At 43.9% G+C, this 1,153,433-nt stretch overlaps 1 protein-coding gene and 1 pseudogene across 2 annotated transcripts; both read right to left on the minus strand.

Moving 5' to 3' along the window:
- Positions 1–35,746: 35,746 nt before the first annotated feature.
- Positions 35,747–813,209, minus strand: LOC147706032 (uncharacterized). 2 transcript variants are annotated; one of them, XM_086932483.1, is made up of 16 exons: positions 812,999–813,209; positions 558,999–559,082; positions 538,375–538,548; positions 533,707–533,870; positions 335,911–336,084; positions 327,378–327,822; positions 291,648–291,816; positions 234,825–234,936; positions 139,743–139,833; positions 119,375–119,461; positions 118,650–118,802; positions 97,906–98,035; positions 97,768–97,800; positions 48,676–48,770; positions 43,873–43,956; positions 35,747–36,014 (listed from the first exon to the last, which is right to left on the minus strand). In XM_086932483.1, the coding sequence occupies exons 1-16, from the start codon at positions 813,026–813,028 to the stop codon at positions 35,898–35,900; spliced, it is 2,142 nt and encodes a 713-aa protein (XP_086788609.1). In that variant the 5' UTR covers positions 813,029–813,209; the 3' UTR covers positions 35,747–35,897. The 2 variants fall into 2 exon arrangements, with proteins under 2 accessions (XP_086788609.1, XP_086788610.1); XM_086932484.1 differs by lacking the exons at positions 558,999–559,082; positions 812,999–813,209 and having other exon boundaries at positions 533,712–533,870; positions 538,375–538,513.
- A 4,311-nt stretch (positions 813,210–817,520) lies between these two features.
- On the minus strand, positions 817,521–819,034 carry LOC147706033 (uncharacterized; annotated as a pseudogene).
- Between the last annotated feature and the right edge of the window lie 334,399 nt (positions 819,035–1,153,433).

Raw genomic sequence — 1,153,433 nt, forward strand, 5'->3', positions numbered from 1 at the left:
AAGATGTGCTGGAGGTGATTGGGGCAACTTTGCAGAAGAGTGATGTTCACACTATCCACCTGACAACAGACATGTGGACCAGTTGCCAAGCCCTTGATTACATGTGCATCACTGCACACTGGGTCTCTTTTGCAGGGGTTAGAGAGAAGTTACATGCAGGTGTTGACATGGACACAGTTTTCCAATCTACTCGGAAACATGCAACAGTAGCCATGGTTGCCATGGAGAAATCTCATACTGCACTAAACCTTTTGGATGAGTTTCAGAGTAAGGTCTTTGAATGGCTGCATCCAAGAAAGCGTATGAATGGTTATGTTTCCACGGATATTGGCAGTAATATAGTTAAGGCCATGCATGAGGGTGGCTATTTCAGAGTGCCCTGTTTGGCGTACAGTATTAACATTGTTGTGCAAGATTTCTTGAAAAAATAAAACACAGTCAGCAAGTTACTGACCACCTGCCGAAGAATCTGCACACATTTCAGCCATTCTTTTAAGGCCCGGAAGAAGCTGAGGAACATGCAAGGTGAACGTAGACTGCTAGTCAGAGGACTCATCCAGGAGGTGGTAACACGTTGGAACTCAACCTTCTACATGCTTGAACGTCTGTCTGAGTAGTGGATGGTAATCAATGAGTATGTCTTTGCACTGGATTCTACTATGAAAGACATGAGGCTGGAGTTGGAGGAATGGAAGCTAGTTAAAAGCCTGACAGACATGCTTCGTCCTTTTGAGGTCTTCACGCGTTAAGTCAGAAGGGAGGACTGTACTTTGGGCAAAGCTATCCCATTGTTGCTCATGCTAGAGCACCAACTGAAGGCGGTGTCTTCAACGTTCTGAGATGATGCTGAAAAGCAAGAGGCATATCAGTTGGCGGAGAGAATATTAAGCCGCCAAGTTGACAATGAAATGCTTAAAAATATACATACAAAACAACATACATTTGTGTCACTATTCTGGATCAACGGTACAAAAAGCCAGTGACTAGCAAAGCATTCATTCCTTTTAATGAAGCAGATGTTTCAAAGTATAAACATTGGCTAGCTCTGTCAGCCCCTCGGCTCGAAAAAGAGCGGCAGAAAATTGAAGGAACCGGCAGAAGGACTACTGAATCAGCAGGCCATCCGGCGTCAAGGTCCACTTCTGAATCTGTGGCCGAAGGCAGTCACTTTCCCTCACAGCCGTTAACAACACCAGCAACCGTATCATCATCCTCCTCCCCTGAACCAGGCCCAGCCATAATATTGTCGGAAGCGGATTGGCTAATTCATCAAAAGTTTGCTTGTTCCAGTGATGCAAAGGCCACCGATGGTATGCAAAGTGGAGCTCCCCTGGAGAACCTTGAGTGCATGGTGCAGGCCTATCTAGATGACCCAACAGAGGTCTTTGTTAATCAGAACCCATTGCTGTATTGGTATGGGAAAAGGCCTCTATGGCCACTGATCACCAACCTGGCTCTAAATTATTTGTCTTGCCCACTCGCAAGTGTGTCTTCTGAACGTGTTTTCAGTGCTGCTGGTGCCATTGTAACTTCAAAAAGGACCTGCCTCTCGCCCAAAAATGTGGAGAGGTTAACAATGATCAAGTTGAATCAGCACTTCATACCACCAGATTACAAAATACATGAATGCACGCAGGAAGAAGAGGACACCGACTTAGGTGACAGAAGTTCTTCTCTGTTAGCTGACCTTCTCCAGTCTCAATTCACAGAGTTTGAGGACGAGCTCTTCTTCCCTGACACCGAGGCTTGAAAATGACTTCCTTTTTTTTAGTTCTGACTCCTTATTCACTTTTACTCCTGTGTGTCTTTCTTTGTTTTGCAACTTTTACCACAACAAAACTCTAATCACACCAAATCCATCAGCAGCACTATCTTCGTCTTATTTCCTTATTGGAGGTGCCACTGTCTGCAATCCAGAAGTTCACAAGTTCACAACTCAGTCATGCTCCTCTATCCTCCTGCTCCAGATTCCCCCATCCATTTCCCTCAAGGCAGATGGCAGGATTAGGCAGAATGAAGAAACTGTTGCTTTGTAGACGAGTCCCCTCAAAAGAATTGGGACTGGAATTACTGACTATATGCTGATTGCTGACAGTTACTTCTGAAATTGATTGACACACACGAGAGGCTGCCCTGTGGGCCTCCACTTTAAGAACAACAAGATGCAGACAAAAAGTAGAACAGGTATTGAATAATGAGATGGCATGCACTGCAGTGGACAACACTGGCTGTCTAGTTCGGATAAAAGCAATTGCTGTTTGTTTGTTGTGCATGAAATGAATCATTATATGTCTTCTGTTATTATTTAATCTTTGACACACTAAATGTAACTCAAGTCTACTCTGTGTTTTTTACCTTGTTTAATTCAAATTCTTCTACTGCAGGGGCCACTATGTTGCATTTTTTTTAATATGCAAAATGTCCTTGGACTCACTGTGTGTGTAGACTGCGACTGCATGAACAACATTGAGTTTGCCAATATACCATGATGATGATGAGTCTTGATGATCAAAGTTGCATAATATCTTTTTTCCTTACAATCACTCACTGGGATGGATGGATCATCATCGTCGGTTTACAGAAGAACTATGGCCATTTCATGAGTGGCAAACAGGTAAACCAGTCAACAACAACTACAGCAGAACTACATGTCTGTCTAGTCGTGGTATGGAGTGGTCGAGCCAGTGCACTCTTGTTATGCCAGAGTCCAGGCAGCAGTTCATGTAAAATTGTGGCTATGTGGCTTGCTGCATACAATTAGATATGCTTTGTCTGTCTGTGTCAAAGAGGTATGCTACATCAGGTTGCTTCACTCAGTGGTGCCTGCCTTGACCGTCTGCATGGCCCTGGCTTGCTGTTTTCTAATTACTATCCTTGAAAACTAGGAGACTCAGAATACGCACTTTAGAAATGATGATGCTTCTATGTAATACTGTCGTCTCTGAAACAGAAAGTGTTATTTTTGCACTACAGCACACCGTACCTTATATTTTTTTCTCTGTGATGTTTTCATTTCAATTCCTGTTTTTCCATCAACAATTACAGGCCAGCTTTTACCCTGTGCGATGGGAAAAACGATTAACTCAGGCTTACCATTAGCGATTCGCAATTCCGCATCCGCCAGGCAGCCAGTGGACAGTGTGCATGGTCACCAAGATTGATCGACGGACGGTCAGATGGAGTGGAGGAGTACCACGAAAAAGAGGTATGGCTGGATGCATGCAACTTCCCAAATTGAACAGGACAACTACAACATACAGTTACAGTATCCTCTTCACTTCTCCTTATCTTTTAAATAATGTTATTGTTGTGAACTTCTATGAGTATGACTCTGTGCATTTGTTTGCTCTCTACTTCAAATTCATCCCTCCAGCTATTTGATAAGTTTTTCTTAGCTATTTTTAAATCTAATTTAATGTACTACTAAGTGTTTATTCTCTCTGAGGGAAGATATGCAAGTGAAATTGGTAATTACTGAAGCCCTGTACTGTCACATTGTTTCTTCATAGTTAGTAAGTTGTAGTACTACTTTTCAGTAACCTAACCATCCATTTAGCAAACAACTTCAGTGATGCAGTAGTGTATGCACTTCCTTTATGTCCCTTAAAAAATGTATGGATATCTTCGCATCCAAATATTTCTTTTTTCTTCATTTGTTGTTTGTCCATCCATGCTGTGTTTTTTTTCCTCTCTCCACAAAACTCTCCCAAAAAAACCCATTCCCATCCAATTTACAAATCCTAACCCTCTTCACCCGGGCTGTGTGGTTTTCATTGAGGTGTGACTAAATGACACCAATAATTCCACACACTTGCTGGGAAGGATAAGGACAAACCAACAGAAAACAAATTTCAAGGATGGTGAAGGAATCCGAGGATATGTTCTTACTGTGTACTGTACTGTCTATCGTACTATTCTAATGCTAAACTCGGGCCACTCAATGTTTCATTTCCTTTTTTTATATGCTGCTACTGCCAGTGTGTAGTGTACCACTACTACTACAACCACCACAGCGATGACATTTCATCTGTCCAGGATTCAACCTTAATCGCCATTTGCCATGCACCCAGCCCTGTGCCTTGTCTTATTCTCAAACACAAATCACAGGTAAGATAAGCATTTTGGGGGAGGAAGAATAATGGAGTAGGAGGAGAGGAGAGACTGATTGTAGTACTAGTAAAGTAGTAGGACAATTGAATTCACTAACTCTGTCAGTGGCACTTTTCTAAAAATTTGGGCGATTAGACAATTTGAATCAGCCAGCCAGTTAAGTTTCAGGAAAACAAACGTACAGTTGAGTTAACCCCCCCTGCCTCCCCCACAAAACAGTAAAAACACGTATGCTACGTTTATGTTGAAAATAAATAATTATTTACACCCTAACAAAAATAAACTAAACCACCAGACCCGACCCACCCCCCTCCCTAACCCCTACCAATGTCCATGAAATGTCCCGAAGAAAAGTTCTAAAACCCCAACGCCCAATTCCCAGCCCCTCAAAAGTCTTTAAAAAAGGGGCTAGGGACAGTCTTTCCTCCTCTACTGCCACCGGCGGTATTCTTTGGCCAGGTGGTCCTGATGCTCCCTGCGGCGGTCCTTGAGCAGGGTTTTAAGTCTTTCCACCTCCTGCTCAAGGTTGGACACCCTGAGGGTCAAGCGGTGCAGACGAGCCTTGCACCTGCTGTGGGGGGCAGCAGATTTTTTTGTTGCTTGGCGGTGGCGGGTGGCTGCGGTACCACAGCTCTGTACCGCGGAAGGCTTGCGCTGACTGGATGACCCAGGGTGAGCGGAGGAGGATGCAGCTGTCGTTGATGTTGTAGATGTCGACTGAGACTGTGTGTCCTCCTCCTCCTGGGCCACCAGCCGCCGATATTCGGTGACCTTGGCTTCTTGATAAAACTTTCACAGCTGAGTTGAAGTCAAATTTAGAGGAGGCCATTGGTTACTCGTCAACTCCCGCTGCTAGTGCTATTGCTAATGAGAAGTCAAGGGTGAATGTCTTCTACCTGGTTGACAAAAACTTAGGGGCATAATATCAAGGACCGGTGTTGAAAATATCGCCGTTTTATCGGCAGGAAACTGTCGATAAAACAGCGATAATGGGCTTGATAATACGCCCTTGTTAATTCCCATAGAAGCCCATGTTCTTGTGTTAACACGGGCTTCTATGGGAATTAAAAGGGCGTATTTTCAAGCCCATTATCGCCGTTTGGCGATAATTTTAACACCGGTCCTTGATAATATGCCCCCAGTTCTAAATTTGTAAGTCTTCTTAACAGTAAAGTGTACTTGTACTGTACAACATATACACATCTGCAGAGAACCCACTCTGCAGTCTGCACTCAATAAGTAACGGAAAATAGCTTTGCTGAACACTGCCCGCCACTCCTGTGGCATCCCCCACAGCAGTTCCTGATGGCTCTTGCACCGCATCCGACCCTGAAGTGCCCACCTCCGAGCTGGCCCCTGCACTGGTGCTTGGCTGTGCCGATGTTCCGCCTAGGAAATACATTTCATAGTTTTAGATGCCATATACACCACTCCCTATTATGTCTAGGAGTGAAAAAACATAAACAAATTTACTAATTTGTGACTCTAAACTACAAATTTCCCTTTCTTCAGGGAAGGGTGTTTTTTATTTATGCTTAGCCATAACATGTGATGCTACACTTTTTGGCACAACTGATGAATGCTTGCTATTTAACACGCACCATTTTTCTCATAAAAGACAGACGCTTCCCTTCTAAGAACAAGAGCAAAATCAGCATCATATCATGTTGGACGGAGTCGTCAACGATTCACCCCCACCAAGTTCCAACCAGGTGAGTGCTCTCCCACAATTAATGTGTGAAATCAGCCACTTTTCAGTTTTGAATCCTTCACTGTCTATCTTATATGCCCTATTTCTTGTCTATAGTTCTGTTTGTGAAGAATAGTCCCTGCAACAGAAGTAGTATGGATTGTCCTCCTATCCAATCAAAAAGTAAACTAGTATCTTATTCTTAGTGGCCTTTGACATTTTATTGTTGGGAATTGTCAAAGCATAAACATTTAGAAGACTTCAAAAGACATATGGACTACCCAGAGGACTGCACTCAGTGCATAGAGCTATTGCTGAATAGATTAGGATTTTTTATTAACACCTTTTGCCAACTGTGCAAGCTTAGTTAGCTACACAGACAGACTAATAATAATCTAGTAGTACCACAGGGAGTCATAGTAGAGGCAGGATAAGAATTTAGAGACAATCTACAAGAAGATCAAAGACGATTTAGGGAAAAAATAGAATGAGGAACGTTTAAAAAAAATAGGTGCTGTAAAAGATAGGGAAGTATAATTATTAATATTAACAGGAAAACTTACTGGGGCCAGCAGAGGAGCCCTCAGTGGACTTATCCTGGCCTTCCTGGTGTTGTTCCTGCTCCGCCGGCACCGCTACCTCCTCCTGTGTCCTCTTGCCCCTAGGGGAAGCTCATGTACAACATAAAAGAAAGACACAAACATGGATGATTGTTGTCAACCAAATCAAACATTAAAAAAATATATATATATTATTTCGGGGAAAATGTATTGATCCATATCTGATGTGGTCTACTAGGATATTGTATTGCTGGATTCGCGGACCGGCTACTTGGAAAGTTATGTAACTCACTGGACCAACTACAAAAAGGTTCTACTAGGACTGGCAGGCAGCACTCCGCAGCAAGCAAAGTGACAGACACAGTACGTCATGATCACCACCACTATCTCTTCTTAGTGGCAGGAGTACAAAGGAAGGACTGGACTTGAGTCTCTATTGTTTAGCTTTACGCAGTTCTGTAAAGTGCACTGATACATAATCATCACCCAGGCAAAATGAGCACAAAATTGAAAATAAGTCAGCATAGTAATATCGCCAGAGAGCAGGCGAGCACCTGCAATCACAGAAGCTTTTGAAACATAATTTACCTGAAAAGTAATCTCTAGTGTCTAGCATTACGCAGTTCTGTAAAGTACACTCATACATAATCACTGAGGCCAAATTAGTACAAAATGCAAAACAAGTAAGCATAGTAGCACCGCCACTGAACAGTCGGACCACCAGTGCGTCACCTGGTTGTAGGTGCACCGGACCCCAGACTCCCGAAACATGGCCCGGCACACCTTCCCCCATAGCTTGCGACGCTCCTGGAGCCCGTACCTGACACCGGGCCTGCAGCCTGCCGGGACGGTCTTGGGGAGGTGGCGCTGGACATAGAAAATCAGTACGGCCACATCCACCGCTCTGAAAATCTCCCAGGCTACTACTTGCTCCCCCCTTAATCGCCTGCAAGGGAGCCGGGTACGGGGTGCGGGACCCTTCCCCATGGTGTTCTTCCCGGCTCCCTGTTCCATGGCCCTGGACAGGAAAGTTAAATAAAAAATAGGGAAGAATAGGGAAAAAGTAAATTAAATAAAAAAGGTTAAAAAAGTAGTTTTTAAAGTAATGAAAAGTTGAAAAAAAACACAAAATATAGATGTAGAAAAATAGTGGAATAGATAATGAGTAAAAAAGCTAAAAAAAAAGTTCAAAGAAACAAAGGATTGCAAAGATTAGGGGAGGATTGAAAAAGTATGCCCAGAACCATAGCAATGAATGAAAATCAAGATGGCCGCGCCCATTAAGGACCGCGTGGGTAAGTTTGCGTGATATTTCCCCCGCGAGCACGCAAACAGGGACGCGAACACGCAATCGCGCCCTGCACACAACACGAGTATGCAACTGGCACCCGGGAATGGAAATATGCAATGTGAACCGTGAAAACAAGATGGCCGCGCCCATGTACGACCGCATGGGAAACTTCACGGTTGCCACGCTGAAAAAACCCCCGCAAACACGCAAAGCGCCGCGCGAACATGCAAAAATAAGAAATCTGCAAATTCGTGGATTTTGCGGACTGCGGATTTGCTTTCGCGCTAATTCACGTACCACAAAATTGCAAATTTCGCCCATACTTAGCCAGGGGATAATGAACCACTGGCCGCTGCAAAGCACACTTCCTGATGCTGTCGATACTGAACAGTTCCCAGCGCTGAAACAATGTCTAAGGCGTCTTGGCATTCCAATCTGCACCTTTCTGGGCTGGACGCCAAAGTCACTGACCTCACATGTCCCTGCTTTGCGCGTCTCCCCCGTCGGCAGGTTCTTCTGCCAGGGTTCTTGGCATAATCAGCGTCCAGGGGGCGAGTTCCTGACCACAGGCCCGACTCTTCTAGGCAGTCCCAGACATCTGCAGGTGAGTCAAAGAAGCGAACTCCGTTTTTCGTCACCACTCTCAATCTAGCTGGGAACAGGAGGGAATAGGGCAGTTCCAGTTCACAAAGTTGGCGCTTCACTGCCGTATAAGTGCTTCTGCGCCCTGCACAAGTGCTGGAAAAAACATAACTTGATTTCCTCCCACTTTGAGGTCAGCAAGTTTTCGGGTCGCACATAATACTGCATCCCTGTCACTGTAAATAAGGAGTTTGAAGAGGAACGGTCTCAGTCTGGCTCCCGGTGGTGGTCTCTGTGCTGGTACTCGGTGAGCTCTTTCAACTACAAAATGCAGCAACAGCGTCCCTGCGGGCAATATCTCCTGGAGCCAATGCCCAACATAGTGTTCCTGGTTTCGTCCCTCCTCACCTTCCGGAAGACCGCCATGCGAACATTGTTACATCGGGAGCGACCCTCCGCATCTTTAACTCTGTCTTCCAGCATGTGCATGCGTTTCAGAATATCTTGCAGGGCAGCAGTATGACTTTGAGTGACAGGTTTCAGTCCTGTAAGCGACTGGCTATGCAGACTGATCTTCTCAGCTAATTTACGGTGGTCAGCTTGTAGGAGAGTGAAGTCTGAGGTAACCTTATCAATCCTGGACTCTAAGGATGTTGTGGTTTGTCGATCTTCTCCGCTGCCGCTAGCACTGAGTCTAGCTTAGCTACCAGTGTTGTGTTTTGCGGATCTGTTGAGTTGCGCCAGTTCTGCAGACTTTCTATCAGGGTCACAGGGTCACCCGCGAGCGCCCAGGCTCTCCCACCGTGTTTAGCGTCTCAGTTGTGTAGGATATCATGTGTGCAAGTCTCAGGTTTGCAAGCTGGAGGGTCACTTCAGCCACCTACCACAGCGGCCGCGGGTCCCTCAGGCCTTAGCCGACCCCTGGGATGCAGTCAGCTCATTTCAACCAGTCATGTCTTATTAGTTCTCTATTTTGCAAAGCCCGAATTCTGGGATCCTCTCCTCAGTGAATTGTCAGCAGGGATTGTTATGCAGGGTCCATCCGCAAAGCCTACTTTTATACAGCATGCGCTCTCTTTTTGGCAAGCATGGAGTGCAGCGATCTCTCTCTTTAGGATCAACAGATAATATTGCTGATGCGGGTCTCGGCTTCTTCACAGGTCGCAGCTAGACTCGTTACTCGGGTGGCTCAGCGGGGCAAGGCAGCGCTGCCGGCTACCCCATTCTAGACCCTTGGGGTCAACCGCCAGCTTCAGACATCCGCTGGGTCAATTTATTTGCTCACGGAGGCCCCGCAGGTTACAGGCAGCAGGACACCATTGTCAACGCCTCCTGGTGTGTGTAATCTTCTTCCCAGTAGCGGGCGTTAGCAGAGGTCCGGGAGGCTTCCATCCTCCGTCACCACAGCAGGCCCTCCTTGCGGCAGCAGGGTTCATAGGCTGCGAGGGCCTTCCCGGTGGTAACTCAGGCTGAGTGGACTCTCCAGCGCTCTGCATTGCTTGTTTCGTGACTGCAACCCATTACACATCATATTCTGTGTATGTCAGGCGTGGATGATATAGATAGACAATAATTGTCAGGATAATGAAGGGTTCATGAACAAGCGTTAAGAGCTCAAGTCCGCCATGTTGGCTCGATAGCCACACCCTCCTCTACACCTGAGTTTTTATGGAAGTTCCTTCTCCATGAAAATCTTGTCAGAGAGGAAAATAGGGGACCCTGCAGGGCCCCTTGTGAGTCACACCCTGTGTATGCACAAAGGGTGACACAACTTGTGCCCCCTGTGTGCATGCACACCAGTTACTGCACAACATGGACTTTCAATTCCATGCTATGTAGGAACTGTTTTTAGCCTATTTTTAAAGGCACGACTGTGGGAAACCCCAAAAACACCAATAGACACAAATTTAACTCGTAATCTGGCTGGTGGCTCGACCACAGTGTTGGCGGACCTGGGGTCGCATGTTTAGGCTTGTCATCTGGCACTTTGTGTGCTGCAGAATGTAGCACACATGGAAATAGGAAAAAATTAGGAGAAATAAAGTTATTTCTCCCCATTGAGTCTCCCCTGGAGATGTGTAAGTTTTGGGCGTATCCCCAGGTTTACATAGTTTTGTACATCTGTGTCAAAATCGGTATGTGGACAAAATATTGAATTAAAAATGTTGAGTTGCATAAACATCAAGTTTTTAACATCATGACACAGAAATATAGTGTGCAATAATATCCTTTTTTTAAAGGAAGAAATATATTTTTTAAGTTTCTTTATGTGTTTAAATAATATTTTAATTGATATGTGTTGTGTTGTTTGTCTAATTGTTGTTAATGTTTTTTACATATAGTTTGTAATTTTAAGTTTTTTATGTTTTTAATGTAATAGTAAAATAGTAATGTGTAGTGTTTTAGTGGGTTGTGAGGTTTGTATGGGTACAGGGTGGTAATTTAATTAATTATAAGGAAGTTATAATTTTCTTTAAAATTATTATGGATTCATTATTTGATTATTAAATATGTAAAATGTGTTAGTAATATATTTTTAAGTTATATTTAGGATTTGGTTGTTGGGTTTGTAGGGTTATAGGTTGGAAGCTAGTCAAATAATACTTGATTAATTATCAATAAATGATAAATAATTAATTCATTAATTGTTAATTAAATATGTAAATAGTGCAATTATATATATTTTATTTATATTTAAGGTGTGGGTTGTTGGGTTTGTAGCAGTATAGGGTGGAAAGTTGATTAAATAATAACTGATTCATTATTGATACTTTATTTATTTATTTATTTATTTTACAGATTTGTAAAGCGCATGGCTGCCCGTGAGCGTCCCAGCGCTAGTGATAGATATGACAAGAATTGAGGAAGAAATGTTATGGGAACAGCCAAGTCTTGAGTGCCTTACGGAATGGAAGAAGATTGGGCTGAGCCCGAATATCAGAGGGTAGTGAGTTCCATAGCTTAGAAGCATTGTATGCACATAGTCGGCCTCCAGAGCGGGCTTTTTTGATCATGGGTACGGATGCCAGATTGTCATGTGAAGAGCGAAGGGTTCTGTTAGTCCTGTAGGGGGTGACAAGGTCCTTTAGAATGGGTGGGGCCTTTCCCTGCAAGATTTTATGGGTAGTGCAAAGGGCTTTAAAATGCACTCTTTCCTGGATGGGCAGCAAGTGCAGGGCTTTGAGGGCTGGCTTGGCTGAGCAGCGGCGATGTGTTCCTGTGAGAAGGCGGGCAGCAGTATTTTGCACCCAAATACAGGGCATTGCCGTAGTCCAGACGGGACATCACAAGGCCCTGAATCAGAAGTTTTTGGGATTGTACCGGGAGTAAGGGAAGGATTTTTCTGGCGGTCCGTAGGAGACCATAGCAAACGCCGGCCGTTTTCCTTGCTTGGGTGGAGAAGTTAAGATCCTCGTCCAGCCAGATCCCTAGGCTCTTGATCTCATGTTTAGGGTTAGGTGGTGTGCCCATGCAAGATAGCCACAGGGATTTGGGGCGGAAGTGTGATTGGTTGCCCAAAACCATGATCTCCGTCTTTCCACTCTTGAGCTTGAGATGGGACATGTCCATCGATTTGGTAATGTCACTAAGACATGTGTAGAGATTAGTGGGAGATTGGTTATGCTGACTAAGCGAGACCACCAACTGGGTGTCATCAGCATAGGTTAAAAGCTTGATTCCAAATGGGGCGGCATGTAAACGTTAAAAAGGGTCGGGCTCAGGGATGAGCCCTGAGGGACCCCACAGTGTAAAGCAGTAGGCCTGGAGGTGAAATGCCGACCGCTACCCGAAATGACCGGTCATTCAGGAAAGATTCCAGCCAGGACAAGGCCGTCCCTGCTATACCAAGGTCCCTAAGCCTATGGACTAGTATCGAGTGGTTGACGGTGTCGAAGGCCGCGCTTAGATCCAGGAGGATCACTGACACTGATCCTCCTAAGTCAATGATCTTTCTCGCCTCTTCGACAACCGCCAACATCGCGGTCTCCGTACTCTGGCCGGGCCTAAAGACCGTCTGTGAGGGTTTAAGGAGGTCATTGGTTTCAAGGTAGTTCGAGAGTTGACGATTGACACATTTTTCGGCGATCTTGCTTATGCCTGGAAGCAGGGAGATCGGCCGAAAGTTGCTTAACTCTAGGAGATCTAAATGCGTTTTTTTAATTAAGGCTTTGATGATTGCTTTTTTTCAGGTGGGTGGGACAATACCATGGACGAGCGAGATGTTAATCAAAGTTGCCATGTAAGGAAGGATGGTAGGGGAAACTGATTTTAAGATGTTAAAAGGTGCCGGGTCTAGTGGAGATCCACTTTTAATTGAGTGAAGTATAGGGTAGAGAGTGTCTATAGTCATGGGAGTGAACCGAGTTAGCAGAGGTTCGGCTGTTTGTGGAATGGAACTGGACAGGTTAGGAAGGGAGGATGTGTCTGGTGTTTTTTTTAAGGGGAGGGAGTTGAGGATGTTCTTGATCTTGGAGTCAAAAAATTCAGCTAGTTCATTGCACTGACTGACCAAGGGTTCAACGGGGGGGGGATCCGGGGTTTTGAGAAGTTTTTGGGCAATTTGAAAGGTCTCCGTAGATGAGTTGGCAGATGACTTGATACTTGGTAAATTATTAATTCAATAATTGTTAATTAATTTTGTAAAATGTGTAATTTTTATATCGTTTTTTAATTTATCATTGAACCAAATCCATGGGTGTTGTGTGGGAGCAACAACTGCAATGCCAATGGAACACTTCTCTAGTGCAGATTAAGGTAATGCACCGATTTGAGCTGCTTTGCCTTACTCCATATCTTTGAGGCCATTCAAAGCCATACAACATGACTTTGCGCGACCTCATTAAGTATGATTTTTTAGTTGACGATTGACACATTTTTCGCCGATCTTGCTTATGCCTGGAAGCAGGGAGATCGGCCGAAAGTTGCTTAACTCTAGGAGATCTAAATGCGTTTTTTTAATTAAGGCTTTGATGATTGCTTTTTTCCAGGTGGGTGGGACAATACCATGGACGAGCGAGATGTTAATCAAAGTTGCCATGTAAGGAAGGATGGTAGGGGAAACTGATTTTAAGATGTTAAAAGGTGCCGGGTCTAGTGGAGATCCACTTTTAATTGAGTGAAGTATAGGGTAGAGAGTGTCTATAGTCATGGGAGTGAACCGAGTTAGCAGAGGTTCGGCTGTTTGTGGAATGGAACTGGACAGGTTAGGAAGGGAGGATGTGTCTGGTGTTTTTTTTAAGGGGAGGGAGTTGAGGATGTTCTTGATCTTGGAGTCAAAAAATTCAGCTAGTTCATTGCACTGGCTGACCAAGGGTTCAACGGGGGGGGGGGATCCGGGGTTTTGAGAAGTTTTTGGGCAATTTGAAAGGTCTCCATAGATGAGTTGGCAGATGACTTGATACTTGGTAAATTATTAATTCAATAATTGTTAATTAATTTTGTAAAATGTGTAAGTTTTATATCGTTTTTTAATTTATCATTGAACCAAATCCATGGGTGTTGTGTGGGAGCAACAACTGCAATGCCAATGGAACACTTCTCTAGTGCAGATTAAGGTTATGCACCGATTTGAGCTGCTTTGCCTTACTCCATATCTATGAGGCCATTCAAAGCCATACAACATGACTTGGCGTGCCCTCATTAAGTATGATTTTTTAGTTTGCACCACCAGAGCATCACAAAAAGTGGCGCTCTAGCAGCGCAAGGGGCTCATAAATATGCCCGCTGGTGTTTACAGCATGTGAAGACTAGTGCAGATAAAGCATGAGGAATCAATGAATGTCTCTCACAATGCAACATATTTCAGAAGTTAGCTTTTCTTTTATTTCATTTTTTAATGTATTAGTCTTTAGACCACTTTTCCATGTTCATGCCTTGAGTTTCTTTTTTAACCTGCATGATTTTGCATACAGAGAGGAGCATGCGCACACTCTGATTTTCCCCAGCTTTCCTTTATTCTGAAATTATATGTATGCCCACATCAACTGTAGTGCCAGCACAATTTTCAGAGTGCGGGTTCTGCCATCAATATTACATCACTGAATTTGTAAGGATTTTGAAAAATCCAAGCATCCTACAAAGAGAAATTGTAGCAAATGGCTCATACCCATTCGGTGAGAGGGCTAAGGGTGTAATATGCAGCTGGTGGTGCTTTTTGGAGCACGTTGTTGCGAATCTATTACTAAAACATGGTGTGGTAGTGCACTGTCATTTACAGACAGCACATTCTCTATGGAAATGAACACCTTGTTGCGCTGCCCTGTGTCCAGTTCTTTCACCCTGCGCTGGCGCCATTTCCGGTGCCTAGCGCCAATGCAAGAGTGTCTGTGTTGCATGCAGGATTGTTTTTGTGCAGGAAGGGGCACATTCCTCCACAAAAAACAATACTGGTAGGTGTTTTCCTCTTTCTATGTGTGCTTAAGAATAGAAATAAGAAAAACGAAGGTGAATAGTGATATTTCTGCTGGTTATGCCTCTCCTGGGGAGGTGTAAAGTTTTACAAGATCTTGGGTGCAGCGTGGAAATTGATTTAGGGTGCTGTTAATGCTTTTGCCCCAATAACAACTTCCATTGCAAACTTCTCTTTTTTAGCCACAACGAAGCCTGAAAATGTGATAATATGTCCGCCCTTTCCTAAAAATTGTATTTATATAGATGTGTGGCTCTAGAAATGAAAAATGTAGGGAGGCCACAAAAAAGCGGAATCAGCCACAGATAAAACTGTGGGGCCACCAGGATTGTGCGTGCACGTTTAAATAAATATTTGTATGCATGTGAAGTGAGTAGCCGATAGTGCCTCTGTTGCTATGGCTAGACTGGAAATTCCATCCAAATTTGTTTTGCTTTCTTAATAACTTTCACACTGTTTAACACATTTGTACAAAATGTACCCTAAAAATGCATCCACTTGGATACCTCTGTCAAGCTGGGGTACTACAAATGGGGAGAGGGCTCAAAAGTGACATTTCCCTTTTAACTGCCATAGAATTCTTTGCTGCTTATTACAGAACAAACGGGATTAGCAGAATGACACAAACCCTGGCATGTTAATACATTTTTTTTCAAGGATGTGCCTTCATTTGGTTTGGTGTAAATCTATTCAGTAGATTTAGGAAAAGTAGCATTTAAAAAGTGTTCTCGTCTGAACATAAAGAGGTTAAATTTTACAGCTATCTGGACCGGTAATTCGCAATTACTGAGTGGAATTGTGAATCCAATGGAGGATTCGTAAATCTATAAACAATAAATTAAAGACATAGGACCTTATTTATGAGGTTTTGACATAGGGCAGCGCACTTCTCTACGGCAAAAGAAAAGGGCAGGAATGCGCCGTATCTATAAGATACGGCACATTCCTGTCCTTTTCCCCTGCGCCGGCGCACAATGGGCTGCCTGCGCCAACGCAAGCACCTTTGCACCATGGTGCAAGGTTGCCTACATTGCGGGGATGATTATTTTTGTACAGGAAGGGAAACCTTTCTGTACAAAAATAATTACAAGAGGTTTTTCCTCTTTCTATGTGTGCTGCAGAATGCCGCACAAATAGAAAAAGGAAACAGCAAGGAGAAATAAAGATATTTCTCCCCGTTACACCTCCCTTACGCCTCCCCTGCGGAGGCATAAGCTTTAGGCACTGCCTCAGATTTACGATTTCTCGTAAATCTGGGGCAGTATCAAAAGACCAAGGATGTTGCTGGGAACGCCCTCAGCATCATCTATTGCATGCCCCTTTAACGCAGAACACTGTGATTAAAGGGACTGATATTTATCAGGCAGCATTAGGCCCAAAAATGTGGCTTAGTTCTGCCTGATAAATATCACAGGATTCTGCGCCACGGAACATCACAAAAAGTGAAGTTCCGTTGGCACAAGGGGCCTCATAAATAAGGCCCAGAGTATTGGACTTTGGGGCATTTTCTCCTGTTGTTTTCTCAAACACCCGCTCCACTTCGATTGGTTGGCCGTCACAAAAACATTTCTGTTGGTGCGGGCATTACCCAGGCAGTGCACCCAGCATATTTCTGGGAAACATACAAAGTAAAAGAGCATAAGGGGCCAAGGTGAACTTTTCCAGATTCCCAACCATATATTGCGTGGCTCCCAAAGATACCCTAGACAATAAAACATTTAAAAAGTTATTTTTCCTGGGATTTGCGATTCCTGTATCCTTCCTCGGTCATGTGGAGCTTCCTAGGATTTCAGGATTCACAACTTATTTTCACAGGATAAATGAAATCTGGAAAAAAAGTATATTCAGTGCAGTGCGACTGTACTTGGCCAGTTGCCTCAACAGTCACTTGTCTGCATGCAACAGGTTGAGAACAGGGCATGGTTACAGCCCAGATCCTGTCACCAAGTCCCACTACACATGGTGGGAGGCTGTACGCAGTGTGGATAAACCATCTGCAGTGGTATGGGGCCAGTGGGCAACGTTTGCAGTGTGCATATAAAGGCCTTGCACGTTGGGGTCCACCTGCAGGTTGAGCAAATGGCCTGCATGGCCGTCTGTGGCCAATCCTGGGTATGCCCAGCTGAAAGCCTTATGCAGAAGGTGTGGGCTTCCAGCCAAAAGTTGTGCCCTGTGTCTTGCTGCAGGCCAGGTGTTACAGCCCCATGCTATCCAATACCCAAGGATGTGCTCAATGGGGTTTGGCTGCCTACAATAGGCTGAGCGCATGGCACAATGGCTATCTTGTGGGCATCCCAGCTCTAAACAGATCTTACCTCCTGATCTCATTGGACGAGGCTGTAACTGCTCTGCACATATTAGGAGGTAACCAGGGCCGGACTGTCCATAGCAGACACCAGGCATTTCCCCGGTGATTTGTACCTGTGGGGGCCGCTTTGTCACTGAGGGCCGCTTTTGCAGCAGCGCTGCAATATCGGTCCCCTGTAACAAAAGCGGGAGCAGTGCTTCTTGGAAGCACCCCCTGCCCCCCTCCCAGTGCCGGCCCAGCAGAAATCTGCCAGGGCTGGTTTCTGTTCCCAGTCCGGACCTGGAGGTAACTGTAGTGCTGGGCCTAGGGTCCACATCACGGAAATGAGGGACACAGTCACCAGGAGAATTGCAGTAGTAACTGGTCCTGAGCACATGTATTCGGGCCCTTTTATTGACGGGGCCACGTCACTCGTGGCACCTGTGATGGATGAGTGTGGGGGTGCAGTGTGTCCAGCCCTTGAGGGAGTGACTGGAAAGACAACTTCGTGCTGGACACTAGAACGTGTCTCTCAGGACATTTCACACCGCCCCAACTTTATTGAGGAACAAACAAAGTGTTAGTCCAACCTGTGGGGATAAACAATCAGTTACCTAAATACCACAGGGTCCATCAGTCTCTCGAGTCAGGTGGCAGGACAACATCAGACATGGGCTGGTGGCTTTGCTTGCAGCAGAACCTTCTCGGCGGGCACCCGTAGTTTAACCTGAGGGTCTCAGGACACGACCGCTGGCTCGGAGACGTCCGCTGCATACTGTCGGTTTGCTGACGATGACATGTCTTGCTGTCTTGCCAGGCTTCCAATTTGCTGACGTCCGTGAAGTTCTGTAGTTAATTCTAAACAGTCCCTTTTAGTGGGTTGCGTCGTAAACATGGATGGTGTCCCAAGCGTCCCTTCTAGTTTTTTGCTTCTTCCTGTTGTGTTATGTTCCTCCTTGTCAAATGCGCCAGGACGCTCCTTAGCTGGAGTAGCTGTGCGCACAACAAAAAACAACATAACAAGTGAGAATTCACAGAGGTGTTGCTGGGTCCCTGTTGAACTGCTTGGCTGTGACCGGTAACATATCGGTGGGGCGATGTCTATTCTCGCTTTCCCTCCTGGGGAGGCCCCTTTTTGGGGTTTCTGCGGGACAGTAGGAGGGCTGCACTGGGGGCCACTTGTGTGCCGGCTGGGGGCAGCTGCAGAACCGCCGAGGAGCCGTTACTTAGTCGCACGCACAACCCTCAAGGGTGGATGAGTCTTGGCCAAGACTTGCACTCGCGTCAGCGGTTCTGGTGTAGGCCAGGTTCCCAGGTAGCTTCTATTTCTTTAGTCGGCTGGTGTGGCAACGGTGTAGAACTCCAGTCCACTTGTGCTCTGATAGTGGTATTTGATGCAGGTGCTGAGGGCTGGCGTGATGGCGGTTGCAAGCAATGCGGTGAGTCGGAATAACAGGTGGTGTTGACTTGCTGGGAGTCTTGGATGTCTAGAGGGACTTGGCAGCCATGTGCCTCCGCCTTTCTGAGGTGGAGTGTCTGTGGCGGCTTGACACGTAGAGTGTGGGGGTCCTCTCTTGTCTGACTTGACGCATCTGCAGACTTCATCTTGAGGCGGTGTGAGGACGGACACTCTGTGCTGATCTTCACTCGTGGCATCTGCCACGCAGTTCCAGAATGGGCTAGAGGCGGTAGCATGCTGGATGACCACCAACTGCCTTCAACTTAACGCTAGCAAGTCAGAAGTGCTATTGGTGGGGCACAACAAAGAGCGCTGGAGCACGCAGTGGTGGCCAATGTCCATGGGGAGTGCCCTCACCCCTAAGTCGGTGGTGAAGAACCTAGGGATCTGGTTCGATTCTTATCTTGGGTTGTGGGAACCTATTTTGGACTACTACAGGCCCATACTGTTTTTTTTTTACCCAGCCACATGCAAATTGATTATCCAGGCGACTATTTTGTCGCGACTAGACTACGCCAAGACTTTGATGGTAGGTGCCAATAAGGCTGAGATGAATCGCCTTCAACGGGTTCAAAATGCTGCCAACCCTGCTCAGGCTCCCTAGAACCTGCTCCACATCGGGCGCAGTGCGGCGTCTGCACTGGCTACCTGTTCCTAAAAGGATTGAATTCAAGGCACTCTATCTTACTTTTAAAATCCTAAAATTCTCGTCCCCTGAGATTCTATCTAATCTACTAGTCCCTTACGTCCCCACGCGCCAGTTACGCTCTGCTGAGCAATACTTGGCTTTGGTCCCCCGGGTGAAATGTCTCAGAGCAGGTGGCCGGTCTTTCCGATATCTGGCAGCTAAACTATGGAACTGTCTTCCCTTTCAGACCCGCCGCCTGGATGGCCTGCTTCTTTTCCGCAAGGCCATCAAAGCTCATCTGTTTCCAACGGCTAGTCCTGCTGCCTTTCTGACACCGCTTTTAGCGTCAGGACGCCCCTTTGCCGGGGCTGCTGCGCGCTCTATAAAACTACCTAACAATAACAATCTGCGGACAGGAGCAGGGATGCCGCTTTACTTAGACTGCCGATGCTCGGGACGGATGGTCGCCTGGGGAAGCGTTAGGATGAGAATCGTTTGGCGCTTGCTGCAGCTTACATTCGGTTCACTCATGAGGCTGTATCCAGGGATGTTTGTCCGCCTTGGTGGCTGTCCGGTGTGCCAGGGTGTGCTCTTGGCTTGATGTAAGTCCTCGGTCTTCTCCCTTTGTTGGTCTATTCAGCCCACCTGTGTTCCTCCGATTTTCGGGGTCACATGGCTGTCACTCTCTTCTTTTCTTCGAGGGTGTTGCGCTTGGACCTCGAAGCCACACAGTAATGGCGCTGGCTTCTGCCTTCACTCCGGCATGCTTGTCTGAACTGGTCACTTTGTGACGTGCTCCTTGCTTGCTGGGCGACGTGACGTCCGGTCTCGGGTCGCTGTTTGTTGGAGCGCATGTTGCTGTGGCTGTTTGCCACGCGGAGTGTGCAACTCCTCTCTTGCCTGTCGTGGGTCATGGCCGACTCTGTCTCTGCCAGTGTGAGGGAGGACACAGTGTGTATTCTTCGGTCCACTGCGGGCTTCCCCTTGTGCAGTAGAGATGTGGTTACTCTCTGTGCTGCATTCAGCAGTGCTTCCTTGTGGAGATGTCTCTGTCTCCCGGGCACCTGGCCGTGCCATCAGGTCCCCTGGTGTGGTTTCTGGGCGCCTCTGACTTTGTGTGCTTTGTCCTCTTCCTGGGCGCTTCCTCTGGCACGTCGTGTGTCTGTATATCCAGAGGAGAAAGTGGTGCGATCTATTCGGTGGCGTTGGGCAACCATTTGTGGTGCGTGCTCTGCACCAGTCTTTCATGTGCTTTAGGTCGGGATAGCTACCTCGAGACGTTGCCGCCTGGCTGGTCTCTCCTAATCGCTGCCAGTGGCTATCATGCGTGGTACTGCTTGCATTTGGGTCTTGGTTTCTGGTGGTTCTCTGTGGAGCTTGTCAGTCTCTCTCTGTGTTTCGCAGGGGGTAGCAGGCACTGCCCCTTCTTCTACTCCAAGCGTCCTGGGGCGTAGAAATGCTGAGACTACCCCTACCTGAGTACCTTGTTGTTCTGAGCACTGCTGGCGCTTGCGTGTTTGGGCGGACTGCTTGCCATGCGCAGCCATTGCATTGCTGATTGAGTCTGTGTACAGCTTTCTTTTGGGGCTGACTTTTGAAAAGCAGTTCCTTTTGCACCTTTTCTGCGCTAGATTTGTCTACTATTCTGACAGTCGCTAGTGGGGAGAGGGTGGCGCTGCGGTCACCATGCTGTGCTGGACAGGGCAGCTTCTGTGCTTGCTGTGCAGGGTTGCCTTAGAGAGTCTGCTGGGCATTGGAGGTCATACAATGTGTCTCCTTGTGAGGGCCGTTTCTCTCTCTGTGGGCTGTGTTTGACTACAGGTCTGGCATACATGGGTTGTCCTGGATGGTTCCTTTCCCTTGCAGTTACTTGCGGTGGGGTAGTGTGAACATTAAGAGCAATGCTGTGGCCCTTTCGCACCACACAGTTCTCTGCATCTTTTGTTGCTGCTTATGTGGGATGGATGCAGTACCAACGGGCAGTGCTTCTGTAGTTAATGTCCCGTCCTTCCTTCTTAGAGCTGAGGGCTGGGTGGTTCTTGCCTACTTTTGATGCTGCAGGTGCTGTGGGGCGGCGGGTGAAACGTTCTCCTGGCTGTGCTGCAGGGCGTCTTTGTCCATGGCACACCTGTGTCAGTTAAGTGGAGAGTAGCAGGTATGCAAGGGTGATGAAATGAAATGAAAATTATATTTATATAGCGCATAGTCTACCCTGAGGCCTTGCAGCGCTTTAATTGGAATCAGAAGGCGGCAGGATATGGTGCTAACAGGGTTTTCCAAACAAATGAGTTTTTAAAAGTTTTCTGAATGCCATCAGATTGATGTTCTCTCTAAGGTCAGTCGGAAGGGAATTCCATATTCTCGCAGCGTTGTGTGAGAATGAGCGACCGCCCCAGCGAGCCTTGTTTATCTTAGTAGTGGTCGCCAAATTTAACGAACTGGAGCGGAGAGCTCCAAGGGGGAGGTAGGGAGTGGCTAGAGAGTACAGTATGGCTGGACCTGTTCTATTTATGGCTTTCTGGACAAGGCACATAGCTTTAAATTGTATTCTAGCTGCTACAGGAAGCCAGTGTAGCTTCATCAAAGCAGGTTTGGCCAACTGCCAGCGTGGGATTTGGAAGAGCAATCGGGCCGCACAGTTTTGGGTGACCTGAAGTTTGTTGATCGCGGCCACCGGAGCTCCCAGATATAGAGCATTACGGTAGTCCAGGCGAGAGAGTATCAGGGCCTGAACCATGACTCTCCTCGCCTGGAATGGAAGCAGAGGGAGAACTTTCCGGAGCATTATCATTTACCCAAAACAGGTAGATGCGGTTTTGGTGGCCTGGAAAGTAAAGTCAAGAGATTTGTCCAGCCAAACTCCCAGGCTCTTTATCTGAGGTTTGGGGGATGGGGGGGGGCCTAAACAAGTAGGCCAGATGGGGGCCAAGATGGTAGGTGAAGGGTTGCCCAGTAGCATAATTTCTGTCTTTTTCCCGTTTAATCTGAGGCAGGAAGATTCCATCCATCTGGCCACTGCCTCTAAACAGGGGCGCAGAGTGCTAGACGACCCCTCAGTGTGGTTCAGTGAGACCACCAGCTGAGTGTCGTCTGCATAGGTGACAATTCGAACGTCAAATGGATGGACTATCCAGAGAGACACAGGCACCAGGAGAATTGCAGTAGTAACTGGTCCTGGGCACATGCACTCGGGCCCTTTTATTGACGGGACCACGTCACTCGTGGCACCCGTGATGGATGAGTGTGGGTTGCAGTGTGTCCAGCCCTCGAGGGAGTGGCAGGAATGACAACTTCCTGCGGGACACTAGAACGTGTCTCGCAGGACACTACATTAACCACCTGGGCTAAGTTTAGCTAAGCCCACAACTCTGAACAAGAGGCTTTCTCAACCTTTTTAAATCAACACATCTGGCAGTTCATACGTGTCCACAATGTTACCTTCAAAGCCACATTTGGCAAACAACTTTGGGGTGCAGTAGTAGACACCCCGGTGGAGGCAGTGTGTGTATGCTTGCGTGTGTGTTTGCGTTTGCCCACTGCTCAGCTTAATTTCTATAATTATATTCCTCCGTGGGACAGCAACTGAGAAGTGAGCCAATCTTCTCTTCGCCCCTCTCTTCGGGGTTTATGTGGATGTACCCCCAAAATGACTTGAGGGAGGGGCATCCCTGTGTATGCTGTTGCTCATTTTAAATACTTTAAAGAAGAACTTCATAGGAAGCTCTCCCTCCCCATTAAGGTGGGTGCAGCATGTGCTAATTGGCATCACAGTCGAATCAGCCGGTCAGTTCCTGCTAACTAGGGATGCCAGATGGCGACATGTAAAAAACACACCTATTTCCAGTTCTTTCGAAGCTGCCTGTTTGCTGAAAAACGCTTTTGAAGATGTTAAATGTCTTTATACACTCGAGGGGCTGAGAGAAAATAGGGCTATTTTAGGTTCCAAGCATATGCTGTAGTGGAATAAAGCATATTAAAAGGAAAATCTTTAGGAAGAAAATGTATTTGTTAGGGAACTACAAATATCGATGTGTGTTTGCATTTTGTTCTCTTTCTGCTGCTACTTTGTGGATGAAACCTCAGATTTTGGCGCAGATGCTGTACAACAGTTTATATTTTGGAAAGCCACTGATGAATTATGTATGTACAGCACAGATCCGGGGCCGAAGTGTTTCTTTTATGCAACAAATCAGCTGGTCATGTCTCTGTATCTTTAAATCTTTCGGCGGTAAGTACAGCGCCGATGACCTGTTAATTACAATATGATCACATGTGCAATGGGATGTTATTATGTCACCGCAATGTACTTGACCTTCACGTGTGACTATTTTCAATCTAGTCTTATATGTAAGAACTAGGAAAATAAAGAAATGTATGCAGTATTAGGAAAATAAATAAATGTAGTGCAATACCCTTAAGATATGGGAAAAACTCAAATTTGCACAGCAACTAATATTTCCTGATAATAAAAATGGCATTTGCCAAACCTGTAGGCGTTTTATTTAATTTTAGTTCTGTCTAGAGACAGTTTTAGCTGTTCGTTAAAGGTCTTGTGACCAACAAAAAAAATGATTCACAGAGAAGGGCTTTGGGTCAAACCTCTTCACCCAGGACAGCATTTAATTGATCATTCATCACAGCAAAGTAATAATCCGCCTCCACACTTTCAACCCTGATTCCACTACAGACATTAACCTAATGTTTTCAGACATTCACTAACTGTTTTCAGACATTCGCTAACTGTTTTTTGCTTCTACTCTGTGCATCACTCTTTGGGGGATATTCCCAAGAACGTGTGTGAAACATCACCAGATTTTGCTAACGCAACTTTTCACATCGCAGCCTATCGCGGGAATATCAAGCCGTGTCAACGTGAAATTCACACCACGGTGGCACCATGCGATAGTCTGCTGATAAGGCAGCCAATTTCCGCAAGACAACAATCTCGACAGAGATTAAAAAACGAACCACAACACAAAAATGGGTGATAAGCTCATTCACGTAAGTAATTGGTCTTCGGAAGACCTGTGAAGTACTCGGGTGTGGCTGTGTGTGTGCCCGGGAAGCTGTCTCAGCCCCTCTTGACACACACGACGTGGGGGGGCTGGGGTGTTTGCAGTAAGCATTCGTATTAGCAATGGTAAATGAAGGTGGGGGAAGGTGAGTGGAGGATAAGAACCCTCCATATGGTGTGACTTCAAAGTGATAATGGCCAGTCCTCCTCTGTCTACCGGAAATCCACACGCCCCCCACGCGGGGGCTGGAAGGGCTGGGAAAAAAAGATTATTGGCCAAGTTTCTGCACTGCAGTCAATTACACCCCCAGGTTCATCTACAGGACGTGCACTTCAGCCATGCGCATGGGGATGTTAAGTAGGCTGGCACCCCCACCTCCATGCAGCTGCCACCCGGCAAGGCACCCTCCGGGGTCCCGCTCAGATGCTCACACCGGGGGGGGGGGGGGGGGGGGGAGAGAAGGAAGAGGCCGCTGAGGCCAAACAAAGCACGACTCTCCAAGTCATGGGGGGTTGTTTTGGTAGCAAAATGGGGGCAGCGCCCCTACCTCCACAGCTCTAATGCCAGAAGGGATGCCAGCATCCCCAGCTCTCGTGTCCCCAAGGGCCTGGCCCCTCACCACCACTCCTGGGATCTGCTGCTTAGGACAAGGACTGCTCTGCCTGGCTCCCAGTGTCAACCACAACTCCGATGCTGCAGTTCATGCATCTCCCAGGATCGGGCCTCCAGGTGTCTCTGTGCCCCTGTTTACTTTCTCTGCTCTGCAGCCGATGTTAGCCAGCTCTGCAGGATACATCTCCCTTGGGACCCAGCCTCAGGTGGCCTCTTCAGGGGCCTCTATAACAAGTAGGGGATGCTCCGCTCACCTGCTGCAGCCAAGCCATCAGCCCCCACTGCACATTGCACCCCACCCAGACATTGGTCTTCTGTCTCCACCAGCAGCCGGGGTAGAACGGGGCACAAACCAGGCACCTGTGGGTCTTCCGGTGTGGCTCTTGGCTGTGTTCCCTTTCAGGCAGTAGGTAGTTGTCCTGCTTAACACCAGCAAGAGGCAGGTGTAAAATTCCTTGTACTACCGTGGCTTATCACCTGTTTTTGTTTCGCTTCGCAGATCTGGCAGTTTGTTGTGAAAGTTGTGATGTGGTTTTTTTCGTGTTTTTGCACGGGAACACCTACTCTGCATCTCAGTAGAGTTATTTGGTGGTGTCCACCGTGGAGATAAGTTTGGGGGCAGTTATCACGGGAAATTGGTGTTTTCTGCAGTTTGCACCAGCTTGTGAATGAGGTGTTAATTCTATCACCACTTTTGATGCATTAAAGTGGGGATCATTGGAGTTAAATCCTTGTGAATATGCTCCTTTGCCTTTTGTTGTCTAACCATGTGCAACACATATAGGGCAAACAAACCTATATACATACTTGTTTTTGCTGTTTTATATAGCGAACTCGACCCAAATAGATTGGAGCACTGTACATAAGCATGAATTACGTTATGCAAGGACATATTCTTTTTGGTAGGCATGGGGAGATAAAATGATTTGCCCAGAATCAGACGATGTTGAGCCAACGCCGAGACTCAAACCTGGTTCCCCACTTCCAAAGTCGCAGCTCTGACCGTTACGTCACATCCTCTACATAAATGAGCAGTTATGCACTCTTGCACACTGAGAAGAGTAGGTTCTTTATTCAGTCTTTATCTTGCGAACTTTTGATCAGTCCCTTTCTGCCATTGCTTTTGTTCGAGTACCATGTGAATCTGCTTGACAACAATTTAGAGGCCTTCATGGAGAAAAGAAATTGAGATGAAAAGCCGTTAAAACAAATCTTGCACATATTCATGCAATGACGATTTTAGTAAGTGTTTTACAAAAAAGGGGGAACCCTGTGTCCCTCAGAACGTGGGTAAGCGTGATTAACAACAAAAATGGTTCTGTCGGGTGGTAGCAAGAATTACTTTAAAGGAAGGCTGTAACAGCTCAGCTGATTAGTGACTGTTTCGACCCTGAAGTGCCCCAATTGGTGGTTGCGGCGGGTCTTTATCAAGACTAGGGGTGGGAAGGGCATAGGGGTTGGTAGGGTGGGAATTAACTCCAGAGGGAAGCCTGTCGGTCAACCCTCGGTACTGCGAACTACGGTAGTAACGCTGGCGGTCAAAGCGATGTCAGAGCGGCATCCGAGCTGTCAGGGTAGTGGGGGCGCTTCAGGGTCGAAACGTCGACGCTCATACTTGGCCAAGATACCTCCAGGAACTTGGACATTAACCATCTATTTCATTGGAATACTAACTTTGTAATACTGGCCTTCCAACAAAAGAAAACACGCCTGCCCCACCCCTGGTGCAACTGTATACATTTGTATATAAGTGTCACTATATGCAATGCACTAGTCACTTTGTTCACCACAATCACTAATTACATGTTTTAAGCATCTATCGTAACCAAAACGGAATGAAGAAATTCCTGTGTATTGTGTTCTTTGTTTTTATTATAAAAAACTTTGTTCTCAGAGAGGTTTGCTTTTCTGTTCTGAGCTGTTACAGCCTTCCTTTAAAGTAATTCTTGCTACCACCGACAGAACCATTTTTGTTGTTAATCACGCTTACCCACGTTCTGAGGGACACAGGGTTCCCCCTTTTTTGTAAAACACTTACTAAAATCGTCATTGCATGAATATGTGCAAGATTTGTTTTAACGGCTTTTCATCTCAATTTCTTTTCTCCATGAAGGCCTCTAAATTGTTGTCAAGCAGATTCACATGTCATTTAATTTTAATACATTTAATAATATTTGTATATATAAATATGTATTTAATTTATCATTTACAGTGTTAACTGTGGGAACTAATTTATTAATAATTATTTATCAGTTGTTTGTTCATTGATATTAATTATTTAATTGGTAATTGTGTACTTGTTTAGGAGTAGGTGGTGGGGTTTATAGGGGAATAGGGTGGAAAGTAATTTATTTGAAATTAATTACTAATTAATTGTTAAATAATGTTAATTAGATAATACAAAATAAAATATGGAAATTGGGTAAATAATGTGAGATGTGAGTTGTGGGGTTTATAGTGGTAAAGGGTGGGGAGTACATTATTTTTAATTACTAAATAAGTTGTTGTTAATTGATAATAAAATAATAATAAAAAATTAGTTATGGAAAATGTGTAATGATTTGTAGGTGTGTGTTGTGGTATTCATTGGGGTATAGGGTGGAAAGTATTTTAGTTGTTATTAATTAATAATTAGTTGCTCATTTTTATTCATTCATTCATTGATACATATTTATGGTAAGTGTTTTTTATTTTGTGTGTGGATTTTCTTTTTATAGGGCTAATATTTGGTGAGTAAGTTAATTTTTAACACTTTTAATTAGTTTTTTAATTAATAATATTTTTTATTTGATAATTAATTATGTTAATTATGGAGGTACCCTTTTTTAGAAATGTAGATGTGTGTTGTGAAGTGTGTGATGTTATAGTGTAGGAAATAAAAAAGATTAATTTTATGTAATAATTCATATTTTTTACTCTAATTCATTTCTATAAAATATATATTTTTAAAAAATATTGTGTACATTTTTATAAAATAATTTATGCAGGTAATTGTTTAGATTTGTTTACCATTATAATAGGTTTTTATCTTTTGTAATTTTTATTATTTTTATATATGTTCTCTTTTTTGTTTTTAACATTTTTTGTAGTGTAGTTGATATTTTGCTTGTTTTTAATTGTGTATTTACTTTAGTGGGAATATAATTTTTTTACCCCTATTCAACACTTTCCCTACTCTTTCAATCACTACAGTGGAAACAGTCATTTGTACCACTCCGCTACCTAACACTTTCCCTACTGCTGCACTCATTGGAATGGGAACAGTAATTTGTACATTTGCGCTATCCAACTCTTTCCCTAATGTTGCACTCACTGGTGTGGGAATAATAATTTGCACCATTCCGCTATCAAACAATTTCACTATTATTGCACTCACTGGAGTGGGAATTGTAATTTGTACCCCTCCGCTATCTAAAACTTTTCCTACTGTTGCACTCACTGGAGTGGGAATAGTAATTTGTACCCCTCAGCTATCCAACACTTTCTCTACTGTTGCACTCACTGATGTTGGAATAGTAATGTGTACCCCTCGGCTATCCAACACTTTTCCTAAAGTTACAGCATTGGAATGGGAATAGTCATTTTTACCCTACGCTATCCAACACTTTCACTACTGTTGCACTCACTGGAGTGGAAATAGTAATTGTTAACCCTACACTATCCACCACTTTACTTACTGTTGCCCTCACTGGAGTGGGAATAGTAATTTTTTCCCCTCCCCTATCCAACACTTACCTTACTGTTGCACTCGCTGAAGTGGGAATAGTAAATTATTCTCCTCCGCTATCCAACACTTTCCCTACTGTTGCACTTCCTGGAGTGGGAATAGTAATTTTTACCCCTACGCTATCCAACACTTTCCCTACTGTTGCACTCACTGGAGTGGGAATAGTCGGTTTTTCCCCTCCCCTATCTAACACTTACCTTACTATTGCACTCGCTAGAGTGGGAATAGTCATTTTTACCCCACGCTATCCAACATTTTCCCTACTGTTGCACTCAATGTAGTGCAAAATGTAAGTTTAAAAAGTATTAAATATTTTAATGTTTTAATTTATAATATCATTTTTTTATTTTGATTTTATGTTAAAGGTGTATGTATATATAAATCTATATATATTTATATATATATATATATATATATATCCACAAGATCCTCTCGATCAGGAAAAGGATGACAAGCCACACCATCAGGTACTTGAAGAAGTTGTTTATTTGGGCATAAACAAACGACGCGTTTCGAGCTCACGGGCTCTTGGTCACATGACCACCATTTTTTTTTTTTTTTCCCATCATTTAAATAATGACAAACAAATCATAGAAAGGGAAGAAAAGTTCTCCGTGTTTACAGACATCACACGGAGACCTCTTTTTTTAAAACACCATGCATTATTTACAGCAACAACAGAATCTCTGATAAGAATCTATAATAATGCATTTTTCCCAATTATTTGGTTTTTTTAAATCATAAATGAGTGAAACATTTCATTTTAGATTCAATGTAATATATATATATATATTTGTAAATCTTTTTACATTGATAACATTTTAAATTAAATTAAAATGATTACTTCATTAATTGTTTTAAAGTAAATATACATTTATGTATTACTTTAATATATGTATGTTTATATTTTTTATTACATTTATTTATTATATTTGTTAAAATGTAAAATATATCTAAGTAATTTTTTTAGAGTTAATTTAATTATTTAATTTATTTAACATTTTTAATATACAATAAAAGTTTTTTTGTACATCAATATTTTTATCATCGATATTTATTTTTCAATATTTTAGTCATGTACATTATAAAGATAGGATGTCGATATTTTGGCTATCAATACGTCTGTGTCGATATTTGTGTATGGGGATATTTTGCTAATTGATATTATGTCAGTGATCTCATTTGAATATGAAATATAGTCTGCACATACCTTGGTTGAGTTATATAAAAATTACTCTGACAGATTTGGCAAACACCATCTGTACAATTCACCAGCGTTTATTTCCATATCAGATATTGCATGAGTTAAAGGAGCATTTAAGGCATATATCCAAGAAGTTATAACTTTAGGCTCCCAGCAAAAATACTGCTATACACATTATGCGATGGTGCAAACAATTAATAAAATAGACCCATACTTAACATTGGATATGCCAGTTTTGCATCAAGGTTTTTAACATATTTTCGTCTGAATATGTTCCCTCAATTATTAGTGGGATGGCATAAGGCATCAGACCCCCCCTGTTTGTACATGCAACATGACCGCTGCACTAGATACTGTACAAATTGTTCTAAAGTGCCCTAAATGGGCCGATCTGTAACATAAGTATATCCGTCCACTACTCTTGCCTTTAAATTTTGAGTAAGTAAGACCAGTCTTATTATATTTGCAATTTGTAGATAATATCAGTGTATGTTATTATTTATCCAGGTTTTTAGCAGGGATGTATTATGCTCATCTATGATACTGTATTTTACGGTGTGTATATATGCTATTGAGTTTCATGCCGTGTTTATGAATTTACTGGTGTTTTTTTACAGTTTATTTGGACTTTTATGATTGCTTTTGGTAATTGATTAAAGATATCCAATGAAAATACTCTGATAGCGCACTATGCAGAAACCCTCTTAAAATCAAGCCCGAATACAAAGAACTGGTTAAACAATGCTACTCGGAAAATTGCTTGAACTCACATCTAGAAAAACCCCAGACCAAGCAATCTGTAGTTAAATATTCAACAGTGCCAACAGCAAGGAGCATAGAGCGCCCTACTTGTAATAAATTCTAAACCCTATTCAGCGACAATATCTTACACTTTTTAGGTTAAGCACATTGCACATAAAATTTGCTTTCCCTTTTTCAGGGATTTGGCAACACAGCCTTCCCCCATGCTGTTGTGCCAATGTTTCTACGCAAAGCATTAGTCAACTTATACTGTTTTGCACCTTGTACTCAACTCCAAGGCTTTCCTTTTTGGCCCCCCATTTTGTGAAAGACAACCTGAGACACTGTAAGGAAGGGTGTGTGTTTTTGCATTGTCTAGGTTCACCAGATTTGTTATGCATTTATGATGTGGCAGCTACTATTAGGAAACAATATGGAACTTCATAATCTGTGATATATATATGCACTAGAAACTGCACATGAGTTCTTTAACTCCTATTGATGGAGTCCATGTCTTTGCTGAAATGGTAATTCTTTGTATTTTCTTGCTGACGTTCTGCTTTTATTGCTTTGGCCGAATAGAGATATTTTGATGATGATCATGGTGACGATGATGACTCTGACAGTGCACTGGAGTCTGCTGCCCAGACCCCAGTGCCTGTGCTCTCTTACAAAACGGTTATGTTTGACTTGGTAATACCAAATGGGCAAAGAGTTTAGCCCCTTACTAGTCCCTTGTATTTGGTACCAAGGGTACCAAATACGTAAGAGGTAAATCGTTCCCCCGGACTGCAGCATGGTTTTGTGCCACCCTGAATGCCCCACACAGACTGCTGACAGAATGCCTGCCATTACAGACTGCAGGAGCAGTGCAAACTGCTCAAACTAGACTGTGCCCTCACCATGTGTGGACAGTCAATGCACTGTCTTTAATATAAGCCAGACACCACTAAAGAAGTCCTCCTTAGACCAGGAGGTGGGGTGCATAATAACAAAGGTGTGGATATAATTCCATGTCTATTTGTCCCTAAAGGGATGTTCCCCATTGGAAACTACTGTAAGTGAAAAGGGTCCATAGGATAACGTGGCCTGCAAACCAGGCACTCTCAAGAATGGCAGCTCCATTATGGTAGCACACAATATGACTTCTCACTCATAACTTGATTCTTGTGCCCTGGGTGACATGGCATGCACCCAAGTGGCACCTTAGTGGTTAACCACCTGATTGACCCAGCTCCACTGTGCTCTGGCTGACTAGCGTGTGCTTTCATAAGCCTGGTGCTACCAAGACAGGATTTTGACCTCATGCCAGGTAGTTTGATCACTCCCAGGAGTCAGAAACAAAGGCTTGAGCAGGAAGGAGGTCACACATTCCTCCTCCCAAGCAGGCTAGTGAATTGGCACATCAAGGCGGTGAGCTTCAAAGTCTGCACCTCCTCTGATATGCATCTGGTCTGTCCCTCTGAGGAGGATACAGACCTCCCCTTGCCCCAGGCGTGCTTGCACCTGGGCAAGCTGGGAAATTATATATGCAGGCGGTGTACACCACCAGGAAGGCTGGACACACAATGGGCAGCCTTGTCTATACCCCAAAAATCCAATTCTCCCATCTTTGGGAGGGCAAAATAGTGAATTTTGGGTAGAAAAGGTGATATACACCACCAGATGTGGTCAGCTCACGGGTGGATTAGCTGCAGGAACCAGCTGCCCATTGACAATTATCTCCCACACCCCTACCTCCCCTAAATCTAGGCTAGATTTAAAGACCCCCTAACAACAGAACCTCAGATCTGAACAACTTACTTAAAAAAGAACCAAGAGGAGTCCTGCGTCGCCGACAACAGGACTTTGCCCACAGCACAAAGCAAAAGAGGAATACTTTGTTTCTAAGGCAACAGACATGGATCTGAGTTAAGGACGCTTGCCTTTGGCAAAAACTCAACACTCCTGAAGAGAGGAACCCTTGTGGAAGACTGATACACCCTCTGTCTCCCTGGACTAGTAGACATTGCCTCCTGAAATCGGCAGGTAAAAACACTCACTGGATCTGAAGAATCACTGGCCGTCGGGCCGTCTGAGGGATTGCCCAAATCCAGTGGGTCCTGTGCATTGTGGGATTTGTAGTCCCACCTGCCCTGAAGTTTCAGGCTGCTACATTATTGCTCCCCCTGACCCAGTGAAGTTCCAGAAGCTTTTCAGTTTGTTACAGCTGCCAAGGTGTTTTGTCACCAATCCAGCAACCGACCCCCACACTTGACGCAGCATCTACAGCGAACACCATGCAACCATCAATTAATGTCTGCAGCTGTGTACCTGATGTGCTTTTACATTTTGTTACTTGCAGTGTAAGTGGTAAAAACAGCACCACCTGCGGCTCACATTCAGCACCAAGGACACATAGAACAACTCTGCACCCAGATTGAATTGGCTAGGTAAAATTGATCTGACTGTTGTGGCCTGGTCCTGGGAGATTAATCCTGTAAGGGTTCCACAAACCTTGACCTGCAACTGACCGATTGGCACTTGTGGTTTTTGCCGTTGACTGTGTTGCTCAAATATGAATTTTACCTTGAAAATACAAAAGACAAAAAGTGTTTGGCAAAACAGGAACAGTTTGTTTAATTAAATACTGCAGCCAGGAGTACAGCATACAGAAACTTGCATGTGGACTGCCTCAAAGTACAATCAATCCAAGCAATTTTTAGACCGTTTTTGGAGCAATAAAAGTACATCCAGAAATCCTTGTTGGTAAAGAAATGTGGGCCCTGCCTGTGGAGTCATCAATAAATGGTCCCTGATAACAAATGCAGGTGGACCTACACCTTGCATGAACAGAATGTGTGCCAGAGGTTAGTGTGTCCAGATGTCCGGCATGAAGGGTATGTGAGCACTGCATGTGCCGTGTTAAATTGGGCCTGATTGGCTGTGTGTTCCTAACTCCATGTGGCATCTGACTTTATGGTGTTTTGGGTATGCCCATTCCCCTATAACCATGTGTGCTTTGTTAGGGCGAATTTCCCTGGACTATTGTGTCCCTGCGCTTATCTAGAGGGTGGACCTGTGTTTCCTGTTCATGAGTTTGTCTGTCGGCTACCTGCCAAACAGTTACCGTGGGACTGGGTTGCAGAGCCTGCTTGATCACATATTTTCAAGTTGGAGTTGATGGAGAGTTCATAATGGGCGAATGTGACAATAGCAATGCGATTTCGTTCGTATATGAGAGTGTATCATCATAAACATTGGCATCGTTTTTATCAATATCAACATTCAGAATGCTATTTTGTCTATGTATTTTACTGTACTAATTTAATATTGCTTCGAAAATCCATAGCTCCAATTATATGTATGCTATTCCGTTCATTTAAGTGTCCAAATAAAAATAAAAATGCACTATATTTTTATAAATTGATTTTGGATTTCTCTTGAGTTGTTTCAATTACTAATCGTCCATGTTGGTGCTCTGTAATCCTTAACACATGTTATGCTAGTAAAGCCTGACTGCTCTTTGCCACTGTACCTGGAGTGAGCTAAGGATTTATTAGTGTGAATCAAAGAACCATCTTTGGGATATTGTGATAATATTACATGGTAAGGCTACCCAGCCATACCACATAATATTCCACTTTCCTACACCTGGTGCAGTATTACTGCATACATTTCAAATTCTACACCTCTGAATGGGAACTAATGCAATAGGAGCATGTGTCAACCAGTTCCGGGGTGCAAAACTGAGAGGGGCATATTTACAAGCCCTTTGCTCCTCAGGTACATCCCTTTTATGTGTTGCACTGGTGGCATGGTGTGGTGCTCCATATTAACAAGGACACGTAAAGCCATCCTGTGTGGATTTTTGTGATCTTGTAAATAAAGCCCCTTTTCACATAGCACTTTGCTTGAAAGGGGGTTCCCACGCAACAGCCATGGATTCTACCGCATTCCCACATTTAAAATGTCTTGTAAACCTGGGAACGCGTCAGAATCCTACGCCTCCCCAAGGGAGGTGTAAGGAGGCTCATTGAGGAGAAATACTTTTATTTCTCATTGTTTATCCTGTTTCTATGCATGCTGCATTCTGTCGCACACATAGAAAGAGGAAACCATCTCCTGTGATTGTTTTTCTGCACCATGGTGCCTGCATTGGCGCACGGCAGCCAATTGTGCACCAGCGCAGGGAAGAGCTCAGGGAAACGACATATGTTGTAAATACGATGTCTCCCTTTGCTCTGAAAGTAACACAGCGCTGCACAGCCAACTGGCTTGCAGCACAGCACTGTGTTACTTTGTTGTAAATATGGCCCAGAGTGTTGCATTGTTCCCCAACAAAAATTCTGCTGGATTTTAACACCTGTGGTTGCAATAATTTCTGTACAGTTACATTTCTGATTAAGGCACATATCAGTTTGCTCTCGATTCAGCATTCTTGCGAGATTCTTTTGTGATGAGTGCATGTAGGGGTAAATACAGCCTGAAAGGGTATTTTATGCATATTTGTAGAAGCACATGTTGCCTATCATGGAGTTCTTAGTCTTTGGAATAACCAAATCTTGTGTAGTGCTTACCATTAGGAGGATGCAACTTCAGGTGTGGCTCCTTCATTGGAGCAGAGGAGCCTTGCCACACTTAAATGTTCCCGAGATGGAAAAAAAATGGTCATTCATTAGAATTGAACTTTTCAATGACCCAATCCTGGGCCGAGCGTCAGGATAAGGCGGACCTTCTAGGTGGCAGCAGGGAGTAGGGTGAGCTGCCATTGCACTGTTTCAAGTGCACATGTCTCTCTGGCCAGCCATCTTGCAATGGCCAGCCAGACATGCACACTTTAAACCTCTCAGCCTAGCTGTCTTAAGACACCTGGGGCCCCATTAGTATGGCGGGCGGACTTTGTCTGCCTGCCATACCCTCGGGTAACGGGACTGCCCACTGAGGGTGCAGTGGTCCCGCACTCCCAATTAGAATGCACCCGCCACGTTGGCAGGCGCATGGAGCTTTTGCAACATTGCAGCCATTGTAATATGGCGGGGGGTCTTTACTGCAAAGATGGCGGGTGGATCCCCGCCATCCTAATGGGGCCCATAGGTTGAGAGTAAGTGCAGTTCTCTAGTGTCCTGTGGAGCACCAAGACAGACCCATGTGCTCATGATGTGAGCAGTACCAGGATTGACCAAGAGAGTTTGCTGGGGCCTGCTTTGCAGTCTTGACGAGGTAAGGAGATTGAGGAGGTCCTGTCATTTGGTAATTGTTATTTTTATATATTTTTTTTTATTTTTGATTGTACACACCTACCCCGCTCCTCACTGTAGATGCCAGCCACCACTGTCCAACTTCTTGAAAGAGATTGAATTAATATGAAATGAAGTGACCACGAACAACATACTGATGGTGGCTGGACAAAGGTATTAGTGAGCAATGCAACAAGAACAACAAAAGGTGAAATCATTAATATCATATGTATTTATTTTTTAGTAAAGCAAGTAAACGTGGTTAATTAACAGCTAAATTACACACTGCAATGTCATTCAGAATGACGTGCGGCGATTCTTTTATTAGATTCCATGAACTTGAGCCTGACCAGTCGAAACCAGTCACCTCGGCGTGCAAACTCCTAAATCTAACAAAGCCTTGTTAAACCCAATCACGAATGAAGAAATCCAGCCAAACAATTCCTGCGAATCTTGCTCTTCTGATTCTCCAAACTTTATCTGCAGAAATACAAAGACACAAATATATCAATTTTCATGTAGCTGAGCCAGTATCCTACATCCTCTTGGGATATAACTTTTATCTATAAACCAAACAATATCATTTAAATCGATAAATGCTAATAAGAACTGTCATGAGTTAGTGATAATCTGTAATCAAGAAATGTTCTCAGAGCCTTTAAAGTATTTCATCCTAAAATAATAACAGAGGATCAGAAGGCATTGATTAAAGAACTAGGGGCATATTACCAACAACTAACGATAATTATCGCTATGTTGGTTTAGCGGCAATATTTTTATCGCCGAGCTGCGGCAATTTTATCACTTAGGAACCTTGCCATTATCAAGGTTTATCTCCTAAGCGATAAAAATCGGCCGAAATGCATGAATTACGCTGAAAAGTCAGCAATATTCATGCATTACTGAGCTAATGCTCTTAGCCATGTTATCCACCTACCATTGGATAACATGGCTAAGAACTGCTCAGGGGCAGGTGTTAGCTTTTGGAGATATTCGCGCTTAGCGCGAATATCTCCAAAAGTTGGTAATAGGAGATAGCGATGTTAGCGACTGTTTCCAGTCGCTAACATCTTGGCACGCCCACTTTGCATGTCATTAGTGATAAATATCACTGACATGCAAAGTGGGGCCCAAATTGGTCGTATCTCCTACTAGCTGTCGCTAGCTGGTGTTAGCGGCAGCTAGGTAATAGGGAGATAATTTTATCTCCACTTTCTTGGCTTTTAAAGCCAAAAAAGCGGAGATAAACCCCCTTGATAATATGCCCCTACATTTTTCTTTGGTTTCATCACCCTATTCTGTCATATTGTATATTTAAAGGTAAATATAAACATACGGGGCAGATGTAGACATTTTTTACCTTGAAGCAGAGCAGCAACCAAATTTACAGTACTGTGTTGAGCAAAAGAGAAGACACAGTGCACAACCATATCTACTAAGATTGACCTGCCCCTGCTGTCTTCCTCTGTGCTGACACTCCCAAAGACTGCCTTATGTGACACACAACCTCGCTGAGATGAGCATGTGCTGTCCAGTACAGGATTTGTACAGGTAGCATACAATTTCAGTACAAATTCATGTGTCTAGACAAACATAGAAGGATTATTTGCACTGGATGTAGTCTGTGAACTGCAACACACATGCATTGTGTTGGTGTTTTGGAGTGCCTGCATTGGCTCTAAGCTGCCAAAACTGGACCAGTGCTGGGGGAGAGGAGATGAATGCACCATTTTAGATGAATATGGTGCATTCCTGCAGTTTCAGTTTGACGTAGGGCAGCGCAGTAAGTTCACTTGCTGTTCTGCCCCATGCCATGGGCCTCATTTATGAGGCTGTGCATCACTTTTACGCCGCTGGTGCGCCACTTTTTGTGATGCACCAGTGGCGTACAAAATGCGCCTTGTTGCGCCATATTTACAAAGTGATGCATCTAGGTAGATGCGTCACTTTGTAAACCCCTGCGCCACATTGTACCTGCGCCAGGTATAATGTATGCAAGGGGGACGTATTGACGCAAGGAAGGGTCGTAGAAGTGACGCAGTGAAATCTATGTGATTTCACTGCGTCACTTTTAGGACGCCGTTGCGTCAAAATCTTGCGCCTGCCTCACAGCAGGCATAAGACTGACGCAGGCCCTTTCACATGGGACTTGCCCCATGTGAAAGGACGCATTGCTGGAGTTGCTTCACTTTTGTGTCACACTCCAGGGATGCGTCACTTTTGCGCTTACAGATACGTCAGAAATACTGACGTATCTGTAACTCCTTGCGACATGATGTGCCATACATCAAATATGACGCATCGGGAATATCGCAAGGAGTGCGCACTGTGAAGTGACGCATCCCTGCTTTCACGCAGTGATGCGTCATTTCTCATAAATGAGGCCCCATGTCCCCACAAATGGGGACCTACGTTTTGATGTAAGGCCCCATCAGACTAACTTAGTAGATGGACTTTTACGTAAAAAAAACAATGGCTGTTTGCACAGTAGTGCCCCAGTAATGTACCTTGAAGCAAAAAACATACAGCAACGTGAATTCTTTTTTTGCTGAAAAAGATAACTTTTTAGCCAAGATACCGTTTGTGTTGGAAAGTTAGTATCCATGTGTGACTTTGTGCCACTTTGGGTGACTTTGCATCACTTTACCACAATGCAAAAGTGTTAGTAAATGGTTCTCCATTGAAAGACGTACATATCGCACTCCCAGAGTTTCTCACTTATGCATAAAAATGTATGGCCAGCCATTTAAGGTAAGCAAACCCTGGGATTTTAAATTACAGGGTTTGTTTCTGCTAAATGGCTATTTAGTTTATTCTAAACCCATTTTGTGATTATTTAAGAACTTACCAAATTGCAAATGTGTTTAGAAATGTATACTGAATTCTAATTTGGAACGGGAGGATTTAGGGCGCCCCTTCCAAATTGCGATTCCGAATGCTATGTATCAACTCAAATAAGGTTGTAGCCCTTTAGCAATGATGAAGGGGCCATTTGAACACCCGCCTCATTGTGAATGTAAAGGAAAGGTTATTTGGCAGTGATCAGTGGCCCATTCTCAAAACTGTGGTCAGTGTTCGTCACTAGAACAAACATATTTATAAATATTATAAAACAAATTGTGGGTATCAAAAAAGATTAAACTAATAGAGTTTGAAAAATACTAATAAAAGCATGTTTTTATTTCCGAGTTTTATTTTTCATGGTCCGAAAGAAATTGCTGGCCTCTCAGATTATAACAATCAAGTCCCATGTCAGAGAAGCTGCACTGGAAGAAGGCATTACAGGACGTTCTATAGCCTTGGCCAGCAGGCCTTGGAGTTGAAAAAGTGAAATCACATAACAATAATCAAGAACCCAGAGGTAATATTACAGAAGTGTTCCTGGGGCACACTGGGTATGTGGGTTTTTTTTGCAACCCCTGGGCACTTGTATTTTGCAGAATGGGCCACTCATACGTTGTAGCCTGTTTAGTGTTTGCAAATGTGTGGAAACACATTTTGCTCCTGTGCAATGCTAAAGGACTGTTTCGTCATTTGCTTGGGGGTGTGGTTGCATGCATGTGAATGCCCTTTTCCCTGTACCTTTGTGATATTGCCAATGCGGGTGCAGGTGCAAACAGTCTTGTGAGAAGTGCAGTACTTGTGTACTACCTATGAAGTGGTTCAAAGTTAATGCACTGTCCTATGAGTGTCCCGGATACCCTCTACTGAATTCACGCTGGTGGATGCAGTCACTCACTCTTCCTGCCTGCAGTATGATCCTTGCACCCATATTTATCTTTAGGCCAGTTGTTCAACATTGAAAAATACACTGCCAGCTTGAAACCACCAGACAGTGTTTAACGACTGCTTAGTCACCAGAGCAGGTGAAAATGTGGGCCTTTTCTGGGGAAAGAACATATATTGGGAAAAATAGAATACAGTTCTAGGTTGCACTCATCCAAAGACAGTATGTATAGGCATTTATATAGCGCACTACTTACCCGGAGGGTCCCAAGGCGCTTCGACCGCTGCGAAAACCTTCCTGGCTTCCCTGAGAGATGGTCCCTTAATTGGTATCTCCAGGGTGAGACCAGGCATCCCCGGCGGTCTGTGGGGCCGTTAGTGAAAATGAGGCAAGCTAATGCCCAGAGTTGCCGAGTGTGATCGCTGATCAGAGTGGGCACCGAGGCGAGAGAATTATCGAGTCCGCTGACCCTGGTCCAGAAACCTGCCGCGCCGGGAATCGAACCCTGGTCCCGGGCCGTCCTCTGCTCTCGGGTCTGCCGCCTCTAACCAGTGAGCCACACTACTTCACCTAAACAGTGTTCTCAGCTCAGATTTTGAATGTGAATCATTTTACATGATATGACCCCAGGTGTCTAAAGAAGGTGAGAAGTGGAAGAAAGTGCAAAGCAGATGGTGTGTTTTACAGCCTCATTAAAAAGATACAAACACAAATGATCTCTAAGATATAGTTAAAGAGATGTATCTATGTATGTATGACCTGAATACAGCAGATCACAGGAACAGAGAACAGTAGTTTACCTTCACTTTCGTGTGTTGGTGATGGTGGCTCAGGTCACCTGAGGAACACCTCAAAAGTCTTTGGAAAGGTGACTGCAGTCAGAGACCACACTCACACTCTTATGGGCCTGGATGGTCCCCCATGATTGCCAAAGTGCAGTGTCTACATGATCTGATACTGACAATACAGTACCTTCCAGTCAGTATCTATGCATGAGCAACCATAATATTAATTGGTTAGAGTGCCTCTAATGGGCACGGACTGTGACTGAATAGCCCCGTGGGGGATGATCCCTGGAGGAATCTAGTGCATCTTTTTGTCCAAGTCAAATAAAAAACCATCTCTGGTTTGGTGCCCATTCAGCACGATTTTGGGAGCACAGGCATGTCTTAGTAAGTCATGTACATGGGTAAAATCCCATATAGCATATGAGCTATACCATTCGTTCAAATGTGGGACTATCTCTAACTGCACACCCATACATGCAAATTAAAAAAAGGGCAACACAAATGCCTTCAACCCCTTCATTTATGTGAACGAGGCCCTGAAAACGTAGGGGCAGGTGAAAAAGTCTATTTTAGGAATACAGTCCTAACCTCTTAAAAGGTGTGGTTAATGTAGCATTGAAGGAACATAACAATGTTTCCTGGAGTAAGTAGTAGTCTATTTTTATTAAAGAGACAGGTAAATAGGGCTATTCGGATTGAGGTGGATATGTATTTCAGCAGAGAGGTCAGGTAAGTGAAACCAAGATTTGATCAATGTGGTTGGCCCATTTATCATCAAATTTTTAATTTGTCAATACTTTCCAAATGGTTTAAATGATGATAACCACTCCTGCAGCTGACATTAACTTGAAGCTACTGAATAAAACCACAGGATATGGAAGCATATGGGATAAAAAATTATTAGCCTCTATTCCGCGTAATGTTCAGTCTACTCAGCCTCCAATCAAACTGTGGTTTAGGTAGCTTTTTAAAATGTGTGTCTGTACTCCCTTGGAGTTTTGGTGAGGGATACAGTCTGATGCATAACAAACTTCTGTTATGCTACCTGAACAAACATCCTTGATATAGAAGGGCAGTAAGTGGAAAGGTAGCAGGTAAACTGTAAACTGTTCTTATGTGGGCCATTTCGGGCTTGGGGCAAACACTGTCTGAAGGGACGACTGAACACTCCTCACAATTATAAAAACAAACAGCAGAGGAAGTCGATACTAGGAAAACAACTCTGGCTGAAGTTGTGAGCTAGAGGAGAATGGAGGTTTTTAGTGATGTCTTGAACACAGAGAGCCCGATTCACAAAGGTGAACTGAGACGAAAAGTCTAACTTATGGCTTTCATTATTCACAAAGGGCATTTAAGAGTAGTAAAGTTAGACTTTTGTCTCAGTTAAACTTAAGTTTTGGTCTTAAGTGTAACTGAGACCAAAAAGTTAAACTTAAGACCAAAACTTAAGTTAAACTGAGACAAAAGTCCAAAATTGCTACACATAAATAGCCTTTGTGAATACGGAAAAACGTAAAGTTAGACTGTCGTCTCAGGCCACCTTTGTGAATCTGGCCCATTGTCTTCCTAAAAGGTAGGATAACTAGAATGAAACCTGGATCCAATGTCTAGAACCAAGGTGTACTTTAAGAGAAGTGCGCTTTCTATAGAAAAACAACTGTGTGGGACAAATGTAAATGTTTACTGTAATCCATTGGGGAGCCAAAAATACTACCCTAAAACCTTCTGTCAGGCACCATCCTGAGGCTGAAAATGTTTTTCTTACCATTTGTCATGGTCTAGGATCTCCTGTAAGCAGGATTTGTGTATGCATCTAGACGTATGGCAACACATTTGAGGCTAACATGTTGTCATACTCCCTTTCTATAACTTTAGTGCCTGACCAAAAAGGTTGAGCAAGGAATTTGCACAACTACAGTTTACCGAACAAGCTGTATTTGTATTAATTGTAACATACAATTTAATTGGTGCCCAGAAACATACCTTAAAGTTCCTTGTGGACTCATTTTGCTTTATTATCTATTTAAGTTGTTAATATGCAATGTTAAACATGTACAACACACATTTTTACTTCACTGGTTGCCCCTTCTTTTGAGGACACTACATTACTAACCATCACTCACATTTAACATCTTTCAACCTCCTCCTGGCCCATAGGAATGCATTGGAAATTATTCCTTAATTGCGAATTCGCAAAATGCGAATTCGCAATTAAGGAAGATTAAGGAATCACTAATTAAAAGCGATTTTCTTCATACATACCATTTTGCGATTCCTAAATAGCGATTCCTTAAAAATCGCTATTTAGGAATCGCAAAACGGAACTATGATACATATGGACCTTAGTGGCTGAATTGCGCAACGTGAAAGTGGAAAAATCTGACTTCAATCCCTGCTTCCCGGCTTCAGTAAATTGTGTACTCCTCAGCAAATACTTTATTTCACTGAGCCGCCTTTATTTGTACAATACTATGACAGCACCGTTCGAGATTGACCTGTACAAAACATTTCGTGTTTAATAGCTCGTAATGTTTCTCCATCTCTAGAATAAGAATCTAGGCCAAATGTAGGGTAAATGTGATAAGTGATAGATAGCATTGCCATCCGGGCGGAGCAAGAAAGTTCCTCAGCTCATGTTTGAAAACTCTCACATTTAATAAATACTTCTCAAATAATTCGATGTGCTAAGGTGAGTTGCTGGGGCGTTTTAATGCAATACAGTTTTGTGAATTCAGGAGACATAATATATTCTAACATGATTTTTTATAATGAATTACATGTGAAATATTTTTAAAGGCTCGACTCGTTCATTGGTTCTTTGACCCAGAGCCAAGCCAAGGGTTGTCTCTGCTCTCTCTGTTGATATGTTGGCTCACCAACCTCTAGCCACACTACATCATGATCTCTCCAAACATAGAACTCATTAGCACTCTCTCAGGTGCGAATGCAAATGTTTTGCTCTGCAATAGGGATGATGAACAGTTTCTGATAATTAGGCTGTGTCAAGTCCACAGAACCCTCTCCATCTTCATACCCCCACACTCCATATTCCTAATATGACATTTCAGACTGAGCTAACACCTTCACTTTGATTTGTATTCCAACCTGGAAAAAGGAAAGATAGTGATAAAAGAGTTCCAGCTCATGACCTCCACAGGGCAGGCTCCTTTGGGGAAAGTTCAGGAAATGCTTGGATCATGGAGGTAAATGATTGCTAATAGAAATCTGACTGATGTAAATGCATTCACTGTACTTTACACTAACCCTGGGAGGTTTTCCGCACTCCACGTTACGCGGAGCAGAGTTTCTTTTTTACGTCGCTCGCATTCATCAACGTCAAGCTGGCATCCACGAGAAAGGAAAATCAACCTCCTGGTGAGATTTTTCCTTGTTTGCGATCGAGATCAAGTTGGAGAGCATGAGCGTGTAAAATGAACATCCCGGCGACATTTCTCAACGCAGGGTGGTCAGGTTTCTCATTGTGAGTGGCAGCGTATGCTCGCGACTGCTCTCATTGAGAAACAGCCCATTTGCGTTGAGAAAGCTGCTCGAGTAAAAATCTACTTGAGCAGCAGAAAAGGAAAGAAGGGACTGCTTGCGCTGTGCATGGTGCCATGTGCAATGATTGCGCAGTGCGGACGAGCATCTGGCACTCTGCACTCACCAATAACGTCATTTTTCTATCATACTCTGCCGCTTGTGGAGCTCCGCGTAGTGCGGCAGAGATTTTTTTGCACTTTGCAGAGTTCCGCGTAGTGCAACTCTGCGAACGCGACCCATGGTTCCTTTACACATCCTCGCAGACAAACACTGCCGTACTTACCAGTACATCATTGTACAGTTTCTTCATCTCCTCACATCTTTTTGACAGTTGTGCATATTTCTCTTCATATTTCTGGATGATATCCTGTGACATAAAACTCATGCCGTTAATAGTAAATACATGTGCACAAAATAAGCAATAGCCCAAATGCTAAAAGCAGAGTCTATCTTAATTGGTGTTGGCTGGTTATGAATTTATTCAAGTGTCAATATCATACAATTGCATGCTCCATCAACTTATCTACTCCACAATGTAGGAATATGCATCGCTGGCTTACATCTTCATGAAGATAAACTGAGAGCTCTTGAAAAATGCTTGTTTCTTTTGTCAACTTAAGGATACCACACGAAAACTGGTATCAAAGAAAATGCATTATTATGGCTTATTACACTTCCTTAACTGGTCCAAGAGCAGAGATTTGTTTACAAGAAGCTATAGGGTACTCAACAACCGAATCAACTTCTACGCTCCCAAACGCCACCTCCGATCCGCCAGCCACGCCCTCGCCGCCGTCCCACGCATCCGCAGAGCCACTACAGGAGGAAGGTCCTTCTCCTACCTGGCCGCCAAGACCTGGAACTCCCTCCCGGCCGACCTGCGCCTGACCCAAGACCACCTTTCCTTCAGGAAGAAGCTCAAGACCTGGCTGTTCGAGCAGTAGTGGCACCCCCCCCCCCCCAAAGCGCCTCGAGACCCTACGGGTAGGTAGTGCGCTCTATAAATGTCTTTGATTGATTGATTGATTGGTGTGTATTTTAATAATTATGGAAAGTACATGGTTCCGAAGAGGTTTTAAAGGTGGTAGTTGGTAGTGATTGGCGGAGCAGAGGAAGTATGAAGAATGTTTGTAGACCAGAAGCAGGTGTTGATCTTCCTTCTAACAATACCATGGTTAGGCTTTGGCAACAAGTAGATAAGAAGTGCTCTCTAGAGTGGGGGTGTGCTTCATAGGGCAAAATAGGTAATATTGATGCCAAATTTTAAGGATAACCACTGACTATGTAAATCAGTACCATTAATGATGGTTTAAAGGTATGCACCTTCAGAAAATCAGCATGGATCTATCATTCATGGACCTAAGTTGAGCAGCACTGTTCTACTGGAAAGGGTCTGATGCATGAGATTAGTTCTATTTGGGGGCAACTCAATTTAGCCTTTAACACACTCGAAGTTTTGCGGCCTTGTTCGCTTAGACATTGGACTCAATTAAAAAAAGATGTTTGTTTGGACCCTAAATGTATGTGTATGGCTGACAATATCTCCATTAATGCCTTCCAGGACTTCACAACAGGATTCCTGGTGCAAGTGGTTCTACTAGTGCAGATGTCTAAACCACACGTGCAAAAAAATCTGCAGCAATAAATCACATACAAGAGGTGGAAAGCATGTGGCACAAGTGGTGTTTAACCGTGTACGTTTGCAAACGACCAAATACGTGTATGTGTATGGGTGTTTGCAAAAAGAAATCCTACACTTTTCCAAACTGCTAGTGGTCAAAGTTTTAACTGCTGTTAGGATTTTGAATACAGAAAGGATTACCACAATATTTGTTGGCAGCATTGGAGAAATGTTTTATTCATGGGCACACATGTTTTCCTTCGGTAAAAAACTAAATGTACTTTTGCACATTTCAATGTCCTTCACACAGCATGGAATTGTGAACGAGGGAAATAACCAGCCTAATAAAAGTCATGACAAATCCAATAGTACAGTGGATTTCTGTACTTGGCGAGGCTTTCCCAGTGCATGATTGCTCCTGTTTTCAACTGGGTGCACTTTTCCTTATGAGTCAGGCCATGACATAAAATGTAATAGATACTATGGGGCCCATTAGGATGGCGGGTGGATTGCCCCTGCCAGGCTGGCGGTAGCCACCGCCGGTCTGGCGGGGCAATCGGCCTGCCATCCACACCTAAATTCCCCCTGCATTAGTATGGCGGGGGAGACCGCGGCAGACGGAAAGACCGTCCGCTGCTTTTCCGCCCCGGTCGCCTTGCGGCCGGAGCGGAAAAGGTTTAATATGGTGGCGGTGTCTATTAGACACCATCAGCCATATTAGCATTGCCCAGAACATATGCCCATCGCCGCCACGGAAAGGCATGTGGTCTTCACTTCGGGGGCCCCCTGCGGTCCCCCGGAGTGAAGGACAGGTGGGGGGTGCACACGGGGTGTACCTGTGGTACCCCCCTGCATTTACATTAACAAAGTGGCAGGCACCACGCGGTGCCTGCCGCTTTGTTAATGTAAATGCAAATCTGCATTTTTAGCATTGTGGCGGGCGATGCTGAGAGCACCGCCCACCACAATGTTAGCAATGCAGGATGCGCCCGCCACTGTAGCAGGCGCATCCTAATACCCCCCACGGGACCCCCGCCCTTATGGCAGGCGGTCCCGAATTCCGATAGGATGGCGGGCGGACTAAGTCCGCCCGTCATCCTAATGGGGCCCTATGTCATCTGTAGAATAATTTCAGTCCAAAGGCTGGCATCCTAGACCTCTTAGCCCTACACCCCAAATTCAAACAGACGTTTTTAGATACTTTGCATTAGGATGTTGGACTGTTAGGGACTATTGTTCTGTTTTGAACAAAAGTCTACGAGACCAGCACAGGAACTGTATCATGTTTCTAGGGCTGTATTGTGCATTGTGATTGCTTGCGCCCCGTGCAAATACTATTTTATGTTTCTGCTTCTTGCACTCCGAGAAAGCAGAAGAAGGGTTTGGTTGGGAGCGGGCGGGTGGGTGGGCGGATCAAAAAGGGGTGGCTAGCCCAATGTTGTGAGCGCTGACTGTTTGGTCATCCCCAGGGCCAACCAAACAAGTCATGCACACTCCTGTTTTCTGCATGTAGGCTGCATGCAGCCTGCATGGAGAAAACAGCCTCCCCATAGACGCCTGTGTGGTCGGCATTACAGCCTATCACAACGCTGCCATTGCAGCATTGTGATTGGCTTAGTGGAGGGGAAGGAGGCTGACTGTAGATAATTCCTGCCAAGACTAAGCGATACAGGCACAACTATGGACGGCAACATTTATTTCTTTATTTTTAATTTAAAATTACACCCATACCCATGCCACTCCGCCCCCCCACCGGCGAGTGTCTTCCAGGGAAAGGTACATGCCAAATTCCTCACACATTGACCACCTGTTGTAGCAGATAGTAAATAGGCAGACTTTTTTAGGGCTGTGGGGTCGGATCATGGACAGGGATGGTTAGAGGAGGTGAGAAGAGAGCATTTGCTACTCCCCTTTATTGCTGTTACTGCTAGGCCCGGGCCAGGCAGCTGCCTGCAGCCCTTAGCTCTACTCTAAAACCTGGGAAACGTAATTCCAGGATGGGATATGCCAGTCATAATGGTGGATTATCAATTTTGAAATTGACTATTTCCAGTTTATATCTACTTTTATGTTTTGCTTTGCAGTTACATGATGTTACATTGATTACACATACATTTTTAGAAGGGCCTTCAAACTGAAGAAATGCTCAGGTCCTGGTCTTTATAAAAAACATACAATGTTTATTTACTAAGGGTTGTATAGGCGCACATGCAGTCCTGGTAAATGTTGTGCTTTGGCCACAGGCTTTTATAATGGTAATACTTTACTTCACTTTGAGTCACATGACCACCCATATAAAACATAAATAAAAAATCATCTATATATTTATAAAATCATGGATAAATGTAGAATTATTTTCACCCTAGGGGCCGTATTACAATAATTGCCCCAGGGGCACAATGGGCGTTTGCGCCCGCTTTGCGCAACTCCAGGGCATTTTGGTATTGTAGAAGGGAGTGCTGATGCTTGTGCATCCCCTTTTACAATACTGATACCACTGGCGCACCCAAAGCACCAGTGTTGCCTTCAGAGGATGTTCCTTCATTTCCATAGGGGCTTGCCATATGCTAATGAGGGTATTCCTTTGATTCTGTGCCTATGCTATATAACAGATGCGGGCCCAGAGTAAAAGATGCCCTCAGGAGGCGCACTGACAGTACACCGTTTAAAAGGTGGCACACTGTCAGTGTGCTTCCTGACATCAGCCCTCTGCAGGGGGAAGTGGGGGATCCCATGGACCGCCCAGACATCCCCTTACAGGCAGGTGCAGTCACTGACTGTACCTGACTACAAAAGGATCTCTATTCCACAGTGAAAGTGCAGGCGGGTGCCGCTTGCACTGTGAAAACATGGAGCAGCTGCTCTGTGTTTTCACATGAATGCGCTGCCCCCAGGGGAGTGCAAGTTCACGGCTGTCCTAGGGCAGCGCACACATCATAATCAGGCCCATTGTGATTGTTTGCGCCCAGTCAATACCATTTTATGTTTCTGCTTCTCGCACTCTGAGATAGCAGAAGAAGGGTTTGATTGGGCGGGTGGGCGGGTCGGGGAGGAGTGGCTAGCCGAATGCTGTGGGCTCTGACTGTTTGGTTATCCCTAGGGCTGACCAAACCAGTCATGCACACTGCACAAAACGGCCTCCCCATAGACGCTATGCGATCGGCGTGAAAACAAGAGGCAGCTGCTCTGTGCTTTCACATGGATGAGCTGCCCCCAGGGGAGCCGGAGTTCGCAGATGCTGTGGGAGCAGCGCATACATCATACTAGTGAGCATTGTGATTGTTTGCTCCCGGTGCAATATCATTTTATGTTTCTACTTCTCGAACTGCAAGAAAGCAGTGGGGCGACGCACCTCTGTCCATATGGAGGAGCCGCCCCTGCTGGAAGAGTGAAGAACAAGCAGATTTTGACTCGACACATTTTGGGTGTACAATTAAAAAGAAGAGGCTGGTGGCGCAATTTTACCTTTAGCTGTTTGTGGAATGGTTCTTCTCGAGCAGGCGTCTTATCTTTCAGCTGTTTGCTGTATTCAATAAGCTTTTCCAGCTGTTTCCCTACAACTAATTAAGAAAAGTTGCTTCATTTTAGAAAACAATCAACTTATCGCACTTACCTACCAAATAATCATTATTTAATGATCTTGAGAAATATGTTTGGTCTAATTTTCTGGCAGCAGATTCGAGAACCAAACTCATTAAATCTCCTTCTCAGGAAAATGAACCATTATCTGAAATCACTGAAGACAGAATGGAGAATGGAACAGAACTGGCATGTGAGGAATCATGTGGAGACTTGTACACTCTACTGAAGGATTACAAGCTCGGATAACTCAGTTCCTTTTCTAATAGTAAAGTACAACAAGCATTAGAAATGCAATCGGGCTCGGATTTATTTGAGTTTGAGCTAATGGCATTGTAAATGCCAATGTCTTTTTGCCATGTGTTATGGAGTGTGTGCATGTGGTGTGTAGTGGAATTATGTGGGTTAGATTGTAATTTTACCAATGGTTGCATGCTGTGCTTTAGATGAATATGTTTAAAAGTAAAGTGTATCATACAGCGATTGCTACAATAGTTAATTGTGGATGCGTTAACAATTGATGCGTGGACTGATGGCTGTTGGTGTGTGTGTTTGGTGGAAGAGTGCACTGGCGCCTGGAGGTGTGTGTGCCTGGTGGAAGGGTGCACTGACGGCTGGTGGGTGTGTGTTTGGTAAAAGCGTGCAGAGATGGCTGATGGTGTGTGTTTGGTGAAAGCGTGCACTGACGGCTGGTGGTGTGTGTTTGGTAAAAGCGTGCAGAGATGGCTGATGGTGTGTGTTTGGTGAAAGCGTGCACCGACAGTTGCTGCTGAGTGCGCCTTGTAAAAGCATGCACTGACGGCTGCCTGGTGTTGTACGCCTGATGGTGTTTGTGTTTGGTGAAAAAGTGCATTGATGCCTGGTGGTGTTTGGCCCTGGTGAAAGCATGTACTGACGGCTGGTGTTGTTGTGTGTGTGGTTGTGTTTGTAGTGGTGAGTCTGTGGGGGTGAGTCTGTGGGGGTGAGTGGTGATGAGTGTGGTGTGTATGAGTGGTGATGAGTGTGGTGTGTATGTGTGGTATGTGTGTGTCGTGTATGTGTGTGTGGTGTGTATATGGTGTGTGTGTGGTGTGTGTGTGTGTGGTATGTGTGTGTGTGTGGTGTATGTGTGTGTATGGTGTGTGTGTCTTCTTGTGTGTGGTGGTATGTATGTGTGTGGTGGACTTACTTTGAGTGTTTGTTTCCTGCACACTCACACACTGCCCCTACACATTCACACACTGCTGACACTGCACACTCACACTGTTCACCCTGCATAGTCACACAATGTTCATCCTGCAGACTCATCTTGCACACTCACACAATGTGCACCCTGCACACTTACACACTGTTCACACTACTCACACTCTGCAATAAGTGTCACTCTGCTGTCACTCTGCAATCAGTGTCACTCTGCTGTCACTCTGCAATCAATGTCACTCTAGTGTCACTCTGCAATCAGTGTCACTCTAGTGTCACTCTGCAATCAGTGTCACTCTAGTGTCACTCTGCAATCAGTGTCACTCTAGTGTCACTCTGCAATCAGTGTCACTCTAGTGTCACTCTGCAATCAGTGTCACTCTGCAATCAGTGTCACTCTAGTGTCACTCTGCAATCAGTGTCACTCTAGTGTCACTCTGCAATCAGTGTCACTCTGCAATCAGTGTCACTCTGCAATCAGTGTCACTCTGCTGTCACTCTGCAATCAGTGTCACTCTAGTGTCACTCTGCAATCAGTGTCACTCTAGTGTCACTCTGCAATCAGTGTCACTCTAGTGTCACTCTGCAATCAGTGTCACTCTAGTGTCACTCTGCAATCAGTGTCACTCTGCAATAAGTGTCACTCTAGTGTCACTCTGCAATCAGTGTCACTCTGCAATCAGTGTCACTCTAGTGTCACTCTGCAATCAGTGTCACTCTGCAATCAGTGTCACTCTGCTGTCACTCTGCAATCAGTGTCACTCTGCTGTCACTCTGCAATCAGTGTCACTCTGCAATCACTGTCACTCTGCAATCACTGTCACTCTGCAATCACCGTCACTCTGCACTCACCGTCACTCTGCACTCACCGTCACTCTGCACTCACTGTCACTCTGCACTCACTGTCACTCTGCACTCACTGTCACTCTGCACTCACTGTCACTCTGCTGTCACTCTGCAATCAGTGTCACTCTGCACTCACTGTCACTCTGCTGTCACTCTGCAATCAGTGTCACTCTGCACTCACTGTCACTCTGCTGTCACTCTGCAATCAGTGTCACTCTGCACTCACTGTCACTCTGCAGTCACTCTGCTGTCACTCTGCACTCACTGTCACTCTGCACTCACTGTCACTCTGCACTCACTGTCACTCTGCCCTCACTGTCACTCAGCCCTCACTGTCACTCGTCACTCAGCCCTCACTGTCACTCAGCCCTCACTGTCACTCAGCCCTCACTGTCACTCTGCACTCAGTCTGCAGTCACTGTCACTCTGCACTCAGTTTGCAGTCACTGTCACTCTGCTCTCACTGTCAATTGCTGTCACTCTGCACTCACTGTCACTTGCTGTCACTCTGCATGCACTGTCACTTGCTGTCACTCTGCATTCACTGTCACTTGCTGTCACTTTGCATTCATTGTCACTTGCTGTCACTCTGCACTCACTGTCAAAAGCCCTCCTACCCCAAATAAAGATCAAAAACTGATTTTAACAGTGGGTCAAATATGTGCAGCAGTGGCGTTCAGCATTTGTCCATAAGCCGGATTCATGGAAGTTTGTTAGTTTAACTGCTAACCAGGTAAAAGAGTTCGATTCTGATCAATTGCATATAAAATCATTTTACCTTTGTTGCCTTAAAATCTGGCGCGGTTTTGCCTCTTGGGCCTACTTTGGACACCCATGTTTAGAACGTGCTGCACAACTCGCACTCGTCGTGCACGGCTCGAAATTAAAATTAGGAACATAGAATAATAAGCCCAGAAGCCATGCCCACTACTCTAGTTAAATCAACTTCTCGGTTTGGCACAAATGGCCATCTTTGCCTCCTTGCAAGGCATAAACTTAAGAATGTAAATGCTGCGTTTATGTAAATTTGTTTTTTTCTTCAACATTACTAATCCTTTCCCAGCCTTCACAAATAAATACGTCTAAAATGCCGTGGAATTATGTTGGTTTTAAGTACATTGTATGAGAGCAGGAGTTGTTCGTGTAGGTATTATAAATACAGAGCTGGGTGCCTGCCAGAACGTGTTGAAAAAGAACAGCTGAATTTAACCCTCAAACTGCCTGGATTGCGCCCAGAATAAGACAGTTCTGTATTTCAAAGGCAGCTGAAAGTTATTAATGCTCCTCCCTTCCAATAACACCATGGTGTGGATGGCTTCCAACTTGGGTATGGGGGGGGTAGGGGCGGGGCACTTGGTATTTTCTCTTTGATGGTACGCAGAAACTGGTGGTTCTGTCTTTCGAGAGTGACCTGAGGCGCCCTTTTCAAAGTGAAGCTGGACTGCGCGTGCAGTAAATGGGGAATGTATACAGAATACCGGCCTGCTTCAAGGCGCTACAATAAAATGCCGCTGCCTGGAGGGAGGGTGGGGAGTCTCGCGGCGGCGGTTGCTCTCATCTGCGGGTGTGACAGCGGGTGGACAGGGGGCGGGTGGTCGGTGGAGGGCAGCGACCAACTTTTGGCGGGAGAGGCTCAAGCGAGGGCGCTATACTCACCCTCAGGGGGGGAGGTCTAGGGCCCCTCGGCAGCCTTATCCTATAGACATATGTACTGGGCCCTGGAAGCTCCTATATGAGGATGGCGAGGGGCTTCGAGGCGCTTAAACGTAGTCACTCGCGCATCCCACCATCAACGGGGCTCCTACTTCGTGGCGTCAAGGACGCATGGCGAGCCTCTGGTAGCCTCGGCCACACGTTGTGATCTTGGGCAAACCCCCGTCCGTTTATTTCAATTTGTAAAGGTGCGGAGAGAGCTTTAAAACCCCCCAGGATGCAAACTCGGGCCACAACTTGACAAAATGTCGTCGCTTTCACATTGTCACGCAGCCGTGCTTTGTGTTCGCCGGTGCCCTTTGAGTTTAAACGCACCCAGCCCAAATTAGGCGCTTTGTGTTTGTTTTTGGCTTCATACACGACGAGAAAACTTTAATTGTGCCCGAAGGCTGAGGTGCAGCTGCTCTGTTTCACACCAGTCAGTCAAAACTCTCACCCATTGGAAAAGAGGTAGGTGCTTGTGGCCTCAGTGCGCCTCAGACCACACAGTGGAGCCGCTGTACTCCGTGCCTTCAGCCGCTGCCACCTCTCATTGAGTACGTGACCTTTGCCCTCCTCGAATCTACACGACCCGCAGTCACTACATTCCTGACAGACATTCAGTCAAAGATTTGTAGTGGCACCACTCACCGGTGAGGATTTCTACGCGCTGACACAGTGTAGATGGAAATTGGTGAACGTGCACCACGCGTCATCAGCTACTCACAGTTTCACTAATATCTGCCAGTAGGGAGCGCAGCTGCGCTGTTCACCAGCGGCGTGGTCAGCTCCAGTCACAAGCGACAGAACGAATGAACAAACCATGCCAACTAACCACCAGGTGATTGTACGCCACGGAGCACACGAGGGGGCAGCTGCGCTGGTCGCCACAGCTGTAGCAAAGTTTCACTATTGCACAGTTCACGAGGGCGCAGTCTCACTAGTACCCAGCTCACGAGGGGGCAGCTGCGCTGTTCTGTCGCCATCAACTGCACCAAAGTAACGTCTGTATTTCGATAGCGCCCAGAAGCAGGAGGGCTGTCGTTCGATACTGGTGCTTCTCGTTTGCATGGCAAGTGGTAGGCAGGGTGGGCCGAGCTTCGCCGATACCGATGAGGGAGGGGGGCGTGGGCCCCCGTGTCTTGCTGTCTCAGCGCCGGATGAGTGAGGCTAATGAAGCCCTTTCCCGGCCTGGCATGCAGCAGCAGCGCGCGGAGCGCTGCTGAATGGTGAACGCGCCCGGCCATCTGGATTCACTTACGGAGGCACCCTGACAGCTCCTAATTATAATTAATGTACTTCTTTGCGCGAGCACGCACGAAAAATGCCCAAAATGGCGTCCGAAAACTACATTTACCCTATCACTTCAAGCCTATTAAAACGACAACACAAGGAAGACGAATCACTGGCCAGATGACAGAACACTCTAAGGAATGTGTGGAATTTCTCTCGCCAAAGCCCTAGGAGATACTTTTTTTTTCTCTTCTTTAACATTAGGATCTCGAAACTCCTCCCACTTACGTGGGCGGAGGCCTCGCCCTAAAAATGCTTAGAATTTAATAATAATTTACATACACAATTTTAAAAAGCAGAAACAAGATGAGGGCACTGATGCTGACGTCCGGAGGGTTTGTTATTCTCTAGAAGAATGGAATGGCCAGTGATCAGCATTCTTCCAGAGCAGGGACACTTGCTTTGTATCCTTTGTTAAACAATCACTTACCACTTACTAAGGTGGTAAAAAACTGCTGCACATTAAACACCAATCAGAAATAAACAGAGGCAGGCACCAATTGCAAACTAGCACAACTTGTGCTCTCCTTGCATGATATAGCCTTAAGTGTTCATTGTATATAATACAGTCATTGATGTTTTGTCAGCTATTGGTGTACAACTAATAGTATGTTTAGAAGAATATTGTGGGGCAGAATGTTGCAGATAAGAACATTTTCAAGTATTAAATATTGTTTTATTTAATATTGTGATAAATGACATTGATTTATAACTATTTTGTAAAATAGTATTAGTTTTGTGTTATAAATTAATAATATTTTATTTTAAATCGTTTCTTTTTTTGTTGCATATGTTGCAGTAACCTTATCAAGGATGTCATAGAAGATGTCATGAGTGATGCAATGTGCGGGGTAATTAGAAGGCGTGGGAGAAATGTTAATTACGCCAGAGTAATTGGAGTCATTTTGGTAATTCTGTATTACTCTTGTGATGTGAACTTACTAAAATTATGCAATTACACCTGCTTGAGTCATATGGGTAAAAAAGCCTACTGCAGGAGGACAGGAACAACAAACTTAGGGCTCGATTAGGATTGCGGTGATTCTGCATCCTCCGGGCCGGCGGAAGCTACCACCAGCCCAGAGGATGCGGAATCACTGCTGCAGTGAATGAAAAGACCCCCCGCCACATTAGGATGGCTGGGGGTCATTGGCGACCGGGAAGATCGTCCGCCGCTTTTCCGCCGCGGGCGCCTTCCGACCGTGACGGAAAAGCTCTAATATGGTGGCGATGTCTATCAGACACCGCCAGCCATATTAGGATAAGCTGTAGGACATGCCTTTCCGTGGCGGCAATGCCGCCACGGAAAGGCATACAGTCTTTTCTTTGGGGGCTCGATGCGGGCCCCCAGGGTGAAGGGGGAGTGGGGGGTGCACATGGCTGCTGCATTTGCATGCACAAAGCGGCAGGCACCGCACGGTGCCTGCCACTTTGTGCATGTAAATGCAAAGCATGCATTTTTAACCTTGCGGCGGATGCGGCTTCAAGCAGCACTTGCCGCAAGGGTAAAGATACGGGATGTGACTGCCAGGGTGGTGGTCACATCCTAATTGGTATGGAGGGACAGCCGCTGCCCCTGTGGACGGTTCCTCTACCTCGGGTGTGGCAGACAGACGCAGGTCCATCCGTCATCCTAATGACCCCCTTAGAGAGCACAAGTGGTTGCCGGATGTTGCTGTTCATGTACAGTTGCATTTAGCTCCATTGTCTTAGGGCAAAATACATCCTTTGGTCTATTCTGTGCAAAGAAAATAGTGCCTCATGCTGGATCACCCTCCTTGTTTAATCAAGCATAACTTTGTGGTAATGATGCGAAATTACTCTAGAGGCAATTATGCTCACCCTCCCTTTTTGTTATGTGATGTTATGTTAAGCGGTATTTATAAAGCGCACTGACACCATAAGTTTCCTGGTGCTGAAAGGTGCAGAGGTTGCAGTGAGACAGGCTTAACTGGTTTGAGTGAAGAGCCAGGTTTTTAAAAGCTTCCTGAAGTTCAGTAAAGAGCAGCTTGTCTTGACAGACAGGGGGAGGGGGTTCCACAGTTTAGGGGGCAGATGGGCAAACCTGCGGCCGCCCAACTTTTTGAGTTTTATGGTAGAGGTGACTAGCAGGTAGAGGTGAGCCGACCGGACCGGACGGTGCTGCGCAATAAGGGCTTTGAGGAAGTAAGGACTGGTGCAATGAAGGGCTTTGAAGGTCAGACAGCCAATCTTAAAGGCTGCCCTTTGTTCGATAGGTAACCAATGTAGTTTGCACAGCAGGGGTTTTGTGGATTGCCATTTCGGAGATTTATGGATTAATCTGGCAGCCTGGTTTTTTTGACAATTTGGAGACGGCAGAGCAGAGACTGAGGTAGACCATGATAGAGGGAATTGGAGAAATCGAGGCGGGATAGTACCAGGAAGATCACTACCTGTACCAGTGCCGCATGCGTGAGTAAGTGGGCAATTTTGCGGATTTTGCGCAGTTGGAACATGCTGGATGAGATCACAGCCCCTAATTGAGCCTTGAGGGAGAGCTCTGCGTCGATGACCACACCAAGGCTCTTCACTGTGCTCGCTGGGGCAGGAGGAGGGCCCAGCTCATTTGGCCAGAACTGGGGGCCCCAGTGTGCAGAGCTATTTTCAGGCAGGATGAGCTCTGTCTTTCCTGGGTTTAGCTTTAGTTGGTTGTGATTCATCCACTGCTGTATGTGGAGCATAACTGTTTGAAAGCAATTTGCAGCATCGGCAGAAACGAGAGGGAAAATGATCTGTAAATCGTCGGCATAGTTAAAAACCGTGATGTCCCACCTCTTTAGCGAGTGGATCAATGGCCGAAGATACAGATTAAATAATAAGGGAGAGAGGGAGGAGCCCTGGGGGACTCCAGATGTCGTGGGTGCCTTGGTCGCCCTGAAGGGACCCAGACTGACTGCTTGCGCTCTACCCAAGAGGAAGGACTTGATCCACTCGAAGGCAGGGCCCTGGATTCCGGCCTGTCCGACACGGTGGAGAAGGATCTTGTGGTCCACCGTGTTGAAGGCAACTGACAGATCCAGTAGCACAAGTGCCTGAGGAGTCCCCCTCTCCGCATTCCCCCTCAAGGCATCCAATACTGCCAAGATAACGGCCTCGGTGGAATGGGCTGGCCTAAAGCCAGCTTGATAGGGTTCGAGGTAGCAAGAGCTCTCGATGAAATTAGAGAGACAGCGGGTGACGTGGGCCTCAAGGAGCTTGGATAGGTAGGGCAGGAGGAAATGGGATGATAGTTAGAGAGGTTGGCAGGGTCTGCTCCTGGTTTCTTCAGCAATGGCACTAGAATGGCCTCCTTGAAAGAGCTGAGGACCGTGCCAGTGCTGAGGGAAGCATTCAGCAAGAGAAGGATACCATAGGGTAGAGTGAGACAGACGTCTCTGAAGACTGAGGGAGGGTAGCAGTCATTGGGGGAGCCTGACTTGATATGGGCCGAGAGCTCTGACAGGGTGCTAGGGTTGAGGGCGAGGAAATGGGTCAGGGAGAGATGGTTTAGGGGAGAGGAATCCCCAGACCTTGCAGGGGTGAGGGGAGGAATGGAGTTCTTGATGTTGGCTATTTTTTCGATAAAGAAGGAATTCAGAGCGTTACATGTCTCTAGTGTAGGAACCTAGTCGGGAAGGTTCTGTCGTCCGCTGTGAAATCATTCATGATTTTGAAGATTTCTTTTTATTTATTATGGGCGGAAAGGATTCTGTCAGAGACGTGAGTAGATTTGGCCAGGGATATCGCGCTTTTGTAGTCTTTGCGGGCCGCGACAAAGAGCGTTCTGTCTGTATCAGAGTTGTTGCGTCTCCAGTTCCGTTCTAACTGGCGTAACTTCAGTTTCTGTGCTTTAAGTGTACTAGAGAACAATCTGTGCGAATTACTGTGTCTGGCGCGTGGAAATTCAGTGAGAGGAGCAAACCGGTCAAATGCAGGGGGAGATGACTGGGCGAGATAGTACTAGGTCGTGGGTTCAGATGTGGTCAAGGGTGTGGCCCTTAATGTGGGTGGGAGTAGTAATTTGTTGGGCCATGTTGAGGCTGGTTAAGGCTTTGAATAATTCCGTAGCATGAGGACCAGCTTTGTCATCGTTAAACCAGTAGTTGAAGTCGCCGAAGAGGGCGATTCTGGCGTAGTGCGTCATGATGTTTGCCATCTGTTCACTCAGGGAGATAGGGAACGAGGGCATGGATTGAGGGGCCAATATATAGGTATGAGCGTGAGGGCGCCAGCCTCAGTTTCTAGATTAATGACCAAGTTATCCACCTCTGGTAGATCAAGGGAAGCCGTGGTGATAAATTTAAATTGTATCTATATGATGGCTGCCACCCCACCCCCAGGACGGCCTGATGAGCGGTTTGCATTGAGGATGTAATAATCTGGGGGGAGGGCTGCCAGGATGTCCGGGTGGGAGTCTGCAGTAAGCCCAGTCTCTGTAATTAGTAGTACATCGGGTTTTTCAGTGGTGAGGAGGATAAATATGTCTAATTGGTGCTTTACCAAGGAGGGTGTGTTGAGGTACAACACACGGAGAGATGTCTCGCTCCTTGTAGGGCTGGCTTCACACTTGCGCCTATCAGGGGGGCTGAGCGCCAAGCGAGAGATGCCCGCAGAATTGATTCGCTCAGCTACGGCAGTGGGGAGTGGCGAGTGCACGGATTGTAGCTCTCTGAGGATGTTTGCATGGTAGGAGAGCAGTCGCCCTGCGCCGCTGGCCCCAGGGCCCGGACTGGTGCAGACGGGCGCAGGCGGGCTTGCCTTTGGCGCGCCTTCGGTGCGTCACCGGCGCGCCCGCTGAGCTCCTGTGCAAATGGCTGCATTTGGACCTAGTATCCCGCCTTCAAGCTCCGCCTCAGGACGGCCGATTGGCTAAGGCCTGAGGGTAGAGAGCAAGGGGAGTGGTGACTGTGAGCAGGGGATCGCGATTCGATAATACAAGTAAGTGAGGTGGCGAAAATAGTTTAAAATCACATAATTTCAAGAACAGTCAATTTCTAATCAAATTGCTTCTAACACGCAGCTTTTTAATTCAAACAGCGCAGTGTCAGCTCGCAGCGCAGCAACAAGCACAATTACCGGTTTGTAGCGAAAGGCCGGGTTTTAACTAGAATCCCGCCTTCAAGCTCCGCCCCTGGACCGCTGATTGGCTAAGGCCTGAGGGTAGAGAGCAAGGGGAGTGGTGACTGTGAGCAGGGGATCGGGATTCAATTATACAAGTAAGTGAGGTGGCGAAAATAGTTTAAAAACACATAATTTTAAGAACAGTCAATTTCTAATCAAATTGCTTCTAATGCGCAGCTTTTTAATTCAAATAGCGCAGTGTCAGTTCGCAGTGCGGCAACAAGCACAATTGCCAGTTTGTAGCGAAAGGCCGGGTTTTCACTAGAATCCTGCCTTCAAGCTCCGCCCCTGTACGGCCGATTGGCTAAGGCCTGAGGGTAGAGAGCAAGAGGAGTGGTGACTGTGAGCAGGGGATCGCGATTCGATAATACAAGTAAGTGAGGTGGCGAAAATAGTTTAAAAACACATAATTTTAAGAATAGTCATTTTCTAATCAATTTGCTTCTAACGCGCAGCTTTTTAATTCAAACAGCGCGGTGTCAGCTCGCAGCACGGCAACAAGCACAAAATAAAAATAAATCAGCCCTGGAAGTATGTTGTCTCCTCGGCCTACAAAGGCTTAGGGAGGGGTTCTGTCGGGCAATTATGCAAGTTATGCCAGCGAGTAATCAGCAGTGCATGGCGAGGGCACGAGTTATATGTTCCCTGCCCCCTTAAATCATCCTTTGTTTTTTTAGGACTCAAGAATGAGTTACAGCCTATAAGATCTCAATAAGAGATCTGTTGGGTCAGCAGGTCCTCCATGGCATAAAATATACAAAGTTTTGAGCATTAATTACTCAAAAATGACTGAATGGATTTTCACCAAATTACAAAACTCCTTATTCTCAGACCCCCACTTGAAAGATCACCCTGAAATATTCCAGGAAGGAGCAGAGGAGGAAATAACGTTTTTGTGGAAAGTTTTGTGAAGATTCGTCAAACAGAGTCAAACTACTGGGAAAACAAAAAATGCTTTTCTAAAGGAAACGTAAACCTAACTATGCCTTATTTGTTTTTCTTAAACTTTGTCACCATTTGATGAATCTTCACGGAACTTTCAAAAAAGAGCTTATTTTTTCCTAGTTTGTGCACAGAAAGTCTTGAGGTGATCCATCACGGGAGACAAAGAAAAAATGGTGTCCAAAAATGCAAAATCCTCAATCATTTTCCATAAACTTTTTTCAGAAGTGTTTTCACAAAAACTCCTTAAAGGAATTGCACCAAATTTGGCAGGAAGCTAGATCGTGATCTGCAGATTGTGTGTTTTGGTGTAAATGTGTTCAATAATTTTTGAAACACTAAGGTACAAAAAGATTTGTACATCTGGACGGTTGGGTCTGAGGGATTCTTGCAAGAGTCCCTCAAACCCAATTTTGAAAAATATAGAGCATTCTGTCTGGCCAAGGGAGCTTTTTTTACTTTGGGAAAATATGCTTCCCTCGGAGTTAGACTCCAACGGGAGCAGCGCTCTAATTGACTGTCAGCAAAAAGAGAAAAATGTTGCTGGCAGCTATTACCAAATGTGGTGCCTTGTACTGAAGTTTTAAAAAAACAATGTGAGGGGGAAGGGTTGGGATAACATGCCCCTAGGACCTGTGGGTGGGACCCAGAGAGACCGGGCCCGATTCACAGAACTAACCTAAGACAAAATCCTAAACTTACTACTTTTGGTATTCACAGAAGTTAGGATTTTGTCTTAAGTCTGTCTTAAGACAAATTTAAGACAAAATCCTAACTTCTGTGAACACCAAAAGTAGTAAGTTTAGGATTTTGCCTTAAATTAGTTCTGTGAATCGGCCCCACCGCCTGTGTGCCCAAAATAAAAAATAAATAAAACATTTTTTACAGTGATGTTGTGGGACTCGAGTGAGATTGCATCAAAAAATAATATTTTGGGAAGGGGGCATGAGTGGGCCTCGCTCCATGAGACCATTTTGGGCTCTGGGGGGACCCCATCCCCCGGCCTGTAATGTAGGAAAATTGGGAGAATGCCAGACAGAACCCCTCCCTGAGCTTTTGTAGGCCGAGGAGACAACATTCCCCCAGGGCTGATTTATCTTTAGAAAAAGGGAGGGGTGCTTTGCTGCCTCTCCTCCCAAGTCTTTAGAGGCACCTAAGACTCTATCACCTGGGAGCCTATTTTTTTTTACAGCGTGGGGGCCATGTGGCTCCCCTCTTGAGCCTTTAAAGGTTGTGTGCACTGATTGGTTAAAAAAAGGGGGAGGGGGCCAGGTAGCACCCCTTCATGTGCCATTGTAGTTCCCAGAAACCCATGCCCCAGGATCTAAACTAAGTTTATTTTGAGAAGCCCCCTCTCCCTGATCCTTAAAAGGCCTGATGGACCCCTACCCCTTTGGGCAGTCTCAGTTACTGTGTCCCAGAGAGCCCATTTTTGGTGGGAAGAGAAGGCACATTGCTTGACACCAACCTCTACATATTTAATGGGTGCCATAATGGAGCTAGCCCCGGGTCTGCCTGGGTGCTAGTCACATGTTATCCTAAAGACCGTCTATCACTTACAGTGTACTTAAATGGTAACGACACAATAGAGACATATAAGCATGCACTTACATATCTACAGGCTTAACTTACTGCACCCAGCCCCCTGGCCACAGAAGACCTTTTCTAGGGGTGACTGACATATACTAAAAAAAGAGCATTTGACTATACCACTCATGGTGTGGGCAAAGTCAAGTTTGAGAAGTTTGCACTGCTGCTGCAGTCTGCAATGGCAAGCCTGCTGTCAGTAATTTGCTTGGGTCATCCAGTGTGGCACAAAATCATTCTGCTCCATGAGGACCCCTATACTGGGCACCCCTGGTACAATATACTAGGGACTGATAAGGGGATATGTGTCTGTCATTTGGATTGCCAATTTACTCATAACAGTTTTAGGGGATAAGTATTGGCACTGGAGCATGGTTAACAGACTTCAGAGCACTATCAGAGTTGAAAACCAGCATCCAGTAGTCCAAATGGGGGCAAAAAATGGGGGGACATCTGCAAAAAGCCCAGTTTTCTTACAGGAACATATAGGTCCCCAGGTGTGGTGTCTCAGGAATCACAATTTAAAATTACAGCGCATGGTGAAGTCAGATTTAAACTTTTTATTCTGAAAATTACACTTTTAGAAAGTTGGTGTTTTCCTACTTTAGACATTTGGTGCCTGCTACCTGTCTCTGATTGCGTGCCTGGGTTGGGTCTGGGATTTGTGTATTCCTTCTAGACAGCCACACACAAAGGGAGTTTAAGTGTGACTGATGGGCAGCCACATCTTGATGGGCCATCCTGGGCAGGCAGGGAGGTAGGAGCTGGGCAAAGCCTCAAACTTACCCCTGAACAGGCTGTGTACTGTCTCCACACAAAGGGCCTGATTAGGACTTTAACTGTGCAGTCCTGGCCCTGCCACAAAAAGCACTGCAAAAGTCATGGTCAGACTACCTGCAAGATTGAGATTTCCTCTTGTCTGTCGGGCTGGTGTTTGGCATTCACATGGCGTTGCCTCAGAAAATGGGCTCTGCAATGGGAATGTCAAAAAGAGTTCTTGCATGGCATGGACTAAAAATTCCATGCCATGCAGGAACTGAGGTACATGCACAAAGGGGGGCACACAATGTGCCCCCCTGCATGCATACCTATGTGGAGTAGGCAAAGGAGGCCCTGCAGGGCCCCCTTTATTTCCTCTCCCCCACAGTTTTCATTAAGTCAGATCCTTCATGACACTGCCAGTGGAGAGGAAATTCGTAATATGCTTGGTGGCATCGTGGCAGTCCCGCCAAACATATTGCGGCCTCCTGACTGCCATGGTGGTTCCCTGGTGGCTGCAGCGGGTCAATTGCAGTCCGACTGCCCTAGTCGTAATCGGGCGGTCAGGAGATCACTGCCACAGTGCCCCTGCTAGTCTGGCGGTCCATGGACCACCGGACTTGTAATCGACCCCAAAGTCTGCATACCCCCCTTCCCCCGCAGCGAATCTACAGCCAGGGCAGGAAGTGCAGGGACTCTGTGGACTTCAAAGAGGTCTCTCTTTAATGGCTTCCTCACTTCAAAGGCAGAACTGGGTGGAAGTACTCAGACTGGTGTTGACGGGTGGTTCATCCAGTCCCTGGTCTCCTCTGTTTTGGCCCCCTTCCCTAGGCTCCCCACCTGTCCCCTCTACCTCAGTAAAAACATTAGGCATCAAACTCAATTCCCAGCTCACCCTTCACTCCCAGGTTAGTTCTGTGGTGTCTTCTTCCTTTCTTTCACTGCGCACTATGCGCAAGGTGTCCCGTTTCTTTTCTTTTGACGCTCTGAAATTGATTACCCTGGCAATTGTCATCTCCCGCCTGGATTACGGCAACGCCCTATATGCTAGTATACCTGCATATAGTCTAAGGCGGTTGCAGCAGATTCAGAACCAGGCGGCGTGCCTGGTGTTTAAATTGCCAAAGTCCCACCATGTCACCCCCCTCCTCAAATCTCTGCATTGGCTCCCAGTCCGCGAACGTGTCCAGTTCAAGCTTGCCTCCATCACCTTTCAAGCTCGACTGGGCACGGCACCGGCCTTTGTCTCATCTGAGATCATCCCCTATGTTCCTACCAGGGAACTACGTTCATCCACCCAATCCCTTCTCACAGTCCCGCGGTTCCGGAGGAAGAAATAGGGAGGATCGAAATTTGCGACCCTTGCTCCACTCTTTTGGAACTCCCTGCCCCCAGAGCTCAGAGCCTCAACTCTCTATCCGCAATTCAGGAAACAGCTCAAAGCTCATTTGTTCACCAAAATCTTCAATTAGTCCTCCTGCAGTTCGAATTCCTCTAGCTTAGTTCTGCCATTCCTGCCCTGTCATCTGTAAGTTGCAGCGCCATGAAAACGCCGGTGAACGTGCGCTATATAAATAATTTTAAATTCAAATTCAGACACCACCACTTCAGTACAATTTCAGACCTGTAGATACTCTGACAGGAATAAGGCCTGCTGTGCTGATGAAAGGACTGCAACTCTGTTGTTCTGCTACTCTGCTGGACTCCTGCTTTGCTTTGCTGACCTGCTGTCTGATGCCTTCCTTGCCTGGGTGAGAAGGACTGGACCCACATCACTTGACCCCCGAACCGAGAGTGTGATTCCAAGGGCTTGCTATCTTGCCTCCTTTTTGAAGTCTCAGGGGCATCAAAAACCGTCAACTCTCCTTGCTACAGCCTTATTTTATTTTATTTATTTACTTTTATTTTAAAAGTATTAGATAGCGCTAGCTAGACCTGGAGGTATCAGAGCGCTTTACATGAGCATCAGATCATAGTAACTGGTGACATCGTTACAAAGGTTACACAGTTCTTAGAGCATGGCAACATAGTTACTTGTAAGGTAGGGATACGTGTGAGAAGTGTGGCTCACTGGTTAGAGCAGGCAGACCCTGAAGCAGAGGTCAGACCCGGGACCAGGGTTCAATTCCCGACGCGGCAGGGTCTTGAGCTCAAATGTCCATGGACTCGATAATTCTCACTTCGGTGCCTGACCTAATCATGGGTTCACACTCTGCAACTCTGGGCATTAAGCTTGCTTAATCTATCTCCACAAAGGCCCCCCCCCGGCGGGATGCCTGGCTTTCACCTTGGGGATGCCCTGTAGGGGCTATCTCACAGGGAAAAGCCAGGACGGGTTCCCAAGGCAAGCGCAGAGATACCCCTTCGGGGGTCGATTCAGGCGCTATATAAGAAACATAATAATAATAATAATAATAAACAATAAGCACAAATACGAAAGGGGAACAGCGGGCAAGGTAAGAGATTCAGGGGAGGGGGGGTTGTAGCGGGGGAAGTAGACAGATAATGAAGGAGGGAAAGAGGAGGGGAGGGTGAGAGACACAGTATGGGAAGAGGAGGGGAAGGGTGACGGGGACACAAACCGGTAGACGAGTCAAGGCAACGTCCAAAGTCCAGTAAGCTGTGATCCCAAGGGAAGTGGTATCACTTCCCTATCTTTGTTGCGAGGGGCTCCCTTTATGCAGTGGACTCTCTCAGAGGGGTCTCTGAGACTCCAAGGCCTACACACTGGATCCTTCCCCCAAAAAGGGGAGAGGGAGTGCTTTGGCAAGGGGTGCCAAACCATACATCAAGTGTGAGTGGCTCCCTTGGTGCAGTGGACTCACTCAGCAGGTTCACTGAGACTCCAGAGTATAAATATTGGATCTTTCCCCAACAAAGGGAGGAGGAGTGCTTAGTCAAAGGGCCCAAAGGGCACAAAGGACAGGGGGTAGGCAGAGTAGCAGGCAAGGGGGGAGATTCAGGGGAGAGGGGATAGGAGCTAGGGAAGAGACAATAACGAGAGACGAAAAGAAGTCTGCTGAAAGACCGACTGGGTAGGTGACGAACAAGGAGGTAATCCACGGTTCATCTCCCCTATAGCTAAACCAAGTAGCTCCATCGGGCATCAGACAAAATAGTTTAGTCTCAATACATTGATAGAGGAGGGAAGGAGAGACATAAATAGAGGGAGGATGCGGTAGGAGACGACAGGAGAGATGAAAGGAAGTGCAACAATGTGGTTCAACAATATACCAGAAAAAGATCAACAAGTAAAAATTAAATCAAACAATCAGCAATACATTAGGGGAGGAGAGAAAGGAGAGAGAGAGTAGTGGGGGGTAGGGGAGGAGGGAAAGTGAGGATAAGGGAAGAGACAACCGTAGAGACGAAAGGAAGTCTGTCTAAAGACCGTCTGGGTAGGTGACGACCAAGGAGGGAATCCACGGCCCATCTCCCCTATAGCTAAACCAGGAAGCTCCATCGGGCATCAGACAAAATAGTTTGGTCTCAATACATTGAGAGAGGAGGGAAGGAGAGACATAAATAGAAGGAGTGTGTGGGAGGAGACGACAAGAGAGACGAAAGGACGTGCAGCAATGTGGTTCAACAATATACCAGAAAAAGAATTACAAGTAAACATTAAATCAAACAGTCGGCAATACATTAGGGGAGGAGAGAAAGGAGGGAGAAAGTAGTGGGGTTAGGGGAGGAGAAAGAGTGAGGTTAAGGGAAGAGACAACCGTAGAGATGAAAGAAAGTCTGTCAAAAGACCGACTGGGTGGATGATGACCAAGGAGGAACTCCATGGTCCATCTTCCCTATAGCTAAACCAGGTAGCTCCATCGGGCATCAGACAAAATAGTTCAGTCTCAAGTGGCAAGGGAAGAGGTTCAAAGAAAAACAGGGTGGGGACAAAGGGCAAGGACATGTGATGGCAGAGGACAGAAACTGGAGAGAGTAGGAGCGGAGAGGGGGGGTTGGGGAAAGGGAGAGGGGGAAGGTAAGGTCAGGAGAGATGCAGGAGTGTTAGTCCGAAGACCGGCAGGGTAGATGATAGTCAAAGGAAGGACCCCAGAGTCAATCTCCCCCATAGCAAGCGAGGTAGCTCCACCGGGCATCATTCAAATGTATGCAGGTGGCCCCACCATTCGTATGCCTCAGGTCCTGTAGTAGAGCTCCAGTCTGCACATATACACCACTCACGGTCAGCACAATACCAGGGCATCAATATTGCATAGGCGGAAGGGCGCAAGTCACGCAGTACATTGCGCCTTTCAGGCTGCACATCACCCAACCTCCGTGCTCTTACAATGATGCCAGTGTCCCATCAAGAACTCCACTTCAAGTCGGCAGCTTCCAGGTGCAATCCCCACAGTCTCGCAGCACCTCAGCCTCCCATTTTTTTTTGCACCCGACTGTGTGTCTCTTTGAGCCTTCCAATGCACACGCCATCCGCTAGTTTCTCTTGGGTCCGAGCACTCGGCCTCTCTGAAGATGTCAAAAGGACAGGTCATCCAGTAAATGTCCTGAAACCAGGTGTGAGTCATTAAGGCTGACATCCTTGTGTTGGACTGAAAGGCCAGAATCCACCTCTGGCGTGTGGTGATACCCCAGAACTGGAGTCAACACATTCAGGCAGGACCGGCGGCAGGAGTGGGGGGGATCCAGTGTCATCCTGCAGGGCAGCCCAGCGATGTCACCAGCCCTAGAGCCCCATCTGGAGGAGTGAGGCAAGCTGGAGAGGCAGGAACAATTTGCAGCACCTGGAAACGGTGAGAGCCGGATTCAAGACGATCTGAGGACAGTGCTAATCGTCAGTTGCACCGCGCTGCCGGCCGCCATTTTAGAGTCAGGCATGCTCGGGAGGAGGGACACGATAAAGAATGCCTCCAGGAAAAGTCTGTTAGCGAGGTCCCCACAGCGTAATGCGGCCAGCAGCAGTCGCTGCAACACAGCCATACGTCGACTTCAGGCGTACCTTCAAGAGAGGCTCTCCAATATCGGCGATTTCAGGAAGGCTCCGACCGCCATTTTATGCACTGCCGTCCCGTCGCTCGCGCCGTGGATTTCAGCTGCGGCGATGATTGCACAGACGATCTGAGCAGCTCCGCAAGCGCCCCACACACTCCGGTTCAGAAGGGATGGGTGGATGTCCCAGGAAAAGCTCCACAGCTGCACAGAGCCAAGCCGGAGCAGCGTGTCAGCACTTCGGATGTCAATCCCCCTTCCCCGGTTGCTTGAGTAAAGTACTACCTAACACTGAGTGCACTGAGCCTGAAAAACAGTGCAAGTTAAATATGACGCAGTCCCTTTAATCCATACAGCATGTTCTCGAGGACGTGGGTCCCACGTGGAGCACAAGGACAGGAGACTCTGTTGCGGCTGTAGCGCTACTGTTGCAGCAGTAGCGCTTCTTGTTCCCCCTGCCTCAGTCCGCATTGTGTGCGTTAGCTTGCTGTGAGCCCCTCCCATTAGGCTGGCGAATCAGCTATTAGCGTATAGGCATCCAAGAATCTTCATAGCCTTCCGGACCAGTCCTGGGCCTGGAAAGTGAGTGTAAAGTGTTACTCCAACAAAAATCTATGTATTGACCGCATTGCACCACTTGAATTTGCCATATCTCTATTGAAGATGATGCAGCTCCACTTCTGTGAAGATCTTGTGCATTGCATCTCAAGCGGCACATCGCCTCGATCTCTGATGTATCTCCGAGTTTGCAAGGCTATTAGCCGATGTATCACCTCCAGCCTAAGGATCGATGACACATTGTTTTCTCTACTCCTCACAACTCCCTCGAAGTCAGTGCTCAATTTGTTAAAAAAACAAGTGCCAGGGCTCTTGTCAGAAGGCCACTGTAGCTTACATCACATATTGCCCCTGCCAGCACAGCCAATGATAGTAACCAAACAACCACTATCACACGCCTACAAATTTTTCAGTTAGAACTATTCCAGGCCCCTAAATCTATGAGAATGACTTGGGCATCTGGTAATAGTCATTTTTAATTTACATTGAATTACTAATTACCTGTTGTTGTGTTCATCTCTAAATTACCTAGACAGAGCTATTTTGTGGAAGACTGTCACAAGCACCAGTGCTGACAATTAAGTGCTGGTGACAAGCACCGCAAATCACCAGCTCAAATGAAGCACCGCTCAAAGTTGATGCAAACACGGTTCTGAACTTTTGTATTGGACCCCGTCTAGCATGATCAGATAGCCCCAGATGGTGCTTTATGCCTTTAATTACTACATTTCAATTTATCTTTTAAAAATTCACAACTCCGTTTCTACTTATAGGATTTTTTGACAGTGGTCAGATCTGTAAATCACCCTCGGTTTCATTAAGAGCAGAAGTTTGGTTTTGTGATGACAATGTCTCAAACAGTTCCCTTCCCTGCACTTCAAGGGAACCTACTGTTCACCAATGCTGAGAAGCAGAACTAGAAGTCTGGAATTCTTTGGTAGTGTCCATCACTAACTTAGAAACACTTATTGCTCTTATATACCGTTACTACCAGTGATCTATCCTTTCTGAAGTGCCCAGATCAGCGAGGGAATGCAATGGAGCAGCAGGTACAAGGCAGTACTGTGAGCCCATACTGCATCCACATACTGTGGAGGGTGATGGGAAGACACCAGGTGGCTCCCATGCAGAACTGGATAGATCTGTGAGCGGGGGCCTTCTCAGAAGCTGTGGGGGCTCCGGGGCTCCACAGCGCCAGACTCTATGTCTGCAAGGTGCCCTCCTTCATCACAATAAATGCAGCCAACCAGCTGCAATAAGAACAGCAGGAAGTGCTATAAAGGGTTAATTGTTCGGCGAGCAGCTCAGGGCGCTACAGAGATGGGCCGCGAAGGCCAAACTTTGCCAACAAAGGAGTCCCATCGTAAAGAAATTTGTAAATGAGCATTAATAGCACTGAGAGCCAGAGAGATACTTTGGGGCATTGAGACTTGGTAGGCACTGACAATTGGGGCTGAGTAGAAACATTCACACTGCCCACAATTACACCTACTTAAGGGCCTCACAGTCCCTCTGCATGGTGGGTGAGTAGAGACATTCACCCTGATTTTTCCTTGCCTCTGTGAAGCACGTTTTCTAAGTGCTGTCTTATCCTGTTGACATTGTTGGGAATTCGCCTTCTCATCTGCCCAGGAGCACAAATGAGTCGAAGGGTGTTATGTTATGTTATGTTATGTTATGTTATATTAATTTATTATGCGCACAGATACTCCAGCCAAGGAGCGTCCCGGCGCAGAGACAAGGTAGAACATAACACAACAGGAGAGTGGAAAACATAAAAGCAGCTAAAACAGGAATGTTTTTATGGCCCTCCGGAAGGTCAAGAGGTCCTCCATCAGACGAATTTCAACAGGAAGGGAGTTCCATGCTGACGCGGCCTTTACACTGAACGAGCGGCCTCCCATGTGACTGAGCCTGAATCTGGGGACCACAGCAAGGGCCAAGGCCTGAGAACGGAGGGTACGGGTGGGAACGTAGAAGGAGAGACAGCTAGACAAGATTTCCGGGCCTATGCCTCTCAGAATCTTAAAGGCAAGGCACAGAACCTTAAAGAGGATGCGCTTCCTTACAGGGAGCCAATGTAGGGAACGAAGGACACCTGCCACCGGGCTGAATTTGGGCAGTCCGACAATCGCCCTCGCCGCAGCATTCTGAACCCGCTGCAGACGGGTTAGCTCGGCCTGGTTGGCCCCAGCCAGAAGAGAGCTGGCATAATCCAGGCGGGAGATGATAGTTGCCTGGATCACCAGCTGCCTGGTCGGGGCGTCAAAGAACTTGAGAACAGGTCTCAAGCCCCTTAGCAGTCCAAAACAACAGGCCGCAGTTTTTTTGGTGTGCCCTACAAAGGAGAGGCCCGCATCCAGCCAAACCCCCAGGTTTTTTACCTCCGGTACCGGGATCGGAGTGGGTCCCAGCTCTGAGGGCCACCATTGGTCACCCCACAACTCCACTCCCTTACCGACAACCATCACCTCCGTTTTTGTGGCATTTAGCTGGAGACAGTTGCCTGTCAACCAACTAGCCACCGCCTTCAGTCCAGACTGAAACCTGGGGGCCTCAATCTCCACATCCCCGCTGAGAGTAACCGCCAGCTGTGTGTCGTCGGCATATGAGACCAGAGTTAGGCCCCACTGCCTAGCGACATCAGCCAGCGGTCTCACGTAAAGGTTGAACAACGTGGGACTCAGCGAGGACCCTTGCGGAACCCCCATGGCCAGCGGTTGGAACTTGGACTTGAAGGGAGGGATGGCAACACAGAAGGAGCGGTCCTCTAGAAAGGAGCGGAACCATTGCAACACCTGGCCGCCAATGCCAGTCTCCTCAAGCCGATGCAGGAGGATGCTGTGGTCTACCGTGTCAAAGGCGGCGCTAAGGTCTAATAATATGAGCGCCGCCGTTTGACCAGCATCCAACCTTGCACGGAGATGTTCCACCATCACAAGCAACGCAGTCTCTGTGCTGTGACCGGCACAAAATCCGTTTTGTGTGGGGTCGAGGGCATTGGTCCGTACAAGATGTTCAGACAGGGCCAGATTGACATGGGCCTCTGTAATCTTGGCTGGCCAGAGTAGCAACGAAATGGGGCGATAACTTTCGGGCTTGGACGGGTCCAGGGAGGGCTTTTTGAAAATTGGGGACACCACAGCTTGCTTCCACTTAGCTGGAACTACTCCCGTTTCCAAGGAAAGGTTGACAAGGGAACATACAGCTGTACGTCCCATAAAAGCCTGATCTCGAAAGAGAGCAGGCCTTACTGGATCAGATGGAGATCCAGATTTGACTTGCAACGCAAGTTTGTCAAACCCGTCCACGGTGAGGGGGGGGAAGACAAGCAGAGTAGTCTGATGGTGGGCCCCACTAGTGCTTTCCCGACCGGACCCTATGCTAGGGAATGTCCGATAGATAGCTTGGACTTTCCCCAAGAAATAGGAGGCAAGGGATTCACAGTGGGAAAGGGAACTTACGGTTGCAGAGGTAGGCCGCTTTGCCATGAGATCTTTTACGGCCTTAAAAATGGCTTTCGACGGATTAGTACTGTTCCGGAATTCTGCGGCATAAAAAGCCGCTCGAGCTTGACAGATAGCCCGATGGTAGAGCTTGACGGACCTGGTATATGCAGCTTTTAAATCAGCCCCATAGGTCTTCCTCCAGGCCCTCTCAGCCCGTCTACAGGCACCCTTCAGAGCCCGAAGGGCGCCATCGTACCAGGGACTCGACTCTCTAGAGTTGATTTTAGTCGATACAATGGGTATCAGAGAGTCCAGAGCCCTAGTGATCCAGGAACAGAAGAGGTCATACCCCTTTTCTACATCCGTCAAAGGACCCAGCGGCTCCTCTAGTAGAAGACGATGGAAGTCTTCTAACCTAAGTTTCTTCCAGGCCCTCTTCTGAACCCGTCTACCCGAGGAGATGGAAGGGGTGGCTGAGACAGGGCAAAGGATGGACACCAAGAAGTGGTCTGTCCATTCCACCGGCAAGATGGAGGTAATTTTAGTCCCCGGCAGATTGGTGAACAAGGGATCTAAAATATGCCCCCCCGAATGGGTAGGCTGGGAGACCAACTGGGGAAGTTGAAAGGCCACTAGGTCAGAGGAGATGGAACGCACTGTCAGACCTGAGAGGGTGTCGAAATGCAGATTCAAATCACCAATGATGGAAAAGTTGGCACAATCTGCGACCAAAGGGCCAACAATGTCGGGGAAAGCATTTCTAAACACCACATCGCTGCCGGGCGGACGATAGACAACCAACCCGGACAGCGTAAATTCGGGGCTGACAGAGACCTTGAACAATGCACTTTCACACCCAGGGATATTTAGGGCACTCCAGACACAGGAATAAGTGGATCTTACTATTAAAGCTACACCCCCACCTCTAGATACCCTATTCAAGGTATACATACAGTAGCCGGGTGGGCAGGCTAGATTTGAAATAGCGGTGTCCGCATCCTGTAGCCAAGTTTCAGTCATGGTAAATATGTCCGGAGCTTCCTCCTCAATGAGGTCAAAGATGTTCTGATAATGTTTCAGCGCAGACCTGACATTCAAGTTCAGGATCCGCAAGGAGGAAGGAAGATCTGTAGTACGGCGGGTCGCCGGGGCATTAATTCTGAGGAGAGGACTCGGACAGTCGAGAACCCATCCATTACAGGGGCAATGGTACGGGCCTCGCAATGGATGTACCGGTGGAAGGGTACAACTACGGCTTACCTGACCGATGGCTAACAGGCACTCTCGCGAATATGACAGCATGGCGGCAGTAAGATGGAGTAATAGTTGTTAACCAGGGTGCAAGCCACTGTCAACTCCATCGCCCAGTCCCCCCTGCAAGATTACCAGCCCTGTTGTAGACTTACTGATCTGTTGCTAAAACTGAGGTAGGCAATTTCTTACCACTCCCCCACAGTCAGTTTTCTCCATGGGCATTGGCTCTTGCTTAAGATTGCCTGGAACTTCTTCTCTCGTGATTTTAAAACTTGGTTTGTATAGGTAGATTTACTGATCAGATGCCACACACAGTTGAGTTTGCTATTTGTTTGGTCCACTTGTGGGACATCTTGTCTTGATTGAGTTTTTCCTCCTGGTCTACTTTTAAATAACCCTATTCAATTGCTTTTAATAGTTTAATCACTTGATATAACTAAACATAGGACTAAGGACATCTTCAGACAAACCAGCTGTCGAACCAGTAGGTAAAAAAGCTACTGATTCTTCTCACATCTCCACTATACATGATATAGATAACCTAATTGAAGAGGTTGAACAGATTTTGCAACCTGAAATTATGAGCAAACCTGGTGCAAATCAAAAAAAGCTTCAAGTTGCCCCTTTGTTTAAAAATAGGAAGCCTGGTAAATCTAATCCTTCAATACTTTTGATTAATAATCCAAATCAAAATCCCAGTGGGACGCATGCTGAAGCCAGCTCTTCTTCATGTAATCCACCTATACCTCTGTTTAAATTGGTTTTCTGCATTGGCTGTTAATGAGCCAGCCCCCAGTACGCTGGGAGTTCCAGTTTCCCCCGTTCCGCAGGATGCCCTGGTGTTTGATTATTGCACCCAGATAAGAGATCTGTGGGCCATGACTAACTTTTTGAGGGCAGAAGTTAAGGCAAGAGCTCGATTCCATGTCAAAAATCCGTCAGCCTGTGCCTCTCGCCGAAAGTCGAGATGGGGCTATAAGGGTATTTCTAATCCAGCGGCTGTCTACTATTCCAAATCTCAGTCTAAATTGTCTTTCTCTAGCCAATACAGTGTAGCTACTGAGGGTTCCTTGATTAACATGGCTAGCCATTGGATTGGGATTTATAAACCCAAACCACCTAGGTTTGCAACTAAGCCCCAGAATTACTCTGGTTCAGTTTACTCCTGTATTTTATCTGTCGAATCCCCTGCTGTTTCTGTAAAATGTCCTCCCTTTGTTGAGCCACATTTTTCTTTATGTTCAGGGTCGACTGACAATCAAAACATATTTATTTCTATTAGGATGATCTCCATGATAGTTGTCCCTAAATTGCATTCACACACAAAAGAAGATGATGCTTCATTGATAAATAAAGTGATCCACTGTATTCCTAATGTGAGTAAATGTTATAGTGTTATCAGTCCTGATAGAGTAAGAGCTGTCTGAATATCTTATTTTGATCATTTAGATTGTGTCATATTACAGCTCACTCATAATATTGTGACGGGCTACTTTCCTTACATATTTGAATTATTTTTCCTACACCATCCCAGATTCAATATAAACTCAAAGTTATTTCCCCGCAGGGAACTAAATACTCTTTTTTTTCAGTTCAGAAAAAGTTTATTAATATAAATAATATAAAAGTATGCAGTTACAGTATTAATAATGATGTGAAAAACATACAGCAAAAGATGTGATATAATTAATGGAAAAAGAAGTTAATAATAATAGGACATTATGCAAATAAAACCAACAATTAGCAGAATATGATTCAAATGAATATATAACACATTTATATAATAAAAACAAGATATATATTATAACAAATGGAATATATTGACCTAAAAGAAACTATGAAGGTTTAGCAACCTCTTATTGTAAAGGAGGTGGAGACAGAGAACGCCTAGCACTCATGTCAAAGAATGATGTAATGGGATCCCACAATTGTCTTCTTTTCGGGCCAGAGTTAGTGGGTAAACAAATGTTGTGTCTAATCTATGATTATAACAGACAGCAGACCACCACGCCTGATATGAAAGTTTAGTGTGGTCTTTCCACAGTTTGGTGATTTGCTGAAAGGCCACCGCCAATAGTAGGTCTATTATTTTAATGCTAAATGCACAATTTGCCCAGATAGGAGAAATGCTTCCTAAAAAGATGTGAGTAATAGAAAAAGGGTGATTAGAGGGAAGAAAAGTGTTAATTTGGGACCACACCTTATTCCAGAACGTGTGAACTGGAGCACACTTGAAAAGTAAATGGATTAAGTCTGCATGCGGTGAGGAACAAGTCCAACATGTATCAGGAGTTTCTGAATAACGTGTATTAAGAGCAAGTGGTGATAGTAAGAGACGGTTGTAAACAAAAAATAAAGTCTGAGTGGTGTTTGCAGCCCTAGAGGATTTGCGTAATTTCATCCACATTTTATCCCATAAATCAATAGGCCAGGAAACATCGAAGTCCTCCTCCCACATTGTTTCTGTCTTAGTTTTAGCACGGGGTGATAGAGGAGCATGGAGGAACGCATAAATCTTGGAAGCTTTGTCACCTTTAGTTAGTAAGGTCCATAGCTTGGATATGTTAGGGGACTCCTCACGTTGAAGGGAAGGGGAGGCGATATAAGTATTATGTGCTGCTTGTAATGCAAGTGTTAGTAACAAATACTTAGCGTGAAAGGTGGAGGGAAACGAAAAGAGACAGCAGCCTGAGAAAATGGAATGATGTGTTCCTGATGAAATAATTGGTGTATCCAAATGAGGCCCCGCTGTCTCCAAGATTTCCAAAAAATTGGTTTATTTTTTATCTTGATAGAGGTATTATGCGATATAGGTTTCTCGAAAAAAGAGGAAAGAAGAGGAGGTGGGAGCATCTTGGATGTATATTTAAGGATAGGAGTAGATAAGGATTGTGGCTTATGAGAGAATGAAAGATATTCATTAAAAGTAAAAGGAGAAATATAAGACTGTTCCAAATTTCACCATAAAGGTGAAGGCACGGAGGGATCAGAAATCCACTTTGGTGCTTGATTTAATAAAAAGGATTTATGATAAAGAGAGAAACTTGGAAAATTCACTCCACCTTCTGATTTAGGTCGGATTAGTTTGGAGATAGACATGCGAGAACGTTTATGTCCCCATAGAAAGAGAGATATGGTAGAAATAATTATTTTGAAATATTTCAGAGGGATTGAGAATGGGATGTTAGAGATCGTGAAAAGAACTATGGGAGAGAGCATCATTTTAATTGTGTGCAATCCTCCCCACCACGACAAATATAGAGGATGCCATTTAGTGGTAAGAGAAATTATCTTTTGTATGCCGTCCTCCATACAGCGAGTGATGGTGCCCGAAAGAGAAGAAGTAAAATGAAGTCCTAAATATTTGATATAAGTGGGATTCCAATTAAAACCTGAGGCAGTAAAATCAGCCTTAAAAGTGAATTTAGTAAGGGGCAAAATTTTGCATTTATCTTTGTTTCATTTGTAGCCAGAAACTTGTGCAAAATTATTTACTTCATGTAGAAAAGCGGGAAGGGAAGATTCGGGCTGAGATAAAAACAATAAAACATCATCAGTATAAGCTGCCATTTTAATTGAAGTCTGTTTAAAGTTAAAACCATGAATATCAGTGTTTTGACGGATCCGCAATAAGAACGGTTCAAGGGCTAGGTTAAACAAAAAAGGAGATAAGGGATAACCCTGCCTAACCCCTCTACCAAGGGAAAAATAGGAAAATATGCCACCATTCGCTGAAATAGCTGCTCTTGGGTGATAGTATAAAAGAGAGATCAGAGTGGAAATTTTTGGACCGAAACCGAACCACTTCAGAGTGTGAAAAAGATTGTTCCACTCAACCCTATCAAAAGCTTTCTCTGCGTCTAAAGCTATAGCAGCAAGAGAAGTTGAAAAATGGGTGGTCTTAGATATAATATAAAAAAATAACCTAGTATTGTCCGCAAGCAATCTACCCTGGACAAAACCAGATTGTTCCTTTCCCAAAAGGTCAGGTAAGTGAGAGTCTAAACATAGGGCCAAAGCTTTTGAGAACATTTTGTAATCAATTTTTACCAAAGAAATAGGTCTGTAGTTTTCGCAATGTTGTGGATCTTTACCTGGTTTAGGTAGAATACAAACGAGAACATCCAAAAAAGATCCTGACGAAGTGCCAGATTCGAGAAACGTAGATAAAAGAGTATGTAATTTGGGAAGGAGTAAATTGGAAAAATGTATAAAAAATTCAACCGTAAAGTCATCCGGGCCTGGGGCTTTATCCTTTTTAAGAGATTTCAGTGCAAGAAGAAGTTCTTTTTGTGATAAATCTATTTCCAACGAAGAAAGATCCGGGGGTTATCAGAAGGTGGCTGGATTTTAGAGAAAATAGGGATATGGACTGATCAGAAGAAGTGGATTCAGAAGAATAATGCTTTTGATAAAATTGATGAAATTCTTTTAAAATGTCCTCATCTTTGTGCTTCAATGAACAATCTTGACCGAAAATAGATTCTATGTTGATCTTATTTTGTTTTACTTTTAAATAGTTGGCCAATAATTTCCCAGCCTTATTTTGTCCACTGTATAATTTAGCACTAGATCTTAATAAAACATTTGAAGCATTGTTTGTAGTGTCTTTATTAAATTGGAGTTTAGTGGAAATGAGTTCATTTACACAATCTTTTGATTTGGAAGTATAATAGGAATGTTCAAAATGCTTGATTTTGGGGAAAAGTTCTGAAGTGACTTGTTGTGCCTTTTTCCGCTTGCGAGATACATACCCAATAATGAAATCTCTAGCAGCTGCTTTAAATGCATCCCAAACTATGGAAAAGGAGATATCATCAGTGTGGCTCAGCAAAAAATATTCATGAACAAAGGAGGTAAAGGAGGTTACAAATTCTGAATCAAGAAGGAGGGCATTATTAAAACGCCATTTTCGGGTAAAAATGGATTTTTGTAAGATATCCAAATGTATAGTAACTGGTGCATGATCGGATATCAATATGGATCCAATATCCGAAGCAAGTAAGAATTGGGAAAGATTATGTGAAATGAAGAAATAATCTAGTCGAGATTGGGTTTGATGAGGTGGCGAGAAAAAAGAGTATTCACGTAATGTGGGGTTACAAAGCCTTCATGCATCAATGAGTTTGTACTGATGTATGAGTTGCGTAAAGGATTTGTGTGATTTATGAGGACTGTAAGTACTAGCTGAGTGTCTGTCTAAAAATGGGTCAAAGACCTCATTACAATCGCCTGCTAGGATAAAATTATCATCATAATATTGTGATATATGTGGGGCTAAAGAGGTCCAAAAAGAAGCGTCACCAGTTGCAGGAGCATAAATATTTAAAAGGGAAACAGGAGTATTGTCTATTATAAATTTAACCAACACCGATCTACCCAATTGATCCATACAATTCGTAAGAATCTTAACAGAAAGATATTTTCAAAATAAAATAAGGACTCCATTACGTTTGCCATGTTTATGTTTATGTTTATGAGATTTGTATTGCGCACAAATACACAAAGGTGTCTCGGCGCATAGGATTATCAAGAAGACATGCATCACGCTGAAGAAGGTTATTGGTCAAAGAGCGAGGTTTTCAGTTTTTTCTGGAAAATTAGAAGGGTGGTGCTGGTCTTGATGGGGAAAAGGAGGGTGTTCCAGAGCCTCGCGGTGGCCACTAGGAAGCGTCTGTCTCCCCAGGAGACTGTTCTGGTGCGTGGGACTGGTAGGAGACAGGTCAATGATGAACGAAGAGGCCTATTTGGGGTATAGATCGCGAAAGCCTTTCTAAGGAATTGTGGTCCGGAATTATGAATAGCCTTGTAGGCAATACAGAGAGCCTTGAATTTTATGCGGCTTCTGACACACAGCCAATGGAGTTGACGTATGGCTGCCGAGAGGGATTGGTGTTTGGGAATGGAAAGCAAGACTCTGGCTGCCGCGTTTTGGATAGACTGCAATTTGTTTAGAACCTGTTCCTGAGCGTTCAGCAAGAGGGCGTTGCATTAATCCAATTTGGAAAAGATTAAGGTGGTTATGAGGGTTTTTCCTGCAGCTGCAGGTAGGTATGGGAGTAGCTTTTTTAATTTTCTTAGCGTAAAAAAAGAGGAGGAAACCTCTGTGTTGACATGGTGATGGAATGTCAGTTTGACATCAAGCATGACCCCAAGGTTTCTGACCTTGGCAACCGGTTCTGGAGGGGCGCCATCTCCCGGGGGGAAAAAAACCTCCCCCACCCAACCCCTCTTCAACTTGGCAGACTCATCAGCAGATAGGTGCGATTCCTGTATGCATGCAATATCTGCATTAAGTTTCGCTAGGTGCATTAGAACTCTCTGTCTCTTAATTGGTGAGTGCAAACCTCTGACATTCCAAGATATAATTTTTAAAGGCATTTATAAAATCTGTAAGAATATAAGGGGAACTGAATACTCTTAATCCTCTAAATCGCCCCTTTCCTGTATGAATTGACTGTAAAGTTTCCTATGATGTTAAGCGGTCTTTGCAGAGAGCCTTTTCTAATCCAGAACCATAAGACTAGCGTAAAGCACAATTTTAGAGTCATCCTTGGAGAGTTTCTGTGAAATGCCCTATCCTGGTTATTTTTCTCATCTATCTTTCCCCACAGAATCTTCGGTCGTTTGACCCTGTGATTTGCTCCCCTATCCCACAGACGTGCAAGTTCCAACTAAATCCAATCCTAAGAAAAAAAATGAATATGATTTCTTTGAATACTGCAGGCTCGGGGACCAAGCAGGTTCAAGGGGACAGTTTTTCTGTAGATATGGCCATTATTATACAGTTTCAAGAAATCTGGGATTTTTTCCTTCCACAGGCAGGGTGTTATGACATATCATGTGCCTGCAAGTAAGCCCAAGTGTGGTAGACTGTCAGGTGGGCTCACTATGTGGGTCAAGGTTACATTGGGATGTCATTTGAGTAAATTATGGATTGCTTCCACCGATATTCTTGGTCTTGAGGCTACTTTCCCAAAGAATCTTAAACTAATTCTATTTAATGCAGATCCAGGCCAGCAGAGTCCCCTGTAGTTCGTTCGTCTTTGAATGATTTTATCAATCGCAAATCCAATAGGGAGATTGCTATAATTGTAGCAGGGGACTTTAATGTAAGTTTCAAACCAACCACTCTACTAGGGAAGATCATTCCTAGGGTATTTTTTGGTTCTCAGGTCCATACCTAACATCTATTCCCAAAGTAGCTCTGCAATGAATGGACTTTTAGCATATTAAACCAAATAACAGCTTGAAATGACAGACCAAAATCAGGCCAAGGAAGGCACCCAGCACTTTTCAAAAACCTGTATTCAAGTCAAATCGATTACTTTTTCATGGACCTCCTCCAGTCATGGGAAACGATCAATGATATTGAAGTTATTGCCAGCACTGAGAGTGAACACTTCTTCTTATTTCTTACACTCTGTGGTATTGTGGGTAGGGTTGACACGGACTTTAATCTGTCCTGTGGCATGCCTATAGTGAGCATTAATCGAAAAATGGTCAGGTGGGAGCATCTACTGGAAAATAGAGACCGCCACACTAACATATCAGTATTTGATTCCCATTCTGACATTCTTGGCTGATCCAAATTTAACTCACGAAAAGATCTTGGGTGCACATACCATAATTTTTAAGAAACTGAAAGTGCAGTTTTTACTAAACCTTCCTCCTCCCAGAACTGCATCATGACATCAGATCTCTCATGATACAATAAAGACTGTAGAGTGGTAAAAAGGATTAAGATGTGCAACACTGACTCCCCTGTTCTGGGGAGAATTATATACCATCATTGTTGTTTGCAGATGACATGGACCATGGCATTAAGATCAGTAAAGGTAAAATAAAAATTAGGGCTATTTGTCCTCACAGAGGTTTTAGAGGGACTATACCCCTAGAAGGGGAGCAGCTCAAAATAATTGATTACCTTGGTAGCCCATGGTCTAGCACCAATTTGTAGGTAAATGAATTCACTAAAAACACTTTAATACTGAAAACCTGAGCAGCAGCTTTATTACAATATTAATATAACATCCCTTCACCCAGTTTTCCCTATACTTGAGGTTTGAAGTGCTCCAACTGTGGCCTCTGCTACTTAGGGTGCAGAACTGTTAGGCCACAGAGGATACTCTGGAAGGGGCAGAGAATAATGGGGGATGCTCAAAATTACCCAAAGCTCCCCTCTAGCTTCTAAAAATGATTTAGGGATTCGGTCTATGGCAAAATCAATTCAGCTGAGACTACTATTGTATTGATTTTGAGTTTGGTCAACCCTAGAATTGGTCAATTATAGCTAGGGACAGTAAAATGTCTTGGTTAGGGTCCAGGGAGGAGGGAAGTTACCATGGTTGAACTTTGTAAAACAGACTTGTTATTCACTTAGTCAGCAAGAGTACTGGCAGGATCTACATACTATCTCTCTAATCACTAAGAAAAAGTTAAAGGCTATCTTCTGGGAACAGGAGAAGCTGGCACTGTTACATTAGACAGACTTGGTGAAGCAAACAAAACGCTTTATCAGATTCAAAACAGACCCATCTTTTGATAACTATCTGGATGAAATAGATCCCCCATTTGATAAAACATGTTATATTAAGATTAGGCTGGGGATTTTGCCATTAGCTGCAGTCACAGTAAAATGGAATGATAATCATGAGGATAATAAATCTTGCCCTGAATGTAGAAGAACTGATGAAAGTATAGATCACTTATTATTCTTTTTGCTGAAATAGGGTAAACAACGAGAATCCCTGTGAAATACTCAATCTTTGTACAAAAAAAACAACATTTTCCCTACATTTCTATGATGGATAGTTCTAGAATCTGCGTGGGTCCACAAACCTCTACCCGACCCGCATTTTCCAAAGTATTCCAATAAAAATGGCACCTCACTCATGTGTGTTGGCCATGTGCAAACCTCAAAATTTGTTTTAAAAAAATGTCCTCACATTTCTGTGATGGAAAGGTATGGAATCTGTGTGGATCCACAAAATTCCATCCATCTAGCATTCCCCAAAGTCTTCTGATAAAAAATGGTGCCTCACTTGTTTGGGTAGGCCTAGTGCCCATGACAAGAAACAGCCCAAAACGCAACGTGGACATACCACATTTTACAGTGAGAACTGAGCCTTTTTTTCATAGTGCCTAGCTGTAGATTTTGAGCTCTTGCTCTGCTGGCACCTAGGGAAACATAGCTAACCTATACATTTTTGAAAACTAGACACCAAGGGAAATCCGGGAAGATGTGACTTGTCTGAAACTCACCAGATTCAGTTACACAGAGTCCATGTGAAAAACTCAAACTTTTAAAAAAAAAGTAAACAATTTTCCCTATATTTCTGTGATGGAAAGTTCTAGAATCTGCCTGGATCCACAAGCTTCTACCCACCCCGCATTTTCCAAAGTATCCCAATAAAAATGGTACATCACTTATGGGGTGGGCCAAGTGCTTGTGGCAGGGAAGGACCCAAATGAATTGTGGAGACATCAAAATTACCTATCACAAAGCAACCTGTTTTTGCACAGGGATTCACCTGGGTTTTTGGCCCTGAGCTCGGCGGCCATCTGGGGAATCATACCAAACCCACACATTTCTAAAAAGCTAGAGACCCGTGGGAGTCCAGGGAGGTATGGCTTGCGTGTACCCCCTAACGTTTTCCTAACCAGAATCCCATGCAAACCTCAAATTTAGCTGAAAAAATCTAATTTTTCCCAACTTTCTGTATGGGAAAGTTGTGGGATCACTGGGCTGACACAAACTTCCTACCATCCAGTGTTTCCCCAGGTCTACTGATAAAAATGGGACCTCACTCACATGGGTAGGTGACCAAGTGCCCATGACAGGTAAGGCCCAAAACATATTGTGGAGACATCAAAATTACCCATCACAAAATGACCGGGTTTTGCAAGGGGGTCACCTTGGTTTTTCAGCCCCGGGATTGGCGGACATCCAGGGAAATCTATCAAACCCACACATTTCTGAAAACTAGACACCCGGGGGAATCCAGAGTGGTATGGCTTGCGTCGACTCCCCAACATTATTTTCCTACCTAGAATCTCCTGCAAACCGCAAATTTAGCTGGAAAAAAAATTCTCAAATTACTGTGTGGGAAAGTTGTGGGATCACTGGGCTGACATACACCTACCTCTGGGTAGCAAAACCTGGTGAGAGGCACACATGTCCCCCCATCCTGTATTCCCCTTTGTGTCTAGTCTTAAACAATGTACAGGTTTGCTAGGTTTTCATAGGTGCTGGCTGCTCTAGCGCCCGAAATCCACAGGTAGGCACATTGTGTAAACAAATCAGTGCCTAGTGGGCTTTCTGTCTCCCTGGGGTGGGAAATCAGGGGGGTGGGCCTGATACGAAAGACTTTGGCTATGTTTTTTGGGGGGTGGGGGCATTGGTATGCACATTTTGGGAAGCCCCTACCCCCATGGATTAAAAAGCCAGTGTAATCGATGGCGCCTAGAGGGCTCTCTACCGCCCAGGGATGCGGATCAGTGGATACTGCCCCCATCTGCCTCTGGGGTGGTTGAAAGATTTTGGCATTTTGGGGGAATGCGTGGGGCATGAGCATGCCCATTCTGGGCAGCCCCCACCACTGAATTTGGAAAACAAATAATCCCTGGTGTCTAGTGGTCTTTCTGCCCCCTTGGGGGTCTATCAGGGGTTACTACCCCCATCTGCCCCCTGGGGGTACAGAAAGACTGTGGTATTTTCTTAGGGGGTTGGGGGCATTGAAATGCCCATTTTAAGCAGCCCTCACCCCTGAATTCTGAAAAAATATTCCCTGATGCTGAGTGGGCTGTGTGCCCCCCCAGGGGGCAGATAAGGGGCTATTGCCCCCATATGCCTCGCAGGGGGGGGGGCAGAGAGACTGTGGCAATTTTTTTTACAGCATGCCCATTTTTGGCAGCCCCCACCCTTATGTATAAAAAAAGTAATTATCTCTGGTGCCTAGTGGGCTTTCTGCCTGCCTGGGTGGCAGATCAGGGGCTACTGCCTCTATCTGCTTCCTGAGGGGGGGGGGCAGACAGACTTTGGCATATTTTAAGTTGGGTGGGGGCATTGGCATGCCCTTCTTGGGCAGCCCTGACCCATAAATCAAATGTAAAAATATCCATGGCTTCTAGTGGGCTTTCTGCTCCTCCTGGGGGCAGATTGGGGGATACTACCCATCTGCCCCCAGAGAGGGCAGAAAAACTGGAATTTTGCTGAGGGGGTGGAGGCATTGGCATGCCCATCTTGGGCAGCCCCCATCGATAAATCAACTTTTTTCGATCCCTGGCTTCTAGTGGTCTTTATACCCCGGGGGTCAGTTTGGGGAGCTACTGCTCCCCCAGGGGGGCTGAAAGACTGAAATTTTGCTTTGGGGATGGGGGCATTGTCATGCCCATCCTGGGCAGCCCCCACCCCTATAGCAATACAAAAATAAATCCCTAGATAGTGGGCTTTTTACCCCCTGAGGGATATTGGAGGCATCTACCCTGAATAAGAGCAGAAAAACAGGAATTTTGCTGAGGCAGCCCCACCCCTAAATACATTTCTTTTTTAAATCCCTTGTTTCTAGTGGGCTTCCCCCCCCCCCCCTCCCGGGGGGTCAGATTGGTAGCTACTGCCCTAGGGGAGGCAGAAACTGGATAGCCCCCGCCCCTATAGTGATATAAATAAAAATATCCATGGGTCTAGCAGGCTTGCTGCCCCCCTGGGGGAGGAAGATTGTGGGCTACTACCCAAATGCCCCTCGGGGGCAGATAGACTTGAATTTCACTGGGGGTAGGGGCATTGTCATGTCCATCTTGGGTAGCTTCCACCCCTTTAGTGATATAAACAAAAAATCCATGGATCTAGTAGGCTTTCTGCCCCTGGGGGGCAGATTGGGGGCTACTGCCACATCAGCCCATGGGGGCAGAAAGACAGAATTGCCCCCCAAAATATTGGGGGTGAGCAAAGGCCCTTGACCTAGGGGCTACTCCCCCTCCCTAGTGTCTAGTCGGTGGATCCCTGCTTGGGGATCGCCTTCCTGGTGTGAACCCCAAGCAGGGATTCACTAGGGAGGGGAAACATGAGAAAGGGGAGATTCTCCCCTTTCCAATGATACCTCTCCTGGCCTTGGACTGGCTCAGGGGGCTGAGATAGCCCCCTGAGAACACAGAAAGTGAAACATTTTAAGTTTCTATGAAATGACGTCAGTGCGACGTGCGTGCTGATCGTCATTTCATAGAAACCTCATAGACAGCCTCAGGAGCTGGGGAAGCTCTTCCCCAGTTCCTGAGGCTGTTCTTGGGAAAAAGAAATTGCTCTTGTACCAGCGCCAGAGGGATTTTGCCGTGCCTTGTGTCAGGACGGCTCCCAGCCATCCTGAGTACCCAAAGGGTTCAAGCTTAAATGTTGATATAGAATTATTTGCCTGTACTGTATATTGATACTTTTATGGTCTATGACCGAAATAAAGTACGTAATTGAATTACATAGATTGTTGTTGTTTAGATCTTGTCTTCTTCATCAAATGAAGCTCTATTTTTCTAGCCAGGTATGGTATCTTTTTGTGTGCTGTTTACATTGCCTTACTGTTTGAAGTATTGCACAAATACTTTACACATTGCCTCTGGAGTTAAGCCTGACTGCTCTGTGCCAAGCTACCAGGGAGTAAGCTTTAGTCAATTAAAGGTGTTCTCACTTACCCTGACTACAAGTGTGGTACCTGCTTGGAAAGGGTGCATACCTCTGCCACCCAGAAACCCAATTTCAAACAATTTGTAACTTAAAAAAACACAGAAATTCATCAGTTATAATTAGCAGAGCTAACTATTAATTTCACCCGTCATGGGCTGCTTATGACCTCACATATGACATCACACATGACATATTCAATACATATTTTATGACATTACTGATGACATCTCAAACGACAATATTTCATTACAATGCATAAAGCCAACTGCCATGCGGCTGGGAGTTGGTTGCCTTGCACGGCCTGCAGCTAACCCCTCGCATTCAAGCAACCACATGCCATGCACAGTCTTTGCTAATGTGCGGCCTGGGGTTAGGCCAGTGCCTTTGTCTAACTCCCCCATAAGTTCCCAACTCAACAACGGGAAAGGGGGTCATGCATCCCCTCACCAAGCAAATACTGACCCCGGAGACCCCAGGACCCGTTGTTTTTAAAAAGGGGAGAAAGTGTGCACGAGTCTCCTTCCCAAGTCACTACTGGTCCTGGGAACCCCATCCCCTGGGCTGACAACATATAATATTTGGGGAGCCGGACACATTGCCCCTCTCCCCGGCCTTAAGAGGCCCCAGATAAACCATCCTAACGGCCTAAAGTTAGGGGAGGAGGGCGGTTGTCCCTCCTCTCCAAGCCCAAATAGTCTCCAAGGATCCCATTCTCTAGGGTAATACTTTAACTATAGGGCAGGGGGCATGGTCCCTTCCCAAGCCTTAAAAGTCAAGGGACCCTATGTCTCAGGGTAAAATACATTTATATTGGGCCCCCTCCCCAAGACCAAATGGGCCCGATGACACCATTCCCTGGGTTCAAATTTTATTGAGAGGTGAGGAGGGTGTGTGACCTTCCTCCTGAGTCTGAAGAGACCCAAGGGACCCTAACACCGGGCTGTATTTGAATTACAGGGGATGGGTGTGCATTGCTCCCCTATGAGAGACTTAAGATGCCCCGGGTACCCCATCCCTGGGGCCAAATATTTTACAATTTACGGAGGGGTGGCAAGTGGCCCTATTCGAAAGTCGAAATGGACACCCTAGGATCCCACACCCTGGGGTCATATTTTAATTAAAGACGAGGGGGCAAGTGTCCCCCTCCCTGAGCCTTAAAAGGCTCAGAGGAACCCATCCTCCTGGATTGATTAACATATGGGAGGGGAAATGCGTCAATATACTCAAGGGACTCTATCTTCCGGGGGCAAATTCAATTAAAAAGGGAAGAGGGACACCACAGCCCCAGCCTAAACAGTCCCCAGTGACCCCCATCTACCAGGGCAAAATGAAAAATAAAATGTAAGAGGGGTTGTGCTGCCCCCTCCCCAATCCTCATTAAGCCCTGGAGATGCCATCCCCCGGGCCAAAGCGCATAATAAATGGAAGAGGGCATGTGGTCAACCTTACCAAACCGTTTTGGACCCACAAACCATGAGTTGAGGGGAGCAGCAGTTTATGCTTGCTTACTCAGGGTGTGAGCAATATCTGTATCCCTACCCAAAGGAATTTGGGTTGGAGCATTTTGAAATCTACAACCAGCCGAGAGGAGACATGCCTTCCCTGTCCATGCTGCTGCAGGTAAGGAATGCAAAAACACAGTTGATGGACAGAATGCAGAAAAATGTCATACATTCACCCCAGTACAGAGATCGCGGCCTAAATCCATTGTTTGCTTGCTCACCAAGCCACCCCAGTTTAGACATGGCCATATGCAAATCAGCCTTGACCCTGTGCCTCATGGGAACAGTCCAGACCGAACTGCCAAGCCATGTCTTCCCTGGACCGGAATCAAGCACCTAGGAACGGTGTCTGGGTTTCAGCCGTCATCAGCCAGGATAGCTTGACTCCAGTGGCGTGGAGAGCACGGGACTCACATCTGAGCATACCCGTCCCACTCGGAGTGACAAATGCAAAAACAACAGTTGTAGGACAGAATGCAGAACAATGTCATACATTCACCCCAGTACAGAGATCTGGGCCTAAATCCATTGTTTTTTTGCTCACCAAGCCACCCCAGTTCAGACATGGCCATATGCAAATCAGACTTGACCCTGTGCCGCATGGGAACAGTCCAGCCCGAACTGCCAAGCCATGTCTTCTGTGACTGGGGGTGAATGTTCTGCCATTGTGCAACATTCCGTCCATCAATTGTTTTTGCATTTGTCACCCCGAGTGGGACGGGTATGCTCAGACGTGAGTCACATGCTCTCCAAGCCACTGGAATCAAGCTATCCTGGCTGATGACGGCTGATAGCCAGAAACCAGTCCTAGGATGCTTGGTTCTGGTCCAGGAAAGACATGGCTTGGCAGTTCGGGCTGGACTGTTCCCATGAGGCAGAGGGTTAAGACTGATTTGCATATGGCCATATCTGAACTGGGGTGGTTTGGTGAGCAAAATAACAATGGATTAAACCCAGATCTGTGACTGGGGTGAATGTTCTGCCATTGTGCAACATTCTGTCCATCAATTGTTGTTTTTGCATTTGTCACCCCGAGTGGGACGGGTATGCTCAGACATGAGTCCCGTGCTCTCCAGGCCACTGGAATCAAGCTATCCTGGCTGATGACGGCTAATAGCCAGAAACGGGTCCTAGGATGCTTGTTCCGGTCCAGGAAAGACATGGCTTGGCAGTTCGGGCTGGACTGTTCCCATGAGGCACTGGGTCAAGACTGATTTGCATATGGCCATGTCTGAACTGGGGTGGTCTGGTGAGCAAAATAACGATGGATTTAACCCAGATCAGTGACAGGGGGTGAATGTTCTGCCATTGTGCAACATTCCGTCCATCAATTGTTTTAGCATTTGTCAATCCGAGTGGGACGGGTATGCTCAGACGTGAGTCCCGTGCTCTCCAGGCCACTGGAACTAAGCTATCCTGGCTGACGACGGCTGATAGTCAGAAACCGGTCCTAGTATGCTTGGTTCCGGTCCAGGAAAGACATGGCTTGGCAGTTCGGGCTGGACTGTTCCCATGAGGCACAGGGTCAAGACTGATTTGCATATGGCCATGTCTGAACTGGGGTGGTCTGGTGAACAAAATAACGATGGATTAAACCCAGATCTGTGACTGGGGTGAATGTTCTGCCATAGTGCAACATTCCGTCCATCAATTGTTGTTTTTTCACCTGCAGGTAAGGAAGGTATGTTTACTCCCAACCGCCAGACGATTTAAAAATGCTCCTCCCTATTAGGAGCAAATATATGTTTTCCTGCCCACACAAATTTGTCATGAGTGATGTCACTGACCATGTCATGAGAGATGTAATATGTGAGGTCATAGGCAGTGCATTGCAAGGAGTAAGTTATAATTAGGAATGTGCGCCCATAGATTATGGGCGCATCCCTGCCTTTGGGCACACCTTTGGTTCCTCCGCAGAAGGCTCAATGAAAACGTTGAAAATTATTTTTAATGTTCACTTTCACATGAGTTCCATTATTACTTTACTTTGATATTCTTATTTCATATCCAATAATGATCCCAAACAATCCATGTGTAACATATGCATTTCATTACATTGATGATCGCTCCAATGCATTTCGGGCTACTGCGCCCTTTTTCAAGGAGCTCTGCAAACAAAATACGATAGTTCAACATTTATGGCCCATCATCTCAATTTTCAAACAAATTAAACAAATATGGCATGCTTGGCGGTTTCATGCTACTAAGTGGCAGACTAGATGTGATGACAAGTGGTGAGGTGGTAAATGCACGAGTGTATAGACGGCTAGCATTATGGTTCAAACTATCGGCACGACCGTGTAACAAATGTGGATATGGTACTTATGCACATGGGCGTTGACAGGCTTGTTTCGAGCTGAAAGTAAATTAACACGCACCAATTTGTTTAATTTGTTTGAAAATTGAGATGATGGGCCATAATGTTGAACTATCGTTTTTTGTTTGCAGAGCTCCTTGAAAAAGGGCGCAGTAGCCCGAAATGCTTCGGAGCGATCATCAATGTAATGAAATGCATATGTTATACATGGATTGTTTGGGATCATTATTGGATATGAAATAAGAATATCAAAGTAAAGTAATAATGGAACTCATGTGAAAATGACCATTAAAAATTATTTTCAACATTTTCATTGAGTCTTCTGTGCAGGAACCAACGGTGTGCGCACATTCCTCATTATAATTTGAAACGTATGCGGACGGATACGTTACCTGCTGGAGCACCCTACCTTTTCAAAAAAACTGTGGTTTACTAATCAAGTTTGAAAACACATCAATAACTGTGCTGTGCACCGTGCCTACTTCCTTTGGTATAAGTTATAATTAGCTCAGGTAAGTATAACAGCTGGATTTGTATGAGTGAAATCTGAACCTAACTGCAATTTTTTTTATTCTATTTCCTAACTATAATGTCCCTGTAACATTTGTTTCTTTTCATTGAATTACTAAGTTTTTTTAATGTTATTTGCAAAATATAACGTTCCTGTAAAACTTGTTTTTTCTGAATTTCTATGATTTTAATGTTATTTCCGAATTATAAATCCCTGTAAACTTTGATATTCTTAACAATTTCTAAGGTTTTTGACATTTTATTTCCTAATTGTAAACTGTAGAGTAGCTGTGAAAGGGAGTAGTTCTGTGAGAGGTTGAATGAGTGCCCGAGTGGATCTATGAGAGCATGTGAGAGTGGCTGAGTAGGTCTGTGAGTGGGTGTATCAGTGGCTGAGTGAGTCTGTCAGTGGGTGTGTGAGAGCCTCAGTGTGTAAATGGGTATCTAAGTGTCTGTGTTAGTGTGTCAGTAACTGAGTCAGTGACTAGGCGACAATGGAACTGCACCTTCCCCTTTATCCCCAAAATGTCCACAGTTCTGCACAAAATATCCACCGAAGTGGAATACTTTCTATAAGTTACTAGCTTACCCGTCGCGCGTTGCTGCGATCTCAGAAGAAAGGAAATTCAAGGAAACTCTTTATGATAACATTGAATGTACATTGTGTCATTGTTATTGAAACTTATTCATTTTATTTTGAAAACATTTCTAAGTGTGGCTCGAGCAGTGCGTCCTCGATTGGCTTCCAATCTTGATTCTGGTTGCTCTCCTGTTTCATTCGAGCGGGCTTGAGCAGTGCGTAATTGATCGTTTTCCAATCTTGATTCTCGTTGCTCTCCTGATTCATTCGAGCGGGCTTGAGCAGTGTGTAAACAATCTGTTTCCAATCTTGATTCTCTTTGCTTGTTCGTTTGAGAAGAACGGGCTTGAGCAGTGGTACTCGATCGGCTTCCAATCTTGATTCTCTTTGCTCGTTCATTTGAGAATTACGGGCTTGAGCAGTTTGTATTCTAACAGCATAACGGGCTTGAGCATTTTGTATTCGAACAGCTTCTAATCTTGCTTCCCGTTGCTCGTCTGTTTCTAAAGCTCGTAATGCCTTTTTCTTTTGTGCTTCTGATGTAGATTGACCAATCGGTTTCCGTTTGGGGGTAAAAACTGTTGACGATGCTCACAAATTCGCTGCCTATTTCAGTATTCGAAAGATCATGAGGGCCCTGGGGGGCCGATTTTTTAAAAAGAATTTTGACATAAACCTTCGCTGGAGTGTACTCATCAACTTCCCAAAGTTTCATGTCGATCGGATGAATGGTGTAGTAATGCATAAAGGACAAACAGACAGACAGACATACTTTCGTTTTTATATATATTAGATTTACTAAGTGCTACCTCCTTATGTAAATATCCAGTGTGTATTCTACACTACAGCTGCGTAATGGATCACGAGAATATGTCACCAGTGACTTTGTGTACGTTTTAGTAAGGTGATAGTTCCTCAAGCATCTTTATCAAGAAATGTGTATAACATGAATGTTCCTATAGAGAAGATGACTATAGTACAAAGAGGTAAATCTCCACTAAAAAAGGGTCCTTCTTCCTAACTAATTGAAATAAGTGCTTCTTTCTTTGGTGGAGATGTACTCATATTCCTCAGCATCAAGAATGTGTTAATAAATCAGTGAGAAAAACATTGGGCGCTTCTGTCCATCATACTAGCAAAAGGTAGGAAGACGTTTGCATACTTCTAAGGTGGGCGGAGTCAAATGGGCAAACCTTGCAAGTAATTATGCACATTTGAATACTCATACTAGTTTAAAGGGAGAACAATGGACTCTGCTCTCACCAGTTAAGGACAAGAAAGAACCCACTTGTCACAGTCACTACAGACTGTGCTCCAATTGGTCAATGATGCATTCATCTCCACAAAGAATTTCAGAGAAAACCATAGCTGTCAAGTTTTCAGATTGCATATGAGTGACATTTGTATGGTGTCAGTGTACTTATGAGTGGCACTCAGCAAAAGGAGTTCCTGCTTCATCCAAATGGTTGGACTGCCCATTTTTTTCATTTATGGTGTTCAAGGCAAAGTGGAATAATTCAAGAGGCCGCTGGATGTCCTAGCCACTCTGGAGTTGCATCTGCCAGGATCATCCCATTGATGCCTGAAAGTACCCACCTGATGCCTTTTTCCTGCCACGGGGAGAAGCCTGTGCATTGCAGAATAGCTAGGGAGACTACAGCTCTCAACATCTCCTGCACTGGTCATTGTGCATAGAAGCATGCCACAGTCCTGGGTGCAGTGTACCTGCCTGACGTCTGATTCCTACTACGGGGGAGAAGCCTGTGCATTGCAGCATCACTGGTGAGACTACACCTCCCGACATCCCCTGCACTGATCATCGCGCATAAAAGCGTGCCACGGTCCAGCAGCGAGGGACAGGCCTGGGTCGCACCTTGGCACACCCAGGCCAAGGGCAGGCCCGTCCATGCCCATCTGAACCTGGAGAAGGCTGGACTGGGCCCCCTCTGACTTTTATTTTTATTTGTTTTTCTTTATCCTTCAGTTATATTGATTTAATGGGCAAACAGAATGCTAAATCCAGCGACCAGGGGGTGGAGACCATTAACACTCTGGACTCTTTTCTTACATGAGCCATGGATGCCTTATCTAAAGAGATTGAGTAGACTAAACAGCAGATGTCCAGAAGAGAGGTGAGACCCCTGGTACAAAATGTGGACAGAGCGGACAATTATTTTTTGTCTTTAATTGATGTAAGATCCCCCAACCCCATTGCTGACTCATTATCTCATTCTCCCATCCTTACAGCTATCACTGGAAGAGATTGGGGGTCCTCTAAGGAACCACCTGTGAAAAAGAAAAGAGTCTGTGGGAGGCTGTGTAAATCCCCAAAAGTGGATACATGTGTCAGGACAGGACCCAATTTAGACATTCCAACTGAGATTGAGACACACTATGCTAAGTTGGAACAAACTATCTCTTGACTTCTGCAACCCTTATTAGATAGATTAAAATAAATTGATGTTAGTTTACCTTTAATCAGCACGCAAGAGGTTGGTATGTATGAGAAGGCATCTAAGGTGCCAGAGGTCATGAAAGATTTATTGGTGAATTTACCAAGTCGTAATGCTAATTTAATGGCTACTTCTCAACCGGTGCCCAGGTGTGAATCCCTAGCATCCCATTACCAGAGACAGGGTGGTTTGAATGATCTTGTGGGATGGGATGGTTTACGAAATTACACTTTGCAGATAGTACCAGCAATCAAGCATTCAATCAGGAATTTATTAAGCGTACCACTCACCCATGAGGGTCTCAAGGCGCTGAGTGAGGGGGGTCACAGATCTGTTAGCCAAAGAGCCAGGTCTTGAGGGCCTTCCTAAAGCTGTCCAGGGAGGAGGCAAGTCTGATATCTGCCGGGAGCTTGTTCCAGGTTTTGGCCGCAATGTGATAGAAGGATCTTTCACCTGCTCTGGCTCTGCGGATGCCCGGGGTTTCGGCCATTATGAAGTTGGAAGATCCGAAGTTTCTTTTGGGTACGTGGAAGTTGATTCTGTCATTGAGGTATTTAGGTCTGGTGTTCTGTAAGCATTTGTAGGCATGGGTGAGGATTTTGAAGGTGACTCTTTTCTCCATGGGGAGCCAGTGGAGCGTTCAAAGGTGTTGGCTGATCTGTTCATGCCGGAGGATGCCGAGGACGAGTTGGGCTGTGGTAGTCTGTATTGTCTGGAGTTTTCAGAGTAGAGACTTGTTTATGCTGGCATATAGTGCATTTCCATAGTCCAGTCTGCTGGTGATGAGTGCGTGAGTGATTGTCTTCCTTGACTCCGGGGGGATCCATTTGAAGGTCTTTTGGAGGATGCAGAGGGTGTTGAAGCTGCTGGAGGTGACGACGTTGATCTGTTGGTTCATGGTGAGGGATGAGTCGAGTACGATGTTGAGGTTTTTTGCATGGTTTGTTGGGTTCAGTGGGCTTGCGACGGCTGTCGACACCAGGTGTTGTCCCAAGCTGAAGGGGTGGTTCCGAGGAGGAGGACTTCTGTCTTCTCGGCTTTAAGCTTGAGGCAACTGTTGGTCATCGAGCAAATTACATAAGATCATTGCCAACCCAAATGTCCTGCTCATTGCCTCCATCCTCCGTAAGATTCCACAACCCCCCTTTTCAGTGGCCAGGCACCGCAACCTGAAACTCTTATGCAGGTGCAGAGGTCCCCTTTACCTAGAACTTCGCTATGTCCAGAGCGCTTCAGCCCCAATCTGGGGAAATTCGGGAGTAAATCAGCAGAATTATTTAAATTTAAATCTCCCCCATGCCACCTGTTCTTTTGTAATTATCTTGGTAAATACCCCAGAACTGAATCATACCCACTCAGAGTCTACAGCAATTAATGCACAAAATTCTACATAGGATGTATTAAGCATGTATTTGGCGGTCCAGACCTATCAAATCACATTATTATGGCTAGAAGAGTTCAATGTGTTGGTAACTCCACTATATCGCTAAGAGGGGATTGCATAGTAATACATTTCAACAATCAACATCTTGTAAAATATTTGCTGGATATACTCTCCAATTGGCAGTTGACTGCCACTCAGGTTTATGCATAGCCATTAGGATTTGTTTTTTAGACCATTAGGATTAAAAATAATTGGATCAGATTATGGTAGCACACCATTCCCCTTTCTCCCTGTGTCCAAGATAACTATCATCACGCTGGGGCCATATCCTTAAATAACCAATTTGCTGTCTTAGAAGGTCTTGATGCATGTTATTTACAGGAGGCATGCAGTTTGGCTCAACAAACACTTACTCATCCTGTAGACAACTCTCCAATGGATATTGACCGACCAGAGCCTAGTAAAGCTATGATAAGTATATTACCTTGGAATGCACCTGAGCTCAGATCAAAGCTGGGTGACTCAGAATGGGCCAGGCTTATACACTCTTTCGATTTATTATGGCTACAAAAAACGTGGGAAACTGGTCCTACCAATATAGATGGATATCATTAATTTTATACTACAGCAATTCCCTCTAGGTCAGGTAGAGCAAGAGGGGGTTTACTTAGATTAATTAGAAATACATCTATGGTGAATGGTCGAAGGACCTGGAGGCATGGATATGCTGTTAATACATTTTTACGACAATAAATTTGTGGGTCAAATGACACAGGTGACTTATTTACTTGGGAAGGTGATCAACACGTCCATGATTAAGCATCACCATCCCCTTAATATAATCTGGATGGACAACTTTAACGCTCATAGTTGTAGTAGGTTGTTGAAACCCACGAGTGCCTGAACTGCTGAAAAGGAGGACGTAACACCTAATTTCCTGAATAATTACTATGGAAATTCGTTGAATAGACTGCTGACCATAAGGAATATGGTTATTATTTCCTCAATTGATGAACTCACTGGTTTCCTTGAAAAAACATTTTGGGCTAGCTCACAGGGCTCTGCTATTGATTATCTGGTGGTCTCGGCTCCCCTAATACCTTTTTTAGTGATATCAAAACCCCCATTACAGCTTTTGGTGATCACAATGTTATAAGCTCCCAATTTAAATGGGAAAAATATTTTAGTCTTCCAGACAGGAGAGTCCCCACAACCTGCAGAGCAAGAATGAATGGTATAGTCCTTAAATGGGCTAAGATAAAAAAAAGATGAACTAATACCTGGTGGTGTCTGGTGGACTAGTTGCCCACCAGGGACCCTTAAAAATCTAGGGGACTTAATTCCCCAACACACAACGCGCCAAGAAGTACGTTTGCAGTGTGCTGCAGGGAGGGGACGGGGCCTCCGGCGAGATGCCAGTTTCTTTTCTTCTTTTCTTTTCCATTGAAGGGGGCTGTGTCGCCCCCCTTCTCATAATATTTTGTGTGCCCTGGGGACCCCATCCCCAGGGCCTATGACATATTTTATGGGTTTTTTTTAACGGGAAAGGGGCCACGCGGCCCCCGTCCCGAGGCCAGGGCATGGCCATATGTTTATTTATATTTATTTTTAATAAAATGAGGGGGCTGTGTGCCCCTCCCTCCTGAGGCATTTTTTGTCCCTGGGGTGCATCGTTTCTTTTTTTTTATTATTATTTTTTGGAGGACGGGCCTTGTGGCCCACCTTCCCTGGGCCAATTTTTGCCCCGGGGACCCCATACCTCCGGGCTGGCCCTCACGTTGGGGACTGTGGGTAAGCCCCAAAGCACCCACGGTACCTGCAGGTTCCCGGCCTCTTGGGGGAAACGGCATTGCATTTGGGCAAAGGGAGCTGCTGACATGCAGCTCCCTTTTCCCAAAAGCAATTCTGCTTTGCTTACATGGAGGCGGAAGCAGGTTTCCTGCTCTTACTTCCAAGAAGCAAAGGGGCATTTGCGATGGCAGGATGGGAGCCGTGCTCTGGCCCTACCATAGTAAATGGCAATGTCCCGAAGGTTGGCACCCCAGGACATTGCTGGAGCCGGCCCTGGGGGATGACGGTGCCCACGGCCAAGGATGGCTCCAGGAGGGGGGTTGATTGGCCCCCCTCCCAACACTTGCATAGCTCCTGGAAGGTGGTGGTCCCTGGGGCTGGGGGTCCCCTTTGGACCCCCGTAATCTAAGTTCTGTATGCCCCCGGGGAGGTGGTGGTCTCCAGGGCAGTGTGGAGGGGGAGCATGAGTCCCCTAACTTACTTTTAATTTATGTTCCCCTTGCATAGTGGCTGTCCCCGGGGCTACGATGGGTCTCGACCCCCCTGCATTTAAACATCGAAGCCCTGGGAGGTGGCAGTTCTGGGGCATTGTGGGCCCTCGAGGCACCCCCACCCAAATTTAGAAAAGCCTCTGGGAGGTGGTGTTCCCTGGGGCAGCTTGGGGGGTAGGAGCCCCCACACACTATTCTTTTATTATTTTAGCTCCGGGGAGGTGGCGGTCCCTAGGGCTACGGAGGCCCCTGCTGAAAGCTGCATGATAATTTTGCATTACTCCCGGGACCTGGCCCACCCGAGGGCTTCTAGAAAACAAAGCGCAATTGTTTTTGTTTTTTTACTGCTTTTTTGGGCCTACCCCCTGAGCAGGCCAAGAGGGTCAGGGTGTTTTTTTTAACCATCTTCTTCCCTTTTTTCTTGTGACTCATTTTACTGAGTCACAAGATGGCTGCCAACACTTCCTGGTTTGGAGTGTTGGCAGCCAATCAGAATGAAGCTCATGCTCTGGAGGGTTTGTGGATACACCGCGGTCACCAGATATCAATATTTTTATTTTTAAATTTCTCAGGAACTACTGAACAGATTTACACCATATAGAGCAGAGTGCACTCTGGACCAAGAGATGCCTCTCTGCCACATTTGGTGTATTTCCTTTCAGCAGTTTGGGCTGCAGCCGCAACAAAAGTTCCTATGGAAATTAAAATGGAGAAAATGAGTTTTGGCATCCCCCTTTTTTCCCGGCCCTCGCTTGATGAATCTCCCCAAAACTTTCAAACAGGAGCTGATCGGAGCGGGACATCAGTTTTGAAACTTCCGCGAAGATTTGTCAAACGACGCCAAATATATTGGCAAATCAAAAAAAGCTTTTCCTATGGAAGCTAGGTCCTAACTATAACTACCTACTGAGACCACCAGTAGGTTATATATATATATATATATATATAAATATATATATATATATATATATATATATATATATATATATATATATATATATATATATATATATATATATATATATTCCATGAAAAAAGAAGAGGTTAGCGATAAGTTATAGTTAGGAAACCTTCATTTGTTCTTTCCATACAAACCATACTTAAACTAAAGAAATTCTAAAGTTATAGTTAGAATTTAAGTTTAAAATATACAAACCACCTTCAAATGACTATAAATCACGTACATGTGTACACAGTGTTACTTATAACTTACAGTTTAACTTAACATACCAACTTCAAATCACTATAAGTTGCGCACCTCTGTACACTGTGTTCTCATCTCACTCGCTATGCTACATTAACAATAACTTGTGACTCTACAATGCACTGTCTTCTGAGAAATTATCTCAATTAAGATGTCATAAGTGGTGTCATATGCAAGGTGATAACAAGTGCACTGAGAAGGGGTGAGTTGTAACAAAGTCATCTTTTTCAAAACATTTTACTTTGAGGTTAAAGTATTTTAAAAAAGCAGACAAGTAAAGGCTACAAATTCAATTTACACATATTCACAAATGCATTTGCGCAGGCCGTTCACTCTACTCAACTAAACAATTCTTTCTTTTACTCTTTGAATTAAATCAATGCTTTTCAGGTCAATATAAAAACAATCAATCTGTGAATGGACTCAATATTTGTACATACCATCAACTTCAGCATTGAGGCCTTTAATGGAAGCTAGTAGGAAGGGAATACAAGACAGAGTAAAGACATGATTGAGAGAGACTGCGTGTTGAGTTATCTATCTTATAAATGCATTGGCTATTTTTTTTATATACCCACCTCCAGGAACAGCTTCAAATTCTGTCAGCTCCAATGGAAATTTTGTCAGATCAGGCTCGTGTAAGAGGATCTGTTCCGCAAGGGCATGGAGCAAGGTGAACTTCCTCTCCTTCCCCCAGAGCTGAGGTAGCTACAGGAAGACAATGAGATGCTAAGAAAAACAATCTCAGAAAGCATGACCTTGAGAGCTGAGAGGTTAATGTACAAAACATGCTAGAAACAGGGAGACAAACAAAATTTATTTTGGAATACAATAAATGAAAGGAAGAATTTACCATGTTTATACTATATGGGGGATGTTTTAAACGCCTTTTGGATTACATAAATTAGTATCCCTGTAGTACTGTTCAATTCTTAATATCCTTTGTGAAATGACCCCAAAAGATGTAAAGGGGGAATCAAAATAGGATTCTGAAAATATTAGATTTAGTGCAAATAGGAAGGACTGTGCTCTCTTTGCACTTTTATCAACTGAGTGTTGGCGGTTTCAAGCAGAATGACAAAGACATGTTGGAGTATGTTAAAGAATACTCCTGTAGTACTACTTCCTGTACTAGTAAATACTTTTGTGAATCGACTATTATGTCTTATCATGCTGATAATGAAGTTCACATTCATAAATCTATGGGGGCTCATTTATGAACCCATGCGTCACTTTTGCACCACTGGTGCGTCACTTTTTGTGACGCACCAGCAGTGTAAAAAATGCGCCTTGTTGTGCCACATTTACAAAGTGACGCATCTAGGTAGATGCGTCACTTTGTGATCCCCTGCGCTACATTATACCTGCGCCAGGTATAATGTATGCAGGGGAGGTGTTCCCACGCAAGAAAGGGTCATAGAAGTGACGCAGTGAAATCTACCAGATTTCACTGCGCCACTTCTAGGACTCAAATGCGTCAAAATCTTACGCCTGCCTCACAGCAGTCATAAGACTGACGCAAGACTTTTCACATGGGGCTTGCCTCATGTGAAAGGACACATTGCTGGGGTTGCGTCACTTTTGTGACACACTCCAGCAATGCGTCACTTTTGCGCCATACAGATACGTCAGAAATACTGACGTAGCTGTAACTACTTGTGACATGATGCGTCACACAGTAAATATGACGCATCAGGTATGTCGCTGAGAAGTGACGCATCGCTGCTTTCATGCAGCGATGCGTCATTTCTCATAAATGAGGCCCATGATTTTTGTAGCTATAAAGTTAAGGACAGACGACACATTTTGCGCTGTGATATTTGTCCAGTGCTTCAATTAAATTATGCACATTTCAGCCAGGCACAGGACGTTCATTTCTGCAGATTCATAACTTATATGTACAGTGAAGTGCACAAATGTACAATGGACAGCAAAGGTATGGAAAAATGTATGTGCACAGATGAATCCACAGTCAAACTGTCTTCAGGACACTGAAGAATGGCAAAAGGGAGAACCAATCAAGCCTGGGTGCTCCGACAGCTATTTAAATCAAAGTCGGATTTTAGGAAATGTTCAGAATCTGTCATTGTACTTTTAACAATAATATAGAGAATGAAACGAATGCTCCAAATTCTGTGAACAAAAAAGAATCACTGACATTTTTGCCAGAAACGTGCTTTAATGCAGGCTCCCACCCCATTCCCATCGTTCAAATAAATGCATTCCATTGTGACCAGCCACAGTTCTGAAAATTCAAGCTCCATATGAACAGTGATGTAGAGCAAAGCACAATGCTGCAAAAATTAATTTGCACAGACTTGCCTACAGACCAAATAACTTCCGGAAATTGACGTTTTTCAAACCAAGATCCGCTCACCTCTGCCCACTCTAGCCTACTGATGTAAAATAAATCTAAATTCTTAAACAATGGCTGGATCTGCCATTGTTCTTTTCAACACAACGTAGAGAGGACGAGAACTATTTCAGAAACTGTAATCGAAAGATTATATGTATGATAATCATAGTGGCTTAAATAAAGCAGGCAAGTTGAGAAAAAAGCCAGGAAAGGTGCCTGCAATAATTAAGGGAGTAAACAGTTACGTAAATAAAAGCAATCCAGTGAAATGTTATATTTACATTGTGGATATATAAATGAGTTAATAGTCAAATTATATAGTGTAATCACGAAAGATTGGCAACTTCAATGAATATACTTATGAGCCGATACACAAACTGCATTTTGTAGTATGTAAAGTAAAACTATTGATTGGGAGACTGTATGTTATCGGAATTCGGGGCACCCCTCTGGCCTGGATCAGATCCTTTTTAAGTGACCGGACTCAACAGGTTTTCCTCCAACCATTTGTTTCAGAGAGGAAACCTCTTAGTTGTGGGGTTCCACAGGGCTCTGCCCTGAGCCCGCTGTTTTTTAATGTTTAAGTCTCACCTTTGGCGGCAGTTGCGGAATCATGTGGGGTCAGAGTAATCTCCTACGCTGATGACACACAACTTGTATTCTCATTTCGAGATTGCTCTGATGCCAACTTTCTGAACTTCCGCCGTTCTCTCTGTGACATCGCAGCTTGGATGGCACGCAATACCCTCAGGTTTAACTCAGATAAAACTGAGTGGCTGTTTTTTAACCATAACCCTCCCCCTTCCTCCATACTTTGATGGCCTCCTGTATTGAATCCCCCTCCTGTTCCGGTAGCTTCAGCCAGGAATCTGGGAGACATATTAGATAATGAGCTATCCTGCAAAACTCAAATAAATATGTTCAGCTCGGCCTGTTTTGGCAATTTCTGCATGATCCGGAAAATTCTCCCATTACTTCCCGTGGATGCCCGACGTACCGTCATCCACGCTATCATTACTTCCCATCTGGATTACGCAAACAGCCTGTATGCCGGAGCCCCAGCCTATCAGATTAAACAGCTACAGATAGTGCAAAAGGCGGCTGCTAAATTGATTTATAACATCCCATATCGCCACTCAATCTCACGGCACCTAAAAAAATTACACTGGTTGCCCGTGACGGGTTGCATTCGTTTTAAATCCTTAGTTTTGGCACACAGAGCATTGCGGGGTCAGAGGCCGGCTTACCTTAGTGCTAGACTCAAACATGCTCAGGCTTCCTGCTCACTCAGATCCAACCATCTTTTTCTCATACGACTCCCCGGTTCCGCCGCGCAAGAATAGGGGTAGAGCATTCGCTGTCATCACTGCCCAAGCATGGAACAACTTGCCACTATCTCTTCGTTTGTTAGAATCGGAAGGCATTGTTCGATGCAATTTGAAAACCTGGCTGTTCAGCTCCCTTTAGTTGCTGAGTGCCCTGTATGAATCTATGCTGCTCGCAGCGCCCCTACATCCCCGTTGGGGGTAGCTGTGCACTTTATAATATTCTAAATAATAAATAAGATATAAGATTCTAAATACTATAGTAGTACTAGTCAAACACTACATAATGTAATTCAAAAGCCTATGGCTGGGGACCTTCACTTATGCTAGACTCTAGAACAAATCCTTGCACAATGGTTCAAATGTGTGTGTGGAGCATGGCAGCAAAATTCTGCACTGGTGCGTGAGAGAGGGGAAGAGCATGCCATATCTCTGTAGATAAGGAGCTGCCCTGCTCATTTCCTGTCACACAACACAATGCAATGTTTTTGGCTACTGTGCTGAGTTGGGTGACAGTTTAGAATATATGCTGCAAAGTCTTTTGCCATTCCTGCAGCATGGTCTTTAAGCATCAGATGACTACAGTGCCATCCATTGAGAGCTGTATAATGACAAAAGCCTTTTTCCACTCTCGGCATAGTATTACAGCTTTGGATTGGTAAAATACCATCCAAGCCTCTGGACTTGGTAAGCAGATGCACAAGCCATCCTGCTGGAGGAGGTGGTACCATCTCCTGCCTGAGCAGGCATTGTTCCTGACCTCCTGAGAGCATAGACTCTCACCTTCTGGGGATCAGAAACATGTCTGCTGTGGTAGGCTGGAAGGATTCAGTCAGCCAGCACACTAGAACACCAGAAGGGTTTGAGGGGGTACCTCTAAGGTACCCTCTGGGTGCATGTCACAATAAAACTAGTACCGGCATCAGTACAGATCTATTAAGACAAGGTGTTTGATACCCAACACCATAGGTTTCAGTGAAGCCATCATGCAGCTGGGAAACAAGTAATGACCAGTGAACAGTGCATACAATTAAGATGCCTGCCCTGTTCACTTGGACTTGTACTGTTTATGACCTTGCATATTACATTACACTTGACATGGACAGTGACATCACTGTTGACATCACTGAAGACATCGTCCACTGAGTATTAGTGTTTGGTAAAAGTTTCTGTGATTGAAATATATATAATAACTACTGCATAAGTCAAAATACAATTCTTTTTGTACAACTAATGGGTGATACTGTTTCTAAAATATGACATCTGAGTGGCAGTGTGATTGTATCGATGTGGGAGGGTGTGTGTAAGTGGCTGTATGGGTGAATAAGTGGGTCTGTGAGTAGCTGTATGGGTGATTGAGAGACTGTGTGAGTAGCTGTATCGGTGAATGAATGGGTGCATGTATGACTATATGTGTGGGTGAGTGGCTGTATGAGTGGGTGAGTGTGTGTGTGAGTGGGTGTATAGGTGACTATGTGGCTGTGTGAATGGCTCAATGGGTGAGTGACTGTGTGTAAGTGGTTGATGGGCAAATGTGTGGCTGAGTAGGTTTAGGTGTATGGGTAAGTGAGCAGGTGTGTGAGTGAGTTTTGCTCAGTGAGTATTTGTTTGAGTGACTGTATAAGGGAGTGAGTGGTTGTGTGAGTGCTTGTATCGATGTGTTAATGGGTATGTAAGTAGTTTTGTGGATGAGCAAATGGGTGTGTCAGTGGCTGCATGGGTGAGTGAGTAACTCTACTAGCAGCTGTATGGGTGATTGATTGGCTGATGGGCAAGTGAGTGGTTGTGTGAGTGGTTGTATGAGTGAGTGGGTAGGTGTGTCTCAGTAGTTGTAAGGGTCTGTGAATAGGTATATGATTGTTTGTGTGAGCATATGAGTGAGTGTATGAGAGGGTGTATGGGGTGTGATTGGGTACGTGAGTGATTCTGTGGATGATGTCATCAGCGATGTTATCAGTGATGTCATCAGTAAAGTCACTGACCATTTCTTAAATGATGTAATGTGTGAGGTCTTAAGCAGTGCATTGCAGGGATGTAAGTTATAGTTAGCTCCGGTAATGCTAGCTACTGAATTTCTATGGTTTTGTACAAGTGAAATCTGAGCCTAACCATAACGTCCCTGTAACCTTTGGTATTCGCTTTGAATTTCAAGGTTTTTGGAATTCTGTTTCCTAACTATAATGTCCCTGTAGCTTTGTTTTTTTCAATGAATTTCAAAGGTTTTTTAAATTCTATTTTCTAACTAAACTGTCCCTGTAATCTTTGTTTTTTAGTGAATTTCATAGGTTTTTCAAATTGATATTTCTAATATATTATGTCTTCCTAATATTTACTTTTTTAGTTAACTTGTGCAATTTATTTTTAATACTAAGAGTATTACAAATTATTTTAAATGTTTTTAATAATGAGGTTTTTTATACTGTAATCGTTTTTATAAATACACTTTTTATATGTTTTACAATTTAAAAATTACGTATGAAGTTTTTTTAATGTAATTAAATAAATTGTATTTTTTACAAATATTTTTGGGGTACAGTGATACCTTAGAGGGTCCGTAAATATAGATGGGCTACTACTCTATGGTTTCATACTCCCATTTACTTGATCAGAACTAATCTGTCCATCTGAATCCATGGATTCAATGAAAATGTTAAGGTATTACACATATATACAGCCATCCATTGTCATTAATATTATCTGTGTGAACATATTTATAAATATATATAAACTACCTTATATCTGGTTTTCTACCTTATATCTGTTTTTCTAAAACTATACCAGTTTCGTAAATCAGCAAATTAACAGATGGGTTTGCGAATTCATGTGAAAACACAAACAAACCTTCCCTTCTGATTGGATACATTAGGACACCACCCCTCCACATGGAAAACCACATCTAAAGGCAGTTAAGTCTACAGTGAAGTCCATAGAAGGAGGATTGAGAATAGCAATACTGTGCTTTTAGACAATGGCTGGAGCTACATTGTTTGTCCAAGATGAGGATCCACACCCTTTTGAGGATGAAGAAGAAGACACACCACCTTGCAGAATCAAAGTGATGTGAATAAGCACTATACTATACCTTCTGGGGAAAAGAGGGTATCAGCAAAATATGTGAAGTGCACAATTTTTCGCAAGCAATTATCCAGATGCACTTCAAATAAATATTTGCATGGGTCCAGTTATTTGTGGAAGCACCTAAAACAATTCATTAGAGGGTGTGCAACCAGATGATGCAAGAGAAAGAAAGTGCAACAGGACAGGCAACCTCTACAGCAGCCTTGAGAGTACCATCTTAAGCTGCACTCCTTACAAACTGACATGGTTACTCACTGCACAAATAGCCACATGCTTGTCACAGTAAACATGTCTTCTGTGGCGCATTCTTGCAGACAGTGAAGAAGCATCGCTGTTAGTTTTTTGTTTTGCATCCAAATACTAATAAGTATTTGTTAAAGAATGAAGCCAGTTGCTTCTTTGCATTTCCCCATCCTTACTCTTTTTATCGCCTTGTTTTCTTTTTGATTTAAAAAAACAAGAATTTCTTTTTAAAATGTTTAAAACCCCTTCTAGGAGACAAAACAGTTTTTTGTTAGAATCACCATCCACTCAAACAAAGAGTTAACTTTGTCTTCTTAATGTGTCACTGACTGTATTGTTGTGATAGTTGGTAAATCAGTATGTGCATGAGTGTGTTCCTAGGTGTGTTAGTGTATGCATTAGTGAGTGCCTGGATGTTTTAGTATGTGCATCAGTATATGTCTTGGTGTTTTTGCATATGCATCAGTGTGTGCCTGAGTGCGGATGTATTACTGTTTGGTGGGTGTTTCAATGTCTGAATTGCTGTATGCCTGTTTTTGTCAGTGTCTGCATTTTTATGTCCCTGGGTGTTTCAGTTTATGCATTGCTGTATGCCTGGGTGTGACAATGTCTATATTACTATGTCTCTGAGTGAGTCAGTGTGTGCATCAGAGTGTGCCTGGGTGTTTTATTGGATAATTTACGGTTTGGATGGGTGTGTCAGTGTCTGCATTGCTGTATGCCTGTATGTGTTAATATCTACATTCAAAAGCCCCTGGGTGTGTCAGTGTGTGAATCAGTGTGTGCCTGAGTGTGTTATTGAATGCATCAGAGTTTGGCTGGATGTGTCAGTGGCTGTATCAGTGTGTAGCCGCCTGTGTCAATGAATGTATCAATGTGTGTCTATGTGGGTAATTGACTCTATCAGTGTGAGCCTTCGTCTGATAGTATCTCTGACTGTGTGTAGCTGGGTGTGTCAGTTGCTACACTGATTTGTGTCTAGGCGTGTTAGTATCTGTAGCAATCTGTTCTTGGGTGTGAATCCTACATTTCTAAAGTTATGGAACAGCACTGTAAAAACGAATGAATAAAGTACAATACTCCAATATATGGTGCCATTGATCTGCATAAAAAGACAAACAAATAAATAATGATTGGTTTTAAAATGAATAGTATTATGAACGTTACAATTTCAACATTGCATAAAGAAATAACTCTAAGAAATAACTAGATATTTTTCATAATGTAAAGGGATACAATAATATATATAAACATTTAATTTCCCCCTTTTTTTTTACTGTTCTCAGCTTCTTTACACCTGCACTGCAAATGATGCACATTTTAAGGAAACATCATAGAACAGTACTCCATTAACTTTTTTTAAAGCAAATATGTAAAAACAATATATATACTGTTGTAAGGTATATTTGTGAAATATATTGCAGTTTTTTTTATGCATTTATTTGTTTAAATAATTATTAATTATTAATAATCCTTTACATATATATAAAGTGCCCCAATCTTCCTATGAACTTATAACCCACTCTAACAGAGTTCTATTTCTAACCCAAAGTCAGACTAAGGGCCTAATCATGAATATGGCGGTCTGTAGTGGCGGTCCGTGGACTGCCAGACTGATGACACACCCTCCGTATTACGAATAGGTGGTTGGACTGCCACTAGACTTCTGCAACTGCTGGGATCCTTGATCTTGCAGCGGTGATGCAGTGGTATGAGGCTGCTATAAGCTGCAGTGCTATGAGTTTCCTCACTGCCATTCTTTTCATGGCATTGAGCCTGCAATGAAAAGAGTGGTGGTGATGAAACTCAGGGGCCCCTAACAGGGCCCCCTGTTGCCTCTGTGCATGGGGGTGCATGCAGGAGGGCTCCTGTTGGGCCCCCCTGTATTTTTGTACCCCCTGATCCTGCATGGAAAGAAATACACAACATTCTGCATTTCTTTCCGTGCAGGAACAGGCTGCAGCAATCTCACAGTAGTTCATGTCTAGGGCACACCTATGCGTCTTAGATACACACTGCCATGGACCTCGGTAATAGAACCGCCTGTACTGTTTGACTAAGGGTTTGGCGGTCTTGCAGCAGGGGCTGGCCTGGCAGCCCGCTGCAAACTCGTAATCAGGCCCTAAGAACGGGCTAAAAACATGGCTGCCTTTTAAGTAAAGGCAGTCATTAGTTCAATCATATACTTCCTTGTCATTTGCATGTACTGCTGTATACCGCAGTATTACCACAGTACACTATGGCCAAATTCATCACTAAGTCTTTGTGCCTTATAACAAAAACATGGCTGAATTTTCATGAAATGCCAGGAATTATTCTTTCCTGACCATAATCTGTATCCCTTGCAAATTTCATCAAAATACGTTCAGCTGTTTTGCAGCTACGTCTGATACAAAAGCCCATGGAAAATGAATTGGGTGAAAAACGTGTTTCAGAACTCCCATTTTTCTTTACACCTCCTTAACAAATCACCATACAACTTTGCATCATCGTGAGGGCAGAGCTTGCCTGGCCTCAAGAGGGGCACAGTGTAATCGTGCCTCCTCTGACATTGCTTCAATCCTACAGATATTTGCTGCATCCATGGCCATAGAAAGAGTTACATGGGCGTGACGAAAAGCCTCAGGGCCATCTCCAGATTGATACTATTTGGCCCGCAGCAGGCACATAGATGGCGTGGATTTTGGGCTCGATTTGGATATGAGGGTAAGGCCTACCTGATGTCGGGAACACCTCCCCTTCCTTGACTGACGCTGCTGGAGCGAGCGTGGCTGGCGAGGACCCCTGTCATGGCGGTTGGCTCCTCATTGTTGTTCGTGCGGTGCTGTCGCCATGCTCGGCACGATCGGGGGAGCTGCTCCCCAGATGGATGCACGAGCCTGTGCCACACGGACGTGCACAATTGTGGTGTGGGCAACCGGGCTACTCTCTACCATAGGGCTGTGTTGCGTTGCTGTGGCACAAGCTGGCTGTGCTAGCTAGGGTTTCACAGGCATTTTAAAATAACTGCACCGGGTGCATCAGATGGGAGATAATTTGACGAGCGGCAAACTTGGCGGTGGTGGATCGTGGCTCTCTGAAACAGTCTCACAACGATCGGCGGACACTAAGGTGGCCAATCCACTGAGGGGCAGCTAGTGGGTCATATCAGGCTTCTGTGGCTGATTACTGGTATAAGGTGCTGGGAGAAAAGAGCAGAAAGAGGGCAACTGATGCTCAAAGTCACTTTGCAACATCTGGACACTCATGGTGGAACTGGAGCCAGACTGGGAGTGAGCACCACTACGGACATTGGTGCAGATTGAATAGACTTGAGCAGAGACAATACTGACCACTGCAGCCCAAGACTACGTATAATTGCTTGCACCACCTGAGTTGGAGATTACACCCTGGGCATAACTTGTAAGACTGCCACCCCAGGGAGTTGTGACAACAACTGGGGGCACCTGCGGCACCATGATGGGAAAGCCTGATAAAACGCAATCTAAACTACAGTTCGACCAGCGCAAATCATCCAGGCTGAGAGAGGAAGAAACAGATGCAGAACTGGGGGAGCAGAGTGTCTCCAGGTCAGAACTGGGAGGTGATTTGCGGCACATACTGGAAACTATGCAGCAGAGTCTCTCCACGATTGACGGGCAAATAGACTCTCTCTTACTGTATGGATCAAATGTCAAAGCTATTAGATAAACTGAGAGAATTGATATGGTCGAGTGAAGGGTATCAGAAATTGAAAATCACAATGTGGAAGCCTCAGGCGCCCAAAAATAAATGGGGAAACTGGTGGGGACTCTGCAGGCTAAGGCCAACGACCTTGAGGCACACTCCAGGCGCAACAACCTGCGCAAAGTGGGGTTTCCAGAATCAACCCCGACCGGAAACATGGAGTTATAGCTTGCATACTGAATTATAGACACATGTACCCAGCATTAAGGACAGCAGAAGAACTTAGTTCACTCAATCATGAGGGCTCGGTTTTGTCATTGTATCTGGATTTCACACCCTAGGTGCAGGAGGCGCGCCGGCGATTCGCACCCATCAAACGTAAGCAGGGAGAGCTTAACATTGACTATGCCATGCTTTATCCTGCTCCACTGAATGTCACTTTCTATAACAAAGCAAATATCCATATGAACCCCAACAGCGCACAGCAAGCGCTTAGGAGCTATGCCAAATTGCAACCCAATAAGCAGGTGCAAGAGATTGAGTCTGGGGACAATAACGTTGTGGGATTGCTTGGTCAAAATGACTGATGATCTACCGGCTAATTATACAACTTACAAACAGTAATGTCAGTGGTAGGAATATTGTGTAGTTTATGCCTTAAAAACCAGAAGTCACCACTATCCTCACACTTCGTTGAAGAACAACACAATGTTTCGCAAATCAAATTCATCATTCTTGAAACCGTTCATAAAATGGAGGGGAGAGACAACAGCAAATACCTCCTAAGACGAGAGAACTACTGGATACAGAAATTGTCGACCCAAAAACCGATGGGTTTGAATGAAAGAATCGAATTGTCCTGTTACCTGTAAAGAATTGCTCAATAGACTGTACTTGTCATCACTGTGTTTGTTCATGTTGTTCCAACTGATACTGACACCACAATCCCCTTGTTTTCATTCATTTTCCGCTCACACGACAGTAGCTACATTGCTAGCACCAGCATACTCCCACCCCAAACACCATGAGTTCGATCCCAGATCCGTCTTTTTCACGTAATCTCTCCCACTCGTTTTTTATTATCCATTGGTTCTTTCCAACTACATCAGATTGTTACTTTTTAGTCTCCACGCAGCCTTCATTATTCACATGCCCGTTATCCAGCCTTCCACTTGATGGTATTCTTTTTTCATTCGCCATTCGATAAGATTAGAGACCCACATAGTCTTTTCACCATGTCCCAACACGTGACGCGTCACGTGATCGGCCAACTTCAAAATATTTAAACGCGGCTAGTATCCTCTACGCCGGCGTTTTAGAAGACGAATATCGGACCGGAACCCTTTTCTACCATACTCCAGGTCAGTTACAGACACTCGATAGACTTAATTTCTGAGCGCTTCACCGAAGCACTCAGTAAACATGCGCTGACCGCACTTTTCGTATTTTCCTACAGATTCCAAACAACCCCTGCAGACAGGCATGTAAGTGACACACCGATCTTACATATATTCACCATTTGTGTTTAAACACCCCCACAAGTCCCCACCCATGCCGAACTAAACCCTTAATCACGTATCACTGCTTAATTCTTTCCTACTGCATGTTTACAGCTCTTTATAACGACCAATAAGACCACACGTATTTATATGTTTATTTAATTTACATATCTGTTTACACAGTTAGCAGCCACACTAATGGCCGTTTATACTATTGTTTTCAGTGTCGATTCCCTGATGAAGGGCATGATGTAAATGCCCGAAATGCATTGGACACGCTATAAAGACATTGCCTGAAGTAAACACTTTTCATAATGATCTTGATGATATAAGAACTAATTTTGAAAAACTGGAGTTTAAACTGCAATGAAATATAAAGAAACGTAAACCAAAATACATTGAGTGGAAGTCTTTTGTTACCAGGAAAGACGACAACATGTGTGCCGGCAAGGGATGAGACTAGAGACCCTCTAGCCTCACTTTTAAAGCATTTCGATTGACGCCGCTGAGCCCTCGACGTCACCTTGCGGAGCACCATAAAACCAAAATCAACATTACTCAACACTGTGCATTTACCTTTCAAAAAAAGAGCTGTGCATCCATCCGACCTCAGTCTCATTACCCTACCAAGCGTCCCCTGGATAGATAGCATGCACCTTATAAACCCCACAAACAATAACATTATGAGCAACTATGAGGATATATCGAAAAGTACAGAGGCAAGAGCCTCCACCTTTGCGTTTGAAGCCAAAGATGTGGACCAAATCTATTCACTTATCAGGGAGGAACTCACACAGGAAACCACAAGCCGGTCTAAGGAGCAAAACTTAAGACAGTGACTGTATCTCTCAAAAAGGAAAACCAATCAACAACTTCATGTCAGTACTCACATTAAATACCACCGTAACCAACGAATACCACGAGGCTTAAGAATTGTACTGAAACCATCCCTCTGTAAGCATTCTAAAAAGTTTCAAGAACGCTGGTACGAGATTCTGAATAAATGTTCACTGGATTTGATCCTTTTAATCATTCAAGAATTATCCTCTATCCTTGATGAACTCACCGCTGAAATTGAAGAAACATCAACAGAACTGTCCAAAATGATGTCAGAAGACGAACTAAAAACAACTTTGGAGGATATCAAGAACCAAATTGAACGCCATTCAAGAGAAATCAATGAACGTAAAATCCGGAAGTTCAAAAGGGACACCTTGGATTATAGACTAGGTGAAGTCTATACATGGGCTGACATTTATGCCCAGAAACGTAGGAATCGTCCATACAATTCCAACACTGATACTTCATCCACCGTCAGCGAACCTAGTAACAAACCACGCAAGTCTCAACCTACCCGGATATCACAAGATCAAACACCAGCTGAAGAACCTACTACTAGTAAAACACCAGACACCAATCCTTTTTTAGAACAAGGCCAAGCCCAAAAAGGAGACCCAGGAGAGGGAAGGGAAAAGGACAAAGAAAGAGACCCTCCGACCACCCGGAGTACGACAGCAACAACCAAAGACAAGGAGAAGGAGAAAAGAACCAAAAAGAATCAACCACAGAACAACTAGTCATCAACATCAGTGACCAAGACTTTAGTACTTATGAATTGGGATTACTCCAAAAAGGAACCTCCTTTGTACCCACCACTTCTACGGATCATTTAGAACTGGAAGTGAGCTTTTTTAAGCTCATGCGAAAACTCCGACTCAGACACTTCTTTGACAACGTAGTATCGGAGCGTCCACAACAAGAGAAAGACCAACTGTTGGGACTACGTCCCCAGAGCTCCTTCCAAGCACCAATAAGTCACAAGACACTGGATTTATTTGAAAGCATAGTCAAACAAGATCTCAGTAAGATCAGACACACCAAACCCAAATCAAGGAACATGACACAAAAAGACCTTGATACATTGATTAAACTGGCAGCTAATGATCGAACGATATTCACCAAAACGGACAAGGGCGGAGCAATTGTGATCATGAACACCACCATGTACGATACCAAAGTGATGGAACACATCAATGATACCAACACGTATTGCAAACTAGATCACAACCCCACAGTAGAGTATCAGAAAACACTACGGACTATCATTGACCGAGCTCACAACCAGGGTACCATCACTGAGAGAACAAAAAACTTCCTCATAACCTCTAACCCAAGAAGCCCGTCATTGAGAATGGTACCGAAAATTCATAAAAATATCAGGGACCCACCAATGAGGCCAATCGTTTCTACACGAGGAAGCCTGCATGAACCGATTGGACAGCTGATTGACAGATACCTACAACCGACAGTACAATCGATGCTAACTTACATTAAAGATACCTCACAATTTTTACAGAGACTACAGCAAATACCATGGAATCCAGATGAGAAAGTGATCCTATGCACAGCAGATGTATGCAGCTTATACACGAGCATACCCCATGACATGGGGATTGAAGCCTTGGAAGCAGCACTCTTGAGCACGGACCTGGACCAAGATTTACAGATGTTTCTAATGGAATTAATGTACTTTACCTTGTACCACAGTTATTTCAAAGTCAAAGAAGGTTGGTACCAACAACTTACCGGGATGGCCATGGGCAATTCAGCCGCACCCGTGTACGCAAATATTTTTATGCAATAGTATGAAAATCAACACATCCTATCGAAGACAACATGGACCAACAATTTAAGAATGATAATCCGATATATCGATGATTTTTTCATCATCTGGACAAACACTGAGGAGACATTACGAACAGAACTCACAAAGTTTAACGCAATAGACCAACGAATCCAACTAACTTGGGACATATCAGATACCTCAGTTAACTTCTTGGACGTGAAAATATCTGTAACCCCACAAGGCTTCATAACGGATCTATATGTCAAACCGACAGACAGAAACAACATGCTACTACACTCGAGCTTTCATGAACCGAATTTGATAAGGAATTTACCATTCTCACAAATGGCCAGAGTTAAAAGGATTACCTCTGATGAAACCACACTCAACATAAGACTTAATGAGATGACCAACAAATTCATGAACAGAGGATACCCACAAACCCTAGTTGAAGAAACTAAAGCGAGGATTCATAACATGGACAGAACCAAACTCCTAACTCCCAAAGTAAGATCTGACCAAACACGGACCGTGGTGGTTTCTAAATATTCAACAGCCAGTAAAAGATACAAACAAATCATTTTAAAACATTGGCCAATATTGAACATTGAACCCGATTTCAAACAGTCATTTAGCCAACCACCCTTATTTGCTTTCACTAGGGCAAAGAACCTGGGAGAAATGTTACAGAACAAACCCACCGTGACCACAGTATACTCTGGAACAAAACCCTGCCTTAACTGCGGTAATTGTAACAGCATAATCAGAGGAAATATCATCCATCATCCTAGGCAAGGTAATCCTATCAAACTAAGGGTTAATGCAACCTGTGACACTAGCAATCTGATCTACGGGATAAGATGCCCTTGTGGCAAAATGTATGTCGGCAAGACTGAACGACGCATCAAGGTGCGTCTAATAGAACATAAGTCAAACATTCGCCTTAAAAACCAGAAGTCAGCACTATCCTCACACTTCGTTGAAGAACAACACAATGTTTCGCAAATCAAATTCATCATTCTTGAAACCGTTCATAAAATGGAGGGGAGAGACAACAGCAAATACCTCCTAAGACAAGAGAACTACTGGATACAGAAATTGTCGACCCAAAAACCGATGGGTTTGAATGAAAGAATCGAATTGTCCTGTTACCTGCAAAGAATTGCTCAATAGACTGTACTTGTCATCACTGTGTTTGTTCATGTTGTTCCAACTGATACTGACACCACAATCCCCTTGTTTTCATTCATTTTCCGCTCACACGACAGTAGCTACATTGCTAGCACCAGCATACTCCCACCCCAAACACCATGAGTTCGATCCCAGATCCGTCTTTTTCACGTAATCTCTCCCACTCGTTTTTTATTATCCATTGGTTCTTTCCAACTACATCAGATTGTTACTTTTTAGTCTCCACGCAGCCTTCATTATTCACATGCCCGTTATCCAGCCTTCCACTTGATGGTATTCTTTTTTCATTCGCCATTCGATAAGATTAGAGACCCACATAGTCTTTTCACCATGTCCCAACACGTGACGCGTCACGTGATCGGCCAACTTCAAAATAACTAAACGCGGCTAGTATCCTCTACGCCGGCGTTTTAGAAGACGAATATCGGACCGGAACACTTTTCTACCATACTCCAGGTCAGTTACAGACACTCGATAGACTTAATTTCTGAGCGCTTCACCGAAGCACTCAGTAAACATGCGCTGACCGCACTTTTCGTATTTTCCTACAGATTCCAAACAACCCCTGCAGACAGGCATGTAAGTGACACGCCGATCTTACATATATTCACCATTTGTGTTTAAACACCCCCACAAGTCCCCACCCATGCCGAACTAAACCCTTAATCACGTATCACTGCTTAATTCTTTCCTACTGCATGTTTACAGCTCTTTATAACGACCAATAAGACCACACGTATTTATATGTTTATTTAATTTACATATCTGTTTACACAGTTAGCAGCCACACTAATGGCCGTTTATACTATTGTTTTCAGTGTCGATTCTCTGATGAAGGGCATGATGTAAATGCCCGAAATGCATTGGACACGCTATAAAGACATTGCCTGAAGTAAACACTTTTCATAATGATCTTGATGATATAAGAACTAATTTTGAAAAACTGGAGTTTAAACTGCAATGAAATATAAAGAAACGTAAACCAAAATACATTGATTGGAAGTCTTTTGTTACCAGGAAAGACGACAACATGTGTGCTGGCAAGGGATGAGACTAGAGACCCTCTAGCCTCACTTTTAAAGCATTTCGATTGACGCCGCTGGGCCCTCGACGTCACCTTGCGGAGCACCATAAAACCAAAATCAACATTACTCAACACTGTGCATTTACCTTTCAAAAAAAGAGCTGTGCATCCATTCGACCTCAGTCTCGTAGTTTATGGAAACCCATCCTTAATTAATACGCAGAGGAAAGGCTAGATGCTGCACCCCGAGGTGGGAACAATATTTTTTTATTTTGATTAAGTGATAATAGTGTGCCACAGTTGCTGTGGGGAAGGGCTGTGAGCACTCGTATGCATAATATGATAAGGATAACCTGCAGTCCTGATGTCCAAGTTTTATTTTTTTATCAAGCTTTATAGTTGTGGCCATGGATAGCTATATTGTATGGAATAATATTTGGGGCAATGTTTGAGTTTGCAACAGGTGGTTGGGCACACACCGCCATCACGTGTAATACACATTGTTATTGGGTGGAAAACAGGGGTTCAAAGGGAAGGGAACATGTTGTCATGTAAAATGTTCGAGGACGTGAGGTGGGTGGGGGCAGGGGGATTAAGGATCAGCCATTGATTTGCAGCAGTAGCTCTGATGACATTGAAGAGTCCTATCTATGCAGTAACATGATCACTGTAACAGTTTGCTATAGGCATGAGTGGGGGTGTGACTAACCGACTGCACAGGGAGATAACACAGTAAGCTTTTTAATTTGGAATGTCACAGAGTTAAAAAATCAATGGAAGATACATAAGGTGGTTTTATATTTACTTCAGCATCATATTGATGTGGCGGTGCTGCAGGAAACTCATCTAGCACCTAACTCCGGGTTGTCACAGAGAAGGATGAAAGGTACCTGTGTAGCAGCTGGATTTACCACACATGCACAGGGAGTACTGGTATGGGTCAGACAGGCTGCTAACATTAAAATACATTCAGTAGAAACAGATCCCGAGGGGAGGTATGTGTTTGTACAGTGTCGCAAAGGTAATTTAGAGGTGCACATGGTGGGAGTATATGGTCCAAACTACAATAACCCCCAATTCTATTGTTCGTTACACAACAAGCTTATCACATTCTTGAAAATGCCCACTTTATGGGGAGGGGACTTTAATTGAGTGCAATTCCCCGCACTTGATTGCTCAAAAGGCACTCCGCATAGTTCCTCTTCAGTAGCTAAAGCTATCGCGCAAGCCAATGGGTTAGTGGATATATGGCGGTACCACACCCCAATGGGCAGGGAGTACACACACCACTCTTCAGTACATGATACACACACGCACCTAGATTATTGGTTGGCCTCCTGAGACTTACTACCCTCTATTACAGACTGCGAGCACACACCATATACTTTTTTAGATCACTCTCCGGTCAAACTGAAGCTAAAAATCGATGACTTACAGCCTAGGGTTCAGACGTGGTGCTTTCCCCAGTATTCATTGTTGGACACTGTATTTAAGGATGAGTTATCAAAGGAAATAGACCTATATTTCTCTACTAATCTTGGCAGTGTCGCTAAAATGGCTAACATATGGGAAACCTTCAAGGTCTAGATCCAGGGAATAGTCATATCAAAACACGCGGGGGTACTTCGCTCCATTTGAGGAAGACTACAAAAATTAGAGGTCATACTAGCAGAGCTGGAGCGTCTATCTATTACGGATCCTTCCCCCGAAGTGCTCGCTTGGATACAGGTCAAGATTGATGAATACAATCAGGGAGCACAAACCGAAGTCATGCACCTGGGGAAATATGCTGTGGTGAGGGTGTATCGGGAGAGGGGGAGACCTTGCACCACATTGGCCACACTGACCCATCCAGCTAGAGGGATGAACAAGGTGCTGGAGCTCTGTGATGATAATGGAGCAATACTGAGCAGCGCAGTGCAGATAGCAGATAGATTTCGCAGTTATTGTAGGGAGCTCTATACCTCATGCTCATCAAACACAGAAGAATCCGATGAAGATTAGCTGGCATAAATAGCAATGAAGTGGCTGTCAAATTCCGATAGGGAGCACTTGATGTACCCTTGAGCCCGACTGAGATAACTATCCAATCATAAAGCCCCCTGGTCAGCTGGGCTAACAGTAGGATTTTACAAGGGTTTTCAGGATCAGCTCATTCCACAGCTGGTTAACCTATTTGAGGAAATGGCGATAGATGGAATTATGCCCCCAGTATGCGGGAGGTCACCTTGATTACTCCGTTGAAGAAGGATAATCCCCCGCAGCAATGCTCGTCCTACAGACCAGTATCTCTGCTTAAGACAGACACCAAGATATTTGCCAAAATTATGGCGAATCGGCTAGCTCTCTTGCTACCAATGGTGGTGGCCCTGGAGCAGTCTGGATTTGAACTAGGGGTGGGCGGAATTCGCGTAATCGCGTTACGCAAATCTCTGCCAAACGGTAAAAAACTCGGCGAACACGCAGAAATTCTGCGAACACTCGGAATTGCTTGTTCGCGACGCTATTTTTCTGTTCACAATCGCTGTTTGCGTGCGCAAGGAAATATCTCGCGAACATGCATTTTGCGAACGCGAACAAGCAAAAAAAATTCACGCAGTCTCGGAACGCAGAATTTTGTGCAATTTTGCATTCTCCGCAAAACGCGAAATTACCCAAATTCAGCGAGCAGAACGGAATTTACCGGCTCGGCCTAGTTTGAACCCACCCGCTCACGAGCAAGTAACTTGCATACGCTGTTCGGTGCGATTGCCTGTTTTGACAAGGAGGAGCTGGCCGCTGCAGTTTTCCTTGATGCAGATAAGGTTTTTGATTCGGTGAGTGGCATTTTTTGATGAGGGCAGTGTTGAGACGGGTGGGGGAAGTGTTCATCAAATATTGTATGTTTTGTATGAGAAGTCTACTGCGTGCGTCCACGTGAACGGATTGTTATCAGAACCAATACCTTTTATGGGAGGTACAAGGCAGGGTGGCCACTTTCCCCCTTGTTGTACGCACTGACTGCGGAGCCGCTGGCGTACGCACTGCACGAATATCATGGGCATAGTGGTATTCGGTTCCTGCGTTATATTCTGATAATCACTGCATATGTGGACAACATGCTATTGTATGTCCATAATCCAGCACATCACCTAACACCAATTCTACATGAGGTAGAGCATTTCGAGCACCACTCCGGATCTGGATGAGGGTGATTGCAGTGCTGCAGGACGTGGCAGGAGTGAAGTTTACTGCGACCCCCTTAATGGCCCTTCTGTGATATGTTAAAGATATTCCCAAGGGAATGCGTGAGCTAATAGCATTGGGTTTATTGATAGCAAAGCAAAGGATAGCATTGCATTGGATGAAGAGCCCGATACCCACACTCAAAGAATGGTACGCTGATCTGTCCTATTGCAATGCACTATCCGATAATTTCAATGCACCCATACCTATACGTTGCAGACCCAAAGACATCTGTCGTCCATCCCAGGCACATCTTACTCGCCAAGCTGTGGCAGAAGAAGCAGTGGAAGGGCACAATAGCACGGGGAATGGTTGATCAAGGTTAACCTTGCCCTTTTTTTTTTGTCATTTGACAGGTTCGGGAGGGATAGATGGGGATGTATTGACACTGGATTGGGTAATGAAGTAGGCTGATACTGTGACACAGGGCTGTATTGCCGATAGAACACTCTCCCTGTTTCTTAAAACGTGATATATAAGTACTAATGCACAAGGTCATTACCCTCTTTTGCTTGCACTTGAAGTGGTTAGTGTACACTGCACTGTGGTTGTCAACCTATTGCTTGCTTCTTCTTTTGATTTTTGAAATTAATGCAATAGCTACTGGGAATAATGTACATATGCAAAACAAAACAAACTTTACATCATCAACGAATGTAAAAAAAGAATCGGTCTGCAAAGGTTGGGGAGATTTTTCAAACAGTGCAAAGTTAATACTAAACAAAAATTCGAGGAATTTGTATCTCTAGGAATCCTAACTATAACTGCAGAGTGGCTTACAAACATGTTTATACATAAGTTGTTCAGATTTTGAGTATCCAATAGCCCTTGCCTTTCATTCTCTTTCACTCCGCTCCTCATTCCTTTCACCTGGAGCCACATTGCAGTCAGTTATATTAGACAGAAAATGCCTTGAATATTTCTGGCATTTACAAGGTTTAATTTTGTAGATTAAGTCAGGGTACTGGTGTAGTGTGGTTGTATAAATAAAATAAAAAAGAAAAGAAAATGTTATGAACAAGACACTGGAAATATTTCATCAACTGCAAGCATTGGCTCCCATTCCTTATAAAGAAAGTTCTGACATACCCTTCCCAAAGTTGATAACCGAAATCCTTTTGCTTTTTCTTTTCCGGCATTCTCATTCAAATAGTTCCCAATTGCCAGAATGTACCCGAGCACTCCTACAAAGGATTGACTTGCTAGAAGTTGCTGGCAAACTTTCACGATCTGAGATATTAACTGAAAAAAACATGCTTTGGGTAAAATATCTACATCAAAAAAACAGTCCTTTGCTGACCAACAAAACAAATGGGCTTGGAAGCACATTACAACTGCTATCTTACACTGACCCTACATTGCTTACAGAATTTCATGTTATACACATTACCATGGCATGCCTTAATGTGCAACATTTAATTTTTTTTATTTTCTGTTACTGAGGACCAATGGGTGCTATTTTTTTTTATGTTTCCTGTTTATTTTTGCTCAACATTGGGAACTCAAATTCATTGTATTCAAAATCTTATCCAATTATTTATATTAATAATAAAATTAAATAAAAACATACTTTCAAACTATCTACAGGGTCCACCGTGTGTACCGCTTCACAGCAAAATACCTCTAAATTTACTGTCACCCACTAGACGGAAACATCTTAACTCTCAAAACAAGCAACATGATTTCATAGGGAGCAATGGGTTTAACACTGCAGCATTTCTTAATCCCCGCTAATCCTCTAGGGAAGCGAAGTCTCTAGAAAACCATATCATGTTGGCATCGAAGACAGCATCAACATATTTGCCTTTACTCACAGGATAGAGGTCCTTCATGCAGACCGGAAGCTCTCTTACGTTTAGTAAAATATCCAGCCAAATGCTTAAGTGGGGTATTTTACACATCTGCAAATAGAAAGGAAGTCTGCTGAAAATCAGAATACACCAACAAACAGAAACAGTATTACTCTGTGATACTCTCACCTGGAGCAACACAAGCCTTAACTGGGATTTATGAAGCCACACATTGCCACCTTGCATGGCTCTGCATGGTTTAGTCAGTCCAATGTAACACAAGGCCACACAATACGCTGCCTTGCATTACCTTGAGGCAGGAAGCCGTTCCATTGGTGGAGTGTGGTCATTTGCACACATCCATTTGTGGATTTTGGCACATTCACAGATTTACAAGGAGTTGTATACCTAGGAATTCGTCAGAATGGTAGGCCTCCCACACTCAGGTGAATGAGGAAAAGTATCATTACTTCTCTTTGCAACACACATAGAAAAGAGGAAAATGCCTTTAATGATTGTTTTTGTGCAGAAAGCTGTCCCTTCTTGCCCCAAAACAATCCTGCTCATAATGCAGGCACTCCTGCACCACTTTGCAAAGGAGCCTGCATTTGTGCTAGGAAGCACACAGTGCACCAGCACAAGGAGGCAACAGGAATGCATCATATCTATGCAAACATGGCACATTTCTGATTTCTTCCTTTCACGCAACTGAGAGCTGAAAGTTGCCTTGCTGCGCTGCATTGCATGCGTTAGTAAATCTGCTCTATAGAGTCCATGTCTTTGTTTTACACTCACTTCATTTAGAGTAATTATCAATACAAAACATGAGAACTCAGTGAGTAATTCGAAGATGGAAATCTGTATGTTCAATTTACAATTGGGAGCAGTGTGATTGGTTTTGAAATGCTATGACATGCTACTTTGGAGTATCACCCCCCCCCCCCCACCCCTCAACGTGCGGAATACTTCAAAATAGACATAGTTATTGAGTGATAGCTATATTGGTACCTCTACATGTAGTAAAATAAATGTTTGAAATTATAACTAGAAATTTTCATTAAATAATTAATCAACAAAAAATTATTGCAATATGAGGTATCAGTGCTGTCCTTCTGCAGTATCTTTGAACTTACAAGGGATGCATATTTTGGTATGTTCTACAATGGCTTTGTTTGAATTTTTGGATCCTGGGCATCAGGTTGATTACTAAAAACTGATGAAAATAAGCACCTGCAGTTTTTGTCTGTTCCATTGGCGCAGGTTTTTAAATATTTGGAATTCACAAAAGATTTCCAGGTTGCACCTGAATACCTGCACCATTTAAAGTTTTCCCAGCATAAATCTAGTCATGTTCTGTCAATTTCATTTGTGCATATGATAGAAAAACGATCAAGGCCAAGCAAAATCTTTTTTCTCTATGTCTACACAGATATTATGAAGTGCTCCCTTACTCTTTCCACCCTGGAAAGGGATGTATTCTGTCTCTTGAAATGAGAAAATCTTAAACAGTTCCCATGGTGGGAAGGGGTCGGAAAAGTGTTTGTGATTATCAAAAAATGTGTAGGTTTTTGGACTATCTTCCAAAGTGCTCTCAGTCTGTATACCCACTCTGTTACCAAAAGTATGGTTAGCCCAGACTGTCACCTGACAACTCACATGGTGCCAGAGTGAGACACATGATATTGACTCCCTTCACACGGGCAGCCAGTGAGGGGCTGATATCACACAGTGACAGTGACAGTGAAAACGAGCTGACAAGCACTGTAAACAGTGGACTTCCAGCTTGTTTATCGAGGCTTTGAATTGCTGATGTCCATTAAGGGGAGTGAAAACCCCACAGGACATTGGTGCCAGTCTCAGCAAGCTTTATTTTTTAGGAGGAAGGAATTTGGTGAGCAGGTGTGTGGGTGCAAAAGTGCCAATTAGGTACTGCTGCACACACGTCCCCGTCCCATCCAAGGCCCTGCCCCATCCTCACACAGTGAATATTTTTTTTTAGTTGGCAGGTCTGTTACTCAGATGGAAATATCTGGGCGAGTACATTCTTTTACTGGTGCAAAACTTAGGACGGATGCATGATGTTGGGCTGGAGGCGGCGGAAAATGCACCTCATCGTCCGCCAGCAGCAGGCCTTCCGTCCGCCATATTAGGAAGGGGAACTGGGCACATTTACCGCCGACCGCGTAAAAACGTGAGCCGCCGCAGGAACACACCGCGGGAACACTCCACGGCGGACGGAGCCAATCCAGGCTCCCCGCCGTTCGGAATGACGTCCCGACCGTCCGCAATATTACGATGTCGCAAACAAACCAGAACACCGCAGCGGAAACACCTCCATCTCATAGACGGCAGAACCAACACAACAGAGAGGGAAAGCATTGCCACGAGACCCACCGCACGGACCCGACCGCCATGGACCCAGCCCTTTTGGGTGTGGACCCTTCCCTGTCAAGTTTTCCACCATGGGGGTGTGTTATTGATGTGGGTTATTGGGGGAGGGTTGCGTTCATGGTAAGTCTGGGTCCTGATATGCTGGATTGCATGGTACTTTGCAGCCGCCATTTTTTTTGTGGTCTGACCACCGCAGTGGATTAGCTTTGGCCCTTCCGCTGATAATTACATTTGTAGATGTTATTTTCCGCTACGGTTGTGGAGGGTGATTCTTTACGTTGCCCTGGCGGTGTTATCCTAATTGTGCGGTCGGTCACTCCCCTGCACTGTCGGCGGTTGGGCCTGTTACCGCATCCACTCCGTCCTCGGTGGTCAGTTTTTCTATGGTTCCGTCCGCAGTCGGCGGTCTTTGGAGACATCCGTCCCCCGTGGTCTGGTTTTGCTGGAGGGGAATCCTAATAGCACCGCCGGTTTCCCCACGGTGAGGTCGGACAGTCATTTCACGCAAGACTGGCGGTCCGGGCGCTTTCCGTCCGCCATCCTAATCGGCCCCTAACTTCTCTGAATTGAAAAATGTGTCTTGTCCTCACAAGAAGGCAGTTTGCACATGTATGTGAGACTTACATGTGCAAATAGGTATGTGAATACGGCCCTAGGTACTTTGAATACTGAGTGACTCCTAAATAGCCTCCTGCTGCATGTGCCCTGCAATAAACTCAGATTTTGTGCTTAATTTAACATATTTGGCAAGTGAATGCAAAGGAGTTGCCTAACTGTGAAAAGTCCAACTGTAAAATGCAAGCTAAGAGAAAGTATTTTCCATACTTTCATCAAAAAAGAATAGCATGAGAATGGTTGATGGAGGCTTGTGTGTAAAAGAAATGAAATCAGTTTTGTGGTTTAATCAGCACATTTTGTATTTGGTAAGCCAGTTGTAAATGTGTGCAGAAGATGTGTCCATGTGTGCAAACTTCATAACTGAAATATGAGCTTAAGGTAGGTATTTTCATCACTTTACTTTAAAACAATAACTTTAGCTTAATAAAGCAATTTGTGCACAGGATGCAGAGATCTTTAATTAAAAGTGAGGCAAATTTACCTAAAGTCTATTTTTGTAAGGAAATGGTAAAAACTCTACATTTGTAATCATAGGTAAACAAATATGATGAAAACAATGGAAACATTTGATTTAGTCATTTGATGAAGATTTTTTTATAAGTGTCATAACAGTTGGAGGAAGTTGTGTGTTGATAACAAAAGGGCGAATTCGGCCTCCTGGCAGTACCTTATGCCTCAATCATTATTTTCCCACTTCCTTCTCATAGCTCCTGAAGCACTGTGGTTAACTGCTAGCTTTAAAGGCTTAGGGGCATATTAAAAACACGTAGCGATAATTATCGCTAAACGCGCTCAGCACGTTTTTTCCTATCGCTGGCTATCGCTGCTTTTTATCGCCATGATCGCTCTGTATTAACCACGCTTTATGCATTGGCAATATAAAATCCAGCAATAGCAGCGAAATGCAGGATTATCGCAGGAAATCCAGCGATATGACATCAGCGACAGGGAAATCCTTGCTGATAGGCCATGTTGGAGTTAGCCCATCAATCCACCTCCCATGGAAGAGATGGCTAAGTCAGAATTTTTGCAGGAATTAAATCCCGCGATAAAGGGGGCTTGGTGCGCCTTTTCCTCTCGCATCGTGGGTCAGGGGCAGCCTTGTTAATATGGCGATGCAAAATTAGCGAGTGTTTTCCATTTAGTTTTGCTAAGGTACGCCCACTTTGCATGTCATTGGCGATAATAATCGCTGACATGCAAAGTGGAGTAAAAAGGGCTGCTAACTCAAGGAAACACACATTAGCGTGTCCTTGATAATTGAGCGGAAAATAAATCACAGCTTTTTGGCTGAAAACGGCCGTTAAAGCAGCGAAATTGGGCTTGATAATATGCCCCTTTGAGTACAGTGGAATTCTGAAAAGCCCTACCTAATACCAGTAAAGGATTCCTGGCAGACACCAGGCTCCAGCAGTGAATGTGTGGTAAGTTGACCAGCAGGAGTGGAGAAGACAAAAAAAAACACTTCCCTAAAGAGATTCAGATTTCCAAGAAAGTATACATTTTCACTGGCAGCTCCTTCATAGGAGCTTCTTTCCAGCCTTGTCAACCAGTCGGTTTGTTGTTGACTGCAAATGATTGGTTGTTGCTTTAACCCCTTGCATGCTGATGACGAACCCCAGCCGTCATGCACTACGGTGCTTGTGTGCTGATGACGGCTGGGGTTCGTCATGGCCCGCCCCTGTTCATTTGTTTACCGCACAGTGGCGGAAACGGGCCAGCAGCGAAGGGGTTAAAGGCACCAATCTACATATTTTCTGTGTGGTCCTATAAATGAATACATGCTCCTGGAAAATAATTGGAAATCTTCTTGGCAACTGAAGCAGCATTTTCCCGAAGTTTGCCTCATGGGGGACAGTTTAATCTTTACCCTTGTTGTTCCGGGGGAAATCTGATGCCATGCTCACAGGTATACTGAAGGACTGCATTGAGCACTGCTTCAGATGTCTGAACAGGGTTGTTGACCTGCTCGTACCAGAAAACATTTCTTGACAATATTATGTGCAGAAATGGGAATAAGAAAACTTTTTCCTGTTTCGAACCTTCTAAATAGAAACTGAGAGCGTATTTATCCTTTGTTCACACAACACAACACAGCAAGGCAACTTGCTGCGCTGCCTAAAGTGGAGAGAGCAGGAATGCAACGTCAAGGTATGGCTCTATCCTTGGGCTGGTGCATTCTTGACTCCCTAGCGTCAACTTACGTACCATTGCACCATGGCACAAGGGTGCCTGCACTGGAGGCGGGATTGTTTTTGTGCAAGAAGTGCCACCTTCCATCATAAAACAATCCTTTGAGAGTGTTTATTCTATCTATGTGTCCTGCAAAATGCACCACATGTAGAAGGAAGAAGAAAAAGGAGAAATAAAGATATTTCTTCTCATTACGCTTTCCCTGGGAAGGTGTTGCATTTTGTCTCACTCCTAGGCCTACCACTCATGGCAAATCAGGGAATGCTTCAAAGTTCATGGGTGGATGCGTGGGAAAATCCATGCTCCACCCCTGGAATGCCTCCCTGTTGCCAAGTAGCGTCAGGCAGCAACTTGCGCTAGTTTGCATTACTCCAGATTTATCAAGCACCACAGGGCCGTGCAAATATATTTCTCCTTGTTATACCTCCCCTGGTAGGACATAGCATTTCGATGCATTCCTAGTGTACCACTCATGGTAAATCTGGTAATGCACCAAAATTCATGGGTAGATGCTCGGCAAAATCCCTCCGTCACCCATGGAATGCCTCCCTGGGGCAGACTTGCACTACCTTGCATTACTCCAGATTTACTAAGCACCACAGGGCCATGCAAAGTGTCTTTGCCTAGCGTGGTAAATCTCATCTAAGTTTTGTGTCTCTCTTGCAATACCTTGAGTGGTGTAAGGGTGATGCAAAACCTTTGATATATATGCCCTTCAACTCCCAAAGCTGGTGTTTTCCCAAAAACCCTATCTTTCACCTTTTTTGTGCTAATCTTCTAGCCATTTTGATTCACAATAGATCTTGTTGTTAACAGAGTTTTCAATACTTTTGGAGTTCAAAATGAGAAAAGAGACTCATCGCAGAACAGCAATGCTGATACCTTGAGGCTCTATTTAAAGGAAAATCTTTAAAGCAAGCAAAACCTCCTGTGCAGATCGTTAGATTTCAATGTGGAAAGTAGAAGAGTTAGTAAACAATCATGCTTAGCTCCTCTAATAATTGGAAATGGTAGATCAGCATTCCATTTTGACTCACTGCAAATTTTCGAGCAGTTCCTATGCCCAGCATTAGACCCTTCATCCTTGATCATGAGTTGGCTGACGTTGGAGGGTGGGGATACCAGGGTTAGAATTTAAGATTCCAGTCGGTGTGTCTACCTCTGAAACTGGCCATAGAGGGTTAAAGTTCCCAGAATGTGGAATAACATGCAGGATCAGGAACTAGAGAATACTTTACAACATTCTTTTCGAATTCAGGTGACTTTGCTCCTCTAACAGGGTTAAAAATGTCCACGGACCAACAAGCGATTTAACTTGTGCAGAAAAGCACCAATTAGGACCAGCTATGGGGTTACCCTATGCTTTAAATTCCGGTGCTGGAGCACCAGGCCACCCAGTAATCACCATAAATGGTAGCCCTTCTGGATACCGCTCGAGCCAACTTGCAGTGAAGGCTTTAGAGTCTTTCATCTTCCTTCTAGTTTGGCAAATTGATGAGATGCTGTATGCTAATTCACTTAAAACTGTATGTAATAAAAATATCTGAAATATCCTCAAGGCCATTTGATAGCATATATTAGCAGGTCATGACAACATGCACTATTTCAAATAGTGATAGTATATTTTTAATATACACTTGGAAAATTAATCCTGGCATGTGCTACCTCTCCAGAATCCGAAAGGGAAGCCTTCCTGTGAGGAAAAAAACACTATAAATAGCAGGAATTGCCATTTTTAGATCACAAATGACACCTGAACCAGGTTTTAAGTAAATTATAGTTGACGGAGTCTGAGAAGTTTAATTATGTGTTTACGAGATACAATCTGTTAATTTCACAGTTTGATGAAGAAACTGTAATTATTCATGTTTTTCAAGACGCAAGTAGAGATAGAAATATGTAACCCTTTACACACAGGAAAACACATTTTGTATATATTTCAGTGGCTTGGTCACAGGCACTGACGTATGTATGTAACTTGCAATACTTAGCTTTGAACCCAATTAGAATGGCAGAATTACCTCTTCATTTGTTCAAATACAAGAGCTACCATTACAAAACTTATTGACACCCTTTGCATGTAGGGTGTAAGGATAAGTCATCACTTTTGGAATCAAAAGCGAGCACTTCAGGTTCATCGATGTTATTAAATCCTAGCACAATGATACTGCTGCTATTGTTTGCCAAAAGTTTGTTCTAAGAAATTTGGTAATTAGTGGTGCAGGATATGAGGTCTGCACAAACACTAAAAATCATCATAAGTCTGAGACTTTAACACTCCAAGGTCACATATAAAGCAGCTATAAGACCCGTAACTAGGAGCTTCTGCTCTCTCAAGTTGTACAGGAAGGCTCAATCCAAGAGGAAAATGATGAAAAATTATCCACAGGTCATGAATCCTCAGACCTGGGAGACATAGGGTTGATTTTTAAAAGTTATGCAAGAAGGGGCTGCCACACTCCTGCTGCCCCTAGGCAATTCCTTACAAATGTTGGTGTGCCCCTATACCTCATCATGGCACCACAGGAGAAAAATTAATTAACTAAAAGACCTTGCAGTGCATTACGGGGTGATTCCTCACTGGATCAGTAAATTTGAAATGAGCGGTTCCTGCCACTTTCATTTTCCTTTGGGGCCACATCACCACTATCTTTCTTTCGGTATGCTTTTATTTTATATTGGGTAGTCCTGGTCCCACCCTGGGTATTCATAGCCATCCTTATCATTTGTTATTTGCCGGGAGCCCACTCCTGCCCTTCCTGGTGGTCTCAGGGAACCATCCAATGTTGGCAGATAAGCCAGCAGCAGCTCCCTCTGCCCCTCTGGATGGGAGGAGTATTCATTCCTGGCTCCAACCTGTGGCAGTAGTGATCTTGGTCCTCCTGGTCCCAGGAAAGGGGTCCTGGACCCATTCTTGCTCTTTCAGGTTTCGGGGATGTGGTCTCAAGCCCTATTTAAGTCTTAAGACAGGCCCTACCAGTGCACCCCAGGGCATAAATAATCAGGGCCCTATTCCAATCTGGTTAGGAAAGCATTCCCACTTGGGGCCCCGATTATGTTGCTGTTAGGAAGGCCTACTAACCACATGTGCTCCTTCTAAATTGGATCGGGAAAGTGTCTTCCCAAATGAGGGCAAGATTATGATACGTTTAGGAACGTAGGCTCCCGTAGAATTCAATGGGAGTACAACCAAATCATATCTGGACGCATCCGGATGCATCATACTCGGTTGGTCGGACTCTTCCAATCCGAGTCGGTCAGGAACCATTTCCAAACCAATTAGATCGGGAAGGATTCCTAACTGCATCAGAATCAAGCCCTTTATGGAGCTTATGCCAACCCTGGACACCAGCCCTCACTGGGGCTGGCATGAAAATCACTACAAACCCCCACACACTCTGTTCCCTGCCGAGTCTCCCTGTGGCACTGAGCTTTAAACAGTCATTCAGCTGATTAACCTAATTCTGAGCTTATTGTACTCCAGGTGGCAAGCTCTTGTCATCAGGGACAGTTTCAGCAGGACTGTTTTTTTGTGGGGAGCTGGGTTTACCTTGGTCCCAAAAGAGATGGGGTAAGATGATGGCAATATCCACAAGCAGTTTATTTAACACCTTTGAGTGGGCTAGGATCCAGCATGTACTAAAGGGCCTGATTTGAGTGAGGATTCTGTTTTAGTGTTTGGGAATATCTCTTTACAAACAAAGAGGGAGAGATTTGTGCCGTTGTGAATACGTATTTAGTGGATCATTGTTGTGGGTGCACATTAGTAAATAAAATGGGGTGTCTCACCACATGTAGATTTGGTTTTTGTGGTCCTGATAAATTGCCATAGATCTGCATAGGCTAAAAATGGCAAGAAACATGTTGACCGATTAAGAGGACAGAAATGAACATAATTTCCAGTTTTTTCTGTAGTTGTTTATATTCTTAACAGGGACCCCCAAAATAAAGCACTTTCAGTGGGGCACCTTAATTAATTTAATCTTCAACTTCACCAGTCTACATCCTCAGCTGTTAACAGCTCCTAAATTACACAGTCTCACGGCAAACTGAGAAAAAGATATCTGGCAAAGAGCCGTTTTAGAGACCTGTTGGTATTGCAACGCTGACCTAATGAGGAGATCTTCCAATGATGAAGCAGGCCACCCTTTTGGGTGAGTGAGGGTTCTTGCTCTGATAAGCAAACGACTATGACTGACTACTTAACTACCAAATGATGTCACCCTAATTTGGGATAGCAACAACACACTATATTATATTATAGTTGTGTTGTCTCCCTTGCCAGCTTACTCCTTTGCCTGGCTCTTGGCACACCTATCCTTCTGCCGGTCCTCAGATGTCCAGGCTTTCCCCAACTAGTCCTTAGTAGGGTAGCCTGTGTCACCAGCAATGGAGAGATCCATCCAGGCCTGGAGGACAGCTGCAGAGTCCTTAATCCTTCTGGGTATCAGGTGGCTTATTCCTTCAGCTGTCCATGGTGTTATCACCATCCAGGTCCGGGGTCTTGCTCTCTTGTTCAGGGGTTTTTAAGCATGGGTGGGAACATCTAGATGCTAGGCACCCTGGACCTAGGATGACTCATCACACCTCTACCTCGGTCCCAATACTGCTGCACAGGATTCTGGGACAATATATTATGATGCCATTAGGTTCTCTAATTGCAGCGCTCATCTGAGGGGTTCAGCTCCCACCTGGTTAACATCATTGCCAGATGCTTTCCCACCAGATTTCAAATGGGAGCCCAGCCTCTGCTGGCTCCTAAACATCTGTGATTTCTCCTTTGTTTAGTGGGCCTGGGTTATCCGAACCCAGGTGCGTTGAAATAAACAATTACTAGACAGAGATTTTCCTTCCCACCCTTTCTTTTAAGAAATTGAGTGAAACACTGATAATTGTTCCTTTTATGGGGGGAGACCTTTGTTCCCTCTAATGGAGAGCAAATTAATTAATTTGCCAAGCATTGGGACATAAAGCCTGAAATCTGTGCATATAGGTTCTTGGTGCCTGCATATCCAGACTCTTTGTGCATAGTTCACTGAAGTTTGACACCTCACTGGAAATTGTGTAGGCTTAAGTAGAGTGAAACTACACTTTAAACATATTGAGCCTATGTGTATAACGCAGTGACTCTACAGATAATCCAGTAAACCCTACTGACCTCTCAATTAATGCCTACTCATACTATAATACCTACCCCAGGTCCCCATCTATCCTTGCAGAGTCCCTTATGTGCCAGGATACATGTGTGCAAATGTCAGACTGTGCTGACGGCAGTCTGACATGCCCAGTATGCACCCATGTCCACAAGCCTGTATACACATGTTTATGTGTAACCAGCCCAGTGCCCCTCACCCTTTCTGCATCGCAGATGCAGTATCTTAAAAGGCAGACACAGGTAGTAAACATGTGCAGTTCAATTGATATGTAAATACTGTGAGTGAGACTTGAGGAGTAAGACTCACCCAGAGTAAAGGTTAACAAGCATTGGCATAGCCAATAGGTCTCGCTTTTGGGAACTTATAAGTATTTCGTTATGCAGCACAATATCCTTGGTGTAACAACATCAACTGTTGCATGGCTAAACACTTATAAAATTCCATAGGCGAGACCTATTGCCTATGCCAATGCTTTTTTTATAGGCAGCTTAGATTGCTAAATAACTGCTGCATAACATTCCAGTGGCCCTGTCTATAGGTGAAGCTTGCACCTCTAATGACTATGTCTTATTTTCTGTGTGAGGGGAGCTTTCAAAGTTCGCTGGAAAGTGCTTGTTTTATGAGTGAGAAGCATGCACTTCTAGTCCAAGCTTCTCAAATTCAGTTGTGTGAGGGAAGTTCGGTGTTTCTGTAAACAAGCCTAGAGAAATTTGGGCAAAATGTACCTAACTACACTGCTGTGGACTTACAACTTTTCTGTGTATAATGGAAACATGCAGTCTTTGGCCTTTATTACGAATGGCTAAACTTTGGTGTGAAGATACCGGGATGCTGTAATTATAATGAGTAGCTGGTATCTCTGCAAGAAAGTCCAATCACTTGATTTTTTTTCCCCCTGAAATTGGGAATAAATGCTAGGACCTGTGTTACTTACAGCCTGATTCATCAACGACCCGTTTTGCGAGTCTATAATAGCGATTCATAAGGAATCGCTATTACAGGCTCGCAAAACGGGATTCATGTAGGAATCGCAAAAAAAATGCGATTCCTACATATTCCTTATTTGCGATTAGCAAATTGCTAATCGCAAATAAGGAATAACTCCCCATTCATTCCTATGGGCCAAAAGACCCATAGGAATGAATGGGGAGTATTCCTTATTTGCGATTAGCAATTTGCGAATCGCAAATAAGATAGCGATTTAAAGGGTGCCAGGGGTGTCCAAAGGAAACTCTGTAGCATCCCTTAAATGCAAATTTAAACAGGTGTTGCGCACACACATGTCCAAAGGACATGTGTGTGTGCAACATGCAACTTAGAAAAATGCTTTTAAAAGCATTTTTCTAAGTTTTCGCTATTTACCACGAGGTTTGACCTCGCGGTAAATAGCGGGCCGAAATTGCGAATTCGCTATTTAAAAATGGATGATGAATTGCATTTAAGGAATCTCAAATAGAGATTCCTTAAATGTAATTCTTCGCAAAATATCGAAATCGCTATTACCGATTTTTGCATTTGGGATGATGAATCCCAAATGCAAAAATCGCACTCGCAAAGGGCCAGATTCTCAGAATCTGGCCCTTTGCGAGCGCAATTCAGCTTGATGAATCAGGCTGTTAGTGCTTTACCACGCAATTTGTCACCATTTATGCCTAAAAAACACGACTGAAACTTTCAGTCTGTTCTGAGTAGGCAGAAATTGTCAGCAGGAGTATGGATTGGAGTGGGTGGTTGTAGGGAGGTGCAGCCAGGTTCCAGGGCGCACTTATACCTGTCCAGCAGGAGCCCTGTCTGTCTGCTCCACCCGGACTGCTGCAGGGGATGGGGGGGTGACTGAGAATGCTTGTGCCCCAGTCTTGCCACATTAGCCACAGGCTCCGGGCAAGGAATCAACCGGTCCGGAGTACGAAACCCAATCATTTATGGCCCCGAACCACTTGTAATGGCACAATGGGAATAAGGGAAAGCAATCAACAGCAGGGCAGATGAGCGGTGCCATGCAGAAATAAAGGCGATGTTGAAGGGCAGCGCTCACCTCGGGTTCTTAAATTTAAAGTGAAAGCGGCGCTGTTTATAATTAAATAAAGGCCCGTGCCTGCAGCAAATTATTATATTAAAAGATGGCTTTTAACACCTTAACCATATATCAGTCTATGGGTTTGTTGTGGTTTGCCTGGAGCGAGGCTGGATTTTTGACAGGCAGCGTCCACGGCTGGCCCCACTTGTGCGCACCACCTTAAATCCCAGCGAGAGGCTCTGCTGGCCTGCATAATCAGCAAGAAAAAAATTAGCCGCCCTCCCAGTGCCCCACCCCCAAAGTTGTAAACTGCATTAATGCCTGTGTGCTCCACCAATGCCCGTATCTATTGCTCTGAATAATTCCGCGCGGTGACAGGCGCCAGCACCAAGCTAAAAGTAAAAATGCTTTTGAACGGAAGCGAGTGACGAGACGGGGCACAGAAAAACGGGGTATTTATAAATCTAATGTATTTAAGTGTGTGTCATGCTGCAACTCAGCATGCTGGGATGCAAAAATCCCCCCAAAAATGTCCCTTTAGAAAACATAAAACATGAAATCGGACGAAAACTGTAGTTAGGCAGTGCTGCTTCCGGAATAAACAGAAGTGACCTATCTGGTCAACAGCCAACAATAAGTCAGGTGAGAAGTGCAATGCCAGAGTTGACCAATGGTAAGCGGTAGGACACATTACCCTCCATTTTGTGTTTACTAGAGGTCTTGCGACAGCGCATGCGCTGTCTAGGCTCGACCTAAAAACTAGACGATCAAAAAGCGAAATATTTCAGGGACTATATGGATGGAACCCATTTCACTACAGTTGTAAATGCCTGTTTAAACTTAAATACTGACACTGCTTGGTTATCAGTTTAAATATGCATATGTTTACAACGCATATATATTATTATTTTAGGAAAATATATTTATCATAATTATGGGCCTAAAACAACAGGATCATTGTGTCAAAATATTTTTGGGAATGCAAAAAGTCAATATTGATTATAAATTATTTGCTAAAGCACTGGCCCTTAGATTAGTTAACTTTATACCTGACTTAATTGGCCTGGAACAGTCTGGTTTTATTAAAAATAGTAACATAGCCGATAATTCACGTACTTTGTTTAAATATTATTAACAACACTTCTAAAATAGCAATCCTATTGCTGCACTCACTCTCGAGGCAGAGAAAGCTTTTGATAGAGTTAACTTGGAGTTTCTTATAGAAACATTGTTTTTAGATCCTATTTCACTACTGTCTTCTTTTCCCAAGTCTTCAGTGATAGTGATTGGTGTTCAATCCCCATGGTTCCCCCTTAAAAGGGGCACTAGACCAGGATATACTCTGTCCCCTTTACTCTTTATGTTGGCATTTCTCCTTCAAATAAAACAGTCTCAAAGTTTTTCCGGCTTAAAAAGTTAAAGATCAACCCATTAAGTGTCCTGCTCATGCAGATGATATTCTTTTGTTTGTCTCAAAACTGGATTTGTCTCTATTGACTTTCTTCACTGAACTAAAACTCTATTCTGAGCTTTCAGGTTATAAACTTGTGGATAAATCAGAGATTATGCCTCTTAATAAACATTGGATGAAAGAGACATTTGTTGATGCTGATTTTATCCTGAAATATGACTGAGAATAAATGCTCGGGGATCTGGCATTGTCATTCTATTAGGGATGCCCCTAATATCAAAACAGATGACAAAGTAAAGCCCATAACAGTAAACAAAAATTATCTCCTTTATTTTCATCTTGCGGGTTGCATTGATACAATCAAGACAATGATTATCCCAATTGTAAACTTTGTTCTTACACTGATGCTGGTTCAAATTTCTAAAAGGTTTTTGCTACCTTAAATAGCATATTATCTAAGTGTCTTTGGAATGGGACGATACCTAGAGTTTTCTTAGAAAGATTGAAAAATCCCAAAGTGTCTGGAGGTGTTAGATTTCAGGATTTCTCCACTTATTCACAGGTATTTGGTATTACACATATTCAGGTTCATTTAGTGGATTCTGCCTGCAACATTAGGAAGCTACGGTTCTATCTAGAGAGGGCTTTGGTTTTCACTTTTTATCACAAACATATTTTATTATGACTAACCCGCCCACGTTTTTGTTACTGTCTCCTTTATCACACTCCTGTTCCTCATTGAAATCATTCATGGTTTCAGATTGTTCAACTTTTATTCAGTTTGTTAGTAGTATCATATGGTATAATACATTGATTAAGATAAATTAACTCTATTCTCAGAACCACCTAGCACATAACATCTCTCAAATACTATGCTTACAAGATATAATGAGCTTAAAGGTCTCCTCCACATTGCACTTTGGTCCCTCTTTTCTTCTAGCTTTATAGCTCCTCATGTGCAAAATACTCCTATTTCTAGGAATTTGCTCTCAAAAGCTGAAGTCATAAACAAATTGCCTCCAAACGCCCAATATGGACTGACCTATGTTTCCAAACAAAGCTTAGTGGGAGTTGCAGCTGCATAGTACTTGGTCTTTTTCCGCTTGGGATAAACTCTGGGCCACAGTGAATTCTACAGGACCCTTTGCTACTTTAACACAAACCCTGGGACAATTTATAAGCCCCTATTACCACCAGTGTCACTTTTCTGATGCTCTTCTGTCATAGCACCATTTTTCATATTTACAAGGTGGCACTAGGCCACTTAGCATGACATAGGACCTCCTTGTGAATATGCCCTTTTCCACTCTCTGCAAGGGCATGCAATGGGTGAATTACTGACAGAATATCGACGTCAAAAATATTGACGTCAAAAATATCGGAGGCAGAATATCCTATCTACATCATAGTAAGTGCAAAAATATCTGAAAAAAATATTGTAAAAAATATCGTTGTTAAAAGTATAATTTTTTTAATGTTTAAAATAATGTAAAATAAAATAAATTATACATATATTTAAAATAAACATAGTTAAAAATATGGTTAAAATTAAGAGTAATAAACACGATGTAAAAAATAAATAAGTATATACATATAAAATATAATATATATACTTAATAATATTTACAATTAATTAATATAATAACTTATGAATTGTTAAAAATATTTTATAAATTATGAATACATACATACACATGCAACAACAATATAAATTAAAATATAAAAATTATGTCAATTAAATAAAAAGCAAAAATGTAAATAAATTATACTCTACATTAACTAAAACAGTAAATATTGGATAGCGTAGGGGTAAAAACAACTATTACCACTCCAGAGAGGGCAAAAGTAAGGAAAGTGTTTGTATAGCGTAGGGGTAAAAATTTGTATTCCAACTCGGGAGAGTGCAACAGTAGGGAAAGTGTTGGATAGCGTAGGGGTTAAAATTACTATTCCAACACCAGAGAGTGCAACAGTAGGGGAAGTGTTGGATAGCGTAGGGGAAAAGTTACTAATCCAACTCCAAAGGGTGCAACAGTAGGGAAGTGTTGGATAGCGTAGGAGTTAAAATTACTATTCCAACTCCAGAGGGTGCAATAGTAGGGAAAGTGTTGGATAGCGTAGGGGTTAAAATAACTATTCCAACTTCAGAGAGTAAAAATTACTGTTCCAACTCCAAAGGGTGCAACAGTAGGGAAAGTGTTGGATAGCGTAGGGGTTAAAATTACTATTCCAACTCCAGAGGGTGCAACAGTGGGGAAAGTGTTGGATAGCGTAGGGGTTAAAATAACTTACTATTAATTAAAATATTTTTGTTAAATAAATAATAATTAGATTATTAAGTAACCATAAATTAATTAACAATACCAATAAATAATTCCTTAAAAATAATTACCAATTAATAATTAATTAACCGTTGACTTAATAATAAAAACTATTAAATAATAACTATTAAAAATGAATTACCAAGTAATAATAAAATAAAAACACATTATTTTTCAAAACCAAAAAACTATTTATGAAAAAATATTTAGCAATTATTAATGAATGAACAATAAATTATTGATACATACCAATGAATGATAATTAATCAAATATTCTTAAAAAGTACTAATTAATGAACAATAAAGTAACTCCCCCAAAATATCAATTATTAAAAAGTTATTACCAAATAATATTTAATTAACAATAAAATATTATTCAATACTCAACAATAAAAGAAAGAATTACTTAATTACAATTACATTTCTTCCCACACTATTGCCCTATAACCTCACAACACACTTCAATAATAAATTAATACACTTAATGTAATTACCAATTAATAAATTAATAAAAATGAATTACCAATTAATAATTATTTAACATAAAATTATCAATACCAATAAATACAAATATATATTTTCTTAATTACAATTAAATTACTTCCCACCCTATGCCCCTACAAACCCACAACCCGCTACAGAACTAAAACACAAAATCTATTTAAAAATAATTACTAATTCCTAATGTTTTTAAATTAATTTACTATAATTAAATTACTTCCCACCCTATTCCCCTTTAAACCCACAACCTGCTACAGTACTAAAATGCATAATTTACTTAAAAAAAATATTACTAACTTCAGAAAAAAATTATACATATATTCTAAGACTAGTACAATAATTAACAAAAAACACAAACATATAATACATAATATTAATATCGATAATAGTAACATCGATATTTTTGTTATTGATATTAATAACTTCGATATTAATAAAAATTATATTTCTTACCTTCAGGTCGATATTCTGGTTGTCGATATTCTTGATTTTGATATTCTGTCCCTACGATATTTCCAACTCGATATTCTTGTACTTTGAAAAGAATTCGATATTTAGACTTTTTACCACAATGGGTATTGCCCTGCGTGTTCCACCACAACACCCATTGGTTTTTGACCCTGTCCAAATTTACAAGGCTGAGGCTGCGCCAAACACTAATGCAATGGATTACGGGGTATTAAAATGGCTATACGAGGAGAAATCATTAATTTCTCCTCATTTTTGCTCTTTCCTTGTGTGCTGTATTCTGCAGCCCACATAGAAAAAGCACATCACCATTGTTGATTGTTTATGTACATGAAAGTGTCCCTTCATGCACATGAACAATCATCCCTTGCAACATAGCAGCAGGGTACATTCACTGGCGCTAGGCAGCTTTGCTTTTGGTACGGGAAATACTCAGATGCATGGTATTCTTGTGAATGCGGCACAGCCCTGCATTTAAAAAATGTCAGTGCATGGTACTGTCAAATTTGGCACAGTTCAGTGCTCCAACTTTTTTTTTTAAATATGCCCCTCTGTTTTTTCCATAAAATATTATTATACACTCCAGTTTTTCTTTTTAAACTAAATTCAACAAGTTACTTGCTGGGCCTGTGATGCACTGGTTGGTTTATACTTGCATATATTTTTTCTATGCACTGCTTTTCTGAATTTCTAACTCATGTTTGACAAAAGTTATAACCAATGTTTACTCACTTTTTTCATTAGATAAATTATTTTGGAAAGGGTACACTCTGGGTCGGGAGGAGCTGTAACCGACCGACCTGCTGTCGTCGGTTACAGCTCTGCTAGTACGATGCGTATACCTTACAATGCAAGCATGCTTTCCAACCAGAAAGCATGCTTGCAATGTAGAAAGAAGGGGTGAAGTTCATCCCTGCACCCAGTGGCCGGCACACCAAGGTGCCTGCCACCGGGTGCAGGGATCAACGGAGGGGCACCTTATGTTGCCCCAGGCCGCCATCTGGCAGCCTCACACCCATGGGGGCCCTGCTGGTGGCCCCCAGAGACAGCTTCCAACTACCTTTTTGTGCCGGTCTGTGGCAGTGAAAAGCTGCCATCTTACTTCCTCAGTCGCACAGAGGCGACCGGGGGAGTACTGGAGGATTTCCGGACTGCGGACAGGCTCTCAGAGCCTGCCATCCGCAATCCGGAAATCCGAGTTGGATTCCTTCCCAACCGAGCCCATCGGAATGGGCTCGGTTGGGAAGGATAATTCGGAGCCCTTCGGCCGAAATCAGAATTGGACCCTCTGTTTAGTTTAATAGCAAATTACTAGGAACATTTGTAGACCTCTTAATAGCAATAATACCAACTGCTTAGCAGGTCACCACTTATAAGTGGAAAGCTAAAGAAATATTTACATTGTGTTTGTTGGAATTTAGTATGTCACACCACAGACTGGACAGATTCCTTATGAACTCTCTATAGTTAGCATTTAAACATGACAATCTGTGGTTACCAATTAGCAACTATTTTCCTGCCATATTTCAGCAGCCAGGGAAGGCCACCGTCGATTAGGCGCAATAGTGCCCCATGGTATAATGAGGATTGTAGGCAATCTAGGATAGAACTTACAGCAGCAGTAAAAGCAGGGTTTCAGCTTGACATAAATAATAAAAGAAGGCTCTACAAGAGAGCGGAAGCTGACAGTGTAGTTGGGAAATAGATAACTGTTGTACTCTAGTTGAGGCATCCAGGCAGAAGGACAGTTGGTTATTCTGTTTAAACAAAGACAAGGGGACCCAAAAAGGTAAGCAAGGACCTTGGGTGTCAGTATTTTGAGAGAACAATGGTTCTTGTTAAGGAGAATATGTAGGTATACAATTAATATAGACTAGAATCAGTACTATATGAATTTTAATGAATGACCAAGTAAGAATCTTAACACAAAACAATGAAGTGGGACACAGTACTGCGTCCTCCATAGTCACAAAACATATACATTTGAACAAAACATTCAGGCAAGACAAGAAAAGCTTGTATATAATGCAAATGGTTAAAAAAAGCATGAAAAAAACTGTTGCACTTAAATATAAAATAGATTTGTGTGCAAGGTGTTCCAGCAAGTCAACAACATTTTGATCCTTTAAAGCAATACTAGGATCATCATCAGGACAATTTAATACAAGCCTGAAGTATATGATGCCTGATTGGAAAGGCGGGAAGGAATAGAAGGTCTAGGGTGGCAATGCACGTCAAGAGTAAGTATGAATGAGCTAGTTGTAACTCCACGATCGGAGGCCTGATTAGGAGGCCGGGAGGGAATGGAGGAGCAGTGGCCGCAATGCACTTCACAGGTGCCCAGATAGTTGAGAACACTCAAGGAGTGATGGCAGAGAGGTGTACGTTCTGCGGTTGCGATGTCGATGTAACCTGGGCGGAGTTGATACAGTCCGGAGCTCGATGGCTGCAAAACTGGACCTGTATATGTTTTGTGACTATGTAGGACGCAGGACTGTGTACCATTTTTTTGTTCTGTGTTAAGATTCTTACGTGTTCATTCATTAAAATTCACTGTCCGACTGGACAGAAGTGATATAGTACTGATTCTAGTCTATATTGATTGTATACCTTCATTTGCTCCCCAACAAGGATCACTGTTCTCTCTAAAAAAAAAAGAAGTTGGTTATTCCGGCATTTTTTATCTAAAGGGGTAACCCATCCGACTAGCGAAGAAGATTTTCATATTTGACAGCATCTCTGGGAAGAGTACTTTCAGGCATTGTATTCTGAGACGGACTGTGAACCCGCTGGTGAGGTAGTGGAGCCAGTTAAGGTCAGCAATAAAAAGCGCAATGTTTTAGAGGCAGTCCGTTTTTCTTTAAAGGAAACTATGTATCCAATGAAATCACTACAAAAGGGGAAAGCCCCTGGGTTAGACTGACTACCAGGAGACCTTTATAAATCAGTACCCAACATATAGGGCCACATTCAAATGAACTGAGTTTGTATTACTTTCAAATATTTAAACCATAAAATTATTAACAATACCAATGTATTTACAATGATGGACTAATACTGAAAAATTGCAGACGTTTTAAGTAAATTGTTACAAATGTTAGTCCAGGAAAAACGACACCTTTAGAAAGTGAAATTCTATTTTAAGATCAATTGTAAAGACTGCCAAAATAAGAATAAAAACAAGAGAAAGAGTAAATCAATTAATAATAACATTTCCATGTAGGTTTAAATTCTTTCTTTTTGAATACTAAAACACAACATACGTCTTGCCACATAACACAATATCTATTGAGAATCAAGTAGTTAAAATTCTTACCTCAAACATAAACTGGTCTACGATATGTAGGTCTGCTATCTGGCCATTAAAAGACTGGTACATTTTAATGTCATTTGCTGTTGGGACATACCTGCAGAACAAATTATCAATAAGAGTGCTATGTAGTCCACACATGCAGTCTTTATTGGAAAACATTGTAAGAATCAACATAACTTTAGTGGCTAGCTGAGATGTTCATAACAGTAAAAAATGTCACTGCATGAATAAATATTTTCTGATGAGGCATTGCTTATTTATGAGTGGAATCTCTCTCCAACAATTAAATAAAGGAACTATGAAAGTATTGAGGAACATATTCCTTCTGCTCTTGTTTTCTTAAAAGGGAATAATTGATATAATATTTTTTGTGTGACTCGCTGGAGAAGATTAAACCTTGACAAAACAAATAAAAGAAAGTTAAGTGAATCTGAGCATACCATTTTTTTTTGAGCCAGGACTTTCCTAACTTAGGGGTCGATTAGCGCCATCCCGTCGGAGGAAGGGACCGTCCGCCACAGGGGCGGAGGTCCCGTGCGTCAAATTAGGATGCATCCACCACAGTGGCGGGTGCATCCCGCATTTTTAACATTGCGGCGGGCGGTGCTGAAAGCACCGGCCGCCGCAATGCAAAAAATGCATGTTGTGCGTTTCAAAGCACAGCATGACACGCACTGCGCGGTGCCTGCCATGTTGTACTTGGAAACCATATGCACCCCCCACCCCCCCTTCACCGTGGGGACCCGCAACGGGCCCCCAAAGAAAAGACCGTATGCCTTTCCACGGCCATGGAAAGGCATAGGACAGCCGGCATCGTAATATGGTTGGCGGTGTCTCATTGACACCGCCACCATATGTGAGCACTTTGCGACCGGCGGAAAAGCAGCGGACGGTCTTGCCGTCCGCCGCGGATCACCCAGCCATCCTAATGTGTTGGGGTAATTTCAAGGAGAATTGGGGACGGATTACCCCCGCCAGCCCGGCGGAGACAATCCGTCCGCCATCCTAATCGACCCCTTAATCTTTTTTTTAATCTTTTACCGCCTAATTATCAAACAACTTTGCTCTCCTAAATGCAGTTTACTGTAATTTATTAATGTAAATGTTCATTTTTGATGCACAGAATAAACAATAGCAGATATTTTGCATTTTCATGTGGTATTTATGAATGTAAAAATTTATGAAATTGCTCGAGCCTGAAGTATATGGTTAAGAGCATGATTGCGGATGTCTTTGGGGAGATGACCCTGCAAATGGGAGAGAACACTCACAAACTAGCATGTTTGTGTGTATTCACTTTGCTGGTCTTCGTTGCCCTGAATGCGCACTCCTGCCAACTGCATTAGTACATTTGTTTCCAGGGAAGAAGTAGGGACAGAGCACACACATATTAATGGAGTGTGGTTTGGTTTCACCAAGGACATGTAGAAATATGCACTTGTGTTCTTTTCACTCACTTCAGCAATGTACACCATAGTGCCATATGAAAAAATGGTATGCATTTCAGAATACAAAGACATATACAACTCTTTTAAAAGACCTAATTACCTATGTCTTAATTTTGAAAGCTGATATAATTTGGACATTTTCTACAAATGCATATGAGCAATTCTACAAGAGCAAAACCAAAGGGGGGAAAACCAAAGGGGATGATGGACGGAGTGTTGAACACTGCAAGCACTCAACCCCAGTCAACCGATCTGGGTTTAATCCATCATCATTCTTTAGCTCACTCCGCCACCCCATTTCAGATATGGCCATATGCAAATCAGTCTGACCCTGTGCCTCATAGGAACAGTCTGCCTGAACTGCCAAGCCATGTCTTCCCTGGACCGGAAACAAACATCCTGGGACTGGTTTCTGGCAAATAGGCCTTCATCAGCCAGCCTAGCTTGAATTCTAAGGCAAAGTGAGCAAGGGACTCACGTCTGGGCATACCTTGCCAACTTAGGGCGAACAAATCAAAACCAAAGGGTATGATGGACGGAGTGTTGAACATTGCAAGCACTCACCCCCAGTCAACTGCTCTGGGTTTAATCCATCATCATTCTTTAGCTCACTCCGCCACCCCAATACAGACATAGCCATACATTTAAGTTAGTGTTTTTTTTAATAAGGAAATTCCTTATAAGAAATGTAGCATTATAGACTTCTGCTAAGGGCTATACTTGCTGTTAAAAGATGTGAACCCCAGTAATAACTATAACAAGGGAGGGGTAAATTAACAACTATTAGAACATCGGAACCTTGAGAGCTCCAATGAAGACAATGGAGTGGCTCCGAAGTTATTATGGGTGGTATAAGCCCTGCGCTCCAACATTCCAACGTTTGTCTTCATGTTTTTTCCTTTTTGATTGAGAACATTCTACCCTTAATGAGTAGAATGTTCTAATAGCCTTAAACCCCTTGTGTCTCATGCTACACCGGTCATTAAAGCCCCTCTCTCATTATAAGCTCACTCCCAGATTCAGGGCTTTTAACAACTGATATAGCCCTTGGCAGTGGGCTATAAGGCTGTAGGGAAGCCCAAGGCAGAATGGCTTCCTGCACACTGAGGATAGAATGTTCTAAATTAAAAAGGGAGAAACACATAGACACACAATTTATTGTTGGACCAGAATGCCTATACCAGCCATTGCTAGACCAGATCCACTCCATTGTCTTCAATGGAGTTCTCAACCAACATTCCAATGTTGTAATGTATCTTAATCTATTCATGGTTTTTTTACAGGTAGGGTATATTACATTCATTAAATAATTAAATACTGTTAATTAAGGACTATGTTTAATGTTAGGACAGAATCAGATATTAGATTAATTATGTGGGACACTATTTATGAGAAAAAAGAAAAGGAAGTGAATATTTATATCGCTTTCTGAACTTTCCATTATTTTTTTTCTATTCACAGACATTCCCAGCAGTAACCCTAGAAAGTTGTTCCTAGTTTAAATGACTACCTAGTTATTACATATTGCTAGACTAGATGCTGGGCCTCAACATAACATTTACCTCTAGGCTTACATTTTTTTTTAAATATAAATTTCTTGATGTTTGATTTCAAAAATATTTTAAAACTTTCTGTTTGAATATCTAGCGCCACTGCACCTACAGTGCTCTGCAGCCAAATATCTGTGCAGCCCCAAAGCAGCAGATCATCTACATAGCAAAATGCACCCATTTTATGTGAACCTAGAGTAGGGGCAACATTGCATGGTAGATAAAGTTATGGTCTAAATCAGTGGTTCTTAACATTTGACTTCTGTGGACCTCCCCTTAATCATTACTGGAACCCGTATAACCTCACTGAATCATTATTGGAATACAGGGCCTCACACAAAGTAATTACCGGAATCCAGAGACAACAACCTAAACATTTTCAATAATTTAAACTGAAAAACAATACATAAAAAAATATAAAAACAAGCATTCATCAAACAAATATACAAATGATAAAGTATTTAATGTAATTCACAAACAAATATATAAAAAGTCTACATTTTAATTCTAATGGTAAAGTTGGAGCTTTTCTAAATTTAATTGAGGCCATTCATCATCCATATTATTTTCAGTTTTATGCACTTGCAGGGCTCCCATGAATCAATCTGAGGATAATAACTTCATTTTTAGCCTTCAATTTCAAACATCGTTACATATTCAGAAAGTAGAAAAAATTCAAATCTCCATTTTGCTTCTTTATTCATATACATTTTAATAATTTGCTAATTTTACTTAATTTTCTAAACAATCATTTAACACAAGAGTAAACAGTAAACCCGCTTAATAAGCCAGCTGGTAAACACAGGACGCCCCGATCCCACTATTTCACCTATCCTACAGGTTCGACCACGTAATGCAATCAGAAGTCTTGGAAGAAAAGTCCATGAATGATCAGTCCTGTGCAGCTAACCCTTTCAAGAGTGCAGTGTTCACCATAACGTTTGGCCACATGACATTGTGCACAGGTGAAGAAACTTCTCTAAAGTCAGTGTCTAACCAAATGTTAAAATGTGAACAATTAACATTCTGAAAAACATTTGGGGCTGATTTACAAGCCCCTTGCTCTTCTGGTGCGTCACTTTTAATATGATAAAAAGTGACGTACCACCGGCGCAAGGGGCTTGTAAATAAGCCCCATTGTTTTTCACGTCATATGGGGAACTTTAACTTGCACTTTGATTTGTTCGTCCCCTTGTCCAAACAAGAATCTGTGGGACCAAAATAGAGATTTCATTTTAGTAGCACAATATATTTGAGTCTGTAAAGCAGAAATACAAAGTATTTGCAAAGTACAGTAACAAGACCATTCTTATTATTTCAACTTTTATAAAAGTGTCCTTGTATACATCATACATGCACAACTTTAGTTATCACTTGCACCTGCTTCCTTTTGTTTGACTCATCTTTTTCAAAGTTTGCATTTGAATAAGAAGTGTGTCATTTTGCCCAAAATGAAAATACATGGAAGCTGGGAGGTAGGTGTACATAGACTTATAACAATATAAAAAGGTAAAGCCTTGTTTTGCCTCCAACCTAAGCTGGTTCTAGGGATATGTGAACCGCCTTGGCAACAAAATAACCAGCACAGTGAATGCTGTCTCCACGGAATAATGGTCAAGTCATGTTACATCATTGTATCCAGGTCCTGAACCATCTCCCATAACCTGGGATGTGCAAGCAGGATACAGATTGGGCAGACAAGTCAAGGAACTGATCAGTTTAGCTGTGAAGGGAACAAAAACCATACTTCAAACAATACGCACAGACGGTGGCACTGGACCCAGTGGACTACCTGGGGTCATCTTCAGGAATGACACAAATTTCTAGGTCCCACAAACTCATGAGTTCTTTCAAGCCTCTATCTTGTCCTCTAACAGTCCAGCATCATGGAGGGGATTCCTTCTGCATCCCATCCATAAAAAGGACTACAGCTCTAAAATAGAAAGCTATAGGCTAATAGACTTATTGAGTGTTGAGGGAAAGCCTTCGCAAAGGTCCTACAATGCTAGCAGGAGGAATGGGTAAGGAAAATACGATCATTCCATATTATCAGACAGGGTTTCGGCCCAAAGCATCCATTAGACTATGTCATTGCTATGTCCTTCCTGGCAAAAAAAGCAGCAGCAAAAAGGCCATGTCCGCTATATGCATGCTTTGTACATTACAACATCACATCTGTCAACATAAACTGTAACATCTCATGGGCAAAGCTAGATGAGTGGGGCATCACAAACAACCTGTCCAATGCAATAATTGCCCTATACACAGTCACCTCCGAAATAACCTCACTCAAACTCACGCCTCACCAAAAATAAACACAAGTAAAGTCCTGGGTTGTGTCATAGGGCCCATGTTGTTTAATCTCTACACTGCCGATTTAGGGCCGGCAATATCCAAAGGGAACTTGTTCTCACCAAAAATTGGAATACTAAAACTTCCAATCGTACAATTCATAGATGACCTTGTCATTCTAGATCGGATATATGATATTAGCACGCATACTTTTAGCACGCATACCATTACCACGCATTTTTTACAATTCAAAACCTTTTACAACGAATACCTTTACAACACATTACACTACAACGCAGATACTATTACAACGCATACCATTACAACGTAAGTATAGGTAAGTATATAATATGTTTAAATAATGTAATTAATAATTATTTAATTTTTTAATTAATTATTAAATATTTTATTATTAAATATTGTAATTAATTATATTAATATTATTTAATAATTTGTAAATATATATATTAAAAATACCCCTGTACCCCAAAACCCAAACCCAACCCTGAAACCTAAAAATACCCCTGTACCCCAAAACCCAAACCCAGCCCTGAACCCTAAAAATACCCCTGTACCCCAAAACCCAAACCCAACCCTGAAACCTAAAAATACACCTGTACCCCAAACCCCAAACCCAACCCTGAAACCTAAAAATACCCCTGTACCCCAAAACCCAAACCCAACCCTGAACCCTAAAAATACCCCTGTACCCCAAAACCCAAACCCAGCCCTGAACCCTAAAAATACCCCTGTACCCCAAAACCCAAACCCAACCCTGAAACCTAAAAATACCCCTGTACCCCAAAACCCAAACCCAACCCTGAAACCTAAAAATACACCTGTACCCCAAAACCCAAACCCAACCCTGAACCCTAAAAATACCCCTGTACCCCAAAACCCAAACCCAGCCCTGAACCCTAAAAATACCCCTGTACCCCAAAACCCAAACCCAGCCCTGAAACCTAAAAATACCCCTGTACCCCAAAACCCAAACCCAACCCTGAAACCTAAAAATACCCCTGTACCCCAAAACCCAAACCCAGCCCTGAAACCTAAAAATACCCCTGTACCCCAAAACCCAAACCCAGCCCTGAAACCTAAAAATACCCCTGTACCCCAAAACCCAAACCCAACCCTGAAACCTAAAAATACCCCTGTACCCCAAAACCCAAACCCAATACCCCTAATAAATGATTTTAAAAAGAGATAAACTTACCTATACTTACGTTGTAATGGTATGCGTTGTAATAGTATCTGCGTTGTAGTGTAATGCGTTGTAAAGGTATTCGATGTAAAAGGTTTTGCGTGGTAATAGTTTCGTTGTAATAGTATTTCGTGCTAAAAGATGCGTGGTAACAGTTACATACCTTCTAGATCACACCTGTATTGGGATGCAGAGACCCTGCAGTATGCATTCCACTTACAACATCAAGAAACGCCTAACAGTGAACGCTGCAACAGACAAGGTTCTGATCCTTGGGCAGTGTAAAAAAAATATCAACAGGGATGGAACCTTGGGACACTCCATACAGCAACAACGGACATATGATGATACAACGCGTACCATCACAACTCGGTATGTTACATTGCGGTTTTGACAATGCAAGTTGTTACATCAACTTGTGCTGGAGGGCGCTGAACTTAGGAATAGTGTGAATTAATATTCCAACCCAGTCTATGTACAATAGGGAAGGTGTTGGAATAGTAATTCACACTATTCCTTAGTCTAAAGCATCCTCCAGTGCGAGTCGATGTAACGACTTGCGTTGTTAAAACCACAATGTAACCGTACCGCGTTGTAATGGTTTTGTGGTGTTTCCGGCAACAACAAGCAAATATAAATATCTGGGCGTTTGGCTGTCTAACACAAGTAAAGCATTCTTACAGTTCAGGGCAGTAAAGGGAGAGGCAGCTAAAACAACATTGCAAAACTCCATCAAAATCTACACGACCCTACCACAGGAGGAATTTGCATAACCATTCGGGTGACACTGCTCCCGACCGTAAATGATGGGCACCTTGCCTTTCCTGGGATGCTGTTGGGAGTCCTCGAGTACTGTCAATCTGCAGCATACAGGAAACATTTTGGACCACCGAAACACACTGCTGCAATTGGAATTTGGCCTGGTATGCCAAGAAATTGAGAACAAAATGGCCATTGTAGAATAGTAAGGTTAACTCTCCCCTAAAAGGCTCAATGAAAACTATACTACCGGCCATGTTCAAAGCAGAGTCAAGTCTCTGTTCAAGTTCTCTGGAGTTATCTGTAGAAGGCTTTCTGCTCCCTGTACCTGAACTTCGCTCTCTCCATTCACACAGTGGTAACTTACCAACAGTTGAAATCCATCCTAAAAACTCAAGCGCTTGACCTGCAGGAAGCTTCACATACTTTAGGGTTTCTGTACTTGCTTCAATCTCACCAGGCTTCAGCACTTCAGCCCTACTTGAAGGCTCCCCTTGGAAGGTCTGCCTTAAAAAATATACTTTATAGGAGATTGTTGGCCATACCATTAAGGGAATACTTGGTGCATTGGGGGGGGGAGCAGCAACACAGCAACACTGATATTTATGTACGTACGTCCCTGTGCCATCTTTTATGTTACTGTTCTGCGCTGAAAATTGACAGAAGCATTCTGCTGAAATGGCTATTTTTAATGCATGAGCAAAGTAGAGATGCAGTCACTTACTTTTGTACATGTGGCGTTCCAATGGAACTAGGAAGAATGGCAAAATATTACTCCATGTTAGGGGAATGGTTAATAGTAAGCAACCCCTGAAGTCTGTCAGCCACAATTGCACCTACTACAAGAGCTCTCTTGTTCGAATTAGCCTAATCAAGGCACTTTACATTCTGGATTGGACTTGAAAGACTGGCTTCCTTTTCATTGTCAGAACGTTGGGATCATTTCTAACAAGGCATCCTTCACGTTACATTACTTGCATTTTTAGATCTCATCTCGCAACTCATCCCTTTTCACTGTCACATTAGCTGATATGAAACTGGAGGCGGAACCTAACATTTAGGTATAACACCTGTATTTCAGAACTAACTTTGTGTTTTTAATTCTATGTTTAATAGAATTAGTCGTTGCACTTCGCTTCCATGAAAAGGTGGTTTTAGAAAAGGTGTTGGTTGCGCATTCGCACCTTTGGCATGCCGGTTGAGCTTTTACTCCCTCGGCACGCTGCACTTCGGCTTGAATTTGAAACACTGTCACAATATCTGTCCTTGGGATGCTTACAGCTAGCAATCTACTCCTTTGTTTCACACTAGGTGGTATAGTTCAGTTAGTTTAATTTTTTTATTTTTTTTTACGGAGTTTTACATAGCGCGGACTTGACCCCGTATTGGGTATCCGAGCGCTTTACATAGCACGAGTTGCGTTACATGAGAACACATTAATTTTTATTAGGCACAGGGAGATTAAGTGATTTACCCAGAATCACAGGATGTTCAGCTTCATTGCCGAGACTCGAACCCAAGGGCATATTAGCAAGAACCTTGTTAAAATTATCGCCATTTTAGCGGCAGAAAACTGCAGCTAAAACGGGGATAATGGGCTTGCTAATATCCGTTATAGAATTCCATTAGAAGCCCAGGTTAGATGTGCAAGACATCTTGTCAGTGCTTTACCACCTACTAGTGTTTTATGACCACAATTCCGGTTGCAAAACAATCTTTCATAGGGTAGTGAGTGGCTATTAGGAAGGGATACCCTTGGGACGCCCCTTCCTAATAGCGAGTAGCAAATCCTGTTTAGCGAGTCAGGAATAAATTGCGACTCAGTAAATAGGGATTGTACATGGCCCATTGGTATTTTTGCATGCACAAATGGGTCCCCAACCCTTTTGCGCATGCAAAAATGGTCATACATCTGGCCCTCAGTCACATTCTCTATTATTTCATTTATTATTAGAAATCTATGGTTTTAATCTAAGGATGGGTTTGTTGATGAATACATGGAATGCAATAATGTATTTACCGCTTTTTTTTTTGTTTAAAACGCTGAGAGTGCGGCATACTTCACCTTTAGTGTGCTCCTTAATCCTCAAACCCCAAAATAAACTAATTTTCTCTGATTTGGTCTGACAACTTCTTACATCATCTAAATCACAAATGAGGTACCTTAACTTGAGGACCCCGTTTCTGTCTGTCACTTATCTAAAGCTCAATTGGAAATTTATATTTACCGTCTATGAGCCTATCCTAGGTCCTGCTCTCACTCATGTCCAAAGGACTATGTTGTCATACTTTCAATTTAGTGACCCCATCTATACTAATATAATAAAGAGAGAACCCAAACCTTTGAGGTGGGTAATCTCAGGAACCACAGCACCAATCACAACACCCAATACAGCGTTGGAAAGGGCAGTTGCAGCAGAAGGACATTGGCTATGCAGACGCCCACCATATACATTTAAAAGGTAAAAGAACTGTGCAAGCAAAGTAGTCCCTTGTGGGCGTGTCTGCGTTGTTCTGTGGGCGTGTGCTGGGGGGCGTGACAAACGCTGGGGGCGTGTGGTACGTTCCGCCCTTCATGCCATGTCTCATATCAAGTGCTGTGGGCGTGTGCTGGGGGCGTGGGCGTGTGAGGGGCGCGGAATTACAGAAAAAAAGCGAGCGTTGTGCCCAATATTCCATTGTTTTTTTCTTCCCAGGTTCTGTACATTCCAGCTTCGGGTATCCACCCTGCTCCCTTTAAATACCCCTGCACCCCATAATCATAACCCACCCTTACTCCTTAAAATACCCAAACACCCTTAAACACTAACCCATCTTAACCCTATAAACATACCCTGTACCCCAAAACCCAAACCTATCCCTAAACCCTAAAAATACCCCTGTACCCCAAAACCCAAACCTAGCCCTGAAACCTATAAATACCCCTGTACCTCTAAACCCAAACCTACCCCTGAACCATAAAAATACCCCTGTACCCCAAAACCCAAACCTAGCCCTGAACCCTAAAACTACCCCTGTACCCCAAAACCCAAACCTACCCCTGAACCCTAAAATACCCCTGTACCCAAAAACCCAAACCTATCCCCGAACCCTTAAAATACCCCTGTACCCCAAAACCCAAACCTACCCCTGAACCCTAAAATACCCCTGTACCCCAAAACCCAAACCTAGCCCTGAAGCCTAAAATACCCCTGAACCCCAGAACCCAAACCTAGCCCTGAACCCTTAAAATACCCCTGTACCCCAAAACCCAAACCTACCCCTGAATCCTAAAAACACCCCTATACCCCAAAACCCAAACCTAACCCTGAATCCTAAAAATACCCCTGTACCCCAAAACCCATACCTATCCCTAAACCCTAAAACTACCCCTGTACCCCATTACCCAAAACTATATCTGAACCCTTAAAATACCCAAACACCCCAAAACATATACCTCAGTACCCCAAAACATATACCCCTATACCCATACTTAACTTATCCAAACATTTTTTAAAAAACATGCTTTTACCATTCACGCATTTACAACGAATTTCGTTGTAAATGTATGCGTGGTAAAAGCATATAAAATGTAATGCCATGCGTTATAATGGCATTGCGGAGTCATGGTACTTTCGTAATGAAAGTATGCAGAGTGATGGTATGCGGAAAGAAAGTTGCGGAATAATGAGTGTTTACCTTCCCCCGGTAAGTACATTAGTGGCACGGCGGCCCACATCTGCAGCTACATGCTCATATTTTTTCACCACCGATTTGAAAAATGTACAGGTCTCTCTCATTGATGGCCAGCACCGACATACACTTTTTGACACACCTCCCGCCACAAGTTCTAGAATTGCACACTTTAGAGCTGGGGAGCTACATTCGAATCTCGGCATCAGCTCAACATCCTGTGATTCCATGCAAATCGCTTTGTCTACCCGTGCCTACGACAAATTAATGTGTTCTTCTGTAATGTAAATTGTGCTCATGCCATGTTGTTGAGTTCGCGCTATATAATATTGCAAGAAAAATAAAGTAGGGAAACTCGAGTTCACACACTACTGAACGCGCACTCTTAAGTGCATCAGCAGTGAACTGTGAATCGGAGCATTTCACAGGCCAGTCACAGATAAGAAATGCTATCAAAACGAAATCCTACAAAACAATATACTACTGGCCGGCAGCAATTCATACCCGGACAACGTCGGGACGGGCTGCTAGTTAGATAGAATATAGCAAAATTTCACACCCAGCCAACTCACTGGCTTCCTGCCTCATTGGCTGCCCTTAATCTGGTGTTAGCTGGAGAAGAATGCTACTAACATAAGGACTTTACTTTAGATTCCAGGGGCCTCATTTATGAAAAGTGACGCATCGCTATGTGAAAACAGCGATGCGTCACTTTTCACTGTGCACTCCTTGCGACAAAAATGATGCGTCATATTTAATGTATGACGCATCATGTCACAAGGACTTACAGATACGTCAGTATTTCTGACGCATCTGTAAGCGCAAAAGTGACGCATTGCTGGAGTGTGTCACAAAAGTGACGCAACTCCAGCAATGCGTCCTTTCACATGGGGAAAGCCCCATGTGAAAGGGCTTGCGTCAGTCTTACGCCTGCTGTGAGGCAGGCGCAAGATTTTGACGCAACAACATCCTAAAAGTGACGCAGTGAAATCTCATAGATTTCACTGCGTCACTATTACGAGGCTTTTTGCGGGGGAACGCCCCCTCTGCATACAATATACCTGACGCAGGTATAATGTGGCGCAGGGGTTTAAAAAGTGACGCATCTACCTAGATGCGTCACTTTTTAAATATGGCGCAACAAGGCGCATTTTTTACACCGCTGGTGCGTCACAAAAAGTGACGCACTGGCGGCGCAAAACTGACGCAAGGCCTTCATAAATAAGGCCCCAGCTTGTTAGGGAAAGCTGCATTTGTTGACTTAAAAAAAGTAAAATTTCTTGTCATAATTTTTTTCTGTGTGTGTCATTTCTGCTCAGAAATAGTGGAAAGCTATTTTCAAATATCTTTAAGAATGACCCAACCCCAGAACTTTATGACTTGATAGCTGTCTTCGTCACACAGTACTGACAAGGTCCAGAGCAAGATTGACCTTTCACATTTTCCACTGTCCATCCTGGTTTCCTATGGTTAAAACAGTCCCCTGATGAAATCATTCCATTCTAATTAATTTTCAGCTTTCCTGCACGACCGCTTTAAAGTTTAAATGGGGGTCGCCCTCCTATCCCATCATTTGAATCTCCTCACTTTGGACCCTGGCCCTTTCTCCAATATCCTTACTTTGGCTTTTGGGATGGGTTTGATAACGTCTGGTTTTAAAAGGCTACTGTCTCACCTATTCTGAAGAGGGTGCCCAGGGATCTAATGGTTATGTCTAACTTGTTGAATATTTATTTATAGGCTGTGGCAACTAGGCTCATTGAGAACCATGTATCAATGAAACACTCAGTTTTTTTAAAGTCTCAGGTGCCTCATTGACTCACAGTCAACCAGAATGGGACATACAATTGGTTTGTATCGCTAGCTTGAATATCTTTCATATGTCATCTACAGTTCGCACTTTTAGTGGAGCTGTTAATGGCATTCCACAGAGTTGAATATAGGCTGGTTTTAACTAGATTTAGTGGGGCCGGTATTGCAGGCTCTTCCTTGTCATGGTCTTGCTCCTTTTTGCAGGTTAATTCACAAAATATTTTGTGCACTCACTTCATGGTTACATCTTCCTTAATTTTTTATGGAGTCCTTCTCCAGCCGTTTCCTCTCACCTCTTCAATATCTATGTAGAACCTCCAGCTAAACTGATTTGCTTTCATGGATCTGCATTTATATCTGTGCTGACCATACCTACCATCTCCTCCAGTTGGTCAACAGCAGTTTATTTGCAGAAGGTTTCCAACATAATGTAATATTAATCTTTGGATGGAAGAGTGGAGTTGGAAAGTGCCTCCTTGTGAATGGTTACTCCCGCCTTTTGCTGCAAATGCTGATGGTTATGACTCTGATAGTGCACTGGAGTCTTTTGCCCAGACCCCAGTGCCTGTACTCACTCTAAAAACTGCTATGTCCCCACGGCAGCAGCACAGTTTTCTGACACCCTGGGTGACCCAAGCAAACTATTAACGGCAGGCCTGCCACTGCAGACTGCAGGAGCAGTGCAAGCTGTTTGAACTCAACTGTGTACTCCCCATGTGTGGCACAGTCAAATGCACTGCCTAAAATATATGTTAGACATCCCTAAGGTAGGCCATCTTTGCCCAGGAGGCAGGATGAATTATATAAAAAATGTGGATATATCAGTTCAAGGCTATGTGTCCCTATAGTGGGATTCCCCATTAGAAACTACTATAAGGGTTAGCAGTTAATAGTATAACATGGGCTGCTAACCAGTCACGCTCAGCTCCATTGTGGTACCACTAAAATATTTAATTTTTTAATCAAAGAACATGCCTTTTCACCCCTGACAAAAATCTCAAGCCCTGGGAGACATGGTATGCACCCAGGTGGCGACCTTAGAGGTTGCTCACCTGGTTGCCCCACCTTCTCAGTGTTTTGGCCAACCAGCCCAAGCTTTCCCAACAAGACAAGGTTATGACCTCCTGCCAGGCAGTGTAATTAGTCCCAGGAGTCAGAAATTAAGCTACTAGCTCTCACACCCTAAGCTCCACTAATTCTAGCTCCACTTAATCTAGGATTTAAGGGACCCCCCCTGACACCAGAACCTCAGATCTGAACATCTTGCATCAAGGATGGACCAAGAGGAGACCTGTGTCACTGACATCAGGACTTTTCCCACAGCATCAAAGAAAAAGACAGATACTCTGTCCCTGTGGCAAGAGACTTGTCCTTGGCTAAAACTCATCCCTGCTGAAGACAGTGAGAAATGTTGAAGCCAGAAGCACCCTCTGTCTCCCCTAGACTAGTGGCACTAGTCTCCTGCAAAATGCTGGAAAAAACACTTGGTGGATCCAAAGAATCAGTGGTCCTCTGTGGGATCGCCGAAATTCAGGTGGTCCGGTGCATTGTGGGAGTTGTAGTCTCAACTGCCCCAAAGTTTAAGGTGACTACATAACTCAACTGGACCCATTGACGTTCTAGAATCTTTTTGCTATGCTTACTGCTACCAAGGCTTTTTGGTCACCAATCTAGTAAACTTTTCATGTATTCAGGAAACATGGTGTAAAAATATCCTATATGGGGGGAAAGATTACTTTGTCCTTGAGGCCGTAGCTACACCCTCGAAAAAAGGTCACGCGGAAGGTGGAATTGCCTGTTTTTTATCTAATTCATTACAATGGCAATTTTCCCATTACGTAGACAGTAGTAATCATTTTCAATCAATAACTATCAATAATCTAGCGTCTATAGGTAGACGGTTTTCTCTGGTAATTTTAAATGCATATATCCCACCTGAAGATACTTTTAACAATGTTTTGAAGCAAATGTTTTCCTATGTAAAACAATTATTAGAGCTTGATCAGCCCCCATATATCTTACTTATGGGTGACTTAAATAGCAAAGTATCTAATTCAAGTACAGATTTGTTTAGAAACAAATCCAAGGAAGAAGCATATAACATACCTCAAGCAATCTTTCCTAGTAATATAAAAACTAATAAAAGAGGAAAGATATTGCTAGAAGAACTTAGCTATTTAGAGGGGTTAATTGTAAATGGTAGGATGCCTTCTGACACTCCCGCTAATTTTACACTTAGGTCATTTAGGGGTAAATCCATCCTGGATTATGTAATTACGGACTATGATACGTTATCTTTTATTCGAGACATAATGATCTCTCAAGCCCCCTTGAGCGACCATAATGTGATCAATATAACTGTCTCATTACATCTTCCAGATACTGACTCTTGGTCTATAATTAACAAAGGAGTTTCTATTCACTGTAAGTCTGTAAGGTGCTTCTGGGACCCTACCGCTATGAAGGCTGTGCAAAAAATCCTCGCACAAACTTTACTAGAATTAGAAGAATGGCAGGGTAGGGAATTCTTATACTTCGAAATCTTTATGAAAAAGCTTACCACAACAGCAAAGAAGTCAAGAAATCCTAAGAAGTTGCACTCCGCTCCTAGTATATTACTACCTTTAAATAAAGAAATAAATAAACTTGTGAGGCAACAGTTCCTTAGTAGATCTAGGGAAAATGAGCTTAAGTTAGCCTTACTAAGAAGAAGGAGGGCCAGACTGAGAACAAAATTAAAAAGAGAAAAAGAAGATTCCCTCTGGATTAGGCTAAGAGAGGCATCGGCCTTTAATAAACCTAGAGAATTCTGGTCCATAATAGGGAAGGGATGTGGTGCAAGAACCACCCCCACCCCCATCTCTATTGCTGAAGATGTCTGGATATCATTTATATCTAGCTTGTACGCATCTAACGGTGTAGTGGGTGATAACTGTGACCTAGCCCCGAATAATGAGCATAATATAGAGCTCCCGACCGAGAAATCCATAGCTTCCGTGATAAAGAGTATGCGCTCTTCCGGAGCTATGGGTCCGGATGAGTTGCCCATGTCAATAATGAAGCAAGATGCCACTTCTTGGAGTAGGATTCTCCTCCCAGTGTTCCATGCATGCTTCCTATCGAGATCAGTCCCTAACTCTTGGAGGGGAAGTATATTAATTCCCATATTTAAAAAGGGAGAGCGGGATAATCCTACGAATTATCGCTTAATAGCTCTATTGGACTCAATAGGGAAAGTTTTTTTCTAAATGTCTTTTAATATTAATTACTGAATGGGTAGAATTAAATGGTATCTTACCCCTGGAACAAACTGGATTCCGCAAAGAGCATGGCACACTTGATAATTTAACAGCTCTTCAGGTGATTGTGGACAAATATGTACGTGTTCGAGGTGGTGGAATATACGCGGCATTTATAGACTTCTCCACAGCGTTTGACAGGGTAGACCGTCCAACGCTGTGGAGAAAGCTTGCTGCATTAGGTATGCCAATACAGTTACTCGAACTTGTAAAGTCTCTCCACTCGAACACGTGGTGTAAGGTACTACAAGGCGGGGAAAGGGGTCTTTCCCAATGTCAAGTCAAGTCAAGTCAGAGAATTTATATAGCGCACTACATACCCAGAGGGTCTCAAGGCGCTAAGGAGGGGGAGGAGGATTACTTGTCAAATATCCACGTTTTAAGTTGCTTTCTGAAAGCTAGGTGGTTCTGGGTAAGGCGAAGGTGAGTGGGGAGTGAGTTCCATGTTTTAGCAGCCAGGTAAGAGAAGGATCTGCCTCCCATGGTGGACTTGTTGATGCGAGGTATAGTGGCGAGGGCTTGGCTGGAGGAGCGTAGTTGGCGGGAGGGGGTGTAGAAGGACAGTCTTGAGTTGAGGCATTCTGGTCCGATGTCGTAGAGTGATTTGTGTGCGTGGGTTAGCAGTCGGAAAGTGATTCTCTTATTGACGGGTAGCCAGTGGAGGTCTTTCAGGTGACCAGAGATGTGTTCGTTGCGAGGGATGTCTAATATGATTCTGGCTGAGGCTATCCCTTCTCCGAATGGGTTAAAACAAGGGTGTATACTGGCCCCTATATTGTTTTCTCTATATACGGCAGACTTACCTACTTCCATTGCAGCATGTGGTGGGCTAGCCCCGATAATTGGAGGGTCATCTATCTCGGTTCTAATGTATGCAGATGATATTCTCATCTTAGATTTAACTCCGAAGGGCTTGTCTAACCGCCTACATGCATTACATCAATTCGCAGAAGCACATTTCATGAGGATCAATACTTCGAAAAGTAAAATTATGTGCATCTTTGGAAGGAAAAAATGTAGGTTTGAAAACTATAGATGGGCTATAGGAGGGCAGAAACTAGAGGTGGGTAAAACTTACCCCTTCTTAGGTAAAATAATCTCAGCAAACCTAAGTGAGAAACCCCACATTGAGCACAATTCGCGAAAAGCATCTGCTCATGGCATGGGGTTATGTTCCTTGTACAATGCTACAGGGAAAATACACTTTACACTATTTTTGGATGTATTTAGAGCAAAGATCCCTGCAACTCTACTGTACGGAATAGAATTAGTGGAGTTAAAACACTGGGGATTCTTACAAATAATGGAAGGAAAGGTACTAAGAAGAATTTCTTCCCTTAATACAGCTTGCTCTGTATCTTCATGCAGGCTGGAGTTTGGACTCCGAAGTTGTTGGGTACAGGGGTTGATTGCTCTCGTAAGGTGGGTAGCCTGTTTGAACAGAGGTAAATCGGGTTCCTTACGGGAAGCCATTAAAAATGAACTCCTGGGCAATTTTAACGAGTTCTCCCTGCTAGTAAAAAACTTTAGAATAGCAGTAACTCTGTTAGAGTTAGATGTAAGTACTTTGTTTTTACTTACTCCTTTTGAACTAAAGTCCAAATTAAAATGTGCATCTTGGGAACTCTGTTATAAATTGGATATGATTGCCCAACAAGGAAAAAAAGAAAGGCAACTACTGTTAAACACATACACACCAAAGCAGGCCCAACAATATCTGACCTGGAATATCCCCCATAGAGTCCGTAGGTTATGGTACCTTCTAAGACAAGATCTGCTCCCACTAAATCTCCTTTTTGTAAAGTGGTATGGTTTATCTCCAATATGTAATCTCGTTTATAATGCTGTACAGGATCGTAATCATGTCTTGTTTATTTGTCCTGCACTACGCCCATTACGCCATAAATGGTTAAAACCTATTTGTCTACAATTAGGAATCTTAAATGTAAAAACTTTTTTCCATGCACTTTATTGTCCACCAAATGAAATGTTTTGTTTCAAAATTTTTAACTTTTTTAAAGGGTTTTTAGATATTTATTAATGATACCTAGAGAAATGTTAGGCGACTGTTCGTCCAGTGGATATGAAGTGATTCCTTTATCTTTTGTTCCTTGTGATTTTATTGTAAATAATGATGTATAATTATGTGTTTATTTTATGTGGCCCTCTTTTGAGAGCCAAAAACATAATAAACTTAAACTTGAAACTAGTAGCCAACCCCTACACTCTAAGCTGCATGTACAGGGAAAACAGTGCAACCATTATCTGAAGTCAGTAGCTGTGTTTCTGTTGTGTTTTTGCATTCTGTTTCTTGCAGCACTGTGTAAGCAGTAAAATCAGCATCGCCGCTGCTCCTGTTCAGCACCAAGGACAGCCACAATAACTCTACACCCGGACTCCACGGGCTAAGCAAAATTAAACTTACTGCTGTGCTTGGCCTCTGGGCCTCATGACTTTAACCCTGTAAGGGTTCCATGTAACTCACCCTGCAAGTGACCGATTGGCACTATTTGTTTTTGCCAAAGACTGCAATGTTACTTTGTCCATGTATTTTACTGCACTGATTTGATATTGCTTCAAAAATCTATAACTCCAGGTATATGTACGCTCTTTTGTTAGTTCTGGTGGTTAAAGTAAGACAGAAATACACTCAATTTATAAATTGGTGTTAGATTTCTCTTGAGTCGTGTCAATTACTCATTATCCAAGTTGGAACTCTGTAATGCTTAACACATGTTCCTCTAGTAAAGCCTGAATGAACTTTGCCAATTTACTAGGACTGAGCTAAGCATTTATTAGTTTGAATCCTAGGGCCATCTTTGGGGTATTGTGATAATATTATATGGTAAGGCTACCCAGCCACGCCACATAATATTCCACTTTCCATCAAGTGGACACCAGCTTTTAAATTAAATACGAACAAAACAAAATATTAGTTAAGTTATCTCTGAAGGGACTTCTATTACCACACTGGTTTATGCACCCTTCCTCTCCCAGTCAAGGCCTATAAAACCCTCACTTTCAATGCCCAGATTTTGTTGGTCATAGTCTCTTGTGCCTTCTATCTGCATTGCCTTTGTAAACCCATCCAAAGAAGGCAAATATCTTTCAATTTCTGCCACTAAACGTCCTGGCTATATTAAGGAAATGGTCTATATTTCTGTCTCCCTAACTTGTGCTTGCTTCAAACTCAAATATTAAAAGTGAGGTAGTTAGAATGATTATTAGAGTCCCCAACTCCTGTTATGCACTGCCCCACTAGTACCAGTGCCAATGATGTACCATCCAGTGAAGATTTCCTTTCAGGTAATCCTCATCATACACAAGTCAATTTATGGCAATTATTCTGCTTATCTATGCCGCTATATTCAGATGTTCAGATCTTTTTAATCATTGGGAATGTCAAATATGCAACTTCTCAGAGTTTCTCATTTTAAAAGGCAATGTTGCAGAGAACTACATTTCTCTGTTCTTCTTCTCTACATCTGCAAACCTCTTCCCCTCCCTTACCAATTTCTACATAATCTTTTTCTTTTTCATAAGACTCTGAAATTGGAAACATGGGTATTTTCTGCTGACATACAATTTGAGTATGTTGAGGATCCTAAATTATGGGCGTTGTATATCATAATACTTTTTTGTCATTTATGTCATTCTCTTCATTTATAGATATTTTCTTTCCATTTCCTCCATTGCTCAAAGTTGCCCTACAGGCCACATATAGAATAGTCTCAGTAGAGAAATGATTTGACCACCCCAGTCTGTACAAATCTTAAATGTTAATCTATTGGAGTCAATGAGTGCATTTAATATGGCCTCCAAAAGGTACAAAGCTATACAAATTGAAAACCCAAAATGTCTTGCACAGTAAGTGATAACCTAAATGAAGTCCTGAACACTAGTGGGTGCAGAAAGTTTGTTCCATGAATTGGCAGGTCAGATAACAAATTATTGGCCAAACATTTATTGGAAGTACCCTCAAGAATCTGGACTTTCAATTCCCTCTGCGAGCCACACGTACCCCTTTTTGGAGACATTCTAAAAGTAACTAAATCTACTACTGCTTCACAAATGACTGTGAAGTTAACAATGGTCTGCGTAACAAATATCCTCCAGCATTTTGGAGGGTAACTACCTCAAATTCTGTATTTTCAATATATATTTAATGATATCCTTACCTGTGAATGTATACAGATTCAGGATAGAAGGAGAACATGCATTTATAACACCAACCAGATGTAGAATACAGAGTGTCAGTTTGTCATCTATCCTTGGAGAATTCTACATAGGTCCAATGACATCTTTAGAGTTGTAGAACCTCATCCCATATGTATTTTATACTTACATTTTGTTCCATCTATTACTAATCCTAATCCAAGATAGATTGCCAGTAGGCTATGTAGATGTAACTCTAAATGGTTGTGAATTACCCAAGCCCCTCAGGGCTGAACAAGAGCCATGAAGACTCTGATTCTGGGCAGACTGAAGTGGATCTTCAAACATTCACCCAAATCCTGAGTGTCAAGCAGGTAAGGAAAAAGGGCATGTTCTGTGTAGGTTGTAAATTATATTATTATTACAATGGTGGACATGTGAGAAAGGGGCCCTTTGAAAGCTTTACCTATCCGACAGCTATTTTTTCATACACAAAATTCTTACAGGGCACATTGTTTTTTGTGGCATCAAAGAAGAAAATATGCTGTTCGAAAATGTTTTGCAAAAGTACACTATTTACCTTAGAAATTAAATGGATTTGCCTGTGTATATAGAACAAATGTGGTTGAAAGTGGTGAGAAAAAGGAACGTTGTTCTATGCTATTAACAGAATTGCATACACACTTTATATTACTTTACAAGGAACACCAATACAGTAGTTACATATTTACATATGCATTAGTATCATGCACACATTTCCACTGCATGGTTAAGGCAATGTGAGATTATTAACTTTTGTTGATTTATTTTATGAAATGATTATTGTCCAGAGCAGTTGTTAATCTCTGTAGGTAGGGACCAGCCCTCATGAGTTTAGAAGTGAGTTCTTCTTTAAAGGTCCTATACGCCGAAGCAGCAGAATTTGAATATTTTATAATGAAGCTTGTGTGAATATAGATGGTTCTCGTTGACAAATCGGAGGTTCCGGGTGGTTGTGTTTTAAGTTAGGATTTCAGAGTGATATCCTGGGGATGATATGCCATTGACAGCTTTGCAAACCATTGTCAGGCACTTGTAGAGAAAACCACTTTTGGTGGAAATCCAGTTTGCCTGTGAATAAGAACGAGAGGTAGGGATATGGCTAAAGTGATTATATATAAAGTTGGTGGTTTTCTGTTCAGTGGAGGCAAAACATATTGGAAGATGTTTAACAGTACGCTGTTACAGTAAGCCAATGTGCTGATTATTAGTAAGTAGATCAGTGCCATTATACCAATAAAAGGCAAACAGCAGGAAGGACACTGGACCAACAAGCACTTCAAAGAACACCTGAACAGGCCAGTACCAACAAGCAAAGTGGACATCCCAGAAGCAGAGACAAACTTGGATATAAACAGTGCCCCACCACAAAGAGAAGAAATTGTCACTACTGTCCAATCTCTCAAGAGCAGAAACATTCCTGGCCAAGACAACCAGAATGCAGTTTGAACATGGCAAGGAATACCCTCAGGATGCTGAACGATGTGTGATTATCTCAGTACAGCATCAACAAGCCCAGGCTTTACCAGAGCTGTGTTCTGTGCCCACTCTTGTATGGACCAGAATAGTGTCAGTTTATGAAAAGTGACACCACCAAACTGTCAATGTTCCCCACCAGTATCCTGAGAAGAATCTTCTGCATTCTTTGGCCACAAAACATCTCAAACCAGGAACTATTCAAAACATACAAGCAGGATAACATGGACAAAGTGACATAAAAATGCTCCTCACAATACCCCAAAATGCAAACAAAAGAGAGGCAGGCCAAAGAACACCTGAAGGCGAACTGTGGAAACAGAAATGAAGACTCTGAACCACAGCTGGGACACTGTACAGAACTTTTCCCAAAACAGACAGAAGTAGAAGTCCTTCAATGCTTCCCTATATACCAGAAGGCATAATGATCAATAGATAGGTAAGATCAGTGCCATGTCTCTATTGAATTGGATACGAGAAATGTTGCATCTTTTGAATATTTAGAAGCTGGTATTTTGCTTCAGTATCTATGACTGTGATGAAAGATTTCATTTGCATAGAAGGATTAAAGGCAATAATGAGTCTACAGCAGTGGAAACGAAAGTTAGGGTTTGGGACATCAATAGACAGAGGTAGGTGCAGAATAGGAAGGAAGGTAAATAACCTCAATCATTCAGATTGGTACTAGAAAAGTGAGGTCCCTCAAGCAAAAATGTACTATTGGCCTTCATATGTTCACGGAAGAGCTGCCTGGGAGATGGGTAAAAGTAATGGTTGTGTGTTGTGTCATCTACTTACAGGTTGCATTTGTCACCCCGAGGGGGATGGGTATGCTCAGACGTGAATCCCATGCTCTCCACACCACTGGATTCATGTCTGAACTGGGGTGGTGCGGAGTGCAAAAAAACGATGGATTTAGGCCTAGATTTCTGTACTGGGGTGAATGTATGACATTGTTCTGCATTCTGTCCATCAACTGTGGTTTTTGCATCTACTTACAGGTGGCATGAAAAGCCAAATGATGAATTGATGTTGCCAAATGAGAAAATATATAGAGAAAAAAGGGTGAAGACTCAGAACAGAGACCTTAGGGCCTCAAACTGGTGATAGAATGTATTGAGATTCATTGGGTTTTCAAGCAGCAGAAAGTATTTGGTCTAAAACATAGCAGTACCATTTTAGGGTCTAGCCAGTGATGCCATGTATTATTAAGCGGAGTAATTGGAGAGAGTGATCTACAGAGGTCAAAGCTGCAGATATGTTGAGAAGTGTATGTATATAAAAGAGGTGGATATGTTCAGGAGTGTATGCATTTTAAAGAGGAATGTGACACCAAATGTCACAACGTTAGCAAAACTTGAGAGGGATGTTTCAGTGAAGACCACAGAAACCTCATTGGAGGCTATTAGGTCACTTATTAGAGCTGAGAAACTTAATCAGCAGCTGCGGCCAATGCAGTTAAGAGCAGTGGGGTGGTGTGACTGGGTGGGGCGGATTTGGCCCGATGATGAGGGAAAATTAAATAAATAATATATTTTCCCTGGTCATCCTTATGTTGAAAACAGCCCTCCCTAACCCCACCGGGCCCCACCTCTCTTATCTGCACAGGCCGCAGCTGATAATAAGGCCCTTTAAATTGGAAACGCTCAAGGGTTTTGTATTAAGGGGACTTGGGCTCGGAAATAGTGCGAGTGTAGGCGTGAGGAATTTAGTGGTTTAGCAAGAGTTTATCTTAAAGGAAATATTTTGGATCGGAAACAGGAAAGTAGAATGCTGTGAGCAAAGATTAGTGATATTGTTGAAGAATGAAAAAGTAAGTTGTTAACAGTATGTGCTACTCTTTGGGGGATGGTTAATAAGAGTTTATGAGGCTTTAGGAAGGACTGTTTTGGCCAATGGAAGCAGAATCTATCCAGATAGACATTGCACGCTCTATCTAACGCTTATGCAGCTACAACATGGTACAGTAAGAAATGTTCATCTAGATCAGCCAGGGTATCTCCTCTACTTTAAATGACGTACAGGAACATGCAGAAAGAGTTTTCTAATGATTTAATTAACCATGGGCCAAATTTACCAACTGGCACATGAAGCTGTAGAACAGTTACACTGCACACACGATGGAAGCCCTACCCAACATTCAATGCAGTTCTGATTTGTTGGCTGCAATAGTCCAATGAGTATCACTAGGTGCCTCCATCTGCAGTTATCGGCAGTACCCTAGGAAGCATCTATAATCTTCTTTGCTGTAATCTCTGTGCCCCTTCTGTCTTGCGGAATCTCTCCAAAGCTTCTTATTCGATCTGATGTCTAACTTATCTCTCTTTTGTCCAACGATAGTAGCAAAATTAGTGCACACTTTGTGCATATCCACAATGGGCATTCAAGCTTTTCTCCCCAGATAATGAAAATGCAATAAATGTTGACCTTACTTCATAGGGCTTTGACTCTACAAAGTTAGTGACACTTCATTATTAGCTGCTTTTCTGAAAACCCGCAAAAACTTTTCTCCATAGACAGTTTAAAAAATAGAATGATCAATGTTATTTCTTAGAGATGGTCTGGAATCTGCATAGAAGTGAAAGATGACCCAGCTGGAAACTTGCCTGTATTGCCTTGTCCTGGCACCACATATGGTAGGTAACCTTGGTAGGACTAGCTACGGCTCCACAGAGAAGTCAGCTCCCAATTAGCAATGGGACGGACATTATGTCTGAACACCCGATCTATGCAGCTTTTTTTTTTTAAAATGTTGTCCTCATATATACCACCAGATGTTATATGCTCTAGATGGGTCCCTCTGATGCCTTTTATACTGACATTCATGATGCCGCCCCGGGGTCAATATAGGGCGACCAGAGATCTCCCAGAGGTGGGTTGTTTACTTATCCAACTCCCCTGCCTCTTGATGGAATACCTCAGGCTAGGGGAGAACAGGACCGACACAAACCTCTGGCATAATCATTGGACCGTTTACTTTTTTGACCAGGCCTCTAGTTTCGACCATACGTTCTCTGAGCTTTCCGCTCGACCAACCATGTCCATCTTACAGACTTCCATAATGTTTTTTAAACAGTCTGCGAATCTGGGAGGAGCCACTGACTTCCACTCTTTACATATCTCCCTCCTAGCTATGACTACCACGTAAAATATGAATTGTGAGGAGAAATTGTTAATATTATACCCACATGGTAGGCCAAAGAATACTAGCCTAGGAGAGCAGAAGATAGTAATTGATAAAACCTCACCCAGAAAGCCAACAATCGCCTTCCAATACTCCTGGATCTCAGGGCACTCTAGGAATATATGCATGCCATTTGCTGCTAGGAGTTTGCAGCGGGGACAACAATAGTTCTCCTGTGTATCTTATACAATTTGGCCGGGGTCCAATACACCTGATAGGCCGTAAACAAATGATTCCTCCTTAAGTTGGCCCGTTTTATTAATCTCTGGGACAAGGAGAAAGAATCTGTCCATATCTTGCTGATTTCTTTGGGATAGTCAGCTATGGTGTTACCCCAGAGGCTTACCAACTCATGATCCAGCATTCCTTTTGCCTCTGTGAGTAGCTTGTACCAAAGCGATCCTTCTCGGTTCTAACCTCCCCCCCTGCAGATTGAGTCAAGGATTCCAGTGTCTTTTTCCCGCTATAATGCCTGGCTTGACCACCATGCGGATAGTTGATAGAATTTAAATCTTGTCAATGACCCATTTGTGAGTGACACTAGAGAATTCCAATCCATAAGACCGGAATCCACCCATAGATCTCCCCATTTCTGGAGTCCTGCTGTTTTCAGAGGCAGGGATAACTGGTCCCGAAGACACACTGGTGTGCCCGGAGAATCTAAAATAGGAGTATAGGTATGGTAATATGGAATTCCCAGGGCCTTCCAAATAAACCCCCAATTCCTGAGTGCAGTCTGCAAAATCTTAAGACGGACTTTCTTAAAAAATTTCTCGTCGCCAAACTTGAATAAAAAAAACTCTTGGCCATGTGGTAAATCATATAATAAGGCCTGAAATAAACAGCCCTGTGAAGATGAGTCTAATACGTTAGCAAGTAGCCTGAAGTTTTTAAAATGGAAGGCATGGCAGTACAAGAATAGGTCTGGTGGGGCCAGACCCCGATCTTTAAACCCCTCCTTAGTTTTTCCAGGCTATCCTGGGAGATCTACAGGCCCAAATAAAAGAACCAATCTTGCCCTGAAGGTTTGCAATTTCTTTCAACGGAAAGGATAAAGGGATGGAATTATATAGAAAAGTCAACTTACGGAGTATGGACATTTTAATAAGGTTAACTCGTCCATATATGTTTAATGGCAGACTGCCCCATCTTGTTAGTGTTTTAATGATATCTTTCACTACAGTCTGCCAACTAATTTTCGGAATATTCTTTAATTCTTCAGTTAAATAGATTCCCAGGTATATCATTTTTTATTTTGCACCCCGAATAGGAATATTATTATTCCACCCCATTATCTCTGTCTTCTCCCTATTGATCTGATAGCCAGATAACCTTCTGAATTCCTCAGCTAAAAAGAATACGCCTAGGTATAGCCTCTATGTGATTGGAGGTGTATAAAAGAAGGTTGTCTGCGTATAAGGCAGTTTTAAACTCCATGTTTGCTATTCTAAAGGGTAGAATTACTTTGTCCTCTCTAATACCACAAACAAAAGGTTCCATATAAATGTCAAACAAAAGGAGGGACAGGGGACAACCCTGCCGAGTTCCACGGGATATGTTGAACCAATCAGATAGAGCCCCGTTGACCAAGACTTTTGCTCGTGGGTTTTTATATAATGATTTAATACCCTCTATAAAAACTGGAGGGAACCCAAACCCAACCATAGATATTTCCAGTTTACCTGATCGAAAGCCTTGGCCGTGTCTATCGCGACCAAGGCTAACGGAAGGCCTTTATCCTCAGCGTAGTCTATGGCTCCAATCCCCTGAAAGGTTAACTCATTCAATTGTCTACCCGGGATAAAACCCCTTTGATCTGAATGAATTATGGATTTTATTATTTTGGCGAGTCTGGTGGCTAAAATCCCAGAATATAGCTTCATATCTGAGTTCAGAAGGGAAATTGGCCTGTATGATTCAATTTTTTTAAGGTCTTTGTTGGGCTTTGCAATAAGAGTTATTGTGGCTTCAGCCCATGTAGGGGGGATACTATAACCATAGATAAGTAGACAGTTAAAAAATGTAGTGAGGACCGGCACCAGTTGTTCTGTGTAATCTAAGAAAACCTCGATCGGAAGCCCGTCCGAGACGGCAGCTTTACCCCGCTTCATTTTCTTCAATTGATTTATTACTTCCCCCTCCATAATCTCACTTTCTAGATATCTCCTATCTTTGTCAGAAATTTGGGGCAGATTTCTCTGGGTCAGCCAAGTCTGGACCTCCTCTAACTCCGGATTCTTATCCTCCGTATAAAGGCTTTGCATACATCTCCTGGCTTCCTCTCTAATCCTCCATCTTCCACGATTAAGACCCCTGTCTCTCTCTGAATTAGGACTTTAATGTTGTTCCTATTTCTTTCTACTCTGGATTTCCAAGCTAGAAGAGCCCCCACATTTTTCTCCATATTCAAAGTTCTTTAATTTGCTGGTCTCCCATTTTTCTTTAATGATTTTTTCATCACTGATTTTAAGTTGGAGCTGTAGATCCGATAGCTCCTTCTCTAACACCGGGATCCTCTATTTGAAACAATAGCTCTTTGTAAGTCAGAGTCTTTTCTAGTTATTGCCTCTAATTCTTCCCACCTTTTGTTTTTTATAGTCTTCCTTTTATGAGCCGTTAGGGAACTCAGCACTCCTCTCAAAAACGCCTTGTAGGTTTCCCAGACACCCTGAGGGGTAGAGGAGCCGATATTAATAAAAAAAAAATCATTGGTCTTTTCTCTCACTTCTCTTTTGACCTGGTCGTCAAGTAACAATGTCCTTTCCAATGTCCACCTGGTGTTTAAGGGACTCAAACTTAATAGGAAGACCAATTCCACGACATCGTGGTCTGATATCCCAACAGGTGTAAATGAGACCGAGCTGATGTCTGAAAGCAGGTGTTGATCCACAAAAAAATGGTCTATCTTCGAATAATGTTTATACTTTTTACTGTAGAATGTAAATACCCTAGTAGAACCATATTTAGTCCTCCATACATCTAACAAGTTAAAGTCTTTCATTATACAACCTAAAGCAGAGAGTGACTTGGTGGGAGCATGATACTTGGCTTTTGAGGTTCTATCTAAAATATGATCAAAAACCAAGTTAAAATCACCCCCCAATATCACTGGCCCCGTGGTCCCAAGTAGAGCTGCCGCTAACTTAAATAAAGGACCAGGATTATCTTCATTGGGACCATAGTACACTGCATAAGTATAAGAGATGTTATAAATGGATAAGGCTGCCACCAACCATCTTCCTGTCTGATCGGTTTCAAATTTTTTAAAGCTTATCCCTCTATTCGCCCGAATAATTATTGTGACCCCCCTAGTTGTTCCCATCTGTCTGGAGCATACAATTTCCTGCACCCACCTCAATTTTCCAAAAAGTGCACTACAGGCGTTTGCCTCAAGATGCGTTTCCTGGAGTAGCATAAAGTGTGCTTCTGAATTTTTTTAAAACTCACAGACCCAGGACTGCTTCCTTCTTTCCCCCATTCCATTCACATTCCATAGGAGAGTTTTAATGTTATTTAATCTACTCATGACCCGGCTCTTATTCCCCGCCCATCTAGAACCTTGTGTAAAACAACTTTTTCCATATATGAGGATTTTTTATCTTTTTTTCCCCCTACACCCTCCACCCAGTGCCCCAACCCCCGCTCCGCCCTGAGGAACCCTCCCAACATACCCGGCGATGAAACCGCCTTTGGAACCCCAGGAGAAATACTTCTGGCTGAATGCAAATTTCAACTGACCTTATCAGCGGGTTGATTATCATAACTCGCTTAAGGGTAACTTATTACTGCATATAACTCAAGTTCTGATTTTTTCTCTCATTTTTTTCCCCCCCTCTAGTTTCTTCTTTTTATTTCTGCATGCACACTTTGTGTCTCTAAATAACGCTGTATAACACTCTTCAAACAACTTTTATATTAGGTGCTCTCCTTATTCCCCCCTTTTTTTTAATATTAGCCCAACCTCAACAGCTCTAACTTCTCTTAATTCTCTCTCATCAAGACTAAAAGGTTATCCACATCTTCGGGCTGAGTAAAACTGTACATTTTATTTCTTCACATGATCTTTAGCAGGGCTGGGAATCTCATCTGTACTTGGGCTCCAAACGATCTCAATTCTGGCATTCTGGTGCCTAGCTCCCACTGTCGCTGTGCTGTTCTTATGCCTAGGTCCGATCTAATAAGGTAAGGATTTGCCCGATAGTGGAGGTCTGACTTAGATAGACCTCTCCCCAGGATCAGCTCTTTGACACTGAAGGTCTGAAAGTTTACCAATATCTTTCTTGGCGCTTTCCTATCTGCATGCAACTTGAAAGGGTCTCTGTGTACCCTTTGTATCTCCGCCTCCAGGTCTATATCTGGACGGTCTTTTAGGACCCCCTCCCTTAGAAGCCTGCAGACAAATCCTTTAATATCCTCCAGTTCCTCGCCCTCTGGTAACTTTAAAATTCTCAAGTTGTTTCTTCGAGCCTGGGTTTCCAGTCTCTCCACATCCGTGACCAGGGATCTATTCTGTGCTTCCAGAATATCAATGTCCTTTGAGTGTCCTCGTATGGATTTATTTAAAGCTACAACTTCCGTTTCCAGCTTCCCAGTGCGGCAGATGACATCATCTAACTTAGACTCCAGTAGGTCAAACCTATCATGTATCGCCTTTTGATTGCCTTCTGAGATCTCGAATTTGGTCATTAGGTCTCCCCTTAAGGACTGAAAAAGATACCCCAACCTGTCTCCATCCAACTCGCCCAACTCTTATAAACCTAGTCCTGATCTTGAAACCACGGTAAGACTCTGGCCTTGGCCCAGGACCTGATCCTGGCGCTGGCCCTGAATTGCGTTCTCTTCTTGAGTAACCATCAAGCTATTCGAGGGAGGCTCAGCTAGCACTAAGGGCATCTTAGGTCTGGTATCTTGTGGGCCTGGTGCACTTTCATGGGCCTGGGTACTGTGAGAAGGGAGGGGAGAAGTAAGGGAAGAGGAGGAGGAGGGTGTGCTGGAGCTTATTTGCTTTATATGCTTTGACTGGGTCTTCTGTGGCTCCAAATCCTGTCTCAAATTCAGGGCCACTATTACCCCATCCTCTTCACGTCCTGTCATCGGGTCTGGCTGTTCTGACTGTTTATCACCCTCAGCATTAGAGAGACCCTCCAGGGGACCAAATCGATTTTTTAAGGGGAACACAGTACCGCTATGTTCTGACTGTATAGCTGGGATTGCTGACTGCTCCATAATTTTAAAAACAGTTTTAAGGGAAGGAGTATTCTTTACTGGCAGCTGGACAGTATTAGGCCCCTTAGGATTTTTTATGCTGGTCGCCTTTTTCTTCCCCTTACAGGGGGTTAATGGCATGGGTCGCTCCCTTTCTTCAAAGTCTAGAGCTCCTCCTGCTCTCAACTTCTGCTGAGATCTCAGCTGATATCTATTCTTTCGTCTCCCTAGTGGGGGAGAAAGTCTGGCTTTAAGGGATCCTGTTTTCAAGCTTGAACCACCTGGGGCAAGTTCCACCAATAGCTTAGAGAGCTCAGTCTGCCTTTGCTTTGTGGTGTATTTTATGGGATTCTCCTCCACTTTTGAAGCCCCCCCCTCACTAACAACTTTAACCGGAGCACCTTCCAGTGCTAGCTCCATAAACCCCCGCTTTGATATTAGCTTTGGAATTGGCCTTGGTCTTAGCCCCTCTGCATCACACCTTACCACTTGTATTTGCTCATCCTGCTCTTTAGTTTGGGTACAGAAGGTTCCCTCGCAGACTGGCCCTCTAAGCCACTGCTGTGCAAGAACAAAGCGTGTCTTGACCCAGAGGCTCGGCCGGCGTTCTCCCGGGCTTCCCGGGTGTCCCTGTGCATACGCCTCCTCGCGTGTCATGCGGGCCGCTTAAAGCGCAGGTCTTAGCGCCGCCGCCGCCATCAACACTGACTAGGATGCCGTTTGTCTCGAAAAATGCGAAGAATGAAAAAAAAAGGAAGCGTTTTAATTATCTTGAAAGCGCTTCAACTACGCTGCATTTATCCGTATATTACCCCCACAGTGCAGTGCGTTCAGCCTCTCGCAAACCCGCTGGAACGTTCGGTAATATCAGCCATCGGGTATCTCCTGGGGTTGCCGCGACCGGCTCTCAGCCCGCCACCATGTTCCTCTCAGACTCCGCCCCCCCGGTTGAGATTTGTTCTGCTATGGAGCTTTTTAATATGCAGCTTTTTAAAGGTATTATTTATTTATACTTTGATTATTTGATTCAATCAAATTCCTCATTGACTAACTAATTACTTTTTACTTTTTGTCATCATTATATTTTTGAATAATCCCAGAAGGTTTTAACCTGGATAAAAAAGAATTATTATTCTTACACTAACTGCTTCAAAGAAGTTGATCATGCTTCACTGAAACTTGTAATTAGAAATGTGTCTTCAACAAAATATGTAATGAAACTAAAGTTCCTATGTATCTGTAGCTTTTCTCTGACAACCCACTCTGACACCCATCCACTGATAATTAAATTACATACAGATGTTCTTCTCCATTTCACATGCAAAGTTTTCCCTCAAAATATCAAGGGCCTCATTTATGAGAACCTATCTGCACTTTTGCGCCCCCGGAACATCTTTTTTTGGACGTTCCCGGGGCGCAATGTGCCACTGCATATTTATAAGGGGCATGTAAAGCAACTTTATGTGGCTTTCCATGGCCTTAAAAATATGTGCCCTTTCACGGCGAAAACTGCATGAAAGGGGCGGTCCATGAGTGTTGCTGTGGGTGTTCCCACGCAACACTCGTGGAACCTGACACATTCCATGATTTACGTGCCATTGTAAACCTGGGAATGCATCAGAACCTAAGGCCACCCCAGGAGTGGCTTTAGGGAGGCTCAACGAAGAGAAATGAAAACATTCCTCCTTGTGCTTTCATTTTTAGGTCGAGCCTGGCGAACTCAGCGCAAGCGCTGTCGCCAACGAGATCTATTGTTGCTGACTTGCCTCGGAAGTAGGACAGGAGATGGGCACGCACAGGGCAGTTGGAGCAGGTGCACACGCACGTATAGCCACGCGCTGTGCACATCTCCTGTACCGCTTCCGAGGCAAATCATCCTCCTGCAATTGCATTTTTTTTAATGCTGATGCGCGCTCCACACTTACACCATGCCACACTTACCGGCTCTTGTGGGGACTCTGCGCTGCTCCCCGGCTGGTTTCCTCGTGGCAGGGGGCCCTCTTTACCCAGTCACTGGCCAGAAACACGCGGGGCTCCCTCAGCTCACGGGAGCCCCGGACAGTGCTGCGCGCTCCACCATGACCCGCCCATTTCCCAGGCAAGGCTGCCAGCACGCATGCTCAGTACGTAGGAAATGCGTGTGTGTTCCTGTGAATACGCACGGGAAGGACATTTCTAGGGAAACAGAAAACATTTTGTCCAGGAGCTACTGCATTCCGGGGAGAAAGAGTAACATGATGCTAAGGAATAACATTGGGGAGACGGCACATATGCTTCACCCAACCGCGGAGGTATTCAAAATGTGGACGGAGAGAATATTATTTTGGGCAGGAAGGATGCCGTTCTTCAGTGGATATGTTTTTGAGGAATAAACAGCCCTTCACGCAGAGAGAGGCATTTTGCGATAAGAATTACATTGCTGGGGTCCACCTTCCCTCGGCTCAGCCACCCTCACGTGACCCTCGCCTCACATAGCCTCTTACTTGTGCAGGAGCTGGTGGTGAGGGGCCATGGTGGGGGCTAAGCATGGGCGAATTTTGCGGATCTCGCGTTCGCAAATTTTGCGGATTTGCTGATTCGCAATCCGCAAAATCCGCGAATTCCCGCGAATTTGCGGATTTTTTTTTTGTGTTCGCCCGTGTTTCTGCCAGTTCGCGAGGGTTTTTACAATTTCGCAATTTGCGAACTTACCTGTCGGGTCGCAAGTTTTGCGAACTTGTTGTTTCTACGTGTCCAGCCTGTTTAGGACACTCTTCTTCATCACTGCCACTCTCTGTCACCACTGCCACTCTCTGACTACTCATGCCACCCTCTGGCCCACCCATGCCACCCTCTGTTTCATCACCACACCCTCTGGTTGTCCAGTGTACATTATTTTCGGCAAAGCACACCTTCCCTGCCTCAAGTGACCTGAATTAATTTGGGGCTGATTAATGTGTCACAGAATATTTTTTTAGCTGGCACCTGCTTCCTTAGTGCGCCCTGATTAGTGATCTTTTGCACTTGCTAAGTGCTTTCATTGTTGCAAAATTAGTTACAACACCTGCCCTGCCCCAACTGACAATAATGAATTAGGGGCTGATTAATGGATTTTAACTTCCAGCCTGGCTCCTGCTTGTCTCCCTTAGCTGTAATTCAGGACCTTTGTGGCATATGTGTAACTATTCTGAGGTTCAGAGCAGGGTCACATAATAGTTTCAACTGGCAACTGAACTCTGGAGGGGCCCCTCAGGAAGCACTACAGGAAATGGCTACTAATGATGAGCCTGAACTTTTGAACCTGGTAAGTAGTTACTTTCAGTTTTGCTAAAATCGTATTTCTGCAATTTTGCACTTATTCGCGGGGCGCGAACTCACGCAAACTCACGCGAACAGTGCGAGCAAAATCCGCTGCTCGCGGATTTGCGGATTTTGCGGGAGATTCGCGAATCTCGCGGATTGCGGATTTCCCGAAAATCCGCAAAATCCGCGAGCGGAACGGATTTTCCGCCCACACCTAGTGGGGGCCCCTCCTGCGGGTGCCGCCGGAGCGGGCAGGGAGCTGCCACCCCCTCCACTGGAGCGGGTGGTGGGCACAGTACCAGGGTTCCTGACCTCCCTCTCGGGCTGCCCGCTGTCGCTAGGTTCCCGGGCTGGCTTCATAGGAGCGGCCAGGACCATGGGCGCATGAGCCGGCAGCACCGTCCGTCCCTCCCGCGTGTGCAGGTCTCAGCCGAGTAGCATTGCAGGGTCCTCACAGCGCTACTCCTCCCACTGTGTCCCAGGCCAGGTGGCTCTGCATGTGCCGGGGAGGGGCCGTCACTCACACCCACCCTCACTGGAGGGCCACAGCTGCCCACCACAGGCCTGCATCGAAGGGTTTATGGCCCAGGGTAGGAAGCGCGGGGGTGAAATAGGGCTATGCCTGTCATTAACAAGCGGGTTCTTACTCCCCAACACACCTATAAACTTTGCAAAGTGTTACAGTGGGTCTTTTCCTTAAAATAAATGGAACGATGCACTGCGTTCCTTGGAAAACAGCATACCTTCTCTGCGTGAAAACCAGAGTTCTGTCTCCTTATCGATTAGTATGGAGTAAGGACTTTTTGACATTTCAATGTGCTAGTTCAAATTAAATTAACAGAATCAATGTTAAACAGTTCAAATCTCCCACCTGACACAGATTGTGCAGAATGGGGTTTTGGGGGCTAATGCCATCTCACCATTAATAAGAAAAGGACAGGTTGAGTTTAGGCACTGCATGCATCGGCCAATGAAACGCATTAGGAGGCTTTGTTTTTATAAAAATTAGCTCACCTGATTTGTCAAAATTTCTCACCCCCTTGCATGCACTGGTCTACTGGCAGTTTCTATGTTGTGAATCCCCTTCGACCCTCAGCATGGATTAGTAGTCAAGGTACGTAGCAAAACCATTATCAAAAGTTGAAATCTGCTTCTCGAATTTGGAATCATTTCTAAAAAAAAGCATTTGCAATGCAATAGGTCTTGCATTTACGCGAGTTTGAGCTATTGACATTGCAAATAACATTGCCTTTTATTTTTGTTTTAATTTTAAAAACATAAATAAAAGGCATTGTCATTTACAATGCCAATAGCTTAAACTTGTTTAACTGCGAGACCTATTGCATTGCAAATGCTTGTTCTGTGTGTTGCAGAAAACGGAAAGTGCCTGCATGGATTGATTTTGTGCAGGGAGAGTCCTTTCCTGAACAAAATCAATCATCCCTGCAATGCAGGCACCCTTGACCATGGTAGGTGCCTGTGTTGGCGCACAGCAGTCCACTGTGCGATGGGGTAGGGAAAAAGAACAGGATGCAACGCATTCCTGCCCTTTCCTTTTGATATAGAGCAGCGCAGCAGGTTGGTCTACGGCACTGCCCTAAGGCAAAAGCCCATAAATAAGGTCCCAAACATTTAAAAGTTGATGAATCTGGCCTCAATTTCTCCAACTTATGTTTGAGAGGAACTGACTGTAAGAAATCTATCTGCTCATAATGAACCCCAAGATTATTTTGTCGCTGTTTGATTTCCTTGGCTTTTATATTTGCTAAATTCTATGGCACATTTAAAAATTCCCTTCCTTCTTATTTAGTTTAAAATGGCATTCTCTTTAAATACAGTGCAGCCACTATTAACATGGGCCTGCCCTGATGCAAAAGCAGATTTCTAGGATTTCACAAGGTCAGCTTCTTGTGCACTGATGTTGAGATGCTGGAAAGGACTTGCATTTTTCTGCGCATGGGGCAATAATGCTTCATATGGTATTTTGCCAAAAATGACTGCTGTTCGCCAAACAAGGAATTGTGGAGACAGAAAGTTCAACAAAGTCCTAACTTTACTACTACTAAATACCTTTTGTAAATACCGAAAGTCGTAAAGTTAGGATTTTGTCTCAGTTTAGTTGTAGTAAAGTTAGGAGTCCTAACTTTACTACTACTAAATGCCTACTGGGAATACCAAAAGAAGTACGTTTAGGATTTTATCTCAGATTAGTTCTGTGAATCGGCTCCTATGTGTTTGAAGGTAGATCTGCAGATTGCATTTAAATAAACTCATCTGCATTCAACAAGTCCGTTTGTTTAATTCGATTTCTCTCTGATCATTTAACCAGAATTATTCACTGGCTAGATAATAATATTAAATGTCCTCTCCTATAATTGGTCCTAAACCAGATAGACTATTTCTAACCTAGATTTGGGGGGTTTCCTCACAAAATTGATTATGCTTCCAAAATTCATTCTAACAGGTGCCCACAAACCACTTATTAAAATAGCATTTGCAATGCAATTGGTCTCGCCTTTGGGGCCTTATATGTATTTAGCTATGCAGCACCTTAGCCTGGGTGCTGAAAAATCTACTGTTCTTTAACATGGAGGGAAAATAAGCACCAAACTGTGTGACACGCCTGGTATGGGAACACTTGAAGAAATATTGCCTTTCAGCGGGAAATGGTATAGTCCAAAGCTCTGTTTTTAATATATTATCAGGGCCTTTGGTGGTCATCTCGTTGAAAATACAAGATTTGAAAAAAATATTATTGTCCACCAGTGCTCATGGAAGACAATTTCTATGGACTGGAATCTAGAGAATGCTAAAGTGATTCTGGTATTTTACTGCCCTTGGTTTGTCATTTCCTGTCAAGATATTTAAATAGCGGCAGTTGACAGAAAAAGAAAAAAAAAGAAAGTCCCTCAGCAGAAAGCAATTCTGGTATTTTCTTGACCTCTGCTGGTTGTTTTCTATTAAGACAGGTAAAGAGAGGCAGTTGAACAGAAATAAACGTCTCTGAGTGGAAGCAGACACGTCCTAGGTCCCATCTCCAGAGCCCACAAAATACATACACATATAAGTATATACTAAAGTATATACAAGAGGTCTTGAATGCTAGACCTAAAAATGGATATTTAATATACTAGTTGACCTACTTTTGCCTACCAATAATTCTTCATTTAGGCATCATATGGTTTAGACAGTTTGGGCTCTTGGTACACATTAGGAACAGCAATGTATTCCTTAAGGGTACCCTCAAATTAACTCCTAATAAAATCCTATTCTGACCTCTCTTTCATGCCACCTTATGCTGGACTTCAGAACAAACTATTTGTACAGTGCATTTGAAGTACGGATGTTTATAATAATATGTGCAATGTTTTGAAAAGGTGTCAGAATTCACAAATTCAGGGGGCCTGGCCACATGGTCTACCAAGATGGTGGCCTAACCTGGAGCTCTGGCAGGAGAGAATGATCCTTATGTGTGGGCACCCACCCTGTAGCAATGATCCTCCTATTTACCAATGGGAAGTGGTATGCGACTCATCCTTGCAGCCTGAGGAACAACAGGCACCGCTCTGACAGGTCGTTTTGCCATATGCCAAAACATGGCAAAAGTGAGTGCTGGCCTTGGACGCCTGGCAGCGTAAGGAGGTGCTGCTGAGCCTAAGGCCGGCCCCCTTGGACCAACTACTGTGTTGGACATCTGCTTCCCGCTACTGTTCAGCACCAGTGTCCTAACCCTTTGTTCTATTGTCTTATGCCACCCCCCAACCTGGACACAAGTGGCTTCATCTTGCTGCCTGAGGCATTGCATGGATGTCTTGGACAAGGGACTCTCGGGGAGCGGCTGAGACCTGGTGGGAAGCCACTGCTAAAACCCACTGTGTGATCTGCTGCAGATTCCTGGTCCTGGCTGCCCACGGCCTCGATAGAAGATTCCCCAGGTGGATATATTCGCTTGATTAAGGGGAATTGGTGAGCACATCATAACCATCCTCAGCTCCAAATTTGGCATTGTGTGGCCTCTTGTTCTTTATTTCCTTGAAAGGTATTTAACTGGGATCATTACCTGGGCAGGAGCACATATTTAATTCCAGGGTTATTTGGTTGCCCGGCCATCTGCAGATGCCCGTGTAAGGTCTAGCACATAGTCTACGCTCTTTACACTGTGAAAGGCATATCAAGGCTCCCCGTTATGATTAAGCATGGGCGGAAAATCCGTTTCGCTCGCGGATTTTGCGGATTTTCGGTAAATTCGCAATCCGCGAGATTCGCGAATCTCCCGCAAAATCCGCAAATTTGCGAGCAGCGGATTTTATGGCTTGCTCGCACTGTTCGCTTGAGTTCGCGGCTTCCCAGTACAACTTCGCGCCCCGCGAATAAGCGCTAAATTGCAGAAATACGATCTAAGCAAAACTGAAACTACTTCCCAGGTTCAAAAGTTCAGGCTCATCATTAGTAGCCATTTCCTGTAGTGCTTCCTGAGGGGCCCCTCCAGAGTTCAGTTGCCTACTTGCAACTATTATGTGACCCTGCTCTGAACCTCAGAATAGTTACACATATGCCACAAAGGTCCTGAATTACAGCTAAGGGAGACAAGCAGGAGCCAGGCTGGAAGTTCAAATCCATTAATCAGCCCCTAATTCATTATTGTCAGTTGGGGCAGGGCAGGTGTTGTAACTAATTTTGCAACAATGAAAGCACTTAGCAAGTGCAAAAGATCACTAATCAGGAAGCACTAAGGAAGCAGGTGCCAGCTAAAAAAATATTCTGTGACACATTAATCAGCCCCAAATTAATTCAGGTCACTTGAGGCAGGGAAGGTGTGGTTTGCTTTGCCACAATAATGTACACTGACTGGACAACCAGAGGGTGCTGTGATGAAACAGAGGGTGGCATGGGTGGGCCAGAGGGTGGCATGAGTAGTCAGAGAGTGGCAGTGGTGACAGAGAGTGGCAGTGATGAAGAAGAGTGTCCCAAACAGGCTGGACACGTAGAAACAACAAGTTCGCAAAACTTGCGACCCGACAGGTAAGTTCGCGTTTGCGACATTGTACAAAACCCTCGCGAACTGGCAGAAACCCGCGCAAACACAAAAAAAAAAATCCGCAAATTCGCGAGAATTCGCGGATTTTGCGAATTGCGAGTTCGCAAATCCGCAAAATTCGCGAACGCGAGATTTGCAAAATTCGCCCATGCTTAGTTATGATCAAAGGTGGCCTGTGACAGGGGACGCTCCCCTTGGACACCAGGAAGACACCGTGCCATACCAACACCTCCACTGGTCTTCATGACACTGCACAAGAGGTAATCAGGGAGGTGCCATCGAAATCTACCACAGGCACCCTTATGGAGCTCTGTGCGGCTCTCCAGTCCATTGATGGCAAGGTTGACTCTATAGCTACTTCAATAGACTGCAGGCCCCGTGAATTGACAGTGAAGAGTGAGAGGGCTCCTATCATGAAGATGACAGCATGAACACTTGACCGAGGATTGCCAATCTTGAGAAACAGGTGTTGGTCATTGCCAGGAAAACTGATAACCTGGAGGTGCTCTCTCACTGCAATATTATCTGTATCATGGGCCTTGCAGACTCTACTGGTATTGGTTGATGCCATCAAACATAGAATACTTGTTTTCTTTGCTTTGGATTGGCAGGTCTACTCTATGGCATTCCTGATTGAACAAGTGCACAGGTCACTTGGACCTTCCTGTCCTCGGGTGCACCCTGAGGCCCATCATGGCCAGATTTCTCAACTTTCAGGACTGGTACACAGACCTTTGTTTAGTATGTGAGAAGGGCTCACTCTATCACCAGGGCTCAGTGATTTCCATATTCCCAGACTTTACTGCTGTTGTTCAGGAGGTTTGCTAGATGCTTCATGCTCTATGTGGAACATGATGACAGGGTGCAAGTATGTTCAGTGGCCCCCTGACACCCCCCAGCTCTGCAAGCTGCTCCCTATCTCTGGTTCTGCAACTGCTTCTCTCACGAGCCCTGCCAGGAGCAGACGCTCTGCTCATCATTCCCAAGCAGGCTCCACAGAGGAATGATCCACTGGCTATATGTAACTGCAATTCTTTGCTTCCCGAGCTGTATCCACTGCATACCTGGAGCTGCACGGAGGGGAGGGGGCTACGGGGAGATCCATATGTGTCTCCCTCTCTTGGTCACCTAAATGTTGACTGTCAATATTATGTGGGTTGTGCGGGCGGTTCCATACACTTTTCTCCTGTTAGTAGATACTTTCTTCCTCACCTCAGCAGAAAGCGTTGTCATGCCTCAAGGTGTGTATCACCGACGCAAATCCTTTTTTTTCTGAGGATGGTTTATGTCTGGGGAACCAGCAATGAAGCTGAAGTTCTCGGAGTGGGTGGGGATGGGCTTGTTGATTTGATTATTCTGTGTTTAAATGGTCATATTTGCCTGAAAGTCTTAGATGTATGGCCCATTGGCCGACGAATAATCTGAGATTTCCCTGGTCAGAAATCATCTCTGCTCTGCCTTATGATACCCTGTAAACAACTTCTTAAATGGCTTACATTGAATGTCCATGACTTCGAAGCCGTCGCAAACCTACTAGGCTGCTGGCCTATCTAGGAGGGTGATATAGATGCGGAGGATATTGACTTTCTACAAGAGTCACCCTTCACCCCTGTGTGCCCTTGCTCCTTCGCTAGTAAGTGGAACACCCTTCACTATTTTTCTTCTTATTCAAAGGGGATGTGTATCCTTACACGTCCTCATGTCCCTTATGAGCTGCAACATTTACACAATGACCCAGCTGGTAGATTTCTAGTCCTGGAAGGGCTGCTTTATAATATTCTGCATCCATTAGTCAATACAGACGTGTCAAGCACTGATGACCTTATTTTTATCACCACCACCACCAATTCAGGTACCTTGCCTATGGCGAAGTGCATCACCTCAGGATATATCCCCTGGCTAAGCACTATGGTGTGCGAGACAGGCCTGCTAAAAAAATGGCCTAGCTTTTCAATTGGGAAAGAGCTAAATCACACAGTAGATCTGGAGATACGCAATGGGATGACACTGACTTTGGACAAGGATATTCTCTCTGAGTTTGTTCACTAATATTTTCAACTTTACAACATGGCGAATGGCAAATCTAAGGGGGAGCTTTCCTGTTAGCTCAATGAGGTGGCATTGGTGTGGCTGGGCAGTGGCCATCACCAATTCTTGCGCCAGCCCATATCTCTAGAGGAAGTCATTGCTCCCATGGATGCTTTGGCCGGCTCAAAGCCCTGGTTATTGATGGGCTTACCGCTGACTTTTGTAAAGCTTACAAACATATTCTGGCTCCCCATCTCATTGAGGTATATGCGAAGGCTTTCCAAGATTAGAAATTGCCCTCATATATGCGAGAGTCACTCATCTTTCTCCTCCTCAACCCCAGACCTGGAAAGTCTGGATAACTGTGCCCCCAATTGTCCTCTTTCACTGCTTAATTTTGACAACAAGATCCTAGCAAAAATCCTTACTATCAGATAATCACAACTCCTTGAATATTTGATTGCCCATGTGCAGTCCGGCTTTGTACATCATAGATCTACGGCACTCAATCTTTGCACAATCTTTGTGGTACTTGACCAAATCAGCCACGAATGCTAGGACGTGTTGTGCTTTAGAATGCCAAAAAGTCATTAAACTCCCTTGAAGGGCCTTTGACCATATCCCCCCCCCCCAAATAACATTTTATTTCTTATATAACTTTTATATATGTACCAAGTTGCCTGTGTTTCTGTCAATGGTCCCACATCAGACACCTTTATAATAACGTGAGAAACATGGATGGTCTGTCCAATGTATTCCCTGCTGTTAATAATGACTATGGACCCCTTCCTGGTCAAGCAGTTGCAGGAAAAACATATCCATAGGCCTTACTTTTCAGCATGGGCCACTATTGTTATCCATGGACACTCCTGATTGTTTTTATTTTTTATATTTGTATTAACATTTTTCAAATATGCTCACATTACATTGCGATACATACAATTTGGCAACAATGGTACGGATATTCAACCAGGGGAAATGCCGCTTGCATATGGCAGGAACACTAGAGGTGTTAGTCCATTTGTCCTTGCTGTAATGCGAGTCCGAGGGGGAACTGGGAGTGATAAACTGGGGATGTATGGGGGGGTAGGCGGGGGGGGGGGGTCAGGGAGTGAAGCTCGTGGAGGATTTGTGGGTCGTGTCAGCTACAATCTGGCAGTGGGGTCATGTATTGTTTATAGGAGCCATCCGATAAGGAGCGTCACAAGGCACAGTAGGAATAGTAGCGTGCAGCGGCGTATCCACACGACACCCGAAGGCTAGGGACACAGGAGTTGCAGTATATACACTCTATTGTGAGGTCTGTGCCATCTGGACTGTAGGATCACTTTGAGAGGTGTTTTTTTTTTTTTTTAAATATATTTTTATTGCAGGAATTAGCAAATTGTTACATATACGACCAGCAGTATAAATCCAATAAAATCAATGAAATGCATCCCACCATCCCCCAGTAGCATGTACCCATATACAGCCATTCAGCCCCCAGCCCAACGGTCAGGCGGCAAAATCTAATGGGGGCGCAGCAGGGAAGTAAAGCTGGTCCGGATAATTCACTGTCCGTCATCTGCTTTTCTAAACAAGCCTATAAAACCCCAAAGAAAACCCCTCCCATAAAACACTATGACCCAAATCAATCCCCACCCAACCCAACCCCGCCATCAGTGTATGGTAGTAGCCGCAGTAGGATTCATGAGAGGACCCATGAGGAGAGTATCAGAAACATAAATTGCAATCGCCTAACGGGACTCGGGGCGCGCTGCTCCCTCACTGTCAGAGTCACTGGGGGCGCAATAATCCCTGAGGGCCTGCACTAATGTTTCCCATTCCAGCGCTGCCTCCTGTGCCTTCTCGTTATGCTGTCTCCCAGCTAGTTGGTATCTCAACGTACTTTCACCCGCTGCCCACTTCAAGAGTTCGCTGTGCCACCTGCTCCCGGTCGGACCAGACCGTGCCTTCCAGTTCCTGGTCACCTCTCGTTTAGCTAGGAGAAGCCCCAAATCAATGAATTTACTGGAAATTTTGTTTTTGGGGGTATGTGGAAACCAATGCAAGAGTCCCACTGCCGCATCAACCGATAAGGATCTCCCTGTCACCTCCTCCAGGGTCTTCCCCACTTCCTCCCAGTAGGAGGACAATCCCGGGCAGGCCCACAACATATGGAGGAGGTCCGCCTCCGGCGCCGGGCATCTAGGGCAGTTCGCCGAGCCCGTGGCGAAATACTGTTGGATTTTCGCCGGAGTCAGATATGCCCTATGGAGTACATAATAGTGGACCAACTGAAAGCGGGCATGGCGCGTGCCCTTCCAAGCCCGCCGCACGAGTTGGGACCAGGTCGTCTCCGGAATCTCCTTGCCTATGTCCGCTTCCCAACGAGCTCTCAAGGTCGTGAGGGGGGTCAGCCCCTCATTGATCAGTCTGCCGTAGAGGCAAGTGACCGCCTTCACCGTGCCCGCAGACATCATGATGTATTGGCACACCGGAGACGTAGGGGGCTCCTCTTGCCCGCATTTCCAGTGCGCCTGGATCGCTCGGACCAGGGCCGAGTGCAATAGGAAGTCTCCGCGGGGAACCTCGAATCGGTCGATGAGCTCCTGAAAGGGCAAGAGCGCCCCATCCTCATAGAGGTCCCCCACCAACTGCAGTCCCGCGTCCTCCCAGTCCGCCAACCGTGACCAATCACCACCATGGGGCAAGGCCGTCAGCATCCCTAAAGGTATTTCAGGCGCATAAGGTAATCGCAATTGGCCCCGGGCGTGGGCTCGGTTCCAACACAGGCGAACGGTCTTCTCCTCCAGCGACAGGTCTTGCAAGGCCAAGCGTTGTCGCAGCGCTATGAAGGAGAGAACATGCCTGGCTGTCCCCGTACCTCTCCTGTCCTCTGGGCCCCGAAATTCCCTGGCGATCTCCTGGGTGAAGGTCTGGAGCTGCGCCGCTAGATAGTATTTCTCAAAATCCGGCACCGCAAGCCCACCCTCGGCTTTCGGCCTCATCAGGGTCTTGAGGGCCACTCTGCGGCGGCCCGAGCCCCAGAGTAATCCGACTATCATCGACCGTAAGAGTCTAAACGTGGCCGGCGGAATCCAGATCGGTAGTGCCCGGAAATAATACAGCAACCGGGGAAGCGCCACCATTTTGAGCAATGCGATCCGCCCCGCCATCGAAAGCGGTAACGTAGCCCAGAAGTCCATACTACCCCGCAGCGCTCGACTGCATCTGGCAATGTTCCCGTCTAGGAGGTCAGATGGTTCATGGTAGACATACACCCCCAGGTACTTAAAGCAGTCGGGTTCCCATCTAATCTCTCTATCGAGAACAGGGCTGGGGGTGCCTCTGCGAACCGGGAAAAGGCATGTCTTAGCCCAGTTCACCCGGAGGCCCGAGACCTCCCCAAACGCCGTGAGCGCCGTCGCTGCTCCATGCAGGGCAACAACCGGGTCTTCAAGGAAGAGCAACAGGTCATCGGCGTATAACGAGATGTAGTGCGGGCCCGACGGTGTCCAGAAGCCATTATAATGGGCACCCGATCGGAGTAGCAGCGCGAGAGGCTCCACCGCCAGCGCGAAGAGAAGTGGGGATAACGAGCAGCCCTGTCTCGTGCCTCTCTCCACCGGGTATTGTGAGGAAATTAGCGGGCCTGCCCGAACCCTGGCCGATACAGAGGTATATAAGACCGTGGTCCATCTGATAAAACCCTCGCCGAGGCCGAACCGCCGTAACACAGTGTGCAGGTAGTCCCACTCCAGGCTATCAAATGCCTTCTCTAAATCTACCGATAGGACCACCGGGCACGGAGCGTCCACGAGCGGTTCCCCCAGCAAGCGGAACAACCTACGGATATTCATGGTCGTGTTTCGCTTGGGGATGAACCCAGCCTGGTCCTCATGTACCAGGGAGCTCATGTGGCCCAGCAGTCTCAAGGCCAAGATGCTGCTCAGAATTTTATAATCGACTGTCAGCATCGATAAGGGACGATAGGACGCCGGATCTGCTGAGTCCCGCCCCGGTTTGAGGAGGGGAACCACTAAGGCCTCGCGCATCGAGTCGGGGAGCCGCCCAAGCCTCTTCGCCTCTCTATATACGATCACCAATCTTGGGGCTAGGAGATCAGCATAGGCTGCATAAAATTCTACAGGAAGGCCGTCTAGGCCCGGGGTCTTATTCCGCGCCATCTTTTTAATGGCGCTGCGGATCTCCCCCAGTTCGATATCAGACCCCAGGGCTTTCGCTACGTCAGGCTCCACCGTTGGGAGCTCCAGGGGCCGTAGATAATCCTCGAGAAGGTCAGGGTCTCTGGCAGAACGACTACGATATAGATGGTCGTAATAGTGCCGGTAGCAGCTCAGAATCTCAGGCTGAGTGTGCACCACGGTCCCGTCCGCCATGTGCATGGACGTCGTCGGTGAGGTCTGGCGCGTAGGGTTAGCCAGCCACGCCAGCAATGCGCTCGACCTATCCCCCTCTGCGAGGGACCGAACCGTATAGGCCTTGTAGTCGAAGCAGCGCAGCCGCTCGACCTCCACCGCCACCGCCTCCTTTGCCTCCGCCGTGCGTCCCTGGAGTTCAGGGTGTCCGGGGCGGCGGAGTTCCAACTCACGGAGCCTCCGATCGGCGATATCTAAGTCATCGAGGATAACCCGCCTCATACCTACCTTCTTGGTGATGCAATAACCCCTCACCACCACCTTAAAAGCGTCCCATTCCAGCGCTCTCGAGCTCGCGGTGCCCCTGTTGGACGCGAAGTACTCAGCGATCTTGTCTCCTAAGTCCGCTTTGAATACAGTGTCCTCGAGAATCTCGGGACGTAACTTCCAGGTGGGGACCGCAGGCGCCCCAGGAAACCAGCGAAGGGCCAGCAGGAGGGGGTTATGGTCCGAGATGGTCCTAGTCAAATACTCGGAGCGGACCGCCGCTGAAACCAGTTCAGTCGAGCCAAGAAATCCGTCCAACCTAACGTGTAACTCGTGGAGGCCCGAAAAGTAGGAATAATCTCTAGTGTCGGGGTGTTGCGCCCTCCAAATATCCGTCAGACCCAAGCGCAACTGCCAGTCCCCACGACCTTTAGCCACACGGCGGACCGGAGAGTCAGGGAGGGGCGGATGCGAGCGGTCGGTCTCCACATCCACTACTGAATTGAAATCCCCACCGAGCAGGAGGGGCCCAGTGAAAAAGTGGGCCAACGAGCCCGATAACCTGGAAAGGAAGGCAATCTGGTCCATGTTGGGTGCGTACACACAGCAAACGTTTAGATCCCTCCCCCCCAGAGTGCCCGATATGGCCACGTAGCGCCCCTCTGGATCTACCACTGAGTTTGTGACCTGGAAGGGAACCCCAGCTCTAATCCAAATTAGCGCCCCCCTGGCATACGCGGAGTACGATGTGTAAAAGACCTGCCCCCTCCACCTACGCTGTAGCGCCGCCCCTTCCGCCTTGTTCAGATGGGTCTCCCGCAGCAGCGCCATTTGTACTCCCCTACGCACTAAATAAGCGTGGACTTTGTGCCTCCTAGACATGGTGTGAAGCCCCCGTACGTTCCAAGTGATACATTTCACATTAGCAGCATCAGCCATTGTCCCATATTGTTTGTGCAAAGTCTCCCCATCTGGGTCCCAACAAAGAACGAACAACAATCAACCCAGCACTGATGGCGGCCATTTTCCCCAACCAAAACTCAACAACTCTTATTCTAACCAAATCCCTGCCCACCCTCCCCAGAACAGGACCCAAATAGCACCATCCAGTTCCCATCCAAACCATGCCCACAGAAATCCCCTTGTCCCCAACTAATCCTGCGGTCGCCACCGTAGGAAGGCCTTAAGGGCCAGGTGCGGGCTGGGCGGTGGCAGTGGGCCCTCGATGCCCTGGCTACCAGGACTAAAGCAAGCCCAAAACAATATCGGAAACCCTCGGGGCAAGAGCAAGGCACCCCACCCCCCAGTTCTCCGGAGATCATGATCAACCATCGGCTCCCGCCACCCCCGCTTCGGGCCCCCACCCAAAAGGATGCAGCTCACCCCGTCAACCCTGTCCATCCAGAAGGTCCTCAACCGATTTCGGTGTGATCACCGGCGTGTGGACGCTATCCGTCACCGAGTCCTCCGAGTCCGTCGGAACTCCCTCGTCACCAGGGTCCTCTGCTTCTTCAATGGTACCGTCTCGTGAGCCAGATAGTGCAGATAACACCTCCAACACTCCCTTCCGCTCCGTCGAAGTCTCCGCAGTTGAAGGGCCGCCCGACCGGCCCCGGCGACCCCGTATCCTCTTAGACCGCCGTCGCTGTTCCGGCTCCACCGCTAGCTGAGATGCGGAGGTGAAACCATCTTTCCCAGCTCTATAGAGTTCAAGCCAGTTATAGACATCCTCCGGGTATCAAAAAATTGAGTCTTGTCATCGACAATGATGCGGAGCTTTGCAGGAAATAGGAGCGAGTATTGGATGCCCTCGCTCCGGAGCTCGCGCTTGACCGCCAAGAATGAAAACCGCCTGCGTTGGGTTTCATAGGTGTAATCCGGGAAGATGTTCACCTGGCTGTTCTCCACCTTAAAGGGGCCATTATGTCTGGCGGCATTGAGGATGAGGTCTCTGTCGCGAAAATGCAATAGGCGTGCCACCACCGGACGCGGTGCACGGCCCTGTTGCGGTGGCCTCGCTGGGACTCTATGAGCTCGTTCAAGGGTGTAGAAGGAGGATAAACCCTCCGGGGCCACCGTGTCTCGGAGCCAGGCTTCCAAGTAGGCCACCATGTCGCCATCTTCGATCTTCTCCGGCAGGCCTACCACTCGGATGTTGTTGCGCCTGTTACGGCCTTCTGCATCTTCCGCTCGCTGTTCCAGGGCAGAAATCCGGGACAGGGCATCTTTCATTGTCGCGGCCAAGGATCGCTGCGCCGGCTCCAAGGTTTTCACCGAGCCTTCCACGTCCTTGACCCTGTCCGAAAGCTTGCCGTGATCCGCTCTAAAGAGGCCCAGGCTCGTCGCCACCTGGGCAATGTCCTGCTGAAGGGCCGAGCGTGTGGTCGCGATCGCCTCCAGGACGCGGTCAAACTGTTGCTGCAATGGTGCTCCACCAGCACTCCCCGGGTCTCTACGGTCCTCTTTGTCCAGGGCCTCCGAGTCAGAGGCGGCGGGGGTAGTCCCCTTGGCCCCCCTTGGTTTCCCCATGTCGCGGGAAGCGCACAGTGTGAACCCAGGCAAAGGCGCCACCGAGTGCGGGCGTCGGCTATGACTCTCCCGATTGCTGGCCCTCGGGCCGAGGGTTGGCGATCCTCTTCTCCAGGGCCTGTTGGACCTCCACAGTTTCGGCTCGCGCCACCACCGCGTCGTCGGAGAGCACTGAGGAGGAGGCGGTCCGTCTGGTTAGCGAGGACCCGGAGCGAGGGCCACCTACACCGCCAGAGACTTTGTGGCGCCAGGGGGTTGTGCCTCCCATGGGATCGGGTCGATCGGGGAGATGCAGCCAAGTGCTGTGTAGTGGGTCGGCGCCACCGTCGGGGCCTCCAGGCGTCCGTGTGCCGAGGTCCACTATGGTGGGGGCATCCGATCATCCAGGCGCAATCTCCAATGTCAGAGTCCCATCAGTTCAAAGTCCAGATCCTCACATCCCTGGAAGACAAAAGGGTGGAGGGCGCGCTGTAACCAGCGATGTTCCTCCAGTCTAATGGTCCCGTCCGAGGGGACAATGGGGTCCGGGCGCCATATTGGGTCGCTCTCCTCGGGACCACAAACTTCGATTTTCCGGCAGATCACCACTCGTCCGGGCTGCGCCAGGTGCCTCAGCAGGTTCCAGTCGGGCCGATCAACAGTTTGCGGGGGTTAGGGTGCCCCACGGCCTCCGATTTACAGGATAATCCCGGGCTCAGTCCCGGAGCCGAGCTCTCAGGCGACCATCGCCATCGGCGCCCAAGCCACGCCCCTCACTTTGAGAGGTGTTGGGAGTCATGCACGTGTGTGTTTGGTTAAACTGGTGGGATAACATGGCCCACTCCATGGACACTTCTGATATGCTGCTTCTTGTGAAAGACACCTTGACTAACCTCACCCAGTGATCCATGAGATTATTTAATTCATAGCCAATTCCGGGATTTCCATCAATTGTTCAAAATCAGACCTGATCACCAATAAGACTGCACCCATACCCCTGAACTACTCTGTTAGCTGGGCTATGGACTCGGTTAATCTCCTAGGCATTTTTCTCTACAGGCAATCACAGCAAGTGGTTTGGTTTAACTATGGCCCAGTGATAGATGACCTTTTGGGTCAAATAGACTTGTGGCTGCAACATCCTCTCTCTCTGGCCAGATACATTATTATTATACATTTTACAAACATTCCTATACCCCTTACTAAAACGTTTTTAATTATGCTATACTCCCTTCTGATCTTTCTTCTCTGGGTGAATAAATCTGCTTAGATTGCCTGAGACTGGCTGTTCCTACCCTATGAACAGGGGGTTGGGTATTCTAGATTCCTGACCCCAAGTATTACTATGTGATGCAATGCCACTTCGCTAGATCCTGGTATTATCCTGATGTACATATTCCCTACCTAAGCCACAGAGCGAACTCTATGCTGTTGCTACTACTTCTTGGATCTGGAGGATATTATGTCATAGAGCTAGTGGGGATTTTGTATTCTCCCCAGCCATTAAATTGCTCCCTAATCACTTCCTAAATCTTGCTTGAACGCTTGGTGCAGGATACTATGTCCAAGATGGAAATGTCAGAGATGGGTCATTCATACATTGGTGGTACTTTTATGTCCCTGGACCAGTTCCGTTCCTTGGGGTATTAACACTACCCTTGTTATTTTTGCATATGACCGTCTGCGTGATTTGGTGAAAAAGAGCCTTCGAGGATTGCCACAGGAACCTGCAGAATCTTTACCATTAACCCAAATGATCACATCAGACGATACAGTCTGTTGTGTCTCGAAGTTCTATTATAGCTGAGGGTCAAAGCTCCAGACAGCCCAGAAAGAGTCAGCTAGAGAGGCGTGGGAGTTGGAGTTAGGAGTACCTATACCTGCTGGCTGTTGGAAATATGGCTGTACACTAACCAGGAACATGTCCATGAATTACACGCACGTTATTACACTATAAAGTCCTGCACTAGGCCTACGTCACCCTACAGAAGCAGCACAGAATTGACATCTTGTTCCCCCCACAGTGGCAGGCGCTGCAGGAATGATGATGCTGGCCTCCTTCACCTTGCTTAGGAATGTCTCCCCTTTCAGATGTATTGGTAGAAGATCCTTGATGTGATAACCGATATCACACAACCTTCCTTACAATCCGACCCGCTCATAACCCTTCTTATTTAAGTTGAGGATGTTCCATCCAGAGTTCAACAACTCATTACAATTGCACCCTTACTGGACAAATGCAGGGTTGCACTGACCTGGGGGCAAGCCAGAGTGATGTTATGGAATTGCAATGTCATCAGGTTCCAGGGTCGGGTGACCATTATTGGAAGACTGAATGGGCTGAAAACAGAGGTGCTTGCCCTTTTCCCTCCAGGAAACAAATGGAATAAAGTACCTTTTAATCCTAACCGGTTTGGCATACTTTGCAGTAGCGGTTCCTCCAGGGAGTGCTGCGGGGAGGTCGGGCGGGAGGGGGAGATACAGGGTTGGGGTAGTAAACTCCTGCATACAGCCAAATGGAAGAAAGTAAAGAAATAAAGAAATAAAACGAATTACACTGCACGTGCTGCATCACCATTTGGATATATGGGGACAGTTCTGAGCCTATCCCCTCCACACTGCGCCTAGGGATCTCACAATCGACTTGCTGAGAGGCTAGAGTGAGGCCCCAGTTTCACTCTCCTCTTCTTTGGGTTTAAGGCACATGCAACCCAGGCACTCTCCTCCCCTGATTTCCCCCCCTTCGATTGACGCCATTTAACCGAACACCCCATCAGTAAATTTGGTTTATTTGATAATAAGTCTTTGCTACAGCCGTTCCTGGTAATGTGAAGGACATCTAACATGAGCTTCGATTGGAATTCCATAGAGCCTATTATCAAGTCCATTATTGCCACTTTAGCGGCAGTTTCCTGCCGATAAAACGGCGATAAATTTATCGCCCAGGCTTGATAATATGAGCCCATGTCTTTTGTTTTGCATGTTATTAACTTACAACTGCCAATCAAAAAAATCACAAATTCAGAGAGGCGTTAAAAAGGTTCTTCCTGTCATTACTTCACCAAAAGTAAAAACACCCTCACACAGTGGGGTTTTCAGAGTTTTCTACCTGGAAAACCTAATTCTCTACAGGAATATTTAAAAAAAGAAATCGTTGCAATTGTTTCGAATGGGAAAAGTTGAAAGTTTAAAAAAACACGAAGTAGGCTGAGGATACCCTTGGAACTTTCAACACTTGTCAGTTAAACACACAAATGGTTAAACCAGAAACACTTTTTTTCGAATTATGATGTCGTCGACCAAACATTATTACAAAATCATGCATAGAAAAAGGATTTCGCTGGGAAAGAGTAGTAACGGAAATCACAACATATTCTTAAGTTACATTTGTTTAACCACACATGCTTACAAGTAGAAACAGGAGTCCTCTGCTGACTTATCTCACACCCAGCAATCCTGAATTGCTTCGCCAAGCTGCATAAACATTTTAACAATTATTCTAATTTCTTGGCTTTTACTCAGGGTAGCAGTTGGCACCAGAGCCGGCTGTCAAGTTTTCTCTCTACATTGTGGACTGTGGAACACCGCTGTTACGCTTTGACACCATGAATATTGCCAACCTATCTCAGTTGGGATTTGCCTAGTCAACGCATTGTATTTATGCCAACATAAACACTTTTTGGGGTATGCAAATTTTGCAAAGCTTTTGCTGGCAAGTTAATGTAGCTAAAATGCGCACCTGTTAATACTTTTCTTTATTTAGATTACACTTTGTGCTGCTGTTCTTTTAGTGCGTAGCTCAAGTAATAAATCTTGATTAGATTTTCTAAACACATTAGAATGTGCATAATGTATGATGATCTAATAAATTAACAGTATCAAGTTGGATTTTTTGGGGGCGATTATTGCAAGCTATATACTTTTAGCTCTGCTGAAATTACTTGTTTCTGTCTTAGAGTCCGGCCTACTAAGACGCATTTTCAAACCAGGGTTTGCATTACGTACCAACTGGTTTGCCAATGGGTATGCAATTTGCAATGCAACCTATTTACTAAAAGGCCAGATAGTAAATTGCACATTAGGAAGAGATCGCAAATGGCAACTCTCATGAATATTAGCTGGGCAGGTGGCAATTTGTGACCGCATTGTGAACTGCATCCAATGAAGGGATGGTCTCTGGCAAAGGACGACAAGCCATCATCCTTGAATTTATTTTTCGTAACAGTAAACATTTTTTACAAGACAGTCCTTTCACTTAATTTAATTAACTAACAAGTGACTGTTTTATGTTATAGGAAAACAAATCTGCTTACAAGGGTTTCAGGACTATTGAGTTTTTTTTCTGTAATCAATTCACAATGAGACAAATATTTTACATTAAAACCATGGCTTTTTAAAGAGTCAATATTATTCTGTTTGCAACCTGTGGTGTAATTCCACAACTGCATTTCAAAATTGAAGCTCAATTTAGGGCTCCTTTGGGAAAGATCACCAAAGGAATGTAAGGAACAATGGGCTATGGTCAAGAAGAAAGGGTTTGCACCGAAGCTTGCATGATGCAAAGCAGTGCATGTAAGTTACTATCCAAAGCAAAGGGTGTTTTGTGCTGGACAGGTGTGCTTTTCCCAGAGTAAAAACTGCTCTGCACAGCTTTGTGTCAAGCGTCGGTGTCAATCTCTGTGTATGAGGGACACATTCATAGCAAATAATATGAACACAACTCACGCTTGAACACATAGCTTACACTGGCTGATGAACTCACCATCAAATAGTACTCCCATACCCCAATCAGTTTCCACTAAGGGTCCTATTACAACCTTGGAGGTGTGGCACAGGGTCTGCCCCATCGCCCCATTACCGCCCATCAGATTAGGAGTTTCCTCCTGACTGGCGTGCTTGGCTTTGGCGTTCCAATGGCGGTGTCTCTAAAAATGGGTACTGCAATGGGAACGTCAAAAACTGTTCCTGCCCAGCATGAACTAATAAGTCCATGCCATGCAGGGACTGGGGCGCATGCACAGAGGGGGCACCCCTCCATGATACCGCAGGCAGAGACGAAACTCAGTATGTGCTTGGAAGGACCGCTGCAGTCCTGTGTAGCATATGGCGGCCTACTGACTGCTGCGACATTGCCAGGGAATGGCGGTTCCTTGGCAGCTGCGGCAGGCCTGTAGGAGGGAGGGCCTAGGGATCTAGGCCAACTAAAGAAACGGGAGCTGATTTGATGGTCCCATGAGCAGGATTTCTGTTTCCTCACTATTCAGGCAAGTTCACAGTGAATCACCTTTTGAAGGACCCATGGCAGTCGTTTAGCTTAAGATGCATCTGAGAATCAGCTGTACTCATATGACAGTCAGTTCTGTAGGTGTCCTGAATGTTGGCGGGCCATGTAAGAAATAAATAGTGCTGGTAAATAGGCCAAGCCTTGAACAACCTAACACATGATACTGGCAGATCAGATTAGTAATAAACCTATTTTCCTTTAGTTGGTATAGAGTTGTAAAAAGGGTACAATGCAAGTTAAAACTGTTCCAGTTATGCCTACTGATGATGGCAGTCTAGCAAGTCACATTGGTTTGTCTGTAGATATAAACGCAGCTGAGAGGTTTTATCAGACCAAAGTACACAAATTGGCCTTTTCAGATGTGCTGAGTCACTATCCCATGATATTTTTAGCATTGTCTTGAGGGTCACAGTAACTGCTAATTCAGTGTCCTTTAGAAGCTCATATGATTCCATGTTTGAGGAAAATGTGATGGCTATCACAGCTTCAAGTGTCTGTGAAGCTGTCTAGGTCATGAATTTCTGCTGTAATTGGACAGATATACAGCAAAGATAGCATCTTAGAGGGGTTAATGTATGCTCCCATTCAACAGTATGTGTTGCTTAATGTAGTGATTAGTGGTAAATGTACTGGGAGACCTCAGTTAATGATTGAATTGTTACCAAGATACCACAATTATGTTATTTCAGACTAAGGGCCTCATTAGGATGAGACCCAGAAATCCTCCAACGGCAGGTCAGACGCTTTTCGGGGCTTATTGCATGTCTCCCTTTCGACCACCGCATTACGATGCAGGCAGTCTAAAGGGAAAACCGAAAGGTCAAACCGGCTGAATTTGGATGGGCTCAATGGCCAGTCGCAAGCCTGCCTGTAATCCCTATGGACAACTTTTTTGCTGTAGGGATTAAGAAGTCGGTTTCCAACAGGCTTTCCATGTCGGGCTTTCCGACATAAAAAGCGTGTTGGAAAGCAGCACTGAGGGCCCCTAGCAGGCCCCCTTCACCCTGCAGCCTCCGGTTGGGGGCCAAGTGGGTACCTATAGTGGCCCCCGATGAACCCATTTCTCCATGGGAGCCGGTTGACAGCCAAAGCACAAGTTCCCATAGAGAAATGGGAAGACACAACAACACCATGTGTGGTAACACTGTAATGCTGCAGTGGGGACTGCCGACCAGAGGCTGGTCGGTCCCGGTTTTGTAATGATGTGGGCCCGACATCGTTATAAGGGCCTAAGTGACAGGGAACGAATTACAAAGGGATTTTCTGAAGTCACTTACCAAGAGAGAATATTCCTTCAGACAAGATCTTATTTAGATTTCTGCATGATATGTATTGCCCAAGGCCATCATAGTGTTTAGACATTTAGCGAAGCACTTTTTTTTGTTAATATAGATATTGCCTAAACTGTAGTCTTATTAGGACATTTATTTAAAAACAGTGACGTTGAGTAAGAGCCAGGTGTGGTTTAGAAGAGCAGCAGATCATAGCAATGCCCTTATGAGTGTGTCTTATATTTTGCAAGATGGGAAATCCCAAAAGTGTGTGTAACTTCAATAATGCTCTGGCTATACAAGTTGGACGAGACATCTGCTTAGATGTTCAAATTGCAAAGAATAATTTCTCATTTGGAGGAAGATTAAATAGGTCAGATGCGAATGTGGTGTGGAATTTTTAGTGGATGACTCTGACCGGCTTAGAATATTTTCATGGATACTCTGAAAAACGTATCACTCAAGTAATACATGAGCATTTTATATATGAGAGTAAACCTTGCTTAGATTTTCTTCACAAGATACTCAACACAAATTGCAATTGTCACAACAATACAGAGGGTACAGAGGGTGATTTTAAGAGTTTTTGCAATAGTTACTCATGCCTCACAAGAAAGTACATATGGTACTTTGCGTTCTATTACTTCTAATTTCATTTTGTCCTGTTTTTGAATATTTGTGGGCTAGATTATTGCTGACTGTTCTCCATTTCTTGAGGGTACTCCTCAGTGTAATTAGAGGGGAGACAGTACATGCCATGGTTTATGGTACTAAGATGCAGTAAGGTCTCGTGCTAACACAGTGTCGCAAAAACATGTTACATCATCCTATCAGTCTTTTATTACATTACAGCTGAAGTCATAGATTAAAGAATAACTGGATTTAATGATCAAGACCGTCCAAGTCACTTCAGAACTCACTCTTTCCTCTGAGCCCAACAGTCAAATCTCTCATGGAATGTACCAAAACAGACTACAGAGTAGGAGAAACTGCAATGGGGAACAGTTATAACGGATGATCCATTGTAATTAAATGAAACAAATATTGATCAAGATTACACCACATCTGCTCCCCAGAAATATAAGAAAGCACATAGTCCTTGTGCCATACTGACATTCCTATGTTCCTTAGATCACAGCATATTCCTCTCAATTCAACCCCTTGAGGAGCCACATGAAGAGAACAAGTGGCTGCTGTATCCTGGAAAGCCTCACTCCTTGATAGCCTGTCCATACTCCTTGTTCTTCCCACTGGCGTAGCAAGGGGGGGAAGGGGGGCGGTCCGCCCCAGGCGGCACTGTTTTGGGGGCGGTGGCGGCTGGCGGTTGCGCATGGCGGCGTTGAGGTTGGAGTACTGTGAAGTGAAAGCGCAGTGGCTGTAGCCTGTAATGCACACACGCTCACCACCTAGCGAAGTGGTGGTGGTGCGTTGTGCGGTCGTGTACCGTGTTATCATGCATAATAGTGCCTCAACTCGGCTCGCTGTCAAAGTCCCGAAATCTATGGCTGATTATTGTTAAAAAATACGATTTGGTTAAAGCAGAGTGGCAGGAAGCGCGCGCTGCTCGGCGTCAGGTTAGAGGTGGAGGGAGGGGTGGCTGAGCTTAAGTGCAACACTTGAATTCATCCTGCGGGGCGCGGCACACTGGTCAGGGGTGTGTCTGAAACTTAGTTACAGGCAGTTGGCACGGTATTTAAAATCAGTTTAGTTTTTTTCCTAAATGTTGCAGTGCTTCCTGCAATCAAGATCGCCGCCTCTGCGATGCCGCCACACAGCTGGGCCCAAGCAGGGATGGCGTCTAAAACACAGGCTAACTGCAGCGGCCGGCAAAGTGGTGGCTTTCAACTGCAGTGCCCAGAGAGGGCTGCAGCTAGTAGCTGAGCGAGCCTCGTCACTGTAATGTTCGAGACTGCGGGTTAGCAGTCTAGTTAGCCGCGCACACCGGCGTGCGCATACGCGGGCGTAGTACGTCATGCGGCGGACTATAAAATAAAGAGGGAGTGGCCGGCGAGGCAGTCCGGACCACGCGGAAAGCTAAATTGGTGTCCCGAGTCTTTGTGCGGCCGCTGCGCTTCCCCCACCAAGCGCACGCAGCCCTGAGACTTGACAATGGCGACGAGGATGTAAGGACCCATGCTGTGCCCCGTGCGCCACACACTGTCTGCCCTCCAGGGGTGCGAGAACGCTCGACCGGCAGCCCGGCCCCCATGCACAGCAGGCCCGGTCCGAGCAGCCCGCCCCGCGCCCAGAGCTCGCTGACGGTGGCGATTGAGGGCAGGTGTCCCCGCGGATGTTACTGTGGGACAAGAAGGCCGCCGATAGGCGCGGCGTGCCCCGTGTGGCGGAGGTGGCACCCCAACCCGAGGAACTAAGGCAAGTGCTCCGCCCCAGAGCCGTGTCCAGTAACTGAGGCCCTCGACCATACCACGCCCACAGGCACAGGTCATTGCCAAGGCGGGAGGCCCCAGAATCGCCGGCCCGGGCGCACGCACACGGAAGGGAGTGCCCCGCAGCGAGGCATAGCCACTGTGGGCCCACAACTAGCCACACCGGAGGCTGAATTGCCCCGAGCCACACGCTAGGCCGCTCCACATGCCAACATGGCGACCATTCCCCCCATAGAGCCTTTTGTGGTGGACGGCGCGCCTGCATCCCTGGCACCGCGCTGGAAGGGCTGGACGGAACGCCTACAGTTCTACTTCGAGGGTGCAGGCACGGCGAGGGAACGCCGCAGGACACTGCTCCTTCATCTGGGAGGGAAAGATATCCACAGGATTTACAAGACCCTAGTGGAAGCCACGCCAAAAACCTACATCACACTCCTCAATGCGCTCAACGCACATTTCGAACCAATGGCCTGCAAAGATTATGAACGGTTCATATTCAGGCAAGCCAAACAGGAGGCAGAATAATCACTTGACGCATTCCATGGCAGGCTTAAAGAACTCGCCAGCACCTGTGGGTTTCGCAATGAGCAGGAGGAGATACGTGGCCAAATAATACAAGGGTGCTACTCATCAAACTTGAGAGTGAAGATCCTTCAAGAAGACGGAAAACCACTAGCAGAAATCCTGAAGTTAGGACGCTCCAAAGAACTGTCGCAAGCGAGAGCGTCACACATGGAGGCAGCCCTCCATAGGCCGGTCAAAGCAGAACAGGTCAACACGGCCGAACAGATAAATGTCGTCCGGCCGAAATCACGCCAATTCGGAGGAAGAAAGCCGCAGGAAAGGCGCAAAGAATGTGGATACTGCGGAGGCCAGTCCCACCGCGCTCAAGATTGCCCAGCGCGCGGGAAAAGATGCAGCTCGTGTGGACGGATGAATCACTTCGCAGCGGTCTGCAGATCCACGAGGTCGAAGAATGAGGCAGCCCACGCCATCAGAGAGAGCCCAGACAGTGAAGACATGGACGATGATTCCAACGACTACCCGGTCCACTACGTGTTTGCCATTGACCAACCGCAGAGAAAGAAAAGGCGTCTCCCAAAGTGTTGCATAAGAATACACCAACAGGATGTAAGAGCCACGATCGACATGGGAGCCTCGATTGAGCTTATGGCGGCAAACGTGTATAACCAACTGCGGGAAAAGCCGACTTTGAAAACAGCAAGGATCCGGGTGTTCGCATACAGACAGAAGACCCCAATTCCACTAATCGGATGCTTCCAAACGGAACTACAACACCAGGACCGGAAAGTCCCGACGACTGTCTATGTCACCAAAGAGGGCAGTGGCATGCTCATCAGCGGGCAAGCAGCCGAGGAACTCCAACTAATATCATTCGCAATGGCAGTGTTAGCAGAGGAGCTCGACACAATACTAGAAGAGTTCGAAGACACATTCCGAGGCATCGGATGCCTCAAAGGAAAGGAGGTATCACTCCACATTGATCAATCCATTCAACCGGTCGCTCTCAGGCATCGAAGAATAGCGTTTCACCTCAGGAAGAAAGTGGAGGAAGAACTAGAGGCCCTCGAGCGACAGGGCATCATTGAGAAAGTCAGTGGACCCGCCCCGTGGGTATCTCCAATCGTGGTGGCGTGCAAGCTCAAGCAATCAGGCCAGGTACGCATCTGTGTGGACAAGCGCCTACCCAACGCGGCGGTCAAGAGAGAACGGCATTTGACCCCCACCATCGATGATATTCTAGGAGAGTTGAACGGAGCAAAGTGGTTCTCCAAGATGGATCTCCGGTAGGGCTATCACCAGCTGGCCCTTCACCCGGACTCCCGCTACATAACCACGTTCTCCACCCACGTAGGCCTCAGACAGTATCGACGCCTCAACTTCGGCATCTCCAGCGCGGCAGAAGTCTTCCAGAACACCATCAGAGAGGTCCTAAGCGGGCTCCCAGGAGTCTTAAACGTCAGCGACGATCTGCTAATATATGCGAATTCCGTCGAGGAACACCACCGAAGCCTGAGAGGCGTGCTGCGGAGGATCAGAGACTCAGGCCTGACCCTGCACCGCGAGAAATGCCAATTCCTCAAAAATAAGATCAGTTTTTTTGGCTACACCTTCTCGGACCAAGGAATCGCCCCGGACCCGGACAAGGTGCGAGATGTACAGGCAGCCCCAGCCCCTTCCAATATGTCGGAGGTACGAAGCTGCCTGGGAATGGTAAACTTCTGCGGGAGATTCATCCCGGACTTATCCAACCTCACCAAGCCCCTCCGGGAGCTCACCAAGTCCACCACCCCCTGGCAGTGGGGAGAAGAACAGGACACCGCCTTCCGGAACACCAAAGCCGCGCTGTCGGCAGATAAAACCCTGTCTTATTTTGACCCGGCGAGGCCTACCAACATAGCTGTGGATGCCAGCCCTTACGGCCTGGGAGCTGTGCTGACACAACGCCAAGGAGAAGACGATTGGGCGCCCATTGCATACGCCAGTCGATCTTTAACCGACACAGAACAACGATACTCCCAGATAGAGAGAGAGGCGATTGCGATTCACTGGGCCTGCAGACATTTCCATGTCTATGTATACGGACACCCGTTCACAGTATCCACAGACCACAAGCCTCTGATACCATTATTCCGAGGATCAGTGTCCAAACCACCACCACGAATAGAAAAATGGATCCTACTACTGCAGGAATACAACTACCAACTAGAGTACAAGCCGGGAGCGGCCAACCCAGCAGACTACCTCTCGAGGCATCCTCGTGCTGCAACCAGTGGAGAAAAGGAGGATGCAGAGGAAACTGAGGAGTATGTGAAAGTCGTGCTGGAAAGATCAAGGCCCCTGCCGATGAGTTTGGAAATGATCATCGAAGCAACTCGCAGCGATGAAGTCCTCCAACTGGTGGTGAGCGCCGTACAGGCCAACGACTGGAGAGCCATTCAAACCTCACTAAACAAAAGAACGCCGCAGGCCAGAAGCTCCTTGGAGACCTTCCTGAAGGTGAAAGAAGAACTGTCAGTCGACAGCCAAGGGTGCCTGTTGAGAGGACCACGGATCGTGATGCCAAACAGCCTAACCCAGCAAGCAATCGAGCTAGCTCACCGCGGACACCAGGGCATAGTGAAGACTAAAAGCAGGCTCTGAGCAAAAGTATGGTTCCCGGACATGGACACCAGAGTGGAACTAACCGTCAGAGAGTGCCAATGGTGCCAAGCCGCGGGGCAGCCTGAACGTCCACCCCGGTCCTCACCGAAGACAACCCGCAGAGACCGTGGGAACGCGTCAGTGCGGACTTCGGACACCTTGCAGATGGAAGATACATGCTCGTCATCATAGACGACTTCACCAAATACCCGGAAGTGGAAATCGTGACAGCCCTCACGGCCAAGGAAGTTATTGCGAAGTTTGAGAAAGCAATCGCCACGCATGGCATATTCGAGTGTGTCAAGACAGACAACGGACCGCCATTTCATGGACAAGAGTTCGCAGACTACCTCAAAGATTGGGAATCCATCACCGGAAGGTGACCCCCTGCTGGCCTCAAGCCTACGGGGAAGTAGAGAGGTTCATGCGCACACTGAACAAAGTCATCCGAATCGCCCATGCAGAAGAGGCCCCCTTGGAGAAAGCAATCTACACATTCTTGAGGAAATATCGGCTTACACCACATCGCACCACGGAAGCAGCCCCAGGCCCCTCTGCGATGGGGAGAATAGTCAGAGACACAATTCCCAACCACCATACCTGGACCCCGAACAGCACAGACTCACGAAAGACTTTTTCCAACCGGAGACGGTCAAATAACTATGCCAGCTTCCGGCGCAGGGCCAAAGAACCGTCAATCTGAGAAAGAGACCAGGTATACGTGAAGGACAGGTATCCAGGGAGAAAATTCAGACTCCCATTTGAACCCCGACCATGGACAGTCACACGCCGCACAGGCACCATGGTGACAGCTCAACGGGGGATGGAAACGGTCACAGGCAACATATCTTTCTTCAAAAAGGCGTCCCCAAACTCTCCAGGCCCCCTAAGACAAGAACCAGAGCAAGAACCACCCAGTCAACACGAAGGACCAAGCAGTCCAAGAGGAGGTGAGAATGACACCCGGATCGAGGACTCTGCGGCAAGCCCCCTTGCCACTGAGACACCGAGGGTCAGCAGCCCCCAGGCCCCACATGACCCCCGGGGCACCAGAGAATCGCCTCAAGAGACCCCACGGAGGGTACTTCCCCGAGGAAAAGCAGCGGGATATGGGCTGAGAAGAAATCCGGCCCTGTCTTCACAACTTGCGGACTTTGCAGTAGGTTGATCCCAGACTTGCTACCCACCAGACTGGTAACAGGCCGTATGGCCCCGCTTTATTTTCTAAACCCCTATCCCCCAATGACTTTAATGTGTTTGTTTTTGTTTAACTAAAGGTTGAAAGGAATGTAATGTTCGAGACTGCTGGTTAGCAGTCTAGTTAGCCGCGCACACCGGCGTGCGCATATGCGGGCGTAGTACGTCACGCGGCGGACTATAAAATAAAGAGGGCGTGGCCGGCGAGGCAGTCCGGACCACGCGGAAAGCTAAATTGGTGTCCCAAGTCTTTGTGCTGCCGCTGCGCTTCCCCCACCACGCGCACGCCGCCCTGAGACTTGACAGTCACCGGCACAGAGGCGACCCAGACAGCCTGTCGGCCTGTGTATGGATCTGCTCTCGCCGGCCGATCCGCCCCGAATGTGTGGATGACTCAATTGGATTCAGTCACCACCGCAGGTAAGTAATTTGGCGCATTAGGGTAGGTGTGAAGGGCACAGAAGCTGCTCCGTCGCCGGGGATCTGAGTTGACTGTCCTAAGGGAATCGAGTTTTTCATGTTGTTATTCCTGGAGCTCATTTATAGTTTCATTTTGATTTTCTCGTTGTAATAGAAATAATGCAAGTTTCCGACGCCATGTGGAGCGTCTCTGCCTTTTTGAAAGGCTGTTTTTTTCTACATTTCAGTGTGGGGCAGAGGGGGGTAGAGGGGGAGTGTATCTTTGCCCCTTAGCTGTTCACCCAGACCTTTCTCTCACACTCGCACACACTGTCGAGAGGAGCAGGGAGATGCAGCCATGCAGGGGAGAAGTGTTATCACTGATTGTCCAGCAAGAGAAGCTTGCAGCACACAAGAAAGCTAATCACAGCGTGGACTTTTTAAACACCCTGCAAGGCTCTTTATTTCATGAGAGCACGACGGACCCATGGCCAAGTCAGCAGTTGTTGGGCGGGGGTGTGTGCAGCTCAGATTATGCAGAGGAAGAGTAGATATATCAAGTATTTGCAAAGCCAAAAGCTCTCCCCTCTGGGACAGCTTTTAAATTTAGCAACCAAGTGGGGGGATGGATAACAGGGGAGGAGGGTTGGATAACTGACTGATTCCAAAAAAGCATTAGAACGCGGACTGTGCTGAATGCTTCATAGCATAGAGAGGGGGTAGGTGTGAAGAAGGAGGAAGAAAAAGAGTACAAGGGAGGGAAATGGGACACAAGACAGTGGGAAGAAGGGAAAAAGCAAGAAAGAGGACACAAGGAAAGAAGGAGAGAAAGAACATGATCCATATATTCACAAAACTGTATTTGGTAGGATTAGCTGTGAGTTACTACTTTTTACCAGGTTAGTGCCTTTCCATTTCTGGTTCTTTACAACAGTTTTAAGCTCTTATTGCTCAAATTGGTATAAATTCTCATAGTTATATATTGTCATCTTCATTGCTTCATTTTGCTTGCGAGAAAATGCCACTCATAGTTGTTGAATGTCACTCATAATTACACTGAAAAGTTGAAAATGTCACACATTGCCAGCACATAGTCATATTTTTGGTTAAATATGCTAGAGGTTGCAAACAAGTCAACCTTGATTACCTCTGTACTTATGTAATATTATTGCAAAAAGAACAATTAACGGTCAGAATACTGAACAATGTCATACATTCACCCCAGTACAGAGATTTGGGCCTAAATCCTTCATTTTTTTGCTCCCTATGCCATTCCAGTTTGAACCCAGCCATATGCAAATCAGTCTTGATTTGCATATGACCAAGTCTAAACTGGGGTGGCATGGTGAGCAAACGAATGATGGATTTAATCCAGATCTCTTGACTGAGGGTGAATGTTTTGATTTGTTCTGCATTCCGTCCATCAATTGTATGTCTTTGTACTGCTGGTGTATTTAACTCTGTAAAGAAAAACCAAAGGGGATGATGGACGGAATGTTGAACATTGCAAGCACTCATCCCCAGTCAACTGATCTGAAACCGGTCCCAGGATGCTTGTTTCTGGTCTAGAGAAGACATGGCTTGGCAGTTCCGGCTGGACTGTTCCCATGAGGCACAGGGTCAGACTGATTTGCATATGGCTGGGTCTGAGCTGGGGTGGCGGATTGAGCTAAAGAATGATGATGGTTTAAACCCAGATCAGTTGACCGGGGGTGAGTGCTTGCAATGTTCAACACTCCTCCTTCATCCCCTTTAGTTTTACTGTATTCAACTGTGTAGTCTTGGCGCTATACCACGTGTCTCTTGGACCTCTTTCAAGTGCTCACCTTACTTTTTACCCAGCATCAAACCCACCCTACCCTGCTACCTGCCAAGGGCGGCAATCTGAGGGATAGCCCCGGGCGGCAGAAGCTCTAGCTACGCCTCTGCATCATCTTATGTTACAACATTTTTCTTTACTCTGACAACCTATAAGGGTTTCGTATATCTGCTCCTCCCTGCTTTACATGAGCCTGGAGCCTGAGATTTTAACTACTATCCAATCTTCTGCATCTATGTTTTTGTATAGGCATACCTGTTCACATACCCTTCCTCTTTGCACCCACCTCGGTTGACCCCCATTCAACCAACATGGCGAAACTTGGAAGTTTACCTTCAAGGGACAAGAAAGTACAAACACCAGTGACAGAAATGGGAGCAGTATGGTATGACCACAGCATATTTAATAGGGATTTATATGCAGGATCATCCGAAATATGAGCAAGCTGAAGACACTCTTTTATCATTCTGTTTACATGCTTCACCAACCCATTAGCCCTTGAAAAATATCAGGCTGATTTATGATGTAGAATGAAGAATTTTGCAAGGAAATTCCTGCTTTTCCTTTGAAGTAAACCGTACCCCATTATCTGCTATGATACTGCTTTTCATCATAAATGTGCCTCAAAGGAAATCAATGAGCACACGAATGGTGATGTGACTCACCACTTTGGTAACTATTCAATGAGAGTGGTAATCCACCAGGACCAGCATACATTTTCTTACTCAGATGGTGTGTTTGACTCGACCTTCTATATCTACAGCAAGTTTTTCTACTGGTTTAATGGCTACCTCCACTAGGGAAAAAGGTACCATTCTGGTTCTTTTGGTTTTATCACTCATCGCTCACTTCATATATTCCCAAACTTTGTTTTCAAGGGGTGTGTTCATACCCAGGAACCAGTAAGTCGCCCTAGCCTTGGATATTGTGATGCTTCTCCCCAAGTTACCCTCATGGATTAAATCAGAAATACTATCCCATAGTGCTTTGAGGGGTACTATTTTGTCTTGTCTCATCACATTATCGTCATTTATGCTCAATATATGCTGTACTTCCCAAATCTTTTTAGTTTCCCCCTACAACTCATTATATTTTGTTGGCCAAACTAGGGCAATCTTTTCTTTCACCATTCTCAATGTTAATTTTTTTTCTGTCCTGCTCTTTCACTCCTCCCTTGAAATACCCAGAATAGTAACAAAGAATACGGGTTCATTGACCTTACTCTCTTCTCTTCTACCTTCCACAGTAGCCTGAATAAGGAGTCTGCAGCCCAGGTATGGTTACCTGGTATGCATTTTATTCCAAATTTTACCCTTCTAAACCCAATACCTATTTGGCTATCTGTGTGTGGTGTGATCTTTCCTTTTTGAGGAGAAGATGAATGTGAGAGGTTCATGGTCATTACATAGAATAAAGGGTAGCCCCCAAAAATGGAAGCGCCACTCTTTCTATAGTGGAATGATTGAATTCAGAGTCTTTTACAGCCCCGGATGCAAAGGCCACAGTCTTTTACATACCATCTCCCACTTGTGTGAATTACACTCACCCAAAAACTTGCTAGAGTTATTTTTACAGAATGAAGAGTGGCTTAGTTATTCTGAATTCTCTATTGACAGTTACAGATGGAACCCCAGTCTGTCCATGAGGTATTTCCTACTTAAGTCTCACCCCAAAACACAACATGCTTCTGTAGGGGATGGGCTAAGAGATGCGGCAAAAAGGAAACAGCTAGAAAGTGTTGTTTTCAACCTTAGTAATACAGCAGCCGCCACTACAGCCCCCCAGCCACACTGTTACCCATAACTGGCCATATAAGTGTCCTTCAATAATTTATTTTGTACTTTGTATATCCTGATCCCCTTGAGTGTGCTGTAGTGTGGCTCTGGTATGAGAACTCCCAAAGGAGGACTTTGTACTGAATCACTGTGGTTTTGCGATGGCAACTTATTTGTCAAGCATTCTGCCATCAACACTGCCACACTTCGTGGTAGCATCAGGAACTTTTCAGAGTCTGGCAAGGCCCCGGATATAGTTTCTGGTCAAAGTCCTTCAGCACAATAAATCGAGCTGGGCTCTGACTTAGGACCCCCAGGATAAGGAAGCAGTGGTAGTGGTGTCTGTTCAATGCCGACAGCTATATAATCTCATAAGTACCCCGCGGTCACAGCAGCTGTTCCACTCATTTATAAGACTGCCCTCAATCCTGCTAAAAAGATATAAGTGAGTGGGTCCACAGGTTTCTCTTTCACCACAGCACTTCCTAGCAGGTTGGCAATATTAGGTCCCTTCCACTCTGTAACATGTGTGTCAGACAGCACTTCACAGCCTTTCTGATGGAAAGATGACCTGCTGTACTGCAAGTCCACCGCTGATCTCACTTTTCTCCTCAATTTGAAGTGGCAAGAATATCTACCATGTTTGTCCCCCTGCACAGCTCATCCCATCTTCTTTGCCAGTATTAAAAACAAAGTTCATAGATTAAAGATTAACTGGACTTAATGATCAAGACTTCTTCCATACATGACACTCCTAGCCACTTCAGAACTTATTCTTTCCTCTGAGTCCAATTATCAACATTCTCATGTAATGTACCAACACTGAGGGGGGCATTAGGATGATGGGTGGACTTAGTCTGCCCGCCATCCTATCGGATAATGGGACCGCCCGCCATAAGGGTGGGGGTCCCATTGGGGGCATTAGGATGCGCCCGCCACAGTGGCGGGCGCATACTACATTTTTAACATTGTGGCGGGCGGTGCTCTCAGCACCGCTTGCCACTATGCTAAAAATGCCTTTATGCATTTGCATACACAAAGCGGTAGGCACCGCGCGGTGCCTGCCGTATTGCATTTGCAAATGCAGGGGGGTACCACAGGTACCCCCCATGTGCACCCCCCTCCCTCGCCTTCACCATGGGGGCTTGCAATGGGCCCCCAAAGTAAAGACCGCATGCCTTTCCGTGGCGGCAATGGCATCTGAATTAGCCCATCATAATATGGCTGGCGGTGTCTGATAGACACCGCCACCATATGAACCCTTTTCCGCCCGGTCGCCTTGCAACCGGGGCGGAAAAGCGGCGGACGGTGTTTAAGTCCGCCACGGTCCCCCCGCCCTAGTAACATGGTGGGGGGAAAAGGGTGGAGGGCGGACAAGGATGTCGGGCGGATCGCCACCACACGCATGGCGGTGGCGATCCGACCAACATCCTAATGGGTGGGGAAGCAACTGGAATAAGGGAGGACTAATTATAATTGAATGAAACAATTATTGATTAAGATTACAATTAGGCGTGGGCGGAAAATCCGTTCCGCTCGCGGATTTTGCGGATTTTCGGGAAATCCGCAATCCGCGAGATTTGCGAATTTCCCGCAAAATCCGCAAATCCGCGAGCAGCGGATTTTGCTCGCACTGCTCGCACTGTTCGCGTGAGTTCGCGCCCCGCGAATAAGTGCAAAATTGCAGAAATACGATCTTGGCAAAACTGAAAGTAACTACTTACCAGGTTCAAAAGTTCAGGCACATCATTAGTAGCCATTTCCTGTAGTGCTTCCTGAGGGGCCCCTCCAGAGTTCAGTTGCCAGTTGAAACTATTATGTGACCCTGCTCTGAACCTCAGAATAGTTACACATATGCCACAAAGGTCCTGAATTACAGCTAAGGGAGACAAGCAGGAGCCAGGCTGGAAGTTAAAATCCATTAATCAGCCCCTAATTCATTATTGTCAGTTGGGGCAGGGCAGGTGTTGTAACTAATTTTGCAACAATGAAAGCACTTAGCAAGTGCAAAAGATCACTAATCAGGGCGCACTAAGGAAGCAGGTGCCAGCTAAAAAAATATTCTGTGACACATTAATCAGCCCCAAATTAATTCAGGTCACTTGAGGCAGGGAAGGTGTGCTTTGCTTTGCCGAAAATAATGTACACTGGACAACCAGAGGGTGTAGTGATGAAACAGAGGGTGGCATGGGTGGGCCAGAGGGTGGCATGAGTAGTAGTCAGAGAGTGACAGAGAGTGGCAGTGATGAAGAAGAGTGTCCCAAACAGGCTGGACACGTAGAAACAACAAGTTCGCAAAACTTGCGACCCGACAGGTAAGTTCGCAAATTGCGAAATTGTAAAAACCCTCGCGAACTGGCAGAAACACGGGCGAACACAAAAAAAAAAAATCCGCAAATTCGCGGGAATTCGCGGATTTTGCGGATTGCGAATCCGCAAATCCGCAAAATTCGCGGATTGCCAATCCGCAAAATCCGCTCATGCTTAATTACAATATACTCATTCTCTGTTCTTTATTTACCCACTAATTGATGTCATCAAAGTTGAGATGCTAGCACCCTTTGATCAGTAAGCCAGTGTCCCCTAGCAATGAGACTGGAGATTTATGGTTTAAACTAAGTTCAAGTTGCATGATGATAATAGATTATTTATTTGCAGGTTTTACTCCACAGGAAAATAAGATTACCAGAGTGGTTTGAGGGACGCAACATGCTTAGTTTTAGCAATGGTTTCTAACATTACAATTCACAAAATTATCAACTTTTAGGGTAATTGCATAAATATATATGAAAATTAGATATATGCACCCCATAACGCTAACAATACTGATTGTACTTAAAAGCATATGCCATTTTGCTAATATGTGATATTGTCGCCAGAGGTTGGACTTGCTGGAGGAAGAGGTCTGCAGTATGCAAGAGCATAGAATAATCACTGCTATTCTACCTTCTGTATTGCTGATAGCAAGCATTATGAGATTTGGGGAACATGATGAGCAGGGTGTGAGAAAGGTGAAGAGTTCTCAAGATGTTTGAGCTAAAGGTGGGCCAAATACATGACTTTTTTCACAAAACATTATGTGAAATTACATTAAAAAAAATCTGAAATTATGCTTTCAGTGTGAAGAGTGGCTTGCCAGTATCTCACATGACTTTTTCATGCATGTGGGTGCACTTTGGGTAAGCATATCGTATGAGTTAGCAGAATGAGACTGGTTTGAGCAGCAAGTGTTTTTTACACGAGAATTTTGCACAAATGTCTCTCACATGTAAAAATTACATTAAATTATGACATTTCAAGCAATTTCAGGAATTGCATGAAATACAAATTCGGCAAATACATGAATTTCGCTAACAGAATTCAAATTTCTCACAGGACTAGTTTGAGCTTGTTCATGTGGCAATATGGCAGCTTATTCAGGAGTCCTAAGGGAAGATGTAGGCTACAATATAGGGGCTTACACACCTTTTAAAACTTAAAATATTTCATTGTAACTATCTAATGCACAATGTCCTGTTGAAAGGGTAAGGAAAAATTAAACAGGCAGTTGATTCACTAGATAAATAACATACATTCATGGGTATTATTCTGGAATAAGAAGGATGAATTATCATTCTCCAAAGCATTGTTAGCCAAATTAATGAGCATCAAAAATGTATAAAAGTAAGTGTATACTGGTAAGTATGGGTGTTCTAAACTTCACATAAAAGTACTTTCATGAAATAAGCATTTTTAAGGTACATAGACGTGGAGTTAAGAATAGTAAATCTATAAATACCTATATATACTTAAATTACATACAACGGTACTGTCCTAGATAGTCTGAAATGGAACTATATACATCTCTTTAGATAACATTAAATCATGATGCTGTAACAATCCACTTTCAAAATTAAAAAACAGCTACCCCTCCAATCAGACAGTGAGAGTGTATTTGGCTTGGACTCTGTCCAGTGCTGTACTATATTTCGGTTAGGTTTTCAAAAAATACCACATATGTATATAAATACCAGCCACAACACTTTTAGTGACATTACATTGTCATGGCTAATGACCCAATGTACGCTTGGTACATTTGAAGGGGATGTATTATATCTGATGAATTTCTTTTTAGGTTCTCATAATCTTTTTTTTTTTATTATTAGTAGTACAGAATGGCTATTTGTAAAGTGCAGTTTTGTTGAGCTCAAAAGTATGTTCAAGGAAAAACAGTATTAGGGCATGATTACAAGTGGCCCAAACGATTGTGCTCCCTGTGCAAACCCCTGTTTGTGCGGGGACCACTTTTGTAAGTCAGGTCATCCGATGTTCATTTTAACCAGTAATTACGGGTGTTATAACCTTTTGTGATGTCCTACTTTGTTTGGGTAAGTTATTTACTGGGTGAGTTATTTATTGGCTCTGTAAAAGGCCATTCATGATCAGCCCCTAAAGAACCACAATATCTACAGTTTAGCTGGTAAAATTCCAAAATTATAATTTCTTTTGAAATTTAAGAGAAAACTGATCCTTCCTGATGTCACAAGGGTTGGAGTTTCAAAGAGACCCTTTTTTTCAGAGTTTTATATAGGGTGAACTTGTCCCAAAAATATCGACTGTCAGAATATCATTGACAAGAATATCGAGTTGAAGATAAGTAATATAATTTTCTATAATATCGAAGTAACATCATTTGTAAAAAGTATTGTTGTTAAAAATGTTGTTGTTATATTTAGTGTTATGTATTTTAGTGTGTATTTTAAATGTATGTGTTCTATGTTTTTGTGTTAGTATTGCATTTGTTTTTGAATGTATGTGTTAAATTTTTAGAAGTTACAATTTTTTTTAAAGTAAATTTAGCGTTTTAGTTCCGTGGCGTGTTGTGGGTTTATTGGGGAATAAGGTGGGAAGTAATTTAATTATGATAAATGTAATATACATTTTTAGAAGTTATTAATTTTTTTAAATTACATTTTGTGTTTTTGTTCCTTGGCGGGTTGTGGGTTTATAGGGGAATAGGGTAGGAAGTAATTTCAATATTATTAATTAATCATTTTTATTAATTCATATTTAGGTATTCAATATGATTGATTATGTTAATTAATTTATTATTAATCAATTGTTAATTATTAATTCATATTTTGTAAATATCTTAATTGTGTTATTTTAGGAGTGGGTTGTGGGTTTATAGGGGAATGGGGTGGGAAGTAATTTAATTATAACTAATTAAATACTATATTTTTGGTAATTAATATTTAAGTACTTAATATTTTATATTGTTCATTTTGGTAATTGATTTGTTATTCATTTGTTATTATTGGTTGTTAATTATTAATAATTAATTGGTGTATATATTAATTGTATCATTTTTTAGGATTGGGTTGTGGGTTTATAGGGGAGTAGGATGGGAAGTATTTTAAAAATAAATAATTCATTTATATTTTAAATATTTAATATTGATATATTTAAAATCTTATATTGTTAATTGTGGTAAATATTTTATTCTTAATGATTTAGTGATTGGTTATTGATAATTAATCATTAATTATGTTACTTGTGTTATTTATTTAAGAATGGGTTGTGGGTAGATAGGGGAAGAGGCAGGGAAGTAACTTAATGTTAATATATTTTTAACAAATGTTTATAAAAAAAAAAATTCAATTGCTTTTTACTGTTATTTGTGTGAAATACTTTATTATTGATTGTTTTTAAAATGCTTATTATTTATTATTAAATAATTAATTAGTTGTTAATTGTTTATGTTGTGTTATTGTTTACAACATTGGTGGTGTCATTTTTAGGGGAATATGGAGGGAGGTAAATTATTTTTAATTAATTAGTTCTCTGTTAATTAATGTTTAATATGTTGCTGGAGTGGGAATAGTAAATTATTCCCCTACGCTATCCAACACTTTCCAAACTGTTGCACCCCCTGGAGTGGGAATAGTAAATCATTCCCCTTTGCTCTCCAACACTCTCCCTACTGTTGCACTCCCTGGAGTGGGAATCGTAAAATTTCCCCCTACACTATCCAACACTTTCCTTACTGTTGCACTCTCTGGAGTATATATATATATATATATATATATATATATATATATATATATATTACCTACTGGCGGTCGCCAGTAGGTAGTTATAGTTAGGATAATTTTCAATGTTAAATCTCAACATTCTATTTTGAATAACTTTGGCGCCGGTTGACGAATCTGCCTGAAATTTTCAGGAAAATGGTCTCATGGCGGTCCGGTCCTTCCCTGAAAGTTTGGGGGGGATTCGTCAAGCGGGGGCCGAGATAAAAGGGGGGTCCCAAAACGCGTTTTCCCCATGTTAATTTCCATAGGGCGGTCGATTTCACTTTTAGCCCGAACGGCTGAATGGATTTCCACCAAACTTGGCAAAATTGTAGGGACTGGTAGCCCGATGTGCCTTTGCTATGTCTCAAGATATGTGCTTCAGCGGATTTTGAGAAATTAACGTTCAAAAAAATATATATATCTATAGGCGCTCTCCGGTGCGCGCACCCGGGAGCGCACCGGGCGCGACACGCGACTTGCGCGCAGAAAGCTGGTTGGCTCTCAGTTGTCTGTAAACATTCTAAACAGTCCGGAGCGGCCGCCATCTTGTCTATCGGTAAAATCTAGTCATAAGAGGTGGCAAAAACAAAGGGTGGAATTGACCATAAGGGGGCAGGGTAGACCCCCCCTGACCCCCTAGGTTTGATATGGGGGCCATTAAAGGGCCCCGCGGGGCCTCAAAATTTTTTTTTTTTTTTTCGATTTTCGCGGGGGAAGCGCCTGGTGCGCGCACCGGGGAGCGTATCGGGGAGGGTACTATGGAAAAATAATCACTTCAAAAATTGTATGTTTATGAATTGTTTTTTTTTTTTATTTTTTTATTTTATGTAAGTACCTACATGTAGGTACTAATGAAGAGACTTAAATTTAATGTTCACCATCTTCTTTGTAGACATCTTGCATGTTGTTATTGTATTTTTTGTGGTATATGGAATTCATAATATAGTCTGTCTGGAAAGGAGAAACAGATCTTTTAAGCACTCCCTGAGAATTTCTAGGGGATCATGAGTAGTCTGTCCTGTTCACTTATGAAAATGAGGTGTAAAATATTCATATGAGATAATATAGTGGGAGAAAGGTAGTAACTATGAGTAAACTTACTATGTAACAGAAAAATAGTTGAACAGTATACTATAAGTCTCACTTTATATTTTAAACATTTTTGGTAATACTTCATGAATTACATATAAAAAAGAATATTGTCTGAAACAATTGAAATTATTAAAGATAAATTTATTCCTCTGATTCTTTTTCATAATTTAATAAAATTTCTAACATAATATTGTCCGGAATTTCCTCATAATTATATGTACATGATTCAATTTCTTCCAAACATTCTATAAACTGTTCATCCAAAGAGTCATCCATGAAATCAACTTCTTTTTTTTCATCTTCTGGTTTTTCCACCTTTACTTTGATAGAAGTATCATTTGCCTTATTTTCTCCTTCCATTTTCTTTCTGAAAATTGCATATAAATTAACTATATTAGTAGAGCTAGTATACCAGAGAAGCCTAACTCAATCCATAACTATTACAGAGAAGTCTATCTCTATCTCTAACTATTAAAGAGGGATAGCATATCACTAACAGAATATTTTTTAAGAAATAAACTTAACGTGTACAATATACTTCCATAATTAGAAGTTACCTTAGAGAAATTAGTTGAAGTTGTCAGTGAAATTTGTTTTCAAGTGTACTTCAGGAAGCAGTAGTCAAAATGGCTGTGTTTCCCTCTCTTCTTTTATATATATTGTTGTACTTAACCAATCAAACGTCAGGAAATAATCGTAGAAAATGAGAGATACTTTTTAATTGGTTGTAAATTCTAACATTACAAGTGTGTTTTTGTCATGTAATTTACCTCAGGATATTTAGACAGGCCTGTAGCCTAAATGTCTCAATGGAATTTCACCAAATTTGGGCAAATGGTAGGGACTGCTATGTAGTAGGGCGTATTCTATATTTCATGAAAGTGTCTCCATTGGGTTTTCCGTAAATTACTTTCCCACCTTTTTTTAACGAGCGCTTAGGGGTGCGCGCTCCTGTACGCGCACTGGCAGCGTTACGGGAGTCCTCCATTTTGTGTTTCGGAACAATCGAGACACAAGATGGAGGGTAAACAATGTTCGGAATGGATAGAAGGGGGAACTGTAGAGACTTCTTGACCCTCTAGGTTTTCTGAGGGGGGCTTAGGAGGCTCATAAACGTAAACAAAAAAAAAAAAAAATTCTTTAATTTTTCGCGGGGGTAGCGCCTGGTGCGCGCACCTTTAAGCGTACCCGAAAGCGTACTTTGGTGAAAAATAGTGAAAAAAGTTAGAAAAAAATAAACGCTTTGAATGATCAGAGTTAGGGTAGCTCTGAAAAGAGCTTTTGGGTTCTGTGGTTGATTTAGGTACCTACAAGTAGGTTCCAATACACATTCTTAAATTCAGGAGGAATATTCTATTCCCCTCATCTGAGAAGTGCACTCCATCTCCTCTGTAGATGTCTTGCATGTTGTAACGCAAGTTATTATTGTATAATGAACCCATTCCATAGTCTCTCATGTAAGCAGAAACAGATTTATTAACATGTTTCCGTGCTTTCTCAAATTGTGGACCAAATTGGTTGGACCAGTTCCATTTCTGTCTTTGGCATATATTGGAATATACCAAGGCAGTGTGGGGAAAAAGTATCATCAATTGATGAAAGGTGTCCTTTAATAGCATTTCCAGACCTACCCCAGTTAATGTGCCTAGATCGTTTCCACCACAGTGCACAATTATAAGGTCAGGTTCTGGCAGATGCAAAAAGGTTTTCACCAATGGTATCAATTGGTGACATTTTAATCCTCTGTGGCCAATCCACTTGATTTCCACATTTGATAAATCAAGGTTATGAAAATTTCTGCTAGCTGCATACCTTTGAGCCCAGTGGATGTAGCTATGTCCAATAACCCAAACAGAGTACATGATGTGAGAAGGTTCTGGTCCAGTCAGATGAAGTGTGGGAATGAAATGGCAGTTGGAACAGTAGGAGTTCACAAAAAAATAATTGTGGAGTTTCTGTGCTCTTGAATCACTAGCAATGATTGGTGGATTCAGATAGTTGAAAACTGAAAGTTAGGGTGTATGGTTATGTTGTGTGAAAGAAGCAATTTGAATGGTTTAAAAAAAGTCACCAAAAGCAAAAATACCCTGTATAGGCTGCTGTATTGACAGGTCAAACATCCTTGCTGAGTTAATTTGCAACATTGTAAGATAAACTTTTGAACCTTACAGTTCAGTTAGGAGGGAGTTGCTATGGTAACAGATAGAAAGGTTTGAGAGGGGGATGGGTGTTGGTTTGAAAATAGTGAGGGAAGAGTTTTCATTGGTTGAATTAAGGCATATGTGTACAAAGATAGAGATTTTCTATGCCAGTCTTGGTTTCAGTGTATTGAGAGCACACCTTTTCCTCTGCTAAAGAAAAATTGGTGTGTGTGTCTGACACTGTTTTCAATCTCCAAAAGCATTTCTAAAGGTAAGTAATGATTCATTTAATTTAGATAGAGATTTATTTTCTCTATGGAGAATATTTGGAAGCAGATAGTTATGTTTTAGAAGTGAAATTGTATGTTAGTATATAAGTCCTGCGCAGTGTTTTTTACATGTTATTTAAAAATCGATTTTGGGTGCAAATGAATGGTATTTTTATTTGGCCTTTTTTATGATTGCCATGTGCAGTTGATGCATGACTTTAAACATGGGTAATAAGTGATGCACTGGTGGCGCCAGGCTTTTATAAATGAGGCCCTGACTTTGTTTGATGATATTGAGTGGTTGTAGTTAGGTTCTGTGCAGTGTTTCTTACATGTTATTGAAAAATCGATTTTTGGGTGCAATTGATTGGTATATGTATTTGGCCCTTATTTATGAATGCCATGTGCAGCTGATGCATGACTTTAAACATGGGTAATAAGTGACGCACTGGTGGCGCAAGGCTTTCATAAATAAGGCCCTGACTTTGTTTGATGATATTGAGTGGTTGTACTTAGGTTCTGTGCAGTGTTCCTTACATGTTATTCAAAAATCGATTTTTGGGTGCAATTGATTGGTATATGTATTTGGCCCTTATTTATGAATGCCATGTGCAGCTGATGCATGACTTTAAACATGGGTAATAAGTGACGCACTGGTGGCGCAAGGCTTTCATAAATAAGGCCCTGACTTTGTTTGATGATATTGATTGGTTGTACTTAGGTTCTGCGCCGTGTTTCTTACATGTTATTGAAAAATCGATTTTTGGGTGCAATTGATTAGTATATGTATTTTGCCCTAATTTATGATTGCCATGTGCAACTGATGCATGACTTTAAACATGGGTAATAAGTGACGCACTGGTGGCGCAAGGCTTTCATAAATAAGGCCTGACTTTGTTTGATGATATTGAGTGGTTGTAGTTAGGTTCTGTGCAGTGTTTCTTACATGTTATTGAAAAATCGATTTTTGGGTGCAATTGATTGGTATATGTATTTGGCCCTTATTTATGAATGCCATGTGCAGCTGATGCATGACTTTAAACATGGGTAATAAGTGACGCACTGGTGGCGCAAGGCTTTCATAAATAAGGCCCTGACTTTGTTTGATGATATTGAGTGGTTGTACTTAGGTTCTGTGCAGTGTTCCTTACATGTTATTCAAAAATCGATTTTTGGGTGCAATTGATTGGTATATGTATTTGGCCCTTATTTATGAATGCCATGTGCAGCTGATGCATGACTTTAAACATGGGTAATAAGTGACGCACTGGTGGCGCAAGGCTTTCATAAATAAGGCCCTGACTTTGTTTGATGATATTGATTGGTTGTACTTAGGTTCTGCGCCGTGTTTCTTACATGTTATTGAAAAATCGATTTTTGGGTGCAATTGATTAGTATATGTATTTTGCCCTAATTTATGATTGCCATGTGCAACTGATGCATGACTTTAAACATGGGTAATAAGTGACGCACTGGTGGCGCAAGGCTTTCATAAATAAGGCCTGACTTTGTTTGATGATATTGAGTGGTTGTACTTAGGTTCTGTGCAGTGTTCCTTACATGTTATTCAAAAATCGATTTTTGGGTGCAATTGATTGGTATATGTATTTGGCCCTTATTTATGATTGCCATGTGCAGCTGATGCATGACTTTAAACATGGGTAATAAGTGACGCACTGGTGGCGCAAGGCTTTCATAAATAAGGCCCTGACTTTGTTTGATGATATTGATTGGTTGTACTTAGGTTCTGCGCCGTGTTTCTTACAAGTTATTGAAAAATCGATTTTTGGGTGCAATTGATTGGTATATGTATTTGGCCCTTATTTATGATTGCCATGTGCAGCTGATGCATGACTTTAAACATGGGTAATAAGTGACGCACTGGTGGTGCAAGGCTTTCATAAATAAGGCTCTGACTTTGTTTGATGATATTGATTGGTTGTACATAGGTTCTGCGCAGTGTTTCTTACATGTTATTCAAAAATCGATTTTTGGGTGCAATTGATTGGTATATGTATTTGGCCCTTATTTATGATTGCCATGTGCAGCTGATGCATGACTTTAAACATGGGTAATAAGTGACGCACTGGTGGCGCAAGGCTTTCATAAATAAGGCTCTGACTTTGTTTGATGATATTGATTGGTTGTACATAGGTTCTGCACAGTGTTTCTTACATGTTATTCAAAAATCGATTTTTGGGTGCAATTGATTGGTATATGTATTTGGCCCTTATTTATGATTGCCATGTGCAGCTGATGCATGACTTTAAACATGGGTAATAAGTGACGCACTGGTGGCGCAAGGCTTTCATAAATAAGGCCCTGACTTTGTTTGATGATATTGATTGGTTGTACATAGGTTCTGCGCAGTGTTTCTTACATGTTATTCAAAAATCGATTTTTGGGTGCAATTGATTGGTATATGTATTTGGCCCTTATTTATGATTGCCATGTGCAGTCGATGCATGACTTTAAACATGGGTAATACGTGACGCACTGGTGGCGCAAGGGTTTCATAAATAAGGCCCTGACTTTGTTTGATGATATTGAGTGGTTGTACTTAGGTTTTGCGCAGTGTTTCTTACATGTTATTGAAAAATCGATTTTTGGGTGCAATTGATTGGTATATGTATTTTGCCCTAATTTATGATTGCCATGTGCAACTGATGCATGACTCTAAACATGGGTAATAAGTGACGCACTGGTGGCGCAAGGCTTTCATAAATAAGGCCCTGACTTTGTTTGATGATATTGAGTGGTTGTACTTAGGTTCAGCGCCGTGTTTCTTACATGTTATTGAAAAATCGATTTTTGGGTGCAATTGATTGGTATATGTATTTGGCCCTTATTTATGATTGCCATGTGCAACTGATGCATGATTTTAAACATGGGTAATAAGTGACCCACTGGTGGCGCAAGGCTTTCATAAATAAGGCCCTGACTTTGTTTGATGATATTGAGTGGTTGTACTTAGGTTCTGCGCCGTGTTTCTTACATGTTATTGAAAAATCGATTTTTGGGTGCAATTGATTGGTATATGTATTTGGCCCTTATTTATGATTGCCATGTGCAGCTGATGCATGACTTTAAACATGGGTAATAAGTGACGCACTGGTGGCGCAAGGCTTTCATAAATAAGGCCCTGACTTTGTTTGATGATATTGATTGGTTGTACATAGGTTCTGCGCCGTGTTTCTTACATGTTATTGAAAAATCGATTTTGGGGTGCAATTGATTGGTATATGTATTTGGCCCTTATTTATGATTGCCATGTGCAACTGATGCATGACTTTAAACATGGGTAATAAGTGACGCACTGGTGGCGCAAGGCTTTCATAAATAAGGCCCTGACTTTGTTTGATGATATTGATTGGTTGTACATAGGTTCTGCGCAGTGTTTCTTACATGTTATTCAAAAATCGATTTTTGGGTGCAATTGATTGGTATATGTATTTGGCCCTTATTTATGATTGCCATGTGCAGCCGATGCATGACTTTAAACATGGGTAATACGTGACGCACTGGTGGCGCAAGGGTTTCATAAATAAGGCCCTGACTTTGTTTGATGATATTGAGTGGTTGTACTTAGGTTTTGCGCAGTGTTTCTTACATGTTATTGAAAAATCGATTTTTGGGTGCAATTGATTGGTATATGTATTTTGCCCTAATTTATGATTGCCATGTGCAACTGATGCATGACTCTAAACATGGGTAATAAGTGACGCACTGGTGGCGCAAGGCTTTCATAAATAAGGCCCTGACTTTGTTTGATGATATTGAGTGGTTGTACTTAGGTTCAGCGCCGTGTTTCTTACATGTTATTGAAAAATCGATTTTTGGGTGCAATTGATTGGTATATGTATTTGGCCCTTATTTATGATTGCCATGTGCAACTGATGCATGACTTTAAACATGGGTAATAAGTGACCCACTGGTGGCGCAAGGCTTTCATAAATAAGGCCCTGACTTTGTTTGATGATATTGAGTGGTTGTACTTAGGTTCTGCGCCGTGTTTCTTACATGTTATTGAAAAATCGATTTTTGGGTGCAATTGATTGGTATATGTATTTGGCCCTTATTTATGATTGCCATGTGCAGCTGATGCATGACTTTAAACATGGGTAATAAGTGACGCACTGGTGGCGCAAGGCTTTCATAAATAAGGCCCTGACTTTGTTTGATGATATTGATTGGTTGTACATAGGTTCTGCGCCGTGTTTCTTACATGTTATTGAAAAATCGATTTTGGGGTGCAATTGATTGGTATATGTATTTGGCCCTTATTTATGATTGCCATGTGCAACTGATGCATGACTTTAAACATGGGTAATAAGTGACACACTGGTGGCGCAAGGCTTTCATAAATAAGGCCCTGACTTTGTTTGATGATATTGATTGGTTGTACATAGGTTCTGCACAGTGTTTCTTACATGTTATTCAAAAATCGATTTTTGGGTGCAATTGATTGGTATATGTATTTGGCCCTTATTTATGATTGCCATGTGCAGCCGATGCAAGACTTTAAACATGGGTAATAAGTGACGCACTGGTGGCGCAAGGCCTTTATAAATCAGACCCTGACTTTGTTTGATGATATTGAGTGGTTGTACTTAGGTTTTGCGCAGTGTTTCTTACATGTTATTGAAAAATCGATTTTTGGGTGCAATTGATTGGTATTTGCATTTGGCCCTTATTTATGAATGCCATGTGCAGCTGATGCTTGACTTTAAACATGGGTAATAAGTGACGCACTGGTGGCGCAAGGCCTTTAAAAATAAAGCCATGAGTTGCTATTGTATAAACTTAAATATGTTGCAATTTATTGTTTATATTGTTTGCTTTTTAACATTACTTTGTTGTTTGCTAATAGTGGTCTTTCATGTGTTTTTTTAACAGAACAACAGATTCAAATCAACTTCTGAAAAGGAAGCAAAAATGCCTTCAAGGCAAAGAAATATCAAAAATACCATACGGAAAAGGAGAACATCAACAACAGAGTTTATGGAATCCTCTTCAACAACTACTTCAAAAAACACCAGAAAAGCTTCTGGTAAGCCAATTAAGTCTTTTCTTCGCAACATATGTCGTAGGAAAAAAAATGAAATTGCTAATGTGAATATACAGAAAAAGTCAACAAATCTAAAAAGGAAAGAGAAGCCCACAAAAAATGTTTCCATTGGACCAGGAGAGAAGAGAATGGTTAGCAATAGAAGGGTAAATGTTTTTAGGGACATTCGTAGGCGAATGTTTCGCAATAGGGTAGTTTTAAATTTGCTAAAAAATGAAAAGAAAAGTAAACTAAAAGCTGCTTTTTACAAGAAAAAGAAAAGTGTAGAAAAGATTGTTGATCAGGCTTTTGAAGTTAAGAAAAAATTATTTATTTTAATAATCAATAGAATTAGGATACTTAATAAGGCAATGGATGTTTTCAAATCGAACAGTAGATGGAAAAGAATTATTAATCGGAGTAATTTTTGTGAAGTATTTTCTGGTGAATGGATGCATAGTTCAAGTTCTGAGCCTTTTTTTAATGAGGAGAGTTACTTTCAGGAAAATGATTTGGTGCATGCGGTTGACACCAGTGGTCGTGCATATGAGGTGAAAGATAGTTGTGTGATGGAAAAAGAGAAACTTGTATCTAGAGATGCAGAAGAGGTGTTAGCTGATGAAGTTTTAGGGAGACGTACTAAGGGTCCAGTGTACACATGGAAATGCAGTAGTATTTGTAGTGTGCGACAGGAATCAATTGATTTGCTTCGAAATTTCTTACGTACATATAGTAAAAAAAGTCTCAAACAAAAAATGAAGATCCTGCAAGAGTTAGATCCTTGCAGAGTGAGAGAAAGCACAGGTTTGCAAGGGCATTCACTAGCATGTCTTTCTAGAAAAGTTTGTCGGAGTGTTTTTCATCATTTTAGGATGTTAGCAGTGCATCATAATAACGTAAGGAAATTAGTGAGGAAGTTGTATTATGCAAAAAGTCCTGCACTTAAGCTTAAACAGTTAAATAGTGCTCTTTTGCATGGATCTGAAGTGGATGTGAAGACTATTTGTGAAGAAATTGAGTTTTGTTATTTTGGGAACAAAGAGGACAGTGTAGAAATAGATATAGTAATGGATGGTAATGCAGAAGATAATGGACAAATTTCAAGTATTGAAAAGTTTGATGAGGAAATTATCAAGTTTAAGGTGAAATCAAGTGAGAGGCCTAATGTAACTTGTGTGTGTTGTCGACGGACTCATTATAAAATTCAGACTAGGTTAGTTGATTTATATGCAAAAAGTGAATTGGAAAATAATAGTGAATGGGAGGATTTTGTAAGTTATTTGTTGGTGGAGAATTCTTTTGATTTGAGTTTGGATCAGCGTATTTGCACTTATTGTTTGAAAAAATTAAATGAAAATAGAATGCCTGCAAGAGCAGTTTATAATAATCTTCAGTTGATAGATATTCCTTCTGAATTGATGGATCTAAATACTTATGAATCTATTTTGATTCAATGTGTCCATCCTTTTCAGGCTATTGTACGCATGGAGCCTAAGACAGGGAAATTGCCTCCATCAGATTTACTGAGAGGATTAAAGGGAAGAGTTGTTTATTTGCCTCTAGATGTAAAGAAAAATATTAATACAATTGGTGTAGAAAGAGTAGAAGAAGATCCTTTAGTTATTCTAGTTAATGGGGTTCCAACAAAGAGTAAGAAAATTTGGCAAGATTTAGTGGATGTTAAAAAAGTCAAGAAGGCAACGTTGTATTTAGTTAAAAACAATGAGTACTACAAACATGTAAGTGTTGGAGTAGAGGAAACAGCTACAGAAGAAGATAGTGATTCTTCAGTTGGTCAAATTGAAAAAGTTGATGTGTCTAGAACTGAAGAAATATATGAACATTATACTGTTCATCCTTTGCATTCCAAAGAAGTAATGGGAAATGCAATTGACTTGTTTCAAATGAAGGCAGCAAAAGGAAGTCCCATTAGTGTATGGGAAGAAAGTTTGGAAGCTCGTTGTTTTCCACAATTATTTCCAACAGGTTGTGGTGGACGATATGATGATCGACCAGTTCAAATTCCTGCAGCTGAATACCGGACTCTAAGATTATATGCAGAAGATCCAAGGTTTCGTCAATGCATTCCATATTTATTTCATCTACTGTTTGAAAGTGATTTGTCTGGGCTTTCTTATGCAGTTAATCATATATTAAAAAGTGGACCTCATTTGCAAAATGTATGTGCAAGGGACTTTATGGAGAAAGTTAATCTGCAAGACAGTATTTTGGAATCTCAGCTAATCAATCTCATGGCATGTCAACGTGGAACCAATGAGTATTGGTTTCGTCGTCATGGAGAATTGAAATGTATGCTAAGAAACTTAGGAACTCCTACATGGTTCCTCACTCTTAGCTGTGCTGAGTATGCATGGGACGATTTACTTCAATTTCTACGAGAGGCAAATGAAAACATACCAAATATAGAATTGAAAACACCAGGAGAACTGTGTTCTTTAGATCCAGTGAATGTTTGCAGATATTTTAATCATAGATTTGAAGCTATGATGTCTTTTATTACCAACAAAAAAAATCCTCCCCTTGGAGAGGTTTTGGATTTCTTTTGGAGGAAGGAATATCAAGCGAGAGGTGCTCCTCATATACATATGTTGTTGTGGATTAAAGATGCACCCAAATTTGGATCAGATTCAGATGAAACAGTGATGAGTTTCATTGAAGAGTATTCAACATGTGCTGTTCCAAAATCTACTGAAGAAAACAATTTAAGGCAACAAGTTTTACGTTTTCAATCTCATCGTTGTGGAAAGTACTGTCGTCGAAAATTTAAAAACAAGGAAAAGTACTACACGAAATGTCGTTTTGCATTTCCTCGACCAGTGATTTCTAAGGGAAGAGTAAATAATTTGATGTCATCTCTACGACATACTGTGACGAGAAAATCTCCCAAAAACACATATAATTTGAAAAGAAATGAAGAATCTAAGTACATCAACGATTACAACCCAGTGATTTTGTCCATGTGGAATGCTAACATGGATATTCAGTTCGTTGCTGACAACTCTATTGCTGTGGCTCGATATGTGACATCTTACATCACCAAAAAAGAAAAGACAGAACTGAAGGAAATGTGGGAGGACATTTCACATGAAAAGAGTCTAAGCAAGAAATTATACAGTTTCAGTCTGAAGATGTTGTCGCATCGAGAAATTGGAGCATATGAATGTTCTGATCGGTTATCATCAGCAAGTCTCTATGCCAAATCAAGAACAATCATTTGGGTGAGTCTTGGTCTTGCTGCAACACGAAACCGAGTTTTGAAATCTGTACAAGAAATTGAATATTTGGCGGAAAAAGAACCAAACAGTACAGATATTTTGAAGACAAATATGTTGGATACATACTATCCAAATAGAAGTACTCACCTTGAGAACACATGTTTGTATGAAGTTCTTCAAAACTACAGTTATAAGAGGAACATCACAGAAGATATCAATAATGGAAAATATGCACTCATTGGCTATGAAGGATGTCTAGTGAAGCAGAAAAAAGGCCATTTGATTAATCATCGAAAATTGAGTTGTGAAGTTCCAGACAAAAGAGAATTTTACTATTTAGCTCTTTTGCAACTCTTTAAGCCATGGCGTACAGAAGAGGAACTACTTGGAGATTTTCTCTGTTATGAAGACTCTTTTAATGCAACTAAGGATACCATAGAATGTCCTATTTTTCTAAATTATCTGCAAATGTTGAATGAAGAAATGGAGCAAGAAACCACAATTGCTGAAGAGATAGCTAGAAACAGTTCTCAAGATAGTCAGAGTTCTACTTCATTGAGCCAGGATCCACTAGGAGGACCAATTATCCAAAATGAAGCTGCCACTGCCATGGATGAGGTGGAAAGAGCTATGGAACAAGCTCAAGAGGATGGAGTTAACTTAGAAGATTTGGTAACGCAACTAAACATTGAGCAGAAAAAGATATATGATGAAGTCACAGAGCAGATTGAACATGGATTCAGACATGAGAAAAAAGAGTGCTCATGTATATTATTTGACCCTGTCCGACTGTATGTAAGTGGAGAAGCGGGGACAGGAAAAAGTTTTCTAATTAAAGCCGTTGCAAGTTATCTGCAGAAAAGGACTGATTCACCACTGTCTTGTGTTGTAACTGCTCCAACTGGTCTGGCAGCACATAACATTAAAGGGATTACTCTACATCGTTTATTGATGCTGCCAGTTGAACATGATAATAAATTGCATTACAACAAGCTATCTGGAGATGCGTGTTCTGAAGTTTCAAGAGTCTTGAAGAAAATGAAACTTCTTATCATAGATGAAGTAAGCATGGTCTCAAATCTAATGCTTGCTTTTGTGCATTTGAGAATGCAAGAAATTCTTAAAACAGACTATGATGTATTATTTGGAGGAAAACACATTATTGTTTTTGGAGATCTATTGCAGTTGACTCCAGTAAAAGGACAACCAGTGTTTAAAATGCTCACGCATGAAGATACCAGGAAGTCCCTTGGAAGCATTGGAAATGTTAATATATGGCTAAATTTTAAATATGCTGAACTGCTTCAAAATATGCGACAGGCCAAGGATGAAGATTATAAAAATATTCTACAAGATGTAAGAATTGGAAAAATGACTGAGAAAGGGAAAAAAGCTTTGCATAGTCGATTAATTTCAAATTTGTATCCAAATGAAAACATTCTTCCAGAGAATATTTTTAAAAAAATGACTGAGAAGAAATCTGGGATATGGTCGATGCCAACTCTGCAAGAATGTTCCATCTTCAACCAAAAAATGTTAGACTTAGAAAATGAAGAGATTGTGAAACTGGAAGCAATAGATAAAATAGAGCATATGGGTGCAACAATTGTTTTGTCAGAAAATTTGAAAACTAAATTGCATTCATTGGAGAAAAGTATTTCAAAAACAGCTGGTTTTGAAAAGACTCTGAATGTGTGTTTAAATTGTCGTATCATTTTGAGAAGGAATTTAAATGTTGAAAGCGGTCTGGTAAATGGAGCAATGGGTTATGTTGTTGATTTTGTGAATTACAGAAATAGAGATGGAATTGAATTTTTAAAAATAAAATTTGATGGCATTGAACAAGTACAACAAATAAGTCGTTGTTCTGCTAGATTTTTACTTGTAAAAGACTTATATGTTCGCCGAAAACAGTTTCCTGTTTGTTTGGCGTATGCAGTGACAATTCATAAATCTCAAGGTTTAAGTGTAGATAGTGCATTGGTGAACATTGGAAGATCTGTGTTTAAAGAGGGTATGGCATATGTGGCATTATCTCGAGTCAGAACTTTATCAGGATTGTACTTGATTGCGTGTGATGAGACAAAGATTTCTGCCGATCTAGATTGTGTTAAAGAATACAATAGGTTAAGAAGAGAGTATGCTCCACATTTGCCTCAATATCCTCTGTTTGAAAAACGTGTGGTAGGCCGAAAAAGAAGAAATGAGGATAATTGTAGTGAGGTAGTTGCAAAAAGACAAAAAGTAGAGAAAACTGTAATTGAAAACAGGAAGAAAAAGAATTGTGGAGAAAATGTTGTTGGATTTCAGTTTGAAAACAGTTCTGGTGTCAACTGCTATGCTAATGTAGTGGTTAATGTTGTTTTTTTTCTTAAAAGTTTACAAGAACAGATTGTTGAAAATCGGGATCAAAGATTGTGTGGTTTATTGAATTCTGTGTTTCAGAAATGTAGCAGTGTTACAGCACAAATAGAAAGTGTAACAGAAATTCGAAATATTTTAGATTTGTGTTCTGGTCAAGATAAATTTTCACAGAACATTCAGCAGGATTGTCAGGAATTTTTAATGTATATGTTTGGTGTTTTGGAAGATGAAGGTGTAGATGTAGATAATCTTTTCAGTCTTTCTTATCAATGGCAGCATGACTGCCACAATTGTAGTTTATCAAGTACTACTACAATAGACACTGAAAGATTTATATATTTGACTTTACCAGACTGTAAATCAGTGTCTTTTAAAAATCTAGTTAAAGCAGCAGATCATAATATGGTGTGTACCCAATGTAACTGTACAATGCTGTCCACATTATTTATACAAAGGTATGGGCAGTATATTATTTTAGTTTTCCAACGATGTAGACCTGATGGAACTAAATTGACAACTTCTATCAAAAATTTTGTGGCTTCTCAGTTATCAATTTCTGGAAGGACCTTTACAACTGAAGCTATTATTTATCATGATGGATCTTCGACCACCTCAGGACATTATACATGCTACTTAAAATCTGAAAATGGATGGAGTTACTGCAATGATTCTCATTTAACTTATAAACAACGTTTGCCTTATGACTCTACAAATTCTTATCTAGTGTTTTTAAAACCAAAGTTTTAGTAAAGGGAATTGGCCTTTGAAGACGGGAATAGTTAATAAAAGTTAGTTAGTTAGTTAGTTTATCTAATATTTTAAATTATTTATCTGATGTAGATACTTTAAGTGGATCTCAAAGTAAAAAATACTGATATATCTGACACAAATTGGCCGTGAGGAAAATGTAAGATATGATGTTGTTAGATCTTTTTTCATAGGAAGTTGATGAAATCGAAGTTATAGAGCACAGCAGACTTTTTTCACCAAAAGGACCTTCACTATCTGCAATCTCATGTAGATACTTTAAGTGGATCTCAAAGTAAAAAATACTGATATATGTGACACAAATTGGCCGTGAGGAAAGTGTAACATATGATGTTGTTAGATCTTTTTTCATAGGAAGTCGATGAAATGGAAGTTATAGAGCACAGCAGACTTTTTTCCACCAAAAGGACCTTCACTATCTGCAATTTGGTCTCACGGAAAAGTAAGTGAATCAAAGATTAGTGTACTTATATGAGATGTATGTTTGAATGGGTTTTTTTAAACACAATCTTTTAGATTGTGTTTTTTTTTTCCCGCTGTTATATGATGAAGACTTTGATCTCACTAATTTAAGTGAAATTCAATATATTCTGAGAACAGCAAAAATAAATAATGTAACATATTGTAGAAGTTATTGTGTAGTTTGCATTGTGTAATTTATATTGTGTTCACATTGTCTTATACTCATTTTCTTTTTCACCCTTATTTACCTCTCTTTACTAATTTACACTCTTTTTTCATCGCTGTTTCTTTAGTGCACTTCATTCACAACTTCTTAATCTAATAGGAACTGTCTGCATTTCCTCTGTTCCTTCCACCACTTTTTATCTTTTTCATATTCTCACAGTACCACTGCTTTAGTTTCCTAACCCTCTCTTTCTTTTTCTCCTTTTTTTTTCTTTCGCATCCATTGTACTGTAGTTCACTTAGTTCTTCCTTTTGTCTTTCTGTGTACTTACTCTCTCACTCCTGTTTTATCCATCATTCTATACTAACTTCATTCCTTTCATCCCTTCACTCTGTTACTTTACTTCACTCACTCTCAATCATCTTCTATTCCTCTTTTTTATTTATAGTTTCTCAATCAGACTTCTCTCCTTTTCACTCATTTTTCTTTTATTTTCTTATCTTTACTGATTTTGATTTGATATCTTACATTCTTTTAGTATCTTATTTACCTTTAGGAATTTGTTCTCTTTCTATTTCTTTTTCCTTTTTTTTTCTCTTTCTACATTACTTTCTTTCTGTTTTTGTATCCTTCACTATTGCATCATTTCTTAGTAAACTTTTGTAGATTTTTAAACCTCATGAACTGTTGCTTCTATTTTATTATATATTTTTAAGAAATTATAACGTGTTTTTTCTTTTATCTTTCATAGATACAAGTTTGCATTGATTATATGGTAAGTGTGTTTACAAAATCTTTTTTGTTATCACCTTTTGTTTTATTTTCACTATTTTTCTGTCACCCTACCGCACCCCTATTTCCTTACTTTGCTTCCCTCACTTATTCTTTTGTTCCATGTTTACTTCCGACCACATTCAATTTCTTTCAGTACTTCTGCCTATGCACACTCCTTCACTTACCTTTTTTACTGGTTCACTTAGTCCCTTTGTGACAGTCCTACTTTTACTCTCTCTTTTGTTTGTCTCTATTACTCCCCATGTGTTACCCTTATTCACTTACATGTACCCTCTTTCACCCCTCTTTACTTATATTCACTGATATTTACTTTCCCTCAATCACTGCTATTCTTTTCCTCTGATTCCGTCACTACCTGACATTCCCATACTTAACTGTCCTTCTTTTTACTTTCAACATCCATTTACAATCTCCCTTAACCTCTGCTTTAGTCTTCTTCCTATTTCTTCTTTCTTTTGCTCCCTTATTCATTTTTCTTTTCTCAGTTACTTCCTTTTACACTTTTTATCTGTCTTACTATCTATTACACAGTCCCTCCTTCATTTTTTTTTTCTTTTTTTTTGTTAGTGCGCTGACGGTACGCGCACCGGTGCGCGCACCAAAAACGAAATATAAAAAAAAATATTTTAAATTAAAAATATTATCTCAATATACATTATAGTGTTCATTTTTACAAAAACATACTTTAGCAATTCACTAAAAAACACATAGGTATGAGTATGAATAAAAAGTTAGGAATTAGCATTTAAAAAACCTATGAAATTCACTGAAAAAAACATAGGTTTCACACCAGTTATAGTTAGGAATTAGCATTTAAAAAACCTATGAAATTCACTGAAAAAACCATAGGTTTCACACCAGTTATAGTTAGGAATTAGCATTTAAAAAACCTATTAAATTCACTGAAAAAACCATAGGTTTCACACCAGTTATAGTTAGCTGGAAATTTTACTGATATAAAACCATTGAAATTCCCACGTTATAGTTAGTCGGACTCACTATAACTTGCGCGTGCAATGCACTGCTGATGACATCACATATTACATCACTCATGACATGGTCAGTGACATCACTCATGACACCATCCTTGTGACATAGTGACAGACCTCCTTTCACTATAATGTAACCCTTGAGACACATATTCAAAAATAGAAACTGAAATTTTTAATAAAATGGAGATACCTATATCAGTTACAACAAGCAATTCAGTAATTCCACTATCTATATACACATCCACTCATTCACCAACAGTTCTATATAGTCACTCATACATATACTCACTCATCATATGAAGTGATACACCTATACATCCTGTTACACACCGACATTCATCCAAAAGTTACTCACACACATATTCACACGTGCAAATAAACTATTGTACATCCATTTATTTGAATATAGAGTTATACACACACTTCCACCTTACTTCTATTTAAAATTACACATATTTATTCTCTTAAACAATCACTTATAGAAACACATACTTATTTAAACAGGAACTCTTACAATCTCTTACTCTCACATATACTCACTTATATACATCAATATTCATATATACTAGATTAAAACATATATAGTTACTGATAAAGACACTAGTGAGACAGTCATTCACTCACTAACAAACACATATAGACACTCATCCACCCATACAGTCCTGTACATATGCTGTCTTCAAAACACATACAAACAAAGAGTCAGTCACTCATGCATCTATGTGCTAAGTAATACCCCCACCAAACCATATAGACACTCATACTGATACTAATAAAAATATCTAATAACCCATATACATACACATGAGTGGATGTGTATTAGATGGTGGTATTACTGAATTGGTTGTTGTAACTGGTATGGGTATATCCACTTTTTTGAAAATATTAGTTTCTATTTTTGAATATGTGTTTCAAGGGTTACATTACACTAAAAGGAGGTCTGTCACTCTGTCGCAAGGATGATGTCATCAGTGATGTCATGAGTGATGTCACTGACCATGTCATGAGTGATGTAATATGTGATGTCATCAGCAGTGCATTGCACGCGCAAGTTATAGTGAGTCCGACTAACTATAACGTGGGAATTTCAATGGTTTTATATCAGTAAAATTTCCAGCTAACTATAACTGGTGTGAAACCTATGGTTTTTTCAGTGAATTTAATAGGTTTTTTAAATGCTAATTCCTAACTATAACTGGTGTGAAACCTATGGTTTTTTCAGTGAATTTCATAGGTTTTTTAAATGCTAATTCCTAACTATAACTGGTGTGAAACCTATGGTTTTTTCAGTGAATATATATATATATATATATGTAGAAAGATCGAAGCCAATTGGAAGGAAAAGGCGGCACACCAAATTAGCACCAGTTGTTTATTCCGAGTGAAAAAACAAACCGAACAACGCTTTTCAGCCAAAACGGCCTTTGTCAAGTTCAAAGGGCATTGGAAGCATTACACCATGTATCCGCATACGTCACAATGAAATGGAAGAAAATACTTTGTGGCAGTAATGCATTAAGTTTTGTAAATCCTAAATAACAATTTATGTAAATGAACATATATTACATTTCTAGTGGCATACCAGTTGATGAAATAAATTGAATGAAATTATGAAGGATAAGGTGCATTGCATTACATCTGGTAAACCATTTACCACAATGAAAAGAAGCAACATTGTCAATACGTTACAGATTATAGCGGAGCAAATTAATATCCTTCCGCAGCTCAGAACCAATTAACTCCAAATGGAGACTTTTCGTAAATAAATGACCTGATAATCAAGTATTCACAGCTCTATATCAAATATCAATGTGCCAACAACCCTAATTGCAATTTAAAACATGCTAATCACTGAATAGCCACAGAGATTGCAGCAACATTATAATTTCAATGATGGTATAGACGCTTAGCATGGTGTAAATAATGCAACCCAATGGCATTAAAGAGAATTGTGAAATATGTAAATAACCACACCAACTAACAAGAAAAAAAGATACAATATATGTATACAATTTCCAAAGTTAGCCAAAAAGAGGACAATAAGAATGAGAAAAAGGAAAAGGGAAAGAGAATAGAAAACACTACTCCAATTTTGATTACAGCGGAACAACTGTCCCCATGATATTATTATCATATCGCTTTCAAATGTCAAATCTCAGTGATACAAACAATTCAAGGTATCTACCTTCAATTTCCCAATTTGAAATAACACATCCCCTAATGGTCAAATAATGATTAGTATGTGAAATAAAAAATATATATGCAGTGTGACTTAAAATCAGTAATATACATTTCATCATGGGAGAACAAGAGAGACAGGGACAGATAGTTTCAATATAAGGGTGACATGGACTATACCCCTATATGTGTGGCCAACTCCTCCCCTGTATTAAGGCCAACTGGTATTCTAGCATTGAGGTTGATAATGAATCTTTATTCTTAGATCCTCAACTGTTTCTCCATGTCCCCGCCCCTAATATGTTTAAGGACGCGATCAATCCCTATGTACTTCAACAATGTGTAATCACTATTGTGTTCATGATAGAAATGTCTGGCCACGGAATAAATTAAGTCTACGTTTACTATTGCTCTTTGATGTTCCAAAATAGGTTTTTTTATAGGCAATTTGGTGCTCCCTATACAGCAGAGCCCCCAAGGACATTCTAGAATGTACACAACATGATCTGATGTACAGGTAATGAATTTAGATATTAATTTTTCTTTGCCGTTTCATAACTTGTAACTCTTGCTGCTTTCACTATACCTGCAAGCCTTACAAGATTGGCATCTGTGGAATCCTTTACTGCTTTGTAACCACCCGAGATTTTATTATTCTGAAAGTGGCTACTAACCAATTTATCCTTCAGAGAACGGGTCCTCCTATAGGTTATAGTGGGGGATGCACCAACTTTTTTGCCTTGATAGGATCGGCCTGGATAAGGCTCTAATGTTTTTTATGATCCACCTAAGCTTGCCAGCTCTATCATTAAATTTGGTGGTCATGCTGGGAGTCGTTGTTGTTTCATTTTGAGCAACCAAATCTCGTTCTTTAAAAATGATCTCAGTTTGTTTGACACTAGACAGTTTGTGTTTTGCTATGGATAACACCTTTTCAGAGTACCCTCCCTGTCTAAATCTGCTTAACATGTTATTGGATTCCTTTGATAAACTGGAGTCAGTGCTGCAGTTTCTATGGGCTCTTAATAGCTCTCCATATGGGATGCTATTTAGGAGAGAAGTAGGATGATGGCTCTGAGCGTGTACATTACTATTGCCTGCTGTCTCTTTTCTAAAAAGCTCAGTGACCAGTTTGTCACCCTGAACCATGACATGTATATCCAAAAAAAACATTGAGTTTGACTCATTTGGGATGTGAATTTGAGATTTAGATGGTTTGATGATAAGCTGGAGATGAAAGTTCTGGCTAGATCCTGTCCCCATCCCAGATGAGGAAGAGGTCACCTATATACCTCATCCATAAAGGTATATGGTAGGTATATATGTCATTGGCATCAGACCGGACTACCTGCTCCTCCCACCAGCCCAGAAATAAATTAGCTAGGCTGGAGGCGAAGCAGGTACCCATCGCGGTTCCAGACTTCTGGCGATAAAGGACCTTATCAAACAAAAGGATATTTCCATTAAGACAATAGGACATCATGAGTTTAAGCATAACTGTATGCTCATACAGTGCAATAGATCTCCTTTGCAAATAGTACAAGCATGCATTTACACCTTGTTCCGGATCAGTACACGTGTACAATGAACAAACGTCCAAAGTAATTAGCATGAATTCATTCTCCCATCTTACATCATGAATCCTCTTCAAAAAATCTGTACTGTCCTGACAGTGAGATCGTAGATCTTTGACATAGGGGCCGAAGAAATAATTAAAACAAAATTGAGGTGTTCTTTTATAATCCCCCATTAGAGGAAACAATGGGTCTCCAAGCTGGCTTTGTTTGATACTTATGCACCTTAGGTTACATTCCACCAGTTATATAACATGATATCTTTTGATGGTATTACCATATTGTTGCCATGTTACAATTTCGTAACAACTGCTGTCTGTCAGTTGCCGCATTGCTTCTGACCTCTAGTCCTGAATATCCCACAGGACAATGTTTCCCCCCTTGTCAGAGGTTCTTTAATATCAATGATGAGTCCTGCAAGAGATCCTGTAATGCCATCCGCTGTTTGTGAGTCAAATTGTCTTTGATTCTGTATTTTTGGTCACTTCTCAATTTAATCAGCTCTTGTACCATCACCGAACGGAAAGCTTCAATATTGTCATGGAGCATATTTTGGTTAAAGCGAGATTTCGGTTTTAGGCCGCTGCTACCTATAGAACCAATTGTAGAGCCAATGTTCTCCAAGGTGTCAGCCACACTACCAGATTCATTCTCATTAACATTGCACTCTAATTCATGAATTTCTAGAATAGCATCATTGTCCCCAATCATAAAGCCAGTTGCTCAATCTATTGTTTGATCTGACATGGCTGTGGGGCGGTGATTCTTTTATTTTGTTGATGTGGCATGTAATTTCATAAGTTTCAATTTTCGTATATAGAGTAATAAATCAATTCTGGTATCTAAGTAGTTCCAATCTGTAACAGGACACAATGATAGTCCAAGTTTTAGGAGTGATTCCTCTTCCATGGATAATTTATGTTTTGACAAATTGATGATAGATTGATCAGGTGTCTCTGTAAATGGAAAGTTCCTATGCCAGAATTTGTTGCGACCACCCCTCCTGTTTAAACTTTGTTTTTCTTTTTGTTTTTGTTGACAGTTTTTCCTCTTGGTCTTCCCGGCCCTTTTCTTGCTGATTCTTCTTTTTGCTGAAAGTGTGAATTTTGTTCCTTCTGTTGTTTCAATATATGGAATTCGTACAAGAACGTATAATTTTGAATATGTTTCTAACATTTTATAATCGATTAAAATAGTTATTAATCAGTTATATTAAGTTATATTAAGTTTATATATATTATATTTTAAATATATATGTATGTTTAATTTATTTTATATTATATTTATTATTTATAGTTTTAAACATATTCTAATAATTCTAACTATTTTTTTCTTCAATTTTATGTAATATTTACATTATTTGACACTATTTTTTAAACATTTTAAAAAAAATTATATATTTAACAATTATATTTTTAACAACTATATTTGTTTTTCGATATTTTTGTACTTACCATTATGGAGATAGGACTTTGATATTTTGGACAACAATATTTTTGTGTCGATATTTTTGTAGCTCGACATTTTTGCTGTTGATATTCTGTCAGTGATCCGGTGTCTTCGCCTCTGCCGATAAACAAAGAAGCTGCACTGTGTGGCTTTCTGCACCACACTGCAGCACACATGAAATGCATATTTTATTACAAAAAGCACATTTCCCCTTGTTATTGTCTGTTTCAAGGAGGCAATAGTTTTGATGCAAATCTTGGTCTGGCTGTATTACTAGATTGTTTTTAGCAATAAAAACCAACACAGAAGTATTTTTGCTTTGCGAAATAATCAGCTTTTGCAGTGGATATTACATAATCTTTCAAGACAGAGAGCCAGATTTATGAAAGGTTTTGTGTTGCCCTTGCGCCACGCATTTGGGTGCAGGTCAATGTAAAACATAGAATGAGATTCATCAGGACATACAAAACCACCTTGTGGGGCCCTGCGTTGCTTGGTAAATTTCGATTAATGCGAAGGCAGTTTAAGTCTCTGCCTTGGGTGATTCTTCTCCAGAGAGGCGTTCCATGGTCAGAAAATGGGTCACATGCATATACATGCATGCATGGATGTTGGTGCATTCCTAAAGTTACCTTGAGTGCTAGACCTGGGGATGCATCAAAAAGGTATGGCTTCCCAGGGGAGGCATAGCGAGAAGAAATATCTTTATTTCTCCTCATTTCTTATCACAGAATGGTCTTTGTTCAGGAATGTGTCCTTTCTTGCACAAAAACAATCCTGCCTGCAACGCAGACACCCTTGCACCATGGTGCAAGGGAGCATGTGCTGGCGCAAGGAAGCCAAAAGTGCAACAGCGCAGGGATGGAGCAGGAGTGAGTCGTATCTTGATAGATAGGGCACATTTCTGCCCTTTCACGCAGCACAGCTAAGTGTCTTGCTATGTTGCATTGCATGACAAAATTACAAATATGACCCTTAAAGTCTTTTTGCACCAGCACATAGCCTTAATAAACCTAGGATCAAATGTTCATCCCGCTTTTCAAATATTTCACCTCTACTGACGGTTAATAGTGACTCCATTTGACATGCTTACCAGCAGCGGCTCCTCTGCTAAGGTAGAGAAGCATTGTCCCACTGCGTTTCATCAGTGTAAAAAAGGAAAAATAAAATGATAATAACACAATTTTATTATCATTTTGTTTTTCAGTGCAAAACAGGTTAAGGCTGGCTGGGCGGTCAGAGCAAGGGTGAGGAGGAAATATTTGCACTTAAGTGTGCATGATGGTTTGGCCGTCCGTCTTGGGCCAGTCAAACAGTCATGTGTACTTACCATTTTTCCACCTGGCTGTATTGCTCAGACTTGGTGGAGAACATGCACAGGCTCCCACTCCCTGTGTGAGCACTGATTCAGCCTGCTCAGACCAATCATGATGTTGCTGGCATGCTGGTGGCAGCAGCAACGTGATTGGTTTAGGGGAGCTTGTGTACTTCCTGCCTCTGGGATTCAGCAAGAGAAGCACAGGAGAGACGACGGAGGAGAGATGGAGGCCATGCAGAGGTAAGTGTCATTTTTATTTCACCCACCATTTCTCTTCCATACCAGCCACCACTGATGCTTACCTACGTAATGTTGTAATCTGCTCATTCGAAAGTCCACCATCTTGCTCATACATGATCAATAATTTATCTCTCAGTTGACTTGGCTCTATGTGGAAACTTTTTAGAACAATATCTGTGGGAAAATCAAAGACGCAATAATTGAAAACATAAACAGTCATCTAAAAACATACACATCTTCCACCAAAATATTTTACCATTACATGGCCATTGTCTTCAGCTTACTACTAAGTGGCATATTAATACTAGTCTTATGTTTTCATATTAACAGATATTGTTTATCATTAAGTCATACTTTGAAATAGGCTTAATTTCTGCCAGTTGTTGGAGATGACGGTCACCTGCACTTCTATTTTGGGACCAGGAATTATTTTTTTTCATCAGACTTTGACCCAGAGCAAGAGAGAGACAAATGACGAAAAGAGATAATGAAGATAAAAAAAAATGATAGGAAAACCCCTTAGAAATGGGACAGGAATGGATGTAACAGAACCTCCATGAGTGAAATAAAAAGCTAGAAAGTCTAATGTGGTGAAAGAAAGAAGCATGAGTTGGACTCAAGACAAGGCATCCCTAGTATTTGGAAACCCTGACCTTTGACAGCAGGGGAGACATGCTCCTCAGTAAAGCTTTGGACATGTGCGCCTATTTTTTGCACCTATTTTGTTTGCAAATTAAGAACACATTCTGACATTCATCAAGCCTGCATGTTGTAGTATCGATGCACACCTTTAGGATGTGAACATACATCTACTGAACAAAGGTAGGCAATCCATGCACAAGGCCTTCTTGGAGATAGTCTTTAAGTTAGCGTGTTTTGGTCATTTGCCATCATAGCACCTTTCTAGGTCAACCAAGCAAACAGTGCAATTTCTTTCACATGTTAAATATCTAATCTCAAAATAGTCAGTTGTTTACAGATTGCAAGCCAGCCCCATGTGCTCAATTCACGCTAAAACTGAAAAAAGGGGGGAACTGCAAAGTGTCTGGAAATATACAAAGGAAGGTGATCATGAATGCTTGTCACATCACCTCTCTCCAAAACTGTGGGGCCGATTAGGATGGCGGACGGATCGCCACCGCCACCTATTTCCCCCTGCCATATTACAATGGCGGGGGGACAGCGGCGGACGGGAAGACCGTCCGCCGCTTTTCTGCCGCGGTCGCGACCGCGGCGGAAGAGGTCTAATATGGTGGCGGTGTCTAATAGACACCGCCAGCCATATTATGATGTGCTGTGGGCAATGCGGCAATGCCTCCACGAAAAGGCATACGGTCTTTGCTTTGGGGGCCCGTTGCGGGCCCCCAGGGAGAAGGGGGGGTGAGGGGTTCACATGTTCGGTACCTATGGTACCTCCCTGCGTTTCAAAATACAACATGGCAGGGACCGCGCAGTGTCTGTCATGTTGTGCTTTGAAACGCACAACATGCATTTTTAGCATTGCGGAGGGCGGTGATTTCAGTGCTGCCCGCCGCAATGTTAAAAATGCGGGATGTACCCGCCACTGTGGCGGGTGCATCCTAATTCGAGGCATGGGACCTCCGCCCCTGTGGCGGACGGTTCCGTCCCCCGACAGGATGGCGGACGCACTTTGTCCGTCCGCCATCCTAATTGACCCCATTGTTTTTGCCTTTGAAACATATCTGTCAATGGAGCACATTTTCAAGGAAGATCACAAGAACAGAATCCACTGTTCATTGCACAAACATAAGCTCCAAATGTGAGAGGCTGCAAGAAAAAAACAGCACAGGGACTGTGTTATCACAATTATTGACGTGAAGGCAAGATTTTGCGAATAGCGTTTCATTTTTTTGCATATTCATCAAAGAAAAATACTGGAGTTATCTATATGAAGTGGCAGTTATTAACAGGTCTGGACTGGCCATAGAGGGAACTGGGCATGTTCCCAGTAGGCTGGAAGGGTGGGGGCCACTTTTGTAGCGGTGGGCACCACTTTTGTTACATTGGGTTTGTTTTGCAGCAGTGCTGTAATATATAATATGAGGTAATATGAATTTTTGGTCAATTGTGTCCCCTAACAGGAACCCCACCATCTCCATGTACGAGCTTAAAGTGCATGTAACTTCCCTCCTCGACCTGCTATGAAGACGCAAATACATTTGCGTCAAACGGTAACATGTCCTCTTTCAGATCCACCATGAATGGATCAATAATTCCGTTCCTAGGTATGCCTTGCCAACGTCTTTTCATGGTGCACTTCCACGTTTTCCTAGCCCTGCAGAGCTAGGCCCTGATTTCTGCCATCGAGCCCTTTCTGTTCTCTACCTGAAAGCTGCAACGTGGGATGCATTCCTGACCTCTGTTCTACTCCCTGCGTGGCGAGCGGTGCCCGGCTCGGCCTGCTTGCCTGCCAAAAACAGTATTTTGCCTTCAAGTTATCAGTATAGCCGAGTTCAGCTCCTCGAAAACACATTCCAGTCTAGCAGAATAGATAAACATTTCCCGGCTGCAGAGCAAAGGGCCCGGCCTCTCTGTCTCCATGCAAGTAATTCATTGCTCCTGTTACCATGGTAGGCCCATGGCCCCTCGCATTACACGTAGACACGTAGTCACATATGCACACATTAATAGTCAGTATAGAGTAGCCTCTGCCCAAGAAACCTTTCCTTCTAGATAGTATAGTTCCCCAAACACAAGATATCAGATATGGTTTAGGAACGAGTCGATCTGACATGCCAGACTTCTGTCTCTCTCCTCTAGTGTTAAATGTCAAGTCCCCTGCACCCTCCAGCCTTACGTCAGTCACACGTCATGCTGCTGCGCGCGCATCCTGGCTACAGATTTCTGCTGACACTACAAGATTCCGCTATGTTACCACCCACTTGTGACGCTTTCATGTGACGTTTCTAGCACACACCTCTGTGTACGCCCTCGTGCACGCCTTTCTGTTACGCACATGTGTTCTTATCTCGTTTCTCTCAGCTGTTACGCCTTCTGTATTCTTCACCATCATATGGATTTACTATAAATGATGTACGCTGTCAATAAAATGTGTGATATCCCTTCCTGATCCTTGATGGTGAAAGGAATACGATATACCTGGTTCGAACCATTCCATTCTATGGAATAAAACCCCTTTTAAAACTCAGATACCACGGATTTTGCCTCTTTATTTCCGATTGAGTTATTTAATTGTATTTTACTGCATAGAAATTCCGACGGTAAATATCTATTTACCACATAAATTTGGCGCCCGAACAGGGACCCCTCCCCCACCTTACGCGCCGGAGGTGCGTTGCAAGACTAGCCCCCTGCCACAGTCAAGACGGACAATTACGCGTACCCGCAGGATTTCCTGTATCTCCCTCTGGCCAACGGAGGTGACTGAGACTGCGATCGACACCCAGACGAGGCGGTAAGGAGTGCGGAGGATCCCGACCAGAGCCCAGCCAAGAGCGCAAGATCCGAGGTGTTTCAAGGCCCACCAGTATCGGCGTGCCAGTGACGTCATGAGTCCCGAGTCAAGTCGAGTCCAGTCCGGTCCAGTCCAGTCGAGTTTTCCGAGGCCTTCCATTCCGTGCTTCCCGGTGAGTACCGTTGCTGGGGACGCATCTAGACGGGTGCATTACTATGTATCCGGTAAAGACGGGTTTGGGTACGCAGACCCGGTCTGCACTGTTTTAGCAGTGTATCTGTACTGTTTAGCAGTATATCTAGTATTCAGTTCAAGAGTCCGATTTTAGGTTCTCGTTTTAGAATTCCAGTATGGTTAATATCTGTACAAAATGTTTCTGTTTGATTAATGTCGTGGTGTGAGTGACTGTTTGATATTCATTACCGTGTTTTCTGTGTTAAAGTGTGTTCAGGTTCAAGTAAGTATCAAGTATCAAGTATCAAGATGCAATTGTTCTCTAAATTAAGACAGATAGGAACTAGAAAAGGGATACTAGAGGAATCGATCCCTGTCCCACCTAGGGACACCCCCGGAAATTTTATGTACCATAAACATGGCTTAGATGCCATATTATATCTAGATTTATGGACCGATTATACCAAGAACCTAGACGAAAGATATAGATGGCCCGCTACAGGGACATGGGATGCAGATTGCATCATGAGAGTAGAAGAAGCGCTATGGAAAAAGAAAGCCAGACAATCTCAGAAAGACGCCATAGAATTGTGGCGTAAAGAATCGCATAGACGTACAGAGAAAGAACTCAGAAAAGCAGAGAAACATAGAGAAGATTCAGACAAAGCCCGAGAAAATGCACTAGTTGAGGAAGGTATACGAGTTAAAGCAGAACAAGTAGACAGACAACGAAACACCCTTATGAATGGTATGTATCCTCTTCTGGCCGAGGGTTTACCTAAGGCCACCCCGGAAGTGCCAAAAGATCTGCCCGCCCCATTGGTTCCGACTAAATTACGTCACAAGACCGCAGCAGACATTTTCCTTTCTTCCTATTTAGACGACGTAGCTCCCGCATATACTACTGCACCTGCCCATGTACCCGTACTACCTCCACCCCAAGATCATCTGCCCCCACTTCCGCAACCACAAACTCCACCTCCTCCCGTTCCAGCACTTCCCGCACCTATTATCACTTCCCCACACGCTCTTCCTGACATTAATCCACTAAATCCTTTTGGTCCTGGCACCTCAGGGGGTACGACGGGAGGTTTTCAGACACCGCCACAAGCACATCGTCTAACGTAAAGGGATTTAGCAAAGCAACGTACACCTCAAACAGCGAGTTACGACATACTTAAAGAGCCCCTCACAGACTGTAGATATGATTCAGTACCCGGTAAAGACGACAGAATGATGCTCGCATCAGTACGTCTACGACGAGTCGCAAACTATTTAATGTTACTACCAGGAATGATTGAACATCTAGACAGAATATATCATTTTGTCCAAACGGGGGAAGGTCCTGAAAGTATTGGCGAGGCCATGGCATATCAGAAAGTTGACACTCAAAGTATGATATTACGTTTTTGTCCAATCCAAAGACTCCTGAACATATGTTTCAGGCTACCGATAAAATACTGCAAAATCGAGTGGGGTACCATGTACTAAATTCCATGGATGAACAAGAACTAGCCCGGTCCGCAGTACAATGGGCTGACAATTCTAGTACGTATAGTGACGATGCAGTAGCTCAGACGTTTTTGAACCTTTCCCCTGATGAACAGAAATTAGCTAGTGTATACATGATTCAGCACCTCATTACGTTGTTTAAAAGCCAACATTCTGATCCAGGTCCCTTACTCGATATATTAGTAGAATTGCTCTCTAATAGATGGAGAGGCCTAGGTACTGATTTAATTAAAGAAATTCTAGAACATAGACACAAGTATAATGTTTTCCTGAAACCACAGTATATGTCTGCTCCACCACCCCCAGAAAGAAAAATGTATTATTTTGACAGACAGAATCCCTTACGAGAAGTACATCCGGTCAGAAAAGACGATAACTCACTAGAACGTGTATTTGTATATACACCAATCACTAAAATGGAATTATTAGAAATGAAGAAAATAGTGCCCTGTCATGATAAAGACCCTGCAGGTTTTCACCGAGAAATTAAAGATATGTTACTCATGGGTGATTACACGTATACAGATATTATGAAAATGTTAAAAGTACTGTTGCCTGCTGGAATTTACGAGAAATTAAAGGAAAAAGAATGGGAGGTGGGAGAGACAAAGATTGATTGGGCTGCATTAGAAGTTGAAGAAAATGGACGTACCGCAGGTTTAGGCCTTAGGGACAAAGCTAAAGCATTACCAGGTTTATTAGTACAGGTTCTGCCTAGACTGTTAGCGACCAAAAAGGAAGACTGGGACGCAATCTCAGCCTGTAAACAGAAACACGATGAAGACACTAGTGATTTTTATTCTAGATTCGAGAAATGTTTTATTATTAACAGTGGTCTGAAAACGAGTAGCGAGTCATACCCACACCTTTTTGTATCGAAATTAGTCGAGAATTCCCTGCCTCAAGTTAAGAATCGTGTTTTGAAAGTAGAAAGTACATGGCAAGCAAATACGCCGTCCCAAATGTTACAAATGTTACAGTACCACCAGAATAGAATTAGGGAAGAACAAGACCACGAACAGAGACGTATGAAAGATACGAAAATGAAAATGTTAGTTGCTCAGTCAGTTCCAGCTGACGGTCAGAAAAGGGGTATGACACAATCAAATAATACGACAGCTCCCGTTAAAGGGACATGCAACTATTGTAAACAGCCAGGCCACTATGTGAATGAATGTACAGTTCTGAAACACAATATAGCAACAGGAAAAACTAAAGAAAGACCACGTCAGCCTAGACAGGACCAGGTCCAACCCCAAGTTCAGCAACATATTCCACAGCACGTACAGTCACAGCTCGCTCCACAACAGACAGGACAGACAGTAGCGGTACCACATGCACAGCCCATTGCCGCGACACAGCAAGTTTCACAGCAGATGTACCAGTATGCACAATCTGATTATCCCGATTATCAGCGATACTCATGAAACAGCCTAGAGAGGGAGGTTGGCTTGCCTCTCATTGAGATCCCTGTAGATCAAGAAGGTCCATATGTACATAGTCAAGTATTAGGAAAAGATAAAAAGTTTTTGATTGACACAGGGGCAAGTCGAACAACGATAAGTCATGACGAGGTTCCAGGGGCACCCCTCTCAGGCTCACAGAATGTTTCCCTTGGATTTTCAGGACAGCCTATTGTTAATGAAGTATCGAAACCTGTTCCTCTAGCAGTTGGTCCATTGTCATGCACTACAGACTTATTACTCACGAAGTCATGTCCAGAAAACTTATTAGGTATCAAGACACTGAAAGCTCTAGGAGCAGTGATATGTTGTTCTCCGGAAGGAGTTAGATTATTTTTACGTGACTTTAAAGGTCACTATGTGTTACGAGATTTTGATGTCAGATTGAAAAATGTACCAGAACATTTGTGGGCAAAAGGCCCAACTGATGTAGGTTGTATGCACATTACACCATACCGAGTCACACTCAAGCCAGGAGTTGTACTGCCCCGAGTCCGACAATACAAGTTACCACCCGATGCTGTAGTGGCTTTACTGGGAATCATTGAAGAGCTGATCGCACAGGGAGTGGTTGTAGAAACCGACTCCAATTTATGTAATTCCCCTATCATTCCGATTCTTAAACGTACTGACCCGAATGCACCACCTGTTTATCGGTTGGTGATCGATTTGCGAGAATTTAATAAATGCATTGTACCACAGTATCCTGTGGTCCCAGAAATCTCATCCTTATTGACTGCTATTGATTCAGAGGCGACGTTCTTTACTGTAATTGACCTCAAGAACGCCTTCTTCAGTGTCCCCATTGATCCGGAAAGCCAATATCTCTTCGGATTCTGTTTAAATGGCCGTAGCTTCAAATTTGCACGCGCACCTCAAGGATTCACAGAAAGCCCCAGCATCTACAGCCAAGCATTGAAAAGACAACTTGACAGTATTCACATGCCAGTTAACACAGCCCTACTTCAGTATGTCGATGATCTGTTGATCACCGCCCGAACCGAACCTGAATGTGAACATGCATCACTGACAGTTTTACATTTTTTGGCAGACAAGGGACACAAGGTGTCCCCTTCGAAGTTACAATTCTGTGTTCAGCAAGTGGTGTACCTTGGGCACTTGCTGTCCAAGAGGGGGAGACAGCTAACACCTGACCGCATTGAGTTAATTGCACACTTACCGCAACCCAAGACACAAAAGGAAGTGCGGGCTTTTATTGGTCTCACCTCTTACTGCAGACAATGGATTCCCCAGTACGCATTTCTAGCTAAACCACTGATACAGTTGACAACACAGGAGGCAGCGTCTTCGACTGTCCTCCCTTAGACTCAGGAACATACACAGGCTTTTGATGAATTAAAGAAAGCATTATGTCAAGCACCAGTTTTAGCAACACCATGTTACAGCAAACCTTTTACACTTTTTGTGACAGAACGTGATGGCACAGCATTATTTATTTATTTATTTATTTATTTCGCATACTTATAGAGCGCATACCTGTCACCCAGAGGGCATCCTGTCCTCACGCAAGACCAAGCAGGTTCACATAAGCCGTGTGCTTATTTTTCGAGTACATTAGACCCAGTAGCCCAGGCCCTGCCTGCGTGCTTGAAATCAGTTGCAGTGACAGCCTTAGCAATCCGACAAAGTGATTCTATAGTGCTAGGACATCCCCTGACAGTACAAGTTCCACACTCTGTGGAAGTTCTTTTAAACCGAACACAGACTCAACACTTGACTATAGCACGACTGACAGGTTATGAATTGACATTGTTCCAGCCACACATAGAAATCAGACGTTGTAGTATACTCAATCCTGCCACATTGTTACCTTCGAACATTACAAATTCAGCTCCACATGATTGTATAGAGATCATTAATGCAGTAACAAAGCCCCGACGAGACTTGACAGATGTTGCACTGACTAACCCAGACCTGACACTTTACGTAGATGGTTCATGTATGAGAACAAGCACAGGAGAATTAGTGGCCGCATATGCAGTGACCACTGAAACTGAAGTCAAAGAGACACACCGTATTGATACACTGTCTGCTCAAGCTGCAGAGCTCATTGCTCTGACCCGAGCCTGTATAGTAGCCAAGGACAGAAATGTTAACATATACACAGATTCACGTTACGCATTTGGAGTCGTACACGACTTCGGTGTACTCTGGCAGGAAAGAGGTTTCTTGACCTCTCATGGATCCAAAATCCAACATGGTCCTCTCATTCAAGAATTATTGGAAGCAATACATTTGCCATCAGCCATAGCTATCATGAAGTGCAAGGCACATACGAAAGTTACAGATACCATTTCCCAGGGTAACGACCTGGCTGATCGAACTGCAAAACACACAGCTCTGACTCATACACATGCAGCTGATATGACAAAGACAATAGTTCCGACACCGACACATTGCATGACAGTTAAGGATCCCGCACTAGATGTAATAGACATAAAGACACATGCTACTCCGGACGAAATAAAGAAATAGACTGAACTAGGAGGGATCCAGACAGATCAGGGATGGATGACGAAGGGAAAAGCCACATGGTTTCTCCCCGACTCCATGGTTCAAGTTATGATCAACACGGTACACAGTCCAGCACACTTAGGAGAAAAAGCCATGTTAGACAGTTTACAGAATCTCTGGTACAATAAACATTTACGAGCAGCAGCAAAACAGAAAGTGCGTACTTGCATGATCTGTTGTCAGTTCAACCCAGGTAAAAGCATTCCTGTAGAACAAGGTGGATTCAATCTTCCCGATCACCCTTTTGAAGTCCTCCAGATGGATTATATCCAGATGGAACGTTGTTGAGGATTCAAATACGTCCTCGTAGTTGTATGTGCACTTTCCCGTTGGACAGAAGCATATCCAGTCCCAGATTACACTGCTCCGACCACTGCCAAACAGTTGGTTCGTGAATTCTTCCCACGGTACGGTTTGCCTCGTGTCGTGTATTCAGATAACGGCCAGCCATTCTCGTCCGAGCTAATGAAGCAGGTATCACTCCTGCTAGGATATCAGTGGAAGTTCCACTGCGTCCGACATCCCGAGGCAGCAGGTCTCGTGGAACGCCACAATCAGACACTGAAAACACGTCTTGCAAAGATTTGTGCCGAGAAAGGGGTAGACTGGATAGTCGCCCTGCCAGTTGCATTATTCTATATGAGGATGGTTGCACACTCTAGAACAGGGCTATCCCCGTACGAGGTGGTCTTTGGTAGGCCACCGAATATGTGGGGGACGCCTCTGCCTCGTAAAATTACCGATGTTGACTGTACTATGCTGACAGATTACCTTGCCTCCTTGATGTCTGCACTACAATCTTGTCGTTCACAGGTGGCTGCAGCTTTTCCCGACAACACCGAGGTGAAGCCACACCAGATTGTATCCGGGGATTACATTCTTATAAGGAACTTTGACAGGAGAAGTCCGCTGGAGCCCCGCTGGCAGGAGCCGAAGCTCGTCTTATTGACTACAAGGACGGCAGTGAAGCTGGAGGGCCGCAAGGGATGGGTCCATATGAGTCATGTTAAAAAACTTTACGGATCGCCGCCAGAGACTGACTCTTCCTCCCCCTCTAAGGACTGCCCAGATTCTAGTGACTCTAAACTTCCCCTGGCAGAGAAAACTCCTTCGCAAGAATATCGTTTAAAGCTGAGGTCTAGCAAGTCAGACAGTTTAATTGTTTAAGTCCTCCCCTAGGTGAATCGGTTAGACAGATTCTGACATGTACCCGCTAGACCCCAATAGAGAGAGAGATAGACAGAAACAGCTCAAGAAACGAGAATATTGTAAATCTCTTCGTAGTCACTGTATTGTGACATTATTGATTATGTTTTTTCTGAGTCTTACGATTATTGCTGCAAGTTTACTGTTACATATGTTTTTCCCTATCTTCATACATGCACATCTTTTTCCGAATAGCACTGTCGAGCATACTTTCAGTGAACTACCCCCGCACGAGTTATCCTACAGACTTGCGCTGCGCAACAATACTTTCAGTAGTATGTTACACCATTCCCATCAGTCCAGTAATGCTACCAATTGTTGGATATGTGGCCGACTTCCTCCCTATCAGAAATACACGGGAGTCTTGCCCCTCTTCCCGTATCCGTTCACACATAATGGTTCCTGTGGTGCCTGGTTTAGTTTAATTAATTCCTTAGACTCTAATTCAGTAATCTACAAAGGCAATTGGGTATGGGGAAATCTGAACACAGTTTTGCATAAAGTATGTCATCCTGACAAGGAGGGTCTTCCACAAAGGACAGGAACTGATCTAGAAAATGAAGTATATGGATTAGGTAATTATGCACTTAACCTCATGATTCTGAATGTGCAATCCGATACAGGTCCAGACTTACCGCTCTGTCCGTGTTACCAGTTAAAGGCGAATTATGTGTCAGAAAGAATGGTTCAGTACCCCTAGGTCATAGTAAATGTACTACTGTGATCGATTTTAGTGATAAAGGCCAGTCTACATTCAAAGCTACCCGTCATTCCTATTTCGTCTGTGGCCATACAGCCTATATACGGTTGCCACTAGATTGGGATGGGACATGTTATATTGCATTCCTTCTGCCACCTGTTTTTCTAGCTCCATCCGACTATCATAAGAACTCCTGACTCGTACCTAATAGACCCAAAAGAGAACTCCCGATTGTCGACTATACTGAAATGGCATGGGAACGATATACAGATTTCAATAAAGGTTTCTTTCCCTATTTAGGAGCTGTCTTCAATAGTAAATCAATACGTCACTTGACCAGAACCCTTGAAGCAGTGGTAAATGAAACTACTTCCGCCCTAGGCAACTTAACAGAGGAACAGTCTGCTATGAGACTAGTTGTCCTTCAAAATTGTCTTGTTCTTGACGTCATCCTGGCCGATAGGGGCGGAGCCTGTAGAGTCATCGGATCGAGTTGCTGTGTTTTCATTCCAGAAAACGCACCGTCAGTATATAAAGCCATAACGCGTCTCCATAAGATTGCAAGTCAGATACACCAGAATCTAGGAACCTGGACTTGGTCCGTTTGGTTCTGGAGCGTGTTATCAGCCTGGGGATGGAAAGTCCTATCCTTCCTCGGAATAGCCCTTCTCATAGTATTCAGTTGTTGCCTATGTATACAATGTGGGCCAGCGATTTGCGGCTTGTGCGCCACATCATGTATTCCTCATCCAAATCCACGTTCTAAAATACGCCTGAAAAAGGAAGAGCAAATGATGTTATATGAAGAAATAGATGGACTAATGAAGATTGATATATCATGAAGGGTCCGTAGGGGACAAGGAGGGAATGAGGTAATATGAATTTTTGGTCAATTGTGTCCCCTAACGTGAACCCCACCATCTCCATGTACGAGCTTAAAGTGCATGTAACTTCCCTCCTCGACCTGCTATGAAGACGCAAATACATTTGCGTCAAACGTTAACATGTCCTCTTTCAGATCCACCATGAATGGATCAATAATTCCGTTCCTAGGTATGCCTTGCCAACATCTTTTCATGGTGCACTTCCATGTTTTCCTAGCCCTGCAGAGCTAGGCCCTGATTTCTGCCATCGAGCCCTTTCTGTTCTCTACCTGAAAGCTGCAACGTGGGATGCATTCCTGACCTCTGTTCTACTCCCTGCGTGGCGAGCGGTGCCCGGCTCGGCCTGCTTGCCTGCCAAAAACAGTATTTTGCCTTCAAGTTATCAGTATAGCCGAGTTCAGCTCCTCGAAAACACATTCCAGTCTAGCAGAATAGATAAACATTTCCCGGCTGCAGAGCAAAGGGCCCGGCCTCTCTGTCTCCATGCAAGTAATTCATTGCTCCTGTTACCATGGTAGGCCCATGGCCCCTCGCATTACACGTAGACACGTAGTCACATATGCACACATTAATAGTCAGTATAGAGTAGCCTCTGCCCAAGAAACCTTTCCTTCTAGATAGTATAGTTCCCCAAACACAAGATATCAGATATGGTTTAGGAACGAGTCGATCTGACATGCCAGACTTCTGTCTCTCTCCTCTAGTGTTAAATGTCAAGTCCCCTGCACCCTCCAGCCTTACGTCAGTCACACGTCATGCTGCTGCGCGCGCATCCTTGCTACAGATTTCTGCTGACACTACAAGATTCCGCTATGTTACCACCCACTTGTGACGCTTTCATGTGACGTTTCTAGCACACACCTCTGTGTACGCCCTCGTGCACGCCTTTCTGTTACGCACATGTGTTCTTATCTCGTTTCTCTCAGCTGTTACGCCTTCTGTATTCTTCACCATCATATGGATTTACTATAAATGATGTACGCTGTCAATAAAATGTGTGCTATCCCTTCCTGATCCTTGATGGTGAAAGGAATACGATATACCTGGTTCGAACCATTCCATTCTATGGAATAAAACCCCTTTTAAAACTCAGATACCACGGATTTTGCCTCTTTATTTCCGATTGAGTTATTTAATTGTATTTTACTGCATAGAAATTCCGACGGTAAATATCTATTTACCACACTGTGGCGGGTGCATCCTAATTCGAGGCACGGGACCTCCGCCCCTGTGGCGGACGGTCCCGTCCCCCGACAGGATGGCGGACGCACTTTGTCCGTCCGCCATCCTAATTGACCCCATTTTTTTTGCCTTTGAAACATATCTGTCAATGGAGCACATTTTCAAGGAAGATCACAAGAACAGAATCCACTGTTCATTGCACAAACATAAGCTCCAAATGTGAGAGGCTGCAAGAAAAAAACAGCACAGGGACTGTGTTATCACAATTATTGATGTGAAGGCAAGATTTTGCGAATAGCGTTTCATTTTTTTGCATATTCATCAAAGAAAAATACTGGAGTTATCTATATGAAGTGGCAGTTATTAACAGGGCTGGACTGGCCATAGAGGGAACTGGGCATGTTCCCAGTAGGCTGGAAGGGTGGGGGCCACTTTTGTAGCGGTGGGCACCACTTTTGTTACATTGGGTTTGTTTTGCAGCAGTGCTGTAATATCGGCCCCTTGTAACAAAAGCGGCAGCAGTTCTTCACACCAACAACATCCCAGCTCCCCCATCATCACCACCCCTGTGCTCCAGCTGAATTGCCACAGCTGGTTTGTGTTCCCAGTCCGGCCCTGGTTATTAACTTAAAGAGGAAATCCAAACATGGAAACATGAACACATTCAGATCTGCCATTTGCCATGCATCGCAGGAAAGTATAACTGATTTCATTGTCTGTCCCTGCTTGCAGTGTCACACATATTTACCTCTTCTGCTTTGCTTGAATGGTTTTACTGTCAGCGCAACATGCCTACAGCCAGAACTAATCTGATTGATCTTGTACACCAGGCAGTGAGAGCTGGTCTCAGAAAAGAGGTGACCGTTGCTGCAATGGAAATCAACTCTGGGTCCAGCTTGCTTCAATTTATGTGTGTCTTTTTTGCATCCAACCTCTCTGTGCTAAGGTTGGCTCTCCGGGCGATTTGAAGGATGTCATGTCAATCCGCCATGGTGGCCAGTCAGGATGGCCTTGTGCAACCCCGGAAACATTACAGTGACTTACATTGACTCCTAGGTGACCACTGTGTTTCAGAAACAAACAGCTGGCACTTTGAGTAGTATGCAGCTCCCAAGGAGTCAGCTTTGGAGGTGCATCCTGCAAACTGAGACCATTGACTGCATATATGCAGATATGAAGTTTGTTCTCCTGTCAGAGACAACTTTCTTGGGGAACCCCACTCAAGTACAAATCCCCATTAGGGCCTTTGCCACTGTAGGTGCAGTAGTAGTCTGCAGAGTGATTGCCTTTGCGTACCAAGTGGCATGAGCCACCAGAACCAGGATGAACCTTTTGCCAGAAGCAGTCTGGGAATCCATAGACCCTGAAATGTCAAGGCCCAACCTCTCAAAGGGTGTGCCAACAACTGGCAGTGAGTTATGGTGGCTTTAAGCCTCTGACCTGTCTTTCCTCTAGCCTGGCAGCTCACACAAACCCTACATAACGCATCTGTGAAAGTCTTGATCCTGGGCTAAAGAAAAGTGCTGGCAAGCCTGGCAGAGGTCTTGTCTTGGCCCATGTGTCCTGCCAGGGGGATTTGGTGAGCCAGCTCCAGTAGCACAGCCCTGTAGCATTGGGGGACTACCGGGACCCTTGTTGTTCCAAGCACTGGAACCTTAGGCTCACTGTAGAGGAGGCTGTCCTCCAAGTAAATATGATGACTTCCAGAGGCATAACTTGCTGCTTAGGCTTCAGCATCTTTTCCCAATCCCTCAGGGGTTGGACACCCTCTCTGTGCTCTACAGAACTCTTTGGTGGGTCCCCCTTCTACATGCCATCAGCAATGACAGGGAGGCCACCTAGGGGAGCAATGTCCTCTTCCGTGGACTCCGGGGCAGCCACCGTAGGTGCCCCATCCATCTCACTAGAGGTACATTTAGTGGCTGGTTTACCACTCCCCTTGACTTACCCCTTTTTAGCAGCTGGCTGGGCCATCTTTCCAGGCTCCTGCCTTTTTTGACTCCCTTCCTGGGCAGCCAGGGACCTTGCCGTAGTACAGATCCCATCAAGGTAATTGTAACATCTACACATGAGCCTTGAGCTCCACCTCCTTCCAGGTAGTGTGCTCAAGGTTAACCTAGTAAACAGTCCACAGGAATGGCAGGGCTCACAGCAACGTTCAGTGGACCTGAACCCCACCCACACACTCAATTGGAACGAAGAGCAGCAGGATAGTAAACCTCTCTGTTCTCAGCTATCACAACCTGGTGGATTGTATTTGTCATTGCCTCCTCTGGGGAAACCAGCTGACTCCTTACCATAGTCACAGTGGCTCCGGTATCCCTCAGAGCCACCACACCTGGCCCACTGATGGTGACCCATTGACTATAATTTGTAGTATTTGATGGCACATAGATCTTAGGAACCGTCTCATTGTCACTCCCGGGCACTCAGGTAACCTGAATAAAGTCCCCCACATTAACTGGGACAAACTCCTACCCCAGCACTACACTCACCATCCCTGGAAACTTTCCTCTGGGGGGTTGTTCTATTTTTGGACATGTGGGTTCCCCTTGTAGTGTCTATACTCGCAGCACTCATAGCACTTCAGCCTGCTAACTTTTGTCAGGGTAGATTTTCTTCTGGTGAGCAGAATGAGAACAAGAACCAAACCCTTTCCCCTGTGAGTTGCTTTGGGGGCCTGGAGAGAGCCCCTCCCAGATGCTTTCTTGAGCAACATGGCGCTGAGCCAGATGTCCGCCTCCTCAGCAAGCTTCATGGGATCAGTAAGCTTACTATTAATAAGGTGTTGCCCCAGCTCTGTAAATCAAATATCAAGCCTGTGCTCCTTGAAAATGAAGTTGCTCAGCCCTGAATAATCTACTGTGCTGTCTCTCAACCAGCTGTTCATTGCCTTACCATCATAGTCTATGCAGTCAGCCCAGCTCTGTATGGATAGCTTGGACTGGGCCTAAACCTCTGCCGGTATTTCTCAGGTGTCACCCCAAACTTAGTGGTTAAGATGCCTTCATAGCAGTGTAACGTGTCTGATCCCCCACCTCTAGTGTAACAAGAGTATCCCTCCCCACCAGAGTGAATGTATCTCCATAGCTACTACCAACCCAGAACTCTTCTGCAACCTTGTGCTCTCTTATTGCCACTTCATTGGCTGCAAATCACTTGTTCAGATCATCCCCACCACATAGCTAGGCACCAAATCACTGGGTATTCTGGCCCTTGACTCATAGGCAGACTTTGCAGGTATGCTAAAAACATTATTGTTCATGGACCCTACTTGCAGGGCTCTGATATCCAGCCCTCTGAGGTTAGGCTCATGGGTAGGTTTTCTATCCTCTATGGCCAGCCTCCTTTCCTCATGAGCCTGCTAAAATTTGGCGAACTCTAAATTGAACTCTCTCCTTTCAGCCAGCTCCTGTGGGGACAGGTTCTTTGAAGAGACACTGCTCCCTGCTCTAGTAATCACTACTGCTTCTGGCAAGTTATTGCCCCCCTCCCCAGGCAGTTCCAAAGCCATCTCAGATTCCAAAATTAGGTCACTGTCCTCCTCAGGATTTTCCTGCTCCTCATCTAGATTGTCGTCCCTTGCAACCTGGGAGTCTGCCCAAGCCCTCAAGGCATTTTCCAGCTTCACCTTCCGCATGAAGCGTCTCATGTAGACCTGAAAATCTTTGCAAAAATCCTTCATCTGAGCCACAGTGCAAGACTCTAACCGGGAGAGATCTAACTCCAAAACGTCAGTTGCAAATGCAGGTTCCCCAGATTCAGGCATAGTTCAGCAAGAAAAATCTAAAGCCTATCAAGGATAATTGAAAAAAAAATGAAATGGTCTAAGTTTAGAGTTGAAATAAACAGTGAGATATTATATGAAATTGGTCAAACACAAGTCCTATCCTCACTGCTGACCACCAATGTTAGAAATGTTGTTTCTGGTTGGCAAATGTATGCACCCTGTTGAAGCAGAAGCAACAATCCTAGTCAGGGTAAGCTAGATACAGACTAAAAAATAACCTGTCCTACCCTACGGTAGGTTGGCACAGAGCAGTCAGACTTATCTATAGAGGCAATGTGTAAAGTATTTGTGCCACACACACACCAACACAATGTATACAGCATAAAAAAACTCTGCACAGGTGTATAAAAATAGATTAATATATTATAAATAAAACAAGACAAAAACAACAAAAATCCAATGTATAGAAGTTGAGATAGGGAATTTTGAATGAAGAAATGCAGAAAAGTGCTTAGAAGCAAGTAGCACTAAACAGGTTACTTTAGGCCGCACTGAACTGTCAAAGTGTGGGCTGACCAGGATGGAACAGTGACCGACTACAGGACTGACGCAGGCCATGGAGAACAAAGTACCTATCCTGGTCGCAAACAGTGAGGTGTGTTGATTTTCACACAGTGACGGCAATGCATCTGTTCCTAAGTCTAGAGGCATTGAGAGATGCGCTGAATTCTGCCACACAATTGAGGGGATGCGTCGACCTCACCAAGCTGCAGAGGCAGTGATATCCTGGATGATGCATCGATCTGGGGAGGCAAATCGAAGGTTCTGATGCGATGCAATGCTTTTACTCCGGCAACTGGGTCCACATGCTGGTTCCGTTACACGCAGTCAGGAGATACATCTAAATCCATGTTGAAAATATCTGGGCCACTTTCAGTGAGCCAGGCACAGGAGCAGGGGCAGAACACTTGATTTCCCTGAGTCTGAAGTAGCAGGAGACAAGCTAAGAAGCCCTGTGAGATCACTTGGAGTGAAGGCAGAGTCCAAATCTCCATCAGCTGAGTCAGAGAGCAACAGGCAGTAGGGCAACACAAGAGAAAAGCGGGCTTTCTAAGTGTGTATTTCAAAATGAGTACTATAAGCTGAATAGCAGTCCTTCTGACAGAGGTGTAGTTCAAGATCTAGAATTGTCTGCTTTTAGGGTGTCAGAGACCTAGTTCTTATACTCCAAAGTGTCTTAGATATGGTGGTGATGCGTGGGTGACTTCAAAGCAGCTCTCTGAAGTGGACAGGTCCCCCTTTCATCCCAGTCCTGTCTGTCAGGCTATCTATGGAGGTAAATGAGTCCGTTGTGTGGGGACAGGCCACAGCCTATTCAAGTGAAGTGCTAGCCCCTCCCTTCCATCCTGCCTAGGCAAGGCCATCAGAGTGCAGATATATGTAGATGAGTAATCAGAAACACCTATCCTTCCCGTGTTGCAGCTGTTTCGAGGGAATGCACAAAGTGTAGCTGTCAACCACCACAGACATGTATTGGAGACAGGCTGTCAGGTCCACTGAGCAATAAGTGCAGAGAAATGTCCACTGTCTAAGAGTGGCATTTCTAAAACAGTAATGTTTCATCCAACGTCATTAGTAATGGGGATTTATCATTACAATTCCAAACCTATGAAACATAAAAAAGCTACTTCTCTTATCAGAAATCAAAGCTTAGAAGTGTATTAAGGAATTTCCAATGCTAGCCTGTGAGAAGAGTAGGCCTCACAGCAGTGAAAAATGAAATAAGCTGTTTGTCACGATCAGGAAATAACATAAGAGTACATGTCCTACTTTTTACTGACCTGGGACCCTGCCCTTAGGGCTACCTAGGGCCTACCTCGGGGTGGCTTATAGGCCAGAAAAGAGGAGTTTAAGGTTTGACAAGTAGTTTTAAATGTCAAGTCGAAGTGGCAGTAACTGCACACACAGGAAATAAAGTGTCAAGCCTGAGACAGGTTTGAAAGGCTACTTCTATGGGTGGTACAATCAGTGCAGCATCCCAATATTTACATTTAATTTACAGGCCCTGGGTATATTTTATACCACTTTCTAAAGGACTTACAAGTAAATCAAATATGCCAAACAGGTGCAAACCAATGATACCATGTTCAGAGGAGACAGCACATGTACTTTAGCACTGGTCAGCAGGAGTATGTGCCCAGAGCTTTAATGTTTGGGTTGACCCTTCAGAGAGGGCCATTTTCGGATGCACATGTTTTCTCTAATCAGTGCATTCTTAGACTTGCGTTCCCATACTTTCAAAAACACCATTAGAATAGAGCTGACATGCTTTAAATGGCCTTAAGATCAATAGGGTCACCCTGTTTCCCTCAGAACCTGGGTATCGACATACAACGTTACAAGTGATTCCGTTGGATAAGCACCAAGGGGTGCTTATTTAGAACAAAACCATTTCTTCAAACACAAATTATATCTAAGCAACAATCCTGAATTCACCACACCTACAACACTTGAGCAAATGTATATACATTCATGTATTTCTTTGTTTTGATTTGCTGTCTTTCTCATAGAATTTTCTTTCTTTTTTACATAAAACAATTTTGTAAAGTCTATAAATATGGGCTGTCAGACAAAAAAGAAACACACTAACCATCACGACAATTCAATAAGTGACCGTGGTGACAAAAAGTGAAATGAGTGACATTTTAGATTCAAACACAAACAAGACAATGACTAAGATTCTCTGTCCTTCTCTGGTCTTTCACTATATCATGAATTGTCTTACTAATTTCTGGCTATAGTGAGCCTGAACAGGGCTGTGCATGATCTAAGTCATACCGTTAAACAAAAACAGCAGTAAAATCTTTAAATATGTCTGTTTGGTGATTGAGATGCACCCTAGCTACATCATCATAGAGTCTCCTCTTGAGTCTGACCAGGGGATTTTCTGCTTGGGACGTGGAATTGAGAGCTCTGTTATAGGAGGCAGGGATGCTCCTTATGATAGATTCTAGAGATGGTTAGGGATCATTAAATGTCTTCCCTCATCATCTGGCCTCTCATGAATATTTTCCTGGCTAAATGGAGACTATTACGCCCTTAGTATCCGAGAGAATTTCAACTAAGTGTGACTGCAGTCCCTTCTTCTTCTCAAGTAACTTCTATAAATAGATATTCATCATGGCTGGACTGGGAACAGAAACCATCCCTAACATTTCCGCTCGACAGGCCCGGGGGTGGGTGGTAGGGGTGTGCTTGTGTTAAGCACTACTGTACAGCTGCCGCTTTTGTTACAGGGGGTCGATATTGCAACGCTGCTGAAAAAGCACCCACAGTAACAAAACCAGCCCCTTAGGTCAAATACTGGCCTCCACTCTTCCGTCCCACAGGAAAACACCCGGTGCCCACTACAGCCAGTCCGACCCTGGTATTCATCCAAGAGCATGACGAAGGTGGAGGATCTATGTCCAGACCAGGTGGTATCTAAATTGTGGCATGATCCAAAATGCCATCTTGTAATATGATGTATTTTCTAACAAATGCTCAATTGTGAATGTAAAGGTAATACATGCATCTACCTACTGCCACAGTTATCTAAAATACAACCAGGTTAGAGGGTTAGTCAACGTCTATTTCATGGGATTTGAAGAAGCTTCAAGGCTTTTTTTAGAGCTTCCTTTGCCAAAAGGGGCAATTTCTGATATTTATTGTATTGATTTAGTCATGAGAAAGTGTGAATAGAAGTGTTGCACTTGTGTCAGTGGAAGGTCATTCATATGTACACTGAAATCATAGAAATAACACAAAAAAGCAATCTGAACACTTGTTAGCTATGTTTTTTATGTACTTTGTTTTCTGATTCACAAGATAACTTTGCCAACCTTATGAAATTGCATCTCCTGTATTCTGGTTGAGTCATATTGCCCACTCAATATCTCATTACTTACATTGTCCTATCATCAGCCTTTATAGATACAGCCTATAGATCCCTTCTTGAGAAAAGTATTGACTACATGCACTATCTACCAAGGATTTCATGTTTATCAAGTAAGGTGTTTACAGAGTACAAGAATCGTTACATGCATCAGAAAGTACACAATGTTGTACAGGATTGTAAAGTCCAGTAATATGTCCACAAAGCTGTCCCTTTAACTGAGTTTTGCCATCATTAGGTTACCACATTTGGACAGCCTAGCCTGGAAGGTATCAATCTGTTCTCTATTCATGAATGATGTATGAGACTGCCATGGTGCAGCTACAACCTCCTTGACTGCCTCACCGAGATAGCTCAACAGAACAAGGCAACCTGGTATCAACAGAGAACTGTTTCAAAAGCACATCCATGAGTTAGGAAATTGCTAATTTGGATGGGCTTCCCTTGCTAAAATACTGGATGATTGTGATGAAGTTTAGAGAAAAAGCAATAAGTAAGACAAGACTACTCTGACGGTCTCTGGAAAAAAACGAGAATAAAGATTGTTATCTAAAATGTCTCTACAGTTTAATTCAATCGTTATGGAATAACTCTTAAGAATGAATCAAGCCATTCAAAACAGTGATTTAATCCTTCATGTATATAAGTGTTTGCTGACCTAATATAGCTGATCAACATAGATTGAATATGTACAACATTGACAACCCTTTAGAGAAATATGAAAACTCTCATATTTCATAGACTTTTGCCACCTAACAATCACACCATACGAATGTATTCCTTATTGACTTCCAACATTACAGAAACACATATTATGAAGTGGTCAACTACACAGATTTGTTATAGCCCTGAGCGATGTAGCAACCATTGTGATGTATGAATTCTGAGGCCTGAAAAACTTCATAACACGCCACAATACCATAGCATAGCATAATGTAACATTGCACAACATAGCATAGCATCACTCCACACCACAACATAGCACACAACACTAAATGCCACCCCAAATTATATGTTTGTACTTTAATGTGCCTAGAGGACCCACTTATCATTAAGTAAACATTGCAAGGATAAAGTGATAAGGAAACAGGGATTATCTACTCTCACTTATAAATCTACAATTATGTCAATTACACATTAGCTCAATTAGATTATAAAATCTAAGTCTCCCCTTTTCATCAGTGCAGTCACTGTTTATATCTGCTACCATATAATTCATGCGTATCTCAATTGTAAATTAGATCTGCAATATTTGTAAGAAATTCAACAGCCTCAAATTCCACTTGCTTAGAGCAATCTCTCAGCCAGCTCCTGATTAGCAGAAAAGGACATAGATGGTGTGACTCTGCAAACTGCATGCTGAAAACGAATCTTGTTGAAATAGATGCGAACTATGAATTTACTCTGTGAAAGATCAGCATTCCAAACAATAGTTTGGCATCTTTGAAAATTGAATATCTACTTACTTTATATTTTTTTCCACAATGATATCCCAAGGAGGTAACAAACTTTGAAATTTTGGAATCTTGGAATCCACAGAAGGTAAACAAATGTTTATGTTCTTTATCAATAAAAAAATGTGATTGCATCATTCAACTTTCTTAACACATGCCTGCTTTAATATACATTGTAAATATTGAGGTTTAAAGACACAACAAGGGTTCTATAAGCTGAATTCTTCAAATTATCCTACAAAGTCAATTCACCATACGCAGGACCAGGAGAAAGATGTCTAATCTATCGTGTACAAATGTCCCTCAGTGTTGTACTTGGTGTGGCACCCACTAAATTTAAGGTGGTAAAAACATTCTTAACTTTCAAAGCAATTAAATTGATATCTTCTATATATGAATCCCGAATGCTGGTGATTTGCATGCTAAGTACGAAGGACATGTTGGATAGTTCGAAAGAAAGGAAGAGTTGGAAAATAACCCAATTAAATCATTGTAGGTTGACAACTGACTTTTCTTTTGGATGCCTCCACCATATATTCAGTCTCAGCTTAACAGTGCAGCAGTCAACTTGAATTGAATTTGGTACACTGTTTCCTCTGCTAAATGTTGACCCATACATGTTGTGCTCTAATAAGTCAGTGCTTGGACTACACCCATACTAAATAAGCTGAACTGCAATGCAGTGGAAAACTCTAGAGGACCTGGCACCAGACCTAAAGCAGAGACGTGATCATTTGAATTCTGATTCCTCCACCATCTCATTTCAAAGTTAAACTAAGATTGCAACTCCTGTGTGCCTAACGCATTGTTTTAATTTAAGGGGTTGTGAACTGGAGTGACTTGATAATACAAAACCTAGTAATATAAACAGAACACATCTATTGGTAGTTGTGAGAAATTATCTCATTTTTTTGTGTTCCTTCCATTTTTGCTAGCCTGATTTTGCTGTCTATTAGGTCTTTGAGAGCTTTTCAAATTCTAAACAGTAGTAAAGTTCCTGTACTTCTCTCCAAAATATTTGCTGTATATTGGAGCCTATTGTTTGTCTGATTTAACTTCCCAATAAGTCCTTTGTAAATTATGTCTAAAATGCATCTATGGCATGGAAGGAAATAGTCATATATGGGCTGCAGTGTATAATTATAACACCTACATAAATGCAAACAATTGTCTGCCAGGAGCACCACTATGGTCTGGCAGGGTAGCTTTTTAAAAGCTCTTCAGTGACATATGACTGGGAAAAGTGCCTTTGTAATGTAGGAAAAGGCTCTCTGTATATACTCGCTAGTGACCCATAATGTTTACCTTGCAAGTCCACAGTGTAGTGTGCTAATATATTTAAATAGAGCAAAGTACATATTAGGGGTTAGTGTGTGATCACAGTGAAATAAATTACCAAAGCGATGTTATTGTGCAGGCTTTGCTAGGCTTGCTCTCTGAACAGGCCTAGAAGGGAATGCAATCTTTATTTCCTTACGTCACCTGTAAAATGTAAAAATGCGACTCAATGCTTCAAAGTTATTTCTTACTTTTCAAAATGTAATGTAATGGTGACATCAGATATTTGATAACTCAAGTGGAAAAGTAACTTTATAAAAATGTTCATTGTGCTGCTTAAGACAAAACCCGCCTATAACCGGTTATACCACTCAGCCTCCGCAGAACTGGAATACACATTGTTGACTGAAAGTTAATGACTCTGACTCAGAGGATAAAAGCATACCTCTGAGCACGAGAGAAGCAGATAGGTATTAATTGCTGACCACTTTGCTGTGATTAACTATCTGGAAGGGGACAGGAACTGTTGACAAGAGAAAGGGAAGCTTTAGCACTACCTCTTTTGAATTGGAGATGCCAGAGAGAACTTTCTTTTTTGTTTTTCTTACTTTTCTGTAGTGCAAACTCAGCCCAAGAACCAGACTACATTACACATTTTTATGTTTATTCCTTCAGGCACTTCTGGGAATAGGATCATGATTCCATTTAGACTAGGAAGACTCAGTTATATATTAAAGGATTGAAAGACTTCTGAATACACCCAGCCCTCCGGAACTGGAACAGCTCTCCAAGGGTCAAGTGTTTGGTCTCCTATTTTCCTATTTCAGGCACAGAAAATCAGAAGTAATCCTGAATCCAAGGGCTTCAGGATGGACCAGAAGGAATTTTCCCCAGAAGGAACTTTCTGGATGAATTGGATATGGTGCTGCAACTTGCACAGGAAAGTTGCAACCTAAACCAGGTAAACCAGGTTTGCTTCACTTCAAGTTTTTACTCAACTGGATTCAGCTGGACCTTAACAGTGATAGTTACTGGTGTTGTTGAGTCCAGAAAGCTATAGCTTCCAGACTTCCCCTATGGAGGAATCTCACTTTAAAAGAAATTGTCACGGCCAGGGTCAGAAAACTGTATTTTGTAATGTGTAAAATAGTACTATACTAGTACTACTCATGTACTACAAACTGCAATTCACAAACCATAATCCAAGAAGTCACAGCTTATTTGGTTTACATCAATAATTAATATCTAAAATGCTCTGTAAACATCAAACTTTGGCCAAGGTATGCTATTTCCTTACATTTACATGCTGTTGATGTCTGGAATTTGCTACTAAGTTCAACAGTCGTACCATTATCCTTTCCCACACTTCTCTCATTAAAAAATGATGCCCTATAGGCTTATGTGATCATTGCGAAATAGAGAAGAACATGCTATTAACAAGATGATGTCACCTTTGACTTGCTTTGGTCAACGTTTTGGTATACCTGCTACACTGTATGGTTTGGCCTTTTGACTCCACCAACAGCCCTCAAGGCAAGGGGTCCCTCTACATGGGAGACCTGTATCCATCTCTTAGAAAAAATGTTTGTCAAGGTATGGCTATTTCCAGAGGCAGAATGGGGACCCAAAAGCACCACTGATAAAAATGCCAAAACAAGCCCGCTTCTTGTGCCTCCTCTGAAAATCTATCTCTTTCTGTCCTTTCTCTCTCTTTCTCTCTCTGGGCGTTCAAAACTGGGGTCCACGTGCTTCAGCCATCAGCGAAATGCCTGGTGGAATAAAAGAGCTGTCCAGCCTGTCCAGCCCTGGCTATATCAAAGTTTTTTCCAGACTCTTGTAGAAGGTATGGCACATGATATCAAAAAGCGCTAGGCACGTTGCATAATGGTTTGAAGTTATGATGCGTTCCAGTGGTAGAATGCAGACTGACTTCATTGGCTTGCAGTGGTATTTTTGTGACTTGGCCCAAAGAAAAATACCTATTGTTACAAATTTGCTTTAAATAGCAATTTCTGTAACACAGAAAAGATTCTTCTGGACCCTTGATTTAGATAAAATACAGTCTTTTAGCTGCGGTTCTTATGCTGTGAGAGAAAAGTACAGCTTCACAGCAAGGAGCAACATACAATTTTACTACCCACCGAGGGTTTCTATTAGGTCACCTTCACACAAAAATGGTCTTTCAAAAAAGGAAAAGTGATCTTCTGAGAATGCTTACTTATGATAAAACTATATTGTTGCTATCATTAATTTTTAGTTTATATTCTTGCGTCCAAATCAAAATGTCAGGATGAAATAAAAGCAGAAATAAACCAAACTGTATTAATTTATGGCTCAATTCACTGCCTGTAGCCCGGTTCCTGCTGACACGCTACAAGTGACTTTCAAGTCTGACCACACGTCCCGATTGCAGGTCTATACAGGATTACTTAAAAAAGTGAGAAAAAAGTCATCTACAAATACTCAGACCTGTGACTCTTTTCGGCAGTGGCGTAACGATAATTGAGGGGGCCCCCTGCCAGGTACGTGGAGGGGCCCCCTCTGGACTCTATTAGGAGCTCTCAGGTCGAGGTGCAGTGCTGAGGGGGGCCCATTGAGCTTGAGGGCTCCACCCGCACTGCGGGGGATGCGGGGGCCTGTGTTACGCCCCTGCTTTTCGGGCATCTGATATTCAAATAGTTATAATGAGGTAAAAGAAGCATTTGCAAGGCCAATATGCCTCACCTATTGACGGGTTAGTGGCGTTGGGTAATCTGGTGAGGTTGGTAATGGGGGGGGGGTAGTTGTAGATAGGAGTATGATGAAAACATTTTTTTAACGTCACCAGTGCTGGTCACTTCATAGCACTTTTATCCTACTGTCAGGTTGGGTAGAAGAAACATGGATTAGAAGAAAAGAAACCGGGAGGGAATAAGTTAAAAGAAAGAGTCAAGGCCGCTCCCTCTCAAGGCTAAATTTCAAATCCACATCCACTGCATTGCTCACCACACATGCAGCACAACAGATTTGGGATACCTCCCCGGCACTCAGTCTCTTCTCTCAGGATGCGCAGCTCCTTGCCAAAACACAGTGCTTTAAACTGCAGCAGTGTGAAGCGCTGTTCTCCTTGCACTGGCACTGGCACTGCCAATAAGAAGATGTTCTGATCGTTGTCACCTTAGCTGCCTAACACACAAGCCACAAAGTCCCATGGCAGGACAAAGGGATGGAGGTCTTAGCTGATCCTGAGGCCTCTTGAACAGGGGGCAAACCAACAAGAGAGAACACTTGATGAGGAGCACAAAGCAAGGCAGCAGGCAGCAGGCCAGTACATCAAGGCAAGTTGTAAAGTGGTAGTCCTTCCTGAAGTCTTGTAGTCAGCAGGCTAACACAAAACAGTTAGCAAAATGGAGGTCCTGTCTGGCAGCACACCAGTCCTCTGGCAATGCAGATGTAGTGCCAGTAGCATCTGGTTACACATCCCACGCAGTGTCTGATTAGATGGGGTCAGAGCTCCACTACTTATACCCAAACATAACTTTGATGTAGGGGGTGACTTCAAAGGCACTCTTTGAAATGCAAGAGGATCCCTTTCAGGCCAACCCTGGCTTCAGACTACCGGTAGTGGGTAAATCAGCCCTTTGTGCGAGGGCAGGACACAACCTATTCAGATGTGTGAGTCACATCTCTAACTTCCTGCCCAGGATGGTTAACAGAATGCAGATGAATGCAGATGTATCCATTGTCACACCCAGGTCATCTTGTGATGTGGCTTTCTAGAGAGAATGCACAAAGTGTAGCTGTCACCCAGTCCAGATGGGTATTGGAGACAAGGAGACAGGCTGCACAGCACAAAGAGTTTTAAGCACATAGAAATGCCCCCTTCTAAAAGTGACACTTCTAAAATAGTAATGTGAAATCCAACTTCACCAGCCAGTAGGATTTATCACCACCATTCCAAACATACAAAACAGGGCATTGCTACTCATTCCTGATCAGGAATTGCCACTTAAAAGTATATAAGGGAATTCCCAATGCTAGTCTATGAAAGGAGTATGCCTCACAGTAGAAATAGAAAGTTCATCACTACCAGGACATGTAAAACATAAAAGTATATGTCCTACCTTTTACTTACACAGCACCCTGCCCTTAGGGGTACCTAGGGCCTACCTTAGGGGAGACATATGTGTAATAAAAGGGGAGTTTAAGGCTTCACAAGTAGTTTTAAATGCCACGTTGAAGTATTAGTAAACTGTGCACACATGCCCTGCAGTGGCAGGCTTGAGAAAGGTTGGAAAGGCTACTTCTATGGCTTGCACAATCAGTGCTGCTGCCCACTACTAGGATTCAAGTTACAGGCCCTGGGTATATAGTATACCACTTTACAAGGGACTTATAGGTAAAGTATATATGCCAAACAGATGTAAACCAGTCATACAATGTTAAGAGGAGATAGCACCTGCACTTTAGCACTGATTGGCAGATGTAAAGTGCCCAAAGTCCTAAAGGCAACAAAAAGAAGGTCAGAAAAATAGACAGAGGAAGGCAAAAATATGGGGATAATCCTGCAGAAAGTGTAATTTCCAACACAGCGTATATAAATGCTTCTTTCAGTGTCATTATTACTCACAAGACATTGATCTGGTAGCACGCTGTCTGATTTATGTCTGCCAAGGGGAAATTGTATAGTTAAATGAAATATGTGCTTTTATTCAGAACAAATCACTTGCTTCTCTCTAAACTAAATGATCAATATAACTTAACATGTTTATTGCACATTTAAGTGATTTAAAGTTCCCCAGTTTCCACATTGCACAAGCAATTATTAATTTAAATTGTGACCAACTTGAAAGAGTTGAAATATTTGTTTTTAGAGTGAAAACTTCGAATCATCAAAGTAGTCCAAACATTACCTACCTTTCTGCTAGTTACTCTGCAAGAAGTATAGCAATATATAAGGGTTAGCATCAGTGATGCCATGTGTCTTTTCTCCTCTGTGATCTAGTAGCATAGACATAGGAAGTGTTGGGAAGGTGGGGATTTTTCCCCAGATTTTGATGTGAGGGTTACATGGGGGACAAGGGTGGGATTAAAAGGGGGACAAACTACTTTTCCCACTCATCTCCACCATTCACAGGGCCATTAGAGTGAAAAGTACTACCTATAATGACCCTGCTCCTGACCTGCTGATCAGCCTCTAGTACGTCTAACCAATCTGATAGTCAGAGTGGCCACCCACGCCCTGTGCTCTCTGCCCTTTTATTTGGGTTAACGTCTCCTAGAATTAGACTTTCTTTGCTGCTCACGGAGCACCTTCAAAGGCAAAGAGCCCTGTTACAGCTGACTGCAGCCCTCACCTGTCAGGGCAAAGGGAGAGGAGGAGAAACCTGTGTCTGCCGTCTGCATGCTGCCCACAGCTATTGAGTTGGACTGGAATTTACATGTACCACCCACTGGCTGGCAGGCCCAGGCTTAGGATCATGCAGCACCCCAGCTCCTTCTTAGCTCCTCAGCACTTTCCCACCTGTGACTTCAAATGAACCTGCAGGGTAATGAGGAAGCGGCAGCCCTGGTGGTGCTTGTCTGCAGGAGAACAAGGGATGAATGAGTCCAGAACAACATGTTTGATGTTGGGGGTAGCTTTAGGAATAGCTAAAGACTCACTAAGGGGATGTAAGGCATGTAATGGGGAATCAGGCATCAATCCCCTAAAGTGCAATGACCAAAGTACCTCCCTCTGACAAGATGGTACACCAAGTTAAGTGCTCCCTGCTAACATCTGTTGTTCTTTTTTTCATGTTTTCATTTTTTCTGGTCGTTGGCACCGTCTCCAAATGCCTTCTTTATTATACACCCCTGAACCCCTTCACCTCTTCCTTCTCCTTACCTCTTTTTATGCATACCCACAGATCAATCCTAAATACCCCTAAATACCCCTTGCCCCCTTTATCTGTACCTGTCCATTAAAACTAAAAACCCCATAATCCTTTTATCTCTTTCCACCCATGAAACCTTAAAATCCCTTACCTACATTTACGTCTACCCACTGCTAAAGCCTAAAATTTACCTCCTTTTACCTCTACCTGCCCTTGAACCCTAACAACCCTTTACCCCCCACTTTACCTTTCCCTGCCCCAAAACTCAAACAATCTCTTGTTTCCCTTTACCTCTTCCTGCCCCTGAACCAAAAAAACCTTACCTCCTTCTACCTCTACCCACCCTGAATCCTAAATCGAACCCTCACATCTCTTTACTTCTACTTGCCCCTGAACCCTAAAAACCCATACTTCCCTTTACCTATACCTACCGCTGTACCCAAGAATCCTCCTTCCTCTCTTTACCTCTTCCCTTCCCTGAAACCTAAAAACTATTACCGCCCTTGACCTTTACCTACTGCTGAACTCTAATATCCCCTTACCTCTGTCCACCCTTGAACCCCAAAAAACACTACCTCTTACCTGTTCTTGCTCTCGAACCTCTCTTTACCAATACCCACCCCAAACCCTAAAAATGATTTATCTCTACATGCCGTTGAAGCCTTTACCTCTACCCCCCTTGAATCCTAAAAGCCCTTACCTCTCTTTAGCTCTACCCACCTCTGAAGCCTAAAAAATCCTTAATTCCATTTACCACTTCTCACTCCCCACCCTAAAAACTCCCTACCTCCCTTTACCTCTATCTGCCATTTGAAAACTAAAAAACCCTTACCAGCTGTTACCACTAACCACCCCTAAACGATAATAATACTTCTAAAACCCTTACAACCTTATCTACACCCACCCCTGAACCCTAAAAAACCTCTTCTAGTTCCCTTATGTTCATGGTCGGAGTGGCCTGTAAGGCAATAAGGTAGTCCCATACGGTATGGTTTGACAGGTCAGTGTATGGGTTGTTTTTTGCCATTGCTTGTGGACATATTTGATGGTCTGATTGGCTGTGTCATTACTGCAGTTTTCTTGATATTGAAACAAACACTGTCTCAAGCAAGCTCAAATCCATACAGTCTTCCATGCCTTGCAAAACACTCATACAATGTCTTTACTCATTCAATGTCTTCAATTTCAAACATGTCCACCTTGCAGTGATGAGAGCCACTTTCATTTTGGTTTTTCGGGCCTATTTTGTGTCCCAATTGACCCTGCTTACTGCCCATTTTTGTAACCCACATATGAACGCTAAACTCTTTTAAAGCGCTTGCCACCTTGAATTCTTATTAACATAAACCAGTTTTTTCACACTTGAACAAATTACTTTGCAGAATGTAAATACAATAACATAAGTTCACATTGTTGCTACATTCCAGCCTTTCTTCTTCACTTCATAACTATGTGATTGTATGGGTTTATCAGGATCTGCAGCTCACAGACTAAGGGCAAATTGTGTAGGTCAATTGAAAGTCCCCAAGGCTGTTCTTAATTCCCCTCACTATAAATGTAAAGTCCTAAGGCAACTTAAGTGGGGATCAAAAATAGACACTAGTTCATAAAAAACTGAAGGAACAAAAGTTTTTAGCCATAAAGAATGAGTGAATGAATGTAGACATGATTGGAGTGAGCATGTAGATTGATTCATACTTCATGCCTTTTTTTGGTACTGTTTGAAGAAAATAAAACATATTTTCTATTTTTCTAATAACTTGTTCCTTCAGTTTATTATCAACAATTGTCTATTTTTGATCATTACTTAAGTTGCTTTAGGGCTTTAAATGCTGCCTATGCCCTGAAACCTACCCTATAATGGCAATTGTTGTATCATGCGCACCACACTTCCCCTATCACATGCAGGGTGGGTGGTGCTTTTCTACCACTATCCCCTCTCGGGGGTGCTTAGGTGTTAGGAAGAGGCTAGACATGCCATTCCTGACACTTTTATAATATTTTATACTACTCGTTCCTTCCTTTTTGCCTAACCTATCCTGATATGCACGTAGCACCCCGGGGTAAGGCTAGTCTGCAACTGTCACTTCCACCGGGGTCCAACAGACTTGTAGGGATGTCCCCTAAAGCAATCAATCAATCAATCAATCAACCAGGGTTTGTAAAGGGCAGCTACTCACCTGTGGGTGTCCTAAGGTGCTGGGAGGGAGGGGGGAGGCTGCTGGTTCATCTGCACTATGGTGTTCAGTCAAAGAACCAGGTCTTGAGGTCCTTCCTAAATTGAGTCAGCGAGGGGGATTGTCTGAGGTGAGTTCCAGGTCTTGGTGGTGAGGTAGGAGAAGGATCTTCCTCCGGTTCTTGTCTTGTGGATCTGAGGGACGGTGACAGAGGCCAGCTGGGCGGAGCTCAGGTATGCTGGTCCTGCATCATGGAGAGCTTTGTAGGCGTGTGTGAGGAGCTTGAATGTGATCCTTTTGTTAAGTGGAAGCCAGTGGAGCCCTCGGAGGTGTTCAGTGATGTGGCCGCAGTGAGGAATGTCCAGGACCAGTCTGGCTGGGGCATTTTGAACATTCTGAAGTTTCCTGAGGAGTTTCTGGGTGTAGCCGGCGTGGTGCGTGTTGCCGTAGTCAAGTCAGCTTCTGATGCGTGCTTCGGTTCCTGTTTTTATGGATTTGGTGGGGATCCATTTTAATGCCCTTTGAAGCAGACCGAGATTGTAGAAGCTTGATGAGGCGACGTTGTTTATCTGATGGTTGATTGTGAGCGAGAAATCCAGTATGATGCTGAGGTTTTGTGCATGGTCAAAAATAATCACAAAACATTTATTAGTTAACTTTAGGCAAAAAGCTCAATGATTATAGGTTGCGCGCAGAAAAGGAGAAAAAGTAGGGGAGTGGTGGTGGTAGGTGGTGAGAGTGCAAATCAAAGGAGTAAGGAAAAATACAATTAGATGCTTTACAAATTACTGGTAGTCAAAACCAGTTACAGAAGTCCTGTCCGATGTATAACATTCATTTACATGTAATTCTGTAAATTTCACAATGTGCACTTAATGCATCTTCAAAGGTATATCCGATAGGAAGCAGGTACAGGTCTTGTACAATGGAGGGCGTCAACGTTTCGACTCGGCTGATGCAAGGAGGGAATTTTGAGCCTCAGCTGAGAGTCTTCATCAGGACGGGGTATGGCCCTCGAGTGTATGGAGCAACATGGACTACCCAGCGTCCGCCCTGAAAGGACAGTGATTCACATCACACTCATCATTTATGGATGTAATTAGTGAATGGTGCTGAAGTCACTACACACCCTTGTTTCCTGTACCTCTGGCTTAATTGGGCCATTGGTTTTCGTGATTGGACACCATACCTGAGTAGCCAGGCTTGGCACCAGGAACAGGTTGCCATACCCCGTTCTGATGAAGACTCGCACCTGAGGCTCAAAATTCCCTCCTTGCATCAGCCAAGTCGAAACGTCGACGCCCTCCATTGTACAAGACCTGTACCACCTACCACCACCACTCCCCTACTTTTTCTCCTTTTCTGCGCGCAACCTATAATCATTGAGCTTTTTGCCTAAAGTTAACTAATAAATGTTTTGTGAATATTTTGGGTTCTGTTTGGCACTTCTACTTGTGTGGTTTCTCAATACATGTATTCATAATTAGAAGTTGAGTGCATGCATGAGAAAGGTCATTGAGATATTGATTATCAGTGTTGTAGTACTCTACACAACACAGACTGTGTATAATTGACTCCAACTCATTACAATATTGGTCACGTACCACCTTTGTATTCCCGAATTCAGTTTGAGACAGCTGCTCTTCATCCAGTTGGTGACGGCCTTCATTCCTCAGTGGAAGTTGTTTCTGGCAGTTGCTGGTTCGTTGGTGAGGGAGAGGATCAGTTGGGTGTCATCGGCGTAGAAGATGTTGAGTCCGTAGTTCCTGAGGATGGTCGTGAGGGGGACCATGTAGACATTGAAGAGGGTGGGGCTGAGGGGGAAGCCCTGGGGTACTCCGCAGCTGATCTCTGTGGGTTCAGAGAGGAATGGAGGTAGTCTGATTCGCTGTGTTCGCCCAGTGAGGAAGGAGAGAATCCAGTCCAGGGCCTTGTCATGGATGCCGGCATCGTGGAGTCTCTTGATTAGAGAGCGGTGGGAGACAGGGTCGAAGGCAGCTGAGAAGTCCAGGAGGATGAGGGCTCCTATTTTGCCTCAGTTGAGGAGGAAGCGGATATCGTCGGTGACAGTGAGGAGTGTAGTCTCAGTGCTGTGGTTGCTCCTGAAGCCAGATTGGGAGATGTCCAGGATGTGGTTTGCCTCAATGAACTTAGAGAGTTGGACGTTGATGGCCTTCTTGATGACCTTGGCTGGGAAAGGGAGATGAGTCTGAAGTTCTTGAGGTCTGTCGGGTCAGCGGATGGTTTCTTTAGCAGAGGGTTGATCTTGTTGTGTTTCCAGTCATCGGGGAAGTGGTGATCTCGATGGAGCAGTTGATGGTGCAGCGGAGCTCGCGGCGACGGCGGTGGCTGATCCGTGAAAGATGTGGTGCTCACATGGGTTTGAGAATCTTCCTCCAGCTCTGGTCTTGTGGATTCGTGGGATAGTGGCCAGGGCCAGTTGAGCCGAGCGAAGGTGTCTGGCAAATACATGGAATGAGAGGTTGTGGTTCAGATATGTTGGTCCTGCATCGTGAGAGAAGCTTGTAGGTGATTCTTCTGTTGACTGGCAGCCGGTGTAGTTCTCAAAGGTGTTCAGTGATGTACTGCAGCAGGGCATGTTGAGGACCAGTCTGGCTGTGGCATTTTGAATGTTTTATAATTTCCTGAGGAGTTTCTGGGTGATGCTAGTGTAGAATGTGTTGACGTAGTTGAGTCTGCTAGTGATAAGCGTGTGGTCTGCTGGTGATAAGCATGTGGTTGACCATCTCACTGGATTCATGGGAATCCATCTGAATGTCATTCGAAGCAATACATAGAAGAAATGGTTCTGTCGGGTGATTACAATTGCTTTATTACAGCGGAGCTCGCGGCGACGGCGGTGGCTGATCCGTGAAAGATGTGGTGCTCACATGGGTTTGAGGGGGCTCTAGAGTGGACGCTCTTCATTGTCTGGACTCATGGAGGGCGGGGGTGAAACAGCTGCCTTTCTGGGAGTGTTGCTTGCCGGGTGCTTTCTTGAGGGGTGCCAGAGTTTCGGCAAAGATCCATTGGTGGAAGTTGCGTGCTGTGGTATTGGTGTCAGTGTCTTTCAGCGGTGTGGAAGTGCAGAGTGAGGAGGTGAGCTATTCATTCAGTGACCTTGTTCCAGCTCTGGCCGGTGGGGGCGGTGAGGGCGAAGTGCGTTTAGTGGTGGCCAGTCCAGAGGAGTTTGATGATTTGGCTGTAGGTGATGTTTCTGCTGGTGGAGAAGACGGGATCAAGCATGTGTCCTGTTGCATGGTTGGAGTGGTGACTAGCTGTTTGAGTACTATGTTGAGTATGGTCTCTAGAAGGGATGCTGTGCTCTGGTCATTGAGATTGTCCAGGTGGTAGTTGAGGTCGCTGAGTAGAATGTAATCGTGACTTTTGTGAAGGGCAGTCGGGCTAGGTGATCTGTAGATGGGGTGCCACAGAGGGTGGTGTTGGGGTTAATCTGGATCCAGAAGTGGAGGTGTTCTATAGTTGTCATTGGGTTGTCTGATTGAGTGGTCAGGAGGAGGGTGTTTTTGTGGCTGATGGCAATGCCTCCTCCCGGTCAGTTGGCTCAGTCCTTGTGGGTAATCTTGTTACCATCAGAGATGGTGGTGGGGATGTCTGGGCCACAGCTAGGGTTCGTCCAGGTTTCTGTGAGGAAGGCGGTGTCTAGAGAGACGGAGTCTGGGAGGTCCAGTTCAGTGGCATATCTGTGGACAGAGCGCACGTTGAGGAAGATGCAGCTGAGACAGCTAAGAGGTGGGAAATGCAGGGGGCGGGAGGGGTCCCTGGAGGGGTGCTTGGCCACCGGGAATTCGCAGCAATAGAGATGAGAGGCAAGAACGGCAAAAAGGAGAAAAGATGAAAAGTGCAGAATGGACAAAAAAAGACAGAGACAAAAGGCAGAAAATGCAGGCACACAGAGACAGAGGGCATCCCAGCAGCAGAGCTGTGACGCTCTACCACTAGACCACCAGGGATGAGGTTAAGGTGAGAGCCTGCGGGAGGAGTAGAGACTCGAACTCCTGACCAGAGGTTCAGCAGCAGCAACGAGGGCAGTGGCCTTAACATCTTTCTGTTTTCTTCTAAGTTGCTGGAGTTAGGGGAAGGGGTGTAAACCCCTTTAAGAGACAAAACTTTACATTCAGATTCACTTTTGTTTTCTTTCTGCCACATACTGACTTATATTCTGATCTTCCCCAACTCAGTGCTGCTGCCAATCCTCACTGTACACAGCAGCTCCTATTTGCACTTCAGTCTTTCATGTCTCTGATACTCAGCATCACAGCTCTCGGTGTCACGGACCCAGGCAGCCGCAGACCAAATAAATGTATGTGTTCAAGGTCAGAAATATCGCCTTTGATTGGTACTCGGCTCCCACTGGTGTCATTCATTATTCACGTGCACTTTTATCTCCCAGCCTTAGCATCATCCATCTGTGTTCCGAGGCGCTGCCTCGGCGGCATATTCGTTGCAGTCAATATTCCTGTACAATAAAACGCACAGCAAGATTCAAATGTGTGCGCAAAGTAAATAATCACAAATATTTAAATAAAAAAATATGTTTAGTTGAGGCAATCTGTAAAGTAAATAAATGTGTGTGTTTTGTCGGGGTGCGAATATCCTGCTCGCGCGCGCACACGCGGCATCAATTTGCTTGTCCTACAATACCAGGGGTGTCCTTGCATGCTGTAAGCTACTCGACAAACACAGGCGTATTTCTGCGCCCCATAAAGCTTGGCTCGAGGCAGAGGACTTTGCAATGCTACTCACGTGCGAAAATTACATTTCAATTAGAGATAATTACCATAAAGGCAAACGTGAAAATAATGGATAGCATGCGAGGTGACACGAGACGATGGTAATGATAGCTGTGTGCCAGTGGAAGTTACAAAATGTATCAAGAATGAGGAACATAATGCCATTTTGAGAGGTTGTTTTTTTCACCGTAAAGGATTGATTTGTTGCAGTTTGACTTTGCCACCAGCAATTATTTGTAGAAACATTTTGGATATATATTCCTCCATGGACTTCAGAATTGTCCCTGACTTGAGCTTCCAAACAAGCAAGAAAGTAGCTGAAGAATTGGTACTCTAGACTGAAAGAGTTAAAGTCGGGTGGACGATTGAAAGATCGTTACCTTTATATGCAAAATACCAGCAAAAAAATCATAATCTCTTATAGCATTGAGGAGTCAAAGGGACTGGCACATCTTTGAGACAGTTTCTTGTGAATATTATAATAAAATAGTTTGTGCCACATCAACAGCAGATATTAGACCAAGTGTTGCTGCTTACTTTAACTAAATAACTTGTTGTTTAGGCAGACTACATATTTCCATTCTATGCACCTGCACGTGAACAGATAATTAATCGATACTGAACATGACTGTAGGCCACTTACTACCAACGTTCTTTCTTAAAATGATGCAAGGTTTTAAAGAGAATGTGAATAGTAGTGATATGGATGATGTCATCAATGACAAAATGTACGATATCAGTAGTGAGTGATGCAATATGTGAGCACATGAGCAGTACATGATGGGCGGACAAGTTATAGTTAGTTCACTAAACTACAACTGGTACATTTCAGTCTTTTTTCAGTTTTTGAACGTTAGTTCTTTTCTCATTTCCACACCTAAATATAGCATCACTTTAGCCTACTTTTTTTCAGTGAATTTCAGTTTTTTTGTTTTTACAATATTCTAAATTCACCATATGCCCAAACCTGGCATGGGACCTGTGCCCAGCACCAATTCCTCTGCAATCAACCAACCCCCTTTGCTTCCAGGCATAATCTGGCAGACCCTTGATGGTGACGCCTTGGACCATCCCATAGTATGGGTCTTCTCAAGAAATGGCCCTAACACGCATATCTGTAATTGGAGATCTCTTAAAGCTGACCAAATGCCACCTTAACCAACAGGTGCAAAGAGGGAACCCCAGCCTGAAGTCAAACCAGCTTTTCCTGACTGTAGAGGGATCCCTCATATTCTACGTTATAATCAACAGTTTTTATGTAGCACACATTTGGCCATTACTGGACCTCTTAACACTTTTCGATGAAACGCTTGTCTGCATTTGCAGGTTAGAAGCTTCAGAAATTAAAATTACACCAAACCATGGCAAATGGATCAAAAGGCAGGGGCTTATTTAGGGGACTGTGATGCTGCGCAGCAAATCACCTTGATGTGCTGCGCTTCAAGTCACCATGATGTGCTGCACTTCAACACAGGGGCAGGGCAGAAATGCACTTTATTTAAAAAAATATGGGGCATTCTTGTTTGTCTCTGTGCTGATGCTGGCACCAATTTGGTAGCCAAGGTGCCTTTGTTGCATTCAGGTTTGTTTTTGTGGAGGAAGGGGCACCTTCCTAAACAAAAACTGTTGTAAATTAATCTAGGACCCTAGTGTAATTTTCCCAATTCATGCCCTTATATAGTTATAAATTACCAGATCCTTATATAGGCATAGAAATCATTACCATATTTGGACTGAGCCTATGCAGCCCAAATACGGCGTGGCTACTTCCACTAAGTTCCAAGAATCAACAACGATTTCAAAGAGAAACCCGCCTTCAGCAGCTAGGGACTTCCCCTTGCCTGAATACTAATTTATCTAGGAAATCATGGAGTTTTCGAAGAACTGAGTCTTTGATGACGTTATTGAGTCCAATCATACGTCAAACTCGGCACCTTCAAAGTATAAATATGCATACATTTGCCCAGACAAACAAACAGTGGTTTGGAGCAGATCGACTATCTACTTGCCCGACACCCTGCAGCCGCAAGTGCCGAAGGAAGCCGACCCTCCAGCAGATGCACTGAGAGACTCTGTCTTTTCTCCTGCTGAGAAATCCAGCTCCAGTGTTTCCAGGCTACCCTTGCGTGTTGCTGGGAAATCGAGTCCTGTAAGAGATACAAGACCTTCTTCATTCTAAACCAAGGTACGGAGCTGATTAGACACTTAGAGAATTCTTGGATAGATTCTTGGCAGAGAAATACTAAACTTAAACTATTCCTCACTTACTTCTTCCCTTGTACTAGACTTAGGTTAGGTACACGGGGTAGGTGTATTTTAGAAGCACCAGTTGAGTACTTTTAGTAATTATTTTATCACTGTATGTATTTTATATGTTTTAGGCAATTTATGGCTTAGAAACCATATCATGCTTTTACAGTACTACATTATAATACTTTCTGTATTATATGCCCTGCACTTTATAACCAGTATTACAATTGTAGCAGTACATTTCTTCTGCTTGAGAAAGAAGACTGTTCAATAAATACATTTTATTGAAAACGCCCGTCTCTCTATTTTCTCAGCACCTCTGGTGAAACGAAGCATACACGATTGACTGAGCAAAATAGCTATCTATTGTTTCCGCGACTCTAGAGATTGATTTCTTATTCTTGGGAAACAAAGTTGTCATGTTTATGCGGTTGTCAGAAACTAATCCATTCTTGTGAATTCGAGAAAGTTTCTAGTGACCTCTGAGCTAGCTGGCACTCAAAATTAAGTCTAATATATGCGATAGAGACCTAGTCGACCTCAGTCCTACGTCTAAACTATAGTATATGTTATTCCAATGCGCAGAGCCTATTGGGAATATAGGAACTACACTACAAAACAATCTCCTGAGGGATTATCCTCTTTCTAGGCACACATAGAGGAATAACCTGGAGAAATAAATATATTTCTTTTCGTTATGATTCATCTGAGAAGGTGTAGCAATTTGGCACATTCAATGGTTTACCAGCTCGGGTAAATATGTGATTGTATCAAAATCCATGGGCACACCCATGGAACACCCATGAAACACCTTCCCAGGGCAAAGTAACCCAATACACCAATATGCGCTGCCTTACTCCAGATTTATGAAGTCACTTAGGGTCACGCAAAGTGGCCTTGCACGGCTTTATAAATCGCATTTGGGGTTTGTGTTGGTATGTACCAAATTGCATGGAGCAAATGCAACACAAAACCCCTCTTAAATATGCCTCTCAAATTTTAGTGATCATTTTCAGCTTGTATTATGCACAACTATTTCAAAGGTGAAAAATGAACATGCGTTAATTAGGGTGCTAAAGACTGTAGTTCAATCAGGGGTTTAGGTAGCGACGCTGAGGGAGAAGGGGCTGCTGATCCGTCTGGCCGCTGGGTTCAGTTGAAGAGTCAGGGCTAGAGATCCTTCCAGAAGTAGGCTAGCAACGGATTTCTCAGGGTTGGAGAGGCAGGGTGTGCCAGGTTTTGGCAGCAAGGTAGGAGAAGAATCTTCCTCCAGCTCTGGTCTTGTGGATTCGTGGGATAGTGGCCAGGGCCAGTTGAGCGGAGCGAAGGTGTCTGGCAGATACATGGAATGGGAGGTGGTGGTTCAGATATGCTGGTCCTGCGTCGTGAGAGGAGCTTGTTGGGGATTCTTCTGTTGACTGGGAGCCGGTGTAGTTCTCAAAGGTCATCAGTGATGTGCTGCAGCAGGGCATGTTGAGGACCAGTCTGTCTGTGGCGTTTTGAATGTTCTATAATTTCCTGAGGAGTTTCTGGGTGATGCTAGCGTAGAATTTGTTGACGTGGTTGAGGCTGCTGGTTATAAGCGTGTGGTTGACCATCTCACTGGATTCGGTGGGATCCATCTGAATGTCATTCGAAGCAATACATAGAACAAATGGTTCTGTCGGGTGATTACAATTGCTTTGAGTACTATATTTACTACAAGGAAAAGCTATTTATAACACGGGAGAAAAAGGATAACACACCAAAAGGAGAAATTGATTTAATTCTTGTATTTAAAAAAATATTGAATATTGATGGCTCTCACAAATACAAATTTGGTTGCAACAAGATATATATATATATATATATACGTAAAACATATTTAAACTTCACAGAAACACATGGTCACTGGATGAATTCCTCATTGATGTCATTTGAGATGTCATCAGTGATGTCATCAGTGATGTCATTGACCATGTCATGAGTGATGTAATATGTGATGTCATCAGCAGTGCACTGCGGGGGTGAGAGTTATAGTTAGCTCAACTAACTATAACGGCTGAATTTCTCTGGTTTTGTACAAATGAAATGTCCAACTAACTATCCCATCCCTGAAACCTATGGTTTTTTAAGTACATTTCTATGTTTTTAAATGCTAATTTCTAACTATAACATTCCTGAAACCTTTGGTTTTTTCAGTGGATATCAAAGGTTTTTTAAATGATCCTTTCTAACTATACCTTCCCTGAAACCTATGGTTTTTCATTTAACTATGCCTACAGAGTTAGGACATGTGAAGAAGGAAGAAGAAAGGCGAAGAAGGAAGAAAGAGAAATGCAAAAAGAGGCAGCAGAAGTCCAAAAGACGAAGAAAAGTGCGGACAGAAGTGAGAGATATGAAGAAAGAACCAACAGAGGTGCAGAAAGAGGCCTTGTTTTAAAGTCATATGGTACCCCCAACTTTTTACTGACTGGTACTGGTGGTAACTGACTCTGACTAACTAGGCCCGAACCGGTGCTATGCTGAAAATGCGAAAGACACTTATAATACAGTGGAAACACCTACATATACTAGGGAACACTATGGGTTGGGGTATCCCTGTGATTGACTTGGCCTCCCCTGTAAGGCCCTAGTACATAATAGGGCAGGGGGATTAAAACTACCTCTAACTCAGAGGTGCAGAAAGAGGCAAGCGTGGTGCATAAACAGACAGGAATGTGCAGAAACATGGAACAGGGGTGCAGAAAGAGGCAAATGAGGGTCAGAAAGAAGTAACAGCTGCGCAGAAAGAACCAACTGAGGTACAAAAAGAGGCATGAGGGGTACGTAGAAAAAGGTAGGAGGGGTGCACAAAGAGGCAAGAGTGTTACAGAAAGAGGCTGGAGGGGTGCAGAAAGAAGGAAGAGAAGTACAAAAAGAGGCAAGACAATTGCTGTAAGAAGCAACTGAGGTGCAGAAAGAAGCAACAGAAGTGCAGAAAAAGGAAAGTGAGATGCAGAAAAAGCAAGAGTAGTGCAGAAAGAACCAAAAGAGGTACTGAAACAGGCGTGAAAGGTGTAGAAAGAGCAAGAGAAGTGCAGAAAGAGACTTAAGAGGTACATTCAGAGGCAAGAGAGGTACTGAAACAGGCATGAAAGGTACAGAAACAGGGACTAGGGAAGCAGAAAGAGGCAAGAGAGGTACAGAAAGAGAAAAGAGGGGGTGCGGAAAGAGGCAAGAGATCTGCAGAGAAAAGCAACAGAGGTGCTGAAATAGGCAAGTGAGGTGCAGAAAGAAGCAAGGGAGGTGAAAAGTGTAGAAAGAAACAACAGAGGTGTAGAGAGAGGCACAAAGGGTGCAGAAAGAGGCAAAAGAAGTGCAGAAAGAAGCAACAGAGGTACAGAAAGAGCAAAGAGTGGTGCAGAAAAGGAAAGAGAGGTGTAGAAATAGGCAAGAGAGTTAGGCCAAATAGGGAAGAGGGATGAAGAAAGAGGCAGGACAGGTTAAGAAAGAAGCAACAGAGGTGCTGAAAGAGGCAAGAGAGGTACAGAAAGAAGCAAGTGAAGTACAGAAAGAGGCAACGGAAGTTTAGAAAGACGCAAGAGAGGTGCAGAAACAAGCAAGAGAAGTGCTGAAAGAAACAACAGAGGGTTAGAAAGAAGCAAGAGAAGTGCAGAAAGAGGCCAGTGGGGTGCAGAAAGAAGCAAGAGCAGTGCAGAAAGAACCAACAGACATGCTGAAATAGGCAACAGAGGTGCTGAAGGAGGCATAAGGGGTGCAGAAAGAAGGAAGAGAAGTGCAGAAAAAAGCAACAGAGGTACAGAAAGAGACAAGAGTGGTGCAGAAAGAGAGGTATAGTAAGAGGCAAGAGAGTTGCAAAAATAGGGATGAGAGGTACAGAAGAGGAAGGTGGGGTGCATAAAGAATTAATAGAGGTGCCAAAAGAGGCAAGAGAAACACAGAAAGAAGCAGGTAAGGCACAGAAAAAGGTAAAAGAGGTACAGAAAGATACAAAAGAGGTGCAGAAACAAGCAAAAGAAATGCAGAAAGAGCTCAGAGAATTGCTGAGAGAAGCAACAGAGGTTTAGAAATAAGCAAGAGAAGTGCAGAAAGAGACAAGTGAGGTACAGAAAAAAGCAAGAGCAGTGCAGAAAGAACCAACACAGGTCGTAAAGAGGCAAGAGGGGTGCAGAAAGAAGAATGAGAGGTGCACAAAGAGACAAGAGAGCTACAGAAAGAGGCAGGAGGTTTGCAAACAGAAGGAAGAGAAGTGCAGAAAGAGGCAAGATAATTGCTGAAAGAGGCAACAGAGGTGTAAAAAGAAGCAAGAGAAGTGCAGAAAGAGACAAGTTAGGTGCACAAGGAACAAACAGAAGGAACCAACAGAAGTGCTGAAAGAGGCAAGAGGGGTGCATAAAAAGGTCGGAGTGTTGCACAAAGAGGCAAGAGAATTGCTAAAAGAAGCAACAGAGGTGTAGAAATAAGGAAGAGAAGTGCAGAAATAGGGAAGTGAGGTGCAGAACAAATCAAGAGCAGTGCAGAAGGAACCAACAGAGGTGCTGAACGAGGTGTAAAGGGTGCAGAAAGAACAAGAGAAGTGCAGAAAGAGGTAACAGAGGTACAGAAAGAGGCAAGAGATATGCAGGAACAGGCAGGCAAGGTGTAGAAACAGGGAAAAGGGGTGCAGAAAGAGGCAAGAGCGCTTCAGAAAAAGAAAAGAAGGGTACAGAAAGTGGCAAGAGATATGCAGAAACAGCAATAAAGGTGCTGAAAGATGCAAGTGAGGTGTAGAAAGAGGCAAGAGATCTGCAGAAAAAAGCAATAAAGGTGCTGAAAGAAGCAATTGAGCTGCAGAAAGAAGCAGGAGAGGTTGCAGAAAGAGGCAATAGAAGTGCAGAAATAAGCAACAGGGGTGCAGAAAGAGGCAAGAGGGGTGCAGAAAAAGGTAGGAGGTGTGCAGAAAGAGGCAAGAGTGTTACAGGAGGGGTACTGAAAGAAGGAATAGAAGTGCAGAAAGAGGCAAGAGAATTGTTGAAAGAAGCAACAGAGGTGTAGAAAGAAGCAAGAGAAGTGCAGAAAGAGGCAAGTGAGGTGCAGAAAAAAACAAGAGCAGTGGTGTTAGTTTTGAAAATCCCATTCCCACAATGCACTTGTTTCATGCTGTATTAGATTAGCAGTGCGTGGCTAAATAGACACCATTTGTATTCACATTATGCAACCCACTGAGTTATCCCAGTAATGTGCAGGCTTCAGTTAGCGAGTGTGACTGCATTTTGTATTTCGTATTCCCTATTAGGCTGCTTAGACTGTGCCTGAACTAGGCCTCATTACTCGTATTGCTTGCCTCAGCAGAACACTGTATTTCGTTATTATTTTCTCTTCTGTTCAAGTCTTTTTCTCGACTTAGTAACGAATAGGCAATTCTGCCCTCGCATACCTATCCAAGTGTGTACTTCTGTTCCCACATTAGAAGACGCTGAGGCTCAGTATGGTAACCTTGAGTTGCAGATAACATGTACCACTCTGGCAGGTGGTAGCTCATCCCTCTGTGCCCTCTTTGTTCATGTTCGGCCCAGGACAATACCTTTCCACTGTGGGCGTGGTTGGAGGCTTTTGGGAAGATTCATTATGTGTTGTAGACTGTTGGGAGTCAGTCCCCCAGCAGACATCTTAGGGTGCAGGTCAGATTGGACTCCTCTGCAGAGTATTGGTAATAAATGCATGTTTGTATTCTCTACTGACTGACCAACTCTCCATTCTTGGGAAGGCATAGCAGGTGGTTGTAAGTAAACTGAGTGGCCCCTAAGGGCCACTTCATTCAGTTGACGCTTGAACAGGGACCCCGCAAGGTGACCCGACTCAACCGCAAATGAGTTGCAGTGTCGGGGTTGCGTACGATAAGGCAGGCAGATCGGGGTACCCCATACGATCGAGCTTGGTTCTCGTAGCTGCCATGCCCATCTGATCGGGGGACTCCTTGTCTAGTGGTCACCGGTTGGGGTCCTGAGAAGGCAAAACCTTTGGAGCTGACCGTTTGGTCTGAAAAGTAGGCATTGGAGAATAATTTGACTCGACCTGTGTGCACCAGTGAGTTATTTGTTTTTTGGAAAAATGGCACCATTCTTGAATGGCACAAGCCTATGGGCTAAGTCTTGTACATTCTCCAGACTGTCTTGGTGCAGGTTTCAAACTGCCTTGCTTGAATGGAACGAGCCGACGGGCTGTGTCTTGGTACAGTCATTTGGGTTGAACTTGGTGGGTTTGCGGACTCTTTTAATGCCTTAACTGCGGTGGTTTTTCCGCCGCGGTGCAGGCATTCTACAGAGTGGGCAGGGCTCTGCGAGGTAGTGCTCCTGTCAGCAAACAGACGATGGGAGCACGGAATGGGTTAAAAGACACAGATTGTTTGCGAACAATCCGCCAGGCCAACTGGTAATTTGGTCTTTTCTTGACAAGGACTGGGGCTAGAGCCTATCTTTTTGAACTTGGTGCAGTCACCGGACTGCAATAGGTGGTTTTTGGACCGTTTTTGTTTCATTCTTGAACAATTTTTCTCTTGTTTATTTTTTCTTCCATTATTTTTGTTGGTGTTATACTTATCCTTTGGGGACCGTGTATGTGTCTTATATTAAGATGCCTTGTTTAAGTAAGTTAGAACGTTTTGGATGTCGATGTTGTGGCAAATCAAGCAGCTCAGTTGGCTCGGAACACGATCTATAGTGTGGAAAATGTGTGGAGTGTGATGAAAGATTATGAGCCCTTCATACAGCAGCATGCTCTTAAGCATATGTCTGCCACGCTGATAGGACTGTGAGAACAGTGTTTTCAGGGTGTTGCACTGCAAATCATCTATGACATACGGGACAGGGTATATGCTACAGGTATGGCTCCCAATGAGGTTTTTAGCAATGTAACGGCACTGGTGGGTTACTGAGGCAGATTGCTCCAAAAGATTCCAGCGATAGGGACACAGCACCCTTTGACGGAAGTCCATCACATTTACCACCCTGAAATACCAGAATTGTGCGACTCCGCGGACACCGTGATTAGACCACTAGTCGATGCTCAGTTTCAAGAACAGTGAATCTATACTCCTTGGAAGAGGAATGAAATCCTATCCCTAAGGAGCCAGCTGCTGGACCCTCAGAAAAACCCTACAGCATATTATAAAGACTTAACGGAGGCGGCCTCCTACACAGTGATAACATTAACTGATATTAAGTTGTTCTTTGGTCTGCTGGTACCGTTCGATATATGGAGACAGGTTCATATGCAGGATCTTGCACTGGAGTTGGGTGGCACGTGGGATGAGAACAAAGCATGGAATAAGGAGTGTAAGTCCGGCGACAAGCCGAAAGCTAAGCTCCTACCTTTGCTGGGCCTATTATTACCTACATGCACTCCCTTATCCCGCCAAAGCCAGTGGAGTGGGACAAACTGACTGCGTGTCGTCAGAAGAAGGATGAAAGTATGTCATATTTCTTTACCAGATTTGAAGGGGTGTTTTTAGACTTTAGTGATCATGACTCGTCACAGGAGGGTGGGGTTCATTTGTTTGTTAACATGTTTGTCCCTAATTTGCTCCCCGAGATTTCTAACTATGTTGCAGGCTTCGCAAAGTACTTGGACGACTTCCTCCCCATCAGTAATATTGAGTATGGAACAGTAATACGAGCATAGAGAGAAAGAGGACAAAGAGAAAAGTCGAAGGAATTGAAGACGAGAGTGTTGATGCAACAAGTAGCTAGGGAAAATGGAAGAGGCAGAGGTTCAGGTTCGGCCCAGTGGCTACCTCAGTCTAATAGGGGTAGTGTTGGCCCATAGGTAGGATAGCTAGGACATAGCAAGGGACCAGTTCTGGTGTCTGTAAATCAGCACGGACCCTATGTCAGTGAGGATTTACAAGGAACAAGATATTCCAGGCATGAGAGAAGGCCTTATTGCAAATAATACATGATTTGATTAAGTCTTGTGTGATTGAAGAGACAGTGGTAAATGTGTGTAATATCCCTATTCTTCCTATTCTTAAAAAGACACCCTTGGGTTCTTCTGATGCCCACCCTGATGGTTTGAGACATTACCAGAATCTTGACAATGATTCTCCCGTCAGCAAAATTATTTTCCATTATCGATTAGAAGAATGCTATCTTCAGCATTCCAATCCAAACAGATAGTAGATATCTGTTCGGATTTGCAATAGCCGGGCGAAGCTTTAGATTCTGCCATGCTCCACAAGGCTATACAGAAAGTCCTAGTATTTATAGTCAAGCTTTGAAAGCTCAATTGGACTCTATGAAACTTCCTCCTGGTAATGTGCTGTTGCAGTACATTGACGACCTCCTTGTGGCTTTGAGCACTGAGGATGGTTGCCGTGAAGCCACAGTTAAATTATTGTCACTTTTGGAATATCAAGGACACAAGGTGTCACTTATAAAATTTCAATATTGTTGACAGGAAGTCAGATATTTAATTCACCTACTGTCAAAGGAGGGTCACAGACTAACACCTGAATGCATAGCTGCAATTACTAATATACCTGTTACTAAAACCCAAATCGAGGTACTCGTGTTCATTGGTTTAACTTTGTATTGTTGTCACTGGATCCCTAACTATTCCTTACTAACAAAACCCCTCCTTTTACCTGACCACCAAACATGTGCATAAACCCCTGTCTTGGACTTCTGCATGCCAGCAAGCCTTTGAGCAATTAATGATTGTGCTTTGCTCTGCGCCTGGGTTTGGTACTCCTGATCACCAGTTGCCTTTTGTGCTCTACGTACACGTGGCGGATGGTTGCGCGCTTTCTGTTCTAACACAAGATTTTGGTGGTAAGCAGAGACCCTGCGCTTATTTCTCTTCTATTCTTGATAACGTCATCAGAGCTCTCCCGAGCTGCCTGAGAGCTGCTGTGGCGGTGACAGTTTCTATCAGACTATTGGCAGGGCTCAGCCTTGATACTGAGCTCACAGTAATGGTACCTCATGCTGTGGATACGCTATTGAATACGACAAAGACGCAGCACCTTACAAGTGTGCGTCTTACTGGATATGAGTTAACTTTGTTTGCTCCCCACATTACCATCCAACGATAAGCCACTCTGAACCCAGCCACATTATTACCCCTCCCTTCGGAAGAAAACGGCAATGATGTCCATGATTTTTTATTTCAGACTGAGGAAGAAACGAAAGGACGGGTAGACCTGAATGATGTTCCCTTATCTGTACCCCAAGGGGAGCTATATGTTGATGGCTCTAGTTTCTAACTACCAGATGGCACTACCACTGCATCCTATGCAATCACAACATTACAACCTGTAGTTCAGATACCCCGTATCTCATACCAATCCGCCCAAGATGCAGAGTTGGTTGCCCTCCTTAGGGCTTTTGAGTTGAGTGAGGGACTTGTTAATGTCTACACCGACAGCCAGTATGCCTTTAGGGTGGCCCATAATTTCAGGTGCATCTGGGCAGAGAGGGGGTTTTTGACCTTGCATGGGCTTCGTATACAACATTTTTTGTGATATTTGTGATATTTGTGATATCACAAATATCACAGACAATGGAATGTTCGAGGACACATTGGAGAATGTCAGAGAAATGCAATGTCAGGCAACATCAGATGGACTGGCAATATGGGAGTAGAGTACGGGCCGTTTGGATGATGATAGGTGCTGGACTGATCCGTCTGGGAAGCAGAGATGCTTGCTGCCCAACACGTATGTGTTAGGCTTCTTAGACTGTGCCTGAACTAGGCCTCATTACTCATATTGCTTGCCTCAGCAGAACACTGTATTTTGTTGTTATTTTCTCTTCTGATCAAGGCTGTTTCTTGAATTACTAATGGATAGACCATACGGCCCTAGCATACCTATCCGAGTGTGTAGTTCTGCTCCCACATTAGGAGACAACGAGGCTCAGTACGTACCCTTGAGTTGCAGATAACATGTGCCCATCTGGCAGGTGGTAGCTCATCCCTCTGTGTCCTCTTCATGCTCGGCCCAGACCAGTAACTTTCCACTATGTGACTGGTTGGAAGCTTTTGGGAAGATTCATTACGTGTTGTAGACTGTTGGGGAGTCAGTCCCTCAGCAGACATCTTAGGGTGCAAGTCACATTGGACTCCTCTGCAGAGTATTGCTAATAAATGTATGTTTCTATTCTCTACTGTCTGACCGACTCGTCATTCTTGGGAAGGCATAGCAGGTGGTTGTAAGTAACCAGAATACCCCCTAAGTGCCACTTCCTTCAGTGCAGAAAGAACCAACAGAGGTGCTGAAAGAGGCATGAAGGGTGCAGAAAGAGGAAAAGAAGTGCAGAAAGAGGCAACAGAGGTTCAGAAAGAGACAAGAGATGTACAGAAACAGGCAGGAAAGGTACAGCAACAGAGAACAGGGGTGCAGAAAGAGCAAGAGATCTGCAGAAAAAAGCAACAGAGGTGCTGAATGAGGCAAGTGAGGTGCATAAAGGGGCACGAGATCTGCAGAGAAAGACAACAGATTTGCTCAAAGAGACAAGTTTTTTACAGAAAGAAGCAAGAGAGGTGCAGAAAGAGGCAATAGAAGTACAAAAAGAAGCAACAGAGGTACAGAAAGAGACAATAGGACTACAGAAAGAGGCAAGAGGGCTACAAAAAGAGCAAAGAGAGGTGTAGAAAGAGGCAAGATAAATAAAATGCCCTTCTGCCACAATATTTGGTAGCACTGTTTAATTTTTGTTTTGATGTACTTTTTTTGCACATATTTTTTTCAACTGCACCAATGATTTCTTTCTCTTTTATGACAGACGTAGTCACAACGCACCATTAACAGATTGGTGCTTTATTTGACAAGACATCTTTTTAAGGGACAAAACTACGGTATGTTCGGGTAGGGAAACGTGATTCTCCAGATTTTTAATGCTCCAGAAAACTGCGGAAATACACTTTTATAGTGTTCACTCTTTACTTGCTCCCACTCTGTACCATTCATCCCAGTCTCTCTCTTCACCCCAACTACCCAACTATGGAGTCTCCTTCACAGTGTGTGACAATTTACCACTATTTGTGTTTATTTATTCTATATCCTATACTCTGTACTGCTATTACTCATGTGAGCCCATCTTAAACTTTCCCTTTCAAACTGTGTTCTCTCCCTCAACCATGTGAGACTTCTTGGAGTCGGTACCCTAGGCCACAACTCTGTAATCTTTTACTTCAAGCCTTCTCCGGCAGTGTGGAGATATTGCCCAGTCTACACTCATGTACTTTAGGAATGCATCCACTCACCAAGCTTTACACCTGAATGAGTTTAGAAGTCTTTGCATAAGAAAAACATAATAAAGCAGTGCACAGGATCAGCTATACTTGGCAAGATTCTGTGTGAAGGTATGGTTTCCACACTTACTATGTCAAATTTTTGGAGCATCACAAAAAACAGGCTTATGATGATGAATGTTTGAACTTAAGATTGCCCACCCATTCAAAATCCATGTGCTCGAAATGTCACAGCTAAGATCGTTGGTAGAGGGTATATCTTAAGCCTTAACAGTCCCCATGGACGCTGGAATACTACTGCACTTGCTCATGGGGGCTGGAACCCTTCCCTTCTGTCATTAATAGTAAAATACCTGAGCATAATAAGACCAAACAAAACAATAGATGAGCTACAAAAGGGAAATGCTTTCATACAATAAACAAACAGAAAACATGCAGAGCCTAGTTCACAAACTGAATTTTCGAGGACATAAATTAGTAGTGCAGGAATGCTATTTACGTACCATAAAATTCAGTTGAAAAACCTACAGGTACAGATCTCTGCATCCACCTATCTTGTCTTTTCTTGCAACAAAATCTGCGCTACAGTGGCAAAGATCTCTGCACACATAGGTATAGATTTTTGTTGTCAATATGGGAGTGATCAATGGAGTGGTGAGAAAATAGTGGATCATTAATACAAAATCGGTGGAGTTAAAGGAAAATTGAGAAGGGGCTTAGGGGAGTTGCACTGATACAGACCCACAAAAGAATTAGAATGCTGCAAAACATATTTGCTACATCCATACTAGTGTCAAAACAGGCTTAAATGGGGGCATGGCCTGAACACCGAACATTGCGGCCGCAATTTAACTTGGCTACACATGGCCACCCACAATCCTGCAAAATCCTGTGTCATATGAGTGAAAATTACCCCCATCCTTGCTGCTAAAGGCTTGGAGAGCCCCCAATACACCAAATGGGTGAATTCTGGTGCTCCAACACTGAGTGTAGCCACTGTGTGTGGAGCAGGGTCTATTGATCTTGCTGACTAAGGATCAGGGCAAAGAAAGACCCGCAGTGGAGCCGCAGGATAGCACAACAGATGACCAAGGAGGTTGTAGCATGAGCAATCCCTAGTTCCGAGCCCCAGCAGTTCCAGGGGCATGGGCACGAGACAACTCCAGATCACCCAAGAGGCACCCAGGCCCAGCTGGTGTGGCCACAAAGAGCATGTGGGCCATGGTAGCAGTGCTGCAGCAGACACAGTCACTGCACCAGAAAGCCAGCAGATACCCCAGAACATATCCGTGAGCCCGGCTAAGTGGATTAGAACTGCGGCCGTCTCATCATCGTGGTAAGGAGCGTTAGACATTTGGGGATGGGTCAAGAGGCCACAATCAACTGCATTCTGGTACCCAGCTGGGGACACACATGGGGCCCCAAGAGATGACCATGCCTACAGATGCGGAATATCAGGCCCCAAAATCATCTTGTGGCCCGCTAGGCCTTGTAGGACCATCCACGCCCTGAATAACAGGTACCTGTAATTTGGGGATGTGGAGGCCATACCCACCTAAACAATTTAAATTCTACACACTAAAAGACCTCATCCCATTTAGGAGCAGAAGTAGAAAAGAGCATTGGGTGAGCTTCAACCTCATAGAGATGCTTCAGCCACAGGAATAGACACCATTGAAAGGGGGGGTTGGAAAAGACATCTGTACTGGTCCTGCTGTGGGCCTGTATATGGACTAAGGTCCCTATTATGAGTCTGGCGGTCTATGGACCGCCAGACTCATGGTGACGTTCTCCGGAAAGCCCTTTTATGACTAGGGCAGGCGGTCCTTAGGCCACATTGTGCTAGGTGGAGCTGCTGTGGACTAGCCAAGTATATTCCTCACTACCGCACTTTCATGATAATCCAACTGCGTGTGGTGGTGGGGAAACAAAGGGGGACCTACAGAGTGCCACACAGGAGAGCACAACATGTGTACCCCTGTGTGCATGCACACCAGTACATGTACAACATGGACTTCAGCAGTCCATGCCATGCAGGTACTACCTTTGATGTTGCCATTGCAGTGCCTATTTCATAGGCACTGCCCTGCAAATGCCAAAGAACCACCCACCAGTCCAGTAGGACTCCAGATCTGGCAGGCGGTTCCTACAAGGGTTTGGCAATGCTGGAGCGGGACGATTCAGCTTCCGCATTGTATTAATGGCTTCATGAGTTGCTACCAGCAGGAGCCCTATCTCCCTGTTTTGAAGTCGAGCAGACTCACAGGCCATTAGTGCGCCAACCCCCTCCATGGGCCAGGTCCTGCATGGTAAATTCAAAACTTATGTATTACATAGACAGAGACACTGTCCTAAAACATGCTCAATCATGGAAAAAAATGATGTAACAATCACATGTTATAATGATATTTCCAGACTGCACAGGGCTATCACTGGAACAGTGCCAATCCTTTCAGTCCGCAAAACAGCATTTCTGTGTTCTAAATATCACATATATGCTTCAATTTACAGCAAAACTCAAAGTGATGTATCAGTCGCAGATGCTCTTTTTTGACTCCCCGGAGGAGTTTTTCCAGTGGACTTATGAACAGATCCAGATCAAACCACATGCACCACCTCACCCAGATTCTGAATCTTCTCAGAGCAATAGCCAGAACAAGAACAGAAAGACACCGGCCACTTGTAATCACCGATCTCGTTTGACATGGCGGAGTTCCAGGAAGAGTCAACAGCTACAGGGTCTCTCCATCTTCTCTGGCACCTAAAGCAAGATCCCCTAAGTGACACAGGGGGTTACCCATTTTAGACAGCTTAATCATTGGATCTAACAGCATATAAAGCTATGGGTGGCCCACAACACAGTCTTGGGAATCTGTGCCCTTCTATTGGCAGGTTAATGTTGGGTAAGGGGATCCATTGGGTTGGGCAAGGGCAGACCCACCATTTTGGTCTGCCGACATCACATTCCGCGACAGAGGAGTGTGAAGTAGGAGGAGGTACATATATGTGGTTGTTGTAGCAAAACATTTGCTGAAATGATGATCTGCTGCTTGGTAATGTTGCTACTATGGTTAAGCTTGAATGTTTTTTTTATGTTTACCTTTTGGTTCCTGCTGCCTTTCGACTCCCTTCCTTACTGGGAAAATAGCCATGGTGACAAGATTGAATCATGTGTACTCAGTATCAGATTTGCTCATAGGATTTAATTTGATTGGTGTTGTAGGATGTTAATAGCCTATTGGATAGGGTGAAGAGGGAGGCAGTCCTGAAAAAGGCCATGAGGATGAGAGTGGATGTCCTGTTTTACCAGGAGACCCACCTCATGCATAGCAAGGCTGTCGGTGGCGATCCGACCACTGATAGCCATTCGCTCCAACCGTTGTATTCTGATACTGGCGGTTGAACCATAAGCTGTCAGACGCAAAATCGCCAGCTCCGCTAGGATCGTAGGTCCAGATTGGGCGGCAGTCGGAGCAGTGTCTCCGAATGGAGGTGGTGCTGAGGCAGGCACCGCCGCCGGTATTACAATATCCCTTTCAGACAACCTTTTCATGGCGGAAATACCGCTATGAAAAGTTGTTAGAAATGGATAATGGGGGCCCCGGCTAGAGCCCTCATCCATCATGGGCCACTGAAAGGTGGCCTTGAGGGCATATGTAGTTCCCCCACGCTGTGCAACGTGTGCCATGCACAACAGGGTGCATGGCACACAGTGCATGGACATGTAGGATATGCTACATGGCATTTGCATGTGCTGCAGCCCTTTCCCAGGACTGCTGCATTCCCCAGCCATGTTTCCCACTGCCAGCCTAGCAGTCATATGGCAATATGTCAGTTGGACCGCCCCATGCTTGTTGGCGGTATCCTGACCACTGCAATAGCAGCTGGCAGTACAACCGACGGCCATTATAATAAGTCCCTTAGTAAAATAATTTGTATCTACATTATTTCAAATTTTATTTTAAACACAAAATATTCTTGAATTTATGTTTAATCATTTTTGGAATTTTGTTTTTATTTGTTTTAGATTTACTGTAAAAATACATTTAATTTGAAACTCTTTTGCAATTACAAGTAAAAGTAAACACATTTTTGATTAATTTGTATTACCTAATACTGTTTTTTTTAAAAAATATTATGCTATAACACACACAAATATAAACACACATATAAATGCATACATAACTTGTTTTAGAAAATATATTCGATTAAAAACAACTTTCAAAATATTAAATATGTTATTTAAAGTTTTCTTAATTAATATAATTGTATTTTATTACATGCATTTAAAAAATACCTTTTATAAAGCAATTATATATTGGTGAAAACAACTTTATAGTAAAAGCTATTAACATTTAATACGATAATGTGTTTTTGTGGGCTATATTTTTGTCATCAATGTTTTTTCCTATTATATATGTTAGTGACATTATTTTGATTAGCAATACTTTTATTATTTTCTTTTTAAGTTTTATAAACAATATCTTGGACACAATATTTTTGTTTTTGATAGTCCGACCTCAATTACTGCATGCAAAAAGCTAATATAAAACATTTTAACTCAAAATATTGTATATGTTTTCTTGTGTTTGTGTTATTGTGTCCTCCATTGATTTTTATGGTTGTGCATGGGAGTACATAGCAGCACCAGTGGTTGACTATTTGTGGGGCTTGGCTTTCTCTAAGTCTCAGCTGGAGATCATTTGAGCCTGTTTTTTCAGTAGTACTGCTGTAGTATGTACTTTGTCCAATGCAATGATTATTAAGATTTTTCATACAGCATCACTCCACCAAGTGGTGATAGAACACTTTATATGAAATAGACAGATACATATGTCAACTAGCAAGAAAACATTATTTTAAAGAGGTGAAAAGCAACTGGACCTCGACCAAAGGAGAAACATTTCAAGCTGGGTATGAAGGCAATATGTGAATGGAAGAGGAAGCAGGGAATATATAGCTACCAATTTAACAGCAATTATGGGGGGTGGGGGAAATACTGGAAGTCATATAACACACATGTAACAACCCAAACTTAATCCAAAGGTTTTGATGAGGGTTGTGGGTGGGCAAGGAAGGTCTTGCTAACTAAGGGCCTGATTTAAAGTTCAAGTTGAAGGGATACTCAGTCACAAACATGATGGTTATCCTGTTCGCCATTTTACAAGTGCATTATATCCTATGGCACTTGTAATATGACAGGCAGGATATATGTCATGTTTATGTTGAAATAACCTGCCCGCTATACTCTAAATCAGGACCCTAGCCTTTAGACCTTTTTGGAAAGAAAGACTGTTCAGTTCTACTTCATATGTGGAGGAAGATAGTTGCAGGTGGACATGACAGAACTAGAAAAGTATTGCTTTAGAGCTTGCATTCCTAAACTTTGGAGTTTCTAAAAGGACCACGGGGCATTTCAGCAAAAGCCGGCGATAATTAAGCACGGTTAGCGAGAGGATAATTATCGCTGGCTATCACTGGATTTTGTCCCTGAGATAGCGCGCTATCAGCGAGGCTTATCTCCAAAGCGATAAAAATCCAAGCGATAGCTGATGAATGTGCGATTATCACTGGAAATCCAGCGATATTCACACAGCCATTGGAGATAGCTTGGTGATAGTGCAAGGCAGACTTAGCCATATAATATCCACTTTCCATTGGATATAATAGCTAAGTCAGATTAAAAGCAGGCATAAAAAAAGTAGCGATAAGCGTGGTTAGCGCTACTTTTCTTATCGCTCTGCAGGTTAGTGTGAAGCTAGATAATTGGAGAAATAACTGTTAGCGACATTTCTCACATTATTTTGGGGAGGAACACCCACTTTGCATCTCATTAAAGATGCAAAGCTGGGCATTCAGGAAACAGGCGCTGAGGCATGGATTCAGGCGATAGCGTGAGCATGCTGATAATGCAAAACACTTATTGCCGATTTTATCGCAGCGCCATGATGATATGTTCTCAAGTTCTTGCCGCTGTAAAACGACAGCCCACCTGAGATGCCTGTTTTTTATTGGCTTCTAACTACCTAAACCTCTCATTAAATTTCTTATTATGCCACCCATTTAGGAGTAAGTATTACCCATTTTCCAAGCACTCCTTCTGGTGCTGCACACATTTACTATTAAATCATATACTTCTCTTCAGGAGAAATAAGAGAGGCTGAGGCACAGATTTCCACCAGGATATCTGAGAATGGCAATTCTGAATATCTGAAACATCACTACTTTACATACTCCAAAATGGCTTTGGGACTATGCTCCTAAGCAAGAAGTAAAATTTTGCTTAAGCTTCGACCTGAAAGAAAGCTTCTGATTTAACAAATTACTTCACAGTAAATAAATTGTTCTTGAAGTTTATCACAGTTTTTAGCTAGCATTTCTCTGAGAAATTCCAACTCAGCCAAATAGAGTCACAAAAAAAGGTGTCATCATGGTCTCTAACTCGATGTTATTGCCTGTGATACCACATATAAGTAAGACTGACATTTATATTTAGAAATCTTAAAATATAATATTACTACTCTTTATGTTCCCACAAAGTGTAAAACCCAATGCAGCACTGTTAATATCAAGAAGAGAATATTACAATATTGAATATAACTGCTGTTCAAATTTCTTACTGCTATAGGTTCAAAGTTTTAAAAACAGCACAGCAAAAACTCTGCCGGGTTGAAGAAGACTCCCCACTGGCTTCCTTTAATGGACAGAATTACATTCAAGACCCTATCACCCACAAATATTTGCATATTCAAGGCTGCTGTTCTTACAAGTAAATATTTTATGGTACAACTCCAGCAGAACATTTCAGTTAGCCACACAACCTAATGTGGTTGTGCCTAAATACTAAATACAATGTGATTGTAGCAGGGCTATAGTCATGTTTCCAGGAAAAGTTCAGATCCTCGTCCAATAACATGGAGAGAAAAGTAAGACCTAAAACGAAGGAATTATTTATCAGCAAGTCTGTTTCCAGTCTGACCTTCTGTAAGCTCATTACCTCAGCACACATCTTGTAGTCAGCTACATTATGTTTGTAGTAGTACTAGGAGGCTACTTGTTGATGACAGCTTATAATCTCCATCCAATACAGTTTAATTTAGCAATACATAACATTAAGAATAACCAATACTCATCTAAAATGCATACTTACTAAAATTATGGGCAATTTTTTGATTTAAGAGAATTTTCTGACTTGAAAGAGTATCTGAAGGGTTGTCTGTAGAAGTAGTTCTGCCCGCAGCACTGAACTGATCCGAGATTTTAAGCATATCAATCTTCTTGGTTCCCAGTTTGCATGCAGACCAAATGGATGTATTTATCTATAACACATAAAATGTCTATCAGTTTTTCTTCCGCTGAAACCAGCAGTTATATTGGACATAAACAAAATATATTTTAAACAAAGACCAAACAAAATTAAATTGTGAATAGAAATGTCTAGATCACTTAAAAAAAAGATTCAATTTTGCCTCAATGATCATTACCTATTTTCATTTAACAGAAGTCCATATTCTTTGGTGAAACTGCCACACTTTAGTCTGAAAGCTATGCTTATTTCATTTTCAAATCAAACATTAGGAATGACATACAAATTGTGGACATTAAAGATTGGTGTTCCGGAGTTAAGTAAATGGATGGACAAAGTGATATGAGAAAGAATTGTTTGCTACCTGGTGCTACAGTGCACTCCTTTATTGGTGTGTCAACTAGTAGACTTACGGCACCAACGATTTGGATTATGTAGAAGCACATCTGACTTTATTCATTGCAGTTTAAATTGGCGTGCACTTGCGTTAACCCTGCAACACACTCTATGTGAAATAAAAGGCACAACACCACTTTCAGTATATTTGCCCTTTTCTGAAATTCTGAGATGTCCATCCCATTAACGTGCCAAAGTACAGAGAAAATGCAGCGGCTTACAAACGCATATATTGAAAACCCTGATTGATCCATACCTACAGTAAAATGAAAATGAATTTGGCTAGGCTTAGGAATTTAGAGGAATTCCAATTAATCAGCCAGTCAATCAAGCATCATCATAACTTTAATCGGTTAATTAAAACCACACAGCAAAAACAAACATTAGCAACGCAAATCTCATAATTTAAAATATAAAAAAATCATGAATTTACATGGAAAATACATTGCACCAGAGATAGTACACTTAATAAAAACTGCAGACTCAAACTGAGATTGTTATACTAAATTGTTAACTTAGCATGAATTATAGAAATATTATTAAGTCCCAATTTGGACAAAGAAAAAACTATAAATTTGCATACATTATAACTATAAATTAATTCTTTGTTTAGTTGTACAATTATGATAACTAGGCATGGCCAAACAGATTGTCTTGCTGTGCAACATTTGGAGATAGAGTAAGGCAGAACTGCAGTTAGCAAAATTCAGTAATTTAAAACCGGCACCAAATAATGCTTATGGATTGAATTTAAAAGAATTGCAAACCAGGGTGTGTTGTATACTAGACTTAGACAAAATCAAAGGGGCATGGTAGCAACGGATTAGAGGGGGCATAGCCCTTGGGAAAACTTACTGAAATATGTGCAGAACCAACCTTAAATGTGTCACTACAAATCTATGCTGGTCGTTAGTCACCCAACAATAATAGGACTCAAAGGTGAAAAAGTATTCAAAAGAAAAGAGTAATGCACAGGACATTTTAGAATTTCACAAGCTCTCTAAATGTCTGCCAATGAATACAAAATGCAGAATTGGCCCCAAACATATCTTGCTTTAAAATAGAAATAGATTTAGGGTTAGAGAACAAGTTGTGTCATCCAAGTTTGGAGCATAATAATTTATTTGAACAATAGGATCCTCAGGGCTCCATCTAATAACAATTAGAAATTGTTGTTCTTTTAAATTTAATATCAGATTTAGCCCAAACTATGCTCCAGAGGAACATTTGGCATAATTTAACTGCATCTACTAGATAAGGCAGACCACGTTCTTCATAACAAATATAAGTTGCGTTGCGGGGGGGGGGGGTTAAGAATGCAATCATCTACAAAACCTATTCTCCCTCATTAGAGGGTTAACATTTTTAAATATCGAGGGTATGGTTTATTGATCCAAATCTAGAATTTAGATGCACAGTCGAAAAGAGCTCCCATATATGTCTTACATTCCTGCTAAACGGTGGTGATTGAAGGATGCCATCTACCAACATTTTCAAACGGGATACCAAGAAATGGGAAAGATTGGTCCTTATATATCATCTTATCTTTGATCATAAACAACCTGGGGGTCAGTTATAATATAAATGTTCTACAAAAGTTAGTACTTAAATGTAATTGGTCCATTGACAATTTAAAGAAAACCTGAGAATCTTTAAATAATTCAGAATGAGCTGCAAGTAATGAATCGCCCAGCATAAATCAGAGCTGGAATAGGGTGGTATCCTTTTACTGGATTATCCTGACCATGTCTCAAGTATTTTCCAAGTATGCAAGATGTGATTGCGGACACCACACATCGCTGTGGAACCTACCCCCACATAAGTTAAGAAGTTCTGTGCATTTATCCTCAGCTCCAACTCTGACCTTAGACGATTAGTTCATGTGTATTTCTCTCAAGATGTTAAGCAAGGCTGTGTCAAAGCACTCATTTTATCCACTTATTAAAATAAAGGATGGTGTTGCAGTGACAGTGGTTGGCCTAGTGTGGTGCTCGACTTACTACTGCTTAGGCAATAGTAACTTACCGCTCATAAATTTGGCTCCACCAACTTTTTCATGGGCGTAGACATGTAAATTACACTTTTTGAGAAACTTTATACTCAGATTTCTGAATGTAATGGCCAAAAAGTAGAGCAAACATTCTCACCAATGTAATTTATTCAAACGTGTAAGTTATCTATAGGATTCAGCACTCTGTGTATAAGGGGCATGTGTTTATTCCACAAGCAATGCCTGCTTTGGAGGATGCAGAGTTGGTTTATTCTGAAAAATAGAAAACTTTCAACTGACTGTCATGACATAGCAGCCAACTAGCACTGCCAAAGGTTCAGAGGTGAGCACCTTTGCCCAAAAAACATTCAGGAAATTCTAGTAGAGGGCAATTCAAAATATAGTGGGTGATTATGGGATTTGCTGGTAGAAATAGGTTCCTACCACACTCGTGTGTTAGCGGGCTGCCTGTTAAATTAAAAGTATTCTCCTATGTTTTTTTATCTCTGGGTTTATCCAGAAATGGTTTCCTTTGCTAATTCTGAACCACAGTTCTAAAGAATTCTTAGTTAAAATAAAAAACGAACGTTTTCAGCAGGAAGAAAAAGCATGTTTTGTGCCCGAAGTGGCACTAGGAATTAAAGAAACTGGGGCACATCTAGCACTACAGGAGTTATTTCGTCGTGTGTTGAGAGTCTAATCCCTTGGTGATTGTTGAATCATTTAAAGTTTACTCAAATCATCCATGAGCAACAACGGGCTATTAAGCACATTAACTGAGTTACCTATTAAATGCATGAAAATACAAAGAGGTAAAAAAAAAATAGAAGTAGGTAAATTATATTTGGCACTAAAAGCGAGAATATATAACTAATCTCCTTAAATAGCCAAATAAAAAACATTGGCATGCCTGCCTGCAAAACTAGTGAAATGTGACAGATGGTTTATGACCTTTATTGTATAAACAGCATCTGAATTAGTGTGCTCACATGCTGATATAAACCGCCTTGTAAACACAGAAGAAGAGGTCTATATCAGCCCCAGCACACATGTAGCATCATTTTTGTAAAGTGTGTCTGCAAACCAGAAAAGAATAGAATAAATTCCAAAAACAGTATCCGTAAATACTTTTTGTGAATGCTGCTCGACACAGAATTGGCTGATTTTACATTTAACTATTTATAGGAAATTGATATGCATGGGAAGTAATAGCGATATTGAAGCTGTCTAAAATAAAATAATTGGCATCTTGTACATCAGTTTAATTGTCACTTGTACATCACTGAAAGTAGTATAATAGTTGTATATCAATGAGTATTAATAATGCCAATTTACTGTAGCGTTCTACAGATCTTTGGGAGGTGTACATCGTTCTTAAGTTTCAATGTCTGTGTCATTATTAGTGGAGTGAACTTGATTTTGCACACATGAAAACTGTACACCCCATAAGTTCTGTAAAGTTACCCCCTTTGATTATTTTTATGTTTGACCTGGCATCCTTGGCAAGCTTTTCCCCTATCTTTTTCCCTCTGCTTCCTGTGTTTTTACTGTGTGCTGACTTCTATTTTTGCAGGTCTAGATGCTGTGGGTTTTTTACCCCTGTTGATCAGTGCCAAAGTGCAAGTGTTCCCTCTGTAAATTGTAAATTTGGATTGGTGTGTCCCTGATTGGCTTGTTTGACTTACTACTAAGACTCTAGTACAGCGCACTGTGTGTGCCCAAGGTCTGTAAGTCAAATGATGCTAGTAGGCCTGCAACACTGATTGTGCCACCCACACAAGCAGCCTTTCAAAGGGATTCCAGACGTTCCACTGCAGTGTCTGCACGCAGTCTCTACTGCCATGTCGACCTGCTAAGTGCACCCACTTGTGAAGCCCTAACCACCTCTCTTCTTATATGTGAATCACCCCTAAGGAAGGCTCAAGGTCTCCCTGTGGGCAGGGTGCAGTGTATGTGAAAGGTAGGACATATACTGATGTGTGTGACATGTCCTGATAGTAAAATACAGTGTATTTCCTTTTTTCACTATTGAAAGGCTATCTATCTCATAGGATAGAATGGGAGTTTACTTATAACATCTCATAAGTATAACTTCCCATTGGGACAGGATGGAAACATGAAGTTTAGTATGCCTGAAATCAGAATATAACAATGCACTTTTTAGTAAAGAAGATGTTTAAACTGTGTGCATGAAAATAGCACTTTTTGAAAGTGGGTTTTCTCTTGCTTAACCATCCTGTGTGGCTCTACTGGATTGTGGATTGACTGTCTGGCTTTGGAGTGACAAAGGCTGGGGATGTGCATTCACTGTAGAAAGCCACTGGGGGAGGGGCGGGGTTGAGCTGTGTCCTGCCTTTCCTGGATGAGTCGAGGCTAGGCTGAATAGACATGGGCTGCATTTAAAGTAGGGGGATGAGATTTCCTTGCACCTGAATGGACCTGGTCTCCTGGTCTGCCTTACACAATGTTGTCTCCACTTTCTGCAAGGAAGCTGGAACAGGGAGGGCAGAACTGGTTTTGACTGAGCACAGAGCCTCTCTGTCACAAGAGAACAAAGAGAAATGCTGTATAAATATTGAGGCATGGAGCCCAGAACTTTAGAATACTTCTGGACTCTGAAGAACCTCTGCCAAGGAAAAGAGCCAGGAAAAACTGAAGAAGTACTGCCCCTTTGCTGTGTGCTGTCTGCGATTGTCCTGCAGTGGCTGTTTCTGCCAGGGAGAGGCTAAAGACTTTGCAGTGTGCTGTGTATCCTGCTTGAAGAAGATTTCTATGAGCTTGAAGTCTAGCCTGCCTCCTGTTCTGAAGTCTCAGTGTCACAAATACTCCACAACCAGTTCCCCTGAACTTCCTTGCTGGGTGTTTTTACCTGCCAAGAGGTGCCTGTTGCTGTGTTGGGCCTTTGAAGGTTGGTCTTGCTGCTGGGAGCTGGAAAAGAGATGCAACAAAGGAAAGTCCAACCCATCTGCACCTGTTTTTGACGCATCCGCGCTGTGCCGCTGAATAGACAGACACAGAGCATGCCCATGGCTGGAGTAATCGCGGCATGATGAATCCTGTTCACCAATCTCTGAAGTCTGACCTCAATGCACCGATTCCGACGCAGGCCTTGCTGTGCGGCTTCAAAAGCCAATGAATCGTGGGACCACGCTTGGAGAGACCAATACAGCATCGTTGGCGACACTGCCGCATCGAGAACGGACACATCCCCAATCCCCATGCATTGCACCAGGGTAGCAAGTCTACAAGAATACCTGGGCGCAGTAAGAAACTGACACATCACCTCCCTGCACAAAAAGAAACTGATGCATCACTTCTTCTTCAGTAAGAAGCCAATGCATCACCTCCCCTGAAGTAAGGAACTAACATTTCACTAAACGTTTCACCTTCCCTGCAACTGTTTTTGCTTATGATTGTGACTAAGTCAAGGTACTTTGTGTTGAAACTGTCTCACATACAGTTTGCTATGGAGAGAACTGTTTTGCCTTTTAAGCATTACATTTTAAGTACTGTATTGTGGATTTTTGTTACTTTGGTCTCATTTGGCTTAGATAAAGATTACTTACTTTTCTAAACTGGTTTGGTGTTCATTTGTAGTATTTTCACAGTATTACTGTATGTGTGCGCAAATGCTTTACATACTGTCTCTGAGATAAGCCTGTCTGCTCGTGCCAAGCTATCAAGGGGGTGAGCAGGAGTTATTTTAGATGTGTGTCCCCCTTACCCTGACAAGGAAGAAGAGTCCCTATTTGGACAACGGTGCAAACCATTGCCAACTAGAGACCCCCATTTCTAACAGTTTACAACCAAGTCATTTTTCCCCCTCTACCATATTTTAGAGGGTTAATACTCCTTCAAATTAAAGGGGTTATTTAGAGTTTGGAGGGTGCAAAACATCTACCAAAAATTGGTCGTGGATCCTAAGTCTACCCTATTTATATTGAATATTCTGAGAAAGCGCACAGTTACACCAATACCTTCATTATGCCAGGCATGGCTCCACGATGCTGCGCAAATCATAACAGGGTGAAAGGCACTTTTGGCTGAAGAAACATTATTTCAATTTATGAGAGAAGTCTCTTTCTTTTTTTATCTGCAACAAATACCGTTCAATATGTTTAAAAAGTCATGCCAGTGTACCCAAATTAACAAAAGGAGCATTATGTCAGAGAAGGACTCAACCAAGTTCAGAGAGGGCTCCAGAATAGGTGATGATGGCTGCTGTGCACCAGGGATGGACTCAGGGCTGGACTGGCTACGGGGCGTTTCTGTGTGCTGCCGAGCTGGGGGCTAATTTCTCTGTGGTGGTGGCTTATTTCGTTGATGGGGACCTGCGTGCGCTTTGAAATAATAAAAGCAAAACGAATTTTGTTTTGCACACGCAGGTCCCCATCAACGAAATCAGCCCCCAGCTCGACAGCACACACAACTGCCCGGTAGGCAGTCCGGCCCTGGATGGACTGCGTTGTTTTCAAAGTGGCACTCATATTCCAGTTGGAAACTGGGTAGTATAGATTTCCCAAGGTGCCTGGCATTAGGTGCCCATGCAAAAGAGAAGCTATCAGACCAGGTGAATAACATATAATAAACATTCTCTCTCTCTCTCTCTCTCTCTTTCTCTCTCTCTCTCTCTCTCTCTCTCACACACACACATGCATGTGTGCACAAATACATGCACATAAACTCCACATAGTGTTGTTTCCTGCACTTGAGGTCTTATTTTATTTACCTGTTTTCTTTACTTCAGGAGCTCAGGCAGTGGCACCTGCAAACGTCATGAATAGTGAGTGCCCATTTATAGGGTCCACATTGTCATTCACACTGAGAGTGTGAGTACAGGGCCCTGCCAGTGCTGGCTGTCCTTTGTGAGGAAGATTACAGACAACTGATGAAGATTTGAGGGCTACAGTTTCAGCCCCAGTTCTCCGGTGAACTCACTGTCACTCTCGCGGCTGTTCAGTTGCCCCTAGGACTTGGAGTTTTCTGGCACCAATTCCAGAAGTCAATGTCACAAATTCGAAAACCCTTAAAGTGAGAGCCAGGATTTTTGGGTTGACACAGAGTCTTAGATGGAGGGCCACCACTGGTCTCTCTTCTTGAGTGGGATACACGGAGATTAATAAAAACACTACAAGGAGCCTTGCCTTTCCCTTGCTTAACATGCAGCAACAACAGATGTTGTGAATTATGAATGAATTCAGGTATCTCAAGGATTTTAGAAATTGTGGACTAGTCAGGACATTATTCAAACAATGAAAGACAAATTGCAGGCTCCTGAACAATATAATAACATGCACGTACTTCTCTGCCAATCTGTAGGACCTGTGAGACAAATTTGTAGTACAAAATTTGTCAGCCATATTTATTGCAATTTTACTCAATCAGAATTTCCATGCATGCAAGATAAAAGTTGTAGAGGTGTGCACTTTCCATGTGCTATTACACAGAGCAATGCTATCCTTTACAGCACAATAATTACCTTCACTGAAACATTACAAATACTGTAGCAATCAGTCATCTCAAGCAGCACAGCTACTCCAGTGGTCACCCATTCCTGTAGTACATGGTACTAGGTCTTGCAGTCCTCTAAGGTCCAGACTTGTGACAAAATGATATTCACCTTGTTGGTGATTGTGTAAGATTCTTGTTTTCACTTCTGATGCTGTCTTCACCATTGGGTTGTGAAATATATGCAATACACTGTATGGTATGGTGACATGTTAAAATTCTTCACATGAGCTGGTGCAGTTTCCTTCAAATGAAGCACAAGGACTCCAAACTGAAGAGTATCTATTATCACAGAGAAACAGTATAGTAGTTGAAAAGGGAAAAGGGGTCAGCAAATGACTTTTTAAGCAATTAGAGATCAAATGAGGTTTTGACAAATTCTTGGGAACAGCCAGATGAATATGACAATATGAACAAGAAAGAGTGGCAAACGCAAACTCTATAGGGAAGAACCAGTTGATTGCCTGTTTAGTGGAAGACTTGTTCAAACAGTCTGATGGTCTTTTGTATAAGAATGAGTTTAACATTGTTTTGGGGAATTACAGAGATAACATGGCTTCTGTGGGCGGGGCTAGTGGGTGACATTTTAGAGAGGGTCATGAGATTCTAAGAATCATTGTGAGAGAAGTCCAGTTAGTAGGAATTTAAACAGAATAGTAAGGACTCAAAGTCAGAGGGAGTCATAGCAGAGCAAGGGAGGTTCCAGTTTTTGAGGCCATCTGTCGGCTGTGTGAGCACTGAAGATGATGTGGTTATGATTGTATGTTTCTTGGTTTATACTGAGTAGGTTATACGAATCTTATGCCAGCTTCTTGGGGGATTGGCGGTCTTCTGACCACCATTGCCCGCCGCAGCCACCAGGGTACCGCCTGTGCTGTGGCGGTGTGCTACAATATGCTTGGTGGGATCACTGCAGTCCCGCCAAGCATATTACGCGTTTCCTCTCCACAACAGTTTTCATGCCGATGTTTTCCTTCATGAAAACCGTGACAGATAGGAAACATGTAGGGCTCCCCTTGTATCTCTGCACTCTGGTATGCATGCAGGGAGGTACAACATGGGCTCCCTGTGTGCATGCACCACGGTTCCTGCATGGACTTTACAGTCCATGCCGTGCAGGTACTGTTTTTGATATTCTCATTGCAGGCCCATTTTCAGGGCAAACCCTTGGGAATGTAAAAAAAGCCTGCCAGACACGAGATATGCTTGTAATCTGGCAGGCGGCCCAACCACAGGTTTGGCAGGGTGGCAGCTGGGCAGACTCACTGCAGTACCACCAAACTAGTAATTAGGCCTTAGTATTGATACAAAATCTTTCAGAAATAGTCTGAACTTTTGATGATTATCAGGAGCTTACACAAACTTATCCCATGAAAACTCATGTTGGACTACCTCAATATGGTCCTAATTTTATATATAACAGGGGAAGAGAGTTTTAAACCCCCTTGTGTGCTCCCACGTACACAAACACACAAAACACACAATAAAACACATATAGCTTCCGATATATAATATGCTGTGACTCCTACTGTTGTTACCTGAAGTGTAGTGATATTCCGCCATTGTGCTGAATACAGACGTGGGGATGGGAGAGAAGGGGATGCTTTTCTTATCTATACTTTAAACATGATTCCCTTGATTTGCTTGAGCAACTCCAAAGAGATAACCCGCCTGCAACTAAACAAAAGAGAGGACCTACCTGTCGGCTCTTGCATGAAATGTGTCCTCTCAGTCTGAGTAGTAGAGAAAACTGTTCCCAGCTCCACTCTAAACATCTGCATTGCTCTCTCTCATAAATTGTGCCTACCCTCTGATGGTCCACAAGGCTAAAGAGAGCCCTGCTTATACCTGTGGAATAACCTTCATATGGCTGGAGGATGCAGAAGTTCCTGGGTCAGAGTAAGTACACTACCTGCCTGAACTGTTTACAATTTGACTTTTCTCCCTTTGGCCCCATGTGTAACCTTCCTCCTGAGGCTGGAATCTCCAGAATCTCCTAAACACAGAGGTGTCAGGGGAGGTGTACCAGGGCGGCCAAGATGGCAGCGGCGAGATAGGGTTGCTCCTGAGACCCCTCCACTCTCTGAGGCCAATCTACCTGGAAGTGCTTTTCTTCCCCACATGTGTGTGGGGCTCCAGGAAACTATGGCATTGGACAGCAGGTGGGGTGGGAACCCCCGGCCCAGGTGACAGACTTGCAGTGCTCTCAATTGAAAGGATTGCACTTGATATGGTGGCGGCATGAGGATCGCGCTCAGTGCAGAGGGCAGCTGAGACCCAGCTTGGAGGCAGGGGACCCATCGGCTGTGAAATGACGCAGCATCCCTCCACCAAGAAATGGTGGTCTCTTTGACCTTTAGACTTTTGGATGCTGGGGGAGCCCCTCAGACTTCCATTGAGGCCACATAATTCCTAGGACGGCCGTCAGCAGTTCTGGAATTGGAGGGAACCCTTGGTCCCAGATTAACTTCTGTGGGGAGTGCTAGTTATAGGCGGTACTATCCTCCAGCAGTGGGGGAGTGACTGGAACAGTGTTTGGAGGCTGGGGGTCCCGGGCCCTGAGGTCCCCCTTCCCCCAACATATGGTGTTACTTTGGCACGCAACAGAGGAGGTGATTATGCGCAGCATGATGCCTGAAACGCAGGAAACAACGACATCACCCCATCGCAAGACCTCTGCAACTCCCTCGCCTCATACTTCCACAACAAGATCACAGACATACACAGCAGTTTCAACAACCAACCAACGCACACCACGACCGACCAGCCACCCCCCCCCACCACCACCCTCCACGCCTGGACCCCGATCAGCACAGAAGACACCATCCGCACGATGAACTCCATCCACTCCGGATCACCAACCGACCCCTGCCCTCACCACATCTTCAACAAGGCCGACGCTGTCATCGCACCCCACCTGCGAGACATCATCAACACATCCTTCGACACCGCCATCTTCCCCGAGAGCTGGAAACACGCCGAACTCAGCGCTCTACTCAAGAAACCAACAGCGGACCCCACCGACCTCAAGAATTACCGCCCCATCTCGCTTCTCCCGTTTCCAGCCAAAGTCATCGAGAAGACCGTCAACAAGCAGATGGCCGCCTTCCTCGAGACGAACGGATCCCTCGACCCCTCACAGTCCGGCTTCCGAGCCAAACACAGCACCGAGACCGCCCTCATCGCCGCCACCGATGACATCCGAGCCCTGATGGACAATGGAGAAACAGCGGCCCTCATCCTCCTAGACCTCTCCGCGGCATTCGACACGGTCTGCCACCGCACCCTAATACGGCGCCTCAGCAACATCGGAATCCAGGACAAGGCGCTGGAATGGATCATCTCCTTCCTCGACGGAAGAACACAGCGAGTCCGCCTACCACCGTACAAGTCAGAGGCCTCCGAAGTCATCTGCGGCGTCCCCCAAGGATCATCCCTGAGCCCCACCCTCTTCAACGTCTACATGAGCCCCCTCGCGGCCATCGTACGCAAACACCACCTCAGCATCATCTCCTACGCCGACGACACCCAGCTGATCCTCTCCCTGACCAACAAACCCGCCGCCGCCAGAGCCAACCTACACGAAGGGATGAAAGAGGTAGCCGAGTGGATGACGACCAGCCGCCTGAAACTAAACTCGGACAAGACGGAGGTCCTCATCCTGGGCTCCTCTCCCTCCGCCTGGGACGACTCCTGGTGGCCTCCCGCCCTGGGCACCGCACCCAAACCGACAGACCATGCACGAAACCTGGGCTTCATCCTGGACTCCTCCCTCTCCATGACCAGGCAAGTCAGCAGCGTCTCCTCGGCGTGCTTCAACATCCTACGCATGCTACGGAAGATCTTCTGGTGGATCCCCACAGAGACCAGGAAGACCGTCACCCAGGCCCTCGTCACCAGCCGACTGGACTACGGCAACGCCCTCTACGCCGGGACCACCGCCAAGCTCCAGAAGAGACTCCAGCGGATCCAAAACGCCTCAGCCAGACTCATCCTCGACATCCCACGATCCAGCCACATCTCCGGACATCTCAGAGACCTTCACTGGCTCCCCATCAACAAGAGAATCACCTTCCGCCTCCTCACCCACGCACACAAAGCCCTACACGACCAAGGCCCGAGCTACCTCAACAGCCGAGTCAACTTCTACGCTCCCAAACGCCACCTCCGATCAGCCAACCACGCCCTCGCCGCCGTCCCCCGCATCCGAAGAGCGACTACAGGAGGAAGGTCCTTCTCCTACCTGGCCGCCAAGACCTGGAACTCCCTCCCGTCCGACCTGCGCCTGACCCAAGACCACCTCTCCTTCAGGAAGAAGCTGAAGACCTGGCTGTTCGAGCAGTAGCGGCACCCCCCCCCCCCAGCGCCTTGAGACCCTACGGGTATGTAGCGCGCTTTATAAGTGTCACTGATTGATTGATTGATTGATTGAGGCCCACTGCCACGGTGGACTAGTGAAGAGTCGGACTTTTGTGGTGGGGGCTGCACCTGTGTGGTTAATTTGGGGAGGGACTGTTTGGGATAGGGCTGATGGCTGGACACTGGAACTGACCCAGACCTGGACTGTTTAGAGGTTGGTGTCAATCTGCACTTCATACTCCTTCTGGCTCTTCTTAACTTGCTTTTTAAATTCCTTTCCTCCTTTAACCTTGTTCCTGTGTTTGTTACATGTCTTGCAGTCGGGGCACTCACTTGCTTGTGCCCCCTGCTGGGCCTCAGCCACAGGGGAATCTCGCTCCTCCCCCTTCAGTGACACACTTTGCTGAGGACTCTTGTGGTCCCTCCCCGTCAGATGTGGCCTCATGACTTTGCCACTGTCGCCCGGCCTGGCAACAGATCCACCTGAGCCATCAGGCACTCCCACTGGGGGACACCTGGTGTTTTTGTGAAGTTGCTGTTGCCCGGACTGCTCATGCTGCCCCTCAGGATAAGCAGGCCACAGGCATCAAAATAAAACCTACATCCTGGCAGAGATGGATCATGTTAATCCAGCCCCTCGGCCCCGGCCCAGACTAAGATTGATCAGTTTACTAAACCGGTGCCTGGCACATTTAGACCACTGGTAGTGCACTCTGACTTAGCCACTATTCTACAGGTGAATCACGACTCCAGTGAGGTGGTTGAGACTAAGGTAGGTGAGGTGAAAGTCGATGTTTCCTTATTGCACCAGGATCTCTGGAACATAGCTGGCCGTGTGACGGAGGCAGACACCAACATACCCTAGTTTGTTGGATTTCCAGAGGATACAGAGTAGTCTGATGTTGAACAGTTCCTGGAGTACTGGTCCATGCCAACAGTTTATCAGCATGGTTTGTGGTGGAAAAGGTGCAAGGGTCCGTGGCCCAACAGTCTTCTCCAAGGAGCCCAGCCCATATTTTGATAGTGCGCATTCTCAAATACCATGACAGAGATGCTAGCCTCCGGGAGGCATGGGCACACTCCAACCTTCTTTTTCCTAACCAGCACATTATGGTCTTCCCGGGATATACTCAGGCAGTCCAGCTGCACCTACATTCTTTTGAGGAGATCCAGCAGAAACTCCAGGCCCTCATCTTTCAGTGCATGCTCCTCTTTCCGGTGTGGATAAAAGTGGTCTCCAACTCGGAGTTATTCTGATGGTGGTCAGACTGCATCGGATGGCTCATTGGATGCTCACTGACTGCCATCTGTTGCTGTGGTCTGACCGACGCATTACAATGCATTGGGTCAGAGGCAGCAGGTGGAGGGACAGTCCAATACTTTCTGTCGGACAGTTAGCAGGTCAGTAATCCCTACAATAGGGGCGGTGGCTGCTCTGGCACTGTCATAGGGAATACAATGCCCCTTTGCATCTGCCCTTTCATGGCTGTTCATCTGCCATGAAAAGGCAGGCGGAAAGTGACTTTGGGAGCCCCTAGCAGGGCCTTCATCCCCCTGGCCCTCCGCTATGGGTACTGAGGTGCCCCACTTAACATCCCTGCACCATGTGGCAGGCACTGTATGGTGTCTGCCATCAATGTTTTTAAAGTGTACATTTTCTTTTATGGGGTGTGCTGCAGCTCGCAGCACAAGCTGCAATGGAAAATATACACTTTGCGACCTCCGTCAAGGCAGTTGCATTGTAATAAGGGCAGCAGGACCACCAACTCCTTGTCCAAGACAATACTTTAGGGGGCATACCGAAGCATTTTTGGAGCAGAGAGGACGAGGATTCCAGTATTCCTTCATGAAACCCCGCGCAGGTGATTGGACTTCTTATGGCCCTGTGGGTGGCTTGGGAGGGTGGGAGGTATGGATATGTTTTTTCTGGGGTACTTTTCAGGTGTTTCAGGTTCTGTACTGATTTGTTCTTGTTTGTTGCTGATGTTTCCTTTGCAAGTTTCAGGCGAGACTGTGCTTTTGATTGATGTTAGGCATTAGTATCCTACTGACTTGGAGGTCTTCTAAGGTTAGTGAGGCTGAATGGCCTTCAGCCTGACTGCTAACATTGTGTGTGGGGTTGAGGGTGACCAATGCTTCCAGTGTAGAAGTATAGGGTGGGGAAAGTTGGAGGCTTTGGGTGGGGTTTTTATATTTCAGAGTTTGACCACTCCACTTTTAGCCAGACCTCAGCATTTTCAGCCCTGCATTACATCTTTCAGCAACACCACTGCCCCGCCAGGGGCTCTGCACTCTAGGCCCTTAAGTGCCTTTGTCTCTAGGCTTGTCCTGGTTGCCTTTCTTTCATGATGGTGGTGGTTAGGGTGCTGTCATCAAGCTTGAGCGTACTGCTCAATCACAAAAAGAGGCCTGTGGTCATTTGTTATGCTAGGCGATTCCAACTGGAGGTTCTTTTGTTTCAGGAGGCTCACTTACTTGATGCACACTGTTCTTTTTTAAATTGTTTTGGATATGATAGGATCTACCTTGAGGAGTTTCTAGCAGGGCTCTCGGGGTGGCTATCTTTTTATACCAATGATTCCCACTGGTGGTGTCCGCAGCTCACGTGGACCTCCAGTTGAGATACATGGGGATAGATGGTCGGCTCGAAGGCCAGCACTGCAATTTATTGTCGGTTTATGATATTCCTCAGTAGCAGAGCATCCTACATACCCTAGGAGCCCTTATTTAAACCCTCCCACATGGTGTCACCGTGGTGGGGGGTGAGTGACTTTAACACAGTTGTCAAGCAGCCAGTATGCCGGGCTCACTCTCGGTAGCTTTTGTCTTGGGTGGATTTCTTTGGGCTCTGTGACGAGTGGCAGATGTGGCATGCTCCTCACTCTGCCTTCACTCAAACCTCGGCTGCACACAAGCATTGTCCCATATTGAACTGGTTTGGCTTCCTTTGGTAGATGTCCTCCAACTCTCAGAAACAGAGGTCCTCCGCAGGGTTATTTCAGATCACACCCTTCTTTTTTTTACTTGGCCTTGCCCATGCAGTATATTAATGCCTGATATCTTGCGGATCCCACATGCTCCAACTTTATTGAGGAGCAGGTTTGCTTCTATTTCAGGATCAACAATGGTATGGTGGAGTCGGTGGATGTGGGTGGCCAGTAAATAGGCCTTAAGAGAGTTGGTTACAGGGTGTGTCTGAGGCCAGGGATCCCAAAGCTAGCACAGACAACAGCCTTGGAGGCACAGATCCTTTCTCTGGATCGACAGGCACTGCGGTGGCATTCCACTGAGATTGGTCTTTGTTTGGTGGTGGTGCAGACCTGCCTGCATCAAACCTCTCTCTAGAAGAAGTGAGATCATTCTGGAGGGCCTCCACTCAGAGGATTAACGAAAATGGGGAAGTTGCACGGGTCATTGCAGATTATTTTGGTATGTTTGGTATGTTATATGCACGTAGGCCTCGACCCATCAATTAAGTTTTGCACCCGGTGTTGCAGGATATGACTGAAGACCTCAACCCATTGCTTATGGCGCAGGAGATTTGGGATGCACTCTCCTAGTTGTCTTCAGGGAAAACTCCAGGCCCGATGGGATTCCAGTTTGGTACTATTGAGGGATGTGGCGCAGTGGCCAGAGCCGCTGACTCAGGAGCTAGGGTTCTGGGTTTGTGTCTCGACGTCGGCACAACATCCTGTGATTCTGGGCAAATCGCTTAATCTTCCCATACCCATGGACAGTACATGGATAGCGTCATGGGTAATAATCTGCGCCATATAAATCTACAAACTTAAATTACTGTCGGAGGTTTTGTAACCTTCTTCTCCCTCTCCTTCGCGTAATTAATAAAAAGGAGGCGGATTGCAAGGTGTTCTTCATCGAATTAGATGAGGCCATGATCGTGTTGATCCTGAAACCGAGACTCCTCCATGCTAACTAGTTACACAACCCTCAGCATTTCAATTCACCAAGCACTGCCAACATCCGGACAGTCTTCCTCCTGGTGGAGGTTATGATGTCACTAGGAGAACGGGGCACTCAAGTGGCAGACACTACGATGACACTATCCATTGAACCATACTAACTGGAGATTATATACACTGCAGACTGTGAGCATGTGGTCAAGGTTCTCAGAGACGCTATCCCTGAAGCTCTGGTATTGAGAGTGGTTCATTCTCCCCCTTGTTTTGATTGATGACACATATCACTTGGAAACTGAATGAACCTCTGCTTCTTTCTCTCCCCATTGTTTTAGTTGAATGATTCCCAAACTGGGACTGCTGTTAGATAGGTGTTTTTCTAACCAGCTTTTTTCTCTCATTAACGTGGAGGTGAAGGAGTTTGCTAAAGTTATGGACACTGGTTTGCACCGTGCCCTGCCCTATCTGATCCTTCCAGTCCACTGTGGCTTTATGATTGCCCGTGGCACAAGACACGGTATCTGTAATAGTCTGGTGGATCTCACTCAAGCCCATCACCTTCACTGCCCCTCAGGTTTGTTTTTAGTAATTTTCAGAAGGCCTTTGACACTGTGGACTGGTCCTCCCTGAGAGCTGTGTTGGAGTGAGCTGGGCTGGACCCCGTTTTCAGGCATTTTAAGATCTTCTGTATGCCTGCCAGATTAGGGGCACCTTGTCTCCTTCCTTGACTATTTGTTGGCATACCTAGCAGGGCTCTCCGTTTTCCCCTCTTTTATTTGCCTTGATGATTAAGCCCTTGGCAGGCCTGATTTGTTGTGATGCTCCCATTCAGAGGTGGTCCTAGGGTTGGTGGCCCCGTAAGGAGCATATTGTGCTCTATGCAGATGATATTTTAGTGTTTCTTGTGAACCGCCAGGCTTTGGGCCAGAGGTGCCTGGAGCTTCTGATGATACATGGTGAGGTATCTGGCCTCAGGCTCAACAAAGCTCAATCCTTATTGGTCCCCAGTTCTGGTAATGCTAGCACTTGTTCATGGCAATGTGTGATCACTCTACCTCACTTGTCCTTTAAATATCTGGCATCTATGTTTTGTTCCTTCTAGACCTGGTCTGGAGCCTTAATCTTACCCCCCTAGTTGCTCAAATGAAGCCGGACCTGCATAGATGGTGCCATCTGCCAGTGCACACCCTTGGCAGGGTGGCTCTTATCAAAATTTTGGCCCATTTTTTTTAATGTCTTTTCAAACTTTCCATATCCAATCCTCCAGCAAAGGTTCCAGTCCCTGGCGTGGGTGAACCGTACCTTTTTCTGGGCCTGGGGCCATACCCATAAAGCTCTTTTGACTTGTTGGCAATCCCCCTTTGATGGTGAGATGGGTATGCCAGATTTGTATTGCCACTCCTTGCCCTCGTAGCTGATCATGATCAACAACTAGTTTACTGGGGAGTGGGATGACCCAACTTACAATCTAAAACTGACTTCATTTGGATTGGATAGGCTGCTGATCCTGCTCTGTGGAACCCGATTCCTCTTTTGCTCCATGATTGCACCCAGATGATATTACTGTGATGGAGAGTGGCACTTTGTTTTGTGGGTTGGAATCGACAATTGACTATGCGGACCCCCCTTTGGCTAGGGATGTGGCTGCAGCATACCATGAGTTTGGAGGGCTTTCCGCAATTGGAGTGTGTTGCCATTTAAGGAGCTACAGGAGAACTATCAGCTTTCTATCACCCAATTTAATAAGTACCTGCATCTGCGGCATGCCCTGGCAACAATGTTCCCCCGACACACAACTCCAAGAGTTCAGTCCCCTCGAGGCCAAACTACTGATGGGAAATGTTCAGTCTGTGGCTATATCAATGATATATTGCTCCTTGCTTGTTAATGCCCCAGATTGCTTCCCCTGATTCCATAAGGGGTGGGAGGCCTGTGTTGGGGAGCTCAAGTATGCAGACTGGTGTGAGGCTAGTACGCCCCCCCCCCAGTAGTTGGTGATTTCCACATGCCTACGATTGGTCCAACTTAACTACCTTCATGTGACTTACATGGCCCCCTGTGGCTTCACTGGGCATGTAGGGTTTTCCAGGTAGTCTGTGCTAGATGCTCCTTACCAGCAGTGGACTTCTTCCATGTGGTCTGGTCCTGCCAGGGGCTGGTTCCCTTCTGGGAGGGGAATGGAAGGGATATTTCAGTGATGTGATTCTGGGCTGCAGCCTTTTTCTTTGGGTGGCATTTTTGGTGTTGTTGGAGGATGTAGGTGGCCACAGGATAGAGCACATTTTCATTGGAGTGGTAACATTGGTGGCTAAGCGAGATATTGCCCACAACTGAAGGTTCCTGACTCCTCCTATGTTGGCGTAGTGGCAAAAGAGGATGGACTGGTGTGCTCAACAGGAGATGCCCATCTATGAGGCCTGATGTTGTCCTCGTAAACAAAAGAAGATTTAAGAAGGGTGGTGGTCTCACCGTGGGCTGGATGCCGATATTGGCTGATTAATATTATAGTTTATCACCTGTGTTCTCTGAAATCCTCATTGGCTTCATGGACTGCGGTCTCTTTTGTTTTAGTTTGGTGTTTATGTTGTGCGGTGTAAAACTCAATAAAATTGGTTATAAAAAAGAACAGAGAAATCAGTGTCCTCTATGAAGAATATTAGTGTGCCAGTTCGGAAAAAAATATTTTTTTCAGGTCCTGGATCTAGAGTTGTGGGAACCTCACCGCAATGGTAAACCATGGAACTGGGCCTCATGAAGTAGTTCCATAGAGTTAAAAAATATTTTTAAGGTGGTAATGCTAGCCTAACCTTTAAGGCAATGGAACTACTTAAAGGCGTCATCTGGTGCATGATATCGCAAGAGATCTCAAGTCCCCAGCAGATATCTCCAAACAAGCAACATTCTAGAATGCTGATTGCTGGTGATTGTTAGTGATGCCATGTTTTTTCTCTACACAATCCCTTAAATAACTTTACATCCTTGGGAGAAAGAAGAAAGCAAGATACCAGTCATATTTGAAAACAATGGAACCTCTGTTTCTTCATCTTAGCATATTCTTACCCAAGGAATACTAGCAAGACGTTTGAGGTAACAGCAGGACAGTTCAATAAATGAATTCAACATTTCTGAGCTCTGGTTGTCTGCAGATTTGAGGCTGGACCTGCTTAACATCCCAAATTAAACATTTTCAGTGGGACCAACCATCTGATTATACTCGGATACAGTCCTCAAGAATTAAAATGTGATTTGGTCATATTCAACCGAATAGAAGATATTTTAACACTGCTTATAATTTAAAATAATGCGGAATTTCATATTCCATGGTTTTCCCATACGGTGATCTTAATTTCTTTTATGGATGGGTGACATTTAAACTTTGTCGTCATAGTTGGGAGATAGTGGGAAACCTTTCTTAACTAAGATGGGATTGAAGGGAAGATAAACTCTTTAAGGCTGCTGTGAGGATCCACCAAATGAATTTTCTCAGGAAAATGGCTTGATTTTGTGTTTTGTTATCGGGGGTGAGCCAGGGATTCCTCACCGAAAGCAATTTATGTTCCTTAGGTAGATTCTTTGGGCCCTGCTGGAACACATTAACAGCTTATGTCATGATTGAGAGCTCTGTCCACAATAGTTGAACAATCTGAATCACTTTACTCTGTATTTAGTTCCCTGTGATTTAGAAACACCTTTGCTTATGAAGTTCCGTGTGACTGATTAGTAGATTTGGCGTTAGATAATATTTGTGGAGAAGCAAGATGGCGGCCCCTTGAGGTGGTTGGTGCAGCCCCCTAACCCGTGGATGGAAAAAAGAAAATAAAACATACCTAAATGCACTCGAGGCCCTTGGTGCTTTGACAGATTCTCACCCAGCTCACTCAGCTCTTAGAAGCTGCTCTAAAGTGGTGCTGATTTTGGGAAGCCTATTTGCATTTAGGCGTCCCACTGCCGCTGCCCTAAACCACTCTGATTACACCTTTTACGGTCCTGTCTCTGCATCAGCAAGCATGGGCCCAAAGGCAGCAGAAGTGGTGCAGAAGGAGAAAGCTGCCCACCCCGTGACGCCTATGACACAGGGTCTGGGGTCCAACATCGCGCTAAGTCAGAAGATGGCTTCTTCAGCCCCGAAGGTGGAACTTCCTCCAGAGAGGAAGGGGAGAGGTGGGGCAGCCTGCAACCAACATCTGCCGGCCTGACAGTGCTAGAGCTGTTGAAAGGCCTGCCTGGAAAGCAAGGGCATCGGCAACTCCAGGGGGCACCCCAAGCATCTGAAGCAGGCCAGGCAGACGCTGCAGCCACAGGCGTTTTGATAGGGATAACTGCAGCTAAACGGAAAGCATTAGATGGTAGGATGCTATCAGAGTGTGGGATCCTTTCCACTCCAGACGAAGGTAGGTTGGCTCCTCCCCTTCTACATTCTCCTGGCCTCGTTAAGGAAGTGGGGGAATGTGCTGATGTAGGTTTTGAGAATACATTAAATATCAACAATAGTCTCACAGGATTGGGGAATGGTCAGGGGGGTCTTAATCAGTCAGGAGGAGTCAGTGAGTTAAACAAAGTACTCTTGAGCTGCCCTCCATTAAACTGTTCCCTCTCTGGTGCACACAAGCTCATTAATCCTGACTTGGCAGAGTCGGCTTTTGCAAGCAATGTTCAATTCCCAAACTGCACTCAGTGACCAGCGATGCAGCTAGGGCAGGGACAGAGACTGGAAATTACAATCTGAAAAAGGAGCCAAGTAACTGCTCCTTTTCGCTATCAGAGGGAGATGAATGGTCAGTGGACGGGTCACGTTCCTCTGCTGAATTTAGGGAGAACAATAGTGACCCAGATGAGGGGAGGGGGGCTGGTGCTATGACAGCACGTAATGTGATTAACAAGGCAGGTCGGCAAACAGCAGAGGGTAAAGACCTAGTATTGGACTAATACCCCACCGAACGCCTAAACAGATCTCCCCTGATCCCCACACAGGATGCTGCTGGCTCCGATCCCCCCCACACTGGATGCTATTTATCAGTCTATAATATTGCGCAGAGAGGAGACGCGACAAGATAGCTGCAAGGCCCAAACCACAATGAAGGAAAGTTCAAGGTGTGGTTGGAAAACTGCCTAAGGTATGCAATACCATTGGGGAGCACTTGACCGATCCTAAAACAAGAACCACTGCAGTAGAAACAGACCTGGCATTCACCCGTGTACCTTAGAGGCACATGAATCTCAGCCTATTGACATACAATGGAAGCTTGAAGAACAGGAGTACCACCAGAGGCGCAACAACCTCCGCTTGCTAGGGGTCACAAAAGGAATCAAAGACACAGACACTCAGGCTTATTTGGTGGAACTACAACAAACTGCCTTCCCAGAGATAACTGGATGAAACTGCTCACAAGAGGGGCGCGAGCCCATAGAGTACCTTTCATCTGGAGATAACAAGTTAGAGAGGACTCTAAGCCATGGGCTATTTTGGCGTATTTTGGAAACTTTCTCTTAAGGAAATCAATCTTCAAGAAAGCAAAGCCTGAAGCGCAGCAATCCAGTGGGAATGTCTTGTTCTTTGTCCGACCCGACTTTTGCCACATCACAGTCGAAAGACGGTGGCTATGGCAGCTAATCAAGCCTTTTCAGGACAAAAACACACAGGCATATTTGGTTAATCCTGTATCCCTGAAAGTGATTTTGGGGGGGGCAAACTCGATTTTTGTATACGAAAGTTCTAATTGATATCAAACTATAAGACCATGGGTTATCACAAAGTTAACCTTTGCTTACACGATTATCTGGCTCCATTATTTTTCTCTTTTTCCTATTTCTGTTCTGTTTTTAGATGTGTTCTATGAAGGGTCTGTATAAGGAGAATTAGAGACTTATTTAGTGGCTCAACCTGATGGGATTTGCTGTTAGATTTAGGGCTTCGTACTTTGTAATTTTTACTGGAACATGAATTGTATGCATTAACTCTCATGGGTCACGGGTCACAGGTGCTGTTTCCATTTCTTCGTAGACCGCTGCTAGGTCTAGCTGCTTCTCAGGGTGGCGGGGTACGGGGTGGGAGGAGGGAGAGGGGTTTGGGGGTTGGGGTGGAAGAGCTAAAAGTTTTAGAAGGGTTGGATGTGGAAGAGTGTTTGGGTGTGGGTGAGGGGAAGAAAGCAAACAAATTCTACCCAGATGTGGAGTAATGAGGATTAAATTGAATTTTTACTTAGTAAATTTGAGAGCATGAATGGTATGTTATTTCGACTATTTTTAGATGGGCAAAATAACTATATGTTCAGTTAATGTGCGAGGGTTGAATTATAAAAAGGAACTATTAAGGGTAGCCGAGTTTCTGAGGGCTGCTGCCCCATATATAGTTTGATTGCAGAAGCCACATATTCCATGGGGAGGAGGGAGCTGCTATTCAGAGGGTATATTTTGTTGACCTGCTCCCAGAGTTCTAATATCCAGGGAGTGGCCATTTTAGCTAAGCCCAAAATGGGTTCAAAAAGGCGTAATTTGGCGGTCAACTTAGGAAGGTGGGCACTGGTTGATCTGGAGGTAGGACTAACTGTATATAACATTTATGAGTCAAATCAAGGTTTGCAATACCAGGGGAAAATAAATTGAGTATATAGGGCCCAGACTTCACTCGTGGCTAGTCATGACCTAGCCAACATATGGAATGTAAAACACCCCACGGATCCGGGTTATACCCATTACTCGTGCCTGCACAAGAAGTATGTCTGGCTGAACTATCTATTAATAGATGCGGAAGCTCAAGAGGATAATATCAGATCACAGCCCCTTGGTTTTAGAGGTAGCACTTATTGGGAACTTAAAGTAGAAGTATAAATGGACCGTTGATAGGAGACTATTGGAAGACACAACCTTTGCTGAACATATAAAAAACTGGACACTTGGTTATTTTTTGCAGTAATAGATATAGCGCCTCGTGGGGCATAGTCTAGGATGTTTTTAAAGCAGGCTAGAGGGGAGAGATCATTAGCTTTGTTGATCACGCTAAAAGGCAGAGCAACACTGAAAACAAGAGGTTACTGTGGAAACTAGCTGAAATAGAACAAGAGTATGTAGCTAGGATTACCCACGGGCTAGGAGTAGTGCAAACCGAGTTTAGATTTCTAATGCTCAAAGCAGAGATAAATAAATAATATACTCCGAGACTAGCTGTAGAATATCAGACACACAAGAATGAGACCAACGAGTATGGTGAATCTGTAAGAAAAATACTTGCCTTTCGCATGAGACAAAAAGCAACACGAAACAGGATAGCCACAATTAAAAAAGATCGGTCAATTTTTTCAGAGGTTAAGGATATAGTTCATGTGTTCCAAGAATTCTACCAGGAATTATATAGGGGGGGACGAGGAAAGATGGCGGATGCGCGCGCATCTGAGTGAGTGGCTCGGGATGCTTTTCGCTGCTACCCACTCCCTTCTTACCTGACGGCCTCTCTTTAACTTGTTTGGAGGGATTTCTGCCATAAGGATAACTGCTGTGCCCTTGGGGGAGCTGGGAATGCTCCTGGATTGGTGCCTGTTGTATCCTCGGGTCGCCCGCAGCATCTGGCGCTTCCCAGGCTCTACCTCCGAGCGTTCCACAGGCTTGGTCTGCGGACTACAGTGGGTTGTTCCCAGCCCGCTCGGCTTGGAGGCGGCGCCTGGCATCCCGAGGACGAGTGCAAAGGAGCGGACTGACTGCTGGGGTCGAAACTCAAAAACGAGATGGCGCCAAAGAATTAAAATAATTTACCTAGGGGAACAAGACCAAAGATGCGAGTGGCGGCTGCCGCTACGGAGGGAGCACGAAACACCGGCATTACAGGGGAGCGGATGATTCCTGAGGCCAGCGACAATGTTACGGTTACGGCTAGTGCAGCTGTTACTGTTTCGGCTGCAGGGAAATCAAGTGAGGCTGGAGGTGTTGGAGGGACTCCCAAAATTCCGGGGATGTTTAAGAAGAAAAATCTACCTAAAGATAGGCAGCAATCCTCAGATCTTTAAATACCCTTCAGAGCTCTAATGGGGATATAATTGCTGATGTGACTGCTGTGGCCTCGGAAATGCAAATAGGAGATGTAACACCACTTGCACAGATTGGAGATGGCCCACTGTTAATTTCGGTCACAGAAAAGGTATTATTGTCCCCCCCAGCACTAACATTATCGAGTACAACTATTGAAACAAGGGGAGCTACAGCTCATCAACCTGGTAATTTGATCTCTGATTCTGGAGGGCAGATAACTCCAGAAGGATTTTTGGGAGAAGCAGAAGGCTTGACTACAATTTAAAATGGGGGTACAGTGGCAGGATTTAATAATTTGCTTGAAGTAATTCGAGATTCGGATTCTATTGACTCAGCTGGTAACTTCTACTCTATGTCAGATTCATCTAATGCATTGGAGAATGAGAGTCTGGAGGGGGAATGGAGGGATGACAAAAGTCTGACTAGTGCAACAAACTCACTACACTTAGAGGATGAGGATGAAGACGCCACATTATTAAGGATTGAAGAATGGGGCGCTGTGGAGAGTACTGTGCACACAATTGCAGACCAAAATGGAAGGCCTATTCCTCCTCTTGGAGTCCAAGGTGGAAGTGAAAATCAGGGATCTCCAAAATTGGGCCACTCTGACGTACCTGTTAAGGATCTGGCAGAGGGACATCATGATTCTGAAATTACACTAAACACCATCTATCAAGTAATATTACAGCATCGCGAAGAGACAAAGACGGAGAATCTGCGAACGCAAGGACCGGTTTTCAGGCTCCAAAATACTGTCCGACAAGTTGTTAAGACATGCAATGAGATGGTGTCTAGGGTAGGGGAGGCAGAAGGGAGAATCTCTGCAATTGAAGATGAAATGGTCCATCATAAAACTCAGATCTCCTCCCTAGCGACCATACGTGAAGATATCAACTGTAAATTAGTTGATTTAGAGAACAGATCTAGGAGAAATAACTTGCGAGTCCTGGCTATCCCAGAAGGAAGCGAGGGAAGTAATGTATGGCAATATATTATGGAACTGTTCACAGAAGCTTTTCCCGAGTTAACCCAGTGGCAGTGGGATACAGAACTGCAAAGGCTTACAGATTCCCTTTCCATCAGGGGAACACTAGACGGACTATAAATGTCAAGCCAAGAGCTATATTAATATGTTTGAATAATTTTCTTGCACGTGAAGCATTATATGATTTAGCCAGGCCTGATCGAAAGCGAAAGGGGAAAGGGCTTGAATATTTTGTCCGGTCTGACTATTGTCAGACCACGGTGCAATAGAGATGGCAACTTCGTCAGCTTATACCCCTCTTCCAGGCTAAAGGTGCACAGGCATATCTCCTCAATCCCTCTAAGCTAAAGATAATACACAAGGAGAAAACACATTATTTGATCTCGGAGAGTAGCGCCAAAGAGTTTTTGGATTCTATCTAGTGAAATGTTAATGCAAATATAACTATATTTTTATTTTTCTTGATATAGATTGCTCTAGTTTAGTGAGGCTTTTTTTTCTTGTGACTATTGTTTCTTTTTCCCGTCAGGGGGTTGGCTGCAAACGGCGAGACGCATCATGCTTCTCTTTCCATCACTGAGAGGGACTATCCAGTCCCTTTGCCTTTTTTGGGTGGGAGCTAGGGTGGGTTGAGGGAGGGGATAGGGTGGGATCATGGGTGGGCAGCGAGTGGGGCAAGTAGGAGCAGAGCAGGCTCTTTAAATGTAAGAAATTGTTGTTGTTCGTCAAGTAAATGTTTCTGTACTGCTGAGATTAACGTCTTTGTTTTGAGAGAAAACATTGTACGGTACGGTTTTTAAAGCAGGCTAGAGGGGAGAGATCATTAGCTTTGTTGATCACACTAAAAGGCAGAGCAACGCTGAAAACAAGAGGTTACTGTGGAAACTAGCTGAAATAGAACAAGAGTATGTAGCTAGGATTACCCACGGGCTAGGAGTAGTGTAAACCGAGTTTAGATTTCTAATGCTCAAAGCAGAGATAAATAAATAATATACTCCGAGACTATCTGTAGAATATCAGACACACAAGAATGAGACCAACGAGTATGGTGAATCTGTAAGGAAAATACTTGCCTTTCGCATGAGACAAAAAGCAACACGAAACAGGATAGCCACAATTAAAAAAGATGGGTCAATTTTTTCAGAGGTTAAGGATATAGTTCATGTGTTCCAAGAATTCTACCAGGAATTATATAAGGGGGACGAGGAAAGATGGCGGATGCGCGCGCATCTGAGTGAGTGGCTCGGGATGCTTTTCGCCGCTACCCACTCCCTTCTTACCTGACGGCCTCTCTTTAACTTGTTTGGAGGGATTTCTGCCATAAGGATAACTGCTGTGCCCTTGGGGGAGCTGGGAATGCTCCTGGATTGGTGCCTGTTGTATCCTCGGGTCGCCCGCAGTATCTGGCGCTTCCCAGGCTCTACCTCCGAGCGTTCCGCAGGCTTGGTCTGCAGACTACAGTGGGTTGTTCCCAGCCCGCGCGGCTTGGAGGCGGCGCCTGGCGTCGCGAGGACGAGTGCAAAGAAGCGGACTGACTGCTGGGGTCGAAACTCAAAAACGAGATGGCGCCAAAGAATTAAAATAATTTACCTAGGGGAACAAGACCAAAGATGCGAGTGGCGGCTGCCGCTACGGAGGGAGCACGAAACACCGGCATTACAGGGGAGCGGATGATTCCTGAGGCCAGCGACAATGTTACGGTTACGGCTAGTGCAGCTGTTACTGTTTCGGCTGCAGGGAAATCAAGTGAGGCTGGAGGTGTTGGAGGGACTCCCAAAATTCCGGGGATGTTTAAGAAGAAAAATCTACCTAAAGATAGGCAGCAATCCTCAGATCTTTAAATACCCTTCAGAGCCTAATGGGGATATAATTGCTGATGTGACTGCTGTGGCCTCGGAAATGCAAATAGGAGATGTAACACCACTTGCCCAGATTGGAGATGGCCCACTGTTAATTTCGGTCACAGAAAAGGTATTATTGTCCCCCCCCCAGCACTAACATTATCGAGTACAACTATTGAAACAAGGGGAGCTACAGCTCATCAACCTGGTAATTTGATCTCTGATTCTGGAGGGCAGATAACTCCAGAAGGATTTTTGGGAGAAGCAGAAGGCTTGACTACAATTTAAAATGGGGGTACAGTGGCAGGATTTAATAATTTGCTTGAAGTAATTCGAGATACGGATTCTATTGACTCAGCTGGTAACTTCTACTCCATGTCAGATTCATCTAATGCATTGGAGAATGAGAGTCTGGAGGGGGAATGGAGGGATGACAAAAGTCTGACTAGTGAAACAAGCTCACTACACTTAGAGGATGAGGATGAAGACGCCACATTATTAAGGATTGAAGAATGGGGCGCTGTGGAGAGTACTGTGCACACAATTGCAGACGAAAATGGAAGGCCTATTCCTCCTCTTGGAGTCCAAGGTGGAAGTAAAAATCAGGGATCTCCAAAATTGGGCCACTCTGACGTACCTGTTAAGGATCTGGCAGAGGGACATCATGATTCTGAAATTACACTAAACACCATCTATCAAGTAATATTACAGCATCGCGAAGAGACAAAGGCGGAGAATCTGCGAACGCAAGGACCGGTTTGCAGGCTCCAAAATACTGTCCGACAAGTTGTTAAGACATGCAATGAGATGGTGTCTAGGGTAGGGGAGGCAGAAGGGAGAATCTCTGCAATTGAAGATGAAATGGTTCATCATAAAACTCAGATCTCCTCCCTAGCGACCATACGTGAAGATATCAACTGGAAATTAGTTGATTTAGAGAACAGATCTAGGAGAAATAACTTGCGAGTCCTGGCTATCCCAGAAGGAAGCGAGGGAAGTAATGTATGGCAATATATTATGGAACTGTTCACAGAAGCTTTTCCCGAGTTAACCCAGTGGCAGTGGGATACAGAACTGCAAAGGCTTACAGATTCCCTTTCCAACAGAGGAACACTAGACGGACTATAAATGTCAAGCCAAGAGCTATATTAATATGTTTGAATAATTTTCTTGCACGTGAAGCATTATATGATTTAGCCAGGCCTGATCGAAAGCGAAAGGGGAAAGGGCTTGAATATTTTGTCCGGTCTGACTATTGTCAGACCACGGTGCAATAGAGATGGCAACTTCGTCAGCTTATACCCCTCTTCCAGGCTAAAGGTGCACAGGCATATCTCCTCAATCCCTCTAAGCTAAAGATAATACACAATGAGAAAATACATTATTTGATCTCGGAGAGTAGCGCCAAAGAGTTTTTAGATTCTATCTAGTGAAATGTTAATGCAAATATAACTATCTTTTTATTTTTCTTGATATAGATTGCTCTAGTTTAGTGAGGCTTTTTTTTCTTGTGACTATTGTTTCTTTTTCCCGTCAGGGGGTTGGATGCAAACGGCGAGACGCATCATGCTTCTCTTTCCATCACTGAGAGGGACTATCCAGTCCCTTTGCCTTTTTTGGGTGGGAGCTAGGGTGGAATGAGGGAGGGGATAGGGTGGGATCATGGGTGGGCAGCGAGTGGGGCAAGTAGGAGCAGAGCAGGCTCTTTAAATGTAAGAAATTGTTGTTATTCGTCAAGTAAATGTTTCTGTACTGCTGAGATTAACGTTTTTGTTTTGAGAGAAAACATTGTACGGTATGGATCACAGTTAGGAAATTATCTGGTTTATGACAATGGTTAAACTGAGGGTATGTTCTTGAAACATCTGTGGTTTGAACGACAAAAAGTAAAGAGGAATAGCGGCACAAATTCTCCAGGCTATGAGGATTGATCTCCTCTGTTTACAAGAAACACATTTATGGTGGAGTAACAGATATTGGCTTACTGATCTAGGCTTGGAAATTGTGGGTTGTACCCGGCAAAGTACCACTACAAGAGGTGTAGCAATTTTGAAAAAAAGGGGGAGAGGGAGTGGTAAATGGATAAAAACTGATTCCTGCGATCGCTAGGTGATCAGCGAAATGTGTATTGGAGGTACGCCATGGACTATCTGTGCTATTTATGGTCCTAATCTGGATGATCCAGAAATGCTGAATCATCTTAGTATTGAACTTCCTGGATGGCCTGATCCTTTAATATTATGTGGGGATTTTAACATTCATCTTGAGGGGCACTTTGATATTACCAGTAATCTGGTGTACTCAGGTAAAAAAAAGAAGGTGTACAAAGCTATGAGGGGATTAGTTAAAGAATTTGGCTTATTGGATGTAGGTCATGTTAAAGGTATGGGTGCTCCTGGCTATATGTTCTTCTCTATTCCCCACCAGAAATTTGTTCGCCTGGAATATTTTTTTACTACCTCTAGATTACTTAAGAACTCTAGGTTTGATATCTTTCCTAAAATAATCTCGGACCATAACCCCATTATCCTAGAGCTAGAATTGGAACTAAGAGGTACTCCTAGAGGAAGGTCATGGACGTTTGAACGTAAACTATTAGCTGATCCACTTTATATCGAACATATGGGAAGGTGGATCACTGAATTTCTAGAACTTAATTGTGGTTCCACATCAGTACAGATGGTTTGGGGCGCTTTTAAGTCGGGGGTATGTGGGGAGGCGCTGTCTTATTCAATAAAAAATCAAAGGAAATCCCGTGACCTATTAGCAGCTCAGTTTAAGAAATTACAGGAACTCGAATCTAAGCTTATAACAGCTATTAGGCTTTATCAAGATAAGGAACAAATAATGTTGGATCAACGCTTTATAAGAACTTTGCAAGGAAATTAGCGGCACAGATAGCAGTTCATTGGGCGCAAGTTTATGAGGTGGGGTAAAACATAGGCCTCATACTAGCCAAAAAGATTCTACAAAAAGAGATCATTAATTGTATTGATAGTATCCAGGATGAGGCAGGACAAAGTCATGAAAAATCTGATGAGGTTCTGGTGGTTTTTAGACAATATTATAGTAAACTATATAAGGACAAAGTTATACCCTATTCATCAGACCCTCTTTTGAATTTTAGTGGTAGTATGGATATGTCCAAATTACCCTTAGTTCAGGTCGCAGCTTTAGAGAAAGAGATAACACGGAAAGAAACGGAAGCTGCTATTCTTTCTCTTGCACTAGGAAAGGCTTTGGGCCCGGATGGTATTTCGCTAGAATTTTTTAGGATGTTTCGACATCTTTTGAAGGAAGATTTGATGGTAACTTTTGAAGAAGCACAGAAAGGGAATGCACCGGAACCCTGGCGTCATTCAATGATTATGGCCTTTTTGAAAAAAGATAAGATACCTTCCTTTCCGACCTCTTATAGACCTATATCTTTAATTAACGCTGATAGCAAGATTTATTGAAAGATTTTAGCTTCTCAGATCTCAGCCATAATTCCATCTATTGCTTCTCCTTTTCTGCATGAATTTATTCCAAACCGTGACACTACTGATCATATTCGACGCTTAATCGCTCTTATGGACTGGGCTCAGGTGACCAAGACGGCAATGGGAATTACCCTGTTGGATGTCGAAAAGACGTTTGACAGGGTAGCCTGGACATATTTATGGGATTTGCTTTATCAGAAGGGTTTTGGCCCAAAGATGATCTCTGCGTTAAAGGCTCTTTATGTCTCCCCAACAGCTTCTGTTAAATTAGCTGGCCAGGAATCTGTTCCTTTTTCTATTTTTCGCGGAAAACAGCAAGGATGCTTGTGTTCCCCGTTATTGTTCGCCCTTTATATTGATATATTTTTAAATAAACGAAATCATGCGGAGAATATTTAACCAGTTCAAAATTCTCGTATGAATTACAGGGCTTTCGCTTATGCGGATGATAAAGTAGTAGTAACCAAAGATATTCAAAGGGCAATTCCAATAATAGAGGATCTGGCAACTCAGTTTGGATCCTTCTCAGGGTACAAGCTGAACATTTCTAAAACTCAAATACTGTATGTTGGCCAGGATCCTCCGGCTCAAATTAGAACTGTGACAGAAGCCACATATCTAGGTATTAAAATCACATTACCATTATCTATTATTCCGGAACTAAACCTGAATACGGTCTTGAAAAAAGTTAATTCAATGCTGGAAAGAATAGATCATCTCCATTTATCTTTATTTGGGCGGGGCAATGTTTTCAAGATGTCGGTACTCCCCAAGTTTTTATATATGTTTCGTGCTATACCACTTGAATTTTCTTCTAGCTGCTTCAAACAGCTGGAAATGATGTCAGCAAGATTTCTATGGGGCTATAGGCGTCAGAGACGGGCATATAAAAAGATGATAATGCCTAAGGATAGGGGGGCTTGGGAATACCGCATTTTTTGTTTTATTATTTGACCTCTGTTTTGCAGTTTATTAATCCCTTGGTGATTGGTGAAAGGGCATAGATTCTACCGAGTCACTCCCCGTCCATTTACAAATTCGCATTGGGGGAGGAATGTCGCAGATGTTTGAATAAAGTGATAGAACCTAGCTACTTTAAGAAAGACAAATTCAAGATATTGAAGTCAGCCTTTATGGTATGGAGATTAATTAAGTGACAGGTAGGTATTTAAAAAATCACTGTTTACACACCTTTTGCAGCACCAGGTACCCTCCCCCCAAACTTTTATGATTCAGTAATGAATAGATGGCGTTTGAAAGGAATTCAGTATTTGGGTGATTTGATGGGTGATGGATGTCTTATCTCTTTTATTATATGCCTGGTAAGATATCGAAATGGGGGATGATTGTGGGCACCATGTGCAGCAGATGTGGGGAAGTCGCAGCTGATGCACTACATATGTTTTTCCTGTGTCCAAAATTGACAAACCTATTTTCTTCTATTGAACAATTTTTGGGTGTATTGCTGGGGTCAACAGTCAATATAACGGGGGAGCTGGTACTGATAGGTGTAACCTCAGATATACTTTCTGAAGCTAGAAAAAGCTTTCTGTACATTTGTATGGCGCAAATACGTGCTTGTATTTCGCAGGTCTGGATTAGCCCTACTCCCCCGTCCTTTGAGACATGGCGTGCTCACCTGTTAGCTACGTATCATTTAGAAGTGGCTATATATGGAACTAAGAGCTGAAAAAAAAGGACCATGGGAATGAAGATCTGGGCACCGGTTAGTGATTGGATTCAAGGTGAAACTGTTTGATTATTCCTTTTTTCTTTTTTTCTCTTGTATTTCTCATATATGTATTTTCATGATGTGAGATTTTATTATGTTAATTTTGTTATTTTCTGCTCTGCTCTTCTTGCATAAAATGGGACAAAAATCTAGTATAAAATATTTTAAAAAAAGGAATTATATAAGGAAGATAAGTGCACGCTCTGGGACGCCTTTCGAGAAGTGTCCGGACCAAACACTGGGGCAAGCCTAGATCAAGCAACCAGGAATATACTAGAAGCTGATATCTCACTTGAAGAGGGTTTAACTGTGTTACATCAGTTACCCTCAGGGAAAACTGCTGGTCCGGATAAAATTCCACTTGAGTTCTAGAAAGCACTTTAATTAGAGCTAGCCCCTCTTCTATTCGACTTTTTTTTGGGGAGTTCAACATAATGGGCTACTGTCGGAGTCATGGAAAGGAACAGATATCATCATTTTCCCTTATAAGGACAAGCCCCTGGATAGGACTACTTCATACCAGCCAATATCATTGATAAACACAGTTGTCAAGTTATACTCTAAAATCCTAGCGGGTCGACTGGGCAGGTCCACAGCTCATCTAGTGTCAACCTGGCAGCATGATTTTATACCCGGCATAGGAACAACTGACCATATAAGGCAGACTATAACGCTTTTTGATGTTATGACAGAGACAGGGGGACAGATGGCTATGGTCCTCCTTGATGCTGAAAAGGCTTTTGACCGGCTGGCTTGGAATTTTTTGTGGAATGTATTAGAACGAGAGGGATTTGGCCGCTGAATGATTACCAACATTAAGGCCACATAGCTTGATCCGTATGCCCTGCTCCAGCTACTGTGTTAAAAGTCGGAAATCATAAATGTGGGTAGAGGAACAAGGCAGGGGTGCCTCTGCTCTCCCATTTTGTTTGCCCTTTATATAAATCCGCTGATTGAGAAAATTCTATGCAATCAGAAAATAATACCAGTAATTTGTAACGGCTATGAAACCAAGGTGTTAGAATATGCCGATGACATTGCTGTAGTAGCCACTGATCTTGAAGGGGCAATCAGGGAGATCAAATTTATCGCTGGCGAGTATGGACTGGGTGCCGGATATACAATGAATAAAGGGAAAATGCAAGTTATTCGTATGAATACCATTGCCTACTCTGACATGCGGTGTGTGGATACAGCCACGTATTTGGATGTTAAAATTAACTCCAAGGTAGACATCATTAGCCAGATTTATTTCGATCCATTGGTTAGAAAGTTCTCTACTGATCTAAAGCATATAAATGGGCTACATTTATCACTAATTGGTAGGAGCAACATCCTTAATATGATAATGCCACCAAAGATATGATATTTATTTCTATCTTTACCGGTAGCTATAGATGGGTCAATGCTGAAAATTTTGGGTTCTATCTTTATACATTTTAAATGGCAGAACGGAAAGGCAAGGTGCTCCTTAAAATTATTTTCTCTCCCTCAGGGACATGTGGCTGGTATGACCCCAATCTTACCCTGTAGTATTCGGTGGGCCTTTTACAGCAGATGTACATGCTACTTTTCGCTGGAAATACTAATAGGACATATCAGGAAAGCCCTATGACTCTCCCAACAACCTAAGAGCTTGCTCTTGGGAACAAGGATGATGGACTGCTTCTGCGGCAATTAGAGTCGAGCTACCTTAAGAAAGTGCGATTTAAGATTATACTTAACGCCTGGAAAGTATGGAGTAAGATAAGTAAATGCATGAAGATTTCCAAATACTGCAGACATACACCTCTGTGGCGAGCTTTACTGTTCCCACCTTTATTCTATGATATTATCGGAAGGCAATGGGAGCAGCACATGATTGGCATCCCCGACAGTTCATACTTTAAATATGTACAAATATGATATTTTTTTTAAATAATCGTAAAGTGGTTAAATCCCTGGATAAAATCCCTCTTTCGGCTGCAATAGCCCACACAGATTGCAAAATAAGAAATATCTATAGTATTTTGCTTGATAACCTCCTGGACGACCATGTAAAGACCGGAGTAAACTAGGCTGGAAAGCTAGGGGATCTTGATAGTGAGCTAGATAAGGTAATGGGAGTAGCTTCAAAGATTTTTCTGTCCGATAGCCTGAAGGCACAACACTATAAAATGGTATTTAACCTCTCTTTTATTATGGTTAAGCTGTTTGGGTGGGCAAAAAGGATAGACAATAAATGTCCCAGGTGCGGGGATGCTCAGGCTGCACTGGTTCATATATTCTATAGCTGCAACAGGCTATATCCTCTGAAGAACGGCCTGGAGTCATTCTGGGAGAGACTGGGCGAAGGATCTGCCTTAGTCTCTCCATGATGATCCTAGGCCAGGACAAAAGTAACAGATTAGACACACCCCAGACCTACCTTGTTTTTATATCAGTCGCAGTTGCTGGATTGCTACTCGCTGCCAGATGGAAGGACTCAGAGCCCCCTCGTTTCAGGCCCGGCTTGCCCGATTGATGGGTAAATACAATCAAGAATTTGCCCTCAATATGTGCAAGGGTAGGCAGGCTAGGAAGCTGGGGCAGAAATTTGGTCCCCAATGTCACTCTGGTTGAACAGCTATAGTGGTCTAACAGACCTACCCGCCTCTGGTATGTAGTAGATTTGCTCATATTAACTAACTCAATAACCTGCGGCTAGAGTATCCTGGAAGTATCGAAATGGATGACCTCTCACTTTAACATCTTTTATAATCTAAATTAGTTTAAACCAGATGGTGCCTACTCAGGCCTTCTATGAGTAAGCTATATTATAATGTAGATATTTATGAAATCTACTGGCTACACTTTTCGTTTTAATCATGCTCACTATTCGCTTATTACGCGTATGCATTCATGACTGTTTGTATAATGTATCTCGATAATGTGCTCCTCTTTGGGTAATAAAAAAAAAAGATAATATTTGTGCATCGATTACAAGTCTGTTGAGAGGTATTAACTAACCCATCCTTTGCTGATGAACATATTTATAAATTCAAGGTGGAAGTTGACACAATTTCAGAGCAAACTAGATATGATCCAGGAAGCACTATTTAAATCACTTGTTACCCTCTTGTATCAACTTTGAGCAATCTGAAGCCACATCCTTTACTTGCTCCTAAAAGAATGTTGTCCTGCATTTGTAAAACTGGATACATTTATGCTGCTTTCAGATGTGGCTCATGAAAGTGATGACCTAGGTGAAAGGTTAAAAAACCATAGTTAAATATTTGTCTATCATTCTATTATTATAGTACGTATTACACCTAAAGCCCTACCTTTCTTACAAAATGTGTGTTATGCAAGCAACATTTTTCTTACCCTTTCCTGAGGAACTTGATCCCAATGCAAAGCCTTTGTTTTTCTTGAGGACAGTGTTGTAGAACCAATTAGAGGTGGTGGAGGTAAAGGGTAGATGTCACGTAAAACAGCTCTGTTTGGAGGTACAGGCGGCAATCTATGAGATTTTTGAGTTGGTGAAATAATGGAAACCGCTGATATTTCTTCATATGGGCTGCTGTTGGTTAAGGGACCATCTTCTGTATGCTTTCTGGCCGGATCGGCGTGTTCAGCTACTCGATCGGCTACTTGATCGGCTACTTGGCAGGATGATTTGGTCACTCCTTGAATACAGGCATATACATCTTGGGTCTCAGGTTTTGATTGAAGGTGGGTACAGAAACTGCTTAAAAGATCCACCCATCCATCTCTCATTTTCTTTAAGTCCACAATAGCCTTTGTATGCTCAGGCACTGATATTCGAAAACTGAAATGAAAAGATACACATCAATTTCAACAGTTTGATGGGATAGTAAGGAATTGATTTTGACAATCGAATGCATGATTCGGAATGTAAAACTAATGATTGCAGTTTTATAGTCTTAAGAACAACATTATATTGACACATTTAGGAGATAATATTAATTCTAAGCTGATAATGTTTAACCACTTGGATGCTAAGGGTGGTGCCTGCATATCAATGTAATTTCCATTGAAATCAATGGAAACTCCATGACGAGTTACCCTTGTCATTAGCGGCGAAGAGGTTAACATATGTGTGATTTTTTATGCCACCGATCTTACATTATCTCCCGTACTTTCAAGCCGCCTGTGGAGCAAGTGATCTAATCCTACCTGCAGCCTCAGTTAGCCTCCCGACCTGCAACCGGGGCTATAGAGCTGGTTGCAATGCTGCTGCCGGTGCCCGGACGCCATAATCTTGCCGCCACTACCGGGGCCGCCAGAAAGGGACCACAACACCCAGCAGCCCACGGGGCAATCTCGCCGCGCATCGCAAGAGCACCAGGGCCAAAGGCGGGCCCTTCCGTGCCCGTCAGGGACCGTTTGAAGCAGGGCTGGGCTACCCCCTTTAAAGCGTGCAATTCCCACTATATTCGGCTGATCTACAAGTAAGGTTCGGTGACACTTTAATACTCAAAATTCTTTCATGGTTTGCATCACATTCCTTGCCTGATATTGACAACCCGTGACACTTTGTGAAGGGCGGATTGGAACTGTAGCTGCTTTTTATCTCAGGTCGTAGCTTGTAAATCAACATTGGACTAGCAGCTATTGAACTTTAGTATTCTTTTTGGTTTCTTTTTCAGGTGCAGCAGCTTGGTGTATTTAATTTACATTTTGTGGACATTGTCAGAGTTATGGACAGAGGCTTCTCATCCATTTTAATTGGTCTTTAGGATAACCTGCTGTATTGGTTGTTGAACGTATACCGCTATCGGTCTTATAGTATAGACATTGTATTTTTTATACTGTTTACTCTTTAACAGATCCTAATTTCAAAATGAGTACACAGAAAGTAGCTACGGGCTCAGGAGTGGTTGGAACCCTAGATGCCTTTCTATCTAGGGCGGAATCAGTTCTCACAAAAGAAATTACACTAACGGAGCGTAGGTTATCCTTGGAGCCTTCCACCTCACATGGCAGGCTTTCTATTACCCCCGCATTCCCAGATGTCTTGACTGTCTCTACTCATGACATACCCCCTCTTGATCAACACCGGAGTTTAACGCTGGAGGACGACACCTCACAGCTGAATGAAACTAGGCTTTCAGGGATCCAAGATCAGGTACTTAGCCCTGCTAATCATAAATTACGGGTAAGGGCAAAGAAAGTTAAAGCAGTAACTATTTGTCCCAAGAAAGCCGAGACTACATCAAGGAAAACTCGGGGAACCAGACAACCCGTGTGCCCTGTGTCAGGCAATCAGGGGGTGACAGTGGTAGAAATACATGACACGGGTAATACCACGGAGAGAGATCTTAATAATCATGATCAGATTAATGTTGGGGCATTATTTGCTGGTCCCGAGGAAGGGATCTTCTGGGAAGATTAGAAGCTATGTTGAATTCCCTCCTAGATCCTATTGTCCAAAAAATATGTGGGGTTGAATCAAGGTTGTCTAACTTAGAAATGTTGCTGGCTAATCACCCCCAGGACATTGCTACAGCAAACCCACACAAGACTGATACTCTAGGGCCTAGCGCGAAAGTGCGGGCGGGCTAGAGGTGATGAAGTCGATAATGGTTCGCCCAGAGCTATAAGTAGGCCTCTGGACATAATAAGCCCAAGTAGTCCTAGGGTGGCTAAAGGATGTTTAGGACAGCCCACCAATTTTAGAAATGCCCCACATTTTTCTGAGATAAACAAGAGGTCTGAAGAGGGGTCCCTTGTGCCCTTTAGATTACCAACCATTGATCTTCCGCCAGAATCAAGTCCATATGTAGTTATACTGGGGCATGTTCCTGTTCTTCCATTGTGCAAGAGCGAAAATTATGGGCAATTCATGAATAAAACAACGCATTGGTTCTCCCAGAATACCATAGATTGAGCCAACTTTTCTAACAATATAATTATGGTACGCAGGGTCAACTGGATTGGTAGATCGAGTAAACAAGGAACAGGGGACTGTATTATTATCAATTTTGATAACCCCTATATGGCAGGCCGAATTTTTTCGAGGGGTCTTAGTCCCTCGTCATTAACGAGCACCGCAATTAGATTGCTACCTTTGGGGTTTTTCTATAAGCCACCAATTCATAGGGATGTGGTGAGATCTGTTCATGAGGAATACCACCAGGGGGATCGGTGGACAAGATTGAGACCTATACATTACCCTACTCCCTTGATAATACCTCAGATACCCCGAAACAGGCAATGCAATACCGGGTATAGAGTGCCACTTAACAACAGATTTGAAACCCTGTCAGGTATGGTGGCCTGTGATTGACTAGGGGAAGTAGAACCCTTGGGGGTAGGATATATTATTGGAAAAGGCAGGAGTTGATGTGGCTATGCAACAAAGGGGGAGCTTGAATAATTTTATCTCTTGGAACATAGTGGGTTTGTCTGCTAAGTTAAGGGATCCCAGATGGCTAGCCTATGTGAAGCAATTTCTGATAATCTGCCTACAGGAGACCTGGTCGGTAGAGCGTGACCTTTTTTTAGAAGGCTACAAGGCCTATTTTGTTCCAGCTAAAGCATCAACAAGGGGGAAACCAAGGGGGGGACTGGTTATCTAAATCTCGGTAGCTGTTGTGTGTAAAATCCACGTAGTTCCCTCCTCACACCTAGGTACCCTCGCACTAGCGGTACGCAAGGGGGCTCACTGCTGGGGACTTGTTAATTTTTATAACTCAATTTATTCTCACCCCGACTCTAGTAATATAAAGGTCTTGAGTGAATTGATTTTTAATTACTGAAAGTGAATTTAGCGACCATAATCTTTTATCACTCTGCCTGACTGGTCCTTGGGTGGATAAAACTGTGGAAATCCCTAAATCTGGCCTACTCCATCCAACGGAAGGAAAGCGCAGACTGAGATGGTCGCAAGTAAACCCTGAATTAATTTTTAACAACATTAAAACTGCTTGTGTGGACGAAATAGCCCTTTGCACACAGGGTAGGCATTCACCAAAAAAGGTGCTAGTGGCCTTTAAGGCTATCACATAAAAGGTGACTGGGTTGCTATCTGCCCCAGCTAAGAATCAAACATGTGTGGTCCCTAGATGGTTTGATTGTCACTGTTCTAAAGCAGCAAAAAGGTTGAGGGAAGCTCTATCCATTAAACCCAGATTACAAGCTGATGTTATAGCTTGTCGCAGGGACTATAAGTTGGCTTTAGCCACACAAAAGTGAGCATTAAGGGATGAATCGTGGGCATAGTTACTGGACCCTGAAACCTTTAGCAACAGTTCAAAGTTTTGGACTGTGGTAAATAAACAACTATTCGATCAGGACGGGGGGTGGCTTTGAATGTCATATATCTAAGGAGGAATGGGAAGCCCACTATGAGCAGATGTTCGATTGCTCATTAGAGCAGAACGATAAGTCGCCATCTGGACCCAATGCAGCGGAAATAAGATTCGGGAGGGGAGAAATACTGGAAGGTATTGCCAGCCTATCAGCTGGCAAAGCTCCTGGTCCCGATGGGATACCCCCTGATCTTTTTAAGTCTGATCCTTCTTTTTGGGCACCAATCTTAGAGTCTGTGTTTCATGCTGCAGCACAACACGGCTGCCCCCAGTCATTGGCAACCTCTGCGATAGTCCCCGTTTTTAAAAAAGGTGATAGAAGCAGCCCTCACTGTTATAGACCCATATCACGTTTAGATTCTGTGGTGAAAGTAGTTGGGAGGGTCCTCCTGCAGACACTTTCATCATGGGCAGAGGACAATAAGATTTTGTCCGATGCTCAGTATGGGTTTTGTAGGGGACGATTCACTACCGCCCAGTGCCTTAATCTCTTTTTCTTACTGAGCAAGTATACTGTGGTTCGTCAGGGGACTATTCACCTTGCCTTCATGGACTTGCCCTCAGTTATTGACTGTGTCAACAGGAATAAGCTCTGGCAGTCCATGAGGGCAATGGGAGTTGAGAACAGCATTGTAGATTTGTTAGAAGATTTACTCAGGTCCACAAAAGCAAATGTCAGGTTCTCTCAGGACCTGAGTGTTACAAAGGATTTTAACATTAAAAAGGGAGTCCGACAAGGATGTATTTTTGCCCTTTTTTTGTTTATTTTTTATATCAATGAACTAGACAGCGTTTTGAGGGGGTTGGGGGCTGATTGCCCCAGAGTTGGACGGCGTAGGATTCCTGTCCTGTTATATGCGGACGATGCTGTCCTCATATCCAGGATGGAAAAGGGACTACAAGCACTTTTAACTGCCTTCAATGCATTTATGTCAGACAGGGACCTGAAAATAAACAACACCAAATCTTATGTCATGCAGGTAGGGCAGCCTCCTAAAAAGAACTTCCGATTTAAAGTTGGTGACTCTAATATTCCCCTCACTAGTACGTTCTCTTACTTAGGGGTCCTTTTTGATATTAAGCTTAAATGGGGACCTCATATTCTGAAAAAAAAAGGGGACATGGTGAGGGTTAACGCAGCAATTTTCAATTTTGCCTCCAAATTGGGAAAAGAGCCTACTGGCGCTATGCTCCAAGTTTACAAGGCCAAATCTTTAGCCACAGCAACTTATGGCAGCGGAATATGGGGGTATAATGCCGGAGACATTAACCAAATTGTGGAGAACGACTTTTTGAAACGTTTATTATGTGTCCCACGAGGAACACCAAATTTCGCTGTCCACGAAGAATTGGGGACCCAGTTTGTTAGTGATGTTCTGTCCTTGCGCCCTCTGAGTTGCTGGATAAATATGTGGCTGAATCCTGACGTCCCGCTGACCCACCTGATTTTAAAAGACTGTATGGCGATGGATAATTCGACCACAGCACCTTAGCTAAATTATATTATGAAAAGTCTTGTAATCTTGGGGCGGGGGGAGTTATTTATTTGTCAAACCTAAAAGCATCAAAAAGGGAGACTTGGAGGCAATAAAAACAGCCTTTCTATTGGAAAGGAAACTGACAAGGGAAGCCAAGGAGTTACAGAAACCTAGTGTGCGGACATATATCATACTGAAAACAACCCTGCAAGTAGAACTATATCTCTTGGGTACGTACGAGAAATTTGTATTAACTAGGTTTTGTATGAACTTGTTTCACCATATGCTTGTAAGACCAAAATGTTTTATTTTGAATAAAGTGGCAGCTCCCTGTGGCTGCAACGGGAAGTCTCCGCAGGGCATGCTGCATTTTATATTTTTATGTCGATTGTATGAACTCCCTCGAAGACGCTACCTGGTGCCCCTTTTAAAATAAACTTAACTTTGGACAGGTTAGCCCAGCCATGATGTACCTACAATTATTGAGTGGGGATTGCTTACTTTTTATTGTGGAATTCCTAAAATCAATTGTCAAGTGTAGGAAGTATATGGACTCGGAATGAATCTTTTAAAAATGTTATCCAAATTCTTTTTGTTAACTGTATGCTGCTAAGGATATTATTCTAATAATGCACTGTCACTTTTTGCCAAATCATGTAATGGAATAGTTTTCTCTCACTGAGGGTCCTGAATTAATTATTGCCTGGACGTAGTTGTGGATCATTGTATATAATTTTTTTTTATCTTTGTTGTACTAGTTTGTGTAACTTTTATGATTTATTAATCTAAACCGAATAACATTTCTTTGAATTGAATTGAATTATCTCCCTCTGAGGTTTGAGACAATTTAGGCATACTCAGAATTTCAGAAGGTGATATTCAGTTTACTTTGATGTCCTCATTTTAGAACATATGTCAGACACAGCTATGGGTCCACTCACATTAAAGAAGGTTTTTTAATTAACAAGGCTCCACATGAAGGATTTGGTCAATGAAGGGTTCAAATCATAAGCAGAAACTTGCCCCATACTATATCAGTAGCTAATAATTATTATTGGAGATGGAATTTTAATTAGTGTATAATACTAGCCATTAACATTTTCCATCCCCCCTATGAATTAGATACAGCTTTTCTTTTGTAGATTCACAGGTCTCAATTTGTGTCACATATTTTCAGGATGCCAACACCCTGTAAAATCACTTGGAATGTCTCTAATTTAAACTAATATATATTGTCAGTTGTTAGAAATATGCTATGGATCTGCCTCTCCGCTGTACTCAACTAAGGAAGGTCAAGCATCATTGAAAAGAAGAGGCTGTAACTAAGGGCAAAACCCATGTGTGGTTGTATGGGAACTATGGAATCGCCATTTAGCATAAAGTAGTGCAATTAAGTGCACTGCTCTGCAGTGATTTGCTTCGGTTAGTTAAATCCCAGCAGAAGACTTTGCATCTATTGCATCTGGTTGCGTTAAAGAAGTAATGCAAACCCAACTAAACTCTTTGTAAGTCTGGGCCCTTATCTGCTGTGGATACCACCATTTTTTCTTTTTTTAAAAGGTGTACAGGATCCATTCTGCACCTGTGCTCTTCCTACAATCATGTATACCTTCTTTGTTATGGAAACTGCTCTTTAGATGTACATTACATTTTGGGTTAGTTGTCTCAGGTGCTGCCTTTGGAGGAAGATATAGCCCAGGCAGGCATCCATAAAGCAGTCAGATCCTTACAACTGGGAAACACAGGAGGGGACAAAATACTTGTACTTTCCAAAAGCTTATGTGGCATCACTGGCATAATTGAATTCTTTACTTGTAAAAACAATGTAATACACCCTCTCTTGTAAACGTGTTATTCTCTCTAACAATTCATTTCAGAAATATGGGGAGCTAGAATGATTCTTGTTTGCCACCAAGTCATACCCTTCATTTATACTAAAAAACGAAAAACTCAAACAATATTAAATATGTACTTTACAGCGATATTTCCTTTCCAAATTACCTTTACTAGCTTATTGTACTTGTTTTTGTGAATTGATTTATATTGAAAATGGCGAGCAAACTCTTTAGGTGCACCTGTGTGTTTATGTGTGCTTGTGTGTACACATACATAAAAAACATTGGGAGGCCCGAACTGGTTCACATAGAGTTGGTAAACGCTGAACCCCCAAAAATTGTTTGAGGACCTGGGCAATTTTATGTATTTCTGTGTTTTAGAGTGATTGTTTGTAAAATGTGTTAGCATAAATATATGTATGCACTTGATTAATGTCAAAGCCTGGTCCTGGTAAATATATGAATGCATTGAGGTATGTGATTCAGTTTATTATACATAGGTAGAAAAAGTCAAGGTCTAATAAAATGCTTTAACTTTAGATGAAACTTTATATATTAATAGAATAGAAAATGAGTATGTTCTTCAAAGTCCAGTTCCTTGTAAATATTTCACTGCAAAACATGTTTCTAAATTTCTTAACAATTGATTCATTTATGTAGTAGTAAAATACAACAAAAGCACAATAGGTCCTACTCACAGTGATATTTTGCAGTATGTAAAATAGTATACCTGCTGGACTATTTTACCTACTCTTACATGCCTTGGTGAATTGTCAAGAAACCATTGAAATTGAGAAATAAAACAGGAATATTCATGTAAAAATAGTACAACTACAAAGGACTGTGCTCTACTTGCACGTTTGCTAAAAGGGAGTTGAATTTGTTGTGACTGATTCACAAACATATGAAAGAGTTCTCCTGAAATACTACTTCCAATATTCATGAATGTTTTTGTCAATCAGCCCCAAAATGGGGGAGGACAGTAGCAACATGGTAGGCAATGATAATAGAACTTTCGAGCAGAACAGTAAGCGATTGGTTGGCCACCTGACTACAGTTTAAGTCCAATTAAAAAATAAGAACTCATAGATTTTATCTGAACAAAAATCATTACTGTAACCTTTTTATAGACAGTTGTTGAACAATCTAACAGTAAAAAATAAAATGTGTAATTTTCATAGGAATAATAAAAACAGTGTAGTTAAGTTTCCTTTAGTTGTGCTCACTTTACCTCTGTTTATAGTATTGAATATTAGTGAATAATACTTACATGTAATGTGTATTCTTGACCTGTAGGGTGAATGTCGGGAACCCATTATGGGAACTGGTGTTTACAATCCCGTTGGTCAAATTGATAATCTGTTCTGCTGGCTCTGAGTCACCCTTTTCTCTTTGCCCAATGAAGTATAGAACCAGCTTGTCTTCCCTTAGCTTTACCAAGTACCTTAAAGAGATGAATGGGACAGTAACCTTTTAGAAGACAGGCATTTCACCTTCTTGAAAATTGTTTGACATGGCAAAACAAAACAAATTGTCCTTTAAGTCTAATAAGATCTATATAATGGCTCAAAACGTAAGGGGCTATCATGTTAGAGTAGCCGTCTGGCTTACTCATATCATATGGACACCTTCAGCCATTGCTGGATTTTTCAGAAAGAGCACTTTGAATTGGGGTATTTTGGAATCCATACTTATAATGCTGAAAGTGAAAGTATAAGTCCCAGAAGGCAACAAAATGTTTACTGAAATCAATGACTGGCTGAACTTGTATATATGAGGTGGGAAACTTGGCAGCTCTGTGAGTCACTCGAAAAGCACGTGCCTGCAGCAGCATTACTTTATCCCACAGGGGAAGAAAATCAATATTCATAGTCATCCCAGTAAGCACTCGCTCAAGGCATATTGTCTATGGAATAACATGCACCCATCCAATATCAGTCTTTGTGCCTCATTCAGGGTAAGAACTCCTTTAGAAATGCATATTCAAATTGTAAATTGAAAGTGCATAGATATATAACCAAGTTACTGCACAAAAGTAATTCCTTAGTAGTGCTGTAATATTAGCTCAAATAATTATCTTAACATTTTGGAAGTGGAACAAGCTGTCCTCCATTGAGGATTGGATTCTAGACATGTCTCCTAAAATCACAATGAAATGTTCCTGAACAAAACAAGATGGGAAACATATGCAGCTAAATGTATTTGAACTGTTTTTTTAGAAAAAGCTGAGCGGCTATATATATATATATGTATATATATGTGTATATATATATATATATATATATATATATATATATATATATATATATATATATATATATATATATATATACATATGTGTGTGTGTGTATATTACCTACTGGCGGTCGCCAGTAGGTATATATAGTTAGGATTTTTTCTCTATGGAACTTTTGAAAATTCTATGTCTAATAACTTTGGCGTTTGTGGCCGGAATCGGCTGAAATTTTTGGGAAAATGGCACATTTTGTTTCTGATCAGCCCCTGAAAATTTGGGGGGGTTTTGTCAAGGGGGGGCCGAGAAAAAAGGGGGGTCCCAAAACGCGTTTTTCCCATTCATTTTTCCATAGGGCGTTTGGCCTCACTTTTAGCTCGAACGGCTGAATGGATTTGCACGAAACTTGGCAAAATTGTAGGGACTGTTAGCCCGATGTGCCTTTGCTGGGTCTCAATATATGTGCTCCAGTGGATTTTAAGAAATTAACGTTTAAAAAAACAGATATATCTGTGACAGCGTCCCGGATAGCGAACCGGTTCGCGTACTTTTCGCGTAACGGAGCTTTGCGAAGCGAAGCTGATTGTAAATGTAGTGCGATTTATATAGCGCACATATCACCCGAAGGCATCAAGGCACTTGCTTAGGGAACCCGTCCTGGTATTCCCCTGTGAGATACCCCGGTAGGGTATCCGCAAGGTGAAAGCCAGGCATCCCGCCGCGAGGGGCGGTTGTGGAGATTAAGCAAGCTATTGCCCAGAGTCGCAGAGTGTGAACCCGTGAATTGAGTAGGCACCGGAGCGAGAATTGTCGAGTCCATGGACAATTTAGGACTCAAGACCCCGCCGAGCCGGGAATTGAACCCTGGTCCTGGGCTGATCTCTGCTTCCAGGTCTGCCTCCTCTAACCAGTGAGCCACACTTCTCCACTTGGCTCTCTGGTGTCTGTCAACATTCTAAACAGTCCGGAGCGGCCGCCATCTTGTCTCCCGGTAGGATCGAGAGACAAGAGGAGGCCAAAACGAAGGGGGAAATGAAGGAAAGGGGGCAAGGTAGACCCCTTCTGACCCCCTAGCATTGATGAGGGGGATATTAAAGTGCCCCGAGGGGCCAAAAAAAAAAAAAATAATAATTGCGATTTTTTGTCGTAGAGGCACAAATCGGTACGTGAACCGGGCAGCTAACCGGCAGCGTAACGGGAGTCTGAGGAGAAGCTGATTGGCTGTCAACATTGTAAACAGTCCGGAGCGGCCGCCATCTTGTCTCTCGGTAGGATCGAGAGACAAGAGGTGGTGAAAAACGAAGGGGGAAATGAAAGAAAGGGGGCATGGTAGACCCCTCCTGACCCCCTAGGATTGATGAGGGGATATTAAAGTGCCCCGCGGGCAAAAAAAAAAAAAATCGTGATTTTTCGCCGTAGAGGCGCGTCCCGGTACGTGAACCGGGCAGCTAACTGGGCAGCTAACCGGCAGCGTAACGGGAGTCTGAGGAGAAGCTGATTGGCTGTCAACTTTGTAAACAGTCCGGAGCGGCCGCCATCTTGTCTCTCGGTAGGATCGAGAGACAAGAGGTGGTGAAAAACGAAGGGGGAAATGAAGGAAAGGGGGCAAGGTAGACCCCTCCTGACCCCCTAGGATTGATGAGGGGGATATTAAAGTGCCCCGCAGGGCAAAAGGAAAAAAGAAAAAAAAATTGCGATTTTTCGCGGTAGAGGCGCGTCCCGGTACGCCAACCGGGCAGCTAAACGGTAGCGTAACGGGAGTCCGACATCTTGTGTTTTTGGAGCGTCCGGTTTGCGTACCGGGTAGCGTTCCAGTAAGCGTAACAAGGGGAAAACCAAGAGAAACAGTAAAATAAAATTTAAAGGAATAGATTTCCACCAAACTTGGCAAAATTGTAGAGACTGTTTGTTTGATGTGCCTTTGCAAGGCCTTAAGATATGTGCACGTGTGGATTTTGTCTAATTAAGGTTAAAAAAAATATATATATATCTGTAAGCGTGCTCTGGTGCGCTTACGTTACGGGTTTTGTTTGCGCTGCAAAGGCGATACGTCACGTTTATGTGACGCGTCATGAGGCGTCTCACGTGGCTACGTGATACGTCACGTAATAAAGAATATATTTTACAGCTATAGATATTAGCTTTTAAAAAACCAATTAAATTCACTGAAAAAACCATAGGTTATAGACCATATATAGTTAGGAATTTGCATTTACAAAACCTTGAAAATTCACTGAAAAAAACATTGGTTATAGACCATATAAAGTTAGGGATTAGCATTTTCAAAACCTTAATTTACTCGCACAAAACCATAGAAATTCGCATATATAGTTAGTTGCAATAACTATATATCGCGCACCCGCAATCCACTGCTGATGATGTCACATATTACATCATTCATGACATGGTGAGTGACATCACTGATGACATCACTGATGACATCTCAAATGACATCACTGATGACATCTCAAATGACATCACTGATGACATCACTGATGACATCTCAAATGACATCACTGATGACATCTCATTAGACATTACTGATCACATCACTGATAATATCATTCATGTGATAATACGATGATACTCTTCAGACTCTAATATAACCTTAGATACAATCAGTGTAAACAGACACTCATAGATTGTCACTCATCCATGGAGTTACTCATACATCTAGTCAGTCATGAAAAGAATCAATCACTCCTCCATTTCCTCAACTATAAAGTTATACACACCTTACTAATTCAAACATATTCTAACACATATTTACTCCCTTATACAATCCCTGATACAAGTTCACAATGATCCATACAGCCACTCACACATTCACTGGCTCTTATGCACAGTTATTTATATATTCAACTCTCACATGTACTGTGTTCTACATATGTACTTACTTTGACATGTAGCACTGAGATATCCATTCACTCACCAATACACTCTTGCACACAGTCAACTGCCCATGCAGCTGTTTCCACATGCACTTTTGAACCCATACATCTAGTGAATCAAATGCTCACACGTCTATGCACAAAGTCATACCCCTCCCAGCCACCCACACACACACTCAGTCTCTCATACAAATACTTGGGCAACCAATCAATAACCCATATAGTTACTCATATAGCTACTGATCAACACATGCAGCAGTTTACAGAACAACAGACATAATGATGCACAAATTAAGACAGTTTAGTCACTAACCCATGCACTCAGTGAGACACATTTAATCACTCACTCATACAGTCAGTCATGCACCTACTAAATCCTTCATACAGACACTTATACATCCACTCATTCTTCAATATGTAAGACATATTTTAACTTTACAGAAACATACAAACACTGGATGTTGTCATCAGTGTTGTCATCAGTGATGTCATTTGAGATGTCATCAGTGATGTCATCAGTGATGTCAATGACCATGTCATGAATGATGTAATATGTGACATCATCAGCAGTGGATTGCGGGTGCGCGATATATATAGTTATTGCAACTAACTATATATGCGAATTTCTATGGTTTTGTGCGAGTAAATTAAGGTTTTGAAAATGCTAATCCCTAACTATATATGGTCTATAACCAATGGTTTTTTCAGTGAATATATATATATATATATATATATATATATATATATATATATATATATATATATATATAACTTGATAACAAAGAACAACAAATCCTGAAACTTGGTCTATCTTACAGCCCGCCTAATGACTTTAATTGTGCTCAAACAAGGATAGACATTTTTAATTATATCCGCAAATTGAAACTGATAAAATTCTTCACTGTGAAAAAAGCAAGCAAACTGCTGGTCACGGATATCCCAGTACTACTTGCAGCACAGTCAATAGCCTCTAATGATGAAGACAATGAAGCGGATCTATCCACTCAGCAGCTTCTACAACAAGTCACAATAAGCTAGATAGGGGCAGGCAGTAGTCCATTCAAAAAGAAATACATTTTTGTCCCACAGATGCCCAAAGATGCAATCGACATATATCATGAGAGGGTAGCAGATGACATTAAACAACTCTACCACAGGCTCAGACATAAACAACAAAGATCTAGCTACAATGAAACGCAATATGCCAAGCTCATGACCAAATTAAGCAAAAATACGAAGGTGATTATCAAACCCTCGGACAAAGGAGGGAACATAGTCCTTTGGCCCAAGGATGATTACCTAAAAGAAGCCCATTGACAATGATCTGATAAAGCTTGTTACAAAGAAACAAACAACAAAGAGTACAAGGCAGCCATTGACACACTAAGGAAACATCTTCAACAATGTAAACGTGAAGGCATGATTTCAAAAGATGAATTTGATTTACTATGGAGCGAATTTCCAACTATACCCTCTATATACTTCGTTCCTAAGACACATAAAGACACTAGCCCAATTCCGGGCCGCCCAATAATATCGGCAATAAATAGTTCAGGTGAACATCTATCACAATACGTAGACTATTACCTGCAAGACCTGGTCAAAGACTTGCCGACCTATGTTAAGGACACAGGTGATTTATTGAATAAGATCAAAGATATCCAATGGGAAGAGAACATGAGATTGATAACTTTGGATATAGAATCACTATATACATGCATTGACCATGTTGTGGGACTTACAGCAATCAAACATTTCCTACACAACAAACCAGCGGAGTGTTATGAACACAACAAATCCATAATAAAAAGCATTGAATGGTGCCTTAACAACAATTACTTTATGATTGGAACGCAAATAAATAAACAGCAGAGGGGTGTAGCGATGGGGTCTTGCTTCTCCCCCAGCTATGCCTGTCTGATGGTTGGCTGGTGGGAGGAGCAGACCCTAAAGATGAAACATCGAGAACAATATGATATGCATGTTAGGTTGTGGCTAAGATTTATTGATGACGTTTTTATCATATGGCATGGCAATGATGACAGTGCTAAAGATTTTATTAGTAGATACCTAGTGTATGATGGTGTTTTCACTGTATTCTAAGTCTCTTTTAGTGCAGCACTGGCTCTGGGCCTGGTTAGTTAGAGTCAGTTACCACCAGCACCTTTCTGAAAAAGTTGTGGTCACAGGATGAATTTGCAACAAGGCCTCTTTCTGCTCCTCTGTTGGTTCTTTCTGCACATTTCTTGCTTCTTCCTGCACTTTTCTTCTTCTTTGTGGACTTCTGTTGCCTCTTTATCCATTTATTTTGCTTCTTTCTGTGTTTTTTCTTCTTTCTTTACATGGCCAACCTCTGTAGGCATAGTTAGTAACTAAGAATTTAAAAAACCTTTGAAATTCATTGAAAAAACCATAGGTTTCAGGGACGTTATAGTTAGTTGGACATTTCACTCGTACAAAACCATAGAAATTCCCCCGTTATGGTTAATTCAGCAAACCATGACTTGCGCACCCGCAATGCACTGCTGATGACATCACATATTACATCAAGCATGACATAGTCAGTGACATCACTCATGACATTACTTATGACATCTCAAATGACATCACTGATGACATCATCCTTGTTATAGAGTGGCAAACCTACTCTCACCCTAATATAACCTTTGCTAAACACACACTCAAAAATACAAACTAACATTTTCAAAACAATGGACATACAAATACCAGTTATAACACACCTATTCAGTAATTCAAAGATCTACACATACATCCACTCATTCACCAACAGTCCTATACAGTCACTCACACATGTACTCACTCATCATATCTACTCATACACCCATACATCCTGTTACACAACACCACTCATCCAGAGAGTTACTCACACACATAGTCACACATGCAAACAAAGTATAAAACATCCATTTACTTGCATATACAGTTATACACACACCACCACACTTACTTTTACTGAAACTTACACATACTTACTCTCTTAAATCATCACTTAAAAAAACACATACCTATTTAAACAGGAACTCTTCTAAACTCTCACTCTCACATATACTCACTTATGTACACAAATACTGACATATACTAGTTTAAAACATTTGTAGTTACTCATAAGGACACTAATGAGACAGTCATTCACTCACTAACACACCCAACATACACTCATCCACCCATACAGTCCAGCAAACATACTGTCTTCAACACATACAAACAGTGACTCCCTCATTCATGCCTCTATGTACTAAGTAATAACCTCCAGCGAACCACACAGACACTCACACACTCATACCGATACTCAAAAAACCAACTAATAACCCATATAGACACTCATGTAGCCACTCACCTACCCATGCAGTCACTTATACACAAAGTGAGCGACTGATACAGATGTTTACATATTTAAACATTACTCACTAACCCATTTATTTACTAAGATACACTTAATCAGTCACTTATACAATCAGTTTTACATAAAAGAATAACCATTTAGACACTTATATACCCATTTATTCTTCCATCGACCTTGATATATAAAAACACACATTCACTGGATGATGTCATCAGTGATGTCATCAGTGATGTCATTGAAGATGTCATCAGTGATGTCATGAGTGATGTCACTGACCATGCCATCAGGGATGTAATATGTGTCTTCATCAGCAGTGCATTGTGGGCGGGCGAGTTATAGTTAACTGAACTAACTATAACGGTGGAATTTCTATGGTTTTATGCGAGTAAAACTTCATGTTAACTATAACTGGTGTGAAACCTATGTTTTTTCAGTGAATTTAATAGGTTTTTAAAAAGCTAATTCCTAACTATAACTGGTGTGAAACCTATGGTTTTTTCAGTGAATTTAATAGGTTTTTTAAATGCTAATTCCTAACTATAACTGGTGTGAAACCTATGGTTTTTTCAGTGAATTTCATAGGTTTTTTAAATGCTAACTCCTAAATATATATAGGGCCTCAAACCTCTGAAATGTAATATTTTTTATAATGAATCCTATATTGTATACTTATATAATAATATATATTTTTTTTTGCCTTGGTGTGCTCCCGGTGCGCGCCCCGGTGTGCGCAGCAGAAAGCGCACCGGTTAGCGTCCCGTTAGCGCTATTGCCGCGAACGAAAACATCATCGTGACGTATTGCGTAGCCGCGTCCGCTTGATACGCACGGCGTAAGCGCACCCGGAAGCACTCGAAGCAACGTAAACATCAGACCGGCTTACGCGACCCGGGGCGCGTCGCGTAACCGCGTCGGGTCATGTGACCTGAAAATAACACTTTTTATTGGTGCAGAACAGTTTTGGTTTCCAAATGATGAAAGCCCGGGTCATGTGACCTGAAAATAACACTTTTCATTGGTTCAGGACAGTTTTTTTTCCAAATGATGAAAGACCCCACCTTTTTTCCTTATTCTGACTTTGTCCTTTGACTGAGGAAGACCTGTTTGAACATCTTTGAGAAATATTTGGTACTTTAAAATGGCTACAGTAGCAGCAGCAGCTGGAGCATCTGCACCACCACCACCACAACATTACATTGGTGGTCAAGAAGAGGAGGAGGAGGAAGAGGAGGAGGAGGATGGGAGAAGGTGGGTGCAAGAAGACAATACCCCATACAAGCCAAGGCAGCACATTGTATGGGAGTTTTTTTCTATACCAGAGGGCAAGAAGAAAGTCAATGCGCCCAAGGTGACTTGCCTAATCTGTGGCATGGCACTTTCAAGGGGGAACCCTAACAAAAAATATTCTTTTGGTAATAATACCATGATTAGACACATGCAGCGAACAACTATTCTGCTACAGAGATGAGAGAACTGGCAAGTAACCCTCCCCAATCTTCAACCACCACCTCCAAAAGAAAGCAACCCACTCCATCGGGACCAGAGACAAGGGAGACGATCCCTTGCATACAACCACGGTTTGGGGATTTCAGAATTACATGTATTTTTGTGGTAAGTCCATCTCCTATGGTGAACAGAGCATAAAGCTCATCCTCCTTGCTGGTGACAACCACTATTGCCCCAAAAAACCCCAATTTTTTCCTGATTTTTTTTTGCTCCAGTTGAGCCATTTTATATTCCCGGGCACTCCCCCCGCGCAAATCGAAAAACAAAAAATATTTTTTTTGCCCCACGGGGCCCTTTTATGGCCACCACATCAAACCTAGGGGATCAGAAGGGGTATACTCAGCCCCCTTATGGTCATATCCCCTTTGTTTTTGCTTCCTCTTTTGTCTCGATCTTACAGAGACACAAGATGGTGGCCGCTCCGGACTGTTTCGAATGTTTACAGACACCCAAGAGCCAATCAGCTTTCCGCGCTCAAGTCGCGTAGCGCGCCCGGAGCGCTCCCCGGTGCGCGTACCAGAGTGCGGCCATAGATAAATTATATATATTTTTTGAACCTAAATTACTCAAAATCCACTGGAGCACATATCTTGAGACATAGCAAAGGCACATCGGGCTACCAGTCCCTACAATTTTGCCAAGTTTGGTGGAAATCCATTCAGCCGTTCGGGCTAAAAGTGAGGTCGATCGCCCTATGGAAATTAACATGAGGAAAACACGTTTTGGGACCCCCTTTTATCTTGGCCCCGGCTTGACGAATCCCCCCAAACTTTCAGGGAAGGACCGAAGGGCCGTGAGGCAAATTTGAGGAAATTTTCTGGCAACCGCCAGTAGGTAATATATGTATATATATATATATATATATATATATATATATATATATATATATATATATATATATATATATATATATATATATATATATATATATATATATTTTTTTTTTATTGATGTCATTTCTCATATTGTCTAGTAAAGTATAATACATATTTATTGGCTGTATTACCTTTAGGTTTTAACTACAATTACAAAAATACAAACTTAAAAAAGAGAAGGCATTTATAATGTGTCCAAGGGGCCAGTTCTTAATGACAATATTTCCACTACAAAATATCTTCAGTCTCAGGGGCTGATTACGAGTCTCGCAATCATAAGACCGTCAGACTCGCAGTGACGGCGGTCCGTTCACCGCATTGCGATTTCAAAATTTGTTGCGGCGGTGGAACACCGGCTGCACCAGGGAACAGTCACTCCCTCGCAGTGGCGGAGCTGCGCCACAATGTAACATGTTCAGTGGGACTGGCGTACTTCCAGTCAGCATATTACGAGTTCTGCCAATGTCAGCCATTTTGTGTCCGGCACCCCACCCTGAAAAGGCTAGCAATGGAGGAACAAAGAGGGCCTTACTGGGCCCACATGCCCCTCTCGTCTTGTGGATACATTCAGGTGGGCACAACGTGTGCCCCTACTGTCTGTATTCCCCACAAGTTATAGCATGTTAGATGAGCTGGGGAGGTCGCTTCTGAAATTCCTTGAGAAAGCGCAGCAGTTCGGGGTGGTCTTGGGGGTCCATATAAACCTTTTCAAATCCCAGTCCCTGGACCTTGGGGTTGCTCCCATGTCCCGAGAGAGCCTAACACAGGCGTTTTGATTCAGTGGGCTCCACAACTAATTTCATTCCTGGGGATCTTGCTCGTCCGGACTATAGTAGAAATGACGACTCAGAACTATTGTGAACTGTTGGGGATGGTAAAGGCCGATATCACAGGTTGAAGGCTTTACCCGCTGTCCTGTGCTGGGCAAGTAACCACAATAGAAATTATGATTTTGCCCCAAATCCTGTACTTATTTCAAACCCTCCCATTACAGTCTTCAAAGGGGACATTAAAGCAGCTACAAATTGATCTACAGAACTGCGTGTGGTCCGGTAAACAACCCCGAATGAGCAGGGAGTGTAGTTGGTGCATGCCCCTGAAGGGCAGCTTGGGGGTCCTGTGCCTAAAGCATTACAATAAGGCCTCACAACTCAGGTACTTGGTTGCATGGACGTTCCCGAAATCTGAAAAGAGATGGTTATGTGTGGACAGGGCTCTAGCGGAACGGCTTTGTGGAAGGTCCCTTTCCTGGCTAGTACACATTGCACAGTGAATCCCTATTTATCCCAGGTCTCCTCACCCACACTTCAAATGTGGGACTGAGTGGCGAGCCAAAAAGGGTTTACATCCTGTCTTTCCCCCTTTACCCTAGTGGTGGGAAACAGGGACTTTACCCCAGGCCTGGACGTCACATTGTTCAAGTACTGGCAGAGGTTGGAGTGCCGGTCAATGGGGCATTTCTTTGATGAGGAGGGTCCCATACTGTTTGAACCTTGTGGGCTGATTCCGCGATACCAGAAGGAGAGAGATACTGCTACACTCAAATAAGGCACTGGTTGATGCAACCTGCAGTGAGAGTTGTAAGAGAGGCTACACAATGACCCCTGACTCAGTTCTAAATGTGGCTGCTGTGTAAGGACATGGATAAGCAACTAATCACTGAGCTGTATGGGCTCTTGCAGGAAGGCGAGTCGGAACAGAAGTCCCAGCCACAACTCCGGTGGGAACAGGATATAGGCAGACCACTCTCTATGGGAGAGTGGCATAATATTATTCTTTTTTTAACATCCATTTTGATACCCCCTGTGTACATATTTATTCTAGAATTATGTGTTGCATGCTCTGCCAATATGCACTGTTTCTCCTGATGATGACCATTCAAATTTAGCTTGGCCGATACCACGTTGACGCCTATGTGTGGTATTTACTAAAGAGGACACAATCCTTGCCATCTCTAATATTTTGTATATAAAACCTTTTCCTCAGCCACTGTCTATGTTTAAACTGCCAATTGTCTTTATATTGTCCGCTTTGTAACTGAGTGAGCACCACTGTCCAATGATTGTAATATTTTTATATTAATGTCTTATTAAATTTCGTACATATTGTTATTTGTGTAGGGGTATCATTTTGTAATATTATTTTGCTGTTCTGTATAGCATGTCTTATGTGATGTAATTCTTGTAACATTTTGTTATGTTATTCCAACTTATTTTGTATGTAATGTATTACTTGAACCTCTGTTAGGATTCTAATGATATTCTACAGAGCACGACAAACAACCATGAATGCTTGTAGAATGGAGACAGCAACGAAGATCACTACATACTGATATCTAACACCAAAAGGTTTACATGGGGAGAACCAAGAATGTAGCAATAGATGTTGGAAACGCTGTGATTCATGGGGGACGCTGGTTCACATATTGTGGGAATGTCCTAAATTGAAACTGTTTTGGGATGAGGTTTTTAACCGATATTGACACACACTCTGACATGCAGTTAGCAAGATTTCCTTCTTACTTAGTGCTAGGGTTCCCTAATTTGCTCACATTCCCACTTAGATACAGACAAGGCCAACATATTCCCAAAGCACTGGGGGCACACACCAATCTATACAGGCTTTGTGGGGAACAGTGAGAGTCCCCACGCGACTACATTGGGTGAGAATCCCTACGCGACTACATTGGCTACATAGACTGTGGCACATCTTGGGAATGGAGAGGAACTCCTTGACCCTGACTCAGCAGGGGGATTCGCACCAAGAATTTTGGAAGAAGTTCCTCAGTCTCCTTCCACAGGAGTTCATGGAACTTACTTCCCCAGATATCTGCGATTGGTTCAACTAAAGGCACCTCAGGAGTGAACCCATTGCAGTCCAGATCAAGCGAGGCTACTCATATATATATCCCTTTATTGTACATTTAGCACCTCTCAGAGCACCAGGAAGGGGGAGGGTTGTTGGGTGGGAGTTACATATCAATAAAAAAAAATTGTGATTGCAGTAACTCTCCTCTCGTTTCAAAAATGAAAACAAATTTAAACATAAAAGTTCCAGCATGTCATGGACGTCATCGTCTAGGCCATGTTAAAACTTTTTGCCGTTCCCATTGAGGTGACTGTTTTACAGGCACCGCCATAGGAAAGGCGAAGGACTGTCCATAATACACAAGGTCAACTTGGAATTAGGCAGGCGGTCCATGTGCGGCTTTGGTGCAGCTGTGTTGGCAGAGAGCCAATGCAACTGAGCCAAAAATGTAATCAGGCCCTAAATGTTCCAACCAATGCATGTAAGCATTTCAGATGAATAATTTTCGTATTGTTGCACCAACCATGAGCCAGGATTCCATTGCCTCATCTGGGACATTCTTCTGAGACTGAGTCATTAATTCTGTGTAGCTACGAGGTTGTGAAATAAAATATCCATGTTAAAGAACTGAATGGATCCTAAACTCACTCTTAAAGGGGGTCCAAGAATATTTTTTTAAAAATTCACATATCATCCCAAATGAATTTTAATTTCTTCATTCCATCACCCTGATATTTCTATCTGTCATCATGCATTATAAAGATCTTTGACTATATTTTCTCATATATGGGCAATTGATTTATTTTTACATATAAATGCAAACTCTTTTCAGAAAGGCAGCGGTCCCGCCATTAAAGTTAGATTCATCCGCCACACTGGCGGGCGCATCCTGCACCCTTTTACATTGCGGGTGGATCTGCAGGCTGCAGACCCGCTTGCAATGTAAAAGGAGTGTGCACAGCATTGCCATGCACAGCATAGCAGGCACATCGTGGTGCTTGCCACTTAGTTCATTGCAATGAGGGTGCACCATAGGTGAACCCCATGTGCATCCCCCACCCCTAAACCCCCTAGGGACCCGTAACGGGCCCCTAACAACACGGACCGCATGCCTTTCCATGGCGAAAGGCTAATTCACGCCATCATCATAATATGGATGGCGGTGTCTTGCAGACACTGCCACCATGTTGTGCCCCTTTTCCGCCCGGTCGACAATTCAACCGGTGGAAAAGCGTCGGGCGGTCTTTCCGTCTGCCGCGGTGCCCCAGCTATAATAATTTGGTGGGGGAGAACCAGGGACATTTGGCGGGTGAATTCCCATCCTAATAGACCCCTAAGTTTCGTCCATAGTTTCAATTATTTTTAGAAAGTGTGAACAATTTTAGAAACAAATAATATTGAATATTTACTTCAAAGCTTTTAGGATATGTGTAGTTTTTTTAAGCACAATATTATCAAAAATCCTTATAAAAATAGTTCAGCAGATAGTTTCGCCCTGCTCCTGCTTCACAAATTCCACAGCCACCCTTCTCCTCAAGAGGGAGGTATCAGCACTGATAGGTAGCTGGTAAATCGCAGCTTTTCAGCAGCGATGAACTGATGGTTCTCCATCACTTTATGTCCCATCTCTAAGAGTGTGAAAGATCTAGTTTTACGATATACAAATTCACATAACACAACAGAAGAAGGCTGCCCACTTTTCTGTTCTCATTATTTTAAACTATGCAATGTTCTAATTGAAAAAAAATGCCAAATATTAAACAGGTATTGGATAAGTCAATAGGCCGCTTATTGTTAACCTATTGGCTTTACCAATTCTCTTTATTGGTGCTGTGCATTACCAACAAAATGCAACATGCTCTTTGACAATAATATGCAGCATGGCAAGAGATAAGGAAAAGTGGTGTGAAGATGTTGTCACGTTGTTCTGAATGTGTACACATGCACGATGAGGTTTTAAATTAAAATAACATGTATTTCCAAGAAAATATCTTATAGAAATATAGGCCATTTACATATTTAGAGGTTCTAAAAACAGTAGTGTATAAAATCTAATATCATAAGTTAAAGGCGATACAACAACTGTATGGTTCCAAATACAAACTTGTCTGAACTGGGTGGCAGAGTGGGCTAAAGAACGGTGATGGATTAAACCCAGATCTTTTGACTGGGTGTGAGTGTTTGATTGATTCAGATACTCCGTCCATCACCACCCCCTTTTGTTCCAAATACAAACAACCTTTGCAGATGGTCCAAAATCTATAATATATTATCTAAAGTGGGGAGTGTATTTGAAAGTATTATATCTTGCAATAGCTATTGCTATGTCAAAACTTATCATTGAAAATAAAGTGGCAAGTGCATCAGAGTTAAACTCAATATCTTTTCAAAACTGGCTGAAAGATGTGCATCCTTTCTTCCTTAAAAAGTAAATAGTCTAGGAAAAGATTAATTACACAAAATTTGACTCAAAGGGCCATATGTATCAAGAAACCAATTAGCAATTCTGTAATAGCGATTTTTAAGAAATCGCTATTTCAGAATCGCTAATTGGTATGTATCAAGAAATTGCAATTTTTTTGCGATTTCTTGATATTCCTTAATTGCGCATTCACAAATAGCGAATTCTCAATTAAGGAATACTTTCCCGTTCATTTCTATGGGCCTCCTGGCCCATAGGAAGGAATGGGAATTTGTTCTCAATTTGCGATTCACAATTTGTGAATCGCAAATTGAGAATAATTTCAAGGGTGCAGGGGTGTCCAAAGGACACCCTGTTGCCCCCCTGAAATAAGTATGGGTGCACATGTGGTGCACATACATGCCCTAAGGGCATGTATGCGCGTCACATGGGACTTTGAAAAATGCTGAAATGTGCATTTTTCAAGGAAATCGCAACTTACCACCAACTAGAAGTTTGTGGTAATTTGTGATTCCTTAAGGCATTTTTGATTTTTTTTTTTTGCTTAATACATTGCATTTAAGGAATCGCAAAATGTGCGATTCCTTAAATGCATTCGCAAAATAAGGAATCGCAAATTTTGCGATTCCTTTTTTGGCACCCAAATTCCTTCATACATACCATTTTGCGAAAATGAGTTCGCAAATGCCGAAATTCTGCGAATTTCGGCGTTTGCAAACCCATTGGGCCTTGATACATATGGCCCTAAGTCACCTATGCAATAATCACGGACACCCAAATTATGTGATTGTGTTGCTATGAAGCTTTTTGCATAAAAATGGATTTGCTGCATTTGCTACATAATCCATCATCTGCAGCATAATCTGTTGATTTTATTTTAAAAAATAGCCAATATTTTGTCAAATTCTCTGCCTGAGCCCCAATCTTCTCCAGATTGGATCAATACATGTGCATATAAGAAAAGAATATCCTGTATACCTTTGACAGAGCTTTGGGACCGTTATGGAAAAAACCCTTTACCACCAAGAATCAAATCAGTGCGTTACAGACTTTTTTGCTTACAAGTAGGTTATATCACTCCGTTGGTTGGTTTCTCCAGCTCTTATGTTTAGAAGGCCTATTATCTTTGCCACTGAAACCTGTTTTTTATGCTGTTAATGCAAATACTTAAATTCTAATTGGAGGCAAAAGTTTATACAATTTGACAAGAGTTCATCGGTGTGCTTTTGCACAACTATCGAAATTTTGACAGATTTTGATGCTATCCTGATTCTTTATTAAGGAAAATAAAAACCTCAGTGCATGGGATTTTGCTACTATTCCCAAGACAACAAACCCACGTCTAACCTTAATGATTGGATCTTCAAGTTTGCTGGGAAATTGAACATTTTCTTTGACACATTCTTTCCAAATAGTCCCTTCTTACTCTCTAACCAAGAGACAATAGTTCTGCTCCACAATGCACCTGTGGGAAAAGTTTCCCCAGAATTGTCTTCTTTAGAGAATCAGCTAATAAACCATAATAATGTGCATCAAACCTTTTAAGGGCATTTGGCGTGACCGTTAAGAAGGTTTTTAAAATTCCTAATTGTTTATCCCATTTCATTCTGTTTGCAAAAGTGAGGCCTAGTACTTAAAAACACGAACTTGCTCGATTGGTACTTTATTAAGAGACCATACAAATATCTTAATCATTTTAGAAAAAACGTAATCCATAATCTTTTCAGCATCGATTGTAAATCTATTTGTACCACAATCAGTTTTAAGAGCATCACGTTTACGGTGTAACCCAACAGGGGTGTGATCCATGTGGGCAAGGCCATCCACATACATAAGACAAGAGACAAGAGATCATCTGATTTTTAGGTGAAAACATTTGATCTCTGATAGCTTGCTTGGAAGGCCTAACATACAGAAGTTTTGTTGTGAATTAGCATTTTGATGGTAACTTGCCAATAATCTGGTGGAATGGCAGTAGCTGACACCCATCTAAAAAAAATGGGCTAGTTAATATCGTCCACCAAAACACAATCCGTACCACCTGCATGGAAGGATTTCATATTACCAATTACATTTGTGATAACTTCTATTCTGTGATGTTCTTAAATAGTAGAGGGTCAGACGACTCTGCATTAGGTTTTGTTATCTCTTGATGAGAGGAACAATTATATAAATCCGTAATATATGCTAACCATTGGACTTCACAGACTTCTGCTTCCAGGTTGCGCAGGAAAACAGCTAACTCGGTATTGGCAATCCTCATATTATTTTTATGTTAGCTTCTGATATGGTTTCGTCCATTTGATTCCACTAAAATTTAAAAAGTATTATTTCTTTCCTATCAAACGTAAACAACATTTTCTTTTCACCTCATTAAACATTTGTTTCACTGCTTCCCTCTCATTATTCCTTAAACTGTGGCACATCGTATTATGGACATTGGGGCATATTATCAAGGGGGTTTATCTCCGCTTTTTTGGGTTTAAAAGCCAAGAAAGTGGAGATAAAATTATCTTCCTATTACCTAGCTGTCGCTAACACCAGTTAGCGACAGCTAGTAGGAGATAGCGACCATCTTGGGCCCCACTTTGCATGTCAGTGATATTTATCACTAATGACATGCAAAGTTAGCGTGCCAAGATGTTAGCGACTGGAAACAGTCGCTAACATCGCTATCTCCTATTACCAACTTTTGGAGATATTCGCGCTAAGCGCGAATATCTCCAAAAGTTAACACCTGCCCTGAGCAGTTCTTAGCCATGTTATCCAATGGGAGGTGGATAACATGGCTAAGAGCATTAGCTCGCTAATGCATGAATATCGCTGACTTTTCGGCGATATTCATGCATTGCGGCCAATTTTTATCGGATTTGCGATAAACCTTGGTAATACCAAGGTTTATCTGCGATAAAAATCGCTGCAGCTCGGCAATAATTTTTTCACGCTAACCAAGCAATAGCGATAATTATCGCTATTGATTGGTAATATGCCCCATTCTTTTTCAGGTGGCATCCTGATTCAAACCATCAGATGGAAAATCTGTTTCTGTTAACGTTTTCCAAAGACCGAGGGTTGCATCAAATAAGAAAATACTAATTTGTATACATTTGTTGTACTACTCTAAATTGCAAGTATCACCCAGGATATAAAAAAAATATCTTTTATAAATTGTGAATATATCTTCTAAGTTGCCTTTTTCAAATGTACCTCTAAGTCTGTGACCATAAATCGTGTTAAATTCAACAGTTGTTTTCCTATTGTTTCTGCATTGTCCCCTAAGGGTTCGCTCCATGGCAACGAGATCACTGAGATCCATATCGAGAACCTTTAAATCTTGAATTTTTTTAAGCTAGTCTATAGGCAAAAGAGAGTGGTCAATTGACGCCAGACGTTTACCATATCTAAAAGTAACCTCTGCTGATCTATCAAAAACAATCCAGCCATTAGGGTTAATAAAACTATGTTACACCAAAAGACACCTGGCGTGATGTACCTGTTAGATTTCCAACCGCTACAGCCAAGAAGAGTATTTCATACATATTCAATACGTCCACCAGAAAATCATCAAAATTAAACATTACAATTTTCAAGTTAAAATCTCCTGCCTCAATGAAACACGATGTAGGAAGGCAAGAGCGTCAGCTAATCAATTAATTATCAAGTTTCTTTAAAAAACAATCAAATCCATTGCATTCGGAAGTCTACATATATTAACACAAATTAACACAAATTAAGGAGCAAGGAGCAGTAAAGGGAAATGAGGGTTCCATAAAACAGACCAGTGGACGATTTCAGCCAGCTTCTATTGTTAATACATTCTTCCCATAGAAGACAGGCGTCAAAATCAACTGACCACCTGGGGGTGGTTTTGGTTGGATGGGTCACTACTTTTTGCACAAATTACATATCCATTACACACTCGGGGGCAGATTTATGTCGGACATGCGTCACGTTTACGCCGCTGTTGCATCACACAACGGCGCGGAAACGTGGCGCATCCCTGCGACCTATTTACAACGTGACGCATCTAGGCAGATGCGTCACGTTGTAAAGCCCTGCGCCACATGAAACCTGCGTCAGGTTTCATGTGGGCGTTCTGTAACAGGGTGGGCGTTCCCTCGTAGGAAAGCCACGTAAAACTGACGCAGTGAAATCTACAAGATTTCACTGAGTCAGTTTTACGAAGCTGCTGGGTCAAATCCTTACGCCTGGTTGAAGCAGTCGTAAGGAGTGACGCACCACGTTATGTATAGGTGGCCTCCAACAATGCGCCGCCCGTACACCACAAGATGCGTCACGCATCTGCCCTTCCTTGCACCATGGTGCGCCGCATTGTAAATGCGGCGCATCTGTGGTGCCGCAAGGAGGGAATTGCGTGACGCATCAGTTCTGGCTCATCCCTGCTGATTTGCAGAGATGCGCCAGAACTCATAAATCTACCCCCAAGATCTTACATATTCAGGTTTCCTGAAGAATAAATACAGAGGGGCAGATATATGATGCGCTTGCGCCGCAATTGCGTCACTTTATTTGACGCAACTGCGGCGCAAACAATGCGCCCTATTTACAACGTGACGCATCTAGGAGATGCATCACGTTGTAAAGCCCTGCGCCATAAGGAGGCGTTCCTGTGCAGGGGGGGCGTTCCTGCGCAGGAACGCCTCCTGAAAGCGGCTGAGTGAAATCTATGAGATTTCACTCAGTCACTTTCAGGCCAATGCTGCGTCAAAACCCTGCGCCTGCTTGAAGCAGGCGTAGGTCTTGATGCAGCATTGTGTAGATGGTGCACCCCCGAGCCTTGCTGGAGCTGTGTCGCACTTGTGACGCAACTCCAGCAATGCGCCACATTTCCGGCACAGATGCGTCACGCATTTGTGCCGTTTTTGCACCATGGTGCGCCGCATTATAAATGCGGCGCACCATGGGTGGCGGAGCTGTGGCGCACTGTGGTGCACGTTAACATAAATCTGCCCCAGAGTATTCATGGAGTGTCAAATTGCCCCAAAATTGTATGAAATTCCTAAAACCATGAATATTCGATATAAGATATTTTACGGAAGCTGTTGTTTGATGCCCATTAGCCTTTGAGCAGTCGCTAATACATCCTACACCATTGAGATTGCAAGTGGGGCCTTATTGAGGCTGGAACGGAGAAATAGGCGTTTATGAATCACTATTAAAGAGGTCAGTATTAATTATGATTGTTATAATATGTCCAGTATGAATGGAGTCTTCAAGCCGAATGTTTCTCATTGGTACTGCATGATTAGGATGGAGCCCCTCTTAATTGGAAGTATATCCTTCATGTTTTCTAAGAAACGGAACATGGGGGTTACTAATTGTGTATGAAGGAGGGACTCATAAGGTCCATCGCAAATTTCTATACTGTGAAAATGTATCTCAGCCTCTGCTTCTTGGTTAATACGTGATACGAGTCAGCACATTAAACCCCAACACTTCAGATCTGCAGACATTATCTCTTTCAGTGCTGCATTTACGCAGAATGCTGGCCGGCGTTTCAAGCAATTTTGGTGTAGGAAAGAGGGTATATATTTCAGTACCCCCCCCCCCCACCCCCCACCACCTTCCACACTTCCTGCCTGGTTTTTTGAAGCAACTTTGACTGGAGTACTGTGTCTTTGCTAATCAGGTTTCCTGTACCAGTGTTCTTTCCCAAAACCTGCACCATAATTGGGCACAACTTCAGTTACCCCTGTAAGTCTCTTGTAAAGGGTACCCCTGGGACCCATGGCATGAGTACTAAAGGGGGCATCAGGGGTTGCAGCACTGGTTGTGCCACCCCAGGACACTTCATCAAGGTTATGCACTCTGCCAATGCAGGCGGCATGTTTTGGTGCAGGAAATCCAAAGAGTCGACATGGCACACAGTCATAAGGTACAGATAAGTCACCTCTACTGCAGACCAAAAACCCTAAGGCCCATTGCACTATATCATATGTGTGGGCATATCAGCATGAGCAACTGACTTGTTCTTGCCAGCATGCCACTACCAGACATGTTTCTGACCTTAAGGCAGTGACGGCTGGTGACATTTGAAAGTGGTGAGGCGTAAAAGTTTGGGTTGAGTGTCTCATGTGAGTGAGAGTAGCGAGTGAGGCCAAGTGCCCTAAAGGTGTTCCACAGAGTCTCCCCCGAGAAAATTATGAACAAAGAGTGGGCAATTTGTGCATTTCCAAACAAACTTGACATAAGCAAGAAGGTCAAAAAAAGCAATTGTGAAATTGGAATTGTGAATACTCCACGTGGTTGCAGCAACATAAATAGCATTAGTGCAGCAGATACTGTTGCACAAGGGCCTTCTCCACCCCAAAGGTGTTTTTGAACTAAGAAGACAGATGATGGGGGTCTATTTTCCTTGCTTGTTTTTTGCACCGCAGAGCTGGGGCAACTACCATAGACTTTTTAAAACGTTAGCACCCTTACCTCAAGGGCAGGCCCAAACTGAAGGCGTCTTCTCAGTACCATGCACATATGCCAGTCTGCATTGCCAAGATGTGTTAAAAATTGTTTCAGCTGACTTCCACATGGTTTTAGACAGTTTTGCTTGTGAAAGTTTAGGCCAATGTATAAAAACTAAACTAGGGAAGAAAATAAAAGTGGGAAATCCTGCTCCGAAGTTAACCGTGGGAAAGCGTATTGTCCAGGCCTCTGACCCCTCACCTTCCTCCAGAAGGGTGTAGCTCAGACCGATGAGAGCAGGGCAAATATGAGATAATAGAGAGAGTTGCAGCTGTGGAAACTAGAGAACGAGGTGTAAGTCTCAGCATCAGTTCAACAGCATCATAGGATTAATTCTGGGAAGATCACAATCTCCTCGTGCCTAAAAAACACAAATGCGTTCTTGTGTAATGTAACTGGTAAAGTACTCCAATACGTTCTGGTCAAGTTTGCGCTACAATTTAAACCTGCAATTCTGCAAATAAGAAAAGAGCTTTTATAAAGAAGATCACTAACGGCTACAAGAGAAACATGATGCTCTCAGGGCCAGAGCAGAGCAGGGTTGTGGGTTGCATACAACGCAGCTACAGACCGGATCCAGGTGGGAGACGCTTGAATTTCGAAAGCCAAACATGGCTTTCATTTATCTTTCTCCCGCTGTCTGAAATTGCTCCCAAGTCAGTACAAGCCAAGAGGGGAAATATGTTCTCTTGATTCTCATTTTTTAAATCTTAATCTATCTCCATCTTCATGAACGGCTGTGAGGAAAACTAGGAGTATGGGAGATGCGCTGAAGGGTTCAGACACCATCCTCCTGTTTCATGTGCGCGCCAAAGCAGTGTGTTTTGTCAACAGGGAAAGAGGGGAGAACTCTGTGCTTTGATTTAAAAAAATCTAATTATTTCCCCAGTGATAAAAGGAGACGCGTTTCCGATTTTGCCCGCACCAGCTCATCTAATTTATAAGCATTTCCAATGACATAGACCAGACACGGAAGCGAAATGCAAAAGCCTGCACTGCACATAAAGAATAAATATATTAATTGCTCTGCTGCGCCATTGAGAGAGCGCAATTTGAATGCAGAGTATATCGTAACCATATTTAGACGTATATGTTATAAACGTAGGAATGAAGCGTATATCGTAATGTAAAGTTGACAATTATAACATAGAAGCCAACGAATATGATAACATGATATAGGAAATAAATGTATTCACATGTTAAAATGCATTAGATTTAGAAGGCCTGTATACATGATGGGTATATGTAGAAATGTAGAACGTACACAGTAGAATTCGCGTATATGTGTAACTCTAAATAGGAGAAGCGGCGAGAAATGTAATGTGGAAAAGCATAAACGTAGAGAAATATAACGTGAAGAAATGTAGGAAACATATATGATAATGTAACCAAGGAGAGTGCACAAGTTATATTCTATACAGTCGTATTCTATATATATATATCTGATGTAGAATGTATTTAAGTATAACTAGGGCGTTTGTTAAAGTACGAATATATGAATGTAGGCCAAGGGTTATACTGTATAGAGAGTTTCTGTAGGAATGCTGGAAGAGTTTAGGTCATTTGTGTTTGTAACCTGACTGACCAAGAGTTCGAAGGAGCATAGTCACAAGAATGTAATTTAGAGGGTTTGTAAAAGTCGTAAATAGTTTGATGTGGACGTGAGAGCCGAGAAGTCTAGCACTTGTTAGATTTAAGGTGACAATGCCGGACGGAACATGTTGCTCGAACGTGAGGAGAGGCATATGTTGAAGTGGACTATGTTTTGACAAGACCATTCACATGATCTAGAAGGTTAAGAAGTGTACAGATAAGTTAAGGCCTTGTCCAAGTTCCTATGACACTTGAGCCGAAAGAGTCAATAAATGTCGACGATGAGATGATGGAGATGACATCGAAAGGAGAAGGGTCAACTTAACGAACGACGCAAGGAACGGATCAAAGGAAGAAGCAAGAAGTTGACATCATCGGGGGAAGTCCGTGGTGGGCGTCAAGGGGCGTTCCACCCACACTGTGATTGTGTATTTTAGGGACAGCACCCCGGGGAGGAGAGAGCAATCAGGGAAGAGCAATTGGGAGATTAGGAACAGCGAGACGAATTGCTCAGAGCAAGGGCGAAGGGTAGATGCCTTGAGCAGATGCGCTAGGACATCAGAGCGCAAGGAAGCAGTAGGCCGAGGACCCTTAGAGAGCGGATGGGTAGGCAGATAGAGTACTGCTTCTGAAACTTAAGATTTCCTTTAGAGGCTAAAGAGGGTTTGAACTTCTTTGGAAGTCAAACTGCTGACACCTTTTTAGGGAAGAAGCTGGCGAAGTAGGGTTGACACTTAGTACAGAGTAGGGACAGATTAACCTGATGATTGTTTTTATCTTACTGCAGATGACGCAGAAGGAACCACTTCACACAAAGCTTAAGAGGCGGATATTGAAACTGATTTTGTAAATTGTATACCTTGAGATTTTATCCTGAGTGGATTGTATCGTATTCATATTAATCTTTATATAAACTCTTAAAACTTTATCAGTTGTAAGTGGTTCTTCAGAGTGGCGTCAGTTAATGGGGTTTGTCTAACCAATGCGGGGGTGGTCTTTTCCTCAATGACAGATATAAGCGGTCCAAAACAGATGAATGGGATTCTTTATTAAATTTATCATAATCATAAATTGATATCAAAATCTCGTTCCCCGCAGTTGGTAGCAGAGTATGATGGTTATCTTCTTGAGGAAGACGACCTAGGCCAGGTTAGTTTACCCCAAGGTCCCTAGTCATCGTCGACCAGAAGAAGAATCGCAGCCGAAGACGGTGCTGATGGTGCGTCGAGAGAAAAGCAGCAGAATCGGTCGAGAGTGAGTATAAGGGTCATGCGTTGTAAGATTGCGGTGTTTTATGTTGTTCCTGTGTTGTAATGTCAAGCGGAGTTGAATGCCTGTAGTGTGATTGGGGGAAGGTTGTGAGCGCGCGCAACCGGATAAAATCTTATGTCCAGAGGACTTAAGTGGTTCGGGTGTATCGAACACCCAGAGTAATTTGTCTACCATTTAATGGGGGTCATGAGGTACCATTGATTTCCCGACAGACCGATGATAGGGGGAGCGTATGTGTGAGTGAATGAGTAACGGACGCTGGTCGTACGTTTACTGTGTGTAAGTAACCTATCAGTTGAGGCAAGTGTCCGACCGTAAAAGGAAAGACGCTGTGCCAGTTGAGGTAGCAATTACAGTTAGACTGTGGCCGTACAGTCAGAGAAAAGTGATCGCTTGGACGGAAGTAGTCATTTTTCGATGTATGAATGAAAACGCATGTGAGATCGTGAAACGAGTCGAGAGACGAGGGAAGCTGCTAAAGAAAATAGAAGTGACGTCAGCGTAAAGCGACGCTGAGATTGGTCGGTTGGCATAGAACTGTGCTGGGATAGGCGGATTAGCGAGAGTCGTACAGGGATTGGTGGTTGTTATCAAGACGCAAATAAGTAAGAAATATCATACGTGATCAAAATGAAGTGTTTTAAGGGTTTAGGAAAAATCTTTAAAAGAAAAAGGAGAAATTTACATGCCGGAGAAGAAGCTCCACCAGAAGGCACACCAGCATATCATATGGCAGTCAATGTAGGCTTACACTCGATATTATGGATTTCCGAGTGGCACAGGCTAACTGAAGGGCAAAAAGAACTGGCGTTTCCAAGATTTGGAACGTTTAAATTAGAAGTGTTGAATCAACTGAAGGCGACGATGCTTTCAATGAGACCTCTACCGAGGCCAACACAATTCGAAGCTCTTGGTGTGTGGTTTAGAATAGCACACGAAAGGGGCGTAAAAAGGCGCCAAGAAAGAGTGAGAAGATCGGTAAAGGCGGTGCAGGAAGCTAAATGGGACGATGAAGCTAAGAAATGGAGGGTGCAGAAGATAGAAGCAGATAAACTGTACCCGATGTTGGAAGTTGCGGGAGAAAAGAAACCTCTAGAACAGGAAGATGAAGAAAGTGAGTCGGAGGAGGAACTGCTAGAGAGGCTATTGACAGACAGACCACCTCCGTACAGTGGGGAACTTGCGAGTCCCATATTACCGCAGACAGACGGAACTAGGTGGGGGGAATATAAGTCGATCCCAGTAACAGAGTGGGACGCTACCAAGGCTGAGGAGATACCCCAAATTAGTTCAGAACAGAGAGTAGTGGGAAGATTTGTGGTCCAGAAGGCTCCAGAGACGCAATGCGCTAGGTCGTACCAAATGCCGGACGCTTTACAGGTCCCGGTCACCATAGGCCCTATTGTGTCAATATACAACCCGGAAGGGGTCCAGCAGGATGAGCAGGCACGATGGGACAGTGAAGGAGCAGAGAATAGGAATGCCACAATGAATACCCACAGGCAAATACGAGCACCAATAAGTCGGAGTACCCCATTAGATTCTGCAACGGGTCCCAGAGTAGAACAGCGAGGTCGAAGAGGGTCAATGGATTTGAGGGGTCCTAAACCGAAAACCCATAAGGAATTAAGGGAATACCTGAGAGAATGGGACGCTGCTGAAGAAGCGCGGAATAGAGATTTAGAAACGGGATCCGAGTGGAGAGAACAGGATAACAGGATTCTCTCTCATTGTGGAGCTGGCGAAAGCAGCCCCGAGTGGGAGAGAGGAAGTCAAGAAAGCAGAAGAGACATTTGTCCTACTGCGAACAGCAACAGGTTAATGTGCGAAGATAGAAGTACAGGGTGTGGCGAAGTGCCTCACGTCACCTTCAGCGAAGGGGAACGTAGGACACAGGAGTACCGGAATACCTTTAGGTGCACACACCATGCCCCGGGTGAGGAAGGGAGACATTGGAGTCACGGAAACATGGAGAGTCGCGAAGCGTCTCGACATGCATCTGGTGATAGCGGTCGGAGTCATGAAAATATAGGGAGTCGCGAAACGTCTCGCCATCCATCCGGTGATCACGAAAGAGATCGCGGGAGCATGGGGAGCCATGAAGGTCCTTATCGTCTGTTAAGTGATACCAGACAGCAAGCGAGTTACAATGGGTTAGAGCAGAATGGTGAATCCTATCTCATAGCTGGAGAAACCGAGCCTAGAAGACGGAATGTAGGGTTGGAGGATAGAGCATTATTCCACCATACCCCACGTGAAGACGGAAAGGCTTGGGATCTCGAGGGGTGGGAACGAAGAGAAGGAAGCAGAGCTCCTCATAACTCACCTGTGCTCAGGCGTAGGGCGCATAGTGGAGGTGAGAGAGATATGAGAGAAGAACACAGAACTGAGATGCTGAAAGCGGAAATAAAAGCAAAACGACTTGACGTAATGAGTTTGAAGGCAGATCTGGATGAATTGATTGACGGTACAGTGTCATTAGAGAGATTAGCCTCGTATACACCAGATGAGATACTGTTCTTATCGAAAGATATTACTCGAAGAGCGAGGTCAGCTCATGAGAACTTATCTAATTTGGCAAACAGGTACATGGTAGACCTGTCACGAACTAGGGCTTTACAGAGCAACCATAGGCTAACATGCACGGATCAGGATTTGGATGATCGTAGAACGATCGCGCTGAAGGTCCACATAAGGGAATTGATCATAAGTATCAGGATATGGAGAGATCTGGATAGATGGGAGGAAAGATGGTCCAAGAAGGGCTCCGTTAGACGGAGTGTGCTTGAGAAGTCCCAGGACGCAGACTTGATGCGAATGGAAGCCTTCCCTTTGCGAGAAATCGCGAATGGAAGCTACGTTCATGTGCCCTGGAGTAGGGGGGATTTGGCGGCATTTACCAATTCCTTCCCAAAGCTTAGGGATAACCCTGTTGAGTGGTACAAGCAGGTAGAAAGATTCGTGAAGATCTCGAAGGTACTGTGGATCGATTTGAACACACTGTTCGATATCGTAGTACCCGGAGACTTGTGGACGGCGTGCAAGCTTAGTGTTGACTGGCCCACTTGTGAGCCAACGAGAGAAGCCAGGACGAATGGTCCATCTCATAGAGTCATGGAAAAATACGAGAGGGTAATAACATGGCTAAAAGAGAAAGTGCCGGTGCAAGACATAGACTGGGTAAAGATAGATCGAACTACTCAGGAGCCGAAAGAGACAGTTCATGAGTTTTATGAGCGATTGCTGAAAGCATTCAAGCAGTACAGCGGGTTAGATGTGATGGATCCCAAGGATATAGGACAGTTTGTTTCAAAGTTTGTCCTCGGATTGAGACCAGAAATATGCCTAATGATCCAGCAGCATCTGATCTGTTGGCAAAACAAACCTTTAGACGAGATTTTGAGATACGCAAGGTATTGTAGTGACGAGATAGACTCTAAGGCAAAGAAGCTTAAAGAAAAGTTAATGCTAGTGCAAATGCAAGCTGCTGGGAAGGATAAACAGCGGCAGCAGGGAACAGGAACGCCGGCAAAGAAACAGAATAATCCGAGCAGAGATGAGGAAGAAAGACCAAGACCGAGAATGGATATCGCGACACTGAAAAAGACAACGAGATGCCATCAGTGTAATGAGGTGGGACACTGGCGACGCGAGTGTCCTTACAATGTTGAGTCAGGGGAATTAGAACAGGAGGAGGAGGAGGTTCAGCACAACGTGGTTAAGGGAGCCACAGTCCCGAAGGGCAAGTTTGTCAAAGGGGGGACTCAGACTCCTCGAGCCCCGTTTCCTCAACCACCTCGCATCTCAAACGGAGGGAAAACCTACAGACAGATGCCATTGTTTGTAGGAGGAGAGGAATGCTACTACGTTGATCCTCTTACAGGGCAGCGGGCGAGTAGGGAAGAAGACTGTACTCTAGGAGCCGCCTTGGAGGTAGATCAGAGAGGACCATACGTAGAGGCGGAAATAGCGGGATGTCCTACAACCTTTTTGGTGGATACAGGGGCCACCCGATCCACGTTAAGATCTGCGGTAGTCCCGGGTCTGCCAATATCGGGAGAAACGGTACAGGTGGTAGGAGTCGCGAACAAAAGGATGACAAATCCCTTGACCGAACCAGTGTCAGTAAGAATAGGGAACTACAGTGATGAACATCAGTTCGTGATCTGTGATTCTAGTCCTGTGTGCTTACTAGGGAGAGATTTGCTATGCAAACTAAATTGCACGATACATTGCACACCAGAAGGAGTAGAAGTGCAGACCAATGATGAAGATGCTGATTTTAAAGTCATGAAGTCGCAGGAATGCGTGGAATTATATCCTACCTTAACAGTGGAGGAGCTTCCACAGGACTTGAGGGAGAAAGTGTCAGCTGAGGTGTGGGATTTTACTGGAGAAGAAATAGGCTTGATCAAAGGAGTGGAACCAGTAAAAATCTTGGTAAGACTCAATGCTGAGTATCCAAGAACACCACAATACAAGTTGACACCAGAGACGATTGCAGGAATAAAGCCTGTGATCGAATCCATGATTAAGCAGGGAATACTGAAGGAGATCGTGGGCAGCCCATGTAACTCCCCGATCATGGGTTTGCAGAAGCCTAGTGGAAAATACAGAATAGTGCAGGATCTTCGGAAGATTAATAATATCGTTGTCTCATGTTGTCCAGTGGTACCGAATCCATCAGTGATATTATTTCAGATACCGTTCCAAGCTGAATGGTTTACAGTGATAGATTTGTGTCAGGCTTTCTTTTCGATACCGTTGGATGAAGAGAGCCAATATCTTTTCGCTTTCAAACTGGAAGATCGCGTCTTAACATGGTGTCGTATCCCTCAGGGGTATACAGAAAGCCCGTCGATCTTTAACCAGTTATTGAAACGAAATCTTGAGAGTCTAGTTCTGCCCAAGAATTCAGTTCTGGTCCAGTACATAGACGACCTCCTAGTTGCGTCAGAAACTGAGGAAGCTTGCAGAGAAGACACCATAACCTTGCTAAATCACTTGGCCGAGAACGGACACAAGGTGTCTCCAGGTAAATTGCAATATTGTAAGACTGAAGTGCAATACTTGGGCCATAGGATTGAAAAGGGAAAGCGGAAGGTGTCTCCAGACAGAATAGAGGCGATTATGAAAATGAACGCGCCTACGACACAAAGAGAAGTCAGGATGTTTCTAGGCATGGTCGGTTATTGTCGACAGTGGATAGCAAACTTTTCACTGAAGGCCAAACCGTTATTACAACTGACGCACAAAGGAGTAAGTGATCCGGTACCATGGGACAAAGATTGTTTGATGGCATTTTTGCAGCTGAGGGAGGACTTATGTCGCGCCCCGGCTCTAGGAATGCCAGATTATAAGAAACCTTTTTTGCTTTACTGCTGCGAGAGAGAGGGATGCGCTTTAGCGGTATTAGCACAGGTCCATGGAGATGCGCGCAGGCCAGTGGCTTACTTTTCGGCTACATTAGATCCAGTAGCCGCAGCGTTGCCCGGATGTCTCAAATCCGTAGCTGCAACGGGTGTCAGCATTGAAAGATCTGAGAGCGTAGTTATGGGTCATCCGTTAGAGGTGTATGTACCACATTCTGTAGAACTGTTAATGACAAGGACGAAGACTCAGCATCTGACGAATAGCAGGCTCACACGTTACGAGCAAGTCATACTGGCTGCCGAGAATGTGACCCTAAAGAGATGCTCTGTCTTGAATCCTGCAACCTTGATGCCACTTCCGAATGATGTGGAAGATGAAAATTGTACAGAACATGACTGCCTCGATGTGACTGAACTATGTACCAAACCGAGACCTGATATCGTAGATGAGCCATTGACAGACCCAGACGAAATTTTCTTCGTTGATGGTTCATGCGTAAGAAACGATGTCGGTCAGCTGAGAGCAGCTTATGCAGTATGCACGATTACCAGAGTTATAGAAGCCGCTTGCCTGGAAGGAGTCCACTCCGCACAGGTCGCTGAAATTGTGGCTTTGACTCGTGCTTGCTTAGCAGGCGACAGACTTCGAGTCACTATATACACCGATAGCCAGTATGGTTTCGGCGTAGTTCATGATTACGGGCAGTTGTGGTCTCAAAGAGGTTACATGACCTCCTCGGGTTCTCCTATTAGGAATGGAGAATTCGTGAAACTACTGTTAGAGGCTTTACAAAAACCTATGGCCATAGCTGTGGTCAAATGTGTAGCACACACAAAGAATACGGACTTTGTATCACTAGGAAACAAATATGCAGATGAGGTAGCGCGTTACTGAGCGGAGCAGGGATATTCTCACACTGATGCAAAAGTGGGGGGAATCCAGGAAAGAACTGAATTGACCATGTTGTTAGACACTGTAGATACGTGGGATGAATTGAGAGCAGTACAGGAAAATGCACCAGATGAGGAGAAAAAGGGCTGGGAAACAGCAGGGTGCGAGAAAAGTGAGATGAATTTCTGGGTGTCTGCCGACGGAAGGGCAGTATTACCGAATGAACTCATTAGTCCAATGGCAAGGAAATTGCATGGATCAGCTCACATAGGAAGAGATGCTATGGTGAGAGTATTCAGACAAACATGGTTTAACCCTAAATTTAGAGTAGCGGCAGAAGCAGTGTGTCAGCGATGTACGATCTGTCAGCAACTAAATGTGGGTAAAAGAACACCAGTCACCTTGAGTCACATAGGAAGGTCTGGGGGGCCTTTCAATAGAATGCAGATTGACTTCATAGAAATGCCTCCATGCAACAGACTCAGATACGTGTTAGTGATTGTTTGCATATTTTCTAGATGGGTCGAGGCTTACCCTACACGTAGGTGCGATACACTTACAGTAGCAAAATTGTTACTTAGGGAGTTGATACCGAGGTTTGGGGTGCCATCCTCTTTGGAATCGGACAGAGGAACTCATTTCAATAGCGAAGTGGTGAAGATGCTGTGTTCAGCTTTGAATATTGATCAAAAGTTACACTGCAGCTATCGACCAGAAGCTTCAGGGATCGTAGAGCAAATTAACAGTACTATCAAGTCCAGACTGGCTAAAGTTTGTTCATCGACATCCCTGAATTGGCCAGACGCACTTCCAGTAGTTCTTATGAGCATACGTAGCACCCCTGATAGAAGAACAGGTCTCTCTCCACATGAAGTGCTAATGGGGAGAGCCATGAGATTGCCATCGGTTCCGACTGCAGCGCTAGTGAACATCACAGACGATTTGATCTTGGACTACTGCAAGGGACTATCTGATGCCGTTAATTCTGTGTCCCTCCAGGTCCAGGCTGCAGAGGTTCCGTCAGTACAAGACTTGTGCCATGACCTGAGTCCAGGAGACTGGGTCCTGGTGAAGAAGCATGTCAGGAAGAACTGCTTAGACGTGCGTTGGCGAGGACCGTTTCAAGTCATACTTGTAACAAATACCGCAGTGAAGTGTGGAGGTCTGCCGAACTGGATACATGCCTCACACACCCGAAGAGTGCCAACACCTCCAGAAGACACAGCTCCTCTCTCGGATGAGAATCCGGCGGGAAGCGGAGAAGCCATAGAGGGGAAAAGCCAAGCTGTGGAGGTGATCGAAGAGGCTGAAACTGTGTTGGAACAGGTCGACGAAGGTCAAGACACTAGCGAGACCGAAGTCGTCTCAGGAGAAGACAGTAATTGGGAGACTGAATCGGAAACTGAACAAGCTGAGAGTGACCAAGAGACTGGTCCAAGAACAAGGAGCAGAAAGACGGGAAGCGACAAAGCCGTTTGGCCGGAGAGAAGGAAAAGGCCAAATTCGGAAGGAAAGAACGAAAGAACTCTTGCTTCTGTCGCTGAAGAGTCGGATCAGGAGGAAGAAACGACAGATTCAGGAACTGAGAGTCCACGAAGATCAAGAAGGGTACGTGTGCCCTGCAGAAGGTACGCCACCCCAGAGTGGACTTATCTAGCAGATGTATTGGGGACAGAAATCTGGGAGAGTGAAGAGCGTGAAAGTAATCGATCTCGATCCATTTGTGGCAGTGGAGATATGGATGTTGGCACCTGGATTCGAGACTGAGGGGTTACTGACTTTCACACTTCCCATACCCCCACGTTTGAGTAAAATTCAAGATCTAGTGCTAAAAAGATTACAGTTTCCAACAGCTGGTCAACAAATGACAGAAGAAGAAGAAAAAGTTATTCGCTTTGAACTATTAATAATTGTTGTGAAAGCTGCAGGTCCGAGAATAATTGTTGATGCATAAAAGACTTTTTTACGTATGTTATAAAGAAGAAGATAACCTAGCACCGAGTGGAAAGAAGAATAAAATTAGGGATTACATTTAGAGGACGGAGAAAGGGCTAGGGTTGTCTGCTGCTAAGAAGAGAAAAGACATTGTTGTGACAAGATACCTGTTGATAAAAAGCACTTTAAAGACTGTGAAAAGCAAAAAGCAACTGAAGACTGAACAGAGAGAACTTTTGCTAAAGAAGCGAGGTACGCTGTTTTGATAACATGGAGAACGGCAACCCAAACAGAAAAGCTAGATGTATAGTAGGTACACTTATAGCGATAGTGATATCTCTCATAATTACAGTAGTAACTATATCATACATAATAGGACATGAAAACGATAAAGAAATAGCAACTGTAAAATTTGTAACGACTTTGAAACCTGCTCTTGTGGGAAAGAAGGAGGAGAGCAATGTTATACGTGAAAAGGCGTTACTTGCAGATGAAGCTCGTAGATTACATATAGACGAGTCACAGGGAAATTTTAGGTCAAATGCATATGCAAAATTATTGTACGAATATATCGATGCCATGGAGGCCAAGGATTGCTACGTTTGTATGCAATTGCCGGCTTCTGTAGACGAAGGCATTAGGTATCACCATCTCCCATTGACTTATGGGATAACATGTAGTTTACTGCTTAGTATATTCTATGGTAGAGAAGGGTTTGAGTACTACTTTTCAAATTATGATTCGGTACTGCCTGAAGTTCCGAATTATAAACAAATGAATAAGTGGGACTACTACAAAAAGGAGGATAGGCTAGCTAAATTCTTTCTTCCTTGGGACACATTAGATACATCATATGCACGTAGAAATAATCTGACTTGCAAAGTATCAGAAGTGGAGAAAAGATTTATAGCACAAGTAGATGATCGATGCAGACGGCAGAAGATTCTAAAAATGTCAGGACAATGGAAAATAGACTGGACAGAAGAAGAGAAGGCACATAAAAAGAAAGGTAGTAATGGTCCAATAGCATTGGATAGAACGCAGAAAGGAAAGTTATGTTTAGCTCGAAGCAAGACGTATTACGAGAGTGAATTTGTAGGTGAAGTTAGTTGCGAGCACTCTTTTAAACTAGAGTATTACACGAAAGATTTTATGAAGGGAATGCAAGCTATTCCGAATGTATATTTTGTATGTGGGAGAAATGCCTATGTAAAACTTCCAGATAATTGGTATGGTTCGTGTTACTTGGCAATTGTCTTCCCCAAAATATATCATGCAAAGGATTTAGCGATTATAGAAGGGAAAGCTTCGAGGAGGACGAAAAGGGAAGTAGGAGATGCAGAAGTAGTAGGAGATGTATTTGGAGCGATGTTTCCATTGTTAGGTTTGATTCTTAACGATGTTAAGATTAGAAGGTTAGCGACAGTCGTGGATAGATTGTCTGCTAGTACTGCAAGATCATTAATGCTAGTAGAAGGTGAGATGCAGTCGATTAGAGCTATGGTTTTGCAGAACAGACTTGCTTTAGATGTAATATTAGCAAAGGAAGGCGGAGTTTGTAAAACTTTGAAAGTTCAGGAATGTTGTACTTATATTCCTGATAATTCAAAACCACTTGAGAAAGTCATACAGAACATTACACAGATTCATCAAGAAATTGAAGATTTATCAAAAGTAAATGTTTGGGAAAAAGTAGGAAATGGAGTGGGAAAAGTTGGAAGTTGGTTTGCTAATCTAGGCAAAAGTATAGTTTGGTATATTTTAAAGCCTGTATTAATAGTATTAATTTGCATAATTACATTATTAGGATTAGTAAAACTGTATAAGTGGTATAGGTCGAACAAGTTACAAAGATCGATGAGAGACCAAGAAAGGAGACTAGCTGTCCTACAAGATCAGCAGTATAAAAGTCTGAGAACACTTGAATCGATAAAAAGAGGAACTGATGTAACTAGTTCAGTATAAATGATGTATTCAAATTGCTTTTAGTGATGACTCCTAAAAGTCATCAAAGGGGGGAACTGAGAGAGCGCAATTTGAATGCAGAGTATATCGTAACCATATTTAGACGTATATGTTATAAACGTAGGAATGAAGCGTATATCGTAATGTAAAGTTGACAATTATAACATAGAAGCCAACGAATATGATAACATGATATAGGAAATAAATGTATTCACATGTTAAAATGCATTAGATTTAGAAGGCCTGTATACATGATGGGTATATGTAGAAATGTAGAACGTACACAGTAGAATTCGCGTATATGTGTAACTCTAAATAGGAGAAGCGGCGAGAAATGTAATGTGGAAAAGCATAAACGTAGAGAAATATAACGTGAAGAAATGTAGGAAACATATATGATAATGTAACCAAGGAGAGTGCACAAGTTATATTCTATACAGTCGTATTCTATATATATATATCTGATGTAGAATGTATTTAAGTATAACTAGGGCGTTTGTTAAAGTACGAATATATGAATGTAGGCCAAGGGTTATACTGTATAGAGAGTTTCTGTAGGAATGCTGGAAGAGTTTAGGTCATTTGTGTTTGTAACCTGACTGACCAAGAGTTCGAAGGAGCATAGTCACAAGAATGTAATTTAGAGGGTTTGTAAAAGTCGTAAATAGTTTGATGTGGACGTGAGAGCCGAGAAGTCTAGCACTTGTTAGATTTAAGGTGACAATGCCGGACGGAACATGTTGCTCGAACGTGAGGAGAGGCATATGTTGAAGTGGACTATGTTTTGACAAGACCATTCACATGATCTAGAAGGTTAAGAAGTGTACAGATAAGTTAAGGCCTTGTCCAAGTTCCTATGACACTTGAGCCGAAAGAGTCAATAAATGTCGACGATGAGATGATGGAGATGACATCGAAAGGAGAAGGGTCAACTTAACGAACGACGCAAGGAACGGATCAAAGGAAGAAGCAAGAAGTTGACATCATCGGGGGAAGTCCGTGGTGGGCGTCAAGGGGCGTTCCACCCACACTGTGATTGTGTATTTTAGGGACAGCACCCCGGGGAGGAGAGAGCAATCAGGGAAGAGCAATTGGGAGATTAGGAACAGCGAGACGAATTGCTCAGAGCAAGGGCGAAGGGTAGATGCCTTGAGCAGATGCGCTAGGACATCAGAGCGCAAGGAAGCAGTAGGCCGAGGACCCTTAGAGAGCGGATGGGTAGGCAGATAGAGTACTGCTTCTGAAACTTAAGATTTCCTTTAGAGGCTAAAGAGGGTTTGAACTTCTTTGGAAGTCAAACTGCTGACACCTTTTTAGGGAAGAAGCTGGCGAAGTAGGGTTGACACTTAGTACAGAGTAGGGACAGATTAACCTGATGATTGTTTTTATCTTACTGCAGATGACGCAGAAGGAACCACTTCACACAAAGCTTAAGAGGCGGATATTGAAACTGATTTTGTAAATTGTATACCTTGAGATTTTATCCTGAGTGGATTGTATCGTATTCATATTAATCTTTATATAAACTCTTAAAACTTTATCAGTTGTAAGTGGTTCTTCAGAGTGGCGTCAGTTAATGGGGTTTGTCTAACCAATGCGGGGGTGGTCTTTTCCTCAATGACAGATATAAGCGGTCCAAAACAGATGAATGGGATTCTTTATTAAATTTATCATAATCATAAATTGATATCAAAATCTCGTTCCCCGCACCATGGAAAACAGAACAGGTGTCATTAAATTTAAAGTGCCTCTGTAGAATTGAAGCAACAGTAAACAGAACTTATGCAATAACTTCTAACAGTCAGACCAGGCCTGAGCGAGTTGCTTACTTGTTTCCCCACGGAGGCAGGCTGCTATGTGGTTTTTTTTTTTACATTTCTGCTCGTTTTGAGATGGGGGGGCATCGTCGGAAATGGGGGAAAGCTTCAAGCCTTCAAGTTGGTGACTCCTTCAATCTTCACAAGCAGCTTCTCATAAAACCACGAGTCTGACTGGTGCAGAAATTGCGTCCTGCATAACTGCAGCGTGGGAAGCAGGAATAAGACTGAATCCAGCTGCACGGTGATTGGCCAAGCAGTGCGGGCCGCAGCAGAGCAGCCAACACCCACGCGTGGCACCATCCTGCTGCTCCAGCAGCCAATCCTGGCGCAGCGTTAACAGCACCACTGCGCCAGGATTGGCTTACGAGCAGACTGCTATTTGCCCCTAATGAGACCGGGGCCGGGACTGCATGCCTGTCTAGTCTCTGAGTGCTAAGGAGGGGGGGGGGGGGGGGGGGGTGAACGGACCACAGTACGCATGCGCAGGCCAGTCAAAATATCGAGGTCTCCTGGATTTCACATGCACAGTGTGTACAGTTACTGTAGTACACACTGCGCATGTGAAACCCACGAGTCCTCAATATTTTGACAGGCCCGCGCCGCGCGCAGTTACTGGCCAACGCTATTCTGCTTGCACCGCCCCCGCACGGCCTACTGCCTTATGCGCTGCCAGATTCTGTCGGGCTTCTCCCGGCCGGGGACGATAGCGCGCTGCAATTATAATCCCGGCCGTACCGTGCTGACGTTTTTTTTTTATAAATTATGCATGCCATGTTCTTGCTGGCAGGTGCGTCCATTGCTAGTGGGGTAACGCCCCAACGCCCCCAATGGGCGCACTGCCACTGCCTTAAGGGGTGAGTGGCATTGTTCTCAGAGGACAGAGACAAAGCCTGTTCTGGGCGGTGGTGCTTCACACCACCCCTAGGTCAGGACGGCCTTCCTGGGCGAGAAGGGTCAAAGGTAATGCCACCTTTGAAATCCAAAGCAGGACCCTCCAGATAGAGGGGTAAGCCAAGCCCCCTTTCCTGCTCCATGTTTGGCAGGAGGAAAGACAGGAAAATTAGTTAGATTAGGAGGAGGTTCCCTCTTGGTCTACACCCCCTTAGGGCGGGGCAGGCAATGCATAAGAGCAGCCAGTGGAAGAGCTACATTTATACCAGAATTGCACAGTGCTGAGTGGTTGTTGTGCTGGGGGAATGAGGGAAGCAGGTATGATGCATGGTTTCTACTCTCTCTATTCTCATTTTGTCAGCAATCTGCAGTCACGTGTGCATGGGTCGGGCCTTGTACTTAGCTCACACTTAAAACCACCACGAACAGCCGGCTTCACATAGTCATTCTCCGCTTGTGCCTTCCGATCGATGACACTGTGATTGGGAGACTGTCTCTGTGAAGGCTTCCAAGTCGGCTGGACATAAATTTAAATTAAGTCTATTACAGCATTCCCCCAGAAGATGTTAGACCAGAAGGTAGCTCAGAGAAAGGTTTGTGTATATATGGCATCTAGAAACTGGAACATTTTCAGCTACTCTTCACTAGATGCCATCTTGTGAGCTAACAAGCAGCTGATATCATCCCTAAATATAAGTACAGCACTTCCATTACAGGTGTGATTTATGGCTGCAGTCTTACAGCGATCAGGGAGAGACATTGGCATATGCAGGCCTAACTGGTTATTTAACCATATTTCAGTTCAACTAACATATCAAATTTGTGTAATTTGAAGGAATTGAACATTTTGCATGGCTGGGCCTTATCATGGTGGATATATATTTAGCATGCTTTTCTTTGCACATTTCAGATAACGGCCTCTTTAGGTGTCACTCACCCTAGAAGCACATTATTTTACCCAGTTAGTATATGCATGCCTATAGCAACCCTGCCGATCGCATGCAGGGCCGGACTGGGAACAAAAAACGGCCCCGGCAATGTGCTCGGACGGCCCCCCTGGGCGTAGGTTGGGGGTGCAACCGAGCTCTTTGCGGGGCCGGTTTTAGGACGATTTTGTTACAGGGCCGATTTTGCAGCTATGATACATAAACGGCCCTGCAATTAAAACAGCCCCCAGGGGCCCAAAACCGGCCCCCACCTTGGCGGCACACCGGGGAATTGCCTGGTTACCGCAATGGCCAGTCCGGCCCTGATCGCATGAACCACAGAGCCAAGCTGCGCAGCCTCCATCTCAGAGGAGAGCACAGACTCAAAACAGCCTGCAGTACTGTATTCCAGGGAGCACCATCTGAACCAAGTGCAGTCCTGCAATCAGCCTCGCACACTCTCAAAAAAACCCAAGGAAAGGCAGCGCGCCCCTCTTTAAAGACGCTCTCTGATGACTCAGGTTGACAGTCACTTTTTTACACAATTAACACAGGATTGCAAACTAAGTGCATGGGGTTCAGTATCAGAGTGTGGGGGGACAGGGGCAAAGATGTCCCTGGAAAAGGTCAAAATTCTATAATTATTTTTGTTAGTCAATCGCCTTCAGGTAATTGCATGTACAAGTAACTCTACATACATGAAAGTAATAAATGGGAAATTCACTCTTACATTAAGTGAAGCCTCATTGGTAATGCTATATGGGCAGCGAATTTTCGTGTGTGAGTAGCACCAGAGGGAAACAGAACTGAATTGTTGGTGTGCGGGAATACTCACTTCCAAAATACTTATTGTTTGGTATGGTACCACAATTGCTTTACAGTAGGATCATCTCTGAGAAGGGGGTACATTAGAGACCTTACACTTCAGTGGGTTGCCAACAATTTTAAGTTGTTTATAAAGCTTGTCCTTGTGCAAAATGGTGTCATTTCTGATATTGATCTCTTTTCTTGGGTTAGAATCCCTCTTCTTCATTGCTTGATTTTTGATCACAAGAAAGTGTCACTCATAGTTGTTGAATGTCACTCATAATTTCAGTGCAAATATGAAAATATCACACGTAAGCAATCTGAAACCTTGGCAGCTATAGATACCCAAGGGTTAAATTAAGGTTCTGACATCTGCCTGCCTTTAATCTTCTGCTATGACCAAATTATGTATTGCTAGGTCGGTTTCAAGATGTTTTCACTTTTTCTTTGTTTACGTATCTTCTGTCTGTTTTTTCTCATTCCTTCTCCTTCTTCTCTGCCCTTTGGAGGGTAGAAGGGGGTCTAGTTTGGTAAGGCTGGCAAGGAAGGGGGTAAACAATCCATCATTCATACCAGCGAGGGTCTGATTGCCTCGTATACAAGGAGGGTGGGTGTGGGTGGAGTGGGCCGTCAGAAGAAGGAAGTCGATCAAGGTCTATCAGGGAGGGAAGTGTGTGGGATGGGAAGAAGACAGAGAGGAGGGGCAAGGATTGGAGGTGACAGGGGCATTAACAAAAGAGGAGATAAGACAAGGTGTACACCTAAAAGATATGAGCTCTGGTTTCAATTAGTCCTACGTGCTTTCAGATACAGTACTAGCACGGTTCATGAGATGGGGGTTGTTTGTTATATATCCAAATATCTCGAGTAAGGAGGTGACATATTGGTACAATTAATTTCTGCAGGTTGAACAAATGGAGGAATGTGGCAGAAGGCCATAATTACTGAGAGCAGATATGATTTGCATACAGGAGGCACATAAAGAGGGGTAAAGGAAAGATATATTGGAAACTCTGGGATACACTTTACTGGTAAATGGTATGCAAGGGATCACTACAAGGTGGTAGCAGTCTTGGTATTCAGGAATGTGTGTGAGGTGTAAAGGAATTTTTTGACAAATATGGTCGGTGTTTTTTTTCCCTTCAGAATGCCAGGTGACTGGTCTAGTTGTTACCATGTGTTCCATTTATTGGTCTTACCTGGATGATCTGACAGTTATGGACTATATTAATACTGATCTGTCCTCATGGGAAACCCCAGTGATATTATGTGGGGATTTGAATGTCCATATTGGGAGTGGACCAGGATTGTCATCATATGAACATTATGTGGGCAGGGAACCCAGGGTTTTTTGGATGGTACAGGAACTTCTGTCACATCACAGGCTTATAGATGTGTGTGAGTGCTTACAATCCCCAGATCCAGGCTATACATTATTTCAGCCCTCCACAAGAACCATGTCAGGCTGGGTAATTTTTTAATCTCTTCAGCATTAGTCAGGGGGTAAAGATTGGGAAGCCCCACATTTATTTTCGGGCATAATTTCCTGATAATAAAAATGAGGTTCTTGGCAGGCAAAGGCCTAACGAAGACCTGGTCATTTGACAGGGGGTTGCTTGCTAAAGTAGACTATACTGCCCAAATGAATAGGTGGATTCCCACATTCATGGTGGCTAACAGAGGTAACACCTCAGATGGAGTGTCTGGGACAAATTGAAAGCTGGAATAAGGGGGGAGAACATAAGTTTTCGCTTGCATAGGTAGAGGACCCAGACAGAGATATTAAAACATGATTGCAAGGGTTTGGGCAAATTGGAGGCACAGCTCGTCTGCACAGTTGTGGGAGGGGATGAACTGCAGGAAGTATTGCACAAAATTTGGGCAGCTAAACGAACATTAACAAGATATATTCAGAAAAGGTAGCTGAAAAATACTTGGCGCATAAGGCTGAGTGTTATGAATCTAGTGAAAGGTTGGGCAAGCTATTTGCTTTTTGGACAAGGCAAAAGGCAGTGTATGAAGACATACAGTAAATGAAAGACAAGGGGGCAAGGTGGTCACTAGCCTGAATGCGATCCTGAGGGTTTTCAGAGATTTTTACAGGGAGATTTATTGGGCAAAGGACGAGACTGAGCAGTCTCTTGGATCATAGGGAAAAGCTTGATGATGGAATGGGCTGCTCTAGATGCCCCACTTAAGGTGAAGGAAATCAAGGAAGCTCTTAATGCATTGCCAGTTATAACGACTCTAGATCCAGACAAATTTCCACTGTCATTTTACAAAGTGTTTTATTCTGTGATGGAGGAGGACTTTGTAAACATCTTCAGAGAAGTGTAGGGAGGATGACATGCTCAAGTCTTCTGGGTCATGCAGACATATATCACTGATAAACATTCACGCTAAATTGTATTCTAAGACATTGGTTAAGCAGGGTTATAGGCAAATTGGTATCTCCATGGCAACATGCGTTTATCCCTCGATGAGGAACCACAGACTACATCAGGCAGGTAATTACCCTGTTTGACATGGCTAGAGTATCGGATGAAAGTAAACAAAACAAGATGATGGACAGAGAGCTGAAATGTTTCAATAACTCACTCCCAGTCAAGAGATCTTGGATTAATCCATTGTTCTTTTGCTCACTAAGCCATCCCAGTTAAGACCGAGCCATATGCAAATCAGCCTTGACCCTGCTCCTCGTGGAAACAGTCCAGCCCGAAGTGCCAGGCACTTCCCTGAACCAGAAACAAGCATCCTGGGACCAGTTTTGGGGTATCACCCCTCATCAGCCAGGCTAGTTTGAATCCAAGACAAACTCACAGACTCCCGAATGGGCTTTGACTACATATGGGAGCCTCTAGTGTGGTATAGGCCTGTAGGTCTCCCCCTATTCTGTTACCCCACATGCAGAAAGGCACTCCACCTGTTCCAGACTTGAGTCCTCCCCCTACACTCCAGCTTTTTGGGATGTCCAGCCAAGACAGTTTATGGCCCCTACTACTATCTACCACATAGTAGGCAATACCTTTATTGCTCTGTACTTGCAAGTTGTTTTTTTAATATTTTAAGTTCCCTCCCTGTTTCAGGCAAGTTAGAGGGGGGAGTTGTATTACACTCTATCATAGTCCTTTTGTAATAAACCGCAAGACAATGTTGTTCAAAGGAAACTTGCCATGATTATTGATGCACGTAACTGCTATGTATGACACTGATCTACATTATGGCAATACTCTTTGACTGTAGTTTTCTGAGATGTCATGTTGTAATGCTATTTACAACAAGGGGTGGTGAGGGACAGAGTCTCTGAATTAAACAGAATACTCTCACCCAGTCAAGAGATCAGGGCTAGATCCAACACCGTTTTTTAGCTCACTGCACCATCCCAGTTTCAGAACCTGGCTGTATGCAAATTAGTCTGTTCCTGTCCCAGTGCATGATGGGAACAGGGCAAACCAAACTACAAAAGCCAATTCTTACACTGGGAAGGAAACAAGCTACCGGGGACCGGTTTCTGGCATTTCAGCCTCTTCGGCCCGGCTTGCTTGAATCCTGATGGTGCAATGAGCAAGGGACTCACATCTGAGTATACCCTTCCACGCTTAGGGTGGACAAAAATATTTACAACAAGGGGTGGTGAGGGACAGAGTCTCTGAATTAAACAGAATACTCTCACCCAGTCAAGAGATCAGGGCTAGATCCAACACCGTTTTTTAGCTCACTGCACCATCCCAGTTTCAGAACCTGGCTGTATGCAAATTAGTCTGTTCCTGTCCCAGTGCATGATGGGAACAGGGCAAACCAAACTACAAAAGCCAATTCTTACACTGGGAAGGAAACAAGCTACCGGGGACCGGTTTCTGGCATTTCAGCCTCTTCGGCCCGGCTTGCTTGAATCCTGATGGTGCAATGAGCAAGGGACTCACATCTGAGTATACCCTTCCACGCTTAGGGTGGACAAAAATATTTACAACAAGGGGTGGTGAGGGACAGAGTCTCTGAATTAAACAGAATACTCTCACCCAGTCAAGAGATCAGGGCTAGATCCAACACCGTTTTTTAGCTCACTGCACCATCCCAGTTTCAGAACCTGGCTGTATGCAAATTAGTCTGTTCCTGTCCCAGTGCATGATGGGAACAGGGCAAACCAAACTACAAAAGCCAATTCTTACACTGGGAAGGAAACAAGCTACCGGGGACCGGTTTCTGGCATTTCAGCCTCTTCGGCCCGGCTTGCTTGAATCCTGATGGTGCAATGAGCAAGGGACTCACATCTGAGTATACCCTTCCACGCTTAGGGTGGACAAAAATATTTACAACAAGGGGTGGTGAGGGACAGAGTCTCTGAATTAAACAGAATACTCTCACCCAGTCAAGAGATCAGGGCTAGATCCAACACCGTTTTTTAGCTCACTGCACCATCCCAGTTTCAGAACCTGGCTGTATGCAAATTAGTCTGTTCCTGTCCCAGTGCATGATGGGAACAGGGCAAACCAAACTACAAAAGCCAATTCTTACACTGGGAAGGAAACAAGCTACCGGGGACCGGTTTCTGGCATTTCAGCCTCTTCGGCCCGGCTTGCTTGAATCCTGATGGTGCAATGAGCAAGGGACTCACATCTGAGTATACCCTTCCACGCTTAGGGTGGACAAAAATATTTACAACAAGGGGTGGTGAGGGACAGAGTCTCTGAATTAAACAGAATACTCTCACCCAGTCAAGAGATCAGGGCTAGATCCAACACCGTTTTTTAGCTCACTGCACCATCCCAGTTTCAGAACCTGGCTGTATGCAAATTAGTCTGTTCCTGTCCCAGTGCATGATGGGAACAGGGCAAACCAAACTACAAAAGCCAATTCTTACACTGGGAAGGAAACAAGCTACCGGGGACCGGTTTCTGGCATTTCAGCCTCTTCGGCCCGGCTTGCTTGAATCCTGATGGTGCAATGAGCAAGGGACTCACATCTGAGTATACCCTTCCACGCTTAGGGTGGACAAAAATATTTACAACAAGGGGTGGTGAGGGACAGAGTCTCTGAATTAAACAGAATACTCTCACCCAGTCAAGAGATCAGGGCTAGATCCAACACCGTTTTTTAGCTCACTGCACCATCCCAGTTTCAGAACCTGGCTGTATGCAAATTAGTCTGTTCCTGTCCCAGTGCATGATGGGAACAGGGCAAACCAAACTACAAAAGCCAATTCTTACACTGGGAAGGAAACAAGCTACCGGGGACCGGTTTCTGGCATTTCAGCCTCTTCGGCCCGGCTTGCTTGAATCCTGATGGTGCAATGAGCAAGGGACTCACATCTGAGTATACCCTTCCACGCTTAGGGTGGACAAAAATATTTACAACAAGGGGTGGTGAGGGACAGAGTCTCTGAATTAAACAGAATACTCTCACCCAGTCAAGAGATCAGGGCTAGATCCAACACCGTTTTTTGGCTCACTGCACCATCCCAGTTTCAGAACCTGGCTGTATGCAAATTAGTCTGTTCCTGTCCCAGTGCATGATGGGAACAGGGCAAACCAAACTACAAAAGCCAATTCTTACACTGGGAAGGAAACAAGCTACCGGGGACCGGTTTCTGGCATTTCAGCCTCTTCGGCCCGGCTTGCTTGAATCCTGATGGTGCAATGAGCAAGGGACTCACATCTGAGTATACCCTTCCACGCTTAGGGTGGACAAAAATATTTACAACAAGGGGTGGTGAGGGACAGAGTCTCTGAATTAAACAGAATACTCTCACCCAGTCAAGAGATCAGGGCTAGATCCAACACCGTTTTTTAGCTCACTGCACCATCCCAGTTTCAGAACCTGGCTGTATGCAAATTAGTCTGTTCCTGTCCCAGTGCATGATGGGAACAGGGCAAACCAAACTACAAAAGCCAATTCTTACACTGGGAAGGAAACAAGCTACCGGGGACCGGTTTCTGGCATTTCAGCCTCTTCGGCCCGGCTTGCTTGAATCCTGATGGTGCAATGAGCAAGGGACTCACATCTGAGTATACCCTTCCACGCTTAGGGTGGACAAAAATATTTACAACAAGGGGTGGTGAGGGACAGAGTCTCTGAATTAAACAGAATACTCTCACCCAGTCAAGAGATCAGGGCTAGATCCAACACCGTTTTTTAGCTCACTGCACCATCCCAGTTTCAGAACCTGGCTGTATGCAAATTAGTCTGTTCCTGTCCCAGTGCATGATGGGAACAGGGCAAACCAAACTACAAAAGCCAATTCTTACACTGGGAAGGAAACAAGCTACCGGGGACCGGTTTCTGGCATTTCAGCCTCTTCGGCCCGGCTTGCTTGAATCCTGATGGTGCAATGAGCAAGGGACTCACATCTGAGTATACCCTTCCACGCTTAGGGTGGACAAAAATATTTACAACAAGGGGTGGTGAGGGACAGAGTCTCTGAATTAAACAGAATACTCTCACCCAGTCAAGAGATCAGGGCTAGATCCAACACCGTTTTTTAGCTCACTGCACCATCCCAGTTTCAGAACCTGGCTGTATGCAAATTAGTCTGTTCCTGTCCCAGTGCATGATGGGAACAGGGCAAACCAAACTACAAAAGCCAATTCTTACACTGGGAAGGAAACAAGCTACCGGGGACCGGTTTCTGGCATTTCAGCCTCTTCGGCCCGGCTTGCTTGAATCCTGATGGTGCAATGAGCAAGGGACTCACATCTGAGTATACCCTTCCACGCTTAGGGTGGACAAAAATATTTACAACAAGGGGTGGTGAGGGACAGAGTCTCTGAATTAAACAGAATACTCTCACCCAGTCAAGAGATCAGGGCTAGATCCAACACCGTTTTTTAGCTCACTGCACCATCCCAGTTTCAGAACCTGGCTGTATGCAAATTAGTCTGTTCCTGTCCCAGTGCATGATGGGAACAGGGCAAACCAAACTACAAAAGCCAATTCTTACACTGGGAAGGAAACAAGCTACCGGGGACCGGTTTCTGGCATTTCAGCCTCTTCGGCCCGGCTTGCTTGAATCCTGATGGTGCAATGAGCAAGGGACTCACATCTGAGTATACCCTTCCACGCTTAGGGTGGACAAAAATATTTACAACAAGGGGTGGTGAGGGACAGAGTCTCTGAATTAAACAGAATACTCTCACCCAGTCAAGAGATCAGGGCTAGATCCAACACCGTTTTTTAGCTCACTGCACCATCCCAGTTTCAGAACCTGGCTGTATGCAAATTAGTCTGTTCCTGTCCCAGTGCATGATGGGAACAGGGCAAACCAAACTACAAAAGCCAATTCTTACACTGGGAAGGAAACAAGCTACCGGGGACCGGTTTCTGGCATTTCAGCCTCTTCGGCCCGGCTTGCTTGAATCCTGATGGTGCAATGAGCAAGGGACTCACATCTGAGTATACCCTTCCACGCTTAGGGTGGACAAAAATATTTACAACAAGGGGTGGTGAGGGACAGAGTCTCTGAATTAAACAGAATACTCTCACCCAGTCAAGAGATCAGGGCTAGATCCAACACCGTTTTTTAGCTCACTGCACCATCCCAGTTTCAGAACCTGGCTGTATGCAAATTAGTCTGTTCCTGTCCCAGTGCATGATGGGAACAGGGCAAACCAAACTACAAAAGCCAATTCTTACACTGGGAAGGAAACAAGCTACCGGGGACCGGTTTCTGGCATTTCAGCCTCTTCGGCCCGGCTTGCTTGAATCCTGATGGTGCAATGAGCAAGGGACTCACATCTGAGTATACCCTTCCACGCTTAGGGTGGACAAAAATATTTACAACAAGGGGTGGTGAGGGACAGAGTCTCTGAATTAAACAGAATACTCTCACCCAGTCAAGAGATCAGGGCTAGATCCAACACCGTTTTTTAGCTCACTGCACCATCCCAGTTTCAGAACCTGGCTGTATGCAAATTAGTCTGTTCCTGTCCCAGTGCATGATGGGAACAGGGCAAACCAAACTACAAAAGCCAATTCTTACACTGGGAAGGAAACAAGCTACCGGGGACCGGTTACTTTATATGCCCAAGAAACTAATAGAGACAGTTTGAGAAAACAATAATGAACTATTTTCATTGTTGTTCGTATTTGATGTATGCTATTCTTGTGGAAAAAATTAAGTAGGAAAAAATGGCCATTTGTGACGTTTGTATCTGTAATTTCTTGTTACAATGGCTGAATGACAAGAGTAATATACCCTTATATCTGCTAGGCTCTTCTGGTTGCAAAGATAATAGGGATTGTAGATTTTACAAGAACACAAGGTACCCTGAGCAAAAAAACATGATGCACCTTTCAATGCTTTTTTATTGTGTATAGAGTATAGAGAAATTCATATGTTAAAATAATAAAGAGTGAAAAACGGGTATGAAGGAAACCGGTATATTTAGGAAATGTACACCAGATACTGAGTTTTGGAGAAGTGGTTATTTGTATATCTCTGAATTTGTGGGCACCCACAGCATGTGAATCAGAGGGCATTTTTCAAAATGCCTTCTTTCTTACACACTGGCTTACATTTGGAAGGCACAAATGCAGAGAAATCCAATGAGTAATAACAACTGTTCCACTATTCTGTGTTTCCAAATGTCTTCCAATAAAGACAGTACCTTACTTGTGTAGGTAGGACCGGTACCCATGAGAGGAAAGGGCCCAATTTGCAACATGGACACGTCACATTTTCCCCTGAAAACTGACTCTTTTTTGCATTGTTAGTGCTGTGAATTTTGGTCCCAAGCTCAGTTGACACCTAGGTAAACCTAGCACACCTGCACATTTTTAAAAAAACTAGACACCAATGTGAATCCAAGGCAGATGACTTGTGTGACTCTAATAAGGTTTTCATACCCGGAAGTCCTTGTAAATCTCGAACTTGACAAAAAAGCCATATTTCCTTCATATTTCTGTGAGGAAACCTTCTGGAATTTGCAGGGTGTCACGAATTTCCAATCAGCCAGCATTCCCTCAAGTCTCACGCGACAGGAAAGGACCCAATGCACAATATGGACCCATCACATTTTTCTACTAAAAACTGACCCCTTTTAGGAAACGTGGGTAGCTATGGATTTGGGGTCACAGTTCCGCCAGTACCTAGGGAAACATAGCAAACCTGCACATTTTTTTTAACTAAACACCAAGGGATTCCAGGATGGCGTGCATTGTGTAGATCTCACAATATATTCTTACTCACAATGCATTGCAAACCTCACACTTTACCTAAAATCACATATTTTCTTCTAATTTCTGTGATGGAATCTTCCAGAAGCCATAGGAATTCACAAAATTCCTAGCACCCAGAGACACAACACTTGTTCCAATAGAAAGGCTACAATACTTGTGCGGCTGGGCCTAGTGCCAGCACAAGAAACAGTTTAACCAAGGTTGATGGGAGTCCCTGGAAAGGCCTAAAGACCCTGGTTTGATCCATTCTTGTTGCAGGCACACGGTTCAGCCCCACAAGTGGGGTAGCCTTTTTATCGGGACAAGTGGAGGAACACTGGATGGTAGGTATTTTCTGGATTACTGTGGAAACAATCCTCCCCGAGTTGGACCGGGAAACATAATAGGCCAGGGCATCAAAATAAAAATGTCTCCCACTAGTGTTCCAGATCTAAAAATGTGAACCACATTTGCATTTTAGGGCATTTTCTAACTTGTAAAGACATGCTGTATGGTTATTTTCTAGGTATGGGAGGCTGCATGCATTTATGTTTGCTGCAGGGAATGCTTGTAGTAATGTCAGGGAAATCAGTAGTAAAAACACAGCCCACATAGCCATAAAACCACGCACATCAGCATCTAAAAAAACTGCCACACACACTGACTTGTACCAACCCATCAAGCACTGCCAGATTTTGTGAATTTTTACCTTGCTACACCAATATACACCCTTGCATTCTGGTCTTGTTAAATACATTTTGCTAAAACAAAGACATATGAAAGAAAGACAGTGACATAAACCATATATGTAAATGAGTAAAATAAAATAAGCTAGTTGTTATCATTGTTGATGGAGGGGAGAGGCCATGACTCACATAGTGATTATTTGTTTAGACCAAAAAGCATACTACTGTATCATAAAATTTACTAAAATAAGACAATTCCTTCAAAACAACATAAGGCAACATATAACAGTATGGCACTATGCGTTAAAAAAACAGACATCGAAAAGAATTCCATTACAAACATATGTTTGCTGTTTTTTAACATGCAATTTACTTTTTTTTCAGAAAACAACGGGGAAATCTATTCTCCATGAAATCCTATAAGAGATTAAAATTGAGTCACAATACCTATCATCTATTGGTGCAAGCAGACATTTGATAAAAATTCCACCAACACTTTAATTTTCAATGACGTTTTGGCACATAAACTATCATCGTCATTGTTCTGCTGTTTACTCTGCTGTCCCCATGGAAACCATAAGGACAACTTGTTCTTTAAAGCAAAGGCTCCAACGCGTTTGTCTCATGAGTTTAACCTGATTGGGTTCAAACAAACACACATTTCGTTTACTTTAGTCTTTAGTACCACAGGAGTGGATAACTAAAAGACCTTGTAACTGTTTTGTTCTACATAAACAGCAAAATAAATATTGATTCACACTTAATGAAAACTGTATTGCTTCCTTAATTTTTCCACTGCCAGTAAAGTGAAAAAAAAAACTAGGCTAGGCTGTAAGGGAAAAGGGTATACAAAACACACCTTAAACCAAGTGTTTCAAATCATGTAGTTATTTAATAGGAACACACATATAGATTTCCTAAAACACAAAAATAAAAGATGGCATTTTTTAAGAAAAGAATAACCGGCAGGTGTCTCCCTCTCAAAATGAGTTCTGCTCTGGTAGATGGGAGTTTTTTCGAATCAGACAAACCTGTAAAAGATGCAAGGGGTTTATTAAAGTGACTACCGTACACCCCGAAACCAGTATTTTACATACTGGTTTCGGGGTGTAATTCTTCAAATTATGTGCATCACAATGACTGTGAATCATACATACAGCTCAGTAACACTTATTAAAATTAGGGCAAAGGAAACATAAGCCCACACCATGCTTCATCACACATCCCTACCCGATTAGTCTATGAACAGCTGTCTACCAGGATGGTTAAACTAGCTAAACACTGTATGCCAAGTCACATAAAACCTCTCCATGTACCTTAATGTGTCATAAAGCCAGTCCCTACACTGGTATCTTCTATAACTTTCTTATGCATGGTGTTGTAAGGCAAAGAGGGGCTCAGCTCATGCTTGGATCCTTGTTTGCCACACGGGCTGGGCAGAAAAATTCTGGTTCGTAATGCAAGCCTATAGAAGCCTCAAGATACTTTTCTATTCTATTATATAGGCACACCTTTTGCAAAGTGATCTCTCCCTGCTGCTAAATTTTAACTGCCTGATCAGGAAGGCTTTCAAAAAATTGAATTTTTCCTTCTCTAGTCTGTTATTGTGAGCCTCAAAAAAACAACATGGCAAGCACAGACACACTTTGTCAGTTACACAATTTAAAACAAGTTAGTCTGCTTTTTGAACCTTGTATTATCAACAGGCAACCCAGCATTTAAACACACAAAGGTTGACCATGTCAGCATGCAATCAGGTCTGTGTTTTATGGAATTTTAAAAATGCTTACATATCCTGCCTTACATGTCATTGGACTGTCGACAGTCTAAAAGGATTAGCAGCCTACTTCTTCGGTGAAGTTCTAAATACCCTTTAAGCTTTGTTTTATTGGAAGAAAGACTATCTTACAAGGCAATAAAAAAAAAATTAAACCATGAAACATTGCAAACCTCCTAAAGGGAAAATTTCAGCAATAAAAACTTTTACACTCCCCTCTTCTTAACTCGCGATTCTCGATTCAAAAAGCCACTAAATCGATCCATATTGTTTCGGTAGTTCCATATTTTTATTTTTTCAATTTCTTCTGGAAATAGGTATTTTGAGGTCAGCAGCTTACAGGAAACTTCTCCCAAGCTTACAAGCTAGCCGCCTGCATCCCAGTGTATTTCTGCCGAATACCAGATCTTTTGACTTTTGGACTTCCGGATGTGACCTATGCAAAAGATTTGATCCTTTGGCAGTAACTCAAAGCAATTTCATTTTGAAACATGGAAGTGGATAGTATTTTTGTTCTGTAACCTAAATTAAAGGCTGATTCCCCTGTTGTTTAAATGTTACACAATAAGTAAACAGATCTTCTAACTCTATCCTACTACTGTGCCACAGGTGTGACAAAATATTGGAAAAGGACACCTCACCCACTGTTAATTGTGGCATGCTTCATCATGAGTGTCCTTACCACACCCAAGTAGGTGACTACCACCTATATTGACTCAACCGAGGTTGGGAGTACCGAGATAGTCCAAATTGGAAATGATCAGAGGTCCACATAAATTAAAACTGCCTAGTCGTACACCAAAGTTCTCCCTTTTTTAGACTGGAACCACTGGCAAAATTAAAATTAAAATTGCTTTGTAATTATTAAACTGATGATTCAAACTCATATAACTTGAACCTATAGGACCTAAATTACAGTTTGATGGACAGGCTGCTCCATCACCAACATAACAGATGTCCTGCCTCTTCTTAAGAATGCATGCTATCCTATGGCAGTTGTAAAGAGGCAGGTGGGATATACATCACGTTTCTGACAGAGTACCAATCTGCCAAACTCTAAGCCACGCCCTAAGTCAATTATGATTTTAAGAATTAGTACTTTCTTCTTCCAGACCAAAGCAAGTCTGTCCTTGTATTGGATTCTCCTGAAACATGAACCTCAATGCTTGCATTAATCATGTAAATTTGGCCATTGGGCTTTCTATGTGGGAAACCACAAATTCCGTCAATGGTGTTAAACTTACTCATCCATTTCATTTAACCAAAAGAGCTGAAGACATGCCACAAGTCGGCCCGCCTGTGCTGGTCTATGCCCAGATGTCGCCAGCGAACAGGAACCCCAGTCCATTTCAACTATACTCCTGTTGTGCCTAGCGGTGACAATAGAAATTTAACTTCGTGCCTTTTCCTGATAAACTGCAGAATTCTAGGAGAGACACAAACCTAAACAGTTTACTTTTATTGAAGGCAAATAACTGGATGCAATGTCTTAACATAGACTTAGTTTCATGAGAGCTCCACGCTGCACGTGGTTTAGGCTACAATTTTGAATAACAATATATGAAGGGCCATCTTCGTAATCCTCAATTCGCCTTTTCCTGTGATGTGGTCAGACAGTTTTGGTGTCTTTATTTTTGTTACCATCTCCGAACATCCCAAGCCTCCCTCTTAACTCATTGTTAAAAATTGGACCCTGTAGAATTTGAGCATCTACTAACTCTCACAAAGCCAGCCGTAAATGATAATGTAATAGAAGCAGATAAAAAATTCAGAGACAGCATCACCTCAGCGTGGACCCTTGGTTTGAATCCTATCTTGGGGTGGAAAAAAGAATTGTAAAATTCTTTATAAAAACTGAGTAAGACTTACTAAAGCGTTATAGCCCACAGTAGTGGGATATAGCAGCCATTACAGGCCTACTCCAGGGTTAAAGGCCCAAGCCAAAGGCGAGGGCACTAAATAAGGGAGTGGGACTTTATTGCTGGTGTGACCCACTACGGAAGGCTATAACACTATTAGAACTTTCCGCCACTAGAGGGCAAAACGTTCAAACAAATAAAACAAAGGCTTCATAGAGCCAAAGGGGCTTGAAATGCCCTCAGATGTGTGAGGCCTTTGTTCATAGCAACAGCTGTGAAGGAAAACATTACAGCCACGGTCCCTTTAGGTAATAATTAATTTTCCCTCGACATCGTCCTCAAAATCCCCATCACGCAGCCCCACCACCCCACCGCTGTTACCTGCACGGACCACGACTGCAACATTGGCATGTTAGAGCTCCGGACGTCTTACAGCCATTAGAAGACCAGAGCACTCCATTGTCTGCAATGGAGCTCTGTAGTACTTGCTGCTCAGCCAGTGTGAGTGCGGTATAAACATCAGTATTGCAAAAAACAGGCGGCATGTGGTGTATTTAACCGCATCGCTGCGGCGGTTATTTTCGCGCTGTGCTGCTTTTTTTCAAAAGCCGCGTTAGAAGACGAGCTCAGCTCGTCATCCGCACATGCCCCCCGTGGCTGATGACGAGCTGAGCTCGTCATCAGCATCAAAGGGGTTAAATCCCCCTCTCTCTTACTCTCAAATTGTTGTAGCAGAAGAGTGGCGTCAATGGAATTGGTTACCTGGCATCCTATCGAGTAAATCTAACTATAATTCCCATCCGCAACCTTATCATTAACAAAGATCTCAGAATTTTATCCGGGAATGCTGCAGGAATACGAAATAGCCCTGAAAAACTACTATTTCTACTCTCATTAGAGTTTAGTGTAATATGTCTCCAAGAAACTTGGTGCATAGAGAAATTCCCTATGGGAAAATATTATTTTGTTTTGGAAGGTAGAGCTAGTCCCTCAAGGAGAGGTCATGCGAAAGGGGGAATAGCATGCCTCTTGTCTACTAAGATAAAATGGAATTTTTCCCAGTTTTTTAGAGCCTAGTAACCTTTTCAAGCAGTTATGTTATTTAACTCTGCTAACTCTGAAAGCAAACCTATTGTTTTGATAAATGTTTACATCCCACTGGATGTCTGTTACAATGAAACTTTAAATAGGGTTTTTTTATACATTAAAAAAATTTTGGAAAGTGATTCCCCTCCCCACATCATTTTATTAGGGGATTTTAATTGTAAAATCTCTAACTTAAGTTTGGAGATTTTTCGAAATAAACATAAAGAGGAATCTTTACAGATTCCCCAAACTCTTTTTCCCGGGAATACTAAGACAACTAAGAGAGGGAAAATGCTTCTTGAAGAACTTTCTGAAATTGATGGAATTATAGTAAATGGTAGGCTTCCCTCCGATACTCCCGCAAATTTTACGCATAAGTCTAATAATGGTGAATCTATTTTAGATTACGTGGTGGTGGATACTCCATCTTTTTCTCTTCTTAAAGACCTCATGGTCACTCATACAACTTACAGTGACCATAAAATAATAACACTCTTTATAGATGTAAATCCTCCTCCCACGGATCATTGGTCCTTGGACAGTAATCTGGTCAGCTTTGGAGTTCAAACCGGAAGATGTTTTTGGAATTTTAAGGCAATTAGGGGTATTGAGAGCCTCCTAGATATCGCAGAGAATGATCTGATCAATTGGAAGGGTTCTGAGTTAATATGCTTTGCTTTCCCCACCGAGACCAGGAAGACGGTCACCCAGGCCCTCGTCACCAGCCGTCTGGACTACGGCAACTCCCTCTACGCCGGAACCAACGCCAAACTCCAGAAGAGACTCCAGCGGATCCAGAACACCTCAGCACGACTCATCCTTGACATCCCCCGTCGCTGCCACATCTCCGGACACCTGAGAGACTTGCACTGGCTCCCGGTCAACAAGAGAATCACCTTCCGACTCCTCACCCACGCACACAAAGCCCTACACAACCAAGGCCCAGGATACCTCAACAGCCGCCTCAACTTCTACGCTCCCAAACGCCAGGTTCGATCGACCGGCCATGCCCTCGCCGCCGTCCCCCGCATCGGAAGAGCCACCACAGGGGGGACGGTCTTTCTCCTACCTCGCCGCCAAGACATGGAACTCCCTCCCGACCCAACTCCGCCTGACCCAGGACCACCTCGCTTTCAGGAAGCAACTCAAGACCTGGCTGTTCGAGCAGTAGCGGACCCCCCTCCCCTAGCGCCTTGAGTCCCTCTGGGTGAGTAGTGCGCTATATAAATGCTTTGATTGATTGATTGATTGACTTCTTGAGCAAGGTGGTATAGGTTGCAAAAAAAATGTTAAAAAGAACAAACAAAAAAACGTCCTAGTTCCCTCCGGTTGCTTAATTTAGAAATAAATAAACTTGTAAGAGAACAATATCTGAGTCACTGTCCTCTAAGATACCACAGATTGGCTTCATTAAAAAGGAGGAGGAAAAGGCTGAAAATCAAATTAAAAAATGAAAGCGAGGACTCAGTATGGATTAAACTACGGGAGGCTGTCTTCAGCGGCCCAGCTAGACTATTCTGGTCGCTCATTGGGGAAGGTTGTGGTGTAAGATCTAGATCCTTACCAGTCCCGATTGAAGAACAAAAATGGGTAGAATACATCTTGACTTTGTGTGCCAGAAATGGAACGGTAGTCGTTCGCGAGAGAACGAAAGAGAATAATCCCGGCCTTGTCCCGCCTTCCGAAAGGATTATTGAACTGGCTATTAAGGGCATGCGTTCGTCGGGAGCTGTGAGCCAGGACGAGTTACCTATCTCTGTTTTAAAACAAAATAGTGTTACCTGGAGTAAGATTCTCTTCCCTGTGTTTATGTTTGTTTTTTGCACAACATGATTCTTCCCTCCTGGAAGGGTAGCATACTGGTCCCAATGTATAAGAAGGGAGACAGAAATGCTCCCCAAAATTACCATCAAATTGTCCTTTTGGATGCTATTGGCAAAGTTTTTGCTAAATGCCTTTTGCAATTAATTAATGATTGGGTAGAGGAGAATATTATACTGCCCCTTGAGCAGACGGGGTTTCGGCAAAGGCATGGCACCATGGACAATTTGACCGCCTTGCAAGTTTTGTCGGAGAAATACACCAAGATCCGAGGAGGGAGACTCTATGCAGCATTCATAGATTTCTCCACAACATTTGACAAAGTTGATCGTCCCCTGCTGTGGAGAAAACTATCGGACCTAGGTATGCCAGCTGAGCTCTTGGACTTGGTCCGAGAATTTAATTCCGATACATGGTGTAGAGTGCTTTTGGGAGGGGAAAGAGGCCTCTCTCAAGCTATCCCGTCTGCCAATGGGTTGAAACAAGGCTGCGTGTTGGCCCCATTACTGTTTTCCTTATACCTATCAGATCTTCCCCAGATTTTATCGTCAAGTGATGGTATTGCCCCAGTACTGGGGGGCAAACCGATAGTATGTCTGTGACATGCAGAAGATATACTAATTTTGGACTTGACCCCTATTGGATTGAATAATCGTTTGCAAGCACTCCACGGATTTGCAGAGACACACCATCTAAGGATAAATGTATCCAAGAGTAAAGTTATGTGCATTGTAGGAAGGAAAAAGCCAAAACATGGGAGTTTCTCCTGGAATATAGGAGGTCATGGATTAGAAGATGTTCAATCCTATGTTTTTCAGGGGAAAATAACTTCTAGTACGTTAAGTGACAAGACCCATATAGCTAATACCATTCGGAAGGCAATGGCTCATGGGAAGGGTCTAAACACCCTTTATAGATCTACTGGCCAGAGACATTTTGCTTATTTGTTGGAGGTCTTTAGAGCTAAATTCCCGGCCTCCCTACTATATGGTATAGAATTACTTGAAGTGAGGAAATGAGGTTTCATGAACACCACTGAAGGAAAAATTCTACGGAACTTGTGCATGGTTAATACCGCTTGTAATATAGCGGCTCTTAGGCTGGAATTTGGCGTACAAAGTGCTTGGGTCCAGGGCCTTGCTGGGGTAGTACAGTGGGTTTCCAGTTTGGCAAAGGGTGAACCAGGCACCTTAAGATATTTGATCCAAAAATAACTTCTTGGAACCCTAAAAGAGCACTCCTTAATTCTGAAGAATTTTAGATTAGCAGTTGATCACTTGAAATTAGATGAATCAATTCTTTTTTCTCTATCTGCATACCAGTTAAAATTGACCTTAACCCCTTCACTGCTCATGACGAGCTCAGCTCGTCATGCAGCACACTGGTCGTGTGCTTATGACGAGCTGAGCTCGTCATGAACAGTGCAGATCTGGATCTTTCAGCACCGGAGGGGAAAAGCCATAGCAGCCAAGGTGTTAAAACTGGCTTCATGGAAACTAAGCTTTGTAATGGATAGGGAGGCTCTCATTGTAAAGAGAGGTCCACTACCAGTTATTAATTCCTATCAAATTAGGATTATTCAACGTTATGTTTCTGGTTTGCCCTCATCTATCCTCTGGTCTATGCAATGTCCTCTGGTCTATGCAATAGTATGTTTCCAGATTTTATGTGGATGTTATCATCTCATTGACGTGCCTTCCAATTGTATCTTTGCATTGTATATTTGTTTAATATGAGGAAGGGAGAAGTGTAATACTTGCTGCTCAGAAAGTGTGGGTGCGGTGTGGAGTGTTGGCATGGATGATGCTGTGGAATGTTGGGTGAGTGAGGTTGGAAGTTGAAGGATGGGCTGAGTAGCAGGAAGGCTGCTCCTGATGGGGCTCTTTGTACCTGTAGCTTGGAACTATCTACCTTAATAAATACCATCTTAAGTAACCTGTAATCAGGATTCACATTTTCATTACTACCAGCTCCCAACATTCCAATGTTCTAATACACCCTCAGAAAATGTAATTACAGCAAGGCAAGCAAAAACTATCACTATGCTATGAGAAGAACACAGGCAACTATTTTTGCTGAAACAAAAAAAAATGATTTGTCTGCTAAATCAGTGAAATAAGTGTTTACAATAGTGAAATCTATTACTAATTCATCTACAAAAAAAACAGTATTGATGCCTTCAATAGCCCTCTGCAATGACTTTGACAGATTTTTCTCCAGGAAAATATCAGACATCTATGTGTCCTTGTCTGGTCTAGGAAATGATTCCATTTCAAGTGCAACCAGGTGACCTAAAGTCTTCACAGAAGATAAAGGAAACATGCTATAATTAAACCTCTGCTAAAAAAAAACTTATTTGGATCCCTTATAATTGGAAAGTTAAAGACCAAATCACTCTTCCTCCCTGCATTGGGAAGGTTCTAGCGTACCATGTAATAAACAGCTGTCTGAATTTCTAGAGCACAACAGCTGTCTTCATCCTTCTCAAATGGGATTTCATTTAGGTCACAGCACTGAGTTGGTGCTCTTGGCCGTGCTGAGGACCCCAACTGCGCCTTGGACCGAGACAGCACAGAGCCTTAATCCTGTTATATCTAGCAGTCGCCTTTGACATGGTTTCCCATAAATTCTGCTTGAGAGGCTGTGCAACTCTGGGGTGACTTATTTGGCTTGGAAATGGTTTGCCTCCTTCCTTCAGGTCTGTGATAAGCCCTTATACGCATATTCCCTCCCTTTGAAGTGTAGGGTCTCTCGGGGATCTTCTCTGATTCCTACCTTAATGAATATCTATTTCCGTCCCTTCGCTGATATCGATCATTCTTTTGGTCTTACCTTGGAATCCTATGCGGATGACACCCAATAGGCCATTATCTTAGTCCCAGAACAGCATTTGAAAGCAGCTCAGTTGAATCCATGCCTTTCAGGTGTTGCCAAGTGGATGTTCAATTGCTGTTCAAATCTCACTGGTGGAAAAACAGAGGTGATGATCGTAGGTAACAAACTAAATTGTTGGATTCCAGAGCGAATCCCAGACAGTTTTGGGTCCCAGAATCAGAATAAATCTGTCATCAAAATATAGGAATCTGGTTTGATGACAAGCAGCCTTTTGAAGCTCAGTTGAGGAAACTGGTGGTAGGTTGTTTCGGCATTTAAAGAACCTTAAGAAAGGTTCTTGGAATTCTGCCTTGTTTGACACAGATAACTGAAGTCCCGGCCCTGATTACATCCAACTGGGCTATAGAAATGTTCTATACCTGGGCCTCTCTCAACTTGCACTAAGAAGTCTGGAGATTATTCAAAATGCAGCAGCTCACTCTTGCTGAGGCTGCCTAGACACCAGCCTGCATCCACCTCTCTGGTAAAACTGCAGAGGGCTCATATTTTAAAAAAAAGGATACACTCCAAAACCAATTGTGTCATTTTCCGGAACTTTTACAACAAGGGCTCGAGTTTGCTGAGTCATCTGGTCCAATCTAATACATCTTCTTGCTTTTAAATTATGGAACTTTCTAAAATGTACCCTTCGGAATTTCCCTGATGAACGCATTTTTGGAATCTCTTAAAACTTGGTTGTTTAGGTATTGGTTTTTACATCTCTTATAGCTCCTACCTATCTTAAAGCTGGGAAGCCCTTTGTGAGTAGCGATGCGCTTTATGATTCATCATAGAATAGAATAGAACAGGCTTATATGTTCACCTAGACATGCCCTGCTTCTTCCCAGAGCTGGTTGACCCATCAGCAGTGTCTTAGGCCCATTATGGCTGTTGCATGTACCGAAAAAAAACAAGGAGAGAAGCATTTGCATTGTACTAAAATATGAAATCCATCTAGTTAAGAAGGAACGAGAGGTGTATGGGACAATAATAACAGTTATCACTGAAATATATTTCTACAAAATATTTTAAGTCCTGAAGCATTCAATTTCATTCACTGAACAGCACGCTTGGAGTGCCAAAAACTTGTGTAGCCCTGTTAGCAGCTTGCTTAAAATCTTGCACTTTACTTTGGTATGGAAATTGCACTATCAAGAAGGGGAAAGTGTTGCTTTGTCTTAAACTGCACTAATAAGAAAGGAAATTGTTGTTTTAAAAAACCGTGGGGCATATTATCAAGGGGGTTTATCTCCGCTTTTTTGGCTTTAAAAGCCAAGAAAGCGGAGATAAAATTATCTCCCTATTACCTAGCTGTCGCTAACACCAGTTAGCGACAGCTAGTAGGAGATAGCGGCCATCTTGGGCCCCACTTTGCATGTCAGTGATATTTATCACTAATGACATGCAAAGTGGGCGTGCCAAGATGTTAGCGACTGGAAACAGTCGCTAACATCGCTATCTCCTATTACCAACTTTTGGAGATATTCGTGCTAAGCGCGAATATCTCCAAAAGCTAACACCTTCCCTGAGCAGTTCTTAGCCATGTTATCCAATGGGAGGTGGATAACATGGCTAAGAGCATTAGCTCGGTAATGCATGAATATCGCTGACTTTTCAGCGATAATCATGCATTGCGGCAGATTTTTATCGCATTTGCGATAAACCTTGGTAATACCAAGGTTTATCTGCGATAAAAATCGCCGCAGCTCAGCGGTAAATTTTTGTCTCTACCCAAGCAATAGTGATAATTATCGCTATTGCTTGGTAATATGCCCCTGTGTTTCCTCAATCCCGAATCATGTTGGTAGATAGCAGCATGATGCTACTAAGGGCTTAGTCAGAAGCTGATTGACCTAAGGGGGAATTAGTCAGAACCTTTGTTGGGACGCAGACACTCAGCTGTATCCACACCTATTTAATGAGAAGCACAGTGCGTACGCACCGGTAACTCTGTTCAAGGCTGCTTAAAATCTCGCACTTTCCTATATTTTTAAAAATTGCGCTAATAAGAAGGGGAAAGTGCTACTCTGTTTTAAACTGCACTAATACGAAGGGAAATTGTTTTTTTTTAAACTGTGTTTACTCAATCCCGAATCACATTGGTAGATAGCAGCATCACACTACTAAGGGCTTAGTTGGAAGCTGATTGGGCAAAGGGGAAACCAATCAGAAGCTTTGTTGGGACGCAGTCACTCAGCTGTATGCACGCCTATTTAATGAGAAGCATGTAGCGTATGTGTGCAGTGGGCACATCGACCGTGAGCTGAAGTCATGCCTAAGGCAAGCCGGTCTTCGCCCTACCACATCAGGTGGGTGCCAGGGGCAAGTCACTATACCCAAAACACCACCTACTTTTCGAAGGCACTACGGGGCATATTTACAAGGGCCATGTAGTGATCTGATGATGGCAGGGAACTAGGACCATGCAGGACACAAAGTGGACAGTGGGGAACCGGACACCACATCCGGTCAAGGGTGTGGGGAGGGCATTCACGAAGGGTTATGAGAAGGGGCAGACGTGCCAAAGGCATGGGGATCAAGATCGCATAATAGAATAAAGAAGTGTGACCCTTACCAGTGTCCTGTGAGTCTATGAACAACAATATGACAACTGCCGATGAGGATGGGATCCTGTTACTTGACAGAGGTGGCAAGTAATTATGGTGTCTTCTACCATGCGATCTAGGCCAGGGAACCACACTTTTTCCCTTATCAGTTTTTTAGTTGCGACTATGCCTCGGTGAGACTCATGAGCCAGGTTTACCAGTTGCTTTCTGAGTAAGCTGGGTATCACTATTATTGTGCCTCTCATCATGATCCCAGTGTCTGTTTCTGACAGTTCCTCCTGGATCTTCTTGAAAGCTAGCACTTCTTCTTTGCTTACTCCTGATTCCCATGTGCAGTTATTGTTGACATGCCTCAATCTCTGCCTTCTCATTATCTCCATGGCCGTCTGCATTGTGGTGTCTTTCTTGGTCTCTCTTGCTAGCTCCGCTAGCGTTATTGGGGCCGGGGGGGTTTGTTTCAATACGAAATTGAGGTATTCTTCTGCCCTCGATGTCGGCTTTGGTGCCAGCGGTAGTGGATGTCTCGACATGTAGTCTGCTGGGTTGTGGTCTTTTCCTGGTTTGTGTACAATCGTGAAGTCATAATCCATCAGCCTTATGCCCCAGTGTTTAATCCTGGGTGGCATTTTGGCTGACGAGATGCCATAGATTGTTACTAGTGCCTGGTGGTCAGTTATGATAGTGAATGGCTTCCCGTAGACAAATGTGTGGTAGTGTTCGCACGCCCATACCACTGCTAGGCTCTCTTTTTCTGGTTGCAAGTATGCCCTTTCAATGTCTGATAAGCTTTTACTCGCATATGTAACAATCTTCCTTTGTGAGTCTCTTCCTGGCAGGTGCTGCACTAGTATGGCCCCTAGCCCTACCGGGCTGTCGTCAACAGTCAGTTCAGCGCACAGTAGAGGGTCAAAATAAGCGAGATGCTCCACAGTCACCACTGCTCTTCTTATTTCTTCGAATGCCTTGTTGCATTCCTGAAACCAGATAAACTTCTGTCCTTGTTTAGTTAGTTCTCTTAGTGGTGTACTTACTGTGGGGAAGTCTTGTACGTATCGCGCACAATAGCTGGCGAGGCCTAGAAATTATCGCACCTCTGCAATGTCTGTTGGCGCATTTGCGTTCTTCAGTGTTTCAACTTTGCTGGGGTCTGGCCGCATCCCTTGCTTGGAGAAGATGTGACCGAAGAACACGAGTTTCCCTCTTCCCAGCTCACATTTTTCTTCATTTGGCATTAGACCTGCGCGCTCTAGTTGTGTGCACACTTGACGTAGAGCTGCATCATGTTCTTTGCCCGTTTTTCCAAATACCAGAATATCGTCGCTGTAGTTCAGGATGTTCAGATGGCAAGGCTGGCGCAAATATCGCTTGGTCAAGCTTTGTGCCAAGTTCTACGAGACTACAGAAACACACCTCATAGCTCTACAGGAAGATGCCCAGCAGAGCTAGTACTGGGAAGAACAAGCAGAACGAGGCTATCACAAATAGAGGCAACCATAGCACCTGATTGCAGCGACATTGCAGAAAAAGACAAAGAGGCATAAGAGAAAATGAAAAGATATGCAGACGCAAAGCGACACACCAGCGTGCTAGACCTACAAGAAGGAGACATAGTAATAGTGCGTCAGAGGCAACAAAGGAAATCTGACAGTTTGTTCTCCAAAGACCCGTTAATAGTGACGAAAATAAAGGGACCCATGATCACGGCTGAGTCGGAACATCAGCCTGATAACAAGGAAGAGTTCACACTTCAAGGAATTGAAAGAGGAAAAAAGGGAAGATCAGGATGAAGAAGCAGCAGAACAAGAAGAGCAAGGGCCAGTGGAAGAACAACAGACGGAAGCAAGCCCGCGAAGAGTTTGCAGACGTCCCAAAAGACTAATAGAACTAATTTGATGATGAAGAGGCACACAGACCGGTGCCAAGGCAGACTTTGCATCTATCTCTATCTCTATCTGCACATCTCTGTGTTTCACTTTCCTTGTGACAAATGGGGGGAGATGTAGTAACCTGATGATGGCAGGGCACTAGGACCCTGCAGGATACTCGGGAACTGGACACCATATCTGGTCAAGGGTGTGGGGAGGGCATTCACGAAGGGGTATGAGAAGGGGCAGACGTGTCAAAGGCATAGGGGTCACGATCGCATAATAGAATAAAGAAGTGTGACCCTTGCCTGGGTCCTGTGAGTCTATGAACAACAACACTACAGGCCATATCTCCGGCCATATAACCGCTTTTTTGGCTTTGAAAGCCAAAAAAGCGGAGATACAAATATTGCCCTACTTACAAGAGGGTGATAACATGCATTAGCGCATGTAAGCACCCTTTTACCCAACGCCTCCCTTTGCATCTTTAATGAGATGCAAAGTGGGTGCCACTGGGCAGTACAACCTTGTAAATATCGCTGATGTGCACACCGCGATATTTACAAGGCTGCCCACACATTTTAGCAGACGTTAGTTTTTGGAGAAAAACGTTGTTTTCTCCAAAAACTAACATTTGCTAAAATGCAGACTTAGCTATACTTATCATTGGGGGTGGATTATGCTGATACGACCACAGGGTCGTATGAGCAAGGTTATCGCTGTTTTCCATGGAACATCGCTGGATAACCAGTGATGTTCCATGGAAAACTCTGCGATTGCTGGGAAATTATCGCCATTCCGCTATGCGTTGTTATTACAGCGCTAGCATGGCGATAATTTTCTGCAAAAGCCGGCGAAAACTATTTTCTCGCTAAGCGCAGCCAGCGATAATTATTGCTGCCGCTTGTTAATATGCCCCCAAGAGACATCAATCTAGTAAGTCTAAACCTATCTCCTTCACACACAATGCACCTAAGCAAGTTAGGCTTTTTAAATCCCCATGACATTATTCACACTGCCGGAAGCCTCTTCAAAGCTGTGCCACCCAGAAAGTTAAATAGTTCTACTACCACCTTAAAGAAGCAAAATTACACCAAATTGTGAGTGACCTGTCTGAACACGCACTTCTTGGCTAGACACCAGGATGAGATTTTCTACCTATTAGAGTCAGAGACTCCTGACTTAATATTATGGACCGAGACTTGGCTCACAGATGAGTCATCCCCAGACATCTTATACGCTCTCCTGAATGATTACTAAATTTTACAACTCAACAGGGCAGCAGGGAAGAAAGGCGGTGGCGTTGCGAAAATAATTAAGAAAAAGCATCAATTCACTAAGCAGTCTTCATTAAACCTTCCCTCAGTGGAAGATCTGGTAATTAATCTGGAATCTTCCACCTTATCTCTGACATGGGTCGTCATGTCTAGATCCCCTAACTACATGCATAACTTTCCTCATACCCAGCAGAATCAATCTCCCCCTTAATTATTGATCGAGCCAACGTACTATTATTTGGAGACTTGAACTACTGGGCTAATGTGGAAAAAGGTGGACAGCAAGCAGCTGACCCCACTGACACCCTCAGTAATTTAAACATGGAACAGCAGTTAAACCAGCCCACACACATAAAAGGCCACATTTTGAATCAGATCTGGACCACCAAATTCCTTTTGAAGAATTTGAACATTACCCCTGTGGGTGGTCAGACCACTATCTGATCTACTTATCTCTACAAGTCCTTAACTTTCATAAACTGCCAACCGGCCCGGCCATTGTATCTGGGAACTGGTCTCGAGCAAACCTGACATCCTTCTTAAACGAGTTGGAAAAATTCATGCCATCCTCAAAGGATGATATAGATGCCTTCGAAAAACTAATTACAGGCTGGATTATGGAGACCAGGGATATTCATGCCCTCCTCTGTAGAACTAAACAGTTAGGCCGCATGAAGCAAACAAGTGGTTCTCTGATGATCTAAAAGTTGCAACATTTAATCTGAGATGCTTGGAACGGAAATGGCACTCTACTTATTCTCCTGGCCTTAGAATAACCTATCCTCTCGGTAGTGAATTACATGTGGAAGGAAATGGATAGTGGCAGCACTGAAGACCTGGTGCTCCTTGATCTGTCTGCCGCCTTTGACACAGTGGACTATACTCTTCTGACCAAGTGTTTCCAGGCCGTGGGGTTGCAGGATGCAGTTCTCAACTGGATTTTCTTATTTCTCAGGGAAGATCTCAATCAGTTAGACGTTTCACATTTAACTCTCCAGAGGTCCAGTTGAATTGTGGGGTGCCACAGGGTTCTTCCCTCTCTCTGATCTTTTCAATATCTACATGCAAACTTTTTATTTCACTCTCTCAAAATCAGGAAAGTAAATATCTTTAATTATGCTGATGACATGCAACTTCTCTTTACAATCAACAATACCCCAAAATCCTGATGGCATTTTCAAGAAACCATGCTGTTCATCTGGGATTGGATGAACAGACTACCATCTGAAGCTTAACTCTGATAAAATGGAGGTAGTAATCACCAAAAATAGAATCGTCCTCTGGAACCCTTCCTTCTGGACTAATGAAATAGGCACCCCCTCTCCTAAAATTGTCATTAAAAAGCCTTGGCTTTATCATTGATAAGGAACTATCTCTGAAGCAGCAGATTGGCGTGGTAAACTCCTCTAGTTTCGTCCAACTGTGTTGGACTAGGAAGATGAAGACATTTCTTACAATAGAGGCCTTTATCCAAGTCATATTGGCCTCAGTCATCTCAAGAATTGATTGTCAATTCCCTCTGTTTGAGCCCCCCTAAATTCTTTATGTGTATGCTTCAGTTGATTCAAACCCAGGCACTTGGCTGGTTTATCAACAATTGTCACATTTCTCAGGCAACAGAATATGTTTATTGGCTCCTAGTCGCACACAGAACCAAGCTTGGAATCTGTTCCCTCTAGAACTTAGGACCAATTCCAATTATGCAAAATTCAGAACATTTCTGAAGATCTGACTCTTTAAACAAGCCTATCAATAAATATTTGGAGCCATGCTAATGCAGTTACACAGCACCAAGAGACCGTTTGGTGAAAGTGCACTCTATAAGCTACATTAGCATAACATAACCATCACCGGCTTGTGCACTTTGAGGACTATAGGCTGTAAGTAACATTGTCTCTTTTCTGGAAACTGTGTGCCCTCACATTAGAAGCTGTATCTTGATGTGGCATAAAGTAGCCATTTTTGTTCCAGTGTCTTGTCAAACTCAGATCACAATATGTTCAAAAAAATGAAAAATGATGACAGCTTCTCTGATGTAGCTCTCAAAAGACATTATGATGTTTAATTACATGGCATCTATATGTGAAATATTATCATGAATGTTTAGGACTTAGAATGAGAAAAAAGATCCATCTTAGAGTCCAAGTCAAAATGAAGGGCAGGCGTTTGCTGAATGAAAGTCTTTGTGCGTTCCTGTACCAGCATATTGTCAGTGAACCTTACTCTCTTAAGGTAACTGACTGTGAGAAATCACCAATATTATCTTATAACATTATATTCTTCACCACCTTTCTAGAATTCCTTCATATTCAGGAACCAGAGCTGCGAGCACCAGCTAAGCTGATATGAGGACAATGAAAATACTTATAACTAAAGCTGCTAAGAGAAGAAACTTCTCCAGAGCGAGAAGGAGGGAGAGGGGTTCCTGGTGGGGATATGTCCTGCCAAAGTAAACTCAGTGTCACTGTAAGTACCCCACATAAAATAAACAAACAAAATGGAAAAGAGAGAAGAAGTTTGCCGGGTATCAACCACATCGTAGTGGGGAAGGAACCAATTCCTTTTTGTTATATAACCCCTCACACACTCTATTTGTGTCATTACCCCCTAATAACACACATATTCTTTTAAGTGCTCCCTGAAATATGTTCAAGCCCACCCTGACCTTTAGGAGTCAGGGTGAACACGATGATGAAGCATGACACTACTAGAGTGTGTGAGGGCTATATAACAAAAAGGAACACCCGGCAGGCTTCTTCTCTCTTTTCCCGACCGTTTTGTTTATTTTATGTGGGGTACTTACAGTGGCACTGACAATGAAAATACTTCAGCACCAAACTACTGCACAAAGGTTTTTTCCTTCAGATCTCCGACTAACCAGAAGGCCAACGTAGGACAAAGAAGCAGACTCCATTGCTACAAGGGTAAATACCTCAAAGCACAATTATTCCTGTGGTTTGATCTACTATAGACATATGGGTCAATTAATATTTTAAAACATTTCTTGTAAGTAATGTCTTCCATATGAAAACCGAATATGTTAAATTGAGCATTAGTGATTGATTAATTTGAGTAGGTATGTGGTAATATAATCAAGTCATTTTTTAAATTTCTTTGTTTCTCAAAACGTTTAATTAAGCTTTTTGGAGGATTTCATGCTGAGATTTGGATCCGCCATCTGCTCTTGCATGCTCAAACTCAGCCAAACCACTAAGGAGCTCATTCTGAATTTCCTAGTGAAATGACACAGTAATATTGCACCAAGTTTACTGATTCCATGGGGTGTACTATTACCAAAGCAGTGAAGTATTTTACCCCTCAAAAGGAGGCAAATCATAGGGATTTCTTGTTTTACGCACCTACTACTGCATGTTTTGCTTAATTCTCAAAAGGTTTTTCCTGGTGAAATGTAAACTGAGAAAAATACCTGGTCTGTGGTGGGACTCAATTTATAATTCCAATTTGGTCAAAACTTTCTGTTTACTACTAAATTGTAATTACACTGGTGCTTCACTTCAGCCCGTTGTAGCTATATTGTTCCTATTGAAACTTTTTGTTTATTTTTGATTTAGTACTATTTAGTTCCTGAGTCAGTTCAGTTAGAGTTTATGAAACATTCCATGTCTTGTAACCCAATGACTTTCTCCTTATGCCATCAAACCCATAGGTTCATCCTGTTGGCTATGCCTAGCATATACAAATATGACCTATTTAACTTGTTGCACAACAATTACTGTAGCTTAAGCCCTGTTTAAGCATTAATTGCCCCTTTGGTAAATAGGGTTTGGTAATCCTCACAATTACCGCTCCCATGAGTCTGTGCTGTCATTGATCCTGTGACCTAGAATCAAACCTCCAATGAACCATCGACATCTGATCAACTTCATCCCCTTTAGGCATTTAAACAACTTCTATCAATCATCTGTTCTAGGCTTTGAACCCGAGTCCTTTCATTTTCTACACACAATTTCAGATACAGAATATGTCGAAACATTTTTGTTAGGTAGGACACTTCCAACAACTTATTCTATTTGTAGGCATCTCAAACTTTTTTTTTGCTTCCTTACAAAGGGTTAATCTCATTGTTAGGTCTGTCTTGGAGGTACAGCTACCACCAAGACCTATTGTTACCAGTTCTTTAAACTCCATATAGAGTGGGCTTTGGCTTCACCCAACCTATAACTTTTCTCACATGTGATGTTGTAGTAGTTGGTGTATCATTCAATCGTCAAATAAGTGCTTCCATTAGAATAGTATAGGGGCCTCATTACATCTGAAAAGATCACGTGATCAATTGTTATCTCCTATAAGCATTATATACAGGAAGCAATATTTTTATTTTATCTAACTTTTTCCACAGCACAGATGTCAGACCCCATACAGGGTGGTCACCAGGCAGATAGGGACAGCTGACTCCAACTGTGGTGGCCGAGGTAGTTTAGAATGATCTCCTGGGCCTGTCCTGCTATAGCTCTGCAAATTGGGCCAAGTACTTTCTGCACTTGACTCTCAGGGTGGTGACGGCGAGTAGTGAGAGGCTTCTCTGAGAGAAAGTGTTGGGAGCTAGATCTCAGAACTCGAGTCAACTAACAGACACATTAGCCTAATGTTCAGCACATTGCTTGCATTCTATGAAACAAGTATTTTAATCTCGCAACAGAACGAAATAACACACATTCCAAAAGGAACAGCACACAGGGGAGTATCTGTTGCATCCTAACTGCAAGGCATTACACTGTCCTCTTTCCCAATAACTGTGGTCAAGATACTATTATTACAATGTGCAACCCTCTAGGGAGTCAGGTCAATATTACTCATATGTTCTCACTGATTCAATGTTCAATTCAGTTCAAGGTTCTTACAGTTACTTTTGCAAAACAATGTCTCAAGCAAATGTGGAGGGTGTGCTTGTGTGCTTTAGTTTCTCATCACATTGTGCAGGCTAACTCCCCTGGTTTACATATCTGTTATCATCAGTCCGGGAAGTGAGGCGTTCATGGGGTGCACTCCTGCTTTCATGGCATTGAATCTCCTTTTGCAGGGGCAGCGGTGGTAGCCATACCTGAAACCAGGTTCACAGGCTTAACTTGAGGATGTTTGGTTGTGTTGCAGCACTCAATTTTGGCACCAGTGACACTTTTGTACAGGTGCAGTCAGGCACTTAACAGTGGCAGTTGCGGCTTCTTGGCTGAATTTCTCGCATTCATGTCAGTGGGCAATTGCGGCCTCATGACTGGTTAGGACTCCCCACTTTACCTGTCACTCAAAAACAGCATCAAGCTGCCAGGTGATACAAGACCTCAAGTTCTGGTATAATGTTGGTATAGTTCACATGAGAACTGTGCAGAAAGAAATGCTGAAGGGATGCTTCATAGTAAGAGATCTTCTGGGCTTTTCCACTTGTCCCTCCTCCAGTACTGTGAGACACACTTCTTAATTCTTTTAGCATACAGGCAGGATTCTAGGCTCTTTACAATAACCTTCAGAAAGTGTTGACTTCAGAGATGTTCCTCCACCTCTAGGTGAATGGCTGTCGGGCAAATATCAGCATTGGCTACATTGCACCTCTTCAAGTATTCTCTGGAGTTCTCCCTTTCTATATCAAGAAGAACTTTGTATGGAAACAAAGGGAGTGACTGAATCCCACCTGTATCCACACTTCTAGACAGGAGATGGGAATCCACCATCTGGGACTTCAGAATCGATCTGTGTAGGTTTTCTTTAAATATAATTTCCATGCTTTTGTCCAGAAACAACTTTTGTGTAAAGTGATATCTCTCATAGCAGGTAGCAATGAGACTGCCTCCAAGCAAGATTACCTAAACATTAGGTACAATTATGTGTGAGTTCTCTGCACCTGGTTTCTATTAGAGTTTATGTAGTAGTAATCAGTGACAGACAAAACATCAGGCATGTCTAGAAATATCTTTACCTTAAACAACAAAAACTGGAGCCCTGCTCCTCAATATTCACTGTCTCCCAAATGACAGTAGTGAGGAAGAACTATTTAGTTCTTTGTTAATAGGCACTTACTGAAATGTCTACAGGGAGCCCTATCTACATCATAATCACTTTACTGCATGTGCAGTCAGGCACTTGGGGCAGGGACACATGCTGGCTTTCCATGCAGTGGGCAGTCCCATCCCATCAACTAGCAAAGTCAAATTGCTAGGTATACATGTTAAGCAGCATTAGTTATTGTCTGAGTTTACAGCCCATTAAAAGCAGAGTTATTGGCTTTGCCTGTGATCGTTTACACTACAGACAGTTTATTAATTCTCTTGCCAATCATTATCAGTATATCGTCACTGATAAACCAGGGGTAGACTGTCAATAGTGCAGCAGGTGCAGTGGCACCAGGACCCAGGTTTATGAGGCTCCACAACATTCTTATTACAGGTTTTTTTTTAACTATCAGACCAGGGTATAAGAGGCCTAATTTTCTTTCTTACATTAGAGTCTAATGCACACTTGCTAGACCACTGTGAAAAACATATAGTAATGGAAGGGAAACATACTGCCAACATTGACACAAATGGGTACTAAAGACATTAATTCTTATTGAATACTGTTACTACCATTGATCAAAACTAATATTAAAAACACTTGCCTTTGTATAAAAAAACTTGCAGTTGGTTGTTGGACCTTGACATTGCACTTTTTTTGCATCACTTTATTTGTCACTTGAAAAGGAATATCCTTGTGCCCAAACTCTAGTCAACTAAGTACGAGGGTCAATGCATAGTATTGGGACGATCTGCGTTTCTGTAATACCAAGTATGTCTTTGTAAGACTAAGTCCTGGTGCCAATTAAGTAAAACTTTCACAGGACAAGAATTTGAGTCAAAACCATAGAGGCTTGTTCGAAATTGGGGTTAATACAGATGGTAAAAAGTTGTTAGTCAAATAAGTGGGAAATTAGCATTTATAATGAGTCGAAATCAAAGAATACATGAAGCTCAACATAGGGTAACCTCTACAGCAAGAAAGTATCGTCATGCAAGATGACTGACATAGAGCTGCCTCTATAAAAAGCCCAAGAAAATCTGGCACATATTCCAAATCATCTTTTGCAGGGTTTTGGGTGGGCAAACATTTTATTTTGCAGAAGCATTAAAAGAAATTTTGTAACTTAATGTTACTCTTTTGATGCAAAATTACAGAAAATTTTCAATTATGAAAATAAGGCCTGTTTGCATAATTATGAGCAATTTGTCACACATATCCTGCCATATAAGCACAGCAACAATTAATGTACCAAGTGTTCTGTTGCATTTAGCTTCATTTTCTTAGCATATAAAAGGCATACTCTGGTCTATTTTTGATGCACACATCAATTTTGCCCAAAGAAAATAGCCCTAAGTGCTGGATTACATTCATCAAGTAGTCCTGCATAATTGGACACCATTTTGCTGTAATTTTATGCAATTATGCTATAGTAAATGTCATGAGTGATGCCCACCCCAAGCTTTAGGCAGAAAAAACACACACTTGATATGGTGTGAAATGGCAAAATAGGGCTATATATACAATGATGCATTTGATTTAAACAATGACTGTTCGAATACACAAGATACAAACATCTAGCAAACTAAATATGGTTTGCGTGCATAGTAGGTGTAGGAGATATCTGTTTTTTATATAACTTAATAAACAATAACATCTTCTAAGCATGAATGGCTCTCTCGTTCATACACAAGCAAAGGACCTTGGCTATTGCAACATACAGGAACAAGTTGGACATGACTTCCCTGTGAGGCGGCAAATTAATAAAATTGTATTCTAACATCAGACAGACACCAAAATAGCTTATATCGCTCAGGTTTTTTGAAGTATAAAAGCAGACAGTAACAAGCACTTGGAAATGTAAGTTGTTCATGTAAAATAAAAGTACAAATTTGTTTCTGCTAATAAGAATGGATGACAATACAAGCTGGCTGACGCCTAGTCCTGTCAACTTAAGCACATCTGAATAAAGCATTAATATCTTATTATTTAAACACTCCTACCTGTAAAATGTACCTGTCTTCCAAAAAAAATCAAAGGTTAGTGGAGCAGCGTTATTTTAGCTCCATTCTTGCACGTCACAAATAAGCAATATATACATGCACTTAGCACATGTACTCTGGGTGTCCTAAAGATATTATTGTGAAGTGTTGCATTTGACATTACTATTGAAGTGCATTTACTGCAGGAGTGGAGAATTCATATAAACTGTGCGCTAGCATTATTAAAATGATGTACTCTGTGGAGATCTGATGAAAAACATCCTTACACTATTAAAATGTATTCACTTTAGAAACAAAAAGGATTTACGTTATGTTTTCACTAATGGTTCACATTTGCATTTCTAATGTAGTTCTCAGTCACATTTATACACATGTACTCAGGTTATTTTATCTGTATGTAACACATAACATGAAACTAATGTACTGACATTATACAATCATGTGTTTGAGTGTGCACATGCATATTAAATATGCACCATTGAGTTAATGCGGTTATGTTGACTTGAGTAGACAGTATTTCTTTCTGTATATAATACTGTTTTTCCATTTTCTGCTTGCATATCTTTTTCTTGCAGGTACATTCATATGGTTTGTTAGTTTGAGAATAGAGACCGCACTGTACTAGTGATAGAGCGGGAGCCTGAGAAAAGGATTTTGACAAGGCACATAGAGAGCCAGAGCATCAACTTAAAGTCCCAATTTATTAATGTTGCATAGATTCAAAGGTAATCAAGAACAACATCATTCCCATGTTAGACCTGGGATTTGTAGTAAATGTTGCAGTTCACAATGTGAAAATGGAAAGTAGTATAGAGCCACTAATGATGTGAACAGATGGGCGTTACTTTGGAGACTCTTGCGGTAATAACTAGTGTTCACACTGTCTGAGTTTACGCCAAGATTCTTCTGGATTTTGAGAGGTGCAAACCTCTATGCTTTCCCTTTGGATTCTCTGCTGAGTGTGGCTTAGGCTAACACTTATATCCCTATACCAAGAAGACTCTTGACCAAGTTTCTGAAATGCTGACACATTGCCGCATTTCCATTCATTTTTCCTATTTTTCTATATTTCCTTGATTTTTTAGATCCTTTAGGTTCTAGATCACCATCCTTTGTTTGGACGTTAAATTATATAAAATTCTATTTCACTCATGTACAGAAGAGAGAATTAGAAAATCTTCTCTGAGCATGAAGTTCCGTTACTGCTCTTTTATATTGCTGTGACTGAACCTGTCTGTCTTATTCTGGAATGCCTGAACTTCTTTAGGAGGTTGTGTTGGGTTATCCAGTTGGTATTCTGTATGTATACAGCATGGTATTGAGATCTGTTTAAATTAACTTGACTGCTAACTTGTAATACACCTTCTTAACTATAGTATAGTATGTTTCCTGGTCCTTATTGTGCAGCAAAATGGGTTCCGTTATTAATTATATTGATCTACTAAAAACTAACTCCCTTTACCTCTCAGTCGGCGAAAAAGTTCTATTGAATAAATAACCAATGGTAAAAGCGTTTGGCCCACGATTGGATCACCTGGTAGCTCATCAGATGGTTCATTACTGAAGTGAGGAATGTCGGCTGTCTCGTTCAGAAAATGCCAAAACCTGTAAAAAGCCCATGGTTTGCTCGAAGGATTGATGGAGTTCCAGAAGTTCAAGAACAAGCTGTAGCTATGTGGATGTGATTATTCATAAGGTTGCGTGTTGCAATTGCTTATGCTTAGCTTACAGTGTTTTGCAATGAGTGTGTTGGGTTCTGAGAGATATTTCAAATTGCGTGAATGTGGCGCTTAATGCAGAGAAGTTGAAGTCGTTATTGGATCCGACGTGGCCTAAGATTCCGGGATAAACAGATACGTTATCAGTTTTGAAGACACTGGGTGTTTTTTCTGCTATGTTGTGGTGCTGGTCATGAGACGTCATTGAAAGCACTATTGAGATAGGGACTTTATCTTTGCATGATTATGAGGTTTTGTTGATATAGTGAATCTCAGTGCACAGGGAAGAACTGTATTAATCTGAGTGAGACACACTGGTCGAGGTTTCATTTGAAGTGAATGTCACAGTAGGTCTGGAAGTATGATTCTGGACCGTTTCTTGAGTGGCTGAATATCTTTAATTTCCTTAGAGGAGCAGACAAAGTTTGTTGTTGCAAATGTTTGCATTTTGTTTTGTGCTCAAATTGCTGAGAGAACAAGTTTGTGGACATTGTGAAGGAAGGTGAGCCACAGCAAGGAGTGGGAGTGATTTCACAGAGTGCCACGTTGATATTGGCTGGTTGGTGTAGAGCCGCCCTGCTATAGGTTGGATATGTCATAGAGAGCTGTGCAGGTCTTGGCTGTGAACACGGAACAGAGAATTGTGAGTAAAGAATAACTTTCTAGTTTAAAAAAAAATCTTTGTGAATTCTTCATATTTTTGATTGGAAATGAAATTCTTTAAAGCACTACAGATTTGACTGTACCTGTTAGAAATGTTAAGAGGCACCACCCGAAGGTACACCATGTCATTATATGGCAATAGACGAGGGTTTTGATAGGTGTATTTGACTTGAAAAATGGCATAAGATCACTGAGAAGGATGGTCCTTTGATGTTTCCCTGATATGGCACATTTAATTTGAGATTCATTGAGCATTTGAGGAGGACTTTGTATGACATGAAACTGCCTTCTAGACCTACACAATATGAAACACTTAGGGTCATATGTCTCATGCTTTTATGCATTCACAAATGGCCCAATAGGTCTGTTTGCGGCCACAAAAATGGATTTTGGTATGTATGAATTACAATTTACCATTCAGTAACGTTACTAAATTGCAATTTGGAAATGAGAACACATACCAATTCGGTATTAGGAAGGGGCATCTTCAGGGCATTCCTTCCGAATACCAAATCACAGCAGTATGTAGGAATGTTTTGTGACTGAAATATGGATGCAAAACATTTGCATTTTATCACCAACTTCAAGTAGGTTGAAGCCCATTCGGAAATAGGAAGGAGACCCCAAGGATCCCCTTTGTGAATGGTAGCAAAAACATTTTTTCAGAACAGACACTGGTCCTACGTACCACTGCCTACTCTTAAAACATTAAAAGAATACTTTTCGTTTTTCTTTTTTAAATGTTTCCCATTTTCCTTTAAGGATATTGGGTTGTATTTTTTATAAAAAACTGCTTTATCTAGATTTTTGCGATTCCTAATGGATCGCAAATTGTGACCTACCTCATGAATATTAATGAGGTAGGTGCATTTGCAGCCCTACCTGCTAAGGGACATCAAAACTGGTGTTATTGTCAGCTGTTTGAAGCTTTTTAATTGAAAAATCGTCATTTTTAAAAAATTGTTATTTTCATCCTGTAATGCAGACAGCACACCCCTAGGCCTCCTGCACGCATTTTCGCCAGCATTTCACGGCTCTAGCGGCCGTTTTTGTGCTTTATTGGGCTTTCTTTGGGGATAGTAAAATCTTTACACGGCGGCCATCTTGAGTGTGGCCCAGAGCGGTGAGAGCGCTCTAGTGGACCCCATAAAAGGAAACGGACGCTCTACCACGCTAGCGGGTGCGTTTGCGTGAGCGCCGTCCCTAGCACCGGAGTCTCGCCAGAGTCCTGCCCGTCTGCGCACGTCAGCGTTCCGGCAGCAGACGGGGCAGGACGGCTGGCTGGCACCTTCCTCTGGCTGGTACCTTACTGCTGTCAGTGTTAGCAATGTGTATCTCATATTCGTCAGAGACCCTCTCCAATCTCCGTCCTCTGGTAGGTCGCTGCCACGCTGTCTTTCCGGGCCGTCGCATCCTCAGAAAAGGATGCAATGTCTGTGGTTGGCGCGTTCCTATATATAACAAACCAAAACTGACTCATCCTCCGATCATCACCACTTGCCTACTCCTTAATACACGCTCTTTAGGCTGTCATGCGCTAGATATGTGGAATTTGCTCGATAATTCCGATATATCCTGCCTTTTTCTCACTGAGACATGGCTTAGTGATACCTCAGCCCCGGATTTAGTCAACGCCATTCCACCTAATTATTCCATCATTAGGAGGGATAGAACATCTGGGCGCGGGGGTGGTGTGGCTATTATAGTTAACAACCAGCTGCACTGCACTACCTTCCTGATAGACAATATTCAGGACACCGAGGCACTCGGCTTCACTCTTCACTTGTCTCCCCATCAAGCATGCACCGGTATTCTTGCATATCGTACTCCCGGTCCATTAGGCTCTTTTCTGGATGAACTACAGGTAGCACTTTCAGTCCCATGCCTTAAATCTGAACATTGTCTACTCTTAGGCGACTTAAACATACACATGGACGAGGCTACAAATCCTGATACAATGAAACTCATGGAGGTCACAGCAACATTAGGACTCACACCTTTCATCCATGATTCTACGCACAATAAGGGCCATATTCTAGACCAAGTTTTTTCCACCGTTCCAATCAACGTACTTGCTCCTCAACCGGTATTATGGTCGGATCATTACTTAATCACTTTTAGCCTATCAAGCGCCCCTCCTCTTAGATCTAATCCCACTATCCCTACTAAACGTCTTTCCAGGCCTTTTCATCTGTTATCTAATGAGACGCTACTACAGGCCATGGCACGTTCACCTTGCACTTTGTCAGGAAATGTGGAAATCGATCTAGCTCGCTACACGGAATGGCTATCAACTATATTGGCGGATCTCGTGCCCGAGAATGCTGCCAAACTCGGAAACAAACGTCCTTCCGCTCCTTGGTTCACATCTCAGCTTAGAGAAGCCCGGCAAAACTGCAAGAGAGCAGAAAGAACCTGGAGGAAAGACTACAATCCTCTTGAGAAAGAAAAGTTTAAAAACCTAACTAAATCCTACCACAAGATGATTTGGAGTGGAAAAAAATCCTATCTTGAACGTCGGATAGACGAATCTGATAATTCCTGTAAGGAAATTTTTAAAATTGTTAAGGACTTCACTTCTCCATCCCTAGGCATCTCGGCTCAGTCTCACTCAGAACTTTGGCTGAATGAACTCGCACATTATTTTGTAGACAAAATAACATCCATCCAAGCCTCTCTTGCTACTTATTCCAAACAGCCTCAGGCGGCTGATCTTGATGCCCCTCCTCCTTACAACCCACCCTCTGGGAATTTCCACAGCTAAGCCTTGTTGCCTCATTAGACCATCTGACAGGCTTGAAATCGGGCTCTCCTTTAGATCCCTGCCCGGTCTCTTGCCTCAACAAAATAGCCCCTTTGCTAAATGGCCCCATCAATTCCATTCTCAACTCCTCATTGTCTTCTGGCATAGTCCCTCAGGCCTGGAAGAGCGCTCTCATCCTTCCATTAATAAAAAAAACAACTCTGGATCCCATCATACATGCCAACTATAGGCCTATCTCTCTCTTCCCCGCTCTGGCGAAGGTGGTGGAAAGACACGTGCACAGATCTATCTCTGACTTTATCGAGAATAACAACTTGTTGCACACTACTCAATCTGGGTTTCGTGCGAATTACAGCACAGAGACCGCGTTACTTGAAGTTACCACCGCCATTAGAGAGGTTTTAGATACTGGAGGAAAGGCCATGTTGGTCATGTTAGACCTGTCGGCGGCGTTCGACACCGTTCCCCATGATACCCTCCTAACTCGACTCTGGAATTGTGGCCTCAGGGGGACAGTGTGGAACTGGCTTAAATCATTTCTAGCCAGCCGTCGACAAACGATCTGGGCGCCACCTCACTCCGCAGCTATGGCAACCCTGGAAGTGGGGGTCCCTCAGGGGTCTATTCTTAGCCCCCTGCTTTTTAACATCTTTATGGCCCCCCTTGCAGAGGTTGCAGAGTCGTTTGGCGCTCAGATCGTGTCTTACGCTGACGACAACCAGCTCTTGTTTACTTATAACAAGAACGAGGTGTTCGATGGGATCCGTATCAGAGGCTGCTTAGAGGCAGTCTTTGATTGGTTCAAAAGACACGGCTTGAAATGCAACTCCGATAAATCGGAGCTGCTTTTTTTCGGATGTGTCTCTGAACCAAACTGGAAAAGTTGGTGGCCACAAGATCTGTTTCCTCCTACCAATGCTAGTACCAAGGCTAAAAACCTAGGTATCATTGTTGACAATGAGTTAACCTTTGGGCCTCAAATTGCGTGTCTTTCGGGGAAATGCTTTGGAATCCTGCGGATGCTCAGGAAATTTCTCCCCTTGATTTCGGTGAACCATCGAAGGGTCATAGTCCAAGCACTTGTCGGGTCGCGTTTGGACTATGCAAATGCCCTCTATCTGGGACTCCCAAAATATCTGATAAGGAGACTGCAGGTAGTCCAAAATTCAGCCGCTAGGGCTATTTATGGACTCCCCAGACGAGCTAGTGCCTCTAACTTGTTGAAGGAGCTGCACTGGCTCCCTATAGCCAAGAGGGTTCTCTTCAAAAGCCTGACGCTAACCTATAAGGCTCTTCATGACTCAGGCCCTAGGTATATTAGAAAGCGCCTTGCTTTTTACAAGCCGAGCAGAGCTCTGCGATCTGCCTCCTTGTCTAAAATGGTCGTTCCATCCATCAAGCGAACCAGACAAGGAGGGCGTTCCTTCCACTACCTGGCTCCGCGCGCTTGGAATGAACTTCCTATTGTTCTTAGACAGGCCCCCAGTCTGTTGTCTTTTAGAAAGGCATTAAAAACCTGGCTTTTTACTAGTTAATTTTGCTGTTCCTTTTTTTGCAGTTATGTTCCTTTCCATTAAAGGACTTCTTCGCCAAAGCGCCGGGACACTCCGACTGGAGTAGCCGTTGCGCTATTGAAGAGCCCAATTAACATAACATAACATAACATTAGGGAACACAAAATGAAACATATGAAGTGTCATACATTCAAATAGCAATTATCTGATTGCGATTCGCAGAGAATCGCAATTAGGTAATTGCTATGTCTAATAATGATACATATGACTCTTAAAGATAGGAACAAACAGCTTACCTTAGGCAGAGAGAGATTTCAAGGAAGAGTCATGAAAGCCATACGCATTTGTGCAGGTGCTAGATGGGAGGCAGAACAGAAAACGTGGACAACTGAAATGATTGAGGGAGCTAGACTGTAGCCTGCATTAACGAGTGAGGAAGAAGGGAAAGGCAAACCAAAGGGCAAGATAAAAGAAGAAAGAGACAGATGATACGGAGAATGTAGCTGAGGACACTGCTAGTGATTCAAATGAGGACATCATAACAAAATTATTATTAATCCGTCCAATTTCAAACAATCTGACCCAAGTTGGAGGATTGAGTAATGCATATACTAATGGGAATTTTGATATGCCTATGCCTCCAGTTAATGTAATTGTAATTCAATGGGAGGGAGTTCAGCAATAAGAACCCCTACAAATTCACTTGCTGTAATGCCTCAGATGCACTGACTGTTCCTGTCACAATTGGTCCTGTAGCTCCTTTGTATAAACCTGGATTGTCAGGAAACACTATACATACATTGACTGTTCCTATTGTAATGGATACATCAGGAAGTAATCCTGTGGGCGCGACAATAAAACCAATTTCTCAGATTCCTTTGGTTCCAACACAAGGGAATACCCCATGTGCTGTAAGTGCAGACCATACATTAAATCAGACACAGTGTGACCCAGCTAGAAGGGAGTCTCAAAGATCACCACCCTTTTTCATGCCCAAAACGAATGTGCTTCCAAGTGTTAATTGCAGCACCCATAAAACCGTAATGCCTATGGGTTAGCCAAGTGGAGAAGTGTGGCTCAGGGGTTAGAGGCGGCAGACCCGGAAGCTGAGATCGGCCCTGGACCAGGGTTCAATTCCCCGCCCCGACGGGGGTTGGGCTCAATAATTCCACGGACTCGATAATTCTCACTTCGGTGCCTACTCGACTCACGGGTTCACACTCTGCGACTCTGGGCAATAGCTTGCTTAATCTCCACAACGGCCCCTCGCGGCGGGATGCCTGGCTTTCACCTTGTGGATACCCTGCCCGGTTATCTCACAGGGGAATACCAGGACGGGTTCCCTAAGCAAGCGCATAGATGCCAGCGATGTGGGCGATTTGCGCTATATAAATACATGTACATTTACATTTTCATATGAACTCATCACCTAATGCAAATCGTGGTTCTTTTTAGGGGAGAGATAATCCTTAATACCCAGCAGAACCACAAGGTCTTACGGCCCGAGAACTCGGTGATTGGTTCAAAGGTATAGATACCGTGACAGGTAATGGGAATGCTAGACTCACCCCAGTGAGGAGGAAGACAGTAGAGGTGGGAGGAGAGCTCTGCTCTGCCTATGGAATTTGCGGAATATTGTCTACCCCACATTTTGCGGAATATGCAGAGTAGGCAGCACCCCACACACTCCGGGGCAGAGCAGAGTTGGCACCAGCTCCCATAAAATGTATCGCCTGAAATGCGGTGTCCCGGGCGTTCCTCTTCCACCTTCATCGCAAAATCAGCATCAAAATTGCTCATGAGCGGGCCCGTGCATGCCTGTGTATGCGCAGTTTTGATGAAGAAATTGGCGATGAAGGAGGGTGAGAGAGCCCTGCATCTCAGGTAAGATGTTTCCCTTACTGCGGAGAATGTTCCCCCCTCTGTGGCTCATAGTCCCACTACACACAGTACGCCCACCCTTAGAAGACAGTAGATGTGGCTAGACTGAAACTAAAATTAGATTAAATGATATTTGGAATTCTCGACATGTCCCAATTAAATGCCTATTGGGATGATGAGCTATTATTCAGGTGTAACAATATTACTAGACGTGTAGGACAGGCTCTGGAAAGGTTATCAGAATTAGCTCACAAATATGGAATTGACTTACAGAAATCTAAAGACTTACTGAGAAGTAATTGGTTAAATTTCTATGATCAGAATCTAACATGAGACCTTCTGGACTGAAATTACAGATCAAGGTATTAATTGCCTGTGTCTGATAGTGGTGTGAACTGGAGAGACTGCATGGTAGGTGGGCAAAGAAAAAAAAATAAAGTCCGATTAGAGTTACCTCGAGAGGTAACAGAGGAAGAGGATGAGGATATACACTTGCTTCCAAAGAGAAAGATGCCTGGTGGAGGTTATGTCCCCATACCTTGAAGCAGGAGTGATCTTGCGTTATTTACAAATGAATTTCCAATATTGAAAGAAAACCTAGTGGAATGGTACAGAAAGCTTGATCAGCTTGTAAAGATATCAAATGTGCTGTGGATCGATTTGAAAACCTTTTTTGAAATTGTGGTTCTTGGTGACATGTGGGTTGAATGCAAAAATACAGTGGAGTGGCCCGAAAGGGAACTCATTTGACATCCCATATCAAGGGCTCTATCATTTGGGGAGCTGAAGAAGTATATGCCACGATGATGAAGCATGACACTACTAGAGTGTGTGAGGATTACATTATAAAAAGGAATTGCTTCCTTTCCCATTACTGAGTGGTTGACAACTGAAAGGCTTCCTTTTAAATTCCCATCCATTTTGTTTAAAATCTGTGGGGTACTTATTGTGGCATAGAGTTTAGTTCGGGAGGACGTATCCCCACCGGGAAACCCTCTCTGCCCTTTTGGCTCCGGAGAAGTCTCTTCTTCTCTGTGCAGCTATAGTATATAGATGAAGAAGTATAATCAGGTGATCACATTTTTTAAACTCAAAATTATCTCCTGAAGGTATTGATTGGGTCAAGATTGACAGTACAACTCAAGAGTTAATTATATGACTGTGGGCAACAAGTATACGGATGAAACTTCCAGATACTGTGCCTTAAACGCTTGTACTTTCAATTGGGGGTACCACAATGAAAGATCAGATGAGACAACTTGCAATCTGTTGTTAACCACAGTTTATACATGAAAGTAGTTAAAAGGCTATACGAGAAAGTGTCTGAATCAGAACAGCAAGGCTGGTTTGAGCTGGCTGTGTCAAAAGAGATGACATTTGGGTTTCAGGAGATGGAAGGCCTGTTCTGCCAGCTAGCTTGTTGCCTCCAATGGTGAGACAATGTAGTTGACCAGCAGCTGTAGATAGAGATCCAGTGTGCGTTTGTTCAGGCACACTGGGTTTAATACCAGGTTCAGACTGAAGACTGAGGGGTTGTGTCACAGATCTGTTGTGTGCCAGCAGTAGAATTTAGGCAGAAGAATGGCAGTAACACTGAGTCACATATGGGTATCAGGGGCTCACTTGAACAGGTTGCAACTTGACTTTATCGAGATGCCAGTATGTAATGGTCTAAGATATATCCTAGTGATTGTGTGTATCTTGTTGCGTTGGGTTGAAGCTTACCCAACCAGGATAAGTGATAGTCTCAGAGTGGCTAAGTTGTTGCTGAGCGAGTTAATACCGAGTTATGGGTTCCCAACGTCTGTTAAGTCAGACCTAAAAGCTAATTTTATTAATGAGGCCCTGAAGATGTTGTGTGCAGCATTGCAACTGAACTGAGACTACATTGCAGTTATTGACTGTAGGCTTCCGAAATTTTGGAATAGGTCAATGGTACTTTGAAATTAAGATTGTCTAAATTGTGTGCCTCTTGTGTTACGCCTACACCTGGTTTCTCCAGCGAGTAACTCGTTAGCCACTGGTTGCTCTCCAGCTTCATGTGCGTTTAGCTCTCCTGTCTGCAGCCCAGTCAATCAGAAGCTTTGAAATGAAGAGCATATATATGAGATAAAAACGTATGTATTGCTAGAACTTATCAGCTATTATTTGGAAAAAAATAAATAGTTGAATTTCCCAAATTTACATTAAATTGATAGTAACAGATCAATCATGCGGTGCTGAGGAGATGTAGTACTCATATTATTACCTTGGTAACAAGGATACTGCAGCTATGCCTGTCATGTATTACCCATGTAGAAGCATTCCAGATTGACAAAACTGTTTTTAAAATGTTTACTGAAAATCTGCCTGGTGAACTGAGGTGATCATTGCCCATGAACTTGCATATGGTGGCCATAAACATAATCTTGACCTGATGGAGTCACTATTACAATATTAATAGTATTAGTAGCTCAGAATGATTTTCTTTGAAGATAAGTAGTTCTTTCTACAGAAAAAGTTGGAGACCCTTGGCCTACCCAGTAGGATAGGATGTCAGGATTGTCTCCCCATGAGATAATCATGGGCAGAGCCATGAGATTGTTAGCTGTGTCTGCAAATGCGCTTGTGAACATGATTCCTAATTACTGCAAAGGACTGGCTAATGTGGTTCTTTCTGTGTCACATCAGGTTGGAGAAGCTACAGCCCACCTCAACAGGAGCAGTGCCATGACATCAGTCCTCGTGACTGGGTTATGGTGAAGAAGCACATGCGCAATCATGCTTGGAACAGGGGGTGAGGCCCCTGTCAGGTCATCTTGGCACTACAACAGTTATGAAGTGCAGATGGCTCCCCAACTGAGTGCACGCTGCCCATACTAGAAGTGTCCCTTGTTCCCTTGACGGAGAACACCACCCTTTGAGAGCACCCAGAACTTTAACAACTTTGTGCCTACACCTTGCTTAAACCTGTTGTGCACCCCCCACACTCTCTCCTTGTTCCCTTGATGACATAGCAGCACATGTCCCTGAAGTTCCAGTGGTTACTGTGAGACAAAAGGAGGTTAGTCAAGCTGTTGGGGACCATCAAGGCAATGGGACAGCAATTGTTCGGCCTAAGGGGGGTCTGAGATAGTCAATAGTTGAAGGCAGTACAGAAGGATCTCATGCTGTAGTATTGACTGTGCCAGATTCCTACCCTGGCGAATGGTCTAGCAGCAGTAACACGAGTTGTGCCTGGAGGCCAGTGGCCAAGAAGCTAGGAGAGAGTGAGACACCATTTGTCTAAAGTGTATGTGCATTACACTAACCCAGAAGATACTGAAGGATCTGGCCTAATTGAAACTGATGAGGAAGGGCTAGCAGTGAGGAGATAAAAGAGGTACTCATCACTTAAATGGTCATATTTGGCAGCCAATTTCTAGGAGGTACATTTTGGACATTTTGCTATAACAATTCACCTTCAATTGAGCCTCCTTGAATTGAACTTTGATTTGAACTATGCATTTATTAAAAATAACTTAATAGATTTTTTCCCCAAACAACTGTGAAGAGTACCAAGACCTGTGTCTGCTAAAGGAACGTAAGGTTGTCATTTAGAACTCAGAGTAGGGCTAAGGAAGACTGTACATATATTGCTGAAAAAGACACTTAAACTTTGTTGTGCTGTCTTCACAGGTGGATACTGACCAAGAGCACTGTGTTGCTCTCTTCCACACAAACAGTCTGGCCTCAGAGAAATCATGGAGCCTAGTAGTAATACTGGTAGACATAGATACTTATGTGCCAGAGTATTTGTTGTTGTAACATTGGCATTCATTGCTTTGCTTGTAATGTTGACCTCACCCACACCTTCTCATGTAGAGGAGTTTAGGTCTACAAGTGGTTCTCAAATACCATTTGTAAACTAACATTTGTTTACCATTAATAGATGAAAACAATGTATATATACATGCATCTAGAGGAGACTATTGAATTTGTATTCCAAATTGCTTTACAAATATGTTGATACAATAGATGCTAGGGACTGCTATGTTTGCAGAGGGTATTACATATCATCGTATGACCATGACTTATAGTGTGTCTCGTAGTTTACTGATGTTGAGAAGAAATGTATAGACTTAGTATAGACTTAGTAGAAGATAGGTGTAGAATTTGTATGGCTGGAGCAGCCAATAATGCAAGTTCACCAACATGAGCCAAAGAAGGGCTTGAACATAAGGTAGCTTAGATTGGCAAAATCATGGGAACCCTGTGTATATACTAGAAAACCAAATGTAGATTCTTATTTCGCCAGTAAGGGTGAATGTGATCATACTTTTAAAACCTATGGAAATTGTGGATTATATTTAGATTGAGCGGCTCCTGTTATTCCAGGAGTTTGCTACATTTAAGGGAAGAATGCCTTATATAGGTTACCCAGGAGATGTTATGGAACATGTTACATCAGGATAGTTTTTCCAAAAATCTATCATGTTGGTCAACTTGATGATCCAAGAGAGAAGAACAAGTGAGAACTAAGAGAAGTGCCAGTGCTCGTGAAATTGTGGGAGACATCCTTGGTGTCATGATACAATCTGTAGGAGTGAAACTAAATTTGCACAAGATTACAAAGCTTTCCACTGTAGATGATAAGTTGTCTACTAGTACAGCTAGAGGATTTTAGTTATAGATACTGGGATGGTTGCTGTTAGATCTATTGATTTGCAGAATAAACTTGCGTTAGACATTCTCCTTGTCAAGGAGTGCAGAGTCTGTTGGTGTTAAAAGTTCAACAATGTTGTAATTACATTCCCGACAAGAGAAATGACGTAAAGGAATATATGAAAAACATTACTTACTTAAAGAGAAATTTGAAAGGGTTGGAGGCAACTTGTGCATGGGAAGCAAAGGGAATTGATTTTTAGTTGTAGGCAGATGGTTTGGAAACTTAGGGTGTGGAATTGTTGGACGCATCTTAAAACCCTTATTTATAACCATAACCGCTCTTTGGGTATTATTCCTGTTTGTAATCTATAAGGGATACAAACGTACACAAGTGAAAAAGGGAATGAAGAGAAAGAAGGCAGACATAGATCTAGAAGAAAGACAAATCAAATACTATGATGACATGAAGTTTCTGGAGGAATCCAGCAGAAAGAGGATGAAGACAACTAGACTCTGATTTGTCCATCTGATAAAAGAAATTTATCTTGATGTCAAGGCTTGTTTTGCAATCAGAGGGGGCATTGGAGCAGCGTAATTTTGGTTGCACTCTTAATCGTCACAAATACCCAATATATATGTGCACTTAGCACATCTAATCTGTGTGTCCTAATGATAATAATTTAAAATGTTGCACTTAACATCACTATTGAAGTGTTTTTACTGTAGGATCGGAGAATTCATATATACTGTGTGCCCTAATTTTTTTTTAAATTATATACTCATTAGAGACTGGATGAAAAACATTCCTACACAATTAAAATGTATTCACTTTAGAAATTAAAAGCATCTACATAATGTGTGCAGTAATATTTCATATTTGCATTTATAATGTAGTTCTTAGTCACATTTATACACATGCCGTGAAGTTATTTTATCTGCATGTAAAGTTTAATGTAAAATGAATGTTCTGGTATTTTACATTCATTTGTGTATGGATGTGCACACACATATTAAATGTGCGCAATTGAGTTATTGTGGTGATGTTAAATTGAATATGCCATATTTCATTCTGCATAAAATGCAGTTATTCTGTTTTCTGCTTACATGTCTTTTTATTTCAGGTAAATTCACATGGTTTGTTAGTTTGAGCATAGATGCAACACTGTACTAGTGATAGAGAGAGCCTCAGAAAAGGACCTTGACAACATGGAGAACCATAGCATCAACTGAAAGTCTTCATTTATTAATGTTGTAAGATCCAGTATAAGACAATATTGTTCCAGTGCTCGGCCTGGGAATTTTTGTCAATGTTGCAGCTCACAAGTGAGAATGGAAAGGCCAATGGAGCCCCTGATGATGTGAACAGAGGGGTGTTACTTTAGAGACTATTGTGGTAATAACTGGTGTTCACACTGTCTGAGGTTATACCACTAATGTTCTGGACTTTGACAGATGTAGACGTCTATGTTTTGGCTTTGGATTCTATATCTTTAATTTAGATAATGTTGGACTTCACTCATGTATAGAAGAGATGATCAGAAACTCTTCTCCCGGGGATTTAAATTATGTTATTGATCTTTTGTATTGCTGTGATGGAACCTCTTGTCTGCTTTATTCTGGTACCCCTGAACTTCTTTAGGAGGTTGGGTCATCCAGTTGTTTTTCTGTGTCTTTACATCATGGTATTGAGATTTGTCTACCCTAACTTGACTGCTAACTTGTAATACACCTTCTTAACTCTAGTCACTGAATTCTAGTCTGTATTGTGTAGACAAATGGGCTGCACTGTTAATTAAATTGATTGATTAAATGCTAACTCCTTTTACCTCACAGTCGGTGAAAAAGGCCTATTAGATAACCAATAGTAAGATGGTTGGCCGAGCGCTGGCTAAAACAATTCAAAGGTTAGAACATGGGAAAACTATTTTTATCTGCTATTATCTCAATAATTAATAAGGGAGGGATCTGTTAGTGTATTGTGTGGCCTGACGTTTTTGGCCATCTGGAGCAAGAATTCCCCCTCAGAAGTGCCTGATAGTAATACATTTTTGTGACGTTCGCTCTTCCTTATAGAGTCACTGAGGAAAGCGAGGAATCCCCGACACAGGATATAGGAAACAGATTGTAATTTGTGAACTAAAGCAGAGTTCAGGAGTGTTATCAGAACTGATTTGTACTTTGCCAGCAGTATAACCATAAACATGTCTTTTGAGTTTCTAATATTTCAAGCCAGTATCTGAACTAGTTCCTCATGACAATTAAGCATGATAACGTTGAAACAGTTGAAAAGGACCCTGACATCTACATGACCCATCTTCTTTCAATAAGATAATTTGAGATAGGGGGACTGTAGCATGACGGCTGTGTTGCCTGCATGCTGAGCCAGTCACCTGTCTTCATGTGCCTGCAGGGTATAAAGTCAATTCACTTAACCAGGCAGGACTGGGGAAACCAAAAGCAGCCCTGGGAAAAAATGCTCAAACATGCCCACTTCCTTCATCTTCCTGCACTATTGCTCTCTCTCCACCCATTCTCTATGCCTCTAATCCCCTCTCCTCCCTCTGCTCCATCTCTGATGTTTTTGTCTCTGTCTTCCCCTTTCTTCCCTTCTGTCCCTGTTGAAGCCTCCTAGTGCCTGCAGCAATTAACCTCAGAGAGCTGGGGAAAGTGACAGAGGCACCAGGTGTAGCCCTAGGCTTTCAAACCTGACCTCCAAGGGATCCAGTCCACCTGTGAAATTTCCAGTGGAATGAAAGGCTTGTCTGGCCCTGCATTCAACTATATAACAGTTTGAGCTTTCAGTTTCCGACAGTACAGCTTAGAAACAGCTTGCTTTTTTCTGAGCTGTGCTGTCTAAAATAATGCACTGAAGGGCATATGTATTTCCTCCTTAGAGTTGCGCATGCACCACACAATGTGGTGCAATACAAATGTTAAATGAAATTTGTGAAGCCACCTTGCAAGGCCCGTCCTGACTTAATAGATCTCGAGTAATGTAGCGCAGCGCAAATGATTGTGTTCTAAAACTCTGTGCCAGGGATGGTTTTCCATGGGTGTTGTGTGAGTGTTGATCAAACAAAGTGGAATCCACTCAGAAAGTGGTGGTGGTCCCTAAAGTGATGGGGTGCACACAGTGTTGTTGAAATGCCCCTCACACACCAACAGGCCCCTTGGTGTCATGCTTCATCATCCGGGCCTTCGCACCCCTCTACGGGATGCGGCGTTCTACGACTCACGACTACGTAGGAGCACTTGGTAGTGAACTATGTGAGGGAGTGTGTTCTAAGGGAAAGTGTGAGTGAAGTGAGGTGGAAAAAGTGAGTTACTTAAAAAATACCTGGCGCGTAGGAAAAAAATAATTTATTATGTCCTCGGCTGGTATTATAAAAAAAGTGAAAAGTGAGGTTGTAGAAATACGAATTAGGGTATTACAACCGCTTCAAAGTGTCAACATGTTTCGGAGCACAAGGGCTCCTTCTTCAGGACAAGGATATGCACATTATCCTCACCTTACTCACATGAAATGTAAAAGTGTTAATATAAAATTAAAAAATGTGTAATGTACCTAACAATGTTTTATGTATAGGTAAGTTCAGTTGCGCCCAATAGGCGTTGTAGAGAACTTATTGTTCTCAGTCTGATAACCTCATGAGCCTATGCGTGGTATTGGGGGGATCCTTCCATACTGCTCAGTAAAGCAACGGTTACTGCATAGCTAGTTGCCTGCCTTCCCCTCAACGCTGCTCCGAAGAACTTCTCCGAAACATGTTGACACTTTGAAGCGGTTGTAATACCCTAATTCGTATTTCTACAACCTCACTTTGCACTTTTTTAATAATACCAGCCGAGGACATAATAAATTATTTTTTTCCTACGCGCCAGGTATTTTTTAAGTAACTCACTTTTTCCACCTCACTTCACTCACACTTTCCCTTAGAACACACTCCCTCACATAGTTCACTACCAAGTGCTCCTACGTAGTCGTGAGTCGTAGCACGCCGCATCCCATAGAGGGGTGCAAAGGCACCGATGATGAAGCATGACACCAAGGGGCCTGTTGGTGTGTGAGGGGCATTTAAACAACACTGTGTGCTCCCCATCACTTTAGGGACCACCACCACTTTCTGAGTGGATTCCACTTTGTTTGATCATATTGCCAAGGGAGACCGAATCCACTGAATCTCTCTCTGCCCCTTCTGGTTATATCAAAGTTGTGTGAGTGTTCCCATATAACATCTAATGATTTTGACACATTACCAAATTTACAAGAAAAGGTAAACCTGGGAACGCGTCAAAAACATAAGCCTCCCAAGTAGAGATGTAACAAGAAGAAATATCTTTATATCTCCTTGTTCTTTTCTCTCTCTAAGTGCGCCGCACACAGTACACATAGAAAGAGGAAAACAACTCTCAGAATTGATTTTGTGCAGGAAGATACCCCTGAAGTGGCAGAACGTGACGGTAGCCACCCGGGCTTAACGCCCCGCTACGCCACTTCCAAAACACATGGCTGCACCATATTTACAAGGATACAGTGCAGCTCAGCATTTCCCCCTTCACTGGCGCTAATTTTAGTTGCTTAGCACCATCGCAGACACCCTTGCATCATAGTGCAAAGGTGCCTGCATTGGAGCGGAAGATTGTTTATGTGCAGGAAGGTGTCCCTTCCTGAACAGAAACAATCTGAAATGGCATTTTGATACTTCTATGTGTGCTGCCTAAGGCAGCACACACAGAAGTATTAAACAGTCATTTTTTTAAATTGATTGTTATGTGCCAGAAGGGTCACCTTCCCGCACATATACAATCAATGGCCTTTTGCTGTTTCTATGTGTGCTGCTTAGCCCTTGCCTTTCATGTTAAGTATAACATGATAGAGTGACTTATTTACAAGGCAGAGTTAATCCACGTTAAGTGCCTTGTAAATAAAGCGAAACCCATATCCCCACAGGGACGTCAGTAAAAGTGTTGCTCCTGTAGCAAAACGGGCATGTCAATTAGCCCCTCCGAGTGGTGGATGGTTACAAATATTCGTAGTTATAAGTGGTAATGTCTTTGAAACTAAATCCTGTAACAGAATCCACTGAAATCTCACCCTTTGGCAACTTTGTAAGACCTTTTTGTCCTCTTCCACTTTTAACAACTTAAAGGGCCATAGTCTAGTAATGGACTTTGGAGCTATAGAAAGCCTATATTATACACATCACAAGTCTTCATCCTTGTTAGTGGTGGCATCTATGAACTGAAGTGGAAAAATGCATGTGCTAAAATGGTATTATATTGTATTTTGACAATGTTGTATTACTCTGTACTTTGAAAAATGTGTTCATTTTTAAAGGCCGTTGATCACATAAGTTTGACAAGCTTTTGGTGCACAGTAGGTAGTTATAGTTAGGACCTAGTTTCCATAGAAAAACCATTTTTTGATTTGCAGTTAATTTAGCCACTGTTTGACGAATCTTCGTGAAATTTTCAAAACTAATCCCCAATCACTTCTGCTGGTTTGCTTAAATTTATCGGGGTGATCTGTCAAGGGGGGGGCAAAAAAAGGGGTGTCCCAAAACGCTTTTTCTCCATGTTAATTTCCATGAGAAAATTTATACACATCTATAGCCCGAACTGCTGAACAGAATTGAAGCAAATTTGGCAAAAAGTTAGCTCTTGGTTCAGAAAGCATTTTTTTTTTAAATAGTGTAAATCCGTTTTAGTAGTTCCTGAGAAATGTAAAGATTTCTCAGATATACAACGGTGGCCGAGGTGGATTCGCGAACCCTCCTGATCTATTGCCTGCCAAAGCTTCAACAAGGAAGTGTTGGCAGCCAGCTTGTGACTCGGTTCAACTGAGTTGCAAGAAAAAAGGTGAAAAGGCAAGAAAAGGGGAAGGGTAGAAAAACCCTCACCACAAAATTGGCGGGATTCTTGGTGGACCTGGATGAATATTATTTTTAAAAACAAAGCGCAGGCTCACACACTTTGTTTCCTTTAGACCCCTGGGTGGGCCAGGCACCGGGGCAATGATAAAAAAGAGGTATGGGGGACCATCATCTCCCCGGGGCTTATACATTGAATGCGGAGGGCTTTGCGCCCCCACTCAGTGTCTTGGACTACCACCTCCCCAGAGCAATATTGACAAAAAAATGCATGGGGGGCTCCTGCCCCCATGCAACCCCAGGGACCGCCACCACCCCGGGGCTATGTAGAAAATTATGCATGGGGGGCTCCGGCCCCAAGACAGCCCAGGGGACCGCCACCTCCCCAGGGCTATGTTTAAAATGATGTGAGGGGGGCTCCAACCTCCCCACATAGCCCAAGGGAACACAACCTCCCCAGGCTAATTTCCAATTGGGAGGGAGGCAGTGTGGCCACCCTCTGGGAGCCGTAAATGACCCTGGGTACTGCCAACTCCAAGGGCCGGCTCCTGCATGTCCCTTGGTGCCCACCCCTGAGACATTGCAGTTTGCTATGGTATAGAGGGAAAATGTCAGTGCTCCCTGGGGGTCAAAAGCCATACCGGCTCCCACAGGAGCTGGCCAGGACAGCAGGCCCTCAGGCTCTTCTGTGGTCCCCAACCAGCTGGCCATGAAAAAAAAATCGGCCCAGGGAATAAGGTCCCTAGGGCTGAAATCAGCCTGAGGAGGAAGGGCTGCGCAACCCCCTCCCTTGAAAATCCAATATAAAATGTGAATACCCCAAGGGATGGGGTCCCTTGGGTCTAAAAGGGATTGAGGATGCCTCCTCCGCCTTTTTAAATAAAAATTACTTAGCCCCAGAGGATGGGGTCCTTGGGGCTGAAATCAGCCTCAGGAGGGGGCCACATGCCCCCCCCCCCTCTTTTTCAATGTAATGTGTTTTTTAATGGGTCTGGCCCTGCGGGGATGGGGTCCACAGGGTCCAAAAGGATCAAGGGAAGAGGTGCCACACAGCCTCCCTTTAGAAAATACAAAAAGAAATCCGAAGCAAGCAACTCGCCAGAGGCTCATCCCCTTTCTCTACTACGCTGCAAATACGCCTCCTTGCACACTCTTGGTTGTGGAATGAAGTCCCCTTCACTCCTGAGGGTCCTAAGGGGCCAACTAGCTCACCTGTTACGTCCAGTAAGCCCCACATAGTGAGACTGCTGAGAGGTGGTCAGAGGCCATGCCCCTTTTCCCACCACTCTGCAAACGCACCGGTCAGCGCACTGCTGGTGAGCTGTGAAGTCCCTTTGCATCCTAAGGGACAAAGAACTAAAGTGGACTTCATCCCCCAAGCAGCATTGGGCCAGGAGGCACCTTTGAAGAGTGGTGGAGAAAGAGGGAGTGGCCTCTGTCCACCTCTTAGCAATCCAGCTGTGGCCGGCTTACTAGAGTTAACAGGAGGGCTAGTTGGCCCCCAGGAACCCTCAAGAGGCAAGGGGACTTCATCCCTCAACCAAGAGCACACCAGGAGGCATGTTTGCAGAGTGGTGGAGAAGGGACTGTGGCCTGCTATCAGATCCCAGCAGTCCTGCTGTGTGGGACTTACTGGAAGTAACAGGAGGGGTAGTTGGCCCACAAGAATGTCCTCGGGCCACTTACCCCTCTTGTTACCTCCCGTAAGTCCCACACAGTGGGATTCCTAAGAGGTCTTCGGAGGCCACAGACCCTTACTCCACCAAACTGCAAACGCGCCTCCTGGCACACAACTTGTTGGGGGATGAAGTCCACTGTACTCAAGATGGACCTTGGGGGCCAAGAAGCCCTCCTGGTAGCTCCTGTAAGTCCTACGCAGTGGAATTCCTGAGAGCTGGTTGGAGACCCAGACCCTTTTCTTCACCACTCTGCAAATGTGAATGCTAGTTCAAAAACCATAGACATTCACTGAAAACAACCAAAGGTTACATGGACGTTATAGTGAGGAATTAATTTTAAAAAAACCTTAGAAGTACACTGAAAAAATAATGGTTAAAGGGATATTATATTTAGGAATTAGCATATAAAAAACCTTAGAAATTCAGTCCAAAAACCACAGGCTTCAGGAATGTTATAGTTAGGAACTAGTATTTAAAAAAAACTTAGAAATTCACACAGGTTACAGGAACATTATAGTTAGGCTGATATTTCTCTTGTACAAAACCTGTGAAATTCAGCCGTTACAGTTGGCTGAGCTAACCATAACTTCAGCCCCCCAATGCACTGCTGATGATGGCACATATGGCATCACTCATGGCATGGTCAGTGGCATCCCTCATGACATCACTGATGACAACTCAAATGACATCACTGATGACATCATCCACATAATCTCTGATGCACCTACTCACACCCTAATATAACCTTTCATACACCCACTCTAAATTTCAGACTACCCTTCTCAAAACCATAGACACGCCAATACAAGGAAGTACATATCCACTCACTGATTTATAGGTCTACACACATATCCACTCACCTATACAGCCATTCATACACTCAGTCACTCACCAATACAGCCATATCACTCATAAACTCATACAGACACTCACACACCCATAGAGTTATTCACACTGCAGCTTACTCAACTATACAGTTATACACACACCACCTCACTTACTCTCTTATACAATCACTGACACATGCATACACTCATTCATACAGCCTCTCTCACAATCACTCACTAACACATACAGTCACTAATATACTCCAATACTCACATTTACTTCCTTTCACATATGCACTCACTGACACAGCCATACACACACTCAATCACCCATACAGCCCCTCGCAGATGCACTCATGAACTCATATACCCAGTGAATCTCCCACTCACAAATCCATGTAGGGACTCACACACCCTCACCCACCCACACAGACACTCAGGCACCCATACAGGTACTCAGACAATCAATCTATAACCCATATAGACACTCATGAAGCTACTCACCAATCCATGCAGCCACTTACACACCAACTGAACTGACAGACTGATAGAGACATTCACACCAATTAGTCTCTACCCTGTGCATTCACTGAGACATGTATAATCACTCACTTATGTAGGTAATCACAAACCTACTGAATCATCCATACAGACACTCATACACCCATTCATTATTCAATACACCTTGACATATATTTATATATTGAAGATTTCTTTCGTCTTGGTTTAACCCATGTAGTCTGTTCTCTAGTTTAGTGCCTGTACGAGTGGGAAGGGCTATATATAGTTTGAATTTCCTGGCACCAAATGAGATTGACAAAGCCTGCTGCGCAGGCGAAACGCGTCTCTCTATCTTTGCGGGGCTGTAGGAGACCTGAACTAAATAAATTAGCCCTATACTCACCGACCATGAGTACGTGCCATTTTCTCCTTGGAGTTAGATGGATGACTGAGATTTAAACACAGCGCTGGCGGTGGGCGTTGGTGGCGTATCACCAGTCGGTTTGTGGCTCTGTTTTCAACCGCAGTTTTGTTGGATCAGCATGGTAGTGCTATTGCAGCAGAGCCCCCAGAGAAAGCACCGGGAAGTGGGTTCTGGATGACTGGCGTGGAGGCTCGGAGGGCGAAGCGGGCGGTTCTTTAACTGCCAGCTCGCATATCTGCACCCTACGTCAAGAAATGCCTTTCCCAAGATACCGTGGCACTCTGGTGACTGGGCACAGTGGATGCTGACTGCTAAGCGGTGAGGTCGGTGTGGCAGATCGAATTTTATTCACTTTGCTCTTCTCCAGCCTCTCATATGTAATAATTGCATCACATCAGCGTGTTCTTTACACATTTGGTCAGAAAACTTTGGTTCACATTTCTTTTAAGACATTTCAATTGCGGCCTTGCAATGGAACATTATTCAGACATGGGTCAAGTTACAGGCCTGTTACGTCCACACCTGGAACTGTTGCAGTAATTAATGCACGGACTTCAATTTAGTAATTCCCGAACAGGGGATTCTGGATCTTGTGGTTCTTTTCTACTTGCAAAGACTGTTCGGAGGCTGACATGCAGTTCGTAAGTGCACTCAGTTGGTGCTAGCTGAGCCCCGGGGGTTATCCACAAGACTTTTATCTCCTTAATATGTTCCAGAAGACTTATTTAAACTGTAATCATAGCAACATCCAGTTTTGTTCGCCGCATTTGACATCTGGGGAAATGTGTTTCTTTTTCTGAATGTGACAATATTTAGGCTTCCAACTTTCATGAATATTTACATGAGCACGTCTTTTAAAGTATGAGCACTTGACAACGCGCTACTCCTGAGGCGGAAAGCCGGGAGAGTGATTCTTTTTAAAATTGTGACTTGTTTGTGCTTTTTAATCCTCACTCACCCCCCAGCCACTTGGCTCCGTTCACGGGCCATTTTCATTCGATAATTGCAAGCGCTTGACGCTGTTCCAGCGCCACGAGCGAGATTGAGGCCACGCCCCCTTTGGAGGCCACGCCCACCGCCCGGACTATAAGTGCGACGCTGAACACAAGCGTCTGCACTTGACAACTCGCTACTCCTGAAGCGGAAAGCCGAGAGAGTGATCCTTTTTAAAATTGTGATTTGTTTGTGCTTTTTAATCCTCACTCAACCCCCAGCCACTTGGCTCCGTTCACGGGCCACTTTCCCTCGATAATTGCAAGCGCTGGACGCAGTTCCAGCGCCACGAGCGAGATTGAGGCCACGCCCCCTTTGGAGGCCACGCCCACCGCCCGGACTATAAATGCGACGCTGAACACAAGCGTCTGCACTTGACAACGCGCTACTCCTGAGGCGGAAAGCCGGGAGAGTGATCCTTTTTAAAATTGTAATTTGTTTGTGCTTTTTAATCCTCACTCACCCCCCAGCCACTTGGCTCCGTTCACGGGCCACTTTCACTCGATAATTGCAAGCGCTGGACGCTGTTCCAGCGCCACGAGCGAGATTGAGGCCACGCCCCCTTTGGAGGCCACGCCCACCACCCGGACTATAAATGCGACGCTGAACACAAGCGTCTGCACTTGACAACGCGCTACTCCTGAGGCGGAAAGCCGGGAGAGTGATTCTTTTTAAAATTGTGACTTGTTTGTGCTTTTTAATCCTCACTCACCCCCCAGCCACTTGGCTCCATTCACGGGCCATTTTCACTCGATAATTGCAAACGCTGGACGCTGTTCCAGCGCCACGAGCGAGATTGAGGCCACGCCCCCTTTGGAGGCCACGCCCACCGACTCATCCCCTTTAAAATGTGCTTCCCCCGGAAGCGCAGCGGACGAGCGCAGCGGGTGCGCCTAAGGAAAGCCTGTCTGCGCCCGTCCGCGACCGACCGAGGCCAGAGGCCACGCATTCTGCCTCTCCTAAACAATACTCCCATTTGCAACTCATCGATCTTCAAGGCAAGTGGTCCCTACCTGCTGCCACTATAGCTCGAATCACCAATCTTGGACTACTAACTTCTCATAATTAAGTCCACACCAACACCATGTCCACGCCTCCAACTAACTGCTCTTTAAACCTGCCTCCAGCTGGCCCTTCCCCCACAGCAATAACTGCCATGTATCTTAATACTAGATCGGCAGTCAAACATCAGCTCGACCTCTTCACTTTACTCGACTCTCACAAACACGACCTGTTATTTCTCACCGAGACTTGGTTCTCGGACAGCTCTCTCCCCTCCTTGTTGGCAATATTCCCGCCATCCTACTACGCCATTCGAGCCGACCGCTCCTCCGGCAGGCCTGGCAGAGGGGTCGCCCTGATCGCCCGTAAAGAACTCACATTCCACCCTCTAGTCTTCCCTTCCATGGGAACTTCAGATTGTTTAGTTGTTCGCTCACCTTCCCTTACTCCTCCACTCACCTGCGTCCTTGTTTACCGACCCCCGTCCTCCCCTCAAACGTTCCTCCCCAGCTTCCAAGACCTAATGGCGACACTGGTTGTTAACCATTCTTCGATCATAGTCCTGGGTGACTTTAACTTCTGGCCCTCTGACCCTGGGGAATGTGCAACATCCAAAGAGTTTTCAGACTCCCTTCAGTCGCTCAACTTCACATCAGTCGTCAACGCTCCCACGCATAGGCTGGGACACATCCTTGACCAAATCTGGCACCGTGATTGCCCGGTTACCTCTCTTTCCATTTCCCCTTGTCTATGGTCAGATCATTCTCTGATCACCTTCTCTCTATCCCCCCTCTCACCACCTAAGCCCACTCTTGCGAGAAATGTCTGGGCACGATCATGGAACCGCGTGGATGTCGAAGCTCTATCTACCTCCCTCTCCTCTTCCAGCCCCGACCTTACCGGGCTGCCTTCTTCTGGACAAGTAGAAGCTATCAGCAATTGGCTGCGGGCTGGCTGCGATGCCATCGCTCCTCTAAGACGCATCTCATCCAAACACCCCAAAGATGCTAACCGCTGGTTCTCGGACGATCTAAAGACCCAAAAACTCACTCTCCGCCAAGCGGAACGACAGTGGAGACAGAACTATTGTCCTGTTGCTAAAACCCGGTATACTGATCTTCTTGCACAATATAAGAAATCCATACTGGAAACCAAAAAAACCTACTTTTCATCCAAAATCCAGTTCACGGAGAACCGGCCAAGAGAAATTTTCTCCATCGTCCAAGACCTCGCTTACTCCGACAGAGCCTCACTCAAACCTTCCCCCTCACAACCACTATGCGATTCCCTCAACTACTTCTTCCTAGACAAAATCAGTAAAATTAAAGCTAAAATCCCCCTCCCTTCCTCGGCTTTTACTGACCCCTGCCGCCCACCGGCTATAGCACACCTGGATTTAATTCCTCCCCTCTCGACCGATTCATTCTCCTCCATCCTCCCGCTGGTTAAATCCGGCTCCCCGCTGGATCCCTGCCCTGCTCACATTTTGAAGCAGATCTACACTCACTGCCCCTCACCGCCCCTAGCGCTTCTTAACAGCTCGCTGGCCCAGGGCATTGTTACCCCAGCACTCAAGTCGGCAGTGATCGTTCCGATCTTAAAAAAACTGATGCGGATCCTTCGGATCCAGCCGACTACCGCCCCATCTCCGTTTTGCCTTTTTTGGCAAAGGTATTGGAACGACACGTAGTAAAAACCTTGAGTGAGTTTGTGGAAAGACATGGTGTTTTGGCCCGGAGACAGGCCGGTTTCCGCCCAGCTCGCTCAACTGAGTCCGTAATAATATCTGTACTGGACAACCTACGACAAGGAATGGACACTAACCAACCTCAGGCCCTGATCCTCTTGGATCTTTCCGCCGCATTCGACACGATGGACCATACCATCTTACTTGTCGTGTCGAGGCGGTGGGAATCGGAGGGACAGCCTTGCTATGGCTATCCTCCTTCTTGAGCGGTCGGACTCAGGCGGTTCGCCTGGGAGAGTACTCAGCTGAATTTCAATCCATCCAGTGCGGGGTCCCCCAAGGTTCCTCTTTGTCCCCCCTTTTATTTAACCTTTACATCGCCCCCCTCATTTTTGCTTTACAGCAACTGGAAGTCTCTGTGTACAACTACGCAGACGATCTCCAGCTCATTTTTTCCCTTTCCTCTTCCCCCGAGTCAATATCTAATGTTCAGTCCATCATGACTTTCATCCAGGACTGGATGAACTTCAACCACCTGAAACTCAATCCCGATAAAATGGAGTTGGTGTTGACAGGTGGTTGCTCCAGTCCCTGGTCCTCTTCTTTTTGGCCCCCTTCTTTAGGCTCCCCACCCACTCCTGTACCTTCCGTCAAAACTCTTGGGTTCAAAATTAACAATCAACTCTCCCTACACTCTCAAGTCTCTGCCGTGGTATCCTCAGCTTTCCTCTCCCTCAGGACAATACGCAGAGTCTCACGATTCTTCTCCTCCAACGCGCTCAAGCTAATACTCCTGGCCATGGTAACATCTCGCCTAGATTACGGCAATGCCCTCTATCATGGCATGCCCGACTATCTCATGAGGCGTCTTCAACTGCTTCAAAACCAAGCCGCACGGCTGGTTTTTAACTTACCAAAATCACACCATGTAACTCCCCTCCTTTTCTCCCTGCATTGGCTCCCTGTCCGGCAGCGTGCCTTATTCAAGCTTGGCTGCACTATCTTTAAAGCCCGGACAGGCTCTGCCCCTTCCTTCATTAATTCAGCCATTCAAAACTATATTCCCTCGAGAGATCTCCGTTCTTCTTCCCACCACCTCCTCGTGGTCCCCCGCTTCAAACGGAAGAAGTGGGGGGGCTCCAAGTTTGCGACCGCGGGCCCAGCCTTCTGGAATTCCCTCCCATCTTCTCTAAGAACTTGCACCCAGTACCCCCTGTTCCGCAGAGGCCTCAAGACCTTCCTTTTCACCCAAGCCTTCCCATCTGGAACGGTCACATTTCCCACCCTTCCTGCCCCCCGAGTAGCAGTTGCCAGTTAGCGCCAAGAAACCGCTAGGTGTACGAGCGCTCTACAAATCCTTTCAAACTCAAACTCAAACTCAAACTATGTTTTATTTTGAAGTAAAATAGGTTGGGCTGCACACTTTTGAGAGCTTTGGCGTCGAAACATTTTTATCTGCCAATTCACTTATGAATGCCATTTTATATGCTTCTTCCCCAAACTGAGAACGCACTGACAATGTCTTTATTGTTACAATAGGGTTACCTTGCATTATGCTGCTGTTTAATTTAATTTATTTGACATACTGCACTATGCACTTTACCTTTTTAAGATGTATTGAAGATTTTGTTCGTCTTGGTTTAACCCATGTAGTCTGTTCTCTAGTTTTATTAGTGCCTGTACTAGTGGGAAGGGCTATATATAGTTTGGATTTCCTGGCGCCAAATGAGATTGACAAAGCCTGCTGCGCAGGCGAAACGTGTCTCTCTATCTTTGCGGGGCTGTGGGAGACCTGAACTAAATAAATTAGCCCTATACTCACTGACCAGGAGTACGTGCCATTTTCTCCTTGAAGTTAGATGGATGACTGGGATATATATATATATATATATATATATATATATATATATATATATATATATATATATATATATATATTGCTGGAGCAAGAAATTCTTCACTAAAGAAGACGCAGCACACCACTTTGAATTACGCTGGTTTCTTTATTCTCCTGTAGGTTTTCCCCACCTACGCGTTTCGGACTGTTACAAGTACCTGATCACGGTTTGCAAACATTAGTCCTTTGTTTGTGTTGCATATTTATACTGTTTGTACCACTGAGCACATTATGATGCATTGTGGGAACAGTAGGCAAACTCATTACTTGCTATTGTTGCTAGCATAATCACTGTGTTGGATTGCCGCTGTTTGGCACTTTGCACTATTTCAGGATGTTGACCCAGGGACCTTGCCTTGGTATATGCATGTGATTGGCGTTAAGTACGTCAATCTCCAAATAACATTATACATTGGATTCATGCGTAGACATTAAACATTTCATGTCATAATGTCCATTACGGCTGAATGCCAGAATTTTATAAATCCTATATATGCGTGCGTCAAACTGTACAGCTCCCCTACACTGTAACAATATATAAATATCATTTAATCTTTCCATCACATGTGTCATTTTAGTTCACTTCAACAAGTCAAAAATTACTATTCTTACATACATCTTTCATCACTAATTATCATCAGATGGCACAGCAATTGATTTCTGTTTTTATCTCACTATCCAGTAAAGTCAGAATGGTACGATTGTTTATGAATGTACATGCATCTCCTCATCCCCGTTCAAACCCATCGGGGTTCTGGTTTTAAACCTAATTATTAATTTGGATTTGAGACGTCTTAGTTTAGTGAGTCGATCACCTCCTCTTTCATTTTCCTTTATCATTGCTATGCCTGCATATTTCACACCCATCCAAGTTTTACCGGGAGGAGTTTTTAGATGTTTGGCAATAGCATAGCTATAATCACAGTTTTGAATAGATCTTATATGTTCCAAAATCCTTTTTTTGAGAGGACAAGATGTTGAGCCGATATATCTCATCCCGCAGAAGCATTGAAGTTGATAAACCACAAATTGTGACTCACATGTTATTTTTTCCTTTATCTCAAAGTTTCGTCCTTTGGGGTTTTTTAAAGGTTTCAAGTTTTGGCCAATCTTGCAGGCCTTGCAGGATTGGCATTTGGCAAAACCATACTGTCTTTTTTCCAGCCAAGTCACTGGTTTAATTGTTCTGAAGTGACTATTGACCAAGGTGTCCTGTATTGACGGTGCTTTGCGAAAGGTTATCAATGGTCTTTCTCCAATTAAGGTGCCAATTTCAGTGTCTTTATTCAGCACACTCCAGTATTTGGTCAAGATTTGCCGAATCTTAAAGCTTTCCTTGGAGTACGTAAGAATCATTCTTGGTTTATCATCATCTGTTTTTGATTTCATGTTTTTGGGTAGGAGCGTTTCAGCTCTCGTTCCCAATCTGGCTCTTTGTTCACCTCTCACAATATCAGAATGTTTGTAAATTAACGAAATATAAAAAAATAAACAGCACTAAGCACTTTATATGTAGAAGGAGGACATATAGAGGTATATATAGAAATCTATATGTAGAAAGTCAGCTAAGGAACAGTAGGCATTGATAGACTTTACTTTTAACTTTCATATAAATCTGTTATTTTTTAATTCTTCGAATATTTGGGAATTGTTGGTTTCAATTGTAATGATGAAATTATGCATAAGTATTAGTAAATTGTGGAAAAGTATGTAACTCAAAAACCTGTTCCAAAATGGCACCCGTATTTACCTAAAAGTACTGCCTTAGGTTGCAATGGGAATTGTCCTTTGTTTATGTCAATTTATGTCACCGTAGATTGTGTGTATTTAAAGTTAAAACTAATGGTGATCTGTGTCGTGAACAAGGCTGTGTGTAGCAGCCGAAACGCGTGGATACCGTCACTGGAGAAACTAATAAAAAATCAATAGTAATACCTCTGGAGTGCTGGGTCCTTTTTGACAAGGAGAAAGGAGTTGTGAATTGATATATATATATACAAAACCACACTTGTCTCAAGACGGAGAAGCACTCTCCAGGCTGATCAACACTTAGTTTTTCAGCAAGCAATACAGGTAATATGGTATTGAAAGTTCTTTATCTGCCATCGCCTTACACTTTTCAGACTCAAATAGTCCTTGATCATACGCAGCAGAATGGCGATCCATTCAGAATGCTCGCGGCCACTAATTAGCGTTGAATTATAAGAATTGCAGGCACAATGCATGCTGGAATACGTGGATACCATAATCATAGTATTCCTCCACTATAAGTATATGGCCCCAAAATAAAATCGATTATAATACCCCAGTGGGTTTCAGTCTTCATATGCCTTATTTCGCAGAAATACCCAGACCTGCCGTTTCATTATTTTGGCTACTACAGTTTCTTTAACCCAAACGGACCCACCGTGTTTCCGTGGTGGTGCTGTCTGTACGGCCAGACAGCCTCTATTCATACAAAACCACACTTTTCTTAAGACGAAGACGCAATCTACGGGGTGATCAACATGAAATATTTTGGCAAGCAATACAGGTAATATGGGATTGAAAGTTCTTTATCTGCCATCACCTTACGCGTTTTTGACTCAAATAATCCTTGATCACAGGCAGCAGAATGGCAATCCAATCAGAATACTTGAGGCCTCAAATTAACGTTGCTTAATATGAATTGCAGTCACAAAGCATGCTGGAATACGTGGTTCCCTTATTCATTGTATTGTGGTGTTATAATTGATTTTATTTTGGCGGCTAAATGTATCATGGAGGAATACTATGAATATGGGAACCATGTATTCCAGCATGTATGTATATAAATATATATATATATGAGAACCAAATCTTGAGTTGAAAAAAGCGAACTCCTTCACCAGGAACGGACCACCACAAAAGGTTTAAAGTTTAGTGCAGTTTATTGAAGCCTTGTCACAACATGACGCGTTTCACCTGGGTTGCCCCGGCCTTGATCACATGACGTGCCAGGAAAAAACACCACCCATAAATACTATGAGGCATTTTAAAACCCTCCCATTTTTTGCATGGAAAGGGTAAAAAGACTAACAGTCATTTGTAAAGTGCATAATGCAATCGTGTATAATGAAGTCCTGTAATCTTATAAAAAAAACAGTGGTTCAGCAATTAAAATTATACATTGTTAAACATGATTTAAATATTACTACAAATATTTAAAAACAGGATTTAACAAAAATGTTTTTCGTTATAATCAAGAAAAATCCGGGGCAAGTGCCCAAATCCTAATTCATAGAAAGGACTACCAATATTGCACAATTTAACAAAAAAATGCTCATAGTAAAAATACCCAATGTGCAAATCGTGAAATGTAGCTGTTAACAGCCATACATTAATAATGATTAAAATCAAATAAGTATGCGGATGCAATCATCAAGCAAGTTTTGCAGAAACAAAGTGAAAGATAAGTTCTTCAGCTTACCCCTAATAATATGGGTTCAAATATGAAAGTCAAAAGGATCAGTTCTTAACGAAGTACGAATAAATAAATGAATAAAACTAGGCAATTTCAGTGGGATCATTATTGAGTACATAAATTTCATCAAATATTTACAAAACATTTACAATAGATTAATAACCCTCTGCCAGAAAGTCCATTAGTCAAATATATATATATATATATATATATATATTTCACTGAAAAAACCATAGGTTTCAGGGACGTTATAGTTAGTTGGATATTTGACTCATATAATACCAGAGAAATTCCCCTGTTATAGACAGTTGAGCTAATGATAACGGGCGCGCCCACAATGCACTGCTGATTATGTCAAATATTACATCACTCATGACATGGTCAGTGACATCACTGATGACATCACTGATGACATCTCAAATGACATCACTGATGACATCATCCATGTGATAATGTGATGCACATACTGATGCTCTAATATAAACTTTGATACACCCATTCTAAAATGCAGACTAATATATATATATATATATATATATATATATATATATATATATATATATATATATATATATATATATATATATATATATATATATATAACATTCTTAAACTTTTTAGAAACACTCACAGTCACTGGATGCTGTCATCAGTGGTGTCATTTGTGATGTCATCAGTAATGTCACTGACCATGTCATGAGTGTTGTAATATGTGACATCATCAGTAGTGCATTGCAGGGGTGCAAGTTATAATTAGCTCAGCTCACCATAACAGCCTATTGAATGCTCCTGGCTCCCCCTTTGAAAAGGGATGTGTAAACCGAAATGCATCAGGGACTGAGACATGCCAGTGCTCTCTATGGGCCTATTAGGATGGCGGACGGACTTGCGTCCGTCCGCCACCCTCAAGGTGGAGGGACCGTCCGCAAGGGCAGCGGCGTTCCTTCCATGCCAATTAGGATGTGACCGCCACCCTGGCGGTCACATCCTGTATCTTTAACATTGCGGCGGGTGCTGCTTCAAGCAACACCTGCCTCAATGTTAAAAATGCATGCATTGCATTTGCATGCACAAAGAGGCAGGTACCCCCCATGTGCACTACCACCCCCCCTTCACCCTGGGGGCCCGCAAGGGCCCCCCGGATGCAAAGGTCCACATGCTTTTCCATGGCAAAAAAACTGCTGTGGAAAAGCATGTTTACACATGCTTCCTAATTTGGCTGGCGCTGTCTTGCAGACACCGCCACCAAATAGCAGGCTACACCCCGCGGATCAGCGGCGGAATGACCTGCCATCCGCCGCTGATCCTCCCGCCATCCTGATCTGGCGGGTGGTCTTTACAGGGACCGCGGCGGTGAATCCGCATCCTCTGGGCCGGTGGTGGCTTCCACCGGCCCGGAGGATGCGGATTCACCGACATCCTAATCGACCCCTACATTTGTAATAAAACCTGTTGGTTTTTGCTTGTCACATGTGCGGCTCATTCCTTCTCTGGGAGAGGGGTCTGTGTCATATTGCCATCACTGCCTGATAAAGGTCCCTGTTAGGAGAACCTGCGAAAGCAAATAAGACAGCGGAGCTACCAAGAACTGGACCTTGGTTCTGGGCCCCAGCAGACTCGAAAATAGCTTGCAAGGGGATCACGAGTAACAAATTTCATTGGAAAAAGCGGAATAATTTTGAAACATCACCCACTGGAGGAAAATTATTGTTGGGACTGCAACTGAACTACGAGAACCACAATGCCAAAAGTAAAAGTCTATTGTGACGCCCACTAGGGGGCAAACACTTCAAATCACAGCAATTTGGTGTTGTTCGGTTTCAGCCTATTGAATGCTCCTGTCTCCCCCTTTGAAAAAGGTCTGTGTAGCCCGAAATGCATCAGGGACCAGTGCTCTCTAAATTTGTAATAAAACCTGTTGGTTTTTGCTCGTGACATGTGCGGCTCATTCCTTCTCTATATATATATAAATATATATACACTCACAGTCACTGGATGCTGTCATCAGTGGTGTCATTTGTGATGTCATCAGTAATGTCACTGACCATGTTATGAGTGTTGTAAAATGTGACGTCATCAATAGTGCATTGCGGGGGTGCAAGTTATAATTAGCTCAGCTTACCATAACAGCTGAAATTCACTGGTTTTGCAAAGTGAAATGTCAGCATAACTATAACATTCCTGTAACCTGTGTTTTTTTCTGTGAATATATATATATACATATATAAATATATGAGTGAGTTAGTGGTTTTGTGAGTGGCTACACAGGAGTATGTGTATGAGTGGGAGTGGTTGCATGGGTGACTGAGTGGCTGTATGGGTAAGGGAGTGGATGTGTTACTAGCTGTATGTCTGAGTGAATAGCTGTTTGAGTGTGTGTAAAGGTAAGTGAGTGGGTATGAATTGCTGTGTTGGAGAGTGGATGTCTACATGCGTGGCTGTGAGTGATTGAGTGTGTACGTGGTTATATGTATATGTGAATGGGAATATAAGTAGTTCTATGGGTTTGTGAGTGGGTGTTTGAGTGGTTGGATGGGTGAGTGAGTGGCCATGTCAGTGGTTGTATGGGTTAGTGAGTGGGCGTATGAGTAGCTGTATTAGTGAGTGAGCGGTAGTATGTAGCTCTATGGGTGAGTGTGTGGGTTTGTGGGTACTTGTATGGGTGAGTGAGTGGCTGTGTGAGCTTCTGTATGGGTGATTGAGTGGGTGTATGAGTGGCTGTATGGTTGTATGAGTGGGTGTGTATTTGCCTGTATATCTGTATGACTGGATGTGTGAGTGGCTATATTGGTGAGTGATTGTGTACATCAGTGGCTGTATGGGTGGATTAGTGGGTGTGTGAGTGGCTCTAAGAGTGAGTGAATATGTGAGTGCCTCAGATCTATGGGTGATTGATTGGTTGTATGAATACTGGAATGGGGCTGTGAGTGGGTATATGAGGAGATGTGTGGGAGGGGGTGTATGAGAGATTCTCTGGTGTGTGAGTTGGTGTTTGAGTGGCTCTGTGAATAATGTCATGAGTGGTGTCATCATTGATGTCATTTGGATGCCAATAGTGATGCCACTGGTCATGGCATGAGAGACGTAATATTTGAGGGCATAAGCAGTGCATTGCGGGGGTATAAGTAATAGTTAGCTGAGGTAACTATAACTTCTGAATTTCTATGGTTTAGTACAATTGAAATCTGAGCCTAACTATAATGTCCTTATACCTTTGTTTTTATTCAGTGAATTGCTATGTTTTTTAATTCTATTTCCTAATTATAATGTCTCTGTAATCTTTGTTGTTTTCATTAATTTTTCTAAGTTTTTGTAATGATGTTTCCCTACTATAACATCACTGTAACCTTTGTTTTTTTAAGTGAATTTCAGGGTTTTACTATTTCCTAACTATAACCACTAACATTTGATAGCAGGTGTGTGAGTGAGTGCATGAGTATCTCAGTAGGTATTTGAGTGGGTGTGAGAGTGTCTGTTGGGTCTGTCAGTGGGTGTGTGAGTGAAAGAGTAGGTCTATGAGTGGGTACATGAGTGCCTGAGTGGATCTGTCAGTGAGTGCAGGTGTCTCTGAGAGTCTCTAGAGTGCGTGGGAAGTGTCAAAGTGGGTCTGTGACTGAGTGTGTGAGTGTCTGAGTGGGTGTGTGAGTACATGGATCTTTGAGTGGGTCTGTGATTGGGTACATACGTATCTGAGTGAGTCTGTGAGTGGATCTGCCAAGCATATTGAGGCCTCAAGACTGCTGCAATGCCACCAGTAAACGGTTATTCCCTGGTGGCTGTTGTGGAGCAATGGCCTTCCAACTGCCCTTATTGTAACAGGGCATTGTAAGACTGCCACCCCCGCACCCCTGTGAGTCTGACGGTCAGTGGACTGCCAGACTCGTAGTCAGGCCTCACTAGTAAGTATATCTCATTTTGAGCCACATCACCTTAACCCTTCCAAATTTTCTATCAACACATATACCATCTGTGCCACCCTGAAAGAATTGTAGTTTGAATTGCATTTTGAGTAAGCAAGTAGTACAACTCTAGTTCTATTTTTCATACAAGAAAATGAAGTTTTTGAATCAGGCCTTATTTTTTATGTGAATGCATCATTTGTGAAAAGTGACTTATTGTCATTAAAATTATTTTTAACTTGTAATATTAAACTCACTTTAATACATTTAAATTAGAAATGTAAGTTTATTTACCAAATAATAGATGTTTAAATGAATTAAATATTTAACTTTTAAACACATTTACTAAATTTTAAACAAAAGTGAGACTGTGTTTATATGCTGTTTAAAATGTAGTATTTATACATTTAAATAATATATTTAATTCATTTTATTATTTAAACCACATTTCATTTGAGGGATTAACGTATTTCAAAATGTATCGTATTAATTCCAGCAATGCAATAAAAATAATGTTAAAATAATCATTTATATTGTACATTATTTATTTATTTATTTTAAATATTAAACGTTAATACATTTCCTTCTACTCTCCAATTAGGGAATCTCCATCTCCGAGGCAGAGGTCTCTGCTAAGAGGGAGAAAAACAAAGCATGGTAGTAAAGCTACTTGTAGTACTTGTAGTAACTTTAACATAGTAAATACTATTGTAGTGGCCCCACCCACTCCCTGAAGGAGAAGCCATGTGTCTCTACACCTCAGCATCAATCTCCATTCAGAAATGGTGGAAAGCATAAATAGTGTAGAACCACACCTATTTGTAAAATTAAATATATACGAGTAAACATGCACATCTGTTTACCATAGTGTACAGCACCAAATGTATTGTATTATGAGAAGTTGAATGCATACAAGAAGCGAGGTAGGCACCATGCAGGGAGAAAAGGAAGCCAAGAAAGAAACATCACTATAAGCATCTTCTATTCGTCATTTGATATTCTTGCACTCTCACTCTTCCCCAGGCGATATGAATAGGATATGTTATTTATGACACTAGTACTCTTTTTCTTCTTTATCTTCTGAAGTTTCTCAGGGTCACTGCATGGTGTGCCAAAACCAATTTAGAGATAGTCATCCTGGGATGGTGTTGACAGCTGAAGGAAACATCAGACAGTATTACCAAAGAGCTTGGGATTCAAAGCTGGGCTTTACATTGAATTTCAAACTAAAATAAGTAAATTTTATTGACGTTCTTAGCAATGAGATGAACAATGTAAATATTCGAATTTTCTTTGTGGGTTATAATTTTTACTTGACCCAAAAAAGATTCAAATATATTTTCCTGTGCTTTTCAACTTTGTTCTTACTTTTCTATTTGCCCTTTTGTGTGTGTTTGCTCACCTAGTATAGTTATTCTGTACCTCTTTGCTGTAACACCCGGTTTAAAAAAAAATGATTGGAGGGCACAGCCTTCTTTTCTGAGCATTTATGGCCTCAGGGACCACATTCCACAGCAGCCTTTCTTATTTTTTAAGGGGAGCATATGTGCAGCCTCCCTCCTGGAGCCCTTTTAGGACCTCATGACCCAATGTGTCTGGATTTTTTTCTTAATATTTTAGGGTCCGGGTCCCCATCCCTGGGACCCATTTTTTTTTTTAAGGTGAGGATAGTGTGCATCCTCCCTCACCGACCACTTTGGGCCTCTAGTGAGTGCTTTGGTGGCCACCCGGGACTCACTAGGGGGCCGACTACGATGGCAGGCGGACCGACCGCCAAAGGTGCGGTGGTCCAGCTCGACAAATTAGGATGCGTCCGGCACATCCTGTATGTTTACATTGTGGTGGTGGCAGCACCCACCACAATGTAAAAACACATGTTTTACATTTGAATGTACAACGTGGCAGGTACCGTGAGGTGCCTGCCACCTTGTACATGCAAATGTAGGGGGGTACCATAGGTAACCCCCACATGCAGCACCCCCACCCCCCACCCCCCATGGGGGCATGTAACGGGTCCGAAGGCATTTTCCGCCTGTCTTTTTGAGGCAGAAACTCTTCCGCAAAAGACAGGCATCCTAATACCCAGGTCGGCGCCTGCATGGCACTGACTCCATTGACCCCCTGTACCTAGTCCCGCAAGGCGGGCAGAACAGGCCCGCCTTACGGGACCACGGCAGGCGGTCTTTCCATCCGCCGCAGTACCTATTCCCTTCCCACCGCCATCCTAATATGGCGGTGGGGATTTTAAGGTTGTTGGCGGACGGTCGCGGATTCACCGCCATCGTAATTGGCCCCTATGTTAGGAGCCACAGATGGAGCCCCAAGGCTCCTGTGGCCATAGCCAGCTCTTCAGAGAGCAGTGTACTGGGTGCTGGCAGGGACTAGCAGCATTCCTTTGCTTCAGCTCAGGCGGGAGCAGCATTTCTCTACTGCTCCCACCCAGCGGGAGCAAAGTGGAGTTTCCTGCTAGGCAAAGTGTGGGATGTGTATCCCCTCACTGTCTGGGGCAGTGAACCACAATGCCCCAGGAGTAGGCTCCCCAGGACACTGTGAAGTATTCCACTCTGGGAGATGGGGATCTTAGGGTGGATAACTGCATGGAGAATGTGGACAAGCGACCCCCCTTTCCCTTCTGTAAGTAATTTGGCCCTGGGGGATGGGTCGTAGAGGAGGGTGCTACCCCTCCCCTTTTTTAAAGACATCGGCCCCAAGGCCCAATGGTGGATCTGGGAGTGGCACCTCATACTACTGGACCCAAACGACATCGATCTGAAAAGCCACAATAAGAGCAAAACTTGTCTTGGATTGCTTGTGTTGTTATTTAGAGAGGACCTATCTTGGCAGTTCCGGCTAGACCGATTGGCGCAAGACCATGACTGATTTGCATTTAGCTGTGTTAAAGCTTAGGTGAACCGGTGGGTAAAAGAATGAGGGTTTATAATGCTACCCTGAGTGATTGCCAGTGGTTAGACTGGTTGCAAGCATCTTTCAATCACCTTTTATGTGTCCTCCCATCACCTTTTGTAAGTTACACCGCTACGTATAACCTAGTGAAATCCAAGAACTGGAGTATAACCTGAAGATACTGAGGTAAAAGAGTATTGCAGTAGTCTATGTTGGACAAGGTAGTGGGTCAAATTAAGAGTTTCCTGCACATAGAATCTAGGAGTCAAGAACCATTGTCACAAATGTGAGTACATTGAAAGTGATGGACACTACTTTAGTGATGTGCGTCTGGAAGGTCAGCTTGTTATAAATAAGGAGCCCCACATTGTGTTCAGAGTTGGAAAGCAAGGTGGAAATGCTCAGCTCATGGGGCCGGTAAAGGTGTCATAGAGGGGGAAATGTTTAACAATTATGAGCACTTCTGTTTTACCTGAATTTCAATGAATTGTACAATTAAAAGCTCTGGAGTTGAGGAGGAAGGTGTCCTGAGTTTATGTCAGTGGGTCAGTAAGATGATCACACTACTTGCCCATCCAATCCTTGGCCTCTCTTCAGAGCACACAGCTCAATGGTCACTTTTGTGCCAATTGTGGCTCCCATTATATGTAGGAGGTATACATAGCTGTTGATATATTGACAGCACCAAAGGAAAGAAAATTGCTGTCTTTACAGATATGTATAGAGTATGTATTTTTGAGAGACAGCGGGTATGGAGAAGAGGAGGTGATGCAAGGAAATATATGGAAATAGACAGAATTAGAAGAAAGTGATGAAGAAGGAGTTAACGTGTGAGATATACACAGTAAGACACTGTGAAGACCACTTCCCTTCCCACACCCTTTGAAACGTTTAAATAAGTTTCATATTTTCTATTCTAATTATTCACCACAAAATGATTGTTGTTACTCATTTATATGAAGCTGCTAACAAGCATTGGCAAAGCCAATAGGACGGCTAGTTGGAGGCTTTTGTTTATCACTGTTTGATATGTCCAGATGCTGTGAGAAGTTGGCCTGGTATATAATGCTCACTAATTCTAGTGATCACTTTGTACCATGCCAAGCAACCCTTATGATGATGGTTGTAATTCAACCTTGTAGACCAGTTATCCTAGTGGTAACGTGGACAAAGCAGTCTTAGGCTAAACTCTGAAAGGCATGTGAAGCCAGCTGTTATACCATACACAACCCCCTTGAATACCAAATGAAAGGGACACCACACAGATATATATTGAAAATATATATTGATTTATTAACTATTAAAATCCCCTGGACTCTTTATGAGCATAGAAGCACAAGCGTTAAATCACAAGACAGTTTAAAATACACAAAAGTTGCACAATATGGATGAGCCCTAGGGGCCACCTAAACCATATTCTAAGAAAGTGGTATAAGAGATACCAATAGGAAAGTGAAGAGGCCTAGGGCCTTGGGAATCGCTGGAGCTATTCGAGACTAGCAATAACTAAGTCGGGAGAGGCCCACGGGACTCGGGTGCAGTGTTCAAAGTGCACGCACTTTCCAATACAAAGTCTATGGTGCGTAAAAAGTACAAAGTTAGAAAGTTAGGAACCTTCCGAGTGACCTACGGAGCTGAAACTTAAAACACAGGCCCTTGGGATGTGTACCAGTGCAGGAGCACCGGCGGAGCTGAGTTACCTCACCCACAGGAAGCGGGTGCACAGGGTCGAAGTAGTGTCGGGTTTCGTCACGCTGGTCGATGGTGCTTGGAGCTGAAGATGCTGCAGGCGGCTCGATGAGAAGAGTTCCGGTGGATCCAAGGGTGCATCTGAAGATGTGAAGACCTGAAAGCAGAGGGGACAATGTTCAAAGTCACTAGCCAGTGACTACCGTGGAACCAGATTGGAACCAGGCGATGTCGGTTGCAAACAGGCGTTGTCGGGTAGCTTCTTTCTGCAGCCACGTGGATACCCGGGGTCGAGGACATCCAGGAGTCGGTCACGAGCTGTCCCACGCAGGCTTCTCGCTGTTGGCAGTGTCGACACCTCTATCGGAGCAAACAGGCCTTGGCAAAGGCAAGCCAGGCAGAAGTTGAAAGATGCTTAACACTCGGACCAGCAAGGTCAGAGCGGGTGCTCCTTTTCACAGGAGCTTGGGTAGGTCTGGAGCAACCAGACCTGCTGTGTAAATCTTCGGGTTCGTCGCCAAGATGGCCGCTGACCACGTGGCTAGTGGCCGGGATGGCGCGTCGAGTGGCACAATGCAAAAGGGCCCCACGCAGATCGTGGAGATGCTGGAGGGCTGCTCTTCGGTGCAAGGGCTGCTCGATGGTGGGGGTTCTCAATCCCCAAAGCACAACGTCGAGGATGCCTCAGAAGCTGCGCAGTCAGCTTTTCGAGTGTCTTCCAAGAGGTCCGGTTCCACGTCACTCGGTGCCTCCACGGGTCCCTTCTTTGCAGGGACTGTGAATCGGGCTCTGAGAGGTCTGGGAGTCTGGTTCTTGTCGGGCTCTGGGCTCTGGGCTCGGGCTCCGGCGGGAGGCGGCGGCAAAGCAGACGTCGGGTCGCTGGTTGGTACCTGTGTTCACAGGGTGGCCACTCCTAGGCCACAAGGGAGATTCTCTTCAGTCTTCTGTGCAGCAGAATGTCGAAGTCCAGTCTTCTTCTTCGTGTAAAGTTGATTCAGGATGATCTGCTGTGCAATGGCACTGCTCCCGCTCTTATTCCCAATCTGAGGGGTGGATCACCTACTAGGTCCCTCCTCTGGGAGGAACCAGGAAGGGGGGCGGTTACACCCCCTTTCCTTTGTCCAGTTCCGCGCCAGGCCTGGGTCTGGAAAGTCCCAGGACCGGTTTGGACTGGCCTATGCACGGGGACACCTTGTGTGCCCCGGGCATGTCTGATTCTATTCAGCCCTGTCCTACCCAATACACAAAATCCTGTCTGGGGTGGTGCTCGCACCTCCCAAGGCAGGAAACCCTTTGTCCAGGCCACCATCTGCCGAGTTTCGGTCAGCAGCAGGAGGCCAGACTTGTGTCTGTGGTGGCAGCGTCCATTTTGTGATGCTGAGGCTCTGTTTAACTTTAATCGGGGTTAAGGCTACACACATGACGTGTCCCTCTAGAAGGGTGGAATGCTATCCCCGTCGCCAGAATTGGCGAGGGGATAGTATTCCAATTCGTATGACACCTTACTCGACATGTTTTGATAAAGCCAAACCAAAGATAGCATTTAACCGCGAGGATTATAATGCACTTAAGAGTATATGGTATGGCAATATCCCGGAACAGCTTAGGGAGTGGTTCCCGACAGCTGCAGACAGGCTCAGCTCATGCCAGAGCACCATCTCACATATTTCCAAGCACTCTGCCTCCAGGATTGATGAGGCCTTCCATAGGAGTGGCTGATAGGAACATATGTGTCCAGTTTAGGGTTAGGCACAGACATACTGTACCTAAGTAAGAGGTGGTTACAGTACCGACTTACCCCAGCTGAGTGATCAGCCAGTTGTGTCAAATATGGAGGCCAGGCCAGGGGTGGCACAATACATGCTGCAGCCCCTGGTAGGCCTTGGATGCACCTATGCCCTGGGCACCTAGGGTGCACTTATACAGGGGCTCATAAGGTGAACCAGTTCCAATTCGTAATGCACCTAGAGTGCATTGGCAGTAATTTAGAGAGAGAACAGCAGGCTGTGGGTCTGATTAGCAGGCCCACAGCCACATTAAGTCAGAAACCAGTGAAGCAAAAAGCAAAAATTTGGGGTGACCATAGGATAGCAGACCCTACTCTCCTACATAACCCCCCCCCCCAAACGCAGGGACATTAGACTAACCTTGACCAGTTGTGTCTTCATGTTCTAAGTGGAAGTACCTGGAGAGACCATCTGCGTTGCCATGGTCAGTCCCTGGGCGGTGCTCCACTGTAAAGTCCATCCCCTGTAGGGAAATGGACCACCTGAGTAGTTTGGGGTTTTCACCCTTCATCTGATTAAGCCATAGGAGGGGCTTATGGTCGGTCTGAATCTTGAAGTGAGTACCAAATAAGTATGGCCTCAACTTCTTCAGGGCCCACACCACAGCAAAGGCCTCCCTCTCTATAGCTGACCAACGTTTCTCTCTGGGGGTCAGCCTTCTGCTAATGAAAGCAATGGGCTGGTCCTGGCCATCTACATTAAGCTGTGAAAGCACTGCTCCCACTCCCAACTCAGAAGCATCTGTTTGGACAATGAACTCTCTTGAGTAGTCAGGACTCTTCAGGATAGGTGCAGAGCACATGGCCTTCTTCAGGTCATCAAATGCCTTTTGACAGATTTCTGTCCACTGAACCTTTTTGGGCATCTTCTTGGATGTCAGATCATTAAGAGGAGTCACAATGGACCCATAGTTCTTAACAAACTTCCTGTAGTACCCAGTCAGGCCCAAGAAAGCTCTGACCTGAGTCTGGGTGGTTGGAGGGGACCAGTCCTTGATGGTCTGGATCTTACTCTCCAGTGGTTGAACTTGGCCTCCACCTACAAGGTGGCCCAGGTATACAACCTTGCTCTGCCCTATCTGGCACTTTGTTGCCTTGATAGTGAGGCCTGCCTTCTGCAGAGCCTCAAGCACTTCCTTCAGGTGGACCAGGTGATCCTCCCAGGTGGAGCTAAAGACAGCAATATCGTCCAGATAAGCTGCACAAAAGTCATCCAACCCAGTGAGGACTTGATTCACCAACCTTTGGAAGGTGGCAGGTGCATTTTTCAAACCAAAGGGCATCACCACAAACTGAAAATGCCCACTAGGGGTAGAAAATGCTGTCTTGGCTTTAGACTCCTCAGCTAACCTGATTTGCCAGTAGCCAGCTGTCAAGTCAAATGTGCTCAAATATTTGGCAGAAGCCAACTTGTCAATGAGCTCATCTGCCCTTGGAATAGGGTGTGCATCTGTCCTGGTGACAGCATTGAGTCCTCTGTAATCCACACAGAACCTCATCTCTCTCTTGCCATCTTTGGTGTGAGGTTTGGGGACCAGAACCACTGGGCTAGCCCAGGGGCTCTCTGAAGGCTCAATGACACCTAATTCCAGCATCTTTTGCACCTCAGTCTTTATACAGTCCCTGACGTGGTCAGGTTGCCTGTAAATCTTGTTCTTTACAGGAAGACTGTCACCAGTGTCCACCACATGTGTACACCAGTTAGTCTGACTGGGTGTCAAGGAGAACATATGCCTGTATGCCTGTAGAACTTGTCTGCAGTCATGTTGCTGATGTTCAGTGAGGCTGCCACCTAAGGCCACACCATCAACTGAGCCATCATCAGGGTTCTGAGTGAGCAGGTCTGGGAGAGGGTCACTCTCTTCCTCCTGTCCCTCATCTGTAGCCATGAGCAAGCCCATGTCTGCCCTGCTGACATATGCCTTCAATCTGTTCACATGGAGCACCCTGTGGGGGCTCCTGGGAGTTCCTAGGTCCACCAAGTAGGTAACCTCTCCCTTCTTCTCCAGAATTGTATGGGGTCCAGACCATTTGTCTTGGAGTGCTGCTGGGGCCACTGGCTCCAACACCCATACCTTCTGTCCAGGCTGAAATTCAACAAGGACAGCCTTTTGGTCATGCCAAGCTTTTTGTAATTCTTGGCTAGCCTCAAGGGTTTTAGATGCCTTTTCCATGTACTCTGCCATCCTGGAGCGGATACCAAGTACATAGTCCACTATGTCCTGTTTAGGCTTTTTGAGAGGTAACTCCCATCCTTCCTTCACTAGACACAGGGGTCCTCTTACAGGGTGCCCAAACAACAATTCAAAGGGGCTGAAGCCAACCCCCTTTTGAGGGACCTCTCTGTAAGCGAACAAAAGGCAGGGCAGAAGGATGTCCCATCTTCGCCTGAGCTTTTCAGGTAATCCTTTAATCATGCCCTTTAGGGTCTTGTTAAATCTCTCAACAAGCCCATTGCATTGTGGGTGATAAGGAGTGGTGAACTTGTAGTTGACACCACATTCCTTCCACATAGCTGTCAAATATCCAGACATGAAGTTGGCACCTCTATCTGATATTACCTCCTTAGGAAACCCCACTCTGGAGAAAACTCCAAGTAAGGCCCTGGCCACAACAAGAGCTGTTGTGGTCCTAAGTGGAATTGCCTCTGGGTACCTGGTGGCATGATCCACTACCACCAGTATGAATCTGTGCCCAGATGCTGTAGGGGGATCCATTGGACCAACAATATCAATCCCCACTCTTTCAAAGGGAACCCCCACCACAGGTAGTGGTATCAGGGGGGCCTTTGTTGTTCCACCTGCTTTACCACTGGCTTGGCAGGTTTCACAGGAGCGACAAAACTCCTTGGTGTCTTCAGACATGTGAGGCCAGTGAAAGTGAGGGACAAGCCTGTCCCAGGTCTTGTTCTGGCCTAGGTGTCCTGCTAAAGGAATATCATGGGCCAAGGTGAGTAGGAAGCCCCTAAATTGCAGAGGTATAACCAACCTCCTGGTAGCACCAGGCTTGGGGTCTCTAGCCTCTGAATAAAGGAGTCCATCGTCCCAATATACTTTATGGGCACCTTGAGCATTCCCAGCAGCCTCAGCAGCAGCCTGCTGTCTGAGGGGTTCAAGAGAAGGACAGGTTAACTGAGCCTGCCCCAAGTCTGCCCTAGAAGGTCCCCCTGTCCCCAGAAACTCAACCTGATCAGATTCAAGTTCTTCAGGGACAGTTCCTTCAGGGGTCTCAAGATCAGTTTCCTGTGAAGCCTGATCCTCACTTGTAGGCAGTTGGGAAGGCGCAGCCTTAACCCTCCTGTTCTTCTTCTTGGAAGGTACTTGGTCCATTGTTCCAGGATCCAAGACCTGAGGTTCAGAGAGGCACTTTTTGGCCTGTGACCTGGTCACAGCAAGGACATGTGATGATATCCCTAACATCTCTGCATGAGTCCTGTACTCAACTTCTGACCATAGAGAGTTCTCCAGGTCATTGCCCAACAAACATTCTACTGGGAGATCAGCACTAACCACAACTTTCTTTAGGCCAGTTACCCCTCCCCAGGAAAAGTTAACAAGTGCCACACTATGTGTAGTAGTGACATTGCTGGCATTGGTCACCAGGTAATCATCGCCTGGCATGTATTGTCCAGGGTCCACAAAGTTAGGTGTCACCATAGTAACACTGGCACATGTGTCCCTGTAAGCTTGAGCCACTTTGTTGTTGATTAAAGGTGTCTGTCTGTATTTGCCCAGGTTACTGGGACTTATGTCAGGGGTCAAATCTATGTCCCCTTCACAAACCAGAACAGCCTGTGTAAGGGTTCTGACTAGGTCAGAATCTCCTTCAGTTCCCAAAGTGATACCCACTAATCCCTTGGCTTGAGGACCAGCACTGCTAACTGTACTAGTGGGTGCAGGTGCCTTAGGGGCTGCAGTGCTGGGGGCTCCACCCTTTTTACACTCACTTGTCCAGTGAGAGGTGTTTTTACAAGTTTTACACCAGGGTTTCTTCTGACCTTCTTTCTTCTTCTTCTTGGAAGTTTGGGACCCACCCTCTGTCTCAGTTTGGGGCCCTGTTGAAGGCTTCTGGTCTTTAGCTTTCTGCTCCCCACCCTTCTGGTCTGTTTTCTTCTGTTCACCACCCTGGTTCTGGTTCTGGTTCTTTTGCTTAACTCTGGTTCTTACCCATTTATCTGTCCTCTTTCCCAATTCTTGGGGAGAGGTCAAATCTGAGTCAACCAAATGTTGATGCAACTGCTGGTTCTGACAATTATTTAAAATTTGTTCTCTCATCAGCAAATTATACAATCCTTCATAGTCTGTAACCTTGCTTCCCAGCAACCATCCCTCCAGAGCCTTAGTGGCACACTCAACAAATTCAGACCAGTCCTGAGTCTGTGTCTTCTGGGTATCTCTGAACATTAACCTGTACTGTTCAGTGGTTAAGCCTAACCCATCAATCAGAGCACTCTTCAGGACCAGGTAGTTTCTAGAATCCCCATCACTAACTGTGAGGAGTCTGTCTCGGCCTCTACCTTCAAAGGAGAGCCACAAGATTGCTGCCCACTGCTCCTGAGGGATCTGCTGTACTCTGCAGGCTCTCTCCATTGCGGTAATCCATTTATGGATATCATCCCCAGCTTTGTAGGGGGGCACAATCTTACTCAGGTTTCTATTATCAAAAGACGTGTCTTTATCCTTGTGGATATTGCTGCCACCAGTGGGTTCTATTACCCCACTCTCTCTAGGCTGTCTTGCTCTAGCAAGTTTCTCTTGGGCCAGGGCAATTTCTAACTCTTGTCTCTGGACTCTCAATTCAGCCTCTCTAATTTGAGATTCTCTCAATTTGGTCTCATGTTCCCTTCTCTGAGGGCTAGTCATCCTTCTTCTGGAGTGACCATGAGAACCTCTAGAAGCATGGGAGTTGTCAGAGTCACCTGAGTGAGTCCTTCTCCTCCTAGGCTCCTGGTTAAGTCCACCTGGGGGTCTGAATGGGTTGTTAACTGATTCATTCCCAAGTAAGCTTAAGTTAGCCTGGTTCAGTCTACTGACCAGCACCTGACTATTTCTGTCATCATCTGACTCACTGCTTTCCACCTCCTCCTCTTCCTCTTCCTCTTCCTCCTCATCTACCTGAGGAGCTCCAGTGGTGGAGGCTTCCTCATCTACCAGGATGATAGGGGCAGGGGTGTCTACAGTGTCATCCTCTGAAGGATGGCCTCCTTCAGCATTCCCTGTGGGGTTTGCCTTAGAGGGCTTTAGAGTCTCAGACTGGTCTAAGAGCTCTCTTAGGTGGTCTGTAGTAGGGGAAGGCCCTGTCTTCAGACCCCTTAAGAAACAAAGCTGTCTTAATTCCTTAAAGGAAAAAATAGCAAATTTGGATGCTGCCCTTGGAGGGTCACTCTCAACAGGAGTAAGTCCACTGGACCCTTCTGCTCCAGACATTGCTCTAGTGTGGGTGGATGTGTTGCAATCTACCTACACTGGTGTTTACCTACTAAACCTATCTAGTAGTTGTAGCTAGGGTGTGCTACTCCCTTTGCTCTACAACAACTAAGTTCAGTAGAACTTAAGTATACTAGTCTTGTTTTATATGTACCTAGCAGGTGTGATCTTTCAGATGATAATCTCAAAGATTGTAATGGTAAAACAACAGCAAGCTCAGATCCCAATCCGCTGCTCACCAATGTGAGAAGTTGGCCTGGTATATAATGCTCACTAATTCTAGTGATCACTTTGTACCATGCCAAGCAACCCTTATGATGATGGTTGTAATTCAACCTTGTAGACCAGTTATCCTAGTGGTAACGTGGACAAAGCAGTCTTAGGCTAAACTCTGAAAGGCATGTGAAGCCAGCTGTTATACCATACACAACCCCCTTGAATACCAAATGAAAGGGACACCACACAGATATATATTGAAAATATATATTGATTTATTAACTATTAAAATCCCCTGGACTCTTTATGAGCATAGAAGCACAAGCGTTAAATCACAAGACAGTTTAAAATACACAAAAGTTGCACAATATGGATGAGCCCTAGGGGCCACCTAAACCATATACTAAGAAATTGGTATAAGAGATACCAATAGGAAAGTGAAGAGGCCTAGGGCCTTGGGAATCGCTGGAGCTATTCGAGACTAGCAATAACTAAGTCGGGAGAGGCCCACGGGACTCGGGTGCAGTGTTCAACTTTCCAATACAAAGTCTATGGTGCGTAAAAAGTACAAAGTTAGAAAGTTAGGAACCTTCCGAGTGACCTAAGGAGCTGAAACTTAAAACACAGGCCCTTGGGATGTGTACCAGTGCAGGAGCACCGGCGGAGCTGAGTTACCTCACCCACAGGAAGCGGGTGCACAGGGTCGAAGTAGTGTCGGGTTTCGTCACGCTGGTCGATGGTGCTTGGAGCTGAAGATGCTGCAGGCGGCTCGATGAGAAGAGTTCCGGTGGATCCAAGGGTGGATCTGAAGATGTGAAGACCTGAAAGCAGAGGGGACAATGTTCAAAGTCACTAGCCAGTGACTACCGTGGAACCAGAATGGAACCAGGCGATGTCGGGTGCAAACAGGCGTTGTCGGGTAGCTTCTTTCTGCAGCCACGTGGATACCCGGGGTCGAGGACGTCCAGGAGTCGGTCACGAGCTGTCCCACGCAGGCTTCTCGCTGTTGGCGGTGTCGGCACCTCGATCGGAGCAAACAGGCCTTGGCAAAGGCAAGCCAGGCAGAAGTTGAAAGATGCTTAACACTCGGACCAGCAAGGTCAGAGCGGGTGCTCCTTTTCACAGGAGCTTGGGTAGGTCTGGAGCAACCAGACCTGCTGTGTAAATCTTCGGGTTCGTCGCCAAGATGGCCGCTGACCACGTGGCTAGTGGCCGGGATGGCGCGTCGAGTGGCACAATGCAAAAGGGCCCCACGCAGATCGTGGAGATGCTGGAGGGCTGCTCTTCGGTGCAAGGGCTGCTCGATGGTGGGGGTTCTCAATCCCCAAAGCACAACGTCGAGGATGCCTCAGAAGCTGCGCAGTCAGCTTTTCGAGTGTCTTCCAAGAGGGCCGGTCCCACGGTCACTCGGTGCCTCCACGGGTCCCTTCTTTGCAGGGACTGTGGATCGGGCTCTGAGAGGTCTGGGAGTCTGGTTCTTGTCGGGCTCTGGGCTCGGGCTCCGGCGGGAGGCGGCGGCAAAGCAGACGTCGGGTCGCTGGTTGGTACCTGTGTTCACAGGGTGGCCACTCCTAGGCCACAAGGGAGATTCTCTTCAGTCTTCTGTGCAGCAGAATGTCGAAGTCCAGTCTTCTTCTTCGTGTAAAGTTGATTCAGGATGATCTGCTGTGCAATGGCACTGCTCCCGCTCTTATTCCCAATCTGAGGGGTGGATCACCTACTAGGTCCCTCCTCTGGGAGGAACCAGGAAGGGGGGCGGTTACACCCCCTTTCCTTTGTCCAGTTCCGCGCCAGGCCTGGGTCTGGAAAGTCCCAGGACCGGTTGGACTGGCCTATGCACGGGGACACCTTGTGTGCCCCGGGCATGTCTGATTCTATTCAGCCCTGTCCTACCCAATACACAAAATCCTGTCTGGGGTGGTGCTCGCACCTCCCAAGGCAGGAAACCCTTTGTCCAGGCCACCATCTGCCGAGTTTCGGTCAGCAGCAGGAGGCCAGACTTGTGTCTGTGGTGGCAGCGTCCATTTTGTGATGCTGAGGCTCTGTTTAACTTTAACCGGGGTTAAGGCTACACACATGTCGTGTCCCTCTAGAAGGGTGGAATGCTATCCCCGTCACCAGAATTGGCGAGGGGATAGTATTCCAATTCGTATGACACCTTACTCGACATGTTTTGATAAAGCCAAACCAAAGATAGCATTTAACCGCGAGGATTATAATGCACTTAAGGGTATATGGTATGGCAATATCCCGGAACAGCTTAGGGAGTGGTTCCCGACAGCTGCAGACAGGCTCAGCTCATGCCAGAGCACCATCTCACATATTTCCAAGCACTCTGCCTCCAGGATTGATGAGGCCTTCCATAGGAGTGGCTGATAGGAACATATGTGTCCAGTTTAGGGTTAGGCACAGACATACTGTACCTAAGTAAGAGGTGGTTACACCGACTTACCCCAGCTGAGTGATCAGCCAGTTGTGTCAAATATGGAGGCCAGGCCAGGGGTGGCACAATACATGCTTCAGCCCCTGGTAGGCCTTGGATGCACCTATGCCCTGGGCACCTAGGGTGCACTTATACAGGGGCTCATAAGGTGAACCAGTTCCAATTCGTAATGCACCTAGAGTGCATTGGCAGTAATTTAGAGAGAGAACAGCAGGCTGTGGGTCTGATTAGCAGGCCCACAGCCACATTAAGTCAGAAACCAGTGAAGCAAAAAGCAAAAATTTGGGGTGACCATAGGATAGCAGACCCTACTCTCCTACATATGCAATGCAGCAAACTCATAGTGGTACTCATACACTGGTCACTTGGCCTTCTGTGTGAAGCAAAGGAATTTATTTCACATGTTCTAGGCCATACCCTCAATTACATAGCCCAGGAATCTTGAAAAAGATTCCTGGCTACATCTCTTTGACCACACCACTTTTGTAGACCGCCCCCACCTTTTTCCGAGTCACTGGTGGCTGACTGGCATTTGATTTATCAAGACCTAAACTGGAAGTGCTGGTTGTGAACTACACTCTTCAGAGATTAGGTGGGAAAAAAGGAGGAACAGGTATGTGCGAAAAGTCTGAAAAGTGGGTATGGAAAGCAAATGGTATTTTAAGAAGGTGCAGTAGAGAGGTAATTTAGGAATACCATGATATTCTGAGTTTAGCCCTCAGCATCCAATGAGAAAGTGGATTTATGGGGGCATCAGCGATTCCACATCAGATTCTACTGTAGTATTTTACGACGAGTTCCAAGCTGGACATTTTAACAACCTCTGGCTGCTGAATTGTCGATGGAGGGAAAACTCGGGATTGTGGTGCGGGGAATGAGATTTTAATATCTTTTATGATCAATTTGATAACTTATCTCATTCGACAATTTTGGATCGATCTTTATCTGTCATTGAGTAAAAGACAACCCCACATAAGTTTAGATAAACCCCATTAACTGACGCCACTCTGAAGGACCACTTACAACTGATAAAGTTTAAAAGGTTTAATATAAAATTAAGAAAAGTTGCATATACAATCCTCTCAGGATCAAATTCATCAAATATACAGGAACTAATAGGAACATATATTCCCTAAAGAACCTCAGTCTACAAACGAATACAATTAAAGTCAGTTCCAAAATCAGCAGATTAAAAAGCATCAATATGAAGTGGTTCTTCTGAGTCATCTACAGAAAGAGAAAAATAATCAAGTTAAATCTGTCCCTACTCTATACTAGGTGACATCCCTACTTCGCAAGTTCTAAAACCCTAAAAAGGTGTCAGCAGTTTGACTCCCTAAGAAGTTCAAACTCTCTTAGCCTCTAAAGGTATCTTAAGTTTAAGAAGCAGTACCCTCTCTGCCTACCCATCCGCTCTTCTAAGGGTCCTCGGCCTACTGCTCCCTTGCGCTCTGATCTCTCTCAGCGCATCTGCTCAAGTCATCTGCTCTCTTGCTTGCCCTGAGCTCTTCGCTGTTCCCGCAAATCGCTATCTTCTCCCCGGGGTGCTGTCCCTAAAATACACAATCACAGTGTGGGTGGAACGCCCCTTCGACGCCCACCACGGACTTTCCCTGTGAGGTCATCTTCTAGCTCTTTCCATAGCTTCGTCTCTTCGTCGTCCGTTAAGTTGACCTTTCTCATTAGACGCCATCTTCGTCTTCTTGCTGGTGACTTCATTCAACTTTACCTTTGACACTTTCGGAGCAAAATCTATCACCTTATCAGAACTTTTATTCTTTACGGCTGTACTTTTAACCTCATTTGGTCCTGTGAATGGTCATTTCAAAACAAGACTCAAATTCCAATCGTCTCTTCTCATGTTTAGGCAATAAACCTCGTTCGACATTTGTCATCTTAAATCTAACAAGAACTAGACTCTTCGGCTCGCACATTCAAGTGAAGGCTATTCACGACTCCTGTGAGCCCACTAAATTACCAACAGCGGACTATACTCCTGCGAACCCTTGGTTAGTCAGGTTATAATCACAAATGACCTAAAACCCTTCTAACATTCCTACAAACTTCTTCTACACAGTATAACCTTTAACATACATTTATATATGAACGCATTCAGCAAATCCTTTGCTTATATGTGAATACATTTTACATAGAATACAATTACGTAGAATATAATTTTATATTCTCATTTGTTACATCGTTATGTGTATGCTCTTTGCACATTTCTCCATGTTACATTTCTCGCCGTTTCTGCATTTCAAGTTACATACGTACATGAATTTCACTTTGCACGTTCTTCTGTTTGTAAGCATTTCTACATTAGCCCACTACGTATACGGGCCTTCTAAATCTAATGCACTCTAAAGTGAATACAGTTACATTTCCTATATCACTTTGGTCACATCTGTTAACTTTATGCTTATAAGCGTCAACTTCACGTTCGATATACATTTCATTCCTACATTTATACGATATACTTCTAAATATGACTCGGATATACATTTTATTCAAATTGCGCTCTCTCAGTTCCCCCCTTTGATGACTTTTAGGAGTCATCACTATATGCAATTGGAATAGCACCTTTAAACCGAACTAGTTACATCATTCCCTCTTTTCATCATTTCAAGTGCTCTCAAGCTTTTATACTGTTGATCTTGTAAAGCAGCTAATCTCCTTTCTTGTTCTCTCATAGACCTTTGTAACCGGTTCGTCCTATACCATTTATATAGTTTCACAAATCCTAACAATGTGATTATACAAATTAATACTATTAACACAGGTTTTAATATGTACCATACTATACTTTTACCAAGGTTGGCAAACCAACTTCCAACCTTTCCTACTCCATGACCTACTTTTTCCCAAACATTTATTTTTGTCAAATCTTCGATTTCTTGATGAATCTGTGTAATGTTTCTTATGACCTTCTCAAGTGGTTTTGAATTATCAGGAATATAAGTACAACATTCCTGAACCTTCAAAGCCTTGCAAACTCCGCCTTCTTTTGCTAATAGCACATCAAGAGCAAGTCGATTCTGAAGAACCATTGCTCTAATCGATTGCATCTCACCTTCTATTAGCATTAATGACCTTGCAGTACTTGCAGATAATCTATCTACGACTGTAGCTAGTCTCCTGATCTTAACGTCGTTAAGTATTAAACCTAACATAGGAAACATCGCTCCAAATACGTCTCCTACTACTTCTGCATCTCCTACTTCTCTTTTCATTCTTGTCGAAGCCTTTCCTTCTATGATCGCTAAATCCTTTGCATGGTATATTTTGGGGAAGACAATTGCCAAGTAACACGAACCATACCAATTGTCAGGCAGTTTTACATAGGCATTTCTTCCACATACAAAATATACATTAGGAATCACTTGCATCTCCTTCATGAAATCTTTCGTATAGTACTCTAATCGAAAAGCATGTTCGCAATTAACTTCACCTACAAATACACTTTCATAATATGTCTTGCTTCGAGTTAAACATAACTTTCCTTTCTGCGTTCTATCCAATGCTATTGGACCATTGCTCCCTTTCTTTTTATGTGCCTTCTCTTCTTCGGTCCAATCAGTTTTCCACTGTCCTGACATTTTTAGAATCTTCTGCCTTCTGTATCGGTCATCTACTTGTGCTATGAACTTTTTCTCAATCTCTGACACTTTGCAAGTCAGATTATTTCTGCGTGCGTATGATGTATCTAATGTATCCCAAGGAAGGAAGAATTTAGCTAGTCTATCCTCCTTTTTATAATAGTCCCACTTATTCATTTGCTTATAATTCGGAACTTCAGGCAGTACCGAATCATAATTTGAAAAGTAGTACTCAAATCCTTCTCTACCATAAAATATACTAAGCAGTAAACTACATGTTATCCCATAAGTCAGTGGGAGATGATGATATCTAATGCCCTCGTCTACAGAAGCCGGCAATTGCATACAAACATAGCAATCCTTGGCCTCCATGGCATCGATATATTCGTATAACAGTTTAGCATATGCGTTTGACCTAAAGTTTCCCTGTGACTCATCTACATGTAATCTACGAGCTTCATCTGCCAATAACGCTTTCTCACGAATAACATTGCTCTCCTCTTTCTTCACATCAAGAGCAGGTTTCAAAGTCGTTACAGGCTTTACATCTGCTATTTCTTTATCAGTTTCATGTCCTACTATGTATGATATTGTCACAACTGTAATTATGAGAAATATTACTACAGCTATAAGTGTACCTATTATGCATTTAGCTTTTCGGTTTGGGTTGTCGTTCTCCATGTTATCAAAACAGCGTAACTCTTCCTTTGCGAAAAAGTTTTCTTTTCCTTTCCAGTCTTTAGTTTGCTTTGTTTTCTTCTCAGTTTGTAAAGTGCTTTTTATCAACAAAGTCTCTTTTTCGCAACAATGTCTCTTTTATTTTTTTAACAACAGACAACCCTAACCCTTCTCCGTCCTCTAAATGTAATCCCTAATTTTATTCTTCTTTCCACTCGGCGCTAGGTTATCTTCTTCTTTATAACTTATATACAACAGTCTTTATACATCAACAATTATTCTTGTACCTGCAGCTCTCGCAACAAGTTCCAATAATTCAAACGAATGACTTTTTCTTCTTCTTCTGGAATTTGATGACCAAATGTTGGAAATTGTAATCTGTTTAACACTAAATCTTTGATCTGACTCAAGTATGGGGGTATGGGAAGTGTGAAAGTCAGTAATCCCTCAGTCTCGAGTCCAGGAGTCAACATCCATATCTCCACTGCCACGAATGGATCGAGATCGATTACTTTCACGTTCTTCACTCTCCCAGATTTCTGTCCCCAAGACATCTGCTAGATAAGTCCACTCTGGGGTGGCGTACCTTCTGCAGGGCACACGTACCCTTCTCGATCTTCTTGGACTCTCCGTTCCTGAGTCTGTAGTTTCCTCTTCTTGGTCTGATTCTTCAGAGATTGGGACAAGAGTTTTCTCCTGTTGTGCCTTTAAGCTTGGCCTCCTTCTTCTCTCCGGCCAACTGGCTTCGTCACTCCTTGTCCTCCTGCTCCTTGTTCTTGGACCCGTCTCTTGGTCACTCTCAGCTTGTTCAGTATCCGATTCAATCTCCCAGTTACTTTCTTCTCCTGAGGCGACTTCGGTCTCACTGGTGTCCTGACCTTCGTCGAGCTGTTCCGTCACAGGTTCAGCCTCTTCAATCACCTCTACAGCTTGGCTTTCCCCCTCTGTGGCTTCTCCGCTTTCCGCTGGATTCTCATCCGAGAGAGGAGCTGTTTCTTCTAGAGGTGTTGGCACTCTTCGAGTGTGTGAAGCGTGTATCCAATTTGGCAGGCCTCCACACTTCACTGCAGTGTTCGTGACAAGTATGACTTGAAATGGTCCTCGCCAACGCACGTCTAAGCAGTTCTTCCTGACATGCTTTTTCACCAAGACCCAGTCCCCCGGACTCAGGTCATGGCACAAGTCTTGTGCTGATGGAACCTCTGCAGCCTGGACCTGGAGGGACACAGAATTAATGGCATCAGATAGTCCCTTGCAGTAGTCCAAGATCAAGTCGTCTGTGATGTTCAATAACGCTGCAGTCGGAACCGATGGCAATCTCATAGCTCTCCCCATTAGCACTTCATGTGGAGAGAGACCTGTTTTTCTATCTGGTGTACTACGTATGCTCATAAGAACCACTGGAAGTGCGTCTGGCCAACTCAGGGATGTTGATGAACAAACTTTGGCAAGTCTGGACTTAATTGTGCTGTTGATTTGCTCTACAATCCCTGAAGCTTCTGGTCGATAACTGCAATGGAGCTTCTGATCGATACTCAAAGCTGAGCACAACATCTTCACTATTTCGCTGTTGAAATGAGTTCCTCTGTCCGATTCCAAAGAGGATGGCACCCCAAACCTCGGTATTAACTCTCTAAGTAACAGTTTTGCTACTGTCAGTGTATCGCATCTACGTGTAGGGTAAGCTTCAACCCATCTAGAAAATATACAGACAATCACTAAAACAAATCTAAGTTTGTTGCATTTAGGCATTTCTATAAAATCAAGCTGCATTCTATTGAAAGGCCCCCCAGACCTCCCAATATGACTCAATGTAACTGGTGTTCTCTTTCCCACGTTTAGTTGCTGACAGATCGCACATCGCTGACATACTGCTTCTGCCGCTACTCTAAACTTAGGATTAAACCACGTTTGTCTGAATACTCTCACCATGGCATCTCTACCTATGTGTGCTGATCCATGCAATTTCCTTGCCATTGGACTAACAAGTTCATTTGGTAAGACTGCTCTCCCATCGGCGGAGATCCAAAAATTCATCTCGCTTTTTATACACCCAGCTGTTTCCCAGCCCTTTTTCTCATCATCTGGTGCATTCTCCTGAACATTCCTTAGCTCCTCCCACGTATCTACAGTGTCTAACAACATTGTCAATTCAGTTCTTTCTTGAATTCCCCCCACTTTCACATCAGTGTGAGAATATCCTTGCTCTGCGCAGTAACGCGCTACTTCATCCGCATAGCGGTTACCTTGTGACACAAAATCTACGTTTTTTGTATGCGCAGCACATTTAACTACTGCAATAGCTGTCGGGCCTTGCAATGCCTCTAACAATAATCTCACGGATTCTCCATTCCTAATGGGAGAACCCGAGGAGGTCATGTAACCTCTTTGAGACCATAACTGCCCGTAATCGTGAACTACCCCGAAACCATACTGGCTATCGGTGTATATGGTGACTCGAATTTTGTTACCTGCTAAACAGGCACGTGTCAAAGCAATAATTTCAGCTACCTGAGCGGAGTGTACTCCTTCCAGGCAAGCGGCTTCTACAACTCTGGTAATTGTACAAACTGCATAAGCTGCTCTCAGCTGACCAATATCGTCTCTTACGCATGAACCATCGACAAAGAAAATTTCATCGGGGTCAGTCAATGGCTCATCTACGATATCTGGTCTCGGTTTGGTGCATAGTTCAGTCACATCAAGGCAATCATGATCTGTACAAATTTCATCATCCACATCATTTGGAAGTGGCATCAAAGTTGCAGGATTCAAGACGGAGCATCTTTTTAGGGTCACATTCTCGGCAGCCAGTATGACTTGCTCGTAGCGTGTGAGCCTGCTATTCGTCAGATGCTGAGTCTTAATCCTGGTCATTAACAATTCCACAGAATGCGGTACGTACACCACTAACTGATGTCCCATTACCACACTTTCAGATCTTTCAATGCTGACACCCGTTGCAGCTACGGATTTGAGACATCCGGGCAACGCTGCGGCTACTGGATCTAATGTAGCCAAAAAATACGCTACTGGCCTACGCGCATCTCCATGAATCTGGGCCAAAACTGCTAAACCGCATCCCTCTCTTTCGCAGCAGTAAAGCAAAAATGGTTTTGTGTAATCAGGCATTCCTAAAGCCGGGGCGCGACATAAGTCCTCCCTCAGCTGCAAAAACGCCATCAAACAATCTTTGTCCCATGGTACCGGATCACTCACTCCTTTGTGCGTCAGTTGTAATAAAGGTTTTGCCTTCAGTGAAAAGTTAGCTATCCACTGCCGACAATAACCAACCATGCCTAGAAACATCCTGACCTCTCTTTGTGTTGTAGGCGCGTTCATTTTCATAATCGCCTCTATTCTGTCTGGAGACACCTTCCGTTTCCCCTTTTCAATCCTGTGGCCCAAGTATTGCACTTCAGTAAGACAATATTGCAATTTACTTGGAGACACCTTATGCCCGTTCTCGGCCAAGTGATTTAACAAGGTGATGGTGTCTACTCTGCAAGCTTCCTCTGTCTCTGACGCAACTAGGAGGTCGTCTATGTACTGGACTAGAACTGAGTTCTTGGGCAGCACTAGACTTTCAAGATTTCTCTTTAATAGCTGGTTAAAAATCGATGGGCTTTCTGTATACCCCTGAGGGATACGACACCATGTTAAAACGCGATCTTCCAGCTTAAAAGTGAAAAGATACTGGCTCTCTTCATCTAAAGGAATCGAAAAGAAAGCCTGGCACAAATCTATCACGGTGAACCATTCAGCTTGGAACGGTATCTGAAATAATATCACTGATGGATTCGGTACCACTGGACAACATGAGACAACAATATTATTAATCTTTCGAAGATCCTGCACTATTCTGTATTTTCCGCTAGGCTTCTGTAAACCCATAATCGGGGAGTTACATGGACTTCCCACGATCTCCTTCAGTATTCCCTGTTTAATCATGGATTCGATCACAGGCTTTATTCCGGCAATCGTCTCCGGTGTCAACTTGTATTGTGGTGTTCTTGGGTACTCGGCATTGGGTCTTACCATGATCTTTACTGGTTCTACCCCTTTGATCAATCCTATTTCTTCTCCAGTAAAATCCCACACCTCAGCTGACACTTTCTCCCTCAAGTCTTGTGGAAGTTCCTCCACTGTTAAGGTAGGATATAGTTCCACGCATTCCTGCGAGTTTACAACCTTGAAATCGGCATCTTCATCGTTGGTCTGCACTTCTACTCCTTCAGGTGTGCAGTGTATTGTGCAATTCAGTTTACACAACAGATCTCTTCCTAACAAACACACCGGGCTAGAATCACAGATCACAAACTGATGTTTGTCACTGTAATTCCCTATCTTTACTGACACTGGTTCTGTCAGAGGATTCGTCATCCTCTTGTTTGCAACTCCTACCACCTGAATCATCTCTCCTGATATCGGCAGACCTGGGACTATCGCTGATCTCAACGTGGATCTAGTGGCTCCCGTATCCACCAAAAAGGTCGTAGGACATCCAGCTACTTCAGCTTCTACGTATGGTCCTCTCTGATCTACTTCCAGGGCTGCTCCTAAAGTACAGTCTTCTTCCCTACTCACTCGTTGCCCTGTAAGAGGATCAACGTAGTAGCATTCTTCTCCTCCTACGAACAATGGCATTTGTCTATAGGTTTTCCCTCCATTTGCAATACGAGGCGGTTGAGGAAACGGGGCTCGAGGAGTCTGAGTCCCCCCTTTGATAAACTTCCCCTTCGGGACTGTTGCTCCCTTAACCACGTTGTTCTGTACCTCTTCCTCCTCCTGTTCTAGTTCCCCTGTCTCAATATTATAAGGACACTCGCGTCTCCAATGTCCCACCTCGTTACACTGATGACACCTGGTTGTCCTTTTCAGTGTTGCGATATCCATTCTCGGTCTCGGTCTTTCTTCCTCATCTCTACTCTGGTTATTCTGTTTCTTTGCTGGCGTTCCTATTCCCTGCTGTCGCTGTCCACCCTTTCCAGCTGATTGCATCTGTACCAACATCAGCTTTTCCTTAAGCTTCTTTGCTTTCGAATCTATCTCATCGCTACAGTACCTTGCATACCTCAGAATCTCGTCTAAAGGTTTGTTCTGCCAGCAAATCAAATGCTGTTGAATCATCAGGCTTATGTCTGGTCTCAATCCGAGAACAAACTTTAACACAAACTGTCCTATGTCCTTAGGATCCATTACGTCTAACCCACTGTACTGCTTAAATGCTTTCAGTAATCTCTCATAGAACTCGTGAACTGTCTCTTTAGGCTCCTGAGTTGTTCGATCTATCTTAACCCAGTCTATGTCTTGCACCGGCACTTTGTCTTTCAGCCATGTTATTACCCTCTCGTATTTTTCCATGACTCTGTCTGATGGACCGCCTGTCTGTGCATTCCTCGGAGGCTCACAAGCGGGCCATTCAATACTAAGTTTGCATGCCGTCCACAAATCTCCGGGTACTACGATATCGAACAATGTGTTCAAATCGATCCACAGTACCTTAGAGATCTTCACGAATCTCTCTACCTGCTTGTACCACTCTACGGGATTTTCTCTGAGCTTCGGGAAGGAATTAGTGAATGCCGCTAAATCCCCCCTACTCCATGGTACGTGCACGTAGTTTCCGTTCGCGATTTCTCGCAAAGGGAAAGCTTCCATTCGCATTAGTTCTGTATCCTGAGACTTCACAAGTGTACTCCGTCTGACAGATCCCTTCTTGGACCATCTTTCCTCCCATCTATCCAGATCTCTCCATATTCTAATACACATAACCAATTCCCTTATGTGTACTCTTAGCCCAATCGTTCTGCGCTCATCTAAATCTTGATCCGTGCAATTCAGCCTATGGTTGGCCTGTAAAGCCTTAGTTCGTGATATATCTATCATGTACTTTTCTGCCAATTCAGATAACTTTTCATGAGCTGCTCTCGCTTTCCGAGTAACGTCTTAAGACAAAAACAGAATCTCATCTGGTGCGTACAGCTCTAACCTCTCAATTGCCACTGTGCCGTCAATTATTTCGTCCAAGTCTGATTTTAAACTCATTACATCTATGCGTCTTGCTTTTATTTCAGCTCTCAGTATGTCAGTCCTAGGTTGTTCTCTTGCATCCCTCTCACCTCCACTATGCGCCCTACGCCTAAGCACAGGTGAGTTATGAGGAATTTTTCTTCCATCTCTTTGTTCCCACCTCTCTAGATCCCAAGCCTTTCCATCTTCCCTTGGGGTGTGGTGGAACAATGCTCCATCCCTCAACCCTACATTCTGTCTTTTTGACTCGGTTTCTCCAGATACGAGATAGGATCCTCCGTGCTGTTCTAAACCACTGTAACTCGCTTGCTGTCTGGTATCACTCAACAAACGATAAGTTCCTTCATGGCTCTCCATGCTCCCGCGATCTCGTTCGTGATCACCGGATGTATGGCGAGACGTTTCGCGACTCCCTATATTCTCATGACTTCGTTCTTGATCACCGGACGCATGGCGAGACCCTTCGCGGCTCTCCATGTTCCCGTGATTCCGTCCGTAATCACCGGAGGCATGTCGAGACGTTTCACGACTCTCCATGTTCCCGTGATTCCAATGTTGCACATTTTCATCCGGAGTATGGTGTGTGCATCTGAAAGTGTTTCGGTACTCCTGCGTCCTTCGTTCTCCCTCACTAAAGGTGACGCAAGGCACTTCCCCACACCCTGCACTCCTGTCGTTACACATTTGCCGATTGCCACTAGTAGTAGGGCAAGTATCTCCCCTGCTTCCTTGACTCCCTCTCTCCCACTCCGGGCTGCTTTCGCCAGCTCCACAATGAGAGAGAATCTTGTTATCCTGGTCTCTCCACTCTGCTCCTGTTTCTAAATTTTTATTCCTAGCCTCTTCGACAGTATCCCATTCTTTCAGATATTCCCTTAATTCCTTATAGGATTTCGGTTTCGGTCCCCTCAAATCCATTGATCCTCTTTGACCCCCTTGTTCTATCCAGGGACCCGTTGCGGAATCTAATGGGGTACTCCGACTCACTGGTGCTAGTATCTGTCTTTGAGGATTCATCGTGTTATTCCTATTCTCCATCTCTGCCCTTTCCCTGTCCCATCGTGCCTGTTCCTCCTGCTGGACCCCCTCTGGGTTGTAGATTGACACTATAGGGCCTATGGTAACAGGTACTTGTAGAGCATCTGGCATTTGGTACGACCTTACACATTGTGTTTCTGGCGCCTTCTGGACCACGAATCTTCCCACTACTCTCTGTTCGGAACTAGCTTGGGGTGTTTCCTCACTCTTGTTGGAGTCCCACTCCGTTACTGGGATCGATTTATATTCCCCCCATCTAGCTCCGTCCCCTTGCTGTAGTATGGGACTTGCGGTTTCGCTGTTGTATGGAGGTGGTCTATCTGTTAATAGCCTCTCTATCAGATCCTCCTCCGTCTCGCTTTCCTCATCTTCCTCCTCTAGAGGTTTCTTTTCTCCCGTGGCTTCTATCATGGTGAACAGTTTGTCTGCTTCTATCTTTTGCACTCTCCACTTCTTAGCTTCCTCATCCCATTTGGCATCCTGTACTGCCTTTACTGATCGTCTCACTCTTTCTTGGCGCCTCTTTACGTTCTTTTCGTGTGCCGCTCTAAACCATGCACTAAGGGCTTCGAATTGTGTTGGCCTCGGTAGAGGTCTTGTTGCAAGCATTACCGCTTTCAGTTGGTTCAACACGTCTAGCTTAAATGTTCCGAATCTCGGAAACGTCAGCTCCTTTTCCCCTTCCGTTAGCCTATTCCACTCGGAAATCCATAATATCGAGTGTAAGCCGACATTTACTGCCATATGATAAGCTGGTGTGCCTTCTGGTGGAGCTTCTTCTCCAGCATATAAGTTTCTTCTATTCCTCCTAAAGATTTTTCTTAACCCCTTAAAGCACTTCATTTTTGATAATCTACGATTTTTCCCTTATTAATACTCTTCCTTATTTACGTCCTGATGACAAAACACCAATCCCTGTGCGACTCTCGCTAATCAGCCTATCCCAACGCTGTTCTACGCTAAACGACCAATCTCAGCGCGACTCTACGCTGACGTCACTCGTCCCCTCTGCAGCAGTTTCCTTCGTTTCTCAACTCGTCTCGCGGTTTTACATGCGTTTCATTCATACGCCGAAAAATGACTACTTCCGTCCAAGCGATCACTTTTCTCTGACTGTACGGCCACAGTCTAACTGTAATTGTCACCTCAACTAGCGAAACGTCTTCCTCTTACGGTCAGACGCTCACCTTAACTGATAGGTTACTTACACACAGTAAACGTACGACCAGCATGCGTTTACTCATACACTCACTCAAACGCTCCCCCTATCATTGGTCTGCGGGCGATCAATGGTACCTCATGACCCCCTTTAAATGGTAGACAAATTACTCTGGGTGTTCGATACACCCGAACCACTTAAGCCCTCTCTGGACATAAGATTTTATCCGGTTGCGCGCGCTCACAACCTTCCCTCAATCACACTACAGGCATTCAACTCCGCTTGACATTGCAACACAGGAACAACATAAAACACCGCAATCTTACAACGCATGACCCTTATACTCACTCTCGACCGACTCTGCTGCTTTTCTCTCGACACACCGTCAACCTTCTTCGGCAGGGATTCTTCTTCTGGTCGTCGATGACTAGGGACCTTGGGGTAAACTAAACCTGACCTAGGTTGTCTTCCTCAAGAAGAAAACCATCTTTCTCTGCTACCAACTGCGGGGAATGAGATTTTAATATCTTTTATGATCAATTTGATAACTTATCTCATTCGACAATTTTGGATCGATCTTTATCTGTCATTGAGTAAAAGACAACCCCACATAAGTTTAGATAAACCCCATTAACTGACGCCACTCTGAAGGACCACTTACAACTGATAAAGTTTAAAAGGTTTAATATAAAATTAAGAAAAGTTGCATATACAATCCTCTCAGGATCAAATTCATCAAATATACAGGAACTAATAGGAACATATATTCCCTAAAGAACCTCAGTCTACAAACGAATACAATTAAAGTCAGTTCCAAAATCAGCAGATTAAAAAGCATCAATATGAAGTGGTTCTTCTGCGTCATCTACAGAAAGAGAAAAATAATCAAGTTAAATCTGTCCCTACTCTATACTAGGTGACATCCCTACTTCGCAAGTTCTAAAACCCTAAAAAGGTGTCAGCAGTTTGACTCCCTAAGAAGTTCAAACTCTCTTAGCCTCTAAAGGTATCTTAAGTTTAAGAAGCAGTACCCTCTCTGCCTACCCATCCGCTCTTCTAAGGGTCCTCGGCCTACTGCTCCCTTGCGCTCTGATCTCTCTCAGCGCATCTGCTCAAGTCATCTGCTCTCTTGCTTGCCCTGAGCTCTTCGCTGTTCCCGCAAATCGCTATCTTCTCCCCGGGGTGCTGTCCCTAAAATACACAATCACAGTGTGGGTGGAACGCCCCTTCGACGCCCACCACGGACTTTCCCCGTGAGGTCATCTTCTAGCTCTTTCCATAGCTTCGTCTCTTCGTCGTCCGTTAAGTTGACCTTTCTCATTAGACGCCATCTTCGTCTTCTTGCTGGTGACTTCATTCAACTTTACCTTTGACACTTTCGGAGCAAAATCTATCACCTTATCAGAACTTTTATTCTTTACGGCTGTACTTTTAACCTCATTTGGTCCTGTGAATGGTCATTTCAAAACAAGACTCAAATTCCAATCGTCTCTTCTCATGTTTAGGCAATAAACCTCGTTCGACATTTGTCATCTTAAATCTAACAAGAACTAGACTCTTCGGCTCGCACATTCAAGTGAAGGCTATTCACGACTCCTGTGAGCCCACTAAATTACCAACAGCGGACTATACTCCTGCGAACCCTTGGTTAGTCAGGTTATAATCACAAATGACCTAAAACCCTTCTAACATTCCTACAAACTTCTTCTACACAGTATAACCTTTAACATACATTTATATATGAACGCATTTAGCAAATCCTTTGCTTATATGTGAATACATTTTACATAGAATACAATTACGTAGAATATAATTTTATATTCTCATTTGTTACATCGTTATGTGTATGCTCTTTGCACATTTCTCCATGTTACATTTCTCGCCGTTTCTGCATTTCAAGTTACATACGTACATGAATTTCACTTTGCACGTTCTTCTGTTTGTAAGCATTTCTACATTAGCCCACTACGTATACGGGCCTTCTAAATCTAATGCACTCTAAAGTGAATACAGTTACATTTCCTATATCACTTTGGTCACATCTGTTAACTTTATGCTTATAAGCGTCAACTTCACGTTCGATATACATTTCATTCCTACATTTATACGATATACTTCTAAATATGACTCGGATATACATTTTATTCAAATTGCGCTCTCTCAGTGGTTTTACCATATTCCTTGTAATTCTGAAATCTGTCAGTAACTTCTGATACAGTCTGGTTTGGAAATCCAGTGCACTCATATTGAGGGCCTAAAATGAGGGCTATCGGTCGGCAATCACTTTTGCTCTACCTATATTCGCTGTAATTCTGCAAGTGTTTATAACCAGTGACTTTTCCAGGAGCAAATCTATGTTAATGTGTCAGCCAAGCCTATTCCCGCGAGAGGTTGCCAAGGACTTTCTATCACGGCCCTGCCTAGCGGCGGCCGTATGTTCACTTTGCTGTGATATCCAACAGAGACTCATCATTAGGTCAGAAGAAACATGGGCCTCAGCCAAGTAAAGCAATGTGGAAATCCCCTCGACATTCGCATGTCTCGTGGATGTGCACAGAAAGGTAATTGAGAGCACTGCAACGCAGCAGTGATTAGCTGGTGCGCTTGTGCAGCTTCCGTTAATTTGCTAACTACTTCAGCTCTATTTTCCTTACAAAATTAATGCTCAGGCCGCTCCTTAAGATTCTCGATGTGCACCGTCAGTTTTATTTTTTTATCAAAATTTAAAAACGTGATTTCTTTTCAATCCTTAGTATTAGATATCTATTTTTCTGTAATCCTATTCAGATAAGGAGCTCTAAACGGGGAATTATTCTGATGAATATCAGGATAACATTAAATAAGGCTACCTAGAGACAAATATTTGAAGTTGTACATTAAAATATTTTTAGCAATACACTCCACATAATATATCATGAAAATATTTTATACCGAGAAAAAGAATGCAGACTAAACAGGCTGCTTCTAGTAATTTCCTTCTAACCCCTACCACGAGAGGATCAGTATGTTCCAACAGAAACTACACTGGGCCTCATTTATGAAAAGTGACGCATCGCTGCGTGAAAACAGCGATGCATCACTTTTCACTGCGCTCTCCCTGCGACACTAATGATGCGTCATATTTACAGTATGACGCATCATGTCGCAAGGAGTTAACAGATAGGTCAGTATTTCTGACGTATCTGTAGGTGCAAAAGTGACGCATTGCTGGGGTGTGTCACAAAAGTGACGCAACTCCAGCAATGTGTACTTTTACATGGGCAAGTCCCATGTTGTTATTGCCTGCGTCATTTTTACGCCTGCCATGAGGAAGGCGTAAGATTTTGACGCATTAGCGGCCAAGAAATGGTGCAGTGAAATCTTATAATTTTCACTGCGTCACTTCTATGACTCTTTCTTGCGTCAAAACGCCCCCCTTGAATACATTATACCTGGCGCAGGTATAATGTGGCGCAAGGGTTTACAAAGTGACGCTTCTACCTAGATGTGTCACTTTGTAAATATGGTGCAACAAGGCGCATTTATTACACCACTGGTGCGTCACAAAAAGTGACGCACCAGCGGCGGAAAAGTGACGCACAGCCTCATAAATGAGGCCCACTGTATTTTAAGGCAGGGCAAAGTCCTTTTTTTCGTCACAAGAATCGAATTCAGTTGCCTATCAACACTTTTAGACAATCCTCTTCAGCATACAATGTATATAAAAATGTAAACTATACATTGATTTTGCGTGGTTCGTAGACCCCTGAGAGACGACCATTCACATGAGAACTGAGGGTATTTCATGACGTTCCTGGAAGTGCTCTGTAGATTGTCCACCATTAGCCAATAAGAATGGGACTAACACATGGACAGATTTCCATCGGTTGAAAGGGTGGCAAATACATTACTGCAGGAACATTAATACGTTTGAATACCCTTTCAACCAATCAGACTATATTCCACTTTGATTAGCCTATACATCTTCAACTGCATTTTTCAGTCTAGGGGCCTTATTTATGAAGGCCTTGCGTCAGTTTTGTGCCGCCGGTGCGTCACTTCTTGTGACGCACAAGTGGCGTACAAAATGCGCCTTGTTGCGCCATATTTAAAAAGTGACGCATCTAGGTAGATGCATCACTTTTTAAACCCCTGCGCCACATTATACCTGCGTCAGGTATAATGTATGCAGAGGGGGCGTTCCACCGCAAAAAGCCTCGTAATAGTGACGCAGTGAAATCTATGAGATTTCACTGCGTCACTTTTAGGACGCTGTTGCGTCAAAATCTTGCGCCTGCCTCACAGCAGGCGTAAGACTGACGCAAGCCCTTTCACATGGGGCTTTCCCCACGTGAAAGGACGCATTGCTGGAGTTGCGTCACTTTTGTGACACACTCCCACAATGCGTCACTTTTGCGCTTACAGATACGTCAGAAATACTGACTTATCTGTAACTCCTTGCGACATGATGCGTCATACATTAAATATGACGCATCAGGAATGTCGTAAGCAGTGCGCAGTGAAAAGTGACGCATCGCTGTTTTCACGCAGCGATGCGTCACTTTTCATAAATGAGGCCCTCGGTAAGCACAGGTACCAGGTCCAAACAAATTAACATTCCTGTATCTTGGCAAGAAATCCACCCTTTTAAGAAAAAAATGAGCTTGCAGACTTTGTGTTGGCACTTTGAAAATGTAATTGTGCTTAGCTGGCAAGGCAACTTAAAAAATAAAAAATGGACGGAATTTCCCACTTTTGATTTTCAACAGACTCCCCCACCCCCGCCTTATTCTACATTTGCACGGTATTCTTGTGTGCAAATGTTTGAAAGTATTTGTTGCTAATTATGTAGTCAGGAGCGAGTAGAATTATTATAGAATTATTGAATTGTAAACGGTTTTGAAGTTACTAGAGGTTCATCTACTTAAGAATGATCAACTCAACTTAGCTAAAAGCTGAAACAAATGAAGAGAAAAAGTGTTATCTTTACCTAGCTCAGTATTAACAATAACCACCAAAAGGCATTCTAGAAGATTGCTTTGTTTGATGTTGTCAGATTGGGTTTCTAGATGTATTGTTACATTATTCACTGGATTAACCCATTTTACCAATGGTGACCGCAACGCAGTTAAATAACCCATCCAGGCACAAACCGTTCTAGACTTTCTTTTTGTAAGTCAGAACGTTTTATTGAGGAAATATGTTAACAACAGAGTATGGCACAAGAGCACAGCGAGAGCAAATAAATATTTCCTGTAACGGTTATACATTCTGGGCCTCATTTATAAGAAGTGACGCATCGCTGCGTAAAAACAGCGATGCGTCACTTCTCAGGGCGCCCTTCTTGCGACATGATTGATGCATCATATTTACTGTATGGCGCATAATGTCGCAAGGAGTTATGGATAAGTTAGTATTTCTGACGTATCTGTATGACGCAAAAATGATGCATTGCTGGAGTGTTTTCACAAAAGAGATGCAACTCCAGCAATATGTCCTTTCGAAGGACCTGTGTCAGTCTTACACCTGCCGTGAGGCAGGCGTAAGATATTGACACATTTGCACCCTAGAAGTGGCTCAGTGAAATCTGGTAGATTTCACTGAGTCACTTTTACGCGGCTTACTTATGTGGGAACTCCCACCCTGCATACTTTATACCTGACGCAGGTATAATGTAGCGCAGGGTCTTACAAAGTGACACATCTGCTTAGATGCGTCACTTTGTGAATAGGGCGCAACAGGAGGCATGTTTTACGGCACCGATGCATCACAAAAAGTGACGCAATGGAAGCGCAAAACTGTGGCAAGGCCTCATAAATAAGGCCCTCTGTTGCGAAGGACGCATCGAGTGATTACAAAACATTGTCTCTCTACACAAATGGTTTGAAATTTGTTTACAAGAGATCTGTTGTGGGAGTGAGTCGCCCCGGGGAGCTTCCAAGTCACAGATATATCTAGGCTTTGCTGTAGGAAAGTGAAAGAGAGCTAAGGTTACAAGTACGGCCGGTAAAAGACTGGAAACGGGAATAAAAGAGGCAGGGAGGGTGTGGGTAGAGAGAGGGAAGGTTGGACTGAATCATGATATTGGGTGTGAGATAGGTGAATCACCAGGGTCGGCAGGTGTCTCAAGTTGAACGAAGGGATGTAGGTGAGCAAGGGCTGTGTTGTATATGTGTCACTTAGTAAAATATATGGGGGAGTTTGATTTCTGCAAATGTACGTCTAAGGGTGACCATAATTAGAGACATTATCATAATGATTCTTGATTAGCATGATGTTGTCTGAGCTTCTGAGGAAACATACCCAGGCCCACCAGGTGTGGTAAGATATGGATTTGAAATCATTCCAATCACAGAGTATCATTTTGGCACCAAGTGTAGGAAGAATGTCCAGTAATAGGAGCTCCTTGTTATTTGGTAGAAGTTGGGGGGTATTGAGCCACAGGCACAGAGTAATAAAGACTGGGTTTAGGTTAATGTTACATTGGAAGAAATGATTGATGGCTTTGTTGATTTATTTCCAAAAGGAATGTAGAAGAGTACAGGAGAAAAGCATGTGTTTTGGGGTCTCCCATTTTATTTAAACAGTTCCAACATCTGTCTGAACTCATTAAACCTAGGGTCTGATTTAGATCTTGACAGATAGGATACCCCATCCACCGTATTACAGGTGTCATAAGATAATAATGCACCTATAATACGGCGGACTGAATATCCGTCATGTTTGTGACAGAGTATCCCATCCGGATGATGTAAATCAGGCACTTAGGTTGAAGGGTTTGTAAAGGTTCCAGAAGCATATGTGTATCAGGTAATATTTGCATTGTGCAATGATGGGTGAGATATTTAGGTTGGCCGCAAATTTGCTTATAAGAGTCCAACTGTGAACAGAGGGAGGGCCAAGAGCTAGTCAATGGCTCGATATAGACCATTTGCCCTGAGTTTTAAGTTTGATTTTGGGATGTTTCTTCCTCCTCAAAGAAGAGTTATACGACTTCCTCAAACTCAAGGTGGCCATTAACCGAAATTGAGCTTTTTTGAATCCCCACCTTCCAAAAGTTATAGATACAATAAGTGTAATATCTTTTCAAGATCATCAAGATTCAAAACGTATTAAAATTATCCAGGGAAAAAAAACCAAACTTTCTGGGGCCGTATTATGCATGGTGATTGTTTGCATCCGGCGCCCTTTTCAAAGGTGTGCAGGGCGCAAACAATCACGATGCGCCCTATTATGATGTATGCGCTGCCCCCAGGGCAGCCACAAACTCGCGCTGCCTTGGGGGCAGCGCATACATGTGAAAACACAGAGCAGCTGCTCTCTGTTTTCACAGTGTAGGCAGCACCCATACACATTTACAGGGTAATAGAGATCCCCTTGCAGGCAGGTGCAGTCACTGACGTCGCCCGCCTATAAGGGAATGTGTGGGGACACCCTTTACCCCCTGCAGAGGACTGCTCCCCTGAGGCGCACTGACAGTGCGCCACCTTTTAAATGGTGCACTGTCAGTGCGTTTCCTGAAGGCTGCTTTGACTCTGTGCCTGCTTCTGTAATATGGCGTGGGTGCACAGTCACAGGAATGCCCTCATTTGCGTAGGGCACGCCCCTATGCAAATGAGGGAACACCCCTGAAGGTAGCGCTGGTGCTTTAAGTGCACCAGCGCTATTAGTATTATAGAAGGGGACTCACAAGTGTCTGCGCCCCCTTCTATAAAACCAAAGTGCCCCGGGGGCATGCAAAGCGGGCGCAAATGCCCGTTGCGCCCCGGGGCACTTATTGTAATACGGCCCCTGGATTCTTTAATAGTTTCAGCTCATGAAATGCAGCATAATGTCTTCAACCTACACCAGGCAACAAGGATAAAAGAAAGTGTTACATTCAAACCTGGTCAGAATCAAGAAAAGGTTAAAGTGCTCATATAATTACTCTTACCACATTTGTTTTTACAGTTTTATATCGATCAAACTAGCCCACTAGTTGGATTACAGATGGACACATTCATGTTTTAGACACAGGGAGTTTAAGTGATTTGCCCAGACTTACAGGATGCTTGAGCCTCCTACCAGACTCAAATCTGGTTCCCCAGCTTCAAAGTTGGCCGCTCAAGGCGTTAAGCCACACCCTTCACGTAAATTAGCACAGGAAGAGTCTTTGTATGATTCTGAGTTTCACAGGTGGGACAGAAAAAAATTGTCATTTTGTTTTTATCATAATTACTTAAAACCGAAAGCAAATACGCTTTCCAACCCCTTTCTGCACACCCTTCACGTAAATTAGTTCATACAAGAACTTCGTCAGTGCCGTTACGACACAATCGCCACCCAGTGTAGCAGCTCCAGCCCTGGACATAAGACATCTATTGTAGGAAGGTGAAGTACTAAGTGGTGATATTGGTGATATTGGTTAGTCTTCACCATGCATTACTCTCATAATACCCCAAACATGGTCCTTGGAATCGCAGTAATAAATCCTTATCCCTGGTAGAGTGGCAAAGAGTGGTCAGGCTTAACTAGAGGAACACGTTTTAAGCATTTCAGAGTACCAACATGGAAGTTAAGTAATTGACATGACTTGAGAAGAATCTGACAAAAATGTATAAAAATAAAGATTTTCATGTAAATTTAGACATCAAACAAAGTAAAACAGATAAGTATGACCTGAGTTTTGTATTTTAAAAGCAATATTAAATTAGTTCAAAACAGTATTGCAAAACATCAGCATTGCCAAGGGGAAACGCTCTGACAAGCGGTCACTTGCAAATCAAGCTGCAAAGAACCCAAGGAGGGTAAAGGCGATGCGGGTCCCAGGACCAAGCCAATACAGTCACTTTGATTTTACATGGCTCAAGAAGCCCGGGTGCAGAGTTGTCCTGGCTGTCCTTGGTGCTGAAGCGGAAGCCACTGGGAGCTGGTTTTACTGCTCAGATGATGCTGGTGAGGAACAGGGTGCAAAAAGTTGACAATGAAGCCACTGCTCATATCAGTTGGAGGTTTTGTGGAGTTCCCTCGAAGTGCAATCTCGGGTATAGGGGGTGGTTGCTGGATTGACAAGTATCAAGTTTTGGCAGCGGTAAGCACAGCAGAAAGTTATTTTAATATCCGTAGGTCAGGGGGAACAGTTTGTGGAGGTCAGGACTATGTTTCCCACATTGCACTGGAGAATGTACTTCTGGGAAACCCATTGGAGGGCCTAATGGCCAGCGATCCTTTGGTTCCAGTATGTTGTTTTTACCTTCGGAATGAAAGGCACTATAGCTACTAGCTCAGGGGAGTATGATGATGTCTTTGGCTCTCAAAGGGGTCCCTCTGTCTGGCGGAACCGAGCTTTGGTCCCGGGTGAGTGGCAGTCATGCAGCTCCAGGAAGGTTACCACAGGTGCAGAGTATCATGCCTTTGGTTTATGCAGCTCCTGTTGTCGCAGACACTGATCTCTTCTTGTGTCCTTGTTGCAAGTCAGATCAGAATTGGGGTTCTGATATCAGGGGTAACCCTTAATTCTTAGATTATGGGGCATTTCGGGATGTAGCCAATGGGCTACTAAACCTTCAGGTAATCCACCCTTGAGGTGACCACACCCAGGGGTGTAGGTCCACTTTTTGACCCAAAACCCACTATTCTACTACTTTTAAAAATCGCAGAAATCTTCCTTAGCGGTACGGACCAGGTAGCCCACTCAAGAGGTGTGGCTAGCCTTCTGGGGGTGTATACTTTTAAAACACCTAATTTTCCCACCTGCCTAGGTACAAATGTGCCTGGGGGCAGTTGGAGTTAGTAAGCAACAACGGTCCTTACAAGTACCGTTGTTGCTTATAATCATCATCAGTACAACCAGTGTATTGCCCGAGTGAAAAGGCCCCATTAATGAGGGCAGGCTCTGCAGCGGACCCACCATGGTAATTTGAAGGTCCGGGCCGGGAACCCAATATTAGGAGATTCCTAGCAGAAATAGTTGGGGAATTGTAGATATGACGGTATAAGCCTGGGTATAGGCACCTGTGCGTTCCTAAATGGAACGAACGCACTCGTCTGCAGGGCCGAATCTGACCGGTGCGATTCTCCTATTATTGGGTTCCCGGCCCGGACCTTCAAATTACCGCGGTGGGTCCGCTGCAGAGCCTGCCCTCATTAATGGGGCCTTTTCACTCGGGCAATACACTGGTTGTCCTGATCCTTGATTTAGACAGGATCGAAACACCGTCGACAGTAAATGTAGTCTAAACATTAGTTCACTCTTATGTGCCAGAATGGTGTTTTTCTACATGAGTGAAGCTTAACTAACTCCATCTAATTTCTAGCTGCTCACTTTTTGAAAATTGCCTGAGAAACTCCCTTGTACATTGTATATTTTTTTGTCTAGCCTTGCCGAATACAGGACTGTGTCTCACTGTATATGTGTGCTTGTTATAATTCTCATCACCTTATTGATTTAATTTGAGGTTCGGCTGAACTTCTTTTCTATTATAACGCAGATTGTGGCCTATAATTTAACATTTCACCTCCTCCTTGTAAGGACCGTTGTTGCTTACTAATACTGATACCCTTGGTCCTTGCTTACCGAGTGGGTTCCCTTGTTTCCTTAATAATATGGGGCAGTTGGAGGGCCGTTTCCTTATTTGGGAGGCAGCCTGGTTGCAAATCACAGGTGGTACAGCCTTTCACGCTCACTGATATGATGGGCCATTTCACTAGCCATTCTGTCAGGGAGGGAGATGTGACCTCCTTACCATCCAGGCCACTCTATGACTCTTGGGAAAGTTCACACCCCCTGGCAGGGGTTCAGATTAATACTTAAGTGGCAGCAGCTGCAGGCCGGCAGTGAGAGCACAGGGAAGGCTGGGGCAACTAGTTGGGCAATTTCTTAGGTAGCCACCTGGCAGCATGCCACATGATCCCGACAAGAGATTCATGTCAGAGGTGATGAGGCACATTGTTTGATATCAAACATGACATATTTAGGTGGTAGCATAATGGAGCTGTTAACCTGTTTACCCGGGCGCCAGCCCATGTTATCCTATGGACCGTCTATCACTTATAGTAGCCTTTAATGGTAAAGGCTACAATAGGGACACATAAGCTTACCCTTACATGTCTACAGCTTTAATATAATGAACCCTGCGTCCTGGGCTTAGGAGGGCTTCCTTATGGGTGTATTATGACGATCGAAACTGATACCGCTGCTCAAAGCCATTCTGTTGGTTTCCTTGCAGGAACTGGGTGCATTAGGTACTCAGCTCTGCGTTCAGAGTTGCCTGGCTCTCTATCTAAAATGGGCACCATTTTAAAAGGGCTTGTTCTTCAATTATATTATTTTATATTTTAAATTCCCCACCAGTTAATTGTATTAATTTTATTTTCCACTATCATTCCTTTCATAGGGGAGCCTGTGGAGGTTGTGGGGTGGCTGGACAATGGATTTGACCTCAGTGTTTTTCCCCACTTGTTATTAAGGTCAGTTTTGCGCTCTCAGCACTCGTGTTTGTGACACGTCCCTCGCATGGAGGGCTACTTAATTCCCCTGACAGAGTGACTACACAGCTCAGACAAGAAAAACTGATACCACTGCTCAAAGCCATTCTGCTTGTTTTCTTGTAGAAGTTGTGTGCATTAGGCACTCAGCTCCGGGTTCATAATTGCTTGGCTCCCTGTCTAAAACAGGCGCCATTTTAAGAAGGCCCTTTCCTCTATTTTATTCATTGTATTATTTGAATTCCTCACTATTTAATTTGATTAATTTTAATTTCCAGAATCATTTCCTTTACAGGAGAGCCTGTGGAGTTTTATGGGATGGCTTGAACCTGGCTTTGACCCCAGTTCTTTTCTCCACTTGTTATTAAGGTTAGTTTCACCGACAAAACTACTATCCCTACAAAACCAGTACACATCACAAAGCCAGCTCAATGCACCCTAATTATTGCACGCTCACTTATCAAGCACACACCCGAGTTTGTGGACTTTCTCACCACACAAGCCATGGACATTGCTTTTATCACAGAGTCCTGGGCGGACACTGCGTCCAAGGCAGAACTTTCCATTGCAGTCCTTCCTGGTTTCCCCTCATTTAGACAAAAGAGGTGGGGGTCTTGCCGTCATTTAAAGCAGTTTTTACAAATTTAAATATCACAAAGGAAATTGAAGCACTATCATTTAAATTTCAAATAACAAATCATTATTCCTTTAATGGCTTGCTTATTTATGGCCCTCCAGCCCAAGGGCAGCATCCATGCATGCAGTATATTAGCTTCTGGACATTGCAGTTCAGCCCTCAGGCTTTTTAATCTTGGGCGATTTTTATCTTCATTTGGAAGACACTCATGACAAAGATGCTGCCTATTTAGCGGATGTAATAGATATTTTAGGCCTTTGCCAGCATGTTACAGGAGCTACCCACGCAGTAGCCTCATGCTATATGGTTTTTTCTCTAATACTGCCTCACTTCAAATCCTACCATCACTGCTGTTGATCTGGTTGGGCCATCTGGTGGTCATATTCACCCTCAACCCCACCAAAACTTACTTAACCCCTCACAACTTAAATCACACCTAACGATCAGTCTTTGGCGCTCCATCACTCCTGATGCTTTTAGGTCACATCCCAAATAGAGCGGCAACATCTTTTAATCAATGGATCACAACTTCCCTGAATATGATAGTGCCTTTCAAAAATTAAAAAAAGAGAATCAAGGACTCAGAACACTGGTTCTCAGAGAAACTCAGGATCCAGAAGCACCTGTGCTGTCAATTAGAAAGAAAATGGAGACTTCACTATGTTTCCATTGATAGGGATTCCTATAATCAATCCATAGTCACCTACAAAGCATTAATCCATGCTGAGAACCCACTATTACACAAAATTCCATTGAAGTGGCAAAAGATTTAATTAAAGCATTATTTTTTTGCTATGGTGAAAAAACACTCCAGACCTCCTGAAAACACAAATATCAATGTAAGTCAAACCTTTTGCGACTCTTTTGCAAATGGTTTTCATTATAAGATCAGGGCTGGTTATAGCAATTTTTCTAATAATCACTCTTCTGGACAGCCACTTTCTTTAAGCAAAGGTGCCTCAAATCCAACTGACTCTCCCACTCTATCATCTTTTTCGCCTCTTACGCTAGCCTAAGTCATGATCTTGATTCACCAAACAAAATCAGGTTTCCCACTTGATCCCAGTCCTCCTAAGGTATTCCATCTTGCACCTGAAACCATAGCAATACAACTTTTGAGTATCTTTAACCCGATGTTTGAAACCGGCAGCTTCCTGACTAACCAAACTTAGATAATGCAGACCCAAACAACCACAGGCCCATATCCAGATTACCTTTCCCCACCAAAATGGTGGAAAAGGCGATGAAAATGGAAATTACCACCTTCATAGAGACCCATTGAGATCTTGACCTGAACCAGAATGGGTTCAGAAGCAATCACGGCACCGAACTTTCCGTGATCACTGCTTCAGAACAGATTAGGCAGACAGTAGATGGCAGAGGGCTTTTTGATCTCTCTGCAGTGTTTGATACTGTCAATCATAACACACTACTCGGCTGTCTCATTTCGTTTGGGATCTAAGGATGTGCACTATCACCTCTGAAGTCCTTTATCAGTGATAGGGAACAATTTGTTGCTCTGGAGAATTTTAATTCACCAACTTTCACACCCCTTGTGTTTTCCCCAGGGCTCTTCGTTTAGCCCCCTGCTTTTTAATGTGCATGTAGCACTATTGGCAAAATGTATTCAATCCTTTAGGTTCTCCATGGTGTCTTATGCCAATGACACCCAAATTGTGATATCTGTGGTGAGTAACCCTACTGATACTGCCATGCGCTTCCATACCTGCCTGCTTCAGGTCAGGAATTGGATGGCCTCATATTGTTTAAAGCTTACAACCAACGAAACAGAGGTCTTACTCTTCAGAAGCAATATTTCTTTCTTGTCGCCAACATGGTGGCCACAAGTTGGGCAAAACGCTGCTTCTCATCTACTTTTAGGTATCACTAAGTACGAATCTGCCTCTTCTGTACTGAACCACTTGCACTGGCTACCTATCAGAAAGGGTGTTATCTTCAAGGCTCTGCCCAATGCCTTTAAAGCCCTCCATGGAACTGGTCTGGAGTTCCTTAGGCACAACTTTCAATGCTATACTCCAGCCAGATCGCTGCGGTCTGCCTCAGCAAACAATCTTGCTGTGCCCAGGTACAAAAAGGCTGGCTGGGGTGGTTGAAGCTTCTTGGTAGGCACCACCAGACTTTGTAATTCCCTCCTTTTAGAAGTGACAAGCAAAACGGATCTGTTAGCTTTTAGGAAATTACTCAAAACCTAGCTTTTTAACCATTAACAATTCTTCAATGCAGCCCTCTCGCTTTTCTTTCTGAGTCAGCACCTAGACACCCTGGGCTATTACTCAGGCTTTATAAATTTTATTTTCATTTTCATTAAAAATAGTACATTGACTTTGCCACACATGGCGAGGGCAAAGTTGAGTTCGAGCAGTTTGCACTGCTCTTGCAGTCTGCAATGGCAGGCTTGCTGTAAGCAGTTTACTTGGGTCACTCAGGGTGGCTTCAGACCCTGGTGAACCCTTTAACACCCATGCCTTGGGTCCCACTGGTACCATATACTAGGGACTTATGAGGGTGTCACAGTCCTTGCCAATTGAGGTTACCAATTCACACATATCAGTTAGGGAGATAGCATTAACACTGGGGCCTGATTAGCAGGCTTCAGTGCACTGTCAGAGTCCAAAACCAGCTTCTAGTAGTACAAACGGGGTCAAAATGTGGGGGGACATGTAGAAAGAGGCATGCTTTCTTACATTTATGATCCGCGCGAGACAGTGTTCCAGCTCGCAGCCTGACTGACAAACTTTCAAAAGGGAAGAAACTGATTACAATCCCTGCTTCATCTCCCATAAGAATTATGCAAATTACTTATTGTGCTCTTGACTGACCTTGTTAGAGCTGAAAACTCCCCTCCAAGAAGAGCTGCTGCTTAATCTAGCGATCACTTCTTTTGTTCTATAATTCAGTGGTCTCTTACCCCGGGTCCCACCCCACTTGCTATTGAATTTTTAGTGCACAGAAAAGGCAGGCTGCACTGCCGCCTTGGCCCAAGTCCTGGAATTGTGTGTGGCACAATCATAGCAGAGGCTCTATCCACAAGAGAAACACTAATACAAGCCCAACATGGGCTCTCAGACGGTCTGGGAATCCAGCAGTATTGTGGGCTGAGAGCAGCACACCAGAGCTCACACTGAGGGGAAGATTTACAAGCTTCTTATGTCACTTTTACGCTGCAGTTGCGTCACTTTTGTGACACAACGGCGGCATAAAAAATGCAGTAAAATTTACAACGTGACTCATCTAGGGAGATGCGTCACGTTGTAAAGTCCTGCGTGAGATTATACCTGCGTCAGGTATAATGTATGCAGGGTAGGCATTCCCACGCAGGAAAGCCTTGTAAAAGTGACGCAGTAAAATCTACAAGACTTCACTGCGTGACTTTTAGGACGCCACTGCATCAAAACCTTACACCTGCTTAAAGCAGGTATAAGGACTGACACAGCGTATTGGTAATAGGCAGTAAAACGCATTGCTTGAGTTGCGTCATGCTTGCAACAAGACTGCAACAATGCGTGAATTTTCCACCTACAGATGCCTCTGAATTTCTGAGGCATCTGTCAATCCTTGCGCCGTATTGTAAATTTGGCGCATCTATGGTGACGCAAGGGTTTTTCACGCAGCCGCAGGGAAACTGATGCATCTATACAGATGTGTCAGTTTTTTGTAAATTTGCCCCTGGGTATTACACAGCAGTTCTAGAGTGCTGCAAGAATTTGGCTAATCAGAGCTACAAGCAGAATCCAGAGAAGGAAGATGATTTGCGTGACTGATGTATTTCAGTGCACAGATGCAGTATAATTATGTAACAGCAAACAATGGTCTCTGTGGTATGCATAAAATATTTAATAATTATGAAGCTAAATGGCATATATTCATGGGAGAGGATTGTCAGAGAGAGAATCAAGGTCATACACACCATGGGATGCAAAAAGTTATTTTACTTAATTTTTGTACTTTGCATATTGAAGTGTAACAGACTCGGTATCCCAAGAAAAACACGTACGTAGGTATTTCTAACGAACCACGGGGCATATTACCAAGCAATAAAAAATTATCGCCGAGCTGCGGCGATTTTTATCGCAGATAAACCTTGGTATTACCAAGGTTTATCGCAAATGCGATAAAAATCGGCCGCAATACATGAATATCGCTGAAAAGTCAGCGATATTCATGCATTACCAAGCTAATGCTCTTAGCCATGTTATCCACCTCCCATTGGATAACATGGCTAAGAACTGCTCAGGGCAGGTGTTAGCTTTTGGAGATATTCGCGCTTAGCCCGAATATCTCCAAAAGTTGGTAATAGGAGATAGCAATGTTAGCAACTGTTTCCCGTCGCTAACATCTTGGCACGCCCACTTTGCATGTCATTAGTGATAAATATCACTGACATGCAAAATGGGGCCCAAGATGGTCGCTATCTCCTACTAGCTGTCGCTAACTGGTGTTAGCGACAGCTAGGTGAAAGGGAGATAATTTTATCTCTGCTTTCTTGGCTTTTAAAGCCAAAAAAGCGGAGATAAACCCCCTTGATAATATGCCCCCACTTTCCAGCCCCTATTATTTTGTTAGAAGGCTGCTGCAAGTGAATCTTATTTAACACCCAGCCGCCTGCAGCGCAGGGGGTGTTACAAATGCCACCTGTGTAATCTGCAATCACTTTGGCCAAGAGTGCAACTTCACGTTTACGACGTGCTTTCAAGTAGCCTTCATTTACGCACAGCAGACAGTGCAGCATTATTGCTGCCCGTGTTTTGCTGCGCCTCTGAGGACCCTGCACAAACTACACAGGTAGGTTGCATATTAGAATTATACTAAAAAAGAAGGGACATGAAAAACTTGTGACCGGCCAAGCCCCTGTAATTATGCTGGCTGCTGTTCCCACTCTTTTTTCCTGTCTGCACCAGAATTTAAAAGACAGAAATTCCAGTGGGCCAACTGGCTTCAGCTGTGGAAATTAGCCGCATTGCAGCCTGGATTCGTTTTCCGGCCCCAGTCTGACCCTCAGCCAAGGCCAGGCACTAAGCATGTCATTATTATTGTAATAAATATTGTAACCCAGTTTACTTCTCAGCCTCAGTGAAAGCAGTTCCCCCTTCTTCCCTCCATATATTTCTCCCTGTTAGTAACAAGAGTAAGGCCTCCCAAATAAAATTAGCATTTTCAAACTTTATCTCGCACTGAGGCGCTGTCAGGTAGAGTATTATTTTGTTACAACAAATATCTAGATGGGCCCTTATTTAGAGGAAAAAAGAATATATGGGATATGCCTTATTTAGAATTCTGTCTTTCATTTATATTCACGTACAAAGACTGATGGTACTTTTAATAATGGCTGTCACTTCGGATTTTTAGCTATTAATTAGCCCTGCATAGCAGAAGGAAATGCTAAAGAATTTTGTAAAATTGAAATGATGAGGAACAGACTACTCCTAAAAAGGGCAGAGAAAAACATTTCCTTTTTTTTAAGTTCAAGAAATTTTTATTCGATAATGACAAAAGAAAATCCAGGTGTCAAAACAAAATACATTGGAATAATAATGTAAAGACTATTAGCAGAATAAAACAATCATACATAGCAAATATCGTAAGAGGGTAAATCTGGGTACTAGATAAAAGAAAAAGGGAAAGGTAAAGGGAAAATATGTGAAGCATTGAACATGGGAAGCAGAAACAGACATTCGAAAGGAATGAAAAAAAAAGAAAGTGATATAATGAAGAAAAAGCGGAATGCATCGGGCAATTAAGGAGGGTTGAGAACTTCTTGCTGTGAAGGTGAAGGGCGGAACGAGCGTTTAGTACATGAGTCCAAATAAAGAGTTATAGGTAACCATAAGTCCATGCGTTTTGTAGCCATACATGCTGGAAAAACATAAGCAGTGTCAAGCCTATGATTGTGGCAGACATTGAACCACCACGCCTTGAAAGAAATGTTGGAGAAGTCCTTCCAGTTGACCGTTATTTGTTGAAAGGCGGCGGCTAGCAGCAAATCAATAATCTGAGGCTTTAGGTCAACGTTATCCCAGCAAGGGGAAAGGCTTCCCATGAAAACGTGTGTATGAGAAAAGGGGATACAAGTATGGAAAATTAAATTAATTTGAGCCCAGACCTGTAACCAAAAACTATGGACATGAGTGCATAAAAATAACATGTGAAATAAAGTAGCTTGTGGGGATGCACAGGACCAGCATGTGTGGGGGAGGTTAGGGAAGCGTTTGTGGAGATCGTTGGGCGTGAGGAGAAGTCTATTGTAAATAAAAAACAAAGTCTGTGTAAGGGTTGCTGCTCTCGAGGATTTACGAATCTTGATCCAAATTTTATCCCAAAAGGAAACTGACCAAGCTACCGACAAGTCTTGCCCCCAGCATTCCTCCACTTTAGATTTAAGTCTGGGAGACTCGCCGACGTGGAGGTACTTGTAGATAGCAGCAGCTTTTGGTGTAGTGCGTAGAAAGGAATGAAGTGAGGAAGGGAGAGTGGATGAAGTAGGGGGAGGGCATAGCTGAGAGAGGCAATTGCATTGTGTTAGGACTGTGTCCCTAAGCACCTGGTAATTGCGAGCAAAGGAGGTGGGTAAATTATAAAGGGAGCGGAGAGTATGGAAAGGTAAGAAAGATGAGCCAGAGAAGAGTTGAGAGATCCACTGTAAACCTCTGTTGTGCCATGCTTTCCAGAAAAAGGGTCTATTTCGAATGAGTAGGGAAGTGTTATGCCAGATGGGGGAGGAAAGAAAGGCAGCAATGGTTGTGGGAGGAGAAGGAGAAGAAGATAGAAGCAATTTGGCAGTAAATTTATGAATAGGAGTGGAAATAGAGACAGGTTTACGAGAGAAGGAAAGATATTCGGTAAAGGAAAAAGGGGAGAGAAGAAGACGTTCAAATTTAGACCATAAAGGACAGGGAGTGTCAGGGTCCTGTAACCAAAAAGAGGCTTGTCGCAGTTGGAATGCTTTATGGTAAGCAGGAAAATCAGGAAAATTAACCCCACCTTCTGATTTAGGACGAATCAGACGGATTAGAGACATTCTGGGTTTCTTTTTATTCCAAAGGAAGGACGTTAGAGTAGAATTGATCTTCTTGAAAAATTTAGAAGGGATGGGGACTGGAATGTTAGAGAGAGTGTATAGGAAAATGGAAGACAGCATCATTTTAATGGTATCAAGGCGACCCCACCAAGATAAATAAAGAGGGTGCCATTTGGATGTGAGATCTGCCAATTTCTGGATGCATTTGGACATACAGAGGGAAATAGTATCTGGGATGGTGGGGGTGATGTGCATCCCAAGGTATTTAATGTTAGAGGGTTTCCATGTGAAGTTAGAGACTGCAAAATCCGGCTTAAATGCAAATTTAGTTAAGGGAAGGATCTCACATTTATCGTTGTTAAGTTTATAGCCAGATATTTGGGAATAAGCACGGATTTCAGTAAGGAAGGCAGGAATGGAGACAGTGGGGTTAGAAACAAAGAGAAGGATGTCATCTGCGTATGCGGCTAATTTGATGTGAGAGTCTGAGAGTTGGAAACCTTGGATGGAGGGGTTCTGACGGAGCTTGGAAAGAAAAGGTTCTAGGGCCAAGTTAAAAAGGAAGGTAGACAAGGGGCATCCTTGACGAACGCCTCTTTTCAAATCGAAAAAAGAAGATATTTGACCATTGGCACAAACCGCTGCACGTGGGTTAGAATAAAGTAGTGAAATTAGAGATATGAAAACAGGACCAAAGCCAAACCAACGGAGGGTATGAAAGAGATAAGCCCATTCAACCCTATCAAACGCCTTTTCAGCATCCAGGGCAATAGCCGCAAGGGGATGGGACAAAAGGCGAGACTTAGAGAGAATGTTGAAGAGGAGCCTGGTATTGTCAGTAATGAGGCGACCTTTAACAAAGCCCGACTGTTCTTCGCCCAAAAGGTCTGGGAGAAGAAGATCAAGACGAGCCGCAAGAGACTTCGCAAATATTTTATAGTCAATATTGACCAAAGAGATTGGCCTGTAGTTTTTGCAGTGTTGAGGATCCTTCCCCTCTTTGGGTATGAGGCAAATATGCACGTCTGAAAAAGAGCCTGAGGAGGAACCCAGGGTGAGGAAAGTGCCAATGAGGGAATGAAGTTTTGGGATAAGAAGCTTTGAAAAGTGAAGAAAAAATTCTACAGTGAAGCTGTCTGGGCCAGGAGCCTTGTCTTTTTGGAGAGTTTGGAGTGCCTTGAGCAATTCTTGTTGGGATATGTCAAGCTCTAAGTGAGAGAGGTCGAGTGGAAAGTCTGCTGGTTTTTGAATAGTAGAAAAGAAATTGTCTAAGGATTGGGAAGAGGCCTGGGTTTCAGAAGAATATAGGGTTTTGTAGAAGTTGGAAAATTCAGAGAGGATATCCGCGTCTGTGTGCTTGAGAGTGGAGGTAGCGTCATAGACTGATTCAATATTTAACTTATTTTGTCGGACTTTTAAATAATTAGCCAAAATTTTACCAGCCTTATTTTTGCCCCCATAGAACTTGGCGCTTGATTTCAGTAGATACAAGGATGCATCATCCGTGGATTTTTTGTTAAATTTCATTTTAGCATTAATCAAGGCGGTTAGATTTTCCTGCGAACAAGAGGTAAAATAAGAATGCTCCAATTTCTTAATATCCAGAAGGATAGCCTTTGTGAAGTTGCGAGCAGCTTTCCGTTTTTTTGCAACAAAGCCAATTATGAAGTCTCTCGCTGCCGCCTTAAAGGCATCCCAGATGGTGTGCTTGGGGACAGGGGAATTATCATTTAAGGAGAAAAATTCATCTGAAAATGTAATGAAGGAGGCGGTAAATTTAGGGTCTAAGAGAAGAGAGTTGTTAAAGCGCCAGCGTTTAGGGCCAACTGACTTGGGTAAAATATCCAATTGAACTAAAGTTGGAGCGTGGTCGGAAAGTAAAATCGGGCCAATTTCAGCGTGGGTGAGAGTTTGAACAATGTTGTGGGATACGAAAATGTAATCAATCCTAGATTGGGAATGATGGCATGGAGAATAAAAAGTGAATTCTCGAAGTTGTGGGTTACATAGACGCCAGGCGTCAGTAAGCTTATGCTGGGAGATGGTTTGAAGAAAGGATTTATGTGACTTATTAGGAATGAAATGTGCCTTGGAGTTTCTGTCCAAAAAGGGGTCTAGGGGCTGGTTGCAGTCACCTGCTAAAATGAAATTGTCATCAATAAATCTGGTAATGTGCTGGGAAAATGAATGCCAAAAAGTAGGATCACCAGTAGTGGGGGCATAAACATTGAGAAGAGAAATTGGAACATTCTTGACAGAAAGCTTAGCATACGTCCAACGACCATCAGCATCCGATTCTTGAGTGAGCAAGGAGTGAGAGATAGCTTTATGAACTAGAATAGCCACACCATTACGTTTACCAACCCCAGGAGAGTAGTAAACATTACCCACCCAACTTCTCTTCAATTTAACAGATTCTTCAGCAGATAGGTGGGTTTCTTGTAAAAAAGCAATATCTACATTTAAGCGTGCAAGGTGGGATAGGATTCTCTGTTGTTTGATGGGAGAATTAATGCCTTTAACATTCCAAGTAATTACTTTCAAAGACATATCATAAAAATAAGAAGGAAAATATCAACATGAAGAGAAAAGATGTGAGAAGAACCCAGAGGGGAAGAAAAGCCAAAAGGAATATGAAGGTCTATAAGAATCATTACAAAGTAAGGTTGAAAAGAAGGCTGAAGGAAAGGAAGAGAGAATAGTAAAGAAAGATTCAAACGCTGTTGATTTAAGAAAAATAAGAAAGTAGTCCAAAAAATAGAGAAAGTGAGGAAAAGAAGTTTATAGCAGGAGAATTGTCGAAAAACAAGAGAAGAAGACACCTGTGGAACAAGGGAAACTAGTGAAGATGTCAGAAAAAAAAGATACAAAAAGGGAAGCGAACATCAAGGAGAAAAGGGAAAACATACTTACGGAGGGTAAAAAGGAGGAGGGATGATCACCAGGGAGAGGAGACAAGGAGAGAAGAGTGAGGGGGAGCGCCAACTAGAGGAGGCAAAGCATCTAATGTAAGCGAACCAACAAGTCGAGGGGTGAACGCAATACAAATCGTGGAACCTGCAAGGAAGAAAACCAAACAGGAATAACGTGAATGAGAAAAGAGGGAAACAGGACAATGGTGAGTAACGAGAAAAAAAATAAAAAAAAAATATACAAAAGACAATAATGGAAATTACATATTCATCCAACAGGGATGTAAGAGAGATAGGAGAGATTCAAAAAGGAACAAAGAAACTGGAGATGCCGGGAAGCCCAAGAAGGCAAACAACAGAACATCCAACAACAAACATGAAAGATGCAGTTTGATTAGGACAGCAAAATCACATCAAGCAAGATTCACGGAGGAAAAGCTGATGAGGAGCCAGATGAGTCCATATCAGATGTTTGCGCTGCATTCAAAAAACTTCGGAGACGAACAGGATCTTCATAGGTCGTGGTTTTGTTGTTGTGAGTAACTCGAAACAGGCAAGGATGAAAAAGGCCGTATCTGGCTCCAATGGCACGAAGTTCTGGTTGCATGTCCAAAAAGGCTTTGCGGCGAGTGGCTGTAGTTTTGGCGTAATCCTGCGCAAAGAAGAGATTGGATCCTGACCATTGGAGACGAGGTGAAGCACGAGCCGCTGAGATGACTTTGAGAAGGTCAGTATATTTGAGGAAGTACATGATGACACCTCTCGGCCGTGAAGAAGAAGATGGAGTAGAAGGGAGGCGGCCCAGTCTGTGTGCACGCTGGATGTTAAGCGTAGTACCCTCAGGCAAATGAAGAAGTTTGGGTAGAAATGATTTGAAGAAGGCGATGGGATCAGTCCCTTCACAATTCTCTGCCAAGCCGTAGAGACGAAGATTGTTGCGTCTGTTTCGGTTCTCCAATTCTTCAACTTGCTTTTGAAGAGAGGAAATTTGAGACTGCATATGTGATACCTTGGAAGAGGACTCTTGAAGAGAAGTCAAAGAGTGTTCCACTGTCGTCACCCTGGCATCCATCTGAGACCAATTGTCGGTGAGAACCTGCAACTTGGAGTTAGTTTCTTCCATGAAAGGTCTGAGGGCACGAATTTCCTCCAATAACAGCTCCATGGAGACAACCGAAGTGGATCCTGTTGGTGATGGTGGATCTTTTTTAAGACGTTTCGTCGTGACTTTACCTTGAGGCTGGGTAGGCCGCTCCGTGGTAGACTGCGACATCTGAGTGACGAGCGCCTGAGAGGCCTCGAGGTGCGCCAATGCAGAGAAGACTTTTGAGTTTTTAATGAAGACACGACGTGGAGTTTTGAGAGTGCGAGGAATTGCCCTTCTTTCCATAAAAAGAGTTATTGGTAGGGAGAAATAGAGTTCAGTAGTGTTCACTGCGAGCCCATAGACAACTGTAAGTATATGCAGGAACTCTTGATAGGAGGAGGGCACCTGGACTTCCAAAAAATAAGAAGAAGGAAAAAAAGGCTATCTGCGCAGAATTCAGGAATACCAGGAAATTAGGCAGATGAGTGGAGCAACATTCGAGTCATTGGAGGAGTTAACACACTGGTAGTGGAAGCAGAGAAAAACTATGGCACTGAGGCGTAAAAAAAATGCCACATTGTGGTACTGGAGAGGACCTTCAGTGAAGGAACATCATAGATACAAGATGAGCATGTAGAGGAAAACGTGCAGAAAACAATGCGCAAACTGCTCCAAGCGGTGAGTAGCCATGAAAGTAAAAGCGTGAGTAAATGAAACGCTTTTAAATGGAGAATAGGCTACAACTGCGTGTGCATGCAGTTTACCTGAGGTAATAGGAATAGCAATTACCTAAGATGGCCGCCCAAGTCTTTAAGCTGTGAGTAAAATTTGTCTAAACTCACTTAAAATAATGTCATGACCCAAACTCCTGCAGCGGTGGTGCCAAAATGAAGAAGGTGTCTCACCAGGAGCAGCTGAAGATATGTAGGACACTGTAGCGAGCGCACATGTTTGGAAAGCGGGAGCGCCGTAGTCCGCGGTGACAGGATTCAAAATGGCGGTCGCGGCTCTCACAGAGCCGCGTCCGCTGCAAAAGTAGCGAAAATGGCCATTTCGTTGCTCGTGCGCTATCCCATCCAGAGCACGCTGGTGTCGTCGGCCTCCGGTGCAGGAAAATCCACTTTGCAGGCGGTGACAAGGTCAGAAATGCGGCGGAAACCACTTCCGACTCGGAGCGCTCACATCGGAGCCGCCGTCCTCGCCGGGCGCAAATCCACGCCCCCAGAAAAACATTTCCTTAATCAGGATCAGAGGTTGATTTTAGATGCTCAACTCAAACTTTTCCTTGAGCAAGGGGATTCCAGTGTTACTAGAGTCCCCGATAGTGAGCGAGGGTGGGGTTAACAGTAGGAGCATGTCTCACACAAAACAGAATATACTAATTTAAGAAAAGATGTAGTAAGTAGCTGTTTGACTTGGAAGGAGCCCTGGCAAGGAGTGATTTTCATTTCTCCTCCTGTTACCCAGTATTTTGAAACACAAAAGAAATTTAAAAAAGTACTTTACACAGAACATGGGAATGCCCTCCAACTTCAGGATAGACTCGAGTAGGAAGCTTTTTAGGTTTCAGATAGAGGGATATGCATCAAAGCCACCTATAGAGCCAGGAAAATATCAATGCTATAAGTTGCAGATTGAAGATGAAATGCAAAATATTGGTAAAGTAGACAGCTTGAACAAATTACTAGAGAGGACCCATTTTTTACACTACAGACAGAGCATATGACAGATGAAGGGGGACATACCTGGTAGAAAATACATATCTTCAAAAAATCTTGGTGTTTCCTTAACCTCTTTCCTTATCAAAGCACTCCTACTGTGTGTGTTTAGGTGGTGCTACACTAAACAAGATTGAGAACATTACATGATCAACTTGTATTACATGTGACAGAGATCAGAGTCTGCAGTTCCTGACTGCTCTAATTCAGTGACCAGAGTCTGCAGTTCCTGACTGCTCTAATTCAGTGACTAGATTCTGCAGTTCCTGACTGCTCTAGTTCTGGATGCACAGAGTCTGCTGTCTCTGACTGTTCTAGTCCTGGATGCACAGAGTCTGCATTCCCTGACTACTCTAGTTCAGTGACCAGAGTCTGCAGTCACCTGACTGCTCCAGTTCTGGATGCCCAGACTCTGCAGCTCCTGACTGCTCCATTTCACTGACCAGAGTCTACAGTTCCTGACTGTTCTAGTTCAGTGACCAGTGTCTGCAGTCACCTGACTGCTCTAGTTCTGTGACCAAAGTTTGAAGTTCCTGACTGCTCTAGTTCTGGATGAACAGAGTCTGCTGTCTCTGATTGCTCTAGTCCTGGATGCACAGAGTCTGCATTCCCTGACTATTCTAGTTCAGTGACAAAAGTCTGCAGTTCCTGACTGCTCTAGCTCTGGATTCACAGAGTCTCCAGTCCCTGACTGTTCTAGTTCAGTGACCAGTGTCTGCAGTCACCCGACTGCTCTAGTTCTGTGACCAAAGTCTGAAGTTCCTGACTGCTCTAGTTCTGGGAGCACAGAGTCTGCTGTCTCTGATTGTTCTAGTCCTGGATGCACAGGGTCTGCAGTTCCTGACTGCTCCATTTCACTGACCAGAGTCTGCAGTTCCTGACTGCTCTAGTTCTGGATGCACAGAGTCTCCAGTCCCTGACTGTTCTAGTCCTGGATGCACAGAGTCTGCATTCCCTGACTATTCTAGTTCAGTGACCAGAGTCTGCAGTCACCTGACTGCTCCAGTTCTGGATGCCCAGACTCTGCAGCTCCTGACTGCTCCATTTCACTGACCAGAGTCTACAGTTCCTGACTGTTCTAGTTCAGTGACCAGTGTCTGCAGTCACCCGACTGCTCTAGTTCTGTGACCAAAGTCTGAAGTTCCTGACTGCTCTAGTTCTGAATGAACAGAGTCTGCTGTCTCTGATTGCTCTAGTCCTGGATGCACAGAGTCTGCATTCCCTGACTATTCTAGTTCAGTGACCAGAGACTGCAGTCACCTGACTGATCCAGTTTCTGGATGCACAGAGTCTGCAGCTCCTGACTGCTCTAGTTCTGAATGCACAGAGTCTCCAGTCCCTGACTGTTCTAGTTCAGTGACCAGTGTCTGCAGACACCCGACTGCTATAGTTCTGTGACCTGAGTCTGAAGTTTCTGACTGCTCCAGTACTGGTTGCACAGAATCTGCATTCCCTGACTATTCTAGTTCAGTGACCAGAGACTGCAGTCACCTGACTGATCCAGTTTCTGGATGCACAGAGTCTGCAGCTCCTGACTGCTCTAGTTCTGAATGCACAGAGTCTCCAGTCCCTGACTGTTCTAGTTCAGTGACCAGTGTCTGCAGACACCCGACTGCTATAGTTCTGTGACCTGAGTCTGAAGTTTCTGACTGCTCTAGTACTGGTTGCACAGAATCTGCATTCCCTGACTATTCTAGTTCAGTGACCAGAGGCTGCAGTCACCTGACTGATCCAGTTTCTGGATGCACAGAGTCTGCAGTCCCGACTGCTCTAATTCAATGACAAGAGTCTGCAGTTCCTGACTGCTCTAGTTCTGTGACCAGAGTCTACACTCACATGACTGATCCAGCTCTTATGTCTGGACTCTTCATTACGTGTGATTAAAAAAGGTTGTCAAGTCATGGAAACATATTTGGCAAATTAATATTGTATCATTTCTCACTTAACAAATTAAAGTTTTTATTAAACGACTTATCTTTTTATTTTGTCACAAATATGATTGTAATACCTTCATCGGCTTCATCACACTTAATTTCAGGGAGAAAATTGGAAGTACTACCGAGGTCGGATGTGCATCCTACCACCGGTAAAAAAAAAAGTGACATGATGGGGAGCCACGACCAACTGCCAATTAGGTCAAGGGAGCCACAGGTCGAAAACGTTTGGGAACCACTGCCTTAATCTATTCCTTTTGAATAATTAAAGTAATGGCATTTTATGAGTTAAAACAATAACATTTGAAACATAACTTGTAAATCAATGATGAGCAACCTCAGACACATGACAGGTATATGGGAGTATGAACACATAAAAATAATGAATGTCTCCACTTTTATATGGGCATATTTAGGGGGATTTCTGCAGATGTATATTACACACAATGTAATGTAAGAGTTTCACATTTTGCGGAATAAACGTGTGTTTGTTGCAACAGTCTGAAAAGTATGAGTCAGATCTGTTTAATGTAGTGCGTGTTTCATTTTGCGTGTTTCATTTTGCACACACATATTCCTCAAAATACTTCTTATACTGAAGATTTTTCCTGATCTGTGGCCAGCTCAAATTTTAGTCAGTTTCAAATGTGTTCCCTTCAGCTTCATTGAACTGCACTGTGATGCAGGGCCATGTGCTTTTCAGCTTCTCTTATACATGCAATTCACAATATCCATGGCCATTTCATTCAGCCTCTTATCCATTTCAGGGATTGTCTTATTAGCCTCAATGTGATTCATATCCATTCATTTTACTCACATTCTTATTCCCTTAAAGGATTATTCTATTCACCTCAGTGTACACTCATATTCATCTTTGTTTCAAGGTGGTTGTGTTCACCCCAATGGTATTTATAGCCAATTCAAGGTGTGCCATATTTCAGGACATTTCTAAGGTTCATGCTCTAATGTTTTTTTATAATAATGTATATTGATTAAAAGATAATGGTTGCCTTGAACATTGAGATACAGTACATGCAGTTTGTAGGCAAAGTTGGCCCGCATACCCAACACAACAATACAGAAGTGCATGTACAAAGGAAGTAAAACGTTATCATGTGGACAGCTATCCGCTCGTCCCCATACAGAAGAGAATGGCACATATATATATATAGTCAGTCGCCTGCTCAACACAACAGAAGTAGCTCAGTTCGCCCACCTTCCACACACCCCATCCCCTCCACCCTTGACATATGTGTACATTGTATCTCCCTTCAGATAGCCCCCTACTCATGCAGAAATCTATGTAGCGTGCCTCTTTTAGCCATTGACTGTCTGAGTAAGCATATCCTTCAATTGAGTCAAATAGTCATCCCACTGGTCTATGAGGTATCATCTCCCATCTCTAGCCCTGGCTTCTGAAAGCTCTGCTGAGGCCCAAGGGACAACATCTTTTTGCCAAAAGAGTATCAGAGGAGATGACGCCGCCTTCCAGGACATGGCGATGCAGCGCTTCACAAGTACCAGTACCAGGTCATGAAACCCAATCAGCTGTGTTGTCCACTTAGTCACTACTCCAGTATTGAGAATGCAGTGGGCGGGGTCTCATGGCAGGACAGAGGTTGTAACCTCTGATATGCATGAGGTCACCTTTTGCCAAAAGTCCACTATTACCGGGCATATTCATACCATATGGAGAAAGTCTGCATCAACATACTGACATCTGGGACATTATGCCCTGGTGCCTGGATACATCTCCCCTATCCATTCTGTCCGATAAAAGGCATGTATGGTACAAGTAATTAAACTGCATAAAGTGGAATTGGGCATTCCGTTTGATCATCTTAACAGATCCCATACATCTCTGCCAGGCAGAGTCCGGAAGTTCTATCGACAGTCTCTCCTCTAGGCAACCCTTCAAACCTGGAATGCATGTACTAGCAGAGTGTCAAATCAAAGCTTCATAGATGCTGGACATCACCTGTCTCGTGCCTGCCAAAATTAGAATCTAGTGGACCAGCCACCAGTGGCAAGACCCCATCAAGTATTAGCCCAGGGGAACCCCGGGCTGCTAGAAGCACAGCTAATGGGCATTCAGCCTCTTTAAACTTGATGGAGTTTTAACACTTTTATTCAAGCTTCAATGTTAGCCTTTAATTTTCAAAGATAGCATATTTTACTCGTAAACATTAGTCATAAGAATTACGTATACACATGTTTCAAAAAGCATTCGCAATCAATGTCAAACAATAAACGCTTGAAAATATTAACAACACATATTTTCAATGCATGTAAAGTATTATAAACAGTTCATCTATACTTGATATTCAAAAAAATAATAATAGCCAACATCCCAATGCATTTCGGGTTACAAACAGAACCCTTCTTCAGGGGATAAATTATATGCGGTCAAAAGTTCAATCTTCCTTGAGTGATTGGTCTCTCAAAGTGAAAGTTCGACAGGATCTAAAAGACAACAGCATACCATACTATATTAAGTTGTTTCGTATATACAATTTCATATCAAAAACGAACATTCTGGAGTAAACACTGAGGAAAAAAGGCCAAAGGACGCGCCACCAAGAGGTTGACACCCGTGTCTTGCAAAATGGTTCAATGGTGTAAGATAGTGAACCAACTGGTTCATAGAAAGAGATGAGATCCAACATGCTTCGCTCTCAAAGGTGAAAAAACGGGACCCGAAAGGTGACATCAAAAACTCATGCTTGTGACTGAATCACCAATTGACTTCTAGTGTTAGATTGTATGCCTTTAAGTAGAAAAATCCACTACACTGTGAAAATACATACATTCGTCAGAACAGCCTCACGTTCATCCGGTAGCTTATACAACGTGAATAACCCTTTCTAGCGAGGACCTAAATGGCAGATTAACAAGAACCTTTTATAATTACTGAGCAATGTGTGGAAAATGCCCATGAGAATCTAGCGTTAATGCAAGTCTTACCGCCAACTTGAAGACGGGTAAACGCGCTGCACAAAAGGGTCGCCCATCGACAATCTGTATATTTAAAAGAGACTCGTGGTGAGTTCAAATCTATCGGACAGACCGTCCTTCCCAAAGGTAACTGCTAGTCTCGTGTAGAAATACTAACCTGCCTGCTCCTGTACCGGCGTCCTGAATGAGTCTCTCGGAACGAGTCCGTCCTACCGATCACGTGGTACGGAACTCGTCCGGAGCTTACTAACTTAATCGACACTAAGGAGAGACTAAATCACTCTACTTTAGGAATCCTCACTAATCATGGCGGCCGTGATGCGCCAGCATCTCTAGCATTATCGGCAACAAGTACATATGTGATAGGATACCAATTAAAGTGTACTAAGGACTTTGGGTTGTAGTTACGGTATCCCAAGTAAAATAGAAAAAATAGTGATAACATACGCCGGTATGTAATGTGGCGCATCACGGCCGCCATGATTAGTGAGGATTCCTAAAGTAGAGTGATTTAGTCTCTCCTTAGTGTCGATTAAGTTAGTAAGCTCCGGACTAGTTCCGTACCACGTGATCGGTAGGACGGACTCGCTCCGAGAGACTCATTCAGGACGCCGGTACAGGAGCAGGCAGGTTAGTATTTCTACACGAGACTAGCAGTTACCTTTGGGAAGGACGGTCTGTCCGAGAGATTTGAACTCACCACGAGTCTCTTTTAAATATACAGATTGTCGATGGGCGACCCTTTTGTGCAGCGCGTTTACCCGTCTTCAAGTTGGCGGTAAGACTTGCATTAACGCTAGATTCTCATGGGCATTTTCCACACATTGCTCAGTAATTATAATAGGTTCTTGTTAATCTGCCATTTAGGTCCTCGCTAGAAAGGGTTATTCACGTTGTATAAGCTACCGGATGAACGTGAGGCTGTTCTGACGAATGTATGTATTTTCACAGTGTAGTGGATTTTTCTACTTAAAGGCATACAATCTAACACTAGAAGTCAATTGGTGATTCAGTCACAAGCATGAGTTTTTGATGTCACCTTTCGGGTCCCGTTTTTTCACCTTTGAGAGCGAAGCATGTTGGATCTCATCTCTTTCTATGAACCAGTTGGTTCACTATCTTACACCATTGAACCATTTTGCAAGACACGGGTGTCAACCTCTTGGTGGCGCGTCCTTTGGCCTTTTTTCCTCAGTGTTTACTCCAGAATGTTCGTTTTTGATATGAAATTGTATATACGAAACAACTTAATATAGTATGGTATGCTGTTGTCTTTTAGATCCTGTCGAACTTTCACTTTGAGAGACCAATCACTCAAGGAAGATTGAACTTTTGACCGCATATAATTTATCCCCTGAAGAAGGGTTCTGTTTGTAACCCGAAATGCATTGGGATGTTGGCTATTATTATTTTTTTGAATATCAAGTATAGATGAACTGTTTATAATACTTTACATGCATTGAAAATATGTGTTGTTAATATTTTCAAGCGTTTATTGTTTGACATTGATTGCGAATGCTTTTTGAAACATGTGTATACGTAATTCTTATGACTAATGTTTACGAGTAAAATATGCTATCTTTGAAAATTAAAGGCTAACATTGAAGCTTGAATAAAAGTGTTAAAACTCCATCAAATTTAAAGAGGCTGAATGCCCATTAGCTGTGCTTCTAGCAGCCCGGGGTTCCCCTGGGCTAATATTTGAATGACTGTTACTTAGGAGGGAGTTAGGCACAAAACCCTCACACTAGTAAGCACGCAAAGATTTCTTCAAAACCCACATAGTCCAACTTTACAAGTGATTACTGGTGTGCAGATCCACCCTACACAAGAAATTAAAGACCCCATCAAGGCCCCACATCCTCCCCTCCAACCCACAGAGAGCCGAATACAGTATAAATTTTCCTGGGTACATGGTTCCTGCCTGCACCAAATCCTTGAATGTGCACAGCCCCCCCTCCACCATCGCATCCCCCCATTCTGTATACCCCACTGTAGTCCAGCCCTTTATCTGGTCGCTGTCAAACCCCTACAGAGTGGTGGCGCCTATAACGGTAGACTCTGTGCATGTGTTATTCCCCTCTTGCCTCCATGTATATATCTCCTCTAGCACCAAAATGCCACCTGCAGTAGCACGTTCAGTATGGTAGGGAAGGAGGGGTATTCCAGGAACCACTCCAGCAGCAGAGTGCCCCTGAAATCAAAACCCAGCATGTCCAGCTCGGGTTTCGAAGTGTTGCGTAGTCATCCCAGCACCCACTGGAGTTGGGATGCTGCTCTAATGTTCATGTTTATGACCCTTAGGGGCAGATTGCAAGTTCACATGTAATTCCTAAGTGAAATTACCAACAGAATCGGTACCTCTTAGTCCAATTCTCCTGGTATTTTTCCTCTGGACTTCCATTTAGATAATTCAGTTACATTCTGCAGTCTCCAGGTGTAACTTACTGTACCATTGGACTTAGCATAGACTATGTAATTTCAAAGGGCCACTAATGTAAGTTCAGTGGTAAATCTGCAGGTCGGGTAAATTCACCTGTTGATACCAGCCCAAATGCCAGAGGTAAATTCTAGACGAGAAATGGGGAAGTACCATGGAACCAGACCTGGAATTAATTATGTCCACCATATTTAATCATTTCTAGAAGGAATTCCACCTCAAAGGAGTTCCACTTGCAGTCCTCATTACCCCAGCAATGGTAACCTTTGGCTGTGGATTGAAGTGACCATATCTGGGCACTCACACTGAGGTGGGAAGGCCTGCTTTAAGAGGGAAAATTGGGAAATTACCTCCTTGGGCCACAGGATGCGTTTTGTAGCACAATGTTTCTTAGAAAATGGGTTTACATTCTCTTTATAAATCTTCTTTTGAGGACATTACTATTGCTAACTTATCACTTCCAGCTACTGTCTCCTCACCTCTCATGTCCAACCCCTCCTTTCCTTCACTGATCATCCCTATCTCCTTATCCTTCACTCATTGGCCCTCATAACCCACTTTTTATTCCTCACTTCTCCACACTCACCTCTCTTCTCTCACTCCTCATCCCTCCCTCCTCTACTATCACCCACCAATCTTCATTTCTCATTTCTCACTGTTTAGCCCACATAAATGATCCGAAATTTGATTTGCGATTTTCCTTTTAGATATAAGAGATGAGAATGTATTCCAACATTGTAGTGCTGGGGAAGATATCACCCATGACAAAAAGGGGAGGCATGGTCTGTAAGTGACTGTTCATTGTAGTGTTAGGCATTGCATCTCAAGGGGGTAGCCGATGAAAAAAAATTCAGATGTATCTTATAGTCAGTCATCAGTCATGCCGTTCTATCACAATCACAGCATGCCTTAAGCTGTTAGTGTCTTGCCATTATAGACTCACTATCAGAGTAATCTCCAACTCTGCAGTCCCATCCACTCCACCGGTAACACTCTGCAACAACCAACCGAACCACAGCCAAACTGCCTGCCTCTGTGCCGGCAAGCACTGTTCCAAAAGGCATAAGCTACACAGTACTTGACGACTCAAGTGCCCTGGTATTGACCACCATGTCACTATACTAAAATGCATCTACTACAAGGGTACAACTGCAGTCTCTTGTTCCATAACCTCACTTGTTCACATTCCACAACCTGCAGATGAGGCCATCACAAAGGAAGAGAGGAGTAGAAGGAAGATAATGTACCAATGCCAGATGAATAGGGAGCCAAATAGGCATGAATCCCACAGGTTAACCCATGCAATTTGATTAGATGGTGTTCATGCCCTGTGTTTTAGAATCGGATTAAAACTGAATGCTTGTGTGCCACAAGATTTCAAATGTTATTGAGTTAGGTCACAATTATTTTAACACCTGTTGTCAGCGAATTTCATATTTATTTGAGCAGGTGTCACATTTGTTTTAACGTGTTATATATTCATTTCAACATGTTTAATAATGCTTATGTGAGTCATTGTCAATTTAAAGTGTGTCAAATTGATTTCAAAATGAGTTATAATTTTTTCAATGTTGGTCATATTTATTTCAACACCAATAATATTTAACACAAAAGGTGTAATGTTAAATTCAAGGTTTGTCATATTCTTTTCAGCTTGTATTTTTTTCATTTCTAAATAGAATATATTTATGTTGACGTGTCTTATTCATTTCAGGGAAGGAGACATTCATTTCAGTGCATCATATTTTCAATTTCAACTGTGATTTTCCTCTTGACACTTCAATCACTTCGGTGACTGTCATTTGTTTATGCAAATCATTTATTTTAACTCTTGCTATTTTATTTTCAGGGATTGTCATATTCATGTCAGAATGGTTGACATATATTTTAGTATGTGTTTTATTAAACTTAGAATGTGAAATTGATATAATTCACTAAGTAATGCATTCATTCTGTATCTCATTTGTTTTGTGTCAAGTTATATTGGGCCCGATTCACAGAACTAACTTAAGACAAAATCCTAAACTTATCACCATTTTGGTATTCACAGAAGGCACTTACTCATTTTGGTATTCACAGAAGACACTTACTCATTTCAGTATTCACAGAAGGTAGGAGTCCTAACTTTAGGACTCCTAAATGCCTTCTGTGAATACCGAAAGTCTTAAAATTAGTATTTTTCTCAGTTTCGGATTAGTAAAGTTAGGACTCCTAACTTTAGGATTCCTAAATGCCTTCTGTGAATACCGAAAGTCTTAAAATTGGGATTTTTCTCAGTTTAGTAGTAGTAGTAGTAGTATTTATACTTATTAAGCGCAGCTGTCACCCAAAGGGTATCCTGGCGCTGAGACCATATCTAACCATCAGGTGAAGTGCACTACAATGCTCTTGGAAACAGGTAGGTCTTAAGATCCCTTTTGAAGGAGGTCAGATCTTGTCTACTCCTCAGTGCTAGAGGAAGGGTGTTCCATAACGTGGCGGCCGTGAAACTAAAAGCACTAGTAAAGTTAGGACTCCTAACTTTAGGACTCCTAAATGCCTTCTGTGAATACCGAAAGTCTTAAAATTAGGATTTTTCTCAATGTAGTAGTAGTAAAATTGAGAAAAATCCTAATGTTAAGACTTTCGGTATTCACAGAAGGCATTTAGGAGTCCTAAAGTTAGGAGTCCTAACTTTTTTTTTAATTTTTTTTTTAAGTTCAGAGTAAAATTTATTGAAAATAAAAAGGTGTCAATACAGTAATACAATAATATTGAAGAGGAGCAAAATAAGTTGGTGTATCATTGCAGGCATAATCAAATAAAATAACAAAGATAAAAATACAATAAATATATACAGCAGTTGAAAATCAAGTTAAAGCAAATAATTAGAAGGAAAATTGAAAAAGAGTAGTAAAGCTGTCATACATAAGAATGGTTAGGAACGAGTAGGTCAATCAGGGAGGTTTGGAAACTTCTTGTTGGGGTGGTAACAAATGAAACGATTTCTTAGCAGAAGCATCGAGGTACATTGTTATAGGAACCCACAAAACAGTGCGTTTCATCGCCAATTGAGGAGGAAAAACAAAGGCAGTGTCTAATCTATGATTGTGACAGACATTATACCACCATGCTTTAATCGATATCTTCGTAAAATCTTTCCAATTAGCAGTCATTTGTTGGAATGCAACTGCTATCAGTAAATCAAGAATCCGTACATCAAAAGTAACCTGGTCCCAGCACGGAGAGAGGCTGCCAAGAAAAATATGAGTAAAAGTAAAGGGGATTTGGGTGTGGAAGATATCGTTAATTTGGGACCAAATTCGCTTCCAGAAGTCCTGAATAATAGTGCAAGAAAAGAGCATGTGGAACAAAGTAGCAGCAGGAGTAGAACAAGACCGACAAAAGGGAATCTGGTATGAAGCAGAAACGGTGTAAAAAGGAGTCTATTATAGATGAAAAACAGAGTTTGGGTGAGATTGGCAGCTCTGGAGGATTTGAGAAGTTTTGTCCACAGCTTGTCCCAGAGCGAAATGGGCCAAGAAGTAGCAAAGTCATTTTCCCATTGCTCTTCTACTTTAGATTTTGGACGAGGAAGAGAGTTGGAGCGCAGGAAAGCATAGATAAGGGAAGCTTTGGAGTGGGAGGTCAGGAAAGAGTGGAGTAGTGAGGTAGGAGTAGGAGATGCAGAGAGGTTAGGAGAATGCAGAAACTGGGCATAGATAGGAAGGATGGCTTCTTTCAATAAGAGATATTTACATGCAAAGGAAGCAGGTAAATCAAAGAAAAGACGCAACAAGTGAAAAGATAGAAAAGTGGATTGAGAGAAAAGTTGAGAAATCCAAATCAAACCTCTCTGTCGCCAGGACTTCCAATAGAAAGGCCTGCCTTTAATAAGGACATTGGCATTATGCCATATAGTGGAGGATAAAAAATCAGCAACAGAGGAGGGGGCGGGTGGGGGAGAGGATAGGAGTAACTTAGAAGTGAATTTATGTATGGGAAGAGATAATAATTGTGGTTTGCGAGTAAAAGAAAGAAATTCAGCAAAAGTAAAAGGTGAAATGGAAAGACGTTCCACATTGACCCAGAGGGGACAGGGTTCTTCGGGGTCTTGTAGCCAAAAGGAGGCCTGGCGTAAAAGAAAAGCTTTATGATAAGTAGGAAAATCAGGAAAATTGACAGATCCTTCCGATTTAGGTCGTGTTAATCGGCGAAGAGACATTCGAGGCTTTTTGCCAGACCAGAGAAAAGAAGTAAGAATAGAATGAATTTTTCTGAAGAATATCGTGGGAATAGAGACAGGAATGTTAGAGATGGTATACAAAACAATAGGGGATAGCATCATTTTAATAGTATCGAGGCGTCCCCACCAAGAGAGATAAAGTGGGTGCCACTTGGTTGTGAGATCAGTTAATTTCTGGATACATTTATTAAGACATAGGGAAACCGTATCTTTGATGGAGGAAGTAACTTGTAAACCTATATACTTGATGTGAGAGGAGCTCCAGGTGAAATTGGATGTAGCAAAATCAGGTTTGAAAGTAAATTTAGTGAGAGGTAAAATTTCGCATTTGTCATTATTTCGTTTGTATCCAGAAATCAGCGAGTATGCATGAACCTCAGAAAGAAAAGCAGGAATAGAAACAGCGGGGTTGGAAATAAAGAGCAAAATGTCATCAGCATAAGCAGCAAGCTTAACGTGAGACTGTGAAAAGTGGAAGCCGTGAATATCAGGGTTCTGTCGTAGCTTGGATAGCAAGGGGTCCAGGGCTAAGTTAAAAATGAAGGGAGATAAAGGGCAACCTTGTCGGACACCTCTGCCTAGGTCAAAGAAAGAGGAAACCAGACCATTTGCACAGACCGCTGCTCTAGGATTGGAATAAAGAAAAGAAATTAAGGACAAAAATTTGGGACCAAAGCCAAACCATTTAAGGGCAGAAAAAAGATAGGTCCATTCAACCCTATCAAATGCTTTTTCTGCATCCAAGGCAATAGCTGCTAGGGAGTCTGAAAAGCGTGGAGATTTGGATAAAACATTAAATAAAAGCCTAGTATTATCAGTAATAAAACAACCTTTAACAAAACCAGATTGCTCAGGACCAAGTAAATCAGGTAAAAAGGAATCCAATCGGGCTGCGAGAGATTTGGCATAGATTTTATAATCAATGTTGACAAGGGATATTGGTCTATAATTCTTACAATATCTAGAGTCTTTGCCTTCCTTGGGAATAATGCAGATATGAGCGTCAGCAAAGGTACCCGAAGAACCACCCAGGGTTACAAAGGAGTCAATAAGAGAATGCAACTTGGGAATGAGCAATGCAGAAAAATGGCGATAAAACTCAACGGTGAAACCATCAGGTCCCGGAGCCTTATCTTGTTTGAGGGAGTTTAGAGCAGATAGTAATTCCTTCTGAGAGACATCCAATTCCAAAGGGGTTAAATCAATAGGAAAATGGTCTGGTTTACGAATGGAAAAGAAGAAATCAGAGAGTGATTGAGGAGTAGGATGGGTTTCGGAGGAGTATAGGGTTGAATAAAAATGAGAGAATTCATCCAGAATATCAGCATCTTTGTGTCGAGGGGTATCATTTTCATCAAACACAGATTCAATATTGAGCTTGTTGTGCTTAATTTTTAAATAATTAGCCAAAATTTTCCCCGCTTTATTTTTCCCCCCATAGAATTTAGAGCTAGATTTCAACAAATAAAGAGAAGCGCCTTCTGTAGATTTCTTATTAAATTTCAATTTAGCATCAATAAGTGCTGTCAAGCTTTGCCTGGAGTGAGAGGTATAGTAGGAGTGCTCCAAACTCTTGATTTTGCGGAGTAGGTCATTGTTATGCTTGCGTGCCTCTCTCCGCTTTGCAGACACAAAGCGGATGATGAAATCTCTAGCCGCGGCCTTGAAAGCATCCCAAATGACGTGGGTCGGAAGAGAGGGAGTGTCATTAAAAAGAAAATATTCATTAAAAAAGTCAATAAAAGAGGTGGTAAATTTGGAATCTAAAAGTAGGGAATTATTAAAACGCCATCTCTTCGGTCCATTAATCTTGGGTAGGATGTCAATATCAATATGGACAGGAGCGTGATCAGATAAAAGAATGGGGCCAATTTCAGCATGAATGAGAGATTGTGCCAGGTGATGAGGAGTCCTAACTTAACTACTACTAAATTGAGAAAAATCCTAATTTTAAGACTTTCGGTATTCACAGAAGGCATTTAGGAGTCCTAAAGTTAGGAGTCCTAACTTTATTACTACTAAATTGACAAAAATCCTAACTTTACAACTTTCCGTATTCACAGAATGGCATTTAAGAGTCCTAAAGTTAGGACTCCTAACTTCTGTGAACACCGAAATGAGTAACGGCCAGATTCATGAGAGACCCGTTTTGCGAGTCTGAAATAGCGATTCATAAGGAATCGCTATTACAGACTCGCAAAACGGGATTCATGTAGGAATCGAAAAATTAAATGCGATTCCTACAGATTCCTTATTTGCGATTAGCAAATTGCTAATCGCAAATAAGGAATAACTCCCCATGCATTCCTATGGGCCAAAAGGCCCATAGGAATGAATGTGGAGTATTCCTTATTTGCGATTAGCAATTAGCTAATCGCAAATAAGATAGCGATTTGAAGGGTGCCAGGGGTGTCCAAAGGACACCCTGTAGCACCCCTTAAATGCACATTTCAACAGGTGTTGGGCAGACACATGTCCTAAGGACATGTGTGTGTGTAACACGCAACTTAGAAAAATGCTTTTAAAAGCATTTTTCTAAGTTTTCGCTATTTACCATGAGGTTTGACCTCGCGGTAAATAGCGGCCGAAATTAGCGATTTCGCAATTTTAAAATGTTTCAAGAATAGCATTTAAGGAATCTCTTATAGAGATTCCTTAAATGCTATTCCTCGCAAATTTGCGAGTTTCTAAATAGCGATTTTTGCATTTGGGATGATGAATCCCAAATGCAAAAATCGCTCTCGCAAAGGGCCAGATTCTGAGAATCTGGCCCTTTGCGAGCCGATTTCGGCTTGATGAATCAGGCTGTAAGTGCCTTCTGTAAATACCAAAATGAGTAAGTGCCTTCTGTGAATACCAAAATGGTAGTAAATTTAGGTTTTTGTCTTAAGTTTGTTCTGTGAATCAGGCCCTGGAGCCTGCCTTATCCTATATTGGTTTTGAAAGGTGGTATACATTCTGGTGTGTTTTATATTAATGTGCTGAATACTGTGCATTACTGGAGGTGTCATTTTTGTAGAGCTGTACAATTGACATGAAGAGTATGTCCCAGCCAGTGAGGCTAGATGAACAGAAAATGTTTTTATAGATCAACCAAATTATGGCTGACTATGTAGTTCATGCTCTTGTCTTACTGGTTCCTAATATTGACATTGTGGATAACATATTCTCATCAATTCAACTTTAAAATGTCAACACACACCCTGGGCATGTAAAGTGGCTGGGTGAAGACACCTTGTATTCGCTCTTTTTACGGCAGTACAGAGGGGCACACTGTACGTAAGTCCCAGCAAGGCTGGTAAATTCCACTTACCTTCAAATGCACACATATGGTGTTACGTGTATGTATTTTATAACTTTTATTTATCAGAGCTCTACCTCAAGCTGTTATCATCACACTTCACACAACAAACAGTAGACAATTTAAGACTCTTTAAAATATCAGCAAGTGTGCCAAATGGACTGTGCAGGCATCCATCAACTAAGAGCACAGCTAGAGGCTCTACCCTGCCTCAGTAAGAGCCTCTGCCCTGCCAAAGGAAGGCAGATGTTGCCACTAATAAAACACATGTTGTGAAATATCAGGCTGCTGGTATGTAAGTGTGGCCATTGAACCGGTGACCTCTAAGCTGAGATTGCAGTCTGAGATTACATCCTTCCTATGAATGCAATCCCCTCCCTGATCTCTTAGATTCTCTAAAAAGGCTGGGATGGTCTCTCCCAGTTAACTATTTGTAACTTCATGTGCATCCGTCGGCCTAGGGATGTTAGCTGCCACTGCTCAAGGTCCTCTATACACTAACAGATTTTGTTCCAGGGTTGGGCAGAGTGTCACACATATCGTCTGGGGTATGCACAAAGTCTTCCACTTTCATTGTGATTTGTACTGGGGCAATTATGCATTGCACAGAACATCCATAATGCATCCCAACCATTTTCATTTGAATAGGTAGGCTTAGAAAATTGGCCCCTATAGCAGACGAAGTTGTTGTGTAGGTAAAGGGAACCTTTAATAATTAATCCATAGGCAAATAAAAGAAAAAAGGAAACGAATAATATCCTTGGCCTAAACCGGAAGCACATTCGTGTTCTTTCTATGCAGAGCTCTTTCCCAAGCAAGTTATTATCTGGATGAATTAGAAAGGAGATTTCTAAAGGGGTTTGAGTAGGTTTTCATGGAGGCTTATACAGAACCCCTTATCAGAGTCATTTTGCCTGGTACCATAATCCACCTCGAAGTATACAAATAAAGGAACAAATTGGACAAACATCTCTAGCATTTTGGGATAAACAATCTAAATTAGAACAGATTTAACACGATGTACTCAATAGAATGAGGTGACTGAAGAATGTGTGGTGTGGTAAAATATGAAAACCCATACATTTTTATCGAATTTCGCCGCGATTTTCACTTTTTTATGCCAATGTTTACTGTAGTTCACAAAAAACCCACTAAGATCCACATGTAGGCTTGTGTCATAGTGGAATGGCACAGAGAGCCATACCATGAATCGTAAAATGTAGATCAGTACTTCTGGTAGTAGAGAGAAGCCCTCTGCACACAAATTGGAGACTGGGGGGATGTCAGTCATCAGAAATATACAGTTTGACCTTTCTATTTATTTCCAAAAGACTCATCTATACATAATTTAGAAATATACCTACAATCTTGGTGGATGACGTTGGTCACTCAAGGCACATGAAGTGCGTGATGATGTTAAAAGAATCCAGATATTTCATGTGGATCAGCATGATCAGAGTGAGACTCAACTGGCATGAGGCAACCAGGCCTGGACTGGCAGTTGCGGGCACCGGGCAATCCCCCGGTTCGCCGAAAGGGTGGGGGACGGTTTTGGGCTTCTGGGGTCCATTTCTTTGTTACAGAGCCGTTTTTGCAGCGGCCCTGTAACAAAATCGGCCTAAAACCGGCCCTGGCAAAGAGCGCAGTTGCCCCCCCCCCACACCGGGGTGTGGGGGGGGGGGGGCGGCCGAGCACTTTGCCAGGGCCAGTTGTGGTTCCCAGTCCGGCCCTGGAGGCAACATATCGCCCTTTATGGTATGGCGCAGCCCTTGCCCAGTTGATACCAGCATCGTTCAAAAATTGTCCCTGAACATAAGTAGCCTTTCCCACATTTCGTGTAGACGTGTTTTTGGCCTTTCTCTTTGAAGGATCTGAGTACATCAGTGGAGTTGAATGACGGTTGGACACATTTAGAATGCATGGTGGTGCCGACTCCGGAACCCAGCACGAAATCTCTATAGAATTAGTATTGCGATAAATTTGGAGGTGATTATCTAAGTTGCAATATTGATACAGAAATTAATAATATCTTCCTTTAAGGTATTTTTAGCTTATAAAGTACCTAGCTAGGTAGGAAACTCCTCATTTACGAGGTTTTGGCGCAGGGCAGTGCAACAGGGAATCTTGCGGTGCTGCCCTGCATCAAAAGAAAAGGGCAGGAATGCAGTTATATCTATGGGATACAGCACATTCCGGTCCATTTCCCCTGCACTGGAGCAAAATGGGCTGTCATGTGCCAATGCAGGCTCCCTTGTACCAGGATGTCTGCGTTGAAGGGGTGATAGTTTTTGTTCAGTAAAGGACACCTTCCTGCACAAAAATAATCACTGTTGCGCTTCCCTAACACCACTCCTGGGGTGGCATTAGAATCTGAAGAATTTCCAGGAATGTGCTTCCTTGTAAATCTGGGAATGCTTCAGATTCTATGGGTGTTGCGAGGAGAAAACCCACAGCAACATTCATGGAATGCCTCTTTCATGCAGTGTTCTATTTGAAAGGGGCACCTATTTACAACACCATGAAGAGCCACGCAAAGTGGCTTTACGAGGCCTTGTTAATATGCCAAGGCACATTGCACCATTGGAACGTCACAAAAGTGCCGCTCTGGCGGCAAAAAAGTGCTGCTAGGTGCTTCGTAAATGAGGCCACCGATTGCAAATATTGAGCAACTTATGCATTTCGATGAAGTGTTGGACTTGGGAGACAACTTGGCCAGACCCCCCAGGATATAGCGGCATAAAAGTGCACATTTTCCGGTACAAAAATGTAAATTTAGCGGCACAAAAATTGAAATTTAGCGGCATTATTGCGGCACTTTCTTTTACTCGTAATCATTCCTTTTCAGTCCTAAATCAATGGAACCTGTTTTAGAATAGTATTCCTCTTTGAAATAGGCATGGTTAAAGTTTCTACAGCTCTACGGAAGGACAGCTCCAATCTACTAACCTTGTGGGAGGGGGCGTATTTCTCCCTGGGATTTTCTAGCGCCCATAAGTGCACCCCTGCCCGGGGCACCACTTTTACTGCTTCCTGGGTGCAGTCACAAAGCTCTCCTTTGCTCCATGGGTGCAATCACACAGCCCCCATTTTCTCCTTGGGTGCAGTCACACAGACCCCCATCGGTCTCTGGGTGCTGAGGTACAGCCTCCTCTTGTGTTTCGTGCACTGACTCCCTTTTATGGGTAGTGCTGACAGGGCAGACATCTCGCAATAATCATCCTTCAGAACCAGGTTCCCCAGTTCTAAATTCATTAGCTCTGACCATGGTGTCACATCCTCTCCTCCACTAAACACCATACCGCCTGCTGAGAGAAACTCACACTGCCTCAACTATAACCCAATTGTGCCCCCTCTAAACACCTGGATGCGGCTCAATTTAAATTACGCACTAGACAAGAGCAATATTCTGCCTACAAAAAAAAGTAACATCATCTTGGAAAAAGCAAATACTCATATGGAATACAAAATTAAGTAAATCATGTAAAATGTAAGCAGGAAAAACATGGTTACTTTAACACTTTTACACTCACTATTCAGAAATCAGAGAGTGCTTTGCCTGAAAAGTTAAGGACATGACTACAAATGGACCCATTTCAATGTCCATTGCTTATATCCTTACAGAATGTAAACAGTATACTTAAAAGACCAATTCCCTGAACACCGAGACGCAGTACACATTTTGTTTTCAAATCCACGTGTTGCAGTGCCTTCAGCACTGGTACACTTGTTCCCCGCCTGGGGAAAACAACGCTATTCAAAGAAAGCCAAGTAAACAAAAGTAGAGCTACACTGGCAAACTCTGTAAAGTGGCGCAAATGTGTTTGGGTACGAATAAAAAACAATCTGCCCACTTTGCTATCACTCTGTTTGGCTTTATTTAGTTATTTTTCATGTTTGGAACCTTTTTTTCCCACAGCTACACTTTGGAACATTGCTTTCATTGGGCCGGTACTGTCCAGTACGAGGTACCCGGCATTTTTTTATATTGAGAGAGAGATTACCGGCACTTCTCAAAAACAAGCAGGTACTCTGTTACAGAGTACCTGCACTTCTATTTATCCATTTCAAGCACTGCTTTGGAATAGGAAAATATCAGAAAAAGACGTCAATTACAATGTTTTTCTTTTTTGGATCCATTTCACCAGGGCACAAATCAACGAACGAAGAAAAGAGATGGAGTGAACTGTTTCTGAAGTCAGGGTTTTAGTAGGAGAGAAGCTGCTAGACAAAGAGATGGAAGAAAAGGGAGGACGAAAGAAAGGGGGAGGGCGGTTGAAGCGGCAGAGCAGACACAGTCAATGTATTCAGGGGCAGATTTATGTTGGGAATGCGCCATGTTTGCGTCACGCAACAGCGGCATAAACGTGGCGCATCCCTATGACCCATTTACAACGTGAGATGCGTCATGTTGTAAAGCCCTGCGCCACTTGTGGGCGTTCCGGCGCAGGGTGGGCGTTCCGGGGCAGGTGCGCCTCGCAAAAGTGGCTGAGTGAAATCTATAAGATTTCACTCAGTCACTGTTTAACTCAGTCACTTTCAGGCCAATGCTGCGTCAAAACCCTGCGCCTGCTTGAAGCAGGCGTAGGTCTTGACGCAGCATTGTAAAGATGGGGCACCCCCGAGCCTTGCTGGAGCTGCATCGCGCTTGCGATGCAACTCCAGCAATGTGCCACCTTTACGGCACAGATGCGTCACGCATCTGTGCCGTTTTTGCCCCATGGTGCGCCGCATTGTAAATGCGGCACACCATGGGTGGCGGAGCAGCGGCGCAAAATAACTGGTGCATCCCTGGGGATGCGCCAGTTATCCAATCCAATCCAATCCAAAAATTCTTTATTTCGGCCATTTAGGCCATAAAAGATGCATAAAAACATACAAACATACAATCATTTGATGACATTTTAAAATTTGGGCATATGAAATACAAGAAACATACAAGCAACAATCATTTCATAACATTGGGTGTGAGGGTAAAACATAGTATATTGGGAGACATTGACCGCGAAAGCTAGAGGTTACAATGGCACAAAGAGGGTAGGCAATACAGTCCTATGGTGGTCTTGCTTTAAGCAACTTGGACCTAATGCGCCACATGGCCAAAAGATATTTTGCAACTGCGAATACAATGTGAGGGGAGGAATCAGTTTTCAGTATTCTGAACGATGTTACAAAGTTCCTTATACCCATGTTCCTACACAGGGGCACAAGCCAATGTTTCCTAGGTGACTTGTAGGAAGGGCAGAAAAACAGAACATGGATTTCCTCCTCATCGCAGGAATTACAGCCAGGGCATATTTTGTCCCCTCCATTGGTCCATTTGCTAGTAAAGGATTTAATAGGTAGGGTGCCAAACCGCCACTGGATAAATAGCTTCCTTGCCAAAGTCGGGTAAATAAAGTCCATAAAGGTTTCAAACTTATAAGAATTTTTGGATTCAATAAAACGTTGGGTTAAAATACCAGAGCGGGGTGCAAGCACATGGGAGGCAAGACTTTGTTCCTTGTAAGCTTCTACGAGTCTTTTCCGGGGGACCCTATTACAGCCTAATTCCGGGCCTCCCACAACTCGTTGAAGCCCAGCCGGAACAGTTCTTGCTTTACAAAGGATAGCCAAGGGATCTTGTCACTATGGTTTAAGTTCATGACATGAACAAGATCTTGCCTATAGTGTTTTAGCTCATTTGTTGACCAAAGTCTGTGCCAGAATCTTAATGGTTTAGATTCAAAGTCCTCCCTAATAGACGGTAGACCCAGATCTAGGCGTAAGGGAAACAGAGGAGTTGCAGTTGGGAGGGCCAGAAGATGCCTCAGAAAGTTATTTTCCACACACATCAACTCATTTGCAGCTTGATGTCCCCATAGTTCGCTGCCGTATAGTGCAGCTGACTTCGCTTGTGTTTTATACATTTCAACTGCAGGAGCTATGGGTTTGTAAGTTGAGGTGTTCGTGACCCTTAAAATAGCCCCGGACAGTTGAGAAAGCCTTATTCGCGAACTTGAGATCTGTGGTCCCCAGGATAGGTTCTCATGCAGGGTTACGCCCAGGTCCTGGAATGTTTTTACCCTCTCCAGTACTGTGAAATTCAGGGATGGGTTGGGTCTAGTTGTGGGGGAGGGGTTGAAGATCATGAATTTGGTCTTCCCTGTGTTGATCTCAAGACCATACTGCCTACAGAAAAGACCAAATCCATCTAGGATTCGCTGAATTCCCATAGGGGATTTGGAGAGCAGGAGGGTGTCGTCAGCAAACATGATTGCCGGCACCCTCCTGCCCGCCAAAACCGGGGCGTCGTTGTCCCTAACGTTAACTAAATGTGTGATGACATTATTAACGTAAAGGCAAAAGAGTGTAGGCGCCAGGACACATCCCTGCCTACCCCCCCTGGAAACAGGGAACCTTTTTGACAGAACTCCACCCCTCCCACATCGTACCTGGGCAAAATCACCCTCATGGAGTCTTATTATGGCCTGTAGTAGGTGGGTGGGAACTCCCATCTCCTTAAGGACCTCCCAGAGTTTTTTCCGTGGTACCAAGTCAAATGCTGACTTCAGGTCTACGAACACCATGTACAATCTCCCTCCCTCAATCCTCACCGATTTCCAAAAAATAACTGGTGCATCCCTGGGGATGCGCCAGTTATCATAAATCTGCCTCCATGTGCGCAAGAAGGAAAAGACAGTCCTTTTCCTTCTCCGCGCGCCCCTCCCGTCCCCGTCCTGGAATCCTAATTTTTGACATTCTTTCCAGTCGAGCCTGCAAGCTGGAAAGAAGAGAAGTGAAACTTTACCCACTCCTCTTTCATACCTATTGAAAATAATCGAGGAAGCAGGCAGTTAATACGGCTGCAAAGCGCCGTTTCACGGGGTGACGTATGAGCGCACAGCCAATAAAATTGCATCATTTTTTCATGCCTTCCGGGAGACTTTTTTTCGCGGGCAGTTTGGTAAATATCGCGCCCATCGCGCTTGCCAGCTGATTTCGCGATTTTTTCGTGAATCGCGAAATCGCAAAATGCTGGAGGGTTTGCTTGCCTCTCCAAGATTTTATATAGGTGGGAGAAGTAGGCCTTGGGCTGGTACATGTTACAGTGCTTAGTTTGTAAAAGAATGAGTGCCGGTGCCAAAATCTCTGCTCCTGTGGTGCTATTAAAAACTGCTGCGCCGAATACCAAGGCTGTCTAATCTCGAATTCATCTCAGATCTTTTTAATCTACTGCCAGATTGCTGCCTCTTTATCTCACTCTTGCTGGTCCCTGCTTTCTCCTTTTGTGCCCGTTATTCCATCTTTCGCTTCCTCTATCTCTGTCTTTTCATCATTCTTCTACTTTTCCCTGACTTGCTCAAGGCCAATATCTGAAGGATGAAAATAAATGCGATTCCCAAATATGAGCGCTGATAGGCTCCACCGGCAAGCACCAGCTCAAATTAAGCAGTACATGTTGTCTAGAATAGTCTATTTAAGGGAGATTTTCTCCGCTGTGGTGCTGTGCCTGGCTCCTCTAAAGTAGGCATTGCTGGTGGAGCGTGAACATTTGGAGCTTACTGACATCGGTTTAGAATGTATGCTGGTTCAAACGGTGGAACAAACAAATAATACCAGTTGACATTTCGAGCGTACCAGTGAAGCGAATGGAAAGGAAATGCTTAATTTATAATATTGCAGCAGAAACTCTTATAAAACATGCACATCAAAGTCAAATACATTTTCCAATTGAAATTTGCCCAGCTTCTTTCATCACTTATAATGTGATATAGACACTTTATATTGCTTAATATTTGGTAACTGTTTAACCAGTATTTAAAAAGAAATCTATGTACCTGAGCTGATTTAACTGACAGGCTAAAGTCAGTGACTTAATACACCGCACTAAGCAATTTAGGCACTCGATCAGAACAGTATCATAAACAAGATAATCATCTGCACCTGCGTTAATTATTTAGAGCGTCCCCGGAAAAAAGACCAGCGTACGATATAAACGAGTAAATAATTAATTTACGCGAAGCTCCGATTGTGTTTGTGGTTTGACAAGTCAGCACGGAAAGCAGCGAGCTTCCACCCTTATCAAGTCCCTAGGTCGGAAGGACAGCTTTAAAAAGATGAAACTAAATCTACTGGCTAGATTTTCAACTCGCCGACCTCTTTATTATTTCAGTGAGTAATTCACCAAACCACTAAAATCCCTTCAAAGTCGAATTATACTCCTCCCATCTGTTCCCCTGTTAACTATACTTTTCATTTTTGAAAATATAAGTTATTTTCCTTGATAGGCCACTTTTCTGTATTTATTGTATATTTGTATTAAATAAAATAACAGCTCGTGCAGTTCTAAATTCTTGAACCATATTTCAGTTTTGCTGTTTATCAACTCCAAGATTCCATTGAATAATTGCGTTGAAAAGGCACTTTGTTGCAGCCATAGAATAACACATTTCTTTCATTGTTATTTCAAACCCATATCAGCGATCAGTAGTTCAGCAAATATAATACAGATTTACATTTGCGATTTGAATGTTTATATGCAATATGAAGTATATAGAATTTTCAAAGGATGGCTCTTAGCTCCATGGTGGATGCCCTTTGCAAATTTGGGGCCAGATTTAAGAAAGTATGACAACCAATATACTCATCACAAATGTGTATTTTTTCTACATCTGGGCTAATTTTCAAATAGGGGACATAGTGTGGGGAAGGCGTGGTTTGGAAGTTTGGCATTGAAGACCAATTTAGGGATCAGAAGTCCTTAGGAGGATAGATGCTCAATGATACAAGTGAAGCAAGTGAGCCAGATCTTCTGTAGCAGAGCTACCTTGGTTTTTCCATCCAAGCATCTATCCATTCATCCTCTCACTGTTTCATCCACCCACAGATATCCACCATTTCACTTTTACTTTCTGTCATTGATTCATTCTCCCCATGCCAGCTCCCCACCGCCTCTCCTTGCGCTCCCTCGCTGGAGCTCCCGCTCCCAGTGATCGTTCTGCTATGTTCGCTCCTCGCTTTCCATTTTGTGCCTGAACTTTCTCCTCTTGCTCTCACCTTTGCTTTTCATATTGTGCCTTGATCTTTCTGCCTTCGCTCTATCACTGCTTCCTCTTATTGTGCCTGTTCTGTTGTTGTTATGTTCCCACCCTTGCTTCACATATTGTCCCTTGATCTCTCAGCCTTCGCTCTATCATTGCTTTCCATTATTGTGCCTGTCCTGCTATTGCTGTGACCCGTGTTTCTTTTCTGTTGTTTCTTATTTTCGGATCACCATTAAGCTATTTTATTTTTGGCCCAAGGGCCCGCTCGTGTTTTCCCATCGTTGCCAACATTTTGTTTTCCCTTCCCACCTCTGCGAATCTTGCCCAAAGCACCTCCAAAGAACTACTTAATGGAGGGTGCAGCACAACCTCATTGAGCAGATCCCCCGTGCCAGCTACTCACCTCTCTGCCGCTTGAGCTCCCTTGATTGAGCGCCTGCTCCCTGTGATCTTTCTTCTATGTTCTCTCCCCGCTTTCCATTCTGTGCCTGATCTTTTCTGCTCTTGTTCTCACCCTTGCTTTCAATATTGTGCCTTGATCGTCCTACCTTTGCTCTATCACTGTTTCTCATTATTGTGCATCTCCTGCTGTCGTTGTGACTTATGTTTATTTTCTGCTGTTTCTTTAATTCTTATTACCATTCTGATGCTTTGTTTTCAGCCCCATGGCCCACTCATGTTCTCCCGTCATTGCCCTATTTTTTTCCCCTCCCACTTCCCACCTCTGGGAACCACGCCCATTGCCTCTCCCAGAATCTACCTAATGGCGGCTGCCGAACAGCTGTACAGAAGATGCACCGAAGGCATACCAAATGTAAGAAATGTAAGTCTGTCTGTGCCAGGACGGTGTCCGGCACCAGGAACCCTGGATCTCCATCAACTGCAGCGACACCAGTGCCGAGCTCAGGGCCTTAGAACCCAGACTTTGCATCAACAACACCTCCTGCCACACCTTTCCATGCTCAACAGCAGGACACACATCACATGCTACCAATGTCTCTTCTGTCTTCTGCTGTAACACCGGAGCACATGCACATACAGTCCCAACCACCATGCCAACCACGACGTTGCTCGGACAACTCTACTGCCTCCTGCTCAATGCCTGAACACTCTGTAACATGCCACAGAGATCTGGGATAACATTACCTCCCTCACCCCGTAGTTGTCTTCTTCACCGAGACCTGGCTCAATCCTGCTTCTCCTCCCAATATCGCCATGGTCATGCCCAATGGCTCTAAAGTAGATCACTGGGACCGCATCAAAAGGCATGGAGGTGGGATCATCATCATCCACAAGGAAACCATCGACCGCACCACTGCTGCAGATGACACCACCCCAATCATTGAGCACCTCGTCTTTGAACTAAAAACAGATGGCAAAACCACCATCAGAGTCACCCTCACATACAGACCTCCTGGACCTCGCCCAGGCTTCTGCATCTCCATCCCCAAATTCATTGCTTTACAAGCCATCAACATCGAACACTACATCTACCTCAGAGACCTCAACTTTCACTTTGATAAGCCCAATGATGCCATTACAGCCATCCTCCTCAAAAGCATGAACATCATCAGCCTCACTATAACAAAGAAGTGCCTGACAAAACTATAACAAAGAAGTGCCTGACAAATCGTGGACTAAAACAAGGATGCGTACTCGCCCCCAAGCTGTTTAATTTATACACAGCAGATCTGGGGAAGAAGCTTTTGAATGCTAGTCTGGTGACCCCAAAAATTGGGAGAAATAAACTGCAAATTTTACAATATGCTGACGATCTAGTGGTAATGGACCACACAAAAATTGTGCTGCAAAGAGGTTTGGATTCTCTAAATAAGTACAACGAAATCAATGAGCTCATAATAAATGCTCAAAAAACGAAGGTTGTGATCTTTGGTCACTTCCCCAAAAAAGCCTTACTGAAATGGCATGTGGGTAAGGAAATTATTAACACCACGCGTTCATACAACTATCTCGGATGTTGGCTCAGTGAAACTGGCAAAGCTACATTACACAAGCATAAAATGAAGGCCAGAGCACAGGCAACAATTTTTTCAATATGCAAACTAAACAATCTTATGCAGAGTCCGACGTCAGGACCCATCAGAAAAGTATTACAAGCCAAGATCAGGGCAACTGCAGGGTACGCACAACAGGCATTCCCAGGAAAAATGGAGGTAATGTTGGAAAAAGTGCAGTGTCAGGCCTATAAACGCATCTTTAAACTTCCCAAACACACTCGTAACAGTTTAATTCATTTGGAGTTCGGCCTAAAGCAACAAAGCAAGAAATGCTTGGGAATACATGCAAAATACTTTTATCAACTTATAACAGCTGCAGCCGGAAGTTTAAAAAGTATGCTCAAGCCAATCTACGGAGAGACCATCAACCCGTGGCAAAGCTACAAGGATAAAGCAGTGGAAACATTGAGGCGGGCAATTGAAAATTGGAAGGACGCACCAACAAACTATCTGGCGATTAAAAATGCAATAAATATCAATGTTCCCACCTGTCAGATACAAATGACCTAGCAGAATTCGTAACAGGAAGAGGGCCACCCGGATTGGCAACATCATATATTGGGCATAAAACCCAGCCCTATCTTCATCAAGCACTTGGAAGGAAAGCACTTAATTCGTAAATTGTATCAAGAATTCCCACAATTTACGAATTAGTAATTGGTGAAAAAGCCAAGGGGATCTTGATACGGGAAATAAATGTACAATTTTATAAGAAGAGTAAAAGTAAATTGATGCTAGATGTATGGGGAGTATGGAAACAACTGCTGAAATATCTTAAGATCCCGAAGATTAATGGTAGTCTAGATCTCTGGGATTCAAACCCTTTTAAACATCTTGGACAGAATAGAAACAGCGCTCTTTGGAAAATACTGGGTATCCGATATCTAGGAGATGTAATGAGTAATGAGGAGTTGGTGGGGTTCGAGACTTTGCAACAAAAATATGATATTTCAGCAAATCACTGGATGTTGTATAATCAATTAGAACAAACAGTGAAATCCATAAGACCCAGGGTTTCCATTCAAGAGATGCATCCAATCGTTCAATATATAAGGAATGGTGGTCGCAAGATCAAATTAGGCTACGGTTTCCTGTTGCAGAGTTTGGAAGATGACATGGTGCAAGTAGAAAACGCGTGGGCCCTTAGAATTGGGGATCCAAATGTTGACGTAGACTATGCTTTAGCACTGAACAAGAAGATATTAAGAGCAACCAACTTAAAAACTCAACATTATAAAACGATATTTAATTTATATTACACCCCATCCAAGCTGTTCCAATGGGGGAAAAGGGATACAGATAAATGCCCGAGATGCGATCAAAGCCAGGCAGATCTAACTCATATGTTTTATTCTTGCCCAAACTTGAAACCTGTTTTAACTGAAATGGAGAAATTTTTATCGGGGCTGCTAGAGGGTCAAATTTCTCTATCCCCAACGACTGTGTTAATTGGCAGGGATGAAAATCTGAAAATCACACATGAAGCGGAAGCCCTTGTCTTTCTTTGTGTTGCGGTGTTAAGAATTCTAATAGCGGCAGCATGGAAAGACTCAGTTGCTCCCTCATTCCAGGTTTGGCTGACAAGATTGCTAGGAATTCATAACATTGAAGAATGTCTGTATAAATTTAAGGGACAGAAGAAGAAATTATTCGGTGAAAAAATCTGGGCACCCCTTAGTAAATGGAGGGAAACAAGAGGATGAATTGATTGAATTTCTATCTGTTTGCAAATTATTTTTAGATGGAGATTTGTATTATATACTGTAGAATTGTGGTTTTTTAAACTCTTTTGTATTTTTGTACCTGCCATCTTATCCATTTGATATCTTATTATATGTATGAATGTATCTATTTCTTTTTGTATTTTGTAGCACTATTCTAATCCAACTCAATAAAAATTCTAATAAAAAAAATGGAAGGAAAGCACTTAAAAACATCATATGGGCCAGATTAGCGCCCCTTCAAATAAAAGAGCTAAATCCACGGTGGAGGTCCCTTGAACAGAAAATAAGAAGCAGACTTCGTAATTATAAACACGAATCTCTGCTACACATGATTTGTTGCTGCCTTGCGATGCTTTCGCCCCGACAGATCCTTTTAAAATAAATTTGGTTATGGCATGGGGCTCGAACAGTAAAAGAAGCCATTTCGGTATTTTTCTCCTGTACTCTTCCATCGGACCTGGCCATGTTCAGGAAATATATGGCTGAACTTCGAAATAGGTTTATGGAAGACGAGGGGTTAGGCAAGATAAAAGCCAACTCAGTTTAATAAGCCAACTTGTCCCATTATTCAGATGGAGAAGATAATATTTTAGTAATTACCAACTGTATAGATATACATACTTAAACATTTATTGTCTTTTATATACTGTTTTGAGAGTGTTATATGCAAATGTCTTCTCTTAGAATTTATTGTTCTATTTTATGTCTTTTATATAGTTCTCGTCTTTTTAACTTTTCTTTTATTGGCATGCAAGATGTATCACAAATGGTTTTAGGTAACTGTGCAATATAAATAATAAAAAATTCTAAATTCTAAAAAAACATCCGCCTCACCCAACTAGTCACTGACCCCACTCACAACAAAGGAAACACTTGACAATATTTTCACAGCCATCAACTAAGTCAAGTACAGCCATGTCACCAAGATCACCTGGACTGACCTCTCTATCGTCCATTTCACCATTACAAAAGTTCCCAGCGCCACCACAAAGCCGCCCAATATCTCACACTGCAGCAGGAACAAAGTATCCGAAGGTCAAAGGACTAACAGCCTCAACACTATTACCCTGACACCGCTACAAACCTTGAACAGGTTGTTAAAAACGTCACCACCTGGAACACCTTTTGCGCCAACAGAGTCACCTCCGTTAAACCCTCCAAACCCAAGAGACCCTTCAAACAGGCCAGTTGGTACACCTCAGAACTGCGAACCACAAAACGCAACTGTAAGCAACTTAAAAAGAAATGGCGCACCAGCAGTCAACCCACAGACTGCACCACCTTCAAGACATCGCTCAACTACTACCACCAACTCCTGAAACAGACGTAAAAGGACACCCTAACTGACCACATCAAAGCAAGCTCCAACCATAGCAGAGAACTCTTCAGCATCGTCAAGGAGTTCTTCAACCCCTCAACAACCAAAAAACATCATCACCTCTTCCCAAGAACTCTGCAACACCCTGACACCGTTCTTCCACGACAACCTCTCCACCATTCACAAATGCTTCAACCCACCACCTCCTACATCCTCAGCCTCCTGACTCCCACAGATGCTAACTACAACCACCAGTTCACTACTTGGGACCTGCTCACCACAGAGAGCTCCACTGCCATCATTCACTCTGTCCAATCAGGAGCAAACATGGACCCCTGTCCCCATCACGTATTAAACCTTGGAAACAGGACTATCAGCAATGAACTCACCGCCATCTTCAACAATTCTATCACCTCAGCCACCTCCCAAGAAGAATGGAAACATGCTGAAGTCAAACCCCTTCTCAAAAAACCATCTGCCGACCTCAACAAGCTCAAGAACTACTGGCCCATCTCTCTGCTCCCCTTTCCCGCTAAAGTCCTCAAAAAGGGTATCAACCCCCAACTCACAGAACACCTGGAGAACAGTGACTTCTCGACCCATTCCAATCAGGATTCTGCATGAATTACAGCACCAACACCAAAGTGATCACAGCCACAGACGACATCAGAACCCTACTAGGCCGGGTAGTAATGGCCCCCTTGATCCTCCTCGACCACCCGGCATATATCAACCACCACCTGAGCTTCTACCAACCTTCTAGACACCTACGTTCTGCATTCCTTTACCTCCCTCACACCGCCAGCGCCTGTCAAAGCAACAGTAGAGGACGCTCCCTCTCCTGACTTGCCAGAAAGTCCTGGAATGGCCTCCCTCGCAACCTCTGGACCTCACACTATCTTCAGAAATCCAGATAGGGACCCATGACCTAGTTGTTCAACTGATCCTACACGAGCAGCTTGGCTCTCAGGGCCTGGATACCTTCGTGAGGGATTAGCAGTGCTCTATAAAGCATGTTTGATTGATTGATTGATTCTTTCATACATAATTTATTCTTTGATTAGTTCACCAATCCATTCACACATCCATCATGTATGTATCCATCTATCCATAAATCCAATCACCTGTACATTCATCCCTTGGCCTAAACATCCACCAATAAAGCCTTTAATCCATCACTCATCAATTGATCCTTTTTGCCATCTACCCATCTTCTTTGATTTCCATTCACTCTGCCTTTCTTCACCCGTACATCCAGTTATACATTCACCCATCCATCTACCCACTCATTTATTCACCGTCTCATCCATCATATCACTCTTCCTACCTTTCTTTCATCTCCTCTTTACTTTCACCCTCCTTTCTTTCAACATTCTATCCTTCTTTCCCTTTTCTATCAACCCATGCTTCTTTATTCCTTATAGCGTGAATTAGGAGCTTTTTCCTGGCAAGTTGTGGACAGATAATGCCCATAAAGAACCCCACATGCACTGTGTTGCTAAAGCGGGGGTTCACAACCCCCTTGCACAAGGGTCTGTTCATGCTATCAGGTCTCTGGACCTCTAATAAAAGTTCAAGGAGTCAATGAGCACAAAGTTATGCACCCCCCCCCCCCTAAACTATGAAAAGAGTGCCAGACAATTAAGGGTCTATCAGACAAGCGCCATTGACTTAATTATTACAGATGATTGAGTAGTGTTGAGGAACAACACTGAGTCCGTCATTGAGCATCGTTCTATGGCAGTGTACAATGCATGCATGGCACATATTTGTCACCAGTATATATTACAACTTCAATAGCCACAGTTCCTTCATGGTTCATTCGAAAGTACACCAGAAACTGCCCAGAAACAGGTGGATCCATTTCTGATGTTACACAACAACTGTGATAACCATTTACCAACTTTTATTCCAGTTAATTTCTTTAGTTGCTTTAATGATATACCATGTTCACTACCTAAAGTATCTTGCTCATGTCCATGCCACATACCAATAACACTCATAATACGGCCCAGTGGGCGCTTGCAGCACTCCTGACCTCTACATGTGGTCCACTGGTGAACAATAGCTTTGAGCTGCTATTCACTTGAGAGAGCACTAACATTTAGAAATATGTTAAGTAAATGGTCAGGCAATAAAGATAACTGTATAAAGTGTGTAAAAACGTGATCAACAATAATCCCCAAAACTATGTTTCATAAATATGCAGAAGCGATTCAATGCAGTGCACCAGAGTATATCAGGGGATTGTGAAGTATTTTGTTTTAAGTAATAATATTAAAAAGCTGGGCGTAGAAATGTTTATTCTTTCTCCCACCTTGACAGCAATACTAATAGTGAGCAAAGAGGCAAGTCATTTGTCAAGTGGCCCCTTCTGGGTCACCTGGGTTGTTATACATGGACAACATCATGTTATTTATTTATTTATTAATTTATGGTTTTACCTTTAACATAATTTGTTCATTCAAACACAAGAGAAGGTTTTGTACAGTGCATATTCTGAACTAATATATTTCAAGGTGCTCCTATATGTGATGAGAAAAGGGAAGGCAAAGTGAACAAAACAATTGCCTAGGATCATACAATTGGTCAAGTGGGGAAGCAGGATCGATCCCAGTTTTTCTTGTTTCACATTGAGCAATTCTATTTCATTCCTATTCAATAATCAAGTTACTTCTTTTTTGCGCTTGAATTTTCTAAGGGAGCAATAGCAAGCAGAGAAGGCATACCCGAAGGTGCTGTAGAGGGACAGCGATTCAGGTACTGCACACATAACACAATATTGTCAAATCTATGACTCTTCTAGAGAATACGGTCTTCATTTAGAGGCAAGTGTGGAATGAAATGCCCATAACAATTCCCTGACTTACTGTCCACACTATATACATGTTTCTCTTCCCCTATGCTAACCACACCCCAACCCTCCAAAGCCATAGTTCCACCCTTTTGGCATCAATGCAGCCCTCCGGCACACCACAGACTATACATTTTGGACCCTGGAAAAATGCCTACTAAGCAAGGCTTTTAATTATGACAACCAGACACAGCACACACAGCATTGCCTTTAACTATGCTGTGTGCTCAGATTTATCCTGGCAGTACTCACAGGGAAGGGCCTGAAGACATACACAATAGGCATATAAGCTCAGATGTACAACAATTTGTGCGGTTGCATATGGAGACTCAGGCCAGTTGTGACAGCTAAAATAAACTCTGGCATGTACTAACCTTATTTTGCAAGTCGGTAACATATTATCGACTGGCAAAATAGGGTTTTCAAGTCGCTTTCAGGAAGGAGTGTGTCAAGGGAGTCCCTTCCTAATAGGGAGTCACAGGGGCATGTATGAATGTTTTGCGTCTGGAATGCGGTCGCAAAACATTCATACTTGACCGACTTCGTGAAGGAGGTGGTAACACATTGGCAAATGGGAAGAGGTCTTCAAGAGACCCCTTTCCCTTTGTGAATGTTGGTGGAAATATTTTTTAAGACCAGGCAGCAATCCCATGAACTACTGCCTACTTTCAAACAAGCATTTGCAATGCAATAGGTCATACATGTGAGTTTGAGCTATTGTCGTTGTAAATGACAATGCCTTATATTTATGGAATTACGTACATAACGGTAAGGTTGACAAGACAAGCACAGGGAGAAAGTCAGTATATTCAATAACAAAAGAGTATAGAAAGTTTGTGCGCTCCACTCCCTGAGGTCTACCGTTTAGGCCCTAAATGATCCAACCATGTAAAGATTATGAGGAAGGAGCGTCATATTCGTAGAAAAGTCTTAGGTTCAAATGCTGAGTTCCAAAGTTTTATTGCACCAAAATTCATCCAATGTCAGCAACAGAAGTTTTGTTCCAACAATACAAATAGTCCAAATCAATCCAAAATAATGCAGTGTAGATAACTCATAACAGCAAATGCGTATTGTCCGGAATGGACATCATCAGGGCTTAAACATTGCATGTAAAGAAAAGGGTGAAACAGCTTAAAAATTGTTTCCAGGGGCTCCCTCTGGAAAATCGCTAGGCCGCCCCGACTACTAAACTTCACATCCTGCTTACAACTCAGGCCTGAGCTGTGCCTCAGCTTCACGCACTGTGGGGCTTCCAGGTGCCCCTACCTCTTCTTGCTTATCAGAGGACATCAGCAGAGAGAGTGTGTCCTGGGGCTTTGCTGCCCTCCCCAAAGCTATCTACCGGCCCTCTGCCAGACCCGCTCCCTGGGTAGTGCCATGTTGTGGCTCCCCCAGCTCACTGGACTCACCTTGGGGATGGCCTTTCTGTAGCGGGTCACCCCCTGCTGGATGAGACTGGAGACCTGTAGGTTGCCATCCCTGCAGGGTACCAGCCGGGTCCTCCTGAAGCACACAGTCCCTTTCATGCTGTTGCTGGCCAGCGCCACTCCCCGGAGTAGCGCTGGGCCGGCTCAGTGCCGCCACCAGCTGCGGCTCACCAGGGAACACATCCCAGGAACCAGTATATGCAGCGAGCTCAAGCCCCTATCCGGACAAAGGGAAATAAAACAAGAGATGCCTATCGAAACAAGAAGAACGATGACTCAGGCCATCGTCAGCAGCAGACTGGACAATGGCAACGCATTCTATATGCAGGAATCCCAGCCACACACCTGCAATGACTGCAGCTCATCTAAAACGCCTCCGCCCGACTCATCCTCAACGTCCCTCGCAGCAGCCACATAACCCCCACCTGAGAGACCTACAATGGCTCCCCGTCAACAAGAGGATCACCTTCAAGCTCTCACCCATGCACACAAAGCACTCCACAACACCGGACCAGCCTACCTTAACAGCAGACTCAGCTTCCACACCCCCACCCGCCAGCTCCGCTCCGCCAGCCTCACCCTTGCCGCCGTCCCCCGCATCCAAGGAATGACCTCCAGCGGCAGATCCTTCTCTTTCCCCGCCGCCAAGACCTGGAACACCCTCCCTACCCACCTACGGCAGACCCAGGACCTGCTCACCTTCAGAAGACTCCTCAAGACCTGGCTCTTCGAGCAGTAGCGGCACCCCCTCCCCTCAGCACCTTGAGACCCTCACAGGTATGTAGCACACTTTACAAGTACTTTGATTGATTGATTGATTGAGAGATCTGGGGAAGCGTTGCAGCAGCGCTGCCCGGCACTCCCGGGTACAGTCGAGACTCCTGCTGGCCGCAACAGCCCCGGCTCCATGTCCAGGAAAGAGTGGCAGAGCCAGCCCTGTGCCATGCCCCAATGGTCCTACCACCCGGCCTTCACCTTCAGCCACCACCTGCTCAGTGTCTGCCTCCCGGGCACACAGGGGAACACCAGCCACGGGAGGCAGGCGAGCCAAGGAAAATAAAAATATAAGTCTACAAAGGCTACAGCACACAAGGGGAAGGTGCTACATCAGTCTGTCTCCCCCTCCATGGACGCTCGAAGCATTGCTGCTGCCTGCTTGCCAGAGACACTATCATGGTACCCGGCTCAATAAAGAAAGAAAACTTCACGTATGTGTTAAAACCAAGTAAAGGGGCCAGTAGCCATGGGAGGCTACAAATGATGACATGGCCATACTAAGGTTGGACTAACAAGCCTATTAAGGAATCAGAAGACAGCATTTACAAAGGGCAAACACACAAGCCAATGAAAAATATGGGTGGGGCTTCTCCTCTGTTAAATACCTAGAGCGACTTGCCAGAGCCAGCGCTTGTGCGCTGGCTAAGCCTCGACCTAGAAATGAAAAGGGAGTTTTTTATTTGTATTTTTTAAATGCATCCTGTTTTACTATAACGAAAACAGGCAGCATTTCACATTTAAAAACTTTTATTATTTAATAGGCAATCACAGACACTTTGGTGTGCGGTCCCCAGCAGTCCAGCATCACTGTGGAAACAAATCATTCCCAATGGGTCACAAATTATGACCAACCTCATGAATATTAATGAGGTAGGTCATTTGTGACCCCATTGGGAATTGCCAAATGTGTCTGAAAAACATTTGTACATTACATTTTGCAAATCTGTAAATGTGAGTCACCAAAAACTGCAATTAGTGACTATCAAAATGAAATGGTGGTACATGTGACCCATGGTGTGGTATTCTGCCATATCTATTTTCCATTACCCATGTTCACTATACCAGATGAACACAGCCAGTTCCCACTGAACACCAGCCACAACGTCTGACAGTACCACTGAATGCAGTACTCACTGGGAACAGGCAATTGTATGCAAAGTGCCTTATGCCATGGTCTCCAGCCTGTAGATACTGATATTCACTGCCTCTAGCCACGGGCCAGTGGCCTCAATGTATAGCTTCTTTCATTAAGCCATGTCCTGTGACCTCTACGCCTGTCCAGAATACTTGACGGGCATAAACTGCCCCATGGCACAAGGGGTACTATATGTGGCTTTTAGAAACCAACTATTGACGTGCGAAAAGGACACAAGGCAGTGGACTGCAGTTCAACAATTGGCTCCGGGCAGAACACTGACTAGATTACCCACTGGGGCAGCACTCACTATGGTTTGGCTGTGGCCTATTGCCACACCACCTTTCCAGTTCCTCTGACCGCATGACCTGGCCATAAGCAATTTGTTAGTTGCAAGTTTCCCTATTGCACTGTCTTGCTATTCACTGCACATGTTCTTTTCTGGCAAGTATTGTTTGCAAGCTTCTCATCATTCAGCCAAGGTGCATGATCAATAACCCTGCATACATCAACCATTGCGTGTAGCCTATGATAATGCCCATGGGACACTGAGTACAGGGGCTTTTGAGCCCACCCTCTGTGCAAAACCATACACACACTACACACCAGTCCATTGCAAAGGGTCATTATCATGAAACAATCACCTGTTAGCTGCCATTTGCTTCCGCTTGACTGCAGAAGACAGTGGTTGGGGCAGCAAATAAGCTCAGACATATTTCTACAATGTGATCTGATATACATTTGTCTTCAATACGCAACAAAGTTTGACTTTTTGTTATTTGAGTTTTTGATAGCGGGCAGCACTCATCTCATTATAATGCAAGGCCAGGCACTAGGGAGTGCAAGTTAAGGAAATGGTCACTGTTTTATATTTGATCTACTCATTGGCATTAATGAGGGGCTGCAATGTGAAACACCTGGTTTACCCTTTGGTATCCCTGTGACTGAACTTACTGCCCTTGATCCCAAGGTACACCAAAGACAGGGGCTCCTGGTGTCCTATTTACTTTCTGTAGATTCTAGTTCCCTAAACTTTCCCTAGCTACTCAGCAGCAATTAAAAGGCTGTTGGAGGTATATAGGGTCGGACAAAAGTCCAGCAACCTATGACAGCAGGTGTGGTTGGATGAGTGATGTCACTTCCCCCATCCTAGAATTTTGGTGAATCAGCTTCCAATAATCTGCTCTGTTTCTTCCCAGTGGTAAAGAAAAGGAAGGGCACATCCCATTTCCTAAAGTAGAAGACAGAGCAAAACAAGGACATGCGTTGTCCTCTGATCACTGAGAATATCCTTAATCAGGATGAATCTATGTTGGACATGTTACTAGAGAACCTTACCACCATTGGAGTCCAACAACTGGTCACCTCTCAACCCATTCAGCAGGACACATGCTCAACCCCATCTTCTCTGCAAGCAACAACATCTCAGTCAGCCACATCTCTGAACTACAGTTGACTGACCCCCACTTTGTCCACTTCTCCTTCGCCAAACCTGGCAACCACCATAGCGCTCACCAATACCCATGCAGAACATGGAACAAGGTTTCCAAACACCAACTCACCACCTCGCTCGACAAAACCCCACCGACAACCTTCACAGATGCCAACGCCTCAGCATCCAACCTCCACCTATGGCTCTCTGACTGCTCCAACACACTTGCTACCCTCAGGAAACCCACCGGCAAGCAGTCCTCCGAGAAAGCCACCTGGTTCTCCCCCACCCTCCAAGAGTCCAGGAGCTCCTATAGATGGCTCGAGAGAAGATGGAGGAGTATCAATACCTCAGCAGAGCACATAGCCTTCAAAACCACTGTTACCAGACTCTCCACCACCTCATCAGAATTACAAAGAAAACTGCCATACAGGAATGCATCTGTGCCAACACACATAATGGAAAGGAACTCTTCACAGTGATCAGAGAATTTGTGAAACCCAGCACGGATGCTACAGACATCTGCTCCTGCCAAGACCTCAGCAACAACCTCACCACCTTCTTCCACTGCAAGATTACAGATATCTAGAACAGCTTCACAACACAGAACCCACCCACCCACAACCACTGCACCCAAATGCTCCAGATCCCAGCTGACTAAGCTCAACTAGACCACCCTCACCACTGACAACACCCTAATGATCATGAAAACCATCCAGTTTGGAGCCTCCTCGGACCCCTGCACCCACTTTATTTTCAACCTAGCTGGTGGCATCATTGCCCCTGAGTTCTGCAGCACCATCAACTGCTCCATCGAGTCCGCCACCTTCCCTGAAGACTGGAAGCATGCAGATATCAACACTCTGTCATCCCGATGGACCTCAAGAATTACAGACCCACATCTTGCTCCCTTTCCCAGTCAAAGTCATTGAGAAGGCCATCAACGCCCAACTCACAGAATTTATCAAAACAAATCCACACCATGGACCCCTCCCAATCAGGCTTCAGAAGCAACCCCAGCACCATGACTGCACTTCTTGAAGCAACAGACAACATCCACACTCTCCTCGAGTGAGGCAAAACCATAGCCCTCATCCTCCTGGAGCTCTCTGCCTCCTTCGACACTGTCTCCCACCACACCCTCTGCACAAGACACCACAGCGTCGGCCTCCACGGCAAAGCCTTAGACTGGATCCTCTCCTTCCTCACCAGCCGAACCCAGAGAGTCAAACTTCCACCGTTCTTCTCAGAACCTATAGAGATCAGCTGTGGAGTTCCTCAGGGTTCCTCTCTGAGCCCCACCCTCTTTAACATCTAAATGGCCCTGCTTGCAGCCATTGTCAGAAACCTTGGAACGAACATAGTCTCCTATGCCGATGACACCTCACTGATTCTCTTTCTCACTGATGCACCTACAGCCGCTAAAAGCAATTTTTGCAACGGGATAAAGGCAGTCAGGGCCTGTATGAAGGACAGCTACCTCAAGCTAAACTCTGACAAAACCAAAGTCCTCAACCTAGGCACCCACTCCCTCTGCCTGTGATGACTCCTGGTGGCCTGCAGAGTTTGGAACCCCCCTAAACCCACCGACCACGTACGCAACATCAGCATCTTCCCCGACTCCTCATTCTCATTGAACCGCCAAATCAACACCTTTTCATCCTCCTATTCAAAATGCTCCACCTGCTTTGAAAGATTTTCAAGTGGATCCCCACTGAGTCCAGGAGAATGATCACCCAGGTCTTCATCAGCAGCAAGCTCGACTACGGCAACATACTCTCTGCCTGCGCCATTCAAATCTCCAAATGAAATTGCATAGCATCCAGAACTCCTCCACCAGGCTTATCCTGGACATCCCCTGCCACAGCCACATCTCTAGTCACCTGAGAGATCTTCACTGGCTCCTGATCAACAAAATCATCGACTTCAAGCTCCCCCTCCTCCAACCAGACTGAATACCTCAACCACCGCCTCTCCTTCTACACACCCACCAGACCTCAGCCAGAGTAGGATCCTTGTCCTACCTTGCTGCAGAGACCTAGAACACTACTACCTCTGCATCACAGGCAATCACCTTCACTGCCTCAGTTCAAGAAGGACCTCAAGACCTGGCTCTTTGACTGAACTGCAGAACTATCCCCTCCCCACCCAGGACCTTGAGACCCAAACAGGTGATTAGCCAAGCTCTATAAGAACCCTGATTGATTGATTGATTCATTCATTCATTGATTCATTCATTGACATGTTAGAACAGTAAAAATTGCTTGATTGGCAGATTTCATACTTCACCCATTTTTCTGAACTAGGGCCACGTTTCTGTAATTCCAATAGGCCTTCATGAAGCACGTCCGCTTGTGAAGTTCTTCTTGCACATGGTTTGGGTAGATAACACGTTTCGGGGCTGGACTTTCGATTTCCCTGTATAATTATATTCAGAAGTTGCATAATCTAAATTCAAAAACAAGATATTGGTAATGAAGTTGTGTCTAAAAAAACAGTTTAAGGAAAAAATAATCTGGTCTATTTTATTAAATGTGATTTTTTTTTCTAAGATTGGTGACTACCAAATTGAGTGGAGGGTTGTCAAGTGCAATAATATTGATGTGAAATAAGCATTGGAAGCTATGGCATGAATATGCATTAAAGAAAACATCAAATCCACTGCATAGCCACGAACACTGCTTGTAAGATTGACTATTTGTTATGCGTGTGAAAAGGTTGCACTTTTAATGTACAGATTGAAATAGATGAAATAGAAAATCCTAATAGTTGAGCTGAAAACAAATCTGCCAAAATTAAACCGTGAAACAAATCCCGATAGATCAAGTAGTGGTATTGTCGTGTTTGTTGTGCTGCTCTTGGTATAGGACAGGATTACATTACTTTGTTTGTCATTCCTTGTCACAGTACCCGTATCTATTGCATGATCCCACCTCACCAGACAGGCATTCAGCTGACAATTCCTTAATTCGGTACAACTCAAATATATTCCACTTCAGGGAAGGCCATTTCAGCCACTGTATCTACGAGGCCCACAAATGGGATTGAGAACAAAATGAGGATAACCAGGTAGGAGAAGGCGCTTAAGGACTTTGATCCAGAAAGGACATTTTGAATCATGGAAACAACAGGCAGGCTATCCAAGCATTATCTCTATATATCGTTCCTTGTGCCGGTCCTCAAACCTTTTTAGATATCACCTGAGAGACATGTATCTACCCTGTCCTAGAGATTGAACAAAACTATGTCACAACACAATGGAAAGGCATCTCAGGTCAGGATTATCTTTAACCTGTCTCCCCAACCCACATATCATCCGTGTCAGGTTGGCACCAGGGCACAGGCATAGAGGTGTCCTGGTCGTATTATATATGTCAACACAAAGATGACCAACAGCCTTGTGCTTGAAGTGGTCATGTTTTACAAGCTCTACACTGGTTCACACCCTGCATGACCAATTCTACATCCCTATGTAAATTAGAAATTAGAGCTTTTAAACCCCTTATGAATGTAGAACTTGATTACCCCAGATGATTCATTGCTGAGGTAAAGTTTATGAGCAGGATGTCCTGCAGTCAAACAGAAGAGAAAGTGTGCATTGTTATTATTCAAATTTAGCTAAAAAAAAACGCACACTGATCTTGCACTGGGAAAGACAAAATAGATAATGTCCTGCTCATGGTGAAAGGAAGAATTTACTTTTGGGGAAGAACACGGGGCCTAGGCAAAGCACCAACTTAATCTGGAAAAGTGTTAGGTGATAAGATCAAGATTCCACCCTTAATTAAACAGATTCTATTGCAGATGTTGTAAATTACCTTATAGAGAAGATCCCAAACCTCATTACTCTACATACCACTTTGACAGAACCAACTATAAATGTAGTATAACTTATTGGTCTCAGTTTGAGTTTCCGTCTAATTACTTTTTGTGAGGTCATGAACATTATATTCAATATGTTTGTTATTGTTAGCATGGCTGTTGAGGAAGCGATGGATGAAGTCCTTAACAATAACATGAAATATCAGTGATTTTTCATTTTTAATTCATAACCCTAGCTGCACTTTCACTATGTGTTTATAAGTGGAGAGGCAAGTTTTCTGAAACATGTTGAAGTGGTATAAACAAAGCTAACGATAACACTACTTTAAACTTAGTTTTTTTAGTGAATGTGTTTTTTATCCTATTCCCCATGCACCGGTTCCTTGCGCCCATCGAAAGAAGAGCAGACAGTCACATCTGCACTAGAGCTTCATCTATGTGCAGTAGGGGTTGGTCATAGCATCTGGCCTGTGACCAAGCCTTGTGCCCAACCCCTCCAAATGTTCCATCCCCCCACACCCATAAATGGCCTTCAGCCGCACATAGCCAAAGTGGCCACAATGTTAGACATTCGGCTACAGCCTTAGCACAAACCTCTGTAGGAGGCTAACCCGTTTGGCACAGAAACACCGGCCATGTGCAGAGGGAATTGGCTGCAGGTTGCCAAGTCTAGCATGAAACTCGTAGCATATGAACATTACCCTGGGCCTTTGGCTGAGCATAGCATGAACCCATCACTCCATAGGTAGAAAACACTCTACTGGATTTACAAATCCGCAATGGACAAAGGAAGAACAAACTGTATTGTCCACTGGTGCACCTTTATTTTTTAAAGTTTTTTTTATTGGATTTGTGACTCATTCATGGAATTGCAAATCCACAGGCAATTTCTTGAGTAATGTTCTATTTACATGCCAGGTTTGGTGTAATTCTGTGCAATAGGTTTTTTTCTATATCAATGAGCAAAGAATTCTCTGGGAGTTGAAATGTCAAATAGTGTCAAAGTTATTAAGAAACAAAAACGCCTTTTCAATGGAAAATTGGACTTAACCATAACCACTGCTGTCTGTCTATCTATCTATCTATCTATCTATCTATCTATCTATCTATCTATCTATCTATCTATCTATCTATCTATCTATCTATCTATCTATCTATCTATCTATCTATCTATCTATCTATCTATCTATCTATCTATCTATCTATCTATCTATCTATCTATCTATCTATCTATCTATCTATCTAAGTCACCCAACTGGACCACCTGTAATAGAAATCATGAAAAAAAGCTCAGAACCTGTAGAGCAAAACATAAATGGCAGCTAGTTGCAAATGTATTTTACAAACCTATCTCTCACACCTTCTCCTCCATTATACTGAACACCTCTCTGGTCGCTCATGCACAACAAATAAATTGCATCTCACATTTGATCACAATAAATACAGCTCTCCTCCAACAAATCATTCTTCAACCATATAGCATGTTACTCATTTGAAAATGTGCTTCAGCACCCCACAAAGGGATATGAATCTTTATAATACATATGGGATAAAGGAGCGCCTTGAACATTACTAGGATTATGAAAGTCACGAAGGTGAACATACAGAGGCACAATGCAACAGCCTGTGTACCTCTAATGGCCATAAAAGTATGAGACGACTTGAAATATACTTCATAATGTAATATGTGGACCTTTCCCCCAAAACTGTGTAAATAAGTTACACAGCTGAAAGGTGACATCATGACATGTGTGACACTTCCTGCTAGTCCTACCTTTTTATGTAATAAAACTCTCAATGCTGGAATGTTTAATGTTGAAGCAAAACTACAAGTCACATAATGCAAAGTACTGCTGGACAAAAAAAGGAACGTCTTGCTAAAGTTATCAAGATAGCGTGAAGCCACTTGGCAACTACTTTTAGGTAGCCTGCGGGAATCAACTTTGTTGGCCCATTCAACAAATAAAAATATTCCACAGGTTAAAGGTTAAAAACTAAACCAATACGCCTCTTTATTACTCCCCTACCCTTCACCCATAAAATAAGTAATTTTGATTTCATAGACAAATGCGTGCTGCTTCTTCTTCATGCAAGCTGCATTCCAGAGGAGAGGAAAGTTTAAACGTATGCCACTAAGTACTGTCTCTCTGAGCATTAGCAAGTGGCAGCGTTACCCACAAGCTGCTACTAGCATACAAAGGGGCATATTTACAAGCCCCTATCACCACAGGAACGTCACTTTAAGTAACGTTCTTGTGTCGATATGTGGTTCACCTACGCAGGGGAAAACGTAAGGCTGCACCATACTGTTGTAAATATGGTCCAGCCCTGCGTTTCAGAAGTGGTGGAGCGTGGCCTTAAGCCAAGGAGGCTAACGCGACGCTCCGCCACTTCATTGTAAATATGCCTCAAAGTGTTTGGGCTCCCATGCATCCAGGGGCAGATATACAATCCCCTTGCACCAGTGGTGCATCACTTTTTGAGACGCTCCGGCAGCGCATTTTACTACCACATATGTACAAGGACGGAAAAAAGCCACCCTGGGTGACTTTTCCTGTACTTGGAACGTCCCTTTCCACGCAGCACTTTGCGTGAAAGGGGCGTTCCATGGGTGTTGATGTGGGGGTTCCCACGCAACACCTATGGAACCAGACGCATTTTCAGATTTCCAAGAAGTCATAAATCTGGAAAAGCATCTGAACGTTAGGGGAGACGTGGGGAGGCGCAACAGGAGAAATGTATTTATTTCTCCTCGCTTTTCCCTCTTTCTTTGCTTGCTGCATTCAGCAGCACTCATAGAAAGAGGAAATTACCTTTGGTGATTGTTTATGTACAGGAAGGTGTCTCTTCCTGCACATAAACAATCAGTAAAACAATGAGGTTTTGCAAGTTCTATGTGTGCTAATGATGTATTACTAGCAGCTTGGTCCATCCTTTGCTTATTACAGGTGTACTCTGACATCAGACTATGCCCACAGCTAGGCACAATGTACCAGAGTAGCCTTTCTTTTGTGCACCCGAAAGTGATTTTGGGCCTCATCAAGAGGAGGGGCTAGTCAAATGCTGCAATAAAATATAATATGACCAAATCATGCTTCCTTATTCTTCAGTCGTTTTTGAAAGTACCCACACGTGTTTTGTCGTCTTGAGAAGATGCTTCCAGCTCGTAGTCCTGGTGGCCATGAAATGTTATGGTGAAGCGTTCCCCATCGACATCTTCCACCGACTTTACTTGTGAAAACGGAAACTTTTTCTTAAGGGTCCCTTTTTCAATGTTGAAAATTGTCTTGGATACAAAATCAATCTGAAAAAGAAGTTGTGATCAATATTTGAAATCAATCCTGAATTGTAGCAGTCATCCTTTTTTGAGCATCAATGACAGTCTTGACAGTCTTTATATGCCCATATAGGGAATGCTTTGATTATACAAACATAAGTTATGTGTTCACCCTTTTTCATTAAAGTTGGCAATTCAGTGCAAATGTACTTTTTTTCAACTGTCAATCTATATATATATATATATATATATATATATATATATATATATATATATATATATATATATATGTATGTATATATATATATATATATATATATATATATATAAACAATTCCAAGTTTTGCAATGCAGCAAGAAGTCGCGCACTCAAGGATTTCAGTTGTGAGGTTTTAATCACCGGATATCGCTACGCGTTTCGACACACCAAGGTGTCTTGATCACACGATATATATATATATATATATATATATATATATATATATATATATATATATATATATATATATATATATATATATATATCGCAATTGTAGTAAAAATGAAAACCAGCATTTCTACAAATGATTGAAAGGCACTTGTTACAAATATGTCCTATATATCAGGCTACGCCTGGAAGTCATCTCATACATAGAAAATGTCCCTTATCAGATTCACTGTTCGACCGAGATTTCATTATGCAGTGAAAGCACGTTTGTATTCAAAGAATAGGAGCCTACTTCAAAAGGAGAGGTGAGGCCGGTCCCCAGAGGCAGGCCCGTAGCCAGGAATTAAGGATTTAGGAACATGGACCCCGGTGACGACAACAATGAGAACGGGTTTGGGCAGGGATGAAGTGGCTTTTCCTTTGGAATTTTGGTACAAAAAGTAAGACTATTTTTAGACTTTAAAGGATACAATACATTTCATTGTATATTATCGCTATTGTTAGGCTATACCTAAAAATGTATGCGGCTAGAATTTGACATTGTTGTATAATTTAAAGCATTTTCTGCTAGTAACATTAGTCAAAAGTGGACTTCATTTCACAGAAGGTTCCTCGTAAATTTGTGTGGCAAATCACAGGTTTTGGCCAGAACAATTAGTTATTGCTGGAAGACGTTACATTTTGGGGCCTCATTTATGAGGCTGTGCGTCACTTTTACGCCGCCGGTGCGTCACTTTTTGTGAAGCACCAGTGGCGTACAAAATGCACCTTGTTGAGCCATATTTACAAAGTGACTCATCTAAGTAGATGTGTCACTTTATAAACCCCTCCGCCACATTATACCTGCGCCAGGTATAATGTATGCATGGGGGGCGTATTAACGCAAGGAAGGGTCGTAGAAGTGACGCAGTGAAATCTATTTCACTGCGTCACTTTTAGGACGCCGTTGCGTCAAAATCTTGCGCCTGCCACACAGCAGGCGTAAGACTGACACAGGCCCTTTCACATGGGGCTTGCCCCATGTGAAAGTGCGCATTGCTGGAGTTGCGTCACTTTTGTGACACACTCCAGCAATGCCTCACTTTTGCGCTTACAGATACGTCAGAAATACTGACGTATCTGTAACTCCTTGCGACATGAAGCGTCATACCATAAATATGACACATCAGGAATGTCCAAAAGAGTACGCACTGAGAATTGACGCATCGCTGCTTTCACGCAGCGATGCGTTATTTCTCATAAATGAGGCCCCAGGTTTGTAAGGGGAACATGGGCCTCTCCCTCAAGGATATGTTGGAAGACCGAAGGCTATAACGTGCATTTTGGGACTTGCAAAAGTGGTTCAAAACAGGGCGACATTTAATGACAAGTTTGTAATGGACTTTGGAGATAGAAGAGGGTTCATTCACAGAGGATGCTTGAGGAAATGTAATACAACGGGTGCATTTTAATCAAAGTACGTTTCCACCAGGTGCTGGAAATGGAACAGTTTGATACTTTCTGTTATTTATCAACGGTTAGATTTCTTAGTTAAAATATAGTTCAGAAATCCACTGAGTATGTGTCCACCATGTTAGTAATGACACTATGCAATAATGATAGCAACATGTTTAATGGGATTAGTCCAACACTTTGAATCAGTGCTGCTAAACATTTCATGAAAAATACCAACACTTTTTAGGAAGTGCTCCCATACCTTTGCTGGGAGTATGAAGATATCACTGGCATGCTATATTTTAAAATATCAGCACTGGCACTGCTCAGGGGCGCTGCTTTGAATTTATTTGGATAGGACAGTTATTCCTCTGAAGTTCCATCATAAATCTTTTGGAAGATTGAATATACCTCACAGCTAGGCTGTCCATTTATGTAACAGCCCTTGCACTTCACTATGGGTTGTTTTGCATTTATTGGGGGAGTACAGTTATTCCTGAGAAGTGTTTCAACTAACAGGACACATCATGGATATTTTTTTTATGCAGAAAAAAATTAAAACCTCTTTGTAAGACTGCTAAAAATCAATAGACAGTGTCAGTTCATCTCAAATGACCTCCTACACTCTGTTTTAGATAAGGCTAACAGGTAAGCCATTGCATTTTAACAGACACCTTTCTTTTGGCTTAGGATTCCTATTAGAAGGAGGATTTCCTTGGCAAAATTGATCCACCACTGGCCAAACGCATTTACTTGCAGTTCCAATATGGATCCCTGCCACGTCACAAGTTCACTGCTAAATGGTCACGTGCATCGAGTGCTAAAAATGAAAGGTGTCTAGCTTGTGGTGAACACATCGAAACTACTGAGTATGTTTTTTTTTTTTCTCAAACTATAGGCCAACTAGGAGACAATGGTTACTCTCCATATGCAAGAACCTGGGTGTTAAGGACTAAAAAGTAGTCTTCAGGATTTTGACAACTGGTGTATTCACTTATCCGTTACTTGCTGGGAATGTAGAGATTGAGAGCAAGGCATGTGATAACCAAGACATCTCAGGAATAGGGGCCTACTGCTCTCTCTATTCATCAAACGAATAATTAAAAAATATTATAAACTTTTTATGTATTACATCTTAAGGGAATAATGTTGTGCTTTTATTTTATGCTGCTTTATTGTCTTAATTGAAGATCTACAGAGTTTTTACAAATTGTAAACTGTGATACCTGACATTGAAATTGGCTTGTGGACTGTTGTAGTATTGTAATTTATCTGGGGCCATCGCCTTATTTGTTCTGATGTCCAAATCTATTTTTAGTCATGTTTTTTCTTGTCTGTGACTGTCTTTTTGGTGTGATTTCGCACCCTACCCATTGTCCCTTTGTCAGCATCCCATTGTCATTGTGGGATTGTGTGCCACTTTTGGATTCCATGTGCCATTGTCTGCATGTCAATTTGTCCCCAAGCCTCAGTATCAGAATCCAGATATTTGTCAGTGGGCCAATGTCATTTTCACTGTGACAGTCTCTTTATTTCACCAGAGTCTTTGTCAGTGTACAATGTGTGTGTTCGCATGTCAGTATTCAAATGTAACTGTCCCTGTCTCAATGCCAAAGTGGAAGTGGCTGTGCCCCTACATGGATGTCCTTTGTGCATGTTTCCGAGTTAAGAGGAGGAGGAGATGTGGCTTAATGGAGCAGTGGAAGCCGACACATTTAAACAGCGGTGAGGCGGATGGAGCCGAGCACAGGGGGAGCACCGGGGGAGGGATTAAAACATTTTTTTACCTGATGCTGCTTCAGCCACCTCGCGCCAGCAGCCCCTGGGACAGCAATAGAGAATCCCTGTGCAATCCCTGTGGTGCTTTCATGTTGCAGGAAAGCAGTGCGGGTATTGGCCTGAGCAGGCTGGATCAATGCTCTCTCAGGCACAGGGAGTCTGTACTGTTACTCCAACCCCATCTGTGTAATATAGCTAGGTTGGAGAAAGCTAACTGCGCATGTCTGGTTGGTCGGCCTCAGATGGCGGCCCAAACAGACATGCACAGTTAGCAGTGCACGTCCACTTCATTCCTCCTTCTTTCCATGGCCCAGCCCCATCCCGCCCGCTCCTCCCTACACATGCTGGCGAAGCCAGCAGCTGTAAAGTAAAACAATATGGTTTATTATTTTTCAGCTTCTGGCTGAGCCAGTGGGGCCACGCTCCTCCACCATTGGGGAAGAGCTACCGCTGTGATGGAGAGAACTCTTGACTTTGGAACTTTGGAACCAGGTTTGAGCCTCAGATCAGCATAACATCCTGTGATGTTGAAGAAAACACCTAATCTTCTTGTGCCTAAAAAGAACTTGACCGTGGATAATGTAACCAGGAGCAAATGTAAAGTATTCTAATGTCTTTGGGTAAAGTTCACGCTTTCAAAAAAAAAAAAGAACCAGTGTCCGCAGGTCAGTACCACATGGTCAATATCACTGTCCCAGTGTTGGTGTTCCTCTATCCATAGGACAGTATGAGTGACACCAATGCAAATGTCGCATTATAAGTTCTCCTCTGCCATGTCCTTGTGTCAGTGTCACCTTGCTGATGGAGCAAGGATTTGCATATGAAGCGACTTGCTTGTATTCATGAACCTTGAATAACGGTAATAGGCTAATCACCATGTCTATTCTATTAATATCGCCTTTTACATACACATTGGGCATCTACAAGAAGCTTGCTTACGTGTTTTACTAACCGTAATACGCTTGCATCTAATATGGCTGCTTCTACTCAGGATTTTCTAGTGCGCATGCGTCTGTCATACTCACATGACATGACGTATCTTTCGCTTGGGGGGAAATTTTCGCTTCTGCGCACTAGAATTAAAATGGCTTCTTTGTGTAACCACATGCATGAAGCTTGCACTGCTGCTTTTGCTAAGCTGCCTAACCATAATGCAATAGTTAAAAATAAAGTAATGGGTATAGAGTAGAGATACATGGTATACAGTGTATTAATTTATTCTGTGTTCTAAAACTGTTTCTTTCTATTCTTTTATGAAATGATAAATTTGGGCCTGAGAGATGTCCAGCGAGAAGCTGAAAACATTTGTCATTGAATGAGAGCCAAGGACAGTCACAGCAAGATGCACCTGGGAAGATCAACTAATGACCCCACGAGAGGAAGACCAACTGTACCCATGTTAAATACATTGTATTCAGTATTAAATTCTCCATTGTTGGGTGGAATAAAAAACGTCATGTAAACCTAAATTGATGGGCGGGGACAATAATTTAAATATGTGATGTAGAAAGTTTCAAAATCGTATGGTTTGATGACCTCTTCTCACTCTTTGTCCAATCAAAATTGGGGATCCTTACACTTGCAACATTGGGGGTGGTACACTGACCTGGAAAATAGTATAACCAGGGTAGGTTTAGTTAGTTAATTTGTCCGACTTGTCCGAGTAGCTGCAGAGAGGGAGTAGCGCAGGCGTTGCAACTAAACTGCGAGTGCTGGTCTTAACCTTTGGTGGTCCTGTCCTGATCCAAATCTGGTTTATCCTGTCCTGTTTCTGATCTGCACCTGCTGGCCTACTGGCGTCTGCAACTTTTGGGGTTTTTCTGTCCTTTAACTGACCCGTGGCTAGGGTTGGTCTTCACACCATTCTAGGTAAATATAAATCTGTGTGGGTTCGTCATTGTATTTTTGTTTTCCTTTTCTTTACCCTTCCTAATCATTAAAAGCTTTGATTACATATGTACCCTCCCTATAGTTAAATGCTCAAATCGTTTGTGATTGCATATTATGTTCCTTTTCTTACCCACCCTTATTGCTAAATGATCGAAATTGGTTTAATTCATCTTTTGCATAGTTACATTATGATTCAGATTTTCATTATTGAGAGTCTTTTGGTGTTTAATCTTTGGATCATGACCATTTAAGAAATTTTAGATAAAGAGTTTAAACCTTTCCTGAGTCTGTGGTTATTATATGAGTGCAAATGTTATTGTTTATCTATCTATCTATCTTCAAACTAACTCCCTGATCCAATAGGTTACAGGTACCAGTGACAAGGATTGGTAAGCCAATGGTATGAGACCTATTAGGTAAAATATCTGGTAGTAGAGCGAAGGTTACCTAATTAAGAAATGTGTTATTGATTATGGGCCCAGGAGAGTATGGTAAAATGTATAGTCAGGTGACCTGCGCGCTCTATCATTGCTAAGTGGCAGGCTCAGTTAAACAGTTAAACAGTGATTGTGCTCTGAGTTACCATGCCAGTACTTCTCTATGAGTATCCTAATATCACCATTAATGTCCTAGTGTGAGTGTCCCTGTGTCAGTGTTCTATTGTGCCTATGTCCTGGTATTCACAGCATCCTTGTGCCATTATCCCTGTGCCCATGTCTCTATATATGTTATCCGATCAGTGTGTCAGCATCAAAGGGCCCTCCTCTCAGTGTCCCCACATCAGTGCCTTGGGTCCATGTGACCATGCAAATGTTGCAAGGTTTACCTGTAAGTGTTCCAGTGTCGTTACCACTGCTGTAACGTCAACATGACTGTGACACTTCCAAAATGCTTAATGGTGCCCGTGTTTCAGTGTCAAAGACAGTTCCTGTGTCATTGACCTAGTGCAAGTGTTCTCATCACAACGTTATTGCTCTCATTTCAGGACTCCCGTAAGGAGTTAGGTTTTAAGTGTTCTCATGGTGTTTGATAGTGCATTGCTTACACCACCCAAAACTAGCTTCAGGGTGTTATCGGTGAATAGAAGTGGAGGTAGAGGACATGCAATGGTTTGAAGAGACTTATAAAAATGTCGGAAAGCACCACTTTTGTTTAAATAGCTGGTAGCAGAGAAAAAGGGGTAAATGGAACAAAGAGGCAGTTGGGATAGGTTTCCATAGAGTTAACAGAATCATACATTACAATTTGCCACATTACTCTTTGTTTACTTAGTTCAGCTCCCGTCTCACCCGTGCTAAATTTTAAGAACATGCTTGCTGGTTTGAACATGTGTGTTTTGTTTTTCAGTGAAAAGCAGTTCCTCCACTTTAACTTCCATTTAATTTTAATCATGTTTGAAATGCTCGGAACATTTAATATAATAGCAGGATCACTTGACCTTTAAGAATGCCTGTTTAAGGGGCTCAAAAATAAACACAGGCTGGCCTGGATCTCAACACCTCCCCAAACGGTTACATAGTTTTCTCAGTGAGTACACCCACAACTTTGGGTCCTACTGTGGAGGAGTGTGGCTCAATGGTTAGAGCGGCAGACCCTGATGCAGAGTTCTGGCCCGGGACCAGGGGTCAATTCCCGCCTTGGCGGGTCTTGGGCTCAATTTCCTCGGACCTGAGAATTCTCGCCTTGGTGCCTATTCTAATCATGGGGCCCACGCTGCAACTCTAGGCAATAGCTTGCTTAACCTCCACACCGGCCCCAGCAGCGCTAGGATGCCTGGCTTCTCCCTGGGGGTGCCCAGGAGTGGACACTTCACAGGGAAAGCCAGGAAAGGTTCCACATCGGTATGAGTAATAGCACCAGGAAACTGGTTGGTGGCAGTGCTCTCTACAAATACCTTGACATTTACATTTACATTTTCTCTCATAGTCTTAAGACACTACATATCCCTCCTTTTTGAAAGAAAAGGTGTAAACAACAGGTGCATTATTTTTCTTTGAAAAGTCGTGTAGGTGCTTGCACTGTTAGGCCAGATCACGTGGTCTGAGGGAGTTGAGGCCCCCCCCCCGAGTGGACACAGAGGGTACAGGAACTGATGTTTGATCTAGGCTGTCAGGTGAGTCAACCCCATCTGGGATTACATGGGCTGATGAATGTTGAGATAAATGTCTAAAATGTGACAAATCCCTTGTGATGGATTTTCTGGGGCATTGTGCTGTTATCATATGTCCTTGTTCGTCACAACTCTCAGGAGGCTCCGCAGCAAACAGAGGATCGGTTTTCCTCTTCTGTTTTTGTTTAACAAGAACACACTCACCTTCGTCGAAGACGATTTCCTGAGTTCTCTGACACTGATCAGTATATGTCTTCCTGTGTCAGTGGCATGAACCTCGTCAGCAGTCTGAACTTCTTCAGGTGGTTCTCTGGGGTAGTTTACATCTCTCTAAAACAGCATGGTGGTAGGATTCTCGCCACTGGTGGAGTAAGTAGTCGAAAAATAGGCATGAAGGGCTTGACATAATGCTTGACTCAGTTTGATTACCTCCATTGAAGCACATTGGATCCCTCTCTTTGGGATGCTCATAAATTATTCCAAGACATGTTTAGCTTGAGTCCACAAGGGTGTACTCTTTTGGTGCTTGGCACTGAGTTTAGTTATAAACTCCTTAAACTCCTTGCTATTGAATGGTGGACCATTGTCAGATTTAAGGAAGTGTGTGGTGCTCCATGCTGTAAAGATGTCATCTAGCCACTCAATGACCTTATCATTTGTTGATGGTGACATTTCCTCCACCAGAGGAAAATGAGAATATTTGTCAGTGACTACCATGATATGTTGACCATTCACTAGGGGCCCAAAGAAATATACTGTCACTCTTTCCTGCACACATGCAACAAGATCAGATCTGGTTAGTGGATGTTGTGTCACTTTACGGGAAAGGCAATTACATAAGTGGCACTGCTGTAATTCCCTTTCAACTTGCTCGAACAAGTGCAGAAACCACACTCTATCACTCAGGGCTCATTTGGTTGTGACTATGCCACAATGTCCTCTGTGAGTGAGTTCAATGACTTGCTGTCAGGGACATCCAGGTATGATGATCAACGAGCCTCTCTACACAATGCCTTCTATAGTGACAGTTCATCCTGTACATTCTTGAACTTTTGAAATTCAACATCATCCCTTTGAGGTCGAACACTTCGTCTCCATGACAGCGCTGAGATGGTGTCTTTAGGGCAAACATGTCTTTATTGGCATTTATAACTGCAATGATCAGTTTAATGAATACGGTCACTCACGTTCTGTGCCTTACAATGAAGTTGATGTACTCTTCAGCTATTTTTGATGTCAAGTCATGATGATGTAAGGGTAGTCATGAGAAGTAACCTGCAGGTTTTGGTTCTTGCCTCACTTAGGCACAATCGTATAGTCATACTCATTTAAACGCACCCCCCACATCTCAATACAAGGGGGAATCTTAGCTTTTGGGTTTCTGAATATGGTGAGCAGTGCTTGGTGGTCTTTAACAATTGTGAAGTGTTTTCTATAAAAAACACATGAAAGTGTTCACAGGCCCTCACCACAGTTAGACTGTCCCACTTTGGCTGCAAATATACACATTATGTGTCAGACAGACTTCAGCTAGCATACACTACAATGTGTCTCTGAACATTTGGATCTTCATTATGCTGAGCAAAGATCACTCCCAGCCCCACTGGGCTTGCATCAACAGTAATATCAGTATGTTATTATACTGAAAGTAAGCCATCTCAGTGACATTTTCAATGGCATGCTTCATATTTTTGAAGGGATGGTCAGTTCAGAATACCATCCCATCTGGGCATTTCATTTAGTCAGGTCTCTTAATGGGGCACTCACCTTGGCAAAGTCAAGAATGTACCTGTCAGGACCATGCCGGCCCCCATTAAGAGACCTCCGTCAGTCCCTGCAGCTAGGGGAAGATTTCCTGTTTGGCGGTTGTTTCCACTCTGGGGTTCCCTTCAGAAATTAGCCCATGACCACTGTCTAATTGAGGCGTAGTACGCCTCCGGTTTGTGCCACCATTTGATAAGGTTAGCGTTCTAGCCTTTTCCAGCAGTCCGCCATTTCCTAATCCCGCACGTTCTATGTGGCGCACTTCAACTGTCCCTTTACAGCAGTTCGACGCCCTGATTTTGGCTCCTGTCAATTCACCGCGTATTTTCCTAGTTTGCCCCTTTCCCAGTCAGAAATTACAGAGACTTTCATTCGGAACCTGGGGAGCTTGTTTACGTTTCATTCCCGTTGGATTTCTGCATTCCGGAGTGATAGCCAATTGCCGCGTGCCTGTGTTCGGCTGTGCGGACTTGTTCTGTCAGCGTTCCTCGTCAGAGTTTCATCCCAGTGGGCAAGTACCTTCCCGCATATCCTCATATTGCGGTAAGAACATTCCATTTATTCAGACTTTGTTGGTGCTATCCTTGCCCTGTGCCAGTTGGTTCTTTCGTCTGCATCTGAATCTTCCAGTCAGAAGTGAAGCCCGATTTCTTGTGCAGAACTATCACCGCTTGGGCACATTCTGAGTTTGTCCTGAAAAAGACTTTTGAGAGTTTCAGTCAGCTTCTGTGGTTCAACAAGTAAATGAGAGTATATATTATATGCATATGGTAATACTGTTGTCTACCACCTCTATTCATCGTATCACCATTTCCGCCACCCTACACAAGCAACAAGAGTCTCCAACCATCATATGAACTTATTTGGACTCAGTAAGAGAGAAGCTAACTCCACACGTTAACCAGGTATGAATGAAGAGAGAGTTGAGGGAGTGAGAGTGTGATTACCCATGTAGTGCTAGAACGTTAGTAATTTTCTGCTCCCTGTTGCAGGTGTTCCCCAGCTACTCATCCCAGAGGTAGTTACGAAGACACCAGTGTGGAAGACTCTCTTTGTTGTTTGTTATCCACTTCCCCTTTCCCTTCCATTCCTGGGCTTGGAGCAATCCGGGTGCAGGGGTGTTTGGGAATCTGGAATTTAGCATCGTAGAAGACTGGCCACTCGCTCCCACGGAATCCGGATATTTCAGGTACTGCTTCTGACAGTACCTTTAACTATAGTTGGCCATACCCTAGAAGCATCATAGCACAGCAACTTCTTGTGGGGGTTGGGAGGCTGACGGAGCTTGTCCTTTACTTGGATCAGGAGTCATTTCCCCATCAGAGAATATGTGACGAGAGAACTTGAGTTTATTTTTGTGAAAGTCACACTTTTTTGCTTTTACAGTGAGACCTGCATTTGTAAGTAACTGACACACTTGTTTGAGAGCATCATCATGCTCCTTCCGTGTTGCCTGACATACCTTTTCAGATCTGAACGTATCTAGGACCCTAATTAAATATTCCCGATTTATGCCCTTATGTGGTTATAACAAATCATATCCTTTTAAAGGCATAAGAATCATATCCATATTTAGTAATAGCCAATGCAGTCCAAATACGGCAAGGCTACTTCCTTAGACTCCTAGAAAGTACAACACGTTCTTTAAACAAACCAAACCTCCAGCAGCCCGGGAATTCCCCCTGCTTTTGTTTTGATTTGTCCTAGAACTCCTGCGAGTCCTGAAAGAACTGCCAGTTCTTAGTGACGGTTCTTATTGACGTCTTATGTCCAACCTTATGTCAAACACGGCACCTTCCAGGTATAAATTTACCAGCATTTGCCTTAAGCAACACACGGTGGTTTGGAGCAGAGCGGCCATCTGCTTACCCAAAGCCCAGCTGATGTGAGTGCCGAAGGAAGCCGTCCCTCCCATTTGACGCACTGAGAAAGACGCTGTCTTTTCTCCTGCTGAGAAAATCCAGCTCCAGTGTTTCCAGTCACCCGTGCGGGTAACTGGGAGATCGAGTCCTGAAAACGAGATACAAGACCTCCTTCATTCTAAAACCAAGGTACGGAGCTGATTAGATCCTTAGAGAATTCTTGATTCAGATTCTTTGCAAAACAAACTTAAACTTAAACTGCAACTCCCTTACTCCTTCCCACGTACTAGGCTTAGGTTAGGTACACTGGGGTAGGCGTAATTTAGAAGCACCAGTTGAGTACGTTTAGTCAACTTTTATCATTGTATGTAATTGTATATATTTTATCCGTTTTAAGTATCATGTGGCTCAAAAACCATATCAATGCTTTTACAGTATTATTTCATAATACTCCTTTTACTGTACGCACTTTACTTTATGATAAGTATTGCAATTGTGGCAATTCACTTCTCTTGCATGAGAAAGAAGACTGCTCAATAAATAACACCTTTTATTGAAAACGCCTGTCTCTCTATTTCTCTGCACTCTGGTGAAACTAAGTATGCCAGACTGACTGAGTGAAATAGCTATCTATTGTTTTCACACAACTCTGGAGATGTACTCCTTATTCTGGAGGGAGCAAAGTTTTCATGTTTATGCGGTTGTCAGAAACGAATCCCTTCTTGTCTAATCAGGGAAGTTAACTCCTCCCTGTTCATTCAAGAAAGTTTCTAGTGACCTCTGAGCTAGCTGGCATACCTAAGTAAGACTTACATATTCAGTAGAGACCTAGTTGACCTCAGTCCTACGTCTAAACTACCGTTTATGTTATTCCAATGCGCAGAGCCTATTGGGAATATAGGAACTACACTACACTTGCCTCACCAGACATATAGACAGATTAAATAACGTAAATGGTTGAGGATTACTCCAGCTACTTTTACAGAAGCTCTGGCTGTTAACCATTCAAATTTAAGTGAGGGGGTAGAAGTGGCTAATCTTGAAATGGAAAATTGGATTACTAAGGCCCTAGATCATATAGCACCAATAGTGAACCACACAGCAAAGCACCTCAGACCATCAGCTGAGTGGTTTTACAAGGACCTCTAGAAGCTGAACCTGCAAATGTCTTGAGCAGCAATGGCATCATAATTTTAACACTCAGGATGAAGTTCTGTATCAAAAGGCACTGAAAGAGTATCACAAACATATTAGAACTACGCGTAGTCAGTTCTACGATGATACAATCACTGAAGCACAGAAATCATGAGATCTAATTACTATTGCAAAAGCGTTACCCTCTTTGTATTGGGTCTATGCATCATGGTTCCCCCAGTTGCGAGATGCAAGGGGATTGCTCAATTCTTCGGGGACAAATTCACAAATATCTCTGACTCAATAGCTAAAGAGGCTTGAAATACCCCATGCCTTGAAACCTGGTTTGAACCCCTAGATGTAAAGATTGGACTCTTAGGGTTTGACTCCTTAACTGTAGAAAATGTATCTGTCCTGATGTCCAAGGTGAAATCAGATTCCCCTAATGATCCTGCATCACCCATGATCTTGGACCATGGGAAGGAGCCAATTCTACCAGAAATGTGTGAGTTGCTCAATAAATCTCTCACATCAGGTCAAGTCCTGCTGAGGTGGAAGCAGGCTACGGCTGTGTCATTAGTGAAAAACCCACGTTAAACCCCACAACACCAGAAAATCTTAGACCCAATTCTTTGCTTCCTTTTTTTGCCAAGGTGGCCGAAAAACAGGTAAATGATCGGCTGATGAGTTTTGTGAAGGCCCATGACATGACGCCCGGAGGCCAGCACAGAATTGGCACTCTTGTTGGCATCTGAATCCCTGAGACAGATAGCGGATGGGGGGGAAAACTGCTGCACTGATTTTGTTAGACCGCAGTGCAGGATCTTTTGCTGGAGCGTTTATGGAATTGCAGTGTCGGTGAGATGGCCCTACGCTTGCTTGCCTCCTTTCTTCACAACTGTACTTTCTGGGCGGTAGAACAATCTTTCTGGTCAGATGCTGTTTTATTGCATGTGGGCTCAGTTTTGAGCACCACTTTGTTCAACATTTATATGCGCCCCCTTGTAAATATCATCGAGCATCAGGGCTTTAACATCATATCTTACGCAGATGACATGCAACTGATTTGTACCCTCTCCCAAAATGAAGGAGAATCTGCAGCCAGGTTAAACACTTGTCTGGTTGATCTGGCAGAGTGGAAGAATCAGAGCTGCCTCAAGATGAATGTTGGAAAATGGAGGTACTCCTAGTAGGGAAACAGCCATCTATTTGGGCCTCCGCCTGGTGTCCGGATGTACAAGGATCAATACCAATGTCCAAGCATAAAGTGAAAATATTGGGGTCTGGTTTGAGGCTGATCTATGTTTTGGTAGTCAGATCTCTTACCTAGTAGGAATGTGTTTCAGTATCCTAAAGATGCAGAGCAAAGTTTGGAGCTTGATCCCGGAGGCGACCAGGAAATCAGTAGTCCAGGTGCTGGTCATGTCCCGGCTGGACTACTGTAGTGTGTTATATCTAGGAATCTCACAGGGTAGATTGGGAAAACTTCAGAGAGTTCAGTACGCAGTGGCTTGTCTGCTGATTAATATCCAGAGGTGGACATCCATTGGAACAGCTCTTGTCAAGTTGCACTGGCTTACAGTGAAGAAGATCGTGACTTTTAAAACAATGTGTATCTGCCATAAAATCTTGTAAGAGAAGGGACCCTGTTACTTACGCCCCCTGATAAAGTTCTATTACCCTAATACTAATAGAAGCCTGAGTTCTGTTGGGATCTTGCTTACGGTTGTGCTCAGAGTGAAAAAAGTACATATGGGTGGCAGGCCTTTTGGCTTGCTGGTCTCTAAGCTGTGAAATAGCATGCCTTTATATTTGAGACAGGAGAGGTCTGAAGTGGTCTTCCAGAAGAAACATAGGAGTTTGCTTTTTACACAACCATAGATTGGTTTCGCTTTTAGGTAGGGCCTGTTCCGTTGTTTTTGGTCACACTGGGGGAATCGCAGGGACACTCCAAATTGAGTAACCAGGCATTCTATAAATCATCTTATTATTATTATTACTGTCCCAAATACCAGTATGTCATCGCTGTAATTGAAAGTAAGCATAACAGGTTGAATTTTTCTATGTATGACATCTTGTAATATTTCTGCAGTAGATGGATCTCCAAAACTCAACCTTTAGTATCTGAACAAATAAACATGAGTCAAAAACATGGTACTGTACCTACAGCTTTCTTCCAATACGAGTTGATGGCATCTTTTTTTCAGGTCAAGATAGGAGAAAACTTTGGCTCCGTTCAGCTGCATCGTCATGTCTATAATGTGCAGACTTGGATGTCTTTCTCTCTCAATTGCTTGGTGCATATCCACCCAAATTTAGACTGCACCTCCATTCTCCCTTTTTGGCACTACCACTATTGGTGACACCCATGTTGTGGTACCAATAGAGCGCTCAATATTGTTGTGCTTCAACAGCGTTTCTAGATCCTTTTCAATCTCTTCTTGCAGGTGAAATGCTTTTCTGTAGTGTCACCGGATGTCTTCATTAATGTGAAGTTGCAGCTTCATTTTGTTGAGTATTCCTAGGCTGTGAAATAATGACGGGAACTGACTCACAATTTAAGATTTCGTATGTATGTTATAATTAATAGATATTAGTTCCAATTCAGCAGCAGTTGCAAAACTAAGTGCCTTGGAGAACATGAATTTGGGCTTGCACAGACATCTTTTTATGTTGTAAGCTCACCATGAACGATCCTTGACTCTTCAATGGTGTAGAAGCAGCCCAATACACCTGTACAGTGGTTTATGCGTTGAGTCGCAGTAGGGGTGACAAATTGTTAAACTGTTTGACTGGCATGATGTTGATTGATGCACCACTGTCAATAACAAAGGTTATGGGGCTACCGTTGATCTTTAGTGTGATCTTGGGGCAGTGTCCACATGAATTCTATTGTTTCATTGGCTCTCTCTTTTTGTTGTTCGTCTTCTTTCCAGGAGCAAGACCCAAGCGTGCAGGTCTCTTTTTGGCAGATATGATCATTGCACAGTCACCCTCACAACTATCGCTTGATTGTGATGTCCAAGAACTTTTGTTGCATAAACTTGATGATGATCAACTTCCTTTTAGTTTTCATCTGTCAAAGTTGAAGTAGATTTTTGCCTTTGTATGTGTGGCGAGAATACTTCTGGAATTTTCTGGCATCCGTTTTCCCCAGCTCGCTGTGATGACCGTGGTTTCTGTTTTGCAGGCTGTTATGAAATGGATTACTTTTCTGCAACCTTTGTATGTCTATCCCATTGCTGGACATTTCTTTTTAGGTGGAAATGAAAATCCACATCAGAAACACAGCTTTCCTTTCTTTTAGGATGCTGACTTATGTGTGTCTATTTTGTGCTTATGTTGGGGAGCATTTTAGAATCCAAGCGTAATTTACCGATTCATGCCCTTATATAGGTACAATTCAAATTGCCCTTATATAAGCACATAAATCCTGCCCATATTTAGACATAACTCATCCAGTCCAAATACAGGCATGGCTACTTCCACTAGTTCCAAAAAGCCACAAGGATTTCTTGGAAAACTCGGCTTCAGCAGTCAGGGACATCACCTTGCTTGAATACTGATTTGTCCTAGAAATCATGGCATTTTCAAAGAACTTCCATTCCGTTGGCGTTCTTTGGTGACGTTATTATGTCTGACTTTACGTCAAACTAGGCACCTTCAAGGTATAAATATGCCTACACTTGCCCTAGCAAACACACGGTGAGTCGGAGCAGCTTGACTATCTACTTGCCCGACGCAGCTTGCTACAGCAAGTGCCGAAGGAAGCCAACCCTCCAGCTGACGCACTGATCGAGAAGCTGTCCTTTCTCTTGCTGAGAATCCAGCTTCAGTGTTTCCAAGCTCCCCTCACGGGGTGTTGGGAAATCGAGTCCCGAGACAGAGATACTAGACCTCCGACAATCTAAACTAAGGTACGGAGCTGATTAGACCCTAAGAGAAATCTTGGTTAGATTCTTGGCAAAGAAAAACTCAACCTATGCTACACCTCACTTACTTCTTCCCTCGTACTAGACTTAGGTTAGGTACATTTGAGTAGGCGTATTTTAGAAGCACTAGTTGAGTACTTTTTAGCCTTTGTTATATATGTATGTATTTTCCTATGGTCTAGAAATCATACAATGCCTTTACAGTATTATTTGATAATACTCTTCTTACTGTATGCATTGTACTTTGCAACCAGTATTACGATTGTAGCAGTTCACTTTACTTGCATGAGAAAGAAGACTGTTCAATAAACCCTTTTATTGAAAACGCCCGTCTTTCAATTTCTTTGCACCTCTGATTAAACGAAGCATGCACGATTGACTGAGTAAAATATTTATCTATTGTTTCCACGACTCTGAATATCAGTTTTATTCTTAGGGAAACAAAGTTGTCATGTTTTTGCGGTTTTCAGAAACTAATCCCTTCTTGTTTATTCGAGAAAGTTTCCAGTGTTTTCTGAGCTAGCTGGAACTCACAATTAAGTCTAATATATTCGATAGAGACCTAGTAGATATAAGACCTACGTCAAATCTTTAGGATATGTTATTCCAATGCGCAGAGCCTATTGGGAATATAGGAACTACAGTACACTTGCATTTGATCTTCATGTTTAGTGCTGATTCATGTTGGCAGCTTGCCCGTCTCCTCTTTTCTCGTCTCTTGCAGTCATTAGGACTTTTTCTAAACTGAGAATCTCTATCAACTGTCTTCTTCATCATTAAATTCACTAAATTTACTATGTTTGATAAGCACATCAAGTCTCTCAAGAAACTCATCCATTGTTTCGCCAACTTGTTGTCTCACTTGATTGAAAATGTGCTTTTCATAGGCAATATTTGGCGTCGGATTGAACTTGGCTCCTAATGTTTCTTTGATTTGACTGTGTGAGATTGTGTCAGTCTGTGATATTTTATTTATCACTTCTTTACTACATCACCAAGAAGATTCTTTAAATAGTTAATGATGTTCTCGTCATTTCTTCTTCAAGGGCATCTATGAAGTCATCAAAGGTCTTGAACCATGTGATCCATATGTTGCCAATATTCCGTTTCTTGGCGGTATCAAATGGCGGCAGATGTTTCAAAACAACAGCAACACTGTACTCCATGTCTCGCGTGGCAGCTACTGGGAGTCTTCACTATCTTGAAGAACTTTTGAGTTGTGCTTAAGGCCACTGGCTGCCAACTTCTCCAGCCTTAGGCAGCTTCTCCGGGGACCAACAACCTTGCAGGCCCAACCCCAGTGTTCGCTTTAGAATCATCTTGCTCACTTTTGAGGCTGTCAGGCTGGTGAGTAAATTTCACTGCTTGCACCTGGCTGTTGGTGCCTTTATGTTGCACCTGGTTGTCACTACCTTTAACGTTTGCTTTCTATTAATGATGACTCTGTATTAGGCTTAGCACAGTATCTCTTATTTCGGCATTACCAGTCCGGTTTCTGGTGGGTTTTCAAAGATACTCTTCTGCAGGGCCTTCGACTTCTTGGAAGGTCATATACAGGCTAGAGCGGGGCTTCAATTCCACAAACACTAACCACGAGCTGCTTCTCATCGAAGAGGTGCATGTGGCACACATTTGCAGTTTGCCGTGGCGTTGTAAACTCTCAGGGAGAGCGGTCTCATTTCTTCATGGCACAGATTCTGCAGTTGGCACCAGTTGTAGCGCCCTCCCCATGCTGGGAGCATGCAAAATGAACATGCCACATGCGTAGGTCATTATTGATTACTTTATTCAACAGGGTACAGCATTCAAGTGAACTTCTCCATGTCTCCAAATTGTCAATAACCTTACCTTACCACATCCTCAAATGGTTATGTAATTATCCAATTGAGTTCAACCATAACCGTAGGCTCCTGTCCTGGTACTCATAGTTTTACGAAACCTCATAAGGGTGAACATACAGTCTGGAAATGATAATGCTGGCCTCAGTACTACATGTCCCTCATATCATGCAGCTTGTAAAAGGGGTCACTCTCCTGATATTGAGTCGTTTGTAAAATGTATATGTTACTTATTTTATTATATTTTTAAATTACCATAAGGTGACCAGTTGATGACAGAGGGACCAGGTATAAACAAATTAGGGTACAATCCCTCAACATCAACGTCTACATGAGCCCCCTCGCGGCCATCGCACGCCAGCACAACCTCAACATAATCTCCTACTCCGACGACACCCAGCTGATCCTCTCCCTGACCAACGACCCCGCCGCCGCCAGAGCCAACCTGCACGAAGGGATGAAAGAGGTAGCCGAGTGGATGACGACCAGCCGCCTGAAACTGAACTCGGACAAGACGGAGGTCCTCATCCTGGGCTCCTCACCCTCCGCCTGGGACGACTCCTGGTGGCCTCCCGCCCTGGGCACCGCACCCAAACCGACAGACCATGCACGCAACCTGGGCTTCATCCTGGACTCCTCCCTCTCCATGACCAGGCAAGTCAACAACGTCTCCTCGGCGTGCTTCAACATCCTGCGCATGCTACGGAAGATCTTCTGGTGGATCCCCACCGAGACCAGGAAGACCGTCACCCAGGCCCTCGTCACCAGCCGACTGGACTACGGCAACGCCCTCTACGCCGGTACCACCGCCAAGCTCCAGAAGAGACTCCAGCGGATCCAGAACGCCTCAGCCAGACTCATCCTCGACATCCCACGAACCAGCCACATCTCCGGACATCTGAGAGACCTTCACTGGCTCCCCGTCAACAAAAGAATCACCTTCCGCCTCCTCACCCACACACACAAAGCCCTACACGACCAAGGCCCGAACTACCTCAACAGCCGAGTCAACTTCTACGCTCCCAAACGCCACCTCCGATCAGCCAACCACGCCCTCGCCGCCGTCCCCCGCATCCGAAGAGCGACTACAGGAGGAAGGTCCTTCTCCTACCTTGCCGCCAAGACCTGGAACTCCCTCCCGACCGACCTGCGCCTGACCCAAGACCACCTCTCCTTCAGGAAGAAGCTGAAGACCTGGCTGTTCGAGCAGTAGCGGCACCCCCCCCACCCCCAGCGCCTTGAGACCCTACGGGTATGTAGCGCGCTCTATAAATGTCATTGATTGATTGATTGTTCCTGGCGGGAGGTTACTCTTCCTGCTTTAGTGCTTTTTTCTGACATTTAAAGAAAATAGCAGTTCAGTGGTTCATTTGTACACCTAAATTGTACAAGCCAATGAGTTCAAATACAGACCTGGCAACTTAAAAAAAATGTCACAGTTTGAGGATTGGGTGGGGCCTTGGTGGGGTGGGGCGTCATCCTGAAAAGTACTTAAGAACCACTTCGGCCCTCTCCCCACACCAAACGCCACAAAAGCTTGCTGAGGCTCTTGCTGATTATTTGGGATTTTGTCACATATTAGTCTCAGCTTCTGGTAATTACTCGAGCAGCATCCCAATCAATCATTATTTTGCACACTATGCCACCTGGGTTTGGATCCAGCCATATGCAAATCAGTCTTGACCATGCACCAATGGGAACAGTCCATTGTACCTGAAACAGAAGCTCTATGGCCACAGCTCAAAACTTGATTTAATTTTTGATGGATTATTTGTAGCCACTGTCCTGGTTCTAGTGATATCTTATAGGTTTTTATCTCTTTCTTCTACTTGACAAACAAAAGCTAAAAACAATTTAAGTGCAATAATGCCCCCTCCTCAAACCTATTAACATAACAAATGAATTTGCCAAGAATCAGGTTTGACGGAAATGGAACTACTAAAACCAGGTAGACATGTTATTCCCCATTTCAGTATCAATAATTTAAAATGCATGTTATTTGGTATGGCCTACCATTTTACCCACACCAAATAAGGGGACACTTGTAATGAGGCCTATAACGGATATGAGTCAAGCTTATGTCGCATAGTGTCTTTATTTTGTTGTTTAAACCATCACATTTTCATATCTATTATTATGTTTACATTCACCCCGTTAACAGGAACCATTCACCTTTTGACCCATTACACCTATAATCCGTACTTAAGTTTTAATAAATAGGATACAACACCTGCATTGCAACTCGTTTGATTTAAACATTTTAAAATGCCTATATGGAACCTGAAGCTATATATTGCAATCTCTTACCTGCAGTATACGTTTCTGCCACCTATACCTAAATTTGTGGATGGTGAAATTTTGAATTTTCCAGGGAAAGGAATCTGCTGAATCCTAAGAAAAGAAAATAAAGAAGCTATAACACATCACGTTCCTGTAATGAAGAATTACTTATTAATGAGAACAGAGTGGTAAATAATTTGCGAATTACAAAAAAGGGGACGCGCATTTATAGTCTGCCAGGGTCTTAACGAGAGAGAAATGCTATAAACACAGGGTTCAATTCATGATCTCTCATTTGTTTAAAGTATTTAGCACTTTGAAAATTCAACTTTAATCCGAAAGACTAAATAATTCAAAACACATATTTTGTTCTATATCACAGGCTAATAAACTGCATTAGCATCTTGTGAAAATAAAGAAAGTTAAGTAACTACAGTGTGCTTATAAAGAATATTTCATGGCTGTTGCCTTGATAATATAGGCTCCTGTGTTTATTTAGAGTGGAGTGGAAGATAAAAGGAAAAGTGAGAATTTTTTAACGTGCTCTCCGAATAACTATTTTCTGCACATTGCCAAAATGTACCATTTATACATTGATTTTTGTTCGTTGAATATCTCACAGAGCGAAAATGTGAGGTGGGACAGCGAGTAAGTTCCTTAGACATGCCCTGTGTCCCGATTAAGCAGTGTTCAAGCCACACACAATTCATTTATTCTTCTCTCCATCAAACCTTGGGATTGCTCCTATCAACTACCTATTACATTTGCGCTTTCTTCCTTTTCCCGAGCCTGTTTCCCAATGCTTCGCCTCTTTTGTCCATGTTGCATTACAATGTGTGCAAATATGAAGTAAAACATGGGGGCATATTTACAAGCCCCTATCGCAACAACAGCATCACTTTTAAAGACGTTGTGTTGGCAATACAGGCTTGGCCTTATTTACAAGGCACCCTTTAACGCTATACTTAACGTGAAAGGGGAGGGCAAAGGGTGTTGCTGTGGGTGTTCCACCGCAACACCCATTGATTTTGACGCTGCCCCATATTTACAAGGGTGGCGTAAATATTGGGCAGCGCCAAAATGAAGACCAGGGAAATCCTGGTCTTCCCCTGGCAAAACGAGGAGAAAAGTTTAATTTCTCCCCGTTTTTGCTGTTTCGATGTGTGTTGCTTTGTGCAGCACACATGGAAACAGCAAAACACCTTTGATTGTTTATGTGTGGGAAGGTGTCTCTTCCTGCTCATAAACAATAATTTAGATAAAAATTACGTTTTGCAACTTCTATGTGTGCTGTGTTAAGAGGCACACATTGAAGTTTCAAATCGCCATTTCAGATTGTTTATGTGCAGGAAGGGACACCTTCCTGCACATAAACAATAAATTGTAAATTGATATTTGTATAGCGCACTACTCACCCGCAATGGTCTCAAGGCGCTTGTACGAATACCGCTGTGGAACCCATCCTGGCTTTCCCTGTGAGGCGTCCACTCCTGGGCACCCCCAAGGTGGAGGCCAGGCATCCTTAGCGTTATGGGGGCCGTTTTGGAGATTAAGCAAGCTATTGCCCAGAGTTGCAGAGTGGGACTCCATGATTGGAATAGGCACCGAGGCGAGAATTATCAGGTCCGTGGAATTTTGAGCCCAAGATCCACTGAGGCGGGGAATTGAACCCTGGTCCCAGGCTAGACCTCTGCATCAGGGTCTGCCACTCTAACCATTAAGCCACACTTCTCCTAAACAATCACTCCCTTCAACGCAGACACCCTTATGATGCAAGGGTGCCTGCGTTGGCACTAGGCAGCAAAATTTAGAGTGAGCTCATGGCGAAATGCTGAGCTGCACCATGTTCTTGTAGATATGGTGCAGCCCTTCGTATCTAAAGTGACGGAGCACGGTGTTAGCCTTCTTGGCTTAACGACACACTTCGCCACTTTCCTTGTGAATATGCCATAGGATGCTATGGGTTACACGAACAAAGGTATTTTGAAGTCACAAAGTCTGTGATTTACAAAGCTACAGGCTTCAAGACCACAAAATAGCTTTGTGCAATGCACAAAGTGCACTTGTACTAAACGTTTTTTCAGACTTGCAAAAAGGCTTTAGCAACACTCTCCGAATCACCAACAGGAAGGGACATGAAAGTGGCACCCTCCGTCTATTTTTTGTAAAGGTATGTATCAAAGGTTGCTACAGCTGTAACATCAGTTACCAATATCTGACTTGAGGTGGCAACTTATTCATAAAGGGAAACTGAGCCTATGGGACAGTTTTTTGATTTTTTTGGGGTTGTCTCAGGGGTGCAGACAGGGGTCTTAGGGGCAATTGCATGGTCCCCGTGATGTCTTTCTAAGCCTGATTTTTTCTATTTTCCTAGCAAAATGTAGCCCTTTAAGTCAATTTCTTCCAGGTGGGGAAAGAAAAGACAGTAATGGTGGTCTCCTGTACCTCTCAGATTACCATCTCTGCATTCACAGCCAATCCGCGGGTGGGGGTGGGGGGGGGGGGGGGGGGGTTACAAAGTGCCTCCTGCCCTATTAAATTACATGAGAATGGAGATTTCGAGAACTCTGCTGAGCATATATTTAGCAACCTGATTGATTGGTACATTAGTTGCTTTGAAAATTGCAACCATTTGTAATTAATGTTTTACGAATAATGATTGTACGTGGAAATCTGTGCATCTCACATGTTTTCTTATTAGAAGCAAGAATAGCTGAAAGTTTAAATGAAAACATTTTGTTGTGGCATAGAGTCAAATTATTTATGCAAGGTCTGCTTTTTTTTTATTCATCTTGATCCCTGCTCATAACATATTTGGTTTCAACATTGCATTCTGTACAGGGAAATGCACTTAACATTTCTATACTTCATGGTACCCAAAACCACCTCTTCTCTAAATCTTCAATCACATTTCTACTACTTTTGCTTCCTAAAAGCAGATGCTGTTTAAGCATGTATCCCTGTCACTGATGGAGGACCATGCAAGATTTCTGCTGTGTTTAAAACTGAGTGTAACAGCAAACAAATGGACAGAATGCTGACAATGCAAACATTCTCCCCCAATCAAAAGATCTGGGTTAAATCCATTGTTCTTTTGTCCACTACGCCACCCGAGTTTGGGCCCAGCCATAAACAAATCAGCCTTAACCCTGTGACCCATGGGAAGAGCCCAGACGGAACTTCCAGGCCAGACCGGAAACAAGTATCCTGGGACTGGTTTCTGGGTATTACCCTTCATCAGCCAGGCTAGCTTGATTCCAGTTGCACAGTTTGCAAGGGACCCACGTCTGGGCATACCCATCCCACTTAGGGTGAAAAGTGCTACGCAAACAAATGATGGACGTAATGCTGATTTGCATATGGCTGGGTCTAAACTGGGGTGGCAAGGTGAGCAAAAGAACGATGGATTTAACCCAGATCTCATGAGTGGGGGAGAATGTATGATTTATTCAGCATTCCTTCAATCATTTGTTTGCGTAGCACGTGTTTTAAACTGAGTCCACATAAACATAAATCATTTGTTTTGACCGATTAGACTTTTTTCACCATTCCGGTTTGTAATTTAGACCGCTGGTGCACTGCTTTATTAATCCTGGCGAAGAACGCTTGACAATAAAGCTTTTTTTGGCGTCCTTGAGCTAGTTTTAATTTCACTTCCTCACAGTTCTAGTATATTGCGCTGCGCCCTCACTCATTCTGTTAGCTCTTTATTTGTGGATTTAGCATATCTGATTCTATTTACAAAACATCCCTGAGCTCCTTCCTTTCAGAAAGGGGGTCATAGCCCCCAGAGGAACTAGGCTTTTCCTCTAGGAGGAGAATCACAAATGATGAAGCATGTCACCTTCGGGTGAGTGAGGGATTTTGTCCTGAAAAGGGAAATGCCCAAAGTTAAATCTGTTGGGCTTAATTATCAGTTCTGTTTCATATCTTCTATATTTTTTTTGATTGACGAACCAGTTGTTAGTGGTTTTTCCACACTTTTCAAATAATGTTGTAGACTTCAGGATTTCCTATTGTTGTTTGTTATGGTGAGCAATAGAACAATGGATTTAACCCAGATCTCCTGACTGGGGGTCAATGTATGATTTATTCAGTATTCCATCCATCATTTGTTTGCATAGCACTTGTTTTAAACTGAGTCCGAATTTTAATCCAACTTTCTTCAGCCTAATCTATCAGATTGGGCCTTTTTAATATTTCAGATAACCTCCCACACTCACTAAATGTAGCATAGTTCACACTACCATCTCACAAAAGTTGACAGGAGCTTGCAACTATCTGAGATTACTTTTCACATTTAAAGGAGATGTGATACATGATCATTTCTTTGTTTGTATTAACTACGGTGAGAGTTAATGTATAAGTGGGTTAAATAATCACAGTACAACAGGTATTACACTGCATTCTGGGTCACTTTCTAGACACCTCCTAGTTATATGCTAATAACAATTGTGCATATTATATTTTGAAATGCATGGTGTAAACCCACATTTTTGGGCAATGTGTATCACACATAATTTCCTACCTTTTCACTTACATAATCAAGCTGTTTGTCCGCAAATAAAAGTTTGGCATAATGATGAGAATTTCGTGTAATGAGAGAAAGTGAAATTCCGCAAATTGTGCCAATTTTGCTAAGCCTACTTACTGTGCCATTCACATTAGAACAGGCAATCACTTTTATTCTGAATATATCATTAAAACGTTTTGGCAATCTTCCTTAAAAACTATAAACCACCGTTGACAACTTTACAATCAATAAAACATTATAATATCAATAATCTATGGACATGAGCAGATTTTTTACTTTCAACAGGATACATTAAAAACCTTAGAACTCACAAACATAGTTTCCCACTCTCTAGAACCTCTGAGCAAGAGCACAAGAGTACTTAGAGCTGTGTGAAAACTCTACTGGGGTCATCAATTTAACACAGGAGATTTGATGTATCTTTGTAAAGAGCTTTAGTGGCTCTTATGGGGGCTGCTGCACTCCTAGCATCTCCACAAACAATTAAGAACATGCATGTGGAGCCTCACCCTCTCTCAGGGAACCACAATTGGAATATGCAAATTAGACGTATCCCTCAGTAGGGTTTATAGTGTGCTCCAAGCAAGCTCTGATTGTGAGTCAATATTTCTGCCTAAGCAACAAAATAAAAAATATTATTAACTCAAATTGGAGTATTTAGAATGACACTGAATCTACCAAACTGGATAAACCCTTATTTGCTTTTAAACACAATAACAACCTGAGGCGAGAATTGGTACACAAACATAGAGAAGTTTCCACCAAGCATCAATGGACATTGATGGGTACTCAAGTGATTGGCAACTATAAATGTAGCCACTGCAATATGTGTGCGCAGTGCATACAGAATAAAGAGGTGGTTTATAATAAACATACCTTGATTTCTAAAACCTTATATAATTGCAGGAGCAGAAACTTAGTATTTTTGTTCCTATGTCCTTGCGATTTGGGGTACGTGGGTGAGACGTCCAGAGAACTCCTTATCAGATTGGGGGAACATAAGTCCGCAATAAAAAATAGAAAGGAAAGTGCTCCACTTGTTAGTCATTTTATAAAGGAAGGCCATACCCTCACGGACTTCAGGTGGCTCTTTATTGAAAAAATAGAAGACAATAAAAGATCAGGAGATTTAACATTAAAACGTAAGAACCGTGACCAATGGTACATTTTGATTCTTGACACCATCCGAACGGGTTTGAATACAAAGACGGATTGGATGAGATTAATAGATTAGAGTTGCTTGTATAATTGCATTTTAGGTTTTACATTTGGTAACTGTGGGGTTCATGGTGGGTCCCCATTTTGTTAACAAGATTGGTGTACCGGCAGCCACCTATGTTGCTTTGGTGACCACACTAGGACCTCTCATTCCATATGTACATACCCTCTACCTTTGCATTCAGCTACATAGGGAGCAGGTTTAATAGTAATAGGTCTCTGGACGATTATATATATAATTTCACCTTATCAATAGCATTTTTAGTTTGTTTATATGGCCCTTATGTAGAGCTTGATTGAGGTTGCTATTCCCTATCATACATAATACTTGATTTATGAAGTAGCATTATAAGGCTTTTATTATCCCCTCTAGATGAAGGGTGGAGTCGTATTTATCTGGACTGCCACCCTTTTGCCACCTAAGATTAAGAGATTCATATTAGTTTTGGCATTTGCCCATTCCATCTCTTAATACTATTACTATGACGTTAAGGTGCCCCCCCCAATGTTCTTTATTGAAGAGGGCCGCTTTAAGTGAAACGGGGCAGGAGAGTCGCACCATGATGATGCCCCGTTGCAGGTGAGAACGATTCTGGTTGATTTTTGTAGGTATAAAACCGAACTCGAAATAATAGCCTGTTTATCGGCTCTTTAGCTGGAGAAGAAGCGCACAGGGAAAACTTAGTGGAATGCGCGGTGACTGACTTGATGCCAACATGAAGGAGAGTACTTGGCGGGAACCATACATATGGCTCCTTAGCGGTGGAGGTGTCAGTTGGATTTGTAGTATATAGGAGGGACATTATGCCTAAATAGTTCATGCTTAATTACACAAAGGAATACTGCTGTTCTGAAACCGTTTTTTTGTTAAAAACGCGGTGGAACCTTTTAAAGAATATAATGATCCGGATAATATATAATGGACATGTAACCAATCATGTTCAATTAAATAAAGGCTTCCTGCTCAAAGTCTTTATTTTCTGTATTGACTGGCTACCATAATGCGTTTTGGCCACTCTAATGGCCTTGCTCACACATAGAGACACCATTTTTCTTTCCTTTATAAACATTCATGTGATTTAAAAAATCATAGACATAGAGAACATCTTATATATTTTCACATTTCATATACTAAATAAACTGCACAGTGCTTAAATATATTCCGAAAACAACTAAATATATCACTTTGTATAACATTGTTGAGTAACGTTGAACATTTGTAAACTTAAGGCGCCTTCTCTTGTCCAACACCAAAACTGTTTGTATACAAATTATCATAACAAAAATCGAACATCTTAAATGATGCCTAATTTCATCCATCCAATAAAATATATAATGCATCAATTTAACCATGATTTTCAAAAAGCAAATGAATGCCACATATGATGTATACGTTTCAAACTTGTTTATGTATACCCATCCCATACAGAAAAAAGCAAAAAAAAAGAAATACAAATATGCTAATTTTGCTTGCACATCAAACAATTAATGCAGCACTTCACTATTTCCATATCTCTCCCAAGTGGGAAACCTTCATGTAATTATCTTCTGTTTTATCAAGTGGGCCCATATATGAAGCCAAGTGTCGCTTCCTACTAAAAGTATGCAAATTACATCTTAATTCCCATGTGAAGGTATCAAAAACCTTAAAGATAAATGTACATATTCTCTTCTATGTTAAACCCCCCTGGGTTCCTAAACTGTTAAGCTCTAAGATGTATTTCAATTCAAGTTGCCTCAGTATGTTTTTCTCTATTCAATCCTCTGCAATGTCTGGTTATACAGTCAATCATAAAGTATTGTTGAACTCTTTTGTTATTTGCATGCACTTGATCAAAATGAAGTCTCATAGGGTATGTTTTGTCTTTGTTTTTAATAGCCCTTACATGTAGTAGAATGCACTTAGGAACCTGGTGTTTAGTGCTTCCCACATAAATGAGCACAGGTACGTTAAAATCTCTTCTGCAATTAGAGGCACCCCACCCAATACCTTCACCGTTGTGCTTCAAAATGGAAAAGAAAACTCAGTCTTACTCATACCATCCTGGCAAGCCTCGCATTTCTTACATTTGGTAAACCCTCAGCTTTTCTCTAACCAGTGAGTTTTATACTCAGGAATAGATTTCGCTAATTTGTCTCTCATATATTTTACTCTTTTATATGTTTAAGTCAGGTTTTTAGGTACTAGTTTCCCAATTAATGGATCATTTCTGATTAGATGCCAAGTTTTACTCATTATTCTCCGTATTTCTTTCCATTCTGTGCAGTATTTGGTAATAAACCTACTCCCTGGAATTATGTCTCTCTTCTTTTTATGTCTACTCAATAGCATATCTTCCCTTTTTTTTTTATTGACCCTTTGTCTAGCAGTTTCAAATATTTCTTGTGAGTAACCCTTCTTTAAAAATGTGTTTGCCAATTCTGTTTGTGCTTGATTTTTCTCCTCAAGTTCACAATAGTTTCTTCCCAATCAGAAGCTTTTTCCGTAAGGTATGTTTCTTTTCAAACTATCTGAATGAAATCTATTTGCATGCAGAATCTTATTACCTGCTGTTGGCTTCCTAAACACCTTGGAATGTAAGGTGTTACCGTTTATATCGATTGTCATATCCAAAAGGTTTACTTCTACATCATTTTTTTTGCTTGTAAATCTTAGGTTGACATCATTGTCATTTAGCTTCTCCACAAAGCTTTGGGCACTCTCCACAAACCTTCCGCAGATGAAAAAAGACATCTGTGCAGCATACCCAGAGCATTACATGTTGTGACCATTCCTCATCAAATTAGTTTTAGAGAACCTGCTCCTCCCACCAGCCCATATGCAAATTAGCATAACTGATGCGAAGCAGATACCTATCACTGTACCAGTCAGTTGTTAGAGCAATTACTTATAAAACAAGAGAAAGTTATTTGTTAAGCAACACCATATCATGTTGAGCATCATCTGTGTATGTTGGAATAAAGTTAACGGTCTTTCATGAAGAAAGTGCTTAACAGTCTCAAACAAAGATCATAACATATGCTTGTATAAAGAGATGCTACATCTAATTTCATTAATATAAAATCATCTTTCCATATTATGTCATAAATACATTTCCCATATTATGTCATAAATACATTTCAGAAAATCAGCAGTGTCTTTTTCAACCCTTGAGGCGGAAGCCGGGGGAACTCTGCACTTCCTTGTGCAATACTACTGTAAAACGTGAGTTATTGAATGAGAAATAACCCGTTTTTTAAAACTTGTAGAAATTTTAATTGGTCGATTTTAAATTGTTAAATACCTTTCTTGGAGCGAGATTGCTTCGCCCAAGACCTTTTTGGATCTCCCCTCTCAGCGCTGCTGTCTTTAGGCGCTGAGATCGAGTACAGCCACTTTGGCCGCCATCTTGGGTAGGGCAAGGCTGCCTGCCCAGGTGATCGCTCCTCCCGCCCTCCCAGGACATTTAAGGACTCCTCCCTCCACCCTTCTGGATACTGCATTTTTCAACCCTTGAGGCGGAAGCCGGGGGAGCTGTGCACTTCCTTGTGCAATACTACTGTAAAACGTGAGTTATTGAATGAGAAATAACCCGTTTTTTAAAACTTGTAGAAATTTTAATTGGTCGATTTTAAATTGTTAAATACCTTTCTTGGAGCGAGATTGCTTCGCCCAAGACCTTTTTGGATCTCCCCTCTCAGCGCTGCTGTCTTTAGGTGCTGAGATCGAGTACAGCCACTTTGGCCGCCATCTTGGGTAGGGCAAGGCTGCCTGCCCAGGTGATCGCTCCTCCCGCCCTCCCAGGACATTTAAGGACTCCTCCCTCCACCCTTCTGGATACTGCATTTTTCAACCCTTGAGGCGGAAGCCGGGGGAGCTCTGCACTTCCTTGTGCAATACTACTGTAAAACGTGAGTTATTGAATGAGAAATAACCCGTTTTTTAAAACTTGTAGAAATTTTAATTGGTCGATTTTAAATTGTTAAATACCTTTCTTGGAGCGAGATTGCTTCGCCCAAGACCTTTTTGGATCTCCCCTCTCAGCGCTGCTGTCTTTAGGCGCTGAGATCGAGTACAGCCACTTTGGCCGCCATCTTGGGTAGGGCAAGGCTGCCTGCCCAGGTGATCGCTCCTCCCACCCTCCTCCCACCTTGCTCTGTAATGGATAAAAGCAGCAGGCCCACCCGCCCGCGCAGCGGGCGGGCGCAGCGGGCGCGCCGGCGGCACGCCAAAGGCGAGCCCGTCTGCGGCCGTCCGCGCCGGGACCGGGCCCAGGGCCACGACCCCTGCTCGCCCCATCCTGTACAAACGGAGTACTCTGCTGAGGCTTCGCCCAACCCATACCTCCCGTTGTACCAAATTTGACCTGACACATACTCCCACGGGCACCAATATAAAGTGCTCTCATTGTGATACCATCCTCCCCTTTAACAACGGCATCTCCCACACTCAGGTCTCTAAGCAGGTTAAGGAGAAGCACATCACCATGGCCCTAATCAATGCGCGCTCTCTGGGCAAACACTGCCAAGAGATAGCCGATCTCATCATCGACTATAAATTAGATGCCCTGTATATTACGGAAACGTGGATGGACGAGGCATCTGCACCCGACTTGGTCACGGCAGCTCCACCTGGCTATAATGTTTATAGGCAGGATAGAGAGAAAAACAGAGGCGGTGGCCTGGCTATCATAGTGAAAGACCAATTTGAGGTCCGCACATTCCCTATCCCTACCATGTCATGCGAAGCTTTACATTTTAATATAAAATTCACACCGTCTTTTAGTTTCAAGGGAGTGCTCCTTTACCGACCTCCTGGGGCTAGAGCATCTTTCCTAACAAACTTAAGCACCTTAATAGAATCAATAGCCACAGATGAGTCCATTACAGTAATGGGCGATTTTAATTTTTATCTTGAACAAAATAATGATAGAGATACTATCACCCTCACATCAGACTTAGAAATGATAGGTCTTAAGCAACTGGTCACGGCCCCAACCCATCAGGCAGGACATACGCTAGATGGCATGTTTACTATCGTGGAAGACCTTCAGGTGACCGAAATCCTTCCCATGACGTGGACCGACCACTCGGCCATTTTCAGTAGGCTGACCATTAAAGATCTGTTTAGGAAGAATACCTCCCACCCCAAGCCAGGCACTTTCAAGGCGTGGAAGGACATAAATTACAACAACCTAAATATACTTCTAAATAATACTAAACCTGAACTATCTAACGATCCCTGTACTTCTACTTCTCAATTTCATGAATGGCTGAGTGACGCCACGTCTCAACTGGCACCCACTAAGTCCCACTCAAGAAACAGAAGTACGCCGACTGCTCAATGGTACACAGAAGAGCTAAAAATACAGAAACAATTAATGAGAAACAGGGAAAGGTATTGGCGACGAACTTACGACAGTGAAAGTAAGAATAAATATAAAGAAGCTCTAGCCACTTATAAAACTATGATCACGACAGCAAAGAAGCACTTCTTCTCTCTGCATATAGAACATGCTAAAAATTCCAGCAAACAGCTGTATACCATAGCTAAAACCCTATCGGGTAACACACCAGACTTAAACCCCCCCCCCATCACAATCACTATGTGATGCCCTGCCTGAGTTCTTCTTCACAAAGGTGAATAATATATACCAAGCTTTCACCTTGGAACCTAATACTACTGCTGGCCCTCTCTCGCAGACAGTTCTGAGTAATACCATGACGAGTTTTAAACCTTTAACGACCGATCAAACTAAAACCATACTGAGGTCCATTAAATCAGGCTCTGCACTGGACCCTTGCCCCACTTCGGTGTTAGCCATGGTTTCAGATACAATTACTCCCATTATCACTCACGTTTGCAATATAATATTGAGCTCTGGGACTTATCCAGACTCTTTAAAAAACACATTGATTAAGCCTTTGCTTAAAAAACCAAATCTTGACAGGAATGATCTGAAAAATGACCGGCCTATAGCAAGTCTTCCTTTTTTGGCCAAACTGACAGAGAAAGCCATGAACCAGCAGCTGTCGGAATATATAGAGAGAAACAATCTTCTTGATGATACCCAGTTTGGGTACCGTAAATATCATGGAACCGAAACTGCTCTCATCAAAGCAGCGGATGATATTAGACTCATCCGGGACCAAGGAGGGACAGCTTTGTTGGTACTCTTGGACCTCTCAGCAGCATTCGACACGGTTGACCATAAGACCTTGGTCGACCGTGTCGAAAAAATGGGAATCCATTCCACTGTGAGAAACCTGCTTGCCTCCTTCTTGGCTAATAGAACTCAGGCGGTCACTCTTGGACCATTCCAATCTGCCAAACTGTCGCTGCCGTGTGGGGTCCCTCAAGGCTCATCCCTTAGTCCGACACTTTTTAACATCTATGTGTCGGACCTTGCTAGTGTCATCAAAGCACATGGGATGAGCCTAACCTCATACGCAGACGACACACAGTTGGTGTTGGCCATTAAGGGTGACAGACAGGAGGTGGCAGAACGGTTCCAAAGAGGCATGACAGCTATCGGTGAGTGGATGGCAGGAAACTGCCTGAAGCTCAACTCCGAGAAAACGGAGGTTGTCATTTTTGGCAATCTCTCGCCATCGTGGCCTACTACTTGGTGGCCATCAGCATTTGGCACCCCACCTTGTCCGACCCCCAAGGTGAGAAATCTAGGAGTTACCTTTGACAACCAGCTTAACTTTATGGATAAGGAAAATCTTGCCTTTTCTGCCTGACACGGCCGCTAAGACCCTGGTCACTTCATTGGTTTTAAGTTCACTAGATTACTGCAACGGACTCTTTCTAAATGCTCAATCCAGAGTCACAAAAAAGTTGCAGACGGTACAAAATGCGGCCGCACGCCTGCTGTCCAAAAAACCAAAATTCGCACCCATCTCAGATACTCTGAGGTCCTACCATTGGTTGTCTATCCAAAACAGGATAAAGTTTAAAGCTATGTGCATAGTCTACAAGGTAATGCAGGATCAGGGGCCTCGCTTCCTAAAAGATCACCTAATACCTTACAGTCCTGCCAGAAAACTACGATCTTCATCACTTAACCAATTAGTGGTCCCACGTAGCAGAACAGTCACATGGGGTGACCGCCGCTTCCTAGTTGCGGCCCCCAAAATCTGGAATACCCTACCATACCACATCAAAGCCAGTCCATCGCTCTTACAGTTTAGAAAAAATCTGAAGACGTGGTTATTCAACCAATAATACAGTACACCCACCGCATCCTCACCTCTAAGGAATGACATTACTGCAGTCTAGCGCCGAGACACCCAAGGGTAATTTGTTCGCGCTCTATAAGTGTCAGAAAATAAATAAATAAATAAATAAATTATATATGACGGCAATGATTTTACATAATCCTGTAGAAAACAATCTACGTATCTTTATGTATTTTTAAAAGTCCCATCAATAGCCAATATGGTGGTCTGTTTGAATTTTTATGTATTTTGTGGTGTAAAAATACAGGGTTATTACAAACCCATATTTCACCATTTTACCAACTCCTTGTGAAACTTTATCTTTGCTTCACTCATTGTTTGACTGTTTAACATGTTCCATCATTTAATTGCCTGTATGCCTCGTCCAAGAACATTGTAAGGGAGCACAGCACTATATTTCCTCTTTTATCTGACCCACTTATCACAACAGCATTTTTTTTTTAAATTTACATATTATCTCCTTATATCTCTTCTGAGTTTATTTTAGGCTTTACTTTGTGTGCTTTATTTTAGAATGCAGTTTCTTTATGTCTTGTGTTACTATCTCAGAATAGATATCAATCCCATCTCTCAGCATCACTGGGCAGAAAGTTAAAGGTGGTTTAAATTTGTCAAGATGTATCCAAAAACATTCAATAGCATAGATTAGATTCAACTCTTAGGAAAATTCCTTTTTTTTTTATACAAACCAAACTTAAACCACACAAATATTAGACATTCTAAAGTTGTAGTTATACCTTACATTTATAATTCATGAACTAGCTTCAAATTAGTACCTCGAAGCACAGTGTTGCAAACTTGTTAGAGAATTTCTAATGATTGTTTAGTTTAAGTTTTGTTTGGGTAGAATGACTAAACAAAGTTGTCCTTGCTATAACTAAGTTTTAATGTTTGTTTTATTTCCACTGAATTTGAATGTTTCTAATTTTTTAATAATTTTTTTTAAATCATACAGTTAAGTGTTGTCAAGTGGAGTATTGGTAAGTGCAGTGTTATATAGTATACTGGATGACAGTGTTGTCTAGTGTAGTGTCGTATACTGGAGTGTTGTAGAGTGGAGTGGCATAGAGGGAAGTGGTACACAGTAAAGTGATGTAGATGGGAATAGAGTAGAATGGAGTAGAATAGAGTGGTGTAGAGTGGATTGGGGTGGAGTACAATAGCGTACAGTGGATGAGTGTGGAGTGGAGTGGAATACAGTGGGGTAGAGTCATGTTGCTTAGACGGGAATAGCAGAGTCGAGCGCCGTGCAGTGAAATACCATACAGTAGAGGTGTGTAGACTAGAGTGACATACCATAGAGTGGCGTAAAGCGGGGTGGCAAAGAGTATAACAGCGTAGAGTGTCGTGGAGTAGATAAGCATAGAGTGGAGTGGCGTAGAGTGGAGTTGCATGGAGTGGAGTGGCATAGAGTGGAAAAGCATAGGTTGGAATGGGTAGAGTGAAATGGAGTAGAGTGGAGTGGAGTAAGCCTAATTTGGGCATGTGTAACAGTAAATGTAAAAATTCCTTTCATTGTATGGAGGAAAGCTAAATGTTACTTTTATATTCTAGATCTTGAGTGCACAATTTTTCGGTATTATGCTCCATGTTTATTCTAATATTTAATACATTTTTGGGTTAGTCTGGCTGAGTTGAGATCCATATGAGCCCTGGAGGACCAATTGCGGTCAATTATTGACCTGGTTGAAGGTGGAGACTTGGATGAAGCTCCTGATAACAATAATTAGAAGGTTGGCCATAGCTAAAATGTTATTTCTCCCAGAATTCCTCTACCTATTCCTTAACCTTCCGATCTTGCTGCCATTTTGTTTTTTGGCAACAGCTCCGGTCTTGTTTGGTGGCATGGCATGGCATGACATGGATTTATATTACTACAGTGTCCTGGTGCAACTTGTATATTACTTGCTATCTCCTACACAATTTTCAGGCTCATACTGCACTTGAGCACGATCATGTCACCCCGTGCCCCCTACCGGGGGCACTGTACCAGTCCCCTCATCATGCAAAAACAATGGTTGATACAATGGCTGCACAGTATGGGCGTGCAGTGAACTGTGGCGGCAGGCCTGGTTAGGCAGTCTTTTTTCCCCTTCGGTCTCGCTCTTTGGGCAATCCTCCCTTCCCATCGTGTGTGATGGTAGTTCCTGCAGCAGATTGTGCAGTTTACAGCTCTCCACTAAGGGTGCAGTTTATCTGAGTGGAACCTTCATTACACCACAACAAGCCCTGCAGGGTCCCGAAAACACTATGCTGGACATGGTTGCATACTATCAGCTGCGTGCGGCTATTTGTGCGGTCCATGATTCCTTTCCTGAGGCCCCCCTCCATTTCAGGTCCTTGAGGCTACCCTCATGTGTCCCTACCATGCAAGCTTATCACTAGGCTATATTCTGTATTCTGGTATGCAAGAGATGGCACCAGTTCAGATCCTTGGTGCTAGGCAGGCGTGGGGATACGCTCTTGTGACTTTCATTACAGATGCCCAATGGAGATTCTGTTGCACTCAGTCCCGGGTGCTCTTGCCCAACTTCAGGCTCCATGATGTTCATTTTAACCCCTTCGATGCTGATGACGAGCTCAGCTCGTCATCAGCCACGGTGGTCGTGTGCTGATGAAGAGCTGAGCTCGTCATGAATATATGGCATCAGTGCATTTCCAGCACAGGGGAAAAATACCCACAGCAGCCAAGGTGTTAAGTATCTCCAAAGGCTATACCGCACTGCGTACAGCTGCATAAGATGTGCCTTCTTGAGGACTGTGTGTGCTGTTCAGTGCCCTGTGCTGATTCCCTACACTTGGAATGGGATTGCCCGGGATTGGTGCACTTCTGGCTCACTGTCTTTGATACCATTGAAGAGATTATAGGCCACACCCTGGAGTGCTGCCAGGATCTGTTAAGGAGGCTCCCCCAGAAGTGCAAAGATTAACAGCGTTCTTACTTTTGCTTGCTAAGCGGCAGGTGGCAATGCATTGGGGCTGCTGCATTGCCACCTTTGCCATACATTGTGAATGATACTTTAAACAAAACATTGTTCAAACCATTGTGAAACATACTTTAAAATAATGCATTATTTGAACATAAAGTATACATCTGTATGCTTTTTTAACAATCTTCTGGCCACATCAAATGTAACCACAGACGCCAGTGAGTGAAACAGAGTGAACACTCCATATCGGAAGGCCGTGTGCATCCATCTATTAGACAGGATTGTCCTGTCTTCAACTGAAAGAGGGGAGCCGTTGCAGCATTGTTTACATCTAAAGTGATTTATCCGAGGAGTCTTCAGGCTCTACGATATGTCCCACACATAGGAAAGGAGAAAGACTATTGATCACCAGAACCCCAGATATTTGAAGTTGACACATCTTTTTTCTACGAAGTCCATCTGGCATAATATCCATTGGACCTTTAGTGGTCTGGTTCAACAAAAATATGAGAACATAAGGACTACAACACTAGGACTACTACAGCTAGTATCCATTAGAATTAGCAAATAAGCATCTAAGGATTGGGTTCCATCCTTGGAAACTACTTCTTTTACACTCTGCTTTTAGTGGAACCATCAATCTACTGTGTATACTGAGACGGAATCCTGATGAAGGCTCTGCCAAATCAAGCGTGGTGTGTCAACATACTGCCAGTTGTTCATTATATCTAGTCACCTTTAGTGTGCATTATGCACAGAACAAAGTTGTACAATCAAATTATGCAATTTTATTGACAAAAAAGAATAAGATTTGTATAAATCATGTATTCACTGTAAACGTGTGACAATGGTTGAAATCTTTTTAAATTTTTTTACACATATGTATAATTTTTTATAAAATTGTCCATATATAAAAAAATTCTATTCCCCAAAAAACATTTTGAATAAATAATCTGATAATATCAGTACATGTATCACCTTATATGTTTTTTTTTCATTTAGAAGTTTTTACATTACTCCAGTACTAGATTTTCTTGCCAATGTATAAAGATAACTGTACTGTCCTGTTGTTGGCCCGGTGGAAGGCGTTGTGCTGATGAGTGTACATTTTAAATCATTTTTGAGGTATAATCAAATATTTTTTATGTAACTAAGACAAATCTGAGAACATTCTTCAGGGCGTTTTACTCATCTCCTGGGGCCAGATTTAATTTAGGTGGAAGGTGGTACACGCCCCCTACCCGATCCTATTGTGGCCATAGGGAACCCATTCTTTGGGGCCAAAAGATATTTGTAAGGGAAAGGGGGACAGCGTCCTAAACAAAATCTTAAAATACACAGTATTTATTAAAGAATGAATGCAACACAAAAATATACGACACGTTTCAGCTGGTGTGTGGATCACATATCACTATTTTCCTATCCAGGAGGTTAGAGCAGGATACAAATAGCTCCACCTCTCTTTTTATTTCAAGTGATTCTGGTCAAAGTAGTGCATATAAATCAAATGCTCTATGATGCAATAAGTGCAAAAGGTAAGTGCAGAAAAACATATATTAAAAGTCAGCTGAACAGGGATGGTAAATTTTATGCAGCCATTACGAATCCATGATGTTACTAGGTGCCAATATTGAATCACAAACCATTTCAAAATACCAATTCCTCATTATATTATTTCATAGAAAATGTAATAAAGTATATATTCACTGTGAATATAATATATATGTAAAAAAAAAACATTATCTGTGCCACGTTTTATAAACTATGCAGCGATTTCATCTAAATTAAAAAAGAGAACGTAAGTGGCACATCCTATTGCAGTGTTTTATCCTCCATACACTTAGTTATGGAAAGACATTATACAGTACACTCTGCATATGTACATATAGATAGATGGATGGATGAATGGCAATGACCATGCATTTGTTTGTAAAATAAGCTTGAAATACCTACATTTTAGTTAAGAATGCTTCAACATGAACCCATTTTTAGATCAGGCTCTGTGTACAAAAGCTCATTACTCGAGTGTTTCAATAATTCCTTAAATAAACAAAATGAAAGTTTTACATTACACCATAACAATATAAAACACATACAGAAATAAATCATAACTAGCACAGTCTATTTATCCAATCAGTGATAGTGGAAGATTGATTGCCTCAGCTATGTATCAATATATTTCTGTCTACTTTGATCTAAGTTAGAAATTGGATTTTTGGTGATTTATTTTACTGTGTTTTACTTCATTATGTACTGTTGCGGCGGGTGTTTATGTGCTACTCTCATTGACCTGAATAAAAATATGGCCATTCTAGAACATCATTTTTTAATAAACTGATGAACTTGTCATATCTGTTGTAATCCAACAGATATTTTAGATGTAATAAAAGTGTAGCTTTGCGTGTAAATTATGTTTCTACCTCCTTTTTGGTTCTATCAACTCACCCTGAAAGCAGAGGCTTGAATGTCAGTGGTAAGGTGGCAGGGCACGGACACAAGGGGAGTCCAGCCATCCCAGACTACTCCAACGAGTAGTTCATGAGCAACTGGTAGCTCTCCAAGGGGCATATTATCAAGAACAGCATTAAAAATTATCGCTGCTTTAGCGGCAGAAAACTGCCACTTAAGCGGCGATAATGGGCTTGATAATATGCCCTTGAGAAATCCAATAGAAGTCTATGTTCCGGTGTGAACATGGGCTTCTATTAGAATTCTCCAGGGCATATTATCAAGCCCACTATCGCCGCTTTAGCAGCAGTTTTTTGCCGCTAACACGGCAATAATTTTATCGCTGTTCTTGATAATATTCCTCTAGCAACCTGTGAGTTGCTCTCTTATGTACAGCCCAGCCTTCTAAATTAGAAGCTTTTATTTAGTTGAATTAACAAATGTAAACCAAATTTAGCAAGTGCGCATTAAAAAACAAAATGTGTATTTCCAGAACTCATATACTGATGTTTGGATAAATATTGTTTAATTTCTAAAACACAAACTGATATTTTAGTGATAAATCATGCAGAGTTGCTGTGAATTATTATTACTATTAATGTGGAGCTGTAACTACAGCTATTACGTGAAGGTATTCTATATTGACAATCCAGTTTTTTACTGGCAACAGTGACTGATGCACTGTGATGACCATTGATGGTAATCATGCATTTGGTGGACACTAATCTAATCTTGTCTGATGTGGTCACTATTACAGCACTGATAATATTAGTAGCTTGGGAAACTTTTCATTGAACATAAGGTTCTTTTATTACAGAAAAGGTTGGAGACCCTTGAGCCAGTCCTACAATATCTGAAGTTAGTGAGAGGGCAACCGACTATTTTTATTTTTCATGCCTACCCGATGGTCAGATTTTGTCATGGTTAATGGCAGTGTGACCAATGATACCGAAATCTTGAGGGGAATTTGTTAAATGGGCGAGAATTTGTATAAGTGGGGGGCTGACCAACCGATATACGCCATGGCCTCTGCTGCTTTCTAATTGGATGCGTGCCACAACAGATATACTATTGAAAGCAGCACAACTGAAGTCATTACGAGCTCAGAGGCACAAAACTGGAGCACAGCAGGTTTGTGTGAGACGTATATGAGCGTGACTTCATGTGACTGCCATCGACAGACATATCACATGCAGCGCAGCAGAGGGATCATTTGTAAGCTGCAGCTTCAAAGCTCAAGAGACAGAGTGACTCAGAGTTGGTCAAGCCAAATGCAGGAAATAATAGTACCCTTGACTTAGGGCAAACCCACCCTAAACCATGATTCAAACAAAGTTAGTGACAGCTCATAGTGTGTTGCTGTAAGCTCCCAGCCCAACTCACCACACTAGCCATATGTCGCCTCTGTCAGGCACTAAGTTTTCAAGAATCTTTCTAGACCCAAAGCTAGGGCCCATATCACATAAAGCAAGCTCTGTGAAAGCTCTGTTTAGATTCTGCCAGTTTTAGGCCGATTGGTGTCTTACGTAGAAGAGCGGGAACAGTGCTATTTTACAACCATAGCCAGTGGTAAATGGTTGCTTGCTGTGGGAACTTAAAAGTGATGTGCTGCTAAAGTAAACAACAGAACATAAAACAATAATACACACAAAGCACCATACCAACATATTTAACCCCTTCGATGCTGATGACGGCCCCCAGCCGTCATGCACTACGGTGGGCATGTGCTGATGATGGCTGGGGGCCGTCATAAACCTGCCCACTTCAAAAAATGCCGCACAGGCGCAGAATTGCAGCCGCGCCCAAGGGGTTAAAACATTAAAGGGCACATTAGAACAAAACAGTCTAAACAGAACATACCACAACTGCTACTGTGCGGTCCAAACATAAAATTAAAAAATGCACCACACAAATAAGGCAGACCAGTATATAAAAACAACAGAGCAGGGGGCGTGGCTTGACAGGCCAAGATGGCGTCACTCTCTGCTAGTGCTCCCACCGGCCATGCCACATCCCTTCACATCCTGGTGCTTACAGTCCCGGTGGGACGTCCGGAGCCTGCCAGCAGCAGCCTCTTACGGTACATGGCGGTGCGCATGGTGACAATACTTCCACATTTCAGGGCGCACCAGCTGGGAGGACTCAAAGGCCCCATCATGGCAGCTGCCTAATGATGCAGCTGGAGTGGCAGCCAGTGAACGGGGCATATGGCCGGTGCTAGCACCCGAGTCCCCCTCTTTTCTTCTCCCTCTGCCAGTCTTTTTCCGCGACCTTGGGAGGATGGTCCTCGCAGGCCCTGAGACCGAGGTTGTTGGCTGCTCGGAGTAGTGTGTGGAACCGCGTTGGTCTCTTAGCTGTGCCACACTAGCTGAAAGATGGACCTCAACTCCCAGAATAGCCCGCAGAGACAAGAACAGTCTTCAGGGCTGCGGGGGTGCCTCATTTTTCTTCTTTTCTTGCACTCCTCCTGCTCAGTAACTAGTGGCCCGGGCACGGCCCCTCGGGACCCAGCAGGTGAGCGGAGGGCACTAAGGGATGGCATAATTTAGTGTGGGGGGTGATAGTGGGAGGCCCTGTATGGTTCAGGTAAGGTGAGGGGCCTCTCTAAGCAAGGGCCCTCCTCCTATCTTGGATTTTTGGGGGGTCCACTGTTGATCAGTAGGGTCTCCCCCTCCAACGAATGGTGCCTGCGGCCTGGAGGAGAACTGGCCCGGCCTGGGCACTGCACTGATATGGGGTGATGAAGGTATGCTCAGGCTGCACGTGCTTCCCACCTAGGAGCTTGGTAGGGCAATCAGGCCATGTATCTGTGGTCTCCTCTTGCTCCGATCTCCTGCATTACTTCACTATTCTGAGGCCTGGAGGAGCTACTTTTGACATGGGGCACAAGAGACCTGTGGGAGCTCAAAACCAATCCAAAATGTACAGCTTCACTGACGCCTCATCTGGCACACGTTATGCCCTGGACCCGGCAGTCATCCCCTCCCCGGTGGAAGCCTCTGTGGACATTTTGTTGCTAATCAAGCATCTTGGGTGGCATTGGACTCTAGGATTGGGGAAGTCGGGTGGAGGACTCCCTCTTGCAACAGGATCTACCTGGGGTGGCGGACAGAGTAACAGAAATGGAAGGCCGCGTCTCAGTGGTGGAGGACATGTTGGTTGAGTTTCAGTCCATGGTCTCGAGGTTGATGGGCACAACACGACACCTAAAGGCAAGGGCTGAGGATGCAGAGAATCATGCTCGGTGCTGTGATTTAATTTTATGGCCTATGCAGAGGGCGTGACACTGCTGCACTTTCTTGAGGCATGGATCTCATACTTGGTACCCTCCGACCAATTGTCCTCCTGTTTTGTGATCAAACTGGTACATAGATCCTTGGTGCCCAAGCTGCCCCCAGGGGCCTCCTCTTCCGATTATTGTCAAAGTACTCAATTATAAAGACCGGGACAATATTCTGCAGGAGGTCTGCTAGGCTGGGAACCCGGTTCACTGTGCACAGCGGACCATGATTTTTCCCGGCTATACTCCCCAGATGCAACTGCCATGGAAATCCTATGACAAGGTCAAGGTGAAACTCTGCTCCGTAAATTTGAAATACATGCTGATGTTCCCCTAACATCTGTGGGTAGATCACAACTCTAAAACAATTTTCTTTGATACACTGGAGGTGTCCTGTCAGTGGGTGACAGAACAGCAGGCCTCGACACTGAATCCAGTGCCCTAATGATGGGACATGCCTGTGCCAGGCCCCTCTGGAGCTGAGGGGAAGGGCTCAAGGCTCACTGCAGGAAGGGTTGTATGATGTCACAATGCATTCTGTTGCAATGCATGCCTTTTCCACACATGCGTTACAACGGAATGCCATTACCACGCATGTGGTTTACCACGAAAATGCCTTTACCACGCATACCTTTACAACGAGTTACGTTGTTTAACTATGCATGAAATTGGCATTTTCATGGTAAACCAACTGCATGGCTGATTATTTACTTCAAATCTATATATATATATATATTTATATTTTCAATTAAGCCTAACCTAATAAATTATTATAATGAAAACATATACTTACATTTTCTATGGACAGAATTCTCCTTCTTACTCTATTTTAAGTGGTCCTTTCTCTATTTTAGATGCAGGACGTAGACGCACGTACGTAATTACGTCATTAGGGAGGCTCTTTCCATGTAATTTAGTGTAATTAGAGGAGCACTCACTACTTTTATTGCTTATTTATTTCACAATAATTCCTATTTGTACAGGTTTAAACTTAAAGCGTGCAGCTTAGGTAGCACGTCTGCCCTATCACGTGCCTTACTTCAAACAACCTTATCTTAAGTGTAAATGACACTTAACCTAGGCGCACTGTTGCTCTAGCGTGGAACACGCTAAAATAATATAAACACTCTTCAATACGTTTTCAAAATAAGTTTTAGTCAACTTTTATCAAATGAGAATTTTCAAAACAGTTTAGATAAACACAACATGTTATTGTTATATATCAACCACAATACATGATCATAACAGAAAGTTTCAGAACTTCAATGACAGTTTCATGAAAATAATAACGTTTCATCTGTGTATGCCCAATGCATTTCGAGCTGTGGGCAGCTCTTCGTCGGGGGCCTGAAAAAATAGAATGTGGAAGGCAATACAGTCACTCAAATGTATGTCTTTAGGCACTGAACAGAACTCATAAATAGAAAAATGAAGAGCAGAGCTTTGGTAGACACCCAACATCTCAAAGATAATCTTCCAGTATCTCAATACATGAGAATCAAGAGGATCTGCTCTGAAGAGGATGAATGTAGAAAGAACTTAGACTTACAACAGCAACGCTACAAAGATAGAGGATACCCTGAGGAGGTGTTGAAGAAAGCCGAAGACCGGATCAAAGCCTATAGCAGAGAGAATTTGCTTATTCAAAAACCCAAAAAACTTCAAGACAGACAGGTGTTTGTATCAAAATTTTCTACAACATCAAACAAACTTAAAACAATAATAAACAAACACTGGAACCTATTAAGAAATGAAGTTGATTTCAATGGGATATACAACAACACACCCATTTTTGCCTACAAACGTTCAAAAAACCTAAAAGAGTTATTAATGACCCCAACCAGGGCACCTGAAGAGATCAACAGAGGCATGAAGAGATGCCAAAACTGCGTACATTGTTCCAATGTAATTGTAGGCAATGCGTTAAACCATCCACAAAATGGAAGAGAAATAAAGCTACATTACAACGGTGATTGCAACACTAAAAACTTGATTTACTATATCAAATGCCCGTGTGGTAAAATCTACACGGGAAAAACTGAAAGAAAATTGAAAACAAGAATTTCTGAACACAAGAGTACGATCAGAAATAAAAACACCAAAAGTAATCTAGCTAGACATTGGAATGACAAGAACCACAGCATAGCCCAGCTAAGGTTTTCCATTCTAGAGGTAGTTAAATCCTACGAGGGGGTTGATCTCAACAGATCCCTCCTCCAGAGAGAAATACACTGGATCAGATTTTTATCGTCTCAGGAACCTAAGGGTCTTAATGAAAAAGTAGATTTCTCATGTTTTTTATAATGACTCTGTTTCTGCATCTAGTTTGATGAATGTAACTTATATTGTATCTGCATTAGAATTTAACCTGATTTTAGGCACGTCTAACATCATTTTCTTTACCTTTTCTTCATTTCACTTTTGCTATACATCACTTTCTTGTTATTTCCCCATTACAAGATGGCGCGGGTTAGTATCGGCTCTTTTGAGTGAGTTGTCCGCTTTTTATTTTTATTTTTGTAAACGGAGTTCCGTGTAAAGGACTGTCGAGGCTCGCCCCTTCGCAGTCACTGTTCCCGGAGAGTGTGTTTGATCAAGAGATAGAGAGGAGTTTGTTATACACGCTGAGAAAGATTTACACGGTGAGCGCGCTGCGCTGCAGTTTTGGTGTGCATTTCATCCGCGAGGGTTAATGTTCCCCGACTGACCGGCATGGGTTTTCGTGTCATTTGCAGGTAGAAACGTGAAGCGTTGGGTTCACAGTATATTCTTTTGAACTCTGGTGTTCAAGATAAGGTTAGTGCAGTTTTACCTGTTCTAATTTCATGTTAATAATTCCCTGTCATTGGTTTGGATAGGAGACATTCTCCCAGTTATCCGGTGGGATTTTAGTTCAGAGTTTGTATTTTGTTTTTTGTTCTTGCAGAAGGATTTAGCGCCTGAGGAGCGCGATTAGAGTAAGTTTCTTGGCGTCATTATCACTCATGCACATAGGTGTTGGTGAAGGTTTTTATCTACCAAAGCTCTGCTCTTCATTTTTCTATTTATGAGTTCTGTTCAGTGCCTAAAGACATACATTTGAGTGACTGTATTGCCTTCCACATTCTATTTTTTCAGGCCCCCGACGAAGAGCTGCCCACAGCTCGAAATGCATTGGGCATACACAGATGAAACGTTATTATTTTCATGAAACTGTCATTGAAGTTCTGAAACTTTCTGTTATGATCATGTATTGTGGTTGATATATAACAATAACATGTTGTGTTTATCTAAACTGTTTTGAAAATTCTCATTTGATAAAAGTTGACTAAAACTTATTTTGAAAACGTATTGAAGAGTGTTTATATTATTTTAGCGTGTTCCACGCTAGAGCAACAGTGCGCCTAGGTTAAGTGTCATTTACACTTAAGATAAGGTTGTTTGAAGTAAGGCACGTGATAGGGCAGACGTGCTACCTAAGCTGCACGCTTTAAGTTTAAACCTGTACAAATAGGAATTATTGTGAAATAAATAAGCAATAAAAGTAGTGAGTGCTCCTCTAATTACACTAAATTACATTTTGAGAATCTGTCTACACGGAGTGAGCACCATGGCTTATGACCAAATTTCAAGCATGACAGATAACAGGGCTAAAACATTGGCCTATACATCCGAACAAGCAGACAGTATATATACTTTAATTCAGGATGTCAAATCTTCAAATGTGCAAGGCAATACCATTATTCAACAACTAAAGCAACTTGAATTTCTCGCAAAACGAGAGGTAAATCAAAAGTTACACGCATCGACCCTGGTGCAGTACCACAGGGTCAAGAGGATACCACGTGGCCTAAGGATGTCTATAAAACCAATGCTACATAGATTTCACCTAAACAAGGAGTTCATGGAGAAATGGTTCTCAATTTTAAACAAATGCTCGTTGGACCTGATCCTTTTACTGATTGAAGAACTGGCAAAAGTAATTCACGAATTATCAAATGAAATAGATGAAATAAAACACAATTTGGAGTCTCGGATGGACAAGACAGATTGGGACAAATCACTGGAGGATCTAAATTCAAAGTTAGACAGATACCAAAAAGAGCTCCAAGAGGGTAAATTAAGGAAATTTAAGCGTGACACTTTGGACTATAAACTGAATGAAGTGTACACGTGGGCGGAAGTTTATGCCCAGCGAAGAACATTCCAGAAGAAGAAGACCGTGGTAACCTCAGAAGAGAGCCTAGTATCTGAAAGCGAGTTGAGCACAAGCAGGCCGGCTGCTCAAACCCAAATTGCAGAAACAAGTACTGGTCAGACATCAACTGAAATTACCAAATCTACCACAACAAGCCAGCCTTTTTTATCCCAGGGAGGGGATGCAAGTCAACCACCAGGGAAAGTACAGAAAAAGCAATCAAAACAAGGAGAGGAGGTAGAAGGAGTCCGAACAAGAAGCACGAAGTAAATTTGGTTCTAAACATCTCGAATACAGAATTGACAAATGACGAAATGAGAATGCTGAATAAAGGATTGGGATTTGTTCCAACATATGACACCAACAAATTGGAAAATGAGATTGCATTTTTTAAGTTTATGAGGGTCCTTAGACTTAGACATTTCTTCACCAACGTGGTCCCTGAACAAACTGCCAAAGAAGAACCAGAATTTCAAGAGTTTAAGCCTAAATCCAAATTTCAAGCCCCTGTATCTCACAAGATCTTAGATGCCTTTGAGAACTCTGTTTTAAACGAAAGGGAGAACATGAACTTGAAGAAGTCTAAAAGGAAAAACATCTCTATTTATGATAGATCTGTAATAAAAGGCCTTCAAGAAAATCAAAACATCCATATACAAAAAGCAGATAAAGGTGGCGCTATAGTTATTATGGATAAAACAATGTACCACAGAAAAGTGAATGAACATGTAGAAGATACCATGACATATCTAAAATTGGGAAGAGATCCTACGGACGAATTGCAGTTAACCCTCAATGAAATCCTGAGTAAAGCATTTGACCTCGGTCATATAACTGCTACAACTAAACAATTTCTCACGATGTCGAACCCTAGGAGACCATCTCTCTATATGCTCCCCAAGGTGCATAAGAATCTGTTAGACCCCCCCATGCGTCCAATCGTGACCGGGTGTGGCACCATTTTTGAACCACTCGGTCAGTACATTGACACATTCTTACAACCATTCGTCCAACAATGGCCATCTTATACCAAAGACACGAATGATTTTCTTCTGACGTTAAAAAGTGTAACCATGACTAGACCTACATTACTGTGTACCATTGACGTTAAGTCATTGTACACTTCTATTCCCCACCTAGCTGGATTGGAAGCCGTGGAATGGGCTTTGCTACAACAGAACCCGATAAGAGCCCACAAAGTGTTTATTTTAGAGCTACTACATTTCTGTTTACATCACAGTTATTTTAAATGGTCTTCTGAGTTTTTTCTCCAACAGCATGGAACATCCATGGGATTTGCCGGGGCCCCGGCATATGCCAATACTTTTATGGCGAAATTCGAGGCGGATCACATGTTTAACAACAAATTCTGGAACGATCACACAACCTTGTACAGGAGGTTTATTGACGACATATTCCTGATGTGGACAGGAACTAGACAAAGCTTGGAACTGGAGATAGACAGACTCAATCAATGTTCAGAGCATATTGAATTCACGCATGCTATAAGTGAAAAAGAACTCTCCTTCCTGGATGTCTTAGTCAAAATCGATAACCAACACATTTCTACCACCATTTATAGAAAACAGACGGACGTTAACAACTCACTACTGTACCAAAGTTTTCACACCCAACATCTCAAAGATAATCTTCCAGTATCTCAATACATGAGAATCAAGAGGATCTGCTCTGAAGAGGATGAATGTAGAAAGAACTTAGACTTACAACAGCAACGCTACAAAGATAGAGGATACCCTGAGGAGGTGTTGAAGAAAGCCGAAGACCGGATCAAAGCCTATAGCAGAGAGAATTTGCTTATTCAAAAACCCAAAAAACTTCAAGACAGACAGGTGTTTGTATCAAAATTTTCTACAACATCAAACAAACTTAAAACAATAATAAACAAACACTGGAACCTATTAAGAAATGAAGTTGATTTCAATGGGATATACAACAACACACCCATTTTTGCCTACAAACGTTCAAAAAACCTAAAAGAGTTATTAATGACCCCAACCAGGGCACCTGAAGAGATCAACAGAGGCATGAAGAGATGCCAAAACTGCGTACATTGTTCCAATGTAATTGTAGGCAATGCGTTAAACCATCCACAAAATGGAAGAGAAATAAAGCTACATTACAACGGTGATTGCAACACTAAAAACTTGATTTACTATATCAAATGCCCGTGTGGTAAAATCTACACGGGAAAAACTGAAAGAAAATTGAAAACAAGAATTTCTGAACACAAGAGTACGATCAGAAATAAAAACACCAAAAGTAATCTAGCTAGACATTGGAATGACAAGAACCACAGCATAGCCCAGCTAAGGTTTTCCATTCTAGAGGTAGTTAAATCCTACGAGGGGGTTGATCTCAACAGATCCCTCCTCCAGAGAGAAATACACTGGATCAGATTTTTATCGTCTCAGGAACCTAAGGGTCTTAATGAAAAAGTAGATTTCTCATGTTTTTTATAATGACTCTGTTTCTGCATCTAGTTTGATGAATGTAACTTATATTGTATCTGCATTAGAATTTAACCTGATTTTAGGCACGTCTAACATCATTTTCTTTACCTTTTCTTCATTTCACTTTTGCTATACATCACTTTCTTGTTATTTCCCCATTACAAGATGGCGCGGGTTAGTATCGGCTCTTTTGAGTGAGTTGTCCGCTTTTTATTTTTATTTTTGTAAACGGAGTTCCGTGTAAAGGACTGTCGAGGCTCGCCCCTTCGCAGTCACTGTTCCCGGAGAGTGTGTTTGATCAAGAGATAGAGAGGAGTTTGTTATACACGCTGAGAAAGATTTACACGGTGAGCGCGCTGCGCTGCAGTTTTGGTGTGCATTTCATCCGCGAGGGTTAATGTTCCCCGACTGACCGGCATGGGTTTTCGTGTCATTTGCAGGTAGAAACGTGAAGCGTTGGGTTCACAGTATATTCTTTTGAACTCTGGTGTTCAAGATAAGGTTAGTGCAGTTTTACCTGTTCTAATTTCATGTTAATAATTCCCTGTCATTGGTTTGGATAGGAGACATTCTCCCAGTTATCCGGTGGGATTTTAGTTCAGAGTTTGTATTTTGTTTTTTGTTCTTGCAGAAGGATTTAGCGCCTGAGGAGCGCGATTAGAGTAAGTTTCTTGGCGTCATTATCACTCATGCACATAGGTGTTGGTGAAGGTTTTTATCTACCAAAGCTCTGCTCTTCATTTTTCTATTTATGAGTTCTGTTCAGTGCCTAAAGACATACATTTGAGTGACTGTATTGCCTTCCACATTCTATTTTTTCAGGCCCCCGACGAAGAGCTGCCCACAGCTCGAAATGCATTGGGCATACACAGATGAAACGTTATTATTTTCATGAAACTGTCATTGAAGTTCTGAAACTTTCTGTTATGATCATGTATTGTGGTTGATATATAACAATAACATGTTGTGTTTATCTAAACTGTTTTGAAAATTCTCATTTGATAAAAGTTGACTAAAACTTATTTTGAAAACGTATTGAAGAGTGTTTATATTATTTTAGCGTGTTCCACGCTAGAGCAACAGTGCGCCTAGGTTAAGTGTCATTTACACTTAAGATAAGGTTGTTTGAAGTAAGGCACGTGATAGGGCAGACGTGCTACCTAAGCTGCACGCTTTAAGTTTAAACCTGTACAAATAGGAATTATTGTGAAATAAATAAGCAATAAAAGTAGTGAGTGCTCCTCTAATTACACTAAATTACATTTTGAGAATCTGTCTACACGGAGTGAGCACCATGGCTTATGACCAAATTTCAAGCATGACAGATAACAGGGCTAAAACATTGGCCTATACATCCGAACAAGCAGACAGTATATATACTTTAATTCAGGATGTCAAATCTTCAAATGTGCAAGGCAATACCATTATTCAACAACTAAAGCAACTTGAATTTCTCGCAAAACGAGAGGTAAATCAAAAGTTACACGCATCGACCCTGGTGCAGTACCACAGGGTCAAGAGGATACCACGTGGCCTAAGGATGTCTATAAAACCAATGCTACATAGATTTCACCTAAACAAGGAGTTCATGGAGAAATGGTTCTCAATTTTAAACAAATGCTCGTTGGACCTGATCCTTTTACTGATTGAAGAACTGGCAAAAGTAATTCACGAATTATCAAATGAAATAGATGAAATAAAACACAATTTGGAGTCTCGGATGGACAAGACAGATTGGGACAAATCACTGGAGGATCTAAATTCAAAGTTAGACAGATACCAAAAAGAACTCCAAGAGGGTAAATTAAGGAAATTTAAGCGTGACACTTTGGACTATAAACTGAATGAAGTGTACACGTGGGCGGAAGTTTATGCCCAGCGAAGAACATTCCAGAAGAAGAAGACCGTGGTAACCTCAGAAGAGAGCCTAGTATCTGAAAGCGAGTTGAGCACAAGCAGGCCGGCTGCTCAAACCCAAATTGCAGAAACAAGTACTGGTCAGACATCAACTGAAATTACCAAATCTACCACAACAAGCCAGCCTTTTTTATCCCAGGGAGGGGATGCAAGTCAACCACCAGGGAAAGTACAGAAAAAGCAATCAAAACAAGGAGAGGAGGTAGAAGGAGTCCGAACAAGAAGCACGAAGTAAATTTGGTTCTAAACATCTCGAATACAGAATTGACAAATGACGAAATGAGAATGCTGAATAAAGGATTGGGATTTGTTCCAACATATGACACCAACAAATTGGAAAATGAGATTGCATTTTTTAAGTTTATGAGGGTCCTTAGACTTAGACATTTCTTCACCAACGTGGTCCCTGAACAAACTGCCAAAGAAGAACCAGAATTTCAAGAGTTTAAGCCTAAATCCAAATTTCAAGCCCCTGTATCTCACAAGATCTTAGATGCCTTTGAGAACTCTGTTTTAAACGAAATGGAGAACATGAACTTGAAGAAGTCTAAAAGGAAAAACATCTCTATTTATGATAGATCTGTAATAAAAGGCCTTCAAGAAAATCAAAACATCCATATACAAAAAGCAGATAAAGGCGGCGCTATAGTTATTATGGATAAAACAATGTACCACAGAAAAGTGAATGAACATGTAGAAGATACCATGACATATCTAAAATTGGGAAGAGATCCTACGGACGAATTGCAGTTAACCCTCAATGAAATCCTGAGTAAAGCATTTGACCTCGGTCATATAACTGCTACAACTAAACAATTTCTCACGATGTCGAACCCTAGGAGACCATCTCTCTATATGCTCCCCAAGGTGCATAAGAATCTGTTAGACCCCCCCATGCGTCCAATCGTGACCGGGTGTGGCACCATTTTTGAACCACTCGGTCAGTACATTGACACATTCTTACAACCATTCGTCCAACAATGGCCATCTTATACCAAAGACACGAATGATTTTCTTCTGACGTTAAAAAGTGTAACCATGACTAGACCTACATTACTGTGTACCATTGACGTTAAGTCATTGTACACTTCTATTCCCCACCTAGCTGGATTGGAAGCCGTGGAATGGGCTTTGCTACAACAGAACCCGATAAGAGCCCACAAAGTGTTTATTTTAGAGCTACTACATTTCTGTTTACATCACAGTTATTTTAAATGGTCTTCTGAGTTTTTTCTCCAACAGCATGGAACATCCATGGGATTTGCCGGGGCCCCGGCATATGCCAATACTTTTATGGCGAAATTCGAGGCGGATCACATGTTTAACAACAAATTCTGGAACGATCACACAACCTTGTACAGGAGGTTTATTGACGACATATTCCTGATGTGGACAGGAACTAGACAAAGCTTGGAACTGGAGATAGACAGACTCAATCAATGTTCAGAGCATATTGAATTCACGCATGCTATAAGTGAAAAAGAACTCTCCTTCCTGGATGTCTTAGTCAAAATCGATAACCAACACATTTCTACCACCATTTATAGAAAACAGACGGACGTTAACAACTCACTACTGTACCAAAGTTTTCACACCCAACATCTCAAAGATAATCTTCCAGTATCTCAATACATGAGAATCAAGAGGATCTGCTCTGAAGAGGATGAATGTAGAAAGAACTTAGACTTACAACAGCAACGCTACAAAGATAGAGGATACCCTGAGGAGGTGTTGAAGAAAGCCGAAGACCGGATCAAAGCCTATAGCAGAGAGAATTTGCTTATTCAAAAACCCAAAAAACTTCAAGACAGACAGGTGTTTGTATCAAAATTTTCTACAACATCAAACAAACTTAAAACAATAATAAACAAACACTGGAACCTATTAAGAAATGAAGTTGATTTCAATGGGATATACAACAACACACCCATTTTTGCCTACAAACGTTCAAAAAACCTAAAAGAGTTATTAATGACCCCAACCAGGGCACCTGAAGAGATCAACAGAGGCATGAAGAGATGCCAAAACTGCGTACATTGTTCCAATGTAATTGTAGGCAATGCGTTAAACCATCCACAAAATGGAAGAGAAATAAAGCTACATTACAACGGTGATTGCAACACTAAAAACTTGATTTACTATATCAAATGCCCGTGTGGTAAAATCTACACGGGAAAAACTGAAAGAAAATTGAAAACAAGAATTTCTGAACACAAGAGTACGATCAGAAATAAAAACACCAAAAGTAATCTAGCTAGACATTGGAATGACAAGAACCACAGCATAGCCCAGCTAAGGTTTTCCATTCTAGAGGTAGTTAAATCCTACGAGGGGGTTGATCTCAACAGATCCCTCCTCCAGAGAGAAATACACTGGATCAGATTTTTATCGTCTCAGGAACCTAAGGGTCTTAATGAAAAAGTAGATTTCTCATGTTTTTTATAATGACTCTGTTTCTGCATCTAGTTTGATGAATGTAACTTATATTGTATCTGCATTAGAATTTAACCTGATTTTAGGCACGTCTAACATCATTTTCTTTACCTTTTCTTCATTTCACTTTTGCTATACATCACTTTCTTGTTATTTCCCCATTACAAGATGGCGCGGGTTAGTATCGGCTCTTTTGAGTGAGTTGTCCGCTTTTTATTTTTATTTTTGTAAACGGAGTTCCGTGTAAAGGACTGTCGAGGCTCGCCCCTTCGCAGTCACTGTTCCCGGAGAGTGTGTTTGATCAAGAGATAGAGAGGAGTTTGTTATACACGCTGAGAAAGATTTACACGGTGAGCGCGCTGCGCTGCAGTTTTGGTGTGCATTTCATCCGCGAGGGTTAATGTTCCCCGACTGACCGGCATGGGTTTTCGTGTCATTTGCAGGTAGAAACGTGAAGCGTTGGGTTCACAGTATATTCTTTTGAACTCTGGTGTTCAAGATAAGGTTAGTGCAGTTTTACCTGTTCTAATTTCATGTTAATAATTCCCTGTCATTGGTTTGGATAGGAGACATTCTCCCAGTTATCCGGTGGGATTTTAGTTCAGAGTTTGTATTTTGTTTTTTGTTCTTGCAGAAGGATTTAGCGCCTGAGGAGCGCGATTAGAGTAAGTTTCTTGGCGTCATTATCACTCATGCACATAGGTGTTGGTGAAGGTTTTTATCTACCAAAGCTCTGCTCTTCATTTTTCTATTTATGAGTTATGTTCAGTGCCTAAAGACATACATTTGAGTGACTGTATTGCCTTCCACATTCTATTTTTTCAGGCCCCCGACGAAGAGCTGCCCACAGCTCGAAATGCATTGGGCATACACAGATGAAACGTTATTATTTTCATGAAACTGTCATTGAAGTTCTGAAACTTTCTGTTATGATCATGTATTGTGGTTGATATATAACAATAACATGTTGTGTTTATCTAAACTGTTTTGAAAATTCTCATTTGATAAAAGTTGACTAAAACTTATTTTGAAAACGTATTGAAGAGTGTTTATATTATTTTAGCGTGTTCCACGCTAGAGCAACAGTGCGCCTAGGTTAAGTGTCATTTACACTTAAGATAAGGCTCTTTCCATGAACATCAAGAGGCACAGAAGAGCGTTTTTTAGGTAAATTTTCTTTTTTTTTTTAAACCCGCTCCTTTGCTTTTTTTGGGAGGAGACACCCCCAGCCCCCCAAGCTGCCTTTTTTTATTCGACCTTTAACTCACATTCCTTTACTACGTATTTCGTAGTAAAGGAATGCATGGTAATGGTTATAGTGGTAACCACGCATGCGTTGTAAAGCATGCGTGGTTAGTGCATTCGTGGAAACGGCCGCGTTGTAGTGGCTGATTCCCTACCGGAAGCTGAGGAGCCAGGTCTGCCGAGGTTCTGTTGCAGACTCTAACTCTGAGGTGGGAGAATGTGGCCCGAGGTCAGGAGGACTACTAGGCTCTCAATGACTACTGCTGTCTTCACAACAACAGCCCACCCTGATATTGTCCTGTGAATTATCTGCAGACTCGAAAGACAGAGCCTAGGGCCTTCACAACACTTTTGTCATGCCTGTGTCAGCACCAATGTCTCCTTATATATAGTGGGATGATGCAGGGCACACGGAACTCTACAGAAACATCACGACTGGCTAGTAAGGCACTTTTGAGAGGGGTGGTGAGGTTATACCTGAGGGAACAGGAGCATGCTCAGTGGCAACGGATCACCAAACTAGAATCCAGTATCCTTGGGTTGCAACACAAGGGCTATGTTAATATGGATGGCTCAGATTTATATTGACTAGCTCTGAATCCTAAGTTGTCTGGTGCTTGAGGAGGTTCACCAATGCGGGAGGGCCTCAACATTTAGGATCTAAAAGTGGGAGGACAAGTTGGGTAAGCTCTTGTATTGGTTGGCGACGCGCAAACTAGACACCCGGTTTGTCCCCTCCAATCTTTCTGAAGCGGGTGAGTTAGCGGACACCATTAAGGACATAGCTGCTGTGTTTGCAGTGTATTACAGGGACCTATGCACCACAGGGAGAGGCCTCAGAGGGAGGCGGCCTACCCCTTAGTGTTTGACATCCTGATGCTTGCGGTGTCTGCAGGTGACAGGGTGGATTTGGAACACCCACATGAATTGGAGGGGATCACTCTGGCCTTCTGGGACATTATCTTAAGAAAAACACTGGCCTGGATGATATTCCCATGGAGTATTACAAGGTGTTTTAGGCCCACCTGATGTCTCATCTTCTTAATCTATATTGGAAGGCAGTTCGCAAGAAACAGTTCCCCCCCAGCTTGATCTGCCGACCGTAGTGGTTCAACGTTGACCCTGCCAACCTGTAGATCAGTGTGTGTCATATAACCCGATTTCGCTCTCTGAGGTGAAAATCTTGTCAAAAATGCTGGTGAACAGGCTGATCATGGTCCTTCCACAGCTGGTCTACCCTGATCAATATCGGTTCATGCCCCTTAGGCGTACCAGGCACTGACTTCTCAGGGTCCACATGGCACTTGCACGTCTTTCTCTCCGGGGGGATCCAGCAGCTATTTTGGATTTGAAAGAAGGCATTTGATTCAGTTGGTGAGCCTTTCTAGAGGGAGTATTGATCAGGGGGAGACTGGGGCCTCGATTCCAGGCTTTTGTGTTGTGTTCTATTCTGACCCCAAGACCCAGGTGTGAGTCAATGGCACCTTATCAGTCCCCTTCAAGATTGGTGAGGGCACCTGCCATGTATGCCCCATGTCACCACTTTTGTTTGCTCTGACAATCAAGCCGCTGGCAGTGTGTATTTGTTGTGATGCTCAGGTTTGGAGACTTGACTGGGAGGTGACGACGGACTGCATAGTGATCTATGCGGATAATGTTCTTTTGTATATTTCATGCTAATGGTCACAATTTTACATGTGATGCAGATCCTTGGTCAATATGGGGAGGATTTAGGCATATATGGCCTAAATCTGTCTAGGTCCCCCTGAAGGGGCCGCTGATTGCTGTGGAATGGTGGCCACGGCTTACTGTGCGCCGACTGAGTTTTAGATACCTGTGAATGTATGTAGCAAAGGAGCCAGTCTAACTTAGAGTCTCAACATCCGTCCCTTTTTGTTCCACTTAACGATGGACCTTCCCCGATGGGCTAAGTTACCCCTTAAAATCTTGGGCTGGACCTCTCTGTTTAAGATGGTTGTCCTACCCGCTCACACTACACATTACAGATCTATCCCTTGCTATTGCCGTAGCTTTGGTGATGCCAGCTACAGACCAAGATTCAGACTTTTTGTGTCTTAAACGACCTACTTGCACAGCATATGGGAAATGCACTCAATCCGCATGGGATAGGGGGCTGGGAGGCGGACGTGCAACTTTACTATTGGGTGGCACAGCTGCTGGTGGTCAAAGAGGGGCTGTGTAGGGGGTGTGGGGACCTGGCATTTTGACTGGAAGTGGCCAGGATGGGACTGGACAGAATCCAAGGTCTGCTGTATGGCACTCCTATTCCATCTTATTTCCCAGAGCCCGCAAGGGTGGTTCTTGGGACCTGGCATATGGAACTATGGTGGACTGGTTGGTATCGACGAATTACACTTACAACCCTGCTGTGGGTAGGCTGTTGATTGCTTCAGGTCTCCACTTTAGAAGTGTTTGATGCGTGGGATAAAATTCGTCTCTCCAGGGTGGGAGATGTCAGGCAGGGAGCGCACCACAAGGCCTTTCGGGACCTACAGGAAGAGTTTGGCCTGCATTGGAGACACTTTTGTTACATACCTGCAATTGCACCATGCCCTGGGGCAACACTGCAGTTCCCTGGAGAATGTTCCTGAATGTAGAACTCTACAGTCCTTGATTTTTTCCAGACTGCAAATTTAGGAACACTTCAAGAAAGGATTAACAGTCATTTTGAGTTCTATGAAGGTGAAGAATCAAAAGATGATATACCCTCTACTAGACATATTTTTTTCTTGTACAGGAAGCATTATAATACCAGTAATCCGTATTTTAAAAAGGTGCTACAGAATGCAGCACACATAGAAAGAGCAAAAAACGAGAAGAAATGTATACATTTTTCATATTGCCATGCTAAGACCAGGTATTCCTTGGTATTAGTTTTTGGTGCTGCCTCAGCCTTGTAAATCTGGGGCAGCGTCAAAAAGCAGTGGGTGTTGTGGTGGAATGCCCACTGCAACACCCATTGCACACAGAAGAATGCAGTGGAATGGGGCATATCCACAAGGTGGCTTTAAGTCACGTTAAGTGGCTTAGCGCCACCTGGTAAATTTGGAAAATGGAGCTATGCCAACGGAGCATGAAAAAAAGTGATGCCCTGGTGGCAAATGGGTCTTGCAAATATGCCCTAATGACTCATTTTGGACGACAAATTGGCCCAGAAACAAGTGCAAAAAGCAACAGCTGCTCCTGTTCTCGCAGTTTATGTTGTTCTGAGCACGCGCAATAAAATGTTGCCTCAAACGGCCCGTAATTATAATGTAGTGTAATGGCATATTTTGGGGAAATTCATGGAACAATTGTAACGCAAATTCTCTGAAAAGTTGCCTTTTTTTAACTTTCAGTGTGGCCTTTTTAAATCTCTTTTTTGTTGCAATTGAGATTAAGGGAGATTTTTCCTGCCCAAAAGATTTTACAAAGTTTCTTGTTTTCATCCTTCTTAAAATTTGGCGAACATCCAAGATTTCCTTTACTTTCACAACCTTTTTCTCTGCACTGCAAGATCATTATCATGCCCCTAGTACTCAACGAAGTCACAACCACATTTACATCATAATTCCATGCTGTAAATTTATGTATTTGCCTATTCCAAGTTCATCTTATTCCCAGCTTTTCTGTGCTCAACAACACTGAAGGGGGAACATTAAGGGCCTGATTCACAAAGGTAAACACACTTTTGTGTAAGTTCACAACTTTTTGGTTTTCACAAACTGCATGCGAATTTAACAACTTCTCACTCCCTATACTTATGTTTGCAGATTTCTCTGCTCCTCAGTACAGGGAAGAGAAGTTGTAAAACTCCACACGTCGTTTGTGAATACCAACAAGTTGTAAGCTTACACAAATGTGTAAGTTTAAAGTTGTGAATCAGGATCTAGGGGACTTGTTATGGTCTACTGGGGAAACACTGATGAGGTAATACTGTGCTGGGTAATCCTGGTACTTTAGGTAAGCAGTAATTTCTGGAGGCAGAAATACTACACAAATACAAGAAGTTCACCATTGCTGAAATGAGTGTGCCCTCACGGAACACATCTATTTCTCATATTTGTAGCCATTTTGCACATACGGCAGACATATGGTGCCAGGTTTCACTTGGCAAAATGTTTCCTCAAAAAATTCCAGGTAGAATTATACTACATGCAACATTACCAAATATCTCAGAATACTGGTTCGGGAAGAAGCTTCTATTTATTTGGAGTTTTATGTATACGCGAACAAGACCTTTTCGGGTGACAGCCCTTTACAAATAGTGTGCAAAGAAAAGAGATACGACAGAGGAAAAATAACATTTAATAAAAATACACTATCTGCAGATGTATACCCATGGACTAACGACAAACAAGGAAATAGGAGTACATAAGTAGCATAAGTCCAATACTAGAACAAATTACAGGGAGATAAGAGGTAGCAGGTAAATAGGAAGGAGGGAACAATCTAGAGCAGATAGTGCGAGTCCCCTATATGAGCGGAGCTTGTTGGATAAAAAAAGTTTAAATTCTTTCTTGAAGGTTGATGTGGATGGGACTATTTCTGAGTTTATGTCTCAATCAGCAATTTTAAGATGCACGTAAGGAGCGGGGGAAGGATGGGGCTGTTTTTTGACCTGTGGAGGCCGGTTTTGTTACTGGGGTTCGGTTTTACAGCAAAAAAACAAAAGCGGCAGCGGTGCTTGACACTAAACTCCTCCCTCCCACTGGACCAGTCGAGCGAAATGCCAGGGCTGGTTTCTGTTTCCAGTCCCGCTTTGCCAACAAGGATGAATGCATGCACTCTTCAAACACTCGACAAGAAGACGGGCAACTTTCCTGGAAACAATGTTCAACCAAATCCTGGCAAAAGGAGCTAAGCCAGAAAGTTGAGTTAAAGAGGCCTGGCATCCCTGCCTAGCAACTATTGTTTAATTGCACTTTTGGATGTGGAGCTTAAATTCTTTTCCACACTACTGCTTCAAGATCTGGAGATATGAGCAATAAATAACAGGAGTCTTCCATTCAATCAAACTGGATTCCCAAGGAGTCAACGGACACTAACTAACCTCATGGCTGTAGGTCTGAAACTCAGCATAGCAAAGGCTTCAGGTACACCTCTATATATTTGTTTTGTCTACTTTAAGGCAGCCTTCGACTGTGTTCCACGTAAGAGGTTATCAGCCAAGCTTCAACAATAGGGAATTCCACCCAATATCCTGCGAGTAATCAGGCTGCTATACATAGATATGTGGGTCAAGATCAATATCAGAGATGGGACCCACCTGTCATGGAAAGTCAAATCATCATCTGGCTTAAAACATGGCTGCGTCTTGGCACCACTTCTATTCAATTTACATATTGCAGAACTCTCCACAGAACTGGACCTGCAGATTTCCCATGCCCCAAGATAGCCAGCAAGTGTCAAATATCCTGTATGCTGATGATCTGCTACTTCTCAGCAACACAAGGATAGGCCTACAGAGGTTACTTAAAAAAAATGTTATTGACAGCTTAGAAAGAGAAGTCATACAATTGTAGATTCGAAGCATTTGAAGACATATTAGGTATCAAGTAGGACAGTCGTAATCAAACAAAGGGCTATACAGTAGCAAATTTCCGGCATAAAATTAGTAGTGCGCATACATACAGTCTTTTCGAGGTGCTACAGCTGCAATCGATGGCTATACATGTGTATACATTCTGTATCCATACAGCAGAAGGCAGTGGGGTATCGTCATTCCCTTCTCTGGGGTCTGGTGCATCATGGTCTACCGCCCTCAGCCAGTTTACAAATGGACCCCAAATATCCTTTGGCCTGGACGCAACAGGCATTAATTCTTAAAAGGCAGAGAGTTGTTCTTGGCAAAATGTAACATCCAGAATTCAGTCTGAGCTTAGGAGAATGCAGTCTACCCCACGTCATGGCAATCCAGCATTTTTGCTAATAATAATAACATGGCTAAAAGTCTGCAAACCCCCACAGGGACATTCTTATAATAATCCAGTAAGCCCATCAATGCCCCAGGCTCTATGTGAATCATAAGTATCTCACTTATATTTTGAAAGATTTCTTTCCAGGATCCCGCTATCTGGGGGCAGTCCCAGTCCAAGTGCAAGAAGGTGGGCTGGTCTGTATGATATCTCCAGCCCTCCACTGTGGGCATAATGCCCATGCGGAACAATTGTATGGGTGTTCTGTAGTATTGGTTGAGAAATTTAAAGTGGATTAACCTGAGTTTATAGTTTGGGGAGAGCTGCTCAAGTTGAGCCCAGCAAAATGTCCATTCCTCCTCTGTCATGTGTGCGTGCAGTTCAGCATTCCATTGCTTTCTACTGTTTGATGTGGCTGCTGGATAGTTTGTTTGCTTATAGGAATAGATTCTGGTAATGAGCTTTTGCACTGAGGGAGTGGTAAGTATATTTTCTAGGGCCTGTAAAGCAGGTGGGGGGTCTGGAAATGTGCTATGGGTCTGGCGGCAGACCGCCCATATGCGATGGTATAACAGTGTGTCAGAGAAAGAAGGGGGAGGTGTGTCTGGCGGATCCGGCGGCCCCAGAAATCCTTCCTCTCGGTATAAGTCTGCATATGTGCCAATACCCAGTCTCTGAGCTCTCGCAATAGCACCCTGATCCTCCAGATGGGGCTTTTGTGGGTTTTTGGCCAAAATTATCGAGGGACCGAACAATGTTTGCATGTTGGCTCTCCTACGTAGGTTATCCCAGGGCCATCTCAGTGTTTCTGCTGTGTCTATAACCTGGCAGGGGCGTTTGTATTGTTAAAACAGTGCTACCTCTAAGGAGGTAGACGCAACCATGTCGCACTTGACCGCAACGTGTGGTTGAAAGGGGTTCAGGTGCACCCACGAATGCAAAAATTGTGCCTGGGTGCAAAAGGCGTATAGGGGAAAGTCTGGCACACCCAGTCCACCCTGGCTCTGCGGAAGTGTCAGTGTTTCGCACATGACTCTAGCCTGTTCACCCGCCCATACCACAGATATCAACAGCGCGTGTATTTTGGTAAAGAATGCTTGATTGAGCATAAGCGGGACTTTTACAAACATTTTGAGGAACTTAGGGAGGACAATCATTTTAGTGATTGTTATGCGTCCTGCTAGGGATGATGGAAGTGTGGACCAGAGATTGACCTTCCCGTCCAGCCAGGAGACAGTGAGGCCTATGTTCATGTTCCATAGTTCTTGAGTGTCTATAGAGGTTACTTAATTGCCTCAGCACATATGCAGATAAAAACAAGTTGGAAGTAAACCATATTTAAACATAAGTGATTGCATTAAATCGCCGCATTTTAAATAAGCGCAAATGGCATCTCAGTGAAAAAACAATCGACCAAGCAATGGCCTACGTTGTATCTAGGAATCAAAATAGATGCAAGAGGCATGTTTGCACCCCATTGAGGGGCGATTAAAGGGAAAGCCCAGGCACTTATTCATGCTTTTTCAACATTGGCAAGATCCATCCAAAGCCATAACCTGAAACCACAGGTTGCCGTATTGAAGGTTAAACTGTTACCAACTCTTGCATATGGAACAAGTAATGTTAGGCGCTAAGGCCAAACTTTTGGACAAAATACTGATAAGATCATATAAACAAACATTCCAGTTACCCAGGTTGTCATCGCCCACTCAAAATATATCGGAGTTTTCATTAACAAAACAGAAACTTGCCAGGCCTGCTGCATAAATTAAGGGCCATATGTATCATTGAAATTCGCATTCGCAAAGGCCGAAATTCGCAGAATTTCGGCCTTAGCGAATGGGAATTCGCAAAATGATATGTAAGAAGGAAAATCCAATGCAAAATAAGGAATCACAAAATTTGCCATTCCTTATTCTGCGATTGCATTTAAGGAATAGCAAATTTTGTGATTCCTTAAATGCAATGTAAGAAGGCAAAAAAATGTGCTAAATGGCTTTAACGAATCGCAAATTGCCACCAACTTCTAGTTGGTGGTAAGTAGCGAATTCCTTGAAAAATGCACATTTTTGCTTTTTTCAAAGTGCCATGTGGCGCACATACATGCCATTAGGGCATGTATGTGTACCACATGTGTACCTATGCCTATTTCAGGGGTGCAACAGGGTGTCCTTTGGACACCCCTGCACCCTTGCAATTATTCTCAATTTGCGATTAGCAAATTGTGAATTCGCAAATTGAGAAAAGATTGCCATTTCTTCCTATGGGCCTCCTGGCCAATAGAAATGAATGGGAAAGTATTACTTAATTGCGAATTCGCAATTTGCGAATTCGCAATTAAAGAATATTAAGAAATCGCTAAAAAAATGTGTTTTTCTTGATACATACCATTTTGCGATTCTGAAATAGCGAATTCTTAAAAATCGCTATTACAGAATCGCAAATTGGTTCCTTGATACATATGGCCCCAAATGCTGCCACAATCTGCGATCCACCACAGATGATACGCTGGCTCATCGAGTCTGGTCTGACAAAAATCTCCAAAGGGGGAAAGGCGAAGCTCGAAATAAGTGTACAATGGAGCCTGAGTATATCAGAGCAAGCTTTCACGAAAGCTGTAATACATTTATGAAATTACAAAGTTGGACGATTGATGAAGAAAATCTGTCCAAGCGGTCACATGGGTGGCTGGTCCTGAAACTTATTCTACCCTCAGAGAATCCCCCCTTCCAGAAGCAACCGACCATTGGAAGATAAAACAGCGCTTATTATCACTAAGACTTGGTGATATCCCCACATTAGATCTCCTTCCAAAATGGAGGGAGATGAGCAAGTAGAGGAACTGAAGTCCGTGCCACTAGGTGGATGAATACCTGCAGCATGGTATATGTATTTGCCCTGCATTGGCCACACAGCGAAAAGGTCTGCTGAGAAAAGAGTTCAAAAACTCAAGTGTCAAGACCTGTGCATCTGCACCGATGGAGTCATTGGGCCCATGGAATATATTGTTGATCATTAGCCTAGTACAGCTCCTGGACATCTTTAAAACCCTTGTCAAAGCACATGCACAGACATAGGTGGGGTAGAGGGGGCAGTAAAGAAGGCCCCAGTAAGATTTCCTGTGTCTACCACACACTGGTGGACTGCTAGGGAAAATGAACAACAGTTGCTTCCAATCCCATTAGGCTAAGTATAAATATAGCACACCTTCTCTGCCCCTTGATTATCTGCACTTTTTGCATAAATTTGCACAATTACACAGATGCACTTTTATCACAAATTTGCAACAGCACTTTTATTACTCCTTGTTTCCAGTGGCTAAATAGCAGTACCTTCTGCATAAATGTGCACACCACATAGGCTTTGCTAGCTTTTTGAGCATTATGCACATTTGCACCTTATGTGAAACTGACACCAGTACGTGCAGCAAATTCTGTATTAATGACTGCTCTCCAAAAGGGAATGAATGTGTTCATGGTCGATACCCGTTTTTTAGATTTTGCATGTATCTGTTTTTATTGTGTAAGTCCTTCTGTCGAAGTTTATGGTTTTAATTGACAAATAAACACATTTTTAATGATAACACATTTAGTTGTAATCTTCACGAAGCCCAAACGAGGTCCTGGAGCAAAATACTTTGTAGACTAAACATTTCAAAGTTTTCCACAACTTTCGCCATAGCTGCAAAAAAGAAATCTTTAAAACTTCAAGCTCCACTTTAAGACAGACAAATGGAATTCAATCAATTTTTGAGGCAAATGTATGTGGTGCTTTCTTTTATTTATAATAGGTGCGTTTTAAACCGTGACAGGCTATAATCAGCTTTATGAAAATAAATTGTGAAGGAGCCGTGAACCTCCGCTGTTATACTGCTGGCAGTTCTATGCCAAAGGCTGGATATAAATCAGCTCACTGCTATCATCAGATGCACTAATGAGAGCGGTGGTTTACAAGTGACGTGTCACACTGGAAAGTCCACTGTAGATATGGAAGTTACTGTGACTGCTGCATAACAAAAGACGTTCCAAGTTCAGCAGATGGGAACTTTGGGGAAAGTCTCTATCTTCTTCTGAGAACAGCATTATAAAATCAAGACCATTCCCCAGTCGGGATTTGTCAGACATTAGGAGAACCATGCAGCTCCTAACGACATCCGACATGTTAGTGATGCACATCGCTATCTGCGGCCTGACCCATCGCGCGCGCCACGACAAAATTCTGCATGATGCAGAGTTGCTGAGCATTGACATCTAACTCAATGGAAGCCCACGTTTGCTGACTTCGGGAACAAGGCGAAACTGAGAGGCATCATTTGTCAATTTGCAGCTTTAATAATGCATGAAGATCAATAGCCACAGTGGTGTGGCAGGATGATCAGCAGACTTGTACGTTTCACACTTCAGGGTTCAGATCAGCGGCAGGCAGCCGTAGCGATTGCCATTCCGCGTGCATCATGTATGACAGCGGCAACAGCTGTCAATGTCCTCAGCGCATCTGGATCAACACATGTGCTCCTATCGCAGCACGTTTTAGCACAGAGGAAGGTCCCTGGAGGACCTATAGCTGTCAGGCCAATCGCCTCATGGTGTTCAGCCTACCAGAGGTAGACTGGCCAATAGGGAAATCTGGATAACAGCTGACAGGCGAGTGCCTCTGAAAGGCTGAAAGGGAATGGACACTTGCATGTCAGGCTCAGCTTCCCCTGTCTTTGCAGCCTTTATCATGTTATAAAACATTCATCACATTCTCTTACAGGTCTGTGGAAGGGTCAGGGCCTGCTAGTTGGTTTTCTTATAAGTATTTCAAGAATCGTGCCAGACTAACATGTTTGGATAATGTTCAGGATTAATCCCTAAAATTTGCTGCAAGTGCTTTTCACAAACACCGAGCCAAGGACCGCTTTTCTCTGGAGATCATGAGCTGTCACCTGTAGAGGCCGCCTGAGATGATTATCCAGGAAGCTTTTTCTGATCAATCCTGCTGCCATTTTGATGGCTGTTATCGGAGTTGTTGTTGTGCTTCACATGGCAATCTGATGTCCAGTTATCCAGTAGATCCTGTGGGGTAAGAAGAGCTTTCAGTCGTGTTTGAGTAGTTAAAGGCAATGCTCCAGCTGAAGACACCTTTGCCCACGTCTTAAAAAATGAATTTAATACATATTTATCAGGCTGCAAAAAAACATGCTACCAAGTTACATCCGGATGATATTGTTGTATGGTATCAGGTTTCATAGGAAACAGAAGCTTAATCGTGATCAATAAAAATACCTTGACACTCAATTGCAAAGCTACCGATAGTGCAGCAGGTTCAGTGGTAGCAGGACACAATCAATCAATCAATCAATACATTTGTAGAGCGCGCTACTCACCCGTGAGGGTATCAAGGTGCTGAAGGGAGGGGGGGTGCCACTACTGCTCGAATAACCAGGTCTTGAGGTGTCTCCTGAAGGTGAGATGGTCCTGGGTCAATCGTAGGTGTGCGGGGAGGGAGTTCCACGTCTTGGCTGCCAGGTAGGAGAATGATCTTCCTCCGTTATTGGCTCTGCAAAACCGTGGGACGGTGGCGAGGGCGAGGCTGGTGGAGCGGAGCTGGCGGGTGGGAGTGTAGAAAGAGAGGCGGTTGTTGAGGTATTCCGGGCCCATGTTGTGGAGTGCTTTGTGGGCGTGGGTGAGCACCCCACGGGAGTAAAGGGCAACTACACCCCAAGCATTGCTGTTTTTTAGGTCTCGCACCTGCGAACCGGATCGCGAAAGCGATCCGTCGCTGCGAGACTTATTGTGATCATTTCATCTTTCAAGGACTCAAGGGGAACAGACAAGAGACAAAAGATGTGAACGCGCAGATCTTCGACTTGGATTAGGTCGCGCTTCAACTGTGAACAGCATGTCAGTTTCAGTTTTACACGCGACCCTTTACAGTTTGTGCCTCATGCACTTCTCGCATACACACACACAGCCACAGCTTTTCGCACAAGCACGCGCGCACACACACGAGCACACACACAGAGAGACACACGAGCGCACATACACGCACGCAGACACACACACACACACATACAGAGACACACCCCCACCCGCCTGCCTGCCACCCCCACCCGCCATGGGGTGAGATGTCCCCCCCTCTTTCCTCACACTCACCGGAGAGGTCGGTGCGAGCCCCGCCGAGCAGCAGGAGGCAGGCGGTGAGCAGCAGCAGGGGCCCCATGGCGCTCGGTCCGTCCGTCTGTCTGACTGACTGCCGGCGTGTGCCCCCTCTCGGCGTCCTAAACAGCTGCGAAAGAACAAGGACCAGTGCGTCCCACCTACGCACTGAGCGAGCGTGCGCGTGCCCGCCCGCCGCGGAAAGAGAGTACGGACAAGGACCCGGGTCTAATATCAGCTGCGCACGATCCAAGCCCGAGGACAGCGGGTAGACCAGGGCCATGGAAGTAGAAGGTACAAGGTACAAGGGCCGCGGGCCTGCCTGCACTCGTTTGAATCTGGGGTTGGTTGCCTGGTTAGTTGTGCGACTGGTCTTTTTATGCTGCAATACCCTCTACTCCATCAAGCCCACACCAAAACATGTTTACATGCTTGTTTCAGAAAGAGGGATCATTGGCACTGAGGGCCCGGTCTCCCTGCTGAGTACAAATCGCGAAGGCATAAGGAGGAGGCTGGTGAGGCGAAACGGAGGGCCTCACCGGTCTCGCCTGACTTCGAGGGAGTCTCCCTGAGTGACCAGTGATATCTTTGTGCTTGATAACACGAGCCTCCATATCTCGCAAGTCTCCCTGACTTTGCGGGGGTCTGCCTGAAAGGCCAGTGACCTCTCCCTGCCTGATGACTTGCCCTCACTACCACATATCTTGCGTCACTGTATTAGCCTTCCAAATGTCACTGAGAAAATGCTTCAAAGCCACACAGGTCTCCAGGAAAGGGACCCTCCTATTCGAGGTGCACGGTCGAAGCGTTCTCAACATACATGGGGACCCCCACTGGTGTTCTCTCTCACATTCAAACTTTTTCTTAGCGCTTTGAGGCGGCCTCTTGGCGCCAATAGCTAATATTTAGCCAGCGCCGGGCATTATGGGATGCTAATATAACAACGTAAACTGATAACTGAGCCTTTTTGAACCTGCGGGATTTTTGGAATCTGAGAGGTGCCGGCTCACCTGTCTCCAGCCTTGGCGAGGAAGGGGCACATCTAGCGTGGGAAGCTGGGATGTGTGCTCGCCTCGGAACAGAGAAAAGCAGGATCGGTTTGGGGGGCAAAACATGCCCGGGATTAAAATAAAAGTGGCCCACATATTTGAACTTGGTGGTTTGAAAAAACAGTGACCCACTTTGGTAAATAGAGCAATTCTTGACTTTTTATGACCAGGTGTGTTTACCCGTGCTAAGGGTTCAGCGTTTGGTAATGTTCTACAAATATTGTACACATCCCGGCACTGCTAAACACACAAACTGTGATTGGGCCATGCACACTGCTTGTGACGAGGTGACAGCATTCACCCCTGCATAGTGCTGCTTGCTACTACCCCCAAGTCTTTATTAAGGATGTTTACAACACCAGTACACACCGCCACAAAACATGGTCACCGCATAGCCACAAATGTGACCCACACTACAACCTACCCACACACAGCCACAAAACTGGACCACCACCCCACAAAACTGCCCGTCACATGGTCTCAAAACTGACCCACCACGCCACAACACTGACCCCCACACAGCCACACAACTGCCCCACAATGCCACAAAACTGGCCCCTACGCAGCCACAAAACTGGCTCATCACCTCACAAAACTGACCCATCCCATCACAAAACCAGCCAACACACAGTCACAAAACTAGCCCACCACATCAACATAAAACATAAAACTGGTCGACCACACAAAAAATCTGGCTCACCACCCCACATAATTAGCCCACACAACATCCTGAATGGTACAAAAAGGGATCTTCCTGAAGCTGCCAAACATAATTACATATGTAAGTTCATTACTCAGCCACACAACATTTACAGCTTCACAAATGTGCACGCCAACACAAAGTATGGAAAACCAACAGGCTTCTAGAACTGACTGTTACCACAACAGAATTAGACAAAAATCCCATATATTACACAGTGACCCTTGCATGAACAAGTGGTCTACTCTGTAAGAAACACGAGTTGTCCTCACCCAGACACGTGACCTGCTTACTCATCGGACTCTCTCCCTCCTTCCCTTTTTCTCTCCCTCCTCTCTCAACCCTCTCTCCCTTCTCTCTCATCTCCCTCTCTCTCTCCCGGTCTCGCTCTCTGTCTCTCTCCCTCTCTATCTCTCCTCTCTCTTCTCTCTCTCCCCTCTCCCCCTCTCTCGCTCCTCCCTTGCGCTATCTCTCTCCCCTCCCTCTCCTCTCTCTCTGTCACCCTCTCTCTCTCTGTCTCTCTCCCCACCGCTCACCCTCTCTCTCCTCTCTCTCTCACACTCTCACTCTCTCACCTCACCTTCAGAGCTCTCAGTATTTCAACAACTCTGTGCAAATCATTCACACATTTTCTTGTAAAAGGGAAAGTGCAGTTGGCACATGTGACCATAAGCCTGTGTGCTCTGCAGAGGCCAAGGATTGGATGAGCATGCACTCGGAAAATCTTTATGAACCACTGACAGGCACTGTGAGAAACCTTCCCCTTCTTCGGCCAGAACCCAGGACCTCTCCATTTGTGTCTCGTTGTGAGCACTCACCCACAAACTGAACTCACCCAGACACTGGGAGGTGACCCACATCACAGTATGCACTACATATGAGTCAAACTCACATCACAGTATGCACTACACATGAGTCATATATTGCATGAGAAAATTACAGGAACACACCATCTGTCAAGAGCAAATAACCTAGGCAATGCAAGATGCGATAACATTGGTGACACTAATGAGTCGAATAGATGTATCCATGAAAACTGTGACTGCTACTGGGAAGGGAGGTATGGGGTGACCCTCCGAGCCCGAACAGTGTCCTTTCCTCAGCTCAAAAAGAAAAAGAAAAAGAAAAAGTAGGGGGTGCACTGCTCAGTTAGTTGACGTTTTTAGGAAAAGTTTTGGCGTGGTTCAGGGTGCTCTCGAGGGTGGTGTTGTCCGTCCAAACACCAAAGAATTATAGAGTGGGTCGTGTATGCAGAAACTGCCAATACATCCCCTGATGAGGCACTCCGGGGGTGATCAATAATATGATTCACAACATGAGAAAAGGTTTAGTTCATTTATTCTTTGTAAGTTTATCCAACATCTTTAGACTGATATTAGCAGCATATCAGCAGCATATCAGAAACAGCATAAATCCAAGGGGTTAATATATGAACTTTCTCCAATGCATTTCGGGCAGAAATGCCCTTGATCACGGAGTGCTGTGGAGGAAGGCAAAAGGGAATAGGTAAGGGAGAGGTTCGAGGCCGTGGGTTAGGGGCCAGGGCTTACTTGTGCTATTGGTGCAGGAGTGCGGATGTTAAATTACCCGAGTGAATTGAATAGTGCTCGGTTGTTAAACGTGAGGGAATGGGTGGTGCTGGAAATTTACCGTGTGGAGTCAAAAAAGTAAACGAATAAACAGCGTGCGCTTTAAGTTATCTGGAACTGCGGGGAACTTACTTCATAATAACGCGTAGCGGGGTCCGCTACCCATGCGGCTGTGAGGTCGCTGTCAAGTGTGTTTGTGGGTCGAGGCAATTAATGCAACGCGTTAGAAAGCAACAAGGGGCTATCGAACTAAACGAGGGACTAAGAAAACGGTGGCGCGGCCATGTTGGAGTGGGATGTGAGCTGTGAAAGGTGCTGATCTAAAATACATTAAGTGTGGAAGGTGGGGAGTAGGAAATGGGGAGTAATGAGCAAAGTAAACAGTTGGACAATACATCATCAGTACATTAGAGATAACAACTATATTCAATGCGATCATTGAGACCATGAGGCTTCAAGGTCTGCAATCGATAGATCCATTCCAATTCTCTTTTTAATAGTAGTTTGTGGTTGTCAATTCCTTCTCTTTTCGTGAGAATTTCCAATACGATGAATTTAAGTTGTGCGATGGTATGGCGTGATTCGACAAAGTGCATGGCAACATTAGATTTCTCAAGCTTCAACCGTATGTTGGGCTTATGTTCATTTAAGCGTGTCTTTATTTTGCGTTCTGTTTTGCCAACATATAATTTCCCTCAGGGGCATTTCAAGGCGTAAATCAAGTTCGTGGAGTCACATGTGGCGTCGACTTGAAGTTTGATGTTGTAGCCTTTCATGGGGTGTTGGATAATGTTACCTTTGATGACACTGTTACAATGATTGCAGTTTAGGCAAGGTTGGGTTCCGCGATGATGTGGGGTTGTTTCAATGGGTTTAGAGAGGATCTCTTTGATGTTCCTGCTTCTGGTGTGAGCGAATAAGGGTGGTTTTTCAAAAATGCCCCGGAAATCAGGTTCCATCTGTAGTATAGGCCAGTGTTTAGATATGATTTTTTTGTATGTGGAACTGGCTGTAGAAAATTTAGAGACTAGCACCATACGTTGTTCTGTCTCCTTGTTGGTTTTTAGTAGGCTGTCTTTCCTGGAAATTTTATCCACTCGGGTCTGTGCTTCACGAAGAATGTTCTCAGGGTAACCCCGGTTGCGGAACCGGTCATGCATTTCTTTGATGCGTGTTTCATATGTGGATTCGTCAGATACAATGCGTTTGACGCGCAACATTTGAGAAAAGGGCAGGTGTTTCTTCAGAGAGCCTTGGTGAAAACTGGAAAAATGTAAAGTGTTGTCACGATCTGTGCTTTTCCTGTGGAGGTCTGTAACTAGGCCTTGAGGAGTGATTTTAATGTGGACATCCAGAAAGGAAATATCCGTGTCACTGATTTGCCATGTGAGATTGATCCTTGGATCCTTAGTGTTGACTTCTGTGAGTAGTCTGTTAAGTGAGTCTTTGGTGTCAGACCACATTATGAACAGGTCATCAATGTACCTAACGTACATTTTGGAATTGTTTTGGAAAATGGGATTGGTGTATATGTGATGGTTTTCAAAATTCTCCATGTACACATTCGCATACGTGGGAGCAGAGCAGTTTCCCATCGCCATTCCGGATAGCTGTAAGAACCATTGGTCGTCTTGTTTGAAATAACTGTGATACAGAATAAAAATCATGAATTCCATTAAGAAAGCCTTCATGGATGTATCGATATCACTGTTAAGTAGGACATGTTCGATAGCTTCGATTCCCCCTTGGTGGGGTATCGAGGTATAAAGGGAGCTGACATCAGCTGTGCAGAGGATGAGTGGTTCACTGTTATGAAGTTGAATTTCTGATAGTTTCACTAGAAAATCAGTGGTGTCCTTGATGTAGCTAGCTGTTTTGATGACGAATGGTTGGAGGTACTTATCAATGAATTTGCCGGTAGTTTCATGTATCGATCCCTTTGTGGACACAATAGGTCTGAATGGGGGGTCCATGAGATTTTTATGTATCTTAGGACACATGTGGATGGTCGGACTTTTGGGATGCTCAAGTAATAGATAAGTTTTAGTACGTTCTTCAATGGTGCCTGCTTGGTGAGCTTTATTGACAATATCTTTCAAAATGTTCTGGAATTCTCTGGTGGGGTTATTGTCAAGTGCCATGTAGATTATGGTGTCCTGTATATGTTCATGTAGTTTTTGTGTGTACATACTGGTATTCAAAATTACTAAAGCTCCTCCCTTATCGGCTTTGACGCATTTGATTTGTGGGTTATTAGCCAGTGATTTGAGGGTATCATGGTCTTTGTTGGTTAAATTTTGTAATTTCCTGGGTGCTTTGAAATTGATCTTCTGCAAATCATTGCGAACCAAGGTATCAAACAGATCGATGCACTTATGGCTGCTGGGTGCTTGATAGGTACTAGGAGGTCGTAAACCTTTGAGTTCGTCCTCTTTCATCGTGGTCGTAGCTGGTAGTATATTGTCAAAAAAATGACGTAGTCTCAATTTTCTAGTAAACTTGAAGGTACTCACTTCGAGTTCCAAAAGGTTGGTTGAGGTTGTCGGAATGAAAGATGTTCCTCTTTCGAGTAAATTCATTTGATGAGTAGAAATGTCAGTATCAGAAATGTTGATGACTAGACGGTCTTTTTTGGTTTGAGGTCCTTCTTGGCGACCGTGCTACGCGTGGCGGGTGGGCTCTTTTCTTTTTCTTTTGGTCTTGCTCCGCCTGAGTCTTCGAGTTGATCTGGGCTTACCTCTAAAAAATGACTTGTTGTGGTTTGTTCATGGCTGGTTGTTGACGTACTAGCTTGTTCAGCGTTCGATGTTTGTCTGGTAGTTGGAGGTTTTCTTGATGTTCGACTTGTTGAGTCCGTGTCTGAGGATGATGTATCCGTCTGGGTGTTAAATGGTCTATTGCGACGTCTTTGGGCATAGACGTCAGCCCAAGAATAAACTTCATCAAGCTTGTAATCAAGCGTGTCCCTGCGGAACTTTCTCACTTTTCGTTCGTTAATTTCTTTTTGATGTTTGTCAAGAATGTTTTTGATGTCCTCTAGGGTAGACGTCATTTCCTCAGGTGTCAACAAGTTTTTTAGTTCATTGTCAATCTCTTTGATCTCTACTTCAAGGTCTTTAAGTATTCCAGCCAATTCTTCAACAATTAGTAATATTAGATCGAGGCTGCATTTGTTTAGTATTCCGTTCCATTTATCCAGAAATATTTTGGAATTCTTGCAGAGTGACGGCTTCAAAGCTATTCGTAATCCGCGTGGGATTCTGAGCGCCCGGTGGTATCTGAGTAATGTGCTCGCGTGGAGCTTCTGGTTAATATGGCGCTTAGACAGGTATAGTAACTGTTTTATACATTGCTCCTTATTCCGGCTGGTGGTGGAAGGGCTGATGTCTTCCTCTATCAGCGAGTAAATTCGTTGTCGTTCGGATTCATCATAGGCTAGCATGTGGGCTCTAGCTTCCGTGCTTTTGCTGATCTCCTCAAATTGCATGTTTAAGGCGTGCTACCCACCGGGGGCGGATATTCGAATTGACAAAAAGAAAAAGTAGGGGGTGCACTGCTCAGTTAGTTGACTTTTTTAGGAAAAGTTTTGGCGTGGTTCAGGGTGCTCTCCAGGGTGGTGTTGTCCGTCCAAACACCAAAGAATTATAGAGTGGGTCGTGTATGCAGAAACTGCCAATACATCCCCTGATGAGGCACTCCGGGGGTGATCAATAATATGATTCACAACATGAGAAAAGGTTTAGTTCATTTATTCTTTGTAAGTTTATCCAATATCTTTAGACTGATATTAGCAGCATATCAGCAGCATATCAGAAACAGTATCAATCCAAGGGGTTAATATATGAACTTTCTCCAATGCATTTCGGGCAGAAATGCCCTTGATCACGAGTGCTGTGGAGGAAGGCAAAAGGGAATAGGTAAGGGAGAGGTTCGAGGCCGTGGGTTAGGGGCCAGGGCTTACTCGTGCTATTGGTGGAGGAGTGCGGATGTTAAATTACCCGAGTGAATTGAATAGTGCTCGGTTGTTAAACGTGAGGAAATGGGTAGTGCTGGAAATTTACCGTGTGGAGTCAAAAAAGTAAACGAATAAACAGCGTGCGCTTTAAGTTATCTGGAACTGCGGGGAACTTACTTCATAGTAACACGTAGCGGGGTCCGCTATCCATGCGGCTGTGAGGTCGCTGTCAAGTGTGTTTGTGGGTGGAGGCAATTAATGCAACGCGTTAGAAAGCAACAAGGGGCTATCGAACTAAACGAGGGACTAAGAAAACAGTGGCGCGGCCATGTTGGAGTGGGATGTGAGCTGTGAAAGGTGCTGATCTAAAATACATTAAGTGTGTAAGGTGGGGAGTAGGAAATGGGGAGGAAGGAGCAAAGTAAACAGTTGGACAATACATCATCGGTACATTAGAGATAACAACTATATTCAATGCGATCATTGAGATCATGAGGCTTCAAGGTCTGCAATCGATAGATCCATTCCAATTCTCTTTTTAATAGTAGTTTGTGGTTGTCGATTCCTTCTCTGGAACCTGATTTACGGGGCATTTTTGAAAAACCACCCTTATTCGCTCACACCAGAAGCAGGAACATCAAAGAGATCCTCTCTAAACCCATTGAAACAACCCCACATCATCGCGGAACCCAACCTTGCCTAAACTGCAATCATTGTAACAGTGTCATCAAAGGTAACATTATCCAACACCCCATGAAAGGCCACAACATCAAACTTCAAGTCGACGCCACATGTGACTCCACAAACTTGATTTACGCCTTAAAATGCCCCTGTGGGAAATTATATGTTGGCAAAACAGAACGCAAAATAAAGACACGCTTAAATGAACATAAGTCCAACATACGGTTGAAGCTTGAGAAATCTAATGTTGCCATGCACTTTGTCGAATAACGCCATACCATCGCACAACTTAAATTCATCGTATTGGAAATTCTCACGAAAAGAGAAGGAATCGACAACCACAAACTACTATTAAAAAGAGAATTGGAATGGATCTATCGATTGCAGACCTTGAAGCCTCATGGTCTCAATGATCGCATTAAATATAGTTGTTATCTCGGTACATTGTTATCTCTAATGTACCGATGATGTATTGTCCAACTGTTTACTTTGCTCCTTACTCCCCATTTCCTACTCCCCACCTTCCACACTTAATGTATTTTAGATCAGCACCTTTCACAGCTCACATCCCACTCCAACATGGCCGCGCCACCGTTTTCTTAGTCCTTCGTTTAGTTCGATAGCCCCTTGTTGCTTTCTAACGCGTTGCATTAATTGCCTCCACCCACAAACACACTTGACAGCGACCTCACAGCCGCATGGATAGCGGACCCCGCTACGCGTTACTATGAAGTAAGTTCCCCGCAGTTCCAGATAACTTAAAGCGCACGCTGTTTATTCGTTTACTTTTTTGACTCCACACAGTAAATTTCCAGCACTACCCATTCACTCATGTTTAACAACCGAGCACTATTCAATTCACTCGGGTAATTTAACATCCGCACTCCTCCACCAATAGCACGAGTAAGCCCTGGCCCCTAACCCACGGCCTCAAACCTCTCCCTTACCTATTCCCTTTTGCCTTCCTCCACAGCACTCCGTGATCAAGGGAATTTCTGCCCAAAATGCATTGGAGAAAGTTCATATATTAACCCCTTGGATTTATGCTGTTTCTGATATGCTGCTGACATGCTGCTAATATCAGTCTAAAGATATTGGACTTTCCTCAGCTCAAGCATTCCATGTCCAGGGATGGCTCTGCAGGACTCTGTAGAAGTTGTGGCAAACACAAGAGGCACCCCTTTCTTGCAGAGGCAAGAGGAATGTTTTGACCAAGAGATGGCCATTACTCTTCTTTGGAATAAAGCCCTCCTGCTCCCATTGGTAGTGGGCCAGGTCATGCCCTTTTTAGGTCTAGCTTGGGCAGCGCATGCGCTGCTCTGTGAGGCACACTGTATTAGGGTAGGTTCTTGAAGCTCCGCCCACTCTCCACCCATATTTTTCATTGGCTTTTGTAATTGTCCATTGTATACTGTGGCTGTTCATTGGTCCATAGGCTTAGTAGTCCCTCCTTATACCCTCTTGTCTCATTTTGTAACCTCCCTTGGCAACACCACTTTATGTGTGTTGTTACTCGGTAGGCTTTAATTACAGTCTTCAAGCACTATTTTCTCAAATATCTCTGTCCTGCCTGCTGTTGCAGGCAGGACACGCCCATTGCTAATTCTTTAAAAAAAAAAAGTGCATGGAGGATGGCATTTGCAATGCAATATGTCTCGCATTTGCGAGGGTTCAAGCTATTGCCATTGTAAATGACAATGCCTTTTATCTATCTGTTTTAAAAACAACACAAAAATAAAAGGCATTGTCATTTACAATGCCAATAGCTCAAACTCTCGTAAATGCGAGACCTTTTGCATTGGAAATGCTTGTTTTACTGCCACTTAATTTCCCCTACTTGATTTCGAGTCCAGGGCACCAGTGCTACCCTAATGTTGAAAACTGAGAATTAAAAAAGTTATATTTGATCAATGCTTGTTCTGAACAGCACGTGTTTCTAAATATACCAACATGAAACAGTCATAAACAATCACTGATTGTCTGATGGAGTTAACACATTTCTAAAAAGGGAACCATAAAGTATGTTGTGTGCAAGTATCTGTTTGGGTCTGGCTGTCACAGACTGCCGGCATGCCAGTATTACTTAAACTGGGGCCTCATGGAGGGTGTGATTGCTACCCATAATGAAGCACAGATCTCACCTGGACTTCTGCAATCCCCTGCCTTCAAAGAGCTACACAAGGGTTGGTGCAATGGCTTGCAGTGACTTCACGGACCCCATGGTGAAAAGCCAATAGAGAGGGCTTCATCACTAAGGACCTGACTACAACCTGGGAGTTAAATACATGGGCATGTGCAAATCGAAGTTTGGGGGGTGGAATTCTGCTTTTTGCTATAAAATACCACACCCACGTTGATTTCCCTGGCAGACATTGGTTGGTCAAACTAACAAAATATAATGGGGGAAAAGGGTCCCTTAATAAAAGCCAATACATGTGGAATTTAGTTTGTTAAGTACTGATCCTGCATGTTAAATGTTTAAGTTGAACATTCGGAATACAAGTTATTTGCAACACTGTGTGAAATCTCTTTATGATATTGGTATTTACCAGGTGTGGTTAAATCCGTAACCTAATCTACACAACTTGAAATGAGGGCATTTTTGTGTCAGGATACATTATGCTCCATGCAATTTGGCAAATGAACACTGGAAATATACTAACATGTTTTGCTCTCTAGACTCCACATTCTAGACCTGGTGCTCCATAGCGAACACTGCTGAAACATAGCATCATTTCTGCAGTTTCACAATTTTTGCAGTCTATGCTCTTCTTTTAATATGAACCCACGAAATTACGTACGCATTCATACGCATGTATTGATAATTACATAGTTCTAACGGTTTACTTTTGAGGATACTTAAAACAGCTCAGAGGAGAAGACGACCAGCGGGCAAAGGCGGCCTAGTGGGACCATCTTAGAGCCTACCCTAAAATGGGATTATTCTGCTACTTGTAATATCTACCTAGAGCAAAGTCTACAGGGGGGGCTGCTGCAGAAATCCCCTCACTACAACTAATTCTGGACTCAATAAAGCAAGTACAAGAGGAGATAAAGATAGAGGGAAAGAAAAATAGGCTGGTTACCAAAAATTTGCAAGGTGCAATAAGAAAAGTGGCAAAAATATGCACAGATACAAACTCGAGGGTGACTCAACTTGAGGATCGTACCAGCCTTCTTGAATATTGTCAAGTTAAAGACGCTGCTAGAGTAAAGGGTTATGAGAAACAACTCACTGATGCTCAGTAGAATGCTGGAGGACATAGAAAATTGCCAGCGGCGAAATAACCTCAGGGTCCTAGGCATACAGGAAGAAGTGGAAGGGGACGACATAAGAGCATATGTATTAAAATTGATGAAAGGCGCATTCCCCGAATTGAGCCACTGGGACTGGGAGAAGGAATTCCAAAGGGTACATTACTTCCCAATGATGATGAAGAAGAACCAATCTAGAGCACAAGAAGGAACACCAAGGCCAAGAGCAATTTTGGTATTTTTTGGTCATTTTCTGTCAAGGGAGGAGATATACTCTAAAGCCCGGCCCAATTCTAAACGTTCATTCAAAAATCAGCACTTTTTGATTACCCCAGATTACTGTCATTCGACTGTAGAAAGGCGGTGGAGATTGCGAGAATTGGTGGACCCGTGCCAACAGATGGGATTACAGGCTTATTTAATGAACCCAGCGAGGCTGAAGATAATACATAAGAACACGTCAAGAGTTTTCACCTCTGAAGTACAAGCAAAAATATACATGGACTCGCTAAAACCCGGAAATGCGGGTCCCGCTGCCCAGTGACTATCTTAATCATGGGGGTATATAAATATATATATATCGCCTTTTCTTTTTTTTTCTTTCTTTGTTTTCCCCTCTTTTTTGCTCTTTTGGTTTAATCTTTCAGTGAGGGTGAAAGTGGGCGGAATTAAGGGGGAGGCTGGTAAGGGTTGCTGGGCTGAATGGGGGGGCCAGAGGCAAAATGGGTACGGGTACAGATATTGTGGTAAATAGCTTTTGAGCAGTAATACGTTTATTTATTTATGATTCTTGTAGAGCGCACAGCTACCCCCGTCGGGGGTGTCCCAGCGCTAAAACTGTCAGCAGAAAAGAAAGAAGGGCCTGTCTAAATAGAGGAGAACAGCCAAGTTTTCAAGCGTCTGCGGAACAGTGCTTCAGATGGGGCAAATCTGAGGTCTAAGGGAAGGCTGTTCCAATGTTTCGCAGCAAGGACAGCAAAGGCTCTGCCACCCATTCGGGCGCGGCGGAAGCGTGGCACCACCATAAGACGAAAACTGTTGGAACGTAGGTCTCTCACTGAGTGAGATAGTGTCAATCTCTTTCTCAAGTATTCAGGTCCGGATCCGTTCAGAGCACGGAACGCAAGAGTGAGTATTTTAAACTTAATGCGGCAGGCTATAGGAAGCCAATGGAGCTGTTTGCGAAACATTGAGATCGGGTGTCGGAAAGGGATATTGCCAATCAGTCTTGCTGCCGCGTTTTGGACTACTTGAAGGCGTTCAATTTGGTACAATGGGGCCCCCGCGTACAGACTGTTGGCATAATCCAAATGTGAGGTTATTAAGGCCTGGGTAACTGTTCTGCGCGCGTCCATTGGCAGAAATGGAAAGATTTTTCTCATCATTTTTAATTTACCAAAGCAGGCGGCAGTAACTTTATTAATTTGTGGGCTGCAGGAGAGCGTATCGTCAAACTGGAATCCCGTTATATGCACATTAGTGGATTAAATTGCACTAGTTAAATAATGATCGACAGTGGTTGAAGAGACCACAGCCTACTCCCTCTGATATTTTCCTAGATTGAAAACTTTATTCTTTTTAAAGGAGCACCAGTTCCTCTAAGAAACAAAAGCTGCTTTAAAAGAAAAAAAAATCATCTTTACAAATGAAAACAATGGGATGGTGGTCTGTTGTTAGTTGCTGGCCACCATCATTGTAGTAGCAGCCAATCGCAGGGGATCACAAAAAGTGACCTCCCACAATCCCCCACCCCCCCACTACTGGAGATTTTGTGAAATTATGTACTATGTACATAGGGTGCATCGCAAAAGGAAAGAAAGGTTACAATTAGTTGGTTCGAAATTTGCAACCACTATTCTTTCTACTTCGTTTGTCATATATTCTATTTGTGTGACTCTCTTCCAGCCTATGAGAATTTAAGAGTATTCAAAATTTTAGGACTGACTATAAAAGAACTGAAATAGTCCACTGAGAAACTCAAAATGGAAGTGTGACTCTAGGCGATATTTGCAAATATAGGGTATCATCTCTAGATGCTCCCACTTCTTGCTGTATCAAAGGTTTGTTGGCCAATTAATGAATTCAACCATGTATCTTCTGAGGCATGGAGAATTTGTCATAAAATTGCAAACACTCTTTCTATGTAGTGTTATCTATAACTATTGTCTAAAACCGGGGTTTTGTGTTGCCATTCTTTTATTGCAGGTTTCAATCTTTTGCACACTTTTACTCAATAAGTGTAAAAGATCTGGGGCCAGATGTAGGTGAAATAGATTTACCGATTTTAATTACCGAATTTTACTGATTCGGTAATAAAAAATCGGTAAATCTATGGGGTGGACATGTAGGTATTCCAGATGTGCTGGAATACCGATTCGGATGATTTCGGTATTTACCGATTCGGTAAATACCGAATCGGTAATGCCCATACATTCCTATGGGCTTTGAAGCCGATAGGAATGAATGGGCATTACCGATTCGGTATTTACCGAATCGGTAAATACCGATTTTCACAAGGGTGCAGGGGGTGTCACTTTGATAACCTCTGGCACCCCCAAAACAGGGTCGGGTGCCATGTGGCAGGCATACATGCCCTAAGGGCAGGTCTGCCTGTCACATGGCATAGGTGTGCATGCACACATATGCATGCACACCGGAATCGGTATTTTACCACCAAATTGGATTTGATGGTAAAATACTGATTCGGTAAGGCCTCTGGGACGCTGAAGAGTCCCACCTACATCTGGGTGGCTCAGATTCGGTAAATTTACCGATTTTTTATTTTACCGAATCAGTAAAATTACCGAATCGGTAATTTTACCGATTCGGTAAAATAATGCCCCCTACATACCTATCACCTATTTACCGATCGGTAATGGCCGAAAATACCGATTTTCGGCCGTTACCGACCGACCTACATCTGGCCCTAAGGCCCACATGCATCAATCTCGGCTTTTGCGACTTCTAAATTGCGATAAAAAGCGATTCGCAATTTAGAATTCGCAAAAGCCTATGCATGATTATTTTTTAAATATTTATGCAATTCGGTAGAAATCGCTATTTCTACCGAATCGCATAAAAAATGCGATTTTGAAATTGCGATTTCGCAATTCCCATTCATTCCTATGGGCCAAAAGGCCCATAGGAATGAATAGGATTTGCGAATTCGCAATTTCAAAATCGCAAATCCTGATTGCATTTCAAGGGTGGTGAGGGGGGTTCAAATGAACCCCCCCTGCACCCCTGAAATGTATTTTTCGCATCATGTTGCACACACACATGTCCTAAGGACATGTGTGTCCGTAACATGAATGCTTTTAAAATGCGTTTTCAGTGTTAATTACACTTTTTGCAAATTTACCGAGTAGTTCAACTACTCGGTAAATTTGTCCCTCTAATTGCGAATTCGCAATTTCAAATGTATTCATGCATTGCTTTTAGGAAATCGCAAATTTGCGATTTCCTAAAAGCAATCGCATTTTTGGAAATCGCAAAAATGTTGCGATTTCAAAAAATGCTTGATACATTCCAAAAAGCATTTTTGGAATCGCAAACGGCCGATTTTAAGGAATCGCACCGTTTGCGATTCCAAAAATGCTTGATTCATGTGGGCCAAGTCCCTTTTACACAGCATAAAGTAGCAAGTGAGATTGTGTGTGTAAGCTAAAGCCGTTAATATGTTTTTAAGCAGAATTATGTAGTTTTATATCCTTTTTTGCAATACATTTGATCTAACAATACTGTTGCATGATAACAATCAAGGGCAAAAGTACCAGGAAACAATCTACCTTTAAAGAATAGTTTTTAAGTTAGGTTTCAGTCTGGGTTAAGAGTACATAAGGTTTAAGGAAACATAACGTTGTTTTATATGACGGCCCTTTTGTTCTATAGTATGATTTCGAAACAATCTGAAAATGTAATGCAAGGGGCGCCTCCTGAGCATAAATAATATTTGGATCTTTCCTCACTGCTTACAGTCCAACATTAGAAGCAAAATGTTTTAGCAATTGGTTCTATCATTGGCTTAGTTATACATATTTTTTTATAAATAGTGTACTGTCCCAATTCGATCTATATTGCCAAAACTGTTTAAGTAAAGGCATTTTTTTGTTTATCTAATAAACACTGTCAGAACAAGCTACCTGATCTTCCAGAATGGCAACAGACCTGTAGAAATGCTGTGACTATGCTCTTCTAATTACCTTAATAAGAAGAACTAACAAAAGCATATTAAAAATCCTTTATCTATTCCTGCCTCATCCTTAGTTAACAAGAGACTCACTCAAGACTTGATGTTCAATTCAATTCATGTTTATTTGTTTGATTAATTAAAATCTTACAAAACAGATATATATTTAAAATATCTTTAAGTAATCAGATTTTTAAAAACGTCATGCATTTCATAAAAACGAAATCTAATTAAAATTTTCCTTAAGATTTTTCACAATCACCGATAAAATTTTTACAAAAGCAGAGTTCATTGGTAGATCTTTCGGGTTTAGACAAGCCATTACTGCTTGTCTACAAGTCCTTATACCTCGGGCATTAAATAACCTCCTGAGGATTGCTTTCCTTTCTGTATCCATTGCAGAACAAAGACATACCAAGTGCAGAATATCTTCTTGTCCCAGTTTACATAGCCTACATGTCTTATTGCCCTCAATGGCCTTCCATGGTGGAAGATGGCACAAGCCTGGCCAGAGTCCAAAGCGTACACTTATAAATGATCGCTTACTTTGGTGGGACCATGGAGTTTCAAGGTATTTTTGGACTTGATTTTTTTTATATTCATTTATAATTGGCCATGCATGCTTCCTTTTTACCAATAATTCTTTATCTTTTAGCAGCGATAAGTGCGTAACCAGCTTATTAATTGTTTTTTAAAGCTTTCCTGGGTGATTGTATTTTCCCAAATTGCTGTTATTCCAAATTCTTCTTTTGCTTTATTTAGATAAGCCCAGGCTTGAAGTTTACGATTGTCTCTTACTTCTTGCCATAAGGCTCGGGACAATTGATTATCCTGGTCATTTTTTACACGGTTCCAGACTTTCAAAATTTGGCCTTGACGGGCGTATTGTTGATTGTTTATCCCAAACTCGAGCCTTACTTGTGCTTGTGAGGCATTGCATGGTAGCTGGAATAGTATTTTGTATGTTTTTGCCACTGCGTTGTTAATTAAGTCTGCATCCTTACCATCTAGGGCTTCAGCACCGTATGTTAAGGTCGGTAATACTTTAGCAGTTATGATTTTTAGTAAAGGACCGTATGTCAAGGCAGTTAGTTTCTTTTGTATGGTTCTAAAAGCCGCAATCAAGCTATGTGCTTTTCTAGTGATATCTTTCCTCTGGGGGAGAAAACTTCCATTCTCATTAAATAGAACGCCGAGATAGACTTGATGTGAATGTCTTATTTGGTGGAGGGTGTGCATAGATCAGTGCCTCAAACAATCAATGTAAAGGAAGAAATGGAAGTTTCAAATAAACTAATGAAAAAGAAAATTATGATCAGCTGACAAACCTGATTCTTGAAAGAAAATCACTATAATTACAAACTACGGGGCATATTAACAAGAGACATAATGCCGCTTTTCCTGCACATAGCGCCGGAAAAGCAGCGATTATTTTAACTCATTATTAACAATGTGCCGCTAACATGCATTAGCGCATGTTAGCAGCCCTTTCATTAACGCCTCGCATCGCTAATGAGATGCAGAGTAGGCGTTGCTTCCCAGAAACAACAGGGAAAAACTCGCTAACCAGGCATTACGGTATTTACATGCCTTCCCTGGACACGTGAAGCGATAATTAAAGCCACGCTAATCGCGGTTATCGATGGTATCTAACGTCTACTTTACTTCCGACTGAGCTATCTGTATTATAGGTGGTGGATCGCAAAGTTAAGTCCACATCTGCCTATTATCAACATTTTTATTAGTGCAGTTCTCTTAGCGTAGGTTTTCACACGCTAATGATCATTATCACCGTCTATCAACGCATTTCACACCGCCTGTTAGCAATGTGTTGCAAATACGTCGCTAACACGGCAATGTAATCCGGCGATAGACGGCAATAATGAAAAACAATTATCGTGTGTTCTTGATGATATGCCCCTACGTTTGGGTTTTAATGACATCTTCTGGTATTGACCGTTAAACTAAATAAACAGGGAAATCAATATTACCCTTTGCTAAATGGTTAAAAAACGTCAGAAAAAGAACATATGCTCACTGTGGGCCATTGTAGTGGGACTTTAGCTACAATTATGTAAGTGGCCAGCGTTGGATTGGTAACGGGGGCATACGGGCAATGCCCGATGGGCCGGGTCCGAGTTTCACCTGAGGGCTGCTTTTGAGCAGCCAGGGGGCCGATTTGGGCGGTGTCTCTGTTGTTCGACTATACCACCAGCGGCTCAGTGGGTGTCTGAGTGGCCTTTTTGGAGGGAGATGGGCACTCATTACCTCCCGTTTAGCAGCAACGGGTAGAGTTGTCCCCCCTTTTCTTTCGCTGGGTCTCCCATTAATGTTTGCATACTGAGCAGGGCAGGGGGCCTGAGCAGAAGTGGCCTCACTTGTATTTAGGTGTGTTTCACTAGTGTAAACTGATGGGTGCATTTTTTAACCCCCCTTTTTAATGTAAAATTACGCTAAAGTAGTAATTTGAGGTAAGGCATTATGCAAATGTGGCCCGATTTTTTGATGCGTGCCCGGGCCGATTTTTATTCCCAATCCAACCCTGTATGTGGCAAGACAGAGCAGTCTATTTGGCTACAAAGTGTGGTCACGGAAGTTTCTTGTATCCTCATATCAAGTTATTCTCACAGCTACCTGACATTATCCTTCATTTTAGTTATATTTGCATTCAATCCTAAATTATTTGCACACTGAATATTGAATTATAGAAATGCGTGGTAAAGACAGAAACAATGTAATAGTCTTGGAACTGGTGTCTAGGTAAACTACATTTTTGTGTATTTCAGTGCTGCCATAACGAAAATCATAAACATATCAGTTTAATCGTTCCATATATTTATCAGGCACATTGGTATCAGTGTGTCACGTGCTAGCAATGTAGACTACAAAGGAAGTTAGATGCCGATTGAGAGAAGTGAACATTTCATTCCTCCATTTTAAAAGTAGTTCAGTACTCAGCATGGACTCTGCTCACTCACATATTGTCTGGTGGAATTAGATTAATCAATGGGTAATTATAACTGGACAGAGAACCGCAGGAAAGCATGGATCTTGTTGTCTGGTGGTTTTTTCTGTCTAAAGTGCCCATATATTATCCCAAGGAACTGGGTCTGTACTTCCATCCAGTGAATAATACCAAATGACTTGGTATAATAATCGAGCTAAGCTCTCCCGAGGTCTTCATATTTTCAGTTAAGTTATGATTTTTTCTCATTTTCATAAAAATAGGATTGATCATTGCAATTTTTAGAAGAACATGATTTGTTCATGTGCCATCTCTCTGCTTGGATCTAGAGATAAAAATTCCATGCCTCTTCAAACTGGATCCATAGAAAATAACGGGTCCTTAAACTGCTCTCTAAAGACACCTTCCTTAACATCAAAAGATAACAGAAGTGGTTTTTACAAGTACACGTCGCTTAGTAACGTGTTTTAAAATAACATCAAAAAATTGTTACAATAAATTAAAGAAATGGCTGTCCATTACAATCTAAGCATTATGTTGCATCTACTATCTAATTAATAAAAAGGATTACTTAAAGCCCAATCCCAAAAGCCTAATGGAAAATTATATGAGATAATATAAATATTCAAGAAACTCCATTTCCTTGACAGACTTGTCTGACCAAATGTAAAACATAAAAAACACATTAAAGCCAATAGCTGTATGGGGCTGACCCAAATCCCACAGTCTCTCACTGTATCTCTTATTGTGATGAATATGTAACCAGACCTAAAATGAAGAGTTGATCATTGTAAACATACAGAACTTGGTTGCCTTAGTTCTCTAACAATTGGCGCTACAAGCGGCCCATTTTCGACAACGGTATGGCATTACTGAATCAATGTAAATGTAACACAATATGGTGAGTTGTATTTGTTCACTATATTTGGTAAACAATGGAGTAAGCAGGTCACAACATTTATTGCTATTTGCACAATACACAGTTACTTATAATACTAAGGGTTTTGATAATTTGGAAAACAGCTTGATTTGTCACAGAATATAAACATACCTCCTTTCCTTACATCCAGTGACTGACACGAAAACTTGATCTCAAACTATTATCTATCATAACTTGAGTATTTGATGTCCATATTTACTCCAATTGATGACCGCTAGATGTGATGTCCCTCAAGACAAGCTATGTGCTAACCCATTTTCTGCCCTTAAGAGTCACAAAATTGGTAATGGATAACTCCAACAGTGACGAAATTACCTCATGCACTGTGTAATTGGCTCTGCTGTCAGTAGCCATGTGGCTGATTTTGCTTCCAGGCAATATTTTCCATTTTTATAAAGGGTGTGAATGTCTGTCTGATGTACAGCTCCAAAAACTGCATTCAGTTCAGAGGACCTTCACCTGAACCTGCTTGCCATCTCTTGCTGGTCATGACCTTCAAGTTGAATAAACATACACACACGAGGTTCGAGTGACCAAACCAGGGCAGTAAACACACATTTAACAAACATTGTTTTGTCCATAAGAAACATCATCCACTTTTAACTCATGATGAGTGTAAGACATTGAGGAGTTAGTTGAGGGAGGTAAGTACCCACATCAAGTAATAAACACAACACTTTTTTGGGTGCACCACTAATGTCACTACATAAACCGGAGCTCAATCCATTGGTAGCTATGGTACACAGCACACGGGCTTACCTCAGAGGGTATGTGCAAAACATTTATGCAGCACCAAAACAGTCATAAAGTCAAAACACAAGAAAAATGCCAAACTAAGTTAGACAAATAGAGTACATTTTAATAAATAAATTGGTACAAAAATGTCAAAAATCCAATAAGGGAAACCAGAGTTACGAACTGTGGTTATCTGGTTGCCCTTGACTCGTACTTCGGTACCCAGGCACAACTTAAGACCTACTGCAAAGGAGTGCCGTTTGGGTACAGAAACCACATTCAACCAGACCATAAGCTTTACACTACAACTTAGAACCTTTTTACGGTTTGGCGGATGGGTTACTCTGTAATAAAAGTGCTGGATATCCAGTCCACCTTATTGCAAGTGCTGCAGGATGGAATGCACTTATTATAAGGCAATCAAGATATCCATCTGTCACACTCTCAATCAATCAAGAAATTTGTATAGCGTGCTACTCACCCGGAGGGTCTCAAGGTGCCAGGGGGGGGGGGGGGGTCCGATACTGCTCGAACAGCCAGGTCTTGAGTTGCTTCCTGAAGGAGAGGTGGTCTTGGGTAAGACGGAGGTGGATGGGGAGGGAATTCCAGGTCTTGGCTGCCAGGGAGGAGAATGATCTTCCTCCCATGGTGGCTCTCCAGATGCGTGGAACGGCGGCGAGGGCGTGGTTGGTCGAACGTAATTGGCGGGTGGGAGTGTAGAAGGTCAGGCGGCTGTTGAGGTACCTGGGGCCTAGGTCATGGAGGGCTTTGTGTGCATAGGTGAGGAGGCAGAACGTGATTCTTTTGCTCTAAATCAGAGTCTCAGTGTCTGAAATAGAAGTCAAAAATCCTCAGCACAGCAAGGTAGCAGGCTATGGATGACGAGGGCTCCACAATATCGACTAGCTTCTGAAAGAGGTCCAAGCAAAGTCATTGACTTTTGGCAGGAAAGCTCTAAGTGGGAAAATTTGAATTTCGAGTCCCAAGAAAGTCCCTTACAAGCACATATATTAGGCGCTTTTGCCTGGTAAAGACTTCTATCTTTGGACGTAGCCATTTTTTAAGGAATCTAAGATTCTTCCGACAGGGCACTGTAAGAGGGCTTCACAAGGCCAGATACCTTCTCCACGAGATCTGTCTCAATCGAATTTTCTTCTGCGGAAAAGGTCAGAGTGGGAGCACCCTCAATTTTTGGCAAAGTGACACGCAACTTTGTCAGATCGGCTTGGCAGGTTGGTCTGTGTTTCAGTGATTCTTGAAGCCAAAAAGGTTTTAGGATATGTTAGGAGGAGTTCACTGTGTCATCAGCCAAGGGCCCAGGATCATGGGGACAGCACAGGATCATGGGGACAGAACTTGGGGGGTCAAGAATCTCTCCAGGCCAGCAGCAGGGTCAAGGGCATGTCCAGTTGGAACTGGTCAGCTGTACTGTTGCTGGAAAGGCCTGTTGTAGCTTGTTGTTTCCCTGTAGCTTAAACAGAAAGTTATCCTTATGACTCTTGGAGTTCACTTCTTTGTTCTAGGTACAAGAAAGAATACAGTTCCAGTCTTCTAGGCTCTTCTTGAATCACAAACAGCAGGCCCAGTGCTCTTTTGCTCATCCACAGGTCCAGAAATTATTCTGAGGAGAATTCAGTTGGTGACACATAAATGCCTGGCACCAACCTGTGGATGGGGGCTGGTGAGGTGACTCTTGGCTCCTTCCTAACCCACCCTGGGAAGGGTAAGTGTTCCCAGGGTAACCCTACCCAATTTTGCAGCAGTTCCTGAGTGCCCTACTGCAAACAATCCTACTGTGTCCCTCTCTGCCTAATTCCAAGATGGTGAAACCATTCTACCCTTGTGCATATCTCTTCCCAATGGGATTGGTGACTGCCTGACCAGAGAATTAAAGGAAAAGGTAGGCCATGTGTCAGCTAAAATTTGTGTGAGATGGGGTAGGCTTCTTTAAAATTGAACTAGTTCATAGTCACAGCCCAGTGGCAATGTGGCAAACCTGTTAAGGGATTAGTATCACCTCCCACACCCAAGGCCCTTTGCTCCTGCTCTGGGAGCAAATTCACATCTCATCAAAGAGGCCATTCAGCAGCTAAGTTTCAGTTGGTGCCCATACAAATGGAAGGGAAAAGTAACTTTCTAAATGTACATTTTCCAAAATATTTATCACAAATCAGACTTCACCTGTAAATTGGGCTTGAATTAAATATTTTTAAAAATTCTAGAAAATGCTTAAGTAAAAAATAGCGTTTGGGACATTTTCACTGTAAGGAAAGTAGGCAGGGGTACACATCCAGCAAAAGCAGTCAAGGCAAAAATCTGGGGGCACACCATGCAAAACAAGATCATTTCCCTCAAAGAGGATTCACAATTCCCCCTTAACATCCTCTATCTGTGAGTTCCTGTTGGTACCTGATCATTTGTTTAAAATTGTAGGAATACTCACCTCCCATTGCGGTTTTGCCTCTGCTGTAATTTGCGTATGTCAGAAAGGGACACAGTGGATTTTCAGTGGTAGCTGTCCAGTGGCCTGATATGGGCTATAGGGGGTATTATTGGAAGGCAGAACCATAAACATGGCACATTGTTATGGAACTGAGCAGTTGTGGATGGGAGGGATCTCCCAATGCAGTTTGAAAGCATTGTCACCTGACATGCAACGGGGAAAGGAGAAGCTGGCGAATGCAGTCCACAGGAGGGAACAAAAGGGGAGTTTCTTATGAGTTAAGGAACCTAGGGGCATATTATCAAGGGGGTTTATCTCCGCTTTTTTGGCTTTAAAAGCCAAGAAAGCGGAGATAAAATTATCTCCCTATTACCTAGCTGTCGCTAACACCAGTTAGCAACAGCCAGTAGGAGATAGCGACCATCTTGGGCCCCACTTTGCATGTCAGTGATATTTATCACTAATGACATGCAAAGTGGGCGTGCCAAGATGTTAGCGACTGGAAACAGTCGCATCGCTATCTCCTATTACCAACTTTTGGAGATATTCGCGCTAAGCGAGAATATCTCCAAAAGCTAACACCTGCCCTGAGCAGTTCTTAGCCATGTTATCCAATTGGAGGTGGATAACATAGCTAAGAGCATTAGCTAGGTAATGCATGAATATCGCTGACTTTTCAGCGATATTCATGCATTGCGGCTGATTTTTATCGCATTTGCGATAAACCTTGGTAATACCAAGGTTTATCTGCGATAAAAATCGCCGCAGCTCAGCGGTAAATTTTTGTCTCTAACCAAGCAATAGCGATAATTATCGCTATTGCCTGGTAATATGCCCCCTACCTCTTAAGCAGAAAGGACTTATTTAACAGAGGAAGTGGAGCGACACTGATTCTTTTTCGACCTATCATTTTGGGATTAGTTTCCTAATCAATTATGTTTTTGGCCAAATATCAATAATCCTGTTTACCTAATCAGTCTATAACTACTTCAAGTAATAGGAGAAATATGGATTTCAGCAATAACAGGATAGCTGCATGTGTAATACAAGGATCCCTAATTCAAATGCTAGCTTTTATGTTGTAAAGCCGGTTCAAGGCTTTTAAGTTAGTTTGCATCAGTGATTTTTGAATAAATGCATCAACAGAGAGAGAAAATGCAATTCACTATGTATGTGCTTGAAAAACAGAATGTCCCAGAAAATAGAATGGTAATTACTTTTTCCAGCATGAGCAGTCATTTAATCTTTGTTCAGTCCCATTGTTGTTCTAGACCATCATTCAGAGTGAGGACAGGTATGTCACTGCACAAGTGTTTATCATTGCACACAAAGAAGAATGTTGGTTTCTGTATGGGTAAATGTTCCCAAGCTTTGCAGGTCGTTTTTATAACCAGCATTTTTTGCATTTCTGAATCGTTCAGTGCATATCTATCAAATGTTCCTGCATCCTGAGATCACTGGGAACTGATTCAAGTTTTTTTTTTTGCTGACCGATAGAAAGCTAGACGTTGCTGGTCAGTGAGTAAACTGAGAGTTTGCTCCTATCCGTGCTCAAGTAGAGTGACAACTCTTTACCAGTCTTTAGGGGGTGTTCTGATTGCTGGGATTGAATTAATTATATAGACCTCCGTGGGAGCAGCATGCAGGCTCTCAGAAAATTTATTAAGTTCCTCATAAATTGAGAACCTCACTTCCCCTCATTGAATATTGTATTCTGAAGTCTGTGTGTGACCTCTCCAAGAATATGGCGACTGGGACAGATGGGGGCAGTTCCCCACCACCTGTGCCATGGACCATTCTTGGAAGTTGCACTTTGTGTGCATCCTATTTCTTAGCTCTCTGAGATTGAGATGGAATTTAAATCCAGCTAACCTTATCCCCGGTACCAGTAACTGGAAACAGCACCTATAAGCGCTATATTTGTTTTTAGGTCGAGCATTCGAGACCTCTTGTATATACTTTAGTATATACTTACTTGAATGTGGACGCGCGCTTTTTCAGTGTCAGATTTGTCCTTGTGAGCGCGCTTTTGCTGCTAGCTGTTTGCTGTGAATGTGTGCGAGCGCTTTCGCTTTTGGTTATGTCCGTTCCGAGAGCTGCTCCTCTGCCCCAAGTCCCGGTGAGTCGCGGCCCCTTTAGGGCTGGTTTTATTTTTTCTTCTCATTTCTCATCTTTCCCTCCTCTCCGGCGTCGCACAGTGTAAAGGGTGGAAGTCTGTCGGGTAGCTCGCGAAGTGAAGGCAGGAGAGGTGCGCGAGCTCCAAACCCATTGCAGACAATGGCTGTGACCGAGCGCTTTAGGAGACATGGGCTGTGAACGCGCCCGTCTCCTCTCGCGCTCTGCCACGCTTTCACTTTTGCAAAAACAACAAGTGATGGACCGAATGTGGATCAATGTCACACATTCCCCCAGTCAAAAGATCTGGGCCCAAATCCATCGTTTTTTTGCACTCCACACCACCCTGGGTTAGACAATGGCGATATGCAAATCAGCTCTGACCCTGTTGCCCCATGGGAACAGTCCAGTCCGAACTACAAAAGCCATGTCCTTCCCAGAACGGAATCAAGCATCCGAGGACCGGACCGGTTTCGAGGTAACACCTCTCATCAGCCCGGCTAGCTTGACTCCAAGTGGTGTGGAGTGCCTGGGACCCACGTCTGGGCATCCCCAGCGCACTTAGGGCGGCAATTTCAAAAACAACAAGTGATGGACCGAATGTGGATCAATGTCACACATTCCCCCAGTCAAAAGATCTGGGCCCAAATCCATCGTTTTTTTGCACTCCACACCACCCTGGGTTAGACAATGGCGATATGCAAATCAGCTCTGACCTTGTTGCCCCATGGGAACAGTCCAGTCCGAACTACAAAAGCCATGTCCTTCCCAGAACGGAATCAAGCATCCGAGGACCGGACCGGTTTCGAGGTAACACCTCTCATCAGCCCAGCTAGCTTGACTCCAAGTGGTGTGGAGTGCCTGGGACCCACGTCTGGGCATCCCCAGCGCACTTAGGGCGGCAATTGCAAAAACAACAAGTGATGGACCGAATGTGGATCAATGTCACACATTCCCCCAGTCAAAAGATCTGGGCCCAAATCCATCGTTTTTTTGCACTCCACACCACCCTGGGTTAGACAATGGCGATATGCAAATCAGCTCTGACCCTGTTGCCCCATGGGAACAGTCCAGTCCGAACTACAAAAGCCATGTCCTTCCCAGAATGGAATCAAGCATCCGAGGACCGGACCGGTTTCGAGGTAACACCTCTCATCAGCCCGGCTAGCTTGACTCCAAGTGGTGTGGAGTGCCTGGGACCCACGTCTGGGCATCCCCAACGCACTTAGGGCGGCAATTGCAAAAACAACAAGTGATGGACCGAATGTGGATCAATGTCACACATTCCCCCAGTCAAAAGATCTGGGCCCAAATCCATCGTTTTTTTGCACTCCACACCACCCTGGGTTAGACAATGGCGATATGCAAATCAGCTCTGACCCTGTTGCCCCATGGGAACAGTCCAGTCCGAACTACAAAAGCCATGTCCTTCCCAGAACGGAATCAAGCATCCGAGGACCGGACCGGTTTCGAGGTAACACCTCTCATCAGCCTGGCTAGCTTGACTCCAAGTGGTGTGGAGTGCCTGGGACCCACGTCTGGGCATCCCCAGCGCACTTAGGGCGGCAATTGCAAAAACAACAAGTGATGGACCGAATGTGGATCAATGTCACACATTCCCCCAGTCAAAAGATCTGGGCCCAAATCCATCGTTTTTTTGCACTCCACACCACCCTGGGTTAGACAATGGCGATATGCAAATCAGCTCTGACCCTGTTGCCCCATGGGAACAGTCCAGTCCGAACTACAAAAGCCATGTCCTTCCCAGAACGGAATCAAGCATCCGAGGACCGGACCGGTTTCGAGGTAACACCTCTCATCAGCCCGGCTAGCTTGACTCCAAGTGGTGTGGAGTGCCTGGGACCCACGTCTGGGCATCCCCAGCGCACTTAGGGCGGCAATTGCAAAAACAACAAGTGATGGACCGAATGTGGATCAATGTCACACATTCCCCCAGTCAAAAGATCTGGGCCCAAATCCATCGTTTTTTTGCACTCCACACCACCCTGGGTTAGACAATGGCGATATGCAAATCAGCTCTGACCCTGTTGCCCCATAGGAACAGTCCAGTCCGAACTACAAAAGCCATGTCCTTCCCAGAACAGAATCAAGCATCCGAGGACCGGACCGGTTTCGAGGTAACACCTCTCATCAGCCCGGCTAGCTTGACTCCAAGTGGTGTGGAGTGCCTGGGACCCACGTCTGGGCATCCCCAGCGCACTTAGGGCGGCAATTGCAAAAACAACAAGTGATGGACCGAATGTGGATCAATGTCACACATTCCCCCAGTCAAAAGATCTGCGCCCAAATCCATCGTTTTTTTGCACTCCACACCACCCTGGGTTAGACAATGGCGATATGCAAATCAGCTCTGACCCTGTTGCCCCATGGGAACAGTCCAGTCCGAACTACAAAAGCCATGTCCTTCCCAGAACGGAATCAAGCATCCGAGGACCGGACCGGTTTCGAAGTAACACCTCTCATCAGCCCGGCTAGCTTGACTCCAAGTGGTGTGGAGTGCCTGGGACCCACGTCTGGGCATCCCCAGCGCACTTAGGGCGGCAATTGCAAAAACAACAAGTGATGGACCGAATGTGGATCAATGTCACACATTCCCCCAGTCAAAAGATCTGGGCCCAAATCCATCGTTTTTTTGCACTCCACACCACCCTGGGTTAGACAATGGCGATATGCAAATCAGCTCTGAGCCTGTTGCCCCATGGGAAAAGTCCAGTCCGAACTACAAAAGCCATGTCCTTCCCAGAACGGAATCAAGCATCCGAGGACCGGACCGGTTTCGAGGTAACACCTCTCATCAGCCCGGCTAGCTTGACTCCAAGTGGTGTGGAGTGCCTGGGACCCACGTCTGGGCATCCCCAGCGCACTTAGGGCGGCAATTGCAAAAACAACAAGTGATGGACCGAATGTGGATCAATGTCACACATTCCCCAAGTCAAAAGATCTGGGCCCAAATCCATCGTTTTTTTGCACTCCACACCACCCTGGGTTAGACAATGGCGATATGCAAATCAGCTCTGACCCTGTTGCCCCATGGGAACAGTCCAGTCCGAACTACAAAAGCCATGTCCTTCCCAGAACGGAATCAAGCATCCGAGGACCGGACCCGGACCGGTTTCGAGGTAACACCTCTCATCAGCCCGGCTAGCTTGACTCCAAGTGGTGTGGAGTGCCTGGGACCCACGTCTGGGCATCCCCAGCGCACTTAGGGCGGCAATTGCAAAAACAACAAGTGATGGACCGAATGTGGATCAATGTCACACATTCCCCCAGTCAAAAGATCTGGGCCCAAATCCATCGTTTTTTTGCACTCCACACCACCCTGGGTTAGACAATGGCGATATGCAAATCAGCTCTGACCCTGTTGCCCCATGGGAACAGTCCAGTCCGAACTACAAAAGCCATGTCCTTCCCAGAACGGAATCAAGCATCCGAGGACCGGACCGGTTTCGAGGTAACACCTCTCATCAGCCCGGCTAGCTTGACTCCAAGTGGTGTGGAGTACCTGGGACCCACGTCTGGGCATCCCCAGCGCACTTAGGACGGCAATTGCAAAAACAACAAGTGATGGACCGAATGTGGATCAATGTCACACATTCCCCCAGTCAAAAGATCTGGGCCCAAATCCATCATTTTTTTGCACTCCACACCACCCTGGGTTAGACAATGGCGATATGCAAATCAGCTCTGACCCTGTTGCCCCATGGGAACAGTCCAGTCCGAACTACAAAAGCCATGTCCTTCCCAGAACGGAATCAAGCATCCGAGGACCGGACCGGTTTCGAGGTAACACCTCTCATCAGCCCGGCTAGCTTGACTCCAAGTGGTGTGGAGTGCCTGGGACCCACGTCTGGGCATCCCCAGCGCACTTAGGGCGGCAATTGCAAAAACAACAAGTGATGGACCGAATGTGGATCAATGTCACACATTCCCCCAGTCAAAAGATCTGGGCCCAAATCCATCGTTTTTTTGCACTCCACACCACCCTGGGTTAGACAATGGCGATATGCAAATCAGCTCTGAGCCTGTTGCCCCATGGGAACAGTCCAGTCCGAACTACAAAAGCCATGTCCTTCCCAGAACGGAATCAAGCATCCGAGGACCGGACCGGTTTCGAGGTAACACCTCTCATCAGCCCGGCTAGCTTGACTCCAAGTGGTGTGGAGTGCCTGGGACCCACGTCTGGGCATCCCCAGCGCACTTAGGGCGGCAATTGCAAAAACAACAAGTGATGGACCGAATGTGGATCAATGTCACACATTCCCCCAGTCAAAAGATCTGGGCCCAAATCCATCGTTTTTTTGCACTCCACACCACCCTGGGTTAGACAATGGCGATATGCAAATCAGATCTGAGCCTGTTGCCCCATGGGAACAGTCCAGTCCGAACTACAAAAGCCATGTCCTTCCCAGAACGGAATCAAGCATCCGAGGACCGGACCGGTTTCGAGGTAACACCTCTCATCAGCCCGGCTAGCTTGACTCCAAGTGGTGTGGAGTGCCTGGGACCCACGTCTGGGCATCCCCAGCGCACTTAGGGCGGCAATTGCAAAAACAACAAGTGATGGACCGAATGTGGATCAATGTCACACATTCCCCCAGTCAAAAGATCTGGGCCCAAATCCATCGTTTTTTTGCACTCCACACCACCCTGGGTTAGACAATGGCGATATGCAAATCAGCTCTGACCCTGTTGCCCCATGGGAACAGTCCAGTCCGAACTACAAAAGCCATGTCCTTCCCAGAACGGAATCAAGCATCCGAGGACCGGACCCGGACCGGTTTCGAGGTAACACCTCTCATCAGCCCGGCTAGCTTGACTCCAAGTGGTGTGGAGTGCCTGGGACCCACGTCTGGGCATCCCCAGCGCACTTAGGGCGGCAATTGCAAAAACAACAAGTGATGGACCGAATGTGGATCAATGTCACACATTCCCCCAGTCAAAAGATCTGGGCCCAAATCCATCGTTTTTTTGCACTCCACACCACCCTGGGTTAGACAATGGCGATATGCAAATCAGCTCTGACCCTGTTGCCCCATGGGAACAGTCCAGTCCGAACTACAAAAGCCATGTCCTTCCCAGAACGGAATCAAGCATCCGAGGACCGGACCGGTTTCGAGGTAACACCTCTCATCAGCCCGGCTAGCTTGACTCCAAGTGGTGTGGAGTGCCTGGGACCCGCGTCTGGGCATCCCCAGCGCACTTAGGGCGGCAATTGCAAAAACAACAAGTGATGGACCGAATGTGGATCAATGTCACACATTCCCCCAGTCAAAAGATCTGGGCCCAAATCCATCGTTTTTTTGCACTCCACACCACCCTGGGTTAGACAATGGCGATATGCAAATCAGCTCTGACCCTGTTGCCCCATGGGAACAGTCCAGTCCGAACTACAAAAGCCATGTCCTTCCCAGAACGGAATCAAGCATCCGAGGACCGGACCGGTTTCGAGGTAACACCTCTCATCAGCCCGGCTAGCTTGACTCCAAGTGGTGTGGAGTGCCTGGGACCCACGTCTGGGCAACCCCAGCGCACTTAGGGCGGCAATTGCAAAAACAACAAGTGATGGACCGAATGTGGATCAATGTCACACATTCCCCCAGTCAAAAGATCTGGGCCCAAATCCATCGTTTTTTTGCACTCCACACCACCCTGGGTTAGACAATGGCGATATGCAAATCAGCTCTGACCCTGTTGCCCCATGGGAACAGTCCAGTCCGAACTACAAAAGCCATGTCCTTCCCAGAACGGAATCAAGCATCCGAGGACCGGAACGGTTTCGAGGTAACACCTCTCATCAGCCCGGCTAGCTTGACTCCAAGTGGTGTGGAGTGCCTGGGACCCACGTCTGGGCATCCCCAGCGCACTTTTGCGATGGCACCTGCATAGGCCATGTGCACGCTATAGCTCACACCCGATACCAGCAGCCATGACCATTGAGCCCTTAAGAGGGGACTGCCCCCAGGGAGCCCAATGAGACAACAAGCTGACACCGTGGCAGAGATCGGCCGATGTACGGCCCGGCGCTGTGATCCTGCCTGGAAGCTACAGATTTAGGGGCGGCCGGCGGAGGCTGGGGAAAACTCGCATGAAAGGCAGGAGCGGATACGTGAGGCGTGATTGACTTCTTTCAGTTTTACCAATGTCTGCATGTTTGTATGTCTCACCAATATGTAACAGGCTTGCACCTGAGGGTGACCAGTCGTCCACCTCTCCCTGGGGTTCTTTGTTTTCAGCCAGTGGTCCCGTCACCTCAGGATGAACCATAGACAGTATGTACACACAGTGCGCACTACCGGAGAAATGCTTCTGTATGTCATGTCCCTAAATCTACATACCCACCATAAAGGGCCAGACACCGTCTCCACACAGCATGTATATTAATACTGGCTTAAGTGTCCATTGCGCTAATGTCTTCACAGAGGACCTCACCAAATCTGTAAACGGGCTACAAAAGAGCAACCAGCTGACGTGACTGGCACCTGGCGAGGAGAAGCCCACCCCGGACAGAGCTGGTCATTCAGAAACCGAAAGCACTGGCGGGACGTGAGCAGCCCTCGCTGAGCCCGGGTGGGGGAGAGAGGGATCTGCACTGCACATAAATTCCACCCAGCCAATCCACGCAACTGGTAGCCAAGTAAACTCTCTACAGCGGCATTTGGCACGAAACGATTGTCACAAACTAGGCGCATACATTCCCTCTCTTAACACAAGAGCACACAGTCTGTCCCCCCGGGTGAAAGTGTGCACTCTTCTTCTAAAATACAAGCCCACGCTCCTTCCGAACACATAACCACGTGCCCTGCATCCACACTCAGACAAATGCACCCTGCTTCACAAGCTCGTGTTTCCCACACATGTTCACGTGCAGGGCCCCTCATTCCATGCAAACATGCGCAATGCCGTCTCCACAGAAGCATGCACTGCCCCTTGCAGTTGTGAACTCCACAGCACATAGCTGTTGCAAACCATCCTGTCAAGTGTCGTCCCACTTTCTCCTCTTCCCTCCTTCACGCCATCTGTTTCACGTGTACATTTGCCAATAAGTTCCTATGGACAGCCTGCTCAGCCCGTGCACAATGTTTCTTGATAAGACGCTTGGGTAAGCATTGGCTACAAACACACAAGCAGAACCACGCTCTTCTGACACGTGCGCACGCCTCTTCCTGAACACACAGACGCAGAGCTCGCAAGAAGACCCACGTCCAGCAGATCCGTTCCTTTTTACTTAGCATTCTGGGACTTGTAGTCCTGTACCTATAAAGAATAAATACAAATAGGCCAAGTGTCTTCAATTTCAACACCGCACAGGATCACTAAGAGTGTCGTCATGGAATCTTATGGCACAAACCGCACACCACATCCCAACTGCAAAGCTAATGACAAAAGACTCACCTCTCAAACACGTGAGGCTGCTGTAAGTCGCAAGACCAGCCATTTGTCCGGACGCGTGGTTTCCGTTGGTGCAACAGGTGCAGGGGCTCCGAGGCCCAATGAACCACGAGTATTGCCGTATTTCACACTTTAAACATCGGCGTGGGTGGTGGCCAGATGGGGTGGGAGTTAAGAGGAGAGGGTAATGCATTTGACTCGTGGTTACACTCACTGCAGATAGCTAATAGTTACTAGGAGGAGCGGCAGGTAAGACACGGTTATCTTTTATATATATATATATATATATATATATATATATATATATATATATATATATATATATATATATATATATATTTATTTTTTTTAATCACAGAATAACATGACAAATACCGAAGGACAAAGAAAGAAAACAGGACAGGATTGCTTCCGACACCTGGCATGGGAATTCTCGAGGGGTCTGCGTGTGCATGCAGTCTCTGGGGCACACAGAAACTGCTTTCCTAAGAGGCACACATGTGTTCACTCTTTTTCATACACAGCCACACGTGAATACATACATACAATATTTCCACGGACACTCAGAAACATGCACATACACGCTGACTTCACAAGCGCATGCTCTCCACTCACTTCTCTCACACACACACTTCAAATACACCCTCACACATCACACACGCACAATTTCTTCCACAAACCTGCCTTTCCCAGCTGGGCATCCGTGAATGCACTTTTTACCCCCAAACATGCATTACTACAAAAAGACATTGAACAACGTTATCAAAGACACCTTCTTAAATTACTGACGCGAGCCCTGGTTCCCGGCCATGCCTGGGAAATGCTGTCTGCCTATTTAACCAGCACATCCCTTTATTTACTTTGGACAGAAACTTAACACCTTGCCAACTCCTATGAAATGTGATTTTTTTTTGTTTTATTATTATTTGTATTCTACACAGTAAATATGGCTTCTAGGCGCTTTCAAGAATAGATTTCGTACAATGAAAGAGCTAAGCTCGATGCACCTCCTACAAGCAAACGAGCATTTGCAATGCAATAGGTCTCGCTTTTGTGAGAGTTTAAGCTATGAGCATTGTAAATGACAATACTCTTTATTTATGTTTTAACCAAACATAAACAAAACATAAATAAAAGGCATTGTCATTTACAATGCCAATAGCTCAAACTCGCGTAAATGCGAGACCTATTGCATTGCAAAAGCTTGTTTGTACATGTATTGCTTAGGATGCCCTATGCACAATCCGACAGACAACAGTTGTCCTTGACTATCTATCCTTTGTGCGAGGCCTGGAAGTGCACGGCCCTCATTACGAGCATCCTGGTCACTCGCAATATGTTTGGTAACTGCTATTACAGGGGCGCCTCTTCCCCACTGTTGAAAGAAATGAAAAATAAAATGATATTAACATAATTTTATTATCATTTTAGTTTCCCCTTACTGAGTCCACCGAGTCTAGGGTGGGGCCATCCTCTGCCTCACCAGCAGACAGGAAGGAAGGGTGGTAGGAGCACTGTAAGAGTGCATGTCAGTTTGGCTGTCTCTCTATGGATGGCCAACCCAACATGCGCACTTACATTCTCCAGCCCAGCTGTTGTGAGGAGACGAGGCACTGCTCCCAGTCCCTAACTGAATAGCATTTCAGCCCACTCAGACAATCTCTGTGCTCGAAGCAGTGCTGAACTGCGCTGCGAGAAACCTTATGCAAACCTTGAACCGGCAATCTGCAAAGCCCGCCTTGAGGTCCCTTCAGTGGCTTCCCGTTCAGGAGAGAGACTACTTTAAGGCCATGCACATCACCCACAAGATGTTAACATGGAATGTTCTTGCAATCAACCACTGCCTGGTCCAGCCTTATGCAGCGAATAGACAGCTCCGCTCAGACTATCTAGGCCTGGCCGGTGTTCCTAGGAATAAAAGAGCCAGAAGTGGCGGTCACCTATTCTCTTACAATGCTGCAAAGCTGTGGAACACTCTCCCCCTCAGCTTACATAGGGATCTAGCCATCTAGCCTTTCAGAAATTACTGAAGACCTGGCTCTTCACCTAAGTGTGATGTGTTGCCCCTCTCAGTTACTGCGATAGCGATGGGATGCCCACAGGTAGCTACGTGCTTAACAAATACTGTTTCATTCATGCTTCTCTCATGCTGAGTAATAGCATGAGAGCAGTGTCTGGAATGCCGGGGAGGGGAGCAGAGGAGCACTGAGGCAGCATCCGGCATCGGCAAGTAAGTTCTTTTATTTTTTATTATCCCCGCCATGCTGCCTCACCAATTTTCAGTGGCAACAACCACCACTGCGCTATTTCACCACATATTGAGGTTTGCCGATATGTATCCGCAGATAATACCAAGGTACAAATTTACCATATTATTGTGTTGCTCTTGCGTCACCCATGGTGTTGCAAGGGCGATGCCCGGAAAGCATTGCATTTGTGAATTGTGGGTTGTTCCAAGCACCCAACCATGGATTCTGTCAGATTCACAGTTTTACCAAGACTGGTAAACCTGGGAATGTGTCAAAATGCTATGTCTTCCGAGGGAAGGTGCAAAAAGGAGAAATATATTTTTCTCATCGTTGTTTTCTCTTCCTAAATGTGATGCACTCTGCAACACACTTAGAAAGAGGAAAAGCCTCTGAGGAATTTTGTTGTGCAGGAAGGTTTTCCTTCTTGCACAAAAACAATCCTGCCTGGCTCGCAGGCACCCATGCATTGTGATCAAGGGTGCCTGCATTGTCTGTAGGCAGCAGATTCTGAGGCAGCAGAGAGCAGGAATTCAGCATATATTACCCCCAGGTCCCTCTAGTCCTCGTCCCTTCATAACATATGACATAGTCCCATCTCCTGCACAGAAAAAAGAAAGAAGGAATGCTGGACCTACCCCTCCCCCTCCTTCTGGAAGTACATACGCGTACAGGTCCCAGCATTCCTCCTGTTCTTTTTTCTGTCTCTGCCTATACGGAGAGAGATCGTTGCTGGAGATTCCTGCTTTTCACTCACGTGGATGCTCCTGGGCGAGTGTTCTCGTGTGTTTCCGGTTCCTCACCCTCCCTGCCGGGCTTGGGGGGTGTGGTTCGGGCTGCGTTTTGCTACCTGGAATCGCTTGGGTCTTCTGCATGCCCCTCCTGCTTTTGTCGGGCTTCGCCGTGGGGAGGAGGGGCGTTTTCAGCAGTCGGAAGGCGGGTTGCTTGGTTCTGCCTTCCGGGTGGTGTTGCCTGTCTTTCGGTAAAGGTGAGGCGGACGTCAGGCATTCCGAGGCGGGCTCCTTCACTTTGTGGGGATTTAGGAGCCCGCTCGGGTGAGTAACGCATAGCGGATTTTGGCTGTGTTTGCTGCATTGTATCTTTTGTTTACAAAGGAGTGGTGCGCTTTGCTTTGGATCCTTGTGGGCTCTTGTTGGCTGGCTGGGTTTCTTGAGTCCGATCCTCATGGGGAAGCATGCAAGGAAGAGCCGCCATAGGTAGCGCTCCTCTTCCTCTGATTCCTCCTCCTTCCCTTCGCCTACCCGGTCTCGGCATCGCAGGGAGTCCAGTGATGCCAGGCTTAAATGTCTGATAAGAGAGACTATTTGCGAGATGGGAGGTGATGGTGCTCGGTCTAAGGGCACTGGTCCGGTGTCTTCTGGTTCATCTGAAGGCGAGCCTAAGTGGTTGGGTGACTCTGAACACAAGGGCAAGTACATTGACAAGGACATGTTGGCTGGGCTGCTGAAGAATGTTTAATCCAACATGGAGTTTCCGGATGATGAGGCTCCAAGTTTTTCTGGTAGTCCCTTGTTGCGCCAGTTTCAGAGCTCTGCCACTGTTGATGTGCCTATTCATCCTTTCATTAAAGACGTGCTGCAGAGGGAGTGGGTGGATCCTGATCGGATCTTGCTGTACCGTTTGCAGGATATGGCTGCTGAATTGCCGTATTCCATTCCGATTGATTCCTTTGTGGTCAGTCGGGTGGGTCGCACTTCTTTGGCGGAGGATGCAGTGCTGAAGGACCCTGTGGATAAAAAGGTTGATTCCTCCCTCAAGAATGTGTATTCTGGTTCACATTTGGCATTGAGGGCAGGCATTTACGGGTCTTGCTTTCGGATCTCAAGTCCCTGTACCAGTCTATGGACAATGCTACTGACTGTTCCAGTATTCTAGAGCTTATTGAGCGGCAAGTGGAGTTCCTCTTGGATGTGTCCTTTGATGTGGTACAGGCCTCTGCCTTTTCCAGTGGGGCGGTGTGTGGCTGCTCGTCGCAATCTTGTGTTGTGGGACTGGAAGACTGACTCTGCTCAGAAGGCTTGAGCTTTGCGTCTACCTTTCAAGTGGACAATGATGTTTGGGGAGGAATTGGAGGATAAATTTCATAAGTTGTTTAAAGAGAAGAAGCATTCTTCCTCTTTTAAGTAGGCCTCTTCTATTTCTGTTTCCTCTAAACCCAAGCCTTTTTTCTGTTCTTCCTCTTGTAGGCAGTTTTCTGGGTGTCGGGACAGTTTTCTTCAGGACGTGGCCTGGATCGGAAGGCTAAGTCCCCCCCTCCGAAACCTCGTTCCTGACTATATGGATGGGGTTCCAGGATCATTGGTAGGAGGTCGGCTGCAGTTCTTCCTGCTGGCCTGGGTGAGATCCTGTTCAGAAGCATGGGTGTTGTACATCATTCGCATGGGTCATGTGATAGAGTTTTCCTGTCCTCCTCCGGACTCAGGGGTTCGTCCAACTCCTTGGCCGTCCTGTCTATCCAAAAGGTCAGAGCTGTCTCGAGGGATAGATGCTCTTCTTCAGAAGGGTGCGATTCAGGTAGTCCCTCCTCTGGAATTCGGGCTGGGGTATTACTCTCGGATTTTCCTGGTTCAAAAGGTGACAGGGGGGTTCCGCCTGGTCCTGGATTTGAAGGCCCTGAACAAGTGGGTGGTTCTGCTGCCTTTTCGCATGGAGACTTTTCAGAGGGTGATTCCCTTGGTACTTCCAGGCAATTTTATGTGCACCCTCGATCTTCAGGATGCTTACTACCATGTCCACATTCCTCCCCGCCCACGTCGCTTCCTGAGATTTTGTGTGCAGGGGCGTCATTTTCAGTTTCAGGTCCTGCCATTCAGCCTGAGGTCTGCTCCGTGAGTATTTACCAAAGTTGTGGCTCCGGTGGTGGCTGTGTTGCATCTTTGGGGGCTCATGGTGTACCCTTACCTAGACGACTGGTTGATCCATGCTCCGTCTCGTTCCCTTTTGTTGGAGGCTCAGGGGGTGGTGTGGTGTGTTCTGTGTTGAGGGATCACGGTTTCCTTCTGAATCTCCCCAAGTGGCAGCTGTCTCCCTCCCAGGACTTGGTTTTCAATGGGGCCAGGTTTCGGACCAGGGTGTTCCTGCCCTTGCCTCGGGTCTTGACATTGGTATCTCCGGCTCGGCGGTTCTTGCGGGGGTTCCTTTCCAGTTCACCTCTGGTTGCGCCTTCTGGGCCTCATGACGGCGACAGTGTTTACTGTGGCTTGGGCTCGTTTTCCCCTCCATCCTCTATGGTTATACCTTCAGTCTCGTTGGGATCCTGTGTCTCGCAAGCTGGATTGTCTTCTTCCTGTGTCCCCTTCAGTCCTCCCTGCCCTTCTTTGGTGGACTGTTTCGGCTCATCTGTCGCAGGGTCTACCTCTGCAGCTGTCTTTACCGGTCGTCCTGACCACGGATGCTGGTTCTTTTGGGTGGGGTGCGACCCTGGGTTCCCTGTCCCTTCAGGGTCATTGGTCCCTTCCGGAGAGTCATTGTTCGTCCAATTGGAGGGAACTGTTGGCTGTGTTCAGAGCTGTGATGGGTTTTCGGGTTCAGTTTCTCGGTCACCATGTTGTGGTGCGGTTGGACAACACAGTGACGGTTGATTACCTGAATGTTCATGGAGGGTGTGCTCATCCTCCCTGAACGGGGTGGTGGTTCCTCTTTTCTGGTGGGCGGAGGGGAGTCTGTTGTCTCTGTCTGCTGTTCATATTCGGGGTGTGGACAACAGAGTGACGGATGCCCTCAGCCATTGTTTCCCCGCCTCTCTGGGGTTGTCTCTGACTCCTGTGGGTCTTCGTCTTGCATGCAGGAGGTTTGGTCCTTCCTTTCTTGACCTCTTTGCTTCCCAGCTCAATGCCCAGCTGCTCCGGTTCTGTTCTCGGGGTCATCAGGAGGGTTGCTGGGGGATGGATGCCCTGACGATTCCCTGGTTGTCCAGGCTTCTCTATTCCTTCCCTCCTCTGGCGCTGATTCCCCAGTTTTGGTCCCGCCTGAGTCGGGAGGATCAGGTGGTGGTAGTTGTGGTTCCGTTTTGGCCTCGGAGGTCTTGGTTTCTGACTCTGCGGTTGTTGGCGGTGCAGGGTCCCTGGTTTCTTCCTCTGTCTCCTTCCCCCCCTGCGGTTTGCTCCGTCGCTGTCTCTTCTGAGGTTGCGTCTGTCAGTGTGAAAGTTGAAAGGCAGGGGTGGCATCTGAGGCGTTTCCTTGAGCATTCAGGGTTCCCGCTGCCCGTCTACCCTCAAATCTTATGACCGTCATTGGGGTAATTTTCGTGGTTGGTGTGTGACTCTAGATTTGTCCCCTTTGGCATGCTCTTTGCAAGTGGTGCTGCAGTTCCTTTGGGAGGGTTTTGAGAAGGGTTTGGCGGTTTCCACTTTGAGAGCTCAATGGGCTGCTGTTCGGGCTTTTCGTTCCTCTTGGGGGAATTTGTCTGATGTTGAGGATTTGGTTTCGCGTCTCCTTCTGAGTTTTTCTCTGTCTCGTCCAGTGGTGCGTCCTTCTTTTGCTTTGTGGGATCTGACCTTAGTTCTTAGGGCTTTGTTGTTCCCTCCGTTTGAGCCTCTGTCGAAGGTGGACGTTAAGTTTTGTGACTCTCAAGGTGGTCTTTCTTGTGTATATTACTTCTGCCCGTCGCCTGGGGGAGTTGGGGGCCTTGATGGCACGGGAGCCTTTTCTGTCCTTTTCCGAGGATGAGGTGGCTCTCTGTTTGGATTCTGCATTTGTTCTGAAGGTTTCCTCCCAGTTTCATTGGTCTCAGGAGTTGGTGTTGCCTGTGTTGGGGTCTGCTCTGGACTCTCTGAGGATCCGCCTTGGTCTTTGTTGGATGTGTGCAGGGCGCTGTGTATCTACTTGGACCGCACTGTGGATTTTCGTAAATCTGAGTCCCTTTTTGTTTCTTTTGGTGTGTCATCTCATGGGGGTAAAGCTTCTTCTGCCTCCATTGGTCACTGGCTGAAGCAGGTCACTGCTTTGGCTTACTCTCTTTCTGGGTCTCCTCCTCCTTCGGGGGTTCAGGGGAGGTCTACCCGGGGGATGGCGGCTTCCTGGGCTGAGGTTGGTGGTGTTCCTCTTTCTGAGATCTGCTGGGCAGCCACTTGGGCATCCTCTAACACCTTTATCCGGCATTATAGCCTTCAGAATTTGTTGGGGGATGATGTTAATTTTGGTTTGGGTGTACTGAATGCTGTGTGCTCCTGAATTTCTTGTATTTGCTGTTCAATAAATCCCTGACCTTTTTGCATTTTGGTTGGTTTTGGTGGTTTATTGTTGATGATGGCCGGCTTCTGCTTGGGTATTCTCATATGTTATGAAGGGGAATAGGACTAGAGGGATCTGGGGGTAATGTCCTATTACTTACCGGTAATCTTCAGTACTCCTGGTCCCGTTGTCCTCATCCCCTTCAGGGCTTCCCTCCCTCCCTCCCTGACTTGGCGGGCTTCATCTGGGCTTGGTATTGTCAGGAGGAAGCTGGAACCTGTACGCTTATGCACTCCCAGAGGGAGGGGAAGGGGTAGGTCCAGAATTTCTTCTTTCTTTTTTCTGTGTAGGAGATGGGACCATCTCATATGTTATGAAGGGGACGAGGACAACGGGACCAGGAGTTATGAAGATTACCGGTAAGTAATAGGACATTAGTATCTATGGTGCATTCCTGGCCTGCCAGTTTCAGCGATGCATGAAAGATTGATAAACGGGCCCCAGGTATCTACCGGAACATGTAGATTTTGGTGCAATGAGCACTACAATCCGCATGTTATTTAAAAAAAACATGTAAATGGATGGTATTCATCACACCGGTGAATTCTGATTTGGTGCAGTCAGATATTATGAGGGATGACTATCATACTAATTGCCATGATATTTGTTACTAATTACCAGACTCGTTCCACACAAGTATTTCATTTCTTTGTCACAAGGCAGCATTAAAGCAAGTACCTGGTATTAACATACTTATTGGAAGGTGGTTTTTCCTTGAAGGCGTAGCCTAGTACAATAATTCATAAACATAACAACTATACACGTGCATTCTCTCCCAGGGAGAACAAACGAAGATCTAGACATGTCCATATGATGAGGTAATGACATAAAATGAAAGTGGGAAAACTGATTGTTAAGCAGTTGGGAGATGGTCAGCAAGCATGCTGTCAGTTGTGGCTGAGCTCCCACAAATGTAAAACAATCTATTGTACATGGGCAGCAACATCAACACAATATTACAGTTAAGAAACAACTGAATTAAAAATTGCAAAACCGATTTAGAGATCAAGAACAAAAAAAATGAAGTGATCTGGCGTGGGGTAAGAAATTAATAAAAATATTTAATTAAGATTTTGCATTTTAATTTAAAGGCAATCTTTGTAAGTATAATTAAATAGAAATCTGCATTGCCAGTGACACTCAACAATGAAAACTGGGGTTGCAGTGCATTTCTTTTTTTACTTAAAATAAAACAACCTCCCCCCCATTTCAAAAAATGTTCAAAAAATCATTTTAAAGGTACTTGTGTTCCTTTGCTCATTTGAATGAGGAAATGATCTTATTTGCAAATGGAGCAAATTGAAAAAATATCTAGATAAGCAGGACTTCTTCGGATTTCAGTCGCTGAATTTCAGTTACAGGGACATCCCACAACTTTAGGCAAAGTTTCTGAAACTACTGCATAGGTATTCCTAAATTTCCCAAAGGTTCAGAGAACTTTCACATTCTCATAACCTCAGCAGTACGATGACATTTTTAGACAGACCTCACCCATTTTATCCTCAGAAAAAGTCTAGATAGCCCTCGGTCAAGCTTCAGATATCTGAGGCTAAACGTAGGAGACGCCTTTTCACCGTCCTTAATCATTTAGATTGAGATACTTCCAAGCAGGTAGCCTTCTCTGTCTCCAATCCTGTTTATCATCTCTCTTCTATGAGAGTGGCTGCATCAGTTATTATTTGTTCAGCTCAGTTGTGATTGGCAAAATCAGTAAAGTGGATCAATCTAAAGTTCAGGCACTCACCCACAAAACGTGTATTGCATTGTGTTCCAGTACCTGTCCCTACAAGCTGGAGCACTACAGAAACAAGCTCAGAAGTCCTTGTGGTGCATTTTTCAAAATATCAGGGTAGGCTATTCTTGGCTGTGTCCTTCTGTCCCTCTCAAATTATTTTAATGTCAGCCCTTCTCAGACGAAAAAAAAACATTGCAGCACATCTGCTCTCATCAACAGTAGCCAGAGGTTAATATAGATTTGCCAATGGAAAGGGGTGCTATAGAACCTATTGACACAGAGATATTACTTGGGAAGTAGCTTGGAGGAACAGAGGGCCATATGTATCATGTGTTATCCTGTTCGCCGTTTGCAAACGGGAAAAAGCCTTTTGGGATGTATCATCCCAAAAGGCCATCGCAAAATAAGGAATGACAAAATGTGTGATTCCCTATTTTGCGAATGCATTTAAGGATGCAATTTGCGATACCTTAAATGCAATTCTGGAAGCACCCAGGTTGTGTGATTTTGCCTTAATAAATTGCAAATTACCACCAACTAGAAGTTGATGGTAATTAGCAATTTCCTACAAAGATTCACTTTTTTGCATTTTTCAAAGTGCCATGTGGCGCGCATGTATGTATGCCACATGTGCACACATGCAGATTTCAGGGGTGCAACAGGGTGTCCTATAGACACTCTTGCACTCTTGAAATTGAATTCGAAATGTGCAAATATTTCCCATTCATTCCTAAAGGCCTCTAGGCCCATAGGAATGAATGGGAAGGTATTCCTTAATTGCGAATCGCAATTTGCGATTTGCAATTAAGGAATATGTAGGAATCGCAATTATTATTGCAAAACCTACATACATTGCATTTTGCAGGTACTTAATAGCGATTTGCTAAAATTCGCAATTAAGGACTCGCAAAACGGGTTTTTAATACATATGCCCCAGAAAGTCTTATTTCAATGTATTGCTTTGAAATTTTCCCCTTGGTCGCCTCTTCCAGAATATAGGGTGTGTGAGGATTTGGGTGTATTATATGGTATAGCTGGGCAGCCTTAACATGTAATACAGAAACAGTCTTGGGTCTGATCAGGCGCGTTTGTAAAACCATAAGCTCAACCTTGGGTAGCTCTGACTTCAAACAGCAAGGCTTAAACAAAGGAACTAGTGTACATCATTTAACAGTACTAAACCAAAAAAAGGAAAGTCACACAACACAAGAGAAATCAGACACCAACTTATAGAAGTAGATTATATTTTTATAAATTTTTTGAGTCCAAGAAGGGAAAAATCCAGCCAAAGGTTCTGGATACATAGATTTTTAAAGAAAATGTAAATTTCAATTTAACCACAAACAAGCACTGGAAACTGTCAAGTTTGTAAACTTTTGAAAAGTTTGTATGAATGAGATGAGTTTGATTACTCCGACAAGGCTTGGGTGACCAAATCCAACAAGGAAGATAATTGGGGGGAGACAATAAGGAGTATTTGCACAGTTAGCAGGCCACCAAAGTGTTTTCCAGTCTAGTTCTAAACTTTACAGCACAACTAACACACTTATTTATCTATTTATTTATTTATTTATTTTAAGAGTTTTATATAGCGCTGGCTTGACCCGGAGGTATTAGAGCGCTTTACATGAGGTTCCACAAAATTACAAGATTACATCAGTTCCAATTTACATCAGTTGCTAGACAAACAATTACAAGAGCATAGAAAACGAGATAATTGAAGTATAGAGGGGAAGAGGGGAAGGGTAAAGGGGTGGGAGGGAGATACGGAAGAAAGACGAAGGAAAGTCTGCCCAAAGTCCGGATGGGTAGGTAACGGTCGAGGGGGAAGTCCCAAAACCTATCTCCTCTATAGCTATCAGGTAGCTCCATCAGGCTTTTGCCAAGTAGCTAGGTCTTAATTGGAAACATTTTTTTTAATATTCTTTTTATTGGTATTTTCAAACAACAAGCAGAGAACATAACATAAACATCCGTGCTAGCCATTATATATTGCATGATCAGAATCCGTTACATGTGCTTTGGTACATTGAAGCAAAACAGCCTTGTGCATAGTCACATGCCCTTCCATAAACATTTTCCTAAATAAACAATTACTGTAGTCGTACGAGGACCTCCTCCCAGCATTCCAATACTCCAAAAAGGAAAAAGCCCACATAAATCCCGTTACACATCTCCCACATCCTCCCACCAGAAACTACATTCCCTCCCTTTGCACCCATTAAAGCTAGAGGCGAGGCAATATACTATAGCTGACATGCCATACACTATCACAATAGCCAGCACCCACCTCATTCATGATTCTTCCACCCCTATCTCCATCCGTCTGATGCGCATTCACCCAGTTTGTGAATGGCTCCCAAATGTCACGAGGCCTGGAAGCTGGCGACATCAACTCCCAGAAGATCCCCAATTGTGTGTGTCCATAGGTAACATCTGTGAGCCAATCCTGCGTCGCCCCCAATGTATTGCTATTCGCCTTTTTGCGTACAACAAAAGCAGTGTGTGCAGTTTCCTGTATTTGGGCAAGGTGTCTTTGACATACCCAAGCACGCCCTATTGGGGGGATGGAACATCCATTTTTCCTATGATCTGATTTATTGCCTCAAAAATCAAAGACCAGTATTCCACAAGTTTAGTGCAGGATCACGCCATGTGCAGAACACACCTCCAGCAATCCTCACCTTCCCTGAATCCCATTCTATGGAGGCTGATCGGCGTCCTATATATTCTGTTCAAATATTTAAAGTGAATAAGGCGCAGTCGATAATTGGGAGATAACTCAGTTAGTTGCCCACAACAGAACTCCCATTGTGCCTCAGTAAGTGGAACCACCAATTCCTCATTCTAATGTTGTAGTGCTACTCGGTGGGCAGGCATGTCCCTTTGCATCTGTTTATATAATTTAGTTACCAATCTCGTGGGGGACGGGGAGCTCACCAAGGTCTCTAAAGCTGGAAAGGTCTGGGGAGCCGACCGGAACTTGGTGCTCAATGAACGGCATGCTGACTTCAATCTATGGTATAAAAATAATTCCGCAAAGGATATTTCCAGTCCCTTGGCTGCCTCCGGTGGAGGGAGGAATTCGTCATTTGGGAACAAGTCAGTGAATGTGTCAATGCCTAGTTTTTGCTCCAATGTATGGCTTAAGCTCCCCTCGATACATGGCAAAAGGAGGTTCTGGGTCAGGGACAACGATGGAGCATACATCAGAGGAACATCTGCCTTTTTACGAAGTTCATCCCACACCCATCTCAGCGTCTCGACCGTGTCTACTTCACCTCTAGGATGTCTTGCCTTCACGCATATGGCAACCTGCAGTGGAACCAGCGCTATGACAGCCATTTCCACAGCTACATGTGGCTGGAATTGGGTTGGTCGAACCCAGAAATGGAGAAATTGCCCTTGGGCGCACAGGGCGTAAAGGTGCATATCCGGGGCCCCCAGACCTTCCCTTTTCAAGGGCAGCGTAAGTATATCCTAAGAGACCGGTGCCTGCCCACCAGCCCATGCCGTACAAAAGGGGGTGGTGATGGACGACCCATGCCAGCATCACAAGTTGGGATTTTAATGTGGCAAAAAAGTGTGTTGTGAGTGGTATAGGCATATTTACAAACAGGTACAGAAACTTGGGCAATATAATCATTTTTGCTAAGGCAATCCTCCCTGTAAGTGACAAGGGCAGCCCTGCCCACAATTTTACCTTGCCTTCCAGCCATGTCATAGTCCTGCCAAAGTTCAGGTTCCATATGTCCTGGAGATTTCTGCTAATCCAGATGCCTAAATATTTAACCTCCCCAGGCTCCCATTGTAATGGAAACTCTGAATGGACCAGCGGGTATTATCCGTCAAAGGAAATACAACCGATTTGGACCAATTGATATAAACACCGGCCAAACCACTGAATCGTATAAACTCACGTAACACTGGATCTAGATTCAGCTCAGGGTCAATGAGGTAAAGGGTTACATTGTCCGCATATAAGCAGATCAATGGACTCCTGGAACTGAACCCTATCCCCACGCAGTGTGGTGCTGTCGCGAGCCACAAGCGGTTCCATAGCTATGGCAAAGAGCAGCGGGGATAGGGGGCATCCCTGCCTTGTTCCCAATGAGATTAGAAATGGGTCCGAAATCAAGTCATTTACCCTTATACGGGCACAGGGAGCAGTGTAGAGCAATTTGATCCTGCTGATGAAAAGTGTGCTGAAACCCATCCTTGTTAAGATGGAGAATAAATATGGCCATTACAAACTGTCAAATGCCTTTGTGGCATCCAAGAACACCATAGCAGCGCGGACACTGGGGTGTAGACAATGTAGTGTTGAGAAGATGGTACGCAAATTATGCGATGTGGAGCGTCCCGGAATAAGCCCCGACTGGTCAGGGAGGGCTATCAGGAGCAGCAGGCGTTGGAGCCTGTCAGCTATAAGCTTGGCTAAGATCTTGACACGTTGATTAAGAAAAGGGGCCTATAGGAATCTAATTCGTCTTCTGCCTTGCCTGGCTTCAAAAGTGTGACGACCATGGCCTCCCTCATATTGTCAGGCAGTTTCCCTGTTTCCAACGACTCTTCGTATACCGCTAGTTGTTTTGGGGCCAGCTCCTCCACAAATGCCTTATAGAAGGCCGTAGTGAGGCCATCAGGCCCAGGAGGTTTGTCCAACGGAAGCCCTTTTATGACTTGGGTGACATCTACGACTGAGATCGGGAGATCCATATATTTCCTATACGTGTTGTTAAACCAGGTGAGACCGATCGAATCCAGGAAGGAGTCTAGCCCTTCCGGACAGACAGTCTGTGTGCAGTGTACAAATTAGAATAAAAGCCAGAGAAGGCTCGAAGGATCTCCCTTTGACCTCTAACTACCTCGCCAGATCCATCACGCCACTCATGTATATACGACGAAGTCCTATGTGGCCTGATCATAGCAGCTAGCGTGCATCCTGGTCTGTCCCCCTCCTCATGTCTCCTAGCCTCTGCATACTTCCCGAGGAACTTTACCTGCTGTTGCGCCTCTTCAGCATATTCTAGCAGCTTAGCTTTAAGTAGACTTGCAGTCTCGCTATCTGCCACACCAAAATACTTTGTCTCAAGTGACTTGGTGTCGGATTCCAGGGTTGCAAGTGTCCCCCTAATTGACTTAAGGACACCCGCCTGTCGAGCAATGCATTTGCCTTGAATGACTGCTTTGAATGCGTCCCATTGGATGCCTACAGACTCTATGGATCCAGTATTGATCTGGAAGTAGTCTTCGATATCCCGTCTGATCTCCTCCTTGAATGCTTCATCGAGTAAAGCGTGCAGAGGGAGACGCCATGAGGACGCGCGTCTCGACATTCTCGAGAATGATAGTTGCAGAAGGCAAAGGGCATGATCTGACAGGGAGCGTGGCAGGTGTTTAACCGCTACTGTATAGGTAGCCATGTCTCGGGACAGTAACCAAAAGTCTAAGCGGGACCAGGCTTTATGATGGTGGAGATGCAAGTGCCTTCACTCAATTCTTTATGTCTAGTCCTCCAAATATCGACAAGTTCGCCCTCAGCCATTATCTCTCACAGGGCCTCGCTTGCCACTGGGTGGAGAGTCCTAGCCGTGCCTTTTCTGTCCACCTGATCTTCAATGACAGCATTGAAATCTTCTCCCCATAAAATCCTGTCACATCTTGATGCCCTAAGTTTGGACCATATGTTGTGGAAAAAGTCAGGAGAATCAATGTTCGGACCATAAACGGCCACAATAAGGATAGAGTGACCACAGAGGATTCCCTGCGCTAGGACATAGCACCCCTCCAGATCCCCATGCGCAACACCCTCCCTCCAATCCAGCCGCCTTCTGATCAGTACAGCAACACCCCAAGCGTAGTTAGAATAAATGGCCGAATAAGCACGACCCCATCTGCTATGGCGGAGTCTGGGGGAAGGTGTGCTATTCAAATGTGTTTCCTGTAAAAGACATATGTCAATATTATGGTGGGTTAAATATGCATGCAACAATCTTGTTTTCCTGCCATCATTAAGTCCCCGTACATTCCAAGTTAACAGTTCAACACAGACTCAGTTTGTGCAAACAACTACTACATAAAATCTGCCAGCAGCACACCGGGACATGTCACCATATTTGCATCTTGAAACAATAATTATGCACCAAATCGTAAGTTGACCAGCACTTAAAAACCAAACATTCCCATCCATTCCCCCCCACCCATTCCAACCCCCCAATTAGGTTGTAGATTACCCTCCCCATATTCCACCCCTACAAAAGTAGCCATCGAAAAATTGGGAACCTTCCCTCGGAGGCGCGGTGATGCCAGCGTACTACCTTGCATCGTAGAAGGTGGTGCAGAGACCTCAGCTTGCCCAGGCCGCAGCCATTCAAAAAAAAAATTAATAATTACCAGAGGGGCTGGCCCAACAAGTGAACAAGGGCCAAATGTCACATGAATTACAAATCTAATGTGGACCCCCGGGTAAGTTCTAGAGTAGTGAGCACACATCTTTCATACAATACCGAGTCAGTCATTGTCACTTAGGTGGCCTCCTGCAGCTTGCGCCTCCATCCGTAGCTTTTTGGACGCCTTTCCACCCACATGTTTAGCAAATTTGAGCGCCAACTTCGCATCCGTGAAGAAATGATGACTTCCATCCACTGACACCTTCAGCTTGGTCGGATAGAGGAGAGAGTAAGGGATCTGCGCTTGCAACAGGAGTCTCTTTGCAGGGAGGAAGTCCCGTCTCGTCCCCTGCACCACTGGTGTAAAATGATAGTGAGTTGCGCTGATGCGTGATGCGGCCCTTCTCCCTTGCCATGTGAAGGATCAGATCTCAGTCCTGATAATTCAATAATTTTGCAACTATTGGCCTGGGGGCTGTTCCAACGGGAGGCCTCGGCCCCAGCGATTTGTGCGCCCTTTCCACTGCAAAGACCGCCGAGAGGTGCGGGTCAAACAGTTCACGAAGCAGGTCAATGATGTACGTTTCCATTTTGGTGATAGCTGTTGTCTCTGGTATGCCCGTGACGCGCAGGTTGTTGCGTCTCGACAGTGCCTCCAAAACTTTATTTTTAGCTCTTATCATCCCCAGCAGTTTATCCATTTGGAGCAGTTGTTCCTAAGTCTCGACTTGGAATTCGTGACATTCCGTGTGATGGTTTTTGAGAACATCCAGGCGTGTTTCATGAGACGTCACCTGCAATTTGACTGCGTCCAGTTGGGTTGTTAAGTGGTCGAGTTTTGCATCTATATTACGAAGGCTGGAGCGCATGTCCAGCATGAGAGTTCGAAGATCTGGTCCTTGGTCATCTGCGGCTTGGTCCCGGGAAGATTCTGCTTGCGTTTCGAAGGTGGGTTCACCTTGTTTATTGGAGCGTTTGTTCTCGAAGGTGAGTTTGGGCGTTTAGCGTCTTGCCTACCCATAGTGACCCGTACCCAGAGCTGTGCGTCAGGAAGGAACTTTGATTCGTAAATGGCCTGTCAACAGCAATTCCATGATAACCCCAACCTGCTAACTGAAACCATGCAGAGCAATACAGATCAGTGCAGCCGTCCACATACAGGATGCAGGATTAAGTGATAGAACGCTCCCCGCTTCCTCCAAGTGACAGGCACAGTTCAGCAGTCCCCCAAAAACCACAACACAACGACCAGCCCAATCGTGATGGGGGGGAATTCCGCTCTCCACAGTCCCACTCGTTTTCCGGAGCTTCATTTCCTTCCTCCCCTACGCAGTTCCAACATAGAGCTCGGCGAGCTGTAAACAGTTCAAGCAGTATTACGCTGTTTCCACGAATGTTAGGCACTCTCTCTTGGCCTACTCGTGTATATGCGCACAAACGGTCACTGGGCACACAATACCCCCATGAGGACCACAGGAGCCTGCACGAGCTCCGAGATTTAAGGCCAGCCAGTTTGTGGGGTAAGTGAACACGAGCAGGTCTTCCTGTGGCCCACTACACCGCCTCCAGCCCTTTCAGCAGTCCATACAAGTACGCAGTACCAAGGTACATCCCTACACGGGCATTTCTATGGGTGATGAACCATATACATGTTTGTTCCCTTATTTTGTGAATTAATGTTGCGGGTGTGTTTCCCTTCACGTCACAGCACATAGTCTTACGTTTTGCTACAAATGTTACTATTTTTATTTCTACAGATTTTATAATTTACTTATGCTTCAAAATGCTAATTTTTATGGGAGAGGATAGGGGTATTGTTGCTCTTTCTTTTTGTAGTCGTATCTTAACCATCCTTTCTTGTCTTAATGATTCTCCTTCTTGTGATGTTCTGTTTTTATTGCTGCATCCTAGAGCTTTGTACCATTATTCACTTTCCTGTGTATAGTTCTTGCCTGTTATTACATATTTTCATTTTTCGTTTTCTTTTGAAGAAAAAGGGATAATGTTATACAGTACTAAGTTGTATTTGCATGTACTCCAGCCCTGCTTCCCCAGCTGCTCACCCAGAGTGTGAGTTGGTTATGGAATGTTGGTGTGCCTGTGATGCGTGGGAATGCCTGGGTGTCTGAGTGGATGAGTGTTGTCAGTTAGAGATGGGCTGAGCAGCTAGGCAGGATGCTCCTGGTGGGGCCGGTACCACACCAGTGCTATCTGGACTCAAGACTGATGTAACTTGGACATAAGACTAAATAAAGAAGACTTAAAAATACATCCTGGCTCCTGGTGTCTACCTTTATAGGACACTACAGTGTCCCTCCCGATCCTGGGCATGTACTGCCAAATACTACCCCTCCAGAACTCCTCTGGGACCCTGTGCACTTTCAAAGCTACTTCATAGGCTGCCATGAATTTATCTCTGTCATCCCCCACATTGTAACTGTTTTGGGATATAGAATCTGAACTCTGCAGGTATGCTGTAAACAATATTGCTGTTGCTGGACCCCACTTTGAGGGCTTTAATATCCAGCTATCTGAGGTTTAGCTCATGATACATTTACTTTTCATTCATGGCTAGCCTCATCTCCTCAATAGTTTGCTCTTTCTCAAGATTAGCAAGGGGAAGGTTCTGCTCCTTGTCCTTCTCCATCGTGGCAAGCTCTAGCCCATGAGTACTCACAAACAGTTTTCCAGGGGCCAGAAAGTTTGATCTGAGATACGACAGAGGAATGCATTGATGCCAAGAGGGGTGGTGATCGGGTGAGGGACGTTTGAGGGAGATTGTCTGTAGGTTGGATATAGGGTAAGCAAAACATATACATCTACTGGCTGAATTGAACAATGTGAAACCAGGAAACATTGGATTAAGCCCATCTTTCCCACTTCACCAAACTATGTGGTCCTAGGCAATTGTATTATTTCACTGCACCACCTTTTTTTTCATTATCACGCATAAAAGGATCTTGAAATAAATCACATCATGATGTGGCTGTACTAAACCTTATCCTGTGTTTTATTTAATAAACTTTAATGTTGTTCATGCATGATAGGAACCCAGGCCACCTAAAAAGTGCACATAACAACTGAGTTGCCTCTTAAGTTTACTATTGGCATTGTTGTCAAGGTGAGGGGGAAGAATTAATGTTTCAAAATGTATGTTTCAAAACTATCATTTTTTAATTAATATTTCTCAATGGACTGCTATAGTGTGATGCACTAATTGAAAGGGTAGTTCTGCATCTTAACTGAATATTTTGTTTGAATTTTTTAGGAGACTTTGTCATATCTTTATACTTTTGCTGAAAGATGTCTTAAAAAATGAAGGTGTTTCTAAAGTTGAGTGGTAGAGGACTCCTTAGTTACTTCCTTTCTTTAACATCAATTAACCATTTAATTAACATCTTTTTAATGTTAGCTCTGAATGGAGTTAACAGCATCCCAGTGCTTCTGTTGATGGGGGTGCCACACACTGCCCCCGGGGCGGTACTTTGAGTATTAATGCTCTAGCCTTAGTTTCCTCTCCTCCCTCCTATCGGGCAGCTGCTCTGTGGACAGGCTTCTTGAAGACACACTGCTGCCTACTCGGGTGGACTGCCAGTCCTGGGGGTATATTGATCCCTTCCTCCATAGGCTGCATGTTAAGAGCCTATGTTGGGTCCTGCTCTGATCCTTCCTCAGACACAGATCCCTCCTCCTCCACTTCTCCTTCTGAGTGGGCCTCTGCCCATGCTCTCAAGGTTGTCTGAAACTCTGCCTCTTGACACATCCCTGTGGTAAAAAAAACCTTTTTTCCTTGCAGAGCCACATGAGCTGAGTCACTATGTATGCTGCCATGTTAGCCAGCTCGAATTCCATCTTACCAGGTAGGGCCAGAGCTGTTGCCAAAAATGGGACTTGGGAAAGATGTCAGAACATGGAGAATTGAAAAAGGCTCATATTTGTCTCAGTACAGAGTTGTAGTGAACAATGAGTGACTATATTATATTTCACAAACACAAGCCCTAGCCTGAACGATATTCACCAATGTTACAAATGGCATTCCTGCTTGGCTAAGGTATGCACCTAGGTCAGGCAGGAACAACCACTCTAGTCAGGTTAAGCTAGATATACAATAAGATAAACTGTCCTCACCCTCTGGTAACTTGGCACAGAGCAGTCAGGCTTATCTAAAAAGGCAAAGTGTAGGGTATTTGTGCAACACATGCAAAGTTACACAATGAATACACCACAAAAGGACTCCACACAGGTTTAGAAAAATAGAGAATATTTATCTGAGCAAACTGAGACCAAAACAACAAAATTCTGATCTGGTAAAGGTCGAGATATGAATTTTTTAAAGATTAGAGGCACAAATAGTGCAAAACTAGTGCTTAGAAGTCCCTAGCAGTCTAAAGGTTACTTGAGGGTGCGAGGTACCGGTGCAAATCCAAAGTTCAGGCAGATCAAAATCTATGGCAAGATGGCTACAGGACACAGATAGGTCCCTATGGAAAATTACCTTCTATGGAGTTTTGGTTGACATCGAGAGTCTACTCCGCAGAGTGTAAAGCTGTGCAAATGGGGGCCCGCATCATCATCGAGCTCTGTTTAAGTGAATGCAATACATTGAGCTGTGCAGAGCGTCTTTTTCCTAGCTGTGCAGGCTGTGGAACCGCTGTCTCTAAGACTTCAAAAAACAGGAGGCAAGCCAGCAAGCCCTTGGAGATGACTTGGAGGGAAGGCAGAGTCAGTGAGTAGCAGGCAGCAGGCAAATGTGCAACAAGCAGAGAAGCAGTCCAGTCGAGTCATTTAAGCAGTACAGCAGTCCTTCTGACAGAGGTTCAGTTCAAGATTCACAAATGTCTGATTTTTAGATTTTAGGGGATCAGAGATCCATTACTTATATTCAAAAGTGTCTCTGATTTAGGGGGGGGGGCTTCAAAGGAACTTTCTGAAGTGCACAAGGATCCCATTCAACCCAATCCTGTCTGCCAGGCTACCTGTGGGAGGTGAATCAGTGATTTGTTTATGGACAGGATGCATTCAGGGGACACTTGTTGTTCCTGCAAGGTATAGAATGTACGACATGATGCATGGCACACAGTGTAAGAACGTGCTGCAGGTGCTATCAGGGCAGCAGTCTGCTGTAAGGGCTCTCCTATGAGCCTTAAACAGCCGCCACTATGAGACCGCCGCAGCACTGTCAGCTCACCATGAATTTAAGTAATAATCCAGAAGGCGATGCACAATGGGCTTGGCGGTCGTCCTGTTGGTGAGGCAAGGGAGGGCAATCAGGCTCTTATTCTCAAGCTGAACAGGTATGGATAATGCATAAGTGATCCAATTGGATTTAAATTAAATACCAACAAAGCAAAGAGATAATAATAAAAAGAAAAGTATATAAGTTCCAAAGTTCTCAATAAACTCAAGCTTCAAACCTGTATATATTGGAATCTTCATACAGTAAGCATATTATCTATGCTATCAATTCAAATCAATTAAATTACTACATAATATCTTAAGCATACCTTGACCTGTACTGGTTGCAGAAAATAACAAGCAGAGCTACACTATACTGAATTACGCAAAATAAAAGCCCTTCATTCCATCTGAAGACTTTAAACTAGTAGTTCAATCCCTAGTGCTCTTGAGAATTGATTACGGCAACGCCATCCTCACCTGAATTCCTAAGGTCCATCTAGCTGCTCTAAAATCTGTTCTCAACCTCGCAGCTAGACTCATCACCGACTGCAAAAGTTTCGACCACATCGCCCCAGTCCTCAAAACTCTTAAATGGCTCCCTGTCAAAGGCAGGTCTGCCTACCAAAATGCTTGCATGACTCACAAAAGCCCTCCACCAAAACACGCCACCTTACCTAGCCAACAAACTTACCGAGCTCTGAGAAGTACGAATGCTCTCCTCCATGTCCCACCCCTGTAAAAAAAAGAAATCCACCCGTTCCCGCTCTTTCTCTGGCAATGCCCCTAGCACCTGGAATGCCTTCCCCAAAGACCTGCGATGCAACCATTCTTATCTCATGTTTAAAAAGGACCTCAAAGTGCACCTCCTTAAAAAATATTGGGGGTCTTAATCCTAACCCATCGTCCTATTATTCCTTTTAGATATGTAAATTGCTCCTGATTTTATACCTGTATTTGCATAGTTACAAACCGCCCCTCTTTTGTAACCTATTATTCACTGCTGTTGATTGTTGCTGATTTTTCTTCCTGTGACTGTAACTATTTTATACTCATTTAAGCGCTCTGATACTTCTGGTCCAGCCAGCGCTATATAAAACATCGAAAATAAATAAATATGCAGTTCTAAACAAAACACGCTAAAGTAAAACAAGAATTCTGCGAGCAGGCTTCTTTTTAGTCAAAGTAAATGCAGTACATGATTCATTTGACCCTGCTCATCTAGCGGTTAGTAAATCTACCGAGGGGATTACTCTTCCAACTCTTGAAGGACCAAATATTGTTGGGACCAAAGCAGAATACGCCCGTATCTTTGAAACTTTTAGTCCTATCTCTGACCTATCTGCTCAGACCCTTTTTAGGCAGACAATGTCAAAATCACCTGGGGATGCCTGCCCCCCTAAGATCCTTTATGTAAATCCAGAGGTGACAGCTGGATATCGGAAAGAAATCTTTAATAAGACGTTCCAAGAAGGCTATTTCCCTAGAGAATGGAAGAAAGAGTCTATTTCACTGTTGAAAAAACCTAATCTGAACTGAAAGGACCCTAACAACTATAGGCACATTGCACAGCTGCCCTTCCCAGCGAAGATTGTAGAGAAGGAAATGAATTTGGAAATTATCACAATTCATTAAGGAGCAGAACCTCTCGGATGACCCACAATATGGGTTTAGATGCCAGCATAGTACAGAGTTGGCACTGATAAATGTGCCAGAGGAGATTAGAGAAGTCTTGGACAAAGGCGGAAAGACGGCCTTGATTCTGTTGGACTTCTCCACCGCGTTCAATATGGTCAATCATGATCTACTCATTGACTGACCTTTTACCTTGGGCATTCGAGGCAGAGCACTTGAATTACTTAAATCATTTCTAACAGAAAGAGAATAATGGAAGGAGCTTGACAGGTTCAGGTTTACCTCCTTTTCTTTTCCTATGGAGTGCGCAGGGATCTTAGCTGAGTCCAATGCTGTTTAATCTTTAAGTCACCCAACTTGCCACGTTGATAAAGTTATTTGGCTTTACAGTGGTGTCTTACGCTGATGACACACATATTGTGGCATCTTTGGTGGGTAATCCGGAGGACATAGCTCCTAGGTTTCAAGATAGTATGCATGAAACGGGAAAATGGATGTCCAGAAACTGTCTGAAACTGAATGCGGGAAAGAAAGAGGTTGTGACACTTCATTCTGGACACATATTTGGTGGCCACAGCAATTGGGAGATGCTCCCAACCCAGTCCAGACGGTAGAATAATTGGAAGTATATTTCGATAAAAAATTATCTTTCGAAGGACAAATAAATGCTTCCTTATGATTAAAATTCTTTAGAAAGTTTTACCTTTCATTCCTTTAGATCTTCAGAAAGCCATAGTCACCGCACTTATTTTATCCAAGATTGCTAACTGTGGTGCGCTATTTTTTACCACTCAAGCAAGATTTTATAATAAATTGCATTCTCCAAAACGCTGCAGCATGCCTGTTGCTGGCCATACCGAAATACCAATTGGTCTCTCAGGCTCTACCAATATTACACCGGCTGCCGATTGGAAGGCAAATTGAATTTATGGCCCTTTGCATTGCGTTTAAAGCACTACATGGGCACGGACACGATAATTGTAAACACAAATTGCTCCAAAAAGGAAGCTCTGATCTCTTCCTTCTTTTAACCTGACGATTCCTAGGGCTAAAACAGCATCATGGTGGGAGGGAAGCTGGAAGAATTTGTGACAGGCACAGCTAAGCTGTGAAATTCCCTACCACTGGCATTAAAGAAAGAAACTGAACTTCTCTCCCTTGGAAAACTGTTAAAAAAGTGGTTATTTAAAAAACACTAAAATAGGAATGCTAATTGGGGCTGTTGCTCTGTATCTTTTAGCTATGTCTATAGTTTGATCAGAGTTCTCACGTCTAGACACCCTTGGGTATTAGCACGCGTTATGAATAAAAAAAAAAAAAATTACTTTAAGCTACCTAAAGTCTCAAACCTTTCTACCTCAGTATCTTTATATGATCTACTCGTGCTATTTGGTTAGCTATTTTGCTTTGTCAATATCACAATTTCACACTGTCAGTAAATATTCAAAAGCCTAATACAACATACACATAAAATATTTTAACTACAACAAAATTCCTCACCACTCAAAAAATCCATAGCTAATTTAAGAATAACAACCAAAATTCAAGTGCATTTTAAAGTCACTTCTAGGGTTCAAACCCGGATGCATATCACAACACAAGTAAATCATTCAGCATACCGAGACCTATGCAAATTGTTCAAATAAATGTAAAATTAAAGCAATGGAGTTCAAACATACACACTTCTAAAGTAACTGAAGTCTCGAACTTAGGTGAGTCAAAAACTTCCAACAATGTACACGTGTCATTAGGCTTAACTGGTTAGCTTATCACAACATGAAAATGCCAATCAATGTTCCAAATCTATTTACATGATACAAAAGATTATTTCCCAACAAATAAAATACTTTTACAACATAGATACTAAGGGGCCTATTCGCCTGCAACCGCATCGAGTCACGGGACCAACTGCCCATGTCGTGGCAGTCCTACCATACACATTAGGATGCGCCCGTCACATTGGCGGGCGCATACGGCATTTTTAGCATTGCGGCGGGCGGTGCTATAAGCAGCACCCGCTGCAATGTCAAAAATGCATGCTGTGCTGCACAACGTGACATGCACAGCGCGGTGTCTGTCACCTTGTGCATGCAAATGCAGGTGGGTGCCATAGGCACCCCGATGTGCACCCCTCACCCCCCAACACCCTTGGGGCCCTGTACAGGCCCCCAACAGCAAATACCATGAGCCTTTGCATGGCGGCAACGCCACCATGGAAAGACGAGAGACCACCTGCATCATAATATGGATGGCAGTGTCTTGCAGATGCCGCCACCATGTTATGGCTTTTTTCCGCCCGGTGGACGAGTCGACCGGCGGAAAAGCGGTGGGCGGTCTTTCCGTCTGCCTCAGACCCCTCAGCAATCCTAATGTGCCGCCAGCCCGGTGGGGGGATCCGCCCGCCATTCTAATGGGGCCCTAAATGCTTCAACATACCAGAACCTATGTAAATAATAGCAATATGATGAATAAGCAAATGTTCAAAATATTTTCAAAAGAACAAAAGGGGTTCAAACCCTTCTGAATCATCAGCCCATAGCCTTTTACCGTGTTCCTCTAGAATTTGAACAAAGAAAGTGCTATTCAATCAGAATCACAATATACTTCAACCACCCAGAGCCAATATGGTTAAAGAGATGAATAAAAAACGCATAATCACACACAACTTTTACATTTCTGTTGGGAAATGGCCTATGGAAATAGCCTATGGCATCACACACTTATACTCAAGCTGCCCACTTCCTGTCATCAAATTCCTATTACCACATGCAGAGATTAAAATTAGGAAGCCTAGCATGATTTTCAGATGCACATTTACATTTATCGTACAGTGTTAAACTCTTGATTAAAGAATAAAGCATCCTTAAATATTAATCTATTGAATTGTTTAAAAATATTTATAAAATGATCATAACTTTTAACCCTTGAAAAAATGAATATACACAGAAGTGAAATTCAAAAATTCCAAATAATTTCTTTATTTCTTTATTTCCACCTAGAAAAGATAGTAGAGACATAACTGAAGGTCTCCACAACTAGGTTTGCGCATAGCATTTTTTATACATGAGTAGTATACTTGTATTACTACTAAACCTACCACAAAGTGCATTTTGGCAACAGGCTCCTTCGGTAATGGAAAACCTATATGGGGAGGCAGAGCAGTAAGTCCTTAACCTCTAAGCAGACTGTGGGCCACATGAAATCTCAGAAGCAGGGTGGAGCCTTATTTCCAGACAATGTAAATCATACAGAAACAATGGAAATGTAAGTCGTTTGCTATACAAATATAACATTAGATGGCATAACATCTGCCCTGCATGACAATGCTTACGTGAAGTTAGGAGTTTTGAGATGGGGCAAAAAATCTTAAAGTGGGCATTGTAGTGTCACACCAGTGATGCAATTGGAGTGACAGGCATTGTTCCACAATGCTCCGAGGTCAGGGATGTGTGTTTGTGTGCCAGTACGGGCGTAGCATTGTTTGGTTTGGTCTGCACCACACGGTGCACAAGAAATAAAGGCTACCCCAGCCAGGCACGGTCAGAGAGAACATTTTCCAACCCCATCACCTGGATGTGGCACCAGGCCTGTATTCCTAGGATGCAACACAACACTGGAGACGAGCGGGTATCGTCCCACCACACGGCATCGGGTGAACAGATGCTTACCTGTCAGTAGTGTATGTGGTGACTGTGCCACATGGTCAGTGCGGCCCTGAGAACACCAAGCCTGCTTAAGACAGTCATCAGAGGCTACCCACTCTCCTTACAACATGGGCAGATCTTCAGGGCTGGGACTGTGCGGTACAGAACAAAGGTCGGCTAAGTCATCAGAGGGCTGAACACGTGGTGAGGTGCCCCCTACCGGCATACTCAGGTGAGTAGAAACAAATAGAGAAAGAAAACCAGTATATAATTAACCGGTCTGTACATTAAACCAATGCACACAATGGCTGGGGAGGAGGTCCTGCATATGTGATCTGCCCCTGTAGCAGAGTGTGGCAAAAAAGTGTCAGTAAGAAGGCTGCAACATAACTAGAGCTTGAGGGCTGGAGAACTGGCGGTTGTGTTCTCTCAGGAAAAGATGAATAATTAATCAAGTGACAGTCCAGGGCACACATCATCCACCATAGCACCATTGTTAACATACCAGCAGTGGAGTCATTCATAGTTGAAGGTGCTCCTTCGGTCCAAGCTCCTTAGTGGAAAGAATGGGGGGAGAGAGCACTGCTTTTCTTAGAAGCAACTAAAGTGGACAATGCACAAAAGAGGGCACTGATCCTACACTTAAGTGGTAGGGACATTCATAAAATATATAACTCCATCAATGAAGTGGCTCCCAAGATGCATCTTATTCTCATAGCGGTTCTCACTGCAGATTTTAAACCAATGGCAAACCAGAAATAGGAGAAAATCTGAGGACTGATTATTCAGGGATGTGCCTCAGCAAAACTTTGTGAACGAATACTAGGGGAGTCTGGTAAATCTCAAGCGGACATCCTAACACTGAGCAGGACCAAGGAACTTTCCAGAGCCTGTGCTGTTCACATGGAAGCTGCTTTACAGACACCGATGAAGAAGGAACCAGTCAACATCATCACAAAGATGGTAGGATAGAGATTACCAAACTGCGAACCTTGTGGATACTGTGGAGGAACCAGTCATTGCCCCTCTGAATGCCCAGCGAGAGGAAAGAAGTGCGCAGTGAGTGGAAAATTCAATAATTTCATGAAAGTCTGTCACTCAGGAAAGGAGCGAGGGCAGTGTACCCATTGTTAACACTCTCCAAGAAGTAAGAAAGAGAAGTAGCGACATGGATGATGACAAAACTGAGGAACATATCATCCTCTCTGTCTTCACCATTGGCCCGCTGCTCAAACTACACATTTCCTACTGCAATGCCCAATACGGGTCAGAGATCATCTCATCACTGCCGTGGTAGATACCAGGGTGACCATCAAGATCATGAAAGCTGAGGCTTACGATACCATGAGACCTCCCCGAAATTTCACCCTTCGACGATCAATGTAAATGTTTGACTATGGCTAGGATAAACCTCTTGTGAGGCGAGGATAATCAAGGGCTCCATTACGTATAGCTCCCGCTTGCGGGACCCTATATATATGTCGCCAAGGCAGCCATGGCATGCTCCTAGGCTGTCGAGCGGCTGAAGATCTAGGCATTGTAACCTTTGCTTTTGGAATACATCAGGAGTCCAGCCCTCAAATTCTTAGCGAATTTCCTACACTTTTTGAAGTAATAGGGTGCCTAAAGGGAAAAGAGATCCACGTGCATATTGACCCGTCAGTGAGGCTAGTAGCGCTCCAACAAAAGCGTAGTGCATTTCACTTGAAACACATGGTAGAGAAAGAATTGGGCAATCTTGAGGCTGCAGGCATCTTCGAAAAACTAACAGAACCAACATCTTGGGTATCGCAGATTGTCGTGAAACTAAAAACCAAGCAGCATGGTGAGGTGCGAATTTGCGTAGATATGCGCATGCCCAATATCACGATAAAGTGGGAAAGACATTTAACACCCAGCATTGATGACCTGATTGGTGAACACAATAAATTGATATTTTAAACAACTATATTTTTGCAAACAATATTATTGACTTCTATATTTAAAAAACGATATTTCTAACCTTAAATTCTTTATTCTTGACCACAATATTCTTGCTGTCGATATTTCTGTGTAACGATATTTCCAACTCTATATTCTGTCTGTATACCCCAACTGTTTACAGGTACCAATAGTAGTACCCACAAGATAAAGTCACATACCAGAAAATGAATGTTACCTGACACCAGACCAAAAAGCAAATCCTCTTACACCAGAGGGTTTCTCAGTTTAGTAGGTGGCACAGAATTGCTTCAGAGACGATTCCAAGTACAGGCATTGAGGCTGGGCTGCAGATCAGAAGGGCTGGCAAGGGAGCTCCTTGGAGGACCACAGATACACTGGGAATCCATGATTCATTAGGGCTAGACTCGGACGATACCCATTCTGTAGTCTCTGTTGAGAAAACCCACCGGCCATCCAGTGCAGAGGCCTCAGTATTCCTCCCTCGGGAACAGTCATGTGGCTGGTGAAACCGCTTGAATGCTGAAGTTTTCCTCATGATAGTTTCTTGGCCACGCCGAGCAGTGACTGTGCCATGCAGCGATGATCCATGGATTTTACTCAAAAGGTAACCAAAATTAACCGCCAGGGCAGCAGTCTTGAACTAATACTTCATCATCCACCTGCAGATCAGATACTTTAGTTCTTGGGCGATGGCTAGCTTGATGATTGAACGTTTTCCATCAATCATAAACACGGTGATCATTGACTGGATCCAGTAACCACCACCGCTTTGTTGTTCCTACCTGCCAGGGGTGTGAGCCTGATTCCTTAGGCATTGCTGGGTGGAACTAACTCTCCCAGGTGCCTTTGTGAACCAGCACGTGCATCAAACGTGCCAGCAGTCCCGCGGTCTCTGGAACAGCCACAGCTTTGTGGTTCCTACCTGCCAGGGGAGTGAGCCTGATTCCTTCACCATTGCTGGGGGGGTACTCGGTCTCCCAGGAGAATTTGTGAACTCGCACATGCATTAAATGTGCTTGCAGTCCCACAGCACGAGACGCAAGAGGGAAACTGCGCCCGGTCTGTACCTGTCCCTGGCAGGCCTGTCTACTCCCATTGGAGCCCAAAGGAGGCTGGGCACCCTTCCTAATGTGGGCTCCCTGACTTTTCTGTTTATATTATCTGAGGCCCAGTTGTTACCATGGTGAAGCGAAAGCCCAAGACATGCAATCAAGGAACAGAGGCTGTAAACACTCTGGATTATTTTCTCTCGAGAGCTGCAACGGCGTTGTCGAAGGAGATTGAGAGGGCGGAAGGAATGCTGTCCGGAGAAGAGGTGAGCTTCCTGACTTTACAATTACCTTCCTTAAGTGATGACATATCGACTAGAGCAGTTGTTAACCCGACTACCCTAATTGCTGTTACGTTATTGGATCCACAGTTACCACCCAGAGGCATGGGTAACCAAGAATAACACGAAGAGCCACCAGTGAAAAGAAAGAGGAGCAGTAGGACCCATAGACCTGTTAAAATGAACAATAGGGTTGGCGTGGGAAAGGACCTCCCTTTAATGACTACATCTGAGACTGTGAGAACCCCCACAGTGTTGGAGCATACTATGTCCCACCTCCTGCAACCTTTAATGGACAGCTTGAAGCAAATTGAGGCTAGGTTAGCTTTGCTAAACACACAGGGGTAGCATACACCAAAGGACATCAGAGTTGTCAGAGGTTGATAAATGTAAATGTAAATGTAAGGATATTCCTTTTCTTAGCCCACTACCTTTGGTCTGGTCTCAATGTCCACTGGACCCACCTCAAGCACAGGGCAACTGGGAAGCACACATGGGGAAGGGCCTAAGTAGTACCCATATGCCCCCATGGGTAGATGTAATGGCATTGAGTAAAACAACCAACTTGCCAATAGAAAGTTCAGAAAATATGCGCATTGGTCAAGGTCACTGAAATGTTCCTACACCAACCAGTCAATCTACCCCAATCATTCAGACCTGCAGATTGGACAGGCTATACACATACCTAGTGTCACAGATTTATCTAGAGCAAGGCAGGATATCATTGGGGAAGGGTGGAAAGGCCACTCATCACAGAGTAAGTCTTAGTTAGATCGCCCCCATCTACTTGTCCATTTGTGATCATTTTAGCAAATACTCCAGAATTGCAACATGCGCAGAATCCACACATCAATTAATGAATAAATCATTACATTGGATTTCTAAATATGTTGATGCTTATGAATGTCCCAACATTGCAAGCCATTTCATTATGGCTCGAAGAGTCCAATGGGTGGGTCACTCCGCCAAATCAATTGGGGGGACTGCATAGTAATTAATTTTAACACTCAACACCTGTTGAAACATCTTTTGGTTATACTTCCTAACTGCACCATTGCGACAATACAGATTTATGCTCTACAATTGGGCTTCTTTTGTAGAGCATAGGCTCATAAGTTTCCTGGTATAGGGCTTGGAAATATTCCTGCTTTCCCTCCCTTATCTGCTCATGAATGATTGAATCGCATAGTGGCTTTACCACTCATCAATAAATTTGCCGTTCTGGAGGGGCTTGAAACTTGCAATTGACAGAAGGACTGTAGGTAGGGCTACCATACACGCACAGAACCCTATATTAGTTAAATATTCCGTGGACCAGGGTAGAGACCTGGTGAAATCATTAAATTGGAATATAGCTGGGCTTAGATCTAAGGTGTACAACGATGATTGGACTATGATAATTCAATGTTATGATTTAGTTTGTCTACAAGAATCATGGGCAGTTGATGTTGTCCATGTTGACGGTTTTCGTGCAATCCATACCCCAGCAATCCCTTCAAGGTCAGGTAGAGCGAGAAGAGGACTATTGACCTTTATTAGAAACACATTATGTGTAAAAATCTTTAAGATTGATGAGTTGTCCTACTACTACCATCTCATAGTGTGCAGTGGGCCAGGAGCAGAGAGCATGTTGCTAATTAATTTTTATAATAAGAACTTTGAGGGCAACATGTCGCAGGTAATTGATTCAATAGAGTGTGCAATCGATAGGGCAATAACGGATCATCACAATCCCCTGAATATAGTCCTGATGGGCGATTTTAATCCTCATAGCTGCTGTAGGTTAGAAACACTACTATGTTGGTTGATTGATGAAGAAGGTGTAGTCCTGCTTCGTTTTTCACACATCCTATATGACAATGAACTGAAGAGGCTTCTGATCAAAAGAAACTTGGTAATGCTTAATCCTACTGAAGAATCCCTGGGCACCTCGGAAAAAACATTTGGGGACAATATCTATGGCACTACGATAGACAACTTGTTGGTTACGTTAACTTAAAAAAAATAATTTAACCAGGTAGAAACACTTGTTACGGATTTTAGCAATCATTCTACCATTACTTTCAAAATGTATTGGGAAAGTTGTTTTAATTTGTCTGATAGGAGAATCCCAGCACCAACCATAGTAAGAAGGAACGGTATAGTCCTTAAATGGGCAAAGATAAATAAAGCTGTACTAATACCAAATATATTTGGGTGTACTCTACAGGAACTATTGACCTACTTAGACTTTCATAGTAAACCAGCAAAAATAGTGTTGAATGCAGTTGAAAGAAATGTATAGTCCCCAAAGAAGAATCAAGGCCTATGCTGGTTTGATGCTTTTTGCACCAAGGCACGCAGTAATCTAAATATGGCACTAAAGTAAAGGCCTTGAGACAAAACACTGGACAATTATCTCTACCCCAAATATAAGAAAAGTAGGTGGGTTAGACCTAAAACCTTAAAGGAAGATGCTTGGTGTGAATTACAACTCTCTGCATTCTCAAAAGATTCAAAGAATTTTGGGCAATAACCAATGGGTCATTCCTGAACAAAGACACAGGATACTCTTTAAGTGTGCATGTAGGAGAGGATGCATGGGTTGATCATTACACACATATATTTGGGTTAATTGTAGAAAGGGATAATCTAACTGACCCGTATTACCCTATTGTCTTTTCTATAGCAGAGGTAAAATGTGGTATGCTGCAATGCAGCAGCGCATTAATGGTCCGCCTGTTATTAAACAGATTAGAGGACTGATAAAAATATATTAATACTGGTACAATAGAGAGAAGGAGCTTCGCGCGAAACCAAGATGGTCGCGTGAGCACAGGGCTCCCGAGACCCTCGCCACCTCCCGCATCTATCCTGAATTTTATCCTGACTACGACGACGGGTTATTGACAACGTGACCCAGCTGATCTAATTGCTGTTTCCAGAAATTGATTTGGACTCCGGGAACCGCAACTACGATACTCTGAACTTTTGTGGCCTGCTCCATGGAACTGCCCGGGGCTCAAGTCATCATGGTGCCCAGGTTGTAGTTGAACAACAACGGCCAACGGGGTCCCACTTACGTCCTCAGAGTTAACTTTCGGTTTCGTTTTTGGCTCCCCTTGCCTCCTCCTATTTCTGCATCGCCTTGCCAGCCCGGGAACCGGACCCCGCAACTTCACTGTGTGCCAACAGAAGGGTGTCCCGGGTCGTGGGACACCCAGCCGGGAATCATATCCGGGGATCCCCGTTGGTGAATTGCCAGGAGTCATTTTTACCGGGTCCCAAGGCCCCTTCGGGGCGCAGCACCCGATATGGCGGGCAAGCTTGACAGCGAGAAGCGAAAGACCAAGACCGTTCACCGTGGGTGCACTATTCAAACGAACATAATGGATCGCTATACCCATCCTAAAGGGTCCCCCGGTGGCACGAGTCAGTCTCTGGAGGACGCCGGCGACTCCTCAACTGCTGTGGATGATTTGACCCTTTGCGATGTCATGGGCGCCATTGCTAGTATGAAAACATCCATTGGTCAACAATATGAGGCTCTGGCTCTAAAGCTTGACACAGTGGCAATTGATGTCAACCTGATCAGGACCGACCTATCGAAAACCAACGAAAAGGTCAAATCCTTGGATCTTAAGACTTCCAGACTTACGACTGATGTCTCCGATTTACAGACGGAGGTTCGCAACTTACGATCCTCCAATGATCGCTTCGCACGTCGGCTGGAGGATTTTGAAAGTCGGGTCAGACGTAATAACGTCCCTGGGGTCCCTGAAAAATCGAAAGAGTTCACCGCGGATCTCCTTGTAGAGGATCTCATCTTGAACCATCTCGCCCCCAAAGGCCTGAGCAACTTCTTTGTGGTGGACCGCGCACACAGAGTGCCGGGTGGGAAGCCGAAACTGGGTGCCCCGCCGCGGCGTATAATTGCCAGAATCTTCAATTTCAGAGATAGAGATGCTATCCTGCAGGCATCGCGAGTGGGTGGCCCCACGAAGTTCGAAAACACAACGGTGAGCTTTTACCCTGATTTCACCCAGTTTGTTCAGAAACAAAGGATGGGATTCTTGGGAGTGAAGCAGCGACTGCGAGACATGGGTATGAAACATGCAATGCTTTTTCCAACTCAGCTACGTGTTGAACACAATGAACGGACGTTCTTCTTTGATCGCCCCGAGAACGTGAGTGACTGGCTTGACACCTTGCCCGCACAGCGTGATCGCTCTGAACATTTTGGTGGGACTGATGGAGCTGAGGGTGGCCCGCCGGAACAGGAATGAGAAGTGGTAGCTGTTTTTTCAAACAATGTACAGAACTGGCAGCTGGGGTTTCATGACTTTTGCGATACTTATGGTACTGTACCCAGAGGTGGTGAGGGAGAATGGTACTCTTCCGCCTCCGGGTTTCTTTTTGTAGACTAGTTTAATAATTGGGCGACAGGCACACTGCAAGTTGGGGTGGCTTTTGAGTCTATTGCAGTGTTGCAGGGTGGAGGGGTGTATTTTTGGGCTTTGTGGGAGGGATGTTTGGGTTTGTCTCATTTTGTTTCAAGGCTACACATCGTCGTACATCTTGATCTGGGTGTTCTGTACGCTATGGGGTAGATTCCTCACTTGCTTTTGGGATGGGGGTAGGGGGTTGAAGTTATTGTGCTGGAATGTCACTGGGTTGGGGGACAGGATAAAACATGGGGTTGTGTTGCAACTATTGAGACGCCTTTCCCCTGATATAGTTTTTTGCAAGAGACACATTTGATGGGCAGCACATGCCATGCTATGAATCGGCGAGGATATCGTCTGATGGCACATTCTGGATTCACCACCGGATCTAGGGGGGTGGGTATCCTAGTCAGGAGTTCCCTCCCCCTGGAGGTAGATGATTAATCCTTGATGATAGGGGACGCTATGCTGTGCTCACCGGTAGGTGGGAGGGGAAGACCATCTCACTGCTCTCTGTGTATGTTCCACCTGGGATGCAGACCACGACCTTTGCTGAACTGGGGAGGGTGGTTTTAGGGCTCCCTGAGGGCACTCTGATTATGGGTGGAGATTTTAACTCTGTTGTTTCCGGTAGGGAGGACCGTAGCCCCCCCAGGGACCTCACGAAAACACAGTCATGGTTAGGTGAATTTTTGCAGATGCTGGGACTGGTAGACTGTTGGAGGCTAATGAATCCGGGACAGGCGCAATTCACCTTTCACTCTGGCGCTCACGGTAGCCTCTCAAGGCTTGATTATATCTTGATGCCGGCGGCGCAGGCCTCTTTGGTTAGGGAAGTTAGACATCTTGCCTGGGGTATTTCGGACCACTCCCCACTGTGGCTTTTGATGGACATGAGGATGACTGTTCCCGAGGGAGGAATACTGAGGCCTCTGCACTGGATGGCCGGAGGGTTTTCTCGACAGAGACTACAGAATGGGTGTCGTCCGAGTCTAGCCCTACAGAATGGGTGTCGTCCGAGTTTAGCCCTAATGAATCATGGATTCCCAGTGTATCTGTGGTCCTCCAAGGAGCTCCCCTGCCAGCCCTTCTGATCTGCAGCCCAGCCTCAAAGCCTGTACTTGGAATCATCTCTGAAGCAATCCTGTGCCACCTACTAGACTGAGAAACACTCTGGTGTAAGAGGATTTGCTTTTTGCTCTGTTGTCAGGTAACATTCATTTTCTGGTATGTGACTTTATATTGTGGGTACTACTATTGGTACCTGTAAACAGTGGGGGTATACAGACAGAATACAGAGTTGGAAATATCGTTACACAGAAATATCGACAGCAAGAATATTGTGGTCAAGAATATCGAATTTAAGGTAAGAAATATTGTTTTTTTAAATATAGAAGTCAATAATATTGTTTGCAAAAATATAGTTGTTTAAAATATCGATATTTTAATGAGTGTTATATATTTTAGTTTATATTTTAAATGTATGGGATGTTTGTTTTTTGTAGAAGTATTGTTTATGTGTTTTTTAAAATATTATAAAGTAGTTATCAATTTTATTTTAATTACATTTTGAGTTTTTTAGTTCTGATGTGGGTTGTAGGTTTATAGGGCAATAGGGTGGGAACTAAATTAATTATAATAAGTTCATGATTATTTTTTATTTATAAATTTGTATTCAATCGAGACCTTATAGTGTTAATTTTGGAAAGTAATTCATTTGTAATTAATAATTATTTGGTTGTTAATATTAAATAATTTGTGAATTATAATTAGTTATGCAAATTGTGTGATTGCGACTGGTCCACGACTCCTGCTCCTGCGCATTCGTGACACATGCGCATTACAGTATACGGCGCTTGCGCGGTGCCGCGCCGTTGGTGACATCATACGCGTACCAGACTCACTGGGTGCGCGACTCCCGCGGATTTTTTTTATGTTCTAAAAAGATATGCACGTGTCTTTTATATACATATTAGGCATAGACATTATCCAAGGTATTTATAAAAAGAATATATTTTTATTTGTAATAAAGTTATAATACTTTTAAATCTATTTTTGCGAAGTCGCGTAGGGTGCAGGCTCTGTAAGCGCATGGTGCGCGAATCCCATTTGACCTCAAAAATAAAGATTTGATTTCTTCATAACATTTCCCACTAAAAGTATTGAAGGACCCCACCCATTTCCATCATTCTGTTTGGAGTAGTTCAAGAGAGTCATCTCTTCTCCTTCCAGAGCTTCTTTTGCATTTTTTGTGATGTTTTCTAAGAATTGCATTTGAGAAATGGCATCTGCTTCTCAAGCTTCTCAACATTCTTCAAATGAAGATGTCTTGGAGGAAGATCCACGCAAGGAGAGGCCTACATCAGTGGTGTGGAAATTTTTCACCTTTCCAGATGGACAGGAAAAGGTGAACGCTACCAAAGTTACATGCACGCTATATGACAAGGTGCTGTCTCCAGGCACTCAAAAGAAATACTCTTGTGGAACAACAAGTATGCTAAAACATCTAAGGACCATTCATCCAAAGAATCTGGCAAGAGAAGAGATTGTTTAAAAAGTACACAAAAAATACAAAACAAAAAAAAAGTTCTTCTCAGAACTAACTAATCTGGTTAAAAAAAGAACTAATATTGCATGGTAATGTCTGAACGTTTGATGGAATAAATGTGTAGAGCATGATTGACTAAAAGAATGCATTAGTAGTGTATGGTGAATGTATAAGTGAATGTATAAGTGTAGATTTATAAGGAAGTACTGCAGCGTCACACTGCAAGCTCTTTAGCTGCGCTACGCTGATGCACTTGCAAAGCACAGGGAGGTGACATATTTACATGAATGTCACATCTCTGTGCTTCCTTCTGCATTAGTGCAAAAACTGAGTACTTGGGTACTGACTGAATAATTAGAGTACTGCAAGGAGGGTGCCTGGGTGAATTTATAGGTGGTTGGGTTTTGGCTCAGTAAATGGATTAGTACATGGTGCTGAATGGGTCACTAGAGGAGTGCAAGGGGAGTGACAGAGTGTTTGCTGGAGTGTATGGACAATGACTGGGGAATTGAAGGTATGAAAGACAAATGTGTATGTGGTTGAAGGACTGCATGCATAGTAGATAGGGGTTTGAAGCAGTCTATGTGCTAAGGCCCGAGTCACTGCATGAGTACTTGGTTGCTGACTGAATGATTGGAGTACTGCAAAGAGAGTGCTTGCATGAATTTATAAGTGGTTGGGTTTTGGCGCAGTGAATGGATTAGGACATAGTGCTGAATGGGTCACTAGAGGAGTGCAAGGGGAGTTGCAGCGCGTTTGCTGGAGTGTATGGATACTGACTGGGGAATTGAAGGTGTGAAAGATAAGTGTGTAGGTGGTTAGAGGACTGCATGCATATTGGGCAGAGGATTGTAGCAGTCCTTGTGCTAAGGTCTAGATAACTGCATGAGTACTTGGGTACTGTCTCAATGATTAGAGTACTGCAAGGAGAATGCCTGGGTGAGTTTATAAGTGGTTGGGTTTTGGCGCAGGGAATGGATTAGTACATGGTGCTGAATGGGTCACTAAAGGAGTGCAAGGGGAGTGACAGGGTATTTGCTGGAGTGTAGAGAAAGTGACTGGAGGATTGAAGGTGTGAAAGATAAGTGTTTAGGTGGTTAGAAGACTGCATGTATAGTGGATAGGGGTTTGAAGCAGTCGATGCGCTAAGGCCTGGCTCACTGCATGAGTACATGGGTACTGACTGAATATTTAGAGTACTGCAAGGAGAATGCCTGGGTGAATTTATAAGTGTTTGGGCTTTGGCGCAGTGAATGTATTAGTACATAGAGCTGAATGAGTCACTAGAGGAATGCAAGGGGAGTGACAGGGTGTTTTCTGGAGTGTGTGGTTACTGACTGGGGAATTGAAGGTGTGAAAGGTAAGTGTGTAGCTGGTTAGAGGACTGCATGCATATTGGACAGAGGTTTGTAGAATTCCATGTGCTAAGGTCTGGATCACTGCATGTGTACTTGGGTACTGATTCAATGAATAGAGTACTGCAAGGAGAATGCCTGGGTGAATTTATAAATGATTGGGTTTTGGCACAGTGAATGGATTAGTACATGGTGCTGAATGGGTCACTAGAGGAGTGTAAGGGGAGTGACAGGGTGTTTGCTGGAATGTAGAGACACTGACTGGGGAATTGAAGGTGTGAAAGATAAGTGTGTAGGTGGTTATTGGACTGCATGCATAGTGGATAGGGGTTTGAAGCAGTCTATGTGCTAAAGCCTGGCTTACTGCCTGAGTACTTGGGTACCGACTGAATGATTAGTGTACTGCAAGGAGAGAGCTTGGGTGAATTTATTAGTGGTTGGGTTTTGGCGCAGTGAATGGATTACTATATGGTGCTAAATGGGTCACTAGAGGAGTGCATGGGGAGTGACAGAGTGTTTGCTGGAAGTGTATGGATACTGACTGGGAAATTGAAGGTGTGAAAAACAAGTGTGTAGGTGGTTAGAGGACTGCATGCATATTGGATAGAGGTTTGTAGCAGTCCATGAGCTAAGGTTTGGATCACTGCCTGAGTACTTGAGTACTTATTCAATGATTAAGTACTGCATGGAGACTGCCTGGGTGAATGTATCCATTTATAAGTGATTGGGTTTTGGGGCAGTGAATGGATTAGTGCATGGTGCTGAATGGGTCACTAGTGGAGTTGAAGGGGAGTGACAGGGTGTTTGCTGGAGTGTAGAGACACTGACTGGGGAATTGAAGGTGTGAAAGAAAAGTGTGTAGGTGGTTAGAGGACTGCATGCATAGTGAATAAGGGCTTGAAGCAGTCTATGTGTAAGCCTGGCTCACTGCATGAGTACTTGGGAACTGACTGAATGATTAGAATACTGCAAGGAGAGTGCCTGGGTGAATTTATAAGTGGTTGGTGTGAGAAGTTGGCCTGGTATATAATGCTCACTAATTCTTAGTGATCACTTTGTACCATGCCAAGCAACCCTTATGATGATGGTTGTAATTCAACCTTGTAGACCAGTTATCCTAGTGGTAACGTGGACAAAGCAGTCTTAGGCTAAACTCTGAAAGGCATGTGAAGCCAGCTGTAATACCATACACAACCCCCTTGAATACCGAATGAAAGGGACACCACACAGATATATATTGAAAATATATATTGATTTATTAACTATAAAATCCCCTGGACTCTTTATGAGCACAGAAGCACAAGCGTTAAATCACAAGACAGTTTAAAATACACAAAAGTTGCACAATATGGATGAGCCCTAGGGGCCACCTAAACCATATACTAAGAAAGTGGTATAAGAGATACCAATAGGAAAAGGAACAGGCCTAGGGCCTTGGGAATCGCTGGAGCTATTCGAGACTAGCAGTGACTAAGTCGGGAAAGGCCAGCGGGACTCGGGTGCAGTGTTCAAAGTGCACGCACTTTCCAATGCAAAGTCTATGGTGCGTAAAAAGTACAAAGTTAGAAAGTTAGGAACCTTCTGAGTGACCTAGGGAGCTGAAACTTAAGACACAGGCCCTTGAGATGTGTACCAGTGTAGGAACACTGGCGGAGCTGAGTTACCTCACCCACAGGAAGCGGGTGCACAGGGTCGAAGTAGTGTCGGGTTTCGTCAGGCTGGTCGATGGTGCTTGGAGCTGAAGATGCTGCAGGCGGCTCGATGTGAAGAGTTCCGGTGGATCCAAGGGTGGATCTGAAGATGTGAAGACCTGAAAGCAGAGGGGACAATGTTCAAAGTCACTAGCCAGTGACTACCGTGGAACCAGATTGGAACCAGGCGATGTCGGGTGCAAACAGGCGTTGTCGGGTAGCTTCTCTCTGCAGCCACGTGGACACCGGGGGTCGAGGACGTCCAGGATTCGGTCACAAGCTGTCCCACGCAGGCTTCTCGCTGGTGGCGGTGTCGGCAACTTGATCGGAGCAAACAAGCCTTGGCTAATGCAAGCCACGCAGGAATCAAAAGATGCTTAACACTCGGACCAGCAAGGTCAGAGCGAGTACTCCTTTTCACAGGAGCTTGGATAGGTCTGGAGCAACCAGACCTGCTGTGTAAATTGTCGGTTTCGTCGCCAAGATGGCCGCTGACCACGTGGCTAGTGGCCGGGATGGCGCGTCGAGTGGCACAATGCAAAAAGGCCCCACGCAGATCGTGGAGATGCTGGGGGGCTGATCTTCGGTGCAACAGCTGCTCGGTGGTGGGGGTTCTCAGTCCCCAAAGCACAACGTCGAGGATGCCTCAGATGCTGCGCAGTCAGCTTTTCGAGTGTCTTCCAAGAGGTCCGGTCCCACGTCACTCGATGCCTCCACGGGTCCCTTCTTTGCAGGGACTGTGGATCGGGCTCTGAGAGGTCTGGGAGTCTGGGTTTCCTGCCTTGACAAAGGGTTTCCCAAGGCAGGAAACCCTTTGTCCAGGCCACCATCTGCCGAGTTTCGGTCAGCAGCAGGAGGCCAGACTCGTGTCTGTGGTGGCAGCATCCATTTTGTGATGCTGAGGCTCGGGTTAACTTTAACCGGGGTTAAGGCCACACACATGTCGTGTCCCTCTAGAAGGGTGGAATGCTATCCTCGTCTACAGAACTGTCGAGGGGATAGTATTCCAATTCGTATGACACCTTACTCGACATGTTTTGATAAAGCCAAACCAAAGATAGCATTTAACCGCGAGGATTATAATGCACTTAAGAGTATATGGTATGGCAATATCCCGGAACAGCTTAGGGAGTGGTTCCCGACAGCTGCAGACAGGCTCAGCTCATGCCAGAGCACCATCTCACATATTTCCAAGCACTCTGCCTCCAGGATTGATGAGGCCTTCCATAGGAGTGGCTGATAGGAACATATGTGTCCAGTTTAGGGTTAGGCAGAGGCATACTGTACCTAAGTAAGAGGTGATTACATTGACTTACCCCAGCTGAGTGATCAGCCAGTTGTGTCAAATATGGAGGCCAGGCCAGGGGTGGCATAATACATGCTGCAGCCCCTGGTAGGCCTTGGAAACACCTATGCCCTGGGTACCTAGGGTACACTGTTACAGGGGCCAATAAGGTGAACCAGTTCCAATTCGTAATGCACCTAAAGTGCATTGGCAGTAATTTAGAGAGAGAACAGCAGGCTGTTTAATTCCAGCATCTTTTGCACCTCAGTCTTTATACAGTCCCTGACGTGGTCAGGTTGCCTGTAAATCTTGCTCTTTACAGGAAGACTGTCACCAGTGTCCACCACATGGGTACACCAGTTAGTCTGACTGGGTGTCAATGAGAACATATGCCTGTATGCCTGTAGAACTTGTCTGCAGTCATGTTGCTGATGTTCAGTGAGGCTGCCACCTAAGGCCACACCATCAACTGAGCCATCCTCAGGGTTCTGAGTGAGCAGGTCTAGGAGAGGGTCACTCTCTTCCTCCTGTCCCTCATCTGTAGCCATGAGCAAGCCCATGTCTCCCCTGCTGACATATGCCTTCAATCTGTTTACATGGAGCACCCTGTGGGGGCTCCTGGGAGTTCCTAGGTCCACCAAGTAGGTAACCTCTCCCTTCTTCTCCAGAATTGTATGGGGTCCAGACCATTTGTCTTGGAGTGCTGCTGGGGCTCTGGCTCCAACACCCATACCTTCTGTCCAGGTTGAAACTCAACAAGGACAGCCTTTTGGTCATGCCAAGCTTTCTGTAATTCTTGGCTAGCCTCAAGGTTTTTGGATGCCTTTTCCATGTACTCTGCCATCCTGGAGCGGAGACCAAGTACATAGTCCACTATGTCTTGCTTAGGCGTTTTGAGAGGTAACTCCCATCCTTCCTTCACTAGACACAGGGGTCCTCTTACAGGGTGCCCAAACAACAATTCAAAGGGGTTGAAGCCAACCCCCTTTTGAGGGACCTCTCTGTAAGCAAACAAAAGGCAGGGCAGTAGGATGTCCCATCTTCGCCTGAGCTTTTCAGGTAATCCTTTAATCATGCCCTTTAGGGTCTTGTTAAATCTCTCAACAAGCCCATTACATTGTGGATGATAAGGGGTGGTGAACTTGTAGTTAACACCACATTCCTTCCACATAGCTGTCAAATATCCTGACATGAAGTTGGCACCTCTATCAGATATTACCTCCTTAGGAAATCCCACTCTGGAGAAAACTCCAAGTAAGGCCCTTGCCACAACAGGAGCTGTTGTTGTCCTAAGTAGAATTGCCTCTGGGTACCTGGTGGCATGATCCACTACCACCAGTATGAATCTGTGCCCAGATGCTGTAGGGGGATCCATTGGACCTACAATATCAATCCCCACTCTTTCAAAGGGAACCCCCACCACAGGTAGTGGTATTAGGGGGGCCTTTGTTGTTCCACCTGCTTTACCACTGGCTTGGCAGGTTTCACAGGAGCGACAAAACTCCTTGGTGTCTTCAGACATGTGAGGCCAGTGAAAATGAGGGACAAGCCTGTCCCAGGTCTTATTCTGGCCTAAGTGTCCTGCTAAAGGAATATCATGGGCCAAGGTGAGAAGGAAACCCCTAAATTGCAGAGGTATAACCAACCTCCTGGTTGCACCAGGCTTGGGGTCTCTACCCTCTGTGTAAAGGAGTCCTTCATCCCAATAAACTTTATGGGCACCTTGAGCATTCCCAGCAGCCTCAGCAGCAGCCTGCTGTCTGAGGGGTTCAAGAGAAGGACAGGTTAACTGACCCTGCCCCAAGTCTGCCCTGGAAGGTCCCCCTGTCCCCAGAAACTCAACCTGATCAGGTTCAAGTTCTTCAGAGACAGTTCCTTCAGGGGTCTCAAGATCAGTTTCCTGTGAAGCCTGATCCTCACTTGCAGGCAGTTGGGAAGGCACAGCCTTTACCCTCCTGTTCTTCTTCTTGGAAGGTGCTTGGTCCATTGTTCCAGGATCCAAGACCTGAGGTTCAGAGAGGCACTTTTTGGCCTGTGACCTGGTCACAGCAAGGACATGTGATGATATCCCTAACATCTCTGCATGAGTCCTGTACTCAACTTCTGACCATAGAGAGTTCTCCAGGTCATTGCCCAACAAACATTCTACTGGGAGATCAGCACTAACCACAACTCTTTTTAGGCCAGTTACCCCTCCCCAGGAAAAGTTAACAAGTGCCACACGATGTGTAGTAGTGACATTGCTGGCAATGGTCACCAGGTAATTATCACCTGGCATATATTGTCCAGGGTCCACAAAGTTAGGTGTCACCATAGTGACACTATTTACAAAAGGGGGTGGTGATGAACAGAGTGTCTGAATTGAGCAGACCACTCTTACCCAGTCCAAAGATCAGGGCTTGATCCATCACCGTTATTTATCTCACTGCCCCATCCCAGCTCAGAACCTGGCTATATGCAAATCAGTCTGTCCCTGGCCCAGTGCATCATGGGAACAGGGCAGACTAAACTACCAAGCCAATTCTTTACCAGAAAGGAGACAAGCTACCGGGGACCGGTTTCTGGCATTTCAGCCGTCTTCGGCCCGGCTTGCTTGAATCCTGATGGAGCAGTGAGAAAGGGACTCATGTCTGAGTATACCCTGCCACACCTATAGTGGCCAAAATCGATTTACAAAAGGGGGTGGTGATGAACAGAGTGTCTGAATTGAGCAGACCACTCTTACCCAGTCCAAAGATCAGGGCTTGATCCATCACCGTTATTTATCTCACTGCCCCATCCCAGCTCAGAACCTGGCTATATGCAAATCAGTCTGTCCCTGGCCCAGTGCATCATGGGAACAGGGCAGACTAAACTACCAAGCCAATTCTTTACCAGAAAGGAGACAAGCTACCGGGGACCGGTTTCTGGCATTTCAGCCGTCTTCGGCCCGGCTTGCTTGAATCCTGATGGAGCAGTGAGAAAGGGACTCATGTCTGAGTATACCCTGCCACACCTATAGTGGCCAAAATCGATTTACAAAAGGGGGTGGTGATGAACAGAGTGTCTGAATTGAGCAGACCACTCTTACCCAGTCCAAAGATCAGGGCTTGATCCATCACCGTTATTTATCTCACTGCCCCATCCCAGCTCAGAACCTGGCTATATGCAAATCAGTCTGTCCCTGGCCCAGTGCATCATGGGAACAGGGCAGACTAAACTACCAAGCCAATTCTTTACCAGAAAGGAGACAAGCTACCGGGGACCGGTTTCTGGCATTTCAGCCGTCTTCGGCCCGGCTTGCTTGAATCCTGATGGAGCAGTGAGAAAGGGACTCATGTCTGAGTATACCCTGCCACACCTATAGTGGCCAAAATCGATTTACAAAAGGGGGTGGTGATGAACAGAGTGTCTGAATTGAGCAGACCACTCTTACCCAGTCCAAAGATCAGGGCTTGATCCATCACCGTTATTTATCTCACTGCCCCATCCCAGCTCAGAACCTGGCTATATGCAAATCAGTCTGTCCCTGGCCCAGTGCATCATGGGAACAGGGCAGACTAAACTACCAAGCCAATTCTTTACCAGAAAGGAGACAAGCTACCGGGGACCGGTTTCTGGCATTTCAGCCGTCTTCGGCCCGGCTTGCTTGAATCCTGATGGAGCAGTGAGAAAGGGACTCATGTCTGAGTATACCCTGCCACACCTATAGTGGCCAAAATCGATTTACAAAAGGGGGTGGTGATGAACAGAGTGTCTGAATTGAGCAGACCACTCTTACCCAGTCCAAAGATCAGGGCTTGATCCATCACCGTTATTTATCTCACTGCCCCATCCCAGCTCAGAACCTGGCTATATGCAAATCAGTCTGTCCCTGGCCCAGTGCATCATGGGAACAGGGCAGACTAAACTACCAAGCCAATTCTTTACCAGAAAGGAGACAAGCTACCGGGGACCGGTTTCTGGCATTTCAGCCGTCTTCGGCCCGGCTTGCTTGAATCCTGATGGAGCAGTGAGAAAGGGACTCATGTCTGAGTATACCCTGCCACACCTATAGTGGCCAAAATCGATTTACAAAAGGGGGTGGTGATGAACAGAGTGTCTGAATTGAGCAGACCACTCTTACCCAGTCCAAAGATCAGGGCTTGATCCATCACCGTTATTTATCTCACTGCCCCATCCCAGCTCAGAACCTGGCTATATGCAAATCAGTCTGTCCCTGGCCCAGTGCATCATGGGAACAGGGCAGACTAAACTACCAAGCCAATTCTTTACCAGAAAGGAGACAAGCTACCGGGGACCGGTTTCTGGCATTTCAGCCGTCTTCGGCCCGGCTTGCTTGAATCCTGATGGAGCAGTGAGAAAGGGACTCATGTCTGAGTATACCCTGCCACACCTATAGTGGCCAAAATCGATTTACAAAAGGGGGTGGTGATGAACAGAGTGTCTGAATTGAGCAGACCACTCTTACCCAGTCCAAAGATCAGGGCTTGATCCATCACCGTTATTTATCTCACTGCCCCATCCCAGCTCAGAACCTGGCTATATGCAAATCAGTCTGTCCCTGGCCCAGTGCATCATGGGAACAGGGCAGACTAAACTACCAAGCCAATTCTTTACCAGAAAGGAGACAAGCTACCGGGGACCGGTTTCTGGCATTTCAGCCGTCTTCGGCCCGGCTTGCTTGAATCCTGATGGAGCAGTGAGAAAGGGACTCATGTCTGAGTATACCCTGCCACACCTATAGTGGCCAAAATCGATTTACAAAAGGGGGTGGTGATGAACAGAGTGTCTGAATTGAGCAGACCACTCTTACCCAGTCCAAAGATCAGGGCTTGATCCATCACCGTTATTTATCTCACTGCCCCATCCCAGCTCAGAACCTGGCTATATGCAAATCAGTCTGTCCCTGGCCCAGTGCATCATGGGAACAGGGCAGACTAAACTACCAAGCCAATTCTTTACCAGAAAGGAGACAAGCTACCGGGGACCGGTTTCTGGCATTTCAGCCGTCTTCGGCCCGGCTTGCTTGAATCCTGATGGAGCAGTGAGAAAGGGACTCATGTCTGAGTATACCCTGCCACACCTATAGTGGCCAAAATCGATTTACAAAAGGGGGTGGTGATGAACAGAGTGTCTGAATTGAGCAGACCACTCTTACCCAGTCCAAAGATCAGGGCTTGATCCATCACCGTTATTTATCTCACTGCCCCATCCCAGCTCAGAACCTGGCTATATGCAAATCAGTCTGTCCCTGGCCCAGTGCATCATGGGAACAGGGCAGACTAAACTACCAAGCCAATTCTTTACCAGAAAGGAGACAAGCTACCGGGGACCGGTTTCTGGCATTTCAGCCGTCTTCGGCCCGGCTTGCTTGAATCCTGATGGAGCAGTGAGAAAGGGACTCATGTCTGAGTATACCCTGCCACACCTATAGTGGCCAAAATCGATTTACAAAAGGGGGTGGTGATGAACAGAGTGTCTGAATTGAGCAGACCACTCTTACCCAGTCCAAAGATCAGGGCTTGATCCATCACCGTTATTTATCTCACTGCCCCATCCCAGCTCAGAACCTGGCTATATGCAAATCAGTCTGTCCCTGGCCCAGTGCATCATGGGAACAGGGCAGACTAAACTACCAAGCCAATTCTTTACCAGAAAGGAGACAAGCTACCGGGGACCGGTTTCTGGCATTTCAGCCGTCTTCGGCCCGGCTTGCTTGAATCCTGATGGAGCAGTGAGAAAGGGACTCATGTCTGAGTATACCCTGCCACACCTATAGTGGCCAAAATCGATTTACAAAAGGGGGTGGTGATGAACAGAGTGTCTGAATTGAGCAGACCACTCTTACCCAGTCCAAAGATCAGGGCTTGATCCATCACCGTTATTTATCTCACTGCCCCATCCCAGCTCAGAACCTGGCTATATGCAAATCAGTCTGTCCCTGGCCCAGTGCATCATGGGAACAGGGCAGACTAAACTACCAAGCCAATTCTTTACCAGAAAGGAGACAAGCTACCGGGGACCGGTTTCTGGCATTTCAGCCGTCTTCGGCCCGGCTTGCTTGAATCCTGATGGAGCAGTGAGAAAGGGACTCATGTCTGAGTATACCCTGCCACACCTATATGCACTGGGACAGGAACAGACTAATTTGCATACAGTCAGGTTCTGAAACTGGGATGGTGCAGTGAGCTAAAAAACGGTGTTGGATCTAGCCCTGATCTTTTGACTGGGTGAGAGCTTTCTGTTTAATTCAGAGACTCTGTCCCTCACCACCCCTTTTTGTAAATATTTTTGTCCACCCTAAGCGTGGAAGGGTATTCTCAGATGTGAGACCCTTGCTCATTGCACCATCAGGATTCAAGCAAACCGGGCCGAAGACGGCTGTAATGCCAGAAACCGGTCCCCGGGAGCTTGTTTCCTTCCCAGTGTAAGAATTGGCTTCTGTAGTTTGGTTTGTCCTGTTCCCATCATGCACTGGGACAGGAACAGACTAATTTGCATACAGTCAGGTTCTGAAACTGGGATGGTGCAGTGAGCTAAAAAACGGTGTTGGATCTAGCCCTGATCTTTTGACTGGGTGAGAGCTTTCTGTTTAATTCAGAGACTCTGTCCCTCACCACCCCTTTTTGTAAATATTTTTGTCCACCCTAAGCGTGGAAGGGTATTCTCAGATGTGAGACCCTTGCTCATTGCACCATCAGGATTCAAGCAAACCGGGCCGAAGACGGCTGTAATGCCAGAAACCGGTCCCCGGGAGCTTGTTTCCTTCCCAGTGTAAGAATTGGCTTCTGTAGTTTGGTTTGTCCTGTTCCCATCATGCACTGGGACAGGAACAGACTAATTTGCATACAGTCAGGTTCTGAAACTGGGATGGTGCAGTGAGCTAAAAAACGGTGTTGGATCTAGCCCTGATCTTTTGACTGGGTGAGAGCTTTCTGTTTAATTCAGAGACTCTGTCCCTCACCACCCCTTTTTGTAAATATTTTTGTCCACCCTAAGCGTGGAAGGGTATTCTCAGATGTGAGACCCTTGCTCATTGCACCATCAGGATTCAAGCAAACCGGGCCGAAGACGGCTGTATTGCCAGAAACCGGTCCCCGGGAGCTTGTTTCCTTCCCAGTGTAAGAATTGGCTTCTGTAGTTTGGTTTGTCCTGTTCCCATCATGCACTGGGACAGGAACAGACTAATTTGCATACAGTCAGGTTCTGAAACTGGGATGGTGCAGTGAGCTAAAAAACGGTGTTGGATCTAGCCCTGATCTTTTGACTGGGTGAGAGCTTTCTGTTTAATTCAGAGACTCTGTCCCTCACCACCCCTTTTTGTAAATATTTTTGTCCACCCTAAGCGTGGAAGGGTATTCTCAGATGTGAGACCCTTGCTCATTGCACCATCAGGATTCAAGCAAACCGGGCCGAAGACGGCTGTAATGCCAGAAACCGGTCCCCGGGAGCTTGTTTCCTTCCCAGTGTAAGAATTGGCTTCTGTAGTTTAGTTTGTCCTGTTCCCATCATGCACTGGGACAGGAACAGACTAATTTGCATACAGTCAGGTTCTGAAACTGGGATGGTGCAGTGAGCTAAAAAACGGTGTTGGATCTAGCCCTGATCTTTTGACTGGGTGAGAGCTTTCTGTTTAATTCAGAGACTCTGTCCCTCACCACCCCTTTTTGTAAATATTTTTGTCCACCCTAAGCGTGGAAGGGTATTCTCAGATGTGAGACCCTTGCCCATTGCACCATCAGGATTCAAGCAAACCGGGCCGAAGACGGCTGTAATGCCAGAAACCGGTCCCCGGGAGCTTGTTTCCTTCCCAGTGTAAGAATTGGCTTCTGTAGTTTGGTTTGTCCTGTTCCCATCATGCACTGGGACAGGAACAGACTAATTTGCATACAGTCAGGTTCTGAAACTGGGATGGTGCAGTGAGCTAAAAAACGGTGTTGGATCTAGCCCTGATCTTTTGACTGGGTGAGAGCTTTCTGTTTAATTCAGAGACTCTGTCCCTCACCACCCCTTTTTGTAAATATTTTTGTCCACCCTAAGCGTGGAAGGGTATTCTCAGATGTGAGACCCTTGCTCATTGCACCATCAGGATTCAAGCAAACCGGGCCGAAGACGGCTGTAATGCCAGAAACCGGTCCCCGGGAGCTTGTTTCCTTCCCAGTGTAAGAATTGGCTTCTGTAGTTTGGTTTGTCCTGTTCCCATCATGCACTGGGACAGGAACAGACTAATTTGCATACAGTCAGGTTCTGAAACTGGGATGGTGCAGTGAGCTAAAAAACGGTGTTGGATCTAGCCCTGATCTTTTGACTGGGTGAGAGCTTTCTGTTTAATTCAGAGACTCTGTCCCTCACCACCCCTTTTTGTAAATATTTTTGTCCACCCTAAGCGTGGAAGGGTATTCTCAGATGTGAGACCCTTGCTCATTGCACCATCAGGATTCAAGCAAACCGGGCCGAAGACGGCTGTAATGCCAGAAACCGGTCCCCGGGAGCTTGTTTCCTTCCCAGTGTAAGAATTGGCTTCTGTAGTTTGGTTTGTCCTGTTCCCATCATGCACTGGGACAGGAACAGACTAATTTGCATACAGTCAGGTTCTGAAACTGGGATGGTGCAGTGAGCTAAAAAACGGTGTTGGATCTAGCCCTGATCTTTTGACTGGGTGAGAGCTTTCTGTTTAATTCAGAGACTCTGTCCCTCACCACCCCTTTTTGTAAATATTTTTGTCCACCCTAAGCGTGGAAGGGTATTCTCAGATGTGAGACCCTTGCTCATTGCACCATCAGGATTCAAGCAAACCGGGCCGAAGACGGCTGTAATGCCAGAAACCGGTCCCCGGGAGCTTGTTTCCTTCCCAGTGTAAGAATTGGCTTCTGTAGTTTGGTTTGTCCTGTTCCCATCATGCACTGGGACAGGAACAGACTAATTTGCATACAGTCAGGTTCTGAAACTGGGATGGTGCAGTGAGCTAAAAAACGGTGTTGGATCTAGCCCTGATCTTTTGACTGGGTGAGAGCTTTCTGTTTAATTCAGAGACTCTGTCCCTCACCACCCCTTTTTGTAAATATTTTTGTCCACCCTAAGCGTGGAAGGGTATTCTCAGATGTGAGACCCTTGCCCATTGCACCATCAGGATTCAAGCAAACCGGGCCGAAGACGGCTGTAATGCCAGAAACCGGTCCCCGGGAGCTTGTTTCCTTCCCAGTGTAAGAATTGGCTTCTGTAGTTTGGTTTGTCCTGTTCCCATCATGCACTGGGACAGGAACAGACTAATTTGCATACAGTCAGGTTCTGAAACTGGGATGGTGCAGTGAGCTAAAAAACGGTGTTGGATCTAGCCCTGATCTTTTGACTGGGTGAGAGCTTTCTGTTTAATTCAGAGACTCTGTCCCTCACCACCCCTTTTTGTAAATATTTTTGTCCACCCTAAGCGTGGAAGGGTATTCTCAGATGTGAGACCCTTGCTCATTGCACCATCAGGATTCAAGCAAACCGGGCCGAAGACGGCTGTAATGCCAGAAACCGGTCCCCGGGAGCTTGTTTCCTTCCCAGTGTAAGAATTGGCTTCTGTAGTTTGATTGTCCTGTTCCCATCATGCACTGGGACAGGAACAGACTAATTTGCATACAGTCAGGTTCTGAAACTGGGATGGTGCAGTGAGCTAAAAAACGGTGTTGGATCTAGCCCTGATCTTTTGACTGGGTGAGAGCTTTCTGTTTAATTCAGAGACTCTGTCCCTCACCACCCCTTTTTGTAAATATTTTTGTCCACCCTAAGCGTGGAAGGGTATTCTCAGATGTGAGACCCTTGCTCATTGCACCATCAGGATTCAAGCAAACCGGGCCGAAGACGGCTGTAATGCCAGAAACCGGTCCCCGGGAGCTTGTTTCCTTCCCAGTGTAAGAATTGGCTTCTGTAGTTTGGTTTGTCCTGTTCCCATCATGCACTGGGACAGGAACAGACTAATTTGCATACAGTCAGGTTCTGAAACTGGGATGGTGCAGTGAGCTAAAAAACGGTGTTGGATCTAGCCCTGATCTTTTGACTGGGTGAGAGCTTTCTGTTTAATTCAGAGACTCTGTCCCTCACCACCCCTTTTTGTAAATATTTTTGTCCACCCTAAGCGTGGAAGGGTATTCTCAGATGTGAGACCCTTGCTCATTGCACCATCAGGATTCAAGCAAACCGGGCCGAAGACGGCTGTAATGCCAGAAACCGGTCCCCGGGAGCTTGTTTCCTTCCCAGTGTAAGAATTGGCTTCTGTAGTTTGGTTTGTCCTGTTCCCATCATGCACTGGGACAGGAACAGACTAATTTGCATACAGTCAGGTTCTGAAACTGGGATGGTGCAGTGAGCTAAAAAACGGTGTTGGATCTAGCCCTGATCTTTTGACTGGGTGAGAGCTTTCTGTTTAATTCAGAGACTCTGTCCCTCACCACCCCTTTTTGTAAATATTTTTGTCCACCCTAAGCGTGGAAGGGTATTCTCAGATGTGAGACCCTTGCTCATTGCACCATCAGGATTCAAGCAAACCGGGCCGAAGACGGCTGTATTGCCAGAAACCGGTCCCCGGGAGCTTGTTTCCTTCCCAGTGTAAGAATTGGCTTCTGTAGTTTGGTTTGTCCTGTTCCCATCATGCACTGGGACAGGAACAGACTAATTTGCATACAGTCAGGTTCTGAAACTGGGATGGTGCAGTGAGCTAAAAAACGGTGTTGGATCTAGCCCTGATCTTTTGACTGGGTGAGAGCTTTCTGTTTAATTCAGAGACTCTGTCCCTCACCACCCCTTTTTGTAAATATTTTTGTCCACCCTAAGCGTGGAAGGGTATTCTCAGATGTGAGACCCTTGCTCATTGCACCATCAGGATTCAAGCAAACCGGGCCGAAGACGGCTGTAATGCCAGAAACCGGTCCCCGGGAGCTTGTTTCCTTCCCAGTGTAAGAATTGGCTTCTGTAGTTTGGTTTGTCCTGTTCCCATCATGCACTGGGACAGGAACAGACTAATTTGCATACAGTCAGGTTCTGAAACTGGGATGGTGCAGTGAGCTAAAAAACGGTGTTGGATCTAGCCCTGATCTTTTGACTGGGTGAGAGCTTTCTGTTTAATTCAGAGACTCTGTCCCTCACCACCCCTTTTTGTAAATATTTTTGTCCACCCTAAGCGTGGAAGGGTATTCTCAGATGTGAGACCCTTGCTCATTGCACCATCAGGATTCAAGCAAACCGGGCCGAAGACGGCTGTAATGCCAGAAACCGGTCCCCGGGAGCTTGTTTCCTTCCCAGTGTAAGAATTGGCTTCTGTAGTTTGATTGTCCTGTTCCCATCATGCACTGGGACAGGAACAGACTAATTTGCATACAGTCAGGTTCTGAAACTGGGATGGTGCAGTGAGCTAAAAAACGGTGTTGGATCTAGCCCTGATCTTTTGACTGGGTGAGAGCTTTCTGTTTAATTCAGAGACTCTGTCCCTCACCACCCCTTTTTGTAAATATTTTTGTCCACCCTAAGCGTGGAAGGGTATTCTCAGATGTGAGACCCTTGCTCATTGCACCATCAGGATTCAAGCAAACCGGGCCGAAGACGGCTGTAATGCCAGAAACCGGTCCCCGGGAGCTTGTTTCCTTCCCAGTGTAAGAATTGGCTTCTGTAGTTTGGTTTGTCCTGTTCCCATCATGCACTGGGACAGGAACAGACTAATTTGCATACAGTCAGGTTCTGAAACTGGGATGGTGCAGTGAGCTAAAAAATGGTGTTGGATCTAGCCCTGATCTTTTGACTGGGTGAGAGCTTTCTGTTTAATTCAGAGACTCTGTCCCTCACCACCCCTTTTTGTAAATATTTTTGTCCACCCTAAGCGTGGAAGGGTATTCTCAGATGTGAGACCCTTGCTCATTGCACCATCAGGATTCAAGCAAACCGGGCCGAAGACGGCTGTAATGCCAGAAACCGGTCCCCGGGAGCTTGTTTCCTTCCCAGTGTAAGAATTGGCTTCTGTAGTTTGGTTTGTCCTGTTCCCATCATGCACTGGGACAGGAACAGACTAATTTGCATACAGTCAGGTTCTGAAACTGGGATGGTGCAGTGAGCTAAAAAACGGTGTTGGATCTAGCCCTGATCTTTTGACTGGGTGAGAGCTTTCTGTTTAATTCAGAGACTCTGTCCCTCACCACCCCTTTTTGTAAATACCATAGTGACACTGGCACATGTGTCCCTGTAAGCTTGAGCCACTTTATTGTTAATTAAAGACGTCTGTCTGTATTTGCCCAGGTTACTGGGACTTATGTCAGGGGTCAAATCTATGTCCCCTTCACAAATCAAAACAGCCTGTGTAAGGGTTCTGACTAGGTCAGAATCTCCTTCAGTTCCCAAAGTGATACCCACTACCCCATTGGTTTGTGGACCAGCACTGCTAGCTGTACTAGTGGGTGCAGTTGCCTTAGGGGCTGCAGTGCTGGGGGCTCCACCCTTTTTACACTCACTTGTCCAGTGAGAGGTGTTTTACAAGTTTTACACCAGGGTTTCTTCTGACCTTCTTTCTTCTTCTTCTTGGAAGTTTGGGACCCACCCTCTGTCTCAGTTTGGGGCCCTGTTGAAGACTTCTGGTCTTTAGATTTCTGCTCCCCACCCTTCTGGTCTGTTTTCTTCTGGTCACTACCCTGGTTCTGGTTCTGGTTCTTTTGCTTAACTCTGGTTCTTACCCATTTATCTGCCCTCTTTCCCAATTCTTGGGGAGAGGTCAAATCTGAGTCAACCAAATGTTGATGCAACTGCTGGTTCTGACAATTATTTAAAATTTGTTCTCTCATCAGCAAATTATACACTCCTTCATAGTCTGTAACCTTGCTTCCCAGCAACCATCCCTCCAGAGCCTTAGTGGCACACTCAACAAATTCAGACCAGTCCTGAGTCTGTGTCTTCTGGGTATCTCTGAACATTAACCTGTACTGTTCAGTGGTTAAGCCTAACCCATCAATCAGAGCACTCTTCAGGACCAGGTAGTTTCTAGAATCCCCATCACTAACTGTGAGGAGTCTGTCTCGGCCTCTACCTTCAAAGGAGAGCCACAAGATTGCTGTCCACTGCTCCTGAGGGATTTGCTGTACTCTGCAGGCTCTCTCCATTGCAGTAATCCATTTATGGATATCATCCCCAGCTTTGTAGGGGGGCACAATCTTACTCAGGTTTCTGTTATCAAAAGACCTGTCTTTATCCTTGTGGATTTTGCTGCCACCAGTGGGTTCTATTACCCCACTCTCTCTAGGCTGTCTTGCTCTAGCAAGTTTCTCTTGGGCCAGGGCAACCTCTAATTCCTGCCTCTGAATCCTAAGCTCAGCCTCTCTCATCTTGGCCTCATGTTCCCTTCTCTGAGGGCTAGTCATCTCCTTCCTGGAGTGACCATGAGAGCCTCTAGAAGCATGGGAGGTGTTAGAGTCACCTGAGTGAGTCCTTCTCCTCCTAGGCTTCTGGTTAAGTCCACCTGGGAGTCTGAATGGGTTGTTACCTGATTCAGTGCCAAATAGGCTTAAGTTAGCCTGGTTCAGTCTATTTACCAGCACCTGACTATTTCTGTCATCATCTGACTCACTGCTTCCCCCCCTGTCTCTTCTTCCTCTTCTTCTTCCTCCTCATCTACCTGAGGAGCTCCAGTGATGGGGGCTTCCTCATCTACCAGGATGATAGGGGCAGAAGTGTCTACAGTGTCATCCTCTGAAGGATGGCCTCCTTCAGCATCCCCTGTGGGGTTTGCTTTAGAGGTCTTTAGAGTCTCAGACTGATCCAAGATCTCTCTAAGGTGGTCTGTGGTAGGGGTAGGCCCTGTCCTCAGACCCCTTAAGACACAAAGCTGTCTTAATTCCTTAAAGGAAAAAATAGCAAATTTGGATGGTGCCCTTGGAGGGTCACTCTCAACAGGGATGTTCCCAGTGGAACCCTCTGCTCCAGACATTGCTCTAGTGTGGGTGGATGTGTTGCAATCTACCTACACTGGTGTTTACCTACTAAACCTATCTAGTAGTTGTAGTCAGGGTGTGCTACTCCCTTTGCTCTACAACAACTAAGTTCAGTAGAACTTAAGTATACTAGTCTTGTTTTATATGTACCTAGCAGGTACCTGTATGATCTTTCAAATGATAATCTCAAAGATTGTAATGGTAAAACAACAGCAAGCTCAGATCCCAATCCGCTGCTCACCAATGTGAGAAGTTGGCCTGGTATATAATGCTCACTAATTCTTAGTGATCACTTTGTACCATGCCAAGCAACCCTTATGATGATGGTTGTAATTCAACCTTGTAGACCAGTTATCCTAGTGGTAACGTGGACAAAGCAGTCTTAGGCTAAACTCTGAAAGGCATGTGAAGCCAGCTGTAATACCATACACAACCCCCTTGAATACCAAATGAAAGGGACACCACACAGATATATATTGAATATATATATTGATTTATTAACTATAAAATCCCCTGGACTCTTTATGAGCACAGAAGCACAAGCGTTAAATCACAAGACAGCTTAAAATACACAAAAGTTGCACAATATGGATGAGCCCTAGGGGCCACCTAAACCATATACTAAGAAAGTGGTATAAGAGATACCAATAGGAAAGGGAACAGGCCTAGGGCCTTGGGAATCGCTGGAGCTATTCGAGACTAGCAGTGACTAAGTCGGGAAAGGCCCGCGGGACTCGGGTGCAGTGTTCAAAGTGCACGCACTTTCCAATGCAAAGTCTATGGTGCGTAAAAAGTGCAAAGTTAGAAAGTTAGGAACCTTCCGAGTGACCTAGGGAGCTGAAACTTAATACACAGGCCCTTGAGATGTGTACCAGTGTAGGAACACTGGCGGAGCTGAGTTACCTCACCCACAGGAAGCGGGTGCACAGGGTCGAAGTAGTGTCGGGTTTCGTCACGCTGGTCGATGGTGCTTGGAGCTGAAGATGCTGCAGGCGGCTCGATGTGAAGAGTTCCGGTGGATCCAAGGGTGGATCTGAAGATGTGAAGACCTGAAAGCAGAGGGGACAATGTTCAAAGTCACTAGCCAGTGACTACCGTGGAACCAGATTGGAACCAGGCGATGTCAGGTGCAAACAGGCATTGTCGGGTAGCTTCTCTCTGCAGCCACCTGGACACCGGGGGTCGAGGACGTCCAGGAGTTGGTCACGAGCTGTCCCACGCAGACTTCTCGCTGTTGGCGGTGTCGACAACTTGATCGGAGCAAACAGGCCTTGGCTAATGCAAGCCACGCAGGAATCAAAAGATGCTTAACACTCGGACCAGCAAGGTCAGAGCGAGTACTCCTTTTCACAGGAGCTTGGGTAGGTCTGGAGCAACCAGACCTGCTGTGTAAATCGTCGGTTTCATCGCCAAGATGGCCGCTGACCACGTGGCTAGTGGCCGGGATGGCGCGTTGAGTGGCACAATGCAAAAGGGCCCCACGCAGATCGTGGAGATGCTGGGGGGCTGATCTTCGGTGCAAGGGCTGCTCGGTGGTGGGGGTTCTCAGTCCTCAAAGCACAGCGTCGAGGATGCCTCAGATGCTGCGCAGTCAGCTTTTCAAGTGTCTTCCAAGAGGTCCGGTCCCACATCACTCGGTGCCTCCACGGGTCCCTTCTTTGCAGGAACTGTGGATCGGGTTCTGAGAGGTCTGGGAGTCTGGTTTTTGTCAGGCTCTGGGCTCGGGCTCCGGCGGAAGGCGGCAGCAAAGCAGACGTCGAGTTGCTGGTTGGTACCTGTGTTCACAGGGTGGCCACTCCTAGGCCACAAGGGAGATTCTCTTCAGTCTTCTGAGCGGCAGAATGTCGAAGTCTAGTCTTCTTCTTTGTTTAAAGTTGATTCAGGATGATCTGCTGTGCAATGGCACTGCTCCCACTCTTATTCCCAATCTGAGGGGTGGATCACCTACTAGGTCCCTCCTCTGGGAGGAACCAGGAAGGAGGGCGGTTACACCCCCTTTCCTTTGTCCAGCTCCTCGCCAGCCCTGGGCCTGGAAAGTCCCAGGACCGGTTTGGACTGGCCTATGCACGGGGACACCTTGTGTGCCCCGGGCATGTCTGATTCTATTCAGCCCTGTCCTACCCAATACACAAAACCTTGTCTGGGTTGGTGCTCGCACCTCCCAAGGCAGGAAACCCTTTGTCCAGGCCACCATCTGCCGAGTTTCGGTCAGCAGCAGGAGGCCAGACTCGTGTCTGTGGTGGCAGCATCCATTTTGTGATGCTGAGGCTCGGGTTAACTTTTAACCGGGGTTAAGGCTACACACATGTCGTGTCCCTCTAGAAGGGTGGAATGCTATCCCCATCGACAGAACTGTCGAGGGGATAGTATTCCATTTCGTATGACACCTTACTCGACATGTTTTGATAAAGCCAAACCAAAGATAGCATTTAACCGCAAGGATTATAATGCACTTAAGAGTATATGGTATGGCAATATCCCGGAACAGCTTAGGGAGTGGTTCCCGACAGCTGCAGACAGGCTCAGCTCATGCCAGAGCACCATCTCACATATTTCCAAGCACTCTGCCTCCAGGATTGATGAGGCCTTCCATAGGAGTGGCTGATAGGAACATATGTGCCCAGTTTAGGGTTAGGCAATGTAAACAAGGTAACAGATGTAAGAAAACGACAAGTAACAAGCAAAACAATCAATTAAAAAGTACAACATTTTGTTTATTATGAAGTATATATACTCAGATTAAAAACATAAAATTTCTGACATATAAAAATAATAAGGGAGAAATAATCTGGGAGAAAACGACAAGTAACAAGCAAAACAATCAATTAAAAAGTACAACATTTTGTTTATTATGAAGTATATATACTCAGATTAAAAACATAAAATTTCTGACATATAAAAATAATAAGACTTATGACCTATTATAAAGCATCAACACAATACAACATTACAAATGACATCATAAATTCTTGATTCCTAAAACAGTGGCGGACAATATCAGTCCTCTTCTCGACGCGCGTTTCGGCGTTTTCACTGGAACGCCTTCTTCAGGAGCCACATATACAATCTGAAAAACATATACAGCAATTCAGATTCTCTTTCTAGGTAAGTTATATTAGCCTTTCAATCAGTACCTCCATACACACAAACATACGAACAGCTTTACATATCGCAAACTCCCTACTCGTGTAGCCAAATATAAGGCTACACAAGGTACAAACTCTACGATGTTATATTTGAGCAGTAGTGTAGCATATATTAAAGAAACAGGGCCTTATGTGACAGTTAGAGCCTTTCTCCAATTCTCTCTAGGACTTCAGTAGCCGAGATTTGCTAGAATAGTATTGTCATCGATGAACAATAGCACAAAGTACATATGTAAGGATGTATTATCTAAACTAAGCAAAGACCAATAAATTTTTCTAAGCTTAGTTCCCTACATTTAGTGTGATGGAAAGGGTAACATATACAATTGTATTACCGTAATCCACAGTACTATATGTAATTCCAAGTAATAAAAGGAACCTAGAATGGTAACCTATTTGCATTAGGAACCTAGAATGGTAACCTATTTGCATTATCAGTCAAATGAAAGCTAATTTAGTGGACAGAAAGATAATCTATGATGTTGTTCAATTGTCTCACATATAAACCCAAATACCATTATTTTTAACATAATATTATATCTAATTCTAAGTACAATAGACGGCAGGTGTTTGTAATTACCTAGAGTAATGTTCCTTTGCATTTTTGTTGTACCTTCCAGGATTAGTCAAATTACGCAAAGAGAGCAGATATATCAACTGTTGTCTACTGTTGTCCTGGGCCATCTGAGCATTACGAATTTTATCTAATATAATCCATGTAAGTCAACGACCCGAATGTTAAAAATTCTCATAATTATTTTTGAGATAAAAATAGCTCCAAAAGTAGAGGCTTTTGTTAATAATAACCGTTTTTGCAACCTGCCACGGAAATTAATACTAATATTATAAAAGCAAATGTAAGTTATTCGTACCTTTGCCTTCGCAGTATTAAACAGACCTTTCACAGAAAATAAAGCTATACTAAAAGCTGCTGCCCCGTCTTCGGCAAATACAAACACCTGCCGACTTAGGTAAGAACTGTGGCTCCTTGTTTAATAATCTAACGGTCCCACTCACTAAATATTCAAGTGAAGTAATCAGGCCTTTTATGAATAATTGTGTGATCAAAAGTACAAGGACCCATTGGCGGCCACCACTTCAATCAATAGATGGGATGTACCGACCGACCAATACATATTTAGGTAAAATCTATTGTACTTAGAATTAGATATAATATTATGTTAAAAATAATAGTATTTGGGTTTATATGTGAGACAATTGAACAACATCATAGATTATCTTTCTGTCCACTAAATTAGCTTTCATTTGACTGATAATGCAAATAGGTTACCATTCTAGGTTCCTAATGCAAATAGGTTACCATTCTAGGTTCCTTTTATTACTTGGAATTACATATAGTACTGTGGATTATGGTAATACAATTGTATATGTTACCCTTTCCATCACACTAAATGTAGGGAACTAAGCTTAGAAAAATTTATTGGTCTTTGCTTAGTTTAGATAATACATCCTTACATATGTACTTTGTGCTATTGTTCATCGATGACAATACTATTCTAGCAAATCTCGGCTACTGAAGTCCTAGAGAGAATTGGAGAAAGGCTCTAACTGTCACATAAGGCCCTGTTTCTTTAATATATGCTACACTACTGCTCAAATATAACATCGTAGAGTTTGTACCTTGTGTAGCCTTATATTTGGCTACACGAGTAGGGAGTTTGCGATATGTAAAGCTGTTCGTATGTTTGTGTGTATGGAGATACTGATTGAAAGGCTAATATAACTTACCTAGAAAGAGAATCTGAATTGCTGTATATGTTTTTCAGATTGTATATGTGGCTCCTGAAGAAGGCGTTGCAGTGAAAACGCCGAAACGTGCGTCGAGAAGAGGACTGATATTGTCCGCCACTGTTTTAGGAATCAAGAATTTATGATGTCATTTGTAATGTTGTATTGTGTTGATGCTTTATAATAGGTCATAAGTCTTATTATTTTTATATGTCAGAAATTTTATGTTTTTAATCTGAGTATATATACTTCATAATAAACAAAATTTTGTACTTTTTAATTGATTGTTTTGCTTGTTACTTGTCATTTTCTCCCTGATGATATTACATCTGTTACCTTGTTTACATTGTCTAATTTTCCCTGTTAAACATATTCAGTTACTCAAACAGGGGGTCCTTCTTATTTACACCAGTTTAGGGTTAGGCACAGGCATACTGTACCTAAGTAAGAGGTGATTACACCGACTTACCCCAGCTGAGTGATCAGCCAGTTGTGTCAAATATGGAGGCCAGGCCAGGGGTGGCATAATACATGCTGCAGCCCCTGGTAGGCCTTGGAAACACCTATGCCCTGGGTACCTAGGGTACACTGTTACAGGGGCCAATAAGGTGAACCAGTTCCAATTCGTAATGCACCTAAAGTGCATTGGCAGTAATTTAGAGAGAGAACAGCAGGCTGTGGGTCTGATTAGCAGGCCCACAGCCACATTAAGTCATAAACCAGTGAAGCAAAAAGCAAAAATTTGGGGTGACCATAGGATAGCAGACCCTACTCTCCTACAGTTGGGTTTTTGCGCAGTGAATTGATTACTACATGGTGCTGAATGGGTCACTAGAGTAGTGCAAGGGGAGTGACAGTGTGTTTGCTGGAAGTGTATGTAAACTGACTGGTAAATTGAAGGTGTGAAAGACAAGTGTGTAGTTCATTAGAGAACTGCAGGCATAGTGGATAGGGGTTCGAAGCAGTCCATGTGCTAAGGCCTGGCTCACTGCATGAGTACTTGGGTACTGATTCTATGATTAGTGTACTGCAAGGAGAACGCCTGGGTGAATTAATAAGTGGTTGGGCTTTCGCACATTGAATAGATGAGTACATAGTGCTGAACGGGTCACTAGAGGAGTGCGAGGGGAGTGACAGGGTGTTTGCTGGAAGTGTGTGGATACTGACTGGGTGAAGGTGTGAAACACAAGTGTGTAGGTGGTTAGAGGACTGCATGCATACTGGATAGAGGGTTGTAGCAGTCCATGTGCTAAGGTCTGGATCACTGCATGAGTACTTGGGTACTGACTCAATGATTAGAGTGTTGCAAGGAGAATGCCTGGGTGAATTTAGAAGTGGTTGGGGTTTGGTGCAGTGAATGGATTAGTACATAGTGCTGAATGGGTCACTAGAGAAGTGCAAGGGGAGTGACAGGGTGTTTGCTGGAGTGTATGGACCCTGACTGGGGAATTGAAGGTGTGAAAGATAAATATGTAGGTAGTTAGAGGACTGCATACATAGTGGATAGGGGTTTGAAGCAGCTTATGTGCTAAGGCCTGGTTCACTGCATGAGTACTTGGGTACTGACTGAATGGTTAGAGTACTACAAGGAGAGTGCCTGGGTGAGTTTATAAGTGGTTGGGTTTTGGCGCAGTGAATGTATTAGTACATGGTGCTGAATGGGTCACTAGATGAGTGCAAGAGCAGTAGATGTTTAAGCAGTTATGTGTCAGGGAATGATGAAATAGCCACATGCTTCTAGCACAATGGTTGCAGAAGTGAACACAGACTCACAGTGTGATTCTAGACAATCGAAGTCTATTCCCTGAACGTTACCAGAAGAGACTAACTAGTCTGAAAGATGTTAGGTGACTGCATACATTCTACACATTTCACAACAGCACTGCTAGTGTGAATGCCTGACTCATTTTGTGAATGCATAAGCAATGACTGGCTTCTAATACTACTGAAACTTGACAACAGGAAAGGTTTTTAAGCAGTTATGTGTCAGCAAAGACATTAAGTAACCACATGCTTCTGCCACAATGGTTGCACAGGTGCACACAGACTCACGGTGTGATTCTAGACAAGCAAGACTATTCCCTGGACTTTAGCAGTAAAAACTAACTAGTCTGAAAGGGGTAAGTTGACTGCATACATTCTACACATTTCGCTACTGCACTCTAGTGTGAATGCCTGACTCATTCTGGGAATGCATAAGCAATGACTGGGTTCTAATACTACTGAAATCTGACAACAGGATAGGTTTTTAAGCAGTTATATGTCAGCAAAGACATTAAGTAACCACATGCTTCTGCCACAATAGTTGAACAAGTGCACACAGACTCACAGTGCGATTCTAGACAAGCAAGACTATATATTCCCTGGACTTTAGCAGGAGAAACTCACTAGTCTGGAAGGGGTAAGGTGACTGCATACATTCTACACATTTCACTACTGCACTCTAGTGTGAATGCCTGACTCATTCTGCGAATGCATAAGCAATCACTCAGTTCTAATACTATTGAAATTTGACAACGGGATAGCTTTTTAAGCACTTATGTGTCAGCAAAGACATAAAGTAACCACATGCTTCGGCTACAATGGTTGCACAAGTACACACAGACTCACAGTGTGATTCTAGAAAAACAAGACCATTCCCTGGACTTTAGCAGGAGAAACACTGTAGTCTAATTAAAAACAAAGGCACCACATACAACACCTCACAAATGAATAACTCACCTTTCAAAGTGCTTAGTAGATTAAGAAGTATCTGAATCACATGCCAGATTTTCTTATACAGACTGTTTGTAGTGCAGTGCTCTTAGCAAAACCAACAAATGGCAAACTTTCCCTCTCATTTTGCACACATATACATGTAAATATCAAATCATATTGCTTTCCACATTAATTCAAAAGCTAACACACATTTCTATTGCTTACACATTTCAACCCTTAGCAATTGACATAACTTTCAACCCCACCCCCATTCTGCTTAATGCATGTTACCATAGTAACAGTTCATGGAACACTCAACTGAGCACACAGGTCACAAGTTCAGCACATAATGTTGCAAATTCAAACTTGACTTTTCAAAATATCAGCTTATCCTATGTAATGTACCTTTCAAACAGTTTTTAGTAACCAATAAGAAACATGCTTTTAAAACACAGAGACATGCACCCTATTTTTTAGTCTATAATGTTCTCAAACAGCCAATCATTTCTCTTCTTTATTAAAACTGCATCTAATCCACCATTTTAGAAAAATCTTAGTTTTCACACTGCCCATTTCACATACAGACACCTTCTGAATGCATCCAGACTAGACCTGAGCGGTAAATTCCGTTCCGCTGGTGAGAATGCGAAATTGCCCAAAATTCTGTGTTCCGCAACTTTGTGAAATTTTTTGCTTGTTCGCATTCACAAAATGCGTGTTCTCGAGATATTTCCCCCAATCACAGTCAAAAAGCATTGCGAACAAGCAATTCCGTGTGTTAGCGGAATTTCTGCGTGTTCGCAGAGATTTTTACCGTTTTGCGGACATTTGCGTAACGCAATTACGCAAATTTCTCACACCCCTAATCCAGACCTCCCTTCAAGATGCTTAGAGTGTGGATTGTGGGACACAGCTATATTTTCTGGTTGGAAAAGTATGCTGAAAGCAGAGGTATTGACAAAAAATTTGCTTTGCCAAATGTAGACATTAAATGGATTCGACAGAGAGGATTAAAGTGGCACCAATTGATGCCATTGGTTAAATCCTTTTTGCATTTCCAACACCCTGACCTCATAATTGTGCACTGTGGTGGCAATGACCTAGGCACATTGACTGGGGTAGGTCTGGAAATACTTATTAAGGACATCTTTGGAGAATTGATGTCACTTTTCCCCCAAACTGCCCATGTCTATTCTAACATATGCCAAAGACAGAAATGGAACTTGTTCAATTAATTTTTTCCACAGATTGAGACAGCTAGGAAACATGTCAATAAAGCTGTTTCTGCTTATCTCATAGATTATAGGATGGGGTCAATTTACAACAACAATCTGCGTTTTAATATGGATGGCATCTATAGAAGAGATTGTGTACATTTCACAGATGAGGGTAACAGAGTCTTCCTCAACAACTTTAGACTCTGCATCGGTACTTACTTGTAGGTACCAAAATCTCCCAATAAAAACAAGGGTTCTTTTCAGAGCTACCCAAGATCTAAACACATAAGCTTGATGTATATTTAAAAAACATTCCTTTTTTCTGCTTGGAGTCGCGCACCCAGCTCGTTTTGGAGTTGCGCACCTAAACCGTTCACACCAGGGGGCCGAGCTGAGAGTCACGCACCTAGCGCGTGCACACCAGGGGGCCGCGCTGAGCGCCACGCTGGGTGCGCCACTCCAAATGTTACCGTATTTTTTTTTAGCTCCTATCACTATTTTATATTATCCCCGGGGACCCCATCTCCCAGGACCTATATACAATGGTGGGGACGGTGGGGGGAGCCCCAATGCCCCCATGGTCCCGCCAGCTCCCCGCATCCTTCAGGAGCCAGCATTGCTTTTCCACATGGGGAGCTGCTAACATGTAGCTCCCCGTGTTGAAAAGCAATCTGGTTTGGATATTGAAAAAGAGAACATGTTTCCCGGGTCTTTCTTTCAAAATCCAAACCAAGTTTGCTATGGCAGGGCGGGAGCCACGAGGCTCCCACCCTGCCATAGCAAACTGCAGTGTCTCGGGGGTGGACACCCCGGGTCACTGCAGGAGGTGTGGTGGTCCCCAGGGCCATCATTGCCTCCAGGAGGAGGGCCGCGAGCACTACACAGGTAGTTTATTTATTTTAAAACAAGCCCCGAGCGTGGCAGTTCCCGTGAGCCCCCGCAAATATGTAATCAAAGCCCCAGGGGGCGGTGATCCCTGGGGCTTGGGGGGCCTTGGAGGCCCCAACCTACATTAACCTCTTGGCTCCTAATGACAAGGGTAACTCGTCATGGACTTTCCATTGATTTCAATGGAAATTACAGCAAAAGAGTAATTGTACCTTAGCAGCCAAGTGGTTAAAATAAAAGCCCCAGGTGGGGGCAGTCCCTGGGGCTGCAGGGAGGGCTATGTCCCTCGCCGCAAATATTTTTAAAAGGTCCCGGGGGGGTCCCCGGGGCAGGGAGAGGGGGATTTTGGCCACCCCCACACATTTGATCAAATGCCCCCGGGACCAGGCCCACCCAGGGGCTTCAATTAAACAAAGCTCGGAGGCTTTAGCTTTGTTTTTTTTATTTCTCAGCAGGATCCGTGCACCCTGCGCGGATTTTGCCACTTTAAAAAAAAAGAAATTACAATTGGGACCTCCCAAGCAGGCCTAGGGGGTCATGGTATTTCTACCCTGCTCCACTTTTTACGTTTTACGCACTTGTTTTCCTAATTTCTTGTGCCTCGGTTTAACTTTTTAATTGAGTTTATTTGTTATATTTGTTAAAATGTATATTAAATCTACTTTATTTTTTTAATTATTTTTTTATTTAATTTTAAATATTTAATTTTAAATATATTTAAAAATCGATATTTTGTACAACTATAATTTTAACATCAATTTTTTTTAGGTATATTGTTTTACTTACCTGTTTAAGTATAGGAAGTCAATATTTTTGCATTCAAAATTTTTTCATGGATATTAAATCGATATTCTGTCTTTGAACCAACAGTGGGACACTGTTAATTGTGAAGTTATGATGACAACAGTTTTGTTAACTTTAATGTGTTCTCACTTTGTAAATTTGGGGAGAAAAGTAGTGTCGCTCCAGTGATCACAACTGGAGCGACTGGGATTGTTCTGCAGTGCCCCGAGGTCAGGACTGTGTGTGTGTGTGTGCCCCTGTGGGCATAGTGTTGTTTGGTTTGGTCTGCACCACGTGGTGCATAAGAAATAAAGGCTGCCCGACTGGGTGGGGCTGAGCACACCTTACACCTTGACTCTGCATCGTTAGTTATCAGGCTGCAGGGCCTTTGAGCATTCTGAAACCCCATCACCTAATTGCGGCACTGGGCCTGTATACCCAGGACGCAACACAACAGGCATGAACCCCACATCTGAGACTTCTGCAAGTGGCAATAGAAAGGTATGTACTAGATAACTGATATTGCATAAAAAGATCATTGAACGTTTGCAAATGATATGCCTTTAACTATTTAAAACATGTGCTCACTAAGAACAATTGCATTATTGTGAATTAAGGCATTATGAGCTTTGCCCGCTTCACTTGGCAGAAAATATTAACATATTTTGGGGCATATATACAAGGGCTTTTTCTCTGCTTTTTTGGCTTAAAAAGCAAAAAGGGGAGATAAAACTATCACCCTATTTACAGGAGGGTGCTAACATACATAATTGCTTCACTGTGCGTACCCCGGATGGACAACCTTGCAAATATTGCTGATGTTCACATCGCGATATATACAAGGCTGCCCCAGCATTTTATCACACGTTAGTTTTTGGAGAAAACTGTTGTTTTCTCCAAAAACTAACGTCTGCTAAAATGCAGACTTACCTATCGCTAACATTGAGGTGGATTATGCTGATACGACCCCGTGGGTCATATCAGCAGGGTTATCGCTGTTTAACAGGGAACGTCGCTGGAAAACAAGCGATGTTCCCTGCAAAACAGCGATAACCTTACTATCTCTGGAATTGTTATCGCCCTAGGAAATGCGTTGTTAATATTGCGCTACCAGGGGATAAATTCCAGAGATAGCCTGCGATAATAAAATTATCGCTAAGCACGGCCAGCGCTAATGATCGCTGGCCGTTAATAATATGCCCCTTAGAAAGTTAGTATTATGCATTAAGGGGCAGAGTGAGCCATGGCAACTGCATGAATCTCTCTGCTGATGGGGTGGACATCACTTGGCCTCTCTACTACCTGGCAGAGCATTGAGACAGTGTACATGACATTGGTGGTGGGAGAAGAAATCCCTGACATGGCTGGTTTCACTGCCAGGGACACTGCTGCATTCTTTCTAAGAATGCCACAGCTGCAACCCTTTCCATGCCACGATGAGTGGTTGAACAAAGGCACAGCCCTCCAGTAGCAGATTGTTGGTACTACAAGATCTGGCCTTTGTTGACTGACTACCAATCCTGATAAGGATCCCCGTGGTAGTGGTGTTAAAATCTGTGAACTACAAAGGAGAGTGTTGATTAAAAAATTACCTTCGGGTGGCTGGCATACCCCAGGGAAATTCAGCAGAGAACTGCACACCCCGAGGCCTGTATGGGTGACCTGGGCAGGTAAGCCTGTGCCACATAATTTGAGTTCTGAAATTTTGGATCCTTATCAAGAGGAAGGGAGCTTGGTGCCATAAAAGTGAAAATATGTCTTTGACTCCCTACATTCATGTTTATATAAAATTGGCCTTACTATGAGCGTCAGGAGTAAACCTAGAAAGTTAAAGAATGAATCCCGTGCTTTCCGAGCTTGGACATCGGTATCCCACAGAATTAAAAATGGAACCTGAAGGCCTGTCACTCTTCATACACACTACTATATGCTCCCCAGTGGTATTATCTGTGAAAGTGCTAAACTTTGAACATTCTTCTCAGTAACTTGAACTTTACGTACTACAATCACAAAAAGGAGCAATAAGGAACTGGTAGTGATTGTTTTCCTCCTCCACCAGACGGACAGCTTGACTTTGAAACATGCAGAGAAAATGTTGCTTTAACCTTGAAAGTGAAGGTGACCCCTTGATAGTTTGACTGCCTGACTAGACATAGATGTCTAGTGACCCACGTCATACAGGAATGTGATGATCCCTGGACCAGATTTGTTCCCCTGACGTTTCCCAGACCAATCAGACAACTGCTTTTCTGAGTTTCTCTCTCCTGTGACAAACAGAGTTTTCATCAGCAGACCTCCAGGATGACAGAAGTTTCTCTATGTAGAATCATGAAAGAGATATCTGCTGCTGGTGCTAAAATAGGTACATGTGACTGTATGATGTCAGAAATATCCACAGAGATAAAATCTATGATGCTCGATTTCACATCTCTGCACAAATGGTAGCACTTCATTGACAGAACACTGAATGATGTTGAAAGACATCTGCTTACAGAATCAGACATTCGCTCAGATTTTTAGCAGCTGTGACTCAAAGTCACAGACCTGGAGGACTGTTCGTGGAGAGATAGCATCCACATAGAAGGGATACAAGAAAAACCTGAAAAAGGCATAGGATATCCTTCATGAGAAGTTTTATTTCCCTCCTGGCTATATATTTTCACAAACCCCTTAAAATATTAAAGAGCTCATAGACTGTGAGCACATACCTCCCAGAAATCAAACAATTCAGGGCCTGTGATAGTATGTCTACCTCATCATCGGCACACATTGGCCATCCTCTTTATTTCCAAACAAAAGGAGCCAAGTACCTATGGGCCAAATTCACAGAATGAACTTAAGACTCAATCCTAAACTTACTACTATTTTGGTATTTACAGAATGCGCTTACTACTTTTGGCATTCACAGAATGAACTTACTACTTTTGGTATTCACAGAAGTTAGGATTTTGTCTTAAGTTTGTCTTAAGACAAACTTAAGACAGACTTAAGACAGACTTAAGATAAAATCCTAACTTCTGTGAATACCAAAAATAGTAAGTTCATTCTGTGAATGCCAAAAATAGTAAGTGCATTCTGTGAATACCAAAATAGCAGTAAGTTTAGGATTGAGTCTTAAGTTCATTCTGTGAATCAGGCCCTAAATGTGTACCAATCTGTCCATATAACCGAAGGTTATTCACATGCAAGGAAAACACTAGGGGGGCGTGGCTTGGATGCCGAGGAGGTAGGCAGCGTGAGCTCGGAGCTCCGTGCCCGATCCCGGAAAATATCCTGAAAATTCATTCGAACCCCGAGATAAAGGACATTATCCGGTACTGGATGGTACTGCGGAGGGTCCGGGACCCGCGGAGGACGACACCGAGCCTTCCGGCAGCAGTATCTTAACTTTGAAAGCTGAACTCGGCCGAGAAGTCGCGGACCCCAAAATGGCGGCGATGGCATGAGATCGCTTGTGACGGAGACATCTGCCCGGAGACCCACTGAAGACCGCTCCCGGACACGCTAGAGGTGCTGGCGGCCGCGTCGCGCCTCTCCCCAGGTGCTGGAAGAACTTTGGGCGCGCCCTGGGGCGGTGGTTGAGGACCGTCTCCTGATTGGGGCGACAACGGTGCGACAGTGACTCGGAGACGAGGACCCCGGATCTCAGGCGCAACTGGCGCTGGCCGGGCCACGACCGCTTGGTGCTTCCTGCCTCTTGGTGACATTTCTGGACCTGAGAACCCGGCCGGAGGACGGTGCCCGGCGACGCTCGGAGGGCGACCAGGAACACAGGATCACCGCCCATCCCGGCCCAGATGGGGAAGCCGAAGGGGAAGGGAGATGGCGCGACCGACACTGAGGCGACGGAAGGAGCGGAGAGAGACCAAGCGGCGTTACAGCGGATGCAGGATCGTATCCTGGAAGCCATCGCCACCACAAAGGATGCCCTGCAGCAAGACATAGCTCAGGTGGCAACGGGCTTGGGCCTCCTGAAGGCCGACCACGATAAACTTAAGGACAGGGTGAAATCCGTGGAGACCACGGTTAAGGACTTAGCCCCGGCCCAGGCAACGGTGAAGGCCCAGATGGCCGACGTGATGGACCGTCTGAAGGTACTGGAAAGGAGGGCCGAGGATGCAGAAAACAGGAACAGGCGCAACAACGTACGCCTAGTGGGCCTGCCGGAGAAAATTGAAGGCGACGACATGGTGGGCTACTTGGATAACTGGCTGCGGACAGAGGTGGCACCTGAAGGTCTGTCCCCCTTCTTCTCCCTGGAGCGGGCACATAGAGTTCCGGCGCGTCCGCCTGCCTTGGGCCTTCCTCCTCGCCCGGTGGTGTTCAAGTTGCTCCATTACCGGGACAGAGACTGGCTTTTACAGAGGGCGAGAGAGGCAGGGCCCTTTCAAGTGGAAAACAACAGAGTCACCATGTTCCCGGACTACACGTTTGAGACTCAGCGACTTCGGGCAAACTTCTTGTCCCTCAAGCGAGAGCTCCGCCAGGAAGGCATCAAGTACTCCCTGTTGTTTCCTGCCAAGCTAAGAGTGGTGGTGGACGAAAAGTCTTTATTCTTCACGACTTCCGCGGATGCATGGGACTGGTGGGACACTTATAAGGCAGGAATGGACGGTGCTAAGGCCAGGGAGGAAGAGGCCAAGGTAGAAAAGCCGATCAGGCAGTCCCAACGGATCAGAAAGAATCGCAGGAGGACCGGGAAACCCTCGATGTCGCAGACGGAGGCGGAGAGGCAGGCGGCCCTACAGGCGGTGGTGGACTTATCTAGAGCCGCCAGGACTCAGTCTGGGAAGGGCACGGATTCGGAGGCCCCGGGAACGGGCTCAGAGACAGGTCAATCGGAATTTGGTGGAGCCCGGGGCCCTATTGTGACGCCGCAGACCTCGGGAGAGATACTGGAGGCGTGTTGAACTGGTTTGGCGGAATGGACTCGCTGGTTGGACACCGGGGCGATGGACCCACAGCAGTGGAAAGATATTGATTGAGGTTTTGGGGATCTGTAATGTGGGGATTGTGGGGTGGAGCGCGCGGGGCTGATTTGTTGGAGGTCTTATAGCATTGAGCCGCGCCTTACTGGCCCCTAAGGTCATCGCAGTGGGGAATATTACCACCTTTCCTTGAGGGGTGGTCGGGAGTGTTGGTTTGGATGGGGGTACTTCCAGTTGCGGGGGGGCCTGTCCTGGGGGGGTGGGAGTTGCGAGCAGTTGGGGTTGCTCAAGGGGTTGTAGTTGTTGGAGGGGTTTGGCTTCCTGTTTGGAGAGGGTGGGGGGGAGGGCCCGTGGTCGCGGGACTTAGACGAACACTGTTCTTTGCTGTATGGTCCGGTTGTGTAGGGGGGAATGGCTAGTACTGGAGCGTTGAAATGTGTGACCTGGAATGTGCGGGGCATGCAGTCCATGACGCGCAGACATAAGGTTCAGGCGTACCTCAAGCGTAGGGGGGTTCACATAGCGTTCCTGCAGGAGACGCACCTAAATAAGCAGGAAGGGGCGGCTCTACAAAGGCGCTGGAGGGGGCAGTTATTCTACACGACATTTTCAGCATTTGCGAGGGGGACATTGATTTGGATACGGGCGGGGGTCCCCTTCCAAGTCTCGAAGTCGTCGATAGACCCAGAGGGCAGATATGTGGCGGTGGAAGGAAGGCTGAGAGGCAGGATGATATCGCTCTGCAATGTGTATGCTCCTAATGTAGACCTGCCCGCTTTCTTGTCTAACGTCTCGGGCAAATTGGCGGGTTACTTGGCAGGACCGGTCCTCCTGGGGGGGGACTTCAACTCGGTTGAGGATGTGCTACTAGATAGGTCCCATCCCCCGCTACGCGCGTCCCCAGCACATAGGATCGCCAAGCGTAGATTAGAATGGCAGGAGAGCTGGGCCCTCACGGATGCATGGAGGGCGTTGCACCCCACCACTAGGGACTACTCCTTTCACTCGCACCTGCATGATTTACATGTGAGGCTGGATGCGTTTCTTTGTTCGGAATGTGTGCTCCCTGCGGTGGGAGGGGCGGAATACTTGGCAAGGACGATATCGGACCACAACCCCTTGTTGATGTCTCTGGAATGGATGGTGACTGTTAACTGCGTGCCAACATGGCGCCTGCAACCTGACACCCTGGACGACTTGTTGTTCAGGGAGGCCCTGAGTGAACGTATCGAGAGGTATTTTGAGGAGAACAGTGGCTCGGCTTCCACGAGGGCGGTTGAATGGGATGCTTTCAAGGTGGTGGTGCGGGGACACTGTATTGGGCACACGGCAGGGGCACGGAAGACTTTGTTGGATGACTTAGATAAGGCTGAGACACGGCTGAGGGATCTTGAGGAGAGGCGCCCGAATCACCCAGAACTGCAGGAGGGGCTTAGCGGGGCGCGGGAGGGGCTGGCGGTAGAGCTAGAGCGGCTGCGTAGCTTCGACCACAAGGCGTACGTGACGAGGGCGCATGCGGAAGGTGATAAGGCGGGGGCGATGTTGGCTTGGCTTGCTAACCCTATCCGGGGGGGAGGGCCGATTATGAGGATCCAGGAGCCAGGGGAGGAGCCTTGCCACTCCCAACCCGGGATCCTGAACAAGTTCCGAGCCTATTATGAAGGGCTCTATCTGAGTGGTGATACGGGAGGGACGGAGGAGCTTGAGGAGTTCTTGGACGGGCTAGAGTTGCCGCGAGTGGAGGACTCGGAGGCAGAAGAGTTAGGGCGGCCCATCTCCCTCGGAGAAATAGGTTGCGCTGTAAAACAGATGGCTAGAAACAAGACCCCGGGCCTTGACGGTCTACCGATCGAATTTTATGGCAAATACCTAGAGCATCTTGCTCCGCGGCTGCGCGAGGTATACAATGAGGCGCAGGAGAAGGGCCGACTCCCGGGCTCTATGTGCGAGGCCCTTATGATCCCACTCTTGAAGCCGGGCAGAGAGGGTGCGGCGCTGTCCTCGTACCGTCCGTTATCTATGTTGACGACGGATTACAAAATCCTCAGTAAAATTCTGGCCAACAGATTGCTAGTGCACATGACGAGCCTGGTTCATGGTGACCAGTGCGGTTTCATACCGACACGCAACACCACTCATAACATCCGCAGACTCACGAGACTGATGGGTGTGGACTGGCCAGACACCGTCTCCCCATTTGTCCTGTCCATCGACATTGAGAAGGCATTTGACAGCCTCGAATGGGGATACCTGTATGAGGTGATGCGTCGCTTCGGGTTGGGAGACGGATATATACAGTGGACCAAGGTCCTCTATACTGAGGCGGTAGCGAGGGTCCGGGTGGGTGCGCTGATCTCGAGACAATACCCGATCAGGCGTGGCACTAGACAGGGTTGTTCCCTATCCCCGCTACTGTTTGCGTTAGCAATGGAACCCTTCGCTGCGGTAGCCAGACTGGGCCACCACTACGCAGGTTTGCCTTTTAGGGGGAGGCCGCACCTCATCTCCCTTTATGCGGATGACTTGTTGATGTTTTTGGCCAATGCCGGCGCCGAACTTCAGGGGGCGCGGAGGCTACTGGAGAAGTTCGGTAGGTTATCGGGCCTGAGGGTCAACTGGCCTAAATCCTGTCTGTTTCCCCTGAGGCCGGGAGAGCCGTGCCCACTCACTGCTCAGGAACTCCGGTGGGAGCCGCGCTGCCTCCATTACCTAGGGGTCTATGTTTACCACACCCCGTCCGACCTGCTGGATGGCAACATAACTCGCTGTATTAACGCCCTGCGTGGATCTATGGACTTCTGGGCGACTCTACCGCTCTCTCTGGCTGGTAGAATTTCCCTGCTTAAAATGATAGCCCTGCCCAGGCTTTTGTACTATTTTAGGACACTGCCGGTATGGATCCCGAGTTCGGTTTTCAAACGCCTGAGGTCACTGATCATAGCGTTCCTGTGGGGCACGGGTAGGAGACGCATAGCGCTCGACACGCTGTTACGCCCCAAAGATGAGGGAGGTATGGCAGTGCCGGACTTCGAGGGATATTACCTCGCTGCCCAGCTGCAGACTTTTACTCAGGAGGTGGCGAGAGTATATAGAGGTCCCGAGGACGCGAGAGTCGAAGGCACCCCGCGACACGTTCTGGCTTATATCACGCTGCACCAGAAACTCCGAGTGGGAGACCTGACGGTCGAGGAGCAGACTTTCCGTCTATGTTGGGACCGGGCCCGTAAGCGGGCGGGTGTCCGCCTTATGTACGCCCCCGAAATACCGCTGGGAATGGTCACTGCCCTCCCACATGGAGGTGACTGGTCACGCTTGCTAGGGTGGGAGGAGGCGGGAGTACACGTGCTGGGTGACCTCTACGAAGATGGGGTTTTGCTGCCGTTTCGGGACCTGCAAGAGAGATTTGACCTACCGAGGGGTGACTATCTGCTGCACGCGGCAGTCACAGGCGCCATGCGAGCCCACTGGGGGGAAGGGCTGCAGGAACCAGGTACCTCGATGGCCTGCCAGTACGCCATGATGGCGGCGGGAACCTTTAAGGCCGTCACATGCCTGTACTCGAGGATGCAGCGGGAGGCCTTGCAACCTTTGGCAGCCCTGAAGGCCAAGTGGGAGCTGGACCTCCAGGTGGAGATACCAGACACGACCTGGGGCCAACTGCTGAGGAGGGCGCGGAAGAGTTCGAGGAATGCCAGGTTCCAATTGATCCACTTTTATGTTATCCACAGGGCATACCTCACGCCCGGGAAAATCCAACAGTACTTTGGGGCGACCGACGCTGCTTGCCCCAGATGTAATACAGCGGGGGCGGATCTATGTCATATGCTGTGGGATTGCCCCTCTTTAGGCGACTATTGGCAGGAAGTTGGGCGGGCCCTTAACGGTGCGACGGACAGGGATATCCAGTATACTAAAGCAGTTGGCATCCTTCACTGGTTCCCGCACACACCTAGAAATACGATGTCGAGTAAATTTATAGACTTAGGGCTTATCTTGGCCAAGCGGGAGATCACACGAAATTGGAAGTCCAGAGTGGGGCCCACGTATAAAAGATGGTATGGGGAGTGTCTGAGATGGGCCGCGTGTGATAGTACCCTACGATACCAGATGGCCTGGAGGTCGAATGACGAGAAAGCACTGGAAAGGGCGACAGCATGGGAGGTGATGGTGCAGGCGCTCAGGGATGTGGACGATGAGGGGCAGGAAGGCGAGAGCGAACTAGCCGGAGCAGACCCTAACACTATACAGGAGAACACACCTTAGCGATTGTTTGCTTCCTCCTGCAACACACCAGGCACTGATACGTGGTTACTCAAGCGCAGCGCGACCACGGGGGAGGGAGGGTAGGAAGCTGGTTTGGAGGGATGTTGGGGTACCGAAATTGGGGAGGGGGAGGGGCGTAAACCATAAAAGCATTCCAGGGTTATGTGCAAAATGAAGCGGTCAGACAATGTACGAAGTACGAGACCAAGACGGAGATGAAGCTACCCGCATCACGAGCGGGGGAAGCCCCCAGGACGAAACACGAATGTCATCAATTGAACTGGTCCATGCCATACTAATTTTGCTGAATATCTTGTCTGTACATTTATATTGGTGATGCAATAAAAATGATGTTAAAAAAAAAAAAAATGCAAGGAAAACACTAAGGGGCTCATTACGATCGCGGACGGACTTGCGTCCGTCCGCGAGCATTATGTAGGAGGGAATGTCCACATGTGCTGTGGCGTTCCCTCCTGTGCAATTAGGATGTGACCGCCACCCTGGCGGTCACATCCTCTATATTTAACATTGCGGCGGGTGCGGCTTCAAGCTGTACCCGCCGCAATGTTAAAAAGGCATGCATTGCATTTACATGCAGAAAGTGGCATGCACTGCGTGGTGCCTGCCGCTTTCTGCATGTAAATGCAGGGGGGGTACCATAGGTTCTCCCCATGTGCACCCCCCACCCAACCTTCACTCAGGGGGCCAGCAACGGCCCCCCGAAGTGAAGATCCGTATGCTTTTCCATGGCGGAGAATCCACCGCGGAAAAGCATGTTTTAGAAGCCATCCTAATATGTCTGGCAGTGTCTGAGAGACACCGCCACCATATTAGAGCTTTTCTGCCGCGGTTGTAAGCCGACCGCGGCAGAAAAGCGGCGGATTGAAACCAAGACCCACCAGCCATCCGAATGTGGCAGTGGGTCTTTGGTGGGTCCGCAGCGGTTTTCCCACATCCTCCGGGCCGGCGGTGGCTTCCGCCGGCATGGAGGATGCGGGAAAACCGCGATCGTAATGAGCCCCTAAATTTGGTCCAGGCTACTTACTAAATCTGGTAAGACCCGTACAATGAGCATAGACAATTGGAACCTAGCCAGTTGCCCATATAAGATTGAACTCGGTTTTAGATAAATGCAGTATGCCAGCTAGAACCCTTTTCAATGTGGTGCGTCACTCCTTACACCTGCTTCAGGCAGTAGTAATGATTTGACACAGCAGCGTCGTAAAACTGATGCAGTGAAATCTTGTAGATTTCACTGCGTCAGTTTTACAGGGCTTTCCTCCAAGGGAACGCCCACCCTGCGACAGAACGCCCACATGAAACCTGACGCAAGTTTCATGTTGCGCAGGGCTTTACAACGTGACGCAACGGCGGCGTAAAAGTGTTGCAAGGGGCTTGTAAATCTGCCCCACTGTCTCTTTGGGCAAAATGCTTTGCTATGGGAAAAGTGACTTGGAGAAGTTAACTAATACAGGACTTGGCTTTACCAAAACAAATCTACTTAGGATCAGCAAAGGTTTGAGGCAACATCACATTTGTCATTTTAACATAAGGCTCACCCCACCTGCTTCACAGAAGTCACCACTTGACTGACTTGCATCAATAGGAGAGAGGAAATAAATGCCACATCTACTAAGATACGGTGCATTTTTTCTACCGAGCATGGACACACGTTTTGCAGCCGCAGTACAAGGGTATGTGGATTCATTGAAGCACAAGTTTTGAATTGGAAAGGGTCATTTTTGGAAAAAAGACTATGAGTCAAATAGCAAGGGCAGGAATGCACCACATTCACAAGATACTGTCTAGTTCTGTCCCTTCAGCCAGCTCTAGCGTACAATTAGCACCTGTGCATCAACACAGGCAGGAAGAGGCACCTTCCTGCACAAAAAAATCATTGGAGGTATTTCTCTCTTTCTATGTGTGCTGGAGAATGCAGCATACATGGAAAGAGCAAATAACAAGGAGAAATAATGTTATTTCTTCTCGTTATCCCACCCCTGGGGAGGCGCACAGTTTTTACACATTTCCAGATTTGTGATATGCTGTAAATCTGGGAATGTGTAAAATACCATGGGTGTTGAGTGGGAACACCCACCGCAATGCCAATGGTATGCCTCCCTCATGCTGAGCGAGGCAACACAGCGACTTGAGCTGTTTTGCCTCACTCCATATGTACAAAGCCAAGAAAAGCAACACATAGTGGCTTTACGTGGTCTTATAGATATGGCTAAGCCCTGTGCATCATCGGATCGTCACAAAAAGTGATGTGCTGGCAGGGCACTGTGCTTGTAAATTAGCCCCTATGTTCTAAAACTTTTCTGTAAAGAAATGGCTATTTGCAGGGTCCACACTCCCTTTTCGTCCCACTAGTGGGTCACTTTGGACAGATGATGCTGATTGGCTCTCTAAACACATTAAGTCCTACCGAACAGGCCTCAGTGCCAGTGCTATACCCGTTTAAAAAGGGATAGTTTAACTTACTTATAAGTTCCTGGTATAAGTTACCAGGGGTAAATAGGACCTGTAAGTTAAGTGTCCCTTGTTGACTGCAGCACTGGTTGTGCCATCACAAGTGTGACAAGGTAAAACATAGCACCTAGATTGTCATTTCAAGCTGGCAGGGCAATTTCTAAACTGCCAACTTGACTTTGCCATTCAAAATAATAGTAAACCATAAACCTTCCTTTTAAATATATCTAAATCACCCATAAGGCAGGCCTAAAGAGCATAAAGCAGGATGTGATATTTTAAAATGTATAACATTGTTGTTTTTACTGTAGAAATTCTGTTAGCCCTGTAGGCGAGTTCAGAGATCCGTACTGGCATCTCAGAAGTGCTATCTTCTGAATGGGACTGCTAAGTATGATAGTTCAAGGTGTCAACAAAATTTGCATTAAACTCTACCTGTTACTCAAGTCAAATTGAATGTAGCTTTTGCACAAATAGTAACTTTAGAAAGTGACCACTTTGTTGCCCAAAGGTTTACAGTGACTGTTTATGGTTGAACACAAGATGCTGTCCTCAAGATAGACATCTGCCCTCCTGAGGAGAAGTGTGAATGACTCTTAGGAAGAAACACAATGGATCTGCCAAAGCAGGAGTTGCTACTCTTTTGTTTTAGCAGACGAGCTGGCATCTTGGCCAGAGATGGAAAAGATGTTTCTAAGCTGGTTTTCCAAGTGGTATGTAGCCCCTAGTTAGCCATACCTCTGGGATTGGTCTATGGAAAGTGGATGGAATAGTGTTCCCTGGAATTGTTAGATACCACTCTTCACAGGACATTGTCATAAGGTGGGAGGGACCTGGTAACCCAATTGCTGGTTAACCGCCCCTTCCCCCTGAGCTCATAATGGCGTACATAAAGGTGGCACCCCTGGCACCCATACCTCAGATCACGTCTGTACCAGGGAGAGGACCAAAGAAAGACTCTCCTTCTTTACCCTGGACCCAGCAAAGAGAGGATGAACCACAGGTTGGACTGCACCTGCTTTGCCTTGAGTTAGTAGAGGAAGGACTGTGCCTGTGGTGTTTCATTAAAGGAATAGTTGTCCCTGAGCACCAGACAGAGAAGGAGATTTCATGAGCTATTTAATTAACTGCTTATTACAGCCACAAGCTCATAAAATCTGAAGAAGCATACCTTTGTGAGCTGGTAGCCAAGAACACCTGATCCCCACTGACCGCTGAAGAGCAGCCTGGGAGACTGAGTCCTGATGCTCAAAAGTTGCACAGAGTCTGCTGGACTCTGCAGTAGCCCAGGAAGACCACCAACACCTGTTCAGCGTCCTCATTATCCTTGAGCATCGTCATCATGCTGTATCACTTGCATCTGGACCGCTCAATGGTGTACTTTGACAGTTTGCCGTTAGTCCCTGGAACTGGACTGAGGCCTCTGAATTGATTTATTTATTTATTTATAACATTTGTAGAGCGCGCTGTTACCAACCGGTGTCCCTGCGCTGATTGTTATAGTGGGCCAGCAGATTTCATTGTGCCACCCACTTGTTTCAGGCCTCCACTGTGCACTTTAAACTGCCATTTTGATCTAGCAAGCTAACCATTTTGTCAAGCCTACACCTTTCATTTTAACACGTATAAGTCACCCTAAGGTAGAACGAGTGGCACTTTGTGCTTTAAGATGTTATACTTTCCTAAAACTTTTACAGTGCATATCTCCGGTTCTACTGACTGGATTTTTGTTGTTGTTTCGGTCATTACATTCTTTAAATTGGTTCGAGGGTTTTCTTGAGTTGTGTTTTTACTTTATTAATGTGTAGGGAAACAGGCTTTTGTGCAGGTTTCCCCCTACTTTTTGTCCAATTTGGACTAAAAGCTGCTGTTTTTTCAACTCTGAGTGTGCCCTGAGGCCTGCTACCCAATCTTCAGTGCTAGAGTTGTAACCCATTCCAAAAAGGTATGTCAAATTGGATGTCACCAATTGGCAAGTACTGACTTACTTAAAATGTATTATATATGATGCCCATGGTACCAAGGACATGTAAGCCAAAGTGTCCACCAAGGGTTGCAGCACTGTTTGTGCCACCCTGCATGTGACAAACAACACAATTGTCACCAGACTGCCACTGCAGACTGGAACAGCAGTGTGTGCACTGGTAGTTAACTTTTACCATTAATGGCAAAGCCCCCACTTCCCTTAATATTATATATACGCCTCTCCTAAGGAAGGCCTATGGAGCCCTTTGGCAGGGAGCTACATAATATTGAGAAGGATATACATTTTTCATATGTCTTAACAGCAACCCTTCCAAATTTTTGCTTCGATGTGGAAATGTTCGTAGCACCATTGGCTAACACAGGGTTACCCGCTGGCATCCGAGTCTGCCTAATTTCTAAATGAAACTACCTAACTGGAAATCGTAAGGTATCAAATTAGTCATGGCAATAAATCTGATTTGATGGCCAACTCAAGATTTTTGTCACTTTATAGTAAAACAACCTTTAGAAAGTTGCCACTCTGTGACTCAGCTGGTCCAATGGTTGTGCACAAGCCCTGGACAACAGATAGCTTTCGGCCCACCTGGGGAGAAGTGTGAAAGACTCTCAGGCCCAGAAACAAAGGAAGTTGTCTAGAGTGAGGTGTGGCCTCCTCTCTTAGGAAGACTGCCAGGGGTTTTCGCTCAAATGGCAAGCTTCAAAGGGGAGGAAGCCTGTGAAAAGCCACCTGTGACAATACTCCCAGAAGGCTGCCTTTCGTTTCAGTAGACAAGTTGGAGACAGTGCTAGGGATAGAAAACCTGTCCCCAAACTTTTTTTCCCTGAAGCGTGTAACCCTAAGATAGCTTGGGGTAGGCTACCAAGCTCCTAACAGTTGAGAAAAGGCTCACTAGTCTTAATAGTGGCAAGAATATTGCACTCTTGGATAGCCATAGCCACACATCACCGGAGTCTTGTCATCAAAGATGAGGGGACCTGCTAGCCCATTGGCTATTGACCGCGTTGTCCTCTTTGGGCATTTTCCTGAGTTAAAATGGGCACCCCTGGCACCCTGAACCTCAGATAACAGTGGAATCGAAGAGATGACCAAAAAAGAACTGCCCTGCTGCCCTTAACCGCATCGCTGCTGCAGTGATTTTTGCGCTGTGCTGCATTTTTGTAATTACCGCGATACATGACGAGCTCAGCTCCTCATCAGCACACGCCACCCGTGGTTGATGACGAGCTGAGCTCGTCATCAGCATCGAAGGGGTTAATAAGCACAAAGAGAGGTTGCACCATAGAGAGGATTGCACTTGCTGCTCTACTAGGCTAGTTAGATTGGGACTATGCCTGAGACTCCTGACACAAAAAAAAGTTGGCTTCCCACCTTCAACCACAGCAGTGACTCCAAGAATCAGGCAGCTGATTCCCTGAACCCAGCTTAAGGGACACAGGAGCAGAAAGAGCTCAATCTAGCAAGTTGATAGCCACTGCAGATGTTTTGTGACCACCAGTCACACAAAGGACAAATGCGAGACAACTAAATTCTAAACCTGTGTCTGCCAGACCCCGGAGTCCGATCAATGACTGGATTCAATGTACTCAATGGCCAACAACCCCCACCTACGATTTTGTCTCCAATGGCAGTGCAACAAGTCCAATAGTGCAGCATTGGCTGTTTGATTTCTGCTATGTAGAGGACTTCAAGGGACTTTTATTCGTGTGACCAATGTCGCCTCACATCACTCCTTGAACGAGGAACCATCACAAACCACACCCTACCTGAAGCATCCTTTGAGCATCTTTTGCCTGTATCTGTAGCATCAGGACTACTCCATTGATGTCTATAGTAGTTGTCCTATAAAGTTAGGAACTTGCTTCAAAAATGCTCTGGTGGTCAGGTAACTGCCCAAAATGTTCATCATGCCCCCTAGACCTTTTTCATGCTGGATTTGGTCACCTACCCCAGGCTGAAGAACTCTCACTAACTCTCTCAAACTTTTGAAAAGTTTACAAACTTTTTGTTGACCAATGCTTGTTTGCATTTGTATTTAAAAGTGATATAAAATTCTTAAAATCTGTATCTCCTGAATCTCTGGTGGATTTTGATGAACAAGCGTTTTGAAAATTCAAAACAATTCTATATATTTTTATAAATTGTTGTCGGGTCTTCTAATTGGTGTGTGAGTTTCGTATTCTATTGATTGGTGCTGTTAACTCCTTCGCTGCGGAGGCTATTCCGTCGCAGCGCTAAGGGGGTAGGGCGGCCGCGCGGCGGTCACGTTCTTTTGACGGAACCGCTCCGTCACGGCACGCGGGTGAGCTGTGCTTGTGACGGAACGGTTCCGTCACGAACGCGCCCGCTCAATGGAACGCGCCGCGCAGGCGCGAAATCAGCGCCGCGCAGGCGCGCCGAGCGGGCCGCGGCGGAACCGTTCCGTCACAAGCACAGCTCACCCGTGGCTTGTGACGGAGCGGTTCCGTCACAAGCACACAAGGGGTTAAATGCTTTATACTACCGGGCAGATGTATCAACATTGCATTTTGCGAGTACTTAATAGCGAATTTTACCGATTCACCATTAAGGACTCGCAAAATGCAATGTATGTAGGTTTTGCAATTAATATAGCAATTCCTACGCATTCCTTATTTGCAACTCGCAAATTGTGAGTGGCAAATAAACAATGGCTTCCCATTCATTTCTATGGGCCAAGTGGCCCATAGAAATGAATGGGAATTGCATGCGCAACTTCAAGGGTGCCAAAAGGACACCCTGTTGCACCCCTGAAATATGCATTTGTGCACATGTGGTGCACATGCATGCCCTAAGGGCATGTATGTTTGCCATATGGCACTTAGAAAAATACAAAAAAGTGATTTTTTTTAGGAAATCGCAAATTACCGCCAACTTGAAGTTGGTAGTAATTTGCAATTGTTTAAGGCCAGATTGCAAATCTTAGGTGCTTCCAAAATTGCAGTTAAGGAATCACAATTTGCGATTCCTTGAATGCATTCGCTGAATAGAGAATTGCAAATTTTGTGATTCCTTATTTTGCGATGGCCTGTTGGGATGATACATCCCAAAAGGCTTTTTCTCGTTCGCAAACGGGCAGATTCTGAGAATTGGACCGTTTCCGAATGGGAAAACCCTTGCCCTGGCTCTTGCCTTTGCCATTTGCGAATGGGAAAACCCTTGCCCTGGCTAAGCTCCCTTGCCAACCCTTAATGATTGCAGCCACAGATACCCAGGGTTGAGCTAAGGTTAAGTAATCAATACTGATGGGTCCCAGGACAGTATTTACAAGTGTACTACACAAAAGGGCCCACAGCCATTCCATATAGTACACCCAAATCCACAAATACTGTCTGTGTCCTGCATAAATACTTTACACATTTGCTCTAAGTTAAGCATGGCTGCTTTAGTGCCAAGCTACCAGAAGGTTAAGCAGAGGTAGATTTAGTGACATTTGTGGTCACACCCTTCAACCAATAACCCAATTTCTTACACCACGGAACACTCCAATGGGTATTTGTCGTTGAGGTAGCACAACCTTTTTTTTATCAATTAGTGTTGGATTTTTTTGTGTTCTGTTTTCTTCTTATTCAACTATTTTGGTACTTCTTAATGCTTCATGTTTGTTCCTTTGATAAAGCCTGGCTGCTCCTAACCACAGCTACCCAGGACTGAGAAAAGGTGTCACAAACAACCCTGACTGAACCTGATACAGAATTTTGACTTTTTTACATGGTGAGGTCTCACAACAACACCATACAGTAAACCATTTCCCCCTCATTTTCTTGCTTTGAATGTGTGATGTACAATGCAGCACACATGCAAAGTTGGAAATATAATGAGAAATGAAACGATTTCTCCTTGTTACACCTGTCATGAGGAGGTGTACCATTTTGTCACAAATACCTTTCCACTAGTGCTTATAGGTAGGGATTTGCACCAAAATGCACAGTGGGTAAATTGAAATGCCCATTTGACACATAGTAACACAAAGGAACGCATGCTCCACTTTTCATTACTTTCAGATGCTATTCATTGCAAATCCTGATTTGTGTTGGACAGTGAATCCCACCCAAGCACTGCCTTTGCGCAAATCTGTCAAAAAGCATTAGCAGAGAGCATAAGTACATCTGGGACTATGAGGAGTGAGAAGGCAGGTAGGATGTTTGCATTTCATTTAAGATTAATCAAAGCTCAGTTAGCTATAACTGTGAATCGAAATGCTTAAAGAAAGCTGTTAATGCATCCTTACGGTATCCCTGAGGCCTTTGCATTTCCTTTATGATAGATTATAGGGGGCAATCCCAGGGTGAAGCAATTCCCTCAGAGAAGAGATTCTTGAATGTGTTTAAAATATCCAAATTCAGTGAAGAGAGGCAGGCCTTCCTTAAAAGGTGTAATACCTCTTGATTAGATTAGCAAGCTATATCAGGAATACTTTTTGTAGACATCCATGAGAAAATGGCTACCCAGCTAATTTGTTAAAACATGGAAAGCTCAGCTGTCCCCATGTTATATTAGCTTTCAGAGAGATAGAGTTCAGGATCCTTAGGGTCCATCTCTAACATAATGTTCATCCCTAAGAAATGGAAAGAGTGTGAGAGCTATGTGTTTATCTCTGTCATTATTGTAGATATTTAATTATGACCAAAATCCAGAGTTTCATATTTTGTAAGATCATTGTTAGAAATGGGGGCCTCTTGTTGCAGAGGTAGGCACCTTTGTCCAAGTAGAGGCTCTTGCTTCTAGTCAGGGTAAGGGGATTACACACATCAAATAACCCCTGCTCATCCCCTTGGTAGCCCGCCACGAGCAGACAGGCTTATGCCAAAGGCAATGTGTATAGTATTTGTACCCAAACACACAGTAACACAGTTAAAACACCAGAAATGGACACCACACCAGTTTAGAAAAAATAAAGTATCTTTATCTAACCAAATAAGACCAAAACGACAAACAAATCCAACATACATTTTTGTTTTTTTTAGTGTATCATATAGCTTGAACTAGACCCGAAGATATCAGGTATCAGAGCGCTTTACATGAGCACCAGTTTCATTGCAGATGGAATCATTCATTTTTGTTAGGCACAGGGGAATTAAAACAGGAAGTTGAGCGTCATTGCTGAGACTTGAACACGCTTCCTCAGAATTGAGGTCAACCACTCTAGCCGTAAGGCTACATCCTCTCCCCAAGTCTACATGTATCAAGTTATCACTTTAAAAAAGTTTACTTCAAAAATAGAACTGTAGAAACCAAATACCCCCACTGGAATAGGCACAAATCCAAAGTTCGGCACCAACAGCAAGGTGTGCGGGCCAGGCACAAAGTTACATTGACCCCTAAACAACAGTACCTAGGAAACAAAGTCGACGAATGATGCACAGCAATGTGGAGGTGAGGCATCAGTGCGAGCGCTGGCATAGGGCAGGCTGATAACTGCAGGGGTCGGCAGGCGTCGAAAGGGTGTCAGAGCTGCGGTGCAGGTGGTGTGGTGCGTTGTGCACTTAACGAGCAGTAGCCCGACTTCGAAGCAGGTCGTGAAGTCACTGGCAGCGGTGCTGATTGCGTCGGAGTTGTTCTTCTTGCATTGCAGCACCAACAACATACTTCTCAGGGCCCAGGTACTGAAATTTGTGCTCTTTTGAATACAGAAGTCCACAGAGAAGTCCAGGTGCTGGTCAGTGGATTCAGTTGAAGTCTATGTGGCCCTGAGACTTCACAACATGAGGCAGTACACACAAGCCCTTGGAGAGTCTTCTTTAAGCAGGTTCACAGCAAAGTTCCAGTCTTTGTCCTCTCCTTGGCAGAAGGAGCAACTGCAGGCAAACCCAACAAAGCACACAGAGCAAAGTGCAAGTACTCCTCCTTACAGCTCTCCAGCTCTTCTCCTTGGCAGAGGTTCCCCTTGAGTCCAGAAGTGATCCAATATGTATACCCCATTTTCTCTGTGTTCTCATTGTGGCAAGGGTCTCTCAGCCCAGTCAAACCAGTTATGTCCTCTTTGGCCCAGCTTCGCTACAGGAGGTGGAGACAGTCTTGTGCAAAGATGACAGCCTATTCAGGTGCAAGTGAAATTCCTCCCACTACTCTAAAAGCATCCCAGGTCTATCCAGCCCACCTATGAGTTACCCAGTAAAGGCAGGGCACACCACAAGCCCCCTTTGAGGCTGTCTAGAATGGATGCACATTCCCAGCTCCTGTCACTTCAAAACCAGACAGTGAATACACAAACAGGCAGAGGCACACAAAATGGTTAAACAACAAAATGCCTACTTTCTAAAGAGTGGTATTTTTTCAACCATACAATTTAAAAAGCACCATTACTAAAAGGTGGGCTATTACATTTTGAGTTCAGAGAGCCTAAACTTCATTTTTCTATCTTGTCCCAATTGAAAGTTACACATGTAAAATGTTTAGGTGTAGTCTCAATTATAGCCTATTGGACAGACAGCCTTTCAACAGTGAAAAACGAAATACACAGTATGTCATGATCAGGACATGTTGCACACACACCAGTATATGTTCTACCTTTCACATACACTGCACCCTGCCCATGGAGGATTCCTTGAGCCTACCTGAGGGGTGCCTTACATGTAAGAAAAGGGAAGGCTAGGGCCTGGCAAGCGGGTACACTTGCCAGGTCAACAATGCAGTTTACAACTGAGTGCACAGACACTGCAGTGGCAGGTCTGAGACACATTTACAAAGCTACGTCTGGGGTTGGAACAGTAAGTGCTTCAAGCCCCCCTAGTAGTATTTGATTTGCAGGCTCTGACAAACTCAGTGCACTTTACTAAGGGCTTAGCAGTGAATCAAATATGTCAATCACGGATAACAAATTATAATCATAATTTACACAGACAGCATCTCCACTTTAGCACTGATTAGCAGTGTTAAATTGCCCAGAGGCCGACAGCCAACAAAAACAGGTCAGAAAAAATAGGAGAAAGAAGCAACATTTTTGGGGATAATCCTGTAAAAAGGGTCAATTTCAACAATCATCTCTTCTCAAATCCACCCCTTGCTTTGGAGTTTTGTCCAAGGTTTTTTATACAGGAGCTCTCGAAGGACCTTCGCTCATCTTCTTTAGGAATCCAAAGACTCAAAGGACGATATGCTTGATATCTCCTTCAACAGTAAAATAGTGTTTGATTAGAATAAAATGTAAGCACATTTTATGCATGATGGATAGGTTTGTTTTTGGCCAGGATATAATCACTAGGGTCTAGTGCTATGCCATCGAGCAATGGTGTTTATAAATTGTAGTTTTTTGTTATCTCATTGTATATCAACAAATCAAGACATGAGATCCCCTCTTATTTTCACCGTAGAGCCCTGATTACCACTACTGAGTCTTCAAAGCGAATTAAGGGTGACCCTTTCCAATAAGGAGACATATACCCAATGCATCAAAGTCAATTGCATTCGCAAACGGTGCGAATCGCAATTTTTGGCCGTTTGCGAATGCAATTGACTAATTTGGAATGCATCATGCATTTTGCAATTTTAGGAATCGCAACCATGTTGCGATTTCTAAAATTGCGATTGCATTTAAGAAATCGCAATTTCAGATTTCTTAAATGCAATGCATGATTATTTTTAAATTGCGAATTCGCACTTTAGAAGGGGTAAATTAGCATGAAGTTGAACTTCATGCTAATTTACAGAAAACTTTCAAGCATACACTAGTTGCATATTTGAAAGTTTTAATTTGCACTCACACATGTCCTTGGTTCATGTGCGTGTGTAAATTGCACTTAAAGTTAAATTTCAGGGGTACAGGGAGGGGTTCTTTGGACCCTTGAAATTGCATTCACATTTCCAAAATAAAATTCGCAAAATGTGAATGCCTTCTCATTCATTCCTATGGGCCTTTTGGCCCATTGGAATCAATGGGAAGGGTTTGCCTTAATTGCGATTCGCAAATTGTGAATCGCAATTAAGGAAAAATACAGAATCGCAAAAATAAATGCGAATTTTTCATGCGTTGCCGTTTGCGATTTCTAAATTGCGATTCCTTAATTTTCGCAATTTAGGAATCGCAAACGGCAACAATGATGCATGTGGCCGTTAAACACTAGTTAGTATCAAAGAAAAGATTCCTTTCTGGGTAATTATTTCGCAAGGTGACCATGAGGCCTATCCATAGCAGTTAGCTGTGTTTTAACATTTGCAATTGATGAATTCAAGAAGTCAAGATTTAATTTCCACACTAGGTAATTATACTTTTTGCTCAAAGTTTATTTTATAAAAATTCATATTTCGGAATTCATTTTAAATACACATTATAATTTGAGGCAAAACACATATATAATGAAATTTGCCCATATTTCGAAAATGTCAAGAAATGGTCTAGATTTATAGACGACATTTTCTTTATATGGGACGGTACCGAAGAGGACCTTGACCATTTTCTTGAATGGATAAACTGTGGTGATCCAACCCTAAAATTCACTTTTAACAAAAGTCAATCAAGTGTGGATTTTTTGGACATCAAGATTTACGAGAAAGATCAAGTATTAAACGTGGAATTATTTGTTAAACCCACGGATAGAAACACTCTGCTGCACCACACCAGCTATCACCCAAAATGCCAAAAAGATGGCATACCTTTTAGTCAATTCTTACGAATTAGACGAAATTGCAGTGACAGAAATAGTTATGAAAAACATGCACAAATTTTAAAAGAAAAACTCACACAGCGAGGCTACCCAAAACGCTTGATTAAACAAGCCTACAAGCGAGCTAAGTATTATAATCGAGAAAGTCTATTTGAACCAACTGAGAAATCTAACCAACAGAAGGACAATATAATTATGGTATCCGATTATAATAGCTTTAGCAACAAAGTAAAGAACCTGATAAATAAGAACTGGGGAATATTAAATAAAACAGGAGCTACCCCGTTGGCAAAACCCACTTATGCCTTTCGAAGAAATAGAACTATTAGAAACCAGCTAGTGCATACGTACAAAGAACCTAAAAGGAATGGACAGAGAAACGTCCTCAATGATGCTCCTATTAGAGGAAATTTGCCATGTGGGTCCTGCACACATTGTAAAGGCATCATTAAAACTGACAAAGTGGAAGTGAATGGTATTACCCATTGGATGAACGAGCACGTAAATTGCCGGACCTCCAATGTAGTATACCTAATTCTCTGCCCCTGTAACAAATGTTACATAGGAGAAACAGGAAGAGAAATACGCTTGAGACTGACAGAACATCGATCTGCAATAAGGCTCAAGAGGCAAAATGCACCACTAGTCGAACATTGGGCCACAGAGAACCACAAACTAGATGATCTAAAATGGTTTATTCTTGAAAAAATCAAGGTCTCTGTGAGAGGCGGAGATGCCAATAAAAAGCGCAAACTGAGAGAACAGTTCTATATGTCAAAATTTAAATCTTATTATCAAGGGCTCAACAACCGTGAAGAGTGGGATAAAATAATTAGATAATGTCCAGGATAAATAGATGCCGCCATTAATTGCATATTAGTTATTAACACTGTATAGACATCTATTTTGACAGCAATGATGCATAGGATGCAAGCCCCCTCTTTCTTTTTTCAAATTCCTTTTCAAACTTTTTTCAAATTGAGTCATGCATATATGCAAGGGATGGATGCTTTCTTCTTCTTTTTTTGTCAAACTGAGATCTACTGTATGGCAAATGAATATAGTACTGTGTCGGAATGCTTTGCATAAATAATGATGGAGTGTGATGATATTTGTCATAGCATGTGCAATGTAATAAAGGAAAGTCAATACCAGAATGTATAGCAACTTCCCTGTCTTATATTCTGCAATTGTGTAAATAGGACAGTGACACCGCAGGAAAGTTTTTCCTTATAACCTCCGAGAGTAACCCGATGCGGAAATCAATCATTTGTGTAGAGATAATTAAAGATAATTTTAAGTTGGAGCGCATAAAACTACTGGCGCTGTACATAACACACCCGTTTTTAATAACAAAGACTGGGTTTTCACGAACATCGGCCTCGTCAAATTTATTTTCGTAGTAGCTGCGCATTTGACAACAAACTACAGTCATGGCCGCCGTGTATCTAACAAATACTTTGGCTTTCACTGATACTGGCCTCGATTTCTGTAACTTTATTTTTCGTAGTTATTTTTTGTAGTTGTTACGCATTGACAACAAACTACAGTCATGGCCGCCGTGTACCACGAATATCCAACTCTTCCGGTGCATCGTCAGTTTCGCCCGGGCACCGAGACGCTACAAAGAGCAAAAAACTACAATCATGGCGATTAACGATATACTGAATGTTTAATTAGTGCCGCCAGCAGTTCAATAAAACAATTAACACAGGTATAAATAGTACCCAGCAGCCCTCGTGTGGTTGTCAGTTCCAGTGAAGCGGAAGCCAGCCACACGAGAGAAGCACCAACTATAATAGAGGTAAGAGCGCTCGAAGCGTCCTGCTTTTCCAAGCAGAGTCGAGGGAGGGTAATGATTGAATTCCCGACATGTAGAGGAGCGACCTCGCAGTTCCAATGGGGTATTAGGAACACAAGCAGACATTTCCCTACGTTATTTAAGGTAAATGGCCAAGGAGCACCCTTAGAGCTTAAATGGGGAACTAGGAGTATAAGTGAACACTCTTGCATGTTCCTGATTATAAAGGGTTTAAAATGAATGCATACAATTGTATAAATAAAAATTTTTTTAAGCATACTGTCAGGCCACAATGACCTGTGTCTATCCTTTAAAATTGAAGGTGATGATAAGACATTGCATAATCATCTAAGCTAAATTAATACCCATGCCTCACCCCTGTTATGCCCCACAAACAGCTCTTAAAATCAAGAAAGGAGCGAGGCTGGTCTCAGGCAAGCAAAGACTAGTGACAACCAATCAAAGAGACGTCAAGATTACCAATTCAATGAGCTAAAGCCTTGAAAATTGACGCGATTCACATGATTGGTATGTATAAATTTGGCATGTTGGATTCCAAGATCCCCTAAACATGACTCAGCTCCTAAAAAAATATATATTTTTTCCGTTTAATAGCACTGTCACGTGACTACATAGAAGAGCATAAACCTTATAAAAAAACACGCTACTGGGAGATGACATTATCTACTCTGCATCATTGACTATATGCTACTAATAACCCATACAAGTAAGTGCAGCACAGCATATTGTAACTAATCCAAGACTTGAAAGTATAAACAATGGCAAAAAGTAACTAAAAAGGAAATTATGATTCTAGATCACTGACGGCCGTGAATTGATAACACATGTGCCAACAGACAAACTAAGAACAAAACGTCCCAGAAACCACTTGAAGGACGCTTTTTCTTAAATTTAAAGTAAGAAAATTTTGATGTAATCTTGAAGTATAAAGCCCACTACTAGGATAAAACTCAAATTAGGAATTCCACACTAACTATATGCATTCTATTCATTTTTTCAGAAAGAAGAAGTATACCTGTTTTTAACTTATTCTGTCCTGATGAAGGTGCACCAAGTATAATAAACGCACCGAAACGCGTCGACTTTTTGGACTATTTTAAACTGTGAAAAAATGTTTTTTATGAATTTACTGCATTGTTGTATTTTAAAATATTGAATGCATACTATAAAGTGGTGACTTTGTGATAGAGAACCGTAACACGGAATTGTTAGCCACTAGATATATACTTGTACCAAAGAACCACAGTGTAAAATTATAATGTGTATTTAAAATGAATTCCGAAATATGAATTTTTATAAAATAAACTTTGAGCAAAAAGTATAATTACCTAGTGTGGAAATTAAATCTTGACTTCTTGAATTCATCAATTGCAAATGTTAAAACACAGCTAACTGCTATGGATAGGCCTCATGGTCACCTTGCGAAATAATTACCCAGAAAGGAATCTTTTCTTTGATACTACCTATTGACCCAGTCCTTTCTGGTCCCTGGGAAACTCTCTTCTTTTGAGAAAAAGAAGCCGTTAAACACTACCCTTATGTAAATGACTTCCTCATGACAATTAGAAATCCCCACCCATCATTGACTGCTCTCAACTCCCTGTTTGATTACTTTTTACAATTCTTAAACAATAAAATAAACCTTCGAGAGAATGCTAAGTGATGCCAAACTCCCGTTCCAAAACCAGAGCCAGTATTAGTGCCTTCGCAAAGAAATGGGTCTGAAGGGCCTGCGCTACTTGGGTATACTGCTGAACTCAACAAAATGGTAAAAGGTGATGTCATTCTACTTCTGTCAACAAGTTACATTGGAGAGCTGAACCCAGCTCCATCTTCCCTTATGGGGCAGGATCAAGGAGGCCAAGGTGGTAGTGCCTCCAAGATATAATTTTGAGTTAGTTATTCCAAAATAATGATCTGTCAATCTCTCCTCACATGTACTGACATTGACATCAAGTCCTCCCAATGGGGAGACATTGGGGTGAGACTGAAGCCTAGTGAATTACATGCTCACATGGAATCAGGTGGTTGGTGCATGTTCCATATGGAGACCTTTTACCTCAGCAACTGTCTGAACTAATCTACCTCTATCCAACAATACCAGATCTTCAAACTGTGGCAGCAATGGCGAGTATGACACTGAGCAGTGATTGCAGTCTAGATGCCCCATCCTTATTTAAATCACCATGATCGACTATTGACAACACTTCGAATGCTGGCAATGTGAACAGGTGAACAGGATAATTGTTACTCAATCACTATTCTATGGGACAGTACCGGCATTAAGTCATAGTTGGTGGACATGTAGTCAACGCAGTCTTCCATAGATGACATGATGAAAGTTCCATCGAACTGGCGGGCTGTGCTCCATTACATTCTAGTGTGGCCCCCTCTTATCACTGGAGGAACCCCAATGTACCAATCTACAAGAGTATCTAGCTTACCTGGCAAAGGTTGTTGTTGTCTTCGAGAGCGATATCCATAAAATAAATGAACAAATACAAATATATATTTTTTCATCTAACCTGGGACTCCTTCCTAAATCCGCATCCCACTATCTCCCTGTCAAGGTCTGACTCCATAAATGCTATAAAAATCGATGTGGTATGGTGCGTTCCTGTTCTGGAAGCTAACATTGAAAACATCTTCCTGTCTGGGAGGGGGGGGGGAGGGGGAGTGTGCAGTATTGGTGTAATAGGGGTTGGGGGCGTGTCATTTCTTGACCATTGGTCGCCATACACTCTGCTGGGTGGTTTGGTTGTACATAAAGACCTAGAACTTTGCTGCAGGGTGTTTTTTAGCCACTGTAGTATTTATCTTTGCATCTACTGGAGACTATTGCTATGACAATGATTCGTTCAAGGCTTGGTATATGAATACGTAAATGCCCTTTGTTTTTCTTGAAAACATCTGCAAATGTATTATTTGTTTACTATATCCATTTCTGGATTTTTTGGTAGTGTGTGGGCAAAACTTCAGCGCATAATTTAAAATCATTTTTAAAATAGCAATTAACACTTTATAAATCAATGTTTAAATATACATATGTCACACATAACTTGACAGATAACAAGGAAATAATTTATATTCAGATGAAGCTGAATCCGATTTCAGGAAATGGTGTTCTGTTTTATAACTTCAATATTTAATTTTTGCTTTGCATATCATCGAAGACAGATAGCTTTGCCCTTTGACATGGCTGACCTACTTGGCTCGACCCCTTCTCATGGAAGCAATATTTTCGTGATAAGCAATCGTCGTCGTAAACCACGTATAGAATAAAGATAGAAGAAAGATCTATGAAAACGTACCGATATCTGAGTGGAATATTTTTACAAAACTCAATCTTTGCAAACGAGGAGCAATTAATATATTCCAAGAGCGTATTACCCCGGGAGTCGCGTCTAGATGGAGGAATTCTCAGTTTTATGTTTAAGTGTCTGCGCTTTAACATTTCATGCAAACATTTAAATAAAATAGCTTCCGGCTCTTTTGAACTCCCTCGAGCCAACAAACAGAACATTTTAAAAAGAAAAGATCTCCGTCTGGAGGAAAACAGAAATGCTCTTTCAAGCCAGGAAGTTTTAAATTTCATGTGGTGCTTCGGGAACTTTACTTTTCCGAGGAAGCAAACAACAAGGCATCATTTTCAGCGAAAAGAAAATGTTGTGGACTTATTCTTTATTCTCTCAGGGAGGGGCAAAACAATCCATTCAACTGCCGGAATGTCTCTGTGCTTTGTCTCTGCTGGTCCTAGCAGTAATGCCTTTTCCACACTTTAATTCTGGCTCGAGTGTGAAACTGCACGTCTCTAAGGAATTTAACAACTCAAAGAATAAGACTTCTTAACATATGAATGCATAGGCGAATAATAAGTGACAGGTGCAAGTGCCTAGGCGTCAGGGCCCTTTGCATTAGGCCCCTGCAGTTTGCACCACTCTTTACCTCTGCCAGCGCTACCAGTGACAGCACCAACAAAACTACTAATCCTCACACTCCTACAAGTCTCAATTTTAAGACTATACCAGGGCACTAAAGCCAAGGTCGATGGTCTTAAATCCACTACCAGACATTCTCTTCCCCCTTTTCTCACTCTTGCTAGTTTTGCTTTCGGTAGGCAGTTGTGTAACTAGCCCTTTGGCTGCACCGGGGCGGCCGCCTTTATTGGAGGGGGGAGTGTCGCCCCGAGACTCAAGGTAAGGGGGGTACTGACCCCAATAGACATGCCCCTGGGCAGACCCCCTCCCTTGCTACGCGACTGTATGTATGTCATCTGGGTGTTCTTTACTATCTTGGACTCTGTAACTATCTGATTCAGAAAAAAGAAGGAACCTCGGCCAGGGAAGGCGCAGCTGGACCCAATGGGGGCCCGGGGCAAACGCCACCCAGAGGCAGGAAGCCTCCCCCGCGTCGAGGAGCCAGCGAAAGAAGGGCTGACCCGGATTGGTCATCCTAGGATAGCCAACAGCCCAACCCAATCAGGGGGCGAGTTAGCAGCAGCTGGGGGGGATAAATAAGGGTGCAAGGCTCGGAGTTAGCATGCAACCCCCCCGCTGCAAGAAGAAGGAATCCCATCCGCCCACACCTAGGACGCAGGCATCGCAGCCACAAGAAGGAGGTGAGGCAGAAGAAACCCAGGAAAAATATACTAAATGGAGAACAATTACTAGAGGTAGAAGTGATGCTCCCACAGGGCCCTTGGGGTGCCTCACGGCAGGGGTACTGAGTGAGAGAAATGACAGGGCACATCCCCAGGCAGAGTAGATGAGATGCTCAGCTCACACGGAGTCCTTGGAATGCAACATGACGGGCCCTGAGGAGCAGGTGAGGGGCCAACAAAAGGTTCAGGGCAAGCATACCAGCATTTGCAGCCTGGTAAGGTCCTGACGGACACCCACCAAATTTGGTAGCAGGTTGAAATCTGGAACTGCAGACACAGATCCCCAACCACTCTATACTAATGCACCACTAATCGTCTATGGGTTCCGGAGTAGCGTGCTACTTGCCCAAAAAGTGCTTTAACACCCAACCAGGGGTAACAATCGCTATATAAATCCAAACCTTTTTTCTCTTCTATCCCTCTGCTATCCTTCTGAAACCAAATAGCTGACTAACATATCCACCACTCAAATTACTTTCATATTTCACTCTACTAATTCAACACTAATCCTTTATGGGTTCCGGAGTAGCGTACTACTCACAAAAAAAGCACTTCAATGCCTCGTATGGGGTAGTAAGCTCTATATAAATGCAATTACAATACAACACAATACAATTAATTATTGTCCCCCATTAATACAATACACAAGGCACCAGGAGATTTCTGTTTCCATGACGTAGACATCGTAATTGTGTTATCATGTTGACTTGTCATTGCACGGTTATCGGTTTCCCTCACGCTAGTTGTTCAGGAAGCATATCACGCACAGCTTTATTTTCAACACACGGTATATGTGTTTTTGGGAGAAATTATTTGTTGTTCGTTATTGATAAGTGTTTTAGTTTGGCTCTTAGTTTTTATGTGGGGACAGGTTTTGTATCACGTGGTGAATGTTACGTTTTTTCACTATATTTTGGTTCACAGCATCTACTTCAGAAGGCTTTGTGCTTGTTTAATGGGGGACAATAATGTAGGTGACAGGATAGTTGTAGTTGCACCGACGCATTGCTGCTATTGTGTTGATCGGACCGGACGCCTCATCTTCAGAACCACAATTGCTGGACGTGCTTCCCAAATCAAGGTCCTCTCATTTCCGTTGACCGCAGTCTCGACAGCAACGCCAAGACCTCCGCACCACAGCTCATCAGTGCCAACACATCACTGCTCCTGGGAGGATCAGACCCTTCGGAACCACCACTGCACTTCACAATGCAAGGTCCTCACATTTCCACTAACAGCAGCCTTGATGACAAAGGCGAAGGCCCCACATCGCAGCTGACTGTTCAATGAAGCTGACGCATCTCTACTGCTATGCAGATCCTGAGCAGTGCATCATCATCGCTGCATGGATTGGCACCAACGCATCGCCTCAACAGTACCATGCATCCTAGATGTCAACATCCCCAGGATTAAGGTATCTAAGGCCCTCACTGGGTCACTGTATCTGGCACATGCTCCATCGCGGTCGGCCTGAACTTTTGACATTGTCCTGGTCTGGCGTGCCTAGATATTCAAATAGTGCTTTCTGCTTCCAGGCGTTATTTTTTACTGACAGAGTTTGAAATTCAGTATCTCAACTTTCTATTTATTGGATTTCGGTCATTTTGGTCTTGTTTTATTTATTAAGTCACACTATTTTTTTACTTCGTTTGGTATCTTTTCGAATGCTAGTTTCACTGTTTTACTGTTTGAAGTGTTGCAAAAGTAATTTACACATTTCCTCTAACTTTCCTGTCTGCTCTGTGCCAAGCTACAAGAGGGTGAGCACAGGTACATTTAGGGTTTACACGCCTCTTACCCGACTAGGATTGTGGTTATTGCTTGATTTTTTTTACAAACTGACAACTGCCCGAAGATGAGCTTTTAAGTGACAAATTGTTATGTGAATTTGATGTCTCTGGCTTATGTACTTTAAGTTGCTAATGGGTACATTAGACTTGTACAGTATTTTCTCCATAGAGTCTTTACTGTAAAATCTTCATTTCATTGGGTTAATTAATTTTTTCTATGTTTTGGAAACAATATTTTAGAAAGCTTGATTGTAGTTTGCTTTCAGGATCAAATCAATACTATTTTGGTCCATTGTTTCGAGGCCCCTAAAAGGAGAGGGGCTCATAGGCCGGTGCTTACTTTGCGTATTTGGTAATCCGACACTGTAAAGGGTGAGTATAGGGAGCAAGATTTGATGTGACTTGACAAGCACTCTATATCGCTGAATTAATGTGCTCTCTGTAATCATTGTTTGTAGGCTGCCTATGGTCAATTATCTTTCTAAAATTTGTAAAACCTTAGCAGATGTCCCTGTTTCACCTGAAAAAGTCAATAAAACAGATATACCAAAAGAAAATATTGCAACAAAAAGAACACCCTTGTAACCCTTTGATCAGATGAGCTCTGATATTATGAAGCCAATGCAGAAATCTTGCCAAGAGCTGGACAAACAATTCCGGCATTATACACACCACTTTCCATGCTCTATGTCAACTATATCATTTAATGAAAATGTTAGCAACCAGAATTATGCCCTATTGCATCATCTAATACAAACAGATTAATATAGGGACATAATAGAGTATTTTAAAATAAAGAATAATCAAGATAATTGACGATAGCAATGAAAATCCTCCCAGGGCACTGACACAGGCAAATGCCTCATTGAAATAGAAATACCTAAATGCAGAAATGAAGCATATGGACCTAGGAAAAACCTTTACAAAATAGACTAAATTTCTGATTACTAATCCCACAGTGATAACACCATCTGGACAAGTGATCTCAGAAGCACGTGAATTGGGCAGAGGGTTTTGAGAAGGGAGTCATTGACCCTTTTATTTTTGCCATTATGGCAGAACCCTTGGCAAGCACAATAGGAAAGGGGCAGTATTTCAGCACATAACCATCAGGTTCAAATCACATTGCATGCAGTCATGGGCGAATTTTGCGAATCTGGCGTTCGCAAATTTTGCGAATTTGCGAACTCGCAATCCGCAAAATCCGCGAATTCTCGCGAATTTGCGGATTTTTTTTGTGTGTTCGCAAGGATTTCTGCCAGTTCGCAAGGATTTCTGACAGTTCGCGAGGGTTTTTTTAACAGTTCGCAATCGCGAACTTACATGTAGGCTTGCAACGGTCACGATTATGTTGTTTCTACGTCTGGTTCATCATCATAGGTTCCCAGCACCCTCTGTTTCACCCCTGCCACCCTCTGTTTTACCCATGCCACCCTCTGGTACATCAATGCCTTATGCCACCCTCTGGTTCATCATCACTGTAGATTATGGGGGGAAAAAGCAAGCACACCTGCCTGCTTCAACTGACATGAATTAATTTGGGGTTGATTTATTAATGTGTCACTGTTTTAAAATTCCAGTCTGGCACCTGCATCCTTATCTGTAATTTGCTTTCTGTTGCAGTGCAATTTTTTTTTCCAGGACCTTTGTGGCCTACTTGTAGCTATTCTATGAGCCTGCTGTGAGGGTCAGAGCAGGGTCATACAATTGTTGCAACTAGCAACTGAACAATTGTTGCAACTAGCAACTGAACTTTGGAGGGGCCCTTGTCAGGAAGCACTACAGGGAACGGTTACTAATGATGAGTTTGAACTTTTGAACCTGCTTTCACTTTTGCAAAACTCGTTTTTCTGCAGAGCAGCATTACAGCAACTTTAATGCCCCACCAAGCTTATATGAGAAAGTTGATTTCTAATCCAAAAGTTATCCAAAGAAAATCAAAAGGCCTCAAATCTAAAAAAGTGCAGGCAAATGTCAACCTGAGGAGTTATTCTGATAAAAATAATCATTTTCAGAAGGTCTATGCTGCTTGCTAGTAGATTTCTTGTGCGGAATTGCAATTTTTGTAATTTCGCGAGTGCGAGATTGTTGCTGCCCGCCGCACCTACATGTTCGCAATTGCGAACTTACACCGCAAAGAAAAAAAATCCGCTGCGTGCGAATTTGCGGATTTTGCGGGAAATTCGCGAATCTCGCGGATTGCGAATTTACCGAAAATCCGCAAAATCCGCGAGCCTAACGGATTTTCCGCCCATACTTAATTGCATGATACTTGGGCATCCTTGAAATATTAGGAGAGATCTCTGGCATTAAGATTAACAGGTATAAGTTAACTGAATTCCCTTTCCACCAAACTCTAGAACACTGAAAAATGCTGCCTTTAACAGGCTGAGGTGAGAAACAAACACTTTATGGTACATGGGCATAAAAACTTACTGCACCCTGACTGACTTGGTGGACTGAAACATTAGGCCAGCTGTAGCAGCTTCTAGCGTGATAACATTTTTGGGGACATTAGCACTCTCAGTGTTAGGGAGGAAAGAGCTTTAAAAAATAGTGAAGCTACTACAGATTCATATAAGTTTGTCACTCTACTGCTTAGAATCTCAAGGGAAATCTTCCAGGAATTAGATATCATATTATTGAACATAATTTGGGGAAAGCAGCCATACAGTATGTAGCCAATCTGCCTTTTCTGCTCTCCTTGTTTTTTACACAAAATTGGTTCAGGGTTTTAAACTTGGTCAACTTTACCCTTGATAAACATAGGTAAAGTGACTAACTCCCCCCTTTAAACATGGTACAGTTGGCTTACAACTGATTGACTTGCCTATCCATCTCACAACGGATCGACTTCTCTATACGGCTATAGTATATGGTGTACGAAATACACCAAGGACATGGAAGTTAAATGCCACCGGTTGGATGCACACCTATAAAGTCATCCATTAGGTTGGCCTGTAAAACATGGCATAAGTCCAACCACATCTAGCACCCTAAAGACCTGTTGTCAAACCTGTCAAAGAAACCCTTTTTTTCTGGCTAGAAACCCTCCTTTTACATATTAAGTTACCCGCAGTATATCTTCTTTCCCACAAAGTAGGGTGCCTGATATTTAAAAGCAGAACATTTCTGAAAAGTTGGAATGCTCCTCCAGTGACTGAACAATAAAAGCTATTTTCACTGGTGGAGCTGTAGCCAGATTCTAGAAAATGGCAGAGCACATATTTTAATTGTTAAGTTGTGACTTTCAAAAGAAACCGGCTAAAACAATCATTCAAACACCAGTTTTCATATTTAATAGAATCTGATTCAATGGTGAAGTTGGAATTTTTATAAATACTTAAGAATGATAACTTTTTGGAAAGTATATTTTTCCTGCTAATTTGCTCTCTAACAGTTGACCAACAATTCTTGACCTTAAAGAGGTGTGAAAACTCCCAGAGCAAAACAATGTAGGCCCGGTGACATGTTGACCTGGGTATCAGGTATTTAATTCCTATGAGGTCAGGAATGACAGTTGTGTTGGGACCAGGAAGTTCATTACCTTGAAAGGGACTGAGGTGAAATCTCACAGTTCCTAGTTTAGTGTAAGGAGAGTCCCTAAGGCTCACACTAGCAAAGCTAACTCCAAACTCCGTGAAAAGAAAATGGCCCACACTAGTTTAAAGTAGATATAGGAATTGGACTGCTAATTTCCCTGACCTCACCGCTAGGCGGACAAAGGAGATCCGTCTAAAGTATAAAGGTTTTCTCCATCTTGAATTTTAGGAGTAAGGGGCACTGGGTGATTGTTTCCAGCAGAGCAAAGAGGACCTGCTGAAAAAGTGATTAGGATTGCCCCCGGAATTTTTTGTGCATTGGTTAGGGAGTGTCCAGGGGTCACCCCACTCACATTAAATGTAGCCCCAAAGGCACTCTCCTCAGAACAATTTCTAGAACTGTAGATTGGAATACGAATAGACCCTGCTTGCCATAACATGAAAGGAGCCTTACTGGATGTGACCCGCTTTTTCCTGTACACAGGACAAAGAAATGGACTCAAGAGATAATTGACAGAAATACTGTGTATTTATAAGGATACAACAAGCTGCAAAAGACCTTGTTCCTAGAGGCAAATCATTGCCTCTCCTCCTGCCAAGCCGGCTTCCGCCCCCTGCACTCCACGGAGAAGGTGGTGATTTCAGTGATGGACGAGCTGCGTGAAGGTATTGACACCAACCTTCCGCAAGCCCTGATCCTCCTGGACCTGTCCGCCGCTTTTGACACGGTGGACCACTCCATCCTCCTCAACCGTGTCAGGGCGGCGGGCATAGAGGGTTTGGCCTTCTCATGGCTCGAGTCCTTCCTAGCCGGGAGAGCTCAAGCGGTCCATCTGGCTGGCTTCACATCGGCCTCCCGTAAGGTGGAGTGCGGGGTCCCTCAGGGCTCATCACTCTCCCCTCTTTTATTTAATTTATACATTTAACCCCTTATTTTTATGTTACAGCAGCTGGAGGTCACGGTGTTTAATTACGCCGATGACCTCCAGCTAATCTTCAACCTCTCCCACTCACCTTCATCCGCCCAGAATGTCCAGACAGTCATGACGTTCATTCAGGACTGGATGAACTGCAACCACCTCAAACTCAACCCGGACAAGACCGAGCTGGTCTTGACCGGAGGTGGTTGCAGTCCGTGGTCCCCCTCCTTTTGGCCCCGTCACTTGGTGTCCCTCCACTCCCTGTACCTAAAGTTAAAACCCTTGGGATCCTCCTGAACTCACAACTTTCTGTTCACTCACAAGTCGGTTCAGTGGTCTCTTCTTGTTTTTTTTCCCTTAGAATAATTAGGAAAGTTTCCCGTTTCTTTTCCCTCTCGGCTTTAAAAATCATCGTGCTGGCTATGGTACTTTCACGCATTGATTATGGCAACATAATCTATAATGGGGCTCCTGCCTATGCGATCCACCGCCTGCAGCTGGTACAGAACCAGGCTGCCCGCCTGATTCATGGCCTACCTAAATACCATCGGGCCACTCCACTGCTCAAAGCACTACACTGGCTTCCGGTGAGAGAGCGCGCCCTTTTTAAACTTGGCTGCCTCACTTTTCAGGCTAGGTCGGGCACTGCCCCCGAGTTCATATGCTCAGCTATCAAGCCCTACCTTCCGGGTAGAGAACTTCGCTCCACTCATAGGGCTCTTTTAGCTACCCCCCGTTTTAAAAAACAGAAGGCTGGTGGAGCGAAATTCGCTTTTCTTGCTCCAGTCTTCTGGAACTCCCTTCCTGCTGCCCTCCGCACATCGCCTTCTTATCTACAGTTCCGGAAGGATCTCAAAACCTTCCTATTTGTGCGAGCTTACACTGCCTAGCCTCTCCCAGCTGCTGCCGCCCACTGCATCACACATAGCGCCATGAAACCGCTTGGTAAAAGAGCGCTGAATAAATGTTTTTAAATTCAAATTCCTGAAGTGACGTGTTGACCAGGATAAACTGGACCTAGACTGAAACTTGCCGGCGGCCTCTGCTGGAGTGAGTCCTGTCTCATAAGTGCTGAGCTTGATAAATGGGAGTTTTAAAGCAGTAACCTTGTTATACCTTATCCTGCTAGATTAATCCAGGGGTCAACTTGATAACCTGAAGGGCAAGCGGACACAATTTTTAGCTAATTTCATAGAATAACAAAGAATGCTAAATTGCAAACTGATATAGTTTCATCAAATGCATTGGGTTTTCTCACACCTAGAAGGATATGCAGATATTTTCATTGGCCACAAGCAAAATGTCAAAGGTGCAAGACAATTAAAAAGATGACAAATAGAAACATAGACCACAGCACCAGGAGCATACCCTATGTGTTTACGCGCCCTAAATGAAATAAGATAACTAGTAAATTGACGGACCCAGCATTAACAGTAGTGATAAATTGGAATTCAACATGTGGGCTACAGCCAGGGCCGGACTGGCAGTAGCAGGCACCTGGTGTTTCCCTGGTGGTCCGTAAGGGTGTGGGCTGGTCTTGTACCAGTGGGGGGATTTTTTGTTGCTGGGGGACAGTTTTGCAAAATCAGTCTCTTGTAACAAAAGCGCAGCAGCATTCTTCTCAGACCCCCCTCCCCCCAACCCCCTGGAGGCCGGTCAGACATTATTGCCAGGGATGGTTTGCGATCCCAGTCTGGCCCTGACCCTAGCTGACAAGGAAACTAATGACAAGGGGACTAATTACATTGTCCGAAAATAACAGCACATTTGTACACAGCAGTTAGAAGAGGTATGAGCATAATCAACGACGGCAAAAGCACGGGACATATTAAATTATATGCTTGCTGGGACAGATACAAAAGAGATATAAAGTGGTGAGGAACAGAAAGAGCAGGGAAGGCACAAAAAGCAAATAGAGCTCTAGGGAAAAATCATTGCTAAGCGATAACAAGAAGCATGACAATCAATCCAAGAAACTAAAAATGTTACAGTAAAAGGGTGAATGAACAAAATCAATATACTGAGACTGAAAAGTCTCCCAACCCCTTCCCCAGGGAGACCTCAGCAGTTATTGATTTCAAAGTTAGGCCATAAACTGGCAATAAAATAGAGGTACATTAAGTGGAGAAACAGCAAGATATATTAAAGGAAGAAAATAGATTATAACTGCATAATATAAGAAATAATTTGAATAGCAACTTAAGGCTGCATTTTCTGCCTGTACTGGTGAACTGGAAGGAAAACAATAATATTTGTTTATAAATATATTTCTGTGCATAGCCTTTGTTGTTTAGACTCACATTGTATTGTTAAGTCTCTTTCTTTTCAATGATGCCTTGTATTCACTGAAAAGGTCAACAACAAAAACAATAGAATAAATTCAGAAGCGAAATCTACTTTATCTTAGGTGACAAAGGAGTTTCTATTTATTTAAACTTAGAGATGATCAGTCATTTTATTTTATAGTGCATATTAATGAATGCAAAAGGTCACAGCACCAGTTTACAAGGATTGCAAGCTAACATCTCATCTTTTCAAACTCTTTCTGTCAGTAATATTCTGTGTTTTTCATTCCTTTTCCCATGTCCTAGGGCAGTCAGAGCCATTGCTCAATAAACTCATTTACAAGAGGGTGGTGCCATGCTTGTGACACACAACATGGTTAATGACTACCCCAAACATCTAAGTCAGAATTTTGAAGCAACGCAAAGCAACTTTGTGTGGCTCTGAGTCACTTAACAAATCTGGAGTAACACAGCGCAGTGCAGATCGCTGCTTTGCTTTACTCTGCCCTGGGAAAGCGTACCATGCACATTGCATGAGTGTTCCCGCACAACTCCCATGGATTTTGACGCATCCCCAGATTTACAAGGACCTGTAAACCTGGAGATGTTCCAAAAAAATACACTTTCCCAGGGGAGGTGTAACTAGTAGACATGTCTCTATTTCTCCTTGTTTCTTCCACTTTCTATGTGTGCTGAATTATGCAGCACACATAAAGTGAAATATGCATCTCAGGACTGAGAGAGAGAGAGAAACTTGTTTATTTAGACCATAGTCTTTTAAACAATACAAACAAAATGCAAACAGAATCGGTCAAAGTACGAGCAGACAAAATATTCCCATATCAGGACTGTTTTTGTTCAGGCAAGTGCCTCTTCCAGCATAAGAACAGCCCTGCATGCAACACAAACACATGATCATCCTGCCAAAAGGGTGACAGCACAAGGGAAAGGACAGGTATGCTCCATATTGCCTTAAATACGGTGCAATGACGTTCTAAAACAAGAAACTGCGTTCAGACAAAATATTGAGTAAAAAATATCAAGATGCAGAAATATTGCGCTTTTAATATTGTGATGCACACATATCGTGATGTAGGAATATCGTTGACAAGCATATCGATTTTCTAAGGTAAGTAATATCTATGTCAAAAATATCTATGTAGTTAATAACATTTACAAACACATTGTTGTTAATAATATAGTTTGTGAATTCTTTTTATGTATTTTAGTATATGTATTAATTGTATATGTTATAAATTGCTAGTATAATTATAGTTAATGTTTTTTCACATAGTTGTACATTTAAGTAGTTTTTTTATTTAATTAAATTGTTTGTAGTAATTTGTAGTGTAGTAGTGTGTTGTGGGTTTTGTAGGGATATGAGGTGGGAAGAAATTTAATTAGAATTCATTTTTAATTATTATTTACAATTAATTATGTAATTTGTGTAATTAATTTTTGTGTAAACTTTTTTCGCATTTATTTATTTAAGTATGTAGTCAATAAAACCATTACACAATCTTTCTATCCTTACATTTCATAAAAATTGATTTAAGCATAGGTTCCTAACAAGTCTTTAAAAGCTGGCCTATGAACTCCAAGTTAAAACTCATATAAACATTTAAGTAATGCAGTTCTTCTGCAGCCTTTACTTGAATGATTGCTCTTTAAAAGCTTGCTACAAGGAGCATGACCATTTTCCTCATATCTTTGTGTGGTTCCATTAATTAAAATGCAGGAGTCCATTTTTAAAGTGCTGTTGTGCTGAGGTACATTTTAATTCACATGTCTTCCTTCATGTTGTCCCGGGGTTTAAAGTGAGTTGTCTTCGTTCTTTTGTTTAACCGCTCTTACAACACTCATTTTCCCTAAATCTCCTTTGTTCTTCCCTTGTACGTTACGTAAACCCTGGGTTAAAGTGCAGCTGCTTTATACGAAGACCATTGTTTTGCTTTATTTTTAAGTTATGTTTTAGGAGTAGTTGTAGGGGCTGTAGAAATACAGGGTGGGAAGTATATGCATTTTAATTAATTAATAATTAATGTTTACTGATTAATTATTAAATTGATGAATAATTATATACATTGTGCAATTAAGATATTTTTTAAATTATAGGTCAGGTGCGGTCTGTTGTAGTGTTAGGGTTACAGGGTGGGAAGTTAACAAAGACATCATTTATTGCTAATTAGTCATTGCTTTATTATTAATTATTCATTTGATAATTATGTTAATTGGGAATTTATATTTGTTAAGTTATATTTTAGGTGTGTGTTGTTTAGTTTGTAGAGGGATGGTGAAGTTATATAAGTAATCATGAATAAAGAATTTTTTTCGTTTTTTGTTTTTTAATATGTTAATTTTGTTATACTATGCCTATTTCTATTACATTTTAATTGTTGTATGTTATGGTTGTGGGAATATAGTGTTTTTTTTAATTCTCTTAATAATGATTGCGTTAAGTGATAATACGTATTAAAAATTTTAATATTGATGTTATTTTAAAATATTTGCTAAAATTAAGACATTTTATTTTTATATTTACAAATTTATATTTTCGGGTATTTAATAGAGTTTTTTAAAATATGTTATTTCTTTAAAGTGAAGTGCTCTCTCTGTACAGTACCAGTGAATGTAGTAAGAATAGTACATTTTTCCCCTTTTTGAGGCTAAAGCTTCCCCTACCGTTGCACCAACTGGAGTGGGAATAGCAAATTTTACCCATCTTGGGTCCAGCACTTTCCATACTGTTACACTGACTGGAGTGAGAATACTAAATGTGACCATTTCTGAATCCATTCTCTTCTCTATGGTTGCACTAACTAGAGTGGGAATAGTAAATGTAACCCCTCCTTAGTCAAACGCTTTCCCTAGTGTTGCACCGACTGGTGTGGGAATAGTTACTTTAACCTTTCCTGAGTCCAAAACTTACCCTACTTAATGGTGCACCTACTGGAGTGGAAATAGTAAATGTAACCCTTCCTGAGTCTAACACTTTCACTACTGTTGCACAGACTGCTGTGGGAATAGTACATGTTACCCCTCCTGTGGCCAACACTTTCCCTACTGTTGCACACACTGGAGTGAGAATGTTACATTTTACCTCTCCTGAATCCTACACTTTCCCTACTGTTGCACACAAAGGAGTGGGAATAGTAAATGACACCCCTTATGTGTGCCCCTCTTTCCCTTCTGTTGGCCTTAGTGGAGTGGGAATAGTAAATGTTAACCTTCTTGAGTCCAACACTTTCCCTACTGTTGCACTGACTGGAGCAGGAATAGTACATTTAACCCCTCCTGAGACCAATGCTGTCCCTACTGTTGCACACACTCGGTTGGTAATAGTAACTTTTACCCCTCCTGAGTTCAACGCTTTTTCTAATGTTCATAAACAGTGGTACTGGCAATTTTAACCATCCTGGGTCCTATGCTTTTCCTACTGTTGCACACACTAGAGTGGGAGTAATAAATTGCACCCCTGGTGAGACCAACGCTTTCCCCACTGTAGCACACACTGGAGTGTGAATAGTATATTTAACCCCTTTTGTGTCCAATGCTTTCCCTACTGTTGCATATACTGGAGTAGGATTAGTATATTTATTATTCTTGGAGTTCAATATTATTTTTGGTATTGTTTATATATTTAAAATTATTACGAGCTTATGTATTTGTTTTTAGTAAACATATTTTATATATTGTTTACTATTTTATGTATAATTAAATAAGAAATAATTTACTTTTTCTTGCAGAACATTTGTTACATGTATATGTATATAATATTATAATATATAAATAAATATGTATATGTAGTTGTTATATTTCTATATTAATAGAAATACGAAATTAAAATATAGAGTATAATCATTAAAAAATAGTATTATATGTGTATATAAATAAACACACATTCAAATGTGTGTTTGTGTTTAAGTAAGTTTGTATTTATATATGTTCAAATATTAGTTAAATATTTAATTTACATTATAATAATGTAATGTTAAAATATGTTATGCTTACTATTTTTAACTATATGTATAAAAAAACAATATTGCATATATTGTTTCAATATTAGTGTAAAATTATATATTTTATTAGGTATTTTTTGTACTTACCATTACATGTATAGAAAAACGATAATTTTGCGATCAATATTTTTTATAATATATTTCTGTATCACAATATTTTTGGCTTTCGGTATTGTGTCAGTGATCCACAAGAGACAAATCTTGCTTGCCCTTTCAACATTATTGGACTCTTGTTTAAGAGAGTTGTTGCCGGGGTGGTACTCTTTGCTGAAACTCTTTGAAAGTTGACTTCTATTACTTAAGACTTCCCGGGAAGGGGATACCCACCATAGTGACTCCTTCACAGATCATGCTTATACTTAAATATAATCTGATAAACTACCATCATAATGAACGCATGGGTATGGTGTTTCAGTCTACCCACATTTACTTATATACTGTGCATAACCAGGGTGCAGCCAGCTGGTTAGCTCCCTTATGCACAGTCCTACTCAGATAAAACATGATTGACCTTTGGGATGTTGCCCTTATCTTTATTCCCACCTCTACTCAGTTGTATTTACCACACTGATTCCTGTTCACCCATACCTCTCTCTTCATCATTAGAATTTCTATGCACCCTCCCACCAGATATATTGACAAGTTATATCTGTTATTTTTCCACTTACATCCCCATTGGAATATAAGGACCCTTTCTTGAATACTTTCTCAGTCCCCGCTGACTAAGAAACTCCACTTCTATCCATTGGTTATCTATATACTTCCTGCCTACCCAAAATGGTTACATACGACAAAGCCATCTCTGTTCTAACTTGGTTGGAAGATTCTCCTTCGCCAGTAGATCCAGCCAACATCTTGTGGAAGACTGGACAGATAAGCCAGAGTTGGAATCCTTATCAGTAAATCGATTCTACTCTCTGACTTCAAAACATGGTATTTCCTTAATAGTAATTTATCCTGAGTCAAACTTGTGATTCAGGACCTGATTATGATTGGGGTTTCAATTTATGCAAAAATCAATAGGCATTTTTCTCTTTTTGCTCTCGTTGTCTTTTGATATCACTAAGAACATATCAGTAAAAAATACCCCTGCTACTCACAGCTATAAATCTATATTTATACGTGGTATGACTAATGAAGCATACATTTTGCTCCTTAGCACCCATCCTGAGCCTACGGATGGGCCACATACCCTTACCCCTCTTAAGGATATTTTCACCAAAATGTGTAAGCTGGCCTAATTAGTCCATCCTGTGTTCCCTCAGTGCCCCCAAACAAGGGTTCTCTCTTGACAGTAGCCAAAAGTTATCATATTCATCACTTTTCCCTTTCTCCATTACCTAACTCTTTATCACTCAGGCTCACTAAACACAGCTCCAGCCTTGAACTGCCAGTTACAGAGACCCAGAATACCTTTAGTATAAAACAGCCGCAATGCGCATTATTTATGCTGCTATAGGAACACAAAAAATGCAGAGCTCAGCATCATTGCTGCATACAAAGATAGCACAAAAATGAACTTTAATCACATTTATCTTTGTACTTTCTGCATGCCAACCTTAGGAATATAAAAAGGGTGGGGCACATTGAGCACTTTGCATCGCAATAACACATGTTCAAAGCGTTAAACTGATCTGAGACAACCAGTAAACAGGTACAACTGGCATTGCTCTGCAAAAGAATGAAATTGAGTTCTATTGAAATGTATGACCCCTAAAAGACATCCCAAATATATTTGGAAGAGTTCAGAAGAAAGGGAGGCTCACTGGGGGACACAGTTTTAAAAAGTAGCAAATAAAAAATCCCAAGTTAAAAATCTGTTGTCTGTCTAAAGAAATATTATCAAAACCATCCAACAGCATGATTCAATAAAGGTGTCACTGCTCTCAGTAGTTGGTGCTTGATATCAATATAAATCAGCACTCATACTAAAGCCCAAAAGAGTGGTTAAAATCCTGAATGAATGATATTCAAGAAAGGCTTGCTTCAATGTGGGTCAGGTCCGGACTCAATCTCAAATTCAGCACTGAGGAAAAAACTTTAAACCTCCTCACACTGCAGGAGGGTGTGACCATAAAGTGGTCACTGGGCTTGTATCAAGCCATGGCAGCCCATCAAATACTAGCCCACCAGTGCAATGCCAGAACTGCAGCTTGGCCAGTCTGTCCCTGACGTGGTTGTGTTTTTTTTGTTTGCCTACATCTACTTTTCAGTGAATTTTGGAACAGCTGGATAGGTGGTTTATATGTTGACAGATATTTATAATCAACATTGATAAATGCTGCTTATGTCCATACACCGTCGAAAAATTGCTGTAGAATTTAGTTATTTTGTGAACAGTCTTTTAAAAAGCATTCATTTATCAGTAAGACTCATTTTCTATTTGTAAAAGAAACAAATGAACAGGTTAGCACAGGGACCAAAAGATATAGTGCCTGATTATGAATTTGGCGGTCTTCAGACTGCCGTCGTATCAAATTCACCGCCGCCGACTAGGCGGTCTGCCCGCCATATTATGGTGTTGGCAGTTTGCAGACCAAAAGACCACCAGAGCACCATTGAACCTGCCAGCCATTTGCCGACTGCGTCAACCTCACTGGGGGAAAGCAGCTATTATAGGGTGGTACAGAGAAGTTCACTACCATTGGAACTATGAGTTGGCTTTCGATGAGTTGATGGTGGTGGGAAGAATTCCTATTTCCAGTTGGCGGAATCAAAGGATTTTGGTGCTTACACATCCATTTCCTTTTCTTCCCTTCAATCTCTGACGTGGAACCCTTCCTCCATTTCCCCCCCTTCAGAGCAGCATCTTGACCCCAAAGAAAACGACCCTGCTGGTGCCAAAATCCAGGTAAGTCTGTTTTGTACTATTTATCCATTGACTGGACTAGGGACATATGGTCCAGATTCCAGCAATGGGAAAATTTGACATATATGAAAAAAACCACTGCTGTCAGAAACACTACCAGTATGGCAGTAAGACCGCAGAACTCATAATAATAATAATAATAATAATACTGAGTTTTATAGAGCGCAAGCAGCTACCTCCGTAGGAAGTGTCCCGCCGCTAATCAGGCCCTAAAGTAGTAGACCACCATTGCAGGGGTTGCTGTGTACCAACGCCCTCTAATCTTAATTCCAGCTCATGCCTTTTCTTGTTTTTTCATTCCTGTTTTCACCCTTTGTCACGGTATTCCTATATTTCTCTTCCTCCAGCCTTCTCTTTTTTCAGGCTTCTGAAGTCTGGCTTTCTGTCTTTTGCTTGGGTCAAAGAAGGCTGATGAAAAATAAAGCAAACACAAGGAGATGATGTATGGAGCACAAAAAAGTTTTCAGACACTCACCCCAGTCACAGATCTTAGTTGAATCCATAATCATTCTTTAGCTCACTTCGCCACCCCAGTTCAGACCCAGCTATATGCAAATCAGTCTTAACTCTGTGCCTCATGGGAACAGTCCAGCCTGAACTGCCAAGCCAGCTCTTTCCTGGACTGGTAAACAGGCATCCTGGGACCGGTTTTGGGGTAACACCCCTCATCAGCCAGGCTAGCTTGAATCCAGTGGCAAAGTGAGCAAGGGACCCTCGTGTGGGCATACCCTGCCAAATGAAAAATGATAAACTGCAACCATGTGCACAAATGTTGGCTGTAGGAAATTGCCCCTTTTTGTATGATCCAGCCTCACTTTTTTCTCAAACTGCTGATAGTTATGTCTCTGATAGTGCACTGGAGTTTGCTTCCCAGACCCCAGTGCATGTGCTCTCCTACAACTGGTATATTTTACTTGGTAGTCCCAAATTTGCAAACGCTTCACCCCTTTATAAGTCGCTAGTATATTGTACTAGGGGTCCCCAGGGCATTTTTGATAAAGGAGTTCCAAGAGTTGCAGCATGAGATTGTGCCACCATGGGTGAACTATGCAACCTACTGACAGCAGGCCTGCCATTACAGATTGCAGGAGTAGTGCAAACTGATCGAACCCGAGTGTGCCCTCACCATGTGTGGTACAGTCACATACACTGCATTTTTTGAATGTTCGGCATCCCCAAGGAAGGCCTTCGCAGCCCAGGAGGCAGGGTGCATTACATTTAAGATGTGGGCATGTAAGTGCGAGCCTATATGTCCCTATACTGGTGTCCCCCATTGGAAACCATTATAGATGTTAGCTGTCCAATTAGTCATGGTTGGAATCAACCAGCATGCCTTGCGACCCCTGACATGACACTCATGCTCTGGGCAACGTGGCATGCACCCAGAGGGCACCTTAGCGGTTACCCCCTGGTTGCCTCTAGCCTTACCGTGTTCTGGTTGACCAGCCGACGCTTTCCCACACTTCCTGGTGCCCAGACAATATTCTAATGTCCTGCCTCCCAGTGTGAGCATTCCAGGAGTCAGAGACAAAGGCTGGGCGGGAAGGAGGTCACACCTCGCTCCTCTCCCTCGAGCTGAGTGGTCGCTCCCCAGTGTCCCTCTGTGATATCTGGTATTGTTGTAGCGCTTTGCTTTACAGAACTGCTACCTATTTGTGCCTGCTGCCTGCCTGATCGCCGCTGAGCTCATTTGCACTTTGGATTGTTTTATTTTTCTGAATCGAGACTGTTTGCGCGCTGTGCCGCTTTGACTCACACAACTGCATTATTGTTAGTGCCTGCTACCTGCCTGATCGTCGCTGCGCTTACTTGCATTGTAATTCAGCATTTAGGGTTTATTTGACTCTGCTTTGCGTGTTTGCTGTGCTCCCCCCTCCGCCTCCATTTTGTTTGTTGTTGTCGTCGTCAGAAGCCCGCCCCGCCTCCCAGCTGAGACGCCCTCCCACTTACTAGAACAGCGCTTCACTACCTGAAGACGCCGTGACTCGCTCCTCTCCCTCGAGCTGAGTGGTCGCTCCCCAGTGTCCCTCTGTGATATCTGGTATTGTTGTAGCGCTTTGCTTTACAGAACTACTACCTATTTGTGCCTGCTGCCTGCCTGATCGCCGCTGAGCTCATTTGCACTTTGGATTGTTTTATTTTGCTGAATCGAGACTGTTTGCGCGCTGTGCCGCTTTGACTCACACAACTGCATTATTGTTAGTGCCTGCTACCTGCCTGATCGTCGCTGCGCTTACTTGCATTGTAATTCAGCATTTAGGGTTTATTTGACTCTGCTTTGCGTGTTTGCTGTGCTCCCCCCTCCGCCTCCATTTTGTTTGTTGTTGTCGTCGTCAGAAGCCCGCCCCGCCTCCCAACTGAGACGCCCTCGCCCCTCCCCCTCCACTATCCATATATGACAGCTCCTCCCGCGCGCAGCGTCCACGCGCAGCGACCCCGCCCAATCCGCGCCGAAGGTGCGCCAAAGGTAAGCCCGTCTACGCCCGTCCGCGCCTGGACCGCGCCCAGCGCCAGACCCCCTGCCCCTCGCTCTGCCCAGCCCTCCCGCATCACCTACGATGCCGCCACCCTCCTAGCTCTTAACCCCGGTCGCGCCCCCAACTGCGCCCAAGCCGCTCCTGGACACACCCATGGACCTTTCTCCTGCTACTCTTGCAAATTCATCGGCACCGACAACATCTCCACTACGACCACAACACAGACTCTCGACCCCAACCACCTACAATGCATCCTTCTCAACACCCGCTCGGTCCACAGACACGCCATTGACCTATGGAATCTACTAGACACCATCTCTCCAGACGTCGCCTTCCTAACGGAAACATGGATGAACGCTTCCTCCGCACCAGACATCACCATTGCCATCCCCGACGATTATAAGATCACTCGCAAAGACCGTACCAGCCACACAGGAGGAGGAATCGCTATCGTCCATAAAAAATCAATCCGCATCTCAACCAGCTCTGACGCCAACCTCGCCAACTCCGAACACCTTCACTTCCAGATCCACATCGACCCCAAGACCACACTCAGAGGCACCCTCCTCTACAGACCACCAGGACCCCGCGCAAAATTCAGTGAAGACATCACGGACTTCATCACTCCACATGCGCTCCCCTCCAAAGAATACATCCTTCTGGGAGACCTCAACTTTCACCTTGAAAAGAGCAACGACCGCAACACCGCCACCCTCTTAGACAACCTCGCCAACCTCGGACTTAAACAACTAGTCACTTCCCCCACCCACATCGCAGGTCACACACTCGACCCCATCTTCACCTCCAGCAATCATATCTCCTTCAGCCACACTACGGATCTCCTCTGGACTGACCACAGCTGCGTTCACTTCACCTACAACAAACCAAAACCCACCAACCACCCCCAACCAACTCTGCAAAGAAACTGGAACAAAATCACCACGGACCAGATCTCCGCATCGCTCCTTCTTAACACCCCAGCCCACTCTTCTAACGCAAACGAAGCCGCCGCCAACCTCACCCTATGGTTATCCAACACCGCCGACACCTTAGCACCACTGAAAAAACGTCAAAGCAAACCTGGCAGCAAAAAGGCCTCATGGTTCAACGATGATCTTAAGAAGTCCAAGAAACTCTGCCGCTCCCTTGAAAAGGCCTGGAAAAAAGACCCAAACACCAGCACCAGAGACGCCTTCAAAAACGCCACCCGCACTCACCACCAACTAATCCGAAAGGCCAAGAAAACAGCATTCAAGGATCGACTTGACAACAACGCCCACAACAGCAAGGAACTTTTCAACATTGTCAAGGAATTTTCCAATCCCTCGGCCAACTCCAACGACATCACCCCCTCTCAAGCCCTCTGCGACTCCCTAGCCTCATTCTTCCACAACAAGATTGCTGACATCCACAACAGCTTCGACAACCAACCCGGAAACCAACCCACCCAATCATCTGCTGAACATTCTCCCCTCTTGAACACCCTTAACGACTGGAACCCAATCTCCACTGAGGACACCATCCGCCTAATGAACTCCATCCACTCAGGATCCCCCACAGACCCATGTCCTCACCACATCTTCAACAAAGCAGACTCAGTCATAGCACCGCACCTCCGAGACGTCATCAACTGCTCCTTCAACTCCGCCACCTTCCCGGAAGACTGGAAACACGCTGAACTCACCGCCCTTCTGAAAAAACCCACAGCGGACCCCACCAAACTCAAAAACTACCGCCCCATCTCGCTCCTCCCATTCCCGGCCAAAGTCATCGAGAAAGCTGTCAACAACCAGCTCGCCGCCTTCCTCGAAGCCAACAAATCCCTCGACTCCTCACAATCTGGCTTCCGAGCTAAACACAGCACTGAGACCGCCCTCATCGCAGCAACAGACGACATTCGAACTCTACTGGACAATGGAGACACAGTCGCCCTCATCCTCCTCGACCTCTCTGCAGCATTCGACACAGTCTGCCACAGCACCCTTTTACAACGCCTCAATAACATCGGAATCCAAGGAAAAGCACTTGAATGGATCACCTCGGAAAAGCACCCATCCCGACAGACCACGCACTGAACCTAGGCGTCATCCTGGATTCTTCACTCTCAATGAACAGACAAGTCAGCGCCGTATCCTCTTCCTGCTTCAACATTCTTCGCATGCTCAGAAAAACATTTCGCTGGATCCCCACCGAAACAAGGAAAACAGTCACCCATGCTCTGGTCACAAGCCGACTGGACTACGGAAACACCCTCTACGCAGGCACTACCGCTAAACTCCAGAAAAAACTCCAACGAATCCAAAACGCCTCAGCCAGGATCATATTGGACATCCCACGCAATGAACACATCTCTGGTCACCTTAAAAACCTCCACTGGCTGCCCGTCAATAAGAGGATCACTTTCCGACTGTTAACCCACGCACACAAATCACTCTACGACATCGGACCAGAATGCCTCAACTCACGACTGTCCTTCTACATCCCCTCCCGCCAACTACGTTCTTCCAGCCAAGCCCTCGCCACTGTACCTCGCATCAACAAGACCACCATGGGAGGCAGATCCTTCTCATACCTGGCTGCTAAAACATGGAACTCACTCCCCGCTTACCTTCGCCTTACCCAGAACCACCTTGCATTCAGAAAGCAACTTAAAACGTGGATATTTGACAAGTAATCCTCCTCCCCTTTCTAAGCGCCTTGAAACCCTCTGGGTATGTAGTGCGCTATACAAATTCTTTGACTTGACTTGACTTGACTTGACTAGATAGATAGTGAATTGGCACATCAGATCGGTAAACTTCAAAGACTTCACTGCCTCCATTATGTATCTGAGCTGTCCTCCGGAGGACGAAACAGCCCCCCCCTTGCCCCAAGCATGCTTGCACCTGGGCAAGGCAGGAAATTAGAGGTGTGGCCAACTGGCAAGCCCCAGGTAGGCTGGCCACACCTCTTTGGTAGGCAGCCTGGTAAATCCTGCCATCTTTAGGAGGGCACAAATAGTGGGTTCTGGGAGGAAACGGTGACCTATACCAATAGATGTGGTCACCTCGGTGGCAGACTAGCTGCAGGGACTAGCTGCCCATTGCCTTCTAGCTCCCACACCCCTAACTCCCCTAAATCTCGGATTTATTCGATCCCCTTGACACCAGAAACTCAGATGCAAACACTTTACTTGAAGGAAGGACTAAGAGGAGACATGTGTTGCTGACAAAACGACTTGACCCACCAGCATCAATCAAAAGAGGGATAGTTTGCCCCTGAGGCAATAGACTTGGAACTGAGTGAATGACCCTAGTCGTTGGCTAAAACGCAACACTCCAGAAGAGAGAAAGCCTTGTGGAAGCCAGCTGTACCCTTAGAATCCCTTGGACTAGTGGCACTAGTCCCCTGAAAACTGCAGGTAAAAACGCTCACCAAATCTAATGATTTTCTGGCCATTGAGCTCTCTGAGGAATGACCCAAATCCAGATGGTCCAGTGTATTGTGGAAGTTGTAGTCTTGTCTGCCCTGAAGTCTCAGGCTGCTACATTACTCCTCTGGACCTAGTGAAGTTTCCAAAGCTTTTTGTTGTGCTTACCGCTGTCATGGCCTGTTGGTCACCAGTCCTGCAACCTACCCCCACACTCGACGCTGCAGCAAAAGAGAACATTGCGAAACTAACATCCAATGTCAGCTGCTGTGCTCCTGTTGTATTTTTGCGTATTGTTTCGTGCAGCACCATGTAAGCAGTAAAAACAGCACCACCGCAGTTACATTTCAGCACCAAAGAGAGCCAGAATAACTCTGCATCATTACTTTCATGAGCTAAGTAAAATTGATCTGATTGTTGTAGCCTGGTCTTGGGGCCCACAAACCCTTACCTCTATAAGGGTTCTAAGTAACTTGACCTGCAAGTGACTGATTGTTGCAAGTGGAATTTGTCATTAAAAACATTGTTACTTTGTCCATGGGCCCCATTTTGAGCCATGGTGGTGGTATCTCCGCACCAGTGGTCCCAAAGCCCTAATACAAGTTGGGCAGTCGGACCGCCATGCGACCACTGCTGCCGCCAAGTATCCGTGATCCCTTGAAGTCTCTCAGAGGCCTGAGGCCCCTAATATGCAGGAGGTGCTGCTGCGGCACTGCCAATCATGTTAGGAGTTTCTGCAATGCAACTGTTTTTATGGCGGTGAGCCCAATATGAAAAGTGTTGCTGTGAGGAAACAAAGGGGGCCCTACTAGGCCCTCTGGTGCCTCTGCACCAGGGATGCATGCAGGTGGACACTACGTGTGCCCTCTGTATGCATGCACCCCCAATTCCTGCAGGGCTTGGGCTTGGCAGTCCATTCCCTTCAGGAATGTGCAATGGCGTTTTCATTGCAGTTCGTCACATATGGAAAGGGGCGACCACTCGGTCCCCCCGAACGTATGGTAGGGGGCCCGGATCCCCCCGGGAAACCATTTTGGGCGGGGGGCGTGTCCCGGCTGGTATGCCCGAAGCGGCGTAGCCGGGGCGCGCCTTTTCCCGCCCAAGAAGGGTTGTCCTAGACACTTACACCGTTGGCCACGCCCCGTAGGCGTATCGGAGGAGGGTACACGCCCTCCCGAAGAGGAATAAAAGGAGCAACAATCCGAAGAAGCATCCTCTTGTTCCTGTGCTTGGAAGCTGCACCCTCTCGTTGCACGTGAGCCCTCGACGGAACAAGGAGCAATTTTGAGAACTTGTAATTTTTGTGTTTCTCTTTCAGCGACTCTGAACCTTCGGATCCAGGACCTCGTTAAGCAGCAAAGGTCGAATATCCGACAACGATGCCTGGCAAGAAGGCCGGAAAGAAGGCAGGGACTGACCAGATGCTCCGCAGGTTGATGAAGGAGATGGCGAGCATGAAAAAGCAGATGGCGGCAATGAACAATGCGGGTAGACCGAAGAAAGTCATCGGACCAGCATTGCCGGGAGTAGTCCCACCTGGGAAAGGTAGAAGGGCCAGGAATAGGGCGGCAGGGGGGGAGGCCCCATTTCCCGAGTCACCCCCGACAAGCCCGGTTAGACCAGTTGAGGCCCCGGTACCGATCCCGGACGCGGGCCAACCGATTACGGTAGTAGTTACACCCACTAACGAGGAGGATATGCCTCCGGAGTTGGCCGCCTAGTTGGCCGCATGGCTCGGCAAAAATACTGAGGGTGCTACGGCACCAGGAGACACGGCCGAAGAGGCCAGGTTACTAATGAAGCAGTTGCGGCAATCGCAAGATGCCGCGAAGGCGAATCTCCCTCTTGTCTCCCCACAGGCTCCCTCGGAACGACCGGCGGCTGGCGTTGGAAAAACAGTGGGACCTGCTAGTGAGTCGGGTAAGCAGCCATTGCCAATGGCAAGGGAGGGGTCCTTACCCTGAAGAAGGGAAAAGGTGGTCCAGCATATTCCGCTGGCCACGAAAGAATTGATTTGGGCTGATAAGTATGTGAATATGTTTTCTCTCCTGACTGACCATCACGAGTTGGAGTATGTTAAAACTCAGAAGGATTTGTGGCACCCGAGTGTTTGGCGTGCAAAAATGGCGGGATTCAGGGTTGATGAGACGATCTCAAATTGGGCCAGGGCATTTGCGATGTTTACTGCAATCATGGGGGAACGTAAGCCCGAGGTTCTGACCGAATTAGCCTGCTATCAGACACGGATAATGGATTTTTATGAAACGTATGAGGGCGATGAATGGTTGGGTTATGATAGTAAGTTTCGTAAAGCCAAGGAGCACGATTCATCTCTGACGTGGGATTGTCTCGACTCCATCTCTTGGCAGAGGCAGCTCCTGCGGGGCGCGACGAAGTCGTCTTCGCTTGGCGGGAATGGGTTGGCGCCCTCCCGCCATCAATCGGCGGCGCCCTTTCGAGCAGGCCCCGCTGGTGACCACCAACCGAGGAGTGGTGGGAACGGGGGTAAAAAAGGGGTCTGCTGGAACTTTAACAGAGGAAGTGCACGAGGCCACAAGGGACGTGTAAGTATAGGCATGAGTGTGCAGGGTGCGGACACTCTTCACACCCTGAGAGTTCGTGCAGAGCCAAGAATGGTGATACAGGGGGTAGAGGTGGGGCCAAACAGGTCTAATGTCGACCATAGGGTTCCGTTACCTACCCCCGTAGATATCATGGCAATGATCCCCTGGCTAAATGAATACCCTGATCATGTCTCCGCTGGGGTGTTGCGGGACGGCTTCTCTTATGGTTTCCACATCCCGGCGGGGGATTTTCGGGGGGAATCACTGTGTAAAAACCAGCTGTCGGTTCAGCAGAATCCGGCGGTGGTAGAAAGAAAGATTGCGAAGGAGGTTGCCCGTGGCCGGGTCGCTGGCCCATATAGGCACCCGCCAGTCACTAATTTCATTTGTTCCCCGTTGGGAGTAGTCCCCAAGAAGGACCCAGGTGAATTTAGGTTAATTCATAACTTGTCGGCTCCTAGGGGTCTTTCTGTGAACGATGCGATTGACCCAGGAGTTTGTTCGGTGCGGTACGCATCCTTTGATGAGGCCGTCGCCATGTTGAATCGCCTGGGGCCCGGAGCGCTGATGGCTAATTCAGATATCGAGTCAGCGTTCCGGTTGCTCCCGGTACACCCACAGGATCAGCGTCTGTTAGGTTTTGTGTTTCAAGGACGCTACTACATTGATAGATGTATGCCAATGGGTTGCTCCATCTCTTGTGCTTATTTTGAGAAATTCAGTTGTTCTCTGCAATGGGCGTTCACCAGAGCTACGGGCTATACCCAGGTTATGCACTACCTAGATGATTTTTTGTTCTTGGGGCCAGCCGGCGACACGGAATGTGCGCAGGCGTTACTGGAATTTTGCACTCTCATGAAGCGGTTCGGCGTGCCATTGGCACCAGGAAAGACGGTGGGGCCATCTACTTCACTCGAGTTTCTTGGAATTGAGCTCGATTCGGTGAAGGGATGCTTCCGTTTGCCCAGGGACAAGGTAGCGAAATTCAGGGCCTCTCTAGAACTGTGCATTGGCAAAGAGAAAGTGACTCTCCATCAGTTACAGCAAGCAGTGGGCCAGCTTAACTTTGCCCTTAGAGTGATACCAATGGCCCGCCCCTTTTCCCGCTCTATTGCACAAGCCATGGTTGGTCTCAAGGAAGGGCACCACCGCACAAGACTGTCTGCAGAGGTTCGCCAGGATATGCGCATATGGTTGGCATTTCTGGCGGATTTCAACGGTCGAGTGGTGTGGGGCAAGCCACCAGCATCCTCGGACGAGCTGGGTTTGTGGACCGACTCGGCAGGGAGCGTAGGATTTGGCGCCATCTTCGGTAATCGATGGTCGGCGCAAACATGGCCGACGTGGTGGCACACCAGTGGGCTCACAGGTAACATTGGGTCTCTTGAGTTGTTCCCCATTCTTGTGGCTCTGAAGGCATGGCCGGATGAGTTTCGTGATCGCTCAGTGGTGTTTTGGTCCGACAACATCACCTTAGTCGAATGTATAAATAATCAGGCAGCACGCTGCAAGTGGATATTGAGATTACTGAAGGAAATTGTATTACTTTGCATGAGATTGAATGTTCAATTTAGGGCGAGGCACGTGCCGGGTGTGCTGAACCAGGCGGCTGATGCACTCTCTCGTTCCCACATGCAGGCCTTCAGGGGTTATCTACCTTCCGCGGACCTAGTGGCGGCACCATTTCCCGAAGCCCTCTGGTTACTCGGTGCCCCGGATTACAGGACCTCGTGGGACCCATTCCTTTAGGATAGGGGCTGCTACAGAGGCTACAGCCAGGGGTCAGAGTGTTGAGGAGGTAAAACAATTGGGACGATGGTCCTCGAACTGTTATAAAAGGTATGTGAGGTTGCACATGTTGTGAAGCCAATGTCATGCACTCACGCTTCTTGTCTTCTGTTTGGTTTACAGTTTCGCGAGCACGCTATGCGGGGCGGACTGTGCAGTCGACCCAGCACCTGGGGACCAGCGGTCAGAGACCACCGGCTGAGGAAAAAGTGGTGTGGGTCGTGGGCCACTCATACGTGAGGTGAGCCGGGGACGTATTCAAAGCAGGTGACATGATTCACGCAGCTGGGGAATACGGGTGCAGGGTGACCTTCCACGGAAGGGGCGGGCTCTGTATTGACCAGTTTCAATGTTTTGTCGAGGGACTGTTAGGGCGGACGAGGTCACCGCCGTCTGTAATCATAGTACACCTGGGAGGCAATGATTTGGTGACACTCGGTCGGCGAGTACTACTCGAGCGAGTTCTATCTACTGTTAGCTGGTTGGCGAGAAGGATCCCGGGGTGCACGATAGCATGGTCCCACATGATTCCCAGGAAGGTGTGGCGGGGGGCCCTCTCTGTATCAGCACTGAATCATTCAGTAAAGAAGGTCAATAACAAGCTTGGTAGGTTGTTTCGCTCGGCACAGTTGCACTGTATTCCGCATGGATGTATTCGGGGGGATCACATGTATCTCGAAGATGGGGTCCATTTGTCCCGGGAGGGGAATGTCTTACTCATAGGAGACTTCATAGCATGGTTAAGGGGTTTGTAAAAGCATGACCTTTAGTAGGAGTGTGGGGGGGCCGGATAGCCGGTCAACTATCCGGCCTGTGGCGGTAAGGTCATGATCGGTGAGCAGTAATTTCAAGGTCCCTAGAGGGGGGGCGCCACCCATTATGGATGGGAGCGCCCGGGGGGAGGCGGCCATTGGCCCCTCACACGGGGAGGCGGCACCCACTAAGTATGGGGTCGCCTAAGGGAAGGCGGTCATAGGCCCCTCCCAGGGGAGGAGGCGGCTAGATGCCCCTCCTACGAAGAATTTCCCGGGGCCAGGATATCCGCGACGGCGGATATGTTAAACAGTGTGAGGTGGGAGGGGGGTCCACGCTACCTTCTAGACACCTCACACGAGTCCTCGGACGACCATTAAGATGGCGACGAGTTAAATAGGGGGCCCCCGCAAAGACAAGGGAAATTGCAGTTGGCACAGAGGTACAGTCCTCTGTGCGCCCGCCCCTCACACCGTGAGGGGGGAGTTCTGGTAGTAGGGATCTGACACCGGTTACGACCTTGCCGTTGGCCCGTAATGCTAGGATGTACAATTTTTTAGAAAGTATGCATTTGCAGGATGTTTAGACTCGGCTAGGAAAACCTTTGTATTAGAGATTTGTTAAGGTTAGCCAATGAACGTGTCTGCATCGTAATGTAATAAATGAAAAATTGTACATGATATGAAACTGTTATTTTAATGTTTTAATTTTGTTTCATATTTTAATAAATACGGCAGGGAGGGTAACTCCCTCCCGCCTTCCAAAAGTTCAGAACTGCGTCCGTCTTCCCATCCTTGGGGATTGTGTTGGGAGGGGGTGACAGGCCTCCCGGCCATATGGAAAGGGGCGACCACTCGGTCCCCCCGAACGTATGGTAGGGGGCCCGGATCCCCCCGGGAAACCATTTTGGGCGGGGGGCGTGTCCCGGCTGGTATGCCCGAAGCGGCGTAGCCGGGGCGCGCCTTTTCCCGCCCAAGAAGGGTTGTCCTAGACACTTACACCGTTGGCCACGCCCCGTAGGCGTACCGGAGGAGGGTACACGCCCTCCCGAAGCGGAATAAAAGGAGCAACAATCCGAAGAAGCATCCTCTTGTTCCTGTGCTTGGAAGCTGCACCCTCTCGTTGCACGTGAGCCCTCGACGGAACAAGGAGCAATTTTGACCCACCCACCAGCCCCTTATGGCAACGTTAGTACTGCAATAAAATTGACTTGCTTTGATAATATCTTTTCTCTCCTGGTTTAGTGGTTAATAAAAATGTCAATATTTGGACTGCAATAAAATGATTTGCTTCATAACGTTTTCTTCCTTAGTGGAGCGGAGTGTAACAGTCTAATTGAAAGATGTGTTGAATGTTTAAATAGGAGGATAAATATTGCAATGTAAAGTTTAATTTTCTTTCTTAAATAGGTATATAAAACGTCGTATGTATTTTGGTCGGGCGGTAAGGTCATGATCGGTGAGCAGTAATTTCAAGGTCCCTAGAGGGGGGGCGCCACCCATTATGGATGTGAGCGCCCGGGGGGAGGCGGCCATTGGCCCCTCACACGGGGAGGCGGCACCCACTAAGTATGGGGTCGCCTAAGGGAAGGCGGTCATAGGCCCCTCCCAGGGGAGGAGGCGGCTAGATGCCCCTCCTACGAAGAATTTCCCGGGGCCAGGATATCCGCGACGGCGGATATGTTAAACAGTGTGGGATGGGAGGGGGGTCCACGCTACCTTCTAGACACCTCACACGAGTCCTCGGACGACCATTAAGATGGCGACGAGTTAAATAAGGGGCCCCCGCAAAGACAAGGGAAATTGCAGTTGGCACAGAGGTACAGTCCTCTGTGCGCCCGCCCCTCAAACCGTGAGGGGGGAGTTCTGGTAGTAGGGATCTGACACCGGTTACGACCTTGCCGTTGGCCCGTAATGCTAGGATGTACAATTTTTTAGAAAGTATGCATTTGCAGGATGTTTAGACTCGGCTAGGAAAACCTTTGTATTAGAGATTTGTTAAGGTTAGCCAATGAACGTGTCTGCATCGTAATGTAATAAATGAAAAATTGTACATGATATGAAACTGTTATTTTAATGTTTTAATTTTGTTTCATATTTTAATAAATACGGCCGGGAGGGTAACTCCCTCCCGCCTTCCAAAAGTTCAGAACTGCGTCCGTCTTCCCATCCTTGGGGATTGTGTTGGGAGGGGGTGACAGGCATCCCGACCATATGAGCTTTAGCTCTGCACTGCCGTGGACCAGCCACTGCAGGACCGCCCAACCAGGATTCCAGTTGGAATCCAGGAGGCTGTCTCATTATGGATTTGTCAGTGTGGCAGCGGAACGTTGGCATGATGGCTCACTGCCACACTGCCAAAGTCATAAAAAGGGCCTATATATTTTACTGCACTGATTTAACATTGTATCAAAAAACAATAACTCTGGTTCTATGTATGATAGCCCATTCATGTTGGTGTCTAAAATAAGACAAAAATACACTCTATTATACGTTGGTGTTGCATTTCTCTTGAGTCGTGTCAATTACTTATCATGCATGTTGGTACTCTGGAATGCTTAACACATGTTCCTCTAATAAAGCCTGACTGCTCTTTGCCACTCTACCAAGACTGAGCTAAGGATTCATTAGTGTTAATCCAAGGACCATCTTTGGGGTACTGTGATAGTATTACATGGTAAGGCCACCCAGCCATATCACATAATCCACTTTCCTACATTAGCACTAAAAATTATACTTGCAGATTAAATGAACATTTTTCCAAAAATATATGTGCATGGACGTCATTTAGGGGTCACCAGGGGTCATTCCTGTGACTCATGGCTTTCCCCTTGTGACCCCTGGCACTGACTTTGCGACTACTAGCTCCAGAGGTGGTGAAATTCGTCTTATGAACATCGGTTGGGGCCCAGTTCTCCTTGTTTTCTGTTAATCTTTAGGGTTATGAAAACGGAGTACAAATAGCTGGAAAATTACTTTTACTGACAGATGAGGGAAGTTAAAAAAATGCTTTTAAACGTATGTTGTGTGAATGCTTCAGGGACTGTATGTAGTAGTGAATGTGTGTGTATACGTAAGCAGAATGGGCCCAATTCACTGAACTAACTTAAGACAAAATCCTAAACTTACTACTTTTGGTATTCACAGAAGTTAGGATTTTGTCTTAAATTTGTCTTAAGACAGACTTAAGACAGACTTAAGTTAGGATTTTGTCTTAAGTCTGTCTTAAGTCTGTCTTAAGACAAACTTAAGACAAAATCCTAACTTCTGTGAATAGCAAAAGTAGTAAGTTTAGGATTTTGTCTTAAGTTAGTTCTGTGAATCGGGCCCAATATGTGTATGAGTGAATATGTTTGTGTGAGTGAAAGCGAAGGTCAAAGGGCATGTGATGTCCCTTCGGCTGCCCCAGACATTTTGGTGATTTGATGTCCATATATACGTGTATTCCTTCTTGTTGGTAAAATTCCATCCCGGTGCATACATTATTTTAAAAAGCAGTACATTTTGTTGTAAGGTATATTTCCAGGGCACACATTCTGAGATTGCTCCCAGCCAGGATACTCAACGAAAAGAAGGCCTGATGGCTGTTTTATGTTCAGCCTTTGTTATGGGCCCATCTGGAGTCTGCAGTATGAAAGCCCCCTCACCGCCTGCACATTGCTACTCAGAATGAAAGCAGACAAAGTCCAAGCACTGCTAAATGTGTCCTGGTGTCTGCAAATTGCACTGGGACAAGCTCAGTGTATTTCTGTGGGACCCATCATCTTGGCAGGGGAGACGGCGTCCACCCTGTGAAAAACGTAGGAAGACGCTATTTACCTGTGTGTATGCTCGGCTTCTGCCCTGTATATTTCATGAACCTACACAGAACCATGCATGCATACACACACACAGAATATGACCAAAGTTTACAAACATTTGTGCAGCTCATTTACTTCGGGACTCAATACGACTCCTGCATATTTATGGGGTGCCAAAAATGCATATGTTTATTAAAATATCTTGCAAATGTGTTGCAATGTTTGATGCTGTTGGTGCTGAGTAAATTTATACAGTGACATATTTGATAGATTATCAGCCAAAATGTTCCTTTTAGTTTGGGTAGTGTCGGAAGCATGTTTAACACATTCAGACTATTCTTAGATGTATTCATTTTTAAATTCGTTGAGCTAGTGCTAGTGAATTGTACAGGACAGAATTGCCTGGATTCAATTTCATCCCGACTCTTTGTTCAAGGTTTGTATTATCAATATCGTGGGCTTGGTGACCACAGTCACAGAAGGGCAAGGGCATTAGCTTTTATTTACTATGTATTTTATCCATTAAAGTGCTGATACAGAATACACTTAAAACCGCATATAGATAAAAAGATATAAATACAAAAGAATACAAATACACAAGATAATTCAATACATCAGTGTATAAAAAATATATTCACTGAAAAGTGACACATTAAAATATGAATAATACATTTAAAAAATCATAATACAAGAAAAAAGTAAAAAAACTTCTTCAGATGATAACAAACTTTCCCCCAGGGCCGATTAAACAGTAAAAAAAAGTGCTTTCTAATGCGTTACCATAAATGTTTTAGCTATACCTGGATTATTAAATTTATTATGAAGATGTAAAAGACCCCGGCAAAAGAATAAAACGTGATTCATATCCTGTTTCTTCCACCACAGTATTAACAGCCAGTAAAAAAGGAGGTCCCCTCTTTTACAGTATTTTTATTTGTAAACAGTGTTGCAGATCTTTATTTAAACTTATTTTCTTAGCAGCATTTTTTAAACGAAAATTTAAGACACCAATACTTTTACATGATAGGATCTCGTCACAATTCAAGTCCATCTGTTTAAGACTGTAGGAATAAACATTGTCAAATGTGTAAATCCCTTTACCATCTCTCAAAAGTTTCCACTAAATAACTTTTTGCAGTGTATTTTAAAGGACTGCAAAACAATTTAAAGAAGTAGAATATAAGATGCTAGTAAGATCGACAGTTTATTCTAGTCAAACCAAGCTCAAGACAAATCATTTCCATAGAACTAGTGAAATTGATACCAAGGTATCATTTCCACAAAACAAATTCAATATGAAAAATATTTTAAGAGAAGACATCGACCTTGCCTCTATACCATACAATGCAACAAATGGCATGTTTGCTATATACACCTTTAACAGTGAATATACATCTCTCCTACCCTGTGCGTTGAAGAACTGAAAAAGGCCGCTTCTCATAGACTTCATTTTAGAGAGCTGGGTTGTGTTTTGTTGGACCCATGGCATATTATTGGAAATGCACACTACCGGGTACATGTATTGTTTGACCACCTCTAATTTAACCCCATTAAGAAACAGGATCTGGGGAATGTAATACCTCCTGCAACCATTATCATAATTTTAGTTGTGCTCCCATTGACTGAGAGATTATAAGAAAGTGTAAAAGAGGCTAAGATGTCTTGTTGTTTCTGTAGAATGATCGGAGTAAGTGACATCAAAACCAGGTCATCAGCATATAACAAAGTTGAGATTTGCCTAGATCCATATTTTGGGGGATCTGTAACACCGTAGCTCATAAGAGATGGAAAATCAGACAAATACAAGGAAATGACAGGGACCGTTATGCAGTCCTGTTTCAGGCCATTGTTTACAGAAAGTTTGTCAGAGGATTAATTCCCAGTACCCAATAGTACTTTCAGCCAAGTATCTGAAAGAAGAGAAATCAGTAGGCGCAATAACTCATACGGAATACCAAATACAATACATTTATGCCAAAGTGTTAGTCTGTCTACGGAATCAGAGGCACTACTGAAATCCATATATGCCAGATATATCTTAATTTTCTGAGATTTCACATACTTCTTGCTCAGCATATACAAACACACAATATTATCTATTGTGAAGCAAGCATTACAAAAGCCTGACTGTTCGTTCGCAAGAGCTGTATGGCATCCACCCAAGAAGGTAAACGTTTTAATAAATATTTAGCAAACATTTTCACAAGAAATCTAAAAAGGGCAATTGTACGAAAAAATTTCAGATTATGATCCCCTTTTCAATAAAGGAGGATATTACACCCTTGCCAGAACGTGGGAATTACATCTACCTTTAAACATTAATCAAATAATGGCTTCAAAATTCCGGCCCATTAAAAAAGGATCTGCTTTAGCAAAGCAGGCTGCTACACCATCTGCTCCCTGCGCTTGACTATCATCAAGTTCTATAATACTATTAGCTATTTCATCCACGGAAAATTCAAGATGGCCAGAACTTCCGGTAGGAAGTAACAATCTCGAGTTGCGAATATTGATAAAAGTAGATGCATACAACTCACAAAAATAAGAGCACCAAGAACTTTCATCTACTGGGATCAGAATTTTTTTAGTATCCTTACCTAGACTTTTTACCATAAAAAAAATCCAAAATGTACACATCTTGTGATGGATAACAGCTGATTGAAGGTCAAACCAAAGCTTCAACTCTTCTTTGTTTTTATTGACTTGCAATTCAAGCTTGACATATTATTTGATATAAGAATAGGAGGATCTTGAAACTGGAAAGGGGCGACCACTCGGTCCCCCCGAACGTATGGTGGAGTACCCCGATCCCCCCGGGAAGCCATCTTGGGCGGGAGGCGAGTCTCGGCTGGTATGCCCGAAGCGGCGTAGCCGGGGCGCGCTTTGTTCCCGCCCTAGAGTGGGTTGTCCTAGACACTGAAGCCGCCAACCACGCCCCCGGAGGCGGGCGGAGGCGGGTTTACGCCCGCCCGAAGAAGGATAAAAGGAGCAACAAGCCAGAGAAGCATCCTCTTGTTCCTGTGCTCTGAAGCTGCACCTCCCCGCTGCACGTGAGCTCGAGACGGAACGAAGAGCCAATTTTGAGCGTTGTAATCTTTCTCTTTGTTTTCCAGATATCTTCGTTCGAGAATGCCGGGCAAGAAGGTCGGAAAGCGGGTCGGGACCGATCAGATGCTCCGCATGCTCATAAAGGAGGTAGCCGATTTGAAGAAGCAGATGGCGGCTAAGAACGGGGAGGGAGGACCGAAGCGAGTCGTCGGACCAGCTTTGCCAGGAGTAGTCCCCAGCGGGAGAGGCAAGAGGTCCAAAAGGGGGGCACCCGGGGGGGAGGCCCCGGTTCCCGATACCCCACTTGAGGAGCCAACCTCGGTTCCGAAGGAGGGGCATCCGATCCCCGTGGTGGTCACCCCCGTGAACGGGGGAGATATGCCTCCCGAGTTGGCGGCGCAATTAGCAGCGTGGTTGGGAAAAGATAGTGAGGGCACCACGGCTGACGACGCCCGGGCAGTGATGAGACAACTGCGAAAATCTAGAGAGGCTGCGAAGGCACCATCTTCTGTTCCCCCACAGGTTCTGGCGGTTGAGAATGCAGCAGGCGCAAGTTCGGCAGCGAATGCAGCATGTAGCTCAGGTAAGCGGCTATTGCCGATTGCGGGGGAGGGGTCTGTACCTTCACGAAGGGAGAAAGTGGCCCAGCATGTTCCACTGGAAATTAAGGAAAAGATTTGGGCGGATAAGTATGTGAACATGTTTTCTTTGCTTACCGACCATTACGAGATGGAGCACGTGAAGAGCCAAAAGGAGCTCATGCATCCGAGTGTTTGGCGCGCAAAAATGGCCGCCTTTAAGGTTGACGAAAGCATAGGCACTTGGGGCAGAGCGTGGGGCATTTTTACCTCCATCATGGGTGAGCGCAGGCCCGAGTTGTTGACCGAGTTACCTATTTATCAGTCACGTATCATGGAGTATTCTCTAGCGTACGAGGGCAATCAGTGGTTCTGTTATGACAATATCTTTAGAAAGGCTAAAGAGCACGACCCAGCTCTAACATGGGATTGTTACGACTCCATCTCTTGGCAGAAAATGGAGAGTTCAGGAATGTTAAAAGTGCCATTGTCGGGGAGTAACGGGGTGAATCTTCCCGCCAATCCTCTGGGACACCCTTTCGGACGGGTGCAGGTAATGAGCACCACTCGAAGTCGAATGGCAATGCAGGTAAAAGAGGGATTTGTTGGAATTTTAACCGGGGAAAATGTACGAGGCCCCAGGGGTCATGCAAGTTCAGACATGAATGTGGAGGTTGCGGACAGGTATCCCATCCAGAGACCATGTGCAGAGCCAAAACGGGTGATAACGGTGGTAGGGGAAGCGCCAAACAGGTCTGAAATAGTCCGAGGGGCGCCTTTACCTACCCCAATTGATACCGTGGCAATGATTCCTTGGCTCAACGAATACCCGGATCATGCTTCCGCTGGGGTGGTGCGGGACGGGTTTTCCTATGGTTTCCGCATCCCAGTGGGGGATTTTCAGGGTGTAGCAAGCTGTAAGAACCAAATGTCGGTCCTGCAGCATACGGCGGTGGTACAGGTAAAGATTGGGAAAGAGGTGACTCGAGGTTGGGTCGCCGGTCCATTTGATTCGCCACCGGTTGCTAACTTTGTTTGTTCCCCCTTAGGGGTGGTCCCCAAGAAGGACCCGGGTGAGTTTAGGCTAATACATAACTTGTCAGCCCCGCGTGGTCTTTCCGGGAATGATGCGATAGACCCGGAAGTGTGTTCGGTGCGGTACGCATCTTTCGATGAGGCCGTCGCCATGTTGAATCGCCTGGGGCCCGGGGCGCTGATGGCAAAATCAGACATCGAGTCAGCGTTCCGGTTGCTCCCGGTGCACCCAGACGATCAGCGTCTCCTTGGTTTCATGTTTCAGGGTCGCTATTACATGGATAGATGTATGCCAATGGGATGCTCTATATCTTGTGCCTATTTTGAAAAGTTCAGTTGTTTTTTGCAATGGGTCTTCACAAAGAAGACGGGTTTTCAACATGTTATGCATTATCTTGATGACTTTCTGTTTCTGGGGGCAGCCGGGGATCCAGAATGTGGACAGGCTTTCAATGAATTTTGTGTCTTAATGAACCAATTTGGTGTGCCATTGGCGCCAGGTAAGACTGTGGGTCCCTCGACTTCCCTCGAGTTTCTGGGGATCGAGCTCGACTCGGAAGAAGGTTGTTTTCGGTTACCAAGAGAAAAAGTGTTAAAATTCAGGGCATCCCTTGAAACATGTATTATTGAGACTAAGGTAAAACTGCATCAATTGCAACAAGTGGTGGGCCAGTTGAATTTTGCCCTGAGAGTAATGCCGATGGCCCGCCCCTTTTCCCGCTCGATTGCACAAGCCATGGTCGGCCTGAAGGAGGGTCACCACCGCACGAGGCTCTCGGCGGAGGTTCGCCAGGACATGCGCATTTGGTTGGCATTTCTGGCGGATTTCAATGGTCGTATTGTCTGGAACAAACCGACGGTGTCCTCCGAAGAGCTGGGGCTGTGGACGGACTCGGCGGGGAGTATAGGTTTTGGTGCCATATTCGGCACACAATGGTCGGCTCAAAAATGGCCGTCATGGTGGCACGAGTACGGGCTGACGAGTAACATTGCCTTTCTCGAACTTTTCCCTATTTTGGTGGCCCTGAAGACATGGCCTGAGGGGTTCCGGGATCACTCTGTGGTGTTCTGGTCTGATAACATGACCGTGGTTGAGTGTATCAATAGCCAGGCAGCACGTTGTAAGTGGATCCTGAGATTGCTCAAGGAAATTGTGTTATTGTGTATGCAGTTGAATGTGCTCTTTAGGGCGCGACATGTCCCGGGGGTACTGAACCAAGCAGCTGATGCCCTTTCTCGTTTCCGTATGCAGGCCTTCTGGGGTTTCCTGCCCACAGCGGACCCGGTGGGGGCACCCTTTCCCGAAGCTCTCTGGTCTCTCGGTGCCCCGAACTACAAAACCTCGTGGGAGAGAGTTTAGCACCCAGGACAAGGAAGGCATATGAAGGGGCGTTTCGTTCCTATTGGTCCTTTTTGGGTCCTGCTAGGGGAGAGTTTTGGGGTCAGGAGGAGCTTGTGGTTAAGTTTTTGCTGTCTTTACGTCAGGCAGGCAAATCGGTAGCTACGGCCCAGAGGCATCGGGCCGCCATTTCCTTTATGGCAAGGGCTCATGGGATCCAGGACCCGACAGCGTCTTTCGTGGTGCAGAAAGCGCTACGGGGGTGGCAACGCCTTGAGGGTCGCAGAGTAGATGAGAGGCACCCGATAGGTCTGGATAGGTTGGCCCTGTTGTTATCCGTACTCCCTGCAACGTGTTCATCGAAGTATGAAACAGTTTTATTCCGAGCCGCTTTTGCGCTAGCATTCCATGGGGCTATGCGGGTAAGCGAACTAGTGGCGAAGAACAAGCAGGATACGATGGGGGGACTGTGCCGAGAGCACATTCAGGTCAAGGTTGAGGCAATGATTGTCTCTTTTGTCAGGTCCAAAACCGATCAGGGTGCAATTGGGGACTGCATAATCATACAGAGGATCCCCGGGTCTTCCATGTGCCCTGTTGTTTGCGTAGAGGAATATCTGGCGCAGAGGGTGGCATCATGGGGGGGGACCTTGTTGAGACACGCTGACGCCACCCCACTGACGAGGTTTCAGTTCCAGCGGGTGCTTGCGATGTCAATTTCGGCCGCAGGCTTGAACCCCGGCGAGTTTGGGACCCATTCCTTTCGGATAGGGGCTGCTACTGAGGCTACAGCCAGGGGTCTGAGTGTTAAAAAAAAACAAAAAACGTTTGGGGCCTTGGTCCTCGAACTGTTACAAAAGGTATGTGCGGTTGCACATGTTGTGAAGCTGTAATGATGTACTCACGCTTCTTGTTTTTGTTTGGTTTACAGTTTCGCAAGCTTACGAGGCGGGGCGGACTGTGCAGTCGACCCGACACCTGGGAACCAGCGGTCAGACATCACCGGCTGCGAGAAAAGAGGTGTGGGTCGTGGGCCACTCATACGTGAGGCGTGCCGCGGACGTATTCAAAGCAGGTGACTGGATTCACATGGCTGGGGAATACGGGTACAGGGTGACCTTCTACGGAAGGGGCGGGCTCTGTATTGACCAGTTTCAATCCTTTTTTGAGGGTCTGTTAGGGCGGACAAGGTCACCGCCGTCTATAATCATAGTCCATCTTGGGGGCAATGATTTGGTGGCCACTGGTAGACGACTTCTTCTTGAGGCGATGCTTTCCACAGTAAGTTGGTTGGCGAGAAGAGTTCCAGGGTGCACAATTGCATGGTCCCATATGATTCCACGAAAAGTGTGGCGGGGGGCGATCTCGGTTTCTGCCCTGAATCACTCTGTGAAGAAAGTAAATAACAAATTGGGTAGATTGTTTCGTTCAAGTACTTTGCAGTCTATTCCGCATGGCTGTATCAAGGGGGACAGTATGTATTTGGGGGATGGAGTCCATTTGTCCCCGGTCGGGAATGAGTTACTCATAGGTGACCTCATAGCTTGGCTAAAGAGTTTAAAACATGACCTTTAGGCAGGAGTTGTTGTGGGGGGTCCGGATAGCCGGTCAACTATCCGGCCTGTGGCGGTAAGGTCATGATCGGTGAGCAGTAATTGGAAGATCCCTATGGGTGGGCGTCACCCATTACGGATGGGAGCGCTCGGGGGAGGTGGCCATTGGCCCCTCAACGGGGAGGCGGTCCCTTCTAAGGATGGGCCGCTGAAAGGAAAGGAAAGGCGGTCAAGGCCCCTTCCTGGATAGGAGGGGCTACGGCCCTCTCCTGGGGAATTTCCCGGGGCCAGGACATCTGCGACGGCAGATGTGGTAAGTTGTGTGGGGTTTGGGAGGGGGTTTACGCTACCTTCTAGACACCTCACACGAGTCCTCGGACGACCTTTAAATGGCGTCGAGTTCATTGGGGCCCCCGTCAAGTCAAGGGAAATTGGTAGATGCACTTGAGGTACAGCCCTCTGTGCGGTCGCCCCTCGCAAGCGAGGGGGTATTTCTGGTTTAGGGATCTGACACCGGTTACGACCTTGCCGTTGGCCCTTAACGTTAGGATGTACAATTTCAAGTTATTAATGTATTGGTAAGATGTTAGTTTCGGCTAGGAGAACCTTTGTATTAGAAATATGTTAAGGTTAGCCAAAGCATCGTAATGTGGAAACGAAATTGTACATGATATGAAACTGTTATTTTAATGTTTTGATTTTGTTTCATATTTTAATAAATACGGCCGGGAAGGGTAACTCCCTTCCCGCCTTCCAAAAGTTCAGAACTGTTTCCGGTTTCCCATCCTTTGGGGATTGTGTTGAGAGGGGGTGGCGGGTATCTCAGCCATAGGACTCATCGCTTCGACTGTCCGACGCATCTTCAATGTGGATCCTCGCAACGCTCCACAAACCAGGATTAAGGTACTCTGTTCAGTGGGCCTAACTTGGTCATCCCTGCAGCTGATCCATATTTCATCGCTGTCAGACTGAAGCTATGACTTCGCCATGATCTGGCGTGACCAGATACCCACATTTGGAGCGTTGTGTTGTTTGGCGCTATTTTTGCTAAACCATTGAAAACTGAATATCTTTGGTTCTACTGACTGGATTTTTGTCATGTATGTCTTGTTTTATTAATTAAAATTTACTCTGTTGTTCTAAATTGCTGTGGGGTCCTTTTTCTGTGTGTTTTACCCGTGTTACTGTTTAAAGTTTTGTACAAATCCCTTATGCATTGCCTCTGGGTTAAGCCTGACTGCTCTCTTCCAAGCTACCTGAGGGTTGAGCACAGGTTAATTTAAGAATTGCTTGTGTCTTCACCCTGAGAAGAATTATGGTTTCGGCTTGAGAGGGTCTAACCATCCTCAACTAGTAATACATGTGTTCTAACATACCCAGGAATGCCCTCTCACCAAGCACCCTCCATTTGCTATGTCAGCTCCTTGCCGGACCCTCTACCGGAGCCTGTTGGAGATACTGGTTACCTCTCCATGTGCGCTTCAGCTAGTGGCTGTCCGCTCTTCAGTTGCTTGCTCGGCTGAACACAAGCACAGTGTGAAGCTCATTTCTTTCCTGGTCTTGAGGCTGAGTTTGTACTCTGTAAGCCTTCTCCACCGATCTCCCTGAGATTAGTGTGAGACCTTTATTAGCTTGAAATCAGCTATTATCAAAAGAAGATGAGCACCCTTGACTTGGCCGAGCTCAATACTTATCTTAGATTACAGGAAAGACGTACATTGCCAATGAGCATAGAAAATACAAACAGACAAACTGATTTATAAAGCTTTGATACAGCTGTAGGTGTGGCTGAGGGCCTGATTACAGTGCTGGTCGAACCGCATTCCGGTGCCCTGTCAGATGTGGTCAGACCGACTAAGGTCCAGTCGAAAGCGGTCGGTCCAACATCCGCGTTACAATGTATCCAGCCTGTACTCTGACAAACCGCTAACAGACAGCCAACTCTGATAGCCTTCCTCCAACTGCTGAGTTGGTGGTAAAAGAGGAACAGAAGCCATAGAGCAGTACAGGGACATCTGACTGCTGTCCAGATTACGATGTGGGTTTCGGATGACCCGACTGTCTGCCTCAATTTATCAGAAACAAAGGAAAATAGGTGAATACTTAGCTAATTCCCCTTCTCCTAAGTGGACTCTGCATGGATCCCTTCCACCAGGTCTTCCTCACACCTCAGAAGCTGCACCCCAAATTGGGCGGTCTTGTGGGCGGCGGAATCCAGGTAAGTCCTCATGTGGCATGTATCCCTATTGACTGGACTGTGCATATACCTCCACACTCCAGCAATGGGGTACATGGTGCACAAGGTATGCCCCTAAATGTATCATGCATGTGTGTACAACTACACGTTTCCTGTGTATTTGTACCCACTTGCAGCAACATGTCTGGGGAGCAGAGCACCGCCGATGATGAGATATCTGCTCTAGCAGCAGTTGCATCATAATAGGGTGGGCTGTGCTTTCCCAGCCTTGGCGGTTGAAATCAGATCGCAGCCATGGAGGTTGAATGGGCGGTCTGACCGGCCTTGTAATCAGACCCTTAGTTCCCATAAAGTTATAAAAAAAGAAAGTAGCCAGTGCAGGGAATTCCATAGATATCCTGAGCATGCATAAATGTGAGGATACTATACTAAACAAAAAAACTGCTTCCATGGCCATAACTTGCAAGTGGATATGCAAAAGTAGCTGCTTCCGGGGGACTCAGTGAGTAGTATCCAGAGACATACAATGCAAATTGTACTAAGACACACATACTTATAAAGTTTTTAATGTTCACATGGTTTGGAAAAGCATTTTTCATGCTTATTAAGGACCCTACCTGACATCAGGAGGGATCAGGTATACATAATGCATACAATATGGTGTGCAAGAATAATTTCAATACAGGGAAAATAGTAAACATTCATTGCATATTATTTTTAATGCTAGAAATATTATCGAAGTATTTACATAATGTAAATGTTGAAATTTTGTGATAATCACCAGTGTATATTAAAAAGTTAATTCCAAAAGAAAACTATGCTCAGCTCATGCTTAAATGTAAATATTGTATTTAATTATCTGTCTGCAAATTTTGGTGGAGTGCCCACTAAGGTCGAAATGAAGAGTGTCTGATATGTGAAAGAAGTTATTAACCCGTGATCACATAAATATTACAGGTGCAAATTTAAATAATGATACCACCACATTGAAAAACGGTAACAATTATTCAATAGTGGACTAGCTCGCTACTTACAACAAAGGTCTATTTTAACAGCTTCTTAAATTACATATAGAATAGCTCAACATATGAATGGAAATCCTCAGAGGTATAACGCCGAGCTTGGTCAAGACAGTACCTGGGTGACTCACAGCAGGGGTTGGGCCCAGGGTCAGTTGTCTGATGAAATATTACCTACAAAAATATTGGCCACAAATATATCTCTTAAAAGATATCACACAAATAAATATTGTTCTAGAGACCATAAAAGTATGTATGCAATACAATCAAAATCTTGACAATATAAAATTAAAAACACATCCAACGATCATATAAAAGTTAATGTGCAACATCTATGCGTGCCAAGGAAACTTAGCTGCCCTGGCCTGTAGGCAAGGCCAGTAGGCTCAGAAAAGTGAAAGTGCATTACTGACAGGAAAAGAAAAGCACAACGTGGGTCCAATAGGGAACAGATCGATTATAGAGACCAAACAGTACTCAGCAAATCAGATAAAATCAGTACAGATAAAAGTATACATACAGAGGATTACACATACAGGGACATTAGGATGACGGGCAGACTTTGTCCGCCCGCCATCCTATCGGACAACGGGACAGACCGCCATAAGGGCGGGGGTCCCTTGGGGGGAATTAGGATGCGCTCACCACAGTGGCGGGCGCATCCTGCATTTTTAACATTGTTCCGGGCGGTGCTCTCAGCACCGCTCGCCGCAATGCTAAAAAGTGTACGTTGTGCTTTTCAATGCACAACATGACAGGCACCGCGCGGTGCCTGTCATGTTGTATATTGAAATGCAGTGGGGTACTATGGGTACCCCCCATGTGCACCCCCCCGGAGTCCCAGGGGGCACGCAACGGGCCCCGGTGGGGAGACTCTGCATGCCTTTCCTTTGCGGCACAGAACAATGCCGCCACGGAAAGACATTGTTTACAGCCCATTGTAATATGGCTGGCGGTGTCTGATAGACACCGCCACCATATACAACCCTTTTCCGCCCCAGTTGCAAGGTGACCAGGTGGAAAAGCGGCGGACGGACTTTCCGTCCGCCGTGGACCCTTCAGCCATCTTAATATGGCGGGGGGTCTTTGCAGCAAGGATGGCGGGCGGATCGCCCCCGCCAAGCCGGCGGTGGCTACCGCCTGCCTGGCGGGGGCGATCCGCCCGCCATCCTAATGTGCCCCATTGTGTCCAAGTTTAAAATAATCGTCTTCATGGATAAAAGTCTAGAACAATTAAAAAAAATTAGAACAACTTTTTCTCTCTTCTTGGTTTAAGGAGTAAAAACAGTCTATGCATTAGCAACTGGTGTGGTTATTATTATATATATTTTTTTTCTAGGAAAGCCCAGCGCCTGCGCCAAATTTAATTTAAAAAACGGGAGACAGCAAAGACAATGGGCTTGGAGGTACTAAACTTCAGAATTCTAAGTGCCTCCTGGCAGTGCACAAACTCCAAGTTCCTGCACAACTGTATAAGCCAACACTGCCTTGCTGATTTGTAGCCTGGACAGAAAAATAAAACATGCAGGTCTGACTCCTCCTGATGGTTACAGGCTAGGCACCCATGTTGGGTAATTCCAGACCATTTGCAAGTGAAGGCCCGCCGTGGAAGGGTACTAAATCTAAACTGAAGATATAGTTTTCTTGCTGGGAAAGGTAGAATATCATCCATGAAGAGTTCTATTTCACGCTTATCTTTTACAGTAAGGAATTCTGCTGTCAGATGGCCTGGATATGGATTCCCATGAATGACTACCAATTTATACGTTCGATAAATTCTCACCAGTTCAGCACGTAAGACTGCAGAACACGTTTCTTCTGGGTTACTCCAGAATGTTGGTTTTCCTATCCTACTGCACTCTTCCCTTATGTTGCGAACCAAGCAATTTTTTCTACCTCGGGAGACCCAGTACCTCTTTTGTTTCTGTCTGATATTCTGCCAGTTCCGGGGTCACCCACAATCTACACCAGAAAGTTAGGGGTCTTAGGTCAATCATCTCAAATCAGCCTTATTCCTAAATCTTGCCACAGGGGGGTTAACCGGGTGCTGGAAGGGAGGCCCAAAATCTGTCTTAAAAAGCTGTTCTTGACTTTGCTTACATACCTGCAAGAACAATGGCCCCAAAGTTCAGCCCCATACATTGTGACACCCCTAGCTTGTGCGTTGTAAATTTCAATGTTAGGCCCAGTAGGTTTATAGGTGGAATCCCTCAGTAATTTAGCAATCCCACCGGTAGTCTGTGCTAACTTGATCTTAGCTTTGGCAATTTGTGGCCCCCACTCCATATTTTCAGTAAGGGTGACTCCCAAGTAGTCAAATACAGGAACCCTTTCCAGGACAGTGTCATCTAAGAGGGGATTAGGACGTGTTTTCTTGGCTGGGTTGGAGACCATAAACTTGGTCTTCAAGGTATTTATCTCCAGTCCCCTATTATTACAAAAGATGACAAAACTGTCCAGTATCCTCGGTATTCCCATTGGCAACTTAGGCATCAAGAGGGTGTCACCCGCAGACTTCAATGCTGGAACCTTTGAGTTTTATAACTTTGGAGCATCATTATCCTTAACCTCAGTAAGTTGGGCAATCAGTGCGTTGAAAAAGAGGCAGAACAGGGTTGGTGCGAGCACACAGCCCTGCCTTGCTCCTCTGTCATCTGGGAGTCGTGGGGTATGTTCTCCCCCTTTCCCACATCATACTTGGGCATAGTTGACATCATGCAGCTTTATAAGCATGCTTAGGAGGTAGGAAGGAATCACCATATCTCTTAGTACCCCCTAGTTTGTCTCTGGGCACCAGGTCAAAAGCCGTTTTCAGCTAAATGAAGATTAGGTAGAGGCTGCCACCCACCATTGTCACCGTTTTCCAAAATATAAGTTGGAATCAGTATATTTGGTCAACGGGGGAGGTGTTCTCCCTGAATCCGGCTTGGTAGGGGCTTAAAATTTCATTATCTTCCATCCACCCCTGAATACGATCTAGAAGTACCCATGCAAACAGTTTTTGTGTGACATCGATCAAACTGATCGGTCTGTAGTTTGCAGGGAGTAGTGGAGAACCCTTTTTGAAAACAATTTCTGCCTGGCCTAGGTATCAGGAATCGGCATGCCGTTCATTAGAGCATTAAATAGTACCCACAGATAGGGGCCCCATATTGTTGGTTCTTCTCAAAATAGATCCCCTGGGAGCCTATCTAATCCCAGTGCTTTGCCTGCAGGAAGTTTCTTGATTGCATTTGAAACTTCGAGAAGGGTGATCCCTGACAACCGCTCCATCAGTGTACATTGGTGAGGAAGTAATTACCTCAGCTGCCGAGCCGGTGTCTGCACATGAGACCCTTTGGGTGGCAGTGTGGCTGTCATTGTGGGGGCTAGAATCTAGCTTCATTGTGTATACGCTTGAAAATGGTCTGCTCACTTTTCTGCTGGTATATTTGGCTCTATGGCTGGATTACCTTCCCTGCTACCTGTTCTAACTATGGCCCAGAAATCCTTCATAACCCGATTCGATAGGGCGGTGTTTATATCCTCCTATTTGTTCAATTCCCAGGACTGCTTTGCTTGGCAAATAGCCTCGTTATATAAAGCCCGCTTACATCTTGTTAATAGCTTGTTTTTTGCTTTGATGGCTGCTATCAGGGCCCATTTTGCCTTTCGGCAGTTATCATTAAACCGCGACTGAGTAGCCGATTTTCTTTTCATAGGGCGCATTTTCAGGTAGAATATATCGGCCAGTTTGGATGCCAAGCTTACATGGATGTCTCTAACTTGATTGATAGGGGCTAGGTTGTCCCCTTCAGCAGGAACACTGTTAAGTTCTTGCAGGACTGGGACTAAAACTGCATAGAGTGCACTCAACTTCTCAGGTGATTGCTCTATTACCCCCCATTTTATCCTTCTCCTGTTATTAGTAAGTGTTGACCTGTTCTCAGAGAGGGGACTACTAGCCGGGGCAATACCTGAGTCCGGCACCTTCAGCACCAGTGCCAAGGCGTTATTGTTGCTATTGTGCCACGGTAGAACAGCAAAATCAAGCACCCTAGGCCATTGTCTAGTCTGCACTAGAATATATTCCATGACAGAAGCGTGGCCGATTCTATTAAATGTAAATTCACTTGGCGTATCAGAGATTGTGCTGTCATTACACACTCTCAGGGAGTGGGTTAACAGAATGTCTTTCATTTGGAGTGCCAGGGGGGATCAAGCCTTGATCGGCTGGATTTGCGGGTCAGGAATAGACCACTGGGCGTCCCCTTCATTGGAAATTGGATCGAGAATGCCAGGGAGGGGCTCAAATTGGCGGTTAAAATCACACCCAACGATCAACCTCGTGTTGGGGGGACGGTAGGAATAAAGGAGTATAATACATCAAGGATTAGAGATTCCTAACTTAAATTTACAGGCCGGGAAAATACATTAATAAGAGCAAGCCTCAGCTTAGTTGGAAAGCTAAGCCTTACACATTGTATGTCACTGGACAAAGTATTCAAGGGACTAGCTAAAGAGCCACGTGTGAGCCAACTCAAATGGATAAGCCCCCAGATTGTCTGCCCCTCTCTCTTATAGTAGCTGGTATATTAAATGACGCAAATCCAACCCTTGTGCAGTCGTCCCTTGCCCACGTTTCTTGGAACATGCAGATATCATACTGGTCCACAAAAAGCCCGGATTCACTGCAAGACAGTTTACTTTTGAGGCCAGCAACGTTCCAAGACAGGATCTTCAACTTACTACCTGTATATAGCATTTCTCTGGGGGCATCAGGGCGGTATGCGGTAACGGTTGTTGGGTTTGCCCTAAGAGTAGTAGTGTTGGGAGAGGCAGAAGGATTGAAAAGTATGGGTCCGGGGAGATCTCGTGGACCCTCAGGCCCATTGATAGCCTGCAAAGTGGCTACGGCCCAAACTTGTGCTTCTGGCCCTGCCCCTGGGTAGGAGGGCTTGCTTTGGTCCCCATGTCCAGGCTCCACTCATCCTCTCAGGGGCGTCAGAATCTTCTTTCCATGGCTCAATCCCACTATCCTTAGTTGTCAGTCTACTTTTTCCAGAGCCCCGTATCTGTTGATTACAGGCAGATTATAGAATAGAGGTCTGGTGAGAAGGGGCCTATAGCCTGCATTCTGATGTTCAATAGACAGCCTGTCATATTTTGATATTACATCTGACCTTCCGGAGTTATAGCAGTGGGAATTGAAATAGTCAAGCGGGAGGGCTCTCACCTCTGTGTGGAGCTCTATAGGGCTATGTTTCTGGGTTAGTAGCCAGTCTGTGGATTTTTAAAATTAATGACCACACAATCCCCTTTGATTGTTTTTTTTCTGGATCCCACTCAAGCGACTCTCTGGACCATTCGAATTTCCCCAGCCCTTTCATAGGGATATGCCTATGCCTTGCTAGCCAAAACAAACTTGTATTCCTCAAGTCTAGGTGTGACTCCCTCTGGGTATTATTGAGTAGTGGTACCCCTGCCAAGATGATCACATGAGGCTGAGGCTGGTGGAAGGTTTATAATTGGCTGGGTGACTTCTTCCAATCTACCCCCTGAGCACTCTTCCCTCCTTGACTCTTCTCTACTTGTGCTAGGCCCTGATACACTGTTAGTACTTTTATGGGTACTGCACGTGGTATGGGTTATAGCATTATTCCCAGCCTCACAATGTGATTTCCTCATCATTAAATTCACTGCCCGATCTTGCCTCCTTTGTACGCCAGAGCACTGAGGAGTGCATCTTGTGTCTTGGCTATTGATCGTGTGGCTATTGGGGTCTTGAGTCCTAGGTGCTACTTGATTGTCTAGGAAAGCCCGACTGGCAGGATATATCTGGCAACTAGAATCACCCACCTCAGTGCAGTTTGTATTGTATTGGCACTGGAGTGCGTTTGTATTAGATCCCCCATAGTTATCAGGTTATTTATTTGATCAACTAAAGGGGCAACTTCTTCCTTTACAATAGCTCTGATTTGGGTCAGCAGGTCTGCCAGTAGGGTCTGGGCCCAGGATGGATAATTTAAGTCTGTACCAGTATTAACAGTGGATTCTGCTATTGGATTTGACTTGGGCGTATGTTCTGCACTTGCCTCGGGTCCCCCTTTCACTTTCTTGCTTTTAGGTGCCCCCCCCCCCACTTGCTTGCCTACCTTTCCCATTCTTGCAAATACCTGCACCAGTATCCTCCTTTCTGGTTACAATTGTCGATGCATTTACTTGTTGTGGGGGGAACAAGGGGACATTTCCAGGAAATGAGGGGACTGCGGAGGTAATGTTAGGAGTAGGCGAAACTATTAGTGGAAAGGAAAGATCTGAAATTATTGGCAGATGCCTTTCAGTACGTTCTATTTCCGTTGTGACAGCGCCTATAGCCCTTTGTAGCATTCTGTCACTAGAGGTTGGGACGGGCGGGGAGGGATGGTTTACTTGGGCCCGGGACTGTTTAGCGACACAAGTAGGTTTCCCAGGTGTTCAAGTTAGGAAAAATTCACAAAATAACTGCCCTTATGCGAGTCAGACAGTCCAATGGGCAATAAACAAGCACACAAACCTATAAGCAATATAATTAGTAAATGGCCCAGGAAAACTCGTTAGGCCCGCAAGTAAAGGTAACCATTAGTCTACACCACTTGAGATCACAGTGAGGGGGGTGGAGCAACCACAGTCATGCAACAATTGATGTTTATGATGGTAAGGGGGCGCCAAGGAGGACCCAGTCTACTTGCCGTGGGAAAGTGCTTGCCAAATTGGTCCTGTGCTGAAAATATGGGGTACGGCACTGCCATATACTCCGGAGCGTATGTTCCTCCACAAGGACAGTTCTTTAAACTCCACTGCATAATGACCAGTTAACGGCGACTGCATGATATTTCGTGGTAGGGACGCTGGAAGGCCTCAGTGCAACAAAGGAAGTACCGCAGGAAAGATAGTAGAGCTTTTGAGCGCATGTAGAGCTCCTCCCCCACACCTGTGGCAGCTGAATTATATCACAGGGCACCCTGGGACTTGGAGTCCCACAAGGGTCTAGTGCGGCTCTGCGGGGATGGCAATTTAAGTTCTGCAGGGATATCGAAGTCAGGCTGTTGCACCCTGGGAAGAGATTCCCACCGGGGTGTTGCTAGTGCCACCTTGAAGGATCTACACAAATGATCCCATGCAGAATTCAGAATATGGTTTAGTTTTCAGAAAGGTTTAGCTTTCCAAGATCCACCATGTGTTTCACACCCATTTCCACCACAAACTGGAAGCTCATTAAATAGGAAAAATGCCAAAACTATGTTAAAAATGTGTTTTTTTTATTCAGTTCTGCCTGTTCCTCAAATCTGGGAAGATGGGATTTTAGCACTGCAGATTCTTTGTAGATGCCATCTTCAGGAGAAAAAACAGAGGTTTTCTTCTACAGCACTTTTTTCCCATTTTCCCCAAAACACAAATTGTAGCTATATTTTGGCTAATTTCTCACTCCTCTCCAAGGAAATCCACACATCCTGGGTATCTTTAGTCTCCCCAGGATGTTGGGGAAAAAAACACAAAAGTGCTTGATTATCTTATGTGGACAAAATGTTATAGAGGCCTAAGCACAAACTACCCCAAATAGTCAAAAAAGGGCTTAGCACAATGGGGCAAAAGGCCTGCAAGCAAAGGGGTTAAAGATCTCTGTCAGTAACCTATAAACATTGTCAAATCCACTAAAACACATAAATCGTATTGTTTTAGGTCAATTTGTTTAATTTAATTGTATCGTATTGTAATTGCATTTATATAGCGCTGGCACAATTAATATATCGCTCTATTTAATTATACTGGCTATAAGGAACGCTTTGCACCACTGATTGTAGTGTTAGCCAGCCTCCATTGGTTGACCTGTTCAACCCTCCTGAAGTTCGAGTCTAGTTGCACCCCTGAGTGCAGTACCCTGTAAAACTCGGATAAGGATAAAGCAAGTGCCCATAGACGTCTTAACGGGGAACTAAAAGCCTGATTCATCAAGCCGAAATGGGCTCGCAAAGGGCCAGATTCTGAGAATCTGGCCCTTTGCGAGCGCTATTTTTGCATTTGGGATTCATCATCCCAAATGCAAAAATCGGTAATAGCGATTTCGCTATTTTGCGAGGAATTACATTTAAGGAATCTCTATTTTGAGATTCCTTAAATGCAATTCATCATCCATTTTAAAATTGCGAATTGCGAATTGGACATGTGTGTGCGCAACACCTGTTCGTATTTACTTTTAAGGGGTGCTACAGGGTGTCCTCTGGACACCTCTGGCACCCTTTCAATCACTATCTTATTTGCGATTAGCAAATTGCTAATCCCAAATAAGGAATACTCCCCATTCATTCCTATGGGCCTTTTGGCCCATAGGAATGAATGGGGAGTTATTCCTTATTTGCGATTAGCAATTTGCTAATCGCAAATAAGGAATATGTAGGAATCGCATTTGTTTTTGCGATTCCTACATGAATGCCGTTTTGCGAGTCTGGAATAGCGATTCCTTATGAATCGCTATTTCAAACTCGCAAAACGGCACTATGATGAATCAGGCTGTAAATCTTTCCACTCTCATGTTTGCCACATATTAATTGCATTATTTGATAAACATTAAAAAGTAGTCAAAAGAGCCCTAGATTTAAAGTCATTATTTGTTGGTAATAATAGTTGCGATTTCCTCAGCTGTGTCAACTATTGAGTCGTTTATAAAATATCACCGATTAAGGGTGCAGCCAGGTCCGGTAATGTTTTTTTCCCACTCATTTAGCTCCATTATTATTGCATTCCTCCTCTTGAATGCAATTACCAGCTAGTCAAATATTTACTAGATTAAAAACCAGAATCACAGTTCTTGGCAACCTTCCCAGGCCTTGCAAATCTTTGCAGCCAACAGGCAATTCTTCCGTGCCTTCTAGTATTCAGCGAGGCGTGTTGAAGAACAAGTCAGTCACATCTCACGACACACCAACCACTGAAACTATGCACCTCTCGGCGGAATATAATTATATATTAATGAACGCAATGGCTCTCCTCGGGGCTCGCAGTTATTCAGTTTAAGAATCGTCAGAAATCCTTGCACATTTTTAAAAGGTAACTTAGGTCTGTAAGGGCCTTATCTCTGTATCAGAATGCATCTTACACCGTGATTGCATTTCAAAGCAAACTGTGTGTCTTCTGTTCCCTTGTGCATTTTTAAAGCGACTTAAGGTCCTCTTATTGGTACAGTTCAATAAAAATGCGTCAAGAGCAGAAAAAGGATCTGCTCACAAAATGGCGTCAGCATTGGATATAATGTCCTCTATGTTGGTGCCAAGAAACGGGACAAATGCACTAAGTACAGGCTGACCCCGTTCACACAGGGCAGCCTCTTTGCTACGCAAGGGATACTTAAAGGCTGAGCTACTTCTATCATAACCGTATGAAATAGCATGCTGTAAATATTCTCCTATGTATGTTTTTTTCTGCTGTAGAGATCAGTGCGGCATTAGGGCAAGAGGCTTTGGGGCATATTATCAAGAAACAGGGTTAACATTATTGCCGCTTTAGCAGCAGAAAACTGCTACTAAAGCGGCGATAATGGGCTTGATAATACGCCCTTGTGAATTCCCATAGAAGCCCATGTACTGGTGTGAACATGGGCTTCTATGGGAATTCTCTACGGCGTATTATCAAGCCCATTATTGCCGCTTTAGCAGACGTTTTCTGCCGCTAAAGCGGCGATAATGTTAACGCAGTGCTTGATAATATGCCCCTTCATTCTAAAAAAGCACGTTATGTTGGCGAAGCAAATATAAATTATTTTACATAGTAAGTCAGAATACCCAATCTGAGCAGTAAACTAATATAAGGCAAAATTTGAGCATGTGGCCTTTGTTTGGTAGTTTTTGCAGAAGGCACAGGCTGATGTTGGAGAAGGAACACGCGTGGCCTTATAATGAGAGCCCCAGAGTTACCTCGGGTAACTCCAACCCTGCCCCAGTGTTACTGATACTGGGAGATCGATAATACAGAGAAGGAATTATCAGGCATTATGAGTGGCACTCATATGGCTGCCTTACAGCTCACTGAGGAAATGGGAGCACTGCACTCAGGGGTGGATTATTTATTTGGGCGTGAGGACGTTGCCCCCTTGTTTACTTTGTTGCACTTGGGCCCCAATAATTTTTGATTCAATATCTTTTCCCCTAGCTGCCGCAGTGCACTGCTCCTTTTTTTAGCTGCACTGGTGAGTTTGTCTTTTAGCAATAGTGAGGGCGGACGTGGGTAGGGCTCAACTGATAGAAGTTCAAGTGACACCTGGGCCTTGAAATGAAGTGCGCATGTAGATTTGGACCGGTGCCTTGCTGTGCCCAGCCTGACATGTTCACTTTGACCCTGTCCTATCTGTGCAATGTTAGGAGCCCCCAATTCTCCTCAGGAGAGCTGGGTTCACCTGACTGAGCCAATCCTTGTGCTATTCTCATGCTGTTTACTAACATAAACAGCAAAAGAGAATGATCTAGATTGGCTCAGAGTAAGGAGACGTGGGGGAGGGACTGGAGGGCAGAGCTGTTCAACAAATGCATGGTCACAAGGTTTCATTATGCATGCCCAGAGGCAGCTCTGACACAAGGTAGAGGGAGCCGCAGGAAGACGGAAGCCTCCCTGGCGGCGTGGCGGAAACAAAAGGTATCTTGGCTTGGTTATGACACACACCGACAGGGCGGTGTGTAGAAGGAGGGTCACTCACTCTCGGATGCCTCACGGCTGGGTGAGTACGCCCGACGAAAAATTGGGGTAGCAAACGGATACGGCACTCGCAGCCCAGCCCCCGACAGACGGCAGGGCGCAGGAGAGACTAGCAAGGTAGCGAGTTGGGCCTGGCTCCGGGAAAAGGCTACACCCCCACATGCAAAGGTGCATGGAAAACAACAAAGAACAATCTACAAGCTGTCAGGGTGATTGATGACCCTAGGAAATGCAAATGAGCAAAAGACAAACCAGCGATTTATGGCCAGCCGATGATTTATGGCCGGTGATTTAGGATGCCCATGCAAAATGATTTATGATAACAGAACAATGACAGATTTGTGACAGAATGATTTATGACATCCCGATGATTTATGACCCCGATGTATGACGATGATTGATGATGACAACAAATCGATGACAGAATGACTTACGATACCTGATGATTTATGACCCATGATTTATGATGTTCAAATGACACTGATTGATAACCAATTTTGATAATGTATGATAATGATTTATGACCCCGGCCCGAGAAGGTGTCCAAGGTAAGCATGAGCGGATTTTGCGGATTGGCAATCCGCGAATTTTGCGGATTTGCGGATTCGCAATCCGCAAAATCCGCGAATTCCCGCGAATTTGCGGATTTTTTTTTTTTTTGTGTTCGCCCGTGTTTCTGCCAGTTCGCGAGGGTTTTTACAATTTCGCAATTTGCGAACTTACCTGTCGGGTCGCAAGTTTTGCGAACTTGTTGTTTCTACGTGTCCAGCCTGTTTGGGACACTCTTCTTCATCACTGCCACTCTCTGTCACCACTGCCACTCTCTGACTACTCATGCCACCCTCTGGCCCACCCATGCCACCCTCTGTTTCATCACTACACCCTCTGGTTGTCCAGTGTACATTATTTTCGGCAAAGCAAAGCACACCTTCCCTGCCTCAAGTGACCTGAATTAATTTGGGGCTGATTAATGTGTCACAGAATATTTTTTTAGCTGGCACCTGCTTCCTTAGTGCGCCCTGATTAGTGATCTTTTGCACTTGCTAAGTGCTTTCATTGTTGCAAAATTAGTTACAACACCTGCCCTGCCCCAACTGACAATAATGAATTAGGGGCTGATTAATGGATTTTAACTTCCAGCCTGGCTCCTGCTTGTCTCCCTTAGCTGTAATTCAGGACCTTTGTGGCATATGTGTAACTATTCTGAGGTTCAGAGCAGGGTCACATAATAGTTTCAACTGGCAACTGAACTCTGGAGGGGCCCCTCAGGAAGCCCTACAGGAAATGGCTACTAATGATGTGCCTGAACTTTTGAACCTGGTAAGTAGTTACTTTCAGTTTTGCCAAGATCGTATTTCTGCAATTTCGCACTTATTCGCGGGGCGCGAACTCACGCTAACAGTGCGAGCAGCGCGAGCAAAATCCGCTGCTCGCGGATTTGCGGATTTTGCGGGAAATTCGCAAATCTCGCGGATTGCGGATTTCCCGAAAATCCGCAAAATCCGCGAGCGGAACGGATTTTCCGCCCACACCTAGTCCAAGGGAGTTGTATAAAGAAGACATATGTAATGAGTAATAAACTGCGGCCAACAACCACCACAAAAGCAATGACTGTTGGCTGTGTGTAGTAATACAGATACACATGTATGGTAGGGTTCCTGGAATGGGCACAGTGAGGCTGTTATTGCAGAGTCCGCCCCCGAAGGGGGCATCGAGGGCCGGCGCCGTAATGGCCGCCTGAGCCCAAAAAGGAACAGAGCCGGTTTGCGCTGGTCAGCGCCGCCGGGAATCGCCGCAGGGCAATAAGGCCAAGGCAAGGTCTCTCCTCCCCCGCCCCAAGAACAAAGAGAAGAGGAAAAGGGGGAAGGGCATATAAGGGAACGCTCCCCCTGGGCAGCTCACCTTTTGCATCAGGGAGCTGGGGGAGCGGCACCAACGTTTTTTCGAGTCCCACCCACCCACACCTACAACAGCAGCGTCGCAGTGCTGGCAGGGATGGAAAGGACGAAGGGTGCAGCGAGAAGCGATGGAAGCACACCGGGAGTAAGGCCATGCACTTTGGGATGCCTCACGGCTGAGTGCAGTAGGCTAACAAAAGGGGTAGCAAACGGAGACGGCACTCGCGGCCCAGCCCCTGCCAGTCGGCAGGGCACAAAAGAGTCCAACATGGTAGCGAGCTGAGTCCTAGCTCCGAGAAGAGCCTACCCCCAGACGGAGCGCGAGGGGCGCGCAAAGCCAACCCAATGGGATGAAAGACGGAAACAAAAGGTATATTGGCTTGGTTATGACACACACCGACAGGGCGGTGTGTAGAAGGAGGGCCACTCACTCTTGGATGCCTCACGGCTGGGTGAGTACGCCCGATGAAAAATTGGGGTAGCAAACGGATACGGCACTCGCAGCCCAGCCCCCGACAGACGGCAGGGCGCAGGAGAGACTAGCAAGGTAGCGAGTTGGGCCTGGCTCCGGGAAAAGGCTACACCCCCACATGCAAAGGTGCATGGAAAACAACAAAGAACAATCTACAAGCTGTCAGGGTGATTGATGACCCTAGGATATGCAAATGAGCAAAACACAAACCAGCGATTTATGGCCAGCCGATGATTTATGGCCGGTGATTTAGGATGCCCATGCAAAATGATTTATGATAACAGAACAATGACAGATTTGTGACAGAATGATTTATGACATCCCGGTGATTTATGACCCCGATGTATGACGATGATTGATGATGACAACAAATCGATGACAGAATGACTTACGATACCTGATGATTTATGACCCATGATTTATGATGTTCAAATGACACTGATTGATAACCAATTTTGATAATGTATGATAATGATTTATGACCCCGGCCCGAGAAGGTGTCCAAGGGAGTTGTATAAAGAAGACATATGTAATGAGTAATAAACTGCGGCCAACAACCACCACAAAAGCAATGACTGTTGGCTGTGTGTAGTAATACAGATACACATGTATGGTAGGGTTCCTGGAATGGGCACAGTGAGGCTGTTATATCACTATCAGCCACCATGAATGCGATGGCCCGATCAGTCACACACAGTAAGCCTCACTGTGTGACTGCCATTCAAAGCAATTATGCACAAGAGCCAATATGTTAAGGAGCAGAATCCAATTCAAGTCTGAGGCCTACCATAGGAGCACATACGGGGGCTACCCTCAGCATCCAGAATAAGATGGACAACTGAAAGAGGAAGGCACAAAGAGCATGTGGTTGGTGCGTGAGATTGTGAGAAGCAACGGGAACTAGAGGGATGAGCCAACAGAATGCGAAGGATGAGATGATAGCGAGGCAGAGGACAGGAAACCAACACCAAAGAGAGTGCATGAAAAAGTAGAGAGAGGGGGCATGCATTTTGAGGAAACACATGAAACTCTAGGGATTTTCAGGCAGTAATTAATGCCCCTTTCCTCAAGCCACTAAAAGATCCCAATTTGGACAGTCATGTGGATGAGGAACCGGGGGTGGCTCATTTTTCAAAAATATTTGAAGGGAAGAGAGTGGGAACTCTTTTACCTTCAAAACATATGGTACTAACTACCAATCCCACTCTTACTTTGAACTTATCTGAGATCAAAGACACTCTCTCCCAGTGCACTAGTAATAAGGCACCGGGACCGGATGGAATCCAGATAGACTTCTTTATCGAAAAGCCTGAACTATGGGGTCCAGTTTTTACTACAATTTGTAATTGGATAGCTATTACTGGCCCACCGAAGTCATGGCAGAAGTCTATTTTAATATCCATTTACAAAATGAGAAACTTACGGGCAGAGTTCTACTGAACAAACTGGAGGAATGGGTATCTGCAAATAAGGTCTTGATTCCATCTCAATATGGCCTTGTGATGGTGTCTCCTCAATCTGACTTGCAATTTTTTTTCTTTTCTTTTGTAATGATCATTGTTAAAGATTTTTGCTTCCAATTATGCACAAGTATAAATGTAAACAATGTCGCCCGGGTTTGTTGGCTGACCACCTGGTCTGTTACTGTGTTGCATGTTTTTTATGTCTTTCCCTAAAAAACAGAAAATTGTCCATTGTCTAAAATTATTTATTGTGTTTTTTTTATGCTGCTTTATTTCCTTTTTAAAAGGCTTTTTTCTTCTTAATTGAATATTTTTAGAATGTGTATTTAATGTTGTATAATGAACTTTTATGATTTGCATGAATACTCATTGAATAAAGTGAATTTGATTGATTGATTTATTTACCTTTATAGAGTGTAGTGTTACCTGATGACCATATGCCTTCATGGACACAGAGCTTCCTTTTATAAATGATTGTGGTTTTTTTAGGCGTTAGTCCATTGTTTTTCCTGTTTAAATGAATCAAGGCTACAACTCCCGAGATGCAACAGCCTGTCAGAGAAAATCCTTGGCTGGCCTTTGTCTTCCTGATGACATGAAGTGATAGTAATCGTAACAGAATACAGGGAGCAAGAGGGCAGTAACATCAGACAGTTAGAGGGACAGTTAGTTAAAATCATAATAGAACGTAATAATATCACTATTAGATTGGCTGTGTTTATTACATAAAATCATCACAATCGTACACACACACAAACCATGGACAGAAGTAAGACCGATATTAAACACAAGTTTAACAAATAATAGTGGGGACTGTCCTCATAATAACAGAACCTCAAAAAACAATTAATCATGCCCGCTGTTCACAACCAAGGCCTTGACTATAGTTTGTTTTCAGAAAATTATGGGGTATAAATCCACATCGGTCATATAGATGCACATGATAGGCACAGCCTTTCAATCAGTCACTGTAGGTTCGTCTTCACTTCTGGCTTTCCAACCACATGCCAATCCCTTTAATTTCACAGCAGGTGTTTCCAAAACGTTTCTAAGACAGCCTGTAACTGATTGCTGTTAGCTGTAAAGCAAAGAACACTTGCCAAATTCACAGCCCTTGCCTCACAACTGTTACTACAATACCAGGGAGGGAGAGAGTGTGCGAAGGGAACATTGAGGGTGAGAGAAAGACCTCAATAGAAATCAATGCCTGCAGGAAAAGTTATTAAAGCATGCGTGGCGAATACTACATTTAAGCTGCGATATGTATTTTCTATATATTTATTTTCTATAGCGTGGGATCAGAGACTTGCCTTTAATGATGACACTTGTGACCTGGGGTTGCCTGTTCTTTGGCAGTGGCGCCTTCTCTTCCTGACCTCTAGCAGATTGACTTTGGTCAAAAGATAGTTTTGTCAGCATATTGTCTACTTGCTTTGCCTATTATTGTGAGCGTCAGGTTAGTGAGTTTCAGCTCCCTGTTGCTAGATGTGAGCTTTGTGCATTTTCACCTTGACCCCTACAGCAGCACTAAAGCATGTGTCATGAGTACAGTCAGTGTCACGTCTTTTTTCACCTCAAAATACAAGGCAGCAGAGCTACGCAGTGCCTCATTGTGCACATTAAACTCTACTATCTAGGGACGGGTGGCGTCTCTGTGTAATCTTATGTAGTACTGGGGTCTGCACTATTATTAATAATAATAATAATAGGGGGATTTGTAGAGCGCATGGTGACGCCAGACGGCGTGTCCCCGCGCTGTGATGCTAGTGCTAGCAGAAGAAGGTGAAAGGTGGTCCATTATTGGGCGTAAAGAAATGTTTTTAGTTTAGCTCTGAAGATGGTTTCTGAGGGTTCCAGGCGTAGCGCCACAGGGAGTTTATTAATGTCTTGGATTCTTGTAATCATAAATAGGGCCCCTGTATCTATGGTATTCATTTTTTTAGCATTTCTACCTATATTTATCCATATTTATTTTTTGACCACTTTATCTGTACTTATCCATATTTATCTTGTGCTTTGCAGATATATGTAGTTGTAAAACTGTAAGGGGCAGATTTATGTTAACTGGCGCACCCCCAGGGATGCGCCAGTTAACGTGCGCCACAGCTCCGCCACCCATGGTGCGCCGCATTTATAATGCGGCGCACCATGGTGCAAAAACGGCACAGATGCGTGACGCATCTGTGCCGGAAATGTGGCGCATTGCTGGAGTTGCGTCGCAAGCGCAACGCAGCTCCAGCAAGGCTCGGGGGTACACCATCTGCACAATGCTGCGTCAAGACCTACGCCTGCTTCAAGCAGGCGCAGGGTTTTGACGCAGCATTGCCCTGAAAGTGACTGAGTGAAATCTCATAGATTTCACTCAGTCACTTTCAGGAGGCGTTCCTGCGCAGGAACGCCCACCCTGCGCAGGAACGCCTCCTTATGGCGCAGTGCTTTACAACGTAACGCATCTCCTAGATGCGTCACATTGTAAATAGGGCGCATTGTTTGTGCCGCAGTTGCGTCAAATAAAGTGATGCAATTGCGGCGCAAAGAGGCGCAACGGCCTCATAAATCTGCCCATAAATGTCTATATTTATTAAACTGATAGACGCGTGCTCATACGTTGATGTCTGTCTGTTTTAGCTATTTCAGCTGCCAAATATCATATAACAAACCATCCACTGGTAAATACTAGTATTATGCCACAAATGCATGCTGATACATGGCATTATTTAATTAAATCGCAACCTGTGTTTTTTAATTTCCCATGCTGTGCATCTGCTCCAATCTTTTCTGGTGTGGGCCTAGCTGAGCCACTGCAGGGGTACCCTGTGCGCATGGGCTGGAACAGCAGCGCGCAATAACTCAGGCCACACTAGATTGCTGCTCCAGAAGTCTCGCCCCCGAGCGGGCGCTTCCCTTTATTTGGCCCCGCAGGCCACGCTTGGCCTGCGGATGTAGTGCTGCAGTCTTGTATAGGCTAGACTGCTAAATATCACATCCCTATCCAACTCAGTCCTTGAAAACTAAACACTTCAAACAGTTCAACCAGTCCAACTGACAGGCACATAGTTCTTGGCACTTGCGTGAACGCCAGGTGCAGAGGCCGGATGTTTTCAGCAGACAAAGTCTCGTAGGTGCTGGCTAGGGCAGGGATTCGGTCTCAGACTGTATCCCTGGGGATAGCCATGTATTCGCGTGCTGTCAGGAGCTAGGTCCCCTGGGCTCGGACTGGACTGGGGCAAGGTGTTGGGCTCTGGAGTTTCTTGGTCTCTGTCGCACCTCGGCCTTCCGTTGGGGGTTTCTTGTGCTTGAGTAGCAGTGTCATCTGGTTGATCATCGGATAGTCTCGCAGGGTGTTCCGTCAGGACTTCTTTGAACCATGAGACGTTTTGGGACACCTCTTCCCCTCCTCTTTGGGCGATCACCACGGTTCCATGGTTGGCGATGACTGTCCATGTCCCGGGTTCGTAGTTTGTTCTGAACTTCCCTCCGGGACGATGGTCCCGCAGGAGGACGGTGGCCCCTGTGCAGAGCGTTCTTGGCGTGGCCCAGCGGTGGAGGCTTACTTGTTGGTTCCGGTGAGTTCTCCGATCTTGCTTTCTCTCAAACTCAAGAGGGGGTGGTGACCATCCCGGACAGATGGGGAGCAAATCTCTTCTTGGCCCATGGAGCATCAGTGCCCACGGGCTCCTCTGAGTGGTGCAGTGGGGGGTGCTCCGGTATTCTCTCAAGAATTTGTGGAGTCTCTTCTCTGGGTCCGCTTATTCAACCACTGCTATGTGGAACATCTTGATCAGCGTAAGCATGTAGCGTTCGACGTCGCCATTGGCTTGTGGCCACTGAGGAGTGACCCGTCGGTGATGAATTCCTCGCTGGCTTAGGAAGGTGGCAAACTCGGCACCTTGAAACAGGGGTCCATTGTGGCTGAGTATCTCTTGAGGAAGCCTGAACATCGCGAACACCTTTTCCAAGATGGGAATCACGTGGTTGAAGGCAGTGAATGTGACAGGCTCCACTGTGGGGTACTTTGAAAATGCATCCACGATCACTAGCGTGTGCTTGCCTCCGGGAATACTCGCAAAATCGATGCTCACTTTGGACATGGGACGGTGCACGCTTCTTCTGTGATCACGGGGATCGGCCTCTCTGGGGCACTTGTTAGTTGACACGGCAGGCAGTGACGAACATATCCTTCCCCCTTCTTCTGTAGCTCTGGGAACTAGACCTTTTCCCGCATTCATGCCTTTGTTTTGGTTACCCCTTGATGTCCTCGGTGGGATAACTGGGTTGCCCTGTGTTTTATGGATTGGGGTATTACGAGCCTAGACCCTCTTAACAGGATTCCGTAGTTTGTAGCACTGAGTTCGTTCGGTATCCGCCACATCTTCGTCTAGTTTTCGCAGTCTTCCGTGTTCCAGGAGTTGGCTTGTCGAAGATAATTCATCCATGACCCTTCTTGGACGGCTGGCAGGGTTCTGACATATACTGTGTCGGTGGTGGCTGCCTCCTTGACATCGTCCAGGGTCATTTTCTGGGGGCATGCCGCAACACATACCACGTGGACATAGTGGTCTGCATCTTCTGTGTCATCTTGTGCTTTTAACGGAATAGGGTGTCTTGACAGGAAGTCCGCTGGGTTTTTGGCTGCCCTTTCAGTTATAGATGGAAGTGGCTGCTGGCCCATTTGATGGCTATTGCCTCCCGCTCGATTTGAGCATATCTCCTTTCTGTGGGTGTTAGGGACTTGCTGGTGAATGCTAGGGCTGCCCAGTGGCCTGGTTTGTGTTCTTGGGTCAGCACTGCTCCGAGTCCCACTGTACTTGCACCAACCAGCACTTCTGTTCTTTTTGTCGGGTCAAAGTATGCTAACGTGGCCACTCCCAGAAGGGCCTATTTTATGCCTTGAAATGCTTCTTCCTCTCCTTGGCCCCATTGCCACATGGCGTCCGCCCTTTTAAGGGCCCTCAGTGGTTCCGCCCGGGTGGCAAGTCCAGGGATAAACCTTACGCAGTACGTGGACATGCCTAGAAAGCCACGTACTTCCGTTGGTGTTGTCGGCGCGAGGCGTCCTTGATAACCTGCGATTTCCTCGGGTCCACTTGGATGACCTCTTGGTTAAACATGTACCCGAAGAATTCAAGGGATGTCTGGACGAACTGACATTTGTCTTTATGCAGGGTCGCCCCATGCTCACTGAGGCATTTTAGTGTATTGCAGAGGTGCTTGTGATGATCCGCGGCTGTCGCTGAGCGAATTAGAATATCGTCGCTCACGTTTAGTACTCCGGGTAGACCTGAGAACATCTCTTGTATTGTATTTTGGAATGCATCAGCGGCTGAGGATATTCCGAAATTCAGTCTTTTGTATCTCCTTAGTCCTAGATGGGTGCTAAAGGTGGTGATGTAGCGACTTTCTTTTGATAAAGGGAGCTGGTTATACCCTGCTTTCAGGTCGATTTTTGAAAACCATTTGGGCCCATTAACATCTGCGATGATGTCATCCATCATTGGCGTGATGTGGCGTTCCCTTCGGATGACTCGGTTTGGTAGCCTCATGTTGATGCAGAGGCGTATCGCTCCAGGCTGCTTTGGCTTTTCCGTGATGACCATTGGGGACACCCAGGGCGTGGGCCCTGATACCTTTTCGATGACACCCTGTTTTTCCAGGGTCTCTAGCTCCTTTTCTACCAGCGGCCGCAGGAGGAACGGGACTCTCCTGTGTCTCAGAGCGACTGGAGTGACTGTCTTGTCAATGTGTAATTTGATGGCGTCACATTTGATGCACCCGAGCCCTGGACCAGCTTGGGAAATTGACTGAGCAGCTCGTCTACCTGGTGGGTCTGGATTCTCCTCGCGAAGGAGATGGTCCTCTGCTGTGTGGCTGCTCAGTAGGGTGTCTGCTTCTCTGTCAATGACATGGACTGTCACTGTTACCTCGAGGTCGTCTGCCTTGATAGGAACTGAAATTTGTCCTTTTAACGGAAGAAGTATGTCTGCTCCATATGCATAGATTTTGGTCCTGGATGGCATCACTGGCGGGCGTGGCTGTAGACGGCGATGTTATTGGAGGCCCATGACTTTTACGGTGGCTCCGCTGTCAATGACTGCTTTTATTTCTGTTCCCGCCATGTGGACCATGCACGTTGGTTGAGGCCTGCGGCGTCGCTTGAGTTCCCACGCAAAAGAGATTAGGTACACCTCTTCATCGTCGTCTCATGAGGAGTCTACAGCCTGCTCCTGGTATTTGTTTCCCTTCCTCTGTGTGTCTTCGGGTGGCATTGATTCTATCACTGATACTTGTTGCACTGCCCATGTCGGAGCCCTCTGGTTTCGGAAGTCACGGCATCTGTTGCGACTTCAGCATACGGTGGCAAAGTGATTGGGTATTCAACAGTTGGTGCAGGTATTTCCTTGTGCGGGGCAATCTTTCGCCATGTGTGGTTTGTGTCCACAGTATCCACACCTTGGCTTAGATGTTTCTGGCTTTGGTCTTCTAAATGAATCCTCTTTTTGCTTGGCTCGGAGGGCATCTGTTCGCTCCGTCTTGAAGGTGTCGGACCGTCCCTGGGGCTTGATGAGTGCTTGGTTCATCTTGTTTGCTCTGGCTGTGGACAGGTCGTGTGATCTTGCCAGTATCAGCATGACTTCGAGAACGATCTTCCGTTGGCGCAGGATGAGGCCTCTCAACGTCTTGTTGCAGCATCCTTGAATGAGTTGTGCCCTGATTTCTTTTAGTTGGTCATCTTCAGTGCACCTGCTGGCAAGTTCGTGAAGTTGGGCATAGAACGTGTCCGTGGACTCTCCCTTCCTTTGGCGGGCTTGTCGTAGTTTGAACCGTTCAAAATAAGGGTTCAGTTGTGGGTCGAAGTGGACGTCTAACACAGTAACCGCTGCGTTATAGTCAGTCGCTGCTCCTGTGTTGGGCAGGTGCTTGAATAGCTTGAAGATTTCATCCCCAGCGTAATGCAGCAGCAGGGACCTCTTTACCGCTTCATCTGTCTCCCGAGCTGCGACAAAGTAGTTGTTGAGGCGCTCAATCTAAATTTTCCATTGGGGAGAGGCCGTCGCTGGGTCTTCCAGTTCGCTGAATGTGGGTAGGACCCCTGAGGCCGCATGTTGGAATGGTGTGTGGGCTGGTGCTGCTGCTTGGTCATTGTCCCCCATGGCGTCTGGTGGCAGAAAGCACTGGGTGTGCTGGAGCGGGTGGCGTGCTTCACACTTTCAGAGTGGCCCCAGTAGGGGTGATGGTGCAGGGTGGCCTACGTGAGGGTGTGCTTGAGGGCCGGTCTCCTCGCTGCGCAGATGTGTGTTCTTTGCCAGCCTTCGGTAGCAGGGGTGGTGCTGGCTCGTCAGGCTGTCGCTACTGGGCCTGAATGTCTATTAGCAGCTTCCCTGTGGGCTATATGAGCTGCTGAGGCCTCGTGCGGGGGCGTGGCTTAACCACGCACGGCCGGGTTGGTCCCTGTGCATGGTGATCGCGTGTGAGCTGACTAACCTTCCTCTCTGCCGAAGCTGCAGGTGTCACACGGCGGGCTGCAGAGGCTGTGGATGCGGTGCGGTGTGCTCCGTTAGGCCGAGCGCTCTCGCAAGTTTGTTGTTTTGCGGCTGGCGGCCGCAGTCCATGGCTCCGTGCGTGTCTGCGGCACAGCATGCGGTAGATGCCGAGTGAGGGTTCTGATCCCTTCACTCATCGCCAGTGTGGTGTGGGCCTAGCTGGGCCACTGCAGGGGTACCCTATGCGCAGGGGCTGGAGCGGCAGCGCGCAAGTGGTCAAGCCACACTAGATTGCCGCTCCGGAAGTCTCGCCCCCGAGCTTCCCGGATGTAGTGCTGCAGTCTCGTATAGACTAGTGTTGGCCTATAATTCAAGAAAGACAGCACAGACTCCCTTTAAAGAAGCCCGATTTTCTGTATCTAGCCACTTTTAAAAGATGAAAACAGACAGAAAAGTTTCTGTCTTTATTCATCTGCAAAAATATGTAAAAACGGAAAACAGGGAGGCTTAATAATAAAGCACTGCACACTTCCAAACCTTATGTGCCCCCACAGTAATGCCATCCGCTGTAGTGCGGGCGCGTTCTTTGGCTTCACTCTCTAGCTGCACTGTCACCTCATCTCTCGCAGCATTACGGTTTTGAGTGCAATCAGTGCCACATGTCAGTTTCTGCCTGCCCTCGAGCTATTGAGTGACAGTGCAGTGCTGCATAATCTAATCTCTTTTTTTGGGCACGTTAAACTTCTCTGCCTGGTACTGTGTCTTCAGCCCTCTATTACCGGTATCAATTGTATGCAGCACCAGGTCAGATTCCTAGTTTACAGCCTGCCTGACTCCTTTTTTAGCCCTATGTGCTGTGTTTATGGCCTGATAAGTGGCTTGCAGCCTACATAAACTGGTTTGCTGAAAGCCGACGCTTTGGAATGCAAACAATAACATTCAAACCATTTGTCAGGACATAAACAAAAACACAAGGTTTGAGACAGGAAATCCCAGGATGCCCCACTTACCTTTGATGCACTCTGCTCTTGAGAAAAGGACACTGCAGAGAGCTAGCAGGTACGTTAAACTGCAGAATTGGATTATTACTTGAAGTTTTTGCAACATGTAAAGCCTTAAGCTATAAATATTACAGTAATACATTGCACAATCATTCCTATGCAGTGCTAGTTACAACAACTGACATTCTATTTTTAGATCTGCTAGTGCTGCAAGTACTGAACAAGCAGCTACCCACGTCATTATCATGTGCAATATCTGTACTGATGTCATAATTACACTTTCACACTTGCTTATTACTTTTCTTGTTTTCTCATATTTCCTTGAAAATGCACCTTTTGGCCACTCTTTATTTCAAAGATTTCCCTAGGGAAGAACCCCAGCCTAAATCCCCCTTGTAAAGCAATTCATCTCTAATTGGCACCAAGTGTTAGAGTCCTTAATCCCTTGCAACAACCTCAATAATCTTGGGAATTTTAATCTTCAGAACAAGATCAGGACTCTACAGTTTTCTGGATTTTATGCTGAGCTTTGGCCTGCCTCAATGGGTCAAACATTCAACCATAAAGCAAGGCATGAATTTAGATGGGGTCTTTTCCAGTCATGAGGACCTGATCAATGTATGCATTTAGACTTGATTGATAGCAGCATGATTCAATTCAAGCTTCTGATGGCATGTGTAGGGCTATGTATGTGGAGCACAACCAAGCACTTTAGAAATTGGGGCAAGATTGAAGCAGCTGATTTTGCCTAAGTCCTGGAAAAATTTAAGAAGAAGGCCCTTCTGGGCTCTGGTTCTCCTGATGAGGATTTGAATAATTGGGTAGTGTCGGCAATAGAAAAGGCAGCCTCCATGACAAGAGGAATTTCAAAGGTCAGGAAGAAACCTTCTGCCCCATGGTTTTCGGAAGAGCTCAAGCAGATTTATAGGCAGTGTAGGAGACAGATGAGGAAATGGAAATTGACCCCTGAGCTAGGAGAGAAAATCAAACTCGGGAAGTTAATTCTCAAATATAAAAAGGCAATTAAAGAAGCAACAAGAAATTACTGTTTCCATAGGATTATATCAGCTATCGATGTCCCGAAGGAACTCTGTAAAACAGTATGCATACTTATGACACCTCCGGTGTCTCAGTAATCGGAGAACTCACAAATCATTTGTAATAAGGTAGCTAAGTTATTTAAGGAGAAAATCAAGAAGATTCAAGCAGTTTTCTGAACCTTGGCAATAAGTCCAGAGATTCTGGGTCACGGTGAGGCTATGGTGAGAACAGGTGTCCATAGAACAACCCAACCCAGTTGTTTAGCAAGATTCTCTACCCTTCTTGCTTAGAAGATCAAGACCTTGCTAGGTTCCCCGGGTAATCCTTGTCTGATTAGCGTTCTTCAGCTGGCTCTCGAATCTCTTGGCTGAGGCTGTGGAGATTAACTTTATTTATATCCTGAAGAACATGGTGAATCCTGATGCCTGAAAGGAGGCATTTGTTATCCCTATGAAGAAGAAACCCAATGGTGACTCCAGTGATTTGAAAATGTGTGCCCTATATTGTTGCTGTCGGCCCGGAAAAATGTTTACAGAAGCATATAACCCAGAAACCAGCTAAGTATCTCCTTGATGAAGAGCTCCTAGACCTTTTGTAGAATGGTTCAGTAAGTTCATAGCACTGAATCAGCACTCTTCACTACTTCGGATGCGATTCACAGCTAAGTGGATAAGGGAGGAGCTGCTATTCTGGTTCTACTAGACCTGTCAGCAGCCTTTGATACAAAAGCACATGTAGTGTTGGTGCAAAGGCTGGGGCAGACCAGCTGAAAGATGTGGCTCTTAAGTTGCTGGAGTCCTTTCTGTATGATAGAACTAATACAGTCAGCTTTGGTGACTTCGGAGAAGCCCTCTTTCAGCTTCCCTGTGAGATCCCCAATGGTTATCCCTAAGCCCCACCCTATTTAATTTGTATGTCTCTGTATGTCTCTCCCCAAACAAATACAGCTCACTTTTTCAGTTTCCACATATCATCCTATGCGGACGATACCCAGATTATCGTCTCAATCCCTGATGACTGGGAAGATGTAGTGGATAGGTTTGGGGCTTGTAGTCATGAGATTGACATTTGAGAAGAACTGGCTGAAAATGAATGGAAAGAAGCAGAGATAGTGATGTTTGGAATTGAAAGATCTATTTCATTGGTGAGAGTTGGTGGCCAGATGCTTGTGGTACTCTGCCTATTCCAGTAGTGGGGGCTGAAAACATGGGTGTTATATTTGATATCACCTTCACTTTCGACACCTAGGTTAACAGAATGGTAAGGTCCTGCTTTTAGATGATTAGAATTTTGAAGAAAATTATACCTTCTGTTCCGGAAAAACTTTGGGTTTAAGTTGTTATTGGTCTCATCATCTCCTGTTTAGACTAGTGCAATGCCCTGTATTTAAATATCAATAAATGTGTGTTAAATATACTTAAAATCATTCAAAATGTGGCCCACACCTGCTATTAGGTGTACCCAAACATGTATCAGTAAAGGAAGGATTAAAAGGTCTACATTGGCTACCTGTAAAAAACAGGTTTCCACTTTGCTTGACACACAAAGCCCTTTACTCTCAGAGACTAAGCTACCTTAGGACTGGCCTGAATTGGTATGCTCCCAGGAGACTGTTGCGATCAGCATGGTGCCATCAGGCAGTTGTTCAACGATGTAAGAAAACTAGTTGGGGGGAACGTGCTTTCACAGTGGCATTGGCAGCGGCCAAGCTGTGGAACTCCCTTCCTGAACAGATTAAGAGCCTGAGCTTGCACCTACTGTTTCATAAGCAACTCAAAACTTGGCTTTTCACAGATTAGGATTTGTTAAGGGAGGATGACCTTGCGGTTGCTTCTTCAGGGCTGCCACTGGTCTTCCTGTTTTCCTCCGTTTATAGCGCTTTGATACCTTTTGGTCTAATGCGTTTAGAAATACTATAAAAACAATTATGACAGTTGGTCTTCCTCGCCATGCTCACTCGCCACAAGCCACTCATCCCGAACATTTATGGCTCACCACTTGAAAATGTCACCAGCCACCTCTGACCGCACCCAATTTTGCTTTTTATTTCTCATGTTTCTATGATATTTCACCAAGAGAATATATTTGCTAAATACTAACTGAAGTATCCGGATGATGTGAATCCAGTACGTAATGCATTCCATTCATCTCATAATATTGATGGGGTTGTGACTTCTGTTACTGGCCCAATTAGAGCTGTTGGGAACATTGAAATTGGCTACAGGGAGGGTCATTAGGATGGCGGGCAGACTTTGCCCGCCCGACATCCTGGTGGTAATAGGGACCGCCCGCCATAAGGGCGGGGGTCCCGTGGGGGGTATTAGGATGTGCCTGCCACAGTGGCGGGCACATCCTGTATTTTTAGCATTGTGGCGGGCGGTGCTGTCTGCACCACTCGCCACAATGCTAAAAATGCATTTCTGCTTTTGCATTTACAAAGCAGCAGGCACCACGCGGTGCCTGCCGCTTTGTCAATGCAAATGAAGGGGGGTACCACAGGTACCTCCCGTGTGCACCCCCCTACTCTCCTTCAATCTGGGGGCCCGCAGGGGGCTCCCAGAGTGAAGTCCGCCTGCCTTGCCAAAAGTCCATCATAATATGGCTGGCGGTGTCTGATAGACACCGCCACCATATTATTCCTTTTCCGCCCCGGTCGCAAGGCGACCGGGGCGGAAAAGCGCCGGACGGTCTTTTCGTCCGCCGAGGTCCCCCCCGCCATACTAATATTGCAGGGGGAAAAACGAGAGAGGATGGCGGGCGGATGGCCCCGCCAGGCTGGCGGTGGCCACCACCAGCCTGGCGGGGGCAATCCGCCCACCATTATAATGGGCCCCTTTGTGTCTGTTGTGAACAGGAGCAATTGAGTAGAAGCTTTCTCTGCTTCTCTGTGCCCCAGTCAAAGGGAGGAGGTTAAAATGATGAGGTCACAAGTAGTCACTAGGCCCAGAAATATTGGCTTGATCACAACTTAGGGGCACATGCATCAACCTATTTAGGAAGTGCAAACGGTGCGAATCGGTAAATTCGGCCGTTTGCGATTCCTAAATAGGTTTTTGGGATGCATCAAACATTTTTGGGAAAATCGCTATTTTTAGCGAATTCCAAAAATGTGATTGCTTTTAAGGAATCGCAAATTTGCGATTCCTTAAAAGCAATGCATGATTGCTTTTAAAATTGCGATTTCGCAATTGGGGGTGCAAATTACCACAAGGGTGAACCTTGTGGTAATTTGTGAAAAACTATTAAAATGCTCAAATTAGCATTTTAAACACTGTCATGTTCCAGACACACATGTCCTTAGGACATGTGTGTGTGAAACATGCACTTTAAAATACATTTCAGGGGTGCAGGGGGGGTCCTTTGGACCCCCCCTGCACCCATGGAATGCATTAACATTTTGCGAATCGCTAATTGAAATTCGCAAAATGTCAATGCCTTCCTATTGATTCCTATGGGCCTTTTGGCCCATAGGAATCAATGGGAATTGCGAAATCGCAAAATAGAATTTGCATAATATTTGCGATTCGGTAAAAATTGCGATTTTTACCAAATCGCAAAAATTATGCGAAAAAATTGATGCATCCCGTTTTGCGATTCCTTATTTGCGATTCCCTAATTTTCGCAAATAAGGAATCGCAAAACATTACATTGATGCATGTGGCCCTTAGTGATTCTGTGCCAACTCCTGCATGTTATTCTCCATTTTGGACGAGGAATTTAGCAGGGAAAATGCCAGGATAAAATCTAGTGACCTACAATTCTCCAGTTGGACTCAAAGTCCCAGTTTGGCTAGTAAATTATTTTACTGGCAAAATTAGGATTACCAGCCGTACTGTGTTAGGCTTAGTTTATTTGTAATTCAGGTTGATTGGATACAAAGGATTTCTTTTTGGATCTGGTTGAGGCAATTTTTTTTTAAAGTACAGTGGAACCATGGAAACCACACAGAATACATAATAGTAACAACTGAAAATGCCAATTACCTCTTTTTAAACTGGAACTGGAATGAAACTGAATTTTCTCCAAAGACATTTGGCAGATGTCAAAAAAACATATGCCATCAACTGGAAATGCAAAGGTTACTAAAACCCAAATCACCCACCTCACCCAGCCCCCAAAAATTCAAAATCAAATAAGCCTAAAAACAAGATCAACACGTGGCTTGAGTGTGTAGCCTGCTTAATCTATATTCTGTGATTTCGATTGTGTTTGGGAGTGGGTTTACCACTTGTTTTGGGGGTGGTAGGAGCAGGTTTTAAAGTGCATGAAAAGCATTATTTAGTGATTTTAAATTCACTTGCAGGGTTCAGACAAAAGTGCTGCGTATTGGGCCAATCTGCATCCAAGGAGATTGCAAGCTTGGCAGAAGCTTCCCCCCTCCCCCTTCTGCACTCCAGTTTCATGCTAAGTAATTGGGCCTGGGGCCAACATACCCTGAGCAGGCTTTACTCCTCCCCTCACACCTTGCACAGCTCTTTAAATTTAAAGGTCACATGCTGTTAGTAGAAGGTTTTTATTCACGTTTGTACCTGAATTCTAATTGCCGCCCCAGGGCTATGATTTCCATTTGACACTGGACTCAGGGGTTGGGTTCTGGTTAGTTAATATAGTTTGGGTTCTGATTGACTCCTAGGGATAGGGTAACTGTTGAATCTAGTGCAAAAACAACAGTTGATGGACAGAATGCAGAATAATGTCATACATTCACCCCAGTACAGTGATCTGGGCCTAAATCCATCATTGTTTTGCTCAACATGCCATTCCAGTTTGAACACAGCCATAAGCAAATCAGTCTTGACCCTGTGCCCCATGGGAACAGTCCAGTTAGAACTGCCAAGCCAGGTCCTCCCTGGACTGGAACAAGCATCCTAGGACCGGTTTTGCGTTTTGGGCCCTCATCAACCAGGATAGCTTGATTCCAGTAGCATCGAGAGCACGGGACTCACGGCTGAGCATACCCATCGCGCTCGGGGTGACAAATTCAAAAACAACAGATGATGAACAGAATGCAGAACAATGTCATACATTCACCCCAGTACAGAGATCTGGGCCTAAATCCATCATTTATTGCTCACCATGCCATTCCAGTTTGAACCCATCCATATTCAAATCAGTCTTGACCCTGTGCCCCATAGGAACAGTCCAGCCCGAACTGCCAAGCCAGGTCCTCCCTGGACTGGAAGCAAGCTTCCTAGGACCGGTTTCAGCTAGGATCGCTTGATTCCAGTGGCATGGAGAGCACGGGACTCATGTCTGAACATACCTGTCCCACCCGGGGTGACAAAGGCAAAAACAACAGTTGCTTTTGCTTAGTTCACCCTAAGTTGGCAGGATATGCCCAGACATGGGTCCCTTGCTCACTTTGCCACTGGATTCAAGCTAGCCTGGCTGATGACGGCTGATCAGCTGAAACCGGTCCCAGGATGCTTGTTTCCGGTCCAGGGAAGACATGGCTTGGCAGTTCGGGTTGGATTGTTCCAATGAGGCACAGGGTCAGACTGATTTGCATATGGGCATGTCTGAACTGGAGTGGCGGAGTGAGCTAAAGAATGATGATGGATTAAACCCAGATCAGTTGACTGGGGGTGAGTGCTTGCAATGTTCAACACTCCATCCATCATTCCCTTTGGTTTTGCACTGCTGAATCTAGGGCACAGGGCTTAAGTTCTGATTGGTTGATAGGACTAGGGTTCTGACTAGCTCCTGGGGCTATGGTTACTATTCGACCTAGAGTTCAGGGCTTGGGTTCTGATTGGTTGAGAGGACTAGGGTTCTGATTTGTACCTAGGGCTAAGGTTACTAATGGACAAAGGGTTTAGGCCTTTGGTTCTAATTGGTTGATATGGCAAGGGTTCTGATTGGCTCCTAGGGCTAGGGTTACTATAGGACCTAGGTCGGATCTCTTGGGTTCTAAGTGGTTGATAGGTCTAAGGTTCTGGTTGTCTCCTATGGCTAGGGTTACCATTGGTTCCAGGGGTTAGGAGTTGGGTTTTGAATGTTTGATAGGGCAAGGGTTATGATTGACTCATCTAAAGCTCCTATAGGCTCTAATCATGGGAACCATAACATTCTGATTGGTTATGGTTAGGGCTAGGGCTCCTATTGGCCAACAGTCACCTAATAACAAGAGCTAGTTAAACCTAGGTCTCAGGGCATCCAGCATGGATTAGGGCATGGAAATGGCCCAGTGCCCCTTGTATGGGCCTGTTAGGACGTGGAAAAGGCCCAGTGCCAAAACTCTGCATCCCTGCCATAAGAATTTCAGCTGACCAACCTCTCACATACAAAATCATTATCTGCTAGTAATCCCCTAAAATCCACCAACACCCCATATACATTCACTGAGTCACGTTAAGCACTAATAAAACATCAGACAACTATCTAAACTTTTTACCAGCTAAAAACAACCCCAACATCAACACCACACAACCTATCACAAAAAATACAAGAATTCAAAAACCACTGCCCGAAGAACGTACAAACACAATGTCTCATGCCAGACGGAAACTAAAAATCAAGAGAAGGCTCAAATGTATGTTCTCAAAGTTTCCAAATCATACATTCCCACCATAAACCCCATACTCTACACAAATCACCAGAAAACACATCAGTTGCAACAGCACTTCCCACCATAAAATCCCACAAACATAGAAACAAATCTCAAACTTACCATTTCTCTAAACAAAGAATGTCTCTTCTACCTCTACCAAAAGCCACAATTAAGGGTGGGCGTAAAATCCGTTTCGCAGGCGAATTTGCGGATTTTCCGCGATTTCGCGATCCGCGAATCTCGCGAAATCGCGGTAAAATCCGCGAATCAGCGGGGACGAATTTTTAGCCAAGCAAGGGTTACAGCAGCAGGTGCAAAAGTTGAACCTAATTTCTTTGTAACCTTTTACAAAAGGGTTACAAACAAATTAACTTCAACTTGGACACCTGCTGCTAATTGCTTCCTGGCGCCTCGTTGCCTACTTGCAACTATTCTCTGACCCTGCTCTGACCCTTGAAGCAGGGTCAGAGAATAGTTACAAGTAGGCAACGAGGCACCTGTCCAAGGAATTAAACCTCATCAGGAAGCACTTACAGATATAAAAAACAGGAAGAAGGGAGAGGATGGCAAATACACCCATTTTGAGTTGTCAGGAGGGGTTAAACTAAAAGAGACCTTTACAGCACAATTTTCATATGCATTTTGCTAAAAATAAAAAGCTGTATGTTCTGTAGGGGCAACTCAGGAATCTGGCCCTTCAGAGATCCGGCCTCTCTTTCTTTCTCTCGTTCTCTCTTTCCCTCTCTTTCCCTCTCTTTCTCTCTCTATCTATCTATCTATCTATCTATCTATCTATCTATCTATCTATCTATCTATCTATCTCTCTCTCCCTCTCCCATAAACGACTGCATGGGTAACTTCGCTATGCAAGCGGCTTGCGAAGACGCAAAAAGCCCCGCGAACACGCAAAAAACCCCGCGAACACGCAAAAAAACAAAAATCCGCAAATTCGCATAAATTCGCGAATTTTGCGGATCACGAAGTCGCAAATCCGCAAATTCGCGGATCGCGAATTCGCAAAATTCGCCCATGCTTAGCCACAATACCTCTCAAACCAGCCACACCAAAATTCCCTATGCCCCTGGACCTCCAATCATACTACACTACACTGCAGGAAATGAAGAAGAAAGAAACCCAAAAACTAAAATGCCTGCTCTTCAATGCAAGCTCTATGAACAAAAAGCACTTTAACATCTCTCAGAAAAAATCACAAGACCTCACCTTCATAGCAGAAAAATGACCCAGTGAAGATCTTGCACTTACACCTACATGCCACCAACCCATCCACTACAAGTAATATTAATTGAAGATGGGTGTGAATACTTGATGATAACATGTCACACTAACTATAACCTATTATTTTTTTCTTAATATATAGACCTCCATGCAGCAATGCCAATTTTAAAGATATCTTACTTAATACAGTGACCAACACCCATCTGGATCACCCAAACATATAAATTCTAGAAGACATTGTTACATGTTTTGGCAAGAAGAATCGACCCTTAACCAAAGGTATCTAACCTATTATGAAACACTCAAATGCCAACAAATCCTTTATGGACCAACTCACTGTGTAGGACATACTCTACATGTCATATTTGCACCCTCAGGGCAAGCAACAGTTACAGGCAACTCCTCATAAGCTGGAGCAACCACAACATCATCACTTTCAAGATCAATACACATATCAGGAACAACACTACAAAGACACAATAAAAACAGCAAGCGCTTGTACAGACAATATAAAAACTAGACATTCACCAACTCAAGACCCATCTTGAAAGAAAACCAATAAAAATAAGGCCAAAAGAGAGATACACACCTTCTACAACTAAATGTCCACTGCCATCAACAAAAAGATATCAACATAAACCACATTCAGGGTTTACCACAAATACAATAACACATGGGTAATGACAACATCAAAAGAATGAAAATGTGCTTCAACATACTGCAACGCAAGTGGAAAAATCAAGAGATGAAATATACAAAAACACTGTACGCCACTATAACAGATCCTACCATAGAACCATCAGAACCACAAAAAGACACCACTAATCCACACTCCTAGCTGAAGCCGGCTCCCCTTCTAAAGGTTTACATAAAATTCTAACAGAATTGAGAACTCCAGAGGGCCAAAACACAGAAACGCTACAATCACAGTACTTCTACGATAAATCTCCAATTAAGTGATCATAAGAATTGAAAAGATTGAACATTACCTTAAGGAGAGCACGGACGGCAGCACAACAACACATGACCTAACCACCATTGAAAGAGACAACAATAATCATACATTAATGTATGCTTTCAATATCATATCATAAAACAATTTGCTCATGATTATCATTGCAGCCAGACCATCAGGATCACCTTCAGATCCAGTACCACCAAAGTCTTTAAAGATATACTTTGCACAACTTGTACAGAGAAAGTAGTCAGATTCCTACTCAAACAGTCCCTGCACCTGGGTTAAGTCACATCTAAGCTTCAAACCTCCTATATTAGACCTCTCCTCAAAAAGAAAATCCTTAATCCATCCAATCCGGCAAACTACAAGCCCACAACAAATGCACAATTACTATGAAAAAGTTTTGAGAGAGCAGTGTTTCTCAATTCCCAAACTTTACAGAACATAATGACTTAATGTCAGGCCAACAGTCCAGCTTCTGAGCAGGCAGTAGCACAGAATCAGCCATCATATCCATCTGCAATGATCTGAAACATCATATTGGATGTGATTGGAGTCTTTTTGTCTCTAGATTTATCGGCTGCATTTGACACTTTTCACCACCGCATGTTGCTTCAAAACTCTGCAATCTCGAAGTCTGTGAAAATGCTCTACATGGGTTGATTATTATCTCACAGACAAAATGTAGTTTACCTATCACTTTTCACATCTGCTCCTCACACACAACACTGTGTTGTCCCTCAGGAGTTCATCATATCCCCTCCACTATTTAATATCTACCAAACCTGATTGAATCATTTAACCTCACCTGCTACATCTATGCGGATGACACCCAAATCATTAAAAAAAATAGATAGCACAGAAAAGCTATATGATTTCAAACGTAATACTGCCTACAGCCCATGAAAACATTTATGATGAATAAACATTGAATGCTCAATACTGCAAAGACAGAGAAAGACAGTGGAAAAAATACCAGCCTGCCGGCATACGGCCTAGAGGACTTGATGTCCCTACAACAACATCAAGAGAAGTTAGAAACCTGCGGGTAAACATGGAGTCAAACCTATCCTTGATACCACAACAAGCAACGTCAAAAAGAGTACCTTCTATGCAATGAAAACATTACATTACGGTTTCCCCATACCTTGCATACTTGCATACCAAAATAAACTGGAATCCATCCTCACACTTGTAATCTCCAAGCATATCTATGCCAACTGCCTTTACCTTGGAGCACCCACATTCATCATAAACAAAACACAGCTCATACGAAATGCTGCTACAAGGCTTCTTTTGCATCTTCCCCATGAGAAAGCATGTCCCCAGTCCTGCAACTACTCCAATGGCAACATATAGTTACAAGGGCAGATTTCAAAGCACTCTACATTGCCCACAGAGCCCCCAACAAAAAGGACACTATACCTACAAGATAAATTCAAGCAATATAAACAAAACAGAACTTTGCTCTCCAGGCTTGCACCACTTATCATCATACCACCTTACCATAAGAAATATGTATCAGGCACTACATTCTTGGTACAAGTCGCCAATCTCTGGAACTCAGTATTAGCAAGTAGAAGAATCACACAGGAGCATGCATACTTCCAAAGACAACTTAGAACATGGCGTTTTCCAAGATAACTCACATCCTGGTGAAAGAGCCCCAAAAGACAGCCACATGCTCAGACGCTATCTTAAGCTTACATTCCAAAGATTAGAAACTATCCAACCAGGACTCTGCTTTCTATAAGCAGGTAAGCTAAGAAGGGCTGACATATGATTTACGGGGGCATTATATACTTATTTACTATCAAATATAACATTTAAGGCCCAAAAAAATTCTTTGACCATAATTGTCAGTGGTAAGTGCCAATGGCAATTGTAAGTTACACCTCTTATATTCACATAATATATATCTTCATTGAGATTGTCCATTACCAGTGCTTTACAGACATAAAAACAGACAACATCAAATTAACAGGCACAGAATAACTGAAGCGATCAAATCAAATCAAATACATCTTTATTCGGCCAAATTTACGACCATAAAAGCTCATAGAAGAGATACATTTAACAAACATCAAGAATATAAAAGGCATAAAAGAAACAGTTTAAATATTGTATCAAATCTTAAAACCCATATTCCCCAATTAAATTCATTAAACATACATAATTCACCATCTGAGCAATATATTATAGAGAGACACGAAAAAGCCATTAAATATCAAGTAAAACCAAATCCTGCAACCTCAACATTGACTAATTTAGTTCATTGTGCACACCTTTTTCTCAAACTCAGTCCCTGAATAATAGAATTTAAAACTGCGTAGCAAATCGATGGGGTCTCTAGGCACTGCAAAAAAAACAGCCCTTCAAGGTGTGAGATAAAACACATCTGTTTAAGAGTTGGGGTGCACAAATTGAGATCTATAAGCTGCAAAGAGTGGACAGAATAATACAAAATGCTTAGTAGAGTGACCGGAAATCCTCTCTCAAAAACAGGGGGGCAGAAAGGCAAACCGAGAGCCTGTGTGCGGAAAAGCCACTAAATAGTGAATCATATTCATATGACAGATAAAATCTATGCTGAGGGGTTTTAATCCACAAAAGGTAAGGCTCCATACCAGTGCGCTCAGAAAGATCTATATACTGTTGAACTGATATCATATCAAAGAAATATTCCATTCGTAGCTTTTCTTTACGTTTTCAAACCTTCCGCTTAATATAACCCTCGGTGAGAGTACTAATGTTTCTCATATTTGCCCATAAGTCCAAGATCCCCACAGCATGCTTGACAATTCAGAGGACTTTAATCAAGTCACCACTGCAGGTACAAAATATCTATACACTCTGACTGCTTCTTTGCGTCTCATAGTGACACTTGGATACGGGATGATAGTAAAAATGCCCATCCTACCAGATCTTTCCACTTCTCTCTCCCTCCAACCATGTCAGCTCAGGTCCACAACTGTACACAAAATCTCAGTTTGGACAACCTAGTGCAGTAATAAGCTAAGCAGACTATAATCATAAGAAACACCACAAAAGGACCTGCAGAAATGCTGATAGCTGCCAGCATACTGAAAACCATTATAAGGTATATCTTTCTCTCTCACATCATCATCCACCACACTGGGACATGCTGCATCTCATACAATGATAAAGGCAGTTCAGTGGTCCTCACTCACAACATGGAAACACTTCCCACATAAGATCACAAAACCAATACAGCACCTTTCAACCCCACAGACTACCTGGCATAGCTTACTACACATGTAGATAAGTTCTTCAGTGCCCAACATAGGGGTAATAAGCGCTATATACATGCTGCACTACAATACAACTGAAAAAAAGGATTTTGCAACAAGGTCAGTCACTGTTTGAGTCTCTGAGTTTTTTCTTTCAAGGGTGCTCAAGACCTGATAAGTAGGACCAATGTTGTACCAGACTCTAATAACCAGTTGTAGGTCAAATTCATCTTTGTGTTTCTAAGCTCTGCTGTCAGAAAAACATGCATTAACTCTGAGCTAATTCAAGTACACGTATGGTCTCAAGATGCAAAAAATAAGTGCACCAATCCCATCTGCACTGGTGCAGCACAAAAAATGGCACCTTGATGATCGGGCCCAGTCGGTAGTGCCAGGGCTTTAAGTGGGTCGGGTCCTGCCGTGCTGAGTACCGACAGTTTTTAAAAGGGGACATTGAACCTGGTCCTGATCGAGCTCTTTTTTCATTCCCTGGCACAGATGCTCTGGTTTTAACACAAACTGGAGCGTTGGAGTGAGCATGCGCACTATTGTGTAAACAGAAGATGTGCGCATGCTTACTTCTTAATCAAATGGAGAAAGTTAAAAGATAGAAACAACATGAAGTCTGAGTTTCCTGCTGTACTGGTCTTTTTAGCAAGACCAGCCTGATGAGAGTGTCTCTGCTTCAGCCTTACATGGCTTTTGGGGATCAGTCTATAGTGTAATGAACTCTGTAAATGTAAAGGAATTTATATAGCGCAAATCACCGAGCGGTTTCTAAGCGCTTGCTTAGGGAACCCGTCCTGGTATTCCCCTGTGAGATAACCCCGGCAGGGTATCCGCAAGGTGAAAGCCAGGCATCCCGCCGCGAGGGGCCGCTGTGGAGATTAAGCAAGCTATTGCCCAGAGTCGCAGAGTGTGAGCCCGTGAATCGAGCAGGCAACGGAGCAAGAATTGTTGAGTCCATGGATATTTTAGGACTCAAGACCCCGCCGGGCCGGAAATTGAACCCTGGTCCCGGGCTGACCTCTGCGTCCAGGTCTGCCTCCTCTAGCCAGTGAGCCACACTTCTCTCTGTAGCAGCCTAACCTGGCCGTTCGGGGACGTTTGCTGCTCTGGCTCTTAAATAAATAAAAAGGCAAATTATGAAAGTAAGAAACACAGACCTCTCTACGTCAGACATCAGGATGAAAGAAGAGGCTTGTGATGGAACAAATAAATGGCCAGCCACCTACAATGTCATGAGAGGAGCGATCGAATGCTGTCAATGGATGGTGGGAAGAGAACAGGGGGGAAGTTGAGCCTCCCCCCCCCCATGGAGAGGCAGATGGGGTGCTGTGAAAGAGAGCAAGAAAGTGAGACAGTGTAACGGAGATAGGAGTACATGCAGAGATAGCAGGGGAGTAGCAAATACAGTATAGTCACCAAGAGACTGAAAGAGACAGACTTAGCAACAGAGCTGACCGGATAGCAACAGGGAAGTAAACAACAATAAGAGGGGCAAACTGAAACATACAAAGAGTAACAGTGAGGGGACTAGAAAGTATTGCAAGACTGTATGACTAGGAGTAACCACAAAACCATAGAGAAGGAGTCGGGTAGGGGTGGCCAGAAGAGACAGTGAGGGAATAATAGGGACAGTGAAAAGCAGCAGACAGGTGGATTAACAGAGATAGAGAAGACTGCCTGAGAGGGAGGGGCTGGTAGACATGGGAGACGTTCTGGGTGAAAGAGTAACAGAGTAAACACAGGAGGCCATGGACTGTGTCACAAGTAAGTGCAGAGCACCACCAGGGTAAAAGTGCTCTCAGTAAAGTTCCAAACAAGATGCAAAGTCCAATCACAACAGGATGATCAGCACACTATATTCAAAAGATTCGAGGTAAGTAATGAGATTCGTCTTTCCTATTCCAAATAATCATAAATAGTTTCACGAAGACATGATGTTAAATTTACAAATCCTTTATTCTTTTTTAAATCTTTAAGATGAAGCTTTTACTCACTAATTTGGGAAATAGGAAGTTTGCACCACATAGATACTATCCCTACAGTATAATAATTGTGGTATTGTGTGTTTAAGGTCTTCCAGTAAATCTTTTTTAAGATGCAAAGTCCTCCTACCTCACGGTCGTATCATTGATCGAAAGGTTTAAATAAAAAAAACACCACCTTTTAAGAAAAGCGATTGCATAATCAAACATGAATGCACCGCACTGCAGCTGTCCGACGTTTGTTTTCTTTCTCTAATTGCCAGCACTAAGTTTTCCTTATAAAATGTTCCATGGCTGCAAAGAACCATTATGGGACCATGAACATGCATCGCTCATCCATTAACCTTCAGCAATTTACCAATTAATATATTGCATTTATGCAGTTTTGAAAAAAACATATATGTGCTTTTAAAACACATATAACATTCTGTAGTATCACTTTGTGAACTTCTCATATTACTTTTAATCATGTCCCTGCGAAATTGTATTTCTGTGCTACTCCTAGGTCCATAGTTACAAAGTGATGTTTGCTTGTTGACAAGTGGAATTCCCTTAGGAAAAGTCTAGATGCTGTATTTGCATTAATAGCATTCAGTCACATTAGCTAAAACGATATTTCTCCTTTTGAAAGTATTTATTTGGCGAATTGATTAAATGTTACTAACCACCCAGTAGTGACCTCAAGGTTCCATAGGAGAGGATATCTATTATAAAATAATAGATAATTCATCAAAATGTATGTGTTGCCTAAAATATCACCACAAATGCCTTAATTAAATTTCCAAGGAAACTACAATGTCCAGCATTCTGTCTCTTCTACCTCACTCCTCTTCACTGGATACCTCTTCCTCTCCACATTTGCCCCTTCTTTTTCCCTTAGTCCTTTCATTCCAGCATTCCCCAATCTTCAGTCTTAGCCTCTCCTTCACTCCTCTTCGGCCTTCCTTCTCCCCCTTCAGCACTTCTCTCCCCTTCTCCTCAACCCTGACTCTCCTGCCTTCATTCCTTTTATCACATCTAATCTTCTTCAGCCTCGCCTCTTCTCCCTTTGGCCTTTTTCTCAGCTTCACATGCCCTCACCATTCATCTCCCTAATTTTGATTCTTCATCTCCATAACTGCTGTGAAAAAACCCCAGCAAAATAGACACAATGGATAACTTCAAGGGTATTGGAGAACCCTGCAATAGATTTCTAAGTAATGTAAATCATATGTATAGGCTTTTCTAAAGTGTTTGCTGTAATTATTTTGTAAATAATAAATATACATTAAATATATAAATAAATGATACATGTAAATAAATAAATAATAAATGTAAATAATAAATATACATATTTGCTATTTTATTATCCTTTGCTGAGTGAGACCTCATGACTTTCTTAAGCACGCAGTGCTAGTTCCCATGATTTAGGCCACACCCCTAATTGGGTTGGTCACACCACTTTAACAGGTTTGCCACGCCCCTTTTTGAGACCCCTCAGTTTCTGCGTCCCACTTAAAGCCCTGTATAGTGCCAGTGCTTCTGCTGCTTCATCGACAGCTATGCCCCTTGTATGATGCACTACATATTAATGCACCAGGCTTATAACCTATGCATTGCATCCAATGCATTAACATACACTGTGGCACTTTACTCAATTATATCACATTTACGCATCAGTTGATAAGGCACCCCCTGCAAATAGTAGAGGGGAGTCTTTAATCGTTCCACGTGCATGGAGCAAAAATCGGGAGTCCATTGTCCATTTCCAAGGAAGAGGAGAGGGTCACCAGTGACGTCATCAGGGGTGCCAGAAGAGCATATAGGGCATCACGAGGTGAGAGACCAGCCTCTTTTTCTCTCCACTGCGCACCAGCCAGCATATCGCAGCAAACACCCACCCACATCTGGAAGTAGGGGGGGTTGGTGGCATTTCTTGCAGTAGAAAAAGTAGGCTACCCAAATTTTGGCCTGATATACTGAACTTCTCCCTTGGAGGGGTGTTTTGTGCGGGCATCGGGCAGGCGGGAGGGGGGACTGACCTGCTGGTGGTCCTGGTCCGTTCTGCCCTACTCCAAGATGCCCAGAGTGGAACTTTTTTGGCGTCCTGCCTGGTGACAGGTAACCCAGCAGTGACGGAGCGATATGCGGTGCCCTGGTGATGTGGAACTGCGAGTATTGCCCATCCCTCTGAGTGATGGAGGTAAGTTGCCGCAAAGTTATGCCCTGGGTTGAGGGTGTGGGCGATGGATATGAAAAAGGGGCCTGCTGGCGTTTTTGCTTTCTGAAGTGTTGCCAACTGTTTTTATTGCTTGGTAATATTTGAGATGTTTCTGCTGACCTTATGTACTGTATTCTCATAACTATAAAGCCTTGGACTGATCTTACAAGTGCATTCTGAAGTGTTGCACTTTAATGGGTGTTGCCAACTGTTTTATTGCTTGCAAAATCGTTGATCTGTTTTGCTAATCTTATGTCCTGTATTCTCATAACAGTGAGTGGCCGATCTTACTGTATTTTCATAACAATGATGTATGTTTAACTACGGTTATTCCTCACTGATGCAATATGACTATGTGAATAAAAGGCTACGCCCTTGGTTAAACCACATTAATTGCAAATGGCTATCTCATTTCAGTGGTGGGCAGCGAGTAGCACGTGTGAGCCCTGTTGATATATATAACATCCAGCAACAAAACGTAAGCATTGCATCTTTTGTGTGTGGGGGGGGGGAATCAATGAACCAGAGTACAAATTAAATAACAAAATCAAAGATGGCACATTTGGAAACATTGAATACAAGTTATCTAATTCTAAGCCATATAAACGTGGCACCTGAGTCCACCAGCTGCCTCTTCGGTGGTGACAGAGCGGCGATGCAACAGTGGCATTTTGTTAAGCACCGCAACTTCTATCCTGTCTCAGGAAATACGGAAGGCAGTGCGCAGAATCGTCCTACCTTTAACCACATTTACCTTCGCAGTACATTAAACAACAAGATCCAACAAGGATTACTAACAATGAACTTTTAGACGGGCACGTGGTTAACAATACTAACATTCAAAGGGTCCTTTGATGTTCAACTCGTGGCATATTATTCATTAGAGAGGACATCGCTGTATTATCGCGTAACTGTCTTCCGCCGGCAGCCCGCTCCGAGCGCTACACTTTCCGAGATATGAAACTAGTTGAAATACGACGGGCGTGAGTAAAAAGCAGAAAGTAGCACGACACCTTACCTGACAAATGGAACTTCCTGTGATGTCCATGAGGGAAAAAAGTACGAACTATTCATCAACTATTTTTCTTCAGGATTTCTCCGTAGTTATTGCGAGTGCTTTTCAGCCACACCTGTTTCATTACACCGTGCAAGTTCAGAGCCAGGGGACAGCTGAGGTTGAAGAACAAAGAAAAAAAAAACAACGGACACTTCCTTATACGCCACAACAGAAAAGAAATCTGAAACTGCCTTCAACAGTACAGACAAAGCAAAGTGGGGGAAGCAGGAGAGGCAGGTATGTCAGGTACACGGTATGTTTTCTCTTGGTTTCCCGGGATGTGCCTAGTTTTGGCTTCCAGTTCACTCACCTAACGTCTCTCAGAGTACACTTTGAAAATGATTAAGATTGAAGAAAAGGGCCCTTCCTTACCTGGCAAGGAGAGGGCAAGCATTCAATGAGCAGTACCACCAAGCGAATGATGGTAACCAATCACAAGAAAACATAGCATAATCAATTTTCAGAAGGCAGAGTTTTGTATCATTTTTCTCTTTTCTCACTTGACATTGGGGGTGTGTGAAATTTGCATAATTACTGCTAGCACTAGAACACAAAATTTCACGGAATTACATACAATGTGACTCCTTGCCAAAAAAATTATAGGAAGACATAATTAGCATTAAAAAGTAAATCGAAATGGCATGAAACATATGAAAATTTGATCAAAAAGTGGCACTCTGACTCTAGCATGCTACTTACTAGCTGCGTTCCACTTGTGTTTTAACCCTTTCGATGCTGATGACGAGCTCAGCTCGTCATCACCCACGGGTGTCGTGTGCTGATGACTAGCTGAGCTCGTCATGGAAACAGCAAAAAGGTAATTCCCAGCACAGGAGGGGGAAAACGCCCAGCAGCCAAGGTGTTAATTAAACCAACTCCATCCATTCCATTCCTGGCTATACTTTCCTGCGTTTCCCCTTTTTCGCGCCCTTGTGCCCTCTTTTTCGCGCCCTTGTGCTTTTGCTGTTCAAAATACTTTTTTAGCACTATAGAATACAACAACACATGAAAATAGCTTCCAATAGAAAGCCTAACCCTACTCTTAGTCCCACAACTAGTCCAACAACCAATCACACCAGAAGCCCTAAAAAGCTACTTCCAATTAAAGGTCTAACCCTAGCCCTAGTCTCACCCTACTCCCAACAACAAATAACATAGAAAGCCCTAGTCCCTAGGTGGATGGATGTAAGGTAGTTTCAGGTGAGTCGCTTAGTGTTGTTTTATGTTGGAAAGCAAGCAGGTGGTGGTCTGAAGAAACCAGTATTGCTAAATGCATGAAACATTAAAAATCAAAGTATTTCAAAATTTAAGAAGGGGGGTAAGAGGAGAGGGGAGAAGGGAAGAACAATTCTGAGATATCAAATATAAATAAGTATAGGCATGTCATATTAACAAGTCCTCGTGAACTTCACATTATAGGAGAAAACTTTAAAACAATTAGCCTAAGTCAATATAAAAGTACATTTCAGTGAAATGGAAGACAGAGAATAAAATAATTACGGAGGATAACAATTCTCAGATAACGTAGAAGTAGTATGCAACACAGTAATACTAATTTGATTAAGAAAATGAGCAAGAGGTAACCATATTGTTGGGGCATATTGAGAGGGTAAACATTGCATCATGTACGAAGTATCCATTTTATGATGTAAACATACAGAATCCCACCACATTTTTTACGATAATTTGTCTGCCAATAAAAGTCTAACAACTTATCACGGGGAAACAATAGACAAAGGGACTGAGATAAAGTACCCAAAATAAATAAAGGATGTTGAAAGAAGGTTGTATATTAATAATTCGTCTAATCTGGGATCAAAGCATATGCCAAAAGGAAAGTGTATTAGAACAGTGAAATAACATGCATAAAATCTACCTGAAGAAAATCACATGACCAACATTTAGCAGAACCACCAGAGGAGAACTTGGAACATTGTACAGGAGTGAAGGAATGTCTGTGATAAATAAAGAATAAAGATTGAGTAACACCAGTTGATCTAGAAATGTTAGAAATACATGCCCATAATTTATGCCAAAAACAACATCCCAACAGACCCCTAAGTCTTTTTCCCCAAAAAGTTTGACCTTGGATCTGGTTCTAGGTGGGTCAGGCTTCAAAAGATATTTATAAATCACAGATGCTCTAGAGCCTGAACTAAGGGGCTCAGAAAATCCAGAGAGGGACTAACCGAGATGGAGAGGATTAAATGGAGAAATACTGGTCCAAGATCACATTCACCAATAAACTAAAACAAGAGTAGAAAGACTTGGGACAATGGTAAATATGACACAATTGAGGAAAAGAAAGAGGAGCATTATCGTGAAATAATTGATACACCCACATAAGGCCCTTATTCTTCCAAGCACGCCAAAAAATAGGTCTATTATTAATTTGGATTACAGAATTGTACCATAACAACATTTTAAGGAATATGGATGGAGACAATTGAAGAAACATGGAAGAAACATGGGCCTAATCAATGAAACTGTATGCTTTAAGAGCGGACAATGAAGAACTGACTTAAAAGAACAAGCATTGGCATGGCCAAAAGTTCTCGCATTTATACGAGTTTTAGCTATTGGCATTGTAAATGACAATGCCTTTTATTTATGTTTTGGTTTTTAAAATATAAATAAAAGCATTGTCATTTTCAATGCCAATAGCATAAACTCTCTCGAAAGTGCAGGTGCAAGTAAGACCTGGGGAGGAGGGGAGAAGACTTGCTAGAACATGCACTTTCATGGAGCTCAACATCAATAAAATGTAAATTATCTCCCAAAGCCTGCACTGTGCTGTATAATGGCTATCATTTGTAGATGGGAGACTAATTTTGCCAGCGATCACTTGAGCTGAATCCTTTCTTGTGACCGCAGAGTGGCCCAAGAAAACCTGCTTATAGTCTCCAGTTTGTGAAGAAGAGAAATAGATCAACCTCTCCACTTGTCTCTTTAACACTGATTGCAACTTAAGACACTTGCCACCTGTGCTGTTGTAAAAAAATTCAAACTTGCCCGTGTAATGCATACATGTAACATACCTGGAAAAGCAAACAGAGCGCTGGAAGCAGTACAAACCCTGAGTTCTTAACGGAGAGGGCAGGTAGGTACCTGTTTGAATAACATGCTTGTCCATGAATTCCGACACCACAGATGCCCAGAGGATTGCGGTCCTTCCTTCACAAAGAATTCAAATTATTACTCGCGCCATGGAGGCACCTATTTCAAAATACTCACATTGACAATTTATTTAGATTTTTTTGCTTAGTTGAAACACACACCGTAATAAAGACCGATGCTGCACAATGACTTGCAAGGTCAGGTGTAAAACTCCAAAAATGTGGCAATATAAACTGATGAGTACAGGCCTCAGCAAAGCCTGCAAGTGCAAAGGGTTCGCGCTTCTGTGCACAAAGTCCTCAGACTATACAAAGAAATTGGCACGGAAACTGAAAATACAAAGACATAGTTTAATAAACCTTTAAAGGTGGTACTACAGCCCACACAACACTCTACAGTATTGTACAAGGTAGCACAAAGAACTCGAGCACACAGTCCCCTTTAATACACAAAGAAGGGGCTCATAAGTAGGCGGATACAACTCAAGACATGATTTACAACCATATATGGACATTTCTTGAACATAATCAATACATGGGTGGAGTTAACGGTTCTTGAGACCCGCGGAAATACACATTCCTATCTACGCTAATCAAAGACAGATGTGACTTCTACTGAGCATGCGCTAGACGCACAAAGGACTATTTATAGCTTGTTGCTGGGCAAACTTCAGGGGTGACTAGCAGAGAGGTAGGACTCGCCACATGTCGGGCACATGGCAATGTGTAGCAGACAAGATGGAGGCCAGAAAACAAAATGGAATCTGGCCGTATTTAAAACAGGGCCAGGGACAGACTAATTTGCATATAGCCAGGTTCTAAGCTGGGATGGTGCAGTGAGCTAAAAAACGGTGTTGGATCAAGCCCTGATCTCTTGACTGGGTGAGAGTATTCTGCTTAATTCAGAAACTCTGTCCATCACCACCCCCTGTTGTTTAATTATTTTGTCCACCATAAGCGTGGAAGGGTATACTCAGACGTGAGTCCCTTGCTCATTGCACCATCAGGATTCAAGCAAGCCGGGCCGAAGACGGCTGTAATGCCAGAAACCGGTCCCGGAAGCTTGTTTCCTTCCCAGTGAAAGAATTGGCTTGGTAGTTTGGTCTGCCCTGTTCCCATGATGCACGGGGCCAGGGACAGACTAATTTGCATATAGCCAGGTTCTGAGCTGGGATGGTGCAGTGAGCTAAAAAACGGTGTTGGATCAAGCCCTGATCTCTTGACTGGGTGAGAGTATTCTGCCTAATTCAGAAACTCTGTCCATCACCACCCCCTGTTGTTTAAGTATTTAAAACAGGAGCGGGAAAACAAACAAACAGACACGATATCAAGTCTTCAGCTAATGCTTAACACTATCACTGTTTTATTTACAACAGACAACCCTTTCCGCATTTGCTGAAGACATTTGGTTTTTTAGGATAATCTAGATACTCATCGTTATTATCGATGCTCATTATTTCAGCTATCTCTCTAGTTATGTTTTTCTGACGGACAGCCTCAGCAACAGTTCGTTTATTGGGCACACAAAATGAAACACATAAAGAACATATCATTGGACTACATTGGATACATACACAACATGTGAAAATGATTACAATAACTATACACAGTCCAGTAAGAACTTTCCAGCCTCATGTGGAGATCAAAGTCCAGAACCAGTGCGCGAATGTCCAAGTCCCATTTTCGACATGTATATCAGCTGCAATCTTATGTAATTTATTGATGGCTTTATACACAGAAGGAGTATGATCAGGGATGAACACACAACAACTACTTCCAATAATTCTACAAGCCCCGCCTCTATCTGCTAACATCACATCTAAAACCATTCTGTTCTGTAACGCAACAATCCTAGTAATTTGTAGCTCTTCGGTGAGATTGGGGCTGCGGCAGTTTGATTAGTAACAGCTTCTACTACTCTCGTTAATCGTCGTATCTTTCTACTATTCAGAGCAGCTCCCACAAAGAAAAACAATCCTAAATTAAAATCTATATATTGCTGCAGACTAGTGTCTGTCTGATCTATGTCATCAACGGACAAAGTTTGTTTGTATCTATTTACAGTCACATTATTCAGTAATTTCAAATCTTTATGATACGATGCAGGTGCCAAGAATACAGGTGGTAGTAAAAATGATACATAACATACTCCAGACCATCCAGCTGGTAATCGGTAATAACCTCTGTTTCCGCATACAAAGTAAGTGTTATGAGAGGCAAGTAATGTGCTGTTGTTCAAACCATCAATGTTCAATACAATAATACAATCACTAACACCTACAGGGATATGGCCTACACTCTGTACACATAAATCTGCTTGTGCTTGGGCTACTAAAATCACAAATTTCTCGTTACCGACAATGTCTCTAGTGTTCGTAAAAATATAAGGCGTTGAATCATTGTCCGGTCGATATTCTTCCCACTCCCATATAGTTCCATTGGCTTGTGGATAGCCTTCTTTGTCTTGATGGCATTCTTTATTCAGTCTGAAAAGCAATCTACCCACTGTAGGCTTTCTCGTAGCAAAAAGCAAAGTGTACCATGCTCGGCAAGAACCATTATGGGAGAAAGGGAGAGGTATGAACGGTGTTCCCCCTTTCTTTTGGTGTGCCGGCATCATCCCACATATCCAACAGTTCATGGCATTAGTAGCAACGTGGGTATGATGCAGCATCTGAATGAAAGTGTTATTCAAATATGACTGTCGATGCTTCAACTCTTGATATGGGAGTGTATAAAAGAAATGCTCATCTCGGACTGGAGTGGAAACTACATACATTTCACAGGCAGGAACTTTATCCTCAACAAACCACGTGATTGTAGCAACAACTGCTACAGCAACGATGAATCCTACAGAACAGAAAATCTTCTTCTTATCCATTCGAACACATGTACAAACAATATCTTCCTGAAACTAAAGTGTTGTCAGAACTCTTACCCCTAGGTAGCCGTTGATTTCTTCACCAGCGGGCAAAGACGGGTGTCGCTACACTAATGCAGGGCTGACCCCCCCCCTTGCCTCATCAGCTCTCCGTTTCACTGACCTAGGGACCGTTCTGACAACTTCTCACACAATTGTAGGGCCTTTCCTTGGTCGCAGATTATATCTTCTTGATCCAGGGACTGTCGCGTCCGGGAAGAACTCCTCAGGTTCGTCAGGTACCACAGCACAGCCTTTCTCCGCAGTCAGGATTTCGCGATGGTCGGTCAATACAGCAGGCTCCACCAGGCCAGGTTGCGCCTTCCGGCAATGGATGGAATAGATCCAGTTTTTCCGGTTGGTGACTTGGACAGCTGTTCTTGTGGCAAGAAGAACTTGCTCAGGACCGCACCACCTCGGCTCCACACTGCTCGACCTCTCAAAGGACTTCACGAGGACGAAGTCGCCAGGCCGGAGATTATGGCCTTCTCCTGTGGGCCGGTCCGGGAGTGCTTCTCGAACCTGTTGATGAATGGAAACCAAACTATTAGTTAATTGTGCCAAATAATCATTCATTAAAACACACGGTACATCATACACTGAGCTTGACTTGGGTACTCCCCATATGTTCATGGGGCGCCCGAACACTATCTCATAGGGCGTAAGGCCCGTCCGAGAATGCAGTACTGATCTGATAGACAATAATGCCAAAGGCAAGGCTGGCCAAGTCAAAGAGGTAGAGGCCTGTATTTTTGCTATCTTAAGTTTCAGAGTACTATTGTACTTTTCCACCAATCCTGCTGATTGCGGGTGGAACACTGAATGGAATTTCTGTGTTATCCCCAATCCTTTCAGGACATACTTAATAACGTCAACGTCAATAACTACAAAATGAGGCCCGTTGTCACTCCACAACAATCTGCAAACACTGTATCGAGGAAAGAATTCCTTCAATAACACCTTTGCTGTAGTCATTGCAGTATTGTCCTTCGTAGGGTATGCTTCAATCCATTTACTGAATGCACAAACCACAACCAGGACATATTTCAGATTATTACTGCGATCCAGCTGAATATAATCCATTTACAATACTTCAAAAGGTGCAGTAGGTGTTGCAAATCCTCCTGCTGGAGTTCGTGTCCCTTTTCCTGGATTGTACTTAAGAAAAATCATGCAGGTCTGTACTGCTCTTTTAGCCGTGCTATCAATCTCTGGATGCTCCCAAACTTGCGTAAGCAATTTCACAATTGCCGAAGTTCCAACATGTGCTAGCCCATGTGCCATTTGAACCATAGGTTGTACAAAGGCTGTGGGTAACTTCCACTTATCCATCTGTTTATTCCTCCAACAACCTTCATCATCCAATTCTCCATCCTTGGACCATTGCTCCCGTTCTTTGTCAGAAGTGGTCCTTTGTATTTCTAGCACCTCTTTCCTAGCATCGTGCCACCCCTCAGCTTGCGACTTCACAACATACATCGGAGTGGAGTCAGGCTGCATCGCGGTTTCACGTGCTACTCGGTCTACAAAAGCATTTCCTTGTCCCACTTTATCTGTCACTTTCTTGTGTGCGCTACATTTCACTATAGCTATCTTCTTTGGATAGGTCCCTGCAGTCAAAAGGTTATGCACTAACTCTCCGTACATTATCTGTGCTCCATGTGATGTCAAAAAGCCCCTTTCTTTCCAGAGCAGGCAGAAATCATGCGCTACTCCGAAAGCATAGCGGCTGTCCATGTAGACATTCACACATAATCCTGCACTAAGCTCACATGCTCTTATACTCCTTGACGCAGAGAAAGCGTTTGATAGGGTCTCCTGTAGATTTTTATGGACGGCAATGTCTTATAGTGGAATCAACGACAAATTTATTATGGCCACTCAAGGACTATATAATAAACCAAGTGCTAGAGTATTAGTTAATGGGCTCCTGTCAGAAAACTTTGCTATCACGAGAGGAACTAGGCAGGGATGCCCCTGCTCACCCCTTTTATTTGCAATATATATCGATCCATTTATTCGATGGCTTGACAATTGTATAAATATTTTACCAATCCAAATACGTAGTCATAATACCAAAACCTTGGCATACGCCGATGATATCGCGCTTGTCACTAGAGATCCCAATATAGCCATGCCGGTGATAGAAGAGGAAGGACACCTATTTGGATTAGTATCTGGATATAAACTGAATTCTAACAAAACCCAGATTGTTCTAAATAACAAGATTGTGATGGGGGATTCAAGAGTAATTGAGGAGGCCGTATATCTAGAGGTTACAATAACTGCCAAAATTCAAAACATTGTTGATATTAATCTAAACTCTTGATTTCTAGAACTAAGAAGGAGATGGTCCGACTGCATAATTTATATCTAACTATAGGGGGTCGCTGTAATTTGATTAAGATGCTTTTTTTCCCCGATTTCTATATTTCTTTAGGACTATCTGCCTTGAATTCTCCCCCAAAATCTTTAGGATTATGGACTCTATGCTCTCAAGTTTTATTTGGGGATATAAAAACCCCCAACGGGCTCTTAAACGATTGGTACTACCGAAGGAAAAGGGAGGTTTATCCCTACCGAACTTCAAATTGTATTATTGGGCCACTGTCCTAAAATATCGCGCCAATTTGATTTCGATCGATAGTACTAATCAAGAGATCCCGACCCCTCAAGAACTCCTATTGGGAGAAGATTGTGCTGGTTGCTTCTGGTGACATACTAACGACAACTATTTTAAGGAAGTCAAGTTTAAGACTATCTCAGGGACTTATAAAGCATGGAGCAGTATTCGCAAAATGTTGGGGCTTGGGCGAATCTCATTTTACACACCAACGTACAGTAATAATGATCTGCCTCTAATATTTCATGACAATTGCATAAACAGATGGATTTCGGCAGGGATGGTGCAATTGGGTTGCTTTTATAAACAAGGATGTCTTAAGATATTTGAGGATCTGCATGAGGATTATAATATCAGCCACAGGGATTAATTTAAGTTCTTGCAGGTTAGAGACTTCCTAACAAAGAAAACTGGTGGGCAGGAGAACTTCCGGAACAATCAATTGATTGATAATTTATGTAAAAAAACGACTCCCAGGATTGGGGAAATCTATGAAACATTGAATTTAATGGCCCCAGATAATATGGACAAACAATGCGTAATTTGGCAGGAACAACTAGGAGTACATTCCAATATCCCCCGCATAGCATATGAGTTTGCGCTAAATTCATTAATGTCGATAAAGCTACAGGCGCAATTTTATAAAACCTTCTTCTTTCTATATTACACCCCTAAGAAAATTGCTAAATGGGGAACAGGGAAGGGAACAACATGTCCTTGTTGTGCACTATACGGGGCCGATATTATACATATATTTGCCACATGCAACACGCTGACTAAGCTGATTAATGACATCTCTGAATTTCTATCAGAAGTTTGTCAAACAAGAATTGAAATCTCAATGGAGGAAATCATGCTGGGGGTAGCAAATCGTGAATTACAGACAAACTCTCAGGGCTTAATATTCGTGGCCATGGCTATACTTCGACTTACTATTGCCTCAGCCTGGTTAGATCCTGATCCACCAGCATTTCAACAATGGAGGTCTAGGCTATTAGCCACTTGTAGCCTGGAAATTGCAATTTATAAAAACAAAGGTGCTAAAAAAAGATTAATGGGCATGCGGATTTGGTCACCAATGTTATTGTGGATCCAGAGACATACATGATTGTATTTTGTGTATATAGTATTATCTTCATCTTTATTTCTTTGTATCCTTATGGTAAAGTATATCATACTGGATTAATTTCTGTTGTATGTATATAATAAGTTGTTTATTTATCTATTTTTTGACATGTTCTTGGTCAGGGAAAGGGTTTTAAAAAAAAAAAAATAATAATAATAACTAATAAAACATTTTTTAGGATAAAGCTCACATGCTCGTGTCAACGCTATTAGTTCTGCTGCTTGAGCTGATTTCTGCGGTATGCTTGCTGTCTCCACTATTGTGTGTAGCGTAGTAATTGCATATGCTGCTGAGGTAGTCCCATCTGGTAACTTCAAGCAAGACCCATCCACCCACAGCTCTCCATCCACATCTGTAAAGGGCGTATCTTGCAAATCAATACGACCCTTTGTCTGTTCTTCAGTCACAAAGACACAGTCATGTGTTTCTTGCGCCTCAGGCTGAGTCACCGAAAAGGGCAACAACGTGGCTGGGTTTAGTGTTGCACATCTCTTTAGTGTAATATGAGGAGCCAACAGCGTTAGCTCGCATCCTGTTAGACGAGCACTAGTTAAATGCTGCGTCTTTGTCTGATTCAAAAGGGCATCAACAGCATGGGGGACCAACACCAACAGCTTATGAGATAACACAATCCCCTTGCTCTGACGTATTGACACAGCTGTCGATGCAACCGAACGAAAACAACCAGGCAGTGCTCGAGCAACAGGATCAAGCACTACCGAGAAGTATGCACAAGGGCGCTGTTTGTCACCGTGCATCTGCACTAACACTGATAATGCACATCCATCTCTCTCATGTACATACAATGTAAAAGGCTTCGTATAATCAGGGGTGCCTAACACTGGTGCTGAACAAAGAGCCTGTCGTAATTGTTGGAAAGCATTCTCACACTCATTTGTCCAGGGAAGGGGAACTGGAGTATCCTTTGTCAAAAGCGCTAACAGTGGTTTAACTATGTGTGAAAAACCTAATATCCACTGTCTACAAAAGGAAGTGAGACCCAGGAAGGCTCGAACATCTTTCTGCGTGGAGGGTGTTGGTGTATCCAAAATTGCTTGAATACGATCTGGTGTAAGTGCACGCCCCTCCTTAGACAAAAGGTGACCTAAGTAGGTTACCTTTGGTCTACAATATTGCAATTTCTTCTTCGATACCTTATGATTGTGCGATGCCAGGAAAGCAAGCAAAGACAATGTACACTCCTCACATTGTTCAGGGGTATCAGCTGCCAACAATATGTCATCGACATATTGTATAAGCACCACACCTTCAGGTAGAATGAAATAATCCAATTGTCGTTTTAGCGCTTGGCTATATATGCTGGGACTCTCAGTATAGCCTTGAGGAACTCTACAAAATCTATACGATCTATTATTCAAAGTGAATCCGAAAAGATATCGGCTGTCAGGATGAATAGGGATCGAAAAGAAAGCGTTCTTCAAATCTATAACAGAGAACGTTGTTGCAGTTGGCGGGACTAGAGTAAGAAGTGTCGTAATGTCAGAAACCACTGGGTATTGAGGTATCACTATCTTATTCAACTCCCTCAAATCGATAATAAATCGATAGATCCTAGTGTCAGTGTCTTTCTTCAAAATCGGTAGTATAGGACTGTTACACACATTGTATGGAACTTCCTCAACAACCCCTACTTTAATAAGATCCTGCACAATCTGTGTAAGCGCCTCCTCCCCCTCCTGTGAGATACGATACTGAGGCAGGCTTGGCAACACAGCTCCCTCCTTTACACTAATGTGTACCGGGGGGATGATCATCTGTCCCACATCAGTATCCGAAGTAGCCCACAAGGTACGAGGTAAAGAGGCCAATGCAGTATTTTCTTTAATCGTACACACCCTCTCCATTGTCGGGTAGTTGTCATTCAAAATAACACGTACTCCTTCAGGGGAGCATCGTATTGTGGCCCGAAAATGCTTGAGCATATCCAAACCCACAATGTTATCAGGCGTGTTGGGGGAGAGCAAAAATGGACATGGTGCGACAAACTTATCTACGTGAAGTGCAAGAGGTTGTGATAGCGGGCTAAGAGAAGGCGTTCCATCGGACCCTATAGATGTAATTGTTAAGTCAGACAGGGGAGCCCTCAGAACCAATTCTTTAGACAAAGCGCTACGAGTAGCTCCTGTATCAACCAGGAACCGATCAGTAGAACCCAAAACATGTGCTGTAACATAAGGACCCCTCTGATCTAATGGCTCATCGACTGATTCCTTACCCCATCCTACGCAATCCTATGCATACTGTGAATCGTGATGTTCAGGACGTGCATACTCAGACATTTGACATTGATTCTGGTGATCAAAATCATTAGACCCATCTTGCGGTCGCATACTAGAGTCAAACCTAGCACGATCATTCGTGTTGCCCCTAGGGCCTAAAAAACCTCCCCTATTTCTCATCGGTCCCTGCCCACGCTCTTGCTGCTGTGCGCGCAGCAATGGACACTCTTTCGCCCAATGGCCCCTCTGCCTACAATATGCACATTGATTCCTGGCCACATCCGTACGACCAAAAGAAGAACCAGAAGAATCTCGACCACCCCTATCAGCACCTCTACGGGGCAGTCCATACACTTGTGCTAACATAACCTTCGTTTTTAAATCCTTAGACTTCTTTTCTTCATTACCCTTCGCTTCTAATTCCTGACGCTCATAATACTGAGCCATCGTCAGGAGGGATGCTGGATAGAAGTCGTCCAGGAGCTTTCACTCGTTTTCAACTGAGCTGCCACTCCTGGCAATAAATTCAAAACATACTTATCAACAAAAAGATGTCGGCCCGTGTCGTCCGTAAGCGACTGACCGCTGAAATCATGAAAAGTTTCCTCGAATCGTGTAAAGAAATCTGAGACCGATTCATCTACCTTCTGTTTACACGATGCTAACTAGTCCAATCAATCTTTTTAGGGGGAATAATCGTTTTTAGCTTCGTCAAAATGGCAGCAGGAAGTTCTAAAATCGACTGGGGTGGTTTTTGCGCAGGCTTCCTGCCTCTATCCTCATCTTCAAGATCCGTCCATTTGGCCTTAAAGATTACAAGATCGTCTACTTTCCGCACAGATCTCCACATATCTGGGGGTAATATAAGCCCAAAAAATAAATCAATATCGGCCAGGGTCATAGTACAAGAATTTAGGGCCCCCTCAACTTCCTCATAAAAGGCGGCAGGATTCTTTTGTGGGTCAGGTAATGCAGCTTTTAACGCCATAACATCCGCTCTATTCCAAGGAGTATAAACCCAATTATAAATGAAATACCCCTTTGCATCAGGAGAACCTCTATCCGAACTAGTACCCACTCCTTTAGGAGGAATGTACAAAGGCGCTGCCTCCCGCATCGGCTTAACATGCACTGGATCGATCTTATCTGAATGAAAAATGGATGACTGCTTCCCGCCGCTCGGATTCGTGTTCTCCTCTTCCGCCTTCCTTTTCCGCGCTTCTTCCCGTAGCCGGAACAATCAGCGCCTGCTCACGCTTCTCACGCTCACGCACTTCTTTCACCCACATACGCACACATTCAAACATGTCTTGCCTCGCTCGTCGCTTACACATACACTGCTCCACATACTCAATTTTCCGCAAATCAAAGATCCATACAGAGGCCAACGTAACTCAGGATCCTTTTTTGTATATTTCCTCCATAACGTGCTGTACATTATAGGGGAAAGGCCAAATTTTACATACATATCCCTATTCGGCGTCCCTTCCGGGGGAGCCGGCTGTGATTCCTCGAGTCTTAACCGGTCACTTCCAAAACAGCAGCACCACTTACGGAGTGCGCCAAAAACAGGCATGTCAAAAATAGTGCAAAATATGCAATATTATAATAAAAATGGCACTTAAAACGTTGCGCCGCTCAAATCCAAAGGTCAAGAGAAATATCTCCACATTGCCTGCCTATATGTGTTGCAATGCATATATCCCAAATCCAAACCAAACATATGACTAGTCACTTCAAACAAATTAGTCACAGCAAGCGTATCCAATAACTGCCTTGCCAATCAAGACTACCAAAAGGCTCGCAGCAAGTAGCGTACAACGGTTCTTACCAATCAAGAGCGTCCAGATTCCAACTGCCAAGTTCCAAATTCGCCCAAACGGCGACTGCACGGCAAACTGACAGAAGAGGTCTCAGTCGAGGACCGGCGCCACCCAGATGGTCAGATCAGAAGGGAAGGAAGAATACCTCGGGATGCCAGGACTAAAGACCCCGCTGGCAGTGATCACGTCCCCGGCAAGGTTCCAATCCTTCGTCACGACCAATCCTTCGAGCATCCGAGTCGCCGATGAGCCCCACGTGACAGGCGCCAATTGATGAGTACAGGCCTCAGCAAAGCCTGCGAGTGCAAAGGGTTCGCCCTTCTGTGCACGAAGTCCTCAGACTATACAAAGAAATTGGCACGGAAACTGAAAATACAAAGACATAGTTTAATAAACCTTTAAAGGTGGTACTACAGCCCACACAACACTCTACAGTATTGTACAAGGTAGCACAAAGAACTCGAGCACACAGTCCCCTTTTATACACAAAGAAGGGGCTCATAAGTAGGCGGATACAACTCAAGACATGATTTACAACCATATATGGACATTTCTTGAACATAATCAATACATGGGTGGAGTTAACGGTTCTTGAGACCCGCGGAAATACACATTCCTATCTACGCTAATCAAAGACAGATGTGACTCCTACTGAGCATGCGCTAGACGCACAAAGGACTATTTATAGCTTGTTGCTGGGCAAACTTCAGGGGTGACTAGCAGAGAGGTAGGACTCGCCACATGTCGGGCACATGGCAATGTGTAGCAGACAAGATGGAGGCCAGAAAACAAAATGGAGTCTGGCCGTATTTAAAACAGGAGCGGGAAATCGAACAAACAGACACGATATCATGTCTTCAGCTAATGCTTAACACTATCGCTGTTTTATTTACACCAAAACGAGCAATAGACCATGCAAAAAAGATGAATGCACCCTTACGACGATATAATGAATGGAAAACACTTGTACCATGAAAAGAAGATGAATGACTAATTAATACGGACGTAAACTACTAACAGCCACACACACCTGTAAAATAAAAAAATAAAAAAATAGTCCAAACAATTTGGGAAGTACAGGATATCGCAGAACTTCAATGATGTGAGGATTAAGGAGGGAAGGGCTTGAGGAGGGAAGGGCTGCGCTCCAGTCTATCCAGCACTCCCCCCCTTCCCGCCCTCTAGATGCATAAATGTGAAGGCACTTCCCGTCCGCGCAGCGGGCGGGCGCAGCGGGTGCGCCAGAGGCAGGCCCGTCTGCGCCCGTCCGCGCCGGGACCGGGCCCAGGGCCACAACCCCTGCCCAAAAGTCATCAGGAGACTTTAAATCATACACCAGCCACATCCTACACGCGCTCCGACCACTCACTATGGCCAACTGTTCAAAAACTAAACCCTCAGAGATCCATAAGGATACTGCCATCATTTGCCCTCACTGTCATGACACTATCCCACTAATACTTCCCCAAATTAATGGCAATTCAACCAAACACGATGTAGGTGCTGCCACCTCTATAGCCCTTATAAACGCTCGCTCGCTCGGTAAGCATAGGCAGGAAATCTTTGATCTCATAACTGACTTTAAATTAGACATACTGTTTATCACCGAAACATGGACAGATGACACTTCACAGCCAGACTTGGTCATCGCCGTTCCAGAGGGATTTAAAGCTTACTGCCAGGACAGGCCTAAACAAAGAGGGGGTGGGCTGGCCATAATTGCCAGAGATTCATACCCTGTCAGAACGACATCCATTCCTCCCACTTCCTGTGAGGCCATGCAATTTGCTATCAACATTTCTCCCTTGTCTAATTTCAAGGGTATACTAATATACCGTCCTCCAGGATCAAAGACGACCTTCCTGTCCAACATAAACACCATGATGGAATCTGTAGCCACAGAAAGTAGCTTTACGGTCCTAGGTGACCTGAACTTTCACTTAGATCTAGGTCACCTTACCGATTCGGCTGCCCTCATCTCGGATCTAGGTACCCTAGGGCTAAAACAACTCGTCACGCCCTCCACCCATCAAGCAGGTCACATTTTAGACCCCATTTTTTCTAACCTAGAAGGACTGCAAATCACCAATATTTTGCCTATGCCTTGGACCGACCACTATGCAATTTTTGCAAATATAGCCACCAATAATTACGGTATAAACAATCCTCAACCTACACCTAAACACTCTTTTAAAGATTGGAAAAATATAAATCAAGAAGATTTGAAACTCATACTGGAACAAACCCACCCAGTGTTCACTTCAGACCCCAATCTAGCGCTCCAGCAATTATACGACTGGATAGGCCAGGCAACACACCAATCAGCCCCTTCCAAAGAACATTCCAGTAATAGAGCCAAACCCACCGCCCCTTGGTACAATGACAAACTAAGGACACAAAAACAGATAAATCGTAGGAAGGAAAGAACTTGGAGAAAAGACTATGATATTAGCAGTAAATCTGTCTATAAGGAATCCTTAGCACTATACAAAACCATGATAGCGGAAGCAAAAAAAGGTTACTACAGTGATCAAATTGAGAAAGCTAAGAATTCAAGCAAACAACTATTCTTAATCACCAAAGCGTTATCAGGCAATTCCCCAGACCTTACTCCCCCCCCCTCACAACTTCTATGCGACTCCCTTGCCTCTTTTTTCTACACCAAAGTAGATGACATCTACCAGGCGTTTGCTTCCAAATCACCTCCAGGCACAATCTCATCTACCACTCCTCTTCCAGCTAACACGTTCCCCTGCTTTCAAACAGTCACCCCGGACCAAATAAAAAATACATTATCTACCATTAAATCAGGATCACCTCTGGACCCCTGCCCTCTATCTGTACTCAAACCGGTAATGGATGCCATTATACCGGCACTCACGCAGGTTTGCAATTTAATATTGCTGTCAGGCAATTATCCGGACCCCCTTAAAAATACTTTACTAAAACCTCTGTTAAAAAAACCCTCACTGGACAAAAGTGAGTTAAAAAACTACCGACCAATTGCTAGTCTACCCTTTATGGCGAAGATGATTGAAAAAATCATGAACACCCAGATTTCCGAGTTTATTGAAAAACATCAGCTTCTCGACAACACGCAGTTTGGGTTCAGAAAACATCACGGGACAGAGACAGCATTAATTAAAGCCGCTGATGATATCAGGGTAATCAGGGACCAAGGTGGCACCGCCATACTGGTTCTGCTAGATTTATCAGCGGCTTTCGACACGGTCGACCACAACACCTTGGTCGACCGTGTCCAGGGACTTGGTATCTGTCACACTGCCAAAAACCTAATAGCATCCTTCCTAGCCAAAAGAACGCAGGCTGTCATTCTGGGACCCTTTCAATCAGCTCAACTCTCTGCCCCTTGCGGAGTTCCTCAAGGCTCATCCCTGAGTCCGACACTCTTTAACATCTATGTGTCGGACCTTGCTAAGACCATCAAAGCACATGGGATGAGCCTAACCTCTTACGCCGACGACACCCAACTAGTGTTGGGGATTAAAGGGGATGGAGAGCAAGTAGCTGAAAAATTTAAGAAAGGGCTCCTAGATATAGGAGATTGGATGGCAACAAATTGCCTAAAGCTAAACTCGGAAAAAACCGAGGTACTCATCTTTGGTCCACTCTCTCCTGCCTGGTCCACCTGTTGGTGGCCAGAGACCTTCGGTACTCCTCCTACTCCCACCTCGAAGGTTAGGAACCTCGGGGTCATCTTTGATGATGGACTAAATTTCATGAATCACGCCAACAAAACAGTATCAACAGCACATTTGAAGTTAAAAATGATCCGGAAAATACGCCCTTTTCTCCCTGACTCTGCTATTAAGACACTGGTTTCTGCCCTTGTCCTTTCATCCCTGGACTACTGCAATGGGCTATTCCTCAATGCTCAAACCAGAGTAATTGCAAAACTCCAAACAATTCAAAATGCGGCAGCTCGCCTTCTCACCGGCAAAACAAAGTTTGAGTCCATCTCCAAAAACATAAAAGATCTTCACTGGCTTACTGTGCAAAAAAGAATTCATTTCAAATCTCTCTGCATAGTATTTAAAACAATCAACAATCAAGGACCACATTTTCTAAGAGAACAATTACAATTCTACAAACCCACAAGAGTTTTACGATCAGCCACTCTCAGCCAACTGGTCGTCCCTCGCACCAAAACAGTTACCTGGGGTGACCGACGCTTTTTGGTGGCGGCCCCCAGACTCTGGAACACCTTACCCCTTAACATCAGACAAAGTGTCACACTGCTTCAGTTCCGGAAACTCTTGAAAACCTGGCTGTTCTCTCATTAATCTCCGTTTTCTTTTCCTCCCTCGAATCTGTTAATTATCTGATCTACCCTTCACATTTTCTGAGTTAATATTGGTTTTTAGCGCCATGACGCCTATGGGTATATGCAGCGCTTTACAAATATTAAAAAAAAAATAAATAAATAAATAAAAATAAATAAATAAATTAAGAGGAGTTAGCTGCTGTTACTGTGCAATAAAGAAGCAGACAATGGGCAGCTCAGCATGATCCTGTGTAAGCAGTAAGCACACATCACTGTGTGCTATCTTTAAAAGTCTAGGGCTCTGAGTGTGCAGATACAGTTATTTGGGTTATGGCTTTGGGAACGTGTACTGCTCCCCGCTCCAGAGGCAGTTTACCTGCGATGTCCGTGCCCAGAGGTAGGTTTCTGTGCCTTCCTGCCTTTGCTGCACTCTATCATTGCTAGAGTGAAGGCTTGCATACCGAGTGGGGGAGGGAGGGCTCCTAATGCGAAGCGGGAGGGGGGAAGTAAATTAACTTAAAGACGCATGCTGCGGCGTGCAAAGGAAATACAAAGAGGGGGGTCTCTTAATGCAAAGCGGGATGGGGGGAGAAAAATAACTTCAAGGAGCATGCCATGGCCTGCTAAAAGTTGTTGCATTTTGCCATTGCTAAAGTGAAAGCATGCATACCGAGAGGAGGGGATGTAAACGTGTACTGCTCCTAAAGCAGTTTACCTGTGATGACAGTGCCCAGGGGTAGGTTTCCTCGCCATCCTGCTTTTGTTGCACTCAATGGGCAGCTCAGCTTGATGCTGTGTAAGCACAAACCACACCGCTGTGCTATCTTTGAAAGCCTAGGGCTCTGAGTGTGCAGATACAGTTATTTGGGTTAAGGCTTTGGAAACGTGTACTGCTCCCAGCTCCTGAGGCAGTTTACCTGCGATGTCTGAGACCAGACTTAGGTTTCTGTGCCTTCCTGCCTTTGCTGCACTCTGTCATTGCTAGAGTGAAGGCTCGCATACTGAGTGGGGGGGGGAGGGCCCCTAATGCGAAGCAGGAGGGGGGAAGTAAATTAACTTCAACACCCATGCCATGGGGTGCCAAAGAAATACAAAAAGAGGGCCTCTTAATGCAAAGGGGGGGGGAGAAATAGAACTTCAAGGAGCACCCCATGGCCTACTAAAGTTATTTGCATTCTGCCATTGCTAAAGTGAAAGCGCGCATACCGAGAGGAGGGGATGTAAACGTGTACTGCTACCAAGGCAGTTTACCTGTGAGGACCGTGCACAGGGGTGGGGTTCATCACCATCCTGCTTTTGTTGCACCATGACATTTTTAAAGTGAAAGCACACATATGGGGGAGCTCCTAATGCGAAGCTGGAGGTGAGGAAGCAAAAGAGCTGCAAGGAGCATGTGGCGGGTAAAACAAGCACGTGAGTCATGAGTGGTGCGTGGGTACGTGCACGCGCCTCGCACTCTGACATTTTTTAAGTGAAAGCACACATATGGGGGGAGCTCTTAATGCAATGCCAGAGATGAGGAAGCAAAAGAGGTTCAAGGAGCATGTTGTGGCAGGCAAAACAAGCATGTGAGTGGTGCATGCGTGCGCCTCGCACTCTGACATTTTTAAAGTGAAAGCACACATATGGGGGGACCTCTTAATGTGAAGCCGGAGGTGAGGAAGTAAAAGTGCTTCAAGGAGCATGCTGTGGTGGTTTAAAATGAAAGCACACATATCGGGGGAGCTCTCAATGCGAAGTCGGAGGTGAGGATGCAAAAGAGTTTCAAGGAGCATGCTGTGGCGAGCAAAACAAGCACACGCCTGGTGCATGCAAGCACATGCGTATCTCCCCCTAATAGTAAAAATGAGGCATGTCTAGCGAGTGGCGAGCGATGCGCTTAATGAGCCATGACAAGAGATGAAAACCAGATGGCGCCTCTGCGCGTGACTGTGAGCGTAACCGCAAGGTTTAGGCCACAAGCAAAAGCGTGTGGTGAGATTTTTAAAGCCCACTTACTAAAAGTCTCGCCAGAGAAGCGCATGTGCTGGCTCAGGTGAGACCTAAAAAGGGACAAGACTTCTTTAAATTAAAGGGCAGAAGGAAAGTTATTTCAAGTTCCAACCATAATCGGGAAAAAGGTGAAATTACTTCAAAAGTCCAATGACCAGCTTGCAGCAAAAAAAAGCTCTATGATAAGAAAAGAAATCTGGAAAATTAACTAGGCCTGGGCTGTAAATTCCGTTCCGCTGGCGGAATTTGCGGAATTTGGGTAATTTTGTGTCCTGCGGAGAACGCAAAATTGCCCTAAATTCTGCGTTCTGTGACTTCGCAAAATGTTTTGCTTGTTCGCGTTCTCAAAATGCGTGTTCGCAGGATATTTCCCCCCAAGCACGCAAATAGCAATTGCGAACAGGAAAAAGGCATCTCAAACAAGCAATTTAGCGTGTTCGCGGAATTTCTGCTTGTTTGCGTAGATTTTTTACCATTTCGCAGAGATTTGCGTAAAGCGATTACGCAAATTCAGCCCACCCCCAAAATAACCCCACTAGCCATTTTAGGGCTTTGTAAAGTAGTCTGACCAATTTGTGATTTCTTATTATACCATAAAAATGTTTGAAGTAATGAGTTAAACTGTTTAAAAAAGGACTTGGGCATATGAATTGGTAACACAGAAGGAAGAAATAAAAATATAGGAGAGATTATCATTTTAATTGCATCTAAACAACCCTAAAAAGATAAAAATAAAGGATTCCAAGAGGACAAAATATTGTTAACTTTCATTGTTAATTACCTAAAATTAAGTCTCAATGTTTCTGAAATTGAATTCATAACCCAAATACCTAAATATTTTATTATAACAGAGGAAGACCATTGAAAGCTCGTAATGAGGTAAGGTTGACTAAACAGACCCTCCAGGATTTCGCGATTTGCAATATAATCGCGAAATCGGCACTTTTGTAAAAAGGCCGCCTTTTTTACAAAAGTGCCTGAAAAATCGGGGCTGGGCGGCAGGAAGCTTCAGCAGTCCTGCCTTCTACAAGAAGAGCTGAGCCACTTGTGCAGGGCAATTTCTACTTTGAGTTCTCACCAACAATATGCAGGCTGCAAGGAGAGCTTTTTTATCATCCTCTCCAGCTCTGAAGATAAAGGCCAAGTTAAGGGGTCATTAGGCGGCTCCTTTGATGCTTTTGATGAAGTTTCCTGTCTCTGGTGGCCTGGATCCTCACTTAAATGTAAATGCCACAGAGGGGAAACAAAGGCACACAGCTTGCTATCTCTTAGCAGGTACTTGAGAGGCATGCTTTGTGTGAGTAAGTGCAATGGGACTAAATTGTTACAGGGGTTTGATTAATTTAATTTCCCTCTAAGCTCATGTATGTCACTCTTGCAACAAAGTACTCATCAACTAAGTAAGTGGAGGCAGGTTTTGTTGGGCACCTTTTTGTAGGCTCCTATTTTAAGCACATATACCTATTTGGCAGGAAGGTCATAGGTTCACGTTTGCTCCGTTTTTAAGCATTAAGGTATTTTGTTCGGTACTGTTAAAGGTTATCTGACTGCCCAGGCAGAATTGTTTTCACTGTTTAGGTCTCTTGTTCCGTTTTCTTAAGGGTTTTGATTAATGTTTCTCACTTTACCTTTTGTGATGCCTCAGTTTAAATTTGTGAGTTTGTGTGGAACTTTTTGATGGAAGCCAAAGCACAAATCTATCATTAGGCCACTTACTTTGAAAATTGTAGTCTTCTTCATCATCACCACTTTATTGTGGAGACTCCGTAAGCTCCAATCGTCATTGTGTAGCTCTCCACATACAATGTTATTCCTGGACAAGTTGGTTCTGTGCGAATGCACGTCACAAAACAAAACTATTTATGCTGTTTCACTTGGTTTAGTCCATCAATGTATTGATTCCGTTTTTCTTTTCCTAAGCGCCTGCATGCTGTTTAGTCGAGAAATATGTTCAAAATAAAAAATACCCTAATAATAAATAAAATGCTGTAATGTAAACTGTCTAGTGAATGTTGAAGGAATTTTGGTGTACAAGTCATTCTGCACTCTGAACATGCCTATTTGAAAGTGGAATACTCTACTAAAACAGTTTCCAGTGATTTAAGACTGAAAAGGAGTGATTACAAGTAAACTAAAATGCCACAATAATGCCGCTAAATTTCAATTTTTGTGCCGCTAAATTTCAATTTTTGTGCCGCTAAATTTGCAAATCTATGCCGCAGAATCCTGGGGGTATGACTAAAGGTGTATTTAGTAGGAGGAAGAATTTCTGTTTTGCTTTTATTCAATTTATATCCAGAAACCTCCGAAAATAAAGAAAATTCCTGCAAAAGAGCAGGTAAACATCTTGACAAAGAGGAAATAAACCAAAGAATATTATCCATACATGCAGCAAATTTTAAGTGTTGTTCCCCAGAAATGAAACCAGAAATAGAGGGATTAAGACGAATCAGAGAAAGAAAGGGCTCAAGTGGCAAAACAAACAATAAAGGAGATAACAGACAGCCCTACCTCACACCTCTATATAGGGGAAAGTAAGAAGAAACTTTTCATTTACCAAGACAGCCGCTCGAGGAGCTTGATACAAGAGTGAAACAAAAGCTCTACATTTATGTCCAAAACCATGCCAAATTAATGACCGAAGCATAAATTCCCAACTAATCCTATCAAATGCTTTTTCGGCATCTATTGTGAAAACCGCCAGCAAGGATTTTAATATAGGGGCTCTATTAAGAACTTCAAATATTAAACAAGAATTATCTGAAATAAGCCCACTCTTAATGAAGCTGGATTGTTCCCCCTTTAAGATAAATGGAGGAGTGATTCTAAACGTAGAGCAAGGAGCTTAGCAAGAATCTTATAATCTACGTTTAACAAAGAAATAGGCTTATAGATTTTGCAATCATGGGGATCTTTACCATCCTTATGAACAAGGCATATTATAGCCTCCTGGAAGGTACTTGCCGTAGAAGAGGAATTACCAAAATGATTAAACAAGCAAAATAAATAGCGAAGAAGAATAGTAGAAAAGTGGAGTTTAAACTCCACTGTAAAACAATCAGGTCCCAGCGTTTTCTCCAATTTTAGTACTTCACAAAAAATGAAGCACACTAACTACTGCTGATTTAAGTCCTGGCTGGACCCCCGCACTCTGACATATCCTCTTCCTGCGTTTCAGCCCCACAATCAAGACGGTGTATCTGTGCTTTGTGGCCCCCTGGGACTTGATTTAAGTCCACCCAGGACTTAAATCAGCAGTAATTAATGCACTTCATTTTTTTGTGAATTTTCAGGCACTACGACTCCCACAAGTCTCCATAAAACATCCATTGAGGGCGGGACTTTGTTCATATAATGGGAGCCCAACCCACCACAGCACGAGCTTTCACTAGCACTGGAAGAACAGGAAACACAAAACGCGTCAGTGAGGAGGAAATTTGCATTACTTACCTGCTCTCGAAGCATATTCATACCCGATGAAATAAAGGCTGGTTACCTCGTGGTAGCTGGTGTGCCTTTCTAAGAGAGCAAACCAGCGTGTTGAAAAAAATGTATATATATTCACTGAAAAGAACAAAAGTTACAGCAACATTATAGGTAGGTTCAGATTTCACTTGTATAGTGCCATTGAAATTCAGCAGGCACAGTAACTGAGCTATCTATAAATTATACCCTCACAATGCAGTGCTTATGACCTCATATATTACATCACCCATGACATGGTCAGTGAGATCACTCATGACATCAATGTTGGCATCTCAAATGACATCACTGATGACAGCATCCATTTAGTGTTTCATAAATGTTTTTGAGACTTAAAGATAGGCTAAGCGACTGTTCAAGTTAAATTACTATTGTTTCTGTACTAGTAATTAGTAAAACTATTACTATTATATTTGATCTGAGTGGTTGCATGGGTGTGTGAGTGGGCGTGTGAGTGTGTGAGTGGCTGTATGGATATCTTAGTAGGTGTGTGAGTAGCTGTATGAGTGAGTGAGTGACTGTATTGAGAGTGAATGGATGTGTGTGTGGCTGTATGGGTGAGTCAGTAGCTGTGTGAGTGGCTGCATAGGTGTTTGAGTGGGTGTGTGAGTGGCTATGTGGGTGACTGAGTGGCTATGTGAATGGCTGTATGGGTGAGTGGGTAGCTGAGTGTGTGCATAGGTAAGTGATTAGGTGTGTGAGTGGCGGTATAAGTGTGTGAGTGGTTATATGGATGTGTGAATGGTTATGTAAGTGGTTGTGTGGCTGTGTAAGTGATTGTATGAGTGAGTGAGTACCTATGTCAGTTGCTTTATGAGTAAGTCAATAAAGTCATTTGAGATGTCTTTTGAGATGACATCCATGATGTCATCCCCAATGTCACTGATCATGTCATGAGTGCCGAGACAACTCCGGGTATTTGCGTGCTCGGCAAATTTTATTAACATTAACCTTTAACTTGAGTAATGTGGGGAAATTTGCGGTTTTTCGTCAATTTCGTGAGATTTGCGGATTGAGAATTTGCCGAAAATCCGCAAATTTCGCGAGCGGAACGGATTTTCAGCCCATGCTTATAATTAGCACACAGCAGGCCAGGGCCATGCAGACGGTCAAGGCAGGCACCACTGAGTGAAGCAACCTGATGTAGCATACCTAGGCTCTTTGACACAGACAGACAATGCATATCTAATTGTATGCAGCAAGCCACATAGCCCCAATTTTACATGAACTGCTGTCTGGAATCTGTCTGGCATAACAACACTACACTGCCTCGACCACTCCATACCACGACTAGACAGACATGTAGTTCTGCGGTAGTAGTTGTTGTTGACTGGTTTACCTGTTTGCCACTCACGAATTTGCCATAGTTCTTCCGTAAACCGACGATGATGATCCATCCATCCTAGTGAGTGACTGTAAAGAAAAAAGATACATTATTTAAGTTTGATCATCAACACTCATCATCAATCATCATGGCATATTGGCAAACAGTGAGTCCAAGGACATTTTGCATATTGGAAAATGCAACGTAGTGGGCCCTGCAGTTGAAGTACAATTTGAATTAAACAAGGTAAAAAAAAGCAGAGTAGACTTGAGTTACATTTAGTGTGTAAAATATTAAATAATAACAGAAGACATGATTCATTTCATGCACAACAAACAAACAGCAATTGCTTTCATCAGAGCCAGACATCCATTGCTGTTCTCAGCATGCCATCTTCTCATTATTCATTACCTGTTCCACTTTTTGTCTGCATCTTGTTTTGAAAGTGAAGGCCCACAGGGCAGCCTCTCCTGTCAATTTCAGAAGTAACTGTCAGCAATCAGCATGTAGTCAGTAATTCCAGTCCCACTTGAGGGGACTCGTCTACGAAGACAAAGTTTCTTGATTCTGCGTAATCCAGCCATCTGCCTTGAGGGAAATGGATAGGGGGAGTCTGGAAGAGAAGGATAGAGGAGCATGATTGAGTTGTGAACTTGTGAACCTCAGGAATGCAGACGGCGCCACCTTCAAATCAATAAGGAAATACGATGAAGACAGTGCTGCTGATGGACTTGTTGTTATTAGGTGATTAGAGTTTTGTTGTGGTAAAAGTTGCAAAACAAAGAAAGACACACAGGAATAAAAGTGAATAAGGACGAAAAAAAAGGAAGTCATTTTCAGGCCTCAATGTCAGGGAAGTAGAGCTTGTCCTCAAACTCTGTGAATTGAGACGGGAGTAGGTCAGCTAACAGAGAATAACTTCTGTCACCTAAGTCGGTGTCCTCTTCTCCCTGCGTGCATTCACGTATTTTGTAATCTGGTGGTATGAAGTTCTGATTCATCATGATCATTGTTAACCTCTCCACATTTTTGGGCGAGAGGCGGGTCCTTTTTGAGGTCACAATGGCACCAGCAGCACTGAAAACACGTTCAGAAGACACGCTTGCGAGTGGACAAGACAAATAATTTAGAGCCAGGTTGGTGATCAGTCGCCATAGAGGCCTTTTCCCATACCAATAAAGCAATGGGTTCTGATTAACAAAGACCTCTGTTGGGTCATCCAGATAGGCCTGCACAATCGACTCAAGGTTCTCCAGAGTTTCTCTACTTTGTGTACCATCTGTGGCCTTTGCATCACAGGAATGAGCAAACTCTTGATGAGTTAGCCAATCCGTTTCCGACAATATTATGGCTGGGCCTGGTGCAGGTGAGGATGATGATACTGTTGCTGTTGTCGTTAACGGCTGTGAAGGAAAGTGACTGCCTTTGGCCACAGATTCAGAAGTGGACCTTGACGCTGGATGGCCTGCTGATTCAGTAGTACCTCTGCCAGTTCCTTCAATATTCTGCCGCTCTTTTTCGAACCGAGTGGCTGACAGAGCTAGCCAATGTTTGTACTTTGAAACATCTGCTTCATTAAAAGGAATGAATGCTTTGCTGGCCACAGCCTTTTTATACCGTGGATCCAGAATAGTGACACAAATGTAATGTTCTTCTGTATCTAATTTTTTAAGCCTTTCATTGTCAACTAGGCGGCTTAATAACCTCTCCACCAACTGATATGCGTCTTGCTTTTCAACATCATCTCGGAACGTTGAAGACACCGCCTTCAGTTGGTGCTCTAGCATGCGCAACAATGGGATAGCCTAGCCCAAAGTACAGTCCTCCCTGCTGACTTCACACGTGAAGACCTCAAAAGGAGGAAGCATGTCTGTCAGGCTTTTAACTAGCTTCCATTCCTCCAACTCTAGCCTCATGTCTTTCATAGTAGAACCCAGTTCAAAGACATACTCATTGATTACCAGCCACTGCTCAGACAGACGCTCAAGCATGTAGAAGGTTGAGTTTCAACGTGTTACCACCTCCTGGATGAGTCCTCTGACTGACAGTCTACGTTCACCTTGCATGTTCCTCAGCTTCTTCCAGGCCTTAAAAGAATGGCTGAAATGTGTGCACATTATTCGGCAGGTGGTCAGTAACTTGCTGACTGTGTTTTCTTTTTTCATGAAATCTTGCACAACAATGTTAATACTGTGCGCCAAACACGGCACTCTGAAATAGCCACCCTCATGCATGGCCTTAACTATATTACTGCCATTATCCGTGGAAACATAACCAATCATGCGCTTTCTTGGATGCAGCCATTCATAGACCTTACTCTGAAACTCATGCAAAATGTTTTGTGCAGTATGAGATTTCTCCATGGCAAACATGGCTACTGTTGCATGTTTCCGAGTAGCTTGAAAAACTGTGTCCGGGTCAACACCTGCACGTAACTTGTCTGAAACCCCTGCAAAAGAGACCCAGTGTGCAGTGATGCACATGTATTCAAGGGCTGGGCAACTGGTCCACATATCTGTTGTCAGGTGGATAGTGTGAACAGCACTCTTCTGCAAAGCTGCCCCAATCACCTCCAGCACATCTTGATGTAGTGCTGGAACCGCAACTCTGGCAAAATAGGACCGGCTAGGAACCTTCCATTTAGGGCACACTGTTGCCAAAAATTCTAGAAAACCCACCCCTTCCACGAAAGAAAAAGGGAGAAGGTCCAGTGCTAACATTTTAGCAAGCATTGCATTATAAAGACGTGCCGTAGGGTGGTTGCGTTCAAATGGGGCATCCAACCAAAAAATGCTTTTAATTGTGGTCTGGGCCGTTTTCATACGTGGTGATGATGATGATGCAGACTTCTTCAACCCAGTTAGTCTTATTGATGTACTTTTTCGCATTGGTGTCTCTCCCAGACTCTTAGTGTGCCTCATACATGTTGTAGGAGTAGAGGGTGTGGGCGCTACCACTGCAGTGCTGCTGCCAGGGGTACTGGGTGTACCAGAAAAAATGTTTGTCGCTTCTTCACTTCCCCCCTGCACGATCAGTCCCCCGTCATCATCAGATGCAATATGAATGGATACATTTAGATTTGTTTTACTTTTGGCTTCCCGGATCTTCCTTAGGTGCGCATCCCAAATGATATTGTGGTGTTTTTGGAGATGACCTCGCTGGCCTCCAGTACCATAGTTGGTACCAAGCTTACCCCGACTAACTACAATTTTACAAATCGAACAAACTACCATGTTTTCCACCTTTTTGCTAACACTAAAAAAGTCCCAAACTGGGGACTGGAGATGTCTACTGGTGGTGGAGGTGCTACTTTCAGTTTCAATACCAGATGAAGTGGAGGATGGGAGTGGCTGAATTTGACTCTGTTGTGCACTTACAGCACCGCTACTTGAGGTAATGGAGGTCGAGCTGGATGGAGGTCCCTGCCGGCCCTTCTGACGAAAAAATATGGAAGCTATAGGTCGTGTTGGTGTAATAGTAACTGCGTTGATGGTGGTACCAGTGCCACACCGCCCACATCCCGCACAGCAGCAATTTGGGATAGGGTAAAAATGTCTGTCTGCTGCATGCCCGCTGGGGCTGGAGTGACGACTGTGATGACTGGGTTGTCGTCAGACTGTTCATCAGCAGCAGAATTCACCACTTCTTGTTCGTCGTCATCACCCATAACTGAAAGCCTTGCGGGAACCTTCCCTTTAGGCTTATCTACCTTTGTCTGCTCATGGCGTGCCTCACTCTCAGACTGCATTGGTGGGTTCCAATCAACATCAAGATCATCAGAAGGAAGGGGGCTTGAAGAAGAACTTGTAGTAGCCCTCATTGACCTTTTTCTTGCTGGGGATCCGGAAGACTATGGATCATCCTCAGGAGAAGTGGCTTCCACAGATGATACCTCCGCTTTAATCTAGATTTCCTGATGTGCCCCTACTTCTGGAGGAACAAGCATTGTGGGCAGTTGTGCCGCTCCATGCGCCTCTAGTTGTGCCTCTCCATGCACCTCTCCATGCACCTCTCCTTGTGCCTGTCCTTGCGCCTCTACTTGCGCCTCTACTTGCGCCACTACTTGCACCTCTCCTTGCGCCTCTCCTTGCGCATGTACTTGCGCTTGCACTTGCGCTTGTACTACTTGCACCTGTGGTTGTTGTTGCGGCTGTGGTTGTTGAACACTTGTCAGATGAGTTACACCCTGCGTTGATTGGATGCTACTTTCTTGCGATGAGCCAACATCACTGGTTGATGGTGATTGAGCAATTAAAGTGACTGCCTCTGCAGCACTCATGGACTTGGACCTAACTTGGCGTGGTGGCACTGAGCCCAATAAAGCAGAGATGCTGCTCCCAGTTTGGTCCCCGGCAGACCCCGCTGCTACAGGCGTAGAATTTTTTTCCCAGAAAATGTGCGGGTCGGCACACCAGTCTTCTTGATAAGTGGCGCCACTTGCTTCTTCTGCTCCTTCTTACTGGTAACTTTCTTGGTAGAGGAGCTACGGCCACCTTTTTTTGGACCCATCTTCTTCAGATGTCAGAACAGCAGGCCGCAGTTGCACGAGTTGCAGAGTTGTCTGTGGCCACACATGACGTCACGTGACGTTGTGCTGCACACACCGCAGCAGGACTTCTTCCTGGCACTGATGATGAACAATGAGGCTGATTCGTCTTTGTGCACCTAAAAGCAAACAAAGCCAGAGGAACATCAGTTAAATAAATGTTGCATATGTCGTGCTTCAATTAATAGTTTGCAACTAGGCATTTATTATTATTACAACACACCCCAAAACGGAAAGACCAAAAATAAAAATTGCAAATTTATTTCTAATAAAAAATGGATGTTTACAGTAATAGAAGAGAGACCACACAGAGAGAGTTGTTTCATGTACCACTGAGTACCCCTGGGCCTAATGGATGAAAGCAAGGCATACTGGGTACGGCAGGTCTATGGCACAAAGCACACTGCCTGGCTTCAAAGTGGCCCCTTGACCCCCACCCACATGGCCAACCCCTGCCTGGGCCAGGCCTCAAAATGGCCCCCACCTACATGGCCAGGCCCCAACAACACCCCAAAAAAGCAAAAAACACACACAAATCACCACAATCCAATGCCATCCATGCCCTCAATGATGTTTAAATTCAAGACACCCCACAGAAGACTTGGTCCATGCACCACTGAGTACCCCTGGGCCTAATGGATGAAAGCAAGGCAAACTGGATGCAGGCCTGATCACACTGCCTGGCTTCAAAATGGCCCTTTAACCCCCAGCCACATGGCCAGGTCCTGCATGGACAAGGCCTCAAAATGGCCCCCACCCACATGGCCAGGCCCCAACAACACCCCAAGAAGCCGAAAAACACACAAAAATCACCACAATCCAATGCCATCCATGCCCTCAATGATGTTTAAATTCAAGACACCCGACAGATAGACTTGGTCCATGCACCACTGAGTACCCCTGGGCCTAATGGATGAAAGCAAGGCAAACTGGGTGCAGGCCTGAGCACACTGCCTGGCTTCAAAATGGCCCCTTGACCCCCAGCCTCATGGCAAGGCCCTGCCTGGACCAGGCCTCAAAATGGCCCCCGCCCACATGGCCAGGCCCCAACATCACCCCAAAAAGTTGAAAAATGCACCTAAATCACCACGATCCAATGCCATCCATGCCCTAAATGATGTATAAATTCAAGACACCGCACAGAAAGACTTGGTCCATGCACCACTGAGTACCCCTGGGCATAATGGATGAAGGCATGGCAAACTGGGTGCCTGCCTGAGCACACTGCCTGGCTTCAAAATGGCCCCTTGACCCCCAGCCACATGGCCAGGCCCTGCCTGGACCAGGCCTCCAAATGGCCCCCACCCACATGGCCAGGCCCCAACACCACCCCAAAAATTAAAAAAACACACAAAAATCACCACAATCCAATACCATCCATGCCCTCAATTATGTTTAAATTCAACACACCCCACATAAAGAATTGGTCCATGCACCACTGAGAACCCCTGGCCCTAATGGATGAAAGCAAGGCAAACTGGGTGCAGGCCTGAGCAGCCTGCCTGGCTTCAAAATGGCCCCTTGACCCCCAGCCACATGGCCAGGCCTTGCCTGGACCAGGCCTCAAAATGGCCCCCACTCACATGGCCAGGCTCCAATACCACCCCAAAAAGTCGAAAAACACACAAAGATCACCACAATCCAATGCCATCCATGCCCTCAATGATGTTTAAATTCAAGACACCCCACAGAAACACTTGGTCCATGCACCACTGAGTACCCCTGGGCCTAATGGATGAAAGCAAGTCAAACTGGGTGCAGGCCTGAGCACACTCCCTGGCTTCACAATGGCCCCTTGACCCCTATCCACATGGCCAGGCCCTACCTGGACCAGGCCTCAAAATGGCCCCCACCCACATGGCCAGGCTCCAACAACACCCCAAGAAGTCGGGAAAACAAATCATCACAATCCAATGCCATCCATGCCCTCAATGATGTTTAAATTCAAAACACCTCAAAGAAAAACTTGGTCCATGCACCACTGAGTAGCACTGGGCATAATGGATGAAAGCAAGGCAACCTGGGTTCAGGCGTGAGCACACTGCCTGGCTTCAAAATGGCCCCTTGACCCCCAGTAACATGGCCAGGCCCTGCCCGGACCAGGCCTCAAAATGGCCCCCACCCACATGGCCAGGCCCCAACAACACCCCAAGAAGTAAAAAAAAAACACAAAAATCACCACACTCCAATGCCATCCATGCCCTCAATGATGTTTAAATTGAAGACACCCCACAAAAAGACTTGGTCTATGCTCCACTCACTACCCCTGGGCCTACTGGCTAGTGTGGCTTTACAGGCACCCCCCAAAAAATAAAAAAATCCACATATAGTGAGCTCAAATTTAATGACATAAATGAGATTTAAGTTCAACAAAACTCACAGAAACAGAAACCCTGGGCCTACTGGATACTGTGGCTACCCACAATATATATTTTTTTAAGTTGTGAAAAAGTTTTAAAATTGTAGTTGCAGCAACTGCAATGCCCCAAACAAACAACACCAACTTACTTGTAAAATCTCAAATCCAAAAGTGATCCAAAGTCCAAAAAGTCCTCAAATACAAATATCCAGCAGCAGCCACAAAGAGTAATCCTTCCAGCTCCAGATCGAAACGAAAAGTGATCAGGACATGGACAAAGCACTGGGAGGAGCCTGCTGGACAGGAACAGGAAGTTGGAGACTCTGGAGCACTTCCTTCCTACCATCCCCCCAAAAATGGACTCCTTGCACCAAAAAGTGCAGCCAAATGTCAATCTGAGGAGTTATTCTGATCAAAATCATCATTTTCCGAAGGTTTATGCTGCCTGCTGTGGATTTCTTGTGCAGAATTGCAATTTTTGCAAGTTCGGGAAAGCGAACTGTTCAAATCGGAAGTCAGCTGCTCGCTGCATCTACGTGTTCGCAATTGTTTATTCCCGCGATACATGTTGCGGGCCCTTAATACGTACTCGCGTTGTCAAACTCTTGCTGTGCAAGATGGCGGGCCGCGATGACGCACTCGTGGTCGAAAAACACTCGCGCGATCACGCAACAAGATCCAAAATGGCGCAGCACACGCAAACCGGGAGGAAAAACAACTCGGGGAACTCAGAATCACAGTAAGTCAATGCCGGGCGTGCGATATTGTATTTTTGAAGCGCGACCAAGCAAAAAAATTCGCCAGCTTGCGAATTGCAGATTTTTGGGCAAATTCGCGTGATTCGCGGACCGCAGATTTTCCAAAAATCCATGATTCCGCCAACTGTACGGGTTCTCAGCCCATACTTATTTTCAATGGAGAGCTGCAAAGAAGTGCTGCAGGCGACCACAAGAAAAGTGTCCGGATGGATCCAAGGATGGATCGGAGCTCTAAAGAACCTGAAAGCAGAGGGGACAGAGTCTGGGTCACTAGCCAGTGACCAGGATGGCGACATGAAGATGCCAGCCGATGTCGGGTGCTTTAAGGTGAAGTAGGTGAAGCTTGACTCTTCAGCCACGAGGTCCAGGAGGCGTAGATGACAACCAGGAGCTAGATTTGAGTTGTCCCATGTCGGATGTCGAGTGCTGCAGCATTGCTATCCGGATTGGACCCAACAAGCCTTGGAAACAGCAACCCACGCAAGATAAAAAGATTGGCTTTGTGCAAACCAGCATGGTCTGAGGGACTTGACCTTTGGAGGGAAGTCAGGGCACGTCTGGAGCAACCAGGAAAGCCCAAGGAACAAAGGATTGTCCTTTGTGGGGACCCACTAGCCAACGGACTGGAGATCACAAAGGAGCCTCGAGCTGTGGTGAAGAAAGCGGGCCCACAGACCACTCAGGGAGTGTAGGCCTCTCAGCTTCAGAGCAAAAGGTGCTCGGGGCAAGGGCAACAAATAGCCCAATGCACAACTGCAGGAAATTTTGGGAAGTAGGAGCAATTGCAAACTGGCAGGATATCCAGGAGTTCCGGTCCCACGTATCTCGTGATCGCTAGAGGTCTCAGCTTCGCTGGGTACTCCTGTCATTCTCTGAGATGTCTGGAAGTCCATGTCCTGTGTCGCAGATTCTTTGGGATCTGTCGAGAGCCTTGAAAATGCAGACCTGCAAGATGCTTCTTTGGTGCCTGTTTGAACAGGGGAGTCACTCCTTGACCCCAAGGGAGATTTCTTCCATCTTCCAGTCGATATGGAAAGTCGAAAGTCCAAGATTTCTTCTTTAGGGTTTCGTCCAGGGTAATCTAAAGTCTCAGTGACTGGGTTCCTATACTTATACTAAGTTTAGGGTTTTGACTACCTCCAGGGTCCCACCTATGGGAGGACCTGGGGAGGGAGTGGTTACACCCCTTCCCCTTTGTTCAGTTTCGCGCCAGAGCTGGGGCTGAGTGCCCCAGCAACCGGTTTGAACTAGGAAATGCATGGAGCACCTTGTGTGCCCCAGGCAGTGTCTGAAAATCATTCACGGAATGCAACCCACCCTGTCCCAATACACTACAGCCTGTCTGGGGAGGGAGAGGAAACCTATTGTCCAGGCCTCTACAAAAAAAGCACAGAGAGGCAACAAAAAAAGGTGTCTAATGCATCAATTCAATTATATCAATCAAATCCCATATCCTCCTTGATTTCACAATGATGAATCTTTATTCTTTCGTCACACAGACTGTAAAATGATGTTTCAGGACAGCCAACGCGTTTCACCCCACAGGGGGCTTCCTCAGGGCACGTTCCACAGCTGTAAGCACGTGGAAAGATTCACTAGTTGTTCCGAATGCGATTTTGTTTCAAAACTTAAAAATGCAAAGCATCAATCCTTGCTGAAATGGTGTCAGAATACAAATCTCTTCTGAAACGTTTTCTAATTATTGGATATGCACACGTTATGTATCTTAAAGTAAGACAATAGCTGTTCAATCGCCGTCTTGAAAATAGGTCAACATGGACGGACGCTAGTTTTGATGAGGCCGGACCCTTGTGCCTCTTGTGAGTCAACCATCGTATAGACTTCTGACTGTTTGACATTTTGGGAATATTACTCTACAGATTGAACAGGTATCGTCTCACTTTTTTGTATTGCTCATTTATGATAAAATCCTTTGGCAGTGGATTAATTAGGTGGGCAACATCCTAAATTGAATAAGTATACTAATATGTGTATAGCTAGGTGGTGCGGCTCTTAAGTATCCCTTACTGCCTCTTGTTTTATTGTCCAGGCCTCCCCTGCAGGAGTTTTGTCCAGCAGCATGAGGTCAGACTCGTGTCTGTGGCAGCAGCATCTATTTTGTGATGCTGAGGCTCTTTTAAACATTTAGCGGGTAAGTAAGTGCGTACATGTCTTCTCCCTCTAGAAGGGTGGAAGGCTACCCCGCCACCAGAACTGGCGGGGGGGGGTGTAGTATTCCAAAGTGTTTGACACCAAACACGACATGTTTTGATAAAGCCAAACCAAAGTTAGCATTAACCGCGAGGATTATAATGCACTTAAGAGTATATAGTATGGCCATATCACAGAACAGCTATAAGGAAGGGATTCCGAAAGCTGCAGAGGGGCTCAGCTCATGCTAGGGTGCCCTCTCACACAAAATCAAGCACTCTGCCTTCAGGATTGTCAAGGCCTGCCATAGGAGTGACTTATAGGTTAATATGTGTCTGTTTTAAATGGTGGATATATAGGTATACTATATCCCAGTAAGGGGTCCTTACACCACCTTACCCAGGCTGCAAGTGTAGACCTGTGGTGCCATTTTGCAAGGCTTCCCAGGGGTGGCATAATACATGCTTCCACCCCTGGTAGGCCTCTGGGGTACCTATGCCCTTGGTACCTAAGGTGCCATATACTAGGGACTCTTAAGGGTGACCCAGTAACCAATCTGGTATGTACCTAAAGTACATGTAATCAACTTAGAGAGAGAACAGCTAGGCTGTGGTCCTGATTAGCAGGGCCACAGTGAGACTAAAGTCAAAAAACCAGTGAAACACAAGAAAAAGTGGAGGTAACCATAAGAAGCAGATCCTACTCTCCTACACCCCCCCAAAAGCAGGGACATTAAACTAACCTTGACCAGTTGAGTATTCATGTTCGAAGTAGAAATATCTGTAGAGTCCATGCCAATCTGCATTGGCATGGTTACTCCCAGATCTTTGTCCCACTGTGTAGTCCATCCCCTGTAGGGAAATGGACCACCTGAGCAGTTTGGGATTTTCACCCTTCATCTGTTTTAGCCATAAGAGGGGCTTATGGTTTGTGAAGTGAGTGCCAAACAAGGATGGCCTCAGCGTCTTCAGAGCCCAAACTACAGTAAAGGCCTCCCTCTCAATAGCTGACCAAAGTTTCTCTCTACGGGTCAGCCTTCTGTTAATAAACGTTACTGGCTGGTCCTGACTTTCATCATTCAATTGTGACAGCACAGCCCCTACTACCAACTCAGATGCTTCTGTTTGGACAATGAATTCGTTGGAGTAGTTAGTACTTTGCAGAATTGGTGCAGTGCACATGGACTGCTTCAGGTCATCAAATGTCTTTCGACAGCTGACTGTCCACTGAACTTTCTTAGGCATTCTTTTAGAAGTTAAGTCATTCAGGGGTGTCACATAGGTTCCATACCCCTGACAAATCTCCTATAAAACCCAGTCAGACCCAAGAATGCTCTGAACTGAGTCTGGGTGGTTGGAGCAACCCAGTCCATTATGGTCATGATTTTGCTCTGCAATGGTTGAACCTGGCCTCCACCTACAAGGTCTCCCAGGTACACAACCTGACTCTGCCCTATCTGGCACTTAGTAGCCTTGATAGTTAGGCCTGCCTTCTGCAGGGCCTCCAAAACATTTTTCAGGTGGATCAGGTGATCTTCCCAGGTGGATCTAAAGACAGCAATATCATCTAGATAAGCTGCACTATATGCTTCCAGGCCTGTTAATACTTTATTCACCAACCTTTGAAATGTGGCAGGTGCATTTTTCAGACCAAAGGGCATTACCACAAACTTATAATGTCCACTAGGGGCTGAAAATGCGGTTTTTGGCTTGAATCAATTCATAGCCTGATCTGCCAGTAGCCAGCTGTTAGATCAAATGTGCTCAGAAATTTGGCAGATGCCAACATATCTATGAACTCATCTGCTCTAGGAATTGGATGTGCATCAGTCCTGGTGAGTGCATTGAGACCTCTGTAGTCTGCAAAAAACCCCATCTATCTCTTACCACCCTGGGTGTGAGATTTGGGTACTAAGACTACTGCTGGACTAGCCCAGGGGCTATCTGAAGTTTCAATCACTCCCAGATCCAACATTTTCTGGACTTCTGTCCTGAATCAGTCACTGACATGATCGGGTTGCCTTTAATTCCTATTTTTAACAGGCAGACTGTCCCCAGTGTCCACTTCATGAGTGCACCAGGTAGTCTGACTTGGAGTCAGTGCAAACATATGCCTGAACTGTAATAGAACTTGTCTGTAATCAGTTTGCTGCTGATCAGTGAGGCTGCCTGCCAAGGCTACTCCGTCAACTGATCCATCATCAGGGTTCTGAGAGAGCAGGTCTGGGAGAGGGTAACTCTCTTCATCCTGTCCTTCATCAGAAGCCATGAGCAAGCCCATGTCTGCCCAGTCAACATATGGTTTCAGTCTGTTGACATGAAGCACCCTATGGGGGCTCCTGCGAGTTCCAAGATCTACCAAATAGGTGACCTCTCCCTTCTGTTCAACAATAGTGTGATGCCCACTCCACTTGTCTTGGAGAACTGCTGAGGCCACAGGTTCCAACACCCACACTTTCTGTCCTGGCTGGTAAACAGTCAGTACAGCCTTTTGGCCATGCCAGGCTTTCTGTAATTCTTGGCTAGCCTCAAGGTGTTTAGTTGCCTTTTTCATGTACTCAGCCATCCGGGAGCAGAGACCAAGTACATAGTCCACAATATCCTGTTTAGGGGGTTTTTGAGGTAACTCCCATCCCTCCTTCATCAGACAAAGTGGGCCTCTGACAGGGTGCCCAAACAGAAGTTCAAATGGGCTGTAGCCAACCCCCTTCTGTGGAACCTCCCTGTATACAAACAAAAGGCAGGGTAGCAGGATATCCCACCTCCGTATGAGCTTTTCTGGGAGACCCTTAATCATACCCTTTAAGGTTTTGTTGAACCTTTCAACTAAACCATTACATTGTGGATGATAGGGTGTGGTGAACTTGTAGTTCACTTCACACTCCTTCCACGTTGCAGTCAAGTAGCTAGACATAAAGTTTGCACCTCTGTCAGATACTACCTCCTTAGGGATACCCACTCTTGAGAAAACTCCCAAGAGGGCTCGTGCCACAACAGGTGCTGTAGTGGTCCTAAGGGGAATTGCCTCTGGGTACCTGGTGGCATGATCCACTACCACTAGGATAAACCTGTGCCCAGATGCAGTTTGGGGATTCATTGGTCCAACAATGTCAATCCCTACACGTTCATAGGGAACCCCCACCACATGTAGTGGTATAAGGGGGGCCTTTGTAGTGCCACCTGCTTTTCCACTGGCTTGGCAGGTTACACAGGAGCGACAAAACTCCTTGGTGTCTTCAGACATGTGGGGCCATTGAAAGTGAGGGACAATTCTGTCCCAAGTCTTGTTCTGGCCCAGGTGTCCTGGTAAGGAAATATCATGGGCTAGTGTCAATAGGAAGCCCCTGAATGGACTAAGGTATGACCAACCTCCTGGCTGCACCCGGCTTGGGGTCTCTACTCTCTGAATACAGGAGTCCTTCATCCTAGTACATTTTATGGGTGCCACTAGCATTCCCAGCAGCCTCAGCAGCAGCTTGCTGTCTGAGGGGTTTAAAAGAAGGGCAGCTTAACTGTGCCTGACTCAGATCTGCCCTGGAAGGGCCCCCTGACCCTAAGAACTCAACCTGATCAGGTTCAAGCTCCTCTGGGACAGTTCCTGCTTCAGGCTCACAATCAGCTTCCTCTGAAGGCTGATCCTCACTCTGAGTCAGGGGAAAGGCACTGCCTTAACCCTACTGCTCCCTTTCTAGGTAGGCAACAGTCCATTATTCCAGAATCCAGTGCCTGTCCAGTGTTAGACTTTCTGACCTGTGACCAAGTCACAGCAAACACATGTGCAGGAATTCCAAGCATTGCTGCATGGGTCCTCAACTCCACTTCAAACCAGGCTGAAGTTTCTAAATCATTACCAAGCATGCATTCTACAGGGAGGTCTTCACTGATCCCACCCTTCTTAAGGCCAGTTACCCCTCCCTAGGAGAAATCAACAACTGCCATGGCATGGGTAGTCCTGACATTGCTGGCGTTGATCACTTGGGAAATCTCACCAAGTATGACTTGTCCAGGGTTCACAACCTCTGGTGTCGCTAATGTGGCACTTGCTCCTGTTACACTGTAGGCCTTAGCCTTTTTCTCATTAATTAAAGGTGTTTGTCTGTATTTGCCCAGATTACTGTGACTCACAGAGGAGGTCATGTCCATGCCTCCATCACAGATCAAAACAGCTTGAGTTGGCACTCTGACTAGGCCAGAGTCCACCTCAGATCCCAGGGTTAACCCTATTACACCCTTCTGCTGGGAACGACCACTTGTAGCTGAACTAGGGGGAACCGTTGCCTCAGGGGCAATGGTGGCTGGAGCTGTCTCCTTTTTGGTGCAATCACTAGTCCAGTGACTATTATTTTTACAAACTTTGCACCATGGTTTCTTTGGGCCTTCTTTCTTTTTTGATTGGGGACCACCACAAATAGAAGCTTTTTCGAGACCTCCTGAAGACTTCTGGTCTTTACCTTTCTCCCCACCCTTTTGATCTTGCTTCTTTTGGTCACCACCCTGGTTCTGTACCTTCTGCTTCACCCTGGTTCTGACCCATTTGACTGCCTTCTTTCCCAATACTTGGGGAGAGGTCAGATCAGAGTCCACCAGGTGCTGATGCAACAGCTGGTTCTGACAGTTATTAAGAATTTGTTCTCTCATGATCAGATTATACATTCCTGTACAGTCACACACTTTACTGTCCAGCAACCAGCCCGCCAGAGCCTTAGTAGCACAATCAACGAAGTCAACCCAGTCCTGAGTCTGTGCCTTCTGGGTATCTCTGAACTGTATCCTGTACTGTTCAGTGGTTAAGCCAAATCCATCTATCAGAGAACTCTTCAGGAACTTGTCATCATCAGCATCCTCTTTTCTTACAGTGAGGAGCTTATCTCTGCCTTTGTCTGCAAAGGAGAGCCACAAGATTGCTGCCCACTGCTCCTGGGGTACCTTCCGTACTTTGCAGGCCCTCTCCAGTGCAGAAATTCATTTGTGGATGTCATCCCCAGTCTGATAGGGAGGGACAATCTTGTTCAAGTTTCAATGGTCATAAGACCTATCCCTACCACTAGGAAAGTTGCTGCCACCATGGGGCTCTTGTCCTATCTTTTGTCTTGCTCTTTCAAGAGCTAGGTTTTCCTTTTCTAAGGCTATTCTTTGTCTCCTTATTCTCATTTGAGCTTCACCCATTCTCACCTGACACTCCCTCTTTTCCTGGGAGGTAGCCCTCCTATGAGAAGAGGCAGAGGACCCTATAGATGTGCCAGAATGATTAGATTCCACTGAAGGTGATCTTGGCCTTCTGGGAACACCACCAACTTTCCTGGGGGAACAAAGAGAGGGCACCTTGGGCCTTCCTCATCTCCAGTAGGAGCTGGATTCTCCAGGTCTAGGTCATGGTTAACTTCCTGGTCAGCATCAGAGTCTGAATCCTGTGGGATTTGACCACTGGGATCTTCCTCATCTGCTGCTCCCAATTCACGGCCTACCCTAACAGGCTCTGAAGCCTTCTTCAGGTCATCTTACAGCAATACCTCTCTGAAGCGTTGGGTGTTGTCACCTTTGCCAGTCTTCAGGTTTCTCATAGAACACAGAGCCCTTAATTCTGAGAACAGTAGTGTGTCATATTTGGATGTCTGTAATTTACTGACACACTAGGTCCTGCCCCTGAAGCCATAACTAGTGAGGTGTGGTGTATGCATTACCTACTCTATTTGGTTTCCTACTAAACCTCTCTTGAGCTGTGGCAAGGTTGTGCTAAGCCCTTAACACACACAGCTCTAAGTTCAGTAGAATTTACTGTATTCTAAGCTTGGAATATATGTACCTATGGTACCTTTAGTTATTTTTCAAATGATATTCTCAAAATTATCTGGTAAAACAATGCAAGCTGGAATCCCACATGCTGCACACCAATGAGGGAAGTTGGCCTGGCATATGATGTCCACTATTCTAGTGGGCACCTTGCACCAGTCCAAAGGACCCTCATTGATGGTAGGTTAAAGACAACTTTATAGAAAGCTATCCTAGTGGTAGCTGTGGAGAGCAGCCTTCAGGCTAAGTCTTGAAGGAATGTAAAGCAGCTTGTTTTAACGGTCTATAATCTCTTGAATGATCAAATGAAAGTATAACCACTCTAGGTGTATATATAAAATATATGTATTATTTCTAAACACAACCCCTCTAGTCTCTTTACGAGCCTAGAGTCAAAAGTACATTACAAGAACTTAAATAGCACACAGTATATAGCTCAGTATATGTTTTGCCCTAGGGGCAAGGGCAACAAATAGCCCAATGCACAACTTCGGGAAACTTCCGGAAGTAGGTGCATTTGCAAACTTGCAGGATGTCCAGGAGTTCCGGTCCCAAGTCTCTCGTGATAGCTACAGGTCTCAGCTCCGCTGGGTACTTCTGTCAGCCTCGGAGATGTCTGGAAGTCTGTGTCCTGTGCCTCAGATTCTTCGGGATCCATCGGGAGCCTTGCAAATGCAGACCTGCAAGATGCTTCTTTGGTGCCTGTTTGAACAGGGGAGTCACTCCTTGACCCCAAGGGAGATTTCTTCCATCTTCCAGTCGATATGGAATGTCGAAGGTCCAAGATTTCTTCTTTAGAGTTTCGTCCAGGGTAATCTAAAGTCTCAGTGACTGGATTCCTATACGTATACCAAGTTTAGGTTGGACTAACTCTAGGGTCCCACCTATGGGAGGACCTGGGGAGGGGGTGGTTACACCCCTTCCCCTTTGTCCAGTTTTTCACCAGAGCTGGGGCTGAGTGCCCCAGCAACCGGTTTGAACTGGGAAATGCATGGAGCACCTTGTGTGCCCCAGGCAGTGTGTGAAAAGCATTCACTGAATGCAACCCACCCTGCCCCAATACACTAAAGCCTGTCTGGGGTGGTGTTGACACCTCCCTGGACAGGAAACCTATTGTCCAGGCCTCCCCTGCCAGAGTTTCGTCCAGCAGCAGAAGGTCAGACTTGTGTCTGTGGCAGCAGCATCCATTTTGTGATGCTGAGGCTCTTTTAAACATTTACCCGGTAAGTAAGTGTGTACATGTCTTCTCCCTCTAGAAGGGTGGAATGCTATCCCCGCCGCCAGAACTGACGTGGGGGGGTAGTATTCCAAAGTGTTTGACACCAAACACAACATGTTTTGATAAAGCCAAACCAAAGTTAACATTAACCGCGAGGATTATAATGCTCTTAAGAGTATATGGTATGGCCATATCACAGAACAGCTATAAGGAAGTGATTCCGAAAGCTGCAGAGGGGCTCAGCTCATGATAGGGCACCCTCTCACACAAAACAAAACACTCTGCCTTCAGGATTGTCAAGGCCTGCCATAGGAGTGACTTATAGGTTAATATGTGTCTGTTTTAAATGGTGGATATAGATATACTATATCCCAGTAAGGGGTGCTTACACCACCTTACCCAGGCTGCAAGTGCAGACCTGTGTTGCCATTTTTGAAGGCTTCCCAGGGGTGGCATAATACATGCTTCAGCCCCTGGTAGGCCTCTGGGGTACCTATGCCCTTGGTACCTAAGGTACCATATACTAGGGACTCCTAACGGTGACCCAGTAACCTATCTGGTATGTACCTAAAGAACATGTAATCAATTTAGAGAGAGAACAGCCAGGCTGTGGTTCTGATTAGCAGGGCCACAGCCAGACTAAAGTAAAAAAAAACAGTGAAACACAGCAAAAAGTGGGGGTAGCCATAGGAAGAAGATCCTACTCTCCTACATTGAGGACTTAGTCTCCTGTCTTACATTCAAAGTAATGATATATGAGGGGAAGAAAGACCCAGAGGAACCCCTGGGGCCAAAATGAGAAAAATGTGCTGCAATCCCACAGGAGTCTAACAGGATTGTGGCAAAAAAAATGCTTTGGGTTATGTGGAATAACCAAATGCTTAACTACCGAACAGTGGAAGAAGTAGATGCCCTGATTAAATGCATTAAAAAAATGTGTACTACTGAATCTTGCTAAGATAAAGAGTGCTGTGCTGGGGGGGGGGGTCAGTGAGGGGGGCAGGGGGCCACCAAAACTAAGCTAATTTGAGTGTAACCTATCCTCAGCACGGAAGCTTATCAGGCAGTCCATGCCTGGTAGCATTGGGAGGGTTCCCCAGGGTGGGTTGGGGGGGATTTGGGGGTAGGGTTCGGCACAGGGTGGGGTGCAGTAGAGAAAAGAAAATAACGTACGTTCTCAATGTCATCTAGTCAAATATGGTTAGCCGTTCGGCTGAGGATCAAGTGTTTAAACAAGGGGATCTTATTCTCAGATGATGATGGGGAGTAGCAGGGATCTATCATTTTTAAATTAGAATATAAATGGCCTAAGAAGTTCTGAAAGCAAAAACTGGGGATAGCCTTTCTAGGTTCAAATATTTGCAGTTATCAACCTGGCTTGCGACCTCGACCTCGGAGACAGGGGGGACTGGGAATTAGAAGCCTCTCTCCAGAACTAAAAGGAAGGAAGTAGGCACCTGGAACTGTACGCTCCTGGAAGATGAAGATAAGAACATGGTAGAACCATATCTGATGTGGGAAGATACTTTCCAGGGGTGGACCTACAGCCATTATGGCATAACTCCTTCAAATTGTTATATTAAGTCATCAAGCTTGCAAATCTAAAGTGAAATAATTTTTACACCATCAATAGACTAAACTGGACAACCCAAAAAATTCCAAAGTTTGTAGCAAAGTCTACTCCAAGGTGCACAAGATATGGCTTTTTTGAAAGCTGATGAAGAACATGTTTTCTTTACTTACCCGGGATTAAGGCATTCTGGGCAAATATTGAGTCCATCTAATAAAACATTCTGGGAATCACCAGAGTATTAAGTTCCGTATTCATTTTATTGGGGGTTGGCAATACTACACATAGTATACTGAGAAGGTAACAAACATGCCTCATTTTTATCTGATACTGCTTGCCAGGAGGAAGATTTGTAAACATTGGATTGATCCATTACCTTCCAGGGGGAAATAAACTGGATTAATGCGTCATAATGGCCTTTTCGCCTACACACGGAAAGCACCCCAGGAAGGAGGAAGGATGTCTGGGTTTACAGATGGTGTGATCTTGAGGGAAGAACCAAAGATAGAAGATGAGTTCCAATAATTACATCAAGGCACCGCTAAAGGTGATGGCCCGATAGGCTGGATCAGTACAGTGGGAACAAGCGTGAATGCAATAGACCAAGTGGTTGTTAGAAAGAGTCAAACAGCCTGAGAATTGCAGACACCGTGGTGATATGAAGACAAAAAAAATTACAATAAAAATAAAAACAAATAAAAAAGGTGCCCTGGCCACAAACAGGGAAAGTATGCCCTCTTATGGTGAATGTGCCGCCGTCGGGGCAGCCGTGAACTTGAACTTGAACTTCCCTTTCTCACTGCTCCATCAGGATTCAAGCAAGCCGGGCCGAAGACGGCTGAAATGCCAGAAACCGGTCCCCGGTAGCTTGTTTCCTTTCTGGTGAAGAATTGGCTTGGTAGTTTAGTCTGCCCTGTTCCCATGATGCACTGGGCCAGGGACAGACTGATTTGCATATAGCCAGGTTCTGAGCTGGGATGGGGCAGTGAGATAAATAACGGTGATGGATCAAGCCCTGATCTTTGGACTGGGTAAGAGTGGTCTGCTCAATTCAGACACTCTGTTCATCACCACCCCCTTTTCTGAATCGATTTTGGCCACTATAGGTGTGGCAGGGTATACTCAGACATGAGTCCCTTTCTCACTGCTCCATCAGGATTCAAGCAAGCCGGGCCGAAGACGGCTGAAATGCCAGAAACCGGTCCCCGGTACCTTGTTTCCTTTCTGGTGAAGAATTGGCTTGGTAGTTTAGTCTGCCCTGTTCCCATGATGCACTGGGCCAGGGACAGACTGATTTGCATATAGCCATGTTCTGAGCTGGGATGGGGCAGTGAGATAAATAACGGTGATGGATCAAGCCCTGATCTTTGGACTGGGTAAGAGTGGTCTGCTCAATTCAGACACTCTGTTCATCACCACCCCCTTTTCTGAATCGATTTTGGCCACTATAGGTGTGGCAGGGTATACTCAGACATGAGTCCCTTTCTCACTGCTCCATCAGGATTCAAGCAAGCCGGGCCGAAGACGGCTGAAATGCCAGAAACCGGTCCCCGGTAGCTTGTTTCCTTTCTGGTGAAGAATTGGCTTGGTAGTTTAGTCTGCCCTGTTCCCATGATGCACTGGGCCAGGGACAGACTGATTTGCATATAGCCAGGTTCTGAGCTGGGATGGGGCAGTGAGATAAATAACGGTGATGGATCAAGCCCTGATCTTTGGACTGGGTAAGAGTGGTCTGCTCAATTCAGACACTCTGTTCATCACCACCCCCTTTTCTGAATCGATTTTGGCCACTATAGGTGTGGCAGGGTATACTCAGACATGAGTCCCTTTCTCACTGCTCCATCAGGATTCAAGCAAGCCGGGCCGAAGACGGCTGAAATGCCAGAAACCGGTCCCCGGTAGCTTGTTTCCTTTCTGGTGAAGAATTGGCTTGGTAGTTTAGTCTGCCCTGTTCCCATGATGCACTGGGCCAGGGACAGACTGATTTGCATATAGCCAGGTTCTGAGCTGGGATGGGGCAGTGAGATAAATAACGGTGATGGATCAAGCCCTGATCTTTGGACTGGGTAAGAGTGGTCTGCTCAATTCAGACACTCTGTTCATCACCACCCCCTTTTCTGAATCGATTTTGGCCACTATAGGTGTGGCAGGGTATACTCAGACATGAGTCCCTTTCTCACTGCTCCATCAGGATTCAAGCAAGCCGGGCCGAAGACGGCTGAAATGCCAGAAACCGGTCCCCGGTAGCTTGTTTCCTTTCTGGTGAAGAATTGGCTTGGTAGTTTAGTCTGCCCTGTTCCCATGATGCACTGGGCCAGGGACAGACTGATTTGCATATAGCCAGGTTCTGAGCTGGGATGGGGCAGTGAGATAAATAACGGTGATGGATCAAGCCCTGATCTTTGGACTGGGTAAGAGTGGTCTGCTCATTTCAGACACTCTGTTCATCACCACCCCCTTTTCTGAATCGATTTTGGCCACTATAGGTGTGGCAGGGTATACTCAGACATGAGTCCCTTTCTCACTGCTCCATCAGGATTCAAGCAAGCCGGGCCGAAGACGGCTGAAATGCCAGAAACCGGTCCCCGGTAGCTTGTTTCCTTTCTGGTGAAGAATTGGCTTGGTAGTTTAGTCTGCCCTGTTCCCATGATGCACTGGGCCAGGGACAGACTGATTTGCATATAGCCAGGTTCTGAGCTGGGATGGGGCAGTGAGATAAATAACGGTGATGGATCAAGCCCTGATCTTTGGACTGGGTAAGAGTGGTCTGCTCAATTCAGACACTCTGTTCATCACCACCCCCTTTTCTGAATCGATTTTGGCCACTATAGGTGTGGCAGGGTATACTCAGACATGAGTCCCTTTCTCACTGCTCCATCAGGATTCAAGCAAGCCGGGCCGAAGACGGCTGAAATGCCAGAAACCGGTTCCCGGTAGCTTGTTTCCTTTCTGGTGAAGAATTGGCTTGGTAGTTTAGTCTGCCCTGTTCCCATGATGCACTGGGCCAGGGACAGACTGATTTGCATATAGCCAGGTTCTGAGCTGGGATGGGGCAGTGAGATAAATAACGGTGATGGATCAAGCCCTGATCTTTGGACTGGGTAAGAGTGGTCTGCTCAATTCAGACACTCTGTTCATCACCACCCCCTTTTCTGAATCGATTTTGGCCACTATAGGTGTGGCAGGGTATACTCAGACATGAGTCCCTTTCTCACTGCTCCATCAGGATTCAAGCAAGCCGGGCCGAAGACGGCTGAAATGCCAGAAACCGGTCCCCGGTAGCTTGTTTCCTTTCTGGTGAAGAATTGGCTTGGTAGTTTAGTCTGCCCTGTTCCCATGATGCACTGGGCCAGGGACAGACTGATTTGCATATAGCCAGGTTCTGAGCTGGGATGGGGCAGTGAGATAAATAACGGTGATGGATCAAGCCCTGATCTTTGGACTGGGTAAGAGTGGTCTGCTCAATTCAGACACTCTGTTCATCACCACCCCCTTTTCTGAATCGATTTTGGCCACTATAGGTGTGGCAGGGTATACTCAGACATGAGTCCCTTTCTCACTGCTCCATCAGGATTCAAGCAAGCCGGGCCGAAGACGGCTGAAATGCCAGAAACCGGTCCCCGGTACCTTGTTTCCTTTCTGGTGAAGAATTGGCTTGGTAGTTTAGTCTGCCCTGTTCCCATGATGCACTGGGCCAGGGACAGACTGATTTGCATATAGCCAGGTTCTGAGCTGGGATGGGGCAGTGAGATAAATAACGGTGATGGATCAAGCCCTGATCTTTGGACTGGGTAAGAGTGGTCTGCTCAATTCAGACACTCTGTTCATCACCATCCCCTTTTCTGAATCGATTTTGGCCACTATAGGTGTGGCAGGGTATACTCAGACATGAGTCCCTTTCTCACTGCTCCATCAGGATTCAAGCAAGCCGGGCCGAAGACGGCTGAAATGCCAGAAACCGGTCCCCGGTAGCTTGTTTCCTTTCTGGTGAAGAAATGGCTTGGTAGTTTAGTCTGCCCTGTTCCCATGATGCACTGGGCCAGGGACAGACTGATTTGCATATAGCCAGGTTCTGAGCTGGGATGGGGCAGTGAGATAAATAACGGTGATGGATCAAGCCCTGATCTTTGGACTGGGTAAGAGTGGTCTGCTCAATTCAGACACTCTGTTCATCACCACCCCCTTTTCTGAATCGATTTTGGCCACTATAGGTGTGGCAGGGTATACTCAGACATGAGTCCCTTTCTCACTGCTCCATCAGGATTCAAGCAAGCCGGGCCGAAGACGGCTGAAATGCCAGAAACCGGTCCCCGGTAGCTTGTTTCCTTTCTGGTGAAGAATTGGCTTGGTAGTTTAGTCTGCCCTGTTCCCATGATGCACTGGGCCAGGGACAGACTGATTTGCATATAGCCAGGTTCTGAGCTGGGATGGGACAGTGAGATAAATAACGGTGATGGATCAAGCCCTGATCTTTGGACTGGGTAAGAGTGGTCTGCTCAATTCAGACACTCTGTTCATCACCACCCCCTTTTCTGAATCGATTTTGGCCACTATAGGTGTGGCAGGGTATACTCAGACATGAGTCCCTTTCTCACTGCTCCATCAGGATTCAAGCAAGCCGTGCCGAAGACGGCTGAAATGCCAGAAACCGGTCCCCGGTAGCTTGTTTCCTTTCTGGTGAAGAATTGGCTTGGTAGTTTAGTCTGCCCTGTTCCCATGATGCACTGGGCCAGGGACAGACTGATTTGCATATAGCCAGGTTCTGAGCTGGGATGGGGCAGTGAGATAAATAACGGTGATGGATCAAGCCCTGATCTTTGGACTGGGTAAGAGTGGTCTGCTCAATTTAGACACTCTGTTCATCACCACCCCCTTTTCTGAATCGATTTTGGCCACTATAGGTGTGGCAGGGTATACTCAGACATGAGTCCCTTTCTCACTGCTCCATCAGGATTCAAGCAAGCCGGGCCGAAGACGGCTGAAATGCCAGAAACCGGTCCCCGGTAGCTTGTTTCCTTTCTGGTGAAGAATTGGCTTGGTAGTTTAGTCTGCCCTGTTCCCATGATGCACTGGGCCAGGGACAGACTGATTTGCATATAGCCAGGTTCTGAGCTGGGATGGGGCAGTGAGATAAATAACGGTGATGGATCAAGCCCTGATCTTTGGACTGGGTAAGAGTGGTCTGCTCAATTCAGACACTCTGTTCATCACCACCCCCTTTTCTGAATCGATTTTGGCCACTATAGGTGTGGCAGGGTATACTCAGACATGAGTCCCTTTCTCACTGCTCCATCAGGATTCAAGCAAGCCGGGCCGAAGACGGCTGAAATGCCAGAAACCGGTCCCCGGTAGCTTGTTTCCTTTCTGGTGAAGAATTGGCTTGGTAGTTTAGTCTGCCCTGTTCCCATGATGCACTGGGCCAGGGACAGACTGATTTGCATATAGCCAGGTTCTGAGCTGGGATGGGGCAGTGAGATAAATAACGGTGATGGATCAAGCCCTGATCTTTGGACTGGGTAAGAGTGGTCTGCTCAATTCAGACACTCTGTTCATCACCACCCCCTTTTCTGAATCGATTTTGGCCACTATAGGTGTGGCAGGGTATACTCAGACATGAGTCCCTTTCTCACTGCTCCATCAGGATTCAAGCAAGCCGGGCCGAAGACGGCTGAAATGCCAGAAACCGGTCCCCGGTAGCTTGTTTCCTTTCTGGTGAAGAATTGGCTTGGTAGTTTAGTCTGCCCTGTTCCCATGATGCACTGGGCCAGGGACAGACTGATTTGCATATAGCCAGGTTCTGAGCTGGGATGGGGCAGTGAGATAAATAACGGTGATGGATCAAGCCCTGATCTTTGGACTGGGTAAGAGTGGTCTGCTCAATTCAGACACTCTGTTCATCACCACCCCCTTTTCTGAATCGATTTTGGCCACTATAGGTGTGGCAGGGTATACTCAGACATGAGTCCCTTTCTCACTGCTCCATCAGGATTCAAGCAAGCCGGGCCGAAGACGGCTGAAATGCCAGAAACCGGTCCCCGGTAGCTTGTTTCCTTTCTGGTGAAGAATTGGCTTGGTAGTTTAGTCTGCCCTGTTCCCATGATGCACTGGGCCAGGGACAGACTGATTTGCATATAGCCAGGTTCTGAGCTGGGATGGGGCAGTGAGATAAATAACGGTGATGGATCAAGCCCTGATCTTTGGACTGGGTAAGAGTGGTCTGCTCATTTCAGACACTCTGTTCATCACCACCCCCTTTTCTGAATCGATTTTGGCCACTATAGGTGTGGCAGGGTATACTCAGACATGAGTCCCTTTCTCACTGCTCCATCAGGATTCAAGCAAGCCGGGCCGAAGACGGCTGAAATGCCAGAAACCGGTCCCCGGTAGCTTGTTTCCTTTCTGGTGAAGAATTGGCTTGGTAGTTTAGTCTGCCCTGTTCCCATGATGCACTGGGCCAGGGACAGACTGATTTGCATATAGCCAGGTTCTGAGCTGGGATGGGGCAGTGAGATAAATAACGGTGATGGATCAAGCCCTGATCTTTGGACTGGGTAAGAGTGGTCTGCTCAATTCAGACACTCTGTTCATCACCACCCCCTTTTCTGAATCGATTTTGGCCACTATAGGTGTGGCAGGGTATACTCAGACATGAGTCCCTTTCTCACTGCTCCATCAGGATTCAAGCAAGCCGGGCCGAAGACGGCTGAAATGCCAGAAACCGGTTCCCGGTAGCTTGTTTCCTTTCTGGTGAAGAATTGGCTTGGTAGTTTAGTCTGCCCTGTTCCCATGATGCACTGGGCCAGGGACAGACTGATTTGCATATAGCCAGGTTCTGAGCTGGGATGGGGCAGTGAGATAAATAACGGTGATGGATCAAGCCCTGATCTTTGGACTGGGTAAGAGTGGTCTGCTCAATTCAGACACTCTGTTCATCACCACCCCCTTTTCTGAATCGATTTTGGCCACTATAGGTGTGGCAGGGTATACTCAGACATGAGTCCCTTTCTCACTGCTCCATCAGGATTCAAGCAAGCCGGGCCGAAGACGGCTGAAATGCCAGAAACCGGTCCCCGGTAGCTTGTTTCCTTTCTGGTGAAGAATTGGCTTGGTAGTTTAGTCTGCCCTGTTCCCATGATGCACTGGGCCAGGGACAGACTGATTTGCATATAGCCAGGTTCTGAGCTGGGATGGGGCAGTGAGATAAATAACGGTGATGGATCAAGCCCTGATCTTTGGACTGGGTAAGAGTGGTCTGCTCAATTCAGACACTCTGTTCATCACCACCCCCTTTTCTGAATCGATTTTGGCCACTATAGGTGTGGCAGGGTATACTCAGACATGAGTCCCTTTCTCACTGCTCCATCAGGATTCAAGCAAGCCGGGCCGAAGACGGCTGAAATGCCAGAAACCGGTCCCCGGTACCTTGTTTCCTTTCTGGTGAAGAATTGGCTTGGTAGTTTAGTCTGCCCTGTTCCCATGATGCACTGGGCCAGGGACAGACTGATTTGCATATAGCCAGGTTCTGAGCTGGGATGGGGCAGTGAGATAAATAACGGTGATGGATCAAGCCCTGATCTTTGGACTGGGTAAGAGTGGTCTGCTCAATTCAGACACTCTGTTCATCACCATCCCCTTTTCTGAATCGATTTTGGCCACTATAGGTGTGGCAGGGTATACTCAGACATGAGTCCCTTTCTCACTGCTCCATCAGGATTCAAGCAAGCCGGGCCGAAGACGGCTGAAATGCCAGAAACCGGTCCCCGGTAGCTTGTTTCCTTTCTGGTGAAGAAATGGCTTGGTAGTTTAGTCTGCCCTGTTCCCATGATGCACTGGGCCAGGGACAGACTGATTTGCATATAGCCAGGTTCTGAGCTGGGATGGGGCAGTGAGATAAATAACGGTGATGGATCAAGCCCTGATCTTTGGACTGGGTAAGAGTGGTCTGCTCAATTCAGACACTCTGTTCATCACCACCCCCTTTTCTGAATCGATTTTGGCCACTATAGGTGTGGCAGGGTATACTCAGACATGAGTCCCTTTCTCACTGCTCCATCAGGATTCAAGCAAGCCGGGCCGAAGACGGCTGAAATGCCAGAAACCGGTCCCCGGTAGCTTGTTTCCTTTCTGGTGAAGAATTGGCTTGGTAGTTTAGTCTGCCCTGTTCCCATGATGCACTGGGCCAGGGACAGACTGATTTGCATATAGCCAGGTTCTGAGCTGGGATGGGGCAGTGAGATAAATAACGGTGATGGATCAAGCCCTGATCTTTGGACTGGGTAAGAGTGGTCTGCTCAATTCAGACACTCTGTTCATCACCACCCCCTTTTCTGAATCGATTTTGGCCACTATAGGTGTGGCAGGGTATACTCAGACATGAGTCCCTTTCTCACTGCTCCATCAGGATTCAAGCAAGCCGTGCCGAAGACGGCTGAAATGCCAGAAACCGGTCCCCGGTAGCTTGTTTCCTTTCTGGTGAAGAATTGGCTTGGTAGTTTAGTCTGCCCTGTTCCCATGATGCACTGGGCCAGGGACAGACTGATTTGCATATAGCCAGGTTCTGAGCTGGGATGGGGCAGTGAGATAAATAACGGTGATGGATCAAGCCCTGATCTTTGGACTGGGTAAGAGTGGTCTGCTCAATTTAGACACTCTGTTCATCACCACCCCCTTTTCTGAATCGATTTTGGCCACTATAGGTGTGGCAGGGTATACTCAGACATGAGTCCCTTTCTCACTGCTCCATCAGGATTCAAGCAAGCCGGGCCGAAGACGGCTGAAATGCCAGAAACCGGTCCCCGGTAGCTTGTTTCCTTTCTGGTGAAGAATTGGCTTGGTAGTTTAGTCTGCCCTGTTCCCATGATGCACTGGGCCAGGGACAGACTGATTTGCATATAGCCAGGTTCTGAGCTGGGATGGGGCAGTGAGATAAATAACGGTGATGGATCAAGCCCTGATCTTTGGACTGGGTAAGAGTGGTCTGCTCAATTCAGACACTCTGTTCATCACCACCCCCTTTTCTGAATCGATTTTGGCCACTATAGGTGTGGCAGGGTATACTCAGACATGAGTCCCTTTCTCACTGCTCCATCAGGATTCAAGCAAGCCGGGCCGAAGACGGCTGAAATGCCAGAAACCGGTCCCCGGTAGCTTGTTTCCTTTCTGGTGAAGAATTGGCTTGGTAGTTTAGTCTGCCCTGTTCCCATGATGCACTGGGCCAGGGACAGACTGATTTGCATATAGCCAGGTTCTGAGCTGGGATGGGGCAGTGAGATAAATAACGGTGATGGATCAAGCCCTGATCTTTGGACTGGGTAAGAGTGGTCTGCTCAATTCAGACACTCTGTTCATCACCACCCCCTTTTCTGAATCGATTTTGGCCACTATAGGTGTGGCAGGGTATACTCAGACATGAGTCCCTTTCTCACTGCTCCATCAGGATTCAAGCAAGCCGGGCCGAAGACGGCTGAAATGCCAGAAACCGGTCCCCGGTAGCTTGTTTCCTTTCTGGTGAAGAATTGGCTTGGTAGTTTAGTCTGCCCTGTTCCCATGATGCACTGGGCCAGGGACAGACTGATTTGCATATAGCCAGGTTCTGAGCTGGGATGGGGCAGTGAGATAAATAACGGTGATGGATCAAGCCCTGATCTTTGGACTGGGTAAGAGTGGTCTGCTCAATTCAGACACTCTGTTCATCACCACCCCCTTTTCTGAATCGATTTTGGCCACTATAGGTGTGGCAGGGTATACTCAGACATGAGTCCCTTTCTCACTGCTCCATCAGGATTCAAGCAAGCCGGGCCGAAGACGGCTGAAATGCCAGAAACCGGTCCCCGGTAGCTTGTTTCCTTTCTGGTGAAGAATTGGCTTGGTAGTTTAGTCTGCCCTGTTCCCATGATGCACTGGGCCAGGGACAGACTGATTTGCATATAGCCAGGTTCTGAGCTGGGATGGGGCAGTGAGATAAATAACGGTGATGGATCAAGCCCTGATCTTTGGACTGGGTAAGAGTGGTCTGCTCAATTCAGACACTCTGTTCATCACCACCCCCTTTTCTGAATTGAACTACCATGGGGGCAGCACATTCAAGAGAAATATGGAGCATCTCTTTACAAGCTGCTCTGTGTTTCACTGTGCAGGCAACAAGCCAGTGCAATTTCAAGAATGGAGAGAGATCCCCTTGCAGGCAAGTGCAGTGCAGGCCTACACCTACCTGCGGGGGTTCTGTGGGGGTGTCCCCTTGAGGGCTTCCCTCTGGGGACACACTGACAGTGTGCCACCTTTTTGTGGCACACTATCAGTGCACTTCCTGACAGCTGAATTTCCACCTGCATCCATAATAGAGCGCAGGCACCAAGGCCAGGAGATCCCTTATTTGCTTGAGGCCACACGCCCGAGAAAATTAGGGAATGCCCTCTTACAATAGCACTGTTGCAGATGTGCACTAGTGCTGTCAGTAATACAGAGTGTGATACACAAGCGTCTGCTGCCCCTTCTATAATACCATGCCCTGGGACCACACAAATGGGGTGCACATGCCGGTAGCACTTGTGTAATACGACCCCAGATGGGTTTTAGTACTATATGTAATCACATAAGATACATCAATAAATGCATATAAAACATTAAAATTGTGGTGTAAACATATGTGCACATCTGCAGCTGTTAAGCTGCATTTGATAAACGTGTCCCTATTTAACTTCCCTACCTGTTAATCTTCAGTTCTAGGAGCCTGACAGACATGTTTGACTGCCTTACTGCCCTAAAACTTCAAAAGATGATCCATTTTTAGTTTTTGTCAATATTTAAAAAGGAATATTCCATGGATAGTAAGGTTTTTAGTTTTTATTTAAATGTAAAAAAAAAAAAAAATTAAAAATGGAAGCCTAGTTATCTTCCATGGTTAGCCCCCTATTTTAAAAGAGTGGCTAAATTGTTCATGTAGGTTAAACAGTAAGTGCAGCACTGAGAATCCTTGATAACAATAGTTAATTTAACACTTTCAGCTGTGTGAGCCTTATGTGCAACAGACAAACCCAAGTTGTGAAGCATTTTAAACTTAATTCAACTTTCGAAAAGTTACAAAGAAAAGGGAGAATATGATAAGGAAATGCATCAACAAAAGTTAATATGTAGATCACTGAAAATAAAATATTCAATGGTGGAAGTGAATAAATGCAAAACAAGGTCTTACTTTGGTGCCAATTGGCTTTGCTAATAATTAATTTTTAACAATGCTGTACAGAATCCCTAATGGTTCTATCATAGCTAGAGAAAAAAAAGTCGCTATGATACAAACACTCCGCTGCATCATTTTGTATTTGAGCGCATACATCACCACATATGCATGTAAATACAAAATTATCCAGACCACTTTTTTAATTGAATCAGTAAATACAAACATAGTGCAAAATATTGTTTTTCCAAAAGAGGTTGGAGAAGCAACACAGAGGCAGCGGTTAAGGATGAAACATGGAGGGTGCATTTGAGAGGAAACAACACAGAGGCTGCAGGTGGGGTAGCAACAATAACGGCAGGGGTGAAAGCAACAGAGAGTGGGGAAGCAACATGGAAAGTGGGGGATGAGCCCTCAATGAAAGAAAATAATTTGGAGATGGTGGGCTACAAGCACATGGGTGACAGAGAGATTGTATTTAAAAACTGTAAATAGTATATTTATTAACTCATACAAGTTCGTTTTGTATTTTCTGTTAATGAATATTGGTGTTTTATTGGGGCTGACCACTTTGAAGTTAGTTTACTATTTGCTTTTGGTGCTAAACAGATTTTTGTGAGAAGATATCTTTTAATTTCTGCTCCTTTTAATTACAGCCTTGAAAAAGAGATGCGTGTCGCAAAACATGTGTTGGCTATATTTTTTGTTTGTTCATTTTATGATTTATATACAAGACTGTTTCTTTCTAAATCAAATTAATATATGTAATGGTACTCAAAGATAATGATGAATGTGATTCAAATAGCTATTACATGCTGATGATTACACAAATATTGGTTTGCTATTAATGAAATTGATATATTGTAATTAACAAAATACATTTTCAGTCTGTAGAATTGCATTCTCGATTTTTTTTAGCTGCCTCTTGTGTCAAATATATATATTTGTAATAGTTACATGAGTGATGATAGTAGGGTAACTATCCTTTAGAGAGCACCTAGTGCTGGACATAAGCTCTTTACTCTTTTTTCCAGTTGCTGTCCCTCTTCTCCACTGATATCTGAATGTGTCAAGGGCCTTGAGTTTCAGGCAGAGGTCATCATATCCAGCTCTACTGTTCTCTCCCTCTCCTTTTCCCTTTCAGGTTTCAGTCTCCTTCTTGGACTTCTCTCAAGGATTGCAGGTGCTTGACATTTGCCTGGGTAAATTTGTTTCATCAGCCGTGTAACAGGATTCTGATGGATAGAAATGGGAGTAAACAGCAATGCACCTGTGGAGTCCGTATATGTTATCAAGTATTCCAATGTTATAGCAATCCCCTGAATACTATATCAGCACTCTTTTCACTGCTCCTTCAAATACCCTTCTGAATATTCTTCTGGCTATCTCTGACTATACATCTATCCCCAGTAATTTCGAAGATAATTCCATTCATCTACCCTTCTGTGAGGATTTTCGGGTTTCCTTATGCCTCTATTACAAATGAATAATAATAATAATAATAATAATAACTGAATCTTATACAGTGCCGGGTTACACTAGCCAGTGGGTCCCTGCGTTAATAACTTGGCCACCAGATACCATACTATTATGACCTCCCACAACAGACTAGTCCCTATCCCATGGGGAAAAAGTGACTTTTCAAATCTTTGCGGAAAACCACCTCTGAGGTTTCCACACGGAGCCTGAGGGGAAGGTTATTCCACAGACGGGCAGCCAGGAACCGAAAGGACCTCCCTCCCATTCTTGCTCTTCTGATTTTAGGTACCTGCACTAGGCCCACCCCCTGGGATCTCAATTGACGATTCGGGGTGTATGAAGTTAAGAGGTTGAGAAGAAAGCGGGGTCCTTTCCCCTGTGTAATCCGATGACTTACACAGAGGGTTTAAACTGGACCCGCTCCCTAACTGGCAGCCAATGAAGTGTCTCCAAAGCTTTTTTAGAGGCTGCTCTCTTAGACAGCTTCAACACCAGGCGGGCGGCAGTATTCTGGATACGCTGCAATCTCTGGAGACATCTTACATTAGCTCCCAGATAGAGGACATTCCCATAGTCCAGCCTTGAGGTGACCCAGGCATGGACTAGGGATTTCCTGGCTGTTACAGGGAGTAAATCCAGAGTCTTTCTGAGACCACGTAGAATACCAAAACACGTGCCAGCGACACGCCTTGTATGGTAATCAAATGACATTTTTGAATCAATCCAAATCCTCAGATTTTTTACTTGATCCACCATGCTGAAGTCCAGACTGAAGGTGCTTTACCCACAATCAGCACCTCAGTTTTATTGCCGTTTAATATAAGGCAGTTGCTAACCATCCATGCAGCAAGATCTTGGAGACAGGACCCAAAATTACTGGCTGCGTTCTCAGCTGGTTACGCTAAGGCCACAACCAGCTGAGTGTCATCGGCGTAAGTCACAACTTCCACCCCATATTGCTCAGTGATTGCAGCCACAGGCGCCACATAAAGATTAAAAAGGGTCGGGCTCAGGCTAGAGCCCTGGGGGAACCCCCTGGTTCAAGCTAATAGCCTTTGACCTAAAGGGCCCTTGAGCGACTTGAAAGATGCGATCTTGAAGAAATGATTCCAGCCAGTCCCACGCCGTCCCTGCTACTCCACCCTTCCAAAGACCCTGCAGCAGTGTATGATGAGTCGCAGTGTCAAACGCAGCAATGAGATCCAAAAGAATCAGTGCCGCAGTATAACCCTCATCCACGTGCCTCAGAAGAGTCTCCGTGGAGAAAAGCAAGGCTGACACCGTAGAGTGGAAAGCATGGAAGCCAGATTACGAGGGATGTAGCAGCTTATGAGTTTCAATGTGGGCTGTCAGTTGCTGAATAACCATGTTTTCAGCAATTTTAGCAAAATATGGGAGGAGTGAGATGGGGCGCAGATTGCTTAAATGTGCTATACTAATCTGTGGCTTTTTATTCAAAGGAAGGACCACAGCTTCCTTCCAAGGTTTCGGTACTGTGCCTAGGCTAAAAGAGAGCTCTAATAGATATCTGATATAAGGCTCTAAAGTCTCACTATTTCCTCTCAAAATTTTAGCCGGTGCAGGTTCCTTAGGTGAGCCAGATTTCACACTACTAGCTAACTTACTTAGCATATCACCATCTGGAACCCTGAACATCTTCAAACACTCAGTCTCCGTTATCCCACCACTAGGCGCCTCCTCTCTACTAGACCCATCCCTGGCTTCCGCGGGGAAGGTAGAGTAAATAGCCTTCACCTTAGTGGCAAAGAACTCTGCTATATGATTACAAGATGCAACAGATCCAACCTCGGATACCTCTGTGGTTGAAAGTGAGGATATCGTTCTATACACCCGGAACAACTCCTTAGCTGAGCGTGTCCGCCTTATCAATCCGGTCAACATAGTATGAAGAACGTGTTTTCCTAATTAGAACATGATAGTTTTTGAGACTGTACTTGTATTCAGTCTCGTGAGTAGGCAAGTAGCTGATTCTCCAGCGTCTCCTAAGACGCTTACATGCTGACTTTGCCACCCTCAGCTCAACATTGAACCACGGGGCAGTTTTTGTCCACCTCACAGACCCTGTGCTAGACCAAGGCGCCGTACAGTCCAGAGCACTCAAAATGCGCTGGTCCAAGGCCTCACAGGCTAAATCTATCTCTCGCCCTAGCTCCACCGGAGGCCCGCCCTGGGCCAGGGCAGTACGAAACCTCTCAGAAGAGAAATTAGCCCATTTCCTCTGACTCCTCTTTGCTCCCGAGTTCACAGGTATTTTCTCAGCAATACAGGTGACTTGAAAAGGGATCAGGAAGTGGTTAGTCCAAATTACTGGTACTGGGGGTTCAGTTTCAAAAGCTTCCCAGTTACTAAAAATGGGATCCAATAGATGTCCCAACCTATGTGTGGGAAGCTCAGATTTTAAACACAGTTGTAAAGTTATCAGCTCCTTTCGGAGCTCCTGGGCTGCCAGATTGGAAACGTCATCAAAATGCAAATTCAAGTCCCCTAACAAGAGGAACTTCTCATACCGCATGGCCAGTTGTATTAGATTTTGAATAAGGCTAGTTGCAAATTGAGAGGCACCTCCCGGAGGTCTATAAACTAAGAGACCTTTAATTATATAATTGTTAGAAACTCTAATAGAAAAGGAGCCCGCTTCGCTGTCTGTAATGTCCACCGTAACAAGCGTGCACTGTATGTTATGTTTATGGATCACAGCGATCCCTCATCCCCTCCCAGAGGGTCTATCCAACCTACAAATGCCATAGCCTTGGGACGGTGCTTCTAGAATGTCCGGAGCTGACTCCTCATCCAACCAAGTCTCGGTGAGAAAAAGTATTCCCACCTGACTATCAACCAGATAGTCGTGGATTTCCAAACAATGCTTTTTCAATGATCTGCAGTTAACCAAAGAAAAACTAAGCTTCTGTCCAGCATTCCTAATCCTCAAAAAGGTATTGGTCATGAACGGACAATGCATGCACCTCTTTATCTGGTCAGCGCTATCTGGGTTCAGACTGTGTCTGCAACCATCCTTCACCCCAGTACGAAATGCTAGTAACTCTTGCCGCGAGAAAACTGTCCTACCTGAATTCCTCCAGGGGTCCTGGCCCCGTGCCCCGTTCGGCCGCGGACGGGTGCAGGCAGACTTGCCTTTGGCGCGCGCCAAAGCGCGGCCGCTGCGCGCACCCCCTGCGCGCGTCCCCTGCGCGGCCACTGGGGCATGTGGGTTTTATGCAGGATCTCCCCTGCAACTAGACCGCTAACCTAGGAATGCGCGAGTGCCAGACTCTACCTATCCGGCCGTCCGCGTGACGGTACTAGCTACCGCGTCGGACCAGGGCGGGAAGGACAGATCACCGAGTGCAGGCCTCCGTTAGTCCCCAGGTAAGTGCGCGTAATGCCCCACCGCTAGGTTCTGCACGTAGGAAGCAAGCGTAAGGAGCAAGTTAAAAAAGGCAAAAGATCCGTGTTCACAACCACGAGCGAGTAACACACTTCACTCTGACTTAAAACAATTTTAAAACACAATTCAGCTCTAAATCAGCATCAGGATAAAGGAAGGGCACAAAGTATCGCTCCTGTGGACACGGACGTAACCCCTTTCAAATCTTAAGCACATAGGAAAAGTCATGCAAAATACTTGCAGAAAGTATTTCTGAAAGGTGGAATGAGGGTGTACAGTTTAATAAAGCACGGAGTGTCACTGCTAGGAAAAATGCCTTGCTGTCTTCCTATTACCAGGGCCACTGGAATTATGTGATTGTGCAGCCGTGGTGATTTTCGCATAATTATAGATTTGCTACATGATTCAATATCTGCTGTACAATCTGCTGATTTTAGCCCAAGAAATTGTTTCTATCTCAAACGGTTTAAAAGTTACTATAAACGCAGGGACGTGTGTTGCCGCACAGTGGAAGGCGCTTTGCAAAATGTGACTGGTTAGCTTTCTGTTGCTTATTGCTATATTTGGGTGTTAAACTGGTACTAAGGAGGTACGTCCAATGCCCAGATAATGCTAACAAGAGCAAAAAAAGTACTATATTTTGAATTAATACTATAAAAAATGTGTTGTATTCCACTGCATGATTTGCCTTTTCTTGCTGCATAATTCACTCAACCTTGCCACATAATTTGGCCCTCCCCTGCCGCATAATTTCAATGGCCCTGCCTTTTACTAAATTACCGGTACTAATGGGATGCATAGCCTATGTCAACCCAGCAGCTTCTGAAGCATCAGAGGCCCTTTTCTCCCAACTTTCCGCTGACTGCCACAGTTTCAATTCTTTGTTTGTAATTTCAGACCACCAATTGTAACGTATCTCATGTCGTCATTCGTCTGTGCAGCTGCTCCTAGAATGGGACGTAGCTGCGACGAAAGAGCACACACCAAAGTCTGGAAATGGTAAGACGGGAAACTCCACAGCACAGAAGGAAAGCAAGGGACACAAAATGTTGACGCCAAACTTCACCATGCAGGCACACACCTGCAGCAGTGTGTGCCGTTCAAAGCACAGCCACCTCCATCAGCTGAAAACAGTATGATCCCTAACCAGACAGGATAACGAGGCCATACGGTCTTCTTCTGATGTTGATTCCAAATAACGCACTGGTGCCTATTAACACATCGGCTCATAGCTCTGTTTTCCAATGTTTTTTTACTCCTACTGTTGTTTTCACATTTGAGTATCAAGGGGCATATTATCAAGGGGGTTTATCTCCGCTTTTTTGGCTTTAAAAGCCAAGAAAGTGGAGATAAAATTATCTCCCTATTACCTAGCTGTCGCTAACACCAGTTAGCGACAGCTAGTAGAAGATAGCGACCATCTTGGGCCCCACTTTGCATGTCAGTGATATTTATCACTAATGACATGCAAAGTGGGTGTGCCAAGATGTTAGCGACTGGAAACAGTCGCTAACATCGCTATCTCCTATTACCAACTTTTGGAGATATTCGAATATCTCCAAAAGCTAACACCTGCCCTGAGCAGTTCTTAGCCATGTTATCCAATAGGAGGTGGATAACATGGCTAAGAGCATTAGCTCGGTAATGCATGAATATCTCTGACTTTTCAACGATATTCATGCATTGCGGCCGATTTTTATCGCATTTGCGATAAACCTTGGTAATATCAAGGTTTATTTGCGATAAAAATCGCTGCAGCTCAGCGGTAATTTTTTGTCTCTAACCAAGCAATAGCGATAATTATCGGTATTGCTTGGTAATATGCCCCCAAAGTACTAACAAGCATAGGCAAAGTTGATAGGTATAATCTATGAGAGATATTGGCTGTGGCAATTATTTTTTGCCATGCTGCACATGTCAAAACATAGTTTGTTTGTTTGTTTGTTTTTTAAAAAAAGCTCAATGACCCAACCAGCACTAATGCACTTTAAAAAAAAAAAATTAAATGGTGGAAAGGGTAGGGGATGAGAAATCACGGAAGTAGATAAGGTGGGAAAGAAGGATGCAGGTGAGAAGAGGACTGGTGAGAGATAGTGGGGAAACACAAGGACAATAGAGAGTTGGGTGGGATTGGCTGGGGAAGCACACAGATAATAAAGTGCAAGCAGGAGGGGCTGGAGAAACACAGGCAATTGATGGGTGGGGCCGGTGGATGAAAAAATAATAGATTGTGGCCTTTTGCGAACGGATTCATACAGTGAAGACAACATGTTAAAAAAATACATGCAACTCATATAAAAAAAAGTTTTTGTTTGCAGGACACCATAGGACAGTAAAATTACACCAAATCATATACAAATCAGGATTATGAATCACAGCTTCGAATGGAAACAGCCACAGCAAATGAGGTACTCTGCATATAATCTTTGCTGGAGAGCACACTGCAGAAAATGTGCAATGTTAAAAAAACAGAAAAAAGAAATGTGCACCATTTGAGTTGCTTATGTATTGCCAAACTGAACGAACACTATTTGAACCATGGCATTGGCATGCATAACAAAACGTTTTTGGACACTCCCGTTGATATTTTTATTTATTAATATGCTTACAAAGCACATTTACTGCCTGTTCAAACATGAAATATGGGATTATGTTTGAGGCAAAATCATTTTGCTCTATGTATTATAAAACAAGCAGCAAAACAGTGCAAAATAAGTTTAATTTATTTTTTAAACTATTACTCATAACTATTACACGATCAATAAACAATAGATTTGTTACAATTGCTTTCACATTTTCTACGTCTATTTTTGCCTCGATTAAAAATATGTCTGCATTTTGGAAAGGAGCACCATACATTTGCCAGCTCCGCATTACACAAGCAGGTGGAATGGTGCAAACACCATCATCCTGCTTTTCACCAATGCAGAGTTCCTGTACTATAATTTCAGATGTTGTCTTGTAAAAAATAATGCAGCCTGCATTATGGTGGAATGCTGCTTATCTCCCCAAAGTAGCTTTCCTATAATAAATTGTCAGGATTAATCAAAGCCCTTTTCATCTTCTATTTTCAATAGCTGTGCCCCTGCAAGGCACACTGTCAGCCCTGTTGATACCGTTTCTGGGGCCTATTAATTTCAGGTGCAAAAGGTTATTGGATCACTAAATTGACCAATCAAGGCTGAACAAAACTTCAAACGATCCTGCATATTGACAGAATGAGAAAAGTAATAACTTCTTCTCTGCTTTCCATTGGCATCCAAAATTGAATATAGTCTGACTTTGGGAAAATGTTGCAGTCGTTACAGATTATTTTCAGCCAAAGATTCAAAGAACGCCTGGCCTTGTTCGGTTCCAGTGTGATAAATATCTTCTTATATATGGTGCTTCCCCATGAGCACAATTAAAAAACATGGGGCCATATTATCAAGAAGGCAATAACATTATTGCTGCTTTAGCGGCAGGAAACTGCACCTAAAACGGCAAAAAGGGGCTTAATAATATGCCCTTATGAATACCAATAGAAGCCAAGGTTCTGGTCTGAACCTCGGCTTCTATGGGAATTCACAAGGGCATATTATCAAGCCCCTTTTCGCCGCTTTAGCAGCAGTTGCCTGCCACTAATGCGACGATAATGTTATTGCCTTTCTTGACAATATGGCCCTCAGACATCAACTTAATGTTGAAATCGCCTGCCAGAAAAAGAAAGGATTCCTGAGTGAAACAGGCAGGTTTGCGGATAGTTTGGTTTTAATTGCTTTCGACCACCCAATGATATCAGAGAAATCTGTGCTGTTGAATTTATCGCTATAAAATTTCAAATGAAAAATAGAACTATAATTCACAAACGACGATAGCTTGACAGCTTGTATATTGGCCAAATCTTTGGCCACATCTCTGGGCAAAACCAGGATATGACATTTTAAAAAAGGGATCTCCAGATAATTACCCCTCCTCTTGCTCTTCCCCAGGAGGAGGACAGAGCTGGGATGGCCAGTGTCAGGGGCGTAACACAGGTCCCTGCAGCCTACACGGCCCAGTGGTGTATGAGGGGTTGGCTGCGGGGGGAACCCTTCAGCTGCCAACAAACCCATCAGAGGGACCTCATTTCACCCCAGACCAATCACTATTTTTGAGATATGGAAGACTCAGGGTCCACACTTCATATTCTGCGAGGGCGGCATTTTTAGTTACACCAATGGCAAGTACGAAACAATCCTTCATATGAGGTGGGTTAATAGCCCATGATTCTTCAAAACAACATCAAAAATGGCACCACTCTTGGGGGCAAATTTACAAGCCCCTTGCGCCTCTTTTGCGTCACTTTTCCCATGTTAAAAGTGAAGCAAAAGTGGCACTGTTGTAAATGAATCTAGGACCCTAGTATACATTTTCCCGATTCATGCCCTTATATAGGTATAAATTACCCAATCCTTATATAGGCATAGAAATAATTACCATATTTGGACTGAGCCTATACAGCCCAAATACGGCATGGCTACTTCCACTAGGTTCCAAGAATCAGCAACGCAGCCAGGGCCCGTGGAGGGAGTTTTGGTGGGGCGGAGAGGCGGGGCGGGGGAGGGGCAGGGCGGGGGGGGGTGCTAAAAACCGGAGTATGGATAATTGAAGGTAAGTAAACAATTTAATGAATAAAACAAATTTCGAAGCGCACCCTGCATCACATTTTGCGATGCAGGGCGCGCTACGAAATTCGTTTTATTAATTAAATTGTTTACTTACCTTCAATTATCCATACTCCAGTTTTTAGCACCCCCCACCCTGCCCCTCCCTCACCCCGCCTCTCCGCCCCACCGAAACTCCCTACACGGGCCATGGCTGCAACAACGATTTCTTAGAAAAACCTGCCTTCAGCAGTTAGGGACTTCCCCTTGCCTGAATAGTAATTTATCTAGGAAATCATGAAGATTTCAAAGAACTGAGTCTTTGAGTGACTTTATTAAGTCCAATAATACGTCAAACCCGCACCTTCAAAGTATAAATATGCTTATATTTGCCCAGACAAACACACGGTGTTTTGGAGCAGATCGACTAACTACTTGCCCGACGCCCTACAGCAGCAAGTGCAGATGGAAGCTGACCCTCCAGCTGACGCACCGAGAGATGCTGTCTTTTCTCCTGCCTAAAGAGATTCACAAATCGAGCAAAGCTGATAAGCCCAACCAGATTTGTCAGTTTCTCTGTTTCATACAAAACGGCCATTGTTTCCTCAAATCCGTGCTTACCTTCCATGGCATTCAATAATCTGAGAGTGGCTCTCATGTAAGACAAGTGTCTTCACCTCTCTTTTAACAGTAGCCACTACTTAAGCACCAAGATTGTTTACATTTTTCGCATAGATATGTTCTTTCAGGAGCTGATTGCATAACTGACAAAGTTATGCAATGCATTTGTAGCTTTTAGTACACTTGTTGTCCTTTAAGGATTGACTGGAGAGTCCTTGTAAAGAATACTGAAACGAGCAAAAAAATAAAAAACAACTTTTTAAAATACCACCCACAAGGTAGCTGTACCCAACCATCAGAATTTCGGTGAAAGCGACCATTGATCTAATGACACTCTGCCTAAGGACTGGCGCAGGAGCGAAAAAAGGTGATGTAAATAAACATTCTTCTGACGTTACTTTTTTCTGCATTGGGGTTACTGTCCAAGAATGCACTTGAAGGACATAGCGAAACTGTAGTTTTGGCGTCTCATTTACAATATTTTGATGCACGGCAGAGCATCAGGCTTGCTGTGCATCAAATTAAAAGGGTTGGAATGTGCTGTTCCTTCAAGATATGGCGCATTCCTGTCCTTCTCCCCTGGAGTGGAGCACAACCAGAGGCCGTGAACCAGCACAGATCATTTTGCAAGGGTGACTGCGATGAGGTGATGATTGTTTTTGTGCAAGAAAAAATACCTTCATGCACATAAAAAACAATTAAATCAATTTTCCTCTTTCTATGCCTGCTACAGAATGCAGCCGAGAGGGCTCCTTCAATAAGGCAGAGGAGCGTCGCCCTACACGAAAAATAAAATGATAATAACAGCATGTTATTGTCATTTTTTTTTCTCGCTACTCCTCTGTAGGAGCGAGGCCGACTGGACTGCCTACAAAGCAGGGGGAGGAGTGGTGGGCACTCTCTAAGTGCGCATGACAGTTGGTCTGCCATCTTGGGCTGGCCAATTCGTCATGCACACTTGGCATGTTTTCCACCCTGCTGTGTAGCACAGCCTGGGTGAAGAACATGCCCAGGCTCCCAGTCCCCATCTGAGCGCCAGACCACGGTGCTCAGACCAATCATGATGCTGCTATCAGCAGCGTCATGATTGGCTAGGGGAGTCTGGAAGCCTGGATGCATCTTGTTGCTGCTTCCTGTGTGCACGAAAGAAGAGGATGGAGGAGATGTGATGGCTGGCAGATAAGTTTTTTGTTCTCCTTTTTTTTTCTTTTTTTAATTTTTAACCCCCCTCAGCAGCCCTACTACTACTGCTGCCCTGTAGCTCTCAGCAGCCCCACTACTACTGCCCTGTAGCTGCCACCACTGAATGCAGCACACATAGAAAGAGGAAAAATTAGGAGAAAAATAAGTATTTCTCCTTGTTGTGCCTCCTTATGACTCCCCCTGGGAGGCGGAGGATACTGACACATTTCTGGGGCTTTACAAAAAGTTGTAAATCTGAGCATGCGTCAAGTTCCATGGATGTTGCATGGGAACATCCACAGCAACACCCTTGGAACGCCCCTTTCACACAGAGTAATGCTTGAAAGACAAACATATTTACAAGGCCATGAAAAGTCAAGCAGGGTGACTTTACATGGCCTTGTAAATATGAGGAAGCCCCTTGCGCTGCCCAATGCCTCAATAAACGTGAACACCGGCCGAGCAATTGGCTTGTAAATAAGCCCCCATAGTATATGAAATCGAGTCTGTCAACCTCCTAAACTTTCTTATATGAAGCTTGTAAACTTCATTATTCTCGCGCAAACCTCGCAAACTCACACATTTGACTTCTCTGCTTAAAAAACATACAGGTGCATCACGCTGCAGTCCAATATGTCATGTTGACAGAAGTGATAATTAGTAGCAATTTAAAGGAAGGAAAACATCTCCCCAGTGCCCCCTCCCTCGCCCCGTTGCCTGGTGACACGATTGTGAACGGTTTTAAGCCGACCCTGCACATTCCAACAGGCCATATAGTGTGCCTTGACACCTGCTAAACAAAGGAGCAAAGGGCACATTCCTACTGCAGGAAATGTAATAATTAGCAAAGGTACAACATACTCGAGCGTCCGGCTCATTAATTACATTTACCAGTGATCTGAAAGGGCTATTCTATGTTTACATGAGTAAAAGTGGTCACGTGAAAAATAATTCTCTGAAAACGTTCAGCTGTTTAACCAGAGGGGGAAGATGTAGAGGCATGAAAGGACTTATTTAAAGAACCTGTGCAATGACCCCTGCAGGGCACACAATCTTACCAATAGGGAAAAAAACATAAAGTCGAAAAAAAGTAATGGTTCAGAGGCAGCTCGCAAAGTAGCGCCCTTAGGGACTGCCTTGTGGAGGGACACAAGCAGCTGCTAGGGGTCTACATTGTTGTGTCCCCATAGTTACCATGAACAGAATTTCATGGACTTTCTGTTACAGGTTATTTTTTGAGCAATGGATTGGAACACATGGGCGAGAGCTCACTGATAAACAGAATATTCTGAATAAAGTCACCGTTTGCATTACCTCCATTTCACATAATGTATTGCAATGTAGTTGCATTTATAAATCACTCTTCTGATGGGGAGCCAGATTGCAGTGGGGCGGGTAGCACACGGGAGACGGCCATGACAACGCGGGCTTTACACCGCGCTGCCATTACGACGCTGCCATCACAACGCAAGTCATTACAACGACTTGCGCTGGAGGGCGCTTTTGGTAAAGGAATAGTTTTATTTTCTATTCCAACACCTTCCCTACTGTTACGTGGGCTGGAGTTGGAATAGAAAATTAAACTATTCCACAATCCAGCACCTACAGCGCAAGTCGTTGTAACGACTTGCGTTGTAATGGATGCGTCGTAATGGCAGCACGGGGGAAAGCCCGCGATGGAAGTGATTGGGAGGGGAAACGGCAAGAGGGTGAAAGTTACCACTAAACTGAACACATAAAACAAATATTGGCCAGGGGAATTGGAGTGTGCAGAATGGTTAGTTAACTCACTTGCATGTAGATCAGAGATGTGGCATCCCTCCTCCGGTCTAGATAGAGTGCTCTATGCCCATGAGTTTGGACTCTTGAGCTTGCCAAGGTCTTTGACACATGTTGCAACCACAGCAGTCCTACTGTTCACAATAATTTTCGCCAATGCAATCAGCATAATGTTTGTTACCGTTCCCATCCATAAAAAAAAACCAAACAAAGGTGCACACACCATTTACAACTGGTCCCTTGACATAATTGACTCCGGTAGGACAATGGGCACTATCACAGGTGTCAGCCACCGCACAACGGGGCATATTACCAAGGAGTGCATGGAAAACGCACAACGCACATTCCCGTATCGCCGGCTATCGCCGGATTACATCGCCGTTTTAGCGCGCAATTATCAATGCGCATCAGGTAGGCGAATTGAAATCCGGCGATAGTCAGCAATATGGCACATTGGCGCATGAAAACAAACTTTGTTTTCACGCGCTAATGTGGGCCTTGATAATATGGGGGGTGGATTCAGCTTTATGATCCACACCCCCATCTTATCGATGCCTAACGCCTGGTCAGAGCAGGCGTTGGGAGACCTGCGATAAACGAGTTTATCGCAGGTCTTTTCCTCCCAATGCCTGCCTTTGTAATAGGGTGTTCCCACCTCCAACCACATTTTTCATGTGGTTGGACGTGGGAACGCCCACTTTGCATGTCATTAGCGATGTTTATCGCCGACATGCAAAGTGGGCTTGGGCCAGGCTTTAAAATGCCCTTGTTAATAGGGCTCTAGCAGTAGCGCCGCTTTCTCGGCACAATTCTCCGAAAAAGCGGCGATACTTGCCCTTGGTAATATGCCCCCACATTAGTACCAAAGACTGCCAACTTCTACAACCCTTATTAATCCACTCTGTCGAAAACATGATTTGGGGTGACAAGTTTAAGGTCTTCTTTTTCCTATGGTACATCTGAATGTTTCCAAAGAACACTTGAATGCCTGACTTTGGTGTGCTTTGTGATTAAGAGGCTCTCAACTGAACCAAAAAAGGAATTTGCAGGGGTAACTGATACAGAAAGTAAATGGTGGTTATAACAGCTGAAAATTGAGTTAGGGACTTCCTTCTTTTTATAATCCCATTCGGAAAGAAGAAGTAAATATATCCCAAAATAGACAGGAACTTGATAAAATGTCATTACTGAAAGCGTAAGTGTTAACAAAGAAGTGACAGACTATTAGGAGTCAGCTTGAAGGTAACTGCAAAACTTAAACGGCAAATTACACGGAATAATACAAGGTTTATATGTTGGATGCCAATTTTCAGTTATAGCAAACCACGCAAAAGTGTTACTAATCATATAATATGATATCTCATGAAGTGCATTGGCCAAGAAAACCCTTCGTCCTTTGTGTGAAATGCAAATAATAAAAATAAAATATAAACATTCAAATAAATGAAATCCATCACATATTGGGTTGCATGGACAAACAGAATATCTTTGTTTCTGGCACCACGAGATCAGAAATAACGTATTATTGTTTCTATTCAGTATTACAAATAACTAGCAAAATACACACAATCAATTGTGTCAAGTAAAGCACCTGCCAGGAGTTCATGAGTAAGACTGCTTACGCTCCCATTGGAAATATATGTTGGAGCACTTTGGAGTCGTTTCATCAAGATATGTTCACGAATAATGGGATTCATCCCATTCAGTTAATCTTATACTAACGAAAGAATCCATTAGTCATTTACTAATATATTTTAAAATCTAGCAATCAATTCCCATCAGAACATCCCCCAAATGACTGTGATAATGATTTTTTTGTAAAATATTTCTCACCTTAATATGTTCTTGCCTCTCACCAGGCCTAAATGTTGTATCCCCTTATACTTTCACAGGCACTTAACCAATATAGGTTAATGTATCCAAATGCACAAGTATAATGCCAGGCGACTAGAGGAACTATGGCTGTGAAGTGGGGCCATTAAACCATCTTGGTTTACTACATATGGTAGTTATGCAGGGGTTCTGGAGTGATACAGTGGAAGGCACACTTGGGCCCTGATTATGAGTTTTTGGCAGAGTGGTGGTGCAGTAGTAAAAACTGCTGCGCCACTGCTCCACCAAAGTGAGGACCATCTGCAGCCCGATTTTGACTTTTACATAGTCTGCCAGGCGGGCGGAGTGGTGGTCCCATGGTGGTGACTCTTTTAAAGGTGGTGGTGCTGTTAAAAACGGCACCACAATGAGACTGCCATGCAAGGTTCCTGCACGGCATGGACTTGAACGTCCATGCCATGCAGGAACCTATGTGAATGCACACGGGGGCACATGTTATGCCCCACTGTGTGTATCACTTATGTTTAATATATCAAAAAAGAGGGAATGCCAGGGCTCGAATTCGAGTCACAACAGCTTATTTATTCAGCTGGTGTGTGCCTTCTATAAGTTACTTCAAGAAGGTATTGTGTGTACATTTGTCATTTTTTAGAATTTTCAAAACATATTTACATTTTATACAATCTTCAGAGGATTAAGCATTCCTTTTACTGTGGAAACAATACATACAATGTTTCATATGTTATACAGTATTTAAAAGCAAAACAAATAAGAAAACATTCATGTGTGGTTACACTTTCACTGTTTGAATACAAAAAAAACATTAAATCATATACACCTAGGTTAATTCAGGTACTGGTCCTTATGCGCTAGTCCTAACTGTTACATGGATCAGACATATTGGGCAATATGATTTTAGTAGCATCGCCCTATGCTTATGTGTCAACCCCTAACATTTGGGTTGCATCGTCTTTAGAACAGCCGTATAGCCGACGCGTTTCCAAACCCTTCTTTCTGTCAATAGGGTTCTTCCTCAGGGCTGAGCTGTGTACCTGTGGTGTAGAGGTAAGGGACATTTAGTATCTCCTGTTCTCTGAACTGTTTAACTGTCTTCTAATATAGGTGAAACCTACGAGGGATTATTACCTTTTATCACGTTTGTTGTGGGCTGTGATTTTCAAAGGCTGGGCATCAAGTTATCCATAATATTCCACCATTGCCTAAATGGAATTAAAGGATGGTAGGTTTATCAGTTTGTAACTTTCTAGCACGTTTTTGCACATATTGAATCAAAGTTCACGATGCGCTATCACTTACTTGTAGTGTATGTTCCTAATCACTCGCAAAGTTGCAGTGACCGTTTGTGGAAATCTAGTTGTAGTCCCACGGTGTTGGCGTTCTGTTTAAATGCAAATTATAAAAAAGATTTTAAACCTGATCGTGGTGGAGAATGTTTCAATCTCATACACGCACTATGGCGCTAACGTGCTTACTTGTGTTTGGGCGCCGAGGGGAAACTCAGGCACTGCTGCACTTTCTGTCGTTTGAAGCGTGGTGCGTTCGAGCGGTTAACTATTCTGTAAATTAAACAAAAAGGTGCCGACCATTACTCGACAATCCTACTTAGGTTATGGCCGCGCTTCGGTCTGTTCATTATACATTCTTACCTCTGTCTGTTAAAGCAGTGCTTGAGGCTCCAAGGGGCCGCGTGACTCCCACTTCTAACGCTGCTGCTAAGTCAGGTTTCCAACACTCAATGGGACTCGGTTTCCTGTTATTATATGCTGCTAGGCATTATGGGACTTGTAGTTTTCCACATTATGCCGTTTTTTACACTCGCTTTTCTATTTCATTTATCTTAAGGAAAAGGTGGATGGTGCGATAGTTAGCGCAATGACTAACATGTTCCATTAAATGTGTTTGTTGGTGAGGGGTGGGTCAACAGAGGACTCAATAATTAGATCTTTGCAGTTCTGATATTTCGTTCAACCCGTCCATCACACAATTAAATTTAAGAATTAGGTAGGCTTCTTTTTTAAGCAACATGGTATCGACATTTCCTCCCCTAGGAGGAACTTTCATAGCTTGTAACACTGTCCATTTAAAATCTGACTCGGTGTGTTGATGTTCCACAAAGTGCTGTACCATGGGTGCAGACATCACTTTGTGTCTGATCCTGGACCTGTGTTGAGCCATTCGTTGATTTACTTTTTGGGTGGTTTTCCCAATGTACAGCTTAGGACAAGGGCACGTAATTGCATATATTACGTTATTTGTTTTGCAATTTGAGAATCCTTTGTGTGTCCATTTTATTGCGTTGAATTGAAATTCCTCCCCTTCGATTGTGTTGGGGCAGGATGCACACGTGCCACATTTATGGTGACCTGTTATGGGTGGTAGTTTTCACAGCGTGCGTAAGTCCGTTTTGGCTTGGCTGACTCCCAGGTCGGCTCTCACAATGAATTGTGAGATGCTTCTATTTTTCTTCAGAGCGAACAACGGCTTCTCCATTGGAACTTCCGAGTTCGTTATCAGGTGCCAATTTTTTAGAATGATGGACTTAAATTTATTGGTGTATGGCCCGAATGTGGTGACACATACCGGCCGGTCAAGGGGTTTAGTGTCTTTTTTTCTCAATAGTTCTTCACGTGGGGTATGCCTTGCCCGTGTAGTTGAATGTTTCAATAGTTTACGGGGGTAACCTCTTTGATGGAATTGATCACTGAGTATTTGGGAGTGAGTTATGAAATCTTCCTTCCTTGAGCAGTTACGTCGGATTCTCAACATTTGTCCGTAGGGCAAATTAGCTTTCAAACTTTTAGGGTGATAGCTTGCAAAGTGCAAGATTGTGTTCTTGTCAGTATTTTTACGGTGTAAGGTAGTTGTTAATTTGTTATCATGGGGAACAACCACTACATCTAAGAAGGTAAGGGATGTTCTACTGTGTGTCATCGTGAACTTTATACCTGGGTGTCTGGTGTTCAGCCACTGGTGGAAGTCGGTCAGCATTTCTTCAGACCCTTTCCATTGGCACTAGATATCATCAATATAACGATACCATGTTGTTATATTTTGGAGAAATGGGTTGTTGTGGTAAATGAAGCGCTCCTCATACAGGGCCATGAAGAGAACCGCCATTTCTGGGGCGTAAGGACACCCCATGGCGGTCCCCTTCACCTGCACGTAGAACGCATCCATGAACCGGAAATAATTCCTTTTGAGAGCTATTCTAGCTAAGTCGATGATGAAGTCTGTGGGGACTCTTTGTGGTCGTGGTCGTGTAGTAATACTCCATTGCTTCCAGTCCCTCCTCCTGAGGGATCTGGGTATATAGAGATGTGACATCGAAGAATACCAACAGCTCTTGCATACCATCAAATGGGACTCCTTCTACCTTATTGATAAAGTCCGTAGTATCTTTAAGGTGTGAGGTTACTTCAGACAAAAAGGGTTTTATGAACACATCCACATACTTGGCCAGTGGTTCTAATAATGAATTACACCCGGAGACTATGGGTCTTCCAGGTGTTTCAGTTATGCTCTTATGTATTTTCGGGAGAAAATAAATGACTGGAATACGTGGGCTCTTTTTATTGAGATATTGGAACTCTTTTGTTCCTAATATCCCCTTGTCACGGCCCTCTGTGAGTTTCGTCTGGATCTCAGCTTGTATTTGTGGAGTTGGGTCTTCTTTGACTTCTCTGTACCAATCAGTGTTCTTAATTTGACTGTTAGCTTCAGCTATATATTTATCTCTTGCCCAGACCACCAGTGCGCCCCCCTTGCCAGCGGGTTTTATCAATATAGAATCATCATTGCGTAGATTGTTCAAAGCCGTTTGTTGATCTCTACTGATGTTCCTTTTCAAAAATATTTTTTGTTTGTTTAACTGTGTGATGGAGGATAGAACGGTCTGTTCAAAGGCTAATATTTCCTTTGGAATTGTGTACGTTGGGGGAACAAATGTAGATTTGTTAGACAAGTTAGAGGGTTCTGCTACTCGGGTGTCTTCTTTATTGTGGAAGAATGCCTTGAGTCTCAGTTTGCGGCAAAACTCTAGCGCTTCTATTTTCAAATTGGTCAAATCAGTGTTGGTTGTTGGCACAAATTTAAGTCCTAATTCAAGAACAGATTTCTCGTGAACAGTTAATTCTTTACTTGATATGTTCACTATGGAGGTCAGATTTATGTCTTGTACTGAGTTCTGCGTGTTCTCATTTCCCATGGTTGCGGCTGGGGTTTGAATCTTGCTCTGCCTCTGCCTTCGCCCTTCTCTAAAAAAGGATTTCTTTTTGAGGGTCCCTCCCTTGGGTCTGAATCATTAACTGATTCTGATGATGAGCTCTCTGAGAAGGTGACAAATCTGTTTTTGGACCTCCCTTGGTACTGTGATAAGACTCTTCGAGATTCAATTTGAGTGTAGTAGTCCTCTTTCAAGTACGGGTAAACGGACTCAATTTTAAAGGCCTTAACGTCCTTGTCAAATTTGTTGGACCTAAAGTTGATAGCGTTGTCTCTGAATGTGGCAATTTCCTTATCAATTTTTTCGAGTAAAGCTTTGGATTCGTCTATTGTATGATTGTCCTCTATTGCTTTAATCAACGCCTCTATCTCTTCCTGTTCTTTTTGGCAAATTCTCTTGGCTGTTTCAACAGTGTGGACCATAAGGTCTCTGCTACACTTTGTCGCTATATAGCTAAAACCCTTTTTGTATACTGGGTCCTCTGTGAACACCACCGGTACGTTTTTTACTTGAAGACCCCAAGGGATAGTGCCTGCCTTGAGGTGTTCAAACAAGAAATGCCCATGCAATTCTGTACGTGTATGTTTCTTGTGCAGTCTTAGTAACTTATCACTCTCATTCTGTTGTTGTGCGTTTGTGCTAAGTTTGATGGAGGAGAATGGAGATGGTCCCGAAATTAAATTTTTAATGTGTGCCTCAGAAAAGGAGAGTGTTTCCTCCTCTGACATGTTCCAACAGGTTATGGTCTATAACCCGTTGAGCCAATTGCTGGAAAGTTGTTCTGGCTTTTTTTGCCGTGAAACCCATGCAGGCCTTTGCCTGCTCTTTCTACGTTTATCACTAGAGGGGTTTTGTCCTACGAGTCCTGGCTGGACAACATATACTATATCAAAAAAGAGGGAATGCCAGGGCTCGAATTCGAGTCACAACAGCTTATTTATTCAGCTGGTGTGCGCCTTCTATAAGTTACTTCAAGAAGGTATTGTGTGTACATTTGTCATTTTTTAGAATTTTCAAAACATATTTACATTTTATACAATCTTCAGAGGATTAAGCATTCCTTTTACTGTGGAAACAATACATACAATGTTTCATATGTTATACAGTATTTAAAAGCAAAGCAAATAAGAAAACATTCATGTGTGGTTACACTTTCACTGTTTGAATACAAAACAAACATTAAATCATATACACCTAGGTTAATTCAGGTACTGGTCCTTATGCGCTAGTCCTAACTGTTACATGGATCAGACATATTGGGCAATATGATTTTAGTAGCATCGCCCTATGCTTATGTGTCAACCCCTAACATTTGGGTTGCATCGTCTTTAGAACAGCCGTATAGCCGACGCGTTTCCAAACCCTTCTTTCTGTCAATAGGGTTCTTCCTCAGGGCTGAGCTGTGTACCTGTGGTGTAGAGGTAAGGGACATTTAGTATCTCCTGTTCTCTGAACTGTTTAACTGTCTTCTAATATAGGTGAAACCTACGAGGGATTATTACCTTTTATCACGTTTGTTGTGGGCTGTGATTTTCAAAGGCTGGGCATCAAGTTATCCATAATATTCCACCATTGCCTAAATGGAATTAAAGGATGGTAGGTTTATCAGTTTGTAACTTTCTAGCACGTTTTTGCACATATTGAATCAAAGTTCACGATGCGCTATCACTTACTTGTAGTGTATGTTCCTAATCACTCGCAAAGTTGCAGTGACCGTTTGTGGAAATCTAGTTGTAGTCCCACGGTGTTGGCGTTCTGTTTAAATGCAAATTATAAAAAAGATTTGAAACCAGATCGTGGTGGAGAATGTTTCAATCTCATACACGCACTATGGCGCTAACGTGCTTACTTGTGTTTGGGCGCCGAGGGGAAACTCAGGCACTGCTGCACTTTCTGTCGTTTGAAGCGTGGTGCGTTCGAGCGGTTAACTATTCTGTAAATTAAACAAAAAGGTGCCGACCATTACTCGACAATCCTACTGAGGTTATGGCCGCGCTTCGGTCTGTTCGTTATACATTCTTACCTCTGTCTGTTAAAGCAGTGCTCGAGGCTCCAAGGGGCCGCGTGACTCCCACTTCTAACGCTGCTGCTAAGTCAGGTTTCCAACACTCAATGGGACTCGGTTTCCTGTTATTATATGCTGCTAGGCATTATGGGACTTGTAGTTTTCCACATTATGCCGTTTTTTACACTCGCTTTTCTATTTCATTTATCTTAAGGAAAAGGTGGATGGTGCGATAGTTAGCGCAATGACTGACATGTTCCATTAAATGTGTTTGTTGGTGAGGGGTGGGTCAACAGAGGACTCAATATTTAGATCTTTGCAGTTCTGATATTTCGTTCAACCCGTCCATCACACAATTAACTTTAAGAATTAGGCAGGCTTCTTTTTTAAGCAACATGGTATCGACATTTCCTCCCCTAGGAGGAACTTTCATAGCTTGTAACACTGTCCATTTAAAATCTGACTCGGTGTGTTGATGTTCCACGAAGTGCTGTACCATGGGTGCAGACATCACTTTGTGTCTGATCCTGGACCTGTGTTGAGCCATTTGTTGATTTACTTTTTGGGTGGTTTTCCCAATGTACAGCTTAGGACAAGGGCACGTAATTGCATATATTACGTTATTTGTTTTGCCTTTTGTGTTTAAGGCACAGGAGGGCCCTGTCTCTCTGCCGGGCTTTTCATGTTTGTGGATCGCCATGAAAAGCCTGGCAAAGAGGAAACTCGTAATATGCTTGGCGGGACCTTGGAAGTCCAGTCAAGCATATTGCCGCCTTTGACCACCGCACCTACGCCAGGGAACGGCGGATCCCTGGCAGAGCCGACAGTCCAAAGGTGGTCTGACTGCCCGAGTCATAATCAGGTGGTTGGACAACCGGTGCGGCGATGGCTGGATCTCCCAGAGCTGTGCCACCATGAGTCTGTTGGTACTCGGACCACCAGACTCGTAATAGGCCACTTAGTGTTTAGAGTAGTGGAAACCAGAGGAAGAAGAGAGGTAAATAGAAGTTACTGTTGAAGTCTATTTTAACAAGGTTTATCTCATCCTATTACACATATATATTTCTGAATTCTTTTTCAGGGGTGTGGTTAAAATGGCAGCGAGGTTGGATTTTTTATACGCATCGCTGCTTCAGCACCAGGCTTGGTTTCATTATGATCTGAATTGCTGACAACCATGGGAAAATGTGCTGGGAGGCACGGAGAGCTACCTTGCATGTAGAGCCCCTACAAGCGAAGTAAGTAGAGCAGGCTGGGAGCGCAGATGTTGGACGCAGCTCCCCAATAGCTGTGGAGCTAGCAGAAAGTAGATGCCTACCTGCCACACCACCCAGCACACAAGATTGTCCCCAAAGCTGTGAAGGTAGGAAAGATTTGAAGGGGGCCTGGAGAGCCTCGCAAAGTGTTTTCAGTGGAATTAACTATTGGTAGGCAATAGATGGAACCTGAGGCCTTTGGAGGCTTGTGGTTTCTGAGTGCTGCACGCGTGAACCTGAACAACTCCCCAACGACCTGCTTAGAGAGGAGGGTCGGTGACGTGAGGGTCTTGACAGTTCATGTGGTCATGACGCTCTGGAAGTGAATGGGATTGCTCTCCAGATGGTGAGGGGCCCTGGTGTGCACCTGCCTCATTTACAGCACAAGCTGTGCCACAAGCTGGGCATACAGTTGTGCTCTATTGAATGATTTGTTGCTCTCTACTGAGACCCTGTAGAAATCAGGCTGTAGACCACACCTAGGGCGGCTCCGTTAGGACACCATGACCCAGGAGCGTACCCAGAAAAACAATTCACAGGATCATTGCAGTGCACTGGTTTCCTACAAGTACACACATGCAGCTCCATCAGAAGGCTCCTTGCACAACTTACTGGCAGCCTGTCCCAGAGAGCAAGAGTAAGCCCTGAAACAGAGAGAACCAGGGCAAAGGCTACCTCTTAGCTGGTGTGAGAGGAGTGGTGGCTCCACAGGGTTTTTATGAGATCACTATAAACATGCGCTACAGCTTCTCAATCGAGACCTGAGGGACATGGCCGTCCAGGGAGATACCTGCTGATCGCACACCACAATCACCAGACACTACCAATGAAGCATCCCTTGGAGTAGAATGGAATCTAATACACAGTAAAAGGACTCCACCATTAATGCTATGCTCTCTAAGATGGGCACACAGTGTTAGGACTCACTAACAAAATCAGGGACACCCTCTCCAAAAAGATATGGTTAGCTGTACCAGGATGCAGCGGTGGAGCCCCCTCTCATGCGTTCATTCATGGTGAACTCTTCATGGAACTTAGGGATATCTTCTCAGCACTCAGGGATGAGATGCTCTCTGATTTTCGCTCCCTCAAACAATGCACTCAAGAAATAGGGGACAGGATTCACACACTGAATAAGGTGAATTGTGCATGTGAAGAAGACTTCGAGTCCCTGCAATAGTAGATTGTTTCACTCAAAGATCACACAGATTACCTACACACATATCAAGATGATGCTGAAGATGGATCATGCAGGCAAAACATCAGAATCAAAGGTGCCACAAGGTCAGAAGAAGGACCTAGCTTAGTGGGATATCTTAAAACACCTTTTAAGATGGCCATTGATCGCCTAAACAAGGCAGATATCATCCTGGACATCATCTGCTCGGATGCCCTCTCATTTCACCCTGAACAACGAAATACCAGACATACTAACATGCCTACAGTACTACGATCAACAGGAGGGTATCATGGTGGCAACCAGAGCTATGGACCAGACCAAGTTTGAAGGACACAAAGTTCCTCTTTAAAAGGGCATTTCTGTCTTAAACATGCACAAATGCTGTCTGATTAACTCTGTAACAGAATTCCTGGTGAGGAGAGACTTGAAGCATCGCTGGGGCTACCCCTTCCAGCTTCCCTTCAGCTGGGAGTGGACGCTAAATCAGCCACAATCTCACTCAGAGGCCTGCAGAATTCTATGGATGGATGACCTGCAACTATTAACATTGTAGACTCTTGCACCTGACTGAGATGACACATGCCTGGCTGATGTAGGAAAGCTTCAGGGTCAAAACAGAGAGTGAACCCATCTACAGACATGGCAGCAGCAGAGAGACGAGCGGTGACCAAGCAGCCAGAGGAAACCAATGCGGAACAAGAGAAGTGATAATGAGCTGGAGAACCAATTAGTGGCCCATCCTAAGGAGCACTGATGGAAATGGGATGTGAAGAGCTGGTAAATTTGATAGGGCAAGGGCCGGGACGCCACAACGTAAATGAATACTAGTGGGGAAGACCCTCAGCAGAGGGCAAGACTAGTGTACTGTGGGCCGTTTGCACTGTAGTGTTTGAGTTTGGGGTTGAACATGATGGAGTATCTATTGCTTTTTACTGTATTGAATTTGTTATTTGAGTTTGGGAATGGGAGGTAGCGGTCTCTGAGAGCCATCAATGCTAGTCTTCGAGTATGTGCTTCTGGGAGATATGTGTTAGAGGTGGAGACAAACATATGCCCCATTAGGGACGTAGAATGCCATTGCCATCCCCAACTTACTCACTCCGCTATATAGGTTCTTCATGGATAGTATTAAAATACTGAACCTTAATGTCAGAGGCCTCAACACTACAACCAAGAGGGTGATGCTGCTGCCATTTCTTAGGGACACTGGATGTCAAGTGTGTCTATTGCAAGAAAACCGTTTGCTTACAAATGTCTGGCATAGAATGCCCTCTAAGTAGTTTCCCCAACATTATTACTCATCTGAGCACAAGAAGAAAGCGGTAGTGTCAGTTTCTCTAGCTAATATGTTTAGAGCGTGGTGAAGAACACAGTGCCTCACATTAGAGGGAGGGCACTGGCAATGAGTTGACATTAGGGGACAACTCATTTGCAGTTGCTTCAGTTACGCCTCCAATTCAGTTCAGAAGCAATTCCTTAGAACAGCAATCAGTTAAATTTTAGACTCACCTGAGAAGGATGTGCTGGTTGGAGGTGACATTAATCTTGTTATGAATAATGAGATGGATAGATAGGCCCATAGGGTGGGGCAGTTGGGGTCATTTCCTCTAGAGGGGAGGGATTGGCTGAAATAAGTCAGGCTGCATGATGTGTGGCACATTCTCCACCCCTCAGAGTGCGACTACATACACTGCTCAGCTGCTGAATAAAATATATGCATGGCTATATCACTTCCTAGTGTCCACTGCGATTCTCAATCTGGGTTGAGATAGCGGAGATAGGTAGAGCCGCTGGCTCTGTCTGACCATGCACAGATCTAGGTTTCCATAAGAATCCAGTAAGCTCCCAAGCAGCTCAACTCTTGGCACCTTAGGGATACCTTACTCAACAATGAGCGACTCTATAAGGACTGGTATCTCATTATTCCTCAAAGAGAACAGTACAGAGTGGGTGAGCCCCAATTTCTCTTTGGGAAACACTTAAAATTAGTATATCAGGCAAAATGATTTCACTTTCAGCGCCCATTAACCCCTTCCATGCTGCTGACGGAACGGTTCCGTCATGCACTACGGGTGAGCTGTGCGGATGACGGAACCGTTCCGTCATGACTCCGCCCGCGCAAGGCGGAGTCAGCATGGGCGGGGAAAACCGCCCGCACGGAAGGGGTTAACAAAGACAGAGCTGAAGACTTAGCAAGAACACTTTAAATCCATCATATGGAGGCAGCTAAAGCTTCAAGTACACTACAGGCTGCGTGCGCTCAACTAAAGGTTTTAGGCACAATCAAGCTAAAAATGCACTTCTCAGGATGAAGTTGAAGTACTATAAGGGGGGCAATATAGGTGAAAGAAATTAAGCTTGCAAATTATGATTCCAAGTGCAAGAAAACAGAGCTTTTTGCAGTTATCCTCCCAATGTTGGCCCTCATTTGTACTACTAGATTTTGGCTTTTGACTCTGACAGTGCTCTGAAGCCTGGTAACCAAACTCCAGTGCCAGTGCTCTTTCCCTAAAACTGTTATATGTAAATTGCCATTCCTGATTAACAGAGACTTTATAGGTCTCTAGTTTATGGTAGCACGGGTACCCAGGGCATAGGTGGTAAAGGGGTCTCCAGCGCTTCAACATGGGTTTGTGCAACACTGGGTAACCCTATAAACTACTGAAAACAGGCCTGCCATAAGTTTCTTTTTAATTAAATAAGGGCATGAAGCTCGTGCTGGGTGCTGCCTTCAATGCCTGTCTGCCTCTCTTCATCCTAGCGGGGATGAGTCAGAAAGCCAGGCACTCTCGAGAGGGACACATGCTCTAGTGAGCATGTGCCACACAGCCAGCGTTTCTTTTCTTTACTGTTTTTATCCCTAAGCAGGCTAAGGGCTGTCCTAGCTCCAGCCCTGTCCTGCATTCTTTTTTTTTTGGGGGGAAGGGGGGTTTCGGAGAGACTTCTAATTCATGACGCGCAGCAGTGTCATATTTTCAGGCAATCCGGACATCCAGGGCTTAAGCCCTGTATTCCAGGACTGTCTGTCAATCACTTCAAATGCTGCAAGCAACACCCTTTGTGATGAGTTGGAAATGGGTGTTGCTTGCAGCCTCTATAGGGAATGAGAGAGAGCAGGTGACCTTCGCCGTGTTGGAGGAGAATTGCCCGCATTGTGACCCTGGACTGTGGCTGGTAACCCAGAACTCTTGCTGGACTGTCGGGGACCGGGACTGCGAGGCCCACAGGGCAGTGCGCTTTCTACATCACGCGCACCTGCTGCCTCTTCCCGTGACTCCTCCCTGCAGAGTCTTTTGCACTTTAAATCACGACTCGCGGCCCCCGCTCTGCGGGGGCCGCTCGTTGTCGGATTTTGCTGCAACGTCGGATTTCGCCGTGTTGGAGGAGAATTGCCCGCATTGTGACCCTGGGACTGTGGCTGTTGACCCTGAACTCTTGCTGGACTGTCGGGGACCGGGACTGCGAGGCCCACAGGGCAGTGCGCTTTCTACATCACGAGCACCTGCCGCCTCTTCCCGTGACTCTTCCCTGCAGAGTCTTTTGCACTTTAAATCACGACTCGCGGCCCCCGCTCCGCGGGAGCCGCTCGTAGTCGGATTTTGCTGCAACGTCGGATTTCGCCGTGTTGGAGGAGAATTGCCCACATTGTGACCCTGGGACTGTGGCTGTTGACCCTGAACTCTTGCTGGACAGTCGGGGACCGGGACTGCGAGGCCCACAGGGCAGTGCGCTTTCTACATCACGCTCACCTGCCGCCTCTTCCCGTGACTCCTCCTCCTCCCCTTTTTCATTGCATTTAAGGACGGCCCATTTGGCGACCGCGGGACGCAAGCGGGACGCCGGGCGAAGCCCGGGCCAAGGGCGGGCCCGTTTCAGCCCATTCCAGACCGAACAAGACCGGACCGGGCCACCCCTCTTGCGTGTCATATCCGGAGGATCTATAAACTGTATGTACTGTAAATTGTCCTATTGACTATGAGAGCCTGTGTTCTATTGTTGAGTCAGTGCAAATAGGATGGCCACTCGTGAAAGCAGGAGTAAAGCAGCAAAGGGGGGGGACAGCTAACAGGTACTCTTGATAACTTCATCACTAGAGCCAATTCCGTAATAGACCAGGGTATAATTTTGATGGAAAAAAGAGTATCACTGGACTTAGCAGCAGCTAGAAGAATGTCACAGGACCCTGCAATGACCAAAAGATCGTCTCTGGGCCAGATAGCATCTGCCAGAACACCAGAACATACTGACCGCTTAGCCCCTACTGTATTAGTCGTAGATGTGCACCACACTCCTACCTCACACCTTGAGTCTTCTACTATTGCTGAAATACCAATGCATCAACTCAACGACCCTATAATACCTCCAGGGCCAGTTGCTGGGGATGTAGATTCAATTGAAACTACGGAGCGGGAGGGACAGGAAGATGATGTCTCTAAAAGACAATTACGTGGGAGACGGGAGGGTGCTATATCCAAACGGAAACGCCCGACCGCGCTTGCACCTGCTGATAACAACAGCAAAAAAGCAAAGGTTACAAAAGCGCAGGAGAACAGGGATATAGCAAACAAAAAGGGGGAGTCGACAGGAGCATCACGACAGGCTGTACCAAGTGGGAGTAATGAGGTTGATGTTCATTCCATCATCAATCTAGATATAATAGAAGAAACTGAGGACCCCCCACTTAGAAATGAGCGGAGAGATAGTAGAGCTGGGTCGATAGTCCATGGATCCCCAATCCTGTTAAAAAATATGGGGGACATTATAAAAAAACTCCCGAACCCATTGGAAAAGAGACTGACATGGATAGAAAATCAGCTACTGGAGGTAGAAAAAAACATTATAACATTGGCAAGCCTTAGTATAGTTGGCTTACCCTCGAAACCCTCCGAGGGCATTGCACCAATAGTACCAATAGCACCAGCACCTGATAAGAATACACCTGAACTTGTTATTCAGGGTACTAATCAAAATAGAAATAACGCTACTGTGGAAAAACTAGCAAACCCTGATACAATAGCCAAAGAAAACCAATCACTGAACAATAAGGTCCACAAAACCAACCAGTATGATCAGAAAGGGCATATGTTTGAGAAAAAACGTAGGGGAGGCTATATCAATCTCCCACCAAACGTTAGCCCCTATGTAATTGTTCTGACAGGGGTCACTGAGCTAGGTACCCAACATGAGGAAACCTTTTGGTCCCTCAAAAATAAAGTATCCCATTGGTTAAATGAAAACAGACCCCTCCCCACTCATATAAAGAGTAAAATTTTGATGGTACGAAGGGTCCCCTGGATAGGGCCCACAAGAAAAACATTAAGTGGTGACTGTGTGGTAATTAACTTTGAAGACCCACGAACTGTGCAGCATATATGCCTGTGGGATTCCCAAGGAGGGAACTCCGTAATTGAAACTAGACCTTTTTCGTTTTTTTTTCTCTTCCCAGGATGTGTCCGGAAGGTGGAGATGGTTGGACTAGGGTCAATTATCATGCTCGGGGTAGGACTTGTGAGAGCGGCATGATTAACCCGAATCAATGGGCAGGGGCACCAATTTTTAATAGATTCAGCTGTTTAGACGCAGTTGATTGACTGAAGCTAGTCACGAGCTGTGCATCCAGTATTGAAGGTAAACCATACACGGCGAGCCCTATTCCCAATTTTGTCCAAGGGAAAGGATATATAGAAGTCCCTAGTACCCTTAACAGTGAAGGAGAAGCCATGATAGTTAGTGATCAAGGGAATGGACCACAGGACCCACCCATACACGTAACAGGGCGTCCAAACTGTGTGTTTACACAGGAAGAGCTAATGGAATCCCTGGAGGTACAGAATCCCTCGGGAGAGCTCCCTATGAGAAACACAATCCCAGATACTAGGACACCCAATTTGAGACTGTTACCCACTAGAAGTAGTAACGATGGGACATTGAAACTAATATCATGGAACATAGCTGGTGTAACAAAGAATTTGAGGGATCCTGATTGGGCCAAGTACATTGATTCTGCTGATTTTTGCCTACTGCAAGAATCATGGGCACTTGATACGCCACATAGGGTAGGCTACAAGTCTTTTGGTATTGGTGCCATTCCCTCTGCAAGGGGAAGACCATCAGGCGGTCTAATAACTTGGGCTAAAGTAACGTTGAAGATTAAGGTAGAAGTTATAAACACTAGCTCATTGGACATACTGGCATTAAAAATTACAACCAATGAGGGTAAATCACTTTATTTAATTAATGTCTATAATAGACCTATTCCAGCATATAAAGAATCACTAACCCTGACAAAGCTGGATTCCTTTCTAAGTAGATTAGTTAATGAAGAGGTGACCATTATAGCTGGTGATTTAAATTGTAATTATGAACCAATCCCAGGGCTTAGTGATGTTTTTGATGAAGAAGACCATGCATATAACATCCCCCTGTTGGATAACAATGATCCTGTACATTGTACAGCACTGGCAGTCCAACAAGTGAAGCTGTCCGCGGAACATGGCCTCAGGGCCTGCAATGGTGGTCTTCCATCAGACATGATTAAAAAACCAACATTTCACAGGAACAATTGCAGAAGTAATTTATATTTTTTAATTGTTTCATTGGCCATTTGGCACCATATGATTGACCTGGAGGTAAAGGACAGATTAGAGAGTGACCACTGTCCTTTGGAACTTTGTCTAGAAGCTTGTTTGGTAACAGGGATTGGGAGCACAATGACACCAGATTTAAATACTGGCCATTGTGATGAGATCCTTGTTAGTAACAACAGACATGCTTTAAAGTGGTCTCACATATTGGAACATGGTGATATTCTTGCTGAAATCTATCTACAATTTGCAAGCATGTTGTCGACCTTAATAAGTTCACCAATTAAGGCAGCTAATCCTGGCTGCTTTATTGACCTTCACAATGATCTCTTCAAAACTTTAAAACTCCTCGTCACAAAATTACCAAAAAAGTGCCAGCAGAAATCACAAATTCTGCCCCATTGCAAAACTTGGTATGACAAAACATGTAGACAGCACAAAGAAAGTCTCCTACTAGCAATTAAAACTAACTCCTTGGACCAGGTCAGGCTGGCAAGGAAAGCATACAAGGAGGTGCAGGTTGCCTCAAGGAAAGCTTGGGAGGAGGAAAAATGGGCAGACATGCTGGTAGCTGTAAAGGCTAAAGATAATATAGGCTACTGGAGGCTAGTGGCAAATGGGAACCACGAGGGGAGAATTGTAAAAGATGTTTACCTTGATAAAATGACGTGGGTTAATCACTTTACTACTCTCTATAAGAAATATGATTATTTTTCCCATGTAACCAGCGAGGAGGTTTTACAGTTCACGCCTTCGGGCGTTAGCATGAACTTTACTTTAGAGGAAACTGAGGCGGCTATTAATTCTGTGAGAAATGCTAAAGCACCTGGCTTAGACAAAATCCCGGGGGACCTCTACAAGCATGATCTAAAGGTCTGGGCACCTTACATAAATCACCTGTGTAACACGCTGTCTTGTAATGTAGATTTCCCTGAAAGCTGGAGAGGAGCCGAAATTGTTTTAATTTTTAAAAAGGGTGACCGGTCGGAACCTTCTAACTACCGACCAATTAGCCTAATGGATATCCTTCAGAAAATCTATTCTAGGCACATTTTAACTCGTGTTAACTTGTGGTTGGAAGACCATTCGGTTCTCACAAAGTTCCAAGCTGGGTTTAGGAACAAAGTGAGCACCATTGACCAAGTTTTTAGACTTTGCTGCCTTTTTTGGAAATATGTCCAGATCAAAAAGGGACATTTATATGTCGCCTTTGTTGATCTCAGGGCAGTGGTGGGACATTAGTAAATAACTTTCTCAGGTTCAAGGATGAACCATTTTTTGAGAACTTTTTAGATGAAATTGAGCCCCAGCTAGCGAAAACCCTTTTTTTGAAAATTCAGATATGGTAACCTTGTGACCAATTCTACCTTGGCACGTTGGTCTAGAAGGGGTAATGTTGATGAGGACCATACAACTAGTGAAATATGTTCTATGTGTGAGGGTAATCACAAGGAGGATGACCAGCACATCCTATTCTTCTGTCCAGCATATGTGTTGGCCAGAAGGAAGTGGATTAAACCTCTGTGCAACCTGTTGGGAATAAGGTCATGCACGACGGCACTGAGAATGATCAAATCTGATACAACGCGAGTAATTGTATTTAGTGTCAGTCGCTTTTTGCACTCAATTTACATTGTGCAAAAGAAAAAAGGTATAAAGCTATAAGATCCAAATCATCAGCCACTTGTTCACTCGTTTTAGCTGCTTTATGGTGTAAATGTATGTTTTAAAACTGTGTATTTTTCAGCTCCGTTCCTCACTGCTATTAAAGCTAGAGATGTACTACCTTTCACATTTGTATCTTTATTAATCCATATTGTTTTTAATGGTATACCAATCAATTGTTCTAACCAGGGGATTTAATGTGTATATTTTAATGAAATGTATATGATATGTAAATCTTTTATGGCAAAGTTTGCCGAAATAAAGATCAGTTGATTTGAATTGAATGAGAGAGAGCAGGTGACCTGACGTCAAAATTCCACCTCTCAGTTGATTGGACACACAGACATATGTGCAGTGAAGTAGATGAAGGACGAATTCCAGGCGGGCTTTTCAAAAAGAACACGGTAAATTGAAATGCTTGTCACTAGATTATCAAAGCTTATGTTAATCTATATATATAAAAGCGAAAATATGTCTGTTTGTCCTTTATGCATTACTACACCATTCATCCGATCGCCATGAAACTTTGGAAAGTTGTTGAGTACACTACCGGGAAGGTTTCTGGCAAAAAAAAAAAGAAAAGAAAAATGTGTTAAATATCGGCCCCCCAGCCCCCCAGGGCCCTCATAATCTTTCCAATACTGAACGTTTACAGTTTACTGTACGACTCGCTTTTGCAATGACCATCAACAAAGCACAAGGACAATCGCTGCAAGTGTGTGGACTAGATTTGGAGAATCCATGCTTCTCACATGGACATCTGTATGTGGCCAGCTCATGCGTCGGAAAACCTTCTGATTTATTCGTGTACGTACCAGACGGAAAAACAAAAAAAAACGTGTATCCACAAGCACTCAAATAAATAAACAGAATTAAAACAACACTTTAAAATCCTTTCCATATTAAAATGAATAGGTTTCAATAAAAATGACACAATGTAAATTGAATGTTATCATAACAAGTTTCCTTAAATTTCCTTTCTTTTGAGATCGCAGCATTGAGCGACGGGTGAGCTAGTCATGTATAAAGGAATGAAGTGTAACAATATGGTGCATGAGCTTAAAGCTTTCAGTCAATTAATTAATAAATCAATCAATGTACTTGTAGAGCGCGCTACTTACCCGTGTTGGCCCCAATACGCTGAGGGGAGGGGGGGTGCTGCTTCCGCTCGAAAAGCCAAGTCTTGAGTAGTCTTCTGAAGGTGAGTAGGTCTTGGGTCTGCCGTATGTGGGTAGGAAGGGTGTTCCAGGTCTTGGTGGCGAGGTAGGAGAAGGATCTGCCCCCGGAGGTCGTTTGTTGGATGCGGGGGACAGTGGCGAGGGCGAGGCTGGCGGAGCGGAGCTGGCGGGTGAGGGTGTGGAAGCTGAGTCTGCTGTTCAGGTAGGCAGGTTGGGCGTTGTAGAGTGCTTTGTGTGAATGGGTGAGGAGCTTGAAGGTGATCCTCTTGTCGATGGGGAGCCAGTGTAGGTCTCTCAGGTGGAGAGTGATGTGGCTGCGGCGGGGGGTATTGACGATCAGTCGGGCGGAGGCGTTTTGGATGCGTTGTAGTCGTTGTAGGTGTTTGGCTGGGATTCCTGAGTAGAGTGCATTTCCGTAGTCCAGTCTGCTGCTGACGAGGTCCTGTGTCACCGTTCTTCTTGTTTCGGTCGGGATCCATTTGTAGATCCTGCGGAGCATGCGGAGGGTGTTGTAGCAGGAGGAGGAGATGGCGTTGACCTGTTTAGACATGGAGAGGGAGGAGTCGAGGATGAATCCTAGATTGCGTGCATGGTCGGTGGGTGTTGGTGCTGTTCCCAGTGCAGTCGGCCACCAGAAGTCGTCCCAGACTGATGGGGTGGGACGGTGGATGAGGACCACCGTCTTGTCCAAGTTCAGCTTCAGATGGCTGCTCCTCATCCAGTCGGTGACGGCCTTCATTCCCTCGTGGTGGTTGGTTTTGGCGGTGTGTGGGTCCTTGGTGAGGGAGAGGATGAGCTGGGTGTCGTCCACGTAAGAGATGATTTTGAGGTCGTGATGGTGGGCCACTAGTGCGAGGGGGCCATGTGGACGTTGAACAGTTTCGGGCTGAGGGATGAGCCCTGTGGGACGCAGCAGATGATGTCGGTGTCATCAGATCGGAAGGGTGGGAGGCGGACGCTCTGGGTTCTGCCGGTGAGGAAATCCGTGGTCCAGTCAAGGGCCTTCTCTTGGAATCCGGCTTCTAGGAGGCACGCATTCCCTCTTTATAAAGTGTTTCTTCTTACCATCTTGTGAACAAGCGCAGCTGTATCCTACTCTTAAATAATATTCTGCTATCCGAAGACGGGCTTTCCAAATCCTGTACATTGTGCAATGGCTGCTCCTGTTTTTGTAGTTACTGCAGCAAAGGGTTAAAGTTTCAAAGCCCGGGCTAGATGTGTATGTGTGCACAGTTGCTTGGGTTGCCTCACAGTGTGCTTTTCTTTCCCTTGGACTCATGGCAGGAGTTACACTTGTGTGGCTCGATTATTTGGGATGGCATCTGGTGCACATGTCACCCTTGCTTACTGTGAAAAATGAACCCTAAATCCGGTGCTGTTACTGTTTCTGATGTACTATATTTAAAGGGTGCAGCAGGCCTGGCTTGGCTCTAAGTGTCCATACCCAAGTGTTGTTTAGGACCTAACATGTGAGAGTGTTTCCCCCTAGTACATCAGTTTATATAAGTATTTTGAGAGGCATTTATTGACAGTGTAATAAATGTGATGCAAATTGATGTACTAAACTGAAAAGCCACTGCATGTTAAAAACAACAGTTTTTAAAAATGAACTTAAAAACATTCATAAAGCCTTCCACACCCTGGTGACAATGCTATTAGTAAGCTAATAGATAAGTTTGTTGTTATGTGTGCCATACATTCCACCAAGATTCTTTTAAGGGCTGTGGCAATATTATAGTTTATTAAATCAATTGCAAGAGGTTTTTGTAAAGCAAGCATCATAAAATCACCTGCTTTTTTTAAATTGCTCTCTTATGTGACAAAGAAAAAAGGGGGTCACTGGAATCAAATATTTGCTGGGATCCCATCATCTGGTCAAGCAGGGAAGCCAGGATTGATCAATGTTTTTGATGTTCTACATTGTGCAAGTCAGCAGAGCCAACTTTAGCGCTGGTGGCCCCCAGAGTGAGAATCTACTTGTGGGCCCACCACCCAGTGGCATTGTTCTCCATGGATTCCCCTTGCTACCACCCTTCAATGGTCCTCCTCATCTCATCTTGGCGACTCTTCCCATATATTTCATTTGTCTTATGGCACTACTTATACCACTGTAAGGTTTCGGAGCACTTCACATCACACACTCATTATGCAGAGACAATGAATCATACAGGTGTAAATCATTGCATAGGAAATGTTACATAACACAAAGAGGACTTCAATGTGTAGGAGTCACGTCGTCCAATGTCATACTGATAGGCGGCATATAGTGCTTGCAGTCTCATAACACGAACTAATGGTGGCCCCTGCAGACTGTGAATAGGGGCCCTGAGTCTCCCATATCTGACAGATATCCATTGGCTTTGGGCTGAATGGGGCCATTAAAGGGTCTGGGGGCCCAGGAATTGTTGGTAGCCACTTTGCACCGCCGTGGCTACAGGGACCTGAAGTAGACCCCTGAATGCTAGATCTGGAGAAGCATGAACACAGGGTTTAAAACATAACACAATGGTTGAGGTTGGCCTTACTAAACATAATTCATTTCTACCTAAACAACCCCTTTTTTAGCAACATTAGCATAATGAAAGTTTTGGGGAAAACACAACTTCTAACCTATACCTTGCAATTTTCTTTTTTGCATCTCTTTGATGATAGTTCATAGCTTGATGTGCTAAATTAGGATTGTAGTTTATGAACTGCAATAATCAAAAAGAATCTCTGACAAAAAGAGTAACCTATTAGACTTTCTACATAAAATACACATGCTTTGCTGCAGGCATATCAGACCTCTGCGCTGGTAGATTAATCTCAATATTTTTGTTGTTGCCTGAAAAATGGTGGACAAACAAGCAATTCTGAAGCAGGTGCTTTTAGATCCATCGCATGTTTCTAAACACCTCTCTTCACAAACTCGGTGCCCTGTCTGTTGACACAGGTCACACTGCCCTAAAGCCAGCCCTGCAAGTCAGCCACTCGTTTTCCTGTTTTGCATCACATATTAATAATTTGTCTTGCGTTCTTGGCACTGTATGTTACGTCATTGGTGGCAAGCAGAAAAGATCAAATTTGTGCCATTCAATAGTTCTAAAATAATATAGAAATCATGATAGTTCTCAAGTGCCAACATTGCTGTCCTGTCAATCTGCGTTAGTGCACAGTCTATAAATATTGGGTGCACCCTTTGTACCCGATTGCAGTAATGGGTGATCATGCGCAATTTTCACGATTCCACCTACAACCAGAGACCGGATTACACTAATCCAGCATATGCCAATGTTCCGCTCAGGCACTCTTTCATTGTGCACAAATGCGTTCCTATGCAAATGAGGGAATGCCTCATGGGGTTGCATGAGTGAAGAATGTGTACCTGCCTAATCCTTAGTACAGATGTGGCTGCACAAAAAACTTGTGGGGCTCATTTATGAGTCCTTGCCTCACTATTGCGCTGCTGGAGATGCACCAGGGGTGTAAAAAATGCTCCATGTTGCGTCATATTTACAAAGTGACGCATCTAGGTAGATGCGTCACATTGTAAACCCCTGAGCCACATTATACCTGTGGCAGGTATAATGTATGCAGGGTGGGCGTTATGATGCAAGTAAGCCTCGTAGAAGTGGCACAGTGAAATCTATGCGATTTCACTGTGCCACCTCTGGGACTCAAATGCGTCAATATCTTACTCGTGCCTCACAACAGGCATAAGACTGACGCAGGCACACATTGCTGAGTTGCATCACTTTTATGCCACACTCCAGAAATGCGTCACTTTTGAGACTACAAATACGTCAAAAAACTGACGTATCTGTAACTCCTTGTGACATGATGCGTCATACTGTGAATATGACGCATCATTGGTGGCGCAAGGAGGGCGCACTGAGAAGTGACGCATCACTGCTTTCACACAGCGATGCGTCACTTTTAATAAATGAGGACCTGTATTTTCTCCGACCTGCCGCCCCCCCTCCCCCCACCCTATTATCATTGAAGGTGCCGCAAGTAATATTTTGCATATGAGGTAAGTTTGAGGCCCCAGTCTGTTCATGTTTTTAAATAAATAGGGGCATATTACCAAGCAATAGCGATAATTATCGCTATTGCTTGGTTCGAGACAAAAATTTACCGCTGACCTGCGGCGATTTTTACAGCAAATAAACCTTGGTATTACCAAGGTTTATCGCAAATGCAATAAAAATCGCCGCAATTCATGAATATCGCTGAAAAGTCAGCAATATTCATGCATTACCGAGCTAATGCTCTTAGCCATGTTATCCACCTCCCATTGGATAACATGGCTAAGAACTGCTCAGGGCAGGTGTTAGCTTTTGGAGATATTCGCGCTTAGCGAGAATATCTCCAAAAGTTGGTAATAGGAGATAGCGATGTTAGCGACTGTTTCCAGTCGCTAACATCTTGGCACGCCCACTTTGCATGTCATTAGTAATAAATATCACTGACATGCAAAGTGGGGCCCAAGGTGGTCGCTATCTCCTACTAGCTGTCGCTAACTGGTGTTAGCGACAGCTAGGTAATAGGGAGATAATTTTATCTTCGCTTTCTTGGCTTTTAAAGCCAAAAAAGCGGAGATAAACCCCCTTGATAATATGCCCCATAGTGTGTAGAGAGCGCGAGCGAGAAAGAGAGAAAAGAGAAGGGAGGAACAGACACGTTTCATACCAGTTGTAGCCACAAAACAGGTACACTAAAATGAGGAAGCTAAACCTTCGCACCTAACTGCTTAAGGTTTCTTCTATTCTTTATTCCAAGTAGTTTGCCACATACGGAGCATCACCAGAAACTCAGTTCAGACTGATTTTAGAAAGAAATCAACACTGCCACCCAGTGGGTGATCAAAAGAATACTGATTTTATCCATTTTTCTGATATGCTCAAGAAGTGGAATTAAAAAACAAACAGATATTTTTGGCAAATTATCACACTAGTATGTTCTCTTCAGGACGTGTTAACTAAGTAGTTGTATACATTTCTGTCAGATTTCATATACTGATTATCTAATTACAAATTAAACAAAATCTGCACTTTAACCTTTATTAAACATAATTTTTTACGTAACTGTTCATAATAATGAGACATTTTCCTGCGTTAGCTGGTGCGAAATTGAGGAATTTTCCTTTGCACACATTGAGAAAATAATTGGACGGATTTGAAAAGTTCCCCACATCTCAGCACTTCCGTGGCACAGTTTGATTTGCAAAATCAGGTTACACAAATAAAGGGGCACATTTCCCAATATTTCATGTAGCTCAACAGCAAAAGTTGCTGCAATGTGTTGAATGAGAGAACGAGGAAAAGCAATACCTACTAAATAATGGTGCTGCTGATCTCTTCACAATTGTTAGTGCACTTTCATGCTACTAAGTGATACGCACACATCTTTGCACCATAGTCCAAAGGTGTGTGTGTGATGTCTAACACAAGCTTTGTACAGCAAGACTATCCTTCCAGTACAAACAACTAGGCTCAGAAATTCTTTAAAATGTCTCCCACTTTGTATGTGTACTATACAATGCAGCACAAATGAAAAAAGTTTTGAGGAAAAAAAAAACTTTTCTCCGGGTTTCCACCTGTCTAAAGAAGGATTTTTGTTTTGTTTTAGTGCCTTGTCTACTAATATTAGCTAATAGAACTTTGCTTCACGTGTGTTAATATTGGAAGGAAGGAAGGATATTGTTGCAGTACAAAATGCAATGCTTAGACTAACTTTTATGATTTTCAAACATTGGATGATTGCTTTACAGTGCCGCACACCTCCAATTTGTAAAAATATAGGGGCAAGGAGAACATTTCCCAGTGTAGCTAGGCGCTGAATGAGAGAGATGATTTTGTGCAAGCTGGCAGCAGTTGGGTGACGTGTAAACTGTAAACTGCGAGACTTTAAACTGTGTTATAATTGATGGGACTCATTTGGAGCTTCAGAATTATTTTTTTAAATTCCGTGTTTGAAGTCGAGTGATAGATTTCCTACACACTGCATTTACACTCTGTCTCCCCTTGCACTTACCTGGTCGGTCCCCGTTCCGTCACAGCTGTTGTGCCGCTTGAACGGAGGGACGCGACTCCTCCCCCTTTGAGCGTCTCATATCCGGGTTGTCGCCCATGAAGGTAGATGAGAACAAGACCGCGCAGCGGGCGCGCCGACGGCGCGCTGAAGGCACGCCAAAGGCAAGCCCGTCTACGCCCGTCCACGCCCGGAATACGGCCTCGGCCAGTTATGCTGCTCGGTCGGGGAGTGACATTGGTAGGATTACTTGGACAGGTGAGGACCTGCTGTCTTTGAGGCTGACACTACCATGTAAAGCCGTTAGGGCCGATTTATCTAAAGATACCCTATCTCAGGTATGCTTGCATTGTGGGGTGACCCTAGGTACATACAAACCTAAATCCCCAGTTGGCCCTTTGACCTGCAGTTTTAAAGCTGGCCTGCTGAACTGCAGATCACTTCCAAAACATGCGGAGGACATTTGGCTACTGTTGGAAAGTGCAGAGTGGGACGCCCTGTTTCTGATAGAAACATGGCTGAATGATCATAATATGACCGCCATTTCCTTAGCTGTGCCTCCAGGCTTTAAAATGTGTTTCTCTAATCGAGATGGAAACAGAAGGGGTGGAGGTGTGGCCCTTATTCTTAAGGACCAGTACAAACTTACATCTTCAGCACCGACCGCGATTGCAGGGGTGGAAGGTTTGCACTTCTGTCTCCAAATCTCCCCTCAACAATCCTTGGTGGGCTTTGTCATCTACCGACCCCCGGTCTGTTCAGAGGAGAACTCTACTGCGCTTATGGACATGATTGTCCAACACTCCCTCCTCCACCCGCACTTTTTAGTAGTGGGGGATTTTAATGTGCATGCTGATAGAGCCGACTGCCCCCAGGCGGAGCAGCTAATCTCCACTCTAAGTGCGGCCAATCTGGTACTCTTGACCACTGGACCCACGCACAGAGCAGGTCACACGCTTGACCTAATATTCTCCAACATCAGGGATATGTCAATGGAGGATCCACGGCCATTGCTGTGGACAGACCACGCTCTAGTTCCTTTTACCATTTCGGCACTGGGAGAGAGGATAGGGGGCGGAAAACGCTCGGTTTTGCAGAGACAGTGGAAAAATTTGAGACCAGAAACTATCGGCCCAGCCTTAGCCCGGAACCCCCCGCCCCTAACCGCCAACACAAATATTGATGCCAATGCTGTGAATAAATGGATTAATGATATGATGGAGGATGTTGCCCCAGTTAAACGAGCAATGTCTCGGAGGGAATCTCCCTCGGCCCCTTGGTTCTCAGAGGAACTAAAGGCAAACAAATCAGCCTGTAAAAGATTGGAACGGCTGTGGAGGGCACAGTATTGTGAACTGGCAAGTGCCCGTTACCGGGAAGCCATTCGAGAACTTCGCAAATCAATAAGAAAGGCTAAAAAACTTTATTTTGCCACCTCCATTCAGCAAGCAGATCATTCAAGCAAAGAAGTTTTTAAAATAGTACAGTCCTTTTTTAAACCTAGATGTATCGAGACAGAGGTTGTCCCTTCGGTAGCACTCTGTGATAGTATCTCGGAATTTTTTGATAACAAATTTAAAAAAGTTTACAATTCATTCTCCCTGCCAAGATCCACGGACAAAGAGGATAGGGATGAGGCTAGCCGCCCTCTGATGTTTCTATGTCAATTTCAGATGATCTTGCTACCTGAGGCCCTGCAAGAAATAAAAAGGTGTAAATCCGGGTCTCCCGATGACCCCTGTCCACCCAAGCTTTGGAGTCTGATGGCAGAGTTAATTGCGCCCGTTCTCCAGCATGTGTGGAATACATCGATTTTCTCGGGAGCGTTTCCGGATTGTTGGAAACATGCCACACTGCTTCCTCTGAAAAAGAAAGCAAATGGAGATCCGGAGGATCTTAGCAATCTGCGACCAATCTCACAACTGGCAGCTCCTGGCAAAATGTTGGAGAAATTGATCCAACGACAACTAAATAGGTTTGTGGAGGAAAATAAAATTCTGCATGAAACCCAATCGGGCTTCAGGGCAGGTTTCATTACCGAGACCGCCCTGATCGAGGTGGCCGAGTCAGTTAGGTGGTCGTTGGATTCAGGGGCATCTGCTATGCTGGTGCTCCTGGATCTATCGGACGCCTTTGACACGGTTGACCACGGAAGGCTTCTGCATCGTTTGGCGGAGGTAGGACTACAAGACCAGGCGCTCGGCTGGCTTCACTCTTATTTGTCTAATAGGTCCCAGAAGGTAGCATTGGGGACCTTTGTGTCCAAAGCTAGGCGCCTGGACTGTGGTGTACCACAAGGCTCGGCACTCAGCCCGCTGCTTATTAACATTTACTTAGCCCCACTTTTTACTTTAATTTCTAACTGGGGTGTCACGGCAATCTCATATGCCGATGACACCCAGTTAGTTTTCCCCTACTCAGAGGCATCAGAGGCAGCTTTTGCTAACTTTAAGGGTTGTCTTCGCGATGTCGCTCGCTGGATGAACACTAACAAGCTGAAGCTGAACACCGAAAAAACCGAGGTGCTTTTCTTTGGGAAAGGCCCTCACCCTTCTGCGGAGCTCTGGTGGCCAATAGAGATGGGCACGGCGCCTACCCCCAGTACTAAGGCTAAAAACCTGGGAGTACAGTGGGATGATAACTTATCCTTTCTGCCCCACATTCAACAGGTGGTCGGAGGATGTTTAAGTAAATTGAGAAACTTACGGAAATTTCTCCGGCTTTTGCCGGAGAGGGTTGCCGTAAAACGGTAATCCATGCTATGGTCACCTCAAGGTTGGATTATGCCAACGGTTTATACTTGTGGTACAAAAGGGGGTGGTGATGGACGGAGCATCTGAATCAATCAAACACTCACACCCAGTCAAAAGATCTGGGTTTAATCCATCACCGTTCTTTAGCCCACTCTGCCACCCCAGTTCAGACATGGCTATATGCAAATCAGTCTAACCCTGTGCCTCATGGGAACAGTTCAGCCCGAACTGCCAAGCCATGTCTTCCCTGGACCGGAAACAAGCTTCCGAGGACCGGTTTCTGGCATTCCAGCCGTCGTCAGCCCGGCTTGCTTGAATTCAGTGGCAAAGTGAGCAAGGGACTCACGTCTGAGCATACCCTGCCACACTTATGGCGGCCAAAAGTGGTACAAAAGGGGGGTGGTGATGGACGGAGCATCTGAATCAATCAAACACTCACACCCAGTCAAAAGATCTGGGTTTAATCCATCACCGTTCTTTAGCCCACTCTGCCACCCCAGTTCAGACATGGCTATATGCAAATCAGTCTAACCCTGTGCCTCATGGGAACAGTTCAGCCCGAACTGCCAAGCCATGTCTTCCCTGGACCGGAAACAAGCTTCCGAGGACCGGTTTCTGGCATTCCAGCCGTCTTCAGCCCTGCTTGCTTGAATTCAGTGGCAAAGTGAGCAAGGGACTCACGTCTGAGCATACCCTGCCACACTTATGGCGGCCAAAAGTGGTACAAAAGGGGGTGGTGATGGACGGAGCATCTGAATCAATCAAACACTCACACCCAGTCAAAAGATCTGGGTTTAATCCATCACCGTTCTTTAGCCCACTCTGCCACCCCAGTTCAGACATGGCTATATGCAAATCAGTCTAACCCTGTGCCTCATGGGAACAGTTCAGCCCGAACTGCCAAGCCATGTCTTCCCTGGACCGGAAACAAGCTTCCGAGGACCGGTTTCTGGCATTCCAGCCGTCTTCAGCCCGGCTTGCTTGAATTCAGTGGCAAAGTGAGCAAGGGACTGATGTCTGAGCATACCCTGCCACACTTATGGCGGCCAAAAGTGGTACAAAAGGGGGTGGTGATGGACGGAGCATCTGAATCAATCAAACACTCACACCCAGTCAAAAGATCTGGGTTTAATCCATCACCGTTCTTTAGCCCACTCTGCCACCCCAGTTCAGACATGGCTATATGCAAATCAGTCTAACCCTGTGCCTCATGGGAACAGTTCAGCCCGAACTGCCAAGCCATGTCTTCCCTGGACCGGAAACAAGCTTCCGAGGACCGGTTTCTGGCATTCCAGCCGTCTTCAGCCCGGCTTGCTTGAATTCAGTGGCAAAGTGAGCAAGGGACTCACGTCTGAGCATACCCTGCCACACTTATGGCGGCCAAAAGTGGTACAAAAGGGGGTGGTGATGGACGGAGCATCTGAATCAATCAAACACTCACACCCAGTCAAAAGATCTGGGTTTAATCCATCACCGTTCTTTAGCCCACTCTGCCACCCCAGTTCAGACATGGCTATATGCAAATCAGTCTAACCCTGTGCCTCATGGGAACAGTTCAGCCCGAACTGCCAAGCCATGTCTTCCCTGGACCGGAAACAAGCTTCCGAGGACCGGTTTCTGGCATTCCAGCCGTCTTCAGCCCGGCTTGCTTGCTCATTGCACCATCAGGATTCAAGCAAGCCGGGCCGAAGACGGCTGTAATGCCAGAAACCGGTCCCCGAAAGCTTGTTTCCTTCCCAGTGAAAGAATTGGCTTGGTAGTTTGGTCTGCCCTGTTCCCATGATGCACTGGGCCAGGGACAGACTAATTTGCATATAGCCAGGTTCTGAGCTGGGATGGTGCAGTGAGCTAAAAAACGGTGTTGGATCAAGCCCTGATCTTTTGACTGGGTGAGAGTATTCTGCTTAATTCAGAAACTCTGTCCATCACCACCCCCTGTTGTTCAATTATTTTGTCCACCATAAGCGTGGAAGGGTATACTCAGACGTGAGTCCCTTGCTCATTGCACCATCAGAATTCAAGCAAGCCGGGCCGAAGATGGCTGTAATGCCAGAAACCGGTCCCCGGAAGCTTGTTTCCTTCCCAGTGAAAGAATTGGCTTGGTAGTTTGGTCTGCCCTGTTCCCATGATGCACTGGGCCAGGGACAGACTAATTTGCATATAGCCAGGTTCTGAGCTGGGATGGTGCAGTGAGCTAAAAAACGGTGTTGGATCAAGCCCTGATCTTTTGACTGGGTGAGAGAATTCTGCTTAATTCAGAAACTCTGTCCATCACCACCCCCTGTTGTTTAATTATTTTGTCCACCATAAGCGTGGAAGGGTATACTCAGACGTGAGTCCCTTGCTCATTGCACCATCAGGATTCAAGCAAGCCGGGCCGAAGACGGCTGTAATGCCAGAAACCGGTCCCCGGAAGCTTGTTTCCTTCCCAGTGAAAGAATTGGCTTGGTAGTTTGGTCTGCCCTGTTCCATGATGCACTGGGCCAGGGACAGACTAATTTGCATATAGCCAGGTTCTGAGCTGGGATGGTGCAGTGAGCTAAAAAACGGTGTTGGATCAAGCCCTGATCTTTTGACTTGGTGAGAGTATTCTGCTTAATTCAGAAACTCTGTCCATCACCACCCCCGGTTGTTTAATTATTTTGTCCACCATAAGCGTGGAAGGGTATACTCAGACGTGAGTCCCTTGCTCATTGCACCATCAGGATTCAAGCAAGCCGGGCCGAAGACGGCTGTAATGCCAGAAACCGGTCCCCGGAAGCTTGTTTCCTTCCCAGTGAAAGAATTGGCTTGGTAGTTTGGTCTGCCCTGTTCCCATGATGCACTGGGCCAGGGACAGACTAATTTGCATATAGCCAGGTTCTGAGCTGGGATGGTGCAGTGAGCTAAAAAACGGTGTTGGATCAAGCCCTGATCTTTTGACTGGGTGAGAGTATTCTGCTTAATTCAGAAACTCTGTCCATCACCACCCCCTGTTGTTCAATTATTTTGTCCACCATAAGCGTGGAAGGGTATACTCAGACGTGAGTCCCTTGCTCATTGCACCATCAGGATTCAAGCAAGCTGGGCCGAAGACGGCTGTAATGCCAGAAACCGGTCCCCGGAAGCTTGTTTCCTTCCCAGTGAAAGAATTGGCTTGGTAGTTTGGTCTGCCCTGTTCCCATGATGCACTGGGCCAGGGACAGACTAATTTGCATATAGCCAGGTTCTGAGCTGGGATGGTGCAGTGAGCTAAAAAACGGTGTTGGATCAAGCCCTGATCTTTTGACTGGGTGAGAGTATTCTGCTTAATTCAGAAACTCTGTCCATCACCACCCCCTGTTGTTTAATTATTTTGTCCACCATAAGCGTGGAAGGGTATACTCAGACGTGAGTCCCTTCCTCATTGCACCATCAGGATTCAAGCAAGCCGGGCCGAAGACGGCTGTAATGCCAGAAACCGGTCCCCGGAAGCTTGTTTCCTTCCCAGTGAAAGAATTGGCTTGGTAGTTTGGTCTGCCCTGTTCCCATGATGCACTGCGCCAGGGACAGACTAATTTGCATATAGCCAGGTTCTGAGCTGGGATGGTGCAGTGAGCTAAAAAACGGTGTTGGATCAAGCCCTGATCTTTTGACTGGGTGAGAGTATTCTGCTTAATTCAGAAACTCTGTCCATCACCACCCCCTGTTGTTTAATTATTTTGTCCACCATAAGCGTGGAAGGGTATACTCAGACGTGAGTCCCTTGCTCATTGCACCATCAGGATTCAAGCAAGCCGGGCCGAAGGCGGCTGTAATGCCAGAAACCGGTCCCCGGAAGCTTGTTTCCTTCCCAGTGAAAGAATTGGCTTGGTAGTTTGGTCTGCCCTGTTCCCATGATGCACTGGGCCAGGGACAGACTAATTTGCATATAGCCAGGTTCTGAGCTGGGATGGTGCAGTGAGCTAAAAAACGGTGTTGGATCAAGCCCTGATCTTTTGACTGGGTGAGAGTATTCTGCTTAATTCAGAAACTCTGTCCATCACCACCCCCTGTTGTTTAATTAACGGTTTATACTTGGGCCTCCCGAAATACCTGATCCAACGGCTACAAACCGTACAAAATGCGGCTGCGAGACTGGTAACGCGTATTCCATTTAAGCAACGTGTCTCTCCGCATTTGTATAGACTACACTGGCTTCCGGTAGCTAGCAGAATTAAATTTAAGGCCCTAACCCTGGCATTTAGAGCCTTACTTGGAACCTGTCCCTACTACCTCAAGGCCCGTCTTCCCAGACATGCTCAGTCGAGACATCTCCGTTCTAACTCCATGCTCCAACTCTGTGTCCCTCGAGTTAGGCGTGCTCGGATAGGGGGCAGGACCTTCTCTGCCAGCGTGACGAAGCTATGGAACACTCTACCGCTGGCTATACAGTTGCCACCATCTGAAGCCACTTTCAGGAAGCTACTGAAAACGTGGCTCTTTGAGTAATGAGCGTCCTTTCCCTCTTCCGCATTATTTGCGTTTGCCTGCACTGCACACTTAGCGCAGGGACACCTCCTCTGAGGTAACTGCACGCGCTTTATAAAATTCTGTATTATTATTATTATTATTAATGTCTGGCTCAAAGAGGCATTATTTTTCGTGCAAAGCCCTGTCTAACAATTTTTGTAGATAGGGTTTTGCAAAAAAAAAACATGGGTGGTAGCATGTTAATGTCCATGTGCCATCCATGGTATTACTCTCTGGAAACAAAGGACCACAAAGGTGAGGAAAGCTCAATTTGTCACCCTTTCAGGGCAATTTTTTAACACAGTAAAGTAGCCACTTTATCAAGTCTTTACACCTGTTTGTGTGTTTCACTTTTCATGATTTTGCACTAGTAAAATGTCTTGATTGAATCTGTCCCTTAGCATGTTAAAAAGAGCAGTGGAAGTAGCAGAAAGCAATCCCTTGTTCAGAAGCTTTTTCCTCCTATTTTCACATCAAATACAGGGGCTTATGTAAAAGCCCCTATCGCCACAGGATTGTCACTTTTTCTGACCTTCCTGTGGCCAGAGGGGCTTTGCCTTATTTACAAGGCAGCATTAAGCCAGTTATTGTGGCATAACGCTGCCTTGTAAACAAGACCCCCTTTCACGCTATTCTTAGCGTGAAAGGGGAGGGCAATGGGTGCTGCGGTGGCGTTCCACCGCAACACCCATTGATTCTGATGCTGCCTTCTGTTTTCCAGAATTAGGATTTGGGAAAACTTGGTCTTAACCTGGGGAAGCGTGAAGAAAATGTTTAATTTCTCCTCGTTTTGCTGATTTTCATGTGTTCTGCGTTGTGCTGCACACGTGAAAACAGCAAAAGGCCAATGATTGTTTATGTACAGGAAGGTCCCCGTTCCTGCACATGAACAATCATTTTTAAAAAGTGCTGTTTTGCAACTTCTGTGTGTGCTGCATTAAGCAGCACACATAGAAGTTACAAAACAGCAATTTAAGATTGTTTATGTGCAGGAAGTGGGACCTTCGTGTGCATAAACAATCTTCCCCTGCACACAAACACCCTGCATGTTAAAGCGGTAGGGCGGTGGGGCCGGCTGAGAGTGATTTCAAGAGATAACCATGAGGGAAAATTATTTATTTTAAAAAAAAATCCATATGATCATCTCTTAAAATCCCCCCCCCCTACCAGCCGGCCCACCACCCCACCGCTCTTACCTGCTGCGGCTGCAGCTGGGCTGCACCATATTCTTGTAAATATAGTGCCGCCCTTCATTTCAGAGAGTGTCGTGAAGCCAAGGAGGCAACAAAATGCTCCGTCACTTCACTTCCCTTGTACATATGCCCCACAGTGAGAGAATATTTTTTACTGTTATTGGCAGAATGAGTTAACTGTTAACTGCATACTAGATTGGAGGACCCAAGGAGCCTGAATCATAGGTACATTTGAAAATATAAACTCAGCAGGTTTACTACCTCTCTGAATTATAGGTATTCATAACATTTCCATGATTACCGGTGGAAAATTCAAGGAGAATGTTTTCTGAATTCCTATTTATGTTCATGCTGAGGATTTTTTCCATGCACATATGTATATAGAGCATCAATGTGAAAACGCCAATGTATGTGTGAAATTGCACTTTTTTCTTCATATAAAATATTTTCCCTTTGAGGAAACTCTTTCCTATGCAAACCAATTTTTTAGTGGTGTTCAGGGTTAATTCCAAGCTTTGAAAGGAATTAGCTCTGGTTCTCATCAGGAGAGGCTCACTGTCAGTTTTCTGAGTGTGAATCTGTCTGAAACATATATATGCACTAAAACTCCCACTTATGAGTTTGTGGACTTTACATTACTTTCCATTCCATCCCAGCCCTATAATGTCCAGTTCCGGGTCCAGGAGTAAGAAGTACACATATGCAATATTTCTTACTAGTTGAAAATAACTAATGAATGCCACAACTGTATTTGTAGTCATGAAAATTACATTTCACCAGTAAGTCAAACTCGTGCATACAATTGGGTTTGATGATTAAGCTATGTAAATCCAAATGAAACTCACACGTAAATAACTCAGGACTACGTGTTTTGGCTTCCTTTGAATTAGGCAAGAGATGAAGAGAAGTAGGATGGACAAGATAAATGCTGACACAAAATCTGTATTTATGGTCCGGTGAATTCTTCAATTATCACATCTCTGTCTCTATCATCATGTGTATCAAATATGAATCCATTAAACAGGTTAAATGTGTTGTTCTAGTGACAAGTACATTGGTGATTCCTATATACGTCCATCCTAGGAAGCACATTGGTCAATATACTGCTTTGTCTGAAGCATTAGGGCACTTTAATGATGTTAGACAGTAAAAACTGGTGTATCTTTAATTATAGAATTCTGCATGACAGCCAATACAATTTTCATCATCCATGATTTCATAATACTGTGAAATGTTCTTGTAACCAAGAGCTGCCAGAAGCACCAGGATAATAATTATGTATAAAGGGGCAGATGTATCAACCAATTTTTTAGTCGCAAACGCTGCGATATGCAAAAAAAACAACGTTTGCGACTAAAAAATAGAGAAAAGGTATGCAAGAAATAAATAGCATCGCAATATAAGGAATCGCAAAAATTGCAATTCCTTACGTTGCGAGAACATCATTTCTGCGAATTTTTCTGCAATTTTTTATTTTTGATGTTTTTTGTTTGCGAATATCGCAAACCAGAAATCGCAAATTAAGAAATCGAAATGACATGTATGAAAAAATCGCAAATTGCAAATTCATGAAAATCGCAATTTAAGAAATCTAAATTACCACCAAGTGCCTGCAGGTGGTATCCAGGTTGAAAGTATGAAAAGTAACCCACAATGCAACAGTAACCTCCAAAATGGCAGGACTGTACCTGATAGCCAGGAGGCTGCGTATCCGTACCCTTGAACAGGGAAGACAGAGACAGGAGCGAATATTCAGACTGCTGATCACGCTGTTCCAGCAGACTGAAGAGGACATCTATGATAAGTACAGGCTGCACCCACACACCATTTTGGACCTCATAGATGAGCTCAAATCAGGCAGGACACAATCAATTCATACCCATTTGCAGGTATTGTGCCTACTGCACCTTCTGGCTTCAGGGTCATTTTAAGGCGTTATAGCAGAGGTTGGTGGGGTATCCCAGAGTGCTCCTTCAAGGTTTTTCATGCCTTTTTGGATGCAATGCTGAACAGACTACAACATCACATTTACTTTCCAAGCACCCAACAGGTATTGCAAGAAACAAAACTTGATTTCTACCAAATAGCACGTGTTCCCCATGTAATTGGCTGCATCAATGGGACCCATATTGCCATCACACCACCAGCAGTTACAGAATATTTCTTCAGGAATTTGGAAAAGCTACCATTCCCTTAACATCCAGATTGTGTGCAATGCCAAATACATTATAACTGATATTGTGGCAAAATACCCAGGCAGCACACATGACTCCTTCATTTTCCGACATAGTGGGATACATGGACCTCTGAGTGCTGGACAGTTTAGAGAGGGATACCTGCTTGGTAAATATATCTCACACATCCATCCTTCCATACATTAGTAATTTGTCAGTAGAACATACACTTACTCCTACTTTCCTTCAATGCAGGTGACAGTGCCTATGCAGTGCGCGACTTCATCTTAACGCACTACTTAACCTCATCCGTGCGGTGCAGATTTACCGCCGGTGCTGGGCCCTAATGAAAACGGGCGTGGTCATGACGGAACAGTTCCGTCATTAGCACAGCTCAACCGATGCTCATGACGGAACCGTTCCGTCATTAGCATCGAAAGGGTTAAATCCATCAAATGCAAGTGAAAGAAGATACAACAGGGCACTCCGGTCAACGCGCAGCGTCACAGCGCCACAGCGCGCACATTTGGCATATTGAAAAGCTGTTTCAGGTGCATACATAAAAGTGGAGGGGCATTGCAGTACAGGCCTGAAACATGTTGTAAGATTGTAACAAGCTGTGCAATGCTACACAACATGGCAATGAGGAAAGGCACTGAAATTGAAGTGAGTGACTCAGACACATTGGATGATAATTGCACACCTCCCCCTGGCAGGGCAACAGCAAGAGTAGGAGCAGTGGCTGGACGGCAGAGACGGTCTGAGATCATATAAAATTACTCTTAGGTAAGAAAAAAATGTAGTCTCACAAAATTTCTGTATCACAGGTGCTGTATTTAATCACACTTCATACACCTCATTTGTGTAACAACCCATAACATGTTAAAGCACAGTCATGGCACTGTTCAGTGAAGTAATTTCAAAGTCATAGTTGTGTTGCATTCACATTTGAAACAGTAGTGTACTGTATTATTTCACTTCCTACGGTTGCGGCTAGGTGCAGGGCGGTGTTCTGATTGTGTGCTCTCCATTCCATGTAAACTTGCAGCACCATGTCTGCCACTTCTGCGTTGAGTGATTTGCGATGTAGGAGTAGAAGTGTTACTACTCCTGCTAGAGGTCTCCTCACTTTCTGCAGATGTCATTAGGGTGCTGGCACCAGAGTTGGCTGTTTGTAATAGTTCAACTGCATTTGTTACTTGCTCCAGGCCTCTAGCTATATCTTGACTGCAGTGATTTATCTCCCTCTGCATGGTGATGCTGCGCCTTGTGAAGTTTGATGTCACTGTGCAGAGGCGGTTAACAGCCTTTGTGTAGCAATGCATACGTCCATGTGCACGATGAGCAACCCTGTTTCTTGCTTTCTCTGTGCACTCCAGTGTGGTACAAAATCTGACTATTGCACCTGCCATTGCCAGCATGCCCTTACCCATGTTTTGCTGATTACTGTTTAATTTGGACAGCTGCTTATTTATTGACCACAGTGCCTTATGTTGCAGGCGCTGCACCTCAAGCATGTCCTGCTCCAGACCTGCGAATACAGTGGGTGTCTCTACATGAACACTACTACTCCTGGACCTTTGTGCTCCATATGTGTGTGTTCTTGCTTGCAGTTTCTGTTGACCTAGGCTCTCACCAGGGTCCACTGTGTCTTGGCTACTGTCTCTTGCATCCCCATGAATGTCCATGTCATCCTCCAGAGGAGGCAGAGGGGGCACATGTCGGCGCTTCCTGTGCACTGTTGGTGTGGAGACACGTTCCTCACTACTTTCCCCTTCATTGCCAGATTCTACATGGATTTGGGACTCCTCTCATTCAGCGATGTCCCCTGGTGCCCTTGATTGTGCCGTGGATATAGAGTGGGACATATGTGTTTGTGTTTTGATCTGCATCTTGGAACAAATAAAGTTTTCTAATTTGAAGTTCTATCAATCCTGACACTCTCATTTTGACTGAAATCAGAATCACAATGTAAGCATGTGTATCATTGCTATCAAATACAAAGTTTCCTGCATTAGACTACAACTCCCATGATGCATTTGTATGTGTATGTTAAAGGGTGCACCTGGACTAAAACTTCTTTGCTCAATGAACCTCTATCTACACTGTGTGCATGCAAAACCTAGCTGATTTTATTTTTCTGACATGCATCTTACCTTTAGCACTGAAAGTAGGGTCGGAGCTGTCAATATCAGCCACTCCACTTACACTCTCAGGCAGGAGAGTGGCCTCCACAAGTTCTTCGTGTGGTGTTGGTTACTCTGCAGTGGAAGTACCACCACCAGTCTTCTGTGCCTCCTTCAACCTTGCAGCCACCCTTTCTTTGGATCTCTGGTGCATATCATACCATACTTTTCCTTAATTCCTCAATGGTACGTGTGTTCACTCCTACAGCATTCACCTTCTGTTGGATTTCTAGACAGATCTTCCTCTTCCTGGACTCTGGTACCTTCAATGCTTTATTTCCAAAAAGCAGTTCATGGCTGCAAAACATCTCCTCAATTAAAACTTCCTGCTCCTTTTCAGAAAACGTATGCTTGTCCTCTTTTCTGCATCCATGCCCTCCTGTGGCCTCTGGGACTCCATTGCAGATCTAGAAGTTCAGTTCAGCTTCCAAACAGTCTCCTAACTGCCACTGGGAGTGGCTCAGGCAAGCAGGTGCAGGTGTATCTGTAACTCCTTGTGACATGATGCGTCATACTGTAAATATGACGCATCATTGGTGTCGCAAGGAGGGCGCACTGGGAAGTGACTCATCACTGCTTTCACACAGCGATGCGTCACTTTTTATAAATGAGTACCTGTATTTTCTCCGACCTGCCGCCCCCTCCCCTCCCCCACCCTATTATCATTGAAGGTGCCGCAAGTAATATTTTGCATATGTGGTAAGTTTGAGCCCCCAGTCTGTTCATGTTTTTAAATAAATAGTGTGTAGAGAGCGCGAGCGAGAAAGAGAGAAAAGAGAAGGGAGGAACAGGCACATTTCATACCAGTTGTAGTCACAAAACTGGTACACTAAAATGAGGGAGCTAAACCTTCGCACCTAACAGCTTAAGGTTTCTTCTATTCTTTATTCCAAGTATTTTGCCACATACGGAGCATCACCAGAAACTCAGTTCAGACTGATTTTAGAAAAAAATCAACACTGCCACCCAGTGGGTGATCAAAAGAATACTGCCTTTATCCATTTTTCTGGTATGCTCAAGAAGTGGAATTAAAAAACAAACAGATATTTTTGGCAAATTATCACAGTATGTTCTCTTCAGGATGTGTTAACTAAGCAGTTGTATACATTTCTGTCAGATTTCATATACTGATTATCTAATTATAAATTAAACAAAATCTGCACTTTAACCTTTATTAAACATAATTTTTTATGTAACTGTTAATAATAATGAGACATTTTCCTGCGTTCGCTTGTGAGAAATTGAGGAATTTTCCTTTGCACACATTGAGAAAATAATTGGACGGATTTGAAAAGTTCCCCACATCTCATAGCACTTCCGTGGCACAGTTTGATTTGCAAAATCAGGTTACACAAATAAAGGGGCAGATTTCCCAATATTTCATGTAGCTCAGCAGCAAAAGTTGCTGCAATGTGTTGAATGAGAGAACGAGGAAAAGCAATACTTACTAAATAATGGTGCTGCTGATCTCTTCACAATTGTTAGTGCACTTTCATGCAACTAAGTGCTACGCACGCATCTTTGCACCATAGTCCAAAGGTGTGTGTGTGATGTCTAACACAGGCTTTGTACGGCAAGACTATCCTTCCAGTGCAAACAACTAGGCTCAGAAATTCTTTAAAATGTCTCCCACTTTGTATGTGTACTATACAATGCAGCACAAATGAAAACTTTGAAAAGTTTTGAGAAAAAAAAAACTTTTCTCCAGGTTTGTACCTGCCTAAAGAAGGATTTTTGTTTTGTTTTAGTGCCTTGTCTACTAATGTTAGTTAATACAACTTTGCCTCATGTGTGTTAATATTGGAAGGAAGGAAGGAAGGAAGGAAGGAAGGAAGGAAGGAAGGAAGGAAGGAAGGAAGGAAGGATACTGTTGCAGTACAAAATGCAATGCTTAGACTAACTTTAAAGATTTTCAAACATTGGATGAATGCTGTACAGTGCAGCACACCTCCAATTTGTAAAAATATAGGGGTAAGGAGAACATTTCCCAGTGTTAATGTCTGGCTCAAAGAGGCATTATTTTTGGTGCAAAGCCCTGTCTAACAATTTTAGTAGATTGAGTTTTGCATAAAAAACCATGGGTGGTAGCATGTTAATGTCCATGTGCCATCCATGGTAATCCTCTCTGGAAACAAAGGACCACAAAGGTGAGGAAAGCTCAATTTGTGACCCTTTCAGGGCAATTTTTTAACACAGTAAAGTAACCACTTTATCAAGTCTACCAAGTTTGTGTGTGTCACTTTGCATGATTTTGCACTAGTAAAATGCCTTGATTGAATCTGTCCCTTAGCATGTTAAAAAGAGCAGTGGAAGTAGCAGAAAGCAATCCCTTGTTCAGAAGCTTTTTCCTCCTATTTTCACAATAAATACAGGGGCTTATGTATAAGCCCCTATCGCCACATGATTGTCACTTTTTCTGACCTTCCTGTGGCCAGAGGGGCTTTGCCTTATTTACAAGGCAGCGTTAAGCCAGTTAATGTGGCATAAGGCTGCCTTGTAAACAAGACCCCCTTTCACGCTATTCTTAGCGTGAAAGGGGAGGGCAATGGATGCTGCGGTTGCGTTCCACCGCAATACCTATTGATTCTGATGCTGCCTTCTATTTTCCAGAATTAAGATCAGGGAAAACTTGGTCTTAACCTGGGGAAGCATGAAGAAATATTTAATTTCTCCTCGTTTTGCTGATTTTCATGTGTTCTGCGTTGTGCTGCACACGTGAAAACAGCAAAAGGCCAATGATTGTTTATGTACAGGAAGGTCCCCGTTCCTGCACATGAACTATCATTTTAAAAAAATGCTGTTTTGCAACTTCTTTGTGTGCTGCATTAAGCAGCACACATAGAAGTAACAAAACAGCAATTTGAGATTGTTTATGTGCAGGAAGTGGGACCTTCGTGTGCATAAACAATCTTCCCCTGCACGCAAACACCCTGCATGTTAGAGCGGTGGGGCGGTGGGGCCGGCTGAGAGTGATTTCAAGAGATACCTATGAGGAAAAATTATTTATTTAAACATTTTTTCCTTATGGTCATCTCTCGAAATCCCCCCCCCCCCCTCCCAGCTGGCCCACCATCCCACCGCTCTTACCTGCAGCGGGCGCAGCTGGGCTGCACCATATTCTTGTAAATATAGTGCCGCCCTTCGTTTCAGAGAGTGTCGTTAAGCCAAGGAGGCAACAACATGCTCCGTCACTTCACTTCCCTTGTACATATGCCCCACAGTGAGAGAATATTTTTTACTGTTATTGGCAGAATGAGTTAACTGTTAACTGCATACTATTATGGAGGACCCAAGGAGCCTGAATCACAGGTAGATTTGAAAATAGAAACTCAGCAGATTTATTACCTCTCTGAATTATAGGTATTCATAACATGTCCACGATTACCGGTGGAAAATTCAAGGAGAATGTTTTCTGAATTCCTATTTATGTTCATGCCGAGGATTTTTACCATGCACATATGGATATAGAGCATCAATGTGAAAACGCTAATGTATGTGTGAAATTGCACTTTTTTCTTCATATAAAATATTTTCCCTTTGAGGAAACTCTTTCCTATGCAAACCAATGTTGGTGGTGTTCATGGTTAATTCCAAGCTTTGAAAGGAATTAGCTCTGGTTCTCATCAGGAGAGGCTCACTGTCAGTTTTCTGAGTGTGAATCTGTCTGAAACATATATATGCACTAAAACTCCCACTTATGAGTTTGTGAACTTTACATTACTTTCCATCCCATCCCAGCCCTATAATGCCCAGTTCCGGGTCCAGGAGTAAGAAGTAAACATATGCAATATTTCTTACCAGTTGAAAATAACTAATGAATGCCACAACTGTATTTGTAGTCATGAAAATTACATTTCACCAGTAAGTCAAACTCGTGCATACAATTGGGTTTGATGATTAAGCTATGTACATCCAAGTGAAACTCACACGTAAATAACTCAGGACTACGTGTTTTGGCTTCCTTTGAATTAGTCAAGAGATGAAGAGAAGTAGGGTGGACAAGATAAAGGCTGACACAAAATCTGTATTTATGGCCAGATGAATTCTTCAATTATCACATCTCTGTCTCTATGATCATGTGTATCAAATATGAATCCATTTAACTGGTTAAATGTGTTGTTCTAGTGACAAGTACATTGGTGATTCCTATATACGTCCATCCTTTGGAAGCACATTGGTCAATATACTGCATTGTCTGAAGCATTAGGGCACTTTAATGATGTTAGACAGTAAAAACTGGTATATCTTCAATTATAGAATTCTGCATGACAGACAATACAATTTTCATCATCCATGATTTCATAATACTGTGAAATGTTCTTGTAACCAAGAGCTGCCAGAAGCACCAGGATAATAATTATGTATAATGGGGCAGATGTATCAACCAATTTTTTAGTCGCAAACGCTGCGATTCGCAAAAAAAATAGCGTTTGCGACTAAAAAATAGAGAAAAGGTATGTATGAAATAAATTGCATCGCAATATAAGAAATCACAAAAATTGCAATTCCTTACGTTGCGAGAACATCATTTCTGCGAATTTTTCTGCAATTTCTTATTTTGTGATGTTTTTTGTTTGCGAATATCGCAAACCAGAAATCGCAAATTAAGAAATTGCAATGACATGTATGAAAAAATCTCAAATTGCGAATTCATGAAAATCGCAATTTAAGAAATCGCAATTTAAGAAATCGCAATTTAAGAAATCGCAATTTAAGAAATCGCAATTACCACCAAGTGCATGGAGGTGGTAACCAGGTTGAAAGTATAAAAAGTAACCCACAATGCAACAGTAACCTCCAAAATGGCAGGACTGTACCTGATAGCCAGGAGGCTGCGTATCCGTGCCCTTGAACAGAGAAGACAGCGACAGGAGCGAATATTCAGACTGCAGATCACGCTGTTCCAGCAGACTGAAGAGGACATCTATGATAAGTACAGGCTGCACCCACACACCATTTTGGACCTCATAGATCAGCTCAAACCTTTTTTGGAGCACCCAACAGGCAGGACACAATCAATTCCTACCCATGTGCAGGTATTGTGCTCACTGCACCTTCTGGCTTCAGGGTCATTCCAAGGCTTTATAGCAGAGGTTGGTGGGGTGTCCCAGAGTCCTCTTTCAAGGTTTTTCATGCCTTTTTGGATGCAATGCTGAACAGACTACAACATCACATTTACTTTCCAAGCACCCAACAGGCATTGCAAGAAACAAAACTTGATTTCTACCAAATAGCACGTTTTCCCAAAGTAATTGGCTGCATCGATGGGACCCATATTGCCATCACACCACCAGCAATTACAGAATATGTCTTCAGGAGTCGGAAAAGCTACCATTCCCTTAACATCCAGATTGTGTGCAATGCCAAATACATTATAACTGATATTGTGGCAAAATACCCAGGCAGCACACATGACTCCTTCATTTTCCGACATAGTGGGATACATGGACGTCTGAGTGCTGGACAGTTTGGAGAGGGATACATGCTTGGTAAAGATATCTCACACATCCATCCTTCCATACATTAGTAATTTGTCAGTAGAACATACACTTACTCCTACTTTCCTTCAATGCAGGTGACAGTGCCTATGCAGTGCGCGACTTCATCTTAATGTACTACTTAAATCCATCAAATGCAAGTGAAAGAAGATACAACAGGGCACACCGGTCAACGCGCATTGTCACAGAACGCACATTTGGCATATTGAAAAGCCTTTTCAGGTGCATACATAAAAGTGGCGGGGCATTGTAGTACAGGCCTGAAACATGTTGTAAGATTGTAACAAGCTGTGCAATGCTACACAGCATGGCAATGAGGAAAGGCACTGAAATTGAAGTGAGTGACTCAGACACATCGGATGATGATTGCACACCTCCCCATGGCAGGGCAACAGCAGGAGTAGGAGCAGGAGCAGTGGCTGGACGGCAGAGACGGTCTGAGATCACATAAAATTACTTTTAGGTAAGAAAAAAATGTAGTCTCACAAAATTTCTGTATCACAGGTGCTGTATTTAATCACACTTCACACACCTCATTTGTGTAACAACCCATAACATGGTAAAGCACAGTCATGGCACTGTTCAGTGAAGTAATTTCAAAGTCATAGTTGTGTTGCATCCACATTTGAAACAGTAGTGTACTGTAGTATTTCACTTCCTACAGTTGCGGCCAGGTGCAGGGCGGTGTTCTGATTGTGTGCTCTCCATTCCTTGTGAACTTGCAGCACCATGTCTGCCACTTCTGCGTTGAGTGATTTGCGATGTAGGAGTAGGAGTGTTACTACTCCTGCTAGAGGTCTCCTCACTTTCTGCAGATGCCATTAGGGTGCTGGCAGCAGAGTTGGCTGTTTGTAATAGTTCAACTGCATTTGTTACTTGCTCCAGGCCTCTAGCTATATCTTGACTGCAGTGATTTATCTCCCTCTGCATGGTGATGCTGCGCCTTGTGAAGTTTGATGTCACTGTGCAGAGGCGGTTAACAGCCTTTGTGTAGCAATGCATAAGTCCATGTGCACGATGAGCAGCCCTGTTTCTTGCTGTCTCTGTGCGCTCCAGTGTGGTACACAATCTGTCTATTGCACCTGCCATTGCCAGCATGCCCTCACCCATGTTTCGCTGATTACTGTTTAATTTGGACAGCTGCCTATTTATTGACCGCAGTGCCTTATGTTGCAGGCGCTGCACCTCAAGCATGTCCTGCTCCAGACCTGCAAATAGAGTGGGTGTCTCTTCATGAACACTACTACTCCTGGACCTTTGTGCTCCATATGTGTGTGTTCTTGCTTGCAGTTGCTGTTGGCCTAAGCTCTCACCAGGGTCCACTGTGTCTTGGCTACTGTCTCTTGCATCCCCATGAATGTCCATGTCATCCTCCAGAGGAGGCAGAGGGGGCACATGTCGGCGCTTCCTGCGCACTATTGGTGTGGAGACACGTTCCTCACTACTTTCCCCTTCAATGCCATATTCTACATGGATTTGGGACTCCTCTCATTCAGCGATGCCCCATGGTGCCCTTGATTGTGCTGTGGATATAGAGTGGGACATATGTGTTTGTGTTTTGATCTGCATCTTGGAACAAATAAAGTTTTCTAATTTGAAGTTCATCAATCCTGACACTCTCATTTTGACTGAAATCAGAACCACAATGTAAGCATGTGTATCATTGCTATCGAATATAAAGTTTCCTGCATTAGACTACAACTCCCATGATGCATTTGTATGTGTATGTTAAAAGGGTGCACCTGACTAAAACTTCTTTGCTCAATAAACCTCTATCTACACTGTGTGCATGCAACACCTAGCTGATTTTATCTTTCTGACATGCATCTTACCTTGAGCACTGGAAGTAGGGTCGGAGCTGTCAATATCAGCCACTCCACTTACACTCTCAGGCAGGAGAGTGGCCTCCACAAGTTCTTCGTGTGGTGTTGGTTGTTCTGCAGTGGAAGTACCACCACCAGTCTTCTGTGCCTCCTTCAATCTTGCAGCCACCCTTTCTTTGGATCTCTGTCGCATATCATACCATACTTTTCCTTAATTCTCTCTGGTCTCCACCTTAGTCTTCTCTAAAATAGATTATGGGAACGCTCTCTTTCTTCATACCCAGAAGCGTGTCATAACTAAGCTGCAATCCATCCAGAATGCGGCTGCCAGGATTCTTCTAAACATTCCTCACCGCAAATCCACCACTCTTGGCATTCGCCAGCTCCACTGGCTGAGAGTTGAGAGCCGCATTAAATTTAAGGCCCTCTGCATTGCATATAAGGCAGTACATGGCATAGGACCTAGGTTCCTGATCGAAGCCTTTCAACTGTATACTCCCAGAAGGCAATTAAGATCGGCCAACACCAGTCTCCTCCCTGTGCCACGCACAAGAACGGCCACCTGGGGAGACAGGCGCTTTCTTGTGGCCACTCCAAAACTTTGGAATCTTTTGCCACTGGCCATAAAAACTGCCCCGAACCTGATGAGCTTCCGCAGGCTCTTAAAAACATGGTTGTTTAACCAGTAAGAGGATGGCTGACTCCAGTAGTTCCACAGCGCCGAGACACCCCAGGGTATTTGTTGCGCTATAAAAATTACGAAAATAAATAAATAAATTAATTAATTCCTCGATGGTACGTGTGGTCACTCCTACAGCATTCACCTTCTATTGGATTTCTAGCCAGATCTTCCTCTTCCTGGACTCTGGTACCTTCAATGCTTTATTTCCAAAAAGCAGTTCATGGCTGCAAACCATCTCCTCAATTAAAACTTCCTACTCCTTTTCAGAAAACGTATGCTTTTCCTCTTTTCTGCATCCATGCCCTCTTGTGGCCTCTGGGACTCCATTGCAGATCTAGAAGTTCAGTTCAGCTTCCAAACAGTCTCCTAACTGCCACTGGGAGTGGCTCAGGCAAGCAGGTGCAGGTGGTCACTCCCTCTTCCTGGTTGTGATGTCATCAACCTGCACCTGCTTTGCAGATTCCCATTTTTGCGATTTCTTAAATTGCGAATTTTGCAATTTAAGAAATCTCAAAATATTCTGCGATTTTTTAGCGATATTTAAGAAATCGCAATTTTTTTGCGATTTATTACATACATCCCGTTTTGCGAATCTGCAACTGCGAATCACAACATATCACAATTACAGATTCGCAAAATGGATTCTTGATACATCTTCCCCAAAGTAAAGAGATACATAATACTTCAAGCCATGAATTACAACAACCATCTCAAAATACAAGACTAGATTTATCAACATTTTGCACCAGTGCAAACTTACTAAAATTGATTTAACTAGGGTCCAAGAGTTGATTCGAGATTTACTTTCCAGCACAAGGGCACTGGAAAGTTCACTAAAAATAATGCAAGTAGTGCTATGCACTACTTTGCGTCAAAAGAGCGTCCTGTATGTGGTGCATGGGCTGCTTGCATGGTCACGCCCCTCCTGGTTGGCCGAGCTGGACATATTGTCTCTTCATAGTGTGAGTGGTGGAAGCCTTCTTCCGGCACAGGTAGGCTAGCACCTCCCTTCCCTTGCCTTATCTTGCACTTAGCCCACTGGTTCACGCCTTAATTGGGATGTTCTGAGTCTTGGGAAGAGCAGTTAGTCCTCATGGGACCATCTTGCTGGAGGGTCTTTTCCCCAGAGTTCCATGTGGGGATTCTGAAAGGATATGCAACAAACCAATCCAAGATGGCAAACACCATTTTTTTCTCCTTTGCTATCCCAAACTGTTAGGGAGGGTTTTTAAATGATTCTGTTTTCTTTTCCTGCTTGGGGTGTTTTTAAGACATTCATTATGTCACAACGCTTTGAGTGTCCTTGGTGTGTTCTTTCACACCTAGATCCATCCTTGCCGGAGTTCCAGCTCCAGCCCTATTTTCTTGGCCCATCATTTTCTCCAGTTTTCTGCTTTAGTATCGATTGTTTCCAGTCATGCAGTCTACTCTACCTTGCACCTTGACACCAACTTGGGAACTCCATCATCTCTTTAAATACAAGACACTGAACCCACCTAGTAGAGCTCACTAGGCGTCAAAGTCACAACAGTTTGTGATGCCCACAATCTAGCTTAGAAACCGAAATGAGGAAACCTGATCAAATGGATGAAGCTCAAGCTCCTGCTCAGTTGATGCCCACTGACCAAGCCCAATCCCTATTGTCGACAGTCCAGCAGGAAACACAGGAATTGCAGCAATTTCGCATGGAATAAAATGCCCTGTATCTAGCCAGAATGTCAAGAGCTTCAGACTAACCGGTAGTGTCTTCTTCACTTCCATGCCTGTCTGAGGATCCAAGCAGGTTGAAGGACTTCCAAAACTCGTTAACCTTTTACTATGCCTTTTGTTCAATGCATTTGCTTAAGACTGAGCTAAAGTATGCTATTTAATTAGTATTCTATTTGGGCCAGCGCTATCAGGGCAGCCCCTTTGGTAACCACTGATGACCCAAGTCAGTACGAATATGCCATGCTCTTAGCTGTCTTTAAACGAGTATTTGAGAATCCAGATCTACTGTGTTCAGCCGAAAATGTGCTCTGTGATATTCATCAAGAGAAACAGGATGCTCTATCCAACATAACTCGATTCTGCCAACAGGCATAATGAAAATTCATGGCTTGAACGGAATCTAATAACTCTTATTACTCTTTTCCATAGAGGCGTGATAGAAGAAATAAAGGATGAGTTTATCCACTCTGCTCGACCTACTACCTTTGCAGAACTTATGGCTCAAGTAGTTATGGTTGAACACCATTTGAAGGAGTGGCAGTTAGAGAAAGGAGGGGTTCGTTTGTCCCTGTTGTAGAAGGAACCCACTATTACACATGAAAACTGAAGATTCCCCAGAAACATCTACAGTTTCTTCTGGAGAGGAGCCAATGCAAATTGGATCACTTTGTGCATCCCTCTCAGATAGAAGACAGGCACATCATGGAAAGAATGGGCTTTGTATGTATTGTGGATCTCCCGACCATTTGGTTCATGCTAGCCTCTTCAACCACAAGGGCCTTTTGGAAATACCAGACCCCGACCTTTATAAGAGGAGAAAGGGTAGGGTTAAGCAAGTTCCCCTTCATTGGAGTACCTGGAGAATCCCATTCCGTGCTTTTTATTCTACCATTAAGTATTTGCTTATCTAATGGTAACATGATTGAAGAGCTAGCTCTTTTGGATTGCGAGGCAAGTGGATTACATCTTGACAACTGTTGGGCAAAGAAGCAAGGACTGCCATGAATTACAAAAGTTACCCTGGAACAAGTACATACTGTTGATGGAACATCTTTGGTGTCAGGACCAGTGGTCAAGATGACAGCATCTCTATAGTTAATTTTTGTTCTCATCAAAAGGAGACCTCCTTTGATATTATTACCTCTTCAAATCATACCATCATACTGGGTACACCCTTGCTAACCTTTCATAACCCATATATTAATTGGGTGATGCAAACTATCTCTCTTTTGTCTCACTCTTGCCACAACTATTGTGAACCAACTCAGGAATATTGCCCCCTAAAGAGTTTACTCCAAGCCTAACGTCTGAAGAAGAGATAATAAAGTCCCTCCAGGGAGCAATTTGATTGCAAAATTCATATTGAACCTGCAACAACTGTGCACTTTGGGAGGATTTCTTTTCTATCTGAATCCAAGGAAGAGTTCCTTAGACAGTACGTAGAAGACAATTAAAAAATTGTCCCTATCGGACTAACTTCCTCCCTGGCTGGAGCCTCGATGTTTTTTGTACCCAAAAAATCGACCTAAATAAGACCCTGTATTGACTAATGAGGGCTTAGCCCCTTCGATGCTGGTTACAAAGCCAGCTCGTCATGGGCGTTACCTGCGCTGCGCGAATGACGAGCTGGCCTTGTCACGTAACGCGGGTTTTTAAAATTTTCAGCGCGCAGCGGGAAAACCCGCTAGCGCGCATGCGGTTAATAAAATGACCATCAAGGATTGTTATCCTCTCCCTTTAATTAAAGACATCTAAGATTCTGTAAGAGGAACTAAAATATTTACCAAGTTAGACCTATCTGAAGCCTATCATCTCCTATATATTAGAGAGGTTTATAAATGGAAAATTGCCTTCGGGCACCACTAGGTTACTTTGAATACCAGGTCTTGTCCTTTGTGTTGAGTAACAACACAGCAATTTTTCAGCGATTCATTTATTATAATATTCTAAACCAATTTATCATTCACTTGGATGACATTTTTGAGTATTCCAATGATCCTATTCTTCACTAATCCCATGTATGTCAAACACCTGACAGACTTTGCCAGAATCATTGTCCTCCAAGCCTGAAAAATCTAAATTCAGTCTCCCTGAAGTTTAATATCGCTTTCAATTGAATAGTCAAAGAATGTGAATGGATCCCAAAAAAGAAACAGCGATATTAGATTGGCCCGCACCTTCCAGCTGCAAGGAGACCCAACAATTTTTTGGTTTGTCCAACCATTATTGCAAACTAAATGATAATTATGCCCTACTCACCAGTAACATAACACAGATACTGTGGAAGGATGTGCTGTATCAAGGGTTTTGTTGGGATGCTCATGCTGACAACACCTTTAGGAAATTTAAACAAGCATTTACCAAAACTCCAATTTCGGCATCCAGCACAGAAGTTTATTGTCGAATCTGCTGCCTTAGATACAGGTATAGGTTCTGTTTTACTGCAACTCCAACAAGATGATGGCTTAGAAAATGTAGTCTTCTATCTCTCTCACACCTTATTAGACACTGAGTGGTACTACTCAGTTCTGGAAAGAGAACTTCCCACCATGTAATTAGCTTGTTTTGATTCGAGACATCTGCTGAATGGTGCCTGAGAGCCGTTTGAGATTCAAATTAACTACAGGAATTTACAGTGTCTCAGAAAGTTGCAGTGTAAAAACACCTGGCAAGTCTGATGGGCATACTTTTTTTAGTCAATATAACTTTTCCATCACCTACACTCCAGGTTCACAGAATGTCCTTGCTGATGGTCTCTCTCTTTCTCTCTCACAGATATCCAAAAACCCCAATGACAAATAATCAGACAGTACTTTCCTCTCAAATGATCATTGGAATAGTGAAGTCTTTTGTGGATAAGGTACAATCCGAATATGCCAAAAAGTCAGCCAAGAAATCATTCAGAAACAAGGAGCTTTATTCTTTACAACTAAAGCTTTGCTTATCCCTAGAGAATAACTGATGATGGATGTACTATAAATGTACCATTATTGTCCCGTAGCTGGGCATAGAGGTGTCAAAATTACCCTAGAGCTACTTAGTCAATCCCTTTAGTGGCCCTCTGTTTAGCATGATACAGGACTCTATGTCAGCTCTTTTCCAATTTGTGCCCACACCAAGACATCGCATGCCAGTCCTTCTGGACTTCTTCAGCCTTTGCCTGTTCCTCCTGAGCCATGGCTTACTATTTCCACAGACTTCAGCATGGAATTACCTCCTTCTTAAGGTCACAAAGTATTCATGCTTACTGTTGATTCTTTTTCTAAGTTAACTCATTTTACAGCTTTAAAGGTGCTACCCTCAGCCAAGACCTTAGGAGAAATGTTCTTGCAGGAAAAGTTTTCCTTACATAGTGTACCATAATTTATAATTTGAGATTGTGTCCCTCAATATATTTCTCGCTTATGGAAATCTTTTTGTAAATCTCTTAAGATTGATGTTGTCTTGTCTTTTGGCTTTCATCACCTTAAAAACCACCAAACGGAGACGCTTAGTGTAGTCCTTGCCTTGAGCAATCTCTGCAATGTTTCTATAATACCACCCAAAGTTATTGAGTTTCTTTAATGGCCTTGGCTGCATTCTCCTATAATAATGCAGTCCATAGAGTCACCAAAACATCTAAATTCTTCTGCCTTCAAGGTTTTAATCCCAGGATCTTCCCTCCTGCATCCTCTTCACCAGCCGTGGTGCCTGTCGTTGCCAGTTTTATCTTACAATTGCACTCTGTTAGACAAAATATCTCCTCTAACCTCCAAGATTAAAATGGAGGATGGAACGTTCTGCTAATGGTCTTTTGAACCCCCTCCCCCCTTTTAAGATTTCAATACTTTTTGGATTTCTTCTACGTTTTTGCCTTTTCATCCTTATGTTAGTAAATTCGACCCCTGGTTCTATGGCTCCTTTAAGATTGTTCATGTTGTTAATCCAGTTGCCTTCCAACTCCCGTTACCCTTCACCTGGAAGATACATACAGTCTTTCATTCCTCTCAGATGAAACCCAATCAGGCGGATCCCTACCGGTGACCTTTTTCTTCACCACCACATGTGCTGGTTAATGATGTTTCTAAATATGAGGTGCAGGAAATCCTTGATTCCTGTTTTTAAGCAGAAAGTTACAGTTCCTGATTCATTGGAAGGGTTATACTCCTAGTGTAAGATATTTGGAAGATGCAGATTCTGCTCATGCCCTAGCTTTTGCCCACTGTTTCCTCCATCTGTTTCCTAGTAAATCCAGGGCCTCTGGAAGGAGGCATAATGTAGCGCTGCTCGTACTGCCTGTGCCTCACCTGATTGCCTTGGGCAATCTGCCTCTTTGCAGCATGAGTGGCTTAAGTCTTCTGTGGGCACAATGGGGGACAGCACCACCCTTTTCTTGCCTTACCTTGCACAAGGCCCACCAGCGCACACCTTTGTGGGGATGTCCTGGCCCTTGAGGAGAGCAATCAGTCCTCATAGGTTCATCTTGCTGGACGGTCTTCTTCCCAGAGGTCCTCTGTGGGGTTTCTGAAAGGATAATAAACAATCCAATACAAGGGGGGGCACACCATGACACCATGTTTACCCCTGTGCTATCCCAAACGGTTCTAGAGGGTTTTGTATGATTATATTTCCTTTTCTTGGGGCCTATTTAATGGAGGGTTTTCAGATATTTATATCGTCACAATGCTTTGAGTGTCCTTGTGATGTTCTCTTGGATCCAGCAGTGAAGCAGTTCCAGCTCCATCCCTTTCTTTTTAGTACATCCTTTTCTCCAGGTTTCCTGTTCCAATTTAAATAGTTTCAAGTCCTGCAGTCTACTCTACCTTGGCACATTGATACTAACCTGGGACCTCCACCATCTCTTGGAGGGCGTTTGTCTTGTGGAATTTTCATCCCTGGGGCTCCATTTGAAGGGCACTCTCCTGAATGGCACTCCCTTCTGTCAGCAGTAACATGGTTACTGAAAGGAATCTCCCATAACTCTGGCAGACTAAGACTTGGACTATCAAACACCAAAATTGCCTGGGAGAGCTCGCCAGGCATCATAGTCAGGACATGGGCATTCCCATGCTATCACTTATGTTTTTGGATCCAAAGCCCTATCTACTAACGTTTGCAGACAAGGCTTTGCATAAAAATATGCCTCCTTGAGGCATGTGCAAAGTAGGAGAAATGTTTTTTTCTCCAAACTTTTTCTTCCCAGATTGCTTGCATGCTGCACACACACAAAGTGAGAAAAGCTTTAAAGTAAGTCTAAGCATAGTGTCTTGTATTGGAATCTTACTTCACATTATAACATCACATTTGTACAAATTTTTAACATACCATTAATTACATTCATTTTAAAACTTTTAAATATCAGATAGAGTAAAAACACAGTTTTAAATATAAAAGTTAGCCCTAGGTTAAGAAAAGATTAAACATTCAGTGCTAGCCTTTTAGCTCTAATGGACCAAGTCCATGATAAAAACTTAGAGACCCCACAGACATACAGTGACCGCGTGTCTGCTTTTAAGATACGGTATGCCTCACTTGAGTGTCTGGTGCACATTGCCCGAAAGATAGGTTTTAACCACCTACGTCTAGGGAGTACATAAGCCGGACAAGCAAACAGAATGTGTAATACAGTCTCTGAACAGGTGAGGCAAAAAGGGCAAAAAAGTGAGGTCTGGTAAGGGGGCTTCCAGTGAGCAATTAATGCGCGCACTGGAAGAACCCCTACACTAAGCCTAAAGTAGAGAGCCCTATCATAGGGTTTACATACAATATCTAGGTAGAGTTCCCGGGATGGAACATCCTTGTGTCTTAGGAACTCTTCCGATAGCCTACCAAGGTTTGGGTCGGTGCTAGTTCTAGTCGCAACCCATTTCCAATAAAGGGTCTTTAGCGTCGCTTTTGGGGGTAGATGACCAGCTATCCCAGGCTTCGCTAAGACCAAGCTTCCCCATGAGGAATTTAACGTCTTTAAACCATTTTATTTTTGTGCCAACCCGCCACTGACAGTACTTCCGCTAACCCCTCCGCGTACTTTGCAAGCTCTGGAACTCGCCAGAGCCTGGCCCATAAAAATAACGGCCTGAGTTTAGCCAAATCATTGATGGGTTGGCAACCTAGGTCAGACATCAAGGTTATAATTGGGGTACTCTGTGGGAGTGACATAATGCCCCTTAAAAATGTATTTTCAGACTTAGTCAGCGCTTCAATATTAGAGGAGCCCCAAAGCTCTGCTCCATACAAGGCAGAGCTAACACCCCTAGCCTTGTATATATCAACAACAGGGGCTATTGGTCTAGTTATGGAGGAGCGCTGTTCTTTAAGGAGTGCCCCCGTAACCCTCTTGTGACTTACCAACATTTTGCAGAGATGGGGGGACCACTGCATGGTATCCGATATGTGAATTCCAAGGTAGTCGAATACAGTGACTCTCTCAAGGGGTACGTGGGTTAGTTCGGGGGGACGGCCCAATTATTTCGGGGGATTTAGGACCAGGTATTTGGTCTTGTCAGTGTTAATAACTAGGCCGCGTTGGGTACAAAAAGCCTGAAAGTTATCTAGGAGGCCTTGAAGGCCCACCGGGGTCTAGATAATAGGAGCGTGTCATCGGCGATTAGGAGGGTGGGCACTCGCTCCCCCGCCAGGGATGGTGCATCTGAGGTTTTGCGAGCAGATGTTCAACAACCCCATTCACATACAGTGAAAAAAGGGTTGGAGCAAGAGCACATCCCTGGCGGACCCCTCTCCCCACCAGTATCTTATTGGTTTTCTGCCCCTCGGTCCCCCACCTCACTTGCGTGAAATTGCCTTCAGGCAGCCCTATTAAAATATTAAGATATTAAACGGAATCCCCATGTCTGCCAGCACTCCACAAAGGCGACCCCTAGGCACAAGGTCAAAGGCAGTCTTTAAGTCAATGAATGCAAGATAAAGACTGCCTTTGCCTATGACAACTACTTTCCAATAAATTAATAGTAGCCTGAAAGCCTGCTCTATTGACCGCTACCGTTTAAGGAAGGAGCACAGAACCCCCGAGTCCCGCCGCCGGAATTTTCGAGCCCTGCTGACATCCATCGGACAGGGAGTTATTTTAAATCATTTGAAAATCAACCATCGCTTGGAACACAAGCAAAAGGGCTATCCATGCCATTTACTATCCCCATATCAGGAGGACTATATCTGGAAGTCTCAATATAGATACGTACCACTGAGGTCATTATTTTATTTTCCGGTCGGCGGGTCCAAACGAAATTCAACTTGTAAAACAAGGAAATAACAGAAGAATATTTTAAATTGAACACTAAAGATGAAGCAAACATATCAATAATCACAGATTCTCCCTCGGTATCAACCATTACAATAGAATACCCTCATCTACCATCCAAAGGAAGGATTCTAGATATACTGACAAAACAAGATTGCTGCGTTGAAATTGCACTAAAATTATTCGTGTTCTTAAAATTTTATCGTGGCTGCTCCAGAAGAAGGCGCTGGTTCGCCGAAACGCGCGTAGAGATTAAATTAGCCACATTTTTCCCATTTCATTGTTTGTGTATTTTATATAAATTACATTTGTTGAATTAATTGCTTCCTTTAATATTGGTGTTATATTTCTGATTTATTAAGATATATGTGTTGAACATAATTTGTGAATGCATAGTTTTTCTTATGTGTTTTTAAAGAATTTTTTGTGAATAAAATTGTACCTCCCATCTTTTTACAAAAACCTTTGTTTCTAGCTCAGTTCATTTCAACCAACTAATTTGCTGTGTTGCCTAGATTGATACATATCATTTGATTTGCTTTCCCTGGTCTAGGAACTCTATTTCCATGCACTCAGGGGGTCCTTGATAAATATTCTCGTCTAGCCTGCTCTATTGTGCCAGTGCCAGCCCTAAACCCCGCTTGGTAATCAGAGAGGATAACGTTTTCGTTGGCCCATTGGAGGACTCTCTCGAGTACCACCGTACCCACAACCTTCTTGGGTGAATCCAATAAACTTATTGGGCGGTAATTGGAGGGGTCGTCCCTCTGACCCTTTTTAAAAATAGGGACAACCTCAGCCCCCATCCAAGAATCAGGAATTGGTGCGCCTTTGTCAATAGCGACAAGTAAGGTGTGAATGAGCTTCCCCCAATTTGGCAAATTAGCTCGAAGCAAATCTCCAGGAATGCCATCAGGGCCGGCTGCCTTTTGCGGCACAATGTAACTAATGGCAAATTCCACCTCCTTAGGTGTAAAGGGAAATATGGAGTTTTCTCCAGGTGGGAAAAAGAGACTACATGGGGCCGGAATAATAGGGGCTCCTGGTGGGGAGGAATACAGGTTGGAAAAATGGTCAAACAATGCCTGACTAGTGATATTGCAAATAATAAGTTTGCTGTCAGGCCTATTCTTTGCCCTTATGGTACTCCAGAAGCGAGCTGCGTCCCGCCCAGTACTCGCCTCACTTAATGTCTGCCAATACTGGCCCTCCCACTCCTTCTTGGCATGTGCAACCATCAGATTATACTCTTTCCTGGCTTGCAAAATTAGGGGTTGAGATCTTACATTAAAAGCCTTAATTAGGGCAGACTTCTTTTGCCTGCACTTTGAGGTATACCACCCCTGCATTCGCTTAGGTCTCCAGCGACCCGTTACCCTACCCCCTTGTGTTGGTGCCAGAAATAGGTTACCTAAAGAATTTATTGTCTCCTGAAACAGCGACGTGACTCTGGATGGTTCAGACTGCTTTAAGAGCGAAGTCTCCATCTGAGTTACAGAGGCTGCCAGCAATGTGCCTATAGCCTGGGCTTTTACTTCATCTAGGGCAACTTTTCGCCATTTGAGTCGCCTTCCACAGCTGGATGGAAACATTTCTTGGGCGGTCTTTACTTTGCACGGAGAGGCAAAACTATTCTGTCTTGACCACAAGTGTTTAAGAGTTAAAGACAGCAAATTGTGGTCACTATCTACAGTAGGTCTTATTACCATATCTTGAACATATTCCCAGAGGGTTATATCAAGGAGAATATAATCAATCCTTGATGTGCGGTTAGCCCTGTTGTACGTGTGGGCACCCAGAGGGTCTGAGACAGTTCTGCCATTAAGTGCTCTAAGGCCAAACTCCAAAGTCAAGGCATTCAGTTGGATCGCCCGCTGTGACCATAGATAAACCTAGCACTGAAACACATGTTCAGGCAGATTCCCCGCTGAAACATCCCTGTATCTCCAGAGGCCTGAGGAAGGTAGTGAAATGTTGAGTCAGGATCTACTGCCACTTCTGCCTATCTTTGGTCTCAGATTTACTCTGTGTATTTGGGGAAAGGGAGACCACTAATGATGGCGATGAGAATGTATGACAAGATAACATTAAAATGTTTTGTTATAGCCAGTTAGACAGAGTCGGACTGGGACTGAAAATAAGTCCAGGCACCACAATAAAGGTGGCCCTATTAGTGGAATACAAATCTAAAAAAAAGGGCAGTTTTGGGAAAAAGGTATAGCTATGAACTGGTAAAAATATATTGTATAAGTGGTTTGCACAGTAGAGAAGACTGCATTGATTAGAGCTTGCTGCAGGGAATTTTTTTTAATAACAGGGAAAGAAATCAACAGTAGAAACAGGCCCGGAAGACTATCAGACAGGTGCACAAACAGCCAAATAGTCACCCGGACACTGACCTGTCAGACTAGCCCATCAGGCACTGCTTGATTGCCCGGTAGGTCAGTTCAACCCTGCATTTAGGACAATGGGTCTGAGGGAGGAGAGGCCATGCTGTGCATCACTTTCCCATGACGCCTCTTCCCCCTGTGCTGCTCAATAATAGGGCCCGTTGCAGAAGAAAGACGTTTGGTTGCATACATAGCCTTACAACACAGGTATATCAGTACTGTAGAGCTTTCCACTTCAGAGTTTCAAATTACATTATAGAGCATGTGAGCTATGCTCTTGCTCTCTATTTGATGTCACTTAGAATCCTTTGGTGAAAGATAAAAGTTATTGATGGCTTCCTATTGATATTTCTACATTTCTCAAGACTCATTGGGCATATTCTCAAGGATCTATCATCGAGTTATCAGCATTTTATCGCAGCCAAAGTCATGATAAATTTAACTCCCCATTCACAAGCAGGTGCTAACAGATCATGTCACCAGCTAACCTGCGATTGCAGCCGCAAAAAACATCGCCACACATGACTCCAGCAACTGTCGCTAATGAGATGCAGAGTAGGCATTCCCGTGCCAAAAGCAGCGACAACACCACTCCACAACATTCTCAATGACCAACCAGATTGGTGATTAGAACCCAAAACAGGCTATAAGGTACAATAGCAGCAGGAAACTACCACCTGCTCTGACCTGGTGTAAAGTCCGACGACAGCCTGCACCTGAAAAGGGAACCCCAGCCCAGAGCCACACCTGAAGGGCAACAGATGCCATGGAGCCACTGATCATGCAGGCCGGACACCCAAGAGGGCCACAACACCCACTGCCACCACCCCCAGAACACCCCTTCACACACCCCCAGACCCCACTGCCCCCCGACCAACACTGAGGCAGCGCAGATAAAGACAGCAACGCCCTGAAAACGCATCAACCTTACAGACCCAACACCAGAGAATGTCATTGCCCACTACAGGCTCAAAGGGACAACCATCCTCTACATCCTGAAAACCATTGCCCACAGGCTGGCGGTACCAACACAGCGGACAACCAACATCCCACCTCAGACAAAGCTGCTGGCCATGCTGCTGCCAATCCAAGTTCCTCACAACGGTTGTGGATGACATCCTTACCTTGGTACCCCACTATCTTTACTTCCCCCACACTGTGCTGGAATAGCTGGAGAACAAGAAAGGCGTTTACGCCTTAGCTGGCTTCTCCCAGATGTTGGGGGCAATTGAATGCGCACATGTCCTACTTGTGCCCCCTGGCAACACTGCACACAATAACAGCAACAGAAAGCACACGTATTCCATTAATGGGCAGGCAATAGTGGACCACCGGGGAATCTCCACCAACGTAAATGTCACCAACCCAAGCAGTGTGCATAAATAGAAGCAATGCACGCTTAGCGCTTTTCTATTTATCGCTGTCTATCGCTTGATTATATCGCCCTGCTAGCGCGTTATTTACAACGCGTTTCCCCAGGGCGATATAATAACCAGCAATAGAGGGGAGATCGACGTTTTGCACGGAACACCGCTGGTTTTCCAGCGATGTTCCCTGCAAAACGGCGATAACCTTGCTGATACGACCCACAGGGTCGTATCAGCACAATCCACCCCCATAATAGGTATGCCTAAGTCTGCATTTTAGCAGACGTTAGTTTCCGGTACAAACTGCGGTTTCGCCCAAAACTAACATCTGCTAAAATGCGTTGGCAGCCTTGTAAATAATGCGATGTGCACATCAGCGATATTTACAAGGTTGTCTTGACCAGTGATGCTCACTTTGCATTTCATTAGAGATGCAAAGGGAGGCATTGGGTAAAAGGGTGCTAACATGCGCTAATGAATGTTAGCACCCTCTTATTAATAGGGCGATAGTTTTATCTCCAATTTTTTGGCTTTAAAAGCCAAAAAAGCAGAGATAAAGCCCTTGTAAATATGCCCCATAGTTTTCTGAATTCTGTCATGGGTTTTACACATGTTTTTCCCACAAATTTCAAGTGGATAAAAAGCACAACGATATGAAAAAATGACCACCCTTTGGAAATGTAGAAAGACAGTGGTGAAAAACAATTTTCTTCCTCTATGCCTGTTTCTGCCATTATGGGAAGAAGACAGTCTAAGCACAATAAACGTTTTATGGGAGCTTTTTTTCTCAAAAAAAAACACATTTTGCAGAGAAAGTTTTTATCCTTTTTCTAAAGCATTGCTGTATTTATGATACTTTCTCAGCCTCTCCAGTGTAAATCACAAACCCTCAGTACCTTTATAATTTCCAACATGTGGGATAAAAAGACACAAGTTTATCATAGATATAATTTGTGGAAAAATGCTAAAAGGCTGAACTTCTATTTCTCCCAAATGTCAAAATCCAAAAAAGGTTCAGCACTGGGGGAAAAGAGCAACAGGAATAATAATATTAATGATAATAATACGAATAACAACAACAACAATAACAATAATAACAGATATATACATACACACATATATACATGGATACATACATCCAAACATACATACATGAATGCGTGCATATAACAAAACATGCTTACAGAAAATGGTATTCTTCATAACATTTAAACAAAGAATGAAATACAGTTAGGTTATATGAACATGCTCTTAGGTACCACATAATTAATTTAATTAAAAAGTGATAATGATGATCTATTCATAATTATTTACAAATAACAATAAGTAACTGTGAGAAAATAATGAGCTATGTATATCATTCTGATATAACAGCAAAAAAGCATACAGAATACCAGGAATTATAAAGCAACTGAATCAGTTAAATGTGATGCAGAGTTCAGACATATGAGATAGACAGATATGCAGGAGGAAAGGAAATTGAGCTTGTACCAGACTGAAATCAGGAGCCAGGCCTGCGGAGGCGGCTAGAGAAGTCAATACAATATAAGACAATAGCAAGGGAAAGAGAACCCCGAGGGATACCATCATACATCAGTAAGTCTGGGATGCCTTCATACAGCAATAACTCTTGAACCTAATGCCAACAAAAGATTATTAGAAAGTCTGAACAAAAGACTAAGTGTAGAAAGAAACAGATAAACATAGTGAATCCTGGTGTCAATAAGAAAGGAGTATGAAAATGGAATGGGATGTGTTAGAAATTATGGGGCACATTTATCAGGGCATTTTGCCACAGAGCTTCAATTTTGGCGATGGTCCTGTAGTGCAGTGCCCTGGTCATATTTACAAGGAGATGCTAATCCACTTTGCCTGCATTAACGCCACCTTGTAAATATGGTCATCCTTGACACAGTTTTCTGCAACCTTGGAGCGTGTTGTTGCTGCTGTTGACTTTTCCACGCAACACCCATTGCTTTTTAACACTGCTCCAGATTTACAAAAATGAGGAGGTATACTTATGTTTTTCCTCTTTTTTTGCTCTTTCTATATATGCTGCATTTAGCACCACAAATAGAAGAAGTTAAATGCCATTGATGGTTGTTTTTGTGCAGGAAGGTGTCTCTTCCTGCACCACATCAATAATCCCTGCAAAGTAGGAACCATTGCACCATGGTGCAAGGGTGCCTGCGCTGGCACTAAGCAGTTTTGTTTTGCACAGGGGTGAGTAAAGGAATGCACTGAATTGTTATGAACACAGCATTTTGCTGCAATTTGGAAAAAGACGCAGCTCGTGCAGAAAAATTGCTGGGGGCATCAGCAAGCAAAATCCTTTTGTAAATATGTCCCTGGGTCTCTACTTGGCAGAAGTTTCAACCTGTTGAAGTAGGGACCACAATCCTAGTCTGGGTAAGTCAGATACACAACCTAAATGACAATGTGCTCACCCTCTGGAGGCTTGGCACAGAGCATTCAGGCCTAACTTAAATGGCAATGTGTAAAGTATTTGTGCAACACTTAAATAACAGCAACACAGCGGCTGGCAACAGGACCCACACAGGGCCGCTGAAAAAGCAGCTTTTACCCCTTCCACGAAGAGTTAACACGTATGTACTTTGCCATTCAGGTATCTGGACTCTGTTTCAGATGAGGGATCGGTTTCAGATGTGGGACCTGGTGAACTGCACTACAGTCCGGCACATGTTTGGAGACACACCGGTGGCAGCAGGGGAGCAGTGAGGCCTGGTTGCGCAGTGTCCGCATTCTCTCCCTGTCCCTCTCTTCTTTTCTCTGTGTCTCTCTCCCCCTCTATTTCCGTCTATCTCTCTCCCTCCCTCTCTTTCCATCTTCCTCTCTCCCTCCCTCTCTTTCCGTCTTCCTCTCCCTCCCTCTCTTTCTGTCTTCCTCTCTCCCTCCCTCTCTTTGCCTCTCCCTCTCTCTCCCTCTCTTTCCGTCTTCCTCTCTCCCTCTCGCTCTTTCCGTCTTCTTCTCCCTCCAACTCTTTCCGTCTTCCTCTCTCTCCCTCTTTCCGTCTTCCTCTCTCCCTCCGTCTCTTTCCGTCTCCCTCTCCCTCCCTCTCTCAGTCTGTCTTCCTCTCTCCCTCCCTCTCTTTCAGTCTTCCTCTCTCTCCATCTCTTTCCGTCCTTCTCTCTCCCTCCCTCTCTTTCGTCTTTCTCTCTCCTCCCTCTCTTGCTGTCTCTCTATGTGTCTCTCTCTCTCCTTCACTCTCTCTCTGTACTTTGATGAGTGCATGACACACCTTCTTATCTGTTTTTTGGTCTTGCAGGCTGAGGCATAAAGATTGTTCCGAGGAGAACCGCCATGTGTCTTTATTAACGTTCTTCTGAGTTTATTTGAATACATTTTTGTTTGGTAATTCGAAGGTGAAGGTGTGATGCTCATTTTTGTGATGACACATGCATGTTACCTGTTGTGATTGTGCGACATCAGGCGGATTCTTTAGTACATGATTTCGTAAAGTTGATGTGGCATGTCTTTGCCTGGGGGGGGTTGCCGGGATGGGGGTCCTGGGGGTGGTGGCGCTGGGTGTTGTAGACCTGTTGGGGCTCTGAGCTGCATAATCAGTGATGCCATGGCATGTGTTGTTCTTCATGTGTGTCTGTGGGCTGGGCTCCCTTTTCTGGTGGAAGCTGTCGTCCGACTTTATACCAGGTCAGAGCAGGTGTTAGTTTCCTGCTGCCAACGTGCCTTATCACCTGTTTTGGGTTCTTATCACCGATCTGGCCGGTCGTTGAGAATGTTGCAGAGTGGTGTTGACATGGGAACGCCTACTCTGCATCTAATTATCGATAGTTGTCGGGGTCATCTGTGGCGATGTTTTTTACGGCTGCTATCGCAGGTAAACTGGTGATATGGGCTGTTTTCAACAGCTTGTGAATGGGGTGATAGTTTTATCGCCACTTTGGCTGTGGTAAGGTGCCGTTAACTTGGCGATAAATCCTTGAGAATATGCCCCTTAAAGTACAGAATACAATACAATACAATTCCTGAACTAATTTAGAAATTCCACAAAATATTTAATCAACAAAAGACCCCAACATCATCAAAATAGGTTATGAGGAACTGGAGATACGATTTCTAAAGTTTTAAGGCTAAAAGCATCACAAAACGGTAAATGGCCAATCAGAAGTTTATATGTAGTGGTGAAGTCCAAAGAGTCCTAAATCCAGCCAAATTGTAACCTGAAAGAGGTGAAAAATCTGGGGTGACCATGCTGAAATGGTGGGTTTGCTACAATGTCAAAATCATTTTGTGCTGAATTGGGTCATCAGAACTCTAAGGGCCATATTATCAAGAAAGGGCGATACATTATCGATGATTTTATTGGCAGGAAATTGCTGCTAAAGCGGCGATAATGGGCTTGATAATATGCCCTTGTGAATTTCCATAGCAGCCCAGGTTAGCACCAGAACCTGGGTTTGCTATGGGAATTCTCAAGGGCATATTATCAAGCCCATTATCGCCGCATTAGGGACATTTTCCTGCCGATAAAGGCAGTGATAATGTATCGCCCTTTCTTGATAATATGGCCCTAAATGCGTTGCTGTTTCTACATATCAGAATGCATTCTTTTTAAACAATTGAAGTGCCTCCTGGATGACTCTCTGAGTAAATATGCCCTCAGTCTTTGCAACATTTTATATCTGATGCTCTAGTAACCAGTGCCTAACTCTGGCCAATATTTTCTTTATGATGAAATAGTTTATGAATTGTGACATATCTTTTAAAATGTCAATGTTATTATTTAGTAATTATCAGGGTTGTTATTTAATGTTTATGCTTGTAGGGCAGATGAAATCAAACTAATATTGGAGCATTAAAAGCCATGTCCACAAAAATATTTCTCCTGGTTTGTAAACCACCAGAAATGTTCACACGTGTGGCTGAATGGATATAAACAAACATTAAGCTTTCTTTCCTGATTTGGGTGACAATAGAAGTATGAACCTGAATGAGGATTACAATTTTTCAACATTTACCACCCTCCTCATTATGCCTAAATCAGACTTGCCCAACAACCTGACTGGTCATACCAAATACATTATGGTCAGAATAGTTTTTGTGAAGGAAAGTATACCTTTTTGTTGCATTTTGATCAAATCTCAGAGGGACTGTATCTACCACGGGACAACATAGACAAAATCTAAAGGAAGCCTCATTACAGTCGCACCTCACAGATCATTATGCCTTGTTTCTATAACATCTATCTGGGTAGAATACAGATTTGAAAGAAAGAAATACATCTCACTGGAGTTACCGAGATGGGAGACACACTGCTTGACAAAGTAGCTTTAGAAACTTTCCTAGACAGTACTCGGCTTAATATATGAGGCGGCTTGCACCGTCAGAACGTCACTTTTTGTGACATTCCATGGCGCAGGAGCCTAGTCCATATTTACGAGGCAGCACTAAGCCACTTTTTTTGGCTGCATGCTGCCTCGTAAATATTCTCCCCTTTAACTCAATTTTCTGTGTTAAAGGGGCGTGCAATGAGTGTTGCTTGGGGCGAAACCAGTAACATCCATGGCACTTTGACACTGCCCCAGATTTATGAGAAGTCATAAATCTGAGGCAGCGCCAAAAATGTTCGCCTCACCATAGCAGACATAAGAGAGGCACAACGAGGAGAAATATCTTTATTGCTCTTCATTTTTCCTTTTTCTAAGTGTGCTGCATTCTGCAGTACACATAGAAAATGGAAAACGCCTCTTATGATTGTTTTTGTCCAGGAAGGTGTCCCTTCCTGCAACAAAAACAACATTCCCCTCAACGCAGGCATCCTCGTACCATGGTGCAAAGGTGCCTGGTTGGTGCATGCAACCCATTGTGCGCTGGCACTGGGGAAAATGCCAGGTACGTGCTTTCTCTCATAAATACGGCGCAGTCCTGCTCTTTTCTTTTACCGTAGGGCATCGCAGCAGGGAGGCCTGCAGCGCTACCCAACGGTAAAACATCATAAATGAGGCCCACTTTGTAAATGCAAATGGAAATGGTTCTCATCTCTGCTCCTACATGATATAGAACTAATTAAGCATTCATGTTTTTATGAGTTTGTCTTAAACTCATAGGTCCCGGATTAACTAAGATTTTGAGTCGGGATGGGGCACTTTATTGGCACAGCACTGGCGCAAAACCTTTTTTGGTAGTTAAAAATCTTTGCAAAGCCAGATTTGTGCATAGGATTGACTTATGGTACCCTGCGTCGGTAAGGTGTAACATGCGTTGAGCATGGGCCTACCCCTGCATCCACCCATGTATTTTGTCACAAACCCAGATGTAACCCTGGGTTTCCACCAAGGTCGTGTGCCTACCTGAGGCTGGCGTAAGAAGGAGAAATATATTCATTTCTCCTCGCTACTTCAACTTTGATTTGACTCTAAGCTCTTGTTTGAAAGCTTTGTCAATAAGTTTATTTCCCTTTCATTTACATGCTAAAGCTTCTGAGAAAGATTCTCCCATTCACTCCAGCTGAGCTACGTAAACTAGTGGTATCTAGAGCAGGCTATTGTAATGGTCTTTTTATCAATCTTTGAAAAAAGTACCTGTCTAAACCACAGGTGGTGCAGAATTCTGCAGCACGGCTCTTGTTGTCCATCCCAAGACACAAATCTGTATCAAGGGCGCTCAGCAATGTACACTGGCTGCCAGTAAAGAGACAAATTGAGTTTAAGGCTCTTTGCATTGCTTTCAAGACCACGCATGACATAGGGCCTAGTTTCCTGAAACAGAATCAACAGCCTTATATTCCAGCCCGTCATCTTCGTCCATCTCTTGCCCATGATCTGATTGTTCCCAGGGTCAAACATTTTTCCTGGGGTGAAAGAAGTTTTCTGGTAGGCACAACCAAATTATGGAACTCTCTTCCAATGAGGTTGAAACAAGAAACCCATCAGTTGGCCTTCAGAATGCTATGTAGATATGGTTGTTCAGTCTCTACGGTGCTTTCGAACCACCCAGTTTAACCCTGTCTGATGAGCAAGCGCCTTGACACCCTTGGGTTATTGGTTTGCTCTCTATAAATCTCTTTTTCATATCATTTCTTTGCATGTGTGCTTAATTCTTTAGAACACAGAAAAAGAGAAATACATCTCTAAAGATATATTTTGTGCAGGATGGCATCCTTTAATGCATCAAAACTATTCTGACCAGTATGCAGTCACCCTTGCATCATGCCGCAAGGGTTCCTGCATTGGCGCTAAACTGCCAGAAGTGGAACCAGCCTGCGAGAAAGCAGAAGGGCACTATATGTAAGTTATTATGTTGCATTTCTGCTGTCTCTCTCTCGCGCAACGCAGCATGTTTGCTGAATGAATGTTTATTCCATCTGAGCTTAATTCCTGAACAGGTTAAAATGTAATATAGCCAGTGTTGACAAATGCAGTAAACATATTTACATCACTATGGACCAACAATGAAATATTTTCATTTTAATTGTTAAAAACTCAAGCATGCATTTTATCATTGCGTATTATCATAACAGAGTATGCATGGTTAAACACATAATTGTCTCCTATAACTTTTGGACATTTTGCCTGGGTGTTCCTGCAGGCCTATGATGGAAGATTCTGGCCATAATAAAGGAAATCAATTTTCTGAACTTTTCATGCAGGTTGATGAATTAGATGCCCAAGGCAGGTGGAAAGTAGGAGACAGAAGTTGAAAGAAAGAAAAATGAAGTTGAAAGTATCAAGATGGATTATTGAAAGAAGAGGTGATTGGAAGGACAGAACAGTGAAGTAATAAAAGAAGACAAAATGATGGCATGATAAAGAAAATGAGTGAAGAGAGATAGAGAAAACTAGAGGAAGGAGGGACAACAAAGAGTGGAAAGAGGCAGAAAGGATGGCAAAGGCCTAAAGGGGGTCTAGAGGCATACAATGATGGAGAAATAAGAAAATTAACCAAGAGGTGGAAGAGTACATGGGATGAAATAAGAGAACTATAAAGTGAAATAGGAACATTGCGGATGTTAAAAGAGAGGAGAGAGAGGAAGACTAGATAGGTGGCATAGACAGAAGAGAGACACTGATATATAGTTGTGGAGGTTGAGCATATAAAACGAGAGAACTGCAGATGAGACAGGAGTTGTGACCACATGTACTGAGAGGAAAGAGAGTGAGACAGAGTCAGAACTGAGAGCTTCAAACAGAGTTCAGATAATGTGAAAAGAGTGAGTTCCAGGGAAAAAGTTGGGAGAAACAAGTGAGAGGGAGAGAAAGGGTGGAGATGATGGAGATATGAGCAAGGTAAATGAGATTAGTTCAAAGGTTGGAGAATCTAACAAAGATCAGGGAAAAGAAGGGTGAAAATGAGTGACAGAAAAGATAGATGAAGGAGACGTAATGAGTAACAAATATGAGTCATAATACAAAGTAAACAAGATGTGTATTCTAATGGGCTATTATTATAAATAAATATATATAGAGAACATATTTAACTGCTGAGGTGTGATTGGGTTAGTAACTAAAGGGGAGAGCAATGCATGAGGTACAATAAAAACAAGTAATGCCACCCCCATGAAGTAACAGGCAGGTTTCAAAGCAGAATCCTGAGGAAAATCTACTAAAATGTGGCACAATGTAGCACAGCAACCAAAGTTGCATTAAAATGCAGAGCTGTTTATCTCTCCTCTGGAGCTGGTGCACTTTAGGTTGCCTGTACTAACTCACACAAGAATATATTTTGCACTTAATACTTTACTCACTTTCTATGTGGCCTGTAAAATGCAGTGCACAAGCAAGGTTTAAAAAGTATGGAAAAATAAATTTATTCTCTTTTACACTTGTCTAGAGGAGGGGTAAAGATTCAGTGAAAATCCCTGTCTACAATTGTTTGTAAAAAGGAAATTGTGTTAAAATCCATTCTGGTTACATGGGAATGCCTATGTACCGCCCACTGAATTCCCCTTACATGCAAAGTAGAGTAAACTAGCTCAGAGCACTACTTCATGTTACTTAGGAAAGTTTTCCAATGCAAATCCTGATTTGCGTTTGAAATTATATGCCCCCACAATGCTTCGTTGCGAAGTGTTTGTAAAACTGGTCCCCTTTGCTTACACCAGGTAGGTGTGGTTTAGGGTAGAACGTTACCTTCAGAGAAAACTAGTTGAATTTATTTTTGTTGCGCTAAAAAAGCAGTAAAGTAAAGAAATCAGACAGAGAGACCCCCCCCCCTAAACCAAGGACAAGATTTACTAACACTTTGCATTTGGTTTGAGTTATTTTTTGAATTTAGGATCTGGCTGAGGCCTTCACCTTTGGTGGGGAAAGCTCAGATTGGGACTATCTTCAGAACTATAGTCACTCTTGTTCTCTATGTCCTTCGAATAAAATACTTGTTATTAAATATTCAGTAAGGTTTTTCTTCCAGCTTTTTAAATTTATTTAATCACTATCAGTCCTCACTTATATCATCAGCTGCAAAGATCAATGTAGGAGTCTTTCCATAAGTAATGACTACAATACAACGGTGTGAAATTAGGTCAGTAACGTGAACATTATATAAAAGAAGGATGTGGGTGATAAGAGAGGGGAGTAGAAGGAGGGTATGATACAGAAGGGTAAAACGGGGGGCAGATTCACAAGAACTGACGCATCGCTGCATTTTAACAGAGATGCATCAGTAAAATTGTGTCAAATTGCGTCACGCAAATAAACCCTTGCACCAACATGGATGCGTCACATTAACAATGCAGTGCACCATGGTGCAAGGATTGACAGATGCGTCACGCATATGTTGGCATAAAGTTAACGCATTGCTGGAGGCATGTCGCAAGCACGCTGCAACTCCAGCAATGCTCAGGAATGCCTATTCCTATTGTACATATCTGTAACAAGAAGGGAGAGAGAGAGAGACTATAGTGGATTCATTCTCCCTGGGCAACGTAAATAAACAAAGTAGAATCCACTAGGGATCAGGAGAGTGGTCCCTACTATGGTGGGGAGCACACAGTGTTGTTTTAGTACCCCTCACACACCAAAAGGACCCTTGGTGTCATTCTACCATCATTGGGGTCTTCGCACCCCTCTACGGAATGCGGCGTGCTGAGACCAAACGTTTATGCGGGAGCACTTTATAGTGTTGACTATGTGTGGTGGTGTGTGGGGTATAGAACGTGGGTGGTGAAAGTGATGTTAAAAAATACCTTGCTCATGGGGTTGAAAAAACTTTAATTAAGCCCCCGGCTGGTATTATTAAAAACGTGCTCTGCGAGGTAGTTGCTGTGTAGTTAAGTGCAGCTACCTCTCTAGTGCGTCGACATGGACATGTTTCGGAGTATCCAACTCCTTCTTCAGGACGGGAAAGCACTTAATTCCCCACCTTACTCACGTGTGATATGTATTTGAAAGTGTATTATACAAAAATTAAATATGTAGAAAAAGTTAAAAATTAGGTGTGTGTGTACCTAATATGTATGTTTGTCATGAAGTCCAAGCGCCCAGTTGGCGATTAAGATTAAACTTATTTTTAAAGGTTATATTGCCTCAAGAGCTTTGTGCGCAAAAATATTGGGGCGTCCCATCAGGCTAAGAATCAGCAATGGTCTCAAGGGAAATGCTCCTCTGTCTGCCCCTCCGCCGGGGGCTTAATTAAAGTTATCTGACCAATAGCTGCAAATGCTGCAAATGCTGCCTTTGGTGCAACTGTTGAAAGCCTAATCCTGTCAATTTGCTATTATTCCTATGACAAGATCATGGGAGAAGAACCACTATGTCCTATATCTTGTTCTTAAATCATGTCAATATTTGACTGTTAGTTCTGACCGATATTTTTGCCGGCTGAACCAGCCAACCTCTTTACACTAATGTTTTGCTTTTCTGAATATAAAGCCATTTTTACTGGCAAAGTCTGATTTCCAATGCACAATCCTCATCACTTTCTCAAGGATCCGTGGAGGGTGGTGGAGAGGTCAAGTCTAGGTATAATGGGGCATATTTACTAAGGGCTTTACATTTCCACTGTGTCGCGCAAGGTGATGCAAGAGATTGCGTTGCTCTGCATGGTTTAGTAAATACAAGGTAACGCAAGGCAGTGCATTTCGCTGCCTTGTCTTAACCTGTGCGAGGGGGCATCCCATGGGTGGAGTGTAGATGTTCCCTCAGATCCAACCATGGATTGTGGCTCAATCCCAGATTTAAAAAGAATTGTAAAACAGGAGATGTGTCAATATGGTACGCCATCGAGACCCAGGGATAACAAGGTGAAACATCTTTATTTCTCCTTGCTACTTCCTTTTTCTATGTGTGGTACACTCCACATCACACATAGAAAAAGGAAAATGCCTTTAAGAATTTTTTTTGTGCAGGAAGGTATCTTATGGTGCAAGGGAGCCTGCGTTGGTACTATGCGGCCACAGCACACCAGCCCAAAGAGGTTGCAGAAATGCGCCATCTCTTTGTAAATGTGGAGCATTTCTGATGTCTCCCTTTTATGCAATACAGCTCATCAAGTTGACTTGCTGTGCTGCGCTGTTTGAAATGTTCGTAAATCTTCCCCAATGTGTTTATAATGTTATCAAAGTTTTACCATTGCAAATGACATGCTGTACGACACTGAATATGCTTTGCAAGTATGTAGAAGGAAAATATTATTGGCTCTATACTCCTCTAGTTGTCAAAATTCTAGATTGACTAGAACATAGGGGCATATTATCAAGGGGGTTTATCTCCGCTTTTTTAGCTTTAAAAGCCAAGAAAGCGGAGATAAAATTATCTCCCTATTACCTAGCTGCCGCTAACACCAGTTAGCGACAGCTAGTAGGAGATAGCGACCATCTTGGGCCCCACTTTGCATGTCAGTGATATTTATCACTAATGAGATGCAAAGAGGGCGTGCCAAGATGTTAGAGACTGAAAACAGTCGCTAACATCGCTATCTCCTATTACCAACTTTTGGAGATATTCACGCTAAGCGGGAATATCTCCAAAAGCTAACACCTGCCCTGAGCAGTTCTTAGCCATGTTATCCAATGGGAGGTGGATAACATGACTAAGAGCATTAGCTCGCTAATGCATGAATATCGCTGACTTTTCAGCGATATTCATGCTTTGCGGAGATTTTTACCGCATTTGCGTTAAACCTTGGTAATACCAAGGTTTATTTGCGGGAAAAATCGCCGCAGCTCAGCGGTAAATTTTTCACGCTAACCAAGCAATAGCGATAATTATCGCTATTGCTTGGTAATGTGCCCCATAGTTTGCAAATTGTTATCATTTTGCATTAGCTTCTCACATCTAATATCGGTAAACTTACTTTGGGGATCTTGTAGAAGTAGCAATACACACATATTTATGCACTTATAAATTAGATTTAAATCGCAAATTTAGACTTAGAGAGTAATCGAATCTATATTATCATTACTAGAGCAAATAAAGATTTTAAATCAGGAAATTCATCATGCTAAACTTTTCGTGACTGATAAATTATAATGAATCAACTACGATTTTTACTAACTGCCTGTCATACACTAAAGTAAATAGCAGATGGAACCAGACACCACAGAATTGCTTATATCATTGTTGAACGTTTCAGATGGTAAAAATATAGGGGCATATTATCAAGGGGGTTTATCTCCGCTTTTTTGGCTTTAAAAGCCAAGAAAGCGGAGATAAAATTATCTCCCTATTACCAAGCTGTCGCTAACACCAGTTAGTGACAGCTAATAGGAGATAGCGACCATCTTGGGCCCCGCTTTGCATGTCAGTGATATTTATCACTAATGACATGCAAAGTGGGCGTGCCAAGATGTTAGCTACTGGAAACAGTCCCTAACATCGCTATCTCCTATTACCAACTTTTGGAGATATTCGCGCTAAGCGCGAATATCTCCAAAAGCTAACACCTGCCCTGAGCAGTTCTTAGCCATGTTATCCAATGGGAGGTGGATAACATGGCTAAGAGCATTTGCTCGATAATGCATGAATATCGCTGACTTTTCAGCGATATTCATGCATTGCGGCCGTTTTTTATCGCATTTGCGATAAACCTTGCTAATAGCAAGGTTTATCTGCGATAAAAATCGCCGATGTGCGGCGATAATTTTTGTCTCTAAACAAGTTAGAGACAAAAATTATCGCTAGTTGTTGGTAATATGCCCCATATTCTCCTAACTCGCTGTTCACCAATTCTGAATATACGTATGTGGTACTTAAGGCTGATGGGACAATTTTTCAAAGAAGGAATATTCAGAGGCATAACAAACTATTGAGCATATCAGCATTACAATGTGGAGTATAAACAAAAAGAGAAAATTCATATTTTGAGAGAATTTGATACAGCAAAGGTAAAGCACTAGAGCAATGCATTGTGATATGCTTTTTGTAATTCCACATTTAGGGACATATTTACGAGCCCCTTGCGTAGCAGCGTCACAGTTTACGATGATCCGGCAGCGTAAATTACAAATTCATATCTGTGAGGCCACTCCAAGACATTATGTGTGGCTTTGAATGGCCTCATATATATGGAGTAAGGAAAAGCAGAACAAATCACTGTGTTGCCTCACTCTGCGCTCCGGAGACATTACATGGGCCTTGCGGTGGGTTTTCCCACGCAACACCCATGGGGCCTCATTTATGAAAAGTGGCGCAATGCTGCGTCAAAACAGCAATGCGTCACTTTTCATTGCGACCTCCTTGCGACACCAATGATGCGTCATATTTACAGTGTGACACATCATTGCGAAAGGAGTTACAGATACGTCAGTATTTCTGACGTATCTGCATGGTGCAAAAGTGACGCATTGCTGAAGTGTGTCACAAAAGTGACGCAACTCCAGCAATGTGTCCTTTCACATGGGGCAAGCCCCATGTGAAAGGGCCTGCCTCAGTCTTATGCCTGCTGTGAGGCAGGTGTAAGAAATTGACTCATTTGCGTCCTAGAAGTGGCGCAGTGAAATCTTATAGATTTCACTGCGTCACTTCTATGACCTTTTCATGCGTCAGAATGCCCCCCCTGCATACATTATACCTGGCGCAGGTATAATGTAGCGCAGGGGTTTACAAAGTGACAAATCTACCTAGATGCGTCACTTTGTAAATTTGGTGCAACAAGGCAAAATTTTTACGCTGCTGGTGCGTCACAAAAAGCGACGCACCAGCGGCGTAAAAGTGACGCACGGCCTCATAAAGGAGGCCCATGGATTTTCACGCTGCTCCAGATTTACAATAGCATGTAAACCTGGGGAAGCGCCGTTTTCTTACGCCTCCAAAAGTGAGGCATAACGAGGAGAAGTATGTTTATTTTTTTCACTATTTTCCTTTTTCTATGTGTGCTGCAGAAGCACACATGGAAAGAGGAAACGCATCTTAGGTTTGTTTCTGTACAGAAAGGTGCCCCTTCCTGCACAAAAACAATCCTGCCGAAATCACAGGCACCCTTGCACCATGCTGCAAGTGTGCTTGCGTTGGCGCTCGGCTGCCAAAATGGTACAGTGCAGGGGGTAAGGACAGGAATCCACCATGTTGCATAAATATGTGCATCGGCGTAGCAGAGCACTGCAATCTGACTTGCTGCACTGCCCTATGCCAAATCCCCGTGCATGAGGGCCTGAGTATGGATCAGTCCTGTAATACTTTACATTATTATTTGTTTTTAGTAGCTTCCAAATCTCTTTTTGCCATGAATAGCCACACTTAAGAATGCACAATAAAGACTTATGATTGTATTAAATTCTACGTCTTATCCTAGTGCATACAACATATTTAGTGGTAACTACAAAACTAATTACAACCGGTCCAATGAAAATGATTAATAAACATTATGTAAACACGAATTGCCACATTGTAATGATGGTTCAAAAATCTTGTGCATGGAAAGATGAAGGCTATCTCCATCCTCCAGTCCCTCCCTTCTTGGCTCTGGCTAGGCTGTCTTAGGTCCAAAAGGGCTTTTGTTCATTCCTAGATGGCTCCCGCCCGCAAATCTTAATGGAACAATAAAAGCGTTGTCGCTGCTTGGTAGCAATGGTGTCCCTGTAAGCCAATAATGTTGGACTAGCTCCAAGATGCCTGCCTGCGGCGTTCACGAGAAATGTTTACAGCTTCTGCTGGCTCTGTCTCAGAGTCTCGTAGGAAGCTGAAGATGTTCTCTCTGTCTTCTTCTTGTCTTTACCCACCTTAAATACACTTCTTACACTATTTTCAAAAGGGCCTGCCTAACATCAAAAGATATGAAATGTAAGCATTACCAATTTAATTCTGTTGCGCCTTTACTCTAAATTTATAAAGCATTAAAAGCATATAATTTCATATATGAACTACTGCTGAATTAGCAAAGTACACAAAGTAAGTGTTTTACGGTATACAAGTGCAAACAAATCTATAGGTAACATGCATTCATGAACAAGAAATATGCACTTCTATCCCTCCACTATCCTTCACAAATTAAAATAACTGACTAACATATCTACCTCTCACATTACCGTCATATTTTCTATATACTAATTCACCACTTACCCTTTATAGGTTTCGGAGTAGCGTGATACTCGACGGTAAATCACTTCAACACCCCATCAAGGGTAGAAAGCACTATATAAATGCAAACCTTGGGGTATATTATCAAGCAGGGCGTTAAAATTATCGCTGTTTTAGCTGCAGAAAACTGCCGCTAAAGCGGCGATAATGGGCTTGATAATATGGCCATGTGAATTCCAATAGAAACCCATGTTCTGGTGTGAACATTGACTTCTATTGGAATTCACAAGGATGTGAGATGTGAGAATTGAGCTTGAAATGAGTTATAGGCATAGGATTTTATCTTGCCCCTTTGGGCAGTGTCTCTGGATAATATGGAGTCAGGACTTTCAACAAAATGGGAAATGTAAGAAATTGGGTTACTGGTCAAGGGGGTGAAACCCTACTCAAACAGGAACCACAATCCTTGTCAGGGTGAAGCAAACCCCCAATTTAACCTGTGCTCAACCTTCTGGTAGCTTGGCATGGATAATGGCATGTATAAAGTATTCCTGCAGTGCCTCAAACATAATACTAATTAAATAAAATAGAGCAACATGTAATAAATAAATCAAGATCAAAATGACAAAAATCCAATCAGAAAAACCAGAGATACGCACTTTTAAAGGTTTTCATGAAAATAGCACCAAAATGCACAAAAAAGTCACTCACAGGTATCTGGTTGAGAGAGACCTCGAGTAAGTTCAGGCCAACCATGATATTTCACGTGTTGAAGCACGGACCAGGTGTTTCCAGCTGAAAAATTACCTACCCAGTCCAACGCAAAAAGTCTCATTCACTGTGGAGGGGCAACGAGGAGCAGAAAAGCATCAAGATGTAGCGTAAAGAACAGGCCTGGTGTTGTAGACAGTCATTGTGAAGTGAAGTTCCTGTGGTCGTCGCAAGTGGGTGGGCTGGAGCTTTGCGTTGGAACTCCCCGCAAGTGGTCAATGCTGTAGCATGAACAGACAGGTTGACGAAACTTCATGTCCGAGGGCTGTGTGAGTGACAAGTAATAAACACCAATGGGCCAGTTCACGGTAGCGAAGAGCCAAAACACTTTAACTCAGCCTCTTTGAGGCCACATCAAGGGACTAGAACCTGAGGGGCAAAACATGGGGGCCAGGAGCTAGCTCAAGCTCGATCTGGGTGCTGGTTAAGGTGGTTGGGAGTGTGTCATGTTCTTGTTGCTCTGAAATAGATGTCAGCAGACTAGCCCTTAGAATTACTCTAAGACTACTGGGTTCAGATGCAGGTCTCAGACCGGAGGGCTGTGGCAGCAATCCAGCAAGGCAGCAGTCTAGCAAGGCAGTAGTCCAGCAGGGCAGCAGTCCAGAAAAGTGACAGCCCTTTCAGCAACCCATCAGTCCTTCCTCCTGGCAGAGTGTCCACAGGTCCAGAAGTGTATTGAAGAATTGGTGTCTGAGGGCCAATATTTATACCAAGGGCCTCCTTGAACTGGAATAAACTTCTAGAGGTTTCCCTTGGAAGTACATAGGATTACCACCTCTCTTGCCCAGGCTCCAGACTTACTCCAGGAGGTATGCAGCCCTTTGAGTGGAGGCAGAACACACCCTATTCAAAGTAAGTAGAGCTGTGCCTAGCTCTGCCCTCCTATCCTGCCAGTGATGGCCCACCCAGACACACATAAGCTCTCTATTGTGTGGGGCTGTCTAGCAGGAATACACAAAGCTTAACAGTCAGCTACACCCAGTCATTTCACCCTTAGACAGACTGCAGGCACTAAATGGCTAAAGCAGGGAAAAGCCAGCTTTCAAAAGGTAGCATTTTCAAGATAGTAATTTAAAATCCAATGTCACCATAGAAAAGGATTTTATCAAAGAAAATTAAGATTGCACGGGGTTTGACTTCGGGGACTGAGATTTTTTTCAACATTAGGGGGAATCGATGTACTCTCTGAATCTCAGTTTCCCAGCATCAATGCCCAAGCTCCGAAACGCTGATTTGAACATTCTCAATACAAAACCTCTGATGGTGTCTCCCTCTGCTTTTTCGTCAATCCCTAAAAGACGAAGATTATTCCTACGGAGACGGTTTTCACAGTCCTCCAATTTCCACATTATATCTGTGAGCCTTCCATCATTAGCTTTGGTCTTTGATTCTGCACTTTCTAGACTGGCTTCCAGTCCAACAATTCGTTCCTCCAGGGCAGTGGTCCTGGCAATAACCTCTGCACACACTATGGTGTTTTTTCGAATAGCCCCTTGTATTTTCTTTGTTGCAAGCTGTGCTCTTTTCTGTTCTTGTTGCGCTTCACTTTGTATAGATTTAAGCATGGCATATATCAGAGTATTTGACGGAGGTAAACTAGATTTACTGCCAGCATCCCCCAAATCTTCTTCTTGCCCTCTGAGGCCTCCTGTGCCTCCTATGCCAGAAAAATTGGTTGCAGTCATAGAATAGTCCCACTGAAGATTATTGCTGATCTCAGAGCAGCCACTCTCACGCCGTCCTAAACTAGTAGGAGGTATCTTCCTAGCTTTGCTATGCCGATGTGTGGCCCTTCCTAAAGTATCTGCAGTGTTCGGGGGCTCCCACTATCTTCACCAGAAATATCCTCTGATTTTTCTGAATCGGTAGTACTATCTATATCTGATTCTTCAGCCAGAGAAAAAAAACTGTCTTCATCCTACGTATCTGGTAGGCTGCCAGTGCCTAATCCTGTGTCTAACCTCTTCCCTACTGGAGTTTGGAAGATAGAAGTAATGTCAGGAGTGTCTATCCCATATACTTGTTTCTCAGGGTCACTCCCAACCCCCCCAATCTTAATGTGTTCCAGATACGATACCTCAGGGGTGGAGGTAATTTCCATTTAATCAATTTTATCAGTTTTATCAGAGCCATCAATCTCCTGTCTATTGGATACATCTCCAACAGCTTCAACAGCTTGAACTACTTCTTTATCTTGCGCAGGCAAACTTATAATATTAGTGGCAGCAGCAACATTCATACTACTATGGGGAAGTTTAACCACCATTTTTATGCCGGTGGGCTTACCAGAGAACATTCCAGGGACGGTGAGTGTCTTTCCCCGCCACCCACCATCGAGGGGTTGTAAGGCATTCCCTGAAGCTCTATCACTTTTATTGACTATCTCGTAGTTTTTTAAACAAAGGGAATGCGTTTTTTCAGAACCTTTTACTTTAACCAAGTTCCCTTTCTTAGTGCTGGTAGCCAATCCTTTAACGGCGCGCTTGTCTGCCACTTTATCAATTTTTACCAGTTTTTCCGCCTTCTCCACCGTAACAGGCATCTTCCTGCCTCCTGTTGCCACTGAAGCAACGCTGACACTGCTTTAGTACTGAGAATGGGTAAATACCCGTTTTTACTAAGCATGGGCGGAAAATCCGTTACGCTCGCGGATTTTGCGGATTTTCGGTAAATTCGCAATCCGCGAGATTCGCGAATTTCCCGCAAAATCCGCAAATCCGCGAGCAGCGGATTTTATGGCTTGCTCGCACTGTTCGCGTGAGTTCGCAGCTTCCCAGTTCAACTTCGCGCCCCGCGAATAAGCGCTAAATTGCAGAAATACGATCTTGGCAAAACTGAAACTACTTACCAGGTTCAAAAGTTCAAGCTCATCATTAGTAGCCATTTCCTGTAGTGCTTCCTGAGGGGCCCCTCCAGAGTTCAGTTGCCTACTTGCAACTATTATGTGACCCTGCTCTGACCCTCAGAATAGTTACACAAAGGTCCTGAATTACAGCTAAGGCAGACAAGCAGGAGCCAGGCTGGAAGTTCAAATCCAGTGACACATTAATCAGCCCCTAATTCATTATTGTCAGTTGGGGCAGGGCAGGTGTTGTAACTAATTTTGCAACAATGAAAGCACTTAGCAAGTGCAAAAGATCACTAATCAGGAAACACTAAGGAAGCAGGTGCCAGCTAAAAAAATATTCTGTGACACATTAATCAGCCCCAAATTAATTCAGGTCACTTGAGGCAGGGAAGGTGTGCTTTGCTTTGCCACAATAATGTACACTGGACAACCAGAGGGTGCTGTGATGAAACAGAGGGTGGCATGGGTGGGCCAGAGGGTGGCATGAGTAGTCAGAGAGTGGCAGTGGTGACAGAGAGTGGCAGTGATGAAGAAGAGTGTCCCAAACAGGCTGGACACGTAGAAACAACAAGTTCGCAAAACTTGCGACCCGACAGGTAAGTTCGCGTTTGCGAAATTGTACAAAACCCTCGTGAACTGGCAGAAACCCGCGCAAACACAAAAAAAAATCCGCAAATTCGCGAGAATTCGCGGATTTTGCGGATTGCGAGTTCGCAAATCCGCAAAATTCGCGAACGCGAGATTCGCAAAATTCGCCCATGCTTAGTTTTTACGAGGCGGCATGGCAATAAGGAAGCCGCCGTCCGATTCGGTGTTCTGCCCTGGATTTCCTGCAGACCACACCTGCCACGTCCACTGTTGAGCGCGTCTGCGAAGCTGCGATACAGTAAGCAGGACAGAACGCAGCCAAAGCCTACGATTCTCCAGCGCAGTAAGCATGGGATTATTCTCTGTCCTCGATCCGTGGTTCAGCAATTTCTGCTTCTCTTGAAGTTACTCCGTCATTTCAACAGCCTCCTCATTCCCTCCTCTCTCGCTAGAACCAAGACGCTGCAGCAGTGATCGGGGAGTGACTCCTGCTCAGGTCACATGGCCGCCATCTTGCCTGGGAGGCACACTTTCTGTATGTGACTGAGGCTATTTTTGAAAAAGCACGACTGGACGCCAAGAGATCTGCTGAGGGCCAGACTTTATTTGTGCGGCCCGATTTTTGCCACAGAACAGTAGAAAAGAGGTGGCGACTTCGTCAGTTGATCACCACTTTCCAGAGAAAAGGATGTGAGGTCTATTTGATGAACCCAGCACGGCTGAAGGTTATACACCAAGGCAAGACCCTGGTATTTTCCTCAGAAGTCCAAGCCGAAAGCTATCTGAAGGAATTAATAGATCATTAATGGACTTCTGCTCGATTTGAAACTTATATACCTTGATCAATTTATTTTTGATTTTTTTTCGTCACCAAAGTCTGTATGTTCTTGAACCCTCTACTCCCTCATTTTTTCTTGTTATAGTTATCTATGGCAAGAGTTGGAAAGAGGAGGTGGGATTTTTTGGGGGGTTGTAGGGGTCCGAGGGCAATGGGGCTGTTTTGTGGGGGGGGTCTATTTTGTCCACCCGATCCTGATTAGACTCTATTGTGAGCGGAGTTAGTTTTTCTTGAGATTTTTGGTTTCTTCTCTCCTCTCTCTCCTTTTTTTTCTTTTTGGTGTCCATAAGGTCAGGGGGTGACCGGGCAATAAACAGGAATGCGGGAGGCATCACAAGGGTCTGAGGACCTTTTTTGCCTTTTTGGTGGGTATGGGGAGTTGGGGGGAGGTGGGGTCTTGGGTGGGGGATTCACTGCAGGGTAAGGGGAGGTTGGAGTTAATAATTGTGTATGTATTTGATAAGAGGATTGTTGTGACAAGGAGGGCGTATAGGTTTCTTTTTGCTTTGTACGGAATGTTGTTTTATACAGGATGGCAAGTATTAGGATAGCGTCTACTAATAATTGCGGGCTGAATGACCCAGCAAAGTGGTTTAGGGTTAGAGAAGATATCCGATTCTTGAGGGCAGATATCATCTGTCTTCAAGAAACCCATTTCAAAGATAGTCGCCACAAACTCCTTGAGTTTGACGGTTTTCAGTTGATTTCCTGGACTAAATTAGAGGCAAAGACTAAAGGGGTAGCTATTTTGGCCCGTCGGGCCAAAATAGCCAAAATTTCACAGGGTAAAGCGGCAAGAAAATTTTTAGCCTGGCGGTCTAAACTTTATGAAATAGCGAAAGGGCTGGACAGATGCTTCCTGTACGGACCAGAGAATAAACTGGCTACCTCCCATATTGATAGCATTATGGATCCAAAGGTCGCGTTGGTCACTGAGGAAGGGGCAATAGTGCTGGCATTTCATAAATTCTATCAAAATCTATACGATTAAGATATTAGAGATAATCATGGGGCTCAGGAAGAAATACAAAGATATCTCAGTGAAATTAAGGTAGGTGCACTTTCTACAGAAGAATTAGGTATGCTTGATGCCGAGATTAAACAAGACGAGCTATGGCTAGCTATTGACTCCCTTCCAAGTGACAAGGCTGTGGGGCCAGACCTTTTACTAGGAGAATTTTATAAGATTTTTCGACTTCAGCTTACTCCGGTAATGTTAGAGACGTTTTGATTTGTTCAGAACGGGGCAACACCTCTCGAATCCTGGGGTAGGGCTAGGTTTGTGACATTTTTAAAGAAAGGCAAGACACCCTCGGATACCGGGTCTTATAGACCTATCACATTAATTAATAGCGACATTAAAATTTACTAAAAAAAATTTGCAAATCGGCTGGACAGGGTGGTTAAAAAATTGGTCTCACGGCAACAACACGGCTTTGTACCTGGCCGTGAAACTATTGACCATATACGCTGCACAATTGCGTTATTTAATTATACTAAGGTTACAGAAGACCCTATGGCTTTAATTCTGCTAGATGCGGAAAAAGATTTTGATAGGGTTTCCTAGCCTTTTTTATGGGCCACATTGAAGCACTATGGTATTGGGGAGAAGTATATTTGTGCCATCCAGAGTATGTATATTCAACCAACAGCTCAAGTATTGGTGATGGGGACTCAATCAGCAACAATAAATATATGCAGAGGAACAAGACAGGGGTGTCCCTGTTCCCCCCTATTATTTGCGATATATATCGACCCTCTAATTAAGAACATTTTTAACAATGTACTAATTCAACCAGTGCAGGCTAAGGGTGGTGATACAAAAATTCTTGGCTAAGCTAATGATTTAGCAATTTTGACGGATTCTCCAGAGATAGCATTACATAAAATTCATACTTTAACATCACAGTTTGGTGCGATATCGGGTTACCATTTAAACGCAGCCAAAACCCAAATAATCTGTAACAATAAAATTAATTTAGCAAACCCCCGGATCGTTGGCAAATCCAAATATTTAGGGATAGAGATTAGCTCAAAGCCGGAGGAAATAGTGGAGATCAACTTGAATCCTTTAATAGGTAAATTAGAAGTGGATGCCCGTCATATGAATAATTTACAGCTGACATTGATGGGTAGGTATAATGTCATTAAAATGATTTTTCTTCCCAAGATTTTATATTGCCTTAGGCCTTTGACCTGAGGGCCCCTGGACCAGGCCATGACAGTCAGATACATTTTATCTAGCCCCTGGTTTCCGGGTGAAGAGTTGTCTTTGCTGCCCTTGGTACTGAACAGGATCCGAGAAGATATAGGTTTTAACGATTACATAGTGCTGCAAGAATCAGAATGCAAAAACACAACACCGTTTTTGATGCCAGATAAAGGTTGCACAGTGTTCCCCGTAGATATAGGATTGAGTGCACTGGTTGGTTGCCGGATTGGCAACCAACAAGCTTTGGCAGATGTAAGCACAGCGAAAAGGTAATGAAATTTCACTGGGTCCTGTTGAGTGAGGTAGAAGCCTAAAACTCTGTGGCAGGGAAGACTACAACTCCCACAATGCACTGTGTAGGAGAGTAGGGTTTGCTTCCTAGGGTCACCCCCACTTTTTGCTGTGATTCTCTGATTTTTCGACTTTAATGTGGCTGTGGGCCTGCTAATCAGACCCACAGCCCAGCTGTTCTCTCTCTAAACTGATACCATGTACTTTAGGTACATACCAGATTGGGTATTGGGTCACCTCTGTGAGCCCCTGTATAGTGTGCCATAGGTACCCAGGGCATAGGTGCATCCAAGGTCTACCAGGGGCTGCAGCATGTATTATGCCACCCCTGGCTGGCCCTCCAAACTGACACCACAGGCTGATCACTCAGCTTGGGTAAAGTGGTGTAATCACCCCTTACTTAGATATAGTATGCCTATATCTACCTTATTTATAGACACATATGCACCTATAAGTCACTCATATGGTAGGCCTCGACAATCCTGGAGGCGGAGTGCTTGGTTTTATGTGAGAGGGTGCCCTAGCATGAGCTGAGCCCCTCTGCATTTTTCGGAACCATCTCCTTATAGCTCTTCTATAATATAGTCATACCATATCCTCTTAAGTGCATTATAATCCTCGCGGTTAATGCTAACTTTGGTTTGGCTTTATCAAAACATGTCGTGTAAGGTGTCAAACACTTTGGAATACTACCCCCCCCCCACCAATTCTGGCGGTGGGGGTAGCATTCCACCTTTCTAGAGGAAAAAGACATGTATGTTACTGCTTTACCCGGTTAAAGTTAATCAGAGCCTCAGCATCACAAAATGGATGCTGCTGCCACGGACACGAGTCTGACCACCTGGTGCTGGAGGAAACTCCAGCAAGGGTGGCCTAGACAATAGGTTTCCTGTCCAGGGAGGTGCCAGCACCTCCCTAGACAGGGGTTATGTGTATTGGGGCAGGGAGGGCTGCATTCAGTGAATGCATCTAGACATTGCTTGGGGCACACAAGGTGCTCTATGCATAGCCCGGTTCAAACCAGTTGCTGGGGCACTCCAGCCCCAGCTCTGGCACGAAACTGGACAAAGGTAAAGGGGTGTAACCACCCCCTTCTCAGGTCCACCCATAGGAGGGACCTAGGCAGGTAATCCGGCCCCTTAGCTTAATGTAAGTATAGGAGCTGTGTCCCCAGGACTTTAGATTATCCTGGAAAGAAACTTTGATAAAGAACACTTGGACCTTCGACATTCTATTCTGACTAGAAGACGGTAGACATCTCCCTTGTGGTCAAGGAGTGACCACCCTATGCAACAGGCACCACCAGTAACTTGCCGGTCTGCTTTGTTGATGCTCCTGCCAGAACCCGAAGACTCATCAACACAGGAACTGGACTCTCAGACTTCTCTAACTCCGACCCACATCCACAGCAAAGCAGAGACCCGTGGCAGACACAAGAGACGTGGGACCGGACACCCTGGACATCCTGCATTTTGCTAACTGCTCAACTACTGAGGTTCCCTTGCAGTTGTGCCTTAGGGTACAAGAAGCCCCAGACCTGAGTGCCATGTGCACTGAAGCTCAGCCCTCCATACTCCACGAGTGCCACATGGGGCCTGCTCTTGCATTTCAGCTTGATGCGTCTTGCCCGTTGACTACTGAGCCACCTGAAGACTTTTCTATTGAACTAAACTGCTTTCCTGGTTGCTCCAGGCTTTCTCCAGCTTCCCTTCAAAGTAAAAGTGCCACAGACCTTGCTGGTCTGCAACAGAGCCAATCTTGTCATCCTGCATGGGTTGCAGTTGCCAAGGCTGGTCGGGTCCAATCTGGATACCGACAACTAGATCCATTGTGGTGCAGCTCGTATCCAGCTCCTGGTCATCATCGATGCCTCCTGGACCTCGTGGCTGAAGAGACAAACTCACCTTCTTCACCTTCAAGCACGCAACATCGCCTGGTTCGTTCCTGATTCCTTCCTGGTCACTGGCTAGAGACCCAGACTCTGTCCCCTCTGCTTTCAGGTTATTCACATCGCCAATACACCCTTGGATCCACCCGGACACTTTTCCTCTGGTCGCCTGCAGCACTTCTCTGCAGATCTCCATAGAAAACGACGTCGAAACCCGACACCAAATGTAAATGTAAGCGTAAATGTGTGCATACTTGTAAAGCGCACTGCCGCCCCATCTCGGGGCATCCTGGTGCTGTATACCACTGTGGAACCCTTCCTGGCTTTCCCTGTGAGATGCCCCCTCCTGGGCACCCCCAAGGTGAAGCCAGGCATCCCAGCGTTGTTGGGGCCTTTGTGAAGATTAAGCAAACTATTGCCCAGGCACCTATGCACCCGGCTTCCCTGGGCGAGGTAACATGAGTACTTCAGTGCTCCCGTGGATCTTGACTCTCGAAGTGTCCTAGTTTAAAAGGGTTTCATCCTAGTCCATCCGGAAGTGTCCTTAAACAGTAACTTTGTAACTTCTTCGTTTTCCATTATAAGTCAATGGTAACTCGCGACTGTGTTTAGACACTGCACGCGTCTCCCGTGGGCCTCCTACTTCCTAACCTTTGGTTGTTTAGTGTAGTCCCAGCGATTCTACAGGCCCTAGGCCTGCTGTCTAACTCTCACTTGGTTCTTATACCACTTCCTTAGTATATGGTTTGTGAGGCCCCTAGGGCATAACTGTATTTGTGCAACTTATCGTATGCTAATTTAGTAACTTGTGATGTACTTTGACCTCTGACCTCATAAAGAGTGCAGAGGGGTTGTGTTAGAAATAAATACATATATATTTGATATATACCTTGTGTGGTGTCCTTTCATTTGGTATTCAAGGGATTATAATTAGGAAAACAGCTTGCTTCACATGCTCTCTGAAGTCTTAGCCTAAGACTGCTGGTCCATGCTACCACTAGGATAGCTTGTCTATAAGGTTGACTTTACAACCACCATCAATAGTGGACATCATATGCCAGGCTAACTTCTCACACACTGGACCACCTGGCTTTAGGTGATCCCATCCAGGGCCTGTTAGCCAGTGATTCTGTGGATCTGGTGAGTGTTTTTTAGGGGCAGTTTTCAGGGGACTAGTGTGACTAGTCTAAGGTAGTCTGAGGGTGTTTCTGGCTTTCACAGGGTTCCCTCTCTCCGGGAGTGCCAACTTTCAGGCAAGGACGGGGGTTGTACATTCAATTCTAAGTCTGTTGCCACAGGGACAAAGAATCCCTCTCATGCTTTGGTGCTGTGTGCAAAGTCCTGTGTTCGACGACACAAGTCGTAAATTCAGAATCCTAGAATTACGGGTGTGGGATCTAGTAGCCAGTGGACTGCTAGTCTCTGCAGCTGATCTGCAACTGAGGTGACCACATCCGGGTGTTTTCTATCCAGAACCCTCTATTCTGAAATGTCTAAAGCTGGCAGAAATTAAATTGGTGTCCCTAACATAATATCAAAACCATTTATGTCATGCTACAGAACTATTGTGTCAAAAATATTGACAAAAATATAGTTTTCCCATACATATAACAGTAAGTAGGATATATAAAATAAAAAAATACATAAATATCATTTTTTATTATATAGTTACAAATAGTAAATTTAAATATTTCAACATATAACAGTAATATAATGTGAATTAAATATCTTTAAATAATATTTTAAAATATATATATGCTTATTTAAACAAAGAAACCCACATATATATTAATATGTGTATGTTTATATATACATATATAATGAAAAACTAATATTACAAATACGTACATTTACATACCTGTACAAAAAATAAAAACAGTTAACAAATAAACTGCATTTTTTTTTCAATATTGCCATTTTAATTATACATAAAAAAATAGCCAGAAGACAAAAATATATTTTACGAAAAATATGGAAAAGATTACATAAATGACTATATATAAAAATCTATAATTTAATACACAAACACATAATAATGATATATATTTAAACAATATTAACAATACTATTGCCACAGCAGTCTATAAAACAGTAGGATAAGCACTGGGCTCAGTCGGGTTAAAATGTACTATTCCCACTCTAGTCAGTGCACAAGTAAGTAAAGCGTTGAACTCAGAAGGAGTCAAATTAACAATTCCCACTCCAGTTGGCGCAACAGTAGGGAAAGCGTTGGACTCAGAAGGGGTCAAATTTACTATTCCCACTCCAGTCGGTGCAACAGTAAGTAAGGCATTGGAATCAGAAGAGGTAATACTTACCATACCTACTCAAGTGTGCGCAACGGTAGGGAAAGCGTTGGACTCCGGAGGGGTAACATTTACTATTCCCACTCTAGTGCTTGCAACAGTAGGGAAAGTATTGGACGCCAAAGGGGTAAAATTGACTATTCTCACTCCAATATGTGCAACAGTTGAGAGAGAGTAGTTCACTTCAAATAAATAACATATTTTAACAACTCTATTTAATATCCCAAAATATGAAAATTCTAAATACAAAAACTATACACCTAAATTCTAACAAAACTAAACAAATTACATAAGTAGTAAATGTTTTAATAGTTATTATCAGTTAAAAAAATATTATTGATTTCATTAAAATACCACACTATCTTCTCACAAACATCACAGCCAACACTTACAATGTAATAGAAATTTAAAAAGTATAACACAATTAACATTTTGACTAAAAAATGAAACTATTTGTATTAAGTGAATAAGTATTTTTATTATTTATTATAAATTAAATAACTTCCCAAACTATTCTCCTACAAAACACAATAAAAACACCTATTTTTCACATACTAGATTTAAATATTAAATAGTTTACAAATTCATCAATACATTAACTATTTCAATTAAAATTCTAATTATTAGTAATTAATTATTACTTAATTAATTTCCCACCCTATTGCTCTACAAACTAAACAACCCACACTTGAAATGTAACTTAACTAGTATGATAAATTCACAATGCACGTCATTGTCAATTAAATAATGGGTGATATATTAATAATTCAATATCAATACATTATTTCCAATATATATGTAACGTAAAAAATATATTAATTATCCAATTTACATAAATAATTATCAACTACATAATTAATATTAATTACAAATGTAATATTTAATCACTTAATTTACCCCTAACAACCCCACAACCTGCACCTAATATGTAACCTAAACAATGCATAAATTATACAATTTACATAATTCATTAACAAATAAATTGTTAATATTAATTAACAATGAATTATTATTTAATTATAATTAATTTACTTCCCACCCTGTACTCTTACAAACCCAACAGCGTGCAACTGAAAGATAACTTTAAAAATAAATGAATTGCACAATTTACACAATTACTTATTAATTATATTAATTAATATTAATTATAATTACTTAACTACCCACACTTGACCCTTTCAAACCCCACAACCTGCTATGACACTTTAAATTACAATCAACAATTAAATTACATTTTAAAATGTCTAAAAATGACAACCTATATTAAAAAATATTAGCAACAGTTAGGCTTATAATTTATAACATATACAATGAAAATATAAACTAAAATACATAAAGATTATTAAAACATGATATTTTTTACAACTATAATTTTGTTAATGATATTAACAACACAGATATATTTGGCATTGATATTACTTACCTTGAAAAGTGTATATTTTTGTTAATGATATCACAATATTTGTGTATCACGACATTAAAAACTCAATATTTCTGTGACAGAATAATTTTAGCTCAATATTTTGTCTAAACACTATCACATTGTGGTGTACAGTCCGGGCTGCTCATCCTGGACGTGTGTCTAGCCTTTTGGGAGTGTACACCTCTCGCATAGCTAATTTTTGTTCTGCACGTGTGCAAATGTGCCTGGGGCAGGGGGAGGGCTATTTCCCACACTGGGAGTCATCCCTGGTACAAATCAGAGACACGTCACTAGCCTGCTTAGGAGGAGGGTAGTGGGACCTCCTTCTTGCCCAAGCCTTTGTTCCTGACACCTGGAAGTGATCACAGTGCATGGCAGGAGGTCAGAATCTTGTCTTAGTGGCAGCGGGTGTGGAAAACACAGGCTTGCCAGCCAGAGCAAAGAGAAGCTGGGGCAACTAGGTGTGCAACCTCTAAGGTAGTCATCTGGGTGCATATCATGTCACCCAGTCCACAAGATTTGTGTCAGGGGTGAGAAGGCATGTTGTTTGATAACAAACATAGCATTCTTTGGCTGTACCATAATGGAGCTGCTAGCCACGAGAATGCTTGGGGGGAAGCCCATTTGATCCTATGGACCACTCACACTTATAGTAGTTTCCACTATAGGGATATATAGGCTTGCAATTATTTATGCCTTGTCGCAGGGTTTCCGTTCTCTCACAGAACTGTGCTCAGAGACCTAGAACCTGGATGAGTCAGGGTGACCCACAACTCACCTATGTTTCAGAAATCCCCTTACCAGGCTAGCTACAGTATCTCATCGGGAGTGAATACTTCCCGATGTCTTAGACAATCCAGAACATGAACTTAGAATACCTCAGGTATCGTGGAACACATGAACACTCTTTCGTTATATTATCATTCCAAACCGAAACTGGGAGGCAATGAGAACACGTGCAAGTTTGAAATGTTTATTTTTTCAATGCAACATTCACAAACGCAGTATCTTGTATAATACCAACATGCATATTATAAAAATCAGAGTCAGCAGCATAGTCACTAATCCATAGTAAGCAAACTGTGATAACATATTATGATGCAAAAATCTATAGAATTCTGTATCACCTATATTTCGCGCACCCTAATTAGCATATTATATTATATCTAAGAAGGTCTCATCTGGGCTTTAGCTGGGCGAACCCATACCTCAAATTCTCAGTAGTAGGAGATCACATCAACAGCTACCTGCTCTCAGCATGTCCAGCATCAAGTGTGTTTTCTAATTCCCTGTTCTGTATCTTGAACTCACGTAAAGCCCAAAGTTGGCACAAACATTATTTGTGTTATGACTAACGTAGTGCGAGGATCAGGCCTACAGTAACCTTGTGTTAGAGTGTGCAGTTCTCAGTGTGCAGACAGTTGTACCAAGTGTTCCAGGCACGACTGATACCAGTACAATAATATATTATTCTGAAGTAAATCACATCTTTCGTCTAGGTTAAAAGCTGTAATAACAATTAGGTGTCGTGTGCAAACTGAAGCAGAAAGAAAATATGGCGTTTAAACATTTAATAAGCACATGCTAACTTAACACAACCTATGGAAACGTAATAACCATATGACACCCCCCCAATGGTCCGAGGACGGTCAAAAGACAAATATATAAGCCCATACTCTATGAGAGGCAAGACTTGAAAGCAGAGTTCAATGATATTGAGCCAAGCTAAATGTATGTAATGTATGTAAAATTTAAAAAATACAAAAACTATGTATGAATGCCTATAGTGGCCACACAAAATATAAAAAGTCGAACTTGAGGCCTAAATATAATAAACAGGCCTTGAACATATGAAAAAATCGAATGTTCGTATTGAAATTGGCACCATTCAGAATTACTAAAAAGTCACTTGCCATATAGATGGAAGTATTCAGAGTCATTCCTCCTTGAATGAATATGCAAAATATGTAGCAACAGCTTCCAACATGAAATCACTGTCATCATCCGAAAACAGTTCAGCCATCCAATTAAGCAATGGGAAAGAACATACGTGCTCCTCCAGTACTGATCCTCTAGCATCATCAGAGGACAACTCAGTGGGTTCTCGAGAACGCTCTGTGCCAGAAAGTCATGCGCTGCTGCGAATATGTCCCACTGACCCATTAGTCCATGCATCGCTGCCACAGCCATAACCCTTTCGCCAGAACAGACCAACTCATGAGCCACTACGGGGGACATCAGCTGATCAAAGTCGACGTCAGGAGAAGGCGGTAAACAGAGACACAAATCAATGGCCCAGTCGAAATCACAGCTCAGGCAATGAAACACAGGCTGGACACAGGTGAAATAGGAAAATCTGAAAGATAATCCAAAAGCCGTGCTTAAAGTCGCAAGCGGCAGGGATCCATAATAATCAAGCATCCGGTTGCGAAACTGCATCAGTAGGTGCTGTGCGTTTCCTTGCGCAGGATGGGCATCCATGTTTTATGAAATAAAATATCACCAGAACGCCTGCAGCCAAAGCCAGCAAAACAGGAAATCCGCCAAATAGACTAGCGAATATAGAATGAAAGAACGCAGGGATAATACCAAATACTTTTTCAAATGTAGTCGCGAGACCACTGCTAACCATTTTAAAAAAATGAGCGAGGCTGGATGTGGAGGAGGCATTAAAGATTTGATGAACCAGCTCGCAAAAATGAACCGGCAAATCAGTACTTAAAAGCGCTTGTACTTCTGTGCGTGTGTTTGCTATGTGAAGGACATAAGTTTCGCGGGCAGAGCTCAGGGCCACCTGTTTTTGAGACAAAAGGGCTCTTATACGGCCTAAACCATTGAATTCAGCTCTCAAGGTTGGTATTCTTGGCCAAATTAAAACTTCTGAATTCCCATGCGTGGGTGGATACAACACATTCTTGCAGCAAACGACCCTTTCAGACACGGTAACCACATATGCGATACCAGCCTCTAACCCACAACAAAACTCGTTATTTAAAAGTAAATAACTACCGTTGGACAACAACGTGAACGTGGGAACTATTGCAGGAACTGGTGTCCCTTTCAAAACACAGGCCAAATTCGGTTTGTCCTGATTACAAGAACCATGCAACTGGATGTGTCTGCAAATAAGTGAGCGGTCAGGGGACTGTGTACATTCTTCACCATTCAGATTCACTTCATTCCCCTCCTTAAGGCATCTGTAAGTGTATGGTAAAGACCATGTCTCATGGAGGAAAGCGCTGCCTAATGGTTCATATCGCCCAATGGCAATATATTTCATACAATTTGTAAATTTATACAAAGCAAAAGGTAATGTTATAACACCATGAATAAGCCATGTTGCTGCAGTTACTTCAGCCACCGAAAATGGCAGGGATTCTAATTTTTCAATATGTAACATAGAAAATGTAGCATCTCTCATTGACAACATGCGCTGTTTTTCAGTCAAATTAAACGGGGCAAATAATGATGATATGTTCAAAAAAGTCCATGGCACTCGACCAGACTTAAGAGTCTGTAGTGTCCACGCAAACTGCATCACAGAACGCAATTGATTTTGACCATGATACAACACGGACACTTCATCATGTACAATGTCGACAACAGAAGACACAATATTATTTAAAGTGTAAATTCGGGAAGAAAGCGTGTTAATGCTGTTATCAACCACTGCAAGCACTTTTTCCAAATTAGCTTGATCAATAGCCCTTAGGCGTTTAGCAGCCTCAACCTGGTTAACTTTCCAAATTTCATTGTAAATTGCATACAGGAATCGTTTAGATCTACTTTTAGCAGGGCCTTTTATGAAATCGTTTAAATCCACATTATCATGTAATTGAGACAAATGTAGTTTAACTGCAGCTAAAGTAGAATGCTGTAACCAATTTTGACACAGCTTCCCCACAGAATAAGTCGTGACAGAATAGTCTCCCTCAAAACGTGGATCGGGCCTGAGTTGTGTGAACCCCTCAGCCAAACCCATAAATCTGCGCTGGCAAGAATCAGCACTCTTTTGCCATACCAGCCAACCCTTGGAATCCAAACTGGAAATGTTAAAGGACGAATTGTGTAAAAGAGTTTGCAACCCTTGAATGGAGGAATCAGTGAAATTACCCCAACCTGTATATTCATTTAAATCCGGGATGGATGGTGTATTTAATTTTTTAGAATTAGCCAATCCAAAGCATGTTGTCTGGAAAATGGTAGAATTTAAAAACAACATGTGATTCGGGATGAGACATGCACGGTGTAAAGCCTCAGTGCCTTGTACCTGCCAATCTTTGGTACCCCAAACCGATTTAAGGTCAATTGTTCCTTTCCAGAACTCGTAGCCATCTACAGCCAACCTGTCTAAAAAGGACTTCGAATACAGTAATTTTGTATCGGTAAGTCTAACTTTGGAAATGGGCTTTTGTGTCATTTTAAAATAAAATGACCCGGGATTAGACTGATCAAAGTCTGTAAAATAGGTATATTTTTTCAGAAATGTATTGGAACTGCCACTGAATGGAGCAGGGCAATGTTCCCATTGTGTATAATTTACAGCAACCCTCCTGGAATTTGTCTTATGCAAAAAATTATTACCATAGTCTTGAAAACAAAACAAATCACCATAATTAATAGAATCTGTATACAGATCCTCAGCATCGAAGGCAGCATAATACTTCAAATCCGAGAATAATGCTTCTACGGCCTGAATATCCCAATCATCAGAACGTACATTTTGTTTAATCACATCTCCCATGTTTACTCTAAGCACATTTGGAACATTAATCACTTCAGTAGGCCCATGTATCTGAAACCTAACCGCATCCCACACAATCCCATCAAGGACAGGCCAAGCTGTAATGTTAACTGCATTTAAGTTTCGTTTCTGTCTGTGCGCAGAATGTGAAGAGGAAAGAGGGTTCAATGTTCCATTAAGGTACCGAATTCCTGTTCTTTCTTTAACGTAGTGACCATCAATCAGGCGGAAAAAATAAAACACAAAACCAATTGACATAAAAAGATAGAATGAAAATAGGATCAACCAAATGTATGTCCAAGGCGGAATTAAAAAATGTTTTTTGAACAACGTGGCATATCTTGCAATGTTTGTGGGTTTCTTTGATGTTTCCGAATCAGAGTCAAAAGAGAATCTGGACTGGCCTGCCAAACGGGTCTGCAAATCAGGCATCGATAAATCAGTAGGATAAGTGTAGTTTAGCTCATCAATGTTAGTATCAGGAATAGTATTTAATAAAGGACTGGATATGGCAGGCATCTCGAGGGACACCTCCTGTTCTGCACCAGATGTAATAGCCAGCACAGAGTGCCTCACCATGGAAGGACAGGATACAGCCGGTGTCATGCTATGAAGAATCGGCCACCCTGTGTGTCTTGACATTGTCAATAGAAATAAATCTGTTTTCCTTACGACCTGGAAGTGGTGGTAAAATGACTGTTCTTGTGCCCTTCACTCCAAGGACTCGGACTGGTGCTCGATATGAGGGACCAAACTCTTTCTTGTTATCGATCTTCTCTCGAACCAGTTCTCCAACTTGGGGTAGCCAGCCAACTACCGGGATCTGCAACGCATCATCCGATGTGGAGGGCAAATGTTCCTTTGCAAGACTGTCTCTGGTCTTTTGTAGATTCTGTAAAACATTGCAATGTTCATCTACGTCAAAGGCCCCGGCCTGGGCCTTGTAGTCCGGCCCATCAAGGTCAGGTACAAACATCTTGATACCAAAGAGCATTTCGTATGGGGTCCGCCCACCCAGAGACCTTCTAGGGAGATTATTAAGCGCACGCTGCACGCCTATGAGGTGGGCTAGCCAGTTTCTACCAGTACCTATAACTCGGGCTGTCAAAGATTGCTTTAAGTCGCGGTTCATTCGTTCTACTACACTATTACCCTCAGGTCTGTAGGGACTTGAAAACTTGACTTGGACTCCCAACGAAACCATAGCAGCCTTGTATGCCTTAGAGGCGAAAGCCGGGCCCTGGTCCGAATGGAAAGTACCACAGGCAAAAATTCCCACAAAGACACGCAAATCCTTAATGACAGTCCGTGAATCAGCGCTTCGATGCGGCCATACCCATACAAAGCGTGTGCATGAATCAACTGCTACTAAGATGTATTTAAACGCAGTATCAGCAGAAAAAGGACCGCAGTGATCCAAATAAACGCAACCAAGCGGTTTATTAGAGATGTACAACTGTGTCTGAGGCGGATGCGCAGCAGTAGAAGGCTTAATCTGCTGGCAAATGTTACATTGAAGAACATATTCACGCGTCTGTTTGTACAGACCCCGCCACCAGAATCTCTGTTGTAGCTGAGTTACAGTGGCCGAGACGCCCGCATGCGCAGACGCCACACCTTCATGTGCCGCTGTAATCAAAGCAGCTCTGCGATCCGAGTTGGGAACTAAACGCTCGCCAACTTCAGGGATTTTCACATAAGGAACCTTATCGGGACTTAAGTGGTATGTGTATTTAGAAGGGAATCCCGCAGGATATTTACCTCCCTTCTCCGTTGCAGCTACAGCTGCCAAGATGTCATCATCGATTTTGCTTTTGGACCTCGTGACTGCTGCAACTAAGTATTTTGATACCGCTGACTTCGCTGCTTCATCAGCAAGCGAGTTGCCAACAGCGTGGACCCCCACGCGCTGATGACCGAGAGTATGAATCACAAACACGAGTGGCAGTTTCTCTTTAAGTTCCGCCACTCGGACCCAGATAGTTTTATGTTTTATTGTGCTACCTTTGGAGTCACGAAAATCATTCTGAATCCAAAAGAACAAGTTTTCATTGTAAGACTGGACACAGTAGTAAGAATCGCTTACGATTAAAGTCGTCACACTAGGATCTGCGTACTCCAATGCAAGCATCAGAGCACGAAGCTCTGCCAATTGTGCGGTGCAGTCTCCAAGCGTCTGCGTGTGCACGACACTGGACTTGAACTCATCGTTCACCATGGCACCGACCACAATGGCGCAAGCGGAAACGTAGGCATGTTTAGAGCCATGCGCAACCTGCGCCGAACCATCAGTGTAAATGATGCAATGGAAATCCTCCAACGGCCGCATTGATAATGGAGCAGGATGAACAAACTCATACTGTAAATACTCCTGGGACCGTAAGGTGGCGCCAAAAATAAACGTGACATCCTGGGACGTCAAGGACGCAGCCCATTGAATCCACCGAGGGTGCAAAGCTTTGGAATTAGGTACACTGGCTTTCGTAACCGCCTCTAAGGCAGGGCACGGGGTAACAACCAACATGCGCTTTCCTTGTGACAGGGCACGTTCCTTAAGAATCGCCATCTGCACAGCCGTTAAAACTTTCTCCACAGTGGAAAAACGCAATTCAGCCGAAGTGTACAAGTGTGACTTGTAAGCAATAGGTACTGTATCTCCTTCATTAAAAGTCAGGTACGTGAAACCCACCGCCCCAGGGATAATTCTTATCACCAGGTTGGTCTGGTTATCACGAGTCTGTAAGTATTCAGAAGCGAGCAAATCAGCCTGCAAAGACTGCAGAATTGCCGAATGCTCAGGCAGCCAGCATGATTTGGAAAAAGATGGTTGTATCAAAGCATACAAAGGCTTGATACGCTGGGCATATTCCGGAATGTAAGTCCTCCCGAAATTCAGAAAACCCAGAAGAGATTGTAATTTTTTCAGTGTTGTCGGAGAGCACAACTGTGCACATTTCTCCAGGAAATGGGGTGCTAAACCCTTCCCTTCATGGTTAAGCTCGTAACCTAGAAACAACACTGTGTACTCTGCAATGTGCGACTTTGCAAAGTTAAACTTGTAACCCATGTCAGCAAAGTTACAAATTATGCTATTTACTCGACACAGATGCTCCCAAAGATCGTCGTCTGTGAGATAAATGTCATCCACATACGAACAAGCAACTGGGTCGAAGCTCTCCAAAAGAGAGACTATGCGCGCGGAAAAAACTCCCGGACTGTTTTTGTAGCCCATTGGGAGTCGTTTAAACATTTTTTGCACTCCGGCGCATGTAAAACTGGTCCATTGGGAACTTAGACCATCTAATCTATGTGCATAAAAACCATTGGAAATGTCAAGCGTGGTTTTGAACCGTTTACGCTCAAGACTATTCACTAACGCAGAGCCGTGCGTATTCTGTACTGCACAGTTACGGCAATGCGAGTTCAAATGCCTATAATCCAAAACCAAACAATATGATCCGTCCGGTTTGTTAACAGTAAAAAGGGGGTTATTCATCGGTGACACACACATTTCAATTACACCTTGATATTCCAATTGTTCAAGGATAGCTGCGACTGAAGCTTTCGCTTCACGCCGTATGGGATATTGGGGTTGAGGCTGTGGCTGTGACCGTATAGGAATCTCATGGCTTGGTGACAATTTATCCCAGCCACACTGATTGCGGTACACAGCCGGCGCAAGCGCCAGAGCCCACTCTTCTGCAAAATGCAGCGCCTCCACCCTCGGCACAGTGTGCGCGAAGCTGGGCAGGATTACCTCCTCCCCTCGCGGAGCTGCGAGAACAAAAGGTGGGGGCCAGTCAGCCTCCGAAAGCAAAATGTCATACGTAGACGAGAGATTTTCCCAAAACACCCCTTTTACAGTTCGCTGAATGTCACCTTCAATTAACAGGACAATTTCAAAAAGTCTTTCAGGGGGAGCAACATGCGTATCTGCAGTTTCAATCACAACAAAAGTTTCAGTCGCTGTCACCTTCAACAGTGGACGGAGGGCCTCTCTCACTATGGTAATCTCTGCAGCGCTGTCCAGCAAGATCAGAGCCCACGTCAGATTCCGAAGCCGCATTCTCACTATCTGGGGCATAACGATGCGCGGTCAGGGCAGCGACTTTCTTCGTGGCAAACTGAGGTCTCTTGGGCGTAGAGCCTTCCTGCTGATCTCCACTGGAACGCAGGCGGGGCTGACCACGTCCTTGCTGGCCACCCCGGCCCTTCCCGCCCCCTCCACCACCGGTTGACGGAGCCGATGAGTCCTGAAAGGAACGAGGAGAGCGTTGTTCAGAAGCCTGAAACCTCTCAGGCGATTTAATCATTGCGCGGTCGCGCAAATCATAAACACGATCCAACTGCGCAGGCAATGGAGACGCAGGAGCAGAAACCTGTATTTGTTGTTGTTGTTGCTTACCCTGATTCTGCTTTTTAGGCCAATTTTGTTTCTTGGACTTTTGTTGACCACTAGTTTCCGATGTCTGACTCTGGGGCTGTTTCTTCTCCTTATCAGGAAAAGTTTTAACCCCCTTTGCATTGCGGCCCACCATTGCGTAAGCATGCACAATAATCTTTGCTAACTGTCGGGGTCGGTCGGGCTCGGGAACCAACGCTAATGCGTTAGCAACTTGAAAGTTCACTGCATCCCCCTTGACATTCGCAAGGATCACACCGCAAACCACTTCAAAGGAGCCACACAGGCGCATGCCCAATTCAACAGCCGCCTCCGGTCCATGTTCGTCCTGAACACGTTTAAGGACCCCACCTAGATTGGTCACAGACGGGGAGCCATAGCACCTTGAATAGACCGCCGCGAAAGTTTTTCCCCAGGTCTCACAGTCAGCAAGGTCAGGAGCCAGATCTTTCGGCAAACTTAGTGTAAGAATCCGGTGTTTATCACCCGGACTCGTATTAGGAAACACAGCTTCCAGCTGGCCGAATTTCTCAGCAAGCCAGAACGGAAAATCGTCCTTTTCCTGGGGCTTCTTACCCATCACGGAATTAACCATGACCGGGTTGATTTTCAGACCAGCATGTTCTGCTCGAAGCTGTGCGCCTCTAGGGGCCGCGTCCTGAACATTACGTCCAATGTAATGAACAAGCGCTCTAATCACTCCCACCGCGACTTCATGAAGCTGCCGCAGTTCGCCCACGTTACAAGCGTTACGTCGAGGGTGAGGAGTAAATCCACCCAAAGCAGGCCAACTAGTGCCCGCAATGGACAAAGGACCTAACCTCGGAGCGGTCATAGCGTGCGGTAGGGCGCCACCAAACCAAACTCCATGCTGCCAAGCGTCAATAGGAACCTCCAGTGCTCTGTACGGAGCGTACGCAGCCGGTACATCTGAAGCAGTGTATGAGTGAAACACACCAGTATTTGCGTTCACCTCCGGAAATGTCACCCATGAATAAAACAGTTCGTAAGGGTAAGCATGTTCCGCGCTCACCACCAGAACCACAGCCAAGCCTTCCAAAGGAACATCATACATCCGCAAATGGTCACGCACCGCAATGCGACTATGCTGCGGGATGTCCACGGCTTGAGCCATGTTAGCACAGGAATTAGAAAAAACAAATTATACTTTGTAGCACAACTGGGTAGTAATTCAAGGAAACCGTTTTAGATAGATTCAAGCTTGAAAATGACCTATTTCAAAAATAGGTAGGTTTTTCCGACACTGCCGTTTTCCGGAAACGGGAATGTAGGCGTTAAGGTTTGAATGATATACTACTCGAGTGTCATGTTATAGGGCCAACCAACGTTTGGGCGCCATGTCGCAGGGTTTCCGTTCTCTCACAGAACTGTGCTCAGAGACCTAGAACCTGGATGAGTCAGGGTGACCCACAACTCACCTATGTTTCAGAAATCCCCTTACCAGGCTAGCTACAGTATCTCATCGGGAGTGAATACTTCCCGATGTCTTAGACAATCCAGAACATGAACTTAGAATACCTCAGGTATCGTGGAACACATGAACACTCTTTCGTTATATTATCATTCCAAACCGAAACTGGGAGGCAATGAGAACACGTGCAAGTTTGAAATGTTTATTTTTTCAATGCAACATTCTCAAACGCAGTATCTTGTATAATACCAACATGCATATTATAAAAATCAGAGTCAGCAGCATAGTCACTAATCCATAGTAAGCAAACTGTGATAACATATTATGATGCAAAAATCTATAGAATTCTGTATCACCTATATTTCGCGCACCCTAATTAGCATATTATATTATATCTAAGAAGGTCTCATCTGGGCTTTAGCTGGGCGAACCCATACCTCAAATTCTCAGTAGTAGGAGATCACATCAACAGCTACCAGCTCTCAGCATGTCCAGCATCAAGTGTGTTTTCTAATTCCCTGTTCTGTATCTTGAACTCACGTAAAGCCCAAAGTTGGCACAAACATTATTTGTGTTATGACTAACGTAGTGCGAGGATCAGGCCTACAGTAACCTTGTGTTAGAGTGTGCAGTTCTCAGTGTGCAGACAGTTGTACCAAGTGTTCCAGGCATGACTGATACCAGTACAATAATATATTATTCTGAAGTAAATCACATCTTTCGTCTAGGTTAAAAGCTGTAATAACAATTAGGTGTCGTGTGCAAACCGAAGCAGAAAGAAAATATGGCGTTTAAACATTTAATAAGCACATGCTAACTTAACACAACCTATGGAAACGTAATAACCATATGACAGCCTTCATCTTTAATATCATGCACCTTGCCTCCTGGGCTGAGGCTCCTACCTTAGGGGTGCCTGACATATATTAAAAATAGTGTATTTGACTGTGTCACATATGGTGAGGGCACAGTCTAGTTTGAGCAGTTTACACTTTCCCGTAGTCTGCAATGGCATGCCTGCTGTCAGTAGTTTGCTTGAGTCACCCAACGTGGATCAAAACCATGCTGCAACCCTGGGGACCGCTTTCCCACCTATGCCGTGAGTACCCTTAGTGCCATATACTAGGGACTTATAAGGGGGTACATTTTTTGGCAATTTGGGATTACCAGGTCAAACATAATTGTTTTGGGAAAAGAGCCTTGGCACTGGGGCCTGGCTAGCAGGCTCCAGTGCACTGTCAGAGCCGAAAACCAGCATCTAGTAGCCCAAATGGGGACATAAAGTGGAGGTCATCTGTAAAAAGCCTTGTTTTATTACACCTGGTATGAAGGGAAAAGCCACAACAACTCATGACATCTCACCAAGCAATAGATGCCTGAGAGAAATGTCTTCAAATGCTGCCTTTACCTATTTATACTCTGAAAGTGTACCAATACCTAGGAAACGAGTGCGTTAGTCAGTTAGCAGTTTGGTGTTCCCAATCTCTTCAGTTTTCATTATCCTATTCTCCACAATCATCATTAGTCCTATGCTTGCTTAGCCATTTGCGCTGAGCCAGATTTCTGGCAAAGAACAATTGAAGAGCATTGATAAAACCCTTGACATAAATCCCATTCTTAATCAGGAGTTCAGACTAAAGTAAGGAATTGATCAGCATTCAGAGAACCCCAAATTCATAAGAAATCCCAACTGCATACATGAAATCAATATAAAATAGTCACAATTTTCCAAGTGACTAAAATGCAAGTATAGCTATGGGCTTTAATTTGGAGACTTGAGCATAGTATACACACCCACTGTTAAAACATTGATACAATGTATATACAGCATAGCAGGCAATTAGAGCTCCCTTGTCTTTTCTGAAACAATAATAATGAACATAATATGCAAGATCACAGTTCAGTAAAGGTGTATCAGTAAGGTAAACACAGGGCTTAGTTGGGTGAGCAGTGGTGAGTAACAATTCATGTGGTTGTCCCCAAAGAGCATAAAGGAACAAGGAAGCTAAGTTTCACACAGGTCATTGAACTGGTTTAATGCGAGAAGCAGAAAGTAACAATATTTTATATTGGGCCACCCTAGACATGGAAAAGTCTAGTGTGCCAAGTCACACTGAACAGCAACTGTAAGGGGCAACCCAAGTACAATGTTTACAAACATTTCAAAGAGATGAGCGGTAGCCACAACAAGAGAAGAAGAACAATATGCAATCATTTTCTTATGATTACCTTGCTACAGCACTCCTAAAACAAACCTGCCTCCTTGATACCAATACAACATGCATGAATTGCTTGAAGTAATAAGGAGGCCAACATTTGTTTTAAGGGCATTTGTGTTCATCCTCCTGGGAACAAAGGAGCTGGCCTTTGGTATCTTTCTTTATAAAATCTTGCAACAGGCTTTGACAATATTGGCATTTCACCGAATACTTGTCTTTGAAACTTGTTTTCTGTTACATTTAAAACAACAAAAGCATAATATCATAATCACAAATGCAATACAATAGCAAAAATGCATTTATAATATGTAACACAATTGATCAGTTCATAAATGCCGCAATCTCATAGTGGCTTTAAAAAAAAACAGGCCACACTAAAAATGACATTGTCATCGGATAACTGTAAAAATATAAGAGCTGGTTGAACTTGTAAAAATCCCTTAACTTTGAGTAATGGAAAAATAAAAGCTTTCCTGGGCCCATCAAAGAACCTACAAAACTTGATAAAATGCATTGTATCATGTGGAGACACATTGTCTCGGCCACAGGGACCCAGAGACCCTAACTCATGCCAACCTCTAGGCAAAGTGAGCAACAGATCCAGAAGAAAAAAAAATTAAACCTAGTAAGCAAGAATCGTTCCATGTAATGTTTCGCAGTAGGTTTTCACCTTTCAATCTTTTCTCTGAGCAATATTTTCTGTACTATGAAATGATCACTAACCCATTTCCAATCTCTCTTTGACATAATTTCAGGACAATGGAATAATTTCCTCTTACCCATGCTCTAAAACGACTCCTTGATATAGCTGAACCAAGGAATATTAAAAGCATGATCAAGTGACAAGTAGACACTTCAAATAAGCTTGTTCCGATTCAGTTCCCCCTTCGTCCATACCTTAATCCAGCAAAGGAGGGTGCAGAAACCTATCAAGACGCGGAGATATTTAACTACCAACTCATCATGCATACAAAGTGACACCGTGCTTTGGGAGACGCATAACAAGCGCCTCAGTTTTCTATGATCTGAAGTTGATTGACTCCCACATAGTCCCAAATGCTGCAACCATATGAAACCTTGGAGATGCACTTGGCCTGGAAAATCTTCATTAATGCCTTGAGTGATCTGCTACCCAATCTAGATGTGAAACAAACAACATTAGCATTGGAGCTAATAAACTCCTCTTTCTTCTCTGGGATGAGGAATTGACAACTCAGATTGGAGTCAATCAAAATGTCAAGGTATGGAAAGGCCATTACATTTGATAAGGTGGGGCTGCTCATCTCAAATGTTTTATATCTAGTTAGTTAAGCATGAACCCACCACCATGACATAAGATTTGAGTGCAGATTTACAAGTCCCTTGCGACATTTTTACAACACCGTTGTGTCCCTTCTGTGATGCATTGGCGTCGTAAACAATGCGCCACTATGCCACATATTTACAACGTGGCGCATCTAGTGAGATAGGTCACGTTGTAAAGACCTGCTCTACATCATACATACGTCAGGTATAATGTATGCAGGGTGGGCGTTCCGAAGTAGGAAAGCCTCGTCACAGTGACGAAAGTGAAATATACAAGACTGAATCAGGCATAAGGAGTGATGAAGCATGTTAGGAATAGGCATTCCAAACCATTGCTGGATTTGCGTCGTGCTTAGGACACGACTCCAGCAATGCGCTGCCTTTACGTCAGAAGATGCGTCACGTATATTACTATCCTTGCGCCATGGTGCGACGCATTGTAAATGCGCTGCATCCATGGTGGCGTAAGGCTATTTTTCTGTGACACAAAATAACTGGTGCAGCTCTGCTAATATGCAGAGATGCACCTGTTATTGCAAATCTGCCCCTTGGTTTAGTTAATTGATAGGTCCAGCTTGTTCATAAAGGCCACAAAGTTACTTGGTAAAATTTGTAGGCCTGTGGCTATCCAAGCCATCAAAATGGCATCACCTGAATGAAGCAGAACTGGGAGCGAATGAACAAGTCCCTATTTGGGAACAATCTCCCTGTGCAGCCGATGGTGCCTTCTCAAGCCTGTTTATATATAGAGTAAACAAGAATGGGGAGAGTATACACACTTTGCAAACCCCCCTACCCATTTTGAAGTGGTGAGTTAGGGCAAAGTCTTTAGTATGCCAAACTGACACTGTTGTATTAGCATGGAGATCCCTTACAAGGTATACAATGTCAGGATTCACCCCTAAAGAAGAGAGGATGCACCATCATTTATTGTGATTATCTTTGTTGAATGTCTCTGTAAGGTCCATAAAGGCCAGATGGACAGATCCAGACCAGGCTACTGTGCATTTATTAATTAGTTATACAGATTCAGACATTGATCAAGTAGTGGACTTACCTGGCCTGATTCCGTATTGGAGAGCAGAGATAATATTACTTTCACTTGAACAGTTAAATACCCTATCTAATAATGGCCTGCCCCAGTACCGTTACAATAGAATCGATTAGAGATGTGAGGTAATAACATTTTGGGGTATCGTTATCTCCTCTTTTAAAGACATGGACTATAATGAGGTGGCCCAGGAGGATGGAGGGCCCTCCCTCACCGCAGCATTTTAAATCAGTTATACCTCATACCGCTGCATCACTAATGTAAACGTCTGTAGGAATTCCATTGGGCCAGGGGCCTAATTCCGAGAAAGTCCTGAAATACCCTCAATAGCCTTTTCTAACATATATACAAGGTTCGACCTCCCTTCAGGCAATTACCCTATCTCTTTGTCCTCTGATGATGGCATGCAATTATATCCACCTCCAAAGTCCGCAACCCATTGGTTCTAAGTGAAATGCTGGCATACAGCCAAGGTATTCACCTTTACAAAGCAGTGTTGATTAACTATATTCTAAAAGGTAGAGCTAGTTTTCAAGTGCTAGCCTGCACTAAATCACCCAAAACTAAGGGGCATATTGGCAAGAACCTCATTAAAATTATCGCCGTTTTAGCAGCAGGAAACTGCCGCTAAAACGGCGATAGTGGGCTTGCTAATATGCTTTATAGTATTCCAATAGAAGCCCAGGTTAGATGTCCTGCACATCTAACCTGGGTTCTGTTGGAATTCTATAACGCATATTAGCAAGCCCATTATCGCCGTTTTAGCTGCAGTTTCCAGCCGCTAAAGCAGCGATAATTTTAACGAGGTTCTTGCTAATATGCCCCTAAATCCCTTAAAGCTTTTTTATGCCTATTGAGTTCTAACTTATAAATCCTCTGACAGACAGCTGTACGATCACCATCTCTCACTAGAGCTTGCTTTAATCTTTATAGTGCTTTAAAGGAATTATGAACAAACCATTTGGGTACAGGTGGGGCAAAGTTAAATCCTGGGAGATAAAGTAACGCTGCTACTCTTTGAGAGATGCTACCTAAAGCGTTCAAAATCGCCTGAGTGTTAGCATTTATATCTAAGCAAGTGGAAAAGTACTGCACACAACAGAAAAACAAAGGGGCATATTAGCAAGGGCTTCATCGCCGCTTTAGCGGCATTTTTTCCCACTAAAGTGTTGGTTTTTTTATCGCCCTATTAGCAAACTGTTCCTGTCGGGCCCACTTTGCATGTCAGTAATATTAATGCGTGAATATCATTAGATTTCCAGTGATATTCACGCATTTAGCTGCTATCGCTGGATATTTTATTGCATTAGAGATAAAAGTTGCTAATAGCGTGTTATCTCTGCGATAATATCCAGCGATAGGCGGCGATGAAAAAAACGCGCTAAGCGGGTTTTGCGGAAAATACCGCATGTCTTTGCTAATATGCCCCAAAGATTGCTTAAAATGATCAGAGTCCACCAATGGCCATCTTAAACACCTCCCTTAGGGGCATAATATCAAGCAGGGCGTTGAAAATTATCACTGTTTTAGCGGCGGAAAACTAAAGCGGCAATAATGGGCTTTATAATATGCTCTGGAGAATTCCAATAGATGTCCAGGTTCTGGTGTGCCATAGATAACAGGGTGGGGGGAGTGAGAGATTGTTTAGTTGGATTCGTTCTCCCTGATCAAATATGCATAAACCACAAGAATCCAATAGAACGCAATACAGGGTTTCCCTACTGTGGTGGGGAACACCCAGTGTTGGTAGAATACCCCTCACACACCAAAAGGACCCTTGGTGTCATGCTTCATCATTGGGGTCTTTGCACCCCTCTACGGGATGCGGCGTGCTACGACCTGCGACTACTCGGGAGCACTTAGAAAGACTATGTGTGGTGTATGTGAGTTTTTTTGTTTTTTACTTTATGTGCGTGAGTAGTGAGGTTATCGGCGAGTGATGTCAAAAAGAGCCTGGCTCGTGGGGTGTATTAAAAAAAACAAAAAAAACCTTTAATTGGGCTCCCGGGCTGGCGCTATTAAAAGGTGAAAAAAGAAAGGGAGGTGTGTTATGCAGGACAATGTGCATTACCTCCTCTGTGTGTCTGTCAACATGTTTCGGAGTCAGAGCTCCATCTTCAGGACGGGGTACACAAATCCCCACCTTACTCACGTTTCTCTACTCAAAAGATGTTTATATTAACAAAAGTGAGATATGGTGCAGGAAAGTGATGTTCCTACAGATTCGTTTCAGTCGCAATTCTGTCGACTGATGCGTTTAAGATCCGGTGCCTCATGAGCCTCAGGAACGCTGCGGTCCTTGTGCCAATATGCTATGAAATGCAGGAGAAAATTCCTCCTGACTGCCCCATGCGCTGCTCTGCAGGTTCTGGTGTGAACATGGGTTTCTCTTGGAATTCTCCAGGGCATATTATCAAGGCCATTATTTCCCCTTTAGCAGCAGTTTGCTGCTGCTAAAACTGCGATAATTTTAACTCCCTGCTTGATAATATGCCCCTCAGTGAGTTAGCAGACACTGGCCCCTGACCCCATGTGTGCTTGCAACAGGTGGAAGCAACCGAATCAAAAAGAGGGAAACCTGCTTATGGTCGCTATAAAAGATATGAGAAGTTTCAAAATGAGAAATCATTAAAAAAGGGGGTTGATTCAAAAATGTAATCTATTACTGCAGCACCACCACTACCGGTGAAAGTAGGGAGAATATGCAGTGTCCTAGAATTAACCAATTCATCAAAAGAAACAATAAGGTTGTTGTTGTTCAATATGGCATTTAACTCAGTCCTCTCACTAGAATGTTCAATGTGTAGACCCTCTGAGACCCTTCACCTAGGGGATTTATGTCTAACACCAAGAGGATTTTTAAGTAGATGGATATTAAAATTGCCATCAACAATCAAGTTGTCCGGACCACCCCTTTTCTAGTTATTGTGAAATTAAAGATCCCAAGGAGCCATGGTTAGTGGGCACCTGTGACGGTTTTGCATTATAACAATTCAATGGGTTAATGGTAGTAATTTATTCTAAAAACTTCTAAAATATGCGACCATGAGTGAAATTCTTTAACCAACTCCTTAACATCTAATAAAGCAAAAGTCCCTAGGCCGCATTTGGCCCTGCCAATGACCTAGTCCACAGGCGGGATGAAATACGTTTCATGCCTCTCCAAAAGCAGTGATTTGTTGTCTCCCAGGTTGAGTGCATGTAAATCACATGGTACTTCTTAAAAAAATGATGCAATTAGGATTTTCTTAGAATCCATTGCTTTTAGTACCCAGCCTTCCCACAAGACTTTGCCCAATAGACGATAAGGGACGTACAAATAGCTTCAATGTGGTCAGCAGTGGATGTCACTCTCCAGTCGAGATGTTGTGGACTGAGGACAAAACTCAATTAGTCTTTGGAAGAATGATACCTTTTCTTATCTAATTTAGTGAGCAAATAGAGGGCATCAAACTTGATTTGGGCCATGGAATCGGAGCAACTCAACAGCTTGTCAAAACAAGGAGCCAGGGTAGACCCACTTGGTAACACTTGGTAACACCATAGAGTACAAATCTTTCTTGAGTTCTTATGAAAAATAGAAGGTGACTTTGTATACCCTTGGGGCAACCATGTTCACGTTAGTGGAAGCCAAAAAATGTTCATAAAAAAAGAGTTGACTGTCGATGTTTACAGGACTGGAGAAGAAGGCAGAACATAAACCAACCACAGTAAACCATGGGGCTTTCATCTGTAGGCATAACAAAAGGATAGCTGAGTTCAGCCCAACGGGAACACTTGGCAATTCAAAGGCACTAATGGCATGCAGTTCCTGAACAGATCAATATGTATCTTTTTAAGCCTCCTTGGCATCCACAATGGGGGAGTTACAAACACTTTTTATTTTTATCAGGGCAGCAATACTAAGGCAAATTCCTGCTTCTGCATTGGGATGCAATGAGTCCAAAATGAAGATAGAAGTTGGTCCATATATCAGACCGAGTTTTTGGGCATAGTGCAATTGCGCCCTTCAGATTATTGGTCCTTGAGGGATCCTTATTTTGGCACAGGTAAATCAAAACTTCTTCTTTATTTCTGATTGGTAGTTTCATTTGGCATAATCGCTGGGGGCGAACACAATGGAATTGAGTTTGCATAAAAGGTACTTCAGCAGCAGGCTCATAACAGACCTATGGCTTAAAATGAAGGAATGCTGAATGCAATTGGACAAAGGAAATAGACACAGTGTCAATAATAAAGTAAGACACACAAGTGAAAAACTCCAGTTGCATCAATAGTTTCACCTGAGAGGATGAGTAGTAAATTAACAGATTTTTTAGCACTTCTCCTGGCACACAATTTTGTGTAATGAAATGTATGCAAAATTACCAAGAGTATGCTATAACACTGCATGACATATTTTCGGGAAGCAATTTTAACATGAGAAGTACCATTCGGGTAATTTTTGAACGCAAACAGCATTTCAAGTACATTTTTTACATACACATATAATTTGGGTATTTTTTGAGCACGAAACGACAAATCTGAATGCGAACTGCAGTATTTTGAGCACGAGTTGCAGTTACAATAAACACTTCAGGTAGGTTGTTTTACCCGAAGGGAGGTTTGGATCCTTTTCCACAGCAAAACTCTAAATCTGAACATAAGTGTTAGTGTTTTTAATGAGAGTAACCAGAAATCAACTTGAAATTCCATTTTCAAGTTGAAATTTTATCCAAATAGACATTTTGATACTTTTTGATTTAACGATGCATTTTGTGCAATTATGTGTACTTTTACATCGTTTTATGGTTATTTCATGTAATTATTCTACATGAAATTACCCTAGATCAGTGGCGTAACAAAGGCCCCTGCAACTCCCACAGTGCAGGGGGCCCCTGAGCTTCAAGGGGTCCCTTCAGCACAGTATCCTGGCAGGGCTCCTCAGTGAGTACAGAGGGGCCCCTCCATGTACTTTGCAAGGGGGCCCCCTCGAGTTTCCTTACGACAGTGCCCTAGTTATATGCCCACCTTTACTTATTTAATAAAAATTAGAACATTAGGAGTTACCAGGTGGAAAAACTCTCCCCTTTTCCACTGATTGCCTCTTTCCACTTTCCCACCTACCCATCTGCTTAGTTCTCTAGTTTCCCCCAGACTTCCAATTCATTCCCTTCCCTTAGTCTGAACATTTTTGGGAAATATTGCATTTACGATGACATGGGTTTAGTTTCAGTCGATTCTTTTTTTTGATCTTAGACTGCCACACAGTAATATGCAGAGTAAGGAATTTATGAGAGGTTTTTGTTTCGCAAAACATGACATATAGGGGCAACGAGTAGCGATATTTATCGCTAACTAGGCTTTGCAATGATTTTTTTATCGCTAAGCATCGCCGGAAATTATCGCTGAGATAACTTGCTATTAGCAACTTTTATCTCCAAAGCGATCATTTTTCAGGCGATAGCGTGAATATCGCTGAGAATACAGCGATATTCACGCATTAGCGACGGAATGCTCTTAGCCATGTTATCCACCTGGCTAAGAACTGGTCTGAGCAGGTGTTAGTTTTTGGCGATAGCGGGAATATTTCCATCGCTAGGCCCGCCTTGCTAATAGGCGATAGCGACGTTAGCGACTGCTTTCAGTCGCTAACAGCTTGGGTACGCCCACTTTGCATGTCATTAGCGATAAATATCGCTGACATGTAAAGCGGGCCCCAAAATGCTCGCTGTCGCCTAAAAGCTGTCGCTAACATCAATTAGCGACAGCTTGCTAATAGAGCAATAGAATTATCGCCGTTTCGTGGCCGAAAACGTCCGCTAAGCCGGCAATAATTGCCTATCACCCCCCTTGGTAATATGCCCCCTAGTTCTCACTTTTTCTTGTACTTTAGATAACATCCCTTAAACGAAGGCAGCAGCCACAGCCACCAGAGCAAAAATATCAGTATTTACAATAGCCTCATTGCGGGTGGTATGGAATAACAAAACGTACAATTTTACATCCCCTCAGGAAGTCGATAGCTTTATTATCAATTTGAAAGATGCTCAGCGATAAATATATATTATAATTAATTTTACGAGAAGAGTAGATATTACAGAACGATAAGTATACATGGGCCATAATTATTTGGAGCACAGTAATTATAAATACATTTATAAAAACATAGGTGTGTAAAATAAAAATATAAAAACATATATAATAAAATAAAAATATAAAAAAATATATATAAAAAAAACTAACATAAGTGGTACCTATTCATAAAGAAAAAAATATATACATAAATAAAGGGGGAAAATAAAATAAAAAGGAAAAAATATATATATATAAATTAAGAACATAAAAGATGAAATGGGTGTAGGCACTTTATTTTACATAGTTGACATAATTGAGGCCAAAATCCAGGTCAGGGGTAGGGCCCTCAAATGGCAATATAATCGCCAAAAGTAATAAGGGGGGGGGGGGTTCCTCAAGGGGGGAAGAGGGAGTGGGTGGGGGTTTGGGGGTTCTAAAGAGAAAAAAGTTTTGCTGAAGTGTATGGCGTAGTATTTTGAGTTTAACAGTGCCACAGCATCTGATCAAATAGTGTGGGATGCTTTTAAGGCTTATCTAAGGGGTACATTTACAACTATAATGATACAGAGAAATAAAATCAGGAAGAAGACAGATGATGACTCTTTACTTAAAATAAAACAAAAAGAGCAACAGCTGCAGAAAGCCTCTCTGGAACAGCAGACTAATTTGATTTCCATACAGAAAGAGCTGGAGAGCTTAAAAGCTAAATATCAGGCGAATTTGGACAAAATCATTAAAGATAGGTGGGATGCAAGCAGACTGCAGAATTTCTCCTATGGAGAAAAATGCGGTTGAATCTTGGCTTGGAAGGCTAGATCTGATCGTGTTAGAAACCAGATAACCAGATTAAGGATATAGAGCTCTGGAGACACATCATTTGATAATGATGAGATTTTGGAAGAAGTCAAAACATATGTGCAGAATCTATACATGGGGAATAACGATAAAACATCAACCGAAGGTGCAGCTCAGTGGTTAGAGGGGTTAAGCCTTCCACAACAAACGGAGGTGGATAGCTTTGTTTTGGGCTCTATGATCAAAGAGGGGGAGGTCTATGACCAGTTGAAAAGAATGGCCAGGGGAAAAGCAGCCCGCCCAGACGGGCTTCCAGTGGAAGCTTACCAAATAGGATCTGATATCGTAGTCCCCATTCTGACATCTTTATTTAATAAAATACATCAGGAAGGAGAGCCTATCCCTCTGACCTGGTTAGAGGCCACAGTTACGTTAGTTCTGAAGTTAAATAAGGACCCCCTGATCGTTGAGTCCTACTGGCCAATCTCGTTGCTAAACACAGACTATAAAATCTTTGCAGGTGTTTTGGCAGCGAGATTGGCCAAAGTTATTAAGTCTGTGGTGCATGTGGATCAGAGGGGTTTCATGCCTGGCAGGCAGCTAAATGAGCTGACGTTCCAGGCTATCGCAGCAATAGACTTTGCTACAGAGGAAAAAATCCCTCTAACTATCTTAGCAATTGGCGCCGCTAAGGCCTTTGACCAGGTTAGCTGGTTGTACTTGTGGGAAGCCTTGGCAAAATTTGGTATAACAACTAACTTTATAGCATCCGTAAATGCACTGTATTTTCACCCCAAGGCCAAGTTTCTTGTGAACAATCTACTTACAGACTGGGTCCAAATAACATGTGGCACGAGGCAGGGATGTCTCCTCTCTCCCCTATTGTTTAATTTATATATAGAGCCCTTAGTTATTCAATTAAAATCGGATGTTTTAATTAAGCCTTTCTGCATAAATGAACTAGAATTAAAATTTGCCTTATATGCGGATGATCTTTTAATGTATACCTCCAATCCTGAGACATCAATACACCGACTATTCCATCAGGCGGAAGCCTTTGGAGAGGCCTCAGGATATAGAATCAATAAAGAAAAAACAGAGGTCATGCAGTGGAACCACGAGGATCAACTCCCGAGACGAAGCCCCGGATGAGATATTTGGGAATAAATCTGGTTCAAAACATCTCTGAGACATCCAAAACAAATTTGGATAGAGTCTATAAGGACATCTGTGGACTTTTGCATCGTTGGTCGGGACTGCCACTAAACATCTTTGGGAGGGTCAACCTAATAAAGATGGGTATTTTGCCAAAGGTCACCTTTCTTTTCAATTCAATACCATTGTCATTCAATCCTAAAGATATTGCTAAATTACAGGGAAGAATAGGATCTTTCATTTGGAACTCCAAATCGCCCAGAATCTCTAAAAAAAAAACTGAGAAGAAAACTGAAAACAGGAGGACTCGCCATGCCAGACATTCTTCACTACTGTCATTCTTTTCATTTAAAAATTTTTAGAACAATGGCCGATAAGGCAGATACATCCTGCTTGGGTCGGTTATTTTAGGCACTACTACATGGTATTCCTCTAGGGCACGAATCTTTCTTATTTAAATTTGGAGACCCCAGATTCTATAAAAAGGTCAGATTAAAGATTTTAGATACGGCACTGAGAAATTGGGTGTTTGTTAGAAAAAAATTGGGTATCCCGTATTATACACCTCAGGCTCCTATAGGGGATTCCCCTGGAACACCTGAATGCCTCAGAGACCGACTGTCGCTTCCCCTTAAAACAGCTGGTATTATGCAGTGGCAGGATCTTCTTGATAACTCGCAGCTATTGGGTGGGATTCACTCTCTAGGCTGACAAATGGAACTCTCACCAGTTCAAATATTATCAGTTATCTAGCTGGTGGTCTACTATATCTTGGGATCTAACAACTAACCCTAAGTTTGACCTGGTAAAGAAGAAAGAGAGATGGAAAAAAGAGATTTCATTTTGGTATGAGGCATTAAATGAGAAAGATGAAGTCACAGAACTCGAACTTAATAAGCTGTGGGGAGGAGTGGAAATATTGCAATGTGATAATCTACCAACTCTATGGGAAGGCTCCTTTAAAATTGCTAAACACAGTGGTGAAATCAGCCCCTTTAAAACGAAATCATCTGTTCACTCTGTATAGAGCATATATATCCCCAAAAAAACTGGCTAAGATTACGAACCTTGAATACTGTTGCCCACGTTGCAAGGCTTCTACAGCAGACGACTTGCACATGTTTGTAGAGTGTCCAGAATTGTTGTCCTTCTGGTCTAAAATCAAAGAATTCATAACAGAAGTTTTGGATATACATTTTGTCATTTCCCCTAAAATAATTCTCTTTGGCTTAGGAGTAGACTACCAGCTCAATGATATGAAGACCAAATTTGTATTTTATGTAATGATCTTAGCTAGGCGGGAAATTTGCAAGGCCTGGAAATCAGAGAATGCTCCCACCTTTTTTGACTGTCTGAAATACATTATTTATATTAGTGAGTCTGACATGGCATGCAATAGCTCTAGTCAAGATAAGATCTTGGCGGCCCTGGTGGCTTGGCGGAACAGATGAGAGTATTCCTATGATTTCACCTGGGTACTGTTGGTGCTTGGTCTCCAACCCAATTAAGGGCCTTCTAGTTTAAGGGTATGGAGTGGACATAGCAAACAGCAAAGCCTAGAGGGGTGTTCTCTATCCTCTCCTATCCTGGATTAAATCCTCGAGGCCGGTACATCGCAATATGGAGAGGAGGAGATACCCTATCTGGAATACCCATTATTGGTATATGAGGAATACAAAAAAAATAAAAAATAAATAAATAAATAAATAAAAACAAAGTCTTTACAATAGCAGAATAATGATCAAAAACATCTCTCAAGTGATCAAGGAAGTGAAAAAGAGCTTGTCCTTTCTTTTGTTTCCAGATATTAATCTTTGTCTATTCAGTTTTCAAAAAGGCACACTTCATTATTAATCAAGAGAGCATCCGGTTATTGTCATGGTCAACTGGATTTTGTTAACACTTAGGATTCTAATGTTCAGAAACAGTATTACAAGATTGAAAGTCAGTTTGCTACACGTCTCGAAATTTCTATGTATTTTTCTTTATTTTATTGAACTGCTGGGTGATTTAAAAGATAAGATGGCAACTATGGACATGGATGGTGACTCCAACCTTTTTTGCTATGGGCCAGGTTACTCTCACAAGGGCAAGAGGGCATTTAGCTGAACATGTCAAACACTAGTCAAATTGTCTTCCCTTATCAATAGGTGAAAGGTCTTGACTTCATCCCCAGTTGTGTTAAGTATTATAAGTGGTATTACATTTTAAAAAAACAGAAGTCCCACTCTCTTGAAAAGGGCGTAATTGCACTAATATACATGGAAAGTGGAATTCCAGAGTTATAAAAGCAGGTAATACTCCTACAAGTATATTCAACAAATTTACAGAAGAACGGATGCTGCCATTGAATCAAGAATGTGCGAAAGAGAATAAAAGGTAAAATCAGTTGTGTTTCCGAAAAGGGTTGTCAAAGAATGGGCATTGTTTACTTTTGAATATTTCGAGCAAACAATATCTACTACAGTGCAGGCAGAAAGAGCAGAAATGTACTGTACTGCTTAAATATGGCATTCCTGCCCTTTCACTTTGAAATAGGGCAGGCTGCAAGGTGCCTTGCTGCGCTGCCCTACGCAAAAATGCCATAAATGAGGCTCCACGTTTGGGGATCTATGGGGATGGCAATAGGCCTCTTTTAAGGCAGGTAGTCCTGCATTTGATAATCACTAAACGAGGACAGAAGACCGGAAATTTACTGTTTAAACACATAGTAAAGGACTACTTAACTATAAATTACAGAATTTTGTAATGCAACACATGTGTGAATGCAAAAAAATATCAGTAAAATCATTTTAACCAGCTGCACCTATCTGTGGTGTGAACCTCTCCCACCGGCACCTACAAACGGCTATCTGTTGACTGAGTCCATCCCAGATAAAAGGATAAGCCTTTCTACTGAGGACTCACTGTGTAATATAGCCAAAATGACTCGGTTACTTACCGGTAATGTTCATTACTCCGAGCCATAGTCTTCCTCATCACAGTCACAAAGGAGCACCCCCTGTTCCTGACACAGCATTTACCCATAAATTAAAAAGGTCCTCACCCAATATGGCCGCCTGATAGGAAGTACCTGTCACCTGGCCTATAAGGGTGGGACCAACACAGGAAACATCCTGAAATACTAAAGCAAAAACAAAAGAAAAGACAAGAATTTGTTCGTCCACCCCACCACCAAGGGCGGGCGGGAGGGAAAAAGACTGTGACGAGGAAGACTATGACTCGGAGTATTGAACATTACCGGTAGGTAACCGAGTCATTACCATCCTCGTCCGTCTTCCTTGTCACAGTCACAAAGGAGCGTATACCCAAGCCCCGGACGGACAAAGAAATAGACATCCAGGACGCCAAGGAATAAATACAAGGCAGACAATCACAATCAGGGAACAGCCACAAGGACGGCGGAGCCAAAATCCCACTTCTACTAGAAGACCCACTCCCAGTTGCAAAGAAACAGGAGAAGAGGACACGTGGGGAGGCCCAAGACGCCGAAGCACATGCACCAACAAGGAGGCCCCTAGAGAGAAGCTCAGGAGGAAGACACACACTGAGGGGAACAAACTTAAATGCATGCTAAGGAAAATAGGAACTCTGAAGGACCGGGTTTTTAGAACCCAGCGGCGTTCAGGGAGAACGCCTGAAACCTTCGAAGTTCCCCTGTCTTGGCAAACAGAGACACAGTATACTTCTTGATGACGTCAAAGACCAAAGTTTATTGGCTGCAACCAGGAACAGAGATCTACGAAGCACACACAGGTGGTTCGTCAGAGACTGCACAAATTCAATAAGCGGAGCATGGTCTTTTATGCCAAATATCAAGCCTCAGGCAACATTTCAAATTAGCATTCAGTGCATACAAACTGACCAATGACAGTGTAACATTTTAAAAGTAGCGTATGACGGCAATCTCAGACAATCCCATTTTCCGTTGTCCAGCCCACCAGAAGTGACCACGCACATTCTAAGTTTCCTGTTCGATCAGGCCGGACAAACCCATCATAAAACCTTCAACCCAAATCAATGATTATGTCGTAAAGGAAAGGCAGAAACAGATTGGAAAGGGGATAGAAAGGTGGGAGCAGTGTACCATAAACTCGGGCACGTCCTGCTCTTTGATCTTTATCAGACCAGCTGCCGAACAAGAAACTGGCTCAGCGAGGTCAGCCTCGGGCCAGGAGTCAGTTCGGCCAGGTCACCCAGAAGTCAGCTAAAGCATACGTGTCTCAAGGACTCGTTCGGCCACAGTCATCTGGCCTACTTTTAGGGCAACCACACAAAATGGCTGCCGTATACAAAATGGAACCCGGAGGTTCAAACTAAATCCTTAAATATAGAGTTTTCTCCTATATCGATCCATACGAAAACACTCAGACATGCTACACTCGCCATTTGCGGTCTGCTGACACCAAAATCGTCCATTTCCGACAATCTTTATTGAACGGGTTCGGACCATCGAACCCAGTTCGCGAACCACGGAACCACTGACCCTCCTTTTGCCCTTACATAGGCAACAAACCCAAACCCATGTCAATCTGAATTTGGATCTATATTCATCAGATTATCGATATGTTGCTGTAGCATCATCCTATTACTTAGTACCTCTCTCTGGACAGGTCTCCTTGTACACGAAGTAGCACAAAGGCCACAAATAGCAGGAGCACACTGTACGCAGAGACAGAACATGAAAAGGATTGCTAAGACCATCCCAATGACCATCAAAATCTTCCAACCCCAAGTGGATATCAATCCCCATAACCATCCCATTAACGACCAATCCCCTTTGTCCAAATGGACAGAGTTGGAGATCTTATGTAGCTTGGAAATGGCCTGGAAGACTGATGGAGCGTTGTCTGGAATGAAAAAGCAGCAGCTTGATTGAATCAGCTTACAAACTCCACCTCGATCTGCTAGAATAACATCAAGGGCAACTCTATTTTGGAGTGTCATAAGTCTATCCGACTGGAGCTCAGCAGTCAGGTTACCAAGGGCACCGGCAGTTTCGACTATGGTGGACTCAACCACTCTCGTCAACTGGCGAATATTCCTACTGTTAGCCATAGGTCCCCAGAACGGCAGAAAACCCTTAAAGAAATCTCCCAGTTCTTATCTTGTAGTGTCTTCTTGACTAAAGACACCTCTAGCAACTCGCGTCTTATGGTAATCTGCCGCAGCTGTAAAAGTGGGAGGTAACTGAAAGGAAACAAAACATGTGCCCGAGAAGTCGGGGGGCAACCATGTATACGCTTTGTCATAGCAAACAAAGTAGGTACCCTTAGCAGCTAGGAACGCTGGGGAAGACTGAGACGCAAATACATAAGTCTCAGCGCAAACACTCTTCCCTAACTGAGCCTTCGCATTCTTGCCATTGCCCTGCAGACAATAGTGGCCCTGATGGGGCACAATCCAAATCGGTGGAGAACTTTTCGCTCGCTGGTTAACACTCAGACTAACTCCATATCCAGTGACGTTCCAACCAATGTAAGCCAGTGTCTCATCTATCGGAATAGTCTCATACGAGCTAATCCCTCTAATCATATCGACAATGCCTTTAACTATAGCACTATTCTTCAGGTTGTCTTTCAGTGAACGTTGGGGGTAGACACTATGGGCATAGATAAACATCGTTCTGTAAGCCCAAATCGGACCATTAAAGCTAAAGGGCAAAACTAAATAAGGAATACCCTTATCGGTTGTATGAGGCATCAAACCACAAATCCAACAGTTTGTCGTGTTCATCACTAACTGGTGTTGATGCAAAAGTTGGATGAAGGAATTGTTAGCAAATTCCAATCGTCTAACTACCTCATGCTCAGGCAAAGGATGGAAAGAATGAGAAGAAATAGTAGGTGAAGGTGTAGGTTGCACAGTGGGATTAAACGTCAGTTTAAAAGAAAATGTTACATAACCAGCTATGAATATCATAAAGCTCAATAGTAAAAATAAACATGGTATCAAAAAAACTTTTCTTCGATATTATTATTTACATATTCGTTTTCTAAAAGTCAGTGTCTGTACAGGTCTCTCCAACTCAAAGAAATCCATCCTAAACTAAATGTGCTGCCCGCGGTGGTAGGTTGATTCTGCTCAGGAATGCCTCTGCTAACCCAGGAAGGCTGCCTTGGGCCAACAGAACCTTCGACCTAGTGTCTCAGACTTGCACTCCGAAGACTGATGGCAACCGCGACCCTAGCAGCAAGAACCGGATGGCGGTTCAAGAAAAACAAAAATGAGTAGATCCTTGGTGGAGAGTTAACCGGTAAACAGAAAAATCATCAAACTTTATTAGTCTTTATTTATTTGTCCGTAACGCTCGGTCTCAGATTATAGCGACTCTTTCCAGCTAATTCTTGATCAGTGAACAAAAGGTGAGGCTCTGTAGTGTCCAATCGATCTGCAGGAGGTACTGATTCTTGCAAAATCCTGTCGCTCTCTTTCTCTGAGTTTGTTCCAATCAGTCGAGCATCGCTGAACGGTATAAACAGTGGGACAGCTTCTGTTTCAGAGTCTGCAAGTCCCTCCTGGACCCACTTATCGTATGGCAAGGGCAGAGGTGCCCTTTTGGTATGGGATCCGTGGATCCAGTTTCGCTTGCCTCGCACTCGGACCGCAGATCTTGTTGACAGGAGCATCTGGTAGGGCCCTGTCCAATGGGGCTGTTCGTTCTTGGTCCGCTGGAAGTTACGTACAAAAACCCACGATCCAGGTTCAATAGAATGGCCTGGATCTTCTGCAGCTTGTGGAAGGCTGTCATGCACCTGTTGGCGTAAAACACTTATTTTAGTTGTCAGTTCACGCAAGTAGTCAAGCAACAGAGGATGCTCGAGGCCGCTGAACCTCGCTGGTCTTAATACGCCCCAAATATTCGCCGGGCGACCAAACACAACTTCATACGGACTCAAACCCATTCGCGAATACACAGTCATTCTTGTGGATAAAAGTGCAAATGGCAAGGCATCTGGCCATTGTAAACCAGTGCTCTCTTGGATTTTGGCCAATTTTAACTTAAGAGTGCCGTTATAGCACTCGACTAAGCCAGCTGATTGGGGGTGATTTGCAGCGTGGAATTTCTGCCTAATTCCGAGACCCTCACACACTCTCTTCATAACTTGACCCACAAATTCACTCCCATTATCACTCCAGATAATTCTCGGCATTCCAAATCTCGGGAAAAACTCTTTTATCAAGACCTTTGCTGTGGACAAAGCAGTATTGTCCTTAAGGGGGTAAGCTTCTACCCATCTAGAAAAGGAGCAAACTACTACTAACACATATTTTAAGTTGTTGCATCTCTCCATATGGATGAAATCTAGCTGCAAAGCCTCGAACGGAAACGTAGGAGGAGCAAAATGACCAGCTGGTGTTGGAGTTCCCTTACCAGGATTATGCATCAAACACACCATACAATTCTTGACCAAATTCTCTGCGCATTTGGGAATTCCCACATTCTGCCAAACCGGGGCCAACAGCTTGCAAATCCCTTTCACACTAATATGTGCCATTCCATGAGCCATTGTAACAACTGGAAGCACATACGCGTTAGGCAACAATCATCTCTGATGCTCTGACAAATCAGTCCAACAACCATTCGAATCCAATCTACCCTTGCTTTCTCTCCATTCATTCAACTCTTTCTCTGTGGCTTCACCTTGAATGGATTTCACGCTCTCAATGGTATCTTCACACATACTCTTCTCTGGAACCCATCTCGCTGGACCCGCAACATACATTCGACTCATCAAGTTTCTGGCAGTTTCTTTCGCAACTTCATCTGCAAACGCATTACCACGACCAACATCATCCGTAACCTTTTTATGGGCACTTCATTTCACAATCGCTACTTGCAATGGTAACGTAAGAGATTCGAGAAGTTCATTCACCAGTTGCCCATGTTGGATCTTCGTCCCATGCGATGTCAAAAATCCACGTTCACGCCACAAACGTCCAAAGCTATGAGCCACACCAAACGCATACTGACTATCCGTGTACACATTCACTCGTTTTCCTTTTGCCAACACACACGCTCTTGTAAGTGCAATCAATTCTGCTGCTTGTGCTGAGTTATATGGGATACGTGCAGCTTCAACAATCGTATGCAAAGTCGTCACAGCATACGCTGCAGTCGTATCACCATTCGGCAACTTAAAGCACGAACCATCAACCCACAAAGCATCATCACACTCAGGAAGAGGAGTATCTCTGAGGTCTATTCTCCCTTTCGTCTCTTCTTCGGTTCTTAGAAAACAATTGTGCTGTTCTTCACTATCTTCATCTGTCTCAAACGAAATTGGCAACAATGTGGCTGGCTTTAAGGTGTTACACCTTTTGATGTGCACATGACTCGCTAACAATGTAAGTTCATACCCTGACAACTGAGCACTATTTAAGTGTTGTGTCTTGGTGCGATTCAACAGGGTATCCACTGCATGTGGAACCATAACCACTAACGTGTTATCCATAACCAAACCAGCAGATTGTCGAATTGACACAGCCGCTGCCGCCGTAGCTCTCAAGCAACTCGGCAACGCTCTAGCTACAGGATCTAAAGTCGACGAAAAGTACGCACATGGGCGTTGCTTATCGCCAAACCGCAGAGTCAAAACCGACAATGCACATCCCTCTCTCTCGTGGACATACAATGTGAAAGGCTTACTGTAGTCGGGAGTACCCAACACGGGAGCCGAACACAACGCATTGGTTAATTCAGAAAAGCTCTTCTGACGTTCATCAGTCCAAGGAATAGGATTTAGTTAGGAATCCACTGTCTACAATACGACGTGATACCCAAAAACGCACGTACTTCTTTCTGTGTCGTAGGTACACTCATTTTCACAATAGCCTGAATTCTTTCTGGGGTCAGTTTCCTTCCCTCCTTCGATAAGAGGTGACCTAGGTAGGTAACTTCTTGTCGACAGAATTGCAGTTTCGAGAGAGAAACTTTGTGATGACAATCAGAAAAATGACGTAATAATGATAAAGTGGCATCCTTACAAATCTCCTCAGTATCGGCGGCAACCAACAAGTCATCAACATACTGAATAAGGGCTGCACCTTCAGGTAAAATCAACAGATCAAGTTGTGTCTTTAAAGCTTGACTGTAAATCGATGGACTCTCGCAGTAGCCTTGAGGAGCACGCTTAAAGCGAAAACTACGTCCTCCTAAATGGAATCCAAAGATGTCCCTACTCTCCGTGGCAATCGGGATGCTGAAGAAAGCATTCTTCAAGTCGATCATCGAGAACCAGGTGGCAGAAGCTGGAATCAGAGTCAATAATGCAGTAATGTCGGGTACAACAGGAAATTGTGGAACAACAATTTTGTTCACTTCACGAAGATTGATGACAAATCTATATACAGGAGGCTGTGAAGGATCAGTTCTCTTTAGGACAGGCAAAACAGGACTATTACACACATTACCTTGTGTTTCTTCAATAACACCCTTGTCGATCAGATCATAAATGATCGCCAAAAGTGCACGCTCACCATCACTCGAGATACGATATTGTGGAATGCGTGGTAACTTAGCATTCGCCTTCAGTGTCACAACATATGGGGGAATATCTAACAGGCCCACATCATTCGGACCCGTAGCCCACAGTGAATCCGGTAACAAAGACAATTCCGATGGAAGACAATCTTTCGATACATACATCGGAGAGATCACCTTCTCACCCAAAGTAAGATGTACTCCTGTCGGAGAACAATACAAAGTTGCATACAATCTCTTCAACAAGTCCAATCCCAACAAATTCTCATGACAACCTGTAGTTAAAAGAAGGGGTGCTTCAAACCTACGAGGACCAACAGAAAGGGGCAATGGAGCAGAAATCGGATTCATAACGGGGGCGCCAGAAAAACCTACAGAAACATTATTAAAGCCAGACAAAGGTGCGCCAGGGAGTTTAGAATGCATAATAGAACTCTTCGTAGCACCAGTGCCTAGCAGAAAAGGCTCTGACACACATGATGCAATCACTTCAACATGAGGTCCACTCTGATCTACTGGAACTGAAACAACTCCCTCTCTTTGTCCATGGCTGTCCTAACAATTGTTACCATTTGCTTTGTCACCTTCAACATAATAATCATCTACGTAGTACTGTTCTGTCCTACCAGACGAATTCTGCTGTTGCTCAAAACTATTCATCGAATTCTGCGAAGGCAAAGGACGCATGTTCTGTCCGCGACCTCTACCTCTAGGCGCTTGCTGAGCACCTCTACCTCTCACACCAGGAGCACCATTCGTTCGTTGTAGCAAGACCGGACAACTATTCTTGTAGTGACCCTCTTCTTTACAATATACACACTGATTAGGGCCATACGGAAAACGCTGTTGAGAAATCTCGTCTCTTTGCAAGTTCCTTGAATACTGTTGAGGTTGCTGATAATCACGCTGCTTATTAACACGGGGTGGATAAGCATGTTGTAGAAGAGCTTTAGTCTTCAATTCCTTAGTCTTCTTATCCACTTTCTCTAACTTATCCTTGCGTCTATTCTCATAGTACTGGGCCGTAGCTAAAATCTGCGCTGACGTAGAAACAGGCCAAGCACTCTCAGAATCCTTCAATTTAGTGCATAACTCGGGAAGAAGATTGTGCACCAATTTTTCGACAAACAATCTCTGGCCAACCTCAGTAGCCATATCCTGCCCACTATGATCGACAAAAGTTTCTTCAAAACGCGTGAAAAAATTTGACACAGTCTCATCTTTCTTCTGCTTACATGCAGACAACTTGTCCCAATTAACACGTACTTCGGGCATCAAAGTCTTCATGAGAGTAATAATCCTACCAGGAAGTTCTGTAATAATATTTTCGGGCTTAGCACCTCCAACTTGTCTATCATTCGCAGCAACAAGATTAACCCACAAATCACCCAATTCATTATCATGATGCGTATGTCGAATGACATTCCAGATAGGCTGTGGAACAACATTCCCAAACAACATATCTATGTCCGCCAAATTCATGACGCACAAACTCACAGTTTGCGTAAGCTCTTTATAATATCCCGCTGGATTTTTCCGTGGATCAGGCAAAGTCTGCTTAAGCGCTAGAACTTCAGCACGCTTCCAAGGAACATGTACCCGCACTCGCTGAAAGTGCGCAACAACAGGCGGAACAGCAGTTGCATCAGCAGGTCTCCAAACCGGAGGAACCTCTCGCATCGGATACTGACGCGCTTTTCTCCCAACTGACGAATCGGGCTCAAACAGCCGTTCAGAAGAAGCATTATTTCGAAATGACAATAATGACGACACCGCTCTCTCGATGTCGAGGAGACTCACAATCGTCCCTTTCGCAAACTCAGAACGCAATCGAAACAACTCTTCAGGAGGTTTAACCACTTCATCCATCCATTGGTCATGGAGGAACGCACACATGATCTCAAAAACATACCGTTGCTTAGGTGCTTCCCATTGCCGGAAAACATCCATGATACCCTCAAGATCGTACTGAGACGTGTACGTAACCCATCTACGTGCCATTTGATCCAAAACCACTCGTTCATCTGTATCAGGCAACTGACTATGCGACTGTCTACGCTCACTCACAGGAGACATACCCAATTGTCCCAACCAAGGAGTCAGAAAACCAGAAAAGGCAGCAGTCAGCCGCTGTCTAGGAGAAGGAGTAGTCGGAAGAATAAGGGAAGACGGAACAGTAGTAGAAGAATCCAAAGTCGGAACTGAAGAAACATCAGGGACAGGCATAGAAGTAACAGTCGAAGGAGAAGGCAAAGTTGGCAGCCCCTGAGGAGGCTGCGCCAAAGGAACAGTAGCCAATGGAAAAGCTGGCTGTAGAGGAATCGCAGGAGGCAAAATAACCGGTAGTTGCACAGCCACCACTGGTGGCGGTGGTACCATAGCATTCTGAGCATAGGGTGGTGGTGAATTTAACAGATGCTACATTAAAGGATCTTTCGCAAGATCTTTCTCATCTTTCTGCTCTTTAGGCGGCAAGACTGGGTAGCATCTATCTACCGCTAACTTCCTCAGTCTAAGCATCTGTTCACTTTCTTGTTCTTCCTCATTATCTCTATACGCAATGGCAGCTTGCACCATTGACATACCTCGTTCTCGCTTATTCTTTTTTGCTAATTTCATTTCTTTCTGTTTGGCTTCTTTGCGCCATATGCGGAAAGAGTCAAACATCGCCGTCCGGGCTTTCTTCTTAAACATCTTCACCTTAAGGTTATCTAGAATTTCAGTTTCAAAACTACCGTAACGGGGCCACTGTAGGACACCGTCACTCTTCGTATATTTTACCCAGATCTCATTATAACTAATAGGGCCCACACCATGTTTCACATACAAATCGTATGTAGGAGTTTCGATCGGAGGAACCGGACACAAATCCTCTAACCGGGAATCCCTCGATAAACCACAACTAAACAAGTGTCTAAAACTGCTAAAACCAGGCATCTTGCTCACTAGTCTAGCTTCAAACAACAAGGGAAATCTTGAAACGATAGTCTTGTGAATACACGAATCCCTTGGCTTTGGGGCCTGCAGGTACCAAATCAAAGCGATCCACTAAAGGATACCAAAACAAACTAAGGACTAGGAGACGCTCCGCTTATACTTAACTGAAATGTCGTTGGCATCACCAGAAGACCCGTCAATCGTCTCGCTCTACAAACGTCTAAGGCTCCAAAACAGGGCGACAGTCAGGGCAGCAGTCCTTCGTAGCCGTCGGAAAGCGGGAAACCTCGCAGCAAAGACTTTCGTACCACGACGACATACAGGGGTCGATGAAGTGGCTGGCCTTCCTCCAGAATTTTCACACAAAGCTTCTCACGAACCTCTGGCTTGGACCGGTACTGCTGAAGTCGCCCCACGTGGGCGCCAACTGAAGGACCGGGTTTTTAGAACCCAGCGGCGTCAGGGAGAACGCCTGAAACCTTCGAGTTCCCCTGTCTTGGCAAACAGAGACACGGGATACTTCTTGATGACGTCAAAGACCAAAGTTTATTGGCTGCAACCAGGAACAGAGATCTACGAAGCACACACAGGTGGTTCGTCAGAGACTGCACAAATTCAATAAGCGGAGCATGGTCTTTTATGCCAAAAATCAAGCCTCAGGCAACATTTCAAATTAGCATTTGGTGCATACAAACTGACCAATGACAGTGTAACATTTTAAAAGTAGCGTATGACGGAAATCTCAGACAATCCCATTTTCCGTTGTCCAGCCCACCAGAAGTGACCACGCACATTCTAAGTTTCCTGTTCGGTCAGGCCGGACAAACCCATCATAAAACCTTCAACCTAAATCAATGATTATGTCGTAAAGGAAAGGCAGAAACAGATTGGAAAGGAGATAGAAAGGTGGGAACAGTGTACCATAAACTCGGGCACGTCCTGCTCTTTGATCTTTATTAGACCAGCTGCTGAACAAGGAACTGGCTCAGCGAGATCAGCCCCGGGCAAGGAGTCAGTTCGGCCAGGTCACCCAGAAGTCAGCTAAAGCATACGTGTCTCAAGGACTCGTTCGACCACAGTCATCGGGCCTATGTTAGGGCAACCACACAAAATGGCTGCTGTATACAAAATGGAACCCGGAGGTTCAAATTAAATCCTTAAATACAGAGTGTTCTCCTATATCAATCCATACGAAAACACTCAGACACGCTACACTCGCCATTTGCGGTCTGCTGACACCAAAATCATCCATTTCCGACAATCTTTATTGAACGGGTTCGGAACCATCGAACCCAGTTCGCGAACCACGGAACCACAACTCCTATGTGGTTTCTTCCCCTAAGCTGTGCTGAATACACTTGGGATGATTTACTTGAATTTCTTAGAGAGGCAAACGCGAATATAACAAATATTGAATACAAGACACCTGGAGAATTATACTCTTTGGATCCTGTTAATGCATGCAGATATTTCAATCATAGGTTTGAAGCTAAGATGTCTTTTATCTGCAATAAAAAGAATCCTCCTCTTGGAGAAGTTGTGGATTTCTTTTGGAGAAAGGAGTATCAATCTAGAGGTACTCCTCATATAAATATGCTAATATGGATCAAGGATACACCCAAATTTGGAACTGATTCGGATGATACTGTTTTGTCTTTTATTCAAGAATATGCCACATGTGCTATACCAAAAAGAGCAGAAGAAAAGAACTTAAGGCAACAAGTCTTACGATTCCAAAGTCATCAGGGTGGAAACTACTGTCAACGAAAGTACAAGTCTAAGGAAAAGTTTTATACTTTTTTTTTTTACTTTATTTATTATTTAAAAAAAATGCATGACACATAAATATACCAAGTCATGGAAGCAATATTCATAAACACATATATCTAAATCAAGCAACAATGACATTTGTCTTGAAAAGAATAAAGGAAAGAGATTAAGGACAGTGGTGAAAATACAGGAAATTAAATCAATACCCAAAAAGGAGAGCAAAATAAGAGAGAAAAAAAATATTTCCAAGCGTAGACCACTGCTCAAAGGGGGCCCAAATCTTAGAGGACAACTGACGCCTCCTTCTCCCCCTTAACAAATACACAGAAGACTCCAAATTATGCCAGGCTAGCATCCTAGTTCTCCAACTGAAAAAGGTAGGAGCCTCCTGACTTAGCCACTGTGAGGTTATACATAGCTGTATCATTGCCATAGCTATAAACAAAAATGCTCTAGTATACCTTGATCTTTTATTGGTTCCAGAATATTCACAGCCCAATATAATTAGCTCTGGAAAAATCTCAACCGGAATTTTATGCACCTGGTTGATAAAGACCTCGATATCTTTGAGAAAATCCCTCAAGTTTGGGCACGAATAAAACATATGAATTGCGTCTGCCGCATGAAATCTACGGCTAGAACATTAATCTGTCTTGCCCCCCCCCCATTTAGCAATCTTGGCTGGAGTATGATATAAATTGAACATAGCCGTATAACTTTGGGTGTGTAAACTGCCTGAAACTAGTGCATAGCTGGCTAACTACAGAGCAAGTCTCAGATCCACTCCTGCAGTACCTAGTTTCTCCTACCATTTACTATTCTGAACATCCGAATCATCAGGAAAATCTGATAGAAGACATTGGTAAATCACTCCTATTTTAGCCCTTGTTTTAACAAGTTCTATCAGAGCAATCTTGTCATAAAGAGAGGGAGTATTATGATAATGTCTTTCAAAAAAACTCCTAATCTGAAGATATTTGAAGAAATCATTAGAGTGCAGATGAAACCTTTCCTTTAGAGAAGAAAAGGAAGCCAGCTGCACATCGAGACCTAGGTCGCCAACATCTTTTAGGCCCAAACTCTGCCATTTGAAGGTGAAACTATCCTGAAATATAGGTGGAAGCACACTCACAGCAATAAAGGGGGGTGTAAAAATTTATTTTCGGAATAGTAAACTTATGACGGATTTTCTGCCAGACTGAGAACATGGCCCAGCTAACTTTGAATCTTATTTTTTTTAAATAACTCGGCTCTAACACCCGTGTTAGAACACCCTTCATGGCATCTCCCAGGGCTATCTCATATATAGATGGCCTAATACATAAATGAATATCGGCCTTGTCACCCAGCAATGGTGAGCCAAAGTGTTGTAGCATGGCAGACCAGTAGTAATATAAAAGATTAGGAACAGCCCAACTGCCACGATCCCGAGGAAGACATGTCCACTTTGCCGCTCTTTGTGCCCAACGGTAGCCCCAGAGGAACCGCTGACAGATTCTCTTAGCCCTAGCCAGCATTATCTGTGGAATTGCCAAATAAATTGTCCTAAAAAAGTATAACAAATTTGGAAGGATTAGCATTTTCAAAACATTACACCAACCAAATAATGACAAGTGCAGATGGTCTAGCCTCTCCAACTTAGTATCAAGGGAGTCAACAGTTGGAAGAAGATTTAGGTCCGGGATTGCAGAGACTACAGAGAAAATTTGGACCCCAAGGTATGTTGCTTCTTTTACAACAGGTACGTCAGAAAGGGTCATACTTTCCGACTGAATGACCTAGGTTTTTGCGATATTCAACATATCTGGAGAGAGCACCAAATTGTGCAGGTAGTGTCTCTAATGCAGGAAAGGCAGATCCCACATCGTTGGTTAAAACCACAATATCATCAGCATAAGCCAATGTCTTATACTCTACCCCCTGAACCTTAATTGGACAGATATCGTCATTTGCTTCGATTATACTGAGAGAGAGCTCAATATACAGGGCAAAGAGCAGGGGAAAGCAAGGGCATCCTTGCCTGGTTCCCCTGCTGATGTTAAAGCACCCTGACTCTTGCCCTGAAATGCGGATCGTAGCAACTGGGGAGATGCATAATGACTGAAGAGCCTGAATAAACTCTGAGCCAAATCCCTTCCAGCGCAACACAGACCATAGGAACCCCCAGGAGACCCTGTTGAATGCCTTCTCGGAGTCCAACAGGATCACACCGAGGGGGGATCCCATGGTGTGAGCCCAGTCCAAGAGTGCAATGACGTGACGGGCATGATCGGTTGTATCCCGGCCCGTCCTAAACCCGTGCTGACGGAGTGAGACCAAAGGAACTATAACCCTAGCAAGTCTGATAGATAAGATCCTAGAATATATTTTACTATCTGTATTGATAAGTTATATTGGCCGGTAAGAAGAGGGGTTTAACTCAGGTTTCCCTTTCTTTTTAAATAATACCATTGTGGTTTGACGCCATGAGTCAGGAATAGTGCCACCATGTGCGGCTCTAAACAATGATGGCATATCCTGGCTTACCAATGTAGAAAATGACTTATAAAATTCTAAAGGGATAGAGCCCGGGCCGGCAGCCTTACCATTGGCCAAAGATTTGAGTGCCACTTCAGCCTCCTCCCAAGAAATTGGAGCAGAGAGTACGTCATTCTGCTCTGGTGTAATCATCCGGGTATCTAGGGTCTGAAGGAAATCATCCACAAGATTCTCACTTTGAGAGACAACCGATTCCTCGGCATACAGTAAGGTATAACATTTCTTAAAGTCATATATTACACCCCCTGTAGAATCCTGAATACAGCCCTGCTGGTCCCGGACTCGAACACTATGATTTGCCACACTCTTTTGTTGTAACCTTTTAGCAAGGATTTTGCCAGAATTTTCACCAAATTCATACATCAATGTGCGGAATCGGACGTATTTAGCAGCTAAATCGTGGCCAAAGAACTCCAACATTTTAGATTTTTATATGGCAATATCACTCTGGCAGTGGACGGTTTCACGGCTGAGCTGAATATTAGTTACTAATTCCAATTCTGCCACCCGTAGCTCCTCAAACTGATTTTTAATCTGTGCCTGCATACTCTTCCACCGATAAGCTGCAAAACGTTTTGTCTCACCCCGTAATGTAGCTTTAAAAGTGTCCCAGACAACACAGTCAGAAGCAGTTCCCCTATTAATATTCATAAACTAAGTGATCCAACATTCCATATGGTCCCGATATGATTTATCTAGGAGGAGCTTTCTCTCGAATGTCCAGGATCTCGGATGTTTAATAGAGTGCTCCCAGGGACATTCCAACACTAAGGCATTATGATCTGATAGAGTCCTTGGCAGAATATCAATAACAGCCACCCCTACATACTGATAAGAAACAAAAACATAGTCTAAGCGAACCATTTTGTTATGAGGGGCAGAATAATATGTATACCCATCCTTATCTTGATTATGCCAGTGCGAGGCATCGATCAGCCAATGCTCTGAAATTAGGGTCTGAAGGGCCTTAAAAAAACGGGGTTTTCTACCAGAGTAGTTTCGGTACCTTACTAAATTAAATTGGCTTGACAGATTAATATTAAAGTCCCCACAAAAAATCATTGGGTGTGGCCATACTGCTAGCTCATTATTAGACATCTAAAAACCTCCGAGTCATCTAAATTAGGCCCATAAATTGAATAGACAGATACAGATAAGAACCTATTGTTTATAACAATTTCCGCAATCACCGCCTTATCCTCTTTGACTCTCTTACAGCAGCCTACTCCCTTCTTCAACAGAATAGCCACACCTCTGATCATCAATGTCTGACAGGAACACGCCACAAGGTCATATCCAGACAGTTTAAGAGATTCACGCCTCCCCCATGGTATGTGGGTCTCTTGCAGACATAATATGTCGAGCTGCATTGTTTGAACAATCTTAGAAAGCAGCCCCCGCTTTTTCCCATCATTTAGCCCATAAATATTCCATGAGTTAAGTCGAAACCTATTCTGACCCATACATTGAAGAGTTTAAATCCTGCACTCCACTAATATAGAAGAAATTTTGGATCATCATATTAATCATTATTATCCAGAAAATAACAAAACGACATCTGTTCCCACTGCAACCAGCACCACTTCCACGACTTGGATTTGCACCCCAAACAAAATTCACCCAACCCACGGCCCTCACCCCCACAACCACCCTCTGTGCCCACCCCAAACCCCCCCATTCCAACTCATCCCCCTCACCACCCTTGAGTAGCAACAGGACCAAGGTCCTTGCGATGGTTTAGGTTGGTATCCCCCACATTCTCCCTCGGATCCTACCCCCCCTACTAACACCATCTGAGGGCATACACTGATCACAAAGCGGAAAAACAGCCCAAATACAAAAAGAAGAAAAATAGAAAGATCAGATCGGCCCCCATTATGATACATCATTATCAATGAGTAGCCCCGACCCTAATACACAACACAAAAACAAAATGCTAATTAGAGTCCAAAAACTCCTTCACCTGGACCTCGGAGACAAAATGCTTGGTTTGGCATGAAAGATCACTTTAAGCTTAGAGGGGAAGTGCAGAAAAGCCTGCACACCCTTGGCCTGGAATGGAATGATTAGCTGGCAAAGCTGCCACCTTCGCTCAACCGTCGCAGGACAAAAATCTGGTGTGACAAAGAATTTGCAGCCCTTCCCTGCCCTCCTCCTGTCCGGTCTGGCTAAATCATACATTTTCTCATGGGCCAGAAAGTTATTTAAACAAATAAGAATCGCTCGTAGCTTAGCTCCAGAAGAACCAGTGGTCTGCTTCTTCTTAAATAGGAAACGGTGCGCCCATTGTATTTCCAACTGCCAGTCCCATTGCGTGACCTCCGGGAAGGCTTTGTGAATAGTTCAACCACAAACTGTCTGATATATTGGCCTTCCTTGCCTTCATCAATTCCTAGGATCCTCAAATTGTTCCTTCTAGCCCTGTTTTGTAGGTGGGTCAGTTTCCATAGCATGTCCTCCGGCTGATCTTTACTTATGTCCGCAAGCCCCTTCTGGGCGGCCATCGTGTCTTCTAGGGAAGAAATCCGCTCCTCAGCCTCGACAATCCTGGCAGCAAAATTAGAACCGGTCTTCGCAACTCTGCAAATCGAATTGTGCAACCTGCGGCAGGCCCCCTGCATACGAGAGCTCTCCAGTCGTGTCTCTTCACGGTGGGCCATAATAGTCTGGTAAATAATTGATAGAGTCATTTCTCCTGGGGTCTCTGATGGAGTACCCAAGCCGCTCACTATGGCAGTAGTAAAGTCACCCGCATTACCTAAGCCCGTCTGAGCTGACATTGGCATAGAGGACCCTAAATCATTGCTCAATATTGCAGACCAATAGGTTTGGGACTTCGCGGCTTTGCCAATCGTACTGGCACCGCCTGCAGCCTCATCTTTCGATGCCTCGCTCAGTCGCCAGTCCCCTGATTCACTGTTAAAGAACGTTGTTTAAATAACTTGGGGAGGGTCCGCTTAGCCTTTGTAGAAGCCACAGAAGCTGACTGCGGCGTGCCGATGGATATTGCAGCAGCCTCATTACCCCTGGTAACAGCAGACGGCTCCTTCCCGTCAGCATCACCGGGACTAATAATGCGCATAGCCCCGCGGGTCATCACAGCTGTAGATTGAGGGAGTACCGCACAAATATTTTTTTCAGCACTACCTCTTGATAAGACTCTTTCGCAGATCCGGCAGGTTACTTTTGTGGCATTCACCTTTTTCTGCCGCTCGAGAAAAGTAAAAAGCTTCCACACCACCGACACAGGTCTTTGAGGATGTGGAAGTTCTGCAACAAATTCTTCCACCGAAGAATGTTCTGAGTCCTCCTGTGGCTGCTGTCCTGAAGCCATGTTGTCCTGGTTTTCAAAAATACCACAAAAAATTATGGAAATAAAGTTCTTCTAAGCACAGAGATGTCTCTCCAAAGAAGCTCAAAGAAGAATGATTGTAATTCGGTTGGGTCCTTCAATAGTTACAATGGAAAATGTTATGAACCAATCAAATCTTTTTTTTTCAGGTCACATGGGGTCCGCGCACCGTGCGCACAGGCAGCACGCACCCAACGTGACTTCGCAAAATTGCATGTAAAAGTTTATTACAACTAAAAATATATTATTTTCATGAATAGCTTAGATAATGTATTGCCCTGATATGTATATTAAAGACATATATATATCATTTTAAACATAAAAAAATTCACGGGATTCGCGCACACACCTCGTCCAAGACGTATATGAAGTCACGCAGAAGCGCGCAAGCCTCGCTTACAGCACTGCGCAAGTGTCGCGAATGCACGGGAGCTGGAGTTGCGTATCGGTCGCATAGCAATCGCGCACATCTCAGAAAATACGCACCCATCGCACACCCAACGCAGATCCTTCACAACATTCCTAAAACGGCGACTAGGTTCCGCGCAGCGATAGGGAAAGGTACACCTTGGGTGCGTGTCTCCAAAAATGTAATTTGGAAAAAATAAAAAAATAAAGAAAATAATATAGATATTTTAAAAGAAAAATATTTAAAAAAACAATGTTTCAGTTTTAATATTTTAAAAAACGTTTTTTTCTATTTATAGTAAAAATATATAATGTAATTTAAAAAATAAAATATGTCAAAATAAACAGTTAAAAAACTGTCAAAAATCAGTATAAAAAAAATATAACTATTACTTCATTTAAAAATGAACGCAATCCACTTCCATCTTTAAACACCAGTGATAATATTCCATGTATAGTATGCTTTTTCTCAATGAAATATCGTTTTTTCCTTAAGCATTTTCGAATTCTGATGAATCTTAATTCCTAAGGTATAATATATGAATGTAATATGGTACCTAATCAAATTGAATGTGATTATGAATAACTTATGGTTCGTTTGCTGACTGCTAAGGTCCTGTATGTTTTCATTGTTGCAGGCCCCCGATGAAGGGTTATTCTTTTAACCCGAAATGCATTGGGCATGACGTAATGCTTTGAATTGATTTATTTTTTAAAAGAATTTCCAAAAAATAACGTGGATAAAGAAATACATGCGAAAATGAAATAAAACATATGATGATTCCAAGATACATATGATTGGTTTTATTGAAGCAAGACAACCAAACCACATATAAATGAGTTAAGAAACCCCCGGGTTTCATGTTAAATGAGCACGTCCTTAGTGATTTGTACATCACACATTCTTCAATAATCTAAGTAGAAGCCATACCGATCAGCAATCATAGTATCACTCTTAGTCCACTCCTGCTGTCATCCTCACAGAACCATGACCTTATCCAATCACTGTGCCAAAAAATAAACACTTATAAACTCACACTCCTGTCACCTTCCAGCACTCTAACTATCCAGTCACTGTCCATGCACTTGTAGAATGCCTCAGGCATTAAGACACACAGCGCTACAGTCAACTGTACACAATCTATGCAGCCCCCTAACCCCATGCAAACTACTGATTCACTCCTGCAATAATCCAGGTAGTAGCCTTGCAGTTGAGCAATCACAGTGTCACTCTCTGTCCTCGCCTGCTATCATCCTGACAGAACCATAACCTTATCTAATCACTGTACAGAAACACACACACTTATAAACTCACTCTGCTGTCAACTACCAGCATTCTACCTAGCCATTCACTGTCCATGCACTTGTACAATACCTGAGGAATTAAGACACACAGCACTACAGTCAAATGTACACAATCTATGCAGTCCCCTAACCCCATGCAGACTACTGATTCACTCCTGCAAAAATCCACATAGTAACCATACAGATCAGCAATCATAGTGTCACTCTCTGTCCACTCCTGTTATCATCCTCACAGAACCATGAACTTATCTTCTCACTGTGCCAAAACACAAGCACTTATAAACTCACACTCCTATCAACTTCCAGAACTCTAACTATCCAGTCACTGTCCATGCACCTGTGAATGTCTCAGGCATTAAGACACACAGCTCTACAGTCAAATATACACAATCTATGTAGTCCCCCAACTCCATGCAGACTACTGATTCACTCCTGCAATAATCCAGGTAGTTTCCATGCAGATCAGCAATCATGCTGTCACTCTCTGTCCACTCCTGCTATATCCTGACAGAACTATGACCTTATGTAATCTCTGTGCCAAAATACAAGGACTTATAAACTCACCCTGTTGTTAACTACAAGCACTCTAACTATCCAGTCACTGTCCGTGCACTTATAGAATGCCTCAGGCATTAAAATATGCAGTGCTACAGTCAAATGTATAGAATATATGCAGTCCCCTAACCCCATGCAGACTACTGATTCACTCCTGCAATAATACAGGTAGTACCCTTGCAGTTGAGCAATTGCAGTGTGACTCTCTGTCCTCTCCTGCTATTATCCCGATAGAACCATGACCATATCTTACCACTGTGCAGAAACACAAGCACTTATAAACTCCTTCTTCTGTGAACCACCAGCACTCTACCTACCCAGTCACTGCCCATGCACTTGTACAATGACTCAGGCATTAGGATACACTGCACTACAGTCAAATGAGCACAACCTATGTGGTCCCATAACCCCCTGTACACTACTGATTGACTCCTGCCAAAATCCAGGTAGTAGCCATGCAAGTCAGCAATCACACTGTCACTCTTTGTCTACTCCTGCAATCATCCTGACAGAACCATGTTCCTATCTAATCACTGTGCAGAAACACAAGCACTTATAAACTCACAATCCTGTCAACTGCCAGTACTCCAACTATCCAGTCACTGTCCATGCACTTGTAGAATGCCCCAGGCATTATGACTCAAAGCACCACAGTCAAATGTACACAATCTATGCAGTACCCTAACCCCATGTAGACTACTGATTTACTCCTGCAATAATCCAGGTAGTAGTCATGAAGTTCAGCAATCACAGTGTCACCCTCTGTCCTCGCCTGCTATCATCCTGACAGAACCATGTTCCTATCTAATCACTGTACAGAAACACACACACTTATAAACTCACTCTGCTGTCAACTACCAGCATTCTACCTAGCCATTCACTGTCCATGCACTTGTACAATACCTGAGGAATTAAGACACACAGCACTACAGTCAAATGTACACAATCTATGCAGTCCCCTAACCCCATGCAGACTACTGATTTACTCCTGCAATAATCCAGGTAGTAGTCATGAAGTTCAGCAATCACAGTGTCACCCTCTGTCCTCTCCTGCTATCATCCTGACAGAACCATGACCTTATCTAATCACTGTGCCGAAACACAAGCACTTTTAAACTCACTCTTCTGTGAACTACCAGCACTCTACCTACCCAGTCACTGTCTCTGCACTTGTACAATGACTCAGGCATTGCGAAACGCAATGCTACAGTCAAATGCGCATAACCTATGTGGTCCCATAGCCCCCTGCACAAAATCCAGGCAGTAGCCATGCAATTCACTCTTTGTCTACTCCTGCAATCATTCTGACAGAACTATCTAATCACTGTGCAGTAACACAAGCACTTATAATCTCACACTCCACACATTAAGACACATCGCTACAGTATGAGTACATGGGAAGTGACTGGATGGTTAGAGTACTGCAAGGAGAATGTACAGTAAATTTGCACTTATAAACTCACACTCCATGCATTAAGACACACAGCGCTACAATATGAGTACATGGGTAGTGACTGGATGGTTAGAGTACTGCAAAGAGATTGTACAGTGAATTTGCAAGTGCATGGGTTTTGGTGGAGTGATTGGATAACTATAGGGTACTGACTGGGTGACTGGAGGTGTGCATGGAGAGTGACAGTGTGTTTGCTGGACTGCATGGGTAGTACCTGGGTAAATGAAGGTGTGAATAAGTAGCGTGTACTTATATAGTTGTATGTATATTTACTGAATTAATTCAGTAAATATACATACAAATATATAATTACAATCTAAACAAAAACATGAGTCATAACATACTATCTACTTAAGTATATAAACACTACATACCAGAAACTGTAAAATGCACTGCTTTTTTATTCAGCTACATATTGTCCATTAAATCTAGAAATATGCAACAATATCAAACTGTACCTCTCAACAGACTTAATGAAGAAGAGTAATAAAAAACACCTTTTTAAATAAGGATTTCTAAAACCACACAAACTGTACAAACTAATAACAGTTTCATAATTATTAACACCTTTTATGATCATCTTGGAAACAGCATAATTGTACCTCATTTTACCAAACTTTCTATAATAATGCAATATTATTAAACAAAACCTTTTTACAGAGAAGACATAATCATACCTAATAAAGTATACCTTATATGAACATTTTAGAAAATTCAAATTCTTAACCAATTAATAATAAATAATCATCAAGCATCATTCAACTATACCTTTCTACACACTTACAAATATGTATATTACTGTACAAACAGTTTTTTAAGCAAACTTCAAGTATAATAAATATAATCCCAATTTACATCTATACTTTTAATAATATATTTCAAACAACACAATTTTATAATAATGTCAATTCTATTAACCTCAAAAATATATAACTCACCTTTTAAATAAATAAGTTGAATGAAAAACCTCACACACTTAGACAGGATTTTCTTTTACACACAGAGAATGTAGATCATCACAATCTCCAAGGTAAAAACCAGTGATGGCAAGATTTCCCTCTATTTTGCCATACAAATAGACATAAGCAACAAATCACATTGCTTCCCAGAGATTTTCAAATTGAAAAACACATTTCCATAGGTCAAACATAATAACACTAACTTCTTCACCTCTCCTGCTTGAGGGCAGTTTCGATAGCAACAGGTCATGCAACATTCAACTTAACTATCTGGTCAAATGTTCACCACAGAATGTTGCAAATAAGAACAGCAGGTGTGGTTTGCTTTGCAGAGCATGCCCTTATCCTTTCTGCTCTACATTTTCAGTAACCAATAAGAAACAACCTTTTTCAACAAAGTAAAATGCACCCTATATTTGAATGTAGAATCTTCTTAAACAGCCAATCAAATCTCTACTTTTTTTTAAAACAGCACCTTCTCCACCATTTTAGATATTCTTCATATTACCAACTGCCCACCTCAGCTACAGACATCTTTTCATTACCTACAGAGATCCCTTAAAAATGCTTTCAGTGTGGATTGTTGGGCACTGCTATGTTTTCTGGAGCAAAAGGTTTGCTGAAAACAGAGGTATTGACAAAGATCTAGCTTTGCAAACTGTAGATATTAAATGGATTGGACAGAGAGTATTAAAGTGGCACCAATTTATGCCATTGGTTAAAACGTTCATATATCTCCAACCCCCTGACCACATGATTGTGCACTGCAGTGGCAATGACCTAGGCGCATTGACTGGGGTAGGTCTGGAAATGCTAATGAAGGACACCTTTGCAGAATTGATGTTGCTTTCCCCCTAACTGCCTTTGTCTTCTCTAACATATGCCAAAGAGAGAAATGGAATTTGTCCAATCAATTTTGTCCACAGATTGAGAAAGCTAGACCATAGTATGGGGTCCATTTATTACAACAATCTGCGTTTTGATATGGATGGTGTCTACAGGAGTAGTGGTGTACACTACAGAGATAAGGGAAACAGAGTCCTTCTCAACAACAAGAAGCATCGGCACTTACATGTAGCTACAAAAATCTCCTAATAAACACAAGGGCTCTTTTTAGAGCCACCCAAGATGCTAACATATAACAAACGTTTAGAATGAAAAAAATCTTAAATGTGTTTGCTAGGAGTTGTGCACCCAGTGCGTGTCAAAGCCCCGCATACCCGCGTTCACACCAGGGGGCTGCGCTGAGAGCCACACACCCTTCGCCTTCACACCAGGGGGCTGTGCTGGAAGCCACGCACCCCTCGCGTACACACCAGGGGGCCACTCTAGGAACCGCACACCCCTCATGTTCACACTAGGAGGGCCACGCTAGGATTGCTGTCCGCAGGGCCATTGAAGGCTCCAGGATGGGGGCCCCACAGCCCCCTCACAACTTTTGCAAAGCCCTGGGGAGGTGGTGGTCCCCTGGGATCTGGGGTCCAAAGTGGACCCCCGCATTTTAACAGTTAGTGCCCGGGGAGGTGGTGGTCCCCATGGCATGTGGGAGGGCTCCAGCCCCCCACACATATTTATTTTTTTAATTTAAAAAACAAAGCCCCGGGGAGTTGGCAGTTCCCAGGGCTGCGGGGGCCCCTGCGGACCCCACATTATATTTCCCAAATCCCCTCAAGACCTGGCCCACCCAGGGGGTTAAAAAAAGCAAAGCAAGAAAGCCAATGCTTAATTTTTTGTAAATGTTTGGCTGGATCCACGCACCCAGCGCACATTCCGCTGTGTTTTGTTTTTTAAAAAGGCTTTTTTTGTCCCAGGGGGTCCCTGTGGGACCCCCTGAGGAGGCCTAAGGGGGTCAGGGTGTTTCTACCCTGCCCCCTTTTGTTATTTTTCACCTTTTATTTTTCTGTTTTCTCAAGATGGCTGCTAACACTTCCTGGTTTGGAGTGTTGATAGCCAATTAGAATAAAGCTTGTGATCGGGAGGGTGCACAGATCCACTGCGGCCATAGATATCGAAACTTTTACTTTTTTATTTTCTCAGCGACTACTTCACAGATTTACTCCATTTAAAAAAAGGTCTCTTTCTGAGCCAAGAGCTACCTTTTTGCCAAATTTGGTGTAATTCCGTTCAGCAGTTCAAGCTGTAACAATGTCTAAACTTTCCTATGGAAAATTGATTTTTTGACTCTTACTTTTCAAATTTCTCAGGAACTACTGAATGGATTTACACCATATAACAAAAAGGTATCTTTCTGAACAAAGGGCTACCTTTTTGCCAAATTTGGTGTAATTCCGTTCAGCAGTTCGGGCTGTAGCCGTGTCTCAAGTTTCCTATGAAAAATAACATTGAGAAAACAAGTTTTGGGACACCCCTTTTTTCTCTGCCCCCACTTACCAAATTACCCCGTACCTTTCAGTATACGAGCTGACTGGAGCGCCCAACGAGTTTTAAAAATTTTGCGAAGATTTGTCATACATCGCCAAAGTTATTGGGAAAACAAAAAATGCTTTTCCTATGGAAACTAGGCCCTAACTATAACTACCTACTGGCGACTACCAGTAGGTAATATGTATATATATATATATATATATATATATATATATATATATATATATATATATATATATATATATATATGTATATATATATATGTATATATATATATATATATATATATCGATTCCAACTCCTGCCTGTTGGTCCTGGATGCCAACGTCGACACAGGTACAGACCACAAGAAAACGCTTAAATCATATGCAAAAGCTGGTTTATTGTCCCATCATCTCCAGCATGACGCATTTCGGCTACGTCACTGTAACCTTGTTCACATGACATTAGGAACCAATAATAGTGTTTACATAGTGTGTGCAAGCAGAGGCTAGTCATTACAGCACATAGACATAAACAACATATTTTCATTACTAAAGTGCATTCATGAACGATGTGGCAACCATATAGAGGTATATACAAAAGCTATTAATTTGATAAATAGCTGATTCATAAATAACCAATTTCAATGGTGATCCTATTTTGTGGGATGTTATATACCGGAATCAAAACCACATTTAAAGGGATTAAATATACTAACATTTATGACCACAACGTAATGCTAATGACTGTACAGCATAATAAGAAGTTAATAAATCTCAAAAATTGTTCTATGGAACAGCGCTAAAATTAAGACAGCCCCAAAAGAAGGACTAAAAGTGCTAGTGCAAAAATATGTACAAGTACAAATTAGTGCATACTGCAAAATTGCAGTGAAACTTGGATGAAAAGATATAAAATAACCGTATCGCATTTCCAAGTTAAAAATATACCAATTGATCAAAGGGAAACAAAGGTAGAAAACATGTTCAGAATCATTTTAATGATGATTTACATGTTCTAATACTACATTAAATCTTCATCTGAGAACATTTCATAAAAAAGATATATATCTCGTCAAAAAATAATTAACATGACATAGAAGGCTGGATTATTAAGGCACAGTGCCCCATTATTTCAAGTGGTGCTCCTGAAAAAAACACTTATTGCTTTTGTTCCTATTATGCATAGAATTACTTAGAAAAAGTAATCTACCTATTAAGAACCAAACTTAAGAGACAGGAAATTTACCAAGGACAACATAATGACACCGTACAGAGCAACTAATTGAAACAAATATAACTGATACTGTAGATCTTAAAGTCATCCTAAAGGGGATTAGGTTCAAACAAGGACAAACAAGATTGATGCACCCTCCCAAAAGTTAATTTAAAAAAAAAATATATATATATATATATATATATATATATATATATATATATATATATATATATATATATATATACACACACACACACACACACTCACACAGAGGACACATGCAGAAAAGCATGGTTCTCAGACCCCAACACACATATTATCTTTTCATCATTGCATCCCACTTTGCTAAACAAATACACCCACATATAGTGTTGCAATGTCTAAATAATGCATTGACGTCAAAAGAGAAAAGTCTCAGTGGAGATGAGATGTGGGCTTCGAGTGCTGCTTGTGCTCTCTTAAAAAAATAGACAATCCTCCTTAGCCTGCACTGACTGACTCTAGAGAATCTACATGGTCAGATTTGCGACTAGCAAACATCTTTCTTCGTCTTCCTCCTGTCTGAGATGTTTCTGTCCTTTTTGCCTTCATTCAGAGTGCATGCATCTTGAAACAAAGCCCAAAGACACTGTATTATGTTGAAAGCAGACGCTGATCAACATTCAAACTTTGCCATGCTAACAGGCGACTTACTGGCTTATCCACTAGAACAACATGGGCGGTCTCTGCATAACATATAGATTTCTCTTTCTGTTTGCTTTGCTCAATACATTTGACACTGAGGGCCCATTAAGAGGGTATGCCTGTAACAACTAGCCCCTACACTCCCACCCCTCTTTTTCTGGGAGCTTTTGCGTAAACTGTTGGTCGCTACACCCTGAAAAATATCTCTGCTGTTTGAACCTAAAAGTTATTTCTAACAGAAAGGATACACAACCATGTCAAATTGCAAACCAAGAATTGGGGGCAGATTCAGTTAAATCTAACACATCCCAGCACAGCAGGCAAAAAAGCTGCACTGCATTGCTCGAGAAGAAGAGAAGAGAGTCCCATATTTGCAAAAATGTAGCAATGTTCCTCCCTCTCCCTGGTATTGACACTGAAATCAGCTGCCGTGTGCCATGCACACACCTTTGCAACATAGAATATGTGATGTTACCACGCACACTAATACCAAGCATTCCATTACAATGCAGGTATTACCACACAAATACTTTTACAATGACCTACCATTACAACGAAAACTTTAACCACCCATATGCCTTTACCACGCATGCCATTACAACACAAAGGCATGCGTGGTAAAGGCATACACTTGGTGAAAGTTAAAACGGTAGTTAAAGATATATATATATATATATATATATATATATATATATATATATATATATATATATATATATATATATATATATATATATATATATATATATATATATATAAAACATAAAATGACCCTTGCCACACCTTAACCCATACCCCGTAACCCTAAAATTACCCTTACCATCCCTTAACCCATATCCACCCATATCCACCCTGAACTCCAAAATTACCCTTGGCACCCCAAAACTTACATCCAGCCTGAACCCTAAAGTTACCCTTGACACCCCAAAACCCATACCTACCCTGAAGCCTAAAATTACCTTTGACACCCCAAACCCCAAACCACCCTGAAACCTAAAATTTCCCTTGACATCCCAAAACGCACAACCACCCTGAACCCTAAAACTACCCTTGGCACCTCAAAACACGAGCACACCCAAAAACCTAAAATTATCCTTGGCCCACCAAAACCCATACCCACCCTGAACCATAAGATTGCCCTTTGCACACCAAAATCCATGCTCACCCTAAATTCTAAAATTACTTTTTGCACCCCAAAACCCTTACCCACCCTGAACCTTAAAATCATCCTTAGCACCCCAAAATAAATACCCGCCCTGAATACTAAAATTAGCCTTGACACCCCAAAACCCATACTCACCCTGAACCCTAAAATTACTCTTGGCACTGCAGAAACCATAGCCACCCTGAACCCTAAAATTACCCTTGGCATCTCAAAATCCATACCCATCTTGAACCCTAAAATGACCCATGGCGCACCTAAACCCATACGCACCCCGAACCCTAAAATTACCCATGATCCCCCAAAACCAATACCCACACTGAACCCTAAAATTACCCTTGACACCCCAAACCCAAACCCACCCTAAATACTATGAGGCAGATTTACAAGAAACTGATGCATCTGTAGAGATGTGTCAGTTTTACAATACGGCGCACCATGGCGCAAGGATTGACAGATACGTCAGAAATTCTGACGCATCTGTGGGCGCAAAAGTCATGCATTACTGGAGTTGTGTCGCAAGCATGAAGCAACTCCAGCAATGCATGGGGAAGTCTATACTTATTGTACTGTGTCACTCCTTAGGGCTGCTTGAAGCAGGCATAAGGTTTTGACGCAGTGGCATCCCAGAAGTGGCGAAGAGATATCATTGAGATTTCGTTGCGTCACTTTTATATGGCTTTCCAGCGTGGGAACACCCACTCTGCATACATTATATGGTTCCCCAGGTATAATTTGACATAGGCCTTTACAATGGGACGCATCTCCTTAGATGCATCACGTTGTAAAGGGCCTGCACTGTGGCACATTGTTTATGCCACCACTGCGTAACAAAAAGTGACGCAAAGGTGGCACAAAGTGATGCAAGAGGCTTGTAAAGCTTTCCCTGAATACTTACCTTATGCTTACATGTAAAAAACATTTGGGCCTATTTATGAGACCCTTGCGCCATTGGTGCATTGGTGCATCATGTAGCATGACGCACCAGTGGTGCAACCTTCTGTATAACATTTACAACACACGTAAAGCCCCCCTGTGTGGCTTTGTGTGTGCTCATAAATATCGCCCTATTTCAATCAACATGTTGCGTGTTAGAGGTGTGACATGGTGCATTTCCAGATTTACGAGCAATTGTGAACCTTGGAAATGTGTTAGAATGCTATGCCTCCCCCAGAGGTGGTGTAGCAAGGCACAATGTGAAGAAATGTTTTAATTTCTCCTCGTTTTTGCTGTTTTAATGGCATGGCAGCAGTTTGTGTGCCAGCACAGGGAAAGGCACAGAGATCCAACATGCTGCTGTAAATTTGTCGCAACCCTGTGCCTTGAAACTAGTGTGGCACAGCAAATTAACTTGCGACACTGTGCTGCATTAGTTTCTCATAGATAAGCCCCATATGCCTTTACCATTCATGCCTTTACAACGAAATTCATTGCAAAGGCATGCTTGGGAAAGGCATATACATTGTAATGACATGCCTTGTGGTGGCATATTGTGTTGTGATGGTACTTGCATTGTGATGGCATGCGTTGTAAAATGTTTGTTGTATTGGCTGTTTACCTGCAAGATAGTGCAAGGGTGTCTGTATGAACCTAACATAGGTTATGTATTGCAAGGATAGCCTTCCAGAACAAAATACAATGCTCAGATTACCCTTAAACAAGTTTAGCCCATGAAAGTAAATAGGTGAAAAAAAAATTTGTGAATAGACCCCTTGTACCACTGTTGCAGAAACTATGGGCCAGAGTTTTCAAGGATTTACGTCGCCCTTGCACCACCCAAGAGCTCGAAAGTGATGCAAAACCTAAGTGAGATTTATCAAGCCTTGCAAGGTCACCTTGTGTGGCCTTACATGGCTTGATAATTCTGGTGTAATACTAGGCAGTGCAATCGCTGCAATGTGTTACTCTGCCCCAGGGAGGCATTCCATCGGTGGAACATGGATTTTGGTGCCTTTCCAAATTTACCATTATCGGTGGACCTGGGAATGCATTATAATGCTACACCTCCCCAGGTGAGGTATAATAAGGAGAAATTTCTTTATTTCTCCTTTTTTCTTTTTCTACGTGTGCTACCTTCTGCAGCACATGCAGAAGGAGGAAACTGCCTCTGAGAATTGTTTTTGTAGAAAAAGGTGTCGCTTCCTGCACAAAAACAATCCTGCCTGCAACGTAGGCTCCCTTTCACAATGATGCAAAGGTGCCAGCGTTGATGCTAGGCAGCCAAAAGTGTGCCAGCACTGGGAAAGGGCAGACATGTGCCGTATAATGATGAATACGGCACATTCCTACCCTTTCCCTTTCAAGCAGCTCAGTGCAGCAAAGTAGCTTACTTCATTGTGCTGCTTGAAAAATGGATAAATATTGGCTTTTGTCTTCTATCCTTTTTTAAGATAATTATGTTCGAAATATTCAGTTTTCCATTTTTTTCTACATTTTTCCTTGGGCCTATTGCACAGAGAATCCCTGGAAAGGGCCACAATTACTTGACTGACACTGAAAGTGCAAGGATATTTCTAGACTTTTTGTTGAGAACTATGGCTCAAACACGACGTTTTGGCCAATTTATGTAAAAGTAACGCTGAAAAGATCCCTATCTGTCTCAATTTTTCAAAACCTTAAGGAATAAAAAAAATTCGAACCCCTCCTGCCCCCACCTTCTCCGCCCCCATCAAAGAGAAAGGGATATTCAATCTCTCTTCCATTTCTCTCATACTAGGCAGTGGAAACATAGGGGCACATTACCAAGCAATAGCGATAATTATCGCTATTGCTTGGTTAGAGACAAAAATTTGCCGCTGAGCTGCGGCGATTTTTATCGCAGATAAACCTTGGTATTACCAAGGTGTATCCCAAATGCGATAAAAATCGGCCGCAATGCATGAATATCGCTGAAAAGTCAGCAAAATTCATGCATTACCGAGCTAATGCTCTTAGCCATGTTATCCACCTCCCATTGGATAACATGGCTAAGAACTGCTCAGCGCAGGTGTTAGCTTTTGGAGATATTCGCGCTTAGCGCGAATATCTCCAAAAGTTGGTAATAGGAGATAGCGAAGTTAGCGACTGTTTCCAGTCGCTAACATCTTGGGACGCCCACTTTGCATGTCATTAGTGATAAATATCACTGACATGCAAAGTGGGGCCCAAGATGGTCGCTATCTCCTACTAGCTGCCGCTAACTGGTGTTAGCGGCAGCTAGGTAATAGGGAGATAATTTTATCTCCGCTTTCTTGGCTTTAAAGCCAAAAAAGCGGAGATAAACCCCCTTGATAATATGCCCCATAGGCCCTATTGGTTTAAAAGTTAAACCAGACACACTTTGCAAAAGTGGAAGTCTGCCTATTTGTATTAGCATTTGATATTTTGCTAAACAATGTCGTCATTTTCAGCAGAATTAAAAGTCAAACATAACTACATTTTTAGAAAATGGAAGTCATAAGCTCACAAATCTGATATTTGTTTCACATATCAACATTCATATCAAAGTTTGGTGGCTACAGCTACCTACTTTTTGTTGCTTGTCAATTGAAAAGGTATACAAGCAGTACCCCACTGGTTTTGGGAAATGTGAAATTAGAGTAATCAGTCAACTTTTTTCCATCTCTAAATATTTGAGTAATGAGTCTTAAAACCCCTTGTCTGTTGAGAAAAGTGTTTTTCGTCTACTCATCACCAGACTGAGGGACCTCATTTATGAGGACCCTTGTGCCATAGGGACATCACTTTTAGTGACACTATGTGATGCAGGATCCTGCTCCATATTTATGAGGCAGTACTAAGCCACTTTTTTTGGCTTAATGCTGCCTCGTAAATATTGCCCCCATTAACACAGTTTTCTGCATCGAAATGGCATGCAATGGGTGTTACTGGGGTCCTTCCTAGCAACATCTATGGCATTTTGACACTTCCTCTGAACACGAGAATTCGTAAATCTGAGGCATCGCTAAAAGCCTACGCCTCCCCAGGGGAGATGTAGGGAGGCACAATGAGAAGTATCTTCATTTTGACTAATTTTCATTTTTCTACGTGTGCTGCAGGACACAAAGAAAAAGGAAAAGTCCACTTGTGATTGTTTTTGTCATCACCTCAACGCAGGGACCATTTCACCATGGTGCAAAGGTGTCTGCATTGGTGCACGGCAGGATATTGCACGTTGGGGAAAAGGACAGGAATGAGCCGAATCTCATAGCTAGGGCGCATTCCTGCCCTTTAATTTTGCCGTGGGGCAGTGCAGCAGGAAGGCCTGCTATGCTGCCCATCGGCAAAAACACATGAATGAGGCCCTAATTGTTTTGGTTGGAATGTTTCATAAAATGCTACCAAAATGATTCACAGCAATCCTTTGCCTCTAGAAGAGAACTCGAGTGTTTGAAAGGTTTCGAGCAGCCTGTATATTAAAGAGATTTTGCTCTTAATGCTTTTCTAAGCAACTCCTGCATTGTTTTCAAAGATGGGCCTGTGGGTGTATTGAACTCGGCCAGCAGTGCAAAATCAATGTTTTGTTTCTTAAATTCAACTTAGAAAGTGGTTTGCCAGTCTCATTTGTGGGCATATAAATTTGGATAAAAAGTTCCCTTACGTCAAACTGATGTAAGAATAATGGTCTTTCAGGGTTTAGTTGCATTAATGCTGAGATGTTTTAAACATCAGTAGAAGTCTAATGCTCATGTTTTTGACAGAACCATGTGGCCTAGCTTGTGTCTGAATCTGCCAGTCTCTATCACTCCATGATTGATAAATCATCTATTGCATGCAGTGCATTCGATGATGCCTCAGGGCGATTTACAGGATGCGTACTCCATCAGGGCCAGGGAGTAATTATTAAATTGATGGAGTAACTTCACTACAAATTTGAAGCTGTCCTCCAGACCAACGGACACCTCTTAAATTGTCAGGAACCACCATCAAGGCGATTCCGGTCAATGCATTGAGAGGGTGGCAAACAGCTCTATCAAAACGTACGTCACATAATTTATTTTAAATTTTTAAAAAGAAAATCCCAAGACTGGATTTTCTTTTGACTAGTAAAAATAGCGATAACCCCCTTCTCAATGGAGACTTTCTCCAATGTCATTGGGGGGGGGGGGGGGGGGGTCATTGAAATTTACCACTATGATTTGGATGGCGAAAAGTAAAGAGGTGCCTTATTTGTTCACCTACTATTCACTGCTGTCAAATGGCAAAACCTCTGACAGCCCTTACTCTGTCATGCCGTCAGAGAAATTTATCAGCACTGGAGACAGAGAGGTCTCCATAACTGACATACTAGAGGTCTGTGCAACTCTTAATGAGGTGGGAGGACCTTCAGTATGGTGAAAGGATACTACGTGAATGGAATAAGCTTTCCACTGTACTCTAAATCAGTGCCTTAGAATTTACATAGAATTAAATGTGAAAAAGAGACTGATATGTTTGAACAACCATTTTCATCATATATTTTTTAATTCAACAAATTAACCTGTCCTCTAATTGATCAAATATTTCTTTTCACATGTTAGTCCAAGAAAGCCTTTTATACTTGAAGCTTATAACCTATCTTATTGGACTAATAAACAAAGTTGAGAATGGAATAGTAGATTATCTGTTGAGGCCCAACAGGTCATTGTAATACTGCGCTCAAAATATTTCTAGACAGGTCAGTGGTCAAATCCACTAAAAACAAAACAGTTGTGAGAAGTCAGGTAGTAAATTCAGTTTGAGGTCGGTGCTGGAGTAGCATCATTTTTGATCCACCCTTCTTGATTTGGCAAGGCTACATAGATATGCATTTACACTCGGCCTTATGTACTTGTGTGACACAATTTTACTAAAGAGATATGGTTCACTGGAGGCATGGAAGTCCATCTATTGTGTGTTTTGATATATATTTGTGTGCCAATTAATGTTTTCCTTCTCAGAAACATCTGAACTGCTGATATTAGTCTTCTTTGCAGGTGCAGACCAAATGCATTTGTTAGGTAAAGAATGGCACATTGTATTTTAGAGATAAAGAGGTGCGGAATGAAATGATTTTATTGAAGAACAAATGGAGTATTACCAGTCGGTACTATCAGACGAAGGAAGAAACCTTTGGAAGCAACGGCTGTAATATGGGGGTAGTGTTCAAGGCACCAAGTTCTTTTCTTAGTAATGGAAAACATTTTAATTAGCAAACCCACTTTGCTTTTAGTCAGATTGCTTTGAGACCTGGAGAGATACAGAACTCTCTCTCTGAATATGTGGCTTTATGATATACATGATGCTTTACTTATAGAACTTCTGCAGACATTTGGATGCTGACACCTTTCTTGCTACCTTGCTTCAATGGGGTTTCCCCTTCCTTGGTTTATGTAGGGTTTAATAGATTCTGCAAATCTTTTCCATGTATGAGGAGAAGGATCAAAACCATTCGATGAGTCACCAAATTAATTTTCTTATTTTCTGTATCTTGGCTAATAAGATACTTATATGTTGTTTACTGTTGAGGACCAATATTGCAAGAAGCTTAGCTCTCCCTTTGGTTATTCTATACTTTTATACTATGTTTTTAGGATTGATTTATATTAGTCCGGCTTTACGTTTTCAATCCGAACACACTGTACTTTAGGAATCAAATTGTCATTAACCCCTCTTCCTCTCAGGCTACTACAAACATTCTATTGACCAGAGTTGAATTGTAAGAACGAGCATGCTCAGATGGTAGCATACTGAGGATGGTTAGTACCTGAAGTAGAGGGGCTAGGGAAATGTTACTTTAGATTAGTCTAGATCCAATCTCATTCCCTAGTGCCCAGAGAACAATAGCACTTAGCTTGTGGTGTTTGTGGATATTGTGTGGTGTCTAGTGGAGACTGCATGATATGATGGAGTAATGATTTAGATGATTGTGGGATGTCATGCTTATTGTGTAGAAGCTGATATCAGGTCTGACGTGGCTTAAGATTCTGAGATGATAATAAAATGTTTAGAAGACACTGTATTGTAATTGTTTGCTGAGGATGTGAGGCATTTGTTGTGAGAAGTCAACATCGCAATCAAAATGTGGACTTTTATCTTTTGTTTGAAAGCGAGGTACGTTTATTGTTGTGGACAATTTGTGTAGAGGAAAGCTGCACTGACCAGAGTGAATCCGAGCAGGATGAGGTTTAATTTGAATGTATGTGTGTGTTACTTTGTATGACTGATTTCTGTTGAGCCTTTTGTTAGACAGACAATTGGTATTTGTTGTTATTGCATGTATTTATCTGCAAGCATGTTGTTGAAAAGAGTGCATGTGAGAAAGTTGTAAAGTAGGATGAGCTGCTGTGAGGAGAGGGATTGTAGTCACAGCGTTCAGCGCTATGATAGGTCGGTTGGTGTGAAGCAGCATTCTATGTCAGGATCGGAGGCTTCGGATTATGCCATTCTTTCATCTCTTTATTCTCTACAGCAGCAAGAAAAAATAACACAACTACTTTTCCCATGAACATTTGGGGAAAAAATAAAGTCAAACATGAGTCCTATTACAGTGTCCATGCACATGTGTCTCCAATCATGCTCTGCTGTACTTGTCTCCTCCTGTTTCTTCGCTGCTCGCAGCAAGTTAAGTTGTTTTTTTCCTCCTCTCCTGGGTTTTGGGTTTCTGTGTGGTGCCTTTGGCCTTTGGGCCGGGTGTCGGGTTTCTGTTCTTTCTCCACAGATTCCCTTGATTGGTCGCGGGACGCCTAGTGTGCTCCTTACACGATCTTTGCCCAGTAGTGTGCGGTGTGGTGGCGCGGCCACCAGGGGCCGGTGTCTCGTTTGCTGAAGGGTCGCTCCCAGAAGCTTCTAGAGTGTTCTGGCGCGCTCTTGTCACCAGCGGACCCGTGCCTAGCCTCCCGGCTCTGACACCCTGCGGGGTCGCAATTAGGTTTCCCCTTTCTTCTGGACGCACTTTGGGTTGTATTATTTGACGAACACCCTACGGGGTCGTAATTGTGCTGTGGGAACGCTTTGCCGGGAGGCGTCCCGAGACTCTGTGGGCTGCAGCGTTTCCAGGGCTTGCACGTTCATTGTGTGCCTTTGGCCACCCATATCACTGGGACTCCCCAGACTATAGAGTGCCCTGAGGAGGGTCATTGGCCTTGTCTGCCGTTCCCGTTGCTAGAGCCTAATTTACCTTGCTATGCAGGGGAACGCGGACAACTATCCGGAGGAAGACCCCCTGAACTATGTCCCGTTGGACGATGACTTCTACCAGGCGGTCGACGACTCCATCTATCGCGCGGTGGACCAGGCCATGGTCCCCCTGGAACAACGCCTTTCAGCGCCTGGACGAGGCCTATGCCAAGTTTGCCGCCTTGCTTCTGGCGCCGGTCCCGGCCTCTGGGCCGGATTTGTCCCCTACCCCGCCTCCTCCCAAGAAGCCTTGCACTGAGGGGGTTGATTCGGCGGCTTTCGCCAGAGTGAAGAGTGCCTTCAAGGCCCTGGAGGACGCGCAGCCTCCCGCTCCTCTTCCCTCGGAGGTCCCCCCGCTTTCTCCCCCTGCGATGTCTCCGGACCCGCAGCGCGACGACGACGACTCTCCGGACTCGTAGGAGGAGGCCTGTTCTTCCAGGTCGTGGCTGCCTTCTCAGCCCTCTTCCTCCACAGGTCCGTCGGACATGCTGGACCCGGACGACATCGTCCACCCCCGTTCATCAGAGTGGGTCCCGTGTGACAAGGTGGCCCAGTATGTCGCTAATAGGCTGAGGAAGCCGGTGGACAAGGATGCTAGGAGCCGCCTGCGCGCGGAGTGTCCCTGGCCGTCGTTGGAGGGCAAGGTGGCCATGACCCCGGACATCGATCCGAAAATGGCGACCTTTCCTCAGAAATTTGTCAAGGACCCTCGGAAGGGTATCGACAGGTCCTGGCGCACTTGCCAGGACAAGCTTTTGGATGCTGTCGGGCCCCTTACCAAGATCTTGGATATGGCGGAGGAGGCCAACGTGTCGGGCGACGCGAATTCCCCGGAGGTTCTATCCAACTGGGCCCAGAGGGCCATCATTTTCCTTGGCAACGCCAACTGCGCCCTCTCTACGGAGCGGAGGCGCTCCCTGCTTATTAAGGTGGATCCCAAGCTGGGCGACCTCGCCTCGTCGGAGGCAGGTGCAGTGGCCCAAGGGGGTTTGTTCGGTGACCCGTTCATCAAGGAATTGGGAAAGTTTGTGGCCACCTTCACGTCCCTGGATCGTGCCCAGTCCAATATTAAAAGGTCTTCGGGCCTCGTGTTTTCGACAAGGCCAGACGAGGCAGGGGCCGCTCGTTCGGCCGGGGCGCCAGCTCGGATAGAGGTCAAGGCTCCGGACGTGGCCAGTATCAGGACAAGGCCAGGTTCAACAATTTCTACCCCACAAGAGGGCAGAAGTTCGGAGGTCGTGGAGGTCAGCGTGGCCAACAGCAAGGCGGTGGTCGAGGTGAGTGTACTGCCTTCCGCGAGTTTGAGAGTGGGGGGGCATTTGGCACAGTTTTTACCTGCATGGGCCTCCCTTACCAGCAATGCTTGGGTGCTGCAGATGGTTCAGGGCTTCCAAATGGAGTTCCATGGCCATCCGTGTCAGCTACAGCGTCCTCGCCCCATTACCTTTTCCCAGCGCGATGCGGCTTTGGTGAGCGAAGAGGTCGCTGCCCTCCTCCAAAAAGGGGCGATTTGTTGCGCTTGCGAGCACCCCTCAGGTTTCATAAGCAATCTTTTCTTGGTAGACAAGGTCGATGGGAGCAGTCGCCCCGTGATAAATTTGAAGGAGTTCAACGAGTGGTTGGTGTATCGGCATTTCAAAATGGAAGGGATACATCTCCTGCGCGATGTCTTGCGACAGTCCGACTGGATGGTCAGGCTAGACTTGAAAGACGCTTACTTAACGATTCCCATTTTTCCCCCTCATCGGCGTTTCCTCCAGTTCAGGTGGGACGGTCAGGTTTACGAGATCACCACTAATCCTTACGGGCTCTCTTCAGCACCGTGGTGCTTCACAAAGGTGTTGCGACCAGTGGTAGAGGCCTTGCGGGCTCAAGGGGTCAGAATGATAGTGTACCTAGACGACATGCTGCTCATGGACCAGTGCCACGAGAGGCTGCGGTCACAGTTGCAGTCTGCGGTCAACCTTTTACAAGGCCTAGGGTTGGTGATCAACGAGAAAAAGTCTCTCTTGGTTCCCATGCAGTGTGCTTCGTTCCTCGGCTTCACCATAGACTCGGTGGCGGCCACCTTGAGCCTGCCGGCCAGGAAGATGGCGCGGATCAGGCACGAGTTGCATCAAACCCTAGCAAAGCAGATGATTTCCTTGCGCCATCTGGCGAGGCTAGTGGGCCTGTTGTCCTCTTCGATCCAGGCTATCTTCCCGGGACCCCTTCATTACCACGCCATACAACGCTTGAAGGCGTACCACCTGCAGAGGGGACTGACGTACTCTCAGCTGATTCCCTTATCGGAGGACGTGAGGGACGAAATGCGGTGGTGGCTTACGCACATGGAGGCCTGGAATGGCCGTGCGATTTTTGGTTCCGCCCCAGATATCGTGATAGAGTCGGACGCCAGCCGTTCCGGCTGGGGGGCGAGGTGCGGAGACTTCTCCACGGGCGGCGCCTGGTCTGCTCTCGAACAGTCCTTGCATATCAACTGCTTGGAGTTGCTAGCGGGCTCCTTCGCAGTGCAATGTTGGACCAAGGACAGAGTGCAATCCTGCGTCCTTCTCAGGATGGACAACGTGTCGGCGGTCCGTTACATCAACCACCTGGGCGGTACCAGGTCCAAGATGTTGGCGGACCTGGCCAGGGATTTCTGGCACTTTTGTCTGGACCGCCAGGTGTCGGTTACGGCGGAATATTTGCTGGGTCGTCAGAACGAGGTGGCCGATTGGCACTCGAGGAATATCCTGGACGCCAGCGTTTGGAAACTGGACCCTACCCTGTTTGCAGAGCTCTCGGACGGTTGGGGTCCATTTTCAGTGGACCTCTTTGCGTCCGTTTGGACCACCAGCTCCCGCGGTATTTCAGCTGGCGCCCCGACCTTCTGGCGGAAGCGACGGATGCGTTCCTCCAGGACTGGTCGGGAGTACGGGGTTATGCGTTTCCACCGTTCTCAATGATAACGCGGGTGTCGGCGTTATTGCGCCGTCAGTCAGCGCAGGTGGTGATGATCACTCCGTGGTGGCGGTCGCAAGTTTGGTTTCCGGTTCTTCTGGAACTTTCTTGGGATTTTCCGATCCTACTCCCCCAGTCTCCCCACATTCTACTGAATCCGGAGGGAGCGCCCCACAGGTTAGTCCTGGAGGGCTTGTTGCGCCTGATGGCGTGGAGGCTCTCCGGCGACGCTGGACGTTGCCTGGCCTTTCAAGAACAGCAGAGGACTTGCTCTCCAAGGCTTGGGCCGACAGCACGACCAAACGCTACCAATCGGCTTGGCTCCGTTGGAGCCGTTGGTGTGTGCGACGGGGTTTGGATCCCGTGGGGGCACCTGTAGTGCGTGTCTTGAATTTCCTGGCGGAACTGTCTGATCAGGGCCTGGCCTATCGATCGATCAATACTTTCCCGTCGGCGGTGTCTGCGGGGCACGACCTGGTTCAGGGGTCCCCGGTTGGTGAACACCCCTTGGTCTGTAGGCTCTTACGGGGTATACGGCTTGCCTTGCCGCCGAAACCTCGGTATTCCGCCCTGTGGGATGTGAACAGAGTGCTGAATTTGTTCCTTTCCTGGCAACCAAACAGGTTTTTATCGCGTAAGGAGTTGACGGCTAAGTTGGCCATGTTGCTGTGCCTGGTGTCCTGCAGGCGTGTCTCGGACGTGCGAGCGTTGGATATAACGGCCAGGGTTTTTTTCTCCTGAAGGAGTTTCTTTTACCGTCAACAGACGGACCAAAACGCATACTAGGGTCATTTCATACCCGGCTTTTCAGGACTCCCCTAAGCTGTGCGTAGTGCAGTGCCTCCGTGCTTATGAGGATATGACTGAAGAGACTCGCCCTCCGGGTGAGCGGCAGCTGCTTATTGCCCTGCGTAAACCGTATAAGGCAGTTACTTCGCCGACGATCGCCCGTTGGGTGCGTTGGATCATGCAGGAGGCGGGTATTGATACTAAACAATTTGGGGCTCACTCTACGCGAGGTGCCATGGCGTCTAAAGCTTTTGCCCTTGGGGCTCGGTTGGAGGACCTGATGAGAGCGGCCGATTGGTCCTCGGACTCCACGTTTAAGAGGTTCTATTTCAAGCCAGTTATTGAAGTGGCCAGATTGGTGGTCGATAAGCTTTGAACTGGCATAATCTGAAGCCTCCGGTCCTGACATAGAATGCGAATTTGCCTAGCCTTGGTGCTGGTAAGTTCCAATTCTATTAAGGACTCGGTGGCGAGGATTATCCCCCCCAGTGACTTCATGGAAGTGGACCCTCCCCGTATGCAATGTAAGTAAAGCGTTTATGTTCTTTTTCGAATGTGCGCTTATGGCTCTGCGGTGTACTGCTCTTCCTGTTTTTACAGCTGACGTTCTATTAGTGTAGAATGGATATGATGGTGTGTTCTTTTGCAGGAGCAGATAATTCTAAACAGGATGCGTGAGTGGACGGATGTTCTGGCTTCGCGTGAAGAAAGAGGAGGAGACAAGTACAGTGGAGCATGATGGGAGACACCTGTGCATGGACACTGTAATAGGACTCATGTTTGACTTTATTTTTTCCCCAAATGTTCATGGGAAAAGTAGTTGTGTTATTTTTTCTTGCTGCTGTAGAGAATAAAGCGATGAAAGAATGGCATAATCCTCGCCTCTGAGTCCTTAATAGAATTGGAACTTACCAGCACCAAGGCTAGGCAAATTCGCATTGTTATTGGCTGCCTACATCTCGAGGTGCCGCACTGTTATTGGTTGATGATTTGGAATAGGATTTTAAGGAAATGTTAGATTTTTGTGTCAAGATTGAAAATTAAATGTTTTAAAGTTGTACAAGACTTTTTTGGAGGAGATAGTCAGATATCTCTTAGAGGGGAGAAGAAGCCCCGCCTGAAGAAACTACTGTACACGACTTTTTGAGAGGAGATAGTCTGATATCTCCTAGAGGGGAGAAGAAGCCCTGCCTGAAGAAACTGCAGTTCATTAGTTGGCAATAAATGTAGGGTTACTCACATCAATTTGGCTAGAAAAATGACACAAGGTAAGTGAGAAAGAAGATGAATTTGTGTTTCCATGTTATTGTACATTTAAATAGAAAATATTTGAACATTGTAGGAGGATTTTTTATGAGATAAAAGTACAACCTAAACCTACACAATTCGAAGTGCTTAACAGCACAGAGCTTGCGCATCATGCAAGAAAAAAAGAGAGCTATGAGGGAGGAGTGAAAAAGGTGGAGAACTGACCTGATAGAGGAAGTAAAAGTATACCCATTATTGCAAACCAGAGCAGTGGAAAGATGGGTTAAGAAGAGAATGAAGGATAAAACAAGAGAATCTGAAGAGAAAGATGAAAATATTGAGAGTAATATTAGTGATAGTCTTTTAGATGTATGCGACCACCTCTGTATAATGAGATTCGAATGGAGGGAGGTAGTAGTGAGGCTGCAGTTGGAAAACTGGATTGTGTACTGCACCAATAAGTACAAGTCCTGGTAGGATAGGGATTTCTCCTGTGCAGATGGGGACTATTACAGTGAATCAAAACATGATAGGAGAAAATTCACAGACTTGCGTTCCTAGGTCCTCCACTGGTTGTAGATTTCCAATTGCCCTTACAGTCCTATTACCATTGGTCCAGTGGTTTCTAGATATAAACCTGGTTCCTTGGAAAACGGGACTCAATACACAACTGCTCCAACTCAATAACAAGCATCAGAAACTAAAAAAATGACTGAGAGAGTAGGAGAATTTGCTTGTTTAAGTGTGATTAATGCACGTTCTCCTTGTCGTACCAGTGCAGATTAACTGTGTATCAAACTGGATTTGTACCTTTAAAGTCGTTTCCAGGACTAACAGATCTGGGTTCACTTACCTGAGACATGCCTTCAAATATACAAATAAGTACCCTTTAAGTAAAGGCAGTATCTAAGCTTCTAATGTACCACCTGGTCTTAATGTTCAGGAATTGGAAGACTTTTTGAAAGCCCTTAATGCTACATCGAATGAGAGTGGGAGTACGGAAGTGAGACAGGGAATTCTTCAGTCCACATTGAAAGTAAACTTGGTGGATTTGGGAAAATTGAACTTGGAATTGGATGAAATGACAAGTGATTTTCTTGCATTGGATTGAACTGAAACTGATCAGCAGAGTGAACCTTTGTATTTCAATGAGTAAGGATGTTACTAGGAAAGCAAGACAATCCGATGACAAATTATCTGAATTGACCCAGAAATATGAGGTAGATCTGGAGCAGACAAAGGCTTTACCAAAGAGCCACATACTCGCTTTTAGTGATCAGGACATAGAACATATGGGAATACCAGGGATGAAGATGGAAATTCAGCAATTAATCCATAGCATCTGAATTTGGAGTTAATTTGAGAAATGCGAAGTTTAGTGTTAAAATAGAACAACTCCCAAGAAAAATGTGCCGTGAAGTTGGAATAATCTTGCATCATTTGCAAATTAATTCCCTAAATTAAGAGAGAAGACTGTGGAGTGGTACAAACACAATGAGCAGTTTGTGAAAATGTTGAAGGTTTTGTGGACGGATCTGAATACCTTGCTTGACATTGTGGTCCCAAGTGATTTGTGGATGGCGTGTAAAATAGCTATAGAGTGGCCCGAGATAGAGCAGACAAAAGATTCTGTGACTAATGATCATTCAGTTACAGTAATGAGAAAGGTGATGATGTGTTTTTTTCTAAACCAATTTTATTGATTTTGTTCCATAAAATTGTCATAATACAACATTACATTGGTGGTAAATTCATACAGTACTTTATATTATAATTCAATAATGTTATTACAAAGCACAGTATCAACCTGATAATATCAAGGCTTATATCAACCATTGTATACCTCTATTGTTCCAGCTGCATTGTCTTGTCAGGAATCCTGTAAGGCTCTTACAACTTAATGATTGACCACCTAGTGTCTGCAATACAATTGCCAACAATATATCGACTCAATTAAAATAAAATAAACAACAAGGCCAAAAAACTCTAGAAAAAACAGTCCATGCTCACCAGCTCAGCTGCAATGCCAATATTATGCAATATTATTAGCATGTACTTTTAGATCCAAAGCACTCCTACCCATCTTCATGTGTTTCCAAATCCAACAATCAATCTTTTTTTTAAACCTTTATTTTAGAATTTTATGCTTTTAACCATAAAACATCAGAATTTCAGAGTCCTCCATCACATTGTGTCGCGCACATAGTCATTGAACATTAGAGAGAAAGGCACATTGCATGTAATAATAAGGCAGTGGGACAAGATCAAGTCCAGTTAGCGACTTTTGAAGAGAGGGCAGTTCAACCTGCGAGGAGGGGGTCTCAATAACCCATCATCAATGATGCTAGATGATCCTCAGGTATCAGCACAGTACATCAAAACACGAATGTGCAATGTCATCATTCTCAACAACAATATATAATGAGTCAACATTATAGTAGGGTCAGCATCAAATTAACATTGGCATATTTCTGTAATAGTGGCAACCTCCAGGCAGCGCCCCTTCTATTCCTAAAATGCGTTAACATAGGTAGGGCATCCGACCCTAGGGCTCCCCGCTCTGTGACCTCTACGTCCGTTCTTTCCTTATCACTCATCAAATACATCTACAAAGGGCCCCATACATCCCTCTGCCTAGAGGACATTGGCAACAGCTCCCCATACACAGCAGATTGCTCCTGGCAGTATATAAGATCATGCAGTCAATCCTTGAACTTCGGAGCTCTCCCTCTTCCCCACCTACAAGCAATTCTACGTTTCACCATCAAAAGAGCAATATCGACAAATTTCCTTGCCTGTTTGGGAATGTGCATTGTGTAACCCAACAGCATCATCAAGGGGTCCATTTCGAAGGTAGCGCCCATCATGCGTTCGAGTGCCTTATGCACTTAGGAGCAGTACTCGTGCACATCCGGGCATTCCCATGCCAGATGCATGAAATCTGCCCCAGGCCTCTGGCATCTTGCACACCTGTCACTGTCCAATAAGTGAAAACAGTATTTCTTGGCGGGAGTATAATATATATGTTGCAGGAACTTATAGTGTATGACTTTAAATCTGCAGCTAGCTGTTATATTTTCCATGATGCTGCAGCAAAATCTCCATTGTTCATCAGATATCTCCTGCCCCAGGTCTGTCGACCATTGGGTTGAGCGGAGCTATCGATGCCTGTCCTGCATTCCCTGATTGTTTTGTATAATTTCGACACTAAGTGTTTCCCATCAGGGGACCTTAGAAGAAGGTGTAATGGCGCAAAGGTCTCTGGTTCCGAAGGGAACACTGGAAGTACTATCCGCATCCCCTGTCGGAGATGGATGTACAAGAAAATCTCCAGGGGGGTGGGGTGATTACCATGAAATAGATGCACCCGCATCCAAAATTGGCCACCAACAACACCAACAAAGAGGTCTCCCCACATAGTAATCCGCAGCCGCTTACACAAGTTCTGAAATCCTACCTCCTGCGGTATGATCATGCTGGGGTGATATGCGAGGGGCAATCGTGGCGAGTACAGTAAGTGCACTCCCAGAATGCGCACTATACACCTCCAAGTGTCCACCGTACAGATGACCATCGTGAAGGGAGTCTCCACAGCATCCAGTGGACCATGGACCGCTCCACCGAGGGGAAGCGGGCGGGCCACCCAATCCACAACAGCCAACTGGGGCATGAACGGTGTAGGCGTCATCCAGTGGTGCATGTAGTGAGCCTGTGCACCCAAATAATAAATCTCAAAATCAGGAATATCGAATCTGCCTTCATCATACGGTTGTGTGATAATTTCCCACTGAAGGCGGGGCTGTCTGCCACCCCACACCAGCCTCAGCAATGTAGATCGTATTCAAACGCAGCGTCTCCTCTCGATCTCTGGACACCTGTATTCCTAAGTAAGCAGGTAACCTTCACACCATTCTAAAGGGAAGTCTAAGGGAAATTTAGTGACTGCAATCGTAAGGGATAAGAATTGGGATTTTCCCCAGTTGATATTGACCCCCGAGAGTCGCCCGAACATCAAGAACTCTCTAAGTAGAGGCTTTAGATTCATCTCTGGGTCCCTCACATACAACGTTATGTCGTCCGCATAAAGCGATATCAACAGTTGTCGCTGATAACACCGGAATGCTTTATCATTAGGAATCTGTCGCAATCTGGCCGATAGTGGCTCTATCGCGATAGCGAAAAGCAATGGTGAGAGGGGGCATCCTTGGCATCCTTAGCGTGTCACCGTTAATAAACGATAGAGGCCTATACGAGTCCAGTTTCTGGGGGGGTTTCCCAGGTTTCAACAGCAATGTAATGATCACTTCTCTCATCGAGGAGGGCACAACCTGAATTTGAATTTAAATTAAATCATTGAATTTGAATTTGACTTTAAATTATTTTTAAAGCGCACATACACCAGCGGTTTCTTGGCGCTACAACTAACAAAGGACCGGAGCAGGAAAACAAGAACAAACTGCAGGAGGGTTAATTAAAGGACTTCATGAACAGATGAGTCTTGAGGTGTTTCCGAAATTGCGGGTACAGGGTGAGGGTTCGGAGTTCAAGGGGAAGAGAGTTCCAGAGAAGTGGGGCAAGGGTCGCAAATGTCGAGCCTCCCCATTTCTTTCTCCGGTAACGTGGGATGGTGAGAAGGGACTGGGTGGATGAACGTAGTTCCCTGGTGGGAACGTAAGGGGTGATCTCAGATGAGATGAAAGCCGGTGCCGAGCCCAGTCGAGCCTGAAAGGTGATGGAGGCGAGCTTAAACTGGAGCCGGGCACGAACAGGGAGCCAATGCAAAGACTTCAAGAGGGGGGTGGCGTGGTGAAATTTCGGGAGTTTAAAGACCAGGCGGGCCGCCTGGTTTTGGATCTGTTGCAAACGCCGTAGGCTATATGCAGGAATACCTGCATATAGGGCGTTGCCGTAATCCAGGCGGGAGACCACCATGGCCAAGATGATCAGCTTGAGGGCAGTAAAGGAAAAAAAATGGGACACCCTGCGTATAGTGCGCAGTGATAGGAAGGAAGAAGAAACCACAGAGCTAACCTGGGAGTGAAGGGTGAGTTGAGAATTGAGTTTTATGCCTAGTGTTTTGACTGAGGTAGAGGGGATAGGTGGAGGGCCAAGAGAGGGAGGCCAGAATAAAGAGGACCAGGGGCTGGATGAACCACCCGTCAACACCAGCTCGGTCTTGTCTGGGTTGAGCTTCAAGTGGTTGTGGTTCATCCAGTCCCGGATATAGAGCATGATAGATTGGAAATTTAGAACCGAAGAGGGGGAAGAAGACAGATTGAAGACAAGCTGGAGGTCATCCGCATAATTAAATACGGCGACCTCCAATTGTTGCAGAGAAAAGATAAGAGGGGCGATATAAAGGTTAAACAAAAGAGGGGAAAGGGAGGAGCCTTGGGGGACCCCGCACTGAACTTTCCGAACGTCCGCAGTGAAGTCAACCAGGCGGATAGCCTGGGTGCGGTCACTCAGGAAGGAGGATAGCCAGACCAGAGCGGTGCCCCCGATCCCCGCCGCCTTGACACGGGAAAGCAAGATGGTATGATCCACCGTGTCAAAAGCGGCTGAGAGATCGAGGAGCACCAGGGCCTGGGGCTGGTTGGTATCCATACCCTCCCTGAGGTTGTCCAGGACCGAGAGGACTACGGACTCCGTAGAGTGTGCGGGGCGGAACCCGGCCTGACGGGGGGCAAGAGCTCCATGCTTCTCCGCAAAAGAGCTCAGAGCGCAGGTGACATGGCGCTCGAGCACCTTTGCCAAAAATGGCAGGAGGGAGATGGGGTGGAAATTGGCAGGGATTGAGGGGTCCGCGCCCGGCTTTTTCAGGATGTGTACAATTACCGCAGATTTTAGTGGGGTCGGTACTACGCCTTGAGAAAGGAAGCTATTGAGGAGGTGAAGGGGGGGGTCTGGACAAGTGATGAAGATGTGGCGGAGAATATGGGCGGGACAGGGGTCTAGTGGAGAGCCGGATTTGACAAGGGGTATTATGGAAGTCAGAGTTTCCTTAGTTAGAGGGGGAGGGTGGTGAGTTCTCCATTAGGAGGGGGACACTGGGGGTCAACAAAGGTGGGGGAAGGGGGAGGGATGTTGGCTTTGATGGTAGCTATTTTCTGAATGAAATAGTTATTGAGGGAGTGACAGAGTTCTTTGGAAGGGGCGGGCTTTAGAGTTGTTCTATCCGAAAATGCCAAGTTGTGCACGATCGAAAAAATTTCCTTCGACTGGTTTTCTGCTGCGAGGATTTTGGAGGAGAAGTAGGTGGTTTTAGCCGCCAAGATGTCTTTTTTGTATTGGGCCAAGGTGTTGGTGAACTCCAATCGTAGAGAGGGGCAATAATTTCTCTTCCAAGCCCGCTCCGCGCGACGTACCGCTAGTTTGGTGGCCTTAAGCTCTTCCTTGAACCACCGGTTGGCATCCTTCTCTCGCTTAGAGGTAATTCGTTTTAGAGGGGCAACAGAATCGCAGCCTGAGGAGAGCCACTGTTCAATGGCCTTGACCTGGGAGAGGGTGGATAGGCCTTGCAGGGAAGGGAGGGAAGTGGTGAGTAGGGAAGATAGGTTTTCTGGATCAACTCGTCCCCAAGCACAAGCCCAGATGTTTTTGAGGCGAGAGGGCTTGGTCGGAGGGTGAATGGGGAGGGCAAAGGAGATCAGGTGGTGGTCAGACCATGTGCAAGGCGAGATTGAGAGGGACTCCACAGAACAGTTCAGGGACCAGATCTGGTCTAATGTGTGACCTTTGATATGGGTAGGAGAATGAATATGAGATGTAAAGTTGAGGGATTGAAGGGTTTCTGAAAATTCTTTTGAAGATGAGCATTCCGCTGGATCAGAGGGCCAGAAGTTGAAGTCGCCAAGAAGTAGAATAGAGGAGTTGTTAACGGTGATTGTGGCCAGAACTTCCAGAAAATCGGGGAGAAACAATAAAGGGGATTGAGGAGGGCGGTAGGTGAGAAAGCAGGTAAGAGGGGGCATAATGGAAGTGGTGCGGATAGCCAGATGCTCGGTGGTCGCGATGTCTGGCAGGGACAGGGTTTGGAAGGGAAGGTCGGTACGTGCGATGACCGCCATGCCGCCCCCGGCTCTGCCAGTAAGGCGATCTGCACTGAGGACATAGTATGGAGCTGGTAAGGTGGCCAGTAGGGCAGGGAGGGAGTCATCGCAGAACCAGGTTTCCGTTAGAAAAAGGAGATCTGGGGCATGAAGGTCTAACAGTACCGAGAGTTCCTGCGCATGGGCTACTGCAGACCGGGTGTTGAGGTAGAATGCCGTAAGGGTTTTGGAGGTTGCAGGGAGAGCATTGTCTCTAGGAGAGTGGGGGGGACGACTGGAGGGGGGGGATATAAAGAGGAACAGCGGGAGACAGACCAAGGGACGAAATGTGAGAGCAGGTGGAGGCTGGTAGGGCCCATGGTCCCTGGAGGCTGCGTAGATGGTCGGGGGTATAGATGGTGAGTGGAGCAGAGTGACGTGCCCCTAGCCCCGGACAGTCGCAGGCGGGCGCAGACGGGCTTGCCTTAGGCGCGCCTTTGGCGCGCAATCGTCGCACCTGCTGCGCCCGTCCGCTGCGCCTCCGGCCCATACACATCCTTTTATGAGGGAATCAGAGGGAGAGAGGGAATGGAAGGGGGCGTGGCTGGTAAAGTGGGCGGAGCTTACTCGCTCGCGGTAGATGGCGGCAGCGAAGGAGGATTCCCCAAGGCAGCGTCCAAATCGGCTGTCAGGGACCTCTGAAGGCAGGCAAAGATCGTGGCAAGATGCCGGTGAGTGAGCAAACACAGCAGTACAATACAATTTTAAAAAGCAATTGAAATGAGCAGCGCTCCCGGCTTTCCGCCTCAGGAGTTTGTTACCTCTACCTCCATAGATTCCTTGAATAGCTCGCGTAGTACCGGCGCCATGACATCCACATAGCATTTTTGGAATTCAGCTGGCATGCCATCTAGCCCCGGCGCTTTCCAATTCTGCAAGGACATTATCGCCTCCCGGATCTCGTCCGTTTCTAATGGGGTGCCTAGGAACTGCCTATGTACGTCGCTTAACCATCAGAGTGCCACATCCCCTAGAAAATCCTCTAAGTCCGTCTCACCTGTCTCTTAGTGTAGTATACAAAGTCTCATAATGCGTCTTGAAAACCCTTAATATCCCCTCCGTGTCGTGCTTCATCCTACCCACTTGTGTTTCTATCTCCTTCTCCATAACTGCCTGCCACCCAATGTCGCCCTCTAAATTTAGCTTCCCTGGCGGCCTCCTCGTCATATGCAGACAACTTATCTCTGAATTCACTCCGCAGTGTCCCCCCTTCTCCTCCCACCATACGATCCTCGAGTGCCTTCAAATCGTGTTCCAGAGCATTCAATGTACGTCGGATATCCCGAAGGACCCCAAAACTTTCAGAGATGCAGAAGCCGCGAATGGTGACATTAAATGCCTCCCAAATAACGTCAATGCTATCCACAGACCCCTTGTTCCTCACGAAAAAATCCTTAATCTATTCTTCTAGCTCCGTTCGAAATACCAAATCCAATAGTGCACTCGGTTGTAACCTCCATGCAGGCCTCGGCCTATCAAGCCCAGGCACCTTAAGTGTGAGTTTCACTGGACAGTGGTCAGAATACGTGCGGGGAAAATGCACAACCCGTACCACCCCTACCATCAACCCCCTAGACAGCAAACAATAATCTAGTCATGCCCATGCCCATGTGTAAGATGTAAAGTGTGTTCCTTCCCTATCATGTGGGTGCAGCCTCCTCCAGGCATCCACAGGTCACCTTCCGCAATTAAGTCAACCAGCACCTCCCAGGATCTATTATGGGAAGGCGCAGTACCCTCCATCCTATCCATTGCAGGGGCCAGACTGACATTAAAATCACCCCCCATATTATGTGCTGAGATCCTATCTGAACTATGTTCCCCCACACTATAGCAAAGAAATCCTGGGTGTTGACATTAGGAGCATAGCAATTAGCAAGCATAATCATGTCTCTACCCAACCTCCCCCAGAAAATGAAGTATCTTCTCTGTGGATCCGATAACGACCCCACCTGCGCAAATGGAACACCGTGTTTAATCAATATAGCAGCTCCTCTAGCGTAGGAGGAATAAGAGGAGAATACATGAGTCGATGCCCACCGAGCAGCAAAAGTACTCTGTGAATGAGGATGAAGGTGCGTCTCCTGCAACATCGCTATCTGAGTCTGCTGTCTATTTAAGTACGCCAGCACCTGCCTGCATTTACGTGCATCATTAAGCCCCCTCACATTCCAAGACAGGATATTCAAATCAGAGTCCTTGTCCTGTCCCACCATACCACCTCTCCACATCACATGTACGAAACTGCCTCCGAAAATTACGCATCTCAATCTGAACCCATACATGCACTATCTCTCCATCTGCATTACCTTTCACCATTTCTCCATACTACATGCAACACAGCAATAATAACCAGTGATATCAAAAACTGTACAACTGTTCAGCGAACATTTCCAACCCCCAACCTTTCCCGCAGGCCCCCTCGCCCTCCCTCCCCTCCCTTATGCATCCCTCCTTCGAATAGGCAAACCTTCTCTGCCCAGTCAGGACACCTCCCGACCAATCTGTGACCCGTCACCCCTTCCCCCTCCCACTGAAGCAACCCAATTTTGCCAGTACTCTCTCCCCACCCACCCTCCCATATCCCCACTAACAAAACCCCAAACAATCAATATATATAGTCCAACATTGGGGAACACCCTCTGGGGGACATCTCTAGTGAGCCCTTCAACTATCAACCACTGGGCTCTGTCAGGTGGGAGGAGCGGGCCTGGAGTACACTACCACCAGTACAACCGTTTCTGTCTTTAGTGTTCTATCAGTTGGTCGCCTGCAATCACTCCGCCTTCCCTGGTGAAACCTCATTAGCAGCTTTGAGTGTACAGATCTGCCCCCTCAAAGCCAGACATATCACAATTTTTCATCAGGTTCCTGTGCTTTGGCTTGTTGCGCAGGTCCCCGTCCGCCACCGCTTCTAGGTGCCCGCTTCACTGTACGAAAAAAGTCCTCAACTTGTTGCGGATTAGTAAAAAATCGCGGCTTTCCTTGATGTGTCACCCTAAGTTTTGCGGGGAACAGCAGTGCATAGTCAATCTCTGCTGCGCCTGTTTTTTTCTTTACAGCTAGAAATTTGTGCCATTCCTCCTGCGCAATCGGGGTGAAGTCCGGATAAATCGAGAATGCGACTCCACTGTATGTTAAGTTCTGCTTGGTTCTCTCCGCGCGCAAGGCCATGTCGAGGTCACGATAATTCAATAAGCACGCTAATATGGGTCTTGGCGGGTTCCCGGGTGGCGGCCTAGGACCCAGTGATCTGTGGGCCCTTTCCACAGTAAATTGCGTTGAGAAGGCTTTAGCTCCGATGGCAGACAAGAGTAGTTTTTCCACATATTCCTCCATGCGTCCAGTATTTGTAGACTCCAGAACCCCCGTCACGCAGATGTTATTACGTCTACTACGGGCTTCCAAGTCCTCATTCTTAGCTGCTATAACTCTGAGGAGTTTGTCCATCCTCGCGAGCTGCGTCGTGTGACTAGCAGTGCTATCGTCATTTTCCGAAATTCATCTCTCAGCTTCGGTAAAGCGCTCTTCATGTACATCCATTTTATGCGCAATTGCGTCCACTCTGGATGACATCCGGTCCACCTTGTTCACTACTGTGGCGAACCCCTGCCTCATTTCCTGCAACAATTGATGCATGTCCATTTCCCTGGAGGGCGTATCCTCGACCGTCGCATCAGATTTTCTCTGTTCGCCGTCCTCCGTGGCAGGCCTGTTCGCCTTCTTCGCGGCGTCGAAATTGAGTTTTGGATGACAAGTGTCTGGTTTTCCCATGGTGACACCAAGGCACGGAGTCCCGGATCTATCACTGCTTCGCTAGGACTACTGCACTATGGGTCTGCGCCGTATCCTCCACTCACCGCTCCGTGCAAGTTCAAATAATGCCTCCCTCTCTCAATGCTACAAGATCATCAAGCTGCTAATAGCACACAGGGTTCTCTTCTCTGCTAGCTAGTATCGGTAGACCCATCAAGCATGTACACCCAGTGTCCAGAGAGTTTCTCTCATCTGCATTCGCAGAGACGGCCAACACCAGCTCAATGAGGGATGAATCAATCGTCAGGTCCTCGCGTCATTCTCCACAGCCCTTGCCTAGACCCTCGCTTCCCAGAGCCTCTCCACAGCACACAGCTGATCAGCAGCTCACTTTCTGTGCATGCACGACCTATTCCCTCCATGGCGAGTCGCCTATATATGTCCCTTATCAGTATTTCTCCTTAATGTTAATCACCCTCTGGCCGTATTTGCACCAGGCCTCCACACGATAGAAGCCCAGCCCGGCAGTCCTGTAAGGCAGATCGCGCCACAAGTGCCCGCCTCAGTGCGCACCTTCGGGGAGTCGAATAATCTTTTCCTGTTTGCAAGTGGTCTTCTCCATGCTAGATCCTGGCTGCCACGTAGCAATCATGAGCTTGGCCCTCCGTGCATTCAGTGTGCACCAGCCGTCCGGGAGTGCAGCTCTCCCTTGCACCGCCCGTGGGCACCTCGGTGTTTCCTCGCTCCCTGCCGTCTGCACTAGCGCTCTGTCCGCGCCGCACCAACCCGCGGGCCCAGGCAGGCCAGTACCATACTGCCAACACCGGCAGCTGCTGCTGCGTCAATCTACGCTCACCAGACGCGGCCTACCTCCCTCGTGTAGGCCGCGGCCTTTCCCTCGTCCCGCTGCCGCACCTGCCGCTCCTCACTCTCCCAGCGTCAGTCTCGGGCAGTGCATGCAGGTGCCAATTCTGGTGTGTACGGCATCGGATCACCTCAGGATTTTTACCGAGGCAGGAGCACCAGTCCCTCCACACTTCTGCTCACTTTATTTCCATAAACAGCACTGGTTGACCAGGATTAATGCAGGATCTTTGGTCCAGGCAGCGGGAGCCTCACCAAAGCTCGGCCATTCCGCTGGTGCACCCTCTAGTGCCCCAATCCAGCAATCAATCTTAAAAATGTACCAATTGTATGAAGAAAAAAAAACCATTCCCCATTACATCAGCAAAACATCTCATAACATCTAGGAATGTAACTAGTAGTATCACTCTGTATGGATCGTCCATGGCGGTGAATTCTTCCATCATTACATTCCATTCTAGGGAGATCAACCTTTTACGCAGCCCCCTTTGTTCTTCCTGTTTGATTTCAGCACCCTCAGCCCTACCCCATCGGAACATTTCTTTGTGCCAGTCTGCAATGTTAGGTGGATTTGCCACTTTCGATCGCCTTGCAATATTCCGTTTACCAATATGAGAGCAAGGTTCATGAATATGTGCACAGCGCTAGACTTCTTACCTGTAGGACCCAACCCCAATATACAGTACTCTGGCGAGTTATCCTTCCATATCGGCACAATTGCGTTCAATATTTTGTGCACTTCATACCAGTAACATACCATTCTAGGGCAGATCCATAACATGTGGAACAATTTCGCTTGTGTAGTATGGCATCTTGGGCATCATTCCGATTCCTCAGGGTACTTTACATGTAATCTATGTGGTGATAGATAGGCTCTATGCACAATCATCAACTGTATGAACTTAATTTTTGAGTTCCTGGAGATATTTCTTGGATACTCCAATACCATCTTCCATTCTTTGTCAGTGAGTGCACAACCCAAATCTTTGTCCCATTTGTCTATAAGGAATTGTAGCGGGGCCTCCACCACTGTGCGCACACCTCTATATAACCATCTCGTGACATGGCTACAATTCCCCATTAGGTATTGCAAATTATTTAAGCCATGCATCAATGGTTCCTGACCCATCAGGGCCCATACCTTGTGTATATAATGCGTAATCTGTGCATGAATCAAAAATACCGTACGAGGCACACCATGTATTCTAACAAATACATTGTGTGTTGCAAGAGTACCATCCACAAAAAATATCACCTATGTTAGTAACCCCCTCTTCACTCCATGCCCTAACTCTCCTGCTAGTGATAGTGCCAGATTGCAGTGGTAAACCCAGTAGAGGATTGTTAGGGGCATACAGGGTCAATCTCTTAGTATAACATAATGCCCTTTTCCAATATGCCAACGCCACTTTCAGTAGATGAGGTGCACCCGTGGGTATCCTTCCACCTGGCAGCAATAGCCTATGTAAGTTGCCATTTTCCCACGACTGGTGCGACATTGCAATTTCATGCAGGATTTTGCCCGCTATCCAGTAAATCAACAATTGTTGTTGACTGGCATAGCAATAAGCTGGCAAGTCCGGAGCCCCCTGTCCACCCAGTCTAGTATCTAACTTAGTTTCATTAAGCTTATCCTTCTGCGTTCCTTCCCCCATATCAACTCAATCAGTAAAGTGTCTAGCAGGCGAAACACTGAGGCCAGGATGAATATTGGGAGATTTGTGAAGTAATACAATAACCTGGGCAGCTACACCATTTTACTGAGTGCCACTTTATCCCCTACTGATGGGGAGAGAAATCCAAAATGTTATTTGTGACTTAAGTGATGAGATAGTTCGTATTAAATTACCTTCCAGTAAGTCTTGTGATTCACTGTATACCTGAATACCTAGATATCTAAAAGTCATAGGTGCTGTTTAGAAGTTCCACTGCCCAATTGAAGTGCTTCTACATGTGCGTTATCTTTAAAACTATATCTCAATTTATTGACAGCCCCGAAATCTTTTGGAAATTATCAAACATAGTCGGTAGTGGTTCATATGTGTCATTTAAGTCATTAAGATACAGTATTATATCATCCGCATACACTGAGACTATATGTTTACTCATGTCTATGGTTCTGCCCTTATGACCCGCCACTTTACGAATAGTGTATAACAACGTCTCTATTGCAATATAAATATTAATGGGAATAGGGGACATCCCTGTCTCGTGCCCCGTGTGATGATGCGATGAAGTATTGCCTGGACACATAAAAACCTGTACGAGTTCTGGCCGTCGGATTAGTGTAGAGTAGCTTCACCCATTTAGTATATTCTACAGGGATATCATACTTTCTAAGTGTGTAGAGCAAATAACTCCAGTGCAAGGAGTCGAAAGCCTAGCGAAGATCCAACGAGATGCATCTCTGTTTGCCCTTCAATGCAAATGCACTTTGCATGATTTGATGCAGCCTCCTAATGTTCAAAGCTGTGCTCCTTCCCAGCACAATACCACATTGGTCTATATGTATTAGTTTGGGGATCAAAGACATCAAACGATTCACCAGTATCTTACTTAAAATGTTTTAGTCCATATTTAATAGTGAGAGCGGCCTATACCCCCCCCATCTCCATTGAGTCCCTACCTGGCTTGGGAAGCAGGACCACCAATGCTTGCAGCATAGTAACTGGCAGCATCCCTGTGGCTAGAGACGTGTGATAGAGCTGTTGCAACCGTGGGGCCAGCACATCTATATATTCCATATACAATTTAACAGGTAGGCTGTCACTACCCGGCGCTTTATTTCATGGTAGTGATTTTATTGCAACTGTAATCTCTTGCACAGTTATCAGCTTTTTCAGAGCCTCCTTACAGGGCATCCAGCACTTGCGGTAATTGTATTTCGGTAAAAAATAAATCATAGGCTATATAATTTGGTTCTCCCGGAGAGTCATACAATTTTGCATAATAATTTTGAAAAGCAGCATTTATCTCTATCTGTGTACTGACAACGGAACCCTCCAGTGTTTTACTTTAAGAATGGGAGAGGTTGTTGGGGCATCTTTTATTAATCTTGCCAACAAGGTGCCCGCTCTGTCAGCTGTCGCATGCTGCTTTTGTATGTAGAGAGCATGATCAATTATACGTAACTTTCCAGCAGTTCAGCATGTTGTATATTTGCTTTCTGCAGTGTACTTTGTTGCGAAGTGTGGGCTGCTGATTTCTGTTCTAATTCTCCTAGTTGGGCCTTTAACTCAGTAATGCGCCGGATCAATGTACTACACACACCTGACTTTGTGCTAATCGCTACTCTCCTGATTTAAGTTTTATACGCATTCAATTCAATTTGATAACTAATGGCAGAGCCCATATTTTCTTCAAAATAATTTGTAGTTGCTTCTAACAATGCAGCGCGAAAGACCTGATCCTTTAGTAGTGCAGGATGTAGTTTCCATGTTGGCACAGATGCTAGTATTCTGCCCCATTGTACTATAACTTCCAATGGATTATGGTCAGATAAGGTTTTCCCCAAATAAGTGGCATCACTTACTGATGCCACCAAATTCTATTCTAGTACAGAGGCCATGCGGATGAGAAAAAAAGGAATATTCCCTGCTAGTGGGGTGGCACATTCTCCATGCATCTCCCAACCCCCATCCCGTCGCCCAACTCTGCATGGCATCCGCTAGTTTCTTGCTATTAGTGTTTGGCAATGGAGGATGGTACCCTTCTACGTCCACATTCGAAACAATATCAACATCTCCTTCTATTATCCAAGGATAAGCCTCACATTCCACCAACACTGTGTTAATAGTCTCTAAACATGTGTCCCGATCTGAGTTCGGGGCACACACGCTTCCTATGACAATATTCTCACCATCCAACATACCTCTCACTAGTATATATCTACCATTCACATCCCTCCTTTGCTCTATTGGTTTAAAGGGGACACCATTTAGAACCCAAATTGCAGTACCCCTTGTGAATGCCGAGTATGAAGTATAAAAAAACTGACCCCTCCATTTTCTCTTCAGTTTAAGAACTTCCGCTTCCACCAGGTGAGTCTCTTGTAAGAAGACTAAATTCGTTTTTCTACGATTGAGTTGCGCTAACAGCCTATGCCTTTTGTGAATGGAACCTAGCCCTCTGATGTTCCAGGAGACATATACATACTTGTTAGGTTGTGTCATCTTTGCAATGGATAAAGACATTTCTGTAGTTGATGACATGAGTACCCCGATCAATCCAGTCTGTGCAAGGAACCCAGCTGAGCCAATATTTCCCCTAAACAAAGCCAATACAAGGTTCCCTTCGTCAACCTTGAGGGACCAAACCTCATATAGTGAACATTGCACACCTAACAAAGTGTGAAGCAGTTGCCAAGGGGGGGGGGCGCAAAAACCAAAGCTTGTACACACATTAATTTGACACAATGACATTACCATTAGAACCCGCTTGCGGCCATACAATTATAGTGCATTTTGTATAATAAAAATGATATTGAAATTGAAAGTCGGGACCCACCAGCCTCTGTAAAACCCATTCAGGTCTCATAAAGGATTTTAGGTTCTGTAAGCTTCTAGCGTGTTAGCCCTGGACCAACCTTTCAGACATTGACCTACACACCACACATAAACATAGTCACCCATCCTGAATGCAAAGTTACTTGTCATGATTATACAATCATACTATTGCATACATCACCAGTGTTCATTTGTGATAGACCTCAACCGATATATTCATTTGCCGTCTGTGGGGTTACTAGTGGAAACAAAGCCAGACTGGATTGCTCATTTGCGCCTTCGGAGGAGTCCACAGGCGGTGTGCGATCTCCACACTGAAATGATCCGTAAGTCCCTCTGTCGCAACATGGTCTCTCAGCCATTTCTCCATAAAAGCAGTGGGGTTGGTCCCTTTACTTTTCTCCGGAATACCTAAAATTCTGACGTTGTTTCATTGTGACCTTCCCTCTGCATCGTCCACCCTGTCCTGCAATTCTTTAATATGGCGCTGTAGTTTCTCCACCTGAGATGAAAGCATTGTCTGCTGAGGGATCACGTCATCCCGCGCCAACTTGTTAGACTCCACCTTTTCCGCCAAATTTTTGTTATCTACCTTTAATAAGTTTAGTCCCACCGACATCATGCCAATCTGCGTCTCGAGGACAACACGGGTATCCCTGATCTCTTTTAAGATTAAATCTAGTTTGTCAACCTGCTCATCCTGTGCTCTAGGTGGAACAACTCCAGAACCATCGCTTTCGGCCATGCTACGTGGTGTTCCCTCGTCAGGGTCATTCTGTGTAGGGGGATCCAGCTGCTTAGCCCATCTTCTCGAGAGGCAAATGCCTGTCTGCACCCATTGCTCCTGTCACCTATTTGCGTGTTCCGGTAAAGCTCCACTCCTTAGATCCAGGCGGTGCCTGAACGCGCGGTCAAATCCGCAAGACTACAAACAACACCGGCCAGAGAGCAGCTCCGGGCCTCGCCAGTAGTCTGTGGAACAGGTTTGATCCCACACTGCCAACGCCAATCCAATGTCAAAGTGCATGCACACCCATGCATCGCTAAGTCACACAGAAGGGCCCACGCATGCACTCCAATGATAACTTTATTCTCAACTCTTAGCCCAGCCGTAAATAATGAATGCTACTCCTCCTCACAAGCAATCAGTACTAGTCCAATTGCACCTGTATCGTGCCAAATGTCCCAGACTTGCACCATGTTTATCTGGCTGATTATGAAGAGAAACAAGAGTCCCATGCCAAGCCCTCCTACAGCAGCCCTGCGGGTCCTCACCTATGCCTCACTCACTTGATTCCAAGCTTCCCACTTATGCGAGTCATCCTTGCCATTTTGTGTCGCAGCATCCATTCATCAGACTCCCTTGCCAATGATTCCTGCAGCCGCAACAGGCTCACCATCCCATTCTAGGCACCGCTTTCTGCAGGTCCGCACTAAATTTGCCGCAGTGTTCTCTCGGCTCCAGCATCCGTGATTCCGGCGCTGAGGGTCAGGACGTCTTCCTCGTCCTCCGGCCACTCACCCTCGGGCACCGAAATGTGCAACATTTTCCAGAGCGCCTGAGCCGCACACAGCCCAATATTTTCCGCTCCTTCACTGCAGGTTATGGTCCACCACCTTTCCAGAAGTATTTCTGCACTGGGGGCCCCGGCACCACCTAGTGTCGGCCTTGACCAGCGGATTCAAACGCGGAGCTGTTCTATCCCGCGTCCACCATGCTCGGCGGTTAGCCAAGCCCCCCAGGTGATGATGTGGTTCAAGTCCGAGTTGCCACCCCAAGATATTGACTGGGTCAAGATTGTGTGAATGACCAAAGAACCAAAGGAGATGATTCATGCTTATTATGAGAGACTATTACAGTCAGTATAATGGAATGGAAACATTGGTGCCTAAAGATATGGTACATTTTGTGTCTAGGTTTGTGACAGGATTGAAGCCTGAGATTGGTATGATTTATCAACAGCATCTGATTTCTTGGCAGAATAAGTTGGTTGATGAGAGTTTGCAATATGCCAAATTCTGCATCAACGAAATTTAAATGAGGCATAAAAAGCTAAATGAAAAAGCAACAGTGGTACAAATGAAGGCTGCTCAGTAAGGAATTTGAAATCCACCATTTGTAGAGAATGCACTCCAATGTAGGGAGTGTATCAACAGGGAACTCTGGCAATGCTGGGTGGGTACAGGGTAGAGATGGATTTCAGTCACAAGGTCAAGGTTGGGGTCTCGCTATTGATCCAGTTACTGGAATTGATGTAGTGACATTGAAGAAGTCTAACCCATGCCACTACTGCAGTAGACTCGGGAAAATCTGGGTCTACATCCAGGGTTTGCACCGTCTCAGAACAGTAATTACATTGAGCAACAGAATATACCCAGACATAGATCTTCAAATGTTTATGTGCCATAAACCCCATTGATGTAGTTTCCTCAACCTCTGATGCCATAGCAAGCTGAAAATGTACTCAGATTTTCCTCAAACCAGGTCCCAAATTTGAAGCAGAATGATTTCTAGAATAATAATTCTTAACAACAATTTCCTATGTTTGAGACAAATTCTAATCTTGGCATTGATCAGTCCTCTGAGGGGGGAGGAAGAGTGCATGCTTGGCACAGTCTTAGAGGTACCACAGAGTAGTGCATTTATAGATGCTGAAGTAAATGGATATTATGTATAATTTCTGGTTGAAATTGATGAGATCAGTGGAAGTCCCAAACTTACCCTCTCTGGAAGAACTATCCAAGTCATTGGAGTTACTAAGCAACAGATGAAGAATCCCATTACCGAAGATGTCCCTGTAAATATAGGGAATTTGGAGGATAATCATCAAATCTTAGTTTGTGATTCAAGTCGTGTGAGTTTGTTAGGATGAGATTTGTTGTTCAAAAGGAATTGCCATATATATTGTACCCTGACAGGAATAGAGCTACAAACTCATGATGAGGACATTGCTTTTAAATTGGCAAATCCGAATCAAAATATCCGAATGTATCCAATGATGATGACAGAAGGCTTGCTTTAGATCTTAGAGATTTAGTGAGACCGGAAGTTGGGGATTTTATAGGATAGACATTGTAATCAATAAAGGAGTTGAGCCTGTCTGTATCCAGATACGACGAAAGCGGAATATCACAGAGCATCACAGTATAATTTGACCCCTGAAACAATTGCTGGAATCACTCGGGTGATCAAGACAATGATTCAAGAAGGTATACTGAATTAAATCATGGAGAGTCCATGTAACTCACTCATTATGGGCTTGCAGAAGCCTAGCAGTAAGATTGCATAGTTCAGGCTTTGAAAAGATCAATAATGTAGTGGTCCCTTATTGTCCAATGGTACTGAATCCTGACGTGATTTTGTTTCATATCCATGTGTGGCTGAGTGGTTTACCATCATTAATTTGTGCCAGGTGTTCTTTTTCATACCCTTACATGACAACAGTTAGTTCCTCTTCGCTTTTTAGCCTCTGGAACTGTGTTTTGACATGGTGCCGAGTCCCACAAGGGTTTACAGAGAGCCCTTTTATTTTAACCAGATTCTTATTCCAATAAATTACCTACCTGTTGGTTGCGTCAAATACTTGCGAAGCATGCAAAAATGACACCATTGCATTGATAAACCACTTGGCTGATAATGGACATAAGGTATCCTCTAATAAGTTGCTGTATTGTTTGAGAGAAGTAATATATCTTGGTACAAAAGGGGGTGGTGATGGAAGGAGCATCTGAATCAATCAAACACTCACACCCAGTCAAAAGATCTGGGTTTAATCCATCACCGTTCTTTAGCCCACTCTGCCACCCCAGTTCAGACATGGCTATATGCAAATCAGTCTGACCCTGTGCCTCATGGGAACAGTCCAGCCCGAACTGCCAAGCCATGTCTTCCCTGGACCGGAAACAAGCTTCCGAGGCCCGGTTTCTGGCATTCCAGCCGTCTTCAGCCCGGCTTGCTTGAATCCAGTGGCAAAGTGAGCAAGGGACTCACGTCTGAGCATACCCTGCCACACTTATGGCGGCCAAAAGCGGTACAAAAGGGGGTGGTGATAGACGGAGCATCTGAATCAATCAAACACTCACACCCAATCAAAAGATCTGGGTTTAATCCATCACCGTTCTTTAGCCCACTCTGCCACCCCAGTTCAGACATGGCTATATGCAAATCAGTCTGACCCTGTGCCTCATGGGAACAGTCCAGCCCGAACTGCCAAGCCATGTCTTCCCTGGACCGGAAACAAGCTTCCGAGGACCGGTTTCTGGCATTCCAGCCGTCTTCAGCCCGGCTTGCTTGAATCCAGTGGCAAAGTGAGCAAGGGACTCACGTCTGAGAATACCCTGCCACACTTATGGCGGCCAAAAGCGGTACAAAAGGGGGTGGTAATGGACGGAGCATCTGAATCAATCAAACACTCACACCCAGTCAAAAGATCTGGGTTTAATCCATCACCGTTCGTTAGCCCACTCTGTCACACCAGTTCAGACATGGCTCACTTTGCCACTGGATTCAAGCAAGCCGGGCTGAAGACGGCTGGAATGCCAGAAACCGGTCCTCACCACCCCCTTTTGTACCGTTATATTTCTTGGTCATCACCTTCAAAAAGGTACGAGAAGGGTGTCACAAGAGAGAATTTTGGTGATCAGGCAAATTAATCCACCACCACCACAGAAAGATGTCTAGATGTTTTGCGGAATTATAGTCTACTGTCATCAGTGGAGACCTAACTTTTGCCTAGTGGCCAAGCCTTTACAATGGCTGACACACAAGGATGTGTCGAATCCATTGCCTGGACAATGACTTTTGCTTTCCTTGGCCAGCTTTACAGAACAAATCTGAGATAAAATCCTAAATTTACTACATTCGGTATTCACAGAAGGCATTTAGTAGTAGAAAAGTTAGGACTCCTAACTTTACTACTACTAAACTGAGACAAAAGCCTAACTTTCCGACTTTCGGTATTCACAAAAGACATTTAGTAGTAGTAAAGTTAGGAATCCTAACATTACTCGTACTAAATGGCATATCTTCTGTCAATACCAAAAGTAGTAAGTTTAGGATTTTATCTCAGATTAGTTCTATGAATTGGCCCCAAAATGAGTGTGGTCTGACAAGATATAACTACCTGTGCAATTTCCCTCTTCCTTTTTGGTTATATGGTATCAGTGAGCGGAATCAGATGTATGATCTATATGAGGAAGATTAAATCATTAGGTGTTCTCCTAAGTAGAACAACGGTATAATATAGTTAAGGAAGTATATAGAATAATTGACCTAAAGAGATATTCAGCTTGGAATCCAAATAAAGCCCAATTTATTCATATTCCTTTAAAATAAGAAGAAAAAAAACATATTCTCCCAAAATGGATATGTTAAAAGTAAAAAAATAAGAAAATTCATAAAAATGTGCAGGGATAAAGTACAATGAAAAATAACCCCTTAAATATCAGGAGAATAATTTATAATTCTATTGTCCTTACAGCCATGACTCATTGTTAGCAAGGAAGCAGAATCTCCATACACCATGGAGACATACATCAGACAAGCACATCAATTAATATACAGTTCAGAACAAATGTTACCGCTTTTAGGAACGTTAATACCTTAGAAAGCTTTGTTCTTATTTTGTTTTTCAGGAGCAACTTGTAGGTACTTGCAGAGACCTACGAGTAGACGATGTGCAGAAAGTAAAGCTGAGACCACCAAAACAGATGTCCAACGAGGGAACGCTGACCGACATCCATTCAACCCAGAAGGAATCAGGTAAGTCTCAGAGGGGCAGAAGACCTACACACCGCAACTAGAAAGTCTTACACCCTGATCAGCCTCCTTTATTCTTGCCTTACTCCACCCTGCGCACACACACAACCTGGAGCGGAGCAGGCCCGATATGTATTGTTTGTGGACGGCTCAAGTTTATGAGATCATGAAGGTAATTTGAGAGCTGCTCATACAGTCTGTGCAATTTCCGGAGTAGTGAAAGCTCCTTGGCTTCATGGAGTAGTTTCAGCACAAGTGGCTAAATTAATTGCTTTTACCCCAGCATGCAACGTTTCAGATCGATTATAGGTGACTATATCAACAATCAGGATGGCTTTAGTGTGGTGCATGACTTCAGACAGTTATGGTCCCAAAAGGAAATTATAACATCCTCAGGATCCCCTATCAGAAACTGTGAGCAGGTGTGAAAAGTGTTTGAGACCTTGCACTTCCCTGCACAAGTGGCAGTCGTAAAATCTTCTGCACATTGCAAGGGAGATGGCTATGTGACAGCTAGCAAAAGACATGCTGACGAAGTACTCTGCTTACAATGCATTTAATGGAAAGTAAACAAAGGACCAGATGAGACCAATTACAACATTTGTGCACAGCAGCTGGTATTTGGGATTAGGTTGCGTGGTGGCAGGAAGAGGTCTCAGAAGCAGAGAGCAGAGCTGGGTAAATGCTGGGTGTGTTAAAAGAGATGAGGATGGAATACGGGTTTCAGCCGATGGCAGACTTATATATCGTCATCATCTCTCCTGGGTGTTTAATGCTCAGCTTCCTAGAGAAGTCGAGCAAAGCTGTAATGAAATTAGCAAATTGCAGTCTTCTAGTATTCACTGCATTTTTCCAGTTCCCCTCCCGATCAAATAATATCCCTAAGTAAGAAAAAGATGTTGTGTGTGTTATAGTGATACTCTCAATTAAAATGTCACTGCATTTTATTACTCTTTTCACCACTTTAATAACAAAGGTGTTACTGATGTTGGTTTGCAGGCCCAGGTTCTGCATATAATGAACAAATTCAGTAAGCAAACACTGTAGGGCCAACAGGTCCAGATTTTTTTCCTGCATTACACAGTGGAAGACGAATAAAAAAAAACATAAACAGATTGCCATGTTTAATGTGCACATATTTTCTTATCAGTAAATTCAGATTAATAGCCTGCTTATTTGTCCCTACTCCTGATCGGAATCCACATAGTAGGTCTGAGATTATATTATTAGATTCACCCCAGTTCTGCAGTCTGCATAAAACCATGCTGCCACCACTTTAACTAAAGAATCAAGTAAGGAAATAGGTCTGTAATGAGCAGGACAGTTACAGTCGCCTTTCTTATGGATAGGCACTATAAGGGATTCTAACCAGGGGCCTTATTTATGAAGGACTTGCGCCACCGGTGCGTCACTTTTTCCCATGTTAAAAGTGACGCACCGGTGGCGCAAGTCCTTCATAAATAAGGCCCCAGATATTTAAAAATCCAGCACTCCAACAGGATCGAAAGAGGACTGTCAGAAGGGGGGCCAGAGGCTGTTTCTATATTTATAATGGTCAATTGGAATACCATCTGTGCCCTGTGCTTTACCTCCTCTACTCATCTTTACAGCCAAAATGACTTCTTCGAGGGTAAAATTAGGGTAGGTCTGATCATAAAGAAGTGCTGTGAAGGGAGGGTCAGTCATAGACACTGATGGAAGAGGTTCACTGTCACACCCAACTAATAGACACATTAACTTAATTAACAGAAATGTTATGAGCATTGCTAAACAACATAAAAAATAATTTTCTACCTAGGAACAAACAATCAGACAACCAAGTACCAGTAACTAGCTACGCTACACATCAACAAGGGAACGAGAATTGAATTCAGCAACCCCCAGCAGCAAAAACACTTGATTGCTAACTCAGGATACAATGAAACCACAACATTCCACACAAATCCCCAGTTACAGTAAAGCTCTATCAAGCATGGCCATAATCCTCCTATCTCAGAAACCCTCACCCGTTCATGAGAATCAAAAAAGAAATGAAAAAACACTCAAAAAAACAACGCCTACAAACAAGGCGTCCGGTGATAATAGGCTTCTACTCCACAGCAGGCCCTCCTAAACAACAAGGAAAGACAGTTACATTTGTCCCAATTTTTAACCAGAGTTCCAAACAAGGTAGTATCCCCTCTCAAAACAGTACAGCAGTAAAACACAAAGGGGCCTGCATTTCAATAACGCAACAGATTTCTGAGTTAGGAAGGAGTAAGTCTGTACAAATGATGCCAACAACAAAAAATCATGGTAACTCATGTCCTCCATCACCCATTCCCCCTCATATAAAGAACACTACATGGCCACCACAGAAAACGTAATCATGCATCAGTCCAGCTTCACGGTTACGACAATTAAGCAGGGGGAACAAGAAAGTATTAGTTCACGCCAGAGCATAGCATCAACCACGGACCCTGGCTTTCCCTCCAATTCAAAAGGTCCGGCGCCATAAAATGGAAACCACACCATCAGTACCTCTCAGTTCCCTACCTCCTTTGCGTCTGCGCTACTCACTCCTACAACATTACAATAGGGCACTAAAAGAACAGTATTGGCGACCTTGGGAGGTATGATTGTCAGGCGCAGGATAACCTGACCAGTGGGAGCATGAACACCTGGTATTCCTCTAGAGCTATCCCTCATGGTCCAACTTCTGAGGACGAACGAGTAACCAACATACCCCTTTACTGCCAACTTCCAATTGGGACAGAGAATCAAGGGGAATAGCAGAAGATCCCCGCAAAACATTCAAGGGAGGGACAGTTACAACCAAGTTCATGTGGCTATGGACCCCAGGAACATCAAACAAATGGACTAGCCAATAAGAGATTGTCTCAAACCTTCTGCTCAGCAACCAGGGGAACCAACACAATCCCACTTAAGTAGAGATGGATGGAAGAGGGTAGACAACCTCAACTCGGCCTTAGCATTCACCCCCATTATGTTTTAATCGGCCCTTCAGACATCTTAAATAGAGGGAACTTTTTAAGATTATTCCAACATATACCATCTTTGAAACACCTTACCACAGCTGACCTCATTTCAGTTCAATTTGCCCATATACCTGAGACAAGGACATCAGAATCCACAATCACCAACGGGGATTCAACAGCAACCAGAGATGCCATCCTGAAAGAAGACCCTGCATTCAAGGACTGGAGCATTGAGCTCAATCCACTAGGCCGAATTAATACCCACATATCCAACTCTAAGAGAACATAACACCCAATAGAGAAAGCATACTGAAGGGAACCTGGGGTGCAAATGATGACTGGCTAGTAAGGCCCAGGATGGCATCTATCCCCTTGATAGTTCTTTGCGTAGCCAAAGAAAGAACCATCAGATGGCAGACAGTACCCCTTAATGATAAGGGGAGAATCTAGCCGGCATCACCTAGATGTAGCAATTTTGATCCATCCATTTAGCAAATCGGAATTCCTCTCTTCTTCAGCATCTTCATTCCTCCAGACTAAAACACAGGCAATGAAAGTCAGCTCTCTATTATCTCCTGGAACGTGGCGGATCTGGCATCAACGCTATGTTCCAATCCTGGTCGCCAATTCACCAGTGACATATTATGACTTCAGTAGACGTGATCACTGAACCCCACTGTAATATATGGTTTCTATTAACTTTTCACTCAGCCACACAAACATGCCTTTTCGGGCGGACTTCAGGGGGTCTCTCAATTTTCTTAATGCAACCAGCAAAAATTTCAACCTCCTTACCTATAAAAAAACCCACAGGGATTTGCAAGCCTTATCGACAGAAGTTTTAAAAATTTGTTGTAAGGTCATCTCTCTGCTCCTCACTAACTGATACTTCAACCCCAGTAAACCTTTAGAAGCTTGCGTTAAAGACTCCTGGTGTTCAAGCAAAAAAGAAATCATCGAGCCCAACCCCTCTCATGAAGTTATGCTGGTAGGGGATTTTAACAGCAAATCCATTGGAAACCATCACAAAGTCAGGCAACCGAACAAGGAATGAGAAAAATTAAACAACCTACTAACTTCATTCGGCCTAAAATCAGCAGACCAGATCCAGATGCGGCCTGGGAAGAAGAAGTGCGCCACATTTAAGGAACTTTCAACAATCGACTATATCTTCAAGTCAAATCCCCTGGCAAACCATCCCTGGAGCTTTGATATAATAAACCGTGAAGTGAGCGACTATAACCCTCTGGTCATAAGCTTGGACCTAAACCACTAGACAGAAGAAAACGCCCATTAGCTAGGCTTCGCTATGGGAGCTGAACCGAAGACACTATTCAAAGATTCAATTGGCAACCTTTCCACTAACCTCAGGTGGCCAAATGACTTGTCAAAGGGGGGACCCAGTATAAAGACCAACCAGGGGAACAACTTTTAATAAACGTGCATACAGCAGCTACCCAGAAATTTAAAAAACTCCTGCTGCAACAGAACATCAATCCCACGCAGAAAAAAGTAAGGAGGATTACTCATTTGTGCAAACTTAATCTAACATCCAGAAACCTAGAGGCTACAAAAGAATGTTAAAAGTTGCTATGTTTGTACTCAGTTACCCACTTCTGCTTCAGAGGGAATTACCTACTATCACCTCCCTCTGACATATTGTGTTTTTTGCAGTCTCCTATTAAGTATATTTTATGGAGAAGGCAGTTTTCAATATTATTTTTCCAATTATGATGTTGTTCTACCACAGGTCCCCCTCATCAAGCATTTGAATAAGAATCCTTATTTTAAAACTTGCAGAGATTGCAGGCAAATACTTCATGTCTCTTAAGTCCCTAGACACTGCATATGCACACAGACAGACATAATTTGACTTGCTTAATGTCAGTTGTGGAAAATACATTTTGGGAATTTGGTGGGGAGTAGATGAAAAGACCTAAAGTCTCAAACAGAAATTGATAAGGCTTTCAAAAATCACAGGAGGAGTAGTGAAGAAATTGAACATCAGGATAGGGATATTTACCTGCTTTAGTTTTAGAATGGAAAAGCAAAGGACAAATGTGGATATATGTTGATCAGAGTTTTATAGCTGTGTAGTTTCTAGGGGAGAACAAATTTGAACACGCTTTTGAAGTGAGAGGGAAAAATTCTCATTTCCTGAAAGGACAGAATCCTGTGATTTCTGGAGTCTATTTTATTTGTGGACAAAATTCATGTTTCAAATTTTCACATGGTAGACATGATACCTGTTATCTTGGCATAGTTTTCCCAAAGATTTATCTCATCAAACATTTTAATAATTATATGGGAAGAGAAATCCATAACTAAATGAGGTGTTAGTGCAGCAAAAGTATTAAGAAATATTTTTGGTAGCATAGTTCTGTATGTAGGAGTAATTCTGAATGAGTTGAAAATTAGAATGCTGTCTACAATAGTGGACAAATTGGCTACTAGTATTCAAAAAATGTTTTTATTTGTAAATAAGGAGATGATTGCGTTTAGTTCTATGGTCTTGCAGAATCGACTTGCGTTAGCCATTTTGACAGAAAAAAAGGTAGAAGTATGCCCGATGTTGAAAGTTCAGCAATGCTGTACTAATATTCTGGAGGAAAGTAAGGACCTGGACAAATATATTAAGACCATATGGGGTAGACCTGGGCATGAAATTCTGTTCCACTTGCAGAGTTTTTCCCACTCAATGCTCCGCATTTTGCCTGCATTACTGAAATGTGGAGCAGAGTTCCTTCGTTGCTTTTCCTCGGCAACATTAAGTTGGCGAGCACGAGCAAGGAAAATCTTACTCCAGACCACCTCCTGGTACGATTTTTCAAAATACGTGGTCACGGATGCCTTCTACTGCTCTCGTTAAGAACCTTTATGTTCGCATTGAGGAAGCTGACACTCAAGTAGAACATGTACTCGAGTGGCACAAAGAAGCAGTATCCTCTTGCACTGCACATGGTGCAGTTCATTCTGATTTTCCTGCCAAGTGGAACTCCGCAAACTTTAACCAGGCCTAGTAAGTACTTTTTAATTTATGAATTTTCAAAATTCATAAAATAACTCACTGTTGTACACAAGAAAAATCTATGGAGAAAAAAACTTAAGTGTATATAAAATTGTGCATTCAGGTTCCAGGGGTTCACTTTTAAAGTTTGGAGTAGCAGCAGGCCAAGGTCCAATGTTCCACCAGTGGATCATCAGGAGTATCCTTGATTCAGTCGGGAGCAAGGTGCTGAGGTCATTGGTAGCTGGTACGCTATGAAGAAGTTGGCCACTTAAAAACAGGCTGTACAATAAGACTTCCAGGTAAGTTGGGGGACCCCAAATGAGGGATAAAGTCACAAGGGCCTCTGGATCACAGGAGCACAGCTGATTCATTGGTACACAGGTCAGGCGGGCTGGGTGCAGAGTAGCGGGGTCAGCCGGGCTCGTTGAGTCAAGGCGGTCTTCGTGGTCATGGGCAAGCAACTTGCAGGGACGATTTCCAGACAACTAGCCACTCACAAACTGGGTCTCAGTGGTCTTGACATCCCTCGATGGGTACTTCCTGCCTGGGCATTTGGAGTCCTGATTAGAATCTGGGTCTTGGTGTCCGTTGCAGGTGGTCTGGTACCTCAGGTATTGCTACGGCATGGCTAAGGTAGGTCCTTGTGTCCTCTCACTTGGTGGGGGGACAGATAGGACACTCTGGAGCTGGTGTACCACTTCCGGTTTGGTTGCTCCATCAGCGTCGCCAGGGAGTGCCAATTACGTAAGTCAGAGTCTATGGGTTTGGTGCCTATGGACTGCAGGGGAGTAGTTCCTCTACTCCAAGGAAGCTCTCTGGTGAATGTCTAATGTTTGGAGGTGCCACAGAGTTCTTGGAAGCCTCACATGAGTACGACAAAGTAGCACACCATGATGATCAAGTCCTTGGGGCAGCAGGTAGGGTTTAGCACCAAATTTCTGCAGCAGGCCATCTGTTCCCGGGTCAGCAGCTCTTCTTTGTCCGTTTTCTTCTTAGGTCAGTCAAATCTGAAGTTCAGGGCCTAGGGTTGCAACCTATATACTATATTTAGGAGCGTAAAAGGGAGTGACAGGTGGTAGCCAATGGGTTACTTACCATTATGATGTCTACACACCCTCTGTGTGGCCAGTGCCTGTGGGACGAGGCACATCCCTGACCTTGATAGGCTAATTCCTTCCATCCCAAGATGGAGAAATTGGAAAAGTGGGGCTCACATCACCTGCCTCACATTAGAGGTGGTGGTACCAGATGAATGTGGGCCCACCTCCAAATTTGACTAATTTTCCTGCCTGTCCTCCTGCCAAAAAGGGGAGCAGTGCAGGGGGTTGGAATCCTCCAATATCTGGACTGTCCTGGGTCACATTTGAAAGGTGGCATCACCTTTGAAGCATCCTGCCTTGGAATGCCATTCCAGCCTGGAAGAGGTGTGAAGCACCTCCACCCAGAGCAGGCATGGTCCCTGTCTTCTGAGAGCAAAGGCTCTCAAACCATGAAGTCAGAAACATGTCTGGTGGTGGCAAGCTGGATAAGACTAGTCAGAGGCAACACTAGGTTTTCAGAGAACCCTTTAAGATGTCCTATGTGTGCATTTATTTATAAATTCAACACTGGAATCAGTGTGGATCTATTGAAATGAGATGTTTGGTACCAAACATCTCTGGGTATAGTGCATCAATCATGGTGCTGGGGAAATCCTAATGATGAGTGCCTAGCCCATGTACTCTATATTGCTTCCCAAGAATGGACTTAGTTAATGTAGGGTCATATCTAGTCAGGTAGATATGACACACACACAAGCTATAGTGCACCCTGCCTTAGGGCAATCGGTTCTGCAATAGGGTTGACTTACCTATACCTCATGCAATGTCTGTGGGCATGGCACACAGGGACCTGTGCCATAACAACTCTTCAGTTTTCTCTGCACTCAGACATGCAACCTGCAATGTCAGTTTGCATGGTCCCTAGGGTGGCAAAATTGGTATTGCAGCCCTAATGGACCCTCTTCAGTCCCAAGGTACTAGGGGCACCGTTTACTAGGCCCTTACAGGTGTTGCTGAAGTTGTGCCAATTATGGTACAGTTTTAAGAACAAGATCTGGCACTGGTAGCCTGGTTAGCGGGGACCCAGTGCACTTTCATTCAAAATCACACCATGTTCCAGGCAAAAAGTGGGGGCTGGCCGTATCATAAGAGGCACTTTCCTACAGGTGCCATTAGCACATTGAGAAATATATACATCAAAAATACTATTAAAATGATTTGAAATAGGAGATAGGTACTATGGTTTATTAATAACTTTCAAATTGACATTTATAAAAAAGATGTGCGACTTATGAATCTAATTTAAATATTATTAATCAAGAGTTTCAAACAAAGAATGACCTACTCAAGGTTTAATTGGATAAAAATAACCTTGATGATATCTGATGATAAATGTGCTTGAAGTTTGTCATGGCAATTTTCTAGCAATGAAAGTCTGAAATACCTTTGTTATACATTCTTTTTATTCCCAAGGCACATAATATGTCTTTGAATAATGTGTTGCATAAATAATTAAACTGCTACAAAAACAACAAAACAACATGTTTTATTTAGACATCACAAAAAGAAAAAAAGAGAAATATCATGACCTTGAATTGTTTTAACAATAGGCTTGCAGTACTTGATATCTGTTGTAAAATATCAAGGCACACTCTGTAATTTTCTGAAATGTCTTTATGACATTTTGTACTCACAACTTTTGAATTTAGAAAGACTCTGTGTAAGACATTTGAGTGTTAGTAGAGCATCTGCCTCAAGTAATAATCACAATCCTTGTCAGAGTGAGCCACTACAATCAATAAATAAACCCTAGCCCAAAAATGTCAAACTAATCTAGAAAAATTGAGAATATTTTAATGAATTAAATGAACCGAGATATGAATTTTGAAAAACAAATAGCACCAAAAAGTGTTAAGCGCCAATCTCAGTCATCTGCTTGCAAATGACCAGTGCTAAGAATGATTTAAGGCTGACCTTGATGGACTCAGGAACCAGATTCAACCAGGCTTTACCTTTGGACATAAGGCCTGATTTATATGTTGGCGTACAGGAAACTCCGTCACAACAGGAATGGAGTTCCCTCATAACCGACATGATGGTCCACCCACCCAACTTAGAATCGGATAGACAAAAGGTTTGACGACAGAGGAAACTACTCTGTCTATACCACAGCCAAACCACTCGAGGGCCCAACAGAGTAAGGCTCATCAGAGCTTTGGTTATATATTCACCCACCCAGTTAATTTACATTGGTGGACATACATTCAATTTTCAATATCCATCACCAGGCGGTAAGGCGCACTGAATAGTGCTCAATTAACCCCTCACAGTAGGAGTAAACTTCCATAGCAAGGATGTCAGTGTTTTTCTTTTTTTGATTTGAGAAAAGAAAATCCAACTTTGGGATTTAAAAACAAAAACAAAAACAAAACAAATATAGGAAGTTGCAGAAAAAGGCCTCTTGTAGCTTGTTGTGTCACTATAGTTTGAGCAGGACTTCAGCAACTAAGTCACGTTTTGGTTGTGGGTACAAGGAAGAGCAGGTCCAGTCCTTCAGGGCTCTGTCATAGGTTCAGTAGCTTTCTAAACAGGAAATGTTTATGTCTAGCACCAGCTTGTGAATAAAGGAGACTCCTGGCTCCTCCTTAACCAGTAGGGTTAACATTCCCAGGGGTAACTCTAGTCACATTTGCAGAATGTTCTGCATGCCCTACTGCAAACAGTCCCACAGTGTCCCTGTGCCTAAATCCAAGATGGCAAAACCTGTGCCCTCTTTAGAGGTTTCCATGTAAATGAGCAGCTCCTCCTCTGTGGCCAGTCTACCCTTGTTCTGGAAGCAGCTCTTTTATCACTGGGATTAGTACCTGCCTGGGGGAACAAAGGATGGGTGTTAGAAATTTGGGTTTCTGCTTGGCAGTAGTATGCACCCTGTCCAAGCAGGAACCACAATCGTAGTCAGGGTAAGTCAGATAGATGCTGTAAATTAGCGTGTGCTCATCCCCTGGTAGCTTGGCATAAAGCTGTCAGGCTTAACTAAGAAGCAATGTGTAAAGTATTTATGCAACATTTCAAACGGTAAACGGAGAAAACCCCCAAAAAAGATACCACACCTAGTTAGAGAAATAGAGCTTAATTTATTGAGCAAAACTAGACCAAAATACCAAAACTCAAATAAATAGAATCAGAATTATACATTTTTAAAGAATATCTTGAATTATAGTGCTTCAAAGCATAGTGCACCAGCCAGGGCGATCTGGTCTTGCTAGACCGGATCAAATCCAAATGTTCTGGCTGCCGGGATGGAGAGCTGGTCGGAAACACAGAACCAGCCTTGGCGTGCTGAAACGCTGCTTTGCTTTCTTGTTGAGTCAACGCTGCGGATGGCATGCAAGGAGATGCACTGACTGTGATCTTTGCTATGAAGGTGATCCATTGGCTCTGAGCCACGGACAGTAGATGACATGTCGGGAATGGAGGTGATGGATGGCACCATTGGCGATGCATTCACTCGATCCTTGCAGGAGTGGCAATGGATCGATGCAGATGTTATGTGTGAATGATTAGCGAACAAAAATCAGTCGCAAACATTCACATTTTACCACCTTCTTCAAGTAGGTAGATATCCATTCCGAAACACAAAAGCATTGCCAAGGGACACCTTCGTCTTTGTGAATGGTTGTAAAAACATTTTTTAAGAACAGGTTGCCTACTCATTAAAAATTTAAAGAAAACTTTTGATTTTTGTTTTTTAGATGCAGCTCCTTTTCTTTAAAGAAAATGGGCTGCATTAAAAAAATTATGCTTTATTTGAAAGCAATCACAGACATGGTGGTCTGCTGACTCCAGCTGGCCACCATCAATGTGATTTTAGTGATTCCCAATGAGTCGCAAATTGTGACCCACCTCATGAATATTAATGAGGTAGGTCAAATTACCACCTACTTGGAATCACAAACAGTGTAAAAAAGACAATAGTGCATAGCTGTTTGTGATTACTAATGAATCGCAAACATTTGCTGTAAGGTAATCACAAACCTGAATCTATGTACATCTGGCCTCAAATGGCTAAAGTAAGAAAATGGTAACTTTCTAAAACTGCAATTTTCAATCAGATTATACCATAAATTGTGATTTTAAATTGTGATTCCAGAAACATGGGACTTGGAGGTTTCATCTCTTCCCAATTGGGAATTACACTTATAAAATGTAATAAAGTAATTCCAATCTTATCTTGTGGGACAGACAGGCCTTGTAGTAGTGAAAAATGAATGTAAGAGTTTTTCTCTATCAGGATATATAAAACATAAAAGTACATGTGCCTTATTTATTTTTTATTCATTTAGGAGTTTCATATAGTGCTGGTAAACCTTAACTGTATAGGAGTGCTTTACAACAATATTGCGTTCAAATGTCCTACTTCTGAAATACACTGCACCCTGCCCTTGGATTGTCCAGGGCCTACCTTATGAGTGAGATGTGTATTAAAAAGGAAGAATTAGGCCTAGCAAGAGGTTCGACCTACCAAGTCAACATTGCAGTTTAAAACTGTACACATAGGCGCTGCAGTGACATACCTGAGACATGGTTAAGGGTATACTTGAGTGGGTAGCACAATCAGTGCTACAGGCCAGCTAGTAGCATTTAATTCACAGGTCATGGGCACACGTAGGGCACTATACTAGGGACTTATTCGTAAATTAAATATGCCAATTGGATATGAGCCAATGTTAAATGCTCTTTAGCACTGGTTAGCCGTGCTAAAATGCTCAGAGTCCTAACACCAAGAAAAACAAGGTAAGTACGAGAGGAGGACTAAAGCAACAATTTGGCGGTGACCCTTCAGAGATAGACATCCTTGAAAAAAGGACCATCCCAGGTGTCAGCTAAAATTAACCTATGGATAAGTGACCCCTTGAAATAAATCACATTTCTGGGCCCAGTCTACTGGTCACCCTGTCAAGGGAACAACAAAACCACCCGGCCTTTGTCCTTTCTGTGAGAGAAGTTTTCACACCTCATTAAGAGGGATTTTCAGCCCCTAGGTAATTGTCAGAGAGTGTGTCAATAGGCCTCCACAGGCTTTAGATAGGGAAAAGGTAAGTTTAGAAAAGTACCTTTTCCTAAGTAGTAATAGAAAATTAAATTTTACCAATAACTTTGATTTTCAATAACTGTTAAAAAGAGTCTGTGAGTTATATTTCTAGCTGTTTACTAAAATAAACTAACATTATTATAAAAGTAGAGTCATTTTTAATAAATAAAATGTATTTTAATGAATAAAAGGATACAAATTAAAGGGAAACTTCCTTTACCGCAAGGTTTTCACAACGAACCACAGTTACGACGCATTTCTTACATCGTAATTGCTGTTTCTATACAAGTCATTATAATGGAAGTCATTTGAATGCACACAGACAATTTATCCACTTTCATATGTCTGAAGTAGCCTGCGGCAAGGGAAAGAGCATGTACATGGAAACCGCTACCCAGGCAGCCACATGTATGAAGGCCCTTTCCTTTTGTTTCCTGCTGAAACGAGAGCACAATCTGGGTACAGGAGCACATCCACGGGCCTTAGACCCCGAAGAGCAATAACAGACAATTTAACTCTCCCCTAAGAGGAAACAGACACAACGTAACTTGTTTAAAAAACATAATTAAAACCACTTACATTTAGTATTATCCCTAATGTTTACATGTGCATTTATATATTAACTCCCAGTACGGGGTTTTCGGGCAATGGTGGTGTTAATACTCTGGTATTTCTGAATGCAAGAGTATTAATTTTATTAGTATTCATTTGAAAAACATTTTTTTTAAATAATAACTATGGATGAGCTAAATGGGTATTAGGAGTAAAGAGAGATGAAGTGTACTAATTGTTATACAATACACTCAACATTTAATAAAAAATTATTACATTATTAACTCTGCTGTGCTCAAACTTCGAAGTCCAGTCAGTGGCACTGTTCCTCTGAGTGAAACCACGGTAAAATACAGCATTTAGAGGATAATATTTACATTGTTTTATCAAATGTTGAGGTCTAATCAACATTACAAGTTTAAATAACATAAAGTAATATTACAAAAAATGTGAAGTAATGGTATGCGTGGTGAAAGTGTGCCTGTTAGTCGTTTGCATTGAAAGTGTGTTCATAATGTAGGCAAATGTAAAAGCATGCAAAAGATATGCATCATGAAAATGAAGGAGTGAAGACATGCATAGTAAAATGACTTGAGGTAAAGTCCTACATCCCAAATCAAACTAGTAGAATCAGAGTCATGAGTTTATAAACTTTAGGTAAAAAATGGCCCCAAGAACAGCGAAGCACAATCTGTGTTTACCTAGTCATGTGTTCACATAATCAGGCCTACTGCAATGAAACGCGTGCCGGTCACAGGAGTGAGTTTGGCCTGCTGGGAAGTGTGCCATGTGTCTTTGATGTCAAGTCTGCATGGTACAGAATTGCGAGGCTTCGCATTTGTTGGTATTGGTTGTGGTGAAGCCTTCAGTTACATGGCGGGGCTTTGCGGGCTGTGCATTGCTCAGTGTCACTTTTCCGCTAGGTGCTGCAGGACTCAGCATTTCTCTGTGATGGCTCCGGTGCAACTCTCAGATGGAATCCACATTGCATGGCTCAACATGGATTCCAGTGCTGCACAGTTCGCAGGGTCCTGCATCGATTGGAATCATTTCTGATTGTTCCTTCAAATATGCAGGGGGAAGTACACTCTGAAGTCAGCCAAGGGTCCAAAACCTGTGGGCCACTCTAGGGGATCAGGATTCACTCAAGCAGAACTCAGTCAGGTGCAATTGCAACCTATCCGATGAACAGTTGCAGTGAGGCCTCTGGAAGCTTGTTTTGTCCCTGTTGCTCACACAGGATTCAGTCGACTGACCCTTGAGGTCAATCCGGTTAGCCTGGGATCAGGGCAAGCAGGTCCAATCTTCCTTCTTCAGACAGTAAGCCAATTCATCCAGCAGATTTAGTCCTTCTTGCAGCAGGGTAGTCCTTCTGAAACTTCCACAGGTCCAGAAGTGTTTGAATGAGAGGTTCTGAAGATCCTACTTTTGTGCCCGAAGCCATCCTTTGTTTGGGAAAATTCCCTGACTGAAATTCAAACTGATAGTGGTCTGTTCTTCGAATTTCCCTAGGTGTTGTTGAGAACTGTTGAAAGTGACGAAGGTGAGAGCAGGTCTAGTTTCAGGTTACTTTGTGTGTGCTGCAGTCAGGATCTTTGAAATGTACATCTCCTCTCGAGCGTGCTGTCAGATAGACCATCTTTCCTCACACCTAGGATTCCTTTGCCTCACTGTCCGGAAGCAATAAACAAACCAGAACAGCTGAGCCATTCACAGTCATATGACACTGGACACAGGCAGAAAGACATAGATGGTTTGAGCAGGAAAATGCTAACTTTCGAAAAGTAGTATTTTCACAGCTTTAACTTAAAATCCAAATTTATTTTTAAAGAGGATTTTAAATTGCAATTGATTTGAGTTTTAACATCATTTCTGTACACAATGTGCTCTCAATCCGAAATTAGTAGATTTGTCTAGGCATAGGATGTTGTACTGAAAGGGTGTGCTTCCAGTACACATCAGCACACACACACATAAAACTTTGCACCATGGTGTTAATCTTATGCAAGGTGTTACGAAAAATGTACAGTGAGCTTTTGGATCGATGACAACAGCAGCAAGCCACTTAATAATGTATGGCTTTGTGCTCCTTTTACCCTCATGCAATGTAGCATGCAGCAGCTTTGGTTGCTGTACTGCGGTACACTAAAAAATAATAAATATGCCTTTAATGTCTGCAGAAAACATGTTAACGCCAGAATACATAATGTGTTTCTGAGTCTGTTAGATTCCATATAATCAAATTCCAGCACAGAAAATTAAAAGTTTGTATGCATTAAGATAATTGCTGTTGTCTCTTAACTGTACTCAGTAGCACATCTTAAATAATTTGACTAATAGAGCTCTAACCCATCAAACTTGTAGTTCCATTTCCTCATTTAGAGGTGAAGGTGTCTTATTGTGAGTGAAGCTTAGTGGTATCTCTTTGGGAGGCACTGTTCCATCTGATCACAAGTACCTTGGTATTTAAGTACCCAGATTTACTGGTTGCGAGCACATCGCCTGATTTTGTCAGCTAGAAAAGCCAGCTTGTATATTCAAGTGTGTATTGGGTAGGGACTATGGGCAGAAGAGGAGTCCACTCCCCCCTCTCCCTCCCTCCTGTGTCATGGGGAGTATTGAATGCTCCCTGGTCAGTACATAAACCTTTCTCACAAGCATGTGAGGTGACAGAGTTTTCTAGGGATCAGAATTTTTGAATATTTTGAGGCACATTTGGCTACGAATGAGGAGCAGATACTACTAAGTGACTTTACAACAAATTCACATATGCAAGTAATGATGCGTTATGAAGTGGGTTATTCCCTACTGGTGGGTATAAGTTTGAACTTGTGTCGGTGAAATGCAGAATTCTCAAGTAGACCCATAACAATAGTGAGCGGATTATTAATTTCTGATTTTTACTTAGCCTTCCGGTACTTGCAGGTTAATATTTATTTTTCTGAATTCTGGACTACAAACAATGTTGAAAGCTGTGACATGAACTAGGTTACTGATGAGCCTCTGACCAGGTTAACTTAAGAGTCCTGGACTGAACTCTTCCAAAACCCTGCTAAATATCTACCATAGAGTCTTAGTGTTCCTATATCTCTGATGAAAAAAGCATCCCTCATCAGAGATCTTCACTCATGAAGGCCGGGACGCATCATGTCCATAAACAGGGTAATTGAAGCAACACTAGTGATAGGGAACATCCAAATGGCATACGTCTGAGCCATACTTTTTCACACAGAGTGGGACCTAAAATGCATGAAGCACATTGCCACAATGAGCACCACTGGACCTTATTTTGAAATAAGACCACTAGTGACACATTAGTGCAGATTTTTTAGGTATCCCCCCTGAGACCACATTCCATTCTCAATGTCTCATTCTGCACTGTGGCCCTCCTTCTAGCTTCAGAATGGCTTCAGAATTCTTGCAAATAGCAGCAAAGCAGTCACTTCAGGGCCTATCCCCAGACTAACATAAAGTAATTGTTGACGCGACAAGGTGCAATCTCACCTGTGTCTGCTATTGTATTTGCTAGCATCCTCATGGTGTTTGGACAAGATATCGGCAAAAAAATGATGTGATTCAAAGACATTGGGTCAAGAATGTCAGATATCAAATATATCATAAAAAGGAATATTGAAGGCAAAAATATAATTTTAGTGTTGTTTTAAATATTGTGAACATATCGATGTAGGAGATAGTGTATGTAATATTGTTTGTAAGTGTTAACTAGTATGTAATTTATTCTAATGTGTTTGATCCTATATATTTATTTATATTTGCATTTTTTTTTATTAGGATAATTTATTATTTATAAAAACTGCTGATATTTTTATTTGCATTAATGGTTTTATGCTGTATTTTAAAGGAACCTTTATGTTTATTATTTTAATGATATGCCAATTCATATTTTATTATTATTTATTTATTTTGTTACAATTAATATTTGTAATACTTTTTCATTTAAAATAATTAATTTATATATATATATATATTAATGGTATGACATTTAAAAACAATTGATATATTAAAACATTTGAATTATGTAAATAATTGATAATATCTGCACATGTTATTTAATTAAGTAAACTAATTAGAAAATGTTTACATACAATGTTGAATCTTTATATTTAAAAAAAATGTGTTTAATATTAATATTTTACACTTCTTCTGTTTTAAAATTATAATTCAAAATAAATATATATATATATATATATATATATATATATATATATATATATATATATATATATATATATATATATATATATATATATATTTTTTTTTTAAATAATAAATTTGTTCTATAGCAGTGGATGCCCGCCCACCCTCGCACCTCTGAAACTCATAGTCAGGCCTTTAGTGTCCAACACCTTCCTCAAATTGGTCTAGATTGAAGTGAGAAAAGTAAGCGTCACCTCTTTAGTGTCGAAAACCTTCCCCAAATTTGTTTAGATGATAGTTTGAATAGTATTTTTCATCTTTTTCGTGTCCAACACCTTCTTCAAATTGGTATACATTGGAGTGGGAATAGTAAATTGTCTCCTTTTAGTGTCAAACACCCAGTGCTTAATTTGTAAAAGAATATGTGCCAGGGCCCTGACCAAGAGGCTACCGCAGCTTGCACCATCCATCGCCCTTGTCATCGCTGCCAAAACATATACTAACCATCTCTCATACTTGGAAGTGCGACAGTTCAGATTATTCTAGGTCTCCAAAGTTAAAGGAATGGCTGGGGAGGCAGGTATTATTTTTTATGTAAATTGTATTCATAAACAACCTTTGTTCTGCTCATCTCTAATTTAGATTAGCAGCAGCACCAGCATGTGGCAGACAGTCCTAAGTGCAGTGTTGACAATTAGGAGCCAGTGCCAAGCACCAGCATACCACCAACTCAAATTTGGCACTGCCAACACCTTCCCCAAATTAGTTTATATTGGAGTGGGAATAATAATTGTCACCCCTTTAGTGTCCAACATTGTTGCAAATTGGTTTAAGTTGCAGTGGGAATAGTGGTTTTTACCCCTTTAGTGTCTCACACCTTCTTCAAATCGGTATAGATCAGAATGAGAATAGTAAATGTTATCCTTTTAGTGTCCAACATCTTCCCACATTGGTATACGTGGCGTGAAAATAGTAAATGTCACCCTTTAAGAGTCTGGCGGTCAATGCGTGGTGGCGCAGCAGTGGCAGTCTTGTGACCGCTCCATTACAACTGTGGTGGTCGTGGTACTCTGAGACCGCCGACCCCACCAAGGAACCGCCGTTCCCTGGCAGTGCTAGGGTGCTCCAGAGGCACCCATGCTTGGTGTGACCCCCGCCATCCCACCAAGCATATTACATCTTTCATCACTGCCACTGTTTTCATGGAGGTCTTTCCTCAAGCCTTGTGGATAAACACAGGGGGGTACATTATGTGCCTCCTTTGTGCATGCACAGAAGTTTCAGCATTGCATGAACTTTTCAGTCCATGCCATGCTGGAACTTCCCTTGATGGTCAAAGGCACCACCAGGGGTATGCCAATGAAAAACCCCTCAGTGACATAAAAAGTCATAAAGGGGGGGGCGGGGCGGTCTGCACACAGGTTTGGTGGTGCAGTGGTAGGGCGGTCCCACAGTTTATCTCTAAGTATTTTTGTTGTGGGTTCCAGGAAGTTAGAGTTTGCCACTATTAAATCTTGAAGTACTTCCCTTACTTTTATTTCTGTCACACTTGAGGGATGGTTGTGCTCTCTTACATGAATAGCAACATCATCTTTTGTTCTTGCCCTCACATTGCATGGATTTGAATAATATTTTGTACATTTCCAATGTATGTTTTCTGTTGATGCATTTTCTTGGCTGTAGGTGTAGCCAACGTGATTTAACAACTGCTTTCCGTTTTGCTATGTTACGTATTTTGTTACCTTTTTCATTGTATCTATAAGTAGTGTATTACTATGAAAAGAGCTACTAAAATTATGTGATTGTGCGGCTGCTGCAATTTTTGCATAGTTATAGATTTCCTACATTTGTCACATAATACATAATCTGCCACATAATCTGCAGATTTTAACAAAAACACTGTTGTACTAGCTTAAGTGGTTCAAACATTATTTCATACACAATGGCATGTGTTGATGTGCAGTGGAAGGCCCTTTACAAAGATAGACTGCTCACCTGTAATGTATTGCTATATGTATTGGTTAAACTGGTACTATGGAAGTACAACTAATGCCCAGACAATGACAAGTTTAAATATGACCAGATAATATAGTAATACTATTACAAAATGTGCAGCATAACTCTGCACAATTTGCTTTTTCTTGCCACACACACACACACACACATATATGTACACACACACATATATATATATATATATTATATATATATATATATATATATATATATATATATATATATATATATATATATATATACAACCAAAAGATTCTCCCATGTGAAGAAACGTACAACGACACGCCCCAGGAGTTGCTGTGCTTCAAGAATTTAATCGGCAGCAAAAAACACCACATTGTGGTGATAATATTAATCAAGTGCTATGTTATTTTTTATTCACATGTACTAGCAATATGGCGCTCACGTGCCTGTCCTCTCTCTATGCCCCATACTAACCTGTGTGTGCATTTGAAATGAAATAAAATGGCGCCTCAGCACTCGTTGCGAAGTAACAACATTGAGGAAGGAAGCGTGGCTTCCGAAACGCGTCTGTGCGAGTAAAGTTGCTTTTTGAATTGAAGATTCCCGTGTGTGCAGTCTTTATTTCCCACCCGGGACCGGGAGGGATTGAGCTTGAATATAGAGAGCGCGAGGCTCCGACGCGCTTGGACTGCACCCGCCGAAAAGAGTGCCTCGTACCTTGGGGCAAAGAGCGAGGATTTGATTCACGCAGAGCACCGCCACCACCCGTGCGGAGAAATCCGAAGAGGAGCACATAATCGGAAGTTCTCACAACCGGATTACGGACAGAAAGTACTCGGCGAGACCCAACAGAAATAGGCTAAGCCGGAATATATACTGCTCGTATTTGTCGATTGAACTTTGAACTGGGCTCCACAGAAACGGGCGGCTGGTTTTGGCGAGGGAATCGAGACTAACATCAAAACACAGCAACAACAAGGGCAACCCGGGAGCAGGGGGGCCGACAGCAAATTAAACTATGTTCAATATCTCGCAACGTCGCGATTTGGTGACTCGAATATTTAAAAACAAAAATCCTGATGTCACCACCCCAGCCGTGGTAAAACCAACTGAAGCACCCAGCATATTAGTCACGCAATATGGGAAACTCGAGAAACTGTATGAGCGTGAACTCCGTAAGTGGTGGGAAGGCACATCACTTCAGGGGTATATAGAAGTAAAAAGAGTGCCAAGGGGTCTGCGGATATTTACAATCCCCGCCTACGAGAACCTGGACCCTCTGCTCCTGGAGACATGGGCAGCACACACCGCCAAATCCTGCGAAGGGATGCTAGAAATCCTTTTACAATTCGCTTGGAGCGACAGGGACAAGGTCCTCCTGGAAATTGAAACCTAGGAGACGGAACTAGCACTCAATGAAGACAAGGAACAGCAGGAACAGCTCAGGGCCCAGATGAAGAAACGACTGGAAAAATACGAGGTGAAAATCCGCACACGAAAACAAGAAAAATTTGACAGGGACGAAAGGGACTACGCCATGGGGCGAGTCCTCACGTTCGCCAAAAAGTATGATCAAACGCGGAAGGATTTGATTAGCAAGAACAAAGCGGCTGGTGCGGCTGCACCAGCGAATGTGGAAACATCTGAGTCTGATGTTACAGAGGGAGAACAATCAGAAGACGAAACCAAACGTACCCCGAAACACACCAAAAGTACCCCTTTTCAACAAGAGTTCCAACTGATCCGAATGAACTGGTTGAGGGAAGGGAAGAACAAACCCCCCGAAAACGGAGGAAAACCAGAAGAGGTGGTCGGAAAAGCAAGGGGAAGGGGAAAAGCGGTGACCGCGGAGGCTCCAGCACGCAAAGCGAGGGGCAAAAGGGGAGCGAGATGGTAGGATCTGAGGGACATACAGATCACCTTACCATCATCAACTTATCTGCAAGAACTCTTTCGTCTGAAGAAGAATCAGTACTCAAACTGGGATTAACCTTCTGCCCTAATAACAATCTCGAGTACACTCAGACCAGAATCAATCTATTTCAGGTCATTAGAAGGCTCCGTCTACACAAGTATTTTAAAACTAAACCAACTTCAGATGAAGTGAAAATGATCCGCTCACGTTTTAAAGACACAGATCTCCTGAAGGTCAGTGATCTGACATCCCTGGAACTGCTGGAAGAACTACGACATGAAAGTGCGGCAGCGGTGATGTCAACACCGACAGAAGCCTTGACTCAGAGATTGAGGGCAGTCGAGGTGGAACAGGAGGCTCCGAATAGTGGTCTCAAACCCAAATCGAAGTTTGTACCTCCAACACAAACGGATATGATAGACACTTTTTCGGAATTGGTGATCAAGGATCTAAGGAATATGCGCATGCATAAAAAACCATCTGGACGAAGAAACAATCTGACCGAAAAACAACGGACAGCATTGAAAACATTGGCCGCGGATACGTCCATAGTCTGCAAACCCTCAGACAAGGGTGGTAACGTGGTTATATTGTCACGGGAGGAGTACATCCAGGAAGCTATGCGCCAACTGCAAGATGAGACCTGCTACGAACTAACCACCAAACAACGATACCAATCAAGTATTGATGAGTTACATGAATTACTCAAAAAATGGCGTGATAAACAGATGCTTGAGACTGAAGAATACTTTTTTCTTAAAACAACACATCCAATCACCCCCACCTTCTATTACTTGCCCAAAGTACATAAGAGGATGGACAAGCCACCGGGGCGCCCTATTATTTCATCTATGGGCAGCCTCACCAAGAATCTCTCTAAATTCTTAGATCATTTTTTGTTTGAAATGGTTTTGGGACTAAAGTCATACATTCGTGACACTGCCGATTTCATTGAAAAAATCGAATCTATTGACTGGCACCCAGGGTATTGCCTACTGACACTTGATATCACGAGCCTCTACACGAGCATCGAGCATGCACAAGGGATGAAGGCGATTGATTACTTTTTAGGGAAGAGACCTTTGAAATACTCCAAACACAATAGCATGCTGATGGAGTTAATTGCATTCTGTCTCCATAATAAAAGAATTTTCTTTCAGGATGTTCTATTTAGACAGCTCTCCGGCACAGCCATGGGTTCCTGCTTCGCCCCCAGCTACGCTAATTTATTTGTCGGCTGGTGGGAGGAGCAGGAGGCCTGGGCCCCGGAGAAGGAGGAATGGTCTAACTCTATTGTTTCATGGTATCGTTATATTGACGATCTTTGCATAGTGTGAAATGGCTTGGTTGAGGCAGCTCATCAATACATTGCAGTGTTGAATGAGAATGACTGTAACCTGATCTTCACTGGCCAGGTTAGCACGAGTGAGGCAGTGTACCTGGATTTAAAAGTGGAGGTGACAGATAATAAGATTAAAACCTCCCTCTATAGAAAGCCTACGGCAGGGAATAGCACGCTACATGCGTCCAGCAATCATCCCGAAAAACTCATCAAAAGCATACCCTATGGCGAGCTATTAAGGTTGAAGCGTAATTGTTCAACCAATGAAGATTTTGAGCTTGCTGCAAAGGAGAGTAATGAGAGATTTGAGGCCAGGGGGTACAGTAAAAAATTGCTACAGAACACTCTAGAAAGGGTTAGGATACCATCGAGAAACACCCTCTTCACCAAAAAGAGCAAACCCACGACTGACACAGGGAAATTCAGAATGATCACCCCCTACTCCCAAGATTGCCAACAACTCAGAGCAATTCTGAAGAGACACTGGCACATCCTGAAAAGTGATAATATCATAGGGAGTGATGTGCCCAACAATCCCCTAATCACTTTCAAAAGGGCGCGGTCATTACGGGACAGTTTGGTACATAGCCACATGTCTCCCGCTCGCACGAAAACAGGAAAGCTGAAAGATGCCAAGGGCTTCTTCCCTTGTGGACGTTGCAAGGCTTGTGCCAGTAGTAAAAGGGTTTACACATATGAGATCACAGGGTGTAGACAGAAAAAGAAAATCAATCAGTTCCTAACCTGTACCACGCCATATGCAGTCTACTGCCTAAAATGCCCATGTGGGCTCAAGTACATAGGGAGCACTATCAACCCTGTAAAATTGCGTATCCTGGAGCATATGCGGGCAATAGCCAATAGAGTCTTTACATATCCTGTCGCGAGACACTTCTCGATTAAACATAACAGCGACAGAAGTCTCTTGCAATATTACTGCTTGGACGCAATTCCTAAAAATATCAGGGGAGGGGATAAGCTACAAAAACTCCGTAGAATGGAATCCCGACATATTATAGATTGTCAGACCAAGGCCCCTGGGGGATTAAACTGTGGAGAGGAACTAACAGTACATTTAGGCAGTTGAGCGACAATGAATCAGTAATAGAGTGTAGCCACCAATCTTGAACAGGTTAACATACATGTATGAATATAGATGAAAACCCAAAATGATTTTGTTATTTGCTATGAACTTCCTACCTCAAATGATGATGCTTTAGTATTGGACAGATTGATTAGATTAATCTACCTAATGAATGTAATGATTGATTAATGTTTTTGGAGATCGGATTTCGCAGGATTTTTGGTTAACTATATAGTTTTATGCAACTTTATTTGTGCAAAGAACAACACAGGGTGTCTTTGGGACATTATCATTGCATTGGGCTTCGGGGACTGTATAGGCAACCTGGGTGGTTGCCATAGGCCGATCCACGGCGAGACTTCATCCCCTGCCTTTGCTCAATAACATAAGAGAGTTTATATGCCGATCCACGGCGAGATCACATTGAAAGGAACGTTGTTTTTAATTCACAAATGTTCGTTCCAACCTTAAAATTGCCATAGAAACATTGTGGTGATAATATTAATCAAGTGCTATGTTATTATTTATTCATATATACTAGCAATATGGCGCTCACATGCCTGTCCTCTCTCTATGCCCCATACTAACCTGTGTGTGCATTTGAAATGAAATAAAATGGCGCCTCGGCGCGCGTTGCGAAGTAACAACATTGAGGAAGGAAGCGTGGCTTCCGAAACGCGTCTGTGCGAGTAAAGTTGCTTTTTAAATTGAAGATTCCCGTGTGTGCAGTCTTTATTTCCCACCCGGGACCGGGAGGGATTGAGCTTGAATATAGAGAGCGCGAGGCTCCGACACGCTTGGACTGCACCCGCCGAAAAGAGTGCCTCGTACCTTGGGGCAGAGAGCGAGGATATATATATATATATATATATATATATATATATATATATATTCCTTGTACTCGTCTCACACCACCAGGAATTTGTTTCCAATAGAGACAAGGTGAACCCAATTGCGTGCTGAAATATTTTATTGTTCCCTTTCGCCCAGCACCGCCGCCATGACGCCAAACACACACACACATATATATATATAAATCTTTATTTCGGCTAAAAAGCTTACAGGCATAAAAAGCACAACATGACTATCAATAAAACATCATACAAATTAATTTATCAATATGTTAAAACTAAATAATGAATACAATTTTAATAGGTAAATTAATCGCAGTTATCATCGCTAATTTGTACGTACATATTTCCGCTGAAACAAAGAAGAAAAAAGGCTTCATAATCATTTGTTTCAACAATAGGGAAGCCATAGCTGAGTACATAGGAAGTCAATAATAAAATAATAAAATGTTAAGAAGAAAGGAATAGGCATCCCAAATTCTCTCAACGTTGTGGGTAGCCCAGGAAGCTGAACCCTGGCAGGCCCACTGGGTCCCATGCTGTAGCCTCTCTCCAGCTGCTGCAGGAGCTGGCAGCTCTTTTTTCCCTTTCTGCTTTTTGTGGGCAAGGAATGTGTGATGCACCGACATGGGAAGAGGGGGAAGGCCACTGTCAGTGTTCTCCCAGAGACGGGGGTTCTCTTTGTTGGGAGCCACTACAGCGCTCACCTAGTCTATGTCTGCATCAGACCCCGGGGACATTAGCCCCCGTGGGCAAAAAGCTAAAACAAGGAGGGGGCACCAGGCAACACCCGCTCCCTCCGAATGAACTTTGTGCAGACTCCTGGGCCTTGCCCCATCCTGGGGGTTATTGAAGATGATGCGTCAGAGCCCTACAAGCACCTTGAAAAAGGTCAAAGGTCACCAACCTTTAAATGACAATAACTCTGGACCCGTAGGGCCAAATTGAATGATCTTGGGCTCATTTTAGCAGACTGCCTCACATTCAAGGCAGTGCACTTCACAGGGAGCTGTCTCCACTAGTTCCTTGTACCAGCTCTCCTTGTGGTCTTTGTTCTTGGGCACAGAAGTGCAGATCTTTCCTTCAACTGTTCCTCAGGGAGTGTAAGGAGGCTATCCTCACTGGAGAGACCCACTGGTCCTGGGGTCAACTGGGGGAGGGCAGAGTCCTTAGTTCTTCTGGGAATCAGGGGATTTCTCACTTCAGTTGTCCATGGCTGTCACAGATTCAGGGTCCAGCGGCAAAGAGCACAAAAACACCAACAGCCCTTCGCTCCCTTGCGCGGCAACACATGCGCAGTTATTGCAAGATGTATGTCCGACTTTGGCGAGGAGGAGGGCAGCCCGGGTCACTGCAGTACAGGTAAGTGCATTTTTATTTCTTTTTACATTCATTTGTACATATTTTTTATTAGGGTGGTGGAGGCTGGTGGCGGAGTGGAGCGGAGTTCCACAGAGTTTGTTCCCAACTCTGTGGACCTCCGCGTAGTCACACTCCACCTGCTCTGCCCGCCCTTATTAATTGGTCTGTTTAAATTTAAAAATTCTTACACAGGTTGGAAGAGAAAGAAAAAATAGTAAAAAATGCACAGACTTCTGGCCTTCTCAATGTTAAAAATCATTATTTATTGTGAATTGGTGGGAATAGTGATCAATAATTGTCAAAACACGTGAGCATGCACTGTGTAGTTCAATGACATATAATACATAAAACAAATAAATATGGAGTGACAGAAAAACACATAATATTCTATGATCTGCGCTATGTGGTTACATACATGTAAGGGACCACGAATTGGCCTCCTGTGTCCAGCGGGCAAAAAGGGACACCTGTAGTAAAACCCTGTGGGTTTGTGAAAAGAGAAACCCCAGAGAAGTTAAATGCAGCCCACAAGATGGAATTTGCTTACATATGCAGTGCTAGGGCGAGCGTATAATTACTTACTTCCTCAATGCTACTCCCTTGTTGGTTGGTGTATATATATATATATATATATATATATATATATATATATATATATATATATATATATATATATATATATATATATATATATATATATATATATATATATATATATATATATATATATATATATATATATATATATATATATATATATATATATATATATATGAACCAAACTCCAGCACTTCCCAACGATGAACTGAAGAAAACGGACCACCAGGACCTCAAAATGGCAGATTTTTTTTTATTTAATTCACCTCCTCATTCCATGACGCGTTTCGGGCACCGAGTGCCCTTGATCACATTCAGAGTAAGCAGTACGCCTTGATCTTTTATACTTTTTTTTCTTTCTTTTTCAAATCTAACACCAAATGATCTATAAACAGTGAAGAAACACTTTGATGTTGAAAATAAGATGTTCACCATAAAAAAATGCTTGTTATTTTCACAATGTTGCGAGTTTACAAAGCACATTGTTTTTACGCGACCTTAATGCTCATGCCTCTTAATATCACAAGAAAACATGCGATGATCGCATTAATCAATATTGTGGGATTTAAATAAATAAATGAAATAAATATATTCAATAATTAAAATTGCAATAAATATGTATAAATAATATAAAATATATATTGCCACACAATCACATATAAAAATGTAAATACATAAAACAATGTGCAAAATACTGCGATTGTCTTATTCCAGCATACATGTTTGTTAGTTTAGTCAAAATTGATGGATTTGATATCTGCAAAATACAGTTTTTATTTGCTTTTAGAATATAAAGTGCATAGTGCCTTGATGTACATTTGTATATAATTATGTGTTTCATTGAGTAAACTGTGCCTACATTTTTATATCTTTTTCTTCTTAAAGTGCATAATGCAATTAATATATATATCCATAATGGATATGTATATGTACATATGTGAAAAAGTGGTGATATGTAAAAACAGTGATTACAAAAGTGTCTAATAAACAAAAGGCAGGTTGTCTACACCAAATATATATCTGGTGGACAACAAACGAGCCTGTACACCTTCACCAAAAATTTCAGTTTACCCAACAAGCCTGCTGGATATATTAGCTACAGATGTGGGAATCTAATTTGAGGAAGTCAAGATTTGCAAAGAAATAATTTGTTAGACGATATTATGTGTTAAAATATATCCCGGGTATCTCAACCATAAATAGTTAAAATATCCTAAATTAACACATAAAAAACACATTATAAGGAACATATTAAAAAAGAATGTTAAGATCTGAATATGTGCAGACATGACATGAAACTAGATAGCTTAAGCAAGGTTATAAAAAAGTATGCATATCCTCTGTATTGTTTAAACCATTCAGGAATTTACTATCAAGTTCTAGAATGAACCTTGTCTCTCTCTGTCTTAGTAATTTTTCCCGATTGCCTCCTCTCTGTGGCACCGGTACAGAGTCAATCATAAAGTATGTCAGACAGGTGATGTCATTTTTATGTGCATCCTTAAAATGTCAAGCGACAGGGTAAGATGGATCACTATTTATGATGGCCCGAAGATGTTGTAATATTCTCACGTGCACCTGTAGCTTTGTACTTCACACGTACCTGAGTCCAGAGGTACACGTGAGAACATACACCGCGTGATCAGTTCTACAATTGTAGTTCCCTTTGATCTCATTCTCTCTGAATGGAGTCTTATATTCAGATGTATTGACTCCAAATTTACACGCACAACATGATGTACATTTGAAAAAAGCTTGTCTAGGTTTGAGCCAAGTTTCCTTCACAGCTATCTCAGGATTAATCTTAGTTAGCATTCACCCCATACTTTGTGTTTTTCTAAATGTTACAATAGGTTTGAATGGGAGTCTACTGCTCAAGACATTGTCAGTAAGCACTATTGCCCACTTTTTGTTGATTATAGACTGTACTTTCCTTTCCTGTCGACTCTAGGTTGTAATAAGTCGCGGAGTGTCATTAATGGTGTCAGGAGTGTCAACCTCACTATTTTCTCTTTGTGGCAACAACGACTCCCTTGATCTCTCCTCAGATTTCTTATCAGCATTAACCAGCATTTTGTTAGTGTAACCCTCTTCCTAAGTCAAATTCTTCTTCTGTGTTACATATACGTTTCAACCTTAAGATTTCATCAAACGGGATTCTAGCAATTAAATGCTTAGGATGGGAATTGGTAGCATGCAATGCTGGGTTACCTGCTGTTGGCTTTCTGTAGGCTGTGGTGGCAAGTTTACCCTTATGTATAAAAACGCTAACATCTAGAAACTCAATTCTGGTCTGACTAAAATGTGATGTGAAGTGCAAATTCTTACAGTTAGTATTAATACTTTTCACAAATTCTTTAGCACTTTCAATTCCATCATTCCAAACAATAAAAACATCATCGATGTAGCGTAACCAATGTACAATTTTTTGTAAGAAAATTTCCTGGTGTTGAACCATGAGGATCTGCTCCTCGCAATAGCCCATGTGTAAACACGCGTTGCTAGGAGAAAAGCCGGCCCCTACGGCCACATCCTGATTCTGACGGTAAACATTCTTGCCAAATGAGAAGAAATTATTGTTAAGACACCATTCTATCAAAGCCACTAGCATTTTGTTGTGTTGGTAATAATCACATGACCTTAAGTCTAGGAAATGTTTGACAGCAATTACACCCAACTTATGATTGAAGCTGGTATACAGCGACTCTATATCTAATGTTATTAAAGTCAGGTTGTCAGTCCATTGAATGTCCCCAATTTTGTTAAGAAAATCTCCCGTAGCCTTCATATAGGAGGGCAAGGACTTGACTAGATCTTGTAAAAAGTAATTCACATATGTGCCCACATGTTCAAACAGACTCCTAATGGCTGAAATAATCAGGCGACCTGGAATTGGAGTAACATTTTTATGGACTTTGGGCAGCAAATAAAGAAATAGTAGCACTGGATGTTCATTAAACATATACTGAAATTCACCAGTAGTAATCTGGCCCTCACATTTCCAATATTGTAGCTCATTTTTTATAGAGTCTTTCGCTTTGCTGTATTCCTTCATAGTTGTTTTAACATAACAGTGTTCATTGTTAAGCTGTCTCATGGCTTCCTGTGAATAGTCCTTTCTTGGCCACAGGACTACATTCCCACCTTTATCTGACTTTTTATTGACAACTTCCACATCTTTACTAAGTCTATTCATCAATTTTTGCAATTGGACTTGGTTGTGTCCAGCTTGTATTTTTTGTAATTTACTCTGCGATTTAATTTCTTGATTTCCTCTATGACTCATTTGTGAAAGGTGTCAACTGCCTCTTTAGGCATTAGTGATAGGAATGTTGATTTGGGTTTATATGGGCTTTCTCCAGCTCCTTTTTGTAACAGATTGATTTTTTGTATCCTCTGTTGAGTGGACTCAATGTGTGTTTCTGATTGAGTGACGCCACTTGATTCATTTCCAAGATCGTACATAGTTAGCAAGGTCTGTAAATCCGATGCCTGTATTTTCGACAAAGCCTCAGTCTCGCCACACTGTGCATTTTTGGTTGTTTTTTCTAGTCCAGTCTTCACAGTGAAGAATTTTTTACGTTTTAATTTACGGATGAAACAAAATGCATCTATTCTTGTTTCAGCGTTGTCAAAATTGTTGCCTGGACAAAAGTTAAGATCCAATGCAAGCAGTTGTTCTTCCGCCTTAGTCAATTCAATCATGGATAGATTAATGATTGTTTTTCATCATCCTGGCCTAAGTTTCTTTATTGCGCCACTGATTTCTCTTCTTCTCTTTTGGCTTTGCGCTTCCTCCCGCAGCACCGTACTCTTCTATTTGCGTTCCGCCTTTTTCTATTGCCTTTTTTATGATCTTGGGTCTCAGCGTTTGCCTCCGTTCTTCCACCAAAAAATCAATCTCTTCTTCCAGGCTTAGTATGGTCACACTCATTGAACTGTCAGTGCTCACACTCCCCATATACATATATCAAACAATCCACCTCCCACAGTGACACCATGAAAGGAAGCATGGACATGAAGTGGCTTAGGATACAACATCTCTTTGTTAGTTGATGTTGCACTCGATCCCGAGCACAAGGAGAGACGTGTTTCGGCCTCAGGAGGCCTTTGTCCAAAAAAAAAAAATATATATATATATATATATATATATATATATATATATATATATATATATATATATATATATATATATATATATATATATATATATATATATATATATATATATATATATATATATATATATATATATATATATATATATATATATATATACAGGGTTAAAAATGTATAAAAAAATTACTCAGGAATCCTGTGGCCCAATATAAATTTCGAGACATGTACTTCATTGGAACCCTGTAGTCATGAACCCTGAAAAAATGAAATACTCAGAGAAAGTGTACAATAAAGAATCCAGCCTCAGAAACACGAACAGCGAGATACTATTGGAGTAACGCCTCATATTAGAAGCTGTCAAATTTTGTCTGTGGGTTAATGCTTGATAAAGTTTGGGTGGAGAAAAGAAGGAAAAAGAAGATTAAAGAGGATTTCCTGAATAGAGGATGAAGGAGACGTGAGGTATTATCAACTGCATATCTCAGTTGTCCTCTGAGTGACATGAGGAATGGTGAGCTAGGTACCTTAGTTTCTTTGGGATTTTAAAAGAATTGGTATTTGACTAGAAAACAAAAGACTCACATGAACATAGATTTTACCCAGGTCAGAGTTTGGTGGACTGGAGAGCAGGACACTGCAAACAGGGATGATTGCTAAATAATCTGTTACTGGTGGCCACTCTAATAACAGAAATAAGACACTGTGGGTGTTCGCCTCTACTTGCTTCACATGAGATGGCTGCAAGGAATATTTTCATTTAATCCCGCCTCATGGGATTTTAATCTGTACACCCACCGTTCTTCTTTTTCGAACAAGCCTGATTCATTGTTCACCTTTTCGATTACCAGTCACCGTAAATCATTAGTTGTGTGGTGTTTTTCAATGTAGTGGGTGGTCATTTTGGTTTTCACTCTTTTGCATCTTAAAATACTCCGATGCTCACAGATGCTGCTCTTGATTTTCCTGGAGGTCATGCCAATGTCATAAAGATTACAGGTGCAGGTGTTTATGTATATCACCCCTTCGGTGTTGCAGTTGGTAAATCTTCTCAATTCGCACGTGGTGGTGTTGTTGAAGGTAACCGTTTTGCTGGTTTGTGTAAAGTGACACACGCTGCAATTGCCACACGGGTGATGCCCACTGTTGAAAGTGATGAAGCCTTGACCAGATTGTATTTTCTGGGATGGGCGTGGTCGTGTATGTACTAGCATATTTTTAAGCTGCCTACCTCTCCTGTGGGAAAGCATAGGTTTTGGTATTGATGTGGCACTGCCACTCAAAATATTCCAGTGTATGTTAATAATATTGGTTACTGCATTGGATGCCCTGTTATTTGAAGTGATGCAAATAGGGTGTGCCACATTTTCCTTAGGTGTGGTGGGTTCTGGGAGGGCTTCCCTGTTGTTAAATCTTGCCCTTTTTATTGCTTTTGCCACTATGTTGTTTGACTATTTGCGTGCTCTGAGTTTGAGTGCCAAGTCTTTTGCTTAGGATTTATAATCACTGAGTTCAGAACAGTTACGTTTCAATCTTAAAAATTGCCTGAAATGTATATTTTTTCCCAGGTGTCCTGGGTGGAAACTGTCAAAGTTGAGTAGACAGTTCCTTGCTGTGGCCTTGAAGTGGGTAGTTGTTTTTAAACTTCCTTCAGTTTAAGAGATGTTAAAGTCTAGAAACACCATGTCAGTTCTGATGATGGTGTAGGTGAATTTCAATAACTCGTTCTGTTCATTCAACCATGTTATGAACTCAACTCATTGGCTATGTCTTCATTTCCATTCCATATCACCAACACATCATCAATATATCTCTTCCAGAGACTGATGTTGGGGAGGTGGAGATTATGTGCTGCTAAGATCTTCTGTTTTTCAAGTTGGTCGACGTATAGTGCATCAGAAAACTGGAGCAAAGTTACACTCCAATGGGAAGCACAGCTTACTCCATATTGTATTCCACAAAATACTCCACAGTTAGTCCATATTTAATTATGCTTTATTAAATGTACTCCAACAGATCAATATCTTCGCAGATTTTACTCCTGCCACATGTGAGGCGATATATGAATACAAAAGGTTTCTTCTGCAACAGATATGCCTATCCAGGCCTTTTCCTGGAGCATGATATATACATAGAACATCCTTGGTAATGGATCTCATTAACCCAATGCATTTAGGGCTATCAGTAGCCCTTCCTCAGGGGTTCACTAAAAACGTTAAAATGTTGACATTAGTATATGATTTCAGACCACTGTGTTATAATCAAACATTAAAGCAAACAATCCATGCTATGCTTTACTAGTAGCTGACGTTTTTCCTCTAAACGCCCAACTAAACGCCAAGAACATTGTACCCTGAGAAGCCTCCCAACCTCATTCACCCTCCCTTATTAAACCTCACATGGTGTTCCCCTTACCCATTGTTCCATGATAACTTATACCCATAAACCTAACTCATGAGATAGTTGTCTGTACCTTCATAAAGCAACACCAGAATCTCCTTCACAGTGTGTCTACTTCTCACATCCACCGGTGTTTACTACATTTATGTTGTTGCATCTATTTAAACAACAAACGCCTAACTTCCCCCCTCAATAGCAACCAATCTCGTATTGCAGGCCGCAACACCAACCTGCATAACTACACTTCCCATAAGGCACTACTAAGGACACTTTCTTCATAATTCTTGCCGTTATATGAGCCTCCCCAAGCCACCATCTAATGTACCCCGCCCACACTTGGCTGTCAATTAAACGTCAGTTCTAAAGATTATTCTGCAATCAAAATTTAAAACATGTTATTAAAGTTCATGTGATTGTGTGCTGATGTTATACTTGTATTAGTGCTAAAACGTTGCTGCAGGGTTTGACTATTGCTCTCCATCATAGTTTTCACAACTCAGTTCCTCAGATGAATAGATATTATTGCCTTCACACATGTGCCTCTTGTTGTTTATTAAAATGTGATGATCCTCCTTGGGTGCAACCTGGCTTAAGGGCAGTCATTTTATAATGAATTCAAAAAGGTGGTTGCCACGTGCACACCATGTAGTGCAGCCACACTTGGAGTGAATGTACTACCCATACTGGCACCATGCTTCTATAAGTATAGATTGTCCTCAAACCGAAAGAAGTTTCTGTTAAGGCAAGTTTGCAACACCCCATCACTAAGTTGTGTGGGGTCTGGTACGTCCATTCTGTGGTGAACAGCACTTCCTCTAGAATGTCCAACATCTTGTGTGAAGGAGGCTGGTATAAAGGCTTTCCATGTCTAGTCTGATCAAAAGTTGTGTCTGTGGATCAAAAGGCAGGTGTTGTAGTATCCGCAAGACATTTTTGGTGTCTTGTAGGTAAGGCTCAGTGCCCTGAATATTCAGCCTCAAAAAAGCATCTGCAAAACAAGAAGAGAGGCTCCAAGATTGATCCAATCCCTGAGACAATGGGGCGTCCCGGTGGTTGATGCAACTTATTATTTATTTTGGGGATTGTGCAGAAATAGGGGGTCACTGGATTTCTGTTAGTCAGAAATTCGGTTTCTTTTTTTGAGACCCAATTGTGGGCAAGTGCCTCCTTTACCATGCTCCCTATGTGACTTCTTCTTCTCTGCATGGGGTCTCTGGTGAGAGGTTCATATTACTTTTGGTCACACAGCAGACAGAGGCATTCTGTCTGATATTGCTCCACCCTTGTCTGCTGGTTTTATGACTAGATTATAATTCCCTGAAAGTTCCTTTATAGACTTTAACTCCTCCCTTGAGGTGTTATGAAACCCTTAAGTGTCCGTCATGTTAAGTTCCCTTATTTCTTTCAGGATTGCCTTTTCAAAAGCTAGGATCTTCACAGGGATGGAAATTGCTAGAGGGGTAAATGTTAATTTGTTCATGAGTCCTGTCTCACCTTCTGGATACTCACTATCTAGTTTGTCTGTGAAAAAGACCCTGAGCTTCAGCTTGCTTATAAATTCGTTGACCAACCAGCCAAGATTGAATTTGTACAGTTTAGCTGTGGGCACAAAACCCAGACCCTTTTCCATAAATGTCTGTTGGCAAGGGCTCAGGGGAGTGTCAGTTAAGTTAACCACTAGGCTGGTGGATTGCTTGATCCTGCTTGGATGTTAAGTGAGCTCGTCATACTCCATGTAGACACTATGGTTGTGTCCTGATTGGTCTGGCAGTAGACCTAGTTCTGTTTTCTCATTCTCCCTCTCTGATAGCCTGACCTTAAAAAGACTTGTATTTGTTCTCCGGTTACAGCCTATGGTATCCTGGTCTCAAGGGTTAAAAAAGGACTGGTATGGTGGCATATGTGGTGGTGGATCATAGAAGAATGGTGTTGGGTACAGAGGGGGCCCCTAGAAATTGCCCCAGTTTTCCCGATGACTCTTGTTGTACCCTCTCCTGTACGATTGTCTACCTCTGTTTGGAGCTCATGTTACTGTACTGGAGTTGAAGCTGTCTGAGCCAGCATCAGATACAACACTATCTGAGTTGTTGCCTGTGTTTTTGTGGAAGATACATAGGGTCAGATTTACAAGCCCGTGTGCCACTTTTGGTCAGCCTTTGCATCACTTCTGTGAAGCCGTGGTGGCGTAAAGCTAGCCTCATGCTGCAACGGATTTACAACGTGACGCATCTAGGGAGATGCATCACCGTGTAAACACCTGCTCCACATGAAACCTGCATGAGGATTCATGTGGGCGTTCCGGTGCAGGGTTTGCATTCCGGCGCAAGAACACCTCGGAAAAAGTGCCTGAGTGAAATATACAAGATTATACTCAGACACTTTCCCGACGCCGCTAGGTCAAAACCTTGCCCCTGCTCAAAGCAGGCGTAAGGCTTGATGCACCACGTTGTATATGGGCAGGTCTCTAGCATTGCGACACGACTCCAGCAATGCACCACCCTTCATGCATCTGTCCCATAGTCTTCCTTAGTATATGGGTAAGCTCTTTCATGGCTGAAATTCACAGTGCCTTTTTTTAGTTTCAGAAATATACTCTGTTTGAGTGACAATTTCTAAATCGTTTAGTGTTTTATTATGGTCCTCAAAATTCTTCTTTAGGGAACAGACAGATTGGTAAGATTCCAACCGTACTTCATTGTCCTATATTTGGGTTTACAATCCTTGAACCAACCATGTTGCCATCTGTATAATAAGGATCAACCAATCCCTTGTACAATGCCAGGAGATGGTTAACATGTCCTTTCAGAACACCTTACCATGTGGAACATAAACGGCTCATTCCTTACTATGAGACCTTGCGGGGCTGCATTGGCCTGTGGGGTGCACAGATATAATATCAAGTTTTTTATTTTGACCTACATAAATATCGAGTTTTAAATATTGTAGGGACAGAGTATCGACATCAAGAATATCGGTGACCAGAATATCGACCTGAAGTTAAGAAATATCATTTTTGTTAATATCGAAGTTAGTGATATCGATAGCAAAAATATTGATGTGAATAATATCAATGTTTATGTTAGTGTTATGTATTTTAGTATGTATTTTATATGTCTGTGTTCCACGTTTTGTTATGTTTCGTTTAAAAAAATATATATATATAATTAAATGTTTAGAAGTTAGTCTTTTTTTTTAAAGTACATTTTGCTTTTTAGTAACGTAGCGGATTGTCTGTTTTAATGTTTAAATATTATGAATTATTTTAAACTAAATTTTGCATTTTAGTTCCGTAGGGGGTTGTGGGTTTAAAGGGGAATAGGGTGGGAAGTAATTTAATTGTAATTAAGTAATGATTCACTTTTATTTCTTGGGATTGATAATTTATTGTTAAATAATTATAAATTGGTAATTATTTGCTATTAATTGACTAACTGTTAATTATAACAATTGTGTTAAATTTTTATTGGAGTGGGTAGTGGATGTATAGGGGAATAGGGTGGAAAGTAAATTAAATATAAAACATTCATTAATCATTTTTTTTGGTCAAGATAATTAATGTACTGTTTATTAATTATTATTTGGAAATTAATGTTTATTAAGTAATTGATTAATTGATAAATATATTAATTGTGTTACTTTAGTTTAGGAGCGGGTTGTGTGTTTGTAGGGGAATAGGGTGGGAAGTAATTTATTATAATTAGGTAATTATTAATTATTATATATTTGTACTGATAATTAATTTATTGGTAATTATTAATTGGTAATTATGTTTTATTCTTTATTATTTATTGCTATTGATAATTAATTTATTGGTAAATATTAATTGGTAATTATTTTGTATTAATTGATTAATTGATAATTATATTAATCATGTTAATTTTTATGCAGAGTGGGTTTTGGGTTTATTGGGGAATAAGGGGAATAAGGTTGGAAGTAATTTAATGTTATTAATTTTATTTTATTGGTATTTATGATTAATTTATTGTTCATGTATTATTAATTCATTATTTAATGTAAAACATTATGTAATTGATAAGTACACTATCCAACACTTTCCCTACTGTGGCACTCTCTGGAGTGGGAATAGTATTTTTTACCCCTAGGCTATCCAACACTTTCCCTACTGTTGCACTCACGGGAGTGGGATAGTAATTTTTACCCCTACTCTATCCAACACTCTCCCTATTGTTGCACTCACTGGAATGGAAATAGTAATTTTTAGCCCTACCCTATCCAACTCTTTCCCTACTGTTGCACTCTCTGGAGTGTGAATAGTCATTTTAACCCCTACACCATCCAACACTTTCCCAACTGTTGTAATTATTGGAGTGGGAATAGTAATTTTAACCTCTCCGCTATCCAACACTTTCCCTACTGTTGCACTCACTGGAGTGGGAATAGTAATTTTAACACTCTACGCTATCCATCACTTTCCCTACCGTTGCACTCACTTGAGTGGGAATAGTAATTTTAACCCCCTACGCTATCCAACATTTTCCTACTGTTGCTCTTTCTGGAGTGGGAATAGTAATTTTTACCCCTACATTATCCACCACTTTACTTACTGTTGCCCTCACTGGAGTGGAAATAGTAATTTTAATCCTTTTAATATCCAACATTTGCCCTACTGCTGCACTCTCTGGAGTGGGAATAGTAATTTTTACCCCTAATCTATCCAACAGTTTCCCTACTGTTGCACGCTCTGGAGTGGGAATAGTAATTTTTACCTCTACGCTATCCAACACTTTCCCTACTGTTGCACTCCCTGGGGGTGGAATACTAATTTTTACCCCTACGCTATCAAAAACTTTCCTTACTGTTCTGGATTTGGAATAGTAATTTTATTCCCTCCTCTATCCAATGTTTCTGTAGTATTTTAGTTAATGTTGTGTATAATTTATTTTAAAAAGAGAAAAAATATTGTAGTTTTTTCATTTGTTATATATATTTTTTATATTTTTATTTATATTATTTTTGTCTTTGTATATATGTATTTATAATTCATAAAATGTTTTAACAATTTATTAGTTATTAAAATTATTATTTATGAATATTATTAAGTATATATATATATATATATATATATATATATATATATATATATATATATATATATATATATATATATATATATATATATATATATATATATATATATTATATTTATATGTATATGTTTAATTTACTTAAAAATTATGGGGTCGATTCCGATCCTGGAAAAAAAACGTTGGTACGATTCGTATCCGGAGCCCTCTCCGCACGACTCATAAACATGCCGTACGACCCGACGAGTACAATGCTGGCCATGGTATGAGGACGCGATTCGTACAGTCCACGTCAGGTAAGGGCGATTGGTACGGAAAAGCACACAATCAAATACACACCGTACGGTGTGTACACCCCATGATCGCGGGGTACGTTGCGTACCCCTTCGATCATGGGGTGTACGCACTGTACCCCTGCGATCGCAAAGTGTATGCACGTACACCCAGCGAACATGAAGTACGGTTCGTACACACCATGATCGCGGGGTACAGTGCGTACACCTCATGATTGCAGGGGTACACACCGTACCCCTGCGATCATGGGATGTATGCACCGTGCCTGGGGGGGGCGTTCCATACCTGTTTTGAGGCGAACTCTGCTTTTACGGTTGTGTTCAGCTCCTGTAGAAAAAAGGTCGTACGTTGCGTACCCGACACAAATCGTACTTGCTGGGTCGAAAAAAACAGCTGCGAACCATATGGATGTCGCGTACAGCGGGTTCCGAGGGAGATTCGTATGGGGATTTGATTTGTACAGTCTCTGTACGATTCGTACGGAGTCCAGCTCCTGATACGAATCGTACTTCGTCGTACGTACGGGGGACGTTGCAGGGTAAGATTCGTATGGGAAAAACACTCCGAACGGCTATTTGGAGCGGTTTTTCCCGAATCGGAATCGACCCCTATATGTATTAGTTGTGATTTTTAAATATTTTTAAATATTTTTAACTGTATCTTTTAATTATATGTATTATTTACATTATTTTACATTTTTTTCTACATTTAAAAAAATGATATTTTAGACATCGATATCTTTTCTCGATATTTTTGTACTTACAATAATGTAGATTGGATGTCGATAATCTTGACTGCATGATTCGGCATCATAATCACTTGTATTATGGTATTTGTTTGCTTTCATTTTAGGGTACTTAATTCATCCCAGTCATTACTTTCTATCGCCAGGTTGATATGGCTAAGATTCTTTCCACTTCATCAGTGGAAAACGTGATGCCTGTTATTTCTGTCATTATGTTAAACTGACAGAATCACGTTGGTGTGTATGTGTGTCACTTCAATGAGTCTGAGAAAGAAACAAAAAAGATAGCCAGCCAACTTGCTCCTGTGGAGAGACATAAAATTACCATAGCTGTGCGCTGCCTGCAAATATCAAATCACTAGGGGGGGTAGAGGCAAAAGGAGGTAGACTTGTCCTCCTAAAGGAAAGCTAATAACCAAAAAAGAGTCCCTCTTGCTGGAGAAGAAGAGAGACGCAACCTCTTTGTAGGACTGGAAAAAATAATTTATTTTAAATAACCCTCACTCACCAGGGTTGCCCCACGGTGACATGTTTCATCATAAGGTTCATCCCTGTCCTTCTACAGACAGGAGCGTGCTCTCTCCCAACGGCTCTAGGAATTTAGAAATGTAAACAGACCAGTTAGGTGCTGTATGCTTTTTATTTTCACACATTTTGTTTATTTTGTTAATTATGAGTTAATGCAACTTTAGGAGAAGAGTCGGAGCATTTTCCCATTTTGGTCCTGAAGAAAAGTCTTGGGGCAGGGCTTGAATCTAGCAGACCTAGGAAATGGCGGGACATATACCTGTAGCGTTTACAAACATCTCCAGATTTTAGCATATCGACTTGGGGAGTGAATAGAGTTATTTTTTCACACTAGTTGGATATTTTTTACTTTTTTCATATAAGTAACCCACTCCATTATTTAAACCACCATAGTAGTATGGGAACATTCATTTTGAAGAGCTCCTGCTTCTTCGCAGGTAGTAGCACGCCCCTGTACATAGAAGTGCAGGGATAAACACTACAATGAAGCATTCCACCATGGGGCAACCCTGGTGGGTGATTGTTATTTAAAAGAAAATTTATTTTTTCCAGTCCTACAAAGAGGTTGTGTCTCTCATTCTCAAGCAGGAGAGACTCCTTTTTGGTTATTAGGTTTCATTTTGGAGGACGAGTTTACCTCCTTTTGCCTCTACCCTCCCCTAGTGATTTAATATTAGACTGGAGTGCCATATCACCACTCCACCCCTGTCACAACTCCCTGAACAGCATGCTGGGACAGTTCAAGGTGAAGTCTTCCAACAGTCACTGGTCGCATCTGCTCATGGGATCTCAGTTCCAGCACCTCGCTCACATCACTGCTGTGGCCTTTCTCTCCAAAAGTTCAAAGAGGGGCCCCCACCTGTGTTGACCTCAATTGCCTGGGCTTCCTCCTTTGTTCAGTGGGCCTGGGTTATCTGCAAAATGTTATCTCCACCCATTAAATACTCCTTTTGTGTATGGAGGCCTTTGTACCTACTGCTGGAGAAATTTGTATTTAACTTGGCCCAGCTGCATGACAAACGTCACATGAAGTGACACTCACACAAAATTCCAGAAACAGGTGATCCAAAAAGCAAAAAAATCTAGGCATACTGAATTGGCAGAATCCAACTGCAACAGTCTCCAAAACACATCATGGCAGCTTTGCCTGAGTGCATGCTCACATTCTCTGGTGGCTCTCCGCACACCCAAGTCAAAAATTCCATCAGATGGAAGATAAAGAAGTGCAAAAACAATAAAGCATTGCAACAGGCCTTCTGCATACAGTGCACTCAGAATCTGGAAATAAACTCCTGTATTCAGTAACAATTCACTTTCACTCTTAAAAACTAGCTTGTCCTTCAATTACTCATGGACTGTGTTTTGCCTTGGCCCTGTGCAGCTCTCCTCTGCCTATCAACTAAGTGTACGTTATACAAATACCACACATACACACACATACAAGCCTTGGCTGAAGCACAGGATGGGTACTTCTGACTTTCATGTTTGTTGTCACTGATAAAACTGCTTTTAACATCACTCACCAGCTAGTGTGAGCACTTCCTCAGTCTTAGGCACGCACAGCGGATTCTAGCGCTGCCGCGCCGCCAAACAGGCACGCCATTCCCGGCCACGAGAGAGGCCACGCCCACCGTCGCCATAAATTGCTGCTGAATACAAGCGACTCCTGCAGACAAGTCAAGTCAAGTCAAGTCATAGCATTTATATAGCGCACTACGTACCCAGAGGGTTTCAAGGCGCTTAGGAGGGGAGGAGGATTATTTGTCAAATATCCACGTTTTAAGCTGCTTTCTGAACGCTAGGTGATTCTGGGTGAGGCGAAGGTAAGCGGGGAGTGAGTTCCATGTTTTGGCAGCCAGGTATGAGAAGGATCTGCCTCCCATGGTGGTCTTGTTGATGCGAGGTACAGTGGCGAAGGCTTGGCTGGAAGAGCGAAGTTGTCGGGAGGGGGTGTAAAAGGACAGTCGAGAGTTGAGGCAATCTGGTCCGATGTCGTAGAGTGATTTGTGTGCGTGGGTAAGCAGTCGGAAAGTAATCCTCTTATTGACGGGTAGCCAGTGGAGGTCTTTAAGGTGACCAGAGATGTGTTCGTTGCGTGGGATGTCTAATATGAGCCTGGCTGAGGCGTTTTGGATTCGTTGTAGTTTCTTCTGGAGTTTAGCGGTGGTACCTGCGTAGAGGGTGTTTCCGTAGTCCAGTCGGCTCGTGACTAGAGCGTGGGTGACTGTTTTCCTTGTTTCGGAGGGGATCCAGCGAAATGTTTTTCTGAGCATGCGAAGAATGTTAAAGCAGGAAGAGGATACGGCGCTGACTTGTTTGTTCATTGAGAGTGAAGAATCCAGGATGACGCCAAGGTTCCGTGCGTGGTCTGTCGGGATGGGTGCATTTCCGAGGGCTTCCGGCCACCAGGAGTCGTCCCATGCAGAGGGGGATTTACCTAAGATGAGGACTTCTGTTTTGTCTGAGTTCAGTTTCAGACGGCTTTGTTTCATCCATTCGGCGACTTCTTTCATTCCTTCGTGTAGGTTGGTTTTGGCGGTGCTGGGGTCCTTGGTGAGAGATAGGATCAGTTGAGTGTCATCCGCGTAAGAGATGATGTTGAGGTTGTGTTGGCGGGCGATGGCCGCGAGGGGGCTCATGTATATGTTGAAGAGGGTGGGACTGAGTGAGGATCCTTGTGGTACGCCGCAGATGACTTCGGTGGCCTCGGACTTGAAAGGTGGGAGGCGGACTCTCTGGGTTCTTCCGGTGAGGAACGAAGTGATCCAATCCAGTGCCTTTCCTTGGATTCCGATGTTTCTGAGGCGTTGTAAAAGGGTGCTGTGGCAGACTGTGTCGAAGGCTGCAGAGAGGTCGAGGAGGATGAGGGCGACTGTGTCTCCATTGTCCAGCAGAGTTCGAATGTCGTCTGTTGCTGCGATGAGGGCGGTCTCAGTGCTGTGTTTGGCTCGGAAGCCAGATTGTGAGGGGTCGAGGGAATTGTTGGCTTCGAGGAAGGCGGCGAGTTGGTTGTTGACGGCTTTCTCGATGACTTTGGCCGGGAATGGAAGAAGCGAAATGGGGCGGTAGTTTTTGAGTTCGGTGGGGTCTGCTGTTGGTTTTTTCAGAAGGGCGGTGAGTTCAGCGTGTTTCCAGTCTTCTGGGAAGGTAGCAGAGTTGAAGGAGCAGTTGATGACGTCTCGGAGGTGCGGAGCTATGACGGAGTCTGCTTTGTTGAAGATGTGGTGAGGGCATGGGTCTGTGGGGGATCCAGAGTGGATGGAGTTCATCAGGCGGATGGTGTCCTCAGTGGAGATTGGCATCCAGGCGTTAAGGGTGTTGACGGGGGGAAGATGGTCAGCTGATGGTAGGGTGGGTTGGCTTCCGGGTTGGTTGTCAAAGCTGTTGTGGATGTCAGCAATCTTGTTGTGGAAAAAAGAGGCTAGGGAATCGCAGAGGGTTTGAGAGGGGGTGATGTCGTTGGAGTTGGCCGAGGGGTTGGAAAATTCCTTGACGATGTTGAAAAGTTCCTTGCTGTTGTGGGCGTTATTGTCAAGTCGATCTTTGAATGCTGTTTTCTTGGCTTTTCGGATCAGTTGGTGGTGAGTACGGATGGCGCTTTTGAAGGCGTCCTTGTTGCTGGTGGATGGGTCTTTTTTCCAGGCCTTTTCAAGGGAGCGGCATAGTTCCTTGGACTTCTTGAGGTCGTCGTTGAACCATGCGGCCTTCTTGATGCCAAGTTTGTGTTGACGTTTTTTCAGTGGTGCTAAGGTGTCGGCGGTGTTGGATAACCAAAGGGTGAGGTTGGAGGCGGCTTCGTTGGCGTTAGAAGAGAGGGCTGGGGAGGTTTGAAGGAGCGATGTGGAGATCTGTTCTGTGGTGATTTTGTTCCAGTTTCTTTGTAGAGTTGGTTGGAGGTGGATGATGGGTTTCGGCTTGTTGTAGGTGAAGTGAACGCAGCTGTGGTCAGTCCAGAGGAGATCCGTAGTGTGGCTGAAGGAGACATGGTTGCTGGAGGTGAAGATGGGGTCGAGTGTGTGACCTGCGATGTGGGTGGGGGAAGTGACCAGTTGTTTAAGTCTGAGGTTGTCGAGGTTGTCTAAGAGGGTGGCGGTGTTGCGGTCGCTGATCTTTTCAAGGTGAAAGTTGAGGTCTCCCAGAAGGATGTAGTCTTTGGAGGGGAGCGCGTGTGGGGTGATGAAGTCCGTGATGTCTTCACTGAATTTTGCGCGTGGGCCTGGTGGTCTGTAGAGGAGGGTGCCTCTGAGTGTGGTCTTGGGGTCGATGTGGATCTGGAAGTGAAGGTGTTCAGAGTTGGCGAGGTTGACGTCAGAGCTGGTTGAGATGCGGATTGTTTTCTTATGGACGATAGCGATTCCACCTCCTGTATGGTCGGTGCGGTCCTTGCGTGTGATCTTATAGTCATCAGGGATGGCGATGGCGATGTCAGGGGCGGAGGAAGCGTTCATCCATGTTTCCGTTAGGAAGGCGACGTCAGGAGAGATGGTGTCTAGTAGGTTCCAGAGGTCAATGGCGTGCCTATGGACCGAGCGGGTGTTGAGAAGGATGCATTCTAGGTGGTTGGGGTCGGGAATCTGTGTTGTGGTCGTAGCGGAGATGTTGTCGGTGCTGCTGAATTGGCAGGAATAGCAGGAGAAAGGTCCATGGGTGCGTCCAGGAGCGGCTTGGACGCAGGTGGGGGCGCGGCCGGGGTTAAGGGCTAGGAGGGTGGCGGCATCGTAGGTAATGCGGGGGGGTGGGAGGCGAGAGGGGCAGGGGGTCTGGCGCTGGGCGCGGTCCAGGCGCGGACGGGCGTAGACGGGCTTACCTTTGGCGCACCTTCGGCGTGTCCGAAGCGCGTGGACGCTGCGCGTGGGGGCATTGGCCATAAATGGGTGTTGGAGGGGGCGGAGCGTGGGAGGGTCAGCTGGGGGGCGGGATCAAGGTGTGGGAGGTGGTGTGGGACGTCACAGCAGACAAAATGGCAGCAACAATAATAACAAATGCTGCGAGGGGCACGTCGAAATTGGCCAAGATGGAGCGTTCAGGGGACAAATAAAGCACAAGTTTCTAGTGGTACAAAGCGCTAAGGAAACGATGGGGGCGCTATGGATTGTGCAAGCAGATAATACACAGAGCCCAGAGCGAGGGATTTAAAAACGGCAGGAAGCGAGGTCAAGCCCACAGCAATAATACACAGTCAGTAGGGTGAGCCCAAGTCCCGCAGTGCGCTACGTAGTTGTAAAAGCGCAGATTACACTCAGCAGTTTCTTATAGCAAAGCAAAGCGCCAATTATACTTAGCAGTTTCTTATAGCGAAGCAAAGCGCCAATTACATTCAGCAGTGTTCTATAGCAAAAGCAAAGCGCCAAATGCACTCAGCTGTTTTCAAATCAAAGCGCCAAATACACTCGGCTGTTTTCAAAGGTACAGCAAATCGCCAAATATATTCAGCAGTTTTCAATAGCAAAGAGGCCCACAGCGTCTAGCAGGGCGCAACGAAGAGGTACTTAGCAGAATTGAAGCGCTATGTCAGGGCTCGAGTGAGGAGGAGGTGAAGTGAGCGACCGCTTCTATCGAGGATATGGCGGTCACAGCTCTCCGATGGGATACGGTCGGTGAGTAGCTACAGTGAGTGGGAGGGTCAGCTGGGGGGCGGGATCAAGGTGTGGGAGGTGGTGTGGGACGTCACAGCAGACAAAATGGCAGCAACAATAATAACAAATGCTGCGAGGGGCACGTCGAAATTGGCCAAGATGGAGCGTTCAGGGGACAAATAAAGCACAAGTTTCTAGTGGTACAAAGCGCTAAGGAAACGATGGGGGCGCTATGGATTGTGCAAGCAGATAATACACAGAGCCCAGAGCGAGGGATTTAAAAACGGCAGGAAGCGAGGTCAAGCCCACAGCAATAATACACAGTCAGTAGGGTGAGCCCAAGTCCCGCAGTGCGCTACGTAGTTGTAAAAGCGCAGATTACACTCAGCAGTTTCTTATAGCAAAGCAAAGCGCCAATTATACTTAGCAGTTTCTTATAGCGAAGCAAAGCGCCAATTACATTCAGCAGTGTTCTATAGCAAAAGCAAAGCGCCAAATGCACTCTGCTGTTTTCAAATCAAAGCGCCAAATACACTCGGCTGTTTTCAAAGGTACAGCAAATCGCCAAATATATTCAGCAGTTTTCAATAGCAAAGAGGCCCACAGCGTCTAGCAGGGCGCAACGAAGAGGTACTTAGCAGAATTGAAGCGCTATGTCAGGGCTCGAGTGAGGAGGAGGTGAAGTGAGCGACCGCTTCTATCGAGGATATGGCGGTCACAGCTCTCCGATGGGATACGGTCGGTGAGTAGCTACAGTGAGTGGGAGGGTCAGCTGGGGGGCGGGATCAAGGTGTGGGAGGTGGTGTGGGACGTCACAGCAGACAAAATGGCAGCAACAATAATAACAAATGCTGCGAGGGGCACGTCGAAATTGGCCAAGATGGAGCGTTCAGGGGACAAATAAAGCACAAGTTTCTAGTGGTACAAAGCGCTAAGGAAACGATGGGGGCGCTATGGATTGTGCAAGCAGATAATACACAGAGCCCAGAGCGAGGGATTTAAAAACGGCAGGAAGCGAGGTCAAGCCCACAGCAATAATACACAGTCAGTAGGTTGAGCCCAAGTCCCGCAGTGCGCTACGTAGTTGTAAAAGCGCAGATTACACTCAGCAGTTTCTTATAGCAAAGCAAAGCGCCAATTATACTTAGCAGTTTCTTATAGCGAAGCAAAGCGCCAATTACATTCAGCAGTGTTCTATAGCAAAAGCAAAGCGCCAAATGCACTCAGCTGTTTTCAAATCAAAGCGCCAAATACACTCGGCTGTTTTCAAAGGTACAGCAAATCGCCAAATATATTCAGCAGTTTTCAATAGCAAAGAGGCCCACAGCGTCTAGCAGGGCGCAACGAAGAGGTACTTAGCAGAATTGAAGCGCTATGTCAGGGCTCGAGTGAGGAGGAGGTGAAGTGAGCGACCGCTTCTATCGAGGATATGGCGGTTGTTATGACAGATTGCTAGACCCTCCTGAGGCGGAAGCCGGGAGGCGCATTTGCGCTTTACTTATTTTTAAAATGGTTTGTTGTCACTGATAAAACTGCTTTTAAATTCACTCACCAGCTAGTGTGAGCACTTCCTCAGTCTTAGGCACGCACAGCCGATTCTAGCGCTGCTGCGCCGCCAAACAGACACGCCATTCCCGGCCATGAGAGAGGCCATGCCCCTTTTTAGGCCACGCCCACCGTCACCATAAATAGCCGCTGAATACAAGCGACTCCTGCAGAAAGATTGCTAGACCCTCCGGAGGCGGAAAACGGGAGGCGCATTTGCGCTTTACTTATTTTTAAAATTGTTTGTTGTCACTGATAAAACTGCTTTTAAAATCACTCACCAGCTAGTGTGAGCACTTCCTCAGTCTTAGGCACGCACAGCGGATTCTAGCGCTGCCGCGCCGCCAAACAGACACGCCATTCCCGGCCACGAGAGAGGCCATGCCCCTTTTTAGACCACGCCCACCGTCGCCATAAATAGCCGCTGAATACAAGCGACTCCTGCAGACAGATTGCTAGACCCTCCTGAGGCGGAAGCCGGGAGGCGCATTTGCGCTTTACTTATTTTTAAAATTGTTTGTTGTCGCTTTTAAATTCACTCACCAGCTAGTGTGAGCACTTCCTCAGTCTTAGGCACGCACAGCGGATTCTAGCGCTGCCGCGCCGCCAAACAGACACGCCATTCCCGGCCACGAGAGAGGCCACGCCCCTTTTTAGGCCACGCCCACCGTCGCCATAAATAGCCGCTGAATACAAGCGACTCCTGCAGACAGATTGCTAGACCCTCCTGAGGCGGAAGCCGGGAGGCGCATTTGCGCTTTACTTATTTTAAAAATTGTTTGTTGTCACTGATAAAACTGCTTTTAAAATCACTCACCAGCTAGTGTGAGCACTTCCTCAGTCTTAGGCACACACAGCGGATTCTAGCGCTGCTGCGCCGCCAAACAGACACGCCATTCCCGGCCACGAGAGAGGCCACGCCCCTTTTTAGGCCATGCCCTTCCAACCTCCCCCTCTCCAGCACATATCATGTGTATCCACCGGAAGCGCAGCGGACGAGCGCAGCGGGAGCGCCTAAGGCAAGCCCGTCTGCGCCCGTCCACGCCAGGACAGGCCCTAGGGCACACCAGGCTGGCCAAATCATCACGTACTCAGCCAATACTCTCAGAGACTTACAAAATTCCGGCACCACCCTTTCGTCAACAACCCTCCGTCGCATATCGGCCGTTGGCCTCTTGCGCCCCGACAAAATCATCTCTGGCGGTTGCGCCCCTTCAGCCTCGCAAACCAGGAAATCCACGCCCATCAGGATTTTATACCTGAACACTCGCTCACTAGTGAAACACGCCGAAGATATCTTCGTATTGCTATCTAACTCTAACGCTGATTTACTTCTACTTACAGAAACCTGGCTAACATCAGAGTGACTTCCCGATATACTGACTGCCCTTCCCCCTGAATACTACATCCTTCACACCGACCGCCCTGACGACCGGCCCGGTGGTGGGGTGGCAGCCATCATATCCAAACGTTTGATCGCTACCTCTTCACACTCTCTCCCCCTCCCTGAGGTGGAGAATCTACTCTTTAGTCTGCAAACGGACTCTGGCCCTCTCACTATATTCCTCCTATACCGACCCCCCCACTCAATGCCTTCCTTTTCTTCCACTATAAACGAACAATTGTCCTCTCTGCTAACAATGCACTCCTGTTTTGCTATGTTTGGTGACCTGAATTATTGGTTTAATGACACCAACGCTGGCACGCATGCCACTGAGCTCTTCGACAACCTCACCAACCTGAATCTTACTCAACATGTCTCCCAGCCCACCCACATCAAGGGTCACATCTTGGACCAGATTTGGTCCTGCAACCTGGCCATGTCCCCACCAGACATATCCCCCTGCGTCTGGTCAGACCACCACTTGGTGGACACCATCATAACAATGGCCGGCCAGATTCCTGCCCCCTTGATGGCCGGTGGCTCGTCACGGAAATGGAGTACCTACGATGCCCAGGGCTTTCTTACTGCTCTCGCCAACTCTCGATTAGACCACTCTGACGATATTGACAAATTAGAACAAAATCTAGGCTCCTGGCTAGAATCGGCCAGCGATTTAGTTGCTCCATTAGTCAAATTCCCCCGCACCAGGCACCGCAATTCTCACAGGAGGTTTTCAGATGAACTTAAAGCCCACAAACTGAAAACCCGTCAGTCGGAACGCACCTGGAGACGCAACTATTCCGACCTAACCAGACAATCCTATCTGGCTGCGCGCAAAGAATACAAGGCAGCCATCAGAACGGCAAAAATAGACCATTTCTCTAAAAGGATCTCATCGGCAGAAAACAAATCCAAGGAGGTGTTCAGAGTGCTGAGTGAGCTAACCACTGACGATAGAACCCTCCCGACTCAGACCCCCACTCAAAAGGCCTGCGATACCCTAAACTTGTTCTTTCTGGAAAAAATCATTAAAATTAAAATGTCCATTCCACCCCCTCTCCAGTCATCCCCACCGGATATTCCCTCCACTAATCCTATGACTCTCTCCCCCCTTCCCGCTCTTGACTCCACCTCCCTAGTGGAACTTGCCACCCGTGTCAAATCCGGCTCCGCCAACGACTGCTGTCCACCATCCGTCATGCGGGATGTATGTCTCAACCTACCTGACGACATTCTAAATCTACTTAACAGATCCCTTTGCTGTGGCATCTGTCCTACCTCCTTCAAGGAGGCCATCTTACTACCCCTCCTAAAAAAAACCTGGCGCTGACCCCACCGAGCCGTCGAACTATCGTCCTATCTCCCTCCTCCCCTACCTTTCCAAAATCCTGGAGGCCCATGTTACCAGGGGCCTGTCAAATTTCATAGAAACCTCCTGTCATCTGGAGCCTAATCGGGCGGGCTTCCGACCTGCCAATTCCACAGAGGCTGTCATCTTGGCAGTCCTAGACGCACTCAGAAGCATATTCTCAAGAAACTATCGCCGAGTTATTGGCACTTTATCGCAGCCAAAGTCACGATAAAACTAATGCCCCATTCACAAGCTTGTGATAACAGCCCATATCACCAGTTTACCCATGATAGCAGCTGCAAGAAACATCGCCACAGATGAACCCGGCAACTATCGCTAATGAGATACAGTGTAGGCGTTCCCATGGCAAAATTTGCAACAACACCATCCTGCAACATTCTCAATAACCATCCACATCACTGAAAAGACCACAAAACATGCGATAAGGCACGTTAGCAGGAGGAAATTAACACCTGCTCTGACCTGGTGCAAAGTCAGATGACAGCCTGCACCACAAAAGGGAGCCCATCCCTGAGCCACACCTGAAGAACAACAGATGCCATGAGCCATTAAACATGCGGGCCGGACACCCAAGAGGGCCACAACTCCCACCGCCACCACCCCCAGGACCACCCACCTTGGACCCCACCGCGGCCACTCCCCACCTTTCCGGACCAACAGCCTGATTCATGTAGGCAATAGCGCTCGCAAAAGGGCCAGATTCTGAGAATCTGGCCCTTTGCGAGTGCGATTTTTGCATTTGGTATTCACAATCCCAAATGCAAAAATCGCTATTTAAGAAATCGCATATTTGCGAGGAATGGCATTTAAGGAATCTCTAATAGAGATTCCTCAAATGCTATTCATGACACATCAAGAAATTGCGATTTTGCACTTTTGGAGCCGCTATTTACCGAGAGGTCAGACCTGTCGGTAAATAGCAAAAACTCAGAAAAATGCTTTTAAAAGCATTTTTCTAAGTTGCATGTTGCACACACACATGTCCTTTGGACATGTGTGTGCGCAACACCTGTTCAAATGTGCATTTTAGGGGTGCTACAGGGCGTCCTTTGGACACCCCTGGCACCCTTAAAATCGCTATCTTATTTGCGAGTAGCAAATTGCTACTCGCAAATAAGGGATACTCCCCATTCATTCCTATGGGCCTCTTGGCCCATAGGAATGAATGGAGAGTTTTTGCGAGTAGCAATTTGCTACTCGCAAATAAAGAACATGTAGGAATCGCTATTTTATTAGCAATTCCTACATGAATGCCGTTTTGCGTGTCCTCAATAGCGAGTCGCTATGATTCGCTATTAGGGCCACGCAAAACGGCCTGTACATGAATCAGGCTGCAAGACACTACACATCAACGGCATGAAAACATGAACAAAAGCACCCGCCTGATGTCGTATAAATGCAACAATCAACATACATGTGAGTACTGAAATCCTGAGTCATTCATTCACCATCGAAAGACAAAACAAAATGTCACATACTAATTTGTCTCCAAATAACTATTTTGAAGAGTCATGACGGGGCTTCCCTTGACATTCTGTGACTCACAGCCGGCAAGACAATATCCAAGAAAAGAAGGTGTGTCAGGCGCTCATCAAATGACAGGGAGAAAGAGAAAGAGAGCGAGAGTGAAAGAAAGAGAGAGAAAGAGAGAGACTGAACAAGGAGCGCAAGGCTAATCTGGCCTTGGCTCATGCAGACATGCCAACAGCTGTTTGTGTCACGAAATTTGTGCACCCTAAATAACAAGCCTTGCATCAAAGTCAGCACAAAGACCACATCACATTTAAGAAATGCAAGCAGTAGTCAGACTAAAATTAGGACTAAAATCTCCTTTGTCTCAACACACAAGGCGGAAGGCCAACCGAACCCCCGACCTTTGTCCCGAACGCGGCTGGCACACCCTGCGTGAGATATCCTACCAACCTTCGAGGACTCCCACACCATGAACTGCGCTAATGAAAAAACAACGTGCCCATACCCCACACACACTTGTTCCTGCACGACCTACACCTGCAAGGGCTGCCCTTTACACGTTGGCTAAAAACTACCCATACGTCTAAACATTGCACAAACATACAACTCTTTGCCCTGAGCTGCGGCATCTTGTCCACAGAACTGCCGCCGGTCTGAGGAGAGCCGGGGCCACAAGACCACCAGACGCATTGGCAGGCATTTCCAGGCACTTGCACATCCCCTGTCAAGTGGAACTGTACTGTGCACAAATGCTGCATCTGTTGGGATTCCTGTCAATGGCAGTGTTGCAAATCAGTTTCTGTCTGAGTTTCTGTCTTGCCTAAGTCACATGCATCCAGCCCTAGTTCCACTGTCGATCATGCACATTTGAGTGGCCCATGGAGGTCTGCCTATCCAAGGCAACTGTAGCTGAATTGGTTTATGACTTGACAGCTCGCCCCCTGCTGGCTCACAAACAGGAGTGTCACCTGGATAGCCGTGCATGGGATGCACTGATCTTTGGTGAATTTGCTGGCAGTTGTGCGTGGGAGATTGCACAGCTCCTCGTGTGCAGTGACCACATCAAGGCGGTCCCCTATTGGACTGCTCTGCGGATTGGTGAAACGGCATGGACGGAGCACATCTGCCTGGACCTGTTAATGGAGTGGGTCACCCTGGTGTTCCTTGAACCAGACAACAACGTACTATTGGAACACATTGCCCATGAAGCTGCGCTGGCATCCATGGACGAGTAACTACGTTCCTGCAGCCATATGGCCGAGATACCCGCCACCCCCTCTCAACACAATCCCCAAGAATTGGGAAACCGGAAACAGTTCTTGAACTTTTGGAAGGCGGGAAGGGAGTCACCCTTCCCGGCCGTATTTATTAAAATATGAAACAAAAGAAAACATTAAAATAACAGTTTCATATAATGTACAATTTCATTTCCACATTACGATGTTTGGCTAACCTTAACAGATCTCTAATACAAAGGTTCTCCTAGCCGAACTAACATCCTACAAAACATTTGACTTGAAATTGTACATCCTAACGTTAAGGGCCAACGGCAAGGTCGTAACCGGTGTCAGATCCCTAAACCAGAAATACCCCCCTCACTTGTGAGAGGAGCGACCGCACAGAGGCGTACCTCAAGTGCATCTACCAATTTCCCTTTGTACTTGACGGGGGCCCCAATAAACTCGACGCCATTTAACGGTCGTTCGAGGACTCGTGTGAGGTGTCTAAAAAGGTAGCGTAAACCCCCTCCCGCACCCCACACAACTTACCCATCTGCCGTCGCAGATGTCCTGGCCCCGGGAAATTCCCCAGGAGGGGCCGTAGCCCCTCCTATCCAGGAAGGGGCCTTGACCACCTTTCCTTTCCTTCCGGCGGCCTCTCCTTAGACAGGACCGCCTCCCCGTTGAGGGGCCAATTGGCCACCTCCCTGCGCGCTCCCATCCGTAATGGGTGACGCCCCCTCATAGGGATCTTCGAATTACTGCTCACCGATCATGACCTTACCGCCCGACCAAAATAAATACGACAGTTCTACCTAAGTTACTAAGATTTACAAAGCAAAACAACATTTATTATCAAGCGTAAATACTGATCAATCCTTGTTCAAAATTACTTTATTTGCAAAACATACTGAAAATAACCAATCTTTATTGCATCTTTAAGAAATTTCACGACAATCATCACAACCTGTAAGAAAACAGAGAAAACAAAAAGATACTATATCAACTGTATTCACAACGAATCGCTGTCCTCAGGGGCTGGTGGGTGGGTCAAAATTGCTCTTCGTTCCGTCTCGAGCTCACGTGCAGCGGGGAGGTGCAGCTTCAGAGCACAGGAACAAGAGGATGCTTTCTTGGCTTCCGCTCCTTTTATCCGTCTTCAGGGTGGGCGTGAACCCGCCCCCGCCTGCCTCCGAGGGCGTGGCCGGCCGCGTCGGTGTCTAGGCCAGCCCACTCTAGGGCGGGAAAAAAGGCGCGCCCCGGCTACGCCGCTTCGGGCATACCAGCCAAGACTCGCCTCCCGCCCAAGATGGCTTCCCGGGGGGATCGTGGTACTCCACCATACGTTCGGGGGGACCGATTGGTCGCCCCTTTCCATATGGCCGAGATACCCGCCACCCCCTCTCAACACAATCCCCAAGAATTGGGAAACAGGAAACAGTTCTTGAACTTTTGGAAGGCGGGAAGGGAGTCACCCTTCCCGGCCGTATTTATTAAAATATGAAACAAAAGAAAACATTAAAATAACAGTTTCATATAATGTACAATTTCATTTCCACATTACGATGTTTGGCTAACCTTAACAGATCTCTAATACAAAGGTTCTTTTAGCCGAACTAACATCCTACAAAACATTTGACTTGAAATTGTACATCCTAACGTTAAGGGCCAACGGCAAGGTCGTAACCGGTGTCAGATCCCTAAACCAGAAATACCCCCCTCACTTGTGAGAGGAGCGACCGCACAGAGGCGTACCTCAAGTGCATCTACCAATTTCCCTTTGTACTTGACGGGGGCCCCAATAAACTCGACGCCATTTAACGGTCGTTCGAGGACTCGTGTGAGGTGTCTAAAAAGGTAGCGTAAACCCCCTCCCGCACCCCACACAACTTACCCATCTGCCGTCGCAGATGTCCTGGCCCCGGGAAATTCCCCAGGAGGGGCCGTAGCCCCTCCTATCCAGGAAGGGGCCTTGACCACCTTTCCTTTCCTTCCGGCGGCCTCTCCTTAGACAGGACCGCCTCCCCGTTGAGGGGCCAATTGGCCACCTCCCCCGCGCGCTCCCATCCGTAATGGGTGACGCCCCCTCATAGGGATCTTCGAATTACTGCTCACCGATCATGACCTTACCGCCACAGGCCGGATAGTTGACCGGCTATCCGGACCCCCCACAACACTCCTGCCTAAAGGTCATGTCATAAAGTCTTTAGCCAGGCTATCAGGTCTCCTATGAGTAACTCGTTCCCCATCCGGGACAAATGAACACCATCCCCCGAATACATACTGTCCCCTTTAATACAACCATGCGAAATAGAATGCAGTGTACTTGAACGGAACAGTCTACTCACTTTATTATTAATTTTCCTTACTGAATGATTCAGAGCAGAAACAGAAATAGCCCCCCGCCACACTTTCCGTGGGATCATATGGGACCATGCAATTGTGCACCCTGGAACTCTTCTCGCCAACCAACTTACCGTGGAAAGCATCGCCTCAAGAAGAAGTCGTCTACCAGTGGTCACCAAATCATTGCCCCCAAGATGTACTATGACTACAGACGGCGGTGACCTCGTCCGCCCTAACAAACCCTCGAAAAATGATCGAAACCGGTCAATAAAGAGCCCGCCCTTTCCGTAGAAGGACACAATGTACCCGTATTCCCCAGCCACGTGAATCATGTCACCTGCTTTGAATACGTCTGCGGCACGCCGCACGTATGAGTGGCCCACGACCCACACCTCCTTTTTCACAGCCGGTAATGTCTGACCGCTGGCCCCCCGGTGTCGGGTCGACTGGACAGTCCGCCCCGCCTCGTAGGCTTGCGCAACTGAAAACCAAACAAAAACAAGAAGCGTGAGTACATCATTACAGCTTCACAACATGTGCAACCGCACATACCTCTTATAACAGTTCGAGGACCAACGCCCCACACGTTTTACTTGTTCAACATTCAGACCCCTGGCTGTAGCTTCCGTAGCAGCCCCTATCCGAAAGGAATGGGTCCCAAAGTCGCCGGGGTTCAATCCCGCGGCAGAGATCGACATCGCAAGCACCCGCTGAAACTGAAACCTCGTCAGTGGGGTGGCGTCAGCGTGTCTTAACAAGGTCCCCCCCATGCTGCCACCCTCTGCGCTAAAAATTCCTCTACGCACCCAACAGGGCACATGGCAGACCCGGGAATCCTCTGTATGATTACGCAGTCCCCGATTGCATCCTGATCGGATTTGGACCTGACAAACGAGACCGTCATTGTCTCCTCCCTGACCTGAATGTGTTCCCGGCACAGTCCCCCCATCGTATCCTGCTTGTTCTTTGCCACTAATTCGCTTACCCGCATAGCCCCATGGAATGCTAATGCAAATGCGGCTCGGAACAACACTGCTTCGTACTGGGATGAACATGTTACCGGTAGCACGGATAATAACAGGGCCAACCTATCCAGACCTATCGGGTGCCTATCGTCTACTCTGCAACCCTCAAGGCGTTGCCACCCACGTAGCGCTTTCTGCACAACGAAAGACGCTGTCGGGTCCTGGATCCCATGAGCCCTTGCCATGAAGGAAATGGCGGCCCGATGCCTCTGGGCCGTAGCTACTGACTTGCCTGCGTGACGTAAAGAGAGCAGGAATCTCACTACACACTCTTCCAGACCCCAAAGCTCCCTCCCGGCAGTACCCAAAAAGGCCCAATAGGAACGGAACGCCCCTTCATATGCCTTCCTCGTCCTGGGTGCTAAACTCTCTCCCACGAGGTCTTGTAGTTCGGGGCACCGAGAGACCAGAGAGCTTCGGGAAAGGGTGCCGCCACCGGGTCCGCTGTGGGCAGAAAACCCCAGAAGGCCTGCATACGGAAACGAGAGAGCGCATCAGCCGCTTGGTTCATCACCCCCGGCACGTGTCGCGCCCTAAACAGTACCTTCAGTTGCATGCACAACAACACAATTTCCTTGAGCAGTCTCAGAATCAATTTGCAACGTGCTGCCTGACTATTGATACACTCAACCACGGTCATGTTATCAGACCAGAACACCACAGAGTGATCCATAAACCCTTCTGGCCATGTTTTCAAAGCCACCAGAATAGGGAACAGTTCGAGAAAAGCAATGTTACTCGTCAACCCGCACTCATGCCACCATGACGGCCATTTTTGAGCCGACCATTGTGTACCCAATATGGCGCCAAAACCCATACTCCCCGCCGAGTCTGTCCATAGCCCCAACTCCTCGGAAGACACTGCTGGTTTATTCCAGACAATTCGACCATTGAAATCCGCCAGGAATGCAATCCAAATGCGCATGTCCTGGCGAACCTCTGCCGAGAGTCTCGTACGATGATGTCCTTCCTTCAAGCCGACCATGGACTGTGCAATCGAGCGGGAAAAGGGGCGCGCCATCGGCATTACTCTTAGGGCAAAATTCAACTGACCCACCACCTGTTGCAATTGATGCAGGTTCACTTTCGTTGCACGAATACATGTCTCAAGGGATAACCTGAATTTTAACACTTTTTCCTTAGGTAACCGAAAACAACCTTCCACCGAGTCGAGCTCGATCCCCAGAAACTCGATCAAGGTCGAGGGACCCACCGTCTTACCTGGCGCCAATGGCACACCGAATTGATTCATTAGGACACAAAATTCATGTAAGGCCTGTCCACACTCAGAATCCCCGGCTGCCCCCAGAAACAGAAAGTCATCGAGATAGTGCATAACATGTTGAAAACCTGTCTTCCTCGTGAATACCCACTGCAGAAAACAACTGAATTTCTCGAAATAGGCACATGAAATCGAGCATCCCATTGGCATACTTCTATCCATGTAATAGCGACCCTGAAACTGAAAACCAAGGAGACGCTGATAGTCTGGGTGTACCGGGAGCAACCGGAACGCTGACTCGATGTCCGATTTAGCCATCAGCGTCCCGGGCCCCAGGCGATTCAACATGGCAACGGCCTCATCGAAAGATGCGTACCGCACCGAACATACTTCCGGGTCTATCGCGTCATTCACGGAAAGACCACGTGGGGCTGACAAATTATGTATCAGCCAAAACTCACCCGGGTCCTTCTTGGGGACCACCCCTAGAGGAGAACACACAAAATTAGCAACTGGTGGCAAATCGAATGGACCGGCGACACGACCTCGAGTCACCTCTTTCCCAATCTTTACCTGCACCACCGCCGTGTGCTGTAAGACCGACATTTGATTCTTACAGTCCGGTACCCCCTGAAAATCCCCCACTGGGATGCGGAAACCATATGAAAACCCGTTCCGTAACACCCCAGCGGAAGCATGATCTGGGTATTCGCTGAGCCAAGGAATCATTGCCATGGTATCAATCGGGGTCGGTAAAGGCGCCCCTCGGACTATATTAGACCTGTTTGGCGCCTCCCTTACCACCGTTATCACCCGTTTTGGCTCTGCACATGGACTCAGGATGGGATGGCTGCCCGCACCCCCCACACTCATGTCTGAATTTGCATGACCCCTGGGGCCTGGTACATTTGCCCCTGTTAAAATTCCAACAGATCCCCCTTTTACCTGTGTTGCCACTCGGCTTCGAGTGGAACTCGTTACCTGCACCCGTCCGAAAGGGCGTCCCAGAGTTTTGGCGGGAGGATTCCCCCCCGTTACTCCATACTAATGGCACCTTCAACATCCCTGTACTCTCCATTTTTTGCCAAGACACAGAGTCGTAACAATCCCAAGACAACAACGGGTTGTGTTCTTTAGCTTTTCTAAACAGATTATCATAGCAGAACCACTGATTGCCCCCATATGCCACAGAATACTCCATAATACGTGACTGATAAATGGGTAACTCGGTCAACAACTCAGGCCTGCGCTCCCCCATGATGGAAGTAAAAATTCCCCACGCTCTGCCCCAAGTACCAATGGTCTCGTCGACCTTAAAGGCGGCCATTTTTGCGCGCCAAACACTTGGATGCATGAGCTCCTTTTGACTCTTCACATGCTCGATCTCGTAATGGTCGGTAAGCAATGAAAACATGTTTACATATTTATCCGCCCAAATCAATTCCTTGATTTCTAGTGGGACGTGCTGGGCAATCTTCTCCTTTCGAGAAGGTGCAGACTCCCCCCCCGCAATCGGCAATGGCCGCTTACCTGAAGTGGACCCCACGCTTGTCGCCGAACTTGGGCCTGCTGTACTTCCAACCGCCGGGACCTGTGGGGGAACAGAAGATGGCGTCTTCGCAGCCTCCCTAGATTCCCGCAGTTGCCTCATCACTGCCCGGGCGTCGTCAGCCGTGGCGCCCTCGCTATCGTTTCCCAACCACGCTGCCAATTGTGCCGCTAACTCGGGGGGCATATCCTCCCTGTTCGCAGGGGTGACCACCACAGGGATTGGATTCCCCTCCTTCGGCGCCGGGGTTGGCTCCTCTCGTAGGGCTTCGGGAACCGGGGTCTCCCCCCCAAGTGCTCCCCTTCTGGGCCTCTTGCTTTTTCCACCGGGAATTGTTCCCTGTAAAGGCCGTTTCGGTCCTCCCTCCCCGTCCTTAGCCTCAACCTTTCTCTTCAGATCGGCTATCTCCTTCATGAGTATGCGGAGCATCTCCTCGGTACCGACCCGCTTTCCGACCTTCTTGGGCATTCTTAGACGGGATATCTGTAAGACAAAAAGAGAGATTACAACGCTCAAAATTGCTCTTCGTTCCGTCTCGAGCTCACGTGCAGCGGGGAGGTGCAGCTTCAGAGCACAGGAACAAGAGGATGCTTTCTTGGCTTCCGCTCCTTTTATCCGTCTTCAGGGTGGGCGTGAACCCGCCCCCGCCTGCCTCCGAGGGCGTGGCCGGCCGCGTCGGTGTCTAGGCCAGCCCACTCTAGGGCGGGAAAAAAGGCGCGCCCCGGCTACGCCGCTTCGGGCATACCAGCCGAGACTCGCCTCCCGCCCAAGATGGCTTCCCGGGGGGATCGTGGTACTCCACCATACGTTCGGGGGGACCGATTGGTCGCCCCTTTCCACATCGGATTGTCACCCACAGCACTGGTCACAACACCTTGTCGCATCGTGGGGAATGCTCACATATCCCACCACAACAACTCTGCATGCATGTGTGTGAAATTACGCTTGTGTACACACACCTGTGCAAGGTGATGTAGTTCCATGGTTGGAGCAGCACAGCGTTGTTTGGCAACATTACCAATTCAGACATACTGCTGGGGGGGGGAGGACCCACATATCAATGTATCACAACATGTGACCTTGTTGGACCCTCTCACCTGATCACTGTCAGCAGAGCAGACAGTCTGCGCAGTCCAGTGGGACAGCACTATGCCGATCCCATGGGCTGTGAAACCAAAGGGAAGGATGGATGGAGTGTTGAACATTGCAAGCACTCACCCCCAGTCAACTGATATGGGTTTAATCCATCATCATTCTTTAGCTCACTCCACCACCCCAGTTCAGACATGGCCATATGCAAATCAGTCTGACCCTGTGCCTCATGGGAACAGTCCAGCCCAAACTGCCAAGCCATGTCTTCCCTGGACCAGAAACAAGCATACTGGGACCGGTTTATGGCTAATCAACTGTCATCGGCAAGGCTAGCTTGAATCAAGTGGCAAAGGGAGCAAGGGACCCACGTCTGGGCATATCCTGCCAACTTTAGGCAAACAAAGCAAAACCAAAGGGGATGATGGACGGAGTGTTGAACATTGCAAGTACCCATCCCCAGTTAACTGATCTGGGTAATTCATCATCATTCTTTAGCTCACTCCGCCACCCCAGTTCAGACATAGCCATATGCAAATCAGTCTGACCCTGTGCCTCATGGGGACAGTCCAGCTCGAACTGCCAAGCCATGTCTTACCTGGACCGGAAACAAGCATACTGAGACCGGTTTCTGGCTAATCAGCCGTCATCAGCCAGGCTAGCTTGAATCAAGTGGCAAAGTGAGCAAGGGACCCACGTCTCGGCATACCCTGCCAACTTAGGGCGAACAAAGCAAGACCAAAAAGAATGATGGACGGAGTGTTGAAAATTGCAAGCACTTAACCCCAATCCACTGATCTGGGTTTAATCCATCATCATTCTTTAGCTCACTCCACCACCCCAGTTCAGATACGGCCATATGCAAATCAGTCTAACCCTGTGCCTCATGGGAACAGTCCAGCCCGAACTGCCAAGCCATGTCTTTCCTGGACCGGAAACAAGCATCCTGGGACCGGTTTCTGGCTAATCAGCCGTCATCAACCAGGCTAGCTTGAAACCAGTGGCAAAGTGAGCCAGCGATCCACGTCTGGGCATACCCTGCCAACTTAGGGCGAACAAAGCAAAACCAAAGGAGATGATGGACAGAGTGTTGAACATTGCAGGCACACACCCCCAGTCAATTGATCTGGGTTTAATCCATCATCATTCTTTAGCTCACTCCGCCACCCCAGTTCAGACATGGCCATATGCAAATCAGTCTGACCCTGTGCCTCATGAGAGCATTCCCATAATCATTTTTTGAATACATTAAAATGGTGAGCTTTAAAGCAAGAGGTATTGAAAGTGAATTGTGCCAACTGAATAATAAGGGCCTGATAACAATTTTAGTGAATGGGATACATCGTCACAAACGTGACAATTATCTTGTCCGCCATATTGCAACTCCATTATATCCTATGGAACTTCTACTACGGTGGACAGGATATCTGTCACGTTTGTGAGGGAGTATCCCATCTGCAAATATTATAATCAAGCCCTAAGTATAACTGAATCTAATGAAATTTACTTATCCAATACCCAAATTGTTTTCCATGTCATTATTGAGAAGGCTATAGAATGTATGAATAAACCCATCCCTATTAACTTAATAAAAAATTCCCGAAATTCATTGTGTTCCACATCAATTTTATTAGCTGGACAGTGCTGTAAAAAGCACCTCAGCTGCAGATAATTAAAAAACCCATGAAACACACAAATGATACGTAAAATATAAGCAACCCAGAACCGGTTTTACCCTGGTTTTTGGCTCATCAGCTGGGTGCTGATTTGCATATGGGTGGGTCCAAATTGAGGTGGCATGGTGAGCAAAAGAACCATGGGTTTGCGATGGTACCCCGAGTGATTGCAGTGGTTAGACAAATTGCAAGCATTCCTCCCTATATCTTTTGTGTGTTTTATGTACCACCCTAAGTGGCATGGATATGGCTAGACGTGGGTCCTCCCATCATCTTTGTGTGTTTCATATACATAAATCCATGCCTAGGAATTGCATATCGCCTTTGTAGGTCTTCAAAAGAGAGCATAACTCCATCCCTGGATAATTGACCTAAGGTCTTCACATGCAGTTCCTGCCAACATTGTAAATAGCTCAAGTGTACAAAAGCAGCACATTAAGATTGTAGCCAAGCCAAGTATATTGATTAAAACTAGGAATGTTACGGAAAGCCTGCCATGTTTTATGATATCCCCCAAGAGATTTAAATCTGGTGTGTTTGAAGTAAACTACACCTCTCAGTGGAACTCTAACTTGACCACAGCCATGGCAATAAGGGAAAAAAAATATTCAGCCCTCCCCATAACTACAGATATTCTGAATATAAAGGAAGAGATGTAATATAGCCAGACTGTTGGACGCAACATTCCACCAGTATTAGGAGAAAGGTGCAGTGAGCCAATTGTGTACCGAGGATTCTTGTACTGCCAAATAAACTTTTCTCAGCTCGCGACTAGTTTATCGAACATATTTAAGAAGGTAAAGGTGAATGGGCCTAAAGGTGAATGGGCCTAAACAGATAATTGCAGGGAAGTAGAGAAGCAAATAATCTTAATTACACTGCATCTGCCGACGAACCCCAATTACAATCTATCCCATTTCCTGAGAATTGCAAGATATTTTATAACTAATAGTTGAGGCTAATAGTATCCTCCATGCTTGCAGACCGGCGTAGTACAAGTAGGAGATGAATGTGCGCTAATATTCTAGGGGCATATTATCAAGGGGGTTTATCTCCGCTTTTTTGGCTTTAAAAGCCAAGAAAGCGGAGATAAAATTATCTCCCTATTACCTAGCTGTCGCTAACACCAGTTAGCGACAGCTAGTAGGAGATAGCAACCATCTTGGGCCCCGCTTTGCATGTCAGTGAAATTTATCACTAATGACATGCAAAGTGGGCATGCCAAGATGTTAGCGACTGGAAACAGTCGCTAACATCGCTATCTCCTATTACCAACTTTTGGAGATATTCGCGCTAAGCGCGAATATCTCCAAAAGCTAACACCTGCCCCAGAGCAGTTCTTAGCCATGTTATCCAATGGTAGGTGGATAACATGGCTAAGACCATTAGCTCGGTAAAGCATGAATATCGCGGACTTTTCAGTGATATTCATGCATTTCGGCCGATTTTTATCGCTTAGGAGATAAACCTTGATAATAGCAAGGTTCCTAAGCGATAAAAATCGCCGCAGCTCAGCGATAAAAATATTGCCGCTAAGCCAACATAGCGATAATTATCGCTAGTTGTTGGTAATATGCCCCTAATATCTAATTTATGTGGAAGTTACGAAGGAAAAGAAGCAGAAAATAGTGGAGAGCATTAAGCAGCGGACATTAAGGGCATCCTTGCTTTATTCCACGATTGATAGAGATGCGATGCTAAGGTTTTCCTCTTAACAGTGCATTGGGTTGTATCTTTGACCACATTGTCCAACTCAAACGCATCCTTAAACCTCAATGAGATGCACTTACTGTAAACGAAAAATGTAAATTGCTCCGAAGCATTCAAACCAGAAGTACTCGAGCAGAGGAGTAATTTAGTTCTAAATGTTGAGCGCCTACACATCTGTTGCAAAAAGACTGTTTTATGTACCTGAAGAGAAAATCCGGATATATCTGAAATTGAAAGCGCATCCCAGGTTGTTTGGCCAATGCCATTCACATGCCTTGTTATTTGTCCCTTTCACCTCTGTTAATTATGGCACTCTCTTTAGAGAGAGCTCTTCCTCAGCTTTTCACCTGGGGCCTTCATGCGTTTTACAAGTAATGCTTAAAAGGCGGATTAGGCTGAGTAATTCAAAAGTGCATAATGGCAGACTCGAAGATCAAGGCTCAGGTCTTACTGGGGAAGGGAATTCTATTTAGTGCATGTGAAAATGAAGCATTCATTTTTTTTCCCACTGTTTATTACAGAAAAGGAGAGATCGGCCTGTTTGCCAATTGACAATCTGAGTGAGCAGCAGGTGCTTTTCAGGCTCAGTGTGGTTCACTTTTGCTTTTACTACTATATTTATTGAAATGTTGCTCACTTATTTCTTTTCGTTCAAAAACCTAGGGGCATATTATCAAGGGGGTTTATCTCCGCTTTTTTGGCTTTAAAAGCCAAGAAAGCAGAGATAAAATTATCACCATATTACCTAGCTGTCGCTAACACCAGTTAGCGACAGCTAGTAGGCGATAGCGACCATCTTGTGCCCCACTTTGCAATGTCAGAGAAATTTATCACTAATGACATGCAAGGTGGGCGTGCCAAGATGTTAGCGACTGGAAACAGTCGCTAACATCGCTATCTCCTATTACCAACTTTAGGAGATATTCGCGCTAAGCGCGAATATCTCCAAAAGCTAACACCTGCCCTGAGCAGTTCTTAGCCATGTTATCCAATGGGAGGTGGATCCATCGGAGTGTAGCCCTGACACTCCACCCTCATCCCGCCCCTATTTAGGAGCGCGTGTTTACTCCTGCCCCGTGTTTGCGAGTGGCCCAGTGGCAGTGGGCTGGCTCCCAACGCTCAGAGAGCAACTTGAGGCATTTCTTGCTTTGTGCCCGCTGATTGCGAGCGGGTCGCGCTTTTTTCGCTCTGGCTAAATTTTATATGGTTTTAACCACACTCTTTTGTTATGCAGGCTAATTAACCTTAAAAACTTACTTCCCCAAGGTAAGCTGCTGGCTGGGGGCTGCCTGGAACCGCCGGTTCCCAGCGCTCGCGGGCGCCATCTTGGATTGGGCTTGTTCCATCGGAGTGAAGCCCTGACACTCCACCCTCATCCCGCCCCTATTTAGGAGCCCGTGTTTACTCCTGCCCCGTGTTTGCGAGTGGCCCAGTGGCAGTGGGCTGGCTCCCAACGCTCAGAGAGCAACTTGAGGCATTTCTTGCTTTGTGCCCGCTGATTGCGAGCGGGTCGCGCTTTTTTCGCTCTGTCTAAATTTTATATGGTTTTAACCACACTCTTTTGTTATGCAGGCTAATTAACCTTAAAAACTTACTTCCCCAAGGTAAGCTGCTGGCTGGGGGCTGCCTGGAACCGCCGGTTCCCAGCGCTCGCGGGCGCCATCTTGGATTGGGCTTGTTCCATCGGAGTGTAGCCCTGACACTCCACCCTCATCCCGCCCCTATTTAGGAGCGCGTGTTTACTCCTGCCCCGTGTTTGCGAGTGGCCCAGTGGCAGTGGGCTGGCTCCCAACGCTCAGAGAGCAACTTGAGGCATTTCTTGCTTTGTGCCCGCTGATTGCGAGCGGGTCGCGCTTTTTTCGCTCTGGCTAAATTTTATATGGTTTTAACCACACTCTTTTGTTATGCAGGCTAATTAACCTTAAAAACTTACTTCCCCAAGGTAAGCTGCTGGCTGGGGGCTGCCTGGAACCGCCGGTTCCCAGCGCTCGCGGGCGCCATCTTGGATTGGGCTTGTTCCATCGGAGTGTAGCCCTGACACTCCACCCTCATCCCGCCCCTATTTAAACGGCCCTTATGTGTCAGCGCAGCGGACGAGCGCAGCGGGCGCGACGTAGGCGCGCCGGAGTTGCGCCTGAGTTAAGCCCGTCTGCGCCCGTCCGCGGCCGGCCGGGGCTAGGGGCACGTCACTCTGCTCCCCTCTTTGTCTACTCCCGTTCTACAATCATTTCTCTTCATAAACCCTCCCTTCCTCCTCCTGAGGCCTCAGTTAAGCATGCCGTATGCGGCCTGCCCACTCCCAGGACTCACTTTCCTGAGATCATTCTTTCTCCCCTCACTCACAGTCCCCCGGCCCCAGTTGGCAAACCTCTTCCTCCCACCCCGGGACCTGCCTCCAACTCCCCGCTATCGGTGATGTACCTGAACACTCGGTCTCTGGTCAGCCACAAAACTGACATCTTCTATCTCTTAGGATCGGAACAGCCCGACATCTTGTTCCTGTCCGAGACCTGGCTCACAGATGACTCTTCCCCTGATATCCTGGCGGCCATTCCTCCGGGATACTACATACTACAAGCCAATCGCCCCTCTGGCAGAGTGGGCGGCGGGGTTGCAGCTATTATTCGTCACTCAATCAGGTTTTCCCCTGTGTCCACCCCCAGCATTCCTATGACCGATTGTCTTGCTCTCAGGCTAGAGCAATCGGGGTCCTCGCTGGTATGTGTTCTAGTTTACCGCCCCCCCCAACCCATGCCTAACTTTTCAGTACAGTTCGGGGAGCTCATCTCCCAGCTAACTATCAATAATACTAATGTTTTAGTCCTTGGTGACTTCAATTACTGGCCCTCAGACCCTCGCGAAACTCCTGACTCCCTTGCTTTCTCTGACCTCATGCTGGGTCTTAATTGTACCCAACATATACACACACCCACGCACACAAAAGGCCATATTCTGGACCAGGTATGGACCTCTTCTCTAGTTATCTCCACTCCCCTTGTCCTTCCCTGCTCTTGGTCAGACCATCTACTCATCACCTTCTCCCTTGCTAAGCCTCCTCCGGCCAACACTACCCGAGAATCAAACTTTCTGGCACGCAATTGGAATAAGGCTGACCTCAACAAATTCACTTCCCTCCTGAGCTTATCAGCCCCCTCCACCACAGAACCCACCATCTCCATTGACTCCCAATCGGACCACCTTACCCGATGGCTTGTCTCTGCCGCTGACTCGGTGGCTCCTTTAAAACCTGTTAAAACGCGGCGCAGACACGACGCCCATAGGTGGTTCACCGAGGAACTCAAGGCACTGAAACTTAGCCTCCGTCAGGCCGAAAGACACTGGCGTCGAGGATATACCCCTGAGACAAAAGCTGTCTTTTCTTCTCAGATGAGGGATTACAAATCTGCCATAGCCCAGGCTAAATCTAGCTATTTCTCCAATAAGATTCTGAACTCTACCAATAAGTCTAAGGATATCTTCTCAATTGTTGAGGAACTGTCCAATCCGGCTAGAGTTACCATCGCCCCGCTCCCCTCCCAGTCTCTCTGTGACTCCTTGAACCAGTTTTTTGTGGATAAAATTGCCAAAATCAAGTCCAGCATCTCCGCTCATGTCTCACCTGTCTCTCCCCCCGCTAGCACTCCATCTCTCCACACTTCCCACACCTTTTCCCAGTTTCCCCTCATCTCAACAGAGACTTTTTTCCCTCTTTTGCTTAAAGTCTCTTCAGGTTCCCCCAGCGATTGTTGCCCCCCCTCTGCCCTGCGAGAAGCTTTTACTTCCTGCCCGGACCCCCCTTTGGCCCTTTTAAACAACTCTCTTACCTCAGGGGTGGTTCCGGCCTCCTTCAAACGGGCAGAGGTGGTCGCCATTCTGAAAAAACCCACGGCTGATCCCTCTACCATGAGCAACTACCGCCCCATCTCTCTCCTCCCCTTTCTCAGCAAAGTCCTGGAGTCCCACGTCACTCAATCCCTTACCTCTTTTAAAGAGGACTCTGGTGCTTTGGACCCCCAGCAGGCTGGGTTTAGACCTGCGCATTCTACAGAAGCAGTCATCCTCTCTGTGATGGACGAACTACGCAGGGGCGCCGACTCCAACACCTGCCAGGCCCTGGTCCTTCTGGACTTGTCGGCCGCCTTTGACACGGTCGACCATGACATTTTGGTCGACCGTGTCGGAGAGGCTGGCATCCAGGGCATTGCTCTGGACTGGGTGCGCTCTTTTCTCACCCATCGCCACCAAGCTGTCAGGTTGTCCCAGTTTTCCGCCCCCCCAGTCGAACTGACCTGTGGTGTCCCGCAGGGCTCCTCCTTATCCCCTCTCCTTTTTAATTTGTACCTTGCCCCGTTAATCCGTTCCCTCCGCCGATTCAATGTCTCCGCGTTTAACTACGCGGATGACATTCAACTGGTTTTTACCATTGACTCCAGTGACCACTCCATCTCCACTTTTCAAAACACCCTCTGTTTCATCAGTGATTGGATGGGCACAAACCATCTGAAACTCAACCCCGACAAGACTGAGCTGGTCCTTGTCGGGGGGCCCTCCAATCCCTGGCACTCTTCCTTTTGGCCTGCCAGTCTTGGCAACCCCCCTTGCCCCGCCAACTCAGCAAAAAGTCTGGGAGTTGTCATAAGCAACGATCTATCTATGACACCCCAGATCACCGCTGTAGTCTCCTCTAGCCATTTCCAGCTCAGGAAAATTCGCAAAATCTCCCGCCTACTGACCACTGATGCCCTCATCTTGGCCTTGCTTGCGTTAGTCATGTCTAGGCTTGACTACGCAAATGCACTATACGTAGGCATTCCTGCATACCAACTTAGGAGACTCCAGCTGATCCAAAATCAAGCTGCTCGCTTGATTTACCATCAACCCAGGGATCAGCATGTTCAACCTCTTCTTAAGAGTCTCCATTGGCTTCCGGTCTCTGCTCGCTGTAAATTTAAGCTTGGTTGCATCATCTTTAAATCCCTCACTGGTCAAGGCCCCTCCTTCATTTCCTCTTTGCTCCACCCTTATGTCCCTTCTCGCACCCTTCGGTCATCCCAACTGGCTTTACTTTCTGTCCCTAGATTCAAGCGGAAAAAACACGGTGGCCTTAGGTTCTCTTTCCTAGCTCCGTCTTTTTGGAATTCCCTACCTCTCCCTCTTAGGTTTTCCTCCCCCTACCCCACGTTCAGATCGTCCCTCAAAACGCACCTGTTCACTATAGCTTACCACTAGTTGTTCTTCCTTAGTCTGGCTTTCCTTTTGTCTCACTTCCCTGCTCCCTCTGTACAGCGCCAAGAAACCTAATGGTGTTAGCGCGCTCAATAAATTAATTTAACATAACATAACATAACAAATAGAACAGAGATAGATATGAGTGTATGACTATATATGAAATTAACATAATAATCAAATAGAAATCTGTTATCATAGGAAGATACTTATCTTGCAAAAGATTACGACAAAGTAGACCGGGGAGAAAATAAGAGAATGATGTATGTAAGAGAACATTAGAAGAGAATAAAAAAGAAGGAAGAATGCGGAAGAGTGTAGACAGGGTATAGAGAGTTGGGGAGAAAAAGAAGAAAAAGAAAAAAAGGGGGAGGGGGACAGTAATAAGAAAAGAATATAAGGACAATGAAAGAGCCGGAGCATATTCTAATAGAAAAATAGAATAGACAAAGAAGTAAAACAATAAGTTAGTCCTTTTGATTGGGTGCAGTGAGAGGAGTAGGAGAGTTAGGAGTGGTAACAGCTTTTGTTTTCAGGAAAGGTGAACATGTCTGGGGAAAGATATCAGTTTGATCTTGAAGGTTATAAATTGTTTGTTCATGAGAAGCCGTTTGTATCATGGCTAATAACCATTCTTCCTGTGAGGGTAGTGAGGACGATTTCCAGTCACTTAGAATACATATTTTAGCTGTAGCCAATGCAGTATGAAAAAGATGATGGTGTAGTTTAGAGAGTTTTGGGGAGAGACGTTAATCATGTAAAATAATATTGGCTGGTGAGAGTGGTAGATGGAGAGGCATTATGGAGTGCAAGGTTTTACCAATATAATTCCAAAAAGGTTGTACACTTGGACATTCACAAATAATATGAGTTGTATTACATCCAGAATTGGAGCATCTCCAACAGTTAGTGTGTGAAAGTAAATTGGCTTTATGCAATTTGACTGGCGGCCAATGCCAATCATGGAGTATTTTAAATAGACAGAATTTAAGCCTTGCTTCATGAGTTCCTTTATGCAAATTGTTCAGTAACTGTTCCTACTCAGTAACTGTATTAGAGGTTGATAAACGGAATTGCCATTTAAGGTGAAGATTATGAGAAAGGGGTTGGGAGAAAAGGTGGAACATGAAAATTTTATAAAGACCAAAAGCCACTCCCTTAAGTTTCCCCCATGTAGTTCAATAGGATAATATTGGAAAGATGTGGAATGACCAAGGGGTTGATCCCAAATATTTCTTCAAACACTGTTGGAGCCGAAGGTATTTGGAAGAATGCTGTGTGATAAGATTAAATTCCTTGCGTAGTTGTGAGATTTTTTTTTTTTTTTTAGTTGTGAGAATGATTTCAAATCATCATTATGAAGGATTTGGTCCGGATAGTAAATGCCTGCTGCTTGCCACAAAGGCCAATTTAAAGAACGACCATTATACGGATACCCTAATTATTCCAGAGTGGAGCTTTATTGTGGATTCGTGGATTTGAATCTAATAAGCGATGCCCCTGTTGCCAGGCTTTATACATCATTGCAGATAGAATCGGGTTTTTAAGGTCAGAACAGCTAGTACCACTTCCATACAAAAGAGAAATACCTGAATCTGTGAATAAAAGATGGCGTTCTATAGGAACCCATTGTGGAACATCTTTGATTCCTGGTAGTAAATAAGAAAGATGAGAAATATGCAATGCAAGGGCATAATTTTCACTGGATGGGAGGCCAATTCGTCTGTATAGTTGATGAGCGCTCAATTTAGACACAGCAAGACAAGGCTTAGCCGAACTCCAGATAAAGGGTTTGATTTTGGAGTCTATAAATCGAAGTGAGGACAAAGGAATCTGGAGGGGGAGTATACTCAGGATGTAAATGAAACATGTAATAGTGACCATTTTAATAGCTTGGACTCTGCCCCAAAGGGAAAGCCCTAAAGCCTTTCATTTGTCAAAATCATGCTGCATTTGAGAAACCAAAGGAGTGAGATTGTCTATAATTATATTTTCTAAACCTTTATTGACTAGGATGCCTAGGTACTTAAGGCATGAAGATTGCGAGTGGAAAGGAAACCCGTATGTAGATGCTTTTGTAGTTCCATCAGAGATGGGTAATGCCTCGCTCTGTCCCAATTAATTTTGTAACCGGAAAAGGAAGAGAAATCATTGATAATTTGAAGGAGAGGTGGAAGAGATCGGGGAAGGTATGAAAGGGTAAGTAGGATATCAACGGCATATAAGTAGATTTTAGAATGTCCAATTTGAAGAGGGATACCAGTAATTTCATCAGCTTGGCTAATAGTAGCAGCTAAGGGCTCCATAGCTAAAAGAAAAAAAAGGGGAGATAAATAGGGCTCAACCTGGTGCATGGTTTGCAAGGAAGTGGTGCAAATGGGGCGCACAGGGCTCGTAAATCCTGCCCCTCATGATCTCTACATTTGTCCAGGAAGTGACTTTGTCCAAAGCTGGTTAGCATTGCTACGTACATTCTGTCCACTTGTTTTTTATCTGGTTCATTGCCTAAAATTCTACCATTTTTTAATTGAAAAGCGTAACAATAGATCTGGAAGTCAGGTACTACCAAGACTCCAGCAGTCAGTTTCTCCCTAAGCTTTTTCCTTGATAGCCTAATGCCCTTTGATGCCCAAAGAAAACTGCTTACTTTATCCTGTATCTTGCTTATATGCTCTTTCGGAAATGGCAACCCATATTTCCCTGTGGACCTCAAACACTTATAGTAGTTACCAGTGTGAACACCAATATAGGGACATATAGGCTTGCACTTATATGTCCATACCTTTAATATAATGCATCTGATTCCTGCCTCCTGGGCTGACAGGGCCTTCCTTAACAGTGCCTGACCTATATTAAAGATAGTGCATTGACTTCATACATGCTGAAGGAACAGTTGAGTTTGAGCTGTTTGCACTGCTCCTGCAGTCTTTAATGGCAAGCCTGCTATCACTAGTTTGCTTGGCTTACCTAACGTGGTACAAAACCGTGCTGCAGCCCTGGGGACCCCTTTACCACCTATGCCCTGGGTACCCCATGTACCATATACTAGGGAATTATAAGGGGGTAATCTCTTTGCCAGTTTGGGATTACCAAGTAGGGCATAACAGTTTCGGGAGGAAGCACAGGCGCAGGCCTATTGTTAGTTTAATTAATCAATAATTCAATTTTCCTGGAAAGCGGTTAAGTGGTATGAGGGAAACTGAAGCCATGAAATTACGTGTGTTCAGACAAGGGGCATTATTTGTTTGTATCCGGAAATTCAAGCAGAGCTTTCATCATTTTTATAAGTGAACCAGCCACATGCACTCAAAACTGTCTGGTGTATAAAACAGCATTACATCGGAAAGGGTTACAAATGACACACAGGCTATATTTATTTTTGAAGAGTGCTGGAGCATGATTTTAACTGGCCAATCACCTCTCTGTTCTGCGTCACGGTCACCCAGACCAAATAGATGAAAAAGAAAAGTACTGCTCTACGAGGAACATTTTAGTTCATACATCGGAAGTTTTGAACATGGACGAAAATGGCAAATAGCTTTCTGCACTCTATTAGTCCACATTCAACCCAGTACAATGGAAAGCTAAAACACATTTGCCTTTCAAAATTTTACTATTTTCATATATACAGCAATCATCCCCGGAAGCAAATTTCTTAATGGATGTTTGAAATAGGCATGAAGAGCTCTCATAAATAATTTTAGGCATTTTTAACTGCATTATTATATAAATGATTAGAACAAGCAAATTTTAAACAAATAGTGTTCTAATAACCCCCATATTTTCATCCTTTCGCACAGTCTTCTGCACAATAAAACCTGTACATGTATTATGCAGCTCATATTCAATTAACTAATACTCAGGAACTTTCTCCATGGCAAAAATACTGCTGTGGAAAGTATAATACCAAGTTAGGCTTGTTTTGAAATAAGTTGTGAAATAACATTATATATTTGAGAATTAGCATTAAGCGCATTCCCATTTCAGCTTTTGGGACACCTATTCATAACTCATATGAACAAAATCAGAGAAAACTGTTTTCTATTGAACATTATATATGGTCACCAAGGAAGGTATGTTCATTTTTAACATGCAGAAATGGACTCAGAATCGAGATGCTGCCCAACCAACAATGTATTTAATTGGAGATAAATGCTCTTGTATACTTTTTATTGGTTTGTTATATGACTCTCCTAGCTAGTCACCCACTATGATACATTTCAGCTGGAATGGGTCAGCGATTTAACGCTCACCTCTCACATCTGTTGTGATAAGGAGGTAATGGATTTAAATCTAAGAAAGTATAACTTAAACTTCCGTGCTTCTAACACCAGTAAATTACGCGCCAATAAATTAGGTATTAAAAATTCCTGTTCATTCTATACATTAGAAATCACAAAGGCGCAGTATTTATAAATTGTTATTTCTGTCATTGTCATGGTAGTGAGCTAACGGAGAGGAAATGCTGGTGCCTGGTCCCCAAAAACAATGCAGCAGAGTTACACTTTTTCTAACCGTGCACTTACATAGCACTACGAAAAACACAGCTTACAGGATCACCCCTGCAGCCACTAGGAGCAACATGGCATTTACCTCCATGTAATGCTTTCTTATGATGAGCGACACATGGGACGAAACACACGTACCAGAAAATGTCCAATACTGACTGTACCTGTATTTGAAAGCACACAAAAAACTTTGAGTATTGAGACGACGTATACCAGAATGCATTGGGGTGAATGGCACATTAATGTAATCTGTGTGCAAAGTACACCATTAAAATACTGTAAAAGGTTCGGCTCAATGGTGCTGCCCTTGGCTGCCTGAGCCAGTAGGACGCTTCTGAGCTCGGTATGTATTTCGGTGCAGGAAAAAGGGAAAATATTTAATGTCTACCTATGGAGCAGCACTCTCCCATTAATGCCACCTAGAAGCTAATACAAAGGACATGCCCAGCGCTGGCTGCAGCTGTGTATTTCATAGCAAAAATATTAAGATTGTGAGCAATGAGACTGTGTAACACTTTAGATACCAGAATGCATTGGAAAGACTAGTATAAACATGTCAGCAGTGTGTAAACTAGACCGGTATAAATTATACAGAAGCATGTGGAGTGTAGCAAACATTTCAAGATTCTGCCTTACACCAACACTTATGCAAGGGACAGGCCACTAACACATAGTGACTGGCTGTGGGTGAAGAAGGACCCTCACTTTTTACTGCTGACTACAGAAAATAAAAGCCTAGAAATTATGTCTACTTTGAATAATATTGCCTCACTATAAAACAAAAGGGAAATCATTTTTATGTTGCTCTGTGCTTAGATGGTACAAAATCAGAATATCGACACAAATAGCAGGGCGGTTTTAGGGTGGTGCTGCACCTGGCGCTGACTTGGAGGAGGGGCGTTGTTTAAAAATGACATATGGCTTAAAAACATGTCCTGCGGCTACCCTTGTGTGTCCAGCACTTTTCGGGCAAAAATAAAAATGTAAAGATAACTCTGGTGATTAATGTTCCTGCTGGAGAGAGATCTTTGCCTAGTGGCAGTTTTGACTCATCCTACTATGGCACAGAGGCAGGAATGTGCTGTATCTACAAGATGTGGTGCATTCCTGTTCTTTCTCCCAACGCTAGCACACAAACTGCAGCGAGCACGAACATTAAAAGGGGGCACCTCCAATCGGAGGCCGTGCACCAAAGGGGGCCCTGCTGGTGGCCCCTAACACGCTTTCTGACATAGTGTCCATGTCGGACAGACCATCATGGAAACCATGTCAGAAACCGTGTTCATAATCCTAAGGGCGTAAAGAGCTGTAGTTGAAATTACAGGCCAGAATCTAGCTGGCAGAAGGGCTCTCCTAGCCCAACGGAACCCAACCAGAATGACCGGCCGGTTTCCTTTCTGACCTCCTCTATCATAATGAAGCGGTTGGAAATGAAAACGAGCGACCCATTACGATGTTGTCCTAAAGGCTCTTTACGGTCCGTATCATAATAGGCCCCTAAATGTGTGTACACTTCAAATAAAATCTAACAAAATAAAATTAATGTGTAGTGAATAAAGAATGAAACATGTTTACCAAAAATGGAGCAAAAGAACTGCCAAACTGGTCTCAAACCAACCTGTCAAATTAAACTTAAACATATTTAAAAAATGTAATTTTTTTCAATTATTAACCAGCAGAACAAGGCCAAAAACAACAAAATGCTTCCTAAAAAACAATTACAGCAGGACAGTGTCATTCTGCCTGAGTGAAAACCTAGAAACCAAAGAAGATTTTGCAATAAGTGATAGCTAACAAAATTGTTGAAAAATACCAAAAGTAGTAAGCTTAGGATTTTGTCTCAATTAGATCTGTGAATTGGGCCCTATATCAGCACCACATCCCAAAAAGCAGATACATAATTCAGTTTAAAGGTAGAGAGATTGTTCCAATGGACACTTGGAAGAAGCCACCCTGCACCCTACCTGAAACACATAAAAAAGAACAAAGCTACCAAGAGATAAAAATGGAACAATCCATAACTCATTTTAAGCCAGGAATTTCCAAACAAATGCATGTACTTTACTTCTAGCATTGAAAGGAAGGCTCTTTAATAACCCTCAGAATTATTCAAGCACATTAACATCAAACAGACACATAGATGGATGACATTAAGGGCCTGACTACACGTACGGCAGTCCCCAGACCACTGTACTTGTGGAGTCTTCCTCTGCAGTCTTACCTCCTATACACATATAGATTAACAAATTAATAAAAAACATAAGAATAAGAATTACTAAAAATAACATTGCCCTCCCAATAGCAAAAATAATTAAATAGGATAATATTTATGATTTCATAGTTTAAGTCATGGTCAATTAAATGATGACTCAAAAACATCTAATCTTCAAAATATCCCCAAAAAGGTGCAAAAGTAATCCAGAGAAAAATAGAACATCTAATATTCCAAGGAATCCATCAAAAACCTGAATAAATAGACATTTCAGGGAAAATAAAAAATCTTGGAAAAAACGAAAGAAGAAAATTGGTTTCTAATAGCCATGATATTTTTCATTGAAAACAAAATAAAACCCATCTAGCTTAGAAATAAAGTCCAACATCCGAAAATAAAACTTGCGAAGTAAAAAGCATATAAACGCACACAAAAAACATTTACATCTCTGGTATAAAGTAAAGCACAGTAAAAATGTGTTAAAATCAATGTTTAAGAATTGAACGCACATGTTAGATACAAATAAATATTATGTTGCCCAATAGGGCCTACCAAAATCACATAAGCTAGCACATACTACACTAAAAACATTACCTAAAACTAAGGGGCTCATTTTCACCGCCATCGGCAACCTGCCAGTGGCAATTTCACCCTCCCATCATAAAGCACTTCTCCTCCCGCCAAATTACGATGGTGGGCGGTGTGCTGGAGGATGCAAAGTCTGTCTGCCATGGATATGCCACAGGCAATCATTACAAGCGCCTGGCGGAACCACTTCGCATCTAATAAATGGTGGCGTGCCTAAAAGCCACCTTCCTCCATATTACGATGCTGCATCCATGCCAGCACAGAATGGGAGGGATGTTCTTTGGGGGCCCATTGCAGGCCCCCTTGTGTTGGGGAGGTGGGTGTTCACTGTGGGGGTACCTATGGTGCACCCCTACATTTCCCTGCACCAGGTGGCAGGCACCAGGTGGTGCCTGCCATGTAGTGCAGGGAAATGCAAACAGTGCATTTTGGAATTTTTGGCGGGTGCTGCAGCCATCAACATCCGCCGCAATGTCAGAGATTCACAATACAACTGCCACGGTGATGGTTGCATCACACCCCATTACAGGCAGCTGGTCCCAAGCCCCGGCACGCGGTCTGTCTGCCATTGTAATGAGCCCCTAAATTAAATTTCAAAGACTCGCCTACCTAAATCTAAACATCCCCACACTACAAAGTTGTAGACAATAAATTAAAAATAGTTCAATGTGAAACAGAGTTTACCAACCAATATCCACCGCTGCAAACTGCATGTGCAGCCCCAAATTATGACCAAATATTTCCATATCAAAGGACAGGTAAATATGGCAGAACAATAACAATAAAAAAACAACTCCCATTCCTAGAAAGCAAAGTTAAAAATGTATTTTATGTTTTAATATTTTGAAAATAATAACTATGTAAAACATTCAGCATTTATGGAGATGTACAAACATATTTCATTTATAAATATGTATTACAAAAAATGATAAAAATATAAAAACATGTGTTGTACTTTTTAATATACTATAATGTTTAAAAACTGGAAATAACATAACCAATTTGTTAAAGGTTACTGTACAACATGATGAAAAAATTGGTATTAATGCAAAATAAAAGGTAGCATATTTGTAATTTTAATTACTATTAATGACAAAAAAAGGGTTTTGCAGAATAAACAAAAATCCAACTACTAGCTTTATTATGGAAAAAGTATTTCCTGTACAAACAATATAACATTTTCAAAATTATAACTAATAAAAGAAATTAATGAACAAATGAAAAAATGTACACTATAACTTTTTAATAAAATGCAAGCAGTTTATGATTATTATATTTACTTATCCAATAAAAACTTTGGAGGAAGTTTTATGATTTGGGGAAAGTTTAATTAATTACTCCCACGCCAAACATCACCACATTGCGGAAAATAATGTTGTATTGGGCAAATTTACTATTCACATACCAAACTATAGTACACTGGGGAACGTTTTAGATTTGGGAGGTCATATTTACTACTCCCACACAAAATTGGGAAAGTGTTGGACATTTGAGGAGGTTTAAATTTATTATTTCAATTACACACTAGTGAAAGTGTTCACTTTGGAGGAGTTATAGTTGCTATTATCACCGCAAACCTAAAAAAATTGAGTAAAGGGTTGTGCATGATGAGTTTTTAGAATTACTATTCCCACTCCAAACCTGATTACATTGGGCAACACATACAATTTAGAAGCATTCAAACTTATGCCTCCACTCCATACATAACCACATTTGTGAAAGTGTTTGACTTGATTTACTGTTCTGACTTTAAACTTAACCATATTGGAGAAAGAGTTAAATCTTTTTGGGTGGAGTCAAACTTATTATTTACATTCAAACATTAACCACATTAGGGAAAATTTTAGACTTTGTGGATGTGGGATCAAATTTACCATTTTACCTCCAAACTAAAACACATTAGAGGAATTGTTGCAGTCTGGGGAGAGGGGGTGGATTCCAACTTCACTTTTTATCCATTCCAGTTCCAGACTTCACCAAATTGGAGAAAGTGATTGACTTTGAGGAGGTGGGCTCAAACTAATTCTTCCTACTTCAAATGTAACTAAGGTGGGTAAAGTGTTACATTTATTTTTGGGGTGGGGGGCTCAGATTTACTATTCTGGCTCCAGACTTCACCACATCTGGGAGGAATGGTCAAATGTCCTATTCCCACTAGGCCTGGGCTGTAAATTCCATTCCGCTCGTGTAATTTATGGAATTTGCAGAATTTGGGTAATTTTTCGTTACCCGGAGAACCCAAAATTGCCCAAAATTCTGCGTTCCGCTGCTTCGTGACATTTTTTGCTTGTTCACGTTCTCAAAATGCGTGTTCGCGAGATATTTCCCTTCGAGCGCACAAACAGCAATTGCGACCAGGAAAAAAGCATCGTGAACAAGCAATTGCGCATGATTTGCTGAATTTCTGCGTGTTCGCGGAGATTATTTACCATTTCGCGGAGATTTGCGTAACGCGATTACGCAAATTCCGCCCACCCCTATTTCCCACTATAAACCTAATCACATTGGGAAATTGTTAGAAGGTTGAGGGGTTCAAATTTCCAATCCCCACTCCAAACCTAACCGCATTTGGGAAATGTTTGAACTTTGGCAAAGAGTGAAAGATTTACTATTCCATCTCTAAAGTTAGACACATTAGTGAATGTGTTCGAAATTCCGGGGGATCAGATTTACTATTCCAGCTCCAAACTTAACCACATAGGGGAAATTGTTCAACTTTGTGCAGTTCAGAATGTAATGTATTAGCTCTAAACTTAACCACATTGGAGACAGGTGTTGAACTTTGAGGGGAGGGCAAATGTATTTTTCCCACATCAAATTTAAAGACATTAGGAAAAAGTTATACTTTTAAATTTCAAAAATAACTTCTGCCAAAAAAACCTATGTTAGACATTAAACTAAAACATATACATTGAGGAATCCATTGTAATTATCCCCAAAAAAGTAAACCGCACAAAGTAAGCAAGTACATTGAGAGGAACAATCCAAATAATACAGACTGCCATCTAATGTGGTTAATGGATCTTCAACATCCCCCCTAGTGTGTGTAAGGTGTTCGGTTCCTTTTTGTTCTGATTTAAGTCAAAATAATAATAATGAAAATTATAAACTAATATATTGTGCATCTTATTGTTTCCATGTGAGCAGAAGAAAGTATACTCCTCTCTTCGCAGACTTTGATAATCATTGCATTGTAATACACCTGTGGTATTTAGATATTAACATAAGTTCGGAAATTAATAGTTGCAAGTTTCAAAAGGACAAGCAGGTTGATGGCCAAGATGACATCCTCAAAACATACATATTTATCAATGAATTGTCTTTGTGCAACAACGTAGACAAGGAAGACCAAGAGTATGATTATCGAATATCAGTTCACAAAACAGTTGCTGTTTTAGAGCACTAAGTTGCAACTCATTCTGTTTTTGGCATTTCAAAGGAAATAGTAATCGCACCCCAGAAGATGCTTATTCAGTAGAATTGCAAAACTCCTGCCTCTTTTGTATTAATGAGCGAATATTCTCCCAGCAAATCCTGCAGAATGTCGGAGGCCTGTGAAAGACATCAACCTTCCATCATGACAATTTCAAAATTGGATGATGAGTGTTCCTGTTCTTTAAGATAAAAGGTCTTGATCAAAAGGAAAGATTGTCATAATACCAAGGGATCTAAGGGGAGCATGCAGTGGCCATGCCAGCCACTGTGTGTTTTCCTCTATGCTCCCAGCCCTCACTCGTGAAGCTGAAGCTGTCCCTATGGACCACTTCCCACAAATGAATAGACATCCATTTCTGGTGTTCTTATGCCATCAATGTTTTGCATCCTCAATAGTAATTGTACTCCATTGATACATATCCTCGAGAATTGCAAGGCCGAGGGCATGTCCCCTCTTGCTTGAAAGAGGCAGGGAGTGTGATGCAGATATTCAGATTCAGGAATGTATTCACGGCACGCAATGTACAAAGACTGCAATTTTACATACTGCGGGTTTTCAATGTGCACTCTTTTGTACATCAGGCCCTAGGTCACTACTGGGTTAATGTGCTTTGAAATGGGTACAATTCATTGCAGAACAATATCCAATTTCACACACACTCGGCATCACACAATGTAGGAGAGATTTTCTGAATATCTGAAACCATTAAAATCCTCTGCCTTTTTTACAGTTCTCTAATCTTGAATGATAATGTAATTCAGTGCCTGCCATTTGATGGAACATTTACCCATTCAAGAAATAGCTTGACATGGTACGCTTATGTGATAGGAGGAAAATTATTCAGAAAGTCCCTTGCCTACTCCACTGTATATAAAGAGCTACATGGCATCTCTTAATTTTCTATCAGATGCATATCCAACTTATGGCTCTTCCACCACCAGATTTATGTTGCTTTTAAAAAACGTTTCCTTGCTACTCTTTGACATCCAAAGTATATTTGAAATGTATTCAGAGTGGGAGATTCTACAACTTCCCCTTTCTTTCATTAGATCCCCAGCATTAAACTTTGGAAGCATCATATTTAATGCACAATGTCTGAACACCTTCAGCTGGTGACTTATCAATCAATTTTAATTGAAAGGGAATAGGAAGGTGTGCATGTAACAGAATGCAAGCGTTGATCTTTCTCTAAAGATCAGCAGATGCTGCATGACTTTTTAGGGAACTGATGGACAGGAAGATTGTTTATTAAATATGCATATATGAAAGCAAATGAATCCATTCAACATCGATCACTGTGGAGTATTTTCTGCCATAATTGGCAAAAAAGTCTATATTTTTACTGCACCAAGAGTGCATGAAAGGCAAAGAGAATCATGGAGTGTTTCTTGCTTTAACAAAAGGAATCACATTGACATTTTGGCTTCTGAAAGATGATGTGCCTTAAATGGGAAAATGGAGTTTAGATATTCACCCACTGGAGTGATAGTGATGAAAGCATGGCTAAGAGGCAGTCATTCAGTAGAATTAAGATTTCCTTAGCATTCAGCTGTGGTGGCTGGCGACCTATGAAAGCGATGTGGCCAACTACCAGCTTTGCATTTCAGTGAGTGTACAAAGTGTGTAAGCCTAACTTCATCTAGATTCTTATGGGTTGGAGATGGACGCTCTTACTTTCTTGATATGACCCTCCTAGATTTGTCGCAGATTCACCTGCCTCAAGGAAGATATAAAGAAACAGTGGCAAAATCAGGGCCATCACAAGGGGAGGGGGGACTTAGGGAGCAATGTACCCCAAGCCGTGTGATTTAAAGGACCCCATGCACTTGCATCAAAATGTATTTTTCCCCAAATATTTAACTAAAAGAAAGACTACCATCGTATCTTTATGAATAGAGAAACTAACGAGGACACACCACGAACTGGCACCAAATTACATATTTCGGTTTTATGGAATACATTTTTTAATACTTAGGAAGAAGCATCCAAAGAGTCTGAAAGGGGCCCATATTAGGTATTTGCCACTGGCCTTGCAAAGATTTCTGACAAGCCTAGGCAAGATCATTCAGATTTCAGCACATTTTTCCCAAAAATATATCTAATAATCCTTGAGTGCTAATTGCACATGCTCCATTATATTCATAATATCTATCTACACTTTTGTATTTCACTTCCTTCATGTTTTCAACCTGCTGCATACTGGATCATAGATGATGACAGAGAATCTATTTGGTCAGGGCAGAGTGAAAAACGAAACACGAGTCTTTCAGTCTCAAGAACTACACTACATACCCAGACAAATTTTGGAGGTTCATACAACAATGCTGCCATATTACAATAGAGACCTAACATCTTCAGACAGTCACTGGATTACATCATGTATTCATAGATGCCATTTAGGGGTCACCAGAGGCCACAGCTGCGACACGAAGCATGCCCCTTGCAGCCCCTGACACTGATTTTGCAACCATAGCCTGAGAGGTAGCAAATTATGTGGCAAGAACACAGTGGTGACTCACCATTCCTTATTTTCCACTCATTGTTTATTATTGTTGGACCTGACACTGACACCCCAGTGTCAGATTCTTCCTTCCTTTACTGAACACGTTCTTTTGGATTTTAGGACCCTGCTAACCAGTGGTAAAGTGCTTGCTCCATCTCCTTATAGGTATGCAGTCATAATATCGAGTTTCAAATATCAATATACCAAAATATCGATGTTGAAATCTCGAAATGACAGAATATTGACCTGCAAGAATATCATCAACAAGAATATCGACATGCAGGTAAGAAATATTGTTTTACTCAATATCGAAGTTATTAATATGGTTAGTAAAAATATATTGTTGTTTATAATATTGCATTTTTTTATAGTGTACTGTGTGCTAGTATATGTGTTAAAAGTTTAGGTTATTTTTTAATGTATGTTTGATTTTTTTAGAAATAATGTATTCTATGTTAATTAATTTTTGCGTATTTTAGTTCCGTAGCGGGTTTTGGGATTATAGGTGAATAGGGTGGGAAGTAATTTAATTATAATATATTTAATATTAATTTTGTAGAAGTTATTATTTAAAAAAAATAATATATATATATACATATATATACATATATATATATATATATATATATACACACATATATATATATATATATATATATATATATATATATATATATATATATATATATATATATATATATATATATATATATTGTGTTTTAGTTCTGTAGCGGGTTGTGGGTTCATAGGGTAATAGGGTGGGAAGTAGTTTAGTTGAAAATATTTAAATAATAATTGTATTAATTATTATTTTTGTATTTAATAATAATGTTAATTGGGTTGATTAATGTGTAATGAATTAATTATGAATTGGTTATTAATAATTAATTGGTAAATATGTTAATCGTGTAATTGTTTTAGGAGCGTGATGTGGATTGATAGGGGAGTAGGGTGGGAAGTAATTTAATTATAATTCATGAATTAATGTGTGTATTAATTAATATTTATGTAACTAATATTTTATATTGTTAATTGTGGCAATGTTTTATTAATTTGTTATTAATTAGATATTCATTATTAATAATTAATTATTACATATCTTAATTTTGTAATTGTTTTAGGAGCAGGTTGTGGGAAGTATTTTAATTTTAATACTTTTTTAATAATTTGTATATATAATATTTATTTAAAGTTATTTTAAAGTGTTAATTGTGAGGACAGCTCTATTTGTGATTGTTTTTATTTGCTTGTTAATTGTTATAAGGTAATTAATTAATTAATTGTTAAAGAATTATGTTAATTGTGTAATATTTAACAATATTGGTAGGCTTGTTCAAAGGGAAAAATGGTGGGAGGTAAATTATTTTGGAAAAATTAATTATTTGGTGATTTATAATAATTATTTTGCAGGAGTGGGAATAATAATGTATTCCCCTCTGCTATCCAACACTTTCCCTACTGTTGTATTTGCTGGAGTGGTAATAGTAAATTATTCCCCTACAGTATCCAACACTTTCCCTACTGTTACACTTGGTGGAATGGGAATAGTAAATTATTCCCCCCGCTAGCTAACACTTTCTCTATTGATGCACTCACTGGAGTAGAAATAGTAATTTGTAGTCACCTGCTATCCAATACTTTTCCTACTGTTGCACTCACTGGAGTGGGAATAGTAATTTTAACCCCCCCCCCCTGCTATCCAACACTTTCCCTACTGTTGCATTCACTGGAGTGGGAATATTAATTTTTGCCGACCTGCTATTCAACACTTTCCCTACCTTTGCACTTGATGGAGTGGGAATAGTAGTTTGTATGTATGTATGTATGTATAGGCATTTATATAGCGCACTACTTACCCGGAGGGTCCCAAGGCGCTTCGACCGCTGCGAAACCCTTCCTGGCTTCCCTGAGAGATGGTCCCTTAATGGGTATCTCCAGGGTGAGACCAGGCATCCCCGGCGGTCTGGTGGGGCCGTTAGTGAAGATGAGGCAAGCTAATGCCCAGAGTTGCCGAGTGTGATCGCTGATCAGAGTGGGCACCGAGGCGAGAGAATTATCGAGTCCGCTGACCCTGGTCCAGAAACCTGCTGCGCCTGTTCCAATTACTGGAGTGGAAATAGTAATTTTTACCCCTCTGCTATCCAACACTTTCCCTACTGTTAGATTAGTTGTAGTGGGAATAGTAATTTTTACCCACCCTCTATCTAACATGTTCCCTTCTGTTGCACTCACTGGAGTGGGAATAGTAATTTTTATCCACCCGCTATCCAACACTTTCCCTACTGTTGCACTCACTGGTGTGGGAATAGTAATTTTTACCCCCCTCTATCCAACACTTTCCCTACTGATGCACTCGCTGGAGTGGGAGTAATAATTTTTGCCCACCCGCTATCCAGCACTTTCCCTGCTGTTGCACTTGCTGGAGTGGGAATAGTAATTTTTACCCACCCGCAATCCAACACGTTCCCTACTATTACTTGTTGAAATGGGAATATACATTTTTACCTCCCCGCTATCCAACATTTTCCTTACTGTTGCACTCACTGAAGTGGGAATAGTAATTTTAACCCCTCTGCTACTCAACACTTTCCATACTGTTACACTCTGTGGAGTGGGAATAGTAAATTATTCCCCTCCGCTATCTAACACTTTCCCTACAGTTGCAATTGCTGGAGTGAGAAAGTAATTTTTTTCCCTTCACTATCCAACAATTTCCCTACTGTTGCACTTTCTGGAGTGGGAAGAGTAATTTTATCCCCAACTCTATCCAACATTTTATTTACTGTTATTGTTAATGTAGTGTAAAATATTTTTTTACAAATAAATATTAATTTAAATATTTTCATGTATTATATATATATATTAATTTTATATTTATATGACAGGTTTATGTGTATATATATATATATATATATATATATATATTCTTAGAACAGCAGGCATTCCTTCAGCTCGCAATTGAAAGGCACACACGGAGTTGTATTTCAAAAACCAAAGATGCTTTTTTGGATGCTCAGCCTTCTCCCCACTATCGACGGACGCGTTTCGCCTCGCGGCTTTTTCAATATTGATTACATATGTAAAAAACAACCATTTTAACCCCTTCACATGTCGTCATATCCATGGAAACAAAAAATGGACTTTCCACCAACCTCAATGGTGTACTTTACAAGGCGGCCATCTTATAACGGGTTAATTTTATTATACAAAAATCGTAAGTAATTTCATTTTAGCGTGCTTGTGCAAAAAGTGATAAACAGTAAACTATAATTGTGCAACAGAAAATAATTCATTTCAAACATATATTTGTGCAAAAAATTCATCAATTTCAATATACGTTGCCTCTTTTTTGTAAACCACAGTGGGAAAAAACAAGTATATACATTAAATTCATTCTTAATTACAAGTTTCATTATAAAAACCTAACTGTGGTTTCAAAATTGTGCCCTGAATGGGCTTTTGACTATTGTCTAGTTGGTTTTAACTGCTGCTTATTTTCTTACTAGAAGATTCTATTCTCATTTTGGGCAGTTAGGTTATCAGGAAAAAGGGGAAAAGGTAGGAATTGGAAAATGCTGTTACTCTTTCTATAGACATTTACATCTCTACTGCTTATTCCAGATGTGTCCAAAGCTCTTCATCATTGTTGAGTCCAGCCGGACTCATGCTTTGTAGCTCAATGATGTAGCGGGATTCCATGGCTCTCAATTTCTTCAACCTATCTCCACTCCTTTCATGTTTGTCCACCCCATCAATGCAATAAAACTGTAACAGATCCCTGTTGCTTTGATGGTGTATTTCAAAATGTCTTGCGACGGGGTAGGTTGGGTCTTTGTTTGAAATGGCCTGCATATGTTCTAATATTCGTTTTTTTGTGGGGTTCTTAGTACTGCCTATGTATCTTTTATTACACGGGCAGGTGAGACAGTAGATGGTGTATTCAGAATGACAGTTGAAGAATTGTTTGGTTGTACTTATTGGCCTAGGATTCCCTGGTCTGCCTTTAAAAGTGGTGACTTTTCACTAAATTTACAAGCTTTACATTTCCGACATGGAAAAAAGCCATTTATCCCTAATTTGTTGTGAGTTATATTGGGATTAGCAAAATGGCTGTGTATTAAATGGTCTCCAATAGAAGGGCACCTTTTGTACGTGATGGGAGGACACTCTGGGATAAGATTTTTTAAGCACATTATCAGTCTGGAGGATATGCCAGTTCTTTTTAAATATTTGAATTATTTGGGCAGATTTATCATTGTACATGGTGATCATTCGTACAGTATTATCATTGGTTCTCCTTATTTTATTTCTGGAGGTCAACAATGTTTTCCTCTCAATTGCCTGTACCTTCTCTTCAGCAATTTTCAGATCACCTTTCCTATACCCTCTATCTTTGAAGCGATCCAATGATTCGTTTTTAGCAACTGTATAGCTCCTTTCCCTGGTACAGTTGCGCTTCAAGCGCAACAGTTCCCCGTAGGGTATGCTTTTTATCAGGCTGGTAGGATGGTGACTGCCTGCATGTAGGACTGCATATATATATATCCAACATAAAGAGTTGCCCTCTTTAAGGAAGCCACACGCATGAGGTAAGTATTCACCGCTTTATTGAAGAAAGCTGCAGCATGGGATCAGGACACTTCCAACAGTCTATGTACCCGACGCGTTTCGTGCACCCTTGCACTTATTCATGGGTAATACAGTCATTAAGCAGCCCCTCACATTTATACAGCACCTGATGTTCGTAATGAGGCCCGCCTCAAAGGGAGTTTTCAGGTGCACTGCCTGCTGGCCCCTGTAGTGCTGATGTCTTCTTTTCTCAAGTGAGCTGCGAAGCGCTGCCACTATTCCGACTAATAAATTCCCTAGTGTGTTTGGAGCGAGTCTTTGATAACCTTGCTGCACCGTGGAACTTTCTTAGCGCATCCTCATGCCTCTTCACAGCAAGGCACCCTTAGGTGCCGGCATGAGACCAACTGCATTATGTTGCTAACATTTTATAATTAAATTAAATAATGTTTTATTAATATTATTAAGTTAATATATATATATATATATACAAATATTGATCATTTTAAAAAATGTTAAATAATTTTAACTATGGGGCCGATTAGGATTGCGGTGAATCCGCATCCTCCGGATACACCGCTGCGGTGATTGCAAAGACCCCCCGCCTGATTAGGATGGCAGGGGGGTCATCTGCAGACGTGAAGACCGTCTGCCGCTTTTCCGCCGCGGTCCCGGGGCGGAAAAGCTCTAATATGTTGGCGGTGTCTATCAGACACCGCCAGCCATAGTAGGATTCATGCGGAAACATGCTTTTCCATAGCGGGATTTCCGCCGTGAAAAAGCATGTGGTCTTTGGTGTTTGGGGGCCCATTGCGGGACCCCAGGGTGTCGGGGGGTGAACATGGGGGGTACCTATGGTACTCCCCAGCATTTACATGCACAAAGCGGTGCCTGCCGGTTTGTGCATGTAAAAGTTAAACATGCATTTTTAACCTTGCGGCGGGTGCTGCTTCAAGCAGCACCCGCCGCAGGTTAAAGGAACAGGATGTGACTGCCAGTGTGGAAGGCACATCCTAATTTGCATGGAGGGACCGTCGCTGCCCGTGCGGACGGTCCCTCTTCCTCGGGGGTGGCGGACGCACGCAGGTCTGTCCGCCATCCTAATGACCCCCTATGTTTGTAATAATTTTATTTAGTATTTAGTTACCTTTATATTATTTTTAAGACATTTCGGGGTCGATTCCGATTCGGGAAAATCCAGGCCGAATCGCCCTACGGAGCATTTTTCCCATACGAATCGTACCCCCAATAGTCCCCATACGTACTGTGTTGTACGATGTGCACCCAATGCAGTTCTACGTTCGAATCGTACCAAGGACCGTACGACTCAATAATCCATATGGTTCGCACTCGGAACACGCAGTACGCGATGTCCGTACGGATCAAAGCAGCTTTGTACGACCCAGCAAGTGCGATTCGTATCGACAACACTACGTACGACTCTTTTTCTACGGGAGATTAAAACGTCTGTAAAAGCAGATTTCGCCTCGAAATGCGTACGATACGAACTCCCCAGGTACAGTGCGTACACCCCATGATAGCAGGGGTACGGTGCGTACACCCCTGGATTTCATGGGTACGGTGCGTATGTCCCTGTGCGTACACCCCATGATCGTAGGTGTACGGATCGTAGGGGTACGGCTCGTACACCCCAAGGTCATGGGTGTACGGTGCGTACACCCCGTGCATACACCCCTTGAGTTTAGGGGTACGGTGCGTATGTGAATGTGTGGCTCTCCATACGAATTGCCTATACAAGACGTGTTCCGTACGAATCACGTACTCATTACCCGTCCGGATCATACTTGGCGGGTCCTATGGCATGTTTACGAATCCTACGGTTCACTGTGAGAGTCTAAGTCGTACGGATTTTGACTTGTTTTTCGTACGGTTCGCACGAATTCGGACGTATTTCTAACCTACGGATTGTACAACGCGATTCAGTTGGATTTGTACGATTCATACGGAAACGGCTACGAATACGAATCGTCATACGGATTCGTTTCCCGAATCGGCATCGACCCCTTAATGAAAAGAATATTTTATACATCGATATTTTAAATAAAGATATTTTGGTTTCAATATTTTTGTTTTTACCTTTGTAAGATAAAAATGTCAATAATTTGTCCATCGATATTCAAGACTCGATAATCTTGTAGGTCGATATTCGGTCCATCGATATTTTGTCAGTGATTTTATTTTATTTATTTATTTATTTTATTTCATTTATATAGCGCAACAGCTACCCAACAAAGGGTTTCCCAGCGCTTGTGACCCAGTGCATTGATTGGTTCAGGTTCTAGATGTTAAACAGCCAGGTCTTTAAGGCCTTCCTGAATTTCATGTAGTTGGTTTCCTGCCGAAGTGTCCCCGGGAGAGTGTTCCAAAGTGAGGGTCCGAGATAAGAGAAGGATTTTCCACCCATTCGTGCCAGCCTAATTTTCGGAATCACAAAGTGGTTAGCTGTGGCTGAACGGAGGGTTCGAGATGGGCGGTAGGCATGTATTAGATTTTGAAGATACTTGGGAGCATTGTTGGTGGAGATCCAATGCATAAAGCATAGAGATTTAAATTTCACCCGATTCTCGATTTTCAGCCAGTGCAATTCGCGGATATACTTGGTGGTAGGTGTGGAGATGGGAATTTTCCACAGTAATCTCGCGGCGGCATTTTGCACTGTCTGTAGTCGACAGGTTGTGACCTTGTTGGCCCCCAAGTATAGCACGTTGGCATAATCGAGTCTGGAGGTTATTAAAGCGTTGATGACAGTTTTTTGGGTATTTTTGGGTAGCATCCAACAGATTTTTTTCAACCATTTTAAAATCGCAAAACAAGTAGCTGACGTCTTCGCAGCTTGTTGATTGAGATTAAGCAATTCATCAATGATGACCCCGAGGTTGCGGGCTGATTTAACTGGGATCGGGGGGGTACCCATCTCATCTGGCCAGAGTTGGGGTCCCCAGAGCTCTTTATTCTTACCAAGTACAAGTAGCTCAGTCTTCTCGCCATTGAGTTTGAGAAAGTTTTTTCTCATCCATTCCGCGATGTTAGTTAAACCGAGTTTTAGTGACGAGATGTTATTAGATTCGGTTGATGATAGAGAGAAGATAAGCTGAGAATCGTCAGCGTAGGAGAACATAAGTAATCCAGTCTCTTCTATCATTTTGGCCAGCGGGCTCATGTAAATATTAAAAAGTAGAGGGCTCAGTATGGAGCCCTGAGGTACTCCATGTTTAAGAGTCCTAGTGTCTGAACAGGCGGACTGGGAGAAGACTTGGAAGGTACGCTGATCTAATAGGGATTTAATCCAATTACAGGCTGCGCCCCTGATACCTATGGAGTAAAGTGTTTGTTCAAGTACAGTATGTGACACAGTATCAAATGCTGCACTGAGGTCGAGTAACAGCAAAGCTACCGTTTCTCCACGGTCTAACATTAGACGGATGTTCTCGGTGACGCCTAACAAGGTCGTCTCTGTGGAAAAGCCTGTGCGAAATCCTGATTGGTGGATGGGTAATAAATCATGAGTAGTAATAAAATCAGTAAGAACCCTGTGAACATGTTTTTCTAGTATTTTCGCGAAAGTAGGTAACAGAGAAATTGGTCGGAGGTTGGATGGTAAATTAGGGTCTGCTCCTACTTTTTTCAACAGCGGATGAATCATCGCGTGTTTCCACTCGTTCGGTACGGTTTCTTCCTGTAAAGATTTATTGAGAAGCTGAGTGATTGTTTCCAACGCTCCGTTATTGAGTTTTTTCAGGACCGAACATGGTAGTGGATCATTGGGTGAGCCTGATTTGATAGAATTTAATAATTTGCGAACCAGGTCAAGGTCAAGCTTTGGCCAGTTGTTAAGAATAGCTGGAGGTGTCGCTTCTAAGGGGGATTGGCAAGAGGACCGAGCTGTTTCAGCAGGGATGATGGAATCTGAAGTATGAGTTTCAAAGCTGGTATCGATGGAAGGCAAAATCACCTGAGTCTTGGCCATGTCAATTGTGGCTTGTTCTATACCCTGATATATCTTATCCACTTTTTCAACAAAGAAGGCTGCAAGGGAGTCGCATTGTGATTTATTAAGTTCTGGGGGCGATTGTAAAGTGAGGGAACCAGCTAGTTCTCTCACTGTTTTAAAGAGTGTTTTGGACTGGCCCAGGGCTTCAGTAATTTTTGTGCAGGCATGTTCAGCTTTGGCTTTAGCACATAGCTTCTGGTAATTAGAAAGTTTATTTTTATAAGCTAATTTGGCATCAGGACAGTAGGTTTTTCTCCATTGCCATTCTGCTGTTTTGCAGCTGCTTTTTTCGTGCTTCAGAGTCTCAGTGAACCAGGGGGCAGGGGGCCGGTGGGAATTTTGTTTTAATTTAGTTTTGGGCAGGGAGGAATCAATAGCTTTTGTAAGCCAAGTTTGGACTGATGTTGAAAACTCTTGTACTGTTAATTTTGTACAGGGAAGATGGCCTTCAAGAAAGGAATTGAGGTTCTCTACGTCAAGCTTTTTCCATTTCCTGACTAGTTGCGTAGGTACTAATGTCTTAACTTTGTTAGAAAGTTTTAGAAGAAGGGAGAATTTAATCAAAAAGTGGTCTGACCAGGGCACTGGAAGGGCAGTGTGTGAGGATATGTCATTTAAGTTGGAAAAAATGGGGTCCAACAAATGACCGGCTCTATGTGTGGGGCCGGAATTCTTTAGGGTCAGATTAAGGGATGCTAAATCCGTTTTAAAATCATTAACTATTGAGCAATCTTCTTTCTCCAAATGTAAATTCGTATCCCCCAGAATGGTAAAGCTAGCCATTTTCATAGCTAGAGGACAAATAAGTTCAACTAGGTTAGGTAGCCATTTAGCGGCGGCTCCAGGCGGCCTATAAATAAGTGCTCCAGAAAAGGTAAAATTAGGTGTAAGTGAGAGTTTAAAAATTGCGCCTTCGCAGCCCTCACATGGGAGCTTATTGAATTCACAATTGTAACAATTACGGAAAATAATTGCTATTCCTCCTCCTGGTTGCTTTTCACGATCTAATCTAACAATAGCATGTGTTTCAGGGAGTGCCATAGCTAAGTCAGGACCGGAGCTATCTTAAAGCCACGTTTCCGTTAGGAAAACGGCGTCGGGAGCCTCATCCATGAGTAAGTTAAAAATGTACGATTTATGCTTAGGTAATGAACGGCAGTTAATACTGAAAAAAGAAAATGATTTCGAACTCATTTCTGCATTATTTGTAGGTAATCTGACCTGCGAAGCTCTTATAGCTGCATGGTCGATGGAGAATTGGCAATATTGGCAGATAGCTTTCTCTAAATCAGGCTCTAAAGTCCTGCATAAGGGATGTCTTGCGGGTCGTAGGGATAATAAAAAATCTGTTGCATATTTTATGCGTGAAGAGACAGTTATATCTGTTAATGCACCGATAGTAGAAGGAAAATCTGAGTATTCCTTGGTACCTGCTGGAGATGGCGCCATGTCTCTGGGCACGTCCGAGGCGCGGACGGGTGCAGACGGGCATGACTCTGGCGCGACTCCGGTGCAGGTCCGGCGCGTCCGCTGATCGCGTCCGCTGCGCGGAGGCATGAACTTCCGTTTATATACTGACCAATCGGGTGCCTTCAAAGACTACCCCACTCCAAGATGGCCGACGGAGTGAATCCTGACACCCAAAACAGCGTTCAAATCGGCTGGGGTTATTAAAAAACAAAGTCAGGTGATGTGGAAGCGATTTTCTAGCCTGCGTGTGGCAGGGAGGGGAAAAGAAATCACCCTAGCGCTTTTTTAATCAGCGCGAGGGATAGCGAGTGCGAGCAAGATCAGCTACGTTTTTTCAAGCTAAACAGGATATATATAAAAAACTGCTAAACAGTTATTAAAAACGTGCAAGTTTAAGCATACAATTACACACTCTAGGTAGCAACCTCCCGGCTCAAGCCTCAGGAGGATTAGTAATCACAGTGATTCTTCCTTATAAAATGGTATAATTGCTCTACACCTCATTGGTACATTTAATTTTCTTGTAAGTCAGTAGTAAATGGTACAACATGTACACAGGGTCTATAAATTGAATGCTACTAGCGGGAAGAAGCAGTCATTGTGCTACCCACTAAAATAGCCCTTTAAAACATTGCAGGCCTGTCACTGCAGCCTGAATTGAAGTTTTAAAATGCCATTTCGATATAGTTAAATCAATGTTTTTCTTGGCCTAAACCTTGATTTTAAATACTTCAGAGTCACCCTTAAGGAAGGACAGAAAGGCTCATAGGTTTTTAAAAAGTAGGATATGTATGTTTAAAGTTTACATGTCAGGGTAGTGAAACATTCAGACACTGTTTTAAAGCCTATCGTCGACCTATATGAAACAGCTTGCACATTAATCCACTGTGTAAAAAAAGTGCATTGACTGTTTGTACTGAGCTTGATACAATTTACATTTTTACAAGCAAAACCTGTCTTTCCTAAAATGTCCTTGTGTGTTTTGTACTTGTAATGTTACCTATAGGATACAGGACTGTGTCCCACTAGATTGTTGTTCTCGACCATGTTTTTTGGATTTACTACATTATTAAATTGTCTGTCCAGCTGGACATTCTGAATATAGTATTGATTTCATTCTATATTTATCTTGCTGATACCTTACTTGTTTAAGGACCACTGTTCGTACATATAAAGGTTTCATTGCCTAGACACATCATGAAAGGATTTAAATATTTACTGAATGCCCTTTCAGCTCCTGTGACATTTGATAGAATTTCTGTAATAATTGTGCATTTAAATGCACTATTTCACCCGCATTATTCTCAAAGTTTACTAGGGGTAGACACCCCCTAGAAGAAGTATGGCTTACTTGCTTTGCTCGCTCAAAACAATTTCAGGGTGCGCACTATACAAATTGTTTTCCCTTTTTTTTAAAACAAATTCATAGCCCTGGTCAACAGTGCAAAAATGTCTTTTAAAGACACAACTTCGGTACTGAAATGACACCTTTTCATTTTTTGTAAGTAAAAGTTTAGTGCTCAAACAGCAATCTGACATTTTCAAGAGCTCAAATTGTACTACCTCACTTTCAGCACAGACCCTCACTTGCATGTCCGTGAATCACCATATCCAGCCATAGATGCTCACACTGAGATAATTATGACCAATATTATGCTGGGAGTAATCATTATGCCAAGGGTAGGCCTCATCGTACCATGGATATCAACAAAAGCCCAGAATTTACTTCACTATTTTATCAGGAGTGTGCAGTACCATCATGACATGAATGTCAATAATACGTCAAGAATTACTGGAATCACTGGTATATCCAAAAACTTCTATTTATTTGTAGTGTAGAGAAAATAGTATATAACAATGGAGCCAACAGAATAAGTAGTAGCAGGAGCAGGAACCCAACAGCAACTGACTCAGACAAGTACCGAATCAACCATGACATAGCAAAGTTCTAAAGCATAAGATTCTATAGAATTAAAGAAACAGTAAGAATATAATACCACAGTGCGTGTACCGGTCCATTCCAAGCACGGGTAATATGGAATGCCTTCACCTACACATTCAAACTGAGAAGATCCTCTATTTTAATGGCGGTGTGCCTCATTTAGGGAACTCCTGACACATCAGGCGGACCTTTCCATTAAGTAGCATGTGTTAATCTGAGCTTTCACCTGTAAAAGGCAGAACATTTAAACTACTCTCAAAGTATTCTAGGTTTTGCTTTCCAAAACTACTATCCGGAAGAAGGCTTTGTAACAGCATACCCTGAAGATGTCAAAATCCTTTTCAAGCAAGACCAAGGAAGTGCACATAACTACCAATACTGTGTAAGCATTAGTGATCATGCAGATAAGACATGCATACCTGCCTTGCCGAAGGAAATCAATAGCTCTTATGGAGGATAAGGGCTGGCCACCAGGGCACTTTTACAAAAGACTGGATACCAAAACTCTACTCTTCTTGACAGTGAGCAGAGCACTCTTCTACTTAATGTTTTCTAATGTGGTAAATTGCGGCTGTCCGTGCATTCCAGTCACATGGATTTGGCTCTTAGGTTTTAAAAGCTTTGAAGTAGTGATGTTGGTATGTTGCATAGTTTCGTTCATTTAGTTACTTAAACAACAATCCCTACGCTTTGTATAGAAATAAGGAACCCATAAGCTAATTGACCTTTAATACACTAAACTAGTACAACGAAATGAGAAATGTGTCCGGGATAAAATTCTATAGTGTGGAATAATTTACCAATAGGTCTGAAAATAAATTTTATAATGTGGGCCTGCTCACTTGAAAAGCATTTATACTAAAGGGCTTAATTCAGATGCCTACCCAGGGCTTAATTCTCCAAGATTTCTTTCACTTGAATATGAACAAATGCTAATGTGGGAAAGTGAAATTGAGGAAATATGCACTTGTATTGGAAAATTCCCGAACATCGCTGTGTTTTTGCCTACAGATGAATACTCACAAGAGAGCTTTAATTCAAGGATGAAGGAAGAGGACTTGGTTGATTACTGCAATGTTGTATTTCTATCTAGGACCCTAATTCGATATTCCCGATTCATGCCCTTATGTGGTTATAACTACTAATATCCTTATGAAGGCATAAGAATCATATCCATATTTAGTAATAGCCCATGCAGTCCAAAACACAGCAGGGATACTCCCATAGACTCCTAGAAAGAACAACGCGTTCTTTAAACAAACCAAGCCTCCAGCAGCCCGGGAAAACCCCCTGCTTTTGTTATGATTTGCACAAGAACTCCTAGAGTCCAGCAAGAACTGTTAGTTCTCTGTGACGTCTTATGTCCAACCTTATGTCAAACCCGGCACCTTTCAGGTATAAATATACCAATGTTGCCTTAAGCAAACACACGGTGGTTGGGAGCAGAGCGACGTTCTACTTGCCCGGGAGCCCAGATGTTCTGAGAGCCGACGGAAACCACCCCTCCCCTTGATGCACTGAGAGAGACGCTGTCTTTTTCTCCAGCCAAGAAAATCCAGCTCCGGTGTTCTCAAGATCGAGTCCTGAGAAGCGAGATACAAGGCCTCCTTCATGCTATAACCAAGTTACGGAGGTAATTAAAACATTAGAGAGAATTCTTGATTCGGATACTTGGCAAAACTTAACTTAAAACTGCAACTTACTTACTCCTTCCCACATATTAGGCTTAGGTCAGGTACACTGGGGTAGGCGTATCTTAGAAGCACCAGTTGAGTTTGTTAGTCAATGTTTTCATGTATGTATATATTTTATCCATTTTAAAGTATCATATGGCTAAGAAACCATATCAATGCTTTTACAGTATTATTTCATAATACTACTTTTACTGTACGCACTTTACTTTATGATAAGTATTGCAATTGTGGCAATTCATTTCTCTTGCATGAGAAAGAAGACTGCTCAATAAAATAACACCTTTTATTGAAAACGCCCGTCTCTCTATTTCTCTGCAATCTGGTGTAACTAAGCATGCACAACTGACTGAGTGAAATAGTTGTCTATTGTTTTCACACAAGTCTGGAGATGCACTCTTTATTCTGGGGGAGCAAAGTTGTCATGTTTATGCGGTTGTCAGAAACTAATCCCTTCTTGTCTAAATCAGGTCGGTTAACCCTTTCCTGAACATCCGAGAAAGTGTCTAGTGACCTCTGAACTAGCTGGCAAAACTAAATAAGTCTAACATAGTCAGTAGAGACATAGATGACCTCAGTCCTACGTCTACACTTCTGTTTATGTTTTTCCAATGCGCAGAGCCTATTGAGAATATAGAAACTACACTACATGGCGCCCAACGTTTGGTAAGGCGATAAAACTAACGCAAGACACTAGAGTAACTCAGTCGTGCTTTTCACACAGACCCCTATCTCCCGTAAAAACTCCAATAGACGTCTGGAGTGGGTGAAAGGTTAATATCCGCCGGAACTTAGTAGGATGAGAATTCTATGTATTAGTTCTTGGTTTAGACAACGTTGAAGGATATAGTGTTCCAAAATATTGTGCAAACAATCTTTGTTTCCTTGAAACTTGATCTGCAACAAAAAAAAGGAAAGTGAAGAAGAAAGAGATAGAGAAGGATTACAGCTCAACTCATAGCGGATGACACAACCATCCAAGAAACTGATCCGAATGCTATACTCATTCCGGTCAACATAAAAAGAACTATAACTCTTAAACTTATAGAAAATGGACTATCATCCAGAGGTGGTACGGTCATATTCGTGATAGAGGCACATGAGTTTCGGCAGACAGAGGTGTTCTACACATGGATACATTTTCCAGCAGCACACGCTGTGACAAAAGATTTCCACTATTACAAAATAGAGGAACCTCCGGATATTTATACTCCTTTCGAGGGCGTTGAAATCCCACTAACTTACCAAGAGCACCTGCTCTGGTTTAAAGGCGCCCTAAAACATCAAAATCACATCACCAGGCACGGTCCACTAGGTAGATCAGGAGCCACGTGGCCAGTTCTAGCCAGCTACACACCACATCCAGACATTGATAAAATGTCAGACGTGGAACTTTTAGCTCAGCTAAAACTATTAATTAAAATACATAGACAATTATTCCAATATGTCATGCGGACTGCAAAAGTCCAACCAACAATTAACATCCCACAGCTGACTCCTCATCAGGGAATACAAACAAAATTACACCACAGAACATACAATCATGTCTTGGCAAAACACCCATAAAACGGGAACAAATTCCATTCTGGTTAGCTCAGAAAATACCTCAAATAGAGGCAGTATTTCCTAACACAACACCTCATGAGAAACACAGAATTCTGACTATCTGCCTCCCAATGGGGTTTGCACCACATGAGGAGGACTGTGACACTTGGGCACGGTCTTTGCTTCCATCTACACAAAAACACATGGTGTTCCGTCTAAGGCGGTAATACCAGATGTACTAAGACAAATTCAAAATGAATACGGTCCAGAACCTGCCTTGAATCTGGGTATGAACTTACTAAAAGACTTTAAGCAGGTCTCGGCTATACTATTGGCCATTATAAGAGGAGAAGCAACATGTGTGGCAATC

The sequence above is a fragment of the Lissotriton vulgaris genome, chromosome 7 (assembly GCF_964263255.1).
Source record: "Lissotriton vulgaris chromosome 7, aLisVul1.2, whole genome shotgun sequence".
Classification (NCBI taxonomy): Eukaryota; Metazoa; Chordata; class Amphibia; order Caudata; family Salamandridae; genus Lissotriton; species Lissotriton vulgaris.

Coding starts and splice junctions, on each gene's coding strand:
- LOC147706032 (XM_086932483.1), bottom strand. CDS start 813,028: ATGGACATCACAGGAAGTTCCATTTGTCAG. Junction 98,036..118,649: donor GGTTATCAACTTTGGGAAGG/GTATGTCAGAAC, acceptor GTCTTCCTGTAG/CTACCTCAGCTCTGGGGGAA. Junction 97,801..97,905: donor ATTTGAAGCTGTTCCTGGAG/GTGGGTATATAA, acceptor CCTTCCTACTAG/CTTCCATTAAAGGCCTCAAT.